Below are 1,146,583 nucleotides of genomic sequence, written 5' to 3' on the forward strand. Positions count from 1 at the left end.
TCGCCACTCACAGCGATGTTGACCCATTTTCCTTGTTACTTCTCAAGCTTTGTTTTGTAACTTTTTTCTACGTAGCTTTAGGTATGTGAAATGTCACATTTAGTGTAAAGAAAAGTCAATTACCTTTAAAATGCAGTAAACAAAATAAACACCTGGAATAATAAATGGCGCATAAAAATCAATGAAGGGAAATCGGCCCATATCGATTTCACCTACAAAAAAATAAATAGTCACCCAGTTAGAATAAACAATAAAATCGTTCCGTACAAGAAAACAGTTAAATATCTAGGGCTACATTTGGATAGCAAATTAAAGTGGCAGGAACATATCAGAAAGAAAACCGAAGAACTAAAACTGAAGTACAAGAAGTTATATTGGTTATTAGGTAGAAGCTCACAACTTACAATCAAAAACAAAGTATTAGTTTACAAACAAATGCTCCAACCAGTATGGTCCTATGGTCTACAGTTATGGGGCTGTACTAGTGAGAGTAACTATGCTTGCCTTCAAAGAGTCCAAAACCGAATACTAAGAAACATAGTCAACGCTCCATGGTATATCCGCAACAAAGACCTACATCGGGAACTTTGTATAGCAACAATCAAAGAAGAAATAAAGAAGATTGCCAAGGGTCACGAAAAACGACTCCACAACCATACAAACAGGGAAGTGTTAGAACTTTTAGATAATCAAAACCTAGCCCGCAGGCTCAAACGCACCAAACCTTTTGAACTTGTGTGATAGTGATAAATCTATAAAAATGTCAGTGTCAGTTTAAATTCGGACAGTGAACCTAGCCACAACAGTGATGTGTGCAACAATAATTATTAAATTCTAAGTTGAACCGTTGGGAATACCTAGGACAGTACAGTAGTAGATTAAGTTAAATGTAAAATGCTGGTTAGTATTAAGATTAGGTGCATTGTTAATAAAAAAAAAATAAAAAAAAACCTTTAAAATGGTCTATTACAGAAATCTCTATGACTATTTTTAAGAGGATCGGTACGTTTTTTCGGCTGCAATGCTATTCAAATGTGGATTCATTTTTTTCGAATCCTGAGAAAACTAATAAGTATTTTTTTTTATTTTAACGCAGAATGAAATATTACGTTATTAGCGAGGGCCGAAAGTCCCTGAGAACTTCTATATTGTTTATTTTAATAAGTTAGAGTGGTGAAAAACTAAGAGAAAATTTAGTGTTATTTTTAATTTCAAATATATCATTCAAAATGAACTTTTTATTTATTCTAAGGGACTTTCGGCCCTCGGTAATTTCATTCTGCGTTAAAATTTTTCAAAAACATTTATTGGTTTTCTCAGAATTCGAAAAAAATAAACACAATGTCCGTGGTAATATTTTCCAAATCTATCTTTGTCATAGCAAATGTCATACAACGCACTTAGTCGAATTTATATTGTCAGTCAGACACTGACAATCAGTGACAATTTTAAATAATTATTTGACATGAATCGGGAATATTTTTAGTTGTTGATTAAATAATATTGATAAATGGTGTATTTTATAAATAATTGATTTAAGAGGTGAACTTTATAAAAAGTTATTTATTGTGTATTATTTATGGAAGATAGAAGCAGAGAATACATTAAGATATATTCTGTGATCCAAGTATTTTTTTTAAGATGTTCCAAATTGTAAGCGTTCCATAGTAACAATATATTATTAAAAAATCACTTTAACACTTTTGCTCTTTTCTCGATTGAGTATTATTTTTTGTTGTAGGTACATATTATTACAATCACTGAATACATGGCTAGTGAAAAAATTATCACATTTATTAACTGAATTAATAATTTGCAATTATACAAAAAATAAGAGTTTTCCAAGAACATTCAAAAGCCATCTCTTTAAGCTAGTTATGGCATTGTCAAGTAGAATGACATTCTAGTAATATGTACATATCCATACCAGTGTGAATTTTACTACACGTAATTTGCCATGTAAAGACAGAAAAGGTAGGGATAGCCGTAAAATATTTGCGAATTATGTACCCATAGCCTTAAGCAAGATATGGTTGTTTTCAAAAGTTTTATACGTTTGCGGATTTTTGATGTATTTTATGATTAACTAAAAGGGAATTTCCCTAGGTTGGCTGTATACCATGTAGTTAAAAAACTCTAACATGAAGTAAAAACCACTTCTATGTAATTGGTATATTTATTAAAATTTAAAAATCCCAATGGATTGGATAAAATGTGTCCAATTCAGGACGTTTTTAGACCTATCGGTCCATCATCTTCTTCTTCTTCTTAACGTGCCCTATCAAGTCCCCTTGACGTTGGCGATTAACATGGCGAAACTGTCTGTCTCGAGCTATTCTAAATAGGTGTTCTGCTTTATTCCTGTCCACTCCCGGATATTCTTCAACCAAGAGGCCTGCTTTCTACCAATTCTTCTGCGTCCTTCGATTTTACCCATCATAATAATTTGAAGAATATTATACCCGTCTCCCCATACTACGTGTCCAAAATAGGCCATCTTTCTATATTTGATGTTATCAAGCAGCTCGCGGGTAGCATTTGCTCTCTTAAGGACTGTCACATTTGTCAGCATAGCCGTCCATGGTATTTTCAAAATACGTCTGTGCAGCCACATTTCAAAGGCCTCCAAACGATTAATGGTGGATATGTTTAATGTCCATGCTTCGACATCATCCAAGAGGACTGACCAAATGCAGCATTTAACCATGCGCTTTCGAAGTTGAAGTTGTTAGGTATGAAGAATGACCTCATTTTTAAAAATGTCGTGCGGGCTATCTCTATTCTACATTTTATCTCTTTATCTGGATCTAGTTGTTCAGTAATATGGCAACCAAGATGTTTAAAACTGGGGTACTCTTTGAATTATATGACCATCAACATATAACCGTGAATTTTGATGGGCCAAATGGCTAAATACCATGTATTTTGTTTTTGAACAGTTTATATTTAGGCCGAACTCTCTTCCCACTGTGTCAATGGCATTTAAAAGGTGTTGTAATCCATTCATATCATCACTTAAAATAACTATATCGTCTGCATATCTGATTGTATTTATCAGAATTCCATTAACTTTCACACCCCATTCCAAATTATGCAGCGCTTCCTTAAATATTATATCTGAATATAAATTTAATAACAGTGGGGACAGTATACAACCCTGTCTGACACCTCTTTGTATTTTGCATATTTCTGTTGATTTTCCATTTATGCAAGCTCTCGCTGTTTGACGCCAGTATAATTTTTCTATGATTCGTACATCTTGACTATCAACTCCTTTATCCTTTAATATCTTAATTAATTTGTGAGTGTGAGACTCACTTGGTAGTCAACGTTGGCCTAAGATGGTTGTGTAAGTTTCCTGGTATGGTTTCACCATGTTCCCGGAGGTTATATCTTTCAGCATCGGCTTTTAGCCTTTTCAATATTAATTTGACATAATGTAAATCGAATTATAAATTCAACCATTGCTTGGTTCTGGGGCTATTTAGCAAGTATTCAAATTCACTGATGATGAACCGATAGGTCTGAAAACGTTCTGAATTGGACACATTTTATCCAATCCATTGGGATTTTTAAATTTTAATAAATATACCAATTACATAGAAGTGGTTTTAACTTCATGTTAGAGTTCTTTATTTTATGATTATTTTAAAATTTCTCATTCTAACTTCTATTGTATCTTTAGGTATATGTATTGTACAGTAAACAAGAAAGCTTATTTTCTTAACTTTAAAATGGTGTATTGTGAAAAATTCTAGGACTATTTTTAAACAAGATATTTTTTAAAATGTAACATATACATATGCAATAGGCCCCACTAAGTTGGAACCATATGGAAAACTTCTTTAATATTAACTTTATGAACAAAAATTATTCTTTATAAAATGTTCTGCATAGTCAAAAACCTAAGATGCAATCAACACATAAAAAATTTTATCAATAGTTTACGAGGTATGTTAAAAAATGTGAATTTCGCTCAAGAGTAAAGTACCTTTATATTTCACAATATCGAAAACTGTAATAAGAAACGTTATTTGGAATTAAAAAGTATGTTATAATATGCAATTATAATCTTCTAATTGAAAAAAATAAAAATAATTTAAAATTTTTCTCAAATTACGGATACCCTTGGATATACTACGGGTATCTTGTTTAAAAATAGTCCTAGAATTTTTTGCAATACATATTTTAAAGTAAAGAAAATAAGCTTTCTTTTATTCCAAAATGTATATACCTAAATGTACAAGAAAAAAAGTCATAATGAGAAATTTAAAAAATAATCATTAAAAATATCAAAAATTATTTAAAGTATAAAACCTTGAAAAAGCATAACTTGCTTAAAAAAACCTTCTAGTCTTACGCAATAGACCATTTTAAAGGTAATTGACTTCTATTTTCACCAAATATTCCATTGTATATACCTAGAGATGCGTAGAAAAAAGTTACAGAACAATGTTTGCGAAATAAGGGGGAAATGGCCCAAAAATACTGCGAGTGGCGAAATTTAAAAAATCCTATTTCGGAAACTATAAATCCTAGAAACTTTTATTAAATTTCATTTTAAAGAGGAAGAATGGACGTTAGTTTTCGCTGAAGCAATGCCTATATAGAGCTCCATTTTCCCGGCCTCTTTTGATTTCCCGGGAATCGGGAGTCGCTAATTTCGATTTCCCGGGAATTCCCGGGAATCGGGAAATTTAAAAATAAAAAGAAGAAATTGTTTTTGTTTTAATTTTTCAATGTAATTAGTATAAAAACCTATATATTTGATTACAAATTAAAAATGTTTAGAAAAATTCAAAATTTTAAAGGAAATTTTAAAAATAGAAAAATTATTTTGTGTTTAAGCTGAATTTTCGTTATTTTTATTATTGAAATATGTTTTAAAAAAACATAAATTGTTGAGTGTTTGATCTTTCAGGCTAGCTCTTTTTATTTTGTACAGAAATTTGCTGAAGTTGAACACACTTTCTGTTGATGTCGGGCTGATGCTTTTTAGTGAAGTAAGTTATTTTTTAAACGTCCAGTTAGCTAATTTGCTACAATATAATAACGTATTAAATTTCCTATGTACTAATTCTTCATAAACATAATTTTAATTAAAATAAAATATGTTATAATTCTGGATGCTTTCAAATGAATCAGATCGTTTCATACTCAAATGAATGTTTATGCTGACTGATATGATACATTCTGATTCTGATTTAACGCCATAATTGGAAGGTTTAAAATATAATTAAAAAATAAATATTTTAAGTGGAATAATTTAAAATGATTATTAAGCAGACACAGATAATGGGTGGAATGCATATAACGTAGTAGATGCTGTTGCTTCAGCAAATAGTATCTACTTTGTAGCATTTTCTTTTATATAAAAGTGTGTGCTTTTGTTGACAAGAACTTACTACACTACAGAAGTACCTACTGCTGACCTGAAGTATCTACTACTAAGCGTTGCGCCAGCCGTGTTCGCATCACAACAATCGTGATGGGACTAGTTTTCCATGTGTTTGTGATTTGTGAATTCACATTTTTAGATACTTAATCATTAGAATTGTATTTATCTCTATTATGAGTAAAAATGAGTAACTCAGACAAAAGAGTTACGCGAGGATAAAAATGAACAATTGTTATTTGTTTATCTTCTTGAGAATTATTAAATTTTATTTGATGAAAGAATTACCCAAAAATTTAGTACATTCTTCCTAGTTTGTAGATTTTTCTAAGACGCACGAAGTCGTTCATCCACCAACTTCACTTAAACTAAGAAAATACTACTAAACTAGCAAATACTTCAAAAGCGTAGAACATTCTTCTATGTATCTGGAAAAGAGTAGCATATCCTACGGAGGAAAATAAATGATTTGTAAGTATAGTAAAAACTTCAAAAATGTAGCACATATTTGAAGCATTAGCATATACTACGTTTTATGCATTCTACCCAATAATAATTTTATCAGAATCATTTATTTGTTGTGAGGTAGTAATATCTCCGCTCATAATTCAAAATAAAATATTTAAAAAAATCCCGGGAAATCTGTAAGAATTCCCGGGAATCGGGATTTCAGGTTTTTACTTATTTTCCGGGAAATTTGTCCCGGGAATTTCCCGGGAATGCAGCTCTATGCCTATACCTATGTCTCCGTGGAGAAAAGTTATGGGGCAAAAAACAAAATTGCTTTCTTTCGTGTTTTTTTCTTGCTTGTCTTTTGAATATATTTTTGTAAAAAACATATTTTTGACTTTAAAATGTGATATTTAGATATTAAATTTAACCTGGAACAATTTTCCTGAAGACGAGTTTGTACCAAAAGTGCATAAACTTATCCTAATTCACCCTCCTAAGCACTCCGCGGTTTTTTCAAATCTAGAGATCCATTGACCATATGAGGCAATAAAATCCCGTTTACGATGTAGTTCCTTTCAGCTCTCTTATTTTGAACATAATGAATAGCCTATTTTGCCAGTATTCTAAAATGCTAGACTTGGAGGTAATATATTTATAATTTAGAATAGTCGCCATTTAAAATTCGATTACACAAATTTTAACTGATGTTCCTCTTCAAACGTTTTTCCCACTTGTTACAATAGTTTGTGCTGGCTTTGTACGGCTTCGCTAACATTTGATTTTGTTTCAGTCGACAAACTCCCGCCAGGATTTCCCCAAATCACGCAATCACCGGCGACAAACAAAGTCGTGGAAATCGGCCATAACACCGTCCTGAAGTGCGAGGCGACGGGAAATCCCCCGCCGAAAATAATTTGGTTGAAAAATATGCTTCCAATCAATATCACCAGTCCCAGGTCAAGGTATTCCACCAGAGACGACATGCCAGGTAAATAGATTTTGTCCTATTTCCATCGATTTATGCAGTTATTGTGGTGCATTTTACTGAACTATGTGCAATGTGCATATGTTACAGTGGTTTTGAACAAAAAAAATAGATAAGCTTTACGTAAAATGATTTTCTGAAAAATAAATTTAAACAATAACTTCTGCTCTACCTTTTACGATTGTGTTATGTTTATTTATTTAGTTAGCGTATGGGGCTACATCACAGTTGAATTTTTGTATATGAGCAATGGGACTTATACATTTTTAGTTCAGAGAAATAAGGAAAAAAAATATCCTGTTGGCGACACAACCCCCTCCATGCCGAAACCAAATTTTTGAGTAGTACGGACATCTATAATAATAACCTATATGTTTCCTGCAGCTGATTTTGACGATATACATAGTTATAAACAAATGAAGATCAAAAAACGGTAAATTTTCGCTTTTTAAATCTATTGCCAAAAAGTTAAGCATTTTAAACAAATTTGAGAGTAAGAAACTCATAAATCGTAAAAAAAACTTCAATATGGTGTTCGCTGAATATGTCTATCCTTATTGGTTGCTTCGAAAATTACAAAATAAATCATAAATTTTGAGTTTTTATCAATATTCATAACTTATGTAAAAATTAACTTAGAATCTTCTTATTAAACGGAATGCTGAGACTTCTGGCGCTTAAATCATACCCTAAATTTCAAATCAATCGGTCAAATAGTTTAAAAGTTATTTAATTTGTTTATCACAAATTAATTTTTTTTTGCATCACTATAAGTCAAAAAATTATGAAGTTATATATATATATAGTTTAGCTCTCCAGGCCTAGAAGGCCCATGGCTTGGTTTACTATTCCTTTCCAATCTCTCCTATTTGCTGCTTTATTTTTCCAATTTGTGATTTTCAGTTCTTCTATGTCTTTTTCAACATCTTTCTTCCATCTGGTTTTCGGTCTACCTTTCTTCTTCTTTCCTCCTATTCCTCCCGTTAGTATTTTTTTGGGAAGTCTCGTGTTTGGCATCCTTTGGATATGTCCCAACCATCTCAGTCTTTGTGATTTTACGATCCCTACTATGTTTGGTTCACCATACATCCTCTCCAATTCCACATTTGGTCTTCTTATCCACATTCCATTCCATATCTTTCCGCCAAATATTTTTCTTAGGACTTTTCTTTCCCATACTTTAAGCATGACTTGCTCGGATTTGTTCATCGTCCATGTTTCACTGGCATACAAGACTATAGGTCTTATCACTGTCTTGTATATTCTTATCTTAGCCCCTCTAGATATGTTCTTATTTCTCAATAAGTTGTTTAGAGCAAAGATACAACGATTACCAGCCATAATTCTCGCTTGGATTTCTTCTTTTATATTTGGTCTCCTAGTGAATGTCGCTCCTAGATATTGGAATCTCTCTACTTCCTCGAATTTATATATTTTTGCCTCTGTGTTTATTGTCAGGTATTGTCCTTGTGTGTATTCTCGTTTTGTCCATTCCATATATTTAGTCTTTTCTTCGTTTATGTATATCCCTTTCTTTCTTCCTATCGCCTCTAGTCTTTTTAGTATTTCTTGTAATTCTTGTTTGCTTCTGGCTATCATTACTATGTCATCAGCGAATGCCAAGCATTGGTGTTTTCGTTGGTATACAAGTCCTGTCCTGATTTCGGCTTCTCTGATGACTATTTCAAGAAGGATACTAAACAACAGTGATGACAGTGGGTCTCCTTGTCGTACCCCTTCACCGACCCTAAACTTATCTGTTTCCTTTCCATTTATTTTAACCCTGTTCTCTGTTTCTCTGAGTGTAACTTTTACCATCTTTATTAATTTTTTACTAATTCCAATTTCACATAGTGCTTTGTATATTTCTTTTCGCTTAACTCTGTCAAAAGCTTGTTTAAAGTCAATGAATAGGGCCATTGTAGATTTTCCGTATTCGTAGCTTTCCGCTTGTATCTCACGCAGCAGGAAAATTTGATCCACCGTGCTGCGTCCTCTTCTGAATCCACATTGATATTCTCCTATGTCATTATCTATCTTTTGTGTTATCTTGTCTTTTATATGTACTGCAAGTATTTTATATGCAACGTTTAGTAGGGCTACTCCCCTGTAATTATGGCATAAACTTTTGTCGCCTTTTTTGTGAATTGGACACAGTGTGGCTTCAGTCCATTCTTTTGGTATGTGTTCTTGTTCCCAAATTTCTTTTATCAGCTTTTCCAAATGCTTAATTAGTACTGGTCCTCCATATTTAAACATTTCAGCTGTTATTTCATCCTTACCTGGGCTCTTGTTTTTCTTTAGTTTTTCTATTATTTCTTTTATTTCTTTTTCATTAGGCGGTCTTTCCTGCATTTCTTCTTGATCAATATTTTCATTCGGTCCTTCTTCTTCTTCTTCTGCATATTCTGTTGTGGGAATTTCATTTAGAAGCTCTTCGAAGTATTCTCTCCATCTGCTCAGTATTTCTTCGTCGCTTACTAAATTCCTTCCATTTTTGCTTTTGTAGTGTACAGGTTTTCTTTGGAACCCCTTTTTCTCATTTTTTACTCCTTGATATAAGTTCCTGACTTCTCCATTTTTATAGTTTTCTTCTATGCATTTCAATTTATCTTCGTTGTACTTTCTTTTCTTTACTCTTATGATTCTTTTAGTTCGTTTTCTTTGTTCGTTGTATTGTATCTCCATCTCTGGTGTTTTCACTTGCATCATTTTGAGTCTTAACTTATTTCTTTCATCCAGTTCTATTTTACATTCTTCATCAAACCATTCTTTGAATCCATCTTTTATATTTCTATTACTGACTTGCGCTGCTTTGGTCATACATACTTTTATTTGCGTCCATTTTTGTTCGATGTTTTCATTTTCTGCAATATTTTCCAGTTCTCTAGTGACTAGTCTTTCATATTTACTTTGTTCTTCTTCTGACAGTAGTCTAATAGGTTTAGTTACTTTGTACCTTTTTTTCTGTTGATTTCTAAGAACTGGTATAACCTGTTTAAGTTGTATTCCGACTATAAAGTGATCTGTGTCTGCATCCGGTCCTCTATATGTTCTTATGTTCTTTATACATTTTTCCATGTCTTTTTCGATGAGCACATGATCTATTTGATTTATGGTTTTTCCATCTGGTGATCTCCATGTTCCTTGATATATTCTTTTGTGTTGAAAGTACGTGCTCATAACGATCATGTTTTTTTCTTTTGCAAAATCTATTAAGAGGTGACCATTTTCATTCGTTGTTTCATGCAGACTATATTTTCCTATGGTGGGTGTGTATATTTCTTCCTTTCCTATTTTGGCATTAGCATCACCTAGTACTATTTTTATATCGTATTTGGGAATATTTTCGAATACTGTATCTATTTGACTGTAGAAGTCTTCCTTTATCTCTATGTTTTTCTCTTCAGTCGGTGCATGTATGTTTATAAATGTTATTTTTTGGTATTTTCCTCTTATTCTTAGTATGCATATTCTCTCTGAAATTGGTTTAAAGTCAACGATTAGATCTTTCAGCTTTTTGTTTACTACAAATCCTGTGCCTAACATTCTATTTTCGCCTCCGCTATTGAAAAATAAATAGTCATTTATTTCCATTGAGTTTTGGCCTAGTTGTTTCGTTTCTTGTAGTGCTACTATTTCGAATTTATATTTTTTACATTCATCTACTAGGTGTTTCAGTTTTCCTTCTTCGTATGTTCCTCTTACATTCCATGTTCCTACTAATATATGTTCTTTTATGGGCTGCTTTTCATTAATAATCTGTACATTTTGTCTATTTCGTGTACCTGTACTTTGCCATGTCATCTCCGTTATTTCAGTCTGCTTTCGTTGTATTGCTAGTTTTTTGGTTGTATATTTTTCTCTTTTATGAGTTGTTGTTGGTTGTTATTCCATGTCCATATTTCACCATTAATAATTAGCTTCTGGTATCCTATTTTTACATTTTTTCCATTATGCCTCTCTACCATAGCCTTGCTTCTAATTTCTTTCTGAATAATTCTTTCTTCTTTTGACATATCATCATTAATATAGATTCTTTCGTCCTTTTTGGTTTTTAATTTACTTTTATTTTTCATTACTTCTATTTTGTTTTTCACGCTGTTGAGTTCCACTATGACAGTATTTTCTCCTATTTTCCTTGCTCCATTTACATCTACTGAAACTTGTAGCTCTTTTTCCATAAAATTCTCCATAGCCCCTCGTAAAACTTTCTGATCATTTGTATCAATTTTTATTCCTTGTATTATTACATTTTTTCCCTTTCTTTCTCTTTCCAATTTCTCTATTTTTTTATTTGCTATACTAATTTCTTTTTCTAATTGACCTATTTGTTTTATAGCTTTTTCGTTTGTTTCTCGCAGCTTTTTTATTTCATCTTTGTAGCCGCTTTGTTGATCTTTCAGTTCTTTAATTTCATTCTTTAGTTGTGTGATTTCGTCTCCAGATCTATATTGTTCTTTTTTTATGTCTTTTATATCCATTGCTAATTCCCTCATCATTTTCATCATTTGTTCCATTCCACTTATGTTATCTTCATCTGTTTTTTGTGATGTTCTAGCTGTTATTTTTGATTTTTTGCTGGGATGTTCCTCCTCTTCCCTTCTCCTTTTCATTTCATCAATTTCAATTATGAAGTTACAGTAATATTTTGGATAGTTTATGGAAGAATAAGATTTAAACTATTAATTTAATAAAAAAAATGACAAAAAAATAATTCTAAATATTGCAAAATTATTTTGCAAAAACATGTGAATTTAAAAGGGGGGGCTAACTTCGTCTCTAATTGTTCTAGGACAATTGTTTTTCTTTTTAAATGTGTATAAAAATTCAGTCTCTCTAAATATGAAAAATAATTTTTATACGGGTAACGGTTAAAAAGTTATTCTAATTATTTATAAGTAAGCAAAAAATCGACATGTTTTTGCAAAATAATTTTACACTGTTTAAAATTACTTTTTGTCTTTTTTTAATTAAGTTAATAGTATAAATTAATGTTCTTCTTTCATAAACTGTCCGAAGTATTATTGTAACCTCATAATTTTCTGACTTATATTGTTGAAAAAAAAATTAATTTGGGATAAACAAATTAAATAACTTTTAAACTATTTAATCAATTGCTTTGAAATTGAAGAAATAATTTAAGCACAAGAAGTCTCAGCATTCTGTGTAATAAGAAGTTTCTAACTTAATTTTTACACAAGTTATGAACATTTATAAAATCTCAAAATGTATGATTTATTTTGCAATTTTCTAAGCAACAAATAAGGATAGTCATATTCGTCGAATGTCATATTAAAGTTTTTTATATTATTTATAAGTTTCTTACTCTCAAATTTGTTTAGAATGCTTCACTTTTTAGTAATAGAGGAAAAACGAAAATTTACCGTTTTTTGATCTTCATTTGTTTATAACTATGTATATCATCAAAATCGGCTGCAGGAAACATATATAGGTTATTATTATAGAAGTCCATACTACTCAAAAAATTTGGTTTCGGCCTGGAAGGGGATGTGTCACGAGAAAAATCTTATTTCTATGGACTATTTAGTATTAGTCCTGTCGCCAGGGGGGGGGGGGTACAACAGCCTCCTTTATTCAGATGGATATTTTTTTATGTATTTTGGCCCATAGAATACAAATTTGTTGGCTAACAGTTGATCCGGATGTCGATAAGATTGTTATAAACAAAGAATTTGAGGAATTACATAACAGCCATTTCTCGCAAAATAAACCATTTTTTTGTATTTTTTGGATCATTCTAAGCAAAAAAGTTGTTCTGACAAGTTTTTTTCGTAGGATGCATAGTTTTCGAGATAAACGCGGTGGAACTTTCAAAAAATCGAAAAATTGCAATTTTTGAACCCGAATAACTTTTGATTAAAAAATAAAATTGCAATTCTGCTTAACGCGGTTGAAAGTTCAAGCCAAATTATATCGGTTTTAATTATTTGCATTGCTAAAATTTTTTTTATTGTTAAACAAAGCTATAAACACCTGGTGCTTGAGTGATGTTTTCAATGATCTCTCATTTAAAATAGAACGAGTAGGTAGAGTAGGTACAAGTGCAAGCGAGGCAATTTCTACGCAGCATGCATTAAAACCCATTTATTAGGCACGGGAAACACTATATAAATTTTTAGCAATGCAAATAATTAAAACCGATATAATTTGACCTAAACTTTCAAATGCGGTAAGCAGAATTGCTATTTTATTTTTTAGTCAAAAGTTATTCGGGTTCAAAAATTGCAATTTTTCGATTTCTTGAAAGTTCAACCGCGTTTATCTCGAAAACTATCCATCTCACGAAAAAACTTGTACGAACATTTTTTTGCTTAGAATTACTCAAACTATACAAAAAAATGTTTTGTTTTGCAAAAAATCGCTGTTATGTAATTCCTTAAGTTCTTTGTTTATAACAATCTTATCGACATCCGTATCAACCGTAACCCAAAAAATTCGTGTTCTACGTGTCGAAATACATGAAAAAACTTGGGTAAGTCCATCTGAATAAAGGAGGCCGTTGTACCCCCCTGGCGACAGGACTATAGTTAGTATTAAAGATTACAAAGCGTAAGTAACAATATGTCATTTTTACAAAAAAAAATTTAATTGATAAATATATTATACGAGTAGGTACTCAATTGACTCTTTGGTATCCACAAAGAAATCGGACGGATTACCATGATCTAATCGAGAATTCATCCACTAGGTATTTAACGGTTTTTCTTGCAGCACTGTAATCGTAATTTGGAGATAATATTTTCCCCACCTGAGTCGGAGCACCCTCCACAGTTTATCCTTATTCTGTTCAAAGTGGCCCAAATTCGTCTTAGTTGGTCCTGGTTCCGGGTGTCAGGTAGTGCATTCTTCTCCCAGTTTTCTCTCCAAAGACGGTCGGTTATCTTGAAGTTCATTTCAATTAGAAATCTTGCAGAATTTACAGGATAGTTTCTTCAACGAAGCATACGTATTATTGTGTCAATAATACTAACGTGGAGGCGGAGCACAGGATCATCGTTAATTTTTCTATATTCCCGACTATGGCATCTTCTCGGTGGGAGTGTGAGGGGGCTATGTGTCTTAGTGCTGATAGCTAGTACGTTGGCGTGTTCTTTATTCTATCTGATACAATGCGCAATCCACCGGTTACCACATGTGATACCGCATAGCTCTTGTAGAATATTATTTCATGTTCTAAGTTTTGCAGTCGTCTTTGTATGATGTCCTTTAAATATTAGAGTTCTATCGAGTATCACACCTAGATTTTATGGGTGTTTGTTATGGCTGAGCAGTATGTCCTCAAATTAGATATGTTTGATTGGTAATTGACTAGTCTGTTATTTAAATGTAAGCACGATATTTGCCGCTTGACGCCGTTGCGCTGCAATTTCCAATGGCGGATATATCCTCCAAGGATAACCAGGTTGATTTTTAATATTTGCTCAGTAGTCTTCAATTGTTTATGGCAAGTATCAAACGGGGAGTGGTCTACACATCCGAACTCTTTTGAGGTGATTTCGAGCATGTCTGCTAAAGAGTAGGGGGCCAGCATCAATTCTTGCGGGAGGCCATTGTTCAGTAGTTTCATTTGCATAATGATGACTTGGAAGTTTCTATTGCATAACATTGATGACATCAGTGATCTTCTTGCAAGGAATCGCTCGAATTATAGACCTGGATCCCGCGTACCAAAAAAAGTTGATTAATAGCAAGCTGAAAATTTGTTAATAGCTTAACGGTGTCTAGTCGGACAAACTTTGATGTATGGGAACACTGGAACAGGGGAAGTTTTAATTGAGGAACAGCTTAAAAATTTGAAACGTCAGACTACGAAAACGTTCCATGTATTTTGTCGGACAGAACTTCCAATTTATTTGTTACCATTTCATTAAACTCTCATGCAAAAATCAGACTGGTGTTTGGGCATCACCAACTGGGCATTTTAATAAGTGGAACACGAAGAATATGTCAAATGACAGGAATCATGTTGGTTAGTAATAGCAGTCTGGTTTTTGCATGAGAGTTTAATGAAACGGTAACAAATCAATTGGATGTTCTGTCCGATAAAATACATGGGACGTTTTCGTAATCTGACGTTCCAAATTTTTAAGCTGTTCCACAATTAAAACTTCTCCCGTTCCAGTGTTCCCGTACATCAAAGTTTGTCCGACTAGAGACCGTTAAGCTATTAACTAATTTTCAACTTGCTATTAATCAACTTTTTTTGGTACGCGGGATCCAGGTCTATTAATTTATATATTATCCCTTTTCTTCACACGGTATCGTACGCTTCTTTTAAATCAATGAAAACGGTAGATATTTTTAGTTGTTTTTGAAAACCTGTTTTTATATACTTAGTTAGGACTAGGGCATGGTTTGTATAAATGTGGTTTGGTCGAAATTCTGCTTGTTTCACAGATATATGTAAAGGTATTATTTTGCTAATTCTATTATATAGCATTCTTTCAAAAATTTTGTAAACTATATTTAGACGTGAAATTGAACGGTAATGTCTTAGTAAATCGTTGGCTTTCCCTGGTTTTAAAATGGCGACTATTATTGCTCTTTTTAGTTGATAAGGAACATTTCCCGTCTGAACAATATCTGCGAAGGACTTTTCAAGCCATTGTCTAGTAAATCTGCCACTGTGCTTTAGAACACAGCATGCATACTATCAAAGCTAGTGAATTTTCTCCGGTTTTCATTTCATTAAGAGCTTCCATGATTTCTTCACAGGTGAAAAGAATGCAATAATCTGTTTCAAGTGGACAAGTGGATTTAAAATTCTTGAGGTTTTTTTAACTTTAATTGTGTGTAAGCGGTTTTCTCCACATCTTGCTTGAATGCTGCATAGAAAATCAATTCTTTCTTCGTTTAATCCTCTCAAATAAATGTTTATCTTATCAGCGGTGAACAATAATGAGTCTCTAATATATCCTTGATCAAAAAGTACATAGCATTTTATGTTCTTCGTATATGAATAATTCTTCTATTAAATAATTGATGGATTCGACCGTTACTTGATGGAAGTTCATTTTATCTCACAATAAAACACTGAAAAACGTTTGTTTTCTATATAGTACTGGATCCCGCGTATGAAAAAAAAGTTGATTAATAGCAAGCTGAAAATTTGTTAATAGCTTAAGGGTGTCTAGTCGGACAAACCTTGATATATGGGAACACTGGAACAGGGGTAGTTTTAATTGTGGAACAGGTTAAAAATTTGAAACGGTCAGACCACGAAAACGGCACATTTATTTTGTCCGACAGAATAGACTTAAACTCTCCGAACAGAGATTAAACTCTCATGCAAAAATCAGACTGCTATTTATCACCAAATGGGCGTTTTAATGAGTGGAACATGTAGAATATGTCAAATGACAGGGATTATGACAGGTGATAAATAGCAGTCTGATTTTTGCATGAGAGGTTAATCTCTGTTCGGAGAGTTTAAGTCTATTCTGTCGGACAAAATAAATGTGCCGTTTTCGTGGTCTGACCGTTCCAAATTTTTAATCTGTTCCACAATTAAAACTACCCCTGTTCCAGTGTTCCCATATATCAAAGTTTATCCGACTAGACACCCTTAAACTATTAACAAATTTTCAGCTTGCTATTAATCAACTTTTTGTTCATACGCGGGATCCAGACCTAATACTTCCACAAAATTTATTACAACTATGTTATTACTAAAGCTGTTTCGGCAAAGTGCCTTTCTCAAGTGATATATTTTACAATGTGTTTGCCTTTTTAAGTCTTTAATTGAAGAGGTTGAGGAGTGGGGAGCTGTTTCATGCTATGGTAGGCTGCTAATTTATACCCATACTGACACAACTATACACAATTCATCATCCCATCCTACACAACACAAATTAGCAGCCTACCATAGCATGATGCATAGACTGACAGAAATTCCTATGACAAAAAATAACTTCGAGACAGAACTAAATATCATTAGACAAATAGCAGTAAACAATGGCTATAACGAACAGTTAACAACATTTTAAACCAAAAACTTCATAAGAAAGCCTTGAAATTAGTGTATCCACCACCACAGAAAGAACCCAGTACCTTCTGCTCTCTCACATATACTGGCAAAATAACAACAAAAATAGCCAGATACATAAAAAAGAAAGGAATAACACCAGCTTTCAGAACTAACAACAACTTAAGCAAACATATTAAAAACAATAAAAGCCGAAAGAGAAAGCAACTACAGAGTGGTGTGTACAAACTAACTTATGGTGACTGTCCGAAAACTTACATCGGTCAAACTAGCAGAACTTTTGACAAACGGATAGCAGAACACAGAAGGGCTTTCAACAATAGAAAAACAGACACTTCTACATACGCACTTCACCTTCTAGATCATAATTATTCTTTCAATGAAGGGTTTCAAATTCTACATATTCAAAATAAAGGCTTTAAGCTATCACTTTCAGAATAAATGGAAATTAATAAATTGAAAAATACAGATATAATTCTGAATGACCAACTCGAGACAAACAGCTCCCCACTCCTCAACCTCTTCAGTTAAAGACTTAAAAAGGCAAACACATTGTAAAATATATCACTTGAGAAAGGCACTTTGCCGAAACAGCTGTAGTAATAACATAGTTGTAATAAATTTTGTGGAAGTATAGAAAACAAACGTTTTTCAGTGTTTTATTGTGAGAATTCTTCTATTGTTTTAAATTTTCACTTGTTTATATTCTTGAAAAGGCTCATGTACAGCATTTAACTCCATTCTCTATTTTCTAATATATTATCTAGTCAGTCACATACAAAGCGGTTTGACATCAATTACATGATTTTCGTTAATTTCCGGTAAGTGTCGTTTATAGGATTGTATATAAGTCTGGTACGTGATTTAGCTTACTGCTATTATCATAAAGACATTAATAAAGCTGTCAATTTTTTTCTAATAAATTTAGTTTGGCCCTGAGTATTAATCTACCATTTTAGTCCAAGGAAATAAGCAAAAAATATCTTGTTCTGGACACTAATTAATCCAGGTACCTGACAACTTTTTTAGATATTATAAACATCTCTTCTTTTGATGCCTATTCGTTTCTAATATTGGCTATAATTATTTTATTAACTTATATTTTAATAGTTTAGAGAAATAAGGAATAAAAATATACTGTTGGTGCCACAACCCCTCCAGGCCGAAACAAAATTTTTTGAGTAGTATGGACATCTATAATAATAGCCTATATATAGTCCGTCCGCTATAACTTTTCCCATGCGGTACGATTCATTGTTAATTAAATTAAGTCGGAACATAAATTGAAACGAACGTCGACGTGTATATACATTTTGTATACTGTATACTATACAGGGTGAGGCAGATAAAAGTCCTATTAGAAATATCTCGAGAACTAAAGGAAACAGAATCATGAAAATTGGAATGAAGGGGTTTTGAAGAGTGATCTCTTTAATGAAAATATTTTCATCGATTTGCTACTTCCGGTTATACCGGAAGTGGCTTATAACTTCATTTTTTTAAATGGAACATCCTGTATATTTTTGCATTTTTGGATTTTCCTGGATGTCTTCTTTCTTAAAATATGAGGTTTTGTAATGTTGTACAGGGTAGTTTAAAAGATAATTACGTTTTTTTTTTCTTAATTTCCTAGCAACATTCACACCCTGTAGAATTGTAGTAGTTTGACATCAAAAACTCTATTTATGGTCAAATGATTTTTAATATAGTCTACTATTGTTAAAAATTGTTAGTATAGCTAAATGTTGAATTGTACTATACAGGGTTGGTCGAAACTCGGAAAGAGTATTTTCTGAGTTTTCTTAAATGGAACACCCCATACTTTATTATTGTAATGAAATGATATTTTATGCTACTTTTTTATTTCTTAAGCATTCCCTATACCTAACTGCTTTAATTTGTGAGTTATTGGTGATTCAAGCCAAACATTAATTTCAACAAAAAATACGTGAAATTTTATAAGGTTGGCCGTGAAAATATTTAATCACAAATAATTTTTCGGAAATAAATACATATTAATCTAGACTGATCTTTAAAATTGCCAATAATGAGCTATCAAAATACCTACGTAGTTAACATTCTTCGCGCGACTAACAATTAAGCACAAATTAAAGCATTTAGGTATAGGGAATGCTTAAAAAATAAAAAAGTACCTACCATAAAATGTCTTTTCATTGCAATACTAAAATACAGGGTGTTCCATTTAAGAAAATTCAGAAAATCCTCATTCCGAGTTTCGACCAACCCTGTATACTAAAATTTAACATTTAGCTATACTAATAATTTTTAATAATAGTAGACTATATTAAAAATCATTTTAACATAAATAGAGTTTTTGATATCCAACTGCTACAATTCTACAGTGTGTGAAAATTGCTACGAAATTAATAAAAAAACGTAATTAGCTTTTAAACTACCCTGTATAACATTACAAAACCGCATATTTTAAGAAAGAAGACGTCGAGTAGAATCTAAAAATGTAAAAATATACAGGGTGCTCCATTAAAAAAAACGAAGTTTAAAGCAACTTCCGGTATAACCGGAAGTGGCAAATTGATGAAAATATTTTCATTAAATAGATCACCCTTCAAAACCCCTTCATTCCAATTTTCATGATTCTGTTGCCTTTAGTTCTCTAAATATTTCTAATAGGCCAGTTATCTGCCTCACCCTATATACTACATACATCGGCGTACGTTTCACTTTCTGTTTTGACTTAATTTGATTGAAAATGAATCGTACCGCATAGGAAAAGTTATAGCGGACGGACTATATGTTTCCTGCAGACGATTTTGATGATATACATAGTTATAAACAAATGAAGATCAAAAAACGGTAAATTTTCGATCTTTTAGTCTATTACCAAAAAGTTAAGCACTTTAAACAAATTTGAGAAAAAGAAGCTCATAAATCGTATAAAAAACTTCAGTATAGCGTTCGCTGAATATGTCTATCCTTATTGGTTGCTTAGAAAATTGCAAAATAAATCATAAATTTTGAGTTTTTATAAATATTCATAACTTATGTAAAAACTAACTTAGAACCTTCTTATTACACAGAATGCTGAGACTTCTGGTTCTTAAATCATATCCTAAATTTTAAAGTAATTGGTCAAATAGTTTAAAAGTTATTTAATTTGTTTATCCCAAATTAATTTTTTTTGCAACACTATAAGTCAGAAAATGATGAAGATACAGTAATACTTTGGATAGTTTATGAAAGAAGAAGATTTACACAATTAATTTAAAAAAAATATCAAAATATATTTCTAAATATTGCAAACTTATTTTGCAAGAACATTTGAATTAAAGAAAGGGGGCTAACTTCGTCCCTAATTATCCTAGAACTATTGTTTTTTTTTTAAATGTGTATAAAAATTCAGTCTTTCTAAATATGAAAAATTAATTGAAGTTATTCTTCTTTACGGGCGTAATGACGGTGAAATTTTATGTGGGAAAACCTAGCGACCGGGCGCATGCGCATTATAACTTTGTTCTGATTGGATGTTCAAATGACATGACAAAAATTATCCAATATGGCAGCTGTGGCACAGCTGTGGGACTGTGCATGGTTTGGTTATAATGTATGCTTGTTGCGTTTTAAAATTTGTAGGAAGAGAAACAACAAACAAAAAGTTAGTTAATGGTTATACTGCCTTTTTAAATAGTTTTCATATTATATTTTTGGACTTATTTACATAGAAGAGATGATTGTTGCATGCCAATTTAAAAGCTCATCAAACTGTGCCTAGTATGAGTGCCGCAGATCTCGCTTATTCAAAGCTAAAGAATCTTTCACTGGTAAGTGTTTTATAAATAGTTGATCAAATTTTGTTATGATATTTGAACATAGCCACTTTGCACGACGCAAGTGATTGCGAAATTTATTAGTCGTTATACGGGCTCCGATACCTACCTTGAACCTACCAAAATACATAAGTAGTATGTAATACTTTTATTTACATAATTTGATAACCATCAAAATTTCTATCAATATTCACCTAATATATTGTCTTCTTACTCTATGTTTTGTTGTATTTTTTCAATTCTAAATCATTTCAATTCAAAATCAAAATAATTTGATTTACATAAGTTAAAAATGTCAAAAGATTAATCTGTTTAGTTAGACGATCTTCGCACATCATGACAAGCTGTCTCTGTGGCGAAGTTTTAATGAGGGTGAATCCCAATACAACGCAAATACCAACCGCGTGGTAAGTTGGTTCGAATCCCAATAGAAACTTTTATTTTTTTATTTTTTTTATACATTTTATGATTTTAAAGTATATTTATTATATAATTTTATTTTCAGAAAATGCGTACTTAGTTAAAAATTTTTCCGACAATTAATGTTCAGAAATCATTTGTGGCATTTTTAATGTGTTTTTTTGCACTGTTTTAATAAAAATGTTTGAGAAGTAGTAAGTATAAATTAATTTAATATTTAAATAAAATATAAATAAAAAGTTTATTAATTTCGTTTATAATCATATAATCATATAATAGAAGTATAACTTCTTACGTGCGTACAAGGTACACACACATTCTTTTTTTTCTATGGGTAACGGTTAAAAAGTTATTCTAATTGTTTTTAAGTAAGCAAAAAATCGACATATTTTTGCAAATTAATTTTAAAGTGTTTAAAATTACTTTTTGTCATTTTTTTTTAAATAAGTTAATAGTATAAATGTTCTTCTTTCATAAACTCTCCGAAGTATTACTGTAACCTCATAATTTTCTGACTTATAGTGTTGCAAAAAATGAATTTGGAAAAAACAAATTAAATAACTTTTAAACTATTTGACCAATTGCTTTAAAATTTAAAATATAATTTAAGCACAGGAAGTCTCAGCATTTCGTGTAACAATAAGGTTCTAACTTAATTTTATCATAAGCTATGAACATTAAGAAAATCTCAAAATTTATGACTTATTTTGCAATTTTCTAAGCAACAAATAAGGATAGACATATTCAGCGTACGCCATATTGAAGTTATTTATATGATTTATACGTTCCTTATTCTCAAAGTTGTTTGGAATGCTTCACTTTTTAGTTATAGACGAAAAAACGAAAATTTAAAGTTTTTTGATCTTTATTTGTTTATAACTATGTATATCATCAAAATCGGCTGCAGGAAACATATATGTAGGTTATTAATATAGATGTCCATATTACTCAAAAAATTTGGTTTCGGCCTAGAGGGGGATGTGTCACGAGAAAAATCTTATTTCTCTGGACTATAAATAGAATAGTTGTTGTTCTAGAGAACCATTTCCTCAGGTTTTTTAACCATGATATTTTTCTTCTTCCAGTCTTTCGCTTTCCGAACGAATACTTTGCCTTGCAGGATTACTTTCAGTAATCTGTATTTAGTGGCATTTCTCATTATGTGCCCGAGATATTCTAACTTTCTCCTTTTAATGGTATACATCACCTCCCTTCTTTCCCCATTCTTCCTAATACGGTCTCGCTGGTTATCTTGTCCGTCCATGATATCTTTAGGACTCTCCTGTATAGCCACATGTCGAAAGCTTTCAGTTTTTTCTCCATCACTTCAGTGAGTGTCCAGGATTCAACTCCGTAGTATAATATTGAGGGAATATAACACCATAGGGGCCTTACTTTTATCTCCAGATTAGGGTTGTGGCTTTAAAAGAGTTTGGAAATGTTATTGAATGCACCCCTAGCCTTCTCTATTCTACATTTTATTTCTTGTGAGTGATCCAATTGTTCGTTTACTATTGTTCCAAGATAGGTATACTGTTTAACTCGGTCCACTAATGTATTCTTGATAAGCAGTTGGGCGTCTCTAATTTTATTTTTGCTGATGATTATAAATTTAGTTTTTGATATATTTACTTGAAGTCAAAATCTTTCACTTACTTCATTTACTTTGTTTATTAGTTGCTATAAACTGTTCAAACTGTCTGCAAAAATAACGGTGTCGTCTGCATAGAGGATGTTGCTTAGGCGTTTTCCATTTAAGCGCATTCCATGTTCGCAATTTTCCGAGTCTTCACTAAATAATTCTTTTGAATATAGGTTAAATAATATAGGTGAAAGTATACATCCATGTCTAACGCCTCGTAAAAGTTGGATCGCTACCGTTGTTTCGTTTTAAGCCTATAGAAAGCAATTCTACCTGTTTCCTACCAAATGTTCGGAGCCGTTTTTCAATTATTACCAATTTGGTGCAAAAACCGCAACCTTAAGGTTTTTTGCACCCCATTAAAAAGCTAAATAGTTTATAAAATTGCATTTGATTTTTAAGAACATATAAAAGCTTCAAAATGTCGATTTTTTATTAGTATTGAGGTATTTAAAAAGCTCTAAAAATTTCAAAACAAGCCATCAATTACCTAGTTTAAATATTCTATTTGTTTATTCCAGGTAACTTTTTTACAATACCATTGGTCAAAAAATGATGAACACACGGTAATTTCACGCATATCAAATGAAGGTTTAAAACTTAGGTCATACAGTAGCGATCAACAGGTAGCAAAAGCGCGTTCCAAGATTTCGGCTGTAATTTTGAATATTTTTTCGAGATATTTGGCACACGTATTCGTAATATAATAGAGAATGGCGGTACAGAGCCCAATTTGAAAAATATATTAATATGTGGAAATTACTCTGTAATTAAATACAATATTAAAAAGACGAGCCTGTACCGCCATTAAGAACAACAAAAAAATACACTTTCTTCAAATAAACTTTTTTATCCGATGCCTAGATTTTGTGTCATTTTGGAACTACTAAATTTTTTATTTCATTAGTAGTTCCAAAATGACACAAAATCTAGGCATCGGATAAAAAAGTTTATTTGAAGAAAGTGTATTTTTTTGTTCTTCTTAATGGCGGTACAGGCTCGTTTTTTTAATATTGTATTTAATTATAGAGTAATTTCCACATATTAATATATTTTTCAAATTGGGCTCTGTACCGCCATTGTATATTATATTACGAATACTTGTGCCAAATATCTCGAAAAAATATTCAAAATCACAGCCGCAATCTTGGAACGCGTTTTCGCTACCTGTTGATCGCTACTGTTTCCTCTTAAGCTATCACTATGTATAAAAAAAAGGTTCAAAAATGATTTTTGTAACCAAAAATAGTTTTAAAAAATTACTGTTATTTTTTAGATATACATACTCCATCAATTAGAATAACTTATAAGCTATTATTTTAAGATGAAATATTTTCCAGTATTTAAAACGCTGGCAATTTTACACAAATTTAAACAAAAAAAGGGGCGCTTGCTGTTGCTCAACTGTCATCAATACGCCTAACTTCACGCGTAACTTTGATAGGAAAATTATAAAAAAAAATATGCATTGTAATCCAGATCCTGTAATTTTTTTAGCATTATAAAGTGAGTAATGTTGTTCTGAAGCTATTTTATTGTGGCATTTTTGCAATTAAATAGTTTTGAAGGGAAATAAGCCACAATTTTGCTAAAAAAAATAATTGTATTAACGTTTCGACGCCCAAATCGGGTGTCGTTGTCAAAATACAAAAAATATTAATGAATTTAACAAAAATGTTGTTGCTTAGTAAAAAAATTCTTCTAATTTATTTAATCTGACTCATTTATATCGGCAATTCAGACATATATTACACATTTTAAAGTAGAATACTTTAAAATGATATTGCCAATATTTATGAGTTGCGTTCCTGGGACGACTTTACCGAAAGATAGTTCATTCGATTACATGAAATCAACCCCGACTTTATGCTTTAATTATGCTAAATGAAACCAATTGTGTCGCAAATTCCTCGGTAGAATGCAGTAGGCTGTGGTTACCCATACTAAAAGAGGAAGTCAATAGAAAGAAAATACCACGATTGGTAAGTCAATAACATATCGAGTTAATACATATTTTATATTTTAGTATTATTTATATAACTAGTATTATTAATATTATTTATAATTTAAAATAACATATGTGCATATTAAGGTCAGAATTTGGTATTAGTTTTGAGAGTAAACTAAAGTAAGACCTAATACTGACGATGTCGAGATAGTATTACGGGGTTTTTTTTCCTGGTTTTCCCTCGTGATTTACTATGAAATCTCTAACGCGAGAATTTTACTGTCACCACTGCATGTGGTTGTCTTTTTAAAGACGGATCATTTATGATTTTTTTGTGACGGATATTCTTGAGTTGGGGTTTATTTCATGTAATCGAATGAACTATCTTTCAGTAAAGTCGTCCCAGGAACGCAACTCATAAATATTGGCAATATCATTTTAAAGTATTCTACTTTAAAATGCATAATATATGTCTGAATTGCCGATATAAATGAGTCAGGTTAAATAAATTATTAGAAAAATTTTTTTACTAAGCAACAGCATTTTTGTTTAATTCATTATTTTTTTTGTATTTTGACAACGACACCTAAATTGGGCTTGGAAACGTTAATAAAATCATTTTTTTAGTATAATTGTGGCTGATTTCCCATCAAAACCAGTTAATAAAGTGATTACATAGACATACATAATTTTTTGTTGAAATTACACCTTCAGGTTACTGTGCACATTTCGTAGACTCTACAGATAAGGTAGAGTCGTGTTGATGAACTGTAGCCCAAAAAAAAAGAATGTGTGTGTACTTTGTATGCACGTGAGAAGGTATACTTTTATTATATGATTTCTACGAAATAAATATACTTTAAACAGTTTATTTGTATTTTATTTAAATATTAATTTAATTTTAATACTTACTACTTTCCAAAAAATTTTATTAAAATAATACCAAAAATTAAAAAAAAAATAGGATTTGAACCGGATTTGAACCCGGGACCTCTCGATCTATAGTAGAATGCTCTACCACTTACCTGTAATCGCTATATTTAGATGTTTTCTCAGACATAGTGACAAATAAACCAAGTGAAGTATAATTATAAAAATGTTTTATCTATCTATCTTTATGTAAGCGAGGTTCCTACAGTCTCTGCCGCTTCTCTAATTTCGACCGCCATCGTTTCCTGTTCATCCCTTCGTCTTCTTTGATGGCTCTATCTCTAATGGTGTGCCGTATATTTTCTTTCAATAAAAAATCTTTTAATAAACTATTATTAAAACTGTTATCACTATTATCCATATTTAGCCATACTGCTCACACTCCCTCTTAGGAGAAAATTGACTCATCCCAGATACATACGTATCAAAAGGATTGAGCTCTGGTGGGACTCTTTCCGTGTTATCGAGCCCTAGTTGACTTGGTATGCTGGAGTATCTCCCAAAAATTTTCGTACACATCTGGCCGTCAAAAATAGTAGAGCTTTCTGCATGGTCTTATAAAGATGTTCGTTTAGACACAGCTTTTTTATATTTTCTATGGAATGACTCCAGTAGTAGACATAATAATAACTACTTTATTAGATCGTTAAAATTATTTCATATATCATTATATTATTATTTAAATTATTACCTTATTCCCGAAGAAAGCAAATCCAAAGATACAAAAATTATAATAAATATATTGACTAAAAATACTCATATTCACACTTCTTTTCACACTTTGTTTGCACTGAAACATACATTACTTGAAATATTTAACAGGAACTCCATACTGGATACTACCTGTGTACGCATGCGCGTTAGTTTTTATAAAAATTCACTCTCAACATTTTTCCCAATCGCGCCTAAAGAAGTACAACTTCAACAAAGTTATTCTAGAACGATTAGGTAAAAACTAGGGATAATATTAAACTTAGACAGCATTTTCTATGACTGCTAAAAATTAAGCTGCACTATTTTTTAGTGTGGTATGTTTATTTATATAGGGGAGTTCTTTCAAACAAGAGAAAGTTGTCTTAAATAAAAATGTAGTAGGTTTAGTTTTTTCTATATTTTAGTAATTTGCCTCATTCTCAAAAGAATTGTGAGCATACTTAGAAGGAAATAAATAGGAAATAATTTATCGTACTTGAAGATTTTGGATTACAGAACTCTCCGAAGTAGCTAAAAGCTTTTAAACGGATGTTGCAGATACAAAGATCGGAGAAGCACAAATTTGTCGCAACGGTATGTGGACTGTAAATAACTGCATTAACTAAAGTACAATAAAAAACTTTTGAATTCTTGAGGAAAATAAATATTGTTAAACTGCATTAAATAAAAAAAGGATGTGTGTGTACTTTGTACGCACGTAAGAAGTTATACTTCTATTATATGATTTCAACGAAATCAATATACTTTAAACAGTTTATTTATATTTTATTTAAATATTAAACTAATTTTAATACTCACTACTTTCCAAAAAATTTTATTAAAACAATACCAAAAATTAAACCAAGAAAAGAATAAAACACACGCAAACACATTGAAGAATGAAACAAAGAAATGATTTCTGAACAATATTTGTTGACAAAAATTTTAAGTAAATACATATTTTCTGAAAAAAAATATAATAAATATACTTACAATCATAAAATGTATAAAAAAAATTAAAACCTTGGGAATTGAACCTGCGTCTACAAAGTTGTTAGATTTTGAACTCACCGCAGAAATTAGCTAGCGAGACATTTAAATGATGTGGGAAGATATAACAAATAAACGTTTTAAACTTTTTTGACAGTTGCTTATTCTCTTAGTTTAATTAAATAAGTTTGATTTTTGCGGAATTAAAATATTAAAATACAACAAAATATAGACTAATAAAGCAATTTATTAGATATGAAGATTGGTAGAAATTGTATTGGTAATCAAATTATATTGTATTGGTATAGGTACCTACATTTTCCAAATAGGTATGTAGGTCCTAATATTTTATTACAATACTGAAACATTTAAAATTACGTAGGTACCTGTTGCTTTTAAAAACTGTTTAAAAGTCACTACAATTATAAACTTGCTTTTTGTGTCTGTCCTCACAACAATAAATACTAATATACTACATACAATTTGTTTACCCATAACCATTGACGTATTAATAAAATAACCGACATATTCTTGTTGACAGGTCATTGTAATTACCCAGTCAGAGGATGTATAACGTTTAAGATGCGCCGGGTACCAAGATTTTGATGATTTCGCGCACATATAAATTTACTCCCAACGCGACTAAAGAAGTATAACTTCAAAAAAATCAATAATTTTTTCTGGTATTTATGGCATTGGTTAGGACCAATTAGCCAAATTCTGTTGAGTTTATGAAGTGATTGTCATGACCATGATACATCTTGTGCATAATAAATTTATTAGCATACATAAGTAAGTTAGTAGTAAGTTAATTTTACTTGCACCGCTTGTCATTGAAAAAGTCTCATTTGGCAAGAAGTGTTGTTAATTCTGTATTGCATTTAGATTCATAGCAGCCAATTTGAAATATTTAAGCCAGATATTAAAAGAAATTATTGTCGTATGAAAAACACAAATAGGGAACGTACAACACAATAAATCTTTACAGTAAATAAAATATTGCTTCGTCAAATACAAAAGAAAATATCGACTACCCTTAAAATAATAAACAAACAAACGATGGTCCACAGTAAAACCAGTAATAATGGTTTCCCTGTTTTAAAAAAAAAGTGTATACTTCTTTACGAAGAACTGACTTTCTAACCAAATCCAAGACTCAAGTAAAGTTGTGAAAGTAATTCGACGTAAAGATAACCACAGTTTTAGTGACTTCAATCTAAATGAATATGATATACATAACTGTTTTTATCTGAAAATAACATTATTGTTTTTACTATTTTTTTTACAATGTGATTACATTTTCTCATTCATTTTTTCAGTCATTCTAGAGCTGTTATAAAAAAGAAAAAAAAATGAAAGGGAGTTTATTAAACGTCATTTAATATTTACATCTTAAGTTATCGTCCCGTACAAACTGCATGACGTGTTGTCCTAAGCTTTTTAATATGGGATTTTTACTAAAAATTTTACTAAAAAAATTACGGTATGTATATGTGTTACCGGGTCTACTAATTTGGTCTAGGAAAAACTAATTTGTCCTAAACGCGATAGAATAAACTAGTTTAGCCTAGGCTAATCTATTTTATTCTGATATTAATACTGTACTGATTTACGCGGTTGACTTTACTATTTTATTATTTATGTTTTTAAGCACTAAGTTTAATTTAAATAAAGGAAGACTTACTTTATATTATTTTATTTTACAGAACTTATTTAATTTATTTAATACTTACAAATAACTCAAACTAACACATCTAATTTATTTACAATCTCAAATTTATGATTTTACTAACTAAAACATAATAATAATTAACGAAGGAAGTGAAATAAGTATATTAAAGTGTGTAAATGTATTTATTTCCTTAGCTAAGCGCTTTCGACTGAAAAGTCATCTTCAGAGCTAATGGCAGCTCGCATCACTTAAAAATGGTTGGGTGATACCTTTACTATGACCAAATTTTATATGTTTGTAACGTCTCAGTGATGGTTTTTAATGTTTTACAAGTACCTACTATTAAAAATTAAACTAATTTTCATCGTCAGGAGTTGCACAACTGACCAAATTTTCCAAATTTCTTAATGAGATGCAAACACATACAAACCGAAGTAGCCGGTACTTTTTATACCTTGACCATTAGCTCTGAAGATGACTTTTCAGTCAAAAGCGCTTAGCTAAGGAAATAAATACATTTACACACTTTAATATACTTCTTTCACTTCCTTCGTTCATTAAAGTGTGTACAAATCTATCAGTCTTTCAACTATAATAATAATTCCAATAACTAATACATTTCAAAATACACGGCAAACAACTCGATTCTAAATACAATAATTATTATGCGTCGATAACTGACTGTCCTGCTAAATGAACTTTTCGTTCTTATAAACTTCGGTATCCCTCCTTCCGAATGCCGTGGAAAGGAATGGTTTTCTCTCGTAACGACGAGAAGCTTCGGAAAGAAATAGGCCAGGTTGTGAGCGGCTATAAATAGTGTCACAATACGGACACTGCAGAATAAACTAGTAAGGCCTAATTATAATCTACATACGAAGACAAAATTAATAGAAAATATGAATAAAATACTCAGTAATCTGAAAATAACCATATTTATTAACACTATAATGATTAGTTGTTAAAACTAATGGACAATTGGGAATACAAACAGTCATACTATAAAAAATAATCACTGTTTTTAATAGAAGCAATGATTATACCTCAATTATAAACATTATTATTTACTTTTCCACGGGGTGCTTTGCTGACACTTAGAATTGCAGAGTATCATTGCACTCCTGCACTGGTATCAGTTTGTGGAATATTTTTTGTTGCAGCCGCATTTGACAAAATATTGTCCTAATCCAACTGAATCCCTCGTAGCTGCAACCCTTAACGATATATTAGAGCCTTAGTTTACATTTGCTACCTCTTAAAATGTTTGATGACAAATGTCGAATTCTGAACTGAAAAAAAAAATTAAAAACATATGAGAGATCTAATATCCTAAAAAGTTAGATAAGTTATTAAGTAAGAAAAACTAAAACCCAGAATATATTTCCTGAAGTAGGTACACCAAGTTTGGTCCCAACCTTGAGGTGTAGGTACTTCAGAAACTACATATATTGTGAGTTTTATTTTTTTACTTAATAGTTTATTTAACTTTTTGGGGTGTGAATGTGTAAATGTCTCTAAAAGATTTTTAATTTTTTTTCAGATCAGAAATCGACATTTGCTAACAATTTTTTTTAGAGGTAGCTGATGTAAACCAAGTCTATGAAATATCGTTAGGGGTTGCAGCTACGCCAGTACCAGTTCGATTAGGACAAGGTTTCGTCAACTGCAGTTCCAACAAATCTGTTCAAATGTTCAATGTTCAACAAACAGATGCAAGTGCAAGAAGGTAATGATACTCCGCAATTCTAAGTGTGCCCAAAACACTCCAATGAAAAATAAATAATAATTTTTAGAATTGAGGTATAATCGTTGCTTTTATAAAAAAAATGACACTGATTCTTTATTATAATCTAATTGTTTGTAGGTATTACCAATTATCCATTGGTTTAAACGACGTGACGAATCATTATCGATTAAAGTTATCAACCAGAATAATGTTATCTGTGAAGAGTGAAATTGGTAAAAAGTTCCTCTAGTTTTATTAGAAAATTGTTTGGTTTGAAATTTAGAATGACAGAAGGTCAATGTAGTAAAAATAAACAGTGAACCCTTAAAAGTTGCTAAAAACATAACCTAATTTCAGAAAAAATTGCATGAAAAATATTACATAGTCTATTTAGCTGCAACTTCTTGCAGCAAGAAGTTGCAGCTTTTCTGTGCAATTTTCGTATGACACGATGCAATTTCTATTGCTGCAAGAAATTGTGCAATTAATTGCTCAATTAGTTGCATCGTGTAAAGTGGCTATAATAAACAAGCCTAAAGTAGGCTATGATAAGTTAATAATTTGGTAAAAATGTAAAATTGTTAACAGTCAAAAAGTGTCTGGTTTGTTGTAAAACATTGTAGATTATTTATTAAATTATTGAAGTCTGTAATTTTTTTTTGTTGTTTGGTGGAAATGGAACGCTTTAACATGAATTTGACCCGCACTGAGTGTGTTCAAGCAGTGACCTTACATAGCGAGGGAGACCATGCTATCGGCTCCTTATATTGGTACCAATTTTTTGCTAATGCACGATACTTGCAAGACCAGTTGCACAAACTGTAACAGAAAATTTACAACACGTAAATTTTCGGAATTTCGAATTGGCAACCGCATAGTCCAGATCTTAATCCAATCAAACGTTTGTGGGACATAATTGGCAGAAGACTACAACAGCGTTTGCCACCTCCCAGAACCTTACAAGAGGTAGAAACAGTAGCTTTCGAGATTTGGAATGATACTATTCAAGACCAAATAGCAAACCTAATTTGTAATATAAAACGATATATCTCTTTCATTATAGAACATAAGCGAATGAATCAATAAACAAAATGGTAACAAAGCCTAAGGCTACAATTGAATTTTAAATTCAATATTTTATAAATGCTAGAATATTCCACAGGGTGTTCCGAACTTTTAGAAAAAAACACAGTATGATTGGTACACCCAGTATACAACGACAACTTACCTGTCTAGCAACAATATTATTACAGGAATATTGTTAAAGAATAAGGCTATAACATATTACAAAAAAAAAGAATGTGTGTGTACTTTGTACGCACGTAAGAAGTTATACTTCTATTATTATGATTTCAACGAAATTAATATACTTAACAGGTTATTTGTATTTTATTTAAATATTAAACTAAATTTCTTTACCTACCACTTTTAAAAAAATTTTATTAAAACGATACCAAAAATATATAAAAAAAAAAAAGAATATGAATCGTCCGGGATTTGAACCCGGGACCTCTTGATCTCCGGTCACACGCTCTACCACTGAGCTATATCCCTTTTACTTTGACAGGTTACAAGATTTCTCATACATACTGACCAAGTGAAGTATACAAAAATACTTTAAATATACTTACTATTATTATAAAATATTCTATTCCCGAGGAAGACAAATCCAAAGACACAAAAATTATAATACATAATTCATTTACTAAGAACACTAATATATCCTTTTATATGATATAATATGACTTATTTGCACTGACAGCGCTGATACATACATACTTAGAAAGATTAGCAACGAAATACATACTGTCTCTGTGCGCATGCGCCCGGCATGTGATAAAATTTCACTCTCGATCGTAAAAAAGTATTACTTCAAAAATCATTCGGAAAATCATTTAGGAAATATTTTTTTTTATTATTAACTCCCAGTATATTTACAATCTGTCACATATCATATATAATATTAAAGGACAATAAGTAAATGATCGGATATTTACATTGGACATGTAGGAAATATTTCCAGTGAATTATTTCCTATACATAACTAACCTATTTATTTAAAACCGTTATTTGTTTGTTATTCTGAGTACACTTAGTTAAACCTGCTTATCAGATCCGTTGGTTTAAATTTTTTTAAGCGGCGCACTTCACCTATGGTGTTAAATAGATCACTCGCGAGGGGGTTCACATGCGTATTCACTCTATCCCGATATTTTTCACTATGTCGTTTTATTTCACTTTTTATGGTGGGGACTTCTAAGTCTCTTTCTATTGCTGTATTTGTCACGTATCAGGTGACATTGACTATTATTCTTAAAACCTTATTTTGGAACCTTTGAAGTATTTCTAAGTTTGAATGTGACGCTGTGCCCCATAGCTGGATTCCATATGTCCAGATTGGTTTTAGAATTGATGTATATACAAGTATTTTGTTTTGAATGGTCAGTTTAGATTTCCTGCCGATAATCCAGTATAGTTGCTGCAGTCTAAGTCCTAGTTGTTTTCGCTTATTGAATATGTGTCCGCCATGTGAGGCGTTTGTCTAGGCGCATGCCTAAGTATTTCACACTATCAGCTTGTGCTAATTGGCTGTTAAAGAAATGATTTTTTGAAAGATTTTTTTGGAAAAATTTTGGACATCAAAAATGTCCCATTTTTTAAGGTGGTGCGATAATTTTGCTGCTTACCTATGGTATACTTTAATTCAGCTAAGTCGTAAAAAATTTAATGTTTGTGTAAACTTATCAAATTTTCAAGTACCAAGTAGGAGGAGCTAATTTTCATAACCCCACATGTCCACATTGGCTATATTTTCAGGAGAGTAAAAAAACCGATTCACCTATAGCTTAATAAAATAAAAAAAAGTCAAAATGTAAATTCGTACAGGTTAAAATAAATTTTATATCAAAGTTTAGGTGGGTACAAAAGATATTTTCAAGAAAGTATCCAAATCATACAAGGGGATCATTGTTTAAATAATTAAAAAGGGGTCATTTTTGCAAAAAAAATACTTTTTTAACTGCTGAGGTAATTCACTTATCAATGAAGGTCTATGGGATTTTTTTCTACAAAGCTGAAGGGTAAATATTTCACATAAGACTTACTCAATTAAATTTGACCCCCCATTTTTTTAAATAATTGTATATAAAACTTAAAAAACAAATTCGCAAATAATTATTTTTAGCGTGTTAAATAAGCACTATAAAATATTTTATTTTACAGACTAAGTTGCGCTATGTTTCCAGTATTAAGCAAAAAATTGGTCAAAAAATATTTAATATTTTTTGAGATATTGAAGTTGTTTATTAAATGTTACTATATTTTCAATTGCAAAAACGCGGTTGTTGCCAAAGAAATATTCACCTGCTTAAGATCTCATTATTTTTATTTTTATGTATATTGTCGATAATTGTATGGATACATTCAAATTTCAATTAAACTCCCCCCTAAAATGGCATTTGAAAATCATACAAATTTGTTTATAATTTGTTTTTTTAATAACGTCGCGGGGATTAAGTATTTTAAAATACCGTTTCGATAATTGGGTTCCTGGGAATTTTTTACTAATTAACGCAATTTTTTTGTCGTTTTTTCTTCTTCTTTTTTTCCTTGGAGTTATATTACTACGGGCCCTTTTAGGGTTAAATTTTATTAAGAATGTCGAGTCTATGAGATCTAGATTTTAGACCTAAAAATATTAAGATTTAACTAAAATCTCTTAAATAAAATATGGCTACTTACTGAGTTACGGGGTGTTTTATTTAAAAATTTAAAAATTATTGTTACCAAGTACTTTAAAACTATTTAACGTATCCTTATCATACTTGACAGAAAGTGTGGCTATTATACACCCTACTAAATTGTGATTAATAAACGTTTCTAGCTAGTGCCAGAGGCGTACGACAGGGGATAGTGAATGATTGACCCTTCCCAAATTCTACGCCACTGAGTGAATTACTATTTTAACGAAATTTTTCGATTCTCCAATACTTTGTATGTAAATAACTTTATTGGTATCGATAAAGTCATCAGTTTGAGAGATATTGGAAGTTTAAAATGAATGAATGAATGAATCAAAATAACTATGCCGTTTAATTTTTAACGTCCAATATCTCGAAAACTAATGACTTAATCGTTACCAGTAAAGAGTATATTATTTACATATAAAGTATTGGAGAATCGAAAAATTTTGCTAAAATAGTAATTCCCTCAGTGGCGTAGAATTTGGAAAGGGTCAACCATTAACTATCCCCTGTCGTACGCCTCTGGTAGTAGCTAGAAACTTTTATTTGTCACAATTTAGTAGACTGTATAGTACCCACACTTTCTGACAAGTATGATAAGGATGCGTCAAATAGTTTGAAAGTACTTGGTAAAAATAATTTTTAATTTTTAAATTAAACACCCTGTAACTCAGTAACCAGCCACACTTTATTTAAGTGATTTTAGACCAATCTTAATATTTTTAGGTCTAGAATCTATAACTTAGAGATTCGATATTCTTAATGAAACTTAACCCTACAAGGGCCCGTAGTAATATAACTCCAAGAAAAAAAAAAGAAGAGGAAAAAAAGACAAAAAAATTTGTTAATTAGTGAAAAATTACCAGAAACCCAATTATCGAAACGGCATTTCAAAATATTTAATCCCCGCGACGTTATTAAAAAAACAAATTATAAACAAATTTGAATAATTTTCAAATGTCATTTTAGGGGGAAGCTTAATTGAAATTTGAATTTATCAAAACATTTATCGAAGATACACATAAAAATAAAACTAATAAGATTTAATACAGGTGAATATTTCTTTGGCAACAACCGCGTTTTTGCAATTGAAAATAGAGTAACATTTAATAAACAAATTCAATATCTCAAAAAATATTAAATATTTTTGGACTAATTTTTTTTTAATACTGATAACATAGTGCAACTTCTCCTGTAAAATAAGATATTCTATAGTGCTTATTTAAAACGCTAAAAATAATTTTTTGCAAATTTGTTTTTAAAGTTTCATGTATAATTATTAAAATAAATAGGGGGTCAAATTTAATTTAGTAAGTTATATGTGAAAGACTAACCCTTCAACTTTGCAGAAAATAATCCTATAGACCTTCATTAGAAACTGAATGACCTCAGCAGTTAAAAAAGTAATTTTTTTGCAAAAATGACCCCTTTTTAATTATTTAAAGAATGATCCCCTTGTGTGATTTGGATACTTTCTTGAAAATATCTTTTGTACCCACCTAAACTTTGATATAAAATTTGTTTCAACCTGTACGAATTTACATTTTGTTTTACATGTAGTGAAATTTTATTTTACTAGACTACTATATTATTTCACCACAACATATTTATGTAATATAATTATAATTCAGTATTGGTTTATGAGCTAAGAAAACTACTTACTTGTGTAGAAACAGGTTGTGTAGAAAGTGTTATAACAAATTAAAAATTTGATATAAAAGTTGTTAGATGTGGGTTTATGCATGAAACACATGGCACATGTGGGGTTATGAACATAACAGGTTTGGATATGTGGTGTTTTGATCAAATCAATTTACTATACTTTAGCATAACGGGACCTCCGACGTTGAACGTTTTTGTTATTATGAACCTACCAACTAATTGGCCCTGAAGAAGTTTTTCGGGTTTCGAATAAAGAGTCTTCCGAAATGCACGGGCATCACTAGGCCGAACTACACAACATTTAAAAGCTTTACCTTTATGTAAGCAACCTATGAACACACAACCACCAGCAGGAGCAGCGTATCTCTTTTCCTTAAGAAGTTGACGCTTTGGAACTGTCTTTTGTCTTTTTTGTGATCCAGAACTTGCTCTTCCAACTAATACTAATTCACTATCTAAATTACCTTCATTTAAACTCATAATTTTACTCAATTAAGCACAAACCAACATTGAATTATAACCTTCCTCTGAAACTAACCTAAGATTGTGTACTGTCAACAATAACAATCAAATCAAAACCATGTATTTAAGTCACGTGATTGGAATACTTATTTCTCTATGGATGAATAGAAAATGTGGGGTTTTGCTATAACCGTCACATATCAGATGTGGGGTTTTGCTTTAAACACCTACTTTTAAATTAATATTACAACTGAAAATATGGGTTTTTGATCAGCAATAAACATGACAGGAAATGGGTTTAAAAATAAGGAATTAGAAACATCTCTCCTCTAAAAAAAAATATTTTTGGACATGTAGTCCATTAAAATGTTACATTTAGGTTGCATTTCTTAGAGGAGTCAATTTTATTTTTTTGATGTGTAGGGGGGTTCCGTAGAAGCTTAAGTTCAAGTTTTTGGGGTCGCAACCCTTGTCCCCCGGCCGCCATATTGGAAAAAGGGGTGCAAAGGGTTTTCGCACTGAATCTTCTAAACTAGCAATCCTACAGAAAATTTAATTACACATAAAATGTAGCAAATTAAATTTTCTACAATTTTATATCTATTACTTTTTATCGTCAAGTGACCATCAAAATAGTTATAAATAAAAATATGAGAAAATTTTGTAAGAAGTTTCCTTTTGGAGGTTATAACTTTTTTTCCGTTCATTTCACAATAAAATAACATCATAGCGATTTTGTAGAGGATTTTTCAATGAACAATTTTCGCTATAAAGTTGTTTAATTTTATTTATTATCTAGGTTTTACAGCGCTCCAATCTTGACCAGATTCTCGAATTCTCATAGGAATACAATAAAAAAAAATACTTTTCTATCTATATTTTAGTCGAGCGGCAGCAATCTTTATGTTGACCACGAAAATCAAATTTAAGGTGAATGACCAATTTTGGTCTATTTTTATGTTTTCGAGGTCGCTGAATCCAAATATGAAGTTTATTTTTATCTAGATTTGGTGGAACATGTTCAAAAATCAAATTTTATTCAAAGATGCCGAAAATCAATTTTGATGATTTTTCAAATTTACCTCGCTGTATCTTTGGTCGCTGTAAATATTTCCTCTTGAAAATTTTACTGTTTAATCTCTGAAGTATGTAGATAACAATGGGATTTGTCCTAAATATTTAAACACATTAAAAAAGGAGTTGTTAGTTTTTAAACATCTTGACATCATATTTCGTTAGTTTCATGTTTACTTAAAAAAGTTGAGTGACAAACTTTTTAGTTTATAATTTTAACCAACACAACAATAAGTTAAAAATTCTTAAAGAAGTTTTTGGAAAATTTTAAGTCAAAATATACAATAGGAAAAATGTTATGTTACACTATAAACAAGCGGCACACCCCAAAAAACGCTTATATCTCGAGATCCTGACCACGGTGTGGTGAATGGCTAATTTTGATCATACTTTATGATTTTGATAACAAAAATTCGTTTTTTGCTCTTCTTAAGAATTTTGCAATATGCAGTTGCGTCTTTCTTCTTCTGAACCGGCGAATTTGTCCTCAAACAACTTCGTGGGCCGTTTGTATATATGCTTCGGGTTATAAGTTTTATAGTGGGGAGAGTCAAAAACAGATTAATAACAGTAATGTTAAAATCATAATAAATTGTATGAATAAGAAATATATATAGATAGAAAAGTAAGCCTAACTTTTGTTTTTATTATATCCCTATGAGCATTCGAGAATCTGGTAAAGTTTGGAGCGCTGTAAAACCTATATAAATAAATAGAATTAAACCAATTTATAGTGGAAATTGTTCGCTGAAAAATCCTCTACAAAATTGCTATAATGTTATTTTATTTTAAAATGAACTGAAAAAAAGTTATAACGTCCAAAAGGAATCTTGTTAAAAAATTTTTACATATTTTTGTTTATATCTTTTTTGTTGGTCACTTGACGATAAAAAGTAATAGAAATAAAATTGTAGAAAATTTAATTTTCTACATTTTATATTAAATTAGATTTTCCGTAGAGTTGGCAGTTTACGAGATATAGCGCGAAACCCCTTTGCACACCATTTCCAAGATGGCGGCCGGGGGACAAGGGTGGCGACCCCAAAAACTTGAACTTAAGCTTCTACTGATCCCCCCTATACATTAAAGAAATAAAATTGACTCCTCTAGAAAATGCAAGGTACGGCTTAAAAAATGTAACGTTTTAATGGAGTAATGTGGGGTTATGAAAATTAGCTCCTCATGGTATATTAACTGATTTTGAGGACGGACATTTTCCATATTTTACAGTGCAAGATCAATAGGACCGCGTTATGTAATAACGGATTAACCGCCAAAAGTCCAAAGTCGAGATAATAGTGCCATCTTGCAGCTAGGGTGCAAATCTATGTATAAAAATATGTTTTTTGTAAAAAAATTTAAAAAAAAAAGCTGTTTTTAAATGCCTGTATTAAGCGACATTTTTTATTTTATTAAAAAAATCTCACACTAGGATTTGTAATATCGAACTTAACGCCAATAATGGTACATAATCCATTGTCATAAACAAAAATCCGCATCTTTGTAAGTGTAATAACGAATCAAGCGCCATGAATAGTCGGTTAATTCTTTATTACAAAACATAACATATTTACTAACGTTTAAGATATCCAATTATAAGACATCCTTTGTCAGGTAACATCAGATGAAGCGCCAAATATGTCTCTTAATCCGGCATTCGGATCTTAACTCATGCATATCTTAAAAAAGCATTAACGAATTAAGCGACATTTGATCGAATAACTTTTAAAATATAAATTATTTTAAAAAAAATTTAAACACATGTAAAAGTCTATTTACATTTGCATTAATATATTAAATATGAAACATGTCAGTACTATATTTTAGAAATAGTACCAAAAACAAATTTAAAATCTTAAAACCGATTTATCTCAAAACTACATGTTGGCGCTTAATCCGCTATTACATAACGCGGTCCAATAAAGAGACGGTTCATACTAACCGTCAAATCAGGAATTTTGAATCAAAAGTAATGTTTTATTCAGTAATTGTAGAACAATATTATTAAATAATATATCATCCCTTCTGTCATCAGCAAACATTTGAGTCAATAGTTATTAACAATTTGTTGATTAAGTTTACTGTTATTGAAATATTAACAAAATGTGGTTTCAGTATTATATTGAATATAATGTGATTTGAGCGGAACATTATAGTGGGAAATATTGCGGTCTGCCAGGCCCTGGTTAATATTCTCGATCATCAATACCGTAAATTTTAATGTTACCAAAACCAAAGGTGGTATTAGGATAATTGTGTAATTATTCAATATTTAATTGAGCCGGGTTTCAATAATAAACACTGTGATATTTGGTTAATTACATCAAATTAGCGAATGGTGACTTAGTTTTAATTTTCTTGTTTATACAGGGTGTTTCATTAATAATTGTCCATATAGTAACTGGAGAAACCTTATCGCAAAATACGAAAATTTAACCTAAAACACCCTAATAAAATGTGGTTCCTTACTGAGTTACAGGGTGTTTTATCTAAAAATTTAAAAACTATTTTTACTCAGCATTTTAAAACTATTCGATATATCCCTTTCATACTTGGCAGAAAGTGCGACTACTAGGCACACTACTAAATTATGATAAACAAACGTTTCTAGCTACTACCAGAGGCGTACAACAGGGGATGGTGAATGGTTGACCCTTCTCAAATTCTACGCCACTGGAGGAATTACTATCTTAGTGCCATTTTTAGACTCTACAATACTTTCTACGTAAATAATATACTCTTCATTGGTAACGATAAAGTCATTAGTTTTCGAGATATTTGAAGTTAAATATGAAACGGCACAGTTATTTTGATTAATTTATGATATGATTCATATGATTAAAATTTAAAAATTATTTGTACCCAGTACTTTAAAAGTATTTGACGTATCCTTATCATACTTGGCAGAAAGTGTAGGTACTGTACATCCTACTAAATTAAGATAAATAAACGTTTCTAGCTACTACCAGAGGCGTACGACAGGGGATAGTGGCTGGTTGACCCTTCCCAAATTCTACGCCACTGACGAAATTGTTATTTTAGTGTAATTTTTTGATTTTGCAATAGTTTTTATGTAAATAATATACTCTTCACTCGTAACGATAAAATGATTAGTTTGCGAGATATTTGAAATTAAAAATGAAGCGACACAATACACTGATCAAAATAACCGTATCGTTTCATTTTTAACTTCAAATATCTCGAAAACTAATGACTTTATCGTTACCGATGAAGAGTATATTATTTTCATGGAAAGTATTGGAGAATCCAAAAATTGAACTAAAATAGCAATTTCGCCAGTGGCGTAGAATTTGGAAAGGGTCAACCATTCACTTTCCCCTGTCGTACGCCTCTGGTAATAGCCATAAACGTTTGTTTAACATAATTTAGTAGCTTGTATAGTACCTATACTTCTTACGAAGTATGAAATGGATACGTCGAATAGTTTTAAAATGCTGAGCAAAAATAATTTTTAAATTTCTAGATAAAACACCCTGTAACTCAGTAAGGAACCACATTTTATTTAAGTGTTTTTGGTTAAATCGTCGTATTTTGTGCTAAGGTTTCTCCAGTTACTATATGGACAATTATTAATGAAACACCCTGTATATCAACAAATTTTATATATCGGTGATTGATTCGAAAAATTATTGATTAAAATTTATTTCATTTAGTCAAACCTAATGTTTACCTAATTTTAACACAAGCTGTAATCAAAATAACTTACTCTAATTTTGCGATTCATAGGTCATCGTGGGTACATCATGAGTAACATAGTTTATAGAATCTTAAGTGATCCATTGTATATTTACCCCCGTTTGCAGAGTGCGTCTTTTTCGGTCTTTATATACATTTAGTTAGACTATTTCCAAGTCAGTGCCTACGTGGTGGAATGTCAAACAGGTTCTTCAATCCAGGTTTAATTCCTATTACTATTCCTGGTGCAGATGGAATCATTTCGGCGCGCGGCAGTTTGATGCTATTGGATGTCATACATCTTCTTCTTCTTCTCCTTCTTCTTTCGAGCATGATCGATCATGCTAGTAAGCCACTGCCTGTTCAGCATGCTGGTCATCGTTTTGGTGGTCTTCTCTGCGGTTATTTTCCTACTGGGTTATTCGTTTTCGCGCTTTTAACGAGTCCGCTGTCCTCCCTTCTCTTCCCTTCTCCTCCCTGTCACGTAACTGTTCTCATCATTTGCAACGTTCTATTTGTGTCTGGTCTTGTTTCTGCCGCATACTTTATAATAGTTCTTACTGTTGTTTTATATATTTTGACTTTCTTCTTCATTTTCTTCTTCTTATAATAGGCCTCTTGGCCTGTTCGTTATCGATTTTTAACTTGTATTTGTAGCTGTGATATTGACTGCCAGCTATCTCGCCACCTTTTAAAGGGCCTTCCTATTAGTCTCTTGCCTGTTGGCTTCGAATCCCTGGCTATACGGGCTATTTTCTTGCTGTCCATTTTCGTCACATGCTGATTCCACTCTCGTCGTCTCTGTCTTCCCCACCGTACTATATCTTGTATGTTACAGAGATCTCTTATTCTGTCGTTCGGTATTCTGTCTCTGTATTTTCCCAGTTATTGACTTCAACGTTCTCATTTCTGATGTTCTCAGTATCTTCTTGGTTTCTGCAGTGTCACATCTTGTTTCTATCGCGTACGTCATGATCGGTCTTACACATGATTTGTATATGCGTACTTTCCCTTCCAGCCTCATATCTTTGTTTCTCCAGATGACATCCTTCAGACATCCTGACACGTAATTGGCTTTATTGGCTTGCTTTCGGACGCTCTCTTTAACATCTTCATAAATACATATTTCGATTCCCAGATATTGGAATCTCAAGACTTGTTCAATTAGTTCGTTGTTAATTACAAATTTGCATCTTATGGGTTCCCTTGACACTACTAGGGATTTTGGCTGTTGATATTTCCATGTTGTAATTCTTCGCCACTGTATTGAAAGTTTGTGCCATTCGCTGTAAGTTATCCTCGTTATCGGAGATTAAGTTTGCGTCGTCAGCATAACAGAGGATTTTTATTTGTTTTTCCGCCATCTTATATCCTTTTCCAGTACCTTTAATGTTTTCTATGATTTTGTCCATGACTAAATTAAAAAGCAATGGGCTCAAGCTATCCCCTCGTCTGATTCCAGAGTTGATTTCTACTTCCGATGTTAGTTTATTCTCGACTTTTATTCTGGTTTTGTTCTTCGTATTAATGTCTTTAATTATCCTTATCATCTTGTTGGGCTGATTTTTCTCCTTTAGCAATTTTAGCACACCTTCCAATCTAACACAATCGAAGGCCTTAGTCAGATCTATAAAGCACATAAATGCAGGTGTATTATATTCCAGTGCTTTCTCAGCAATTTGTCTGGCTATGAATATGGCGTCTATTGTGGACCTAATTTTCCGAAAACTTTTTGTTCCTCACGAATTGTGTATTTTTCATTAATTTTATTGGCAAGTATTTTTGTTAAGAGTTTAAGAGTTGTACTCAGCAAGGTTATGGTACGATAGTGGCTAGGGTCTTTGCTGTTTCCTCTCTTGTGTATGGGTATTGTTATACTCGTATACTGTTATTTTGAATTTGCTTTCAGTATTTACATATTTGTTCTTCCATACGATTTCTTTCAGGCATCTTGATATTCTAACTGCTTTCATTGTTTGTTCTCTGACTTCTTTTGAGATATTTCCATAGATTGTTATTTCCGCACCAAGATATTTCAAGTGATTTACCTGTTTCACAATTTTTGAGTCAATTTTTAATTTGCATCTTATCGTATCTTTGGAAATTACTAGGCACTTAGTCTTCTCGGTGTTGTTGAGCATATTTAGTTCTTTAGTTTTAGTATTAAATGCATCACTTTTTTAATTTAAACGAGCTAGTGGCTGCTCTACATGTTTCGTTAAATTCACTAGTGACTATTTGGGCGTACCAAAACCTACAACGTACATTACATGTCAGGCATGAATCCTGTAGAAAAAGACTTTGGATGTTAAATTTATGTGCAACTTATTAGGTTTTCAACCCATTTATGCCCTTACATTCCAAGTTTTATGAGTATGTGTTTGTCGTCATCAGTTTTTATTTTGTATATTTTTGCAATGATATCTATATGTTGGTGGGTGGTCTACCAAGACCTCAAGATATTTTGACACTGTTCCAGATATTCTCTTCTTCGGAATACGTAGTTTTTCTTTTCACTTGGACGTTTGTTTATATTTTGAACGTACATGCGCCTCAAGCCTTTTGAGGTGCCCCAAGCCCTTTTCTGGATTGGCCGCATTCTTTGTTTTTTCCTTCTAGTATAACGTAGAAGCGTTTGTTATATGACAACATTTTAACAACCTGTGTCAGGTTAAAGTCTAGCCAAGTGGGAGATCTGAGTTAACAAAGTTCTGTGGTTTAAGATGCGTCGTTGAGGTCTACCAAAGCTACTCTCACCATCTTTCTGTGTTCACTACCCGTCTCTATAAGTTTCGTAAAAGTTAATTGGCCTGTACCGGATTGGTCTTCGTTAGTACCATAACCCCGAAATCTTGCAAATTTTTCAGGGTAGCAAAAACAAGATTTTATGTGAACTGTTCATTCTTTTTCTCTGTAGTTTTACTAAGTTAATCAAATTCTGCACTCATGTTGATTATCATCATCACGTAGCGGTACAACCCTGTGTGGATCTTGGCTGACTGTACAACTTTTTTCCAATTTGTTTGGTCTTCCATCAACATAGGGTCAAATGGAATGTTCATTTTTCGGAGATCTGGTTGGATGTTATCTCTCCATCGTATTCTGGGACGTCTGAGTGGTCTTTTGCCTATAGGAATCTCCTACCATATCAGTCTTTCTGCTTAGTTTAATAAACAAGCCTAAGTCTCTCGTTATGAAGTCCTTGCAGGTGGCCTGCCTATCTTAGTCGCTGTGATTTAATTTCTTGGACAATATCAGCGTCATTGTAGAGTGCTTGTAATTCGATATTGGTTCTGATACTAGACTGGTTTGTCGTAATGTCGTGGTGGGGTACGAAAATTTTTTTTTAAGTATTTTTCGTTCAAAGCGTCTGAGCTTTTATTCGTTTGCTTTGGTCATAGTACACGTTTCGCATCCATATTTAATACTTTTTCATGAGTTGGTAGACACGGTAGATGAGTAACAGCATAGTTTAAACCTTTTGACAATACCAAATTTTCCGTTGAAATTAAATGTATATTTGATAGATTGACAACTGTCGCTAATATGCCATTATTTCTATTTAGTTTATTGAAAGAATTTAGACTATTTTGTTCTAAAAGAATATTACATTTATTTAAATGTATATTTTTTTGTTTTCTGATATGAATTTTTTTTTAAATATGTGTAAACTAAACATAATTCGATCAAAATCAGAATTTGATATCATTCCGAAAAGTAAATCTTCAAATATCTTACATATATTTAATACAGGTCTGACGATGGATTTATAGATTTTGATCTTTGAACTTCTAGACCTGGAGCCCGCGTACCAAAAAAAAGTTGATTAATAGCAAGCTGAAAATTTGTTAATAACTTAACGGTGTCTAGTCGGACAACTTTGGCAACACTAGACCAGGGGAAAATTTAATTGTGAAACGGGTTAAAAATTTGGAATGTCAAACTAATTCCATATATTTTGTCGGACAGAACTACCAATCGATTTGTTACCATTTCGTTAAATTCTCATGCAGAAATCAGACTGGTGTTTATCACCAACTGGGTATTTTAATAAGTCCGACACGTAGAACATATCAAATGACAGGAAGTATGACAGGTGATAAATAGCAGACTGATTTTTGCATGAGAGTTTAATGAAAGGGTAACAAATCAATTGGAAGTTCTGTCCGACAAATACGTTGGAGGTTTTCTTAATCTGACGTTCCAAATGTTTAAACTGTTCCACAATTAAAACTCCCCTTGTTCCAATGTTCCCGTACATTAAAGTTTATCCGACTAGACACCGTTAAGCTATTAACAAATTTTCAGCTTGCTATAAATCAACTCTTTTTGGTACGTGGGATCTAGGTATATTCTTGTAGCTTTTTGATTTTATAAGTTTATCCAGTGCGAATAGACAGCGATTTACCGATTGGATTCTGTCTTTTATACTGATTGGATTCATGTCGATTATATGTATAGCTATCTAATACTATTTATTTTTAGTTATTGGCATTGCTTTACTCTGAAATTCATCCTTAAAATATGATAAGGCGCTACTGCTAAGGCATCCATATTCAAAATTCGAGGAATATGGCATATCAACCCGCCTTATCACAGGTTATGGCACTAACACAGGTTTTATTGAGTAATTTTTCTTGGCAAACAAATGCATTATCACATGCTAGGGTAATATTCAAAAATGATCGCTACATATAAAATCACCTATCCATACAAGGGCGAACACAGCTCCGTGTAGCAGCTCGAACGGATACGCTATGAACTCCCCCACATATAAACCGCAAACCGGTTGATCAAAGAGGGTAAGCGCCGAGTAGGGTTCACCGACGTATCCACTATGTGGAGCTGTTACACTGATCAGGGTTCGCCCTTGTATGGATATGTGACTTAACACATCCACTCTCGACCATGGCGTGACGCAAAATGGTTAATATGACATTATTCCACAATGAAGACAACGCCTTAAAGAACATGTTAGGCCAAAAAAACGATTTTCCATTTTTTTAGGGTTATGGCATTATCGAAGTCGAGGTGGGATATAAAACCTCAAAAAATATAAAACTTAATGCACGTTTCTCCAAACAAACAACAATAAATACAGTGGCGTAGCTGACAGGCCTGCAGGGCCCGCAAGGCAGGGGCCCCCGACGTTAGGAGGGGCCCCTTAAAGCCTTCAAGCTTAATACTTCTTTCTTTAAATTGGGGACCAAAACATATTTTCCTAATAAGCATCAAAATAGGGAATTTGGAAGGAAAAAATGAAGCGGGTAATTGACGTAACTCTTACTCTTTTCGGGTGCAATTTAGCCTTTCGTACTTTCGTCGACATATTGGTAGTTTAGATGAAAGGTGGTTCTTTTATTAACTAAATATGGTCCTGTTTTAGCTAAACTAATCGATAAGAACAATAACTTAAAAAACAAATTACTTGAGCCCCCAAATACAAAACGAAGTTATAAATTGGCTGGCTCAAAAAACTGAAACCAAATTAATTAATTTAATTAAAAAAATTGTTTTTATCCAATAATTCTTGATACCAATCAAGATATTTCGAAACACGATCAGCTTAATTTTATTTTCCGGTATGTAACTTTTTTGGGATTTATTCGCATATTAGATCAAAGTGCAGAGGGTCTTAGAAATGAAATTTTAAAATTTATACAATCAAAGCACCTTTCCGTACACAACTGCAGAGGAAAGGGGTATAATGGGACAAGCGTTATGAGTGGTGTATATTCAGGCGTATAAAGACGTATTAACTGATATTGAAAAAAGCTTCCTATATTCATTGTGCATCTAATAATCTGAACTTAGTGTTGAAGGATGCCATTGTTGGTGTACAGGAGTTGGTTATTTTAGGATATAATTAAAAGATTATGTTTTTTTAGTGCAAGTATTAAAAGATAGGATGTACTATGACTATTATGACTTTGGATCCATCGCGTTTGCCAACACTTGAAAGGTTATGTGAAACCCGGTGGTCATCCAGATATGATGCTGTTATGGCTTTGCGTCGAGCTTTCCGACAAGTAATGAAATCTTTGACGAAAATTTCATTGCTATCTAAAAAACGATGATAAATTATAAGTTAATGTATTATTAGAGCATATTATGAATAATTTTGAATTTGTCGTTAACATTACTATTCAATCTAAAATACTTAACTTTATTAATCTAACATCAACACTTTTGCAAATTGAAAAGACAGAGTTAACGGACGCCCTTCAACTTTTTGAAAAAAAACTCGTGATAATCTTCTAGAAATGAGAAATTCGTTTTTCGAAACTTTAGCAAAAGCAGCAGGAATAGCATAATAGTGGGATATTATACCGGGATTTAAGAATAAACGGATAAAACGCATAAAAAAAATTTACGAATAGCGCAGCTGCGACGAAAAAATAACTTTTAACAAAAAAGTTTTGTAGTTAATGTTTTCAATGTACATTTGGATATAATATTGCAACAACTTACTAATAGGTTTGTCGGATTAAGATAAATGTCTGTATAATAGCTTTTCATGTATATTCCCAAAAAAATCTATTAACACTAAGTAATGAAGACTTATTAAAGAAAGGCCAAATATTGTTATTTACATCTATTTTAGTAATTACACTGTTATTAGTTGTCGTTATGTTTATAATACGGGGGCCCACAAAAATTGTCGCGGTGGGCCCCGTAATACTCAGCTACGCCACTGAATAGATATACCCCCTCTGTGGCTCAGTGGTAAGAGTGCCTGCCTTTGGATCGAAAGGACCGAAAGGTCGTGAGTTTTAATCTCACCAGGGTCAGAAATTTTTCGTTTATTATAAATTATTAATAGATGAAAATAGTTTCTGTCCTTGTGGGATCGGTACTCACCGGAGGGACCGCAGACGTGCGGATACAATTAGCGTCTCTTTGCAAAGACAATGACGTCGACTTTGCAAAGTAACAAGACACTTACTCAAGACACACACTACACATGACACTAGGTACCTAACTGCAAAAATTCACCGTACCTACCATGCCAATGGCCATTAGTTGTCGAGGCATTAGCTAAATAAAAAGAAAACAATAAATATTTTTTTTTATTTAGAGGAATTAGTTTCTGTTTGTTTTGTTTATCAATTCATTTTTCCATTTTATTTTTTTATTCTTTAAAACAAGCATCCTGCAGATCCCACAATAGACAATGATGATCTTAAGTATAAATATTTTTCCATTTTTCTTGTTTGCTTTTTTTCTTATTCCCGGTGGCAATTCTTCTTACGTTTTTATATGTTTTGGGTGGGCATTAAACACTTCAAAAGGCCATTACACAACCTTCTGTATCGAGTATTGTGAATCTAAGTGTGGAATTCTTTACAAGCCTGTCACTCATACGTACAATTTAAAGCCAACTTTCAATCCGATATCGTACTTTTAACCGTCCGTCCTCGAAATCCTGCAAAACTTCTTTTTAGTTATGACCCAGTTTTGGATCGACAACGATCGGTTTTGCCAGATCCATGGATTTAAGTATTATTTATTTACAGATAAAATTGAATTTAAAAATCTTAGCTCAGTAAGAGTGAAAAGTGATACATTATTGCTTGAGAGTAAGAGTTACCGCTCAACGCGTAGCGGAGAGCGGTAATTACTCGAAAGCAATAATGTCACTTTGCGCTTGTAATACATACAACATTTTCTCTACAATCACTTAATTAAAGGTAACTATTTTTAAATCATTAACTTTATAACTATTTTATATCTGTCATTATAATGTCATAACATTAGCTTTTATATCTTTCAGTTTGAATGTTCAATGTGTTTGTATTGTATGGTTGTACGGTTGCTACGGACGACGAGCGTAAAATCAAACTTTACGCGCTAGAGCGATAAAGTGACGGGACTCAGTAAACGTCCACTTTTCGTTGCCATTGACAAGCGAAAAAATCTTCTTTATCAAGTGATTGCAGAATAAGCATATTCTTTTCTACTTCACTATATACTGATATCTACATCTAAGAAATTCTAATCTGAGAAATTTCCAAGTCAATTGTCAATTTAGGTCTAAGACAAGGGAAGTTATTTATGTTAAACATAATTCGGAAAAAATCAATGCCCTAATTGCAAGACTTCAGCAGATAATATCTCTGTGAAAATGAAAATGAACGGCAGTTAATATTTCATTCTATTTCAGAGGCGACCATCTTTCTGTTACGTACGTTTTGCTCTTTTGAGACCTTCACAGAGGCCTATTGTCTGCTCTGAATCAAAAAGAAAACGAAACTGTCTTACTAATCAAAATTATAAACAATAATTTACTTTTCGACGCTGTAGCGACATACAGGGTGTTTGGTAAAGAATGGGGAATAGCTTAACCTTAGATTCCTAAGGTTAAAATAGTTCGATTTAAGCTAACTTCTTAATACAAAAGTTGATGATAACCGAGATACAGGGTGTCAAAGTTAAACTTTTATTTTATCTATTTTTGAATATTTCCTGAGAGGCATGGGGTAACAACACGATATTTGGTAAGTGATGATGGTACTGTACACCCTACTAAATTATGTTAAACAAATGTTTCTGACTACTACCAGAGGCGTACGACGGGGGAACGTGAACGGTTGACCCTTCCCAAATTCTACGCCACTGGCAGAATTTCTATTTTAGTGCAATTTTTTCATTCTCCCATAATTTCTATTTAATTATCATACCCTTTATTCGTAACGATAAAGCCGTTAGTTTTCGAGATATTTGAAGCTAAAACGAAGGAGCATAATACATTAATCAAAATAAGTGTGCCTTTTCATTTTTAACTTCAAATGTCTCGAAAACTAATGACTTTATCATTACGAATGAAGAGTATATTATTTACATAGAAAGTATTGGAAAATCTAGAAATTATGCTAAAATAGCAGTTTCATCAGTGACGTAGAATTTGGGAAGGGTCAACCATTCACTTTCCCCTGTCGTACGCCTCTGGTATTACCCAGAAACGATTATTTAACATAATTTAGTTGGGTGTACAATACCTACACTTTCTTCCAAGTATCATAAGGATACGTCACATAGTTTTATTACCGGGTACACATAGTTCTTAAAGTTTTAAATAAAGCATAAATTGTTTAAAAAAAGAATACTTTAAAATAATTTGACATATCCGTATCATACGTGGCAGAAAGTGTAGGCTCTGTACATCCTACTAAATTATGTTAAATAATCGTTTTTGGCTACTACCAGAGGCATACGACAGGGGAAAGTGAATGGTGGACCCTTCCCAAATTCTACGCTACTGATGAAACTGCTATTTTAGCATAACTTTTAGATTCTCCAATACTTTCTATGCAAATAATATACTGTTCGTTCGTAACAATAAAGTCATTAGTTTTCAAGATATTTGAAGTTAAAAATGAAAAGACACACTTATTTTGATTAATGTATTATGTTCCTTCGTTTTTAGCTTCAAATATCTCGAAAACTAATGGCTTTATCGTTACGAATGAAGAGTATGTTATTTACATAGAAAGTATTGAAGAATCAAAAATTTGCACTAAAATAGAAATTCCGCCAGTGGCGTAGAATTTGGGAAGGGCCAACCATTCACGTTCTCCCGTCGTACGCCTCTGGTAGTATCCAGAAACGTTTGTTTAACATAATTTAGTAGGGTGTACAATGCCAGTACCACTTACCAAATTTCGTGTTGTTGTCCCACGTCTGTCAGGAAATATTGAAAAATAAATAAAATAAAAGTTTAACTTTGACACCCTGTATCTCGTGTATTATCAACTTTTGTACTAAGGTAAGTTAGCTTAAATCAACCTATTTTAACCTCAGTAATTTAAGGTTAAGCTATGGCCAATTCTTTACCAAACACCCTGTATAATTAAAACAACTAGAAGTTTTAGGTCCAAAAATCTAAAGACTTTTACTGTTGGAATTAAGTTCTGGTGACAACCAAAAATTGTGCCTTCTAAAATTTGTAAGGCAAACTAACGATAATTAAAATAAGAGTAGGAAAAATCTAGGAGGAATCCAAGATTGCATTTCACAACCCGTCTATTTCTCTAGGTCTAGGTAAAATTCCATGGAATATTGGTTACTTATACTCAGTATACAGCTAATAGAAAATAACAGACAATTAAAAATCCACAAGGAAAAAGTTTTCCTGTAGTTGGCTGTATACCATGTAATACAAAAAATAGTAAATCCTTTATAAAAGGTATATATTTAAAATCCCTAAAAAGGGCTACATCACAATCACATAACTAGTTTTCGACTGGTTTACCAGTCATCATCAGTGCTTACGTGAAGTTTACATGCTAACCACCAAGACATAGTTTAACAAAAATATGTGGGTCAAAGCCCTGTATAAGTGGTCCGTTAAGGAAACATCAGTTAAAAATGCCAATTAGAGCATGGATGTTTAAACTATTTTAAAATAATGCCCCAGGTAACATCTGAGCTGTGGTGTGATTAGATTGCATGGTAAAAGTCTGGTAGCAAATGACGAAATTTTTTTTAAAGACAATTAATATTTTTCCAAAACAGAAATAAATATTAACTTTTGTTTATTTTATGTTAATTTTACTCCTATCTGAGTACAAGGACCAAGTTTCGATGGAATTTTACCTAGATAAATAGAAGGGTTGTGGATTGTGGATAGTATCAGAAGTACAAAGATATCATAACAAGAGACCAAAGGAAGCCTCTTTTAAAAGTGATGAGCGCACACCGAAACACTTCTACGCTGGCCTTACAGGTGATTGCGGGCACGCTTCCCTTTCACCTGTTAGCCAAAGAGAGACTAACGCCATATGAAGCCCACGATGGCCACTTACCACAGATGAGAAGAATCATACGAATAAATATGCTAATAGAATGGCAAAAGGAATGGGAGGTTCAGACCACGAAGGCTCGTTGGACCAAAAAGCTGATCCCCGATTTTGTAGCGTAATTGCGTGATACAGCTGTAAATTTAAAAGGGTATATCACTACTTCACTGAGTTCATAGCAGGTCTTAAACATATGGCATCACAAAAACTAACATTGCATCTTCCGGTGTAATGTTTTCACCCTCGAACAACAAAGGCTGCAGAATAGGTTTGACGCGATCACGCCCAACACCATGCAGATTACAATGACCAGTAAAGAGAATTTCAGTGTATAATGAATCATAAAATAGGCACCATAAAAATGAAGTCTATAATGGAAAGAGACGAACAAGTTGGGTGAGGTAGTCTACCTCCTTCATAGGGGTCAACTATAAAAATAAAAAATAAAAAAATATATTCTTCTTTATCTGTACAAAATTGTATCAGCTTACCCTTTATGGTAGTCCCCTTCTTTTATGTTCCCAAGTTCATCCGCTTGGGAACTTAGTATTCTTCCCTACCGCTTTTAAGTTAGTGCTGTAGATAAAATAAAAAGTTTTAAGGACACCTTTAGTCCAGTCTGCGCGGGATATCCCCATGTATTGTTCGCTAATGAACTCGTCCAGTGATACCTTGGGTCAAAAAGGGGGTGGTTTTAGTTGGTAGGCGACCTGGCAGGGATGTCCGAAGGGGCCCTGTGTCACTTGGTTTGACACCGTACCGTCGGCGCATCTCTCTGGTTTTGTTGACTCCAATAGTACTAGGGACACCTTCTGTAGTCGATTTATAAATCTTTTCACCTCATACCAAAAAACAGTCCCCTAGTGTTCTTTTATTTATCGTTTGTTTGTTAGCAAATTTTAGAAGGCAAGAATTTGGAGTATTACTAAAACTTGATTCCAAGAGCACAAGTCTTTAGATTTTCCGACCTAAAATTTCTAATTGTTTTAATTACATGTGAAGCATTTTAAATGTCTGCTCAGATGGGGTCAGGGATAAAAGTAACTACATGAATACTCGGGATCGAAATGGGGCTAAAGAAGAAGGAACAGACACTCAGACCTTCTTTGCGAACGGCGCATCAGTTGGTTGTTCAGTGAGCAGATCGTGGAATCGTTTTAAGGAATAGGAGGATTTTAGAAGAACTAACTACCATTATCAAATAAACAAAGGATACTTACACAGACTGGAGGACCTTCCTACTATTTAAAAAAGATGCCGTTTGGAATAAAATCCTCCGATTTACTATTGGGTACTTACTGCACATATATCTGTACTTACTGGTACCAATTGGGGTGACATTCATATGGGATTCCTCTTTTGGGTCTAATTGGGCAACTTTTAACTTCATCCTTGGCTTCTATGCCATTTTCTCTTTTCTCCTTTACTAAAACTCAATATTTCAGTTGCTCCTAATCTCCTTAGGAGATTAGGAGCACATTAAACATTATTTTTTCTCTCTCTTAAGTATCTCTATTGAGTCTCTCTTAATTTGTTCAATGTAAATTGCTCGTCAAAAGTTCTTCTTCTTCTTTGAGTGCCTCTCCTATCGGAGATTGGATATCATTAGGGCGATTCTAATTTTATTTACTGCTGTTTTGAACAATTCGTTAGTGGTACAGCCAAACCACTCTCTCAAATTTCTCATCCAGGACATTCTTCTACGGCCTAGATTTCTTCGTCCTTGGATTTTTCCTTGCATTATGTTTTGTAGGAATGTGTACTTTTGTCCCCTCATCAGGTGGCCTAAGTATTCAAGTTTTCTCTTTTTTATATTCAGTAGAACTTCTGGCTTGTTATTTATTCTGCGTATTACTTCTTCATTTGTAATTTTATCCACCCAACTTATTCTTAGTATACGGCGGTAGCACCACATCTCAAAGCTTTCAAGATTTTTAATATTCCTCTGTTTAAGAGTCCATGACTCAACACCGTAGAGCAAAGTACTGAATACATAGCATTTTAACATTCTAGTTCGTAGATGAATACTAATATCACGATTACAAAATAATTTTTTCATTTTTATAAAAGTAGACCTGGCAATTTCAATACGTCTTTTTAGGGATACGTCAAAAGTTAGGGATATAGAAAATTCTGCTGAATTTTCATAGTAGATTTTTTCGTGAACAGATTAACGGATTCCGCAATTTTTTTTATTATTTTAGATTTTTCTTTAGTATTTACACAGTTATGCAAAGGTTTACTCAAACTTTTTTTTTTTGTACTTATACCGGGTGGAAGAAAAGAAATGTTAAGTTTGAGACACGCTGTAGGGAAGACGAGGTACAAATGTGAGTATACATCGAAATCGTATTGTAGTCTTATGTTTTGTGAACATTTTGTTTTTTGAATGTCCCTGATATCTATAGAAACGAAAAAAATAGACGGTTTTGTAATTTAACATGTGTTTTAACCGAAACAAAAGTTTGAGACACCTTGTAGGGAGAAAAAGGCACAAAAGTGAGTATACTTCGATATTATGTTGTAGTCTCATATTTTGTGAATATTTTATTTTTTTAATTTCTCTAATATCTTTAATAACAAAGAAACTAGACGGTATTACTCTTATATGGCCGGGATACACGAGGCTAGTTTTTCAAGCTAGGATAGCAAGCTAGATATCCGGGTATCCTAGCCTGAGTTACTGTCCTGGCTTGGCGCATGTTAGAACGGTTTACATGTGGCTAGGAAATTTTCAGCCAGTAGCTAGTACTACTGCGAGGTCAATAGAGCAACAAATCCACTAAAAATGGTAAACATTTCTAAAAAAAAACAATGTTCGAGTGAACAGACACTTTGGAAACTGTGTCAAATTGCATTGGATGAATTAACAGAAGATCTATCGAAAAAATGCGTTTTGACAACGCTGAGTCACAAATACACTTATCCTTGCAATACATTTGTACAAAATTTAAATTAATCCCGGCACTTAATTTTGGCATATTAGTTTTAGAGGCACGGGGTTATCTGTTTGAAAAACTAAAACAGGTTGACAATACGCACTTGCAGTTCGAAAACACTAGTTTTGCCGGCAAGACGAGGGTGGTACACAAGCCAGGATAGTAAAACCAGTAGAAGGGGAAGCAAGTAGCTTAACAAAATAGAACTCCATGCTATTAAACTATCCTAGCTTAAGACACTGGCTTACTGTCTTTCTCACTAGCTTACTAGCCTAAAAGCTAAGCTAGTTCTGTATACATGAAGCTAGTAATACTAGCTTGCTAGTTTAAAAGCGCTAGCTTGCTATCCTAGCGTGAAAAACTAGCCTCGTGTATACCGGCCATAATATGTGTTTTAACTGACGACATGCATCACATCACACATGTGAAACATCGAAACACATTATAAAGAGTAATACCGTCTAGTTTCTTTGCTAATATGGCCGGGATACACGAGGCTAGTTTTTCAAGCTAGGATAGCAAGCTAGATATCCGGGTATCCTAGCCTGAGTTACTGTCCTGGCTTGGCGCATGCTAGAACGGTTTACATGTGGCTAGGAAATTTTTAGCCAGTAGCTAGTACTATTACGAGGTCAATAGAGCAACAAATCCGCTAAAAATGGTAAACATTTCTAAAAAAAACAATGTTCGAGTGAACAGACACTTTGGAAACTGTGTCAAATTGCATTGGATGAATTAACAGAAGATTTATCGAAAAAATGCGTTTTGACAACGCTAATAATAATAATATTATACTAATGGCATTTTTGCCGGGGAGATCCTTTCGGATAGTTCCAGCGCCAATTACATCCTTTAACCCTGTTTCAAGTAACTAGTGTCGATGTACACTAGCCCAGGGGGACCGACGGCTTAACGTACTCTCCGAGGCACGGTGAGACGGCTCGTGTCATTATTGGAAATGAAAATGGTTTGTCTTTGGCAGGGATCGAACCCACGTACACTGGCATATGAGGCCAGCGATTATGCCGTTACTCCACGGCCGCTCACTTTGACAACGCTGAGTCACGAATACACTTATCCTTGCAATGCATTTGTACAAAATTTAAATTAATCTCGGCACTTAATTTTGGCATATTAGTTTTAGAGGCACGGGGTTATCTGTTTGAAAAACTAAAACAGGTTGACAATACGCACTTGCAGTTCGAAAACACTAGTTTTGCCGGCCAGACGAGGGTGGTACACAAGCCAGGATAGTAAAACCAGTAGAGGGGGAAGCAAGTAGCTTAACAAAATAGAACTCCATGCTATTAAACTATCCTAGCTTAAGACACTGGCTTACTGTCTTTCTCACTAGCTTACTAGCCTACAATCTAAGCTAGTTCTGTATACATGAAGCTAGAAATACTAGCTTGCTAGTTTAAAAGCGCTAGCTTGCTATCCTAGCTTGAAAAACTAGCCTCGTGTATCCCGGCCATTAAAGATATCAGAGAAATTAAAAAAATAAAATATTCACAAAATACGAGATTACAACATAATATTGAGGTATACTCACCTTTGTGCCTTTTTCTCCCTACAAGGTGTCTCAAACTTTTGTTTCGGTTAAAACACATGTTAAATTACAAAACCGTCTATTTTTTTTATTTCTAAAGATATCAGGGACATTCAAACCACAACATGTTCACAAAACATAAGACTATAATACGATTCCGATGTAGACTCACATTTGTACCTCGTTCTCCCTACAGGGCATCTCAAACTTAATGTAAGAAAAACATTTCTTTTCTTCCACCCGGTATAAGTACAAAAAATAAGTCTGAGTAAACCTTTTCACAATTGTATAAATACTAAATAAAAATCTAAAATAAAAAAATAGCGAAATCCGTCTGTTCGCGAAAAAATCAACTATGAAAATCAGCATAATTTTCTATATCCCTAACTTTTGACGAGCAGTTTATTTGATTTCTTTGCGTTTTTCCAGAGTTTAGTAAATATAAAACTTATAATAAAAATGGTGGTACTTAAAATTCAACATAAATAAAATTTTATGGTAAAATTTATAATTTACTCTAAATTCAGTATTATGCTAATAATTTATTAATATCCATCATCGATTCCGTTCCACTTTTTTCCGGATTGATATTTATATTCCACACAGCAGATTTAAAATGCATTATTTGGAAATGGCTCTGTACACGCTTCCTCTTAAATGGCGGCGTATTTCCGAATAAAACAGGTGGGTCTAAAAGCTTTCGAATTTCGCTTTATGAGATTCACGAAGTTATGGGAAATTAAAAATGGGCTATCAGCTTTTATTGTTTTTCCTAAACTGTGCGGGTATTACTCGAGTGTGCTTAAAGGATATGATTAAAAATTAAAAACTCCTAAAACTCCGTAGGCCTGTTATATAAAAACATAAAAACCTTAACGTATAAAAAGTAACTTATAATGTATATAAAGTGAGCGAAAATACTAAAAAGGATTTCTAACATGTCGATTTTCATATGTAAATTAACATTTTAAACGTTTAATTTTCCACAGTCCTAACAAGTATTAAACCCTATTCTGTTTTTTGTGTCATGTCTAAGTTAAATTTTATATTCATATGAAATTATATCTATCAATCTATCTATTGCCCTTCATTTGTCCAAAGTTGAACGTAGACCTTCCCTTTATTTTTCACTCTTTTCGGTTTAGTAGAGAGTTTTTTGACCCTCTACTTTTTGACGTACGTTAAACGTAAAACGTTATACTTGTCATGCGCATTGAGTTATCAATAAGAGATAACGTGTTTACTTAAAATAGTTTTTGAATCATTTCAGAAAATACACACATAGGTTAACGTTAATTGACATTTGGCAAACGTAACCTATAAAACGTAACCTTTAAGAACACAAAACATCCATCCTAAGTTTAACAAATTAACAATATAATTCAGTCAAGTGTCAGATTTCTCAAGAAATGGTGTAATTTAGAATTGTTCTACCAGGGTTGCCAAGCAGATTATATTCAATTATATTATAATATGTTTATTACCTGATAGTTTTTAAGAAAAACAAATGTTGATTACAATTTCATACATCGTTACTATATCTTTTATTCTAGTTGTCAGTGGTTCAGCTCATATTACTTTTTTTTTCGTTTTTTATGATTTAGAATTTAGATATATGACATTTGGCAATCTTACCTTACCAACGGGATACCTTATCCGCTAATAAAGTAATGCGTTATTTTTTGTTAATGCGCATGAGCAGAATAACGTATAACGTTTAACGTTACTGAAATAAGGGGCTTAAAAACTATCTAGTATTAATCCTGTCCATCTGGTCCCTAAATATATTTTTAGGTTATCCGAACGTCTCATCTGTGGTCTGCCTTTTCCTCCTTTATGGTCCCAAGGTATCCAGTGGGTTATCGCTTCGTTTTACCTTCCGTCTCTTTGCCTGCTGATGTTACTGCAAATTTCCATTTGAGAGTAGCTGCATGTTTGTTTACGTCTTTTACTTTGATTTTATTTCTGATCCATATATTTTTCTTTTTATCACTCAACTATGATACCCAGCATCTGCCTTTCCATTGCCCTTTGAATCTTGACCATCTTTTCCATATTTTCCTCCTTACATATGTTTATGCTCCATATGTACTGGTAAAACACATTGATCATATACTTTTGTGCGAAGGTATTGGACATATTTCTGGTTTTTCAGGATTTAGCTTATTTTTTCGAATGTCACCCATGCGAGTCTTATTCTCTTTTATTTCTGCTATTTGATTTTCTTTACTCAGTTTCATTATTTGCCCTAGGTATATGTACTTCTTGACTTTCGGTATTGTACTTGTTCATATTTGCATGGTTTCAGTGTCCTCTTCTACGTTTGTCATATATTTAGTTTTTGTGTAGTTCATTTGTAGACCTATTTCATTTGCTTATTTGTCCAATTGTGTCATCATTTCGTTAAGATTTTTCATATTATCTGATCATCGCTTTGTCGTCCGCATATCTCAGGTTATTCAGCAGTTGTCCATTAATGTGTTCATTGATGTTGAGTCCTTTGTTGTGTCATTCAAGTTTTTTGATATATCTTCTAGCGCTTGTGTAAATAATTTTAGGGATATTGTGTCCCCTCGCCTAATTCCTCTATTTATTTTTATTGGTTTGGTGTTTTGGTGTGGATGTTTTATTGTGATTGTTGCTTTTTCGTGTAGATGTTTTTCAATTTCTGTGTATTGATAGTCGATCGATTATACAGGGTGTCCAGAAACTCTACCGACAAACGAGGAAGGATATTTCTCAGATAATTTTAAGTCAATTTAACCCAATTCACTTAGTCCGAAAATGCTTCCTAAGGGAGCTAGAGCTCTTTAAAGATGGCGTCTTGTAATTAGTTTTTTTTAAATACCTCCAGAACTCTTCCATTTAGAAAAACTAAAATTGGTACGCGTAATTATCTTCCAGAGATAAATCGATTCCATCTATTGTAAATTTTTAGGACCGGCCATAGGTGTCCGTTTTGGGTAGGGCAACGATAATTTTGTCGCGTAACTTTTTTGTCTTTAATTTTTAAGCATTTTTGACTATCGATTGTTAAAGTGTGAGGTAGTCTAGTACTAAAAGATACCCTTGCTTCAAGTCGATACAATACAGCGTTTTCTAGAAAAATCAATTTAAATAATTTTCGTTTTTTGAATTAAAAAAACAATTTATATAACGAAAACTGGCACGTTTATTTATATTCCAGAGATGAATTGATTTCATTAAAAAATAAATAACCATTTTCAATTTCGTTGCAAAACGAAAATACAGCCGCACCATATTCTAGTCCAATCAGAGAGTGCGGCAAGCACCTCTACCGGTTTCGAAACTTATTAGTCTCTCATCAGGAGGCACATATGCTGCTCTCTCTGATTCAACCAAAACAAACCCCGGCGTGCAGTCACGGATTGCAACAAACGAAATAGCATAGATGCCCTAGCGGCAACTGCTATCAAAAGATTAAGTTTTCAATCTAATGGCATATAGAGCATTTCAATAATTGCGAATTTTTTGTATCAGTCATATGCGGTTGTTTTGGGTAGGTGAAAGGTTATTTTATCGCATAACTTTTTTGTCTTTAATTTTTAAGCATTTTTGACATTATATTATTAAATTATGAGGTATTCTAGTACTAAAAGTTACTCTTGCTTTAAGTTGGTAAAATAAACCGATTTTTTTGAAAATTTATTTCAATTTTTTTTCAAATTTCCAAAACGAAAAATTTTCAAATCGATTTTTAAAGAAAACGGTGTATCCTACCGACTTAAAGCAAGAGTACCTTTTAGTACTAAAATAACTTATCATTTAATAATCCAGAGTAAAAAATGCCTAAAAGTTAAGACAAAAGAGTTATGCGATAAAATAACCGTTGCCCTACCCAAAACGGACGCCTATGACCGGTACTAGAAATTCGCAATAGATGGAGTAGATTTACCTCTGGAAGATAAATATGCTTGCTAATTTTCGTTTTTCTAACTAGAAGCGTTCTGGAGGTATTTAAGAAAAACTAATTACAAGACGCCATCTTCAGAGAGCTCTAGCTCCCTTAGAAAGCATTTTTGGACTAGGTGAATTGGGTTAAATTGTCTAAAAATTGTCTAAGGAATCTCCTGTATTCGTTTGTCGGTAGAGTTTCTGGACACTCTGTATATCTTATATAGCTTATTTGAGATTAGCCACAGTTATTGAAATGACAATTACATTTTACCTAAAATGATTTGACGTTTCGATTTCCACTTAGGGAATAGGTGTCAATGAAGATGATTAAAGAAAACAAATTGTGTTGAAAGAGTGTATAACCGCCAGGACGTTGATGAGGTTATGTTTTACCAAAAAATCAAAAAATTGAAGTTGACGTACTTGATCATGGTGTTATGGGCAACAGCCATGTTTTGGCTGAAAATGAGGGTGGATGTTCTATGCCCAATGGTCCAACAAATTCTGATTATTCTGTGTTAGCCCAGTAAATGAACGAGAAATACGGTGATAACGTGTAATTTTCAGGGTCAACTCCGAATTGCATGAAAATTTGGCTTTAGTTTCTACTTAGCCTACACTTCAAAGTTGAACTTGTACCGTTGGCTGCTTTTACTTGGGAAGCGACAGTCACCCATTCTCGGGGGTGAAAAAACGCGCGTTTAAAATAAGTCCGGAAATTAATAAATTTACTAATTCTAAGCAACTTTCATTATATAGTGTTTTTTAAGTAAGTCAATACTTTTCGAGTTATTTGCAATTGAAAATGTTTATTTTTCGACAAAAAACACGTTTTCAAGCGGTTTTTTGCAAGTAACTCAAAAACTAAACATTTTGTTAAAAACATATTCTGAGTAAAAATATATCATGGAAAAAAATGAAAAATTTTATAGACATAGCAAAAGCAAAGCTGTAGCTCATGCGAAATATTTTTTTATTCATCAAATTCCAAATTGAATATATCAACGTGAGATAACCAAAAAATTAAGGCCTTTTCAGAAAAAAATCATTTAAACTTTTTAAATTGTTTAAAAATAACTTTATTTTTATTTTTTTATAAAAGTTTCTATCATTAAAACTAAGCCACTCAGGCTCAAAATAAAGTTGGCCCCTTTTTTTTTTGGTAAAAAAATTGTGAAAATGTCCCCCTCTTTAACACCCCAAATAAAATTAATCGTTACGGCTTTACAAATAATTTACTTTACTAATAAATTTTTTATAATGATCTGTAAGTTTCACCGGTTGAATATGCTTATTTTTAAAAGAGTTGAACAGCCATATCTTAACCAATTTTTGCCTTACAGAAAAACAAAATGTAACTAACATATTATTTACCTATAAAAGCAAAACCTACATTTTTTGACTCCTAGATTTTTCGTATTATTAATACTTTTTTCTACGACCATTTAATAACATGCTCATTATTCGCTATTTTTTCATAGATAATAACACCAATTACTGTACCCGTGAGTAATAATTCATTACTCACGGGCTGAAGTTACTCACTGGTCATTACTCACGGGCTGAAGTTAGATTCAAGTGGCGCATGCCACTTTTAATATTAATCGTATATAAACTGCAAGTAAAATTACTTAAACTTGTTTATTTAATGCAATAATTAACTTCGAAAAATTTTTAAAGGAATTATAACTGTAACAATGTCAGTATATTTTTTACGTTTATATCTTGTTTACTAAAAATTTTGACGTTTATCATTTAATTTAGTTACAATGACATTAGCGAATTTTGTTTATGTTAATTGGAATTTATAACTTATAATATTGTTTTTGTTTTTCAAGTTATATTGTGTTAAATATGTTATAACATATTATGTATATAGTTATATTATTATATTATATTTGGTTAAATGTAAATAGACATTATAACTAGGTATAATATATATGACATAGGTCCACCGACAACAGCCATTTCCTATTTATTAGATTCACTGACAGTAAGTAAAAATTTAAGCTTATAATTTTTCGGAAACGAATAGATCTTATATTGACTATTTCTAGTTGTATTTTTACAATAAATAAGAATTTAGTAATAGTAGGCAACCAATTATTCAGCCACGTACTAGGGGTAAATAGCATTTAGGTATTTTTTAAAATTATTATAATTTAAATATCGAGTAGTTGATAATTAAATTTTTTACTAATTAAAATAAAAAAATGGTCGTAGAAAAAGTATAGTATTCTACTCGCATGTAATGGCTATTACTCACTCTGATGAATTACGACACTCGCCTACGGCTCGTGTCGCAAACTTCATCATCGTGAGTAATAGCCATCATTACATGCTCGTTGAATAATATACTATTAAAAGTAGTTATTTTTAAAATGTGCATTTTTCCAAAATTTTTCATCGTTTATGGAGGATGCGTCGTCCGGGAATATTAAGTTTTTCCTACTAGGTACACAATGTACTATTTTTTAAAGGCGAACCTGGATAGTTTAGGTAGTTTATTATTTATCTTGTTTATATTTTTACTGTATATAAAATTACAGTTTTGATATTTTTACGTAATGTCATTTTCCATTCTAATAGTAGATAATATTATATACTTTATAATGAAAAACTTCACTCAATATTCAAGGAGCCTATTAAAATGAAAAAATCTTACTGGCCTAAATGGTGGTAGCTCGATTTCAAATGAAAAAGTGAGAGATTCTTTTATACCTGAGATGTATAAAAATCCGACAATGGGGTCGACACACATTATCTCCCCGATTCCCTTTCAAATGATTGGAATTTTATAAAGCTCATTTAAAATTTCAGCAAAATGGGGTATTGAATAACACTGAAATAACACAGACGTAGCGGGAACTTTTTCGGATGGAGGGATTAAGTGAGGGATATTGATCTCAGCTAATTGTGATGAAGTTTTTTAAGGATTCCCTTTGAACTAACGTACAGAAAATATAATGGGATTATCTATCTTCCATATTTTTATTTAGAGTTTCAGTTTGGATTCTGTGTAAGAATATTTACTGTTTTAATTTCAACATTAATGGATGTAATGCAGTTTATACTTAATTAGTGATAAAATCTTGGTGGAATATTACAGCACTCTAATATTGTCCGTTTCATGAGCATTTTTCAGTGCGTAACAAATGATAGGAAAAAGGTTAAGTCCGTGATAATACACATTTATGACATTTATTCTAACATGACATTTTAGTTAAATCTGACAGTTGTCACATTTTATTTTCAATTTGGAATAAAAACAAATCAAATGTGTTTCTTGCATTTATAAAATGGTATTTTCTTTGATTTGTATAGTCTTAAAAAATTATACAGAATACATTTGTAATATTATTATCTAATTAAAAAAAATTATTTTTTTATTATGGCGCCATCTATCGACAACTCGAATAACTAGAATAAATGTTGTAAAAGTCTGTATTCACGGACGTGCCTTTTTTTCTGTCACATACAATTTAATGCGTTAGAAAGAAATCGAAAAACTGTGACGCACTGAAAGATGATCACGAGAAAAAGAATAGCATGTTTTTGTTCATATATTATTTGGGCAATGTAAAACTGAAGAAAATGGAGAAAGTAGTAAAGTAAAATAGACTAAGTTTTCAATCTAATCGCACATAAAATAATACCAAAAATATTACTCTACATCCCACTAGACTGAAAACAATGGGAACCTTCTCTGGTTACACCTACGAGGCTTCTAAAATTTGCAAGCCATAACGGATGCTGAGACTATAGAAGATGAGGGAATTTTACAATTTATAATTCACGTCCCATCTACTCAGCGTGGTAAAGTTTCAACGAGAATGGTTCCCTTCATACCCCAATCAGAGTAGACATGTAAATAAGAAATGAATAACCATTTTTAATTTTGTTGCAACACGAAACTACAGCCGCATTATATTCTAGTTCAATCAGAGAGTGCAGCAAGCACCTCTACCTGTTTCGAAACTTATTAGTCTCTCATCAGGAGGCACATAAGCTATACTATACCACCTGCTATACCACAAGCAGGTATAGGTGTTTGCTGCACTCTCTGATTGAACTAGAATATAATGCGGCTGTAGTTTCGTGTTGCAACTAAATTGAAAATGGTTATTTATTGTACATCAATTGTTTAAATAAAAAGACAAAAAAAAATTTACCAACAAATTTATTATAACTTGCACTTAAACTCATGCTTCAAAAATAAAAGTGAACGGATATATCCTTTTCACATTTTGAGTCCTATAAATCACAAAAACCTAAATTAAAAAAATACAAAACAATTATTTCTAAGAAACTAAACAATGACTAAATAAAAAACAAATGTTTGAGCAGCGCAAAGTAGATACATGAATGAATGGAAATAAGTCATTTATCGCTGTTGTCTTCGGAGATTCTAAGATTCTCTCCTCAATGTCTTCTTCCATGTCGGTATCGTGGTCCTGTACTTCTTCATATCATCATCGTCAGGTTCAGCTTCTGGCTCAGAATCAGAGAGAAATTCCGCATGCAGCTTTTCAAGATATGCTAGTTGCTTTTCGAAACGCATCTTAAAAAATCTGTAACAAAAATAAGTTTATATTAATCAAATATACAGAAAACGTAATCAGTAGATCACTCCCAATTATAAATTACATAAATATTTTTATATTTACCCTAAAAATAAAATATTTTAAAATTGAATCTTACCTGAAGATTTGTGACAACTTATATAACGTGCGGACTCACGTTCCGCAAGTCAATATAGCAGCAGAACTAAACGCACTAAGACAATTCTCACAAGAGTACTGAATAGAGTATCCCCTCACTTGAAGCTAGCGAGCACGCCACGACCGAGATCGTAATTAATCGTCAGAAATCGACAAATATTTAGAAAAGCGGAATCATAGTCCGCACGTTAACTCTGAAAGGTTAAATATAGTAATTTAAAAAAATGATGAAACAATCGAGTTAAAGTCTTTGTTATTTCTTTAACAAAATCATCGCTTATAATACCATACCTGTTACATATATAGTAGCTGAGTGTGGTTAAAGGGTTTGTCCCTTTGGTGAAGAAATAAATTGTATGTAAAAAGTCATGAATGAATTCTACATCCCCGATAAATTGATAAGATTGGTTAAGGCTATAATGCGTAAAGTTGTCTGCAAAGTCGAAATCAGGGCGAACAATCACAGAGACAAGGAGATGCGGAGAGGCAAAGACAGGGAGATGCGCTGGCGTGTCTCCTTTTCAACATAGTTCTGAAAAAGTCGGTCAAAGATGTCCGAATATACAACAGAGGAAATACGTTTAATAAATCATCCCTCATTTTGGCATATGCAGATGATGTGGACCTAGTTGCACGCACATCACGTAAGCTAGAAGAAATCCTTCTAAAATGCCTCCAAAAATAGGGGCCTGTAAATAATGAGGAGAAAACTAAGATGATATCATCAACACCCAACAATAGAGCCAGAAACATCGGTCACCAATTCACGGCTGATAACCTCTGCCACGGTTGATAACTCTGCCTTTAATAATTCACATACTTAGGCTCCCTGATCATCAAGGAGAACGTCATGACGGAAGAAATCAAGCGAAGGATACTCCAAGCAAACAAATGCTATTTTGAACTGAGTAGACATACATATGATAGTAGAAACACGAATTTCGACTTCAATGCTATTTAAATGGGATTCATTTTTTTCGAATCCTGAGAAAACTAATAAATATTTTTTAAAAATTTAAACGCAGAATTAAATATTACGTTATTGCCGAGGGCCGAAAGTCCCTGAAAACTTCTATAATGTTTATTTTAATAAGTTACAGGGGTGAAAAACTAAGAGAAAATTTAGTGTGATTTTTAATTGCAAATATCTCATTCAAAAGAAACTTTTTGAAGATATTCTTCTTTAGCGACGAATCGATTGAGGGTAAAATTTGATTGATTCCCGCGCATGCGCACACCGACAGTATGGTATTAGTTGTTATACGGGCTCTGATTGGGTGTTGAAATTTTGAAATGATCTGTCAATAATTGTTCAATATGGAGGTTATCGGTAAACAAAAATATTGTATAATATTAGCTTTTATTGATGTGCGGACAGAAATAAAATCAAATTTATAATTATAGTGACTTTTTAAATAGTTTTGAAAAGCCGCAGGTACGTAATTCTAAATGTTTCAGTTGGAAATACCTAATAGTTTCAATACCTATCTATTTGGAAAATGTAAACAAAATAATGTAGTTACCTATTAGTAGGCAATGCTTTAATAATTTACATAATCTGATGACGAACAAACTTTCTCCAAATCTTCATCTCATATATCGTTTTCTTACTCTATATTTTGTTGTATTTTATTTCGACAAAAATCAAACTAATAATTTTATTAAATTCATATAAATTTATGGTGTAAACGTTTAGTTTGTGTATATTCCCACATAACGTATACGAGAGTTTGGTGCAGTTTGAAATGGCGTCAACTTTCGTACGGCGCGGTAGACGTGAAGTAGGTTCAAGCCCCAAGAAAGTTATTATTTTTAGATTTTATGATTATAAGTATATTATTATATAATTTTTGAAGATATTCTTCTTTTTTGAAAGTGGTAGATAAGAAAGTTAGTTTGATTTTTAAATAAAATAAGTACAAATAACCTTTTAAGTATATTTACTTCGTTTAAATTACCTATTATTAGAAGAATATCTTCTTACGTGCGTACAAAGTACACACACATTCTTTTATTCATTCTAAGGGACTTTCGGCCCTCGGTAATAAAGTGATCTTTCATTCTGCGTTTAAATTTTTCAAAAATACTTATTAGTTTTCTCAAGATTTGAAAAAAATTATTACATTTAAAATACATTGAAAATTTTGACAGGCGTCAAAATGTTTCTTTCCTCTTAAGCCAAAAAACAAAAATAGCCATATACAAAACCCTTATAAACCTGTGTTGACATATGGATCGTAGACATGCACCATATCCAAAGCAGATGAAAACCTTCTGCTTATTTGAATGAAGAATGCTGAGAGACACATTCGGTGTCACCTGTAAAAATGGTGTTTAGAGGAGGAGATACAACTACGAGATATAGCACTGATATAGACATATATATTTGTTGGTAAAGACGTAATATCTATTATAAAAATAGGAAGACTAAGATGGGCAGGACATCTAGCAAGATCACAGAAGAACAACTATCCTAGAAGAATCCTTATGTCACATCATGTGGGAAATAGAAATAGGGGTAAGCCAAAACTCAGATGGAAGGATGGTGTAGCATATTATACTTCATGTTTTGAAATAAAATGACGCATTGAGATAGCCAGAAGCGCTTTCAGTAAGATGAAGGCAGTACTATGCAATGGCAAACTAGATACAGAAATTAGATCTAGAGTATTGAGATACTATTATTTGTCCTTTTATATGGAGTTGAAGCCTGGACAATTACGGGCGCAACTGAAAAAAGACTTGCCAGTTTAAGATGCGGTGTTATCTGAGAATGTGGAAAATATCATGGACAAAACACGGAAACATTAAGAAAGGTAAAAAAAGGAATACTCAACACTTAGAAGGAAAGAAATGAAAATTAAATGAAAAGAGGTACTATGGTCACGTACTAAGAAATGAAAACTTGATGCGATTCGTTACACAAAGAAAAGGGGAAGGAAAAAAAACCGGGAAGACGACGCACATTCTGGTTGAAAATTTTAAAGCAATGGAACATGGAACATATGTTTTTTCACCCCCGAGAAGGAGTGGATTTCTTCCCCAAGTAAAATCAACCCTAGGCGTAAGTATAAAACTGAAGTAAAGGCTAAATGGCTAGAAGAACTACACTACAAAACGTTCATTTACTGGGCAGATTACAAAGCAGCCCAGGACGACCACCGACTAGATGGACCGACGACATAAAAAGAGTAGCGGGAAACTGGCTACAAGCGGCCCAGTGTAGAGAACACTGAAAAGAACTGAGGGAGGCCTATGTCCAGTAGTGGACGCGATTGGCTGATTGATGATGATGAACATATTGTAATAGGCAATATATCCAAGACGTATTTGTCTATGTATGAAATTTGATATAAAAAAAATGTTTCATTCGGTAAACAGACGGGTGAAGTTCGATCTAGATTCGGAAGCCGTACTATCTATAAAGACCGTAGTAATCTTCTGCAAAAACTTAGTATATGCAGAAAAAAAAATGACTGTTAATTACTATTAAAGAAATTGTAAAGTTTAGTTTTATTAATTTAAAGTTATGTAAATGTTTAATGTAAAGTTAATTTATGAAAACTATTATTGATTAAAAATAAATGTAGAAGAAGCAACGAAGCACTAAAAAGCCCAAAACCTAGGAATTTTGTGCAGTAAGATGAATCGTCATGCAACTTTTTGCATTCAATTAGAAAAAGTGTCAGGCAATTTTGTGAACTAAACTGATCTCCGGCAAAAAAATTTGTGAATGAGAAAATGCATTTTCAAAGTGTATCTCGAAGAGATGGAAAATGAAAAATTTAGAACTCAAAAAATATTGACGGAAATGAGTTTAATTTTTATATTTGGGGGTTTTGGAGGTCAATGAACACAAATTTCATGACGGCGATGGTTTCCGAGGTAGGGGAACAAGGGGCTTGTTGTAACAGTGGTAAGTATTAACACGGCTTTTTCTAAGGTTATTTGACCGTTTTTAACTAATTTAGCTGACTCAATCTTATTCTCTTATCGCCCTGTAAATGACATCGTCTAGCCAGCCATCCTCCGATAGTTGGAAATAGAAGTTTTGTGCACGTGCTTCATTTGGATGAGGTAATTTAAAATTTGACTCTCATAAAATTTTGGTTATCGCTATTAGTTTAAACGGAAATTAATCTTTCGGTGTTCATTTCTTTTCTAAATTTAGTTACACTTTGATGTTGCTTAACGATTTTACGATTAGCAAGATATTTTTATAGTTATTTTAATAAATATACAAAAGTGTGCTACAGGGTATGTTGTAACAAAACGTTGGGGCTTGTTGTAACATGTTACAAATTGCGCTGAATCTTACTAAATTTATGATCTACAATATAAAAGCGTATTATTTAGTTTAGTAATAGTCCAGAACGAGACAACATAAAAGAAAATCAGAAAGGGCAACTCAAAGCCAGGAAGGGAAGTCTAGGAGTTAGGTTCAGCGGAAATTTTAGATAATCAAAGCAAGCAAGTAAAACAGCACGGACTGTGTCATGTATCTTTATAACGATATAGAAAAAAAGAAAAACATTAAGAGTCTACAAGTGGGCTGTACTAAACCAGGGATAGTTTTTACAGCCGAAGAAGAAAGTAAAATGGCTTCGTATATTCTGAAGTGCACCGAAGTATATTTTGGACTAATTCCCATGAAGATGCGAAAACTGCCTAACCAATATGCTGTGAAACTCAGTGCTAAGCAACTTCCTTCTTCTTGGTATCAAAATTATACAGTTGGTCCAGATTTGGTCCAAAATTTTATGCGTAGAAATCTGCATTTATATTTAAGAACAGCAGAAGCCACTTTATTAAGTCGAACAACATTTTTCAACAGGACCAACGTTGGTATTTTCTTCGAAATATTCCAAAAAATTCGAATTTTCTTAATGTTACAACCTGCCCCAATAGATGTTACAACTAGCCCCAAGCGCGGGGTAAGTTGTAACAATGCACTTTTTTTTGGTAAAATGCTAGTTGATTAAAAAATAACAGTTTTCTTAACTTTTCTTCAGTTCAATTTTATTCAGAAAGAGTTAAACTAGCGTTTAGTGTTTAATTAGTGATAATTGGGAAAATAGCTGTCAAGATATATTTGATTTTATGAAAATTGTTATAACTAGCCCCCTGCTTCCCTACCTGGTGCCTAGGGTGGAGTTCGTCGCCTAGGACGATCGAATAATTCGCGGGACGATCGAATAATTCGCGAAATTAAGATTGGATCGAAAAACTGAAAAATATACGTTTAATATTTTTTAAAAATCTATCGAATGACACTAAAGACGACCCCCACTTCATCCCCTAGAGGTGGGGTGGTTATAACTTTAAAATCTTAAACGGAAACGCCCATTTGTTATTACAGATTTGGATTTCTTACGTAAAACTAAGCAACTTTTATTCGAGAAATTTTTTCGAATTGCGGATAGATGGTGCTATAATCGGAAAAAACGATTTTTCCACCTACCTCTACCGAAAGTATACTTTTCCGGACCTGATTGTAGGGAGCAAAGTTGTACTTTTCCTCCCTAGGGAGGAAAATATTTTTCCTCCCTAGGGAGGAAAAGTAAAAGTGACGTCATTCATGAAATATAACTTATTGACGCCCTGTACAATATATATTTTCTATTACGTAAGTATCTATACATTTTAACGTTTATTTATAAAACCTCCAGTATTTTGTAGAGTGGTAAAAAACAGTAAATTGTTATTTTGATTTAACAATGTTTACATTAATAATTTGACTTATATTTGACAGTTGACAGTTATATTGTACCTACTTGTTAGTTTTAGTTCTAATAAATTTTGTCGGTTAGTTACATATAAATAAATTAAGTAAAAATGAAAAATTACTTGTTATTAATTTGAGGAAGGTGGAAAAACCATATGTATAACATGGGAGTAAAGTGCCTTTTCCTCCCTTGAATGATTACTGCCCTCCGCTACGCGTCGGGCAGTAAACTTCATTCTCGGGAGGAAAAGTAGCACTTTCCTCCCTTGTTATACAAATAGCTATATCCTGATGATACCACAGGTAAATTATAGAAACGGTCTAATACCTCGAGAAATATACTTCCAAATAAAAGGCCAAAAAATACGTATTTAATATTTTTCAAGAACCTATCGAACAACATCAAGCACGACTCTCCACTCCACCCCCTGGAAGTGGGGGCGGGGGGTTTAACTTTAAAATCATAAATGGGAATCCCCATGTTTTATTGCAGATTTGGATTCCTCATGAAAAAATAAGTAATATTTATTCGAAACATTTTTTAGAATTGTTAATAGATGGCGCTAATAAATAGTGTTTTTCGGATTATAGCGCCATCTATCCATAATTCGAAAAAATATCTCGAATAAAATTTGCTTATTTTTACGTAAGCAATCCAAATCTGCAATAAAAAATGAGATCTCCTAATTAAGATTTTAAAGTTACACCCCACCCCACCTCCAGAGGGTGGAGTGGAGGGTCGTGGATAAAAGACGTATTTTTTGGTTTTTCATTTGGAAGTGTATTTCTAGAGATAATAGACCGTTTCAATAATTTACCTATGTTATCACGAAAAAATCGTTTTTTCCGATTACAGAGCCATCTATCCACATCATCATCATCATCATTCTCTTTGCCTTATCCCTATGCGGGGTCGGCTTCCCTAATTGCATTTCTCCACACAATTCTATCTTGGGTCATATCAATGTTAATCCCCTTTACCAACATGTCCTGCCTTATCGTCTCCGCCCAGGTCTTCTTTGGTCTTCCTCTCCTACTCCTTCCAGGAATCTGCACTTCAGCTATTCTTCGTATTGGGTGATTAACGTCTCGGCGTTGAACATGACCAAACCATCTCAACCTATGCTCTCTCATTTTGGCATCAATTGGTGCCACACCTAGACTTCCCCTAATATACTCATTTCTAATTTTATCCTTCTTTGTCACTCCACTCATCCATCTAAGCATTGTCATTTCCGCCACATGCATTCGTTGTTCCTCTTTCTTTTTCACTGCCCAACATTCAATTCCGTGCATCATAGCCGGCCTTATGGCTGTTTTATAGAATTTTCCCTTCAGCTTAATTGGAATTTTTCTGTCACACAACACACCACTCGCTTCTTTCCACTTCATCCATCCAGCCCTAATTCTACTGCATGCATCTGCATCTATTTCTCCATTACTCTGTAATACCGATCCTAGGTACTTAAAACTATTGCTTTTCACAATCATTTCACCATCCAAAAATACCATTTTATTTGTAGTAACTCCATCTTTAAATGAACATTCCAAATACTCTGTTTTTGTCCTACTAAATTTTAAACCGTTTTCCTCCAGGGCTTGTCTCCACTGTTCCAGTTTTTGTTCTAAGTCTCTTTCACTATTTCCTATCAACACTACATCATCAGCATACATTAGGCACCATGGAATACTACCCTGTAGTTTCGCTGTTATCTGGTCCAATATTAATGGGAATAAATAAGGACTAAGCACCGAGCCTTGGTGCAATCCTACTTTCACCTGAAATTTATCAGTCTCTCCCACACCTGTTCTAACACTAGTCGTTACTCCCTCATACATATCTCTCACAATCTTTACATATTCGCCAGGGACTCCTTTCTTATTGAGTGCCCACCACAGAATCTCTCGAGGAACTCTATCATATGCTTTCTCAAGATCAATGAATACCATATGAGCGTTGGTCTCTTTATTCATATATTTTTCCATCAGTTGCCTTACAATGAAAATTGCATCTGTTGTTGATCTGCCCTGCATAAAGCCAAATTGATTATCGGATATTTCAGTTTCTTCACGTATCCGTCTATCAATTACTCTCTCCCATATTTTCATGGTGTGGCTAAGTAGTTTTATAGCCCTGTAGTTTGTGCATTGTTGTATGTCTCCCTTGTTTTTGTAGACAGGTACTAATATACTGCTTCTCCATTCGTCTGGCATTTGTCCAACTTCCATAATTCTATTAAATAGACCTGCTAGCCAACTTATTCCTGTCTCTCCCAATGCTCTCCATACTTCCCCAGGAATATCATCTTGTCCGACTGCTTTTCCTTTCTTTAATTTTTTAAGCGCTTGAGCCACTTCCTCGTTTGTTATTCTGGTAACCATTGCTGTTACTGTCTCCGTTAACTCCACAGGCTGTCTGTCAAATTCTTCATTTAATAAACTGTCAAAATACTTTCTCCATCTCTTTTTGACATCCTTTCCGTGAATTAGTATTTTATTATTTTCATATCGGATACATCTAATCTGATTAAAGTCTCTTGCTTTATTTGCTTTCTGTTTGGCTATTTTATATATCTTTGCTTCGCCTTCCCTGGTATCAAGTTGATCGTATAGGTTTGAATACGCTTCTGCTTTAGCTTTTGCTACTGCTACTTTCGCTTCCTTTAGTTAGTTAGTAGTAGTATTCGACCATACAGTTTTGAAGATCTATGTCCGATCTGGTTTCTTGCCACTTTTTATATAATTTTTTCTTCTCTTTTATTTTTCCTTGTACTTCATTGGACCACCACCAAGTCTCTTTATCCTCAAACTTCTTTCCTGACGTTTTCCCAAGTATTTCAATAGCCGTCTCTCTAATAATATTGGCCATTTTTCTCCAAATTGTGTTAGGGCTTCCGTTTATGTTCCAACATATTTTTTCTACTATTCTTTCCCTGAATAGACCTTCCTTCTCATCTTTTAGCATCAACCACTTGATTTTTTGTGGTCCTCTCCGATATTTTTGTTTAGTTTCGCTTTTTACTTCGATGTCCAGAACAAGCAGGTTATGTTGTTGGCTTACTGTCTCACTAACTATTACCTTGCAGTCCGTGCATTCACGTATGTCTTCTTTCCTTTTCATGAAGTAGTCTATTTGGGATTGATGTTGTCCACTTTTGTAGGTAATAAGTTGAGTTTCTCTCTTTTTAAAGAATGTGTTAACAATCGCCATATCCAATGCTGTTGCTAATTCTAGCTTGTCGTCTCCAGCTTCATTTCTAGTTCCAAAGCCTAATCCCCCATGTATTGTTTCATATCCTGTCTTGGCTTGGCCCACATGTGCATTGAAATCACCTCCCATTATAACTCTCTCCTCTGCTGGAATATCACTCATTACGTCTTCTAATTGGTCATAGAAAGCTCTTCTTTCATTCTCACCCAGCCCTGTTTGAGGAGCATACACACACAACATTCAATACCTCTTTATCAATTACAAATTTCACTGACATCATTCTATCAGTCGTTCTGACAACTTCCACTACGTTATCTTTCATTTCACTATCAGCAATTATACCAACTCCATTTCTAGTGTTACTACTCCCTATATACCACAATTTATATCCATCACCTAGTTCTTTCGCCCTTTGTCCTTTCCACCTAGTTTCTTGAATACAAGCAATTTGAAATCTTCTTCGTTTGAGCGTATCCACTAACTCCAGACTCTTACCTGTAAGACTACCAAGATTCCAAGACCCTATCCTGATTTTTCTAACCTGCAATGGTGTTCCCCTGAGATAGTCCTCACCCGGAGATCCGAATGGAGGCTCATTTTACTTCCGGAACATTTTACCTCAGGAGATGCCATCATTTCAGTATAAGTTTTTATTGCGTTTGGAGAAGGTCTTTTCATTATTATGGCCTGAAAAGATTTTTGGTTATTTGATGCCTGAATGCCTTTTCTATCAGCACCATACCCTGCCCTGCACGTTTAGCCAATACACCACCAATACAACCAAAGTGCAGTATTACCTCACACCCGCCCGCATTTTTCTGTATAGGCCAGGATCCCTACTGTAAGGACTGCCCTATAAGCCAATGTATTGTTGCCCGTATCCCGCCACTAGGAGGCACGTACTTCATTCGGGATACAAATACAAATACTACATTCGGGATACAGCGCCATCTATCCACAATTCTAAAAAATGTATCGAATAAGAGTTGCTTACTTTTACGTAAGAAATCCAAATCTGCAATAACAAATGGGATTCTATTTAAGATTTTAAAGTTACCTTACCCCACTTCCATGGGGTGGAGTGGGGTGGTCGTGTTTAGTGTCAGTCAAAATATTTTTGAAAAATATTGAACACATATTTTTCAATTTTTCGATCCAATCTTCATTTCGCGAATTATTCGATCGTCCCGCGAATTATTCGGTCGTCCCAGACGAAGAGTTCCACCCTGGGCACCTGGTACCTCGGATACCATCGCCGTCATAAAAATCGTGTTCAGTGACCTCCAAAACCCTAGAAAGTATAAAAATTGAATTCATTTCCGTCAATATTTCCTGAGTCCTAAATTTTTTATTTTCCATTTCTTCGAGATGCACTTTAAAGATGCTTTTTATCTTGTACAAAAATTTTTGCCGAAGATCAATTTAGTTCACAAAATTTCCTGACACTCTCACGAATCGAATGCAAAAAGTTGCATGACGATTCATCTTACTGCACAAAATTCCTAGGTTTAATGCTTCGTTGCCTCGTCTAATATGAAAGATGTTTCTAGTATTATATTACGTGTGTTTAATAAAAATGTCATTCTGAGGACCTATACCAATCGTAAATATTTTTATGTCTAATATTTCAAATATGAAGTGTTCTTTACATTACTCTCGAATCTCCTCGTTGGAAACCTACCTTGCCGCTTCAACTCAACTACGCCATTCTTCTCTCACGAAATCGTCTTTGTACAGGTCATCGAAAGGTCTCCACTCTATACCCAGGTAACGCAATATGCTTAGATAATGGTTCCCCGGGGGCTAGTGCGGTTAGATGTCTTGAATATGGGGATCTGGACATTCTTAGAGGCCTATGGAGATCCAGAGAACTTGGATGATGTATTTTAAGAAAGTATTGAACGAAAGGGTATAACCACCACTACAACAGACTAGACAGGCGCAACAACAACATTTTACAGACGATGTAGAATATGTGAATAGATCCACGTACTAAGGAATGGACCTGGTCACAAATAGTGAAGAAGAACCGGAAATAAATAAAAGGGTTATCCTGGAAAATAAATGTGGCCCGTCCCTATTTCGCGATGGGCCACATAATGCAAATCTCGAGACGTATACCGGAAAACAAAACTCCGGGTCTATAAAACAATAATCAGGGTCATAGTAAGTTGTGGATGTGAAACATGGCTTATAACACAGAATTATGCTAATGCACTAGACGGGTTCAAAAGAAAAATTTTACGTAGGATACTGGGACCAATAAGTGAAAATATCAATGGGCGAACTGCCACGGGCAGGGCATGTGGTGCACATGCATAAGAACAGAACCCCCAGAATGCAAGGAAAAAGACTAGTTGGAAGGCCAAAAAAGAGATAGAAAGACGAAATAGATGAGGATACCAAAAACCTCCTAAAAACGCGTTGATGGAAAAGAACAACAGTAAATCGAGATAATAAAAGCTTGTTGAAAGAATCCAAGGCCCGGCTTTCCCTAGAGTGCCATTGGATGGATGGATGGACATAACAGACATCAATAATAATTTATATGCATTAAGTTCACTTAATCTTAATAACTAACGGGTTTATGGCTTTAAATTTTTCTGTCTGTGTTTTAAGTTTAATGTCGGCTAATATGTTTTTCTGTTAATATTTTTTTAAATTTTAGACCGTATCTTCACATTTCCGTATGCTGCAATGGCATAAAGGCATAAAACTATCCTATTAAGCATTTCCAAATCGAATTATAGCACAGTTTATTTGCATTTTATATTGTATTTTATTTGAATTTTTCGGAGTTATTTTATGAGTTTTATAAATTCTTGTACAAAACTATTTAATAAAGCCATTTTTCTATATTGAGGTGTCCTGTAGAAAGACAGTACTAATCTTCTGTAAAAGCTGAGCATATCAAAAAAGGTAAAGCTACTGTCAAACTAAATTAATGAAGACAATTGTACAGTTTAATTATTGAATTTAGTTAAGTATAGAATAGTAGTTAAGTTTAAATAATTAATATATGAAATATATTATAGAACAATATCTGATGAATGTTTTTGGTATTATATTTTTATATTTTTTTCATAACAATCACCTATAACCATCGTAAATATTTTTATGTCATATGAAGTGTTCTTTACATTACTCTCGCATCTCCTCGTTGGAAACCTACCTTGCCGCTTCAGCTCAACTACGCCGTTCTTCTCTCACGAAATCGTCTTTGTACAGGTCATCCAAAGGTCTCCACTCTATACCCAGGTAACGCAAGATGCTTAGATAGTGGTTCCCCGGGAGCTAGTGCGGTAAGATGTCTTGAATATGGGGCTCTGGACATTCTTAGAGGCCTATGGAGATCCAGAGAACCTGGATGATGTATTTTAAGAAAGTATTGAACGAAAGGGTATAACTACCACTACAACAGCGGCAGCAGTAGGTAAAACAGGAAGTAGAACAACAAGAACTGGGGGAATATGGAGAAGAGAATGAATTAACTAGACCATCAATGTTAGAGGAGGTTCAAACTGCAATCCAAATACAAAAAAGCCATAAAGAGCCAGGAATAAATAAAATACCGGAAAAACTACTCAATCAAGGAGGGGAAATAATTTGACAGAACAGTTGTACCAGCTAACACAAGAAATATGAAGAGAATAAAAATCCGCAATTAAAGAAGAAAAGTATAATCTGTCCTATTCAAAAAAAATTGTTACTTCAGAATTATAAAGGCACCTCTTTATTTTTTTCGGGATACAAAGTACTCACAAGCATTCTTAGTCGAAGACTTTAACCTCTCACTGAAGAAATCATCAGGGAATGTGAAGCAGAGTTTAGGCAAAATAGATCTATCATCGACCAACTATTTACAGTTAAACAAATACCAGCCAAAGCATGGGAATATAACAAAAGATGTTTACAATCTGTTTGTAGATTTTCAGCAAGACTATGATTCAATAGACAGAACAATGCTACCTAATATAGTGCATGAATCTGGCATACCATCAAAATTAATAAGATTAGTGCAAGTGAGAATGACAGAAGAAACAGAAGTACATGTGTGTATTCAAAGACAGATCACTGATGCGTTTATGATAACGGAAGGACTGAAACAAGGCGACGGATTGGCTCCAACGCTTTTTAGTCTTGTTCTTTAATATGTAATTGATGGTGATGGTTGAGGGTGAGCGGAAATAACGTACTTACAAACAAATCTACCCAATTAGCAGCATACGCATATGATATCAACATAATGAGAGAACAAATATTGCGGCGGAAGAAATCTACGTTCAGTTGAAACAGACTGCAGAAGTTGTAGAGAGGGCTAGCAATAATACAAATAAAACAAAACTGCTCATACAAACCAGATAGACAGGCGCAACAGCAACATTTTACAGACGATGTAGAACACGTGAATAGATTCACGTACTAAGGATTGGACCTGGTCGCAAATAATGAAGAAGAACCGGAAATAAATAGAAGGGTTATCCTGGAAAATAAATGTGGCCCGTTCCTATTTCTCGATGGGCCACATGATGCAAATCTCGAGACGTACACCGGAAAACAAAACTCCGGGTCTATAAAACAATAATCAGGGCCATAGTAAGTTATGGATGTGAAACATGGCTGATAACACAGAAAGATACTAATGCACTAGACGTATTCAAAAGAAAAATTTTACGTAGTATACTGGGACCAATAAGTGAAAATATCAATTGGCGAATTGTCACGGGCAGGGCATGTGGTCCACATGCATGAGAACGGAACCCCCAGAATGCAAGGAAAAAGACCAGTTGGAAGTCAAAAAAAGTGGTAGGAAGACGAAATAGATGATGCCAAAAACCTCCTAAAAACGCCTTCATGGAAAAGAACAGCAGTAAATCGAGATAATAAAAGCTTGCTGAAGGAATCCAAGGCCCGGCTTGACCTATAGTGCCATTGGATGGATGGATGGACATAACAGACATCAATAATAGTTTGTATGCATTAAGTTCACTTAATCTTAATAACTAACGGGTTTATGGCTTTAAATTTTTCTGTCTGTGTTTAAGTTTATTGTCAGCTAATATGTTTTTCTGTCAATATTTTTTTTAATTTTAGACCGTATCTTCACAATTCCGTATGTTGGAATGGCATAAAGGCTTAAAACTATCCTATTAAGCATTTCCATGTCGAATTATAGCACAGTTTATTTGCATTTTATATTGTATTTTATTTGAATTTGTCGGAGTTATTTTATGAGTTTTATAAATTCCTGTACAAAACTAGTTATGCATTCGCAGGAACAATACACGAATAGTCAATAAAAAAAATTTTGTTTATTAATTGTTTAAATAAAAAGTCGATTTTAACGGAAAATGCTAAAATTCTCTTGTTTTTTATAATGAAGAAACTTGAAACTTTTACAGATTGTAGCTAATTATATGAACTATACATAATTTCACTTTTTACGTTAATTGTTTACGTTATGCTTTATAAATAAACAATAAAGTTTTAAATTGTTTGCCGATTCCGACTACTTTTTATGTGTGTACATCATATGTTTTATACATATGTTAATAAACATGACGATATATTTTAATGTTTCAAAAGTGTAAGACTAAAAAGTAAAAAATAAAAAAATATGAAAAATATATTTTTAAGAAACGCTTTTCTTTAGTTACATGTGACTAAATTTAAGCATATTCTAAAAAAACAACTAAAAAGCAAAAAATAAAAAAAAATTTAAAAAATCTAACACATTCGTTAAAGAAAAGCGTGGTGCGAAAACCGTTTATTCGATGAAGACGCGCCACGCTTTTCTTTGAAGAATGTGTTAGATTTTTTCAATTTTTTTATTTTTGCTTTTTAGTTGATTTTTTTTATATGTTTAATTTTAGTCACTCGTAACTAAAGAAAAGCGTTTCTTAAAAATATTTTTTTCATATTATTTTATATGTTTTTAATAACAATGACCTACAACCATCGTAAATATTTTTATGTCATATGAAGTGTTCTTTACATTACTCTCGAATCTCCTCGTTGGAAACCTACCTTGCCGCTTCAACTCAACTACGCCGTTCTTCTCTCACGAAATCGTCTTTGTACAGGTCATCGAAAGGTCTCCACTCTATACCCAGGTAACGCAAGATGCTTAGATAGTGGTTCCCCGGGGGCTAGTGCGGTTAGATGTCTAGAATATGGAGGTCTGGATATTCTCGAATATGGGGCTTTCCTTTCTCTTCATAACAATCGTTTCACGTTGGATATGCGATACGACGCCGGAATTTGTTAATGCTATAATCTTGTTGTTTTCTTTGCGGAAAAATCTCGACGTACGAGGTTGATGGGGCTGGTTATTAGTTTAGGATTTTGTTAAAATAAAGTCTTGTTAGCTTCGGATATTAGAGAAGGTATCTACATCAAAGGAATATCGATTAGGTACGACGTGTATTATTACACGAGCGGAAAGGTTAAAGGATTTAGAAAAATACGGGGGAAGAGCAAGGGATTAGCGGCATTAGTTTTATTGGAAACCCGACACAGGAACATGATTTAACAATTTTTCATTTGAGAATAAACACGATGTAAAGATAATAAGTATTTTATTACATAATTGGGTGAATTAAGCGTAAGAAAAGTTTAATCAAACAATCGTTAAAGAACATCTTTCATAACTTATATGAGGAAGCATGGATACCTTGAGGAAACCTTAGTTTTACGCAAAACTAATAAATAATAGATAGAGTGATGTATATTTACGTAGGCAATCGTGTAGTTAAACAGTAGAAGAATTATTTCGTGCAGCAGCCGATAGAGAAAGGTTTCAGGAACTTGTAAACATGATGACGGCCCAAGTCTGAATACGGAGACGATTCCTAAAGAAGAAGAAGATATATATTTCAACTTTAAAAACGCGAACTAGAAATTGTGACACAATTATTAGACGCGATCTAGAAATTGCAACAGTAAAAGAAGAAATTAATAGCTTCGCACAGAAATACGAAGACAGACTGACACAACATCCAAATGTACTAGCCAGAAATCTGATGACACAACCAGTCAGACGAAGATTTAGACGAAATAGACCTAGTGATTTACAGGGTGGGGCATTAGTGTGACAAAGTCATATTACTCGTTTGTCGTAAAAGATACAAAAAAAAGTTATTTAGGTAAAAGTTGGGGCACGGATAGGACCATAATTTAAAAATATTTTCAAATATACAGGGTTACCAGTATTAACAGGGTGACACAAACTTTTGTTTTTTTTTTTAATGGAAAACCCTATATATTTTTACATTTTTGCATTCTCCTCGATGTCTTCTTCCTCAAAATTTAGGGTTTTGTAATATTATACGAGGTAGATTAAAGGATAATTACGTTTTACTGTTAATTTCGTACCAACATTCACACCCTGTAGAATTGTAATGATTTGACATCAAAGTTTCTGTCTATGGTCAAACGATTTTTAATATAGTCTATTATTGTTAAACATTAATAATATAGCGAAAAGTTTAATATTAATATACAGGGTTGGTCAAAACTCGGAATGAGTATTTTCTGAGTTTTCTTAAATGGAACACCCTGTATTTTAGTATTGTAATGAAATGATATCTGATGGTACTTTTTTATTTCTTAAGCATTCAATATACCTTAGTGTTTTAATGTTTCGTGATATATACCTGAGTGATTCGTGATTCTTTAATCAAACATTAATTGCAACAAAAATTACCTGAAATTTTATTAGGTGGCTGTGCTCAATCAAAAATAATTTTTCAAAAAAAGTAGTAATTAATCTAGAGTGATCCTTAATTTATTAATATTGAATGAGATATCCAAATACCTACGTAGTTAAGATTGTTGGTGCGTAAAATATGAATAAAAACATACAAGATTCTACCTAGTTGGCTATGACAATAAATTTGTTAAAACATTTGACATTATACTATTTTTATAGTTCCAGTTTCTTTGTTACCATTACTAATATCAATTTTTCTAATGAGTAGCTGATGAGTAACTGATCAAAAGGGTTTTTGTGCTAGGAGAGTATAACAAAGATGTGCTACTAGCAATAAGAATTTTTCATCAGCAATTCCCTAGTAGACGAGAACCAAGAAGAGAAACTTTTGAAAGTACACTAAAACAATTTCAACAGTCTAGGTCTGGATAGTTAGATTATAAGAACGTTATTCCTAATATGCAGATCTTCAGTTACACTAAGGATTACATTTAATTCATTTTATTCATTTGCAATAGTTTTTATTCGATCAGGTTTCTCGTAATTTAAGTATCCAGTCCGTTGAAACAGTTTTAGTATACTTTTAAAAGTTTCTCTTCTTGGTTTTTGTTTATCAGAATATTGCTGATGAAAAATTCTTATTGTTAGTAGCACATCTTGTTATACTCTCCTAGCACAAAAACTATTTTAATCAGTTACTTATTAAAAAAATTTATATTAGTAACGGTAAGAAAGCAACTGGAACTATATAAATAGTATAATGACAAATGTTTTAACAAATTTATTGTCATAGCCAACTAGGTAGAATCTTGTATGTTTTATTCATATTTTACGCACCAACAATCTTAACTACGTAGGTATTTGGATATCTCATCCCATATTAATAAATTAAGGATCAGTCTAGATTAATTACTAGGACCTACTTTTTTTTTAAAAATTATTTTTGATTGAATATTTGCACAGCAACCTAATAAAATTTCACGTAATTTTTGTTACAATTAATGTTTGGATTAAATAATCACGAATAACTCAAACATTAAAACAATGAGGTATGGGAAATGCTTAAGAAATAAAAAAGTACCATTAGATATTATTTCATTACAATACTAAAATACAGGGTGTTCCATTTAAGAAAACTCAGAAAATACTCATTCCGAGTTTTGACCAACCCTGTATATTAATATTAAGCTTTTCGCTATATTAAAAATGTTTAACAATAGTAGACTATATTAAAAATCGTTTGACCATAGACAGAAACTTTGATGTCAAATCACTACAATTCTACAGAGTGTGACTCTTGCTACGAAATTAACAATAAAACGTAATTATCTCTTAATCTACCTCGTATAATATTACAAAACTCTATATTTTGAGAAAGAATACATCGAGGAGAATCCAAAAATATAAAAATATATAGGGTGTTCCATTTAAAAAAACGTAAGTTTGTGTCACCCTGTCAATACGGGTGACCCTGTATATCTGAAAATATTTTTAAACTATGGTCCTATCCGTGCCGCAACTTTTATGTAAATAACTTTTTTTCGTATCTCTTACGACAAACGAGTAATTAGACTTTGTCACACTAATTCCCCACCCTGTATGTAACATATTTCTAAAAAAAATGATTAATGAATCATTTACTCTAAGTCACCTACACTAGTGGTCACAACATTTACTCATTGTAACTTGTTTAACAGATTGTAAATAAATTGGGAGGTTAAAAAAAATTTAAAAACAATATTGAGCTGTTTTGAAATAAAAACATATATGTTAGTTACGTCTTCTGAAATCTCCTGCCCATTGGAGTCTTCTGGAATTTATTTCTTTTGTGACGTTGACGTCTGGGTAAAATTCTTCTAGCTTTTTGTTACTTCTTATCCTATATTGTGATACTTCATCCTGCATAGGCCCAAAGATCTTCCTTAGGATTTTTCTTTCCCAAACACGTAGTCTCTCTTCGTTAGCCTTTGTTATCGTCCACGTTTCGCTTCCATACATCACAACGGGTCGTATGATTGTTTTATACACTTGTATCTTCGTACGTCTTGTTAGTTGTTTCGATTTAATAAGTTTGTTAAAGGGTATAAAGACATCTGTTTTGGGCCTGTATCCTATTGTTTTTTTCTTGTGATCCGTTATTGCCTTCAGTTATTGTGGTTCCAAGATACTTAAATTCTCTAACGCGTTCAAAATTAAAGTCATCGATGATGTTCTGACCCACTAAAACTTCCAATGATATTATGTAATTTAGGTTAAAAAAATTATTCTGCTTTTTAGAAACATTTCTCTCTATACCTTGCAGTACGCTTACTTCAGGGAAATAAGCCAAAAATATACCATGTTCGGGACACTTGAGCAGCCAGGTTGCAAATAGGTTTTCTGGGTACTATATACCTAATACATTATAAATACAAAAATGCCCGTCACAGTTCATACGAGAATTTTAGTTATTAACAAATAAGTGTCAAAAATGGTAGTTTTTCGTTTAAATCGCTACAGGTAAAAATACTGCATTTAAATATCTTATTTCGACTATTTATCCTTTAGTAGATGAGCAAAGGTTTAAAATGGCAGTTTCTAAATTTTGGTCCGATCATTTACTGCTTCGAAAATTGCAAAATAAAACTAATATTTCGAAAATCAAAAATTTGCTCTAACTTTTGCGAAAATGACCTTAAGACTTTTATATTGCATGAAAAGTTGAATCAAATAGTCCTTTTAATGCACAAAAAATTTGAACATGATTCATCAATTAGTTTAAATTTTATTCAATTTATTTATCCCATGAAGCTTTTTTTGCAATGTTATAGCTCAGAAAATAATAACGATCTATCAATTTTGCAGATACCACATGAAAGAAGAAGAACAATATTTTCATTATTTTTAATAAAAATCAACAAAATTCGTTTTTACCATTGCAAATATATTTTAGTAAACTAAAGTCATTTTTGGCTCAAAACTGAATAACTTTGTTAATATTAACTTTAAACTAAATCCATTTTGTTATTTGTAAAGTTGATATTTTTACACAAATTATCATAAGGGAAAATTTCACCTAGATTAATTAATGTCAAAGTTAGCCACTTTTTTTATTTAATTCACACTAATTTTGTTTATAACAATTAAGCAACCTAACTAAGGCCATTCTGAAGTTTAAGGTATATAATGTATGTGTAAAAGTTTGATTAAATTTAGACCTTAAACAGGGTGTTTAATAAAGCTTTAAAAATGACTTCTTAACGAAATCGGTTCGGGGTCGGTGGAGGGGAATTAATAAAATCCGTGCACTCCTCAAAAAATGAAATTGATTCTTCAAAAATATGCTGCGATTAATATCTCCAAAGCTTGTGGATTCATCTTGATCATTATTTGTTTAATTTTTATGTACTCGTAGTCTTGCAGAGTACGTTATGTACTCACATATCCCCACCTAACATTAAAATATGTTATGGGGCACCCCCTTATCAATATACCGTTATGCTCTACCTTTTATATTTATTTAGATTAATTAGCAAATTCTTAATTTGATTGATTATCCAATTATTTTATTTATTGCCTATGTCAAGACATAACTAAATTGCAATTAAATTTTCCAATCAATTTTATTATCAGGGCTAATTTTGTATTTGATACAATACCTGTAATCTGTGGCTTCTAGTATTTCTAGTTGCTTACGTCTTCCAGGGTAGAAACAGGGAAATTGACAACACTCAAATTCATATAAATGTAATCTATTGTTAAAGATAAAAAAGGGTTCAAGGCAGGTTTTGTTCTATTGTTTTTATTAAATGTCGTGTGCACATGATTCAAAAATATTAAAATTTAACTTTGTTGCAACAATCTCAACCTTAATAAATTAAAACTCTAACTCTGATATCTCCTTGTTTTGACAAAATTATTTATTTAATTAATTTCTTATTTACTCATACTAAATTGAATGAATTTTACTTTTCTTCTTTTGAATTGATTTCTCAAATTTGAAATGACTAACTGTGTTACAAAAATATTGTTCAATAAACAAGTAAACAAATATGGTCTTGATATAAATAACTTTTCTCCATTCAGACAAATGATTTGACTAACCTTTTATTCTTCACTCCCTCGTTTTCTGGATTGCGCTGCCCTTGATTCTCTCAACACGTACTCTCCGGTTGTTGTGAAAAGTCCCCCTCGTCAAAACTGCTTCCAAGAAAAACACACAGGACTCGCTCGAATATCTTGTGCACAAACGGATAATAATCAGCTACTCGTTCTAGACAAAACAAAGGAATCTCCCTCGGACCAGGAAAATTAGCTCTTCAACCGGTCGACGATTTGGTTTCAACTTGATTCTGCTCGCAAAGGCTGATCACACCAACTCTACACTGATTCTACACTTAAAAAAAAACTCGGCTGCCTTCTCTCGATGTTCATTACACACTGACTTTATTTTTCTCTCAAATCCATACTCTCACATCCTTTATTCCTTCTCCCGATATTTTTCGTCCACTAAACAACAACCTCTCTCAAACCATTTATTTCTTAAGAAACCCAATATTCTTCCACATAACTTTTTCCAATTTGTCAAATTTCAAGGAAAATCATAATTAGTTATTTTCTACTCTCTACTTTTACAACTAAAAATAATACAGTTTGTATACCACATTAAAATACCTTCCCGGAAGGATCTGAAAAACGTTATTGTCCCGTCAACGCTCTCTCCACTTTCTAATCACCGAAATGTTTTGTTAATGCCCCGTCCATTTCGTTGAATAATTATCACTAATCGTTTTAATTTTTCTGAAACACTTGTTTACTAGTAAAATTAAATTCTAAACAAATTTGGCCATATACAGGGTGATGAAAAACTATCATTTCATGGTCGTTGATATAAATTAATTTTTTTTGAATTTCCTTAAAAAAACAATACCACAACAATACATATATAATTTGATAAAAATCGGTCTAGCTGTCTCGGAGAAGTATGGTAACTAACACTGTGACAGGAGAATTTTATAGATGTAAATATATAGATGGCTATTAAAAAATGGAGGTTGTTGATAGAAGGGTGAAAATTAAGGGTTGTATGTATTTTGTAATGCTACATCATATAAAATAAAGATAGACAATTTTGTCCAAAAAAATTAAAAAATATGTCAGGGGTAACCCCCTTATAACTTATGGTTATAGAAAATAGATTACAACAAATTCTGAGTCCTGCAGGATATACGTGTAAAATTTCATAAAAATCGGTCAAGCCGTTTAGGAGAAGTATGGTAACTAACACTGGTAAAGGAGAATTTTATGTATATAGTAGTAACTGTGAACGTGTACAGGATTTATATTAGCATCAAAATAAATAAGATTATTCTATATCGATTTAATTTTTAAAGGTCTTACATAAACATTATCTACAAGTATTGTTTATAGTAAAATAAATAGGTGACATTGATTTCACAATGTAGGGCACTCGTTTCGAGAACTCCCTAGTCAGCTATTTTGATATTATGAGTATTTCACGGTCTATTCGGTGTCGGAAATCATAATAAAAACAATTACGAGTTTATTTATAGATACGAAGAAAGTCAAATATATCATTCATTAATTAGTCATTATTTAGACATCCATGTAGTTCGAATGTAGACTTTGTTCACCAACTCATTACTAGCGTGTATAGTGATTAAATAAACATAGTATGAGTATTTAGTGTAGGAAAAAACAGAAAAAATGGTATCCAAAAACTGGAAGAAAAGACAGAAAATTTGGGGTAAAGTACTAATCCTCTTATAAAATAATATTATAAGCAGCAATAATATGGAATATGGAGCTGGAGAGACCAACGATAAGGGTGTCCAAATGGTAGACGTCGGCAAAAAACGAGGTTTGGAGACATGTGACCACGCCCAGCTTCAAGAGGACATGCCAAGGAAATGGACAATAGTGGACAGAAGTGTAATCGTGAGTAACTTTTAAGCTATTTTTTATTGCATACAGTCTCACATACACGAATACACGAATGGAAAGTGGAAAACATACCATCATCATCATCAATCAGCCAATCACGTCCACTGGTGGAAATAGGCCTCCTTCAGTTACTCTTTCTATGCCGTTAGTCGTTAACCCGCCATTACACGCGCTATGAGGGAATCCCTCACCATATTTGTTTATAACCAATAAAATTGTGTAAACTAATACGATAACCTTAAGCACCCAGGAATGCCTTTAGCATGGTTCATGAGAGGGTATGAAAAAGTTATAGAATATTTCAGGCGGTCAGTGTGCTGTGTGATAGTTGAAAGAAGAGACATCCCTCTTAAAGTGAGGGAATTCCTCACTGCGCGTGCAATCACAGTGAAATCACGTTTCTATTATCTCAAAGAAACTTTTAGGTTTTTATTTATTATTTAGGTAGGTTTAATTAAAATATTATTGTTTGGATTAGGTTAGGAACAGTGGCACACCGAGGGGGGGTTTGGGGGTTAAAATCCCACCCAAAGCATATAGAAATATATATAAAAGAAAGTAGGAAAATGTAACTTGTCTTTCACAAATAATACAAAAAACTTTCGGTGCCCAAGCAAACCACCTCCCTCCCCAGAGGAAAATTCTAGGTGCGCCACTGGTTAAGGACCCATTTTTAAATTTACCTATTCTAATTGGGAAATAAGCCACAATTTAACTTGAAAAATTGATTTTATTGACTTTTCGAAATCCACCTCGGACGTCGTTATCAAAATACAAAACATTAATAGTTAATTACATAAATGCCATAAAGAAATAGCTTCAGAACAGTTGTTAATTTTAATTTGTATTTTTAGTAAAATTAATTCGCTTAAAGAACGTTCATTTCTTCAGTGGCTTGCTGAAATTGAAAATTAAGAAAACTTGCTTTTTATCTATATTATTTTTACTTTTGTTTTGTTAAATTAATAAAAAAATGGTTTACGAGACTTTCTATAATATGTGAGTACAACCCATTTTATATTTATACATGTTGACATTCATTCTTCCTCGAAATAAGTCGAATTTATGTAGGTGAGGGCGACGCTCATACGCGTGCAACCACGTCACAATAGAAGACGCGTGTAACGGCGGGTTAAGCATTTTAAGCGTCGTAATCTTTGGAAATATAACAATAAGAAAAATACTCTTTTTTAAATTAGATATACAGTGATGAGCGCGCTAATAACCGGTAAAATAACGCAAAAGATGGAAACCATATTTCAATGTGAAACAAAAAGAGATGAAACTAGTATAGGTGGAAATTATCGATAGAAACTTATAAATTAACATTATATCAAATAACATTACAGCAATTACAATTTTATAAAATTCTCCTGTCACAGTGACAGTTGTCTTACTCCTCCGATAGTTTAGAGGTGGAAAACTATGTAATGTAATGTTAATTTATACGTTTATATCGATTATTTCATTCATAGGAGATTCTGACTAATAGAAAGCTACATAAATAAAAATTACAGCGATAATTTTTGATAATATCCCGTCGTCAAGCATTACGTCAGATGTCCTTCGTTACAACGCAAAAATGAACATTCAGTGACATTAATGATAATTAATGTTTTACAACTTGTCACAGAAAACACCAAGAAACAGTTTTGGCAAATATTCAGGTGAAGATATCAATAAAGTATTAGTTAAAATTATTTTAAAATACAGTTTTATTCAGCGAATAAATCTGAATAAATGAGAATATAATCTTAGCGAATTACACTCGGTCTCTAAAATTATTATCGACTTGTTGCCCTCGTGACACTTTGGCATAATTTCACTCCCCTTTGGGTCGTGAAATTAAAACTGTCAAAGTGTCGCTCGGGAAACAAATCGATAATTTTAGAGCTCTCGTGCAATTACTACTGATTATTTCATTCATAGGAGATTCGGACCAATAGAAAGCTACAGAAATAAAAATTAAACTGATAATTAGTTTAAACTGATTAAAGTGATAATTTTTGATAATATCCCGTCGTCAAGTATATTACGTCAGATGCCCTTCGTTGCTACGAAAAAATACATTCAGTGACATTAATGACAATTAATGTTTTAAAAATTAAAGTGATGACTTTCAACCGTCAAATATTTATAACAACTCTGTGTTTAATTGTACTAATTTGTACTTACATAAATAAATTACAATAAAATTTTGGTTTTGAACAGTTTTATTCATGAATTAATCGCAACAAATTGAACTCGATCTCTAAAATTATTATCGAATTTTTGCCCTCGTGACACTTTGACATAATTTCACTCCCCTTCGGGTCGTGAAATTAAAACTGTCAAAATGTCACTCGGGAAAAAATTCGATAATTTTAGAGCTCTTGTGCAATTACTACTGATTATTTTTTCACCTCTCAAATTCTGACGTTTTTGCTTTTTCAGCCAATCACCACGCGTCGCTCTAGCCAATCATTGAGTGTAATACTGATAAAATAGCCTCTTCCTTGATAAAACAGTCTCTTCCCTGATAAAACTTAAGGTACCCTAAATTTCACATAATACGTACATACCTGTGTTTACTAACTTAATTTATGAACAGCCCTGGTACATAGATATTTTAAAAACACTAACCACGATATACTCAGATTTTCTACAGTTTTTATTTTCAAAATAAATATTTCTAAACTTTTCATAAACGTCAAACAGAACCGATGTAAACCGTACACAGAACACAGAACTAATTCTTCTATTTTGTTGCCGATTTCAACAAACCAGTGTTATCACATAAAAGGATTCGAATATTTACAACGTAATATTTTGGAACAATAGTTACTTTTAAAATACACATTATATTAGTAGAATTAGTAAAATAGTTCTAAAATTACATTCTCCTATTTTATTATTACAAAAACACGGGTGACTAATAATTAAATAAAATGCATTCACCTGGTGGTTAGGCAAAACCAATTACACCACTGCACTGTGGTGAACTCACCCAGCGTAGCTGGGTAAGACCACGAAGCAAGTAGACCACGATCCTAGTTGTCTTAAAAATATTTCACAGATGCCCGTATTTACTAATACAGTAGAGCGTCGATAATCCGAACCCTGGTAATCCGAACGTTCGCTAATCCGAACACAAAAAAAATTATAAAATTAAAAATATGATCGCGGACCGAGTTTTTGGATTTAATATGACACTATGAGCAAAATATGACCGCGGATTTTTGTTTTGTTTATGTAGGAATAGATACAATATATTTGTTTATTATGCAGGTGTTTTATTCCTTGTAACTAAAACGTATGTACATATGTTCTATGTTTATGAGCTTTGTATGTATTTTGAACATATGTTCGATAATCCGAACAATTTGATAATCCGAACTACCCCTGTAGCAATTAGTTCGGATTATCGACGCTCTACTGTAATACATATTGGTTCACAAAATAATCTTTTCAAATACCACTCGTCGTCTAAATTTTGCTTGATAAATTTTTTCGTTTTCATACTTAAACTTCTTTATTTAGGGTAAAATCACTCAAACAAACCGAAATGGATAAAATCACTCGTCCTTCGGACTCGCGATTTTATCATTCGGTTTGTTTTCGTAATTTTACCAAATAAAGAAGTTTTCGTGAAAACAAAAAAATTTATCGATAAAATTTACAGGACTCGTGGTATTACCTTTGAGAATTTCCACATCTACTAGTTTCATCTCTTTTGACTTTACAATGTATTATGTTTTCCATCTTTTGCGTTATTTTTCCGGTTATTAGCGCGCTCATCATTGTATTATCCAATTACATTACTGTTATTGTAACAATTGCAAAGCTTTAACTATTTTGACAGAATAAGGATTGATATGCTTGGTATTATTTACCCCAAAATTCATTGAACATAAATTCATCATCACTAAATATGTTCCAAAAATGCACTAACTGTTTGCGGCCGGTCATAAATGATAAACCATCACTGTTATTCGATGGCATCGCGAAAGTGATCAATAAAAATGTTTACACAACTTTGTTATTTCAGTTTGTACTCGGTCAGTTCCAGAGTGGCAGATAACATCGGGTAAACAAGTCCAATGTGTACAGGTTTACAACGCCGATAACAAAGAAAGAGCTGGAATTATGCGACGGATTTTTTAGAGCCGCAATTTGCTATATTCCAGGTCGAAATTCGTGTTTTATTTACTGGTTTTATAGGTACACGTACGAGAGATTTTAGTTTTTTAATCTGCGTTAAATTTGTAGATAAAAACGTAATTCGTGATATTAGAAAATATTATATAATATTAGATAATACGCAAAGATTTCCAGAAAATATTCTATACAGTGATGAGCGCGCTAATAACCGTCAAAATAACGCAAAAAATGAAGAGAATACGTTTTGAAATAAAAAGAGATGAAACTAGTAGAGGTGGGAACATATCGGTAGAAACCTATAATTTAATTTAAATTACTGTTACAAAATTGACTTTTCTATGATATTTTACGCTCTAATGTTTAATTTTATTTGACTTTATTTATTTTTAATAACTTACATCTAAACAAATGAAAGGCACTGAATTTATATCCTTTATTTTAAAAACTACGATATCTAATTTATTTATTACACTAAATCTAATAATTTATCTAATTACAAATTCAAAAATATACCGCGCCCGTTACATATCAAAGTACACCGACGCGAGACGTTTTCAAATTCACAACTGAACTTATAATTACAAAAACCTACTATTTATAAAACATTCAATGTTCAAGAAATAAATAACATCTCGAAGAGTATTTACAAGAAACAAGAAAGAATTTACTCCAAGAGTCGAGAAGGGATAGAACATAATAAATCATAAAAAAGGATACATGGTAAAAACTCGGGTGTGTTAGGCCGGGAGCTGAAAACAGTCTGTGACATAATTATGTGTCATTTATGTTGTCACCTAAACTCTGCCATGTAAGGTTCTACCTACAATTTCCCAACCATTATGGTTGATGTCATGTGATGCCAGGGGTTAATCTGGAAATATTTTTAATATCCTTTAAAATCAGATTATATAATGTAACCCCAACTGTTTAATATCAATTTAAGGTTTTTTACCCGTACATTTTGGTGGCTTAAAGCATGTAAACCTGTGATAACACTGATGATGGAATATTGATTGATGAAAAACTACTTGACTAACTCACCTGGAATTTTGTATATATTTTCTTTAGACATTCCTTGAGGTAACGCTGTCAAGATATTTTTGTTTTGTGCTTATTTTTTGTTTAACAATAATAAATTTGTTGATTTTTTACTTTTTTTGAAAATGTCTTTTAAAAATTTGCCACCGTTGGCTTATTTTTCAGTATTTTCCCTTTAATTTTTTCTTGAGTAATCTATGAATTGTACTGAATATGCCTAATTAATTTAAAAATAAAATAATTCTACCATACTTTCAAAAAAAATGTGTTTGGAATATTGATTTCAACCCCTTCGGCCACCCCTTAAGGATAGCTATGACGCGGTTTTGATAGGCAACCCATTCTAGAAATATTTACCTATGTATGAAATTTAATAAAAAAAAAAGTTTGATCCGGCAAGCAGACATTTTGACCTCCTATTCGGGTCTCGTACTATAAATGTCAATTCAAATCATTCTAGTACGCTTATGTACAAGATCGAGGAATAATTTACTTTCGATACTATATTATACCAGGAAAATATACAAAACACTTGTGGGAGGGATATCGATCACAAAAGTGAAGAAGAAAACAAAGGATTTTGCTTTAATGAAAACATTTCGTGTATGAATCCATACACATACATATTAGGGGAGTGCAATTAGAACGAAAACATGCAGTGTTTCGGAAAAATTCAAACAAGCTTATATTTTTCTAAAACTTTTTTGTTAGTTTATATACATGTTAAAGTAAAAAGTTCTACTCGCAGATTTGGCCGCTAATTGTTTATTAATTGTTTAAACAATAACAATTGTTTTGTATAAATAATTTTAAAAATATCGTTAAATTCGTCATTTTACTTTGATCAAATATGTTTCTATTTTGTTTTTGATTATGCTGAATCCGAATATGGCATTTCAATTTGAAAATTCTTATACAGAAGCTCTTATACAGTGTGTCTGCGTAGCTAGGAGCCACATGGAAAACTTTTTTATTATCAATTTTACGAAAAAAATTTAATCTTAATAAAATGCTCTAGATAGTCAAAAATCTAAAACTCAACCATCAGATATCAAATTTTATCAATTTTATACGAGTTATATCAAAAATATAAATTTCGTTAAAGAGTAAAGAACCTTTATATTACAGAATATCAAAAAATGCTATTATGAAAAGTCGTTTGAAATTAGAAACTATGTCAAAATATACAATTACATCATTCTAATCGAAAAAAAAAATTCAATTTTTTCTCAAATTACGGATACTCATCATCATTTTATTACAATTATGATAACTATTTTATTATTACTTTTACGAAAGAAAGTTATTCTTCATAAAATGCTCTCCCTGGTCTAGAATCTAAGATAGAGCTATCAGATATCAAACTTTTTTAAATTTATACGAGGTATGTAAAAAATATGAATTTTTATTAAGAGTTAAGTGCCTTTATTATTCACAATATTTTAATTAGAAAGATGTAATTGAACACTAAAACAAATTATTTAATTACAAACAACTTTTCTTAATAACAATTTTCGATATTGTGAAATGTAAAGGTACTTTACTCTTGAATGAAATTCATATTTTTTGACATACCTCGTACAACATTAATTAAATTTAATATTTGATTATTGCACCTTAGATGATATACATATGATGCAGAGTATTTCATAAAGAATGACTTTTTTTCGTAAAACTGATAATAAAAAAGTTACCAATAGGTTCCAAGTTAAGCAGACAAACTGTATAAGAGCTAAAAAAAATTTTTTTTGTTGAACATTTATTATTGTTGAAGCTTATTTTTAAACGTATTTTTGGTAAGTTTTACAAAAAAAAGTTTTGATCACTTTGTATAAACATTTTTTTATCTGGTAATTTTCGGTTTTTGTATTACATTTTTGTTATCTTTCTTAATTTTCTTAAAAAGAAATAGTTTTTTTCATTTCTAATGAAAAATAATTTAGTGCATTTTAAAGACTACATCCAAAGATTTAAAAAAGCACTTATAAAACTGTAATGTATCTGTTCAAACTTGAGTAAAACCGTCTTAAAGTGGTGGTAATTCTATAAAACTACAAATATTTCAAAAATTACATTTTTTGAGACGTCATATCATTTGAATTAAATTTTTGAGATTTTTTTTTTTTAATAAAACATCCTTTAGTAATATGCTTGAAAGGTAAGTTTTGCAAAATTGAGAGTTTTATAAGAAAAATTGTATTAGTTACACATTTTTAAATCATTTTTAAACAAAATTCATGTAACGCTCACTTTCCGCCCACCCCGTGCTTATGCCCATACATTTTATTTCTTTCTAATATAACCATAAGATAGCTTAATTATTTTTCTTTCATGTTCAATTTGTAAAATTTCATTTTATCTATTAGTTAAAGAATTACATTAAATAACTTAACCGTGCACTTCGCCGTACGTTAGTGTACAGTGCGCCAATGTTTGTGAGAAGGGTGACTTTAGCGTTATAAAGAAAAAATTATAGAAGATACAGATTTCATTTTAGAAAATTCTTCATATAAGGTTTTTTTTGTAAAATTTTCTGAATTTTTCAATGGTCCAGTCAGTTTTTTTCTATAATTTATATTTTCGGAGTTATTTTAAAAAACCTCTAATTTCGTAGTTCATTTGTTTAATAAAAAATGAAGCACCCATTTCTTGAGTAGAACTTTTTGATATGTTGTTCATTAAACATTTCCTAATGAAATTACAAAAAGTTCTATCTTGTTTGCATTTTTTCAAAGTGAAAATCTATATGCACTCCCCTATATAATCAGTTTAATCGAAAAGTGCAATAATTAGCTTACAAAATTTGTATTTAACGAATTATTTGTTCTTTTATATTTAATATAGAGTATATATCTAATAAAAAACTTACAAGAGTTTGTAGTTGACAATTGATTAAAGTAATATACAATAATTATTCATCATTTTATACAGTTAATGACTTGGATATTTATTATAAAAATAAAAGGAAAGAACCACAATATAATATTTTTAAAATATGCATGCACAAAATAATACCTTTGTAATCAAATAAATACCGTATTCGATCATTATCATCATCCGGCCTCAAAGGTCCACTGCTGAACATGGGCCTCTTCCTCCTGTTTCCAACCCCGTCAATCTTGCTCCGCTCTCGTCCAGTTTTTATTTAGCCTTCTTAAACCGTCGGCCAATCTTGTAGGTGGTCGAGGGACGCTTCTCTTGTCTTCCCTTGGTCTCCATGTCAATAACCTCTTTGTCCATCGTCCATCTGTCATTCTGGCTATGTGTCCTGCCCATCTCCATTTTAGTCTAGATATCCTTTCGATGACGTCAGTCACCTTTGTTCTTATCCTGATTTTTTCGCTTTTGATTTTGTCTCGCAGAGTTATTCCTAACATGGACCACTCCATTCTTCTCTGTGTGACTCTCAGTTTGATAGCCGAGGCTTTTTTTAAGGTAAGTGTTTTCGCTCCGTATGTCAAGACTGGGAGGATGCACTGGTCAAATAACTGTCTCTTTAAGCATGTGGTCAGCTCACTTTTAATAGTCTAAGAGGCAGCGCTGAAAAATAAACTCCGAAGATCTCCGAATTTACTAGAAGTACTAAGGAAGGTCAACAAAGATAGAGAACTGCCAAAGACTGTTAAACATCGAAAAATGTCTTATCTGGGACATATAGTGAGGGGAAGTCGATATAAAATATTACAACTGATCCTTAAAGGGTGTTACTCCTACATAGAAGCCTTCGGAATGGTGATCGCCAACGATCATGTCACGTGAAAAAGAAGAAGAAGAAGTTATTTCACAGTTGATTACTGTGATTGTGTAGAGAAACATACTGCGGTCGGCCAAGCGAAACGTAGAACAGGTGGTACTGACAGCTTGTCAAATTTGCTTACCTGCGGAGGTAATTAAATCCATTTACTAAGGCTGAAGATCAGTACACACATTCTAAATTGAATATAAATAAAACTAAATTATAGTCGGTCAGCTGTATAACGGGACAAAGCCGGTCGGTCGGCCCCAATGAATGTACAGGGTTATTCACTATATTTTGACCCCCTCTAAACTGCTTTATTTACAGAATTAGAAAAAATGTAAAATACAAAACTTATGTAAAATACAAAACTTACTCAATTTTTAAATTATGATTTTTTACATACATATCGTACTAGTGACGTCATTCATCTAGGCGTAATGACGTAATCGACTATTTTTTTTAAATGAGAATAGGGGTCGTGTGCTAGCTCATTTGAAAGGTTATTCAATTCCCTATTCAGTAATATAAACATTAACATGATTGTTTATAAATGGTGCCCAAAAAAAAAAAATTTAATTAAATTAATTAATTAATTGTTTAATTTTTGGGACACCCTGTATAAATAATGATCTTATTGTTTATATTACTGCATAGAGAATTGAATAACCTTTCAAATGAGCTAGCACACGACCCCTATCCTTATTTAAAAAAATAGTCGATTATGTCATCAGGCCGAGATGGATGACGTGACTAGTACGATATATATGTCAAAAAATCATAATTAAAAAATCGAATAACTTTGTATTTTACATTTTTTTCTAATTCTGTAAATAAAGCAGTTTACATCGGGGTCAAAATATAGTGAATAACCCTGTACAATCATTGGGGTCGACCGACCGGCTCTGTCCCCTCATACAGCTGACCGACTATAATAACTTTTATTTATATTCAATTTAGAATTTGTGTTCTGATTTTCAGCCTTAGTAAATGGATTTAATTACCTCAGCAAGTAAGCAACTTTGACAAGCTGTCAGTACCACCTGTTCTACGTTTCGCTTGACCGACCGCAGTATGTTTCTCTACACAATCACAGTAATCAACTGTGAAATAACTAGCTTTACTAAATAAATTCAGAGAGATTTTTCGGCGCTGCCTCTCCGTCTATAAATACTACCCAAATACTATATGAGAATTATTATGCTAGACGACGCTAATGCAAAACTAGGAAAAGGTAAAAATTAAATACCCACCATAGAAAATACAGCTTGTATGATATAACGAATGAAAACCGTCACTTCCCTATTATTTCGCAAATGAATGATATATGATCATTATGAGCACGTACTTCACATAAAAGCATATACCAAATCTGATTCTGTAAGATGAAAAGGTCTGATGGCATATGTTTGCAGCTTTACTTCTAATTGTGATATTGATGAATTTTAATCGAATAGAGTAAGTTTTAAATAATCATCAAGTTGTGAATTTTATATTGGCTATATAAAATTCACAGCAAGCTTAATATTAGTTTAATATTATGACATTATTTTAAGCCGCTTAGGTATTAAATTTACAATTATTGTGTTAATTTTGTCAAATATAATTTGAAAAGTATATAAATTGATATATTTAGAATGTGAAAAATACAAAAATGAAGAAGTTTGGTGTAGAAAAATATCTTTCCAACCTGTACCTATTGTCTTAAGGGGTTACGTAGGTCTTGCAAGTAAAAAAAGTGACTTTTTAAAAAAGTTATATCTCGAAAACTAAAAATTAGTTTTATTTATAATTGTAATATGTAAAAGTATAGTACTTAAGGTACTCTCAAAAAAATTTTTAGCCAAAACTATTCATTTTTGTAGAGTTGACTGCAATTTTTCGACAACAGCCCTTTTTGCGGTGGGAAGCATAACTAAGTCCAGTTTCATCTGAAATCGAAAAATCAAAAAGTTTCTTGTAGTTTATACCTCTGGCTAGTGAATGAACGAAGTAATTTAAAAAAAATTAAATTTGAAGATTTTACATAAGATTTTACGAAAACACATTTTTGATCCCAATTTTTCGCATTTTTCTAAAATGACCATTTTTAAAGTAGTTTTTTTTTATAGAACAAAAACAACTTCACCTAATAAAATTCCTTCGTTCATTCACTAGCCAGAGGTATAAACTATAAGAAACTTTTTGATTTTTTGACTGCAGATGAGACTGGACTTAGGTATGCTAGTCTTGTCGCCAGTGGGGGTACAACGGCCTCCTTAATTCAGATGGTTCAGACTCCAAGTTTAGTTTTTTTTTTATTTTGACCCGTAGAACACGAATTTTTTTGGTAACAGTCGATCCGGATGTCGATAAGATTATTATAAACAAAGAACTTGAGGAATCACATAACAGCGATTTTTCGCAAAACAAAACCTTTTTTTTTTGTATTTTTTGGGTCATTCTGAGCAAAAAGTGTTTTTTTACAAGTTTTTTCATAGGATGCATAGTTTTCGACATAAACGCGGATCAATTTTCAAAAAATCGAAAAATTGCAATTTTTGAACTTGAATAACTTTTGATTGAAAAATAAAATAGCAATTCTGTTTACCGCATTTGAAAGTTCAAGTCAAATGCTATCGGTTTTGATTATTTTCATTGTTAAAAATTAATTTTTTTATTGTTAAACAAAGCTATAAACACATAGTGATTGAATGATGTTTTCAATGCATTTCTCATTTGAAATCGAACTAGTAGGCAGGCATACATATAATTCCTACGTAGATTACGTACATTAAAACGCATTCATTGGGCACGGGAAACACTATGTGTTTATAACTTTGTTTAACAAATAAAAACTTAATTTTTAGGAATGCAAATAATCAAAACAGATAGAATTTTAGGTCTGGATCCCGCGTATGAAAAAAAAGTTGATTAATAGCAAGCTGAAATTTTGTTAATAGCTTAAGGGTGTCTAGTCGGATAAACTTTGATATATGGGAACACTGGAACAGGGGCAATTTTAATTGTGGAACAGGTTAAAAATTTGGAAAGGTCACACCACGAAAACGGCACATTTATTTTGTCCGAGAGGACATACTTAAACTCTCCGAATAGAGATTAAACTCTCATGCAAAAATCAAACTGCTATTTACCACCTGTCATAATTCCTGTCATTTGACGTATTCTGCATGTTCCACTCATTAAAACGCCCATTTGGTGATAAATGGCAATCTGATTTTTGCATGAGTGTTTAATCTCTGTTCGAAGAGTTTAAGTCTGTTCTGTCGGACAAAATACATGTGCTGTTTTCGTGGTCTGACCGTTCCAAATTTTTAACTCGTTCCACAATTAAAACTTCCCCTGTTCCAGTGTTCCCATATATCAAAGTTTGTCCGACTAGACACCCTTAAGCTATTAACAAATTTTCAGCTTGCTATTGATCAACTTTTTTTTCATACGCGGGATCCAGACCTATTTGACTTGAACTTTCAGATGCAGTAAGCAGAATTACTATTTTATTTTTTAATCAGAAGTTATTCGGGTTCAAAAATTGCACTTTTTCGGTTTTTTGAAAGTTCAACCGCGTTTATCTCGAAAACTGTTTATCCTACGAAAAAACTTGTAAGACCATTTTTTGCTGAGAATCACCCAAAAAATACAAAAAAATGTTTCGTTTTGCGAAAAATCGCTGTTATGTAATTCCTCAACTTCTTTGTTTATAACAATCTTATCGACATCCGGATCAACTGTCACCCAAAAAATTCGTGTTCTACGGTTCAAAATACATAAAAAAACTTGGGTAAGTCCATCTGAATTAAGGAGGCCGTTGTACCCCCCTGGCGACAAGACTATGCTGCCCACCGCAAAATAAAGGGCTGTTGTTGAAAAATTGCAGTCACCTCTACAAAAATGAATATTTTTGGCTAAAAATTTTTTAGGGTACCTTAAGCACTATACTTTTACATGTTCCAGTTATAAATAAGAATAATTTTTAGATTTTGATATATAATTTTTTTAAAAGTCACTTTTTTACACGCAAGGCCTATGTAACCCCTTAATTTGACTATACGAATGTTATAACAGAAAGATACCAAAGAAAAAAAAATATAATTCTGTTAACAAAGAAGTTATAGATTTAATTTTTGTAATGTTAGTTTGAAGGAGAGGCAATATCTAATGGCCTCCTCGGTCACTAGATTTTTCTCTTCTAGATTTTTTTGTACGAACTCCTAAAAATTAAAATCTGCAGAATGCTTACGAATTACTCCGCAAATGCTTCAGAATATGAAAGAACGTTTCGAGCAAAAGAAAATTTCTGTGTTTTTCAAACATGGTGTAGTTCTACACAGGTAAATGCCAAATTATGAGGTTTTAATTAAAATTAACATAACACATAATAGTTTCATAATAATCAGTTCCAGATTACGCATGTTTTGGTTTGGTAGAAAATGAAAATTTACAATTTTGATTGAAATTGTTGAAAATTATCAGTAATATAATGAAAAACCTTTGATTTTTCAACAGGACGGTGCTTCTGCGTAGTATGCTTTACTCGTTCGTTTACCAGACTAAAATTTTCCACGCCATTGGATTTAGAGTAGAGGCAGCATTAGGTAGCCTCCTCGGTCACCAGATTTTACTCTCCTAGATTTTTTTATGGAAACAAGTAGGGAACAAGTCTATAGAACAGCACCAGTATCTTTAGAGCCTACGAATCACTTTGCAAATGTTCCGGAATATAGACCAATGTTTCGAACAAACCTTTATTACTGTATGGATGCCGGAGGTCATTATTTTTACTATTTGATCAACTAAAAAATAAGTAACCAGCTAAAAATAATAATTATAATTTTTTTAACAAATCAAATAAAGTACTCGATCGAATTTAAAAATTTAAAAGCTAACGCCATTGAAAATAACCAATGCATTAAAACATGGTCTGGTGATTGTAACTCTGGCTTAAAATTGGCAAAAATAAATTGATCTGTTGCTGGGTTTTTTCAAAAATGTTATCATGGTTCCTGATAATGCCTCTGTTTTCATCAGGCCACTCTGTATAAAACTGCACGGGTAAATTCCAAATTATGCGGTTATAATTAAAATTAACTTAACACAGGTAAATTAGGCCTCGGTCAGAAAATGATTTTCACCTATAATTACGTGAAACAAATAAACAAATTTGCATAAAAGCTTATGCATAAACAGCAAGGATTTACATTCATCATTATAGCTACATCGTACATCGGATCGCAAATTCAATTCGAGATTGATTTACTTAATATAATTCAGCAAAATATTTGTACTTCATTGTTTAGTACATAACATTCCGTAGAGATAATGCATGAATATACTGTAGAACATGGAAATTAACAATTTTTACATTAACAATTTTGTACATTCATAAATGTACATTTAGTACAAACAATATGATGAAGACCATTTGATTTTTCAATGGAGATTACTCCTCCGCTCTACTTTTTTGGCAATATTTAGATTTTCCTCGACATTGCATTGAAGGAGAGGCAGCATCAAATTGCCTCCTCGGTCACAAGATTTTTCTCTTCTTGATTTTTGTTTGTGAGGAACACTTAAAAATTAAAACCTGTAACACCACCCGTATCTTCAGAATATTTATTTAACGAATACCTACGAATCACTTCGCAAATGCTTTGGAATGGGGAAGAACGTTTCGAACAAAAAGAATGTTGGTTTTTTTAAACTCTGTTGTACCTGATAATGCATCCATTTTCGTTAGGCCAGCAGGGTACCGTGTATATCACTGCACATGTAAATTAGGCCTCGTTCAGAAAATGATTTTCACCGGTAGTTACGTGAAACAAATGTACAACATAAAAGCATATAGACCAGGGCGCATCTGTAAAAATATTAGTACATTTGGACGTTGAGAGGTGACTCAAATTTTTTTGCAGAAATTGCTTGAAAATAAATCAAGTAATAATATTTGAGTTATCCTCCCTCTCAAAAAGGTCCGGAACATTGTTGAAATAATCAAAATGTCAAAAAATTAAGGAAAAATTCGATTTTCTTCTTGGATTTTTGATTATAACTTTAAAAGTATTCATTTTCGAGAAAAGTTGTACTGACATAAAAGTTGCGTAATTAAATTTCCTACAATATAGAATTGGTTAAAAATTTAAAGAATAGTCACCCTTGTTGCAAAATAACAATAATTGTGAAAAAAACATACAAAAACAAGTATTCGCATTATACGTTTTTCAACCATTTATGCTACACTTAGGACCTTCATATTTCACTCCGAAAAACTATATGATACAGTAAAACAATACTGTATATTTCATTAAGATCGGTTTAATAGATTTTGCAAAATAAATTTTGCAATCCAGCTTTCGTAAAAAAAATCATTTTTTCAAAATGTTACAGGACTGAAAATAAAGCAGATAGCAAGTTGAAAATTTGTTTGCGTATAGAAGTGTACTGTACCTTTCATTTGCAATTTTGCAAAATTAAAATCGGTTAACACCACGGCGTCAGGAATTTTTTTAAAATAAACATTAATTATAGGTGCTACGCGCAGGACAGCGGATAGTTTGTTTTGATTGGGCATTCTAATGACCTTTGATAATGATTGATACATTTTAATTTTTATTACATTTCGATATAAATAAATAAATTGTTTATTGCAAAATAAAAACACATACTCTATCCTTTGAAATAACACTTTTATTAGCAAAAACTTTCTTTGTTAATATATTTTAACTTAAATAATAAAAGTTTATTATTTTTAAACATATGCCATTGTTTAAACAATATTTCACAAACAATAATAAAATTAGTTTGATTTTTGTGGAATTAAAATATTAAAATACAACAAAATATGGAGTAAGAACATAATATATTAGATAAAGATTGGAAGAAATTTTGGTGGGAATCAACTTGTATGAATCGAACACCGCTGTCCTGCGCGTAGCACCAAAAATTATTGTTGATTTCAAAAATTTTCTGACGCCGTGGTAATTAATCGATTTTAATTTTGAAAATTGCAAATGAAAGGTACAGTACACTTCTATAAGCAAAAAAATTCAACTTGCTACCTGCTTTGTTTTCAGTCCTGTAACATTTTGAAAAAATGAATTTTTTTTGCGAAAGCTGGATTGCAAAATTTATTTTGCAAAATCTATTAAACCGATCTTAATGAAATTTACAGTATTGTTTTACTGTATCATTAAGTTTTTCTGGGTGAAATATGAAGGTCCTAATATAAGTGTAGCATAAATGGTTGAAAAACGTAAAATGCAAATACTTGTTTTTGTATGGTTTTTTCGCAATTATTGCTATTTTGCAACTAGGGTGACTATTTTTTTAATTTTCAGCTAATTTTATATTATAGGAAATTTAATTACGCAACTTTTATGTTAGTACAACCTTTCTCGGAAATGAATACTTTTAAAGTTATAATCAAAAAACGAAAAAAAAATCGAATTTTTCCTTCAATTTTTGACATTTTGATTATTTAAACAATGTTCCGGACCTTTTTGAGAGGGAGGATAACTCAAATATCATTATTTGATTTATTTTCAAGCAATTTCTGCAAAAAAAATTGAGTCACCTCTCAACGTCCGTCTCAAAACAGATGCGCCCTGGACTAATATGCATAAACAGCAATGATGTACGTACATCATTATAGCTACATCGTACATCGGATCGCAAATTCAATTCGATATTGATTTACTTAATATAATTCAGCTAAATATTTGTACCTCGTTGTTTAGTACACAACATTCCGTACAGATAAGGCATGAATATACTGAGCTAATCCCTTGATCCTTAATCAGGTGCAGATTACGCACTTTGGTTTGGTAGAAAATGGAAAATTAGAATTTTTAGTGATATTATTGAAAATTATTAACAATATGATGAAGAACGTTTTATTTTTCAAGAGGACGGTGCCCTTGCGTATTATGCTTTATAGTGCAGTCACTGAAGGTTTTCACCTCCGATTTCGTTGAACCTCCATGGATTTTCATGAATATTGGTGAGTAATTAGAGGATACTATACCTCAAGGAACAAAGGTGACATGATGCCAACTTGCGCTTTTACCCGGGGGGTGGATGCCACCCCTTCTCGAGGGCGAAAATTATTTCATTAAAAATTATACCATAAAACACGATAGAGGAACAAATTCTAAACAAAATCTGTTATATAAAGTTATTATTGTAAATCAACACTTTTTAAGTTATTAAAGATCCAAATTTTATTTTTTCGTAAAAAATGCATGTTTTAAGCGGTTTTTTACGTATAACTCAAAAACTATAATCTTTTACAAAAAAGTTACTATTACCAAAATTAAAGATAATAAAAAATTAAACAAGTAATTGGACTTCGTAAGTCCTAGGTTTTCAGCCAAAGTAATCGAAAGTAGAACTGGAAGACGATATTTGAATTTTACGTGTAACTTTGCGTGGACTGATATATGAATTTACTAATTTTGAGTCATTTTTACTAAACTTTGGGTCATCATTGTTTAAACAGAAATAACTTTAAAACCGGAACTAAAGATTCAAATTCAACTTTTCAATACGCTTCGATTTATGTGTTACCTACATACTATTTTTGTGCCTATAATGAGTATAATGGCACTTTTGGTTATAACTTTTTAACCGGAAATTATATAAAAACCCAAAATGTTACAATTGTTCTCATCTTGCTAAGCCACGTTGAATAATATATCACTTATACTATTTCGGTGACTTTAAAATAGTACTTACGGTTGCAACTCTAAAACCGAAAGTCGACGTCAAATTTCTCATATTTAATAATACCATCCTTGGGTTATAAGCTTTTATTCGACACCTCATTTGTCATTCTATCTGCACTAATCACGGAGGAGTTGTATTCGCGGATGGACAGACAGACGGACAGACAGTCATGAAACCGGAAGTGTATATTTGTTCTTGCCTTGCGAAGGCGCGTCGAATAATATATCACTTGTACTATTCCGGTGACTTTAAAACAGTACTTCTGGTCGAATTTCTAAAATCGGAAGTCCTAGGTCAAATTTCTCACTTTTAGTACCGTCTTTAGATTAAAAGCTTTCATTCGACACCTAATTTGTTATTCTACCTGGTATAGTGACGTAGGAGTTATATTCGCGGGCGGACAGACCGACGCACAGACAGCGTAGGTCAAATTTCTCACCTATAGCACCATCCTTGGATTATAAGCTTTCACTTGACACCTCATTTATCATTCATCTGATATAATGATAAAGGAGTTATATTCGCGGTCGTACGGACCGACGGAAAGACAGCCTAGGTCAAATATCTCACCTTTAGTACCATCCTTGGATTATAAGCTTTCATTTGACACCTCATTTGTCATTCTACCTGGTATAATGATGGAGGAGTTATATTCGCGGTCGGACAGACCGACCGGCAGACCGCCAAGGTCAAATATCTCACCTTTAGTACCATCCTTGGATTATCAGCTTTCATTTGACACCTCGTTTGTCATTCTACCTGGTATAATGACGGAGGAGTTATATTCCCGGTCGTACGGACCGACGGAAAGACAGCCTGGGTCAAATATCTCACCTTTAGTACCATCCTTGGATTATCAGCTTTCATTTGACACCTCATTTGTCATTCTACCTGGTATAATGATGGAGGAGTTATATTCGCGGTCGGACAGACCGACCGGCAGACCGCCAAAGTCAAATATCTCACCTTTAGTACCATCCTTGGATTATCAGCTTTCATTTGACACCTCGTTTGTCATTCTACCTGGTATAATGACGGAGGAGTTATATTCCCGGTCGTACGGACCGACGGAAAGACAGCCTGGGTCAAATATCTCACCTTTAGTACCATCCTTGGATTATCAGCTTTCATTTGACACCTCATTTGTCATTCTACCTGGTATAATGACGGAGAAGTTATATTCGCGGTCGTACGGACCGACGGAAATACAGCCTAGCTCAAATATCTCACCTTTAGTACCATCCTTGGATTATAAGCTTTTATTTGACACCTCATTTATCATTCAAGCTGGTATAATGATGGAGGAGTTATATTCGCGGTCGGAGGGACCGACGCACAGACCGCCTAAGTCAAATATCTCACCTTTAGTACCATCCTTGGATTATAAGCTTTCATTTGAGACCTCATTTGTCATTCTACCTGGTATAATGACGGAGGAGTTATATTCGCGGTCGTACGGACCGACGGAAAGACAGCCTAGGTTAAATATCTCACCTTTAGTACCATCCTTGAATTATAAGCTTTCATTTGACACCTCATTTGTCATTCTACATGGTATAATGATGGAGGAGTTATATTCGCGGTCGGACACGGTGTCTTAACACGGAACGGACACGACCATGATATGTATAAGTGGGCCTTTACTTGTTCGTCAATATTTACACCAAAATTTTTTCGAAATTGGATTGATGGAGAGAAGCATCAACTGGCTTCCTGGGTCACCAGATTTTTCTCTCCCAAATTTTTTTTATGAGAACACTAAAAGTTAAAATCTATAGAACACCATCCGTATATTTATAACATTTATTTAACGAATACGTACAAATCACTCTGAAAATTCTTCGAAATATGGAAGAACGTTTCGAAAAAAAAATTCTGGGTTTTTCAACAATGTTGTCGTAGTTCCAGATAATGCCTCTATTTTTGTCAGGCCACTGACATTATGCGGTTATAATCAAAAATTAACTTAACACAGGTAAATTACATAACAGCATATGCATAAACAGCAATGATGTATGTACATCATTATAGCTACATCGTACATCGGATCGCAAATTCAATTGGAGATTGATTTACTTAATATAATTCAGCAAAATATTTGTACTTCATTGTTTAGTACATAACATTCCGTAGAGATAATGCATGAATATACTGAGCAAATCCCTAGTTCCATAATCAGGTGCAGATTACGCACGTTTTGGTTTGGTAGAAAATGGAAATTAACAATTTTTTCTATGTGTAGAGCACACTCTTCTGTTGTTTAATGTCCCAACATCAAATATTTACGATATATACCAATTTTGTTTTATTCATTCATTTAATTTAATTTATCTTTGATCTACCTGATACTAATCTGCTTAGTTTTTTAGTGTAAAATAAACAAATAGTTCAGTTTAGTCTCTAATTCAGTGGCGTCCAAAATTACTGGAAGGCGTGATTATTTCTGCCTTGCTTAACAATATGATAATATTATGACCATTTGATTTGTCAATGAAGTTTACTCCACTTACTCTACTTTTTTGTTAAAATTTAGATTTTCCTCGGCATTGCATCGAAGGAGAGGCAGAATCAAATGGCCTCCTCGGCCACAAGATTTTTCCTTTATTGATTTTTGTTTGTGAGAACACCTAAAAATTAAAATCTATAGAACGCCACCCGTATCTTTAGAATATTTATTTAACGAATACCTACGAATCACTCCGCAAATATTTCGGAATTTAGAAAAGAGTTTCCAGGAAAAAAAAATTCTGGGTTTTTCAAAAATGCAGTTCTTGATAATTCCTATGTTTTCGCCAAGCCACTCTGTAAATAACTGCACAGATAAGTTCCTATGCGGTTATAATTAAAATTAACTTAACACAGTTAAACTAGGCCTCATGCAGAAAATGATTTTCGGCGGTAATTACGTGAAACAAAATGTAAAACTTTACATAAAAACATATGCATAAACAGCAACGATGTATGTATATACTAGCTACATCGTACGTCGGATCACAAATTTCATTCAAGATTGATTTACTTAATATAATTCAGCAAAATATTTCTACCTCGTTGTTTAGTACACAACATTCCGTACAGATAAGGCATGAATATACTGAGCTAATCCCTTGTTCCTTAATCAGGTGCAGATTACGCACGTTGGTTTGGTAGAAAATGGAAAATTACAATTTTGACTGATATTGAAAATTCTCAACAATATGATGAAGAACGTTTTATTTTTCAACAGGAAGGTGCCCCTGCGTATTATGCTTTACTTGTTCGTCAATATTTACACCAAATTTTTTTTTTCGAAATTGGATTGATGGAGAGAAGCATCAACTGGCTTCCTGGATCACCAGATTTTTCTCTCCCAAAATTTTTTGTGGGAACACCTAAAAGTTAAAATCTATAGAAAACCACCCGTATATTGATAACATTTATTTAACGATTATCTTCAAATCACTCTGCAACAGGGCCTATTTTACCACTAGGCCCATGAGGCCCCTGGCTAGGGCCCGCATCATAATGGGGCCCGAAAGATCACTAAAAGAAAATTTTTATTGAAAGAACAAAATAAATTTTCAAAATTATGGAAATTTTCAACAGGAAATGATAAATCATAACAAATTAGGTTAGAGTTATTCGCAAAACTATAAACCATTCGTATCATAAAACTGCAATAAGAGTAGGTATAGATTGCCTTGTCGGCACTAATAACAATAAGCAAAATTTATACCTACACCACTCCGAAATAAGAGGTAGGATTAACAAGAAGAAGTATCGTCACGTATTGTCATAAAACTTATTCAGAAATTCAGAATGCACTTTTAAATTTAATATTTTAGTTTGATGTTTTATGAAAAGATAAGGTATTGCTTGCTTGTATGTAATATTAGTTTTCAGTGCTGTGCTTTTTAGTTAGTTCAACTAATCTATTCATTAATCATTAGTCGTTTTATTAAATTTCTTTAAACACTTATTTTTCTTAACTAAGTAATCGTTTCGTTATTATCATGAGTTACAAATGTTACAATCATTTAAGTGGCAGTGAAACACGAAAACAGCAAAAATTAAGAGAACAGCATCCTAGCGTTCATTGCTCTTTTTGGTAGCCTATCCTCTCCCATTCTTATCACATGTCCGCCCATTGCAATCTTTGTATTCTAATGAAGTCTGACAGGAGTGTTTCCTTATAAAGTTGATAAAGCTCGTTGTATCGAATTGTGAAGATTCCGTTTTCCCTCATAGGTCCTATAGTATTCTCCTCAGTACTTTCCTTTCGAATGTGTCGAGTTTGTTTTTGGATGTTTCTTTCAGGACCCATACTTCACTGCCATAGCATGCTATTGGTCGAGTTAGATTTTATAGATTCTCATCTTTGTATTTCGAAAGTTAGTGACTCGAAAGTCCATGACTCGAGTCCCTTTCTGAAATAAGCTGTTTATATATGTTATAGTCTGTTGTAGTCTGTTCCTTTTGACACTGAATCGTATGCCTGTTTAAAGTCTACAAACATATTGTTAACATCAATGCCGAATTCCGATGATTTGCTCCAGACCTGCTTGACTGTAAATATTTGATCCATTGTCGAGCTTCCCCGTCTGCAGCCCGTCTGATACCGTCCAATTATATTTTCTACTAGTTTAAGCTGGTTTAAAATATACGTAAGGACTTTATAGTAATATACTGTACATAGTAGAGAAATTCCACGGCAGTTTTTGCACTTTAAACAATTAAACAATTTTTAATTATTTAAATATAAATTTTATTTATTGTTAATAAAAATTTAAATTTCGGTTGCAACTATATTTCTATTATATAATTATGGTAGGGGAGCAAAGTATGCTAAATGTGCAGTCACTCGAGCGTTATGGGGACCTATTGGGTTGTGAAGAGTAGGTCCTAAAACCAAAAAAAGTTAAGTAAAGTTTTCCATTTTAGTGGGCGCTTGCCATATTTTAATTTAATTTTCCAACAATTGTTTTTTCCGATTATAACGCCATCTATCCATAATTCGAAAAAATGTTTCGAATAAAAATTACTTATTTTTACGCAAGGAATCCAAATCTGCAATAAAAAATGGAGGCTCCTATTTAAGATTTTAAAGTAACCCCCCACCCCACCTCCGTGGGGGTCGTGTTTGGTGCCATTCGATAGATTTTTCAAAAATATTAAATAAGTGTATTTTACAGTTTTTCGATCTGATGTTTATTTCGCGAAATATCAGGGGATTCGTATTTAAAATATTACATTTACCCCCCCCCCCTCCGTGGGAAGTCGTGTTTGGTATCATTCGATAGATTTTTAAAAAATATTGAGTACATATTTTTTAGTTTTTCGATCTGTCATGCATTTCGGGACTTTGGGACTCACCCATTTCCTTCGCCCGACCCAAATCGTCAGATTTTTGAAAAATACACTCTTTTGCAGGTACTTAATCTTAATCTGACAATTTCGAGTTCTTTTAAGCATAGATTTTTTTTTCGGGCCCCCTTAACGAACTCCCCTGTGTTAAGAGCCAATATATGGTAGAGGTACATCTGCAGGGTACCAGGTTTCTCCTTATATGATAATCTGACGCGCTCGAGTAACTGCAAAAATCCCTGCTTGGGCTCCCCTACCAAAAAATTATTATTATTATTACTATTAAATTTTTGTTAAGGGCCCGAAAATTATGTAGTGCCTCGGGCCTGATTTGAAGTAAAATAGGCTCTGCTCTGCAAATGCTTCGAAATATGGAAGAACGTTTCGAAAAAAAAAATCTGGATTTTTCAACAATTTTGTAGTAGTTCCAGATAATGCCTCTATTTTTGTCAGGCCGCTGTATATAACTGCACGGGTAAATTCCAAATTATGCGTTATAATTAAAATTAACTTTACACGGGTAAATTAGGTCTCGTTCAGAAAATGATTTTCACCGGTAATTACGTGAAACAAATGTACAATTTTACATAAAACCATATGCATAAACAGCAATGATGTACGTACATCATTTTAGCTACATCGTCAGGGGCGTAACAGAGGGCCCCGCAGCATGAAGCTTGCGGGGGGGCCCCAATCGCTTAAGGGCCCCATCTTGTCATCTGATATTATGTAAAAATCGTTATTCTTATATTATTTTTACGTTGTCTGTTTAAATTTAAAAACGTAAAAATTTCTAACTAGACGTATTTGCCAAGTGAATCATCTCATAATATCTAGAAACTTAATCCCTTCCGGCCTACCGAAATTTTATGGCAGCGACAATAAACTATATTATAATGCTTTGTATGTACGTGACTATTGAAAGATATTAGAATTGCAATTTGCCGAATTTAAGAACAATATTTTTAAATCTAAAAATGGGTTTTCTTTCTCTCTGTTCTTTACCTACTTTAAGTTTTTCGATACAATATTATCGCCAGTAATTTCATATTGGTTGTTTGCATTGAATGTTATTTATGTTTGTGTTGTTTTACGGTTATAGTTGCATCAGTTTGGTACGCATTTATTTAACAATTATTGACGACTTTTCTTGTGTAATCATTGGACAATCTCTCAACAGATAAACGGTAAGATAAGGAAATTATAACACTTACGCTTTAGAGGAGTCAATGTAGAAAAACTTGCATAGTTTCGGTTTCGGAAAAAATCAAACAAGTTTATATTTTTCTAAAACATTTTTTGTTAGTTTATATATCTTATCTTAAAGTGAAAAGTTCTACTCACTGATGCCTCTAATTGTTTATTAATTCTTTAAACAATAAAACTATTTTATATTAAATAATTTTAAAAGATATCGGTGAATTCATCATTTTATTTGTTCAAAAATGTTTCTATTTGCTTTTTGATTATGCTGAATTCGAATATGTCATTAAATCAGGGCCATAAGTACGATGTTGGGGGCACTGGGGCAAACGTGATCTGGGACCCCCCTACCGGGGGGTCTGGGGTTAATCACCCAGCAGAAGGAGTCCGGGAAAATTGATATTTAACCACTTGAAAACGCATTTTAATGTACTCCATGACTGAAGTTTCCTGTACCTACCTACATATTGCTATTTTAGTTGACCAACACAAAAAAAAATTTTAAATCACATTATTTTAAGCTAAATATTTACCATCAATATAACATCTTTTCTGTTTTCATAAAAAATATACTACATATAATGTTACTTACATTCTTCGGCTATAATGTAGGTTTTTAATCGCGATTAACGATTTAAGCGCTAATAACGCGATTACAATCGTGGGGCCCCTTCGCCGGGGGCCCCGAGGCACTGCCCCGGTTGCCCCAATGGTAGTTACGGCCCTGTCAGACATTACAATTTGAAAATTCAAAATAAATTTTTTTGAGCACTTATACAGTATGTCTGCGTGGCTTCGAACCATATGGGAAACATTTTTATTATCAATTTTACGAAAAAAGTTATTCTTCATGAAATGCTCTGAATGGTCTTAAATCTGAGATACAAAATAAGCCAGATAACCCATCAGATGTCAAAGCTTATCAATTTTATACGAGGTAAGTCAAAAAATAGGAATTTAACTCAAGGATAAAGTACTTTTATATTTAACAATATACGATTTTAATTTTAATATGTAATTACATCCTTGTAAATAAAAAATTAATTTTTCCAAATATTTCTCAAATTACCGATAACCAACATATCATTTTATTACAATTATAATAACTATTTTATTATTAATTTTTTAATTTTACGAAAAAATTCTTTATAAAATTCTTATCAGATTCTTTATAAAAAGCTCTGCATTATCTCAAAACGAAGATTCAATAATTGTAATATATCACATTTTACCAACTTTATAAGAGGTATGTCGAAGAATATGAAGTTGAAAATTTGTTAATAGCTTAAGGGTGTCTAGTTGGACAAACTTTGATATATGGGAACACTGGAACAGGGGAAGTTTTAATTGTGGAACAGGTTAAAAATTTGGAACGGTCAGACCACGAAAACGGCACATGTATCTTGTCCGACAGAACAGACTTAAACCCTCCGAACAGACTTAAACTCTCCGAACAGAGATTAAACTTTCATGCAAAAATCAGACTGCTATGTATCACCAAATGGGCGTTTTAATGAGTGGAACATGTAGAATATGTCAAATGGCAGGAATTATGACAGGTGATAAATCAGACAGCAGGCTGATATTTGCATGAGAGTTTAATCTCTGTTCGGAGAGTTTAAGTCTGTTCTGTCGGACAAAATAAATGTGCCGTTTTCGTAGTCTGACCGTTCCAAATTTTTAACCTGTTCCACAATTAAAACTGCCCCTGTTACAGTGTTCCCATATATCAAAGTTTATCCGACTAGACACCCTTAAGCTATTAACAAATTTTCAGCTTGCTATTAATCAACTTTTTTTCATACGCGGGATCCAGACCTATAATTGTTTAACGCGGGAGCAGTCGCGCTCACTTCTGTCACGTAAGCAGTCGCGTGTAGAACAAAATCTAACAATACGAATTTAAAACAAATTTCAATTTCATAATATTTTTGTTTGCTTGTTATGTTAAAAATATCTATTTCTAACAATTTTAAAACTAATTGATTCCCACCAAAGCCATAAATTCCACAAAAAAAATAAAAATGAAATTAAAAAAAAATCCTACGCATTACTACAATCTTCTTCGAGGCACTTACAAGTGGAAAGTTATGTTGCAAAATTGTTCATTAAGTTATCACGGAAAATGATAAAAATTTGGATTTTTTCTAACGGCGCGACTGCTCCCGGGTTAAAAGGGGCCCCATTTCAAATTCTGCGGGGGGCCCCGACGGAGTTTGTTACGCCACTGTACATCGTACATCAGATCGCAAAATCAATTCGAGATTGATTTACTTAATATAGTTCAGCAAAATATTTGTATCTCATTGTTTAGTACATAATATTCCGTAGAGATAATGCATGAATATACTGAGCAAATCCCTTGTTCCATAATCAAGTGCAGATTACGCACGTTTTTGTTTGGTAGAAAATGGAAATTTACAATTTTTTCTACATGGAAAGCACACCTCTTGTGTTGTTTAATGTCCCAACAGCAAATATTTACGATATGTACCAATTTTATTTTACTCATTCGTTTAATTTAATTCCTCTTTGATCTACTTAATACTAAACTGCTGAGTTTGTTTACTGTTTAATAAACAAATAGTTCGGTTTAGTCACTAATTCAGTGGCGTCCAATATTAATTACCGTTTGATGATAATATTTTTACGTATCATTTTACTGTTTACTTATATTAATATATTAAACATATTTTAATTACATACCAAAATAGAATACGTCATCTATATACTCCAGAGAATTGAAGTAAGAATGTACAGTAAAACCTCGATAGAACGGACCTCTATTTAACGGATTTCGGATATAACGAACAAAAAATCCTATCAAATGTAAAAAAAATTGAAAACCGAATTCTGGAAAAAAATGAGCAAAGACAGTTTCTCGGCACTGCTTTGTGCTAACGCCGATGGATCGCTTGGATTGACTGCTATAATTGTTGGCAAATCTCGTAAACTTAGAGCTGTCAAAGATATAATGCATTATCTGTCCTTTTCATATTATAGCTCTAATAAGGCATGGTTCATCACAGATATTTGTACCTGCATGTGCAATGAGAAAATTTCTACTAGAGAAGTAACGGGAAATACCGCCGAAAGAGGTGAAATTTTTATTAATTTTAGACAGAGCTCCTGCTTACCCCATTGAAAATTTTCGACATTTAGAAGATGGCAACTTCTATGTTTTTGCCAAAAAAATACATCGTTTATTCAACTCAGGGATCAGTAAATAATTTTGGCAATCAAACGAGGATATTGCAGAAAGTTTATAGATGAAGTAGAAAAGTAAAAAAGTAGCAAAAAAACTTGATTCCTTTTTCAATTACAGATTTGTACACTGTATATAAATACAGCAGACGATATTTTCGGGTATAATATCACAAGAGAGTGAAAATAAATTGAAAATATTGCGACAGTTTTTCGAAAATTTGTTGGCAATAGACACGAGAGCCCGCAGGGCTCGAGTGGCTATTGCCCAATGACAACTTTGAGTAAGAATGAAGCATTATTTTCTAATTTATTCTTACTGTCGTGTGATATTCGTAAGATTATTTTTTAATACGTATATTATGGATGTTTTCTTAAATGTGACAGTTGTCAAAGCTAGGAAACTGGTTGCCATTAAACAGAAACAATCTGCTTAAAAAAAATCTATCGGTAATTTTCTACAGTAGATAATTCTCAGTATAATTTTAATCTGATTGGACAGAATTAAACACGTGATCAAATATCTTACTATACGATTGGAAGTTAGAATCATCAAAAAATAATCAAAAAAAATTTGATTGATTTTAAACCTATTTTTATATAACGGACTTTCGGCTTTAACGGACATTCCGTCCCCCCAATTAGTCCGTTGTATCGAGGTTTTACTGCACTGTATTTGGGAATGTCACTCCTCTAGGTATCTGGCAAGTGATTTGAATTTGATGGACCTCAATAACCAAAACCTTTATTTTCCTCAGTGGATTCGGGGAACTATTTAAAATATTAATATTATTATTCCAAAAATATACCATTTTGAGATCTTTTGGAGATTATTATTGATAAAACACGTTTAAAGCTTTAAAATGGCGATTTTTTAATGTCCATTTAAAAAAAATTGTTTATAATACTGTAAAAAAACTGAAAATTCTTAATTTTCCATGAATGCTAATAACTTTAGCAAAAATGAACACACAACCTTGATATTATATCAAAAGTTGGGCCTTGTAGTGTTAAAAATGTGGTTAAAATTTAAAGGTGATTCATCAATTAGTTTAAAAGTTAGTCAACGACGTCAGAAAAAAATGGACTCACAATGATTCTACGGGCATAGTTGTTCCATTTTATCTTTGCCCATGCGTCACGATTCATTTTCAAACAAATTAAGTGAAAACATAAAGTGAAACGTACGTAGATGTGTATATACATTGTGTATACTGTATACTATTATACTATACACATTGACGTACGTTTTACTTTATGTTTGATTTAATTTGTTTGAAAATGAATCATGATGCATGGGCAAAGATAAAATGAAACAACTATAATGTCGATTCGCTTTTCTGAGACACAACTGCCTAGTGACGTTAGTAATTTCTTTTTTGGGAAGTTCAGTTGCTAGGCGAAATTACTAGACAACCAAACATACCTGCTCTTATCCGATATTATTAGTAGTAAACAGACATAAGTAACATAAACCTTACGCCAATCAATAATTATTTATTTACACCATTATAATGTATTGATAGCAAATAACAAAATTATTTATTGCTCAAAATAGAAATATTTTATAGTAATAAATTTCATAAAATTTTATGGGTTTAGTATACACTCCCATTATTTCTAATAATTCTTCTTTTTTAAATGAAAGATTAAGTTTATTTGAGCAGTTAATAGTGTGAGGTAGGAATTTTTGTGTTGTATGTTTCTTATTTCGAATGTGTCAAAGTGAATCTCGGCAGAGCGAATTCAGTATAGTATATAATTAGTATAAATAAATTTTTCTTCAACATATGTTCTACTCCCAGTTTTAGCAGTCTAATTACCATATATTTTAATATATTGCATAGGTGTTTTATTTAACGCTATTGCTAGCTAGAAGAGCAGGGATAGCTAGAAGAGCTTTTCTGTCTATTAATGACTTAGTTAATTTATTACTTGACTTTGGACTTATATCCTACATATATAAATTAATATCACCAGACAGAACAAAATGTATGATAATCTCTAAAAATCCAATAGCTCACAAGCTGTAAGTGGATAGCAAAATAATCGAGCAAGAAAGACGTGTCAGCTACCTAGGAGTACTAATTCACAATTATGGAGATACAGAAGCGGAAGTTGCCCAACAAATAAACAAAGCCAAGAGAATTGCACGCTGTCTTAAACACACTATCTGGCGCAACATACATCTACGGACAGAAACAAAGGTCAAGATTTATAGGGCAGTAGTTAGGTCAATTGTGACTTACACTGCGGAAACAAGGCTTGACACCATAAGGACAAAAAGACTGATGGAAACGTGTGAAATGAAAATAGTCCGACATATCACAGGAAAATCATTATGGGAGAGACAACGTAGCACACACCTCAGGCAAAATTGTAATATAGAGAACATAAATAACTGGACACTGAAAAGAAAAAAGAATGGTATAGCCATATAAGCAGAATGGGAGAAGGAAGACTGGTAAATATAGCACGAGGCAGATCACCAAACGGCCGAAGGAGTATAGGAAGGCCAAGGAAGAGATGGAGTGACAACTTGGAAATATGATGAGGAGGCATCCAAAGATGGAACAGACGCGAGGCTATTAAGGAAGCAGGAAGAAGAAGAAGAAGAAGAAGAAGAAGAAGAAGAAGAAGAAAAGAAGTTGTATTCTGTAAAGTAAGAAAAATAATCTATATAGCAGTAACTGTCACTAACCAAGTTTACCAAGAACATAAAAGACAAAAATATTGACCAAATTCTATTGCTAAGTTTGTGTCAGAAATCATTTGCTAAACGTATAATACCTCTAGAAATTTATAGGCCAGGGTAATAAGACAAAAATATACCCTGTTCGTGACACTTCAGCAGCCAGGGTACTGAAGCGTTTTTTCGACAAGTAATACCTATAGGAACAAATTATAACTATTTCCTGCGTAGGATCTGGCGGGCATTTTTATTTATAAACAATTAACTGTCAAAAAATGGCATTTTCCCCTTTTTTTTTCAAATCAACGGAAAACAGTGAAACTTATGATTTTTTTAGTACAAAAATCTTCGGGATTATGGAAAAAGCTTTAAAATGACGTATTACAAAGTTTGATATACTCATTTATTGTTAATATAATTGCGAAAAAAGGTCGGAATTGCAAAAAAAAATATTTTCTCTATAACTGTTGTAAAAATTATTGTACAGCTTTGAAATGTTTGTCAAATGAGGGTTCTTTGGTGCTTAATATGTGATAAAAATTTCAAAGCGATTCATTCAATTTTTTAAATTTTATTCAAATTGTTTATGCCAGAGAGCATTTTTTTGCAATAACATAAGTCAGAAAAAAATGACCTTAGAACCATTCTACAGGTGTCAAATAAAAGAGCATGAGCTACATTTTCAAGATGGTTTAAAAAAGTGAAGAACAAATGCATTTATTAGTACTAAATAATTATGCAAAAGTATCGTCAATTTTTCTTTATAAACTTTTTGAATAACATTTTTACCCTGTTTTAAGTGCACAACTACCAAGTAATGTTATCTATATCATTATTGATAAAAAATTGTAATAAATATGTATAATTTATTATATAACAAAATAAAAAGTTTAGAAGGACACATTTACGATACTTTTGCATATTTATTTATTACTAATAAATGCATTTTTTATTCACTTTGTTTAAACCAATTTGAAAATATAGCTCCTGCTATTTCATTTGACACCTGTGGAATGGTTCTAAAGTCATTTTCTTCTGACTTATGTTATTGCAAAAAAATACTCTCTGGTATAATCAATTTGAATAAAATTTAAACAATTGAATGAATCGCTTTGAAATTTTTATCAGATATTAAGCACCGAAGTACCCTTATTTGACAAAAATTTCAAAGCTGTACACTAATTTTTACAACAGTTATTGCGAAAATATTTTTTTTTGCAATTCCGACCTTTTTTCGCAATTATATTAACAATAACTTGTTATCAAATTTTGTAATACGTCGTTTTAAAGCTTTTTTCATAATCTTGAAGATATTTGTACTAAAAAAACATAAGCTTCCCCGTTTTCCATTGATTTGAAAAAAAAAGTGAAAAATGCCATTTTTGACACTTAATTGTTTATAAATAAAAATGGCCACCAGATCCTACGCAGGAAATAGTTACAATTTGCTCTTATAGGTATTACCTGTCAACAAAACGTTTCAGTACCCTGGCTGTTCAAGTGTCATGGAAAAAACCTTATTAGTCCGGACTATTACCCTTATTTGGCAATCTTACATCAGAGCATAATAGACGTGTGTTGTTATTACTAGCAAATCAGAGAGTGCTGTCTCTAGTTAACGCTTAACTCTTTCGGCGATGATAATGTGGACAACTGTGTACGAAGACTTCAGTACAAGATTAAGAAGACAAAACTTAACTCAGTTAGCGCTTTACCAAATTCAGAGAACGTATCGTATGTATAATGGGAGCAGCGACGCGATAATAACGATTGCTAGACACCGGAGGAAACCTGATAGTCCCCGTACTAACCTAATGATCCCTAGGGAACCCTGCAGCCGGAAACAGGGACTCGGCCACTCTGGGAATACACACAAAACAGCCACTCTACGGGAAGCTACGCGAAATTGTGAGTGGAAAAAGGAAATGTGTCATAATGGCTGAGTGACAATGGAAAATTTTAGTCAGAGGATTTTCACCATACCTCGCTTCCAAAAAAATAACTCGTTGAAAAGTGTTTGTTAAGAAGGTAAAGTGTAAATGACAACTTGACACAATTGAAAATACGTGGGTTTTTTTCTTAAATGAGATGGGTAACTGACAAAAATATAAAATAACTGTACACGTGCATAAAAATCGATATATACCAGGTCCGCCCAGCGGCGGATCCAGCATCGTTAAGAGGGGGGGCCGATTGGCTAAAATGAAAATTGGATCGAAGAACTGAAAAATACGTGTTCAGTAATATTTAAAAATCTATCGAATGACACCAAATGCGACCCCCTACTCCAACCTCTAGAGGTGGGGTGGGGCTCAATTTAAAATCGTAAATGGAAACCCCCAGTTTTTATTGCAGATTTGGATTCCTTACGTAAAAGTAAGCAACTTTTATTCGAGACATTTTTTCTATTCTATAGAAATATAATAATATAGAAATAGTCTGTCTCGAGAAATACACTTCCAAATAAAAAACTAAAAAACACGTGTTTAATATTTTTCAAAAACCCATCAAATGACACCGTGTCGTGTTTGGTGGCATTCGATTCGATAGAATTTTGAAAAATATTCAACTTGTGTTTTTTGATTTTTCATTTGAGAATGTGTTTCTATAGTTATTAAACAATTTCTATAAATTACCCATGGTATCACGATAAATCGTTTTTCCGATTATAGCGCCATCTATCCAGAATTCGAAAAAATGTCTCGAATAAAAGTTGCTTACTTTTACGTAAGGAATCCAAATCTGCAATTAAAACTGGGGTCTCCATTAAATATTTTAAAGTTACCCCCATCCCACGTAGGGGTCGTGTTTGGTATCATTTGATAGATTTTTAAAAATTATTGAACACATATTTTTCATTTTTTCGATCCGATGTTCATTTCGCGAAATATTCAACGGTTCCGCTACTTTTGGGTTGGGACACCCTATATATATAAAGTTGACGAAATAAAAATAAATATATGTAGTGAATTATCATTAAAATTTAAAAAACCTACAAAATGAGACTTTCTAACTTAACAACTTACAGTAGTTTCGGAAATGTAATAATGAATTAACCGAATGTAATTTCCAAAAAAAAACAAAACAATATACTGAATTCGCTCTATCGAGATTCACTTTGACACTGACGTTAGTAATTTCTTCTTCTTCTTTTATTTTGATGGCTCCACTTATACTTGGCCCAGTAATTTCTTTTTTGGAAAGTTCAGTTGTCAGAAGTGACTGGAAATTACTACACAACTAACGCACCTGCTCATAGCCAATATTATTAATAGTAAACAGACATAAAAATAACATAAACCTTACGCCAATCAATAATTATTTATTTACACCACTATAATGTATTGATAACAAATGAGAAAATTATTTATTGTACAAAATAAAAATATTTTTTAGAAATAAACTCCACAAAATTTTATGAGATTAGTAGAAACTCCCACTATTTCTAATAATTCTTCTTTTTTTAATGAAAGATTAAATTGATTTTAGCAGTTAATAGTGTGAGGTAGGATTTTTTTGTTGTATGTTTCCTATTCCGAATGTGTCAAAGTGAATCTCGGTAGAGCGAATTCAGATACTTTACTTTTTTTCAAGACAAAAATATTCATGTCGAAATAGTTTTAATTTTATTTCGTAATGGGAAAGTACATCATGTGACAACTCATTTAAAATCGTTTGAAATACTGATTACAAAAATGTATAATACGTACATGCGCAAAATGTTGGTCAAATGCTTTTTAAACGCATTAATTTTTTTTTTCGAATCCTGAGAAAACTAATACGAGAATCATTGAAAAATTTAAACGTAGAATAAAATATTACATTATTACCGAGGGCCGAAAGTCCATTAGAATAAACAAAAAGTTTCTTTTGAATGTTATATTTGAAATTAACACGCTGACGGACAGAACGTCTATAGACGTCTAATTTCCATTGATGTAATGTGACACAACGTCTATAGACGTTGCATTTTCCCCTATTCTACTTTGCAAAATAAAATATAGTGTCACAACACTTAGAATAGAATAGAATAGAAATATGCTTTATTGTCATGAAAAATTGTACAATTTTATCGACAAAGCTTATAAAAAGTCAAGACAACAAAACAATAACAATCCAATTTACTAAAATTACATAAATCGTCAATATATTTACAATAATAACAATAATAATGAAGTTAAACAGAAGTAGTCATTTGCAAAATTTAAGTAAATTGCAAATGCATAGTCTACCTAGTAATTAATAAGTTTAAAAGTTAAGCTGCTGCATATGACACCCAAATATAGACAAAAAAAATGGTAATAAAAATACTACTTGTGCAAAGGGTACTGTAATTTCTTAGTTATTGATTAAGAAAATCTTCTACTGAATAATATGGTCTTTCAGATAGGTAGGCTTTTGTCAGTTTACGGAATTTGGGGAAAGATGCTGCAGATTTAAGTTGTAGAGGGAGATGGTTGTAAAGTTTTTTTGCGGAATATAATATAGATTTCTTTACTAACTCAGAGGACGGGGTCGGCATATAGACGTCAAACGTAGAATTTCTCGTGAAGTAGTCATGATTAGGTCTTGGTGGAAAGACATGTAGATGTTTACGAATTAAGCAAACAGTTTCTAAAATATACAAAGATGGAAGGGTTAAAATTCTGTGATCTTTGAAGTAACTTCTGCAATGTGTTGTTCTTCTGAGGCCAAACAGATGTCTAATTGCTCTTTTTTGTAATTTGAAAATAACATCGAATTGGGCAGCTGTACCAGAACCCCAAAAAGGAAGACCATAACGAAGATGTGACTCGAACAAAGAAAAATATGTTTTTTTGGAAGATGCTAAATTGAGTTCATTCGAAACAGATCTTATAGCATAGCAAGCTGAGGATAGTTTCTTCCTTAACAAATCGATATGGTGGGACCATTTAAGGTTGCTGTCTAAAAAAATACCAAGAAATTTCACAGAATCAACGGTACTGATCTGGCTGTTATTAAGGGGTAAGGGTTGAAGGACTCCTTTATAAGACAATGCTACTGTTTTATCTACGTTAAACGAGAGTAAATTAGAGTCAGTGTTACGGGTTAAAAGTCGCTAAGCAACTAGAAACGATTCTTATAAATAAGATTGTCATAATTTTTGCTTTATTGTCACAAGTACTGGCCTAAACAATTATAAAAATCAGGCTTCTATATTGTCTTGAACATTAGCGGCTATCAAGCCATTTTTAAGTCCGAAATCATATAGAAAATCAGGCATGAAGTAGGCTTTAGGTATACATTGCTACCTGTCTAGTAAGGGTCATCTCTTTGTCTTTACCTGTCTAGTGTCATATCTTGCTCACTTTTGATTTACACTTCATGAGGACAAGTTAGTATTGTCCTATGAAACTCCTTGAGGATATTTAATCAGAAGTAATCCAGATAACTAATTAAGAAATATTCAATTTGATGAAGTTGACGATTGTCTTGCTCAGCAAGGATTTAAAATATCTGGATATTTAGGTCCCCAAGACCTTTCTTTTTGGCCATACGCTATCTTTAAGGTAAGCTTTGTATTTTTAACACCTGATTCGTTGTCTAAAGGGAAACCTTTAGTAATTTTAATTTATACCTTTTGCTCTGCTTGAATGCTGATGTATCTATTCATTTCAGGCCAACAATTTTTCTTTCTCTCCAATTCATTTTGATGTTGTGAGTTTTTTTGAAACACCCTTGTCCAGGGTCGATATTTATATAACCTGTATATCTGTGAAGTATCCAAGTATATAAATGCAGTACGACATCGTCCACGTGTATAACATCGACGAAAAAAACATAAGGTAGGATCAAACCAATACTTCTCTTAAAAGAACGTTGTTTTGCCTGTCTAAGCCACCACACCATACAGCAGTCTGACAAATATCTCGGTTTTGTATTTTTTTCTTGTAAATAGTACCTAAATATAATATTACATAGTTTTAAGAATTATAATATGGGTGTACGCTGAAAAGAATATTCTTAGAGGCAAATATAAACTTTAGTTGAGCTTTTTACCTTTTCCTTTTGGGTTTTTTTTATATTTTCAATTAAGATTAATATGAATTTTTTTAGTTTTGGTTAATAAGAATAAATAGTTTGTGAATTCTCCGATTTTTTTTGATTTCTTATTATTATTTTTTTGTTTGGTAGAAAATAAAACTAGTTATTTACCTTCGCATACCTTCAATAAAAACCGGTAACATCGGCGAAGAGTAGCATTTGGCGCTCCAACGTAAAATTTTTTGTTATTATTTATTTTATAAAGCATTGAGTATTATTACATATTATTATTTAACAGATATAAAGATATACACTGCTGTACATAACTATTATTAGGCATAAAATTTCTGATTTTTGATATGGCATAGTGGCATAATAGTAATTATTGTTAGGTACATATTTCACAGATATTTTGATACACACTGCTGTACATAAATATTATTAGGCATAAAATTTTTGATTTTTGATATGGCATAGTGGCTTAATATTAATTATTATTACATATTACACAGATATTTTGATATAAACTGCTGTACATAAATATTATTAGGCACAATATTTTTGATTTTTGTGCTTTGTGGACACTTTCTTGATTTCTTGCAAATAAATAGTTAATTGTATTCCTTTATTTCCAATATACAGGGTGGCTCAAAATTATTGCACCTCATAAAATATATATTGCATAGTATTTTATCGGTTTTAGTGTTCGGATTTAACCCAATAGTTGTGTATTGACTTACTACTAGCTCGCATAACTTAAAGTAGTAGTTGAAGTTATTTTTTTTTTGTTTTTTGTAAGCTCGCATAACTTAAAGTAGTAGTTGAAGTTATTTTTTTTTGTTTTTTGTAACATTGGGTAAGGGTTGCGTGTTGCCATTTCACGCAAAAATATTTAAGAATAGGATACTATAATATATTGTTGAGATTTTTTTTTGTCTTTACTTTATACTTCATCTCTTATTTTATCATATTTTTTTATCTCTAACCGAGATAGGGTTTTATTTTATTCTTTTTCGGTTTACTTAATATGGAGGTTAATAGACTTTTGGGTGATGAACTCTGTTATGAGTTATCAATAAGAAGTTTACCAATTGATGCAGATGTACACACGAAAAGGGCTACGTTGAGAGAAGCTCTTAAAGCAGAAAGAGAGGGACAAAGAGATTCTCCTAAGGTGGTTAATATAGACCCATCTTTTGAGTTTTCGTTGTGCTCAGGGAAACTTAGCGATCTGGAAGAAGGTATAGAACATTTTAATGAACAGAACAGAACTAATGAATTTAAAAGAATTAGTTCCCGTCTAACACATGTTAAACTTAGACTTAACAGACTTCAATGCAACGAAAAACAGGAAGCTCAAAGGAATCAACTATTAGATTGGCACAAACGGTTACTATTAGAAGTCAACAGGATTTATGAGAGCTTTGGGAAAGATAATCAAGTAGAGCACATCTCACTTTTGGATACTTCAGTTCCATTATTGCCTGAAATTGTTCATTCCGGGTCTCATGAATGTGGTTTGGTAAACTCAGAATCATTAGCTGAAGAACATCCTATTGAAGCTGCGCTGTTTGGAGCTACTAACAGTTCACCAACTGCAGGCAATAGAGTTTCATTCTTAAGGCAGGTTTTTGAAGAAAATCAACATGATAGCACGATACAACCACAAGTACATTCTCAAAGATGTTCTAGTTCTCTGAGGGTTTCAAGCAGAATATCAGATGGGAATCAAGAGTATATGTCCAGTGCTATAAATAGACCACTTAATTCAAGTAGAGAAATGAATTCTTCTGAAAATCACAATAGGCATACGGAACCACAAACTGATACAAGATTATCAAGGCACAATTTTAATAATGGAAGTAGTGCAACAGTACCTACAAGGGAGATTGATAATACTTTAGCTCGACATTTTAATCTGGAAACACCTTCATCTAACTTCAACAGTAAAATAATGGATTCGCTAGATTTCTTAAAGCATGATGTTCAGAACGTTGATATAAGTAGATGGAGATTACAATATGATGGAATCTCGAGCGTTACTAGTTTTCTAGAAAGAGTGGAGGAACTCAGAGTTTCAAGAGGAGTATCTAAAGAGAGACTACTTCGTTCGGCTCCAGAACTTTTTACCAAAGACGCCTTACTCTGGTACAGAATGGGAAATTTTACATCGTGGGATAATCTGGTCCAGGAACTTAGGTCTGCTTTCCAGCCCCATGACTATGAGAATTCTTTATGGGAGGAAATCCGAAGAAGAACACAGGGCTCACAGGAACGAGTTATAAACTATATTTCAGTCATGGAAAATCTATTCAAGAAACTATTGATCCCTCCTAACGAAGAAGAAAGAGTGAATATCATTCGTAGGAATATGCTCCCTTATATTCAGCAGGGCTTAGCTTTAACAAAAATTAGCCACATCAGTGATCTTTGTTCATTAGCCAAAGCTATGGAAGCAATGGAAACAAGGATTCGACAATTTTGCCCTCCTCCTTCAAGCACCAGACTTTTGGTAGAACCTGAATTAGCTTATAGAAAGCCGTCAACTCCTATTTTTACGAGTCCGGTTACAACACCTGTGTTTACAGAAGAAGTTGCAAATAGCGATAAATCTGAACATTTGAATAAGGGTACATGCTTTAATTGTGGATCTGAGGGACACAAGTTTAAAAATTGTAACCAGCCTAAGAAGTTCTTCTGTTATAAATGTGGATGCAACAATGTGACAACGAAAAACTGTCCCAGATGTTCAAAAAACGCAGCTTCTCTCCCTCGGTAAGTCGGACGAGTGGAGTGGAATGTAAATCAACTCCGACAACTGATAATACAGCGGTCCTTGAATACATTTTAGCCCATGCTGAATGTGATCAACGACCATACTTGAGTGTCTCAATTCTTGGAAAGGATATACTTGGATTATTGGATAGTGGAGCATCACGAACCATTCTTGGAAAATCTGGTTGGGATGTGTTTAAAGACATTTGCCCATTAAATGAAGATAACAAGAAATCATGTATAGTTGCTTCAGGTGATTCATGTGAAAGTATAGGATCTATTACTGTACCAGTACGGTTAAGAGATCGGGTTCGTGTTTTGAATATTCTAGTTATCCCATCCCTTGTTTCTTCGCTTATTTTAGGTATTGACTTTTGGTCAGCTATGGGGATAGTCCCAGACCTTTTTAAGGGAGAATGGTTTTTTAACCGTGAAGAAGAGTTAAATAGTGTATTAATTTCTGGAATCCAGGACTTTGATTCATTAAATAAAGAACAATGTGATCAATTACAAAAGATTGTAGATAAAGCGTTTTTAGGAATGACATCTCAAGAGACAGGATGTATAAAGGGCGTGGAGCATGTGATACATACCAATTCACCACCCATTAAACAAAGGTACTACCCATTGTCACCAGCTCTACAAAAGGTAGTTAATACCGAACTGGACCAAATGTTAGAAAAAGGCATAGTAGAACCTTCAACCTCACCGTGGTCGTCGCCCATAGTCATGGTACAAAAGAATGACAAATGGAGATTTTGTGTTAACTATAGAAAGTTAAATGCGGTAAGCGTTCCGGATGCATATCCAATTCCTTATGTGTCATCTATTCTAGATAAACTTCGAGATGCACGATATTTAACTACCTTGGATGTCAAATCAGCATATTGGCAAATAAATGTAGCTATGGAATCTAGACCTTTAACTGCTTTCACAGTGCCTAATAGAGGTTTATTTCAGTTTCGTCGTATGCCTTTTGGGCTACATTCAGCTCCTGCTACATGGCAGCATGCAATTGACAATATTTTAGGTCCCGAATTAGACAGTTATGTTTTTGTATATCTTGATGATATAATTATTTGTACATCAACGTTTGAGCAGCATTTAAAAGTTTTAGAGACAGTATTTCAGCGTTTAACCGACGCTGGTGTTACTCTTAATAGGGAGAAGTGTTTAATGTGTCGTTCAGAATTGAAGTATTTAGGCTACGTAGTAAATAAATCTGGATTACTTGTCGATCCAGAAAAGGTAGAAGCAATACTGGGAATACCGACACCGAGAACTGTTCAGGATGTTCGTCTGATTGTAGGTATGGCATCATGGTATAGGAGATTTATTCCATCATTTAGTACTGTTGTCTCACCGCTTACTCAACTTACTCGAAAAAATGTACAATTCGTTTGGAATAAGACATGCGAGGACGCCCTGAATAAGGTTAAAGAATATTTAGTTTCGGCACCCATTTTGGCGTGTCCTGATTTTTCTTTACCATTTATAGTAGAGACAGATGCAAGTGACTATGGATTGGGGGCTGTTCTTTCTCAAAAACATGGAGATGAAGAACACGTTATAGCTTACTTGAGTCGATCACTGACAAAAACCGAAAGGAAGTATTCTACTACAGAAAAAGAATGTCTCGCCGTTCTATTTGCTGTAGAGAAACTAAGACCATACTTAGAAGCTACTAAATTTGTAGTTATTACAGACCATTTTAGTTTAAAGTGGTTGTTTTCCATTAAAGACCCCATAGGCAGAATTGCTCGTTGGGCTCTGCGTTTGCAGGCATATGAATTTGAAGTCATACACCGGAAAGGAAAAGATCATCTAGTGCCTGACGCACTATCTCGTGCAGTTCCTTGCATAAATGCTTTGGATGTAGACTGTTCTACTTCTACACAGGTCAGTCTAGACCGATGGTACTTGGGTATGATTTCCAAGGTCAACAAATTTCCTAGAAACTATCCACTTTGGAGGATAGAGGGAGGAAAACTTTTGAAGAATATAAAACCGCGATACCCTGAACTAGCTTTATCAGAGTGGGTAACGGTTGTTCCAAGGGAACAAAGACTAAACCTTATAAGAGATCATCATGATCCTCCAACGTATGGACACCTTGGCGTTTCAAAAACATTTGGAAGACTTAGTCAAAAATATTATTGGCCAAAGATGCGATCAGATATAGGACGCTATATAAAGAACTGTACAACATGTCAACGGATAAAACCAGAACAGCAACGTCCTAGAGGTCAATTGTTATCTCAGCAGCCGACTGCCACTCATCCATGGACTCTCATCAGTATAGACTTAGTTGGACCTTTACCTAGGACCACTTCAGGATTTTCGTATATTTTCACCGTGTTAGATTGCTTTTCCAAATTTATTTTAGCTTTCCCAATTAGAGCAGCGACATCAGCCAACATAGTTAAGTTGCTAGAAAATGAGGTGTTTCTAGTCTATGGTGTACCAGAGAGAATTTTGTTGGATAATGGAGCACAATTTCGTGGCCATACATTCCAACAACTTGTCTCAAACTATGGTATTGAATTAAAGTTTACAGCACTATACCATCCACAAGCTAATCCCGTGGAAAGAGTTCATAGAGTAATAAAAACTATGTTGACGGCCTATGTCTCTCAAAATCAAAGACACTGGGATCTTCTTTTGCCAAAGATTACATGTGCCTTGCGATGTTCGGTTCATGAAGTCACCGGAGTCTCACCGAACCTTATTAATTTTGGTAGGGAAATCAATCTGAATGGCAATAGAAATAGACATGAGTCTGAACAAGGTCAGTATAATATCGGAACAAGGAAGGAATCTCTGGATAAACTGTTTTCTGATGTTCGGAAGAAACTTAAGTCAGCGTATGAAAAAAGTAAAGTTCCATATAACCTGCGAAGAAGGACAGAAACATATAAAGTAGGGGACATGGTTTGGAGAAGAAATTTCGTTCAGTCTGATGCTACAAGATATTTCAGCGCAAAATTGGCCCAAAAGTTTGTAGGACCATTTAGTATTAAGAAAGTGGTCTCCCCATGGAGTTATGAACTTGTTGATGAAAATGGCTCTCATGCAGGAACCTGGAATGCAAAAGATTTGAAACCGGTTACTCAGGACAGTGAGGTTAAGGACATTAAGTCTAAACCTCCTGATGTGGAAGTATAGAGTTACAATGTGTTGAAAATTTTATTGTAAGATTTTGTTATCTTTACAAGTTTTTGTTTTATTTTTTTGGTTTGTTTTTTTTATTTTTGTTTTATTTTTATTTTGTTTTGTACCGTTAGGACTTAAAAGTTTCTTTGAAACTTTTTGCAAGTAAGGGTGGGGTTGTTACGGGTTAAAAGTCGCTAAGCAACTAGAAACGATTCTTATAAATAAGATTGTCATAATTTTTGCTTTATTGTCACAAGTACTGGCCTAAACAATTATAAAAATCAGGCTTCTATATTGTCTTGAACATTAGCGGCTATCAAGCCATTTTTAAGTCCGAAATCATATAGAAAATCAGGCATGAAGTAGGCTTTAGGTATACATTGCTACCTGTCTAGTAAGGGTCATCTCTTTGTCTTTACCTGTCTAGTGTCATATCTTGCTCACTTTTGATTTACACTTCATGAGGACAAGTTAGTATTGTCCTATGAAACTCCTTGAGGATATTTAATCAGAAGTAATCCAGATAACTAATTAAGAAATATTCAATTTGATGAAGTTGACGATTGTCTTGCTCAGCAAGGATTTAAAATATCTGGATATTTAGGTCCCCAAGACCTTTCTTTTTGGCCATACGCTATCTTTAAGGTAAGCTTTGTATTTTTAACACCTGATTCGTTGTCTAAAGGGAAACCTTTAGTAATTTTAATTTATACCTTTTGCTCTGCTTGAATGCTGATGTATCTATTCATTTCAGGCCAACAATTTTTCTTTCTCTCCAATTCATTTTGATGTTGTGAGTTTTTTTGAAACACCCTTGTCCAGGGTCGATATTTATATAACCTGTATATCTGTGAAGTATCCAAGTATATAAATGCAGTACGACATCATCCACGTGTATAACATCGACGAAAAAAACATAAGGTAGGATCAAACCAATACTTCTCTTAAAAGAACGTTGTTTTGCCTGTCTAAGCCACCACACCATACAGCAGTCTGACAAATATCTCGGTTTTGTATTTTTTTCTTGTAAATAGTACCTAAATATAATATTACATAGTTTTAAGAATTATAATATGGGTGTACGCTGAAAAGAATATTCTTAGAGGCAAATATAAACTTTAGTTGAGCTTTTTACCTTTTCCTTTTGGGTTTTTTTTATATTTTCAATTAAGATTAATATGAATTTTTTTAGTTTTGGTTAATAAGAATAAATAGTTTGTGAATTCTCCGATTTTTTTTTATTTCTTATTATTATTTTTTTGTTTGTTAGAAAATAAAACTAGTTATTTACCTTCGCATACCTTCAATAAAAACCGGTAACATCGGCGAAGAGTAACATCAGACCAGGTTTTTATTGTAAGTAGATCAGAAGTTATAGTAGCATGAAGAGCTGCAATATTTGAGTTGCTCCAAGTGATACTGGTATCATCAGCAAAAAGAAAGATTTTTCCATCGATTTTTAAACTAGTGATGTCATTAATAAAGATAAGGAAAAGTAGAGGACCCAATACTGAACCTTGAGGTACCCCACATACAATGTTTTTGAGACTAGAGTCTGTATCATTTGCTCTAACCAGTTGTTTCCTATCATCCAAGTAAGATTGGAACCAATCTAAAGAAATACCTCGAATTCCGTAGAAATTTAGTTTTCTTATCAAAATGTTATGATTTACACAATCAAAAGCTTTGGCGTAGTCACAAAGAACGGTGGCAGTGTGAAGATTATTGTTCAGTGCTTGATAAACCTCATGTAGTACAGAAAAGATGGCATCAGTGGTGCATTTATTATTTAAAAAGCCGAACTGATTTTGTGATAAAATGTTGTTTTCAACTAGAAAGGACATAAGTCGGGCTTTAATGAGTCTCTCAATAATTTTGGAGAGTACCGGTAGTAGTGCAATAGGTCTATAATTGCAGGTATTAGATATTTCACCACCCTTATGAAGAGGAATAATGATGGCTGTCTTCGGGCACTCTGGAAATTTACCTTTCTCAAAGGAATCATTAATTAGTGAGATGAGGACTTCTAACACATTTTCTGGGAGATTAGAAAAAATTTTTATCGATAGACCATCAGTACTACAGGAGGATTTGCTTTTGATACTATTGATTGTTTGGATCAGTTCAGATTTATCGCCTGGTTTTATAAAGAATGAATTCGAGACCTTTCTTGAATTAGGGAGATAAGCAATGGGATCTTGTTGTGGCAAAATAGTTGATGTAATATTTTTACTCACATTAACAAAGTATTCATTTAGATTTTCAGGGTCTGGAAGGGAAATTGTTTTAGCAGTGTGGGTTTTATTTCGAAGATCGTTTATTATGGACCAAGTTTCTTTTGCAACACTTTTTGAGCTTCCCAAACGGTTATGGTAGTAGTCTTTTTTAGCTGATTTTATAAGTTTAAGATAGGTTGCCCTGTACTTGGTGATATATTCAGTGATAGAAACGTTGGTAGTAAATTTCCTGATATAGAGAAGAGAACGCATATTCTTGGAAGATATTCGGATACCTTTAGTAGTCCAGGGTTTGCGATGTTTTGGCTTAATTGCAATTAAAGGAAATGCTTTATTGAAGATACGGACAAGCTTATCCAAAAAAGCACTGAAATTATTATCCACGTCCATAGCAGGAAAGCGCCACTCAGAGGTTAAGCATAAATTTTGGAAATTACGAAAGTTCCGGGTGGAAAAAATCCTGCCTAAACGTCGGGTTTTCGAGGAGGGTTTGCTCAAGATATTAAACTTCGTATAAACTGCTTCATGATCAGATAGTCCAGCATTAATAATTGTAGAGTGGACATCAAGGGGTGAAAAATCTGAGACAGTATAATCAATTATGGTAGATGAAGTTTTTGTAATCCTTGTAGGAGAATCAACGTGCATTGTTAGACCATACGATTCAAATATGTTGACCAAGGATATTTGTGTAGCACTAGCAGCAGCATAATCAATGTTAAAGTCCCCGCATAAAATTTTTCTACTTTTATGGGGCAGGTCATCTAACAAATTTAGCAGGTTCTGAAAAAATAGTTCCACGGAAGAGTTAGGTGATCTATAAATGCAAATAATATAAAGATTAAGATTCTTATTGTAAATTAACGAAAACTCAAAGAAGGATTCACTTAGCAGAAAGTCATATTTTGTTACCGAAGAAAAATTATTGCTCGTAGATAGAATTAGGGTGCCTCCGTAAGCTGAGCTTGGACGATCATACCTAGCAATTGTGGTGTATTTTTCTACAAAAAAAGGCTCGTTGACTTCAAGCCAGTGCTCTGTAACCGCAACTACCGGGGGAAATCCTAATTCCTCTAGGAACAAAAATAATTCATCAGTTTTGTACCTTATAGAACGAATATTAATCAGAACCATGCTAAAGTTGTTATCACTAAAACAATTTGAGGATTCTAGTCCCTCAGAACACGTCGTGATGTTTAAAAATTTCGTTTTGGAGAGGCAGCGGAATAGTAATTTCGGTGACATTCCCTTGATTTCTGCAGGTGAATAATTCTTTCAGAAGTGAGAAAGGATCTGTAAGCATCAAGATCAGCTTCCACCTCATCTGGACCAATCCCATAGGCATTGTTAAATTCCAGCAGAATTCGTCGTAGATATCCAGTCTTAGTGGGAAGTCCCTCGGAAGCCAAAAAGAGTTTAACGCTTGTATTGGTAAATCCATCGTAAAACACTGAAGCTGGTTGGTCGTGTAGATAAGCAAGATGAAGTTTAATGGCTTTTAAGACATCCGGTTCCCTTAATCTGGCTAGAAGATATCGACTATTCGAGTTATTGGTTAATCTAACTCTTGGTGGGGTCAAAGGATCCAGATTTATCGAAGGTTCTAAAGTATCCTTCTTAATGAAATTTACAGGCGAGTGGAACGGATTCTTAGATTTACAAACTTCGATGGCCTGCTTGTCTGTACGTATGTTTGTGTTTTCTACTTCATCTTTGTTCTTGGGAGAATTGGTAATTGGATTTTCCAAGGTGACAGGACTTCTGAGATTCTTCGGATTCTTATGTGACTCAGATGAAAGCGTTGGTTCAGCATTGGATGATTCTATAGACCATTTGATGTTAACACCAGGTGGCCAAATTTCCTTATTAAATAATAGGTTAATAGCTGTTCTAGATTTTATACCTATTTTGAACGAAGAGCCAGTTGCTGTGTCGGCATCTTTAAGGAGTGTGTAACATCTAATGTATTCCTTAATGCCTAGCCTCTCTTTGATATAGTGCACAACTTGTATAGGGGTGTACGTTGGGGTCAAGTTACTAATAACTACAAAGTGACATTTATCTTCTGAAATTTTTGGCTTTTGCTTATACATTTGACGCACTGTCCGTCAACGTGTTAAAACCATACTCAATTGTCTCCTTTTTTCACCCTGTAACTTATTAAAATAAACATTATAGAAGTTTTCAGGGACTTTCGACCCTCGGCAATAAGGTAATCTTGCATTTTGCGTTTAAATTTTTCAAAAATACTTTCTCAGGAAAAAAAGTTTTCTCAGGATTATAAAAATGAATGTATTTAAAAAGCATTGGGCCGAAATTTTGCACAAGTATTGCCTATACATTTTTGTAATCAGTATCTTAAAAGCTTTTAAATGAGGTGTCACATGATGCACTTTCCCATATGAAGTTTAAAATTTAATTTATTACCATAATTTTATATATATATATATATATATATATATATATATATATATATATATATATATATATATATATATATATATATATATATATATATATATATATATATATATATATATGATAATAACTAAGAGTTTTACTTATCCTGCCCCCTGAAATTTATGACTGCAACCTCAAAATTAACAAGATTTTATATATATATATATATATATATATATATATATATATATATATATATATATATATATATATATATATATATGTGTGTGTGTGTGGATGATTTCATCCCGCGACATAAATGACTATCTATCGTACTCGTGGAGAAATACTCACTTCTGTCAAACGTGATATAAAATAAACTTATATAATATATAAGACATACTTTCATGCATATACGACGTACCTTTTTCCATAAAACTCTCGAAAGTAGAATTGGTATTTACTGCATGACTTGCTTAAATCGCATGACTTGTTTTGAATGCTCTCAGAACTTAAATTTGATCCAAGATCAGTAGGTCTCATAGTATGATCTATCTAATGAGATGTACCTTGTACATATTTATTATCATCATGACACAATGTCATTACTATTAATATTATCACCCAAATTACGTTGATTTTTAAAAAAATAATCATCAAGTTCTCGGTAGAAGCTTCTGGTTCCTTTCGTTTATTTGACATCTTATAACTCTTCGTAAATCACAAATTATATTGATATAAAAAAAGAAGAATAAACTCAAAATACTATTAATCACGCTAACAATTTACAAACTAAGGTCTGTACGAATCAGTATTAAGAGATGTAACTTGCATCGATACCCAAAATGCACTAATTACTAATAATTTAAGGTTGTTCTTTTTTCGTGGTCAGCTATCGGCGTGTGAACATATTACAGTTGAGTCCGCGGGTCTTTACCCGTGCGTCATCATTTAAAGTATACGAAATAAGTCGGAAATTTACTGAACGCAACGGCAAATGGATATTATTCCGATCACGGGTTATTATAAAATGTGACGTTATCAAATAAATAAAATGTCAAATTTAAGTTTTCCTTTAAAATTTTGGTGCATCATTACAGCTACACTTGAACTAGCTTAATAAATTATTTTATTATCATTGATTAATAAATAAATAAACAATTTATAAAAAAATTCATTAATATATTTTCTTTTTGATATTTTATTCACTTTGGCGGAACCTTAAACACAAGCATTCAACTGTGTCAACAATGAGGTTAGCTTTGTACGTCGTCAAAATTTATCTTAAAATAACATAAATTTATCACAAAATTTCTAACTCCAATATAAAATTAGTTGTGAAAACAACTGTTTGTATACTATAAAATACTTCAAAATGCAAAAACTCGACAGAATAACAGCAAAAAATTCAACAAACTGACAGCCACAAAAGTAAACAAACCAAAACGTCAGAAATTGTACTTAAAATATGTGAAGACATCCCCAATCGTCTTTCTTTGTACCTATCTCTTTTCAATACACTGAGTCTTAATCGTTCATAAAAATAACATGTGTTTTTACTTAAATAACAGGCGGGAGCTGGTTTGTCATTAATTTCATGCGTGCAAGAGAATGATGCTAAATAAAAAGTATGTGTTTTATCTCACCAGGTATTAATGACGCACGGGTAAAGACTCGCGGACTCAACTGTATTTATATTTTCGGCGAATTAATATAGTTTTTGCTAGGCGCGCAATTTTCGAGAGGTTTTCGGCGAATCTGTTATCTGCAAACGATTTTATAATTATACGTGGAGATGCTTAAGTTGCGTTCAGAGTATATAGGATTACATATTTTTTTAAATATGCTTATTGTGATCATTTTTAATTCTTATTTTGACTGTCAAACTAACGTCAGAACGTGTATGTATCGATCTGTAAATTGGTGCCGAAATTTGTAATTATTACTGTAAATACTAGTTATTAAAATTAGTTTTCGCTCAAATAGTGACTAATAAAAATTGTGTTACGTGCTAGTCATCAAGAACAAGCTGTAACTTCAGTCAGTAAGAGATGTTTTACTTAATAATCTTCCAACTTAAACACATTCAGTGTCAAACTATCAATAGTTTCTCACGGTTGCTACCCCGTCCCAACGGACGCCAACGGTTAGGCAACCAGTATTGCAGTGATGTATCCAAGGTTATCACTTATTTCCAAACATCCAAAGCGTAATATAAACAAATTCAAGTTACTTTTGACTACATGAGTAACAATTTAAATCAATGTTCCCCCACTGTTAGCATCACCATGTCTGGACCCAATTCTTCCAGTAATCTTACTAGTTCATATGCAACTGCTACTATGACTAAACAACGTCCGAAGTATCCCAAGAAGACCGAAGCAATTTCATAATTAGTTGTACGTCTCTATAGTATCCAATGATTGTATATTCAATTTTTTTTTCTTCATAATTTTTACCTAATGTTATTTAAGATTTAGAAATTAACTGTTACAATAATTAGGTTTAAGTCCTTATTGTAATTAATTATTGGATAACCAATATTGTTTGTGTCAATGGCCATCGCTGCCGAGACACATAAATTTAAATAAAAAAAAATCTTAATTTATAAGGATTATAAATTCCTCATTTCCAAATACACTGGCGTCACTGGCCCGTTTTAGCCAAGTCCCATACTAATAAAATATATTTATATGTAATTGATAATTCATATAATATTGTAATTTTGACATGTATAATTATCAATTTGAAAAAATAAATAAATGTTTTTGTAACCTTTATATTATAATTAAAAAAAAATAAATCACTTTTGTTGAGAGGGGGGCGATCGCCCCCATCGCCCCCTCCCCCTGGATCCGCCACGGGGTCCGCCTCGTATTGAACAGATTGAGTTTCACCATCTTGCTTGTTGACATCTTTCCATTTCGTGCGATTAATATCTTTATCAATGAGAAACTAAATGAGAAACTAGATGTCTTTGCGTATTAATTTTTAAGAATATCTTTTCTAAATTTTCTTCTCTATTTTATTACAGGTTATCATTTACACCTTTTCAGAAACTTTTCATGCTTTTGGGCTTTATGCATTTTACACTAAGCATTATTTTTAAACCAAGAGGGGTAAGCTAAAAAGACAGATTCACACCCAAGAAAGTCACTAGAAATATCACCAAATGCATCTTCTTTTTTGGTTGATCATATCGGCCTTTGACGGCAATTCATAAATATTATATTATATTAATACGTCGCTAAAGAGCTCTAAATAAAAGGAATAACGCAGAAAATACAAAAAATCGCTGATATAACTTAATTAACCTATAAAATGACAGAAGTGTCAAAATTTCATAAATGTCATTAGTGTCAAAATTTGATAACAGTGAAGTCAACTTGCCTGAGGTTGGACCAATTACAAACAAGCTTTACAGCGCAGGAAATTTGAATTACACTCAAAAAAATTTAGTTCGTAATATTGATTAACAGTGATTATTGAATAGTATTTCGTTGTAACAACAATTTAATTTTTTTGTTTCAACGAACTTTTAGACATTGATCAATGTATTTGGTTATTGTCACAATGATTGAATAATAATTGTGAAAATAACTAGAGTACATTAATCAGTAACACTCAATTTATTCACTCAATAACACTCAATATAATAATGGTAATTCTGGCAGGAAAGCACTTTCTTGATTTCGTAGATTATAAGCAATTACCTTGGTTTACCGTGACATCGTACAGATTTCATTAAAACAATGTATAAATGTTGTTAATATAGAGTAATATTTGATTATTCCATAGATGTAAACTGATTGTTGTGACAACGAATGCATTAATCAATTTTCTACTGCGTTTAATAACCACATCAATGCGTTCATGGTAACAATAAACGAAGCTGTTGAAACAATAAATGTTTTGCTTAATCATTTGAAATGTAACGGCTTTTCCTTATCGTTCTTTGTTAAACAATGCTGTTACCTCTGCCGAAGTGCCGAATAATTTCATATACCTGAATATAAATGGTATACATTTACATTTTTATTTTAATTTCATTTCGTTTCCAAGTGTAGTCCGTACTGGAAGGAAGTTTTCGTCTGTCTATTATCGTATTCATTTTTTTCGAATCCTGAGAAAACTAATTAGTATTTTTTAAAAATTCAAACGCAGAATAAAATATTACGGTATTATCGAGGTTCTGAAGTACCTGAGAAGTTCTATAATGGTTATTTTAATAAGCCACAGAGGTGAAAAAGAGAAAATTTAGTATGATTTTTAACTTCAAATATGTTTAAATATAAATTATAATTATAAATTCTATAATTTCAGGTTATTCTAAGGGACTTTAAGCCCTCGGTAATAATGTAATCTTTTGTTCTGCGTTTAAATTTTAAATACTTATTAGTTTTCTCAGGATTCCAAAAAAAAGTGAATGTGTTTAAAAAGAATTCGATCAAAATTTTGCGCCTACTCTCTCCAAAAGGATTAAAGTGTTATAGATTTTTGGAATTACTATTTCAAACTCTTTTAACTGAGCTGTCACATGATGTACTTTCCCATTTAAAAAACCAAAATTGTGGCTGTCACCTGAAGAGGGATCGCGTAAAGTTCGAAACATTGATGTTAAAATATACTTTGATTATTTTAAAAATCGACCTGTCCGAGCGTTTTGCTTATGTGTAAAAAATAAATAAAGTTAATAAGGGGGCAACACGTTTTCGTAGAAATAGAAGAAGACATAAATAGTAGAGAGAGAAATGTGATAAGAGTTCATCTCTATCTCAATAACTAAAGGCTCTTCGCATAAGTTTTGTTCAGACAGATTCTAGTAGCAGATCAGCTTCGGTGCAATTTGACAAACCACGGTGTATTCTACCAAGGATACCCCGCCAATAAATCGCAATAATGATGAGACCAATGCCTCGTCATTATGGCAAAGGGTAAGTTCAAGAATAATTGGTATATGTCATGCGCCAAAAAGTACTGACTTGTTTCCAAACGTCGTTATTACGTCTGTGAATGTCGTGTTAATGGTAGTTGCTTCAGGGGGGTTATCAGTTGTGCAGAAAAATTTTTTATCGTTGCGTGCTATTTTCGGTCATACGGAAAAGGTCGCGAAAATGAACCAAGCTTCAAGTAAACAATGGTTTCAGCAGGACGGGACAACCTGTCACACGGCCAGGGTGTCTCTTCGAATACTGGGCGATGATTTTGGGAGATCGCCACTCACCCGACCTAATGCCACCTGATGCGTACATATGAGGAATGCTGAAGGGAGCAAAAGTATTCACCATTTGACATTCTGAATTTGTGGAATAGAATTAAAGATTTCTTTCGAGCCAGAGGGCATATTTAACATATGTTTTATTAAGAACGTCGTCGTGAATAAAGTTTGCAAGGCTATATCATGTATACCTACTAAATATATAAATAATCATAGTCCATGAACCAGACGGAACTTAAAATCAACCTCTCTCTAACTAACTTTAAGCATTAAAACAACGAAAAGAAACCCCAATCTTAAAAAAAGAATGTGTGTGTGTACTTTGTACGCACGTAAGAAATTATACTTCTATTATTATGATTTCAACGGAATTAATATACTTTAAACAGTTTATTTATATTTTATTTAAATATTAAACTAATTTTAATACTCACTACTTTTCAAAAAATTTCATTAAAACAATACCAAAAATTAAAAAAATAAAAGAATAAAACACACACAAACACATTGAAAAATGCCACAAAAATGATTTCTGAACAGTAATTGCTGGAAATATTTTAACCAAATACGTATTTTCTGAAAAAAATTATAACATAATAAACTTACAATCATAAAATGTATAAAAAAAATAAAAAAATAAATGTTTGTTTTGGGGATTGAACCCGCGTACATTGGCGCGTTTAGTTTTGAAATTCAATCACCTTTAGATTTTGGCTACGGAGACATATGCATCATGTTGGAAGATGGACTAACTGAACGTTTTAAACTTTTGACAGTTCTGAATTTAACCAAATTAGTTTGATTTTTGTGGAATTGAAATATTAAAATACAACAAAACATATACTAAGAAAACAATATTAGATGAATATTGCTAGAAATTTTGTTGGTAATCAAATTATGTAAATCAAAGCATTACGTACTAGGTAGGTTTATTTTACATTTTCCGAATAGGTAGGTACCTATTTAATTTTTTATTACGATACTGAAACATTTACAATTACGTACTTATCTGTTGCTTTTAAAAACTATTTAGAGAGTCACTACAATTATAATCTTGATTTTTTCTCTGTCCTCACAACAATAAAAACTAATATACACAACATTTGTTTACCCATAACCGACATATTGAACAATTATTGACAGGTCATTGTAATTACCCAATCAGAACACGTTTAACGTTTCAGCTGCGCCCAGGACCAAGACTGTTGATGAATTCGCGCACATATAAATTTACTTCCAACGCCCTAAAGAAGTATAACTTTAAAAACTCAGCAGAAACACAGATATAAGAGGATAGAAGCATAGTTATTTAGCATTAAATTTGTGCGTTTCACTGATGTAACTGTTGCATAAATACAGTGCTAGTCAAAAGTCCGTACCCCCCTCGTATCTTTTGAACGGTTATACTTATAATAGTGAAATTTGGAGGGAGGAAATAAACGGATTTAGGCGTCTTAACTAGTTATGACAGGTGACGTAATAATGACAGATGACGTTGCAGCGCCACCATGACAGATAATTTTAAATGGGACCTTATGGCAAGTGATACCTCGTTTGAAAGGTATTGAAAATACCTATTCAGTCATACTAATTTTGTTTGAGTTTAAGCTAAGTTTGATGAATAAATGAAATAATAGAAAATTGTAGTTTCGCATTTAATTAATAAAAATTCAAACCTCCGCCTATGATTACTTGTCAAAAGGGTTGACGTTGACGTAAAAACTATTAGAGAACTGAAAAACTGAACTTTTTTGACAAAAAAAAACATAGGCGGACATTTGAATTTTTATTAATTAAATGCGAAACTACAATTTTATAGTTATTTCATTTATTCACCAAAATCAAAATCAATTTATATCCAAAAAAAATTAGTATGGCTGAATAGGTATTTTCAATACCTTTCAAACGAGGTATCACTTGCCATAAGGTCTCATTTAAAATTATCTGTCATGGTGGCGCTGCAACGTCATCTGTCACTATTACGTCACCTGTCATGACTAGTTAAGACGCCTACATCCGTTTATTTCCTCCCTCCAAATTTCACTATTATAAGTATAACCGTTCAAAAGATACGAGGGGGGGTACGGACTTTTGACTAGCACTGTATAAACTGACCCTTATTAGACAAGTTTGAAAGGATTTTCCCATTTCTCTGCTTTGTTCATTACTGTTCTTTTTCCAAGTTTTATAGGTCTGCCTGCTTTTCTTTGGCCTTAAGGATTCCAATCCAGCGCAGTCTTGACAATGTCATTGGGTCTACGGAGTGTGTGACCCAGTCATCTATATTCTCTTCGCTTTATTTGCTTTATATAGCAATAAATGTTGTACATTTGTGTTGAAGAATTTTACTTTCGTTTTTTTTTTTTAGTAATTTCTGGATATTCATATGATGTTAAGCATATTGTACGCATTACAAGCCTTGTTAATTTTTTCTGCACATCACGTTCTATACCACTGCTACAGTCAATTATACTGCCCATATTTACAAATTCTACCACTCTCTTGATTATCTGATTGTTGATCACAATAGTCTGCTGTTTCTGGTGCCAAGTGGCATTTATTTAGATTTATTGATGTTTATTTTATTTTTTGTAATCTGTTTGTTTTTATTTGTTTGCTTTGTCATCAGCGTAATCTAGATCTCCCAGTCTGCTTGTTACTATCCAGTAAATTCCTCCTTTCTGGTGACTTACCTGAACTGAATATTGAAAAACAAAAACTGATGCTTAATAATATTTCTCTATTTTGATTTTTTTTTCTTTAAGTTATTCACCTTTGGTCTTTGCGATTGTCAAATTCAGAGCTTCGAACGGGATATTTTTTCAGAAATTGCGTTAGAGAAGACGTTAATTGAATCGTTTATTTCAGAAAGGGGTCAAGTCACAAAAACCTGCTTTTGAGAAAAACAAAAAAACGTGTTTACCTCCAACAAAATTTTTATTTATATAAAATAAAAATTCTCACTCATAACCTGTAGTGTTTGTCAAAAAGTATCGTATTTTTCAAAAATTTATCGTGTTAATTTGTTTAAGAAAAAAAATAAATAATTTGTTGCACTTGGCCCTTTTCTGAAACAAAGTTGGTGTTTACATTCAACAAAAATTTTATTTATTATATAAAATAAAATTTCTCACTAATAACCTCTAATGTTTGTCAAAAAGTATTATATTTTTCAAAAATGTATCTTGTTAATTTGTTTAAGAAAAAAATAAATAATTTTTTGCACTTGGCCCCTTTCTGAAATAAAGTTGGTGGTTACACAATTTTTAAGCGAGGAGTCATGCGTTGCGTTGTTGCATGGCTCCTTTCTGCACTAAACGCTAATTTCTCTGCGCTGCCAAGGCAACACCAATGGCAGCAATTGATTCCTTTCTGCAACAAAAGCTGTATTTACGTTTAAATTAAAAAATTCCACCAAAAACTCATTTTGTCAAAATTAGTCACTTGACCCTTTTCTGAAATAAACGATTCAATTGTAAATCTCATAAATAGAGTAAGTAACCTAAAAGACGGCACTCTAAAATAAAATTTCTTCTCAACTAGAATAAAGTACGTAACAACTCAAAAACTTTTAAATTTTTAAAATTGACAAATTTCGTGTCATCAGTTGGAGGCAAATGAAAGAAGTTTTAAGACAATGAGACCAAAAAGTTTTCTTATAGCTTTTAATGGGCATAATTTTTCCTCCTTTATAAAACAGTATACAATTTCCTTGCTATAGAAATATAGGAAGAGCTTTTCATTCGAGAAAATGAGTGTTTTATATGCATGTTTTCTTGTTTTCTCAATATACAATGAAAATTGTTCTTCTATAATGAGAAAAGTCGGAAATGGTAAGCTATATAGATAAAAGTAATTATAATGAGGTTTATCTAGTGACTCGCCTAGATCGAAAATAAAATAAGTAGATACACCTTGCCAATGAGAATTACTTTTTATTCAGGGTGAATCATAAAAAAGGATTCTTTTATTTGGGGATTGTTGAGAGAAAAATCTAAATTTAAAAAGTAAATATTAATAAATATTAAGATATAAACCGCGTTTTGCATAATTTACAAAAATTATTATTATTAATTATTTGATGTGGCTCTTTGAAGGATTATTTGTGGCTCTCAATAAACGTTATTCCTGAATTACTTTTAATTTTTGTATTTTAAAATGTCTTAAATTACTGACAACAAATATAAAAGACGCAAGTGTAGCATCAGGACTTGGACAAGGAGACATCTTATCACTGTTGCTATTTAATTTGGTCTTAGAATATGTAATAAGTAAAATATCATTTGAGCTGACAGGAGGATTTGCGAATCGAGGATCAAAACTACAGTAGACTCCCTCTATAACGAGAACTGAAATGGCGGACTAATTACCTCGTTATAAGCGGATCTCGCTATATCAGACAACAATAATATTGAAATGTTTTGATGCCTCTTACGTAGTTTATTAGGTGTCGATGGTCGACCTGAACAATGAATCTTCGTACCATCGTAAATTGTAACTTTCCTACAATATGTATTCAATATCGGTCGATAGATAAACAGAAAGAAGTTTATTGCAAGCGGTGTTTATGACACCACTGGCCTCGGTAATAACACAGATGTTGGGAAATTGGAAAGAAATCCTTTGTAAAAGGTATAAAATTTTTTTATTAAAAATCCCTTAAAAGGGCTACATCACAACAAAACGTTTTCGATTTTTATAAAAAATCATCATCAGTGTTCGATCTAAAAATAAGTGTAACCGATTTAATGAATATAAAGTTATTATTTAAATTTTGACAAAGGTTAGAGCAAGTTGGTTATACTTACAAACTGGATGCTAGCTGAGTCACAAAAGAAAAATATCTGGGTAAAAACCCTTTACATAAAATATAGATGCCTTAAAAGTGCATACTTCAAGAAAAAGGCCTGTGATGGTCACATGGCAAACAGGATAATGCCCTAAGGTAAGGTATACAGGTTTCCCAACACGTGGGATCCAAATTGAGTTGATCACATTTCAATGACTTAATGGCAACTGAATGCGAAATGAGTGATGTTTCTGGAAGGTGTCAAAAGACAGATGGACAACGTGACGTGGAATTTACCCTGTATTACGACAGCCAACTAATTGTTAGTAAAATATTTAATGAAAATTTACATAGTAATAACAAACATCAACAAAGTTGTGGCTATAATTACATTTAAGTAAGTACCTTGAATATGTAAGATGAACGTAAAGTATGAAATGATTTTTATAACGAGAAATAGCCAGAATCTATGCAGCCATCTATACATGTTCCTATTCAAATTGAAGTAAGTCCAACTGTCCTGTTGAAAATTTGATTTACTATGAATTAAAAGGAGTGTTTGGTTTAATTGTACCAATGACAGAGTAAATTAGAGAGTCTGTGGTAAATGAAAGTCTGATATTAAAGTAGTGTTGAAATTAAGATAAGTTGTATGAGTCACAGGAGGAAACTGATATGATATAATGATATGTGAATTAATTGGTTAAGGTACCTGAGTGTTGATATTGGAAGTGAAGAAGAATATCAATTGAACTAATAACCTGGCAAAAGTATGAGGTCCTTTTATGTAACATAAGCATCTAGGGCTAAACATGTTTATGAAATAGGGATTTTTTCTATTTTTTATTTTTTGTACCAAGTTATCGAGTTGAATTGAAAAGGTTTAAAACTGGATGGATGTATGAAGGTGTATTGGAAAACAAGCAATATGTGTAAAATTAGAAGGTAGTGAATAATTTGTGATTTGATATCAGAATTGTTTACTGTAATGAGGTGTGATGAAAATGAGATGTTGGGAATTTGTATATACAAGCAGTTGGGATATTTATTCTTCGATTTCATTTTTCCTCGTTATAACCAATTATTCCTCGTTATAACCACCTCGTTATAGAGGTGTTATAGTTCAATATGAATTTCATGGGACATCTAGCATACCTTGTTATAAGCGAAACCTCGTAATATCCGTGTTCGTTATAGAGAAAGTCCACTGTATTATTGGCCTTTGCTGATGATATAGCTGTAGTTGCTCATTCTACAAGAGACTTGAAAGAGGTGTTTTCACAACTCGAGGAAGAAACAGGTATAGTCTGGACCTTCGAATAAATGAAGAGAAGACGAAATACATGCTAGTAACCAAAAATCCAAGACCAAGAGTTAGGCAGAACTTAACTATTAATGACCACAACTTCGAAGTAGCAAAAGAGTTTAAATATCTAGGGGCGGTAATCACAGATGAAAATCACATACCAAAAAGAGGACTCAGCAAGGAAAGCTGCGTGGAATAGAGCATTAGGCTCCTTATCATCAGTATTAAGTCTAAACTGCTAAAAAGACAATCTAAATTAAGACTGTACAGCCAATTATTCGCCCAATTGTTACATATGGAAATGAAACATGGACTCTACATCAGTGGGAAATAAATCCTCTTCTTTAGATGCAAATCCACTAATAGATGTTAGCGATCACATTTTTCATTAACTCGCTGTTCCTTGCAATATGTATCATACATTTGTACAAGAATTCATCTGTACTCATTAGATATCTTTTAAAAACACCCTTTAATTATCTACGCTAATTTCTTTCGGTTATTTAAATGTCATCATAAACAATTCCAACCTTCTTTCGTTACATAAACATTGTTGACCTAGATCGTGAGGTGTAATTATACATACAGCCACTATAAACACTTTTCAGGGTCGACGCTGACTTTGCACTTTGAAATATATTTATACAACCAAAACATAATAAGGGAATCCTCATTACACATTCCACATTCGTCATTCTATTTTATTAGATGTAAGATTATTCACATTAAAAGATAGTGTCATCTACACTCCGCGAGACGACGTTACGTAGGTTGCTACCAGCTTGTACTTATGCGAGTATAATAAAACAACTTTAACAGTGAAACGACTATTAATCATTCCACCCCTCGGATAAGGGTTAACCACCCTTACCGGGAGAAGATAGCCCTAGTAATCCTGGACTATCATATGGCGATCCTGCCATAACCATGGGACATAGTATACATAGATACAATAGGTCCCATGGTCTTCCAAACCATGGGACATAGTATACATAGATACAATAGGTCCATTCACTAGAAGTAATGAAGGTAATAGATACTGTATCACAATGTTGTGTGAACTGACAAAATACGCGGTCAGCATACCAGTGTGCAATAAAGAAGCAGAGACAATAGCAAGAGGAATCTTTGATCATTTCATACCAACATACGGACTCATGAAGCAAATAAGAACAGACCAAGGCACAGAGTATAAGAACGAAGTAATGCAGGAATTAACAAAGCTATTAAAAATAGAGCACAACTTTTCAACGGCATACCACCCACAGTCCATTGGAAGTGGCGAAAAACTACACAGAACGTTGAACGAGTACGTAAGAGCATTCATAGACGAAGACAGAGAAAATTGGGATGTGTGTTGCAGAATGTTCACATACTGCTACAATACAACCCCTAACGCGTATCATGGATACACACCGTTCGAACTGCTATATGGCAGGAAGGTTAACCTACCGGAAGACCTTACACAGGAGATTCAACCATGTTACAATATAGATGCCTACTACAATGAGTTACGATACAAACTACAAAGCGCACACGAGAGAGCCAGAACCTTCTTATTAAAACACAAAAAAGAGCGGCAAGAAAAGAATAAGCTCAAAGCAACACCTCAAAACTTTAAAATAGGAGACCTAGTCCTGGTAAAAAGGGAAGAGAATGGTAAGTTTGATAGTCTTTATGTAGGCCCTTTCACAATAACAGAAGTAAATAACGTTAATTGTAAAATCAGAATAGAAAACAATAAAATCAAGGAAATACATAAGAATAGATTATACGCTTACAATCCGAAAACACAGTGAGTGACAAGTGTGATGAAACAATGTTGTTAAACGAACATTTTTATTTTTATTTATGTATTTACGTAGTTTTAGGAAGTTTGTATATAAAATAAATTTTTTGTATTGATTACAACACAGTATGGGTTGGTAGCACTACTTGCAAAATTTTCTGCCCGTAGTCAGAAAATTCTTAGGAGGGAAAGGTGTACAAGAATTCACCTGTACTCATTAGATATCTTTTAAAAACACCCTTTAATTATCTACGCTAATTTCTTTCGGTTATTTAAATGTCATCATAAACAATTCCAACCTTCTTTCGTTACATAAACATTGTTGACCTAGATCGTGAGGTGTAATTATACATACAGCCACTATAAACACTTTTCAGGGTCGACGCTGACTTTGCACTTTTAAATATATTTATACAACCAAAACATAATAAGGGAATCCTCATTACACATTCCACATTCGTCATTCTATTTTATTAGATGTAAGATTATTCACATTAAAAGATAGTGTCATCTACACTCCGCGAGACGACGTTACGTAGGTTGCTACCAGCTTGTACTCATGCGAGTATAATAAAACAACTTCAACAGTGAAACGACTATTAATCATTCCACCCCTCGGATAAGGGTTAACCACCCTTACCGGGAGAAGATAGCCCTAGTAATCCTGGACTATCATACATTGTATGTCGTTAATCCCTGTCCATTGCCTTATGTTTCGGAGCCAGGATATTTTCTTGCGTCCCATTCCTCTCTTGCCTTCGCTTACTGTGTCCTGTATCCCATTCGCTTACTGTATTCTCCGATTATAGTGACAAGTTTTTGAAGATTGACTATGTTGCCACAAATTAAATAAACAAGTTGCTGGGAAAGAAATAAGCTGCTCGTATTTGAAAGCAAAGTTCTCAGAATGATATTTGGCCTTCAAAGAGATGAATTGACAGGAGAGTGGTACTGAAAACATCGTCAGACATATAAAGGCTAAGATAAGATAGGCACGTCATGTGGTAGATCAGACGAAGACAGAGTGTTAAAGACGGTGTTTTTTGAGAGACGATAGAAGATCAGTAGGCCGTCCCAAAAAAAAATGGAAGGATGATGAAGTATCAAAGTATCTTGAATTAGTAAAGTCTGATCAATAAAAGCTGCTAAGAAAGTTACAATATCTCGGCCACGTTATGAGAGGGGATAAATATGTGTTGCTACAAACCTCATCATCATGCAGGGAAAAATACAGGAAAAACGAAGTATTGGAAGAAAACGCATCTCCTTGTTCAACAATCTGAGAAAGTGGTATAATTGCAGTTGCATCGACTTGTTCAGAGCTGTAATCTCAAAAGTGAAAATAGCTGTGATGATTACTAACCTCCTTAGAGGAAACAGTACCTAAAGAAGAAGAAGCTTGTAGAATTATTGGCATATTTGAAACAACGATGTGAAATCGTTGATTCGTGAAATCCAAACAGTGAGAAAAAAATGTAATGCCTTTTTAACACTTTTTAGATAATTGTTTAATTGCGGCTCCCGAAAAATTTCAAATTTTGAAAAATGGCTCGGACCATCAAGGAGCTTGGCCACCCCTGATTTATTGTAACTTACGACGACCGGTTTCGCTCTCTACAGTATGCAGAGCATCTTCAGGTCAACGGTTACAAGTCACTAAATGCTACAAATAAAAACCAGAGTTAGAACAATGTCTAGTTATAAAATATGCTAAAAATCCATAAGATCAAGCCAATATTGAACAACATACATAAAAAGTAGTTAAGACAGCAGACAAATAAATATGCATGTACACTCGGGGGCGGCAACAAACGTCCTCAAGCTAACAAACACATGCAAATGTATGCATTGCCATAATCCACTGGGATTGAACGGCTGTGATGATAAGTGGCACAAAAGATGAATAATAAATAATAATAATAAAATTTATATAAAAATGTATACCATTTTTATTCAGTTGCAATGCGAAGGCAAAACAATCTTATTTTTCATTAATAACAACATTAATAGTATTGAAAAATATTAAAAATATTACTAAAAGATTGTTAAATTGAAAACTTATAGGTCCATTTCCCTGGTGACACCTCCAAGGCTTCTACAATATGCAAGCCAGATGGATGCTGACCTTTTGTCTTCACTGCAGCATCCATCTGCCTTGCATATTGTAGAAGCCTTGGAGGTGTCACCAGGGAAATGGACCAATAAGTTATCAATTTAAAAAGTCTTTTAGTAATATCTTTAATATTTTTTAATACTATTAATGTTGCTATTAGGATTGCCAGATACGCAAGAGACCTTTCACTTGCCAGATACGCAATCACCTAATCCATACACGTCAGTTGCAATGTGGAGATAAACTTTCATGGTTGGTCACTTCGAGTATGGAGCAGCAGGCCTACACCTCTCCGATGATGACTCCAATAAGAGTCGAAAATCGTCGATTCAGAGTGCTGGACTGCCCTCCGTATTCTAAGTGAAAAATAAGATTGTTTTGCCTTCGCATTGCAACTGAATAAAAATGGTATACATTTTTATTTTTATTTTATATTAGTTTTACTCCTATAGAGTAACTAGGTCCATTTTCCGTTGGAACTTTACCAAGCTGCAGACGAGGGTAGTGAATTGCATAGTGTAGAATTCCTTCCCTTTTGTCTTCACTGCAGCATCCATCTGGCTTGCATATTGCAGAAGCCTTGGAGGTGTCACCAGAAAAATGGACCAATAAGTTTTCAATTTAAAAATCTTTTAGTAATATTTTTAATATTTTTCAATATTATTAATGTTACTATTAGGATTGAAAACTTTACCTTCCTAATAAGCTAATTGTTGAATGGGTTGCATGTGAGAATTCATTTTGAATGAAGTAAAAGACAGATGTACTCTCAATCATTTATTGTAACTTCCGACGACCGGTTTCGCTTTCTACAGTATGCAGAGCATCTTCAGGTCAACGGTTACAAGTCACTAAATGCTACAAAAAAATCAGAGTTAGAACAATGTCTGGTTATAAAAGATGCTAAACATCCATAAGATCAAGCCAATATTGAACAACATACATCAAAAGTAGTTAAGACCGCTGCAGAAAAATACATATTATGCATGTACACTCGGGGGCGGCAACAAACGTCCTCAAGCTTAACACATGCAAATGTATGCATATGGTTTATGTCTTCTTCTATCTGGTTCCACCATCTTATCCTGGGCTTCTTCTTTTTCTTGGTCTGAGGGATGTCCAGTTCGTGATTCTTTTTACCATTTCTACAGGTGCTCTTGCATTTCTAGTCGTCTTGTATTTATCTATCGTGCTATGTTCTCACCTCACCTTTCTTCTTGAATTTCTTTATTGGTCTTCATTTTTGTTTGTCCGTCGCTTGTTCTTTTTGGTCCCAATATTGATCTTTATAATTATTATTTTCATTATTTTCTTTCTACTATTCTTAGATTTTCTTCATTTTTTTTGTAAGCGTCGTGGTCTCTATTGCATACGTGATAACTGGTCTGATTAGTGTTACACATTCTGATCTTTGTTTGTCTGCTGATGTTTTTGGATCTGAATAGTTGCTTATTCATTCTAAAAGCTTGATTACCCTTTTGGACTTCCTCGTGTATTCTGCCTTTGCTGCGTTTTCCTATTGTTATACCTAGATATTTGAACTGGCTTACTTCTTCTTATTTATATTTTTCCGTTATAATTAGTCCGTTTCCTGGTTCCCCGTTCAATTTCATCTATTTGGTTTTGTTTTCATTAACTATTAATCCCACCTTTTTTGCTTCTACATACAGCTTGTTTATGGCTTTTATTAAGTCTTCTCTTTTCTCTGCTACAACTGTTAAATCATCCGCATATAATTTGGATTCCGTTCAGTAGGTATTATATCCTTACCGTTTAGTTTTGCTTCTCTCAAGCCTTGCTCCAAAACTAGGTTAAAAATGATGAGAGAGATTGGGTCTCCTTTCCTCACATTTCTAATGATATTAACTTCGTCTGATATTGTTTTCTGAAATTTGATTTTTACTTTGTAGTTCTGCAGGCACACCTGCTCTAGTTTTATCAGTTTGTTTGGGATTCCTGTATTTTGTAATGCCCTTCCCATTTTGATTATATTTATGGAGTCAAAGACAATTCTGAAGTCAATAGAAGTTATATATTATATAGGTTCTCACTGTATTCCCTATATTTATCTATTATTTGTTCTTATGTGTGTATTGCGTTTATAATTGATCTTCTTGGACGGAAACCGTTCTGATAATCTCCTATTGTATTCTCTGCATGTGCTTTTAATTGATCGTTTACTAGATTGTCTACGATCTTGTGGGCTGTATTAATGAGTGTAATAACTCGTCGCAGGTTTTATTTTTATTAATTACTAATCTCACTTTTTTTTATATATCCAGCTCGTTTATTGCTTATATTAAGTCTTCTCTTTTCTCTGCTACAACTGTTAAATCATCCGCATAAGCGATAATTTTTGTTCCATTCAGTATTATATCCTTGCCGTTTAGTTTTGCTTATCTCAACACATGCTCGAAAACTAGGTTAAAAAGCGTGGGAAGGAGCTGGTTTCCTTGTTTCACACCTGTAATGATATTAACTTCGTCTGATATTGTTCCCTGAAATTTAATTTTTGCTTCTCAGTTCTGCAGGCACATCTGCTGTAGATTTATCAGTTTGTTTGGGATTCCTGTCTTCTTTAATGTCCTTCCCGTTTTGGTTCTATTTTTTTCTTTAAGTACCGTGCCCAAATCTAGGCGTGGGTAGCTTCCATGACAATTTGCCGATATCGTTCTCGATTTTGCCCGGCATGAAATAGTTGATCTGCTGATAAGCCAGTCCATTAACGAAGGTTTTTGAGCCATGAACTTTTCTACCTACCAATTCCTCTTTTTCCGTCGATCTTTCCGTTGAGTATTAACTGCAGCATCCTGTATCTGCTACCTCTCATTATATGCCCGAGATATTCAAGTCTTATCTTTTTTATCATTTTGATTAAGTCACCTTCGCCATGACCTACTCTGTTTCTCAGAAGACTTCTCTGTTTGAAATGCGTTTAAACCAAGATATTCTGAGCATTCTACGATATTATGACCACATCTCGAATTCTTCTAATTTGTTCATCATGTTAAGCTTCATAATCCACGTTTCACATCCATATAGTAATACTGGATACACATAACATTTTAGAAACTTAATTCTTAGTTGTAAATTCAGCTGAGAGTTGCTCAGAATAGATCTAAGTTTCATGAATGCTCCTCTTACAATTTCTATACAAGTATTTAATTTCTTCATCCGGATTTAGTGTCTCATTTATCCAACATCCTAAGTATTTAAAATGGTTAACTTTCGTTAAAGGTTCATTATTGACAATTAGTTTGTCATAGGGCCGACGTCTTGTTTGCTAACCACAAGTAACTTTGTATTTGTTGTATTTATGCTAAGTACGTTATTTGAGCATTCTCTAGTGACTCGATCTATAAGGAATTGAAGGTCTTCGATACTTTCATCCATGACCGCGGTGTCGTCTGCATATCTGATATTGTTAATAGTGTCTCCCCCGATTCGAACTCCACATGACCCTTCCAAGGCTTCGTTAAAAATTATTTCTGAGTATACGTTAAACAAAGTTGGGAATAACACACAACCCTGTCTGACACATCTTTAAAGGCAAATTTTGTCTGTCTATTTGCCATCTACCAGAATAGAAGCTTCTTGATCCCAATATAGATGTTGTAAAAGTCTCAGATCTTTATCATATATTCAAATCATTTCTAGATATTCAAACAGCCTATCATGTTGAACCCTATCAAACGCCTTCTCAAAATTTAAAAATTAGACGTAAATTGATTTCTGTACTTCCCATGATCGTTGAAGTATTGTTAGCATTGAGAACAAAGCTTTCCTTGTTTCCAATCCTTTTCTGAAACCGAATTGTTGGTTTCCCATTGTCTCTTCATATTTCTGCTTGATTCTGTTAAGAATTATTTTAAGAAGTAGCTTGAGAGAGTGGCTCATGAGACTAATTAGTCTAAAGTGTTTACATGATGATGTATTAGGTTTCTTTGGGAGTGGAATAAATGTAGACTCTAACCATATCTGTGGCATCATTCCAGTTTCGTATATGTGGTTAAAAATATTTGTTAGTTCTGAGACATTGTCGTCATCTAGAAGTTTAAGCCAGTCTGATGGTATTTGGTCAGGGCCTGGAGATTTCCCATTTTTGCTTTGTTTGGTGGCTTTCCCTACTTCCGCTTTTAAAATAATAGGACCAGTATTTGTATACTTTGTGGTGTTAAGTGGTGGCCTCGTATCCAGGATGAGCTCTTTTATGTAGTTAGTCCATTCTTCCTTTTTTTTTTCGTTTAAGTCGAGAATTATTTTTCCTTTGGAGTTTCTCATAAAGTGAGGAGTTCTTTTTCTCACTTCTTCTTCAGGTGCCGTCCTCGTTCTGAAGTTTGGCTATCATCAAGGCTATGCGTATTTTTGATACCGTAGATTTAAATAATTGGCAGCTGCTGCACTTGTACCAATCTCTTAAATTCTTCATCCATGAATGTTTTCTTCTGCCAATGGATCTTTTACCTATTATTTTTCTCTGAGTGTAGGTAATTTCTTTAAGTTTTTTATGTATATTAAACTCGTCATGTTTTCTTTGCAGTTCTTCCATTTTACGACATTTTTGATCCATCCAGGCCTCTTTTGCTCTCTTGACCTCGTATCTTATTTGTCGTTATATTTCTCTATATCTAATCTCGTCTTTGTTTTTCCAATTTCATCTTTGTTGATTAAGGTCTAGTAGAAGGCGAGTAGAGTAGAGTAAGGGCGAGAAGAGTGTAATCCTTGTGTCAAATCCTTGCCCTCTCTTTTACAAAATTTGTATCTAGCTGTGTGGATTTTACCTTAAAGCCAAACAAAAAAAAAGTCTAGTATTTTATCGTTCATCCAATCCTTTTTCTTTATTGTATCTTTTTCTGGTTTCAAAACTTCGTTTGCTGTGGTGACCATGGCGGAATTCATTATACCTAGATTTTGACCGATATTTTCTTGTTCCGATCTTCTTCCGATATCTTTGGTTTTATATAGGGAGTAAAAGGCAATTCTGGAGTCAATAAAAGTTATATGTAAGTTGTTATTGTATTCCCTGTATTTTTGTATTATTTGTTCTTCTGTGTGTATTGCGTTTATGGTTGTTCTTCCAGGACGGAAACCTTCTGATAATCTCTTATTTTATTCTTTGCCTGTGTTTTTAGTTGATGATTTACTAGATTTTCTTCTATTTTGTGGGCTGTATTAAGGAGTGTAATAGCCCTGTAGTTAAAACATTTCTCTAGGGCGGGCTGTATCGTCGCCCCCGTTAGTAAAATTATTCCGATTCAATTTTTTTCACAAACTTACTCAAAAAGAGGTCCTTATAATAAATCCACAGGGTGCCAGGCAGCGCCGTGCTCGAAAAATTGTTTAAACATTTTTTTTAAAACAAATTCACAAAAATAATTTTTTCATTTCCAATAAATTTTTTTGGATAGTGTGGATCATTCTGAACAAATAAATTTCTCTAAAATTGATTGTTGTCAAGATATACGTGATTTAAAATTTGAAAAATGCGAAAATGGCCATTTTCGAGGCTTAATAACTCGATTAAAAATTATTATTATGAAAGTCAAAATGTGACCAAATCAAAGTTTAAAACCCCTCCTTCAAAATCCTTAAGAAATTTTTGTCATTGTTTTATTGTAAAGCTGTTATTTAAGTATTAGCAATTAGCGTTATAGTCCAAGCTGTATCGTCGCCCCCGTTAGCGAAATTATTTCTCGACAACAATAAATTTTAAAGAAAAATCACAAGAGACTTTTTTTGCTCAGAATGACCCAAATTATCTAAAAACAATTTGTTTGAAGTGAAAACATTATTTTTGTGAATTTGTTTAAAAAAATTGTTTAAACAATTTTTCGACCACAGCACCGCCTGGTAACCTGTGGATTTGTTATAAGGACCTCTTTTTGACTAACTGTGCAAAAAAATCTAATCGAAATAATTTCACTAACGGGGGCGACGATACAGCTGGACTATAGCGCTAACTGTTAATAATTAAAAATAACAGCTTTGTAATAAAACAATGACAAAAATTTCTTCAGGATCTTGAAGGGGGGTTTTAAACTGTGCTTGGGTCATTTTCTCACTTTCAAAATATAATTTTTAATCGAATTTACAATCGACAACAATCAATTTTATAGAAAAATCACAAGAGACCTTTTTTGCTCGGATTGACCCAAATTATCTAAAAAAAATTATTCGAAATGAAAAAATTATTTTTATGAATTTCTTTAAAAAAAATTATTTAAACAATTTTTCGACCACGGCACCACTTGGCACGATGTGGATTTGTTATAAGGACCTCTTTTTGGGTAAGTTTGTGCAAAAAAATCGAATCGGAATAATTTCGCGTACGGGGGCGACGATACAGCCCCGTCTACTCTTTGTTCCCTTTTTTGTGTATTGGCGTGATTATCCCTGTGGTCCATTCTCCCGGAATCTCTTCCTTGTCCCATATGTGTTTAACTAGTTCCTGTAATTATTCGTGCAGCTGCTTACCGCCATACTTTATAAATTCTGCTACTGTGTTGTTTTCTCCTGCTGCTTTACCATTTCTTGCTCTATTTATTTCTTTTTGTATTTCTTTCGCATTTTGTCGTCTTGTGCTTCCCTCAGACTCCCCTTGCCCCTCCAAATAGTTTAATTTAAATGAAAAACTTCCCTTATGACTCACCTCGTATACACAATAATCCGAGAAGAGGAGAAAACATATATCTCGGCCCGTTGTGTTCATTAAGAAATAATGTAGGGCTCGTTTCCATTTCAAATGAAGAAAAACCGATCATTATGTTCTGTGTGGCATCTTCTCTGGAAATTTATTTCGTCAATAAACCAGCCTCCGTCGTCTAGAGTCCTCCCGCCTTTTGCATAATACACAAAAGTTGGATATTATTCATCTTTTGTGCCACTTATACATATTCTAATTTTAAATGTACACGTACCGTCTATCTTACTTAGGAGATATATTATTCTTTGATTTGGAGCTGAATCTCGCTCTCAAATTTGAAATAACTTTGAGTCGAAAGGCAGACTGGCTAAAAAAAGGTTAAATAATTGAAGAGGGATTTTAGAGCTTTGAGTTGAACATCAACGATATCACGTCATAAATCAGTGTTTTTCGCAACTTTCTATTTTAGATTCTATCAGTCAAGGTAAAAAATATTATGTAATTGTAGATACAAGTTGAAAAGTCATTATTTGATGAGACAATGTCTTGGGATTACGTAGATTGATTCGTCGGTATTACTCTTATCTCTGATATAAAATAAAAAATTATGAAAAAAAAATTTAAGAAACGCTTTTCTTTAGTTATGAGTGACTAAAATTTAAAATATTACAAGAAAATCTACTAAAAAGCAAAAAATAAAAAAATCAAACTCGAAGGATTATTCGAAAAAAACGTTCGTTAAAAAAATTAAAAACTGAAACAACTAAAGAAAAGCGTTTCTTAAATTTTTTTTGATATTTTTTTTATTTTTTACTTTTTAGTCTTACACTTTTCAAACATTAAAACATATCGTCATGTTTAAAAAAAGGATGTAAGTATATGACAGATAACTTTTTTGCATTTATTTCCACTTTTGATAGATACATTGTACATTTTCTGTAATTTCTTCATACATATCTTAAATCAAAATCAATATTTACACCTATTAGAGTTTTCGCAGTATTTCCATCTCTTCTAATACTTTACTATTGCACGGTGTAGACCCTGTTAATTTCTCGCAATGCAGATCTTCGATGTGCAAACCGTCTAAAGGTACGTATCCATACAAGGGTAAACCTCGCTCGGTGTAGTAGCTCCACATAGTGGATACGTCGCTGATCGCCGCTCGGCGCTTACCCTCTTCGATTCAACCGGTTTGCGGTTTATATGTAGAAGAGTGTATGCCGTATCCATTTGAGCAGCTACACCGAGCGGGATTCACCCTTGTATGGATATGTACCTTAATGATCGCACTCGGCTCAATGCAACGTAAGCTTTGCAGGCTCAATGCAGGCTTTTAAACCTCTCCTTACGCAAACACTTTCGGGCCCAAGTTCACGCCAGCGTAGTCAAAAGTCGAAACTTGCGTTTTATGGACAGTTGAAGCTCACGACAATACTAAGGGCAGCATTCGTCTCTCTGCGGTGCCATCACTTTTTTCTTCGCTGAAAACTGGATAAATTTGAATTTTTACTGTTTATGTATGAAGCATAACGTAAACAGTTAACGTAAAAAGTGAAATTATGTATAGTTCATATAATTAGCTACAATCTCTAAAAGTTTCAAGTTTCTACATTGTAAAAAACAAGAGAATTTAAGCATTTTCCGTTAAAATCGTTTTTTTTTATTTAAACAATTTATAAACACAAAAAAATTTGTGATCGACTATTCGTGTATTGTTTCCGCGAATGTATGTGTCTGCAACATTTCATTCATTTGAATTGAAGAGACGGCAGTCAAATTAACGTCTAAAAATTTGACGCAAACGATTGAACTAAATAATAGGAATTTATGATATAAGTGTTAAAAGTACACGTTTAAGGCACGCATGAGAAAGTTTGCAGAATGAGCGATAGCGAGTTTTGCAATTCACATGAGTGCATTAAAAAAGTACTTTTTAATTACTCATGTAGAATGCAGAAAATAACTTTTTGTGGGAAAAGTAACAGAGACAAAAACTGACAAAAGGCGCATTTTTACCATTATTGATGAAGACAAAATTAATAGTTAATAATAATAATTGGTCAGAAAAGAGATTTTTCTGGTCTATAGACAAGGTCACTCTGCTGTACAATCAGTTGGAAAAAATACATTTGGAAAAATCCCTTCATCATTGCAAATAGATTTTCTTCTATCTGAGTTTGAGCGACCCTGAAAAGTATACAGGTTACTGTCTGGCTGGAACATCGACAACTGTTCTGACAGAGGCTGGAGCCAGTACGACAACTTTGAAGCGGCATGGTGGATGTAAAACTACGTCACTTACTGAAGAATATACGGAGGGTAGTATATCTTCAAAAAATGAGGTTTCAGGGATGCTAGTAGACATACCTTCTGGATCTGGCTTTTCCTTACATAAACTTGATACGCACACAATGAAGCATTAATCAACATTTGCTGCTGGAAATCTATATATCACCTGATCATTCCAGAATTGCCAGTTTTATGTGAATGCCATTAGTTATGTAGTTATGTAGTTACAATAATTTTATTCTTTATTTTTTAACTTTAATAATAATGATATAAAAGATAGTATAAGAGCTGTGAGACATTTTTGAGTTGGTATTTTAGGCAACCTGAAAAATTTTCAGGTGACTCTTCTATGATAGCCTAATACAAAAATGCCAGTCTGGCTGGAGGGTAGCAGTTATTTTCCCCAAAAATCCCCCCCAAATTTAAAAAAAGGGCAAAAATTCTTATTACAAAAAATATCATTGATATGTCTTGAAACTAAATTTAAATATTCAAATATAAAGAAAATAAACAGGCCAGGCGATTTGAGGGCGATTTTAACTCTGCAAGATACTTGCATTGGCGCCCCAGGATTATTTTCATGAGGTGCATCTGAACTTCAAAAGATTTCATTTGAATCTGTACATACTATTAACGAGTATAAAATATACAACTATACATGCATAGATATGTACATTCCTTCCGGACAGGGAGGTGCAATTGTTATTTGCCATTTGGTCAAACAAATTATGCGTACATATAAATGAAAAGCGCTATAGGTAAGCAGCAGTGTGAGAAAGAGCGTATACAGATAGCTGTATCCATGTATTTAGAATTAATTAAAAATTAATTAGTGATTCATTAATTGACTTGCTACGTATTCTCTGTCCTTTTATACGGAGTCGAAGCCTGGACAATCACGGGCGCATCTGAAGAAAGACTTGCCATTGTTGAGATGTGGTGTTATCGAATAATGTAAAAAATATCATGGACACAACACTAAAGGCAAAAGAAATACTCAACACTATGAAGGAAAGATAAATGAGCTAAAATAAATATACATTCTCTTCTTCTTCGTCAGACTTTTCTCGAAACTCAGATTCTTCTACCATTCTACTTGATCTGTAAATAGTTGTAATCTGTATTTAGAATTAATGAAAAATTAATTAGTGATTAATTGATTGAGTTACTACGTATTCTTACTTATATAATCAATGCTTAATACTTTTCCTTATATAACCAATCACATCACGTTTTCTATTTCTTAGTATATGACCAAAGTAGCTCATGTTTCTTTCCTTCATAGTGTTGAGTATTTCTTTTGCCTTTTTTATCTTTCTTAATGTTTCCGTGTTTGTTACGTGTGTCCATGATATATTCAACAGTATTCGATAACTCCACATCTCAACAACGGCAAGTATTTCTTCAGATGCGCCCGTGATGGTTCAGGCTTCGACTCCGTATAAAAGGACGAAGAATACGTAGCAACTCAACTAATTAATCACTAATTAATTTTTAATTAATTCTAAATACATATTACAACTATGTACAGATCATGTAGAAGAGGAATCTAAGTCTCGAGGGGAGTCTGACGAAGAAGAAGAGAATGAATATTTAAGCTCAGATGAGGAGTTTGAATAAGAAGTACAACATTCGGACACAGAATTAGTTTAGTTTATAGTTTTATACTTTTCTACCTACATATTGTTATATTACTATTTGATATGAGAATTAGAATTTTATAATTATAAGCAAAATTCAAATTAATACAAAAGATCTTCAATTTTCTCAACCACGGGCATGTAAATTTAGAACAACCTGTATACAACAAATTATTATATTTAGTTTTTAAGAAAGTGATTCGAAGAAGTGTACGAAACTCGATAACAATGCGCCTAAGATAAACAAGTTTGAGTGACGCGGACCATTATAGAGTTCGCGGAAGATTCGATCATTAGCCTACGCTAAATAAGACTCAGTGAAATAGATAATAGGTCATTAAGTTTTGTAAAAAGTAGAAAGTAAGTTTAAATTGGGAAATTATTATTTTTTCTTGAAATCCATTAAACATATTTAGAAAGATTAAAAGTTGGTATTGAGGAATACGGCGAATTAAAATTTGTGGTGGAATGTTGATTTAGGAATCTGGAAGGGATATTGAGAAAGTAGGGAAATGAATGAGGATGAGAGAGCAGAATGTTTTGAGCGGTCGAGGGAGAAGTCCAGTGGTAGACGGTATTGTACGAAGAGTCAAAAAGCCGGTATAGTTCCGTGAGTGTTGAGTACCCATCGGAACGAGAGGTAGGCCGAGTCGAGAGAAAAGAATCTCCTTGAGCAAAGAGTGTCCCGGTAGCTGATTGAAGTGGTTCGAAAAAGTTAGAACACAGCATCACGAGAAAAGCAGGAACGAGAGCGATACGAGGTAGTTTTCAAAGGAGAACATTACTAGAGGCCAGGACGAGTTTTTCATCGCAACCAAGGGTAGGAGGAAACGGGTCTTGTGTGAGGACATTCGCAGTTCACCAGATAAAGGTCAGTCTCATTTGTCAAGACATGAATGTATGGGTTTTTGGTATTAAATACCACATTAAAAATTGAAGAACATAATCGCTAATATCAGAAGATTTTCATCAAACTTAAATCAATTTGTTGCTAATAAATCCTAATACTTTCATTATTAATAAAAGTTTTAAATTGGAAACCAAAAGGAAATAAGATTCCCATTTTTGAATGTTTGTATTAAATAAATATAAGATATAACAAATATTAAGCAGTAATTGCCATTTATATAAAATAAACAAAATTTTGATTTATAATTGTAATCCATATGTGTGTATTATTTTATTTTTTCCTATCCCGATTAGGAACCACTGAGAAATACTTAGAAGTCACGAAAGTAAGTAAGTAATTTTATAATTCGCCCTGAGATTGAAAACATATGGATATGTGATCTGGTTGATTAATTAGATTATCATTAATGCATTAATTAAATTAAATTACATATAAGAATATCATCACATATAAATAAATAAGATCACAACAATATATATTTATAATAAATTTGTTTTTTTCTATCATATTTGCAAAATATATTGTATAGTACGTATTCTTTTTCATTAATTAAGAAAAAGTTACTTAAAAAACTATAATATATAATAATTACTCTAACGTTTCGAGCAACAACAACATGGATATCGCCAGGTCACGTGATTTTCTCGAGCGGACGGAATCGCTCAGCTACAACAACAGAGGACGCAAGCAGCTATCGGTATACGCTCTTTCTCACACTGCTGCTTACCTATAGCGCTTTTCATCTATATGCACGCGTAATTTGTTTGATCACCAGGCAGTTGGAAAATTTCACCAAAAAAACCTGTCTTTTTTAGAATATTTATTTGTAATATTAAAAATTACCCTGTCAAAATAATAATTGCACCTCCCTGTCCGGAAGGAATGTACATAGCAATGCATGTATAGTTGTATATTTTATACTCGTTAATAGTATGTACAGATTCAGATGAAATCTTCTGAAGTTCAGATGCATCCCCTGAAAATAATCCTGGGTCGCCCATGCAAGTATCTTGCAGAGTTAAAATCGCCCTCAAATCGCCTGGCCTGTTTATTTTCTATATATTTGAATATTTAAATTTACTTTAAAGTCACTTCAATGATATTTTTTGTAATAACAATTTTTACCCTTTTGTTTAATTTTGGGGGGGATTTTTGGGGAAAATAACCGCTACCCTCCAGCCAGACCGGCATTTTTGTATTAGGCTATCATGGAAGAGTCACCTGAAAAATTTTCAGGTTGCCTAAAATACCTACTCAAAAATGTCTCACAGTTCTTGGACCAAGAGGTTCCTTATCAAATTGTTTTTGGTCTTTTGGTCTATCATGCCTGTGCGGGTACATAACATGTAGTTGGTAACTAAGCAATAACAGCACAATAATGTACTAGTCTGACATAAAAAATAATATATTGTACTGGACACTGTATTTTATATACAATATAAGTATTTAATATAATATTATGTCTTGAATATCTTTGAAGATATTCTTCTTTAGGCGCGATTCGATTGAGGGTAAAATTGTACATAAATCTGCGCGCCTGCGCACACAGACAGTATGTAGTTCCTTGCTAATCTTTCAAGATAGGTATTATGTATCTCTATCCGTGCAAATAAGTCATTAAAAGAATAAGTTAGTGTTTTTAGTAAATGTATTATTTATTATAATTCTTGTGTTTTTAGATTTGTGTTTCTCTGTAGTAAAATAATTATTTTACACTACATAACATTTTTACACTACTTGTCGCCGTGTTGTGTAAATTATATCCGAACTTACATGTCAATTATAAGGACCTCGCTGGTCTAGTTGGTAGAGCGTTAGCTCTGTGATTGGAATGACGCGGGTTCAAATCCTGGGCGATTCATTTTTTTTTTTATTTTTGGTTGTTTTAACAAAAAAATTTTGAAAGTGGTAGATAAGAAAGTTACTTAATTTTTAAATAAAATACAATATAACCTGTTAAATATATTTATTTCGTTGAAATTACCTATATAATAGAAGAATATCTTCTTACGTGTGTACAAAGTACACATACATTCTTTTTTTCTTTTTCCAAGTTTCTTTTGTTCATTTAAACTTTATTTGTAACTTCAGCCATAATATTTTTCTGTTTATTAAATTTTTTTGACATTGTAACATCCATCTAAAAGCATAGTACATTATTGAAGATTTTTTTGGCCGTAATTACAAAATGTTGCGTAAATTCCGAAGAACAGAACCTTCTACTTTACCTTCTTTCGCAGATCGAAATTTGGTTTGCCAAACGGCAGGTTGATACGTTGTAACAGACTTATTAGTGCAGTCATTGAAGCGTAAAATAGGTTTTTACCTCCGAAATTTTTTACTATAACCCGATTTACATGAGATTTTGGAATTAGGCTTATCTTACCCTTAACTTCAAAAGTAATATTGACCCGACGTCCGTTTTTTATTTTTAAGGGGTGAAAACAACCCCCTAATGGAAATATTGATATTGAGCCATTTTATCACCAGAAAACGTGTTTATTAATAAATAGTGACATTGTGAAATGTTTTCTAACACAATAACCTCATGTTAAACTCATTTTCATCCCCTTGAAAAGCGTACAACCCTCGCAAACAACCCCTAAATTGAAAAAATTTACAAAAAATTAATTTAGTATGACATAAAAAGATTGAAATATAGAGTAAATGATGTTTTATATTCTCTATCTTAATTATCATATTGTTAACCCCCTTTCAACCCTTAAAAACAACCCCTAAATAGAAAAAATTTACAAAAAATTAATTTGGTTTGACAAGAAGACTTAAATATAAAGTAAATAATATTTTACGTTCTCTATCTTAATTATTTAATTGTTAACCCCTTTCAACCCTTAAAATCAACCCTTCGATTAAAAATTGTATAAAAAATGTCTTTTGATAAAATCAAAAGGATTTAAATATTTTTCCACGTTCTCGAAAAAGCTATGCTGGAAAATCATATGCTCAAGTTCTTTAACCCTTAAAACTACCCCTAAATTAAAACATTGAATATGCGTGATTTAGTTTTTGGCCATAACTACTTCAATTTTGAAGCTATCACAACTTATAAAAAACCATTTTGAAAGTAATTAAAAGAGCTACAACTTTTTTCATTATAATATGTACTGAAAAACGTTTTTTGAATCGGTGAAGGGTCAAAGGGCTCGAGAGAGACTGTGGTTGCGCTACCGCGCGCTTTTTAATCAATCATATCTTCGTCAATTTTTGTGTGATAGGAAAAACAAACAAACCAAAATTGTTGTCAAAAAAAACCATTTTTTTTTTGTTATTACACTTTTTTACTTATCTTTCATTATTTTTGAGATATTATGAAAAGAAAGTGGTTTTTTTATCTACTCTATCTACTCTAAATATATTTATCTAATCTATGTCATATTATGTATAAGTTTTTAGTTTGTGAAAACTGTCATTATAGATAGCAGTGTTTAAAGTGTGCGTGAAGTAACAATGTATTTTAAATGGGACTTACTTTTTCGCACTGTTTTTGACACACTTTCATATAATCGAATATCCTTAACTTTCGCGTTGTCATGGTGATGGCATAATAAGCAATCAATTACGACAAAAGTTTTGACAGTTTTGTGGTTTGAAAGAAGTTAGAATTTTTAAATGTCAAAGTTCTAAAAATTGTAGAATAGAAATAAATTCCAGTGACGAAGAGTTACAGTTTTTTTATTTGTTCATCATAGATAAATTATTGTATGAAACTGTGCGTGAAGTACTTTTTGCGAACTTACACGATGTATAGCACTCGCTCCGTTGTCGCTCGTGCTCTAAACATCGGGTACGTTCGCAAAAAAGCATACTTCACGAACTGTTTCATAAATAACTATTATCTACTCTATGTCATATTATTTATAAGTTTTTAGTTTGTGAAAACTGTCATTATAATATGTAGATAGCAGTGCGTGAAGTGTTTAAAGTGTGCGTGAAGTAACAATGTATTTTAAATGGGACTTACTTTTTCGCACTGTTTTTGACACACTTTCATATAATCGAATATCCTTAACTTTCGCGTTGTCATGGTGATGACATAATGAGCAATAAATTACGACAAAAGTTTTGACAGTTTTGTGGTTTGAAAGAAGTTAGAATTTTTAAATGTCAAAGTTCTAAAAATTGTAGAATAGAAATAAATTCCAGTGACGAAGAGTTGCAGTTTTTTTATTTGTTCATCACAGATAAAATATTGTATGAAACTGTGCGTGAAGTACTTTTTGCGAACTTACGAGATGTATAGCACTCGCTCCGTTGTCGCTCGTGCTCTAAACATCGGGCAAAAAACATACTCGCAAAAAGCATACTTCACGAACTGATTCATAAATAACTATTTTGCGCCACGTAATATTCATATCAGCTCTTTTGTAGCTGGAATATTTTGTGCGCCTTTCATTTTTATTTGTTCATTCAACGGTTTTTTATTCTTATTGTTATACTTATACCCTAAGGAATGTATGAGTTAAAAATAATACAGGGTGAGGCAGATAAAGGGCCTATTAGAAATATCTCGAGAACTAAATCTAAGAGAATGTTGAAAATTGGAATACAGGGGTTTTGAGGTATGAACTATTTAATGAAAATATTTTCTTCTCTTTGCTACTTCCGGTTATACCGGAAGTTGATTGTAACTTCGTTTTTTTAAATGGGACACCCTGTATATTTTTACATTTTTGGATTCTCCTCGATTTCTTCTTTCTTAAAATATAAGGTTTTGTAATATTATACGGGATAGGTTAAAAGATAATTACGTTTCCTTATTAATTTCGTAGCAACAATAACACCCTGTAGGATTGTAGTAGATTGGCATAATAAACTATATTAATGTTCAAATGATTTTTAATATAGTCTACTATTGTTAGGAGTTATTGGTATAGTTAAATTTTGAATTTTAGTTTACAGGGTTGGTCGAAACTCGGAATGAGTATTTTCTGAGTTTTTTTTTAATGGAACACCCTGTACTTGAGTATTGTAATGAAATGTTATTTTATGGTACTTTTTAATTTCTTAAGCATTCCCTATACCTAACTCCTTTAATTTGTGAGTTATTGGTGATTAAACCAAACATTAATTGCAACACAAAATAAGTGAAATTGTATTAGGTTGGCCGTGAAAATATTCAGTCACAAATAATTTTTTGGAAATAAATACATATTAATCTATACTGATACTTAAAATTGCCAATAGTGGTTGAGGTATCAAAATACCATCGAAGTTAAGATTGTTGGTGCGATTAACAATTAAGCACAAACTAAAGCAGTTAGGTATAGGTAATGCTTAAGAAGTAAAAAGTACCATGAAATATCATTTCATTGCAATACTAAAATATAGGGTGTTCCATTTAAGAAAACTCAGAAAATACTCATTCCTAGTTTCGACCCACCCTGTATACTAAAATTAAAAATTTAGCTACACTAATAATTGATAACAATAGTAGACTATATTAAAAATCATTTGAACATAAATAGAGTTTATTATGTCAAACTACTACAATCCTACAGGGTGTGAATATTGCTACGAAATTAATAAGAAAACGTAATTATCTTTTAACCGACCCTGTATAATCTGACAAAACCGTATATTCTAAGAAAGAAAAAATCGAGGAGAATCCAAAAATGTAAAAATATACAGGGTGTCCCATTTAAAAAAACGAAGTTATAAGCAACTTCCGGTATAACCGGAAGTACCAAATAGATGAAAATATTTTCATTAAATAGATCAGTCTTCAAAACCCCCTTTTTCTAATTTTCATAATTCAGTTGTCTTTAGTTCTCGAGATATTTCTAATAGGCCCTTTATCTGCCTCACCCTATACATTGTACTTTACACTATATACATACAATATAATTATTTAATATAATATTAGGTCTTGAATATTTTTTCTGAGTTTTTTTTTCATTTAAACTGCTTTTTATAACTTTACCTAAAATATTTTTCTGTTTTATTAAATTTTTTTGACATGATGCATCCATCTAAAAGCATATTACCAAGAGTTTTTTGGCCGTAATTCGAAAATGTTGCGTAAGCCCCGAAGAACAATACCCTTTACTTTACCTTCTTTCGCAGGTCGAAATTTGGGTTGCAAAACGGCAGGTTGATACGTTATAACAGACCTATATTTCGTTAAATAACGAAGCTCGCAAAGTTTTCATCGCTTTGAAGGTAGTTATACTTCTAACCGCATTCGAATACCTTCGCTGCCCCACTCATGAATTTCATAAAGCGCAGGAGACGGGAGAATCATGGATTCTCAGTGGGCTCTTTAATAACTGTTACTATCTGGCCGCTCTGTTTAATGTCGCTAAAACTTGCCTTCGTGGGAGTTATTTAATAAAGAAGTTTGTATTTGTACAAGGCGCTAGCACGGAATAGTTGGCAGTGGGGATAGCTTTTGCAAAATTATTAGCTCTTAAGGGGGATCGCTTAGAAATTTTATAACTATGTAAATTATACAACAGTTTATAGGGGATTCTAAGTCCACCGTGGAAATTTAAACTTTGATATAGTTGTTAATGTGAATTATATTTATTAGTAAACCAGATTATGTTTATACACAGCAGTAAACAGTGGATATAATGGATTAAAAACTTATACAATATATTTTTAAGTAAGAACATAAGCTTAAGGCGATGTAGCTTCATCAGATTTGCAGTTAATACTTATTGTTTAATAAGTTGCCTAGTTGCATTGGTGGAAATTACATTAAAAGTCGTGAATGACATCAAAATATTTTAATTGGAAATATTTTAACTGTAGATTCTTGGGCTCAAAATATTAAGATCTAACCCAATTCACTTAAATAAACTGTGGCTCTCTTTATTGAATTACAGGTTGTTTTGTTTAAAAATTAAAACATTATTTGTACCCAATACTTTAAAATTGTTTGACATATCCTTGTCTTGTCATACTTGATAGAAAGTGTAAGTACTGTACACCCTACTAAATTAGGTTATACACATGTTTCTGGCTGCTACCAGAGGCGTACGACGAGAGAAAGTCATTATTTGACCCTTCTCAAATTCTACGTCACTGGTGGAATTGCTATCTTAGTGCAATTTTTCGATTCTTCAGTACTTTGTATGTACATAATAATAATATACTCTTCATTCGTCACGATAAAGTGATTGGTTTTCGAGATATCTAAAGTTAAAAATGAAACGGCGCAGTTATTTTGATTAATGTGTAATGCCCCTTCGTTTTTATTTTCAAATATCTCTAAAACTAATGATTTTATCTTTACTAATGAAGAGTATATTATTTACATAAAAAGTATTGGAGAGTCTAAAAATTATGCTAAAATAGCAGTTCCGTGAGTGACGTAGAATTTGGGAACGGTCAACCATTCACTATCCCGTGTCTTACACACCTGGCCGTAGCCAGAAACGATTATTTAACATAATTTAGTAGGGTGTACAATACCTACACTTACTGTCAAGTATGATAAGGATATGTCTAATAATTTTTAAAGTTCAGGGTACAAATAATTCTTAAAGTTTTAAATAAAAAATAACTTATTTTAAAAAAATAATACGTTCAAACTATTTGACATATCCTTGTCATACTTGGCAGAAAGTCTAGATACTGTAAAGCTTACTAAATTATGTTAAATAATCGTATCTGCCTACTACCAGATGAGTACGACACAGCATAGTGAATGGTTGACCCATCCCAAATTCTACGCCACTGACGGAACTGCTATTTTAGCATAATTTTTATATTTTCCAATACTTTCTATGCAAATAATATACTCTTCATTCGTAACGATAAAATTATTAGTTTTAGATATATTTGAAGTTAAAAACCAAGGGGCAAAACACATTGATGAAAATAACTGTGCCGTTTCATTTTTAACTTCAAATATCACTAAAACTAATGATTTTATCGTTACAAATGAAGAGTATATTATTTGATTAGAAAGTATTGTAGAATCTAAAAATTGCATTAAAATAGAAATTCCGCCAGTGGCGTAGAATTTGGAAAGGGTCAACCATTCACTTTCCCCCGTCGTATGCCTCTGGTAGTAGCCAGAAACGTTTGTTTAACATAATTAAGTAGGGTGTACGTGTACAGTACCTACATTTGCTGCCAAGTATGACAAGGATATGTCAAATGGTTTTAAAGTACATATTATTAATTTAGTTTACCTCTGTACGTTCTTTCAATCATATTGAAATTTTGATCGTTTGTTTACATTGCTAGCTTGCGTAATAAATTTGTAAAATATTTTTAAAATATAATAGTTTATAATGGGTGTTTTATTTATATCACTTTATAGAGTGTGGGCCAAAGAAAACAGCCCACCTCGATATTTGGCAGTATTTATTAGATTTTAAGGAAATGACGAAACAGGTCGATTTTTGATTTAAGGGGGACACATTTTTACGGTACATGCATCGGTCATTTGTCAACCCTCTCCCTTCCACTTCCCCTACCCTTTATTTTTAAATAAGGAATATAATTCGTGTGCTAACTCATTTGAAAGGTAATTTAATTCTCTATTCAGTAATATAAACATTACCATAATTATTTATAGAGGGTGTCCAAGAAAAAAATATTTTCATTAAATTAATTGACACAAAAGAAGAATGTATGTAACTTATTTAATTCAAAATACATTCTACTACTGTCACAAAACAGAAAAAATTGTTTTTTGATAAATAAACATTGCTTTTGGCTTAATTTCAATGTTCAAGCTGCCACCAATCTGCCTCTTGGTAGGTTGAATATTGAAGTTTAAGCAAGAAACAATGTTTATTTATCAAATAAACATTTTTTTCTGTTTTCTGTCAGCAGTGAAACGTATTTTGAGTTAAATAAATTACATACATTCTTCTTTTTGTGTCAATTAATTAAATTCAAAATAATTTTTCTTGGACACCCTGTATAAATAATTATGTCAATGTTAGTATTACTGAAAAGAGAATTGAATAACCTTTTAAATGAGCTAGCACACGACCCCTATTCCCTATTTAAAAATAAATGAAAATACAAATGACAGATGTATGTACCGTAAAAATGTGTCCCCCTTAGATCAAAAATCGACCTGTTTCGTCATTTCCGTAAAAAATCTAATAAATACTGCCAAATATCGAGGTGGACTCTTTTCTATGGCCCACAAGTTTACATTTTAGAATAACACGAAATTACCCGTCTTACGTTGATTTAGTTGTGGGAAATTATCTAAAAAGGGGATATTCTCTATGGCATGTTAATTTTGAGGCTAAGATTTTAATTATATAAGGAATCTCCGAAATACTCATGGGAAAAGATTATAATTACTCTTACTCCTTCATGTTTCATGAGCTGCTACTATCTGTAGCGCTTATAAGGCTAATAGGTCTGGATCCCGCGTATGAAAAAAAAGTTGATTAATAGCAAGCTGAAAATTTGTTAATAGCTTAAGGGTGTCTAGTCGGACAAACTTTGATATATGGGAACACTGGAACAGGTGAAGTTTTAATTGTGGAACAGGTTAAAAATTTGGAACGGTCAGACCACGAAAACGGCACATGTATTTTGTCCGACAGAACAGACTTAAACTCTCCGAACAGAGATTAAACTCTCATGCAAAAATCAGACTGCTATTTACCACCAAATGGGCGTTTTAATGAGTGGAACATGTAGAATATGTCAAATGACAGGAATTATGACAGGTGATAAATAGCAGTCTGATTTTTGCATCAGAGTTTAATCTCTGCTCGAAGAGTTTAGGTCTGTTCTGTCGGACAAAATAAATGTGCCGTTTTCGTGGTCTGACCGTTCCAAATTTTTAACCTATTCCACAATTAAAACTGCCCCTGTTACAGTGTTCCCATATATCAAAGGTTATCCGACTAGACACCCTTAAGCTATTAACAAATTTTCAGCTTGCTATTAATCAACTTTTTTTTCATACGCGGGATCCAGACCTATAATTAAATTTAATAAAAGCATGTGTTTAGCATTTAGCGTCAAATATAATGAGAATAAATATTAAAGAAACAATATTTTATTTTTAGTCCATTCATTCACGGTAAAATATTGCAAAGCCTCCAAATTTTAAATATGTTAGCTAACATGTCAAAGAAAAAAAGTGATATTGTGCCGATGTGCGCTTTTGCCCTGGGGGTGAGTTTCAACCCTTCTCGGGGGTGAAAACACATACGTCCAAAATTAGTCCGGAATTGGACAAATTGACTAATTTTTAGTAAGGTTTGTTCTACAGAGTTTTTTTTTTCACTAAGTGAATACTTTTCGAGTTAGTTTCGAATGAATATGTTCATTTTTAACAAAAAAGACGGTTTTGGCGGTTTTTCACAAATAACTCAAAACGAAAGTTTTTTATAGAATAAAATGTTCCTGCAAGCGTTCCCAGTTATTTTTCTACGCAAGTGGACAAAATCGCTAAGTGTCACCGTGTATTTGGCATACTGTACCTTGGTACCTTCTTAGAGTGGCCTTACTATTTCATATAGGGATTTTTTCGTACATACAGGGTGAGTGGGGAGGAACGAGCCAAACTTTAAGACTGTATAATATACGTAAAAATAATCAAAAATAACTCGTATGTTGTTATTTGATTTTCATTTGTTTCCGAGATACGGGGTGTTAAAATTCTTAATACAAATTGACAATTTATTTCTTGCTCTAAAACCGGTTGAGGTGTGCAAATGAAATTTGGTGGTTTTTAAGACATAGTTATTTCGCATGTTTTGACACACAATGAAGAGTTTTATATTCACCATTGGCGCGCGAACGGGTAATATACTGAAATTTTTTAAAGATAAAAATGGTACGCCACTCAAATATTTCAAACTAAAAATCTTTCTTGAATTCCCCGTTCAATTTGTGACAAAAAATATATCTTCCCGTTTTTTATGCGACGCTTAATTTTCATGCAAAAAATAAAATATCTTAACGCTTACAAAGTTTTCGACGAAGTTTCTATATGAATGTGTAGAAACTTATTTCGAATACTTTGTAACCATTAAGATATTTGATTTTTTGCATGAAAACGAAGTCATATGAACAAATATGAAGATAGATGGTTTGTCAAAAATTGAACAGGAAATTCAAAAATATTTTTTAATTTGAAATATCTCAGTGGCGTACTATTTTTTTTCTTTAAAAAATTTCAGACCCTTATCCGTACGCGCTCCAATGGTGAATATAAAATTCTTAATTTTATGACAAAATATGCGCAATAACTATGTCTAAAACCCACCAAATTTTATTTGCACACCTCAACCGGTTTTAGAGCAATAGATAAATCGTCAGTTTGTAAGAAAAATTTTAACACCTCATATCTCGGAAACAAATGAAAATCGAAAAACCACATATGAGTTATTTTTGATTATTTTTACGTATATTATATAGCCTTAAAGTTTAGCGCGTTCCTTCCCACTCACCCTGTAGAGACATTTCGTCTTCATACATTTTTTTTTTTTCATTTTGACTGGTGTAAAAGTTTGTTGCGAATTAAATTTTGACAGTTAAATCACGAGACGTCAGTCGAGTGATTTTGTCAAAATTCCATAAGCGAAAATTGCCAAAAGGCAACAAACTTGAATAAAACCAGAAGAAAATTTTGCTGGTAAATAATTTTCTCTCGAATAATATTTGACAAAACTATTTCACGAGACAGTAATTAATGCACCATATCAACTAAACATAATCTTTATTTATATGTTCAAAATCAAAGCATGATTTTGTGTATTATTTACCTCTAGCATTTGGAAACTCGAAGATCCAGCTGCTTTTGTTCTGAGATTTTCGATCAACTTCTGGTGGTGACTGAAATCCAACTGCAGATATGGTTTTAGAGAGTTCAGAAACCCCTTGCTTGAACAAGGCTGACACAGCTGAAGATCGATGAGAATGGTTTATTATTTTATGTTTTTTGGTGTCTATTCCAATTTTTTCGGCTGACATTTTTGTCCACTTAGATACGGTGTTGACTCCAAGTGGACAGTTTTTGAACCAAGATCCATCCTTCCAGTTGAGGTGAACGGTAAGAAGGAGTCTGTCTGATAAAATCTTTGGTCCCCTTTTTTCCATTAATTTCAAAAATAATCTAACTGGGCATAAATTTTCGTTTGATGAATTTCTTACCAGCCATTTGCTGCTTGCCAAACTTTTCGAACCGTCTTGATTTGTTCTGGAAAAAAATGCTGTTGTATTCAATTCGGCCCGTAAATTCTCCCATAATTTCAAATTCCTTCTGGAAAAAGTGAATCTTGCAGTTTACGGCCTCATTGCCTCTCCAAGCAAGTTCAAATGAGAAAAGGTGAAAAAACTTTTTTGTGTTCAATCGGGGGTTTCCTCGTCGTAGCTTTGGATGATTTTTAATAGTTCTTCGGTGGATAATGCTTTTGAAATGAGTTTTCTTTTTTCTTGAATACTTTGAAGCTGCCTCTGCTTGTAGACCAGGGGGCATCTGTAAAAATATTAGTACATTTGGACGTTGAGAGGTGACTCAAATTTTTTTGCAGAAATTGCTTGAAAATAAATCAAATAATAATATTTGAGTTATCCTCCCTCTCAAAAAGGTCCGGAACATTGTTTAAATAATCAAAATGTCAAAAAATTAAGGAAAAATTCGATTTTCTTCTTGGATTTTTGATTATAACTTTAAAAGTATTCATTTTCGAGAAAAGTTGTACTGACATAAAAGTTGTGTAATTAAATTTTCTATAATATAGAATTGGTTAAAAATTTAACAAATAGTCACCCTTGTTGCAAAATAACAATAATTGTGAAAAAAACATACAAAAACAAGTATTTGCATTATACGTTTTTCAACCATTTATGCTACACTTAGGACCTTCATATTTCACCCTTAAAAACTATATGATACAGTAAAACAATACTGAATATTTCATTAGGATCGGTTCAATAGATTTTGCAAAATAAATTTTGCAATCCAGCTTTCGTAAAAAAAATCATTTTTTCAAAATGTTACAGGACTGAAAATAAAGCAGATAGCAAGTTGAAAATTTTTTTTGCTTATAGAAGTGTACTGTACCTTTCATTTGCAATTTTGCAAAATTAAAATCGATTAACACCACGGCGTCAAGAATTTTTTTAAACTAAACATTAATTATTGGTGCTACGGGCAGGACAGCGGATAGTTTGTTTTGATTGGGCATTCCAGTGACCTTTGATAATGATTGATACATTTTAATTTTTATTACATTTCGATATAAATAACTAATTTTTTATTGCAAAATAAAAACACATACTCTATCCTTTGAAATAACACTTTTATTAGCAAAAACTTTATTTGTTAATATATTTTAACTTAAATAATAAAAGTTTATTATTTTTAAACATATGCAATTGTTTAAACAATATTTCACAAACAATAATAAAATTAGTTTGGTTTTTGTGGAATTAAAATATTAAAATACAACAAAATATAGAGTAAGAATATAATATATTAGATAAAGATTGGAAGAAATTTTGGTGGGAATCAACTTTTGTGAATCGAACACCGCTGTCCTGCGCGTAGCACCAAAGATTATTGTTTATTTCAAAAATTTTCTGACGCCGTTGTAATTAATCGATGTTAATTTTGAAAATTGCAAATTAAAGGTACAGTGCACTTCTATAAGCAAAAAAAAATTCAACTTGCTATCTCCTTTATTTTCAGTCCTGTAACATTTTGAAAAAATGAATTTTTTTTGCGAAAGCTGGATTGCAAAATTTATTTTGCAAAATCTATTGAACCGATCTTAATTAAATTTACAGTATTGTTTTACTGTATCATAAAGTCTTTCTGAGTGAAATATGAAGGTCGTAAGTGTAACATAAATGGTTGAAAAACGTAAAATGCGAATACTTGTTTTTGTGTGATTTTTTCGCAATTATTGCTATTTTGCAACTAGGGTGACCATTTTTTAAATTTGTAACCAATCCTATATTATAGGAAATTGAATTACACAACTTTTATGTCAGTACAACTTTTCTCGGAAATGAATACTTTTAAAGTTATAATCAAAAAACCAAGAAAAAAATCGAATTTTTCCTTCAATTTCTGACATTTTGATTATTTAAGCAATGTTCCGGACCTTTTTGAGAGGGAGGATAACTCAAATATTATTATTTGATTAATTTTCAAGCAATTTCTGCAAAAAAATTTGAGTCACCTCTCAACGTCCGTCTCAAAACAGATGCGCCCTGGACTATTGGTATTTCTGGCCAATCTTGCACATTTGAAAAATATATCTGTGAAAGGGTCGATTTTTATGCCTTCCTCCGTAAAATATTTTTCTTGTACCATTTGTGCTGTAGTATTCCACATTGACTTTACAGACGACCCCTTATAGTCTTGGCCATTGCCTTTTTCATATTAAAGACATAATCCTCGAGAATTTTTGCTAGTTTCTTTATGGTAGTACATCTTTCAATCGTAAAATTTCTCACCCGTAGGAACTCCGAAAATTGGGTCCAAATATAGCTTCTGAACCTCTGCGTGGTCAATGGGACATTTTCCGAAACCAATTTTTTAATTTTTTCACCTGACTGGCATCCAAATCTTGATTTTTCGTCTGGATTCATTATATCTGTCCAAAAATATTTACGTCAATAGAATTACCAGACACCTTCATGACGGATCTGTCATAATTTTGTCGCTGAGATATCACGGACAGGAAGGAGTTTTTGTCAGTAGGAAACGTGGCGTTGCTATGATGTTTTTTTCAGTTAAAAATAGTCTAGTGAAATAGTCTTAGAAAGAAGTTTTATTAGAAAGACTAATTTGTAGAACAGATGAAAATATTCAAAAAAAAAAGTAAACAAGAGTATAAATTCGTTTAAAAAATCTTTAGAATTCTTATTCTTGAAATTAAACCCCATAGTGTACATACAGCAAATAACCTGATTGAAAACCTCCTCCACAATAACAATCATTTCCAGCTTCCTTAAATATATCCGACACCGGCAAAGCGACTAATCTTATTTATAATATACTCTATCCTTATTTCCAGGCGCACTTCAGATTCTCTCGAGTGAAGAAAAGGATCACGGGAAGTATGAATGCGTCGCCGAAAATTCGATTGGAACGGATTATTCGAAACACTCGCTGCTTTACGTTAAAGGTAAGATGGATATTTCTTAGCTCTTCACCGGTATATAAATCGCAAACACGATTTGCAGCGCTACACTTCAAAATAGGAAAACCCTAATATGAAAGCAAATAATTTGCAGCTTACTGCAAAATCATTTAGATGCAGTTTTATTATAGTCTTCACAGTCAATAGTGCGTATATAACAAACGTTTTTATGGATATTGGCTTCTGTACCAAATGAAAAGTGTACTCTTTTAAGTTTTTATTCCTAGCTTTTGGTTATGATTATAACCATCATGAGGGTGTTACAAAAATATGTTTTAAATGTGAGACAATATGAAAAACATATATAAGATTATATCTGCTTACAAACTTATTGAGGATATTTCAATAACATATTGTAATGACATACAAAAATTTTCTTAAAATGTTAAAGCGGTGTATCGATAAAACAAGATTTAATATCAAAAAGGTAATTAATTTAGAATAGAATAGAAAATAGAATAGAATAGATATGCTTTATTGTCATTGAAAATTGTACAATTTTATCGAAAAATCTTATAAAAAGTCAAAAAAAACAAAAACAATACAATTTACTAAAATTACATAAATCGTCAATATAAATAAAAAATAACAATAATGAAGTAAAACAGAAACAATGAATTGCAAAATTTAAAAATTTAAATAAATTGCATAGTCTACCTAGTAACTAATAAGTTTAAAAGTTAAGCTACTGCATATGACACCCAAATATAGATAAAAAAATACTACTTATACAAAGGGTACTGTAATTTCTTAGTTGGTCTTTAAGATAGGTAGGCTTTTGTCATTTTACGGAATTTGGGGAAAGATGCTGCAGATTTATGTTATAGAGGGAGATGATTTTAACGTTTTTTTGCGGAATATAATATAGATTTCTTTACTCAGTCAGAGGAGGGGTCGGTAAATAGATCGCAAAAGTAGAATTTCTCGTGAGTCATGATTAGTTGGTGCTGGAAAGACATGTAGATGTTTACGAATTAAGCAAACAGTTTCTAAAATATAGAAGGAACGAAGAGTTAAAATCCTGTGATCTTTGAAGTAGCTTCTGAAATATGTTATTTTTCTGAGGCCAAACAGATATCGTATTGCTCTTTTTTGTAATTTTAAAATAACATCGAATTGGGCAGCTGTACCAGAACCCCAAAAAGGAAGACCATATCGAAAATGCGACTCGAACAAAGAAAAATATGTTATTTTGGAAGATGATTAATTGAGTTCCTTCGAAACAGATCTTATAGCATAGCAAGCTGAAGATAGTTTCTTCCTTAACAAATCGATATGAAGGGATTATTTAAGATTGCTGTCTAAAAAAATACCAAGAAATTTTACAGAAATTTTGGTGCACTATCTCAATCATAACCGTCACAAAAAATTAATAAAAACCGCAACTTTGACCCCTTATAACTACCCTCGTCCCCCACTATGGTCTCCGGCCGTTGGGGAAAGTCATGTACACAACTAATTCAACATATCCCCGTATAGTTTTTCCATATTACTTATCACGCACAAAATCCGCTCCCAGCTCTTAGACTATACAGTGTTTATCTTAAGCCTCAAAATGAGCCTTAGTTTCGGCGATTACCTTTTCATTGGTGCTAAATTTATTTCCAGCGGGCATTCTCTTGAGATCGGCGAACAGGTGGTAGTCACTATGAGCCATAGCTGGTGAATACAGTGGCTGCGGAAGTAATTTGAAGCCCAATTCATGAAATTTTGCCATCGTTTTTATTTTATTTGTGATCTTGTGTAATGATTCGTTGTCTTGATAAAATAACGCTTTCTTTTTCTTCAGATGGGGCCGTTTTTTCGCGATTTCGTCCTTTAAACGCTCCAATAACGCAATTTAATAGTCGCTGTTAATGTTTTTTTTCCTTTTCAAGATAGTCGATAAGTATTATACCATATGCATCACAAAATACTGATGTCATAACCTTGGCAGCCGACTGTTGCGTCTTTCCACGCTTTGGAGTCCGCTCATCGCGTGCAGTCCACTCGGCTGACTGTCCATTGGACTCCGTTGTGAAATGATGGAGCCATGTTTCATACATTGTAACATATCGACGCGAAAATTCGGTTTAATTGCGATTGAAAAGCTTCAAACATTTTTCAGAATCATCAATTCGTTGTTGTTTTTAATCGGTTGTGAGCTCTCGCGGCACCCACTTTGCACAGAGCTTTCGCATAGCCAAATTATTCATGCACAATATATCCAACACGTTCAGCTATCTCGAAAAACCTCACTTTACGGTCATCCAAAATTATTTTGTGGACTTTTTTGATGTTTTCGTCGGTAACAGCCTATATGGAGCGTTCACTTCGTGGATCGTCCTCGGTGCTCGGTGCCTCGTTTAAACTTAGCAAACCACTTTACCCCAGGCTGTGGGTAAAAAATAGGTCGATTTCAGGATATAATTCAGGAATTTTTGAAACCTATCAGGTGTTGTAAAGGATGATGCCAGGAATAACTTCTACTAAAATGTAACCAAAAATATTGTGCGCTTTTTTTTTAATTGCGATTTTCATTTGTTAAATTTGCAATTTTTATTGATTTTTAATTTTGTAGCTTAGGATATTGATTTTAGAGAAAAACTTTTTAATAGAAAGTTGTAGTAAATTTAAAAACCTATAATTTGAGGTACGGTAAGTTTAATTTGGTTAATTGTTTATTGCAAAACAGCCTGCGAAAGGTCCAAAATGGCCGTTTTCTACAATTGCATTATTTATTTTACAAATATTTTTTTTTGTTTTTTAAAGCTTTAAAATGAAGATCTTTCAATTCCAAACATAAAAAAAATTGTAGAGCCAGATTAACGAATTTGTTGCTTAGATATTATAAATTGTTTATCCCAAGACGTCAAATGTCGAAGGCTATAACTTTTTGAAAAAAAATCGTAGAAAGTTGGTGAAACATCCAATCTCCTTCGAAAGAGTTATGTTTTCAAATTCTGATGTAAATAAATGCGTAAAACATTTTTAAACCTCTAATTTTTGGATTTGAAAATAAGGGGGCAAATTTCGTTATAAACATTTAGAGCTGAAGCGGCCCTGTACATCCTATGAGTTTTTAACTTACATATTATTGTTGCTGAAAATGAAACGAAGATTTATAAAAAAGAAAAAATTTCTACGACCAACTGAAGCCGAGATAATTTTTGGGTTTGAAAATAAGGGGGCAAATTTCGTTATAAACATTTAGAGCTGAAGCGGCCCTGTATATCCTATGAGTTTCTAACTTACAGATTATTGTTGCTAAAGACGAAACGAAGATTTATAAAAAAAATTAAAATTTTCTACAACCAACTGAAGCCGAGATAATTGTTTTTTTTTTTTTTTCTTAAATCATAGTGCCTTTATTTATAAAAATTAAGAAATTATTTTTTTACAGTCATTGACTAAAGAAAGACTTATATTATCTTAAAATAAAAATTATTATAAAATATAATTACATTTAATTATTAAAAATTATTTTTTAAATCGGTGCTTTTGCAAGCGGCCGAATTTTGCAAATCGCCCGGCTCGCTTGTATTAAACTTGTATTAAATTTTGACAGAAAACAATTTAATAATATTACCATTATAATATACAGTCTATTTACCACTGTATTTGTTTTTCTTGAAAAATTTCATTTCTGAAGAAATAATATTACAAAAATGATACATATATATGAAATATATAACAATATTTTTAATTTTTTCATTGTTATATAAATATAATAATAATAATAATTTTACTTCTTACTATAATATACAATATAAAACTTTTTCTTCTTGTTGTGACTATTCTTTTTGGATTTCACATATAAAAGTTTATCAAGAAAAACAAATACAGTGGTAAATAGACTGTATATTATAATGGTAATATTATTAAATTGTTTTCTGTCAAAATTTAATACAAGTTACGTAAAAATTTTCCGAGCGCGCGGATTTGAAGCGAGCCGGGCGATTTGCAAAATTCGGCCGCTTGCAAAAGCACCGATATAAAAATAATTTTTAATAATTAAATGTAATTATATTTTATAATAATTTTTATTTTAAGATAATATAAGTCTTTCTTTAGTCAATGACTGTAAAATAATTTCTTAATTATTATAAATAAAGGCACTACGACTTAAGAAAAAAAAACAATTATCTCGGCTTCAGTTGGTTGTAAATTTTTTTTATTTTATTATAAATCTTCGTTTTGTCTTCAGCAACAATAATCTGTAAGTTAGAAACTCATAGGATGTACAGGGCCGCTTCAGCTCTAAATGTTTATAACGAAATTTGCCCCCTTATTTTCAAACCTAAACATTATCTCGGCTTCAGTTGGTCGTAGAAATTTTTTATTTTTTTATAAATCTTTGTTTCATCTTTAGCAACAATAATCTGTAAGTTAAAAACTCATAGGATATACAGGGCCGCTTCAGCTCTAAATGTTTATAACGAAATTTGCCCCCTTATTTTCCAACCCAAAAATTAGAGGTTTGAAAATGTTTTACGCATTTATTTACATCAGAATATGAAAACACAACTCTTTAGAAGGAGATTAGATGTTTCACCAACTCTCTACGATTTTTTTTCAAAAAGTTATAGCCTTCGGCATTTGACCTCTTGGGATAAACAATTTATAATATCTAAGCAACAAATTCGTTAATCTGGCTTTACATTTTTTTTTATGTTTGAAATTGAAAGATCTTCATTTTAAAGCTTTAAAAAATAAAAAAAAATATTTGTACAATAAATAATGCAATTGTAAAAAACGGCCATTTTGGACATTTAGCAGGCTGTTTTGCAATAACCAATTAACTAAATTAAACTTACCGTACCTCAAATTGTAGGATTTTAAATTTACTACAACTGTCTATTAAAAAGTTTTTCTCTAAAATCAATATCCTAAGCTACAAAATTAAAAATCAATAAAAATTGCAAATTTAACAAATGAAAATCGCAATTAAAAAAAAGCGCACAATATTTTTGGTTACATTTTAGTAGAAGTTATTCCTGGCATCGTCCTTTACAACACCTGATAGGTTTCAAAAATTCCTGAATTATATCACGTTTTTTCACCCACAGCCTGGGGTACTTCTCAACGGTTGATTTTCCTGGTGCAGAATCTGAATAATGCATATATGTATAATAATGGCTTATCAAGCCAAGCCTTGGCTTCAACAGTATTTTTTCGCCAAAAATCAATGCTTTATTAAGGGGGTAGGCACAAAATTTTGGCTCCAATGCTTTTTAAACGCATTAATTTTTTTCGAATCCTGAGAAAACTAGTAAGTATTTTGACAATTTTAAACGCAAAATGAAAGATTACGTTATTACCGAGGGCCGAAAGTCCTTGAAAACTTCTATAATGTTTGTTTTAATAAGTTACAGGGATGAAAAAAAGAGAAAATTTAGTGTGATTTTTAATTTCTAATATCTCACTCGTTCAAAGGAAACTTTTTATTTATTCTAAGGGGTTCGGCCCTCGTTAATAATGTAAGGCTTTCATTCTGCGTTTAAATTTTTCAAAAATATTTATTAGTTTTCTCACGATTCGAAAAAAATTAATGCATTTAAAAAGGATTCGATTGGAGCCGAAATTTTGCACCTACGCCCTTAAGACACGAAATTCCTTTTTAACCATTTTTTTATCAAATTTATTGTCAAAGAAATTGTCAAAGGGCCTAGCCGGGTAAGATGATGAAAAGTGCCCCCAACTCGATTCGAATTTCATATAGGTCACCGTTTAGCATATATAGTGAAACTAACTTTCTGAAATTTTTAGCCCCTAGGTGGTCATGTGACCCACCTAGAGCCTAATTAGGCTTTTTAAGTTTTTATTTTTTATCTCAGCCGAATCGAGAACTAGCGAAAAACTTTAAATAAAAAAGTTGTAAGCTTTAAAATGTTCTGTCCGAAAAAAAATTTTGTTTAATTTTTGGCAGGAAATTTAAATTATAGAACGATTTTAAAATTTTAAATGAGTATAAAAATATTACTAAGACATTGGTTTTCACGAAAAAAAATATATAACGTGTATTTTTGCATAATATTTCATCCTGAATTTTTTCAAATTTTTAAAATTGGTGAAACGCACCTTTAAAAATAAAAACCGCATTTTTTCGGTTGTTTCTTTCGTTTTTTGATACAATTTTATACATTTTTTTCAAAAAAGGTAATACCGTCACTAGAATAGGTAAAAAACTGAAAAATAATTGGGGTTTGCTTTATAAAAATTTTTTGTAATCCCATCCCTTTTCAATATACAGGCCGTTGAAGAAAACAAAATTTTACACATTTTTTACGATTTTGCCGAAACTACATTGTAATAAAATTTGGCGAGTTTTAAGAGGTAGTTGTTGTGCATTTTTTGACATACAATTAAGAATTTTATATTCATCATTGGCGCGTATACGGGTAATAGTCTCAACTTTTTAAAGAAAAAATATAGTACGCCACTGACATATTTCAAATTAACAATCCTTTTTGAATTTATCGTTTAATTTGTGACAAAAAATCTATCTTGCTATTTTTTCATACGACGCGCCATTTTTATTCAAAAAATAAAACATCTTAACCTTTACAAATTATTCGAACTTCTATTAGTAGTTTCTACATCTACATACGTAAACTCGTACGTCCATTATAAAAACTAATTCGAATACTTTGGAAGCGTTAAGATATTTTATTTTTTGCAGCAAAACGGCGCCTCGTATGAAAAAATGATAAGATAGTTTTTTTATCGCAAATTGAATGAGCAATTTAAAAATGATTCTTAATTTGAAATATGTCAGTGGCGTACTATCTTTTTTTCTTTGAAAAGTTCAGACCATTACCCCTAAGTGCGCCAATGATGAATATCAAATCCTTAATTGTATGTCAAAACATGCACAATAACTACCTCTTAAAACCCGCCAAGTTTTATTACAATGTTGCCAGTAGTTTCGGCAAAATCGTAAAAAATGTGTAAAATTTTGTTTTCTTCAACGCCCTGTATCTTGAAAATGGATGGTTTTACAAAAAATTTTTATTAAGCAAACCCCAATTGTTTTTAAATTTTTTATCTGGTCCAGTGACGGTGTTACCTTTTTTGAAAAATATGTATAAAATTGTATCAAAAAACGAAAAAAAAAACCGAAAAAATGCGGTTTTTTATTTTTGAAGGTGCGTTTCACCAATTTTAAAAATTTGAAAAAATTCAGGGTGAAATATTATGCAAAAATACACGTTATATATTGTTTTCGTGAAAACGAACGTCTTAGTTATTTTTTTATACTCATTTAAAATTTTAAAATCGTTCTAAAATTTAAATTTCCCGCCAAAAAAAATTTTCGCACAGAACTTCTTAAATCTTACAAATTTTTTATTTAAAGTTTTTCGCTAGTTCTCGATGCGGCTGAGATAAAAAATAAAAACATAGAAAGCCTAATTAGGCTCTAGGTGGGCCACATGACCACCTAGGGGGCTAAAAATTTCAGAAAGTTAGTTTCACTATATATGCTAAACGGTGACCTATATGGAATTCGAATCGAGTTGGGGGCACTTTTCATCATCTTACCCGGCTAGGCCCTTTATACACGCATCTTTTGAAGGTTAGGGCTGACTAAAAACCATATGACTTTAATACCAGTTAGTAGTGCCATCTATGTGTCAGCCTACGAACTTACCATCCAGTCCGTACAATATAGATACCGTTGCACGTCATATAGACCAGGTGGTCTATTCGAACACCATGGTGACAGCTTCTGTAACTTATTACCTATTGTTAAACTTAAACATAAAACTTAAGCTAGGACAACTGTATTTAAACACATCTTAATTCAATTTTTAGCTTGTTCAGTTTCTGAAGGGCCTGATGATGGCGTATAAATTATAAACGCCGAAACCTGTCGCCCGCAAACTGTTTAACTAAAAACCTTCAATAAGATTATGAGCATTAGACTCTTTATATCCTAACATTTGAACAATGTGCTCATACCAGCAACAAGTTCATCATTTGAAGATAGGAAACTTGTTTTTTCTTGTATTTATAAAAACTATATGTTCCTATTGAGTGAAAGTAGATACATATTTAGGTTCCTACCTAATGCAATAAACAATTTACATGAAATTCAGTTAGTGGTTCCTTTTTCGTTTTGATCATTGTATTTATATTCTTATGAAAGGTTTATTTTACATTGGAAAGCTGTTAAAATATGCTGGATAATAATATAGTGACTAATTTATATTAAATCTTGCCATTTATGTACTGTTATACTGTTATTATGTGTATAACTAATAATTTGTGATAGCAGTTCATGTGCATTTTCCGTATTTACAACTGTCAAATAAATAATATGTATGGATCATAGGTTTCATATCTAACGTTTTGTTGAAATGGTAATTTTATTTGGAAATATATTGCATTTACAAATCGATAGAAACAAATGGCAGATTGTCAAAGGGACTTAAACAAGGAGATGGGCTGGCCCCAACATTGTTCTGCCTTTTTTACGTCCTTTATTTTTATTGTAGTCTGTTTTGTAGTGACGAAAATTGTTTTTGATAGATATCTAAATAAGTGCAATTATTTGAAATATAGTAACACATATACATACACAAAAATATATTATACAAAAATATAATAAGCAATAAGCAGTAATACTTCAAAATTCACACACAGACATAAGACAATTGGATAAATGGGTGGCAACCACTTATCTAATATAAATATTTCTATCATTATTTTAAAAAATCATGAAAAACGCTGAGACCCGTCGATTTTAATATATAAATGGGCACTTTACAAACATCAGTTTAAATGTAAAGGATGATTGACGCAAGTCTAGCACAGTGCATCATTTTTATTTTTAATACTTACTTACTTTCCGTCTCCGGAACACCAACAACTTTAAATTCTGTATTTCCAATGGTTGGCCACATAGATGGCCCTGTCATTTGCTATATTTAAATCTTCATCTGTGCAGGTCTCTCTCATCTCTGTGCATGATAGTAGATGCCGACTGGTCTGAACCGTGCCACAGTCGCAGGTATCGTCCTCCAGGTATACCCATTGTTTCAGGTTACTAGCACAACGTGAAACGCCGGTTCTTAATAGTTTGTTTAGCGCTTTCCAAATTGTGTCCAGCAAATTAGTTTTACTTAAATACCTCCAGAACGCTTTTATATAAAAAAACAAAAATTGGTATGCGTATTTATCTTCCAGAGATAAATCGATTCCATAAATTACGAATTTCTAGTACCGGTCATAGGCGTCCGTTTTGGGTAGGGCAACGGTTACTTTATCGCATAACTTTTTTGTATTTAATTTTTGAGCACTTTTGACTCTGGATTATTAAATTGTGAAGTATTCTAGTACTAAAAGGTACTCTTAGATTAAGTCGATAGGGTACACCGTTTTCTAGAAAAATCGATTAGAAAATTTTTCGTCTTTTGAATTTCAAAAAAAAATTAAAAAAAATACTATTTAGGAAACTGAAAACTTGTAGGTTTAATTATATTCCAAAGATGAATCGATTTCATTAATTGCGGATTTCTAGTACCGGTCGTATGTGTCGGTTTGCGGTAGGTCAACGGTTATTTTATAACAACTTTTTTGTCTTTAATTTTTAAGCATTTTTGACACTAGACTATTAAATTATGAGGCATTGTAGTACTAAAAGTTACTCTTGCCTTAAGTTGGTAAATTCTTCAATTTTTTTTTCAAATTCAAGAGACGAAAAATTTTCAAATCGATTTTTCTAGAAAACGGTGTGTTGTACCGACTTAAAGCAAGTGTAGCTTTTAGTACTAAAATGCCTCATAATTTAATAATCCAGATTCAAAAATGCTTAAGATTTAAAGACAAAAAAGTTATGCGATAAAATATCGGTTGCCCTACCCAAAACGGACACCTATGACCGGTACTAGAAATTCGCAATGGATGGAATCTATTTATCTCTGGAAGATAAATATGCGTATCAATTTTCGTTTTTCTAACTTGAGGCGTTCTGGAGGTATTTAAGAAAAACTAATTACAAGACGCCATCTTCAAAGAGGTCTAGCTCCCTTGTGAAGCATTTTCGGACTAGGTTAATTTGGTTAAATTGTCTTAAAATTATATGGGGCATCTCCTGTCTTCGTTTGTCGGTAGAGTTTCTGGACACTCTGTATATGTAACATGAAGTGAAAATCAGATATAAGTTATAAGGAAGAATATCCTTGAGCTGGGCTGCCTATGGAAAATTAATATACATTTTTAAATCGGAAGTCCGATCAACATCAGAAGAAAGGCCTTGTCAACAAGTATGTCTTGTCAAGCCATACGGATATATATAGGGTGATTCATTAAGAAATGGGTAATCTCCAATCTCTGGGTTGTAGATTCTAGACCTCAAAATATTACGATTTAACCTAAATCATTTCAATAAAATGTGGCTCGTTACTGAATTACAAGGTGTTTTATTTAAAAATTTAATAACTATTTTTACCCAGAACTTAAAAGCTATTTAACATATCCTTATTATACTTGGCAGAAAGTGTAGGGACTATACGATTTACTAAATTATGTTAAATAAACGTTTCTGGCTACTACCAGAGGCGTACGACAGGGGACAGTAAATGGTTGACCCTTTCCAAATTCTACGCCACTGGCGGAATTGCTATTTTAGCGAAATATTTCGAATGTTCAATATTTTCTCTGTGAATAATAAATAATATACTCTTCAATACGCTTCACTCGTAACGATAAAATCATTAGTTTTCGAGATATTTGAAGAAGTTAAAAAAGAAGGGTCACAATATACAGGGTGTATTGTAATTACATGTTCTGGGACCAAAAATAGGTCGATTGAACCTAACTTACCTTTGTACAAATATGCACCTAAAAAAAGTTATAGGCCCTCGAACTTACAAAATAAAAATCGATTTTTTCCAATATATTGAAAACTATTAGAGATTTTTTATTGAAAATGAAATTTGTGCACCCCATAAAAATTTTATGGGGGTTTTTGTTCCCTTAAGCCCCCCCCCCTCACCCCAAATATTTGTGTACGTTCCAATTAAATTATTATTGTGGTACCATTAATTAAATAAAATATTTCTAAAACTTTTTTGTCTCTTTGTAATTTTTCGCTAAGTCAGTTTTTATCGAGATATTTTGAAAATCTGTAAAATCCAACACACATTTTTACATGGTTAATGAGGTTATAGAGACCTGGTAATAATATGAAAATGTATTGTGAATGTACATTTTTAGGTATATTTTGAAACATATTAACATCTCGATAAAAAATCGTTTATCGAAAAAATACTAAGAGGCAAAAAAGTTTTAAAAACATTGTGTTTAACTAACAGTACCACAATAATAATTTAACTGGAACGTACACAAACATTTGGGGCGTTTAATTGAACAAAACCCCCATAAAATTTTTATATAAACATATTACAAAAGAAGCCGCATCTCGATAAAAACTGGCTTATAGAAAAAATACCAAGAAGCAAAAGTTTTATAAACATTGTGTTTAACTAATGGTACGGCAGTAATCCGTACCGGTCATAGCTTGCGTGGGGGAGGAGCTCTGAATTAAGTAGGGGCTCTTCAGTACTTCACAGAAGACGGATTGGGAGGGGGATGTCCTCAATCCCGACACGGCGCATCCCAATGGCTGATAGGGAACGAAGGTCAGGTACGAATAAGGTTAAACTGAATAAGTACCAGCGGATCAACTGAGGGCATGACGTAGGGCAGCAGCTACGTCATTATTGCACTGGGGCAGTGTGATTCATACAGGTCTGGTGTAAAATACTCACAGGCGGTAACTATACCTTAGTTTAACCGGCTGTGATACTGCGATCAGGCAGGCAACGGAAAACCACCTGATTATCTTCCCAGAGAGCGTTATGAAATGACGACTAGGCAAGGAAATTCTGTGCTTTGCAATCCGGCTAGCAACCGGCGCCGTATCGATTCCGGGTTGAATGGTGTGAAATGGGCGACCGGGCAGATGATTGTGGACGACCAAGCAATATCTGCGAAATGGGATACTGGAAGATTAAACTTAGCATTACGTAAAAAACACCGCATCGCAACATGGAATGTTAGGGGGCTGCTAGAACCAGGTAAATTGTATATACTAGAAAATGAACTGATCAAGGAGAAGATAGATATCTGCGGGATATCTGAGACACACTGGGAAGGTCAAGGACATTGGGAAGCCACTCACTATAAAGTTTTCATGTCAGGAGCTAACAAATCACGACAAAAAGGCGTAGCAATATTAATTCAAAAACGTTGGGCAAAATATGTACATGAATACCTTCCAGTAAATGATCGTATAATAAAAATAACCCTAAACGCTAAACCAGTCAAAATGCACATTATACAGGTATATATGCCAACATCCGAAGCGACAGAAGATATAGTAGAAGAAACATAACATCTGATACATAAAACCACCTCTAATATACCTAAGAAAGAAACAATGATGATAATAGGAGATTGGAACGCAAAAATAGGAAGAACGAAAGTAGACGAACATTTGAAAGGAACGATAGGTGAGCATGGCTTAGGCAAGCGAAATGACAGAGGTGAACGGCTCCTTAAATTTGCCATCGATATGGATCTCAGTATAGTAAACACAATGTTTAAACATCATCCGCGAAGATTATCAACATGGTCTTCGCCTGGAGGACGATACAGGAACCAAATAGATTATATTCTTATCACTAAACGATGGAGGAGCTCTGTAACCAATGTGAAGACAAAACCAGCTACAGACTATGGTTCGGACCATAAAATTCTACAAGCATAATTTCGCATTAAGTTGCACAGTAAAACAATTGCAAAAAAAGACAAAAATTGGTTCCAAAACACCCGTAAAAGTTTAGAGAGGCGCTAGCAAAAGCTGACCTACCAGTTACTACCGGAGACCCTGGGAAAACGTGGGAATACACAAAGAAATTGATCACCGAAGCCATCAACAACACAAATTCCAAAGAAAAAATAGATAGGAAAAAACATTGGATGACCGAAGAAACTCTCAACCTTGTAGAAGAAAGACGAAAACTTAAAAACGGCACGTCAAATTTAATAAAAAAAGAAATAAAGATAAGCACCATAAATACAACTATAAAACACTTGTGCAGAAGGGACAAAAATAATTATATAAAAAGCATATGTGAACAACTAGAAGAACATGCTGACCGCCAAGAATCTAGAGAACTTTTCTCCAAAGTCAAATATCTAGCGAGAGAATTCAAACCACAGACACAGATCATCAAAGATAATAGTGTAAATACCATAACAAACCCAGACGGTATCGCAGAGGTTTGGAAACAATATTGTGAAATACTATTCTCTAACAACGACCCAGACCATAATACAGAGAAAAGAAGTTATGAAAAAGAACCTCAAATATTGAAATCTGAAATTGAGTCGGCAATAAAAAAGCTAAAATGTAGAAAAGCACAAGGAAAGGATGGAATAACAGCTGAAATACTCAAAGAAATGGGAGAATTGGGGACGGAAGTAATGCTTAGAATTTGCAATGAGATCTGGAATACCGGAAAGTGGCCAAATGACTGGGGTAAACTCACGTTTATTCCCATATACAAAAAAGGTTCTCCGGCAGATTTCAGTAATTACCGTACAGTAGCGTTGATATCTCACGCGAGCAAAGTACTTCTGACAATAATCAATGAAAGATTAAAATCCATTCTCTTACCGCAAATTCCACAAGAACAATGCGGATTCGTCCCAGGTAGGGTAACAAGAGAACACATTCTTAATATTCGTCAAATTATCGAAAAATCTCGAGAGTTTAACATAGAAACATATTTGTGCTTTGTTGACTATTCCAAGGCTTTCGATAACGTAAAATGGGATAAAATGTGGCATATATTTAGAGAAATGGGTACGCCTGAACATCTAATCTATCGATTACAAGCACTTTATGTAAATAACACCGCTAATGGAAGAGTTAATAATGTGGTTTCGAAAAACTTCAAATTAAAATCTGGAGTGCGGCAGGGATGTATAATATCCCCCATTCTATTCAATATATATAGTGAACACATTATGCGTCAAGTTTTTGAGGAATGGCAAGGTGGAGCAACGATAGAAGGAAGAAAAATAAATAACCTATGTTATGCTGATGACACTGTTATATTGGCGTCTTCACCAGAAGAACTGGAAGAAATTATGAATAGGCTAGGAACGGTGAGTACAGAATATGGTTTAAAAGTAAATATACAGAAAACCAAAGTAATGATCATCGATAGAATCAGAAACAACCAACTGGAGATAAGAGACTTGGCAGGTTACGAAGTGGTCAGACAATTTAATTACTTAGGCTCCGTTATTACTAACAGTGGAGGATGCGAAGACGAGATCCGTAGGCGCATCATAATGGCCAGATCGGCAACAGCCAAACTCACAAAAATATGGAAGAATACTGACATTACAAAAAACACAAAATTACGCCTTGTTCGAGCGTTAATATTTCCTATCTCCACCTACGCTTCAGAGACTTGGACCATAAAAAAAGCAGATTCAAAACGTATAATGGCATTTGAAGTGTGGGTCTACCGGAGAATGTTGCGCATACCATGGACCGCACATCGCACAAATAATTCAATATTAGCCGAACTTAACATAAAAACTAGACTCAGCACAACTATCAACCAAAATATACTGAGATATTTTGGACATATAACTAGAAGAAGGGAAGGCATGGAACGAATGATAGTTGAAGGCAACGTAGAGGGAAGAAGATCCAGAGGAAGATCTCCATTACGATGGTCGGACCAAATAAGGGACATGACTGGTTACTCGTTCTCCGAAGCAAAACAACACGCACAGAGAGAGGATTGGATAGAAATAGTCAAACAACTTACATGATGCCACTACATCCTTTCGAAGGAGAACAGATAGAGGAGGAGGACGGCAGTAATAATCTAATTAAAACATATATACAAAAGTTTGGGGGGGTTTAAGGGAACAAACCCCCATAAAATATTTTTGTGGTGTACAAATTTCACTGTTATTATTTTTTTGAGACGTCCCTACCATAAGAATACCACATATCTATTTTCAATAAAAAATCTCTAATAGTTTTCGATATATTGGAAAAAATCGATATTCATTTTGTAATTTTAAAGGGCTGTAACTTTTTTTATGCGCACATTTTTTGTACTAAGGTAAGGTAGGTTCAGTCGAACTATTTTTGGTCCCAGAATATGTGGTTTAATTTATGACCTGCATTTTTGTTACACCCTGTATAATACATTAATCAAAATAGCTGTGTCGTTTCATTTTCAACTTCAAATATCTCGAAAACTAATGAGTTTATCGTTACGGATAAAGAGTATATAATTTATATATAAAGTATTGGAGAATCGAAATATTGTGCTAAAATATCAATTTCGCCAGTGGCGTAGAGTTTGGGAAGGGTCAACCATTCACTGTCCCTTGTCGTACGCCTCTGGTAGTAGTCACAAACGATTATTTAACATGGTTTAGTAGTGTATACAGTACCAACACTCTCTACCAAGTGGGACAAGTATATGTCAAATACTTTTAAAGTACTAGTTAAAAATAGTTATTAGATTTTTAAATAAAACACCCTGTAAGTTCTAAACTAGACAATACAAATATAATTTACTAAAATTACATAAATCGTCGATTTAAATAAAAAATAAATAATGAAGTAAAACAAAAACAATCTATTAACAATAAGTTAAGCTGCTACATATTATGATACCCAAATATAGATAATAATACTACTTATACGAAGGGTACTGTAATTTCTTCGTTATTTATTAAGAAATTCTTCTACTGAATAATAAGGTCTTTCAGCTAGATAAGCTTTTATCATTTTATGGAACTTGGGGAAAGATGTTGCAGATTTAAGCTTAGCCATCTGACCGAGTTACATACTGAGCTCCTTTACATAAGAAAACCAGTCTTACCCTTAATAAAAACCAGCCAGTTAGATCCAGTTCCCAAAGAAAAAGAAAACGCTCAATGTAACACTTGGCGTAAAACAATGAGACAGGCTAAGAAACGAGGAGATAAGTACAAAGTTAAAGGTGGATGATATTCTCGAACACATTACGAGGTTTAAATGGAGATGGGCGAGACATATAGTACGATTTCCAGGTGGGAGATAAAGAATGAAAATTCTGGAATGGAAGACAAGGAGTGATAAACACAGCCAAGGCAGACGTTTAACACGGCAGATATCATCAACAGCATTTTGACGAAATGGAACCAATGGAAAACCTTGAGAAGTCGGTGGTGTGACGAATGATGCATGCTTCATTGATTACCATAAAGCATTCGGTACAGTAAAGCACGACAGCTGATGGAGATATTACACAATATTAGAATAAACACCTGTGATCTAAGAAGTATTAGCAAACTGTACTGGAATTAAACTTCATCTATCCGTGCAGGGGCAGGAGAATCCGACGAAATCAAAATCAAAAGTGGGTTCCATCAGAGATGTATACTATTACCACTGCTGTTCAACATATGCTCTGAGGAAATATTTCAAGAAGCAGAGGATGATGTTGAAGCCGGAATTCGAATTAATGGAGAATGTATTAATAACATAAGATACGCAGACGGCACGGTGGTATTCACTGACAGTTCTTAAGCCCTGCAGGAGTTAATGAATAGAATCACAGAAGTAAGTCAGAGTTATGGACTTTCAATAAACACTAAGGGTCGATTTCTCATACCTGCGTTAATCTATGGTTCAGTTGAACCAGGTTCACCCGTGATCTGTGGTTTTGTTTGAAATGCATTTCTCATTCCGCGTTCATGTCAGCGCTCGTTCTACAGCTTTCGAGAAATGCCAATAGATGGCAAAAGGTAAAAAACTGTCACCATTTTGAACTACCTTTTTTATGCTGTTTTTGAATAAAGTTAAATTTAAGTATTTATAGTCAAATAGTCATTTTAATAATTATAAATAAATATTAGAAAAACAAAAATAATGTTATCGTTTATCGTTAGGCTTAATATAATAAAATAGAATATATTTATATTATGACAGCGTTTCGTGTTAATACAACGCATGCGTAGTCCATGGAATCATCTGAACTGAGTTCTGAAATCTTTGAACGGCCGAATTCCACCGTTCAAGCATCGTTCAAGTTTAAACTGCCATCGGTTGAACGTGAATTGAGAAAGACGATTTTGACTTTAAACTGACGTTTACTAGAAGTTCAGGTTAAACTGGAGTTGAACTCGATATGAGAAATTGGCCCTAAGAAAACAAAATGTATGATGATCTCTAAAAACGAACAGCAATTTGGACGAATCAGCGTGAACGGTCAACAAATAGAAAGAGTAAAAACATACACCTACCTTGGTACTAACGTCAATGAAAATTGGGACCATTCTATAGAAATCAAATGTGGTAGGCATAGAGAAAGCAAGATCTACATTTCAAAAAATGACTAAGCTATTTAAATGTCACGATTTATCAATGAAATACTAGTCTAAATTTTCAATGATGTTTATTCGACTGGTGATATTACTGAAGATTGGTTAAAGTCCGAATTCATAACCCTACCAAAAAAACAACGTCCGAAAAACTGTAACGATTATAGAATGATAAGCTTTATGAGCCACACTTTGAAAATCTTTCTACGTATCATCCACAGTAGAATCAGAGCTAAATGTGAAGAAGACCAGGGTGAAACACAATTTGGCTTCAGAAATGGACTGGGAACCCGGACGCACTCTTTGCACTAAATGTATTATTGCAGAAATGCCAAGATCAAAGGAAAGACGTCTTTGCTGTATTTATTGACTATGAGAAGGACTTTGATCGAGTAAAACATCACAAATTAATTAAAATATTAAAGGATAAAGGAGTTGATAATCAAGATGTACGAATCATAGAAAAATTATACTGGCGTCAAACAGCGACAGCTTGCATAAATGGAAAATCAACAGAAATATGCAAAATACAAAGAAATGTCAGACAGGGTTGTATACTGTCCCCACTGTTATTCAATTTATATTCAGATAGAATATTTAAGGAAGCGCTGCATAATTTGGAATGGGGTGTGAAAGTTAATGGAATTCTGATAAATACAATCAGATCTGCAGACGATACAGTTATTTTAAGTGATGATATTAATGGATTACAACACCTTTTAAATGCCATTGACACAGTGGGAAGAGAGTTTGGCCTAAACATAAACTGTTCAAAAACAAAATACATGGTATTTAGCCGTTTGGCCCATCAAGATTCACGGTTATATGTTGATGGTCATATAATTCAAAGAGTACCCAGTTTTAAATATCTTGGTTGCCATATTACTGAACAACTAGATCCAGATAAAAAAATAAAATGTAGAATCGAGATAGCCCGCACGACATTTTTAAAAATGAGGTCATTCTTCTGTAATGATAACTTGCAACTTCAACTTCGAAAGCGCATGATTAAATGTTATATTTGGTCAGTCCTCTTGTATGGTGTCGAAGCATGGACATTAAAAATATCCACCATTAATCGTTTGGAGGCCTTTGAAATGTGGCTGCACAGACGTACACTGAAAATACCATGGACGGCTATGATGACAAATGTGGCAGTCTTTAAGAGAGCAATTGGCGCCAATTGTCGCAACAATTGAGATTTCGAGTGGTGGTGGGGCTCACTGGGCGCAGCTTATTGTCCTCAGTCTACTCCCGGAGACAACTGAATTTTGGGCCAATTGTGAGGGCAGTTGGCAAGGCAATTGGCCTGAAGTGTTTAGACGAAGACAATAATTTCATGCCAGTCAGTTGTCTTCTGTGTCATCGTGTAAACGCGTCTTTAAACAAAGCCGAAGTGTAAAGAGGAAAGATGGTCTATTTTGGATACGTAGTAAGGGGAGACCTTCAACTTATTATGATGGGTAAAATCGAAGGACGCAGAGGAATTGGTAGAAAGCAGGCCTCTTGGTTGAAGAATATCCAGGAGTGGGTAGGAATAAAGAAAGCAGAACAACTATTTAGAATAGCTCTAAACAGAGACAGTTTCGCCATGTTAATCGCCAGCGTCAAGAGGACTTGATAGGGCACGTTAAGAAGAAGAAGATTTATCAATACCCATAAAAATCAGGTTACTACGATGTTATATCTTTCCTATACTGTTATAAGGAGTTGAGTCGTGGATTCTCACAGACGCCATCTGAAAGAGAATTAAGGCTTTCAAATGCTTTATCCTCGAATTTTAACGGATCACGTTACTAATCAGGATGTTTTGTTGAGAATTCAAAAAGAAAAAAGCTGTTAACAGCAATAAAAACAGCCAAAATAGAATACCTAAGTCATATCATGAGAAACAGCGAGAGATATGGACTGCTGCAGCTAATCTTACAGAAAAAAGTAGAAAGAAAACGTGGACCAGGAAGACGAAGGATTTCCTGGCTGAAAAATTTACGTACGTGGTTCAACACAACCACAAATCTTTTCAGAAGAGCATTGTGGATAGTACAGATTGCCATTACGGTCGCCAACATCTGAAATGGATAGGCACTACAAGAAAAAGAAGAATGATGAATGATGATGATTAACGGAAGAGAAGGGACTCGTTTGATTATATTTATACAATGTTTTTGTCGATTTTTGGAAGTGTGCTTATGGAGTAAAATTAAGTTCATGATGTCGAATCGACTTCATTAATGATGACGTCCTGATTAAAGTTTAATATCTTTAGCCATTTGTCTCGGTTGTGTAAAAATAAATAGAGATGTGTTTTAGAAGCAGTTTGTTTTCGGCAATAAAACTTAAAGATTCTTATAAATAATCCGATTTCTGTCAGCTTTACTGCGAAACTATTAGAATTTGTGTCGTCAGGAGTTTTATAATCCTCCAAGAACCAAGCTACAAATGCGAACACGCTATTAACTTAAATCTAAATACCCTTTATTACTTCTAAAAATTTAACGACTGGTTCGCATAGAGCAGCTCAACTTTATGATCACGAATAAAGCTAAAAACATGCACTTTTAGCTATGCAATTATTTCCGCCATCTTCGCACGGATGTGTTAGGCGGTTCGCCGTCCTCGATAAACTTTAACTGCTTTTTAAAGAAATGTACATAGTTTTTCTCTTTTTCGGAAAATAATTGTGCACCGTCCTTTTACGAATGATAAAACATAAACTCAAAGGAGAAGGGACTTTAAGAAATGCTTTCTTTTAAATGCCGTCGAGTTTTACTTACAGAAAGTCTAGTGTTTGTGAGCTTTTCACAAAAAAATCCTGTATAGTATACTACAGTACGTTAGTTGAAGATAAAGTTTCAATCCAAATACGATGAAAACGTTTAATAGTGGATAAAATAAAGTAAAAATAATAGAAAGTCTAATAAGTCAGGAAATAAAATTCGAAATTATTTATTCTCTGATAAGAGGATCTATCTATCTAAGCTGTAAAAATAAAGCATAACAGAGTGGCGAAATACTCGACAAGGGCAATCTAAATTGCATTTCACGTCCTGTCATTCACCGTGATAATAATTTTAGCGACCTATTTCCTTTAATATCCACCAAAGGTGAATAAAGTATAAACTAAAAGAAAAGAAAAGATGGTTCAGATTTGATTACAGTACACAGCCTCTACTATGTGCTTATACGTATTTCGGAATAACCGTTTCCTTATGGGAGCACATGGGTAGAGGCACTGAACTGAAATCAAATCCTTTCATCCTTTCCGGGTAATTATCAAAATAATTACCAAAGATGCTACTAGCACCATCTATGAATCAAAAGTCTAATAAGTCAAGAATAAAATTCGAAATTATTTATTCTCTGAGCTTTTTAAGTTGGAAAAATAAAGCATAAGAGAGTGGCAAAATACCGTGGCGAAATACAGTGGCAAAATACCAAGGTGCTCCGATGAGGAAACGGCTATTCCGAAATACGTATAAGCACATAGTAGAGGCTCTGTACTGTAATCAAATCTGAACCATTTTTTTTCTTTTAGTTTATACTTTATTCAACTTTGCTGGATATTAAAGGAAATAGTTCACTAAAATTATTATCACGGTAAATGACAGGACGTGAAATGCAATTTAGATTTCCCTTGTCGAGTATTTTGCTACTCTGTTATGCTTTATTTTTCCAACTTAAAAAGCTCAGAGGATAAATAATTTCAAATTTTATTTCCTGACTTATTAAAATTTTGATTCATAGATGGTGCTAGTAGCATCTTTGGTAATTATTTTGATAATTACCCGGAAAGCATGAAAGGATTTGATTTCAGTTCAGTGCCTCTACCCAGGTGCTCCGATGAGGAAACGGTTATTCCGAAATAAAATCTATCGTCATCGATTGGGATACCCATATTGCAGCACTTTCTTCTCCACAGTGAGAGTGCCTCATTTAAATATATTTTAAAGAGTGTAAGTGCTATGCAGCAGCCTTGCTTTAGGCCCTTACTAATAGGAATTTCTCTCGTTAATGTGTTTCCAGTTTTAATGTTTACCGTCATATTTTTGTAAAGCTGTTGTACTGCTTGTATATTTTTTTTTGCTTATTCCTTGTTTTTCCATTGCTATACAGAGCATTGAAAGTGGTACACTATCGTAAGCCTTTGTCAGATCAATAAAAACTATATGGGTGGAAAGGTTGTGGGCTAATCTTTTCTCAATAACTTGCTTTAGAGAAAATATGCTGTCCATAGAGTCTTGAGAGTGAGTTTATGACACTAAGCCCCCTGTAGTTTGAACAATTTTTTCTATATCCTTTTTTGTATATATTGTTAATATGTGCTATATTGTAATAGTCAATTATTACAATGTAAAAATAAAATATTTTGTAATACTATCTTTCCTAGCAGACGACGCATTCGCTCTGAAATTAATTGTAATTGTCTAGATTTTGAGAATAGCTGTCGTTTCATAAAATAATCTTGTGTTGTGACGCCACAGTAATATTCTATTGAAACTTTTTAATGAGGTCACCAAAGCTGATATAATACGATACTCAGTTAATTGTTTTTCCTTATCAGTTTAAAGACTAAAGACTATCGTATAGCCCACTGAAATATTCTCAACTGCTCAAAATTGGCAAAGAAGACGAAAACCTTTTGCAAATATGTTTTTGACCCTCAGGAATCCGAATCTGAAATTAGTTTTGCGAGAAAATGCCGGGAAATCCGGAAAAATCGTAAAATAGAGCTTTTCTGCAGTTTTCTTGAAAACTACAATAGCTAGCGGAAAAATAATAAAACCATCGTGTTTATTGGACGATTTCACATAAAAATAGATGTGCTTCTTTGCGAGAAAATGCCGGGAAATCCGGAAAAATCGTAAAATAGAGATTTTCCGCAATTTTCTCGAAAACTACAGTGGCTAGCGGAAAAATAATCAAACGATAGTGTTTATTGGACGATTTTACATAAAAATAGATGTGCTTTTTTGCGAGAAAATACAAGGAAATCCGGAAAATTGTAAATAGGAGATTTTACGCAATTTTCTCGAAAACTACAGTAGCTAGCGGAAAAATAATTAAACCAGCGTGTTTATTGGACGATTTTACATAAGAATAGATGTTTACTAAAAAATAAATGTAATCCCAACGATAAGGAAATAAATTCTTGTGTAAAGTGATAAAAACTTGTGTGATATCGAATATAAACAAAGCAGGTTTTACAGTAGGTGGAAACAAAACAATATAATATTATTGGGAATGGTGTATTTCTACAGGAAAATAAAGCATATTAATAAACAGAATCAGCTGAAAGTAGAAAACTTTATTATAATATAATTATAATTAATGTTATTATAAACAGATAACCAGGGCCGGATTTTGATTTTTACCTAGGAATAAAAGTGCTGGAAAATTAGTAACGGCCAGCGCGGGCGCGGGTGGGAATTTTGAACTGTGAGTAGAGTTCTCCACGAACCTTCACCCGTGACGCATTGACTAATAACTCTAGCACAAAAAATAACTAGGAATTAAGAACAATAAGTTGTTTATATCGAATTATTAGCTGATAGCGATATTAGCGAATTAGCTGATAGCGAAGTAGCTGATGAAATGAAAAGGAGAAGGGAAGAGGAGGAACATCCCAGCAAAAAATCAAAAAGAACAGCTATATCATTACAAAAAACAGGTGAAGAAAACATAAGCGAAATGGAACAAATGATGAAAATGATGAGACAGTTAGCAATGGATATAAAAGACATAAAAAAAGAACAATATAGATCTGGAGACGAAATCACACAACTAAAGAATGAAATTAAAGAACTGAAAGATCAACAAAGCGGCGACAAAGATGAAATAAAAAAGCTGCGTGAAACAAACGAAAAAGCTATAAAACAAATAGGTCAATTAGAAAAAGAAATTAGTAAAGCAAATGAAAAAATAGAGAAATTGGAAAATGAAAGAAAGAGGGAAAATGTAATAATCATCATTAGAGAGCGGAATATATGCAAAGTGCATATAGATGCATATATTGCATATTTTCAGACAACAAACACAACATTGCATATTTAAGCTAAACACGATTTATTTTGCATATTTTAAAAATAAATTATATAAAAGTTTAAAATATTCCTCTCTTAGTTGGAATTTTATAACTTCGATATGAACGAGCTCGTTATTTATCTATCTATCGCTCATTATTATCTATCTGGACTTTCCCATTACTACCTGAATTTAACAATTATGGGTGTTCCCAGAAAAATATTATTTTATTAGCGTAGCAAGTCGTAGGTCCCTACCTGCTTTTAAGAGTCTAATATTTATTTTGTCAGGCCAACATTTGTTTAAAGTAAACGTTGTATCGTATTTAGCGTTTTTGAAGTGATTGGTATATATTAAATTTAAATATGTCTACCATTCAAAAAAGTGCTTGGATAAAGTGTTTTCCCGAGTTAAAGCTAAGTGGAGACAAAGTATTTGCAAGGCCTTTTCCAAAATCGTAAGTTACATTCATTTTCACATTTCATTTTAGTTTTTTAGTGATAAAAACACGTTTTTAGTGATAGAAGGCAAAAGTTGCTAGTTGAAAATTTTGAAAATATTTGATTATAAATATATAAATTCATACTATAATTTAGATTCTTAATTTAATTATAATATCAGTTTTTGTGTGTCATTTCATTTGTTTTTATGTGAAAAATAAATATGTATTAAACATAAATGTAGGTTGAATTTTTTAAACATAAATGTTTATATTTAATACATTGTTTTATTTTTGAGTATTTTTAATATGCATTTGCATATTTAGACAGATTTAGCAAAAATACCTGCATATTTGTAGTAAAAGTAATGCATATATATGCGCATATTTTGGTAATGTTTTGTTGCATATATTCCGCTCTCTAATCATCATCATCAATGGTGCTACAGCCCTATGAAAGAGCCTCGACCTTCCCAAGTGTATTACGGCAGTCAGTCCTATCCGTTGCCAACCGTTGCCAGATTGCTGCGCCTATTTTTCTCCCATCCTCATCTACGCCATCTTTCCATCTAAGTTTTGGCCTACCCCTATTTCTACTTCCCACCGGTTGTGACATACGGATTCTTCTAGGAGGGTTGTTATGCTGTGATCTTGCTAGATGTCCTGTCCATCTTAGTCTTCCTATTCTTATAAGAGATACTACGTCTTAAAAAATGTAATAATACAAGGAATAAAAATTGATACAAATGATCAGAAAGTTCTACGAGGGGCTATGGAGAATTTTATAGAAAAAGAGCTACACGTTTCAGTAGATGTAAATGGAGCAAGGAACATAGGAGAAAATACTGTCATAGTGGAACTTAACAGCGTGAAAAACAAAATAGAAGTAATGAAATATGTCAAAAGAAGAAAGAATTATCCAGAAAGAAATTAGAAGCAAGGCTATGGTAGAGAGGCATAATGGAAAAAATGTAAAAATAGGATACCAGAAGCTAATCATTAATGGTGAAATATGGACATGGAATAGCAGTCAACAACAATTCATAAAAGAGAAAAATATACAACCAAAAAACTAGCAATACAACTAAAGCAGACTGAAATAACAGAGACGACATGGCAAAGTAAAGGTACACGGAATAGACAAAGTGTACAGATTATTAATGAAAAGAAGCCCGTAAACGAACATATATTAGTAGGAACATGGAATGTAAGAGGAACATACGAAGAAGGAAAACTGAAACACCTAGTAGATGAATGCAAAAAATATAAATTCGAAATAGTAGCACTACAAGAAACGAAACAACTAGGCCAAAACTCAATGGAAATAAATGACTATTTATTTTTCAATAGCGGAGGGGAAAATAGAATGTTAGGCACAGGATTTGTAGTAAACAAAAAGCTGAAAGATCTAATCGTTGACTTTAAACCAATTTCAGAGAGAATCTGCATACTAAGAATAAGAGGAAAATACCAGAAGTAACATTTATAAACATACATGCACCGACTGAAGAGAAAAACATAGAGATAAAGGAAGACTTCTACAGTCAAATAGATACAGTACTTATTCGAAAATATTCCTAAATACGATATAAAAATAGTACTAGGTGATGCTAATGCCAAAATAGGAAAAGAAAAAATATACACACCCACCATAGGAAAATAAAGTCTGCATGAAACAATGAGGATTAGTAATAAATATGGATAAGTCAGAGTACTTCATAGTGGGAAACGAAGACATTGAAAACCTACCATTGGAACAAGGACATATTGTTGGTGTGAAACAATGCAAATATTTGCAAGCTATATTTAACAAACGAGGAAATAGTAAAGATGAAATACAACACAGGATCAATAAAGGTAGAAGCATCACTAGATCAATTCAATTTTATGGGACAAAGATATCAGGAAGGAAACAAAGAGAAGAATATATGAAAGTATAATGAAGAGCGCTACAATCTACGGTGCAGAAGTTTGGGACATAAGTGCAAGAAATAAAAAGAAGCTACTTAGTACAGAAATGGACTTTTTGAGGAGAAGTTTTCAGGTTTCGAGATTAGAACATGTAAGAAATGAAACAATTAGAGAACGTATGAAGGTGGAAAAAACTATAATAGACGATATTGAAAAGAGACAGGAGTGGGTCCCACTGGAGAGAATAAGAAGAGGACGACCACGGAGAAGCTGGAGGGACAATATTCAGGAGGCAATGGATTCAAAGCAATTAGATGAAGATATGTGTTACGATAGAAAAAATTGGAAGCTGGGTATGGAGAGGCGGCGACAGCCGTAGAAATCCATTATATATAATATATATTATATTATAATATATGAAACAACGAATAAAAATGGTCACCTCTTAATAGATTTTGCAAAAGAAATAAACATGGTCGTTATGAGCACGTACTTTCAACACAAAAGAATATACATGGAGATCACCACATGGGAAAACCATAAACCAAATAGATCATGTGCTTGTCGAAAAAGACATGGAAAAATGTATAAAGAACATAAGAACATATAGAGGACCAGAAGCAGACACAGATTACTTTATAGTCGGAATACAACTGAAACAGGTTATACCAGTTCTTAGAAACCAACAGAAAAAAGGTACAAAGTAACTAAACCTAGTAGACTACTGTAAGAAGAAGAACAAAGTAAATGTGAAAGACTAGTCACTAGAGAACTGGAAAATATTGCAAAAAATGGAAACATCGAACAAAAATGGACGCAAATAAAAGTATGTATGACCAAAGTAAGTTGCGCAAGTCAGTAATAGAAATATAAAAGATGGAATCAAAGAATGGTTTGATAAGGAATGTAAAATAGAACTGGATGAAAGAAATAAGTTAAGACTCAAAATGATGCAAGTGAAAACACCAGAGATAAAGATAAAATACAAAGAACAAAGAAAACGAACTAAAAGAATCGTAAGAGCAAAGAAAAGAAAGTACAACGAAGATAAATTGAAATGCATAGAGGAAAACTATAAAAATGAAGAAGTCAGAAACTTGTCTTTTTTAACATCTTTCTTCCATCTGGTTTTCGGTTTACCTTTCTTCTTCTTTCCTCCTATTCCTCCGTTAGTATTTTTTTTTGGAAGTCTCGTGTTTTCCATCCTTTGGATATGTCCCAACCATCTCAGTTTTTGTAATTTTATGATCCCTACTATGTTTAGTTCACCACACATCCTCCCCAGTTCTACATTTGGTCTTCTTATCCACATTCCATTCCATATCTTTCCGCCAAATATTTTTCTTAGGACTTTTCTTTCCCACACTTTAAGCATGACTTGCTCGGATTTGTTCATCGTCCATGTTTCACTGGCATACAAGACTATAGGTCTTATCACTGTCTTGTATATTCTTATCTCAGCCCCTCTAGATATGTTGTTATTTCTTAATAAGTTGTTTAGAGCAAAGATACAACGATTACCAGCCATAATTCTCGCTTGGATTTCTTCTTTTATATTTGGTCTCCTAGTGAATGTCGCTCCTAGATATTGGAATCTCTCTACTTCTTCGAATTCATATATTTTGCCTCTGTGTTTATTGTCAGATATTGTCCTTGTGTGTATTCTCGTTCTGTCCATTCCATATATTTAGTCTTTTCTTCGTTTATCTATATCCCTTTCTTTCTTCCTATCGCCTCTAGTCTTTTTAGTATTTCTTTTAATTCTTGTTTACTTCTGGCTATCATTACTATGTCATCAGCTAATACCAAGCATTGGTGTTTGTTTTCGTTGGTATACAAGTCATGTCCTGTTAATTTCGGCTTCTCTCATGACCATTTCAAGAAGGATACTTGAACAACAGTGATGACAGTGGGTCTCCTTGTCGTACCCCTGCACCGACCCTAAACTTATTTGTTTTCTTTCGATTTATTTTAACCTTGTTCTCTGTTTCTCTGAGTGTAACTTTTACCATCTTTATTAATTTTTCACTAATTCCAATTTCACATAGTGCTTTGTATATTTCTTTCCGTTTAACTCTGTCAAAAGCTTGTTTAAAGTCAATGAATAGGGCCATTGTAGATTTCCCGTATTCGTAGCTTTCCGCTTGTATCTCATGCAGTAGGAAAATTTGATCCACCGTGCTGCTTCCTCTTCTGAATCCACATTGATATTCTCCTATGAAATTATCTATCTTTTGTGTTATCTTGTCTTTTATATGTACTGCAAGTATTTTATATGCAACGTTTAGTAGGGCTATTCCCCTGTAATTATGGCATAAACTTTTGTCGCCTTTTTTGTGAATTGGACACATTGTGGCTTCAGTCAATTTTCTTTTGGTAGGTGTTCTTGTTCCCAAATTTCTTTTATCAGCTTTTCCAAATGCTTAATTAATACTGGTCCTCCATATCTAAACATTTCGCTGTTATTTCATCCTTACCTGGGCTCTTGTTTTTCTTTATTTTCTCTATTATTTCTTTTATTTCTTTTTCATTAGGCGGTCTTTCCTGTATTTCTTCCTGATCAATACTTTCATTCGGTTCTTCTTCTTCTTCTTCTTCTGCATATTCTGTTGTGGGAATTTCATTTAGAAGCTCTTCGAAGTATTCTCTCCATCTGTTCAATATTTCTTCGTCGCTTACTACATTCCTTACATTTTTGCTTTTTTAGTGTAAATACAGGTTTTCTTTGGAACCCCCTTTTCTCATTTTTTTACTCCTTGATATAAGTTTCTGACTTCTTCATTCTTATAGTTTCCTCTATGCATTTCAATTTATCTTCGTTGTACTTTCTTTTCTTTGCTTTTATGATTCTTTTAGTTCGTTTTCTTTGTTCTTTGTATTTTATCTCCATCTCTGGTGTTTTCACTTGCATCATTTTGAGTCTTAACTTATTTCTTTCATCCAGTTCTATTTGACATTCCTTATCAAACCATTCTTTGAATCCATCTTTTATATTCTATTACTGACTTGCGCTACTTTGGTCATACATACTTTTATTTGCGTCCATTTTTGTTCGATGTTTCCATTTTCTGCAATATTTTCCAGTTCTCTAGTGACTAGTCTTTCATATTTACTTTGTTTTTCTTCTGACAGTAGTCTAATAGGTTTAGTTACTTTGTACCTTTTTTTCTGTTGGTTTCTAAGAACTGGTATAACCTGTTTCAGTTGTATTCCGACTATAAAGTGATCTGTGTCTGAATCTGGTCCTCTATATGTTCTTTATACATTTTTCCATGTCTTTTTCGACGAGCACATGATCTATTTGGTTTATGGTTTTCCCATGTGGTGATCTCCATGTTCCTTGGTATATTCTTTTGTGTTGAAAGTACGTGCTCATAACGATCATGTTTCTTTCTTTTGCAAAATCTATTAAGAGGTGACCATTTTCATTCGTTGTCTCATGCAGACTTTATTTTCTTATGATGGGTGTATATATTTCTTCTTTTCCTATTTTGGCATTAGCATCACCTAGTACTATTTTTATATCGTATTTGGGAATATTTTCGAATACTGTATCTATTTGACTGTAGAAGTCTTCCTTTATCTCTATGTTTTTCTCTTCAGTCGGTGCATCTCTCTTTCTCTCCCTCTTGTCGTTTCCCAATTACTGAGGATCGTGATTTCTTTCAATATTCCTAACAATCTTTCTCCATTGGTCTCTATTTTCAGCTACTCTAAGAGCCTCGCAGAATGAGTTTCCAGCTGAATTCTTTATTTGGTCGGACCATCTAGTTGGTGAGCGTCCTCTTGATCTTCTCCCCGGAACGTTTCCAGAGACTATTAATCTCTCCAAACTGTCGTCACCTCTGCGAACCACGTGACCAAAGAATTGCAGAATTCGTTGCAGACATATTGTGGACAGTCTTTTTTTAATATTGAGTTGGTTTAGAATGAAAACGTTTGTTCTATGAGCTGTCTATGGTATGCGCAGCATTCTTCTCCAGCACCACATCTCAAAGGCATCAATTTTTTGGTGCTCGCATGCGCGAAGAGTCCAAGTCTCTGCTCCGTATAGAAATATTGAGAATACAAGGGCATTCACCAGCCTCATCTTGATATTTTGAGAGATAGATCTGTCTTTCCAAACTTTAGTTAGGCGACTCATCGCATTTTTTGCCATACCAATACGTCTCCGAACTTCTGCTTCACAGTTGCCATCGTTAGTTATACTAGACCCGAGATAGACAAAGGTGTTTACTATCTGGTATTCCTGTAACGTGTTAGTCAGTTGAATAGTGTCGAATCTGTCGACCACCATTATTTTTGTCTTAGCTTTATTGATTTTCAGACCAACTTTATTGCTTTCGTGCTCAACTCTTCGCAGAAGATCAATCATTTCTTACTCATTTGCTGCTATAAGTGTAGTGTCATCAGCAAATCTCAAGTTGGAGATTTTCCTATCCTTCTAAAGGCCCATCCTTCTAAAACCATCCTCATGACATGTTCACCATAAATGTTAAATAAGTCAGGTGACAACACGCATCTTTGTCTAACACCTCTCTCGGTGTTGAATTGGTTTGAGAACTTCTGATCTAGTCGTAATGTCACTATATTAGACTGGTACAGATTTTTAATAAGTGTCACCAGGTGCATTGGTGCGCGCATTTCTATTAAAATTTACCACAGATTTATCCAGCTTACACAATCAAATGCCTTTTGGTAGTCAACGAAGCATATAATCATAGGTACTTGAAATTCTCTAGACTTTTCAATAAGTTGTCTCAGGTTCAGGATTTGTTCCCTTGTACCTTTACCCTTTACAAATCCCGCTTGTTCCTGAGGTACTTGGTAATGTAGATAGGTTTTTAATCTGTTTTTGATGATATGCAACAAGATTTTACTAGCATGTGTTATTAGTGACAGTGTGCGGTAGTTTTCACATCTGGTAGTAGTTCCTTTTTTGTGTAGCGGGATATAAATTGAGGTGCACCAATCAGATGGCCATTTTCCTGAATTCCAAACAGCGACACAGATAGAATGGATGATATGTTGTCCTATGTCACCTAGTAACTGTAGTATTTCACATGGTATTGAATCAATGCCTGGGGATTTATTTCTCTTTAGTGATTTAATTGTATCTTTTACTTCAGCGAGTAAGACAGTAGGTTCTCAAGGGTAATTAGAGGGCCACTGATTTTCTGCTGATACCTCGTTATTTTTATATAGCTCGTCTCAGTAGTTTCGCCATTTTTTCAATATTACGTCAGTATCGGTCTTTAGATTACCTTCCTTATCTATTACAGACCACGTTTGAAGTTTAAATTCTCTGTTAAGGAGTTTGATCTTCTGGAATAAATCCCTCAGTTCATTTCGACAGCCATGTTCCTCTATCTCTCTGCATATTTGAGAGATGTAATCAGCTTTGTCTTTGCGGCACTGTTTTTTGATTTCTTTCGATAACTCTCTGTATTCATCGTTTGTTCCGTGTCTAGCTTTGTGTTATTTTCTGCGTTGAATAACAGTCCACTTATTATCGGATATCCATGGCTTACGGCCAGTGGAAACCGCTGTCTCACAGTCTTTTGCAGCCTCGATTACCTTTTCTTTGAAATAAATCCAAGTGCTTTCAGGGTCACTATCTACTTAGTCTAAAGAGAGAGCTTCTTCTAGGTTGTGTTGGAAGTCATTGATTTTTGATGGATTTAGAGACATGACTTTTCTCTGGGGTCTTCTTTTGGGAACTTTAAAAACGAAGTCGAACGTTCAATACCAGGAGTTGATGATCGCTTCCCCAGTCTGCGCCAGGATATGTTTTACAGTTGATGGCCGACGACTTCCATCTTGATCTTATTAGGATGTAGTCTATTTGATTCCTTGTTGTTTCTACATTCTAGGTCTATGATGTTGATCTACAAGATGTTGTTCTACACAGAACTCCACTAGACGGTAGCCATTCTCATTTCTCTGTCCCAGTCCATTTTTTCCCAGCACTCCTTCAATATTTTCATTAGATGACCCCACTTTGGCGTTAAAATCTCCTAAAATTATGATGAGTTCACGTTTCGGAATAGCGAGAACAGTTTCTTCTAGACGACCATAGAACCTGTTGATGTCTTCTTCTTGTGCAGCTGTTATAGGAGCGTATACCTAGACAAGGTGTAGGGTATTGGTGGATATTCTCATTTTAAGGGATATTATCCTGCCATCAATGGTATTATATCCAATTACGCAGTCGTTAAGTTTAGAGGGTACAATTATTGCGACTCCATTTGTACTTTTGTTATCTAGGCCTGAAAAATCGACGACGTTGCCAGCAGTTGTTTTAAAATGCGCTTTACCTCTTCAGTGAGTTTCAGAGAGTCCCAGTACCGAAAGATTGTGGTCTGCCATTTCTTTTTCAATTATGTGTAACTTTCCTGGGTTTTGTATAAGTCCCTGGACGTTCCATGTACCAATTCGCTGACATTTTCTTAAATTAAATGAAAATTTGGGTTCAGTCTCACAATTTCTGCCAGCTGTCTGGTCCCTCACACCTTGGCAGCCGGTAGCAAATTTCACACCATCCGACCCGGAACCGAGATGGCGTGAGTCGGGTCGCTACACATTCCATCTTCACTTACTGAAATTGTTATCGTTATGGGAAGAAATTCTCTTGGGAAAATAGTGCAGTGGTTTCCCTTTGAATTCTGCAACGCTGTATATGTGCCGTTTCTGTGGCTATGATTCTCGCCGCATGGTCAGTTTTGTAACAACCACCTGCCACTGTCCAACCTATGACCATGTCTGGCTACCCTTACTTAGTTTAGCCTGCAGACCAATGCAGTTGCCCGGGATATGGCACGTGGAGCCATAAGTGGTGAGAGTTGAGTGCCTTATGAGGACCAGTTATCAAAAACAATCTCCCGTCGATGACGTTTCATGTGGTCGTTCCAATAAAAGGTGCTACCTCTATAACACATTCTTACACCCCACATCGGTGCATGTATGTTTAAAAATGTTATTTTTTGGTATTTTCCTCTTATTCTTAGTTTGCATATTCTCTCTGAAATTGGTTTAAAGTCAACGATTAGATCTTTCAGCTTTTTGTTTAGTACAAATCCTGTGCCTAACATTATATTTTCCCCTCCGCTATTGAAGAATAAATAGTCATTTATTTCCATTGAGTTTTGACCTAGTTGTTTCGTTTCTTGTAGTTCTACTATTTAGAATTTATATTTTTTGCGTTCATCTACTAGGTGTTTCAGTTTTCCTTCTTCGTATGTTCCTCTTACATTCCATGTTCCTACTAATATATGTTCGTTTACGGGCTTCTTTTCATTAATAATCTGTACACTTTGTCTATTTCGTGTACCTTTACTTTGCCATGTCGTCTCTGTTATTTCAGTCTGCTTTAGTTGTATTGCTAGTTTTTTGGTTGTATATTTTTCTCTCTTATGAGTTGTTGTTGATTGCTATTCCATGTCCATATTTCACCATTAATGATTAGCTTCTGGTATCCTATTTTTCCGTTTTTTCCATTATGCCTCTCTACCATAGCCTTTTTTTTTTTTTTTCTTCCGGAAGCTGTCCGTGCATGCACCCCGGTGGCACTGCAGCTTTTCAGCTTATTGTGCTTCCTTCCATTTGTTCTCATGACACCCAATCCAATAATGCAGTGCCCTTTACTAGCCTGTAAAGGTCCATTGGGTTAGTGCCATACACTGTCGGACTTGGTTTGCAGTCTCCATATATTGCTTGTCTCTTACGATCCAGCGCCTCGCAATCGCACAATAAATGTCTGACTGTCTCGGTCTCTCTATTGCATAGTCTGCAGCTGAGATCTCCGTTATATAGTCCTATCGTGTGTAGGTGTCCTTTTACTGGAAAGTGTCCAGTTAAGAAACCTGTAATAATTTTGAGCTGATTCCTGTTCATTTTGAACAGTTCTTCAGCTCTTTTTGCGCATGTCTGAGGTATAAATCTCTTCGCATGCTTTTGCGTGGGAATTTCTTCCCAGTATTCTTTGTGCTGTCTTCGTATCCAGCCTCTTAATCGGTCTCTGATTGTGCTTTTGGGCACTCCCAGTGCCGGTTCTGGACCGAAGTATCCTGTTGCTGATCCTCGTCTAGCAAGTTCGTCAGCTTTTTCATTACCAGCGATCCCTTGATGTCCAGGCACCCAAATGAGTTTTACCTCATTATGTTCCGCCAGGGTGTCAAGTTCTTCGCGGCATTCCCATACAAGCCTTGAGGTTATCCTTGGGTTCTTTAAAGCCCTCAAGGCCGCTTGGCTGTCTGAACAGATATTGATTCTCTTATTAGTATAAGTCCTCAATCTGTTTATCCGTGCACAGTGCAGGATTGCATATACCTCCGCCTGAAATACAGAGGTATATTCTCCTAGTGGGATGGAACCGTTATAGTTCCTATCCTCACTATATACTCCTGATCCCGAACCATCTTCTGTCTTGGACCCATCTGTATACCAGGTGTGGCCCTCATACTTCAGATGTCTGCCAGGATCTTCCCATACCTCTCTGGAGTGTATTTCCACCTGAAAAGGTATTTCCATTTTATATTTGGGGATACAATGGTCTGTTATCATCTCCCATATTGGATCCCCGCATATATCATTGATGCTGCAGTGTCCTTTGCCCACTGCAATTTTGCTTTGATTACCCTGCAGTCTATGTAACCCCATCCTTGCCTCGCCCTTCACTGTGATGTGTAAGGAAGGAAGGTCTAGTAAGGCTTCCATTGCTGCAGTTGGTGTGCCTCTCATTGCTCCTGTTATGCTGAGACAGACAAGCCTTTGTATCTTGCCTAACTTCTCTATAGCATTTCTCTGTTGCACCTTTGGCCACCAGACCAATGCTGCATACGTTATTGTGGGCTTTACCATCATGTTGTATACCCAATACATCATGTCCGGTTTAAGTCCCCATATTCTGCCATGTTTGCGTCTGGTCACCATTAAAGTGGCCATCGCTCTTTTGGTTATTCGTTCCAGGTGTTGATTCCAGGTAAGCCTTGAGTCTATTATGACTCCGAGATATTTTACCTCCCTCTCCACCTTTAGGGAGATCCCCATGAGATTCACAGGTCCTATTCCCTCTAATTTTGTCCTTCTGGTGAAGGCTACTATTTTGGATTTGTGAGGGCTTACGGACAATCCTACCTCACTTGTCTATTTTGATACTACATTCAGGGCCTGTTGCATGTTATCCCTGACAGTTGTATTGAACTTGCCCTGAGCCAGAATGACAAAATCATCTGCATAGCCCAGGACATTATATTTTTTCCTGTTGAGCGTTCCAATCAGTCCGTCCATAACCAGATTCCACACTAACGGAGATAATACACCTCCCTGTGGGCATCCTCTGGCAACCCGTGCTGACATGGTCTCGCCCATCAGTGTCGAATATACCACGCGGCTTTTAAGCATGCATTCTATCCACCTGCAGCTTATTTCATCCACTCCTTTCAGCCGGATAGCCTTTGTGATTGCATCGAATGAGGTGTTGTTGAAGGCTCCCTCTATGTCGAGAAAGGCTCCCAACATCACCTCTTTGTTTTCCAGAACATACTCCACCCTCCGTACTAGATGGTGCAGTGCTGTTTCTGTTGATACACCTGGCCTATATGCATATTGGTCTTGTTCTATTGGTCTTTCAACCAATATTCCATCCCTAATATGTCTATCTACCAGTTTTTCCAATGTCTTTAGTACAAAGGACATCAGACTTATTGGTCTAAGGGACTTCGCAGTCATACGTCCACCCTTACCAGGCTTAGGTATGAATGCTACCCTTGTCGACCTCCAAGCAACCGGTACATACCCCAGCGCAATACTTGCATGAAGTATTGTACACATTTGCTTGTACATTGCTTCTGTACCTTTTTGCAAAAGTACAGGATAAATCCCGTCCGTTCCCGGTGATTTATATGGTTTAAATGAACTTACTGCCCATTTTATTTTGTCTGGTGTCACCATCTCTTTTGCAGCTCTCCAGCTTCCCCTATTTCCATATTTCATGGTAACTGGTCCTTCTTGCTGTAGAACTTCTGGTGTCATCATTCTGGTGACCGACCCAGGGAAGTGAACATTGAAGAGTTCCCTCAGCGTCTCTTCACTGGTCTGTGTGTAATCGCCTGACTCCATTTGGAGCGTGGCGATATTGCTCTTAGGTTCTTTCGAGAGAACCTTTTGGAGTCTAGCCACTACTGCAGTCTGTTCTATCTCCTCGCAGTGCTTCCTCCATGATTCTCTTTTGGCTTTCCGTAGAGCCTTGTTATATTCAGTCAGAGCTTTGCGATATTCGCTCCACTCGCCTGATCTCTTGGCAGAATTGAATTCTTTTCTCGCATCTCTCCTTCTTTTAGCAAGTTCATTGTTCCACCAGGGCACTTTCCTGTTGGAGCTCCTCACTGTTACGGGACAGTTATCTTTATATGCTTCTATGACTATATCCTGAAATTGCTCAGTAGCCATATCTAGCTCTATTGTGTTCCTTATCCTCTTTATAGCCCCACGAAAACTATATGTCAGGTCTTCTTGATACGCTTCCCAATCAGTTTTCCTGGGGTTTCGATAAGTCTCTGTTTCGTGCTCATAGCCCGTTATTTCAAAGTATATGTGTCTGTGGTCTGAGAAACTCGCCTCATCAGACACATGCCAGTTCCTAACGATGCTGCTTGCAAATGCAGTCGCCATCGTTATATCGATAACCTTCCTATTAGCAGTCACAAAGGTAGGTTTGTTGCTTACATTCAGTATGTCTAAATTATATTCCATAATAAATTGTAGTAAGTCCTCACCTCTTTCGTTGTTTCCGGTGCTCCCCCAGCTGATGTGATGTGAGTTGGAGTCACAACCGATGATTATCTGTGATCCTTTGCCTCTGCAGTCTCTCATCAGCTCCTCCAATTCCCTTGGTGGTGGTGGGTTAGGATCATCATAGGGCAGATAGGCTGATCCGAGTATTATCTCCTTCATCCTACCTCCCTCTGTAACTTTTAGTATTACTGCTGTTAGATCCCTAGAACAGAAATTAGTTAACGGCAGTACCTTAATGTTGCTTTTAGCTATTATGCAGGTTCTTGGTACTTCAGCGGATCTACTGTAAATCAGTTCTCCACTTATTCCTGAGAGACCTTTTATTTTACCCTGGTTTACCCAGGGTTCTTGGATGAGAGCAACATCAAACCTTTCCATCGCCACAGCAAGTTCTGCCGAAGCTGCCTTACTGTGTTGAAGGTTGGCTTGGATCACTCTCACCTTTGTCATCTCCATCTGTCTCCCGCACGATCTTGAATGCTACCCTTCCCATACTATAAAAGGCCTTGAGTTGGGTCTGCTTCAAAGCCCTAAAGGAGACCTTGTCGATCGAGTACGCAAGGATTTCTCCTTGCCCCTCGACCTTCTGGCTTTTCAGTGTCCAGTCTGTCGTATTAAGCCCTGCATTCTGCTTGCCCAAGCGACTCCTGAACACTTTTTCGCTTATGCCGGTCTCAGGCACGTGCACAAGCACAATCGGTCTTCTCAAGTCCTTGGATTCGATCAACTTCAAAACATCGACTCCCAGAGATCCCGAAGCTCTCGTACCGTCCCCTGCAGCCAAGATTTGGTAGGCTCATTCGCGCAGTGGATCCACAGAATCCCCGCGCTGAATGTAGTTCTTAGGAACTGCAGTGGATTCTGACTTCCACCGGGTGCCTTATCCACTGCCTCTTCCAGTTTTGTTCAAACCAGTTCTGCTTGTTCCTGGTTCAGTTTTACCTCAGGATGACGTCTGTCTACCACCGCCATCCTCAGTTTGTCTGTCACTTCGCCGTAAGTGCCAGTCTGCGTTTTACTGCCCCTTACCTCTTTAGCGCTAGCAACTGTGCCAGTCTGCGTATTACCGCTCCTGGTCGCGTTGTTAGCTGCTTGTTTCGTAATTCCCTTCGGTCTTTTGGCCTCGGGGTTTTTTTGTTGGGGTCGAGTTGTCAGACCGGATCCTTTTCACTCCCGTGGTCTGGTCACTTTTCCTCTTTTGGCCTTTGGTCTTATGTGGGTTCTCTTTAACCCACGTCCCAGCAGCTATTTTTTCGGCTTTCTTAAGCCTCCGTTTTTGAGCCCCAGATAGCTTTTTTGTCCCGAGACTTAGTTTCTCGAGGCTTGTCTCTAGCTGGTCAGCTTCAATACCTCTCTCCTCGGCATGGTCTGCTGTTTCCACAGCTCCCTTGTCCGTGTGTTCTATATGGTCTGCTGCTCCCGCAGCTTCCATTCTTGTTTCTTCGGAGAGGTCGCCCATTTCTGAGTCCCTCTCCGCTTGTTTAATGTTTCTCTTTGGTTCCACGATTGTTCCCACGAGTAGGATCGAAATAAATGTCGAGTACGGCAGTGCGCCCTTACCGCACCAAGGCTATATTCCCCTAGAGTTCGCCATCTCTCTAGGGCATCGCTTCAGATACACTTTACTCCCTGTACCATGCATCCCGTTGGCACGATGGTGTTACACCTTAGGATTGGGAGGATGGATCATTTGGCGTTACCCAGGGTGCACCACGTGGAGGCGATCCAACGCTACACCCCTACCATATTTCCATATTTCATATTTCCCATCCATATTTCACCATTAATGATTAGCTTCTGGTATCCTATTTTTACATTTTTTCCATTATGCCTCTCTACCATAGCCTTGCTTCGAATTTCTTTCTGGATAATTATTTCTTCTTTTGACATATTTCATTACTTCTATTTTGTTTTTCACGCTGTTAAGTTTCACTATGACAGTATTTTCTCCTATTTTCCTTGCTCCATTTACATCTACTGAAACTTGTAGCTCTTTTTCTATCAAATTCTCCATAGCCCCTCGTAAATCTTTCTGATCATTTGTATCAATTTTTATTCCTTGTATTATTACATTTTTTAAGGGCTAAGACATTACAAGGGCTTATTACATTAAGACTAAAATGGGCAGGACATCTAGCAAGATCACAGCATAACAACCCTCCTAGAAGAATCCTTATGTCACAACCGGTGGGAAGTAGAAATAGGAGTAGGCCAAAACTTAGATGGAAAGATGGCGTAGATGAGGATGGGAGAAAAATAGGCGCATCAAACTGGTAACGGTTGGCAATGGATAGGACTGACTGGCGTAATAGACTTGGGAAGGTCGAGGCTCTTTCATAGGGCTGTAGCACCATTGATGATGATGATTATTACATTTTTCCTCTTTCTTTCATTTTCCAATTTCTTTATTTTTTAATTTGCTTTACTAATTTCTTTTTCTAATTGACCTATTTGTTTTATAGCTTTTTCGTTTGTTTCTCGCAGCTTTTTTATTTCTTCTTTGTAGCCACTTTGTTGATCTTTCAGTTCTTTAATTTCATTCTTTAGTTGTGTGATTTCGTCTCCAGATCTATATTGTTCTTTTTTATGTCTTTTGTATCCATTGCTAATTATCTCATCATTTTCATCATGTTCCTCCTCTTCCCTTCTCCTTTTCATTTCATCAACTAATTCGCTATCTGAAATCATTGCTCTAAACTCCTAGTTATTTTTCGTGCTAGAGTTATTAGTCAATGCGTCACGGGTGAAGTTTCGTGGAGAGCTCTACTCACAGTTCAAATTCCCACCCGGGCCCGCTACTAATTTTCCAGCACTTTTATTCCTAGGTAAAAATCAAAATCCGGCCCTGGTTATCTGTTTATAATAACATTAATTATATTATAATAATAGTCCAGGGTAATAAGGTTTTTTCCATGACACTCGAGCAGCCAGGGTACTGAAGCGTTTTTTCGACAGGTACTACCTATAAGAGCGAATTGTAACTATTTCCTGCGTAGGATCTGGCGGCCATTTTTATTTATAAACAATTAAGATTAAAAAAATGGCATTTTCCCTTTTTTTTCAAATCAATGGAAAACAGTGACACTTACGACTTTTTTAGTACAAATATCTTTGAGATTATGGAAAAAGCTTTAAAATGACGTATTCCAAAGTTTGATATGCTCATTTATTGTTAATATAATTACGAAAAAAGGTCGGAATTGCAAAAAAAATTAATTTCGCAATATCTATTGTAAAAATTAGTGTACAGCTTTGAAATTTTTGTCATATAAGGGTTCTTTGGTGCTTAATATGTGATAAAAATTTCAAACCGATTTATTTAATTGTTTAAATTTTATTCAAATTGTTTATCCCAGAGAGCATTTTTTTTGCAATAACATAAGTCAAAAAAAAATGACGTTAGAACCATTTCACAGGTGTCAAATGAAAGAGCATGAGCTATATTTTCAACTTGGTTTAAAAAAAGCAAATAAAAAATGCATTTATTAATAACAAATAATTATGCAAAAGTATCGTAAATCTTTCCTAATAAACTTTTTATTTTGTTATATAAGAAATTATATATATATTCATTACAATTTTCTATCAATTATGATATAAATAACATTACTTGGTAGTTGTGCACTTAAAACAGGGTAAAAAAGTTAATTTTTTTGGTCAAAGTTATTCAAAAACTTTATAAGGAAAGATTTACGATACTTTTGCATAATTATTTATTACTAATAAATGCATTTTTATTTGCTTTCTTTCAACTAAGTTGAATATATAGCTCATGCTTTTTCATTTGACATCTGTGGAATGGTTCTAACGTCATTTTTTTCTGACTTATGTTATTGCAAAAAAAAATGCTCTCTGGGATAAACAATTTGAATAAAATTTAATCAATTGAATGAATCGCTTTGAAATTTTTATCACATATTAAGCACCAAAGAACCTTCATCTGAAAAAAATTTCAAATCTGTACACTAATTTTTACAGCAGTTATTGCGAAAATAATTTTTTTTGCAATTCCGACCTTTTTTCGCAATTATATTAACAATAAATGAGTATATCAATCTTTGTAATATGTCATTTTAAAGCTTTTTCCATAATCTCAAAGATATTTGTACTAAAAAAATCATAAGTTCCACTGTTTTTCATTGATTTGAAAAAAAAGGGAAAAATGCCATTTTTTGGCAGTTAATTGTTGATAAATAAAAATGGCCGCCAGATCCTACGCAGGAAATAGTTACAGTTTGCTCTTATAGGTATTACCTGTCGAAAAAACGCTTCAGTACCCTGGCTGCTCGGGTGTCACGAACAGGGTATATTTTTGTCTTATTACCCTGGCCTATAAAGTTTTCTACTTTCAGCTGATTCTGTTTATTAATATGCTTTATTTTCCTGTAGAAATACACCATTCACAATAATATATTGTTTTGTTTCCACCTACTGTAAAACCTGTTTTGTTTATATTCGATATCACACAAGTTTTTATCACTTTACACAAGAATTTAATTCCTTATCGTTGGGATTACTTTTATTTTTTAGTAAACATTTATTCTTATGTAAAATCGTCCAATAAACACGATGGTTTAATTATTTTTCCGCAAGCTACTGTAGTTTTCGAGAAAATTGCGTAAAATCTCCTATTTTACAATTTTCCGGATTTCCTTGCATTTTCTCGCAAAAAGCACATCTATTTTTATGTAAAATCGTCCAATAAACACCATGGTTTAATTATTTTCCACTAGCTACTGTAGTTTTCGAGAAAATTGCGTAAAATCTCATATTTTACAATTTTCCGGATTTCCTTGCCTTTTCTCGCAAAAAAGCACATTTATTTTTATGTAAAATCGTCCAATAAATACCATGGTTTGGTTATTTTTCCGCTAGCCACTGTAGTTTTCGAGAAAATTGCGAAAAATCTCTATTTTACGATTTTTCCGGATTTCCCGGCATTTTCTCGCAAAAAAGCACATCTATTTTTATGTAAAATCGTCCAATAAACACGATGGTTTAATTATTTTTCCGCTAGCTACTGTAGTTGTCGAGAAAATTGCGAAAAATCTCTATTTTACGATTTTTCCGGATTTCCCGGCATTTTATCGCAAAAAAGCACATCTATTTTTATGTAAAATCGTCCAATAAACACGATGGTTTTATTATTTTTCCGCTAGCTATTGTAGTTTTCAAGAAAACTGCAGAAAAGCTCTATTTTACGATTTTTCCAAGTTTCCCGGCATTTTCTCGCAAAACTAATTTCAGTTTCGGATTCCTGAGGGTCGAAAACATATTTGCAAAAGGTTTTCGTCTTCTTTGCCAATTTTGAGCAGTTGAGAATATTTCAGTGGACTACGTAGGTATATAAACTTTTTGCAGAGTGTGCAATTATATCAATGGGTCAAACAAAATACCATTCTAGACAAATGTTCTTTAATATAAGTGTATGCCATTTATTGGATTTTTTGTATTTTAACCATGTTTTAGCACATGTAAGATTATTAAATGCAAATGTTTACAAACTGACTTCCGTGGGACATCGTAGATAGCTCAGTTAGTGAGAGTATAGGTAGGGATAGTTTAGATCGTGGGTTCAAACCCCACCCGATGTGAGTTGTTTATACATTTATTAATTTGGTTGGTTTTTACATGTCTACAGGGTGAGGCAGATAAATGGCCTATTAGAAATATCTCGAGAACTAAAGGCGACAGAATCATGAAAATTGAAACGAAGGGGTTTTAAAGAGTGATCTATTTAATGAAAATATTTTCATCTATCTCCTACTTCCGGTTATACCGGAATTTGCTTATAACTTCATTTTTTTGCAGGGGACACCCTGTATATTTTTACCTACATTTTTAAGTTCTCCTCGATGTCTTCGTTGTTAAAATATTTTGTAATGTTATATAGGGTAGTTTAAAAGAGAATTACATTTTTTTCTTAATTTCGTAGCAATATTCACACCCTGTAGAATTGTAGTAGTTTGACATCCAAAACTCTATTTATGTTCGGATGATTTTTAATATAATCTACTATTGTTAAGAATTGTTAGTATAGCTAAATTTTTAATGTTAGAATACAGGGTTGGTCGAAAATCGGAATGAGTATTTTCTGAGTTTGCTTAAATGGAGCACCCTGTATTTTAGTATTGTATTGATATAATATGTTATGGTACTTTTTTATTTCTTAAGCATTCCCTATACCTAACTGCTTTAGTTTGTGAGTTATTGGTGATTCAAGCCAAATATTATTTGCGACAAAAAATATGTGAAATTTTATTAGGTTGGCCGTGAACATAATATGTTCGCAAATAATTCAATAATATTCAATTGCAAATAATTTTTCGGAAATAGATACATATTAATCTAGAGTCTAAACTAATTCTAAAAATTACCAATAATTGTTGAGCTATCAAAATACTTACGTAGTTAAGACTGTTAGTGCGATTAACAATTAAGCACAAATTAAGGCAATCAGGTATAGAGAATGCTTAAGAAATAAAAAAGTACCATAAAATATCATGTCATTACAATACTAACATACAGGGTGTTCCATTTAAGAAAACTCAGGAAATATTCATTCCGAGTTTCGACCAACCCTGTATACCAAATTCAACATTTAGCTACACTAATAATTTTTAACAATAGTAGACTATATTAAAAATCATTTGAACATAAATAAAGTTTTTGATATTAAATAACCAATTCTACAGGATGTGAAAATTGCTACGAAATTAATAAGAAAACGTCATTATCTTTTAAACTACCCTATATAATAATATTACAAAACCTCATATTTTAGAAAGAAGACATGGAAGAGAATTCAGAAATATAAAAATATACAGGGTGTCCCATTTAAAAAAAAAAACAAAGTTATAAACAACTTCCGGTATAACTGGAAGTAGGAAATAGATAAAATATTTTCATTAAATAGATCACTCTTTAAAACCCTCCATTCCAATTTTCATGATTCTGTTGTCTTTAGTTCTCGAGATATTTTTAAAAGGAAGGCTTATCTGCCTCACCCTGTATGTTAAGTGAAGTTGAAAATGTACCTATACTGTTACGTTGTTCTAAGATCTAAAGTAACGTTTAATAAATAGTAATATGCTAGTGGGCAACTGCGAGACTTGCAAGACTCTTGCTGTAAGACCAAGACCAAGACCAAGACCGGGAGTGCAATACCAAGACCAAGACCAAGACCGGGAGTGCAATACCAAGACCAAGACCAGGTGTATTGGTGCAAGACCAAGACCAAGACTCTCTAAGTCTCGTTTTGGTCTTGCATTTTAGCAACGCTACATTTAATACGTTCATTTTTTTATCCCCCACTCTACATACTTTTTGAATCAAAACTTTCATTCTCTTAAGATTTTTACTTAAAAAAGATAAATATACTAAATTCATCTCGCTTAACTCAACTGTTTTCAAGATAAACGCATTTTAAGTCTGCGATACAACATATTTTTTGCATAATATCATTGTAGTTACACCCGAAAACTAACTTAAAACTATAATAATTGTGCCAGTTTTCATATTCTAGTCATTGAATCGCAAATTCCATTTGAAGAAATTTGCGATACATTTTTGGAAATTTTTATGGTTTTAAGTTATTTTTCGGGTATAACTACAATGATGAATGTAGTATATCTTTTTTAAGGAAAAATATTAAGAGAATAAAAGTTTTGATTCAAAAAGTATATGGAGTGGAAGATAAAAAAATTGAACGTATTAAATGAGCGCTGAAATACGTATGTGGAGCCTTCTGAGTAATAATACATCATTTTAGTGGCGAATTTAGATTTTTCGTCCCAAAAAACCCCCGCTTACCATGTTTCGTATTGTTATCCCATGCATGTCAGCAAATATTAAAAAATAAATAAAATAAAAGTTTAACTTTGACACCCTGTATTTCGGTTATTATCAACTTTCGTACTAAGGTAAGTTAGCTTAAATCGACCTATTTTGACTTCAGGAATCTAATGTTAGGATATGGCCCATCCTTTACTAAACACCCTGTATAATTAAGTAGTCACGTAGTAACTAGGCGGTCTCACAAATTAATTGTTCAAATGTTTCAACTAAATACTAATAGAGATATATTCTACCTTTTTTAAATCAGATTTTGTTTCTGTTAAAAAAACAAACTTTGAAAAATTAAAATTGGTCCATTAGAAGCCAAGATCTTGCAAATGTACTATTAATAAATAACAAATTATCGACAATATCTGACATTTTTGCTTGTAACTTTGCTTTTGCTGAACGTAAATATATTTAAAGCACCTCATTTTAAAGCTATGATTATAACGTTTAAAATGAGTTTTAAAAAATTAAATTTTATCAATATTTGATGAAGTTATATAATTTTAGTGGGAAAGGCGCCAAATTTCGCCTGTCAAAATTTTCAATGTGTTTTAAATGTATTCATTTTTTTTCGAATGTTTTCGAGTTTTTTTTCGAATGAAAAGTTTCTATTGAATGAAATATTTGCAATTGAAAATCACACTAAATTTTCTTTTATTTTCACCCCTGTAACTTATTAAAATAACCATAAAAAAGTTTTCAGGGACTTTCGGCCCTCAGTAATAATGTAATCTTTTATACTTCGTTTAAATTTTTCAAAAATATTTATTAGTTTTCACAGGATTCGAAAAAAATTAAAACATTTAAAACACATTGAACATTTGGACAGGTGACATTTTGCGCTTTGCGCCTATGCCCTTAAGGTATACAATTTATGTGTTTAAAACAATCGAATCTATTTTAGGCGGCATCAAATCCAAAAATTTAGTATCATGTTAATAAGGACTATAGTCCAATGGGAAACGAGCAAGCAGAATAATAGTTCACTTTTGTTTATTGTTTTTACTAATCTCTTGATTTTGTTAGAATAACAGTTCACTTTTGTTTATTGTTTTACTCATCTCTTGATTTTGTTTTAATCCTTCTTTTCGCGGCGGGGAAAATGTTGGAATACTTCCAACACATATTTTCTTTGTTCTGTTATATTACTCGTTACTCGTTATAAATTATCGCCACGTTATTAAAACACGCAACTTTACACGTTACTATGTTAATATTATTGAAAAAACAATCTGACAATTCTCAAAATTAACTTCACAAAAACCATCAAAAAATTTACTCTCTCGATAAAAAATTAGTTATTTAGCGCTTGTTCAAGATTTAAAGAATATAAATATTGGTGTATTAATTCCAGACAGATATTCCAACTTACTGAACCAAAAATCGAAGGAAAAATTGTATGTATTATTAAATTTATACTTGTGTAATAAAGATTGAAAAGACTCCCGTTACTTTGAACTAAATACAACCTCAGAGTAAGGAAAACGGTATTAAGTACCCCATTCTTTTACAAATTATAAGCATTTAAACAATTAAATTGTTAATAACAAATTCGTGTCCAAAACTCCAATGAATTCTGATTATTATGTTGATGATTCGGATTCAGGATTCAACGGATCAAAATACATAAAAATCAGTCTCCCTTTACCCTTAGACTTGTGTGGGTAAAACCACGGTTCTTAGACATTTACTACGGTTGCCTACTCCGACTGTGGTGAGGAGATTTAAATGAGACTTACGTCACAAGAGTACACAAGCCCAATTTTTAAACTTGTTGCGGTAATGATCTTCGATCTTTGAATGTGTATCATTGTGTATGTATGTGTATTATTTGTGTTATTATTTATATTATATATCCTAATTTACTTTATATTTCTGTATTTGAAATTTTGGTGTTTTTTTCCGTAAAAAGTTATTTTGAATTATCCATGAAAGGTTAATTATTATAGTTGTACATTGTACATCGTACCTATTGTAGGAGCTTAAATAAGAATATATATTTATCAGGTAGGTTTAAACGTTAAAATTTCATTATGTATTAACGTAATAATGTTAATGAAATTTTAGAATGCCAGGTAAGGCTGTAGTGTGGTCAAATTTATTACCTATTATTTAAATTCTTACAATAAATTATACAAGTAATTCTAATTCACCTAATCCTAGCTGACCTCTAAGGACGGTATGTATTCAATCTGTAATCCAGAATTGATAATAATTCACTATAAGCGACAAATTTTCAGTGTAGAATAGACATTGAAGTCCTAGTCCATAAATATTGCATTAACCTTTGGATAAATGTAAACAACCGGTAATTTTAAGTATAAAACCAACCAAATATCAACTATAGTCCACTAAACATCTTTATTTCACAGCTATATTTACTATTTTCTATACATCAAAGACATAAAAATACCGATTTATCATATTATGATTCAAATTACTGTACTCTCGTGACGCAATCGCGGGCTTAATGTTCATTGATTAGTTGGAGTAGGCAACCGTAGTAAATGTATATGAACCGTGGGTAAAAACAGAACGGAAAGTTGTCGTATCAAAAAAAAAGCTGTTTTCGCTTTATGAAAAACACATGATCAATTAAGTCAAATACACAAACTCCAATAAGAAACACAAGCAGAACAAAAATTATATTGAAAACGGTGGATATAGAAATCTTTACCAATCTCATCAATTAGATCTGTTTCTGAATACCGGTGACATTTTAAGACATGCGAAAGAATATGTCGTTGATCTTGTCGGCCGTATCTGGATTTATATTCCGGAGGGGACACTTATAAGGAAAACCGAGCACATAAATTCATAATGGTAAGGTGAGGGAGACCGCACAGACGGCACCGTTGTCGAATGACCGACACGCGCGTACGTGTGTTAGCTCCAGAGTCTCCACATCCATTCGTATTACCCCCATTAGCGGGCTAAATGATAAATTTATGTACAACTACACTCGGTACTATGTCAGGCAGGAACATCTATCTAAATAAGTCTGGAAACAGATCACTGGATACGTGTTCATCATGATATCGGTCGGTATGTTATATGTGTCGACCAGAATCACGTTTGCTTGTACGTTCATAATAGACGGGGATTATCTGCTATATTAAATAGAGGTGATTATTTCCTTCCGGAAATTCTGGCCAATAGCGTGCAGGCTTCATTCGCAGTTTAATTTGTATAACGATAATCAGAGAACTATTATTCTGATACACTCAACTAGATATATTGCTCGGTGCATTAGTAATTGTTTATTTATGGATATGGCAAAACAAATTAAATCAGAGCAAAGAACCAAATATAAAAAATAAATTTAGTAATACGCATAAATAGGATAATCATCTATCAATTTACTGGTGTTTCTACAATCTTTGGGAATCCATATTTTATTGTTACCAACAAAGTAGTGGTTCACAATTACTTTCTTAAATTTATTTTAACCGAAAAAATACAAAAATGTAATATAGTAAACGTGATGCATCCAAATATTTGAAAGATGTATTTTTAATAACAATGTCCTTTGTAAACAGACGAACATATCTTACAGCCAAATAATTTTTTTCAAATTTGGAAACATATTAATATCTGGGTGTCAAATATTAGAAATGTGGATTAGGTATTCATTCAAAATAAACGAAAAACGAAAGACACTGAAACGAAAAACGACAATAGACTACCCCATCTAATTGAAAAGAATATTCGAAAATAAATTTCAACTAACCAAGACAGTTATCGTTCACCCTAGCCTAGCTCAGTGTCTCAGGGTGTGTGTTCGTCTTGTCCTAATCTTAGATATGAACTCTGAAAATTTAGAATGAAAGCAAACAAAACAGTATTTTTAACTCATCATGTTTATTGTTCATAAAGATATAATAAAAATGTGACTAATTAAATGCATTCACAAATATATTCAAATTCTTGCCAAAAACTAACAATTCTGGATTATACTTATGGCTTTTGGTATCTGGTTCGATGGTAACTTCTTGTACTTCTTGTACTTCTACGATTCTTCTAGAATGGTACTGCTGTAGACTTCTTGTAGACCTGGGCAGATGTTCGGCTCTAGGCCCCTGCAGCTGGAGATGGTAGTCGTTGCAGTCTAGATGTCATGGTCTTAGTGCTGTCAGTCTTAGGTGATAGGCTTTATGCTGGAGGTTCCCGAAGGGATAAAGATTTTATTTCTTTCCAAAAACTAGAATACAAAACGTGTATAAGTTTTGACATCAAGAAGAAAAGGTACCCTTACCAAAAAGTATTCAAAAAGTAGCAGATGGCAACGGGTAAACTAAAATAGAATTAAGATGAGGGGAATAGTTATATAATTTGATTACTCACATGCATATATAATATGTAAGTTAAAAAGATATATTTAAAACTAAAATATCAGAACACATACTTTTAGAAGATTGGAGGTTAGGTATAAAAAATATTAGAAAGAATATTAGATGTAGAAATGTAATTAAAATATGATAATATTCTTACCCCAAGGGAAGATTTGATTTGGAACAATATAAGGCCTTATCTAAAGCTCATCTCTTTAAATAAATTAATTCTTTCCTTCCATTTTCAATTTGTGTCAGCGGGTAGGGATGAAGTGTCACTGTCATTGAAAACGACATTTGAAATGACGACCAAGTACGTATGAAGTATTGTCCTTTTCATGATCATTTTTCAGTGCGTAACAAATGATAGGAAAAAGGGTAAGTCCGTGATAATACACATTTATGACATTTATTCTAACATGACATTTTAGTTAAATCTGACAGTTGTCACATTTTATTTTCAATTCGGAATAAAAACAAATCAAATCTGTTTCTTGCATTTATAAAATGGTATTTTCTTTGATTTGTATAGTCTTATAAATTATACAGATTATATTTGTAATATTATGATCTAATTAAAAAAAATATTTTTTTATTATGGCGCCATCTATCGACAACTAGAATAACTAGAAGAAATGTTCTAAAAATATCACTGACGAAATGTAATCACCGACGTGCCTTTTTTTCTGTCACATACAATTTAATGCGTTAGAAAGAAATCAAAAAACTGTGACGCACTGAAAGATGATCATGAGAAATACTGTAGTAGGTATGTTTCATATTGAAAGACAGATAGATATACGGGGTACGTTTAGTATGTTCAGTTGATGATTTAAATGAAAAGATATATAGTAAATAGAGGATAATAAAAGAGGGCGCCAACGAGTTTTTAACGAAGAAAACAGTTAAAACAAATAGAAGAAGATTATTAATGAAATGTTAAAGAAAATAAAGCAAAATAATTATTTAAAAATAAAATAGCAAAGATGTGACGTTTGTAAGGTTACAACACTTTGACAGTTTTAATTTCACGACAGGAAGGGAAATGGAATCATGTTAAAGTGTCACGAGGTCAAAACAAATCGGTAATTTTTAAGAGTTCGAGTGTAATTCGGTAAGATTATTTCATGAATAAAACTGTTTTTAAATCATTTTAACTAATATTTTATTGATATATTCCCCTGAATATTTGCTGAACCTGTTCATGGTGTTCTGTTTGACAAGGCACCTGACGTAATTCTTGACGACGGGAAATTATCAAAAATTATCGCTGTAATTTTTATTTCTGTAGCTTTCTATTGGTCAGAGTCTCTATGAATGAAATAATCATTATAATACAAACTGAGAACGTTTCTCTTTAGTTGTATTGCCAAAATATTTTTTATAGGCCAAATTGTTTTGCCTATTAACATTATATTTAATTCGTAATCTGTCAATTTTATAATAGGCAAATGTGAATGACAGTAACAAAACATTTAAAAAAACTGTCCAGTGATAGTTCCTTTTACTTATCTAAAGGTACGTAAAGATATGCGCTAGATGGGACTATTAGGAATAATTGAGCCACTGCTTTGGGTGATTTTCTATCCGTTCGTCAAACTTCTGGTAGAATTAGGATATTTCTTCTTTGGCACATTTCATTTTAAGATTACAAGTAGTAATAACATAAAACTATTAGTTACGTACCACGGAGCGTTTAAGATAACTCTAAGTAGCACTTTAATCTTTGTGGGATTTCTATATTTGTGAGTGGGATGCTATCACCCATAATTGAATTCCCTAACCTTAACTCCATATCTTTTTTAGGACGACTATGTAAATTCGCAATTTATTGGTAACTGTTAATCGTGATTTACGACCTAACGTCCAGTATAATTTGCTAAGTTTTAAGCCCAGTTGCTTTCTCTTGGCAAATATCCTCCAAGTTAATCCAAATAGGTATGCAGGATTTCTGATGCAATGACAGGATCTTTGTGAGATGCCACAACAGCGGTATCATCTGCATATATTGCAATGGCTATATTTTTGCTAGTGGGAAGATCAACTGTGTAAATAATACAGGGTGTAACAAAAATACAGGTCATAAATTAAATTACATATTCTGGGACCAAAAATAGTTCGATTGAACCTAACTTACCTTAGTCCAAATGAGCATACAAAAAAAGTTATAGCCCTTTGAAGTTACAAGATAAAAATCGATTTTTTCCGATATATCGAAAACTATTAGAGATTTTTTAATGAAAATGGATTTTAATAAAAATAAAGAGGCAAAAAATTTTAAAAACATCCTGTTTAATTAATGGTACCGCAATAATAGTTTAATTGGAACGTACACAAACATTTGGGGGGTTTAAAAGTAAAGAACCCCCATAAAGTTTGTATGAAAACATATTAAAAAAGAAGCCGCATCTCGATTAAAACTGGTTTATCGAAAAAATATTAAGAGACAAAAAAGTTTTAGGAACATTGTGTTTAACTAAGCGTACCACAATAATAATTTAATTGGAACGTACAAAAAAGTTTGCGGGGGTTTAAGGGAACAAAACCCCCATAAAATTTTTATGGGGTGCACAAATTTAACTATAATTTATTTTTAAAATGTTCCTGCCATAAGAATGTCACGTGTCCATTTTCATTAAAAAATCTCTAATAGTTTTCGATATATCGGAAAAAATCGATTTTTATCTTGTAACTTCAAAGGGCTATAACTTTTTTTGTATGCTCATTTGGACTAAGGTAAGTTAGGTTCAATCGAACTATTTTTGGTCCCAGAATATGTAATTTAATTTATGACCTGTATTTTTGTTACACCCTGTATAGAGGATCGGACCAAGTACACTCACCTGAAGCACGCTAGACCTTATTGGATGTAGAGTTGTAGTTTTGTTTCGGTACCTTATTTAGATTAGAGTTTTATGATATTCGATAAAAATATCGATATTGTATTGATATCGTATCGAAAACCAATACGATACTGATACAATACATACCTTAGCAACATTATTGTCGATACAATACTCATTATCTGAAATCAATATAATACTCTTGTATTGTCGATACGCTTGCCTCCATATTATTGAAAATATCGATATCGAGAAAAAAAAATAAAACGCCACAGTTGTTTGATTATATTTTGTGGAATAGGTATTTAGATCATAATTATTTATTACATAAAAGAATAAGTGATCTGCAACCTAAGCATCAGCTGTTATAATATTTTACACTTGAGTACATGAGCTTGAAATTCTTGAGAATGAGTAAATGTCTGTTATGATTACACTGTTTATATCATGTGGCATCTGTCATTTGTGATAATATTATGGAAGTAAGTGATGATCACTCAAAAATAATTTATAACAAATACTGAATTGCGATTTATTCCAAATCTCCGGAGATTTTCCTACATTTTCAAAAGTGGTTTTTAAACAATACAGAATTAGTAAATATTTGTCGACTTTCAAAGAAGCATTCAGCCATATTCAATGTTTATAAGAATATACATACATATGTTATAAGCAATATTCGTAATATTTTTAGAATAATGTTCATTTGCCAAGCATGCAAAAGTGGGCATAAAGGGCCTACACAGCTCGTATAATCCTTTTTATGTCGATATTTTATCGAGTATTTTATCGATATCGTATCAAAATCAATATCAATACGATATTTCTATAAGAATAAGAAAATATTGCCGATATCGATAGTCGATACGATACTTCATTGGTATAACAGTATAACCAATACAATACTCAATACTTAAAAAGTATCGATATTGTATCGTACCGTGAAGCTCTAATTTAGATGTATCTACTTTGAAGGTAGGATTTGAGGATACCTACGGAAAATGTTGTTCGGTAAGCTTTTTCTGATTTTGTATAACAGTCCATCGTGCCAAATTTGTCGAAAGCTTGTGCAATATCTAAAAACATCTCAAGCAGAGCAGTATTCTTGGTTCTCACAGAATTTATATAGTATATTTTTTATAACTCGGTGCACTCGGTGGGCTTGTTCGATGTCGGCATATTTCGCTCTAAATCCAAATTGACGGTTATAGTCTAAGACCTGGGAGCGGATTTTGTGCGTGATAAGTAATATGGAAAAGCTATACGGGGATATGTTGAATTAGCTGTGTACGTGACTTTCACCAACGGCCGGAAACCAGAGTTGGGGCCGAGGGTAGTTATAAGGGGTCAAAGTCGCGGAATTTATTATTTTTTTTGTGACGCTCATGATCGAGATAGTGCACCAAAATTTGGGAATAAGTAGGTCATGACGTACCTAAGTAAAATCTCTAGGGGCTCAACGCTGCGTGGCCGACAAAGAGGTGGGGGTAGGGGTGAATATAAAAAATATAAGGGGTTTTTTGCGATCTTCGTGATTGAGATAGTGCACCAAAATTTGGGTATAAGTAGACCATGACATAAATAATTAAAATCCCCAGAGCCGGAAACCAAAGTGGGGAAGGAAGGTAGTTAGTTATAAGGGGTCAAAATTCCGTTTTTTATTATTTTTTTTGTGACGCTCATGATCGAGATAGTGCGCCAAAATTTGGGAATAAGTAGGTCATGACGTAACTAAGTAAAATCTCCAGGAGTGGAACGCTGCGTGGTCGACAAAGGGGTGGGGCAGGGCTGAATATAAAAAAATGTAAGGGGTTTTTTGCGACGTTCGTGATTGAGATAGTGCACCAAAATTTGGGAATAAGTAGACCATCACATAACTAAGTAATATCCCCAGAGACGAAAACCAGAGTGGCGGATGAGGGTAGTTATAAGGGGTAAAATTCGCGGTTTTTATTATTTTTTTTTGTGGCGCTCATGATGGAGATAGTGCACCAATGTTTGGGAATAAGTAGATCATGACATTACTAAGTAAAATCTCCAGGGGCGGAACGCTGCGTGGGGGACAAATGTTGTGCCGGGTCACAAAAAATAATACACACTGCGACTTTGCCCCGTTAAAACTACCCTCATCTCCAACTCTGGTTTCCGGCTCTGGGGATTTTACTTAGCTATATCATTGTCTACTTATTCTCAAATTTTGGTGCACTATCTCAATCTAGCACGTCGCAAAAAACCCCTTATATTTTTTATATTCACACCTACCCCCACCCCTTTATCGGCCGCGCAGCGTTCCACCCCTGGAGATTGTACTTAGTTACCTCATGACCTAATTATTCCCAAATTTTGGTGCCCTATCTCGATCATGAGCGTCACAAAAAAAAATAATAAAAACGGCGACTTTGACCCCTTCTAACTACCCTCATGCCCAACTCTGGTTTCTGGCTCTGAGGATTTTGCTTAGTTATGTCATGGTCTACTTATTCCCAAATTTTGGTGCACTCTCTCAATCACGAACGTCGCAAAAAAACCCCTTATATTTTTTGTATTCACCCCTGCCCCACCCCTTTGTCGGCCACGCAGCGTACCACCCCTGAAGATTTTACTTAGTTACGTCATGACCTACTTATTCCCAAGTTTTGGTGCCCTCTCTCGATCATGAGCGTCACAAAAAAAATAATAAAAACGGCGAATTTGACCCCTTATAACTACCCTCATCCCCATCTCTCGTTTCCGGCTCTGGGGATTTTACTTAGTAATGTCATGATCTACTTATTCCCAAATTTTGGTCCACTATCTCAATCACCAACGTCGCAAAAAACCCTTTATATTTTTTATATTCACCCCTACCCCCACCCCTTTGTCGACCACGCAGCGTTCCGCCCCTAGAGATTTCACTTAGTTACGTCATGACCTACTTATTCCCAAATTTTGGTGCACTATCTCGGATCATGAGCGTCATAAAAAAAATAATAAAATCCGCGACTTTGACCCCTTATAACTACCCTCGGCCCCAACTCTGGTTTCCGGCCGTTGGTGAAAGTCATGTACACAACTAATTCAACATATCCCCGTATAGTTTTTCCATATTACTTATCACGCACAAAATCCGCTTCTATCTCTCCGACTATTAGGAATTAATTGATTTTCTTTCAGAATTAGTTCGAATTTCTATGCTTAAAAGTAAATTTTTTAGTAATTTTGCCATAGCATGGGGTATACTAATAGGTTTATAGGATGCTGTTTGCTCAGAAGGTTTTCTTTAGACATTATTATAATTACACATTATTTTAATCCACAAAAGCGGAAAATATCCCATCCTTAAAACGGCATTGTAACAAATAGAGGTGATTATTTTCTTCCAGAAACTCTAGCCAATTGGGTGCAGGCTTCATTCGCAGTTTAATTTGTATGACGATAATCAGAGAACTATTATTCTGATACACTCAACCAAATATGGTGCACGATGCATTAGTAATTTTTTATTTATGGATATAGCAAAACAAATTAAATCAGAGCAAGGAACCGAATATAAAAAAGAAGTGGGGTATTATGCATAAATAGGATAATCATTTATCAATTTACTATGGTGTTTCGATGAGCTTTAGGAATTTTCGAATAGTTCCATATTTTATTGTTATCAACAAAGTAGTAGTTCAGAATTAATTAATTAAGGGCATAGGCGCAAAATGTCGCCTGTCAAAATGTTCAATATATTTTAAATGTATTCATTTTTTTTGGAATCCTGAGAAAACTAATAAATATTTTTGAAAAATTTAAACGCAGAATGAAAGATTGCATTATTACCGAGCGCCGAAAGTCCCTTAGAATAACCAAAATGTGTCTTTTGAATAAGATATTTGAAATTAAAAGTCACACATAATTTTCTATTTTTTCACCCCTGTAACTCATTAAAATAAATACTGTAGAAGTTTCCAGGGACTTTCGGCCCTCGGTAATAATGTAATCTTTCATTCTGCGTTTGAATTTTTCAAAAATTCTTATTAGTTTCTCAGGATTCGAAAAAAATAAATACATTTACAACACATTAAAAATTTTGACATTCGACATTTGGGTCTATACCCTATTTTATACAATAATGTAATAAGTAATAATAGGGAAGGAGAATATGCTAAATTTGCAGTTACTCGAGCGTTATGGGGACCGATTGGACTGTGAAGAGTAGGTCCTTAAAACAAAAACAGTTAAGTTACGTTTTCTATAAAGTGGGGGACTCTCCATTTTTTAATTTAATTTTCCATTTCCAACAATCGTTTTGTCCGATTATAGTGCCATCTATCCATAAGTCGAAAAACTGCCTCGAATACAAGTTACTTCTTTTTACGTAAGGAATCCAAATCAGCAATAAAAAATGGGGGCTCCTATTTAAGATTTTAAAGTAACCCCCCATCCCACAGGATATCATTCTATAGATTTTTCAAAAATATTGAGTACTTGTATTTTTCAGTTTTTCGGTTCGTTGTTCATGTTGTTCTGAAGCTCTTTCCTTGTGGCATTTTTATGATTAACTATTTAGATGGGAAATAAGCCACAATTAAATTGAAAGAATAATTTTATTAATGTTTCGATGCCCAAATCGGGTGCCGTTGTCAAAATTTCGCGAAATATTACGGGGTTCGTATTTAAAATTTTAAATTTACCCCCCACTCCTCTCCGTGGGGGTCGTGTTTGGTATCATTCGATAGATTTTTGAAAAATATTGAATATGTATTTTTCGTTTTTAGATCTGACGTTCATTTCGCGAAATATTCGCTATTTTTGTGAAACTTTGTGGCTCCCCATTTCCTTATGCCTCGCTTAAATCGTCAGATTTTTTAAATATACACTGTTTTTGCATGTACTTGAATTACCTTATCTTAATCTGATGATTTCGAGTTTTTCTACGGATATATTTTTTTCGAACCCCCCTTAACGAATGCCCCTGTATTAAGAGCCAATATATTGTAGAGGTACATTTACAGGGGTACAAGGTTTCTCCCCATACGATAATCTGACGCGCTCGAGTAACTGCAAAAATCCCCGCTTGGGCTGCCCTACCATAAAGACGATGAATCCAAATCTTGAAACAGGTATTTTTATTAACAATTTCAATTTTTTAAAAACAATTTTTTTTTCAAATTTGGAAACATATTAATGGCTTCGTGACAAATGTTAGGAATATGGTCAATCAGGCAAAATAAAATTGTCATTATAATACAATCTGAGAAGGTTACTCTTTGTTGTATTGACAAATTATTTTTTTGTAAACATCCCATTTAATTTGCAATCTGTAAATATTAGAATAGGCAAAAACTGTTAATGACAGTAACAAAACATTTAATAAAACTGACCAATCACTGTTTCCTTTTACTTGACTTGGATTTGGGAAACTTAGGGCATCCGAACACACAGAAGCTACTAAAAAGAAACCAGTTGGTATTTTTAATTACTAATCAGTAGAGAGCGGAATATATGCATCACAACATTACCAAAATATGCGCATATATATGCATTACTTTTCCTACAAATATGCAGGTATTTTTTCTAAATTTGTCTAAATATGCAAATTCATATTAAAAATACCCAAAAATAAAACAATATATTAAGTCGTAAGATCTTCAGAAAAGTTGCCTTCAAAAATACGTACAACTTTCCTCAAACAAATGAAGCCCTCATTTTTTTCTAAAACATTTTTTAATTTATTTCTAATTGTAATCCCTGTATTTCCGGGAATTTTTTGACAATGAGCAGAAAAAGTGTTAACAAGATTAACCGAATCACTTAATTGTAAATTCCTTTGTTCTAATAACTTTATTAGATCTGGTAAAAAACTAAAATGAACTTTTATGAACATAAGTTCTTTAGCAATTTGTACGTTACTTAAAGAACAAAGTACGTTACTTAAGCTGAAGAACAAAAGCGGAATTGTCTACAATTTGATGGATTTTTGTATTTTGATGCTTCTCTCTATGTCCGTCTTTATAGAAGTAAAAGCGAATTTGTCGAATAAAAACACTCTTTCCAGAATAATTTCTTTTGTGGGACATGATGCTTTTGTTTGTCAGTTCCTCATTTAAAAAATGAAATGTGAAAATGAATGTAACTTACGATTTTGGAACAGGCCTTGTAAAATACTTTGTCTCCACTTAGCTTTAACTCGGGAAAACACTTTATCCAAGCACTTTTTTGGGTGGTAGACATATTTAAATTTAATATATACCAATCACTTCAAAAACACTAAATACGATACAACGTTTACTTTAAACAAATGTTGTCCGGAAACTGACAAAATAATTATTAGACCCTTAAAAGCAGGTAGGTACCAACGACTTGCCACGCTAATAAAATAATATTTTTCTGGGAACACCCATAATTGTTCAATTCAGGTAGTAATGGGAAAGTCCAGATGAGCGATAGATAGATAAATAACGAGCTCGTTCATATCGAAGTTATAAAATTCCAACTAAGAGAGGAAAATTTTAAACTTTTATATAATTTATTTTTAAAATATGCAAAATAAATCGTGTTTAGCTTAAATATACAATGTTGTGTTTGTCGTCTGAAGATATGCAATATATGCATCTATATGCACTTTGCATATATTCCGCTCTCTACTAATCAGTTACTTAGTATATAGTCACTGCCCATCAGGGACGTATTTAGGGGTTGGCGAAAGAGGCCCCCGCCAAGGGCGCAAGAGTGAGGGGGCGCAAAATTAGCAAAAGAAAAACTTTTAGGAAATCCAAGATTTTACTTTTATAAATTAGCCGGAGAATATGGTAAAAATTAATAAAATACGGTATACTTACAAATAAACTCAGTTATAATTGAAATACGACTGTACTAGGTACACACACAATACGGTCACAATTAGAACAGTGGAGACTAAGACCATTGTTTAAAAAATAATTTTTTAAACAGTCTTTTAGTATTTTTTAAACAATGCTAAGACAGTTTGAAATAAATAAAGGAGTAACAGGGGCCTGTTGTTTCCGATAATCCGAAACAATGAACGCCATGTACCATGAGTCATTTTTACTATCGTATAGTTCAAATTACACAAAATACCCATTATCTATCAAATATTATTACATATATTTTTATTGTTGAAATATTTGTCTGATGAAAATCGATCCGGGTTAGCCGGACTTCCGGGTTATCAGGGGCCGACTTATCGGGGCTCCACTGTATGTTTTCGCTGAAAGTAATATGAACATAAGTGCATAGTTATGATAGTTTATGTAAGTAAGTACATTTTGTCACGAATGTAACATATTCACAAATTGTGAATCACAATATTACATGTAAAGTAGTAGTGAGTAGAATAATTTTATAAGTAAGTAAAATAAATAATGTTTCAAAAATACCTCCTTTAGTAAAACAAGAAAATCTACGGTTTCGTTTCGATTTAAATCTGTCTCCCTCCATCCTCCGATAGTACTATTTCTAGGTCTACCTGTTGTCGAGCAGGCTCCGAGGAAGACAAATTTACACCAAAACGACCGTAGTTTCTCGACATAAATTAAAACTATTTATATCGCAGTAAAGGTAGAACGCCCTCTAACGGGGAATAAGTGAAATGAATTTCAACTCGATTCAAGTTCTCTGTTTAACTAGGTATGACAATACCAAAAGGCACCGTTAGGAAAATATTCCAATTTACGGTTCAGAGAACCCGTATAAAACGAATCTGTGTACTCTAATACAGAGTATGGCATTAGTAAAAAAAGAATGGGTGTGTACTTTGTACGCACATAAGAAGTTATACTTCTATTATTAAACTAATTTTAATACTTACTACTTTCCAAAAATTTTTATTAAAACAATACAAAAAATTAAAAAAATAAAAGAATAAAACACACGCAAACACATTGAAAAATGAAACCGAAGAAATTATTTCTGAACAATTGTTGAAAAAATTTTAACTAAATACGTATTTTCTGAAAAAATATATAATAAATACACTTATAAAATAAATATAAAAAATAAATATAAACAAAATAAAAACTTCCATTGGGAATTGAAACTGCGTCTATCACGTTTAGATTATTTTGAACTCACCCCACGCAGAATTTAACTACCGAGACATTGTGAATGACGTGTGAAGATATACCTAGCAACCAAACGTTTTAAAATTTTTTAGACAGTTTGTTGCTTATTCTGTTAGTTTAATCAAATAAGTTTGATTCTTGTGGAATTAAAATACGACAAAATATAGGCTAAAAAAGTAATATATTAGATGGAGATTTTTGTTGGTAATCAAATTATCTAAATCAAAGCATTACCTACTAGCTAGGTAGGTACATTTTCCAAATAGGTATTTACCTAATTTGTGATTTTTTATTACAATACTGAAACATTTAAAATAAGGGACGTACCTGTTGCTTTTAAAAACTATTTAAAAAGTCACTACAATAATTATAAACTTGCTTTTTGTCTCTGTCCTCACAACAATAAAAACTAATATACACAACATTTTGTTTATCCAGAATCTCCATTTGAACAATTATTGACAGATGATTTTAACACCCAATCAGATCCCGTATAACGTTTCATACCATACTGTCAGTGTGCGCATGCGCCCAGTAAAAATAAAAATTTACCCCCGTGACTAAAGAAGTATAACTTCAATAAGAAAATCTACGGTCTCGTTTTGATTTAAATGTGTCTCCCTCCATCCTCCGATAATACTATTTCTAGGTCTACCTGTTGTCAAGGAGGCTATCGGAGGATGGAGGCAGACAGATTTAAATCAAAACGAAACCGTAGATTTGCTTATTTTACTAATGACATACTCTGTATTAGTTTACAGTATAAGTACACAGGTACGAGTACACAGACTCGTTTCATACGGGTTGTCTGAACCGTAAAATATTTTCCAAATGGTGCCTCTTGGTATTGTCATATCTGGGTTAAACAGAGAACTTGAATCCAGTCGAAATTCATTTCACCTCCTTCATTGTTACTTTTTTTTTAACCCAGGCCTAATACATTTTAAAGTAGTAGTTGTAGTAATTTGCCTACACCTACAACTATTTAAAAATTGTTACATTACAGTCCCTCTGCATAGTGAATGTGAATTGTGGTTGCAATTAACGGGAGCCTCGTTCTTTGTGGAAGGGGGTAAGGGCGGGAGCATTGAATTTCGCCAAGGGCGCAGGAATGGCAAGATACGTCCCTGCTGCCCATGTATTTTAATGAGTGTCCGCACACAGCGCTACTAGTTAGCAGCCGGTCTATAATGCGGGAGTGATCAGTCGACAGCTGACTGGACAAGCAGGTCGCTTGGGGACTAGTTTCTAGCCTTTGTGATATTTTAAAGTTTAACTGGCGAAATTGGCGGAAGAGTCGTTTAATATAAGATTAATGCAAGAAGTGAAAAACATCCGTGCCTAAATAAACTTAATTAACGAGTTTTGATGGGAAATAAGCCAAAATTTTACTAAATAAAAAATGATTTTAACCTTTCGACATCCAAATTGGATGCCGTTGTCAAAATACAAAAAATATTAATGAATTAAACAAAAATGTTGTTGCTTAGTAAAAAATTCTTCTAATAATTTATTTAATCTGACTCATTTATATCGTATAATGTATATTATACGTAATGTATTAAATGTATATTATACATTTTAAAGTAGAAGACTTTACCAATATTTATGAATTGCGTTCCTGGGACGACTTTACTGAAAGATAGTTCATTCAATTACATGAAATCAATCCCAACTCAAGAATATCCGTCACAAAAAAATCATAACATGTGATATGTCTTTAAAAATACAACTATATGCAACGGTGACAATAAATAATAACAACAATATCATTTTAAAGTCTTCTAATTTAAAATGTAGAACAACATATTATATAAACTTAAACACCGCCTAACAAAGCTATTCAGTACAAAGTTCAGTCAAGACGTGACTCGTTTTATTAATTTTCAGTAGCGTAGTGTGCGAGCCATAGTTGATAACCAGTTGATAATTCTAGTTACCAACTAGTTTAGTTTCTTTTTAGTAGCTGTGTGTGCGAACGGCCTTAACTACCACATAACACTCCACTATACAGAATGGTGCAAATGTGTGGAATAAATTCAATGTTTCGTAAACCAGCGACTTAGAGGAAAAATCCCGAAACAGGTCGATTTTTATTTTTAAATTACGATATTTTGGCATATATTGCATACGAGTGTCGTCATCCATATGGACGTGATGGCGTAATCGATGATTTTTTAAATGAGACTAGGGGTCGTTTAATAGCTCATTTGAAAGGTTATTCAATTCTGTATTTAGTAATATAAATATTAAGCCAATTGTTTATGCACAGTCTCAAAAAAAATTAATTAAATTAATTGACAAAAAAAGAAGAATGTATGTAATTTATTTAATTCAAAATCCATTTTACGATTGTCAGAAAAAAGAAAAAATGTTGTTTTTCCCTTAAGGCCATGGGTACATAATTCGCAAATATTTTACGGCTATCCCTACTTTTTCGGTCTTTACACGGCAAATTACGTGTAGTAAAATTCACACTGGTATAGATAAGTAAACATTACCAGAATGTCATTCTACTTGAAAATGTCATCATTAACTTAAAGAGATGGCTTTTGAATGTTCTTGGATAACTGTTATTTGTATAATTGCAAATTATTAATTCAGTTAATAAATGTGATTATTTCATTCATAGGAGATTCTGACCAATAGAAAGCTACATAAATCTAAATTAAACTTATTATTTTTTAATGATTTTAACTTCCAATCGTATAGTAAGATACTTGATCACGTGTTTAATTCTGTCCAATCAGATTAAAACTATACTGAGAATTATCTACTGTAGAAAATTACCGAATTTTTTTAAATATATTGTTTCTGTTTAATGGCAACCAGTTTCCTAGTTTTGACAACTATCCCATTTAAGAAAATATCCATAATATACGTATTAAAAAATAATCTTACGAATATCACACGACAGTAAGAATAAATAAGAAAATAATGCTTCATTTTTACTCAAATTTGTTGTCATTGTGCAATAGCCACTCGAGCCCTGCGGGCTCTCTTGTCTATTGCCAGACAACAAATTTTTGAAAAACTTTCGCAATATTTTCAATTTATTCTCACTCTCTTGTGATATTATACCCGATAATTTTTGAGAATTTCCCGTCGTCAAGTATATTACGTCAGATGCCCTTGGTTGTTACGAAAAAATACATTCAGTGACATTAATGACAATTAATGTTTTAAAAATTATAAAAGTGATGACTCTCAACCGTCAAATATTTATAACAACTGTGTGTTTAATTGTACTAATTGGTACTTACATAAATAAATTACAATAAAATTTTGGTTTTGAACAGTTTTATTCATGAAATAATCGCAACAAATTGCACTCGATCTCTAAAATAAATATAGAATTTTAGAGCTCTTGTGCAATTACTACTGATAATTTTTTCACTAACTATGTGTTCAGTGATTGTAATCATTTATATGTACAACAATAACTAATACTCAATCGAGAAAAGAGAAACAGTGTTAAAGTGATTTTTTAATAATATATTGTTAGTATGGAACGCTTACAATTTTGAACATATTTAACAACAAAATACTTGGATAACAGAATAGATTATCCTGATGTATTTTCTGCTTGGATCTTCTACAAATAATACACAATAAATAACTTTTTTATTAAGTTCACGTCTTAAATCAATTATTTTTATCAAATACACTATACAGGGTGTCCCAGACTAATTTAGCCACGCTATATCTCTTGAACGAATAGAGATTTTCGAATGGGACAAAAAGTGGTCTATTCTACTTGTAATACACTTTAATATGGCGTAAAAAAAATCATCCCCTAAATATTCATCCCTTAGTTACAACCCCTAACTTTAATCTTTTTAATAGCACCCTGTATATTTTTTTATAGTTTTGGATGTGGTCTTCTATCGTCTATTCAAGATTTTTTTTTAAATAAAATCGGTTCGTAAATAACCAAGAAAATATCAGTTTAGTTTTGTTAATTATGTGTCCCAGACTAATTTATCCAGGCTATATTTCCTAAACGAATAGGGATTTTCGAACGGGACAAAAACTGATCTATTACATTTGTAATACACTTTAATATGGCGTAGAAAAAAAATTATCCCCTAAATATTCATCCCTTAGTTACAGCCCCAACTTTATTTTTTTTAAATAGCATCCTATAAGTTATGGATGAATATTTAGGGGATAAATTTTTTCTACGCCATATGAAAATATATTATAAATGGAATAGATCAATTTTTGTCCAATTCAAAAATCTCTGTTCTTTTAAGAAATATAGCCTGGATAAATTAGTCTGGGACATACAATTAACAAAAATAAACTGATAGTTTCTTGGTTATTTACGAACCGATTTTATTTTAAAAAAATGTGTTGAATAGACGATAAAAGACCACATCCAAAACTATAAAAAAATATACAATGTGCTATTAAAAAAATTAAAGTTAGGGGTTGTAACTAAGGGATGAACATTTAGGGTATGATTTTTTTGTGCGCCATATTAAAGTATATTACAAGTAGAATATACCACTTTTTGTCCCATTCTAAAATCTCTATTCTTTTAAGAGATATTGAGTGGCTAAATTAGTCTGGGACACCCTGTATACGCTCTGAGCTTCGCTGGTGTCGCTCCTGGCGGATTACTAATTCAACTTTTACCGGTAATTTTTAAATTGATTATTTAATTGTTATCGCTTAATATTTACAACGCTAAAAAGTAATTAAATTGTAATAGATTTTTTTAAGATTTTGATATTCATTTTGACGTTCTAATGATGAAATATTAATTTCTTACTTCGGATACTTTCTCAATTATCGTGTAGATGGTACCAAGATTAATTTATAATTACATATTACGGAACATTAAAAAAACGTAAATTCAGTATTTAAAACGTAAGTATATTTAAGGTAAAAATATATACCACAACTTTGACCAACTAATATTTTTTATAATTAATGTTTTTAATTTTAATTTTAAATTAATCACTTTGACATTTATGTAAAATTTCCGGTAAACGTTTACAGACTTGCCACTACTGGCGCTCGCGAATTTATAAATATCCCCTCTACGTACGAGCTCACAGCGTATAGGTATCAATATTATTTAATCAACAACTTAAAATATTCCCGATGCCATGTCAAATATTTAAAATTGTCACTGATTGTCACTGTCTGACTGACAATATGCTGACAATATTCTATTCGACTGAGTGCGTTGTAAGACAAAGATAGGTTTGGAAAATATTACCCCCTATTATTGTGTTAATTTTTTTTTTCGAATCCTGAAAAAACCAATCAATATTTATGAAAAAATTAAACGCAGAATGAAAGACTAAATTATTGGCGAGGGCCGGAAGTCCCTTAGAATAAATAAAAAGTTTATTTTGAATGAGATATTTGAAATTAAAAATCACACTAAATTTGATCTTAGTTTTTCACCCCTGTAACTTATTAAAATAAACATTATAGAAGTTCTCAGGGACTTTCGGCCCTCGCTAATAACGTAATCTTTCATTCTGCGTTTAAATTTTTCAAAAATACTTATTAGTTTTCTCAGTATTCGAAAAAAATGAATCCCCATTTGAATAGCATTGCAGCCGAAAATACGTACCCATTCGCTTAAATAAATTACATACCTACATTCTTTTTTTTTGTGAATTAATTTAATTTAATTTTTTTTTGTATACCCTGTACAAAAAATTATGTTAATAGTTTTATTACTGAATACAGAATTTAATAACCTTTCAAATGAAATATCACGAGACCCCTAGTCTCATTTAAAAAAATTCATCGATTACGTCATCATCCCCATAGGGATGACGTCACTCGTATGATATATATGCCAAAATATCATAATTTAAAAATAAAAATCGACCTATTTCAGTATTTTCCTAAAATTCGCCGGTTTGCACCATACCGTAGAACAGTACTAAGGTTCGAAAATCTAACAGGCAGATAATATGGAAGATACCTTCTTAGACAGGATTTATGTAAGGACGAAGACGTGGACGGCACTAAGACTGTTTTAAGGGGCACGTTAAAGAGTCATCTGATATGAAAAGCATTGGCTAGTTTATCATACAACGGAACGGGCGACTCCGGGGAAGTGCTGCTACGTTCGCTGTCCATTATTCCACGGCACGTATTGTGCATGCCCCGTCCTAACATAAATCATCCCTTTTTAATCTTCGCTGGACGGGACACAATTAGGGGTTGATCCAATGCATTGGGGTGATTTTCTATGCGTTCGTCATACTTCTGGGACAAGTACTATATTTCTTCTTTCGCAGATTCCATTTTAAGGTCACGAACAATAACACTGTTAGTTACGTATAATGGAGGATTTACAATAATTTTAAGTACTTTGAACTGGAATCTTTGTAGGATTTCGATATTTGAGTGGGATACTGCATTCCACAATTGAATTCCATAGCTCTATATCGGCTTTAGGATAACTTTATAAATTAGCAATTTATTGGTAACTGTTAATTGTGATTATGACCTAACATTCAGGAGAATTAGCTAAATTTTTAGCCCAGTTGCTTTCTCTTAATAAATATATATGCCCTCCAAGTTAAAAGTCACTCCAGACGGATTCCTAAATATTTTGCATCTTCTTTTTGTTGAAATAACTGACCATTTAATGCCACAGTTGAATTGGCATCTCTTCGTAGGATGTAGGTAACATTTATAGGTTTAATTTCATTTGTTTTAATTTGTCAGCTCTTTAGCCCAGAGGAAATAACGTCTTAGTGAGTCTGCAGGATTTGAGAAGCAATGGCAGGATCTTTGTGAGATGCCATAACTGCGGTATCATTTGCGTATATGTTGCAATGGTTATATTTTTGTTAGTAGGAAAATCAGCGGTATAAATTATATAAAGTATCAGACCAAATACACTACCCTGAGGCACACAAAACCTTATTTATTGTAGAGTTGTGGTTTTGTCTTGATACCTTACTTGGAAGAGTCTATTTTGAAGGTAGAATATTCAGATAAGGAAAAGGTTGTTCGGTGAGCTTTTTCGGATTTTGTGTGATATCGTGCCAAGCTATGCGTAGAATGCTTGTGCGATGTCTAATAAGACAGCAGAGCAGTATTCTTGATCTTCAAATGAAATTATTTCCACGGAAAGTGTTCTCAAAATACAAAATATTGAGTAACTAACTATTTTTTTAAAGTCCCTTTAAAAATACAAAGAAGTAAAATTATAGTCAGATAGATTCAATGAGATAGTTGTTGGCCTATTCCACAGCTAACTTTTCAGACCTATTGTGGTCCTCTAGCACTAGATTACATTCTGAGACTTTGAGACAGCTTTGATACTGTACATTCCATGTAGCTTTTTGCCGGTGGCTTTTCTTCGCCTAATGTAAAGAACCGCACATTTGCCAGGCACTTATAGGTGACGATATCTATATAGATTGTGACACATTTATGTCACTCAACTATTTCCAGCTCCTGGACTAACAGACGCCGAAGGTGTTTACCAAGAACCTTTTTTTTAAACAATGATTTATGTGGTTGATTGATTTATGAGGGACCCTAATTTAAAGAAAGATCTCGACCGAGTTTGTTTACATACCTTTAAGTTATTATGTAAATACTCGTTTATTCTGGATCATTCTTTTGTATTCGAGATGATTAAGCATTGTATAAATAAAAGGGATTTGGAAATTAGCGGTTAGTTGTGAATTTGAATACGTCGGTGTACGTGATATGTACCGGACGCGATATTTTGGAACTTATAATTATGTAAATAAATTAATAGATTTAGTGTAATACGTAAATTAGATATCGTAGTTTGTAAAATAAAAGATATAAATTCAGTGTCTTTCATTTGTTTAGAAGGTATTAAAAAATAAATAAAGTCAACTAAAATTAAACTAAGTGCCTTAAAACATAAATAATAAAATAGTAAAGTCAACCGCGTAAAGTCAGTTTTGTAACAAGATCATCATCTGCCAATCCCATCAGCTTCAACTGTGTTTTCCGCTTACACTGCCCTATTATCAGACCTGCTATGGCTTTTAAACGCCTGCATCCCGCGTAAAAAAAGTTGATTAATAGCAAGCTGAAAATTTGTTAATAGCTTAAAGGGGTTACATAGGTCTTGAGGTTAAAAAAAGTGAATTTTGAAAAAAATTATATCGCGAAAACTAAAAATTATTTTTATTTATAATTGTAACATGTAAAAATATAGTACGTAAGGTACTCTTAAAAAATTTTTAGCCAAAAATATTTATTTTTGTAGATTTGACTGCAATTTTTCGACAACCACCCTTTTTGCGGTGGGTAGCATAACTAAGTCCAGTCTCATCTGAAATCAAAAAATCAAAAAGTTTCTTGTAGTGTATGCCCCTGGCTAGTGAATAAACAAAGGAATTAAAAAAATTAAATTTGAAGATTTTACATAAGTTTAAACACATTTTCGACCCCAATTTTTCTCTTTTTTTTTTCAAAAATGACCATTTTTAAAGTAGTTTTTTTTTTATAAAACAAAAACAACTTTACCTAATAAAAATTCCTTCATTCATTCACTAGCCAGAAGTATAAACTACAAGAAACTTTTTGATTTTTTGATTTCAGATGAGACTGGACTTTGTTATGCTGCCCACTGCAAAAAAAAGACTGTTGTCGAAAAATTGCAGTTAACTTTCCAAAAATGAATATTTTTGGCTAACAATTTTTTTGAGAGTACCCTAAATACTATACTTGTACATGTTCCCATTATAAGTAAAAATAATTTTTAGTTTTCGAGATATAAATCCCATAAACGGTGTCTAGTTAGACTAACTTTGATGTATGGGAACAATGAAACAGGGGAAGATTTAATTGTGGAAAGTGTCACTCTGACAAGTTCATCATTGTGAAAACTAGCAGGTTATTTTTAAGTTTATATAATATATGAAAAAATGTTACAAATATGTTGGGTATTTTAATAAGTCCGACACCTAGTACACTTCCCGTCATAGAAAACGAGTACATTTTTTTTCCAATGTAAACCTGTGCTCAGACTGGATACAATAGTTCGTGAATCACTTCGTTGTTGCCATAACAAATAACGGAATTGCACTAAATCTAAATACAAAAAAAAATGACGTTTAAAAAATGTATAAAAGTTTTAGATAGGTATTACAGTGAAACTTGAATAATTCGAATCTCAGGGGACCGTTAAAAAAATTCGAATTATCCAAAAATTCGAATTAAAAAATAAATCTACAAAAACAAGAATTTCCAACAAAAACATCTTCAAATGATAAATATCAGTAGTTGATCAGCAAAAAAACAGTAGTCGATCATGTTTATCGCTTGGAGATGTTTTTGTTCCTATTCTTGCCAGAGTTTTGTCAACCTAAAAAAATGGGCTAACAAAATTCGGCCAAAAATACCAATTAAAACATTTGCAGGCTATAAAAAGACCGACTTTATTTTTTCCAAAGATATCCGAAATTTTTAGCTGCTTTTTAGAATTTAGCTTCTCAGTAATGACAAAAGATTCTAAGATATTCAGAAAAGATAGCAGAAAAGTTCGAATTATCCAAAATATAATTCGAATTATTCACGCCTTTTTACCATTACTTATATAGGAAATGCTAGGGACCAGAATAAAAATTCGAATTATGGAAGTTCGAATTAAGCAGGTTCCACTGTATTTTTATCACTACCAGTTGGCCATCTTTGAAAAAACCTGGGAAAGCTTGGACGAAGATAAAAATTTATAACTAAATTTATTTCTCAGTGCCCAGAAGATTACAAGAAGTGATTAATAATAATGGAGATATGACAAAATATTAATATTTCAGCAGTTTTGAATTGTAATACTTATATTTAAAGTCTACACTTGTTCACTGTAAAAGTTATTCATATTATTTCGCACACCTAGTTCAATAGTGCCACAAGTGCAAAACACAATATTCTCGAGAAATGAGCAAAACGTTTTGTAGCAAATGCGTTATTTCCTGTAAATAATTTATTTTGGGAATGACTGGCTTTAAAATTACAATTTAGGTAGCAAATTATACAGTAATTCGCTGGATCTTATTACAATTTATTAAAATTGTGAAGAAAGTCATTTATAAAACGATACCTAGGAAATACGGCGGCAATATAATGAAACAATCAATTGATTTTTGCAGTTGTGGCCGTATTGAACGTATTGAATAATTACATCGGTTGTATTGTGGAAGTGTATATTATCTCCACATCTCTCAGTTAAGGCCATATTGCATTTTCAAAACCTCCAAAAACCCTACAGTGAAATACCGAAGTAACTTACTTTATACAGTGGAACCTGCTTAATTCGAACTTCCATAATTCGAAATTTTCTTTAATTCGAATTTTTATTCTGGTCTCTAGCATTTCCGTAAAAATAAGTAATGGTAAAAAATAAGTAATGGTAAAAAATAAGTAATGGTAAAAAGTCGTGAATAATTCGAATTATATTTTGGATAATTCAAACTTTTCTGCTATCTTTTCTGAATATCTTAGAATCTTTTGTCATTACTGAGAAGCTAAATTCTAAAAAGCAGCTAAAAATTTCGGATATCTTTGGAAAAATAAAGTCGGTCTTTTTTATAGCTTGCAAATGTTTTAATTGGTATTTTTGGCCGAATTTTGTTAGCCCATTTTTTTAGGTTGAAAAAACTCTGGAAAGAATAGGAACAAAAACATCTGCAAGCGATAAAAATGATCAACTACTGTTTTTTTGTTGATCAACTACTGATATTTATCATTTGAAGATGTTTTTGTTGGTAATTCTTGTTTTTGTAGATTTATTTTTTAATTCGAATTTTTGGATAATTCGAATTTTTTTAACGGTCCCCTGAGATTCGAATTATCCAAGTTTCACTGTACTTATCCAAAACAATATTTTAGTTCAGGTTGTATTGCATAAGATGGGGCATTATATAGGCAATATTTTACAGCCTTAACACAAAATTCTAATTTTTTGCAGTTGTGGCACAATTGAACTAGGTGTGCGATATTAATATCAAATCAATTTTTTTTATTTTTCCCGTGTGTTTATTTTAGTATCCCACAACTCAATAGAGTTTTGTATTTACAGTACAATTTACAGGAAACCAATCACGCTTCTGGATTTTAATTTAAATATAATAATTTAAAGTAAAGTTATGTCTAGATTTATTAACTATCATTATTTTTTTTTTATTTAAATTAACGTGTCTCAGCAACGCAGGCCATTGACACGGTTACAAAAGTAAGGTTTACAGTGTGTTTAAATTACAAGAATTAAGAAAACAAAGAATTTAAATTAAGAAATTACAATATCAGCAAAATGATAAAAAACAACATTTATATGGCGTAGTATAACCGAGAGTCTTTGAGAAACATTATCACATTATTAAAATTACTATTATCACTAAGAATGGCGATTTGGTCTTCATCCAGTTTATGTTGTCTTCGGGTGTTCGTGTATAGCTGGCACTCAACTAGTATGTGTTTGACGGTGACACGAGTGTTGCAGGTATGACACAAAGGAGGATTTCCCTGGCTCATCAGGTAACCATGTGTAAGACGGCAATGTCCAATTCTTAGTCTTCTCATGACAACTTTGTCCTTTCTACAAAGTGCTGGTATTTTTAAGGCAGGTATTCTAGGTTGAATGCTATGGAGTTTTGAGTTTGTTCTATTCCAGAGGTTTTGCCAGGCTCTCAAGCACATTTGGTTTACTGTATGTTGTAAATCTACACCAAGTTGTATACTCTCCATTGGAATGTCAGAACGGGATGCCTCCTTGGCCGCTTGATCGGCGTTTTCGTTTCCTGTAATACCCACGTGCGATGGAGTCCAAATAATGCTAACCGATACGTTCTTATCTAACAATAGGTGGCATGCATTGTGGATATTTTGAATTAGTGGGTTTTGGGAGTAAAAGTCCTTGATGGATAGTATGGAAGATAGCGAATCAGTGCAGATTGCAAGGTTTTTGCTTTTGTTGGTTGGAAAACTAAGTGCTTTCATGACAGCATATAGTTCGGCTGTGAATATGCTACAGTAATATGGAAGACGGTAGGTAGCTATAACTTCGTTGGTGGTAGTCACAGACGAACCAACTTGATCTTCGAGTTTAGAAGCATCTGTGTAGATGATTGAGTCATACTGTTTGGTGTGGATGAGTTCAAGGAAGGATGACTTTAGGGCGGAACTAGGGGTTTCTTTTTTGTTATAATGTGTTGATAGACTGGTGTTTATAGTGGGCAATGTTATTGTCCATGGTGGAATGTTAGAATATGAGATTGGAGTAGTAGTTCGTAAGTCTATATTACCTACTAGTTTTTTAAGCATTTGAGAAGCTGGTATTTCTGTTCTGGGTTTGTTTACTATCGTTGGTTTGGTAGAGTTGATTAATCCATTGACTGGATTATTTGGATTAGCTGATGCTTTGACAAAGTATGACAAAAGAAGTCGCTGACGGCGAATATGAGTAGGTGGTTCGTTAGCTTCGATTTGAATACTTTCAATGGGACTAGATCTAAACGCACCAAGACATATTCGAAGAGCGGTGTTTTGGATGATATTGAGGCAATTTAGTTGTGAATTGGGAGCTGACATGTATAATGTACTTCCATAGTCCATTTTTGAACGAATTAAAAATCGGTAAATTCTCAGCAACATATCTTTATCTGTTCCCCACTGATGATGCGCTAGTGATTTTAAGATGTTTATTCTTTTAAGACAGGTACCTTTTAATTCTTGGATATGATATCTCCAAGATAACTTTTTATCAAAGATTACACCTAAAAATTTTTGTTGATGAACTACTTGTAGTGGGGTGCCATTTAAAGTTAAATTAATTAAGTTGGGATTATGTTTTTTACTAAAATGAACTATTTTAGATTTTTTTGATGAGAATTTAAATCCTGTTCCTTTTGACCAACTGTGGATATCATTTAAAGCAGTTTGAATTAAGGCGCAAGTCGATGATGTGGTTTTGCCTTGAGAGAAAATTACTAGATCATCTGCGTAAATTGTATATTTGACTGGGGGTCGAATCAGTGTACCAATATTATTTATACTCATCAAGAATAGAGTAGTACTTAGAACCGATCCTTGTGGTATACCATTTTCAGTAAGATGTATTGCCGAGAATTTTCCGTTGGTAGAGACTCTGAAGGTTCTATTAGACAAAAAGTTCTCGAGAAAGTTATATACATTACCATATAATTTCATTTTTTGAAGAGTTTCTAGAACTACCGATTTCTGAACTGTATCAAATGCGCTCTCTATGTCGAGAGATACAGCAATTAAATCTCTGTTGCTGGCGAAAGCATGTGCAATTTCATTTTGTAAGATAATTAGGTTGTCTAGTGTACAACGATTTTTCCTAAAACCTGATTGGGCTTTGTCAAAAAAACATTGCTTTTCAAGATACCAGATAAGTCGAAAATTTAGCATCTTTTCTAAGAGTTTGCAAAGTGTACATGTCAGAGAGATTGGTCTGAAAGAGTTTACTGTGTTATACAGTGAGTCAGATTTCTTGATTGGAATAACAAGCGATTGTTGCCAAAGAGAAGGAAATTCTTGGCTTGTCCATATAATGTTATAAAGCTCAAGTAGTTTCGATTGTGTACTTGGATGTAGATTTTTAAGGAAAATTGAGGGGATCATGTCGGGTCCTGCTGCCGAATTTTTTAAAGTGGAAATGGCAAATTCGAGTTCTGACAAAGAAAAAGGAAGATTTATACACTCTATATGACTGGAATTTGTTGCGTAAGTTTGTTTGGATGTTTGTTGTTCTAAGGATATATTTTTACCTTTCGTTTTGTTGCTAAAATATTCAGCAATTATTTCTGAAATTTCCTGGTCATCGGTAATAACTTTATTTTCTTGGATGAGTGCAGGAATTTTATATGATGTGTTGTGTCCTTTCATTTGTCTGATTTTATTCCACACTTGAGAGGGGTTTGTGTTAGAGTTAATAGAGCTAACGTATTTTTTCCACGAATCCTTCTTGCTTTCCTTGAGGGTACGTTTCGATAAGGCTCTCATTTTTTTGAAATGTATAAGATCTGTTTCATTGCGTGTTCGTCGATATTTATTTAAAGCTTTTTTACATTCTCTTACAGCAGTTTGGCATGTATTATTCCACCATGGAACAGCTCTTTTTCTTGTGAAATTTGTATTGTATGTGCCAATGCATTGTTCAGCTGAAGAGAGTAAACAATTAGTAAATACATCTACGTTTTTGTTTACATCATATTCAAACAAGATCTGATCGGTTTTTTCCCTAACAGTTTCGCTGAAAATATTCCAGTTCGCTTTTGAAATTTTCCATTTAATCTTAGTTTGAATGGGTTGAGAAGTATTATTAGAGATGATGATTGGGTAGTGGTTACTATTGTAAAGGTCGTCCAATGTGTACCAGGAGAGGAGAGGAGCAGAACCAGGGTCACAAATACTTAGATCAATAGATGATGTGCTACCAGATTGGACATGAAAATATGTGCTGCTACCTGTATTTAGAACATTTATATTTAAATCATTTATCACCTTTTCAATTAGTTTGCCACGCGCAGATGTGTATTTGGACCCCCACATAGGACTATGGGAGTTAAAGTCACCAACTAGAATAAATGGTGTTGGAAGCTGATTAATTAAATTTGTGATTTCAGTTGGAGATAGTTTGTAATTTGGAGGGATGTATAAGTTGCATATTACGATTTTTTGTGGACACCAAGCGGTTATTGCTGTAGCTTCGAGATCGGTGTCTAGATGGAATTGTTGATGGTAAACATCAGATGAAACGAATATTGATGTACCGCCACTTGCTCGTAGGTGCGAAGTTCTGATAAAATGGTAGCCGATGTAGTTTTTTAGAAAAGGTGTATGAGAATGGGTAAAGTTTGTTTCTTGGAGACAGAAAAACTCTGGGAAGAATTCAGAGGTGAGATGTTGAAGGTGTTCTAAGCGTGGATAAAATCCATCGCAGTTCCACTGGATTAGAGTGAATGGTAAAGTAAAGTGAAAGATATTATTTATTTTTGTGACTGTTGGGAGGTAAGAGAAGTATCGGAGAATGACTCGTCATCACTATGATCTGTTTGTAAAAGACACGGTATTGTTGATGTATCATTATTTTCTGCAGATTTATCATTGCATTGTTGTTTGATTTTTTTTATTAATCGTGTGAGTCTATTTTTTATTGTTCTTTCAGAAAGGTGTTTATACATAGAATGTAAATTGGTAAGAAGTGTGTTGATGTCGTTTGTAAACTCTAGGGCTTCATGGTAGGGGTCATTGCTACCTTTAGTATTTTCTAAAAATGCAAAAAGTTCGTTTAGAGAGAGGATATTTTGTGGATTTTTGTTGTAGTATTCAGTTATGTCCAGTCTAGTGATATCGGTGATAATAGTATCATCCGTTTTTCGCCTCTTCTTCTTGGATTTCTTATTACTTTTTAATTCATTGGGAATATCAGGAGGTTGCATTTCGGAGGTGTCAGCTAACGGAGATGTAGGAAGACTAGATTCGTCATTAAGTGAGTCCGAAGGAGGTCTTTTTAGGCCTGTTGCTGGAATTTGAGATGACTGGTCGCTTTTATTCATGCTCGTGCTAGGTTCAATGTTAATGGGTGGGTCTTGGGTCTCTGTCTGTGTAGGAATGATGGAAGATGAAGGTCTTTTTTGGACTGTTGCTTGAATTTGAGATGACTGGTCGCTTTCATTTATGTTTGTGCTAGGTTCAATGTTAGAAGTTGGGGCTTGGGTCTCTGACTGTGCAGGAATGCTGGAAGATGGGGGATTGTTACAATTATTTGCAATGTGTCCGGTTAACTTGCAGAGGAAACATTGCATTATATCTGTAGAAAGGAATATTCTATGTTCGGTGCCATCGTATGGAATAAGTAATGATGTCTGTAGTTCGTAGTTTTCAGAAGGGGAATTTATATAAACTTGGCGCCTGAAACTTAATACGTGGCTGTATTCATCTCCAGGGATACCTGCTTTGAGAAACGATATGGGGGATGCTAGGTGTAAACCAAGGCTTTTTATAGCGTTTTCAGCAATTTCATGAGGAATAACAGGTGGAATATTCGAAATTAAAATTCTTTTGGTTGGAGATATAAGCCTTCGAATGTTGAGAGAAAATGTGTTGATTTGAATTAATGGGTGAGAATTTATCAATTTTTCAACTAGTTCGGAGTTAGATAAGTAAATACATACCCTATTATTAGATATTCTAGATGCGAAGCAAATATTCTTGGCTCCAATGATACTACCAGTTGCGTGAACGTAGTCATAAAGTTTTAAACTGTTTTCGGCATGAAGAACTACTGCCTGATTTTTTCTCGGAAACGATGGCCTCGGGACGGCTTTTAATGCAGCAGTGTACGATAAGTTATTGTTGGTGGTTGAGTTGGTGTTGTTTGCAGTTTGGTTTGTTGACATTGTTGGTTTTGAGCTGTCCTCGTAGTCAAAGACAGCTTCTGCAGTTTGGTTTGCCATAATTATTGCGAGTCAGGAGGTTGCACCTTATTATTCAACTTATTATGCACCATAGTGGTGCAAGTTGCGAAAGTACACGTAGATACACTCTAGGTACACTTGTATACACTGCACTTTGTTTTTGTTCGGAACTAGTTTAAAAACATAAAACAAGTTTACAAACTATTTATAAACACGGTAATTTACGAGAACAGCAAAAACGATGTTCCTCGCTCAGGTACTCGTGTCGAACTCCTCATTATTTTTGAATCGAAATATTTTCATAAATTATAATAAAACACGAATCAATGTATGGGTACTTAATTGAGATGACTGGGAATGTTGCCCTAGAAATTAGAATGAGACATTTGACAAGATCAACTTACACAACTTAAAAAACGCGATTTTCGATTATAAGAGTTGTACCAGTTTTTTTTTTGACGCGAAGTGTACATTTCAAATGACCGGTATTATATTGGTGGCAAATAGCAGTCTGATTTTTGCATGATAGTTTAATGAAAGGGTAAGAAATCAATTGGAAGTTATGTCCGACAAAATACATGGAACGTTTTCGTTAGTTAGTCTGACGTTAGAAACCTGTAACCGGTTCCACAATTAAAACTTCCCCTGTTCCAGTGTTCCCATACATTAAAGTTTGTCCGACTAGACACCGTTAAGCTATTAACAAATTTTCAGTTTGCTATTAATAAACTTTTTTTGGTACGCGGGATCCAGGCCTATTACTGTTTCCCTGTCTTTGCTTATTAGTAGGGTGGGCCAAAAAAAACTTTTTTTTTATTTCGTGTTGCTATACCGCGGAAAAGTTGCTACTAGGATAGAGTGTTAAATTACAAAAATAATTTTTCAAATTGGTTGATATCTTCCGATTGCGCATTGGTCGTAAAGTTTGAAAAATTGGTTGTTTTTGAAATTTTTTTAAAAACAAAACTATTTAATTCCGTTTTGCTATACCGCGTACATCTTTTCTTGGGGGGTCAGGATTAAAATAAAGCAAAGAAAAAAGATATATTGACATATTCCGGTCGCGCATCGTCCATAAAATATTAAAAAATATCGTTTTTTGCTATTTTCTTCTTTGAAAATACAACGCTTTTAATAATATAAAACCAACTTAACGGCCCTACTTTTCATGTGCCAGGCACAAGACTTAAATGAAAAAACAACTGAATTGCAATAAAAAAAACAATAAAAAATTCAAAAACAACCAATTTTTTTAAATTATACGACCAATGCGCGACCGGAAGATATCAACCAATTTGAAAAATTCTTTTTGTAATTTAAAACTCTATCCTAGTAGCAACTTTTCCGCGGTATAGCAACACGAAATAAAATAAAAAGTTTTTTTCGGCCCACCCTACTTATTAGGTCTGCTCTAAATTTTGGCGAATGTTCCGTAATGAACTATTTTTGGTGGAGGACTTGTGAATTTCACCATTCCAGAGATTTATGAATCACTTTCTTGTTACTGCATTTGCAACGCCCCAGAAGGCTTCCGGTTCAAGGAACGGTATTAATGGTTAAGGTTTAAGTAGCTTCCGCTTCTATGGGTATACCTTCCTTCCAATCTTCCCTGCCTGGTACATACATTAATTTTGAATTTATTGTCAAAACTATTTCTCATAGCTGTTGCGTGGATGGGTTGCGCTATTACAATATGTGCTTAGAGCTCCTCGATTAATATGTCGAATTATTATCAGGATAATAATTCATATAATTATATGCCAGGATAGCGTTATGCGCATGGCTCATGTCAAGGTTTGAAGTGGTGGTAGATTTGGCAGGACTTCCAACGACGCTGTAGTTATTTTTATCGCCCCCGTAATACACAGGCATACTATCCTTTGGCATTACTTAGCAGCCTTATTCCTACTACTGGCTGCATCTCTGTAGAACTCTTTTTTTTTTGTATATGAATTAAGAGAGTTGCGATAAAAATAAGATCGATTTTTTTTTTCGCAAAATAAAAAACAGTACATCCTTTTTTCATTCTTTTGAAAAAAAAGATGGTGTTTTTAAGAATATCAAAAATATTTTTTATCTACTCTATGTCATATTATGTATAAGTTTTTAGTTTGTGAAAACTGTCATTATAGATAGCAGTGCGTGAAGGGTTTAAAGTGTGCGTGAAGTAACAATGTATTTTAAATGGGATTTACTTTTTCGCACATTTTCAATGGGTTTTTTGGCACACTTTCATATAATCAAATATCCTTAACTTTCGCGTTGTCATGGTGATGACAATATGAGCAATGACTTACAACAAAATGTTTGACAGTTTTGTGGTTTGAAAGTAGTTAGGATTTTCAAATGTCAAAGTTCTAAAAATTGTAGAATAAAAATTAATTCCAGTGACGAAGAGTTACAGTTTTTTTATTTGTTTATCGTAGATAAAATATTGTGTGCAACTGCACGTAAAGTACTTTTTGCGAACTTACGCGATGTATAGCACTCGCTTCGTTGTCGCTTGTGCTCTAAAAATTGGATGCGTTCGCAAAAAGCATACTTCACGAACTGTTTCATAAATAACTATTTTCTACGGCCGTGCTAAAAGAGCCACTTTCACGCACGCATTTCGTTTCCGAAAGTTGCACTTTCCCGCACGGCGTGCGTGAAAGTAAATTTTCCCGCACGGCGTGCGGGAAAGTAACATAACTTGTAATATGGCATTATAATATATTATAATATATTATAATACATGCAATAAACTAATATTTAGATATAATTTACTAATTTATTTCAAATTTATCTTATCTCCTATCATTCATAGGAGATTCTGACCAATGGAAAGCTACAGAAATCAAAATTAAACTGATTATTTTTTGATGATTTTAACTTCGAATCGTATAGTAAGATATTTGATCACGTGTTTAATTCTATTCAATCAGATTATAATTATACTGAGAATTATCTACTATAGAAAATTACCGATAGATTTTTTTAAGTAGATTGTTTCTGTTTAATGGCAACCAGTTTCCTAGTTTTGACAACTGTCACATTTAAGAAAATATCCATAATATATGTATTAAAAAATAACCTTACGAATATCACACGACAGTAAGAATAAATAAGAAAATAATGCTTCATTTTTACTCAAATTTGTTGTCATTGGGCAATAGCCACTCGAGCCCTGCGGGCTCTTGTGTCTATTGCCAGACAACAAATTTTCTAAAAACTGTCACATTATTTTCTATTTATTCTCACTCTCTTGTGATATTATACCCGATAATTTTTGATAATTTCCCATCGTAAAGTATATTACGTCAGATGCCCTTCGTTGCTATGATAAAATACATTCAGTGACATTAATGACAATTAGTGTTTTAAAAATTATAAAAGTGATGACTTTCAACCGCCAAATATTTATAACAACTGTGTGTTTAATTGTACTAATTTGTACTTACATAAATAAATTACAATAAAATATTGGTTTTGAACAGTTTTATTCATGAAATAATCGCAACAAATTGCACTCGATCTCTAAAATTAATATAGAATTTTAGAGCTATTGTGCAATTACTACTGATTATTTCATTCATAGGAGATTGTGACCAATAGAAAGCTACATAAATCTAAATTAAATCGATAATTTTTGATAATTTCCCGTCGCCAAGTATATTACGTCAGACGCCCTTCGTTGCTACGAAAAAATACATTCGGTGACATTAATGACAATTAATGTTTTAAAAATTATAAAATTGATGACTTTCAACCGTCAAATTAATATTTATAACAACTGTGTGTTTAATTGTACTAATTTGTACTTACATAAATAAATTACAATAAAATGTTGGTGTTGAACAGTTTTATTCATGAAATAATCGCAACAAATTGCACTCGATCTCTAAAATTAATATAGAATTTTAGAGCTCTTGTGCAATTACTACTGATAATTCGATGAAATAAAATTATTTTGACATAATATTTAAAAGTCAGATCAGTAGACAATTACAATGGTTTTGAATCGTCGTCATGGAAATCAATATCGTCGTCGTGGTAACCCACTATATTGAAAGTTTGGTTTTGACAGCCTTGTCAAAAATTAATTTGTGTATTTTCACTTCTAAATAAAAATTGATATAACTCTGTTTTTTGTGGCTTTTTTCCAAGCGTACGGCCCTAGAAAAAATATTGTTCTTAGCTCATGCGGAAAGTGTCTTTCCCGCACTCGACTGAAATAACTATTTCCTAACTAGTGCGGAAAGTGATACTTTCTTGCACGAGACTGCCGTTGACCCGCATGACGCGATAGCGGAGTTCGGGCAAGCAGTTGAGTGCGGGGAAGACACTTTTCGCATGAGTTAGGAACAATATTTTTTCTATGGCCGTACATTTGGAAAAAAGTCACAAAAAATAGAGTTATATCAATTTTTATTTATAAGTGAAAATACACAAATGAATTCTTTGACAAGGTTGTCAAAACCAAACTTTCAATATAATAGGTTACTACGACTACGATATTGGTTTTCATGATGACGATTCAAAACCGAGAGGTTTGTTCTAGCAAACAGTCAAACTAGTCAGAAACTGTCAGTAAACAGTTGGTCAGTGAAAGAACATAATACAGTCACCAGTGTTATCCCCTCTACTCGCGCTGGTCGACTATTCGCTGATGGTTTCAAACCGTTTGAAGCTGGTGCTAGAACAAACCTATTGTAATTGTCTACTGATCTGACTTTTAAATAGTATGTCAAAGTAATTTTATTTCATCGAATTATCAGTAGTAATTGCACAAGAGCTCTGAAATTATTGAATTTTCCCGAGTGACACTTTGACAGTTTTAATTTCACGAGCCGAAGGCGAGTGAAATTATGTCAAAGTGTCACGAGAGCAAAAATTCTATATTAATTTCAGAGGTCGAGTGCAATTTGTTGCGATTATTTCATGAATAAAACTGTTCAAAACCAAAATTTTATTGTAATTTATTATTTAAGTACCATTAAACACACAGTTTTCATAAATATTTGACGATTGAAAGTCATCACTTTTATAATTTTTAAAACATTAATTGTCATTAATGTCACTGAATGTATTTTTTCGTAGCAACGAAGGGCATCTGACGTAATATACTTAACGACGGGAGATTATCAAAAATTATCGATTTAATTCAGATTTCTGTAGCTTTCTATTGGTCAGAATCTCCTATGAATGAAGTAATCGCGCTAATTTCATTAAAACATGAACAAAATAAGATAAATTTAAAATAAATTAGTAAATAATATCTAAATATTAGTTTATTTGTAATGATAGGCTGATGCACCGAACAAGCATCGACACTCGGAACCGTGCGATTCTCTCAAATCGCGCAGGTGCCCCCACTAAGTTCCACCTCTCCGAACCAATGCCGCCAGAGGGATATTTAAGAGCATCGCAAGCGACGATCCGTCCACGTACCACTTCTTGTCGACACCGACATACTAATTCCAAAACAACCAAACCCTCCAAGATCTATAAGAGACTATCGTCACGCTAACTGGACTGAATTCCAAAATTTCATCACTCAAAATCTCCCTATGTTAGGCGAACTCGACACTAACGACAGTATCGACACCAGTGCAACCGAAATTGAGAACCTCATCACTGAGGCGATCACGCACACAATCCCACTTAAACAAATAACCTATACATCACCGGCACTTCCACAATACATCATTGCCAAAATCCAACACAAAAGACGTCTTCTACGTAAATACAAGGCCAACAGAAATCCACTAATCAAAACAGAGTACAACCGAATCTGTGCCAGGATAAAGAGGGAGATATCTGACCTAACGGCTCGCCGGTGGGAAGATACTACCTCAAAACTGGACTACAGAGACGGAGGTAAATTCTGGCAGAAATTCAAAGTCCTAACAAAACAAAAACTATCTCAACCATCCCATCTGTTAGTCAACAATCACATAGTCAATTCCCCAGAAGGGAAAGCTGAAGCATTCAGAAATTCGCTTCAAAACAATTTTCAAAACTCCAGACAACCCGAACTTTGATCGCTTATTTAAATTCAACACAGAATACATAGTAAATGTTACTCTCAACCACCACATTCCAGTCTATGATCCTATCATGGACCCCCTCACAAACAGGGAAACGGAGAGCTTTTGCCAAATAGGCAAAAACAGCTCCTGGACCTGATGGCATCAACCGAAGGTGCCTCAAAAAACTTCCAGAGAGTATCATCCCTCTTCTAACTAAAATAGTCAATGCATGTCTCAAAAACAGCCACTTTCCTACTCCTTGGAAAGTGGCCAATACCATCATGCTTTTGAAAAAATGCAAACCCCCAACCGACGTGGAATCCTATAGACCAATCTCTTTAATCAACACTCTGGGTAAGGTTCTTGAGCTAATCCTAAAAGAGAGGCTCGATGACTTTCTCGAAAACCACAATATCATACCAAAATTCCAATACGGATTCCAGTCAGGTAGATCTACTAAACATGCATTAATAAATTTCACTACTAAAGTTACTCAAACCATCAACGATGGTTCATTCGCCATAGCCACATTCCTGGATGTGCAGAAGGCTTTTGATCAGGTCTGGCATGACGGGCTTGTTCGGAAACTTCTGGACATCGGGCTACCATTACAATTTACCAAAATTTTACACTCATACCTCCACAACCGAACTGTCAGAGTGAAAATAGGCGATCAAAAGTCCACCCCCTTCACTCCACAAGCTGGAGTTCCCCAGGGTTCAGTCCTAGCACCGCTGTTGTACGTCATCTACAACAGCGACATCACTAACCAAAATATCCCAGGTACTCGGCTGTTTCTCTATGCAGACGACACGACTCTGCTCACAACAACCTCTCGATACAACCCAAGACTCCTATTCAGAAGAGCCCAGGCTCTGTTAGATGGGGTCGGCGAATGGTGTTGTAAGTGGAGAGTCACGCTGAACGCGAACAAAACAACAACAATTGTGTTTCGCGCCCCTTCTGTGTCATATAGAATCATAATTAATGAAGACGACCAATATCCACTGAGACTGTTGGGAGAAAGGCTTGTTGTTAGCCCGACTGCGAACTATTTGGGAGTACTGTTCACCAGGACTCTCAAGTGGGACGCAGATCTAAAGGCAACTTTGGATAGGGTAAGGAACAGGGCCAGACTTCTCAACCCTCTCTCGGGAAAAATTGGCAAGACACACAAGAAGACTCTCATTCACACTTACAAGACCTTTATTCGACCCGTCATGGAGTACAAATCATGCATCTACTCTCTTTATGCTAGATCAAAACAAGAGAGGTTGTTGGGGGCAGAACGAAGAATCTTGCGTAGATGCAACTATGAGCACTGGCGATACCCCTCAAACGAAATCCATAACATCTCAAACATCCCCAAAATCACCGAGAGAATAAACTCTCTGAACAGGAACTTCACAATCAAAGTAATCAACGGCCCCCCCTCCGACACACAAGAATCTCTCAAATGTTCCTGTTCATCTTCCGGCCACGTACTCATTCATTTACCGTCTGCTCTAATGCAAACATGCATTGACGAACTCCCGGCAGAGTACGAAAACATCCTTGAGGCTACTCCGTTAGCCTTCCGTACCCACCTATAACATATCCTCCTCCCTACCCCGAACAGGGAGAAGTTGGTTTTTTGCGGTTTTCCAACTTAATTGCACAATTATACCTGTTCGTCCCAAGAAAATAGCCGCAACTATTTTCTCCACTCGAACGCTCACTGTCCACGCTGCGCTCAAAAGCCACCTCCTGACCGCCCACGAGGGACGCAGGTCCGCCTGTCGTTGTACAATGGTTTCTAGGGAGACTGGTCGAGAGCAAAGCACGGACAGTACACGTAAATGTCTATGGAACCAACAACAATCCATCAAAACTTTCTTCTCTGTTGACTTTTAGCCTTCTGGACACCACCGTCCGGCATAACCAAGGAAAAACACCAGGATACGACACTTGCTCCAGTGTGTTTTTCGGACTGTTTGCTTTTACTGCCACACAATACATTCACGACAAACCCTGAAGAGGACAAAATCCTAAACGGGGACGCACATTGAACGCATTTCTTCTTAGCAATTATCTAGACAAGCAAATCAAACAATGTTGGACTGGGGACGATCCGTCAGTCCTGAACGACCGTTCTGGGCTCCATAACCAGCCAAGCGAAGTGAGCGAGGCCGGCCGACCTGAGTCGCGACGTGCACCATTCGTGAGGTGATTCGTAAACTCAGGCAGGCCAACTCGAGACGAGACGCACGGTGTACCGAAGTGAGGTAATGTGCGACTCGTAATTCAACGGAGGCAAGCGTAGTGAGCGAGTCCCGATAGATATAATATATTTGAATACCGCCGTTAATTTTGTTCTTCTGTTACAGACGCCCTGCGGAGGAGGACTTCGCTGGGACGAGATAGAATATTAAATTATTATTTTGCGTTATATTGTTTATAATTTAGAATTAATAGATTTGCTTTGTTTTCAACCTGTGTTTTACTGAGTCTGTCGTCCTGAAAGAACTACCCGTTACATATTGCATGTATTATAATATATTTTAATGCCATATTACAAGGTATTTTACTTTCCCGCACGTCAGTGCAACTTTCGGAAACGAAATGCGTGCGTGAAAGTGGCTCTTTTAGCACGGCCGTAGAAAAAATAACTATTTCACTGTAACCGTAATTTTTTTTCAAAATTATTTCACTTTTTCACTGGTTTAGGTATGACATTACCTTGGGGATTATCTGGTATGTCATAAAAACTGTGGTGTAAATAATTTTCAAATGGAGCATAACAAAGCTGTTTCTGTCAATGAAAATAAAGGAACGACTGTTGGTAATTTTCAACAGATCCAATTCTGTTCGTGCAGAATTTGCAATAATTATAAAGTAATAGACCATTCATATTTAATAAAACAGCGAGGGGCGGATGGTTAGCGTGCTTTCATCAATTTTACATTGCGCTCACACTTACACTGCAGTAATAAACCAAAAGACAACTCCTCAGAAAACAATAACATAAATCTAAAGATGATAAAGTTTCATGAATTATTCCGTACACATGTGGAGGTTTCAAAGACGACAGAGAGGGAATAAGAGAAAATTAATTATCTAAGAAATACCTAAGCGAGTATCAAATTGGAAAGGGCGATACTATGGCTTGAAGTAATTATGTTTTAATACACAGTTACGGATGCCAGATAGCTGAATATTAAATTTGACTATGGAAATAAATAAAACAAAGGGATGTGTTCGATGAACATGAAATGTAAATACGTCAAATTATAAGTAGATTTTGTAAGTCTGTCGAAGTAAATATGGGTATTGTCATAAATAACTTACGAATGCAAAAATAGAATGTAAATTAGTAAGAGATTCAAAAAGGGAAGTTTAATTGTTTACATGCATGAGCGCCACCAGGATTATTTTCAGGGAGGTGTATCTACGTATATTTGTCCCTTGGTGCAAATCAGGGTAGTGTGGCGTAAGACATGATCTTACACTTCGTGGGAAAATCAACAATAGGGGAGTGCAATTAGAACGACAATATGCAATGTTTCGGAAAAATTCAAACAAGCTTATATTTTTCTAAACCTTTTTTTGTTAGTTTATATACGTGTTAAAGTAAAAAGTTTTACTCGCAGATTTGGCCGCTAATTGTTTATTAATTGTTTAAACAATAACAATTTTTTTGTATAAATAATGTTAAAAATATCGTTAAATTCATCATTTTACTTTGATCAAATATGTTTCTATTTTGTTTTTGATTATGCTGAATCCGAATATGGCATTTCAATTTGAAAATTTTTATACAGAAGCTCTTATACAGTGTGTCTGCGTAGCTAGGAACGACATGGAAAACTTTTTTATTATCAATCTTACGAAAAAACGTTATTCTTAATAAAATGCTCTGTATAGTCAAAAACCTAAAACTCAACCATCAGATATAAAATTTTATCAATTTTATACGAGGTATGTCAAAAATATGAATGTCGTTAAAGAGTAAAGTACCTTTATATTCCAGAATATCAAAAAATGCTATTATCAAAAGTTGTTTGAAATTAGAAACTGTGTCTAAATATACAATTACATCATTCTAATCGAAAAAAAAATTTTCAATCTCATCATTATCTTATTACAATTATGATAACTATTTTATTATCACTTTTCCGAAAAAAAGTTATTCTTCATAAAATGCTCTCCCTGGTCTAAAATCTAAGATACAACCATCAGATATCAAACTTTTTTAATTTTATACGAGGTATGTAAAAAATATGAATTTTTCTTAAGAGTTAAGTGCCTTTATTATTCACATTATTTTAATTAGAAGTATGTAATTGAACACTAAAACAAATTTTTTAATTCCAAACAACTTTTCTTAATAACAATTTTCGATATTGTGAAATGTAAAGGTACTTTACTCTTGAGTGAAATTCATATTTTTTGACATACCACGTATAATATTAATTTAATTTAATATGTGATGATTGCATCTTAGATTATATACGATACAGAGTATTTTATAAAGAATAACTTTTTTTCGTAGAACTGATAATAAAAAAGTTATCAATAGGTTCCAAGTTACGCAGACATACTCTATAAGAGCTAAGAAAAAATTTTTTGCTGAACATTTAATATTGTTGAAGCTTATTATTAAATGTATTTTAGGTAAGTTTTACAGAAAAAAGTTTTGATCACTTTGTATAAACATTTTTTTAGCTGGTAATTTTCGGTTTTTGTCTTACATTTTTGTTATCTTTCTTAATTTTCTTTAAAATAAATAGTTTATTTAATTTCTAAAGTAAAATAATTCAGTGCGTTCTAAAGACTACATCCCAAGCTTTAAAAAAGCACTTATAAAACTGTAATAGATCTGTTCAAACTTGAGTAATATCGTCTTAAAGTGGTGGTAATTCTATAAAACTACGACGTTTTCAAAAATTACATTTTTTGAGACGTCATATCATTTGAATTAAATTTTTGAGATTTTTTTGAATGAAACATCATTTAGTAAGATGCTTGAAAAGTAAATTGTGCAAAATTTAGAGTTTTATACGAAAAATTATATTAGTTACACATTTTTAAATCATTTTTAACCCTTAAATGCCCGTGATATGAAAATAACCATAAATGCCCATGTGGGGTCTCCTAGGGACCCCGCTAAAATTTTCAATTTAGTAACGTCATTTAGCACTGACTAAAAGGAAAACACGGTTAAAAATAATTTTAAGCATATTTGAATAATTTTTATTTATTTTTCATACAAAATTAACGGCTTTTCTAGAAACAAATTATTTTCAATTCGAACAAAATTAAAATTAAATAATAATATAAGCATATAACTTTTAGTTGCAATTTTTACATACAATAGTTTTTTCTTCTTTTCTGTGCACCTGGCATATAAATTTTTTGCAAAAAGAGCAAACGGTATTCACTTTTCTGTCACAGTTTCGCGGACACTGGTAACAACGAGCACGTTTCTTAGCTGAATGGACGGATTGAGTTGCAACTTCGGTAGTTGGGTTTACCATTGGTATGCCACAATCTTTTAGAGCAGATTTTACATAGGCTTTATGTTTTATATATTTCGCTCTTTTTTCCATGTTGTTTCGAGCAAGCTCAGCCCCTAATTGTAACAGGAAAATACGTCTTCGTGAAAAATTATTTTTCTTCCAATCAGGATTTTTTTCAATGTATAAAATATAGGCATTTAGTGCACATATGTCTATAATATTCATAAAGAGCCTGAATGGCCAACGAGCAGTTCTTCTTTTACAGGAATATTCCCTAATCAGTTTGTCGGCATTATCAACACCACCCTTGGTATTATTATAGTCTAAAATCATCAAGGGTTTGTTTTGAGAGTCTTGACAAATTATATCACTATCGTGTTGACTTGAAAGAAGATGTACCATCCTGTGTATTTTAGGTATGTACGAAACCATAGCTAATTCTTTAGTAAAAGCAAATATTGACGACTCCGCAGGTCTTTTTGTCAAACTTAGTTGTGGTGGTGTATCAGGTTTATTTTTGCGGACGGTCCCAAGTAAAGTAAGGTTTTTAGATAAAAGATATTGAGCAAGAGGAACACTGGTAAAAAAGTTGTCAGTTGTAATTCCTCTCCAACTGCCATGATATGGTTCCACCAGATCTTTCACAACACGAAATCCCTGATTTTTCTCTATTGTACCACCTGGTAGTTTTCCAAGGTACACCTGAAGTTTTGATAAATAAGATGTTTTAACATCCGCGGCAGCCCAAATTTTTATCCCATAGCGGCAAGGTTTTGATTTTATATATTGTCTAAAAGGACACTTTCCTCTAAAACTCACTAACTGTTCGTCAACGGTTATATGTTCGTATGGTTCAAAGGCTTTGTCACAGTTAGAGACGAACATGTCCCAAATTACTCGTATCGCCGCTAACTTATCCTGTTCCTTCCGCTCCACCCTGGTCACTTTGTCATCAAACCTCAAGAAACTCGATAATTCTTCAAATCGGTTCCTAGCTAATGCGGCTGTAAAAAATGACCGGCGTATTGAGGTGTCTGTAGACCCTATCTCTCGTGTCGATTCTTTCCCACACCTTAAAGCACCAGCTTTGATAAGTGCTCCTAAAAAGCTATCCAGTTCATTGTTGGTAAGTACCGTCCACTCTTTTTTGTTATTCGGATATTTTTCGTTCCACTCTTGATAACGCCTAACAGCTTCTTCATTAGTATGAAGGCATATGACATTCTTCATCTCTTCGGTCAAAAATAAATTGAAATAGTCTAAAAACGTGTTGGAATTTTTACTATAGTTTGTTAAGCCTGGATGTACATTTATAATATTTTTTTGTTGCCTCTTGGATCTCACGAAAGGTAGGCTATTCCACTGCATTCCAGATTTGGATGTATATGTTGGACCACTAACCTCACTAATATTATCGTCCACTTCGGTAGGTTCTGCATCTGATTCCTCGTCACTGTTGACTTCTAAATTGTCCTCAGTTTCCGAAACATTTTCCTCAAAAACATCTTGCTCTTCGCTATCTGATTCGTCGGTAATCTCATAGTCGAAATCGGAGTCTGATATCCCTTCTTCTATATTTCGGATAATTTTTTCATGTTCTTGGTCGCTTATTGTCATTTTCATTCTCTTACGGTCCATTTTTCAATGTAAGCTGACGAAAAATGTTAAAAATAATAAAAATATTCTGGTGCCTCTAAATGCCCAATCGGGGTCACAGCGAGACCCCACTTATCTAAATCTCTCTTACAGACCACTGCACCTCACGAATGTTCGTGGTATACTAACAGAAAACGTAGGAGACACGTCCACACAAATACCTGATTGCGCGGTTGCCAAATGTTTCAAATAAAGATATTATAGCCAAAAATGTATGTCTGGGGTCCCATAGTGACCCCGATTTGGCATTTAAGGGTTAAACAAAATTCATGTAAGGCTCACTTTCCGCCCACTCCGTACTTACGCCCATACATTTTATTTCTTTCTATTATAAACATAAGATAGCTCAATTATTCTTCTTTCATGTTCAATTTGTAAAATTTCATTTGATCCATTAGTTAAAGAATTACGTTAAAATAACTCAATCGTGCACTTCGCCGTACGTTAGTTTACAGTGCGCCAATGTTCGTGAGAAGGGTGACTTTAGCGTTATAAATAAAAAATTATAGAAGATACAGATTTAATTTTAGAAAATTCTTTATATAAGGTTTTTTTGTAAAATTTTCTGAATTTTTCAATGGTCAAGTCAGTTTTTTCCTAAAATTTATATTTTCGCAGTTATTTAAAAAAAACATCTAATTTCGTAGTTCATTTGTTTAATAAAAAATGAAGCACCCACTTTTGATATGTTGTTTATTAAACATTTTTTAATGAAATTACAAAAAGCTCTATCTTGTTTTATTTTTTCCGAAGTGAAAATCTATATGCACTCCCCTACAAGGGTTCTGTTTTTACAGACCTGCTACATTTTCGAGTGTATTCAGGAGATGAGATTTTGAGGAATCAGGAGCAAAAAATTCTTTATTCATATCACATCGAAGTCAAAACGAATTTTCAAAGTACGTTTCTTATTTTTACAAAGTAGCTCTTACTTCTTTTATTTGGCTTTTAATTTCTGCGGTTTAATCCCAGCTCTCATTGATATTACTGCAGAGATACACGAGTTTCTCTATTTTGTCTAGTATGGCATCTCTGACTTTTATATCGTCATCCTGTATATATTTTTTTGCTAACTATCATAATATTACTAGTTTTCTTAGCTTTATTCTTTACTGATCACATGTTTGGTTTATTTTGTTCGTTAGACTTTGAAGGTCTTCTCGTATCATCGGCATATCTAATATTGTACACAGTTACTCCATTTATAATTTTACCTTCTGTTGTCTCCATTAAGGCTTCCTTAAATAAACTGCTCGTCAAAAGTTAGGGACATAGAAACTTGTGCTCATTTTCATAGTTGATTTTTTCGTGAACAGATTAACGGATTACGCTAATTTTTTTATTGTTTTAGATATTCCTTTAGTATTTACACGGTTGTGCAAAGGTTTACTCAGACTTAATTTTTTACTTATGCCGAGTGGAAGAAAATAAATGTTTTTCTTGTGTTAAATTTGAGACGCCCTGTAGGGAGGACGAGCTACAAATGTGGGTATAAATCAGAATCGCATTGTTGTTTTATGTTTAGTGAAAATTTTTGTATTTGAAAGTCCCTGATATCTTTAGAAAAAAAGAATAGACGGTTTTGTAGTTTCACATGTGTTTTAACCGAAACAAAAGTTTGAGACACATTGTAGGAAGAAAAAGGCACAAAGGTGGATATACATCGATATTATGTGGTAGTCTCATATTTTGTGAATATTTTATTATTTTAATTTCTCTGATATCTTTAATACCAAAGAAACTAGACGATTTTACTCGTTCATATGTGTTTTACCTGATGACATGCGATACGTGAGGAGGCCATGTCTTATCATACCACTAAGATGAAATTATTTCTGATATATAGTGCAACCAGAACAGAGTGTTTAAAGAAAAAAATCAGTGTAATGTACCTCTCGCTATTTAAGGAGCCTCCACGTAAACACCAAATCCGTACTTATTCTCAAAGAAATTTCACCCCAAAACATCACAAAACCTCCATTAAACAATCTCGTCTGTCTTTTGTTGCGCTGTGCATACCGCTTACCAGGTCGACAAATAACTCTTATAGGTGTCGATAATGTTTACCTTATGTGCCTTCCTGTGTTTAAAGTTTTGTTAACTGTTATTTTTTATTGTTAATTTAGTTTTATAATCAATTACTTTTAATGGGAAATAAGCCACAATTTTACCAAAAAAATGATTTTATTAAGGTTTTGAAGCCCAAATCGGGTTTCGTTCTCAAAATACAAAATACTACTAAAATAAACAAAAATGTTGTTGCTAAGTAAAAAAATTCTTCTAATAATTTATTTAATCTGACTCATTTATATTGGCAATTCAGACGTATATTGTACATTTTAAAGTAGAAGACTTTAAAATGACTGGGACGACTTTACTAAAAGATAGTTCATTCGATTACATGAAATCAATCCCAACTCAAGAATATTCGTCACAAAAAAATCACAGCATGTGATATGTCTTTAAAAAGACAATCAAATGCAACGATGACAGTAAAATTCTCGCGTTAGAGATTCCATAGTAAATCACGAGGGAAAACCAGGAAAAAACCTCGTGATACTATCCCGACATCGTAAGTATTTGGTCTTACATTTAATTTACTTTCAAAAAAACTAATACCAAATTTTGACTCTAATATGTTTAAATTATAAATAATATTAATAATACATAGATATACAATAAGTAACACTAAAATATAAAATTTGTACTAACTCGATATGTTATTGACTTACTAATTATGGTATTTTCTTTCTATTGACTTCCTCTTTCAGTATGGGTAACCATATCCTACTGCATTCTACCGAGGAATTTGCGACACAATTGGTTTCATTTAGCATAATTAGAGCCGCTTCTTTGATTTTTCTCTTTTTACTATCTGATTCTTTCAGGACTATACTTGAATCTCTTCACTGAACTCTATGTTCATTATCCCATGCATGTTGACATATTTGAGATCTATCAAATTCTCTATTTTTAATATAAGATTGATGTTCACTTATTCTAACGTTTAATGATCTTGATATTTCACCTAAATAAAATTGTTCGCATTCACAAGGTATTTTATAAATACAATTTTTTGTTCTTTCTTGTTCATTGTTAGGTTTAGTTTTAGATAGAATAGATCTCAATGTGTTTGTTGTTTTGAATGTTGTTGAAATGTTGAATTTATTTCCTATTGTTTTAAGTTTCTCGGATAGTCCTTTAATATGTGGTATTGATATTTTCTTCGTATTATTTTTTGTGGATATTATAGGATCCCGTTCTACGTTGTTCTGTTTTATTCGATCCAGTCTTGATTTACTATGGAATCTCTAACGCGAGAATTTTACTCTCATCGTTGCATTTAGTTTTCTTTTTAAAGACAGATCACATGCTATGATTTTTTTGTGACGGATATTCTTGAGTTGGGATCGATTTCATGTAATCGAATGAACTATCTTTTAGTAAAGTCGTCCCAGGAACGCAACTCATAAATATTGGCGATATCATTTTAAAGTCTTCTACTTTACAATGTATAATATACGTCTGAATTGCCAATATAAATGAGTCAGATTAAATAAATTATTAGAAGAATTTTTTTACTTAGCAACAACATTTTTGTTTATTTTAGTAGTATTTTGTATTTTGACAACGAAACCCGATTTGGGCTTCGAAACGTTAATAAAATCATTTTTTTGGTAAAATTGTGGCTTATTTCCCATTAAAAGTAATTGATTATAAAAATGCCACAAGAAAATAGCTTCAGAACAACATTAATTTAGTTTTGTTTCGGTTAAAACACATGTTCAAGAGCAAAAGAGAACAAAATGTTCACAAAACATAAGACTACAATACAATTGAGATGCATACTGACATTTGTACCTCGTCCTCCCTACAGGGTATCACAAACTTAACATAAGAGAAACATTTATTTTCTTCCACCCGGTATAAGTATAATAAACCTTTGCACAACTGTGTAAATACTAAAGAAAAATCTAAAATAATAAAAAAGAATGTGTGTGTACTTTGTACGCATGTAAGAAGTTATACTTCTATTATATGATTATATGATTATAAACGAAATTAATATACTTTTTATTTATATTTTATTTAAATATTAAACTAATTTATACTTACTACTTCTCAAACATTTTTATTAAAACAGTGCCAAAAATTAAAATAATAAAAGAATAAAACACACACAAACACATTAAAAATGCCACAAATGATTTCTGAACATTAATTTTGTCGGAAAATTTTTTAACTAAATACCTATTTTCTGAAAATAACATTATATAATAAATATACTTACAATCATAAAATGTATAAAAAAAAATAAAAAAATAAAAGTTTCTATTGGGATTCAAACCAACTTACCAGCGCGGCTGGTATTGGCGTTGTATTGGGGTTCACTCGCATTAAACGCTTTGCCACGGAGACAGTGTGTCATTATGTGCGAAGATCGACTAACTAAACAGATTAAACTTTTGACATTTTTGAATTATGTAAATCAAATTATTTTGATTTTGAATTGAAATGATTTAGAATTGAAAAAATACAACAAAACATAGAGTAAGAAAACAATATATTAGGTGAATATTGATAGAAATTTTGATGGTAATCAAATTATGTAAATAAAAGTATTACATACTATGTATTTTGGTAGGTTCAAATAGGTAGGTACCTATGATACATTTACAATTATTACGTACCTGTTGCTTTAAAAACTATTTAAAAATCACAACAATTATAAACTTTTTTGTTTGTGTCCTCACAACAATAAGACTAATATAGTATACATTTGTTTACCTTCCTATTGAACAATTATTTATTATTGACAGATCCTTTCAACACCCAATCAGAGCCCATATAACGACTAATAAATTTCGCAATCACTTGTATCGTGCAAAGTGGCTATGTTCAAATATCATAACAAAATTTGATCAACTATTTTTAAAACACTTACCAGTGTAAGATTCTTTAGCTTTGAATAAGCGAGATCGTAGATCGTCCCGGTTGATTGTTGTTATCCACAGTTCTCTACGCCTTCGAGCTAATAGGTTTTTTATCAGTAATTTTGCGGCACTCATACTAGTCACAGTTTGATGGGCTTTCACATTGGCATGCAACAATCATCTCTTCTATGTTAATAAGTCCAAAAATTTAATATGAAAACTATTTAAAAAGGCAGTATAACCATTAACTAACTTCTTGTTTGTTCTTTCTCTTCCTACAAATTTTAAAACGCAACAACCATACATAACTAAACCACAGTCACACAGCTGTGCCACAGCTGCCATATTGGATAATGTTTGTCATGTTTTTTGAACATCCAATCAGAACAAAGTTGTAATGCGACTGCGCCGGGATCAAAGGTTTTAATCCTATTAAAATTCACCCTCATATCGCGCGTAAAGAAGTATAACTTCAAAAAATTAGCGGAATCCGTTAATCTGTTCACGAAAAAAACAACTATGAAAATGAGCATAATTTTCTATATCCTTAACTTTTAACGAGCAGTTTATTTCCTCTGAATACAAGTTAAAGGGTAAAGGTGATAGTACGAAGCCTTGTATCACTCCTTTTTTATATTTATTGCATCCGACAGTTCTTGTTTGACTTTTATTCTTGCTCTTTGATATCAGTATAGATATGTAATTATTTGTAAATATTTACGGTCTATTCAGCTGTTTTCAATGTTTCTAGTATTTTAGCAATTTGTTATGTCGGACCTTGTCAGAAGCCTTTTCACAATATATATTGCACAATCTTTTGAATAATTTTGGTTTTGAGAAAAACCATTATTTTACGAAGTTTCGGCAAAATCACACTTGCCATTGTCAAGTCAGCTTCTCGCTGTTGCTTGAAGTAGACTGAATTTTTATTCACGATACAGTTCTTACCTATATAGTTGATCATGATTCGTTCCTTCGCCTGCGCGTCTCTTGGCTCTTGTTATTGGCCCAGTATAGGTTGGGGGAGCCGGTGGGGTTACACGCGTCGATGTCGCTGTCTGATTTATTTTGGTCTTTTTCTTCAGTGAGTTTCCATATTGTATCCGTTTCTTTGAGTATCGTCTCTTTGGTTTAGACGGTTGGGATTTTTTTCTATTTCTATCGATTCTCTTATTTGACGTTTTCTTTTGATTTCTATGTTAGCTAACATCGTCGTTTCGTTCAAGTTTATTGTATGTCCTGTATTTGCGACATGTTGTGCAGGGGATGACGTTGTTTCCTCCATTCGATGCCAATTCGGTGTTTATCTCGTCTAACATGGATTCTTCGGTTGGTCTGCCCGATGTATGACTTTTTACAATCCCCACATGGAATCTCATATATACTCCTTGATTTTTAACGATATTTTGATTTTTGCTGTTGGTAAAATAGTTGAGATTTTTCTATCCGTGTTAAATATCGTTTCTATGTTGTGTTTCCTCAGCACTCTCCCTATTTTCTCTGTTGCACCCTTCAGATATGGCAGAATGGTTTTGCTGATCGGTTTTTCGTCTTCTGTTGAGTCCTTAAGCACCATCGAAAAGGCTCAAAATGCTCGAAGAAGAATTATTCATAAGTCAGAAACACGTGTCTATGGTTGCATTCCATCTTATGCATATTTTGTTTTTTTTTTCTTCATCTTTGTTGCGAACCATGCCGATATCTACTTTTACCTTGAATATATTGTTATGCTCGGTATTTCTCTCTTTTATGAGATTTACCAGCAAATTCTTAATTTAATTAATTACTCAAGTATTTTAATTACTGCTTATGTAAAACAAAACCAAATTTAAATTAAATTTTCTAATAAACTTTATTCTCGGGGCTATTTTATTTTTGATGCATTACCTTTGGTTTGTGGCTTCTGGTATCTCTAGTTGCTTACTCCATCCAGGACAAAACAGGGAAATTAAACACACTCAATGGCATATAAATGTAAAAAATATTATTTATTTATCCAATATACCATAAACATAGGATTTAAAAAATATGCTTAAGTCTAAATTTGTTGCAACTATTTCTCATCTACTAAATTAAGCTTTACTTCTGATATCTCCTCTGTTTTAACAAAAAAAAAATTATTTAAATAATTCGTTATTTATTCTTACAAAATTTAATAAAATTTACTTTTCTCTTTTTGAATTGATTACTTATTTCTTCTTTAAAATTTGGAATGACTAATTACGTTATAGAACTGTTCAATACAAAAATTAAGCAAATATGGTGTGAATATAAACAAACTCTCTCCGTTTCACAAATGATTTGACTGACCTTTTTGTTTCTTCTCTACTTCTTTTCCCGGATTGCGTCGTCCTCGATTCTCCCACACGTACTCCTAGGGTGTTGCGAAAGGTCCCTCTCGTCCACACTGCTTCACAAACAAACAAACAGGACTCGCTCAAATTCTCGACTCAGTTTCCTTTCTGCTCGATATCTTGTGCAAACAGATACAAATCGTCTACTCGTTCTAGACAGAAACAGGAATCTTCCTTGGTCCCAGGAAAATTACCTTCTCAACTCGGTCAACGATTTTGTTTCAACTTGATTCTGCTCGCAAAGGCCAACTTCACCACTTTACACTGACTTCTCACTTTTCAAAAACTGGACTGTCTTCAGATATTTATTTCACAGTGCCTATTTTTTCTCTCGTCAAAATCAGACTCCACACTCTCATCCCGTCCATCCATAATTTTCCACCAATCACAAAACATCATTTCTACCCATATTAACATTTCTTAAGAACCAATTTAATTTGTATACAACTTTCCAATTTGTTAAATTCCGGGAGAATCAAATTACTTTCGTTGTTTCAAAATGCTAAACAAATAGCCTTACATTCTAAACTCAATAAATTTGTTTACCGCTTAACCTTCTTCGAATTTTTTATAAAATTTCTTATTGTCCATTGCAAAACGAAATAAATTGTATTGTCTAATCTGACCGCACCATTGTTTAAATCCGTTCAAAAACCCATTAAGAAAACCACCTTCTTAACGATTTCACTTTTCCGCGAAAACACTGATTACTCACGAAATTATACTATTACAATTTTTGGTCATATACAGAGCGATGAAAATTTATAATTTCGTGGTCTCTGATATAAATTTATTTTCTAAATTTTTCCCATAAAAAAAATTATACAACAATATACAGTACGTAAATTTTTCAACTGGACATAGGGAACATACATTGTATATATTTCGATACATAAATACATACATTGTATTATATTGAGATACTTGTGGCAACTGAGCTCTCTCGATGACAATATGGTTATTAGCATTATGGGGCATTAACCTCAAAATTCACAACTCATTTCGACTGACACAAATAAATGTCAAACTATGACAATGTAGTAGCTAAATATTTTTTGCCTAAGGGAATGAGAAAACTGTTTAGTTTTGAAATTAGTTTTTAGATAAAAAATATTTTAAAAATTAAAGTAAAATTATTAACTCATTGATCATTAACTTTGTTTTTGATTTATTTATGGACAGCCTTGCTTCAAAAGTCACGCATTCTCTTCGTTATAACAGCTCTATTGCACCAAAAACTCGTACTCGAACAGAAGCTTCAACTAATAAGGTTAGCGCAGTTGTCACAATTCTCTCCATGTATATTCCCTATGTCCAGCTGAACGATTTACGTACTGAATGACTAATGACATACACGGCAGGAACACCGTCTGACACAGAGAGTACAAAAAGAATGCTATAAACAGCAGAGATGAAAACCCTTTGAAAAATCGATTGTAAGGTACTATGGGACAGACCTAGAAGTACAGTACAGACACACGACGAGATGCAAAGTGGAGAACATTAACAACTGGGTAAGAAACAGAAGAGTAGAATGGAATCACCACATAAGCCGAATGATAACAAACAGAGGAGTAAGAACGGCAAGAGACGGTTTCCCAATAGGAAGGCAATCAGTGAAAAGACTACGAAAACGATAGATGAACTTACTGGATGCACATTAAAAACAGACAGAGTCATGTCTACACTAAAATAAGAAGAAGAAGAAGAATCTTGCTATATTTACATAAAACAATAATACTTATTTCAAGTTTTCGGAAACGTAAATGATTTCACGCTTATATATGAACTATCCAAGACGTCCAGAACGAACCTCCACATATTTCTCCACCATTGGCCACGGTCGAACAAATAAATTTGAAATTTCATGAAGATTGCCGATTCCCAGATGAGATATTAATTTTTGCTTTGGGTTAACTCATACATTTTTGAACGGCGAGTGGCAACAGAACGCGAGCAGAGGAATTCCATTTGGTATATTACATACACGTACATTCCGTTAATTTATTATTAATGTAAAAATGGTAAAAACATTTCTTTTTGTTATTTTAAGCAGCAATAAACACTGTATCATCCGGAAAGCGGGTGTTTACGGCGCCAAAATAAATAAAAGATGTATAATGGTTCATTTTTTGCGATTTTATGTTATATTGCAGATATAAAAAAAAGGTTCAGAGTAGACAATCCGTCCCACGTGTGGATAGATAAGTTTCCTGATGAATTAAAAGACTGAATTACCAAAAATATGATTAAAGTAGGTTGAATTATTCGACAAAATAAACCGATTTTAGATTTTAGTAAACAGGAGAACATTAATTCTAGACAATCCTCGTTACACTTTATGGTAGGGGAGCAAAGTATGCTAAATGTGCAGTCACTCGAGCGCTTTGGAGACCTATTGGGTTGTGAGGAGTACGTCCTAAAACCAAAAAAAGTTAAGTAACATTTTCCATTTTAGTGGGCGCTTGCCATTTTTTAATTTAATTTTCCATTTCCACCAATCGTTTTTTCCGATTATAACGCCATCTATGCATAATTGGAAAAAATGTTTCGAATAACAGTTACTTATTTTTCCGTAAGGAATTCAAATCTGCAATAAAAAATGGGGCCTCCTATTTAAGATTTGAAAGTAATCCCCCACCCCACCTCCGTGGGGGGTCGTGTTTAGTGCCATTCGATAGACTTTTTAAAAATATTAAATAAGTGTATTTTACAGTTTTTCGATCTGATGTTCATTTCGCGAAATATCGCGAGATTCATGTTTAAAATATTAAATTTACCCCCCACTCCTCTCCGTGGGAAGTCGTGTTTGGTATCATTCGATAGATTTTTAAAAAATATTGGCACATATATTTTAGTTTTTCGATCTGTCATTCATTTCGAGAAATATTCGCTTTTTTCTTGTGAAATTTTGGGACTCGCCCATTTCCTTACGCCCGGCTAAAATCGTCAGATTTTTGAAATATACACTCTTTTGCATGTACTTAACTTACCTTATCTTAATCTGACAATTTCGAGTTTTTTAGAGGATAGATTTTTTTTTCGGGCCCCCCTTAACGAACTCCCCTGTGTTAAAAGCCAATATATGGTAGAGTTACATATGCAAGGTACCAGGTTTCTCCCCATATGATAATCTGACGCGCTCGAGTAACTGCAAAAATCCCCGCTTGGGCTCCCCTACCATTACATATGGAGAGACGGGTTTTTGGAAGAGTGAACCACTGACTTATTGTAAGTCACTGAGAAGCAGTGATATACTCGTATAGCCAAATTATGTAAAATTTCAATATTCGAACTTTCGAGTTTAGATATTTAAAGTTACTTCAAAAGACATTTTTTCTCAGAGTTATTTGTCTCCCCCTTTGTTATATGACTTTTATTCTTACTTTCCAATCTTCTGGGATGACTTCTATTGTCCATGTGCGGTAGACTAGTTTATGGATACACTTCCATGTAGCACATATCCACCATTATTTATCAGTTTATGCAGTTATTCCATTTGTGCCAGGTGCTTTGTTATTTTTTAGATGTTTTATGACGTTTATTGTTCCTTCCAATGCTGGTTGCTCAACTAGTTGTTCTGCCCTGTGGTGAATTATTTCTTCATCTTGGTTTTGTTCTTTTGCTAGTTTTAAGAGTTCCTTAGTTCCTTTTCATTAGTTCCTCTTTCTCGCTGATAATTGCCCCATTTTTTCGTTGCACACTCATGTTCTTGTCATGTATTCTTGTATGTATTGCTTGGTTTTCATGCAAAATTTTCTAGTCTCTCTTCGGTGATTATATTCTGTAATATGTTGTATTTTTCTATTCAACATTTAAAATTTCTCCCTTTTTCCTTCTACATATATTCTCTTTGCATCTTTTCTCAGTTCTTCCTATGCCCTTTTATTCAATCGGGAATATCTTTGTAGACATTTCTGTCTAGGTATATTTTTGCTATTTATTACTTGTTGGCAATCTTGGTCAAACCGCTCCTCGTTTCTTTTGCTTGAGGTTTTACCTAATATTTCCTTTGCTGTATTCGTGATGGTCGTTTGGATGACATTCCATTCTTCTTCTATGTTGTGTCGTATCATATCGACGTTGGAAACAATAAATTTTACCATTAGGATTTCGATTCCCAGATAAAATAATAATTTTTGCTTTGGTATATTATTTGGTATTTTAATTCCATTTGATATATTACGTACATACACGTACATTCCGTTAATTTATTACTAATGCAAAAAATTGTCAAAACTTTTCTTTTTGTTATTTTAAGCAGCAATAAACACTGTATCATCCGGAAGCAATTTTACAAAATATACCCACTGGCAGCACAAACTCCGCCTTCTACACATACGTCATCCAAAACTGTAAGTATCCGTACCTGCTATCAACATATCTTACAAAATATACCCGATTCCAGCACATGTGGTGCCATTTAAATCCTCTGTGTTTTTGTATTTTCACTAAAGGTTTCTATCCATTTACTGCATTGCACACTATAATCTATTTCCAGTGGCGGATGGTCAGAGGAGGCTAGGGAGGCTTAGCCTCCCCATAATTTTTTTTACACATGCTACACTGTTTTGTTTACTTTGCTATTTTGCTTCGCGTTAGAGATACCGGAAAAAGTTATTTGAACAAGTTGTTCCAAACAATGTTCTAACCCCACATACCAAATTTTATCACAAAATTCGCACTTTTTGCTTTTTCATTATTTGTAGTGAGGATCCTAAAACTGGAGAGGAGGCTGCTGGCCGGAAAATCTCATTTGCTAATGCTCCGCGCAGCCCAGCAGCGTTTACGGAGACCCGGTCTCCTTAGGCTACGGCTCCACCGGCGACAAATTTACGCTAACAGTAGCCGTAAAACGAACTTAAGGTTCCGCGGAACGGAATAGGAATAGCCGAACTGAACCGACCACAGGACTTGTGCGTAGTCGGTTCAGTTCGGCTATTCCTATTCCGTTCCGCGGAACCTAAGGTCGTTTTACGGCTACTGCTAGCGTAAATTTGTCGCCCGTGGAGCCTTAGCCTTAGAGCTGCATTATAGTTTAACGCACACGTTGCCCGGAGATTGGGCAAGGGCGGCTGATCGGCCAGCAGCCTCCTATGCAATTTTAGGATCCTGACTACAACTAATGAAAAAACTAAACGTGCGAATTTTGTGATAAAATTTGGTATGTGGGCTTAGAATAATATTTGGAAAAACTTGTTCAAATAACTTTTTCCTATATCTGTAATGCAAAGCAAAATAGCGGTAATTTATTGTATTTTTGGATTCGCTTTTAGAATTAAAAAAAATTCAGTTGAGTATCTTAAAAAATGTGAACCTTCAACCTGTATGGACTGCAAAGGTTCAAATCTGTATGTATTTTGATATGCATATTTACTTATAGAGATAGAATTGTTAACAAATAAACGACACAAACTTTGGTAATACACTTTTACAATTTGACTTACTATTTTTAAAATGATATGATATTATGAAATTATGAATTATGATGATATTATAAAATGTAAATAAAAAATGGTAAAAAAAATGGGGCCTTAAATTAGATTTTTTGGCGGATTTTTTTTGCTAGTGCAAATTTGTCTAGGTAAGGTAAGGTAAGGTAAGGTATGCTTTATTGTCAAAAAATTTTACCAATTTGTGGACAAAGCTTATACAAAATAAAAAATACAATAAAAAACAAAAAATAATAAAAAACTACAAACAAAACAAAAACAGAAACAGACACCAAGTAAATGGCGTGAGTTATACTACTTAATATAATTTTATAATTATTAAGTACACATTAAAAAATTTAAAATTTTGCAAACAATATGTATACAACGTCAGAGCAAAAAGAAGGCGAACGAGGAAAAGGGAAAGGGAAAGTAAATCAAAAGTTCTATGCCGCTGCAAATATGTATAAAAGTACTCGAAAGTAATAATCCTGCAAGTCAATTTGCTGAATTCAAAACGTTTATCAAAAAGTCATTCACTGTATAAAAAGCTCTCTCCAGCAAATAAGCTTTCAAGGCCTTGCGAAAAGCGGGAAATGCTGCAATAGAGTTGATGTTAGATGGCAGGTGATTGTACATTTTTCTCGAATTGTATAGTATAGAGCACTTAACCAGCTCATACCGTGGGGTTGGCAGATAAAGATTATGCTCCACGTTTCTAAGGGGATAGTTGTGAGTGGGTCTCTCTGGACCTTCTGATGCATGTTTGCGGATTAAACAAACGGATTCAAAAACAAACAAAGAAGGAAGAGTTAATATTTTAAATTCTTTAAAGAATTCTTGGCAATGAACTCTGCTATTGAGTATCAGGGAGTAACGAAGAGCTTTCTTTTGTAGTTTAAAAATACGCTCAACTTAAGTCGCACAACACGTACCCCAGAATGGAAGGGCGTACCGAAGATGAGACTCAAAAAGGGCATAATAAACGGTCCTAGATGTTGACGAATTCATTTCCGTAGCAACTGATCTTAGCGCAAAACAAGCAGAACCTAATTTTTTGTGTAAGGCATCAATGTGCAAGTTCCATTTTAGAGACTTATCCACAATAAGCCCTAAGAACTTCACCGATTCAACTACCTCTAGACTGTTGTTATTAAGTACTAAAGTTGCATCATACTGTTGTAAGGTAGGACTTTGGTTTTAGAAACGTTAAATAACAGGAGATTCGAATCGCACCACGATTTAATGGTGACTAGGTCTGTAGCTATGGTATTGCGAAGATCCATAATATCCGTGTTACTCCAAGTAATACTAGTATCACCTGCAAAGAGACATATTTTACCTTTAATGTTCAGACTAGAGATACACCAGTTAATAGGGAAAAAAAATCATCGATTTCACGTAAAAATGTTAAGCAGGGTTTTGAAGGTTTTAAGCGATAGATGAGGTATAAATGATGATAATTCCGTGAAGACGTACAGCTAATTTTTCTTCTTCTTTTTTTAAAATAGTTACAAAGAATGAAAAACTAAGTTTTTTGACTATAAAACGTTTTTTATCCATTTTAGAGAAAAATATTTCAAATAAATATTGTAGACCTTAAAAAGTTCTTTCATTTAGTGTGACACATATTGAAATATATAAACAATTGACCGAGATAATTGTAAAAAAACTCTCATTTTTGCACTAATTTTTAAATATTAATAACTGTATTTTTTGCACAATGATATTTATTTTAACTACTTCAAATTATGCCAATTAATGGGTTATTTCAGTGTGCTAAATTTCAACCAGATCGACCAAATAGTTTATAAGTTATTCAATTTGTTTATCCCAGACAGCAATTGTTTAAACCACTGTTCTTGCCCTAACAGTGACTCTAGAGATATTTTACAAATCGCAATCGATTATTTGAGACTTTAATTTTAAGATGTATTAAAAATGTTTTAGGATTTTATCAAAATTGTTGTTAAAAAAAACCGTCTGAAAAGACCCTACTTTTTAGGTTATAAACAATTAGAATAACTTTGACAGTTTTTATGTTACACCCTCGTGTGTAGGCTCACTGAAAAGCTGGTGAAAAAATACACATTAAAATAATAAAATGGATGTTATATGACTAATAGAAAACAAGTTAGATTTTTTTTTCAATAAATCATATTTCCATTGTTTATAAACATTAAGAGCTGAAAATTGAATAAGTTGTTTAAGAAAGTCTATATTTTATGACCCACTTCATAGATTGCATATGCAGTAAAAAAAATAAAAAGTCATGACTCGTTAAACTGATGGTACTCGTGAAACACCGCCAACAAATGTGAAGGTGAGAATAGCTTCGTTTTATTTTTTAGAATTGAATCCCAATTTGAAACATGTTGAAAAAATGTGCAGTTTAATTGCTATTACTTGCTTTAATTTTACAATAATTTCTCGTAAGAATTACTTATATTTTACTAATTAAATTTTTTTTCTGATTCTAGCCTTGATTTAGAACTAGAACTTTTAGCCACGTAATTGTATAACTTATCACTAACTCGGGTGTAATATGTAGTGTGTGTTGAGTAAGTGTCTTGTTACTTTGCAAAGTCGACGTCATTGTCTTTGCAAAGAGACGCTAATTGTATCCGAACGTTTGCGGTCCCTCCGGTGAGTACTAATTAAAGTATATTATTTATATAAATATACAATAATAATTAGCTCAGGCCCAGAAATTAAATTGGTTGAAAACACGATCTTATACATAAAACAAAAAATATTTTTAGCAGTTAGTAAAAATAAAAAGCAATTGATTCAACTTTTATGTGCAGAGCTCAACAAATCTGGGTACCGAACTAAAGTAGCAGATGAAGATGCAGACGTATTAATAGTGCAGACAGCTCTTCACGAACATACATATGAAACCAACAAGACCATTGTAATAATTGGTAATGATACTGATATACTCATAATATTGACGCAACTCTCTGCTCCGGACAATAAAATATATTTTGAAAAAAAAAGGCGAAAAAGGAAAATCTATCTATTAAAGTTGTAATAGTTTTAAACCTTCTCATCTAAGAAAATACGTTGGGTTCTTATATATTTTTACTGGGTGTGATACAACTTCCTCTTTTTTTTAATCAAGGAAAATTCAAATTATTAACTGCTTTGTCAGAAATTGTAGATCTGATAAATATTTTTTATGACAAGAATGCTAACAAGGAGGACATCATGAAAAACGGATATGATATCATTGTTGCTTTGTATTCTGCTGCAATTGATGTTACATATAAAAAAACATAATAACATATTGGCATTAAATGAGTTACGTTTGAATACTTGTAAAATTCAATAATTTTTATAGTAAAATTGAATCAATTGGTTTTTCACGGGATTTTCCAATTTTCCAATTGTGCAAGGTGAAATTTGCACAATTTTTAGTATTTTCTTGAGCTACTCCAGTTAAAAAAGAAGGTTATGCATGCTATGGAAGGTGATAATATATTGCAGTTATTTTCCAAAAAAGGAAGCGAAGCTTGAGCAATTCCCACCTTCACTTTCGTTGGTGGTGTTTCACGAGAACCATCAGTTTAACAGGTCATAAGTTTTTATTATTTCACTGCATATGCAATCTATAAACTGGATCGTAAAATATAGATTTCCATATATACAATATGTTAAATTTTTAGCTCTTAATGTTTATAAACAATGAAAAATTTGATTTATAAAAAAAATACTAACTTGATTCCTATTTGTCATATAAAATTATTTTTTTCTTTTTTAATATGCATTTTTTCACCAGCTTTTCAGTGAGCCTACATGTAAGCGTGTGACATAAAAACTGTCAAAGTTATTCAAATTGTTTATAACCTAGAAAGTAGGGTCTTTTTCAAACGAGTTTTTTAATAACAATTTTAATAAAATGTTAATTTTTTCTTAATGCATCTTTAAAGTAGACTCTCGAATAATTGATTGCGATTTGCTAAATATCTTTAGATTCACTGTTAGGGCAAGAACAGCTGTATAAACAATTGCTGTCTGGGATAAACAAATTGAATAACTTATAAACTATTTGGTCAATCTAGTTGAAATTTAGTGCACTTAAATAAACCATTAAATGGCATAATTTAAAGTAGTTAAATTATATATCATTATGTAAAAAGTAAAGTTATTAATATTTAAAAATTAGTGCAAAAATGAGAGTTGTTTGCAATTATCTAGGTCAATTGTTCATGTATATTAATATGAGTACTATCAAATTAAAGAACTTTTTAGGATCTACAACACTTATTTAAAACATTTTTCTCTAAAATTAACAAGAAACGTTTTATAGTCAAAAAACTGAGTTTGTCGTTCTTTGTACTTGTTTAAAGAAAAGAAGAAGAAAAATTAGCTGTACATCTTCACGGAATTATCATCAGTTATCTCTCATCTACCGTTTAGCAGCTTCAAAACCCTGCTTAACATTTTTTCATGTTTTTTTCCCTATTAACTGGGGTAAGATATCATTTATGTATATCAGAAACAATATAGATATTTTACAGTTAGATACTATTTACTAGATATTTTACAGTTAGGTATAGCCTCCCCTATGGTAAAAATCACGAGCCGCCACTGTCTATCTTGGTATTATGTCGGTTTAGATTTGTTCGTACCCACACGTTTAAATTAGCATATCATAACATGATTTAATCTCTAATACATCTTCATCGTACAGTTTTAAATATTTGCTTAAATATAATTCAGATATATTTTTATACTTATTTAGATGAAACGATGATCACCAACCAGGCCCGCCGAGAGGGGGGTACAGACGGTACATTTTACCGGGGGGGCCCGGCGATGTAAGGGCCCGGCGTCGACCAGACCAAAGACGTACTTTTTTCCGTTTTTTTTTGTTCCTCAAAATATGTGCATAATGCGTTTAGTTAATACTCGGTTACATTTAATCATGACCTTTACCTCTATTTTGAAATATAGGGCTTAGTGCGACTGATAATTTTGAGCCCGACGCAATATTTCGCTGTGAAATATTTAATATTGTCATAGATTGTATTATAAGTAACTTAACCAGAAGATTTAATACGGCAATTGACATTCATTCACTATTTAACATTTTATGGACATTCCGAGACGAAGATAACGACAATATTAAGAAAAAAAATGACATATTGCGCTAGATCTATAAAGAAGACGATAGAGCGATATACAAGGATAATATTTGAGGGGTGTAAAATCAAAGTCGGCAATCTCCCATTTCCATAATTTTGGGAAACCGCGAAAAACTGTAGAAATTAGCAAAATTAAATTAACGCAATAAAACTGATAAGAATCATATAAAATTTGGTTTGTGATCGGATGTCCAGAAGGAGGAGCTTAAGAAATTATTTATTTTCCTTTTTTTAAATATTTTTGTTTGGAGATTGCCGCTTTTGTTTGCAACGCTAGTAGATTGACTTATATGAAACTGATCTATAAGGATATTACCAGCTTTGAAACTAATTAAACATCATTGTGCCGGTTACTTAATGAAGAAAAATATATTTTGATATTCAACAATAATGTAAAAGCAATTTAAATGCATATCACGTAAACCAAAACATACGGAAGTTCGGGTATATATTCACAGGTTTCGACAGAGTTCACGACATTCACAGTTGATCACGTGCGAGCGCAACGTGGTTCTTATTGGCCCGCAGCGGAGATTGCCGTGTTTGGTACGCACTCAGCTATGGATATTGCCGCGTTTGATCCTAACATGAATTTTTCGCTGCGATTTGTATACAGTTAAGACTGCTTTTGGTTTTGACAAATAGTTTTATCTAACAGAGAATAAAAAAACGCAACAAATGGCGTCCCTAACTCAAAACATGAAAAAGTGGAAATTGCCGCCTTTGATTTTACACCCCTCATTTGTGAATCTCAACTTTCTCCAACAGATTTACTTAATAAAATTAAACATCTCAAATTAGATTCATTATTTCCTAACGTGGTTATTGCGTCAAGAATCTTTTGCACGTTACCGGTGATAGTCGCAGAAGGGAAAAGATCTTTTAGTTTTCTTTCTCGCGTAACAAACGCTATGAGATCTACAATGAAACAGGATCGGTTAACTGGCCTAGCAACGTTGTGTATTGAGAATGATTTGGTAGAATCATGCCATTTTTCGAAAATTATAGACATCTTTGCCAATCAAAAAACTGGAAAGAAAAGCGAGGGTATTATATTTTCACTATTATAAAAATTTATTTATTTATTTATTTATTTATTTATTTACGGAAAACTCCCATTAACAGTACAAAAACATAAGTTAAATTTTTAAGACAGGTTAGATCTTATAACTAGGTATATAAAAGTTAAAAAAATTCAAATAGTCCATTCTTTCACGGTTTTTGCTCTAAATTTTAAAGAACCGCTTGGATTGACATGAAATTTGGCATACGGATAGCTTACATATCAAAGAAAAAAAGTGATATTGTGCCGACGTGTGCTTTTGCCCTGGGGGTGACTTTCACCTCCTCTTGGGGGTGAAAAAATATATGTCCAAAACAACTCCGGAAATGGGTAAACTGACTAATTTTAAGTAACTTTTGTTCTATAGAGCTTTTTCGCCAAGTCAACACTTTTCGAGTTATTTGCGAGTGAATATGTTCATTTTTCAACAAAATAACCACATTTTTAGACGGTTTTTCGCAAATAACTCAAAAACTAAGTATTTTGTCGAAAAAACCGTTCTTAGCAAAAATATAGCCTATAAAAAAGTAAAAAAAATGGTGTACGCGTTAGGTCTCTGGATCTCGTAGAACCAGAGTTATAGCCAATGAAATATAGATTCATATTCACCAAATTTCAAATAGAATATTCGACGTGAAATATCCAAAAAATTAAGCACTTTTTGGGGAAAACCCATTTTAACTTTTTTAAAGTGTTTAAAAAAAGCTTTATTTCTGTTTTTACGAAAAGTTTCTGGCATTAAATTTAAACAAGTTACGCTCAAAATAAAGTTGGTCCCTTTTGTTTTTGCAAAAAAAATCGGGAAAACCACCCCCTAATTAGCAACTTAAATGAAATTAATCGTTGCCGCTCCATAAATTATTTTACTTATATTGTGTTTATATGATCTGTAAGTTTCATCGATTCAAAGTGTTTATTTTTGAAAAAATTTGGTTTCAAAGTAAAATTTTTAAAAATTTATATTTTGAAAAATATGCTTTTTTTCAAAATAACTTAAAAATTGTTAGAGATACCAAAAGTCTCGAAATACAAAAAACGTCAGATTTGCTTTTCTGAATATCATGTATTTTTTTGTTTTTCTGTTAGACAAAAATTGATCAAGATTTGGTGTTTCTAAATTTGCATACATTCGTGATCAGTGACTCGTTCAACCCCTTTTAACTACAGTCGTTTCAATAATAAGGACTTTGAACCGATGAAACTCACAGATCATATAAACAATATATACACGAGTCAAGAAACTTGTGAAGTCGTTACGATTAAGTTCATTTAAGATACTAATTAGGGGGTGATTTTCTCGATTTTTTTACCAAAACCAAAAGGGACTAACTTTATTTTGAGCGTAACTTGTTTAATTTTGATGCTAGAAATTTTTTTTATGGAACAAAAATGAAGCTTTTTTTAAACACTTTAAATAAGTTTAAATGAGTTTTCCCCGAAATGTGCTTCATTTTTGGTTATTTCACGTTAAAGTATTCCACTTGGAATTTGACGAATATGAACCTATATTTCATTAGCTATAACTCTGCTTCTACTAAATAAAAAAACGTGATATATTCACTATTTTTTTAAATTTTTTATAGGCTATATTTTTGCTAAGAATGCTTTTTCGACAAACTACTTACAATTTGAGTTATTTGCGAAAAACCGTCTAAAAGCGTGGTTATTTTGTTGAAAAAATGAACATATTCACTGCCAAATAACTCGAAAAGTATTGACTTAGTGAAAAAACTCTATAGAACAAAAGTTACTTTAAATTAGCCAGTTTACCCATTTCCTGACTTTGTTTGGACGAATATTGGGTGAAAACCACCCCCAGGGCAAAAGCACATATCGGCACAATATCACTTTTTTTCTTTGACTTGTTAGCTGTGTGTATGCCAAATTTCGTGTCAATCCAAGCGGTTCTTTAAAATTTAAAGGTTTTGCAATATTTTACCGTTAATGAATGGACTAAAAGTAATTATAATTGTATCAGACTTAATGGATCTAGATCATTGAGATAACTAGTAAATAGGCTATTATAAAAATAATAATTTTAAACTATTAAAACAAAAACATTTAAAACAAACCTAATACTATGTAATACAAGATAGGTACCTCTTTAGTTGGTTCAAACTGTATTTAAATAAGTCGATCTGCAGATTATTGGCCAAAGACATGCATCTGTCAAGAGGATTATTCACACCATAAGTTGTTCTATGAAAGGGAATTCGAAAAGTTGGTTGTTGCCTTAAATCACGACGTGGTATGTGGAAAGTAACATATTCTAAGATATTAGGACAATCTAACAGACCATTAACCAACTTAAATAAGAATATTAGTGAAAATCTATCTCTACGGATGCTTAGTGAAGTCAATGAAATGTGTTGCTCAATCTCCATGTAATTATGATTAGCTATAGTAATTCCACATTTAAAAGCACACACTCTTAAGAATCTATGTTGTACTGTTTCCAAATAAATCATGTGATTTTGAAAATAAGGAGACCAAATTATTGAACAGTATTCCAAAATTGATCTGACCAAACAACAATAAACAACCCTGACAGTATGAACTGAAAAGTATTGGCAATTTCTTAGCACAAAACCAAGCATTTTACTACTCTTTACAGCTATTGAATTAATATGATTTATAAAAGTTAATTTCTCATCAAATATGATTCCCAAGTCTTTGATAGTAGTAACATATTTAAGTGGTTGATTATCAATGACATATAAAGACTGGTATTTGATTATTTTACGTGTAAAACTAATAAAACAACATTTTTTAACATTGAGATCCAGCTTATTAACCCGACACCAACAGTGTAATTGGTCTAAATCATTCTGTAAAAGCAACTGATCGTCTGGGCCCTCAACAATCCTCCAAAGTTTTAAATCATCTGCAAACATTAAACAGTGACTATGTTTAAAACAATTAACGATATCATTAACAAAAACATTGAACAGTAAAGGAGAACAGTGTCCCCCTTTAGGAACACCAGAAGTAGCGAATATAGTTTCAGAGAGGTCGCCACCAATTTTAACATACTGAACCCGGCCAATTAGTGAACTTTGAAACCACAAGACAATCTGATGATGGAACCCGAACTTTTGCAAAAGGATCCGATGGTCCACTCGATCAAATGCTTTCGAGAAATCTGTGTAAATGGAATCTATCTGCTTAAACTGTTCCATGTTTTGCAAAATGTCAGTCTGATAATAGAGTAGATTTGTTAAAGTTGATTTATTTTGGCAAAAACCATGTTATTGATCGGATATTAAACCTTTGCATAGCCAACTCAACTGCTTGCTGACTAGGGAATCAAACAATTTCGGTATTGAAGATTGTATACAAACACTACGATAGTTTTCTACGTGATTTTTTTGACCATTTTTAAAAACAGGGACAACATAACTCACCTTCCAAGCATCGAGAAATACAGATGGTTGTAAAGATTTATTAAAAAGTATATATAGAGGTAAGACTATTGTGCAAACACATTCTTTCAGCAAGTAATCTGGTATTCCATCGGGTCCTTTTGAAAGCTAAAAATATAATCAAAAGTTAATAAAAATTGTATTTGAAGTGTTTCTTATTATTTATCATTTTATTTCTATAAAAATTAAACAACTTTTTTCGCTCTTCACTTTTTGCCTGGGGCCCGCTCTTCACTTCATACCGGGGCCCGCTCATCTCTCTCGGCGGCCCTGCCACCAACAAAATGACGACCACTCAAGATGACTGCATAACAGTTCGTTAAAGGTTCAAATGGCATCATATTATGTGTTGGAATCGGGTATATTTTGTAAGATGTGTTGATAGCGGGTACGGATACTTCTTTCCCGGATGACGTATTCGTAGAACGCGGAGCTTGTGCTGAGAGCGGATATATTTTGTAAAATCGCCATCCAGAAAGCGGGTGTTTACTGCGCCAAAATAAATAAAAGATGTATAATCAGTGGCGGCTGGTCAGAGGAGGCAAGGGAGGCTTAGCCTCCCCATAAATTTTTTACACATGCTTCACTGTTTTGTTTACTTTGTTATTGTGCTTCGCGTTAGAGATATCGGAAAAAGTTATTTGAACAAGTTGTTCCAAATAATGTTCTAACCCTACATACCAAATTTCATCACAAAATTCGCCCTTTTAGTTTTTTCATTATTTGTAGTCAGGATTCTAAAACTGGAGCGGAGGCTGCTGTCCGAAAAATCTCACTTGCTAATGCTCCGCGCAGCCCAGCAGCGTTTACGGAGACCCGGTCTCCTTAGAGCTGCATTATAGTTTAACGCACACGCTGCTCGGAGATTGGGCAAGGGCGGCTGATCGGCCAGCAGCCTCCTCTGTGATTTTAGGATCCTGACTACAACTAATGAAAAAACTAAAAGTGCGAATTCTGTGATGAAATTTGGTATGTGGGGTTAGAATAATATTTGGAACAACTTGTTTAAATAACTTTTTTATATATCTGTAATGCATAGGAAAATATCGGTAATTTACCGTGTTTTTGGATTCGCAGCCGCTTTTAGAATTAAAAAAATTCAGTTGAGTATCTTAAAAAATGTGAACCTTCAACCTGTATATGGACTGCAAAAGTTCAAATCTGTATTTATTTTGATATGCATATCTACTTATAGAGATAGAATTGTTAACAAATAAACTACACAAACTTTGGTAATACACTTTTACAATTTGACTAACTATTTTTAAAATGATATGATATTATGAAATTATGAATTATGATATTATAAAATGTAAATAAAAATGGTCAAAAAAATGGGGCCTTAAATTAGATTTTTTGGTGGATTTTTTTCTTGTTCCAATTTGTCTAGATATTTTTACAGTTAGGTATAGCCTCCCCTATGGTAAAAATCACGAGCCGCCACTGTGTATAATGGTTTACTTTTTGCGATTTTATGTTTTATTGCAGATATAAACCGATTTCATATTGAAGTAACAACAAAAAATTATTCAGATTAGATAATACATCCCACGTGTGAAGAGACCAGTTTCCTGATCAATTGATAGACTAAATTTCCATAAATAAAGATAAATTAAGTTGAATTATTGGAGAAAGTAAACCGATTTCAGATTTTGTTAATGCTTTTCAGCACATTCTAGCCGGGATCGTGGAACATGAAGCGGCTTTCTTCATCGGTCTAAAGTTGGCGAAGAGAAATAGAAAATAGGTAATAGAAAAAGACAACAACTAACGTTTTGGTCTATCCATGCAGTCCCGTCATTTGTCGGTAAATCAACACGGTTCAAAGGAAAGTCGGAAGTTGATGCACAGCAGGTACTTACCCCTTCATCTCTTCCGACGCGGCTAGGGGCTGGTACTGTCAGCCCAGTCAATTACCGTGGTAAATTTACTACGGAGTGGTTTGACGACATTGGGCGCGTTCACCAGATGCAAACGTTGGCAATTAGTTTGCGCTTTATGGTTCTGAACGACTTGCTAACGTCAAACATGTTTGGAAAGCGGTCGCCATTTTTGCAAACATAAGATATTTAAGTTGAACTTTGCAAACGTGTTGAAATATGGCGGGAATTTAAATTGTATATATTGTAAAATATATTGATAAGGGTTTTATATATAAAATAAAGTCTACTGAAGACATTCTGCTACGTTATTATCTATTAAATAAATTTTCTTTTTTCCTTTAATAAAAAAAATAAATTTAAAAACGTATTTATTAAGGAAATTTATTTTAGGTTACGTTCAAACCAAGCAAGCAAAATGTCAAATTTTAACCTAAACAACCAACCGTTCAGTTCGCTGTCAACAAGTTTAGAATCAAAGCGCAAACATTTGTGAAAGTGTTTGCATCTGGTGAACGCAGTCATTTTGTTGTAATTTTTATCATATTATGAATGAACCAACTTACTAAAATATCTACCGCAACACTCAAATATTGTAAAGCAGCAGTGACAGGACAATTAACAACATTGATCTCTAAACAACTCTGAATCGAATGTAAACAAAAACTGCCTTTATCTTTTCCATTTGTACTCAGTTTTGAGTATTTAGAAACTGTCTTTCGGTCCTTTTCCTAGACGAAGAGAAGGTAAATGCGTGGCCTAAGTGTCCTCTATTTGCTTTCTCCTATTTTCGTCGTCTCTGTGATTATATATTGTAAAATCCGGAGATACGGGATGTAGCCAGAAAGCAGTTTATTAACGAAGAGTCTTAGATTTAAAATATTGTTTATTATATTTTTATTTCAATTATTCTAATTGTTTAAAAAGTAGTAAACTTTGTATCTAGGGCTTTTCGTTGTTTTCCTCGTAATACGAGAGATGTCGCTAGATTGCGTCTCAAAAGGTGGAATCAACGGGTGCATTCAGCAGAAGCAATCGCTAACTAATCGATTAGTGATTTTCTGCTGAATGCCACATAAATTGTGGCATTCAGTATGTAAATCACAAATCGATTACTAATCGATTAGTTAGCGATTGCGTCTGCTGAATGCACCCATTGTATCGCGATGGTTTCCCTTAAATAGGCAGATTGTTTATATTCCTTTCGGAGTTGTGACTGCATAGCTTCACTGAGGAGGCATGAGGATGTTGAAATAGCTATATGGAGATGGTGGTCCAACTCTGAATCGAATGTAAACAAAAACTGCCTTTATCTTTTAACATTAATTAACAAAAGTACCAATAGGATGCCGGGAGAGTGGAGTACTAACGAATTAATTTTACTGTTCAAAAAAGGAAATAATAAAAAATCAGAAAACTATAAAGCTATAAACTTGTTAAGTGCTACCTTAAAACTTACAACTAAAATTTTACAAGAATTAATGAATGAGAGGGCAAGTTAAGCAGATATACAACATGGTTGTCGGTTTTCGTACTGGAAGATCGTGTACAGATGCAATATTGGTTATATAGCAAATTACTGAAAAATCGCTAGACTATATGAGTACCTAATAGACCAGTATTCCTGTGTCTGATTGACTTAAAGAAAGCATTTGACAGAGTAAGACTTAAAGACGTAATCCATCTTGTGTATAATAGAGAAGACAACTCACAGAACCTATAGACATAGGCAGCGAAATAAGATAGGGGGACTCATTGAGCCTTAATACACTAATGCCTGGTTGCACCAACAGATCTTAAGCTTAAGTCGAGAATATCATAAGAATTAATATAATATAATTATAATATATTACAATAAGAATACCATAATATAATAATAGATATAATTGATAATAAGGAGTATCTAAAATTATGGTGCAACGTAAGTGATACTCAAGGAGGCCCTATCTATAAGTAGAGCTTAGCTAAGCTGGATCTTGAGATCTGTTGGTGCAACCAGGCATTAGAGCCGGTATAGGTGAAATTTGCTAATCATTTTAATTTTAGGCACGATAATAGCCTATAACTTAAATAGTAAAACCTAAAAGAAAACGTATGAACACTGCGCCGTCACTTTTTAGTGGCACATGCGTCGACAGTGGCGCATCAAACTTTCCACTTATGGACGGACGCAATAAATAAATTAAAAGGTACCCTCCCTCACTCCCAGGATTCAATTTTTTTCATTTTTTAAGTTGTATGTGATTAAAAATGGGAGTCAGCGTAATTTTAACCCATTGCCCACTTCCTTCACCATCAAAAACTTCATTTTTCGTTTTTATTTATTTTGTTAGGTGGGATGCGATCAACTTTAAAACTTCACAAAATGCACACGCGTATTTGGAGCTTTTTTAGACACGACGCGCGATGGCTGCATGTCTAATTTTTTTAATCTTGAGTATTTTATCAAACACTATATTTCTAATTTTTTTTTCAGATTTTTTCGTAAGGTTCGCCACCTTCAAAAATCCGAAAAACTGTTTTTAGGCGGTTTTTGGGGATTTTCAAAATAGATCAAATCAATGTTTTTATGGGTTATATGTAAATTGAAGTAACTAAGTCCTAGGAACATTGAAAAATGGGAGAAATACGTTCAAACCCCCAAAAACCCCATAAAAAAATAGTTTTTTGAATTTTTGAAGGGCAAGAACCTTCGGGAAAAAATGAAAAAAATGAGAAATATAGTGTTTGAAAAAATATACAAGATTAAAAAAATCAGACCTGCAGACATCCACAAAAAAAGTGATACGCTTTTTTCCAAAAAAATTAAAAAATGTTTTTGAGGTTATGTACACTCAACCTACGTGTCTATATTGCATCTTGCATAAAAAAAATAAAAAAGAAAAAAGTTTTTGATGATGGGGGAAGGGGGTGGTGGGTTCAAATTACGCGGAGATTTATTTTTTAATCACATAAAATTTAAAAACATGAAAAAAATTTAATTCTGGTGGTGAGAGACGGTACATTTTAATTAATTTATCCCGTTAATAAGTAGAAAGTTTGATACGCCACTGTCGACGAATGTGCAACTAAAAAGTGACGGCACGGTGTTCATATGGTGTTTTAGGTTCTACTATAGGGCAGTCAATAAAGGTATTTGGCTCCGAATTCCATCCTACTACATCGATTTACTTGATATTTTCACAGTAAGTATTGAATAGCTCAAGAAACAAAGTCTACCCTATGCCGATGTGCGCTTTTATCTTGGGGATGGTTCCCACCCCTTCTCGGGGGTGAAAAATGTTTTGGTTAAAATAGCCACGGAAGGGGCTAGAGAACCTAATTTTAAGCAAAAACTCTTTTATAATTATTTTTTGAAAACTCCATACTTTTTGAGTTATTCGTGATTGAAAATTGGCCATTTTCATTGAAAAATTACACCTTTTCGGACGAATTTTTGCGAACACATTAAAAACTATGCATCTAACAAAAAAAAACTATATAAAATATTTCTGTACCTAGGTTATAAAAAAAACAAAGAGATTTGTTCCTTCATAAATCTTCTAATTAAAATACAAAGAGGGGCATGGTAGGTAAGAAGAGTTTGTTTTTTTTTTGCTGCATGCTCAAATCGGTTTATTTAACTTGAAATAACAGAGAAACTGTCGATTTTAAGTGTATAATGATACTAATAACTTTTGTAGGGATTGAAAAGACCTTTAAAATGAGCAATACTAAATGTCGATCACGTTCAAACTAAGCGAGATATTCTGCAAAAAGTTGATGACTAATATATTTTAAGAAGAAATGAGAAGTATATTTAACCCCTCATCCATCAGAACTTAAATACATAATTTTGCTTCTACAGTACTTTTTACTATAGTGTTATTTCTATGTTCAAAAGTTGGACTGGATTAAAATGAACGGTTTTAAAATTTAAAAATGCGCTCTATTCCTTACACTCCCGAAACAATGTAAGTTGACATATAAAGTTGTTCAGTCTATTTTTCAATTTATATGGGAACAAAGAGATATACTATTTTTTTTTTCAGAATTTTGCTATGTCACTTCGACAGATTTTATTGATACTCACGATTGTATTTCCCAGGAGTATAATATGTATGACATGCACAATTGTGTGACTGACACATTTGTGAGTATTGGGAGTGTATGACTACTCCCCCTAGAAAACAAAACAAATAAATTACAACATTTTACAACCTTTATTAGTAATATTAAGTACACATATTGTCATTTATTACAAATGTTAATATATAGTATATTTTTAACACATTATTTGTTGTGAAAGTTAAAATAAAAATTTTGATTTTTGCTCATACAGAGATAAACTTTATATTTGCTGCATGAAACTCTTGACCTACTCTTACAGGATTCCAATCTGCAACATAAAGGATTTTTTAGATCTTCCAAGACAGGCCAGTGATTAAAACCATCATATCTTTTGTCAGTGCAAGGTAAAGGTGACGGTCTCATTTTCTTTGGACGAGGGTCTTCATGTTCATCTTCTGTGTCCCCGTTTTCTGTATTTGGACTTTTCGTTCCACATAACAAATAATCTGCTAGTTCTAAGCGAAAGGATAATAAATCTTTAATATCTTTTGATTTGTATTTGTTACTTCGGCAGTCGCGACGGTATTCCATCCAACTGTTAACAATAGTTTTGAAGAAAGTTCTTTAACACTCCATCATCTGATCGCAGATATCAACTCCACCCATCTTTTCGTTGTAAATTTTAATTACGTTTGGACATGGAACCTCTACACGACTAGCACCAGCTTTATCCCATCGTTTGACTAAATGTGTGGGTTCTTGGCCAAAAGCCGTAGATGCCATTAAAACGGATTTATTATCTTTCCATTTAGTGATACATATCTTCTGATCACTGCTAACAACCTGCTCAGAATCGCCTCTTTTCATCTGATTATCTATTTTAAATGTAAATCCTTTAAAACGATTGTTCATAATAGTTCCTGTGCCATGTATTTGTAGCTCAGATAATTTGAGCAACAAAGGTATCGTCGAAAAATATCTGTCGAAGAATACAAAGCTATTAACCGGTAACGTTTCCACTAGCCTAAGGATGGCTGACGGTCCGAGTCCCAGTTCTTTATTTCTTAAATTGGTACTTGCTCCTTGTTATATTTCAAAATCTAGGACAGTACCATCACTTTTTGATAAAACGAAATTTTTTAAACCCACAGGTCTTGGTTTATTTTTTACATAAGGTAAGTGAGCCAAATATTGCCACCTTAACGTTTGGTCGTAAATAAAACATACATTTTTATTAATAAATGAAAACAAATTTGGGTAGTAGTAACGAAATGTATTCCCTTTAACAATATAGTTTAATTATATCAAAAAACTAAACAGAAACTAAATAAAGAATACTTTTTTATTGAGGTTACGAATGGCAATATTAGGACTACAGCTCTCCTATTATTGCCACCCATGTCAATATTATGCACTGCAGAACTGCAGTTAAAAGTAACACATTTTTCCGAAAAAAAAGACAATTAAGTAATATAAACTTAATAAACATGTCTGTTAAATATAACTTAAGAACATTGAGGGCAAATAAAGTTTTCTTTGTCATCTTTAGTTAGTCCTACACAGGCCTCGTGAACATATCGACAGCACACTATGCACAAGCGCATATCTTCTTTACTGCAGACTTTACAAAGGAAACAAAACCACGATTCTTCTTTTCTTGATATTTTTGGCACACCGCTTGTTGTTTTTTTGACAACTTTAACTGGATTAACCAATTTTGATTTTGGTGCGAACAAATCTTTGGTAACTTGCTGGGCTTTGCTGTTTAAAGCGGGCTTCCTCTTCACGGTGGGTAATTTAATTTCCGGTGTTATCAGCAATCCTGTATCTTTAAAGGAACTGTTTAAGCATTTGGAGTCAGAAGTTGTTACTTGGTTAGACCCCGGAATATATTTTTTTGTTTCTTTTGTAACCGTATTGCCTGTCTGTTTATATTTTAATTCTCTTAGTGGACTGCCATCTTCAGAGCTGCTGCTCCTTTTAGATCTTTTCATTGGTTCATCTTCACTAGAGACATCATCAAGTGAGTCATCGTGAAGACTAAAATCTGATAATGATTCACTACTTGAGACAGAAATTAAGCGCTTCTTTTTTTTGTTATTAGTTTTTTCTAGCACTTTATATCCGCTTGTACTCGCCTCGTTTTTATCTGCGGGTTCAATTGACTTGCTAGAACTTCTAACGACATCTGATAAATCTTGGCAAGTACTGTGGTTTACTATGTCTTCTTCTCTGTGATTCTTTTTTTTGTTATTAGTTTTTTCTGGTACTTTATATCCGCTTATACTCGCCTCGTTTTTATCTGTGGGTTCAATCGACTTGCTAGAACTTCTAACGACATCTGCTAAATCTTGGGAAATACTGTGGTTTACTATGTCTTCTTCTCTGTGGGTGATCAAACTTGGTGCAAAGGCAGCTTCAGGTATAGCGTCTGGTCTAAACGGATAAATACCGGTGGCTGCAAAACCGGAGATAATGTTTGATGGTGTCATTGCTTTTAGCCATACTGGAGTAAAAATGTGTCCAAATCTCATTTTGGTGATAGCCATGCCAGGGTTTGTTGTTAAAAACTGTAGGACTTCTTGGTCCCAAAATGTCTCAAAGCTTTTAAACACTGATTTATCCATAGGTTGCAGCTCGTGTGATGTGTTGCTAGGAAGACAAAATAAAGTTATGTCCATGCGATTAGCTGCTTCAACTATGGAAATATCTAGGTGACATTTAGCTCCATCAAATATTAGTAGGGTAGGACCAGGGTTTTTGAATGAAGAGAAATGGTCAAGCCACGAAATAAATGCTTCACATGTCATACTACCTTTATTTGTGACAATAGCTTTTGAGCCAGGGGGCAAGTGATCAGACCATTCAGGTTTAAACCTTTGCCCTTTAAATAGCACAAAAGGTGGTATCGCTTGACCAAGTGCATTTCCGCAACCTACAATTGACACGTTTTCTCCGTGTTCGGGTGCGGTTAAATGTACCCGTTTTGCTCCCTTTCTAGCAAAAACAATTTGTTGCTTATGGATTGTCAATCTGCACCCTTTTTCGTCAATATTATATATGCTACCAGGTTTGTCAAATAGATTTAGCTTTTCTATGGTATCTCTCAATTTATGAAAGTAGTCATCGACAATTGTTTTATTCATTTTTTGGGCTCGAGCCATATTCATTTGTTGAGCTTTTCGCCTAGCTACCTCTGGATGCCTGCACAAGAATAACTTAAGCCACTTTCTACCAGCTTTATTTGACTCTTTAGAAAATGGATTTGGAAAAAATCTGTTATAGCGAAATAAAACACACTTTTCATTAAAACTTTGCTAGTAATAGGCATTCCTACCTCAGCTAATCTGTAAATCCTTTCCACAAGATCATTTTCTTGTGCTGCAGATAACACCGGTGATCTTCCAAGCTTTTTTACTGGATTTTGCGTTCTGTGATGAAGACCTAGCGTTGAGCGAGGAATGTTGTAACTCTTGACAGCACCTTTGATGGACATTCCGTCCGCTATAGCTTGCAGCGCCGAGCGTAGATCTTCTTCTGACCATTGAGCTCGTTTTCTTGGCATTCTGCAAAAAAGTTTAATATTTAGTCCCTAATATTGCCACTAGTCCCTAATATTGCCACTGGCAATAATAGGAAATATTAGCTATGGCAATATTAGGAACAAATGGCATGCAGACAAAAACATCCGTAACTTAAAATTACATTTGAAATAATTAATGGAATTCATAAAATAAGAACCACTGGAGTGTACTTACCTAAATGTAATTAAAAAAATCCAGGCAACTTTAATATGTCTCGCGTAGGGTCAACGAAAAAAACAGGTTTATTTATACCGCAGACACCAAAAACAAATAGCGTGCTCCTTCATCCGACGATTACCATAGACTAAAACCGCCGAATAAAAAACGGGTTGCTAATAGACAGAGACACTCGCTACTGTTGTCACCTTATTTGCAACGTCGATAATATCTGCGATATAGGGAGTGGCAGTATTAGGAACAGTGGCAATATTTGGCGAACCTACCTTATTGCCGAAAAGCACATCGACGAAGAAACGGAATCATCTGTTCGTCTATTGAGAATGCAGCTTCAGACTCTCTCTTTAATTCCCGACATCGGCTTCTGACTAAATCGATCATTGGCTGAACTCTCCACAGACGATTATTTTTTTAAATTTCTTCTGTTACCGTGCATACATCCACAATATGAAGATTGACTCTCAAAAGGTACAACCTATCTCTTGGAATTGCATCCGCAATTACAGGAAGTTTAAAGCGACAGCTCAAATATAAATGAATTCGAGGGAATTTTAAACAACCCATCACTGCATGGATCCCAAAATTTTTTTTTATTTCTTTAGGAGTTACTTTGGGTTTAAGTTCCCTACCGTGTTTTTGTAAATAAAATTGTGCAGTACGTTCTGCACACAGCTGAAAAAATGAGTTTCCTAAATACTTTTCAAAGTAACACCATGGTGTTAAAACTTCAGTAGGATCTGGAAGTATTGTTTCGGGTATATTTTCATTTTTAAATGGATTAGTTCTACCCCAATTTAGCATTGATGATTTTTGGAGATTTTGTACAAATTCTCCTCTTCAGACGGTACCCAATCGCCATCATCATCTCCAAGTTCAGTTTCCAAATCGGAATCAATTTCATCTAGCAGTTCGTAGATTTCATCTGGATGAGCAGCCAGTCTCGCCATGTCAACTTTTCTAGTTGTTCCTGAAAAAGAAACCCTTGTTACCAGTTTTGTTCACTGAATCATTATTTATTTTTTTGCATTGTTACACCATTTACTCCCGGCCCCGGCCCACATAAACGTGAAACACTTCAAAACTTACATTGACACCGCTCACTCCTAGCCCTCACAAACGTGTTGTTCTTCAAAACACGTTTGTGGATTTGTAACCTCAAATTAATATTGAATGATTTTGTCGAAATAGGTAAACCTACACAATTTGTGACGACTATCCACCAAAATAAATTTTTTAAAACAAATAAAAATCTGTACTTACGTCTAGAAGCCATATTAACACACTTGACAAAAAGTCGTTACCATTCACTGAACAATATCATACGGATCTAAGCAAATTTTCGGCAATCTCCCGCGACAATATGATAGACACGTGCACCCACTATCGTGTCGTAGAGGAGCAACTGGTGCAAAATGATATTTTAAACCTAATATCACTTATAAATAAGACGCTCACAATTGTGAGTGTATGGAGCGTAAGGGCTATAATTTGATCTTTTTTTTTCAAAAACCATTCATTTTAAACCCGTCCAACTTTTTGAACATAGTAATAACACTATAATAAAAGGTATTGTAGAAGGAAGACGATGCATTTACATTTTGGTGGATGGGGGTTAAAATGACTTCTCATTTTTTCTTTAAATACATTAGATATCAATTTTGTTTGCAGCATATCTCGCTTAGTTTTAATGTAGTGGACCTCTAATATAGCTCATTTTAAAGATCTTTTCAAGTACTATAAAAGATATTTATTATAAAAGATAGCATTATACACCTAAAGTTGACCGTTTCTCTGTTATTTCAAGTTGAATAAACCAATTTGAGAATGAACCAAAAACAAACTTTTTTCACCTACCATAATATCTCTTTGTGTATTATAACTAGAAGATTTATGAAGGCAAGTGTCTCTTTGTTTTTTTATAACATACAAAAATGTTTAATATACTTTTTTTAGTTAGATGCATAGTTTTTAAGGTATTCGCAAAACACCGTTCGAAAAGGTATTTTGTTTCAATGAAAATGACCAATAATTTTCAACCACGAATATCTCAAAAAGTATTGAGTTTTCAAAAAAATTTATAGAACAGTTTTTGCTTAAAATTAGGTTCTCTAGCAAATTCCGTGGTAATTTTAACCAAAAAATTTTCCACCCCTAAGAAGGGGTGGGAACCACCCCCAAGATAAAAGCACACATCGGCATAGAGTAGACTTTGAATTAGGAGATAAGTAGAGGCTATTCTCAAAATTTCATTAAAATCCATGCAGTAAAATAGAATTCGGAGGTAATATCCTATTCTTGCTCCCATTGACTGGCGTACTATTTAAGTTATAGGGTCTTATCGTGCCTAAAACGATTAGCAAATTTCACCTATACCGGCTCTTAGTCTATAAGCTCTTCAATTTAATCATGGAATTAATCAACAAAGTAAGAGGATAAAGAACATAAAGAAGAAAAATACTATGTTACGCAGACAAGCAATATTGATAGCCCTAGGTGAAGATAGCGTGCAAAAACTAGTCCACGGATTTAACATAAAAGCAAAAGAATTTAATAACAATTGGATGTTAAATAGGGATCGATGACATCAATATTAAATAAGTAATGGAAATAAAATACCTTGGAATTACAATATCCACCTATAGAAATCTGGACAAAGAAATGAAAGATCAAGTACAAAAAGCAAATAGACATGATGCCTCAATCTGAATAACACTATATGGCAAAACATACATATTAACAATGTGATGAAGTCAAGAATTTATAAATTCAGTGTAAGATCAATAATATAACAAAACCTAACACAGCCATAATTTTGCAAATTAAGCAAATTATGATGGAGGAACTCGCAGGCAGCTCCCAATACGTTGGCCTAAAAATGAACATGAGAAAAACAAAAATAATGATAAACACAGATGACCCCAGACTAACTATAAATGGCAGTGAGATAGGAAAAGTCCAGGAATATATTTACCTACGCCAAATCCTGAAACTTGACAAAGAAAACCAAAGTGCGGAAATTACTAGAAGAGCAAGACTAGCATGGGCAGGATTTGGAAAACTTAGTTGGATACTTAAGAACCGCAAAATATACCAATACTTGAGGAGCAAAGTGTTCAACCAGTGCATCCTTCCTATCATGGCATATGGATGTCAAACTTGTCCCCTAACCAAGGCAAATATGAATAAACTAGCCACAACAGAAAGAGCAATGGAAAGAGCAATGTTAGGTATACGACTGTCAGATAAAGAGAGGAACGACTGGGTGAGATCAAAAACAAAAGTCGAGGACATAACAACAAAAGTTGCCAAACTTAAATGGAGCTTCGCAGGCCACACTGCTAGACAAAAAGACCAACGATGGAATGCAACAATACAACATTGCAGACCTTACCAAAGTAAACGACCGAGAGGAAGACCACAGATGAGGTGGGTTGATGATATTAAATGAGTAGCCGGAACAGATTGGAAATATGTTGCTCAGGATAGAGACCGATAGAAAGAGTTGGGAGAGGCATATGTCCAAACGTGGACGATAGAAGGCTAAGAAGAAGAAGAACACAGTCACAGCACAAAGACTACTGGAAACCGCAGAGATGAGAGTACTGAAAAAAATACAGGAAAGACGCTGCGAAATCGAAAGAGGAGTGAAGACAGAGGCAAATGTAACGTAGAGTGGTTAAGTAAATGAAAACACTAAAGAGAAAAAAGAATGGAATAACCATACACGCAGAATGGGAGAGAGATCCATGTGGTCAGTATCAGACGACCACGTAGAAGGTGTAGTGACAACCTTCCATAGGTGACCAATCCGTCAATAAACAAACAGAAGAGAAAGATTCTTCTTATAAAGAGGAAGAAGAAGAAGAATAAAAGTCCAGTGGCTTCCGCCAATTGTGATGGTTCTCTAGATCACTTTTTCTCTAAAGGCTACGTACTAATAACAGTAACTAAGATATTTTAATCGTCCGAAATGTGTAACTAACAATACGCTATTTATTAGATGACGGATTTTTTATTTCATGCTACCATATAAATAAACATTTAGAAACGTAGTTGATGTAGGTATATATCTGCCCTTTCATGATATTACCATAGCTCTTATTTTTTATATGCTTGTTGCTTAAAACTAATCTTATTAAACTTTGTTTCAGTTCGGCGAGTTCCACCTCAATTTTCCATTCCTCCCCCAACAATGAGCGAAGTCAAATTGGGTGATGACCTTAATTTGACTTGTGTGGCTGTAGGTTCCCCGATGCCATTTGTAAAATGGCGTAAAGGGTTAACACAAGAACTTACTCCTGAAGATAAACTGCCCGTGGGAAAGAATACTCTTGAACTCACCAATATTCAGGAGTCAGCCAACTATACATGCATCGCGGCCAGTGCTTTGGGGGTCATCGAAGCCTTGGCACAAGTTAAAGTACAATGTAAGTATAATTTGACATAGGCCGATATACATGAATCCAGTAAGAAACCAAGTAAAGTGGGCAGGTTACTTGCCACAAGTTACTTGCCTTTTGTAAACCTTTACTAGGATTATATTTTAAGGCATGGAAAGTAAAATATGACTTAAGTAAACTTTTACAAAAGGCAAGTAACCTGCCCACTTTACTTGCTTTCTTACTAACTTCATGTATACCGGTTGTGTGCCTTATTAACACATAACCAAACTTAAATTGAATCACCATGTATTCCAAACCAATATATTTTTAGTCCAAGTAATGAAGCTTAAAATAGGACAAATCTCGCAATTTTTACAGAATGGATCGATTTTCTTGAAAATTTGAGAATAAGTAGTGCATAGTCCAAGGATCAAAATATATATCATGCTGAAAAGGCGCTTTTACCATGGGGGTGGTTGTCACCCCATCTTGGGGGTTAAAATTTTTTATTATATTTTAATCGCAAAAGTTGGTAAAAAAGTTTATTCTAAGCAAAGAACATTCTATACATTTTTTTGATAAAATTGATAGTCTTCGATTTATTCGCTATCGAAAGTGTTAGTTTTATATCGAAAAAACCAATGTTTTTAACAAGTTTTCTGCTAATAACTCCAAAAGTTTGCGGTTTATCAAAACAACTTTTCTTAACAAAAATGTACCTTTTGAAAAAAGTAATCGTGCTATACTTTATTATATGTTGGCTCTTCTTTGTCAAATGCTAAATATTGTAGTTTCAAAGTCAAAAGACGGGAAAACTATGCATTCTTCGAGGATAACTTGTTCAAACTAATTTAAAGTACTTAAAAATATCTATTTCCAAAAATAAAAAAAAATTATCTGGCTCAAAAATTAAGTGACTTAATAATGAAAAAAATATCAGTCTCTATTTTTTTCAGCGAAATAGTGATCGCAAGCAACCTTCTAATCACCACCCTAATTAAAATTAGTCATTGATCTTATTTGGTGTTTTTTATTTATATATTATTAATAGGTTTTAGAAGCTTGGCCGGCTTAGATTGATTAGTTTTTAAAAAAATGGAGTTAAAAGCGAATAACGAATTTTTGTAGTTTGGAAAAAAATGCCCCTTTTTTCAGAATAGCAAGATCAGAATCAGAGATACGAAAAAATGTTTCAGTATGAAATTGTAGAATATTTAATTCTCAAGAATTTGGTTTGTAAAAATTTTTCTACGGCAAAAATTGAGTGAGCTATTGACCATAGGAACCACATTTACCATCCCTTTCAAAGTCACCTCTTTCGGTGACTGAGGATTTTAAAAAGATTTAATAATAATAGACTTATAGATCTTATAAAATAGTACAAAATTATTTTTTACCAAACTTTCTAAGATAAGAAATAAAAAAGTTACGGTTAAAAAATCAATATATTTTTTGAAAAAAAAAAAGGAGAAATCCAATTGGAAGTATAATAATGTAAGTTAGCGGTGTTTTTAGTCATTGGCCTTATTCATTCTTATTTACTTATGTATTATTAATAGATTCTGGAAGTTTGACTGGCTTAGAATGATTAGTTTTTAAAAAACTGGACTTAAAAAGCGAATAACGAATTTTTGTAGTTTGGTAAAAAATCCCATTTTCTTCAGAATAGAAAGATTAGCATCAGAGATACAAAGAAATGTTTCAATATAAAATTGTAGGTTGTTTAATTTCCAAGAACTTGATTTGAAAAAGTTTTTCTACGGCAAAAATTGAGTGAATCGTAAATGAGTAGGTATATCAAAAAACATTGATTTTTTCTATACAAAACTAACACATTCGATAGCGAATAAATTAAAAACTATTAATTTTATCAAAAAAATGTATAAAACATTTTTTGCTTAGAATGAATGTTTTATCAACTTTTACGGTCAAAATATAATAAAAAATTTTCACCCCCGAGATGGGGTGGCAACCACCTCCATGGTAAAAGCGCCTTTCTGAATCATATAGATTTTGATCCTTGGAGTATCCACTAGTTATTCTCAAATTTTCAAGCAAATCGATTCATTCTGTAAAAATTGCGAGCTGAAAAGATTCTGTTCCTGGCCTATTAAGAAGTTTTAAAAAAACTTCTTATTGTTGCGAATAATAAAAGTTTTGATTAAAAATAAACAAACCGATAAAACAATCAGCTAACACACGTAGGTTGTATATTATTTGCTTTAGTTGTAAACTGAACGAAAATAAATGATCTAACTTTTGCGTTTAAAACCGAAAGTATGCGTTTGTGTGGGATTAACGGACGTGAAAAGTATTGCAGTGTATTATTGGTCTTGTGGAGCAAGGAATATCTCAGAGAGACCATGCAGCTGCAGTAGTAGACGTAACACAGCTTAAAACAGCTTAACCAAGCTTAAAAATAGAATAAGACAAATTCGCCAAAAAGCAACAACGGCTCGCAAGATAGTTTCATTGTCAAAGCAGCAAGGAGGGACGCAACAATTTCTCACCTGCAGCTATAAAGGCGGCTTTTGGGAGCTACAGGTGCAAATGTTTTAGTTGAAACGATAAGAAAAAAAGTTCGTGCCCAAGGTCTCTAGAGCAGGAGACAGTTATGGGTTCCCGAGTTATCCAGGCAGCACAAGATTGATCTCCTAAATTGGTGTCTTTAACACCAAAACGGGAACATTGGATCTTGGAAAATGTGCTATTTTCAGGCGAAATAAGGATTTGTGTAAAATCGGATGATCGATGAATGCGTGTACTTGGAGAGCGAGAAAGACCAGCAAGAATGGAAACTGCCAAATATGTTCACCGATATAAAGGAGGAAGTGTTATGTTCTGGGGAGTCATTATGATCGGTAAAAAACCCCTTTAATTTTCACCCAACCAACGTTAAGAGTCTGGAGAGCTGCAATTGAAGAAAATTTAATTTTCATGCATGATAATGCACCTCCACATACCTCAGAATACAGACTTCCTTGAAGGAGAAGATATAACGGTTTGGGAGTGGCCTGCTTGCTCACCCGACTTTAACCCTATAGAGCATTTGTGGGATATGCTTAAAGATAAATTAGAGCTCGCCGAGATAATCTATAAAACACTGCCTGGCTAGTACAAGCTGCTCTTGAAGAATGGAACAATCTACCACAACAAAATATTGGCAATTAATAAACCTTATTCGGTTTACTTTGAAATTTTTTGTGCTAGTGGCTTTACCTATATTCCCATATAACTCCAATTTGTTATTTGAAGACTTTATTTTTTATTTTTATGTGTTAGTGATTAAATTATTTTAAAAATATTGTTTGACTTCGTATGCTGGTTTTTTTAAATCCACTTGAAATAAAAATAACAGATAATTCCATATGTTTTATTGTGTGTATATTATAATAAAGTGGAACCCCGATAAGTCGGCCCCCGATAACCCGGAAGTCCGGCTAACCCGGACCGATTTTCATCAGACAAGCATTTCAACAATAAAAATGTATGTAATATTGTCCTTTTCATGATCATTTTTCAGTGCGTAATAAATGATAGGAAAAAGGGTAAGTCCGTGATAATACACATTTATGACATTTATTCTAACATGACATTTTAGTTAAATCTGACAGTTGTCACATTTCATTTTCAATTTGGAATAAAAACCAATCAAATGTGTTTCTTGCATTTACAAAATGGTATTTTCTTTGATTTGTATAGTCTTATAAATTATACAGATTATATTTGTAATATTATTATCTAATTTAAAAAAAAATATTTTTTTATTATGGCGCCATCTATCGACAACTAGAATAACTAGAATAAATGTTATAAAAATGTCACCGACGAAATGTAATCACCGACGTGCCTTTTTTTCTGTCACATACAATTTAATGCGTTAGAAAGAAATCGAAAAACTGTGACGCACTGAAAGATGTTCATGAGAAATACTGTATAATATTTGAGATAATGTGTATTTGTGTAATTTGAACTGTACGATAGTAAAAATGACTCATGGCACACGGCGGCAGAGCCACGTTCATTTTCTCGGATTATCGGAAACAACAGGCACTTGTAGTATTACTTTATTTATTTCAAACTGTCTTAGCATTGTTTAAAAAAGACTAAAAGACTATTTAAAAAATTATTTTTTAAACAATGGTCTTAGATTTCACTGTTCTTAAATAACGTAACATCGTTCCGATTGTGACTGTATTGTGTGTAGTACAGAGTCTTGTATTGTTCGCTTCCGTTTGCTTAGGTATGTGTTTGCATGTTTTTAGTAATTTAGATGTCAGGTACTGTACATATATTATATGTTTCATGTTATTTCAATTATAACGGAGTTTATCTGTAAGTATACCGTATTTTATTAATTTTTACCATATTCTCCGGCTAACCCGGATCGGCCGCGGTCCCGATTAATCCGAGTTATCGAGGTTCCACTGTACCAAGTAAAAAGTATTGAAGGTATCGTGGAACGTAATATTTGTTAACTTTGTATTCCCACCTCTTACAAATCAACTGTTAATTAATTTATCTATTATAACATAGCAATAAAAAAGAAATCTTTAGATAAGACTATAATGTAATATGTATATTTCAATTTACATACATAAGGTAAACTTATTTTTGTAAAAAAACGGAATAACATTGCAAACGTGTTACCTACCATTCTTTTGATCAATAAACCTTGTAATAAATTTAATTTAAAAACATATTTATCTGCATTTTTTAATGAAATTTAGTATTATGTTTTATTACTTTTGTCTTTTTTATTTTAAATATTACCAGTAATTTTTAATTTAAATATGGAACATAATCCGTTAAATTAGAAGATTTATTATTTTCTGTTAAAATTTGTTGTTGCCATCTCTATACGAGTAATCGATTTAATCGATTGTTGGTGACAACACCCTTCTTATATCGATCGAATAACCGATTGTTGATACTCGTGGTAAATCGATAGCTTATGTTTATTTTTTTGTTAATAACGAAAAGTAAGTCAACTTGTTGACATCACTTTCAGGACCAAATTTTACAATATGACTGAATTTCATCAAGAAAACGGTGTGAAAAAGTTACTTAGAGTGAAATTATGCATTTATTTTTACTGAAAGTCCATCTTATAAGTGATAAACTTTCCAGTAATGTACGTTTAAAGTGTCGTTTATATGTGAAAAGTGTGTGCAGTGATCTCCAAGAATTAACATCATGATATTAATTTTTATCTTTATAACATTACCAGTGATTTTTGCAGAAAGTAAGATTTTTTATTATATCTAGAGTAGCGAAAATTTTTTATATTGATATGATTTAATTGTTTTGTTGTGATCGAGATAAAATTATCTGTCCTTTAACTTGCATCCCAAGATCATTGACTTCGGAAGATATTAAAAATAGAAAACTTTTAAAAGAATTAGATCTTACACGAATTACGCAAGAAAAGAGAATTTTGTAACCTGGACAGGTTTTCTAGTCCATTTTTAAAATATTTGTATATGCTCTTAGCAGTACCAGCTTTGACTCTTTTTATTATACCAGTTTCCACTCTTTTCACACCTACACACATTCTTGATAACTATAAGGTACAATTAATGTCATTGTTTAAGGCTATAATCTGAAATTTATGTGTTTCAAACATATTTGAGGCAATAAATATATGTAAATTAGTTTCTATGTGGTACAGATTCCCATGAAGAGAAAACATTCTTTGTATATTATGTTCACACCATTTCTAGGTGATAGGAATGTACTGTGGTGTTGTGTTAGGAAATGCCAAAAATGGAATATTTGGTTTTTTTACTAAAATTATGGATTTCATTTGGTGGTTACATCCATCCAACATTTAGTCTTAAACACATTTGATAAGAAATAATATTAAGTAGCCCCATAAGAAATAATCCAGAGGACTTAAGTCTGGAGATGTAGCTGGCAAAAAAATCTCGGATTAATATCTGTATTACTTTGTCATTGAAAATAGTTCCAAGGTATTCTGTAATTGTGTGTATAGTATAACAGGTAGCACTGTCTTGTTGATACCATATATGTTGATGGTCTAACTTCATTCCAAAATCATTGACTTCAGAAGATATTAAAAGTAGAAAAAGGAGAATTTTGTAACTGGAAGGGGTTTTCTGGTCCATTTTTAAAATATTTGTACATATATGCTTTTGGCAGTAGGTACCAGCTTTGAGTCTTTTGATTATACCAGTTTCCACTCTTTTCACACCTACACACATTCTTGATAACTATAAGGTACAATATTATGAATGTCATTGTTTAAGGCTATATTCTGAAATTTATGTGTTTCAAACATATTTGAGGCAATAAATATATGTATATTAGTTTCTATGTGGTACAGATTCCCATGAAGAGAAAACATTCTTGTATATTTTGTTCACACCATTTCTAGGTGATAGGAATGTGCAGTGGTGTTAGGGAAACCCAAAAATGAAATAAATTTTGTAATAAAATATTTAATCAACTATTTTCAATGGGAAATAAGCCACAATTTTACCAAAAAAATTATTTTATTATCAACGACGTTTAACAATGACGCCCAAGTCAGGTGTCGTTGTCAAAATACAAAATAATACTAGATTAAACAAAAATGTTGTTGCTTAGCAAAAAATTCTTCTAATAATTTATTTAATCTGACTCATTTATATCGGCAATTCAGGCATGTATTATACATTTTAAAGTAGAAGACTCTAAAATGATATTGCCAATATTGATGAGTTGCGTTCCTGGGACGACTTTACTAAAAGATAGTTCATTTGATTACATGAAATCAACCTCAACTCAAGAATATCCGCCACAAAAAATCATAGCATGTGATCTGTCTTAAAAAAGACAACCAAATGCAAAGGTGGCAGTAAAATTCTCAGGCTAGAGATTCCATAGTAAATCACGAGGGAAAACCAGGAAAAAACCTTGTGATACTATATATTAAATAAATTATTAGAAGAATTTTTTGCCTAGCAACAACATTTTTGTTTAATCTAGTATTATTTTGTATTTTGACGACACCCGACTTGGGCGTCGAAACGTTAGTAAAATCATGTTTTTGGTAACATTGTGGGTTATTTCCCATTGAAAATAGTTGATTATAAAAATGCCACAAGAAAATAGCTTCAGAACAACAATAAAATATTTGTTGCCATTAAATTGTAAATAATTAATAAAACATATTCTAGGACAAAATATTTCCACATAAAATTCCGTTCAAATACTTAAGTACTTAATCCCCAGAAATTTTTTTTGGACAAAACATCCCCACAAATTTTTCTGGATAAAAAATAATTAAATATTTAATTATTTGCTTAAATATTTTTCTCACTCTACTTTGAATAACATTGCCAAAAACAATAATTTTGATTGTCATGCAAAAAAACCTGTTCCCCTTTTATAAATTTTATGTACCGGGTGTCCCAATAAGAATGGCTCTCGGCCATACCTCAGGAACCATTTATAGTACAACTTTTAGAAAAAAATATTTATAACAAAAGTTGCCTCGGGAAAAGCCTGGAAATTATTTTCATAATTGTAGGTTCACCGCTAGAGGGCGTATACTTACTTACTTAAGCCATCCTCTTGTACCTTACGGTGTCGAGGTAAGTGGAGAATTCAAACGTCTCCATGCCTTTCGGTCAGTAGCTAGTCTTTCTGCTTCTCTTCACACCCAATATTTCTTTTTATGCAAGCCTTTCCAATATTTGCGTTCTACGTTCTTGCTGGCCTGCCTCTTCGTCGTTTGTTGTCAGATGCCGCTTTCCATACCCTCTTTACAGTTCTACCTTCACTCATTCTCTGTTATATATAACTGTTTCGTTTCAAGTCTGTCTAAGGTCCTTCCAACACCGCACCTTTCACGTATGTCTTCATTTCTTATACGATCACATCTGGTCACCCCGGATACCGCACATAAATATCGCATTTCACATGCTTGAATTCTACTACGGATGTTGTCGTTCACTGTCCACGTTTCACTACCGTAGAGTAGCACCGGCTCATAGACAGTTTTAAATTCTTTAATTTTTGTTTTCAGGCTTACCTCTTTCTTCCTAATAAAACTTTTATTTAGTGCATAGTATAATTTTGTTGCACTCATTACCCTGCTGTTTATTTCTGGTTCTATATTTCCTTGCCCATTCGTTGTTGATCCTAGATACTTGAGGTCATCTACTTGTGTAATGGTCTCATTATTCAGCTTTACATTTATATTTTCTTGAGTTTTCGATATTACTAAAGCTTCTGTTTTTTTCAATATTTATTTTCATCCCAAATTTCTTAAAGGCTTCATTCCAAACATTCACATTCACTTGCAAGTCTTTTATACACACCAACCCTAGTTTTTTTTACCTTACCCCTGCATTCTTTTGCAATTTCATCCATTAGAACGATGAATAACAAAGGACTCAGAACACCACCTTGTCTTACACCTGTCCTTGTGTAGAATTTTAGAGATGAGCGATTGTTCGTTCTTACATTATTACGTGTACATTTATATATACTCTTTATTGCTTGGATTAACTTTGGTTTCACATTTCTACGGTTTAATATTTTCCAGATTTTGTTCTGTGGCGTGCGATCAAATGCTTTTTCCAAGTCCACAAAACAGAGAAACAACTTACTGTTATGCTCTAGAGCTTTTTCTGAATTGAATTGAAATTAAAAATTAATTGAATATTAAAAATTAAAAAATCGAAATTTTACAAAATTTGCCTAACGAAAGGGCACTGAAAATCCGATCATCATATTCTTCATAAAATTCTGTGCATATTTGATTTCACAAGTTTAAATCTACCATTGCAAATAAGAGGTGGGGGTGAGTGGGAACCTTGTTATGAAAAAATGGCTGTAAGTCCGGTTCTGCTAAATCGAATTCTGCAAACTTGGTCGTGTTGAAAACATCTCTTTTTTGTCAATGTAAGAGTTATAATTTCGAAACAGCCTATTAAGTAATAATATGCCAGCTAGGAAGCATTATTTAATTATTTTCAGAAATCTATTTTCTTTGGAAAATATTAAATAGAAGTATGCATTTTTAATCCTGTATTGCAAAATTAGATCAAATTAGCAACAGAATAGCGAAAACCGCATGTTGATGCCTTTTTTGTATCTCGAGATATCTTAACAAACATGTAAATTTTAAACATAACTACTGTCACCAGTAAACAAAGTTAAGGAATGGTAGTGTGCTGTGGAAAAAACAAAGAGACATTTTTTTATATGTCAATGTGTATTGATTAAAACAACAATAGGACAAACAACACTATAAAATATTTATAACAAAGAAATAAAAACAACTACTTAGTGACTACTTAAATGTTCAAATTGTGGCCCATAGATTTCGATACAAGTATTTACTTTTTAAGAGTACAGTGAAGCCTCGATTATCCGTCAGGGCACCGGACCAAGGGTATGACGGATAATCGAAAAGACGGTTAACAGAACATTAAAAAAAATTTAAAATTGATAGTACAACTCTCAAATTTTATTTACATATATGTTTTGTTTTACAAGATAGGAGGAATTTTTGTTCGTACAATCGAATCAATTTGGTTTAAAATATTCTGAAATCTTTGTTTGTTTTACTGATGCTTCACATTTTTCCTAATCCTCGTAAGATCATGCAATCTACTTTATTGGCTTCTTCTTGTCAAGAATACCACTCCAGGAATTGTTGCATGTGCGATGCAGCTTCTGTAGCTTCTTTACGCAAATCTTTGTCAGTTGCAATAACATCATTGACATTTTCAGCTTCTGAAACTGTTTCGTCCGCCTCTTTTGCCATTTCAATTTTCAATGATTTCATCATCTGCCTGCAATCGATAGCTGTTTTGCGTCCTATCACAAATTAACAATTCGTTTATGTCATCTTTAGCCAATAAAAACAAAACAGCCATTCAGCCATAACTTCATTTGTTACCACATTGTACATTTCAGCGAATTTCGTTTGGCTTATCGCAATGCTCAAATAAAATGAATTGATGACCCAATTTTTGCTTATGTAGTCAATACAATAACTTATGTACGGACCCTGACGGTTAACAGAGGTGACGGTTAATGGAGAGACGGATAATCGAGGTTCCACTGTATATTGAACAGCAGTCTCAATTTCTACTCTCGCAATGCTTTTGCATGGATTACGTTTTCTCAAGTAGTGGGCCTAGCGGAAAAAACAAGGTCTTTAATCCGCCCCCATAAATAAAAGTCTAAAACAGTTAAATCTGGTAATAAAATAGGTTTCCACGTCCTATACATCTATCAGCGAATGACTCATCTAAAAAATCCCTTACTACTCTGAAAAAAATGCATGGGTCAACCATCGTGCTGAAACAACATGGACCTACAAACTGCTAGCGGTACATCTTCCAGAAGAAGAGGCAATTCATTCCTTAAAAAAATTAGATAGCGTTCACCAATAAGAGCATTATTGAAAAGAAAGGGTCCAATATCACCACATTTAACTGTTTGGTGTGGGGACAGTTTGGTATTTCAATTTTATTTAGGTATGGGGACGGACTAAAGACCTTATTTTTGCAGCTAGGCCTACTCGAGAAAAAATGACCCAGAGAATATGAAACCCCATTCAAAGCGTTTCGAAAGCAGAAATTAAGACTGCTGTTCAATCTACTCTTGAAAGAGTAAATGCTTGAATCAAAAATTATGGGCAATAATTTAAACATTTAAATCGTCACGAAGTAGTTGTTTTTATTTCTTTGTTATATTTTATAGTGTTGTTTGTCTTATTGTTGTTTTAATTAATTATATACGTTGGGATTTGGAAAATGTTTCTTTGTTTTTTCCACAGCACGCTACCTTTCCTTAACTTCGTTTACCGGCGACATTAACGGTTAGGTTTAAAAAATTTACACGTTTCTTAAGATATCTCGAGACAGAAAAAAGTTAGAGACATGCGGTTTTCACTATTCTGTTGCTAATTTGATCTAATTTTATAATTCAGAATTAAAAATGTATTTAATATTGTCCAAATAAAACTAGATTTCTGAAAATAATTAAACAACGCCTCCTAGCTGACATGTTACTTAATAGGCTGTTTTGAAATTATAACTCTTACATTGACGAAAAAGAGCTGTTTTCAATAAGACCAAGTTTGCAAAATTCGGTTTAGCAGAACCGGACTTACAGCCATTTTTTCATAACAAGGTTCCCACTCATCTCCACCTCTTATTTGCAAAGGTAGACTTAAACTTGTGAAATCAAATATGCGCAAAATTTTATGAAGAATAAGATGGTCGGATTTACAGTGCCCTTTCATCAGGCAAATTTTGTAAAATTTTGATTTTTAAATTTTTCATATTCAATTACGCCCTCTAGCGGTAACCTACAATTATGAAAATAATTTCCAGGCATTTCCCGAGGCAACTTTTGTTATAAATATTTTTTTCTCAAAGCTGTACTATAAACGGTTCCTAAGATATGGCCGAGAGCGAGAGCCATTCTTGTTGGGACACCCGGTACGAAATATTTAATCAGTCTTAATGCAAGCAACATTTGCTCCCACGCTGAAGATACCAAAAAATCATTATTTCTGTGAATGTGTCTGCTTATACATTTCAACTATTAAAACAACAGGTAACAATAATTTGTATCATGTAACAAATTTTCAACAACACTCATATGCTTTCTCATTGTTCCTTTATTCATAGTTCACCACACAATCAATTATTCGTTTGAAAAACCTTCAAGCTAGCATTAAGTTACATATTGAAATCATATGGCATAATATGCCATGTGGAGATTTGATGATTAATTTTTGGTCTTGGGATTTTTTGTCCGGGATTATTTGTCCATACACCAAATTGGCATAAGGTGTAGAATATACAGTACTTATACAAAAAGGAATAAATTAATATCATAATCAATGGCAAAAGACATCTTCCATAAAATTGTCCAGTTTTATTTCTAATGTAATGTAATGTAAATTAGTTTCTATGTGGTACAGATTCCAATGAAGAGAATCTTTGTATATTATGTTCACACTATTTCTGGGTGATGCAAGTGTGCTGTGGTGTTAGGAAAACCCAAAAATGGAATATTATATTTTTAATAAAATATACCTAAATAAAATCAAAAGCAAAACATATTTTCCATAAAATTGTTCCGATTTATTTCTAAATACATTTGTTTTTTTACTAAAATTTTGTTTTATTTAGATGTTCCTCATCATCATTCATCATCGTCATCATCATTCTCTTTGCCTATCCCCAGATAGGATTGGCTTTTCCAATCATTTCCTCCAAACTTTTCTGTTTTGTGTCATATCAGTGTGAATACCTCTTACTGGGGACACCCATATCCCGATTAACTGTCCCAACCACATATTTTCTAGTCTTCCCTTTTTGTATAGAATAATCCTCTGCGTTGCACATTCCCTAGCCACCTTAACCTATGTTTTCTCATTTTGTTTCCAAGAGGAGTCACATCCAAACTTCCTCTTATGCCCTTATATACCCATCTTTTATAGTTACTCACTCCACTCAGCCAATGAAGCATTAGTTGCTGAAATGCAAATTCTGTCCATCCCGCTTTTTGTACTGTTCAACATTCAGTGCCATACATGATTGCTGGACTTAAGGCAATCCTGCCTTAGGCAGAAACTTACCTTTTAGTTTTATTAGTACCTTTCTAACACATGGCACTCCACTTGCCTCTTCATTTCATTCATCTTGCTTGAATTCTAAATTCTACTATGTACTTACAATTCAATCTACTTACCCATTGCTCTGTAATACCGATCCTAAATACCTAAAACTATCTTCTCTTGTGAGTTCTTGTCTATCCAAGCTAACTGCCTACTCTATCCGGATTTGGAATACAATCTTAAAAGGAATATTCAAAATATTATGGTTTTGTCATACTTAATTTTAATCCTTTTTCTTCAAGTACCTATCTCCACTTGACTCTAGACTCTTGTCTTTCCTCCACTTCCCTCTCAGACTCTTCCACCAACACAACCTTATCTACATACCTACATTAAAGACCAAGGATTTCCCCTTGAAGTTCGGCTGTTATCTGATTTAGCACAAATGAGAATAAATATGGGCTTAACACAGAACCCCGTTGAAGCCCTACTTTCACACAAAATTTACCAGTTTCACCTGCATTTGTTCTAACACTAGTTGTTACCCTCTTGTACATGTTTTCTACCACTTTCACATATTCAGCCTGCACTCCTTTCTTACTTAATGTCCACCACAGTACGCCTTTGCTAACCTGGTCATATGCCTTCTCAGTATTAATAAATACCGTGGGCAAGTCTTTCACTTTCACTCTAAATTTTTCCATTAGCTGTTTTATAATAAAATTGCTGTTATGGAGGAAAATAATTAGAGAAGACGGCCCCGCATTGGGAAAAGGCAAATAGAACGATGATGATGATGATTGTTATAGAAATAAAATACTAATACATACTTCTTAATTGTTACAATACATACTACAATTGTTACTTAATTATAGATATAGCAGACTATCCTGCTACAATCCCAAATGTTGTTCTGAAGTTTATTTATCCTAAATAAATGTTTATTTATGGGCAAATGCACTAGTGAACATGCCAAAAGTGAAGAAATAAGAAGAAATGTTTATTTATTTAGGATACATAAACATTTAAATAAATGTTACTAAATAAATAAATGTTACTAAATAAATAAATATTTAAATAAACTCATAAATATTGGCAATATCATTTTAAAGTCTTCTACTTTAAAATGTATAATATATGTCTGAATTGCGGTTATAAATGAGTCAGATTAAATACTTAAATTATTAGAAGAATTTTTTACTAAGCAACAACATTTTTGTTTAATTTAGTAGTATTTTGTATTTTGACAACGGCACCCGATTTGGGCGTCGAAGCGTTAATAAAATTATTTTTTTCGATTTAGTTGTGGCTTATTTCCCATCTAAATAGTTAATTATAATCCCAAAGCCGCGTCAGCGGTATAAAACGGGAAACTATTATTATACATACTTAATTGTCATTTTAATAGAGATGAAACCATCCAAATTTTAAATTAAGGTGGTATGATACAATGTTAAAATTTATATAATTTTTAGGTACAGTTACCGTCACTATTTCAAAACCAATTTTCAACTTATGGGTATGTACGTGAACTGTAAACTTTCTAGTTTAATAGTTAAAATTTCCAAAGAAAGCAGTAATTTTTTTATAACTGTACTTATAGGAACCCATGTCATAACTTAGTTGGTATCCTGCCCTAAAAATTGGATTTATGTAATAATTTTTGAACTTCGGTACAAAATAGCTAATACCATAAATGATTAACTATGCAATAAGCTTTATTTTATGCAAACGTTCATTATTCATACTGCCATAATTTTTAAATTAACTGTAGGTACCTAAAGTTGGCAAAAACCAAGGTTTTTTCAAAAAACCAAAAAAAACAGGTTTTTGGTTTAAACCAGGTTTATTTAGTTAAAAACCAGGTTGATTTGATACAAAGTATTATAAGTCTAAATACTTCAAAAACGAATAAATTATTTTATAACATAATAGTAATAAACAATGACAAATTATAAAGACAACTTTTATTTTTATTTACGCACAAAAAATTATTATAAAAAAAATATCTTTTTACAACCGTGTTAAAAATGCAATTTTTAGCACTCCATAGGAGCGTTAAAAATGCTACTTTAAAGCACTAGTGCTTTAAAAATTTTAAGGCACTGCAGTTGAAAGTGAATTGTCAAATTGTGAAACGTCAAAATATTTATATTTCATTTATTAACATTAATATTAATAGTACAACTTGCGCAATTCGAAAAAGGTGGTTTAAATGGTTTTTAAAATTTAATTTAAACTGTATTATTGCATTTTTAACACGTTTGTAGAAAAAACAAGTTTATGTAACGGTAAAATATTTTCGCTAAGAATTTTTAGACATTCCCCTCGAGTGTAGACAACCAGTTCTACCTTTTACGGGTCATGGGTTTAATGGTTTCAGCAGTTAACAAAAATATTGTATTTTATAAATTTATAACGTTTGTAGAAAAATATTGTATGATATACATGTTAAAAAGTACATTTTTAAGGCACTCATGTGAATTGCAGAATTCGCTTCGCTCATTCTGCAAACTTTCACATGCGTGCCTTAAAATTGTACTTTTAACACTTATATCATAAATAACTATTAAACGTAATAATGTTCAAAATACAAAATCAGAAAACACAAGTTCGAAAATACAAAAATAGAATTTATTTATCTTTAGTTTGTTCATTTGCAGCAGATGTATTAAAAACTTTAAATACAAACTCCAGTTTGGTTTTTTTCTTATAAAAGCCAGTTGGTTTAAACCAGTTTGGGGTTTTTTTCTTAAAAAAACCAGTTGGTTTATACCTTGGTTTAAACCAAGGTTTTAACCATGTTGGTTTAAACCTGCCAACCCTGGGCCTAAAGATAAAAATTATAGTTAAAAGCTGCAATCTAGGGATTTTGTTGATATAACCGTAACAAGTTGGCATTGTTCTAGTGATAAATTAGTTCGGCTATCACTTAATAGATGAGAAACTGAGTTCACGTGTCATTTATTAGATGGCAGCAGTGATGTATTAAATGGAGACAGATGCACGTTTGCTGGATGTTAAAAAAATCTGCAAAACATTGAAAACGAGTTTTGTAACCATGGAAATACGAATCACGACGTGGTTTTGTTTAGAAAAGTGGCCCCTCCCCCTCCCAGTAAACATTTTGGACTTTGAGTTTCAATCATGATTGTAACCCCTCTGTGGCTCAGTGGTAAGAACACCTACCTTTGGACCTAAAGCTCGTGAGTTCGAATCTCACCTGGGTGGAGAATTTTTTCATTTATTAAAAATTAATAAATGAAAACAGTTTCTCTCCTTGTGGGAACGGTACTCAACGGAGGGACCGCAGACGTTCGGATACAATTAGCGTTTCTTTGCAAAAACAATGACGTCGACTTTGCTAAGTAACAAGACATTTACTCAACACACACTACACATTACACTCATATGTCTGTATACCTTGGAACAGTCGTCAACTCGAAATGGGATCAAACAACCGAAATACGATCTAGAATTAAAAGGGCCAGAGCAACATTTAACAACATGAGAAATATATTCACCAAATTCGACATATCTATCCCACTAAAAAACGGCTGCTAAAATGATATATTTCCAGTCTTGCTGGACAATAACGGAAACATTAATGAAAAAGCTAGACGAATTCGAAATGTGGGTGTACCGACCTATCCTCAAAATATCCTGGAGGACTCACACTACCAACGTAGAGGTACTGCGCCGAGGGGAAAATAAAAATAAAAAAACTCTTTCACAATTAAGAAACGGAAACCTGAATACGTCGATCATATTATGATCAATTACATAAACTGACAATACAGAGTAAAATAGAGAGCAAACGTGGACCCAGAAGAAGAAGACACTCATGGCTTCACAACTTACGCCAATGGTTTGGACTAACGTGCCAATGTCCGCAACGGACGGGGCACATGAAGAAGAAGAAGAATAATGTAAAATGAGATATTCTTCTTCTCACAGTGCTTATCCGTTCCGGATGTTGGCGATCAGCATGGCTATCCTATCTTTACTTGCTGCTATTCGGAATAGTCTGTTTGTCGATGTATTGAACCAGTTTTTCAGGTTTTGAAGCCAAGATATTCTTCTTCTCCCTGGTCCTCCCTTCCCAAATACCTTGCCCTGAAGAATTAGTAGCAGGAATCTCTGTTCATTCCTCATAACATGGCCAAGATATTCTAGTTTGCGCTCTTTGATAATAATGTGTGTTAATAATCTCGCATTCCTTGCCCATTCTACGTAAGACCTCAACATTAGTCACATGATCCATCCACGAAATTCTTAAAATGCGACTGTAATATCACATCTCGAATGCCTTGAGTTTTCTTAAAGAAGCTTCGGAAAGAGTCCAGGCTTTTACTCCTTATAATAATCTAGAAAATACATAGGATCTGGTAATAAAAATTTTGCTACCAAGTGGTAAATCCGTGACTTCTGAAACGAGACTTCATCATTATGAACACTGATCTCGCTTTTCCTATGCGTTATTTTATTTCACTAGTGTGGTCCCATTGACTGTTACCCCAGGCTGTGGGTGAAAAATAAGTCGATTTCAGGATATAATTCAGGAATTTTTGAAACCTATCAGGTGTTGTAAAGGACGATGCCAGGATAAATTCTACTAAAATGTAACCAACAATATCGTGCGCTTTTTTTTTATTGTGATTTTAATTTGTTAAATTTGCAATTTTTAATGATTTTTAATTTTGCAGCTTAGAATATTGATTTTAGAGAAAAACTTTTAATAGAAAGTTGTAGTAAATTAAAAAAACCTACAGTTTGAGGTACGGTAAGTTTAATTTGATTAATTGGTTATTGCAAAACAGCCTGCGAAAAGTCCAAAATGGCCGTTTTTTACAATTGCATTATTTATTGTACAAATATATTTTTTTATTTTTTAAAGCTTTAAAATGAAGATCTTTCAATTCCAAACATAAAAAAAATTGTAAAGCCAGATTAACGAATTTGTTGCTTAGATATTATAAATTGTTTATCCCAAGAGATCAAATGTCGAAGGCTATAACTTTTTGAAAAAAAAATCGTAGAGAGTTGGTGAAACATCTAATCTCCTTCTAAAGAGTTGTATTTTCATATTCTGATGTAAATAATTGCGTAAAACATTTTTAAACCTCTAATTTTTGGGTTTGAAAATAAGGGGGCAAATTTCGTTATAAACATTTAGAGCTGAAGTGGCCCTGTACATCCTATAAGTTTCTAACTTACAGATTATTGTTGCTGAACACAAAACGAAGATTTATAAAAAAATAAAAATTTTCTGCAACCAACTGAAGCCGAGATAATTGTTTTTTTTTCTTAAGTCGTAGTGCCTTTATTTATAACAATTAAGAAATTATTTTACAGTCATTGACTAAAGAAAGACTTATATTATCTTAAAATAAAAATTATTATAAAATATAATCACATTTAATTATTAAAAATTATTTTTAAAATCGGTGCTTTTGCGAGCGGCCGAATTTTGCAAATCGCCCGGCTCGCTTCCAATCCGCGCGGTCGGAAAATTTTTACGTAACTTGTATTTAATTTTGACAGAAAACAGTTTAATAATATTACCATTATAATATACAGTCTATTTACCACTGTATTTGTTTTTCTTGATAAACTTTTATATGTGAAATTTCATTTCTGACGAAATAATATTACAAAAATGATACATATATATGAAATATATAACTATATTTTTAATTTTTTCATTGTTATATAAATATAATAATAATAATAATGTTACTTCTTACTATAATATACAATATAAAACTTTTTCTTCTTGTAGTGACTATTCTTTTTGGATTTCACATATAAAAGTTTATCAAGAAAAACAAATACAGTGGCAAATAGACTGTATTTTATAATGGTAATATTATTAAATTTTTTTCTGTCAACATTTAATACAAGTTACGTAAAAATTTTCCGAGCGCGCGGATTTGAAGCGAGCCGGGCGATTTGCAAAATTCGGCCGCTTGCAAAAGCACCGATTTAAAAAATAATTTTTAATAATTAAATGTAATTATATTTTATAATAATTTTTATTTTAATATAAGTCTTTCTTTAGTCAATGAATGTAAAATAATTTCTTAATTGTTATAAATAAAGGCACTACGATTTAAGAAAAAAAACAATTATCTCGGCTTCAGTTGGTTGTAGAAAATTTTAATTTTTTTATAAATCTTCGTTTCGTCTTCAGCAACAATAATCTGTAAGTTAGAAACTCATAGGATATACAGGGCCGCTTCAGCTCTAAATGTTTATAACGAAATTTGCCCCCTTATTTTCAAACCCAAAAATTATCTCGGCTTCAGTTGGTCGTAGAAATTTTTAATTTTTTTATAAATCTTCGTTTCATCTTCAGCAACAATAATCTGTAAGTTAAAAACTCATAGGATGTACAGGGCCGCTTCAGCTCTAAATGGTTATAACGAAATTTGCCTCCTTATTTTCAAACCCAAAAATTAGAGGTTTAAAAATATTTTACGCATTTATTTACATCAGAATATCAAAATATAACTCTTTAGAAGGAGATTGGATGTTTCACTAACTCTCTACGAATTTTTTTCAAAAAGTTATAGCCTTCAACATTTGACCTCTTGGGATAAACAATTTATAATATCTAAGCAACAAATTCGTTAATCTGGCTTTACAATTTTTTTTGTGTTTGGAATTAAAAGATCTTCATTTTTAAGCTTTAAAAAATAAAAAAAAATATTTGTACAATAAATAATGCAATTGTAAAAAACGGCCATTTTGGACCGTTCGCAGGCTGTTTTGCAATAACCAATTAACGAAATTAAACTTACCATAGCTAAAATTGTAGGTTTTTAAATTTACTACAACTTTCTATTAAAACGTTTTTCTCTAAAATCAATATCCTAAGCTACAAAATTAAAAATTGCAAATTTAACAAATGAAAATCGCAATAAAAAAAAGCGCACAATATTTTTGGTTACATTTTAGTAGAAGTTATTCCCGGTATCGTCCTTTACAACACCTGATAGGTTTCAAAAATTCCTGAATTATATCACGTTTTTTCACCCACAGCCTGAGGTATGTTTATGTTGGTCCACTCTGTCAATTGGTTGTTGGTTAACCAAAAGCCGTGTTTGTATATGTAATATTTCGCTCTTACTGACTACCATTACTTTCTTTTTTTCGTATTGAAATTAAGTCCATGTTCACTACTTATATCTTATAGTCGCGACATTATTCTTTGCAAATCATCTAGGCTATCTGCAAAAACTACTGCGTCGTCGGCATATCTAATGTTGTTTAGATCTATCATCTAATCCCGTTTCCTCCAAGATGCTTATGAGTATGAGCTTATCATGTTGCACTCTGTCAAATGCCTTTTTGTAGTCGATAAAACAAATATATAGGTACGTCACAGTTGACATATCTGCACCTCTGCATAAGCACTTGGACAGTCAATAGAGCCTCTCGGGTGCCTAAGGGCAAGGCATTGCGGAATCCAATCTTTGTCCATGATACTTGTTCTTCGTTTTTTTTTTATATATTCTGCTGTGTATCACTTTTAAAAATGTTTAAGTAAGTGGCTCATTAGGCTAATTATTATTCTGTCCTCGCATGTTGAAATGAGAAATGAAATGAAAATGTGAAATTTTCCGAGGAAAAAACTTCCCCTGTTAACATTCAATATGAAAAAAGTTATTGTAGTGACGCTGTTTTTCAATTGACTTACGTATTTTACATTTATTAAAAATACTATTTTTATAACTAATAACTCGATTTTCATTCTGAGAATTAGCATAATCCTTTTTTGGTCATTTAGATAGGCACTGTATTTCAAATAATTGCAAATTTCTTTATCAGTTTGAAATAAATATTTTTGATTAGGTAAAGAATTACGAATTGCCGTCTGTAAATACAATATTAAATAATAAACTATTTCCAAATAAATGAACGTTTAGTATCTATTAATGAGAATTTACCCTTGGCAGGTAAAGAAAGGATTAAGAACTGTCATCTGTAAATACAAAGTACGATTGAAAGCGAACTGTGCCGAGCGTAAGTTGCAATACGTGGCATCAATGCTGTGTCGTTCAGAGAACTAAATTTAATAATAAAATATATGTACGTGCTGCCATCTATTCAAACAATTGTTAAACGTTAGTTTACATAATCGCCACCTATTTTAACTGCGGCGTGAACATACCCCCTTAAGACACATCCACCGACCAATCACAGCAAACATAGGCAACTGAGCAAATATAATGATGATGATGATGATGATGAATGTTATAGAAATAAAACACCAATACACACTTAATTGTCATTTTAATAGACATGAAACCATCCAAATTTTAAATTAAGACACATCCACTTTTCCTTGAAACTTGACTATATTGATGTGCAATTAGAACGAAAATATGCATTGTTTCGGAAAAATTCAAACAAGCTTATATTTTTTTTAAACTTTTTTTGTTAGTTTATATACATGTTAAAGTAAAAAGGTCTACTCGCATATTTGGCCGCTAATTGTTTATTAATTGTTTAAACAATAACAATTGTTTTGTATAAATAATTTTAAAAATATCGTTAAATTCATCATTTTACTTTGATCAAATATGTTTCTATTTTGTTTTTGATTATGCTGAATTCGAATATGGCATTTCAAGTTGAAAATTCTTATACAGAAGCTCTTATACAGTGTGTCTGCGTAGCTAGGAACCACATGGAAAACTTTTCAACGAAAACATTTCGTTTATAAATTCGCAAAAGTGTGTGTGTTATTGCGTTGCCGCTCCTTCAATACTCAGATCAGATTTATCGATGGATTCTTATGTAGTTTTTTCTTCTGAATCCAAATCTGAAAACGACATTTCGATATTTCTAACCGTCTTCGAGATAATCGACCTCAAAGTCTAAAATGTGACGTCACAATCGTTTTATTTTCTGCCGACACACTACACGTCCAGCTGAAATCGTTGCTACTAAGTAGGCTAGTTTTTCTTAATCTTGATTTGTTAAGCAAAGCATAGGTTATTTACATTTGAGTTTCACACTTCGTGAATGTCAAACTAAATTTTAAATTAAGTATTAATTATTAATAAAACATCAATGACATTTTTAAAAGTGAATTTAATTATTATATAAAATAAATAAGATGTTCAAAAATACAATTTGAGTATATTTTAAAAGCAATCATTTATTAACAGCTTTAAAATGGTTTATACGAGTATACGGCATCCCCTTTATGATAAATGGACTGTTCCATTTGCTATGAAATTAAAATATAGTCGGTTCGCTAAACTCGACACAACTGGCTAGTGATTTTAGTAGGTAATTTTTTTGTTTTTTGCGAATTTTGCCAAAATTGGCAAAATTACTAATTATTTAGTAATTATTAACTAATTAGTAATAGGTACTTTTTTTTGCCCAATTGGCAAAATTATTGACTAACATGACTATGTAGCCAGTTGTGTCTGAGTTTAGCGAACCGACAGTATATGAAATAATATTGTTTGGTATAAAAAATTATGGTCTGATATGTGCAATTACATCCTTCTAATGGAAAAAAATATTTGAAGATTTTTCTCAAATTATGGATACTAACAACATTTTCATTTATAACTCTTTTATTTTTAATTTGACGAAGAAAAGTTATTCTTCATAAAAAGCTCTTCATGTTCTAAGATTTATGATGCAACCATCATATATAACATTTTATTAATTTTATACGAGGTATATAAAAAATATGAATTTCGATCAAGAGTAAACTACCTTTATAGTTCATAACATTTAAATTAGAATGATATAATTGCACATTAAAACATAATTATTAATTCTAAACTACTTTTCATAATAGCAATTTTCCATATTATGAATTAAAATACGCAAATAAACAAAGTTTTCGTTATGATAATGTTGGCATTTTCAGCTTGTTTATTATCAACTTTACGAAAAAAAGTTATTCTTAATAAAATGTTCTGGATAGTCAAAAATCTAAAACTCAACCAATAGATATCAAATTTTATCAATTTTATACGAGTTATGTCAAAAATATGAATTTCGTTAAAGAGTAAAGTACCTTTGTATTCCAGAATATCAAAAAATGCTGTTATGAAAAGTTGTTTGAAATTAGAAACTATGTCAAAATATAAAATTACATCATTCTAATAAAAAAAAAATCAATTTTTTCTCAAATACGGATAGGTACTCATCATCATTTGATTACAATTATGATAACTATTTTATTATCACTTTTACGAAAAAAAATTATTCTTCATAAAATGCTCTACCCGGTCTACAATCTAAGATACAACCATCAGATGTCAAACTTTTTTAATTGTATATGAGGTATGTAAAAAATATGAATTTTTCTTAAGAGTTAAGTGCCTTTATTATTCACAATATTTTAATTATAAGGATGTAATTGAATACTAAAACAAATTTTTTAATTCCAAACAACTTTTCTTAATAACAATTTTCGATATTGTGAAATGTAAAGGTACTTTACTCTTGAGTGAAATTCATATTTTTTGTCATACCTCCTATAATATTAATTAAATTTGATATTTGATGATTGCATCTTAGATTATATACGATTGATAATAAATAAAACTGATAATAAAAAAGTTATCAATAGGTTCCAAGTTAAGCAGACATACTGTATAAGAGCTAAAAAAACTTTTTTTTGCTGAACATTTATTATTGTTGAAGCTTATTATTAAATGTATTTTAGGTAAGTTTTACAGAAAAAAGTTTTTATCACTTTGTATAAACATTTTTTAGCTGACAATATTCGGTTTTTGTATTACATTTTTGTTATCTTTCTTAATTTTCTTAAAAAGAAATAGTTTATTTCATTTCTAAAGTAAAATAATTTAGTGCATTTTAAGGATTACATCCTAAGCTTTAAAAAAGCACTTATAAAACTGTAATAGATCTGTTCAAACTTGAGTAGATACCGTCTTAAAGTGGCGGTAATTCTATAAAACTACGAAGATTTCAAAAATTACATTTTTTGAGACGTCATATCATTTGAATTAAATTTTTGAAAAAATTTTTTAATGAAATATCATTTAGTAAGATGCTTGAAAGGTAAGTTGTGCAAAATTGAGAGTTTTATAAGAAAAATTGTATTAATTACACATTTTAAAAAATCATTTTAAAAAAAAATTCATGTAAGGCTCACTTTCAGCCCACACCGTACTTATGCCGATACATTTTATTTCTTTCTATTATAACCCTAAGATATCTTAATTATTCTTCTTTCATGTTCAATTTGTAAAATTTCATTTGATCCATTAGTTAAAGAATTACATTAAAATAACTCAATCATGCACTTCGCCATACGTTAGTTTACAGTGCGCCAATGTTTGTGAGAAGGGTGACTTTAGCGTTATAAATAAAAAATTATAGAAGCTACAGATTTAATTTTAGAAAAATCTTTAAGGTTTTTTTTTTTGTAAAATTTTCTGAATTTTTTAATGGCCAAGTCAGTTTTTTTCAAAAATTTATATTTTCGAAGTTATTTAAAAAGACATCTATTTTTGCAGTTCATTTGTTTAATAAAAAATGAAGCACCCACCTCTCAAGTAGAACTTTTTGATATGTTGTTTAATAAACATTTCTTAATGAAATTACAAAAAGTTTTATCTTGTTTGATTTTTTCCGAAGTGAAAATCTATACTTATGCACTCCCCTAATACTTAATTGTCATTTTAATAGACATGAAACCATCCAAATTTTAAATTAAGGCACATCCACTTTCCCTCCCCTTTTACTTGAAACTTAAGCACAGTAGAGTATATTGATAATGGAGTGGCAAATTTTCAGGCGTCATCATCATGCAGCCTCAAAAGTCCACTGCTGAACATTGGCCTCTTCCTCGTGTTTCCAACTTCGTCTATCTTCAGTTTTTATTTAGCCTTCTCAAATCTTCAGTCAATCTTGTAGGTGGTCGACTGACGCTTCTCTTGTCTTCCCTTGGTCTCCATTCCAATAACCTCTTTGTCCATCGCGACCATCGCCCATCTGTTATTCTGGCTGTGTGTCTTGCCCTTCTCCATTTTAGTCTGGCTATCCTTTCTATGACGTCAGTTACCTTGGTTCTTCTTCTCAGGCTTAAAGATTTTCTAGTTTGCAGTTTTCTAAAATTCTCATATACAACCTCAAACTATATGTATTATGTTACAGTTTATTTACAGCCGGAAAAATGAAAGAATACCCATGAACGATCACATCAATCACTAATTTTGTATTTGCTGTCTTTGTCTATAAATAACAAACGTTGGTTATAGAAAAAGACAGCAAATACAAAATAAGTGATTGATGTGATCGTTCATGGGTATTCTTTCATTTTTCCGACTGTATATACATACTTACATGCAGTGTGTCGCCGGCATCATATGGGATACTTTTATTCTTAGTTTTACAACAAAGAAAGTTATTCTTTGAGAAAAGTACGTGATCTAAGATTTAAAACAATCATCAGATATCAATTTTTTAAGCCATATATGAGGTTTGTCAAAAAATAAGAATTTTATAGAAGATTAAAGAGTATATTTGGTATCTAAATGAAAGAATGCAAGGAAATAGACTCTTATTAACCTTCCGATATGTAGAAATATAATATAGTACGTCTAGAACAGCGGTTCTCAATCTTTTTGTGTCATGTACCACCAAATACTTTTTATTATTTTTGGTACCACCTAACTGAAATACCTATCTAACTAGGTGATCTAATTAACTATAATTAATAGTGGTGCTGACTTTGGCTGTTTTTGAGTTTTGTGTACCACCTCAAATAATGATATGTATCACCAGTGGTACATGTACCACAGTTTGAGAACCGCTGGTCTAGAAAGTATCCGGAAAAAAGAAAGCAGAATTATAATTTTATACGGTATTTATTTCTATCACTTAAAATATAAAATTTCAACAAATAATTCATCTCATTTACTTATACAACCTCCATTTAAATCTAAACACTTAACTAAACGTCCAGGTACATCCGAAACTAGGTCAAGGCCATAATTTTCGGTAATGGTGTTCCAGGTCTGTAAAACTGACCGAATCAAACCTTCTTTATGTCGTGGCGCTGCTCGTTCCACTTCAATCTTCATCAGTCCCCATATGTTTTCAATGGGGCTAAGATCTAGAGATGCTACTGGCCACGGAATTGTTGCCAATTCGTGTTTTTGCATCCAAGCTTGAGTATAAGCAAAAGTATGGCATCTTGCATTATCTTTCTGAAAACGCCACCCCTCTGGATATAAAACATGAGCTTTTCAAGAAGAACACCATTTAGGAAGACACAATATTTCGCACTATCAACAGTACCATTAACTATACAGAGAGGTGTAGCACCACGCTGAGATATTGCTCCCCAAACCATTATTTTAATGGTAAATTTGAACGGTAACATTTTCTCTTGATAGGACTTTTAGATGATTAACACCAAGCTGGAAAAAACTTTCATCAGATATAAAGACATTATTAAAATTATCTTCTCGAAAACGTTGACAAAAATCTATTCTTCTTTGCCTTTGCAGAGGTGTCATTGTAGGGATTTTTTTTTATTCCTTGATATGTAGCCTTGCCTTTTCAATGACATGCGGACAGTTTCTGGGCACACTTTTATTCTTCGTTGATTTCCAAACCTGTTTGCTAATTTTCGAAACCCTAGGCGCGGATTTTGTCGTCCTAAAGCCACTAAAGCATTTAAATTGTTTTCGCGAATCTTACGCGGTCTACCCCAAACTGGTCTATGTCTCATATCTATGCCATTTTTTTATCCTCTTTATTGTCTCATACACTGCACTTTTTCTGAGTTCGGTCAATTGCACTAATTTTTTAACGTTTCGGACACCCTTTCTATACAAATATTCCACCACATTTCTTTTTTCTACTTGCGACATTCAGCCCTGTGATGGATGACCGAAGTTATCGTTAACGTAAAGTTATCCTGTAGTTATGTTATAACCATTGAATTGGTGTGATGTATCATACTTAACTTAACTATTTGCGTTATTTCTTGACAGTTCTTGAGTTATCTGGTCACTTTATAACGCGACGTTAAACCTCAAGTTATGAGATAACTCTGTAGTTATGCAAGGTTAGGTTCACCTTTTGACTTGTTTTTAGACATATATCAAGTGAATTTAGAAGCTAGTAATTTAATAATTAAGAATAGAAGGGTAATACAATTTTAAAAATTATACAAAAATCAAATCGAGCGATATAAGTTGAAATTTTATTTTAAGTACCTACTGAGCTTTCTATCCAGAGTTGCCAGATGATATTTTATAAATCCCCCACTTAGAAACTGAAATTCCCTGAAATTGAAGCTCAAATACCCCAAAGTCCCCAAATTTAAATTGTTGCCGCATTTTAATAAATTATTAGTCAAATGAAGAGAACAGTAAAGCAAAATTCATACTACAATATCAACGAGTGCCATGGAAATAATTCATAGTTCCTATCGTCTTCGATTATATGGGAGTATAATATACAGTTCTATGTACATTCGCAAATTTAATTTACCATGACCCCTTAAAATCATCCATAATTTTCCGCCCCCAAAAAATCCCACTACAATTTCTGCTTAGAAAAATTTCAATAGACGCTTTCAAATTAACCCAAAATTTTGGGAAAATACACCAATATGGCAACCCTGTTTCTATCTACCGTTTGAAAGCAACTTAGAAACACCAAGGAACCCAAACAGCTGTTTGCTCTTCGGTCATCGGCGGTAGCCGACGACGGGTATGTTCGGAACAATCTCTCGCGCTCACTCCAACTTGTACTATTTGTACATAAGGTTCTCTTTGTTACTTCAAAATTTGTTCCTCAAAACTTCTTTCTAATATAACGTTGATGATATAACTATCTCATAACTGCGAGCGATACATCACACCAAATTTTACCTATACAGTTATGGGCACGTTATTCCTGAGAGTTATCTTAACTTTAACTCAAACGTTAAACTTAACTTCGGTCATCCATCACAAGACTGATTATTTCACAAATCTTAAGTCTGTTTACAAACAACAATATTTGACAGATGGTGTTGTCATGAGATTTTGTCCATAACCTACTATCGGCACAACCTACTTCATGCAGTACTTTTGTCTTAAAATGTTACAAAAAGGAAATCTATTAAAATTAGGAAAAATATAAAATTCCGAATACTTTCTAGACGGACTATATTTTGGATAATCTACTTTTTATTTTTATTATCGAGTAAAATTTTTCACATCACTTAAAAATAAACTTTTTTTAGCTTTACCTGGACCACCAACAAATGTAAAAGTATCTGAAATCACAGCTACTTCTGTAAGACTCACTTGGTCTTATAATGGTCCAGAGGACTTGCAATACTATGTTATCCAGTTTAAGCCCAAATATGCCAACCAGGCTTACAGTGAAATCAGTGGTATTATCACCATGTACTATTCTGTTAGGAACCTGAGCCCCTACACAGAATATGAAATGTTTGTGATTGCTGTTAACAGCATAGGTAGGGGACCTACTAGTGCACCTGCCGTTGTTACTACTGGAGAAACTGGTAAGTTGATTTTGAAGTCTGTTATATACATATAAAAATGCCATAAAGTTCTTCTCATCAAATATAAAGTTTGTTATAAGAATTTAAAATTAGGTTATTGGTATTATCTAATGCAGTGGTTTCTAACCTGAAGTGCTTTCCTCTATTATTTATAATCTTACAAGAGGAAAATCTTCAAAAAACACTATGTAGTTCTCAACAGATGCTACTGTGGGAATTATGATAAGACAAGTAATAAAACCATCATACATTGAAGGGGTAAAATGGAAATACCTGCAATACTCTACCAAAGGAACAAGTAGTGTAGGAAACAGAGGTTGAACCTCGCAAAATGGACACAAGTCCGGTTTTATTTTTTTTTTCTGGTATACCAAGGGGTGTTTACTATAAGACTAAGACTTTTTCTTAAAAAATTTCGCCCCGGAACCCTCCTTTTCATCCCTTTAAAGGGGGTAATTTGTGGTTTTTGCGAAACGTAGCCCTTTCTGTACGTTTTGCAAAAAAATTACTTAATAGTAAAATGAAGAGGACTATTTTTCCTACTATTTATTTCCCGACAGAATTTGCCTATCACCCACCGTTTAGCGGAGGTGGCGCCCCAAACTCGACAAGTTTTTAAAAAAGATGATTTTAAAAAAAATTATTTTTCCCTAACTGTAATGAAAATTAAGAAGAAACCCTGGGGAGATTAATCGCAAATAAGTGGCTGATTTTTTTGTATAGGTTTCATTTAAGGGCAATTGCCCATTTTTTAATTACAGGGTGTTACATTTTAAAAAACCCCTTTTTATACCATCTGAACCGCCTATGCTAGAGTAAAAAAAACTTTCAGCGATTATCCATGTACTGGTGTTATTTACAAATTTCTATAATGCACCCCCATTTTTTCCGGAACCACCCAAAAAAAAGGAAAATTAATAAAGAAAGTGGTTTTCTTGGAATTCTTCACATACCATGCCCTTTATTAAACTGCTTCATATCATATATCATTTTGTGCACGTTCTGATTACCCATGCATGGACACCAAAAGCGATTTCTTAATGCAACCCCTGTAGCCAAAAAAAAATAAATAATGAGGAGGTTGAAAAAAATTTTTTTTTTGCTTTTTGACCCATATGGACATCTTCTTCTTCTTGCAGTACCGTCTCCTATTGGAGGTTGGCTACCATCACAGCAATCTTAACTTTGTTGGCTGCAGCTCTGAACAACTGTATTGAACTGCACCCATACCACTCTCTTAAATTTCGCAACCAGGAAATCCTCCTACGTCCCACATTTCCCTTTCCCGAGATTTTTCCTTGGATGATGAGTCTTAGCAGAGTGTACTTTTCTCCTCTCATTATGTGGCCTAGATATTCCAGTTTTTTCGTTTGTATGGTTTTTATGACTTCGCATTCCTTCCCCATCTTCAGCAGAACATCTTGATTTGTTACTCTTTGGTCATATGGACATATGGTCCATCAATAGGGTTTTTTATAAATATATATGATTATTGCAAAATCCCTGCGGAAACTACCCATATCCTTGAAAATATACTGCAGAAACTACCCCTATCCCTTGGAAAGCATGTTTTGACGATTTTCTCATTACCTATGCATTTTTTTAAAACAAAATTTATACAATATTAAAGACCACTGTTTCCTCTACAAATAAGGTCCTATGCATTTTTTTCGTATACGCAACCGTTACGGCACAGTGGCGCCGTAAACCTCAGAAATGCTTTGGCAGGCTCCAGTTTTTGTTTTTTTTTTGTCACCTATTCATTTTAGTGATAACGTACTTATGGAAAATAAAAGAACACACTGTCTGCTACACATTATGACCTATGCATATTTTATTTTCTTTGCACCCTAAAGACACAGTGGTGACCCAAAATCAATTTTTGATTATTTTCTTTATTAATTCTTTTCTTTTTTTTGGGGTGATTGCGGGGAAAATATGGGGGTGCATTATACAAATTTGTAAATAACACTAGTACATGGATAATCGCTGAAAGTTTTTTTACTCTAGCATAGGCGGCTCAGATGGTATAAAAAAAGGGGGTTTTTAAAATGTAACATCCTGTAATTAAAAAATTTGCAATTGGCCTTAAATGAAACCTATACCAAAAAATCAGCCACTTATTTGTGATTAATTGCCGCAGGGTTTCTTCTTAATTTTCATGACAGTTAGGGAAAAATAATTTTTTTTAAACATATTTCTTAAAAATTTGCCAACTTTGGAAAATTTGCAAAATTTGCCACCCCCGCTAAACGGTGGATGATAGGCATATGCTGTCGGTAAATAAATCGTAGGAAATATAGTCCTCTTCATTTTACTATTAAGTAATTTTTTTTTCAAAACGTACAGGAAGGGCTACGTTTCGCAAAAACCACAAATTACGCCATTTAGAGGGATGAATGAGGGGTTCCGGGGAGAAATTTTTTAAGAAAAAGTTAGTCACATAATAAGCACCCCTTGATATACCAGAAAAAAAAATAAAATCGGACTTGCGTCCATTTTGCGAGGTTCAACCTCTGTTTGCTACACTAAAGTGCCCCACAGAAATGAATAAGATTACTGCAAAGAAAATAACAACTGAAATGTTCCCAATTTTAAAATCAAGTGTGCTCTAAAGAAGGTAGTACGGTAGTATATTTCTTATCACAATCACTTATCCAGTCTATGAAGGCAGTGCTCTCTTACCTTCAGGATCAACAAGAGAAAAAGATATGATTAACTCATCTCGTGACGGAACATTAAAATACTAGATGTTTCCACAAGAAAATAATAGTGTTGCATTTGACATACGCGGCAGAAACACGACCCGACACAGAGAGGACAAGAATATTGCTCGAAACAGCGGCGATGAAAATACTTCAAAAAATCGATGGTAAGACTATATGGGGCAAAGGTAGAAGTACATGCGACGGAGATACAAGGTGGACAACATTAGTAACTGGGTAAGAAACAGAAGACTAGATTGGAATGACCACATAAGCCGAATGAAAACAAATAGAGTAGTAAGGACAGCAAGAGGCGGTTCCCCAATGGGGAGACGATCAGTGGGAAGACCACAAAAACAATGGAACGACAACTTACTGGAGGCACATTCAAAAAACAGACAGAGTCATGTTTATACAAAAAGAAGAAGAGGAAGAAGCATTTGGCTTTGGCAATAAGGATCTTAACAAATTATACATCTCAACTGGATTTTCTGCATTACCTCTTTAAGGAAAAAGTTCAGTCTTGTTTAGTATTCGAAAAGGAACTTAATAGCCGATATTGAACTGAAAAACAAGACCAATCATCATTAAATGAAGTGTTGTATGAATTATTAATTATATTTATTATATTTTTATAAAATTATTTTTGTAAGAAACTATTTAGTCCATTGAAATGTTACATTTAGCGTTGTATTTCTTAGAGGAGTCAATTTTATTTTTTTAATATGTAGGGGGGTTCAGTAGAAGCTTAGTTCAAGTTTTTGGGGTCGCCACCCTTGTCCCCCGGCCGCCATCTTAAAAAAAAGGGGTGCAAAGGGCTTTCGCGTTGTATCTCCTAAACTAGCAAACCTGCAGAAAATTTAATTGCACATAAAATGTAGCAAATTAAATTTTCTACAATTTTATATATATTACTTTTTATCGTCAAGTGACCAACAAAAAAGTTATAAACAAAAATAAGAGAAAATTTTGTAAGAAGTTTCCTTTTGGAGGTTATAACTTTTTTTCCGTTCATTTCGTCATTTTCAGTTCATATCGATTTTGTAGAGGATTTTTCAACGAACAATTTCCACTATAAATTTGTTTAATTTTATTTATTTATCTAGGTTGTACAGCGCTCCACACTTGACAAGGTTCTCGAATTCTCATCGAAATACAATAAAAACAAAACCTGAAGCCGGATCCACATCAATAAAAATTGGTGTGTGTGCTGTATTTTAAAATACAGAAAAAATATTTACGACACAAATTTAAATCTGGTCAAGTATTTTTACGACGTAAATATTTATTTTGTGTGTTGTACCGCCGAATCCACTTAGCGGCAAATGTATAATCTAGTCCACACTAACATCGTTGTGCGGCGAAAATCTCTTTGAAGTCGACTGAAAAACCGCCAGACGTCCGATAGCGTGCGTTGTTGGTCACGAAAATATTTTTGCATAAATCCTTGCGACGCACAGTCCACATCAACAAAAATTTCAACGCACACGAGCACATTTTGTGTCAAATACAACGTACAACATAAATTTTTATTGATGTGGATCAGGCTTTAAGCTTACTTTTCTATCTATATATTTATTCATGTATTATGATTTTAACATTCCTATGTATTATTATAGTTATTAAAGTAACAAGGGTATTGTAAGGATAATAACGCTCGAGGTATATACGTTGACCGAAAGCGTTATTATCTATAATATCCGTGGTGCCTTCAATGTTTAATGTCCGACTAAATTCTTCTTTTAATGCACAAAATTTGAATGAATTTTGAATTAATTAGTTTTCAAATAAGTACATTTAGTCGTAACGTAATTATTGTGGTAGCCATAGTCGTAACGTAATTATTGTGGTAACCATAATTTTACTTAGGTTTTTATTTGTCAACTTGATAGTATCTAACTAGTTTTTTAAATTTAATGCCCAAGGGCGTTATTTCTTAAAATAACGCCCTAGGGTATTATATCATATTATTTAACTGACTTCGAAATCATGTCATTATTTGACAAATAATGACATTATTTCCGAAGTCTTTTAAGTGCGATATAACGCCCTAGGGCCTAGGGCGTTATTTTGAAAAATAACGCCCTTGGGCATTAAATTTAAATAACGACTTAGATACTGCCAAGTTGACAAATATCAACCTAAGTAAAACTATGGTTAACACAATTACGTTACTACTGTTACTGGTAAATGTAGTTATTTGAGAACTAATTGATTCAAAATTCATTCAAATTTTTCGCATATAAAGAATAATTTAGTCGGACATTAAACGTTGAAGGCACCACGGGTATTATAATAATAACGCTTTCGGTCAACGTATATCCCTCGGGCCGAAGGCCCTCGGTAAATACACCATTGACCTCAAGCGTTATTATCCTTATAATACCCTTGGTACCTTAGTAACTATTTTGACCCTTTTCCCCGCCACCTATGAGGTAGAGTCTGGAGGCGCGTTTTTTATGTGGTATCCCCAATAGGCCTAATCCACGGACAATTTTCTAGACAAAATAATATTATGTATTATTATATCTTGAAAAAGATCTATCATTTATTATTTTTTCATTTTTTTTATGGTCCAGGCTGCGAATCAAGATCTAAATCAGTATCCGAGGTGAATTTTTGTGGTACAATGAGAGTTAGAATTGGCGTCATTGTCGATAATTCATCTTCCAATTATTCATTTTCTTCAATAATTAATGTTGATATGTCCACGATGTTGCTGCAACTTTCACCACCACAATAGAGGCACACTGCTGAACATTTGAGGTCTGCTTTTCGGCAACCACATACACTTCCAGTTTCTATTGCATCTGGAAAAGATGAATTTAATAAGTTCGGGGGTACTGGAGGCTTGGAAGTTTGGATTTTCCATGCTTTTTCCAGCCCCAATCTTCTGGATCACAATGTTTACCGAGCCATGACTGAATCTGGTGATACACTTGGAGTCTGTGAAAACGGGCTGCATCTTGAGTTGAAGGAAGTGAGAAGAGATTAAATGCATTTTTTGTCACTGTTTTAGCGAATCGTTTGTATCTCAGGGTTTCCAGAGAATCGTCTTTATTTCCACCATATTAAGAGACGAAAAACGTTCGCCGACAACAGTGAGTACAGATGGCTCGACTTTCCCACTGACAAATAATTTTCCCCAGAGGTTTCTTACAAATAAAATAACCACCACTCATGATGCGCGCTTACAAAAAACACAAAATACTTATCTAATCACAAAAATATAAATTTTACCCACACGACTCTCAATAGTATTATCTATAAAAGTAAAAATACTTTTCACAATTTTTAATACGACTGCACGTGGCCAAATAGGTAGCACAACTGTAAGAATAAGTTAAGTAGAGGGGAACCGACTGCTGTGCCACCTAGGATAATTTATAATAATGTAAGTAATAGCAGGCAGATATTCAGTTCGGTACGGAAGAAGAATGACGTAACAGCAAATTTTGTCAATTCCTGTTTATTTATAACTTCTAAAATAATATGTATATAGGCCAATCAAGTTAGGTTTTTACTAGACATAACGGAAAAGACGAGGTTTGACAGTTGAAATGTGTAGTATGAGATATTACAAAAAGACTACCATCTTGGGATTCATCAATTTTTTAGTGGAATATTTTTTAAATAAACAATCAAAACGTCAAACTTAGTTTTTTGCTCATAACTTAAAAACTTGTTTATTTAGAAATTTGACGTCCACAGGTAACTTTTTCAGAAAAAAAGGATACATCGAATGAGGTATGCTAAATTAAAATCAGTTAATAAACAAAAAAGTTATTGCAAAACGGATGACAAAATCACTGTTTTTTAATATTGTTAATAACAATTTTATTGTTTATTAAAATATGTTTTAATATACCTAAAATTGAGGGCATTATGGTGTTGGAATGGTGTGCAAAAAATGGTTCAGACCTGTTAAATAGTTTTCGCAAAATTGAATTTGTTTTTAAAATTTTTTGAAAAACGAGCTAATTTCTTAGGCTGGTCCAGTTAATATGGTTGAATGTATCTCAATAATCGGGGGCTAATTTCCTTTGTTAAGATGTATACTAACAGCCTATGAAAAAAAAGTAAAAAAAAATTACATGTACGGACACAAAATTATTTGTTAATAAATAGCAGTTTTTAAGCTTATAAACAATTACAATATTTTCGTAGAAATTAGATCAAGCTAAATGGCAATAAAAAATACGGAAAGCTGGTTAAAATACACAACTTCTAAAAAAAATTTTTAGGTCCTACGACTCTTGGGGTCTGAGATGGCCCCTTTTTTTGAAAAAATCACTGTTACGTTAATTAACAACACTAAGAGCTTAAATTATCCAAACTTTTATAAGAAAAGTCAAAGTTTATAACAAAGTTTTTAGCAAGAAAAAATGTTAAAAATTGTTTAAACAGGAGTGTTATAAACAAATAGTATTTTGCGTTCCGACTAAAGTAAAAAAATAGCGGGCGTAGTCGACTGACTGAATAGTGGGCGCGGTTGGCGACTGGCAGCAACTCCTAAAATTACGTTATACCGACCACAAAAATCAAATTTAATTTGAATGACAAATTTTCGTCATTCCTTATGTTTTCGGGGTCTCTGAACCCGAATATGAAGTTTATTTTTTTCTAAAATTAGTGGAACATGTTCAAAAATCAAATTTTATGCAAAAATGCGAAAAATTAATTTTGATGATTTTTCAAATTTAACTCACTGTATTTTTGGTCGCTATAAATATTTCCTTTTGAAAAATGTTACTATATTATCTTTGAAGCATTTAGATAACAATGAGATTTGTCCAAAATGATTAAACACATTAAATGAGAAGTTGTTAATTTTTAAATATTTTGTCGTCAGATTTCGTTAGTTTCATGTTTACTTAAAAAAGTTGAGTGACAAAAAAAAATTTAATTTAAAATATGCAATAGGAAAAATGTTATGTGACTTTATCGACGAGCGGCACACCCCAAAAAAGCTTATTTCTCGAGATTCTGATACTAATTTTGGTCATACTTTATATTTTTGATGGTGCTGAAAACGAAAATTAGGGTTGTTTTGAATTTTACGTGGGTAAACATTATCAAAATCGCAACTTTACCCTAAAAATAAAAAAAAATCACCTTTTTTGCGTTTAACTTGCTACAACTCTGTTCCATTGTAATATTTGTTTTTGAAATTTTTATAGTATATATTTCTCACCTTTCTGAAGACAATGGGACCTGCTTCAATATTTCTGTCTTGCTATAAGGAAAGGTATAAATTGTTTGAAGTAGAAGGTGCAGATTTTTGAATTGCAAAGTTTAATCGCAAAAGTTGAGTAAAAAAATTTGAAATTTAGCTGTTTAATTAATTTTATGTTAAAATCTAGGGTAGAGAGAACAAAATGTTTTATAGAAAAAAAGTGGTGTAACTTTTAATTTTAAGAAAAACGTGATTTCATTTTTTTTATTTTTAGGGTAAAATTGCAATTTTGACAATGTTTCCCCATCTAAAATTCAAAATAAAACTCATTTTCGTTTTCAGCAGCATCAAAAGCATAAAGTAAGACCAAACTTAGCCATTCACCACACCGTGGTTGATATCTCGAGAAATGAGCGTTTTTTTGGGGAGTACCACTCGTCTATAAGGTCGCGTAACTTTTTTTCTGTTGCATATTTTGACTTGAAATTTTCCAGAAAACTTCTTCAGGACCTATGTTTTAATGCTGCGTTGATTAAAATTATAAACTAAACAGTTTGTCACCCAACTTTTATAAGTAAACATAAAACTAATGAAAAAATTGTCTAAACAATTTTCCGGCCGTGGTAGCTCTTGGTAGTAAGTTTGTGCAAAAAATACGAATCGGAATAATTTACCTAACGGGGTCGACGATATACAGCCTGGACTACACACGGATTCAAAATAGAGAAGAAAAAATAGCATATACCTACCAATCGGGTTCTACTGTACCAAGTTTACTATTTTTTTTAATCTATGGTACCACATTAAAATACTAACATTTATTTTATTTCCATTGCAAAATTATCCAAAACAAAGCAGCTAATAGGATGTATAAACCTTTTTTAAAGTGGCCTTTTTATTGTTATTTTTTAAGTTTATTTATTTAAAATATAATTTTACTAAATAAATGTGCAACATAATAATATTCATAAAATTCAAGTTTCTACCACAATATATAAATATAATATTAAGCTTCAAATCCGGTATACTGTCAATGTTAAAAACGGTCTAGCGCTAGCGAATGGTAGTCCGCGAATTTATTCTCATTCAGCTACGCCCATTATTTTTTTTTACTTTAGTCGCAACACAAAATACTCGTTGCTTATAACACTACCGTTTATACAATTTTTAACATTTTTTCTTGCTAAAAACTTCGTTAAATAATCTGACTTTTCTTATAAAAGATAGGTTAATTTCATATCTTAGTGTTGTTAATTAACGTAACAGTGATTTAAAAAAAAGGGGCTATCTCAGACCCCAAGGGTCGTAGGACCTAAGATTCTTTTTTAGAAGTTGTGTATTTTAACCAGATTTCCGTATTTTTTATTGCGATTTAATTTGATCTAATTTCTACAAAATTATTGAAATTGTTTATAAGCTTAAAAACTGCTATTTATTAACAAATAATTTTGTGTACGTACATGTCATTTTTTTCTACTTTTTTTTTCATAGGCTATTAGTATACATCTTAACGAAGGAAATGAGCCCCGGATTATTGAGACACATTCAGCCAAATTAATTGGACCAGCCTCAAAAATAAGCTCGTTTTTCAAAAAATTTTAAAAACAAATTCAATTTTGCAAAAACTATTTAACAGATATGGACCATTTTTTGCACACCATTCAAACATCATAATGCCCTCAAGTTTAGGTATATTTAAATAAATTTTAATAAACAATACAATTGATATTAACATTATTCAAAAACAGTGATTTTGTCGTCCGTTTTGCAATAACTTTTTTGTTTATTAACCGATTTTCATTTAGCGTATCTCATTCGATGTATCTTTTTGTTCTAAAAAGTTACCTGTGGACGTCAAATCTCTAAATAAACAACTTTTTAAGTTATGAGCACAAAACCAAGTTTGACGTTTTGATTGTTTATTTAAAAACTGTTCCACTAAAAAATTGATGAATCCCAAGATGGTAGTCTTTTTATAATATCTCGTACTACACTTTTCAACTGGCACAGCTCGTCTTTTCCGTTATGTCGAAAAATGGCTTATTTTTTACTAACTTGATTGGTCTAATATATAAAAACGACCGAATTGTAAAAATGTGATGAGACACTTACTATTGGGACCGTGCAAGTTCGGCAAAGCGACCTCTATTTCTACGCTCTGTACTTTTATTCGCATTTTTAATTATATTGGCCAATTATATTAGTCCTGGTTGCTGGATAATTGTCGAGACCATAGTCCAAAAAAATAATAAGAAGAAAAAATAAGATGCAGGTTATGTTTAGCAAACGTAAACAATTGTATGTAGTAAATAAAATCAGTTATTAAAATGCAGTACTGCAAGCAAAATACAATTAATTAAATTTACCTTTATATAATAATTGCATATCATATCAATATTGTGGAGCAATATATAATTTTTCTGCGTCAATGACAGAAGGTATGAAATATACGTCAATTTGACAATTTCAATTGACAATATGAATTATTTAAGATAGTTGCAATATTTCTCCGCGACTCGCGCACGGTCGTTTCTCGTTTCCCTTTCCAAGTACTTGCACACCGCGAATAGGGTATTTGCGTCGTAATGACGCAACTGTAGATAGGGCTGAAAATGGAACGATTAAATTAAGATAATGAAATTCGAACCAATATCGATGAAAATAAAGCCATCGTTGTCAAAAAACAAACGCCATACCGATGCTCCTGGACGATTACTCTTCATTTAATCCCTATTTTAAATATTTAAAAATCATTTTTTTGTTCTTCTAAAGAATTTTGCGGTTGCGTCATTCTTCTTCTGGACCGGCGAATTTGTCCTCAAACAACTTCTTGTGCCTTTTCTATATATGATTAGGGTTCTAAGTTTTATAGTGGAGGAAAGGTCAAAAATAGATTAATAATAGCATAGGAATGTTAAAATCATAATAAATTGTATGAGTAAAAAAATATATAGATAGAAAAGTAAGCCTAACGTTTTGTTTTTATTGTATCCCTATGAGCATTCGAGAATCTGGTCAAGTTTGGAGCGCTGTAAAACCTAGATAAATAAATAGAATTAAACAACTTTATAGTGGAAATTGTTCGCTGAAAAACCCTCTACAAAATTGCTATAATGTTATTTTATTGTAAAATGAACTGAAAAAAAGTTGTAACCTCCAAAAGGAAAATTGTTAAAATTGTTTTGCTTATTTTTGTTGGTCACTTGACGATAAAAAGTAATAGAGACAAAATTGTGTATAATTTAATTTGCTACATTTTATGTTCAATTCGATTTTCCGTAGGGTTGGTAGTTTACGAGATATAGCGCGAAACCCCTTTGCACCCCTTTTCCAAGATGGAAGCCGGGGGACAATGGTGGCGACCCCAAAAACTTGAACTTAAGCTTCTACTGATCCCCTCTACACATTAAAAAATACAATTGACTCCTCTAACAAATCCAAGCTATGGCCTAAAAAATGTAACATTTTAATGGACTAATTGTTTGATGTAAATGTACACAATGTACGTGATATACTATATTTCAGCATTCTTGGCATGCACCTGTTACACTATTCATTTTGCCCAGTCTATCATAGCTGTATTTATTGAGAAGTTCCCCATAACTTCTGATTTCTTCATAGATTCTTGTCACTCTCAGTTTTAAAAGTTATATTTTTTTATTAGGATACAAAAACTTTGAAATGGACATAAAGCGGTATATAAAATTTTAATTTGTTTTACTGCACAATAACAATTACAAAAATTACTGGATATGTAATAGGTAATAGGCCAAGTTATCAATGTGTACTCAATTCGTTGGGGAGTTTCAACAGGGTAAAAAGAAGAATGTGTGTACTTTGTACGCACGTAAGAAGTTATACTTCTATTATATTATGATTTCAGCGAAATCGATATACTTTAAACGGTTTATTTATATTTAATTTAAATATTAAACTAATTTTAATACTTACTATTTTCCAAAAATTTTTATTAAAACAATACCAAAAATTAAAAAAATTAAATAAAACACACACAGACACATTGAAAAATACCACAAAGAAATGATTTCTGAACAATAATTGTTGCCAAAAATTTTAACTAAATTCGTATTTTCTGAAAAAAATTATATAATAATATATTTACAATCATAAAATTTATAAAAAAAATAAATAATAACTTGCATTGGGAATCGAACCCACTTACCGTCGTTCGAAAATCAAAGCGCTTTCCCACTGCGCCAAATTCGCGTATCTGTCATGTGGGAATATACACCAACTGAACGTTTACACCATAAACTTTTTGAGTTGTTTATTACTTATATGAATTTAATCAAATTAGTTTGATTTTTGTGGAATTAAAGGAATATTTTGTGGAATAACAATGTATTAGGTGAATATTGGTAGAAATTTTGATGGTAATCAAAGTATGTAAAATCAAAGCATTACATATACTATTTTGGTAGGTTCATTTTAAATTTTCCAAATAGGTAGGTACCTATGTAATTTTTTATTAGGATACTGAAACATTTACAATAATTATTACGTACCTGCCGCTTTTAAAAACTATTTAAAAAGTCACTACAATTATAAATTTGCTTTTTTCTCTGCCATCACAACAATAAAAACTAATATACACAACATTTTTGTTTATCTATAATCTCCATATTGAACAATTATTGACAGATGATTTTAACACCCAATCAGATCCCGTATAACGTTTGAGCGACTAATACCATTTAATACCATACTGTCGGTGTGCGCATGCGCCAGGGAATGTAAAAATTCACCCTCGTGCCTAAAGAAGTATAACTTCAAAAATATTGAATCTGTATTATACAGTATGCGGTAAAATAAACATTACCGAAATGAATATTGAAATATTTGTGATTATTTAGGTATTTAGTATACATGATATTGCTTTGCCTTGCAAACATTATTCACGACGACGACGTTACCGATTAAGGTCCCGAAGTCCCATTTACCGACAATATTAACATTATGTCACATATCTCTGTAACCAATGCACCTATAGACAAGGCGGAAACGGCGGGTTCGTTGGGAAAAATATTCCCATGAGATATTTTTGCATAATCACATTCGTGAGACATCCCAGAATAAGGATCAAGAAGTCGCCCACGTGAAAAGTGGGCCAATTTTTTTTTAACAATTTTTTTTTAATCAAATTGCAAAAATCAATATTTTTGGCCCGGACTATTTTTTTTTTAGGTTTTTTGGACCATCCTGGACAAAAAAACTCTCTTATATTTTTTCTCTAAAGTTGATCTTTTTCGAGTTATAAGCAATTTAAAATTTGAAAAACGCGAAAATAACCATTTTTAAGACTTAATAACTCGGTTAAAAATTATTATTATGAAAGTCAGAAAGTGACTAAATCAAAGTTTAAAGTCGCCGCTACATGATCCTGAAGAAATCTGTGTCATTAATTTACTACTAAGCTGTTATTTTTAATTAATAAAAAAGAGCGGTTTGATCATATTGACGCCGCTGTAAATGTGAGTGCGAGTAAGATGCACAATTGGACTACTGGAATGGCTTCTCTCTCGCACTCAGAATTTACAGCGGCCGCACACGTGCATGGCGCGTACTATTATTACTTAAAAATAACAGCTTAGTAATAAAATAATGACAAAAATTTCTTCAGGATCTTGTAGGGGTGGCTTTAAACTTTGATTTAGTCATATATTGACTTTCATAATAATAACTTTTAACCGAGTTATTAAGCCTTGAAAATCGCCATTTTTCGTTTTTTTCAATTTTAATTTGCTTATAAGTCGAAAACGATCAACTTTAGAGAAAAATTATAAGAGACCTTTTTTGTCCAGAATGGTCCAAAAAATTAAAGAAAAAATTGTTCGGGCCAAGAATATTGATTCTTGCAATTTGATTAAAAAAAAAATGGTTAAAAAAAAATTGGCCCACTTTTCACGTGGGCGACTTCTTGAACCTTATTCTGGGATATCTCACGAATGTGACTATGCAAAAAAATCTCATGGGAATATTTTTCCCTTCGAACCCGCCGTTTTCGCCTTGTCTATTAGAGACCTAACATTTTTTTTATTTTTAAACTAGATATATTCTTTAGTTTTGCATAGATTTTTGTAAAGTTAGAGTGAAAAAAACATTTACTTTAAATAATTTAAAATACTTTCACAAAAAAACCCAAAATAGTTTAGATTTTATTTTTTGTTTCACTTCTTTTTGTACATTTTTCAATAAAACTTTTCCAGGAACTTGATATTATTTATCTACAACTACTGTAAAAATTTGGACCTTCTGTCATCTAAGGATCCAGAGATATTTGACATCAAAAGTTAAACAACCTAGTATTCGGGAAATCACAAAAACATAAAACACTCATAATGTAAAGAAAGCTACCAGTACACGGTAAGTTGAGTGCAGACGTTCAAAAAACAAATAATTTTGTAACCATAGATATTTTCTACTATAAAATATATCGTTGGAAAGAGAAGATGATTTTCAGTCATAACAAAAAAACTTAATAAATTCAATTGTTGGATTTTGGCTGCCCTTAAACAAATGTTAAAGATACCCTCTGACACGAAAAAATCTTTAATTCTAATCCGTAAATCCGGAATGTCAGATGGTGGATCGGTCTGCCTCCTTCAGCATTCCTCAGATGTACACATCAGGTGGCGTTAGGCCTCGTACATATAAGTGCGGTGTGCTTGTCCTATTGGCGTATATGATTTTGGGGCACAAAATTTGTAATGAAACATGTCCAGAATGCTAAAATATACTTATGTATTTTTTATGTATGCCTTTATGTACTATACTAATACATTTCAATTTTCACGCTTACCATATTTTTATACGACTGATGAATGTGGATGTTATTTTAAGTAAGTGTATAATCAATAGAGTCAAATTTCACCGGATTTTAGGATAAAATGAAATGTGATAACAGGCATTCATGTTTAGAAAGTTTTTGAAAAAATCATTAAACTGAAATGTTTATCCACTCTTTCGTAGTCACAGATACTGGCAATATGGTTTCTAAACAAATAAAAAATAAAGCATGACACTTGGTTTACAATCATAGTCACAGAAGAACAAGTTTTATTACTTACAGGAAGCATCTTCAGACTTAAATTAAACCGAAAGCATCAACATTAGTTATGTTTCTTGTCCTATTTCTCTAATAGTTTCTTAAACGAAAGGATTTGTTTTTTCGGAAGCCGTCTGTTATCAGCCAATCGTGCTCCAGCCAATTACCTCATTGTACATCTTCCATTTTGTGGTCTTCCTCTACTACGACTGTGCTCGCATGTTCTACAATGTACAATGTTTCAACCTTTCGTTGTTTTGCTGTGCCACATGTCCTACCCAGTTCCATTTAATTTGCCCAATTCTTCCAATTACATCTTCCATCTTCGTCCTGCTTCGCACGTCCTCATTTCGTATATGCTCCGTCAGAGATACTCCTAACTAGGGATGGGAAAAACCTACCGGTTATAACCTGAAACCGGTTTTTTTACTCGGCAATAATCGGTTTTTCCGGTTGTTTTTTTGACCCGGTTATAATCCGTTTTTTCTTTTTAAAGTAATAACTGGTGAAAAACCGGATAAGTGGAAAAAATACTGAATTCAGAGAAAAAATGGGAAAATTTTTCGCTCCCCGTGCGTAAATGAGAAATTTTCAGCTGATTGAAACCGATTTCACAACACTGAGGACTGATTTCTATACTGATATAGAATGATATCGATTTGAATGGAGTATCGCCAACTAAAGCGCAATGTAAATGTAACCTATCGGGTATTAGCTATGAATAAAAAAACCGAACACCGGTTTATGGAATAACCGTTTTTTTTTGACCGGTTATAACCGCCAGGTTAAACCGTAGGTAGAAAAACCGGTATAACCAAAAACCGGTGTTTTGTCAATAACCGCCATCCCTACTCCTAACATCGATCGTTCGATCGCTCTCTGTGTCGTTCTCAATCTATTGGCTGATAACTCTGTAAGTGTCATGGTCTCCATTCCATGTGTCATAACTGATAGAATACAACTGTTGAATACCATTTTTCAGATTTATTGGTAGATTTTTGTTTTTCAACACATCATTGAGTCTTTCTACTTCTGTGCTTCAACATTATAGATTATTTTATATTAAAAACTGGTGGAATTAGCTGAAAGACTCAAATAATAATAACACCAAAATAAAAAACAATGTCTTATTAATATTTTTTTCTTAGCTGCTTCTTCTTTTGGAGGTGCCAGTAAGTTCATTATTTGTATTATTAATTTTTAGTATCTTATTGCTTTTATACACTTAAGGGCCGGTATTTCAATAGCTACTTAAGCTTTTGCTTAGCTAAGCCTGTGTCAAAAGTTAAGGAGAAGCTTAAACTGGGTGCCGTATTTCCATCATTCTCTTAACTAAACTGATGCTCAGCTGTAAAGTTAATTGGTTTGGTACCTCTGAATACGTCAAAGTGCCAGAGCTAACTGTTCTGAGGTAAAAACCACTACTGTTGACATTTAATTTTATCTTGTCATCTGTATCAATGTTATTTTTACTTCACTTAATTTTGTGTACATGGTACATGTGTTTTTAGTTTATTGTCATATTTCTCTGGTTATATTTTTATTGTTATTTTGCATAAGCAATAGATCCGTCTTTGTAATTTTGTTTATTGGATATATTCCTTAAAATGTCAAATTGGAATGTAAGTTTATTTTTGTAAAATAAATATACCTACCAAGCATTGTAGAAATAAACAATTTTTATGTGCCTACACCTTCCAAAAGTAGTAAGAATTTTAATAATCGTTATTACGATTAATAAATTAATAGATTATTATTTAATAATCCAATACTAACGTTATTACTTAAAAGTTGGTTTTCAAAACAACTCTATAATTAATAATCTATAGAAATAACCTCAAAAAACAGAAAACAAATTTTAAGCAAAGGCTTAAACCAACTCCCGCGCGAGCTTAAAATTATTTGGTTTAAGTCTAGGCTTAAGCCTCAAATTGAAGTGGAAATACAGGCATCCAAGCTTAAGCAAAGGCTTAAAGTAAGCTTTGGCTTAAGTGAGGTTGGAAATACCGGCCCTTATTGTTTTTGATCATTAGAAATTATAGGTATCTACTAATATACGTTACGCAGGGATCATTTTAACTAAGGGTACATTCTGGGTCACCATTTTTTAGGAGCTGTTATTCATTATTTTATTCACAAATATTGAGACTTGTCAATCATAAATACAAAATAAACATATGTGAAAAAAAAAGGATACATTGACGACTGATATTAGGTCTTACTCATCTTATCAACGTATCTGTCCCAAAAGCAGATGCAAAATATGCAGAATTATCTTATCCTTAGAATTTAATTATTGAACTAATAGTCCCCAGTACTTCGTTCTTTTTTGAAAATGATTAGAAAAGTCAATTTTAACTACTTCGTTTGAGCGAGTCTACGACTTTCTGAAAAATTTCAAAGTGCAGGTTGGACGCGTTTCCGCACGCCCCACGCCTAAACCTGTAGTAGCTCTAGCGCGGTTAGGTTTTGTTATTGCAAAACTATAATTTTTAATTTTAATCAAAAGATTATACGTTAAAATAAAATAAATTATTTTTGTCTAAATAAATTATTTGGTTAATATTTGGTTAATATTGCTCTCTTAATATTTTGGATTTTCTGTTTTTCTGTAAGATACAAATTGTTTTAAGATATTGCTGTTCAAAGAAATCATCTTGTGATTATTGACTCGTTCAAGCCCTTTCAAATATAGCCAATTTCAAAAACAATCATATAAACAATACATATGCGAGTAAAGCAACTTGTGAAGCGGTAACGATTAATTTCATTTGGGATGCTAATTAGGAGGTGATGTTCACGATTTTTTTTTTAAGAAAAAAAGGCACCAACTTTATTTTGAGCGTAACTAGCTTACTGTAGATGCTAGAAACTTTTAAAAAAATCAAAAATAAAGCTTTTTTTAAACACTTTAAAAAGTTGTCATGAGTTTTCCCCAAAAAGTGCTTCATTTTTTGGTAATTTCGCGCTGAAATATTCGATTTGGAATTTGACGAACATTAACCTATTTTTCATTAGCTACAGCTCTTCTTCTACTGGGTCTAGAGATCTCATACACACACCATTTTTTTCACTTTTTATAAGCTATGTTTCTACTAAGAATGATTTTTTTTTCGATAAAATACTTATTGTTTGAGTTGAAAAGTTTGAGTTTTGTTGAGAAGTTAACGTATTAAGCACACATCGGCACAATAACACTTTTTTTCCTTGACATGTTAGCTATGTGTATCTCACATTTCATGTCAACCCAGACGGTTCTTGAAAATTTGGAGGTATTGCAATATTTTACCGTGTGTGAATGGACTAATATGTATAACGGAATATTGATAAATTAGCTCAAATCACATTTGCAAAAAATAGGCACTTTCCTCTTTCAATCTGTTCTGTTATTCACGACAGTCCAATGGTTTCATTATTTCCGGAGATGTGGTCACACAACAAATACAAATACGATTGTTTTGTTTGCAATTTTTTGGTTTGATGATTTCGTTTTAAAATAAACGTACTTAATACTATTTTAAAAATTCAATACATTTGAAGCTTTGTATTGAGTTGCAATGCTATTATTGTCTGCGTTTTTTCTATTGATGATAGCAATATCCTTTCTAAAAACATCCTTAATGGTGGTAGAATGTGACAGTTAGAGTGAGGCAATGAATATAGTTCAATTTGATACAATATTTCGACTGCGTTTATCTCTGCGGGGACTTGAAAGTTTATTATTATTTACTAAGGATTTCCACAGTGTTCACTGTATTCCTTTACTCAACCGTTCTCTCCAGTTCTTTCTGTTTTGCCCCCTTTTGCAGTCCCTTCCTGTAGATTTCTTTTCCATTGCTTCGTCCACTTCATCTCTGAAAGATCTTCTGGGTTTGCCTCTCTTCTTTCTTCCTATCTAGCGCCATTCTGTTATTCTATTTATCCAACGATTTTGGTCTGCTCTTCTGATATGTCGGTACCAGGTTAATCTCTTCTGTTCGTTGTAGTCTGTTATATCTGAGTTCATTCCCATTCTTTTCTTAATCTCTGTTATTTTTATTTTATCTTTTTTTGTTACTCTGCAGCTTCTCCTTAAGAATTCCATCTCTGTTGCTCTTATTTTATTTTGGTTTCTTTATTTATTGTCCAATTTTCACACCCATAAGTAGTGAGGATACTTCTTGTCATGGAATTATATATTCTCCTTTTTATTTTTAAACTGATGTTCTTATCCCACAGTACCTAGTTCAATTTTTGCATGTGGTCTCTCGTTTGTCCTAGTCTATTTTTTATATCTTTTTCCGTTGTTCCTTTGTTTAATATTATGAAACCTAAATACTTGTACTTGTCTGTTAATTTGATTTTTTTACCTTCGTCTACTTCCAGCTGCTTTATTTCTGTATTTTCCGTTGTTAGGTATTCAGTTTTCTTTAGGTTTATTTTCATCCCATTCTTTGTATATTTCTGTTCCATTATCTGTTGTAGTTTTTTTCTCGAAAATTACAATTTTTTATCCTGAATAACCCAAAAAGTATTGATATATTTTAATAGATTATATAACAAATTTTGCTTAGAATTTGTTACTCAATCGATTTGTGGAGTTACTTTTTATAAAATGATTTCACCTCCGAGAAGGGGTGGTATGCACCCACAGGGTAAAAGCGCAAGGTGACAGGAGGTTCACCGAAACCGAAAGTAATACTCGTAGTTGATTTTTACCCTCAGCGACTGCACTGTACAAAATAAATTTCAATTCAATGATCTAAATGCGCCTCTTTTGCGAGCTCATACATTATTAAACGATATGAAGTAGCCAAATAATTAGTTTAATTCATTTTAAGTACAATTCTCTGTTAAGTCGGGAAGATGGGGTGGTTTTCTTGCGGAGGAGTTGTAGCTCAATAATCAAAATGTGCGTGATTTAAGAGTTTATTCTTGGAGTGTATACGCTACATGAATTACATTCGTGATACGATATATTTTAATTTTTCTCAGCATTTTTCTCTTAAGTTGAATCAATTAAAGGGTTGTTTGAGGGTGAAGGGGATGAGCTCAAAAATCAAAACTATATCACTTCGAACGCTCATAAATAGCTCGTAATTCTGACGCAAAGATCGATTCAATATCCCTATTTTTAAGTAGTGGGGGGCTTTAGAATATTAAATTCCTGCCCAGTGTAACGAGCTCAAAATTTTTAATTTGGGGAATATGAAAGCTCATAAATACCTCATAAATCAGTGCTATTTGTTTTTTAATTTTTGCAATTGGGGGGAGGGGGCAGCGCAACATGGGTAAAAGTAATATAAAGATTGCGTCCTCACTATTGCTGCATTGTCAAACCGGACGCAAACTGCTAAAATGCTTCAAAACCATAATATTCAACAAGATCAAGGACCAGTAATCAGCTTTTTGTGTTCAACAAAGGTTAACAGAACAGAGTTTGATAGCTTGCAATACAGCAACTAGGCCATTACTTACTGCTGCTCACATAAAGACGCAGACTTACATTTGACCGTGAACACATCAATTGGCCAATAGACGATCGGGGCAAAGTATTGGTTACTAATGAGTGTAGAATATCAATGTATAGTAAATGTGGCCGAAATAAGGTTCACAGAAGGGCTTGAGAACGTTATAATATCAATGTATAGTAAATGTGGCCGAAATAAGGTTCACAGAAGGGCTTGAGAACGTTAAGCTGCCTGCACTCGGACACACTGGGTTGCTTTTGGTAGTGGCTCAGTAATGTATTGGCCAGAGATTTTTTGAGGCTCACACGGATCTCGTCTTGATTGAGATTGGCACATTAACAACATACCGATACAAAACGGAGATCCTACAACATCATGTGATGCCATATTTATTGGTGATGGTTTTCGGCTAATGCAAGATAATGCGAGATCACACACTGCAAGGATTGTAACACAGCATCTTGAAGATGTTTTGTATTCCAAAGTATTCCAAAAATGGACTGGTCTGCTCAAAGTCCATACTTTAATCCTATTGAGCAAATATGGAGCCTTCTCAAAAGGCATGTAAACGCCGTATACCTGCTCTCACAAAATGTGAAGAGCTTCAAACATAGGCGTAACCAGGGGGTTTGGGGGGGTTATAACCCCCTCCCCATTGGGATGTACTTTGAGCTCTATACGCTTAAAACCATACCCCCAGAGACTCTCCAGTAGTTGTAACCCCCCTTAGGATATCATCCTGGTTACGCCGTTGGCCTCAAAAGGTTCTTATTGAGGGATGGGCCACTTTCCCCAAAGGACGTCTAAAACGTGATTAGTTCTATGCCAAATCGGATGATGAGTGGTATCTAGATATAATCGTGGTGGCAACACATTATATTAAAACTAGTGATACCTGCCTTTTCTTGACTCAATTCTGAATACAATTATTGCTATAGTACATGCGAAATTTTTATGCATTTATTATTTTTTCAATGTTTTCCTTGTTTCGCATTTGTTACTGATGATAATGTCGGGTTAAGTGCTACAAAATTAACTGACTCAATGCACAACAAATTTAATTTGATATAAATAAAAAAATAAAAAATTAAAACTTTCTTAAATTTTGTGTTTTTTTTTTTTTGATTTCTCTGACGCGATTATTTCCAGAAATTCAAATACGAAAAAAAAACGCTTCTGGTATATTTTGAATGAAAACTGAAAAAATTCCAGTTTTGTATGTAAGTTCTGATGCTGGGCTTATTATTAGTCCCTACGTTACTATCAAAGGTTTTGATGATATTTACCAAAATAAATATCAAATCCGTTATGTTATATGCCTACTCTTAATGTAAAGAAAGGGTGTTGCAATGATTTAAATATAGGATTAATCTTATCTAAACTCAATAAAATGATAGTGTACATAGAGATAAATCTTCATCCATGCTCCGAAACTATTAACGATAAATTAAAGAAAGAGATAAACAACCAATTAGTTATTTACTTAACATTTTTACTGCCATATTTTATTAGATTGCTACTACTCACGATGATAACGATGTATTATATTCATACTTAAACATTTATCGGAAGCTTCTGAGAGTTTGTTGACGACGTATTTCTATATTAAACTGACACAGTTGAAGGCCCTTAAACGATCATAAATTAAATTTAAAAAGAGATTACTGTGTTATTTTTGAAATCATATTGATTTTTAATAAATCAGCATCAGTTAATTTAAAGTCTTCAGCTATTTAGCCTTTCTTTCAAGTGTTATATTCCCAACGCATTTAAACCAACTCACTGAAAACTATCATTGACCAAAGTTTCGTTAAATTTGACCGGGACCACTTTTTCCTAAGGAGTGTTGCGGGGTCCATTGTTTTCAATAATTCCACAAAATTCCACTCATCATCCAGCCTTCTGCATCCAAAGTTGAACATAGGCCTCCCGAATTTCTTGCAGCTGTGTCGGCCTTGGGCTGCAGCCAATTCCGAGCAAACCTTTTGACGTCGTCTGCCCATCGTGTCATTAAAAAACAACAAAAATGGTAAAGCTGTAGGTCCAGACCAAATCCCAGTGGAAGTCTTAAAATGCATAAATGATGAAACATTAGACAACTTATTTAATACAGTGTACAAGACAGGACACATACCCAAACAGTGGTTACTCTCCACCTTTTGTGCTATCCCTAAAAATACAAAGGCTAAAGATTGTAGTGAATACAGAGCAATATCATTAATAAGTCACATTCTCAAATTGTTTTTGAAAATAATCGACCTGGATCCCGAGTACCAAAAAAAAGTTGATTAATAGCAAGCTGAAAATTTGTTAATAGCTTAACGGTGTCTAGTCGGACAAACTTTGATGTATGGGAACACTGGTACAGGGGAAGTTTTTATTGTGGAACAGGCTAAAAATTTGGAACGTCAGACTACGAAAACGTTCCATGTATTTCGTCGGACAGAACTTCCCATTGATTTTTTACCATTTCATTAAACTCTCATGCAAAAATCAGACTGGTGTTTATCACCAACTGGACATTTTAATGAGTGGAACACGAAGAACATGTCAAATGACAGGAATCATGTTGGTTTTATTAATAACAGTCTGATTTTTTGCATGAGAGTTAAATGAAAGGGATAAATCAATTGGATGTTCTGCCCGACAAAATACCGGGTGGACCAAAAGTCAGTTAACCGTTTTGTATATTAATTAAAGCAAAAATAACTGAAGTAAAAAAAACGTTTATTGTTTATTTAAATAAGTAGGTACAAAGAAGTGCATGCTTTACATTTTATGTTCAAAATGTAAACCACCTTCATCAATACATTTTTGGCAACGCTTATACACAGTGAAACAAGTCTTTCTACAGACTTAAAAATTTGGCAAGGAGAACTTCAAATTGACAAAAACTTTATCTTTAAGTACTCCCCACAAGACACAGTTGAGCTTAGCAACATATTACAGGCGCTTAAAGAATGCAGGCTAGATTATAGGTATACAAAATATACTTACAGGCAACAACCACCGTCAAATTGCATACTAACAGTAATCGCATAAAAGTAGAACGGGGGGTTAGACAAGGAGACCTGGATATGAATGTAGATGTGCATGTTTGTTACATTTATTTTGAAAAAGCATTTGACAAAGTAAGACATGAAAAATTAGTCTAAATTCTAAGGACAAAAAACATAGGCAAAAGGGACGTACGAATAATAACAAACCTTTACTGGAATCAAAGAGCACAAATTGTAATAGATAACGAACCCTGTCCAGAAATTGAAATCAGGAAAGGAGTTAGGCAGGTATGTATTATGAAGCACTATTTGCCACATATTCAAAAATTAAGCCATTTTTGAAGAAGTGAAGGAATAATAATTAATGGAAGATCTATTAACAACATAAGATATGCTGATGACACCGTGATTATGGCAAGCTCTGCTGAACAATTCCAATTACTGCTAAACAAAACAGACAGTTTCTGTGAAAAATATGGACTAAAAATGAATATAAAAAAGACCAAATACATGATAATAACATAGAAACCAAATATACAAACAAACATACATTTGGGAAATGTACCGATAGAAAGTGTTGATAAATACAAATATCTAGGAACCTCGATTTTAGACAATAATGATCAAACAATAGAGATAAGGGATAGGATAGAAATAGCAAGAAATGCATTTGTAAAAATGAAAACTATTCTCTGCAACAAAGATCTTAGATTAGAACTGAGAGTACGAGCTTTGAGATGCTACGTGTTTTCAATACTGCAATATGGACTTGAAAGCTGGACATTGAATCAAGCCCCGGGGCCCCCGGACAAGGGGGTCCCGCCGGGGCCACCGTTTGGTTTGCAGTGCATATATTTTAACGAGGAAAATAAAAATATGTATTTTAAAAGTCGATCACAACGAAATATTTTCAAATGACACAATTTTAAAAAGATCTTACAGGGGCACCGTAAACCTCAACATAAAGTTTTAATTTTTCACTTGTGAAATTAGTCTATTGGAACAGAACACGGGTACCTGAGGCCTGAGCTAAGCTGGGGCCCCGGCACCTTAATATAAAAGATTATATAATTACTTAGGACATTCGTTATTTCGGCGTAATAAAACCTAAGATGCCATTGGAAGAGGGGGCCCGGGGCCCCCGAGACTTTTCTTAAAGATATAAATTGTTACTGAGGAAATTAGCTATTTTGGCGAAAAAAAAACTAAAATGCAAACCGGAATGAGGTCCCCTTTCCCAGCTACTTTATCTTAACCAATTTAGTCCAGACCTCATAAAGCACCACATGTTTTTTTTGTTCATTGCGCGTCGCATAATTTGAATATTGTGTTGAAAGATGCTGTAGACGATACAGACATCTGCCAGTTTTTTTAAACTGTTCAAAGTGTTTGTTTTTTTGGCCACAGTGCCATTCGTTAGGAGGCACTGAAGTTCTTATACCAATCTGAAAGATGTTCTTCGAAAGTGACTGTAAATCCTCTCAATCCAACACGCTGGGCTGGAAGATTTGATGCAGTCAATGCATTGAAATACGATTTTGCGATGTTTTGAAGTGCCTTTCAAGTCTAGTTCTGAAAAGTAATAAAAGAAATGAAAGAGACGAACATAATAATAATAACAACATGTTTGTAAAAAGGCACATTGCCTTTTACATTGTTCGGCTTCACTGTAAGTTGGTTTCGCTTTATACTGCCAATAGAGGCAATATAACGCGATTATAAACCTACATTTTAGCCGAACATTGTAATTAGCATTATAGCATATTTTTCATGAAAACAGAAAAGATGTTATATTGACGGTACTGGCAAAATTATTAAGCTTAAAATAAGGTGATTTCAATTTTTTTTTGTGTTGGTCAACTAAAATAGCAATATGTAGGTACAAGAATTGTCAGTCACGGAATGCATTAAAATGTGTTTTCAAGGGATTAATGTCAAACATTTTTCCGGACCCCTCCCTCCCGCTGGGGGATAAACTTCCCGATCAGGCACCCAGAGAGGGCACCCAGCCATAACATCGTAGTTACGGCCCTGGAATCAAGAACACATAAATAATCTACAGTCCTTTGAAATGTGGTGTTACAGGAGGATGCTTAGAATAGCATGGATACAGAAAAAAACTAACTCGGAACTATTGCGAGAAATGGACAAAGAATACGAAATCATAAACACTACAAAAATAAGAAAGTTGCAATATCTGGGACACGTAATGAGGGGACAGCGATATGAACTGCTAAGACTGAGAAGGATAAGAGGAGAAAGAAGTATAACAAGAAGGAGAGTGTCATGGTTGAAGAATTTAAGGGACTGGTTTAAATGCAGTTGTATAGAACTCTTCAGAGCAACTGTAGATAGAGTAAAGATAGTGATGATGATATCCAACCTCCGATTGGGAGACGGTACTTAAAGAAGAAGAAGCCCATCGTGTTGGTGGTCTACCTCTACTTCTTCTGTCTGCCTTTGGTCTCCACACTGTAATTTTTTGAGTCCACCTCCCGTCCTTTATTCTGGCTTCATAGCCCGCCCAATTCCACTTCAGACATGCTATTCGCTCTATAACATCTGTGCAGTGGCGGATCCAGGGAGGAGCGATTGGGCCCCCCTCTCAAACCAAGTGATTTAATTTTTTTGAATTACATATAAAGATTATAAATACATTCATTTATTTTTATAGAAATTTAGCCAATCGGCCCCTCCTCTTAACGAAGCTGGATCCGCCACTGCATCTGTGACGCCTGTTCTTCTTCTGATTTAACTTCTTCTTAGCGTTATATCTTTCATTCTTGGACATAGACTTCCCAAAATTCGTTCCATCGATCTCTGTCCTGCTGCCACAAAATTGGCTTATTTCTAACTGAAATAATAAATTAATATGACAAAGTGTTAATTTGTAAAAGTAAAATAGTAATTCTTCTGATTTATGCGTTTTATTCATCTCGTAAAGATTTTTTTCCGCCACTGTAATAATATGTGTTATGCACTGCATCTCTCGGTAGACCGCACGCTATAGTAGAAACGCGACGGTATACCGCATACTATAATGGCACCAAGTCGTTTTTGTTTAGTTTAATAATAAAAAAGGGTTTGTATTTGGTAGGTACATAAACTAAAGAATAAAATCCTCGAATCGTTTTTCAAGGATACATAGACAACATACATCGAGTTCAAGAAACAATACAAAAGACTGAAGAAACCAGAAAAAAACAGTTAAAACTTTCTCAATGCAAACACATCATTCAACCGATATTTATTTTGGCACGGTATTCATCGTCGACGTCGACGACATATTCGTACATCCATTTCCAGCCATATGACATTAAAATATGCACGCAACAGGAAACGGGGGGTAATGAATTAAAACATCTGGACTGCGGTTTACATCATTTCACCCGATGCTTTCTCGATAGCCGACCATTAGAAACAATGTGACGTTGTTGATTTATCCGATATCGATCGGGAATAAGGAGCAAAGAACTCTGCACGTGTGCTTAAGCAATTGTTGAGGATTACTTTTTACAGAAAAAAGATGTTCTCATTTAGTTCAATAACTTTTTATTTTTTAATTTAAAAGAATTGGTAAGTTTCTTTTTATATAATAGGCCTGGATCCCGCTTACCAAAAAAAAGTTGATCAATAGCAAGCTGAAATTTTGTTAAAACTTAATAACGGTGTCTAGTCGGACAAACTTTGATGTATGGGAACACTGGCAGGGGAAGTTTTAATTGTGGAACAGGTTAAAAATTTGGAACTTAAGACTACGAAAACGTCCCATGTATTTTGTCGGACAGAACTTCCAATTGATTTGTTACTCTTTCGTTAAACTCTCATGCAAAAATCGGACTGGTAATTATCACCCACTGGCAGGGCCGTAACTACCATTGGGCAACAGAGGCATTGCCCCGGGGCCCCCGGCCAAGAGGGCCCCTGCAGGGCCCCCATTTGGTTGGCCGTGCATAGATTGTAACGAGGTCAAATAAACTTTTTAAAGTACTTTCAGTCAAATTCTACTTCGAGTTGATCGATTTTAACCTGTTTCACCTGCACCGTTATAAAAAATTCTGTCTCAAAATCTCTCCATGAAGTCACCTCATTTTCTTTGCTTTCAAACCACAAAGCAGCTCCGTCTTTAGAAGGCTTCTTATAATTTATTTGCAGTCTTCGAAGTTCTGCATATGTTGGAATTTGTTTCCCCGCTAATATCCCCGCCTAATGATGTTTCCTAATATTCCCGCCAAATTGGATTCTGCTCTCATTAGAGCTGTATACAATTACTTCTCGACGGTCTCCTCCTTTTTGACATTTTCCTGTCTCCTTCAATTTTCCTTCCACTTTTTCCATATCGAATTTTAACGCATTCTCGAATTTTTCTTGTACTTTTTTCATTTTATGTATCCTCTCAGCGATCTGGTTTACCTCTTCGTGCATTTTCTCTAAATAAACCTTCATATTTTCATATTTGTCCAGCTTGGAAATCAATTGGAAGTTCTGTCCGACAAAATACAGGGGACGTTTTCCTAGTCTGACGTTCCAAATTTTTAACCTATTCCACAATTAATAAAACTTCCCCTGTTCCAGTGTTCCCTACATCAAAGTTTGTCCGACTAGACACCGTTACGTCATTAACAAATTTTCAGCTTGCTATTAATCAACTTTTTTTTGATATGCGGGATCCAGGCCTATAAAACATTTTAATTTGTTTAAAAGATTTCAAATACGACTGTTTTAACTTTTTCGATGCAGATTATTTTTGAGACATTTTAGTAATTATAGTCAAATTATTAAACTGTTATTTAACAAATATGAAAACACATAACGAAAATCAAACAGTAAAAGCCCCCATAGACGTACCTGTATACACTTGAGTCCATGAGTTTTTACCCGTGCGTCATTAACCCATTAACCGCCAAGTAAGAAATACTGCAATAATATGTAATGGTAGGGGAGCCCAAGCGGGGATTTTTGCAGTTACTCGAGCGCGTCAGATTAGCATATGGGGGAAACCTGGTACCCTGCAGATGTACCTCTACCATATATTGGCTCTTAACACAGGGGAGTTCGTTAAGGGGGGCCCGAAAAAAAATATATATCCTTAAAAAAACTCGAAATTGTCAGATTAAGATAAGGTAAGTTAAGTACATGCAAAAGAGTGTATATTTCAAAAATCTGACGATTTGAGCCGGGCGTAAGGAAATGGGCGAGTCCCAAAGTTTCACAAGAAAAAAGCGAATATTTCGCGAAATGAATGACAGATCGAAAAACTAAAAAATATGTGCCCAATATTTTTTAAAAATCTATCGAATGATACCAAACACGACTTCCCACGGAGAGGGGTGGGGGGTAAATTTAATATTTTAAATACGAATCCCGCGATATTTCGCGAAATGAACATCAGATCGAAAAACTGTAAAATACACTTATTCAGTATTTTTGAAAAATCTATCGAATGGTACTAAACACGACCCCCCATGGATGTGGGGTGGGGGGTTACTTTAAAATCTTAAATAGGAGCCCTCATTTTTTATTGCAGATTTGGATTCCTTACGTAAAAATAAGTAACTTTTATTCGAAACATTTTTTCGAATAATGGATAGATGGCGTTATAATCGGAAAAAACGATTGTTGGAAATGGAAAATTAAATTAAAAAATGGCAAGCGCCCACTAAAATGGAAAACTTTACTTAACTTTTTTTGGTTTTAGGACCTACTCTTCACAACCCAATATGTCCCCAAAGCGCTCGAGTGACTGCACATTTAGCATACTTTGCTCCCCTACCATAATATATTTGATTAACTAGAGTAAAATAAACTTAAACATTCGTAAAAAATTTTTTTTACACTTTGATAATGGCAGGTATCACAACAACAAAATGGTTCGTTTTCGAACCTTTGGCGGAAATGAGATATAAAAATTGAAATACACAATTTTATTTGTTGTGAAAAGTCTTAACACATTTAGAGTGTAAATGGACCTGGAAGTTTTCATAAACAAAAATAATATGGTTAGAACATTGCCTACACCTTCTTCAGCTTCTTTGTCAAAAACGAAGTCGAACGGCCCTCTATCCTTTTTAGAAATTATTTTAGATATTTCAAGTTTACACTTTCCAATCCTGTATCTTGCACTGTGCCAGTTGCATAAATTCGACAAATCGACATATTGTCTACTGTCTACAACACTACACAAACTCCCTTATGGAGCCCCCCTCCCTCCCCCCTAGATTATAACAAAACTGAATACCAGAATACCCGTCTTTCTAAAGGTACGTATCCACTATGTTCGTAATATTGGACCACCGAGGCACTGCCGCACGGTCGTTGGCGCACTGTTGCACGGTCCGGGAGCGCCAACCATCCACTATGTTCACGAACCTCTTGCACTCCGCGGTCCCTGCAACTGCTCCAATCGATACGGTATGCGTTCCTCTACATATAAACCGACACCAATTGGAACGTCGAGGCAGAGCGCGCACTGTTGCACGGTCCGTGAGTGCCTACCTTCACTATGTTTACAAACCTCTTGCGCTCCGCGCTCCCTGCAACTGCTCCCATCTACATGCATGCGCTCCTCTACATATAAACCGCCACCTATTGGACCGTTGAGGCGGAGCGCACACTGTTGCATGGTCCGAGAGCGCCAACCATCCACTATGTTCACGAACTTCTTGCGCTCCGCGCTCCCTGCAACTGCTCCAATCGATACGGTATGCGCTCCCTTACATATAAACCGCCCCAGATTGGAGCGCCGAGGCAGATTACGCACAATTGCACAGCCCGGGAGCGGCAAACGTGTCCACTATGTGGAGCAGTTGCAGGAGCTCGGAGTGCAAGCATAGTGGATACGTGTTTTTACACATAATAAAGAAATACCCCAACAAATTACTGCCTGTGCATCACCATGAACTTATTCCTGATCAGACAGGATTATATGTCGACTTCCGCCAATGGTTCGTTATCGAACCATTATTTTCAAACACGAGATTTGATGATTCAGAAATTATTTTTTTTGTATTTTTATAACAATTGGTGTACAAATAGGTTAAAAAAATAATGTTTTAATTTATTTGACCACAAAAGTGTTCTTCTTCTTCTTCAGGTGCCGTCCTCGTTCCGAAGTTTGGCTATCATCAAGGCTATGCGTATTTTTGATATCGTAGATCTAAATAATTGGCAGCTGCTGCACTTGTACCAATCTCTTAAATTCTTCAACCATGAATGTTTTCTTCTGCCAATGGATCTTTTACCTATTATTTTTCCCTGAATAATTAATTGTAGTAGCTGGTACTTTTGTCCCCTCATTATATGTCCCAAGTATTGCAGTTTGCGTTTTTTAATAGTAAGCGCAAGTTCTTTTTCTTTCTGCATCCTTCGCAACACTTCCATGTTTGTCACTCTCTCTGTCCACGATATTCTCAGTATCCTGCGGTACATCCACATCTCGAATGCTTCTATTTTCCTTGTATCGATCTTTTTCAGTGTCCAAGCTTCCATTCCATAGAAAAGAACTGACAGCACGTAACATCTCATGAGGCGAATTTTAAGATTTAAACTTAGCTCTCTTCCGCATAAAACTGTTTTCATTTTGGTAAAAGTAGCTCTAGCTTTTTCTATTCTGATCTTGATTTCTTCAGAGTTGTCGTTGTTTTCATTAATAAACAGTTCCCAGGTAATTATATTTTCTAACACGCTCAATTCTTTGATCATGTACGGTTATGTCAGAAAAATTTTGTGGAGATTTCGACACCATCATTATTTTTGTTTTTTTGATGTTAAGTGATAAACCGAACTTTTCGCTGCACTCTACTATTCTGTTTATCAGTGTTTGGAGATCTTCCGGGGTGTCTGCTATTAATACTGTGTCATCAGCGTATCTCAAATTGTTTATTAAAGTGCCATTTATTTTAACCCCTATATCTTGGTCAGCAAGGGCTCTGTTTATAATATCTTCTGAATATAAGTTAAACAAGGTTGGTGAAAGTATGCATCCCTGCCTTACGCCTTTTTTGATCTCGAGTTCCTCGGTTGTTTCCCGTTCTACTCTAATATTCGCCTTCTGGTTATAGTAAATATTGAAGATAATTCTGACGTCCCTTTTATCCAAGTTTTTCTCTACCAACAGTCTCATCAGGTGTTCGTGGCGAACTTTATCGAACGCCTTGTTGTAGTCAATAAAGCACATATATATATATATATATATATATATATCCTGGTTAACATCCAGGCATCTTTGGCACATGATATTAAGTGCAAATAGTGCTTCCCTTGTTCCAAGCCCGTTTCGAAACCCGAACTGAGTATCACTGATGTCAGCGTCTAGTTTTTTGTGAATTCTTGTATGTATCACTTTAAGAAATACTTTTAGTGTGTGTCCCATTAAGCTTATTGTGCGATGGTCGGTGCACAGTTTTGCGTTTGTTTTCTTTGGAATAGTTACAAAAGTTGACAGAAGCCATTCCTTAGGTATTTCTCCTGTTTTATAAATGCAGTTAAAGAGGTCAACCAAAACATTTACTGTTTCATCTTCCACAAGCTTAAGAAGTTCCGATGGAAGTCCATCTGGACCCGGTGATTTGCCATTTTTCATTGTTTTTATAGCATATAGTATTTCTTCTTTAGAGATTTTTGGTCCTTCCTCACCTTGTATGTTACCAATATCATGATCCTCTCTTTCATCGGCAAAGAGTTCTTCTATATAATTCTTCCAGGTTGTAAGCTTTTCTTGTAGGTCAGTTATTATTTGTCCATTTGCGTTGTATAGCACATTGGGATGCTTCCTTTTTTGTATACCTGCCAATTCTTTTACCTTTTTATGTAGGTTAAACGTGTCATGTTTTAATTGCAGTTCTTCAATTTCTTCACATTTTCTTTTGTAAAAGTTTTCTTTCGCTGACCTTATTTCATCTCTAATTTGCTTGTGTATCTCGTTGTATTTTTGTTTGCATTTTCCCTTAAACTGTCTTCGTTCCTCCATGAGACTTAAAATTTTCTCTGTCATCCATTCTTGTCTTTTTGTCGTATTTCCTCTGCTAAGGATATTCTGAGCGGGTTTTATTAGGGCTTCTTTTAAGTCTTGCCACTTGTTTTCTACGTGCGTGTTTGGTTCCTTTGTAGACAACATTCTTAGGTTACCGTTTATCTGTTGCTTTAATTCTTCTTTGATTTTTGAGTTCTGTAAGCGGCTGGTATCTATGTAATCTGGTTTTACCCTTTGTGAAGGTTTCTTAAGTTTAATGCTTACACGCGCGATCAAGGGATTGTGGTCCGAGGAAACATCTGCGCCTGGGTACGCCTTAACCGATTTTATGCCGTTTTTGTATCTTTCATTTATCAACACAAAGTCTATTTGATTTCTAACTATTTTCTGTGCGTTATGTTGAGGTGATGTCCACGTATAAAGCCTTCTTTTGGGGAGTTTAAAAAATGTGTTTGAAATAATCATATCGTTTTCTTGGCAGAACTGTAACATTCGGTCTCCTCTCTCGTTCCTTAACCCGAGACCATAATTTCCTACATATTTGCCGCTTTTTCCTTCCCCAATTTTGGAATTAAAATCACCAAGGATAATTGTGACGTCTCACAAAAGTGTTATGCCGATAAAATTACTACAGTAAAAATAAAGTTGCGTCGAAGGATTGAAAATGTCGGACATTTAGAAAATATTTTTGTGATGAAAGCATGAGTTTCTAAATTAAACACAATTAAATTTAGTTACACTTATATCTTCTGGTTGCTTAAAAAATACAAAGATTTAAAAAAAATTAACGAATTGCTAAAAAAAATTCTACAAAAAAATGGTGCGTTTTCGCACCTTTGGCGCTAAATGGGTTAATACCTGGCGAGATAAAACACATACTTTTATCTAGCATCATTCTCTTCCACGCATGAAACTAAATGACAAACCAGCTACCGCCTGTTATTAAGTAAAAACACATGTTATTTTTATGAACGATCCAGACTCAATACATTGAAAAGATATAGGTACAATAAAAGACGATTGTGGATGTTTTCACGTATTTTAAGTACAATTTCTGACGTTTTGGTTTGTTTACTTTTGTGGCTGTCAGTTTGTTGAATTTTTCGCTGTTATTTTGTCAAATTTTTGCATTTTGAAGTTTTTTATAGTATACAAACAGTTGTTTTCACAACTCATTTTATATTGAAGTTTAAAATTTTATGGTAAGTTTATGTTATTTTACGATTAATTCTGACAACGTACAATGCTAACCTCATTGACACAGTTAAGGAGTGCTTGTGTTTAATGTTCCGCCAAAGTGAATAAAATAACAAAAAGAAAATATGTTATTGATTTTTTTATAAATTCTTTATTTATTTATTAAACAATGATTAATAAAATAATTTATTAAGCTACTTCAAATGTAGCTGTAATTATGCACCAAAATTTTAAATCAAAACTTAAATTTGACATTCTATTTATTTGATAACGTCAAATTTTATACTATAACCCGTGATGGAGTAATACCCACTTTCTGTCACTTGCTGTTGCGTTTAGTAAATTTCCGACTTATTTCGTATGCTTTAAATGATGACGCACGGGTAATGACTCGTGGACTCAACTGTACTCTACGTTCCACCTTGGTTCCACGTTCCACTAAGCGTTCTACTAGGTGTCCTGTCATGGGGTGGTATGAATAAAAACGGAGCATAAACTCCTAGTATGTTCTTGAGTATGAGTATAAAGTATATGTTTATACTCTATTTCATATGAGTAAAAATATTTTGATGTGAGGAAGTTCTACTCACAGTACATAAGAGTAGATAGGCTCTATTTAGTATTCAAATCGTTGGAAATCATTGTTTTAGTTGTCCAAAACATCTTCCAATTAATACACGCTCCTTTGTAAATAATTTTCTATAAGCAAGCTCTGCAGGAGTATTTGGTTTTCTAAAGGGACCATTAACCATGATGCTACGCCATAACCTTCATCTCCTTTTCATTTGACTTCCTAAACTCATTTTTAGCAATGTTACAAAATTGTGCGTTGCTCCATATCCGTGAATCATGGACGCATCCTGGCCATGCTGCGTTCACGCCTGTAAACCACTCATCTGTATTGCAAGTGGCTTGAACGTTAAAATTGTGCACTGTGATATCCTTTGCGATTGATATACATATTCATCACCGTGAAGAGGTGGTTTTTTATTTTTATGTGGGTGCTATCGATCACACCCACGGCACATGGAAAAGTTTGCCATCTTTATTTAGCTTCTATTATATCCGCCGGATAGGCTATTGATTATGTATTTTAGAAAGGAACTACAAAGTTAACAGGGTTTTATTGTTTCATATAGTCAAGTGACCTCTATGTTTGAAAAAACCGTGGAGTGCTACCATTTAAATGGGTGCGTTTTTGAGAAAGGGGTGAATTAGTCCCTAGGCACAGGGCGAATTAGGGTGAGTTCTCTGCACATTTAGTGCAAACACGTCTATAGGAAAATTGTTCCAGGTTAAATTTACTATCGAAATATCACATTTTAAAGTCAAAAACATGTTTTTTACAAAAATATATCCGAAAGAAAAGCAAGAAAAAAACATGAACAATAGCAATTTTGTTTTTGTCCCATAACTTTTTTCCACGGGGATATAGGTTTAAGCATTGCTTCACAGAAAAAGAACTTCCATCCTCCCTCTTTAAAAAGGCGTTTAGTAGAAGTCCCTGTGATTTAAAATTTCCAAAATATGATTTTTCAAATTTCGCCACTCACTATACACATGCAATAGTTGGAACCATATGGAAAACTTTTTAGTATTAATTTTATGAAAAGAAGTTATTCTTTATAAAATGCTCTGCCTAGTGTGAAACCTAAAATGCAATCATCAGATATAAAATTTTATTAATGTTGTACGAGGTATGTTAAAAAATATGACTTTGTGCAGGAGTAAAGTACCTTTATATTTCACAATATCGAAAAGTGTTATTAAGAAAAATTATTTGGAATAAAAAATTATATTATAATATGCAATTATATTCTTCTAATTGAAAAAAAAATAAAAAAATTTAAAATTTTTTCAAATTACGGATACTTTTGAATATCTCACGGATATCTTGTTTAAAAATAGTCCTAGATTTTTTTGGAATACACCATTTTAAAGTAAAGAAAATATGCTGTTTTCTATTATATAATGTATATCCCTAATGCCTGGTTGCACCAACAGATCGTAAGCTCCAGATTAGCTAAGATCTACTTATAAGTAGGGCCTTCTTGAGTATCACTTACGTTGCACCATAATTTTAGATTCTTACCTTATTATCAATTATATCTATTATTATATTATGGTATTCTTATTGTAATATATTATAATTATATTATATTAATTCTTATGATATTCTCGACTTAAGCTTAAGATCTGTTGGTGCAACCGGGCATTAATGTACAAGAAAAAAAGGCATAATGAGAAATGTAAAAAATAATCATAAAACATATCAAAAATCATTAAAATATAATACCTTGAAGAAGCAGAACTGGCTTCAAAATAGTCAAGCAACCTTATACAATAGACCATTTTAAAGGTAATTGACTCCTCTTTCTAATAAACGTACCACTGCATGTACCTAGAAATGCGTAAAAAAAGTTACAGAACAATGTTTGCGAAATAATGGGAAAAATGAGCCAAAAATGCTGTGAGCGGCGAATTTTGAAAAATCCTATTTCGGAAAATATAAATCATAGAGACTTCTACTAAACGTCATTTTAAAGAGAAAGAATGTAAGTTATTTTTTGCTAAAGCAATGTCTATACCTATATCCCCGTGCAAAAAGTTATGGGGCAAAAAACAAAATTGCTTTCTTTTGTGTTATTTTTTTGCTTTTCTTTTGAATATATTTTTGTAAATAAAAATATTTTTGACTTTAAAATGTGATATTTCGATAGTAAATTTAACCCGGAACAATTTTCCTGTAGACGTCTTTGTACCAAAAGTGCATAGCACTCACCCTAATTCACTCTGTGCCTAGGGACTAATTCACCCATTTCTCAAAAACGCACCCATTTAAATGGTAGCACTCCGCGGTTTTTTCAAATTTAGAGGTCCATTGACTCTATGAGACAATAAAATCCCGTTAACGTTGTAGTTCCTTTTAGCTCTCTTATTTTGAACATAATCAATAGCCTAGGAGTATGAGGAAATTTTATCCAACTTGTGCATTTTTCTATTATCTGGTCAGCAACTTGCGTCACAACCTTAGACACAGTAGTTTGATGAACATCAATATATTCTTCCACTCCTGTTCGAAATCCCGGATCACCTACATATCTTAAAAATATTTTCATTTTATCAAAGATACATTTGGCCCCATATTTTGTTTCTTCCGATTCTTCGCTCAAAAATTTATTTAAAAGCCACTTAAGATTTTCTTTATTAAATCGATATAATACTTTAAAGTCACGAGCACACGTACTTCTAGGTTTATAATATTTTTTTGAATGCAAATTAAACATGAACTCAGCCTTAGTTTCGCCACGATCAAACTGAAGTTTGGTAACTCTATTAGACTCCAAATTTACGGAGTATATTCTCACCTAAAGAGCACAAAGATATTTTTATTCATGTCAGAAATGAGTATATTCTCACAACCAACTGTACTCAAACTGAGTATTAACTTCTGATTTTTAGTCTTATCACGTAGTATGTACTGCAACATATGGAGTACAAACTACATTCTCATTTTTATTCATACGAGCCAATACCCATCATTATAAGGTGACCTATATAGGTATATACGCCGTTATTAGGTGTGAACGGCCTTCCGGTAGGGATCTATGGAGGAGTATCACCAAGTCGCAAGCCCTTATCCCTTGCCGTACCGCTCCTCCATAGGCCGATCAGACACCTTGCTTATTCGAAAAAAAGCCGTAGATTCTATAGAATTTTATACTATGACGTTGGCCTTTTAAATTTTCGATGTCCGGGCCGGGAATCAAACCTCGATTATAAATCCATTAGAGTTGCCGATCGAGCGCCTCAACCCACTAAGCCATCTGACCGACCTGCCCAGCGCAATATTTATATTTTTGCATAATTTTCTATAGAGGGTTCTTTGTAATATTGATCAACTCGTGGTTGAACCTTATTATTTATTCACATACCATTGTCGCAGATGGGTCCTACTATCCTTCTCAATATCTTTCTTTCAAAAGTATTGATAAGGTCTCTTAGTCCTGTTACCAGGGGGGTACAACGGCTTCCTTAATTCAGATGGGCTTACCCAAGTTTTTTTATGTATTTTGACCCGGAGAACACGAATTTTTTGGGTAACAGTTGATCCGGATGTCGATAAAATTGTTATAAACAAAGAACTTGAGGAATTACATAACAGCGATTTTTCGCAAAACAAACATTTTTTTGTATTCTTTGGGTGATTCTAAGCAAAAAATGTTCTTACAAGTTTTTTCGTAGGATGCATAGTTTTCGAGATTATCGCGATTGAACTTTCAAAAAATTTAAAAATTGCAATTTTTGAAACCCGAATAACTTTTGATTAAAACATAAAATAGCAATTCTTCTTACTGCATTTAAAAGTACAAGTCAAATTCTATCGGTTTTGATTATTTGCATTGCTAAAAATTAATTTTTTTATTGTTAAACAAAGCTATAAACACATAGTGTTTCCCGTGCCCAATGCATGCGTTTTAATGTACATACGTACTCTACGTAGCAATTGTCTGTATGCGCGCCTACTCGTTCGATTTTAAACGAGAAATGCATTGAAAACATCATCTAAGCACTATGTGTTTATAGCTTTGTTTAACAATAAAAAAATTAATTTTTAGCAATGAAAATAATCAAAACCGATAGAATTTGACTTGAACTTTCAAATGCGGTAAGCAAAATTGCTATTTTATTTTTTAATCAATAGTTATTCGGGTTCAAGAATTGCAGTTTTTCGATTTTTTTGAAAGTTCAACCGCGTTTATGCCGAAAACTATGCACCCTACGAAAAAACTTGTATAAAAACATTTTATGCTTAGAATTAGTGATGTAAGAAGAGAATATTCCCGAGAACGAGAATATTCTCGGCCAGAATATTCTCGTTCTTGAGAATATTCTCTTGAGAGTTGCTGCGTCCTTAATCATGCTAAGACGATACATAAAAAACGGAAAATGTGGATACGACTTTTCTAAGTAAACGCGAAACAATGAGGAATTTAACTATGGAAATAATGCTAGACAATTATTTGTTTAAGAATTTTACAAGAATGTCAAAAAGTGATTTCTAACTATTAATAAATATGATATAGGGCCAAGAATAGAGAAGAAAGATCAAACATGAGAAACGCAATACCAATCTCAAGTTCTTCAGTTTTTGGCGACTGGTGATTCCTATACTAAAAGTTTTAGTTTAATGTATTTATTCAGGGTGCAATACTCTTCCATTTGTCTCATAGTTCCAGAAGTATGCCAAGTTCCACAACTCTGGACGTAAATGTACTATATTAATAAACCTTATTGTGATTTCATTTGACCACGTATTCATCTTTTCTTTTGTTTTGACAAAACCAAATTTAATTTCAACAGAGTACAGGAAATAACGAGGAAATATAGAGCAACGCAAAATTTTCCACAACAGTTCGACTTTATCGGCAACGTATCAGCAACTAACTGCAATAGTGTTCAAATACCAGCAAGATTTCGGCCACATGGCTCGGCCAGCGATATTTTAATTAGATGGTTGTAATGTTGCCAGCAACATAACAAATATATATTTTCAGCAACATATTGCTTCAGAAACTAGCCCGTCTAAATGCCACTTTAGACGTAGACCAATCCATGACTGAGCTGGAGACTCGTGAAAACAAAATTCCACAAATTCTCATCAGTACAATGAAATGCAGAATGTAGATGAACAGGATCAGCTAATGATAGAAATAGATTCTGAATCTGAGGCCTCATCTTTTTCTGATTAGATCACCACATCCATTACTTGCATTATTTGCTGTTAAGAATAAACTTTCATTTTTTTTATCAAATCAATTTTGTGTCCTCTGTTGTTTTTGTATTTTGATTATATATAAAGAACACTGTTGTTTAGTCTCATAATTTTGTTTATAATTTCATGATTTTAATACCCTATTTCATCTTTAACAAGCAGTCATAGGGTTCATTCTCAGAAAATTCTCCATATCGAGAATATTCTCAAGAATATTCTCCGATTTTTCATTCTCGAGAATTTTCCAACACTGCTTAGAATGACTCAAACAATACAAAAAAATGTTTTGTTTTGCGAAAAATCGCTGTTATGTGATTCCTCAAGTTCTTTGTTTATAACAATCTTATCGACATCCGGATCAACTGTTACCCGAAAAATTCGTGTTCTACGGGTCAAAATACATAAAAAAAACTTGGGTAAGTCCATCTGAATTAAGGAGGCCGTTGTACCGCTCCTGGCGACAGGAATATCTTGTCATTTCTGGCATGATCCATGTTACTACTCCATATTTATTTTCCTATTGATCGTTTTACATATTTTGAACTTTACTTCCATATGGATGTCTTTGGATGCAAATGCCTGCAACGACGAGAAGTATGCTTTGTTAGTAAGTATATTATACTGGATGGATTTAATCCATTTCCATATTTCCATTTCCTCGCTGATGTCCTCAGTTATCTGCATGCCTAGGTATTGAGCTGTTTTACTACTTGAATATTTGCGTCGTCTATTGTCAAATTTTGCAAGTTTCGACATTTCCTTGCTTGTATTAGGACTTTGGTTTTATGTACGTTGACGCATTCTTTGCATTCATCTTCGTCATTCTTCAACCTCTTACATATTCTTCCATTGTTCTCGATCTTGTGCTTTCGGTATCCAATTTCCCACTGTTTTTCTCAAGTCATCCATCCATCTTTTTGGTGGTCTACCTCGGTGTCTTTTATATTCTCTAGGTCTCCACTCTATGAGTCTTTTGGTCCACCTATCATCATTTAAACGTGCTATATGTCCAGTCCATCTCCATTTGGCTTGTGCAATTTTTTCTATGACATCTGTCACTTTGGTCCTCCCTCTTAATATCCTATTTGGTACCATACCTCTTCTTGTTCGAACATTACTCTTTCCATTTTTCTTTGGGTTATGCTCAATTTATTTGCAGAATGTTTAATCAAAGTCATGGTTTCGGAACCATATTTGTTATTTACCGCCAGTATGCACTGGTTGTAAACTTTTTTTCTTCAAGCAAATCGGTTGCGTTCCTTTTAGAATATGTCGCATCTTGCCAAATGCTGCCCATCCCAAGCCTATACGACGCTGAATCTCACAAGTTTGTCTTTTCCTGATTTCTTTCGCATTTTCTTGGAAACTGGTGTAAACCTATTGATTTAATCAAGCAGTCTGATCGTTTTGCTTCATTACTGTTGTTGAAATAATGCTGAAATCATGTTGTAAAAGACAATATTAAAAATTTTTTCTCGTAGGTTATTGGGACACCTTTCTTTACGGGTATTATTTTGTCACAGTATCGGTAAATATAAAGTAAAGGGAATTATAAAGGCATTTCATTGTTTTACAGTTAGAAGGTCACGCAGTTGTCAGTGTCTAATCGTTCATAATTAAATAAGTAACAATGCTTATATAAATCTCTTCATTTAACAAAAGCAACTATTGTTTGTAAATCCGATTTCGTGCGGTAAACTAATTGAATATTAATATCTAATTATAATAAATGTCAATTAATATGATCGTTCGACCAGCTTTTTTCTTGCAATATCATCCGTTAAGATATGTCATACAGCTGCAGAATGTAAAAGCTTTTTATAAGCCGGTTTACATTGTCTCTATATGAAATATCGATTGTATACGAAGGATGTAACAATAAAACAAATACTGATTGATTCATTTATCAGAATTATTAGTTTCCTATTTTATCTAGCCTATTTTGATTTTTTAACTACAACATCCTATACCGTGTGTTTACTTTTAAATTAGATATAGGAGTATGTACATCAAACACATGGCAACACTGCTTCCCCGCATCCCACACCCGAGTCGTGCGGATTTATTCAGTCATTTTTGTCGATTCTACAGTGGCAATGCGACTCATTCTCTTAAGCAATGTTACCAATTTTAGCGATTCCTTCAGTGGCCTATCTCTAATGGAAAACTAACGTATGGTATATTGTAGTACTCCTTCCTACTCTTTATATAATGTAGTTTTTAGCTCCGCCACTGACACTGGTGTTAGATTACGGACCCGAAATCTGCGTTTCAGCTTATCCCATAGGTGTTCGATGGGAATCATATCCGGACTTAATAAAGGTCAGTCCATTGGTGTTGGGATATATTGGTGTTGACCAAGTAATCTTTCGTAGTCCGCACTTTGTGCCATCGGGCGTTATCATACTTTAGCATGAAGCCGTCGCCCATGTAGCCGGTGTAGGGAACAACGTTGTCTTGGAGAATATCCGTAAGGTAACGACCAGCTCTGCCAAAGCCCCTCCGTGACCACCACCGGGCACGAACACAAGCTCTGTTTTTCCTTCGAAAGATAAAGTACCTACCCCAAAATACACCCGAACCACCTCCATAGCTCACCGTTTCGAACTGAAGCATTGGGCTAATCGTTATCCGGCCCTTCGGTAGACGTGTCGTCTTCTGTCATTGATTTACAAGTACATTCGACTCTCATCAGAGAATAAAACTGCATCATTGGCCAAAGTCCCAATTGACGTGTTCGGGTAAACTGAAGTGGAGCTTTTTTCTGACGTGCGTTCAAATTGGGCCGTGTGTTAGCTCGTCTGGGAGTCAAAGTGGCAGCCTTAAGCCTTCTCAACTATCCACTGAGTAACGGTTATACATAGTAATAAATAATAAAGATATATAATAATAATAAATAATAAACGGTATTAAATAAATAAAGAAACAAAAACCTCAACACAAACTAGACATCCGATTATTGAAAAACGACACCGTACAACACACAGTAAATAGAGAATTAAATAAAATTTTAGGAAATATTGACCACCACAGAATTATCGAGTCTGATGACATAAACGTTCTTTGGAAAACTATTAAAGAACAAATGAACAATGCAATAGAAAAACATCTAAAAGTATCACCCAGAAATAACAAACAGGAATGGATGACAGATGAGATTTTACAATTAATGGACAAACGAAGAGAATCTAAAGGAAAAGATTACCAGGATGGAGAATACAAAAGACTAAATAGACTAATAGACTAATTCGAAAAAAATAACCGCAGCAAAAGAGAAGTGGCTTTAAATAAAATGCGTCGAAATAGAAGAACTGCACCAAAGGCACGATTTTTTTAATTTACATAAAAAGGTAAAAGAGTTTACATCAACTACCAAGCGAACAACTTTTCACACCATGCTGAACACTGATGGCAAACTGCTAGAATCAACGGAGGATAAACTGAAAGAATGGGAAAACTAGATTAAAATTAATTTTCATGACATACGAGAAGAACCAAAATTGGAAAATGACAGCGAGGGACCAGCAATTCTGAAATTATAAATGCAATTAATCAACTCAAAACAAATAAAAGCCCAGGTCCAGATGGAATATACCCAGAAACGTTGAAACTAATCAGCGAAGAAAATATCGAAATATTTGTCCTTTTATTCAATCGCATTTATAATAGAGGTAAAATACCCCAGGACTGGCTGGAGTCGATATTCATTCCACTACCGAAAGATCCAAACCCACAACACTGCAGTGAGTTCCGTCTGATAAGCCCTATGAGTCATGCAGTAAAAGTCCTATTAAAAGTCGTACATAATCATATCTATAGAAAGTGCGAAACAATCATCGGAGACGATCAGTTTGGATTCAGAGCCGGCATGGAAACGAGAGAAGTCCTCTTCAATTTACTAGTTCTCGCGCAAAAATGCTACGACCAAAAGAAAGATATATTTATATGCTTTATAGACTTCGAAAAAGCATTTGATAGAGTAAGGCACGACCTACTATTAGAACGTTTGCAAGAAGTCGGTTTAGATGGAAAAGACATCAATTTACTAAAGAACTTGTACTGGAACCAAAACGCCAGAGTTAGGATCGAAGATTCCACATCCTCAGAAGTAGAAATTAGGAGGGGAGTTAGACAGGGATGTGTTCTGTGGCCTCTGCTGTTTAATCTTTACTCCGAGTTTCTATTTAAAGAGGCACTAGAGGACTCCAAGGATGGAGTCAAGGTGAATGGCGTAAATATCAATAGCATCAGATACGCCGATGATACGGTGTTGATTGCGGATTCCGACTTGGGTCTGCAACGACTCATCGACAAGACCAACTCGACCTGTGAGCAATTTGGTATGAAAATAAACATTAAAAAACCAAAGTGATGTCAATCGGAAGAAACCAAAACGTACCTCAACCTTGCACAATAAATGGGCACATTTTAGAACAAGACAATAGATTTAAGTACTTGGGATGTTGGATCGATAGCAGCCTAAATCCTGATCTAGAAATAAGATCGAGAAAAGAACAGGCTAGAAAATCTTTCGAAAAAATCATAAAACTGCTTTGTGATTCTCGAATAAAACTCGAAATTCGACTACGTTTATCCAAATGCTACGTCTGGTCGACTCTTCTCTATGCAGTTGAGACATGGACCCTTAAAACATCAACCGTAAATAAGTTGGAGGCCTTTGAAATGTGGATCTACCGGAGAATTCTCAAAATTTCGTGGAAATAGCATACCCCAAACGAAGAAGTGATGCATATAATAGGCAAGGCAAGAGAACTTTTCAACACAGCGAAGGTTAGAAAAACATCATACCTAGGACACGTACTGAGAAATAATAAGTACCAATATGCTCAACTTATAGCGAAAGGAAGGATCGAGGGAAGGAGAGGACTAGGAAGAAAAAGACTATCGTGGCTCAGAAACATCCGACAATGGACAGGGCTAAATTTTGAACAGCTAATAAGAACAGCTGAATAAAGAGAAGAGTTTGCAATTGTAGTAGCCAACCTCCATTGAGGAGACGGCGCTTTAAGAAGAACGGTAATACCTCGAACATTCTTCAAGGATTATTGAAACTCAACTCCTGTCACGTGCCGATGCGGTAAGGCACTTAGGACAATAAATCGATCATCCCTGTCTGACATTCACATCGCCTGGTCGTCGACTGTAGCTACCGGTCAGCTGATATCGACTGCGTCATAAGGAGGAGACGGGCGACAGTCCTCTGACTAGAGCCCTCTCGTAATTATATACCTGGACCGCCTTCACTGGTGAAGTATCCATTTTGTAAAATATTCACTTACTGAGAACGTTGAGTACTGATTGTGACTTGTACGAGATTTAGTCGAAGACTCTATAATACTACATGTTGAATGAAGGAATGAAGTTAAAGGCACCTCTGGCCTGGTTGAAGTGATTCTTGAGAATAATTCTAAAATGTATTATTTCTTGTTGGCAACATGAATTGGGTCATGGCCCACACGACAACAAGTTTAATTAGTCAGCTAAATTATGTCCATTGCCAAAATATTGTTTATAAATTGCAACAATTAAACAAATGAAATATCCCGCACATGTTTAAATATGAAAACAAATTGGTTCGTGTGATGTACGGGGTGATAAAAATATACTGTTCAATATCGGATATGAATAATGAATGTTTGATATTGGACACTGCACTTCGAAGTGTACACATAGGTCAACGTTTGAAAAGCGACTGAAACGACCACCGGCAAATTCATAGAGGTCTAAATTGCGTAGAACATAGGCTCGTTACAATGTTTGCTGCATTCCCTATAAAGTCCTTTTCATGAGCATTTTTCAGTGCGTCACAAATGATAGAAAAAAGGTAAGTCCGTGATAAATACGCATGCAATACAAATAATATTTGTTGTAACATGACATTTTAGTTAAATCTGACAGTTGTCACATTTTATTTGCAATTTGGCATAAAAACAAATCAATTGTGTTTATTGCATTTATAAAATGGTACTTTCTTTTTGTATAGTCTTATAAATTGTACAGATTATATTCGTAGATATATTATATAAATCGTAAATATTTTTTTCGATTATAGCTCCATCTATCGACAACTAGAATAAATGTTATAAATAAAATAAATGTCTGTAATCACAGACGTGCTTTTTTTTGTGTGTGCCGTGTGCCAGACGTCACATACAATTTAATGCGTTAAAAAGAAATCGAAAAACTGTAACGCACTGAAAAATGCTCATGAAAAGGACTCTACTATACAGAAGAAGACAAATTTTACAGCACGTTGCCAATTTGCATAAAACAATTATTTTTTGGAGGCTCTATAATAGACAATATTTTTTGGCATTAGTTGTTTTAATTCAAAGAACACAACATGAAATTACTAATAGGCCAGGGTAATAAGACAAAAATATACCTACCCTGTTCGTGACACTTCAGCAGCCAGGGTACTGAAGCGTTTTTTGACAGGTAATACCTATAGGAACAAATTATAACTATTTCCTGCGTAGGATCTGGCGGCCATTTTTATTTATAAACAATTGTTTTTTTTTTTCAAATCAACGGAAAACAGTGAAACATGATTTTTTTAGTACAAATATCTTCGAGATTATGGAAAAAGCTTTAAAATAACGTATTACAAAGTTTGATATACTCATTTATTGTTAATATAATTGCGAAAAAAAGGTCGGAATTGCAAAAAAAAATATTTTCTCGATAACTGTTTTTTAAATTTTATTCAAATTGTTTATCCCAGAGATCATTTTTTTTGCAATAACATAAGTCAGAAAAAAATGACCTTAGAACCATTCCACAGGTGTCAAATGAAAGAGCATGAGCTACATTTTCAACATGGTTTAAAAAAGTGAGTAAAAAATGCATTTATTAGTAATAAATAATTATAAAAAAGTATCGTCAATTTTTCTTTATAAACTTTTTGAATAAGTTTTTCCATTTAACTTTTTTACCCTATTTTAAGTGCACAACTACCAAGTAATGTTATCTATATCATAATTGATAAAAAATTGTAATAAATATGTATAGTTCTTATATAACAAAATAAAAAGTTTATAAGTAAAGATTTACGATACTTTGGCATAATTATTTATTACTAATAAATGCATTTTTTATTCACTTTTTTTAAACCATGTTGAAAATATAGCTCATGCTCTTTCATTTGACACCTGTGGAATGGTTCTAACGTCATTTTCTTCGACTTATGTTATTGCAAAAAAATGCTCTCTGGGATAAACAATTTGAATAACATTTAAACAATTGAATGAATCGCTTTGAAATTTTTATCACATATTAAGCACCAAGGAACCCTTATTTGACAAAAATTTCAAAGCTGTACACTAATTTTTACAACAGTTATTGCGAAAATATTTTTTTTTTTGCAATTCCGACCTTTTTTCGCAATTATATTAACAATAAATGAGTAAATCAAACTTTGTAATACGTCATTTTAAAGCTTTTTCCATAATCTCGAAGATATTTGTACTAAAAAAACGACAAGTTTCCCTGTTTTTCAGTGATTTGAAAAAAAGTGAAAAATTCCATTTTTTGACACTTAATTGTTTATAAATAAAAATGGCCGCCAGATCCTACGCAGGAAATAATTATCAATTTCCTCTTATAGGTATTACCTGTCGAAAAAACGCTTCAGTACCATGGCTGTTCAAGTGTCATGGAAAAAACCTTATTACCCTGGTCTATAGCAATAAACTACAATTCATCAAGTGAGTCTATTTGTTTGCTCGCCAGTGTAAATGAATGTGTAGAAAAATTATTTTTTCAAATAGTATAACAGCATATATCGCCCATGCCCCGTATAAAAACTCTGTCGGTAAACTTTTCTTGAAATTAGTGTTCGGTATTAAAACAAGATCCTCAAAGCATTGAAAACTCCTGTGTTAGGTGCGGAGCTAAAATAACCCGTATTAATCTGCGATCTTTTCCACGATATCCCGGTAGTGTTCCTCTAGTTGAACATTTGAAAGGATTCCAAATTAGTGGACCCGAGTTAAGTTAATTACTCAACATGTACTTGGAATATTTTAAAATATTGATTAACCCGATAACAGAAACTTTCGAGTGAAGCATGAATGCGGTATTAATTCTGATACAGTTCGGTTGAGGTAAATTAGTAATGAATTGACTTCGAAACATTGGAGAAGTTGGTGGTATGCCCTACCGCCTTAGTTGTAGTGATGTTGAAAAAGTAACTATTCGTTACAAAGTACTCGTTACTTACGAATACCGAAAGTAACGATTACTATACAGAGAGTTAAATCGTTACTTTGATTACTCTGATTACTTCGTACCAATCGTATCAGAGCGAGAACCTATTTTGAGTATTGTACCTACAATCGGTTGATATCGGAGTCGGACCGGTATTCCATGAGTGTTCGATATCAGTACAGTTAACTACAATTTTATTTATGAAGGGCGAAGGCTATGAAGAGTTACAGGATTACAGGGCGCTGAAAAGTAGCTGAAACAGAGGGAGGCAGGTACATCATTTAACAAGGCATGCACCCAGAAACAGATGTCTATACGATTTGTCGAGGTAGATAATTCACAGAATTTTACAGATGTTAGTTCCTTTGAAAATAAAAATGCAATACATTAGATTTTAATAATAAATACACACTATTCTTATCAGGCCTACAAAAAAATAGCTTAGATTGACCGGAAAATATGTAGAAATGATAATATTTCTAGACTATGATGATCAACTTTAATTTTACATGTAGGTATGGCATTGTTTTTATTAGACCAGGGCATTTAACACTACAAACACAGGAATAAATCTATTTTTAAATATAGTAGGTACATAGAGACTTCCAACTTTTTGCATTGTATTTAGGATTAGGGTGACGCCTTGAAAAAAGTCTACAATAGAAAAATCGGTGGGAATGCATTATTACATTTTAAAGTGTATAAAACGCATCGAAAAATGCATAAACATGTTAAAATCAGTATATTAAGGGGCAGATTTTCTTATTTCGGGGTATTTGGGGTCACTGAACACGAATTTGCAATCAGAACCGGCCTCCGAAGCACATGGGTGCTCAGGGTTACTGCTAAGGTACGTCATCTAGAGTTTCGAGGGTTTGTTTTTGACACTGCATTGATGCAAACAGATTACTCGAGATTACTGATATTGTGGAGCAGCAATGACAGAACAATTACATATTTAATTTCTATCCATTAAATAGATCGGTGAAAGTCGTTGTTATATCGGATCTTATACGAAATACTGAGAAATGCGATTCTCGATATATAATTACCGGTACTCAAATACAAGAGTAATCATAGTAGTCAAAGTATCCTACTAATACTAATACAAAATATGTATTAGGGGAGTGCATTTAGATTTTCACTTCGGAAAAAATCAAACAAGATAAAACTTTTTGTAATTTCATTAAGAAATGTTTAATAAACAACATATCAAAAAGTTCTACTCGAGAAGTGGGTGCTTCATTTTTTATTAAACAAATGAACAGCGAAGTTGGATGTTTTTTTAAATAACTCCGAAAATATAATTTTTAGAAAAAACTGACTTGACCATTGAAAAATTGAGAAAAGTTTACAAAAAAAACCTTAAATAAAGATTTTTCTAAAATTAAATCTCTAGCTTCTGTAATTTTTTATTTATAACGCTAAAGTCACCCTTCTCACACACATTGGCGCACTGTAAACTAGCGTTGGAAGAAGTGCACAATTGAGTTTTTTTAATGTAATTCTTTAACTAATGGATCAAAAGAAATTTTACAAATTGGACATGAAAGAAAATGAAATAAGCTATCTTATGGTTGTAATAAAAAGAAATAAAGTGTATGGACATAAGTACGGTGTGGGCGGAAAGTTAGCCTTACATGAATTTTGTTTTAAAATGATTTAAAAATGTGTAACTAATACAATTTTACTTATAAAACTCTCAAATTTGCACAACTTACCTCTCAATCATCTTACTAAACGATGTTTCATTCAAAAAAAATCTCAAAAATTTAATTCAAATAATACGCTGTCTCAAAAAATGTAATTTTTGAAAACTTCGTAGTTTTACAGAATTCCCACCACTTTAAGACAGTATTACTGAAGTTTGAATAAATCTAATACAATTGTTTTGATATTTTTTAAAGCTTAGGATGTAATATTTAAAAAACACTGAATTATTTTAGTTTAAAAATGAAATAAACAATTTCTTTTTGAGAAAACTAAGAAAGATAACAAAAATGTAATACAAAAACCGAAAATTACAAACTGAAAAAATGTATATACAGAGTGATCAAAACTTTTTTCTGTAAAACTTACCTAAAATATATTTAATAGTAGGCTTCAACAATAATAAATGTTCAAAATTTTTTTAGCTCTTATACAGTATGTCTGCGTAACTTGGAACCTATTGATAACTTTTTTAATATCAGTTTTACGAAAAAAAGTTATTCTTTGTAAAATACTCTGCATCGTATATAACATAAGACGCAACCATCAAATATCAATGTTTGTTAATTTTGTACGAGGTATGTCAAAAAATATGAATTTCACTCAAGAGTAAAGTACCTTTATATTTCACAATATCAAAAATTTTTATAAAGAATAGTTGTTTGGAATTAAAAACTATGTTCCAATATGTAGTTATATCCTTCTAATCGAAAATTTGTTTTTTTTTAATATTCTTTCAAATTAATTATACCCAACATCATTAAATTTTCACTTATTATTTATGATAACTGATTTATTATTAATTTTATGAAGAAAGTTATTCATCATAAATGGCTGTGCATGGTCTAACACTTAATATGCAAATATAAAATATTATATTTTATCAATATTATACGAGGTAGTATGTAAACAAATTATATTTCGCGCAATAAATATGTACCTTTATAGTTCACAATATTTCGATTAGAAGAGTGTAATTGCATATTGAGACATGTTTTTTAGTTCTGAACAACTTTCCATAACAACAATTTTCAGTATTATGAAAAATATAGGTATTTTACTCCTAACTGAAATTTTTATTTATTGACATATCTTGTACAAAATTGATAAAAATTGATATTTTATGATTGCATTTAAAGTTTTAGAATATGCAGACCTTTTTACTAAAAATAACTTTTTTATTTATGATCCCACTGCAACAATTTTTTGAATATTGAAGAAATAGATTTTGAATAATTTGTTCTTTCTTTCTAATACATTTTAATTTTTAATAATATTGTGAAAATTATTTGTTTATCTTTTTTTAAGAATGAAATTCCATATTTGTTTGATTGGATTCTACTTGTTTTTCATTTAAATATCCGCCACTTTGGATCCGCCATTTTGAAATTTAAATTTTTAATCTTTAATTCAGATTCAACAACCTGTTAAAAATAAAGACAATAAATATTTTAGAAAAATGTTCTTTTTTATGTTCTTTTTTATCAAAGCTCTCAAAAATAAATATATGTAGAAATAAATACATTTTGTAAAGAAATTATGATTTTACAACTATTTTTTAAGTTATCCGCCATTTTGGATCTGCCATTTTATAATTTAAATTATCAAAATTTTATTCAGGTTCAGCAACCTCTTAAAAATATCCACATATATGTAAACAAACACGTTTTATAAAAAAAATTCGTATTTTACAACTGCTTTTGAAGGAGTTTTAGGAAAAAATCCGCCATTTTGGATCCGCAATTTTGAATTTGCAAATTGTAATGTCAGATTCGGCTTCAGCATAATCAAAACTAAAATAAAAACATTTTTTATCAAAATACAATGTTGAATTCACCCATAATCTTAACATTATTTATACAAAACAATTGTTATTGTTTAAACAATTAATAAACAATTAGCGGCGAAATTTGTGAGTAGAACTTTTTACTTATTTATAAACATATTTATAAACTAACAAAAAAAGTTTTAGAAAAATATAACCTTGTTTGATTTTTTCCGAAACATTGTATCTTTTCGTTCTAATTGCACTCCCCTATATTGAGAAATGCGATTCTCTAAAAGGGCCGGTTGTTCGAACGCTAATCAACAATGATCATTATCAAATAATTAATTACTGTCAATGTCAATTGTTAAAACATAATTAATTACAATTCTGAGACTATAATCAATTAATATAACAATAATTATTAACATAATTAATAATAAATCTCATAATTGTAATTAATTATGTTTTCAGCGACCCAAACAAAGTTGACATTGACAGTTTTGGTGACAGTAATATATATATATAGTCTTTTGAGTCCCTTTTACTTTTCAGTGTCGGGACTGGCACATTCTTTCACGTGTGTACAAATGTTGACCATTGTTTCTTATTGTATGCTAATCGGCTTGCTTCTGCTATTGTTTTCCCCTTCCTTTGGAGGATTTTAGCGACTACTGTATCCCAATCTTCTCTAGGTCTTCCTCTATTTCTTTTCTTTTGTATCCTGGCTTCCCATATTTTCTTCACCGGTATGTTGTCTTTCATTCTTTTCATGTGTCCCCACCAACTTAGTTGTTTTTCTTCAATATACTCAAGTACAGATTTCGTCTTAAGATCTGTGCGTATATCTGTGCTTCTTATTCTGTCTCTCATTGTCACTCCTCTAACTCTTCGTAAATACTTCATTTCTAGGGCTTGTATCTTGCTTTTTAGTTTTCTAGTTAGTATCCATGATTCACAGCCGTATGTGAGCACTGGTCTATATATGGTGTTGAATACAGTTAGTTTGGTTTTTCTTGTGATTTCCTTTTTGTTTAAGAAGCTATTTTTTATTGCATGAAATAGTTTTGATGTTTTACTTATCCTCTCTTCAACATCTTTGTCCTGCCTTCCATTATTTTCAATTGTAACGCCCAAGTATTGGAAATGGTTTACTTGTTCTATTGCCTCCTCATTAATTTGCATATTTATTACGACTGGTTCTTGCGATATTACCATGGTCTTCGTCTTATGTGTATTTATCTTCATACCCTGTTTACATAATGCGTGATTCCATGCTTGCAGGTTATTTTGCAGGTCTTCTTCTTTTTCTGAGATAACTACTACATCATCTGCGAATGCACATTCTGAAATGGTTACGCTATGGAGATTCCTGTACCCTACATGCAATTTCTTTAGTTGTGGTGTGCACTCTATCATGATTTCGTCCATAAAGATGTTGAAGAGGGTTGGGCTCATGACACCTCCTTGCCTTAGTCCTTCAGTTGTTTCGAATTCTGTTGATTTCATGTTTTTATGTATTATGTAGTTCCTATTTCTCTTATAAAGACTTTTGATGATTTCAACTAGTTTATCGTCAACCCCTCTTCTTATCAAGCTGTCCCACACAGTTTGTCGTTTCACCCTGTCGAATGCCTTTTCCAGGTCTATGAAGGCCATATATGCTTTCTTTTTAGACAGTAATGTTTTTTCAATTATTTGTTTTACCGTGAAAATATGGTCTTGCACTCCTCGTCCCTTTCTAAAGCCACTCTGTGCTTCATTTAAAGTAGTTTCTGTAATGTTTCTCAGCTTTTTTTTCTAGTACTGTTTCATAGACTTTGAGAGAAGAACATAACAGTGTAATTCCTCGATAGTTGTTACAATCTTTGTGGTCTCCTTTCTTATATATCGGCACTATTACTCCTATCTCCCAGTCCTTCGGTATTGTTTATTTTTTGCTTGCTTCTTTGAATATTTCAGCTAATTGTTTTACGCCTTTTATTCCCATGTACTTCAGCATTTCCGGTGGTATATGGTCGTGTCCAGGTGCCTTTCCGTTTTTAAGTTTGTCTATTGCTTCTATTGTATCTTCGATTGTTATCTCGATGCTTGTTCTCTGTTCTTCACTACCTGTCACGTTACTGTTTTCTTTATTCCTATCCTCTTTTGTGGTAGTTAATAATTCTTGGAAGTGTTGTCGCCATCTTTCAATAATTTCTTTTTCTTCTGTGATTATTTTTCCTTCTTTGTTTTTAATTCTCATATCCTTACTAGGTTTGTCTGTTCTCAGAGATTTTAATGTTCTATAAAAAAGTTTTTGATTTTCTTTGCTATTGTGTTCCAGCTGTTGTCCAAATTGATGCCAACTCTTTTCCTTTTCTGTTTTTATCATATCTCTTACTGCAGTTCTTACCTCTTTGTATTTGTTGTAATTGTTTACTGTTTTGTTTCCTAAATAATTATTCCAAAGTTTTTTCTTAGTTTTCACTTGTTGTTTTATTTCGGCATTCCACCAGTTTGTTTGTTTCACCTTGTCATTCCTTTGACTAATGCCACATACTTTTTTCGCCGCTTCCAGTAATATATTTTTAAATGATTGCCATTTTTGTTCTAGGTTGTTACTATCATTTGCATTTTCCAGAGCTGCTATTTCTAAATCAACCATTTCTTTGTATCTTAGGGCAATCTCTTTGTTTCTGAGCTTGTAAGTTCTGATTGATTCGTATTCAATTTTTCTTTTGTTTTCTTTTGTATGTTCCTGGGGTTTTTTGTTTTTATTCTTTATTCTAGCTTCCAACAAATAATGGTCACTACTTATTTCTGGTCCTCTTCTGACTCTAACGTCTTGAATTACCTTTCGATTGTCGCGTTCTACTAGTATGTAATCAATTATTGACTTTTCTGATTCTCTTGGTCCTTGCCTAGTAAATTTATGTATGTCTTTGTGTTGGTAGTGTGTATTTGTTACTATTAAATTATTTAGTACGCAGAATTCTATTAACCGTTTTCCATTATCATTTCTCACTTCTTCACCGTACCTTCCAATTACATCCGTTACTGTCTCATCTTTGATTCCTACTCTTCCGTTGAAGTCTCCAATGACGTAAATCCGCCCTTTACTGTTTTCTATTGCTATATTTAGGTCTGTCCAGAATTTTTCTTTGATTTCTTTTTTCTCATTTTCATCGGGTCCATATGCCGTAATTATTGTCTGTGGCTCTCCCTGTTCATCTTTCATCTCAAGAGCGACTATTCTTTCTGACCAGCCTTTCCAGTCCTGTATATTTATTACTTTTTCTTTTTTAATTATAGTACCTACTCCTGCAGCTGCTCTCTTTTCCGGTGGAACCCCGCTATATATAAGCAAATGACCGCCTTCTAGGTATATTTCACCAATTCCTTTCTTTTTTGTTTCTGTAATACCTAATATTTCTATTTTGTTTTTATCGAACTCGTAGCTCAATTCTGTTTCTTTACCATTTAGTCCTCTGATATTCCACGTTGCTAGTCTCCAAATATTTTTCTTATCCTGTTTGCCATTGTCATTACCTATTTCTTGCCTTGTCGTTTCCTTATGGTCCTTGCACTTTCTTTTCCTTGCAGTTAATTTGTCCAGTTTTTTGTATTGGCATTATCCCTTTCCAATTCGCTGCTTTTTGTATTCCAAGTCCATTTCTGCCCATTGATTATAAGTTTTTGGTATCCAATTTTTACTGTTTTCCTTTCTTCTATTTTTTGTTTTGCAATTTCCTTCAGTTTTTGTTGAATTTTTCTTTCGTTTTGGGTCAAGTCGTTATTTATATATACTTGATTATATTTCCCCCTAGTTAATTTAGCTTTGTTTTTCATTATCTCCAATTTTTGTGCAAAATTCTCTACTTTAATCAGGTATGTCTTCTCCTTTATTTCCTTTATTTTTGGGACAGAAATTTTTATCTTTAACTGGTTTTCGAAAAAATGTTTTACATTATCTTCCATTTCCTTTTCTGTAGCATTTGGAATTTCCAGACCGCTTATAATAATATTGTTCTTTCTGTCTTTCCTATCAGCTACTTCTAGCCTTTCTTCTATTTCTTCAATTTTAATCATTTTAACTCGCAATTCTTTCATTTCCTGTTTTATCTTCAAATTTTCCTCTTTTAGCTGTTTTATTTCTTCTCTGTATATTTTATTCATTTCTTTTACCTCGTTAATCAGTTCCTTCAAATTAATTATACCCAACATCATTAAATTTTCACTTATTATTTATGATAACTGATTTATTATTAATTTTATGAAGAAAGTTATTCATCATAAATGGCTGTGCATGGTCTAACACTTAATATGCAAATATAAAATATTATATTTTATCAATATTATACGAGGTAGTATGTAAACAAATTATATTTCGCGCAATAAATATGTACCTTTATAGTTCACAATATTTCGATTAGAAGAGTGTAATTGCATATTGAGACATGTTTTTTAGTTCTGAACAACTTTCCATAACAACAATTTTCAGTATTATGAAAAATATAGGTATTTTACTCCTAACTGAAATTTTTATTTATTGACATATCTTGTACAAAATTGATAAAAATTGATATTTTATGATTGCATTTAAAGTTTTAGAATATGCAGACCTTTTTACTAAAAATAACTTTTTTATTTATGATCCCACTGCAACAATTTTTTGAATATTGAAGAAATAGATTTTGAATAATTTGTTCTTTCTTTCTAATACATTTTAATTTTTAATAATATTGTGAAAATTATTTGTTTATCTTTTTTTAAGAATGAAATTCCATATTTGTTTGATTGGATTCTACTTGTTTTTCATTTAAATATCCGCCACTTTGGATCCGCCATTTTGAAATTTAAATTTTTAATCTTTAATTCAGATTCAACAACCTGTTAAAAATAAAGACAATAAATATTTTAGAAAAATGTTCTTTTTTATGTTCTTTTTTATCAAAGCTCTCAAAAATAAATATATGTAGAAATAAATACATTTTGTAAAGAAATTATGATTTTACAACTATTTTTTAAGTTATCCGCCATTTTGGATCTGCCATTTTATAATTTAAATTATCAAAATTTTATTCAGGTTCAGCAACCTCTTAAAAATATCCACATATATGTAAACAAACACGTTTTATAAAAAAAATTCGAATTTTACAACTGCTTTTGAAGGAGTTTTAGGAAAAAATCCTCCATTTTGGATCCGCAATTTTGAATTTGCAAATTGTAATGTCAGATTCGGCTTCAGCATAATCAAAACTAAAATAAAAACATTTTTTATCAAAATACAATGTTGAATTCACCCATAATCTTAACATTATTTATACAAAACAATTGTTATTGTTTAAACAATTAATAAACAATTAGCGGCGAAATTTGTGAGTAGAACTTTTTACTTATTTATAAACATATTTATAAACTAACAAAAAAAGTTTTAGAAAAATATAACCTTGTTTGATTTTTTCCGAAACATTGTATCTTTTCGTTCTAATTGCACTCCCCTATATTGAGAAATGCGATTCTCTAAAAGGGCCGGTTGTTCGAACGCTAATCAACAATGATCATTATCAAATAATTAATTACTGTCAATGTCAATTGTTAAAACATAATTAATTACAATTCTGAGACTATAATCAATTAATATAACAATAATTATTAACATAATTAATAATAAATCTCATAATTGTAATTAATTATGTTTTCAGCGACCCAAACAAAGTTGACATTGACAGTTTTGGTGACAGTAATTAAATATTTAATAATGATCATTGTTGATTAGCGTTCGAACAACCGGCCCTTAATGATGACCGGTAAATGATTACCGGTCCTCAAATACAAAAGTAATCAAAGTAACGAATACTGCAAATGATTACTTTATACAAAAGTAACGATTTGTAACGAATACTCGAAAGTAACTATAATCAACATCACTACTTAGTTGTAGATATTCTCTGTATGTTACAACACATTTTTAATAAAATATACATTATGTATACATGTATGTATGTGTATGTGAATGGGGATAATATAAATTTTCATTTATCGCTTAATTTTTATTTTTATACTACACAAAAACAGAAAATTTTCAGAAAGGCAAAACTTACAATAAAGTACACCACAAATTTATGCGTATGATTCATAATTTTTTAGTTGTTTTGAAGAAGAGGCAATTGTTTGAAAAATTACAAATATGCTCTTTCCTGTTCGAACTCATTTTTTCAACTAAGTATATAATTACTTAAAGTTCATTTATTCTGATGGTTTCTTATAAAAAAAATCACAAAAGATAAATATTTTTAAACTTCAAAAAACGTTGTATGGGCGTTCTCCAAGAAATATATGGTTTTTTGGTTATTTCATGTTGAAACTTTATATTCTGGCGTTTGGCGAATTTGAAGCAACATTCTATAAGCTATAGTAGGGGAGGAAAGTATGCTAAATCTGCAGTTACTCAAGCGTTATGGGGGGGGACCTATTGGGTTGTGAAGATTAGGTCCTAAAACCAAAAAAATTTAAGTAAAATTTTCCATATTAAGTATTAAAACTTTCCATTTTTTAATTTAATTTTCCATTTCCAATAATCGTTTTTTCCGATTATAGCGCCATCTATCCATAATTCGAAAAAATATCTCGAATAAAAGTTACTTATTTTTACGTAAGGAATCCAAACCTGCAATAAAAAATGGGGGCTCATATTTAACCCTCTAAGGCCGATGCCACATTATGCGTTTTGACCGGATGCGGAGAAAACGCATCCGTTTCCAACGCAACCGGACCGACCTGTCACACTATGCGTTTAGTCTGGTGCAGTTTGTAAGCGCGTACCGATGACTCAAAACGCATCCGTTTTCAACGCAACCGAACCGATCTGTCACACTATGCGTTTTCACCGGATGCGGCGGAAACGCATCCGGTCAAAACGCATAATGTGGCATCGGCCTAACAGGCAAGACCGTCTTAAGACGGTCTTTGCATTTTAGCTTATAAAATTTATACCGAATGGTTTTTGCTGCCACAGTAACGACATGCATCTTTAAAAAACCTTACTTGACGTTATTCGATACAACTAAACACATTCTGGCATCGCGATTACATAACTTGCATCTACAGACCGAGCGCGTCTCGTACTTGAGACACTGTGTCAGGTGAGGTGTTTGAAAATTTGAGTAACTTGATTCTTTAGTTTCTTTCGAAGAATTAAAGACTGTACAAAAAATTGTAGTCCCGATAAAACCCACCATAGATGCTATAAGAAATCAAAAAGATATCAATTTGGGTTTTCCATCCACATCCAGAATACCCTCCAATAAAAAAATTATACCCCAAAGGAAATTTTTTCCAACAAAAAAAATTAAAAAGGGAAAGAAAAGTTCAAAATTGCAAAAGCCGTCCTCAGAAGAAGCCAATATGCTAGCTGCAAAAGTTTTAATTCAAAAATAATTTATTTTTTTATGTGTCAGTATATAATATGTTTTAAAATAAGTTTTGTTTTATTTTTTGAGAAAAAATAAAAAATACAGCATACTACAGTACTTTTTTTGAAATGCTATTTTCCAAAGTTTATAAAATTTCTTACGCTCGATTTTATATTAATAAAGTTAAAGTGGACTTTAAATTTAAAGTTTTCTTTAACTGTAACAATTGCATTTTTTAAGGTAACACACACTTTAACTTTATTATGAAATCGAGCGTTAGTCAAAATTCTAAATGCTCAGTAAATAATAACAACAATTAGGTACTTGTATTGAAAACAACATATTTTGTAATTTGAAAAAAAAACAACATATTTGCAACATAGATAACAAAACAACATGCTTTGTTACGTATTTTAAAAAACTCTCCATCATGCATGCTCCATGAGAAAAGAAAATATAAAACTAATTTCATCCTTATCGTGTCTCAGATGGCTACTTTTGCTATAACTACTCAACGCTTTGCTACTCTACCTACCTACCTACATATGTATAGACCTGGATCCCGCGTAAGAAAGAAAAGTTGATTAATAGCAAGCTGAAAATTTGTTAATAGCTTAACGGTGTCTAGTCGGACAAACTTTGATGCACGGGAACACTGGAACAGGGGAAGTTTTAACTGGAGCATGATAAACGTGTCGTCCTGACAAGTTTATGATTGTGAAAAATAGCAAGTTGTTTTTAAGTTTATTCGATAGCCAACGTTATGTAATATATGCGAAAATGTTTGTCCGACAAAAATGTTGGGCATTTTAACGAGTCCGACACGTAGAACATGTCACATCACAGGAATTATGTTGGTGATGAATAGCAGTCTGATTTTTGCATGAGAGTTTAATGAAAGGTTAAAAAAGCAATTGGAAGTTCTGTCCGACAAAATTAATGGGAAGTTTTCGTAGTCGGGCATTCTAAACAGGTAAGATATAGACAAAAATGCTGGTGATAAATAGCTTTCCGACAAAGACGAAATTTAATTAAGTAAATTATTCCTTACCAAGAATGACTGTTGTCGGAAAAAAATAAGGGGTAGATTTTGTAGTCGGACAATTTAAAAAAATAATTTTTGAAATTTCAATAAGGGGTGATTATTCTATGTCAAAAGTACCTGCAATCAATTACAATCGATATCTTTCGATTTATGTCAACATCATTTAGATACCTCACTGTAATACATTTATAGTAGATCAGGCAAATTATATTATGGATTGAGTGGTCTAGCTATCTTTGTCTGCCACATGCGCGGGATCGCTTGGTTAAAAGAGATAGATAGACCACCTATCGACTTTTTGCACTGTATTCCCGTCTACCCTTATGTCTATGAATACATTTCCATTTAAAAAAAAACTATCACTTTTGACAATAATTCATAATAAATTGCAATCGTAACTTCAAATTTAAACTAATCGATTTATTTTGGCAGCAAATTATTTCTTGCCATGTGACATATTAATTACATTATTATTTCATTTGTAGAAAGTTGAGAAAAATTACGTTATACAATTTTAGTAATAATTTATTTAGGTACCCTTTTTCAATCAAGCAAAGCATTATAGCACGAAGAATGATATTCAATAGAACTTTCACAATTATCTGGCACCTGAACCTCATTGAATTGATGACCAAGTATTTTACTAACTTTGTAAAATGTTCGAAAATTACTCAAAAATGTTCCGTTGAATGGTTTCACTTTTGATTTGGCGACTTAAAATTTAAACTGTTCACACTCAAAAATAGACACAAAAACACTCCATAGTTAATATAAATTTTAATTTCCAACACACGTGGCAAACAGAAACTCAGAGACCATGTACTTTCTTTCAAATACTACTTTGTATAGCACAAAGTGTCACACTGACAAATGCAGCCTTCTAATACATACTTCTAAGCATAATGTGTCATATTTACGTCTATTCTTATAAGCACCGAAGTTTTAGACTCTTCACATTTTTCAATGTCGTTTACAGGGTTAAGATTTGAGTATGGAAAAAAATGTATACAACGTTTTTTGTAGGAAATTTTCCGTACTTTCTGATGCGCCTAATTAGAAAACCCTAAGAGGTTGCTTTCACATGTTCTTTGACATGTTTTATTGTCATTTTGAGAATATCTAGAACAAACTCCACCCAAGAAAATAATTGTTTTGCAATATATACATGCATTGATACTTACCTCACTGTTTTTGGAGTGTGCATGTATATATATGCACATGCAAATATGTGAATATAAATAATAATATACAACTAAAATAGCTTTATCAATATGTGACTAAGTCATTCTGAAAAAATGTTTTTTATTTATTACCTTCGATTTGCCCAAACTTTTTGTCCGACATATAACTTTTTGCGTTACAAAATATAATTTGTACATAAACAAATCAAAATTAGCTTGCTATTTATCACCAACATTCTTGTCTATATCTTACATGTTTAGAATGTCCGACTAGGAAAATTTCCCATTCATTTTGTCCGACAGAACTTCCAATTGCTTTTTTAACCTTTCATTAAACTCTCATGCAAAAATCAGACTGCTATTCATCACCAACATAGTTCCTGTGATGTGACATGTTCTACGTGTCGGACTCGTTAAAATGCCCAACCTTTTTGTCGGACAAACATTTTTTCATATATTATATAACGTTGGCTATTGAATAAACTTAAAAACAACTTGCTATTGTTTACCATCATAAACTTGTCAGGACGACACGTTTATCATGCTCCACCGTTAAAACTTCCCCTGTTTCAGTGTTTCCGTGCATCAATGTTTGTCCGACTAGACACCGTTAAGCTATTAACAAATTTTCAGCTTGCTATTAATCAACTTTTTTTTCTTACGCGGGATCCAGGTCTAATACAATTTGTATTATTTTATCAAAAAACAAGCATTTACATACTCTGCAAATTGTATATTTTGCTTTGCATTTTCATATGAAAAAACCGCGGTATTTATCTTGAACTTTTTTTGAACAAGGTGCAATACTTAGGTAATATTATTATTAATAAAACAAAGTATAGTAAAATACAATGTTAAAAACTTTAATAATATTAGCAATATTTAAAAACTTTAATATATTATATTATAGTATACATGATTACATACGTTATTATCGTTAGTCAAGTGCTAACATCCCATAAAGTGGCAGTGAAAATTATTTCTTCATAAACATTATTTTTAAATCGTCAAAAAACACGTTTAGATCAAAGTGATCAACTTAATAATTTTATTGTAAGTAGACTATATTTCATGTTTCAGTAATATAATAAGCTTTTAGTAAAAACTATTGTGTAAATAGGCTTTATAAACAAAAATACCGAGACAGTCTCAAGACGGTCTTGCCGGTTTACGTATAAAAAATATCCCCTTCAGTATGAAATTTTGTATCTTTTTGTGCGTAGGAACGTGCTTATTTTTCTGTTGTTCTATTATTTTTCTTTTCTGTGATAGATGCATCGTCTAAATCGTAACCATAAGAACAAAATCAATTTGGAAGAATTGTCTGATGAGCAATTATTCGACTTTATTGATTCCGTTGAAATCGACGATAGCATTTATAGTAGTGACGATAGTTTTGTGGATCCCGACTATGTTGATGATAGTATTGAGCCTGAAAAGCCTTACAGCCTCTCCGAAGTATCAGAGGCTAAATCACAAGTTATTGACGAATGCATTCAGGAAATCAAACCACTCCAAATCAACAAATAGCAAAAGTACCTCGGTATGACAGGAAGCAAAGGAAGCACATCGAAGTTGGTGGTTGCCCACAAATCATACGTGAATATAATGCTCACATGGGTGGAGTCGATTTGATGGATGGCCTTATGGGTCGATATCACATTCGAGCTAAAAGCAGAAATATTATGATTCGGATATTCTATCATTTTGTCAAAATGGCCGCGCCACAAACGCATACATACTATATAAATGTATACGTGCCGAAAAGGAAATAATTCCAGTGACTGTTGCGAAGAGGAGACGCCTCTATCTCTTCCACAATTCCGTGAAGAGATAGCATCTGGCCTTGTTTCTTTCAAGGAAAAACGAAATGTAGGTCGACCATCATCAGCTCGAAATGGTGAACCTGGTTCTTCTAGTAAAACTAGTTCATCTGGTGTTGGAAAAAGAGCGGTTCATCAAGTTGCTGATGTACGTTTTGATGTTGAAAACCATTTTCCAGTTTGGGTTGATCGAAAGGGCAAAAAGAGGTGTAAGCTGTGTAAAAAATCTGATACGCAGCTTGTTTGTTTCAAAAGTGACCTTCTTTTATGCGGCACAGTCGGTAAAAATTATTTTTGGGATTATCACCATCAAAAATAACATGTTATATACATAGGTACTCATTTTTCTTAATAAATCTTGTATTATAATAAACATCTACCAAATTTATTTTTTACTCATAACCCGACAAGACCGTCTGTAGACAGTCTTCACTATTTCTCACCTAGCACTTTATTCTAGACAAGATTTTTAGCAGAAAATTTAAAAATAAGTTATTTTACTTGAAAAAAAAATATCAACTTCAACAGATAATTTTTACGATTTGGCCTGTTAGAGGGTTAAGATTTTAAAATAACCCCCCACCCCACCTCCGTGGGAGGTCGTGTTTAGTGTCCATTCGTTAATTTTTTCAGAAATATTGAATAAATGTATTTTGCAGTTTTTCTATCTGATGTTCATTTCGCGAAATATCGAGGGGTTCCTATTTAAATTTTTTTAATTTACCCCCCACCCCTCTCCGTGAGGGGTCGGGGATCGTGTTTGATATCATTCGATAGATTTTTGAAAAATATTGAACTTGTATTTTTTAGTTTTTCGATCTGACGTTTATTTCTCGAATTATTCGCTTTTTTCTTGTGACACTTTGTGACACCCATTTCCTTACGCCTCGCTCAAACCGACACATTTTTGAAATATACACTGTTCTGCATGTACTTACCTTATCTTAATCTGACGATTTCGAGTTTTTCTAAGGATAGATTTTTTTTTTCGGGTCCCCCTTAACGAACTCCCCTGTATTAAGATCCAATATATGGTAGGGGTACAATATTATGGTAGGTAATCAAATTAAGTCAAAACAAAAAGTGAAACGTACGCCGATGTGTGTAATATATAGTATACAGTATAGAAAATGTATATACACATCGACGTTCGTTTCAATTTATGTTTTGACTTAATTTGATTGAAAATGAATCGTACCGCATGAGAAAAGTTATAGCGGACGGACTATAGGTATGCTCCAACATTCCACAAAAACAGGAAACAACACCCCAAGAAATAGCGGAGCAAAGAAGTTAAATATTTGGCCCTGAAGTTCAAGACACAATTGCACTCCATTCAAGACCATAATGAAGAAGTAAAAACCGACATAGAGAGCTTTGCGGAGACACTTCAAAGATGCATCAATGTCAAAACTCAAGAAATATGCAATCAAAGAGGCAGAATCGATCATTTTACGAGCAGAAGTAGAGAACTCTCTCAACCAACTAAAAAACAAAAAGACCCCAGGAATAGGTGGCAACACAGCGGAGACTCTAAAAGCAATTGTCGAGTATGACATAGATGTAATATTGGATATGTGCAACATGATATCAATGCTTTAAAGGTACGTATCCATACGTGGGTGCTCCGTGCTTGATGTAGCAGCTCCACATAGTGGATACGTTGCTGCTCGCCACTCGGCACTCACCCTCTTCGATTCAACCGGTTTGCGGTTTATATACAGGGGAGCGCATGCCGTATCCGTTTGAACAACTACACCGAGCACGGAGCACCCATGTATGGATACGTACCTGATAGTACCAGTGCCGCTCTCTTTCGTAGATTACATAAAAAGCTACAGAAGAATTCTACGCGTGTCCTGAACAGAACACAGCACCAATCTGCAATTCTGAAAGAGCTTCATATAAAAGACAGGCTACCGAAAAAAGTAAACCGAGCATACTTACATTACTTCAGCCACATAGCCAGAATAATAGGGATTATGGAAGTATTGGTACTAGAACAAAAAGAAGAAGACCGAAGACCAAGAGAAAGATATCCAACACGATGGTCACCATGTCCTTACAAGGGTTCAAGGAATGAGGAGGAGGACTTTATTACATATATATTGTCTCAGAATTGTCATTATAAGTGAAGCAGAAAAAACATAATATTTTTTTAATTGCTATTTTGGGGACGATTTCCCTGCAGTACTAATTGCTCCACACCATCATCACAGCAAACGTAATATGAAAATATCAGTAGAAAAAACTAAATGTATAGTGATCAGTAAAGAGCCGCGTAGATGCAAATTAGAAATAGACGGCAAAATTGTAGAACAAGTAATGAAATTCAATTACCTAGGAGTAGAGATCACTAGTGACAGGAATAATATATAAGAACAGAGACCACAAGGCAAGCAGCAAGAGTAAGTGGTTGCCTCCGAGAAACCATATGGAGAAACAAATATTTGACCACGGAAAGCAAAATAAAAGTATACAAGACAACAGTAAGACCAATCCTAACATATGCAGCTGAGACAAGGACCGATTAAAGAAAGACGAAACAACAAATTAACAATATCGAAATGAAAGTATTAAGATCAATAACGGGCATATCATTAAGAGACAGACAAAGCAACAGAAGTATACGAGAACAATGCAAAATTCAAAACATTAACAGGCTGATTAAAACAAGAAAGAAAAACTGGAACGAACATATAAACCGAATGGGTTTACATGAGATAGATTAGCGAATATCTGTAAAAACAACAAGCCGTATAGCAGAAGATCCGTTGGAAGGCCGCCGAAAAGGTGGAAAGACAATGTACAGTCAACAACAACTGAAACAGAATAAGAGACGGCCAAACAGGAGTAATCCTAGTCGCACGAAGAGTAAGAAGAAGAAGGGACGATTTCCCGGTTTGAAATCGAAACGTTACATTAAAAATATTTTAAGCTATAATTGTGTTTTTTTTTTTCAAAAAATTTGGTAATTAACAGTTTTCACGTTTTTAAGCTTCTGTATGTATATTTACTGAAATTCTAATAGCTGTATTGGTATTTGTATTATATACAAAGAAACTTTAGCTAAATAGATACATATTACTGCATAATACGTCATACTCATCAAAATACATTAGGTTAACTACTTATCTAAAATATGTGACCTCAGAGAACAACAACGTCAATACCTCGTCATCATTTGCTCATAAACTTGCTGAAATTGCTGTTTATAATGGAGATGACCACCTCCAAGACACTATTGTAGTAAACATTGTTGTGAGGGACCAAGTGCACTAACTGGCTATTTGTGTATTCTCCACCAACTGCTTTTGTATCTCAAGTATTCTCGCCGTACGACATAAGCGTTACGGTTATATTAACTTAAATAGTGCACGGGAAATACAACACTTCTCTACTCCCTTATTAGTAATAAATGTAAAGTGTCTACCTGATACCCTTAGTTGCAGGGATGCTGATATTCTCCATGTTAGCGCATCTTCTAACCGGTATTGATGACATTGTTTCGATAATGAATACTTCTCTCGATATACAAAGCGTTGCACACTAGAGAATATAACAGTTATTGGTTTTAATTTACACTATTCAATAGCACAGTTGTTAAGAATAAGAGAAATCGTAATAAGATGGAGAAATAATACTTTGAAAAACTTTTTTATTTTTAACTGTTTATCTGTGTAGAGGATACAATGCTCGAGTTGTACATTTTTTTACTTTTCTATCTCTTTTTGCTAATTGCAGTTCTTCATATTTTCCCTTTTGGTTTTATTTCGTTCTTACTTCAATTTCAAGTGCAACCAACTTATTCTATTGATTCTTATTGGGTCAATCAACAATAGTATCAGAACTATCAAAATCGTTTAAAAAACTGAGTCGACAAACAAACAAACTTAAAATAGGCTAGACCCAAAAAATTTGGTCTAATAAACAACATTAGAACCACAAAAATGTCAACTAAAATCAACAACATCGAATGCTTAGAATCTTCGCAGAAACTACCATCGACACACATCTCAAGATACAACATTATCAAAAATACAAAGTTCCCGTATGTTTCAGAGAGCATCTTAAGAAAACAAAAATAAACCACGAAGAAACATTCAAGTACCAATTAACATCTACTACGACCTCTGACCTTAAAAAGACAAAATTAACTGACAGAAAAATTATAACATACATACATCCGTACAACAAACGATGTTTAGCATCAGAGTCTCTTACCAAAAAATGTAATCTAAAAAACTGTTTCAGAATTTTTGAAAAATCTAACGTCAAAAAAGGAGATATAGTTAAGCAGTTTTTAGCGATAAAAAATTTACATCAATCTAGATAAAAATTTGCTGAACTTTTCATTGTACTTTATGCCTAACAATTTACAAAAATTCCTTTGTTACGCATAATAAATTTAAACAATTTACACAATTGAAACAAATTCCTTTTACAAAGCAATTAAAGGAAACATATTTACATTACAAATATTTTTAACCCTTCTCCTGGTCATCATCATCATCATCAGCCCATAGTCGTCCACTGCTGAACATAGGCCTCCTCGAAAAACTTCCATTCAGATCTATCCTGCGCTGCTGCAATCCAGTTGGTACAAATCCTCTTTATGTCGTCAGTCCATCTTGTGGGTGGTCTTCCCGGGTTTCGTCTATCCGCTCTCGGTCTCCATTCCAAGATTTTTTTGGTCCACCTATCATCTTTCATTCTAGCGACGTGTCCTGCCCACTTCCATTTAATTTTGGCTATGTGTTTTATTATGTCTTCTACACCACTTCTTCTACGAATTTCTTCGTTTCTTACCCTATCTCTTAACGTTATGCCCAACAATGATCTTTCCATTCTACGTTGCGTCACTTGTAGTTTTCGTGCAGATGTCCTTGTTAGGGTAAGTGTCTCTGCGCCATATGTAAGAACAGGCAGGACACATTGATTAAAGGCTCTTCTTTTTAAGCTGATAGGTATATCACCTTTAAAAATATCACGTAGTCTTCCATATGCTGCCCATCCCAGAGTTATTCTTCTTAGCAGCTCAGCAGTTTGATTGTCTCTGCTAATTTTTACCGTATGTCCAAGGTATATGTAGCTGTCAACAACTTCAATTTCGACGTCTTCTACCTTTAAAGGATGGCTCGGAACTAAATTCGTCATCATTTTGGTCTTTTGGTAATTAATATTTAGACCTACTTTACGTGCTGCATTGCGGAGTTCATTCAACATATCATTGGCAGTTTTTAGGTCATCTGAAATCAGAACAATATCATCTGCGAATCGTAGATGACTGAGCATCTCACCATCGATATTTATTCCTTTATTTTCCCATTCCAGTGATTTCAAAGCATGTTCAAGTACAGTAATGAACAACTTAGGCGACATAGTATCTCCCTGTCGAATACCTCTCCTGATATATATCTTATTGGTAGGACCGTGCAGATTTATAGTTGTTGTAGCATTTCTGTATATATTTTCTATAATATTGGTGTACCTATGATCAATTCGACACTCTTCCAATGCCTTAAGTAGTGCGGGTAATTCGATAGTATCAAACGCTTTATGGAAGTCTATAAACGTTAGAACTAGAGGTCTATTATATTCAATTGATTTTTCAATCAAGACTTTGAGGCACTGTAGGTGGTCATTTGTACCGTAGTTGGGGCGAAAACCAGCCTGTTCTTTTGGTTGGTACAGCTCAAATTTTGCTTCCAATCGATTGGTTATTATTCTGGTGTACAGTTTGTATAAATGGTTGAGTAGAGAAATTGGCCTGTAATTCTCTAGGTTCATGTTGTCACCCTTCTTATGCATAAGAATTGTAATTGAGTTATTCCAAGCTATAGGAATTTTTTGGCTATACAAGCAGAGATTGAAGAGGTCTTGTATTTTTTTCAGAAGAGAAGTTCCGCCAAGTTTTATAGCTTCTGTAACTATTCCATCATCTCCCGGAGCCTTGTTGTTTTTCATTTTTTGGAGTGCATATTGTATCTCATCTTGACTAATTTCTGGAATATCCTCAGATCCCTGGTTTTGTACCGTGTGTCTATTTTCTGGATTTATGACATTGTTAACTTGGTTTGTGTATAATATAGTGTAGAACTCTTCGACTATTCCTAGTATTTTCTGTCTGTCTGTTGTTATCTCACCATTTTTATCCCTAAGCTGGAAAATTTCTTTTCTACTTGTCGTCATTTTTCGTCTCATTACCTTCATGCTCCGGTTTTGCTCTATAGTCTGTACTATTTTTTCATGTTTAAATTTCCTAATATCTCTTCTCACAGCTTTCGATATATCTTTATTGAGTGCCCTAATGGTTTGTGGATCAATGTCCCTTTCACTTTTTAACTGTCTTCTTTCTGTTATTTTGTGTTGTGTTTCTAAAGTGATCTTTTCATCTCGTTTGGTCTTTGGGCAAAAACGTGCTTGTGCCAGTTTAAGTGTATCAACTATTTGTTTGTTCAACTCATCGACATCGTTTGATATTATGGTGTGATCAAGAGTGTTATTAATGTAGTCTCCAAATGCTGTTTCGTCTTGTGGGCGTGTCCAGTGAAAGTATTTCTTTTTTAATATATGGCTTCTATCTAAATGAGTTGGTATCTCAATGGTAGCTCTAACCATCCTATGGTCAGTGTTTGTCGAGAATCTATTAAGAACGGTCACATCTCTAAATATAAATTTTTTATCTGTAATAAAATAATCTATTTCGTTGCGGGTATTGCCGTCTGGGCTCCTCCATGTCCAGCGTCTGTGTAGCTTTTTGTAGAAAAAGCTATTCATTTGATAAAGATTATTCTCTAGTAGAAATGACAAAAGCATTTCACCTCTCTCATTTCTACCCGGACTTCCGAAATTTCCCAGAGATATTTCCGATGCATCTAACTGTGTTCCCATTTTTGCGTTGAAATCACCACCTATGACAGTGTAGTGGGCATTATTCTCTCTTATGGCTTCTAATATATCTTCGTAAAATTGTTCTACCTCTTCGTCACGATGGGTTGATGTTGGTGAATAGACTTGTATGAACTTAACAGTACATTTTTTATTTAACTGTATATTTATATAAATTACTCTCTCAGATATTGCTTTTACTAACACCACATTTTTGGAGAGTTTCTTGTGTATTATGATGCCTACTCCTCCTACAGAGATGTGTTCACTTCCCATATAGTAAAGTAGGTGACCAGAGTTTAGTGTTTCGAGAGACTCTCCTCGTCTTCTTACCTCACTGAGTCCGACTACGTCCCATTTAATGTTCTGTAGTTCGTTTTCTAATTCCAGTAATCTGTCTTCCGACATCAGGGATCTAACGTTAAGCGTTGCAACTTTCATCTTAAATCGCTTTGTGTTTTTCTCAGGTTGTGTCAGAACTTTGTCCCCCCCAGAATCCGTGGGACAGACTGATAGATCAGTGTGAGACTCTGGGTTTTGAACCCTACTCACCTGGGGTAATCTTCCTTTATTATCTGACATTTCATTTTTCGAGGGAAAATGGCAATTTAAAACGCCGCGCTTGCCATGCGTGTTGGCGAGTTTAAGAGGAAATAATAGATAGTGTGAATAAAATAGTGACCCGTCTGCCCTCGGAAACCTAATAGCCATTCGGGGTCGGAAGAAAACAAGAGTTAGCCAAGGGAGGCTGATAGGATAGATCAAAGAACATTTCACTTAAGACCAGTTGGAGAAGAGTGAAATGTGAAGGCCCTCATGACTCGCCAGGTGCGATTCATGAGCGTATGAGTATTTATGCATATTGTGTTCCCGCTCATACATCGGGGTAGTGACTACAGGCTGTATGGCTCGTCCAGCATGCCATAGCATGTACAACTGGGGGCACGATATACTGCGCTGCAAACCTCGTACCCCCCGAAGTCCATGGCCTGACCGAATCCTGGTCAGTTAGAACCAAATAAGTATAACTGTAGTTACTCAAAATTCAAAATCTAAAAATTTAATTTACTGAGTCGAAAGAAATTCAAACAGATTTGCTGATCTAAAATTAAGATAGAAGGATGGAAATGTGGATAGAAAAGACGATAAGGGCTAATCCACACATGGGCATCAAATTTTGTCATTATCCAGTCCACCAACGAGGACAAAGAAGACAAAGTGCCTGACGTTGGAGCGCCAAATTTTATGTAGGAGACCCAAAAGCCTCACGTTGGGCGCCAAATTTTATTTCGCATTAAAAATGACAACACATATAGGAATACTAAGGTCCGTTGCTCAGAATTGGAAGAGATGTGGGGGTGGTTCTTTATATCTTATTAGCTCTGAAATAAACGATAGGTAATGGAAAAGAGAATATCAAGGGAAATAGCTACAAGAGCTAAACTAGCACATAACTGATAGAAAATTTGCTCATAAACTTGCTGAAACTGTTGTTTATAATGGATGTGACCACCTCCAAGACACTATTGTAGTAAACATTGTTGTGAGACACCAAGTGCACTAACTGGCTATTTGTGTATTCTCTACCAACTGCTTTTGTAGCTCCCGTTCACCTCAAGTATTCTTGCCGTACGACTACACCATTTATCATTTCCTGACTTACTTGTGCCGTGGCATATGTACTTATTTTACTTTGTACCACAAGTACAAAACAGGTTGCGCCTTACATTTGGTAAATAACTAATATTTGCTTTTCGTTTAAATTCAATGTTCAAACTGCTGCACCTGACACAGGTGGGTGGCAGCTTTAACATTGAATTTAAGAGAAAAACAATATATTATTTATTTGTCAAATAAACATTTCTTTCTGTTTTCTGACAGCACTAAAATGTATTTTGAATTAAATGAAGTACATACATTCTCCTTTTTGTTTCAATTAATTTCATTCAAAAACATTTTTTTTTTGGCACCCTTTATAAATAATTATATTAAAGTTTATATTGCTGAATATAGAATTAAATAATCTTTCAAATGAACTATCCCACGACCCCTACTCTTATTTAAAAAAAGTAATAGATTACGTCATCATGCTAAGATGTATGACGTCAGTAGTATAATATATGCCAAAAAATTATAATTTAGAAATAAAAATCGATCTGTTTCGGGATTTCTCTCCAAAATCTCCCATTCTCGATAAAATGAATAATTTATTCCAACCTAAACGTCCTCACTATATGTATATTTTTCCACTCGTTTATTTGTTCCGTTTATTAGAAGACTTTCATTGTTTCTTTGAGTTTTTTATTTTCGTTTTGAGTTCTCATGAATTTCTTCTTTGTGACGTTCATTGTTACCAACTTGATATTATTTTGTTTTTGTTAAAATTAAAGCCAGTGAATTTTGTGCCAAATATTATAGGACATACTTACGTTAAACTGAGGACAAAAAATGTTATTAGATTTTTGTTCCAAATAATATTAGCAATGTATTATTTCCTATTCTATAATTTTGACTATTATTTTTAATACCGTTAGAAAACATTGTTTGTGGTCTTCTAATGCATGTTTAAAATTTTTTATGGTGATCTAATTTCATCACTTTTACAATTTAAACTGGGGCAATGTATTTATCTTATTTTTATGCAAATAGATTACTGTTTAACAGATTATGTAAATGTGTGTATTATATTTTTATGTATTCATTCGGATCTACATCCTGGTTCACGTTACAATCTAAAGGGACACCAACAATACCATTCATCTGGGCAATTTTTGGCGGCTCTTTTGCTTTCATTTGGGCTTTTATTTTTTAAACGTATGTTAATATAATAATAGTTTTTTTTTTGTTTTACTTACAGAACCTGGAACTGCCCCTAGAAATGTACAAGTACGACCTCTGAGTTCAAGTACTATGGTTATACAGTGGGATGAGCCTGAGACGCCTAACGGGCAAGTTACGGTGAGTAGTAGAAATAACAAAAACCTAAAACACTAATAATTTAGTTGTAACAAAAAAAATCGAAGTATATTCTGAAAGTAAGTATACGGGGATTATGTAATACAGATAGACAAGGCGAAAACGGCGGGTTCGTTGGGAAAAATACACCCATGAGATTTTTTTGCATAATTACATTCGTGACACATCCCAGAATAAGGTTCAAGAAGTCGTCCACCTGAAAAGTGGGTCAAATTTTTACCAATTTTTTTTAATCAAATTGCAAAAAATCAATGTTTTTGACCCGGACCATTTTTTTGTAGGTTTTTTGGACCAATTTTTCTCTAAAGTTGATCGTTTTCGAGTTATAAGCAATTTAAAATTGAAAAAAACGAAAAATGGCGATTTTCAAAGCTTAATAACTCGGTTAAAAGTTATTATTATGAAAGTCAGAAAGTGACTAAATCAAAGTTTAATCACCCCTACAAGATCCTGAAGAAAGTTGTGTCATTATTTTATTACTAAGCTGTTATTTTTAAGTAATAATAATGAGCGCCATGCACATGGTAGGTGGCCGTAAATGTGAGTGCAAGTAAAATGCACAATTGGACTGCCGGAGTGGCATCTCTCTCGCACTCAGCATTTACGACCGGCTACCACGTTCATGGCGCTCAATATTATTACTTAAAAATAACAGCTTAGTAATAAAATAATGACAAAAATTTCTTCAGGATCTTGTAGGGGGGCATTAAACTTTGATTTATTCGCTTTCTGACTTTCATAATAATAACTTTTAACCGAGTTATTAAGCCTTGAAAATCGCCATTTTTCGTTTTTTTCAAATTTAAATTGCTTATAACTCGAAAACGAGTAACTTTAGAGAAAAATTATAAGAGACCTTTTTTTATCCAGAATGGTTCAAAAAACCTCAAAAAAAATTGTCCGGGCCAAAAATATTGATTTTGCAATTTGATTATAAAAAATTGTTAAGAAAAATTTGGCCCACTTTTCACGTGGGCGACTTCTTGAACCTTATTCTGGGATGTCTCACGAATGTAATTATGCAAAAAAATCTCATGGGAATATTTTTCCCAACGAACCCGCCGTTTTCGCCTTGTCTAAGAGCTTCTTTTTAAAATTCTACTATCTCTGTAGTCCAGTCGTCAGGGATTTGATCTCTAAAACCGAGACGAACAAGCTGAATTTTGCAGTGAATGTCAATATCGAGATCACAAAAAGATGCAAAAAAGTTTGCCACACCTTCACCGATCTTCCCCCCACAAAACCTCCCCTCGTGGGGGAGGGAGAACAGAAAAAATCGATTTACCAAGAATCTGTACGCTGTTGAGGCAAGAAATGTAGCTGAAATATGTAGTTTTGAACAAAAATATTTAGTAGCCCTTTTTGTCTAGAGAACCGTTCTCTTAAGAAACAACGCTTGATGCGACCGACGATTTTGAATGGCAGTTACTCTCACGAAATCATTTGTTTTTTTTTAAATAAAATTTTTATCAACTGGACGGTAAAAATTAGATATCTTTTGATCAGATTGTCGTATCGAAATAAATCAAAAAGCGTTTTAATGGTGAAGAGTGGATTTTTTTTCATGTTATCTCAAATAATCAGTTTCTATAAAGCTGTTAAATAAGTAAACGTTGCGTAATTTTTGTCATTTTTTACGATTCTCATGAGATAGATAAAATCTATTACTTCCATTGACCGGTCACTGTGGAATTTGTATTTTTAGATCTTTATCTTAAAAACCTATAACATGAGATTCCGATTTTGATAATTTAAGTCATTTACAACACTCTAGAAAATGCATGAGATTAGAACTACAATCGGAAAAATGAAAGAATACCCATGAACGATCATATCCAGCACATATTTTGGATTTGCTGCCTTTTTCTATAAATACCAAACGAGAAAGATAGATTATTAAGTGTTGTCTACTAAGCAAAAACATTATCCAAGACATACGCAGTTACATATTTATAATTGACAGAGTGAGACGGCGATACAATTGTTCAACGTAGTTATATTAATTTAGTAGAAAATTTAAACTTACACTTGAATATTTCTGTACTTTAATGTCATTCTTAGAAAAACATTCAACATTAGTAGAGATAATGATTGTATAAACTACTATTCGAGTAATCGTGCTGGTCAACTATAATCTGACAGATTCGATTTCTGTCACTTTGACAGTGAAACTGGGTTAGGTTCGGTAGAGTTTATAAATTTTAATAATCAGTCGTATTTACTTGAATAAACACAGTTATTTTAAGAGCTATTTTGATATTGTATTGTATTCTGTACGCTATGAGCTTGTAGATAGAGGGGATAATTAAAAATTCTCGAGCGCCAGTAGTGAAGTCTGTAAGCGTTTACTGGAAATTTGACATAAATGTCAAAGTGATTAATTTAAAACATTGAAATTAAAAACATTAATAGGAAATAATAGTTGGTCAAAGCTGTGGTGTATATTTTTACCTTAAATATACTTACGTTTTACATACTGAATTTAAGTTTTTTTAATACTTCGTAATATGTAATTATAAATTAATCTAAGCGCCATCTACACGATAATTCTGAAAGTAGTCGAAGTAAGAAATTAATATTTCATTAATAGAACGTTAAAATGATTAGCAACATCTTTAAAAAATCGATTACAATTTAATTACTTTTTTGCAATGTAAATATTAAGCGATAACAATTAAATAATAAATTTAAAAATTAACGGTGAAAGTTGCATTAGTAATCCGCTAGGAGCGACACCAGCGAAGCTCAGAGCGTATACGTCAATAAAATTTGTAAGTAATCAATCATCTGTCAATATGATTAACTTCTGTCTATGAGTTTGCCAAACGTGTACATATTACTCTGACTTTTCAATCATAGTATATGAAATTACCGATTAGTGTATTTTTACGAATGTACATTTATTTGCAGATAATGTCTGGAAAATGATCTGGATACCTAATGATCTGAATTCATTAAGTTTACTTTAATTTTAAATCACTTAATACAGCTGACATAAACGACATTTTTTAAATTCCCGTTACTATTTACATCCACTGACAACTTTAACATGGAGAAATTCATAATATTATTATATTTGCTTACTCATTATTTTTGTATTATTAATATTAATCAAATAATTAATTACGGTAGTAATAGTACCATTTATCACTAATAAATATATATTATCAGAAAAAGAATAACATCACAAAATTTTTTTGACACATTCTTACATAACGAAAAATCGTACGGTGGGATAGTAGTCACATCCGTGTATTTTCAGTATTAACTTAGTTTAGACCACGGTTGTTAGACTTTATTACGGTTGTCTTGTCCGACGGTGGTGGGGAGACTTATATTTTTGACTTTACGTCACAAGAGTTTACATTCCCATATTTTTAAATGATTTTCGATCATTGAATGTGTGTTATTGTATATATATATAGTGGTTTGAAGTTTCAGCAATTCGGTCATGTGAAATAAAAGTCTATTTGTTATTTCTCAATATTTCGTCACACTTTTGTGACTTCTTCAGGAGAAAACTGTAAATTTATTAAGATTAGAAATTAACAAAAGCTAAATATTTAATTACTTACAACTATAAGAGTATTAATTTAGATTTTTTTAACATATAAAAAATCTAAAAAAAAAAAAAAATCTAAAAAAATCTAAATTAATACTCTTATAGTTGTAAGTAATTAAATATTTAGCTTTTGTTAATTTCTAATCTTAATAAATTTACAGTTTTCTCCTGAAGAAGTCACAAAAGTGTGACGAAATATTGAGAAATAACAAATAGACTTTTATTTCACATGACCGAATTGCTGAAACTTCAAACCACTATAACACAGTACGGTCGAAAATATTTGTACAATATATATATATATATATATATATATATATATATATATATATTATTTGTGTTATTATGAAATAATTAGACAAATAGTACACATTTTATCTTATACCGGGTGGTGAATCGTAAAAAGGGCCATAGGAAACTCGATGTAAAATTCTGAATCGTTGAATTCCTGCTTCCCTAATTATTTTACATCAAAAGTCATGAGAGAATACTTGAAGAGAATTAAAATCTGTATTAAAATCAAAAGTTAAAATTGTTCTACGATTTAAATGCATTCCAAAATTTTGAAAAATATGATACATTTGCCACAATAGGTATGCGTGTAAAAGTAAGGCCACACGTTACTATTTAACTGACAGTGCTCACACCATTGACTGAATAAAAAAATCTTTATTATTAATCCTTTCTCCACAACTGAGGGTATCTTATCAACTGTATTGTTTTTAAACAATAGATGATAAAATAAAAATATTGACAGTTTAAAAATGTGAACATTATTGCATTGTGTGTGGCCTAAGTTTGGGCTGAAAACTAAAATGTATTACATTTTTACAAAATTTTGGAATATGTTTAATTACGTAGACCAATTTTAACAGTTATTTCCAATACAGATTTCAATCGTCTACAAATAGTTTCTAATGTCTTTTGATGTACAATAATTATTAGGGAAGCTGGAATTCAACAGTTGAGAATTTTACATTGAGTTAATGCAAAATTTTGACGCATGTCAAAATTCTCAATGTGTTTTAATTGTATTCATTTTTTTCGAATCCTGAGAAAACTGATAAATATTTTTGAAAAATTTAAACTCAGAATGAAAGACTACATTATTACCGAGGGCTGAAAGTCCCTGAAAACTTCTATAATGTTTATTTTAATAAGTTACAGGGCTAAAAATAAAAGAGAAGTGTGATATTTAATTTCAAATATTTCCTTCAATAGAATCTGCTTGTTTATTCTAAGGGGCTTTCCGCCCTCGGTAATAATGTAATCTTGCATCCTGCGTTTAAATTTTTCTAAAATACTTGTGTTTTCTCAGGATTCGAAAAAAATCATATTACGATTCAAATGACAGTAAACTCTCGTGACGTAATCTCACCCTTAATGTTCATTGGTTAGTCGATTTAGGCAACCGTAGTAATGTCTAAGAACCGTGAGTTTAGACTTTGTTTTGACTAGAAATTGTTGATTTGATTCGTATGCATATCATCGATGACGCATGGGTATTCTTTCATTTTTCCGTCTGTAAGTCACAATAATCGAAGATCGAGGGATTAAAACTATTTTATAAAATGAATTTAAAGTTGTAGATAATTTGAAAAACCTTTACTTATTAAAACTAAAACCTAATGCCTTAGTATCTAAAATACAGCACATTCAGAAATAATATAAGTGCTATTGTATCAACTGTAGTTGTCAAATTTAGTTTAAGATCTCTAAAAAAACGATAGTGCTGTATCAATTCAATTTGTAAGGACGGCACCACACTTGACTATGTGTTATTTGCTATCCTCCTTATTCGGCCGCATAGGACGAAGTATCGAGGGTTCATTCGTCAATATTCGTCTGATGCGCACGCATAGCAAATACGCCTATCCGTCCAGTTCACTTCAAATGCGCACTTCAAAGGACAAATATTTGGGCGCGCACAGCGTAGCCGCATAGCGAAGTGTGGTGCCGCCATGAAAGATTTTCCAAATTTTAGTTTGGATGGAAATGTACTATTTTCCGAATATTGTGAAATTTTGCATGCATATTTTTTACCAATCTAATGAGTACATATCCGAACTCTATAACATATTTTGAGACATACCTACTGCAAAATTTCAATACAATAAATTAATTTTTCTACGGCCGTGCTAAAAAAGCCACTTTCACGCACGCATTTCGTTTCCGAAAGTTGCACTTTCCCGCACGGCGTGCGGGAAAGTAAAATACCTTATAATATGGCATTATAATATATTATAATACATGCAATAAACTAATATTTAGATATTATTTACTAATTTATTTCAAATTTATCTTATTGTGTTCATGTTTTAATGAAATTAACGCGATAATTCGATGAAATAAAATTATTTTGACATAATATTTAAAAGTCAGATCAGTAGACAATTACAATGGTTTTGAATCGTCTTCATGGAAACCAATATCTTCGTTGTGGTAACCCATTATATTGAAAGTTTGGTTTTGACAACCTTGTCAAAGAATTAATTTGTGTATTTTCCCTTCTAAATAAAAATTGATATAACTCTATTTTTTGTAGCTGTTTTCCAAACATACGGCCATAGAAAAAATATTGTTCCTAACTCATGCGGAAAGTGTCTTCCCCACACTCGACTGCTTGCCCGAACTCCAAGCAGTCGAGTGCGGGGAAGACACTTTCCGCATGAGTTAGGAACAATATTTTTTCTAGGGCCGGACGTTTGGAAAAAAAGCCACAAAAAATAGAGTTATATCAATTTTTATTTAGGAGTGAAAATACACAAATTAATTCTTTGACAAGGTTGTCAAAACCAAACTTTCAATATGGGTTTACCACGACGACGATATTGGTTTCCATGACGACGATTCAAAACCATTGTAATTGTCTACTGATCTGACTTTTAAATATTATGTCAAAATAATATTATTTCATCGAATTATCGCGCTAATTTCATTAAAACATGAACACAATAAGATGCATTTGAAATAAATTAGTAAATAATATCTAAATATTAGTTTATTGCATGTATTTTAATATATTATAATGCCATATTACAAGGTATTTTACTTTCCCGCACGCCGTGCGGGAAAATTTACTTTCACGCACGCCGTGCGGGAAAATTTACTTTCACGCACGCCGTGCGGGAAAGTGCAACTTTCGGAAACGAAATGCGTTCGTGAAAGTGGCTCTATTAGCACGGCCGTAGAAAAATATCTATTTCCGTATTTGATAAGTCCCTATTTACTTACATTTTGGACGTCCGGTCCGTCGTAAATAACTTGGAGAAATTTATTCATGTACTGTCGTTCTAATAATCTCATTTAATATTTGTTAATTTGTCCAATACTTTATATTGTTTGTGTGTTTAATTATCTTCTATATTAATCTGATCAAATGTATGTAGGGCTACAAAGTATATTACACAACAAATGCTCAACAACCCATGGCTCAGTGGGAATCCCAAGTAGTGGACAATAACCAGTTGACTACTATCAGTGAGTTAACTCCTCATACTATCTATACGATTCGTGTCCAGGCCTATACCTCAGTTGGTCCCGGACCCTTGAGCGCACCAGTTCACGTCAAGACCCAGCAAGGTTTGTACAAAACACTAAGTTTTGGTCAAGCGTCCAAGGCGCAACTGGTTTAGAACCACGGTCTGAAACAGATTGCACTCGCAACTATTTTGTTATCTCGGCAGCGTAAAAGTACGGGGATTCGCCCAAGAGGCGATCCGCCTTAAAGTGGTGACCGTTATTTTAAAACATTTGCGTCCTAGGCGCTGGACCTTCGTTTTTAAGTAAAATTACTCCTAAAAGTTAATTTTTTACATACAGTACTGTGCGAATTAATGTGAACAAACATAATTAATTTGTAAATATGATTTATTTAGGCCAAAGGTAAATTTAAGTACACTTACACGCGATTTTTTCATTAATTAGTATTTAATATGTCCCCCTTTTACTTTTATGACTTCCTGGAGTCTTCTAGGCATGGAATCCACAAGTTTTTTGCAAAATGTTTGTGATTGCTTCATCTCTAAACCACACCTTAATCACTGCTTCCACCAGTTTTGTTTTTGTCTTACAGTCAAACTTTTGCAGTTTAGCCTTACATATTGCTCACAAATGTTCAATAGGATTAGGGTCAGGTGAATTCCCACGCCAATCAAGAAGGGTAATATTATTATCCTTGAAGTATTTCATCATAAACTTCGATACATGGCACGGAGCTGAATCTTGTTGAAAAATTGCAGTCCCTTCGGCATGTACTTTGTCAAGCTCTATAGCTAAGCGTTGCCCTAGCATGGCTTTGTACTTTTCACTGTTCATCATACCTTCAATAGGAATAAGAGTGCCAGTTCCTGAGTATGAACAACAGCCCCAGAACATTTTTTTGGTGGGATGTTTAACTGTTTGGTTAATATGGCTAGCTGAAAGTGACTCATTGGCTGCCTTTCGTACGAATTTTGATCGCTTGCCCTGCACTAGGAAGTGGGTCTCATCAGAAAATAACAATTTTTCCAATCTTCTGCACTCCAATGAGCGTATTTTTTGGCCCAATTTAGTATTTTTTTCATCACAGGCGCTGTCAGAAGTTGTTTCTTCTGCGGTCTCACGGCTCTTCTCCCTCCTTCTAAGAGACGTCTGCGTACCGTTGAGTCGTGAATTTTTGTGCCAACTTATGAAAACTGAATTTCGATTTCTGTTCACATTAATTCGCACAATACTGTAAATATTTAATTTGAATAAAAACTAGATTTTTTATTAAATCATAAAAATATACAAAATCAAAATGAAAAAAAAAATAAGAGTTCACTAGACTACGTGGAACTCTTCTCACGCTTACGTGTAACGTAGATATTGACGTCACTTGACGTGTGTGTATGTGTTTATGAGTTAACTTCTATGATCTTCTAAACACTTCCTCTATGCTGACGATCTTGCAATATGTGCTCAAGGAATGTTTTGAAGAAATAGAAATCAAACTCGAAACGGCTTTTAAACACAATTACTGCGTACTACTTGCAGAATTTTCTTAGACCCAATCCTTCTAAAAGGTACGGTTTTACTGGAGCGTCTGTTGCGTTCATCGCTGAGCGAAGATCGCGGTGTACTGCTTTTGTGGTCTATTACGGCGCCGCTTTTACTGAAACTGAAGTTCTTGTCGCTGGGGCCGCTAGCGCGGATCGTTGTCGATTAGTTATCGACTGGTCCGAGATTTTGAAAGTATTTTATTTGAGAGATTTTTAGCAGTTTGTGAAGTAAAGCTTGTTTTTATAATAATGTCTCATTTACATCATCTAATAAATGTATCCTTCTTCTTGTCTTCTTTTAAAAATTGTATGTTTCTCTAATCTTGGAGCACTTGACATTTCTAACATTTCTTCGTCCTCTATTTCTTCTGCTAGCAGATATTTTAACAATAATTGCTTTCTTTTAATAATAATATTAATAATTAAAAAAGACTTGTTTTTGTAAATTATTATACTAAAAATTTTTCGGCTCAGGCAGATATTATTTTAGATTGTTTGGATCGTTCGAAGCAAAAAAGGTCCTATGTAATTTTTCTCTTAAGTTGGTCGTTTTCGAGTTATAAACAATACAACACTAAAAAAAAGAACGAAAAATGACGACTTTCAAGGGTCAAAAACGCAAGAAAAAAAATATTTTTGTAGTCATCATATACCTTATTTCAAGTTCAAACCTTCTTTTATCTCGAATACCACTAAAGCAACTGAAATCGAGAAAAAGCTTCCTTGCTTTCCAAATTCAATGGACCCGCAAATCTCTAGATTTTAAAACGTGAAAAACTATGAATAGAATAAAAACAAGGGTCACTCCAGCAAAATCAAACATGACAAAATGGGTTGAAACAAATCAAGATGCTGTAAACTGTGACTGTGGCGAATTGGAAAATCGGGAACATCTTCTACATGAAAAAACTGTCCCCTTCTGTGTACCCTCGAAGATTTGTGGCTCGCCAACAAAGATGGAACCAATGTAGCGCGATATTGGGCCGAAATTTTATGAATGACATGTCCGGACACGACAAAGTAAAGTAATGGTTAACTAGATGTGTGTTTAGTTCACATTGCTAATTCTTACAATTTGACATATTTTAATATCAATAATGCGTGATTTGTGGATGTGATTCATGATATTGTCGAAACGTATTATATACCTATACTATATTTACAATCAAGATGCATTAGAAATAAACAAACCAAGACACGTTAAATGCTACTAGGAGCACTCCCGAATCATGATTTACAATGTATATAGGGTGAGGCAGATAACTGGCCCATTAGAAATATCTCGAGAACTAAAGGCAACAGAATCATGAAAATTTGAATAAAGGGGTTTTGAAGGATGATCTATTAAACGAAAATATTTTCATCTCTGCAACTTCCGGTTATACCGGAAGTTGCTTATAATTTCGTTTTTTTAAATGGGACACTCTGAACATTTTTACATTTTTGGATTCTCCTCAATATCTTCTTTCTTAAAATATAAGGTTTTGTAATATTATACAGGGTATTTTAAGAGATATTTATGTTTTTTTTATTAATTTCGTAGCGAAATTCACACCCTGTAGAATTGTAATAGTTTGACATTAAAAACTATGCTTACGTTCAAGTGATTTTTAATATATATCCTATTCCACGAACATACGCCTATTTTGGATTACTTCGCCAACGAATATTTTACTGTGCAAAATAAGAAGAACGAAAGTAAATTTCAAAATACAGTGTTGTTTATTGGAATAATTATTAGCGCCATTTACTTTCGTACTTCTTATGTTGCACAGTAAAATATTCGTTGTCGAAGTAATCCAAAACAGGCGTATGTTCGTGGAATGGCCCATAGTCTATTATTATTGTTAAGAATCATTAGTATAGCTAATTTTGAAATTTTAGTATACAGGGTTGGTCGAAACTCGGAATGAATATTTTCTGAGTTTTCTTAAATGGAACACCCTGTATTTTAGTATTGAAATGAAATCATATTTCATAGTACTTTTTTATTTTATAAGTATTCCCTATACCTAACTGCTTTAATTTGTGAGTTATTGGTGATTCAAGCTAAAATTGCAACAAAAAATACGTAAAATTTTATTAGGTTGGCCGTGAAAATATTCAATCACAAATAATTTTTCAGAAATAAATACAAATTAATCCAAACTGATCCTTAAAATTACCAATAAAGGTTTAGCTATCAAAATACCTACGTAGTTAAGATTGTTGGTGCGGTTAACAATTAGGCACAAATTAAAGCAGTTAGGTATAGGGAATGCTTAAGAAATAACAAAGTACCATAAAATATCATTTCATTGCAATACTAAAATACAGGGTGTTCCATTTAAGAAAACTCGGGAAATACTCATTCCGAGTTTCGACCAACCCTGTATACTAAAATTAAAAATTTAGCTATACTAATGATTCTTAACAATAGTAGACTATATTAAAAATCATTTGAACGTAAGTAGAGTTTTAGATGTCAAACTACTACAATTCTACAGGGTGTGAATATTGCTACGAAATTAATAAAAAAACGTAATTATCTTTTAAAATACCCTGTATAACATTACAAAACCTCATATTTTAAGAAAGAAGACATCGAAGAGAATCCAAAAATGTAAAAATATACAGGGTGTCTCATTTAAAAAAACGAAGTTATAAGCAACTTCCGGTATAACCGGAAGTATCAGATAGATGAAAATATTTTGATTAAACAGGTGACACTGTAAAACCCCCTAATTCAAATTTTCATGATTATGTTGCCTTTAGTTCTCGAGATATTTCTAATAGGCCCTTTATTTGCCTCACCCTGTATACATTGTTAATCCCAAATCATGATTTCCAAAGTTTATACATTGTAAATTATGATTCGGGAATGCTCCTAGTAATATTTAATGTGTCTTGGTTTGTTTATTTCTACTGCATCCTGAATGTAAATTTAGTATAATTAAAAGTTACTAGATTTTGTTAATTTTGTATATTTTTATGATTCAAATAGATCATTATTTTATATGCCTGGTGGCACTTCTCTTACTAGAATTGCAGCTTTATATTAATTTTTATGCAACAATATAGGTGTTCCAAGCCAACCAAGCAACCTCCGTACCTCGGACATCGGCGAAACATCAGTCGTTCTTCAATGGACGAAACCCAGTCATTCCGGAGAAAACATAGTTAGCTATGAGCTGTATTGGAACGACACTTACGCCAAGGAAAAGCACCACCGGCGTATACCGATCTCGGAATCTTACACTCTATCAGGTCTATATCCGAACACACTGTATTATGTGTGGTTGGCAGCTCGCTCCCAAAGAGGAGAGGGGGCGACCACCCCTCCTATACCCGTGAGAACGAAACAATATGGTAAGACCTTAGGAAGTGACAATAACTCGCATACATCTTTAAATAGAAATAGACTCTATCTAGAAATAACTTATGATAATATGTATATATTATGTATGTGTTATATTCGATGACATCCCAAATCTCATTTAGGCGTTTTTTAGAGAGTTACAAGTTTCCTAATATTTGCTATACCTATATTTTAATTTGCGTGTTATTGTATACATATATTATCTGAAGTTACTTACTGATAGAGTCATTGTTTATTGATTTAATCCCTTCTAATAACGATTTCTTGTGTGTAGTAGTTGTTGTCATTTGATAAGAAACAATGGAAAATGGTATAATATTTTTTTCAAAATTTCTCGTTTCTTAAATCAGTTGAAAGCAAGTGAAAAATGGTTCGCGAGGTTTTTTCACAGAAGTATATAATAGTATATTATTCAACAAGCCAGTGATACTATTATTTTTATGTATAAAATCTAGCATAAAGAACAAAGATATATTTTTTAGCTAAAATATGACAGCAAAACATTTTCAGGAGAAGACTTTTTTATATATTCCTTTGTACTTCGTGAGGGACTTTTCTGTCAGCAGATTTCTTAAAATACTTTGTGCTGCTTGCAAAGTTCCTGCAGTAATTCCGGTATCATTTTCTTTACGTAGTTTCTTTCTTGTTTTTATAAATCAGTGACTTTACCCGTTGTGTTGCTTGTGACAGACTTAAATTATAATTATTACTCATGAAAATGGGCCAGTACGCTCTATCTAATATACCTGTTATATAACACAGTAACAAGTTCATTTTCGAACACCCAACAATCTTCCCATTAGATAAAATTAAGCGAAGCAACGATAAAGTTGCAACTAGAAAGATAAAATTAAGCTACTAAATCTTTGTATATCGAATTATCCTCTGCAACTCGTCTCCAAAGTGGGCACGTTGTAACGGTTAGCTCTGTTAAACACCAGACTCAGTAAAAAACACGTTTAATTTAAATAAAAAAGTATTCTGAATAATTAAATAAAAACTAAAATTAACTGCTCAAACTGCAACTAGCTGTGCAACAAACATAAAATATCCATCCCGGCAGAGGTTTCGTTTGATGATGCCACGACCCACTATTTATACCTGCGAATAATAAATATGGTTAATGTGATGAGAATTGAAACAAAAATAAGATGTTAGTAAATATACACACGCGCCAAGAAGAAAGAACAACCAGTACTTGTTCCGAGTTAGAGAATCAATAGAGATCAATACTCGATCCGGTAAGGAACTGGAAAGCGACTAATCAATACTTGGTCGCTGCAGTAGGACGGTTTGGTCTTAAATCAACACTTTAAGACCCAGTTTGGAAACTGTCACTAAATCAACACTTTAGCAGAAGCGTCTATCCTTCAGTCAATACCCTAGGGCCAGTGGAGTTGTTACCAGATCAACACTCTGACATAACTCTCCTTCTGTTGTAGCGAAACTCGTTTTATATCGTTGCCGGTGATCCATCTCCTAGCGCGTATCGATGGAGGTAAAACTAAGGTGGTAGTGCGTATGCACGGAGCGGTAGTACGTCGGCATGTAATGTAAAAGCCGTGCAGCGTAATCTACACACACCTCAAATTGTGACTTGGGTAACAACAACTTTTGTTTAACAGATTTTAAAACATTGTAAGATAATAAAATACAGTTAGTAACCATCGATTTTAAAAAAATATGTACTTCAAGACTTTGTAGATAATCTTTTTTACGAAATCTCTTCTGAAATTCATTTCTGAATCGAATCATAGTTCATGGATTTTTAGAGTTAGTAACCTCTAAATACTGGTAAATATTAACATGGATAGAATAAGGAGACAGCTAGAGATACTTAACCTAACCTAAGAATAATATGAAACGACTTGACGAAATATGAAGAGATAAACCTTGAAAGTGGTGGTATAAAAAGAGCGTCTTGAGAAAATACGTTATATGTGGCCACTATACATACTTACACACACACATACACTTGGTACCAACATAAACAGCCAATGGGACCACTCCATGGAAATAAAACAACGTATAGGAAAAGCAAGATCAGCGTTAGTAACAATGAAGTCTCTTTTCAGAAGTACCACTTCTTGTACCAACCTGATTGTACCAAAAGCTTTATCATCAGATGCTACATATTATTTTACGTTATTATACGGAGTAGGGGCCTGGACACTTCCTAAAGCTTCTTTAAGAAAACAGGGCAAGATATTTGGAAAGAGAGGACCAGGGAGAAAACGAATATCTTGGCTTCAAAACCTGAGAAAGTGGTTCAATACATCTATAACCAGACTATTCCGAATAGCAGCAAGCAAAGTTAGAATAGCCATGCTGATCGCCAACATCCTGAACGAATAGGCTGCGTAAGAAGAAGTGGCCACTATTACTTGAATTCAATATTTTAGTCGTTTGGTTTGAGCAATGATTTTCTTGCCAAAAAAGCAACTAGGTTATTTCTGATAGGATTAAGAGCTTTCCTATTTGTTTTTTGTTTTGAAAAATTTTGGAGAAGAATTTGATAAGATAAGCTATTCGTAAATACGAATTTTTTGGGTAACAGTTGGTCCAGGTGTCGATAAGATTGCTATAAACAAAAAATTTGCAAAATTACACAAAAGCAATTTTTAGTAAAACAAAACATTTTTTGTATTTTTAGGGTCATTCTAATGGTAGGGGAGCAAAGTATGCTAAATGTGCAGTCACTCGAGCACTTTGGGGACCTATTGGGTTGTGAAGACTAGGTCCTAAAACCCAAAAAAGTTAAGTAAAGTTTTCCATTTTGGTGGGGACTTTCCATTTTTAATTTAATTTTCCATTTACAACAATCGTTTTTTAGATTATAGCGCCATCTATCCATAATTCGAAAAAATGTCTCGAATAAAGGTTACTTATTTTTACGTAAGGAATCCAAATATGCAATAAAAACTAGGGGCTCTCATTTAAGATTTTAAAGTACTCCCCACCCCACCTCCGTGGAGGATCGTGTTTGGTACCATTCGATAGATTTTTCAAAAATATTGAATAAGTGTATTTTTCAGTTTTTCGATCTGATGTTCATTTCGCGAAATATCGCGGGATTCGTAATTAAAATTTAAAATTTACCCCTCACCACTCTCCGTGGGAAGTCGTGTTTGGTATCATTCGATAGATTTTTGAAAAATATTGAGCACTTATTTTTTAAAAGATTAAGTTTTCACTCTAATGGCATATAACATATCCCACCAGAATGAAAACAATGGGAACCTTCTCTGGTTACACCTCCGAGGCTTCTACAATTTGCAAGCCATACGGATGCTGAGACTAAGGAAGATGAGGGAATTCTACAATTTACAATTCACGTCACATCTGCTCAGCGCGGTAAAGTTCCAACGAGACTGGTTCCCTTCATACTCCACACAGAGTAAATGTAAATCAAAAATGAATAACCATTTTCAATTTCGTTGCAAAACGAAAATGGTTATTCATTTTTGACTTATTTTTTAGTTTTTCGATCTGTCATTCATTTTACGCTTTTTTCTTGTGAAACTTTGGTACTCACCCATTTCCCTACTCCCCGCTCAAATCGTCAGATTTTTTAAATGTACACTGTTTTACATGTACTTAACTTAACCTATCTTAATCTGACAATTTGGAGTTTTTCTAAGGATAGATTTTTATTCGGTCCCCCTTAACAAACTCCCCTGCATTTAGAGCCAATATATGGTAGAAGTACATTTTCAGGGTACAAGGTTTCTCCCCATGTAATAATCTGACGCGCTCGAGTAACTGCAAAAATCCCCGCTTGGGCTCCCTTACCATACGTAAAAAATGTACTTACTTGTGGAAAAGATTTTTCGTAGGATGCATAGTATTCGAGATAAACGCGGTTGAACTTTCAAAAAATCGAAAAATTTCAATTTTTGAACCCGAATATCTTATGATTAAAAAATAAAATAGTAATTCTGCTTGCAGCGTTTGAAAGTTCAAGTCAAATTATACCGGTTTTGATATTTACATTGCTAAAAATTAATTTATTTTATTGTTAAACAAAACTATAAACAAATAGTGTTTGAGTGATGTTTTCAGTGCGTCTCTCATTTAAAATCGAACGGGTAGGTACAAGTGCAAGCGCCTGCAAACAGGCAATTTCTACATAGCATGCATAGCGGACATGCGTTAAAACGCTCAAACACTATTTGAATATAGCTTTGTTTAACAATAAAATAATTATTTTTTAGCAGTGCAAATAATCAAAACCGGTATATTTGACTTGAAATTTCAAATCTGCAAGCACAATTGCTATTTTATTTTTTAATCAAAAGTTATTCGGGTTCAAAAATTGCAATTTTTCGATTTTTTGAAAGTTCAGCCGCGTTTATCTCGAAAACTACGAAAAAACTTGTAAGAACATGTTTTACTTAGAGTAGCCCAAAAAATACAAAAAAATGTGTTGTTTTGCGAAAAATGGTTTTTGTGTAATTTTGCAAGTTTTCTGTTTATAACAATCTTATCGACATCCGGACCAACTATTACCCAAAAAATTCGTGTTCTACGGGTCAAAATACATAAAAAAAAACTTGGGTAAGTCCATCTAAATAAAGGAGGCCGTTGTACCCCCCTTGGCGACAGCACTATCTGTATAGGGCACACGAAAATTCCAAATACTTCTGCTGGAATCGCTCCGTATAAAGTTTACTTTAAATTTTGTCTTTACGAGCTCTAAAAGCATGGGGAGACTGTAAATGAAAGAGGAGAGTAATTAAGGAATTAGGATCTTTACACTCCGGATTGTTAAATAAGTGACTGTTATTCACGAGAAACACTTTCGAATGCATAAAAAAGTACATAAACCTAACTAGTCCCTTAGAACAAAACAATCCCGTCCCTCAAACGTTTACCGGCCGAAAACATAGCCAACTTTGTTAAAACTTCACAGTTGTCCATCTTAATGAACATTTATTCACTATCTCTGAGCCATAAACCGTTAGGGATTCCATTAAACGAAGCAATAAAGTTCCAGAGGTTTATGGCTTAAATCAAAACGTCGGGATGTCTTCGTTATTTGTTGTGTAAATAACGTAAACCTTTCCATTGCATGTTTGAGTTGGCTAATGAAATTGACGTTGACTTGACTTCGGATATCGTCTGCATGCAAAAACGTTGTTTGCCGTGATGAACGCATTAAAACTTCGGACGGTGTCTTAAAATTATGACAAACAGCAGGAATCGATGGAGGAAAAGTCGATAGAGTTGCTTCGAATAACTTTTAACAGGGTGATACAGAATAGTCCCCAATACACCGTCCTTTTTTTTTAATTATTACAAGTCTTCAAAATGATTTTAACTGCTTTTTTTGAACATCTACCACTTTCTAAAGTTTTCAGAGTGCAGGTTAAACGCTTTCCCGCACGCAGACAGCTAAATATGTAGCTCTAGCGCGGTTATGTTTTGTTATTTCAAAACGATAATTTTTAATTTTAATCAAAAGATCATACCGCCGGTCCGGAATAAGAATGACGTAACTGCAAAAAGCCAAATTTCTCAGGAGAGCAAAAAAACGATTTTTTAATATTTAAAATAGGGATTAAATGGGAGTAATCGTCCAGGAGCATCAGCATGTCGTTTATTGTTACAATGATGGCTTTTATTTTTATCCTTAATGGTTCGAATTTCATTATCTTAATTTAATCCCCCCCATTTCAACCCTTTTTACAGTTGCGTCATTCTTCATCTAAAAAATTTTAAATATTTAAAATAGTGATTAAATAAACAGTAACCGTCTGCAGCACCGGTATGATGTTAATTCTTACAATTATGGCTTTTAGTTTCATCCCCATTGGTTCGAATTTCATTATCTCAATTTAATCCTCCATTCTCAACCCTCTCTACAGTTGCGTCATTCTTGATCTGAAAATTTTTCTGTACAAAAAACTATTTTTAAGTATTTATTATGCCGTTTATTCTTACAGCGCTGGCTCTTATTTTCATCCCTATTTACAGTTGCGTCATTCTTCATCTGAAACAAGGTCTAAAATGGTGCGTATTTCAATAACGACGCAACTACTCTGTGGTGGCTGAGCACATAGTTACAGTTCTGTCGCTTTTGTATCATCTGTATACAGTACCTATTTTAGAAGTTAATTACGCAATAAACAGGAATTTACAAAAGTTGCAGTTATGTCATTCTTATTCCGGACCGGCGATACGTGAAAATAAAATAAATTATTTTTGTCGGACAAAAAAGAGGGACGATCGCCGAGTCCGACACCCGCAAGATGTCATTCTAGCTCGGTACAGGCTTGTTATTACAAAACTCTTAATTTTCAATTGAAAGTACATACTTATATTAATTACAAAAGATTGTTGATCTCTTATTCGATAAATTTACAGCCTCGTTTCTGTAGTCCGACAACGTAAATATGTTAATTATGGCGGGTTGTGTTTCGCGATTACAAAAGTCATAATTTTAGTTTATTTAACTTTAAAATACTATGTGTCCGACAAAAAAAAACTACGTGTCCGACAAAAAAAATAACGTAAAGTTATAAAAACGAAAAAAAAGTAGTATTTTTTATTTTGACAACGAAACCCGATTTGGACTTCGAAACGCTAATAAAATCATGTTTTGGTAAAATTGTGGCTTATTTCCCGTTAAAAGTAATTTATTATAAAAATGCCACAAGAAAATAGCTTCAGAACAACATTATAAAAACGAAATTCTTTATTTTTTCTTATTTTTGAATTTGGTACCATAGCGCGCAACACGGAGAAGTTTGCAATCATTCTCTTTGCCATTATCCCTATGCGGAGTCGGCTTTCCTAATTGCATTTCTCCATGAAGTTTCCATCTTGGCTCATATCAACATCAATCTCCTTTACCGACATGTCCTGCCTAAGCGTATCCCCCCAGGTATTCTTTAGTCTTCCTCTTCTGCTTCTTGCAGTTTAGTAATTCTTCGTATTTGGTGATTAACGTCGCGACATTAAACAAGACCAAACCATCTTAACCTTGCTCCCTCATTTTGGCACCAATCGGTGCCACCCCTAGACTTCCCCTAATATACTCATTCCTTATTTTATCATGCATTCGCTGTTCCTCTTTCTATTTAACTGCCCAACAGTTGCGTACATCATAGCCGGTCTTATGACTGTCACACAACGAACCACCCGCTTCCTTCCATTTCATCCATCCAACCCTAATTCTATTGCATGCATCTCCATCTATTTCCCCATTACTGTGTAATACTGATCCTAGGTATTTAAAACTCTCACTTTTGACAATCATTTCACCATACAAAAATACTATTTTCTTTGTAGTTACTCCATCTTTAAATGAACATTCCAAATACTCTGTTTTTGTCTCCACTGTTCCAGTTTTTGTTCTAAGTCGCTTTCACTATTTCTTACTAACACTACATCATCAGTGTACATTAAGTACCATGGAATGTTACCCTGTAGTTTCGCTCTTGTCTGGTCCAAAACTAATGAGAATAAAAATAATGACTAAGCACCGAACCTTGGTGCAATCCTACTTTCACATGAAATTTATCAGTCTCTCTCACACTTGCCCTAACACTTGTCGTTACTCTCACTATCAGCTCATTTGTAGCTAAAATATTGTGGGCGCCACTCATTTTCACCGCGTTTATGCGGCTTTTTATTCTTCTAGTAATTATACAATACATGAGCGTTAATGTAAGTTATATTATGTACTACAAAGGAGAATATAACATGTATATTTTCGCTGAGTATCGATCTATGCCATAAACTACTCTTTTAATATTTTAGTTTTCTTTCGAGAAATAACCTTTACATGGCGTTTAGCCGTTATGAATATTTTTGCATACGTTTAGCGAATACTTAAAATGTGTAACGTGAAAACTGTCATAAACCGAACAAGTCATAAAAATATAATAATTTTTCACTTGCTTTCAAAAATTTATCACGTTACACCCTTACGTGCAAAGTGGTGTAGGTGTCGTATGCTACAATATCTGTTCATATTTATCCATTATACAGGCTGTTCGTCTATGTTTTGCGGCATTTTAAGTGTGTATATCTTTTAAATAAGGAAATAATATCGATGCGATACTTTATGCCAATAGGACATAATCCTCAACAAAACATTTTTATTACAAATTTCCCGCGTTTTTCATTCTTTTGGAAAATTTTTGTCTAGCAGAATGCTTTGAATATTGATGACAATATCTGTCGTTTTGAACGATAGAAGCAGAATAACTGATAATAAAGTTTTATTGTTTGAACATTGCTATACTACTTAGTGCTAGTTAAAAGTCCACTCCCCCTCGTATCTTTTTAGCGGTTATACTTATAATAGTGAAATTTGACGTAGTCAATAATAGTAACAAATGACGTAACAGAGCCACTTGACCGGTTATTTTAAATAGGATTTCATGGCAAGTGATATCTCGTTTGAAAGGTATTTAAAATATCTATTCAATCATACTAATTTTGTTTGGGTTTTAGTTTATTTTTAATGAATAAATTGAATAAATGAAAAATGATAATTTCGCATTTAATTGATAAAGATTCAAACGTCTGCCTATGCTTATTGGTCAAAAAAGTTGACGTTGTAAAAACAATTAGAGAATTGAAAAACGTCAACTTTTTTAACAAGAAACCATAGGCAGACGTTTGATTCTTTATAAATTAAATGCGAAACTATTAGACGGAGAGGCAGCGCTGAAAAATCTCTTTGAATTTACTATAGCTAAATTTTTCACAGTTGATTACTGTGACTGTATAGAGAAACATACTGCGAAACGTAGAACAGGGGTTACTGAGAGGGTATCAAAGTTACTTTCCTACGAAGGTAATTAAATCCATTTACTAAGGCTGAAAATCAGTACACACATTCTAAATTGAATATAAATAAAAGTTATTATAGTCGGTCAGCTGTATGACGGGACAGAGTCGGTCGGCTCCAATGAATGTACAGGGATATTCACTATATTTTGTCCCCCTTGTGAACTGCTTTATTTACACAATTAGAAAAAAATGTAAAATACAAAAGTTATTCTATTTTTTAATTATGATTTTTTGGCATATACAGGGTGTCCCACACTAATTTAGCCACGCTATATCTCTTAAACGAATAGAGATTTTAAAATGGGACAAAAAGTGGTCTATTCTACTTGTAATACACTTTAATATGACGTAGAAAAAAATCATCCCCTAAATATTCATCCCTTAGTTACAACCCCTAACTTTCATTTTTTTAATAGCACCCTGTATATTTTTTATAGTTTTGGATGTGGTCTTCTATCCTCTATTCAGCACATTTTTTGAAAATAAAATCGGTTCGTAAATAACCAACAAAATATCAGTTTAGTTTTGTTAATTATGTGTCCCAGACTAATTTATCCAGGCTATATTTCTTAAACGAATAGAAATTTTCAAATAGGATAAAACTGATCTATTACATTTGTAATACACTTAAATATGGCGTAGAAAAAGAATTATCCCCTAAATATTCATCCCTTAGTTACAACCCCTAACTTTTTTTTAAATAGCACCCTGTAAGTTAGGGATGAATATTTAGGGGATGAATTTTTTCTACGCCATATGAAAATGTATTACAAATGGAATATATCAGTTTTTGTCCCATTCGAAAATCTCTATTCGTTTAAGAAATATAATCTGGATAAATTAGTCTGGGACACACAATTAACAAAAATAAACTGATAGTTTCTTGGTTATTTACGAACCGATTTTATTTTCAAAAAATGTGTTGAATAGACGATGAAAGACCACATCCAAAACTATAAAAAAATATACAGGGTACTATTAAAAAAAATAAAGTTAGGGGTTGTAACTAAGGGATGATTTTTTGTACGCCGTACTAAAGTGTATTACAAGTAGAATATATCACTTTTTGTCCCATTCGAATACCTCTATTCGTTTAAGAGATATAGCGTGGCTAAATTAGTCTGGGACACCCTGTATATCGTACTAGTGATGTCATCCATCTGGGCGTGATGACGTAATCGACTATTTTTTTTAATGAATAGGGGTCGTGTGCTAGCTCATTTGAAAGGTTATTCAATTCTCTATACAGTGATATAAACATTAAGATCATTATTTATACAGGGTGTCCAAAAAAAATTTGAATTATTAATTAAACAGTTAATTTAATTAAAAAATTTTTGACATGTGTATAATTAATCATGTTAATGTTTATATTACTGAATAGCGAATTGAATAACCTTTCAAATGAGCTAGCACTCGACCCCTATTCCCATTTAAAAAAACAGTCGATTACGTCATCACGCCCAAATGGATGACGTCACTAGTACGATATATACGTCAAAAAATCATAATTTAAAAATTAATTAACTTTTGTATTTTACATTTTTTTCTAATTCTGTAAATAAAGCAGTTTACAAGGAGGGCAAAATATAGTGAATTCACTGGGGCCGACCGACCGGCTGTGTAACGTCATACAGCTGACCGACTATAATAACTTTTATTTATATTCAATTTAGAATGTGTGTACTGATTTTCAGCCTTATTAAATGGATTTAATTACCTTCGTAGGAAAGCAACTTTGATACCCTCTCAGTAACCCCTGTTCTACGTTTCGCTTGACCGAACGCAGTATGTTTCTCTACACAATCACAGTAATCAACTGTGAAAAATCTAGCTTTAGTAAATTCAAAGAGATTTTTCAGCGCTGCCTCTTGGACTATATAATTTTATATTTATTTAATTTATTCATCAAAACCAACTTAAACCCAAACAGAAATTAGTATGATTGAAACGAGATTTCAAACGAGATATGACTTACCATAATGATGCATTTAAAATTATCGTTTAAAGTGGCTCTGTAACGGCATCTGTCATTATTACGTCACCTGTTATGTGTATTTGGGAAACCTACGTCCGTTTAGTTCTTTCCTTCAAATTTGAGTATGATAAGTGTAACCTTTCAAAAGATACGAGGGGGGAGACTAGCACTGTGTAACATAAAGCTAAGATGTTAATATGATTACAGAAATTAATATTAAACTCACCTGTCTTCCGGGTTAAACCGTGTCAATTTCAACTACACCGAGCTTGCGACATCCTCTGATGTGTTCTTCAGAGCTTCCGGGGTATCAGACTCCTGAGCCCTCAGATCTCACCTGGAAACTGAACTACTACTCATCACACTACTGCTGCTAGGAACGTGGTTCACCGACGTGACGTTTGGGTGGGATTAGCCTGAAGATTCCTGATTGTGAGATTTGGATTGATAGGTATAGTGTGTTTTCTTTAGCAGAGATCTCCATGTCGAAGGCATCATCTCCTTTATTGAGACAATTCGGCCGTTTTTCAATCTCTATGGCTTTTCGGATAATTCCTGATTTATAGAAATGGCTGGCTATTATTCTAGAGTTTTCAAAATCAATTTGGTGACCTGTATGTTGATCTAGAGCTGAAATTAGCTAGGTCAACACTATTTTCCTACAGGTCATAAAATAGATTTTGAAAATTCTCATAGCCGTCATACCCCATATCCCAAGAATTATCCGAGAAGCCATAGATATTGAAAAACGGTCGAATTGTCTCAATAAAAGATATGATGACATCCGGTTGCCTTCGACAGGAAGACTTATCTTAAATAGAACATATAGTCTGTTCTATTGAAGACGCCAAATTGGCGCCAATTCCTACCCAAACGCGATGACAGTAAACCACGTCATCATCGACGGTATAATTGAAGCGTCAGCCGTCTCCATTAGCAGTAGTGCAGTGAGTAGTGAACAGTGTAGTGAAGAGATCTGGAGAAAATTTACGTGGTTTAACCCGGAAGCCAAATGAGTTTGATATTAATTTTTGTAATATTATTCTTAGGTTTAAGTGTACTAACCGCATCACTTATTGTTTACAAGTCCTTACTGGAAGAAAGTATGCGCGAATTCTCGATAATGCTCACTGTAAATCTCCCTTTGGAGACTTCGGAATTTAAAATGCTTCAATATGTAGTCGAACGGCCTCTTAAGGTCTTTCATTCATATCATGAATTTATTTTTTTGAGTGTGTAATTTTTTTTTCTATTGATAAAAATGATTTTGGAATGTGTGAAGAGTGTGAGATTTTTGTGGATTCTGCATTTTGCATGTCTACATTAGTTTTCGGTGGATATTAATTTTGTAAGAGCACTGCACATGGCATTTACTGAAGTGGTGAGTCTATATTTATATATATTGGAAAATTTGAATAATATTTGATGAATATCAAGGTATATTTGCAAAATAATAATAGAAATATTAATTTTAGATCTTGAATAGATGAAGAACTTTTGATTAAAAGTTTTGCTCTAATTGCAATGCAATTTAATGTAAAGTTCTTTTCATAGTACCTGAATATGATAGTTTTGATGAAATCTTTCTTATAAAATATATTTTGTACGTTGGTATTAACCTGGCTGTAGATCCTCACCTCCTTTATTCGGACTTGGGACCGGCTTCTTTCGAGCTACTCGATCCACCCAACAAAACTGCAGACGGAGTTTTTTAATATCCACATCAACCGTGCAAGATTATTGGCAGAGAAACTCTTTGTGCACAGTGTGTTGAGTAAATACCTCATTACTAAGTAAATTGGCTTCATTTTATTTACAAAGAGTTGCATATTATATCAAAACTACTGCGACACCTGAGGTCGATCCGATAGAGAAAGAATTGCTATAGTTTTTATTGACTCCCATACCCGGTCTTGTTAGAATCAACGACTCATCTAGTTTTCACTCCGTAAGTTATCGCTCTTAACACTGCAATACTAAATGTTGTTAAGTTTCTTCTTTTTTAATTGCCTTGCCCTCACAGAACATTGGCGATCAGTTGCATGATTTTTCCTGTGTCCACAGCTGACCTAAATAGTGTCGTGGTGCTCACTCCACACCACTGGCGGAGATTCCTAAGCCAGGATGTTTTTCTGCGTTAGGGGCCACGCTTTCTCTTTATCTTTTCGTTCCTTTGTTAAATTTGGTTGAATCTCTACGGTTCAAGTATTGACAGTTTAGTTTACTTTATTTTCTTTTTGTCTACTAATTACCAAGTACTATGAAAAATAAACTTTTATTTATCTGCCGAGGTAGAGCATAAGTTTTAATATTTTTCAAGTTTTCGTTATTTATATTAAAGTAGATTCTTAACCACTCTGTATAAAATGAAAAAGGCTGGATATAGACAGGTAACTGAAATATATGACATAGTTTATACAAGGTAGTTGAATTTTAAATTCCCAAATATAAAAGTTATGTTTGTTTTATACATATTGGACGGTGCTTAAAAGTTCAAATATTTGCTATTTAGGATATTTGTCTCCAAGCTAGAAGTTGACCATGAGTAATGTTTAATAAAAACGGATTATAACTGACCCTTATTGTCCTGGTTACGTCTTTGGTCCTTGTATCTAGAAAACCGGTTCATCCTATTATAACTCATATACCGCTTTAGTCGCATTTTTAATATTAATTAATAAAACACATATTGTTTTATAATTTTTTGATAATTTACTCGTTTCATCACAAGTATATCCTAATTTTAGTGTGTTACGAAGGATTAAATAACTCTTACAAGGTTAGTTTACCTTTACCAATATTTTTACTTAATAAAATGATTTCACTATTTTTGAACACAAAATATTCATTAATAATAATCTTGTAGAAAAATACTACTGTATTTTATGGGAATAAACCACAATTATAATAAAAATACTTTATGTTTGAAGTTTAAATTTCCATCACGGAAAGCGTTGTAATAGAAATAGAATCGGTCGGAATAGGTCGAAATAAAAAAAATTCTAAAAAGTTCTAATTGTGCCAGTCTCGCTCATAATGACAATTCGAAAATGTACACATGTTTTAAAGCAGACGTCTTTAAATTAGTATTATCAATATTTTAGAGGTGCGGTCTTGGAAGGACTTTATTGAAGAATAATTCATTTGATTACAGTGCACAGATTAAAGATGCCGGTGGGGGATGGCGTCTATGCGCAGTATTATAATCGGTGTATGAGAGAGAAAGTATTCGAAATAATGAAATAACAAATTTTATATTATTTGTTATTTCGAATACTCTCTCTCATACACTGATTATAATACTGCGCATATACGCCATCCCCCACCGGCACCTTTAGAATCTGTGCACTGTAGATGAAATCAACTTTAACATCCTGGCAGAAAAAAATAAAGAATAACTTCTTTGGGAAAACCACCACGCATCGAATGACGACAATATAATAATTATCTTAGTAATGTCGTTGTTAATCGTGATGATTATATAAATTGTAAATCATAAAACAAAATAATTTGACTAACACTAATGTATGAAAAGACTAGACCTCATGAGCGTCCACAGGGAGGGGCAGGGGGCGGCTGACCACCCCCCCCCCTCCCGCTAAAGAGAACGAGGCGAGTGTAAAATTGGTGAATAAGTAATATAGAAAAATACAAAGTTATAACTTAATCTTGATTTTGAATGAAACCACTCTGTTACATTCTAGCTGGGACGAAAAAACCACTTAAACTAAACAAAACTTTAATGAAAATTTGAAATCTGCTATTATTTTATTTACCTAAATTTTTTTAAACCTGAAAGCAACAGCAACCACCCCTGAATTCCTATTTTCTTTCTATTCGAATATTTTTTCCACTGTGCGTCACACAGATTAAATTTAGTTTTGAACGATTTGAATCATTTAAATGAAGTGCGAACTATTAAATTACTTAAATTACTAAACTTATTAATTGCCACTATTAAAGATTTAACCAATTTCTTCCGTTAATCAGTATTAAGAAGGAATATGATAGCAAGTATCCCTACCTTCTGAGAAAGACGGTGGTCCAAGAAATACAAGGTAATTAGGGTTTTTCGAAAAAATTTCATTGAAATTGTACAGGTCTTGCAAACCCTATCCGTTGAAGGAAATTTGGTCACTAGAAAAACATCTTATCAGTTGCATTCTGCGACATGCAAGTCAGGATTTATCGTCGCTGTCATTTTGATTGCAAATATTCTGAATACATAGAGCCTATAGTCAACCAAGTACAATCTGCGCAAGCTAATGTTTTAAAGGTAGCGGAAAATATTCGTCAAATCATGGATATTTTTAAAAAACACAGACAGAACGCAGAGAACGTAACAAACACTTTATTGCATGAAGCCAATAAGATAGCCGAAGAATGCCGTTTTGAATTATCTACCCCTAGAACTGTAAACAAGCAACAGCATAGAAGCAATCAACCAGCTGATACGCCTAGTGAATACTGGAGGCGATCCATGATTCTTCCGTATCTGGATTCTATCATATCTTCTCTAGAGGCACGGTTTTCCGAAGAAAATACGCCAACCTTCGCTCTGAGTCTTCTACATCCCAAGCATTTTTGATTGATTTAAATTCCCTTGAATTAGAACAACTGAGACAATCCTTAAACTACTATGAAATAGATGGAATAGATGCAAAGCTAGAAGTATGGGTAGAACATTGGAATAAAAAACGCCTTAATAATGAGTTAGGCAGCTTCAACACCCGTGAAATTTTTAAACTGGTTCGAGCGTCCATTACTTTTTATCCGTTAACAAAAAAAATTGCTGGAAATTCTCGTAACATTGCCTTGCACTACGTGTACAGTTGAGAGGTCGTTCAGCAGTCTTCGAAGAATAAAAACATGGTTGCGCAGTACAATGGTCGAAGATTGCCTTTATGGGTTAGCTCTAATGAGCATTCATCGAAAACAAATATTACCAAAAAAGAAAGAGTTTGTAGAGAAAGTTTTATAAGAATTTATAATTGATCCGCGTAAATTGTTGTTTAAATAATAGTGTTTAGGAACAGACAATTTATCTTATTTTACAAATCGAAGGCTTATCCAGGAGGAAATAAGCTTGTTAAATTTGCAATTTAAAAGCATTAAAAAAGTTTTTAAAAATATTTAAATTATATTTAGTTTGCTTCATTTTTGTATGAAGTCATTGAGTTATAATTTTAGCTCCAAAACCGTTATTTTCAAAACTTTTCTGAGGTAAACCCCTTCCCCCTCTCCCCTCCCAGTGAAGACTCTCAATTTACGTCTATATTTATTATTGCTTATCTAACCAATTTTTTTATTTCTCAAATCTGCCCCCCCCTAGTTTTGGTCCTGCGGACGCCCATGCTAGACCTACTATTGCTTCTCGTGTATCTTTTTTTTACAAATTCAAAGGTAATCTTTTGTAGCTCTGTGGAGTTCAGGAGGTCTTTATTTGATTTCAGTATATTTAACCTCAATATTTTAAATTCCATAAATTTTAATGCAAGTACTCAGACAAAATAGTTCATTAGACACTTTTATCTATACCAACAATGTTATTTCAATCTAGCAATGGTGATTCAATGGTTTAGAATCAGGTACAGTTATATTTAAACATTCCATTGATGACGACATATATGACATAATCAACTCTTTCTACCTTTTTTTTTTTTATTTCTATAGTCCCCAATGCATCGTTGCTTGCTTATTTAACGTAGTTGCAATGTAAATTTTACCACTTAAGCTAGTAACATCTTTTTGGTATACTGTTAAATTGAGATTTTTTTTTTCTAAAACATTGAAATTGTCGTGTTAAGTCAATATTATACAAATCCAAATTAAACAAACCTTATTTGTTCCTTTGTAATATAAGAAAAATTCTTCTAATATAATTTTATTTGCCTCATTTATATTTACAATTATAGATTGTTCATAAGGTCCAGTTACGATGATATAGAAGCAATAGTAAAGAATGTCTAAACAATAAAATACAGCGGAAGAAACACATTAGGATGGAAACGAAGACAAAAGTTACAAAGCGGCTATAATACCCATAATGACATAAGCGACAGAAACGAGACTTAAACACACAGGATACTAGAAACAACATAAATACGAATACTGGGAAGAACCACGGGAAAAACACTGAGGGGTCGAAAAAGAAAGATATCAGAAAAGCATGCAAGATAGAAAATATAGGCGAATGGATACTTAATTGGAAGAGAGAATGGAACAACCATATAAGCAGAATGACAGATGACAGGGTAGTCAAGATAGCAATGGAAAACAGGCAGAGACAAAATAACATGAAGGCACAATCTAAGAAAACAATATTGTTTTGAAGCTATTTCTTTGTGGCATTTATGTATTTTACTATTCTAACTGAGAAATAAGCCACAATTTAACTTAAAAAATGATTTTATCTACGTTTCGACGTCCGAGGTGCAAGTCGAAACGTCAAAATCATTTTTTAAGTTAAATTATGGCTTATTTTCCAGTTAGAATAGTAAATTAAGAAAACAATAACAGACAGAATTGCACAATAAGAAAATAGAAGAAGAAGAATATATTGATAATTCAGACATATCTATATGTCTGAATTATCAATATATTATTATTTATTTTATAAATATCCAATAATATATTGATATATTGATATATCAAATAATAACAAATCATATAATAATATATAAAAATTGATAAATATATCAAAATAATATTATTTATTTTAAAGAAGGTGAGTTGAAAATGATATTGTCAACGTTTTTTTCATGTAATGAAAGGAACAGTCCTCCAATAAAGTTTCAGGAAAGTGTTGACATTATTTCATTGTAATGTCATCTACCAAAATGTATACAGTCGGAAAAATGAAAGAATACCCATGAACAAACATATAAAACACGCTGTATTTTACTGTCACCGTGTCACAAAGAAAATTGCCCAGCTCAAGTACATGTAATAATAATTATTACATGTACTTGCGCTGGCCATTTTTTTGTATGACACGGTGACAGGAAAATACAGCGTGTTTTATATGTTCGTTCATGGGTATTCTTTCATTTTCCCTACTGTAATATCTCTCAATTATCATTATAAATGAGGGAGATAAAAAGATACTTTTTTTTTTCAAGTAACAAAATTAAATCATTTGTTAAGTTTGTATTTTATGAACGATTTCCGAAATGGAAATCGAAACGTCAAAAAAAAACGTATTTTCAACTAAAATTGTGGGTAATTCCCATTAATAATAGTAAATAACTACATAATAATATATTCAATTATTCTGTAAGACATGTATTACCGTGCAATGCTTTCTCTAGTGTTAATATTGAAATAACAGAGTGTCAGGTGGTTTATTAGTTATGATTTTTGTGTTTTATTATAATTTATAAATATAATTTAGTATACACCGCCATATTGTCGTTCAGAAACAAAGTTTGTACCCAATAAATAGCTTCCCCCATAATAACATAGCAATATGTTCATATTGCTTTCAAGGTTTTAATTTACTTTTAATACAGTTTTTGTGTACACTATACCATTTTTATTCACTTTTGATGAGGTGCATTTTTCATAAAATAATAAATTCATAAAAAAAGTCTATGAAGTATATGCAGAGAGTAAAGTTTTATATACTAACTTGTATTAGTTACACTGAACTCACTTGAGTGCTTTCGGAGTTATTCAACCCTTCCTGATGATATACTGAATGGCGTATTTTTTAATTTAGATGTAAATTAAATTAAATATTAAATCGGCAAAAGCAGTGTCAAACTTCCATACTAACAGGGACAAGCAATGTGAAAAGACAAAAATAATTCATATTTAACATTCATCTTAGTGCAATCTTTTTCATTTTTAACAATCAACCCATCTTTATATAACGATTAACACTTTAAAACGGGAAACTGTTTTTTTAATCTGAATTTAATCAAAATTTAAATTCAAATAATGTTATGTATGATTGATTGGTTACCATTGATTTGAATGTATTTATGCTGATTATTCTAAAAATCTATCTATCATCAAAAGAAAGGAAAAAACAAATACGGATGACCGATCTGAATTCGGTTTTCCACCACATATTATTACTATTCAATAAGTTGGTAAGTATGCTAAGAACCATGATGCACAATTAAATTATTTTTGACATTTTTCCCTTAGATACTTTAAGCTCATTCGCAGTGCATTTTTAATATATAATTACAAATATAGTTATATTCATATGGTTTCCTTATAGTTGACTCTGTCATAAGCCTTTTTCATTTTGCCAAAGACAAAGTTGAAGCACCTTTTATTTTTTATTTTTATCACGATTATGTAGTAGCAAAACCACGTTAATTTTAATATCCACTTCGAACCTGATCATATATAAGAAACAAAGAGTAAGTCCTCAGTAGTTATACGAATATACCTTTTTGGCTTTGCTTTAGAGATGTTACGGAACAGGTCGTTTACTACAAGGTAAAATAATTTCGGTATGTCGGTAAAAGTGCAGGTATTTTTTCCATATTATACACATGACATTTGTGGAAAAAGATTTGAAAAAATTTTCATCATTACACCTATCAATATAACATTTTTAAGTTTAAGTAAAATTGGCTTCTTATTTTTAAGAACAATAAATATTATATATTCAGTTAAGAGAAAAATCCCTAAAATTTGTTAATCCTCAAGGATTAATCAAATTAATTAATCAAATTTTGATGAGTATTGTTTGTTTTTAATATTGCAATAATATTTATCTGAATGCAATAAACCTTATAAGAATATATTTAGATTTTTCTGAAAAAAAAATGTTTATTTATTGCAATAGTAGCAGAGTGAAAATCTTAACTTCAATTTTTTTTATATGGGTTGTCCCAAAAGTAGCGGAACGGTCCAATATTTTGTGAAATGAACATCTGATCAAAAAACTAAATTATACGTGTTCAATATTTTTTTTAAATCTATCGAATGACACCAAACATGATCCCCTACTCCCCCCTGGTGGTGAGGTGGAGTGAGGGGTAATTTAAATCTTAAATATTAACCCCCATTTTTATTGCATAGGTGGGGTGGGGGTAACTTTAAAATATTAAATAGTACCCTCATTTTATTGCAGATTTGGATTCCTCATGAAAAAATAAGTAACATTTATTCGAGAAATTTTTTAGAATTGTTGATAGGTAGCGCTAATCAATTGTATTTTTCCGATTATACACCATCTATCAACAATTCTAAAAATGTCCCGAATAAGTCGTACGTATTTTTTCATGAGGAATACAAATCTGCAATAAAAAATGGAGCTTTTTATTTAAGATTTCAAAGTTATTTCCGCCCCACCCCCAGGGGTTGGACGTGGAGGGTAGTATTTTTTGTCATTCGATAGGTTTTTGAAAAATATTAAAAACGTGATTTTTGGTTTTTCATTTAGAAGTGTATTTTTCGAGATATTAGACCGTTTCTATAATTTACCTAGGGTATCACCATAAAACGTTTTTTCCGATTATAGCGCCATCTGTCCACAATTCGAAAAAATTTCTCGAATAAAAATTGCTTATTTATACATAAAGAATCAAAATCTTTAATAAAAATGGGGGTTCCGATTTAAAATTTTTAAGTTACTCCCCACTCCACTTCCAAAGACGACCCCCACTCCATCTCCAGGGGTGGAGTGGGGGGTCGTCTTTGGTGTCATTCGGTAGATTTTTGAGAAATATTTAACACGTATTTTTCAGTTTTTCGATCCAATTTTCATTTCGCGAAATATTCGACCCTCCCGCTACTTTTTGGGTACCCTGTATGAAAATTTACTAATTTATACAGGGCGAAAGAGTCAAATGAAAAAAATTTGTTATTTCAAGAATAGTGCAAATCAAGAAAAAACCGAAACGAGTCAATTATAGTTGCATAAGAATGGGAAATTCAATTGCAAGTTACATTATGTTTCATAAAACTTTTATCCCTAAATGGAACTCAGGATGATGGTTCAATTTTTTTCAACTCATGACTGTATGTGTATTACAGTGTATTACAATGTATCAAGTTATTGCTACAACTACAATGTGAAAATGGACGACTATGGACGCTATGTTCTAAAGATGTTTAGGATGTTAAAAATTTTTATTATGGCATATTTCGGTATTTTGATGTGTACATTTAGCACTACAGAAACTATGTACTTTCATATTATTATGTCGGTCATATAATATAGACAGTTTACAGTTGTATGCACTATCGTTTGGTAATTACGCCGACGGACGTACTTTTTAGGTTATATCTCGTCTTTAATTTAATACTTTTAAGTATCTAATCAACAACTGAACTCAACAATTGTTTGGTTTTTGCGGTTATTAGCGCAAGTAGTTCAAAGTTCACTGACGATGGACTGATAAGTCCGAAAGCGTTCGTTCTGAACAACTATTGTAAATTATGAAAGTTGTTAAATAATTATAACCTTTATTGACTATAAAATAAAAACACAAAAGGGAAATCTCTTACAGGATTCAAAGTTTAATATTAATTTTTCAAAAATCATCAAAATCTGAGAATTTTGCTCCTTTTCCGAAGGATTTAGAAATAAACACAATCTTTGAAGTGAATACATATATTCAAGAAGTATCATTCTGTAATTTTAATTCATTGTACAAGTGGAAGAAATACATGTAGTGTTCAGATACTCGTGATTTTGCACTGTTCCTTTGTAACATCTCTAACTCGCTTGAATTTAACACCTGCCCGCCGTCCTAGTACCCGGAGCACCACCGACCAACGTAATCGGAGAAGCGGTAAGTCCCACGTCGATCAATGTCACGTGGGACCCCCCACCTGCGAACCGTACCAATGGCAATATCATTTACTACAAGCTGCAGTTCGTGGAATCTGACAGGTCCGATAGCGAGGCAAACATTGTCAAATTGAATGCCACATCGTTTACACTAGATGAATTAAAACGCTGGACCACCTACAGGATCTGGGTCCTGGCTGGTACGTCCGTCGGAGATGGTCCCAGCTCGTATCCCATTACGGTGCGAACCCACGAAGATGGTACGTTTATGTCATTAATGGTATCGGCATTCGGGGGGTGTAGGTTTATTACTTTAAGAGGGTGGTGGAGTACAATGCACTCGTGTGGTTTTTTTATTAAAGTGATGATTTTAGCGTACTCTAGATAATACCGGATAAACTTCAATTGTCTCTATCAACTTATTATATATGTTGTATATAAATAATTATATTATTGTTTAGAGATGTCATCGTCATTCAATCTTCGCTTGTCCACTGCTGGACATAGATCTCCCTTATAATTTTCTATCTGTTTCGATCTTGTACCTCTTGCATCTAATTCCTAGGACAACGTTTTACATCATCAGTACAACATGTTGGTGGGCGACCTCTGCTTCGGTAGGCATCATCTCTTGGTCTCCATTCCAGTATCCGCTTTGTCCATCTGTTAACTGTCATTCGATCCACGTGACTTGCTCAGTTCCCTTTCAGTGTTGCTATTCTCTCTGCCTCGTCAGTCATTCCTAATCTTTGCCGTAGCTGGCGGTTTGGGATCGCGTCTCGTAGTGAAACGCCCTACATAGGGCCTTCCTTGACCTCGCCCTTCCCAAAACTGGCAAAACACGCTGATTAAAGGTTTTTCTAAGACATATTGTCATCTCAGACGATTTGAAAATATGGTTCAGCTTGCCGAAGGCTGCCCAAGTCAGTCTTATACGACGGAGAACCTCGGTTTATTATCTGGCGAATCTTATGACCTAAGTATGTATAAGCCATTACCTGGTTTATGGATCTTGTTCTTACGCATATCTCTTCGCTGACTACAAGAGCTGTCATCATCTGATACAGTTTAGATATATTTATGTTCAATCTGCCTTTTAGCGAGGAAAGGTAGAGCTGATTTAAAAGTTCTTTGGCCTCATCTGTCATAGCAGTTATTGGGACAGTATCATCTGCAAACCTCAGGTTGCTAAGCTTTTCTCCGTTTATGTTTAGGCCCTTGTCAGTCAATTTTGCTTTTTTACATGTATATTCCAAGAGCGTAGTGAACAGTTTCGGTGATATATGGTGTCCCCCTGACGTACTCCACGTTGTATCGGGAATTTCTGAGTTTGACTATCACCCACTCTAACACTAGCTGTTTCGTTTTGGTATATGTGTTTAATTATATTTATATACTGATAGTCAATTCGGCATTCTGTCGACGCGTTTAACATTTGTTGTTGAATTATGGTGTCAAAGGCCTTTTAATTGTCCACGAATATTAAAGCTATTGGTTTATTATAAACTGCGCGTCATAGAAAACGGGCACCCTAAAAAATGGGTCATTTTTGATGTCGCGTATCTCCTTAACCTGTTATCCGATTTAAGTGATTTTTTGAATATGTTATAGCCCTATTCTTTGTCAATATCCCTGTAATAATATTTTTGTAAAACAGGTAAATTTTCATTGTATACCGGGTGTACGAATCAAATTGTGTTTTTTTCTCAAAGTTCGCAACACCCTGTGGAATATTCTAGCATTTATAAAATACTGAAATTAAAACCCAACTATAGCCTCAGGTTTTCTTAACATTCTGTTTTTTGATTCATTTGCTTATGTTGGATAATACAAAAGTTATGTTCTTTAACAACTAGGCATGCTCTTTATCAGTACAGGGTGTTTCTAAAGAAGTACGACAAACTTTAAGGGGTAATTCTGCATAAAAACATAATGACCGGTTGCTTTATAAACATATGTCCGCAAATGGCTCGTTTCCGACATACAGAATGTTTAATTTTTTCTTACAAACTGACGATTTATTTATTGCTATAAAACCGGTTGAGATATGCAAATGAAATTTGGTGGGTTTTAAGAAGTAATTTTTGAACATTTTTTGACATGCAATTAAGAATTTTTTATTCACCATTGGCATGCATACGAATAATATGATCGGTCATATTACCCGTATGCGCTCCAATAGTGAATATAAAATTCTTAGTTGAATGTCAAAAAATGCGCAATAACCATGTCTTAAAACCTACCAAATTTCATTTGCATATCTCAACCGGTTTTAAAGCAATAAATAAATCATCAGTTTGTAAGAAAAAATTTAACATCCCGTATCTCGAAAACGAAGCTTTTGCGGATATATGATTATAAAGCAAACTGTCATTATTTTTAATGCAGAATTAGCCCTTAAAGTTTGTCGAACTTATTTAGTCCCTAAAACCCCTTAGACTTATAACACCCTGTACTGATGAAGAACATGGCTAGTTGTTAAAGTACATAACTTTTGTATTATCCAACATAAGCGAATGAATCAAAAAACAGAATGTTAAGAAAACCTGAGGCTATAGTTGGGTATTAATTTCAGTATTTTATAAATGCTAGAATATTCCACAGGGTGTTGCGAACTTTGAGAAAAAAACACAGTTTGATTCGTACACCCTGTATACAATGAAAATTTACCTGTTTAGCAAAAATATTATTAGAGGGATATTGACAAAGAATAGGGCTATAACATATTCAAAAAATCATTTAAATCGGACAACAGGTTTAGGAGATACGCGACATCAAAAATGACCCATTTCTTAGGGTGTCCGTTTTCTATGACGCGCAGTTTATTCAGTAAATTTTTCTATAAGATTTTTTATTACCTATAGGTGATCGTTTGTTCTGTAGCCTTTTCTAAAACTCGCCTGTTCTATGGGCTGACAAAATTCCAATTTATTTTCTAATCGTTTCGTAATTATTTTTGTAAATAGTTTCTAAATATGAGAAAGTAGACTTATGGGCCTGTTGTGTCTGAGGTCGGTAACATCATTTTTTTATGAAATATGATGATTTCTGCGTTATGCCACTTAGTTGGTATTATTGCTTCCTGCAAACATCTAGTGAATAGTTTGGCAAGAATCTGTCATAATCTTTTTCCAGTCACTTTCAAGGCATCTGCCACTATTTCATCTCCTCCAGGGGACTTATTGTTTAGACAGTGAACATTCGGTTAATCAAACATTTTAATTCTAACTTAAAATTCTGGAGTGTATGACCTGGTCGAAGGTTTACCCAATTGATATCACACCCTGTCTATTGATCGAATCTCCTCATTAAGTGTTAGTAGGTCTAATAATTTTAAAGCATTTGAAGTTTATTCAAGCAGATTTTCATTTTCAGTCAAGGGGAATTTCATAATTATTCTTTTTTTTTTCCTTTGCGTAATACTTATTTTTATGCTAAAATTATCACAATTTTTGGGAAACACGGAAAAACTTTATTATTATATATAAAATATACGTGCCTGAAATGATACAAAAAAGTATTTTATTTTTATATAATTAAACCTATAAGGGCTACAAGGATAAGAGAAGGAAGAAATTCTGTAGAATATTAGATAATTTTTATTAACTATTTGATTGATTTTTTCACAGTAATTGCACTTTTTAATAGTAAAGTCGGAATTTTACTAATGTTTTCTTTTTGATTTATTAACTCCAGGCATGTATATTTTTTGTAAATTTTGAAAGTTGGTATAGTTCGTTATAAGTTATCCCTCGATATATTGCAAAAGTAATGAGAGAAAAAATCACAATATTTGGTTAAAATGTTTGTTGTACCTTTAGCTGCCCACTAGTTTGAATTGTTATCAGTAAATTAATTTCAAATTTTTTACCAACTTGAAAGATTAAATTGGACTTTATTTCCAGATTAATTTTTATAATATGGAAATTAACAAAAAAAAATCAAAATCCGTCCTAATTTCAGTATCCTGAGAATATATCACCTTGATGTTTCTACTTCCCAGTCCTCAACTATTATTCCTATATTATATTTTTTTTATTTTAAAATATTGATAGAGTTTTTATACATTTGGAAATAGCAAAGAAGTAGATTATGTAATTTTAAAGTGTGTAAAGATTTTTTTTCTTTAAATTTGAGAGTTTCTGGTTTTATGTGATTAGCACTGTAGTACAGTAACTAAAAAATATGAAGAAGTAAAATCTTAGAGTAAATTTTTGGTGTTTGTTTCGAGTGAATTTCGCAGTGGGCTGAATTTTTAAATAGGAACTCTTCTTGAGCATGACGAAGTACTTAAATGAGTAGCAAAAACAAATAACAATGTATCTGTACCTGACGAGAATTTACCTGAAAGAAGTTGACATATGTTCTGTAAACAAGATGTTCAAGAATAAATAAATGTATATTATGTAAAGACAGAAAGAGATGAAACAAAGTGATTATTTTGCAACTTTTTCAGTTATACATTTTATGGGAATAGTAAAAAGGAAGTATTTGAAAGAAAAGTCCTAAGAAAGACATTTGAACCTACTAACGAAACCTGAATGTGGAGATCCAGGTAGAATGTACAGTCCGCTAATTTATTTACCGTTGCACATCATTATTTACGTTAGAGATCTAAGTTGACATTGTTGCCCAATTACAAAAAATTCTTGAATTCATTTTAAATGAAATACATCACATAATTTTTGCGGAAGTGGATTATACAGCAAAAGAAATTAATATTCAATGTAAATAAATAAAAACTTTAGAAATAGAAAACAAGAATTAAGTTATAATCTTACGTTAAAGTACATAATAAAAACAGTAAATATAATGAAACAAATACTTATAGTAAAGAATATAAACAAATATGAAGTGTCATCACCGCAACTGTCAAATAAATGTTACCAATTTATGCCAAAATATCACCTTCGTTCGATTGTAGTTACAGTGTATTTCGAACAAATGTGCTTCATAAAAACGCTTTATAATCCATTTATACAAATTAAATGGAACATATTATTGTTGATTTCTTTAGGTTAACAATAATAGAAATCTTCAAATATTATTTCTACGCGTATATAATAAAATATGTCTAGTGGCTGTAGCGCCAGTGTACTCGGCAAAGTGATTCTAAAACAGAACACACCTACCGCTTAAATATTTCGTGTTGGTATCATGTGACGTCTCGGGCTATGACGCGGATGACGTGCAACGGTAAGTAAATTAGATGGAGTATAGTTAGAATGGAGACCGAAAGATTGAGGAGAAGAGTCCTAGATTGTAAAATTCAAGGCGCAAGATGAAAAGATTTAAGAATTTCCCCGTAAATATGGTGAAAAAATAATGTTTTTTTTTGCATTTCTTGTAATTTATAATTAATTTTCTGGGAGCATATACCGTCATCTAAATCTGCATGACCGAAGAATATACAAAAGTAATCGTTAATCATATACTACCTACATGGCCCCAGAGGAAAAATATCTATCAGAATGGCTGACGTGTCCTCTAGTCTTTCCATAAAGCTTTCGCTGGGCCTCATACATTTTTTTAAAAGATATGTGGCAGGCTGTGTTAAGCAGAAAAGTTAGAACAAGAAAACAAAACATTAAAAATAATTTAAATTCGGTAAAATCCTGAAAAATAGGTTTTCAATAAAAATAGATCGACGATGTAGAAAAGAAAATAATTTCACATATTGGAAAATATATAAAAAGATATATTTTTGAATTGTAAAATATCCCCCATTCTATTCAATATATATGATGAACACATTATGCGTTAAGTTTTTGAGGAATGGCAAGGTGGGGCAACTATAGGAGGAAGAAAAATCACAAACCTACGTTATGCTGATGGCAGTGTTATACAGTGTGTCCACGGATGGGGTGCCCAAGAGGAAAAACTTTTTTATTTTCAATTTTAGCGAAAAATGTCATTCTTGATAAAAAGTTTTGCTTGTTCTAAAACCCCATAAAACGAAATAAAATTTAAGTTTTTCAAATCCTGCTTAATTTTGTAGCCAATTTTATGTAAATCCCTATAAATTTTTGCACTAAGTTCGAAATCGCAACAATTACAGTAGGAAAAATGAAAGAATACCCATGAACGAACATATAAAACACGCTGTATTTTCCTGTCACCGTGTCAGACAAAAAATTGGCCAGCGCGAGTACATGTAATAATTATTGTTACATGTACTTGCACTGGACAATTTTCTTTGTGACACGTTGACAGGAAAATACAGCGTGTTTTATATGTTCGTTCATGGGTATTCTTTCATTTTTCCCACTGTAGCTAGTGTTGCCAAGCCACAATGTAGCTTAGTAACTGTCAACTCCGATAAATAATTTGTGAATTGTCATTTTTTCGACAATGTTAAGCGTTCACTAAAGAATTTATCTTGTGATAAATTTCATTATTAAAATTATTGGATTAATAATTATTTAATTATTAAATAATTTTATGTTTCAAGAAGAACGACAAAGTCTAGCTTCATAATCCAAAGAAGCGAAAGGGTTGATCTCCCAAGTTATTATTGATACAATTTCAAACTTAGTGCAAAAAATTTATAGGGATTTACATAAAATTTGCTACAAAATTTAGCAGGATTTAAAAAACTCGAATTTTATTTCGTTTTATGGGGTTTTAGAACAAGCAAAACTTTTTATCAAGAATGGCATTTTTCGCTAAAATTGAAAATAAAAAAGTTTTTCCTCTTTGGCACCCATCCGTGGACACACTGTATTATCGGCTTCACCAGAAGAACCGGAAGAAATTATGAATAAGCTAGGCATGGTGAGTACAAATTATGGTTTGGAAATAAATATACAGAATACCAAAGTAATGATCATCAATAGAATCAGAAACAACCAAACAGAAATAAGAAACTTGGCAGGTTACGAAGTGGTCAAACAATTTAATTACTTAGGCTCCGTTATTACTAACAGTGGTACTCCAAAAATATGGAAGAACACACACTCTCTCTGTCTCTCTCACACACACACACACACTCTTGGCGTTTTCCCATTGCTGAGGATCGTGATTTCTTCCAATATTCCTAACAGTTTTCTTCCATTGGTCTCTATCTTCAGCTGCTCTAAAAGCTTCGCTGAATGAGTTTCTAGCTGAATTCTTAATTTGGTCAGAACATCTAGTTGGTGATCGTCCTCTTGATCTTTTCCCCGGAACGTTTCCAGAAACAATTAATCTCTCCAAACGATCGCCACCTATGCGAACCACGTGACCGAAGAATTGGAGAATTCGTTGCAGACATATTGTGGACAGCCTTTTTTAAATCTTGAGTTGGTTTAGAATGAAAACGTTTGCCCTATGAGCTGTCTAAGGTATGCGCAGCAATCTTCTCCGGTACCACATCTCAAAGGCATCAATTTTTTGGCGCTTGCTTGCGCAAAGAGGGCATTCACCAGTCTCATCTTGATTTTTTGAGAGATAGATCTGTTTTCCAAACTTTAGTTACTGCGACTCATCGCATTGTTTGCCACACCAATACGCCTCCGAACTTCTGCTTCGCAGTTACCATCGTTAGTTATACTAGCCCCGAGATAGACCAAACTGTTTACTATTTGGAATTCCTGTAACATGTTAGTCAGTTTAATACTGTGGAATCTGTCGACCACCATTATTTTTGTCTTAGCTTTATTGATTTTTAAACCAACTTTATTGCTTTCGTACTCACTCTTCGCAGGAGATCAAACATTTCTTGCTCATTTGCTGCCGTAAGTGTAGTGTCATCAACAAATCTTAAATTGGAGATTTTCCTACCAACTAGTGTGACTCCACCCCCCAACCTTCTAAAGCCATCCTCATGACATGTTCTCCATAAATGTTGAACAAGTCAGGTGACAACACGTATCCTTGTCTAACACCTCTCACATTACAAAAAACACAAAATTACACCTTGTTCGAGCATTAATATTTTCGCCACCTACGCTTCAGAGACTTGGACCATCAAAAAAACATATTCGAATGGCATTTGAAATGTGGGTCTAGCGTAGAATGTTGTGCATACCATGGAACCCACATCGTACAAATAATTAAATACTAGCAGAACTTAACATAAAAACTAGACTTACCACAACTATCAACCAAAATATAGTGTAATATTTTGCACATATAATTAGAAGAATAGAAGGCATGGAGCGAATGATATTTGAAGACAACGTAGTCGGATCAAATAAAGGACGTGACTGATTACTAATTCTCTGAAGTAAAACAACGTGCACAGGAGAGAGATAATTGGGTAGAAATAGTCAAACAATTACGTGACGCCACTGCATCTTTAAGAAGGCGGAAAGATGGAGGAGAATATTTTTGCATATATATTTCTTTGTGTAAGTGTAAACGACTGCTCCAAATTACAAAAAACGGAGAAGTAACAACTTTACACACGTTAAATCAGCAAATCTTAGCTCTTCTTCTTTGCTACTTTTTATTTATTTATTTTTTATTTTATTTTTTTTTTTAACTACAAGCCCTATATATTTTTTTTGACGACTTTTAGTTTCCGACTAACTTTTTTGGCATATCCTGAGAGGTATGTGTGACTTACAACATATTTTTTTAACCATTGCAGCTCGCCAAATGGATTTTTTGATACATTTCTAAATTTTTTGTGATTTTTTGCAGCCCTCTATACCTCAATTTTTGAGGGGGAGTATTTTTACTGTTGAAACACATCAAACGCATATACAACATTATTTTTTGTTTTCAAATTAATAAGTATGATAGTAAATGTTGCTGTGTAGTATTGAAGTGTTTCATCGAATTTTTTCTAACGTTTTCTGTCTACAAAAGCGTTTGCAGGAGTATGGAAAAAGGTTTTTTGAAAATTTTTTGATGTATCTCGGTATATTTTTTTAAAATTTTAACTAGTTGTGTCTTTTATTTGTATTTGTAAATGTTAGCTACTCACGATCACATGTAATGATTGCTTTTTGGTTTTCACTCGCACCAAGTCGCATATTGCAATGGCACAATTTTTTCAAGTCACAATCGGCACCATTTTTCTATAATTTATATTTTTCTTTTACTTTTTCGTTTATTAGCACTGATAATTGTAACTTAGATATTGTAAGTAGAACTAAAAATATTGTTTTCCCAATGGAACATCATAACTTTTATTCTTACAAATCACATTTTTTAGATTTGAATGAGTTCTATTGGAAAAGAAATATTTTATGAAAGTTGGACCAGTTCTATATTTTTTAATTTTACAAAAATTATTACTAACTATCGTTATGCATGAGTGTGTAGATAAAGATATTTGGGTTTTTTTTAAATCTCTTACACAAATATTTCACAACTACATATCAATAATTATGGTAAAACCGATTTATCTACAACCGCGAAGAGAAGAGACGACAGACGTTCGTTTATGCGGTGCAAGTGACCTTGAGGTTCTTTGAGTGTTAAATCTGTTATACTGTACCATTTATACATGAATGTTTTCACAAGAGTAAAGTGAGTCCATTTGCATCAAGAATATATTAAAGTACGCTTCATACATTGTAGATATACATTTGACTAAATCTTATATCGATTTACATTTTGAGGTTAATGGGGCAACGATATAATGGGGGTTTTTTTATTGATATGTCTCAACTACTTCCTCTGTGTTGCAAGCTTTTTAAGAAACTTTTCAAAATAAGCTTCTAAGATGTCGAGTTTTTTTTCCTATTATGTACGTTTCTTGTCGTTTCGTCATTTTTAATTGCTCAAATATTAAAGCATTTTGCTCAAGATAAGTCACTCATTAACCCAGCATGTCGCGGTTTTGCTAATATACAGTGATGAGCACGCTAATAACCGGCAAATAGCTCAAAAGATGGAAAGCAGAATACATTGCAAAATAAAAAGAGATAAAACTAGTGGAGGTGGAAATTATCGTTATAAACGTCTAAAATAGTATTACATTACATAGTTTCCCACCTTTAGACATCTGTGACAGGAGTATTTTATAAAATTCTACTGTCACAGTGACAGTTGTCATACTCCTCTGATACGTCTAAAGGTGGGAAACTATGTAATTTAATGTTATTTTAGACGTTTATGACGATAATTTCCACCTCCACTAGTTTCTACTCTTTTTGTTCCGCAATGTATTATGTTTTCCATCTTTTGAGCTATTTTGCCGTTATTAGCGCGCTCATCACTGTATAGCTATAAATCGATTTTAGTAGAGCTCATGTGAGTCTCTGCTCTGGCTCTGAATGAGTTTGTGTCCTCTACAGTTCTGCTCCACTTTGGACTCTTATACTGGATTATGGTCTGTGTTTTTTTTATTGTATTAATTTTTCATTTATATTTGTTGTCTACGATGCTGTTCTGTGCATAGTTAAGTGTAGGCGCTGGTTTTTAGAAGTATCCTCTCTGTTATAATAAGGATTTCGTATCTTCATTCGATCGTATTGGATTGGCTAACTGGATCCTCCTTAACATAAAATTCTTAAACACCGTTTTAGCTACACGATCTACCCAAGTATTGTTCGTCCGCTATAACTTTTCCCATGCGTCACTATTCATTTTCAAACAAATTAAGTCAAAACATAAAGTTAAATAGACGCCGATGTATGTAGTATATAGTATACAGTATACAAGACGTATATACACATCGACGTTCGTTTCACTTTATGTTTTGACTTAATTTGTTTGAAAATGAATCGTGACGCATGGGAAAAGTTATAGTGGACGAACAATAACTATGAGCATTTTTCTTCTTCATATTTGGGATCTTTCGATGATAATTTAATATTCATAGCTATATTTTTTGCTTTCTTCTTCAGCTTTCGTTGCTTCGGCGCAGGTCTCGATTGTCTGTTTTTTTGATTTTCTCACGTAATTATAGTATATACCATTGACAACTTAAAGGGAAAGTCCCAGTGGTTGGCTGTATACCACAGTTAAAAAACTTACATCATCATCATCATCATCAGTAGCTCGACAACCCTTTTTGGCTCCTGGTTTGTTCTAGGATTTTCCGCCACTCTGTTTTGTTCCTTGCTTTGTTCTTCAAGTGGGTAATCTCACGTGTTTTCAGATATTGTTCCACTTGTTCCATGTATGTAAGTTTGGGTCTTCCCTTTGACCTTCTCCCTACTGGTGTTTGCCTCATTATATGTTTTGGTCTCCAACATCCGTTCAACATGGCCCATCCAGCGCAGACGTCCGATCTTTATGGACGTTATGACGTCGGGTTCGTTGTTTGCTGCGTATAGTTCAAAATTATATTTTCTGCGCCATACGTCATTTTTTTTCACCCCCTTAAATATGTGACTAAGGATTTTTCGTTCAAACGTACCTAATAAGTTGTCATCGCTTTTCGACAGTGTCCATGTCTCTGATCCATATATAAGGACCGGTTTTATCAGGGTTTTGTATATTTTGCATTTGGTTTTTCTCGTGATGTTGTTAGATCTTAGGTGTTAGTTAGTCCATTATATGTTTTATTAGCACTATGTATTCTTCTCTTAACTTCTTCGCTAACATTTTTATCTGCGATAACTAGTGAACCTAGATATGTAAAAAATTTTACGCTTTCGATGTTATAGTCTCCTATTGTCAGATTCATAAAACTTACAGAGAAGTAAAAACTTACAATTGGTATGGTATAATACTTATTAAAACTTTAAAAAAGTCATCCAAATGGATTAAAATGTATCAGACCGTTTTCGATATAATCAGATCATCATCAGTTACATTCTGTGTAGTAATTGAAAGTAGCCAACTAGTTGAAATTAAATCCTCAATAGTACATGGTTTTTGATTAAAATTTAAATTTTGTAAAGCAACACCAGATCAGTGTTAACAGATTTTTACTTAAGGGGCAACATTGCTTCCTTCTCGAAAGAACAAAATTGGTACTTATCAGTTTGGCTGACACAGATTCTATTCAATCTATATAATCTTCATTCGGTCTGTGTCAATCAAACTGATAAGCACCACTTTTGTTCGTTCGAGCAGGGAAGCCATGTTGGTCTTTAACTACAAATTTAAATTTTAATCAAAATCCGCTAGCTAGAAACCGCTAAACGACAAGAACAGAGTGTAGAACAAAAATGGAGTAATATCAAAGACGTCGTGCTGAATGCGGGAAAAGAACATCTGGGAAAGAAAACAAGAGTAAAAAATAAAGAATGGATAACTGATAACATTCTGCAGATGATGGATCAAAGGAGATTAATGAACAACAGGGACGCGAAGAAATACCAAGAAATCAATCAAACAATTAAAAAAGAAATACGAAGAGCCAAGGAGACATGGATGCAAGAAAAATGTAAATTAATCGAGGAGCTCCAAGTGAAACACAATCATATAAATATTCACTGAAAGATTCGAGAAGCCACTGGTCAATACAAGAGGAGAAACACACACCCCTCATAAACAAAGACGGGAACCTGGCGACGACAGTTAAGGAGAAGCTGGTGACCTGGAAAATGTACATCGAAGAACTCTTCTGGGACTACCGAGGCAACCTTCCAGAAATAAATTGCATGACAGGGCCGTCAATACTAGAAAGCGAGGTGAAAGCGGCTTTAAAACAGTCTAAGAATGGTAGAGCCACAGGTCCGGACGAAATACCCGTCGAACTTATTAAGGTGATGAGTGAAGTAAGCACGAAGGAGTTAACTGAACTGTTCAACGCCATATACAATTCAGGTAATATCCCAGAGGAATGGCTATTGTCAACGTTTGTAACAATACCAAAAAAACGATCTGCGAAAACGTGCGAAGATTTCCGGACTATCAGCCTTATGAGTCATGCACTTAGACAAGGATGTTGCATATCTCCGACCCTGTTTAAAATCTACGTTGCAGCAGCACTTAAAGGTTGGAAGAGGAAAGTAAATGGAATGGGCATCGAGCTAAACAATACATGCCTCTACACGCTCCAGTTCGCGGACGACCAGGTCGTAATAGCAAACGACAGGGAAGACATAGAATACATGATGCGTAAGTTGGTCGAGGAATATTCAAGATGGGGATTGGACGTCAATATAGATAAAACAAAGTACTTATGTGTTGGTTCAGAAGAGAACGATATTCATCTTACTATGGAAAATAATCAAAAAATTAAAGCCTGCCAAGATTATAAATATCTAGGAGTAACATTTGATAAAACTGGAACTGATGACAAAGAAATTACTTCCAGAATTATACAAGCAAAAAGAGCAATCCGATGTCTCAATAATATTCTTTGGAGTACTCAAATATCGAATAAGAGAAAATTTAATATCTACGAAACTATGATTAAGAGTAGTTTATTATATGATGCTGAAACTTGGAGGCTTACAGAAAAAAAACAAAAACAAAATTGAAGTAGTGGAAATGGATGCAATCAGAAGGTCATTACGTATATCCAGAAGAGAACATATCAGAAATGAAGACATTAAAAATCGAATGGGAATAGAAGGAACAATAATGAAAGAACTGATCTGGTATGGACACGTAAACAGAATGAATGACGAGAGACTTCCAAAACAATGTCTGGAATGGCAACCTCCTGAACATCGGAAGCGAGGGAGACCGAAAGTTAATTGGACCACCGGCATCCGGAAAGCGATGAGCGCGCGAGACCTCAGGGATGACCTGTGGCAAAATAGGAAGGAATGGAATTTGGGAATCGGACAACGCCGCAAGACGTTCTAAACCGATCATATATATATACTTAAGATTTTTCTTAAAATCATACATGCCCGAATTTACAAGAAATGCGAGGAAAATGTCGGTGAAATGCAATTTGGATTCCGCGATTCCATTCACCTTACAAGTTCTACTTCAGAATGTTGTTCTGAAGCTATTTCCTTGTGGCATTTTTATAATTAAATATTTTCTATGGGAAATAAGCCACAATTTTACTAAAAAATGAATTAATAAATTAATAAACATTTTTGTTTATTTTAATAGTATTTTGTATTTTGACAACGAAACCCGATTTGGGCTTCGAAACGTTAATAAATTCATTTTTAGTAAAATTGTGGCTTATTTCCCATAGTAAATACTTAATTCTACTTCAGAGATGCCGCGATGTTAGTTGTGATGTATATGCTTGTTTTATTGACTACGCCAAGACATTTGACCGTTGCCAGCACCAGAAGATGGTCACCGCCCTACAAAGAGTAGGATTAGATGAGAAGGACATTCGGAGCATCATGAATTTATACTGGAACCAGCGTGCTCAAGTCAAGGTCGAAGACCAGTTGACCGACCAAGTGAAGATCATGCGAGGAGTAAGGCAGGGCTGTGTGCTCTCACCGACTCTTTTCAATATATACTCTGAGGAAATTTTTACTGAAGCCCTCACAAACCTAGAGATGGGAATCCGAGTGAACGGTGAGTACATCATTAATATCCGCTACGCCGATAACATTGTATTACTAGCAACCAGCCTAAATGATCTACAGGCCTTACTAGACCGTGTGAGAACTGTGAGCGTAACATACGGACTGAACCTTAATATTAGGAAAACTAAATTCATGGTTGTCAGCCGTGTAAATTTAGATCCCGGGGCACTAATGGCAGATAGTGAAGAGATCCAGAGAGTCGACAGATTCACTTACCTCGGAACTACCCTCGACTCACAATGGGACCACGCTCAAGAGATTAGATCCAGAATTGAAATGGCACGGCCTACATTTATCAAGCTGAGATCCTTGCTGTGCTGCAGTGATCTCAGTTTGGGAACCAAGATGCGGATAGTGAGGTGCTACGTTCTTCCAGTGCTACTGTATGGAGTTGAAGCCTGGACACTGACGCAAGCCACTGAAAAGCGGATTGAAGCCTTCGAGATGTGGATCTACAGGAGGATACTAAAAATATCTTATGTGGACCATGTCACCAACATTGAGGTCCTACAGCGCATGACAAAAGAAAGAGAAGTGCTTAATTTAGTAAAACAACGTAAGCTTGAGTACCTTGGCCACGTGATGCGGAACGAAGAAAAATATCGAGTTCTTCAACTCGTCATGCAGGGCAAAGTATTTGGCAGGAGAGGACCGGGACGCCGTCGTATCTCGTGGTTGAAAAACCTCCGACAATGGTTTGGGATAACCTCCGCGGAGCTGTTTCGCAGAGCAGTCAACAAAACAACGATAGCCTTGATCATCGCCAACATCCGGACCGAAGAAGGCACTGAAGAAGAAGAATCAAAATCCATGCAATATTTAAGTCTTAATTTCAACTAGTGGGCTAGTTTCAATTATTACACATAATGTCACTGATGATGGTCTGGTTAGATCGAAAACGTTTTGATACATTTTAATCCATTTGGATGACTTTTTTAAAAACATTATACCATTATACAAATCGAAGTGTTTACTTCCCTGTAAGTTATGTACCATTGACCTCATCTGTCTTGACCATTATTACCTCATGTACCCCACATCGTTCTCTTATGTCTTCATTTCTTGCGCGGTTTCTTTCTGTGTTCATTTCCGCTATTCTATAACTGTAGACCGACACACAACCAAACTTATATGGAGTCATCTGATAGTTTTTATTATTTCAAGCGAATTAAATCTAAATTAAATTTTCTTCCATTTCACATTTTCGGATCCTAACTACAGAATATAGAAATAAATTAACATACATGCGAGCTACTAAAGTTGGTTTGATGAAAATTAAAGGATTTTTTTACCGATCATAATGTTTCCCAGAACATGACACCTCCTCTTTTATATTTGTGAACAAATCTGAAATATTGGTTTCGTTTGAAAATAGTACACTTTGCCAATTTCTAATGTTCTAATGGTGTTGAAGACACCAATTTACGTAAACAATCTTTTGCTGCCTGGATAACTCGGAATCCTGTAACTGTCTTATGCTATATAGTCCTTGGGCACACGAACACTTCTTTATATTGATTCAACTGAAATACTTACACTTCCAAAAGCTTCAGGTTTCAAGTACATGGTGATTCCATAGAAGTTTGGTTTTGTATATTCAGACAGTTGTTTTATTGAAATGAAGACGCAAGTATTGTGGTGATTTAGCCGTTGAGATCATAACCGTATATTTGATTAATTATTAGCACAGCTCAATTCTTCAGATTTATAGAAGCTCTAGAATGTTGTCTTATTTACCTCAGAACCTCCTCAATTTTGTTTCTGGGGAGAAATTACAAACATGATCAAATTTGGAAAAGCAGCGACTGTAGAGGGTATTTACTCTATTACCAGATGTTAGAGATAAGTTTCTAATGTGTGAAAACTGTGTTGCAAACCTGACGTCGAGATGAATTCTTTCTAAACAACTGTAAATGAAACAACTTGTGATTTTTCGTTGTCTTGCAAGATCTGGATCAATATTCTCATCCTTTCTTTACATTTTGAAAATCGAACCCACATTATTTGACATTATAACGGAAGTACAGAAACGTCCTTTACATAATTAAACAGTTACAAAACATTAAAAAACCTGCATAAATTTACTCCATCTTCATGCGAACGAACATTTTTAATAAATTTTGTATGTTACAAAATCCGCTATTAGAACTGATCCAAGCTTTTAAAACGTCTACTTATACTAATTATTTATAACGCATGTTACAACTTCCAAAAAAAAATCCCAAATCCCAAATTAGAGTTTTTTATGTAGCTTTACGAAACTTAGTCCTTTCCTGTCAGGAACAAAGTTTATAACGTTAAAATAATGCCGATTAATGGGTTTTTAAGTGAATAATGGACAATAATATCAGTATTATTGAGGAGATAGTTTTAGAAATTGGTTAAAAGACTAATAGATCGGTTTTAATGGATATTTTTGATATTGATCTTAAGTGTTTTTTAATGGATGTAGGTATTAACTTTTAAATAATAGTGAAAACATTGTTTGTTGTAGAAATTATTTTGTATCCTGGAATATTGTTTCTGGCAACATTTAAACGGTTATCAATATTTCCGTTAATTGCTTACATAAATTTATTTTAAAAATTACATAGGTATATTATACAAATTATGAATAAAAATTGAAGAAATAAAAAAGAAATAAGAAAAATTATAATCCGTATGTACCTACTAGAAAATAAAATGCTTTTGTTTTTATACTCAAGCTATTTCAAACTTCAAGTTTAGAGATTTTATTTATAAACAATTTATTACTTTCATGAAGTTTTATAACATGGTAGATGACTGGACTCTGTAAACTAAAGAAACACTTCTAGAATATAAGTAGAGTGGGTTAACCATGGTGCAGAAAAGTTGAGGAGGAATCCGCCAAACATGTCTTCTATGAATGTGAAATTCTTAGTAGCAAGAGCACATTGACATGTGTGAAAAAGTCACACATGTGGAAATTGCATGTCTTAGTGGAATACAGGATCTTAGCATTGATTCATATTATGTTATCAAAAAAAAATTCTATGTTGAAGTATTTCTCTGGCAATAACTTTGCCGGTGTTCTATCTCCAGCGTGAATCGATGGTAGTGGTAAGTTATCAGTGGGAGTGTGTGCGTATAGAGATGACAAGCTGGCGGCAAGCGCTGGATGTGCCATCGTTACAAACCAGTTGACGATACAATTATTGTTCTTAAACAAAAATTTGTCTTTGTTATGAGGATATCGACATTGTTAAGATTATTTTGGAAGAATTAAAATATTCCACTCATCTATGTCGTAAATAGTTTTAGAACAACTAGTTGGAATGTCGGTCATTATGATATTGAAAACTGTCACTGACTGAAAAATGTTTTCCTCGAGTTACAGTATCTAATTTTAGTATCTGGTATGCATATAATGAGCTCACACCCACTAAAATTTAGTCCCCTGCTCTTTTGAATGTTCAACTTGAATTCAAACTGAGATTTCTGTCTGCATGGATTCCCCTGGGTTTGGTGCGTGGAGGTGATTTTCAGAGGCTTTTGTTCTTTATTGTCTCCACACCTAAATGAATTTATTTTCGTCTGGAGTTGATGATAGGTCGTCCAGGACAATCTGATCGGTTCTACCTTGGACATTTTTTTTAATAACATCCAATGTTTATTGCAATCTGTCTCATCACAAACAATAAGCAATATGCGAAATGAATTTCGACTCAATTCAAGCTTTCAGCTTAACCCAGGTATAAACATACCAAAAGGCACCGCCAGGAAAACATTCCACTTTGCGGTTCAGAAAGCCCATATGAAACAGCAATGTGTATATTTATTGTAAAATAACATAGAGGGAAGCCACCCAGTGACGAGTACCCTGTAAGACATATAAAATTATAATTTTAAAATAAAAGATAACAGTTACTTGGAACATAATTAAACAAAATGCAGAAATAAACAAAATTTAGTATAGTGGACAGCACTGGCAATAAAAAATATGATTGTTAAAAGTCTAAAAACAAGAATAAAAATACGAAAAAAGTTTTAAAAAATCACTGAAACTAACACTTGATTATTTCACCGCACTATGAACTCTGTTTCTCCAGATGTACTAAAGGTTCAAAGGGTCAAGCCTTTTTAGTCTTCTTTCATGTGCAATGTTGAGCAGGTCCGTGGCGAGCGGATTTGGATGGCAGGATAGTTTGGTTTTATATGTAGAGTTTACAGCAGATATTGCTTCTCTAATAGTTGGTAGCTGTAAATCGTGATGTAATCTGTGGTTCGTAACATACCAAGGACCATTGCATATCTGGTGCAATACTTTTGATTGGAATCGTTGAAGTTTTTGTATGTTGGTGTTACTTACTGTTCCCCATATTTGTGCTGCATAGAGCCATACCGGTTTTAAAATACATTTATAAATCAGAAGTTTGTTCTCCAGGCTGAGATTTGATTTTGGACTCATGTACCAATACATTTTCCTGTAGATTAAGCTGAGTTGAAGACGTTTTTTCCAAATGTGGGTGCCCCAATGAAGTTTACTATCCAAATGAATTCCGAGGTATTTTACGACTGTATTGACTGGTAGTGGAGTGTTATTTGTAGAAACAAGTGGCGCGACACCTGTTTTTAAAGTAAATGTTATCTGTGTTGATTTTAAACTGTTGAGTTGGACTCGCCACAGTTTAAGCAGATGATTTTGCAATACCTCGGATGCTTCCTTTGCTATAGAAGTTGAAGCCATGATAACTGTGTCATCCGCATATGTAGCAATTGTTGTATTATTGGTGGACCTTGGACATGGCACTTTTGGATTTAGGGAGGTCTTGTACTTTAACAAGTCCCTACTCGTTTTTTGTGTTCTTTTTGATATTAAAGTATTCTCGTTAAACCCATATCAACCCAGAGTACCAGTCCATAAGACAACTTACTTCGTAACAAGGAGAATCTATGTGGATCCTATTCCATTATCGGAGACCATTTTCTCCGTCTTTGCACTCTCTTATTATTGAACTTTCTTTGAATAAGCAATGCTGAGATACCTTAAATTCTTTAGAGTTTACTGTAAAAATACACAAAGTCTCTTCTCTATTATTTGTTTCTTTCCGGACGTTGTGGAGACTAGTAACTCTACTCTTACTCCGGATTAGGTAGGTACTGTAATGAAGTTCTTTTTAAACACACAATTACAATGCAGGTTTACGTTACAATATAGCCTTATCTTGCGTGTTGTTGCTCTTTTTGCCTCCTGGCAATAGTCTGTCTGGCACAGAAGGTTGAACAGTACGATGAAGTATTTCAATCCTAAAATATGTGTTTTAGAAGTGGCTAAAGTAATAACCAAAACATTAATGTTTCCACTCCAGTTATGATTTCACATTAAAAAATGGTGTCTTATAATCAAACAGCGATTATAAGACTAGAGAAAGAGATATTTGAAACTGTAAGTTTGAAGAGTATGTAATATGGACCGCTGTAATTAACATACTAACAATACAATCATAAAATGACAAATAATCTAAGTAATGTTTAGTATTTTATTTGTGAAATATTTATTGTTCATTCATTCACAATAAACCCATACAATGTCTGCACCAGTGTCACTTTTTACTGACAGGACTATCATCCTCTCTCCACCTATCCTCTCCTCCAAAGCTATACAGCACCTCACTCACAGTAGGTGATTTGCGGCACTTTTTATCACGTTTTACTGAGTGTACTTCTATATAAATGCACCTTTTTGAGTGTGGTTGTGTGATTGTGAAGAATATACAGGATTTTTAAAGGTTTCTAACACATTCCAACAAATTTTGCGTCGTATTTTCATAGATGTTTTTATAGAAATGATAAGATACCTACATCAGTATTTGTTGATTTGTCACTAATAACATCGATTTTTTAAAGATATGGTTAATATTTTTTACAACTTATTGTTTATGCAAAATTTGTCTTATAAATGTAATAAATCAAGCAAGACATGAACGAGGTAAAGTCAATATTTTGATATAGTTTGGTCTTACTGTATGTTTGGATTTATAGTTTTAGATCTCAACCATGTTGTAAATATTAAACAGAAATAAAATTTATTATTTTGAGAACCTTTAAAACGTTTTTTATAGACATTATTCGAATCTAAAGACAATTGTTACTTATTACATACGGCCTTGTATTTTTAATACTTTAAATTAACCGGAGTTTGGCTAATTTGTTTCCTTATACAAAAATAATCAAAAGAGCAACTTACTTGTGTTGTTTTTTATACCGCTACTTATAAACCTAGAAGTAATGTTGGATACAGCAAACTAAGGATTCCAAGATGAGTTTTCCAAGTTCCTAAATTTTGATCTTTATTTCTCCATATGAGTTGATGTTATATCGGTCTATTTATAAACAAATTTGACTGTGTTCAGTTCTCTCTCTCTCTCTCTCCTATGGCGCTACAGCCAAAGTGAGCCCTGGCGTCTACCAGCATCCGCCTCAAGCATCTTTGTATCTAGCTGCTCTCCTCCAATTATCCACCCTCAATGTCTCTTTAGCATCGATTCTCACTTTGTGTATCCACCTCTTCCTTGGTCTTTCTACTGGCCGACGTCCCACCATAGTTCCGCTAAACGTTCTACTAGGTGTTCTAACATTATCTATTCTTCTAAAGTGACCTTTCGCAATCTTTGTATTTCTGCATAATTTGCTATAGAGGGTTCTTTGTAATATTGGTATAACTCGTGGTTGAACTAAGAGTTATATCGATGGATATTTTCCGTAAACCATTGCAATGTTCAGTGTTACTCCCGTCCATCTATACCGCTATATGTGTTTAAATCATCTATCAACATCATATGCGGGGATATGCATATCAATGCGGGGATAAGCTTTCGTGGTTTTGTCACTTCGAGCAGAGAGCAGCAAGCCTACGCCTCACCGATGATGACTCCAAAAAGAGTCGAAAATCGTCGATTCAGAGTGCTGGTTTGCGCTCCCTGTTCTAAGTGCAAAATAAGACGGTTTTGCCTTCGCATTGCAACTGAATAAAAATGGAATTTTTATTTTATTTCTATATTGTTCTTTACTCCTTTGAGTAACTAGGTCCATTTTCCGTTGGAATTTACCAGCTGAACAGACGGGGTCGTGAATTGTAAGTTTTTGAATTCCCTCTTGTCTTCTTCGCTTCAGCATCCATCTGGCATCTGGCTTGCAATTTTTAGAAGCCATGGAGGTGTTACCAGGGAAATGGACCAATAAGTTTTCAATTAAGAATCTTTTAGTAATATTTTTCAATATTATTAATGTTTATATTGGGTTGAAAACTTTGCCTATCATATTTTATCTTCCCTTGGCTGTTTTTCATTCTCAGTGTCTCCGGTACAGAATTTTTTGTTTCATTTTTGCTATTTTATCTGTAGTTATGATTTGAAAGCGTCCACTTTATCAGTTGCCATTTCTACGATACCTTTCTTATTTTTACTGTGTTTGTTGATTTTATTATTGAAACCTATTGTTATTTCGATTCTTCTACTTCTTCTTGTTCCTGAGAATTATATTCTCATATATAAAATAGGAATGTTTTATATTATTTCAGTAATATCAACTGAATTTGTATAGTTACAGTTCCCAAGTTATAGAAATGCCCTTGTAGCATTTAATACACTTATATTTCTCTAATATGTGTCCATATATCGATTTTGTGAATGGGTAAAAACTGCTTCAAGACTTAAAGGGTAAGAACAGAACAAGTGGGTCGAGGTGGAGGTGTAGGTCGCGGTGGATGCTACTAGTTAAGTCGCGGTCGATGTCGACAGCACATAGCAAGGAGGTCACCTGCGCTGTCAGTCGAGCTAGAACCACTATCAAGTGAAGTAGTTTAATGAAATTTGAATGACAAAAAAACTCTGCTTTTGCGATGTTGTGTCAGTCAAGTGATGATAGTGATGAAATGTCAGCTGTAAATAATCAGATCCTCCTTAATATTTCAAAAATTTACTGAATATAATTATTTTAGAAATTCAAAAATAAACTAAATTCAAAAAAGGGATTATATAAAAAGTATCAACTCAGATAGCGCAGGTAATAACAACGTGGCTTCGAATGGACCACAGGGAAGCATCCTTGTAGGCCGCGCAGTAGACATCCATGTAAAACTAACTCATTTGATTTTCAAAAGCATCGATGTAAACCTCCTTGATGGCATCGACCTCCACCGCGACTTACCTGCTCTGTTCTCTTCAATTCACTACAATGTGTTTGTTTTACATGGATATCGACCGCGACCTCCACCTCCACCGCGACCCACTTGTTCTGTTCTTACCCTTAGTCTTAATATCTATCTGATTTCGTCACAAACTAACACTTTCAAGGCATTTCTGCCAATTATTTATTCACTTTTCATTAACATACGCAAGTACCGCAATAAGTAGTTTAGGTTTCGCATTTAATTCTGATTAACACGAGCTAGTCAGAGAGGTAACCATAATAGAGATAATTTAAAGTATTTTTTTTTATATTAATACACTGTTTTTCAGGTTTATAGTTCGTGTTTTGAAAATATTTCTTCCTGTCGTTTTATGTGCCAGTGGGGCAGTCGTTATTAAAGACGATGCAGCAACGATTGTATGTTTTAGCAAAAAACAGTATCACCATTGCCGGATTGCCTTTTAAATGCCTGCAGTCAAAAACGAAACGTCAGGAAGAAATAATTCCAAACGACGTAGTGTAAGCCCGAAAAACAATGTATCATTACAAAACACCGCCTGTGAAAGTTTGTACTCCTTAATAAGTATTTTTGATGTTCTAGAAAGTAACAAAAATTAAACATGTTTTACGTGTTCTACATTACAACCTAACGTGCCTTGTTTTGTTATGGAATAAGTAGAGATATTTGATTATCGTGTATGACTGCATTTATAAGACATGTTTTGTTAAATATCTTCAACGATATGAGAATTAGATTTCTTCTTCATTAATAACATTCTAATTTTACCGCATTTGAATACCAATACTAACCGTAGTTCCGTAGTATTTTGATTAACAACCAGCATGAACGAGGTAACGAACCAAAAGAAAATTTAAATATAGATAACTACTATATTGCATGGTGTTTTAAAAAATCCTGGTAGAAAGACTGTTATACCGAAGACCTGAAGCTAAAGATGCGTGATTCTATATTATGAGAATTTTTGTCTTTGTGTCAGCAATTAATATAAATATGGTCTAATATATCTTAACATAAAAACTCGACAGAAAAAAAAAACAGTGCTTTAGATATGTTGGACAGATTTGGTAAGCACCAATAGAATAAAAGTCATGTGCAAAGTTCTGCGATTTATGTCTACGGCTTGGATGAAAATTGTTTACTATTCTATTATGTTCAGAACCGTATTTTTTCATTTCTGACATTCTGGTTGACAGAAGAAGCAGATGTAGACCACCTACACGATGGACAGGCGACGTCAACTGCCATTTTTTAAAATTAGAAGAAATAAGTTTTTCCGTGATATACCATTCAACCTATGTTGCGATTTAAAAAGATAAACGATGGTGGCGATAAAGAAAACGGCGACGTTATACAAACTTGAACGATCCTCTAAAACACAGAACACAGTGTCCTTTGGTATCCAACCATTTCATAATTGTACGTTTATTTATTTCAAAGATAGCAACTTGCTGTGAGATTTTTTCGCAATCCTTACATTTTAGTATATTTTAGAAGGCCACCTTGTTAGTTCTAGACAGCGCTAGCTATAATATTCGTGTGGAGAGGTTTTGTATTTGACGTATGTTTGAAATCTACAAACTATTTAGCTTCAGAGTGTCTTCTTCAGTGGCGTAACCGGGGGGGGGGGCTTTGGTCTCACCCATTGGGATGTACTACTTTGAGCTCTATACGCTTAACAGCTCGCTTAATTCCGTACCCTCCCATACCCCCCCCCCTTAGGATCATCCTAGTTACACTGTTGGTCTTCTTTACCGTAAGTGGTAGTGTGATGTTCTTCTGAAGCTCATGTGTGTTTTCAGATAAAATTTGGTGATTATTTTATTTGAAGGTGTATGTTGTAACGACTTATCTGTCTCAGTCACCAGTTCTTCTTCTTCTTCTTCTGGTAGCACTACAACCCGGGGTGGGTCTTGGCTCACTGCACAACTCACTTTCATGTCGAACGGTCGTCCATGATAGGTGGGTCAGTGGGTAGCCCAATTTTCACCAGTTCGTCTTGTGTTTAGTTAGACGAGGCAGTGTTCACTTGGTTTGGGTATTCCGATATGTACTGAATCAGAATTATAGGAATGCCTAAGTGTATGTGGTCGGGATATTGACTGCTTAAACATATAGTTTCATTCGCCTAAACATATTTCACTTTTGATTCCTTGAAGAGAAAAATGAATTGGCCTGCGTGGATAACGGTTATCTGGGATCTTTGGCCGATTAGACTTAATTTGGTTTGAAGATCGACTTAACATCATGTTTTGTTTATATTTTCCGATTCGTAACATTTTTAATGTAACTACAATAAGAAAGTTTCACCTTTTGGTTCTCGTTTTTTGTCGATATTGCGGTTCTCTTTTTGGATGTATAGATGGCTTGATGTCTCTTGGGGTATAATTGTTTTGCCCAATGTTTTTTTTTCTACATGTTTCAATTCTTTCCCCATATATTCGGATAGAAAAATCCGTTAACGTTTTTATGACTTCTCTCTTTTGATTAGTGTGTCGAATGTATCATGCATATCATTTTAGTATTGTATTTAAGTAGTTTTTGTTATGTATAGATCTGGTTGATCTCTTCTCCTGATTTCTTCATTACTTTACGTTTTCATATCGAGATTTTAAAATTTTTCGGCTCAGCACTGGGCTACTTCAAATGTTTTTTTCGAGCCATAAAATCATCTGTGATACACTGTAGTAGTTGGGGTAGGTCAGTAAGTCAGTATAATCCGTGTTCTGTACAGGATCTGCTGTCTGTTCCATGTCTCAAGACTCCATCCACTTAATTTGGTTGTGTGTAATAATTGTGTAATAACTCTTTTCTGGTCACTTGGCATGTGCACCATTGATCTTATCCGGGACAAGTGGATAGGTGACCAACTGCACACAATTCGTGCAGAATTCGTTGCACACAATTCGTGCAACTATTGGAGTTGGCATCGTACAGCCTGATGTTAGTGTGCATGTTTCGTTTAGGATAAAATCAACTTTTTGCATGGATTGATCTGCTACGCGCAAGTTTTCCAAGACTATTCTGGATAACACTTTCTGACGTCTTTTCTCACAGTGAAGATGTCAAAGACCTGTTTGACCTTGCTTCGCTGAGCATTTCCGTTAGTACTGTTCTACGCGTTATCGTTTCTTTATTGGAGGGACTTTATTATATAATTTTTCGTTATTAGGACAGAATGGTTTTTGATTCCTCTGACAGATCTGGTGCGTAATACTGTGTTCATCCTTTGGGTATGTGTCGCATTGGTATTTCCTGGACTATCTCTGCAAAGGTGTCAAAGTTCTGGGGTTAGGACTCATATTATTGATGGTCTTGTGTAACTTCCCTGCGAAATTATTCCATTTGTGTCTTTTTGAAGTTGAATGTTCTACGAAAAGAAATTTTAGTTGTATTTGCGTGTACCTGTAATTCCTATGGGTTTTAGTTAGATCAGTGGGGATTAGGTCTGGAGCAGTCCTTTAGAGTTTATTCAAAATTTTGAACACAGAAGAGTCACTTTTGAACACAGAGTGGACTGAACGTAGTATCTAGTAAAATTGTGTTGTGTTAGTTATAGCCGATCGGTGGGTCCTAACAAATGACACAAAGCAAACGGTACACAGAACTTACGACAACATGACATAACTGTCGCTCTAAAACCACGCTTTTATCTACTCAACCCTTTTGACTAATACATTGCGGCTTTACAAAGGAAATGATAAACAATGTATAAAATAAAACATGTGTAATATAACAACGTAGTAATATTCTAGTTTGATTTGGTAGGTAGCAACTATATATTTTCCCAAATCCTCTACTATAAGCAGGATAAAACTAGTCACATTCAGAGCTGGGTATTAATGCATTAATTATTTTTTATTTTTACTAACACGATCCTGAAAAATGGTGATGATTTTTTTCCAATTGTCTAGTTTTTATGTACAGGGCAATTTTCAAAATAACATTTTATAGCGTTTAACTGTAACATTATCTGAAAATGTTTATTAATAAACAAAATCAGATGAAATTATTATGAAGCTTAACAATTATAAGGATTTCAAACCGATTAAAAGAAGATACATGATGCAACAAAAAGGTAGGTAATAAATAAATTAATTCACATATTTTCAGTCAAGAATAATATTCCATGTGACCTAACTGATCTTAGTACAAATTTTCACGCACAAAAGTACAGCATTTGCGGTTACAAACAGAAGATATATTTTTTTGTAGTTTCAAAAAAAAGTACGAAATCTGTGTATCCCAAAGAAATTTTATATGAGACTTGTATTTTCTAAACCTTCCAAAAGGTTGTCTACGTTTCGAGTAAATTATTATTGTAGCACCATTAGTTTAACACAGTATGAAACGTTTTTGTCTGATAGAATCTTTCGAAAAACCATAAGCTTTAACCAAAAACTCAGAGTAAGAAAAAATTGGTTATAAATTAATTTTTGGAAATATTTACTGTATTGCCCGTAAAGACACTCCTTTAGTTATTCTAATGCTCTGAAGCATCAGCCTGTAACAATCACATATTTTGCTTGATTGTCATATTTACCTCTTGATAATGCCGCCAACTAGAATGACTGTGAATTGATACACAAATCGATACACATTTCTTGGGTTTGAAAATCCTGATGCTATTATAGATAAGGCTCGCCATAGTGATTGAGTTGCTATTGTGATTACGATTTCAGGCATGGGATAATAGGTTTTATTTTTTTTATATAGGACGGGAATGAGCATCTAGTTGCTGTCAACTAGAGGCGGTAGGTACAGATTGAAAATTAATATACTGTTACAAAACTGACTTTTCTATGATCTTTTTGGCACTAATGTTTAGTTTTAGTTGACTTTATTTATTTTTAATACCTTACATCTAAACAAATGAAAAACACTGAATTTATGTCCTTTATTTTACAAACTACGATATCTAATTTATTTATTACACTAAATCTAATAATTTATCTAATTACAAATTCAAAAATATACCACGCCCGTTACATATCAAAGTACACCGACGTTTTCAAATTCACAACTGCCCTGCTAATTACAAAAACCTACTATTTATACAACATTCAATGTTCTAGAAATAAATAACATCTCGAATAGTATTTACAAGAAACAAGAAAGAATTGACTCCAAAAGTCGAGAAGGAATAGAACATCATAAATCATAAAAAGGTTACTTGGTAAACAACTCGGGTCTGTTAGGCCCGGAGCTGAAAACAGTCTGTGGCATAATTATGTCACAATACCTTTGGTGAAAAAAATAAAGCTACTGCATGGACATTGATGCAGATCAGAAACATTTCTACACAATGTAGAAATGTTTCTGAAACCTCCATGCACGATAAAACATGCCGAAGACAACAAAAATATGTTTGGTTTATTTGATTTCTTTATAATTGTTATGTTCTTGTCTTAATACCAGTATAGGTAGGTACTGTTCATCTAATACCAACATTAAGAAAAATTACGCTAGAAAATTTCACCCTGTATTTAAAAACTTATATATTTTATTGAAATTAACATCACGTTTGTTATGGAAAATAAATTTCTATTACAGTTTCGACTTCTGAATCAGAAGTTGTTACTGTGTCATCCACTCCGTGGTTCTTTATACTCCAGTTATGGAGCCATGTGTAGGATATCTCGTTTTAGAAGCTCAAGCCTTAGAAAATATATTTTTTACAACAAATGTGGTATTATTTCTCAAAAAGCACAAATTGGAAACACCATTTGAATCATATAAATAGCTTTTGAACATTCCATTTAGGAGCCGAGGATTACTAACCCGACCATAATTTTTACCCGATTTTTTACCAAAACGTCATTTTTGTACATTTTTCGAATCAATACATGTGTGTGAGTATATTTTTGCAAAGGAACGAAACGTATTTTTGAACCTCCAAGCATTTTTGTAGCGGAGTACAATTTTTTGAAATTTTTTTGGTGAACGGTAAACAATGGTAATGACATTTTGCTATTTTTTCCCCTAAATTAATGCCTTACATTGGGCCTACAGTTGCTCGAAGTGAGTACCTATTTGTATCTGTATTTTTTGTAGTTGTTCAAATTAGGTGACTTAGTAGTCCATCCGTTTGCTTTTTTTCGTGGAAAATGATCTTTTAACCTATTTTTACAAAAGATCGTTTTCTTTTAGAAAGGAATCTTTGCTGACAAATGAGGTGTGTACTCAGAATGCTACTAAAAGATGTTGAACAAAGAAAGTACAATTTTTTTTATTTTAAAGATTTTTTTTAATTTTAATTGTCTTTGTACATAACATCAAAACAAACTTACACAAAATATATCAAGTGTGTACATAAACTTCACAACAAAAATATTTTTATGATTGCAAAGAAATTAATTATACTTTCATTTGAACATCTTTTAGTAGCTAAGATTTATAAAAAACATGCGCTAAGTCTGTAACTTTTTGAACTTGCTGTTACTTTGTGAAGCAGGTGGTTCAGAAAGTGGCATTCGATCATAAAACAACAAGTGTATTCATCTTTATGTATAAGTGTGTTATCTGCTTTGCTATTGTTGGTATTTTTATAATATATCATGGTGGTGGTGGTGTTGGGATGTCTGCAGGTATGTCGAAATGTAAATCAAATTCATGTTGATAACTATTTTTCGAATATACGACTGAACTATTAAGAAAAAAAAACTGATTAGGATAAGTTACGAAATTTAGATGTTTTCCATTGAAATTTAGTCGCTTTCATTTAATCGCATTTGTTAGTTTGCAAAATTTTAACAATGTACGTTAAAGAGAAATGGGTAAATATAACATAAAGTGTGTATAAAGAAACAGAGGTGCCAATAACGTTAGGTTAGGTTAGTTAGGTTAATAAATTACAAAAACAATCAATGCAACAAAAGGCCTCAACCAGAGATCTGGTCCATCACCTTATCACATGTATAGATCAAGCTTTAAAAGATGGTATAGAATATAGAAAATGCAAACAATGGGCGTACCATTACAAGAGGATATACAGTGTGTCGCATTTAAGATAAAGACACTTCTATATTTCGGCTATTAAAATATGTACATACACATTTGAATTAAATATTTTCGATGGGAACATTCCCATCGAAATACTTAATTATAAAAATGGTACAAGGAAATAGCTTTAGAACAACATACAGATTTGAAATTTTGCACAGTCATACTGGTTGATGGTTTACATTTTTTAAGATAGTCAACTGAAATTTAAATTTTAAACGCGGCCTACTACGAATCCACAAACAGGGTGAATTTTCGTTATTTTGCTTCGCGTTAGTTATATCGGAAAAAGTTATTTGGAAAAGTTTTTCTAAATATTATTATAACCCCACATACCAAATTTTATGACAAAATTCGCTCGTTTAGTTTTATCAGTATTTGTAGTCAGGATCCTATAACCTACATTGAGCTGTCTCGAGATGCATCTCGGACTAGCCCAATTTAACTTTTAAGATCCTGACTGCAAATACTGAAAAAACTAAAAGTGCGAATTTTGTCATAATATTTGGTATGTGAGGTTATAATAATATTTCGAAAAACTTTTCCAAATAACTTTTTCCGATATCTCTAACGCGAAGTAAAATTACGAAAATTCACCATGTTTGTGTATTCGCAGTAGGCCGCGTTTAAAATTTAAATTTCAGTTGACTATCTTAAAAAATGTTGGTATACCATCAAACTGTATGACTGCAAAATTTCAAATCTGTATTTATTTGTTAGCCGAAATATAAGGGTGTCTTCATTTCAAATGCGACACACTGTATTACGTTCACTACTCTTCGTAAATGACCGTAAGAAGTCATTTTGGACATGGAATATATGATAAGGAAATTCAAGAAAGAATATGAGCTATGGAGACTCAAGATAAATATATGTAAGACCGTACTTGTATGAAAGATATAGAAATGAACATAGTACGGGGAAAACAAGCCACAAAAGTACTCCATGGAGTAATATGGAACACCACTCTAAAGAAAACAAAAATAAGGATCTTTCAGAGCTTAGTGTTGAATATTACCCTATATGGAGCGCAAGTATGGCCAATGACAACATCAAAACGAAATAGAATAAGAACAGTTGTACTAGACTTTTTGAGAAGATGACTACAATTCAACAAGAGGAATATAATAAGAACAGAGGATAACAGAATGGAAGTAGAATGCTCAATTACAAAAATGTTGGAAAATAGAGCCCTGCAGTGCTACGAGCATGTACAAAGGGGCAGTGCCTATCTCGGCCCAAGAAACAGGTAGGTCTTTTAAAAATGTCCCAAGTCGGCGCAAAGATTAAAACTGCCCGTTATAAAATATACCAGCTCTGCTCATGGGATAATAATTGTTACTATCAAATAATTTTATATCTCAACGGAAAAAAAATAAATTATAAATTCCACTACGAGTTGTCGAGCGAGTAACATCGTTCAGTATTTTGTCGTGCTTTGTAAAACATAGTGCAAAAACAGTGACATTAGTGTACATTCAACTAGAAATAGATGTATGTATAAATCACGCATTATTAGTTGAGGTTTATTTTTGTTTCAACTGTTAAAAACCCAGAAGAAAAACAAGATTGCCTAACAATCTGCAATCTATTTTTATTTTAAAATGGATAAAAATCTGAACCTTTAAAATAATACATAGAAGCTAAATTAGGTATAGTTTCAAGATAAAAACGTAATTGCTTTTGACTACAGGAGCAGTGGCGTAGCAGATTCAAACATCTAACCAAGCTTTATCCTATGTATCAGTAGCGAAATCGATTCCACGGCCAACATTTCCAACCAAGAGAAACTGTTTCTTAAATTCGCAAAGAACCTAAAATTTTTGTACAATATTGAAGGAAGGGGTATTAAGGGTAGGATGTTTTTCTATGTTAATAAGAAATTTTTCCTAATCTATAATTCCAAGATAAAATTAGAATTATACCTACAAATGGGGTACTAATACCTACCTGTTAATCTTTGAGCCGACTTGTGGGCTTGGGGGTTTTTAAAATGTACCTGGGGTATCATGAAGGACTAAAGGATTATAGTGAGCCGAGATGGAAATACCCCTGTACAAAAAATACCAAAGCACAGGTGGCCGAAAAGAATATTGAACTGGGACCCGCTGGAAGATGAGGGAGAGGAAGGCCTGCTACAAGATGGAAAACTTACGTAGGAAATTCTATGATAGATAGAGACCTCAGAGAAGGTGACTGGGAGGATAGAGTGCTGTGGAGGACAAAAACCGCGAACTCGTAATGGGAAAAAGACGTAACGTGTGTAAATGATTTGAATGTCCATATCCCAACACTGAAAATAATATGAGTGGAAAGCTGTGTTTACAGAAAAGAAATTTTGACTTCCGAAATCCGTATTCATTTTTATGTTTCTGTGGTGGGGTGTTGGTTCTTCGGTTTCTCAAATGTTGAAATTTATTTAAGCGTCCAACCAGCTGATTGTTGACCGTAAAGCCTTCTGCTTTCATATATCCAAATCTTTTTTACATTAACCAGCACCATTAATTCAATTACCTGGTATTTATTTAAGTTACCAGTTCCACACCTATTTTCCATTGTATTGTGTAGCACAGTTTTCTTATACTCTCAAATATCATCATCGTAATCCTCTTGCTGCATCCTGATAATACAGCCTACTGAGGACCTATTTATCAAATTTTCCAAGTTTGGTATCTTGTTTTCCTTTACATTTATGGTTTGTCCTTCTGAATGTTGTGGATGGTTTTACCACAATCTCGAATTTTATTCCTAGCTCTCAGTTGTTTATTTTTTTTTTTTTATTTATTTTTAGTGGTAATATTAATTACCGTTTATTGTTAGAAAAAATCTATCGAATGTGGACATTCTCGAAAACTTATTTCATTGGTAGGTAACGTCTCTCTAGCTAGCTGCATTATTTTTTAATAAGTCTTGGTATCTCTGTACACTCATCATTTGTTTCCCGTTTTTTACAAAACTAGATTCCTAATTGTGTTATATTTTTCCCAAGCAGCTAATATGTATTTTTTACGTTTTTTTTTTTTAATTTTTGTTATTTTGAAAACGTAGAATAGCTATTAAAAGGTTGTATCTAGTTGTCCTTTTCTGGTTCTCAAAAACAGGATGAGGTAACTATACATGATAATGTGTTGGTATTCAAATGTTTACAGGTTTTCCATTGGTTTTGTAAACTAAGATATGACTTAAAGAATATATTAAAAGTGTGGTGTGTTTTGCATGATGACAAGTAATTGCTAGTATTTGTTCTAATATAATTTTGTATTATATAGTGCCTGGAGATCCACAAGATGTCAAAGTGACACCTATAGATTCAACCACTATTAAAGTTAACTGGAAACCACCACAAACTAGGGATAGGAATGGGATTATCTTGGGTTACCATGTGCACGTCCAGGAAACAAAGGAAGAGGTGTGTATGATATTTATTATTTACGTTAGAAAGTTGCCGAAAATCAAATTGTTTCTTCGTAACATATTCTGATTATCATTTTACAAATGCTCATCTCTCTCTTGTACAAATCTTACTTTTACTTTTTGTTCTCTGGAAGCTTGAAAACGTGGAGGGTTGTACACTTAACTTAATATCCGTTTAAATATTATACAAGAACTCGGGACATCGGCAGATCTGCTATATGTAAGCTACCCCCGATAGACCTTTTATTTAGTCAGGTCTCTGATATCAAGGCGTCATCGAACCTTCCAATGCCAACAGTAAGTTTTTCCGAAACTGCATTACTGTCCTGAAGGTTCGCGTCTCGAACCCTGATTGGGGTCATGAAGACCTTTTTAGGCCAATGAAGGGGGTTGCTTCACGTCGATCGTTCTCTTTATATTGTTATGTGTATGCTCAGAGTCATTAATATCTGAGTCCACTTCTGGGACATCTCGTTTTGTCCTTCCATACCGTTCCGAGGCAAGAATCCTCCAGGGATCGCCAGCTTTCTGTGGCATTGATTAGGCAACATTTTCCCGGCAGGATGGTGTTACACCTCAGGATTGGGGAGCGTAGTAGTCGCAGAACAAATCTCACGGCATACGAACCAGTTGCGGTGCGGCTCTGATGATTTTATTATAATTTTTATAAAATGCTCCTGTCACAGACGTCTAAAGGTGGGAAACTGTGTAATGATCTGTAAATTGATAGGTTCCTATCGATAATTTTACACCTCTACTAGTTTCATCTCTTTTTATTTCACAATGTATTAAAATTTTCCATCTTTTCCGTTATTTTGCCGATTATTAGCGCGATCATCACTGTATATGTGGGATGTTTTGGGGAATAGTATGCATCATAAGGTATGAACGTATGTCTTGTGTCTCTACACAAGTTTACCTTCTTTCACACTACTTGTTTCATCTGTATTGAAACTCATCAGGCAGTTTCAAATCCAAAACAGTCTCGGAGAGAGTAAGGCAGGATTCCTCAGCAAACTTCTCACTTAACAGAGTAGAATCACTATGTAGCGCCATCTACTTTGAATGAAAGAAGATAGACATATGTATTCTCTGAATTTCTCCAACCGTTCTAAACTACAACCGCTAAAATATTTGACAATACCTCTATCGCACATGAACAAATTTCAGTAATTTGTTTTATCTTCTTTCAGTACCCTGTCTAATTATCGAACGTTGGCGATCATATTGTCAATAATAACTTTGTTTGCGGCAGCTATAAACAGATTAGCGGTGTTCTCTTGATACCACTCCCGGAAATTTCCCGGAAATGTTCTTCTTCGTCCTGGACCTCTTCTTCCGACGATATTGTCCTTTATTATGAGGTGTAGCAGGTTATACCTCTCTGGATGTCTCATTACATGGCCGAAATATTGTAGCTTTCGAATTTTTATTGTTTTTGTTATTTCAGTGCTCTTATTCATTCGATGTAAAACTGTTTCATTTCGTATTCGATCAACCCAACTGATCCGTAATATTCGTCGATAGATCCACATCTCAAAGGCTTCCAATTTTTTTCATTAGTGTCTCTGTAAGGGTCCAGCTCTCCATGCCATACAGCAATGTGGAGGATATGTAGCATAGTATTAATCTGATTGTAAGGTTTAACGTAATATTTCTATTAATAAGCATTTTCTTTAATTTATAGATGGCGGCTCTGGATTTTTCAATGCTTATTCTTATTTCTTTATTTATATCCCAATTTTGTTTTATAGAGGCTGGTATATTATACCAGAAGGTATTGTCTCTCCAAAAAATGTCTTTTTGTTTTGTAGAGATCCTCATATTATACCAGAAGGCATGAATGTCTGTGTTCTCACAAAAAATGTCTTCGTATATACGACGATTTGTTTCGTCTTCGTTGGGACTTATTAGATAGTGCCAGATCGAAGACCAATTTGACCAAATTTGTAATCTCTGTGTCCCTTTGATAGATTTAAATAACTATTTGCGAAGTATTTTGTAACGAATTGTCATTCAAGTATGCCAACAAACATATATTATCTGTCCTGCGTTTGGAATTTTTCGTTTAGTCACCACTGATGTATTTACTTTTAAATAACTATGAAAACATTCAACCCATAACGACAAATCGAAACTGAAGCCAAACCATGAATGTTAAGAAAACCATTGATATATCTTTTGTAATTTCAGGGAAAGAGTTTTTTCAATGAACCCATGAAATATGACGTTTTCGGTGATTCCCTTTTGGAATTGAATATATCTGGACTTCAGCCCGATACCATGTACTCCATTCAAGTGGCAGCTCTGACAAGAAAAGGAGATGGCGATCGTAGTACTCCAGTGAATGTCCGTACTCCAGGTGGAGTACCAAATAGACCTGCTTTAACACTCAAGTACGTTCAACTGTTTTATTATTATTTATAATATTGTATATGTATTTTATTGCGTTTTATTATAATTTATAAAAAATTATATGTATTTCAAATGTGACCGTGAGACCATAAATCTTTTTTTTTTCTTCATCCTTAATACTTTCATGACAATTCCATCGTCTGCTAAGGTTCTGTTATTTTTCATTTATCTTAATTCTATTTCAAATTCTTATAATTTAAAATAAAATAAAAATGTATACCATTTTTATTTAGTTGCAATGCGAAGGCAAAACTGTCTTATTTTTCACTTAGTACAGAGAGCGCATACCAGCACTCTAAATCGATGATGAGACGATTCACGACCCCGTCTGTTACCTGGAAACCTACCAGCTGAACAGTCGTGAATTGCAAATTTTTAGAATTCCCTCTTGTCTTTTTCTCTTCAGCATCCATCTGGCTTGCAATTTTTAGAAACCATGGAGGTGTTACCAGGAAAATGGTCCAATAAGTTTTCAATTAAAAAATATCTTTTAGGAATATTTTTAATAATATTTTTCAATATTTTTAATATTTCTATTAGGTTGAAAACTTTGACTTTCAGTTGCCAGATGTCGCTAGACACCTACTCCATAAACGTCAGTTGCAATGCGGGGATAAGCTCTCGGAGTTTCTTCACTTGGGGCAGAGAGCAGCAAACCTACGCCTCTCTGATGATGACTCCAATTAGAGTCGAAAATCGTCGATTTAGAGTGCTGCTTTGCACTCTCTGTACTAAGTGAAAAATAAGACAGTTTTGCCTTCGCATTGCAACTGAATGAAAATGGTATACATTTTTATTTTATTTTATACTAGTTTTACTCCTTTGAGTAACATAGGTCCATTTTCCTTTGGAATTTACCAGCTGAACAGACGGGGTCGTGAATTGCAAATTTTTAGAATTCCCTCTTGTCTTCTTCGCTTCAGCATCCATCTGACTTGCAATTCTTAGAAGCCATGGAGGTGTTACTAGGAAAATGGTCCAATAAGTTTTCAATTAAATATCTTTTAGGAATATTTTTAATATTTTTAATATTTCTATTAGGTTGAAAACTTTCACTCTTATACATTAATTTCCGGTATATCTTCTGTGCGCTGATTGCGAAGTGTTTTGAATATGTGTTACTGATTGTTAGTGGTGGTATGCTTTCTGTATAGCACGTGTGTAAGTCTTCCATGATTTGGATTATTTTTTCTTTATCTGATGTTATTGTACCTTCTGTGTTCCGGAACTTATGAAAATATTTTATTCCTTCTGCTAGATTTCTTCTCAATACTTTTAAGCCTTTATTCTTGTCTATTACTTCAGATATAGTTTCTGTATTGTATTTTCGAAATTGTTTCCTTATTTTTCTTATGTTTCTTTGCCTATGTGTTTATTCTGCTATGTCTTTCTCTTCGATTCGTCTTTGTTTTACAATTAGCTCTCATTTTGTCTGTTAACGTATAGTAGGGGAGGAAAGTATGCTAAATTTGAAGTTACTAGGGGATAAGGGGACCTATTGGGTTGTGAAGAGCAAGTCCTAAAACCAAAAAAAAGTTAAGTTTTCCAAAAAGTGGAGTTGCTTATTTTTACGTAAAGAATCAAAATCTGCAATAAAAATGGGGAGCTAATATTTAAGATTTTAAAGTAACCCCCACCCCACCTCCGTGGGGGTCGTATTTGGTGCCATTCGATAGATTTTTCAAAAATATTGAATACGTGTATTTTGCAGTTTTTCGATCTGATGTTCATTTCGCGAAATATTGCGGGATTCGTTTTTCAAATTTACCCCCACTCCTCTCCGTGGGGGGTCGTGTTTGGTATCATTGGATAAATTTTTGAAAAATATTGGACACGTATTTTTTAGTTTTTCGATCTGACGTTCATTTCGCGAAATATTCGCTTTTTTTTGTGAAACTTTGTGACTCACCTATTTCCTTACGCCCCGCTCAAATCGTCAGATTTTTGAAATATACACTGTTTTGCATGTACGAGTACTTAACTTACCTTATTCTGATGATTTCGAGTGTTTCTAACGATAGATTTTTTTCGGGTCCCCCTTAACGAACTCCCCTGTATTTAGAGCCAGTATATAGTAGAGGTTCATTTACAGGGTACAAGGTTTCTCCCCATATGATAATCTGACGCGCTCGAGTAACCCCTCCAAAAATCCCCGCTTGGGCTGCCCTACCATTATCAGATATTTTATTTTGTTTACTACAAGAACTTTCTAAAGCGTCTTCCAGAGCACTTACTATGTAGTTATTTATTTCCTCCAGATGTCTCTAAGTTTTGTAGGCTGTCCTCCACATATTCTGCGTATGTAGAAGGTTTTTCTTCGGGAGTTTACTTCATTTGTTACTTTTGGGCTACAAGTTTGGTTCTTTCCTCCTTTACATTTATTAATACCTTTCCTCTCACGACTTGATGCTCACTCCCTGCTGAAAACTCACTCAATACAGTTACGTCTTAAACTATTTCTTTCTACTAGATAAAATGTAATCTATTTCATTCTTAGTGACACTGTCTGAACTTGCCAATGGTCATTTTCTACCGGGACTTTTTTAAAGAAGGTATTCATTATGTAGATGTTACGTGTTCCATTGCGAGCTGCATCGTGTGTCCCTTTCGTTCCGTGACAACCGCTTAGTAATTTTTCTTCGTCTTCTTTACTCTTATGTGTTGAAATAAAAAATAATTATTGCCTAGTGGACTATTGTATCATTCATTTCACTTGCAATATCTTAGAATATGTCCACTTTTTCATCGCTGTGTGAACATTGTGGAGCGTAGGCCTTAATTATTTGAAGTCTAGTTTTATAACTTGGGTACTGGTTTTCTTGGTTTTTATAAATGTTAATAATAATTATAATTAATAAATGTGCTAATTAAATATTTGTTTGTAGAATTATTGAACGGGAGCCGACAGTTACAATTGAATTGGAATGGTCTAGACCTTCTCAGACATACGGAGAATTGAAAGGCTACAGATTGAGATACGGAGTGAAAGAGCAACTTTTGAAGGATGTCCCTTTAAAAGGTAGAAACATAAAATATTTTATAATTTATCAAAATATACATAAAACAGGCTATTTGGCATATAAACTAAAAGTTAAACAATTAGGCATGCACGTCATAGATTTAATGAGATCATAACCCACCGGTACAAACTTGACGGCAAACAAATTCAACAAATTATTCCTCATGTACATATTAGTTTTTTCGCTACCGTCAAGTTTAGCAGGAAAGCGTCTTTGCTAAAAAAACATATATGTATTTACCACGGCAGCTACCGGCTACACTGTTTCTCTTTTTCTTTAAGGCCATCGGTACATAATTCACAAATATTTTACGGCTATCCCTACTTTTTCTGTCTTTACACGGCAAATTACGTGTAGTAAAATTCACACTGGTATGGATACATAAACATTATTAGAATGTCATTCTACTTGACAATGTCATGATTAACTTTAAAGAGATGGCTTTTGAATGTTCTTGGATAACTGTTATTTGTATAATTGCAAATTATTAATTCGGTTAATAAATGTGATAATTTTTTCACCAACTATGTATTCAGTGATTGTAATAATTTATATGTACAACAAAAACTAATACTCAATCGAGAAAAGAGGATAAGTGTTAAAGTGATTTTTTAATAATATATTGTTACTATGGAACGCTTACAATTTTGAACATCATTAACAACAAAATACTTGTATCACAGAATATATTATTCTGATGTATTCTCTGCTTGGATCTTCCACAAATAATACACAATAAACAACTTTTTATCAAGTTCACGTCTTAAATCAATTATTTATCAAATACACTATATGTATATCAATATTATTTAATCAACAACTCAAAATATTCCCTATGCCATGTCAAATATTTAAAATTGTCACTGTCTGACTGACAATATTCTATTCGACTAAGTGCGTTGTAAGACAAAGATAGATTTGGAAAATATTACCACGGACATTGTGTTCATTTTTTTCGAATCCTGAAAAAACCAATAAATATTTTTGCAAAATTTAAACGCAGAATGAAAGACTAAATTATTACCGAGGGCCGAAAGTCCCTTGGAATAAATAAAAAGTTTATTTTGAATGAGATATTTGAAATTAAAAATCACACTAAATTTTCCTAGTTTTTTACCCCTGTAACTTATTAAAATAAACACTATAGAAGTTCTCAGGAACGTTCGGCCCTTGCTAATAACGTAATCTTTCATTCTGCGTTTAAATTTTTCAAAAATACTTATTAGTTTTTTCAGGATTCCAAAAAAATGAATCCCCATTTGAATAGCATTGCAGTCTAAAATACGTACCCATCCCCTTAAGACTGAAACAAAGATCTGTAATAGTGTCAAAGTCATGTTGTCCTATAGTCAGTGGTTTCAGTGGTCAGTGTCCTGCAGTCAATGAGACAAGAACAGGTTATTACCTCCGAATTCTATCCTACTGCATGGATTTTAATGAAATTTTTGCAATAGCCTGAAAATATCTCCTTATTCAAAGTCTACCCTATGCCGATGTGTGCTTTTGTCTTGGGGGCGGTTCCCACCCCTTCTCGGGGGTGGAAATTTTTTTGGTTGAACAACTACGGAAGTTGCTAGAGAAACCAATTCTAAGCAAAAACTGTTCTATAATTTTTTTTTCGAAAACTCAATACTTTTTGAGTTATTCGTGGTTGAAAATTGGCCATTTTCATTGAAATATAACACCTTTTCAAACGGTTTTTTGCGAATACCTTAAAAACAATGCATCTAACTAAAAGAATTATATAAAACATTTTTGTAGCTCATAAAAAAACAAAGAGATTCGTTCCTTCTTCAATCTTCTAGTTATAACACAAAAAGAGATATGGTAGGTAAAAAGAGTTTGTTTTTTTTTTAGTGCATGCTCAAAGCAGTGTATTCAACTTGATAACAGGAACGGTCGATTTTATGTATATAATGCTACCAATATCTTTTATTGTGCTTGAAAAGTCCTTTCAAATAAGCATTATTAAATGTCGATTACATTCAAACTAAGCGAGATATGCTGCAAAAAATTCATGACTAACGAATTTTAAGAAAAAAATTGAGAAGTATATTTAACCCCTCACCCACAAAAATTTAAATGCATCGTTTTCCTTCTACAATACATTTTACTACAGTGTTAGCGGGTTTAAAATGAATGGTTTTTGAAAAAAAAATAAGATCAAATTATAGAGCGCGTATTTAAATCTTAAAAATCTTCTTTTTCTCCATGTAACTTGAAAATGATAAGACATACTGTTATAAAAAGTAAAATCAAAATGTTTATCTAGAAGAAACCTTCATTTTTGTATGGCATCTTTTTTTTTGGCATCTCTTATCATTTTCGAGTTACATGGAGAAAAAGGAAGATTTTTAAGAAAATTTAAAAATGCGCTCAATAATTTGATCTTATTTTTTTTCAAAAACCATTCATTTTAAACCCTCCCAACTTTTTGAACATAAAGAGAACACTATAGTAAAATGTATTGTAGAAGGAAAACGATGCATTTAAATTCTTGTGGATGAGGGGTTAAATATACTTCTCATTTTTTTCTTAAAATACGTTAGTTATCAAATTTTTTACAGTTTATCTCGCATAGTTTGAATTTAATCGACATTTAATATTGCTTATTTTAAAGGTCTTTTCAAGCACAACAAAAGTTATTGGTAGCATTATACACCTAAAATCGACCGTTTCTCTGTTATTTCAAGTTAAATACACTGATTTGAGCATGTACCAAGAAAACAAGTTTTTTCCACTTACCATATCTCTTTTTGGGTTATAATTATAAGATTCATAAAGGAAAGAATCTCTTTGTTATTTTATAAGCTACAAAAATGTTTTATATAGTTTTTTTAGTTAGATGTATAGTTTTTAAGGTATTCGCAAAAAACCGTTTGAAAAGGTGTTATGTTTCAATGAAAATGGCCAATTTTCAACCAGGAATAACTCAAAAAGTATTGAGTTTTCGAAAAAAAATATAGAACAGTTTTTGCTTAGTATTAGGTTCTCTAGCAACTTCCGTAGTTCTTTAAGCAAAAAATTTTCCACCCCCGAGAAGGGGTGGGAACCTCCTCCAAGACAAAAGCACACATCGGCATAGGGTAGACTTTGTTTCTTGGGCTATTCCCTACTTACTGTGAAAATATCATGTAAATCGATATAGTAGGATTGAATTCGGAGCCACATACCCTCATTGACTGCCCTACTATAGAATATTATGTAAGATTTTAGTGTTTATTTTTTTCTTCTTCTTCTTTTATGGCTTTTGGGAGCTGTGCCCGTTTAACCAGCAACATTTCTTAAAAGTAACGCCTTACTAAACCTACCGTACAACAAGACTATTACGAACCTAATCGACCAATCAAGGATAGGGAAGGGAAAGTGAAGTTGGTTAACCAATAAACTGTCGTTAAAATATAAACTAAATAAATAAAATAAAATTTGAAAGCAATAATTTGACGTTATATTTAACCTCCAATATTATGACAGGCGTCAGTTACCATTTAACATCTCACCAAAGATTATATTGACGTCATATATACTCGTCACTACTTCTAGCCAATGAAATGCTTGCTGTAATAGGAATTACATGTCAAAAAATCTGATTATTCCTTATATATTTGTTCAAATTTAAAATATGGCAACAACGGGAAAATTGACTGCGAGCCTTATTGTTTGACGTCGACCATAGTCTTTCGACGAATATAACTGAGGCCTAGAAATGTCGAAACGCCTAGGCCATGCCAAGAACTTTGAATTTTTTGTTTGTACTATTACGCTGCGTATTCGGTAATTCTATGCTGTAAGTACTGATATAATTTTCTTTTTTAGGAACCCACACAAGTTATAGGATAAACGATTTGGAAAGAGGTGTGGATTATGAATTCCGTGTAGCAGGTCAAAACCACATAGGCATCGGACAAGAAGCTATAAAATACATGAAAACCCCTGAGGGGCCTCCAACAGGTCCGCCAACTAACGTAACCTACCACTTTCAGACTCCAGATGTCGTTTGCATCTCCTGGAGTGGCCCAAGCCGAGAACATCGCAACGGACAAATTATCAAATACGATATACAGTTTCATAAAAAGTCTGATCATAGCAATATAATAATCAGAAACGTATCTAATACAAAGGCAGTATTTACCAATTTAGAAGAGAACACTGAATATGTATTCCATATCAAGGCTTATACTAGCCAAGGTGCTGGCCCGAACAGTGAGAAGTACACTGTACAAACTGAAAGAGATATAGGTCGAGCCCCCATGTCGGTAAAAGCGGTAGCTACCTCAGACTCTAGTGTTGAGGTTTGGTGGGAGCCAGTACCATCTCGAAATAAAGTTATAGGTTATAAGATATTTTACACGATGACAGCTGTAGAAGACTTAGATGAGTGGCAGCAGAAGATAGTTGGGTTAACTGAGTCAGCCGATTTAGTGAATCTTGAAAAATATGCTCAATACGCTATAGCTGTGGCAGCTAGAATGAAGACTGGACTCGGGCGATTATCCGAGAAAGAATTAGTTAAAGTGAAGCCAGAGGACGTTCCGCTTAATTTAAGAGCTCATGAGGTAACCACTCATTCGATGACTCTCTCGTGGTCGCCTCCCATTAGACTGAATCCAATCAAGTACAAAATATCCTTTGACGCTATCAAAGAGTTCGTCGATTCCCAGGGAATCACACAGACGCAGAATATTCCTAGAGTCGAAATTAAGTTAGATGCAGACGTTAGATCTCATACAATCAACGAACTGTCACCGTTTACAACGTACAACGTTAATGTTAGCGCCATACCAACTGATAACTCTTATCGCCCTCCAACGAAGATTACTGTAACTACCCAGATGGCAGCACCACAACCGATGGTCAAACCAGATTTTTACGGCGTGGTAAACGGCGAGGAAATTCATGTTATTCTACCTCAAGCTTCGGAGGAATATGGTCCAATTAGCCATTATTTTTTAGTTGTAGTTCCCGAAAACAAAATGACAATCCAGAAAAATCCCGACCAATTTTTAACGGACGAATTAATAGCTAATATCGAAAAGATACCCGACAACTCAGATCTTCCGTACATAGCAGCAAAGTTTCCTCAAAGAAACATCCCCTACACTTATCACTTAGGCACGGGGGAAAGCAACGATGGTTACGTTAACTATAAACTAGAACACGGAAAACGGTATAGGATATTTGTACGGGCGGTCGTAGATACACCTCAGAAACATCTGTATACTAGCAGTCCCTTCTCGGAATTTTTGTCCTTGGACATGAGGGAAGTTCCACCTGGCGATCCTCCAAGAAGACCTAATCCAAACACTCCCACTGATAATGATGTCAAAGTTAGTTCCCAGGAGAAGGAAGCCGAGGTAAAGTTACCATTACCAACAAAACCTAGGGATGAAAATGTAAAGATGATGATTTTACCAAATATTTTTATACCATAAATGAATCCAATTAATAGGATATCATTATAGAGTTAAAAAATTATGTGCTATTTAGAAATTGTAGAAATTAGTTAGCATTTGTTATTTTACGGTAATTGCTTTGCTTGGTTTAGATGTTTAGTTTTTTTGGGGAAATAGACAAGTTATTTTAAAGTAGCCATACAAAATTTCTTATATTTTTAATACGAGCGGCTCTTTTTCTATTTCGTTATTATTTACTCACTAAGAAAGTGCAACTTTTGTATGGCAAGGTGACCGTCTTGTTATTAAACGAATTTATACAAAATTTAAAAAAAGTTTGTTTTTTCTTAATGGCTTTGAATTATTGCTTGATCCGTTCACATTCCATTAGGATTCTCTCGTATACAGTTGATAATGTTCTCATTTTTACTGGGAATAAGCCACAGTTTTACTTTAAAATAAGTTTATTTTGACGTTTCGATTTCCTTTTCGGAAATCTTCCTCAAAATACAAATTAAAGAAATTTTTTTTGTTACTTAGTAATAAGCTTATACGGTACTTAATATTGGGCAGTTACAAAGAAACAGGTACAACGAATACATGTGGCGAAAATGAACCAGGGGCGGCCCTCAGGGTAGGCAAGGTAGGCGCCGCCTAACCTCGTCAAATGTACGACAATAAATTATTTATTAATATAAATTACTTATTTCAAAACTGTAATTTATAAATTTTGATACAATACCTAAGTATCTAAAAATCTAAAATAAAACAAAGCTAATTTTTAACTCATCTCCGAAGTTGTAATAATTATTGTACGCTCCCCGTAGCGTAGCACTACTACGACGGCTCTACCCTAGGGCAGGCGCTTTTAAAAGTAGCCGTTAGCCGAACAGAATTCGCATTTTGTCTCACTCTTTACGCTAAGCACAGCGCTGTAATATTGTCGCTTGCCTGGCCGTAGTGGGTGGTGGCGAGCATTTCCAATAATATTTTCGGGCTATAGGTAGGCTAGATTTTATTGCGCCTTTGACATTGGTTGTGCCGAGCTGCATCTCGGGACTGCCAATTGCATGTTGCAGGATCCTGACTACCAATTCTGAAAAAAAAACGAAAAGTTCTAATTTTGTCATGAAATTTGGTATGTGGGGTTAGAATAATATTTCTAACAATTTTTCCAAATAACTTTTTGCGATATCTCTAACGCGAAACAAAATACTGAAAATTCGTCCTGTTTGTGAATTCGCAGTAGGCCGCGTTTAAAATTTAAATTTCAATTGACTATCTTAAAAATGTAAAACATCAAAATGAATGACTGCAAAATTTCAAATCTGATTTATTTTGATAGCCGAAATATAAGGGTCCATCTTACATGCGACACACTGCATACAGGGTGTTTGGTAAATAATGGGCCATAGCTTAACCCTAGATTCCTGAGGTTAAAATATGTCGATTTAAGCTAACTTACCTCAGTACGAAAGCTGATAATAACCGAAATACAGGGTGTCAAAGTTAAACTTTTATTTTATTTATTCTTGAATATTTCCTAAAAGACATGGGATAATAGCACAAAATTTGGTAAGCGGGGATTTTTTGGGACAAGAAATCTAAATTCGTCACCAAAAATGATGTATTATCCAGAGGGGCCACATACGCCTTTTAGTGCTCATTTAATAGGTTCAATTTTTTTTATTACCCCCTCTACATACTTTTTAAATCAAAAATTTTATTCTGTTAATATTTTTACTGAAAGAAGGTGTGATACATTCATCTCGCTAAACTCAACCGTTTTCGAGATAAACGCATTTTAAATCTGCGAGGCAACATAATTTTTTTGCATAGTATCATTGTAGTTTCACCCGAAAAATAACTTAAAATCATAAAAATTTACAAAAATGTATCTCAAATTTCTTCAAATGGAATTTGCGATGCAATGACATAAATATGAGAACTGGCACAATTATTATGGTTTCAAGTTTATTTTTCGGGTCTAACTACAATGATATGCAAAAATTATGTTGTATCGCAAACTTAAAAAACAGTTGAGCTTAGCGAGATGAATGTGGTATACCTTTTTTAAGTAAAAATATTAAGAGAATAAAAATGTTGATTCAAAAAGTACGTGGAGTGGGAGATAAAAAAATTGAACGTATTAAATGAGCGCTGAAAAACGTATGTAGCGCCCTCTGGGTAATACATCATTTTTGGTGGCAAATTTAGTTTCTCATCCCAAAAAAACCCCGCTTACCAAATTTCGTGTTCTGTGTCTTGTCTATCGTGTCTGTCAAGAAATATTCAAGAATAAATAAAATAAAAGTTTAAGTTTGACACCCTGTATTTCGGTTATTATCAACTTCGGTACTAAGGTAAGTTAGCTTAAATCGACCAGTTTTAAGCTCAGGAATGTAAGGTCCATTATTTACCAAACACCCTGTACCTATATAGGTATGTACATTGTACATATTATACAGGGTGTTTCAAAAAGGTATGTCATAAATTAAATCACGCATTCCGGGAACAAAAATAAATTGATTGAATCCAACTTACCTTAGTACAAAAGTGTACACAAAAAAAGTTACAGCCCTTCGAAGTTACAAAATGAAAATAGATTTTTATCGAAATCTCTTAGAAATTTTTCATTGAAAATGGACATGTGGCATTCTTATGGCAGCAACATCTTAAAAAGAAAATTAAAGTGAAATTTGTGCACCCTATAAAAATTTTATGGTGGTTTTGCTCCCTTAAACCACCACAAACTTTTGTGTACGTTCCAATTATTTCATTATTGTGGTACCATTAGTTAAACACAATGTTTCTAAAACTTTTTTGCCTCTTAGTATTTTTTCGATAAGCCAATTTTTATCGAGATGCGGCTTCTTTTTTAATATGTTTACATAAAAATTCTATGGGGGTTTTGTTCCTTTAAACCCCCCAAATGTTCGTGTACGTTCCAACTATTATTGTGGTACCATTAGGTAAACACAATGTTTTTAAAAGTTTTTTGCCTCTTGGTTTTTTTTTATATCACCTTTTATCGAAATGTGGCTTCTTCTTCAAAATATACCTAAAAATGTAAATTATTAATAAATTTTCAGATTATTAACAGGTACACCATAGGTACTTAACCATATACAAATATGTGGTGGATTCGACAAATATTCAAAATATCTCGATAAACACTGGCTTATCGAAAAAGTACTAACAGGCAAAAAGTTTTAAAAACATTGTGTTTAACTAATGGTGCCACAACAATAATTTAATTGGAACGTACACAAAAGTTTGGGGAAGTTTAAGGGAGCAAAACCCCCATAAAATTTTTATGGGGTGCACAAATTTCACTTTAATTTTTTTTTAAGATGTTGCTGCCATAAGAATGCCACATGTCCATTTTCAATGAAAAATCTCTAAGAGATTTCGATATATTTTTAAAATCTATTTTCATTTTGTAACTTCGAAGGGTTGTAACGTTTTTGTGTACACTTTTGTACTAAGGTAAGTTGGATTCAATCAATTTATTTTTGTCCCCGGAATGCGTGATTTAATTTATGACATACCTTTTTGAAACACCCTGTATTATACACTATATGTGTCGCCTACCCGTATAGTCTAGTAAAATAAAATTACACTACATGTAAATCAAAATGTAAATTCGTACAGGTTGAAACAAATTTTATATCAAAGTTTAGGTGGGTACAAATGATATTTTCAAGAAAGTATCCAAATCATATAAGGGGATCATTATTTAAATAATTAAAAAGGGGTCATTTTTGCAAAAAAAAATACTTTTTTAACTGCTGAGGTTATTCAGTTACTAATGAAGGTCTATAGGATTGTTTTCTGTAAAGCTGAAGGGTAAATGTTTCACATAAGATTTACTAAATTAAATTTGACCCCCTATTTATTTAAATATGTATGTATATACACCGTTCTTAGGCGTCAACGCCCTTCGGTAGGGATCTATGGGGGAGTATCACCGAGCCGCAAGCCCTTATTCCCTTGCCGTACTGCTCCCTCATAGGTCGATCAGATGCCCGCATATTCAGGTCTAAGCGCCAGATTCATATTTAGAATTTTATACTGACGCGTTAGCCTTTTTGTTTTCCGATGGCCTGGGCTGGGCTTGAACTCTCGTACCTCACGGCGACGTGAAGTGCGGGTCAGCCGCTAGTCGCACTGAGCTATCCGATCGACTATTTAAATAATTGAACATAAAAATAAATAATTGAACATTTTTTTTTTTTAATTGAACATAAAACTTTAAAAACAAATTTGCAAAAAATTATTTTTAGCGTTTTAAATAAGCACTATAAAATATATTATTTTACAAGAAAATTTGCTCTATGTTATCAGTATTAAATAAAAAAAAATTGGTCGAAATGTATTTAATATTTTTTGAGATATTGAATTTGTTTATTAAATGTTACGCTATTTTCAAATGCAAAAACGCGGTTGTTGCCAAAGAAATATTCACCCGTATTAAATCTTATTATTTTTATTTTTATGTATATTTTCTATAAATGTATTGATAAATTCAAATTTTAATTAAACTTCCCCCTAAAATGGCATTTGAAAATTATTCAAATTTTAACTATTTAGAATGGGAAATAAGCCACAATATTATTAAAAAATGATTTTTATTAACGTTTTAATTTTTTTAATATTTTTTTTTATTTTTTAATAATATTGTGGCTTATTTCCCATTCTAAATAGTTAAAATTGTAAAAATGCCACAAGAAAATAGCTTCAGAACAACATTATTCAAATTTGTTTATAATTTGTTTTTTTAATAACGTCGCAAGGCATAAATATTTTTACATGCCGTTTCGATAACTCGGTTGCTGGGAATTTTTCAATAATTATCAAAATTTTTTCTTCTTTTTTCCTCTTCTTTTTTTTTTCTTGGAGTTATATTTACTACGGGCCCTTTTAGGGTTAAGTTTCATTAGGAATGTCGAATCTCTAAGTTTTAGATTCTAGACCTAAAAATATTAAGATTGGTCTAAAATCACTTAAATAAAATGTGGCTACTTACTGAGTTACAGGGTGTTTTATTTAAAAATTTAACAATTATTTTTACCAAGTACTTTCAAACTATTTGACGTATCCTTATCATACTTGGCAGAAAGTGTGGGTACTATACAGTCTACTAAATTGTGATAAATAAAAGTTTCTAGCTACTGCCAGAGGCGTACGACAGGGAATAGTTAATGATTGACCCTTCCCAAATTCTACGCCACTGAGGGGATTACCATTTTAGCAAAATTTTTCGATTCTCTAATACTTTCTATGTAAATAATATACTCTTTACTGGTAACGATTAGGTCATTAGTTTTCGAGATATTGGACGTTAAAAATAAAACAGCATAGTTATTTTGATTCATTCATTTTTATAATCAATTTTTCAGTTTTATAATCATATGTCCGCAAACGCTTCGTTTCCGAGATACAGGATGTTCAATTTTTTTTACAAACTTATGATTTACTTACTGCTTTAAAACCAGTTGAGATGTGCAAATCAAATTTGGTGGGTTTTAAGACGTAGTTATTGCACATTTTTTGACATACAATTAAGAATTTAATATTCACCAGTGGCGCGCAAACGGGTATTATGCCCGATAATATTACCCGTACGCACGCCAATGGTGAATATAAAATTCTTAATTGTATGTCAAAAAATGTGCAATAACTACGTTTTAAAACCCACAGAATTTGATCTGCATATCTCAAGTGGTTTTAAAGCAATAAATAAATCTGTCAGTTTGTAAAAAAAAATTGAACATCCCGTATCTCGGAAACGAAGCGTTTGCGGATATTTGATTATAAAACAAATTGTCATTATTTTCTCATGTAAAATTACCCCTTAAAGTTTGTCGCACTTTTTAGAAACACCCTGTACTGATGATGAACATGGCCAGTTGTTAAAGTACCTAACTTTTTTATTATTCAACATAAGCGAATGAATCGAAATACAAAATGTTAATAAAACCTGAGGCTATAGTTGGGTTTTAATTTCAGTATTTTATAAATGCTAAAATAGTCCACAGGGTGATGCGAACTTAGAGAAAAAAACACAGTTTGATTCGTACACCCGGTATACAATAACAGTATAACTGTATAGCAACAATATTATTACATCGATATTGTCAATGGATAAGGCTATAACGTGGTAAAAAATCACTTAAATCGGACAACAGGTTTAGGAAATTAAAAACATCAAAAATTACCAAATTTTTAGTGGATCGATTTTTTTGCACCGCAGTGTAGTTGCACTCCACAACACATCAATTCAACGAGGCAAAGCTCAACAAATCTGTTTCCTAGTACTTAATACGTGAGTAAAAACGCAGGTAGATAAAGGCATTTTATATTTAATTTCGATTCAGAGATCATTACCATCTCTCTATGGACCATTTCGAACTTTTTTTCTCCTCAGGAGAGCTTGTAATGATGCTCTGAATCGAAATTAGACACGTTCGCCAAGTATGCCAATACAAAGAAATAATCAACATTTAGACGCACTCGCGACCTCTATTAAGGAAACGACGAAACCCAAAAGACTCAATTTTCAAACAAATAAATATTTAAAAATAAAATCTTTGGATTTCTTAATTCGGTAACAGAAGTAGATAGATTTAATAAGGTGGCTTTTGACCTATTCTACTAAAACCTTTTCAGATCTATTGTGGTACTCTAGCCCTAGGTTACAGTCTCTAGACTGGTTCTTTTTAATAGGTCTAGTAACTTCTGAAGTTTGGGTCATGGGGAAAGTCTAGTAACTTCTGGAGACTGAACCATCCATATAGCTCTTTGCCGGCGGCTTTTCTTTGCCAAATGACAAGAACCGCATATTTGCCAGACGGTCATACTGACATAGAATGTGCTCTGCTGTTTCTCCTTGTCCTTGTTGACAGAATCTGCAGAGATCGGTATTTGTCAATCCCATCATCTTCAACTACCTATTCAGCTTACAGTGCCCTGTTGACCAACTGTAGCTTTGACTGTTTTCCTGTCTTTGCTTATTAGTTCTTTCGTAACTTTTGGCAAATCCCTTCGCCCTTCCTTGGATCGGAAAGTTAACTTTTCCACTCCGAAAAAGAGTGACATTTGGAGTTTCTGGAGCTGTGCTTGAGGTTTAAATGCATTGAGAAAGTCCATAAAACCCCTTTGTCTGAAGGATTGCAACCCTAGATAGTCCGTAGATGTATCCGGAGCCCATGGTTACTTATCCTTAGTCTATTAAGGATCTTTTTGGACTCATCTTCCCCAACCCATCATGGTTCTCCACATTGCATTAGTGCGGCTTGGGTATATATTCCACTTCAAAAACCCTGTGAGATGCACTTTTCCAATGCCTTAAAGTTGGAATCACCTCCTTTAGCCATCTCATACCTATGTCATCCACACATTTAACTGCTAAGAAATCCATCCTGTGGGTCAACCTGAGATCCAGCTTCCCGAATTTCTTCATAAGCCACCAAGATGACTTTTTGGACTGCCTTAAGCTTATCCACGTCGATCTTAGCTTCTAGTCCATGTGGTGAGACCGCTCCCGTTTGAAAAAATTTCTGATTCGGTTTCTTTGTCGATTCCTATTCAAAAATGTCCCGTTTAAACAAATCTGAAGGGTGCCGGGCGGAATTTTTGAGCAGAAATTGTTTAAACAATATTTTTAAATACAAAAGATCACCTTTTTTTGACCCGAAGAATATTTTTTTAGTTTTTTTAAGTTATTCTAAACAATAAAGGTATCTTGTGATTTTTCTCAAAAGTTGATAGTTTTCGAGTTATAGGTGATTTAAAATCTGAAAAATGCGAAAATACGCATTTTTAAGGCTTAAACACTCATATTTAAAATAGTATTTTTGAGGTTGCCAAATACTTGAATTGTAGTTTAAACATTCATTTTCAAGATTCTGCAGACTGATCGGGTCTATTTTCAATTTACACCGTTGTTATTTAATTGTTAATTATGCGTGTCCATCCGATTTTTTTTCCGGTGCGGCGCGCACTTTTTCCAAAAATCTCGTATTTTCCTCCGAAAAATATATTTTTTAGATTTTTCGGGACATTCTAAATAAAATAGGTTTCTTGTCATTTTTCTGAAAAGTTAATAGTTTTAAAGTTATAAGCGATTTAAAATCCGAAAATGCGCTTTAAATCGCTTATAACTTTAAAACTATTAACTTTTGAGAAAAATGACAAGACACCTATTTTATTTAGAATGTCCCGAAAAATCTAAAAAATATATTTTTCGGGGTAAAATAGGAGATTTTTGGAAATAGTGCGCGGCGCACCGGCAAAAAAATAGGATGGACACGCATAATTAACAATTAAATAACAACGGTGTAAATTTAAGTTAGACCCGATCAGTCTGCAGAATCTTGAAAATGAATATTTAAACTACAATTCAAGTACTTGGCAACCTCAAAAATACTAATTTAAATATTGAAAATGCGTATTTTCGCATTTTTCATATTTTAAAATGGCCTATAACTCGAAAACTATCAATTTTTGAGAAAAATCACAAGATACCTTTCTTGTTTAGAATGGCCCAAAAAACCTAAAAAAATATTCTTCGGGTCAAAAAAGGTGATGTTTTGTATTTGTTTAAACAATTTCTGCCCAAAAATTCTGCCCGGCACCCTTCAAATTTGTTTAAAGGAGATATTTTTGAATAGGAATCCACAAAGAAACCGAATTGGAAATTTTTTCAGACGGGATCGGTCTCACCACATGGACTATTCTAGGAATCCTGTTAGTACTGCCGCACCCTGAGCAGAAGCAGCTTCGGTGAAAGGCACAATTCGCTTCTTGGCCTTTTCCCATTGAGTTGGCTTTCGGATGATGTGCTTTCGTCTGACCTTGGTCTTTTTGGACCTTATGCCTTCTAAGTTTTTTTGTGTTTTGTTATGACCTCTAATGGCTTTGACGACATCTCCTTTGTCCTTTCATCGGCCTTGATGAAATTGGCTTTGGTTGCAGCCATTTTGACTTGTATAGAATCTTGGCCTTGTTTCACCCGCTTACTGATTTTGGCTTTAGAGGCCAGATGGCTTTGCAGCCTTAATATCTTTATTTGTCATGAGATCAACGCCTCCAACGCTGTTACTCTGACAGATTTTGTGGTTTCAGCGTCTCCCTTCAGGTTCTCCCTTGCCTTTCAGCTTGGGAGATTTCTTTAGAGTTTCCTGTCCTTTCAGCGTTTGGATTTTCTCTAGGAGTTGTCTGCTCTTCGACTTTAAGAACCGTGGTTTTGGCTTTAGAGTTCTCTGGCTTTTCAGTTTTAGAAACACTTTGGTTTTTTTGTTCGTTTCACCATATTGATTCCACGAGTAGCTAAAGGACAGTCCACCTCTCACAGAGCCCCGTTGCGATGGTATGGTCTAAATATGATGGAGTGCAACGTGTTGTCCAAAAGAACCGTTTGTAACTGTTTCCCTAGTGCTTTATAGCCTTCACCACTGTGTCTCACGTCTCGACTCGGTGATTTTTTTATCTCCAATCTAGATCCGCTGGATTCACTTTCAACAGAGCCACCTCGAGAAGGGTGCAATCAAAGATTACACACCCAAAACTCAATGTTGTCTAAGACTCTCCATGCAAAACTCGTCCCCTGGGATTAATTCTTTCTCGCTCAGCTTTACGCTGATTAGAAAAGGAACACACCTCTCCTAAATCGAGTTTGTTAATTTACGTTTATATATAGTTTAGCTCTCCAGGCCTAGAAGGCCCATGGCTTGGTTTACTATTCCTTTCCAATCTCTCTTATTTGCTGCTTTATTTTTCCAATTTGTGATTTTCAGTTCTTCTATGTCTTTTTCAACATCTTTCTTCCATCTGGTTTTCGGTCTACCTTTCTTCTTCTTTCCTCCTATTCCTCCCGTTAGTATTTTTTGGGAAGTCTCGTGTTTGGCATCCTTTGGGTATGTCCCAACCATCTCAGTCTTTGTGATTTTATGATCCCTACTATGTTTGGTTCACCATACATCCTCTCCAGTTCTACATTTGGTCTTCTTATCCACATTCCATTCCATATCTTTCCGCCAAATATTTTTCTTAGGACTTTTCTTTCCCACATTTTAAGCATGACTTACTCGGATTTGTTCATCGTCCATGTTTCACTGGCATACAATACTATAGGTCTTATCACTGTCTTGTATATTCTTATCTTAGCCCCTCTAGATATGTTCTTATTTCTTAATAAGTTGTTTAGAGCAAAGATACAACGATTACCAGCCATAATTCTCGCTTGGATTTCTTCTTTTATATTTGGTCTCCTAGTGAATCATTTTCTCTCCTTTTTTTCCTCCTTTTTCTCATTTTTTACTCCTTGATAAAGTTTCTGATTTCTCCATTTTTATAGTTTTCTTCTATGCATTTCAATTTATCTTCGTTGTACTTTCTTTTCTTTGCTCTTATGATTCTTTTAGTTCGTTTTCTTTGTTGGTTGTATTTTATCTCCATCTCTGGTGTTTTCACTTGCATCATTTTGAGTCTTAACTTATTTCTTTCATCCAGTTCTATTTTACATTCCTCATCAAACCATTCTTTGAATCCATCTTTTATATTTCTATTACTGACTTGCGCTGCTTTGGTCATACAAACTTTTATTTGCGTCCATTTTTGTTCGATGTTTCTATTTTCTGCAATATTTTCCAGTTCTCTAGTGACTAGTCTTTCATGTTTACTTTGTTCTTCTTCTGACAGTAGTCTAGTGGGTTTAGTTACTTTGTACCTTTTTTCTGTTGGTTTCTAAGAACTGGTATAACCTGTTTCAGTTGTATTCCGACTCTAAAGTGATCTGTGTCTGCATCTGGTCCTCTATATGTTCTTATGTTCTTTATACATTTTTCCATGTCTTTTTCGACGAGCACATGATCTATTTGGTTTATGGTTTTGCCATCTGGTGATCTCCATGTTCCCTAGTATATTATTTTGTGTTGAAAGTACGTGCTCATAACGATCATGTTTCTTTCTTTTGCAAAATCTATCAAGAAGTGACCATTTTCATTCGTTGTTTCATGCAGACTATATTTTCCTATGGTGGGTGTGTATATTTCTTCTTTTCCTATTTTGGCATTAGCATCACCTAGTACTATTTTTACATCGTATTTGGGAATATTTTCGAATACTGTATTTTTCGAATTTACGTTTAGTGAAGTTAAAATTCAATTAATAGAATTGTTATTACCGCCTTTGTGAAATAATTAACAACCAGAATTTTTAACTTTATTTACAAAATTGACAAAATTAATAAAAGTACAATGTTTTTCAGGTATTCAAAATCATTGGTCCCATTATAGCAGCTCTACTTCTGTCTGTGATTCTTGTGATATTATTCATACTACGAAAACGAAGGCAGCCATGCAAAACTCCCGATCAGACAGCAGTGACTCGGCCGCTCATCCAGCCCGATCTGAATGCCAGTATCGCTCCCAGTGATCCGGTGGAGATGCGCAGGTTGAACTTCCAAACACCGGCTATGATATCTCATCCTCCTATTCCGATCTCCGAACTAGCTAATCATATAGAAAGACTGAAAGGAAACGACAATCTGAAGTTTTCACAGGAGTATGAGAGCATAGAGCCTGGACAGCAGTTTACTTGGGATCATTCTAATATGGAAGTGAACAAACCGAAAAATAGATACGCCAACGTCATTGCCTACGATCACAGTCGAGTTATATTACCTAGTGAGGGAGGCGTGTTAGGTATGTTGTCTCTTAATAATATTGCAAATATTTTACAGGGTGTTTCAAGAAGAGGTAACACCGTCTCTAGAATAGGTAAAAAACTGAAAAATATTTGGGGTTTGCTTAGTGAAAAATTTTTGTAGCGCCATCAGTTTTCAATATACAGGGCGTTGAAGAAAAAACAAGTTTGTACATTTTTTACTATTTTGCCGAAACTATTGGCAAGATTGTAATAAAGTTTGGTGAGTTTTAAGGTGTAGTTATTGCGCATTTTTTACCATACAATTAGGAATTTTATATTCATCATTGGTGCGCATCGGATAATGGTCTGAATTTTTTAAAGAATAAAAATAGTACGCCACTGAGATATTTAAAATTAAAAATCATTTTTGAATTCCTCGTTCATTTTGTGACAAAAAATCTTTCTTCCCTTTTTTTCATACGACGCGCCGTTTTCATGCAAAAAAATAAAATATAATAATGTTTCCAAACTATTCGAACTAAGTGTATATATGAATTTATAGAAACTTATTTCCAAAGTTTACACTCACCCATTTGTCTTCTCGACAATTATCGCTTGATTACAGCGATTATTTCATTCATAGGATATTCTGGCCAATAAAGCTACATAAATAAAAATTAAAGTGATTATTTTTTAATGATTTTAACTTCCAATCGTATAGTAAGGTTTTTGATCACGTGTTTAATTCTGTCCAATCAGATAATTGTTACATTGGTAATTTTCTACTGTAGAAAATTACAGTGAGAATTTTTTTAAGTAGATTGTTTCTGTTTAATTGCAACCAGTTTCCTAGTTTTGGCAACTGTCACATTTAAGAAAATATCCATAATATACTTTTAGTTTTGCATCATGTGTCAATGGCCATTGCAGCCGAGACACATAAATTTAAATAAAAAAAAAAGTTCTGCATCTAATCTCAAATTGTCACGAGGAGAACACAAATAGGCAAATTTAAGCGCTAGATTTACTTCGGTAAGATTATTTCATAAATAAAACTGTATTTATAAATAAATTAACTAATATTTTATTAATATCTTCATCTAAATATTTGCTAAACTGTGCTTTTCACTTTGACAAGTTGAAAAATGTGTGTCACATTAATTGGGATCAAATGTCACTGACTGTTTTTATATAAAGACTTGAATTTTATATGTAAGTATTAAAAAATAATCTTACGAATATCACACGACAGTAAGAATAAATAAGAAAATAATGCTTCATTTTTTTAAAATTTGTTGTCATTGGGCAATAGCCCTGCGGGCTCTCGTGTCTATTGCCAGACAACAAATTTTCGAAAAACTGTCGCATTATTGTCAATTTATTCTCACTCTCTTGTGATATTATACCCGATAATTTTTGCTAATATCCCGTCGTCAAGCATTACATCAGATGCCCTTCGTTACTATGCAAAAATGAACATTCAGTGACATTAATGACAATCAATGTTTTACAACTTGTCACATAGAACACCAAGAAACACGTTTAGCAAATATTCAGGTGAAAATATGAACAAAATGTTAGTTAAAATGAATTAAAAAGACAGTCTTATTCATGAAATAATCTCAGCGAATTACCCTCGATCTCTAAAATTATTATGTGCCACTTTGACACTCTCGTGCCACTTTGGCATAACTTCACTCCCCTTCGGGTTGTGAAATTAAAATTGTTAAAGTGTCACTTGGGATAAAAATCGATAATTTTAGAGCTCTCGTGCAATTACTACTGATAATTGTGTAGTAGAAATCGAAAATTGCACTGTCATGTTTTTAATTGTTGAATTTGACAACCACATACTAACAACAGATTTGTATATTAAATATGTCAGTTTGACATAAACATTTGTCCTATACGTCTGTTTAAAAAAATTATGAAAAATAGGGAAAAATACAAAAACTCGAGACTGTTTCTAACAGAAAATCCTGCTTGGAAGACAGGAAATGGTTCGAAAATATGGCCGTTAGCAGAAATATGATAAGACAATGGACCTCCATCCAGGCGGAAAAACTGGTTTAAATAACAAAAAAATGAAAATTACCAATCATTCTCTACGTGTTACCGCTGTTTCAAAACTGGCTAAGGAAGGAGTTGAGGAACAGCAACTCATAAAAATAACCGGGCATTCCAACACAAAATCTATATCTTCCTACCTGCAGATGGACCAGGAACGCCATGAGATGATCATTCAAAAAATGAGAACCAATACAACGGAGCCCCAACCTAGTTTTTCCAAAAAGTTTAATCCACATCCAAATGAATCGGGAAATAATGTAAACAATTATTATAACTGTGTCTGTTCCGTTTTACATTTATTTTTATTTGTACAAATAGTCGTTTTTATGGCTATACTCAAATGTAAGCATACCAGTTCATTCAAAACCTGTTTTTTTTTGTCTAACCGCCGCCTAGAGCGCGCGAATGTGTCCTGCGAGCAGTAATGCTACAGCTACCGATTTTTCGGTAGATCTACTGAATACCTGTCAAATCTTTTTTTAAAAATTTTTTTAGCGGATAGATTTGGCAGCAGAGTTTAGTCAATTTTCAAGAATTATTGAATTGCTTTTACTAGCTTGTGACAAAAAGTGTGAATAAGCAGATACGGATTTACCGATATCAATTTTATGACCAGTCCTTTGTCCTTTTATGTTATGATTTTGGAGTAAAATGTATCTACCTGAATCTGAATAGTGAAAACTGAAGAATTGTGGCTTATTTTGATATAGAAAATAACTCCAAACTAAAAATAGTATTTATATTAAAATCTTAAAACAGGAGAAATTTATTTTACACCTTTTTAACTTACAGTATTTCGACATAACTAAAGACCATTAAAAATTTTTCTCGTTCTCAATTGCTTCAATATCCGACATTGTTTTGTTTTTAAACGATTATAAAGTGTAAAAAATCATGTTTTTGCCTATAAAACATTCCTTGTAGAATTTAGAGAAAAATGTTTCAAATAAATATTCTAGATCTTAATAGTTTCTAATTTGAAATACATAAACAATTGGAGATAATTGCAAAAAACCCTTATTTTTGCAGTAATTTTTAAGTGTTAATAACTTATAACTATTATTTATTATAACAAAAATTTTTAACTTGTTTAAACAATTATACAGCTTTCAAATAAGAATATTTGTATTTTGAACGCTAAAAGGTACACGTGTGGAAAGATTTTTTAAAAAGTCTACAACGGGAAAAAATATGCAGTTTTATTTTATTATAAATAAATTAATTCCTTATAACAAAACTAAAGCATCCCTGATATTTAGTATTGCGTTAGTTAGACGGCTCTACTCGATTAAAAAAAATGAAGAAAATTGCTCTATAATACCTAGAAAGCCGAGAAAATACATTTTTTAAGGTATACCGATTTTGAACTTTGAATGATTTTTATGATGAATGTTGATTATTGATCATATGATGATGAATGTAGTTTATTTTTGAATACTTGACCTAAAGTATAATTTTTTGCAATGTGATAGCAAAAGAAGCAAAAATGAAATTTACAGAAATTTGGCGATTTCTACCGAAAAAATAGGAGCAGTCTCCCGAAATTTTGTCCAAGACCTGTGGCAACACTGCCTGCGAGACGCAATACCATTACAGTCCCAACTTCGAAACAGAAAGGTTGTCTGTGTAACCGGTATCCATTTTCAGTTGTTAATTGTGTCGAATACGTTTAATAAAAAAGTGTAACCAATAACTCTCATTTCTTTACAGTGTCCGTCATAATTATTAGTCTTTTTAAGATTGGATTTTGTTGTATTGTTAAATAAATTGTTTACAAATTTATTATTTCTTCATTTGATAGTTTCACTTTCTTGCAGTAATTTTCTCCCTAAATTATACTCGTGTATCAAAATAATCAGATACTTTAGCTTTCAAGTGTATTGCCTTTTAAAAACTACTCTCGTTCATTTTCACTTCACATATGAAAATTAACTCTAGTAGTTTTTAGGCAATGCGCTTTCAAGCAAAATTATCGATAATATTGATGCACTTGTGTAATTACCCCCGAATAATTTGTAAGTGTTAAGATATTTTATTTTTGCATAAAAACGGCGCGTCGTATGAAAAAAGGAGAAGACAGATTTTTTTAATTAAACGATGAATTTAAAAGTGAATTTTAATTTGAAATATCTCAGTGGCGTACTATTTTTTTGTTTAAACAATTCAGTCCATTACCCGTATGCGCGCCAATGATAATTTTTTTTATTTCATTGTATGTCAAAAAAGCACACTAACTTATTTTTCAGTTTTTTACCTATCGTAGAGACGGTGTTACCTTTTTTTTTAATATCCTGTATTGTATAGTATGCTATTTTTATACTGCTTAAATTTTACTACAATTTGGATTCGTATCCCAATAATTATATTTTAACTCAGTATAACTATATAGTCCTGTCGCCAGGTTGGTACAACGGTCTCCTGTATTCAGATGGACTTACCCAAGTATTTTTTATGTATTTTCACCCGTATAACACGAATTTTTTGGGTAACAGTTGACCCGGATGTCGATAAGATTGTTATAAACAAAGAACTTGAGGAATTACTTACCAGCCATTTTTCGCAAAACAAAACATTTTTTTGTATTTTTTGGGCCATTCTAACCAAAAAATGTTCCTACAAATTTTTTCGTAGGACGCATAGTTTTCGAGATAAACGCGGTTAAATTTTCAAAAAATCGAAAAATTGCAATTTTTGAACCCGAATAACTTTTGATTAAAAAATCAAATAGCAATTCTGCTTACCGCATTTGAAAGTTCAAGTCAAATTATATCGGTTTTAGTTATTTGCATTGCCAAAAATTTATTATTTTATTGTTAAACAAAGCTATAAACACCTAGTGCTTGAGTGATGTTTTCAATGATTTCTCATTTAAAATCGAACGAGTAGGTAGAGTAGCTACAAGTGCAAGCGAGGCAATAACTACGTAGCATGCATTGAAACGCATGTATTAGGCACGGGAAACACTGTGTCTATAGCTTTTTTTAACAATAAAAAAATAAATTTTTAGCAATTTAAATATTCAAAACCGATAGAATTTGACTTGAACTTTCAAATGCGGTAAGCAGAATTGCTATTTTATTTTTTAATCAAAAGTTATTCGGGTTCAAAAATTGCAATTTTTCGATTTTTTAAAAGTTCAACCGCGTTTATCTCGTAAACTATGCATCCTACGAAAAAACTTGTAGGAACATTTTTTGGTTAGAATGGCCAAAAAAATACAAAAAAATGTTTTGTTTTGCGAGAAATCGCTGTTATATAATTCCTCAACTTCTTTGTTTATAACAATCTTATCGACATCCGGATCAACTGTTACCCAAAAAATTCGTTTTCTGCGGGCCAAAATACATAAAAAAAACTCGGGTAAGTCCATCTGAATAAAGAAGGCCGTTGTACCCCCCCTGGCGACAAGACTAATACAGGGTGTAACAAAAATACAGGTCATAAATTAAATCACATATTCTGGGACCAAAAATAGTTCCAATGAACCTAACTTACCTTAGTACAAATATGCACAGAAAAAAAGTTATAGCCCTTTGAAGTTACAAAATAAAAATCGATTTTTTCGAATATATCGAAAACTATTAAAGATTTTTTATCGAAAATGGATATGTGGCATTCTTATGACAGGAGCATCTTAAAGAAAAATTATAGTGCAATTTGTGCTCCCCATAAAAATTGTATGGGGGTTTTGTTCCCTTAAACCCCCCCAAACTTTTCTGTACGTTCCATTTAAATTATTATTGTGATACCATTAGTTAAATTCAATATTTTTAAAACTTTTTTGGCTCTTAGTATTTTTTCGATAAGGCAGTTTTTATCGAGTTGCAGCTTTTTTTTAATATGTTTACATAAAAATTTTATGGGGGTTTTGTTCCTTTAAACCCCCCAAATGTGTGTGTACGCTCCAATTAAACTATTACTGCGATACCATTAATTAAACAAAATGTTTTTAAAACTTTTTTGCCTCTTTGTATTTTTTCGAGAAGGCACCTTTTATCGAGATATGGCTTCTTTTTTAATACGGTTCAAAATATACCTAAAAATGTAAATCATACATAAATTTTCATATTATTACCAAGTCTCCATAATCGTACTTAACCATATACAAATATGTGGTGGATTTGACAAATATTCAAAATATCTCGATAAAAACTGACTTTTCGAAAAAGTACTAAGAGCCAAAAAAGTTTTAGAAATATTGTGTTTAAGTAATGGTACTACAATAATAATTTAATTGGAACGTACACAAAAGTTTGGGGGGGTTTAAAGGAACTAAACCCCCATAAAATTTTTATAGGGTGTCCAAATTTCCCTATAATTTTTTCTTAAGATGCTACTGTCATAAGAATGTTATATGTCCATTTTCGATAAAAAAACTTTAATAGTTTTCGATATATTGAAAAAAATCGATTTTCATTTTGTAACTTCAAAGGGTTGTAACTTTTTTTATATGCACATTTGTACTAAGGTAAGTTAGGTTCAATCAAACTATTTTTGGTCCCAGAATATGTGGTTAAATTTATGACCTGTATTTTCGTTACACCCTGTATATTGAGCAAGGCTTTTCTAAACTCCATTTCTAAGCAAACGAGACATCATACGATGATATTTCTGATGTTTGGGAAAAAGGTTCTTAAGTCAGAATTTCGCAAAAAAAATTTTGATTCCTTCTGGACCAAAAAAATCAGCTCTTTTTATTGGTACAAACGGTTTAAGTCGACCACATTATAATTCAAAGTTATTCACGATGATATGAAGGTCACAAACATGATTGTTCAATATGGTATGGCAATAAGACTTAAGTCAATTTACGTCTCTTTTACCATATATTGGAGAATAACTGCTATGATCTAAAAGGCATATGTCTTGACATAAGCCTTGCTGATATTAATTTATTTTCGGTTGTTTGATCAATAGGTAAATGTTTTTATAAAAATATTGTGTATACACCGAAAAATAAAAGTTTGGCTACTAATAAATAATAATATTGACATTAGTTATATTTTAATGACTTACTAAATAGTTATCTATTTTCTAGCACAGCACTTTTTTATTTTAGTTGTATTGGCAAAATATGACAAAATAAGTAGAACATGACATAACTAAGTAAAATCTCCAGCGGGGAACGCTGCGTGGGGAAAATTGTTGTGATACGTCACAAAAAAAAATAATACAAACTGCGACTTTGACCACTTAAAACTACCCTCATCCCCAATATCCCCACTATCTCGATCACGAACGTCACAAAAAATCCCTTATAATTTTTATATTCACTCCTGCCCGCACCCCTTATAATTTTTATATTCACCCCTAGACTATAACACTTTTATAACTACCCTCGTGCCCCACTCTGGTTTCCACCCGTTGGGGAAAGTCATGTACACAGCTAAGTCAACATATCCCCGTATAGTTTTTCCATATTACTTATCACGCACAAAATCCGCTTTTATCTCTCCGACTATCACTTTCAATGGTAGATACACAAAAATATAGATATAGAAAAGTTGCGGTCAGTAGGTCGTAAGTCAGTAAATAGTAATAGGTCTGGATCCCGCGTATGAAAAAAAAGTTGATTAATAGCAAGCTGAAAATTTGTTAATAGCTTAAGGGTGTCTAGTCGGATAGACTTTGATATATGGGAACACTGGAACAGGGGCAGTTTTAATTGTGGAACAGGTTAAAAATTTGGAACGGTCAGACCACGAAAACGGCACATTTATTTTGTCCGACAGAACTCCGACAGACTTAAACTCTCCGAACAGAGATTAAACTCTCATGCAAAAATCAGACTGCTATTTATCACCTGTCATAATTAATGTCATTTAACATATTCTACATGTTCCACTCATTAAAACGCCCATTTGGTGATAACTAGCAGTCTGATTTTTGCATGAGAGTTTAATCTCTGTTCGGAGAGTTTAAGTCTGTTCTGTCGGACAAAATACATGTGCCGTTTTCGTGGTCTGACCGTTCCAAATTTTTAACCTGTTCCACAATTAAAACTTTCCCTGTTCCAGTGTTCCCATATATCAAAGTTTGTCCGACTAGACACCCTTAAGCTATTAACAAATTTTCAGCTTGCTATTAATCAACTTTTTTTCATACGCGGGATCCAGACCTATAGGCTATTGATTATGTACTATAGAAAGGAACTACAACGTTAACGGGGTTTTATTATTTCATATGGTCAATGAATCTCTATAGATGAAAAAACCGCGGAGTGCTACCATTTAAAGGGGTGCGTTTTTGAGAAATGGGTTAATTAGTCCCTGGGCACAGGTTACATTAGGGTGAGTTCTATGCACTTTTGGTACAAACACGTCTACATAAAAATTGTTCCTGGTTAAATTTCCTATCTAAATATAACTTTTTTTACAAAAAAGATACTTTTTTTTACAAAAAAATATTCAAAAGAAAAAGCACAAAGAAACCCAAAAGAAAGAAATTTTGTTTCTTGTCCCATAACTTTTGTCCACGGGGATATAGGTATAGACATTGCTTCACAAAAAAAAAACTTACATATTTTTTCTTTAAAATGGTGTTTGGTAGAGGTCATTAGTTTTTATAGTTTTCGAAATATGATTTTTCAAAGTTCGCCACTCACAGCAATTTTGGGCCATTTTCCTTGTTATTTCGCAAATATTGTTCTGTAACTTTTTTCTACGTAACTTTAGGCATATGCAATGGTACATGTAAGAGGAATAGAAATCAATTACCTTTAAAATGTTCTACTGTAGAATGTTGTACGATTTCTTTTAAAGAGGTTATATTTTTCAAGATTTTATACTTTTAACGAGTTTTTATATTTTTTACGATTATTTTTTAAATTTCCCATTATAACTTTTTTTTCTACATTTAGGTATATATTATAGAATAAAAAAAAGCTTATTCTGTTTACTTTAAAATGGTGTATTATACAAAATTCTAGGATTATTTTTGAATAAGATATGCTTTTTCAAAATGTAATAAGTACTTGCAACGATTCTTGATTTTAGGATTATTTTTTAAATTTCTCATTATAACTTTTGTATGTGATTGTATGTTAAGATTGAATCTTATTTTTTATATGTGGACCTTTGGATCCACTTGACTTGGCCGGGTAAACTTCAAAATATGGATTAATTCCAATATTTACTGTCAAAGCTCCTGCACCACAAGCTTTGCTTGAAAAAATAGCATGTAAATGTACCAAAGGATGTACAAAAAACTGCGGTTGTAGGAAGATAGGAATTAGTTGTTCAATATTCTGCAAAGGGTGCATGTGCATGGATACTAATTTATGGGAACTCTTAAGATAACTAAGGTGTCAGAGGAAGATATTGAAGCTAATGCGAACGAAGAGATGGACTTTGTTTTTGAAAATTTTTTAAATGTCAACTATTAAATAATTTTAACTAAAGTGATGTTTTCTAAAACTAATATTTATGTAATTTTTGTAAAAGAAATAATTTTAAATAAAACAGGTACAAAAATATCAAAGAATTTTAAAGAACAGAAAGTAAGCCTTTTTTATTGAGCAATATATAGTATATTCATGTACAAGAAACAAAAAGTTATAGTCGGTTCGCTAAACTCAGACACAACTGGCTAGTGATTTTAGTAAGTAATTTTGCCAATTTGGTAAAATTGGCAAAAAAATATATACTAAATAGTTAGTAATTTTACCAATCTTAATGTCAAAGTTGACCAAAAACAAAAAAATTACCGACTAAAGTCACTAGCCAGTTGTGTCTGAGTTTAGCGAACCCACTATACAATGAGAAATTTAAAAAATAATCGTAAAAAATGTAAAAAATAATATTTTTTTCATATTCGGTATTATATATTATATAATATAATATTATATAATATATAATGTATTATATAATAATATTATTTTATTTTTATATTATATTATGAAATATCGTTAAAAGTATAAAAACTTGAAAAACCATAATCACTTAAAAAAAAGTCGTACAACGTTATACAGCAGACAATTTTAAAGGTAATTGATTTCTATTCCTATTACGTGTACCATTACATATACCTAAAGTTACGTAGAAAAAAGTTACAGAACAATATATGCGAAATAACAAGGAAAATTGCCCAAAATTGCTGTGAGCGGCGAACTTTGAAAAATCATATTTCGAAAACTAGAAATCCTAATTACCTCTACTAAACAACATTTTAAAGAAGAAATATGTAGATTTTTTTTCTGTAAACCAATGTCTATACCTATATCCTCTAGGACAAAAGTTATGGGACAAAAAACAAAATTTCTTTCTTTTGGATTTCTTTGTGCTTTTTCTCTTGAATATATTTTTGGAAAAAAAAAGTATCATTGACTTTAAAAAGTGATATTCAGATAGGAAATTTAACCAGGAACAATTTTTATGTAGATATGTGTGTACCAAAAGTGCATAGAACTCACCCTAATGTAACCTGTGCCCAGGGACTAATTCAACCATTTCTCAAAAACGCACCCCTTTAAATGGTAGCACTCCGCGGTTTTTTCATATATAGATGTCCATTGACCATATGAAATAATAAAACCCCGTTAACGTTGTAGTTCCTTTTAGCTATCTTATTTTGAATATAATCAATAGCCTACTATAAGATCTATATATGTCTTAAGTGCATTTAAAATATTAAAAATCTACGAAAATCGTCTTCTTGCTATAATTATCATTTTATTATGGTACATTGAATGGTACTATTGTACTAAATTGGTTAAAGGTAACATGTGCGATTTATAACAATTTTTGAAACATTCAAGTATTCCCCCTGTAAACTTTGATTTTATGACTTAAGCCCTTTTTGCCAAACATCAGAGAAATTAGTTACCTATATTTTTCTTCATTTGTGTTTTTTGCATCACTCCGCTCATATGTATTTTGCTAATTTTTCTCTTACCCTGTGCATGTTTTCTTTTTATGATTCAGCTTTTTGCCCTGAATTTCTCATTTCCCATTTAATTTTGTCAACTCTCCTTTAACAATGGATAATTCTCCATTTGTTATACGTGCCTTATCCTTCTTATTTTTCCGGTTCTAAATCTGCTTTTAATGCTAAGCCTTTTGATCATTACTTTAAACGTATCATTTATACTATCAAAATATTCAATCGAGACAAATTCATACCTGATTCTATATTTACCTGTGTATTCTACAATCTTCTGAAGCTGCAATCTTCTGAATTCTACAATCTTAATGTGCAAATAATGGCCTACGCTAAATATACAGTATGGAATAAATTCATTATTTCAGAAAGATTCATTCATTATTCATTATTTAAAAAAACACAAATTTTTGAATGACCATAAATTCCTATACAGGGTGTTAGTAAATAAGTATGAAACATTTTAAGGGCTAATTCTACATGCAAAATTAATGCTGGTTTGCTTTATAGACATATGTCCGCAAATGCTTAGTTTCCGAGATACGGGGTGTTGAAATTTTTATTTCAAACTGCCAATTTATTTATTGCTCCAAGACCAGTTAAGCTATGAAAATGAAATTTGGTGAGTTTTAGGTGGTAGTTATTACGCATTTTTTGACATACAACTAAGTATTTTGTATTCATCATTGGCGCGCCTACGGGTAATGGTCTGAATTTTTTTAAAGAAAAAAATAGTACGCCACTGAGATATTGTGAATTAAAATTTATTTTTAAATTCCACGTCTAATTTATGATTACAAACCTTTCTTGCCTTTTTTGCATATGGTGCACCGTTTTTATTTAGAAAAATAAAACATCTTGACGCGCATTTTTCATTTTTTGAATACATTATCAAGAAATATCCAATAATAATACTAAACTGGAACAATAACAGAAAATATTACTAATAAGATTTTAACTAGGTGCAGAGCTACAACAAATGTTAAAAAAGACCTCCTTTGGAGGTTATAGAAGAATTTTGTATTCATCATTGGCGCGCATACGGGTAATGGTCTGAATTTTTCTAAGAGAAAAATAGTACCCCACTGATATATGTCAAATTAAAAATCATTTTTGAATTGCTGGTCCAATTTACAACAAAAAATCTCTCTTGCTTTTTTTCATATGCGGCGCCGTTTTTATGTAAAAAAATAAAACATCTTAACGTTTACAAAGTATTTGAACTAAGTTTCTATGCATATGGAAACTACCTCAAATACTTTGTAAGTGTTAAGATGTTTTATTTTTTTTTGTATAAAAACGGCGCCTCGTATGAAAAAAAGGTAGGAAAGATTTTTTTGTCGTAAGTTGAACAAGGAATGGAAAAATGATTTTTAGTTTGACATATCTCAGTGGCGTACTATTTTTTTCTTAAAAAAATTCAGACCATTACCCGTACGCGCGCCAATGATGAATATAAAATTCTTCTCCTGTAAAGGAGATCAGTTTAAACATTTTTTGCAGCTTTGCACCTAGTTGAAATCTTATTAGTAATATTTTGTGTTATTGTTGTAGTTTAGTATTATTATATTGGATGGTTCTTGATGATGTATTAAGAAATGAAAAATACGCGCCAAGGTGTTTTATTTTTCTGCATAGAAACGGTGCATTATATGAGAAAAAGGCAAGAACAGTTTTTTATGAAAAATTAAACGTGGAATTTAAAAATAATTTTTAATTTGAAATATCCCAGTGGCGTACTATTTTTTTCTTTAAAAAAATTCAGAGAATTACCCGTATGCGCGCCAATGATGAATACAAAATGCTTAATTGTATGTCAAAAAATGCGCAATAGCTACCTCCTAAAACACACCAAATTTTATTTTCATACCTCAACTGGTTTTAGAACAATACATAAATTGGCAGTTTGAAATAAAAATTTCAACACCCCGTATCTCGCAAACGAAGCATTTGCGGACATATGTTTATAGAGCAAACCGGCATTATTTTTTCATGTAGAATTAGCCCTTAAAATTTTTCATACTTATTTACTAACACCCTGTATATGTAAAATGTATACCTTTCTTATTCAGTTGCAATGCTAAGGAAAAACTATCTTATTTTCACTTAGTCCAGAGAGCGCAAACTAGCACTATAAATCGACGATTCCCTTATTAGAGGCATAGGTTTCTTGTTTTCTGCCCCAAGTGACAATCTCCCGAGAGCTAGTCCTCGCACTGCAACTGACGTTATGGAGGGGCGCGCCAGGTTTCCATAACACGACTCTACCTTATCGGCAGAGTGTACTAGAAGTGTAGGGTAAATTGAAGCTGTAATTACAAAAAAAGAAATATGTATGTCTTTGTACTCACTTTATAACGCTTAAAAAATTACGGGATCTGGATTTCAATGCATATTTTTTTTTATAATTCTCGTATCAAAGTTACGCGTGAAGTTAGTCGTATTGATGACAGTTGGGAAAACATGGGCGACCCGTTATTGAGTAGGTGCCTAGCGACATCTGCTAAATGATATATGTGTCCTATATATGTGTTGGCCATTACGTCATCAATGTTGGCGTAATGACGTAATCGACTATTTTTTTAAATACAAACTGAGGTCAAGATATACCTCACTTGAAAGGTCCCCTAATCAGCTTTGCAAATGACGCAATTATTTTAATATTTATTTATACTAGGTTAATAGACCAGTAAGGATCTGTTTTTAGGTGGATGTGAGAGGTGGCATTCAGATTTTTGCGGATAAAGTTAGGTGATAACTTCGTTAATAATAATTGATTTATGCTCCTTCTCAAATATGCCCGGAACATTAATAAGAAAAATAAAATATTCAAAAATTTCAAAAAATTTCGTTTTTTTTTTTCTATTTTTTTGCTTATAACTTTAAAACGATTCATTTTGGAACAAAGTCGTATAGGAATAAAACAAAGTTAATTAAATTTTCTATCAGATGCAATTGGTTAAAAATGTCTTAATTTATCACCCTTGCTGCAAAATAGCAATAAATATAAAATAAGGGGGCAAAACAAGCCTGTCCTTATTCAATGATTTTCCATCACTTAGGTTACACTTGGAAACTTCCTAATTCGCTTAGAAAATTTTTGTAATGTGCTAAAACCGTACACCAAATTTCATTAAAATTGACTTACTAGATTTTGAATAATAATTTTGCAATCTAAACTTTTTTAAAAAAATTAAATTTTTTTAAACTCTTGCACAACAAAAACTAGAACATACAAAGATTTTTTTACATATAAAGAAGCACTCCACCTATCCAATGCACTTTACAGAATTGAAATCAGATTGTTTAAGCAGCCTCAGAAATGTTTTAAAGTTATAAACAATTTTTTGGCTTATAAACAAATTAGTCCTGTGACCAGGAGAGGGTGCTACGGGCTCCTTTATTGAGATGGACCTACCCAAGATTTTTATGTATTTTTTGACCCGTAGAACACGATTTTTTTGGGTAACAGTTGATCCGGATGTCGATAAGATTGTTATAAACAAAGAACTTGAGGAATTACATAACATCGATTTTTCGCAAAATAAAACATTTTTTTGTATTTCTTGGGTAATACTAAGCAAAAAATGTTCTTACAAGTTTTTTCGTAGGATGCATAGTTTTCGAGATAAACGCAGTGGAACTTTCAAAAATTCGAAAAATTGCAATTTTTGAATGCGAATAACTTTTGATTAAAAAATAAAATAGCAATTCTGCTGACAGCATTTGAAATTTTAGGTCAAATTATACCGGTTTTAATTATTTGCATTGCTAAAAATTAATTTTTTTAATATTAAACAAAGCTATTTGTTTATAAGCCAAAACATTGTTTATAAAACATTGCTGAGGCCCCTTAAATAATCCGATTTTAATTCTGTAAAGTGTATTAGATAGGTAGACCACCTCTTTATATGTAAAAAAAATAGACAACTTCTAAATGGTCTACATTTTGTTCAGAAAGATTTTAAAAAATTTGAACTTTTTTAAAAACATTTAGATTGCAAATTTATTATGCAAAATCTATTAAGTCGATTTTAATGAAGTTTGGTACACGGTTTAAGTATGTTACAAAGAATTTTCTAAGTGAATTACTAAGGTTCTAAGTGCCACCAAAGTGGTTAAAAACAATGAATAACAACAGGCGTATTTGCCCCCTTATTTTGTATTTATTGCTATATTACAGGAAAGGTAATACGTTAAGACATTTTTGACCAGTCGTATATCATACAAAATTCAATTATCTTTATTTTATTTCTCTACGACTTAGTTCCAAAACGAAGGGTTTTTAAGTTATAAGCAAAGAAAGCAGAAAAAAATTGACGTTTTTCGAAATTTTTAAATATTTTAATTTTTTTATTAATGTTCCGGGCATATTTGAGAAGGAGCATAAGTCAATTATTATTACTGAAGGTGTCACCTAACTTTATCTTCAAAAATCCGAATGCCACCTTTCACATCCAAAAATAGACCACAGATAGTGTCTCAGAATAGTTTTTTCACAGATCCTTACTGGTCTATAACCAAAACTGTTGATTTATTATTGCAATTAACTTACAATAAATGTTTAGTAATATACAATAAAATTATAAGAAATATTGAAATTGACAACCTTTAACAATGATGCAATGACAAATACTGTCAGTAAATTCTTTCCAACTTAAATTAGTTTAGTGAGTGAGTATCTATTGTAATTCCATTTTGGTTATGATTATGGTACTCGGGGCAGGGCTCACTCGTGAGCCCTTCAGACACCTAGACCTCCTACGGCGAGTACATTGTACCACCCCTATCTTACGGACCAGGTCCATAAGAACCTGATCCTTGGCTTTTCTGGGGCCCAGGCTGCCCCAGGCTCCTATGTCTGTTAGAATCAGCAGGGTTTGCAAATCTGAGCTCCTCCTGCCGATGCCACCCCGAACGTCTAATCCCCAGAAACCTTATGGCCTCACAGAACGCCACAAGTCTCTTAAAAGGCAACTCCCTCACCTGCCTCGGCTGCATATATGCCGATCCCAGGATGTGCCACCTCTGATAGGCTAATGCCGGGCATTCCCAGAAGACATGTGAGGAGGTTTCCTCCTCCTCATTACATAGACGGCACCGTGAGTCATACGCCAGTCCAAGCAGATGCCGTCGGAGTCTACAGTGGCCGGTGAGCATACTGACCACCAGGGAGCATCTTCTACGATCTAAAAGAAGCAGATGGGCTGTGAGACTTTTGGATGGCCCCACGAGCCTGGCCTGTCTCAAACCTCCCCAACTGGCCCAGGAGGCCTGGAACCTCCGCCGAAAAAGCTCCCTGAGACTACCTCGACCAGTACTGAAGGGCACCCCAATCACAGGTTCGGGTCCCACAGGCAGAGTGGATGAGTCCAGTCTTGCCAGGGCGTCAGCCCGTTCGTTGCCTTCCACACCTGTGAGTAACGGTACCCATATCAATCTAACCCTGTTGGTCAGAGCAACATCATGCAGTGCTCTCCTGCACTTAAGAATCAGCTTAGAGCTGATCTTGGGCGCTTCACAGGACAACACTCGATAGCCTGTCTCCAAATGTCACAATGGCCCATCCGCCCATTCATTCCCAGCCAGTATCCAGAGCAGTTGAGACGATAGGCTGCCATCATGGCTTCGTGCTCTACAATGAGATGTAGAGGAGGTAAATCCAGCAAAACCTCAAGAGCTGATGTGGGAGTGGTCCTCATAGCTCCTGAGATGCCAACCGCTGTAGGTGAGCCAACTGGACCTTGACTGAAGACAGTCTAACCCGGGGCCACCACACGATTGCTGCATATGTCAGTATAGGTTTTATCATGGATTGGTATATCCAATGTAGAATTTTCGGCTGCAGACCCCATTTGGGGTCCCATACATCCCAGTAAGCTGGAGCGGCCTTCTTCAACTAGGCGTCCAGATGTGCCTTCCATGTCAGTTTAGAATCCAGGTTCACTCCTAGGTACTTTACTGTAAAATTCCATTTTACTTAAGTACATAATTTTGGTTAACCCTGTAGAAATATACAGTGCGTCCATAAAGTAACGCATAAATTCATTATTTCGTAAACCGGCGACTTTAAGGAAAAATCCCGAAACAAGTCGATTTTTATTTTTAAATTAAGATTTTTTTTTGGCATATATATCATACTAGTGACGTCATCCATCTGGGCGTGATGACGTAATCGATGATTTTTTAAATGAAAATAGGGGTCGTGTGATATCTCATTTAAAAGGTTATTCAATTATCTATTCAGTAATATAAACATTATTATAATTATTTATACAGGATGTCCAAAAAATTTTTTTAAATAAAATTAATTGACACAAGAAGATGAATGTATGTAATTTATTTAATTCTAAATACAATTTACTGATGTCAGAAAACAGAAAACAAATTTATTTGAAAAATTAACATTGATTTTCGCTTAAACTAAATGGTCAAACTCTTAAGAGGCAGGTGGGTGGCAGCTTTTACATTAAATTTGAGCAAAAAACAATATTTATTTGTGAAATAAACAGTTTTTTCCTGTTTTCTGACAACAACAAAACGTATTTTGAATTAAATAAATTACGTACATTCTTCTTTTTCTCGCAATTAAAAAACACCTTGTTTAAATAATAATGTTAATGTTTATATTAGTGAATAGAAAATTGAATGCCCTTTAAAATGAGCTAGCACACGACCCTTATTCTCATTTAAAAAAAATCATCGATTACGTCATCACGCCCAGATCGATGACGTGACTAGTATTATATATATTCCAAAAAATCGCAATTTAAAAATAAAAATCGACCTGTTTCGGGATTCTTCCTTAAAGTCACTGGTTTGTGAAATAATGAATTTATGCGTTACTTTATGGACGCTCTGTACATATATTCGAATAATACATACTTACGTCATTACGCCAACACTAATGACGTAGTGTCCTATCTGAAATAATGCATTGTCCTAAAATTGAAAAGTAAATTTCTAGCTGTCACTAGATTTGTCGTATTGTCGTGTCTCGTTGACCTGATCGTAAATGTCGATATTACCAACTATTATTTTTTGTTGCTGAAATATAAAATCAAATAATACGTAAAGTCTTGTTTTCATTAGCAGAGTTAACGTCGAGTAATCTGGGCAAGTACTAACTATCCCTGCAGTTCAACGAATGAAAACGTAATTGGTCGAGAAAAGTACTAGATTATAGTAGAGTAATTTACTATTCTAATTAGGAAATAGGCCACAATTTAACTTGAAAAATGATTTTATTGACATTTTGACTTCCTTTTCGGACGTCGTTATCAAAATATAAAATATTAATAAATTAAACAAAAATGTTGTTGCTTAGTAAAAAAATTCTTTTAATATTTTAATTTAATCTGAGTCATTCATATCATTCATAAATATTAACAATATCATTTTAAAGTCTTCTACTTTAAAATGTTTGATATACTTATGTCTGAATTGCCGATATGAATGAGTCAGATTAAATTATTAAAAGAATTTTTTTACTCGGCAACGACATTTTTGTTTAATTTATTAATATTTTGTATTTTGATAACGACGTCCGAAATGGAAGTCGAAACGTCAACAAAATCATTTTTTAAGTTAAATTGTGGCTTATTTCCCAATTAGAATAGTAAATTACATAAATGCCACAAAGAAATAGCTTCAAAACAATATAGTAGAGTGGAGTAGGTAGAGTAAACGGCTATTCTAGCAAGTAGACTAGTTCTGAAGCATGTTAGTGTACTCGATCGATAACTCTACTAATGAAAAAAAAAGGTTCAACGCACCACAATATTAAACTCGTCAAAGATTGCCAAATATTGAGAAGATTACAAAACTATATATAATTAAATCAAAAGGCAATTTGTAGGGACAGAAAAAAACAAACAAACAACAAATAAAAGTATTAAAAAAAATAATACAATACTAAAAATAATTAACTAAAATCTTTAGGCATTTACTAGCACACTAATGATGGACAAATTAGAAGTCTTCGAGATGTGGTCGTATCGACGTAAAATATGTAAAGACAATAAGGTACACATTATAGACAACACAATGGAGTAAGTCTGAAGTTGAAAATAGCAGGCAAACGCAGTTCAGAACGAAGAAAAACTTCATGGCTGAAAAACTTGCGAGATTGGTATGATATGGATACAAGTGCTATTTAGGGTGGCAGTGAATAAAATTAAGATAGCTATGATGGTAACCAACGTTCTGAAAGAACATGGTACATGAAGAAGAAATGGAGTAAGTAACTGCTCTTTACCGAAGCCGAAGACTAAAAGTCACTACTTCAAAGCCAGAAACAATACACCCTTATAACATCCTTCAAAATAGGAAGTGCAAGATGTGATAAAAAACCTAAATGACGGCGAAACGTTAATAATTTTTTTTTTCAATTTAATTGTGGCTTATTTCCCATCTAAATAGTTACTTATAAAAATGCCAGAAGAAAATAGCTTCAGAACTACATTAATAAATGTATTGAAGCAACGACAGAAATGGATATAAAACACCACAGTAAATAAAATACTTTTAAGAAAATGTCATATTATTATATACTTTTACAAGCTAAACTAACATATTTGTTGAATTTTTTTGAAAAAAACGCAGAAGAGTTTTTTTGATACAAAAATATAGACAATATCTGAGTATATGGTTTAATTAAAAAAAATTAAATTCCAAACAAAAGTTTTTCAGCTATTATTACAAAAGGGAAGAAAATATTTTATATTATTTGAATCATACTTACTTCCGAAACCATGAATTTTTGAAAACTGATGATATTTGTTTAGAACTATTTGCGTACGTGAACTTATTTTATCTAAACTTGACCTTATAATACTGATATCTCGCATAATTGAATGTTTTCACAATTAAATTTGACACTCCAAAAGATCAATGTTTCATAATCCGACATACATTTAATAATATGCCCTTGAGAAAATTAACAAACTTTTTTAATTGCTCCAGTTAAAACTACAATGAAACAATAATTACATATAATGCATCAGTGGTATTGTGGGCCAAAGGGGCAGAAAAAGAATGCCATCTTGAAAGTAAACAAGGTGCAAATACTTGCTTGCCTTAGAATCACAGGGGTTCTGAGAAGTACATAAACAGCAGCTATAGAGACCCTACTAAACCTCCCTTCTTTGTACATAAGGGGTAGTGAGAATGGGATATTATAGACTATTCGCGGTGTGCAAGTACTTGGAGGGGATGCGAAAAACGATCGTGCGAGAATAGCGGAGAAATCTTGCATCTTTCTTAAATAAATCATATTTATTGTCAATTGGAATTGTCAAATTGACGTATATTTCATACCTACTGTCTTTGAAGAAGAAAAATGATATGTTGCTCCACAATATTGATATGATATGCAATAATTATATAAAAATAAATTTAATTAATTGTAATATTGAATGGGTTGCAATATGTGAGTCCATATTAAATGTAGTAATGAAACAAAGACTTACTCACAATCATTTAATTATACTTTGACGACCGGTTTCGATCTCTACATTATTCAGATCATCTTCGCCGACCTGAAGATGATCTGAATAATGTAGAGATCGAAACCGGTCGTCAAAGTATAATTAAATGATTGTGAGTAAGTCTTTGTTGCATTACTACATTTAATTAATTGTATTTTGCTTGCAGTACTGCATTTTAATAACTAATTTTATTGACTACATACAATTGTTTACCTTTTAATAACATAACCTCGATCTTAATTTTTCTTCTTATAATTTTTTTTGGGCTATGGCCTTGACAATTATCCACAACCAGGACTAATATAATTGGCCAATATAATTAAAAGTGCGAAAAATGTTGCTGAGCTATGAAACCAGGTGTCGCTTTTCCGAACTTGCACGGTCCCAATGTAGAAAACCAGAGCAGTGTAATTTTTTTTTTAAGCTTCATTTAATTTACAATCTGTTATCACTCGTAACAATAAGTAAATTTTATGACAATTATTAGAAGAACAAATGACATGTAGGAATTCTCTCCAGTGAGAGGCTTCTTTTAACATATAATTAACAAACAAAGTTAATAATGTAGTGGTAAATGTTAATTAATTTTATTTAAATCTGTTTAATAAGTCTGTAGGCTTAAAACGCTTTAGTCGACGCACTTCATCGTTGTCATTAAACAGTTCGCGCACTAAGTGATTAGAGTGAGCACTAGTTTTGTTTTTGTATTTTTCACTGTACTTTGTGACTTCAGTTTTTACGGATTGAACTTGTAGGTCTTTTTCTATTATGTTGTTCGAAACATACCACGGAGCACTGACTATAATTCGAAGAACTTTGTTCTGGAACCTTTGTAGGATTTCTAGGTTTGAATTACTAGCAGAACCCCATAATTGAATTCCATACGTCCATATTGGCTTCAGTACGGCTTTATATATTAAGAGCTTATTTGTGAGATTTAATTGTGATTTTCTGCCAATAAGCCAGTAAAGTTGTCTTAGTTTGAGACCCAATTGTTTTCGTTTTGTAAATATATGTGTTCTCCATGTTAATCTTCTGTCAAGATGTAAACCTAAATATTTGACTTCATTTCTCTGAGTAATCATTTGATTATTTAATAACACTGCTGGACATATACCTCTTCTTAGTGTAAAGGTAACATGGGTTGATTTGGTCTCATTAACTCGAATTTTCCATTTTTCTAACTATGCCTGGATATTATTAAGGCTGGCTTGTAAGTTTCTTGAGGCAGTTACTGGATCATGATGTGAGGCGAGTATTGCAGTGTCATCTGCGAAGGTTGCTGTTATTGTAGTTCTTGAAGTTGGTAGATCTGCAGTAAAAAGCTGGTACAGCATTGGTCCTAACACGCTACCTTGCGGTACTCCTGATTTTATTTGGTGTAATTCTGAATATTCTGAATGGTATTTAACTGAAAAGAATCTGTCAGATAAGTAAGAATTTAGAAGTTCATAATACGGATGAGGCAATAGGTTTTTTAGTTTATAGAGTAGACCTTTGTGCCAGACTTTATCGAACGCTTGGCTTATGTCAAGAAACGCTGCTGAGCAATATCGTTTATTTTCAAAGTCGTTGCTGATATGTTTTACTAGTCTATGGACTTGCTCTATGGTTCCATGTTCTTGTCTAAACCCAAACTGATGTTCTGGTATGAGATTTTTGCTATCTAGTATTGGCTTGATGCTTTTCATTATTAATTTTTCCAGCACTTTGGAAAGCACAGGCAGTAAACTTATTGGCCTATATGATGTTAATTCCTCTAGTTTTTTTCCTGGTTTTGGGATCATAATTATAACTGCCATTTTCAGTTGTTGCGGAAAATAATTTAATCTTATTATTGCATTAAAAATTTGTAATATTGCCGTTACTCCTTTCTTTGTTAATTTTTGTAGTATCCTACCCGTTATCAGATCATAACCAGGAGCTTTTTTAGGATTAATTTCTGTCATTATTACATCCTTAACTTCATTGTACTTAAATTTCGGTATGGGCAGCTCCATTTGGTAAGGTTCATTTAGTACTCTATTTATTTCCTCCAATTCTTCAGGTGTTGATTCCAAGCTGTTTGGTTGAAAGACTTGTGAGAGATAGCCACCAAAGGCATCTGCCTTCTCTATGTTATTTCTTGCCCATTTGCCATTGCTTTTTCTTACTGGTGGTATTGGTGTCTGAGGACTTTTTAGTTTCCTTGTGGTTTTCCATAGTGAGTAGTCGGTGGCTTCTGTTGGTGTAAGCTCTTCTAAGTATCTTTGTATAGAATCATTTTTTACTTCAAGTAATATTTTTTTTAGTTCCCTTGCTGCTTTATTAAATTTATTTTTATTGCTCACTGTTCTGTTTTGTTGCCAATTTCTTCTTAGCCTTCTTTTCTCTGAAATATTTTCTTTTATAGTTGGAGGGCAGGATTCTTTTCTTGTTGACTGTTTGTAGTTTGGAGTTGCTGCCCATGAAGCTTTCTGTATATTTTTTATGAGGTTAGTTATCGCCCATTCAATATCTGCAGGTGTTTTTAATGGTATTTTTAAATTTATTGCTTCATCTAATACTTCTTGAAAAGTATCCCAATTGGTCTTTTTATTGCTTAGAGCGGGTGGATTTGGATTCTGAGTTATATCGGAGTACATGTTCATAAGGACTGGAGTGTGATCCGAAGACATGTCTAAGCTGGATCTTGCTGTGACTAGTTTACTGTCAATTCCTTTTGTGATATAGAAATCAAGAAGGTCTGGTATTTTATAAGGGTCCGAAGGCCAATATGTGGGTTCTCCTGTTGACAGGTAGTTTAGATTATTGCACTGCATTGCAGTTAGTAGTTCACGACCCTTAGTAGTTGTAACTCTCGCACCCCATACTGTGTTTTTAGCGTTGTAATCTCCACCCGCTATAAATTTGTTTCCAAGCGTTTTGAAGAAAATCTCATAGTTGTCTCTTTTATTGTTGTGCTTGGGAGGGCAGTATACAGCAGATATTTTGGTGATTCCAGTAACTCCTTCTATTGCAATGGTAGTGGCTTGTAGGTGATTTTCTGTAAATCTTTCCAGTTCGTGATGTTTGACTGAGTTTCTTATTAGTATTGCTGTGCCTCCATGTGCAGTCCCATCTGGATGGTTGGTAAAGTAAATTTTGTAGTTAACTAGGGCTAGGTGACTTTTATTTGTGAAATGAGTTTCAGTAACTAGCATGACATCTATTTCATTGTTGGTTATGAAACTTTTGAGTTCATGAGTATGCTGGTTTAAGCCGTTTGCATTCCATAATGCTATTTTTAGTGTTTGAACCATTATGACCTATTTGAGACAAGAGCGGTGATAAGATTCATTATTGTTCCCATTTGCGTAATGAGATCTCTCATCATTGCTTTTAGGTCAGAGATATCATTAGGTTGACTTATACTATTTTGTTGGTACATAATGTTACCTTCTTGTTGATTATTTTGATTGGTTACCTGTGCATATGTCATTCCTTGTTGTAGCCCTGTTTCCTTTAGATGTTTGTCCATTTCGTTCTCTAAGTTTTGGATGCATTTTCTCTTGAAGTTGCTTATGTATAATACACCCTCTGTAATTTGCGGGATGCTGTTCTCCACAATTTACACATGTCACATTTTCATCTTTTATTTTCCTGGTACATTCTGAAGTGTGATGTGACCCTGTGCATTTTACACATCTGGATTCTCTATCGCAAAAGTTTTTTGTATGACCGAATCTCTGACATTTGGTGCACTGTGGAATAACTCTTCTAGCATAAGGGGCTTCAATTGTAACTATCGAGTGTCCTAGTTTCTTGACATTATAGATGTCTTTATTATTTTCTTTAATTTTTAGATTGACAAAGAACATGGGCAATGGTTTTTTTGTTATGTTTTGTTTAACATTCCATAGATTTAGAACTTCATGTCCAAGAGCTTCTATGTCCCGTTTAATATCGGCAGGATTTGTTGAATAATGAATATTTTTTACTACTATTCTAAAGGGCTTGCTTTGTTTAGACTGGTATGTATGATACTCTGTTTTTTTTAGTGTCCAATGCTTTCACTGTAGTAGTATATGCTTCACTCGAAGTTGGTTGGATTCTTACTTGACTTTCACCCAGGGCTTTTAAGGTGTACTGATCTTTAGCAATTTCAATAAGAAGTTTATTTAAGAGATTCATATCTTCGACACCGGATACAAATATCGGTGGTGGTTTGGGTTCTGTTTTTTCCGTTTCTGTTTTAGATTGGTCTATTTTATCCTCATCTTCTTCTTGGAGATTGTTATATATATTGCTGGTGCTGGTGCTAGGTTTAGACAACCAATAATCTTTTATTTTGGTTTGTCTTTTAGCGTTCCTGTTATCTTCAGGGCTTATTTGCCTTTTTTTGTAGTTCACTGTTTGCCATTCATTGTCCTGAGTAGTTGCAGGTGCAGTTAAACTGTTGTTTGTTCCAGAAGGGAAGTTGTTTTGGTTAAAGGGTTGTCCATTTATGGATTTTTGTGAGGGATACCGAATTGAATGTACTTTCTGACCATGTGGTACCCAGATACTGTACGGTTTTTTCCAGTGAACATTTCCAGAACGCCGGGTTATACCTGCTACATAGACAGGTCTAAAGCTCCTAAAGGGTCAGATAGAGGACTAATATGTAGTGGTGAAAATGTAAACATTCCTACTCCACTAGGAGAAAACACCGGTTTATAGTGTCCTGCGCCTTCCTGTTCCCATTTCCAGTCGCGTCGATATGTCCAATCTCCTGGTCGTAGCTCTCTCTCAGACATGGCTTTGGATTCCACTTTTCCAGGTAGTTTTCAGTCTGCCCCTTTTCCTTCTTTCCGGGGGTTGTCATTCCATTATCAGCTTTGGGAGTAAATGTTTCTCCATTCTTTGTACATGGCCATAGCGTATATCTCTGTATTTCAGGTAGAGATTTATGTAATCTTGCAGTGGGCAAGAGAAATTAACATAAGAGCTTTAGAAGTGAAGCGTATCAATATATGCACAAATAGCTACGCGGTCATGGGGCTCTTAGAGGCCCTAAAACAAGAACTTGGAAGACTATAGTATGTTTAATATGGGTTCCAAGTTACCGGGGAATAACACGGCAATGACAGAGCTGATGGACTTGCCAGATTGGCATCAGCTTCGAAATAATTCGGTAAAGAGTTGGCCATGGGAATCCTAAAAGCCACCGTCCCAAAAGTGTATATTGGATGAACATGCTGAACACTATGGCTGTTAAGAGCTGTCCAAGCTGCAGACTCTGTAGCAAAAAACCTGAAAAAGTTAATAGTGATTTTAGAATTTGGTAAAAATAAAGAAGCTGTTTATCTTTAACCTAAAAGAAAGACCAGGATTCCACACTCTGTCAAAGATAGTCTGAAATCTACAAACGTAGCAAACTAATGCCTTTATTATCGTAGTAGAAGAATCTTTTATTTGCTAGGTCGCTACTACTGCACGAATATATACCTACACTTAATCAATTGGTTTTGTGGACGTCTGAAACTAAGCTGTTTGATTGATTGTTAATTTTATTTATTCTATAATGGGGATTAAGTAGTGTTTTAGGTATTAGAATAATTTGGGCAACTTTCCAATTTTGTAGGAAGTACAGGTATTGAAAATACAAGTAAATATTTCACAATCATTTTCAGTCTTTTACATGTTATTTGTTGTAGCATTTTATCAGTTATCAAATCACCCCAGCTCTTCTTCTTCTTCTTGTGCCACTCCTATCGGAGATTGGAAATCATCAAGGCTACTCTGACTTTGTTTACAGCTGACCTAAAAAGTTCATTAGTGGTGCAGCTAAACCACTCTCTCAAATTCCGCAACCATGACATTCTTCTACGGCCTGGATTCCGTTTTCCTTCTATTTTTCCTTGCATTATATTTTGAAGTAATGCGTATTTATGACCTCTCATCAGGTGACCCAAATACTCGAGTTTTCTTCGTTTTATCGTTACCAAAATTTCTGGGTCTCTTCCTATCCTTCGTATTACTTCAAGATTTGTGATTCTTTCAACCCAACTTATCTTCAGCATTCGACGGTAGCACCACATCTCGAAACTTTCAATATTTTTTATGTTGTTCTGTTTGAGAATCCAGGCCTCTACACCGTATAATAGCATGTTAAATACGTAGCCTCTTAGCATTCTTAATCGTAGAGGGATGCTTATATCTCTGTTGCAGAAGACTTTTCTCATCTTTATGAAGGTGGCCCTGGCAATTTCGATAAGTCTTTTTATTTCATTGTTTTGGTCTCCAGTTTCATTTATTAAAGTTCCCAAGTATTTTAGTCGAGGAAATGAAGCATTTTGACTCGCAATTTTTTCGTCCAGCATGGATTTACTTGAAATTTTCACAGAAGGCAGGGAATAGTACAAGGATCATTTTCTATATCATGCTGCTGTACGCTAAAACCGGGGGGGTAGTAGCCACCCCATTTCGGGGGTGGGAATTTTTTATTACATTTTAACCATGTAAATCAATGTAAAAAGTAATTCTAAGAAAAAAATGTTTTTTGCATTTTCTTCGTAAAACTAATATTTTTCGAGTTATTCGTGGTTGATAGTAACAGTTTTACGACGGAAAAATCGACTTTTTTAGAGGGTTTTTTGAGAACTCGAAAAATATGCATTTAATCAAAAAAACTGTGGATACCAAAATTGTATTTTAAGTAACACAAACGAAACTGCTTTTCTACAATATTTTTACGACCAATACAAACCGAGATACGGCATGTTAAAGGTGAGCTTTTTTCGTCAAAGCATAATTTGAAATAATCAAAGCCAAATAACGGGAAAACTTTGCATTTTTCCAGGAAAACCTAGATAATGTTTTTTCAAGCATACAATAAGATCTTTCAAAAAAAAAAATAATAAAAAGTTTCTAGCAAAAAATTGAGCAACTTATCAAAAAAAATTCGGTACCTGTTTTTCTGTACGAAAAAAACAGTGAAAACAACCCCCTAACTACCCTTTTAATTAAAAATTGGTCTTCGCCTTTCTGTAATTCCTTTTATATTTATATTATCAATATACCCAAGAAGTTTGACCTATTTAAAAGGCCTAATTTTAGAAAAATTGGAGTTTAATGAAAAATTGGTTTTTTGCAACTTTGCTTTTTTTATCATTTTCTTCAAAATATCTCCGAAAATACTGGAGATACAAAAAAACTGATACACTACTAGATTGTAGCTTTTTTAATAACTAAAATTTCCTTATGCATAGATTTTCATTACAGTGAATAATTAGTGAGATATAGCTGTTTAAAACATATATTTACGAGCAAACATCCCCTTTAAACCCACCTCAATTAAAAATTGAGGGATCCCACGGAATTTAATTTACACAGTCTTATAACTCTTCAAAATTCCTACAATCCATTATTGAAAAAACTTTTTATCGCCAAAAATGAAGGAGCTATGTTTATAAAACTAATTTTTTTTCTAAAAATTCGAATAGTCCCCTTATAGAGCATTTTCAATGTATATAATACCACAGAGCCGGTTCGTATACTGGATGATGACTAAAAAACTATTTGTATGTGTATTTTTACATATTTGTAAATTCGTATTTTTGTGTAAATAAATGTTTTTGTAATTCTTTAATTCTACTTTTTTTTCTGTGTAGATCTATTAAATTGTTTACTTATAAAAATTGCAATGTTATTAAGGGTGGTTTTTAAGGGTTCAAATATTATGATATTATATCCTAAGGCATAAAACAATCATTATTTAACCAATCAAAACCAAATTTTACCTATATTAAAGTTTACAATGTTTTTATATAATTTTTGACAATAAGGGGTAGCTTGCACCCCTAAAAATAATCAACGCCCTTGAGCATGATATAGAATATAAAGTACAGGGTAAGATGATCCTAACCCCAAATTTTTATGTAAATTGATGCAAGCCGAAATTATTCTTTTAGGATAAGTAAACTTTTTATATAGAGCTCCAACAAGGGTGGTTTTAAGGGTTGAAATATTATGATATTATATTTTAAAGCATAAAACAATCATTATGTAACTAATAAGAAGCAAATGTTGACAATATTAAAGTTTAAAATGGTATTTTATAATTTTTTATAATTAGGGGTGGTTTTCACCCTTAAAAACCAAAAGCGTACAACGGCTCAATATAGAAAATGAACTAGAGGGTGAAATGAGCCTAATCCCAAATTTTTGTACAAATCGATGGTGGACGAAAAAATTGCGAGGTTTTGCCATTTTTCCAGCTTCATTTCCTCGACTATTTGTAACTTGATACTTTTTCAATTTGAATGCCGTTTATACTAATATGTGCTGGTTGTGTCATGATTTTACTGAAGACCATATACTTGGTTTTTTTGATATTAATGTTTATGCCATAATTGTTGCAAGCAATATTTATGTTTGTAAGTAATCGTTGTAATTCTTCTACTGTTCTTGCAACTAGTACAGTGTCGTCCGCGTATCGAATATTATTTACAACCTCTCCATTGATTACGATTCCTTCATTTGCTTGCAAAAGGGGTTCCTGACAGATGCTTTCACTATATACATTAAATAGCAGTGGTGACAAAATGCATCCCTGTCGTACTCCTCTACGTATTTCTATTGCTTTTGATATCTCATTTTCTATTTTGATGTTAGCTTTCTGGTTCCACTATAAGTTGAGAATTATTTATCCCAGGAGCTCAGTCAGTATCAAACTGCAAAAAAAATGTACCTATATATGTACTTATCAAATCAGAAATGATAATCATTTCTATTCTGTGTGCAATAGTTGAAACGTTCTAATGTTTATCAAAATATTATGTCTCTTGCACAGTACGTTGTAACAGCATTAACTTGATATGAGTCAAGAGAGGAAGAAAGGAAGAAAAGGAAGCGTCAGTTATATGGTCGCCATAGTATCAAACACAAAAGAAATATATGATAGAAAGAGCGCAACATAAATTTTTGCGCTTATAATTCTAATGTAAGAATTTACAACCAGGATTATTGTCCAATGGAGAGGCAAATCTCTTTGCCCCCTCTGAGCCTTGGAAGAGATTATTTTGGTGTTCCGATCTAAGGTGTACAGATCTAAGGCTTTGCTTAATTTTTAATTTAACATTAAAATAATGTTGATTTGTAGTTAAGTTCATTATATTATTTACATGAAAGTACGAATAGGATAAAATTTATTTTTTTAATATACCTAAGTATTTAGTGTGATTTAGTCTGTTAATGGAGTGTTTCCGTATAATAAATAAATAATCTCTTCTTCTTATGCAATCCACTAATGGATGTTCGCGATCACGTTTGACCATTTTTCTCTATCCCTTGCAGTATGTATTAGGTCTCCTATGTTTTTTAGTCCTGTCCATTGTTTGACATTACGGAGCCCATGACATTTTCTTCCTGCCCACTCCTCTGCTTCCTTCGATCTTTCCTTCAATTAAGGTTTGCAGAAACTGGTATCTTTCATTTCTAATTAGGTGCCCCAGGTATGCCGTTTTCCTCTGTTTAATTGTGCACATCAGTTGTCGTTCTGTACCAATTCTTCTCAGGATTTCTTCATTTGTTATTCAATAATAAATACCAATAATAAATAAAATGATTATTAATAAATAATAATAAATGATAAATATACATTTCAACTATTGCTATATCTATATTTCCAAATAATCAAATTTAACTTCATTTGCTTTCGTTATAGGCTCCCAATCAATGTTTTAATTATATTTGATATATTACTTTATTACATGTATAAAACCATGTATTAATTGCATTTTTAGGAATAATAACAACATAATATATTTTTTATAGGTACCGACTACATCAACGCCAACTACTGCGATGGTTACAGAAAGCACAACGCCTACGTAGCCACCCAGGGTCCTCTTCCAGAAACCTTCGCCGATTTCTGGCGAATGTGTTGGGAACTGAAGTCTGCAACTATCGTGATGATGACTAAACTCGAGGAACGCACACGAATCAAATGCGATCAGTACTGGCCTACGCGCGGTACCGAAACCTACGGCAGCATGAATGTAACAGTAACGGAAGTCCACGAATTGGCAACGTACTGCATCAGGACCTTCCAGATACACAAAGAAGGTTATAGCGAGAGGAGGGAGTTGAAGCAGCTGCAGTTTACGGCTTGGCCCGATCATGGAGTACCGGATCATCCGGCACCTTTCTTGCAGTTTTTGAGACGAGTTAGGGCTTTGAATCCCATGGATGCTGGGCCGATTGTTGTTCATTGTTCGGCTGGAGTAGGCAGGACAGGTAAGGCCACTGCATATGCTTAAGACCTATAGTACCCCTTCAGACTAAGACACTGGTGTCTGACACCGGTGTCCGCCACCTGTGTTCAATTGCAGCAAAGCATTGGTGTGCCACTAAAATCAGCCAGACATTCAAGCTCGACTGTAGTCGTTCATTTAAAACAATGCTTTGCTGCCGGTGGCGGACAACGCTGTCTTGGTCTGAAAGGGTACTAACTCATCATCATTTTCTTTGCCTTATCCCTATGCGGGGTCGGCTTCCCCAATTGCATTTCTCCATACAATTCTATCTTGGGTCATATCAATATTAATCCACTTTACCAACATGTCCTGCCTAATCGTCTCCCTCCACGTCTTCTTTGGTCTTCCCCTCCTACTCCTTCCAGGAATCTGCACTTCAGCAATTCTTCGTATTGGGTTATTAGCGTCTCGACGTTAAACATGACCAAACCATCTCTCAACCTATGCTCTCTCATTTTGGCATTAATTGGTGCCACACGTAGACTTCCCCTAATATACTCATTTTTTATTCTTTTTTGTCACTCCACTCATCCATCTAAGCATTCTCATTTCCGCCACATGCATTCGTTGTTCCTCTTCCTTTTTCACTGCCCAACATTCAGTTCCGTACATCATAGCCGGTCTTATGGCTGTTTTATAGAATTTCCCCTTCAACTTCATTGGAATTTTCCTGTCACACAGCACACCACTCGCTTCCTTCCACTTGATCCACCCAGCCCTAATTCTACTGCATGCATCTCCATCTATTTCTCCATACTCTGTAATACCGATCCCAGGTACTTAAAACTATTGCTTTTTACAATCATTTCACCATCCAAAGATACCAATTTATTTGTAGTAGCTCCATCTTTAAATGAACATTCCAAATACTCTGTTTTTGTCCTACTAAGTTTTAAACCTTTTTCCTCCAGAGCTTGTCTCCACTGTTCCAGTTTTTGTTCTAAGTCTCTCACTATTTCCTACTAACACGACATCATCAGCATACATTAAGCACCATGGAATGTTACCCTGTAGTTTCGCTGTTATCTGGTCCAAAACTAATGAGAATAAATACGGACTAAGCACCGAGCCTTGGTGCAATCCTACTTTCACATGAAATTTATCAGTCTCTCCCACACCTGTCCTAACACTAGTCGTTACTCGCTCATACATATCCCTCACAACCTTTACATATTCACCAGGGACTCCCTTCTTATTGAGTGCCCAGTGAATACCATATGAGCGTTTGTTTTTTTACTCCTGTATTTTTCCATCAACTGCCTTATAATGAAAATTGCATCTGTTGTTGATCTGCCCTGCATAAAGCCAAATTGATCCTCGAATATTTCGGTCTCTTCACATATCCGTCTATCAATTACTCTTTCCCATATTTTCATGGTGTGGCTAAGCAGTTTGATAGCCCTGTAGTTTGTACATTGTTGTATATATCCCTTGTTTTTGTAAACAGGTACTAGTATACTGCTTCTCCGTTCGTCTGGCATTTATCCAACTTCCATAATTCTATTAAATAAACCTGCTAGCCACCTTGTTTCTGTCTTTCCCAATGCTCTCCATACTTCCCCAGGAATATCATCTGAAAGGGTACTAACTATGCCAAATTATTTATATACAGACTAAAGTAGAGTAGGTTGTATCAAATTGGGTACATGCAGAGATATAAATTATATCAAATTATGTATATAAAGTTGGGTAATTTGCCCCAATTGGGTTGATAGTTAAAGTGATTAAACATGCTCAAGTTTTGATCTTTTATAGTCGCAGATTATATGGTATGTACTTAACAAAAGATAATTCATCTTATTCTTCAAGTGTCTTGTCCGTTGCGAACGTTGGCTATTAACATGGCAATTCGGATCTTGCTTACGACACTTCTGAATAGTTCGACCGATGTGAGCCCAAATCTCTTCCGCCGGTTTTTGTAGCCAGCAGGAGTGTCTTCTCCTGCCTAGCCATTGCTTACTGTCTATTTTCCCCTGGATGATCAATTGAAGGGGTTAGTGCAAAAAGGATGTAACTGACATTTTTACATTTTTTGAGTTAAGTGCAGAAAATAATACTAGAGTGTGCGTTCTTTTAGAGCAAAAACGAGATAAGCGTGTTTAGTTACTCCTGGTCCCATCTTTTAATTGGTAGAAAAACCTACTTAACGATTCCTGAATAGTTGTTGGAGCAAAACCAGTATAATATCACTGGTACCGTTTCTGCACTCAACATTTTCTAATAGACTGTTCAACGTACTCGTTGCAGCTAGTTCGTTTTTTATTGAAATTGTGTGTTTACAAGGTTTTTGTGTGCAGAATTGTTGATGTACGTTATATAAAATGAAATCTATTTATTGCCTTGTATTTTTGGAGACGGCTAGTAGTAGCAAAAAGGGTAAGATCAAAATGAATAATCTCAGCTTTAATTTTATGGTGGTGTTCCCGTTGTTTTTTCTAGATGCCTATGAATCCGAGTTAGATCTTTATGAAACGGAAGAAGATAAAGAATATCGACCAGAAGACGATAATGTAGTGCATTCCTCAGAAGAATCTGAACAGTCAGTCAAGCAGTGCTAGTAAATCTGCACATGTCCTGCCAAGTAAAACAAGAAAACTAAAAAGAATCATGATCTACTGCGCTAAATCAGCGCCTGAAAAAAAGAAGCTAAAAAACGAAAAATATTTGCAAGTTACTTACCTTTGCATGTTTTTAGTAAAAGCCACCCACATCAGAAATACATCACAATTTCCTTGAGCCAGGTCACACTTATATGGAATGTGACAGGAATTTTGGCTTGATTGAAAAAAAAAACAAAAAAAGAAATCCTTACGTTTTTATTCTCGACCACTGGAGAAAAGTAATCGCAAGTTCTTGCAAACAATTTTTACTTCACAACATGACAAAGGAAATGTTTTTTTTTGCTTGATGACTTAATATGCTTTTAAAAGATCCAAAAAAGACACAGAAGGAAGACCTCTTAAATTTACAGATATCGCATACTTTAGATATGCAAAAACTGGCTTATTTTTATTTGAATTTAAGCCAGTTTTGAATGACATCTATAGGTACATTCTTAAAATGTTTATGTGGGTGTACCTTTTTATAGGGACGGCCATCGCTTTCTATTAATGAAACTTTTACGCAACTTCACATCAGTTCATCTTCAAACTCTTTTGGATTATATATACCTCCAGTGTACCATGCATTTTATACAACCATGAAACATAAGGATACGACGACAAATAAAATAAAAAAAGGTTCACACACCAGAAGAAGCAATGGAGCCGGGACTGAGTGCAGTTGATCCAGTTACAGAAGAAAATGAAAACAAAGACGATGTGATTAGTTCTGACTACGAATAATTTTTTATTTTTGAAAATTTCGTTGTAAGTATATTTCTATTGTATTGGTACTTTCAAAAATATTCTATTTATTAATAAAAATGTTTTGAAACTTTATTTTTTGTATTTACTTTTCCGTGCTTAAACCATATGAAAAAAATGTATTGGTGCAAAAACGGTATAAGTGAATCAAATTCAATTTTTTAACTGAACTAAACTATTTATCAAATTTATTATTTTAACAATAAAAACATACTTTCCATTTAGAATTTTTAAACATTATTTATTAAAATAAGGGGTTTTACACTTTTACAGAATTTTAAAAATGCAAATTACTTTGGAAGCTATTTTCTCAAAACTAACTTAGACGTACTTATGCCCTTTCTGCTCCAACCCCTCCAATTGCAGTAGACGGTACTTATCGTGTCTTAATATGTGGTCTAGATATTCAAGTTTTTTTTGTTTAATTGTGCTCACGATTTCTTTCTATTTTCCGATTCTGTGGATTACCTCTATGTTGGTGACATTTTGGTCCAGGATATACAAATAATGCGTCGGTACACCCACATTCCGGATGGTTTTAGTTTTTCATGATCGTCTCTGTCAGCGTCCAGACCTCCACATTATAATATAGTAAGGTCGGAAAAATGTAGTGTTTAACTAGACGTAATTTTAGGGGAAGAGACAAATTCTTGCTTATGAGGAGCTTTTTCATATTGTTACATGCTGCTCAAGCTCTATTCTCTTCTTAATGTCTGTATCCTGTTCCCATTTTGTATTTCCGTTGGTGCCAAGGTATGCATAAAATTGTACGTGGTCAACTAGTATGTTGTTTATCCGTAACTGTCGAGCAAGTTGTTGCTTTTTACTTATCAGCATCCATTTTGTCTTCTTAAAGTTGAGGCTCAGGCCGTATTCCTCACTAACTAAATTAATCCTTTCTATTGCCTGTTGTTATTAATTCATGCTACTGGCAAGGATTATCGGCATATCTTATATTCATAGAAAAAGACTGTTTGACTTATACGCACTTCTATATAAATCAAAACGGGAACTGGTGTATGTTTTCAAAGACTGATAGTGTGTAAATAAATTTATTAAAATCAGCTAAGTACTTTCAGCGTTTTTAATGCCATCATCAGAGCTATCCTATAAAAAGACTAAGTTGAAGAATCTTATTCATAAAAAATTATAAAGTGAAACTTACGTCTTATAATTGTAACTAGATCAAATGAAGAGAAAACTTCGAACAAACACATTCTCATATTAAAAATTAACCCAGGGATCTAACCACTGGTCAGGGTAATCCCTGGTTAGATCCCTGGGTTAATTTTTAATAGTAGAATGTGTTTGTTCGAAGTTTTCTCTTCATTTGAGGTATTTACAACTATAAGACGTAAGTTTCACTTTATAATTTTTTATGAATAAGATTCTTCAACTTAGTCTTTTTATAGGATAGCTCTGATGATGGCATTAAAAATGCTGAAAGTACTTAGCTGATTTTAATAAATTTATTTACACACTATCAGTCTTTGAAAACATACACCAGTTCCCCTTTTTATTTATATCTTATATTGTTCGTTAACTCACCGTTTAGTATTATGCCCTCATTTCCATTTTACATACAATTTTTAAATATTTCCTCGGAATAAATATTGAATAGGAGTAGGAATAAGTCACACCCCTGCTGACACATCTTTTGATCTCCACGCTTTAAGTAAGTTCATTGCCAATTTTTGCTCTATCTGTTTGACCCCAGTATAGGTTTGCCACAATCCGAATCATGATTGATATTGTCAAATGCTTTTCTAAAATCCACAAAGCACAGATACGCATCCTTATCAACGGCTCTACACCGCTGTATAACACCTGGAGAGCGAAAACTGAATCTCTATTTCCAAGTGTTTTTCGAAAGCCAAACTGCGATCTATCAATATTTGACTCACATCACATTTATCATATTAGTGCAGTCACTGAAGATTTTCACCTCCGATTTCGTTGAACCTCCATCGATTTTCATGAAAATTGGTGAGTAGTTAGAGGATACCTCAAGGAACAAAGGTGACATGATGCCAACTTGCGCTTTTACCCTGGGGGTGGATGCCACCCCTTCTCGGGGGTGAAAATTATTTTATTAAAAATAATACCATAAGTCGATAGAGGGACAAATTATAAGCAAAATTTGTTATATAAAGTTATTAAAATAAATCAACAGTTTTTGAGTTATTAAAGACCAAAGATTTTATTTTTTCGTAAAAAAAATGCATTTTAAATCGGTTTTTCAAGTATAAATCAAAAACTATAAGCTTTTACAAAAAAGTTATTATTACTGAAATTGAAGGTAATAAAAAATTTAATACATTCCTTACATAAAGAACTAAACTAATGTTAGTTCAAAGTGAGTTATTGGCAATTGAATGTGTATTTTATTCGACGAGTACTCAAATCTAAGTATTCAAGCTTAAATAACGAGAAAACGATACAATGTATAAAATAATCCTGCTAAACATTTGTAAAAATACTTCGGAATACCTATCAAATGAGCTTAAGAACAAGGTAATAGCGTCAAAATTAAGCAAGTTGTGATGAAAATAAAAGAACCGTTTCGAATTTTTTAGGAAAAAGTGAAAAATAAAACATACGCCATTTCCACAAAAATTAAAATTTATAGTAATCCTTACAAGAACTTCTTTATATTAGCATAAGTAATGTTTTCGATAATTTTGACCGGTTTAGAAAGCATATTTTTGAAAAAAAGATATAATTTAAAAAAATCATAATTTTTAAAATTATTTTAATTCACATATTCTTTTGATAATAACTTCAAAAATACTCAATATTCGTAAAAAATTATATATATAAAAAATTTAGTTTTTCCTATACCAAATATTTTACCTGTTTTACTATTTCTATAGGGTAAAAAATAACCGAGATCGAAACGTTTAAATCTTAAATTTTGCTGTGGGAACCATGCAAATGGGGCCATTTAACCTTTTATTAAAAAAAATAAGGGGTTTAAAAGATTACTTTCAACGTGCTTAAATAGCACTTGGAATTAACGTTCAAACAGTTTTTAGATGAACCTGATATCGGAAACACGAACAAAGTTATAAAAAAAACAATAACATTTTTTGTAAAAATTTTTAAAAGATCAATTTTGAAAAAATTTTAGAGCATAAATTTTAACGCTATCAACATGTTCGGGGGCTCATTTGATAGATATTTTTAAGTACTTTGACAAATGTTTAATAAGTTTATGTTATAAAATGCATCAATTTCCCGTCATTTCAGCTTGAATACTTGAGTTTTTTACTCGCCGAAAAAAATATACATTCAATTACCTCTAACTCACTTTTAGTTAACATTAAAAGGTTTTTCTAGTAAGGGATTTATTTCCTTTTGTATTAGCTTCAATTTTGATAATAATAACTTTTTTGTAAAAACTTATAGTTTTTGAGTTATTAATGAAAAATCAGTTAAAAACATGTATTTTTCTCAAGAAAAATTACAATCTTTGATCTTTAATAACTCAAAAAGTTTGGATTTATTTTAATAACTTTATATAACAAATTTTGCTTAGAATTTGTCCCTCTATCGAATTATGGGGTTATTTTCAATTAAATAATTTTCACCTCCTAGAAGGGATGGCATCCACCCCTAGGGTAAAAGCGCAAGTTAGCACCATGTCACCTTTGTTTCTTGAGATATCCTCTAACCACTCACCAATTTTCATGCAAATCGATGAGGGTTCAACACAATCGGAGGTAATAGCTCATATCCACCTTCAGTGACTCCACTATATATTCTTCTAAGAATGATCTTAATAAAAGCCTTATAAGCAGTCACTGAAGGTGGATATGAGCTATTACCTCCGATTTCGTTAAACCTCCATCGATTTGCTTGAAAATTGGCGAGTGGTTAGAGGATATCTCAAGGAACAAAGGTGACATGGTGTCAACTTGCGCTTTTACCCTGGGGGTGGATGCCACTCCTTCTCGGGGGTGAAAATTATTTTATTAAAAATAACCCACAATTCGATAGAGAGACAAATTCTAAGCACAATTTGTTATATAAACTCATTAAAATAAATTAAAACGTTTTGAGTTATTAAAGATCAAAATTTTTAATTTTTCGTGAGAAAAATGCAAATTTTTAACCGATTTTTCATAAATAACTCAAAAACTATAAGTTTTTACAAAAAAGTTATTATTACCAAAATTGAAGCTACTAATAGGAAAATTATATTCAAAATAAGATAGCTAAAAGGAACTACAACGTTAACGGGGTTTTATTATTTCATATGGTCAATGAACATACAGGGTGGGGCATTAGTGTGACAAAGTCCAATTACTCGCTTGTCGTAAGAGATACGAAAAAAAGTTATTTAGGTAAAACGTGGGGCAAAGAAAGTATCATAATTTAAAAATATTTTCAAATATACAGGGTCGTCCGTATTGACAGGGTGACACAAACTTATGTTTTTTTTTAATGGAACACCCTGTATATTTTTACATTTTTGGATTCTCCTCGATGTTTCCTTTCTTAAAATATATGGTTTTGTAATATTATACGAGGTAGTTTAAAAGTTAATTCCGTTTTTTTGTTAATTTCGTAGCAAAATCTACACCCTGTAGAATTTTAGTGATTTGACATCAAATTTTTATTTTATGTTCAAACGATTTTTAATATAGTCTACTACTGTTAATCATTAATAATATAGCGAAATGTTTAATTTTAGTATACAGGGTGGGTCGAAATGAACTGTATTTTAGTATTGTAATGAAATTATATTTTATGGTACTTTTTTATTTCTTAAACATTCCCTATACCTAAGTGCTTTAATTTGTAAGTTATTCGTCATTCTTTAAGCAAACATTAATTGCAACAAAAATTACGTAAAATTTCATTAGGTAGCCGTGAAAATATCCAATCAAAAGTAATTTTTCGAAAAAAAAAATACATAATAATCTAGCCTGATCCTTAATTTATTAATATTGGATGAGATATCCAAATACATTCGTAGTTAAGGTTGTTAGTGCTTAAAATATGAATCAAACATACAAAATTCTGCCTAGTTGGCTATGACACAAAATTTGCTTAAACATTTGACATTATACTATTTATATAGTTTCAGTTGATTTGATACCATTACTAATATTAATTTTTCTAATGAGGAACGGATTAAATAGACCTGGATCCCGCGTAAGAAAAAAAAGTTGATTAATAGCAAGCTGAAAATTTGTTAATAGCTTAACGGTGTCTAGTCGGACAAACTTTGATGCACGGGAACACTGGAACAGGGGAAGTTTTAACTGTGGAGCATGATAAACGTGTCGTCCTCACAAGTTTATGATTGCGAAAAATAACAAGTTGTTTTTAAGTTTATTCGATAGCCAACGTTATGTAATATATGAGAAAATGTTTGTCCGACAAAAATGTTGTGCATTTTAACGAGTCCGACACGTAGAACATGTCACATCACCGGAATTATGTTGGTGATGAATAGCAGTCTGATTTTTGGATGAGAGTTTAATGAAAGGTTAAAAAAGCAATTGGAAGTTATGTCCGACAAAATTAATGGGAAGTTTTCGTTGTCGGACATTCTAAACAGGTAAGATATACACAAAAATGCTGGTGATAAATAGCTTTCCGACAAAGGTGAAATTTAATTAAGTAAATTATTCCTTACCAAGAATGACTGTTGTCGGAAAAAAATAAGGGGTAGATTTTGTAGTCGGACAATTTAAAAAAATAATTTTTGAAATTTCAATAAGGGGTGATCATTATATGTCAAAAGTACCTGCAGTCAATTACAATCGATATCTTTCGATTTATCTCAACATCATTTATACACCTCACTGTAATACATTTATAGTAGATCAGGCAAAGTATATTATGGATTGAGTGGTCTAGCTATCTTTGTCTGCCACATGCGCAGGATCGCTTGGTTAAAAGAGATAGATAGACCACCTATCGACTTTTTGCACTGTATTCCCTGTCTACCTTTATGTCTATGAATACATTTCCATTTAAGAAAACTGTCACTTTTGACAATAATTCATAATAAATTGCAATCGTAACTTCAAATTTAAACTAATCGATTTATTTTGGCAGCAAATTATTTCTAGCCATGTGACATATTACATTAATATATTTCATTTGTAGAAAGTTGAGAAAAATTACATTATACAATTTTAATAATAATTTATTTAGGTACCCTTTTTCAATCAAGCAAAGCATTACAGCACGAATAATGATATTCAATAGAATTTTCACAATTATCTGGCAACTGAACCTCATTGAATTCATGACCAAGCATTTTACGAACTTTGTAAAATGTTCGAAAATTACTCAAAAATGTTCCGTTGAATGGTTTCACTTTTGATTTGGCGACTTAAAATATAAACTGTTGACACTCAAAAATAGACACAAAAACACTCCATAGTTAATATAAATTTTAATTTCCAACACACGTGGCAAACAGAAACTCAGAGACCATGTACTTTCAAATATTACTTTGTATAGCACAAAGTGTCACACTGACAAATGCAGCCTTCTATTATAATACATACTTCTAAGCAAAATGTGTCATATTTACGTCTATTCTTATAAGCACCGGAGTTTTACACTCTTCACATTTTTCAATGTCGTTTACAGGGTTAAGATTTAAGTATGGAAAAAAGTGTATACAACGTTTTTTGTAGGAAATTTTCCGTACTTTCTGATGCGCCTAATTAGAAAACCCTAAGAGATTGCTTTCGCATGTTCTTTGACATTTTTTATTATCATTTTGAGAATATCTAGAACAAACTTCACCCAAAAAATAATTGTTTTGCTATATATACATGCATTGATACTTACCTCACTGTTTTTGGAGTGTGCATGTATATATATGCACATGCAAATATGTGAATATAAATAATAATATACAGCTAAAATAGCTTTATCAATATGTGACTAAGTCATTCTGAAAAAATGTTTTTATTTATTTCCTTCGATTTGCCCAAACTTTTTATCCGACATATAACTTTTTGCGTTACAAAATATAATTTTTACATAAACAAATCAAAATTAGCTTGCTATTTATCACCAACATTTTTGTCTATATCTTACATGTTTAGAATGTCCGACTAGGACAATTTCCCATTAATTTTGTCCGACAGAACTTCCAATTGCTTTTTTAACCTTTCATTAAACTCTCATGCAAAAATCAGACTGCTATTCATCACCAACATAATTCCTGTGATGTGACATGTTCTACGTGTCGGACTCGTTAAAATGCCCAACCTTTTTGTCGGACAAACATTTTTTCATATATTATATAACGTTGGCTATTGAATAAACTTAAAAACAACTTGCTATTTTTCACCATCATAAACTTGTCAGGACGACACGTTTATCATGGTCCACCGTTAAAACTTCCCCTGTTCCAGTATTCCCATGCATCAATGTTTGTCCGACTAGACACCGTTAAGCTATTAACAAATTTTCAGCTTGCTATTAATCAACTTTTTTTTCTTACGCGGGATCCAGGTCTAAAAATGGCTTTGTGCTAGGAGAGTATAACAAAAATGAGCTACTAGCAATAAAAATTTATCATCAGCAGTTCCCTGATAGACGACAACCAAAAAGAGAAACTTTTGAAAGTATACTAAAACGGTTTCAACAGACTAGATACTTAGATTGTAAGAACGATTGTACTAATATGCAGATCCTCAGTGACACTAAGGATTACATATTATAATTGCTGTTTTCTTCACTTACAATAGTTTTAATTCGAGCAGATTTATCATAATCTAAGTGATCAGTCCGTTGAAACCGTTCTAGTATATTTTTAAACGTTTCTCTTCTTAGTTGTCGTCTGTCAGGGAATTTCTAATGAAAAATTCTTATTGCTATTAGCACATTTTTGTTATATTCCACTAGCACCAAAATCTTATTAGTCAGTTTCTCATAAGAAAAATACATATTAGTAATGGTAACAAAGCAACTGGATCTATAAAAATAGTATAATGTTAAATTTTTAAGGAAATTTAGCGTCATAGCCGACGAGGTAGAATATTGTATGTTTTTATTAATATTTTGCGCACCAACAAACTTAACCACAAATTTATTTGGATATTTCATCCAATAGTAATAAATTAAGGATCAGACTAGATTATGATGTATTTTCTTTTCCAAAAATTATTTCTGATTAAATATTTTCACAGCCACCTAATAAAATTTCACGTAATTTTTCTTACAATTAATGTTTGGCTTAAAGAATCACGAATAACTTACAAATTAAAGCACTTAGGTATAGGGAATGCTTAAGAAATAAAAAAGTACCATAAAATATCATTTCATTACAATACTTAAATACAGGGTGTTCCATTTAAGAAAACTCAGAAAATACTCATTCCGAGTTTCGACCCACCCTGTATACTAAAATTAAACATTTCGCTATCCTGTTAATGTTTAACAATAGTAGACTATATTAAAAATCGTTTGAACATAAAATAAAAATTTGATGTCAAATCACTAAAATTCTACAGGGTGTAGATTTTGCTACGAAATTAACAAAAAAACGTAATTAACTTTTAAACTACCTCGTATAATATTACAAAACCATATATTTTAAGAAAGAAACATCGAGGAGAATCCAAAAATGTAAAAATATACAGGGTGTTCCATTAAAAAAACATAAGTTTGTGTCACCCTGTCAATACGGACGACCCTGTATATTTGAAAATATTTTTAAATTATGGTACTATGTGTGCCCCAACTTTTACCTAAATAACTTTTTTTCGTATCTCTTACGACAAACGAGTAATTGGACTTTGTCACACTAATGCCCCACCCTGTATATATATGAAAATACCGCGGAGTGCTACCATTTAAAGGGGTGCGCTTTTGAGAAATGGGTGAATTAGTCCCTGGGCATAGGTTACATTAGGGTGAGTTCTATGCACTTTTGGTACAAACTCATCTACATAAAAATTGTTCCTGGTTAAATTTCCTATCTAAATATCACTTTTTAAAGTCAGTGATACTTTTTTTACAAAAATATATTCAAAAGAAAAAGCACAAAAAAACCCAAAGGAAAGAAATTTTGTTTTTTGTCCCATAACTTTTGTCCACAAGGATCTAGGTATTAGACATTGCTTTACAGAAAAAAAAAACTATATATTTCTTCTTTAAAATATTGTTTAGTAGAGGTAATTAGGATTTATAGTTTTCGAAATATGATTTTTCAAAATTCTCCACTCACAGTAATTTTGGGCAATTTTCCTTGTTATTTCGCAAATATTGTTTTGTAACTTTTTTCTACGTAACTTTAGGTATATGCAATGGTACACGTAATAATAGAAATCAGTTACCTTTAAAATGGTCTACTGTATAACGTGGTACGACTTTTTTTAAGAGATTATAGTTTTTCAAGGTTTTATACTTTTAACGATTTTTTATAATATAATATAAAAGTAAAATAATATTATTATATAATATATAATATAATATTATATTATATATACTATACACCTATGTAATATATACCTTAATAATACCTAATACCTAATATAAAAAAATATTATTTTTTACATTTTTTACGATTATTTTTTAAATTTCTCATTATAACTTTTTTTCTTGTACATGAATATACTATATATTGCTCAATAAAGAGGGCATACTTTCTGTTCTTTAAAATGGTGTATCATCTATATTTAAATAATGGAAACCGAGCGATTCTTTGATATTTTTTTACCTATATTATTTAAAATTATTTCTTTTACAAAAATTGCATAAACATTAGTCTTAGAAAACATCACTTTAGTTAAAATTATTTAAACGTTGACATTTACAAAATTTTCAAAATCGAAGTCCATCTCTTCGTTAGCATTAGCTTCAATATCTTCCTCTGACACCTGAGTTATCTTAGAGTTCCCACAATTAGTCCCCATGCACATGCACTCTTTGCAGAATATTGAACAACTAATTCCTATCTTCCTACAACCGCAGTTTTTTGTACATCCTTTGGTACATTTACATACTATTTTTTCAAGCAAAGCTTGTGGTACAGGAGCTTTGGCAGTAAATATTGGAATTAATCCATATTTTGAAGTTTGCCCGGCCGAGTCAAGTGGATCCAAAGTATTACCTATAAAAAATAAGATTCAATCATAACACACAATCACATAAAAAAGTTATAATGAGAAATTTAAAAAATAATCAAAAATCTTTGCAAGTACTTATTACATTTTGAAAAAGCATATCTTACTCAAAAATAATCCTAGAGTTTTTTATAATACACCATTTTAAAGAAAACAGAATAAGCTTTCTTTTTTATTATATAATATATACCTAAATGTAGAAAAAAAAAGTTATAATGGGAAATTTAAAAAATAATCCTAAAAAACATAAAAATTCGTTAAAAGTATAATATCTTGAAAAAGATAACCTCTTTAAAAGAAGTCGTACAACATTATACAGTAGAACATTTTAAAGGTAATTGATTTCTATTCCTCTTACATGTACCATTGCATATGCCTAAAGTTACGTATAAAAAATTTACCCAACAATATTTGCGAAGTAACAAGGAAAATTGCCCAAAATTGCTGTGAGTGGCGAACTTTGAAAAATCATATTTCGAAAACTGTAAATCCTAATGACCTCTACCAAACATCATTTTAAAGAGAAAATTTGTAAATTTTTTTTATGTGAAGATGTCTATATTTATATCCCCGTGGACAAAAGTAATGGGACAAAAAACAAAATTTCTTTCTTTTGGGTTTCTTTGTGCTTTTTCTTTTGAATATATTGTAAAAAAGTATCTTTGACTTTAAAAAGTTATATTTAGATAGGAAATTTAACCAGCAATAATTTTTATGTAGACGTGTTTGTACCAAAAGTGCATAGAACTCACTCTAATGTAACCTGTGCCCAGGGACTAATTCACCCATTTCTCAAAAACGCACCCCTTTAAATGGTAGCACTCCGCGGTTTTTTGATATATAGAGATTCATTGACCATATGAAATAATAAAACCCCGTTAACGTTGTAGTTCCTTTACCCGTGTTGAGCTGGCCCCCCCCACTTGCAAAAATTAAAAAACAAATAGCCTTGATTTATGAGCTATTTATGAGCTCTCATATTCCGCAAACTAAAAATTTTGAGCTCGTTCCACTGAGCAGGAATTTAATACCCTAGTGGGGGGGGCTGAGTCAGCCCCCCCCCACTACTTAAAAATAGGAATATTGAATCGGTTTTTGCGGCAGAATTACGAGCTATTTATGAGCTCTTGAAATTATATAGTTTCGATTTTTGAGCTCATCCCCTTCACTCCCAAACAACCCTTTAATTGATTTAACTTAAGAGAAAGATGCTGAGAAAACTTAAAATATATCGTATTGCGGATATAATTCCTATAGCTTATATACTCTAAGAATAAACTATTAAATCAAAGGCATTTCGATTATTGAGCTACAACCCCTTCGCAAGAAAACCACCCTATCTTCCCGGCTTAAGAGAAAGTTGTATTTAAAATGCGTTAAACTAATTATTTGGCGACTACATATCATTTAATAATTTATAAGCTTCCAAATTACGCGCATTTAGATCAGTAAATTGCAATTTATTTTGTATAGTGCAGTCACTGAAGGTAAAAATCAACGATTACCTTCAAGTTCGGTGAACCTTCATCGATTTTCACGAAAATTGGTCAGTGGTTAGAGGATACGTCAAGAAACAAAGGTGACATGGTACCACCTTGCGCCTTTACCCTGAGGGTGGATACCGCCCCTTCTCGGGGGTGAAAATTATTTTATAAAAAATAACTGCACAAATCAATAAATGAACAAATTAAAAGCAAAATTTATTATATAAAGTTAATAAAATAAGTCAATACTTTTTAAGTTATTAAAGATCAAAGATTTTAATTATTTGTGAAAAAAATGCATGTTTTGAAGAGGTTTTTTGTAAATCACTGAAAAACTGTAAGTTTTTACAAAAAAGTTAATAGTAGTTTAATTCGTATAGCTTATATTCTAAGAATAAACTCTTAAATCACGCACCTTTCGATTACATAGCTACAACCCCTTCGCAAGAAAACGACCCCATTTTCCCGGCTTAAGAGAGAGTTGTTCTTAAAATAATTTAAATTGATTATTTGGCGACTACATATCGTTTAATAATTTATTAGCTTGCAAAATATACGCATCTCAATTATTGAATTGCCATTTTCTTTCTATAGTGCAGTCACTGAAGGTAAAAATCAACTATTACCTTCGATTTCGGTAAATCTCCATTTATTTTCACGAATTGACAATAACAACTTGGGGTTTTAGCCTGGGGTATATGTCACCCCTTCTCGGAAGTGAAAATTACTTTATTAAAAATAACCCCACAAATCGAGAGAGGGACAAATTGTAAGCAAAATTTGTTATATAATGTGATTAAAATAAATCAATACTTTTTGAGTTATTAAAGATCAAATATTTTAATTTTTGGAAAGCATGCTTTAGAGCGATTTTTCATAAATGACTCAAAAACTGTAAGTTTTTACAAAAAAGTTTTCATCACTAAAATTGAAGCTAATAAAAAATATAATAAATTGCTTACTTGAAAAACCTTTAATGTTAATTTAAAGTAAGTTATTGGTAATTAAATGTATATTTTTTTCCGCGGCTGTTCAAATCTAAGGGTTCAAGCTTAAATAACGGGAAAAAGATGCATTTTATAACACTTAGGTACTAAATACTTGTCAAAGTACTTAGCAATACCCATCAAAAATAAGATCCAGAAAAAGTTGATAGTATCAAAATCCGCTCACCAATTTTCGTGAAAATGAATGGAGATTTAGCGAAATCGAAGGTCATAGTTGATTTTTACCTTCAGTGACTGCACTATAGAAAGAAAATGGCAATTCAATAATTGAGATGCGTATATTTTGCGAGCTCATAAATTATTAAACAATATATAGTCGACAAATAATTAATTTTAATTATTTTAAGTACAACCCTCTCTTAAGCCGGGAATAAGGGATGGTTTTCTTGCGAAGGGGTTGTAGTTCAATAATCGAAAGGCGCGTGATTTTAGAGTTTATTCTTAGAATATATGCTATACGAATTAAACTACTATTAACTTTTTTGTAAAAACTTACAGTTTTTCAGTGATTTACAAAAAACCTCTTCAAAACATGCATTTTTTTCACAAATAATTAAAATCTTTGATCTTTAATAACTTAAAAAGTATTGACTTATTTTATTAACTTTGTATAATAAATTTTGCTTTTAATTTGTTCTTTTATTGATTTGTGCAGTTATTTTTTATAAAATAATTTTCACCCCCGAGAAGGGGCGGTATCCACCCTCATGGTAAAGGCGCAAGGTGGTACCATGTCACCTTTGTTTCTTGACGTATCCTCTAACCACTGACCAATTTTCGTGAAAATCGATGAAGGTTCACCGAAATTGAAGGTAATCGTTGATTTTTACCTTCAGTGACTGCACTATACAAAATAAATTGCAATTTACTGATCTAAATGCGCGTAATTTGGAAGCTTATAAATTATTAAATGATATGTAGTCGCCAAATAATTAGTTTAACGCATTTTAAGTACAACTTTCTCTTAAGCCGGGAAGATGGGGTGGTTTTCTTGCGAAGGGGTTGTAGCTCAATAATCGAAATGCCCTTGATTTAATAGTTTATTCTTAGAGTATATAAGCTATAGGAATTATATCCGCAATACGATATATTTTAAGTTTTCTCAGCATCTTTCTCTTAAGTTAAATCAATTAAAGGGTTGTTTGGGGGTGAAGGGGATGAGCTCAAAAATCGAAACTATATAATTTCAAGAGCTCATAAATAGCTCGTAATTCTGCCGCAAAAACCGATTCAATATTCCTATTTTTAAGTAGTGGGGGGGGCTGACTCAGCCCCCCCCCCCCACTAGGGTATTAAATTCCTGCTCAGTGGAACGAGCTCAAAATTTTTAGTTTGCGGAATATGAGAGCTCATAAATAGCTCATAAATCAGGGCTATTTGTTTTTTAATTTTTGCAAGTGGGGGGGGCCAGCTCAACACGGGTAGTTCCTTTCTATAGTACATAATCAATAGCCTATAAAGAATGAAATAAAGTCCTTACTATAAAAACCTTTTAATGTTAAGTTAAAGTGAGTTATAGGTAATTAAATGTATATTTTTTCGGCGAGTACCCAAATCTAAGTATTCAAGCTTAAAGAACGGGAAAATGATGCATTTTATAACATAAAGTTATAAAACATTTGTCAAAGTACTTAGAAATAACTATCAAATGAGCCCCGGAACAAGTTGATAGCATTAAAATTTATGCTCCAAAATTTTTTCAAAATTTATCTTTTAAAAAATTTTCAAAAAAATGTTATGGTTTTTTTAAAATAACTTCGTTAATTTTTACGATATCAGGTTCACCTAAAAACTATTTGAAAGTTAATTCCAAGGGCTATTAAGTTACCTTAAATTTAATCTTTTAAACCCTTTATCTTTTAAAAAATAAAAGGTTAAATTCCCGCGGTTACATGGTTCTTACAGCAAAATTTAAGGTGTAAGCGTTTCTATCTCGGTTATTTTTTACCCTATAGAAATAGTAAAAAAGGTAAAATATTTGATACAGAAAAAAGTAAAATTTGGTTATATATCATTTTTTACGCACATTGAGTATTTTTGAAGTTATTATCAAAAAAAAAATGAAAATTGCGAATATTTTAAAAATTCTGATTTTTTAAAGTATATTTTTTTTTCAAAAATATGCATTCTAAACCGGTCAAAATTGTTGAAATCATTACTTATGCTAATATAAAGATTTTATTGTAAGTATTACGATAAATTTTCATTTTTGTGGAAATGGCGTATGTGTAATTTTTCACTTTTTCCTAAAAAATTCGAAAGGGTTCTTTTATTTTCATCATGACTTACTTAATTTTGATGATATTAACTTCTCCTGGAGCTCATTTGATAGGTATTCCAAAGTACTAAGTGTTTTGCAGGTATATTTTATAAAGTGCATCGTTTTCCCGTTATTTAAGCTTGAATACTTAGATTTGAGTACTCGTCGAAAAAAATATACATTCAGTTACCCATAACTCACTTTGAATTAACATTAGTTTAGTTCTTTTAGTGAGGAGAGTATTTAATTTTTCATTGTATTCAATTTTGATAATAGTGACTTTTTTGAAAAAGCTTATAGTTTTTGAGTTATACGTGAAAAACAGCTTTTTTTTTTCTTTCCTTATTGGCTTTGGATTACTTGATCCATTCAGCCACGATAGATACTAAATTACTGTTTGCTACAATATTCCAAATATAATAAGATTACGTACATATGCGCACATATATTACTTATGCACGCACATACACACATAGGTAGATACTGAAATCAATAGAAAGCAAAAAAAACCAAAAAGGGGGGTGGAAACATTAAATTGACCGGCAGGTATACCCTTCATTCATGGCCCTAATCAACTGAAATTAATTTACAAATAATGAAATTGACAAAAACACTAAATGCTAATACTTAATACTAATAAATATTATAAGTTTTTTTTAACATAGCGCTAAGGCTTCAACCCGGTTGGACACCGCGGAGGTTTAGACCTTTGTGTTTTTAATCTCTTTCTCTTTTTTATTTTATAATTTATTATTCTTTTTTATTTATTTTATTTTGTTTTTTTTTTCTTTTTTGTTTTTTTTTGTTTTTTAATAGGTATTTTTTTTATTTTTTTGTTTTCTTTTTTCTTGTTTTTTTTTTAAATTTTTTGTATACATATTATTTTTTTTATTATTTATTTTTTAATTTTTTCAATATAAATTTTTACACGATTTTATTCTTATTACCTCCCTGTAAAATTTACTTAATAAAATTTCACAGGGAGACAATATTACAAAAGTATAAACATAAAACAAACAATAATTATTGCTAAACACATTCAACCGGACTCATTCAGTGCAAGTTAAATTTTCCTCTTAGTCCTTTTTAAAAACTCCCAGATGATTTGTTTAATCTTAGAATTTCGACGAGACAAATATAAAAGAGAAGCAATATTTTGTGGGAAAGGTATTTGTTATTGAATCAGATTGTGCATCAAATACTTAACTGCATCATCATTATGTTTGCATTCAAACAACCAATGATTAATGTCATCAACATATCCATTGCAATCGCAAAGATCCGATTCGGATAGGTTAAATCGATAGATTTATGTCTTGACAGTGGCATGATTAAAGAGACATCTAATAAACATGGAATATATATTTCTATTGGGATAACTTCTGAGCGCAAAAGGTTCAGTAGGTAAAATAGGATGAATTTTGGTGCAGAGACTGTTGCTTCGATTGCAGAAAGCGTACCACTCAATATACCAATTTTCTTTCAGACTTTTCTTGCGAGTAGCTGTTAGATCGCTTCTATCTAGCCAAGTTATTTCCGATCCTTTTAAGATTGCCTCTTTAGCAAAAAAATCTGCTTTCATGTTACCGGAAATACCAATGTGTCCCTTTACCCAGACGAAAGTTACAGAAGTCTGTTTTTCCAGTAGCTTTAGTTGGTTTTCTAAAATTTTGACGACAAGGCTATTTTTAAATAAATGTTTATGTGAGTTTTCTAGAGCTAATAACGAGGACTTTGAATCTGACATAATTACAACTGGCTTGTTAGAAATTTTTTTGTTGACAGCCCATTCTAGAGCTTGAAAAATCGAGAACATTTCTGCAGAGTATATGGAGCATTGTTTATCTAATTTGAACATCAAGGATTCTTGGTGATCCGGAATATATACAGCACATCCAACTCCCAATCTTGATTTTGAACCATCCGTGAAAATCCTGCATGGATTATCAAGCTTGGCTACATGTTGCTGAAAGTCAACTGGATTCTCAGTGTCAAAATTTGGGAGCCAAACGTTAACATTGGCATAGGATATATTAAAACTCGATTTAAAGAAAGTTAATTCACCTGGACTTTTTAAGTGCTGAGAGACGTTCGAGTATGCCACTGCTAAAATAGGAGAATTTCTGTTATGCCACCATTTGTCGACAAGATTAGAAACAGATATGTTACATATATTTTGTAGTAGTTCAGTTTGGTTGTAAGATTGGCATTTAAGAATAAATTTTTCGGCTAAAAATAGTCGTCTTAAATGTAAAGGAGGCTCCATGGATTCAGCTAAAAGATTCTCTATAGGCGTAGACTTGAGCGCACCTAGAACTAATAGTAGAGCCTTATATTGAATGCGATCTAGTTTTTTAAGGCCACTGTTTGTGGCAGATCCATATAGAATGCTTCCATAGTCGAGAATGGACCTGGTATATGCACGATAAAGCATTAAATTAATTTTAGGGTCAGCACCCCATCGATAGCGATTAACTACTTTAAGAATATTTAAACTTTTCTCACATTTTATTAAGCACTTATTAATGTGTTCATCCCATGTTAACTTGGTGTCCAATGTAATACCAAGATAAGTATAGTGCTTATGAACGAGTATACTTAGGTTGTTAATCACAATGCTGGGCATATCTGGTAAGCGATGTCGCGTGAAAAACACCACCGCTGATTTATTTGCAGTAAGTTCAAATCCTTGTTTAAAAAAATACTCTCTTGCGTCACACAGTATCATCTTAGTTGAATGTGGTTGAATTAATACATTGTTGATACAATTTATTCACAGTGTAAAAGCAGAAATCATCTGCGTATTGTAATATACTGCATTTAATTCCTATACTGTAAAGATCTAGAGTGTATGCATAGATTAAACAACAAGGGACTGAGGACTGAGCCTTGTGGTAAACCTTGATGCACTACTCTTGGGCCAATCAATCTATCGAATAAATACCTCTCTATTAAGGAATAGGTTTACTAATACATAAGCACACAAAGGTGGAATACCTATGTGCTTCAGTTTTTCGAACAATAGATTTAAATTGATGTTGTAGTAAGCCCCAGAAATATCAAGAAAAATAGCAGATAGATAATTATTATTTGAATATGATAACCGAATATCAGTTGTTAATTGAGAAACACAATCAATAGTTCCTTTATTCCTACGAAAGCCATACTGAGTTACTGGAAATATATTTTTGTTTTCACACCACCATTCTAATCTGCTTTTCATAACTCGTTCAAATGTTTTAAGCAAACAGGACATGAGAGAGATAGGTCTTAAGTTAGTACGCTGGTTTAGTTTGGGTATAGGAATAACCAGGCATTGTTTGAGGGCTTCACAATTATCTCCTTTAAGTAGAATATTATTGTATATTTTGCACAAATAATATATAGTAATTACAGGTAGGTTTAATAGCATACTAGAGTTAATGCCGTCAATACCAGGGGCTGTATTTTTAGAACGCTTGATATTTGCTTTAAGTTCGTCAGCTGAAATGGGGTTAGTAAAAAGTGGTCATTAGTAGAGCTGCTCGGCATAGATAGTGGTAAATGGACATAATCCGGAGAGATTTTTGTAAAGAGCCTTTCTACCATATATTCATCATTAGTGGTGTACTTTTTGTTACCTTGAATTTTGTTTACCCTTTTCCAAAGTTCTGAAGGTAAAGATTGCCTAGTAAGTGAGGAACAAAACCGAGCCCAACTAGATTTAGCTTTAGAGCGGAAAGTTCGTTTACATATAGCTTCATTCTTCTTATATTCCATGAAGTTTGAAAGGGTAAGATTAGATTTATAAATTTTAAAGGAATTTTTTTCTAGCGTTAGAAGCAGTGAGGCATTCATCATCCCACCAGGGTGGCGATTTGAAAGATTTGACTGAGGGTTTGATAATTTTGAAAGATTTGTTGGCTGCATCAGTAATAGAATCTAATAAAAAGAAAATCATTTCGTTTGTTTTGTTTGTATTTGGTTCGTGTCTGAGGGCGCTTTCTACGTTGTTTCTAAAATTATCCCAGTTTGCATTAGACATCGACCATTTAGCCGAAGATATAAAAGTTCTGTTTTCAATTTTCATATTCTGTACAGAAAGTCTAATTGGAAAATGATCTGATCCATAGGTATCTGGAAGAACAGTCCAGTCAAAGGATGGACATAAACTAGAGGTTATAATAGTAAGATCTACAACAGATTTCATATGTTCCTGGAGGAGTAGCTCTAGTAGCCGACCCGTCATTTACAACAATTAAATTAGGAAAGGAATCTAATGCTTCTACTAGTATATTACAATCGACGCGACATGAATTTGATCCCCATAATCCATGATGTGCATTAAAATCTCCGGTAATAATACAATCATTGCCAATTTGAGAAAAAAACTAACGTAATCTTGCACTGTTACTCTAACATTTGATGGACAGTACACACTCAGGATAGTATACATTTTTTGGTCAATTTTAATATCTACACCACAAACTTCTAAATTAGGATTGAAATTGTTAACAAATGAAATGGGATTATAAATAATGTTATTTACTAAAATTATGGCAACTCCTCCATATCCTCTAATTCTAATTTTATTAACTACATTGAAATTATTGAAGCAAACAGTATCAGATAGTTTTGACCAAGTTTCCGATAAAAGAGCTATATCGAAACGTTCTTCAGACAGTAATTGCTGTAAAGAATATCTGTTCGCATTTAGCTAACGAATATTCCATTGAATAATTTTAATACTTTTGTCAGCCATTAAAGTCATGTAAAAATATTACCTATAATATCTTTAATTTTATTTTCCAATTTAATTTCGTAATTTTTAAAATTAGTTTCTACATTTGAGGAAGAATTACAATAGTCATGGATACTCTGTTTGATCAAATTTTTGAGTGAAGCACTGAGCTGACCTATAAATATATCAAATTCATTACGGTGTTCATAGTTTCCAAATTGAAATACAGATCCCAGGATTGATACAGATTGATAGAACAGAAACTGGTCGGGTATTCCCTACGCACAGAAGGAAAATTAGTTGTATCAGTAGTTTTCCTTTTTTGGGTGGGTTAGCGATTGGTGGGGCTATATGCAGGTGATTATTATTTTTATAAGTAGTGGTGGAATTCGAGGGTTTAGGGGAGGAGCTTTTTAATGGAGGAAAATCTGTGTCACAGTTCATTAAAGGTGCAAATTTATTTTTTTGGACTAAACTGGAATAACATGGATTCTCAATAACTTTTTCGGCTTCTTTAAATGAAATATTTAAGTTAGCCATAGCTTCATTAGTTTTTTTTGTTTTAAATATTCGGGACATTCTTTAAAAACTCGTGGTTATTATTAATAAACGCAAAATGTAATACATTTATCGGGACAATCAGTGTTACCTTCATTACCGCACTTCTTACATCTTTTTTTGACTTGCATTCAGTCGTTGAATGGCCATAACGAAGACAGTTGAAACATTGCATAACCGGACTAACGTACATATATTTCAACTGGGCACCTAACTTTGTTGATGTAAATATACTGGGGAATTAATTTACCTTCAAAGCTAATAATAACCATTTGTCTAGGAACTCTTTCTGATACACTGTCACTTTGAACTATTCTAGTCATTCTATGAACTTTTTTTATGATAATATTAGATTTAATAGTATTAAGTAGTGCACTTTCAGTTAGACTAGTATCCACTCCGCGAACGAGACCCTTTTTTTCCGTTAAATAATTTGGAATATATGCAATTAGGTTATTTTTCCCGAAAAAATCTTCATCTACTAATTTATTCGCAACAGCACCTGAATTGACTTGAATTTTAATGCGATTTTTACCTACACTAACAATTTCAATAATGTGTTTATCATAACTAAATAGCGAAAGTAGTTTTTCTCCAAGTTTCATTGGATGCAAACGACCAATACTCAAATTTATGTGTTGAACAAATATAAAAAACGGACCAGTATCATTTGAACTAAATCGATTAGATGAATTAAATTCCTGACTTTTTTGAATTTTTTTTTGTTTTATTTGAAGTAGATGTCAAGTTTATGGTATCATTAGTACTTTTAATAGTATCATTTAAACATTTACTATGAGAATTATTCTGATGTAAATCATTTGTCTGCATAATTATATCGCTCTCATCTGTAAACCCAATATTTTCTACACCAGGATCTGGTGGATCCTTTCCATTTTTGCCTACGAACATCCCGTGGCACGAGCGACGTTCAAATATACCTAAGTATATAAAAAAATTTCTACTTACAGTACAGTTGTCAAATAACAAAACTTAAAATATACGGAAAAACAAACAAAATCGGCTAAACACTCTGTAGAATCTCTTGAAACACACTTTATTACTTCACAATCGATTGGAGTTGAATGAAAAAAGACTTTAGAACTAACTAAATCTACAAATTTTCCGGAGGAACTCTTAAATTCGTCTAAACACTTTGACAGTTTTTTGACGTTCGAAAAACAGCTTTAAAACATGCATTTTTTACAAAAAATAAAATATTTTATCTTTAATAACTCAAAAAGTACTGATTTATATAAATGACTTTATATAACAAATTTTACTTAGAATTTGTCCCTCTAGCGATTTATGGTATTATTTTTAATAAAATAATTTTCACCCACGAGAAGGGGTGGCATCCACCCCAGGGTAAAAGCGCAAGTTGGCATCATGTCACCTTTATTCCTTGAGGTATCCTCTAACTACTCACCAATTTTCATGAAAATCGATGGAGGTTCAACAAAATCGGAAGTGAAAACCTTCAGTGACTGCACTATTAGTGATATGATTGATCAAGCTTATAAGTCGGTATTTATTACACAGCTGGGCATTTGGTTGCGTAGGGATTGTAATAAATGTCGACTACAGCCAGTTCTCCGAGATATTGCCGCTATTAAATTATATGTTGCTAAAAAGTACATCTAGATTATCAAGGAATTGTTTGTCTGATTTACATAGGATCTTTAGTATTTCGCAGGTTACCTTCTATCTCCTATTTAAAGATACACTCTGGGCCAAAATTAACGGGCCACCTTAAAAATAGGTCATTTTTGATGTCTTATTTCTCCTAAACCTGTTGTCCGATTTAAGTGATTTTTTAATATGTTATAGCCTTATTCCTTGACAATATCGTTATAATAATATTGTTGCTAAACAGGTAGATTTTCATTGTATACCGGGTGTACGAATCAAACTGTCTTTTTTTCCTAAAGTTTGCATCACCCTGTGGAATATTCTAGCATTTGTAGAATACTGAAATTAAAACCTAACTATAGCCTCATGCTTTCTCAACATTTTGTTTTTTGATTGATTCGCTTATGTTGGATAATAAAAAAGTTAGGTGCTTTAACAACTAGACATGTTTTTTATCAATACAGAGTGTTTTTAAAAATTTTTGGAAAATTTTAAGGGGTAATTCTGCATGAAAAACAATGACAGTTTGCTTTATAAAGTTATGTCCGCAAATGCTTCGTTTCCGAGATAGGGGGTGTTGAAATTTTTTTGACAAACTGACGATTTATTTATTACTTTAAAACCGGTTGAGGTATGCAAATGCAATTTAGTGGATTTTATGACGTAGTTATTGCATATTTTTTGACATGAAAATAAGAATTTAATTTTCACCATTGGCGCCCATACGGGTAATATGATGGCTCATATTACCCGTATGAGCGCCAATGGAGAATATTAAATGCTTAACTGTATGCCAAAAAATGTGCAATAATTACATCTTAAAACCCACCAAATTTCATGTGCATGTCTCAACCGGATTTAAAGTAATAAATAAACTTACCTACAAAATTAACCGCCCACCTTGTATTTCTTTCAATTTGCAGAAATTTTTAACCTTGGACCACATTTTATGAAGGATACGATGAAAACTACCTCCGCGGAAGAGAAATAATAATTTTTTTGAAAAAAGTCGTTTGTTACAGCAAAAATCCAATGAAAAAAATCTTCGAACAAAATTCAAATGAAAAATATATTGGAAATAAAAGTTTAATTGAAAAAAAAATTGGGTATCAATAATGAGTGTTGCCGCCTCTAACCCTTAGGACTTCTTGGAGCCGGTTTGGCAGCAATCCATTCATGATATCCTGGGTATCAGATTGGGGGATATTTTGCCACTCCTCTACCGCAGCTCTCTTCAGCTCTTCAAGGGATGCAGGGGCTGGTACTCTCGCTCTTACCCGTCTTTTGAGGTTGTCCCAGATATGCTCAATTGGGTTAAGATCGGGACTGTGTGCTGGCCATGGTAGAACTTGAATCCCGACTTCAGTAAGGTACTCACGGGTAGATCTTGCTGTATGGCAACGTGCATTGTCATGCATTAGTCTGAAGTTATCACCAATGAATGGTGCAAAAGGCATGACATGGTCCTGGAGAACTTCTTGCACGTATACTTGGACATTCACACTGCCTCTACCGAACACAACAAGATCAGTACGCGCTTCGTAAGAAATACCTCCCCAAATCATTATTGACCCTCCTCGGTAAGCCAATGTTTCGGTTATAGCGCATGGAGCAAACCTTTTATTTTTACGCCTATAGACACGTTGGCGTTCATCTAGACCTCTTAGGGCTATTCTGCTCTCATCTGAGAACAGTATATTCTTCCATTCCGCCATAGTCCAGTTAGCATATTCTCGCGCAAAATGAAGTCTAGCCCTACGGTGTTGTGGGAGCAGTTGTGGTGCGCGAGCTGGACGGAAAGCCCTCAAGTTTATTTCTGACAGTCTTCTTCTAATCGTTTGTCTACTCACACTAACGTTTCTCACCTCAAAAAGAGACCTACGAGTTTCAGGAGCGGTGTAAAAGCGATTTCTAATACTGTGGTGGCAATGAAGCGGTCATCTCGCAACTGAAGTGCATCGTTGTCGACCTTGACCTGGCCTGCGGTTGTACGATCCTGTCTCCCGAAATCGTCTGATGGCATTTTGTACCGTAGTTCTGGATAAATCGAGCGTACGGGGTGGCGGGGTAAATTTTGCTGGTGAGTTAAATCGTCTGTATTAATGAAAAACATGGCTAGTTGTTTGACTACCTAACTTTTTTATTATCCACCATAAGCGAATGAATCAAAAAACAGAATGCTGAGAAAACATGGGGCTATAGTTAGGTTTTAATTTGAATATTTTTTAAATGCTAGAATATTCCACAGGGTGATGCAAACTTTAAGAAAAAATCACTGTTTGATTGGTACACCCGGTATACAATGATAATTTACCTGTTTAGCAACAATATTATTATAACGATATTGTCAAGCAATTAGGCTATAACGTGTTGAAAAAATCACTTAAATCGGACAACAGGTTTAGGAGATATAAGACATCAAAAATTACCCATTTTTAAGGTGGCCCGTTAATTTTGGCCAAGAGTGTAGAAGGTCATGTTTCTCCTTTTACATATAGGTGATCATCAGTCCTGTCCGATGCAAATACATACTTCGTACATTCCAAGTTCCAATCCTTAGGTGTTGAAGACTTGTTTCCTTTTTCAGGCCGTAGGGATTTCGCTTTAGATAATTCATATTTTTGCAAAAAGTGTTTAACAAACTTAAATTCTTCTGAACCGAGTTAAAATAACCGTGATGTTTTTACCATAGCTAGTGATCTAGATTCTGAAGAATTAATTTTAGAACACCGATAATTTTTCTGATTAGCTTTCATTTACTTAATAAACAGACTTTGTATTTTTAATTTCTAGACATTATCCGTGTCATTAGAGCACTATACAGTGATGAGCGCGCTAATAATTCGGCAAAATACCGCAAAAGATGGAAAATATATTAAGTTGTGACATAAAAAGAAATGAAACTATACTTTGTTTCACGTTAATAATAGAACGTTACGCTTACGGAGATCAATGTTGCCAAACCTCTCGCGCACGGGTGGATACTCGACTGCCGATATACGATTCATTCTATTCAGTACGGCGTGGCATCGGCGCGCTTCTATCGTTCATAAGAAATACATGGAGCTATCTCCGCAATGTTCTATTCTTAACATGAAACTCTCTATAGTTTTTATTGTTTCCCATCTTTAGGCGTATCGGACGAGTTTGGCAACTGCCACTGTGATGGTGACAGTTTTAGTTGACATACTCATCTGATACGTCTAAAGATGGTAAACAATAAATAGAAAATAAATTTATAGGTTTTTATCGCTAAATTTCCCACTTTCACTAGTTTCATTTCTTTTTATCTGACAACTTAATATGGTTTCCATATTTTTTGGGTTATTTTGCCGGTTATTAGCGCGCTCGTCACTGTAGAATATACATTACAAAGGAAAAAAGCTAAAATATAAAAAAAATAACAAAAAATCTTTCCTTTCATTTCATTTTCTTTCATTTCACGTGTTTAATATTGTTCTGTTTTCTGTTTCAGGTTGTTTTATTGTTATTGACTCGATGTTGGAACGCATACGTCACGAAAAAACGGTAGATATATACGGCCACGTTACTTGCTTGCGCGCACAACGCAACTACATGGTTCAGACCGAAGACCAGTACATCTTTATTCACGACTCACTGCTGGAGGCCTACATTTGCGGCCTGACTGAAGTTCCCGCCAGAAATCTGCACTCACATATCCAGAAATTGATGCAGCTCGAACCCGGAGAAAACATATCGGGCATGGAACACGAATTTAAGAAATTGAGTAATATTAAGACTGATTCTTCACGTTTCGCTACTGCTAATTTGCCTTGCAACAAACACAAAAACCGTTTGGTACATATCTTGCCCTTCGAGACCACCAGGGTGTGTCTTACACCGTTGAGAAACATCGAAAGTTCGGATTATATCAATGCGAGCTTCATAGACGGCTACAGGTATAGGAAGGCTTACATCGCCACCCAAGGACCGATGTCTGATACTACCGATGATCTCTGGAGGATGCTGTGGGAGCACAATTCTACTATTGTTGTAATGTTAACTAAACTTAAGGAAATGGGAAGGGTAAGTCATTGTTACTAGTATCATAATAGGAAAAGTCTTAAAATTTCAAAGTAAGAATAAACTTATAATTACAGTATACTCGTGACGTAACCGCACCATTAATGTTCATTGGTTAGTCGATCTGGGCAACCGCTGTTCTAGCAGTATATTTCACTTTATTTACTTGTAGTAAACTTCACATTGTGTTGTTCTTAAAGGCCGACAAGTGACCCAGTGCATATCTATCGAGCCATATTTTGGTCCTTCTATCAACTGATATCATGGACGTGCCACCTATCTGATTTTCTAGATTTTGGGATTGGCATTTAGCTTACTTTTTAGAATATAAATATGTTTTATTGTTTTTTTATTGTAAATGTATAAAAATTTATTTTTCTTTAGGAAAAATGCCATCAGTACTGGCCCAGTGAACGATCCGTGCGATATCAGTGCTTCGTTGTAGATCCAATCGCGGAATACAACATGCCGCAGTATATTTTGAGAGAATTTAAAGTGACTGACGCACGAGACGGCTCGTCTAGAACAATACGACAGTTCCAGTTTACCGACTGGCCAGAACAGGGTGTTCCTAAATCTGGAGAAGGATTCATAGATTTTATTGGACAGGTCCACAAAACTAAGGAGCAGTTTGGACAGGATGGACCTATCACTGTGCACTGCAGGTATGTTTGCTATAATTTATTGACTTCGTTCTTTATTTTAATTGTATAATAACTAGCTTAGTTAGTTTATAATAATTAACACGAAATGGTTTATATTTTATTTGAAAAATCTTATAACTTGGATGTTTTGAAAATTTGCTTTCGAATATAATGACTTCAATCTAACCCTTCCAAGACTGAAGTAATTTTTTGTTTAAAAATAAGAGGATCCAGAGAAAACTTAAGCCTTTTAATATTTTAGCCCCCAGATAGAAAGATCAAACGACGTGCTTCTTAATGCTTTTAATAGGTGGTATTCTAAACACAGTGCCGTCGTCTTTTTTATTTTCCCTTTATTGTTTAGCGGTTTTTACAATTATACACAATATACAGGGTGTTTCATTAATAATTGTCCATATAGTAACTGGAGAAACCTTAGCACAAAATACGAAGATTTAACCTAAAACACTTAAATATAATGTGGTTCCTTACTGAGTTACAGGGTGTTTTATCTAAAAATTTAAAACTATTTTTGCTCAGCATTTTAAAACTATTCGACGTATCCTTTTCATACTTGGCAGGAAGTATAGGCACTGTACAAACTACTAAATTATGTTAAACAAACGTTTCTGTCTATTACCAGAGGCGTACGAAGGGGGGAAGTGAATGGTTGACCCTTTCCAAATTCTACGCCACTGGCGGAATTGCTATTTTAGTTCAATTTTTGGATTCTCCAATACTTTCTATGAAAATAATATACTCTTCATTCGTAACGATAAAGTCATTCGTTTTCGAGATCTTTGAAGTTAAAAATGAAACGACACGGTTATTTTGATTAATGTATTGTGTCGCTTCATTTTTAATTTCAAATATCTCGAAAACTAATCATTTTATCGTTACGAATGAAGAGTATATTATTTACATAAAAAGTATTGAAAAATAAAAAAATTACACTAAAGTAGCAATTTCGTCAGTGGCGTAGAATTTGGGAAGGGTCAACCAGCCACTATCCCCTGTCGTACGCCTCTCGTAGTAGCTAGAAACGTTTATTTATCTTAATTTAGTAGGGTGTACAGTGCCTACATTTTCTGCCAAGTATGATAAGGATACGCCAAATAGTTTTAAAGTACTGGGTACAAATAATTTTTAAATTTTAATCATATGAATCATATTATCATAAATTAATCAAAATAACTGTGCCGTTTAATGTTTAACTTCAAATAATCTCGAAAAGATTAAAATCCATTCTCTTACCGCAAATTTCACAAGAACAATGCGGATTCGTCCCAGGTAGGGGAACAAGATAACGCATTCTTAATATTCGTCAAATTATCAAAAAATCTCGAGAGTTTAACATAGAAACATATTTGTGCTTTGTTGACTACTCCAAGGCCTTCGATAACGTAAAATGGGATAAAATGTGGCATACACTTAGAGAAATGGGTAAGCCAGAACATCTAATCTATCTATTACAAGCACTTTATGTAAATAATACCGCTAATGTAAGAGTTAATAATGTATTTTCGAAAAACTTCAAATTAAAATCTGGAGGGCGGCAGGGATGTATAATATCCCCCATTCTATTCAATATATATAGTGAACACATTATGCGTCAAGTTTTTGAGGAATGGCAAGGTGGAGCAACGATAGGAGGAAGAAAAATAAAAAACCTGCGTTATGCTGATGACACTGTTATATTGGCGTCTTCACCAGAAGAACTGGAAGAAATTATGAATAGGCTAGGAACGGTGAGTACAGAATATGGTTTGAAAATAAATATACAGAAAACCAAAGTAATGATCATCGATAGAATCCGAAACAACCAACCGGAGATAAGAGACTTGACAGGTTACGAAGTGGTCAGACAATTTAATTACTTAGGCTCCGTTATTACTAACAGTGGAGGATGCGAAGACGAGATCCGTAGGCGCATCATAATGGCCAGATCGGCAACAGCCAAACTCACATAAATATGGAAGAATACTGACATTACAAAAAACACAAAATTACGCCTTATTCGAGCGTTAATATTTCCTATCGCCACCTACGCTTCAGAGACTTGGACCATCAAAAAAGCAGATGCAAAACGTATAATGGCATTTGAAATGTGGGTCTACCGGAGAATGTTGCGCATACCATGGACCGCACATCGCACAAATAATTCAATATTAGCCGAACTTAACATAAAAAACTAGACTCAGCACTACTATCAACCAAAATATACTGAGATATTTTGGACATATAACTAGAAGAAGGGAAGGCATGGAACGAATGATAGTTGAAGGCAACGTAGAGGGCAGAAGATCCAGAGGAAGATCTCCATTACGATGGTCGGACCAAATAAGGGACATACTGGTTACTCGTTCTCCGAAGCAAAACAACACGCACAGGAGAGAGAGGATTGGATAGAAATAGTCAAACGACTTACATGACGCCACTACATCCTTACGAAGGATAACAGATAGAGGAGGAGGAGGAATCTCGAAAACTAATGACTTTATCGTTACCAATGAGGAGTATATTTATTTACAATGAAAGTATTGGAAAATCTAAAAATGACACTAAAATAGTAATTCCACCAGTGGCGTAGAATTTGAGAAGGGTCAACCATTCACTATCCCCTGTCGTACACCTCTGGTAGTAGCTAGAAACGTTTGTTTATCGTAATTTAGCAGGCTGTATAGTAGTCGCACTTTCTGTTAAGTATAAAAAGGATACGTCGAATAGTTTTAAAATGCTGAGCAAAAATAATTTTTAAATTTTTAGATAAAACACGCTTTAGCTCAGTAAGGAACCACATTTTATTTAAGTGTTTTAGGTTAAATCTTCGTATTTTGTGCTAAGGTTTTTACAGTTACTATATGGACAATTATTAATGAAACACCCTGTATATTAGGATATTTATTTTATTATCTTCTTGAATATTATATCGGAATATATACTTAACCGCTAAAGTTTTGCACCACCAAAAAGTATGCGAGTTGCGGCCCAAGCGGGCTCGACTTGTCCATTGCCAGGCAACAAGTTTTCAAAAAATTGTCGCGTTATTTTCAATTTATTCTCACTCTCTTGTGATATTAATGTTGATTATTTCATTCATAAAGAATCTGACCAATAGAAAGCTACAAGAATAAAAATTGTAGCAGGAAATTATAGTAGGAATTTGCAGTTGCTACGCAAAAATGAACCTTCAGTGACATTAATGACAATGAATGTTTTACAATGAACTTGTCAAAGAGGACACCTTGAATAGGTTTAACAAATATACCCTATTCCACGAACATACGCCTGTTTTGGATTACTTCGACAACGAATATTTTACTGTGCAAAATAAGAACGAAAGTAAATTGCAAATTACATTGTTGTTTATTGGAATAATTATTAGCGACATTTACTTTCGTACTTCTTATGTTGCACAGTAAAATATTCGTTGTCGAAGTAATCCAAAACAGGCGTATGTTCGTGGAATGGCCCATATTCAGGATATCAATAAAATATTAGTTAAAATTATTTAAAAACAGATTTATTCGTGAAATAATCTTACCGAATTACACTCGAGCTCTTAAAAATTACCTATTTGTTTTGCTCTCATGACACTTTGACATACTGAGTTGTTTTTGATTAAGATTTCTTGAATATATTCATAAAAATCACACACAACTTTATAAACAACTTATTTCTACTCCTTATCACTATTTTCCATAACAAACTTTAAACTTTACTTTATTTGTCTGACCAAATTTACATTTGATTTTTCTACTTTTGCAGCAAATATGCAAACACTTTTTAATATAATTTTTTTAATTTCAGTGCTGGAGTTGGTAGAACTGGTGTGTTTATCACACTAAGTATTGTGTTGGAGAGAATGCAATATGAAGGAGTTGTTGACGTGTTCCAGACCGCTAGAATATTGAGAACTCAACGGCCTGCAATGGTCCAAACTGAGGTAATATTTACTATTTTAAGTATTAGGTTTGTTCCAACTCGATACAAAACCTTTCTTGAACGGTTCGTGAACCGCGCAGTAACGAAAAATGTGTTACTGGGCATAATTATTCGTTATTACGCATGCGCGTAACGATTCAAGAACAGTTTTGTATCGAGTTGGAACAAACCTATTATGTTTTTATAGGATTGACCCACAATAATTATTGTTGTAATGAAAATTACATTTTTAATTTAACTGTTTGACGTTTCGTTTTTCACTCCTGACAAGAATTTTTACTCTGAAAAATTCTGCAAAAATTTTAGAACCTGATTTTTTAGGTTATGTATTTCTTTTCAAACAATGAAAAATTTGGACTAGATTTTATGGACCACAGCAACGTGTGGTTGAAAAATATCGTTTGAGATTGCCCTAGCCTAGGGCAAATTTGATTGTTGAAATTAATTTTTTTTTTTAATTTTTGTCCATGGTTGTGTGACCGTGTATTGTGTGTTGCATGTGTATTGTGTATGAGATTTTCGATTATGGGCCATTCCACGAATATACGACTGTTTTGGATTGTTGCGACAATTAATATTTTAGTCTCTAACATAATAAGTACCAAAGTAAATGGCTCTAATAATTATTCCAATGAACAGCAAGGTAATTTGCAATTTACTTTCGTTCTTCATATTTTGCACTGTATAATATTCGTTGTCGAGATAATCCAAAACAGTCGTATATTCGTGGAATATTTGTTCCACGGGTATATTATTTGTTCTTCGACTTTATTTATTTTGCTATTGTTGGTATCTTCTTCTTCTTCTTCTTAGCTCAAGCGAGACTCGTTAGTCTCTGGCACTTAGTCATAAGGCCTTTGTACCAGACCGTGGTGTTTTTGTTTCCTTAAACTCTAATAAGTTCTGTGGCCTCAACGAACGCCAACAGTTTTCTTATTGGTAGCTTTAGAACCAGCCTTACGCCTAAAGGTAGAAAGGCTTAGGACTAAATAAGTAAGCAAGTAAGTTTTAGGATCTCTTCTGGTTTAAACCTCAGATGATCAGTGAATTCCTGCCTTACATCACTTAGCACATTGCAATGGCATAGGATGTGTATGGCAGTCTCTTCTCCCATTTCGCACTTTCTGCATCATGGTCCATTCACCTTATAGTCCAGCAAATGAAGCATTTTGGCTCGCAATTTTTTCGTCCAGCATGAATTTACTTGAAATTTTCACAGAAGGTAGGGAATAGTCTAAGGATTATTTTCTATATCATGCCGCTGTACGCTAAAACTTTGGGGGTGGTTGCCACCCCATCTCGGGGTGGGAATTTTTTATTACATTTTTACCATGTAAATCGATGTAAAACGTATTTCTAAGGAAAAAATGGTTTTTACATTTTCTTCGTAAAACTAATATTTTTCGAGTTATTCGCGGTTGAAAGTAACAGTTCTTCGACGAAAAAATCGATTTTTTAGAGGGTTTTTGAGAATAATTCGAAAAATATGCACTTCATAAAAAAATTGTAGATATCAAAATTGAATCTTTTAGTAACACAAGTCAAATTATTTTTCTATAATATCTTTACGACCAATACAAACCGAGATACGACATGTTAAAGGTTACCTTTTTTCGTCAAATGCATAATTTGAAATATTCAAAACCAAATAACGGGAAAACTTTGCATTTTTCGAGGACAACTTATATAAACTTTTTTCAAGTATACAATTAGACCTTTCAAAAAAATAATAAAAAGTTTCTGACGTAAAAATTGAGCGACTTATGATCAAAAAAAGGTCGGTACCTGCTTTTCTCTACGAAAAAATCAGTGAAAATAACCCCCTAACTACCCTTTTAATTAAAAATTGGTCTTCAGCTTTCTGTAGTTCCTTTTATATTAGTATTATCAATACACCCAAGAGGCTTAACCTATTCAAAAGACCTAATTTTAGAAAAATTGGAGTTTAAAGAAAAATGATTTTTTGCAATTTCATATTTTTCACCTTTTTCTTCAAAAAATCTCCGAAAATACTGGAGATATAAAAAAAATTATAGATTACTAAATTGTAGCTTTTTTAATGACTAAAATTTCTTTGTTTGCAGATTTTCATTACAGTGAATAGTTAGCGAGATATAGCTGTTTAAAACCTCTATTTACGAGCAAACACCCCCTTTTATGCGAGCCCTTTAAACCCACCCCAATTAAAAACTAAGGGATCTTACGGAATGTAATTTACATAGTCTTATAGCTCTTCAAAAATCCTACAAAATCATATTTGAAAAAACTTTTTATCGCCAAAATTGAAGGAGCTATGTTTATAAAACGAATTTTTTTTTCGAAAAATTCAAATAGTCCGCTTATAGAGCATTTTCTATGTATATAATACCATAGAACCGGTTCGTATACTAGAAGATGACTAAAAAAAACTATTTAGTATTTTTACTACAAAAGCAAGATTACGTAGGTCAAAATTTTTGACGTATGAGCACTGTCAGAACATTAGAATGTGACTTTTCATCATGGCCACGTTTGTGTCATTACTTGTCAGAGATATTTTTTTTCTTTGTTTTTGTTTACTATAAAAATAAAATCTATAATTATTTATTCTAATTAATGATGTCAATTGGTTTTCATTACTTGCCGAAATATATTAATTAACAACAATATTATCATAGTGTAGGAACGGTGTAGGTATAATTATTAAAATAGATTATTTCACAGCTCACAGCATAATTGACCGCAACCAGCAACACTGAAGTGTCATTTGCGTTTGAATGTATGAGTAGTGTACGAATGTCTAAAATATTTAACTGAAATTATTATTTTTTGGAATATTGAACTTAAATAATTGTTTTAGAAAATTTATATTATTAATAATAATTTGTTTTGGTTATTTAATTAATATAATTCTAAAATTCTAAATGTAATCGCGATTACGTTTTTCTTGTTAAAATACCATGTGGACGCTTATACAAGATCGGGCAGTTCCGTGTTGGTGTCGTATTTTAGCTGTGCGTGACTGTGCTACACAAATTGCAATAATTCTAGAGTTGATGTTATGGAATATCATTATTTTCGTTAACATTAACAAATATTTTGGCATATGATTAATATATTTCGGCAATAGGGCTTTTCATCGATTGTCATTTCTTTCGAGCTTCTGTCAGATGTTGTATAGTCTGTATATAATATTAATATGCACGGTTTATACGACATTTGACAGAAGCTCGAAACAAATGACTGTGAATGAAAAGCCCTATTGATGAAATCCGATTGACATCATTAATTAGAATAAAGAATTATAGATATTATTTTTATAATAAACAAAAACAAAGAAAAATATCTGACAAGTAATGACATTAACCTGGCCATGATGAAAAGTCACATTCTAATGTTTTGACAGTGCATTTACGTCAGAAATTTTGACCTACGTAATCTTGCTTTTGTAGTAAAAATACTATATTTGTACATATTTGTAGATTCGTATTTTTCTGTAAATAAATGTTTTTGTAATTCTTAATTCTACTTTTTTTCTGTATATATCTATTAAATTATCTACTTATAAAAATTACAGTGTTATTAAGGGTGGTTTTAAGGGTTGAAATATTATGATATTACAGTGAAACTTGGGTATTACGGCCTCGGTAGTTACGTCATCTCGGTTCTAACGTCAATTTTTAATAGGTCCGGCCAAACACTATTCGATAACATTATTAAAAACCCGGTTTTATCGGCTAAAAATGAAGTAATCTCGTCTATAGCGTCATAAAATTGTACAGTAGGTTATCCTTTTTTTATTTTATGAAGAATGAAGTGCAATGCGTTTCCGACTTTGCGGCATTGTTCCTTCTAAGAATGTGAGACAGGCCAATAAAATTATCCCTTCTGTGTACAGTTACGTGACCTTGACAACAGTCTGTTTAAGATGTTTTTGTTACCGTAAAATTGTATTCGGCTTGTTTTGTTTTTAGATTTTAATTTAGTACCTAATTAGCATTTCATTTTTTAATATGGCAAGTTGTAGTATCAAAAGCAAGTACTACATACATTCATTTTTCTCTACCTCCTTTATAACGTCACTCTGATATAGCGTCATTTTTTTACTGGACCCTTCAATGACGCTATAAACAAGTTCCACTGTATATCCTAAAGCATAAAACAATCATTATTTAACCAATCAAAACCAAATTTTACCCATATTAAAGTTTACAATGTTTTTATATAATTTCTGAAAATAAGGGGTAGTTTACACTCCTAAAAATAATCAACGCCCTTGAGAATGATATAGAATATGAAGTATAAGGTGAGATAATCCTAATCCGAAATTTTTATGTAAATCGATGCAAGCCGAAATTATTTTTTTAGGATAAGTAAAGTTTTTATATATAGCTCCAACAAGGGATGTTTTAAGGGTTGAGATATTATGATATTAAATCTTAAAGCATAAAACAATCATTATGTAACTAATAAGAACCAAACATTGGCAATATTAAAGTTTAAAATGTTATTTTATAATTTTTTACAATTAGGGGTAGTTTTCACCCTTAAAAAACCAAAAGCGTACAACGGCTCAATATAGAAAATGAACTAGAGGGTGAAATGAGCCTAATCCCAAATTTTTGTACAAATCGATGCCGGACGAAAAAGTTGCGAGGTTTTGCCGTTTTTTCAGTTTCATTTCCTCGACTATTATAGTCTGTTCGCTAAACTCAGACGCAACTTTCTAGATATTTTAGTCGGTAATTTTGCCAATTTTAGTAAAATTGGCAAAAAGTAATTACTAAATAGTTAATAATCACTAAATAGTTAGTAATTTTCCCAATTTTTGCAAAATTGCCAAAAAACAAAAAAATTATCGACTAAAATATCTAGCCAGTTGAGTCTGAGTTTAGCGAACCGACTATACCTAGTTTGTATAGGTGGTTTCTTAAACGGCAATGTCCAGTCACCATTTCAGTGACCCTTTTGATCTCTCGTTTATTGAGGTTCATCAAACTGTTTGAGAGTTTTTTATCAATATTCTTGATTATTCCTTATCAGCCATTTTTGAACCTCGTTGTTCCTAGCATCTTTAGTGATGCCACAGAAAGGTTCTGGGATTCAAAAGTATCTCTCGAGCCTTGTTTCGCCAACATATCTACTCATCTGTACGTTCCCATGAACCCCTTCATGACCTGGCCCCGATATTAAAGGCACTTTATTGTCTTTTGCCAGGTTGTTGAGGAGATCTTTGCAGTTTCTCACCAGTTTTGATTTCGTGAGTGGGTTCTTTACTGCCAGAATCTGTCTAAATGTTGAGTTTCTTGGCTGTAGGGTCTTCATCAATGATTTCGTCAATCCAGGCCACCAAAGCAAAAACTTCAGCCTGAAACACAGTTGCATATTGACGTAGGCTGTAAGATTTATTATACAGTGGAACCTCGATAACTCGGATTAATCGGGACCGCGGCCGATCCGGGTTATCGAAAATCCGGGTTAGCCGGAGAATATAGTAAAAATTAATAAATAACCTCCATTACAATTACAAAAACATGAAACACATATGCACAGTACACATCTAAATTACGTATAGTTGTATAGAGTGTAGAGTTTTGTTCATTTCTTGGTAAAAAACTCAGTCATACTGTAGAGATGTACCGACACCATAATATGGTAGGTCTGGATCCTGCGTACAAAAAAAAATTGATAAATAGCAAGCTGAAAATTTGTTATTAGCTTAAGGGTGTCTAGTCGGACAAACATTAATATATGGGAACACTGGAACAGGGGAAGTTTTAACTGTGGAACAGGTTAAAAATTTGGAACGGTCAGACCACGAAAACGGCACATGTATTTTTTCCGACAGAACAGACTTAAACTCTCCGAACAGAGATTAAACTCTCATGCAAAAATCAGACTGCTATTTATCACCAAATTGGCGTTTTAATGAGTGGAACATGTAGAATATGTCAAATGACAGGAATTATGACAGGTGATAAATAGCAGTCTGATTTTTGCATGAGAGTTTAATCTCTGTTCGGAGAGTTTATGTCTGTTCTGTCGGACAAAACAAATGTGTCATTTTCGTGTTCTGACCGTTCCAAATTTTTGACCTGTTCCACAATTAAAACTGCCCCTGTTCCAGTGTTCTCATATATCAAAGTTTATCCGACTAGACACCCTTAAGCTATTAATAAATTTTTAGCTTGCTATTAATCAACTTTTTTTTCATACGCGGGATCCAGACCTATGGTAGCATAATATCATATTATGATGCTGCAATAAATTTATTTTAAAGATTCGTCTTTATCAATCCTAAATAATGTTTCTAGTTTCTTTTCCATTGTCACTGCAACATTTTTACGTTTTGTTACCATTACGTAGACAAAGCAAACACAATCTGAAGCACGATTACATTACAGAACGGAAGTGATTAATAGGCTCTACTACACACAATACAAGAATTTTTAAATAGTCATGTCTTTTTTAAACAATGCTAAGACAGTTTGACATAAATAAAGAAAAAGGAATACAGACAGGTGTCTGTTCTTTCCGATAAGCTGAGACGGTCGCTCTGGCTGCCGCCGTGTGCATGAATCATTTTTACTATTGTACTTATGTGTTCAAATTACACAAATACACATTATCTCTGAAATATTATTTGGCCTACATACATTTTTATTTGATAAAATTGTTAAATTGTTTATTTGTTAAATTTTTGTCTGATGAAAATCGGTCCGGGTTAGCCGGACTTCCGGGTTATCGGGGGCCGACTTATCGGGGTTCCACTGTAGTTACATGTTTGCCGGGAGCTGGCGTAGCTCAGACGGTAGTATGCTTGGCTCGAGTGCTGGTAGGCCGGGGTTCAAATCCCAGCGCCGCAAGAACAACTAGAGACATTTTTAGAAATGTCTATAGGCCCCAGGTCTTCTCATCCTGAATAAAATGAGTACCTTGGGTAAAACCAGGAGTAATAATAGGCAGTTGAAGCGTAGCGCTGGCCCTCTTAGCTTCCTTGTATATGTATACCGTAGGCCCTAGATATAGCAGACTACCCTGCTATAATCCCAAAGCCGCGTCAGCGGTATAAAACGGGAGACTATTATTATTACATGTTTGCCCAAAGACTCTTGATCTTGTTTGTACCAAAGTATATATACCTATTGTTGGTATGTTCTTATGATTAACTTTTTCTTTTAGTGGTTGAAACCAAATCCTTTCGTTAACGTTATCATATGTGTATACAGCCTTCAATAACTGTCAAACTTTTCCACCCTTTCCATTTTAATTATGGTGCCCTCTCTAGAATTTACCAATAAAGTATTAAATGGTGAACTGCTTTTGTAGCTCCTAGGTTAGTGTTGTGATACTGAATGATGTAGCTTCATTTTCCACTACAAACAAAAAAAATTATCTAAATCGTTTCCCAGAAAGTCGTCTAATACAGTTCCTCTATCTTAGTCGTTCGGGATCAACATTAAATTGTACTATTTGACAAAATTCATTTTGTCTTTGAGCTTCGAGTAAGAAGAAGCAAAGCGAGATTTATATTGAAAAAGTGTTGAACTAAGCTCCCCATTTTTGTTGTTTTTTTAGTTTTCTGATCACAAATTCCATTAAAATGACCACTTCTATATTTTCTATATTTATCTCTTATAGAAAATAATACTCATTGAAATGGGTGTTCGCTGATGTCTGTTTATTGTGTTTTTGTGAATGTAGAAATATTATCTTAAGATATTGTATTGAATATATTTTGGTTACTAATAATCTTGTTTTTCCAGGATCAGTACCAGTTTTGCTACAGAGCCGCACTGGAGTACCTCGGCTCTTTCGATCACTACACTAACTAATCAATACTCATAAGAAAGAATTAATTTTGAATCGTATTTATGCATATTGCATATTTTTACTGCCAAACAGGATATTAAACAAACAAAAAAAAGGAGAAAAATTTAGCGCTCTATTTAAACAAGTGATTAGTGAACAAACCTTAGAAACTAGCAGCAAAATGTGTGTAAAATATGTGCCTAATGTATATGTGGAAAAAAGAAATGTCAGAAATGTATATTTATTTTGATCATATGAAGATGTCTAGCAAAAATGTCCTTGTAAAAAAATGTGGCTCGCGGTTACGCTTTTGGGTTTGAATATACTACATAACGTGTAATTAGGTACTTGAACATAGCGACGGGCATTATCCTTTCGTATCGAATAGGAACAGCCGCATTAAGAGTTAAAATAACTGGGATGGGACCGGATTGACAGGAGAAGATATTCAATTGTAATTGGACTTTGTAATAATACTGTATCGTTGCTATTAGCAGTAGATTTCTTTAAAGTTGATTAAAAAAATTGCAAAAATACTGTTTTCCAAAATGTATTAACCATATTCATGATAACTATTTCCAGGACGATGTATTTCGGTAGAACATTTCGTAGTTTTTGGCTCACTTTCAACAATATAACGTATTAGTATACTCGGTTCGCTCAGCTTGAGAATATTTTGACACATTCATTGTCAGAAACATGCAACATAAAAATTCCTACCTCTCACTATTAATAGACCAAATAAACTTATTGTGGCAGTCTAATTCATTGAAAAAAAAAAGCATAAGCATGAATAATGGGAGTGTGTTTTCATTAAAAACTTTTTATATGCAATTAGTAATCTATAAACGACTATAAAATTTCAAAAATATATATTTAAAATGTTGTTTTAAGTAATGCAGTTTAATTTTGTTCATAAACGTCATGTGAATAAGTTTTTTACTTTAAGTTACAATAATTAATATTGTCTATGAGCATGTCTTCTTGGTTTCATAATAATTTCGAGTTGATCATAATTTCAATACCGTCGTAAAAAAATAGTTTCTATCAGCGAACCGAGTAGAATGAATATTGTTCAATAGCCCCACATAGTGGAAATCGCAGAATAGCATATCCTCGCATACCCGTACCCCGCTTTTATTATAACTCCATGGTGCCGTTATTTCTCCATATCTAACTGTACTGTAGTCTATATCGCGATTCTATAATAACCACATCACAGCCATATCGTGCATCCGTATCTTTATATTAAAACCCCGTTGTGCCCTTCATTCCTATCGCAATTTCATCGTACCATTATATTGCCTATATAACAATCTTATTCTAACCTTATCTCCCTTCTTTTTTGCACGGACGCCTCATCGGAGAGATAGATGGACTCTAAATGAAATGTTAGGTTTGGATTTTGTTAACTGCGCAGGCTCTGTAGTAGAGGATATAAAATGATGATTTAAATAATATGAACTTGCAGATTGGTTTTCCTTATCTTTCTCGTGCTTCCGCCATACTAGATATCGCCAAATGTTTGTTTGGACATTAAGTACAGCTTATACACACAGTGGAACACATAGTATACAGCCGACATATTTAGTGGAACACATTTGTATTGGATCAGTAAAAAATATGTTTGTTTTTAGGTTAAATATTTATTTACTGTTATTTTGCCTGCTTGTAATTTTCAGATTCCTTTTAAAATACGACTGACTGTATAAAACAATACCGATCATAAGTAATATTTGCTAGTATGCTCCTTTGTGTGTTTTTAAAGATGCTCTCTGTTTGCCCAATATAATTTTTATGGAATTTTCTGACTCTGCAAACAACTATTCCTTATTTGTGCGTTCTTATTTATTTGCTTAAATTGTTGTTCATATAAACCTTATTACTTTTGACTCTCTTATGTATTGAGATGCATTTGCTATATACAACCCATATTATATAAGAGACGATTGAAGTTTGAAAGCACGTCACCAAATACAGGGTGTTTCATTAATAATTGTCCATATAGTAACTGGAGAAACCTTAGCACAAAATACGAAGATTTAACCTAAAACTCTTAAATAAAATGTGGTTCCTTACTGAGTTACAGGGTGTTTGATTTAAAAATTTAAAAACTATTTTTGCTCAGCATTTTAAAACTATTCGACGTATCCTTTTCATACGTGGCAGGAAGTGCGACTACTAGACACCCTACTAAATTATGATAAACAAACGTTTCTGGCTATTACCAGAGGCGTACTACGGGGGAAAGTGAATGGTTGACCCTTTCCAAATTCTACGCCACTGGCGGAATTCCTATTTTAGTTCAATTATTGGATTCTCCAATACTTTCTATGAAAATAATATACTCTTCATTCGTAACGATAAAGTCATTAGTTTTCGAGATCTTTGAACTTAAAAATGAAACGACACAGTTATTTTGATTAAGGGATTGTGTCGCTTCATTTTTAATTTCAAATATCTCGAAAACTAATCATTTTATCGTTTCGAATGAAGAGTATATAATTTACATAAAAAGTACTGGAAAATAAAAAAATTACACTAAAATAGCAATTTCGTCAGTGGCGTAGAATTTGGGAAGGGTCAACCAGCCACTATCCCCTGTCGTACGCCTCTGGTAGTAGCTAGAAACGTTTATTTATCTTAATTTAGTAGAGTGTACAGTACCTACACTTTCTGCCAAGTATGATAAGGATACGCCAAATAGTTTTAAAGTACTGGGTACAAATAATTTTTAAATTTTGATCATATGAATCATATCATAAATTTTAATCAAAATAACTGTGCCGTTTCATATTTAACTTCAAATATCTGGAAAACGAATGACTTTATCGTTACCAATGAAGAGTATATTATTTACGTAGAAAGTATTGGAGAATCTAAAAACGGCACTAAAATAGTAATTCCTCCAGTGGCGTAGAATTTGAGAAGGGTCAACCATTCACTATCCCCTGTCGTACGCCTCTGGTAGTAGCTAGAAACGTTTGTTTATCATCATTTAGTAGGATGTATAGTAGTCGCACTTTCTGCCAAGTATGAAAAGGATACGTTGAATAGTTCTAAAATGCTGAGCAAAAATAGTTTTTAAATTTTTAGATAAAACACCTTGTAACTCAGTAAGGGACCACATTTTATTTAAGTGTTTTAGGTTAAATCTTCGTATTTTGTGCTAAGGTTTCTCCAGTTACTATATGGACAATTATTAATGAAACACCCTGTATTACTAAAGCCTGGAAGGTAATAAAAAACGAATCGATGCAGTGCAGTTCCAAAGTATTATTACAAAGTCCGCCGAGAAAGTGCATTAAGTAAATATTAAAACTAAATTTTACAATACTGTTGTAAATTGTTAAATAATAATAATAATAACTAGTTAAACATTTAAAGTTAATATAATAATCTTGAATTAGATATAATGTTAATAGGCTATACACTAGTAGTTGAATATAGAAGAGTTTATATTTTCATGAAAGTTTCAAAAATCACGTTCGTGTGAATTGCCCTTTATATTATTGTTAGAGATGGGACGAGTCGTTTAATAATTTTCAAGTATTGCAATTGAAACTTTAATAGCAGTGACTTGGAAATCAGGTAACCAATTATGCGTTATAAAAAAGTTACGAAAGTGAATGATCCTGCCCTATGAACAGTGCTTTGTGGGCCACTTTACATTGTTTCAGTTGAAGTTAGTGGTATTGGAAACATACATTACATGGCTGCCAATAATTGTAGGTTTAAAGAAATCAGGGAGTGTTAATCATTTAGAATAATATAAAATTAAGCTAAATGCATAACTACCTTTATTTCAATGAATTCTGGAAAAAGAAAATATCTCAGAAAAATACACTCACCGGCAAAATTAACCGCCTACCTTAAAAATGGGCCATTTTTGATGTCTCGTATTTCGTAAACCTGTTGTCTGATTTAAATGGTTAAGACACCAAATTTCATTTGTATATTATATCAACAGGGTTTAGAGCAAAAAATAAATCGTCAGTTTGTAAGAAAAATTTCAAGACCCCTGCCTCGGAAACGAAGCATTTGCAGACATACGTTTATAAAGCAAACAGTCATTATTTTTTTATGCAGAATTACCCCTTAAAGTTTGCCATACTTATTTAAAAACACTCTGTATTAATAAAAAAAGTTGTTAAAGTATCAAAATTTTTTATGGTCCAACATAAGCGAATAAATCAAAAAACAGAACGTTGGGAAAATATGAGGCTATAGTTTTAATAGTGTTTTAATTTCAGTGTTTTATAAAAAATGCTAGAATAATCCACAGAGTGATACGAACTTTGAGAAAAAAAACACAGTTTGATTGGTACACCCGGTATACAATGCAAATTTGCATATTTAGCAACAATATTATTACAGCGATATTGTTAAAGAATAAGACTAATTAAAAAAATCACTTAAATCGGACAACAGGTTTAGGAAATTCGAGACATCAAAAATGACACATTTTTAGGTGTGCGTTTAATTTTACCGGTGAGGGTATTCAGATGAAGAATTGGAGATTGTTAATTTTTTTAGAGGTTCGACTCTTTATTTATACGTCCATGGGTTCGACTAACTGAGCCAGATAAAAAACGTGTTTATTACTACCAAAAATAGTAAGGTGTGAGAAATAGAAAAGAACAAAATGTAGGAATATCAGAAATGTATGCTATATCGAAACAAATTCAATATAGCAATGTCCCAATGTAAATTTTTTACCAATTACAATTTTTACGAGATATACTGAAAAACTAACGCTTATAAACTGTCTCTAGTTATTAGACTGCTTGCGACTTTTGAAAATTTCATGATTAGTTTAAATATCGGCTCTTGTCAATCCGACTTGATCCTATAAATGCTAAGAAATATTCATCTATTAAATATAAAATTGACATCCGCTTATTTTCTGTCATTTCTTATAAAGAAACCCTTAATTCTCACTATTTTACAGTTTTGATAACGTCTTTTCATTAACGGTTTCTTTTCGGTTCGTCACACAAATTAGAGGTATAGAAAACGAGGCATAAGGCATGTAAATATATAGTGCATTTATCCATTTTGAAACCTAGTTTTACTGTAAAGTATAAATTTTGTATGATTTTTTTTTTAATTGAGTGACACTTATATTTTGTCGAAAACTGATGAGGAAAATAAGAGTAAAGGTGTCATTAATTCGACTGCTATGTGATGGATTTTCTGTATTACAATCAACATTAGTTTGTCTAGCTGTTATTACTCTCATACAGATAAGAAATTATATTTTAGTTTGTGGGTTTAACACTAAAAGTAGATGCATAACTATAGTCAGAGAACAAAATAGTTGTTTCTACGCACTACTACACTTCGCTACACTATTCATTGAGACTGAATTCGAAATGAGAGGTGGAGCAGTCTTCAGGAGGTGCTTTTGGTACAATACCTCAGGTTTCTGAGTTCCCAGGTTCTATTACCTACTTAAGTTTGGGGCGTGCCAAACCATTGGCAGATTTATCAGACCGATTTTTTCCTGCACTTTTCGCAGGAGGATTCGCTATGTTTGAGATAATCTAGCATCATGAAATATCTCCTTTATTGGGAGACTCTGGACTTTTTCGATCTCAATTCACTGTCAGATGATTCGAACTCGACTTGCGAACCAAATTTTGATTTATAACTTGTATGATTATAACAGCAAATCTACTATAATGTAAATTAAAGCTGGAGGGTCAGATAATAGAACAAGCGATGGGAGTTTAAATATCTAGGCATCACACTATCTAGCTATGGAAAGCTCGAAACAGAAGTGGAAGATCAAGTGAATTGAGTAAACAGCGAGCCGCAGGTAGCCCGAATGAAACAATATGGAGATATAAAAATCATCATCTAAACAATTTACGTCCACTGCTGGACATAAGTCTCACCCAATTGTTTCCACACTTCACGGTTTTGTGCTGATTGTTGCCAGTTTTTACTAATCCGCCTGATATCATCTGTCCATCGTGTAGGCGGCCTTCCTCTACTGCGTTTATCTTCTCTTGGTATCCATTCCATCAGCTTTGCTTTCGTGTCCATCTTGAATATTTCAGCCTGGCGACGTGTCCTGGCTAGTTCCATTTGAGCCTAGTGATACGTTCTATAACATATGTGATACCGGTTCTTTGTCTGAGATCTTCATTTCTTATTTTATTCCATAGGGTTACATCAGTATGGCTCTTTCCATGCGCCTTTGAGCAACCCGCATTTTCGACGCTGTTGTCTAGGTTGTCGATATAAAAATATCGGAAAAGAAATGAAAGGAAGAATTTACAAAACACTCATCAGAACAATAATGACATATGCGGCAGAAACACAACCTGACAGAGAGGACAAAAACAATGCTAGAAAAAGTAGAGATGAAAACCCTTTGAAAATCGATGGTAAGGCACTATGGGATAGAGCTAGAAGTACAGATATAAGACAGATATGCAAGCTGCGGAACTTTCATAACTGGGTAAGAAACAGTAGAGTGGAATGGAACGACCACATAAACCAATTTTTTTTTATTATCTCCCTTTATTGACAATCAGATATAAAACAAACAAAAAGTCAATTTGTTGGTCTTACATTAAATTATATTATTGTAAATGTGGTGACGTGGAGAGGTAAACATCCAGCGATGTTTCCTCAGTTACCTCTTAGGTCGGAGGGCCAGCTTCTTCTGAGTCTTCTATTGTCGACAGGTTGCAGTAGTGGATGAAGTAGTGGATTAGGATGGTCTTCGAGTTTGTTGTGGTGTTTTCTGTTGTTTTCTCGGATGACTTCGGTTACATATGGAATTTTAAGATCTGTGTGTAGAGTTTGGTTTGATACATACCATGGTGCATTAACTATTGCTCGAAGTATCTTGGATTGCGCTCTCTGGATAATCACAGTATTGGATTTGCTAGCACAGCCCCACAGTTTAATGCCATAAGTCCAGATTGGCTTTATCACTGCTTTATATATTAGCAATTTGTTTTCTATTGAAAGGTGGGATTTTCTTCCAATGAGCCAGTAAAGTTCTTTGGTTTTTAGGTCAAGTTGCATTCTTTTCTTTGTTATATGGTGTTTCCAGTTGAGTTTATTGTCAAAGTGTAGCCCTAGATATTTGACTTGATTACTTTGTGGTATTTTTATTTGATTGGTTACTGGTGGGCAGGCTCCAGTCCGGAGAGTGAATGTTATATGGGATGATTTTGTTTCGTTTACCTTAAACTTCCACTTCTTCAGCCATATTTCGAGTGAGTTTAGATGCTCTTGGAGATTTTGTGTTGCTGCAATAGGATCGTCATGCTTGGCAAAAATAGCAGTGTCGTCTGCAAAACATAAACCAAATGACAACAAATAGAGTAGTAGTAAAGTAGTAAGGCGACAGACGGTTCCTAAATAGGAAGACGATCAGTGGGAAGACCACGAAAACGATGGAATGACAATTTGATGGAGGCACATTGAAAAAACAGACAGAGTCGTGTCTCTACACAAAAAAAAGAACTTGTATAATATATCACGTTTATTAAAAAAGATGTTATATTTTTTCCAGTTCCTCTCAGTACATACACTACAAAATAAAAATATAAAAATATTAGGAAGAAGAAGAACAAAAGAAAAATATAAACTATATCAACAATGCATTCAATTTATTGTAATACAGATACGAAAACGAATCGTTAAAATTATTTTGTTTCATCTACGCTCTCGTCAAACGTCGAACTCTACAATCCTGGTCATCCTTATTTATTGCGGAACAGATCAAATACATTTGCCGCCTCGAAGAGGGGTGGCAGATGAGACAATTCACTTGGCAACACCTCTTTTTAATCAGGCGAACGTCTTACCTGTCACTTGGTTATGGGAAATTTATACATATCGCTGCTCTTTCTTTAAACTCCCATCAAGAAGTCCTGGTCTTTTGATATTAGCAGTAGCTTTCTTATAGGGAGTTTAAAGATTTCTTTTGGCTTAGTACTTATTTTATCCGTGTATACCTGCCTCATGACACTAATTCACATATAAGGCAATTTCTTCCTTTTCAAATTTCTTGTACGATGCATGGACAAAGTACCACTCACACTCTTGGCTTCGTATAACCCCGTATTCATTCGACAAGAGTATGGACAAAGAATATTGACCTTATTGGTCTAACGTTTTCGAGAAATCATTTTAAGACGGCTGATTCTTTCATATGTTGTTCCCTATGCTTCCTCGAACACCGTACCGGCCATCTGGCTGCTGATACAAGTTGCGTTCATTACTGCGCAGCACACCTGTACAGGTAAACACAAAATCAGGGTGATTGATTAATGTGAAAAAGCTTAGTAGATCCGCTATAGTAATAGATAGCAATAAAAGTTAATAACAAAAATTGTAGCTAACTTTGCGCTTCACATTACAAAATTAGTTAGAATTTTACAATAACATAGTGGCAGACCAAACTTTTGTTTTTTTAAATGGAATACCCCATATTTTATTTTATATTCGAAATCTTCTTAACTTCCCCATCACAAAAATATAAAGGTTTATGTTATACAGGGTATTTACAAAGTATCTATGAAATCTTCTATGAAATGTTCTATGAAAATCGTAATAAGTTTAGCTCCCTGTATAAATAAAAATAAGCACAACAACAATGGTTTATTGGTGCCATATATTTTTGTTGATTGTCAAAATTTATAAAAATGGTTGATATTGCTAATTTTCTTTATACGAATACAGGGTGAGTTAAAACGCAAGTACATTATTTTCACAGTAATTTTAAATAGAACACCCTAATTAATAACTTACTCACGAAAAACGAAAATATCTCGAAAACTGACAAATTTAGGCATAGGGAATATGATACAAAAATTAAAGTACGGTAATGATATTTTTCGATAGTAATATAAAATACAGGGTGTTCCATTTAAAATTTCTGAGAAAAGAATGTACTTGCGTTTTGACTCACCCTGTATTCGATATAAGGAAAATTAGCGATATCAACAATTCTTAAAAAATTTCACAATCAACAAAAAAATATGGCACCAATAAACCATCGCTGTTGTGCTTTTTTTATTTATACAGGGAGCTGAACTTGTTACGATTTTCATAAAAAATTGGTTATAACTTTTTAAAAGCCCTATATAACATAACAAACTTTTATATTTTTATGATGGGGAAGTTAAGAGGATTTCGAATATAAAATAAAATATAGGGTGTTCCATTTAAAAAAACATAAGTTTGGTCTGCCACTATGTTATCGAACACCCTGTAACAATCTAACTAATTTCGTAATGTGAAGCTGAAAGTTGGCCACAATTTTTATTATTAACTTTTATTGCTATCTATTACAATAGCGGATCTACTGAGCTTTATCACACTCATCAATCACCCTGTATATTGAATTTAAATTATTTTAGGACGAAAAATTTTTTTTGTGTATACTTTTGAAACCACAGAAATGTCTGGCATTTACAGTTCATATATTTCTAATAATGTTTAAAAAGTAATGACAAAAAAAATTTTCGTCTTACAATAATTTTAAATTCGATATGTTTACCTGTACAAGTGTGCTGCGCAGTAATGAACGCAACCTGTATCAGTAGCCAGATGGCCGGTAAGGTGTTCGAGGAAGCATAGGGAACAATGTAACCTGTAATGTTTCAGCATAGGATTTTGTGCACCAACTGAGTTGGTGCATGTGGCCTGACGATGACTACGGTATTTTCAAGGGACAAATAAACGTGACCATCTGTTCCATTCAAACTCTTCTTCTAGGAGAGTATATACTGTTTGGTATGGATATAGCACTAATTTTATGTATCTATCATATGTAAGAGATTTAATGACGCCGTTAGTTTTACTCCTAAATTTATATTGAAAAGTTTGAACTTGATATTAGAAATGAGTTCAAAAACATATCTAAAACTATAGTCTGTCTGCTGAGGAAACTATACGATCCTTTTCGAAATACAGTATTTGAGGCTAGGAAATGTAATATATAGGGTAAATAAATAATAATTTCTGTTGAAGTTACCATACTTTGATATGAGATACAATAAATAGAGTTGTATCAAACGTGGCAGCTAAGGAGCTGTAGATAAATACAGAAAAGCAAGAAGTAGATTAATATCAAAGTGGTACTTTTACTAAACTAACAAATAATAAAAATACAAAAGGAAGTTAAAAACAAACAATAATATAGCAAGTTAAAAGTTTAAACTTAATATAATCAATACTTACCGAATTATTTTGTACGGTATATATAGTAAGACTGAATAAAACGTAAAAATAAACTAAATAATAAAGGTTTTGAAAAGTTTATATTATCGGAAGATACAGGTTTGCGAAAACATATCTTTTAGTAAAAGCAATATGAAGAAGGCAGAAAATATCAACGTATGTCAACGATTTTTTGGATTCGTTCGTTGAATTCAAAATTTTATTTTACAAAAGTCAATTATTTGATGTTTTCATTAAGATCTGTTAATGTAAAGTCGTCATATTTATATTTCACAGTCATTACACGTTTGTACTTAAATAGATCTCCAAGCTAAACAAAGAATCAGTGTCAAGTGCGCCTATCTGTAACTATAAATGTTTGCTACTCATGGTTCTGCTACTAAATACTATGAACAAAACTTTGCAAGTCTACGCTAGTGAAATGGATTGAGTTCTGGGAGTATTGTTGTCATGTTATCAAACTCTAGGTACTATAAACTGTATGCTGGATCATCTCAAAAACATTGCCACGGAATACTTTATTAGAAAACACTGAAAACATCGAGGAAAGTTGAGAAAACGCAAAGATAACATGATTAACGCAGCAACAGAATCACTTGGATCGATGAAAGTAACGAATACCAATATGAATAACCAAAACCCATTGTTTAGAGAGGAAGTGAAGATAACATGTAAAGAAAAGAAGAAAGTTTTTTTACAGCACTGAACAAGACAAATACATCCGGCATACAACAACTGTAAACGAATCAGAAACAAACGAATACTTTAGTCAGACAAATAAAAAGGGAACACTGACAGAGCTTCTCAAACCAGATGGAACAAGACTTCTACGGAACACAAAAGGAAATATGGAGAATGATCAGAGGAGAAAGAAAAGAGATGAACGAACTAATAAAAACGAAACACATTCAGAAGAAAACATGGACAGACTACTTAAAATCTCGTATTTGCAAAAGGTGACGATAATGAACGCCCAAAACACATGAAGTGACAACAAACGAAGAAATTAACATTGAGAAAGAAGAGGTCAAGGAAGCATTAAGGAAAATAAAAAAAAATATAAAATCACCAGGAGAGGACGCAATATCGAATGAACTCCTAAATTACAGAGCAAGATCTGGCCAAACGACTATTAAAACTACTCCAGAAAACAATATAACAAAACAGAATACCACAAGAATGGAGTTCAAGCATCCTAAGACATCTCTTCAAAAAGGGAGACAAATCGGGCCCGGAGAATTACAGGGAATTAATTTACTAAAGACAACATTAAAATTAACAACTAAAATGATACCAAACTGAATGAAATTATAATAGACGAACAACAAGATTTTAGGTCGGGAAAATCATGCACCGACGCTATATTTATAATGAGGCAAGTTCAAGAGAAGTCATTGGAATATAACAGACCGGCATATTTATATTTCCTTGGCCTTAGAAGACATTTGACAGGGTCAAATTAAAGAACGTTAACCATTTATTGTACGCAAGAGAGGTAGGTACCTCTAGGAATTATTAATAACGGTCGAAAATATCTACCAGAACACAATAAAAATAAAAGTAGAAGACGAAGAACTGACCCGATTGAAGCTGGCAATGGTATAAGACCGGGGGATTCCCTGAGTCCTTGTTATTTAATGTGATCATGGATGAAATAGAAAATATAAGAACTAAAAAGGATACCAAATAGGAGACAATCTGCTATGCAGATGATGCAATACTAATCTCTGAAAGTGAAGATGATAACGTAGGCTGTATTAATTTAACGTAACCGCAAAAAAATTTATATAACCTCCACAAAAGATAAAATGCATACTTACAACAATAAATCTACTAAGATGTGCGCTGCATTATATTTAAAATTCCGTGGATGATTTTAAGAACTCAACAAGTCCTACACCTTTTGGATGATCTCGTGAACGGTTGACGCCATTATCTTCAGTCGAATTTTGCACGTGGACTAAGTGAGATCCGAAGAATCCGGTTGAAACCCGCAAGAATTCTTTTAGTTTTTCTGCTCCAAAAATTAAGACGCTAACTTCGTAGGTTTTTGCTTTGAGCTTACTATTGATTTAAATCATGTTGTTTTCCGTACATTTTGGTGCATCTGTTGGTTTATATGGTTTAGTACTTTGGTTTGTAACGACGTTTACTATTTAAAGCGTAAAGGGTAATGAAGTGGTACCAATGAAGTGGTAAATAATAAAGTTACCATTTTCCTCTCCAGAGGCCACAAAACTACACTAGAAAATCTATGATTCTTACTTCTTAGAAAATCTATGATACTAACGAAGATTTACAAAATAGAAAGGCAAAGTTTTACAACATACTCTGTATACAATCAGAAATGACGGCAAAAAAATAAGGGAGACGATAAGAGCTTTCGACATTCAAGATCGACTTCAAGAAAAAGACGAACGGGTTTAATGAGCTACAAGTGTAGGCTCTGTCTGTTGATGGTGGAAAAACTATCATGGTCGTTTATTGCATGAGTGCTGGAGGAAATTATATTCCACTCATGTTGATCTATCACGAGTTAAACCAGAAATTAAAATAAAATATCGAACAATTGAAAAATCTTACAAGCTCACCAATGAAGATAAAATTGGAGAACGCCAAGGAAAAAAGATGATTAAGAGACGTGAATCTCAAGAAAAAGGAGAAACAGAAAGCAGCAAGAACAGCAATTGTTCAAAAATTATTTGTTAAAAAATCACAAACAAAACAAGAAGAGAGTGCAAAAGGAGCTAACACCTGAGTAGTCTGATGTAACAGACACTGATTTGTAAGATATTATCGATGAAGACAAATTATATGATATAAAATTAAGTTTCATTGTATTTGCTTGAAAACAGAAAAGAACAATATTTGAAGAATTTTATAAAAACATTATTCAGTGCGCACCATTTACCAATCCGTGCGCATGATTACCCTTAATGGATGGGGAATCGTGCGCAAAGGCACTTCTTTTCGTTTTTTAATATTCTGCTTTAGTACTTTGTATTTCTCTAAAACCTATTTTAAATATTAAAAGTAGAATAATTAGAGCTTACTGTAACATACTAGCCGTTATGGTAGATTTAAAGAATTTACAAAAGAATGGATTTCTGCTTAAGTGCGCACCATTCCCCCACTCTCCCTTAAATTAGAGCAGGAGGGTCAGATAATAGAACAAGTGATGGATTTTAAGTATCTACGGATCACACTATCTAGCTACGGAAAACTCGAAAGAAAGGTGGAAGATCATGTGAAGAGAGGAAACATAGCCACAGGTTGCCTGAATGGAATAATATGGAAAAGAGAATGCTAGAAACAACAGAGATGAAAACCCTTGGAAAAATCCATGGTAAGACACTATGAGACAGAGCTAGAAGTACAGATATACGACGGAGATGTAAGGTCGAGAACATTAGTAACTGGGTGAAAAGCAGAAGAGTAGAATGGAACGACCACATAAGCCGAATGACAATAAATAGAGTAGTAAGGACAGCAAGAGACGGTTCCCCAATAGGAAGACGATCAGTGGGAAGACCACGAAAACGATTACACAACAACTTACTGGAGGCACATTGAAAAAACAAAGAGTGATGTCAGCACAAGAAGAAGAAAAAATGAAAAAACAATACATATCTACAATATTACAATAATAACAGAAAAACCTGCATAGTGATTTATTAAACAAATCTCTAAACCAAGATGGAATGATTTGTGAGTTTAGACCTGTAAATTTTTGCACACGGTATTGCCGATCGAACAAAACATGAAGAAGTGTGAACAAAATGTTCATATTATTTGCGTACATGCATTGATTCCTTTTTTAAGCTTAGAAAATCGTGGTTGACAAAAAAACTATCGTCTCTCTATAATGCCAGTATACTTATGACGAACTTACATAACAAGCTCAAATACATGACGATTACCATTAAATTCATAACTTTTCTGAAATACAAAATATAACTGTCACTCATCTTTTCCTTATTTAAAGGTTACATGTGTACTTTTTCGTACGACCTGTCCTAGAAATGTGCACTGAATCTCATTAAATGGAAGTAGCGAATACGTTTTAGTACTTTTCCCTTAAGTTAATGTAAGGATCGCTCATGACGAGAGAAGAGCTAGAATATGTCTGCGCAGGAAAATATTCTAACAAATTCAGTCCATAGCATAGTAATTTTTTATCAGCAGTATTTTGTTCGAAAATATCGGTTGTCTCGTTTAGAAGTAAAATCTTAATATTATTAACTGGTATTTTTGAATAAATGTTCCAATATTTTAAAAGACAACGGTACTGGATTCCTAACTGGGCTTTTAGCATGTATCAATTGGCCAAAGTTCTTAAATATTTGGAATTTGAGTATGTATACAGTTTTTACACGTAAGCTATAAGCCACACCATAGTTAGTTCTCTATACTATTTGCTTTCACCAATTGAGGGCTTTATCCTCTTGAGTTTTGGTTTCATATCCCTGTTGTAAGTTAGATGACCTCGGTGTTCACATGTTGTATTAGGTATTGTCTCAGAAGCTTCTCAGTATATTTCTACTGATGCATCCAAGAAATGCTATGTCAACAGTGGTGTCAGTATTTACTTGTATAGTAATAAATTATTACTATAGGCAGTTGAATTGTAGTCATCGTTTTTTTGTCCAATCAATGATTTATTTAATTGGTTCTGCACTTTACTTACAGCATTCTCATGATCTTTAATCTGTTTCTTCTTCTAATATCAGAATATCATTATCCATCAAACATATGTTGTGTTTACTTGTTTCTTGTTGATCTTCCATTTTGTTTTCTCCCATCTTGTTGATCTGTTGTTTCTAGGTGTCTCCTATTTTCACCACTCTCCACAGTTCTGAGCGTCTTGTTGCCATTTCTTGGACATTCGTTTAATGTCGTCCATCCAGCGTGTTGGTGGTCGTCCTCTGCTGCTTTGATCTTCTCTTGGGCGCAACTCAATTAGTTTTCTGGTCCGTATTGAGTCTTCTAGTCTCACTACGTGGCCTGCCTAATTCCATTTCAGCTTGGCTATGCGTTCGACGATATCAGTGATACCAGTTTTTTTCCTCAGTTTTTAGTTCCTTATTTTGTCTTTTTTTGTCACGCCGAAAATCGATCTTTCCATGCGCCTGTGTCTTTCCATGCACTCGCATTTTTAGTGCCGTTGTTTTTGTGAGCGTGAAAGTTTCTACTCCGTATGTCATAATAGGAAGAACGCATTGGTCAAATGTCTTCCCTTTCATATCGGGATGTTGCTCTTAAAGATGTCTCTTAGTGAACCATACGCCGCCCAAGCAAGTGTTATTCGTCGTTGAAATTCACAGGTCTGATTATTGTTGCTTATTCTGATTTCATGACCGAGATATGCGCTCTGCGCTTCGCTGGTGTCGCTCCTAGCGGATTACTAATGCAACTTTCACCGGTAATTTTTAAATTTATTATTTAATTGTTATCGCTTAATATTTACAACGCAAAAAAGTAATTAAATTGTAATCGATTTTTTAAAGATTTTGCTAATCATTTTAACGTTCTATTAATGAAATATTAATTTCTTACTTCGGATACTTTTACAATTATCGTGTAGGTGGCACTTAGATTAATTTATAATTACATATTACGAATTATTAAAAAAAACTTAAAATCAGTATTTAAAACGTAAGTATATTTAAGGTAAAAATATACACCACAGCTTTGACCAACTAATATTATTTCCTATATTAATGTTTTTAATTTCAATACTTTAAATTAATCACTTTGACATTTATGTCAAATTTCCAGTAAAAGCTTACGGATTTGTCACTACTGGCACTCGTGAATTTTTAATTATCCCCTCTACCTACGAGCTCATAGCGTATATGTACTTTTCGGTAAATTCGATCACTTGATTTTGAATGGTTAGGTGTTCGCTGGGAACTAAATTTATCATAAATTTGCTCTTACTGAGGTTCATTTTTAGACCAATTGTTGAACATACGTTTTCTAATTCTTGTAGCATTTATTGTGCTTCACCCAGATCTTCGGTGATAAGTATGTACTATATCGTCGGCAAAGCGCAGATGATTGAGCATTTCCCTATCTATTTTTATTCCTCCATTTCCCAACTTAGCATTTTAAAGGCGTATTCGAGGGCCGTTATAAATAATTTAGGCGAGATAGTGTCGCCCTGTCTTACACCTCGCTTGATATGTAGTTCTCTGGTGGTATCATGTAGTTTTAGACGCATTGTGGCATTCTGGTATGTTTGGTACTTAGTCTGATAGACTATTATAGACTATAGACTGAAGTCTATTCTACTGTTGTTCAGAGTACTGTATAATACTGTCTAATTCCACGATGTCGAATGCTTGGTGAAACTCTACGAAGATAAGTACCAGTGATCCGTTATATTCTATCGACTTTTCTATTAAGGTTTTGGTGCTTGTAGGTGATCGTTTGTTCCGAATTTTGAGCAGAAACCAACTTGTTCTCTGGACTAGTAGAAATCCAACTTTTTTCTAGTCTTGTCGTTACTATTCGGGTAAACATTTTGCAGAACAAAACGTTCTCCTCATTTTATTTTTAATTATTTATGGGATTGGTGGAACTTTAATGGAAATTAATGCTGAATAATAAACATAAAACACAAGAGTGTTTTTTTTTTCTTTACAGAGTGGGGTCAACTTTCGTTGACAATTTTCGCTGAATCACCAGCGTCCTATAAAGAATGATAAAGTGAAATTTAAGTGTAATTTTGTGTTAAAATTGTCAATTTTCTTTGTCATATGTGCTTACTTTGGAGTAGCGTTAATGTTTCTATTCTATTTTGGACTGCTAATTTAGTAATCGTCAATAATATCGAACTATATTGTTTATTTTCTCGATGTTTCTTCTATAGTTGCCGTTTTTTTGGTAATTGTGCAAGTAGATTATCATCAATCAATGTACAAAAAAAAACAGATTTCTCATAAGCTTTCAACAACTTTAAATGAAAATCTTTTAGGATAAATCCTCCCAAATGAATTTTTTGATGGAGCGCCATATAATTTAAATCAATTTAAAACATACAGGCTTATTTTGAAACGCTGTATAAAAAACTCTTTCTCTGATGGTATTCGTAGTTGGTATTTAATTAACATTACCAACATTAATTTCTGTTGTAACAGTACCATTTATGAGTTAGATCGAGAAGTTTTCGTCTATCCTTCGTACGTATCCTCATCGTATGTACTTCATATTATTAGAAGATTTCTTCAAAAAGAAACAAGTATTTTTAATACTCACTTACGTTTGTTGTATTATTCATTTAAGAAATATGTTATATTTGTTATAATTTTATATTTTTATTTTATAACGATATTATCGAAGTCCAGTTGGGATTTTAGGACTAATTAATAAAACACAAAATATTGCAATATATTATAATGAACGTCTTTTGTCGCATGCAATATTATGAAATGCATATACTGTATCCATTGTGATATTTTTTATTTTCGATTATTTTTATCTATTTTATATTTTACTATCATTTTTTTAGTGTCAATTTTAATCTATTACATATTTTAATGTCATTTTAGTGTCAATTTGATTATATATATTTTTTATGTGAATAAAATGATTTTGTTTGAGTAAAATGCTTCTTTCCTATGCCTCAAACGTTCTTTAACACAATCGACACCCAATTCTGGCTGCAGCGGTGTGTAAAAATGCGAGTTTCAGATAATAACTGGTTCAAAAAATACTAAATGTAGAAGAAAAAAGGTCCTCTACAAAAAACAGGTCAGGTATTGGCAAACAAATGACAAAAAAATTCATCGTAAGCCTTGCTACACAAATTTAATAAATTCTCGGAAGAATCTGAAACCAGATAGCTGAAAAAAATTACCCACTGTTGTGATTGTCCGTTTTGATGAAATTGGCTAAAATATTATTTTGGCTTTGCTATATTTTTGTAAGTATATCATTTTTCATAACAGAAAAGATTATAAAGGTCCTTAGAAAGATCCTAAAAATTTACTGGCCTAATAAAATAATGAATGTAGAACTATGGAAAAGAACAAAACAAACCAGTATAATAACAATTAGGCACAAGAAATGCAAATGGATCAGCCATACGTTAAGGAAAGTTCCTAGTAACATCACAAGACAAGCACTTGATTATCAACCTGACGGGACAAGAAAGAGGGGATAGGGAAGACCAGATAATACCTGGAGAAAAGCAGTAACCAGAGAACACAATAGAATCGGCTTAAGATGGCGGGAAGTGAAAAACAGAGGAGAATAGAAGGAACTGGTATGCAGATTAACCGAGAAAACACACAAAGAAGTTGAGGTGAGCTGGCAACCACTGGCCAAGAAACGCAGATGCGCCCAATACTCTACTAGGAGTGATGGTCCAAGAGAGAGAGAGATATTTTTGTAGGTACACTAAGCAGCAAAATTGACGCACCACCTTAAAAATGGGGCATTTTTGATGTCACGAATTTCCTAAACCTGTTGGCCGATTTAAGTGATTTTTTCAACATGTTGTAGCCTTATTCTTTGATAATATCGCTGTAATAATATTGTTGCTAGACAGGTAAGTTATCATTGGGTTTGTTCCAACACAACGAAGAACCGTCATGTAACGATCTCGTTCCTAGATAATTAATGTTCCATGGGAGCGAAATACTACGTTCCATGGTACTCCGCAGGACCGTGATCGTTACATGGACGGTTTCTCGTTGTGTTACAACAAACCTATTATATACCGGGTGTACCTACCAATCATACTGTTTTTTCTAAAATTTCGGAACACCCTGTGGAATATTCTAGCATTTATAAAATACTGAAATTAAAACCAAACTTATTATATACCGGGTGTACCGATCATACTGTGTTTTTTTTTTCTAAAAGTTCGGCATAGTCCCGTTAATAATAATATCTAATGTTTAAACACAATGTTAAGAAAGCCTAAGGCTACAATGTAATATTATTTTCAACATTTTATAAGTGCTAGAATATTCCACAGGGTGTTCCGAACTTTTAGAAAAAACACAGTATGATTGGTTATACCCGGTATATGATAACTTACCAATCTAGCAACAATATTATTACAGGGATATTACTAAAGAATAAGGCTATAATATCATATTAAAAAAATCACTCAAATCGAACAAGAGGTTTAGGAAATTCGAGATATCAAAAATGTCCCATTTTTAAGACGTTGGTGGACAACAAAAATAGAAAACTCAATAGTAGCTAAAGCATCTCGCCTGATCTAAATACTACATTCCGTGTTAAAGTGTGTTAATGCTGTTAAATCTAATGCCAAATATGAGCGTATCTTCAAGCTATTTAGTGAAGAACAAGATGAGGACGTAGACTTTTACTTGATACTGAAGCACGAAGTAAATGGCTATCTGAAGAGAACTGGTTGAAAATATTTATAGAACAGTTTGACACTGTTAACAATCGATGGTAAAGCATTTGTGAGTTATTTAGCCGAAGTCTTTGAAAAACTAAATACACTCACCGGCACAAAATTCCGTCACCCAAAATTTTTGATGAAGTTTGACAATTTATAAATTTATTATTTGTGCTCCGATTTTCAAGATTCTTTCACCAAGTTGTAGGTACATGTATTGACATCGTTTGGTATTATTCCGGTAACAAAAAATTTTGCTTGCATGGCATTAAACAGGGGTGAATGGAAGGGTTGTATTTTCTCCTAACTTTAGAGAATTCTGTGGAAGATGGAAGAGCTGATTTTGTTTCACAGTCCTGTCATACTATCCCGGAGGCATTACTAAAATTTTGTTTTTTGAATTATCCGAATATCTCTTTCCTTGTACGAACTGTACCATATAATGTAAATAAAAACACTGATTGACTCATAAAATAGACATTGGATTGATAAGATGAGAATGAACCGCATGCAGTCCACATCTCAATCCTATTGAGCATTTATGGGATGAATTAAAAAAAGCTATTCGCCGTCATCCTAGGCCTTCAGAAAGTTTGGTACTATTATGGCTCTCGTGGAGGAATATTGGGCGTTTCCCCAGGCAAGGATAACACATCTTTATTCGATGCCAAACAGATTGCGAGCAGTCGTTGCTGCAAGAGTTGGACATACCCGCTATTGGATTGTTTTGTTTTGTTGTTAATTTTAGTTCGCTTGATAATTTTAATGAAATAAACCTTTAAAGCAAGTTTTTATTAACAGCTCTTACAATAAAAGAGATATTCGGATAATTCAAAAAACAAATCCTTAGTGATACCTTCACGATAACACAAAGGGAGTATGAAACAAAATCAGCCCTCCAATTTTACCACAGAATTTTTTAAAGTTGGAGAAATTACAACGTTTCCATTCAACCCCGTATAATACCATCTAAGCAAAAAATATTTTTTACCGGAATAATAACAAACGACATCAATATATGTACCTACAAATTGATGCAAGAATCTTGAAAATCGGAGTATAAATAATAAAGTTATAGATTGTCAAACTAAATCAAAAATTTTGGGTGTCGGAATTTTGTGCCGGTGAGGCAAATAAGCTAATACTTCGAGGAACAAATAAAACTTTTGCCAATGCAAAGCGCAGATATTTGGTTTCATTACCCCATGTTGAGTTATGTCTTAAACATATTAACAACAAAAACTTTGAATAGTTTCATTGGCTCCAAAAATGTGAGGTAACTGAAAATGTGAGAAAGAAAGATTTTCTGATTTAAAACAAAATGATTTTTCAACGTGGATGATGCATTGTTGGTGATTTGTCTGATATATATCAAATATGCAGTAATAAAAAGAACTCGAAGAATTGCAAAATGATGAGTCAGTTAAAACTTTATTTAATATAAAAGGAGCGATGGCATAGGTTTCTGAGGAAATAGAAATCAAATATCCAAATTCAACCAAATGTACAAGAAAACTATTGCTAACCTTTCCATCTTTATATCTAGCTGAATGAGGGCTGTAAATTATTTAGTGGTAAAAAAGAAACCGGCTTAATATGCCTAACACAACGTGGAGACTTGAGACTGAAGCTAACCAACCTCGTGAGAGGTCAAACCAACTCCTTAGGTCTTTCAACCACGAGTTCTGGCGTCTTCCTACTGATCTTTTGTCCTCTACATTATCTTTAAATATTATTTGAAGTAATTCATATCTAATTGATGGATTCGACCGTTACTTGATGGAAGTTCATTTTATCTAACAATAAAACATCACTTGAGAAAGGCACTCTGCCGAAACATCTGTAGTCACTTAGTTATAATAAATTTTGTGGAAGTATAGAAAACAAACGTTTTCAGTGTTTTATTGTTAGATAATTCATATCTTTCACCTATCAATACTTGACCCAAATATTTTATTTTCCTCTCTTTGATTTTTCTTAGTAACTCTTTTTGTTTACTCATACACTGGAGTACCCCATTGTTAGTAACTTTTTGTACACATGGAATTCTCAGCATTCTATTGCTGTTTCAGAGTCCATTATCCACCTTTTACAGCCATGCTGCAAGACAGAAAAAACGTAACATTTGATCATTCAGATTCTGAGCTCCAGACTAAGGTTCTTCTGTTCTTGTAAAAAAATGTTTTCATGTTTATGAGTGTTTTCCTCGCTTGTTCGATTCTTGATAGGATTTCTTTTCTTGGATTACACTGACTATTGACATTTACTCCCAAATATGTATGTATGTTACATAGGGGGCATAAGAATTTAAGAAAGGCTAAGGTTGGGCATGGCACAAAAAAGGTTGAGAAACACTGGTTTAGAGGTTACCATATAGTTTTTCTGTATTTCGAACTGTGTATTGTGGCGAATTACCGACCGCAAATAACTGGTTCCGTCTCGACAGCCACTCACGTACGGAGACATCTGGAACAATGACTCACCGAACAAGTGAGGAAACGATTTCTCGTGAATGTTCGACATCCAAGGCTACCGATTCCTAGTGATGGGCGGTTCCGTTTTTCTGGAACGTTCAAGAACATGGCGTTATTTTTGTATTCAATATATAAGGATGTCAATTTTTAAGAGTAGTTAGTCTATAAAGTCACTACATACACTAGTGTGTGTGTGTGTTTGTGTGTGTGTGTGTGTGTGTGTGTGTGTGTGTGTGTGTGTGTGTGTGTGTGTGTGTGTGTGAATGGGTGGTGCGAGGTGCGAAGTGAGTGGTGCGAGGTGCAAGGTGCGAGTGGCGATGTGCTTGATGCGTGGTACTTGGTGCGTGGTGCGAAGTTCGTGGTGCGAGGTGTAATATGCGAGGGGCGAGGTGCGATGTGCGAGGTGTGATGTGCGTGGTGTAAGGTGCGAGGGGCGATGTGCGTGGGGCGATGTGCGAAGGGCGAGGTGCGATGTTCGAGGTGCGCGGTGCGATGTGCTTGGTGCTCGGTGCGTGGTGCTTGGGGCGTGGTGCTTGGTGCGTTGTGCTTGGTGCGTGGTGCTTGGTGCGTGTTGCTTGGTGCTTGGCGCGTGGTGCTTGGTGCGTGTTGCTTGGTGCTTGGGGCGTGGTGCTTGGTGCGTAGTGCTTGGTGCGTGGTGCGTGGTGCGAAGTTCGTGGTGCGAGGTGCAATATGTAGGGTACGAGGTGCAAAGGTGCGAGGTGCGATGTGCGAGGTGCAAAGGGCGACCCACATAACAATTTCATGTTCTTAGTAGATTCATAGAACATACTTTTCAGAAAAAGTATATACTGAGAATGTGCGTAATTACCATTGCGAATGTGCAGAGCAGATACTGAGTATATACTACATTACAGTACTTAAACGTTCTATGTATATACTTAGAATGTACTACCGCACTTCTTTTCAGTATATACCAAGAATGTTCTTTTTAGAACATTCCAAGGACGTGCTATAAACCTTCTATGTGTATACTTAGAACATACTACCGCACATCTTTTTAGTTTATACCAAGAAGGTACTTTTTAGAATATTCCAAGGAAGTGCTATAAACCTTCTATTTATATACTAAGAACGTACTACCGCACATCTTTGTATGGGAAGAATATTATATTTTTAAGAATACATATTCTAAGAAAGTGCTATCAACTGCTATATTGCTTAGAAGTATGTTTTCAGCATCACCTAATCTCATCTTAGGTTCTACTGGTTCTACCAAATATCTATTTACATATTTTAATTGCAAATGAGAATGTAGTTAGTACCTACATTCTACAATATTACTTAAAAAGTAAGTACATATTTATAAATTTTAGTTATTTATATAAATAATTATATAATATTTAGCTAAACTAAACTATGCATAATAAGTAACTAAAATTTATATAATACTTATATGTACTTACCTATTTAAGTAATATTGAGTTATCAAAATAGATTATATGTATTTTGAAGCACCGCAAACAAAATAAACAGATTATGTATGTTCTTTAGTCCTAGTACTACATCATTCGCTTTCATCCTTAACACTGCCTGCATAGATCCATAGATGATACAAATAATGAAATAATGCCTGTTTTCATTTTACGGTTTTTTCCTATCCCTGATCCATTCAGGTAAGAATAGAAATGGTCAGAATATGATGGGGGGGGGGGGGGGGTTATGAATGTTGTGGAATAACAAAATCGGTGGCAGTGTTGCCAAACGGATAGAAATTTCCCTTTTTGCGGGAATTTTCAACAGAAAAGGTGATAAAGGGAAAAGTTAACTCAAAAGGGAATTATTGTTCCAGTCCAAATTGTAAAATATTAAGAAAAAATCAAAATATTTGAAAATAATTCAACATATCTTCTCAGATTTTGTAAACAGGAGGGAATTTTTTTTATAAAAGTGGGAATTTTTAAGGTAAGTTGACGGAAAAAGCTTACTCGACGGTTGGCAACGCCAAAGCCTTTGGTTGCTTTGGTTGTGCAGTTTGGCACGTTTTGGTTCTGCGAAATGGCCTATTGAATTGAATGTACCTAAATTCAAATTCCAAGGATGTAAAAATACTAATGATTCATGATAAACTCGAAATGGTAAAGTCATTTCAGTTATGAAAACGAATTTTTAATAGTATCTATGTAAACATTAATACAATTAATGTTTAAACTTTTTTACCCTACAACAATTTTGAAATGAAATTCGTCCAATACTACCTACATGCATAAATTTTATTAATTATGTATTCTAAAAAATAACGAAGTTGATAATCTATAAGGCTAATATTATACTTCCTATACATACAAATTATTTTTAAGACATTTTAAAAGTATCTACTTATAAGTATGTGTTAAGAATGTACTTATAAGTATGTGCTAAGAATATTCGATAAAGGTATATTCTAAGAATAAACTTTTACGAATATTCCGAGATCCTACGTACACGAATATACTTAGTATATTCGGTACGAGAATATACTTTGAAGTATATGCAAAAAACATGAAATTTAGAATGTTTTTTAAGGTAGATGCTATGCTTGTACTACACATATACTAAAAAGAATATACTCCGACGAATGTTGGTAGTATATGCTTAGAACATGATGCGAACATCATTGTTATGTGGGGAGGTGCGATGTGCGTGGTGCAAGGGGCGAGGTGCGATGTGCTTGGTGCGAGGTGCTTGGTTAGTGGTGCTTGGTGCGTAGTGCTTGGTACGTGGTGTGTGGTGCTTGGTGCGTGATGCTTGGGGCGTGGTGCTTGGTACTCGGTGCATAGTGCTTGGTGCGTTGTGCGTGGTGCTTGGTGCGTGGTGCTTAGTGCGTGGTGTGTGTGTATGTGTGTGTGTGTGTTTTAAGATAGGTTCTATCAGTGTCCTAGCACACGATAATTTAATTACTGACTCAATATCTAAATCCAAAAGTCCTGTCTCGGATTCTACGTCCATTGGAAATGGATTCCTTATCGATGCTTTGTTGCTGTTAATGGGGGGAAAATATTTCTCCAGATTTGCGTTCAGTCCTAGCAGGTGTTCGTTAAAAACCGCTGTAATCTCATCCGGCAATGAATTCACGTTATTATTTTTTTTTTGTAGTTCTGTTAGCTTTGTAATTTCCTGCTTCCGCGCGACGGGTCCACAAATTAAGTTTTTTTGTTGCAGCTTCCACCTTCTCTTGTACTTTAAATACAGTTAATTGCTACCTTGTAATGTTATATTTAGATTGTTCAAGTAATAAAAAATACCACAAAGATAGGCTACCTTGATTAACCAATTGACATAATGAAAACTGTCTTTAAATTGAAATATTGCATCCCTAGCCGTTGGTGGATGTTGTTCGTAGAATAGTGAAATTTCTTTCATTAATTCAATAAGTATTTTTAAAACATTCTCTCTTGATAGCCAACGAACTTCGCAGTGTAAAAGGTGTTCATGTTCACTTGAAGATCTGAAGCGGTTAGGCGAGGCGACCCGGTATTTTGCTTTCATGGCCCGGTACTGGGTCGCGACCCACCGTTTGGGAAACGCTGGGGTGGAGTGATACAATGATCTATACCTCTACTTTCAAGAAGTTTAGATACCTTTTTATTGTCAAACTCTCTCCCTCCATCGCACCTCAGTTGTATGGCCATTTGCATTTGCTTCATTTAAAAATTTTTATAAGAAGGTACATACCTCACTCTTGTGTTTCATAAAGAAAACTTTCGAAAAATTACTAAAGTCATCTTTAAAACATACGTAATAACGTGCTCTTCCCAGTGATTCTATTGACATGGGTCCATTCACATCTGCATGGATCTGCTCACCAGTGACTTGTGGTCGATTTATCCTAGTTTTAAATGGCAATTTATGCATTTTTCCCATTGCACATCCATCACAAAAGCTTTCTTTGCACCCATTAATGTCTATATTCATTTTCTTCAAGACCTTCTTTACGTGTTGCTTATGCTGATGAGTGGTGCTTGGTGAGTGGTGCTTGGTGCTTGTTGCTTGGGGCGTGGTGCTTTGTGCGTGGTGCTTGGGGAGTGGTGCGTGGTGCTTGATGCGTGGTGCTTGGTGCGTGGTACTTGGTGCGTGGTGCTTGGTTCGTGGTGCTTGGTGCTTGTTCCGAGGTGCGTGGTGCAAAATGCGAGGTGCAATATGCGAGGTGCGAGGGGCGATGTGCGAGGTGCAAAGGGCGATGTGCGTGATGCGAAGGGCGATGTGCGAGAATTGAGATATTGACTTTAAATTCGGTCCACATATGAAATTTGGTCCACCTCATGAAAATAAATGTTCGGATTGTTTTTGAGCGAAATTCCCCAAGGTAGGGGTGAAGGGGGGAAAATATATTGGATGTTCACAGATATCAAAGAGATATTTAACAGGGTGAATCTTTATCTGATTCTGAAAAGAAAATGCCTAATGAGTATGTCCCAAAAGGCTTCGTTTGGGATATACAGGATGCAAAAAATCATATTGGTGGACAACAAAAATAGAAAACTCAATAGTAGCTAAAACATCTCGCCTGATCTAAATACTACATTCCGTGTTAAAGTGTGTTAATGCTGTTAAATCTAATGCCAAATATGAGCGTATCTTCAAGCTATTTAGTAAAGAACAAGATGAGGATGTAGACTTTTACTTGATACTGAAGCACAAAGTAAATGGCTATCTGAAGGGAACTGCTTGAAAATATTTATAGAACAGTTTGATACTGTTAACAATCGATGGTAAAGCATTTGTGAGTTATTTAGCCGAATTCTTTGAAAAACTAAATACACTCACCGGCACAAAATTCCGCCACCCAAATTTTTTGATTAAGTTTGACAATTTATAAATTTATTATTTGTGCTCAGATTTTCAAGATTCTTTCACCAGGTTGTAGGTACATGTATTGATATCGTTTGGTATTATTCCGGTAACAAAAATTTTTGCTTGCATGGCATTATACAGGGGTGAATGGAAGCGTTGTATTTTCTCCTAACTTTAGAGAATTCTGTGGAAAAATGGAAGAGCTGATTTTGTTTCACAGTCCTGTCATACTATCCCGGAAGCATTACTAAAATTTTGTTTTTTGAATTATCCGAATACCTCTTTCTTTGTACGAACTGTACCATTTTTTGTAAATAAAAACACTGATTGACTCATAAAATAGAGGTTGGATTGATAAGATGAGAATGGACCGCATGCAGTCCACATCTCAATCCTATTGAGCATTTATGGGATGAGTTAAAAAAAGGCTATTCGCCGTCATCCGAGGCCTTCGGAAAGTTTGGTACTATCTTGGCTCTCGTAGCATAGGCGCCCATACACACGGGCAGTGGGGGGGGGGCGTGGCCCCCCTAGCTTTTCGGGAAAGAACAAAAATTAGATTTAGGTATATTACATAAACGTATTTTTGTCAAAAAATTATTGGATAATTTTGAGAGATAAATTGGAAACAACATATTTATTAATAAAAAAATTCACATATTGGGTAATTAATAGTTTAACAGAAAATATGTGTGTCTGCGACAGCGGTCTATATAGAATGTGCATAATACACATTTCGCACAGTCACGGTGTGCTATTAACGAAAACATTGAAAGAGATTAGAAACTTGGGAACATAAATATATATACTGTAATCGACACCCAAAATTACAAATTAAATGAATCATTTATAATACTGCAAAGAAACTCATATCAGCAAGAAATCCGATCTTTGACCGATAATCACTAATGAGCAATTTGTCTTTGAGAACTGGCACTATAGAGATAAAGTGTAAAATCTGTGAAGTGATTATATTTGTTTTCTATATTAAGTTTTGTGTACACCGAATAGAACCATCTTCCTAAGCAGAAATAAATTTATATTGAAAAATAATTTTTTAAATTTATTGAACATAGTCAAATTTTAGTTTGCAAAAGTATTTTTTTAGTAAGTAGATTATTTTTAAAGTGTACATTATGATGAACAGAACAATTTTATTTAAATGAAAAACAGGTGATCTTTTATGACGAATGAGTGTTATATACACGGTGTCCCAAAAGTAGCGGAAAGGTAGAATAATTCGAGAAATGAACATCGGATCTATGCGATGACAAAATCTATGCGATGACACTAAACAAGTTCACCACTTCAACCCCTGTGTGTGGAGCGGGGGGTAAATTTAAAATCTTAAATGGAATCCCTAATTTTTGTTGCAGATTTGGATTTTCCTTGTAAAAATAAGCAAATTTTATTCGAGCCATTTTGCGAATTTTGGATAGATAGCGCTATAATCGGAAAAAACGATATATTGTGATACCATAGCAAAATTATAGAAACTGTCTAATATCTCGAGAAATATACTTCCAAATGAAAAACTAAAAAACACGTGTTTAATATTTTTCAAAAATCTATAGAATGACACCAAACAGGATTTTTTATTCCACACTCTGGAGGTGGGGTGAGAGTTAACTTTAAAATCTTAAATAGGAACCCCCGTTTTTTATTGCAGACTGAGTTTCCTCCTCAAAAAATAAGTAACATTAATTCAAAACTTTTTTTTTAGAATTGTTGAAGGATGGCGCTATAATCGGAAAATACGATTTATTTGCTCCATCTATCAACGATTCTAAAAATGTTTGGCATATATGTAACTTATTTTTCATAAGGATTCTAAATCTGCAAAAATAAAGGGGGCTCCTTTTTAAGATTTTAAAGTAAAAACTTGGTTCGACACATACTCATGGTTAGTCTACTCGCCAAAGTTGAAGGGAGTGCTTTGGAAGCATTGTATTCTTTTCAAACGGGTTTTAAAGAGAGGCGCAACTTTTGTGGTACCCATGACATTTCCATTTAAAAACTTGGTCTAGTATTTAAATGTATGAATAATTTCTCACAACAGGGTTCAAACTAGGTTTTTTAGGTGGTTTAAACTACAGTAGACTCCCTCTATAACGAGAACTGAAATGGTGGACTAATTATCTCGTTATAAGCGGATCTCGTTATATCAAACAACAATAATATTGAAGTGTTTTGATGCCTCTTACGTAGTTTATTAGGTGTCGATGGTCAACCTGAACAGTGAACAATGAGACTTCGCCGTCATAAATTGTAAATTTCCTATAATATTCAATATCGGTCGATAAACAGGCAGAAGTTTATTACAGGTGGCCGAGTTTATTACGGCACTGGCCTCGATAATAAAACAGATGTTGGGCATTTCTATGTACAGGCAGTTGGGGCATTTATTTATTTATGACATTGCAACGCTAAAAACAGGTAAAGACACGTATTCTTCGATTTCAATTTTCCTCGTTGTAACCAAATATGCCTCGTTATAGAGCGTTATAGTTCAATAGGAATTTCATGGGACATCTAATGTAAATCGTTATAAGCGAAACCTCGTTATATCCGTGTTCGTTATAGAGAAAGTCTACTGTATATATTGTCATCCGAAATATACAAAATGTAATGTGTAACATCTTCACGTTTGCCCCCCCCCCCTAAAAATTTTTATATGGGCGCCCTTGTCTCGTAGAGGAATATTGGGCATTTCCCCAGGCAAGGATAACACATCTTTATTCGATGCCAAACAGATTGCGAGCAGTCGTTGCTGCAAGAGGTGGACATACCCGCTATTGAATTGTTTTGTTTTGTTGTTAATTTTAGTTCGCTTGATAATTTTAATGAAATAAACCTTCAAAGCAAGTTTTTATTAACAGCTCTTACAATAAAAGAGATATTCGGATAATTCAAAAAACAAAACCTTAGTGATACCTTCACGATAACACAAAAGGACTATGAAACAAATGCTCTATACCTCTACTTGCAAGAAGTTCAGATACCTTTTTATTGTCAAACTCTCTCCCTCCATCGCACCTCAGTTGCATGGCCATTTGCATTTGCTTCATTTAAAAATTTTTATAAGAAGGTACATACCTCACTCTTGTGTTTCATAAAGAAAACTTTCCAAAACTTAAATGGCAATCTATGCATTTTTCCCATTGCACATCCATCACAAAAGCTTTCTTTGCACCCATCAATGTCTATATTCATTTTCTTCAAGACCTTCTTTACGTGTTGCTTATGAGTGGTGCTTGTTGCTTGGGGCGTGTGGTGCTTGTTGCTTGGTGGTGCGTGGGGCGTGGTACTTGGTCCGAGGTGCGAAGTGCAATATGCGAGGTGCAAGGTGCGAGGGGCGATGTGCGAGGTGCAATGTGCGAGAATTGAGATATTGACTTCAAATTTGGTCCACATATAGTACTCATGAAAATAAATGTTCGGATTGTTTTTGAGCGAAATTCCCCAGGGTAGGGGGTGGAGGGGGGAAAATATATTGGATGTTCACAGATATCAAAGAGATATTTAACAGGGTGAATTTTTAGCTGATTCTGAAAAGAAAATGCCTAATGAGTATATGTGAGCAATATATATAATGAGCAATAGCGCAGTGAATTTAAAATTCACATGTCTAAAGAGTCTAGAAATATAAATAGGTATTTCCCTTGACAAGTCTGCGAATGACCAGGGATTAACCGACGATTTTAAATGCGAAAATTATGTTACTCGGATAATCGGAATTTTACTGTAATTAGATAACAAGAACATGGTATGGTTTATGGACTTGTATTTACTCTTATGCAAAACTAATATTTTTATTTAAAAACACGATTAGAATGTTAAAATGATAGCTTTTCTTATACAGATAAACTGTTTAGTTTAAATAATTTTCCCTTTTAAATTTTGTACATAAATAATAAACAAAAATAGCTTTGAGAATAGAATTCAACAAATTCGATAAAACAGAGCATTTTAGTTATTCGGTTTATAAAGTTTATGTTGAATTATTTGACAATATACATAAAAATTATAATCATTACTTACCTTCTGTTATCTTTGAATTTTGATTCACTAATGCAAATAACCGCTTCCCTCGCGACATTTTTGAAGCACAAAACACCGTAACCGCAAATTACGACTTTACTCTTTGAGTAGGAATATGCTAGTTACGTAAGCTCGTCCGATTGGCGCATGACGTCAGCAACAGAGTAAAGCATACTCCCGTCTATGTGTTCGTAATACGAACGCGAATGAAATTTGAGAATAGTAAAAATGAATGAATTATGACTAAAAGAAACTAAGTGATTTTTATAGTTTAGAGGAAAATTATTAAACTATTTCCTTTTATTTAAATAGATTTTCAGTTATTTGTAAAGTTCCCAGTCTCTTGATTATATTGGTATCCGGAAAATAAAAATATTCATATAATCGATATCTCATAAAATTATTATATTTCGTTAGTTGGCAAAAATTAATTAGTGGCCTACACATTAGTAAATATAATTTTTACCAAGGGGAATAGAAACCCCAAAAATTGAAACTATAAATTTAATGGATTTATAAAAAAAAATTTACTTTTTAAATAATGTATTTCATCATATTTAAGTAAGAGGCTTGGAAAAGACAAAAATAAGTTTTACAGTTTTCACTTTATTCAAATTTTGTGCTTGTGAAATAGACGTACAGCTTACAGCAACTATGTAGCAGTTTTTATAATTTTTCTTTTACGCAATGTCAGGTTGTTAAGAGACTTGCTTAATTCTTTAATTCGGAAATACATCCGAGACCTAAAAAATAACTTATTCGCTTTATTAGAACAGTCTACAGTTACCCTTTTGAACATAAGGTTTTCTAATTAATTTTTAGTTATTAAAATGGAATCACCATTTGTGGAACGAAAAATTGTCTTCAGTTGCTCAATATATGACAAGAAAGTGTCTGATGGTTTACATAAACCACACTCACTCAAATGATCAACCTACGTGTACGTTGAAACATCTTCGGATTGAATACTGGAGTCCTTCAATTTATGGCAGATATAACCAGCCAAATTCTCCAAACCATCATACTCGAGGTCACTAATGTTTTTTTCATTCTGACTCTCATTGGAAACTTGAAAATCCACAACTGTTTCGTTGTTAGAATCCACCTTTGGATCAATTGTCCAGAAATTGGTAAATCTGGGGTGTCGTCTGTTTAAACGTTCGAAAATTCATTTCGTTGTCTTTCCTACCCGTATATAACTTTTATAAAACATAATAAAGCTTTTTGTAAACACTTTAAAAAAAATTTAATGGCTTTTTACCCGAAAAGAGCTTCATTTTTTGGTAATATATCACGTTGAAATATTTAATTTGGAATTTGAAGGATAAAAGCGTTTTTTATGAGCTACAAATTTACTTTTACTGGTCTATAGACTAACAACATACCATTTTTTCGTTTTTTTTATATGCTACATTTTTTCCAAGAATATTTTTTTCGATAAAATACTTTGAGCATTTGCGAAAAACCTGAAAACGTGTCTTTTTTTGAAAAGTAAACATTTTTAGTCGCAAGTGACTAGTACTACTGAATTAACCTAGTACCTAAGTTAAAAAACTCTATAGAACAAAAGTTGCTTAAAGTTAGTCAGTTTATCTGTTTCCGGACTTATTTTAAACGTATATTTTTTCACCCTCCAAGTAAAAGCAATCAACGGCACAAGTTCAACTTTGAAGTGGAGGATGAGTAGAACCTAAATCCAAATTTCCATGCAATTAGGAGTTGACCCTGAAAATTAGGTGTGTTTCTTTTTATCTTTTAAATCATTTTGCTTAAAACCATTTTTGAACCATCAAATAATTACATATTGAGTTATTTTATTTTTTAAATTTTAATAATTATAAAAATTTGTACTTTTTTGTAATGTATTTTTAAAACAAGCAATAATTTAAATTATTTTGTAACAATTTGTATAAGTTTGAGGATAAAGAGACTTGGTGGTGGTCAAATGAGAAGGGAAAATTATATAAAAAGTGGCAAGAAACCAGATCGGACATAGATCTTCAAAACTACATGTACCCCGTGAGACGAACCACCGTAGTTAATGAGCAATGGCAGCCCCAACAGTTACAAGACGCCCAAGAAGATGATCCATGTATAAAAAGAGTATTGGATTGGATGCGTCAAGGTGAGAGACCTAAAAGGCAAAACATTAGTGCATGTAGTCCGGAAGTCAAGGCCTACTAAGCCAATGGAATTGCCTGGTACTAAAAGGTGATCTTCTGTACAGAACCTTTGAGAACGATGATGGTACAGAATCTAAGCATCAGTTGATTGTACCTAAAAGTAAAATGTCAGAAGTATTGCGTCAGTTGCATGACGGTACATCAGGTGGACACTTTGGTATTACGAAGACTCTGCCAAAGGTTCGAGAACGGTTCTATTGGGTGAACTGTAAAGATGATTTAAGAAGATGGTGCCGGAAATGTGAACTGTGTGTATCCAGTAATGGTCCAGTTGGTAAAAAAAGCACCCATGAGACAGTACTATGTTGGCAGTCCTATGGAAAGAGTAGCAATCGACATTGCAGGTCCATTTCCAGAAACCGATGCTGAAAATAAATACATCCTGGTAGCCATGGATTATTTTACGAAATGGACCGAGGCCTATGCATTACAAAATCAAGAAGCTGCTACCTTTGCAGTGCAGAGATACTTGTTAAAGAATTCTTCAGAAGATTTGGTGTTCCCTTGGTGGTCCACTCCGACCAAGGGCGAAATTTTGTGTCAGCCCTTTTCCAAAACGTTTGTAAATTGATCGGTCTCAATAAGACCAGAATGACACACTTGCATCCTCAATCAGGAGGAATGGTCGAGAGGATGAACCGAACGATGGGTAAACACTTGTTTAAAGTTGTATCTGAACATCAGCGAGATTGGGACCAGCACATTCATTTACTCCTGATGGCCTACCGCTCGGCCGTGAATGAAACTACAGGTCAGACACCAACCTGCCTGATATTGGGTCGTGAAGTTCGTTTGCCCTGCGACCTAGAGTTTGGCTGCAGACCTTCCGAGGAACATGTTGCAGGCGACGAATACGTCGACCGCCGAATGAACAACATTCATGAACTTGCCCGACAACACATCCAGATAGCCAGTGACAGAATAAAAGATCAATATGATTCTCGATGCAAGAATGAAAGCTTCGAAGTAGGTGATCTTGTCTGGCTTTATAATCCACAACGTCGTCGAGACTTGTGTCCTCTAAGCTGCAAAGACAACGGGAAGGTCCGTATGAAGTTAAGAAGAAAATAAATGACGTAATATACAGAATTAAGAAGTTGCCAAACGGTAAACCAAAAGTTATTCACATAAATCGTCTTGTACCATATGCTGGCTCAAATCAAACATAAGAAGCACGAGTCCTCCAACAGGAGATGAAAGATGCCGCACAGCCAAGTTTTAAGGAATTTATGTCATATTACGCAGAGAGAAAGAGTGCTAGATTCGGCGTGACCACAGAAGTTCAGCAAGATCTGTTTAGTGTTCCAGAAAACGTCTCTCTAGCCCACTGTGTTGCCCAAGACCTCGAGATGACTAAAGGAATCTCGTCCGTATTCAACAGAAAGTTCGGCCGCCTGGACGAGTTAAGAAATCAGCAGCCTAAAATTGGAAGAGTACTGCGATTAGAAGATGGTCCTCGATCTTTGCTGTATATGGTGACCAGAAAGTCTTATACGCACACGCCAAGCTACGAGAACATATGGCGGGCTCTAACTAATTTGAAGAAAATCGTGTGTAAATATGACATCAAAAATTTGGCTTTACCAAAAATAGGCCATGCAGTAGAAGATCTGGATTGGAAGATTTTGAGAAGCATGCTTGAAGTGATCTTCAGAGAAACCGGCGTACGAATTACTGTGTGTTGCATTAACCCAAAGATGTCGTACCCTTCAAAGACAGTAGACTGTTACTTCTTCTTGAGGGGTGTATGCAGAGCTGGAGAATCCTGTAGATTCCGCCATCCTGGGCCTTCATCTAGAATTGCTGATCGGGACGCTCAGATCTTAAGAAGGGAGCAGTGTGACGAATTACCGACCGCAAATAACAGGTTCCGTCTCAACAGCCACTCAAGTAGGTACGGAGACATCTGGAACAATGACTCACCGAACAAGTGAGGAAACGATTTCTCGTGAATGTTCGACATTCAAGGCTACGGATTACTAGTGATGGGCGGTTCCATTTTTCTGGAATGTTCAAGAACATGGCTGTTATTTTTGTATTTAATATATAAGGATGTCTGTCAATTTTTAAGACTAGTTACTCTATACTATAAAATAAATTCGTCTGTACAGTTATATAAATAAAGTCGTATATAAATACTAATCGCTAGTTTCATTGTAATTATAAGTTATTACAGTAAAAACCGCTACAGTATTTATAAAATTCTTAATAATTTGCCTGGTCTACTTTCAGTAATCTGAAACTTTCTTCTATTTCCCTTTTCATAGAATAAATTATGCTTTCTACTCCTTTCTGTCACATTGGCTGTTCAACAGGTTGGTTAACTGTTATGTAACAAAATTTGGAGTTTGTAGAAATTGCATACACATAGGTATTAAATAAAAGAAAGGAAAATGTTTATTTACATATTATGTGCCGTTATAATCCTCTATATTTTTATAAAATGGGTATCCCCGTCAATAAATAAATAAATCAGTCAATCAGGAACATATACCGAGAACAACAAAAACTTACGACTCAATTACTAATATTTTAGGAGACCCTACAATTATGCAATGTGTATGTATAATATGTTTATATGTGTATGTTTTCCACCTGTACCCCAGGAAGCGAAGTCGAAAAAGCAAAAAATTACTAACCGCCATTTCCTAGCTGGGATGTCTATGGAAAGTCAATAGAAAAGAAATACCATCTCTTGGGTATCGAAATTTTTACTGCGTCTAGGTTAGCAAAAAAAGCGACATTTTTAATCCATTTCAATATTGTGACAAAACTACGCGTTGTAGATAGAAACGTTCAATAGATGAATTTCTTGAAAATACTTGCTCTGTAAAATGAGATTTTTTAAATAAAAAAATGTTTATAAGCAAATTAAACACTTTTTGGCCTCTTCCTCTTCGTAAGGTCTCAAGTTTTCATATTTTAAAAAAAGTATATTCATTTTAATTGTTTACTTGTACATAATCTGAAACGTTAAGATAAAACACATCTTAAAAAAAGACAAGTTTGTACAGCTCAGAACCGGAGACATTTTTTTCTTTTTTTTTTATAAACACAGAGCAATTGTTTATAAACATTAAGAGCTGAAATTCGGGCAGTTTTCTAAGATGGCCTTTTTTATTGACTTTTTTTTTGAAAAATGGCTTTGGCAGAGCCAATTGGCCAGACTTGTTTGTGATTGATTGCAGATTCATAGTCATAAATTTATTTCATAACATAAGTACATACTACAATATTATTTTTAGATACATAGATACATTGTGTTGCTTATTTATTATTGTTGACTTATTCCAGATAAAAATAGCGCCCAGTGATTTTTCGATTTTTAAATGACTAACAATAAAACACTGAAAAATTTTGTTCTGTACTTACGCAAAGTTTATTATAACTATGCCACTACAGCTGTTTCGCTGTCCTATCGATAATAATGTAGCAATACTAGGAGATCCAGTCATGGTAAGTATTCATTTTAATGAATATTTTTTAAATGCTGCTACACATCTTTTAGAAAATATACCAAAAATAGAATTCAGCACCAAAATACAGTTTAACAAAAACTCATTTTTTCTAACGCCAGTAACTATAAATGAAGTAATTGAATTAATTAGAAAATTGAAAAATAAATTCACTTCAGGTTATGATGGGATACTTACAAATATAATAAAACTGAAAACTTTACTAGAAAATTATCGTCCGATAAGCCTCTTACCGTCATTCTCTAAGGTTTTTGAAACAGTCATGTGTGTCAGGCTTCTCAGTTTTTTCTATAGTGAGGGACTATTATGTCATGCACAACATGGGTACCTTAAGGCAAAATCTATAGAGACTGCCACTTATGATTTTATAACAAAGATAAATGAGGATTATGAAAACAAAGATATATCCATGGGCATATTTTTAGATTTATCGAAGGCATTTGATACTTCAAATCACAAAATACTAATGGAAAAGCTTTACAGATATGGTATTAGAGGGCCAGGTTATAATTGGATAAAATCATACCTATCAAACAGAAAGTAAAATTTGAGTACGAGGGAAGAAATTGCTTCTCTGATGAAGGTCTCATTTCGGTGGGAATTCCTCAGGGAAGTATTATGGGTCCTCTTCTCTTTTTTTTATGTAAATGATTTAGCTTTAGACATTACAGATAACAATCAGAATACTCTTATTGTGGAATTTGCAGATGATACTAACATTTTAACTATAGGGTCATCCTTGAATAATTTATTGAATATCGCTAATAATAGATTAGATAAAGCACAGAGATGGCTCAATATGAATAAACTCATACTGAACAGAGAAAAAACAAATTATATCTGTTTCGTCACTAAAACAAATAATAGTACCTTACCAGACACTGTCTCAATTCAATCGCAAATGGTTACTCTAAACCAAAGCACAAAATTTCTGGGGGTACATATTGACCAAAATTTAGATTTTGGAGTGCATATAAATATATCTGTAACAGGTTAGCATCTATCTGCTACTCTTTCAGAATAACAGCAAATTATTTGGACGAAAAATGTAAACGAGTTGTATATTTTTCAAATTTTCATTCTGTAATGCGATTTGGAATAATTTTCTGGGGGAGAAGTGGTAACGCTGAACAGGTTTTTATATTACAAAAAAGAGCAATCAGAACTCTACTTAACTTGAAATACAGGGATTCATGTAGAGGTAATTTCAAAAAGCTCAACATACTAACAATGGCCGGAACATACATATGAATGCTTACTTTTCATTTTTAAAAATAGACATAAATTCTTGAAACACATAACAAACCATAATACTAATACACGAAACAATCTCATAAACTATAATATACCAATACATAGACTAACAGCATCTGAGAAAATAAATTCTTTAATAAACTGCCTTACCGCATCAAAATAGAAACTGACATAAATAAATATAGAAAGTCTGTTCAACAGTTGCTCATACACCTTGAACAATACAAAGTGGAAGAATACCTTCAAGCTGACCTGCAGAGCGACTGAGGGCTCTTATCTGAATCTAAATGCCACTGTTATTATTATTATATTTTAATATTGCTTTTATGTTAAGTGTAGGTTGTTACAGCAACCATTATAAATTGTAATTGACACCATTCTCTCTATTGACAATTTATATTTGTGTGTAACTTGTGAATCCTGAGAATAAGCTTTTTTCTATTCTATTCTATTTCGGCAGGGTGCCTTTCTCAAGTGATTTATTTTAATATGTGTCTGCATTTTAAAGTCTCTAACTGACTAGGTTGAGGAGTGGGCAGCTGTTTGTATCAAGTTGGTCATTCAGAATTATACCTGTATTTTTCATTTTATTAATTTCCATATAGATTCTAATAAAGATAGCTTAAGGCCTTTATTTTAAATATGAAGAATTTGAAACTGTTCATTAAAAGAATGATTATGATCTAGACTGTGAAGTGCGTATGTAGAATCTGTATTTCTATTTTTGAAAGCCCTTTTGTGTTCTGCTATCCGTTTGTCAAAGGTTCTGCCAGTTTGACCGATGTAAATTTTGGGATAGTCACCACATGTCAATTTGTAAACACCACTCTGTAATTGCTTTCTCTTTCGACTCTTATTGTTCTTAATGTATTTGCTTAAGTTGGTGCCAGTTCCGAAAGCTGGTGTTATTCCTTTCTGTTTTATGTATTTGGCTATTTTTGTTGATATCTTACCTGTATATGTAATAGATAAAAAAGAAAGGAATAACACTAGCTTTCAGAACTAGCAACAACTTAAGCAAATACATTAAGAACAATAAGAGCCGAAAGAGAAAGCAATTACAGATTGATGTATACAAACTGACATGTGACATTAAACATTCAAGCAACTTCGATATCCGCAGAACTTAGCAAGGGACATATAACGATGTCAGTTGCGTATTGTCCCCCTGGTAAAATAATTAAAGATTATTTCAATTTTCTTGGTCGTCATTTCATTGTAGCCGGTGATTTTAATGCAAAACATACAAGATGGGGTTCAAGATTGATAAAAACATGTGGAAGAGAACTATTAAAAGCTTATACGACAATAATTTGACTCCAACTTCTACTGGACAACCAACCTACTGGCCTACGGATAGAAATAAAATTCCTCTCATCGACTTTGCTATCGTAAAGGAATTAGTAGTAACTTTTTAATTATTAAACCTGGGGACAAAACTCAACTGAATAGGGCTACTCGCATGCTTAAAAGAGAACTACATAAATACAAATATCAAGGCCTAAATGAATTTCTTGAAGGTCTCACTGCGACGGATGACACAAATTTGGAAACTCTCAAAAAAACTTAAACATCAGATCAAGCATGATGGTCCCATTAGAAATGAAGATTGTGATTGGGCTAAGGCAGATGACGATAAAGCCCAAGCATTCGCTAATCATCTCAGGCACGTTTTTCAACCTCATCCCAGAATTGTTTCTACGGAAGAAGAATTCATTGACAAGAGCTTAGATGTACCCTACCAGATGTCACCTCCTATTGAAAATATCAAAATAAATGAAATTAAAGATTTAGTTAAAAATCTTAATATTAAAAAAGCTCCAGGATATGATTTAATATCAGAAAAAATCTGCAAAAACTTACCTGAAGAAGGACTTCGGTTGGTTATGTACATATTCAACGCTATAATAAAGTTAGGATATTTTCCGTTTCAATGGAAAATGGCACAAATTATTCTAATACTGAAATCAAATAAAGATCCACACGAACTATCATCTTATCGTCCAGTGAGTTTGCTTCCCATTATCTCTAAGATATTTGAAAGGTTACTCCTTCAAAGAATGAATCCTATAATCGAGAGACAAAAGTTGATACCGGAGTACCAGTTTGGATTCAGGCAACAACATGGAACAATTGAGCAGGTACATAGGGTTGCCAAAGTAGTAAGAGATGCAATTGAAAAGAAAGAATACTGCACTGCAGCCTTTTTGGATGTCTCACAAGCATTTGATAAGGTATGGCATGATGGACTGCTATCTAAAATAAAAACTCATTTTCCCCATCCTCTCTATACACTTCTGAGATCCTATCTTACCAATCGATACTTCCAGGTTAGACATAATGAAGCAGTATCAAACATAACTTCAATTCTATCAGGAGTACCCCAGTGCAGTATATTGGGACCAACTTTATACTTACTCTACACAGCAGATATTCCCACAACAGCAAACAGCACAATTGCTACCTACGCAGACGATACTGTTATAATGGCCTCTAGCTCGGTTCCAGTTACAGCGTGCCAAAATTTACAATTTCATTTAAATGGTTTCGAGAAATGGTTAAAACTGTGGTGAGTTAAAGTAAAATGGCAGCAAATCTGCACATATAACATTCACTTTATGCAGGGAAAGTGTACCATCTGTGCATATAAACAATACCATCATACTGTGACGCCTCACAACCTGGCCTATTCTGAGAGAAGGATCTAGAGAATGCGAGGCTCGACCATGGAATTCGAGACGACCGCTGTCAAAGTATATAAGAAACAGGAAATCTAGCACAGGCCAGTCATTCATTCATCGAAGCGCGTCGCGTAATTTAATGTATTCGAATCGTATGTGTTGAAATGTATTTATTAATTATCGGAATTATTATGTTTAGTTAATTAAATCATAAATTTGAGTTTGTAAATAAATTAGATGTGTTAGTTGGTGTTATTTGTAATTATTAAATAAATAAGCGATGTAAATAAAATAATATAAGTAAGTCTTCCTTTATTTAAATTAAAATTAGTGCCTAAAATATAAATAGATAAAATAGTAGAGGCAACCGTGTAAAAAGACAATTACATCACAAATGGTGCAGAAGTGAGGATACTTGAAATAAATATCAACGTAAATTTTCGGTTTAAATAGAGTGTGGAACCTTTAAAAATAAATAAAATATAAATCGTAATAAATAAAGAGTGTGACCATGTCTTCACAGTGTAAGCCGAAACTTTCTGATCTGCGCCTTACGGAGCTCAGAACAGAACTGGAAAATCGTGAGCTCGACGCAGCGGGGAAAAAGGCTGATCTAGTGGTTCGTCTGAAGAACGCATTACAAGAAGAGGGTCATGATCCAGAAACCTACGTGTTTGAGGACAGGCAAACTGCTTTAATTTCGTCAATTTCTAAAGAGATTTCGGCAGACATCACATCGTTAGAGAACAAAGTTTCCGGAGACATTACGTCGTTGGAGAAAAAGGTTTCTAGTGAAATCTCCCAAGTTTCCTCGGATGTTTTGAAAGTTTCGACAGACATTACATCGCTAGAGAACAAAGTTTCAACAGAGATCACATCGTTAGAGAAAAAGGTTTCTAGTGAAATTTCCCAAGTTTCCTCGGATGTTTTGAAAGTTTCGACAGACATTGCATCGTTAGAGAAGAAAGTTTCGGGTGATATTTCATCCCTTGACAGCAAAATGACTAACGAGATCTCTAGAGTCACTTTGGATTTTGACGACAAGATATCGTCCATAAAATCTACTTTTGAAGAAAAGATCAAGGAGATAGAAAAGAAACTGGAGGAAACGGAAAAAGTGGACAAAGTGGTAGAACCCATCTTAACAGACATTAAAGATGATGAAACCAAATATAAATTGGAGCCACGGTCGATAGTTGAAGGGAGTGTAGGTCATGCTCGTGTTAAGGTGCCAAATTTCGACGGAAAGTCGTCATGGAACAGTTATAAGAAACAGTTCGAAACAGTTTCAAGAGCGAACGGATGGTCTGAAAAAGACAAAGCTGTAAATCTGGTTATTGCTCTTCGAGGAGAGGCTTTGGATGTACTCCAGACCATAGCTGTAGAGGAGACGAATAATTTTGAACAACTTATGAAGAGACTAAACATGCGCTACGGGCACGAACATTTGGAGTATGTCTATCAGGCGCGGCTTAAAAACCGACGACAAAAGAAAGATGAAGCTCTTCAAGAATATGAGCTAGATATTGCCAGGCTAGTACGACTTGCTTATCCAACAGCTCCCGAAGACATGAGGGAAATATTGGCTGTTCAAACATTTATGGATGGTCTTCGTGATGTTGAAATGCAGAGAACACTGCGATTAGCTCGTCACAAGACGCTGGTCGATGTATTGTCCGCGGCCCTTGAGTTCGAATCAGCTACGCAGGCCTCTGGTGAGTACATGATGAGTTCGTTTTCAGTCGTCGATGTGACCAGTTGTGTTTTGTTTTGGTTGTCATCACGACCGACTTACTCAAATTTAAGTGTTTTTGTTATTGTTTTGGAGTGTTGTGTAACTAAACTCGTTGTAAGTGTTACCAGATTTGTTTGACTATTCTACATTTTGTTTACTTTTTTTACATTCAACGACCCAATTAAATATTGCTTAACATTGACCACCATGATCTACAATTGTGATATTTGCTTGATTGAATTTTCCGAAAACGACAAATACAAGATACGTTGTCATGGGGACTGTAGACGATATTTTTGTCTCAAGTGTTCTGGTCTCAATAAAACCACCTCAAAAACTCTATTAGATCCAAAAAATGCCCATTTAAAATATTTCTGTACATTATGTGATTCACCTAGCCTCAGATGTTTAAATGAAAAAGTAACAAATTTAACAAAAAATCAAATACCACAAGAGAACTTTGACGCCTTACTTCAAGTTACTAAAAAACTCACAGATAATTTGCCTGCATTTATAGAGACATATGATTTATTAGCAAAAAATGACGACAAATTAGACTATCTTACAAAAAAAAATTGACGAGATTCATAAATTAAATAACTTGTTAAATCCTGAGTATCTTTTAAAATCCATAAGGCAGATGGAACAAGATATTTTCAATATATCGTCAGTTTTTTTCGGCTGTTCAAATGACACGATTAAAATACAAGTTCAAGATACAAATTCATCTGAGATAAAGTCAGTGGCGGTCTCAAGGGGGGGCGACGGGGGCGATCGCCCCCCCCCCAGAAACCTTAGTTTTCTGAAAAATTGAGAAGTTAATATACATATTAATCCGAAGTGTGAGATCGAACTAATGCATTGCTAATCTAAAGGAGCTGTGCAAGAAATCAAACAGGAAGCCAAATTTGCCGTTAGAGCTCCTTGTTTCAATCACAGTTTAAATCTATCACTGTCCAAATCATCTCAAGTTCAGGCTGTTAGAAATGCAACGGGTACCATACAACAAACAGTTTCGTTCTTCACGTCTTCCTCAAAGAGAAATCAAGTTTTGAAACACTATGTAGGTGGCCAGCTACCTGGATTGTGTGAAACACGTTGGGTGGAAAGGCAAACATCGTTTTTGCAATTCAGACTTATAAGTTCCCTGAAATCATTCAAGCCCTGGAATCAGTAGCTTCATGGCAAGATTTAAAAACTGCATCCAAGGCGAGAACCTTGATTTGTGTCTTACTGAACAGTACTTTCATTATCACTGTAGTGTGTATGTGCAACATATTTTCACTTACACTGCCTTTTAGCAAGCTACTTCAAAAACCTGACATTGACTTGAAATTTGCATTGAAACATTTTACGGACATGACCAAAGCACTTGCCAATCAACGGAACACAGCGATTGTTTGCTTTAAAGATTTGTTCCAAGAAGCAAAGGACATCGCTGAGAAGACAAATTTTGATATTAGTATTCCAAGAATATCACAAGTGCAGAAGAATCGAGCCAACCACGCAACTAAAGACCCAGAGACATACTTTAGAGTATCAGTGTTCCTTCCCATTCTAGACTCTGTAATAGAAGACACAAAGTCTCGTTTTCCTGAAGAAACATTGGAGTTGTACAATCTTCACGTATGCTTGCCTGAATACCTGATAACCAACTCTGTTCAGGACATGTCTGAAAAAAATTGAGTGTTTAGTAAGGAGGTACAGTGAACTTTTTGATATGTCTCAAGCTGAAATGAAATGCTTATTGAAAGGTGAACTACAGCTTTGGAAAATGCAATGGAAAGACACGGACGAATTTCTAAAAACAGCGCTGGACGCGTTAGGCAGTTGTAACAGAGATTTGTTCCCTACAGTCAGCAAGCTACTTCTAGTCTTAGCTACACTTCCCATCAGCAATGCTTCTGCAGAGCGTAGCTTTCAATCTCTAAAGAGAATAAAGTCGTGACTAAGAACACGGATGCGTCAAGACAGGTTGACTGGACTTGCTCTACTCCATATGCCCATCGAGACATCCCTGTAGACCCAACGAAAGTTTTAGAACGATTCGCCAAAAGTGGCCATCGAAGACTTGAATTCGATTTGTAATTACATTCTTTTTAAAACCTTATAACTTGTTATTTTATTACTTATAACCTAATAAAACTATTACAATGTATAATGTGAACCTCATTTTTTCCATTCTAATAGACTAATTTGTATTGTATATTTATTGTAAATTTGAACATTTTAAAAGGTAAAATGTGTTTTGAGCTCTTTCAATTCAAGCGTAAAACTAACATTGTCAGACCAAACCTCTGAAGTTTGACGTTTGTTCGTGATAAAGTAAAACCACCTAAATCGTCAAAGGTTTAGAAAGATGAGACTTGCTTCAGAGGCTTGCCATTGAAAAATACTATCACCCACAAACCTTTTCTATTAGACTTTGAGTTGTTTTCAATAGTTCTAAATTGGTTTTTGATACAATCACAAGAATACAAAATATATTTTGAATATTTTATTTGTAAGTTAGCCGAACAATATTTACAACAAGCTTTAGAGGCTAGCTTTTTTTATTTTTTATTATAGTGTAAAACTGTTTCCACTCATACTAATTGTAATAATAAGTGATTTTCCTTTTTCTCCGTTCGTCACAACCACTAAGTGACAGTCAGTCCATATTCGGTCCATCAACTGTTCAAATGAATAAAATGCCTTTAAAACTCTCAAAATCTTGCCATATTTTTAAAAATTTTCCGGACCCCCTTTCCGGCTGGGGGCTGCACCCCCCAGACCCCCCTGCAACAGACCATCGCCCCTCCCAAAATCTGACTCTGAGACCGCCACTGGATAAAGTTGGGATTAGAGAGGCTCTCTTCACACATCAGTGAAATATCTAATCAAATGTGTAATCTTTCCAACAAACTACCTACTATACCAACGAAGAAAGAGGTATCGAAAAAAAACATAGTATATGCCACTTCAAGTACCCAAACTGAAGACACCCAGCATTTCGAAACCAATACAGTAAAAAAAAAACAAAAATTGCAGAAGATAAATGTCACTTTGTCGTCATTAGCAACTTAGCCCCAATATACACACCTATACAAGTAGTTCATTACATTAAAGAGAAGCTAGGTATCAAGGAATTTATAAGATGTTACGCCCTCCTTAAAGATGCCAACTCAGATACTGGCTCCTCATTGAAAATAGGTATTAAGTCTAAAACATCTATTGACTTATTATTTAATAAAGAAATTTGGCCACCGGGTGTAAACGTTAAGTGGTCTACAGAATCCTTATACTCCGAACCAACGACTTCATCAGATATAAATCGGAAGAACATTAGAAGCACGGTTAACTTGGAAAATCCAATTACCATTCCAAGTAACAACAAGAATGAAGTTGATACCACAAATACACTGACAGACAAGCAGGCCATTGCAATGTGCAAATCTAAAGATCCTTTCCGCTCTCATATTAATTTCATTAAGAAGGATACTTTAGAACCATCGATAAATCTGGATCCTTTGACCACACCAAGAGTTAGATTGACCAATAACTCGAATAGTCGATATCTTTTAGCCAGATTAAGGGAACCGGATATCTTGAAGGCCATTAAAAATCATCTTGCTTTTCTACACGACCAACCTGCATCAGTATTTTATGATGGGTATACCAACACAAGTGTTAAACTGTTTCTGGCTTCCGAAGGACTTCCGACTAAGAGTGAAGATCTAAGAAAAATTCTTCTAGAATTCAACGATGCTTATGGAATCGGTGCAGATGAAGTAGACGCTGATCTTGCTGCTTTTAGGTCTTTGCTCACTTCGGAAAGAATTATTCACCTGCAAAAATCAAGGGAATGTCACCGAAATTATTATTCCACTAGCTCTCCAAGACGAAATTTTTAAATAATACGACGTGTTCTGAGGAACTAGAAACCTCGAATAATTTTAGTGATGACAACTTTAGTATGGTTCTGATTAATGTTCGTTCTATAAGAAATAAAACTGACGAATTATTTTTGTTTCTAGAGGAATTAGGATTTCCCCAGATAGTTGCTGTTACGCTGTTACAGAACACTGGCTTGCAGTCAACGAGCCTTTTTTTGTAGAGAAATATACCACAATTGCTAGGTATGATCGTCCAAACTCAGCTCATGGAGGCACCCTAATTCTTTCTGCAAACAATGATTTTTCTCTGATAACAAAATATGACTTTTTGTTGAATGAAGCCTTCTTTGAATTTTCCTTAGTTTTTAATAAAAATCTTAATCTTTACATTATTTGCATCTATAGATCACCTGACTCTTCCGTGGAACTATTTTTTCAGAACCTGCTAAATTTGTTAGATGACTTGCCTCACAAAAGCAGAAAAATTCTATGCGGAGACTTCAACATAAATTATGCTGCTGCTTGTGCTACCCAAATGTTCTTGGTCAACATATTTGAATCATATGGTCTCTCAATGCACGTTAATTCTCCTACAAGGATTACAAAAACTACATCTACCATAATTGATTATATTGTCTCCGATTTCTCACCCCTTGATGTTTGCTCTACAGTTATTAATGCGGAACTATCGGATCATGAAGCAGTATATACGAAATTTAACATCTTCAGCAAACCCTCCTCGAAATCCCGACGTTTAGGTAGGATTTTTCCGCTCGGAATTTTCATAAATTTCAAAATTTATGTTTAACTTTTGACTGGCATTTTCCTTCTACGGACGTGGACTATAATTTCAGTGATTTTTTGGAGAAGCTTGTCTGTATCTTCAATAAGGCATTTCCTTTAATTACAATTAAGCCAAAACGTCGCAAACCCTGGAATACCAAAGGTATCCGCATATCAGCAAAAAATATGCGTTCACTACTTTATATCAAGAAATTTACTACCAACGTCGCTGTCACTCAATATATCACCAATTACAGAGTCACATACCTAAAACTCATCAAATCAGCTAAAAAAGCCTACTATCAAAATCGTCTGGGAAGCTCCAAAAGTGTTGCAAAAGAAACTTGGTCCATAATAAACGATCTTCGAAATAAAACCCACGCAGCTCGAACATTTGCTCTTCCAAACCCTGAAAATCTAAACGAATACTTCATTAACGTGAGTAAAAATATAACATCAACTATTCAGTCTCAACAAGATCCCATTTCCTATCTCCCTAATTCAGAAATTGTCTCGAATTCATTCTTTATAAGACCAATCTATAAATCTGAATTGATCCAAACGATCAATAGTATCAAAAGCAAATCATCTTGTAGTACTGATGGACTATCCATAAAAATCTTCTCAAATCTCACAGATAATGTGTTAGAACTCCTCGTGTCACTAATTAATGATTCCTTTGAAAACGGTAAATTTCCAGAGTGCCTAAAGACAGCCATTATTAAAAAAAAGACTAAGTTTTCACTCTAATGGCATATAACATATCCCACCAGAATGAAAACAATGGGAACCTTCTCTGGTTACACCTCCGAGGCTTCTACAATTTGCAAGCCATACGGATGCTGAGACTAAGGAAGATGAGGGAATTCTACAATTTACAATTCACGTCACATCTGCTCAGCGCGGTAAAGTTCCAACGAGACTGGTTCCCTTCATACTCCACACAGAGTAAATGTAAATCAAAAATGAATAACCTTTTTCAATTTCGTTGCAAAACAAAATACAGCCGAACCATATTCCAGTCCAATCAGAGAGTGCTGCAAGCACCCCTACCGGTTTCGAAACTTATTAGTCTCTCATCAGGAGGCACATATGCTGCTCTCCCTGATCCAACCAAAACAAACCCCAGCGTGTAGTCCCGAATTGCAACGAACGAAATGGCATAGATGCCCTAGCGGCAACTGCTAGCAAAAGACTAAGTTTTCACTCTAATGGCATATAACATATCCCACCAGAATGAAAACAATGGGAACCTTCTCTGGTTACACCTCCGAGGCTTCTACAATTTGCAAGCCATACGGATGCTGAGACTAAGGAAGATGAGGGAATTCTACAATTTACAATTCACGTCACATCTGCTCAGCGCGGTAAAGTTCCAACGAGACTGGTTCCCTTCATACTCCACACAGAGTAAATGTAAATCAAAAATGAATAACCTTTTTCAATTTCGTTGCAAAACAAAATACAGCCGAACCATATTCCAGTCCAATCAGAGAGTGCTGCAAGCACCCCTACCGGTTTCGAAACTTATTAGTCTCTCATCAGGAGGCACATATGCTGCTCTCCCTGATCCAACCAAAACAAACCCCAGCGTGTAGTCCCGAATTGCAACGAACGAAATGGCATAGATGCCCTAGCGGCAACTGCTAGCAAAAGACTAAGTTTTCACTCTAATGGCATATAACATATCCCACCAGAATGAAAACAATGGGAACCTTCTCTGGTTACACCTCCGAGGCTTCTACAATTTGCAAGCCATACGGATGCTGAGACTAAGGAAGATGAGGGAATTCTACAATTTACAATTCACGTCACATCTGCTCAGCGCGGTAAAGTTCCAACGAGACTGGTTCCCTTCATACTCCACACAGAGTAAATGTAAATCAAAAATGAATAACCTTTTTCAATTTCGTTGCAAAACAAAATACAGCCGAACCATATTCCAGTCCAATCAGAGAGTGCTGCAAGCACCCCTACCGGTTTCGAAACTTATTAGTCTCTCATCAGGAGGCACATATGCTGCTCTCCCTGATCCAACCAAAACAAACCCCAGCGTGTAGTCCCGAATTGCAACGAACGAAATGGCATAGATGCCCTAGCGGCAACTGCTAGCAAAAGACTAAGTTTTCACTCTAATGGCATATAACATATCCCACCAGAATGAAAACAATGGGAACCTTCTCTGGTTACACCTCCGAGGCTTCTACAATTTGCAAGCCATACGGATGCTGAGACTAAGGAAGATGAGGGAATTCTACAATTTACAATTCACGTCACATCTGCTCAGCGCGGTAAAGTTCCAACGAGACTGGTTCCCTTCATACTCCACACAGAGTAAATGTAAATCAAAAATGAAATTGAAAAAGGTTATTCATTTTTGATTTACATTTACTCTGTGTGGAGTATGAAGGGAACCAGTCTCGTTGGAACTTTACCGCGCTGAGCAGATGTGACGTGAATTGTAAATTGTAGAATTCCCTCATCTTCCTTAGTCTCAGCATCCGTATGGCTTGCAAATTGTAGAAGCCTCGGAGGTGTAACCAGAGAAGGTTCCCATTGTTTTCATTCTGGTGGGATATGTTATATGCCATTAGAGTGAAAACTTAGTCTTTTGCTAGCAGTTGCCGCTAGGGCATCTATGCCATTTCGTTCGTTGCAATTCGGGACTACACGCTGGGGTTTGTTTTGGTTGGATCAGGGAGAGCAGCATATGTGCCTCCTGATGAGAGACTAATAAGTTTCGAAACCGGTAGGGGTGCTTGCAGCACTCTCTGATTGGACTGGAATATGGTTCGGCTGTATTTTGTTTTGCAACGAAATTGAAAAAGGTTATTCATTTTTGATTTACATTTACTCTGTGTGGAGTATGAAGGGAACCAGTCTCGTTGGAACTTTACCGCGCTGAGCAGATGTGACGTGAATTGTAAATTGTAGAATTCCCTCATCTTCCTTAGTCTCAGCATCCGTATGGCTTGCAAATTGTAGAAGCCTCGGAGGTGTAACCAGAGAAGGTTCCCATTGTTTTCATTCTGGTGGGATATGTTATATGCCATTAGAGTGAAAACTTAGTCTTTTGCTAGCAGTTGCCGCTAGGGCATCTATGCCATTTCGTTCGTTGCAATTCGGGACTACACGCTGGGGTTTGTTTTGGTTGGATCAGGGAGAGCAGCATATGTGCCTCCTGATGAGAGACTAATAAGTTTCGAAACCGGTAGGGGTGCTTGCAGCACTCTCTGATTGGACTGGAATATGGTTCGGCTGTATTTTGTTTTGCAACGAAATTGAAAAAGGTTATTCATTTTTGACAGCCATTATTATTCCTCTTCATATGACTCTAGCAAATGATACTGACTCTAGTCTCAAAAACATTATATGTGGAGTACCACAAGGTTCAGTATTGGGTCCTCTACTTTTCCTGATCTTTATAAATGACATCACTAATTTAAAAATCGATGGAAAAATTTTTCTTTTTGCTGATGATACCAGTATCACTTGGAGCAACTCAACTATTGCAACTCTTCATGCAACTATAACTTCTGATCTTCTTACGATAAAAACCTGGTCTGACTCTAATTTACTCTCCTTTAACGTGGATAAAACGGTAGCATTATCATATAAAGGTGCTCTTCAACCCCTGCTTGTGAATAGCAGCCAGATCTCTACTGTTGATTCTGTAAAATTTCTTGGTATTCTTTTAGACAGCAACCTCAAATGGTCCCTTCATATCGATTTGTTAAGTAAGAAACTCGCCTCGGCCTGCTATGCCATAAGATCTGTTTCGAAGGAACTCAATTTAGCATCTTCTAAAATAACATATTTTTCTTTATTCGAGTCTCAACTTCGATATGGTCTTCCTTTTCGGGGGTTTAGTACAGCTGCCCAATTTGATGTTATTTTCAAATTACAAAAAAGAGCAATAAGATATCTGTTTGGCCTCAGAAGAACAACCCATTGCAGAAGTTACTTTAAAGATCACGAAATTTTAACTCTTCCATCTTTGTATATTTTAGAAACTGTTTGCTTAATTCGTAAACACATGCATGTCTTTCCAGCAAGGCCTCATCATGACTACTCCACCAGAAATTCAACTTTTGATGTCTATTTACCGATCCCGTCTTCTGAGTTAGTAAAGAAATCTATATTATATTCCGCAAAAAAACTATACAACCATCTCCCTTTACAACTCAAATCTGCAACATCCTTTCTCAAGTTCCGTAAAATGACAAAAGCTCATTTATCTAAAAGACCATATTATTCAGTAGAAGAGTTTCTTAATGACTAAGAAATCACAGTAATGTACAAGTAACTAAAGTGTATTTATATATATTTGGGTGTCACATACAGCAGCTTAAACTTATTAGTTCCTTTGTTTGTGTTTTATTATATTATGTTGTATGTTCAATTTTGCAATTTATAGTAATTTTGCAATATATTGGTTTTTGTTTTTTTACTTCACTTTTTTAACTTGTTTATGTTTTTTTTTATTGACGATTTATCTAATTTTATAAAATTGTATTTGTTATTGTTATGTATATCTTTTTCGTGAATCTATGTTAAGCTTTGTCCATAAAATTGTATAATTTTCAGTGACAATAAAGTATATTTCTATTCTATTCTATACAGTGCAGTTCGAACTGTGAAAGAAGAAGAGGATGAAGACAAACTTGACCAACTGGTAAATATGGTGAAAGGCTTTACATCGAAGAAAACGAAGACCATGAATTGCTGCAATTGTGGTGAAAATGGGCACGCACGGAGTTTAAGGAAGAACGCAAATCAAGAAACTCGCCAGCAGGAAATAAGAGAACGCACAGACCCTAGGGGGGCAGCCTCGACTCAGAACTACTCTAAAGACCATCTAATACTAATAGCTTCTTTGAAATGTCGTAAAGATAGTGTATATGTAGATGGAGAAATAAATGGTAAAAAGTATACATTGTTGGTGGATACCGGAGCGACCAGGACCATTATACGACCGTCAGTTATAAACAGTCGTAAGAAGCTCTTACCATCGAGGTTGCGACTGCGGACTGCTACAGGTGAAAATGCCAACATCCACGGAGAAATCCAGATACAATTAGGGATTGGAGCAGAAAAGTTCGTCCATACTGTCATAGTTGCAACATCGAAAAAGATGTTATATTAGGAATGGACGTAATGAATTTGCATGGATTTCAATTGGATTTTAAGAATAGGATAATCAAAGTTGGCAACGAGGAGGTATTTCTTCATCCACATGATGACAGAACTGTGCTAGCAGCCATTAAAGAAGATACAGTTGTGCCTGCGAGGAGTGAAACGATCATCGTAGCGCAGCTACAGGGAATTGGAGAAGAAGGAACGCCTGTTATGATGGAGCCATGGAACCACGACGAGGAGGTTGGCCGAGGAATCATAATTGGAAAGGAATTGGTTACTTCTGCTAAAGAAATTCCCGTGAGATTGATTAATGTCAATGATTACCCAGTGACCATCAAGAAGGAGACAAAAGTAGGAACTTGTGTACCCGTGACGTCCATAATCCGGCAGACGACAACATCAGATAATTCCAACGACAAGTTCGACCAAATGGTTGCAGTTGCAGGCCCATCTCTAAATCAAATGGAAAAAGGAAATTAAGGGAATTTCTTAGGCAATATCGTGACATATTCGTACCGAAAGGAGGAAAGACAGGAAGAACGACAGTTGTCAAACATAAAATTGACACTGGTACCGCTAGGCCAATTCGTCAAACAGCTCGACGATTACCACAGGCGAAGAGAGAGGAAGCTGAAAGGATTGTTCAAGAAATGAAGAAAGACGGGGTGATAGAAACTTCTACGAGCCCATGGGTCTCTCCGGTGGTCCTGGTCAAGAAGAAAGATGGAACTACAAGGTTCTGTGTGGACTACCGTTTGTTGAACAATGTTACCAAGAAAGATAGTTATCCTCTGCCTCGGATCGACGACACGTTGGACACATTGGCTGGAAGTAAATTGTTTTCTACGTTGGACGTGAAGTCTGGGCATTGGCAGGTAGAAATGGATCCAGCCGACAAGGAGAAGACGGCCTTTACGACAGGATCTGGATTATGGGAATTCAACGTTATGCCGTTTGGACTCTGTAACGCTCCTGCGACATTTGAGAGGCTTATGGAAAATGTGTTGAGAGGGTTATCTTGGAAAACGTGCCTGGTGTATTTAGACGACATAATCGTTTTGGGAGAGACGTTTGAAGACCACCTGAAGAATTTAGAAGACGTTTTTAATCGACTTAAAGCTGCCCAGTTAATGTTAAATCCCAAGAAATGCCAGTTATTTTAAAGTAAAGTCAATTATTTAGGTCATATAGTCAGCAAAGAAGGAGTGGCCGTGGATAAAGGAAAGATCGATTCCATTAAGGAATAGCCTGAACCAACTGATAAACATCAAGTGAGAAGTTTTCTGGGACTATGTACATACTACCGGAGATTCATTAAGAAGTTTGCAGATATTGCTAAGCCATTAACGCGACTTACAGAGGAAGCAAGGGATTATTGCTGGGATGGAGACTGCCAAACGGCCTTTGAAGCGGCATTTAATTACAGCGCCAATATTAGGGTATCCACTGCCAGAAGGAGAGTTCATCTTAGATACGGATGCAAGTAATGTGGGAATTGGAGGAGTGCTGTCGCAGATTCAAGGAGGACAGGAACGAGTCCTTGGATATTTTAGTAAACTTCTTTCAAAACCTGAACGAAATTATTGCGTCACGAGAAGAGAACTTCTAGCAGTAGTGAAATCAGTAGAACACTTCTATCAATACCTCTATGGAAGGAAGTTTCTAATCCGAACCGACCATGCCGCCTTTAAATGGTTAATGCAGTTTAAGAATCCAGAGGGTCAGATAGCCAGATGGATTGAACGACTTCAGGAATACGATTTCAAGATCGAGCATCGGGCCGGAGTTAGCCACAGGAACGCTGATTCCCTATCTAGAAGGCCGTGCCCAGCAGAATGTTCCCATTGCAACAAAACAGAGTCAAAGGAAGCAGCAGTACTAAGAACAACAGTGGTCAACGACGAGTGGACGCCTACCAAGATCAAGGAAGAACAAGAAAAAGATCCCGTTTTACAGAAGATTCGAAAATGGAAAGAAGAAAATCGTCGACCATCTTGGCAAGAAATATCAAGCCTAGGCTCAGTAGTTAAGACGTATTGGGCCCAGTGGGACTCGTTTATCTTGGAAGACAGCTTGCTTAAACGAGTGATGGAAAATGATGATGGTTCAGCGAGGAGAACACAGTTGGTGATTCCAAAGAGCAGAATAGCTGAAGTACTTCGTCAGTTACACGACAGTCCATCAGGAGGGCATTTTGGTGTAAAGAAAACCCTTCAGAGAATTCGGGAACGATTTTATTGGATGAATAGTTCCGACGATGTGAAGGACTGGTGTAAGAAATGTACTACCTGTGCTACAAGTAACGGACCCTACCGGAAAAGCAAGGCTCCTATGAGACAGTACAATGTTGGAAGTCCGTTTGAAAGAATAGCTTTGGATATTGCCGGGCCATTTCCAGAAAGTGAAAATGGATGCAAATACATGTTGGTGGTAATGGATTACTTCACGAAATGGGTTGAGATCTACGCAATTCCGGACCAGAAGGCCGCCACTATTGCAGATGTGCTAATCAAAGACTGTATCAGCCGTTTTGGAGTGCCTCTGTGTGATAGATTTGTGATAGACTAGGCATGAAGAAGACGAGAACCACGGCCTATCACCCGCAATCGGATGGAATGGTGGAGCGTATGAATAGAACAGTCGGCAAATATTTGACAAAGATGGTGTCCAATCATCAACGAGACTGGGACCAGTACCTTCCGTTCTTCGCAATGGCCTATAGATCTGCTGTTAATGAATCGACTGGCCAAACACCAGCAAAAGTCCTATTTGGACGTGAGATGCGTCTACCCTGTGATCTAGAGTTTGGATGTCGACCTGGAGAAGATGTTGCTGGTGAGGATTACGTGAATGAATTACGAAGAAGAATGGACGATATACATGAGTTGGTCCGTTCTAATCTTCAGATCGCTAGCGACCGAATGAAGAAACGATACGATACCCAAGCCGAGAAGGGATGTTTCAAGGAGAACGACAAAGTCTGGCTTTATAATCCAAAGAAGCGAACAGGTTGTTCTCCCAAGTTGCAGCAGTTTTGGGAAGGTCCGTACCTCATTGTCAAGAAGATCAATGACGTTAGCTACCGAATAAGCAAGATTCCTAGGGGAAAACCGATGATAGTCCACCATAACCGGTTGGCGCCGTACGAGGGAGACCACGACGTAGATGAAGAAGTGGAAGTCAACCAAGTTCGAGAAATACCTGATCTCACGTTTGAAGAGTTCATGGGGGCTTACGGAGGTACCGGTAAAGCGAGACATGGTGTTACCACTGAAGAAAAGCGAGATCTACTCGCACTTCCCGATGACTATTCACTGGCCCATACCATCCCGGCCAGTATCAAAGACGCACGAAGGTTGGCATCCGCCTTCCGAAGGAAGTTTGGTCGAGTTGCAGAACTTCAATGCCAACTACCAGCTCCTGGCAAAGCATTGAAACTCCAAGATGCATCACGTTACCTATTCTATCTGGTAACAAAAGACACTATCTATGAGCAACCTACCTACCAAGATGAGGAGCAACCTCCATTATTACAATTGAGAGAGCACGTGTTGGAGTGCGACGTGCAAAAGTTAGCCATGCCAAAGTTGCCAAGAATGCCACCAATTAGACTGGAGAGTTGTCCGTAATATGGTGGAAGAAATTTTTAAAGACACCGAGGTCCAGGCGTTAGTCTGTTGCAATCCGCATAGTTATTGGTGCGGAGAGAAGACCGTCCCCTGTCACTTTTATACAACTGGGAGTTGTAAAAGAGGGTCCAGTTGCAGATACCAGCATCCAGTTCCAGTCCCGACAAGGTTCCAGGAGGAACCATCTTTTAAGGAGGGGGCAATGTGACGCCTCACAACCTGGCCTATTCTGAGAGAAGGATCTAGAGAATGCGAGGCTCGACCATGGAATTCGAGACGACCGCTGTCAAAGTATATAAGAAACAGGAAATCGAGCACAGGCCAGTTATTCATTCATCGAAGCGCGTCGCGTAATTTAATGTATTCGAATCGTATGTGTTGAAATGTATTTATTAATTATCGGAATTATTATGTTTAGTTAATTAAATCATAAATTTGAGTTTGTAAATAAATTAGATGTGTTAGTTGGTGTTATTTGTAATTATTAAATAAATAAGCGATGTAAATAAAATAATATAAGTAAGTCTTCCTTTATTTAAATTAAAATTAGTGCCTAAAAATATAAATAGATAAAATAGTAGAGGCAACCGTGTAAAAAGACAATTACATCACAATACCCACAAGAAATGAAGTTAAATATTTAGCAATACATTTTGACAGCCGACTTAATTGGGGAAAATACATCTGAAAAAAACGACTACAACTAAGATTAATATACAGGAAAATGTTTTGGTCCATGGACAAAAAATCCAAATTAAGTCTATACAATAAATTATTATTGTATAAATCTATGCTAAAGCCAGTTTGGACTTACGGTATTCAGATATGGGGTACAGCATCTAATTCCCATTTACTGAAACTTCAGCGTTTCCATTCAAAAGTCTTGAGACATATTACCAATGCACCGTGGTATGTGCCTAATTATGTTACACATCGAGACCTTCAGATCCAAAACATTAAAGACACTGTTGTCTCACTCAGTGGAACCTACAAGAATATACTACTGAAGCATCCAAATACGCTTGCGCAAGACCTAAATTAATCGACCGAGGAAAGGAACACTAAAACGCCGTGACCCATTAGACCTTTCTGTACCTGTAATTACTGAAACGTAGATTATATAATTTAATGTGTGTGTATTTTAACTATTGACGTTTTTTTATATGTTCGTAAAATATGTCTATGTAAATTGTTATTTATATCTCAGATATTTATATCAGAAATGCATCACTGGATGGATTTCCCCTATGTTAATGTGATAAACCTATTGATTATTGTTTTTTTAATTCTAGAAACAGATTGCAATAAATAAAGGATGTTTAAAAAAAAAACAAACTGACATGTGGTGATTGTCCAAAAACTTACTTCGGTCAAACTGGAACAGTTTCGAACACAAAAGGGCTTTCAAAAATAGAAATACAGATTCTACATACGCACTTCACAGTCTAGATCATAATCATTCTTTTAATGAACAGTTTCAAATTCTTCTTATTCAAAATAAAGGCCTTAGGCTATCTTTATTAGAATCTATGTAAACTAATAAATTGAAAAATACAGATATAATTCTGAATGACCAACTTGAGACAAACAGCTCCCCACTCCTCAACCTATTCAGTTAGAAACTTAAAAATGCAGACACATATTAAAGTAAATCACTTGAGAAAGGCACTCTACCGAAACAGGTGTGGTGACATAGTTATAATGAATTTTGTGTTTTAAGTATTAAAAACGAAAGTTTTCAGTGTTTTATTGTTAGATAAACTGAACTTCCATCAAGTAACGGTCGAATCCATTGATTTGTAAATGATTCGTTTCCTGGGGCACTAGGTATTATACATTTATAAATTAAAAACACTCAGAAAAAACCAATTAGGTCCTTTATTTAGAAAAAAATAACAATTACTTTTCAAGAAAATATATAAAATAAAAATGGCTAAAAGTGTATACTGTACAAGATATTTCGTTGATTAAATGTATTTTTATAAGCAAAATGGGATATGATCAACAGAAATTTAAAAAATTCACTTATAAAAATACCTTAGGGTAGAATTGTTAACACTTCGGTCCAAAAAACATCCTATCGAATTGTCTGATTTTGTAATAAATTGAGTTTCTTTTTTCTTAACTACACAAATCTTGTTTCAGTAACAACCACAATGAATATCAGACAATATTTCAATCAATTGTTGCATTCAGGAGAAGAAAAACTGACGGAGTGGTTCTACAACTGTTGGGAATTCTTTCTCTGAATGTGAACTCATTATAATTCTGCTATCTCCGTCCAACGTATGCTACTTTTGTGAATTTGTCAATAGACTTGTTGAAACATGGCGTCAAGTCCTATAGGTCTGGATCCCGCGTATGAAAAAAAGTTAATTAATAGCAAGCTGAAAATTTGTTAATAGCTTAACGTTGTCTAGTCGGACAAACTTTGATATATGGGAACACTAGAACAGGGGAAGTTTTAATTGTGGAACAGGTTAAAAATTTGGAACGGTCAGACCACGAAAACGGCACATGTATTTTGTCCGACAGAACAGACTTAAACTCTTCGAACAGAGATTAAACTCTCGTGCAAAAATCAGACTGCTACTTATCACCAAATGGGCGTTTTAATGAGTGGAACATGTAGAATATGTAAAATGACAGGAATTATGACAGGTGATTAGTAGCAGTCTGATTTTTGCATGAGTGTTTAATCTCTGTTCGGAGAGTTCAAGTCTGTTCTGTCGGACAAAATAAATGTGCCGTTTTCGTGGTGTGACCGTTCCAAATTTTTAACCTGTTCCACAATTAAAACTGCTCCTGTTCCAATGTTCCCATATATCAAAGTTTATCCGACTAAACATCCTTAAGCTATTAACAAAATTTCAGCTTGCTATTAATCAACCTTTTTTTCATACGCGGGATCCAGACCTACTATTTATCAATTGGAAAATAGCGCAGACAGTAAACAATCCATGGTCTGTGACCATGATTATGAAGTAACAAACAATTTATTGTGCAGAGGCAAGTATATAACCTCACATATAACAGAAAGTGATAGGCTGTCACGAATTTAGGGAACAGAGCATTCACAAGATGAAACACAACTGTTACCGCTCCATCGGGAACTGCTCCCTCACTTTTTCGTCTCCAGAATGCGACCATTGTCAATTTGATATCTCAAATAAATTATTAAAAAAGTAAAACCACAAAAAAATCTGCGCCTTTTATGCTTCTTGTGTATCATAAACTTTTTGCATTTGTTAAAAACGAAATTAATCCAAAACGAATACATAAACGTACTCCCTTATGTAGATAAACAGTTCAAGTCATCATTTTTGTTATCGTAACAAAAGAATATATACTACACACTTATTAAAACTATTCCACACCTGTCCACACGTTCCACCTATCTAGACTCAGGTTTATTTTTTGGTGGCTTAAAGGTTTTAATTTTTTTACTCGTTTTATCTTTTGATTTCTTGTTGGCCTGGAAATTCTGCCAGCTGTTTACCCTGTTTTGTCGTGATTCCTGCAAAAGAAAAAACTATTAAATCCTATGTTTCCAGAATATAATAGGTATATACCATGGACGTATAAATAAAGTCTTTATTTATACGTCCATGGTATACGTCCATGGTATATACAGTATGCGCCACTCTAGTAGACACACGGGTACCAATTTTTAGGCATGGGCTAATCTGGCCTGTTCTCTCCTGTGACTTTAATGTGTCATGAAACTATTCACTATAGTTTATAAACTATAAGTTTAAAAAAGTTTAAAAATACTAACTCAGCTGGTGATTATTCAAACTTTTCTAATCTTCGAGCTCAGTGTAAAACTTTGACAAGAACATGTTATGATAATTATATTTCTAGTACTGATCTGAAGGTTAGTGAAAATACAAAATACTTCTGGAATCACATTAACTCATTGAAACAAGATCACGGTATCCCCAATAAAATGCATTATAATGGTACAATTGCTGAAAGTGGTACAGACATTAGTAATTTATTTGCTACTCATTTCTCTAGTGTTTATAAAAGTGATAATATAGATGTGTCAAATATGCAAAACGATATTTTTAGGCAGCCTGACATTCCATTTATACAATTTTCCCTAAGCGAAGTTTATGAAGGAATTAGCTCTTTAAAAGGTAAACTGGTTAGTGGTCCGGATGGTATCCCTGCGTATTTTTTGATAAATTGTAAATGTACTCTTTCCAAACCACTAAATTATTTATTTAATTCTTCGTTAAAATTACAACAATTTCCTGTTAAATGGCGGGATAGTTTTATTACCCCTGTATTCAAAAATGGTCTGAAAAATGATATTGCTAATTATCGTCCCGTAGTATTACTTTCTGCAATACCTAAATTATTTGAACTGTTGTTATATAAACCCTTGTCATGGTATTATAAAAATATTCTGATCGAACAACAGCATGGTTTTACGAGTGGTAAGCCTACCAACACAAACTTACTGCTTTATCAACATTGTATCACTTCTGCCTTTGAAAAGAGGTGCCAAGTTGATTCGATTTACACTGACTTTTCGAAGGCATTTGATACAGTGAACCACGATTTACTCTTACAAAAACTCGTTAAAATCGGATTTCTACACTATTTAGTGAATTGGTTGGAAAGTTACCTACAATGCAGGATTCAGTATGTGAAAATAAAAAATTTTACTTCGATTCCTATAAACGCAAGTTCTGGCGTCCCACAGGGATCACATTTGGGACCCTTACTATTTAATATTTTCATTAAAGATGTAGCTTCATGTTTTAAATATTGTAAGTTTTTATTATTTGCTGATGACCTGAAATTATTTATGGAAATTTCTGAATTATCTGACTGTTTCAAGTTGCAACATGATTTAAATTACTTTGTTAATTGGGCTACCAATAATGCCATGTCTTTAAATCCACGCAAATGTTTTACAATAACTTTCTCGAGATCAAAAAATCCTGTAAATTTTGTTTATAATATTAATTCTGTTCATTTAGAGAAAATTAGTGAAATCAAGGATCTAGGAGTAATTTTTGACAGTTCTTTGACATTTGTCTCACACTTAAGATCTATTACTAGTAGAGCTTTGAAAACTTTAGGATTTATAACTAGAAACTCTAGAGAATTTTCTGTTTCTACATTCAGGACTTTGTATTTATCTTTAGTACGCAGCATCCTATTGTATGTTTCACCAGTGTGGTCACCTCATTATCGATCACATATTTTATCTTTGGAAGCAGTCCAGAATAGGTTTTTGAGAACTTGTCGGTGGAGATTACATATGCCTCAATTTTCTTCTTATCAGAGAATAAATAATCATTTAAAGTTGTTGTCTATTGAAAAAACTTTAATTATTAATGATCTTTTATTTCTTCATAAAATCTTGGAGGGTAATATAACTTGCCGGATTTGTTGGAGCTAATCAACTTTAAATTAAACACTATAAATATTAGACATAAACCATTATTCTCAATTAGTTTTCATTATACCAACTACGGATATAATAGTCCTATACCTAGATTTCATAGACTGGGTAATTTGTAGAAAGGAGATTTTCCGTTAAATAAATAAATAAATAAATATTCAAAATAATTGTTTTTTCATACAAAAAATGCATTAATTAACACTATTGTTACTCCGCTTTAAAAAAAATTTTAGGTAAGGAACCAGTATACTGGACATAGCGGTTCCTTACTTATAGCCCTTATCCAATTAACTGGGCACAATTTACATAGAGATTTCTGTGACTTCAGATATTTGCGGTACATGAGATTCGGTTTTAGTTTGTCGATGTGGTGTATAGTTAAATAACCCGTGTTGAGCTGCCCCCCCCCCCACTTGCAAAAATTAAAAAACAAATAGCCCTGATTTATGAGCTATTTATGAGCTCTCATATTCCGCAAACTAAAAATTTTGAGCTCGTTCCACTGAGCAGGAATTTAATACCCTAGTGGGGGGGGGGGGGGCTGAGTACCCCACTACTTAAAAATAGGAATATTGAATCGGTTTTTGCGGCAGAATTACGAGCTATTTATGAGCTCTTGAAATTATATAGTTTCGATTTTTGAGCTCATCCCCTTCACCCCCCAAACAACCCTTTAATTGATTTAACTTAAGAGAAAGATGCTGAGAAAACTTAAAATATATCGTATTGCGGATATAATTCATATAGCTTATATACTCTAAGAATAAACTATTAAATCAAGAGCATTTAGATTATTGAGCTACAACCCCTTCGCAAGAAAACCACCCTATCTTCCCGGCTTAAGAGAAAGTTGTACTTAAAATGCATTAAACTAATTATTTGGCGACTACATATCATTTAATAATTTATAAGCTTCCAAATTACGCGCATTTAGATCAGTAAATTGCAATTTATTTTGTATAGTGCAGTCACTGAAGGTAAAAATCAACGATTACCTTCAATTTCGGTGAACCTTCATCGATTTTCACGAAAATTGGTCAGTAGTTAGAGGATACGTCAAGAAACAAAGGTACCACCTTGCGCCTTTACCCTGAGGGTGGATACCGCCCCTTCTCGGGGGTGAAAATTATTTTATAAAAAATAAATGCACAAATCAATAAAAGAACAAATTAAAAGCAAAATTTATTATATAAAGTTAATAAAATAAGTCAATACTTTTTAAGTTATTAAAGATCAAAGATTTTAATTATTTGTGAAAAAAATGCATGTTTTGAAAAGGTTTTTTGTAAATCACTGAAAAACTTTAAGTTTTTACAAAAAAGTTAATAGTAGTTTAATTCGTATAGCTTATATTCTAAGAATAAACTCTTAAATCACGCGTCTTTCGATTATAGAGCTACAACCCCTTCGCAAGAAAACGACCCCATATTCCCGGCTTAAGAGAGAGTTGTTCTTAAAATAATTTAAATTAATTATTTGGCGACTACATATCGTTTAATAATTTATGAGCTTGCAAAATATACGCATCTCAATTATTGAATTGCCATTTTCTTTCTATAGTGCAGTCACTGAAGGTAAAAATCAACTATTACCTTCGATTTCGGTAAATCTCCATTTATTTTCACGAATTGACAATAACAACTTGGGGTTTTAGCCTGGGGTATATGTCACCCCTTCTCGGGAGTGAAAATTACTTTATTAAAAATAACCTCACAAATCGAGAGAGGGACAAATTGTAAGCAAAATTTGTTATATAATGTGATTAAAATAAATCAATACTTTTTGAGTTATTAAAGATCAAATATTTTAATTTTTGGAAAGAAAATGCATGCTTTAGAGCGATTTTTCATAAATGACTCAAAAACTGTAAGTTTTTACAAAAAAGTTTTCATCACTAAAATTGAAGCTAATAAAAAATATAATAAATTGCTTACTTGAAAAACCCTTTAATGTTAATTTAAAGTAAGTTATTGGTAATTAAATATATATTTTTTTCCGCGACTGTTCAAATCTAAGGGTTCAAGCTTAAATAACGGGAAAGAGATGCATTTTATAACAATTAGGTACTAAATACTTGTCAAAGTACTTAGAAATACCTATGAAAAATAAGATCCAGAAAAAGTTGATAGTATCAAAATCCGCTCACCAATTTTCGTGAAAATGAATGGAGATTTACCGAAATCGAAGGTCATAGTTGATTTTTACCTTCAGTGACTGCACTATAGAAAGAAAATGGCAATTCAATAATTGAGATGCGTATATTTTGCGAGCTCATAAATTATTAAACAATATATAGTCGACAAATAATTAATTTAAATTATTTTAAGTACAACCCTCTCTTAAGCCGGGAATATGGGATGGTTTTCTTGCGAAGGGGTTGTAGTTCAATAATCCTTCGAAAGGCATGTGATTTTAGAGTTTATTCTTAGAATATAAGCTATACGAATTAAACTACTATTAACTTGTTTGTAAAAACTTACAGTTTTCTAGTGATTTACAAAAAACCTCTTCAAAACATGCATTTTTTCCACAAATAATTAAAATCTTTGATCTTTAATAACTTAAAAATATTGACTTATTTTATTAACTTTATATAATAAATTTTGCTTTTAATTTGTTCTTTTTTTGATTTGTGCAGTTATTTTTTATAAAATAATTTTCACCCCCGAGAAGGGGCGGTATCCACCCTCAGGGTAAAGGCGCAAGGTGGTACCATGTCACCTTTGTTTCTTGACGTATCCTCTAACCACTGACCAATTTTCGTGAAAATCGATGAAGGTTCACCGAAATTGAAGGTAATCATTGATTTTTACCTTCAGTGACTGCACTATACAAAATAAATTGCAATTTACTGATCTAAATGCGCGTAATTTGGAAGCTTATAAATTATTAAATGATATGTAGTCGCCAAATAATTAGTTTAACGCATTTTAAGTACAACTTTCTCTTAAGCCGGGAAGATAGGTTGGTTTTCTGGCGAAGGGGTTGTAGCTCAATAATCGAAATGCTCTTGATTTAATAGTTTATTCTTAGAGTATATAAGCTATAGGAATTATATTCGCAATACGATATATTTTAAGTTTTCTCAGCATCTTTCTCTTAAGTTAAATCAATTAAAGGGTTGTTTGGGGGTGAAGGGGATGAGCTCAAAAATCGAAACTATATAATTTCAAGAGCTCATAAATAGCTCGTAATTCTGCCGCAAAAACCGATTCAATATTCCTATTTTTAAGTGGGTAGGGTGGGTCCACTAGGGTATTAAATTCCTGCTCAGTGGAACGAGCTCAAAATTTTTAGTTTGCGGAATATGAGAGCTCATAAATAGCTCATAAATCAGGGCTATTTGTTTTTTAATTTTTGCAAGTGGGGGGGGGCAGCTCAACACGGGTAGTTAAATATCAACTCGGTACATATTAAATTTCATCATCAACTCGTTATTAGAACTATTCATAACTTTATATGGGCTAAAATTGAATGCGGGATCTGGAGCAGGTTTTCTTTATTGCTACCCGGTGTTCAACGTGTTAAAAATAGATACAACTGATGGTAAGAAACTAAAAGAAAGCATGGAAACGTTCATATGACAAGAACTACAGGTGCAAATTCAACTCAGAAACGCAACAAAATAGGAGAAACAGTCAGAAGAAACAGTATAGCCTTATTAATTTCGCAGATGACTCAAATTATCTGATTTGGGCCAAAACTGTTGAAGAGTTGCTCTTAAAAACAGGTGAAAATCTGGAGAGGGCTGAGAGATGGTTTGCTGGGAATAAATTATTGTTGAACTGTGATAAGACTGTCTTCATTTATTTTAAAACCATTCAGTCTCGAGGTCCGATCACAAATGTGGTAAATATTCAATCAGACCACATAGAAACATCCAACTCTGTCAAATTCCTGGGTATCTACATTGACCAATATCTGCAGTGGGATGTACACCTATTGCAGTTATGTAAAAAACTGAACTCTGCATGCTACTCAATAAGAGTGCTTAAAGAGTACTTACAGCAGGATACTCTTCTTACTGTTTATTATGCTAACTTTTATTCTCAACTACGTTATGGAATCATGTTCTGGGGAAATGCAGTGGCAACATCAGAGCTTCTTATCATTCAGAAAAAAGTAATACGGATTATTCTTGGGATGAAAATCAAGGACTCATGCAGGGGGAAATTTAAGCTACTAAATATACTTACTTTTCCAGCCATCTACATTTATGAATGTTTAAAGTTTCTTTTTAAGAACCCTTCATTATTTAACCATTACATCCCCAACCATACCCATCACACAAGAGCTCTAAACCTAACTATCCCTAGACACAGGCTTACTCTAACAGAACGGAGTCCACTATATGCCTGTATCAAATTCCACAATAAGTTACCATCAGCGTTAAAACAAGAGATTCAATTTGGAAGATTTAAAAAGAGTTATTTAAATATCTGGTCATTGTAGAACCATATACTGTGGTGGAATACCTGGAGTATTATTTGTTTTGTTTTTGTAACATGTAATGTCTAATTTTTAATGTTAATTATGATAATTGTTCTATGTACTTCAGATTTATACAATCCTTTTTTTTACTTTTACTTGACGTTATTTGCTCAAATATGTAAAAATTTTATGCAAATAAAAATTATTCTATTCTATTCTATTCAGTCCACACCATAGAAACAGATTTCTTCACAGATAAAATGGAGATATTAATACAAAAAATAAATTGAAGTACAATAAAGATCACATCTACATAAATAACGATCTGACACGAAAAGAAAAAGAAATGCAGAAACAGTTAAAATAGCAAAAAAAAAAAGAAAAAAGTAAGGAAAACATGACAAAATAGGGTATAAGACGCTGATCATAAATGGTAAAGAATGGATATGGGATGAAAAGAAACAACAATTAAAGATAATACCAGTGTAAAATTGCCAAAAAGCTAGGAATTATCCAAAGGAAATAAACAAAATATTTAATATTAGGCATAAAAAGTCATTATTAAATGAGGGGATTAGACGCTAAGGGGTACAAGTGACAAAATGGTTTAGTTGAGAAAAACAGCGAATTAATCACTTATTGACTTATTTTGAATTAATTTTATGAATTTTATTTATCTAATGGTAAAAGCTTTTTTAAAGTTAGTATTTATTTTCATTCATATTACTTAAAATTAAAAAAAAAAACGTTTGCACTTGTTCCCCTCTGTTTCAAATTTTGCACTTGTTTCTCTTTGCCACTTAATACTTTGTCACTTTTTAATATCCAATACCATACAGACAAAGGGATACAAGTGTAGTTATACCAGTTTGCTGCAAATTGTTTTTAAACATTTCGTAAGTAGTCAAACTAGAACTTGCGGAATGTCACCACCAGTAGTTTATTTCACAAGTATCTCTTTGCCACTAAATTTTTAGTACTATCTAGTATTATTCTGAGCACCTAACTCATTTTACAATATTTTGTCACTTGTACCCCTTACCATCTAATCCCCTCAAATATCAATAGTTGAAAGAAAAAAAGGTTGTAACCCACAACCTGGTTGTACTTTTTTCAGGAAGTAGAAGAAACGGTCCATGTAAGTAATTTTATGAGGAATTAGCCTAATAATTTTTTTCTTTAGCCCCTTAATGCATAATTTTTTTGAAAAAACCGGCCCAAAAAAAATCAATTTATTTATAATGTAAAAAGCGATCCTAGTGCGCAGGTCACCCCAACTAGTACTTGCATTAATCTGATTACTGAAATAATCATCACGAAACTGTTACTGGAAGATTACAATTTTTGTTAGAATAATCGGAAGGATGATGTGTCATCATCATCATTCTCTTTGCCTTATCCCTATGCGGGGTCGGCTTCCCTAATTGAATTTTTCCACACAATTCTATCTTGGGTCATATCAATGTTAATCCCCTTTACCAATATGTCCTGCCTTATCGTCTCCCCCAGTTCTTCTTTGGTCTTCCTCTCCTACGCCTTCCAGGAATCTGCACTTCAGCTATTCTTCGTATTGGGTGATTAATGTCTCAACGTTGAACATGACCAAACCATCTTAACCTATGCTCTCTCATTTTGGCATCAATTGGTGCCACACCTAGACTTCCCCTAATATACCTACTTATTTCTAATTTTATCCTTCTTTGTCACTCCACTCATCCATCTTAGCATTCTCATTTCTGCCACATGCATTTGTTGTTCCTCTTTCTTTTTTACTGCCCAACATTAAGTTCCGTACATCATAGCCGGTCTTATGGCTGTTTTATAGAATTTTCCTTTCAGCTTCATTGGAATTTTTCTGTCACACAACACACCACTCGCTTCTAATTCTACTGCATGCATCTCCCTCCATTACTCTGTAATACCGATCCTAGGTACTTAAAACTATTGCTTTTCACAATCATTTCACCATCCAGAGAGAGATACTATTTTATTTGTAGTAACTCCATCTTTAAATGAACATTCCAAATACTCTGTTTTTGTTCTACTCAGTTTTAAACTACTTCCTCCAGAGTTTGTCTCCACTGTTCCAGTTTTTGTTCTAAGTCTCTTTCACTATTTCCTATTTTAACACTACATCATCAGCATACATTAGGCACCATGGAATGCTACCCTGTAGTTTCGCTGTTATCTGGTCCAAAACTAATAAGAATAAATAATAAGGACTACGCACCAAGCCTTGGTGCAATCCTACTTTCACCTGAAATTTATCAGTCTCTCTCCCACCTGTCCTAACACTAGTTGTTACTCCCTCATACATATCTCTCACAATCTTTACATATTCGCCAGGGACTCCTTTCTTATTGAGAGCCCACCACAGAATCTCTCGAGGAACTCTATCATATGCTTTCTTAAGATCAATGAATACCATATGAGCGTTGGTCTCTCTATTGATCGGAAGGATGATGTGTGAATCATTTTTTTTTGTTGGAACGTATTTTGTTACTGCACAGGAGCGTGATATATATCTTGAAAAATGAGCGAATCAGAATATGAATATGCAAATTTGTCAGAAAGCGGTTCACAAGGAAGAGATAAGTCATAAGTAATAAGTAGAAAAAGAATTATAATATATTATACTTGAATAATTAAGTGTTATAGCTTACAATCCCATGGAAACGCTAAATATCAATACGATTTTTTTTTTGCTTTTACATTATTATTTTCAATTCTCGACTGCATTCAAGTGTGAAAAATTGTGCAAAATAACAAAGTACAACGTTGCCCGAATTATCTCGAGTATGCATAGTTTGACCAGTTTAGCGCACTCAAGTTAACTCGAGTGTGCATGTTAAGGGGTTAATTTATAGATGAATAATTATGGATCTACAAATTAATGAAAAAAATTATTAGGTTAATTCCTCATAAAATTACTTAACTGGAACATTTGTAGTACTTCCTGATTAGTGGGTTACAACCTTTTACCTTTCAACAGCAGGTATAAATACTAAAATGACCACTTACTTCAAAATTCTTCTGCCACTCTTTCTGTGCTTTGGCCTTTTCTTCTTCATCAATTTCTGCTTCCCTTTTTCTCTTTCTCTCCTCTTGGTCCCTCTCTGCTAGCTCACGCCTCTTTCGTTCCATATCTGCAAATAGTTTCATTGTCAGAACATACACAGCATGTTTGTATTGTCCAGGATCATCTTCAGGAACTGTATTTTTTCCCTCTTTTTTAGCTTTCTTTCTCTTCTCTGTCAGCTACAAAGTCTCAACAGGTTAAATATTAAGACCACACCAATGAACGAAAAAAATTAATAATAAAATATACTTAATGCTACAAAATTATTTTTAAACTTCTTAACACATTTGCAGACACATGTTCATATTCATACAATCATGTTCCTTTGTAAGTGTCTGCATATGCAATTATTGCGTCCGTGAATGTGTTAAATAAAGTTATAACTTTCATAAGTAAATTATACAACTAGTCAAAAAAGTACTGACCATTAAATCTGTCCTTCCTACAGCTTCTTCAATAATATCCATACACTTTTTTCTGGTATCTTCATTTTCTAAAGTTTTCCAAGCTTTGTTTACAGCTTCAAATGCCTGTTGGGCTCTATCTGGGTCATCTTGGTTCTTGTCTGGATGAACTAATATTGATAATCTTCTGTATTTTCTTTTTATTTCATCAAGTTCAGTTTCAGGTTCAACTTGAAGCACATCAAAGGGGTTTAAGTTTCTGTATGTTGACCCTGGTCTTAGTAATCGGTCAATTTGTTGTTTGGGTGTGAGTACAGAGTCTCGTTTTTCTATTTCCTTTACCTTAAAAGATCATTAATAGTTGAATTTTAAAAAATGCAAAAAATTGTCTATTAATAACTGGAAAAACAAACTAAGAATACCTACATTGTTGAATAACAATAGTATTTTTATTAAGAAAAAGGAGTAGATACATACCTCAGTGTAAAACAAATTGAATTTAATATCTTTTTCAGGCTCTGCACTAGTGGACATTTTGAATTTTGTTAAATAATTCGTCAGTACCTATTAACTATTTACCATTTGTTTGCTATCATCTGACTTTTTGTAAAAATATTTTCCTGAAGGGAGCAATAATGGCAGCTTGAAGTTGACATTTGACGTTGACATTTGACAAAGACAGTAGTCTGGTACCAGCTGGTTGTCTAGCATATTATTTTTTATTTGAAATACGTTATTTGAAATACGTTAGCATATTTTGAAATACGTTAACCAAATACTGTTTCAATTATTTAGAAAACGCGTTGTTACCACAGTCGTTACTCTTATTTATAATTTGAGCCAACTCTACTTATGTTTTAAGCAGATATACTAAAGGCCCGGTACTTTATGTCTCGATTAACAGCTGGTTAGTTAATCGGGACCTCTTTAGGGTCTCTTGCGTTATAATAAATGCAATTACAAGTATTATTATAATTATAAATAAGTATAATAATAATAATTATAATCGCATTTATTACAACGCAAGAGACCCTAAAGAGGTCCCGATTAAACCCTGGTTAACTAACCGGCTGTTAATCGAGACATAAAATACCGGGCCTTAACTAGACAACTAGAAGATATATTCTTCTTCTTTTTCACATGTGCGTCTGTCAATATTTAGCAGAAGAGAAGAATATGATAACCTTTTTTCTTTTTGACTTCTGACAAATAGACTTTTTAAACCTATTGTGAAGAAAAACTATTAAAAAAACAAAAAAAATTGTAAAATAGTGTAAAAAAGTAAAAAATATCCAACGAAGATGAATCCGGCTGCCCCAAATTATCCTATGGCGTCTTTATACGTCGGCGATTTACATTCTGATATTACTGAGGCCATGCTTTTTGAGAAATTTTCAACCGCGGGTCCTGTGCTTTCGATTCGCGTGTGTAGAGACTTGATTACACGTCGATCCTTGGGTTATGCATATGTGAACTTCCAACAACCTGCAGATGCTGAGCGTGCTTTGGATACCATGAATTTTGACTTGATAAAAGGTAGGCCTATCCGCATCATGTGGTCTCAACGTGATCCATCATTGAGAAAATCTGGCGTTGGAAATGTTTTTATCAAGAATTTAGATCGTTCCATTGACAACAAGGCCATGTACGATACTTTCTCAGCTTTTGGTAACATTCTTAGTTGTAAGGTAGCCCAAGATGAAAACAGCTCTAGTAAAGGTTATGGGTTTGTCCATTTTGAAACCGAAGAAGCTGCAAATAAGTCTATTGAAAAGGTAAATGGTATGTTGTTGAACGGAAAAAAAGTATATGTAGGTCGCTTTATTCCACACAAAGAAAGAGAAAAGGAACTGGGAGAAAAAGCCAAGCTGTTCACAAATGTTTATGTTAAAAATTTTGGTGAAGATTTTGCTGAGGAACAGTTAAAGGTTATGTTTGAAAAGTATGGTAAAATTACCAGCTACAAGATAATGAGTAAAGAAGATGGTAAATCAAAAGGATTTGGTTTTGTAGCCTTTGAAAGTTCAGAGGCAGCAGAAGCGGCAGTTGAAGCTTTAAATGGAAAAGAGTTGGTTGAAGGAAAACCTTTGTATGTTGGAAGAGCCCAAAAGAGAGCTGAGCGTCAACAAGAACTAAAACGTCGCTTTGAAGCCTTAAAAATGGAAAGACTTAATCGCTATCAGGGTGTAAATCTCTATGTTAAAAATCTAGATGATACAATAGATGATGAACGTCTCCGTAAAGAGTTTACTCCTTTTGGAACCATAACATCTGCCAAAGTGATGTTGGAAGAAGGTAGAAGCAAGGGTTTTGGTTTTGTATGTTTTTCCTCTCCAGAAGAAGCTACAAAGGCGGTAACAGAAATGAATGGCAGAATTGTTGGTTCTAAGCCTTTATATGTTGCCTTAGCTCAGCGTAAAGAAGATCGTAAAGCACATTTAACTTCTCAGTACATGCAGCGTATGGCAAATATGAGAATGCACCAGATGGGTCAGTTCATACAACCAGGTGCATCTAGCGGTTATTTTGTTCCTACCATTCCTGCCGCACAAAGATTCTATGGACCAGCACAGATGACTCAAATTCGTGCTAGTACCAGATGGGCCGCCCAAACAACTGTAAGACAGGGTGCTCAAGGAGGAACTACTGTATACCCCGGTATGCAAAACACTTACAGAGCTACTGCCCGCCCACCAAATCAGTCAACAACCATGCGTAGCAACATGAGTGTACCTAGGCAAATTACTGGACAACAACCACAAAATGCAATTGTACCTGCTGCTGTTAACAGAACAGCCAACTTCAAATACACTTCAAACATGAGAAATCCACCACAACCTTTGGGAGGTTTACCAGGTGCTGCTGCTCCAGTACAGCAGGCTGTACACATTCAAGGTCAGGAACCATTGACAGCAACCATGTTGGCTGCTGCTCCACCACAGGAGCAAAAACAGATGTTGGGTGAAAGATTGTTTCCACTTATCCAACGCATGTATCCAGACATGGCAGGTAAAATCACTGGTATGTTATTGGAGATTGACAACACTGAGCTGCTACACATGTTGGAACAACAGGAGTCCCTTAAGAACAAAGTGGAAGAAGCAGTTGCTGTTTTACAAGCCCATCAAGCCAAGCAAGCTGCTACTACTCAGATTAAGAAAGAGTAGTTGCTGAAGCAGTGATGATTTTATGTTTTATATTTTTAAGCATAAATAAAAAGTACTTGTGCATTTTCGTAACTCTTTTCATTTTATTTTTCAAATTAGCTGATTGTAGCTTAAACATAATCTTTAAATCTAATGTGTTTATTATTACAGTTTTTGTTTAGCATCAAACATTGCTTACATCTCCATATTCACTTCTTGATTATTGTTTAATAGTTTGTCATTTGATTTAAATTATACAACAAAGTTAATGCTTTGTCATTTATTCAGTTTTTGTATTATAAAAAAATATACAATTCTGGACCTTGGAGGTAAACTACATTATGTTAACATGGTGTTGTTTTGAATAAGTTCCCTTAATCCACTTATTTTATTAGTTGGATTATACAAATTTGGTTATATATTATTCAAATATGGTTACATTGTTTTTCAAACAATTGAGATTTTTATAACACTCAAAGTGCTCTACTGTAATTTACCTCCGAGGTCCAGATATGTTTTTGGAAATCGTCAAAGTCTCAGTACGGCTAGCTTTGCTACATTTGTAACACATGATTAATTTCATTTTTTCATCAACTATTCTAAATGGGAAATACGCCACAATTTAACTAAAAAAATGATTTTATTAACGTTTTGACGGCCAAATTGGATGTCGTTATCAAAATACAAAGTATTACCTAATGTATTTTGACAACATCTGATTTGGATGACGTTAATAAAATTATTTTTTTAGTTAAATTGGGGCTTATTTTCCATTTAGAATAGTTGATTACAAAAATGCCACAAGGAAATAGCTTCAGAACATTTCATTTTTTAATTATTATAAATTCATTTTAGAAAGCATTATCAAATTGTAGATGTATTATAAATGATATTCCCTCATTAATTAAGTACAGTCGGAAAAATGAAAGAATACCCATGAACGATCACATCAATCACTTATTTTGTATTTGCTGTCTTTTTCTATAAATAACAAACGTTTGTTATAGAAAAAGACAGCGAATACAAAATAAGTTATTGATGTGATCGTTCATGGGTATTCTTTCATTTTTCCGACTGTACATATTTATTTATTTTGATAAAATAAATAAGTAAATAGACAATACATTGGATCAATGTTATTGATTTTAAAAAGTCATGTAAATTAAGTTGCTAAGTAATGAAGCAAAAATTGTAACCACAGTGATATTCGTTAGATGCTAAACATTGGTCAGGAATCAAGAACTAGATAGGTAAGTAATAATTAAAATAGCCATTTAAAAATATTTTCGTTTTTAAACTTTTCCTGATTTGTTAAATATTTTATAAGGAACTGTGTTTAAAATTTGTACGCAGTTCAAAAAACTTTACATCCAAAACAATTAAAATTAGCGCCAGATTTTACAGTAGGCAACGTAAAGGTATACAAATTATGATCGGATCTTAAATTCTTCTGTTACTAACTGACATTCAATCTTAATTGCAAATACCAGAATCTTAACTTGTTGGGTGACACACATACATAGTATAATGCCGTCTCCCAATCAGAGGTTTGATATCATTATCAGTATATTACTCAATCTACCACTGTTCTGAAGAGTTCTATGGGACTGCATTTAACAACGTTCTACACCTTCGTTGCGCGGTATGCCTCTCAGAGGAAAGGGGGGAAACTTATATGCAAGCAAAAGTTGGTAACAATGCATTTATAGCAGAATACTCAAATCATATATTTCAGTATTGAATACTTTATAAAAATAAATTCTAATAAATGACGGAATTAATTATAATAAATAAATTAAAAATAAATGGTACGGTAAACAATCCTAATTTTTTAATATGTTATTCCTTACAAAAAAACCTTTAATTTAAGCACAAATAATTAAAATTCGTAAATTTGAGTCAAAAGTTATTAACTTTTTAAGAATTCCCATAAGAGCCCATGTTAAAACCTAACTTTGACCGTTAATAGTAATTAAACGGCACAGTAAAACAATTTTTTAAAAATCAAGTCTTAGTTTTTTGAAGTAAACTATAACATACTAAAATTTCATGTATGTATTGGTTTTAGAACGTCTTTCGACGTTGTCCGATGCCTAACTTCCACATCCTTCTATCATCCCATTGGCCATCTCTAAGATCCCTTGTACTCATTGCTTTGGTTACCCCTTCTTTCCATGTCTTTTTGGGTCTTCCTCGTTTTTTGCGGTTTGGTGGTAACCACTCCAAGATCTTTTTGGGCAATCTTGTGTCTTCCATTCTTTGAACATGACCATACCAAATCAACTGTTTCCTCTCAATGTCTGTTGTTAAGTAACCATCTATTCCAATTCGTCGTCTTACTTCCTCATTTCGAATTCTTTCCCTACGGGATATACCTAACGATCTTCTAATCACATCCATTTCTACAGCTTCTAATTTTTTCCTGTTGTTCTCGGTTATTCTCCAAGTTTCTGCTCCGTAAAGTAGGCTGCTTTTAATAAGTGTTTCATAGATGTTTTATTTTCGCTGTATTCCTATTTCGGAGCTTCAAAGTATTCCATTTAGGCATACAATTGTTCTTCTAGCTTGTGTTACCCTTTTCTTTATTTCCTCATCGTCTTTTCCTGTTCTATCGAAGATTACTCCCAGGTACGTGTATTCACTACAGGAAGTGATTTGTTCATTATCCTCTAGTTCGATATTGGATAACTCAGCTCCTATGGGTAGCTATTTAGTTTTTTCCACATTAATTTCCAAGCCCCACTGTTCATATTCCTCCTTGAGTTTTCTTGCCATATACTGTAGGTCGTCTTTATCATTAGCTATGATGACTTGGTCATCAGCAAATTGTAAGGTATACAAACAAACCTTTCTGAGGTCTATACCCATACCGTGGCATTTACGTTTCCACTGGTTTAGTGCTTTTGCAACATATATCTTGAACAAAGTTGGTGAAATACAGCAGCCCTGCCACAGACCCTTGACCCTTGTTAACTATGAACTTTTTAGATAGTGTGTTGCCAATTTTTACTTGCGATGTAGAATTTTCATATAGATTTTTTAAGGCTTTGACTAGAGTGTAGCTGATGTTAGTTTCTTGTAGTGATTTCCACAATTTAGTCACAGGAACGCTGTCGTATGCTTTACGGAGGTCAACAAACATGAGATGGGTCTCTTGATTGGTTGCTGATTTTTTTCAATTAATTGTTTTAGGCAGAAGACATTATCTGTGCAAGTCCTTCCAGCGCGGAAACCAGCCTGTTCTTCTTCTTCTTGTTCCCTATACTCCATCTCAATGAGATTTCTAAGAATGCGCCCGTACACCCGGCTTGTGTACTAGTTACCGATATTCCTCTGTAATTTGAGCAATCCAACTTATTTCCTTTTTTATGAATGGAAGAAATATAAGCTACTTTCCATAAACTGGGTGGTGTGACACCGTTTATATATTTGTTCATACACCAAGTAAGTGCTTGAAAGAGTTTATCTGTGCCACATTTTATTAATTCGGCAGGAATATTTTCGGGCCCTGGAGCTCTACCATTTTTTAGTTCATTTACAGCTTTCTTCACCATATCAACTCCCACTACAATCTCTTCGCCTTCAACAAATACTTCTGTTGGTGATTGTGTATATTCGGCTCTACTTTCTGTTAGCAAACTCTCGTAATATTCTTTCCATTTTCTGTTGATATTAACTGAATAGAAGTAGTATTTCTTTCTGTGTTCTTTATTTTGTTTAAAAATTTCCATGTCTCTGAACACTTCCTTCCGCCTATGTAAGTGTTGATCTCTTGGCATTTCCTATCCCACATTTCTTTTTTGCTGCTGTTACTGCTCTTCTTGTTGTTCTGCGTAGGTCCAAATATTTGTCTTTGTCTACTGGATGTTTAGTAGGTACTAAGCCACCGTGCGTACGCTTTCTTTTTCTCCATTATTAGGTTTTGTATGTCTTCGGTCCACCATAGCTTTTTACTGTGGCGTTCGGATTTTTAAACCAAGCGCTTCTTTTGCGGCTGTTTGTATACTCTCTATTATATTTTTGTACACTTCTTGCACGGATACATTTTGGATTACATCTTCTAATTTTTCATTTAGTCTTCGTTGATATAGTGTTCTCGTACTTTCATGTTGTAAGCTGTCCAGGTTGTAATTTGTTGTGTTAAAAATTTCTGTGGCTTCAGGTGGTTCTTTTGTTTTCTTGGATCTAAACGGAAAAACTAAAATTTCATGCAAATCCTTAATTCTTTGCCGAAGGTGTAGAACGTCGTTAAACCAGTCCCTTAAATTCTTCAACCAGGACACTCCTTCCTATAATCCTTCCTCATATTCTCTTTCCCTGTATTATCAGTCTTAGCAGTTCATGTCGCTGTTCCCTCATTACGTGTTCCAGGTATTGTAACTTTCTTATTTTTATTGCGTTTATGATTTCGCATTCTTTGCCCATTTCTCGCAATACTTCTGTGCCCATCCTATTCTAAGCATCCTCCTGTAACACCTCATTTCAAAGGACTAGCTTATTTATGTGTTCTTGCTTCAATGTCCATATTGCAGTATCGAAAACGCATAGCACCTCAGAGCTCTTACTCTCAGTTCTATCTCTCTCTTCATTTTTGTCTGAAATCCAGGTTCCTAGGTAGATGCATTTATCAACCCTGTCTATCGGTAGGTAGGTACATTTCCCAAATGTAGGTATGTTAGTTTGTTGTATATTTTTTTCTGTGTTATTATGTAGGTATTTGGTCTTTTTTATATTCATTTTTAGTCAATATTTTTCACAGAAACTGTTTGTTTTATTTAGCAGTAATTGGAGCTCTTCAGCAGAGCTTGCCATAATCAGGGTGTCATCTGCATATCTTATGTTATTAATAGATCTTCCGTTAAAATTATTATTCCTTCAAATTGAGATAGTAATGCTTCTTCAAAAATGCCTTCACTGTAATACAGGGTGAGTCATGAGGAACTGTACATACTCCTACCTCGTATAGAGGCCCCTATAGGAAATAACAAATGACCATTAAAAAGTGTCTGCTCCCATTGTTTAATAATATACAGGGCGAGTTTCACATTTTGACAGAAATTTATATTCGTCATAATTTTTGAACGGTTGGATCGATATGTTTCTCTTATTTTGGTCAATCGTACACTATTACCACCCAATCAACTGATTTATTCAAACTAGAAAAAAATCAGGTCCGGCTTTAAAAAATTAGTTGGTTTGGGTCTTAGAAAAAATTTCACCCTGTATACGCTTTTTGAAAACTCTAATATGAATTTTACAAATTAGACAAATAGGCAGTTAAAATGACATAGGTATCTATTTTTTTCCCACACGATTACTTAATTTTTTATTAAAAAATCAAATTTGTCAAAATCGCAATTTTACCATACAAATAAAAAAAATAAACGTTTTTCTTAAAACTAAAAGTTTCACCATTTTTTTTCTATAACACGTCTAGATCTAAAACTCCCCATAACACTTCTCTTTGGACTCTATAGTTTAACATAGACGTGATCAAATAGATAAATTTTAAATTTTTTCACTTAATTTTTGCGATTTAACTTTGCAATTCACGAAGCTGCACCTTTTATTTTTTTAAATTTATAACTTTTACGAGAAGAAAACTGAAGGTCTACAACAATTGTCATAGTCTTCACAATGGTAAGAGATATGTGCTGTAAAAATTTCAGAAAAAATTTTTTTAAATGGAACGTTGTAGCGAGTTAAACCGTGATTTCATCTTTTTTTTTTTTCATTTTTATGTTTTTTTTTTTTTTTTTTTTTTTTTTTTATTTTGGCTTAGACTTACCGTCATACTGCCAGACACATAAGGAATACAAGTTATCAAGTTATACAAAACAGGTTTAAAACAAAGATAACAACTAAAAGGTATTAAGTAACACTAAGCTTAACAGCTAAAACTACTAACTACCAAAGGTATTAATTAAAAATGTTTAAGGGAATTATAATGATAATTTGCTGTCTTTTAAAAAGTTAATTAAAGAGTTGTATACATCTACAGAACCAAGTGATAATAAATATAGTATATTCCAAGGAGTTGCTACTTTACATTTTAATAAATCATTTATTAATTTAGATGAGTAAATTGTATTTTTAGAACAACCAAAAAATATATGATCTAAATCACTTTCCTCTTCACAATGCTCACATTTATCATTATCCAAAACCTGTATTTTAAATAAATGCTTTGGATAACATGCGTGCCCGAATCGTACTCTAATAATAGAAGTTATGTACTTTCTAGAAGCTCTACAAGACTTGTACCAAGGAAATTTGGGAATATCGGGCTGAATTAACGAGTATCTATTTTGATTCACAAAAGAGTATTCCTTCCACTGGTAGCTCCACTCCCGATGCAGTGTTGACTTGAAAGAGATTATACTATCAGTCAGTGTTATTTTATGTAGAATACTGGTATCGGATGAAACGCTTTCTTTGGCTAATAAGTCGACATACTCATTATGTTCAAATCCTGCGTGTGCTTTAATCCAGATAAAATGTACATTGATTCCTTTGGTTAAAAGATTTTGTTTAATATGTTTAATTTTATAAATGTATGGGCAGTCTTGGATGTTTGGGGGTCCATATTTACCAAGAGATTTCAATACTGCTAAGGAGTCAGACAAAATTATAATATGGGCGAAATCAAATTCAGCTACATATAGTAAAGCTTCATATATTGCAATAGCCTCTGCTGTATAAATCGAAGTCTCCGGTTTCAGTTTGAATTTCTTTTCTATATGTCCCGATGGTATAAAAAAAGGCGCATCCAGTTCCATCTGCAGATTTAGACGCATCTGTATATAGAGCTATTGACTCATTGTAACTATTCGTTATGGATAAAAGAATATTTTTATTTAAATATATGTTTTCACTATAATTTGGTACAATAATATCTGTAGGAGAAAAGAAAGAAGAGTACGCGTAGTTTTTGAATAAGTCGTTCGTTTTATCTATATTTTTTAAGAGTACTATATTTTGATTATAAGCTTCACACAGTAAGGGAGATTTCTTTTTTTGCCAATATTTATTGGTTAGATCATGGCAACTTAAAGTCACTATTTTTTGGTATAGAAGAGGGTTAATTAAGTATACTTTCATTAAATATTTTTTGGACAAAAAACTTCGTCTTAGATTTAAAGGAGGTTCCAAGGCTTCCAAATATAAAGCTTGTACTGGAGTGGATCTCATAGCTCCTAGACATATTCGTAAGGCTGAATTCTGTAAAACGTTGATTTTGTTTAGTAGTGCATTACTTGCTGATCCATACAAAACACTGCCGTAATCGAAAATAGATCGTATGTAAGCTTTATAAAATAATAAACTTACTTCAACATCCGATCCCCACCAAGTTCTATTAATTGATTTAAGAAAGTTTATTCCCTTATTACACCTGTTCAACATGTCGTCAATATGTAACTTCCAGGTCAATTTTTGGTCGAGTATCATTCCAAGATATTTAATTTTATTTTTAAAAGAAAATTTATGCCCACCTAAGGTGATTGTGCTAATATTAGGAAAGTTATGTCTGGTAAATAAACAAACTTGTGATTTACTGCATGATAATTCAAAGCCATTTTCAATAAACCATTTTTTATGGAGACCATAGACACTATTCAAGTTTTCAATGGATTGCTGATATTTCTTGTGTTCTGTGTACAAACAGAAATCGTCAGCATATTGTACAACATTAAATGCAATATTGTTAATAGTGATGTTGTGTAGATCTGCTGTGTAAATGTTAAATAAAATAGGGCTCAAAACGGAGCCCTGAGGTAATCCTTTATTATTAAGTCTAGGGCCTATAAGAGTATGATTATTTTTTAAATAAATTATTCTATTTTTATACAGGTTTACAATGTTAGAAGCAAACTGTGATGGAATATTAAAAAATGTAATCATTTTTTCTTGGAGAATTGAAAGAGAGACAGAGTCATAAGCACCTTCGATGTCTAAAAATAAAGCGGGCACATAACTGTTCCTGGAAAAACTGTTCTGAATGTCTACAACAAGAGTTGTTAAGGAATCTAAAGTTCCATAACCTTTTTTAAAACCATGTTGGTTAGCGGGTAAAGGATTTTGATCCCTTAGCCACCAATCCAACCTAATCTTAACCATCCGTTCGAGAGTCTTCAATATACATGATAATAATGATATCGGTCGGTAAGCTTCAGCTAATTTAGGGTCTTTCCCCGGTTTGGGAATAGGAACGACTAGAATACGCTTAAAATCTATTATGCTGTTGCCTTCAATAATTATCTGGTCAAATATATTTAAAAGTAATTGTTTTGCGTTATCTGGTAAATGTTGTATCATAGGATATTTGATTGCATCGTATCCTGGTGAGGTACTAACGCGATTATCAAGGGCAAATTCTAATTCAGTTCTCGAAAAAGGTGTAAGGAGAAAATGATTCTGATCAGATGGAAGCGTTTTAGAATTAATAACATCTAACTGGTTATTTACGTAAGGTGGAGCTATTTTATCGAAAAAATCGTCTACCCATGAATTACTTAGAGGTAATGAAAAATTAACTTTTTTCCTATTCATTTTTCTTGCTTGATTCCAAATAAGACTAGATGAAGTTTGTTTATTTAATTTTGAACACCATGCAACCCAACTTTGTTTGGCCTTTAATTTCAGGAATTTTTTGACACGAGCATTTACTTCTTTGCATTTACAAAAATTTTCAGGAGAAGAATTGTTTTTATAGTTTATTAATGCCTTCTTTCTTTCTGCAACGGATTGATCACATTCCGAATCCCACCACGGAGGGGGAGTCCGTTTGCATTTAAATGGTTTATATTCAGAAATAGATTGTTTAGAAGCTTCATTAATACAGTCAATAAGGAAATTATATTTTTCTTGGGTATTTAAGGATGTGTGAGGTTTTTCGTTTAATAAGGTATCAACAAGCTGAGAGTATAATGACCAATTTGCTTTTTTAATGTTCCACTTAGTACTGGGATAAATGGTATTAGCATTAGTTCCCAAGACATCGATCACAACCTTTATAACGAAATGATTTGATCCCAAGGTATCAAGATCTACAGACCACGAAGTTTTATCAAAAAGGGATGGTGAGCAAAACGTGACATCAATCATGGAATCTGAGTTTCCTGGACTCGTTTGGCAAGTTGGTTGTCCATTATTCATTACTACATAATCTAAATTCTGAATTGTCTCCACAATTTGATGGCCTATATTATCATTTTTATATGAGCCCCACAAAGAATTATGTGCATTCATATCTCCTCCAATGATACAAGGGTGTTTTAGTTGAGAAAATAACTTATCCCAATCTTCGGTTTTGGTTTTAGTTTTTGGGCACCTATATACAGAGAGTAAACTTAAATAACTTTGTTTATAGTTGATTTTAATACCACAAGCAAGCAAGTCTTGAATATAATTTTTTTTAATTGTTATGCGCTCAAAAGGAATATCAGTTTTAATTAAAATAGCAACTCCAGAATAGCCGTCATCGCGATCTTCGCGTATCACATTATAACCTCTATAAATATATACAACATCCCGTTTAAACCAAGTTTCACTTATTAAAGCTATGTCAATATCTTCGGTTATTAAAAAGTTAATAAGGCTGTTTTTGTTAGCAACAGCTGATCGAGCATTCCATTGTATTATTTTGAGTTTAGATTTGTTCGTCATTAGATGAGTTATTTTTTAAAATATTATCTAGAACATTATTAATACCTTTGGCTAACAAATTCATGTCAAGTGATTTTGCCTCTTCTAAACAATTAATATTTTGAATAAAACTTGAGAAAAGAAGTACTAAGGAATCTACTAACTTATTTTTATCATTGTCTGTATTAGGAAAACTTTCCTTATTTAAGGGAGGTAAAGGTTGAGACGGTCCAAATCTGAAAGGGATGAGATATGGTGTAGGATCTTCGGAAGTTGGAGATGATACTTTTCTTTTTTTATTTGCACTATACTCAGTGCTTGATGTACTACAGCTTGGTTGGCTAAAACTTTTGGGTTTCTGTAGGTGAGGCCTCAATGGCTTGAGATAAGGAGATGTACTAACTTCAGAGGAGTTAGTTAATTTTGGAAATTCTTTGTCTGAATTTGACAATATTTCAAATCTGTTATTAGAAATAAGACCAGAAAATGATGAGTCACTCAAATTTTTTGCCTCCAAATATGAGATTTTATGTTCAATCATGATATTTTTTATTTTTTTTTGATGTTCGAAAAAAGGACAGTTTTTAGAGATCGATATATGCTTATCAGTTTTACAGTGTATGCAATACTTTTTTGTTTCATCACATGTATGTATGTCATTTTTAATTTGTCCACATTGTATACAGTATTCCTGTGTACCTTTACACTGTCTAGAAATATGTCCATATTTGAGGCATTTATAACATTGCGTCACTTTACCCAACAATTTTTCCACTTGGAAAAATACATAATTTATCACAACATAGTTTGGCAAACAATTGCCTTCAAAAGTAATTATAACATTACGTCTAGGGACGTATTCTGTATTTCCATCCTTTTCTACTTTCCTGTGCATTCTTTTAATATCAATAATTGGTGAACTAGAGCTCATATATTTTTTCAAATAGTCAATATTATATTTGGTATCAACATCGCGTATCAGTCCTTTGATTTCCAAGAGGTGATTTGGAATGTACGCTTTTAAATTATCGTCCTTTAAGTGACTATTATTGACTAAATTGTTTGCATCCAAAATAGATTTGAGGATTACTTTAACACGGTTTCTTCCTATACTTTTAATTTGCTTAATATTATTAATCTTTAATTTTTGATGCAAAATATCTGCAACAACCATTGGATGCAAACGGGAAATATTCTGATCATTGGTCTTTTCAACATAAACACAACAATTTTGAAAGTCGTAACTATTACAATTAATATTAAAAAGTTTTACCTCCCTTGTAGCAGAAGAATTTGTGGTGATAGTTCCTGTATCCATGTCTTGATTACTATCACTAATAACTTCAGCAGTATTTAGTTCGCACACTGGCGTCTTTTTTATATTCTCCCCCATCTGGGGAGAATATTTTCACTTTTGTATCACTATTCTACAATATGTAAATGTTTTTACCCACGATGAAATTTAAATGTTTTAATTGTCACAAAAACTGCGAGCTGAATGTCAATATTTAGGTACGTTTAACCATGGCCAAATTTTAAACTGTTCACACAAAAGTTAAACACCGTGAAAAGAAGCCTAGGCTGTTTAACCCATAGGACTGAAACTTCTTATCAATGATAATTAAAACCACTATAAAATTAATTTAAGTTAAACTACTAAAAAATTAATTTTTTCTGGAGCTATTTTAGATGCAACCGTATTTGACGTTTATTAATGTCAAAGTGCATTTTTTATGTTAAAATTCCGATTTTGACAAATTTGATTTTTTAATAAAAAATTAAGTAATCGTGTGGGGAAAAAATAAATATGCCATTTTAATTGCCTATTTGTCTTATTTGTAAAATTCATATTAGAGTTTTCAAAAAGCTTATACAGGGCGAAATTTTTTCTAAGACCAAAACGAAATAATTTTTTAAATCCGGGCCTGATTTTTTTCTAGTTTGAACAAATTAGTTGATTGGGTGGTAACATAAATTAAATATTTGTTAAAAAAAATTAATTTTTGTAATAAAAGTAATTTTTTTTTAAATCTATGGTTCACTTTACCTAACTTTTAATTATTATTCATAGTCAAATTTGATTTTTTTTATAAAAAATTAAGTAATCATGTGGGGAAAAAATAAATATGCCATTTTAATTGCCTATTTGTCTAATTTGTAAAATTAATATTAGAGTTTTCAAAAAGCATATACAGGGTGAAATTTTTTCTAAGACCCAAACGAACTAATTTTTTAAAGCCGGACCTGATTTTTTTCTAGTTTGAGTAAATCAGTTGATTGGGTGGTAACATAAATCAAATATTTGTTAAAAAAATTAATTTTTGTAATAAAAATTAATTTTTTTTTAATCTACGGTTTACTTTACCAAACTTTTAATTCATAGTCAAATTTGATTTTTTTATAAAAAAAAATAAGTAATCGTGTGGGGAAAAAAATAAATATGCAATTTTAATTGTCTATTTGTCTAATTTGTAAAATTCATATTAGAGTTTTCAAAAAGCGTATACAGTGTGAAATTTTTTCTAAGACCCAAACGAACTAATTTTTTAAAGACGGACCTGATTTTTTTCTAGTTTGAATAAATCAGTTGATTAGGTGGTAATAGTGTAACGATTGACCAAAATAAGAGACACATCGATCCGACCGTTCAAAAATTATGACGAATATAAATTTCTGTCAAAATGCGAAACTCGCCCTGTATATTATTAAACAATGGGAGCAGACACTTTTTAATGGTCATTTGTTATTCCCCATAGGAGCCTCTATACGAGGTAGGAGTATGTACAGTTCCTCATGACTCACCCTGTATATACAGTAAATAGTAATGGAGACATAATACATCCCTGCCTAACTCCTCTTCTGATTTCAATTTCTGGACTGGGTTCGTTATCTATTACAATTTGTGCTCTTTGATTCCAATAAATGTTTGTTATTATTCGTAAGTCCCTTGGTCTATGTTGTTTGTCGTTTGGACTAATTTTTCATATCCTACTTTATCAAATGTTTTTTCAAAATCAATCCTAACAAACATCCACATTCATATCCATTCAAATAACGGCTTTCTGGTTCCTAGTCTGTTTCTAAACCCAAACTGACTATCATCTATTCCTTCTTTCAGTTTTTTTATTTATACGACCATGTATTATTTTCAAGAATAATTTGAGAATACAGTGGAACCCCGATAAGTCGGCCCCCGATAACCCGGAACTCCGGCTAACCCGGACCGATTTTTATCAGACAAACATTTCAACAATAAAAATGTATTGCTGTTACAAAATCTCGTAAACCTAATTCATTCATTTGGTGACGTCAATATACGAACGAAACGATTGATGAATCCGACATTACTGAAAATATCAGGGCAATCAGGGTGCAGATGGGACCCTGTCGCGCAATTCGCAGCAAATAAAATAGTCGTATGTTTTTGGCTTCATTTTATTTCGTTTATACATACGCATTTTCAAGGTTCACGAGGTTTTGTACCAACTCTATGTAATATAATATTTGAGAGATAATGGAACCGGATTGAACTACATATAACATAGTAAAAATGACTCATGGTACACCACATTCATTGTCGAAAACAACATGCACCTGTATTATCCTTTATTTTTTTGAAACTGTCTGTGTTAGCATTGTTTAGAAAAGACTATTAAAATTCTTTTTTTAACAATGGTCTTAGTCATCACTTTTATTAAATAACATAACATCAGAGACGGTATTATGTGTAGTAAAGTCGTATTATTGTTCGCTTCCGTTTTGTAATCGTTCGTAAATTTATTCAGATTTTGTGTTTGTGTGTCTTTTGTCTATAAGGGCAACAAAACGTAAAAATGTTGTAGTGACAATGGAAAAGAAACTAGAAGCATTAAGTAGAATTGATAAAGGTGAATCTTGCAGCATTATATTATGGTGTCGGTACATCTACAGTATCGGATTGGAAGAAAAATAGAACTAAAATCGAAGAATTTTTTTTTTCAAAATGATAACAAAAGACAGTTTAATCGGTGCAAAGCTAATAAAGCTAAGAATGAGACTTTTGACGACGCTTTGTATGTGTGGTTTTGTGTGGAATGCGAACGTGGTTTACCAGTGTCTGTGTGACAATTATAACGGAGTTTATCTGTAAGCATACCATATTTTATTGATTTTTACCATTTTCTCCGGCTAACCCGGATTTTCGATAACCCGGATCGGCCGCGGTCCCAATTAATCCGAGTTAACGGGGTTCCACTGTACTTACTTCCTCCCTGGCGCCTGGCGTTACAACACTTCGTGGGTTTTAGCCGACTCGACAACACGCCAGTGGCGGATCCAGGGGGGGGGGGCGATCGGCCCCCTCTCAACCCAAGTGATTTATTTTTTTTTAATTATAATATACCTAAAGATTAAAAGAACATTTATTTATTTTTTCAAATGGATAATTAATACATGCCAAAATTACAATATTATATGAATTATGAATTATATATAAATATATTTTATTAGTATGGGATTTGGCTTAAACGAGCCAGTGACGCCAGTGTATTTGGAAATGAGTAATTTCCAAATATGAGTATAAATTAAGAATTAAAAATGATCACAATAAGCATATTTAAAAAATATGTAATCCTATATACTGTGAACTGTTCCACAATTAAAACTGCCCCTGTTCCAGTGTTCCCATATATCAAAGTTTATCCGACTAGACACCCTTAAGCTATTAACAAATTTTCAGCTTGCTATTAATCAACTTTTTTTTCATACGCGGGATGCAGACCTATTAATACTGATTCGTACAGATCTTAGTTTGTAAATTGTAAGCGTGATTAATAGTATTTTGAGTTTATTCTTCTTTTTTTATATTAATATAGTTTGTGATTTACGAAGAGTTATAAGATGTCAAATAAACGAAATGAATCAGAAGCTTCTACCGAGAACTTAAAATAATCCTGTCGCCAGGGGGTACAACGGCCTCCTTTATTCAGATGGACTTACCCAAGTTTTTTTTATGTATTTTGACCCGTAGAACACGAATTTTTTGGGTAACAGTTGATCCGGATGTCGATAAGATTGTTATAAACAAAGAACTTGAGGAATTACATAACAGCGATTTTTCGCAAAACAAAACATTTTTTTGTATTTTTTGGGTGATTCTCAGCAAAAAATGGTCTTACAAGTTTTTTCGTAGGATGCATAGTTTTCGAGATAAACGCGGTTGAACTTTCAAAAAATCGAAAAAGTGCAATTTTTGAACCGGAATAACTTTTAATTAAAAAATAAAATACCAATTCTGCTTACTGCATTTGAAAGTTCAAGTCAAATTACATCGGTTTTGATTATTTGCATTGCTATAAATTAAGTTTTTATTTGTCAAACAAAGCTATAAACACATAGTGTTTCCCGTGCTAAATGCATGCGTTTTAATGTACGTAATATACGTAGAAACTCTGTATGCGCGCCTACTCGTTCGATTTCAAATTAGAAATGCATTGAAAACACCATTCAATCACTATGTGTTTATAGCTTTCTTTAACAATAAAAAAATTATTTTTTAGCAATGAAAATAATCAAAGCCGATAGAATTTGACTTGAACTTTCAAATGCAGTAAGCAGAATTGCTATTTTATTTTTCAATCAAAAGTTATTCGGGTTCAAAAACTGCAATTTTTCGATTTTTTAAAAGTTCAACCTCGTTTATGTCGAAAACTATGCATTCTACGAAAAAACTTGTAAAAACATTTTTTACTTAGAATGACTCAAAATATACAAAAAAATGATTTGTTTTGCGAAAAATCGCTGTTATGTGATTCCTCAAGTTCTTTGTTTATAACAATCTTATCGACATCCGGATCGACTGTTACCCAAAAAATTCGTGTTCTACGGGTCAAAGTACATAAAGAAAACTTGGGTAAATCCATCTGAATTAAGGAGGCCGTTGTACCCCTACTGGCGACAGGACTAAAAAGTAAAAAATTCAAATGTCGCAGTATAACTGATTATTTTTTAAAAAATCAACGTAATTTGGGTGATAATATTAATAGTAATGATGATAATAAATATGTACAAGGTACATCTTATCAGATAGATCATACTATGAGACCTACTGATCTTGGATCAAATTTAAGTTCTGAGAGCATTCAAAACAAGTCATGCGATTTATGCAAATCGTGCAGTAAATACCAATCCTACTTTCGAGAGTTTTATGGAAAAAGGTATGTCTTATATGCATGAAAGTATGTCTTATATATTATATAAGTTTATTTTATATCACGTTTGACAGAAGTGAGTAGGTATTTCTCCACGAGTACGATAGATAGTCATTTATGTCGCGGGATGCAATCATCCACATACCTATATAAAATTATGGTAATAAATAAAATTTTAAACTTCATATGGGAAAGTACATCATGTGACACCTCATTTAAAAGCTTTTGAGATACTGATTACAAAAATGTATAGGCAATACTTGTGCAAAATGTCGGTCCAATGCTTTTTAAATGCATTAATTTTTTTATAATCCTGAGAAAACTAATAAGTAATTTTAAAAAATTTAAACGCAAAATGCAAGATTACCTTATTACCGAGGGTCGAAAGTGCCTGAAAACTTCTATAATGTTTATTTTAATACAGGGGTACATATGTTACAGGGGTGAAAAAAAGAGAAAATTGAGTATGATTTTTAACACGTTGACGGACAGCGCGTCAAATGTATAAGCAAGTGTTGTGACACTATAGTATGGTATAGTTAGACCCAAACCCAGACATCCAAAGTGAAAGTTATCCTCCAACACCAAATTGTTCTATATGGTCCACATAATGTTCAGAAAAAAGTCACACCATTTTGAGCGTCGGGTTTGGGGGGGGGGGGAGAGGGGGAGAAATCTGCAAATTCGTAGTTTTTTACGTTTTTCGTCAATATTTCTAAAACTAAGCGGTTTAGCATGAACAACCCTCTACACAAAATTGTCCTACATTTAATTTGAAATAAATAAGGCCCTATGCATAACCCTTCTAAAATGAACGGTTCCAAAGTTACGGAGGTAGTATAATATAATTGGTCCAAAAAAGGCCTAACCCAGACATCCAAAGTAAAAGTTTTCCTTCAACACCAAATTGTTCCATATGGTCCACATATTGTTCAGTAAAAAGTTACACCATTTTGAGCGTCCGGTTTGGGGGGGAGATGGGGGAGAAATCGGCAATTTAATAGTTTTTTTACGTTTTTCGTCAATATTTCTAAAACTATGCTTTAGCGTAAGGAATGTTCTATAGAAAAATGATCTACATAAAATTTAAAACAAAAAAGGTTCTATACATAATTGTTATAAAATCAACGGTTCCAGAGTTACGGAGGGTGGAAAGTGGAGGTTTTCGATACCTTTTATATATACCGATTTCTCCCCCCTCTCCCCCCCCAAACCCGACGCTCAAAATGGTGTGACTTTTTTCTGAACATTATGTGGACCATATAGAACAATTTGGTGTTGGAGGATAATTTTCGCTTTGGATGTCTGGGTTTTTGTATAGTTATATCATAAATATTGCCAAAAAAATATAAAAAGTATCGAAAACCTCGACTTTTCACCCTCCGTAACTCTGGAACCGTTGATTTTATAACAATTATGTATAAAACATTTTTGGTTGTAAATTTCATGTAGAACATTTTTGTATATAACATTGTTTACGCTAAAGCACAGTTTTAGAAATATTGACGAAAAACTTAAAACTACTAATTTACCGGCTTCTCTCCCATCTCCCTCCCAAACCGGACGCTCAAAATGGTGTAACTTTTTACTAAACAATATGTGGACCATATAGAACATTTTGGTGTTGGAGGAAAATTTTTTACTTTGGATGTTTGGGTTAGGCCTTTTTTTGGACCAGTTATACTATACTACCTCCGTAACTTTGGAACCATTAATTTTAGAAAGATTATGCTTAGGGCCTTCTTTTTTATTTCAAATTTAATGTAGAACAATTTTGTATAGAGGGTTGTTTATGCTAAACCGCATAGTTTTAGAAATATTGTCGAAAAACTTAAAAAACTACGAATTTACCGATTTCTCCCCCCCCAAACCCGACGCTCAAAATGGTGTGACTTTTTTCTGGACATTGTGTGGACCATATAGAACAATTTTTTCACAACTTTCACTTTGGATGTCTGGGTTATGCCATCTTTTGGATTAACTATACTATACTACTAGGTATATTGTGTTTTGCAAAGTAGAATAGGGGAAAATGCAACGTCTATAGACGTTGTGTCACATTACATCAATGGAAATTAGACGTCTATAGACGTTCTGTCCGTCAGCGTGTTAATTTCAAATATATCATTCCAAATAAACTTTTTGTTTATTCTAATGGACTTTCGGCCCTCGGTAATAATGTAATATTTTATTCAGCGTTTAAATTTTTCAAAGGTTCTTGTATTAGTTTTCTCAGGACTCGAAAAAAAAATTAATGCGTTTAAAAAGCATTTGAGCAAAATTTTGCGCATGTAGGTACGTATTATACATTTTTGTAATCAGTATTATAAATTATATTCGGTTAATTCATTAGATATTACATTTCCGAAACTACTGTAAGTTGTTAACTTACAAAGTCCCATTTTGTAGGTTTTTTAAATTTCAATGATAATTCACTACATATATTTATTTTTATTTCGTCCACTTTAAATGTAGGGTGTCCCAAAATCCCAACCCAAAAGTAGCGGAACCGTTGAATATTTCGCGAAATGAACATCGGATCGAAAAAATGAAAAATATGTGTTCAATAATTTTTAAAAATCTATCAAATGATACCAAACACGACCCTCTCCGTGGGATGGGGGTAACTTAATGGAGACCCCCAGTTTTAATTGCAGATTTGAATTCCTTACGTAAAAGTAAGCAACTTTTATTCGAGACATTTTTTCGAATGATAGATGGCGCTATAATCGGAAAAACGATTTATCGTGATACCATGGGTAATTTATAGAAATTGTTTAATATCAATAGAAACACATTCTTAAATGAAAAATAAAAAAACACAAGTTGAATATTTTTCAAAATCCTATCGAATCGAATGCCACCAAACACGACACGGTGTCATTCGATAGGTTTTTCAAAAATATTAAACACGTGTTTTTTAGTTTTTTATTTGGAAGTGTATTTCTTGAGACAGACTATTTCTATATAATTCTATTTCTATAGAATAGAAAAAATGTCTCGAATAAAAGTTGCTTACTTTTACGTAAGGAATCTAAATCTGCAATAAAAACTGGGGGTTTCCATTTACGATTTTAAATTGAGCCCCACCCCACCTCTAGGGGTTGGAGTAGGGGATCGTATTTGGTGTCATTCGATAGATTTTTAAATATTACTGAACAGGTATTTTTCAGTTCTTCGATCCGATTTTCATTTTAGCCAATCGCCCCTCCCTCTTAACGATGCTGGATCCGCAGCTGCAACACGCCTCCACTGTTCTCTGTCTTGAGCAACCTTTATTAAATTCTCCACGCCCATAGTGTTAGTGTTCAGGTCTCCTGCTATTCAGTGGCGGCTCGTATAACTTTAGGAAGGTAGTGCCAGAATCCGGGCAGCTGCCTAAATTTTTTGTGGCGGTTTTACGATATGGTTAAAAAGGATATAAAATATAAATAGAGTATCACGATAAGCTGAATTTAATTGGGTTTTTATATTTAACTTACCAAGCATTGAAAAGCTAAAAACGTTATTCATGTGCACTTTAGATTTTTCATGGGGTTTCAATTTCTCCCATATATGTACAAGATCATCGGTGCCTTTGTTTGACCAAGTCTCGTCACCTCCAAACAAAACGCATACAAAACAGAAGAGTTTATTAGTTTGTTCGCAACCACACAACCAGCTATTTTTATCATAAATAATTTTATTAAACTTACGACAGCGAAGTTTTTGTCCATTTCCACTTTGTTTTTCAATTTTTAAATCGGGTAAAGGCCGACCGAGTTCTTTAATTTGTAGTTTTTTTTTTCTAACGAAAAACCACCAAAAGAGTTTTTTAATATACTAATTTGATTCATTGTCAATAAATAAATTAAACGTAGAAAATAATCAAAATATTATTTTTATACCTACGACACCCACGATCACAACGCACTAACTAATAATTACAAATTAAAAAATATAGTAGAGTATAAACACAAATATACAATACAGTAGTAGACAATAAACACAATAGCGTCAAGCGAACGCGTAAAGAAACTAGAAATATCTAGATCTAAAACATTGTATCTTAAGATCCACTAACTTCCTTTTCCAGATTTCGAGCCTGGCACGGAGACTCCAATTTAAACGTATGTTAAAAGTGCAATACCGCTCTCTCTCTGTCACTTACACAGGATGCTCATACAATCTTTCTCTTTTCTCACGAGCCACTATGCCGTTCGGCACTGGGATTTTTATGATTTTCATCCTTTATCCGGTCAGCTGTGGGTGGCCAGAGTCGGTAGATTTGCATTGCGCTACACAGTTGCCAGATTTGATATAATTTATAAAAATAAAGAGAAATATTCACAAAAAAAATAAACAGGCATTAAAATGTTTTTAAGATAAAAAATATGTTTCTGCATAGTTAGCAAGGTAGTGCCATGGCTCTATGGCACTACCTCACGGGCCGCCACTGCTGCTATTATCTCGCCGTCGGAGTCGAGGGCATCCACGTGGTCTTCCAGTTGGAACTTCCTTCCACACCAGTCTTACTGTTCTTTGGTCAGAATGTCTTCTTAGATGTCCTGCCCATTGGAGCCTTCTGGACTTCATTTCTTTTATGATGTTGGCGTCTGGGTAAAGTTCTTCGAGCTCTTTGTTAGTCCTTATCCTATATTGTTCTGATGCTTCATCCAGCGCAGGCCCAAAGATTTTCCTTAGGATTTTTCTTTCCCAAACACGTATAGTCTTCTCTTCGTTTGCCTTTGTTATCGTCCACGTTTCGCTCCATATACATCACAACGGGTTGTATCATTGTTTTATATACACTTGTATCTTCGTAGATACGCTTTGTTAGTTGTTTCGAGAACAATTTGAGAATGTGACTTATTAATAATTAAAGACCGGATTATATGTTTTTTGCATATCGATAACCATCAAAGATACAATCAATCGCTTCAGGATGTGGACGAATTATGATAATTAAAGGCGTTTGACACTAATTTAATTTTACATATTTAGAATATTTTCGGTTTTTTAACATATTTTGATGGTTTGAACATATTTTCGACCGTTTGATATATTTTGGCATATTTTTAACATATTTTGACATATTTTTGGCTGTAAACAGCTTGACACAGTTAACCATGTAACAATGGTTAGGTTTAAAATGATGCATTCATGAACTTTTTCCTTCCCGACATTGTTCCAGCTAACAAAATCTTGCTTATGGTTTCCGATGCTGCGTCATACATGGTCAAATCTGGCCAACAACTAAAAGTTTTATATCCCAATTTAATTCATGTGACGTGTTTGGCGCATGGTTTAGACAGAGTGGCAGAAGAAATTCGAAATTAATTTCCTACATTTAATAGTTTAATTAGCAACGCGAAGAAAATATTTTTAAAATCGCCTTTAAGGATTCAGATATATAAAGAAAAATTACCAAATACTCCTTTGCCACCGTAGCCTATAATCACAAGTTGGGGAACATATTTAAAAGCTGCCTGTTTTTATGCGGAACATTTTCTCCCTATAAAAGAACTAATTTTATGTTTTGAAGAAACAAATATTGGGGCGATTTCAAAATGAAAATCAATTTTAGAAAACAGATCACTGCACAATGAGCTTTGTTTTATTAAATCGAATTATGAATTTGTTTATAAAACCATCCTCAATTTTGAAACTGAATCGTTTCCACTACAAGAGTCCCTTAATTTAATTCAGAAATTTAAGGAAAACGCTGAAGAAGTTTCTGGAAAAATTGGACAATCAATAAATAAAAAATGGATTGAAACTTTACAGAAAAATAGTGATTTAAAATTATTATTACAGGAAGCAAACCAAATTATTTGTGGCGATTTTGATGTCAATACCAATTTAAATGCGGAGATTGTTAATGTTATAAAATTTGCACCAATCACATCAGTTGATGTTGAACAAAGATTTTCAACATACAAATTACTACTAACGGATAGGCGACATAATTTTACTATAGGGCTTTTCATCGATTGTCATTTGTTTCGAGCTTCTGTCATGTGTCACATAATATTAATATATCTACGTCATACGTCTTCGGTTTGTATCATGGTGGATACATGTATGGTTTGTGGTGGATACCAATAACGTATGACGTAGATATATTAATATTATGTGACATATGACAGAAGCTCGAAACAAATGACTGTGAATGAAAAGCCCTATTGAAAATATTTAAAAACATTTGATTGTGAATTGTTTTTATAAGAAGGAATAAAATGTAGAAACGTAAGTAATAGGAATAGGTACTAGATAGGTATACATTCGTATATTTAGGTTAATTTTGTCAATATATGTACTTACCGTTATTTAATAAAACTTTTATACATATTTTAATGCACATTTTCTTGTTACTTTAAAATGTTTTTCTCATATTCCACATATTTGGAACATATTTTAAACTTTTAGGGAATATTTTCAACATATTTTACTCATATTTCAGACATATATATGCACATATTTCAGTCAAAACAGGAACATATAATCCGGTCTTTATTAATAATATTGTTCTGTATTCACTGCAATCTTTAGCTTTTGTATATTTGTGTATATGTATGTGTACGATAATTACACGTACCTATACGCATATACTAAAATAAAATGGAACTAAATATTAATGTCCAATTTACACAGTCATTAAATTGCTGCTGTGGGGAATATTCCGCCAAGTCCTGAAGGTTTCCATACGGTAGACATGAGTTGGGCGGTCTGAAACACAATGGTCTGTCTAGGTGATCCGCAATAGCACTGTGGACCTTGTGCAATGCGATTAAGCCTTGCTCACGTGAACCGTAGAAGATTTAATCTGATGAAGCCTAAGTTGGAGTGGATATCTGAATATATAGTCTGAATCTATTGTTGGAATTCATCTTGTTGACCATTGCCAATGTACCTGCCTATATAAGTACATATATATCACCCATTTTTCGAGCAGTTCTGATTGGATGATTTCTAGATCTCGTATAGTGGTTGGTGTTCTTTTGTGATGTGTGATACATATATCATGATGGATTCGTAATTCTATGTTGGCTACATTCTTCTGGTGCTCTCTTACTAATTTGGTGAAGCAATACTTATATTACTTGAAGTAGGGAGCTATCTCAGTGGGGTTGATTTTATTGTTCCAGTGATTATTTTCATGGTAAGTGGGGTATCATTTTTGTTTGTAAGTGCTTTATTTAGCCATACTGATGCACAATATTCGGCCACTGAAAAAATCAAAGCTAAAGCAGAGATCCGAAGTGTATCTGCAAAAGTAAGTACCCCAAATTGCTGCGTTTGTAAAATGACTTTATTTAATGGTAGTATTCTATCAAGTATGACTCCCATAGATTGGGATTGTTGTTATGTTTGATAGCTGTATCATTTAGGGCCGGTACTTTCTGTCGCGATTATCCAAAGGTACGTATCCATACGTGGGTACTCCGTGTAGCAGCTCCACATAGTTGATACGGTGCTCGCCGCTCACCCTCTTCAATTCAACCGGTTTGCGGTGTATGTATGTATAGGGGAGCGCATTTCGTATCCATTTGAGCATGCAGCTACGCACACGCACGTATGGATACGTACCTTAACAGATCTCTCTCTAACTAGGGCCGGTACTTTATGTCCCTAATAAACCCCGGTTAGCTAACCGAAGCTTAATCGGGACAGAAAATACCGGCCCTAAGAATAACAGACTTACACCGAGAGAGAAAAATTCTTGACATAAAGAAACTTTATTTATATTTAAGAAATAGTATAGTATAGTTGATCCAAAAGATGGCATAACCCAGACATCCAAAGTGAAAGTTATCCTTCAACACCAAATTATTCTATATGGTCCACACAATGTCCAGAAAAAAGTCACACCATTTTGAGCGTCGGGTTTGGGGGGAGAGGGGGGAGAAATCGGTAAATTCGTAGTTTTTTAAGTTTTTCGCCAATATTTCTAAAACTATGCGGTTTAGCATGAACAACCCTCTATACAAAACTGTTCTACATTAAATTTGAAATAAAAAAGGCCCATGCGTAGTCTTTATAAAATGAATGGTTCCAAAGTTACGGAGGTAGTATAGTATAACAGGTCCAAAAAAAGGCCTAACACAAACATCCAAAGTAAAAGTTTTCCTCCAACACCAAAATGTTCTATATGGTCCACATATTGTTCAGTAAAAAATTACACCATTTTGAGCGTCCGGTTTGGGAGGGAGATGGGAGAGAAGCTGGTAAATTAGTAGTTTTTTTAAGTTTTTCGTCAATATTTCTAAAACTATGCTTTAGCGTAAACAATGTTATATACAAAAATGTTCTACATGAAATTAAAAATAAAAAATGTTCTATACATAATTGTTATAAAATCAACGGTTCCAGAGTTACGGAGGGTGAAATGTCGAGGTTTTCGATACTTTTTATATTTTTTGGGCAATATTTATGATATAACTATACCAAAAACCCAGACATCCAAAGTGAAAGTTATCCTCCAACACCAAATTGTTCTATATGGTCCACATAATGTTCAGAAAAAAGTTACAACATTTTGAGCGTCGGGTTTGGGGGGAAGAGGGGGGAGAAATCGGTAAATATAAAAAGTATCGAAAACCTCCACTTTTCACCCTTTGTAACTCTGGAACGGTTGATTTTATAACAATTATGTACAGAACCTTTTTTGTTTTAAATTGTATGTATAACATTTTTCTATAGAACATTCCTTACGCTAAAGCATATTTTTAGAAATATTGACGAAAAACTTAAAAAACTACTAATTTACCGACTTCTCCCCCATCTCCCCCACAAACCGGACGCTCAAAATGGTGTAACTTTTTACTGAACAATATGTGGACCATATAGAACAATTTGGTGTTGAAGGAAAACTTTTACTTTGGATGTCTGGGTTAGACCTTTTTTATTATACTATACTACCTCCGTAATTTTGGAACCGTTCATTTTAGAAGGGTTATGTATAGGGCCTTTTTTATTTTAAATTTAATGTAGAACAATTTTGTGTAGAGGGTTGTTCATGCTAAACCGCTTAGTTTTAGAAATATTGACGAAAAACCTAAAAAACTACGAATTTGCAGATTTCTCCCTACTCTCCCCCCCAAACCCGACGTTCAAAATGGTGTGACTTTTTTCTGAACATTATGTGGACCATATAGAACAATTTGGTGTTGGAGGATAACTTTCACTTTGGATGTCTGGGTTTGGGTCTAACTATACCATACTAAAAAGGTTGACTTGGCATATTGCCTAAGAAATATATCTTTGTATGTAATATCGTTGATTGAAATATTAATACGGTATTAATATTTCAATCAACGGTAATATATAATTTTCTAAAATATTTCAAATAAATTTTTGGCTCTTAAACATGATTGAACTATCACTTTCTGGCAAATTTCAAACCCATTTATCAGAAAGAAATTACACTTGATGTTAATTGATTTTATTAGTCATAAGAATATCTTTTCTTGCCATTACAAAACTATTCTTTCTGAGCAATTAATTGAATAATTTCATCATAGAATGGAATGCATACAAATCCCATTTAACTTTAACAATAATTAAAATTCCGGTCTCCAGTTACGTCATCATGCGCGTCATCAATCTGTCTTTTTACTTTACTCCTCCTGGTTTAAAAACAAACCATAGTCCCATGGCTCATGGGGAGAGATTAATAGGCGCGTTCCAAGTGACATGAAAACCGTCCTTCGTACTGCCCTCGTCATGCGCATTATAAAAAATGCGTTCCAAGCGAACATGAACGATGATTGGTATCGTACACCGTGTTGTTCCAAGCGATCCATGTACCGCTTCGAAATCGGTAACTGAACGGCCCTTTTGATACATGCCTTCAAGCAGAAACTATTTGTACTGACTTGCGCAGTTAGGATTGTTTTTATTTTTACTGGTCACTGCTATGAGATCAGCTGATGATTCAATAATAGAATAATCCACAATTTACGCTATTAGTACCTGTGAATCTTGATTTCCGTTTAAATAATTATTAATTCTTTTTTTTCAAATTAATCTTATAAAAATGGATAATTTATTATTTTCTTTTTTCATAGAAGACAACGATTTAATGTCAGATATCGATTCTGGGGAAGGTTTTGAAGCTGAAGTGATGTTTAATGAACATGTTAAGTCCACTTTACATCAACAATAAATTGAACAAGAAATTGACAAAGTTATTTAAGGTCAAATTTGGCTTATACAAAACACAATTCTACATCCAATTTTGCCGTGAATAAAAAGAAAATTGACAAAATAAAACATATCCAATTGTTCTATTTCATCAAATTATTTCACTTTTTTTACAAACCATACATTTTGTACTCGTCAAATTTGGTATTGAATAACTTTGTCAATTTCTTATTCAATTTATTGTTGATGTAAAGTGGACATTAGAAATATTAATTTTTAACCATAACCATCTAGCAAACTACTAGTGGTACAGTGGTACTCGCACTGAAAATGGCTCAGGCGCAACTCGAACTTGAAATGGTACACGAATTCGTTCCAAGAGGGTTACGTACCGGTAATCGGATCGAGATCGAAAGAAAACCGTTCAAGGGCGATTCTGCGCATTAAAACAGTCCAATCGATTTCGTGGCGGTTCAAGGGATCGTACAAATGTGTCGTCTTGGAACGAACTTAATATCCAGCACGCAACCGCACTGTTGCCAGATTTACATCTTTAGCGGGAAGTTTAAAATTTGACAGTTGTGTTTTCTCGAATCCGAATCTTAACCTTACTTTTACAGGTGATTATTTGTATGTATGTAAATAAATTGAAACAAGTCTTGTTTGTATTATACTGTTATTATTTAAAACTCTAAATAATTTATGTTAGTCTTTTAACAAAAATGAAGCTCAAAAAACTACACTTGTTTACAGTGCAAATGATTTTTTAATGGCAAGAGGGATTTAGGATTTCATTTGCAGGAAAAACATGGGCAACCTACCCAGTTGGTAAAATTGCAATTCAAAAACTCTTTAGGTAAGTATGGGTAACCTCCGCATTATTATTTATTTTTTAAGTATTAAGGTTGATATCAAAGGTAGTTTTATGTAGGTAGATACAAGTAAGCTAAAAGTAGTATAACTTCCCATATAATCACCTGTTATGTTTTTGTAGATTTTACTGTCTGGATGGCACAGGAAGAGAAACAAAATAATGTTCTGTACTGCAGTCACAGGAGTACATAGTAGAGATATAATAAAAAAGCTGTTCAACATCACTGGACACCATTTAATTTTTAGAAAATGAAAAGTCTTGAGGTTGAATGCGATCTGTAGTATTGCTACATAATGAATGTGTTTAGATATGGTATTTTTTGTTGAATAATCTATACAGGCCCAACTAAATAAATGTATACATATATTGCAGAAAGTGCATTTAATGGAGCAGCAAGTTTTTTTTGTGTTTCAATGAGGTATTCAGTTTTTTCTTTTAGTATATACACATTATCTTGTAAAATAGCAAGCTAATACAGTTCGATATCTAGACATTATAGAGCTTTCAACAGGTTTACCTTTTTTAAGTTAAATAAACAATAACAACCGATTTTTCAATGGCCATATTATTGGTATTAATTCCATAACCCTTCCTATAACAATAGTCCCATTGTTGGAAGTTATTGCAGTAGTTCTGCTGGAAATACTTACCAAAGTTGTATGTATCTATATCATTCATCAGAAATTTCATTAAGATTTACTTGCCATGCCCTCTCTATGTACCAGGGACATAACAGTCTAGTAGGAACAGAAAACATTACGTTCAGGCATTGTAAAAAGTGTTATGTCTGACATGAAAATATTTGACTATATAATACCAGAACGCTCATGTATTTTTTCAAAAAAAGTGGGTAAATAAAAGTATCTTTTCTATTTGAACATAAGAAAACAATGGGAAATTCATACTGTCATAAGTTCAAAGTGATAGGAAATGAGCCCATGAGTTCCATAAATTGCGATTTACCAAACTTAATTAATATTTCCTTTTGCACAGCATTCATGGAAATACTTAAGACAAAAATCATTATTGTTAAATTCGGGATGATTATCAATTAGTATGCCCTGTTGGTTGTAAAATAATATTGGACATGAGCCAGTCTGTAAGCATTCAATTACCCATAAATGAACACTGGTTGCGCCTACATCCATCTTTCAAATCAATGTCATAGGAGTGTTTAATGTTCGTGTTATCTTGTCTTGTAAGTAAATCAACTCTCAATAATATTTAAAAAATGGACTAGTGGTAACATTTTTGTTTTAAATTATATTGTGTATATGCAAATATTTTACTTACATTTTTGAATATGCCCATGTGTTTTAAAATAATAAATGTTACTGCACAACAATCAGTTTGAATATTTTTAGATATGTACTAGTATTTGATTAGTACACGAAATGCAGCAGACATGTTCTCTCTTCTATCTTAAGAGCTGATTTAATCTCTACTTGTATCTGTAAAGTTTATCATTTTTCCCATAGCCAATTTTAACACTCCCGGTTCCTCAACGTCTATATCCAAACCTGTTACGATCACATTATCATATTTCTCTTCTCGTTCTCTAGGTAATCTAGTCTAGTAATTAATTCTCGAACTGTCTTGTTTGTATTAAATATCTTAATTATGTACTTATTTTATTTTTATAATGAAAATTAATAAATTAACCATATGCAGCACAGCAAACAAATGTTTTCGGAAATATATTTATAAGAATTTAATTGCCTCTTTTTTTGTATAGGTACGACATAGTAAGTAAAAACTATTACATTTATTAATATAATATTTATTATTATACATAAGTAAAAACTATTTTTATAGCTAGGAATTACTTTATTAAATGGTCTTAAACCTGTTCATAAATTTTGTTACTATATTTTTTAATTCTGATTATAACAATAATAACTTTTTAGTTTAGATTTAGGTTGTAATAATGTTTAAGGTCTTGTGAATTGTTATAGTACTTTATTCAATAATTATATTTTATAATTCAAAGTCATTGCTCTATTGTCCTTGCTTGACCTAACCCCTGCCATGAGGCCTCGTGTCCTTGTCCTGTGTCATCGTCTGTCAACAATCACTTCAAGTGATCTATGATCACAGGACTTTACATTTATGAGCTATTCAGCCTCATGACATCTTTCCCTTCCTATAAAGCAGAGAACTTACAACAATAAACTCAGAATAAAATATTATAAAATACTAATACTACCTACGACTAACAATAATATTAAGTGATTACAAAACTAGTACATCTCGAAATCATTATATCGAGTTGGGGGTTTAATTACTCTTTTACCTCTGGTAGGAAACTGATTCGGTACTTCACTCTCACAGGCCATTGATGTTGAAGGTTTGTTACTCTGATTATCATCAAGATCATCTTCTAATTTAATGTGATGTTTAGGCGTATTACTAGATGGTCTCAAGTGATATTTATTTCTTCTTACCAATGTTCCATTTTCTTTCTCAATAACATATGATCTTGGCTCTTGTAAACATTGCCTGACCACAGCAGGTTTCCATTGCCCATCTTCCCTTATAACAACGTTATCGCCTTCACTTAATTCTTCTCTTGCAGCTGTATTTCTATCATAGTAGTGCTTGTACAATTTTCTTTTGTCATCCAATTTATTCTTTTCACTTGTTAGGTCTACTTGTTCTGGTAAATATTTTTCATGTAAGACTGGAAGTTTGCTTCTAAGTCTACGACTATTCAAGAGTTGTGCTGGGGACTTGTCTGATCCTAACAGTGGTGTGTTCCTATATTCTAATAAAGCTAACTGAAGATCACCACACTTTCTGAGAATATTTTTAGCTATCTGAACAGCTCGTTCCGCCTGCCCATTTGATCTAGGATATCTAGGGCTAGATGTCACAAATTTAAAATTCCATTCTCTAGAGAATTCTCTACATTCCTTAGAGCCAAAAGGCATATTGTCAGATACAATTTCCAAAGGAATCCCATGAGTGGCAAACATGGTCTTAAATGATTTTATTATTGACTGGGATGTTTTGGACGGCAACAGAACAATTTCAATCCACTTTGTGAGATAATCCATTACAATTAAATAAGATGCTCCTCCGAACTCACAAATATCAGCCGCTAGCATTTGAAATGGAAGTTCTGGAATTTCTCTTAGTATTAATGGCTCTTTAACATTACTTCTGTGATATTTCTCACAATCAACACAATTTCTAACCAAATCCACTATGTCCTTATTCATATTTGGCCAGAACAACACTTGCCTTGCTCTTTGCTGTGTCTTTGTAACTCCAAAGTGTGTTTCATGAAGAAACTTTAACATCCTAGGCCTTAAAGAATCCGGAACTATAACTCTGTCCATATAAAATATCAAATCATTCAATATGTAGATGTCATGCCTAATACTAAAATAATCTTTTACTACATAAGGTACCCTCGAAGAGCATGACGGCCACCCTTTTTCACAAAAATCTTTGATCAATTGAAGTTTTTTATCCTGTTTAGTTTCAGCTATAAATTCCTCTCTCCTTTCATCTGTTATATTTATTGTATGCACTATTTCTGTTACAAAAGCATCATCCTCTACCTTTTCCTTCACAAAATTACGAGATAACAAATCAGCTATTAGCATTTCCTTGCCTGGCATATATTCCACAGTTAAGTCATATTTTAATAATTTTACCTTCATACGTTGTAGTCTAGGAGAATCTACTTCAGCTATGCCTTTCTTCATTATCGAAATCAATGGCTTATGATCTGTGAATACCTTAACTTCTCTACCATAAATATAATTATGAAATTTAGTACAAGAAAATAGGATTGCATTTAGTTCCTTTTCAATCTGGCTAAATCTAGTTTCACAATCAGTTAAAGACCTAGAAGCAAAAGATACCGGTTTATGATTCTGCAGTAATACACATCCCACGCCATTTTGACTTGAATCTGTTTGAATTATTATTGACTTATTTTCATCAAAATTTGCAAGAACTGGTGGTGAGCAAATTAACTTTTTTATTAAATTTAATGCGTCTGTGTGACTTTTAGTCCACACCCAAAGTGTATTCTTTTTTAACAATTCTCTTAATGGGGCTGATACATCCGATAAGTTTGGTATAAAACTGCGATGATAATTGATCATACCCAATATTTTTTGTAACTCTTTTTTATTATTGGGTTCTTTTAAATTAATAATAGCTTTTATTTTATCTAAGTCAGGTCTCATACCATTTTTATCAAATGTATTTCCCAAATATTTTACTTCAGACATTCTATATTGTATCTTATTAGAATTAAATTTTACCCCAATATTTCTAGCACGTTCCAATACTTCATTAAGGATTCTATCATGTTCTTTAAGACTATCAGCAAATATCAAAAGATCATCAAAATATATAAGACAGCCCTCAATATCACCAAAATTCTCTAAGTTAATTCTTTGAAAAAATTCGGGGGCAATATTTAGTCCAAATGGAAGTCTATCAAATTTCCAAATTCCAAAGGGAGTTCCAAATGCACAAACTCTACTGGACTCCTCATCTAGCTGAACTTGATAGAATCCCTCTTTAAAGTCTAAAACAGAAAAATAGCATTTGTTTTTTAACTTATTGCATATCTCTTCAATAGTAGGTATTAAGCAATATTCCTTTTCAAGCGCTTGGTTTAAATCTTTAGGATCCAAACAGATTCTTAACGTTTTATCAGGCTTTTCAACGATAACTAAATTGCTCAACCACTCAGTAGGACCCTCACATTTAGATATGATGCCACGTTTTTCTAAATCTAAAAGTGTGTTTTCTAATCTTTTTTTAATGGCTAAAGGGACCCTTCGTGGTGGTTTAGCTACAGGAACACAATTATCTTTAAGTTTTAGTTTACATTTTTGAGGACATTTGCCTAATCCAATGAATACATCACTATTTTGTTTAATAAAGGCACTTTTTGTTATGTTTAAATCTATGTTATCTACTCTTCGTATCAAATCTAAATCTAAGCATGATTTTAACCCTAAAATTGGTGTAAGGCTATCTTTAACTACAACAAATTCTAATAAATAATCAATATTTTTATATTTACAGACAAGTTTTATTGTACCAATAGGAACGACCTTAAAACCACCATATGTTTCAAGTATGACTTTAGTTTCTTTTAAATCATTAATTTTGCAAACTTTTTGAACAAAACCATTAGGCAAAATATTAACCTGTGCCCCTGTATCTATTTTAAAAGGTATATCAACATTACTAATTTTTAAATTTTCGATCCAGTCTTTATTATTTTTATTCTTGATTTCATTAACAGTGATTGATGATATCATAAAATCACCTACCTCGTTATTTTCACTTTCTTCCACTTGTACTTCTCTCACTAACCTGCTATGATAACACACTTTATCGAAATGGTTATTTTTACCGCACTTTCTGCACTTTTTTCCATATGCTGGACACCTCCTTGGCCCATGGACTCTCCCACAGTTTCTGCAGCTATATTCATCTCTAGAATTTGCACTCCTGAATGTTTGGACTGAATTTTGCCCCTGCTTGGCTTTACTCCCAATTGATTCAATTTTAACCTTCTCCAAGCTGTTCTGAACTTCTTTTATTTGAGCTTGGGATATTTCATGCATTTTACATATTTCAATAGCTTTAGCCAGATCTAAATTAATGGTCTTTAACATGTTTTGTTGTGCATCCTTACTATTAGTGCCTAATACTATTCTATCTCTTACCATTGAAGATGCTTCTGCTCCAAACTCACAATTTTTTACTTTGTTTTTTAAATCTGTTAAAAAGTGGTCAAACGGCTCTCTTTCTTCTTGAATGCGGTTGTAAAACACATATCTTTCATAGACCACGTTTTTTCTAGGCGTGACATAAGACTCAAATGCTTCCAATACATCTGCTAGCTTGCCTTTTTGGGCCTCCGTTAATTCCAAAGTGTTATAGATTTCAATGCCTTCTTCTCCAATTAGATTGAGTAAAATTGCTACCTTAACGTCATCACTTTTACCACTTTTTCCAGAGGCCATCAGATATATTTCAAAACTTTGTCTGAATCTTTTAAAATTTTCGGCCACATTTCCTTCAAATGACAATGTATTTGGTAACCTCACTTCCATGATTTTGGTTTATTTTCCACTAGACTGCGCCATGTAATAATGTTTAAGGTCTTGTGAATTGTTATAGTACTTTATTCAATAATTATATTTTATAATTCAAAGTCATTGCTCTATTGTCCTTGCTTGACCTAACCCCTGCCATGAGGCCTCGTGTCCTTGTCCTGTGTCATCGTCTGTCAACAATCACTTCAAGTGATCTATGATCACAGGACTTTACATTTATGAGCTATTCAGCCTCATGACATAGGTCAAAGTGTGTAATGTCATGTTTTATGTATTTTTTAACCCTAACACATTTGTATGTAGCAAATCATATTTGTTATTCTTATCTTATTTTAATTATATTCATTTAAGTTTTGATTTAATGAAATAAACCTATCAGTCAAAAAACTGTTGTTTAGTTGTGTACACCCAAAAACTAGCTTGATGTAATACAGATGTCAATTGAATATGACATAAATCCACGTCATAAAGACGTCTTTCTATGGTCAAAATGTCAGCCTAAAGACGTCATTTATTATGTCTTATGTCACAAAATTACCACAATAAAACGTTAAATATAAAATTGCTCAATTTAATGTCATTCAAGTTCGATGTGATGTATAGGGTTTTTCATCAACAGTCATTTGTTTCGAGCTTCTGTCAGATTTCATATAATCCGTGTATAATATTAATATACACAGATTATACGAAATGTGACAGAAGCCCGAAACAAGTACAATCGATGAAAAGCCCAATAGGGCTTTTCATTCACAGTCATTTGTTTCGAGCTTCTGTCATGTGTCACATAATATTAATATATCTACGACATACGTTATTGGTATATACAATAATACAAACCAAAGACATATGACGTAGATATATTAATATTATGTGACACATGACAGAAGCTCGAAACAAATGACAATCGATGAAAAGCCCTATTGATGGCAAATTGGTTATTAAACCTGACATTTCGGTCATGTTTATGTCACCGATCAATTAAGACTAAAAAACACCTCATTTAGACGTTACTCTGTTTGCTGGTCAGTTAGATGATTTGAAATACATGGATTACTGAATTTTAAAAAAGTTAATAAAAGGTAAACTATGGAAGCACTGGGTAAAGAAGAAAGATGCATTAAATATAATAAAAAAAGACAACCTATGACAATAAAACATTAACATCAAAATTGTTAGCCTTTATTCTGCTCATACTTAACATAATCTTCCTAGTTGAAGTCCACATACTGTGTAATAAAACTTAAAGCCACTTTGTGGGCGTTTTTGGCATATTTTAATAATTGTCTTTAATAGTAAAATGTATTAACAAAATAGATATAAAATTATTATTATTAACACATTCATGAACACGCTTCACCTGTAGCCACGTCTTCTTATACTGCTACCTATATCTTCTTATTCTTACTTGCTTTGGCTTTCAATATAAACCACAATAATACCACCATTAATTTTTAAGTATATTATATATGTACCTATATTATGTAAGAAAATAGAATTTACCTAATAACTCACCTCGTCCCCAGGTAAAGTAAAGGTGCTACACCACTTAAATGTTTTTTCATTTTTATTTATTTTGTAACTTTAGCCAGAAGATATATGATGGGAATTATTCATACAATACATATTAATACTATTAAAACTAATACCTATTAATATTCTAAATAATTATTTAATACTAAAATAAAGAAAAATGTCTATCTATACTACATTAATTGAGAAAACATTTTCACTTTTCTTTTCGCAGGATCCTTGGGATTTTAAAGCTCTTCTCTAATCTTGTTTTGTACAATAATTGTTTGAGAATGGCATACATACATAATAAGATGTTTCATGTTCTTGTACTCCTGTGACTGAATATTATTTTGTTTCTCTTCCTGTGACATCCACACAGTAAAATCTACAAAAACATAACAGTTGATTACATGGGAAGTTATACCAGTCCACGGTACACAGAGAACCGGTATGCCGATTGTCGTCGCTAAATTTGGTTTCGGTCGCGCAGCACGTCACGTGGGAACCTAAAAGATATTTGCTTATTGTTTGGATGCATTATTTCGTATGTGGTGGCGTTGAAAGTGAATAGATTGAGGCGGTTTTAAAATATTAATTAAGCTGTTAACGATTGAAGTAATTCTATATTATTTTAGTTACAAATTGTTGTTTATTAGCATAACTGTGTATTTTTAAAACTATTATAATAGAACTATTAGTTTTATAGTAATTTATTAAAACCGAAACTATAATGCCATTTGAGGTGATATTATGCATGTGCAGAATACGAACATATATTAGAATGAGGGATATTAACAGAAAAAAGTTTTAAAAACTGCCAGAGATCCCTTGACAAAAAGATATCTAAATTTTCTAATTTTAAAAAATGATTTTATTAATAGATACTAATTCTAATATTATTAATAAAACTTTTCCCGCAAATTTGTTTTTTTAATAATATACATAATATGTATTATACAGTAGGATAAATGAAAGAATACCTATGAACGAACATATAAAACACTCTGTATTTTCCTGTCACCGTGTCACACAAAAAATTGGCCAGCGCAAGTACATGTAATAATTATTATTACATGTATTTGCGTTGTATTGGGCAATTTTTTGTGTGACACGGTGACAGGAAAATACAGCGTGTTTTATATGTTCGTTCATGGGTATTCGTTCATTTTTCCGACTGTACATAGTATTAATATACATAATTGATTTAAAGTTAAACCAGGTTAAGAATCTAAAAATTTAAAGTGTGAACATTTTATACATACATATACAGAGTGGGCCAAGGAAAACAGTCCACCTCGATATTTGGCAGTATTTATTAGATTTTAAGGAAATGAAGAAACAGGTCGATTTTTAATCTAAGGGGCATACATTTTTACGGTACATACATCTGTCATTTGTCAACACCCTCCCTTCCATTTCCCCCACCCCTTATTTTTAAATAGGGAATACGGGTCGTGTGCTACCTCATTTGAAATGTTATTAAATTCTTTATTTAGTAATATTAACATTGACATAATTATTTATACAGGGTGTCCGAGAAAAATTATTTTGAATTAAATTAATTGACACAAAAAGAAGAATGTATACAATTTATTTAAATCAAAATACATTCTACTACTGACAGAAAACAGAGAAAAATGTTTATTTGATAAATAAATGTTGTTTTTCGCTTAAATTCAATATTCAACCTACCAAGAGGCAGATGGGTCGCAGCTTGAATATTGAAATTAAGCGAAGAGCAATGTTTATTTATCAAAAAACATTTTTTTTTGTTTTGTGGTAGCAGTAGAATGTATTCTGAATTAAATAAATTACATACATTCTTCTATTTGTGTCAATTAATTTAATTAAAATATTTTTTTCTTGAACACCCTGTATAAATAATTATGTTTATGTTTATATTACTGAATAGAGAATCGAGTAACCTTTTAAATGAGCTAGCACACGACCCCTATTCCCTATTTAAAAATAAGGGGTGAGGGGAGTGGAAGGGAGGGGGTTGACAAATGACAAATGTATGTACCGTAAAAATGTGTCCCACTTAGATCAAAAATCGACCTGCTTCGTCATTTCCTTAAAATCTAATAAATACTGCCAAATATCGAGGTGGACTGTTTTCTTTGGCCCACTCTGTATATGTATGTATATTACAGTCTAATAAAATGTTCGCACTTGAAATTTTTAGATTTCTAACCTGGTTTAACTTAAAATCAACATTTTTCTATTTTGTAAATAAAATTTGAAAGTCATCAAGTAATTGGTTCTATTCATCTAAAACTTCAAATTTCTTAATTGATTTGTGGTTAAATTTTTATTTTTAGTCAAATATTTTTCAACAATCTAGAATAACAGTAAGTAGACACAATTTTATGTGAAACATTTTTACAGACCCAGCAGTAAAGTGAATGTTTATATTATTTCTGTTTTATTTTTTTAATATACTATGGTGAATGTTTATTGGACAACAGATACCTAAAATCTTTATTTTTCAACGGAAATTCATGTTTAAATTAAATGCACATTGGAAAATGACAGTAAAAAGAATATACAATACAATTTCTTATTTAAAAGGCAATGATAGGTACATAATTTTAAAATTCAAACAATATTGCCGCTTCATTTAGCATTGCCGGATGAAAATTAAGGTTCCCATATGACGTCACGCGTTCGCCTTCCATGCGTGCGAACATACCGGTTCTCTGTGTACCGTGATACCAGTCTATATTCATTGGTCTATATTCATTGGTCTACTTATAGCTTACATTTATCTAGTATCTACCTGTTTAATATATATAGCTGTGTAACAGCGTAGCAAGGGGCTGCGTGCTAGACATGACATGGCTAACTTCAAGCCAGTCAACATGGTTGTCACTTGTATGATTTATTGTATGTAAGATGTTTAGTAAGTTTTATAAAAATATATAAGTTTACTCAATACCACGATACACTCAACCAGAGATAGGATGGTACACATTTGTGGGCGGATCCTCCTTGGCGCGAAATACGTCACTCACAGAGTTGTTTTAAAAGTTAGCTTGCAGTACACATATAGTTAACATACGTTTTCGCTTATAAATTCGTTTAATTGTGTTTTTTGAGTTTTTTTTTAAATATTTCGTTTTAAATAGGACTTTTCCACACTTCTTATTTGTTGTGAGCTTCCGTCATATTATGTCGTATATTAATATTATACACGGATTATACGACATATGACCGAAGCTTGAAACAAATTCCACTTAAAATATTTCATTTTTTAGTTACATTTTTAAAGCCTAAACATTCTATTGTTTATGCAAAAGATCTGATTCATTTTGAAGGGTCCAGGATTATATCGTAAATATTAATTTTTAATTAAATTTATGTTTATGAAGAATGCGATGAAAAATTATAAACGGTCATTAAAAAAGAGGTCACGTTGTACGACAATTCAAATCAGCTGACCGGACATTTACAAAATTACTCACTGCACTAAAAAACATCAGACCTTTCTGACCTTCATCAACAGAAAGCGAACGTGTGTTTATAATTTCAGCAAATTTCTGTACAAAAAAGGAATCAGCTGGAAAGATCAAACACTGAACAATTTATGTTTTCCTAAAACTTATTTCAATAATAAAAACAACGAAAATTCAGATTAAACACAAATTTATAATTTTCCTGTTTCTAAATATGTTCAATATTTAATCAAATTTATACGTTTTAATACTAATTGCATTGAAAAATAATGAAGATAAAATAGAAAAATAAAAAAGAGAGTGAAAAATAATTAAAAACCAATTTCTTCTCTTCATTTTTAAATTTCCCGATTTCCGGGAAATCATAGGGGGCGGGAAATGGAGCTCTAACTGTAAAAGATACAGAATGGAGTTAAATGATCTGGCAGGATTCATTTGCCATAAATTTAAGAACGACTTATCATTGCAAAGTTCGTCGAGTGCATCATTTACGTGGATAGATCATTTGAGCGAGGGTGGTTTGTCAAAACCATCTTCTGCATTCATGAATGCCATTGAGAGTCTCAACAGGGTATTTTTTGCTGCACATAATAAAGATGGATTAGTATGTGGTGAAAATTTCATAAAAAGTCTTTTGTTGCAAAGTGTAGATATTCAATGCCCCGAAAAGGCAAAACGCTTGTTCTTTAGAGCAAGAATGTTCATTCGCATAAAAGAACTAAATAGATCAACTACCCTCCAGAGAGCTACCAAAAGAAAATGGAAAAAAATTTTGGCCTAGAAAACAATAAAAAGCTCTTAATAATGTGTATATGGGATTGAGCCACAATTGTTGGTGTAACGAAAATTACATTTCTTAAATACTACCGTTTGAGTTTCGATTTCCATTCCGGAAATCGCGAAAATTAAAAGTTAAAAGAAAATTACCTAAGTGTTGAAAATTCTGGGAAACTGTAGTAACCGTCTCGTAACCTCGTTCAGGTTACAAGAATTTTCCCAGAATTTTCAACAGCTAATTTTCTTTTAAATTTTAATTTTCAAAGATTCAAGCTCGACTCTTCAATACGATTTGATTGATATGTCACAGGTACTATTTCTGCGATTATATTATATGGCACTTCCGGTTAGAACTTTTTAACCGAAAATTATAGGTATAATAACCAAAAGTATCTCTACATTTATTCTCATTTTGCTAAGGCACGTCAAATAATATATCGCTTTAAAACGGTAGGTACTTCCGGTTGCAACTCTAAAACCGGAAGTCCGATGTCAAATGTCTTATCTTTAACACCATCCTTGGGTTATAAGCTTTCATTCGACATCTCATTTGTCATTCTATCTGTATTAGTAACGGAGGAGTTATATTCACGGATGGACGGACAGACAGTCATGAAAACGGAAGTATATATTTGTTCTCGTCTTGCTAAAGCGGATCGAATAATATATCGCTTGTACTATTCCGGTGACTTTAAAACAGTACTTCCGGTTGCAACTCGAAAACCGGAAGTCCTAGGTCAAATTTCTCACCTTTAGTACCATCCTTATAATATAAGCTTTCATTCGACACCTCACTTGTCATTCTACCTGGTATAATGACGGAAGAATTGTGTCTACGGACGGACGTACGGACAGACATACGTAAATAATTCAACGTTTTCACATTTTTTCAAAATTGGGTGAAAACAACATGCATATTTTATTTAAACTACTGTATATGCGCATATTTCATACGTTTTTATTAGCATACTTGCCTAAGTTTAGTAATAAGTGTAGGAATAAAACTTTTATTTATACAAACGTTAATTCGAAAACAGCACTTATTTATTTCATGTTCTCTATTCAAACCTAACTAAATATTTAAAATAATGCTCGAACATATTTTGTAATTATGTACTTGTTTAGTTTTTGAGTTACTTATACAAATTTATTTGGTCTTTTAAATACCTTTTTTAATTTTAATTTGTGGGTAATTATTTTAAAATTTCTTGGACAAAAAGTTGTATTTACATATATAGTAACTTCTGCGTAAATTTCAGATTTTTACCTTTTGTAATTTGAATAAAATAAGAGAAGTTTGACGTTATTTATATTGGTTTCCTTATATCTCGCCAGCGATTACTCTGTGAGTGACGTCATGCGCTCGGCAGACGAAAACTCGTTTTTAGGAACATCCGGGCCTGACTCAATACTATGATTGTTTGACTTATAACCCATTAAATAAAGTAGTTTAAACATGGCGCAGTCAAACAGCTAGTTGGGTTACAGTTTACAGTCGAAAAGCTAAATTTATAGCAACTTGTACACGAGGTACCATACATAACCTACAATGGCAGTGATGGGAATAAATGTAAAATTACCACCAGATTTTGACCTGCAGGATCAAAATGCTGCAAGCGAATGGAAGTTCTGGAAGACTAGTTTCGAAGATTATTTACTAGCAACGGGACAAGACCAGTCAGCAGATAAAATGAAAATATCAATTTTAAGAAATATAATTGGGGCTGAGTCTGCCAAAATTATGTCCACATTCGAGATCCCAGAAGCCGAAAATAACAAGTATGACTTGATGATATCACTAATCGATAAGTATGTTAATCCAAGGATGAATGAATCATTTGAAAGATACAATTTTATCATGAGGGTCCAGAAAGAAGGAGAGTCGTTTGAGCAGTTTCTTACTAGTTGTAGACATTTGATTCGAACATGTAATTATAATGAAATTGATCCAGAACAAACAGCCGAAGATAAAGCTCTGAGAGACAAAATATTAATGGGCATCAGAGATCCAGTTACTAGAGAAGCTCTATTGAGAGTGGACAAACTTACCCTACAAAAAGCCATCGAATTTTGTAGAACTAGTGAACAAAGTAAGAACCAAAATTTGAAATTTCATACCGAAAGAAAAGATGTAGACATAGGAGAAGTTCGTAAAGATAGGTACCAGGGCCATAGAAATTATAATAACTCTAGAAGTAAAGCGAATACCAATGAAAAATTCAAGTGTAAAAGATGTCAATCAACTCATGGGGCCAGAGAATGTCCAGCGTATGGAAAGAAATGTAAGAAATGTGGGCTTTTAAACCATTTTGCAAAGTCGTGTAGAGTGAAGAATATTGATGTCATAGATGAAGATAGCAGTGATGGATCAGCTGATAGTTTTGTAGGAAATGTCAATAAAGTATACCAAAATGTAAGTAGTCAAAATATTTGGGATGAAATTATAGAAATTGAAAACAAGAGAATTAAAGTAAAACTTGACACAGGTGCAGATGTAAGTATAATTCCATTAAAAATTTTTAAGAAAATTGATAAACAATTTAAAATTAGGGATAATCATTATGTACTGAAAGGGTTTGAGGGTACTCAGGCTAAAACAATGGGTGTCGTAAATTTATTTTGTAAACATAAAAATAAGTATGTTTACGAGGATTTTACAATTATTAATGGGGCAACTCGAGTTCTTTTAAGTGGTAAATTATGTATTGATTTGGGGTTAGTTAAACGAATCAACAATATTGAGAGTTGTGGTACTTTAGAATTAGCAGAAAGGGATAAATTTATAAACCTTAACCCTGAAGTTTTTAGAGGTCATGGTAAATTTTGTGGTAAACATAGGATCACTACAGTAGACAATTTTGAGCCAGTAAGTTACCCACCTGTAAATGTACCTGTCGCAATTAGAGATAATTTAAAAAATGAATTAGATAGGTTGACAAAAAGAGGGGCAATTGTCAAAGTTAACGAAATTGACCCCAGGGCAAGCATAAACCGCATTGTTATTGTGGAAAAGCAAAATGGTAAGTTACGTTTATGCTTAGACCCATTAGATCTAAACAAACAAATAGTCCGCAAACCAAGAGTAGTACATAAATTGGAAGATGTTTGTGCACAAATGATAGGTAAAAAGATATTTTCTGTATTTGATCTCTCTGAAGGGTATCATCATTTAGAACTTGACGAGACATCATCATGGAAATGCTGTTTTGCAACTTCTTATGGAATTTTCAGATATAAAGTATTGCCATATGGATTATCAAATTCCCAAGATCTGTTTCAAGAAGTAGTAGAAGATAAATTTAAAGGTATAGAGAATTTATTGATTTGTCATGATGATATGATTGTTATGGGAACAACAAAAGAAGAACATGATACAACTGTTAAAAAAGTGTTAGAAAGGGCTAAAGAAGTAGGAGCAAAGTTTAATGGGGACAAATTTCAATATTGTCAAGAAGAGGTCAGATTTATGGGTCAAGTTTTTTCACATAAAGGGATGCAAATAGATCCTGACAGAGTGGAATCACTTTGTAAACTTGAAAAACCAAATAGTAAAGTAGAATTACAAAGAATTTTGGGCGCATTTAATTACGTTAGACGGTACATTCCGAACATGGCTGAACATATTCAACCTCTTTGTCAATTACTTAAAAATAATGTAGAATGGGTGTGGCTCCCGTCACATCAAAAATGTTTTGATAATTTAAAGAACATAATTTGTAAATCACCAGCGTTAGTCCCTTATGATCCTAATCAAAAAATTATTTTACAATGTGATGCATCTAAAAATGGTTTAGGTGTTTGTATGTTCCAGAAATATGATTCTATTTTAAAATTAGTAGCTTGTGCATCACGAAATATGAATGATAGTGAAATAAATTATAGTCAGACTGAGAAGGAACTATTGGCAATTTATTATGCTACTCAAAAATTTCACAATTTTATTTATAATTTTGATGTTGACGTTCAATCAGATCACAAACCTATAATCTCCATTATGAAGAAGCCAATTTCCAAAATTGGATCAGTTAGACTCCAACGTTTAAGGCTTAAACTTCTCAAGTACAGATTAAATGTATATTTTGTTCCTGGGAAAGACATACATTTTGCTGATATGCTATCTAGGTCCAGTTTAAATATAGAGACACATGACCCAGAAATGTTTGAAATGGTCCACTCAGTGAGTAAACATTTACCTATGAGCCAGGAAAAGCAATCTGAGTTAAGACTAGCTACTAGCCAGGATGAGGCATTAGCAGTAATTTTTGATTTTTATTATAATGGGTGGCCAAAAGAAAAAAATGTTCCTCAAGTGTGTAAAAAGTACTATGGTATAAGAGATTCACTGTATTTTGAAGCTGGCATCGCATTTATTGATGACAAAATAATTATTCCGAAAAAACTTAGGCTTGACATGATAAAATTGCTTCACAAAGGCCATATAGGAGTCAGTAAAACTATAAACAAAGCCAGGAGTATATATTATTGGCCAGGACTTAATGATGATGTGACAAACTATATAAAAAAATGCAGGATATGTGAGAAATACAGACCAAATAATTTTAAAGAACCAATGATGCCTCATGACATTCCCAGACTAAGATTCAATAAAGTTGGTACAGACATTTTAGAGTATGGTTCAAAAGCATATTTAGTAATTGTAGACTATTTTTCGCATTGGTTGGACATTTCAATATTAAAAGATAAAACCTTCAGTTCAGTAATCAACTCATTTCAAGATACTTTTAGTAGATTTGGATATCCAGAAATTTTAATTGCAGATAATCTACCATTTACTTCGGTAAAATGTAAAAATTATTATAGAGAAAAAAACATTACAATTATGACATGCACTCCACATTACCACCAGAGTAATGGACTTGCAGAAAAAGCAGTCAATATAAGCAAACAAATTTTAAGAAAGAGTAATGAGGAAAATGTTGATTTTAGAGATTTGGTGATGGAATATAATAATACCTGCATAATAAATCTTGATGCATCTCCAGCTCAAATTTTACAGACCAGGATCCTGAGAGGACAATTACCAACTACAGCTAATAAATTAGAACCTACAATCCAGAAACAAGTATATAAGAATTTATGCAAAGAAAAAGAGAAATTACAAGTACGTTATGATAGGACAGCACGAAGAAAACCAGTAGAGTTTAGAAAGGGAGATAGGGTAGTAATAAGAAGTTCAAAAGATAATTATTGGCGTAAAGCAATTGTGTTAGAAAAGGCCAATGAACCTAGATCATATTGGGTGAAAAAAGAAGATAACAATAAAATTATTAGACGGAATTCACACCAAATGAAACATTCATACACCACAACACTTGAAAAAGAACTCATTTTAGAACCCGAGTTGTACCCTGATATTCAGTCACAAAGTGTTCATAAAGATACCACTCACATTAACGTAAATGATAGTGTTAATAAAACCATTAGTTGCCCAAGCCCAAATGTAAAATCAGTACCTACATTGAGTCATAAAGTCAACCCAAATATTGAGACTTCTAACAGTTATAAGACGAGAGTTGGTCGTAATATAAAGACCCCTTATAGATATCGATCTTAGGGGGAAGGTGTTTAATATATATAGCTGTGTAACAGCGTAGCAAGGGGCTGCGTGCTAGACATGACATGGCTAACTTCAAGCCAGTCAACATGGTTGTCACTTGTATGATTTATTGTATGTAAGATGTTTAGTAAGTTTTATAAAAATATATAAGTTTACTCAATACTATGATTGTTTGACTTATAACCCATTAAATAAAGTAGTTTAAACACTACCTACATAAAACTACCTTTGATAAATAATAATGTGGAAGTTGTTCCATACCTACCTAAAGAGTTTTTGAATTGAAATTTTACCAACTGGGTAGGTTGCCCATGTTTTTCCTGCAAATTAAATCGTAAATCCCTATTATTGCCATTAATTTGCACTGTAAACAAGTATCTCTCTTTTGAGTTTAATTTTTTTCAAAAGACTAACATAACGAGTTTTAAATTATAACATAGCATATTTTAGTACATTACCATTGTATAACTAGACACTAGACATTACTTTGTTCAATTTATTTACATTGTACATTTTTTGTACATAATCAAATCATCTGTAAAGTAAGGTTAAGATTCGGATTCGGAATCAAAAAAATACAACTGTCAAATTTTAAACCAACTGACATTAGATATTTTAAAATTCCCGCTAAAAGAAAAGAAGTAAATCTGGCAACAGTGCGGTTGCGTGCTGGGGCCTGATTCTAATTCATTTCGACAGTCGCAATTTCATTTCGACACCGCGCGATTCTTGGGGATATTAACCTTATTATGTTGAGACTGCTCAGAATTTGGGTTGGCGCTTCGGTTTCTTGGATTTTGTTGATAGTCTGGGAAAATTATCGAAAAAATACCATTTTTGGGAAAAATTATTTACCAGCTATTTTATTGCTAAAATCGAATCTTAAGATTGCATATATTAGTAATATGGGGTATGACAAGTCCGCAGAAAGTGTGTTATTTTATTTATAAACAAATTAGCACTCCTAAATCTTCTTTTTTTTTTCAATTAGTGGTCTGTAACTCCTATATTTTTTCCTTTGAGCCAAAAACACTCAAATAAAAATTCACCGTAATTTAGTTCTGCACAAAGTTATTTTTTTTCCGATTTCCTTCAACAAAAATTTTACTCAGAAAATCCGAGTTTTCCCAAAAAATCTGCCATTTTCAATTAAAATTTTAGGGAAGTACCTAATTATTTATCAATAATTAAATAATTGAAGACATGAAAGATTTATTATAGTAGATTATACAGAGGGGCTAAATTATGGAATAAATTCATTTCTTTAAAACGGACGATTTTGGAGCAAAATCCCGAAAGAGGTCGATTTTTATTTTTAAATTACAATTTTTTGGCATATATTTCATACTAGTGACGTCATCCATCTGAGCGTGATGACGTAATCGATAATTTTGTTAATGGGAATAGGGGTCGTGTGGTAGGTCATTTGAAAGGGCGTTTAATTCTCTATTCAGTAATATAAACATTAATATCATTAGGTATTTATACATGGTTGCCAAAAAAAAATTTTGAATTAAATTAATTGGCGCAAAAAGAAGAATGTATGTAATTTATTTAACTCAAAATACATTGTACTGCTGTCAGAAAATAGAAAAAAAGGTTTATTTCACAAATAAACATTTCTTTTCGCTTAAATTAAATCACAAACAGACTCCCTCCTACCTATTGGCAGTTTGAACTTTTAATTTAAGCTAAAAGCAATGTTTATTTGCAAAATAAACATTTTTTTCTATTTTCTGACAGCAATACAATGTATTTTGAGTTAAATAAATTACATGCATTCTTCTTCTTGCGTCAATTAATTTAATTCAAAATTTTTCTTGGCCTCCCTGTATAAATAATGAAACTTATGTTTATAATACTGAATAGAGAATTGAACGCCTTTGTAAATGAGCTACAACACGAACCCATATTCCTATTTAAAAAAATAATTACGTCATCACGCTCGGATGGATGACGTCACTAGTTTGAAATATATGCCAAGAAATTTAATTTAAAAATAAAAATCGACCTGTTTCGGGATTTTTCTCTAAAATCGTCCATTTTAGAGAAAATGAATTTATTCCATAATTTAGCCCCTCTCTGTATATCAGGAGACCGGCGACAATCTAACCAATAGTTTAGCAATAATTAAAATGTTAATTAAAAAATTTCGGTCGAAATAATAACCAGAAAGATTATGATACACCAGAATAACTATGATTTTCATATAAAAAAGCACTATACCTATTCAACGTACCTTACAGGATTGAAATTGGACCATTTGAGCGGTCTCGGGAATGTTATAAAGAAACAATTTTTTGGCTTATAAACAAATAGAACCCCTCAGAAAATATTAGATTAAATTAAATTAAGTTAACGCTGTTGAAAAGAGCACGGCTTCTGTGTCCTTTTCGAAGAAAAACAAATTGAATTGCGAGGAGTGATTCCAGGTATAACCGGTCAAATTTGACCGGCATTTGCGACAGAGTTATAAACAACAGGATTTTAATCTTTGAACCATTAGATACCTTTTAATTCCGGTCTTCTTTGTACATACAAATTTTCATATCTTCAAGACACTCATAACAAAAAAGATTTATGTCACTGTCACCAAATTATTTAATTATTGATAAATAATTACTTCCCTCAAATTTTAGTTGAAAATTAAAGATTTTGTTTGGAAAACCCGAATTTTCCGAAGAAAATTTCCGTCGAAGGAAATTGGAATAAATTATTAATGTGCAGAATTAAATTACTGTCAATTTTTATGTGAGTGTTTTGGTTTAAAGTTAAAATTTTCGGAGTTTTAGAGCAATAATAAAAAAAAAGATTTCGGAGCGCTAATTTGTTTATAAACAAAATAGCACACTTTCTGTGGACTTTGCACAGCTATATTACTAATATAGGAAATCTTGAAGATTTTATTTCAGCATGTCCAGCAATAAAATAGCTGGTAATTAATTTCCTTGTTTTTTACTAATTTTCCCAGATTATTACCTCACATCTTTCATTGAGTTGATGATTCATGTTGTGGACATTCTCAATTATTATATTTCTAATTTAATACTATTCTATCTAATTCCTCAAAACAAGCAAATTTCAATTAAACCCAGCTATATTATAATACCTTTTGATTTAGTTTTCCTTGCAAGAAATAAACAAAACACATCTAAACTAAACCTAACCTCGCTTTTGGCCATTAATTCATCTCCGTGTCAAATAATTTCGACAGTCGCCATCGCCATATTGAAAGCGACTTGTTTAGTGTCGAAATTTGATTTAGAATCAGGGCCCTGGATATTTAAAAATAAGGTCTGTTCCTTTGTTTTAAGTGTAACACTAGTTCTTGAAAAGTGTAAGAAAAGTGTAAAAGTGTTACACTTTCTTGTTTCTTTGTTTTTCTAGTGTTTAACACTTTTTTTCACGATACACTCAACTTCTGTCGTAGAACGCGTACAACTCGTTTCTTTGAAATGCTGTAGGAAAAAAAGTGTAAAGGTGGATTTTCACAGATCCGATGTCCGACGGTACGATGATACGATAGAAATTTTAGAGAATTTCATTGGCTGAAAAGTGACAGTTGGGTTTTCGTACGAAATTAAAAAGTCATCGGAAGAAGTTAAAATTATTTTAACTTTTGCACGAAAATCGGATGAATTTTGACATGACATTCTATCTTGAACGTCTTGATAACCGTACTTTTGTGAAGTGTTTATGTTTTTGATATATTTAAATGGAACAACAAAATCGCAATTATAAATGGATGTTGTTCTGAAACTATTTTCTTGTGGCATTTTTGTAATTAACTATTCTTAATGAGAAATAAGCCACAATTTTAATAAAAAAAATGATTTTATTTTTTAGTAAAATTGTATTTCCCATTAAAAACAGTCAATTATAAATGGATGTGATGGTACTTCTAACAATAACTCACATTTTTATCCTCTTCAAACAGATAATTTGACGAATCCATGATGATCCAAACAATAATAAGAATAAAATCGAAATAAAACTATCTATATGTTCCTGTTCAATATCCAACAGCAAACATTTGTATCAAATATCAATCCATGGAATAATCTGACATATTACACAAATGTCAAAAAATTTCGGATACGACAATCAAATATAATCGTACGAAAAAATTTCGTATTTCGTGTCTTCGGATATCGGATCTGTGAAAATTAGCCTTAATAACACTTTTCTACACCTACCTCCGAGACGGTGGTGGATATTACACTCGTCCTGCGCAGTATCATCCAACCGGAGCCAGCTGTTTAGCCGTTAAATGTGTTTGTTTACAAAAAAGATATATTTCTTTTTAGTTTAATTTAAACTAGATTTATAAATTGAAAAAACTAAAGTAGCTACAAGTTTTAATTTAATTTTGCTTAACCTCCGAGTGGCACTTTCCTGTAATTTTAAAATTATCACTTTTCAGTGATTTTTTTAATATGCTTTTATGTCCTTAAGTTCAACAAAGCATTTCCTTTAATTACAATTAAGCCAAAACATCGCAAATCCTGGGCCCTGGACTACTAAAGGTATTCGGTATCCGCATATCAGCCATGAATATGCGTTCACTACTCTACGTCAAGAAATTTATTTTCCAATGGCTCTGTCACTGAATATATCAGCAAGTATAGGAAAACCTATTTAAAACTTATAAAATCAGCTAAAAAATCGTACTATCAAAATTGTCTGAGAAGCTCTAAAAGTGTTGCAAAAGAAACTTAGTCCATAATAAACGATCTTCGAAATAAAATTCACCCAGCTTAAACATTTTTCCTTTCAGACCCTGGAAATCTAAATGAATACTTTGTTAATGTGAGTAAAAATATATAGTATTTTTACTACAAAAACGTTATTACGTAGGTCAAAATTTTTGACGTAAGAGAACTGTCAAAACATTAGAATGTGACTTTTCATTATTGCCATGTTTATTATAAACATGGCAATAATGAAAAGTCACATTCTAATGTTTTGACAGTTCTCTTACGTCAAAAATTTTGACCTACGTAATAACGTTTTTGTAGTAAAAATACTATAACATCAACAGCTTCGTGCAATTGTACTCGAGACACTGTGTCAGGTGAGGTGTTTGAAAATTTGAGTAACTTGATTCTGGGGTGTGAATTTCTAAAACTTTTAAGTGTGGTTTTTAACCGTTGAGAAAAATTATTTATTTAGTGTTGTGTTTATAATTTAATATATGTTTTAAAATGAGTTTTGTTTTATTTTTTGAGAAAAAATTAAAAATACAGCATACTTACAGTACTTTTTTTGAAATGCTATTTTCCAAAGTTTATAAAATTTCTTACGCTCGATTTTATATTAATAAAGTTAAAGTGGACTTTAAATTTAAAGTTTTCTTTAACTGTAACAATTGCTTTTTTTAAGGTAACACACACACTTTAACTTTATTATGAAATCGAGCGTTAGTCAAAATTCTAAATGCTCAGTAAATAATAACAACAATTAGGTACTTGTATTGAAAACAACATATTTTGTAATTTGGAAAAAAAAACAACATATTTGCAACATAGATAACAAAACAACATGCTTTGTTACGTATTTTAAAAAACTCTCCATCATGCATGCTCCATGAGAAAAGAAAATATAAAACTAATTTCATCCTTATTGTGTCTCAGATGGCGTAGCTACTTTTGCTATAACTACTCAATGCTTTGCTATAGTATTTTTACTACAAAAACGTTATTACGTACCTAGGTCAAAATTTTTGACGTAAGAGAACTGTCAAAACATTAGAATGTGACTTTTCATATGGCCGTGTTTATAATAAACATAGCAATAAGAAGTCACATTCTAATGTTTTGACAGTTCTCTTACGTCAAAAATTTTGACCTACGTAATAACGTTTTTGTAGTAAAAATACTATACTCTACCTACCTACATACAATTTGTATTGTTTTATCAAAAAACAAGCATTTACATACTCTGCAAATTGTATATTTTTTCTTTGCATTTTCATATGAAAAAACCGCGGTATTTATCTTGAACTTTTTTTGAACAAGGTGCAATACTTAGGTAATATTATTATTAATAAAACAAAGTATATTAAAATACAATGTTAAAAACTTTAATAATATTAGCAATATTTAAAAACTTCAATATATTATATTATAGTATACATATTATCAAAGAATACATATCTCTCACAAGAACCGACACGGACGGCGATTCTTTTGTTGTTAGCATGTACTTAATTTTAGTATCGAGTTGGCAAGTGTACACGCGAGTACACTGAGAAAAGTCTCGCACATTTCTGGCGTGTATCAATAAAATTTTAGTTGCACTGAGAGAAAGGTTGCATGCAGGGCCGGCTTTTGTTGACATTCTTAATATGGTGGAATTATTTTTGATTTACAAAAGGTTGCAAATACAACACAAAGTAATGGTGAGAATTATATTGATTAAAACCATGGATAAAATACCTTTTTTATCCTGATTTTAGCATTGAAAGACCAATAATAAAATATATTATAGTGGCGTGACATTCACTAATTATTCTTTTTGGCTTATATTGATACAACGATACAAAATATAATTTGTTGTTTTCACCAATTTTGAAAAAGTGTGAACAAGTTGGTGAGAATTTGAACGACTTGGTGTGACCTAATAGGCTGTCTGTCCGTCCGACCGAGAATATAACTCCTTCAGTCACTATACCAGGTAGAATGACAAATGAGGTGTCAAATGAAAGCTTATAATCCATGGATGGTACTCAAGGTGAGACATTTGACCTAGACTGTCTGTCCGTCCGACCGGAAATGTAACTCCTCCGTCACTATACCAGGTAGAATCACAAATGAGGTGTCGAATGAAAGCTCATAATACATGGATGGTACTAAAGTTGGGAAATTTGACCTAGGACTTCCGGTTTTAGAAATGCGACCGGAAGTACTCTTTTAAAGTCACCGCAATAGCACAAGTGATATATTATTCGACGCGCATTCGCAAGACGAGAACAAATATATACTTCTGGTTTCATGACTGTCTGTCCGTCCGACCGCGAATACAACTCCTCAGTTACTAATACAGATAGAATGACAAATGAGGTGTCGAATGAAAGCTTATAACCCATGGATGGTATTAAAGATGAGAAATTTGACATCGGACTTCGGTTTTAGAGTTACAACCGTAGGTACTGCTTTAAAGTTACTCAAAATATGATATGAATGTAAAACAAGATGACAAAATTAGTAAAATCGTAGATCAATCGACGCAAAGTTACACGAAGAGTTCCAATATCAACTTCCAGTTCTACTTTCGATTACTTTGGGTGAAAACCTAGGACCAATTACTTGTTTGTCGAGGTATTTCCTAATTCATTATATTCGTTATTTCGTAAAATAATCCAAAAATAACAGCCGTTGTAACCGTCACGGAATCCAATTCTTTTTGGATGACAAATGTTCGTGATCAACAACAAGAAACTGTATGTTAAAATCGAATGTCAATATTTTCAATTTTTATTGTCTTGGAAACCAGCCAAAACATTCCGTACATTCCAGCCAAAACCAGCCAGTACATTCTTTAAAGTCGAATATCGGGGTAGATAAAAAAAACCAATAATATTTATTTTTTCTTTTAAGCTTTGTCCATAAAATTTGTATTTTCAGTGACAATAAAGCATACTTCTATTTCTATTCTATAAGTATTGTACTATTTTATTTCTATAAATATAAAGATGTACCCTAATAGCACACGACGTCCAATGGACGTCCAAAATAGGTCCATTTTTGGTCCTAACGTCCATGGACTATAAATGGACGTCCTTTGGACGTTCCACGTTGGACGTCCTTCGGAAGGAATAAATATGGACGTCCTTTGGACGTCCGACTTTGGACGTCCTTCGGACGGAATAAAAATGGACGTCCTTTGGACGTCCGACTTTGGACGTCCTTCGGAAGGAATAAATATGGACGTCCTTTGGACGTCCGACGTTGGACGTCCTTCGGACGGAATAAAAATGGACGTCCTTTGGACGTCCGACGTTGGACGTCCTTCGGATGGAATAAATATGAACGTCCTTTGGACGTCCATATACTGGACGAAATACGGACGTTTTATGAACGCTTCCCTAATAGCACACGACGTCCAAAATAGGTCCATTTTTGGTCCTAACGTCCATGGACTATAAATGGACGTTCTTTGGACGTCCGGCGTTGGACGTCCTTCGGTGGACTAAATATGTACGTCCTTCGGACGTCCGACGTTGGACGTCCTTCGGTGGACTAAATATGTACGTCCTTCGGACGTCCGATGTTGGACGTCCTTCGGGTGGAATAAATATGAACGTCCTTTGGACGTCCGTACTGGACGAAATACGGACGTTTGCTGATCGTCTATATTGGACATATTATACGAATTACGGGATAAAATAGCAAAATAATTCAATAAAATATTTTATGTTAATAAAATAGTTTACATCGAAAAGATAATTATATTTAATTCAAAATTGCACAGTTTAATATTCTAAACATGTTTTTGTTTTTTTTTTGTAAAGTGTGAAAATCTTATTTGTAAATTATTTGTTACAATGTTTTATTATTCTAGTTACCAAGATCACATAAGTTTGCTAATTAATTCTAGTAAGCAAAAATATAATTTTTATCAATGTATCCGTACTACAAATGAATCTTAAGAGCATCTTTTTGAAGTTGAATATACGTGCTCAAAATAGGTCCAGTCTTAGTCCTAATGTCTATGGACTATAAATGGATGTCCTTTGGACGTCCGACGTTAGACATACTTCGGGTGGAATAAATATGAATACGGTGGACTAAATATGTACGTCCTTCGGACGTCCGATGGTGGACGTCCGATGGTGGAATAAATACGAACGTCCTTTGGACGTCCGTACTGGACGAAATACGGACTTTTTGTGGACGTCTGAAAATCACCCCCACTACTTGGTTCCTCTGTTGACAAAACTATAACGATAGGCGATAGATTTTCGATTCACCCACCGATATCAGTATCAGTTCGAAGTTGGAGAGTTGATCTCTCAGTCGTTGTCGTCGTTAGGGCTCCGCGTAGAGTTTTATTCATTAACCACTGATTTTCATAATGTAAGAAATTATATTATATACGAATTAAAGTGTAATATACTTATACATATACTATATATTACGTAAAACTATGAAGACGCTGTTTCACAACATAACACAGAGTCCGACCGCCTCATCGGGCCATTTAGAGCATCAATGCATAAGTCCATCCAATGGATTATTATGTGCCCCTTTGACATAGGCGCACAACATTTTAATCTACCACCCTGAGGATTCCTGCTCCTGGAGATTTTCTGAAGTGCCGAAACAGTCTATGTTCCTGATTCCTCGATCAGATGAGAAGTTTTCGGAGCCATCAACCCCAGACAGCTACTGGAGCTCCACGTTGCAGCCAGTCACTTCTTGGTAAGTGAACGCCAAAGAGGAAGCATTCAGACTCTGCTGCTACCACCGTCTGGACATAGCCTATCGATTCCTGATGGCCTAGAGGACAAACTCGCCGAGAATGGTGGACAAAACCACCAGCCAGGACAACTGGTATCCAAACATTGGTATTATTTACGTTTTTTATTACATTTACATATTTTTTCATGCTCTTTGATATATTTCTTATGCTTTCTGGTATATTTTTCATACATTTTTCAATCTTATGGGTGTTTGGTAAAGAATGGGCCATAGCTTAACCTTGGATTACTGAGCTTAAAATAGGTCGATTTAAGCTAACTTACTTTAGTACGAAAGATGATAATAACCGAAATACAGGGTGTCAAATTTAAACTTTTATTTTATTCTTGATTATTTCCTGGGCAATACATCATTTTTGGTGTTGAATTTAGATTTCTTGTCCCAAAAAACCCCCGCTTACCAAATTTCGTGATATTATCCCATGCTTGTTAGGAAATATTCAAGAATAAATAAAATAAAAGTTTAAATTTGACACCTTGTATTTCGGTTATTATCAACTTTAGTACTAATGTAAGTTAACTTAAATCGACCTATTTTACCCTCCGAAATCTAAGGTTAATCTATGGCCTATTCTTTACCAAACACTCTGTATAAGTACATAATTGCATTCTAGCCAATCTTTTTGATTTTCTATAAAGTATAGACTTCCTTGAATTTTTACTGCAATGTAACTTCTTGGATTTGAATTTAAAATTTATTGTTAAAGGAAATTTCCGCTAGCTCGGTGGCCCCTTTGTTCGTCTTACTATACTTACCTCTACCCAACGGTTCTTTTGTCAAACAGATTGGGTTGGTATGTACCTGGTAAGCAAAAGGTATTTATCTCAGTATTTTATAATCTATTTATAAAGCGTCGTTTAAACACAACGATAAGTCACAGCAACTAGTTGTGATGACAAGTTGAAACGCTGTTTAGACGCTGCGATTCAATGCGATACCACCTTCAACCCAACTCCAACTTTGATAAGTTGTACGATGCACCGTTTACACACAGTGATAAGTTGCAACAACTCGATTGACCTTGATAAGTTGTTTGATTTATCGCTGTGTTTAAACGATCCTTAATATTGAAATATCGGATGAAAAAAAATTAGACAAAAGTTGAATGATTATTATAATATTATAATATAATATTACACTATATAATAAGTATACATAGATAGAATATTTTCTTTTTAAGAAATTGTCCATTATCTCCAAATGAGCAAGGTGTCGATTTGAAATATATGTATAATATACAGCCCATTACGCACCACCTTAAAAATTGAGCATTTTTGATGTCTCGAATTTCCTAAACCAGTTGTCCCATCTAGGTGATTTTTTTTATAATATCCTCCTTAAGGTGATACAGTAGCGATCAACAGGTAGCAAAAACGCGTTCCAAGATTGCGGCTGTAATTTTGAATATTTTTTCGAGATATTTGGCACACGTATTCGTAATATAATAAAGAATGGCGGTACAGAGCCCAATTTGAAAAATATATTAATATGTGGAAATTACTCTGTAATTAAATACAATATTAAAAAAACAAGCCTGTACCGCCATTAAGAAGAACAAAAAATACACTTTCTTCAAATAAACTTTTTTATGCGATGCCTAGATTTTGTGTCATTTTGGAACTACTAAAATTTTTTATTTCATTAGTAGTTCCAAAATGACACAACATCTAGGCATTGGATAAAAAAGTTTATTTGAAGAAAGTGTATTTTTTTGTTCTTCTTAATGGCGGTACAGGCTCGTTTTTTTAATATTGTATTTAATTACAGAGTAATTTTCACATATTATTATATTTTTCAAATTGGGCTCTGTACCACCATTCTTTATTATATTACGAATGCGTGTGCCAAATATCTCAAAAAAATATTCAAAATTACAGCCGCAATCTTGGAACGCGTTTTCGCTACCTGTTGCTCGCTACTGTTTCCTCTTAAGCTTGTCATGCACGGGGAGCTATATACTGTAATATATATTATATCACATCGCTCTCTATAGTAATGAGTGAGCCTGCACACACGGAACCATTAGTTCCGTGTGCCACATCAATGAGGGTTGTTTGTCTCGTTAATTTATTGACTAATACGAGATCTGGGCCCGGATTACGTACACTCGATACGCATCGTATCCGCCATGTTTTACTGTAGCGCCTTATGGGAAAACATGGCGGATACGATGCGTATCGAGTGTACGTAATCCGGGCCCAGGTCTATTATGCGCCACTGTTTGGTCTGTGAGCACAGTGGGGTCCCAGTATAGCTTGTAGTTGCCATCCTCAAGCATACTCTCAGGGACGTATTGATAATATGGGAGATGGTCGGTTTGGAGATATGGGTTTATTATTATTATTATTATTAATTATTATTGTAGTACCATTTAAACACAACGTTTTAAAAACTTTTTTGCCTGTTATTGCTTTTTCGAAAAGTTAATTTTTATCGAAATATTTTGAATATTTGTCAAATCCACCACATATTTGTATATGGTTAAGTACCATTATGGAGACTTGGTAATATTATGCAAACTTATTTATGCTTTACATTTTTAGGTATATTTTGAACCATATTAAAAAAGAAGCCAGATCTCGATAAAACGTGCCTTATCGAAAAAAATACAAAGAGGCAAAAAAGTTTTAAAAACATTCTGTTTAACTAATGGTACCTCAGTAATAGTTTAATTGGAACGTACACATTCAAAATTACTGAATAGAGAATTGAAAACCCTTTCAACTGAGGTGCCACACAACCCCTATTCCCATTTAAAAAAATCATTGATTACGTCATCACGCTCAGATGGATGACATCACTAGTATGAAATATATGTCAAAAAGTTGTAATTTAAACACAAAAATCGACCTGTTTCCGGATTTTTCTCTATAGTCGTCCATTTTAGAGAAAATTAATTTATTCCATAATTTAGGACCTCTCTGTATATATTATATCACATCGCTCTCTATAGTAATGAGTGAGCCTGCACATACGGAACCATTTGTTTCCTGTCTGCAGGCTCACTCATTACTATAGAGAGCGATATGATATAATATACATATATTACAGCATAGCTCCCTGTGCATGACAAGCTTAAGGAGGTAACCTATAGCCTAGGCTATAATATTATAAAAAAATCACTTAGATGGGACAACAGGTTTAGGAAATACGAGACATCAAAAATACCCCATATTTAAGGTGGTGCGTTAATTTCTTGGAGAAGTGTATTGTAATTTAATGTAAATAATGTAATATCCAATAATTGTAATTTAATATAAGATGTAATATAAGTTTCTTAAAAAATATATTTTTTATTTCCCACAATACATTCTTCACAGGTCTAAATATCAACTATAGACGTCCACCGAACGTCCTCCCAGGACGTTAGATGGATGTTCGGCAGCAAGACATTGGACCAAACTGGGACGCCCTATGAAGGCCCAATTGACGTCCACCGAACGTTCCCTTGGACGTTAGGTGGACCTCCATTGGACGTTTGGCAAAGTGGAATTTGGACCAAAATTGGACGTCCTGTTAAGGTCCAATTCACGTCCCCTAGGACGTCCGATTAAGGTCCGATTTACGTCCGATTAAGGTCCAATTTACGTCCAATTAAGGTCCCATTTACGTCCGATTAAGGTCCAATTTACGTCCGATTAAAGTCCAATTTACGTCCGATTAAGGTCCAACTTACGTCCGATTAAGGTCCAATTTACGTCCGATTAAGGTCCAACTTACGTCCGATTAAGGTCCAATTTACGTCCGATTAAGGTCCAAGTTACGTCCGATTAAGGTCCAATTTACGTCCGATTAAGGTCCAATTTACGTCCGATTTAGGTCTAATTTACGTCCGATTAAAGTCCAATTTACGTCCGATTAAGGTCCAATTTACGTCCGATTAAGGTCCAATTTACGTCCGATTAAGGTCCAATTTACGTCCGATTGAGGTCCAATTTACGTCCGATTAAGGTCCAATTTACGTCCGGTTAAGGTACAATTTACGTCCGATTAAGGTCCAATTTACGTCCCCTAGGACGTCCGATTAAGGTCCAATTTACGTCCGATTAAGGTCCAATATACGTCCCCTCGGACCTTAGATGGACGTCCAATGGACGTTCGGTAGCGCGACATTTGGACCAAAATAGGACGTATAAAGGACGTTCCTCGGACGAAAACGGACGTCCAATGGACGTCCCTAAAGTACGTGAAGGACGTCCAATGGACGTCCATTGGACGTCCTTGTGCTATTAGGGTAATAACTGAAAAAATATATATAGTATACAATAAAAACTAATAAGCAATCGAGAAAAGAGAAAAAGTAATTTTTTTAATTAATATATTAATTAATATATATATGGAAACGTTTTGATCATTATGGTCAGAAGCTTATATTCCATATGAAAGCAGCCTTTAGCTTTTATTGTTGGAACGCAAGTATAATTAAGAGAATGTAAACCTATTATGAAGAGTGTATTGTCAATTATCAAGCATTAACTTGAATGTTGAAACAATTTCAAGTGATATTGGATCAAACTTTTTGAATTAGCTAAATTATATAATGTTACTCCTGAAAATCCTGAATTTCAAGTAGTCAGTCATAAATTGTTTTATATATTTGACCTAAGTTATTGTTTTATACAAACTACAGAAACAATTTAATGAAACATAGTTTATTAAATTTAATTTAGGTTTGCTGATAAAAGTACTTTATGGAAGTTTTTGTGAGTATTGGATTCTCAACTTTTTAAACACAGCACGTGGCTTGTGGAATGAACACATATAAAATATGAATTTGTGCTCTTCCTGCAGATGCATTATTTGGTACAGTAGAGGTAAAAGAAAGGTGGAGGTCAAAGAAAGAGGAGAATTTGTATGATATTTTAGATTCAAATTCTTTGTGAAATCCCAATAAATACAAAATTAATTTTTTATACGATAGTTTATAGTTCATGAAAAAGCTTAAAATAATTAATTCACATAATCAAGATATCTCAAAAAGAATTAAATTGTATAAATGTTGGAAAATAACAATTAATAGTTGTAGGCTATATAAGAAAATATATATAGAAAATAAGTCTATACAAAATATTATGAGCTACAAACTGATACAAAAACAAAATACTAACGCCAAGCCAAGCCAAACAAACAACTGTGACAACAAACGCCGATCCTGTACAAGACAAATGTCACCAAAATTATTTGCTATTCATACAAATTGAGAAATGGCCGATCTGGCACATGCGCATAAAAATTTAGTTCATAGATAATCCGTTTGTGTCGGTTCTTGGGAGATATGTATTCTTTGATATTATGAATCAGTAGAAACGATTATATTTAAATTTGGTAAATTATAACTCCAATCGACCAGAGCACGACCACACAACCCAAAACACAAGTACGCAAATATGGTTGTGTGAAGCGTGGCTCGAAGCCGTGCAATTTACGAGACTCGCTCGATCTGTAGATCCTTGTGTCCTCATCTCGCCAATTAACCCTTAACTACAGACATCCCAATATTATCACGTAACTACAGACTCCCGGTATTTTTTACCGGTCATTATAAAATAGAGTCAAAATATAAAGTTAATAATAAAAAACAAAAACGTTTTGCATTATGTGTTTTATGGAGTCTCTAGATATGGGAAAAATGGTAAAATGAGTGATTTTAATAATATAATACAATATTTTTGAAGAATAATCTATTAAACCAGAATTTTGGTAACATTTTTGGTCTATTGAAACAAACGGCCATAAATGCTATGGACAAAAATTTAAACTTTTTTTTAACAAATAAACGTAACATAGAATCACAAAGGAAATATAAAATAGCATCCACGAAAATTTTTTACATCCATGAAAAAAATCTGCAAGGGGTAAAATTGTAATAAAATTAAATGGCAATTCCATTTTTGCAAAGTGGCCTCAAAATTTTTATCTTCAAATTTAACCTTCATTGAAGGTCCAGGATGTCTTCCACAGTCCATTTCTTTACTTTTTCCCCAAAAGCACAAAAAAATAATGTAAACATTTCAGATTTACAAATATAGTACTCATATAAAAATACTCCCTTAACACAGACATCCGGTAATTTTTACCAGTTAAGATTTTTGATGTGTACCAGAAAAGAAAATATTGACAATACACAATACACGCTTTGACTAGCATTGTTATACAAACTGCCCGAGAGGTACAGAGACACATGAACTTGTAAGTTGTGAGGTTACCACGAAATCCACATTTTGGGAATGCCCGCCGGTAAAAAATACCGGATGTCTGTAGTTAACAGTGTTGCCAACTTAGTGGATTCTCCACTAAAACTGGTGGTTTTGAGCCACGATTTAGTGGCAAAATATTGCGTTTAGTGGCTGGTGGAATTTTCTAGTGGTTTAGTAAATTTCAGTTTCAATTATTCACACATTATGCTTCCAAGGTAGCGCTATCTCTTGTACGGATAGTATATGTATATAAAATTGCAGAAAACTGTAAAATTTTCAAATTGTCATCTATTACAGCTTTCTGTAATTCTATTAGGTACTATTTATTAGGAAAGAAATCTGTTAGGATATAAAATATGGGTGTGGCCGTAAAATATGACATGAACGTCATGAAATGAACAACAGTGAAACGCCAGAAACGCCACAGTGGTTATCTTATCATTGCGACTTGTGAGTTTATTGATATTGATACGTAAACGTAACTATGCCGAAACCACAATATAGACAACATTTTCGGGATTCTTGGCTTCAAGACCCACATTTAAAAGATTGGCTACAAGTTATTGAAAGTACTACCGGTCAAGAAGCGAAATGTAAATTTTGTGGTACAACTTTAAGGAGTCACTACGGAGATTTGAAATCTCATGGGATGTCAAAGAAGCATCAACAAAATAAAAAGGTAAATAACTGCTTTTTATTGGTTACTTAAGGCCGCGTCCCACCATCAAATAATTTGATCAAACTGGTTTGAGCAAACTGAAAGTGACAGCTAGTGACGTCACATCCTGAGTGTTCATTGTGGATAATAATGAAAAATTTTAATTTTAAATAAAGTACAAACAAGTTAGACAACTCAATACAAAAAATTTGATCAAACTAGACTGATAGTGAGAGCACAGATTTTTAGAATTTCAAAAAAACTGCAATTGTGACGTCACTTTGACGTACTTCCTCAAGTACGTCAAATTTGCTCAAACTGTTTGATCAAATTATTTGATAGTGAGACGCGGCCTTTATTCATAGGGCTTTTCATCGATTGTCATTTGTTTCGAGCTTCGGTCATATGTTGTATAATCTGTGTATAATATTAATATACACGGATTATACGACATATGACAGGAGCTCGAAACAAATGACTGTGAATGAAAAGCCCTATTGGTCAGGACTGAGCACTTTTTTTCACTAATAAATAAAAATAATTATTTTCTTGAAATACATAATATGGATAATATCAGGATTTATTTATTTATTAAGAACACACCACAATAAATCTAACTGCAAGGACACTCTCCCATGCCGCCATTTTGCGAGTGATCAACTCTCAGATCCGTGTTAGCTCCAGCGCGAAACACAGGAACGGCTTTATTATTTTCCAAAATTTAAAACAAAACAATAATTTAAGTATTAATATTTTTACATATTTTAAACCATTTATGATACAGCGGTAATACAAATTTAAAAGGGAACATTTTATATTTTAAATATATAGGTAATTATCGTCTATCCGTACACTAAATAACTAAATTGTTTCAGGTTATAACTACGCAGCCTAAGATTCCGTTCAAGCCAGAGCCCATTGGAAGTAAAAAAAAGCAAGAAGCCAGACTTGCATTATTTACAGCCATGCATACTAGTATACGTGTCGTTGACCATTTAGGAGAGGTATACAATAATAATCACTAAAAAGATATCGAAAAAGTTCAACTGCACCGAACTAAATGCACCTCGATTATAAAAAATGTGTTAGCACTGCACTTCACCGAGGTTCTAAAAAAAGATTTTAAAGATCAACCATTTAGCCTAATAATTGACGAATCTACAGATATTACTGTGCATAAATACTTGGGTTTGATAATTATTTATTACAGTAAATTACACCAAAAAATAGTATCCACGTTTCTAGACCTTGTTAAAATTCATGAGTGTAATGCTGAAGGCATTGTTTCTACGATAAAGAAAACGATCAAACGATTCGATCTCCGACTTGAAAATTTAATGGGAATTGGTACAGATAACGCTTCTGTGATGGTTGGAGTGAATAACGGAGTCTATGCCAAATTGAAGGAATAAGTACCACACCTGATTTTGGTGCGTTGCTTGTGCCATTCCTTGCAATTGGCTGTTTCAGCTGCTGCAAAAGAATTTTTACCGAGAAATTTGGAGTTTTTAATTAGGGAAACATATGATTGGTTTAGTCGCTCGTCTTCCAGACAATCGCTTTATAAAAAATTATACGAAACCATCAACGATGGACAGAAACCGCTAAAAATAGTTCAAGCATGCCAGACAAGGTGGTTGTCAATCGAATCTGCTGTATCGAGAATATACACGCAATGGCTAGAGCTAAAAACACATTTTTCCATAGCTAAAGTACATGAAAGATGTCACACGGCTGAGTTATTGCACTCTATGTATGCGAACGAGATGAATTACGCATATATTTCATTTTTATATCCAATTCTTATTGAAATAAACCGAGTAAATAAAATGTTCGAGTCAACAGATACGGACCACACCAAATTGTGTGAAGAGTTGATCAACTTGATAAATATGTTGGTCCACAAGGTTACGTTACCTACGAATAAATTTAATATTTTTACTCAAAATATTCGTGATTTTTTGGATCAAAAATGTTATCTTGGATTCCGATTTCAAAATCAAATTCTTGAAATGAGAGAAAAAGGATTACCACGGGAAGACGAAGAAATGATGCGGCATCGGTGCATGACATTTATAGTAAATCTAATTGAAGAAATCAAAAATAGGTTACCAGAAAATTTGACACTGATGAAAAAAATATCCCGAATAAGTGTTGAACAAGCACTTAATCACAATAAAGAACCACTAACTGACATAATGGCTCAGTTCAATAAAAGTGCAGAACATATAGCAAGAGTCGATGATCAGTGGCATCAAATTCATTTATTGAAATGGAATGAGACTAAAAACACAAAAAAATTTTGGAATGAAGTATTGCATTTCAAAGACGCTCAAGGAGAATCGCGGTTTGAAGAATTAGCGACTTTTGCGTTTACTCTACTAATACTGCCTCATTCTAATGCCGATGTTGAGAGACTATTTAGCAGTATGAATGTAATAAAAAACAAGCAGAGGAATAGAATTAAGTTAAATCTTTTAACTGCTATATTAAGAGTACGCTGTGGTTTGAGGTTGGAGGGAAAATGCTGCAATGACTATGAGATTCCAGTAAGCGTTATAAAACAAATCGGTACCAAAGAATCGTAGCAATCCGAAACTGAAGATGATGGTGCAGACATAAATGATTCTTCTGAAGAAGAAGAAATGGTTTAGAATAGTCCTCGTTACTAAATATTTTTTATGTTTCTTTTCTATCTACTTATTAATGTTAATTTACTACAAATTTATTTCAATTTTATTACCTACATAATAAAGGAGACTAATAACTTAATATAAGTACTTATTTTCTTTCCCAAAACAAAACAAAAAAAAAATTAGTGGAAAATTTAGCGATTATGAGTGTAGGACCATTTTTTTGTTAGTGGTTTTCTGGTGGTTTTAAAGGTTGGATCTAGTGGATAGCTAGTTTTACAGTTGGCAACACTGGTAGTTAAGGGTTAATGATTCTTTTGAGAAAGGTAAATTTCCAGAGTACCTAAAGACAGCTATCATTATTCCTCTTCATAAGGGTGGTGAAAAATCTAATTCCTGCAAATATATACCTATTGCATTACTACCGGTACTCCAAAATTATTGAGAGACTCATAAAAGCATGACTTATGTCCTTTCTTGTTGAAAACAACATTTTATTACAAAAGTTCGGCTTTTTAAATAATAAATGTACTGCTGATGCCATGTTTTCTGTACTACATGAGGTTTATCAAGCACTGAGCAATAATCTTCACACTGCCACTGTTTTTTGTGACTATGCCAAAGCTTTTGATTGTGTAAATCATGAAATTTTGATAAAAATAACTAAATTTCTATGGAATTCGAAGAATTTCTTTGAATTGGTTTCAATCTTACTTGGATAGTTGGAAACAACTGGTTAGAGCAAATAATACAGACTCTAGTCTCCAAAATATTGTATGTGGGGTCCTCTACAAACCACAAGGTTCAGTATCAGGTCCTCTACTTTTCCTTACGTTTATTAATGACATCCCTAGTTTAAAAATTAATGGAAAAAATTTTCTTTTTGCTGATGATACCAGTATTACTTGGAGCAACTCAAATATTGCTACTATACCTTCTGATCTACTCACGATAAAAACCTGGTCCGATTCTAATTTACCTTTTTTTAACAAAAGACAGTAGCATTATCCTATACAGGAGCTCGTCAATCATTACCTCTTAACACATTCACAGACACAACTGCATATGAAGCCACTTACTCCATAAGATGTGTCTACATCTAAAGTGTGTCTGTGAATGTGTTAATAACAGCCAGATCAGTATCGTTGATTCTGTAAAGTTTCTTGGTATTTTTTTTAGATAGCAATCTTAAGGGTTAAAAGGGTCTAAAGGGATAAACATTCACTGAAAGCGATATTATCTTTAATACCCGTGGTGCCTTCAACATTTAATGTCTGACTAAATTATTCTTTATAGGCAAAAAAATTTAAGGAATTTTGAATTAATTAGTTTTTAAATAAGTACATTTAGCAGCAACAGTTGTAACGTAATTGTGTCAACTCGACAGTATTTAACTAGTTATTTGAATTTAATACCCTAGCTAGGGCATTATTTTTCAAAATAAATATTGAAAAATAACGCCCTAGGGCATTATAATATAACTTACTTCGAAATCATGTACAGTGGAACCTCGATTATCAGTCTCTCCATTAACCATCACCTCTGTTAACCGTCAGGGTACATACAGAAGTTGTATTGAGTTATACATTAGCAATCATTTAAATGCAAAAAAATAAAAAAAAAAGGTAATTTGATTTGTGATGAGGACCCAAACGGCTATCCATTGCTGACAGATAAAGAACTCATTGAAATGGCAACAAAGGCGGACCAAACCTATTCGGAAGCTGACACAGTAGCTATATTGATGCTTGGACACAAGGAAGCTTGACTGTAGCTATATTGATGAACCTATTGTAACTGACAAAGATTTGCGTAAATAATCTAGAGAAGCTGCATCGCATATGCAATTATTCATCGAGTGGTATTCTCAACAAGAAGAAGCCAATAAAGTAGATTGCATGATCTTATGCCTTATGCCGATTAAGAAATTCAGCCGTCGCAAAATATGAAGCAGCAGTAAAACAAACACAAATTTCAGAATATTTTAAATTGATTCGATTGTATGAACACAAATCCCTCTTATATTGTCAAACAAACCATACAAATGAAATTTGAGAGTTGTACTATGAATTTTTATTTTTTTTTTAATGTTCTGTTAACCGTCTTTTCCCTTCCGTCATACCCTTGGTCTGGTGCCCTGACAGATAATCGAGGTTCTACTGTAATAATATTAATGTCCGACTGGTATATTATTTGACAAATAATGACATGGTTTTGAAGTCAGTTTGATAAATAATGACATGATTTTGAAGTCAGTTAAGTATGATATAATGCCCTAGGCTCTAGGGCATTATTTTGAAAAATTACGCCCTAGGGTATTAAATTTAAATAACTAGTTAAATACTGTCAAGTTAACAAATAACAACCCAAGTAAAACTATGGTTACCACAATTACGTTACGACTATTGCTGGTAAATGTACTTATTTGAAAACTAATTAATTCAAAATTCCTTCAATTTTTTGCCTATAAAAAATAATTTAGTCGGACATTAAATGTTGAAGGCACCACGGGTATTAACGATAATATCGCTTTCAGTCAACTTATATCCCTCAGGCCAAAGGTCCTCAGTATATACACCATTGACCTCAAGTGTTATTATCCTTATAATACCCTTGGTACCTTAACTATAATCTCACAATCAGCCCATAGAAGGTGTCAAACAAATAAAATATTTGGGAATCATACTTGATAATTTATTAACAATTAAACGATTACTTTATTGATTACAGTTAATTTATTTAATGGAAATTAAGGTAATAATAATAATGTTTATTCAAAAATAATCAAATATAAAATCTTCCTGAGACTAAAAACATATTTAAGTGTATAATTAATAAGAATTAACATAGGAAGCCACAAGGAAATAAATCTGCACGTAGCTATAGCCCAAAGTAACTCCTGTTATTTATCCAAATCTTTACTAGTCAAACACATTTGTTTTGAAATTCCAGCAGTTTCTTCTTTTTATACCTTTTAAATATCTGGTGGTTGTTCCTAAAACAAAGACATAAATAAAAATTCTACATTGTGTACCATAAAAAAATCATAAAAATGTGGAAAGTATCACAAGAATAAAGAAAAGTCCCAGATATAAAATTCACTATTAAAATAAAAATAGTAAATAATTATTTATATCTGACACTTTTCTTATTGGAACTTCTTTTTGGTAACATCCTTAATCTCTGACTTTTACAATTTATAAGACAAGAGATGATGAATAAAGAAAGGGAAAAGGACTCTGCAGTATACAGTTACATTCTGCTTTCATTAATCTAGAAAAAAGATCAGAAAGATAATTCAAAGTCCGAAATTGTAAAAGTCAAAAAGAGATTAAGGATGTACCAGAAAGGGGTTCCAATAAGAAAAGTTTCAGATTTAAATAATTATTTACTATTTTAATAGTGAATTTTGTATCTGGGACTTTTCTCTTTTCTTTAAGAGATATCGCTGAAGCATCCTAATAGTAGATAACTATTTTTGAAATTCCACTTAAATAGACAATTTGATTTCGTTTTGATTCAGAGGTGTGCAGGCAGCTCCACTGGGGACGCCGTAAGGCAGAAACAACTGTCTGGAAATTGTGTATCGCCTCTGGATCGAAAGGAAACATAAACTGTCTCTTCACTATCACAAGAGTATTTTAATATTTTTATTGAATAAAAGTAGTCAAAAAAAAAAGGACTAGTTGGTGGAGCGAAGAGATAAAAATAGCTGTGAAAGAAAAGAAAGTACCATGGAGAGCTTATCTAGAAAATAACAGTTAATAAGCAAGGAAGCTTGTGAAAGAAAAAGTTAAAAAAGCTAAATTGGAACAGTGGGAGAGATTTGGAGAAAAGATGGAGCAAGACAGTAGTAGGACAAACCAAAAATTGTTCTATAAAGGTCTGAAAAAATGACAGGTAAATCAGGTAGTACTGTCGTGCAAATAAAAAAAAATAAAAATGGAGAAACACTTACCCAACCACAAGATAGAGTTAATAGATGGAGTAAATATTTCAAAGAGTTGAGTAATGAAATAACAATGGAAGAATTAACGGAAGCCATTGCAAAAATGAAAAATAGTAAAGTGGCAGGAATAGATAATATATCAAAACAAGATTGTTGAAATATATGGGGGAATCTGCATTACACTACTTACACAAATTACTGATAACAATTTGGAAACAGAAACGCATCCCAGAAGATTGGGCAACAGCAGTTATGGCTCTTCTGCTAAAAAAGGGAGGTAAAAAAGTAATGTTCAAATTATCAAGGTATTTTCATGCTAAGTGTACTGGCTAAGATTTATGAATGAACACTGGAGATGAGACTGAGAAAGAAAGTGGAACATCAACTAGACGATGCACAAAAAGGTTTCTGACCGGGCACAGTGTCCAAGATCATATCTTTACTATAAGATAATGGAAAAAGCCTTTGACAAGGTACCCGGACATCACATTTGGAAAGGGCTTGAACTGTTCGATGTTGGAGGAGAACTAATTGATGCAAGTAAAATTTATGTACTGGAACATTGCGCGAGCATTAAACTGTGAATCAAACAAATTTGCTAATACACAAGGAGTAAGGCAAGGTGGAGTTTTAAGCTTACTGCTATTCATTATAATATATATATGAATGAACCAATAAAAAAATGCAGTAGAGTCCCGAAAATTAGATTTAGGTTACCATTGATTAAAAAGTATAACTCTGAGTAAATGTGTATTTGCAGATGACATTGCATTGATACCAAGTGTGTGTGTGTGTGTGAAAAAATGGCTTGGATGCGAGTCCGTTAGCCACAGATTTTTATTTTATTTTTACCTCAATTTATTAGTTTTGTTATATTTATACGTATTTCACTTAAATGATTATATTTGTTTCTTTCAAGTAGTTTATGAGTAATTTAAATATTTCCATTGATACCAAGTTCAGAGAAATCTTTACAAAGCAACCTAAATTTATAGATGAGAGAACTTGCAGACAAAGGAATGAAAATAAAATTAGCAAAGACCAAAACTTTACTTATTTCCAAGACACCGAGAGAAATCCATATAAACCTAGACAGAAATTTAGTAGGTAGAACATATGAACGATTTTAAATATTTATAAACTATAATAGACAAAAAATGCAAAAAAAAATGAACAACAGAATTGCTAAAACATCACGATTATATCACTCCCTCACTACAGGTTTCATTAGCAAAAGAGAAATTAGTGAGAAGACAAAAGCGACAGTATATTATATACCTCCCTTCTCTGCTTCATGGAAGTGAAACATGGCTGGCTTTCCTAATAATTAAGCTTGAATTATCACATCTTTATTATTATTGTAGACCTTTAAAATCCTTATTAATTGAATTACATTAAACTTACCACTTATAAAATGTTTACTTTTCATATTTTAATTTTAGTTCCCTTATATCTGTTCTTGTTGCTTTTATCCATTGTCCCCGGCTATGTTTGGATAATTCATTTAAATGTATTGCATGGGGAGCCTTGGGAACAGTACAAAATAAGACTTTTCCCTCTCTGCCCTACTCCCACAATTTACAACAATACAAGTTACATGTATAAGCTTATCAAGAAAGCCCTTGCTACTTGCAAACTGATAACTGCTATGGACTAATTCAGTTCTGTAGGCGATAAACTACTTTATATTTGATTTGCTATCACAATTTCGCTGCACAATCGACAATAAAAAATAAAAACAAGCAGGATATTCTTTGTAAATATTAGGATTAGGTTATGTTATGTGCCCCCAGTTAGGCCATATTCGGAAGTTCCTTGTCCCTTTGCTTGATTGGCACACCGATAATTTTCGTTTAATACTGTCCGCTGTCATGAGCCGCTGTCACATCCGCTGTAATTTACACTCAAATGTCCATAGAATTTACACTTCACTCAAAAGTGTAACCATAGAGGTATATATTAACATAGAGGGAGCCTACCTTCCGCGCTTCCTGACGACAAGATCTCATGGACTGGTTTGCTGCATCTCTTTCTAACACATTGTATCAAAAATCTATGATGACATTCAGTGTGAACATAGGCACGGAAGAGTAGGACAACTGTAGCAGCTTTACTATGCGTAAGAGTGAAACAGCACTAATCCAAATAAAAAAGATGGTGTCGTCACTTCGCTCTGAATGACACTCTCTCTATGCTAATATATAACTCTATGAGTGTAACACTAAAAAACAAAGGAACAGACCTTTAGGCCCGGTTGTACAATCGAAGTTCAACGCCGGCTCAGCGCCATTACCGAGTTCAGGGCAAGAAGTGCGTTGTACATACAAAGTTTAAGCTTGAGCTCGGTTTAAGCCCGGGTTCAGCTGAGCGGTCGATATTCGGCGGTTTAACGTTGGTTCAAGGATTTTTAACCTCACATTTTTGTCATTGTCAAATTCATTGTGAGTTTGTTTGTATTTTTTTTTTAAATGAATCCAATTGAAATTGAAAATTTAACGGATGATGAAGATTTTTTAGAATTGTTAAATATTGTTGAAGGAAGGAGAAGACAGAAACAATTTAGACGCAGAGAAGATCATTTTCTAAAATGGAATAATACTGAATTTCTGCAAAGATTTAGACTGTCTAAAGATGCAGTTCGCTATTTACACAATAAAATTGCTGATCAGATAAAAAATCAAACTGATAGGTAAGAACTTTAAACAATGGGAAATAATATGTTGGTTATTAATTGAAATTTACAACTTTTTAGGAACCATGCTGTATGTTCTGAAGACATGGTTTTTGTTGCTTTAAGGTTTTACGCGACGGGTTCCTTTTTCCAAGTTGTGGCTGATTTTGTGGGCATTGACAAATCAACAGCTTGCAGAATTATCCAGAAAGTATCCAGAGCAATTGCCAGTCTCAACAAGGAGTTCATTAAAATGCCACAAAGGGAAGGTGAGATGAGAACAATTAGTAGAGAGTTCTACAAAATAAGCCGTTTTCCAAGATGCATTGGTGCTGTTGACTGCACTCACATAAAAATTTCTTCACCTGGTGGACAAGAAGCGGAAATTTATAGAAATCGCAAGGGATTTTTTTCTTTAAATGTCCAAGTAGTGTGTGATGCACAGTGCAGAATGCAGAATATAGTATGTCGGTGGCCTGGTTCTACACATGACTCGACCATATTCAACAATTCTAGGTTAAGAGCCGATTTAGAAAGGGATCATTATAGAAGGTATCTTTTGGTTGGTGATAGTGGTTATGGCATCAAAAAATACCTTATAACACCCTTAGGCAATCCTCAATCACCAGCAGAAAATCTGTTTAATGAGGCACAAATCAGAACAAGGAATCCAATAGAAAGAACATTTGGTATATGGAAACGGCGGTTTCCTGTATTGGTCTTTGGAATAAGGGTAAAGTTAGAACGGGTAGAAGCAATTGTAATTGCAACATCAGTGTTGCACAATATTGCAATGCTATTTAATGACCCCCTACCCGTACTACACGAAGAAGAGGAAGCAGCGATGGCCTTAGCCAATGTAGAAAATGAAATTGTTGTTGATAGAGGAGCAAGAGAGATAGACAACAATATAACAAGACATCAACTTGTTCATGAATATTTTTCTAATTTATTAAATTAAGGTGATACAGTAGCGATCAACAGGTGGCAACAAACGTGGTCCAATATTGCGAACTTTCAAAAGTGAGGCAACAGTGCGTCGGTAATTCGACACTGAGGTTTATACTATCAAAAACAATAATTTTTATACACATAGGCGCAAAATGTTGCCAAGTCAGGGACATTCGATTTCTTGTTATAAAAAAATCTATTTTTAGTAGTTCCAAGATTACACAAAATCTAGGTATGGGGTAAAAAAGTTTATTTGAAGTAAGTGTATTTTTTTGTCTTTCTTAATGGCGGTACAGGCTCCTTTTTTCAATATTTTATTTATGTGTAGAGTAATTTCCATATACTAACATATTTCTAAAATTGGGCTCTGTACCGCTATTCTTTATTATTTTACGAATATGTGTACCAAATATCTCGACAAACTATTCAAAATTAGAGCCGCAGTCTTGGAACACGTTTATTGCTACCTCTTGATCGCTGTTTCCTCTTAAGGATATAGGATTAAATAATAACACTAGTTTACAACCAATTTGCGACTGGAATGCAAAATGGTGTTTTGTTAATTTTTGCTCTCTGAATATGAATATGATGATGAAAAGTTTCTAACACGTAAGATTTTTGAGTTATGATTTAAAAAAAAATGAGTTACGATTTTTGAGTTATGAGTATTTTACTAATTTTTTTTAAAACAGTCATTTGTAATATATCGGTGAGTGATGTTATCAAATTAACGTTTTTCCTAAAAATTGTGCATAATTTGACAACACTGGAATATCTACGAATAACACATAACATTTAAATAAAGAATAAACCAAAGGTAATCCTTAATCAGTAAAACTACTCATTTAAACTTATTATAGTTCTAAACCGTTTTAACCACTGTTACTTCTGCATGACAAAAGTGTCTGGGTTTCCAAGGAAAGGCAAGCATACAATTGAATATCCAGATATTATCTCAGCAATAAAACCGGTTTTCCATGGAGAAGGTTTACCAGTTCCAGGACCCCCGGCAAATTGGGAAGAAGATTTGGAAATGTATGGCGATAAAAGTTAACCCGATGATGTATCAGAAAAGAATTATTCTTATTTTCCCGAAAGCGACGAAAAAGCACCTTATTGCATCCAACAAGCCGAATTACATGATTTAGTTCGAGACCTTCACTTGCCCAAAAGACAAACAAACAAACAAAAATGCTTAACAAACTCTAGGTTCTACATTACAATAATGGATTTTTTTAATGGAATTTACTAGCCAGTAAAACTTACAATATTTAGGAACCGTAACCAGGAGCTATCCTAGTTTTTTACTAAGCAGGATAAAATATGTGTGTTTGTAGTAATCCACATAGTGTTATGGGAAAATTGGGATAGGCAGAAAATTGTGTACAAAAGACTTACTATGGTTTTTGTTTCTAGTTCTGAACTTATGTGTATATAGTATAAAAGAATTTTTATAATAAACAGCAATATTTGGTGCATTCTCTAACTCAACATCTAACATTTCACCTGACAAGACAATGTATGCGTGGACCCCTAAGCAGAAATGCACGGCACCTTAAGAAGAAGATAATTCAAAATTTATACGTGGTGGAAAATTTTAGTGTTTGAATTCGCATTCAGGACGCTTTAAACTCTCCGGTACAGCCATTTTAACATCAGTCGCATTTTTTTGTTTTTTTGTCGACTAGTGTAAAATTACTTTGCTAGTATTAATTAGGAATTACTTTTGAGTTTGGTTAAATGGTAGATTAAGGGGTTACATAGGTCTTGTGGGTAAAAAAAGTACTTTTAAAAAAAATTATATCTCGAAAACTAAAATTATTTTTATTTATAATTGGAACACGTAAAAGTATAGTACTTACTTAAGGTACTCTCAAAAAAAAATTTAGCCAATAATATTAATTTTTGTAGAGTTGACTGCAATTTTTAAACAACAGCCCTTTCTTTTGCGGTGGGCAACATAACTAGTCCAGTCTCATCTGAAATCAAAAAGTTTCTTATAGTTTATACCTCTGGCTAGTGAATAAACGAAGGAATTTTTATTAGATGAAGTTATTTTTGTTTTATAAAAATGGTCATTTAAAAAAAAATGAGAAAAATTGGGGTCAAAAATGTGTTTATTATGTAAAATCTTCAAATTTCATTTTTTTAATTCCTTCGTTCATTCACTAGCCAGAGAATACTATAAACTACAAGAAACTTTTTGATTTCAGATGAGACTGGACTTAGTTATGCTGCCTACTGCAAAAGAAAGGGCTGTTGTCTAAAAATTACAGTCAACTCTACAAAAATAAATATTTTTGGCTAAACATTTTTTTGAGAGTACCTTAGGTACTATACTTTTACATGTTCCAATTATAAATAAAAATAATTTTTAGTTTTTGAGATATAATTTTTTTAAAAGGTCATTTTTTCACCCGTAAGACCTATGTAACCCCGTAAGGTAGTTAATTTAATTAGTATTACTTAAGTTAAGTTAATTTAAATTATTTATAAAAGACAATACTTGGGAATGGGATTGTATTTAATCCTTAACATTTTTGGAAATATGTAAATAACAAACGAAAAGTTACAATCTGCCATCTAGTATGTTCTAAGGTGATAGTATAGATGATAAATGTTTAAGACATAGGTAGTTAGTCTATTTGCTAATTTTTTCTCAACTACATTTTTTAATTTTAAAACTATCACATTGTGTGTGTGTGTGTTTGAGCATTATTGGCTTCGGAGTCAATGTCCATTCGCCATCTTACCTTTTTGGGATTATTTGTATTATTTATGCGGAAGCTCTAAAGGAGTGCTTCCTGCTTTCTACTGATTTGTTCAGGTATGTATCCAATCACAATCCTGCTCCAATTTTACAAAGAACTATTTTATATACCTATATCTAATTTTCAACGATTTTTGTTTTTATTTGGAATTATTTCTTTTCATTTTGATTTTTTTTTATCATTTTTTTATGTATTTTTTTTTATTTATTTATTTATTTTTTTTATATATATATATTTTTTTTTGATATTTTTTTTTTATTTTTCATTGTCTTTTTTTCAATATAATTTGGGATATTAGACTAGGACACAATTTGACGCTCAGGGGTCGATCAGAGCATTTAGACGAGACAGGTGGACCTCGGATAGGCATAGGGCTTAACACGAAAGGAAAAAAAACATAGGTTATAAACTTAATCTAATACATAAAATATGTTTGTACAAAATTTGATAAACATTGAAATCTTCTGCTCTTAATAGTTGAGTTAGGTTATATGGTCTGGTGATTTTGGGTATTTTGGCCATTTCTTCATTTAATAATTTAACCTCGTTTATTATTCTAGAACAGCCTAGGATCATGTGCTCCGCTGTACCTTCTTCTCCACATGAACAATTAGGAGAATCACTCAATTTTATTTTATATTTGTATTGGGGAGTTAAAACATGGTTGAACCTTAACCTGCACAAAACAGAGAAAAACCGCTTGCTTCCCGACAGTCTTGAGAACCAAGACTGGCCAGGAGGCTTGGTAACTATGTTTTTATAAAATTTTCCCTTTGGACTGTTACTATACATTTCTCTCCATTCGGCTAGTATTATGGGTTTTACGTGGCAGGCAATTTCACTGTGGGGACATTTATAACTTAAAAGCTCTCCAGTTCTACTTCCTTTCTTAGCATCTTCGTCCACTTCTTCATTCTCTTTTATTCCACAATGTCCTTTAATCCAAACTAATGATACATTGATTTTTTTTGTTTGTAATTCTTGAAGTTTAATAATTATATTAGTCAAAATATAACTACTACTGATTTGGTGGATATTTTTTATTTTCATAATAGCACTTTTACTATCAGAACAAATTGCAAATGATTCTGCTGTAATTTTCATATTACTTATATACAGGAGAGCTTCTAATATGGCTATTAATTCTGCAGTATATATTGTAAGCTTTTCATTTAATTTAAAGGATTTTTTATGATTTTTATGTGGATCAAATATAGCGCAACCTACTACTACAACCAACTATCACATTAATCATTGTCATATTTTATTGATCCTTTAATACATTATAAATGTATAGGATATGTCATTACAAAATTCAGTATAAAAAACAACATAGTTGTATAGTACAATATTCAAAATGTAACAGTTTTTGGCAAATGATTGTATAAATTTTAATGGCAACACTAGAAGAACTCATAACACTGAGATTTTCAACATTGTTTCATGCTACAATCTATGGTCAAAATTAACTTAAAGCAGGGTTGCAAAAAACATGTTTTTTAATTTTATACAAAACACTTTTTTTTTGTTTTAAACATGTTTTATTTTGTTTTTAAATTTTATGTTTTAAACAAATAAAATATGTTTAAAAACACATGTTTTTTTATTTTAAACATTTTTTATGTTTTAAACATGCGTTTTTTTATTTTATATTTTAAACAAATAAAATGAGGAAAAAACCCTGTTTAAATCATATTTTCTTAAACATAATATGTATTAATAACTTTGATTTTAACTTTTCTTTAACCTAATAAATAAGAAAACCAATTGCAATTAGGAGCTATTGCCTGGGGAACTCCAGACTCTTTACTATTTATAAATTATCATTGCAAGTTGGCTATTGTAATAACCCCTACTGTAAGTTATTTTGTGGTGTTGACTGTTTTTGTAAAATTCATTTCTAGAAGAAAAACAAGTCTTAACATCTGTTTTATTAAAAAATGATTATCCTTTATCGTTTATAAATAAGGAATTGTCAAGATTGGATCGAATGGAACAGAACAACATAGGACGGGATCCTACAACATTCACAAGAAATAATACGAGGAAAATATCAATACCATACATAAAAGGACTATCCGAGAAACTTAAAACAATAGGAAATTAATTCAACATTTCAACAACATTCAAAACAACCAACATATTGAGATCTATTCTATCTAAAACTAAACCTAACAATGAACAAGAAAGGACAAAGAATTGTATTTATAAAATACCTTGTGAATGCGAACAGTTTTATATAGGTGAAACATCAAGACCATTAAACGTTAGAATAAGTGAACATCAATCTTATATTAAAAATAGAGAATTTGATAGATCTCAAATATGTCAACACGCATGGGATAATGAACATAGAGTTCAGTGGAGAGATTCAAGTATAGTCCTGAAAGAAACAGATAGTAAAAAGAGAAAAATCAAAGAAGCGGCTCTAATTATGCTAAACGAAACCAATTGTCAAATTCCTCGGTGGAATGCAGTAGGATGTGGATACCCATACTGAAAGAGGAAGTCAATAGAAAGAAAATACCACAATTAGTAAGTCAATAGTCGAGTTAGTACATATTTTATATTTTAGTATTACTTATATATCCATGTATTATTGATATTATTTATAATTTAAACAAAATTATAGTAAAGTCAGAATTTGGTATTAATTTTGAGAGTAAATTAAATATAAGACCAAATACTTACGATGTCGGGATAGTATCACGAGGTTTTTCCTGGTTTTCCCTCATGATTTACTATGAGATCTCTAACGCGAGAATTTTAATGTCACCGTTGCATGTGGTTGTCTTTTTAAAGGCAGATCACATGCTATGATTTTTTTGTGACGGATATTCTTGAGTTGGGGTTGACTTCATGTAATCGAATGAACTATCTTTCAGTAAAGTCGTCCCAGGAACGCAACTCATAAATATTGGCAATATCATTTTAAAGTCTTCTACTTTAAAATGTATCAATATGTATCTGAATTGCCGATATAAATGAGTCAAATTAAATAAATTATTAGAAGAATTTTTTTACTAAGCAACAACATTTTTGTTTATGTTAGTAGTATTTTGTATTTTGACAACGGCACCCGATTTGGGCGTCGAAACGTTAAAATAAAAATCATTTTTTAATAATATTGTGGCTTATTTCCCATTATAAATAGTTAACAATTACAACCTTTAAAAGAAATTAAGGTTTCAGTATGATTTCCAAATAAGTTAACTTTCAAACTTAATGTTTCATTCTAATTTTGGTTTTGTTTGTTTTAACGCAACTTGTGTTTTATACAGGTTGATGTTAAGTATACATGGTATATCAGTAAATAAATACGCATATATATATATATATATATATATATATATATATATATATATATATATATATAGAAATATATAATTTATTATTAATCTAAAATTAACTATATGTTTACAATACTTTTATACATATTACCTTTTTTAATCATTAAACGAACTAATTTACATTACAAATTATTTAAATGCCCTACCCAATTCCCTAGAATAAAAAAATCTTGAACATTTTTGGGTGCTTTTGATAATAACATATCTATAAAGTTATGTAGAAGAAGAGAATGTGAAGAACTGGACTAGTATCTTTTGATTGGCAATAGTGGTTATGGAGTCAATAAATACCTGATAACATCCTTACTCAATATTCAATCACCAGCTGAAAATTTATTTAAGAGTCACAAATTAGAAACCAGGAATCCAATAGAAAGGACATTTGGGGATATGGAAACAGCAGTTTCTTTTATTGGTCCTTGGAATAAAGGTAAACCTAGAATGCATAAAAGGAATTATAATTGCAACATCAGTGTTACACAATATTGCAATGCCATTTACCCATACTAGATGAAAAAGAGGAAGCTGCAATGGCATTACTAAAGCTAGAAAATGAAACTGTTCTGATGGAGGAGAAAGAGAAGTAGACAATAATATAACAAGATTTTGTTAGAGGCATGAATACTTTCCTAATTACTTAATTAAATTAAGTGTAAATCATAATTAATAATATGAACGCGTCGGATTAAATTAAATTATTAGAAGACTTGATGAGTTCCGAAATGGAAAACGTCTAAAAAATTTAATTTCAAACTTAAATTGTGGCTTATTTCCCAAATAAATTAGTAATTTACATTTGATGCCATGAGGAAATAGCTCCAGAATAGTCAACGTGTGGTTACACATAAGAGAAAACACACGTGTGGTTACACACTAAGAGAAAAAAAAAAGCACAGAAAAATAGCATATCTCCAGAATGAACTGAGAGATGAAAAAATCCAAATACTGAAAATTAGACAAGACACTTGGAAAATCTGCAGCAAAAGAGATATGTATGAGAATACCAATAAAAGAGGATCAAAGAGAAGCCTAAAATATATATATTCCTACTAAAACAAAACCAAGTATACCCACACACATCTATTCCATATCAGAAATTTTCTTAAATATTTCATTGACTTGCTCCTTTGTCAAATTTGGCTGTGTGCCCAATATTCTTAATTTTGTCTTAGCTTTCTGGTCCTCTTTTATCATTGCCACTCTTGCATCTGATTCTTGTCTTAGGAGATCAAGTTTGAGCTTATACTCTTCTTCTAAGCGCGTTCTTTTGAACTCCTCTATACTTGTTTTTGCAGCTGCCCACTGTGACAGCTTTGTTGTAATAGTGCTGGCTTTGGATTGTTTTCCTGAAAATTTAGAAAATCAATAATGAATGGGTTGCATGTGTCAGTCCATATAGGTAGGGGAGAGTTGGACAAAACGGGATACCATTCTTGTTTATTTTTATTACAGAAAAAATGTTAAAGAAATTATCGTATTATTTTTTATAGGTATATAATTTATTTAAGCACACAAAAAACATATTTTTAGCTATTTTTAATGACTGAAAAATAGTAAAAAAAATATTTATTAAAGTCCTGCACATCCCGTTTTAGCATACCATGGTTGGATAAAACGGGATAGGTTCACAATATTTAATTTTTTGCATAAAATTATCTAAAAAGTATATTTACGTAGATATAAGACTGCAAAGCAAAATTTACCTTTGAAAAAACAATATCTTCAGTAGTTAGAAACTTAAAAATAGGCCTTTTTTATGTTTTACTGCAAAATGGGAAATAAGACCTTTTATTTAGGACTAGGTACATATATCAGAACAAAAGTCACATAAAAATATGTTGTTCTTTTCTGCAGTATGAGAACATGCTTTATTGCTATTTAAAAAATTAATAGGTCAACAAATAAATAGATGGATGAAACAGGACATAAAAAACTATCCCGTCTTATCCAACTTGTGTCCCGTTTTGTCCAACTCGTGAATTTTCATTTTTCAAAACAAAAATGGCTTCTGCCTAAACGTGAAAGTAAAATTAGATAGACTACACATGAGAATATTCGTTAAAGAGTGCTTAATTAAATGTAATAGTCACCGGAATTAAATGTTTAGATATGTAGGCAATATAATGTAGAAAACAACTCACTTAAAAGTACAAAGTACCAAAAAAATAGAGTCAAACAATTCTAAACACAACAACTTTTCATCAAATAATGGCATCGAGGTAAAACGAACTGAGAATGTTAAAATGACGACTGAGAACAAGTTTTCGTCATTGTCTGAATGATAGCAGCACTAGTTGGGTCTCTAGGCTAGGTATCCATTTTATCCGACTATCCCGTTTTATCCAACTCTCCCCTACTCAGTAAGTAATGAAATAAAAGACGTTCTCACAATCAGTATTGATTGTGAGAATGTCTTTTATTTCATTACCTACTTTAAGAAAAAATAATAATAACAAAAATTTAGAGAATTAATGAAATAAATTGTCAATATGAATGAATCAGATAAAATTAAATTAGTAGAAGAATTTTTTACCAAGCTACAAAAAACAAAATTTTATTTATTAATGTTTTGTATTTTGATAACGAATTCTGAAGTGGAAGATGTACTATTTAGTTATAGGCTCCTATTGTGCCTAAAATGATTAGCAAATTTCACCTATACCGGTTCCTAGTCTAATATTATTAAACTAACATAGTATAACCTCCGATAACCAAAATAATTGGGGGGAGGCTGTTTGGGTAACAAGAATTTCAGTTAAAAATAACATTGTTGTTTGTATTCTTCTTTTATAAAATTACATAGTATTGGAGAGGTATAGCTGCAAACATGGTTATGAAAGGAAAACACAAAAGAAAATAGATTTTTTTTAAAAAACACTCAGTTTCCTTAATACTTATTGCTTTTTTTTAATTTAGGTACTTTTTATTGACGAAATTATTGAAACTGCCAGCCATTTTAGTTAAACAATGTTTCGGTTAAAAAGGATTCAGTTAAAGGAGGTTTTACTGTACATACAGCTATTATTTATAATAATAACTTACTATCTTCTACCACCAATGGCTTTGACGGATTAGATTTTAGTTTTTGTGGCTCGCTCTTTCTCCATGTACTGTCGCTACCTGTAAGTTTTGAAAACATTATAAGTACTATAAATGTGCTACATAAAAATCAATCATAAAAGCAAAAAGTTCAAACGACAGAACAACTCTGATAATACAATATTTCAATCAAATGCTTGATCTAACTTCTTTTAGCTTCTTTTATTTCTAGAACTTATTTGTTTATACAAAAGTTCTACTTATTAAAGAAATAAGGAAAATATCCACAAGGAAGAATTTACTGTAAATTATAAATAAGGAAAACCAGAAAATAGTCATTCAATGTTAAAAATATTAATAACAATCAATTATATGAGTAACAATTCAGGAAATAAATTTGTGTACTGACACAGCAATGATTTTTTGCCAGCACTGGTAGATGTAATCTTATTATGTACACCAGTTATTATGTACACCTTTAACAAAGTTAAATTTAGTTTTTAAACTTGCTACTTACTTATTTTCGCTCCGCTATTAGTGGGTGGTTCTTCTATTACCACAGGTTTTAATCGAATGCTTTTTAATTTTTGTGTCCCCCTTTTCGTCAATGTACTGTCGCTACCTGTAAGTTTTGAAAACATTGTAAGTACTATAAATGTGCTACATAAAAATCAATCATATAAGTAAAAAAGTTCAAACAATAGAACAACTCTAATATTAAAATATTTCAATCTAACTAATATCTCTTCTTTTAGCTCCCTCTTTTTCTAGAACTTATTTCTTTATATAAAAGTTCTACAGACTTTATTAAACAAATAAGGAAAAACCAGAGAATAGTTATTCAATGTTAAAAATATTAATAACAATCAAATATGGAGTAATAATTCAGAAAATAAATTACCTGTTGCCCACCAAACTATAAACTGTTTATGGTATTGGCATAGCAATGACTTTTTGCCAGAACCGGTAGATGTAATCTTATTATTTAAACCAGAGAATTTAGCAAAATAAAGTAATGAACAAAGTTAAATTTATTTTTTAAACTTGCTACTTACTTATTTGTAGTCCGCTACAAGTAGAGGGTTCACCAAACATGTTCTGTTCACTACTAGTAGATGGTGTATTAATATTTGGTCCACTGCTAGTGGATTGTTTTGGATCTACATACATGTAATCCACCATGTTCCACTCTAAATCATATTTGCCATGTAACATTGGTACCTCTAAAACAGGCATTATTTAGTTTAAAATATACTTATACTATCTTATACAACATACCACTTTCACTATCTGCCTCATCATCAACATAACTGTTGTACACCTCATCTGGCTGGTCCTCGACATCTCCATCAAATTCTGTACTTATGGATTCTGTTTGATTTACTTATGGACAAATTATCCATTCTCACAAATTCTGTGACAGAATTAAGCAACTGGAGCACTTATACCTGTTCTAGCTAAACTTAAAATTGACTGCATGCAAACGAGGCTACAACTTTTTGATGCATTAGTAACAAGTACAATCTCCAATTGTATTTCTGTATGGGCACTCCGTTATGTAGATGTTCTCGAACAAGTTCAAGTACAATTCCTAAAACGAATTCTTATGCTTCCCATATCCACACCCGGTTACATAGTCAGAGTGGAATGCGGCAGAGTCAAACTCTTGTATAATATATTCAAGTGGACACTAAACTGGTTAAAGAAAATTTATATGATGGACGATTCCCGTTACCCCAAAATGTGCTTTTTTCGTCAACTACAACTGATGGAGACCGATAGCAGGTATAACTGGGCAGCGCAGGTAAAATCACTTTTTACTTTTATTGATGCTGAACCTATTTGGAATAATCTCTCCCTTCATTCCCTACAACTGAATAGAAAAGCCTTGTTAATCAAATTTAAAAATAAGCTCTCAGAATTAGATATTTCTCTTTGTCAGCAATCCAATTTTCTCCCCTTATATAAACACCTAGCTCTTTCCGAATTAAGTCAAAAATACTTATGCCTAAAAATGCCCATCCAGATTACAAGAACTATTGCACAGCTTCGATTATGTAATTCATTCTGCTTAACGTTCACTTATAAGGATTCTACATATAAAATTAATCCTAATGAAATCTGTACTATTTGTAACAATAAGGAGTTAGAAACAATTGAACATATACTTTTTGATTGTCCAATATATTCTTGTATGAAACAATCATCCATTAATTATATAGCCGATATTGATACTGTAACTCATACCTTAAATAACATTACAGTGTATTCAGCTAAAATAATAGCTGGCTATATCTGGAATGTTCTAAAACTTAGGTCTTTCATCATAAATGAATAGTTAAATACGTAAATTATACTTTGTATCTTTAATTAATTCTTATATAACTCGTTGTTTTTTTTTTTTTTTTTTTTTTTTTTATTTATTTCTTTCTTTTGTTTATCCCTAAAATAAACATATTGTGTGTTTCTTGGGATGAAAAGGGAAAAAAAAGGAAAAAAAAAAGGAACGAAATATTTGTTCTCACCCTTTCCATAAAATTGTAAAATTTTAAAAGGAAATAAATGTATCTATCTATCTATCTATCTGTAGCCCTTCCTTCCAGTCGGGTGCCCAGAATTTCTTTTATATCCATATCTATATCGTCAAGTTTTGTGTCCATCTGCGAACCTCCACCTGTACCCAATACATGGGATTTCTCGTCAGCAAACTTCCTCTTTGTTCTCTTTTTGATGTTTTCATACTTCTTCCGAAGTACTTTAATATCGCGAAAACTTGTACCGACTGAGGAATTAAATTCTTCCTCAATTTTTGCCCATGTTCTCATTTTCTGATTGCTAATATTTACATTAGACATTTTGTTTTCTATTATATGGCTGTACTTTTTGACCATAGCCACTAATATTTTTTCCTCTTGCGAGGTGAAGTTTGGGGCTCTTTTTGAGTCCATTATAAATGATTCTAAAAATAATTTTTCACATTATAAAAATAAACACATTGCAAGATTATCATAATATACTTACCTATAAAAACTATTTGCAAATTAAAGGTAAAAAATGATTAAAAGGAATCAAGTATGACTACTTAATAATCTAATGGCTACTTAATATGTTAATAAAGACAGATAAAACTAAATATTAATATAAAAGAATATTCACAAGAACTATGTAAATAAAACAAAACTACAGAATTACAAATGACTAATGACTATTAACAAACTACTACTACTACTAAAAAACTAATATGAATAACTAAGGCAAACTAATGACTACTTAATAAACTTTAAATTAACGTTAAAAATACAGATAAAACTTAAGGTTAACACAAAAGAATACCTACTCACCAGATCTAAATAAAATAAAATTACAGGATTAAACAATAACTACAGTAATAACTAATAAACTAAATTCATGATTAATAACTAAACAATAAGAAAATACAGATAAAACTAATATATTAATTACATAAAAGAATATTATTTCAACAACTACTAAACAACGTGCTAAACAAGAGACAAATCGCGGGAAAATGAAAATTGATTTTATAACGAGAATTGATTTAACCTCTAATCGAAAAAGCATGCGTTACGTTGCCAACCTTACCAAAATTTGTATGAGCCTCGGCTTAACTAAACTCGTCATTGAACAACCCGAAAGAAGTTAAACCGACGCTCAAAATTGAACCCGGTTCAACTAAGCCATGGCTTAAGCCACCAATGTACAATCGGCCCTTAATGTCTCCCTGGCTCATGGCATAAAACAAAAATAATCGATAACATTTTAAATCGATGATAATCGAATAATTATTAATTGTCATTTTCAAAACATAACATAACCTATATTCTTTTTATTGTTGTCACATGTTGTCATGTAATAAAAATAATATTGTTTAAAAAAATATGACCAATAACTTAGTAAAACCAGTAAGCTACCTAGTAGTAGACACTACAGCCTTTATACAGAATGCACCATTGCAGGTGAGTATTTCTCAAACTGTTTAATTCAAGTTGATAAAATGTTTTTATTACAGGATGTTGGAGAAAAAATGATAACATGTCCAGAAGTAGTAGATGAAATCAAGAACAAGCGACAGCTCAGACGTTTAGTGGTGTTGCCATACGATTTAATCGTGCAAGATGTCTTTCCTGAAAATATATCAATAATAACGGAATTCTCCAAAAAAACTGGAGACTATCCCAGTTTATCAGCAACAGATATAAAAGTAATGGCCCTTACCTATCAACTTCATAAAGAAAAGAGTGGCACTGAAGGTCTAAGAATGGAACCTGTTATGCAAAAAGCTGAAGTTACTACTGAGAATAAAGCTCTTGAAATGAATCCAGATGTTACTGGATTCTATTTACCTGGGAAAACACAAACATCGGAAGATAATGTAGCAGGGGATGATCAAGAAGAATATACAGAAGAAATTGATCAAAATATAGAAGGATTAGATAAGTTAGATACGAATGATGTTGATAATATTTTGACACCAGTTAAAGATGTAGAAGAATCTGGTAAGATATATTATACTAGATTTACAATCAAGATGCAGTAGAAATAAACAAACCAAGATATGTTAAATGCTACTAGGAGCACTCCCGCATCATAATTTATAATGTACCTATATACATTGTAAATCTCAAATCATGACTTCCAAAGTTTATACATTGTAAATTATGATTCGGGAGTGCTCCTAGTAGCATTTAACGTGTCTTGGATTGTTTATTTCTACTGCATCTTGATTGTAAATTTAGTATAGGAGTATGGGTAAATTACTACATTAGTAAGGCTACTCGGACTGGTCCGAAATTTGCACAGTATATTTTTGACGACTTGTTATTCACTTTTCATTCTATACATTTTTTCGCGCTGAGCTATAGTTTTTCTGTATTTCTCATTCAAAAAACTGATATTTTGACATCAATTTCAAACCGCATCCACCATTTTAATTGCTGTCAACAACGTGCGTATGCGTATTGCATACTTTTTGAAGGAATGTTGCCACATCTTTCGAAATTATTGTTTATTGCGAAATTACCAATTCCAGTATGTACTAGACTTTTTGCAAGCGTAAAATAAAGGATACTTGTAATAAGATACAAGAAAAAAGTGAAAACAAGATCATTGAAAAAAGTAAAACATTAAGTTTTTATTTTGGCATTTAAAGAATACTCATAAAACTTATCCTAAAATATGGAAGTGAAATTAGAAATATGTACTATTTTAGGAATTGTTAAATACTTTTACATATTATGGGTATATAAAATGGGGAATTTCTGGAGAATTTATTATTGGGGAATAATGGATATACCTACAGTCCTCAACTGTTTAAGGACATTGGTACATACAAATTGCTTCAAGAATAATAATTGTGTTTGAAAGAATATTTGGTATTTTGAAGAGATTTCTTATTTTAGCATGTGGAATGAGATGCTAGTTACCTTTTGTTCAAAGAATAATATCGGCATGTTCAGTTTTGAGGCTGATATTGGCCGAAACATTAATAATCTAATTCTGAGAAGAAACTTTTATTATGAGTTCTTTTTAATAAATAAAACAGAACATACAATTTAATGATGAAAGTTTAATCGAATAATTATGTAATCCCCAAAAAAAACTCATAATAATACATAACTTTTATTAAAATTAAGTTCAATAGTTACTCCGAAAAACACAAATGTACATTTGGCAACATTGAACATGATCAGAATATCCTATATTGTGTGCAAGCGCGCTGGACTTATTTTTCCAAACAATGAATTTTTGGCCATTTTACAATATTATTTATTTTTGTATAATTTAATGCGAAAATAATGAATGGTATTTATAATTTGTTTATATATGTTATAATAACTAAAGGTATTTTGTACTTTGATAGCATTTTAATCTGGCTAGTTTTAAATTTTCCATATTTTATAATTTTTTTTTCAATTGTTTTAAACATTTCTACACTTTTTGTTTGTTCCGTAACAAAAAACATGAAAATTGTGCCTTTGTTCCAATTTTTAGGCTAAGTCCAAAAAATTTACGCATTTTTAGTGATCCTTACTAATGAAAACATTTACCGGAGTATGTAAGTAATTGTATAGGGCACTGATGTACTCATATTTCCCAAATATCTACAGAACATGTGTAGGTTACCCTGAGTTAAGCACATTATGAAAATATACACAGATTTTGAGTATCGTCACTTTGAGGGATTCAACATCTTCACATATCCTTTGTGAAGCTTTGAAATACTGAGCCAATTATTTAATTTATTTTTGCTTCCGGCTTTTCCTTGGTCTTCGTTTTTTTATATTATTTTATACTTTCTTGTTTAATTATTCTTTCATATTTCTGTTAAAATCTTTCTTATGAATAAATCTATATGGCTGTTAGTTTAGCTGAATAATTTTTGCTTTGCATCAATGATTTGCTAGTATATGTTTAACCCTTTCGACACGGCACTGGTTTACTAGAATGTGACCGGCTGGACGGGTGTGGACAGCACTTCTGTATAAACTAATCAACATTCAGATATATTGTACATAAAAAATTTATGAAATCACATGTAATGCAATATCATTCACAAAGTAGATAAGACTAATATTATCACCGATTTGCTTTGGCAAGTAATTTTAATCGTCAATGAATCATTTACTGAATGAATCAAGTCCTCTTTGTATTTGACTCAAGTCGTTTCCTGTCTACTGGGCACCGAAAGTTGTAGCGAATACAGTTGTTTCCGTAAATTCTCAATTTAGTCTTCAGGTTTATTCCTTCTTTGTATAGAATATATTATACAGTATGGTGCAAATGAAAGGAATAAATTCGTTATTTCATAAACCGGCGACTTTAACGAAGAATCCCAAAACAAGTTAAATTTTGCTTTTAAATTATGACATTTTGGCATATGTGTCGTACTAGTGACATCATTTATCTGGGCGTGATGATGTAATCGATGATTTCTTTTAAATGAGAATAGGGGTTGTGTGCTAGCTCATTTGAAAGGCCATTCAATTCTCTATTTAGTAATATAAACATTTATAAATATAATTATTTGTACAGGGTGTCCAAAAAAATTTTTTTAATTAAATTATTTGACAAAAAAATGAAGAATTTATGTAATTTATTAAATTCAAAATACATTTTACTGTTGCCCAAAAACAAGAAAAATGTTTAATTCACAAATAAACATTGCTTTGAGCTTTACAAATTGAAAAGCAACGTTTATTTGTGAAATAAACATTTTTCTTGTTTTTGGACAACAGTAAAATGTATTTTGAATTTAATAATATTGTTCTGAAGCTATTTCCTTGTGGCATTTTAATAGTCAACTATTTTTAATGGGAATAAGCCACAATTTTACCAAAAAGATGATTTTATTAATGTTTCGAAGCCCAAATCGGGTTTCGTTGCCAAAATACAAAATACTACTATTTTTTAGTAGTATTTTGTATTTTGACAACGAAGCCCGATTTGGGCTTCGAAACGTTAATAAAATCATTTTTTTGGTAAAATTGTGTCTTATTCCCATTAAAAATAGTTGAATTTAATAAATTACATAAATTCTTCTTTTTTTTGTCAAATAATTTAGTAAAAAATTTTTTTTTGGACACCCTGTACAAATAATTATATTTATAAATGTTTATATTACTAAATAGAGAATTGAATGACCTTTCAAATGATCTAGCACACGACCCCTTCCCATTTAAAAAAATCATCGATTACATCATCACACCCAGATGGGTATGACACTCGTATGGCACTCGGTATGGCACTCGTATGACATGTACTGGGTGCGCCAAACCTCTGGTTTTCTTTGATTACGGCTAAACTATGAGATATACAAAAAAATGTTTATAACAAAACTAATGTGTATCAAAGACGTGTATAATTTAAAATTATTTTAGATTATACAGGGTGAGTGAGAACGGCGGTATGAACCAAAGTTTTATTTTTTAAATGGAACACCCTATATGTTAAATCATTTTTGAATATATTATTTAAAAATATAAAAAAATTGTATAAGATCTTATAGGCCTAAAGTTAATTTTCGAAATATTTACATTTTTATTGAGAAAATGGTAATATTTATAGGGCTGTGGATTATGTTTCCAAGGTAATAAAAATTTAAGTGATAGGTGAAGTTTTTATAATATAGTGTTATTTTTAAATAATTTAATATCTTTTACTTTAAGCCATAAAATATACAGTGTGATCACTATTTGCAAATACAAAATTTTCTCATTTTTTTTAAATGGGATACCCTGTATATTAGTTTTGCATTTTGTAGTAAATATTACAACCTTTCTTTTGGTTTAAGGTTGTATGTACCTAGAATATTTCGTTTTGTAGATATTTTAAAAAAAACTATAGATTTTACGTTTTTGCGGATTTTTTATTAAAACATTTTTTGCAAAAAAAATAATTATAATTTGGTTTTAGAAACATACACTAAAATATCAAATATGAAAATAAAAACGTAATTAAAGATTAAAATAAATCATATGCTATTACAATTCCATTGAATTTAATAACTTTAAATTATTTTACAAAAAATATTTTACCATACTAATGAATGCATAAATTAGTTACTAAATTAAATAAACAACCAAATTTAATAATTGTTCTACCACAGCAACTTTCCTGTACCAAATTAATTGTTAGTTATATTGTATTTAAGAGTAAGATCAGTTAATAACTTTTTAATTTACCTACATCTTGAGAACGTATAAAGATACTTTGAAACAAATGAACGTTATAAAAGTATATTAGATCGGTACGTATTTTCGGCTGCAATGCTATTCAAATGGGGATTCATTTTTTTCGAATCCTGAGAAAATTAATAAGTATTTTTGAAAAATTTAAACGCAGAATGAAAGATTACATTATTAGCGAGGGCCGAAAGTCCCTGAGAACTTCTATAATGTTTATTTTAATAAGTTACAGGGGTGAAAAACTAAGAGAAAATGTAGCGTAATATTTAATTTCAAATATCTCATTCGAAAGAAACTTCTTATATATTCTAAGGGACTTTCGGCCCTCGATAATAATTTAGTCTTTCATTTTGTGTTTAAATGTTTTAAAAATATTTATTAGTTTTTTCAGGATTCGAAAAAAATGGACACCATGTCCGTGGAAATCGAACATTCGCTATCTTTGTCATACAATGCACTCATTCGAATATAATGTTATGACAAGACTCAAGACAGTGACAAGTAGAGATGTGGCCGACCCGCTATTTTGATATAGCAGTTCATTCTGCTACTGCTTTTTAACGCTTTTACGATGATAATAAAATCAATCAAAGAGTTGTTTATTAAATAGTATTGATAGTGTATTTGAAAAATAATAATTGATTTAACCTTTAACTACCCGCGCATCAAGTTATAACAAAACTACACGCGTGGCGTACTTTGTACGCCACAAGAAAATACACTTAAAAACAGCGGATTTGTTTAATTTTTTTTGAAAAAATACACTTAGTTGTTTGTTTTATAAACCTTATTCGGCATCAGTGAATACTTGGAGTTCCTTTTCAGTAAGCCAATTGGGATTTATAACTGGAATCATGGAATAACTGGATTCCATGATAAATAAAATTACTAATAAAAAATTTTTTTAAATGTGATTTTTTACAGGAGAAAAAGTATTGTTTACAAAGAAAAATATATTTTTTGCCATAATGACTAAAAAACAATTAAAATAAATATGTACCTATATTACGACTTATAGTAATATAATCCTGGGGTATATTGACCACCACCGGAAACAACAAATAATAAAATGTAAATTACGATCTTTCCAGAACGCCGATTATAACGAAACTAAAACCAAATTGTAAAGCACATTCCAGTGATAGGTTAGAAAAATAAGCAAGGTCAAAAATTAAATTTTTAAATATATTTCCAGTAGAATTCTTATATCTGGCGTACAAAGTACGCCAGCGCGTATAGTTAAAGGTTAAGGCGTACAATTAATAAAAAGTTATTTATTGTTTATATATTATTTATGGAAAATCCAAGTATTTCAAGTCGTTCAAATAAAAGTATTATTTTATAAGAGTTTGTTCCGATAACCGTAAATAGGTACGAGTTTAGCTATAAAGTAAAGTGCCCATGGAGGCATAAAATGTAGTAAATGCTAATGCTTCAACTGCTTCAAGTACGTACTACAGTTTTGAAGATTTCACTACACTTAAAAAGTATTTGCTTTTCTCCGTAGTATTTGCTACTATTTACCAGCCTACATAGAAGAATGTACTACGCTTTTGAAGTATGTGCTTGTTTAGTAGTATTTTGCTTCAGTTTAAGTGAAGTTGGTGGGTGGACGTCGTCGGCGTAGGTGTTTTTTTGTTACAATATGGCAGCATTTATGAATGTGTCATAGAAAAATTTACAAACTAAGAAGAAGATTCTTAATTTTTGGGGTCATTCTTTTATCAAATAAAATTTAATAATTGTGAAGAAGATTAACAATTAACAATTGTTCATTTTTATCCTCGCGTAACTCTTTTGTCGCTTCGGCTCTGAGTCACTCATTTTTACTCATGTACAATTCTAATAATTTGGTACGTAAAAATGTGAATTCACAAATCACAAGCACATGGAAAACTAATAATTCTATCACGATTGGTGTAATACAGACACGGCTGGTGCTACGCTTTGTAGTGATCATAGTAATAAATCATTTGATGTGATCATTTGATATGACCACAAACATATCTACAATCGGCAAAAACTTCCAACAATCCAACATATAGTTTACTTCTTTAAACGAGAATAAAATTTAATGCGAAAATTATTGGTTTACCAATAGATTTTATAGATTATATTTTCACTATAAATGTAAAATTAATTTGAAAAATACAAAAGTAATTAATTTGATTTATGTAAAAAAGTACTTACTTCAATTGAGCTAACCGTCTATTTCTTCGCTTTTCAGTAACACATTTCTTGTAACAACGTCCCATATTTTAATTTGCGCAAATAAAGAAATAAATAAAGTCTTTATAAATTAATTGAGTAATACTACTAGGTCTGGATCCCGCGTATGAAAAAAAAGTTGATTAATATGTGACGTTCCGCCCCTTATAGAATCGATTATTGATGGGAAGATATTATTTAACTATCCAAAATATTATTTAATTATTTTCAGAATTATTTTCTTTCAATGTTTATTCAAATAGAACTTAAACCCATCTCAGAATTTTTAAATGCTTGATGACGTCACATTTAAAACGTGGCAACATTGGTTTCCCCACTTTGACAGCCAATGCTTAGTAGAGGGGTACGAAGGATTCAGCTGTGAACGTGAGCCTTGGATTGCCATTGTTTCTCGAGTGTTCGGTCTGAATCGTAGTGTGCGGGGTCATTAGACTCAATTATTCACCTCTAATTCTCAGTTCCAAATTGATTAAATATTACAATAAAAGTATAGTGAAGTTATCCAGCAGCAGTGGATTTGAAGAATTTTAGAGCATACTATATCCAATGAGTTCTACCCCGGTAAATACACATTTTATTAAGTATTTTATTCAGCCATTTTGGAAGTCCTTGACATTTGCTAACTAAGTTTCACATAGTCTATTTTCATGGTTTTTATGTTTTATTTTCATGGATCAAACTCATCTAGAGATAATTCAATATTCGTTGTTAATTTGTGCTTCCAGTTGGAAAATAGAGCTAATTTAAACTCCATTTTTTATATTCCTTTCAAGTCTACAGAACTCCTATCTTTTGAACGATGATCAAATAAGTATCCATCGCTTAGTCTTACTATATTTCATCCTTGTATAATATATCTATATACCGGTGTATATATTATAATAAAATATTCTTTCACAGTAATTATATTTTGTATTTCAATTGGAAATTACTTGTGTTATTTGACCAAGGTCATCTGATAGCAACCTGATAAAAGGTCAAGCTGTCTAGTCATTCAAGTTTTTGGACTTAATGACCTATTTCTTCTTATTCCCATAGGAATAAAAACACCTCCTCGTATCTCTTGCTTCTTTTTTTTGACATTGGTAGATTGGTAGTAACACCACACTGTTTTTTTTAGCACCTACCATGAAATCTTAAAGCCACCCTACAACAACACCAAGGCCAGACCACACAGAGAGAAACAATCAATAGGCGACCAGCCTGGATTATTTCCACATTTTCTTTTTTTGAGTACCTCCAGCTGCTTTCCAACAGTTTTGAGTACCTTCAGCTGCTTTCTACCAGTCTTCCTCTCCTGTACCTCCAGCAGGACAGCTGCTAGCGAGAGTTAGCACCCTTGGGTGCTCATTACATCAACTTCAAGATTAGGAAAGAGTGGTTTGTTTGGGAACATTTACTGTGCTCTTATTAAAGACAGACTGGTTTTGTGATATTTAGTACATTTTTTTTTATAGTTCAATTGCACACACATTTTTCCTGCTTTATATTTTTTATAGGTTTTTTTTCTTTACAACATAATATTTAATTGATAGCGTTTCCCAACACTCTGCAATCTATAAAGGTATAAATTTCTGAGCTCAGATATTTTCCCTGATAATAGTAGTCGGTACTCTTATCTTGATTATTTTTAGGCTGTGTTCCACTTTTGTATAATTATTTAAACTCATTCCATTATTTTAGTATATGTTTAATTAAATTTTTAAAAATTAACTTCACATATTAGTCAAAATTGTAATTATTAACTTTATTTAACTTGAACTTATTAACTTTACTTAACTTTAACTTATTAACTTTATTTAACTTTAACTTTAATTTATTAAATTCATATGAACTTCTGGATTCTAATCCCTCAGATTAGTTTTTGGTTTCACTTGTTATTATTACTATTATAAACCACGAGTTAGGAAAAGGATCTGTGTATCCACTCGTAGGTTTATTTATTCAATAAGGCTTGTGCCTGTCCCACTCACAGTGAGGTATTTATATGTTATATATAGTATCAGGTAGTATTTAATTAAGGTGTACGTATTATAAACGTACAATTATTATTTGGTGAGGGTTCTACTAACCTAGTTGTAAGTTGTACTTCCTGTATTAGAGGTACCCGTAGTCAGTTTTTCTAACCTTATAAAGAGTATTCTTAGATCATAGTTGTATGATGATTTTGTAATTGACTTTCACTAGTATCACTTTTTCCTGTCATGTTAGAGTTACACACTAGTTACTTGTCCTAACTCAGAGGTTGTTAAAAAGATCTAGTAGTTACATTCAATAAATATACATTTATGGTGATTTTTTTTTTCTTATTACTCCTTTATTTTTAGTAGTATATTTTATAATTTAATAATCTTTAATAACTTTTCACATACTTGTACTACAAATTTAACATACTCTATAGCAGCGTAGAATACCTGGAAGAGCGTTAACCTAGTTATCCTTCTTCTGGCGCCCAAAAATTCATTCTATTTTCAGTATATTATTATATTTACTCTATCTATTTTCTGAACATTATCTTCATATCTTCTTTTCGAGCCATCATTGTCACTTCCTTTAATCTATTGTCTGGCCAAAAATAGCCGTGCAAATTGGCCGAATCCTTCCTTGAGTGTCAAGTGGCCCTTCTCATACATATTTAGCTAGCCATTCAAGTTATATCTATCTATTAATGATTTCTCATCTCTAGTCCTGTATCAATTCGATATTCTTTGTCTTGGCATCCTTCCATACAAATACTACTACAAAGTTGTATTTTAGTTACTCCAGCTTCTTCAACGGAGAAGCCACACATTTTTGTCCTTTGGCTACATTAAGTAGATCTTCTTCTTTACTACTTCTGTTGGAGTTTACCACTCCCTTTTCATTCACTCCAACAGAAAATCATCAGCTAGTTGTTACATCGGCTTTCCAACGTGGTGGCTTTATTTTTGGTCTGAGACAGTATTCATTTAGGTCAATTCTTCTCTTTTATCTGAAATCTCTTTGTTATTTCCGTTTGGTATCCTATACACATATTGTTACTTATTTATTTTATTTTTAATTTCTGATACATATCAGGTATTCTTAAACGCTGTTTTGATTTTTGTTTATATTTTGGGACCTCATTATAGTATATGTTTGTGCAGCTTACATTCTGGGTTAGATTTTGAATTTTTATTGGGAACTTATATTTAATATTGCTATTAATAATATAATTCATATAACAATTTTATTTCTTCAGTCAATAGTGGTATAGTTGGAGGTACAACTAAGTGTTGATTATTATTATTATTATTATAGATATATATTTTTTCTAGAGTGGTGGTAAGTTACATATAAATAAAAAAAGTTACTTCCAGTATTTAGGTAGTAGGTTTACTTGAGTATACAATATTTATTGGATTATTTATCCATTTATTTGATCTTATATATTTATTTGATCTTATTTATTAGATTATATACTGCATTATATATATATTTTTTTTTTTTGCTGGCTATTTTGATTTTGTTGGTGTGTTGCTGATATTTTCTCGGTTTATATTATATATATTTTGCGTGCAAACTTTCATATTTTCATATTTTTCATATTTCTGTTCTTTGGACTATTTGTCAATAACTTTGCTCTCATCATGTGTGCTTTTAAAGCTGAACATCTTCTGGTGGATGAATTGGATTATGAATTAAAGATTCGGGACATAATGCCAGAGGAGTCGACAACTGTCGATAAAAAACGCAATCTTTTGAGAGGTGCTTTGAAACAAGAAGCTGGCAATAGAAGTTTTCTCCAAATTTCAGCTGTATCCCTTCCTTTTGAGGAACAACAAAAAGGAATCACTGAAACATTGGACAGCTTGTCTAAAAAAATCGAAAAGTTTAGGGGAACTGTAAAGGATACAGAGTATGCGCGATTAACATCTCGTCTAGGCCATATTTCTGCCCGTGTACACTTGCTACACTGTCCTTCTGAAGAACAGGAACCGTTCAAGAGGTCTGTTTCTCTTAAAATATTAACACTAGAGGGTGAACTTGATTCTAGAGTTAACCCCATTGCTACCTCTACTCCTAATGCTTCAGTCAATGTACCTAGCTTTACGTACTCCAAACCTGTTCAAGTACACAAATGGGGTATTTCATTTTCAGGTGAAAAACAGCACACTGATGTGATGTCATTTTTAGAAAGGGTTGAATGTCTTCGAATATCTAGAGGTGTTTCTGAAGAGGATTTGTTTGCTGCTTCTGCTGAGTTGTTCACCGGGACCGCTTTTACATGGTTTATGAATAACAGGGGTAATTTTTCTTGTTGGTCTGATCTGATTAAAAAGTTGAAGTCGGATTTTCTTCCGTATTCATTCCAGGATGATTTATTAGATCAAATTAAGAATCATAAGCAGAAACCTGGGGAATCTGTTACTATGTTTATTAATACTATATTAGGTATGTGTAGTCGTTTAGACACTCCTTTGTCAGATTTAGCTAAAATTAAAATCATCCTTAAATGTCTATTGCCCTTTTATCATCAACAATTAGCTCTTATGGACATTCAGAACATTGATGACCTTACTATAAAATGCAAACGTTTGGAGGAAACGTTATCCTGGTCTTCTCAACCTCCATCCACATCTCGATCCTCTTCTAACTCTTCTTCTCAGCCAACTTCCTTTAGGCAACGTTCTTGGCTAAATAAGGGTCATGAACATAATGTTTCGGTTGTTAGTTCTCTTGTCTGCTGGAATTGTGATCAGCCTGGTCACCCATTTTACAATTGTGGGATTCCTCAAAATCGTATTTTCTGCCATGGTTGTGGCCGAGAGAACACCCTTAAAAGAAACTGTTCTAAGTGTTCGGGAAACGACACGTCGGAGGTCCGTCCCCTGAACGTTTCTCCGTCCAACATCCAATCAGGGAATCAAACCCCATCGTCAAACGAAACTGCTGGACCAAGCACATCCAGCAACCCAAACCCATCTTCACGAAAAGGGAAAGGGGTGTCGTTCAAGAAAGCAGCACACACCACAAAACAAAATTAAACCAGAAATTTATTTCTATAGATAATACGTTAGATTCGCTTGATTCAAATGATCACAGATGGTCATTTACAAACGCTTCTTTGATTGGTAGTGTTCAACGTAACAATAATAATTGTGATAGTAATGTGGTTCCATTATCTATATTAGATTCTAGTTTTGTTAATGATGATGATACGTCTGGGTTAGTTCCATATAACGGTTGTAGACAACCAAATACTTTAGATCTAGATATTAATTCGTTATTAGTTAGGAAACAAAATGATAATAGGCCATATCTTCCTATTCAAATTTTAGGACAATCGTGTTTAGCTTTGTTAGATAGTGGCTCTAATATTTCATTGATAGGGGCACATTCGTTAAATTTATTGAAAAATTCTAGTATTCCCATTATGCCCATTTCATCTTTGCAAGTATCTACTGCAGATGGTACAGTTCAGTCCATTACGGGCAAACTCCAAATTAAAATCACAGTGGCAGATTTATGTAGGGAAATTACATTTTATGTTATTCCTTCCGTGCAGAATTCTATAATTTTAGGTATGGACTTTTTCAATGCTTTCAATAGTACCTTAAGTTGTTCTGATTTTTCTTTTTCCATATCTGAATTTAATTTATCTACCCTTAGTGCTATTCACGATTTTGCTAGTTTATCAAGCTCTGAACAAAGGCAATTAGAGAGTATGATCTCTAAATTTACTACTCTTTCTTCAAAAGACAAACTAGGTCGTACGTCGTTAATCTCTCACACTATCGAAGTGGGAAATCCCACTCCTTTCAGATTATATCAGTACCCCATACCTCAAGCCTGGCAGGCAGATTTAGAAAAGGAAGTAGATTCGATGCTTGCTTTAAATATCATAGAACCTTCAACATCGTCCTACTGTTCTCCGCTCTGGTTAACGAAGAAGAAGGATGGATCCTTCAGGATCTGCTTTGACGGTCGAAAACTAAACAGTATCACAACTAACAGGGATGCTTATCCTATCCCCAGAATAGATGTGATTTTGAGCAAACTTCAGAATGCCAAATACATCTCTTCTATTGATTTGTCTAAGGCCTTCCTACAGATCCCACTGAGTGAAGAGAGCAAGAAGTATACTGCTTTTGCTGTCAGTGGTAAAGGATTATTCCAGTTTGTCACCATGCCTTTCGGTCTTGTTTCTGCTCCTCAGACAATGTGTCGTCTGATGGATTTAGTCATTGGTCCACCGTTAGAGCCCTATGTTTTCTATTATTTAGACGATATTTTGGTTGTCACTCCTGATTTTTCCCTTCATATGGAAATTTTAGATAAGTTATTTTTACGTCTTAAGGAAGCTAATCTAACGGTCAATCTGGATAAATGTCAGTTTTGTCGCCCTAGTCTTAAGTTCTTGGGTTATGTTGTGGATAACCAGGGGCTGAGGACTGATCCTGAGAAAATAGTTGCTATCAAAAATTTTCCTATACCAAAGACCACCACCCAAGTCCGTAGGATATTGGGAATGTGTGGCTATTATCGGCGATTTGTACCGTCCTACTCTACTTTGTTGTCACCTCTTACTGATCTTTTGAAGAACAGGAAAAAGGGACAGACCATTACTTGGACTCCTGAGGCTGACGAAGCTTTTAGGCGCGTTAAAGATGCTTTAACGAGCGCTCCGGTTATGATGTCACCTAATTTTGATGAGCATTTTTATCTAATGACAGATTGCTCTAATACAGCTTCTGGAGGCGTATTATTTCAGTTGAAAGATGGCTCCGAACACCCCATAGCGTACACTAGTAAGAAGTTGAACAAGGCCCAGAAAAACTATTCAACTACGGAGAAAGAACTCTTAGCTATCATCCATGGGTTAGAAGCTTTTCGTTATTATCTGGAAGGTCGTAATTTCACTATAATTACTGATCATAGTTCCTTAGTATGGCTTCATAGTATGAAAAACCCTTCACAGAGGCTTTCTCGATGGATATGCAAACTGGCTGCCTATTCATATAAGATTGTCCATAGAAAGGCAAACGGGGTAGTGGTCGCAGATGCTCTTTCACGTGTCCATGATATTAATGTCCTAGATCTGTCCTCTTTAAGTCCTGATATGTGGTATCAGAATATGATTGATAGGGTTACTCAAGACCCACAAAAATATCCTGATTTTAAGGTAGAGAATAATATTCTGTACAAACACATCTTAAGTCCGATAGAGTCCTTATCCAATATGTCGGAGTGGAAAATAGTTGTACCTACGCCAAATAGGGAAAATATTCTGCATATGTTTCATGATGAAGTTACGGCGGGTCATTTTGGTTTTTATAAGACTTATCACCGTATTGCCGAATTATATTATTGGCCTGGTATGCGGAAGTCTATAAAAAGGTACATTTCTAAATGCATGGTTTGTGCTACTTGTAAACCAAGTAACCTACCACAGGCTGGACTTATGGGTTCCTTCAGGAACATAAATTTTCCTTGGCAGATGATCTCAATGGATCTCATTGGACCTTATCCTCGGAGTTACAAGGGTAATACCTATTGCCTGGTAGTTGTGGATTATTTCACTAAATTTCCTTTAGTTTGTCCCCTTCGCCAGGCCACAACTCCAGCAATTTTAAAATATTTGGAGGAACAAGTCTTTTTGGTGTATGGTGTTCCTCAAATTGTGTCATGTGACAACGGTCCTCAGTTTGTATCGAAGGCCTTTAAAGATCTTCTAGCTAAATATAAGGTTCAAAAGACCTTTTATAATGCTGCCTACCATCCACAAGCAAATCATACTGAGAGAGTAAATCGCAGTATTGTCACAGCTCTAAGGTCCTATACTTACCCTGATCACAGAGCTTGGGATCAATATATTCATTCCATAGCTCAAGCCATAAGGACTTCTGTCCATGAAGTTACCCAGTGCTCTCCAGCATATTTGAATTTTGGTAGGAATGTGGCTTTATCAGGTGATTATTTTGGTGTAATTTCAGACAATTCCGAAAATCTTCCTCAAATATCTGAGAAACTTCATCGCTTAGATGATCTCCAGACGTTACCTCATATTTTCGCAGACATTAGGAAGAAGTTAAAAACTTCTTACCTAAGGAACCAGCAGCACTATAATTTGAGGAAACGAGATCTGCGATTCTTTGTTGGTGATCGAGTCTTAAAGCGCAATTTTGTCAAATCCAATAAGGGTGATGCCATTTCTGCAAAGTTTTGCCAGAAATATGTCCCATGTACTGTCTCAAGGGTAATATCTCCTTTGATTTATGAATTAAAGGACAATTCGACTAATAAGCGAATTGGTCAATTTCATGTAAAGGATTTACTGCCTGACAACACCATGGACGATGTGGATTCTTCAACTTCATCGGAAGAAGATTAGCTTAACAGGGTTGTTTAAGCTAATATCTTCCTGTGTTTGCCTTTAATTAGTTTTATTATGGTATAGTATTTTAGTTTAAATTGTTAATCACCAGATAATGCCTGACCATAGCAATTTTTATCCTTCGGCATGGCTTGATGATTTCTCACGTATTAGTTATTAGGTACCGAATTCTTGTGTAATACCGCTTGTATGAGTTTATTATTATTTTTTTGTATTATAGATTGCATTTGAGTCATTATCGACAAATATTCTCAAATACTAATCCAGCCAGTAGTATTACCAAGTTAATAACCTCCACTTGTACTCTTAGTTTTGTACTCAACCTCTCAGAATAAAAGGGCTGTTGATTATTATATATTAAGATATTTGGATGTGTGGGCTCATACAAGTATTCTTGCTTAATATAGATGGAGCTATGTTACACTACCATATCTTAGATTATGTGTTATATCTTGGATATTTGATTACATACCTATTATTTTTTTTTATTGTTTTTATATCATGTCATTGGATTTGCCATATTGGAAAGAAGTTGTGGTTGTTAATTTGTTATTGGGTTACTTTATTGATATTTGTCACAGGTACCTTAAATACTTTATATTAATTCGGATTCTTACTTCCTCCACAGGATGATTCTGGAATGAATTTGGAATTTTGATTTATAAATGAATTCTTGAGTCCTTCATATTTCTTCTTATGAACTAGTCTGTTAATGCTCAAAGTTGGTGAATACGTGGGTTCGAAGTTCAGCAACTGATCACTGCTATCCGATTTCGTAATCCATGTCTTTCTTGTCAGAGTAGGCAGATGTTTATCCATGATAATATTTCTGGTTGGGAAATGGTGTACAACACTTCCTAACCATTCTTGTGCAATTGTTCCAAATATTCCAGGCACATTTTCACACGATAATAGGGAAGTCTAGTTTGCTTATTTTATGTCTCTTAGTTCATAGTATATAGATGCTTGACTTTCCATAGACGTAGAGTCGTAATGTTAGTGATTAACCCACTGGGACAAATTATTGATTTTCTTTTTAGTAGATTCCCTCTTCTTTCCTTAGGCATTAATTGTTGCTTAGATTCAGGAATATCTCCTGGATAATCCTATGTATGTTCACATGAATATACAGTCTTATGAAAGATTGGGAGCTCGTTCCCGTCATATTTTGTATTTACCATGGAGTCATAGAACTTATAAGTTCATCCTTTATTTTTACTATTTAGTTTCGATAGGCTCATATTACCGGATGAGGGTAGATCTAGAGCTAATTTAGTTAGTTATTTAGTATTAGTGAGAATTGGTCCATAAATCTTCCTGATCGTTCTTCTTTGGATATGCTCCTATAAATCTGGTGTCCATTGCTAGTCCGATTTTGGATTAAGTGTCCGATTCTTCACTTATTTTGTTTATTTGGTTGTATAGGTTCGTATTACCGGATGTGGGTGTACGTAGACCTAATTTATTTATATGATTTAGTATGGATGTGAATTGGTCCATAAATCTTCCTGGTCGTTCTTCATTGGATATGCTTTTGTGAATCTGTTGTCCATTGATAGTCTGACTTTGGATTGAGTGTCTGATTCCACATTTATTTTGGTTAATGTGTTTGCATTCCTTTGGTATGTTCACTATTTATATTAGTTGGTATTGGTGAAAATTATTCTATAAATATTCCTAGTTGTTCTTCTCTGGATATGCTATTACGAATCTGGTGTCCATTGCTAGTCCAATTTAGGATTGAGTGTTTGATTCTTCACTTATTATAGTTATTGATTTCATTGGTGACTTTAGTATATGTACTTGCGTTATGGTATGAATTGGCTCTCACCTTTGCCTGGTTGTTCGTCCTTGGATATACTCCTTATAAATCTGATGTCCATGGATAGTTCAACTTTGGATTTACTGCCAATTCGACACTTATTTGTCATTATAAATTATGTCTCATCTTTAGCACTTTTACTAGGACTTCGGGTCATATTTTGCAATTTCCGTTATTTGCTGCAGTGACCATCCTACTTTCCCTTGATTATTAGTGGTGATTATTTGTAATCTTGCGAATCAACGGGGAATGATACACTAAGCACTACTACTCTAGTTTAATATTTTGAAAAAAAAAAAAAAAAAAAAATTTTTTTAAATAAAATTTTTTTTTCTGGTGGTTGAAAGGGAATGTGACGTTCCGCCCCTTATAGAATCGATTATTGATGGGAAGATATTATTTAACTATCCAAAATATTATTTAATTATTTTCAGAATTATTTTCTTTCAATGTTTATTCAAATAGAACTTAAACCCATCTCAGAATTTTTAAATGCTTGATGACGTCACATTTAAAACGTGGCAACATTGGTTTCCCCACTTTGACAGCCAATGCTTAGTAGAGGGGTACGAAGGATTCAGCTGTGAACGTGAGCCTTGGATTGCCATTGTTTCTCGAGTGTTCGGTCTGAATCGTAGTGTGCGGGGTCATTAGACTCAATTATTCACCTCTAATTCTCAGTTCCAAATTGATTAAATATTACAATAAAAGTATAGTGAAGTTATCCAGCAGCAGTGGATTTGAAGAATTTTAGAGCATACTATATCCAATGAGTTCTACCCCGGTAAATACACATTTTATTAAGTATTTTATTCAGCCATTTTGGAAGTCCTTGACATTTGCTAACTAAGTTTCACATAGTCTATTTTCATGGTTTTTATGTTTTATTTTCATGGATCAAACTCATCTAGAGATAATTCAATATTCGTTGTTAATTTGTGCTTCCAGTTGGAAAATAGAGCTAATTTAAACTCCATTTTTTATATTCCTTTCAAGTCTACAGAACTCCTATCTTTTGAACGATGATCAAATAAGTATCCATCGCTTAGTCTTACTATATTCCATCCTTGTATAATATATCTATATACCGGTGTATATATTATAATAAAATATTCTTTCACAGTAATTATATTTTGTATTTCAATTGGAAATTACTTGTGTTATTTGACCAAGGTCATCTGATAGCAACCTGATAAAAGGTCAAGCTGTCTAGTCATTCAAGTTTTTGGACTTAATGACCTATTTCTTCTTATTCCCATAGGAATAAAAACACCTCCTCGTATCTCTTGCTTCTTTTTTTTGACATTGGTAGATTGGTAGTAACACCACACTGTGTTTTTTTTAGCACCTACCATGAAATCTTAAAGCCACCCTACAACAACACCAAGGCCAGACCACACAGAGAGAAACAATCAATAGGCGACCAGCCTGGATTATTTCCACATTTTCTTTTTTTGAGTACCTCCAGCTGCTTTCCAACAGTTTTGAGTACCTTCAGCTGCTTTCTACCAGTCTTCCTCTCCTGTACCTCCAGCAGGACAGCTGCTAGCGAGAGTTAGCACCCTTGGGTGCTCATTACATCAACTTCAAGATTAGGAAAGAGTGGTTTGTTTGGGAACATTTACTGTGCTCTTATTAAAGACAGACTGGTTTTGTGATATTTAGTACATTTTTTTTTATAGTTCAATTGCACACACATTTTTCCTGCTTTATATTTTTTATAGGTTTTTTTTCTTTACAACATAATATTTAATTGATAGCGTTCCCCAACACTCTGCAATCTATAAAGGTATAAATTTCTGAGCTCAGATATTTTCCCTGATAATAGTAGTCGGTACTCTTATCTTGATTATTTTTAGGCTGTGTTCCACTTTTGTATAATTATTTAAACTCATTCCATTATTTTAGTATATGTTTAATTAAATTTTTAAAAATTAACTTCACATATTAGTCAAAATTGTAATTATTAACTTTATTTAACTTGAACTTATTAACTTTACTTAACTTTAACTTATTAACTTTATTTAACTTTAACTTTAATTTATTAAATTCATATGAACTTCTGGATTCTAATCCCTCAGATTAGTTTTTGGTTTCACTTGTTATTATTACTATTATAAACCACGAGTTAGGAAAAGGATCTGTGTATCCACTCGTAGGTTTATTTATTCAATAAGGCTTGTGCCTGTCCCACTCACAGTGAGGTATTTATATGTTATATATAGTATCAGGTAGTATTTAATTAAGGTGTACGTATTATAAACGTACAATTATTATTTGGTGAGGGTTCTACTAACCTAGTTGTAAGTTGTACTTCCTGTATTAGAGGTACCCGTAGTCAGTTTTTCTAACCTTATAAAGAGTATTCTTAGATCATAGTTGTATGATGATTTTGTAATTGACTTTCACTAGTATCACTTTTTCCTGTCATGTTAGAGTTACACACTAGTTACTTGTCCTAACTCAGAGGTTGTTAAAAAGATCTAGTAGTTACATTCAATAAATATACATTTATGGTGATTTTTTTTTTCTTATTACTCCTTTATTTTTAGTAGTATATTTTATAATTTAATAATCTTTAATAACTTTTCACATACTTGTACTACAAATTTAACATACTCTATAGCAGCGTAGAATACCTGGAAGAGCGTTAACCTAGTTATCCTTCTTCTGGCGCCCAAAAATTCATTCTATTTTCAGTATATTATTATATTTACTCTATCTATTTTCTGAACATTATCTTCATATCTTCTTTTCGAGCCATCATTGTCACTTCCTTTAATCTATTGTCTGGCCAAAAATAGCCGTGCAAATTGGCCGAATCCTTCCTTGAGTGTCAAGTGGCCCTTCTCATACATATTTAGCTAGCCATTCAAGTTATATCTATCTATTAATGATTTCTCATCTCTAGTCCTGTATCAATTCGATATTCTTTGTCTTGGCATCCTTCCATACAAATACTACTACAAAGTTGTATTTTAGTTACTCCAGCTTCTTCAACGGAGAAGCCACACATTTTTGTCCTTTGGCTACATTAAGTAGATCTTCTTCTTTACTACTTCTGTTGGAGTTTACCACTCCCTTTTCATTCACTCCAACAGAAAATCATCAGCTAGTTGTTACAAATAGCAAGCTGAAAATTTGTTAATAGCTTAAGGGTGTCTAGTCGAATAAACTTTGATATATGGGAACACTGAAACAGGGGTAGTTTTAATTGTGGAACAGGTTAAAAATTTGGAACGGTTACAGCACGAAAACGGCACATTTATTTTGTCCGACAGAACAGACTTAAACTCTCCGAACAGAGATTAAACTCTCATGAAAAAATCAGACTGCTATTTATTACCTGTCATAATTCCTGTGATTTGACATATTCTACATGTTCCACTCATTAAAACGCCCATTTGGTGATAAATAGCAGTCTGATTTTTGCATGAGAGTTTAATCTCTGTTCGAAGAGTTTAAGTCTGTTCTGTCGGACAAAATAAATGTGCCGTTTTCGTGCTGTGACCGTTCCAAATTTTTAACTTGTTCTACAATTAAAACTACCCCTGTTCCAGTGTTCACACATATCAAAGTTTATTCGACTAGACACCCTTAAGCTATTAACAAATTTTCAGCTTGCTATTAATCAACTTTTTTTTCATACGCGGGATCCAGACCTATACATTTATACAACGCAGTTCTTCACATGTTCAAACCTTATCTAGGCTTTCCATGGTAACAGGACATTATTAAAATAACTTTACAACTTTTTTTCTTCTTCGACTATTTGTATAGTATATAAATAATGGTAACCACTGAATACATAATTAGTGAAAAAATAATCCTATCATTTATACAAGTAAAGGTTATCCAAGAACCAAGAACATTCAAAAACTGAACGAAACCGAAATAGCCATCTCTACCTTTCTAATGACAATGTCACTGTCAACCTAATGTTTACATCTGCAGTTTCCATACCAGTGAGAATCTTACTACACGTAATTTGCCGTGTAAAGACAGAAAAAGTAGGGATAGCCGTAAAATATTTGCGAATTATGTACCCATAGCCTTAAAAAGTAAATAGTATCTATGTACCTACTCGTGTCGCAAAAGCTGGTAATAATTTCTAATGGCTTCGCCCAAAACAAATGTCATATCCGCCAATTGTTCGGTTGAAAAATTAAAATTTAAAATATAAAAAAATTGTTACAGAAATTTCAACTACAAAAGTATTAGGTACCAGCTTTTGTGACACCAGTAAATACTATTTATAACTATAATTTGGCTGATACATTTAACATTCATTTGTTTCAAAGCATACTTTATAATTATTATGTTCTCAAGATGTAAGTAAATACTAACAATTAATTTGGTACAATAAAGTTGCTGTGGTAGAAAAATTACTAAGATAGATTTAAAATTTGGTTGTTTATTTAATTTATTAACTAATTTATGCATTCATTAGTATGGTAAAATATTTTTTGTAAAATAATTTAAAGTTATTAAATTCAATTGAATTGTAATAGCATATGATTTATTTTAATCTTTAATTACGTTTTTATTTTCATATTTGATATTTTAGTGTATGTTTCTAAAACCAGATTATACTTATTTTTTTTTGGAAAAATTGTTTTAATAAAAAATCCGCAAAAACGTAAAATTTATAGTTTTTTTAAAATATCTACAAAACGAAACATGCTAGGTACATATAGTTACGTCCGGGAATCTTTACCCGTGCGTCATCATTTAAAGCATACGAAATAAGTCGATGATAAGTCAGAAATTGAAATTTACTAAACGCAACAGCAAGTGACAGTAAGTGACTTGCTGATGCGTTTAGTAAATTTCAATTTCTGACTTATCATCAACCTATTTCGTATGCTTTAAATGATGACGCACGGGTAAAGATTCCCGGACTCAACTGTACAACCTTATACCAGAAGAAAGGTTGTAATATTTACTACAAAATGCAAAACTAATATACAGGGATATCATTAAAAAAAAATGAGAAAATTTTGTATTTGCAAATAGTGATCACACTGTATATTTTATGGCTAAAAGTAAAAAATATTGAATTATTTAAAAATAACACTACATTATAAAAACTTTGACCTATCACTTAAATTTTTATTATCTTGGAAACATAATCCACAACCCTATAAATATTACCATTTTTCTCAATAAAAATGTAAATATTTCGAAAATTATTAACTATAGGCCTATAAGACCCTATACAAATTTTTAATATTTTTAAATAATATATTCAAAAATGATTTAACATATAGGGTGTTCCATTTAAAAAAATACAACTTTGGTTCATACCGTCGTTCACACTCACCCTGTATAATCGAAAATAATTTTAAATTATAGACGTCTTTGATACACATTAGTTTTGTTATAAACATTTTTTTGTATATCTCATAGTTTAGCCGTAATCAAAGAAAACCAGAGGACCCTGTATGTCAAAGTATCACAATTTAAAATTAAAAATCGACCTCTTTCGGGACTTTTCTCTAAAATCGCTGGTTTACGAAATATCGAATTTATTCCTTTCATTTGCACCATACTGTATATTTATTTATAATATATATTTTATATATTGCATATTCTGATTTGTTTGCTTTCTTTGTTCTGTGAAATATGTCTAAATGGATTATTTTGTCATCTGTTATGTTTTGGTACTTATGTTGCTATTTTACCAACTGTTTTGTCCAGTGGCTAGGTACTAGTTTATTAAGCCAAACAAACCAGATTAGATCCTGGTAGATAACAGAAATTTTTCAATTTTGTCACCTTCCTTCCGTTAAGTTTTCGTGGCAGATGAGATTTTATGTATATGTTGCGGTAAAAGTAGATAATTGGTAGTTGCATACAATTACCGATAATAGTATACAATAGGGATGTTCACAAAAAATTAAAAAGTCATTACAAACATGTAAAACGATTAAGAAACACCCTAGGAATAATTGTCCAAAATTTCAACAAAATTGAAAAAGCCTTTCTATAAAAAATCTTTATTAGAAATCTAGCATTATTTTAAATTTCAAGAACGCTTCTCTATTGGCCTGACGTCACTAGTTGCATACCCCAAGCGCGCGCCATTCTCATAGTGTTACTGTTTACCTGTTTGACGTTTCAGGTCATTTTATTTTGTTCTCTTCTTGTTTTATCAGGGTTAAAGTAGAGTTTTATAGTGAATTTGTTTAGTTTAAAGTGGATAGACTGTTTGTAAGGACATATTTTGGGTTTTACAAAAATAAACAAATAAAATGGAAGAAGGTTTTCAGAAAGCCGATTCGTATAAACTACCGACTGTAGTGTATATGTAACAATGGTGTATGATTTATTGGCATCTTGTAAAAAAATAAATCTACCACAGCTTTACTGAGTGTATATTCCATATAATTTTCCATGTCTTCTTTAAGCTAAAAAATAAATGCTTAATACTCCACAAAAAAAATAGAGAAAGTTGTATGCATGCATTGTACGCATGCATATTGTATACATACATTGGCTGGTTATTACTTTACCTTGGTTAGGTGTATTAAAAATATTTTTATTCTTCTTCATGTGCCTTGTCCGTTGTGGACGTTGGCTATCATCGTGGCAATTTTAATAACATTTGAGCCGTTTCTGAATAACTCGATCGATTTTTGTCCAAATCATTGGCGTAAGTTTTTAAGTCATTAGTGTCTTTTCTTCCGGGTCCGCGTTTGCTCTCTATTTTACCTTGCGTTATCAGTTGGAGTCTACGATATTTATCATGCCTCATGATATGACCGAAATATTTAAGATTTCGTTTCTTAATTGTAAAAGAGATTTTGGGTTTTACAAAAATAAACAAATAAAATGGAAGAAGGTTTTCAGAAAGCCGATTAAAAATGGTATACATTTTTATTTTATAGTCGTATTACTCCGTAGAGTAACTAGGTGCATTTTTCCGTTGGAACTTTACCAGCTGCAGACGGGGGATGTGAATTGCATAGTGTAGAATTCCTTCCCTCTCGTCTTCACTGCAGCATCCATTTGACTTGCAAATTGTAGAAGTCTTGGAGGTGTCACCAGGAAAGTGTACCAATAAGTTTTCAATTTAAAAATCTTTTAGTAATATTTTTAAATTTTCAATATTAATAATTTACTATTAGGATTGAAAACTACTTCGTCTTTCAATGCCAGATGGCGCTAGCCACCTACTATCATCACTTCAGTTGCAGTGGGTGGGAAGACCTCTCGATGCGAATCAGTTATGGAGAACAGTGCATACGTTCTTTCCGATGAAGGCTCCAATAAGAGCCGAAAATCGCGATTCAAGGGACTGGACTGCACTCCGTATTCTAATTGAAAAGTAAGATTGTTTTGCCTTCGCATTGCAACTGAATAAAAATGGTATACATTTTTATTTTATTTTAGATTTCTTTTTGTTTTCCCATTCGACGAAATACCTGTACGTTGGTGTGGGTCGCCCAGGATATTTTGAGGATACGTGGGTACACCCACATCTCGAATGCCTTTAGCTTTTTCATTAATGTTTCCATTATTGTCCAGGCCTCTGCGCCCTATAGCAAGACCGGAAATAATAACATTTTAGCAGCCGAATTTTTAGTGGGAGAGATATTATGTCGCAATGGGTGAAAATATTTCTCATGCATGTTGTTAAATGTTGCTATGTATGTCCTTTTCAACTCTAGATCTTATTTCGGTTGTTTCGTATTTCGAGTTGACAACTGTTCCAAGGTAAAAAATATTTTTGAACTTGGGTATTATACATTTTCATTTCAACCAATCTTTTCACTAAATTATTAATGATTTTAATATAATATAAAGTCATACCTACATCCACATGTAGTTATTTCAAGGTTTACTTTTACTGTATGTATTATTAGAATCCCGTTTTTAGGAATATCCCAGTTTAAGGAATACAAATTTGAGGTCCCGAAACTTTTTCATTTACTCTTTAAGGGGGTAGGTGCAAAATCTTGGTCCAATGCTATTTAAATTCATTCATTTTTTTCGAATCCTGAGAAAACTAATAAGTACTTTTGAAAAATGTAAATGCAGAAAGAACAATTAAATTATTACCAAGGGCCGAAAGTCTCTGGAAAACTTCTATAATGTTTATTTTATTAAGTTAGTTCTTTAAGTTAGTTATTTTAAGTTCTAGCTGCAACAAACCATTTCTTTTTCTGTTTTAAATTGGCTGGAACGGTAATAAAAATCTTGTCAGAACTGTTTTTTGATGTATTTACACACCCAGGAACAAAACACCATTTATTTGGCTTTATTTTTAATAATTAAATACGTAAAAAACTGCGCCCATTCAAATGCACTGAGTAAATAAGTATACAAAACTAGTCGTCGATCAAAGACGTTACGACTGCTGACGTCACAGACCGTAGCCTCGCTGCAGGGTACCGTTTTTCTAGCTTCCAAGAAAATCAACATTATGAACTCATTTATCTTAAAAAATATACATTTTTAAACAGTTTTATGATTGTTACGTTTTTATATACCTTGTAATCTATTGAATTTAACTATATTTAAAAATTAGTGAACATCCCTATTACCAGAGCCGACGGTAAATGTAGGAAATTATTTTCAAGTAACTACTTTTGTACTATCACTCATTCAATTGTATACAATTACCAAGGACCAGTGGTAAAACTAAGTAAAATGATGAATAAAAACAATAAATTCCAATAGCTATTCAAGAAGTGTGATTTTTGTTGAACTTAATTAAAAACAAGAGACATTTTGTTTAACCTAAGTTGAGCTTTTTTGTCTGAGTTAATACTACTGCTTAACTTACTATTTGTTTTGACATGACAAACAACTCTCATGGAACTTTTAATTACACAACTTTGCATTTTTTACATTCAGACCTTGCCCACCTGACCTTTTTTTAAGATACTTGTGCAATGAAAAATGTTTAATTTTGGAACTATGTCTAAAGAAATGAATGATTCTTTGCAGATGGTAAATTGATTTCTGCTATACAACTGTAGCAGTCGCCCTTCTTTAGTATCCAATTCGTATAATTCATTTTAACACTCATAAAAACAGCCAAACGTTTTTGTTATTTTAAGCATTTTCTTCACTTGCTTTTCAAGGCCTTCCTTTGCATGTGTCCGTTTAACTGCAACAGAATCTCGCCTCTCTGAAATTTGATCAGAAAATAGTTCTTCTAGAATCGCATTAGATTTATTCACTGATGGTTGCTCAGGTTTTTCTGGTTCTTGTTCTATTAGAAGCTCATTTGGTTCATCCACTTCTGCTTCTTCGTGTTCTTAGGAATCTGGATCTGACTGGGTTTCTTCTACTTGTTCTTCTTTTTCCAAATCTTCTTCAGTCGAAATATTTTCTAAAGAATCTTATGGCAGTGAAGTTTTGAAACCAGTTTTGGCAGGAACCCTAAACATAGCTTCATATAGACTGCACTTGATGCCATAAGGGTAAGCTCGGTTCTTGGCAAATTGTACAGATCGAAGACCCTCTGACAACTTGTTTGTGTGCTTGCTTTCCAACTAGAAACTTATATTAATATATTTTCAACGTTTTTATTCGAAACAGATCTTTGTGACTGACTGTGTCTTGGCTTACCGTGCACTACCTTTAAATCTTTCTACATGGAGCACAGTTCTTCTATAATTATGTTGGAGAATTCTCGTCCATTGTCGCTTTGAAGAATGCTAGGAGCTCCAAAAATATGTCAAGAAGAACGAACGCAACTTTAGTTGTACGTTTAGTTTTCAACGGCCGTACTTGTACAAATTTTGTTAGGTGATCTTGGTAGACAAAAATGAACTTGAATTTATTATCTGCTGGGGCTTGCATATCGATCAAATCTATTTAACCTCTACTATTTATTTCTTTTTGACAGTACAGTTTTCACTACTAAACCTTTTTTGGGAACTCTAGATTTTTTCTGGCAAATTTCACACAGATCCAAATAGATCATTATGATTTCTACAGTTATTAGTACGTTCTTTAACGGTAAAATATTGCAAAACCTCTAAATTTTAAAGAACCGCTTGGATTGACATGAAATTTGGCATACACATAGCTAACAAGGCAAAGAAAAAAAAGTGATATTGTGCCGATATGTGTTTTTGCCCCGGGGGTATTCGTCCAAAGTAAGTCCGGAAATTGATAAACTGACTAATTTTAAGTAACTTTTGTTCTATAGAGTTTTTTCACTAAGTCAATACTTTTCGAGTTATTTGCCAGTGAATATGTTCATTTTTTCAACAAAATAACCACACTTTTAGATGGTTTTTTACAAATAACTCAAATAGTACGTATTTTGTCAAAAAACATTCGTAGCAAAAATATAGCCTGTAAAAAATTTAAAAAAATAGTGTATATATCACGTTTCTATACCTAGTAGAAGCAGAGTTATAGCTAATTAAAAATAGGTTCATATTCGTCAAATTCCAAATGGAATACTTTAACGTGAAATAACAAAAAATGAAGCACATTTCGAGGAAAACTCATTACAACTTATTTAAAGTGTCTAAAAAGGCTTCATTTTTGTTTTATAAAAAAATTTCTAGCATCAAAAGTAAACAAGTTACGCTCAAAATAAAGTTAGTCCCTTTTTTTTGATAAAAAAGTCGGGAAAATCACCCCCTAATTAGTCTCTCAAATGAACTTACGTCTCGTGTATGTATTGTTTATATGATCTGTAAGTTTCATCGGTTCAAAGTCCTTATTTTTGAAAGGGCTGTAGTTAAAAGGGATTGAACGAGTCACTGATCATTAATGTATGCAAATTTAGAAACACCAAATCTCAATCAATTTTTGTCTAACAGAAAAACAAAAAAAATACATGATATTCAGAAAAGCAATGCTGACTTTTTTTGTTTTTCGAGATTTTTGGTATCTTTAACAATTTTTAAGTTATTTTGAAAAAAAGCATATTTTTCAAAATTAAAATTTTTAAAAATTTTACTTTAAAACCAAATTTTTTCCAAAATAAGCACTTTGAATCGATGAAACTTACAGGTCATATAAACACAACATAAGTAAAATAATTTGTGGAACGGTAACGTTTAATTTCATTTAAGTTGCTAATTAGGGGGTGGTCTTCCCGATTTTTTTTGCCAAAACAAAAGCGACCAACTTTATTTTGAGCGTAACTTGCTTAAATTTAATGCTAGAAACTTTTTATAAAAACAGAAATAAAGCTTTTCTTAAACACTTTAAAAAAGTTATAATGGGTTTTCCCCAAAAAGTGCTTAATTTTTTGGATATTTCACTTCGAAGTATTCTATTTGAAATTTGGTGAATATGAATCTATTTTTCATTGGCTATAACTCTGGTTTTACGAGGTCTAGAGACCTAACGCGTACACCATTTTGTTTACTTTTTTTACAGGCTATATTTTTGCTAAAAACGTTTTTTTCGACAAAATATGTACTTACTTTTTGAGTTATTTGCGAAAAGCCGTCTAAAAATGTAGATATTTTGTTGAAAAATGAACATATTCACTCGCAAATAACTCGAAAAGTGTTGACTTGGGGAAAAAGCTCTATAGAACAAAAGTTACTTAAAATTAGTCATTTTATCCGTTTCCGGACTTATTTTAGACTTATATTTTTTTCACCCCCAAGAGGGGGTGAAAGTCACCCCATGGCAAAAGCACACATCGGCACAATATCACTTTTTTTCTTTGACATGTAAGCTATGCGTATGCCAAATTTCATGTCAATCCAAGCGGTTCTTTAAAATTTAGAGCAAAAACCGTGAAAGAATGGACTATTAGAATACATATTATGTATTGTGGCATTCCGCTTGCGTGTCGATCGTTATAATTTGAATTTCTTACTTTTACCAAGACCCTCTGGGAAATGTATACAATTACCGGTAAAAATAGGAAATAAAGGGGGTTTAAAGAATATTTCCTACATTTACCGTCGAGTCTGGTAATTGTATAAAATTAGCGGTAATTGTGTACAATTACCAGATTATCTGCTTTTACCGTAACATATATACAATACAATAATGTTAACTAATGTTAATTAATGTTAACAAACACTTTCAATTTGTCTTTAAGTGTTTAAACACTGTAACACAGATCTTGTGTATTATACAGATTGTTCAGTTTCGCATTGGATATAACTAGTGATGTAAAATTTCCGGGAAGATTTGAACTCCGGAAATTTTCCGGGAATATTGGAAACTTATGGAAATATTGCATTTTTATTAAAATTATTATAATAAAATATACAAATCAGTAGTTAGCTTCACTTATTGTTGTCTTATTGTATGTTGTATTAGTCATTAATAAATTAGTTATGTCGGTAGCGGGTAGGAACTCCTTTGGACAGTCCTACCAGGGAAAGTGAACCAATCCCTGCCCTCCGCAGATTCCAGGAGTTTCCTGACCCGGGAAAGTAGTACCTGCTTAGGGTTCCTTGTCTAGGGTCACGGATGAAGACCACAACGGTATCAACGGCGGTGAAGAAGATCTTCGGTACGGTGTGTATGGCGGAAGTGGCGACCCCCGATTTTAGGGATGGTATAAAATCAAATACAAATGGGCAGATGGAGCTCTAGAGTCGTAGAGAAGACAATCCATCTAGGAGAAAGCAAACTTCAAAATTAAACTGTGGCCCTCCGTGTTGGGGGTTGGATCGTAGGGCTAGCGACTCTACATTCGTAAAAAAGGAACTGCTAAAAATCCGAAAACCCAGCCTCGGAACCCGGACCTGAAAAAACCACGACGACATCCGCAACGAAAATGGACAATGAATTATGGTACATGGAACGTCCAACGATTAAAAGGAAAAATTGAAGACGTAATCAAAGGAATGAGACAACACAAGATATCAGTATCCGTTCTTACTGAAACAAAAAGAAAAGGTAAAGGTATAGAAGAAATTGATAATTTTATCCACATCATCAGTGGCGTACAAAAACATCAAAGAGCCGCCAAAGGAGTATCAATCCTAATCGATAAGAGATATAAAAATAAAATAACAAATTGGGAAGCAATAAACGAGAGAATTCTGACTGTCAACTTAAACATCCATGGACACAGAACCACAGTAATAGGTATATATGCCCCTACCGAAGATACATTAATAAACGAAAAAGACGCATTCCAACAAGAGCTTGAAGACCGAATTTCTAAAATCGGAGATCAACGGGAGATATTAATGATGGGCGACCTGAATGCAAGAACAGGAAGACAGAAGGACCACCTAATTGTAGGAAACTACGGGGAAGAAGTAACCAATGATAATGGAGAAAGGCTCATTAATCTATGTCAACAATTTAACCTAAAAATTTTAAACGGCTTCTATCCCCACAAGGACATACATAAGTTCACTTGGCATCAAGAGACAAGACAACTACGATCGATTATAGACTATATTATAATAAAACAAAAATCAGAATGGAAAATCCAAGACACAAGGGTATATAGAGGTGTAGAATGCGGATCTGACCATTACCTACTAATATCTCGAATCCAAATCCTCTTCAAATATGCAATAAATGAAACATCGAAAGAGGAAAGAGAAGAAATAATCAAAGAACCCAAATACAAACTAACTGGGCTATATGACGACAGCACCAGGTTCCTATACCAGAACAGACTGGATCAAAAACTTGATCAGATTGACCTGACATGTAGCACCAATATAATATACGACAAAATAACACTTGCGATTAAGGATCAGCAAGATATACAGATAAGGATTAAAGCAGCCAGTGAAGCATTAGGCATGGAGGAGATAACAAATACCAGGAAAAATAACAACATAGTCTGGAGCAATGAACTTAAACAAAAGAAACAAATAAAACAACAGAAATATCATAAATGGTTAAAATCACAAAACGCATATGATAAAACCCAATACCGCCAAGAATTAATCAAATATAAAAAAACGTTAACAAATAATGAGAACAATACCTGGAAACAGATGTAGGGAAGTGGAATGGCATCTAGGTGGAAGCAGATCCTCAGAAGCTTGGAGGTTCATTCGAAATCTAAGAAATGAAAACAGAAATAATACAAACCTTCAAATGATTGATTTAAAGAAATGGAAAACCCACTACAAAGAAGAACTTCAAGAAAATAGACAGGAATACATAAATACATCACCAAAACACTACAATTTAAATGGTCAAGTCCTAGAATTAAATGACGAATTCGTTGAGAGAATGATTAAATCAATAAAAAATAAAAAAGCATGTGGTCCACAAGGAATCCCAGCGGAACTTATAAAAAATGGAACTGCAAAATTGATCAAACTAATAACCATAATTTTCAACAACTACACAAATGGAGAAAACATACCAGAAAATTGGAAAACAGGATGGATAACCCCAATACACAAAAAGGGCAACAAGGAAGACTGCCAGAACTATCGCTGTATTTTTGTAACTAGCACCTTTAGCAGATTATATGGGAAAACTCTAATAGAAAATGAATATGCACCTTTAGAGATCGAACAACAAGCAGGATTCCGAGCAGGAAGATCCTGTATCGACCACATCTTCACGATCAACCAACTCAACGAAAAAGAAGTAGCCAGAGACAGAGAAATACATCTACTATTCGTCGATCTAACTAAGGCATATGATACCGTACCACTTTGTAAATGATGGCAAGTCCTGGAAAAATCCCCTATTAGTATAACTTAATAAAAGCAGTGCAACAATTCTATAACAATATCCAAGAAAACATAAAAATCAACAGCAGATAATGCAATAGCAGCTTCATGGTGAATAAGGGACTACGACAGGGATGCAGCTTATCGCCAACACTGTTTAAAATCTATATAAATGAGGTCTTGAATAAGTGGCGGAAATCGTGTTCTGGAATGGGGATACAGCTAAACGACGGCTCAACACTATACACACTGCATTTTGCTGACGATCAGGTGGTGATTGCCCAGGATAAAGATGATCTAATATTTATGACAAACCGGCTGTTTCGAGAATACAAAAAATGGGGCCTATACGTTAATATGAAATGTACCAAATACATGTGTATAGGAGGACAGAAAAGTGAGTTACAACTAGAGGATGATATGGTTATCGAGCCAAGCTCTGATTATATATACCTTGGAACGAGAATCCAACAAAGTGGAAGGACAAAATTCGAAATAGAGGAACGAATTATGAAAGGAACGAAAGGTAATAAGGAGCTTTGAACTCACTACTTTGGTCAAAAACCATATCAAAAGAAAAGAAAACACAGCTTTATAATAGCATCTTTAAAAGCGTGGTACTGTATGGATGTGAAACCTGGCAACTGAATAAGCGAACAGAACAGAAGTTGCGCGCACTGGAAATGGACTTCTGGCGAAGATCGGCCTGCATATCCAGACTCTCACATATAACGAATGAACGGGTGCGGGATATTATGAATACAAAAACAAACATAATTGAAGAAGTCCAACAAAAACAACTTTGTTGGTATGGTTATGTACAAAGAATGGAGGAACATCTACTCCCAAAGCTAATAATGGAATGGCAACCCCCGGAAAGAAGGAAAAGGGGCAGACCGAAAACAACCTGGATAAGTGGAATCCAGAAAGCCATGTCTGAGAGAGATCTCCGACCAGGAGATTGGACAGATCGACGCGGCTGGAGAATAGGAACCTCAAGGCGCAGGACGCTATAAACCGGTGTTATATATATAGTTATTTTATTTAAAAAATATTAAAATACAAAAGATAACATCCAATAAGCAAACCAAAATTGATTAGGTATATAGGAACTTAATTATAAATATGTAAATAAGTAAGTGTCTATTCTTGTGAGTCAGAGAAATTCTCTTCACACAAGCTGGACTCCGTATTATGAAGAGAATATAATAAAGAGTTTCTTTCTGTCTCGCTTAATCTTTCATTATCTGATATGTATTTAGAGTCTTGCCCTGGTTCCAACCAATGAGTTTTAGAAATACTTACTATTATTATGAATTATTATGAGCTATTATACATTAACTTCACTGCTCTATCTATAGTCAGTCTATTTCTTATTTTATTATGTATGAAAGAGTATGTGCTATAACTACGCTCTGTTTCAGCGTAGGAATCTGGTAACCCCAGTATGTATTGTAATTGCCAAATCTTTTAAAGAAGTTTTGGTGCACATTCCTTGTCACAAGCTTATACAATCTACTGATCCTGCTGTAGCCAAATAAAATCCATTGACCAAAGGTCTGCTTTTGCACAGAACTTTGTTAGTTCTGTAAAAATATTTTCTTTTTTGTAAATAAACTTGTGACGATTGGTTAATATCTTGTCTAAACACTGCATCGCTAACATAATATGTTATGGTAACATATTATGCTCTTCACCAGTAAGGCTTTGTCTTTTTAAAGAAGAATCAAGTAAGTTTGCAGCATAGTGCATAGGCTTCACTGCCTTTTTTTTCTTTTTTCAATAGGTACAGTTGAGTCCGCGAGTCTTTACCCGTGCGTCATCACTTAAAGCATACGAAATAAGTCGGAAATCTATTTCACGCAACAACAACTGACAGAAAGTGGCTACTGTTCCGATTACGAGTTTTATTATAAAATTTGACGTTATCAAATATATAGAATGTCAAATGTAAGTTTTGCTTCAAAATTTTTGCGCAGAATTACAGCTACATTTGAAGTAGCTTAATAAATTCTTTTATTATTATTGATTAATAAATAAATAAACAATTTATAAAAAAATCCAATAACATATTTTATTTTTGTTATTTTATTCACTTTGACGGAAATCTAAACGCAGTCATTTCTTTACTGTGTGAATGACGTTAGCTTTGTATGTTTTAAATATTAATTGCCTAAATATAATTATTTACCTTAAAATTTCAAAGCCAAATATAAAATTAGTTGTGAAAACAACTGTTTGTGTAATATAAAGAAACTTCAAAACGCAAAAATTCGACAAAAACCGCAAAAAGTTCAACTGACTGACAGCCACAAAATTAAACAAATCAGAAACGTCAAACAAATTGTGCTTAAAATATGAAAACATACCGAATCGTCTTTTTTTGTACCTATCTCTTTTCAATGCACTGAGTCTAGATGGTTCATAAAAATAACATGTGTTGTTACTTAATAACAAACGGCAGCTGGTTTGTCATGAGTTTCATGCATGGAAGAGAATGATGCTAGATAAAAAGTATGTGTTTTATCTCGCCAGGTATTAATGACGCACGGGTAAAGACTCGCGGACTCAACTGTATAGATAAGCATTCCTTTTCCTAAGACTTACTGATTGGAAGTAATGGAATATTCTGGGTAAAAATATTTTCTGTACCCTTAAATGCCTCGACAACCTGGGATATTTTAAACATATTGCCTTAAAATAAAGTACCTAATCCACACACAATTGGTGTTAGAACAACTGCAGTACATCTTTATTGTGATTTTAGTATAGCTTTAGAAATTTTTAATATGCTTCTTTTCATGAGCATTTTTCAGTGCGTCACAAATGATAGAAAAAACGGTAAGTCCGTGATAATACACATTTATGACATTTATTCTAACATGACATTTTAGTTAAATCTGACAGTTGTCACATTTTATTTGCAATTTGGCATAAAAACAAATCAATTGTGTTTATTGCATTTATAAAATGGTATTTTCTTTGATTTGTATAGTCTTATAAATTGTACAGATTATATTCGTAAATATATTATATAATTAGTAAATAATTTTTTTCGATTATAGCGCCATCTCTTGACAACTAGAATAAATGTTATAAATGTCACCGACGAAATGTAATCACCCACGTGCGTTTTTTTCTGTCACATACAATTTAATGCGTTAGAAAGAAATCGAAAAACTGTGACGCACTGAAAGATCGTCATGAGAAAAAGCATATACCTAAAAATAATGAAGATACAGTACTGTGCGAGTTAATGTGAACAAACAGAATTAATTTGTAAATATGGGCCCGGATTACGTACACTCGATACGCATCGTATCCGCCATGTTTTCCCATAAGGCGCTACAGTAAAACATGGCGGATACGATGCGTATCGAGTGTACGTAATCCGGGCCATGATTTATTTAGGCCAAAGGTAAATTTAGGTACACTTTGAGATTTTTTCATTAATTAGTATTTAATATGTCCCCCTTTTACTTTTATGACTTCCTGGAGTCTTCTAGGCATGGAATCCACAAGTTTTTCGCAATTGTTTGTGATTGCTTCATCTCTAAACCACACCTTAATCACTACTTCCACCAGTTTTGTTTTTGTCGTACAGTCAAATTTTTGCAGTTTAGCCTTACATATTGCCCACAAATTTTCAATAGGATTAAGGTCAGGTGAATTCTCAGGCCAATTAAGAAGGGTAATATTATTATCCTTGAAGTATTTCATCATAAGCCATGGAGCTGAATCTTGTTGAAAAATTGCAGTACCTTCGGCCTGTACTTTGTCAAGCTCTATAGCTTAGCGTTGCCCTAGCATAGCTTTGTACTTTTCACTGTTCATCATACCTTCAATAGGATTAAGAGTGCCAGTTCCTGAGTATGAAAAACAGCCCCAGAACATTTTTTTGGTGGGATGTTTAACTGTTTGGTTAATATGGCTAGCTGAAAGTGACTCATTGGCTGCCTTTCGTACGAATTTTGATCGCTGGCCCTGAACTAGGAAGTGTGTCTCATCAGAAAATAACACTTTTTTCCAATCTTCTGCACTCCAATGAGCGTATTTTTTTGCCCAATTTAGTCTTTTTTTCATCATAGGCCCTGTCAGAAGTTGTTTCTTCTGCGGTCTCACGGCTCTTCTCCCTCCTTCTAAGAGACGTCTGCGTACCGTTGAGTCGTGAATTTTTATTCCAGCCTTTTCTAAATCTTGCTGGAGGTCATAACTTTTACGTTTATACGTAAATAACGTTTTTTGGACAAAACAGCTGACAAAATAGGCACAGCAGGTGTGCCAACTTATGAAAACTGAATTTAGATCTCTGTTCACATTAATTCGCACAATACTGTAATGTTCAAAACAATGTTCCTTTTGTACTTGGCAGTGGTATAGGTTTGCCGACCGTCTGAAGTAAATAGCACTACTTTCATGTAAATTCAAATTACGTCACTGACTCTTATGTCCAAAAGTCTCTTGGATATATTCTCAAAAGTTCTTGGAAATATTATGGAAAGTTCTCGGAAATATTCTCGAGAATTTTCCATCGAAAGTTTCCGGGAATATTCGCGGTCAGGAGAATATTTCCATTTTTTATAGGCGAATATTATCGGAAATTTTCCAATGTTCGCGAATATTCGCTTGACAATATTCTCGACTCACATCACTAGATATAACCAACTAAAGGCAGCACTTAAATCAGCAACATTGCCATCATTGCTTTCATGAGTGACTGAATGAGTCAGCTCGAATTACAAACATACACTGTTATTGTCCTGGTGGGAAGCGGGGACTATCTATAATATATTGTCTGGAATCATAGAATGCCAAAGACTATAAATATCCTTACGGATTTTTATCCATCACTTGAATTTTCCAATAATAAAGTCATTGTAACACTTTTTGTTAACATTTAAAGGGTTTTTATCCATGTACTGGTACTTTTTTAACCATGTACAGCACTGATGATGATCTACTTAGATCAAAAACGTTCTGATAGATGTGGCCCTTTGAGGGGTTTTTAAATATATATACCTTTTATTAAGGATTTTTTTTTTTATTTTTTTTGTGATTAGTGGTATACATTCAGCCATGATGATACTATAAATAACACGATAATATATTGCACATCCGGAAGTCGTGATGTAAGTGGAGACCCGCAAGTTCGTAATCATTCGTAATGTCCGATTAGTTTGAATTGTTCGCGGTTGTAAGCTAAGTGTATTTTATATTTTATCTTTGACAGGAATTTCGTAGTAATTTTTTTTCGAATACATTGAAGTTTAATGTTATTTTGCTAATTGAATAATGTCATCACAGAATGCATACAAATCTCATTTAATTTTAAAAATAATTAAAATTCAGATTCCGGTCTCCAGTTACGTCATCATGCGCGACTTCGGACGTATTTGCGCTACGGTAAGATACTATCTCAGATAATATATTGCACATCCGGAAGTCGTGACGTAAGTGGAGACCCGCAAGTTCGTAAAGGTTCGTAATCATTCGTAAAGTCCGATTAATTTGAATTGTTCGCGGTTGTAAGCTAAGTGTATTTTATATTTTATCTTTGACAGGAATTTCGACAGTGAATTTTTTTCAAATACATTGAAGTTTAATGTTATTTTGCTAATTGAATAATTTCATCACAGAATGCATACAAATCCCATTTAATTTTAAAAAGCATTCAAATTCAGATTCCGGTCTCCAGTTACGTCATCATGCGCGAACTCGGACGTATTTGCGCTACGGTAAGATACTATCTCGTTATTTATAGTATCATGCATGCAGTTACAGGAAACTTTTCCTTGTGGATTTTTTAATTTCAAATCACCTAATCATGATGTTCACTATGGAATGTCCAATAATCTAATAACCAAGAACAGACGTACAACATTTATTGATTTTCCTTAAAAGTAAGATATGAATAAGTCAAACACTGCTAAATTAATCTTTACATGGGTCAGTCGATCTGAATGCATTCTACTGTTGATAATATGTTGTTGAAATTCTACTTTAGTTAATAATTATCATAAAATATTGAATAATGATATGAATTATTAAAAACCTTATAGATAGTGAAGATTCAAACAGCATAGAAGATGAAAGTGATGATGATAGTGGCTGGATAACCCCATCAAATGTAAAAACCGCCAAACAACAGTTAAACTCAGAAATCATGGAAGAAAACCATGTAGAAGTATCATGCATGACTACAGACTTTGCCATGCAGAATGTTCTTAGACAAATGAATTTGAATGTATCAGCTTTAGATGGAAGACTTATAAAACAACTTAGAACTTACATTTTACGTTGCTACGCCTGTTTTAAGACAACTAGTGTCATGACTCATAAATTCTGTCCAAAATGTGGGAATAACACATTGAAAAAGGTGGCTGTATCTTTAGATGCCCAAGGGAAAATGCAAATTCACATTAATTCCAAAAGACCTCTTACAGGCAGAGGAAAGAAGTATAGTTTACCCAGGATAAAGGGGGGTAAACATCCAAATAATCCTATATTGGTAGCAGATCAGCCTATGCCAGATAATAGGCCCACCAGGTTGGCTAGAACTAAAACTAATCCTCTTGATGATGATTACACAGCAGGTATGTAATATAATTACAATATTTTCTGATTTAGTTAGAGGCATAATAGAGATCATTTATTTGTTTTGGTCCATTTGTTAAAATTGTTAGCTAAGAAAACAGATGTGTTTACACTTCGCGTCATAAAAAAATGGTATTCTTTTTCTCTAGGAATCTTTCAGTGCGTCACAGTTTTTCGATTTCTTTCTAACGCATTAAATTGTTTGTGACAGGAAAAAAAGGCACGTCCGTGATTACAGAAATTTATAACATTTATTCTAGTTGTCGATAGATGGCGCTATAATCGAAAAAAAATTATTTACGAATTATATAATATATCTACGAATATAATCTGTACAATTTATAAGACTATACAAATCAAAGAAAATACCATTTTATAAATGCAATAAACACAATTGATTTGTTTTTATGCCAAATTGCAAATAAAATGTGACAACTGTCAGATTTAACTAAAATGCCATGTTAGAATAATTGTTATAAATGTATATTATCACGGACTTACCTTTTTTTCTATCATTTGTGACGCACTGAAAAATGCCCATGAAAAGGACCATACAACTCTTATAACCAAAAATCGTGTTTTTCAAGTTGTGTAAGTTGATCTTGTCACATTATGTTATTCTAATTTCTAGAGGTTTGTTCCAACACGACCGAGAACCGTCACGAAACGGTAACGCTCCTGCGCAGTAAACAAAATCCGTTCCAACAAAATGGTCGTCATCGGATCGTCCTTCCCACTGTTCCAACAAGAATTGTGATCTTTCGGTGACGGTTTCGTGATGATCATTTCAGTAATCGGGCAAATGCATGTGCTGGTTGGACTGACTTGCGCACTAGGATTTAATTCTTTAAATTTTTTGAGCCTTGCAAATTTTGAGTCTTGAAAGCACACAAGCTGTCACCAACAAAAATGACAAATGATAATGATAGATAAATCAGTTATCAGTCAGATAACCGTTCCAACATCGGTTTCCAAATTACCGTCATGGGACGATAACTTGACGATACAATTACGAACATGCGCACAACAAACGCTACAAGTAGTTTCGTGACGGTTTCTGGACCGTTCAAAAGTTCATGTTGGAACAAACCTTAGGACCACGTTGCCAGTTCAACAAAAATATTATATCAAACCAGCTAAAAGCAGGCTGTGTGATTGACCGCAAGTTTTTAGTATACTAAAAATTCTCGATCAGTCAATCACATTTATTTAAACATGCATCTTTAAAAATTCCCTCATTAATTTTGTAATTTTCCATCATCTCAATTAAGTACCCATACACTGATTCGTATTTTATTATAATTTATGAAAATATTTCAATTAACAAATTGTCACTGATTTGCAAAAAGGGGCCAAGTAACATTTTTATATTTTTACTAAGTGGAACTCATCTAGAAAAGTTTGAAAAACATGTTTCTTGGCATCAAAAAATTATGAGACTTCCTCAACAACGATAAGTAATACACTTGACCCCTTTTTACAGAATAGGTAAAACCTTCGTACCTATCATTTTTGCACATAACCTCTCTTTTGAATAAAATGTCACTTGGCACCTTTTTGCAAATCAGCGACGAAATAATGATAGATAAATCTAGACATGACTTTAAATTATGTTTAATTTCAAATCGAGAGGTGTGATTGGTTTCTTGTAAAATGTAGCACAAAATGGCTCCTAACCGAGTTTCATCCTCTTCGATAGGCAGTTAATGTGTTAAAACTGTTTTGATACATTTTTTTCATATACTTCATTTTGGTAATATGCAATAATTACCTCTATAAACTTTTAAGGTTTTTCTCCATTTGTGATGAGAGACGTCAATTCAAAATCAGCGCAGCTGTGCATAAGACCAGGACAGGAATTTAAATATTGGATGAAGAAAAATCCAAATGAAACAAGAAGAAGAAAAAAGTGATATATTTAAATTAATAAAACATTAAAGTTATTGTAGTTTTATTTTTAATCTTTTCAAACTAAGGCTTCATTTTAATCAAATGAAAGAATGGGAAAAGAAAAGTATTTTTGAAGCGTGTAAAATTATTTAAATTTCTAGTTCAGTCAATAGTTTAAAGTACCACTATAGAGGAATCCCATTTTTGAATTGAAAACATTCCTTATGCAGTTACAAAAACTTGATCGGACGTTGAAATTTTTTTATAATAGATATGTAAAACTTAAAAAAACATCTAGAACAGCATATGGGGACTTCACAAATACTTTTCTTTTCCCATTCTTTCATTTGTCATACAAAGTGTTTACAAAACTTATCAGTCTTTTCAAATTTTTGAAGTGAAAACTTCTTTAGGGACGTTGTGCGATTTTTGGATAGGGGAAAACCATTGAATTCGCGACCGTCATTGCGACCGTCATCGCTTATGCTATATATTTTGTACATATAAGTATAGGTATATTATGTGTATGTATATATAAATTGTATAGAAGTATTTAAATTTAAAATGTAAAACCTATTTTAGGATGTGGGAAAAGGATTTATTTCGCGACCGTCATTTCTTCGGCGAAATAAATTTTGTACGTATCTATATTATGTGTATCTATGTATACATAAATTGTATTATAAGTATTTAAATTTAAAATAAATGTAAAACCTATTTTTGGATGGGGAAAAAGGATTTATTTCGCGACCGTCATCTATTCGGCGAAATAAATTTTGTACGTATATTTATTATGTATATGTATATATAAATTGTGTAGTAGTAGGTATTTAAACTTAAAATAAATGTAAAATCTATTTTGGGATGGGGAAAAAGGTTTGATTTCGCGACAGTCATCGCTTCGACGAAATAAATTTTGTACGTATATTATTATAATGTACGTATAATAATAGTAAGATTATTGAAGTGAAAACTTCTTTAGGGACGTTGTGCACTTTTTAGATGGGAAAAAAAGTATTGAATTAGCGACCGTCATTGCTTCGACGAAATAAATTTCTGAAGTGAACACCTCTTTAAGGACGTTGTGCACTTTTTAGATGGGGAAAGAGTATTGCATTAGCGACCGTCATTGCTTCGACGGAATAAATTTTTGAAGTGAACACTTCTTTAAGGACGTTGTGCACTTTCTAGATGGGGAAAAAGTATTGAATTAGCGACCGTCATTGCTTCGACGAAATACATTTTTGAAGTGAAAAGTTCTTTAGTGGCGTTGTGCATTTTTTAGATGAGGAAAAAGTATTAAATTAGCGACCGTCATCGCTTCGGCGAAATAAATTTTTGAAGTGAAAACTTCTGTAGAAACGTTGTGCCCATTTTAGATAGGAAAAAAGTATTGACTTAGTGACCGTCATGGCTTCGACAAAATAATTTTTTATGTGAAAACTGCTTTAGCGACGTTTTGCACTTTTTCGATGGGGAAAAAGTATTAAATTAGCGACCGTCATTGCTTCAACGACATAAATTTTTGAAGTGAAAACTTCTTTAGGGAGGTTGTGCACTTTTTAGATGGGGAAACAGTATTAAACTAGCGACCGTCATTGCTTCGACGAAATAAATTTTTGAAGTAAAAACTTCTTTACGGGCGTTGAGAACTTTTTAGATGGGAAAAAGTATTGAGTTTGCAACCGTCATCACTTTGCCGAACTAAATCTCGTACGTATACAGGGTGAGTCACCACTAACGGGACGGAAGATTACAGCGAAATGGTAAAAGATTTGAAAATTTTTTTAAATTAATAGTTTGTAAGTTGATAAAAGCTACATTTTAAAATTATTTTGAAATATACAGGGTGTCCCTATAAATGGCGGCGTATCAAAGTTACAATTTTTCTTATGGAACACCGTGTATTTCATTGCATTTTTTAATTGTCCGCAAAAAATAAGGTATAGTTTCATAAAGCTTCCCTATACCTATGTACAGAGTGTTCTGAGTTATGTTGACTTTTCTTAAAATGTAAAGTTTTAAAAGAAGGCTTATTCTCAAGTTATTTAAGAAATTATAAAAATATTGCTTTTACATCTAAATAGCTGGATATTGTTTGAATGTATTCCATGATTAATTATTACACATTTGTCTACAGGGTGTTCAAAATTTACGGTTTCATTATTGAAGTATTCAATGTGTCATATGATGCTTATTTTAAATAGAACACCATGCATTTATAAACATTTATACTAAACAAATTTACCTCTTTAGAATGGTATATGGATGTTTTATACCTAGGTCTTATAGTTTTGGCGTAATTTACAATTATTTAAATTCTTAATCTGTAAATCGATTTTAAAACAAAAGATGAAGTTAACCTAATGTCATTGTATGAAATTGTCATTCTATGACAATACGGTCTGGTAATTATCTTATAACTAATGCATTCTATGATTGATTATTACACATTTATTTACAGGGTGTTTAAAATTTACCGTTTCATTACTGGATTATTCAATGTAGCATAATATGATCGTTATTTTATTAGAACACCATGTATATTAATCAATGATTATACTAACCATAGGTTCACTAAATTCAGCTTTTCGCCAAAAAAATATGGATCGATAACGTACTCGCTCAGAATACTGCCCCAAACATTAACACTTCATCGGTGTTGGCGATCAACAGTAAAATGTTTGTTTACTGTATCATAATAAAATGAAAGCTATGTCTATTAACTAGACGATTATTATGAAAAGTAGGTAGATTCGTCAGTACACAATACATTCTTAAAAAAAATCGTGATCTCCAAATTCTAAAGTCTATAAACGAAAAGTTAAACGTTCCTGTTCTGTCTAATGCTGGTGTGGTTGAGTTTTATACGGATGATAGTGGTTTTTCTCATGTATTCTACATACACTCGTTTGACTGATTTCCAAGTGGCCCGAAATTTTTCTCGTACTAGTATTTGGGTTTTCCGTAACAGAAAGCAGGACATCAAGTTCGTTGACGTCATCAAAAATAATTGGTTTATTTTTATTTAACTTTTCGTACCTATGCAACATTACCAGTAGCACGGAATCTATCGAGAAATCCCTCAAAAACGTCCTTTTTGATTGTCTTCTATCAGGATACTTTTAAGCGTAAACTTTAGAAGCTAAGAGACAGTTTTAAAAATATTCCCCAATGCAAAGTAGCATGTCTACTCTTTTATAGATAGCGTGATTATTCATTTTTAGGAACAATTAAATTTGAATGTAATTGGCTCTGCCAAAGCCGTTTTTAAGTAAAAAAAAAATTGAATATCATACACGGATGTTTATAGTTTTGATAATTACCAGACCGTACTGTAATAAACTGACAATTTCATACAACGACATTAATTAACTACATCTTTTGTTTTAAAATCGATTTACAGATTAAGAATTTGAATAATTGTAAATGACGCAAAAACTATGACACTTAGGTATAGGACATCTATATACCATTTGAAAGAGGTAAATTTGTTTAGTATAATTATTTATTAATATACATGGTGTTCCATTTAAAATAAGCATCATACGACACATTGAATACTCCAATAATGAAACTGTAAATTTTGAACACCCTGTAGACAAATGTGTAATAATTAATCATGGAATACATTCGAACAATATCCAACTATTTAGATGTAAAAGTAATATTTTTATAATTTCTTAAATAACTTGAGAATAAGCCTTCTTTTAAAACTTTACATTTCTTCCTTATGTATGAACAGAGAACAAAAAAAGTTGTGACTGGCTAAATGACACCCAAGTCTATGCCATAAAAAAAATAAACTTTACATTTTAAGAAAAGTCAACATAACTCAGAACACTCTGTACATAGGTATAAGGAAGCCTTATGAAACTACACCTTATTTTTTTTAGGAAAATTAAAAAATGCAATAAAATATAGGGTGTTCCATAAGAAAAAATATAACTTTGATACGCCGCCATTTATTGGGACACCCTGTATATTTCAAAATAATTTTAAAATGTAGCTTTTATCAACTTACAAACTATTCAATTTAAATTTTTTTCAAATCTTATACCATTTCGCTGTAATCTTCCGTCCCGTTAGTGGTGACTCACCCTGTATATATTATCTGTATGTATTCATAAATAGCATAGAACGTATGCAATGCGTATATAATATAGTTAGATGGGGAAAAACATTGAGCTCGTAATTTATATAAGTACTATAAGAAGTTTTCACTTATGTCGGCACTCCCATGAGTGCTTTAATTTTTTTCATTTTAATCTGTTCTTGAATTCCACTACACATGTTTAAAAAACTAATATATTTTAAAACTAGTGAAAATCTTACTACAATAACACTCTTAAATACCAACAAACACTATTGAGTAAAATCATAGTAGGTGAAATGAAAAACCGTCGTGTAACTATCACCGTCCTGCGCAGTAAACAAAATAACGCGTGGAACGTATTATTTTATAGTAACGTGATCGTTACATGACGGTTTTTCGTTGTGTTGGAACAAACCTTATGAAATCAAACTTTAAAAAAGAAAAATTAGGTTCATGGTTTGGAATATGATACGACATTTAACACCTCAACATTTATGTGGAGAAGATTGTGAAACTGCACACTGAGCAGTAAAACACAGTTTTAACTACCTTTAATTTGGCCGAGAGCTATTCTTATTGGGACACCCGGTACACAAAGTCATTCGAGAAAACACCACAACAAACTAGAAGACCACTCTAATCCATTACTGCATCCACTACTACAACCTGTCCACAATAGAAGACTCAGAAGAAGCTGGCCATCCGACCTAAGAGATAACTGAGGATACATCGCTGGATGTTTACCTCTCCACGCCACCACATGTACAAGGATATTCACTATATTTTGACCACCCCCCCCCCCGTAAACTGATTTAATTATGATTTTTTGACATATATACAGTAGAACCCCGCAAATCCGAACTAATTATGGGGACAGCCTGTTCGGATTATCCGAAAGTTAACTAGTAGTTCAAAGCTTTCATTGTGATTTTGAGAAGCCAAACGTTCTGGCAAGAGTGTGGACAATATTTTTGGACTCAAGTTGACTACAAGAGAACCAAAGTAAGTTTGTGTTTAACCTTTATAAACCTATATATTAAAGTATAATATTTATTTTTAAGAAATTTTAAATGTCAAAGTCCTAGTAATCCTACATTGTCCAAGTTTCTGGCTTTACTCTGTATAATAAACATGTTTTTAAGTTTTTGTCTTGAATTTTTAAATTTTTTTCACTTTCCGTTGGTTCGGATTCGCGGGGTTCGGATTTACGGGGTTCTACTGTATCATACTAGTGACGTCATCCATCTGGGTCTAATGACGTAATCGACTATTTTTTAAATGAGAATAGGGGTCGTGTGCTAGCTCACTTGAAAGGTTATCTAATTCTCCATTCAGTAATATAAACATTAAGATAATTATTTATACAGGGTGTCCAAAAAATTTTTTTTAATTAAATTAATTGACACAAAAAGAAGAATGTATGTAATTTATTTAATTCAAAATATATATCTTCTACTGCTGTTAGAAAACAGAAATAAAAGTTTATTGCACAAATAAACATTGCTTTTTGCTTAAACTGAATGTTCAAACTGCTAAGAGGCAGACGGGTGGCAGCTTGAACATTGAATTTAAGTGGAAAGTAATGTTTATTTGTTCAATAAACATTTACTTCTGTTTTCTGACAGCAGTAGAATGTATTTTGAATTACATACATTCTTCTTTTTGTGTCAATTAATTTAATTAAAAAATTTTTTTGGACACCCTGTATAGATAATCATGTTAGTGTTTATATTACTGAATAGGGAATTGATAAACCTTTCAAATGAGCTAGCACAGGACGCCTATTCTCATTTAAAAAAATAGTCGATTACGTCATCACACCCAAGTGGGTTAACGTCAATAGTAAGATATATATGTCAAAAAATGACAATTTAAAAATCGAATAATTTTTGTATTATATATTTTTTCTAATTCTGTAAATAAAGCAGTTTACAGGGGGTCAAAATATAGTGAATAACCCTGTACAATAATTAATTTACTTATTTCTTTTTAGCACATAAGCAAAACGCTCGGACAGGTCGATTTTTAAAATAATCATAGTATATTATGGCATCAATGTTTCGAACTTTACGCGGCCCCTCTTCAGGTGGCAGTGATAACTTTGATTTTTTTAAATGGGAAAGTACATCATGTGACACTTTATTTAAAAGCTTTTGAAAGACTGATTACAAAAATGTATAATACTTTAATCCTTTTTGAGACCGTAGGCGCAAAATTTCGGTCAAATTATTTTGAAATGTAAGTAAACATTTTTTTCGAATCCTGAGAAAACTAATAAGTATTTTTGAAAAATTTAAACGCAGAATGAAATATTACAGTATTATCGAGGGTCAAAAGTCCCTGAGAACTTCTATAATGATTATTTTAATAAGTCACAGGGGTGAAAAAAAAAGAAAATTTAGTCGGATTTTTAATTTCAAATATATCATTCAAAAGAAATTTTTGTTTATTCTAAGGGACTTTCAGCCCTCAGTAATAATGTAATCTTTTATTCTGCGTTTAAATTTTTCAAAAATACCTATTAGTTTTCTCAGGATAAGAAAAAAATGAATGCGCTTAAAAACAATTCGATCGAAATTTTGCGCCTACGCTCTTAAAAAGGATTAAAGTATTATACATTTTTGTAATCAGTATTTCAAACGCTTTTAAATGAGCTATCACATGATCTACTTTCCTATCGACCTGTCCGAGCGTTTTGCTTATGTGCTACAAATAAATAAGTTACATATTAAGGGGGGGGGGTAACACTTATTCCAGCGCACTGTAGATGTTTGTATTACATAATATATCTGATTGTCAATAAAGGGAGATAATAAAAAAAAAATCTTAAATTTTGTTATTCTCTTTATTTATATCTTTTTCTAGAGCACTTGTGTGTATAAACTAAACTTCCATTTTTATTAAAAACTAATACATATCCGTTGTCTCCGTTTGTGTAATAATGGTGTTCTTCTTCGCCCCAAGCAACAGGACAATCTGAAAAACTTTGTACGTATATTGCTGTCCATTGATCGTCTAAACAAGTAGATGCGTTTCTAAAATAAAACATACACGTTTTTAGTGTCGTTCCTAGATAATGGTTGCGTTCGGCCGACCACAGCGGCTGACTGTCAGCAGAAATCGGCTGAGTGGTTGTATTTATTCAGCGCTGATAAGAAAAGCTTATTAAATCTCTCAGCGGCTGACTTCTAGTGGTGTCGTCTAAACAATACCGCTTACTCAGCTGTCCAGCCGTTGCGTGGTCGTCCGAACGCACCCATTATGTTCAACAAAACACTTAAAATTTGTATTGTTCTGAAGCTATTTCTTTGTGGCATTTATTAGACCAGGTCGGATCTGTTTTGAGGTGGATGTGAGAGGTGGCATTCGGATTTTTGCAGATAAAGTTAGGTGAGCTTTTCAATAATTATAATTGACTTATGCTCCTTCTCAAATATGCCCGGAACATTAATAAAAAAATTTAAATATTTAAAAATTTCGAAAAATATCGATTTTTTTCTACTTTCATTGCTTATAACTTTAAAACGATTCATTTTGGAACAAAGTCGTAGACAACGAACAAAGAAAATAATACTAATTGAATTTTGTATAATATACGACTGGTTTAAAATGTTTTAAATTATTACCCTTTCTGCAAAATAGCAATAAATAGAAAATAAGGGGGCAAAAAAGACTGTTTTTATTCAATGTTTTTCAAGCACTTTGGTTGCACTTAGAACCTTCATCATTCGTTTAGAAAATTCTTATTATACGACATACTTAAAGCGTCCATCAAATTTCATTAAAATCGACCAATAGATTTTGCATAATAATTTTGCAATCTAATTTTTTTTTAAAAAGTTCAAATTTTTTCAAAACTTTCTGAACAAACAGTAGACCATTTAGAAGTTTGCTATTTTTTTTTTACATATAAAGAGGTTCTCTACCTATCTAATACACTTTATAGAATTAAAATCGGATTATTTAAGCGGCCTCAGCACTGTTTTAAAGTTATAAACAATGTTTTGGCTCATAAACAAATACAGTGAGGACGTTTGAGTTGGAATAAATTCATTTTCTTGAGAATGGGCGACTCTGGAGATAAATCCCGAAACAGATCGATTTTTATTTTTAAATTATAATTTTTTGGCATAAATATCATACTAAAGACGTCATCCATCTGGGTGTGATGACGTAATCTAAATATTAGAATTATTTTAATTCAAAATTTTTTTTTTAATTCAAACCATGTATAAATAATTATGTTTATATTAGTGAATACAAAATTGAACACCCTTTCGATTTGAGCTATCACACGGCACCTATTCTCATTTAAAAAAATCATCGATTACGTCATCACGCCCAGATGGATGACGTCACTAGTATGATATACAGTATAAATTAAAGAAATATGGAACATAGCTTTTTAAGACACAGTGTTTGAACTGCATTTGAGATAGTGGACCAATATAAAAGTTCCAGACATTAAAACCAGAAATCATAGCAACATTAACATTGGCATGTAGAAAATATCTTTGAACTAGAACCTCCTACTTCTATCTCTCTTTTTGGGAGTTTACTAAAATAGCGAGCCCAGCCGAATGAGCCGAAAGTACATAATCGGACTTAAGGGTCCGCACCGCGCCAAGGAATAGAACCGAACCGAACCCACTACCTACATGCACAGACAAGGCGATTGCAGATACGCGGTACGAATGGGTTATTATTTTTATAAGTTTTTGGATATGTATTTAAAACATATAATTTAACCTAAAATATTTATTTTAATATTTATAGTGCTAAATATTTCATGTGTATCTATTTATGGATAATGATGATTAGCATTATACATAATATTATGTATATTGTTCTAAAGCTATTTTTTTGTGGCGTTTGTGGAATTTATTTTTCTAAATGGGAAATAAGCCACAATTTAACTTAAAAAATGATTTTGTTAACGTTTCGACCTCCACTCCGGACGTCGTTGTCAAAATACGCAGTATTAATAAATTAAACAAAAATGTTGTTGCTTAGTAAAAAAAATTTCTTCTAATAATATAATTTATTCTAACTTATTCATATCGGCAATTATTAGAAGATTTTTTTTACTAAGCAACAACATTTTTGTTTAAATTATTAATATTTTGTATTTTGATAATGACGTTCGAAATAAAAGTTAACAAAATAATTTTTTAAGTTAAATTGTGGCTTATTTCGTATTTAGAATAATAAATTACATAAACGCCACAAAGAAATAGCTTCAGACAATATTTTAGGTGAAAAAATATGTTTTAAATAGGTACGTATCCATAAACTTAAACTTATAAAAATAAAATAATCTATTCGTACCGCGTATGCACAAAAAGCTAGAAGGATCTGCAAATTCTGCAATCGCCTTCTGCATGTAGTCAGGTCGCCGGTCGGTTCGGTTCTATTCCTTGGCGCGATCGCGAGGCGGACCCTTAAATAGGAACCGGTGGTATAATAATTCTTATACCTGATTCTGACCTAGAGGTGGGCTAGAAGTATTTGCAATCATGTAACGGTAACCCATCGTAATTTTTACCTGTGATTGTGATTTAACAGAGCAACAAAATAGTCGTATTTTAAACTCCTAATTAAAAATGTTCAAAAAAATTCAACAGGTAGGAATATTTTGGTAGGCAATATTTTGTCTAGGTAGGAAACAATTTTATTCAAAAAGTAGTTTTTGTAATGAAAATAATATTGCATTAATAAATAATTTCATGTTTTTTTCATTGTCTTAATTGTTATTAGAAAATCTAACAAGAGCATAGGCGCCAAATTTCGGGCCAATGCTTTCTCAATGCATTCATTTTTTTCGAATTTTAAGAAAATAATAAGTATTTTTGAAAAATATAAACGCGGAATGAAAAATTACATTATTATCGAGGGCCGAAAGTCCATTAGAATAAAAAAGTGTCATTTAAATGAGATATTTGAAATTAAAAATCACACTCAATTTTCTCTTCTTTTTACCGCTGTAACTTATTAAAATACACATTATAGAAGTTTTCAGGGACTTTTAGCACTCGGTAATTATGTAATTTTTTATTCTGCTTTTAAATTTTTCAAAAATACTTACTAGTTTTCTTAGGATTCGAAAGAAATAAATGCATTTAAATAGCATTGTCCCGAAATTTTGCGCCTACCCTCTTAAAAACGAAATACAAAGTAAATTTTAGATACCAGTATTTGCTACAAATACTTATTAGTTACTATTTGGTACTTTTAAATTAAAATTTCAGAATAGCAGCCTTTTAGCCTTTTTATAATTAACTCGAGTTCTTCAATCAGAAATAATTAGACCAGCTTTGGAAATAACCGTTCGCAAGGCACTGATGTTCCAATGACACTAATTCGTTCTTGAGCTACTTGTGCATGATAAGGAAAAAATATATTTATTTTCTCTCCGCCATTTTAACGAATCTTCATTTCGCGGCAACCGATCGCATTCCCTAAATCTTTGCATTTCTATTATTGCCCTGCTTGTCATAGTGCCTCGTAGCTGATCCTGCGATCCCATAATATCATCCGGATCTGCAGATGTTTTCTCATGTTCTAATAAAATTTGAGTCGTAAATCCTTTATCTTTTTGTTCCATTCCAAGTTTTTCTGCAATAAGAGCGATTCTATTTTCTGTGCTATTTCCGCATTTGTTGGATCCTTAAAAGGAATTAGTCGAAACCTTATTCTGCCAAGAAAAGTTGAAATCGACAGTTATCGACAGTTTAATAAAATACTCATACATTGTTGAACTAGTGTTTACGTACATATTTGTTATGCTTATAATAGCCTTAACAATTTCTTCTAGCTGAATAAATCATTCCAACATATAAAATGTCGAATTACAACATGTGGAAACATCTTGCAGTAATTTGAGAGGATTCCCGTTTCCTGAATTTTTTCAAAATCTAAAAGTTTAGCAGTTGCTTGTAGAACTCTTTTTAAAGTGGCTAATGGTATTTTTTATTTTGGTTAAATTTTTAATGATTTTCTTATATCACTTTTGATAACAACATCTGAGGTAGAAGTTGAAACGTCAATAAAATCATTTTTTTAAGTTAAATTGTGGCTGATTTCCTCATCCTTTAAGCCATCGTTCACAATAAAGTTTATTTATTGTGTGTGCAAAGCATCCAAAATGTTTTATTTTAATATTAATGTATTAAAATTTTGTTTTCTACATTCTCTAAGTTTGATAAGACAGCTTTATCTTACAAATATTGCATGATGCATAATTATCATCCACTTATATAAAAACGTTCCATAAACTACTAAATTTTTCTATTTTTGTTTGGCACTAATGGCATGGTATGCGTTCTAATAGCAAACCCAATTTTGTAATAGTGACCTAAACAAAATAATAATACGTGTAGAATTTTACGATGGTCCACAGTGGTAACAGTTTTTATTAGGAGTTTAATATACGAATATTTCGTTGCTCTGTTAAATCACAATTGAATCGGTCATTGCGAAAACAATCTAAGTGGGTAAAATGACGACGCTTTTCAACGCCATTAAATTTACATATAAATATATACATAAACACTTAAACTTGTTTTGGCTTTTCAGAAAGATTCATTTATAACCCATAATACTTATACAGAGAGCACGTAAAGGTTGGAATAAATTAATTTTCTCGAGAATGGACAATTTTGGAAAAAAATCCCGTCAATTTTTATTTTTAAATTACGACTTTTTGTCATATATATCATACTAGTGACGTCACCCATCTGGGCGTGATGACGTCATCGATTATTTTTTTAAATGGGAATAGGGGTCGTGTGATAGCTCATTTGAAAGGTAATTTAATTCTCTATGCAGTAATATAAACATTTACATAATTATTTATATAGGGTGTCCAAAAGAAATTGTTTTGAATTAAATTTATTGACATAAAAAGAAGGATGAATGTAATTTATTTAGTTCAAAATACATTTTACTGTTCTCAGAAAACAGAAAAAATGTTTATTTGGAAAATAATCATTCCTTTTCGCTTAAATCAAATGTTCAAACTGTTAAGAGGAAGGTGGGTGGCGGCTTTAATATTGAGTTTATTCAAAAAACAATATTTATTTGTCAAATAAACATTATTTCCTGTTTTTCTGACAGCAGTAAAATGTATTTTAAGTTAAATATATTACACAAATTCTTCTTTTTGTCAATAAATTTACATAATTCAAAAAAAAAAATTTTTGGACACCCTGTATAAATAATTAGTTAATGTTTATATTACTGAATAGAGAATTGAATTACCTTGCAAATAAGCTATCACACGACCCCTATTCTCATTTAAAAAAATTATAGATGACGTCATCACGTACAGATGGGTGACGTCACCAGTATGATACATATGTCAAAAAGTCGCAATTTGAAAATAAAAATTGACCTGTTTTGGGATTTTTTACCAAAATCGTCCATTCTCGAGAAAATGAATTTATTCCAACCTTTACGTGCTCACTTTTAAAATATTGTATTATCTCGGAATATCCAACTATTAATGAAAATATTTTTACGTTTCCTTAAAAGTTTACACATTGTAACATGTATTGTTTTCACAATGACTGATTCAGTTACAGACAAAAATCACAATGAATAAAATATCACTATCGTAAATTAGCCCACCTCTAGACTCGTTCGGTTGATTTAAAACAGAATGAAATGGTAAATGTAGGCGGGCTTTTGCATTTACGTAGCTTAGTTCAGAATCCAGTAGTCGACTGAGGTATTGTACTTTTATAATATAATAATTATTTGAAAATATTTTGTTGGCCAACCGCCTAGAGCCGAAATACATGTATTGGCTATGATCCGTTTAAATATTGCTGGACCTGTATACCGGGTGGTGAATTGGAAAGCGGGCCATAGGAAACTCAATGTAAAATTCTAAACTGTTGAATTCCTGCTTCCCTAATTATTTTACATCAAAAGTCATAAGAAACTATTTGTAGAGAATTGAAATCTGTATTGAAAACAACTGTTAATATTGTTCTACGAACAATAATTATTCAAAATTTTGTAAAAATATAATACATTTTTCAGAGTAATACGCCAAAGTTAGGCCACACGCAATACCATAATGTGTATAAGGTTGCATTTGTTGACAATAAATTTATTATATTAACAATTTGAACTGTCAATTTTTTTATTTATTTTATCAATTACTGTTTAAAACACAATAAAGTTGATAAGATACCTTTAGTTAAGGAGAAGTATTAATAATAAAGATATCTTCTTCAGTCAATAATGTGCTCACTGTCAGTTAAATAATAACGTGTGGCCTAACATGCCCACACATACCTACTGCGGTAAATACATTATATTTTTCAAAATTTTGGAATGTGTTTAAATCGTAGAACAATTGTAACTTCTGTTTCTAATACAGATTTCAATCCTCTACAAATAACTTCTCATGACTTTTGATGTAACATAATTAGGGAAGCAGAAATTCAACAGTTTAGAATTTTACATTGAGTATCCTATGGCCCGTTTTCCGATTCACCACCCTGTATACCAAAAAATTAGAATTTAACAATAAAAATCGACCTGTTTCGGGATTTATCTCCAGAGACGCCTATTCTCGAGAAAATGAATTTATGGCAACTCAAACGGCCTCACTGTATTTGTTTATAAGCCAAAAAATTGTTTATACGTTTAAAACAGTGCTGAGGCCGCTTAAATAATCCGATTTTAATTCTGTAAAGTGTATTAGATAGGTAGAGAACCTCTTTATATGTAAAAAATTAGCAAACTTCTAATGGTCTTTTTTTCAGAAAGTTTTTAAAAAATTTGAACTTTAAAAAAAATAGATTGCAAAATTATTCTGCAAAATCTATCAGGTCGATTTTAATGAAATTTGATGAACGATTAAGTATGTTGTAAGAGTTTTCCAAGCGAATTACGAAAGTTCTAAGTGCAACCAAAGTGGTTGAAACACATTGAATAAAAACAGGCTTATTTTGCCCCCTTATTTTGTATTTATTGCTATTTTGCAGAAAGGGTAATAATTTAAGACATTTTTAACCAGTCATTTATCACACAAAATTCAATTATCTTTATTTTATTTCCCTACGACTTTGTTCCAAAATGAATCGTTTTAAAGTTATAAGCAAAGAAAGTAGAAAAAAATCGATGTTTTTCGAAATTTTTAATTTTTTTATTAATGTTCCGGGCATATTTGAGAAGGAGCATAAGTCAATTATTATTGTTGAAGTTGTCACCTAACTTTATCTGCAAAAATCCGAATGCCACCTCGCACATAAAAAAATACACGTTTTTTCACAGATCCGCCCTGGTCTATATGTAATTTACTATTCTAACTGGGAAATAAGTCCCAATTTAACTTAAAAAATGATTTTATTGACGTTTAGACTCCAACTTGCGACGTCGTTATCACAATACAAAATATTAATAAAATAACCAAAAAATGTTGTTGCTTAGTAAAAAATTCTTCTAATAATTTAATTTAATCCGACTCATTCATCTCGGCAATTCAGACATATACTCGTATTATACATTTTAAGTAGAAGAGTTTAAAATTACATTGCCAATATTTATGAGTTGCGTTCCTGGGACCACTTTATTGAAAGATAGTTCATTCGATTACATGAAATCAACGTATCCGTCACAAAAAAATCATAAATGTGATATGTCACATGCAATGGTGACAGTAAAATTCACGTGTTAGTGATTCCACAGTAAATCACGAGGAAAAACCAGGAAAAACCTCATGCTACTATCCGGACATTGTAAGTATTTGGTCTTACATTCAATTTACTCTCAAAACTAACACCAAATTCCGATTTTATATGTATGTTATGTTATTTTAAATTATAAATAATATATATCTAAATATATTATTAATATTATTTATAATTTAAAATAACATACATATAAAATCGGAGTTTGGTGTTAGTTTTGAGAGTAAACTGAATGTAAGAACAAATACTTACAATGTCGGGATAGTACATCGGCGGCTCGTGACCTCAGTATACGGGTAGGCGACACATACAGTGTATAATATAATATGTACATACAGTGGAACCTCGTTAACTCAGATGAATCGGGACCGCGGCCGATCCAGGTTATCGAAAATCCGGGTTAGCCGGAGAAAATGGTAAAAATTAATAAAATACGGTATACTTACAAATAAACTCCGTTATAATTGAAATAACATGAAATATATATGCACAGTACACATCTAAATTACGTATCAATTACACCTTTATCAATTCTACCTAATGCTTCTAGTTTATTTTCCATTGTCACTACAAAATTTTTACGTTTTGTTGCCATTACGTAGACAAAAAACACGCAAACACAAAATCTGAATAGATTTACGAACGATTACAGAACGGAAGCGAACAATACGACTGTACTACACACAATACGGTCTCAATCGCAACGATGTTATGTTATTTAATAACAGTGAACTTTGAGAAAAAAAACACAGTTTGATTAGTACACCCGGTATACAATGAAAATTTAACTGTTTAACAACAATACTATTACAGCGATATTGCTAAAGAACAAGGCTATAATATATTAAAAAAATCACTTAAATCGGACAGCAGGTTCAGGAAATTTGAGACATCAAAACTGACCCATTTTTAAGGTGTCCGGTTAATTTTGCACCCCAGTGTATGTCTGATTTGCCGATATGAATGAGTCAGAATTTTTAGAATTAGAAGAATTTTTTTACTAAGCAACATTTTAAACAAATTAATTTATTATTATTTTGTATTTTGATAACCACGTCTGAGGTGGAAGTCGAAACGTCAATAAAATCATTTTTAAGTAAAATTGTGGCCTATTTCCCAGTTAGAACAGTAAACTAAAATTTTGTGATTGAAACAAGTCAGACGTGGACATAAAGTGCGTTTCGTTTAAATAATTTGTTTAATTAAAAACAATTAGTGGCAGAAACTTTTAATAGGAACAGTATATGACAAAGAGGCATGTTCTAACTCCACAACTCCCTTCACATACATACAACTTAATACTAAAGATATTCGACTTCTAAGGTAAGACACATCTGATAACAATCAGTGTGTTACTTGTTCGGTTTTCAGTACATACTAATAGGTACAATTTTAATATTTTAATGAACAGCAAGATGATGATGACATAACATACGAAGAATTCAGGAAAGCATTTTAAAATTAAAAAATGGTAAGGCTGCAGGACACGATAATATTAAGGCTGGACTAATTAAATTTACGGAAGGAGAAGGATTACAATATTATTACCTACTGTAGTCCTGTCGCCAGGGGGGTACAACGGCCTCCTTAATTCAGATGGACTTACCCAAGTTTTTTTATGTATTTTGACCCGTAGAACATGAATTTTTTGGGTAACAGTTGATCCGTATGTCGATAAGATTGTTATAAACAAAGAACTTGAGGAATTACATAACCGCGATTTTTCGCAAAACAAAACATTTTTTTGTATTTTTTGGGCGATTCTCAGCAAAAAAAGGTCTTAAAAGTTTTTTCGTAGGATGCACAGTTTTCGAGATAAACGCGGTCGAACTTTAAAAAAATCGAAAAAGTGCAATTTTTGAACCCCAATAACTTTTGATTAAAAAATAAAATACCAATTCTGCTTACCGCATTTGAAAGTTCAAGTCAAATTCTACCGGTTTTGATTATTTGCATTGCTAAAAATTATTATTTTTATTGTTAAACAAAGCTATAAACACATAGAGTTTCCCGTGCCCAATGCATGCGTTTTAATGTACGTAATCTACGTAGAAATTGTCTGTATGCGCGCCTACTCGTTCGATTTCAAATGATAAATGAAACGAAAACATCATTCAAGCACTATGTGTTTATAGCTTTGTTTAACAATAAAAAAATGAATTTTTAGCAATGAAAATAATCAAAACCGATAGAATTTGACATGGACTTTCAAATGCGGTAAGCAGAATTGCTATTTTATTTTTTGATCAAAAGTTGTTCGGGTTCAAAAATTGCAATTTTTCGATTTTTTTAAAGTTTAACCGCGTTTATGTCGAAAACTATGCATCCTACGAAAAAACTTGTAAGATCATTTTTAGCTGAGAATCACCCAAAAAATACAAAAAATGTTTTGTTTTGCGAAAAATCGCTGTTATGTGATTCCTCTAGTTCTTTGTTTATAACAATCTTATCGACATCCGGATCGACTGTTACCCAAAAAAATTCGTGTTCTACGGGTCAAAATACATAAAAAAAACTTGGGTAAGTCCATCTGAATTAAGGAGGCCGTTGTACACCACTGGCGACAAGACTACTATGGAAGATCTGGAGAACAAGGATCTGTTGGCATACCGGATGCATACCTAGAGATTGGGCTCTTGCAACAATTCTTCCATTACATAAAAAGGGTGATAAACATAAATGATCTAACTTTCTAACTACAGGGAATAGCATTGCTGGTAGTTGCTAGTAAATTTACGAAATATTACTAGAGAAAAAACTTAGAGAAAATATCGAGGCTACACTGGATGCCAGTCAATGCCGCTTGAGGCCTGGACTCATCAAACAGAACAACATAAAAAATATTGATAATTTCGAGATGTGGTGCTAACGTCGAATGTTGAAGATAAGTTGGGTTGATAGAGTCACAAACTTTGAAGAAATATGAAGGTTAGGAAAAAACATAGAAATTTTGTTAACGATAACACGAAGAAAACTCAAATATTTGGGTCACCTGATGAGAGGACATAAATACGCATTGCTTCAAAATATAATGCAAGGAAAAGAAGGAAACCAAACTCCAGGCCGTATAAGAATATCATGGTTGCGGAATTTGAGAGAGTGGTTTGGCTGCACCACTAATGAACTCTTTAGGTCAGCTGTAAACAAGGTCAGGAGTGGCAAAAGAAGAAGAAGAGAGGTACAACCGATCTCATATTCGCGGTGAAACAGCTATCAGAAAAAGCCCTAGAGCATAACAGTAAGTTGTTTCTCTGTTTTGAGGACTTGGAAACAGTCTTTGATCATGCGCCACGTGACAAGATCTGGGAAATATTAAACCGTAGTTATAAACCAAGTCCTCTTGGTTTATATATCTAAGATAATTTTAATACAATCAAACATCAACATCAACATTATACTACTTAGTACTTACATAGTCTTTTCAATGATCTGTTTTACATCATTAGATGAGAAAAACCCTTTTAATTGCAAACAACTAACTTGTTGTTCCTTTTTATCCTCAATATCTGCTATATAACTAGATAAATAGTTCGTTCGATCTCGCTTCAAGTTACAACCAAGCATGACCATTCCCAACCACTCCACAAACTCCAAAGTATCAAATTCATCATCACTCTCAAGATTTGGACTGAAAACTTTCGTATTGATTTTGTGGAAATAATTCGTGGCTCTATATTCTTTCACCCTGTAACCAAGATCCACAAAGAATTTAGCAATCGAAGATGGACATATTTCTTCATCTGGTGGTTCCCAGGATACCAACACTGTAAACTTTTCTAAAACTTGCAGACATGACCTAAGTCTTTCAAACTTCTTCTTGTTGGTTAATAATTTCCCATCACTAAGATCTACAGTGGCAGCTAAAAACATGATATTAGTAAACTAAATAATCTATTTCACAAATAATAGTTATTACATAAAATATGTTGGAATTGTCAATATATGTAGTAACTATATATATGTATATAAATACAACATAAAATATGAGGCTAAAATTAGCACTAAACTGCTTACAAAATTTACTATTCTAATTGGGAATAATTTTCAGTATTCCATATAGTCCAGAAAGCTACTGCGCATCCGCTAGGAAAAATATTCTAATTAAGATTTTTTGCACAATCTTACTCAAAAAGGACCCCTTTTAACAAATTTGCATGTTGCCAGGACCAAAAGTTGGTCAAAAAATTTTTAAACGTTTTTTTTTGTTTTTTTCCTAAAATTATTTTTTTGCATGGAACAAATTTTTTTTAGGTTTTTTGGATCATTCCAAACAGAAAAGGTTTTTAGTGACTTTTCTCTAAAGTTGATAGTTTTTGACATGTAAGCGATTAAAAATTGAAAAATTGCGAAATCGGCCATTTTTAACCCTCAAAAACTATGTGAAAAACTGAAAATTTGAATGTTGCCAAGGTAAGTAGATATTCTTTAAACATCGATTGATGAAATCCCAAAGAGTTTTTTGCAATATAATATCAAAAACCCCTTTGTTTTTTAATTGCCAATCAAGCGTGCGCGACACTATTTTCCACCGTTGCATGTGTATACAGTATGGTGCAAATGAAAGGAATAAATTCGTTATTTCGTAAACCGGTGACTTTAAGGAAAAATCCCAAAACAGGTCGGTTTTTATTTTTAAGTTATGATATTGTGGCATATATAGTGTACTAGTGACGTCATCCATCTGGGCGTGATGACGTAATCGATGATTTTTTTAAATGAGAGTAGGGGTTGTGTGCTGGCTCATTTGAAAGGTTCTTCAATTCTCTATCCAGTAATATAAACATGTACATAATTCATTTTCACTCAGTTTGAGTATTTAGAAACTGTCTTTCGGTCCTTTTCCTTGACGAAGGGAAGGTAAATGCGTGGCCTAAGCGTCCTCTATTTGCTTTCTCCTACTTTCGTCGTCTCTTGTGATTATATATTGTAAAATCCGGAGATATGGGATGCAGCCAGAAAGCAGTTTATTAACGAAAAGTCTTGGATTTAAAATATTGTTTATTATATTTTTATTTCAATTATTCTAATTGTTTAAAAGGTAGTAAACTTTGCATCTGGGGCTTTTCGTTGTTTTCCTCGTAATACGAGAGATGTCGCTGAATTGCGTCTCAGAGGTGGGTTCATTGCATTGCGATGGTTTGCCTTAAATTGGCAGAATTGTTTGTATTTCCTTCAGAGTTGAGACTTCTGAGCTTCACCGATGAGGCATAAGGATGCTGAAATAGCTATATGGAGATGGTGGTCCAACTTTGAATCAAATATAAACAAAACCTGCCTTGATCTTTTTTATCTATGTACATAATTATTTATACAGGGTGTCCAAAAATTTTTTATTAAATTAAATCATTTGGCAAATTGACAAAAAAATTAAATTATTGGACACCCTGTATAAATAATTATATAAATGTTTATATTACTGAATAGAGAATTGAAGAACCTTTCAAATGAGCTAGCACACGACCCCTATTCTCATTTAAAAAAATCATCGATTACGTCATCACGCCCAGATGGATGACGTCACTAGTATATTATATATGTCACAATATCATAACTTAAAAATAAAAATCGACCTGTTTCGGTATTTTTCCTTAAAGTCGCCGGTTTACGAAATAACGAATTTATTCCTTTCATTTGCACCATACTGCATACACATGCAACGGTGGAAAATAGTATCGCGCACGCTTGATTAGCAATTAAAAAACAAAGGAGTTTTGAATATTGTATTGCAAAAAAACTCTTCGGGATTTCATCAATCGATGTTTAAAGAATATCTACCTACCTTGGCAACATTCAAATTTTCAGTTTTTCACATAGTTTTTGAGGGTTAAAATTGGCCGATTTCGCAATTTTCCAATTTTTAATCGCGTATATGTCAAAAACTATCAACTTTAGAGAAAAGTCACTAAAGACCTTTTCTGTTTGGAATGATCCAAAAAATCTAAAAAAATTTTGTTCCATGCAAAAAAAAATAATTTTAGAAAAAAAACAAAAAAAAACGTTTAAAAAATTTTTGACCAAGTTTTGGTCCTGGCAACATGCAAATTTGTTAAAAGGGGTCCTTTTTGAGTAAGATTGTGCAAAAAATCCGAATAAGAATATTTTTCCTAGCGGATGCGCAGTGGCTTTCTGGACTAATAAAAATTTGGTGTCTTACTGTAATAAGGTGTATTTAATTTTCCTTGATAATATGTTAAATCATTTTTAAACTTGAATACAGTTCTATATAATATCTTGTTTTCCAATGTCTTCGTTGGATCCTTTGTTAATTTGGTATAAGGTCCATTTGATATTAAATTTGTAATTCTGTCCTCATATACAGTGTGTCCACGGATGGGGTGCCCAAGAGGAAAAACTTTTTTATTTTCAATTTTAGCGAAAAATTTCATTCTTGATAAAAAGTTTTGCTTGTTCTAAAACCCCATAAAATGAAATAAAAGTCAAGTTTTTCAAAACCTGCTTCTTTAAGCCAATTTTATGTTAATCCCTATACATTTTTGCACTAATTTCGAAATAATAACAATAATCTTAGACAATGCGAAAACGGCGGGTTCGTTGGAAAAAATATTCACATGGGATTTTTTTGCATAATCACATTCGTGAGACTCCCCAGAATAAGGTTCAAGAAGTCGCCCACGCGAAAAGTGGTCCAAATTTTTTTTAACAATTTCTTTAATGAAATTGCAAAAATTAATATTTTCGGCCCGGACAATTTTTTTTAGGTTTTTTGGACCATTCTGGATAGTGTTGGAAAATTCTCGAGAATGAAAAATCGGAGAATATTCTTGAGAATATTCTCGATATGGAGAATTTTCTAAGCATGAACCCTATGACGCGCTTAGGGATATTATTAAAGATGAAATAGGGTATTAAAAATCATGAAATTATATACAAAATTATGAGACGAAACAACAGTGTTCTCTATATAAAAAATGCAAAACAACAGAAAACACGAAATTTGTTTGATAAAAAATGAAATTTTCTTCTTAACAGCAAATAATGGATGTGGTGATCTAATCTGAAAAAGATGAGGCTTCAGATTTAGAATCTATTTCTATCATTAGCTCTTCCTGGTCATCTACATTCTGCATTTCAATGTACTGATGAGAAGTTCTGGGATTTTGTTTTTCATGAGTCGCCAGCTCAGTCATGGATTGGTCTTCCTCTAACAATTTTAAATTGTGAGCAATAAAAGTTACCTTACCAACCCGTTCAGCAGTAAGCCGGTTTCTTTTAGAGGAGTGGATAAAACCATAAGTACTGAAACTTGTTTCCGTCGCTGCACTGGATGAAGGCATGCTTAATGTATCAACTGCTATTTTAGTTAATTTTGTTCCGAAACATGTACCTTTCCAGCATATCATTGGGTCGAGTTTTTCAATTAATTTTACAACGTACGGTTTTCCAAAAAATCCCTCCTTAGACCGATAAAGTGCCAAATCAGCCATTATTTCAGCCGAGTTATCACCATATTTTAAAGTTACTAAATTATCTATAAACTCAAGTTCTCTCAACTTGTTCTTCTCTGCTTAAATGAACACCATTAAACTTAGGACCCAATATATTCACTGCCAAATGAATTGAATGTATTGCCATTTGTTTCCTTTTAGAGACAAACATTTTTATTGCTTTTTTTTTCTAGTTTCAATAACCTTGAACTTGAAGATAGTTCTCGTCCAGAATAGAAAATTCTCGCCGAGAATATTCTCATTCTTGAGAATATTCTCTTGAGAATATATTCTCTTCTTACAATACTAATTCTGGATAAAAAAGGTCTCTTGTAATTTTTCGCTAAAGTTGATCATTTTCGAGTTATAAGCAATTTAGAATTTGAAAAACGCGAATATGACCATTTTTAAGACTTAAATCGGTTAAAAATTATTATCATGAAAGTCAGGAAGTGACTAAATCAATGTTTCAAGCCCCCTCTACATGATCCTGAAGAAATTTGTGTCATTAATTTATTACTAAGCTGTTATTTTTAATTATTAACAATGAGCGGTAAGATCGTATTGACGCGTATGTAAATGTGAGTGCGAGTAATGCGAAAATGCACCATTGACTGCCGGAATGGCATCTCTCTCGCACTCACCATTGATGGCCGCCTAATACGTGCATGGCGCTCATTATTATTACTTAAAAATAACAGCTTAATAATAAAATAATTATAAGAGACCTTTTTTGTCCAGATTGGTCCAAAAAACCTAAAAAAAGTTTGCCCTGGTCGAAAATATTGATTTTTGCAATTTGATTAAAAAAATTGTTAAAAAAATTTGGACCACTTTTCACGTGGGCGACTTCTTGAACCTTATTCTGTGGAGTCTCACGAATGTGATTATGCAAAAAAAATCCCATGGGAATATTTTTCCAACGAACCCGCCGTTTTCGCCTTGTCTAAGATTATTGTTATGATTTCGAAATTCAGTGTATATCATACAGAGAACTATCATACACTAACATGAGAATTTTACTGTCATCATCAAAAAATTACCAAATTTTTTCACAAATAAGTTTTAAACCGATGAAACTTTAAGCTACAAAAATGAAGTTTTTTTGACAAAAATTTTGATTATTGTAGCATAAAAACTGTCAAAGATTTCACAAAGTACACTTTAGTCCACGAGTCTTTACCCGTGCGTCATCAATACTTGGCGAGATAAAACACATTTGATAACTCAAATTTTAACCGGTGATAGGAGCAGTAACTACTTACTGTCACTTGCTGTTGCGTTTAGTAAATTTCAATTTCCGACTTATCATCGACTTATTCCATATGCTTTAAATGATGACGCACGGGTAAAGACTCGTGAACTCAACTGCTATTTAGTATCAGCGTTCTTGTACCTTTTAACCTTTTACCTTTTAAAAACTATAGATTCTGAATTGATGTGATCAATGTGGTTTTATCGTCCTTCAAATTTCCTTTAAAATGGTTTTTGACTGCATATATATATATATATATATATATATATATATATATATATATATATATTGTTATATTTCTATTTGATATGAAAATTAAAATTTGATAATTATAGACAAAATTCAATTTAATATAAAATATTTTCAATTTTCTCAACCACGGGCATATAAATTTAGAACAACCTGTATACAACAAATTGTTATATTTAATTTTAAGAAGTGATTAAATAAGACTCAAGTGAAATCGATAATAGGTAATTATGTTTGTTCGCGGAAGGATCGATCATTAGCCGATGCTAAATAAGACTAAGTGGAAATAGAGAATAGGTCATTAAAATTTGTATATAGTAGAAAGTAATTTTAGAATGGGAATTAACTATTTTCTTTGAAATCCATTAAGCATATTTAGAAAGTTTAAAAATTGGTTTTGAGGAATACTGCGAATGAGAGTTGGTGGTGGAATTTTGATTTGTGAATCTGGAAGGGATATTTAGAAAGTAGGGGAATGAATGACAAATAGAGAGCAGAATGTTTTGAGCTGTCGAGAAGTGAAGTCGAGTAGTAGACGGTAGTGTACGGAGAGTGAGAAAGCCAGGTGTAGTTCCGTGAGTGTGGAGTATCTATCGTAGAACGAGAGGTAGGCCAGGTTGAGAGTAAAAGAACCTCCTTGAGCCAAGAGTTCCCGGTAGCTGATTGCAGTTTCGAAAAAGGTAGAACACAGCATCACGACAGAAGCAGGAAACGAGAGCTATACGAGCTAGTTTCAGAGGAGAACATTACTGGAAGCCAGGACGAGGTTTTGATTGCAGCCAAGGATAGCAGGAAACGGGTCTTGTGTGAAGACAGTCTCAGTGCACCAGAAAAAGGTCAGTCTCATTTGTTTGGACATGAATGTATGGGTTTTTCGTAGTAAATACCACATTTAAAATTGAAGAAACATAATCAATAATATCAGAAAAGCTTCATCAAACTTAAATAGAATTGTTGCTAATAAATCATAATAGTTAAATGTTAATAAAAACTTTCAATTGGAAATCAAAAGGAAATAAGATTCCCATGTGTAAATGTTATGTTTAAGAATAATAAGATATAGCAAATATTAAGCAGTGATTGCCATTTAAATAAAATAAACAATATTTTGATTACAATTGTAACCCATATGTGTTATTATTTTACTCTTTTCTTTCCTATCCCGATTAGGAACCATTAAGAAATATTTAGAAGCCACGTATGTAAGTAATTAATTTTATAAAAAGCCCTGAGATTGAAAACATATTGATATGTGATCTGGTAAATTAATTAGATTATTATTAATGCATTGATTAAATTAAATGACATATAAAAATATTATCTCATATCAATAATCAAGATCACAACAATATATATATATATATATATATATATATATATATATATATATATATATATTAGAGCGGAGTAATTTATATGACAAAAAAAAAGTCATCGGGTCACAATCAGTTCCTGATTCTACAATGAATTCTGTGAAAAAAAAAACATTACACCATGGGTATCTGATGAATTTCGAGGCGCCACATTCTTCATTTTAGTTTGAGGTACATCAGAACTCGTCATTTTACGACTTCTGATGTACATTGAGGTTGATTGTGGACAAAATTTCAACTTTTTTTATTACGGAATAGTTTATTTTAGTAGCTTTTGAGACGAGGAATACATTTTTGATATCTATTTTTACCAAAATTACTCACCAGTGGGCGCTACAATGCAATTTTGTGAACGTCAGAAGTTGTCATTTTATGACTACTGATGTTCATTGCGGTTAATTGTGGACAAGTTTTAAACTTTGTTTACGGAAAAGTGAATTTTAGTATTTTTTGAGACGAGAAATTTAAATTTAATATGTTTTTCTACCAAAAACACTCACTAGGGGGCGCTACAATACAATTATATGAATATTAGAAATTGTCATTTTATGACTTCTGATCTACATTGCAGTTGATTATGGACAAATTTTAAATTTTTTTTTACGGAAAAGTGTATTTTAGTAGCTTTTGAGACGAGGAATCCATTTTTTATATCTATTTGTACCAAAAACACCTATCAGGGGGCGCTACATTGCAATTTTATGATTATCAGAAGTTGTCATTTTATGACTTCTGATGTACATGGCGTTTGATTGTGGATAAATTTTAAACATTTCTTACGCAAAAGTGTATTTTAGTAGTTTTTGAGACGAGCAATCCATTTTTGATATGTATTTCTACCAAAAACACTCACCAGGGGGCGGTAGAATGCAATTTTATGAACATCAGAAGTTGTCATTTTATGACTACTGATGTAGACTGCGGGTGATTGTGTACAAATGCTAAACATTTTTTTACGGAAAAGTATATTTTAGTAGTTTTTGAGACGAGCAATCCATTTTTGATATGTATTTCTATCAAAAAAACTCACCAGGGGGCGCTACAATGCAATTTTATGAACATCAGAAGTTGTCATTCTATGACTACTGATGTAGATTGCGGGTGATTGTGTAAAAGTTTTAAACATTTTTTTACTAAAAAGTGTATTTTAGTAGTTTTTTAGACGAGTAATCCATTTTTGATATGTATTTCTATCAAAAACAATCACCAGGGGAGCTACAATGCAATTTTATGAACATCAGAAGTTGTCATTTTCTGACTGCTGATGTAGATTGCGGGTGATTGTGTACAAATTTTAAACATTTTTTTACGAAAAAGTGTATTTTAGTAGTTTCTGAGACGAGTAATCCATTGTTGATATGTATTTCTATCAAAAACACTCACCAGGGGGCGCTACAATGCAATTTTATGAACATCAGAAGCTGTCATTTTCTGACTACTGATGTAGATTGCGGTTGATGGTGTACAAATTTTAAACATTTTTTTACAAAAAAGTGTATTTTAGTAGTTTTTGAGACGAGGAATTCATTTTTTATCTATTTGTACCAAACATACTCGCCCGGGGGAGCTACAGTGCAATTTGCGTCATTTTGTGAGTAAAACTATGTTAATATTATTTTTTCTTATATTTTTATTTAGTAGATATTAATTCTGTGTTATTAAAAATATTTAACATTAACTTGATAATTATAAAATTTAAAAAAAGTAATAATTCTGTTAATGAAATTAATTAAAATATAATAATTAACTAGACCTTAAGCAATTACTTTTATATTAGGTAGGGGAGCCCAAGCGGGGATTTCTGCAGTTTCTCGAGTACGTCAGAATATCACATGGGGAGAAACATTGTACCCTGTAAATGTACCCCTACCATATATGGACTCTAACTACAGGGGATTTCGTTAAGGGGGTCCGAAAGAATTTATCCTTAGAAAATCTCGAAATCATCAAATTAAGATAAGGTAAGTTAAGTACATGCAGTATGTTTAAAAAAATCTTGCGATTTGAGCGGATCCGTAAGGAAATGGATGAGTCACAAAGTTTCACAACTTTGATCGTCGGAAATGAACGTCAGATCGAAAAACTGAAAACTACGTGTTCAATATTTTTCACAAATCTATCAAATGATACCAAACACGACACCCCACGGACAGAGGTGGAGTGTAACTTTAAAATTTTAAATAGGAATTCCGAGATAATTCGCGAAATGAATATGAGATCAAAAAACTGAAGAATATGTGTTCAATATTTTTTAAAAATCTATCAAATGACATCAAACACGACCACCCACGGTGGTGGGGTGGGGGGTTACTTTAAAACATTAAAATAGGATTCTCCATTTTTTTTATTGCAGATTTGGATTTCTTAGGTAAAAATAAGTAACTTTTATTCGAGACATTTTTTCAAATTATGGATAGATGGCACTGTAATCGGAAAAAATTATTTTTGGAATTTAAAATAAGAACATGGAAAGTCTCCAGTAAAATGGAAAACTTGACTTCAGTTTTTTTGGTTTTCGGACTTAATTTTCACAATACAATAGGTCTCCATAACGCTCGAGTAACTGCAAATTTAGCACACCTGCCTCCCCTACTAATACGAACGTATTACATCTGGTAGAGTCATATAACTCCAAGACAAAAAAAGGTATAAAAATCTTACAATTAAGATAAAGGCGGAAGTGAGCGCTCTAAAAGTATATAGGCCTGGATCCCGCGTACTAAAAAAAAGTTGATTAATAGCAAGCTGAAAATTTGTTAATAGCTTAAGGGTGTCTAGTCGGACAAACTTTGATATATGGGAACACTGGAAGAGAGGAAGTTTTAATTGGGGAACAGGTTAAAAATTTGGAACGTCAGACTACGAAAACGTCCCATATATTTTGTCAGGCAGAACTTCCAATTGATTTGTTACCCTTTCATTAAACACTCACACATTTGCGAAAATCAGACTACTATTTATCACCAACTGGACATTTTATTTAATAAGTCATAAGTCCGACACGTAGAACATGTCAAAGGACAGAAATTATGCTTGGCAAAATATTGCCAAGATGATCAGCAAAATCGAAATATACAATATTTTGGGAATGGAGGAAAATGTATGAAACGGCATTCTAACGTTTTCTACACCAAAATTTGACCAAAACCTCGTTTTGAATCATAATAATTTGTTATAATGCCTTATAATGACATGTTTGAGTACCTCGTATTAACCTTCCGATGACCAACCTTTTTTTGTTACACGGATGACCAAGGGGGGGAAAATGACCCCAGGTCAAAAATGTCAAAAATGACAATTAAAAAAAAATGAAGTTTTTTTTTATGGCATGGACTTTATGTCATTCAACCAGTCACAACATGAGTATTAGTGTCATGTGTAGTGTGTATGTTGAGTAAGTGTCTTGTTACTTTGCAAAGTCGACGTCATTAGCGTAAAACTATTTGGAATTACACATAAGAGACGGTATTTTACAGTCGGAAAAATGAAAGAATACCCATGAACGAACATATAAAACACGCTGTATTTTCCTGTCACCGTGTCACAAAGAAAATTGTCCAGTGGAAATACATGTAACAATAATTGTTACATGTACTTGCGCTGGCCAATTTTTTGTGTGACACGGTGACAGGAAAATACAGCGTGTTTTATATGTTCGTTCATGGGTATTCTTTCATTTTTCCTACTGTACTAAACATCAACATCAGAATATATTTTTTATTCGTAAAATATAGGGAATTTCTTTTATTTCAAAATTTGAGGATATCTAGAATGATATTAAGTCAAATAAAAAAATAATGATTTAAAAATTGAAAATACTTTTGAATTTATTAAAGAAAATACGCTGGGGTCACAATTTCCCCTGCTTGGTCATCCGAAGGTTAATACCTTATTTTTCGATTGATACTTTATGATAAAATATGCAAATTGAGAAAAAAAGAAGACTGTTCGGGCTTAAATGTTTCAGCTCGAGCTTATTTTTACGTTCCTCAGAAGCTATACATCAAGTTTTAGAAAAATCAAAGATTCAAAATTTTTTTGATCCAAAATTGAGTGGTTTGGTTACTCAAAAACGTCTAATTTATTATATTTCAAATAAATTTAATTAAGGAAAATATTGTTTACTAAAGTTTATAATAAACTAATGAATTTTACCTATTTTTTGTAACATAAAATCAGGGCCTATTAAATAAAAACGTTGAAAAAATAATATTAACACTGTTTTATCCAAAAAAGGAGTCGTAAAATGACAAAGATGGCACTGTAGCGCCCCCTGGTGAGTACTTTTGGAACCAATAGATATCAAAAATAAATTCCTTGTCTCAAAATCTACTAAAACACACTTTTCCGTAAAAAAAAGTTTAAATATGTCCCCAGTGAACCGCAATGTACATCAGAAGTCATAAAATGACAAATTCTGATGTTCATAAAATTGCATTGTAGCGCCACCTGGTGAGTGTTTTTGGTACAAATAGATATCAAAAATGGATTCCTCGTCTCAAAAGCTACAAAAATACACTTTTCCGTAATAAAAAAAAGTTGGAATTTTGTCCACAATCAACCTCAATGTACATCAGAAGTCGTAAAATGACGAGTTCTGATGTACCTCAAAACTAAAATGAAAAATGTGGCGCCTCGAAATTCATCCGATACCTATGGTGTAATGTTTTTTTTTCACAGAATTCATTGTAGAATCAGAAACTGATTGTGACCCGATGACAAAAAAAATTACTCCGCTCTAATATATATATATATAGAACTGGATTCGAAATCCGATGTATTTATCGACCGTGCAAGTATATTCTATAACACTATAAAACAGTGTTGAAATTATCGGGAATTGCGGTCTGTGGCTTAGATTGAAACTACATTTAATTCTGTTGAATTCGATATTTCGATGAGTATTTATTAATTTTTCATCTTCATCAGGAACAAACTACAAAATTAACTAACAGTTAGGTACAAACATAATATTACAATGATATAACTTACGAATTGTTGTAGGTGTGTTATATAAAGCAATTTAACTTAAAGCTATGCATGTCGTTTCACGAGAACGTCGAGGGCGGCACTGAGTCAGGTATCTTTTCTCACATGTGTTAAGGGTCAAAAGTTCCAATATCGAGCCATCTGTTTAATATTCTGCTATTTTTCGAATTTTAAAACATTGCAGTAAATTTCGCTTAATCTACTTGTGTCTGATTTGTAATTAATTGAACGTTTATTACTGTTTATGTGGTACATCTCGAGGAACAATCTTTTCTTATAATTGCTTTCTGAATCTAAGATCTTGATATCTGACAAATTAAATTGGTGTCCTGTTGTTATGGAATGGTGTGCTGCTGCACAAGTATTTTTGTGTGTTTTACAATCACTTTTGTGCTGCGTTATTCTTTGTTTCAGCCATTGCGATGTTTGTCCTATATACTGCCCATCACATTCGAGACAAGAAAGTTGATAGATGATATGACTCTGATTTAGAAGCGGTGTCTGGTCTTTAAGCTTCGAGAATAAGCTGTAGTTGGATATGCTATTGTATTTCGCTATTTTGATTTTAGGAATTCCGTTCAGCAGCTTGATTATATTGTTGGTTAAGCCATTTATGAAGGGCAACTTTTTGTAAATCACGGGATCTGATGGTCTGTTGTCACGTTGCCCGTCGTATAAGTCTGAGTTATATATCAGTTGCTTAAGAATTTTACTTGGATAGCCGTTGTTCAAGAATATGTTGTAGAGTGTTTTTAAATTCTTTTGTGTGAACAGGTCATTGCTGATTTGTAAAATTCTGTTTTTCATTGCCACAACAGTGTTGTGCTTTTGGCTTTTCGAGTGCTGAGAGAAATAATTTATATATCTTCCAGAGTCAGTTGGTTTCTGATACCAATCCAAAATTATCTTGTTCTCTGTGGTTCTTATCACCTTAGTGTCTAAAAAGGGCACACTTTGTTCTTTCTCCTCCTCAACGGTAAATTGTAGGTGTTTGTGAAATCCATTGAAGAGGTCCAGTGTAGTTTGAATAGAGTCCTCGGGGATCGCACTTATCACATCATCCACATATTTGTATATGAACGGTAACTTGAACGGTAGTCGTGGAATTACTATATTAAATAGATGATCTAAAACTATGGTGGCTAGAATGGGGCTGATAGGAGAGCCCATGGGAGTGCCAAAGATTTGTGAGTAAAAAGTTCCACCGAAAGAAAAGTAAACATTAGAAAAAATAAAATCGATTAGTTTGAAGAAGTTATTCTTACTTAGTGTGGTGTTGGGTTCTATTAAGTGCCAATTTTGCTCTAAAATTTCAATAATCAAGTTAAGAGGAATATTCGTGAAAAGCGATACCGCATCTAAGGATATAAGTACATAGGTTTGAGGAATTGTAACATTCTTAATTAGTTCTACAAACGTAAATGTATCTTTCACATTATAATTAGTTTGATATTCAAAAGTGGCAGTTAGAATGTTTGCCAAGTATTTCGAGATGTTGTATGTAGTGGAGTTCATTGAGCTGATGATAGGGCGAAGAGGAACATTGCTTTTGTGCATTTTTGGTAGACAGTATAACTTTGGAAACATCGAGTTGTAGATCATTAGTTGTTTTGCAGCATTAGCGTCTATCTCACTGTAGCATTATCTCAGTTTTATCCATATATTCTGATTTATCCATGGCAACCGTACACCCACCTTTGTCTGATTGCAAAATGTATAGATCTGGATTTGATTTCAAAAACTTGCGTGTTTTTTCAAACATCCTGTTGAAGTGGTTTGGTTTGTTTGTTGTAGTTAGATATTGGAACTTTTGACAATAATTTAAATTTGTTCATCGTTAATTGGAAGAACAGCAATTTTTGTGACAGAACGTAAGTATGTTCCCTTTTTAGTTTTTACTTCCACCACTCTTACCTTTCCGTCTTTACCAGGAATAACTTTATTAATCCTTGCTATAGGCCACCCAAAAGAAGAAACATTGTCCTCCTTTACAAGCACAAGCATGCCTTCTTGTAAATTTGGCAACGATTTTCTCCATTTAGGTCTGTTTTGAAGTTGTGTTAGATAATCTTGGTACCACCTTTGCCAAAAATGCTGCTGCATTTGAACACACAACCTCCAAAATTTTAATCTATTTTCAGGAATCTCAGTTAAATTAGTTTCAGGGAAAGTTGTCAAAGGAGCACCTATTAGAAAATGACCTGGGGTCAAATATTCTAAGTCAGAGGAATCATTATTAATTGCCATAAGAGGCCTTGAATTTAATATTCCTTCAACTTGAGTAATCAAAGTATTAAACTCCTCATATGTTAAAATATTATTTCCCATCACCCTTTTTATATGATATTTAGCACTCTTCACCCCGGCCTCCCATAGACCCCCAAATACTGGAGAATAACTTGGGATGAAGCAAAATTCAATTTTATCATCAAGGCAAAAGTTGTTTAACTTAATGTTGTCGTTTAGAAGTTTTTGAAGTTGATTATTTGCTCCCTTGAATGTGGCACCATTGTCACAAAAGATCTTGGATGGTTTACCCCTTCTAGAAATGAATCTTTTTAATGAAGCTAAAAAAGTATCTGTTGTTAGATCAGAGAGTAACTCCATATGAATTGCCTTCACAGAAAAGCAAACAAACAATGCTATATATGCCTTTGTCGTTATAGACTTTCTAATCCGTGACTGTTTAATTTGGAAGGGACCACAGAAGTCTATACCAACATTCTGAAAGACCCTCGATGAACGTACCCTTTGTTCAGGAAGAGATCCCATTAACTGTTCACTGCACTTGGCCTTACATTTAAAACAGGTTACGCATTTGTGCAAAATCCTTTTAATTTCTTTAGTGGCACTAATAATCCAAAAATTTTGATTTAATGAACTTAAAACTTGTTTCGGACCTGCATGTAAAAGTCTTAAGTGCTCTCTGTGAATCAAAAGATCAGTGATATGATTGTTTTTGGGAACGATCAAAGGATGTTTTTTATTAAAAGAAATATCTGAGTTCTCCAGTCTACCACCAACTCTTAACAGTCCCTGAGAGTCCAAGAAAGGATATAAAGAATTTAAATTAGACTTAATTGCTGTGTTGTTGGTTAGACATTTTATTTCCTCAGAAAAATGAAAACTTTGTTCATACTTAATAATGGTTTTAAGGCTATTTTCTAGTTCTACAACTGTTAAACTTCCAGTAATCTTTTTATTTTTATTTTTTATATTATTTACAAATCGTAGGCAATAAGCCACTATTTTTTGAAGTTTTGTTAAGCTAGAGAATTTTATGAAGAAAGATTCTGGTTTGACCTTAGCTAAAGTGACAACTTTATATTCAGGCAAATGGTCTGGAGTAGAAAATGGAATTTCAAAGTGCAAGAATTCAATATTTGAAAGAATTTCAGGACCATTAAACCAAAGATTGTTTGAATTAATTTCATGAGGTTCAAGTCCACGAGAAAGACAATCTGCTGGATTTTCCTTAGTGTTTATATACAACCATTTAAATTCGGATGTCATTTCTTGAATTTTAATAATTCTATTGGCAACATAGGGATTCAATTTCAAAGGTTCGGATTTTATCCAAGCTAAGACAATGTTTGAATCTGAATATAAAAATACCTTACTGACTTTATCTTTTAACAGTTCAAAAACCTTGTGAGATAGTTTTGAAAGCAACAAAGCACTGTTCAGTTCAAGTCTTGGCATAGTTAGTTTTTTGTTTATAGGAACAATCCTAGATTTGGAACAAATCAAATTTACATGTACTTTATTTTCAAAAATAGTCCTCGCATAAATAACAGCTCCATATGCAATCAAGGAGGAGTCACAAAAGCCAACTATTTCAATATGAAGAGCACCAGTAAAGTTTAAATTTCTTTGGACAGTCACTGTGGGCATGCTCATTAAGCTTTCAACAAAATTTTTCCAAGTGTCAAGTAACTCACTGGAAATTATAGCATCCCATTTGACCTTACTTAACCAAAGTTTTTGCATAATTACCTTAGCAGCTACTAAAACTGGGCCCACTAATCCCAAAGGATCATAAAATTTGGAAACAAAACTGAGAATCTGTCTTTTAGTTACACATTCATTTATATCAACTTTTGGACAACTAAATTTAAAATTATCTGTTTTTGTATCATAAGTCAATCCCAGAGTCTTTACCGTTAAATCGTTTTTGCTGATGTTAATTTCATCAAAATTTTGTTTATTTTTAGGAATATCATTTAAAATTTGTAAATTATTTGAGCACCATTTGTGCAACTCGAAGGACCTTAATTTGAGCAGTGAGATAAGTTCATTTTTTAGTTTTATCGTTTCTTCGATTGTGTCACACCCACACAAAATATCATCAACGTAGGTGTTATTAAGAAGAGCTTTAGAAGCCAAAGGATAGCGTTTACCTTCAGTTCGGGCTAATTCTACCAAACATCTGGTAGCTAAAAAGGAAGAACTTCTTAAACCATATGTTACAGTTTGAAGTTGAATACATTGTAAACTGCCATTTTTCTCTCGCCACAAAATATTTTGTAACTGGCAATGGTCTGGATGTACCAAAACCATTCTATACATTTGTTTAATATCTGTCAAAAGGACGTAATTATATTTTCTAAAAAGAACAAGAATATCGAAGAGCTCATTTTGAACTACAGCACCATTATAGAGATAATCATTGATGCATTTTTTCTTTTTTGATTTCATGCTGCCATCAAAGACTACTCTTAATTTTGTTGTTTTTTTGTCTTCACGTATCACTGGATGGTGAGCCATGAAGTATAAAGAACCACTATTTAAGTCATATGTACTAAGACTTACTATTTTTGCATGCTTTAGAGCTAAATATTCATCAATAAAACTTTTGTATTGAGAGTACAGCTCAGGATTGACTTTAAATCTTTTTTCTAGATTTTCAAAGCGTTTTAATGCTACAGAAAATGAATCTCCTAAATCCAAATCAGGTAGATTTTGTTTTAATGGTAATTTAACTTGGTATTTATTATTTATTACTTGCAAAGAATTTTCAAAATTAATCTCACAAGCTTCCTGCTCTGTCGAATATTCCGGAAAAATTTCTGGAACCTTCTCGGTTTCCCAAAATTGAGAAACAATATTTTCTAAATTATTTTTCATGCTTAAATGAAAAGCAGAAAAATTACAAATTTGTAGTGATGGAGCAGAACCACTAACTATGAACCCAAATAGAGTATTTTGTAATATAATCTGGTCTACTTGTATTTTATCGGAGAGCAAAATATGAAATGAAATATTTGCCCCAAACAATATATCAATTGTGCCAGATTTATTGAAGTCATCATCAGACAATTTAATATTTTTAGGAATATTTAAATTTGAAACATTGAAATTTGTTTGTGGTATATTTTTTATCTGGAGTGGTTACAGTTTCTAAAGCTGTAGCCCTATTTTCAATATAAGATAAGAAATCTTTTAAATTTGGCAATTTTGAGTTGTCCCTATCAATTTGAAATGATCTATTAGTATAGTGATCTAGTTTTTTAGTTAAAATGAAATAAGGATCATATCCCAACTTTCTACGGGTTGCTTTAAGTTTTTTAGTGCACCTAACTGCTGTCTCACTTTACTAATGAACTCACGTAAGGCGGTGGAAGTTCCTTTTTGAATGGAGGGAATGTCAAGTAGTGAATAAATGTGAGAATTTATTAATATTGTTTCATTGTTATAACGGTTATCTAACATTCTCAATGCATCATTATAAGAGTCATTTGTTAGAGGTAGATCATTTATTAGGCTTCTTGCCTCTCCTTCCAAATGATTCTTTAAATGAAAAAGTTTTTCAACATTTTGCAGTGACTTATTTCTATCAAAAACAGCTAGAAATAAATCTATAAAAGGTCTATAACTTGTTAAATCTTTGCCGTCATAACAAGGAATTTCTATTCGTGGAATATTTGAAGAATAAAAAGAATTATTTACATCTTGTGGATTAGTACTTACGCTCTGTATTACTGTTTTTGAGAGTTGACTATTAATTTTAGCTAATGTGTCAAAGTATTCCTCTCTAATATTATCAATGGAATCTGCATACCCCTGTTCACAACATAAAATTTCACAATGAAGATCTTGAAGTTTATTAAAATTTTCTATTAGTAAGTCTTTCCTAGTTTGTAATTGATTAATTATTAATTCAGAAATTTCTTTGTCCAAATGTTTTTCAACAAACCTTGTAATAGTTTTAATAGACTGAATTTCTTGAGATTTTTTAGTTTTTAGCATTTCAATATCCTTTTTAGCGGGCATTTTTTTTTATATGAATCTACCTAAAACTTAAAAGGTAAAAAAAACTATTTTAAATATCAAAATAACAAAAATGTTGACGATTATTTACAAACCAAAACACAAACAGTCAATTTATTTAATTTTGTATTCACTGTCAATGTCAGTTTTCTGTCACTTCATATATGATCGATTTCATAAAACATCGATTATTTCTCTCGATCGCTTGATAACCATTCGACGTCGGTCGTTCGCCCTCTTTTACATAGATGGCGCTATTGTATGAGCTTGACGTTTTACAAAATTAATTTTTTAATGATTTTTCTTTTTTGTAATTTCTTTTCTAATAATTTCTTTTTTGTTCAATAATTTCTTCTTTTTTTTTTATTAGGTGTGTTTCTTACCTTCTGGAAATTGAGTAATTCCTAGCTTCTTTTTATTTCCGGCTCGACTGGATCAAACTTGATGTTGGATTTTTGCAACACCAAGGAAATAATTTTACACTGGTTTTACACTTCTGAAGCTAGGAATAACTAAAGACACTTTTCACAACTAATATTTTATTACAATAACACAAACTTTTGGTATTAAAGTAATTTTTGTGTGGGATCGGACACACGCCCTACTTTCCCGTTTTTTATTATCTTATTATTCTATATAACAACACCTTGGCAACGAACTTTTTTTTTGAATATTGCGCCTTTGTGTACACTTTGAATTATAGAACATAAAAACATAGAAACATCTTTGTGAAGTGTACACAAGGCGCAAACCACTAAATAAAATATTGAAACAAAATATAGTTTTACTAAATATTAATGTTGGGAATTTATTTCTCCAACATTGACAACAGGTAACAATTTTAGCATGACTAATAGGATTAACAGTTTTATGTCGAGCACTAACAAGAAAACATTATCATTAGAAATAAAAATTACTTGCAATAACATCTCGAGATATAATCGACTTATATGTAACATCAAATCTGAACTTTCTGAGATTCTTCCAACTGACATGATACGTGAATACGAAAATCGTCTGAAAAGAAAATTTAGATCTGAATTTGAGAAAATAAAACTTACGAACATCAACAAATTTGAACGACTATACAGCAATAACGAAAAACACCACCGTGTATTTAAAGACAACAGCAAATGGTTTAAAAATATCTCTAGCATAGCCATACCGGAAGAAGTCGCAAATTTCTTATCATTGGAACCTAAATTTAGTGTGCCCTGTGTTGGTAAAGATGTCAGACTAGATAGGTTTGTTGCAGACTTAGAAAATATAGTGGATGATATTCCAGATGAATCAAAGGATGTCGTACGAGCTAGAGCAACCAATATCATAACTAATTATGTGAACCACACTACAACAAACAAACCAAACCACTTCAACAGGATGTTTGAAAAAACACGCAAGTTTTTGAAATCAAATCCAGATCTATACATTTTGCAATCAGACAAAGGTGGGTGTACGGTTGCCATGGATAAATCAGAATATATGGATAAAACTGAGATAATGCTACAGGATTCTTCCACGTACACCAAATTAAACACTGATCCAACGGTGAAAATACAAACCAAATACAACAATATTATCAAGAACCTGAAATCCATAGGTGAGATAGACGCTAATGCTGCAAAACAACTAATGATCTACAACTCGATGTTTCCAAAGTTATACTGTCTACCAAAAATGCACAAAAGCAATGTTCCTCTTCGCCCTATCATCAGCTCAATGAACTCCACTACATACAACATCTCGAAATACTTGGCAAACATTCTAACTGCCACTTTTGAATATCAAACTAATTATAATGTGAAAGATACATTTACGTTTGTAGAACTAATTAAGAATGTTACAATTCCTCAAACCTATGTACTTATATCCTTAGATGCGGTATCGCTTTTCACGAATATTCCTCTTAACTTGATTATTGAAATTTTAGAGCAAAATTGGCACTTAATAGAACCCAACACCACACTAAGTAAGAATAACTTCTTCAAACTAATCGATTTTATTTTTTCTAATGTTTACTTTTCTTTCGGTGGAACTTTTTACTCACAAATCTTTGGCAGTCCCATGGGCTCTCCTATCAGCCCCATTCTAGCCACCATAGTTTTAGATCATCTATTTAATATAGTAATTCCACGACTACCGTTCAAGTTACCGTTCATATACAAATATGTGGATGATGTGATAAGTGCGATCCCCGAGGACTCTATTCAAACTACACTGGACCTCTTCAATGGATTTCACAAACACCTACAATTTACCGTTGAGGAGGAGAAAGAACAAAGTGTGCCCTTTTTAGACACTAAGGTGATAAGAACCACAGAGAACAAGATAATTTTGGATTGGTATCAGAAACCAACTGACTCTGGAAGATATATAAATTATTTCTCTCAGCACTCGAAAAGCCAAAAGCACAACACTGTTGTGGCAATGAAAAACAGAATTTTACACATCAGCAATGACCTGTTCACACAAAAGAATTTAAAAACACTCTACAACATATTCTTGAACAATGGCTATCCAAGTAAAATTCTTAAGCAACTGATATATAACTCAGACTTATACGACGGGCAACGTGACAACAGACCATCAGATCCCGTGATTTACAAAAAGTTGCCCTTCATAAATGGCTTAACCAACAATATAATCAAGCTGCTGAACGGAATTCCTAAAATCAAAATAGCGAAATACAATAGCATATCCAACTACAGCTTATTCTCGAAGCTTAAAGACCAGACACCGCTTCTAAATCAGAGTCATATCATCTATCAACTTTCTTGTCTCGAATGTGATGGGCAGTATATAGGACAAACATCGCAATGGCTGAAACAAAGAATAACGCAGCACAAAAGTGATTGTAAAACACACAAAAATACTTGTGCAGCAGCACACCATTCCATAACAACAGGACACCAATTTAATTTGTCAGATATCAAGATCTTAGATTCAGAAAGCAATTATAAGAAAAGATTGTTCCTCGAGATGTACCACATAAACAGTAATAAACGTTCAATTAATTACAAATCAGACACAAGTAGATTAAGCGAAATTTACTGCAATGTTTTAAAATTCGAAAAATAGCAGAATATTAAACAGATGGCTCGATATTGGAACTTTTGACCCTTAACACATGTGAGAAAAGATACCTGACTCAGTGCCGCCCTCGACGTTCTCGTGAAACGACATGCATAGCTTTAAGTTAAATTGCTTTATATAACATACCTACAACAATTCGTAAGTTATATCATTGTAATATTATGTTTGTACCTAACTGTTAGTTAATTTTGTAGTTTGTTCCTGATGAAGATGAAAAATTAATAAATACTCATCGAAATATCGAATTCAACAGAATTAAATGTAGTTTCAATCTAAGCCACAGACCGCAATTCCCGATAATTTCAACACTGTTTTATAGTGTTATAGAATATATATATATATATATATATATATATATATATATATATATATTTACTCCCAGCGTATGAAGTGAGCCACATATCAAAAGAAACTGCGGTTGAAGTGAGGTCCTGTACAAAGTGAGGTCCAGTATACGGACCTCACTTAGTCAATCAATGTAAGACTTTTTCGTAGACATGTACTGATAGCAAACACTGTTTTTTTACAAAAAAAAAGTGGGACCTCACTTTGTATGGTCCACATCAATTTTTAGTTCAGAGATTTTCCGCATAGAGGCGCTGACTTTGGCGTATATTTTCTAACCATGTATATTCTATGCCCTGTTGAATAACTTACGATACACATAGTGAGGACCATACAACTGGCAACATCTGTTCAACCAATCTTTAAAACAGTGGATCGTCAATCGTCGCATAAATTCAAACAGTACAAAAATGTTTAATACTTTAATCCTTTTTGAGAGCCTAGGCGCAAAATTTCGGTCGAGTTCTTTTTAAACGCATTTATTTTTTTCGAATCCTGAGAAAACTAATAGGTATTTTAAAAAAATTTAAACGCAAAATAGAAAACTACATTATTCCCGAGGGCAGAAAGTCCCTTAAAATGAACAAAAAGTTTCTTTTGAATGATATATTTAAAATTAAAAATCAGACTATTTTTTTTCACCCCTGTGACTTATTAAAATAAATATTTATAGAAGTTCTCAAGGACTTTCGACCATGAATAATACAGTAATATTTCTTTCTGCGTTTAAATTTTTTAAAAATACTTAAGGTTTTCTCAGTATTCGAAAAAAATGAACGCATTTAAAAATAATTCGAGCGAAATTTTTGCGCATATGCTCTCAGAAAGGCTTAAAATACTATAAATTTTTGTAATCAGTATTTCAATAGTTATTTATGATATAAGTGTTAAAAGTACACGTTTAAGGCACGCATGTGAAAGTTTGCAGAATGAGCGACAGCGAGTTCTGCAATTCACATGAGTGCCTTAAAAATGCACTTTTTAACAGACATATCATGCAATATTTTTTCTACAAACGTAATTACAGGACAATATCTACAAAAACTTTTACTTGAACTTGACTGACATTCCATTTTTATATTTTTTTGACATTACATCAAAATTGCCTATACGATCAATACGAATTGCAGTGCCATAAAAATTTTAAAGCACTAGTGCCTTAAAGCAGCGCCGGATAAAGGGGCGGGCGAGCCGGGCGACCGCCCTGGGCGCCAGAATTTGGGGGCGCCAAATTTTGAGAGACGCTGATATATAAATATAATATTTACCCCCCTCCGTGGCTCAGTGGTAAGAGCTCCTGCCTGTGGATCTAAAAAATCCGAAAGGTTGTGGGTTCGAATCTCACCAGGGTCGGAAATTTTTCATTTATTATAAATTAATAAATGAATATAGTTTCTGTCCTCGTGGGATCGGTTCTCACCGGAGGCACCGCAGACGTTCGGATACAATTAGCGTCTCTTTGCAAAGACAATGACGTCGACATTGCAAAGTAACAAGGCGCTTACTCAACACACACTACTTACACATGACACTAGGTACCTAACTGTTCAAAATTACCGTACCTACCATGCCAATGGCCATTAGTTGTCGAGGCATTAGCTAAACAAAAAAAAAATATAATATTTTTTACATTCATTATTTTTTTGGACTTTATAGATTATCTTTGGGCTAAGATTACTCCTAAGACAATTAATATTAAATAATTGTAACAATAAGAAAACTATTTCTAGCTCACAAAAATTCTCTAATAAAAATAATGCAACCTAAAAATTGTTATGGCTTTTAAAGGTCATTTGTCAGGTAATACCTATCACTTTTATGGTATTACAATGTTATACATACATACTTAAAATACACGAAGATCAGATTTACGAAGTATCAACAAATTTATGAATAGTCAGTGATATTATTATACTGCTGCTTGTCATTATAGCCTCAATGGTTAAATAGTTTTGTCTTCCTGTTCTGTAAACTTTGCTTTATCAACATTGTCGTGTGTCCGTGGGTGTGTAATTTGAAATAAAAAAAAACAAACCAGGTATATCTATATGAATTAGAATTGACAAGTTCTTTTTCATAATATGAATATATAGAAATTTATTTCGAATACTTTGTACGCGTTAAGATGTTTCACTTTTTGCATAAAAACGGCACGAACGACGTATGAAAAAAAGGAATAATAGATTTTTGTATATATCATAAATTGAACGAGTAATTCCAAAATGATTTGTTATTTGAAATATCTCAGTGGCGTACTATGTTTTTCTTTAAAAAAATTCACACCATTTCAACAGTAGATATAAAATTATTAATTTTATGTCAAAAAATGCGCAATAATTACCTCTTAAAACACATCCAATTTCATTTGCATATCTGAACCGGTTTTAGAACAATAAAGAAATCGTCAGTTTGTAAGAAAAATGTCAACACCCCATATCTCGGAAACGAAGTATTTGCTGACATATGCTTATAGAGCAAACTGTCATTATTTTTTCATATAGAATTACCCTTTAAAGTTTGTCGCATTTATTTAGAAACATCCTGTTTTTTCTTGAACACCCTGGATTTCCATAGTTTTTCCTGTATTATTTCACTTGACCGTAATTTTCAGTTCTTTCTGTTTTTCCAGTCCTGCAGGTTTCTTTTCTAATATTGCTTCGTCCATTTTATCTCTAAAAGATTTTCGGGGTCTGTCTCTCTTCCTTCTTATATACTCGATAGGTTATAATGTTAATATAATGTTATATGTTACATACATTTATATTGCAATTCAGTTTGCTCAATTTTCCTCCCGAAAAATTCCCCAACCAATTCAACCTATAAAAATTTTCCCATGTGCTTTCAAATTACCCTAAAAATGGGCGAAAGTATCCCAATCTGGCATCTCTGATTCGTCGCTCGTTGTAGACGGCGTCGGTGTATATTGCGTTGTCAATTGGGATATTCCCAAAACTCCCAAAAGTGATGATCCTACCGATCTACCGACATGTCCCTAGGATCTATCGAGTTTAAAAAAATATCCAAATGACATATTTTACTTAACAGGAAACAGTAGCGATCAACAGGTAGCGAAAACGCGTTCCAAGATTGCGGCTGTAATTTTGAATATTTTTTCGAGATATGTGGCACACGTATTCGTAATATAATAAAGAATGGCGGTACAGAGCCCAATTTAAAAAATATATTAATATGTAGAAATTACTCTGTAATTAAATACAATAGATATTAAAAAAACGAGCCTCTACCGCCACTAAGAAGAACAAAAAAATACACTTTCTTCAAATAAACTTTTTTATCCGATGCCTAGATTTTGTGTCATTTTGGAACTACTAAAATTTTTTATTTCATTAGTAGTTCCAAAATGACACAAAATCTAGGCATCTGATAAAAAAGTTTATTTGAAGAAAGTGTATTTTTTTGTTCTTCTTAATGGCGGTACAGACTCGTTTTTTTAATATTGTATTTATTTACAGAGTAATTTCCACATATTAATATATTTTTCAAATTGGGCTCTGGACCGCCATTCTTTATTATATTATAAATACGTGTGCCAAATATCTCGAAAAAATATTCAAAATTACAGCCTCAATCTTGGAACGCGTTTTGGCTACCTGTTGATCGCTACTGTATCACCTTAAAAATAAATTCGATAAACCAATTCATCATTTATTGCCATCAAAAAATTTCAGTAGGTAGTATTTTTTAACACGTTTGTATAATACCTTTCATTTCCTAAGAATTATGTATTATTTAAAAATTACATAATGGAGATTCCTAATCGTATTTCGGTATTAACATTTCATACAAGAGTCTCAAAGTACTCATGTATAAACAATTTTTAGATGATTTTGGGAATATCGATTTCAAGCAGATCACATACCTTTTTATGTAAATATTCATGTGTTTCATAAAAGCTGATGTGACACTTTCGTCCAGTTCTTTATTAGTAAATAAAAGTTGAATTATGGTTGTTTGGGTTAATAATTACTTCGCATATTATTTATAATACATATAGTAGGGGAGCAAAGTATGCTAAATGTGCAGTCACCCGAGCGCTTTGGGGACCTATTGGGTTGTGATTATTAGGTTCTAAAACCAAAAAAGTTAAGTAAAATTTTCCATTTTAGTGGGGACTTTCCATATTTTAATTTAATTTTCCATTTCCAACACCCGTTTTCTCCGATTATAGCGCCACCTATCCGTAATTAGAAAAAACGTTTCGAATAAAAGTTGCTTATTTTTACGCAAAGAATCCAAATCTGAAATAAAAAAAAAGAAGTTCCTATTTAAGATTTTAAAGTAACCCCCCCCCCCCCACCTCCGTGGGGGTCGTGTTTGGTACCATTCGATAGATTTCAGAAAAAATATTCAGAAATTGTAGTGTATTACCTATAAGCAGTTACCGTTAAGCCGGGTCCAGACTATGTAACAAAACATGTTAAATAACAAAGTTTTGTAACTTGTTACAAAATTTTAAAAAAACAAGTTTTAAAACACAGTGTTGTATAACATTTTTCTGGTTATATAGCATGTTTTATGTTATCCAACAGATGTCGGTAAACATCAAAGAAAGTTATAAAACCGCACCGCGACTGATCTACACCTAAAAACATGTTATTGAAACATTCTCTGGCATAGTACCTACGCGAGCAGCAACCGTTGGAGTCATATCGCCTTGTTCATTCTGGAGTGATTGTGCTAGATTTTTCTTTGCTCTGTTCACGTAGGGTCATTTACGCGATGAAATTGTCGAAAGAACTGACTACTCATTTAATTGAGCTATTTCGTAAGTGACGAGTATTATGGGATTGCTATGGGATGAGCTACATTTATTGATTTAAAAAACAAATAAAAAACACGACTGAAATAGAAGTGAAAATAGATACAGAAACTGTAGTTAAAACTAATGCACGTACGCCTATAACTCAAGCCAACAAAAGAAAAGCAGTACGCGGAACCTTAACAGCAAATCGGTGCAAATCAACTCTAAATTTGACATAAATACTATTCTCTACAGAGCAGAGTGTTCAGACATAAAACCTGTAACATTCACTTCATTCGCTACACAGATGCAGACTTCTTCATCAGCTACTCAAACAGGCACTCAATCATACAATATATCTGAGCCTTTCTATTCCGTCCACTACACCTACATCCGCTACTTCTCCAGCTACACCAATTCAAACAGACAGTGACACTCAATGATGAACAGGTGAAGACGATAATACTGAGGAATTAAATTTTACACAAATGTTATACTTCCTCTCTGAAACAATGAGTAAAAAGTTTAAAAAATATACTTTGCTAATAATATAACTGTTAATCTTTCTCTTATTGGAATTGCATCTCGAAATGTCTTTCCTGCCTATTTTATGGCCGATGTCATTTATAAGAAATTCAAAATCAGAACTTTCTATTCTTAAGAAGTTTTTAAAACTGCCATCACATTTAATGTCTCCTGTCGATGGGTCTATGTTATCTCTTTCCAGATCAGCTAAAAGAGCTGTACCACTACCTATATTTTGCTCGAGCTGCTAATGAAGGACACATCCAAAATATTAATTTAACACGCCGGTGTCGGCTCCACAATATTACACAAGCTGCTGTTGCTATGAAGAGATCCTCCATACTTATATGACGCAATTCTATATACTACCTAACCTACCAGCTATCCATCTAAAATGCTGCAAAATTTATGCGCATGTTGTTGTTTTGTTTTTTGTTATATAGTCTGGATACTCATGCTATATTATACCAAGTTACATAACAAAGTTGTACAACAAATTTGTTGTACAACTTTGTTATTAGCATGTTTTGTTACATAGTCTAGACCCGGCTTTAGAAGTTCCCCGTTTCAGGAAAAAATATTGTCTTAAGAGCGATAGCCTAGTGACCTAGTGGGTAGACCTCGGATCTCGGATTCGTAAAGCAGAGGTTTCGATTTCAAATCCGGGGTGTGGATCTCCGATTTTTTTATTTATTGTTACTGCATTCATGTCTGTAGACAATGTTGCAATCTATTATGAGCACAATAAAAAAATATAGTAATAAAATAATAAATAAATATTTCAAAAAAAAACAAGAAAAAAAATACAATCACTGGAAGCGAAACTAAACAATACGGAAGAAATATAACCACTGGATTCGGAACTGGATATGGAACTGGATAATATTAGAAAACTGATATTATAATATGTAAGCAGTACGAGCCTAGTAGGCCCATGGCTTGATGTACTATTCTTTTCCACTCCCTTTTGTCAGTCGCTTTTGTTTCCCAGTTCCTTAAGTTAATTCTTCTCATATCTTCTCTAACTCCATTACTCCATCGTGACCTCGGTCTTCCTCTTCGTCTTTTCCCTGCCAATGCACTAGATAGTACCATTCTGGGAATTCTAGATGGAATCATCCTCTGCACATGGTCCAACCATCTAAGTCTTTGCGCCTTAATTACTGCTAGTATGTTAGGATCTTGATAGAGCTCAGTTTCCCACCGGGTGGAACAACAACTCTTGATGTTTTTTTGTTGTGACCCATGTTTCAGAAGCATACGTTACTATCGGCCTTATTACGGTCTTTTAAGTTCTTAGTTTTGCTCTTCGTGATATATGTTTACTTCTTAACAACCCATTAAAAGCAAATATAGCGCGGTTGCCCGACATAATTCTCTTTTGTATTTCTTCTTCACAGTTAGGATCTCTTGTGAAGACAGTTCCTAAGTACTCAAATCTCTAAACTTCTTCGAATTTATACTGTGTTCCCTTCGCTGTTGTCATTGTTATGTATTGCCCCCGAACGAATTGCTTATTTGTTCATTCCATATACTTTGTTTTTGCTTCATTTATATACAATCCTTTGGTTGCTGCCCTCTCCTCGAGTTTCATGACTGTTTCTATAAGTTCTATTTTGCTCCTAGCCAAGATTACCAAATCGTCTGCGAATGCCAAGCACTGATGTTTTTTGTGGTAGATCAGACCTGTTCTATTAATGTTTGCTTCCTGTATAACCTTTTCTAGTAATATGCTAAACATTATAGACGATAATGGATCACCCTGCCGCAGTCATTGTTTGACCTCAAAGCTTTCTATTATAGTATTGTTTATCTTGACTTTATCATACTGATATATCATACTGATATTGTTTAAAAACACTAATAATATTGATATAAAATGTTAATCAATTTTATTTATTGTTATAAGAATCAAAGGTAAATATGATTAGGCGAATGAAGTCTTAGGTTTCGCAGTCAATATCCCAACCACACACACATGTTGCAATATATTTCAATACGGTTTATAGTACAAACTATACACTTAGTATTAAAATAGTCTGATATATTTTTTTAGTTGAGGACACTTGTTCACATTGCATTGTTTCAGGATAAGGTGAAATATCTTCAATAAATGGAAAAAAGCATGTATGTCATATATTATAATACTTTCTATACTCTTAATATGTAGTCTCGTATAAATTTGTAGTGACATGATTTTAAGTATAAGAACAAGAAGCTTGCAACAATTTTCAGAGAAAATAGAAAACTAAAACTATTTTAAAATGATTATTCGAAATAAAACATATGATCATATTCACTGTATTTGCCATCTAGTGGAATAACTGTAAAATTAAGTCAGTAAAAAAGGTACATTAAGTTTAATTAAATTAAGTAAATCATCTTGTATACTAAAATTAAGGTTGGAAAATTGTCGTTTCAAAATGAAAATCGACAGGGGCAACAGTACCTATACTAAAATACACTCTGTATAGATAATTATGTCAATGTTAATAATACTGGATAGAGAATTGAATATCCTTTCAAATGAGCTAGCACACGCCCCTATTCCCTATTTAAAAATAAGGGGTGGGGGAAATGGAAGGGAGGGGGTTGACAAATGACAGATATGTATGTACCGTAAAAACTGTGTTCCCCTTAGATCAAAAGTCGGGCTTTTATATTTATATGTTAAGTTCAATATAAATTTCACATAACTGAACTATCACTGTATTCTCCATTTTGATTATTATTGTTCTCAACTAACGCTATTTTCAAAATTCTTTCTTTCCTATCCATCTTTAACGTAAATTATTAAAAAATATAAAACTATTTCTTTATTAACGCTAGTCTCCGATAAGGCTACCGTGATTTAATGCTGAGGTACTAAAGTGTTATAAAATTAACAAACAGTACGAGCAAGAACAAAGAGTCCACATCCTTCTTATAACTACAAGTGACTGAAACAACGAAACAATAATAATTCTTACTGTGTTATACAGAAAAAGGCAGTAGAAACGATTAATCTCATATTTATCGACAACACTGTATGGTCCTCACTTGATGAGCTGTAAGGAAATATACACGTAAAGTTGTCCTCACTTTGTGCGCATAACGAAAAAGTATATACAGTCTCACTTTAATAGCTGCGTGTAATGGCCTCACTTGGGTGGCAATATACTTAAACAATACGGGGCACATATACGTAATCTTTTTTGTGTATACTCGTCATTTTTTAATTGCTATTTACTTGTCAAGGTCACTATGAAGAGTTGAAACGATTATGTCTACGTTTTCTACCGGTCCTCACTAAGTGCGCGTAATGTCAGGACCTCACTTTGATATCTGTGCATAAATATATATATATATATATATATATATATATATATATATATATATATATATATATATATATATATATCAATTTACAAATTATTGGGTTAACAGCTGAAATGGAAGACTCAGTGTACTCTTTTCTACGATTCCAATATTTCGTTAACAGTCGTTAACATCATCAGGGACGCTGAAATAATATTAAAGGTATAATAGTGAAACTGGGTATTGAAAAATAACTCACCAGTTTGAGATTTTAGTCAACGATGTTATAAATGTGTAAAAAAGCGGCATTAACAAAAAGAATTGCAGTGAATGTTATTAAAAATTAAAAATATAACAAATAAAAAAGATAAAAAATGGAACTATAATATAAATAACTATGCTAAAAACCAATATGTATTTTTTATTATTAGTTATTCCTGTACTACCTTTTACACCTTTCTTTGTCAAAAAATATGTAGATGACCTAATTTTAGCTATACCTACTAATAGTACAGATGAATTGTTATTTGTTTTTAATACCTTTGATCCTCATATACAATTTACAGTTGAAGTAGAAGATGACCATTGTTCCATTCCTTTTTTAGACACCAAATTATATCGCACAAAAAATAATACTATCTTAGTTGATTGGTACATAAAACCAATAAGTTCAGGTAGATACCTGAATTATTGGTCTTACCATAAACACTCAATAAAATTTAACTTAGTAAAACAAATGCGAACTAGGATTGAACGAATTGCTGATAAATCATTCCATCAAACTAATCTAAAAAAACTATATAACATGTTTTTAGACAATTCTTATCCTCCTGTAATGTTAAAACAGTTATTATTTAACACTCCATCTATCACACCAACTATTGTAGATAATCATAATACAACTAACAATAATAGTGTTGTCATTCCGGAAGTAGTTTCATTCATCTCTTTGCCTTTCATTAGAGAGATTACACCAAAACTCACACGAATTGTAAAAAACGAGCTAAACATCAAAATAGCTAGTAAACCAGTTTTAACTATTAATAATTTATTTTCAAAGATGAAAGATAGATCTCCAAAAGAGCTATTAACTGATGTAGTTTACAGTATACCATGTATTGATTGTGACAAACAGTACATAGGCCAAACAACTAGACGAGTCAAAGATCGTATGACAAGTCATAAAAGTGATTGTAGATTATATCCAGACAGGTGCTCTTTAGCTACACATGTTGTAAATGAAAGCCATAATATGGACTTTGAATCTGTAAAAATTTTAACAAATGAAAAGAACTATCACAAAAGAACTTTTCTTGAAATGGCATTTATTTATCAGAATGAACAGACAATTAATAAAAGAACAGATATTAAACAATTAACAGAGATCTATTCTTTCCTTCTTGAACTTGATAAAAACTTAAATATCAATAAAGATTTTAGTTTAGATTCTAGTTCATAAAATACTACCTATTTCTGTCATGACTGACAGTATATTGACATAATTGTCTCTAATACCTTTCTGTGCGACGAATTTAAAAGATTTTAATAATTAGTGGTTTTTAGCATAGTTATTTATATTATAGTTCCATTTTTTATCTTTTTTATTTGTTATATTTTTAATTTTTAATAACATTCACTGCAATTCTTTTTGTTAATGCCGCTTTTTTACACATTTATAACATCGTTGACTAAAATCTCAAACTGGTGAGTTATTTTTCAATACCCAGTTTCACTATTATACCTTTAATATTATTTCAGCGTCCCTGATTATGTTAACGACTGTTAACGAAATATTGGATTCGTAGAAAAGAGTACACTGAGTCTTCCATTTCAGCTGTTAACCCAATAATTTGTAAATTGATAATTACTAATCAGCTGTGATCATTTCTAGTTTATATATATATATATATATATCAAATGAAATAGAGAATGTGGAGAAATCCCCTTACGAATAATTCACACATCCACCATTTTAACACCATTTTAACATTCGTAAGGGGATTTCTCCACATTCTCTATTTCATTTGATTGATATCGTACGAGTGGTCGTTAAACCAATAACTTCTCATCTTTTATATATATATATATATATATATATATATATATATATATATATATATATATATATATAATCGGTTCATAACGTTCTACGACGTCTTCCGATTCCCAATCGCCATTGCTCTCGATCGTAGCACATGTCTTCGTTCAAGCCTCTTTCTCCGATTTCCCTATGGATTCCTTCTATCCAGCTTTTCCTAGGTCTTCCTTTCTTCCGCCGTCCTTTTGGTGCCCATCGTAGCACTTGCTTGGGTAATCTGTCTTCTTCCATACGTTGTACGTGGCCAAACCATCTTAGTTGCTTTGTTTTTATATCGTGCTTTTATATCGACTGCATATATCTTTAAAACGAATGGAGTTATAGTACAAAAACAAAACAGGAACAAATGACAGTGGCGACAGTGATGTAGATTAGAATAAGTTAGTGACATGAATGATTTTTTAAATGCCTAAAAATTTTTTACATTAATATTTTTTATGCGTCTTTTGTATACATTTTATTATTTTTTTCTGCATATTCTACATCATAAGAAGTAGATTTAAGCTATGTAAAATTACAAAAAGATATTTTTTATTGTTAAATGACAAAAAATTATTAATGTCATGTAAATAAAGATATAATTAAATGATATGTTCAAATGTATTTTTTATTTTATAAAGATAGGGTTTGGTTTTAGGGCTGAAAAATGAAAAAACGAAAAATAACATTGATCCAAAATACTGATATAAAATTGACTTAAATTACACTAATCACACTAATCCGATCACACTAAAAATCACACTAATCCGATCCTAAGCTCATATGATATAAGTATTCCAAAAAGATTCAGTTCATTTGAAAACCACATATATCCTAAATATACATTGTCTTCTAAATGTCTCGTTATGAATCGCTCTCATCTTAATGTTGAGGTTACTATTTAACAGCAATAATAATTCTATATAAATGGGTACCAAATTACGTGAATCAAAAGAGGATGTAAAAAATGTTATGTTCAAGTGTGAAATACTGAAAAAAAGCTCGGACACAAGATTAGACTATATAAAACAAAAAGGAAACAAAGTTTCCAACATTAAATCAGCAACAGTTGTAAGTATTTCTTCTGGCAGAAAAAAGATTTTCTAACACCGAAGTAAAACACTTCTATGTAATAGGTATATTAAAAAATTCTTAAAAATCCCAATGGATTGTCTAAAATGTGTTCAGAACGAACGTTTTCGGACCTATCAGTCCATCATCAGTGAACTCGAATACCTACTTGCTAACTAGCCCCAGAACCAAACAATGGTTGTAATTAAAATTCAGTCTACATTATGGTTTGTTGAAATTAAGAAGGCTTAACGCCGATGTTAGAAGATACCTCTGGTTACATGGTGAACCCCTAAACGAAACCTTAAGCAACCTTTGCTTTGCCTTCTTAATTTCAACAAACTATAATGTAGACTGAATTTTAATTACAACCATCGTTTGGTTCTGGGGCTAGTTAGCAAGTAGGTATTCGAGTTCACTGATGATGGACTGATAGGTCCGAAAACGTCTGTTCTGAACACATTTTTAATATACCTATTACATAGAAGTGTTTTACTTCGGTGATAGAGTTTCTTAACTATATGGTATACAGTCAACCCAGGGAACTATCCTTTTTTAGTTTAAAAAAAGATTTTATCAAATTACACGGGATAAAAGACAGAAAAGTATGTTATTGTATTTGTAACTTTATAACTATTGATAAATCGCCAAAGGACTTTAACACACCAGCTATTGCTACATATTACTTTTTTTCTACTATTATAAAAATTCAATAACACATGAGTCAAAATCATACATGAAAACATTACCATTAAAGATAAGAAAATGCTAAATTTACGCAAATTTAAGCCTTGAGTGAAACAAAAAAAAATAAAAGGCTGTAAAGGGTTCTATGCCAAAATTTTTGACTGGCTTACAACAGCAATAGAGTACAAATAGGATGAGAATTATTACTATTTGTATACATTACTGTTTATTTCAATTTCTTTAGTTTCTTAACGTTTTTAACCCGCGAGTAGTCGCGCCGTTTGATAGAATCTCACATTTTATTCTTTTTCTCGATAACTTGATGAAAAATTTTGCTATTTTGAAAAAATTTCGTAAGTGCCTCGAGCCAATTAGCTTTAATAATTGTTAGAAATAATATTTCTAACATAGCAAGTAAATAAAAATACTATAAAATAAAAATTTGTTGTAAATTCGTATTGTGAGATGAAATCTAACACGCGACTGTTCACGTTACAGAAGTGAGAGCGACTACTCCCGGGTTAAAGTATTCAACGTTTAATATGTAAAATATATTAGTCATTTATTTATTTATTTACGGGTTTCCCCAATTTCATAAAAAATATACATATACAGGGTGTCCCGAAAAGATTGGTCATAAATTATACCACAGATTCTGGGGTCAAAAATAGGTTGATTGAACCTCACTTACCTATATACAATAGTGCACACAAAAAAAGTTACAGCCCTTTGAATTTACAAAATGAAAATCGATTTTTTTTTGTATATCGAAAACTTTTAGAGATTTTTTATTGAAAATGGACATGTCGCATTCTTATAGCAGCAACATCTTAAATAAAAATTAAAGTGGAATTTGTGCACCCCATAAAAATTTTATGGGGGTTTTGTTCCCTTAAACCCCCCCAAACTTTTGTGTACGTTCCAATTAAATTATTATTGGGGCACCATTAGTCAAACACAATGTTTTTAAAACTTTTTTGCCTCCTAGTACTTTTTCGATAAGTCACTGTTTATCGAGATATTTTGAATATTTTCTAATCCACCACATATCTCTATATGGTTAAGTACGATGATAGAGACCTGTTAATGGTCTGAAAATTTATTTATAATTTACATTTTTAGCTATATTTTGAAAAAGAAGCCACATCTCGATAAAACGTGTCTTATTAAAAAAAGACTAAGAGGCAAAAAAGTTTTAAAAACACTGTTTAACTCATGGTCCCAAAATAATAGTTTAAATTGGAACGTACATCAACATTTGGGGGGTTTAAAGGAACAAAACCCCCATAAATTTTTTATGTGGGCATATTAAAAAAGAAGCCGCATCTCGATAAAAACTGCCTTATCGAAAAAATACTGAGAGGCAAAAAAGTTTTAAAAACGTTGTGATTAACTAATGGTTCCACAATAATGAATTAATTGGAACGTACACAAAACTTTGGGGGGGTTTAAGGGAACAAAACCCCCATAAAAATTTTATGGGGTGGAAAAATTTCACTATAATTTTGTTTTAAGATGTTCCTGCCATAAGAATGATACATGTCCATTTTCAATAAAAAATCTCTAATAGTTTTCGACATATTGAAAAAAATCGATTTTCATTTTGTAACTTCAAAGTGCTGTAACTTTTTTATGAGCACATTTGTACTAAGGTAAGTTAGGTTCAATCGAACTATTTTTGACCCCAGAATGTGTGGTATAATTTATGACCAATCTTTTCGGGACACCCTGTATAAACAATAAGTAGAAGTAAAAGTAGTAGGAGTAAGTCCAGTAAAACAGTAAAAAAATAAAATTAAATGAATTAAATGAAAGTGTGACAGCATAAAACTGTAGTAAGAACATTTCTATAAAACTAAATTTAACATACACACAATCCACGTTATGAAGTGACAATACATAATAATAATACAATATAAACCGACATTAATAAACTAACTACATACTAATAAACTAACTAAAAATTAATAAATTACATAATACAAAAGCATTGTCCATGGCAAAAATTAACAAATCTACTGAAAATATAATATTAAACATTAAACATAAGTGCTGACCGGAAAAATTGATTTTAGTCGGTTTTTAAATACTCTACTGGAAGAAGAGAATAAATCGATGTCCAAATCATTCAGGCGACTCAAAGTTCTATCTATTGGTGAGTTAAGACCATAGTTTGTTGAATGATGAGGTACATGGAACAAGTTATTATTTCTCAGATCATGGTTTGGAATATTAAAGTATATTAATTTTAATAAATCAGGGCAATTGATTTCACTATTTAATAGTTTATAAATAAAAACTAGATCATTTATATTTCTACGATCTTTTAAGGAGTGCAAATTGAGATCACTACGGATGATGGTATACTTGTGGTTTAGTTCAATAACAGTATATCCCAATATGCACGCTGCAAATCTTAAAAACTTATTTTGAACTCTCTCAAGACAAACAACATGAACATTATAAAATGGTGACCAGACAATAGAGGAGAATTCTAATATAGATATAACCAATGATGAGTAAACAGCCTTTTTGTATTAAGGGAAAGATCAGCACAACTGCGAAGTATATAACCCAATACTTGTGAAGCCTTTGCTGTCACATAGTTAATGTGATCCACAAACGTTAAGTTTTCATCGAATATTACTCCTAAATCCTTTACTGTTTTAACATAAGAGAACGCTTTACTGTCGATGACATTTATGATGATTGATATTTTTTTGCAACTTTGTGGAAGCTACTGAAATGACATTTATTAACGTTTAAAAAGAGTCTGTTTTTGTTACACCACTCAACTAAATTATTGAGATCGTTTTGAAGGAGATTACAATCTTCATGATCTTTTATAGATCTGTACATCTTAAAATCATCAGCAAATAGCAAGTACTTAGAGTGATTAAAACATTCACCTATGTCGTTAATAAATAGATTGAACAGAAGGGGCGAGCAATGAGCACCTTGTGGAACTCCAGATTTTATTTGTATTGCATCTGAAATAAATGAACCCAGTTTGACTTTTTGTGTGCGACCTATTAAATAGCTAGCAAACCACTTTAAAAGCTGATCGCTGAAACCATATGCCTTAAGTTTATGTAACAGTAAGTAGTGGTCAATCCTATCAAAGGCTTTTGAAAAGTCTGTGTATACACAATCTACCTGACATTTTCTTTCCAGATCTCTGATAATAGATGTTTCATAACATAGTAAGTTTGTAGTTGTGGATTTCTTGTGCATAAAGCCATGTTGATAATTATTTATTAATTGTTGACAAGTAAAACTAATATGGTTATAAATCAACTTATCAAGTAGTTTAGGAATGGTCGATTGTTTAGATATACCTCTGTAATTTTCAATATTTTCTCTTTCGCCAGATTTAAAAATTGGAATTAAATGGCTAGTTTTCTATTTATCGGGAAGAATGCCTAATTTCAATGATAAGTTATATAGAACAAACAATGGTTGAGTTAGACTGTAAGCACAGTTTTTCAAGAAAAAATCGGGAAGTCCATCCGGTCCAGCTGTTACATTATTAGAAAGTTTTGACAAACCGTCATAAATAACTTCCACTGTCAAAGAATCACACTTATAGATGAATAATTATTAAATGTGTCATGATAACTTACATCCAGGGAAGAAACATAAACTTCAGAGAAGTAAACAGCAAAAAGTTCACTTATCTGATCACCATTCACAGTTTTCTTATCAGCTAGATACATGTTATTAGGAACATTAGGAAAATAAAATTCCTGTAGCTGGCTGTATACCATAAATCACAAAAAATACAAGATCCTTTGTAAAAGGTATATTTAAAATACCCCAATAAGGGTTACATCACAAAACAAAACGTTTTCGGATTAATACGTAATCCATCATCAGTGTTAAGCCCTAAAATAGTAAGTATAACCTAATTAATAATAGAAAATGTGATAAAAGTTGACTAAGGTTAAGAATTGACACAGGCCATACAATAGCATGCATGCGTGAGCCACCAAAAAGTTATGGGTGAAAACCCTTTGAAAGTTGTAAGATGTTAAATGATACTACATATTATTGATAATGACATCGATCATCATTATCAATCATATGTAGTATCATTTAACATCTTACAACTTTCAAAGGGTTTTCACCCATAACTTTTTGGTGGCTCACGCATGCATGCTATTGTAAGTATGGCCTGTGTCAATTCTTAACCTTAGTCAACTTTTATCACATTTTCTATTATTAATTAGGTTATACTTACTATTTTAGGGCTTAACACTGATGATGGATTACTTATTAATCCGAAAACGTTTTGTTTTGTGATGTAACCCTTATTGGGGTATTTTAAATATACCTTTTACAAAGGATCTTGTATTTTTTGGTATTAAAATTATTTTCAAGGTCTTTTTTGTAATTCACAAAACATTCTCTAGATAAAATATTACATTGACTAAGTACGTAACCTTGAAAACTCTATGTAATAACAGCGATTGCCAGTATTCTTGTAATTTTTGTGAGCTATTTTCTTTTGGATGATTAAATTTCTCAACTCAGCATTGAACCACTTTGGGAAAGTTGATACCTTACTTTTCTTTTTGGGCACAAAAAGATTTAATGCCATACTCAGAATATGATAGAAATTATGTACTGCAGTATTTATGTCATTTAAATTTAAATACTTGTGCCAATTGATAGGTCCCAAATAATTCTGTAAGCTAATATAATCAGCGTTTCTGAAATCATAGTAAAATTCTTGGCACAGTAAATTATTTGTAATGTACGATACAGGTAAATCTAAGGAGTATGGTTTGTGATGGGTAGATTCAGAAAAAATAGGATCTATTGCAGATGAAACTAGAATACTATCCACATTCGAAAATAGTAGATCTAAAAACTTATTATTAGAGTTAGGAATAGTAATATGTTGTTTAAAATCAAGGAAAGCATAACATTGTGCTACACTAGAAATGTTTTCATTCATCTGAGATGGTGATATATTATTTAAATCGGGAGTTATGTTAGCCAAGTTAAAATCACCAAAAATATAAAAGCTGCACTTATTATACTGAATTCTCAAATCTTAGTCAGTTGGAATTATGAAAACGTAGCTTTATTTTAGAAAAGTTTACTGAAAAATAGCAGTCATTTTAAAAACCACATATTGACTTGGTATGTTGTTTTATGAAAAAAGTACTATGTCAGGATCTACAGGGTATGATAGAAGGCGTTAGATATATTATGTACTTTAGCACCAAGACACAATAATTGGTCGCTCAAGCAATGCATTCCGTAAACAGTTTTATTCGTTTTTCTCAAAAGTGCTTCTCTTGTATATATTATGTGGTTTTTTAAATGACTGATTCAACCAGTTTTATTAATTTTTGACAATAAGGTAGATTTCACCCCTAAAAAATAATAGGCATACCTATATCAGCATAGGGTAGACTTTGAATTAGGGGATAAGAAGAGCTTATTTCCAAAATTTCATCAAAATCAATGCATTAGAATAGAAATCGGAGCTAATATCTTACTTTTGCTCTCATTGACTGGAGTAATTCTCATATCAATGACATTTATTTGATTTAAATGTAATTTAATTCAATAAATTGAATGATGGCACATTTGAATAAATAGCAGTGCACTGAACAAAAGGTAAGCTCCATCTTATTATCATGAAATTATAATTAAATTGGTCGTTTATTGTAACAATCTACAACGTTAAAAGTAGATGTTGCTCTATAGTTGTACATACTCTATGTAATGACAGTTTAGAAGTTGTAATGTAATGTCAAGAAAATAAGAAAATATAATGTCAGTTATGTTCAAGTAAAATGTTTTCCAATTGTCCTGTAATTGAGTGAATAAATAATCGTTGTTGGTCATTTAGTCAGCTCACCTAACTCAATTTATAACAGGTTATGGGCCCAACTCGCGTGGGAACTGAACAGGTGAAAAAATATGGCGACCAGCAATAACGATTATAAAATTCAAGTCGACAAACTTGAGGCTCCTGAAGACTGGGCAAAATTTAAATGGCACGTTTCGATGTTATTACGAGCGTATGCACTTGAAGACATTGTGAACGGTATGCGTAAGTGTCCCGAGGTTACTGAAAATTCAACTTCATTGGAAGTAGAGAAGCATCAACAATGGTTAAAAGACGATGCAAAAGCGGCAAGTTTGTTAGCAGGTACGCTAGGCAAAACTGTTGCCGAGTTCGTGTTGACATGTACTCACGCTAGTGAAATATGGGACAAATTACGTGCGCGATTTGAACGTAGTAGTACGCAACGGTTAAACATGTTAATTGAAGCCTTCTTTAGAGTCCAGCGTGATAAAAAAGAAGATATTAGTATACATGTTGCGGAGTTGCAGAAACTGTTTGTAGATTTGAATGATGAATTGCAGAAGCATGATGAAAATGTTTTATCCGAAAGAATGTTAAATGGTCGGATCTTATCAACTTTGGGTAAGGACTTTGATAATTTCAAAGATTTGTGGGACATGATACCATCAAAGAATCAAACTTTGAACTTATTGATTGAGAAATTGTGTGCCATTGAATTACGTGACCAAAGTACCACAGAATCTTTTGCGTTTGTTGCACGCAATAGCCCGACAGAAAAACACAAACAAAGCCAAAGTACAACTACTATGAAGTCAAAGAAATGTACATCGTGCAAAAGAGAAATTTCCATGTCACAAATGCAAGAAATTAGGCCATTGGGCGAGAGAGTGTCCATTGAAAAAATCTGCTGAGAATTTAGATAAGAATAAAAGTAATGATACTGTTTTTTTGTCCGTTGCTTTAAGTGCCTCATCTAGCAATTGTGTTATAACTGGAAAATGGTATTGTGACAGTGGAGCCACAAATCATATCACTACAGATAAGCAATATTTCTCATCTTATACAGAATTTGCTGAACCCGAAAAGATATCACTTGGTAAGAAGGGTGTATGTTTGTTAGCCCAAGGACAAGGAACGGTGAAAATTCAAATGCGTCTGAATAATAAATGGAAAGATGCTGAATTGAAGAATGTTTTTTATGTTCCTGAAGCAAGCGCTCATTTGTTTTCTGTGAAAGCTGTTGCGCAAAGGGAGTTCATTACAGTACTTGACGAAAAATGTGTAAATCTACATGATAAAAATACTCTTGAATCTGTAATTACTGGGTATAGTATTTTTACTACAAAAACGTTATTACGTAGGTCAAAATTTTTGACGTAAGAGAACTGTCAAAACATTAGAATGTGACTTTTCATTATTGCTATGTTTATTATAAACACGGCAATATGAAAAGTCACATTCTAATGTTTTGACAGTTCTCTTACGTCAAAAATTTTGACCTACGTAATAACGTTTTTGTAGTAAAAATACTATACTTCAGTAATGGCCTGTATGCACTTGATATACGTATTATGAAACCGACCAATACCATTCAAGCAAACTTAGTAGAGTCAACAGATATGTTACAAGTGTATCATGATCATGAAAGATTTGGTCATCAGCATAAGCAACACGTAAAGAAGGTCTTGAAGAAAATGAATATAGACATTGATGGGTGCAAAGAAATCTTTTGCGATGGATGTGCAATTGGAAAAATGCGTAGATTGCCATGCAGATGTGAATGGACCCATGTCTATAGAATCACTAGGAAGAGCATGTTATTACGTATGTTTTAAAGATGACTTTAGTAAGTTTCGGAAAGTTTTCTTTATGAAACACAAAAGTGAAGTATGTACCTTCTTAGAAAAAATTTTAAATGGAGCAAACACAAATGGCCATGTAGTAAAGCAACTGAGATGTGATGGAGGGAGAGAGTTTGACAACAGAAAGGTATCTGAACTTCTTGCGAGTAGAGGTATAGAGCATTGTATCACTCCACCCTATACACCTCAGCAGAATGGTGTTGCTGAAAGGCAAAACCGTACCATTGTAGAGTGTGCTCGTTCCATGTTAAACCCATGCAAGTTGTCCAAAGAATTGTGGGCAGAAGCATGCAATAATGCAGTGTATCTGCTGAATCGCACAGGAAAGTCATCAATTGAGAATAAAAGTCCCTATGAATTGTGGTATGGAAAGCCAGTTGGGAGTTTGAAACATTTAAGAATATTTGGCACTGAATGTTATGTTCACGTAAACAAAAATTTTCGCAGTAAATTTGATGACAAGGCGATACACGGTTATTTAGTTGGTTACGTGAATGACAGGGATGGTTTTAGAATATGGATTTCATCTGAAAGAAGAATCGTATCGAGCCACGACGTACGATTTAAACCTGAGGTTACATGCAATTTGCAAATTTTTGAAGATAAAGCCGAATCAGTGAACCAGAATCAGTCAGAATGTTTTTGTGTAAATGAAAACCCCGAAGAAGTGAAAAATGGTATCAATGAAATTGTGAAATCTAAGAATATGGAAAGTACAGAAAGTACGAGTGAAAATCAAGAAGTGAATAGAGAAGAAAGAAGCGATGATGGTGTTCAAGAATCTAAGAGTTACAATATGTGTGTTAGAAAGAAACCAAAATTGTTTGGCTTATCTACTTTTTACGTTGAGGGAGAGTGTAACAATATACAACGTTAAAAGTAGATGTTGCTCTATAGTTGTACATACTCTATGTAATGACAGTTTAGAAGTTGTAATGTAATGTCAAGAAAATAAGAAAATATAATGTCAGTTATGTTCAAGTAAATGTTTTCCAATTGTCCTGTAATTGAGTGAATTATAATCATTGTTGGTCATTTAGTCAGCTCACCTAACTCAATTTATAACAGAGAAATTGGTCATTTGATGTCCAAAAAAATCTATTTTGTTTTTTTTTGCATTTCTTACTAACAGTAGATGTAAAGTCACATGTTTCAAGAGTAACCGACCCTGTTTAACATTCTAAATGAACCTAGAGAGCTGAGAAATTTTTCTGAATCAAGAGAAATCTGGCAACTCTGAGATGTTTTTTGAATTCATCCACAACTTTGCTTTTGTGGACATGTCAGGTTTTTCAAACAACTGATCTACTTACTATATCTGTTTTCCAGTTTTTTAGTAAAGTGCGAAGAACTTCCATCTACTCCCAGGCATTGGTAGCTCTCCTTGTTCAAATTTAAGTGAAGCTTATTGTTTGGTGTGATTCCTACGCAATTATCACAGTCTATTCTAGTATTGATGCTGAGCAAGGTGAGTCTTCCTGAAATATAATATTTTAGAGGTATTATTTCTCAAGTTTTGTAAACTTACCATTTTGTGTAAAGCTGGACAAAAATTCGACATTCACTAAATCTACTAAACTAAAATCATATACTTTATAGAATATGGACTTGTCTCTGGAACTGTCAAGAACTTGATCTAATACAGTTGAATTTGATGCTATAATAGAAACCTGTGAATAAACAATTATTAAATATGTTTAAATTAAATTACAATTATTGTAAAAAATTATTGACTTCTCAATATTTTTTATATACAGAAGAACCTCTAAAATCTGAATCCCGCTAATAAAGCGCGTTTCCCAACCGGTGGGTGGCGACCCACTAGTGGGTCGCAGGCAGATTTCAGGTGGGTTTGTGGCATGGCTCTTACAGTAGCTTACATTATATATCATCATGGGTGAAGGATGGGCCACGAATACGAAAAAACATCAGGTGTTTCGCCAGACATAAAAGGTTGGGAACCACTGCGCTAATCCAAATGATCAGCAAATCCGAACCAATAGAAAGTAAAAAAATTAAATAATTCAAGACAAAAACTTAAAAAACATCATTATTATACAGAATGAAACCAGAAAATTCAACCATCTAGAATTAATAGGTCTTTGACTTGCTGACATTTTTCTGACGCATGGAGGTGTAGCAAATTGATGCAGCAATGTTAAACCATTTATACATAAACATTACATCGACCAGTAACGTAACAGAGTTCTGCTCCACATAATGTAGAGCCACACCCAGAGTTTTAGTGGCATCTGCATGTGACACTTATGGCAGAGAAACTTCTTCCTCGCTTTCTTCATCCTCATTAGGGTTGCCTTGAGGTTGAACCAAGTTTACAATATTTTCATCCATAAATTCTTGGTGCCCATTGTCGTCAGCTTCAATCCATTATATAATTGCACTTTCTTCTTCGTTTTCTCATCCTGTTGTTGTATGACTTCTAGGTCATCTTGTAAAGGAGAGCAGAAAAATGGAGCTTCTTCAAATTGTAAATCTAGCCTGTGAGTTAGCGACTAAACACAAACAGTGACACTGGCTCTACAGCAGTAACATCAATCTGAGATCAGCGGAAGAGGGAGAGAGACAGGTCAGCGACTTAAAATCAACGACAACGAAAGCTTTGAATTATTAGTTAGGCTAACTTTCGGATAATCAGAACAGACTGTCCCCCAATGCCCCAATTAGTTCGGATTTGCGGGTTCTACTGTATTTACTAATAACTACTTACCATATAATTATAATGCAAATTATTTAAAGTAGAATGATTTATGGGTAACTTTCCTTTAAATTTATCTATGGTAAATGAATAACCTGGCGCACTGAAATTAAAAACCTCTGGACTTTCCATATTTCTCCAATTAATTTAAATTTTGAACATTTCCTTGTCGTACACATAACCTATATTATTATGTTGTAGGGATGTTCGATACGTATCGATACTTTGAGGTATCGATACTTTATATTTCGATACTCGATATTTTGTACCGATACATTAGTTGGTATCGATACATCGAATCATAATATCGTATCGAACATTTAACCCCTTATCATCCTTATAGAATAGAATAGAATAGAAATATGCTTTATTGTCATGAAAAATTTAACAATTTTATAGACAAAGCTTACAAGAATCATAAATAAGAACAATAACAAATAACAAATACAATTTACTAAAATGATATAAATCGTCTATATAAATAAAAATAATAAAGAGAAACAAAAAAAACAGTAACAATCTATTGCAAAATTTAGAAAAAAATTGCAAATTGCATATTCTACCTTAAGAAATTTAATAAGTTAAGTTAAGCTGCTGCATATGACACTCAAATATAGATTAAGATTATGTTATGCAATACCTTTTGCAACACCGGTTTGGAGAATTATTATGCTCTCGAACTATTTGGGAATTTAATGACGGTTTGAAGTTAAAATTTTTGAATAAAAGGAAGAAAGAAAGCCATTTAACTTTTAGCATTTCAGGGAAATAGAGAACTACGTAATGTCAACAAAAAATGCAAATATCCTAAATCCTAACGTTTGTCAACAATATAAATAGAAATAACAACAAAGGACAAAGAGTATAGCAAATATCCTAAATCCTAACGTTTGTCAACAATATAAATAGAAATAACAACAAAGGACAAAGAGTATAGCCAAAGAATACGTGGGTGTGTTAGTATTCTTTGGTATAGCCAGGCAAGGGATTATCATTTCTGTAGAAATTTTATTACCGTAAAATGAGGAATCTTTTAATAAAAGGTCTTTGTCCTCTATTTTCCTTGAATAGAGGTTGGTGGGCCAGGCCAGGGGGCCTGATTCTAAATCAAATTTCGACCAAAAACAAGTCGCTTTCAATATGGCGACGGTTGAAATGCGATTGTGCGAGCCTTGTGGATTTTAGTTGAACTAACGAAGTGACGTCATGAAATAGCGACTATCGAAATTAATAGCGACTTTAAAAAGGGTGTTGATATTATAATTTCGACTCTCGAAATTATTTGACACCGAGATGAATGAATACGGCTTTTCATCGATTGTCATTTGTTTCGAGCCTCTGTCATGTGTCACATTAGTCACATAATATTAATATATCTACGACATACCGACATACGTCTTTGGTTTGTATCATTGGAAATGCCAATAACGTACGACGTAGATATATTAATATTATATGACACATGACAGAAGCACGAAACAAATGACTGTGAATGAAAAGCCCTATGGCCAAAAGCGAGGTTAGGTTTAGTTTAGATGTGTTTTGTTTATTTCTTGCAAGGAAAACTAAAGCAAAAGGTATTATAATATAGCTGGGTTTAATTGTGCTTGTTTTGAGGAATTAGATAGAATAGTATTAAATTAGAAATATAATAATTGAGAATGTCCACAACATGAATCATCAACTCAATGAAAGATGTAAGGTAATAATCTGGGAAAATTAGTAAAAAACAAGAAAAATTAATTACCAGCTATTTTATTGCTGGACATGCTGAAATCAAATCTTAAGATTTCCTATATTAGTAATATAGCTGTGCAAAGTCCACAGAAAGTGTGCTATTTTGTTTATAAACAAATTAGCGCTCCGAAATCTTTTTTTTTATTATTGCTCTATAACTCCGAAAATTTTAACTTTAAACCAAAACACTCACATAAAAATTGACAGTAATTTAATTCTGCACATTGATAATTTATTCCAATTTCCTTCGACGGAAATTTTCCTCGGAAAATTCGGGTTTTCCAAACAAAATCTTTCATTTTCAACTAAAATTTGAGGGAAGTAATTATTTATCAATAATTAAATAATTTGGTGACAGTGACATAAATCTTTTTTGTTATAAGTGTCTTGAAGATATGAAAATTTGTATGTACAAAGAGGACCGGAATTAAAAGGTATCTAATGGTTCAAAGATTAAAATCCTGTTGTTTATAACTCTGTCGCAAATGCCGGTCAAATTTGACCGGTTATACCTGGAATCACTCCTCGCAATTCAATTTGTTTTCTTCGAAAAGGACACAGAAGCCGTGCCCTTTTCAACAGCGTTAACTTAATTTAATTAAATCTAATATTTTCTGAGGGGTTCTATTTGTTTATAAGCCAAAAATTTGTTTCTTTATAACATTCCTGAGACCGCTCAAATGGTCCAATTTCAATCCTGTAAGGTACGTTGAATAGGTATAGTGCTTTTTTATACGAAAATCATAGTTATTCTGGTGTATCATAATCTTTCTGGTTATTATTTCGACCGAAATTTTTTAATTAACATTTTAATTATTGCTAAACTATTGGTTAGATTGTCGCCGGTCTCCTGATATACAGAGAGGGGCTAAATTATGGAATAAATTCATTTTCTCTAAAATGGACGATTTTAGAGAAAAATCCCGAAACAGGTCGATTTTTATTTTTAAATTAAATTTCTTGGCATATATTTCAAACTAGTGACGTCATCCATCCGAGCGTGATGACGTAATCGATTATTTTTTTAAATAGGAATAGGGGTTCGTGTTGTAGCTCATTTACAAAGGCGTTCAATTCTCTATTCAGTATTATAAACATTAATATCATTATTTATACAGGGAGGCCAAAAAAATTTTTGAATTAAATTAATTGACGCAAGAAGAAGAATGCATGTACCTAATTTATTTAACTCAAAATACATTCTATTGCTGTCAGAAAATAGAAAAAAATGTTTATTTTGCAAATAAACATTGCTTTTAGCTTAAATTAAATGTTCAAACTGCCAATAGGTAGGAGGGAGGCTGTTTGTGTTTTAATTTAAGCGAAAAGAAATGCTTATTTGTGAAATAAACCTTTTCTTCTATTTTCTGACAGCAGTACAATGTATTTTGAGTTAAATAAATTACATACATTCTTCTTTTTGCGCCAATTAATTTAATTCAAAAATTTTTTTTGGCAACCCTGTATAAATACCTAATGATAATAATGTTTATATTACTGAATAGAGAATTGAACGCCCTTTCAAATGACCTACCACACGACCCCTATTCCCATTAACAAAATTATCGATTACGTCATCACGCTCAGATGGATGACGTCACTAGTAAGAAATATATGCCAAAAAATTGTAATTTAAAAATAAAAATCGACCTCTTTTGGGATTTTGCTCCAAAATCGTCCGTTTTAAAGAAATGAATTTATTCCATAATTTAGCCCCTCTGTATAATCTACTATAATAAATCTTTCATGTCATCAATTATTTAATTATTGATAAATAATTAGGTACTTCCCTAAAATTTTAATTGAAAATTGCAGATTTTTTGGGAAAACTCGGATTTTCTGAGTAAAATTTTTGTTGAAGGAAATCGGAAAAAAAAATAACTTTGTGCAGAACTAAATTACGGTGAATTTTTATTTGAGTGTTTTTGGCTCAAAGGAAAAATTTTAGGAGTTACAGACCACTAATTGAAAAATAAAGAAGATTTAGAAGTGCTAATTTGTTTATAAATAAAATAACACACTTTCTGCGGACTTAAGTAACGCATAAATTCGTTATTTCGTAAACTGGTTACTTTAAGGAAAATTCCCGAAACACGTCGATTTTTATTTTTAAATTACGGTTTTTTGGCATATATATCATACTAGTGAAGTCATCCATCTGGGCGTGATGACGTAATCGATGATTTTTTTAAATGAGAATAGGGGTCATATGATAGCTCATTTAAAAGGGTATTCAATTCTCTATCCAAGAATATAAACATTAACATAATTATTTATACAGTGTGTTCAAAAAACATTTTTTAATTAAAATAAGTGAGACAAAAAGAAGAATATAATGTAATTATTTAATTCAAAATACATTTTACTACTGTCAGTATACAGAAAAAAATTTTATTTGACAAATAAACATTGATTTGCGTTTAAACGAAATGTTCAAACTGCCAAGCGACAGGTGGGTAGCAGCTTTAACATTGAATTTAAGCAAAAAACAATATTTATTTCTCAAATAAACATTTTTTTCCTGTTTTCTAACAACAGTAAAACGTATTTTGAATTAAATAAATTACGTACATTCTTCTTTTTGTTTCAATTATTTTAATTAAAAAAATGTTTTTTGAACACCTTGTATAAATAATTAGGTAAATGTTTATATTAGTGAATAGAGAATTGAATACCCTTTCAAATGAGCTATCACATGACCATTCTCATTTAAAAAAATCATCGATTACGTCATCGCGCCCAGATGGATGACGTCACTAGTATGATATATGTGCCAAAAAATCTGAATCTAAAAATAAAAATCGACCCGTTTCAGGATTTTTCATTAATGTCGCTGGTTTACGAAATAATGAATTTATGCGTTACTTTATGGACGCACTGTATATGCAATCTTAAAATTCGATTTTAGCAATAAAATAGCAGGTAAATAATTTTTCCCAAAAATGGCATTTTTTTCGATAATTTTCCCAGACTATCAACAAGTTCCAATAAACGGGAGCGCCAACCCAAATTCTGAGCAGTCTCAACATGATAAGGTTAATATCCCCAGTTGGAACTAATATCGAAATGAATAAGAATCGCTATACTCTGCGGCTGTCATGGCGGTGTCGAAATGAAATTGTGCAGGGCCCCAGGTTGCCTGCACGTGGTGACGTGGTCAGAGTCAGCGTGCTCTGTATTTTAATTTTATTACAATAAAGGACGGACTCCATACTGCGCATGCGTATATGTCAAAATAAAGACATCGATATTTTGTACCGATACTTGGAGTATCGATACTTTTGAGTACGATATCATAGGGTATCGATACAGAACCTAACAATACGTATCGATACGATGTATCGATACTTTGGTGAGTATCGAACATCCCTATTATGTTGTTTCTTGTTTCTTCTTTTTTCGCAATTCAATTCCCAATATTCAAAACAATGTTGTTTTTAAGAGGATCGGTACGTATTTTTGGCTGCAATGCTATTCAAATGGGGATTCATTTTTTTCGAATCCTGAGAAAACTAATAAGTATTTTTGAAAAATTTTAACGCAGAATGAAAGATCACGTTATTAGCGAGGGCCGAAAGTCCCTGAGAACTTCTATAATCTTTATTTTAATAAGTTACAGGGGTGAAAACTAAAGGCGGCTGCACAATTGCCCGGGAACGGGAACGAGAACGGAAACGGGAAAAAATTTAACCTCTATGTAAATGAATGTTGTAGGTTGTAGATGCACAATAACCGAGAACGAGAAGCTGTCCGGTAACGGGAACAGGAAAGTTGACCATGTTTTAAAGGCGGCTGCACAATTGACCGGGAACGGGAACGAGAACGGAAACGGGAACGAGAACGGAAACTGAAAGCATCAGCAGATTCACAATTAAATGGTAAACAGGTAAACAGCTGTTTTGTGTCACTGTCAGTTGTGCTGTTAAATTATTTTTCTTCTCAAAATGAATTTTGTGGAACGATCTTTTTCTAATTTTATTAAAAGAAAATGTCTGTTAACTATAAAAATATGGATTTATTTGATGACGAGCTTTTAATATTTTCGTTTTTTATGATCTTAGAACTTTACACAATATGTGTGCAATCACAAAGGTTTGTCAGTATAAAGATAAAAAGCATATCATTCAAATATTTATATTATTATTATGTATCTAATTACCATATAAGTACGTACTATGATCTACAATCTACATCAATCATAGGGATGAGGACATTTTTTCCAATAAAGAAATCAATCGTTCGTCATTTATTTTAATACAACAATTATTGTCACTAAAACTTGGTCACACATTTCTAACAAATTTTTATTGGGCATTTGACAGTATTTTTAATACTGCCTTCTGATTGGTTCCGGGAATACAACGGCAACGAGAAAGTTAAAACATGGTCAACTTTCCCGTTCCCGTTACCGGACAGCTTCTCGTTCTCGGTGATTGTGCATCTACAACATTAATTTACGTTGAGGTTAACTTTTTTCCCGTTCCCGTTTCCGTTCTCGTTCCCGTTCCCGGGCAATTGTGCAGCCGCCTTAACTTTCTCGTTCCCGTTGTATTCCCGGAACCAATCAGAAGGCAGTATTAAAAATACTGTCAAATGCCCAATAAAAATTTGTTATTAGAAGTGTGTGATCAAGTTTTAGTGACAATTTTTATACATTTTGCATTAAAATAAATGACGAACGATTGATTTCTTTATTGGAAAAATGTCCTCATCCGTATGATTGATGTAGATCATAGTACATACTTATATGGTAATTAGATACAATAATAATATAAATATTTGAATGATATGCTTTTTATCTTTATGCTGACAAACCTTTGCGATTGCACACATATTGTGTAAATTAGTTCCAAGATTATAAAAAACGAAAATATTATAAAAGCTCGTCATCAAATAAATCCATATTTTTAGAGTTAACAGACATGTTCTTTTAATAAAATTAGAAAAAGATCGTTCCACAAAATTTATTTTGAGAAGAAAAATAATTAATAGCACAAGTGACAGTGACACAAAACAGCTGTTTACCATTTAATTGTGAATCTGCTGATGCTTTCAGTTTCCGTTCTCGTTCCCGTTTCAGTTCTCGTTCCCGTTCCCGGTCAATTGTGCAGCCGCCTTAAGAGAAAATTTAGTGTGATTTTTAATTTCAAATATATCATTCAAAATAAACTTTTTATTTATTCTAAGGGACTTTCGGCCCTCGGTAATAATTTAGTCTTTCATTCTGCGTTTAAATTTTTCAAAAATATTTATTGGTTTTTTCAGGATTCGAAAAAAATAAACACAATGCCGTGGTAATATTTTCCAAATCTATCTTTGTCTTACAACGCACTCAGCCAGCCGAATAAAATATTGTCAGCATATACCGGGTGTCCACTTATATTTTCCCCCATTTTAACTGCCTATAACTTCTAAACGGCTCAAGATAGAAATATGCGGTTTCCGCTGAAATGTTTTATTTTAGTGAAAGTTTTGTCTGAATGGATTGAATTTTTCATATCGCTTTCAAATACGAAAAAAAAAATTGCGGATTTTTGAAAAAAACGTTGTTGACTTTTTTTTAATGCAACACCCAGTATATTTTTTTGTAAATTGAAAGAAATGTCATTGACCTATCCAGTGATATAAAGTTTTTCAAAATCGGTTGTCAAATCACTGAGTAATTAATTTTTAAAATGAGGTGTGCAACGTGGATATCACATACCTAAATAACATAACTGAGCAAAATGATATTATGTTATGTGATTTCCACATTGCATCTCTCATTTTAAAAATTAATTTCTCAGTCATTTGGCAACCGATTTTAAAAAATTTTATATCGTTGGATAGGTAAATTACCGTTTTTTCAAGATACAAAAAAATACTGGGTGTTTTAATAAAAAAAGTCAACGTTTTTTTTTTGAAAAATCCGCCATTTTTTATTTAAAAGCGATATAAAAAATGGTCACTTCCCTAAAAACTTGAAAAAACGGTCATTTGTCTATCAAGCGATATGAAAATTTTTAAAATCGGTTGTCAAATGATTGAGCAATTAATTTCTAAAATGAGAGATGCAATGTGGAAATCACATAACTTGGTTAAGTCCACTTTACATTACATCAACAATAATTGAATAAGAAATTGACAACAAGTTATTCAAGGTCAAATTTGGCTTATACAAAACACAATTCTACATCCAATTTTGCAGTGAATAAAAAGAAAATAAAGAAATTTGACAAAATAAAACATATCCAATTGTTCTATTTCATCAAATTCCTTCATTTTCATTTACAAACCATACATTTTTTACAGCTCAAATTTGGCCTTGAATAACTTTGTCAATTTATTGTTGATGTAAAGTGGACATTAGTTATGTTATTTAGGTATGTGATATCCACGTTGCACCTCTCAATTTAAAAATTAATTACTCAGTGATTTGACAACCGATTTTGAAAAACTTTATATCGCTAGATAGATGAATGACCTTTCTTTCAATTTACAAAAGAATATACTGGGTGTTCCATTAAAAAAAGTCAACAACGTTTTTTTCAAAAATCCGCCATATTTTATTTCGTATTTGAAACCGATATAAAAAATTCAATCCATAGACAAAACTTTTAGACAAATAGCAGTTATCCAAGAACATTCAAAAGCCATCTCTTTAAATTAATGATGGCATCTTCAAGTAGAATGGAATGAAATTATATTAGTAATGTTTACATATATCCATACCAGTGTGAATTTTACTACACGTAATTTGCCGTGTAAAGACAGAAAAAGTAGGGATAAACGTAAAATATTTGCAACAATATCCATTTTATAAATTACATTGTATTTACATATCGTAATAGACATAATTGAAATAAAGCCCGTCGCAATTGGCTCCGTGCGTCTCCCCTCTACGTACAGTCACGTGATACGCTGTCAGATTTTGTAAGGACGTTTTAACATTGAGTCTTATGGGATTATTTTGTTAAACTTGAATATTTTATTTTGTAGTGATAATAACCGAATACAATTGTTAGAATTCATTAGTTATTAATTTATACTGTAATTTATAGTGCAACAAAATATTTTCTTTTTCGTTAATAAATATTTATTGACATAAACTGCGATAGTGAGGTTATGCATACAAAATCAAACTGATAATCAATATTGGAAAGTGAAGAATTTATAGTGCGTTTTTATTTTCTGTTTATATTAATACATAATATCACTAGCGTGACACGATATTTTTTTAAATGTCTCATTTAAACATACACAAAGCGTCCTTATAAAATTTCAAAAAACCGCCACCATGAGCAGGTCGGTCGATTTTGCTTTGACACTTTGTTAACGCTCGGAGCGAATACAAAATGGTCAAAAATGCACAAAACACTCGGAAATGGTCGGAAATATAAAATATATCGTTAAAAATAACATTTTTCCAAAAGTTAAATTAGTTCATTTGTCACGTTCAATGAACTGTCAATACGGATGGAATAGGCAGGAGCAGCCACGATACAAGAGAGAGGTCCTAGAGAGAGACAGACAAGGTGCTGGAAACTTTGACAGGCCGTGTAATTTGAGTTGCCTATATCAACTTAAATCGGGGAAATATAAAGTAACATAAAAACATAATCAAGGACTACTTCTTCACTTTATATAAAACAGTCACTAATTTAGTATTTAAATAGTTTTAAAATTACTTAACTCCCAAATACTTTAGGAAAGTAGGTATTTGTTTTGATAAATACAAATAACAATTCTGAAAAGTATTTAAACTGATTTAAACACCAAGTATGGTACTCTGTTCTCTATTTACTCTGTAAATACAAAAAAGTATTTAAATTTTGAAATATGTACTACCAATCAGCCCTGAAAATTAAAATATGAGGTCCATTCAACGAACTGTCAATACTGATTCAATCGGGTCCATTTATATAGGCAACTCAAATTACACGGCCTGTCAAATTCTCCAGCACCTTGTCTGTCTCTCTTTAGAACCTCTCTCTTGTATGTTGGTGGCAATCTCGCTTCACTATTTGAATGGGACAGGGCCATTCCATCCGTATTGACAGTTCATTGGTCACGTTACGTAAGTGAATGACATTTGTTTTGTTTATATTTTCCATGTTGTATTTTCCATGATTTAAAAAATATAAGGTTTGTTCCAACACGACCGAGAACCGTCACGAAACGGGAACGCTTCTGCGCAGTAAACAAAATCCGTTCCAACAAAAATATGATCGTCATCGGATCGTCCTTCCCACTGTTCCAACAAGAATTGTGATCTTTCGGTGACGGTTTCGTGATGATCATTTCAGTAATCGGGCAAATGCATAATGTGCTGGTTGGACTGACTTGCGCACTAGGATTTAATTCTTTAAAGTTTTTGAGCCTTTGATCGACTAACAAACTTTGAACAAACCTATATAAAAAAATTACAGAACATCAACAAACTCTTCGAAATGACACAGGACACCAGACAAGTTGGTTTGGCAGGTGACAGGACAGAGTTGGATCTGTCAGTGGTCAGGGTTGAAAAATAATAGTATTTTGGAAAATAAACACCTTAGTTATTAGGTTTCTCATGTTATTTTAAAAAAGTAGATTCGTTTAATTCTATAAACAAATATGATAAAGTTATTTTCTCTAAAACAACAGAAAAAAGATGGAGAACCTTCACCTAGACAAGGGAATCAAAAGAAAGCTTCAGCTGCACAATTAAGGATAACAAAAGGTCATTAAATCAGAAGGATGTAGGTATGTAATATCTGCTTATTTTTTATATCTGTTTTTAGATATTAACGAGCTAAATCTTCCCAAGACGTGCACAACAGAATTTCCTGATCCAGATGACCTATTAACTTTTAAATTAGTGATCTGTCCTGATGAGGTAAGTTATGCTGAACCTAGGACAAATAATCCCGGACAATGTCCCAAAAAATCCCCACAAATAATCCCAAAAAAAATCCAGTCGAATATTCCCCACAATTTTTTTTGGACAAAATATCCCCACAAAAAATTCTAGGCAAAAAATCACAAAGAAATATTTGCTGCCTAATGGTTCTCAAAAGTTTTCCCGTAAACGCAATCTACACAAGTCTACTTGTAGATGCATTATTAAGAAGATTAGAACACATTTCATTCTGTTTTGTTTTAAATCCAGTTTGACACATGCAATATACCATCATTGCCTTTTAAAATATATCCTTGTACAGTTACGGCCAGTGAATAGTTTACCTTATCTAGGAGCTTATCTAGGAGCCGATTTTTTAAATTTTTACCTCGTTTAAACGCACCTCTTGCGTCAAAGTGACGTTGCCAGTGATGTACCTAGAACAGGTTGATTAAAATTAAAAAATCAAAATGGTAAAAATAAATTTTACAAAATTTATCAAAATGGAAAATATAGAAAGAAGTTTTTTTGAATAAAATGGATTATGGTCTTAATATGGTTTAGTTTCTTATTTTATTTTTCAACACTCACGAAATTTTTGAGAAGCATTGACTTTTTGAGATTTTTTGACTTTGACATTTATCAAATCCGTACGACACTGCAATTTTACAGTATTACAATATAAAAATTAATGTGTAAACTATTCAGTGACCGTAACTGTACATTTTAACAAATGCATAAACTGCCATGATAAACCTGGTATCCCATGTTGCATGAGGGAGCATATTGTTTTTTACTTGCTTTATTTTGCAAACTACATTAGAGAGCAGATATCAGTATCAGATTTTGTATGGATCAAAAGAATTGAAATTTTTTACAAAAGTTCATCACACATTGTACACATTTTTTGGTTATTTTGATCCTTGTTGGCGCTTTTGGGAACGAATTTATGGGCATTACTATTAGATCTCCGGTTTTTAAAAAACCTAATTGAGGATCTGCGTACATCTATGAAAATCTTTTGTGCTATTACGAATGTTTAGCTTTGTTATATAAACACAAACCACAGTTTTTTTGGCATACCTTTTGAAAGTTTTTGAAGCAGGTTTTTGAAATGTTGCTTGCATTGGATTGAAACTGGATGGCGTTATGCATAACTCGACCAAGCGCCAAAACATAGTTTTTAGATAAATGGCTTCAAAGTTTTTCGTTTCTTAAAAATGCATTTATTAACATGTTTCCACAAAATTTTAACAGAAGAATGATCACCTATAACTCTTTTTGGTTGCAAAGTTTCAATACAATCGCACCTACCATATTCTAGAAAAAAAAATAAAATGTCGCTTGGTCTACTTATGCTTTAAATATATTTTAAGAAGTTTAGCTGTTATACATTACTAGACCAACTACCATTTTTATGTCATTTGGTCTATTAATGCAAAACAAAATATTGCGATATGCCGCTTACAATCAGTAAATAAATAAACTAGTATTTTTTAAATTTATATATTAAACATGTATTGCTACAACATAATCAATTCAATTATCATTAAATATATTTTTTGCATTTTATTGCTCTAAATTTATTTTACCATTCAATAGCGTTAATTCCAATACAGTTAAAATTATATCAATAAAAAATTGGAGTATACAACATTTTTAAACAGGGGAAAATTAAAAAAAAAAACAAAAAGTTGCTATTTCTATAAAAGCGTATAAATATCTAAATACATAGCACTAAAATTTTTTCTACATTTTTTCTTCTTCTAATTTTACATCTATACCTTTTTTTTATTGCCAAGACTGTGTTGTCGTTGTGAAATTATATTTATTAATCTATTAACTTGCAGTTGGGACCATTGACAATTCATAAATTGAATTTTGTTGAATTGTTAAAAATCTGTTGTTATTCGAAGCGTTAGTGAACTAAATAGCGGTACATAAATACCTTTTTTTATGGCTCGGCCAATGTTAAGAGATTGTAAAATGAGATTTATTTTTTAATAACTTGCAGTCCCAACCATTGACAATCGATATGAATTGAATTTTGTAGAATTTTCAGTATTTTGTTTTTATACAAAGCGTTAGGGTATTTGAAGCAGTCTGAAGTGAATCGTGTTTTTTTTTATTCTTAGAACTATTTTATGCCTTATATATAGAGATTTTGTATCGATTATTTGTATTTTTTAATTTAATTATACATAAGCACAACATTTTCACTTTAAAAAAAATTCGATCATTTTTTGATCGAAACTTCAAAATTAATGTGTACATTAAGGGATACAAAAATGTTATTCTGGTCAAACGCTTAGTTTAGCATAACCAGACCAAAGACGCTTAGTCAGCGCTTAGTCTACTATTGTGAAACTAAGAATGGCCGTTATGGATATAGTCTTGTTATGCAAAACTAAAAACCCTTAATAGACAGAATGTCGCTTGGTTTAATTTTGTTTTTCTTAGTAACCGTTAATGTGACAATAACAGGGATTTTTCCAAGATAGTTTTAGTTGTGTCACCAGAATCCGCTGTTATCTCGATTTTAAAGAAATGGCGCTTGGTCAAGTTATGCATAACGCCGTCCAACTGATGACTAAGGGCCGGTTGTTCGAACGCTAATCAACAATGATCATTATCAAATATTTAATTACTGTTACCAAAACTGTCAATGTCAACTTTGTTTGGGTTGCTGAAAACATAATTAATTACAATTATGAGATTTATTATTAATTATGTTAATAATTATTGTTATATTAATTGATTATAGTCTCAGAATTGTAATTAATTATGTTTTTAAAGTTGACATTGACAGTAATTAATTATTTGATAATGATCATTGTTGATTAGCGTTCGAACAACCGGCCCTAAATATTTTTGAAGTAAAATTTACAAAAAAGGAACAGGCTTTTTGCATTACAATAAAAATTATCATTTTCAGTGAGTGAGAAAAATATTTAAGAGAATAATTATTAACATGATTCCCACAGCCTTAGCTCATTCCCCATATTTTTCATGATTTTTGGAAAACTAATATTTTTTGGGGATTATTTGACGAAAAGGTTGTGTGAGGATAATTTTTTGTCCAGGAATAATTTCTGGGGATTGTTCGAGATTATTTGATGCTATGAGATGCAAAGTGGCCTAAACCACATCCCACAATTTTACCAAACCAAAATGCTTTTATTATATTAAAGTTATCCCTTATTTAAGTATTTTCAGATGGTCAAGCAACCAATGAACTTTAAAACATTGGTTGCTTGAGCCACTCTGCATCTGAAAATACTTAAATAAAAGATAACTTTAATGCAATAAAAGCGTTTTTGTAAAATTGTGGGTTAGGCCACTTAGCATCTCATAGCTTCATTTGTCCGTACACTGTTATGCTTGGAAGTTGAAAATTTTGTTTCTAACAAGTTATAATTTTAAACAGGGGTTCTACAGAACTGGCCGATTTGTATTTAGCTTCAAGGTAGGTCCAAATTACCCACATGAGCCCCCAAAAGTCAAATGCGAAACCCAAGTATATCATCCAAATATTGATCAGCAAGGTAATGTTTGTCTCAACATCTTACGAGAAGACTGGAAGCCCGTTTTAACAATAAATAGCATTGTGTATGGTCTCCAATACCTCTTCCTAGAACCAAACCCTGAAGATCCACTGAACAAAGAAGCTGCTGAAGTCCTCACTAATAATCGTAGATTATTTGAACAGAACGTCCAGAAGGCCATCAGGGGAGGATATGTAGGTGGAGTTTATTTTGATCGTTGTTTGAAGTGACTTACACATTTTTTGTGTATAATTTTCTTTTACTAAGATTAACATTGGTTGGTCCTAGGAGATCCCAAAAAAATTTTTGGAACTTATAATATTTGGATATAAATTTGAATCTATTTAAAAAAATTAAATGTAAAAACAAATTTATAATCAAATTTTCTGAAAAAATTACCTATACATTAAGTTTTAACTGTGTTTTATATCAAATCTCTCTTGGGACAAACCATACATGCTTTGTGCATGGACTTTTCAGTGTTTTTAATCAATTATAATATTAATCAAAAAATTTGTTAATATTTATTAAAAAGCTTTTTAAAAGACTGGGAAGATTACTATATTAACTATAAACAATCTTCTTCTCAAGGTGCCATGTATTTCTGTGTATTTGCCCATTGTTTTCTTTCTGGAAACTGAAATTTTGGGCAGTGAGAACTAGATTATAATACAGTAGAACCCCATTTATCGGTGTGCAGATTATCAATGCTGCAGATTCTCAGTGCTATAATTTTCCATTATTCAAATTGCAGTTTTGATGTTTTATGGAAATATCGTCACCATAAATCAATCGATGAAAACTCTATATGCTGTGATGACTCACTATACAGTATGTAAATCGTACAGCTGGACATAGGGAATATACATTGAGATAATTTTGGAAACTGTGCTAACTTATGTTAGTTGAAGCTTCTGTTCGAGCACAGTATAAAGAAGGACAGTAGAACCACTCTCCGAAAAATTGGAAGTAAAATCTGTAGTCGCGCATGGCAACCACGCAATGTTCTTAGTCGCTTTTGCCCCACTCTCGCATTGCTAGTCCCATAGAAACGTACGGATTTTAACAGGGAAAACCCGCATCCACCACTGGTGAATTACCAATTGCGTACTGCCGGTATTACTTCTTGAGGTCAAAGCGCCGACAGAGGAGTGGTTTTACTGTGGAACCTCTATATACTGTGGTTCGAGTATGAGTTTTGGTGCAATATAGCTGTAGAACGAATATAATAAGTGAGTTTGGAAGCAACTCTGTCCATAAATAAATCAAAAACAAAGGTTATAATTCATCACAAATGTTGATAAACAAAGTACAAGACATCATCAACAAAAAATGGAATTACCTTGCAAAGTCAATCAAGAGGTCACAGAAATAAGAAGAATAGGAGACAAAACTAGAAATTCATGAGTTAATAATTTTACTTTAATTTTTAAAATATTTCTAAATTAATTTCAAAATTAAACAGACACAGTTCTCCCATTCCCTCAGGCCAAAAATATTTGGCTACTATATTGTCATGTATTGACGTTTATCTGTGTCAGCCGAAATGAATTGTCAATTTTGAGGTTAATGCCCCTTAATGTTAACAACCATATTGTCATCGAGAGAGCGCAGTTGCCATAATTGTCTCAATGTATACTCCCCATGTCCAACCGAACAATTTATGTACTGTATATCAGACATAATCTATAGCAACAGTGCTCAGTGGATCCCTGGAAATTATTCGCTTGGTCATCTGCCGCTACCTGTTATGCTAAATGTTTGAGATTTATTTGCACTGCAGAGAAGGATCACTACTCTGTTATGTTCTTAACACAATGTATTTTTTTCAAAATGGCAATAACTAGTGGTATATACAAGAAAAATGCTTTGGCGATTGAACAAACATCAGATATTTTGAACAAAGTGGAAGGTTAAAGTATTGTATCATTATCACTAATATATTGTGAAGTTTGCAAGCATACAGTTAGTTAACAAAGAGTACAACATTTCATATCGGAAGTTTGACTCTTAAAAACATATCTGCAAGGAAATCAGTGAAAGAATCGACTTTTCAACAACTCGATGAAGCAGTTTCCAACCAAGTGATTCCTGCAGAGAAAAGATCTGATGGCGTAACAATCTCTGTGTCAATGTGTGCTAAGCAAACAAAGATTTTTCACAAACTCTAGAACGTTTCAAACTGATTCATCGTAAAATGAGAGTCAATATGAAGAAAATGATGGATAGTATCAATCAAAGAAGCAACTAACCAGGTGAACAGAGAGAGAGAGAGAAAGAGAGAGAAAAGATTAAACTATGAGTTAGTTTAAACTATCCACACACTCTTAAGCTATTAACATAATACGTAAGAGGTGAGAATGTATATATGTATTCTTGGTTGTCAATTCAGACTTATACTAAACAAGAACTTGACCAAAAAATTTTAATATTTATTTGTAGGTAGGGCTTGTTTTATATATACTTGACTGGAATCACTACACATAGGCTAAGTAATTAGAATGAGAGGAGAAGATTGTGCAAATATAGATAGTAACAAAATTATATCGTTTGTATCTCTTGAGTTTGTTTTAAAACCATATGGTGATCTTCTTTAGTTCTTTTAGAGTACCTTAGACATTTTCTTCTATTTTTTTTATATAATATACTGCTCTAATGTTTTTATGCCTTAAAGAACTGTGGAGTTTTAAGTTTTGAAAGTACTAACCACTTGACAATCATGTCAATATTGGCTATCTATTAACAATTGATTTACAGGAACTGGTACTGGTGGGAGATTAACACTGTACTGGCATTAAAAAGACTAACTTTTATGTAATCTCAGTTAGGTAGAAGGATTTAAACATTTTCTTTGTTCTCTTAGAGAGAGGGTTTCTTCTTACTTCTTACATAGTAATTTTTTCAGCTAATCTTCATTTATACATTTCGGTAAAAATAATATTTCAACATTAGAATTGTGGTTAATGAAGAAATAAATCAGTTGGTGAAATTATATTTTTAATTTTATACATTTTATACAAGGAAGCAGCACTCCAGATACATGTTTTTCTGTTAGAAAAACATGTATTTTTTATATTAAGTTCAAGATTCTTATAGTAAGAGAGCAAAGTATGCTAAATGTGCAGTCACTCGAGCGTTATGGGGACTTATTGGGTTGTGAAGAGTAGGTCCTAAAACCAAAAAAAGTTAAGTAAAGTTTTCCATTTTAGTGGGCGCTTGCCATTTTTTAATTTAATTTTCCATTTCCAACAATCGTTTTTTCCGATTATAACGCCATCTGTCCGTAATTCGAAAAAATGTTTCGAATAAAAGTTACTTATTTTTACGTAAGGAATCCAAATCTGCAATAAAAAATGGGGGCTCCTATTTAAAATGTTAAAGTAACCCCTCACCCCACCTTCCTTGGGGGTCGTATTTGGTGCCATTCGATAGATTTTTCAAAAATGTTGAATAAGTGTTAACAGTTTTTCGATCTGATGTTCATTTCGCGAAATATCGCGGGATTCGTATTTAAAATATTAAATTTACCCCCACCCCTCCCCGTGGGAAGTCGTGTTTGGTATCTTTCTATAGATTTTTAAAAAATATTGAGCACATATTTTTTAGTTTCTCGATCTGTCATTCATTTCGCGAAATATTCGCTTTTTTCTTGTGAAATTTTGGGACTCACCCATTTCCTTACGCTCGGCTCAAATCATCAGATTTTTTAAACGTACACTCGTTTGCATATACTTAACTTTTATCTTAATCTGACAATTTCGAGTTTTTTAAGGATAAATTTTTTTTCGGGCCCCCTTAACGAACTCCCCTGTGTTAAGAGCCAATATATTGTAGAGGTACATCTGCAGGGTACCGGGTTTCCCCCATGTGATAATCTGACGCGCTCGAGTAACTGCAAAAATCCCCGCTTGGGCTCCCCTACCATTATCATTGCCATTATAATCACACCTAGTTGAGTATGAACATTCCCTACCCTCTTTCACTAGTCACTGCTGTATCTATACAATTTTTCCATCTTAGTTTTGGCCTACATCTCTAGTTGTGCCTTGACCTTCCCCAGTTGTTTTCATCTTAGTCTTGGTCTACCTCTACTTCTATTTGAAAGGTCAGGGGGAAGAACGATGCATATCTATCTGGAAGCATTTTCGGTAAAATGAAAACAAAGTAACATACATATTCACTATTTTTCCCCCTTGCGTCCAATCTTCTGACGTGTTTTTAAGGCGATTCTCATTGTTATTTCCCCTTGGTCGTTTACAGGTGGATAATACTCTTTCTAAGCTAACAGATTGCGCAAGAATCTCAAAATGACCAAAAAAAGACATTCATCGTTTTTCCCTCTGACCAGTGGCGGCTCGTATCACTTTAAGTAGGTAGTGCCAGAATTCGGGCAGCTGCCTAAATTTTTAGTGACGGGTTCACGATATTGTCAAAAAAGGTATAAAATAGAAATTAAAAAAAAATAGGTACGGATACTTTTACATTATGTAGATATATAGCATTTCTGGGGTGTCAAGAAATTTAAACATTTAAAATGCATTCAGTGATTGATTTGACATCATGTCCGTCCAACAAGTAAAATCTCCAAAATCTCTCAACTTATCGCCCTTTACACAAATATCGGACAACTATAACTAACTGAAATTCACCAGCGACGCGACGTTTGTCGTTTCATCGGCAATCACTGCAACACAAAGATAATTTTCAATTTCTTTCCTTATTTCCTCGTTATAAACATCTAAGATCCACTGAAGGAGTTTATTTTGTGTTGTTTTGAGGCACATGCTTTTAAAGATTTGGAACACTGAATATGAACCTAAGTCGTTGTCTAATTCCTTTTCCTTTTCGTCGTGATTTCTCAAAACTAACTCGAAAGCTCCACAAAACCATATAGATATAATTTTTAATTTGATTCAAAACATATCGATTCTTTATCCACTTCTTGTTCATTGTGTTTAATTAGACTATCACGATAAGCTGAATTTAACTCGTGTTTAATTAAAAATTAAAAAATTTTAAATTACTTAAAAATATAATAGTTTATAATTAAAAGTTCAATCATTAAAAATGTAATAATTATAAATACAAAAACGAGCGAGCGAGCGCGTAAAAAAACTCGAAAATATAATGTACTACCCTGTACGAGAATCTTTTTGGATCTGCGATCCACTATTCACTATGAGGAGCATAGTAAAAAATATTAGATCTTCCTTGTCGACTTTGTCGAGCCAGGCACGAATAGTCGCATTTAAACGTGTATGAAAAGTGCAATATAGCTCTGTCTCTGTCACTTACATAGAATGCCCGTAAAATCTTTCTCTTTTCAGCTGAGCCATCTAAGCTTTCGGCACGGGGCACGATGCGATCATTCCTTTCACTGTGAGTGGCGAGGGTTGTACTACACTGCACAGTTACCAGATTTTATATAATTTATACAGAGAAAAGAAATACGCACAAAAATGAACAGGCATTAAAACGGTTTAAAGATAAAAAAAATATGTTTCTGTATAAGAATAAGGTAGTGCCATGGCTCCATGGCACTACCTCACCGGCCGCCACTGCCTCTGACCCTTCATTTCTTACTGGAACCTCTAATAGGATTCATCTGGGTGGGTAATTTGCATCTGTTTTTGACACATGTGTAGCTAATCTAAATATACCTATTTTTAAGATATTACATACATCTCTTACTATCTCTATACTATTTCTTTATACTTCTCGTACAGTTTGAAATTATATTGCCTTCTCCAAATACTATTCTCACAAATTGCACCCATTATTCTTCTTAGTATCTTCCTTTGGAAGATAAGCAGACAGTTTGCGTCTGTTTTGGAGATGGTCCATGTTTCTGACCCATATGTCAGCACTGGTAGGATGAGTGTTCTACATATTGTTAGTTTGGTTTTAGCTCCTAGTTTAGCCAAAAATAACATTCGTTCACTAGCCATTTTACTTCTTCAGATGTGTTATTGTCGAGTGTTATGAGGTAACCCAGATCATCATCATCATCAGTGGTGCTACAGAAATTAAGCTTCGACTTTCCCCAGTATATTTCGCCATCCGTTTCTGTTCATCGCCAATACCACCCCTCCATCTGGATCTTGGTCTCACTCTACTCCTATTTCCTACTGGTACCGCTAATAGGGTTCGTGTGGGTGGGTAATTTTCAATAACTCTTGACTCATGTCCCAGTCATCTAAGCCTATCTATTTTTATGAAAGATATTACATCTCTACCATTTACTATTATTCTAGATAAAGTGCTGGCGCATCAAAATTATTTTGCTCTTTAAACATCTTTCAATTGTGGAATGCATGGAGTCTGTCTCCATTTAGGTATACCCAACTTCTAAGTATTTTTTCTCAATGGTAATGTTTTCCTTTAGAGCTATAGTAATTAAGGCATTTGAAATCGTTACGTTTCTATGTAGGTAGTAGCAGCTATCCCTATGCAATATTATTTTTAATAATACAATTTCTGGACTGGGTTCGTTATCTATTAGAATTTCTGCTCTTTGATTCCAGTAAAGGTTTGTTATTATTCGTAAGTCCCTTTTGTCTGGTTTTGTCTTTAGAATTTTGACTAATTTTTCATGTCTTACTTTGTTAAATGCTTTTCAAAATCAATGTAAAAACATGCACATCCACGTTCATAGCCATGCATCTTTGAGCTAACACATTAAAAGCAAATAACACCTCTCTGGTTTCTAGTCCGTTTCTGAACCCAAACTGACTATCTATTCCTTCTTAAAGTTTTTTGTTTATCCGACCATGTATTATTTTCAAGAATAATTTGAGAATGTGACTTACTAATGATATTGTTCTGTATTCAGGGCAATCTTTAGCGTTTGTATATTTGCGTATATGTGTAGGATAAATTGGAAAAAATAAATCGCCAAAATTGGAAAGGGTAGCACAAGTAACGTAGTGGGAAATTTTGGATTAGGTGATAGAAATCAAAGAGGAGGTAGGTTGATACAATTCTGCCAAGATAATAATATGATTGTTACAAACACGTTCTTTGAATTACCTAATAGATGTTTGTACAGAAATCGCCAAGAGATAATGAACATCAGATAATGAGAAATCAAATAGATTATATAATGATCAAAGAAAGATATCGGAATAGTATTACAGCAGTCAAAACACAACCTGGAGCAGATATATCATCTAATCATAATCTTTTAGTAGCTCACATGAAAATTAAAATGAAAAGAATAGAGAAAACAGCAAAAGAAGAAAGAACTGATATAAGTGCACTAAGAAATCCAGAAATCAGAGAAAATATCAAAGAAAGAATTAACGAACGTCTAAACACCGTACAGATTGAGGGGGAATACAATGAAGAAAATATCAACAAAAACTGGGAAAAAATAAAAGCTGACTTAATAGAACCTTCAAGAAAGTATCTACGCAAACCCAAAGAAACGAAAAAAGATTGGATGACAGACGAAATACTAAACTTAATGAACAAAAGTAGAGCATATAAGGACAAAAATAAATCGTTATACCAGCAAACACAAAACGAAATACGGCGACAAATTCGCATAGCAAAAGAAAATTGGTTAAAAGAAAAATGTGATGAAATAGAAGCGCTACAACATAAACATGACAGCTTTAATGCACACAGGAAAATAAAAGAATTAACTAGAAAACCAGAATACAAACAAAATATACTAGTTGATGAAAATGGAGACATAGTAATGGATACAGAAAACAAATTGATGGTATGGACAAACTATATAGAACAGCTGTTTAACGACAACCGAGACACAATAGATAACGAATATTTCGTTGAGAGACTGGACCAGAAATAACAGAAAGTGAAGTAAAACACACCATTAAAGAACTGAAAACTGGGAAAGCTGTAGGACCGGACGAAATACCGACAGAAATATAGCAACTTATAGCCGACTGCAATATACATGTAATTGTCGAATTATTTAATATGATATATAGAACAGGTATATTACCTAAAGAATGGCTTCTATCAACATTCGTGACTATACCGAAAAAGAGAAACGCCAGACAATGTTGCGAACACCGTACCATCAGTCTAATGTGCCTCATACTCAAAGTATTTCTAAAGATTATTCATCGTAGAATATACAAAAAGTTAGAACAAGACATTGGACAAACTCAGTTCGGATTTAGAAATGCTCAAGGAACCAGAGAAGCATTATTTGCAGTAAATGTGCTAATACAGAGATGTTTAGATGTAAACCAGGACATCTATGTCTGCTTCCTAGATTATAACGAGGCATTCGATACGGTGAAACATAATCCGTTAATAAAACTCTTGAGAACAAAGAACATCGACACACGGGATATAAGAATAATAAATATCTGTATTATAAACAAGAAGCTGTCATAAGAATAAATAATTTAAACACCAATAAAATAAAAATCAAAAGAGGCGTTAGACAGGGTTGTGTCTTGTCGCCATCACTGTTTAATGCATACTCAGAAGAAATATTCAAAAAAGCATTAGAAGATGAAGTAGCAGGCATAAAAATAAATGGCCTACCCATATGTGAAATTAGATACGCCGATGACACAATACTAATAGCAGAAACTATTACAGATCTACAAAGAATTTTAGATAAGGTTATTGCAACGAGTGAAGAATTTGGTCTGTCACTAAACATAAAGAAAACGAAATTCATGGTTATATAACAGAAAAATATTAGAAACATCAATCTACACGTAAATAATAAGACGATAGAACGAGTTCAGAATTATAACCATTTAGGGACGAACATTAGTGAAACAAACGATTATACCAAAAAAATCCGAATTAGAATAGAAAAGGCTAGAAGTGCATTCACTAATATGAAACAAATATTATGTAGTAGAGACCTCAACCTAAATCTTGAAAGCGAGTACTAAAATGTTATGTATTTTCTGTTCTTTTTTATGGTGTGGAGACATGGACTCTCAATAAACACTGCCTCAATAGATTGGAAGCATTTGAGATGTGGACGTATCGAAGAATGCTGAGAATCTCCTGGACAGACAGAATAACCAATGAGGAAGTACTAAGGAGAATACAGAACAGCAGGGAGATACTGGATTCCATCAAAATAAGAAAACTTCAATACTTGGGTCATATAACACGTGGTGACAGATACGAACTCCTAAAATTAATTATGCAGGGAAAGATTCAAGGAAGGCGCAGCATAGGTAGGAGAAAAATGTCCTGGCTGAGAATGGTTTGGATGCAGCTCAACTGAACTCTTTCGGGCTGTAGTGCCGAAAGTGAGAATAGCAATGATGATTGCCAACCTTCGTCGCGGAGATGGCACGTGAAGAAGAAGAAGAAGAAGTACGATAAATACACATACAGTGCGGCGAAATAAGTGTTACCCCCCCTGTTAACTTGTTTATTTCAAGAATATAAGTTCTGCTTGGACAGTTCGATTTTTAAACTAATCATACTATATTATATCATCAACGTTTTGAACTTTACGCGAATCCTCTTCAGGTGACAGATATAACTTTGATTTTTTTAAATGGGAAAGTACATCATGTGACACCTCATTTAAAAGCTTTTAAAATACTGATTACAAAAATGTACAATATTTTACTCCTATTTGAGAGCGTAGGCGTAAAATTTCTGTCGAAATATTTTAAAATGCATTTATTTTTTTCGAATTCTGAGAAAACGAATAGTATTTTTGAAAAATTTAAACGCATAATGAAAGATTAGATTATTACGAAGGGCTGAAAGTCCCTTAGACTAAACAAAAGTTTATTTTGAATGATATATTTGAAATTAAATAGACTAAATTTTATCTTTTTTTCACCCCTGTGACATATTAAAATAAACATTATAGAAGTTCTTAGGGACTCTTTACTCTCGATAATACCGTGATATTTCATTCTGCTTAAAAAACAAAAAAAAAAGAAGTCAATCTTTGAACACACTCAGTGATCAAAAGATACAAAGTTGGTTCACCGACCAATCGTAACAAAATCAAACAAATGAAATAGAGAATGTGGAAAAATCCCCTTACGAATAACTCACACATCCACTATTTCGGGCTGGGAAAAATTTTCTGAATAGAATCAAAGATCCAAACACCAGTTCTCAGAAATGTGTTTCGCCCTCTTCAACCTCCCTGGGCTCATCGATGTTGTTTTTTGATGGAATGTGTCTAAAGATATTCAACCTCTCATCTTTACCGATGATCCCAGGGAGGTTGAAGAGGGCGAAACACATTTCTGAGAACTGGTGTTTGGATCTTTGATTCTATTCAGAAAATTTTTCCCAGCCCGAAATAGTGGATGTGTGAGTTATTCGTAAGGGGATTTTTCCACATTCTCTATTTCATTTGTTTGATTTCATTCTGCGTTTAAATTTTTAAAAAAATACTTATTAGTTCTCTCAGGATTCGAAAAAAATGAATGTATTTAAAAATAATTCGACCGAAATTTTGCGCCTACTCTCTCAAATAGGAGTAAAGTATTATACATTTTTGAAATCAGTATTTTGAGAGCTTTTAAATGAGGTGTCACATGAAGTACTTTCCTATTTAAACAAAATCAAAGTTATGGCTGTCACCCGAAGAGGGATCGCGTAAAGTTCGAAACGTTGATGCTATAATATACTATGGTTAGTTTAAAAATCGACCTGTCCGACCGTTTTGCTTATATTCTTAAAATAAACAAGTTACCAGGTAACACTTATTCCACCGCACTGTATATGTAGATATGTATACCTACGCAAATACTAAAATAGAATGGAATTAAATATTAATGTCTAATTCACACAGACATTAAATTGCAGCTGGAGAACATTCCACAAAGCCCTGGAGGTTTCCACAGCAGATATGAGTTGGGCAGTCTGAAACACAATGCTAGGTGATCCGCAATAGCACTGTGGTCGTTCTGCATGTTCCCATTTGAACAGTGAATCAACACATTTACCATGTCCAGTCCATATGCGATTAAGCCTCGCTCAGGTGGACCGTGGAAGATTTCATCCAATGAAGCCTTGAGTTGGGGTGGATATCTGGATATGTCTGATTCTATTGTTGGCATCCATCTTGTTGACCATTGCCAATGTATACAATAAGTATCACTAATGCATATTTGAGCTATCACATTAAAAGCAAATAACGCCTCTCTGGTTCCTAGTCGGTTTCTGAACCCTAACTGACTATCAGATATATTCCTTCTTCCAGTTTTTTATTTATACGACCATGTATTATTTTCAAGAATAATTTGAGAACATGACTTATTAATGATATTCTTCTACATTCACTGCAATCTTTAGTGTTTGTATTTTTAGGAATAGCACAAAAGCTGAAGAGTAAACATTGTTTCGGTGTGTGTCCTGTTTTGTACACTGTGTTAAACAAGTTTACCATAATGTCTAAGGTTACATCATTTATGCATTTTAAGATTTCTATTGGGATTTGGCCTGATCCTAGAGCTTTACCATTTTTGCTGTTTTAATGCCTTTTTAATTTCCTCTGTTAATATCATCAAAACCATATCATCTTCTACTTTCATATGCTCTGCTCTATTGTCTCTGAACAATTAATTTATGCATTCTGTCCATCTCTTTAATTTTTAGTTAGTATTCAACACAAATTTCCCATTTGTATCTTTCAATATTCCTGGTTTTCTTTTTCTGTTGTGAGTTAATACTTTAATTTTTATGTGTGTATCATGTCTTTCCTGGTATTATTCTATTTCTGCGCACTGTTCTTTTTAACCATTGTTGTTTCGCCTGTTTAGTTTTGTATTTTATTTGTTTATCCACATTTTTGTACATATGATCTTTGTTTTTATGTTGAAAATCGTCTTTCTTACATTAAACCTTAAGGTTTCCTCCGTCATCCGTTGTTTCTTTTTGTACCTATCTGGTTGATGTCAGAATTTCTTTTTGACTTTTATCTATGTTTGTCTCTATTAAAAACTATATTGTATTCGTTTCAATATTTTGTAGGATTTGTTCCTTTACATTTATTAATCGATTATGGATTTGATGTGCCAGGCGTTGATTAATTAATTTACTAGTATAGGTTTGTGGATCTGTTGTTCTTCGTTTTATAATTTTCCTTTTGAGCCTAATTTGAGTCACTACTAGATTGTGATCTGATCATTCAATTGCGTTCAGGTATCTTGTCTATTGCCTCTTATGTCCTTTATTAGGTATCGATATGAAAGAAACACCTGAACAATGAGACTTCGCCATCGTAAATTGTAAATTTTCTACAATATTCAATATCGGTCGATAGATAAACAAGAAGAAGTTTATTACAGACGGTGGAGTTTATTACAGCAATGACCTCGATCATAACACATATGTTGGACATTTCTATATACAGACAGTTGGGGTATTTATTTATAGCCATTACCGCGCTAAAAACAGGTAACGAAACATATTCTTCGATTTCATTTTTCCTCGTTATAACCAAATATGCCTCGTTATAGAGGTGTTATAGTTCAATAGGAATTTCATGGGACATCTAGTGTATCTCGTTATAAGCGAAACCACGTAATATCCGTGTTCGTTATAGAAAGTACTGTACATAGTCTATTTGGTTAAGACGGTATACGGTAGTCTACAATTAAGAGTTTTGTGAACAAAATTTTTAATGCATCTCTGCGACGAGCCCACAAACTTGAACTTAAGCCCCCTACACATGAAAAATGTAACTTTTCAATGAACTAATGGTGTTTGGAAACTTTATGATTCCATCTGTCAATTTTGTACAGATAAATCAATATCACTTATATACTAATGTGTTGGATATATTCAGCTCTTCAATTGATTATAGAAGCCTGTATTTTCTATATTTCTTATGTAGTAATATAATACACATCAAATAGGCAGAAACTTATTCATCTGCAATATGTATAAAATCGGTCCAACGCAAAGTTACTTAGTAATGAAAGATTTCTTTTCTGTTAAACTCCATAATTCCGAAGGTGGCATTTGTAGTATTTACATTGAGAAAACAGTTTGAAGGTAAAAATTATATACCTACCTACCTACAGTGCACAGATTCTAAAGGTATAGGCCGATGGGGTATAGCCTCTATTCACAGTATTATAATCGGTGTATGAGAGAGAAAGTATTCGCAATAATGAAATGACAAATAATATAAAATTTGCGCCGCAGTCACAAGAAGATGATGGAAGTTTACCCCATCTGTAGAGGGAGTCGGTGCATCTTCCACAGTTTGTTCTAATACCATTAATGTTTCCCAAATCTTACGGGGACGTTCAAATTTGCCAAGTGTGTCTATGATGTTCGGTAGCCTATGGTAATGCGGATCTGTCTTACCTTTACAATCTTCTCTCCATCGGGTATTTAAGTAAAAATTGGATTGTTGCAGCGCTTGAGCAGATTTCGGAGGAGGACACCTGATCAGAGACGGTTTTCAAGAATATCGGGGATGTGGTTGTGAACTAGAAGTTGACTGTCCATTATTTTGTTATATTCTCTAACCAATGTATGTTCGCGGCGTAGGTCGGATCGTGGCGATGTAACCCTATATTAAAATGGTAATTTCTTGAATTGTCCGAACATTTAATTGTCACAATATGTAATATTTTCGTTTATTTTTTCGAAATTCAAAGATTATGGAGACCAAGCCATTTTAATATAATATTAATGATACACATTAATGTATTGTTGATCTCGTTTTTTAATTCAATAAGCAATGTTGCGATTATGAACGTTTTCAATAAATTTTCATTTGTCCGAACATTTAGTTGTTAGGGCCCGTAAATATGAAAAATTAAAAAAAAAATAGGCATTTTTTATAAAATATCTATGATAAAGTAGGTACATATATGTTTTAAAGGTAATTTTTAAACTGTATTCTCAATGTTCATATTATGAGGACCAGGTAAAAACTTCTTGGTCAACATGGCGCTACTATACATTAAATTATTGTTTTATGTCGGCACACTTGTTGCAAAAAAGGGAAGTTTTTAGTCATTTGTCAGTTTATCGAACAAATATAAAGGTGCGTACTGACCTGAGCATTTTTCTTCGAACGAGCAGAGCGCGCTGTGACCAATTGCTCTAGTCAGTGTAGTCAGTACGTGCTCGCGATAAAAATTCTGCCGGACCGAACGAGCCGATCATTTTCGGAGTGTCGGTAACCGTTGAAAGATCAAAAGCGAGCATTTGTTCGTTTATGCTCAGTTGGTACGGGCGTTTAACGTATTCGTTGTGGTCGCGCAAATATTTAATTCAAAAAGAACTTTGATTAGTTCTGCACTTAAAAAATGGAATGGAACCGAGAAAAATGTTTAGATCTGATTGATTTATATGAACGCTTTCCTGTGTTCATCATCATTCTCTTTGCCTTATCCCTATGCGGGGTCGGCTTCCCTAATTGCATTTCTCCACACAATTCTATCTTGGGTCATATCAATGTTAATCCCCTTTACCAACATATCCTGCCTTATCGCCTCCCCCAGGTCTTCTTTGGTCTTCCTCTCCTACTCCTTCCAGGAATTTGCACTTCAGCTATTCTTCGTATTGGGTGATTAACGTCTCGACGTTGAACATGACCAAACCATCTTAACCTATGCTCTCTCATTTTGGCATCAATTGGTGCCACACCTAGACTTCCCCTAATATACTCATTTCTAATTTTATCCTTCTTTGTCACTCCACTCATCCATCTAAGCATTCTCATTTCCGCCACATGCATTCGTTGTTCCTCTTTCTTTTTCACTGCCCAACATTCAGTTCCGTACATCATAGCCGGTCTTATGGCTGTTTTATAGAATTTTCCCTTCAGCTTCATTGGAATTTTTCTGTCACACAACACACCACTCGCTTCTTTCCACTTCATCCATCCAGCCCTAATTCTACTGCATGCATCTCCATCTATTTCTCCATTACTCTGTAATACCGATCCTAGGTACTTAAAACTATTGCTTTTCACAATCATTTCACCATCCAAAGATACCATTTTATTTGTAGTAGCTCCATCTTTAAATGAACATTCCAAATACTCTGTTTTTGTCCTACTAAGTTTTTTCCTACTATCTTTTTCCTCCAGAGCTTTTCTCCACTGTTCCAGTTTTTGTTCTAAGTCTCTTTCACTATTTCCTACTAACACATCATCAGCATACATTAAGCACCATGGAATGTTACCCTGTAGTTTCGCTGTTATCTGATCCAAAACTAATGAGAATAAATACGGACTAAGCACAGAGCCTTGGTGCAATCCTACTTTCACATGAAATTTATCAGTCTCTCCCACACCTGTCCTAACACTAGTCGTTACTCCCTCATACATATCCCTCACAATCTTTACATATTCACCAGGGACTCCTTTCTTATTGAGTGCCCACCACAGAATCTCTCGAGGAACTCTATCATATGCTTTCTCAAGATCAATGAATACCATATGAGCGTTTGTTTCTTTACTCCTGTATTTTTCAATCAACTGTCTTATAATGAAAATTGCATCTGTTGTTGATCTACCCTGCATAAAGCCAAATTGATTCTCGGATATTTCGGTCTCTTCACGTATCCGTCTGTCAATTACTCTTTCCCATATTTTCATGGTGTGGCTAAGCAGTTTTATAGCCCTGTAGTTTGTACATTGTTGTATATCTCCCTTGTTTTTGTAAACAGGTACCAGTATACTGCTTCTCCATTCGTCTGGCATTTGTCCGACTTCCATAATTCTATTAAATAGACCTGCTAGCCACCTTGTTCCTGTCTCTCCCAATGCTCTCCATACTTCCCCAGGAATATCATCTGGTCCTACCGCTTTTCCTTTCTTTATTTTTTGAAGCGCTTGAGCCACTTCCTCGTTGGTTATTTTGGTGACCATTGCTGCTACTGTCTCCGTTGACTCTACAGGCTGTCTGTCAAATTCTTCATTTAATAAGCTGTCAAAGTACTTTCTCCATCTCTTTTTGACATCCCTTTCGTGAACTAGTATTTTATTATTTTCATCTCGGATACATCTAATCTGATTAAAATCTTTTGCTTTCTTTGCTCTCTGTTTGGCTATTTTATATATCTTCGTTTCGCCTTCCCTGGTATCAAGTTGATCGTATAGGTTTGAATACGCTTCTGCTTTGGCTTTTGCTACTGCTACTTTCGCTTCCTTTTTCGCCACCATATATTTTTGAAGATCTGTGTCGGATCTGGTTTCTTGCCACTTTTTATATAATTTTCTCTTCTCTTTTATTTTTCCTTGTACTTCGTTTGACCACCACCAAGTCTCTTTATCCTCAAACTTTTTTCCTGACGTTTTCCCAAGTATTTCAATAGCAGTCTCTCTAATACTACTGGCCATTTTTCTCCAAATTGTATTAGGGCTTCCTTTCATGTTCCAACATATTTTTTCTACAATTCTTCTCCTGAATAGACCTTCTTTCTCATCTCTCAGCAGCCACCACTTGATTTTTTGTGGTCCTCTCCGATATTTTTGTTTAGTTTCGCTTTTTACTTCGATGTCCAGAACAAGCAGCTTATGTTGTTGACTTACTGTCTCACTAACTATTACCTTGCAGTCCTTGCATTCACGTATGTCTTCTTTCCTTATCATGAAGTAGTCTATTTGGGATTGATGTTGTCCACTTTTGTAGGTAATAAGTTGAGTTTCTCTCTTTTTAAAGAATGTGTTAACAATCGCCATATCCAATGCTGTTGCTAATTCAAGCATGTCATCTCCATTATTAATTATACCAACTCCATTTCTAGTGTTACTACTCCCTACATACCACAATTTGTATCCTTCACCTAGTTCTTTCGCCCTTTGTCCTTTCCACCTAGTTTCTTGAATACAAGCAATTTGAACTCTTCTTCGTTTGAGCGCATCCACTAACTCCAGACTCTTACCTGTAAGACTACCAAGATTCCACGACCCTATCCTGATTTTTCTAACCTGCAATGGTGTTCCCCCTGAGATAGTCCTCACCCGGAAATCCGAATGGAGGCTCATTTTACTTCCGGCACATTTTACCTCAGGAGATGCCATCATTTCAGTATAAGTTTTTTTTTATATCATTGGAGAAGGTCTTTTCATTATTATGGCCTGAAAAGATTTTGTTTGGATATTTGATGCCTGAATGCCTTTTCTATCAGCACCATACCCTGCCCTGCACGTTTAGCCAATACACCACCAATGCAACCAAAGTGCAGTATTACCCCACACCCGCCTGCATTTTTCTGTATAGGCCAGGATCCCTACTGTAAGGACTGCCCTATAAGCCAATGTATTGTTGCCCGTATCCCGCCGCTAGGAGGCACGTACTTTGGTTATTTCGGGATACAGGAACGCTTTCCTGTGTTATGGGATACAAAACACGGGCAATCTTATAATACAATAAAAATGATGCATGTATATTGATAGTTGAAGAAATAGAATGTACTTCCGAAGAAGCAAAGAAAAAGATTGATAGTTTGCTTGCCAGATTCCAAATAGAAAAGGCAAAAAGTACCAAATTTCTATTTGCAATAAAAAAAACTCCAGCAGCTATAACCAAATTATTTGCTTTCATGGTCGGACGGACGCTGAAATAAAATGAGCAGAACATAGGAAAGCGGCGAATAGAACGAACACATCGAATAAGCTGAGCATTTACTTGGTTGTGATCGCTCGGCTCTTTCGGAAGAAAATTCTCTACATAGTCGTAGTCAGTACGCACCTTAAGAGATATCGAGAAAAATCTCCATTGAAACAGGTTGTGAAAATTATACTTAATTAGTTATTATAACATAAGTCACACCGAATGTCATTTTAACTTTGAAACAACTATGAAAATTAAATTTTTAAAATGGATGTCCAACAAAACAAAAATAATATTATGTTATCCGTACCGGTGTAGAAATAAATAGAGAATGGAAACGTGAAGAACATCCGCAACTATGTAATGTTTTTAGCTTCAAAATTTTGAAAATCTTGTTTTGTATAGACATGACTGTTTGTTTTTTCAGGTTCCATGACCTCGTAACGCGACAGTCCGTAACCGGACAAATGGTAACAGACAATTCGTAACAGCGACAGTTCATAACTATACCAATTCGTAACGTCCAAATTGAATTATTCTGTTTATTTTTGTTAACGTGGAAACTAACTGTTATTACAGTTATAAATGAAATTATGTTTATCAATTTAACGAATCAATATCTGGATAAATATTTTTTAAGGCAATTCATATTTTTAAGGCAATTAATAAGGTAATTATCTTTCCTTTACAAAATGTATACTTAGAAAGTTGGGAAACTCTAAAGACGGTTGTCGGCTTAAAGATTTCACGAAATTCTTCATTATTCCTTTGTCTGTATGCAAATTTTTAGGGATAAACTTTTAAAAATGTTGTTAAAAGTTTTTATGTATTTAAATATTTGGTTGTGTTTAAAGACTTAATATATTCTGAAAAACGAAATATAAAATGTGTTAAACATGTTTAGGTATCCCGGTCGGTACTGATTCGTTAAATTGATTAACATAATTTCAATTATAACTCTAATAACAGTTATTTAGTTTCCACGTTAACAAAAGTAAACAGAATAATTCAATTTTGACGTTACGAATTTTCCGTTACTAAGTATCACTGTTACCTTGTCCGGTTACGAATTGTCGCGTTACGAGATGTCTGGTCACGGTTTTTTCAATGCGTCTCCAGTAAGTTGTTGTTCCATAGTTTTCGTGACCTTCCCACTGATCGTCTTCTTATTGGGGAACCATCTCTCTTGGCATCCCTACTACTCTATTATTTTTTGTCATTCGGCTTATGTGGTCATCCCATTCTACTCTTTTGTTTCTTACCCAGTTATTAATGTTTTCCACCTTGCATCTCCGTCGTATGTCTGTACTTCTAGCTCTGTCCCATAGTGTCTTACCATCTATTTTTCCAAGGGTTTTCATCTCCGCTGTTTCGAGCAAACTTTTTTCCTCTATGTCAGGCGTCTTGTGTTTGTTCCGCGTATGTCATTATTGGTCTGTGACTCTTTTGTCATTTTTTTCTGACATTTTTATTTCTCCATATTGTGTCATTCAGGTAACCTGCGGCTCTGTTTGCTCTATTCACTTAATCTTCCACTTGTGTTTCGATCTTTTCATAGCTAGACAGTGTGATGCCTAGATATTTAAACTTCATCACTTGTTCTACTATCTGATCCTCCAGCTCTAATTTACATCTTATTGGATTTGCTGTTATACTGCTGGCGGCTATATTAAATAATTGGTGCATACGATGTAAATCATCATCACTTTGAGAGATTAGTACTGCATAGCAGATTATTTTAAGTTGTTATTCTCCCATTTGGTATCCTTTTTTAGTTGTTATTTTATTTTTATTATTTCATCCAGGTTGAACAATAAAGGACTTAGGGTATTCCCCTTTCGTATCCCATTGCTAGCTTCAATTGGGTCAGTTAATTTATCTTACTTTTGCATTTAGTGTGTTGTTCTGGTAGATGTTCACGATCGTTTTAGTTATTCCTAAAGGTACGTCTCTTGAGTATAACAAATGGATAACGTCCTTTAGTTTGACCCTGTCAAATGCCTACCTAAGGTCCACGAAACATAAATATGTCGATTTGTTGTATTAGAATGATTTCTCGTGAACTTGCCTCATTATAAATATACCGTCGGTGCATGATCTTCCCGATCTAAAACCTTGTCGTTCTTCTGCTAATATTACAATTTCATTCAGTTTTTGTTATCACTTCTTCTTTCATTCCTTCTTATAATAGGCCTCTTGGCCTGTTCCTTACCGATTTTGAGCTTGTATTCGTAGCTGTGATGTTGACTGCCAGCTATCTCGCCACCTTTTAAAGGGCCTTCCTATTGGTCTCTTGCCTGTTGGCTTCGAATCCCTGGCTATACAAACTATTCTCTCGCTCTCCATTCTCGTCACATGCTGATTCCACTCTCGTCGTCTCTGTCTTCCCCACCGTACTATATCTTGTATGTTACAGAGATCTCTTATTCTGTCGTTCGGTATTCTGTCTCTCAGTGTTTTCCCAGTTATTGACCTCAACGTTCTCATTTCTGATGTTCTCAGTATCCTCTTGGTTTCTGCTGTGTCACATCTTGTTTCTATCGCGTACGTCATGATCGGTCTTACACATGATTTGTATATGCGTACTTTCCCTTCCAGCCTCATATCTTTGTTTCTTCAGATGACATCCCTCAGACATTCTGACACGTAATTGGTTTTTTTGCTTGCTTTCGGACGCTCTCTTTAACATCTCTCCATAACTACATATTTCGATTCCTAGATATTGGAATCTCGAGACTTGTTCAATTAGTTCGTTGTTAATTACTAATTTGCATCTTATGGCTTCCCTTGACACTACCAGGGATTTTGTCTTGGCTGTTATATTTTCATGTTATAGTTCTTCGCCACTGTATTGAAAGTTTGTGCCATTCGCTTTAGGTTATCCTCGTTATCGGAGATTAAGATTGCGTCATCAGCATAACAGAGGATGTTTATTTGTTTTTCCGCCATCTTATATTCTTTTCCAGTACCTTTAATGTTTTCTATGATTTTGTCCATGACTAAATTAAAAAGCAGTGGGCTCAAGCTATCCCCTTGTCTGATTCCCGAGTTGATTTCTACTTCCGATGTTAGTTCATTCGCGACTTTTATTCTGGTTTTGTTCTTCGTATTAATGTCTTTAATTATCTTGTTGGGCTGATTTTTCTCCTTTAGCAATCTTAGCACATCTTCCAATCTTACACAATCGAAGGCCTTAGTCAGATCTATAAAGCACATAAATGCAGGTTTATTATATTCCAGTGCTTTCTCAGCAACTTGTCTGGCTATATGAATATGGCGTCTATTGTGGACCTATTTTTCCGAAAACCTTGTTGTTCCTCACTAATTGTGTATTCTTCATTTATTTTATTGGCAAGTATTTTTGTTAAGAGTTTAAGAATTGTGCTCAGCAAGGTGATGGTACGGTAGTTGCTAGGGTCTTTGCTGTTTTCTTTCTTGTGTGTAGGTATTGTTATACTCGTCCTCCACTGGTCTGGTACACGCTGGCTACATATTATTTCTTGAAAGAGGATCTATGTGTTTTCGATTAAGGTTTCTCCTCCGTATTTCAGGAGTTCATTTGGTATCCCATCGGGTTCTTGTGCTTTTCTGTTTTTTTAATTTACGTATGTTATTCCTTATTTCTTCTTTTGTGATTTCTAGTTCTGTGTCTATGTTGGATTCGTCTTCATTTCCTGTTTCTTCCTCTTTTTCAGGTATTATAGTATCTTCCTTATATAGTTCTTCTATATAGGCGGTCCATTGTTCTGCTTCTATTTTATTTAAACTTCTATATTCGTTAATGGGTTTTTTCCTATTTTTTAGTATTTTCCAAACTTTTCTTTGCGCCACATACAAATCGTGTTCCATTTCTTTGGTAAAGCGTGTCCAATATTCCCTTTTTATATTTCTTATCTTAGAATTGATGTAATTTCTTGTGTCTCTGTATTGTTGGTAATTGTTTGGTGTTTTGTTAGTGCAGTATTGTAGGTATGCTTTCCTCTTCTCATACGCTAGATCTCTTATTTCAGTATTGAACCAGGGCTTTGATATTTTTGTTGCATTCAGGTTGTTATCACTCCGGTTGTTAATTATTTTAAAGTTGTGTTTAATAAGTTAATTCCTATGTAATTCTCCGGGTCCGATTTGTCTCCTTTTTTGAAGAGTGGTATTAGGATGCTTGATCTCCATTCTTGTGGTATTCTCTGTTTTGTTCTATTATTTTATTGTATTGGTTTTAATAGTTGTTTAGTCAGATCTTGTGCTCCGTACTTTAGAAGTTCGTTCGATATTCTTTCTTCTCTTGTTGATTTCCTATTTTTTAATACGCTTAATGTTTCCTTTACCGCTCCCTCCTCGATGTTTATTTCTTCTTTTTTCTAATTAATTTTGAAAATCGTATGCTTCAAAGAAATTCATCTTTCGAAAATATGGATATGGGGCTGCCGTCTAAACGTACAGCTGGAAATATTGAAGCAGTTCAACTTATTAACAAAAGTTGTTATCGGCGTGTGTATTTTTAGAATACCAAAAAAGAAATACTTGTCATATCAGCTATACCTTCTTGCTGTTTGCGAAAATTAGGTAATAATCGGTTTATTATTAGCTACCTTATGTGCATTTTTAGCACATGGGTTTATGTTAATAATTAATTATTATACCTAGGTGTTCAAATCTTACTTTTTTGCTTTACATTAGCTGTACATTTTATACAAAAATTACAAAATATTTTAAGCTGCTAGTAAAAATTAAAGTACACTGCGCTTCAAAGAAAACGGGCACCCCACAAAATAGGTCATTTTTGATGTCTCGAATCTCCTAAACTTGTCCGATTTAAGTGATTTTTTAATGTTTTATAGCTTGTTCTTTAACAATATCGCTGTAGTAATATTGTTGCTAGACAGGTAAATTGTCTTTGTACACCGGGTGTACCAATCAAACTGTGTTTTTTTCTAAAAGTTCACCAAACCCTGTGGAATATTCTAGCATTGATAAAATACTGAAATCAAAACTCAACTATAGCCTCAGTTTTTCTTTAACATTTTGTTTTTTTATTCATTCGCTTATGTTGGATAATACAAAAGTTAGGTACTTTAACCACTAGCCATTTGAGAAAAAACACAGTTTGATTGATACAATGACAAGTTACCTGTCTAGCAACAATATTACTACAGCAATTTCGTTAAAGAATAACGCTATAACATTAAAAAATCACTTAATTCGAACAACAGGTTTAGGAAATTCGAGACATTAAAAATATTCAATGCGAATTAGACTCCACGATTATGTTACAAATGACTCAAAATTTTTTGATATACAGCAAGTCTCCGCTACTGATAAAATTGTGTCACAGCTCTATCCCCAAATATTCTTATCCATGTCAGACAATACCTGCATATGAACACATGCATTTAAAACACATTATGTGTTTTAAATGCATTATTTTTTTTCGAATCCTGAGAAAACTAGTAAGTATTTTTGAAAAACGCAGAATAAAAGATTACATTTTTACCGACAGCCGACGGCCGAACGTCCCTTAGAATAACTAAAAAGTTTCTTTTGGATGAGATATTTGAAATTAAAAATCACAATTTTCTCTTTTTTTTTCACTCCTGAAACTTATTAAAATAAACATTATTGACGTTTTCAAGGACTTTCGGCCCTCAGTAATAATGCAATATTTCATTCTGCGTTTAAATTTTTCAAAAATTCTTATTTAGTTTTTCCTGGATTCGAAAAAAAATTTGCATTTAAAACACATTGGCGCGAAATTTTGCGCCTACGCCCTTAAACACAAACAGTAATGACACTCTGCGACCTTGATGAAGTCACACATTTTTTCCGCGCTGACAGCTTCAGGTTAAAAGTCTCCCAAGTGCGTACTAGTACTTCTACTTCTACTAGTACTTCTAGTACTAGTAGAGTACTTAAAATAGAATAGTTCTAGTACTAGTACTTCTTGTACATTCGTTTTAATATATTGCTTCTTGAAGCTGTTGGAACTACTGCGATCATTCAAATATTTGATAATTTATTTGACCTATTTAATTCGTCTAATACCTGGTTACACCAACAGATATTAAGCTTAAGACGTACCTTAAGCTTAAAATATAAATGTAAATTCTCATGCCGTTAATTATCGCATTATTTGACATATTTCTAATGCAAATAATGCGATAATTAACGGTATTAGACACTAGTGTGCTCCCAGTATTAAAATATAAGCTGAGCTTAGCTAAGCTGAAGCTTAAGATCTGTTGGTGCAACCAGGCGTAATATTTCTAACCCTAAGCCATACAATAGGGCGTTTAGTAATTCTGATTACCAGAAAGATTTTTAAGTGAGCCAGTCTGGTCGTAACTTATAATCTCAGATGACAGATAACAAGATGGCTGCCTCTACTAAACCAGACTTCAAAAACTTCAAAGGCGCCGACGAGTGTCACTACTGTTTGTTTTTAATACTGTGATAAGAATCAAAACAACATTTAAACCAGTGTGCAATAGCTGTTGAATATGCATTGAAAAAAGTAAATCAAAATTCTGCTGGAAAGATTATATCGATAGTGTTCTCTCTTTATTCTTTTAATGGATTACTTGCTAGAGAGTCCATCTAAAGGAAAATATTAAACACATCTTGAATAGTTGATGAAAAGAATAGTGCGTAAAAACTTATTATGTTTTTATTAAATTTGTGGTTTGTAATCATCTTGAAATACTACATTCAGAATTTTTACCTTGTCCTAGTAGGTTCTAGGTATTCGATTCTAAGCCCATGTATGGGATTCTTCAAGTGAAAGTAGAATTTTCATTTCAATAAATTGTACTAAAATGTAGGCGTTAGAGTAACGATTAGATTTAAGTTTAGACTCTGACATGCGGTACGTCATACCGTTGCCTATTCTCCTTTGTTTTCAATGTGAATTAGTCTTATATCACTGTATTTCTTGTTTACATCAACTACGGAATGATTCTTTACACTGCTGAAAATAAAATACTGCTCCAAATAAAATAGACTTTATTCATAGACTTTATAAAGAAAAAAAAATTATTTATAAAATAAACTTTAGGTAGCTCAAAGACTAAACCATACTAAAACTCAGGGGCGTGCGGTGAAATTTGAAACAGGGAAAGCACCTAACTGGACCGTCAAGACTAACGGTTATATCTGATAGTATTATAGACTATAATAGTCGGCGGTAGCACTATTGGACATCTCCAACATTATCAGTGCGTATGCGTTTCCTTTTAGGCTCTTCTTGCCATCATATTATTTCAACATTTTTCAAATCTCTTTTTGTTAATAACATCTTTAAATTCGCTAATTTTTTTTACACAGAAACCAATCTCGTTTATCTTGCATTGCAATATGTACATTAAATAAATTATCTGAGAATGTAAATATTTCTGAAAAAAACAAAGTTAAAAAACTCCAAAAATCCTCTCGAGCTATTTATGGTTTCTTTATCCCACTTTTCACATTTTCGCCATTCTCCAAAACCCTAATACATATATTTATATAAATATTTTAGTATTTATAATATAAATAATTCTATTATATTTATTTATATAAATAATTAAACAAAAGCAATCTTCATAATTCCACAAAATCAGTCGACGAACCCCGTCATTGTCAAATGCTGGTAAATCCCATTTAAATTCACGAAAACAGCTCCTTGTATGCAGTTGACAAAATTGCTTATAAGCGAAGATATGCCCGAAATTTGAACTCGCCACTCTGCGTCTAACCCCGGTGATTTTTACATAGGCTGAAGAGAAGCAAATTTGAAATCAGATTATCTGTCGACATGACTCCGAATACCAACGTAGAAATACGATCATGGCCTATGGGTCCGCGTACGGAACGAAAGCTAGAAATGCAGCGCTGCTTTTGGAGTATTTATTTCATTGCTTTGTTATTTACTGTATGGCAAAAATAGAGCAAATTACGTTTGTCTTTTTTTATTACTTACTGCTTGTATTACATAATTAAATATTCTCGTATGCAACTTAAAATCCTGCTTCTGCTTATGTGCTTGTTCAATTTTTTTTTAAATAATCTCAGTTACTCAGTTGGTACGGTATTGCCATTACCTAAGGAAACCAAGGGAAGCAATGCTTCCTTTGCTTCCATGGACCGCACGCCCTTCCATGGACCGCACGCCCCTGCTAAAACTGGAGCAGGTACAATTACACACCACTTGAAGGTACACAGATTGTGTTTTAGAAATCTTTTACAACAAAATACATTTTTGGCAAGGTATGACATACCGCCTGTCAGTGGTTAAGGGTTAAAACGGTTTTTTAGAGATCTTTTTGTTTATTTCCAAAAATATATAATTTGTTTATTTGTGACTTACAGCCTAAGAATTAGAGAAGGTCCTATTGAGTCTGGTGCCGAGAGTTTCCCAAGGAAAGGGCTTAAATGGAAGATTTTACTTAAGAGCAATTTTTGAAAATCGATAACTACCTCTAGTGTAAAAATTATTTTTTCGGATAATTACAATCTCTAAATTTTTGAAGTTGTTTATGCTCGAAGGCATCATTGTTTTTCTGTTTAATTGTTATAAACTCATATTTATTTATTTCTATCCTTTACAAACTGTATTTGGAGGTAACTTTTATAATAAAATAAAAACTTCGTGTTAACATTTTTTTATTCTGCTTTTTATTTTGGTCTTAGTCTAGTTGAGGAATTACATCTCATGTTATGAGGGGCGAGCGTTATAACTAGACTTATGCAAATATGCAAACTGCATATTTTGCATATTGTTATATAAATGTGCACAAAGTGCATATAATTTGAAATTTTGTTTGTATATGTATTTTTATATTCATGTAACAAATAGCTTGGAAATCTTGATATTTAATTTTGTTTTACAATCTCTTGGTATTCAAATTTTTGGTATCGGAACTAATAAAAGATAGCGGCTTATACATAATTTTGTCACCTTTTGTCCTTGTGACAAGGGTTCCAAAATCTGCCAGTTTATATCACTAGGTAAAAATTTTTAGTTTAACCGCTTAACACACACATTGATTTGCAAAAATACGTCAAAAAATTACCTATTTATTTTATTATAGTAAAATAAACTACGAACAAGACTATTGTCACTAAATATAATCTAAAGTAAAAAAAAACGCATATTTTATTAGAAAAATATAAAATAACAAATACCCTCATTCGCTCACCCGAGTTAACTCGGTCGTTACTTTTTACATACAAAATACTACAAGAGAAGAAAATCGCAATTATTCAAGTATAATAATGTTAAATATTGCTAACAGTGTGACATACTCTAAAACAAGGGGTTACACACACACACACACACACACACACACACACACACACACACACACACACACACACACACACACACACACACACACACACACACACACACACACACACACACACACACACACACACATACACGGCGCCGCATTTGTTGTGGCATCTGTGCTTCAGACTGCAAAGTGGCATCATCAAGTCTACGTACGTTAGGTTGATTCTAATTAGGTGTGGATCAGTAATATATTTCTAATTTTGTTATACCCTCCTTCTAAACAAAACTACAGGGAAAACTATGATAACATTACTTGTGGCATCAGATGCCACATGTACCTTGAGATGTCATAAATACCACACTTGACACACCATGACTTAATACTTGAATTATGCCCGACATTTTGGGATAATAAAAAACTAATAAATTACAGAACAAATTCTTGTTTTTTTAACTTTGTCAGTTATTTGCAAACAATTTGCATAAAATCTATGTTATTAATTTATTGTCATTATTATTTATTAGTCGCTTATTGCGGCTCTAATATATATAGTTTTTCAAATAAAACTTTATATCCGTAAATTTTCTCATTTCTAATACTGGATATTTTGATTTGCACTATTCACATTTTTGTTTTCCTGGTAGTACTTCCTTCTTCAAATCAAATTTAAAGAAAGCCATTACGGATTTTATTTGTTCGGGCATCCATGGAGTTTTTGAGGTGTTTTAAGAGTTTTTACTGACTGCGTTTCTTTTTTTCTTTTTTTTTAACTTGTGTTTCTTTTTTTGCAGATATTTATTTCTACAATTTTGTTTAATCTATTATTATTTTTTTTAATTCATATCACTCACACCTCTTCTATTGCCGATGATTTTCTCTTTTCTTGATTCTTGTACACCTGCTCTTTAATGTTTGACAATTGAACTAAAAGGTGATGCGAAAAACTTACTTCTTTACTTACTTAATCAGTAGACTCATTGATACCTTTCGGTGTTGGGCCATTCATTCAATCTTAATCAGTGTCTTAATCTTCTGAGGTGTCGGGAGTTTCGTCTAACTCTCAATGAACTTCCTCCATTTTTTCCTATTGGTGGCCATTTGTGTTGCTTCTTGTCAAGTTTTTCTCTTACTTTCTAGTATCTGCGAGATGTGACTATTCCATTCTTTTTTGCTTCGTCGTCTTCTGTTCTTCGCTATTGGTTTTGCTTGCCACACTCTTGATGCCACACGCAAAGAGTACCCATGAACGATCACATCAATCACTTTCCTTGTATTTGCTGTCCTTGTCTATAACAAACGTTTGTTATTTATAGAAAAAGACAGCAAATACAAAATAAGTGCTTGATGTGATCGTTCATGGGTATTCTTTCATTTTTCCGACTGTATGTATTATACATAAGAAACACATGTTCGGATTATCCGTGCTTCTCAATTATCCGTGCTTTTCAATTATCCGTGCCACCTCCGGTCCCAAGGAGCACGGATAATCGGAATTCTACTGTAATTACTGCATTTGTCCATTGTCTGGGTATTACTTTTATTTTCCATATTAGGTTCTATATGCATAGTAATTTTTTTATGAAAACAAATTAAAAAAATTATAAAAATTAATTTTTTTTTACTTCTATATATTTCATCATTTCTGGTGCTACTTCATCGCTTCCTGGTACTTCTCTAATCTTTATCTTTCTTATTGCTTCTTCCAGTTCTTCTTTTTCTAAAGTTTCTTGATTTTCCGTGTTTCTCATGGACCCTCTATTGATCTGGCTTTCTTTTTCCATTGTATTCCCTTGCTTTCCATTCAGTATCAGCTCGAAGTGTTCCCTCCATCTTTCCATTATTTTTTTATCGTTTATTATTGTTCCTTCCTTGTTCATTATTTGTTTCACCTTTGTTTCTTTGTTGCTTTTTAGGTTCTTCAGTGTTCTATAAAATAACTTTACAGTTTCTGTGCTGTTTTCTTCCATTTTTTTCCGAATTTTTCCCAACTTTTCTTTTCCTCTTCCTTCACTATCTCTTTCATTTTTGTTCTTTGTCTCTTATAATTTTCATATTTTTTTGTGTTTTGTCTTGTACGTATTGTTTTTATAATTTCTTCTTTTCTTTTATTTATCTTTTCACTTCATCATTCCACCAAGATGTTCGTTTCTCTCTGTTATTGTTTCTTGTAGTCCCACATATTGCATTAGCTGATTTTATCATCTCATTTTTAAATCTTTCCCATTCTTCTTCTATTATTTCTGTTGTTTCGTGTTCATTTTCCATCTCTTTCTCTAGCTCCTCTGTGTATATTATTTTCGTTGATTCGTTGATTCTTCCCTTAGTTTATAATTTTTTTATTATTTCTTTGTGTTTTCTGTTTATGCTCTCATTCCTTTTTATTTCTTTTCTTTTGCTTTTGAATGTGGTTTCCAGTATATAGTGGTCACTGCCAATTTCATAACACCTTTTCACCCTTACGTCTCTTATCCAGTTCTTCTGCTTTTTGCACTATAGTATAGTCCATAATTGATTGTTCTTCTCTTGATTTGACTTCTCTTGTGATCTTGTGTATACATTTAAGCCGGAAGTGTGTGTTCATAATCACCAGGTTATTGTCTAGACCTAGACAGAATTTGAGTGGTAATTTCCAGTTTTGTTTATTTTTTCCTCCCCATAAGGTCCAATGACATTGTTCCCTTTTGCTGCTTCTTTTCCCACTCTACTGTTCATGTCTCCTGTGATCATAATTTTCTCTGTAGGTACAAATATTTATCACTTCTGTGAACTTATCCCAGAACTCATTATTTTCGTTTTTTGTTTCGTCTTCATCTGGTCCATAGCATATGATTAGTTTTGTATTGGTTTCCTCTATATCCATATCTACGTCTACTCTTAGTATATGTTCGTTGTAATATATCCAATTTTTTACTTTGTTGATAATATTCATCTTTATTATGCACGCTACTCTTGCCTGAGCTCTCTTCGTTTCTACCACTTTACTGTATATTAGTAACATTCCTTTTTCTAATATTATTGATCCTCTTCCTTCCTTCTTTGTCTTTAAAGCTACTGTTTCAATGTTCTTATTTCTAGTTTCTTCCCGCAGTTCTATTGCCTTTCCATTTATACCTCTTACTTTCCATGATGCCATTTTCAGAATTGTTTTGTTTTTTTCTGTGCTTAACTTGTACTTTGTTTTTCCTTCCGTTTGTGTTATTATCTTTAGATCTGTTCATGTCCCTGTACTGTGCCTGTTTTGTTTCTCGTTCCGTCTTTGTGTTTTCTTCGGTTCCATGACATCTCGTAACGCGACAGTTCGTAACCGGACAAATGGTAACAGACAATTCGTAATAGCGACAGTTCGTATCGGCGACACTTCATAACGGCGACAGTTCGTAACTATACAAATTTGTAACGTCCAAATTGAATTATTCTGCTTATTTTTGTTAACGTTGAAACTAACTGTTAAACAGTTATAAATGAAATTATGTTTATCAAAGGTAATACCACGAGTCCTCTAAATTTTATCGATAAATTTTTTTGTTTTCACGAAAACTTCTTTATTTGGTAAAATTACGAAAACAAACCGAATGATAAAATCACGAGTCCGAAGGACGAGTGATTTTATCCATTTCGGTTTGTTTGAGTGATTTTACCCTAAATAAAGAAGTTTAAGTATGAAAACGAAAAAATTTATCAAGCAAAATTTAGAGGACAAGTGGTATTTGAAAAGATTATTTTGTGAACCAATATGTATTATTAGTAAATACGGGCATCTGTGAAATATTTTTAAGACAACTAGGATCAATGTCTTAAGTAGGTTATAGATAAATTATTTTATGATTTAAAAATGAACCAATTTATTTATTATATTGTTAATACATAAAAAACTGTTTAAATCGAAAATGAACAATTATTAAAAACACAATTTTTATAACTAATATGAGATTTTCCAATGTCGTTCGTAATTAAGGTATGTACGTATTATGTGAAATTTAGGGTACCTTAAGTTTTATCAGGGACGAGACTGTTTTATCAAGGAAGAGGCTGTTTTATCAGTATTACACTCAATGATTGGCTAGAAAGACGCGTGGTGATTGGCTGAAAAAGCAAAAACGTCAGAATTTGACGGGTGAAAAAAATAATCAATTTAATAAATCAGTATCAGAATAAACATTTTTAAAATTGAAGCGTTTATTTGAAAAACAATACATGTCCATTTTAAGAAAATTCGATTTTATGTATTCTTCTCATAGAATAGTAGTTTCTTTATCCATCCGACACATTTAGTTTTGTAAAAATCTATGATGTCCGGAGTAAACTACATAGAACATTTGGATGTTTCTATAGAAAACAACAGATGTCTGGGAAGTTTTTCTTGATTTGCCAAAATTTTAATTTTTGGACAAGTGTTGTTTTTCACAGTATCTTAATGGAGATGGTACAAAGAACGAGTGAAGAAAGAGGACTTAACCTCAAAATAAATAAAACAAAATGGATGCTGGTCAGCCAAATTCAAAAACCTGCCAGACAATTAAAAATAAAAAACCAACTAATTAAACACGTTGACTCGTATGTATACCTTGGAACAGTCGTCAACTCCAAATGGGATCAAACAACCGAAATACGATCTAGAATTGAAATGCCAGAGCAACATTTAACAACATTAATAATATATTCACCCGATCCGACATATCTCTCCTACTAAAAATATGGCTGCAAAAGTGCTATTTATTTCCAGTCTTGCTGTATGGCGCAGAGGCATGGACACTGACGGAAACATTAATGAGAAAGCTGGAGGCATTCGAAATGTGGGTGTATCGACGTATCCTCAAAATATCCTGGACGACTCATACCACAAACGTAGAGGTACTGCACCGAATGGGAAAACAAAAAGAAATCTCTTTCACAATTAAGAAACAGAAACTTGAATACCTCGGTCATATTGTGAGACATGATAAATATTATATACTCCAACTAATAATACAGGGTAAAATAGAAAGCAAACGCGGACCCGGAAGAAGAAGACACTCATGACTTCAAAACTTACACCAATGGTTTGGACTAATATCGATCGAGTTATTCAGAAACGCCGCAAACAAAATTAAAATTGCTATGATGATAGCCAACGTCCGCAACGGACAAGGCAAGTGAAGAAGAAGAAAAGTTGTTTTCCTTTACAAAATGTTTACTTAAAAAGTTGGGAATGTCTAAAGACGGTTGCCGGCTTAAAGATTTCATTAATTACTTCATTAGTCCTTTGTCTAGGTATATGTAAATTTAAGGAACAATTAGAGGGATAAACTTTTAAAAATATTGTTAAAAAGTTTTTATGTATTTAAATATTTGTTTGTTATTAAGGACTTTTAATGTATTATTCTGAAACACGAAATATAAAATGTATTAAACATGTTCATCCCGGTACTGATTCATTAAATTGATAAACATTCAATTATAACTGTAATAACAGTTAGTTTTCACGTTAACAAACATAAACAGAATAATTCAATTTGGACGTTTACGAATTGTCCGTTACGAACTTGTATAGTTACGAACTGTCGCCGTTATGAAGTGTCGCTGTTACGAACTGTCGCCGTTACGAGTTGTCCGTTACCACTTGTCCGGTTACGAATTGTCGCGTTACGAGATGTCTGGTCACGGTTTTCTTCAGCTAGTTTTATGAACTAGCTGGTTCTGCATTGTTTGTTACTTTTTCTATTCTGCTTGTTTTTTGGTTCCATTTCCATTTAATGCCTTCAATAACTATGAAAACATAGCCAATTTTTGTCCTTTTTCCATTAGTCTTTCATTTGTTGCTATCTTCCTAAGGTTTCTTTGTATTAAGTATTTCTATATTTTTTACTGTTAGGTCACATTCTAAAATTAAATACTCTATGTTGCGTGTAGTTCATTAGTTTACCCTTGGCTTTCAGTATTTTCATTTTATATTTCATTTATTTCAAAGTTATCAAAAATGAGATATTAAAAATAATGCAATAAAGGTTAGGATATCCCGAAAACTTGTCGTGACACAACAATTTTAACACCAGATTCACATTCAGTGCACCAACCACCAAAAACCTTCGAAAATATAATATATTAGAGCTTCAGTTGCCCCTGGTTGACCTGTGATATTTTTGAAGTTTACGATCATTGTCATGATAACATCACACACACTACATTATCTTTATAACGGCCACAAAAACAACAACAAAAAACTAACAAAGTATAAATCGATATAATTCCGCAAATTAGGTACACACCACTCGCTTCTGATAGCTCGTACCTAATGGCATCATGTTCCAAAGGAGTGTAAAGTATTTCATGCACATATTATTTTAATCGTAGGGGGCAGCACTATATACGCAGCGAGAATGATGCCATAACAAATACATGTGTGTGAATGTACAACGATATCATCTTATGGCGTCATACACACCAAAATATTACAAAATATTAAAATGACGCCATCTGTGACAATATAATGCCGTAGATGCTAAAAATCGACTTAAAATTTTATGGCATCGCGTGTATGATGCCACAAAGCTCGCAGATGCCATAACGTAGCAAAATGCACACACATGATGCCATAATAAATGTAATACACACACACACACACACACACACACACACACACACACACACACACACACACACACACACACACACACACACACACACACACACACACACACACACACACACACACACACACACACACACACACACACACACACACACACACACACACACACACACACACACACACACACACACACACACACACACACACACACACACACACACACACACACACACACACACACACACACACACACACACACACACACACACACACGCACCCACACACACACACACACACACACACACACACCACAGAGGTACGTCACAGTCAGGGCAGAACGTGACGTCAGCAAAATAGAATTCTACTCATCGTGATCCCACCCCAGTCGGCAGTCGATCGTAGAAAGTTTAAAATTAGAAACGAGAAAACAAGTGGGCACCGGTGCCCATATAAAAATTTTTGGGGGGGCCAGACGTGAAGATGTTGCAGATTACATTTCGTATACTTTGGATAACCATATATAGTTTAAAGCACCCGAAAAGCTAGGGGGGCACGGCACCCTCTGCCCATAGGTATGGGCGCCCATGCAAGTGGGGATACCGTTATTTAGCGCTAGAGGAGTTAAAACGCGTAGGCGCCTTATATATCGTACAAATCTTTTAAACACGAGTTAACTCGGTTAAGCGAAAATAGAAACGTAGTTTAAAACCGAGTTAACTCGGGTAAGCACGTTAAGCGGTTAACGGTCCTTTTCACTTTTTTTGTAAAATAAGCCATGAACACCTGTGTTCAGTGTCATTCATAAAATCAAACTATAGTTTCGTTCAGAAAACTATTACCCAATTGGATTCCTCTAAATTATCACTGTTAGACAGTACATTTTTAATAAAAAAATTTGAATCATTGTGTCAAAACGTTAAAAATACCATTGTTGTAATACATATTGGAAAGAAAATTTTCCAAGCATTTTCCAACAACCATGGAAAAAAACAGTGGTAGTGGTAACCAGGTTCTTTCTGAAGTGGTTCAAGTAGTAGCTTAGACATTTTCCGAACCACTTAATTTAGAGCCAACTATTATGGTGAATTTAAAAAATGCTCCAGTTACATCAGTTGATATCGAAATAAGTTTTTCTATGTACTCAGATAGAAGCCATATGTTTCTGTTAGAAAAAAAAAACAGTAAGTATTTGATAATTTTGTTGTTACCACAATTCGAAATAATATCATTTATTTGTTAAAATACTTAAATATTTAATTACATAAGCTTAGTTTATAAAGTACATACACATGTTAATTAATATAACATGTGAAGATATTTTAAATATTTTTGTAAATTAAAAACTAGAAATGAATACAGAAAAAACAAAATACCTGCCAATAGGTACCGAACTATCGAACATCACATTAGAAAATAATGAAATCATCATGCCCTGCGACCATTACACATACCTAGGAATCGTTTTTGACACAACGGGGAAAGATGATGAAGAAATAAAGAGAAGAATAACACAATCCAGAAAAACAATAGGTTGTCTAAACAGCGTACTGTGGAGTCATGAAATAGGAAAAAGAAGAAAACACAATATCTACGGAGCAGAAACCTGGTCTGACTCTAATTTACTCTCGTTTAACGTAGATAAAACAGTAGCATTGTCTTATAAAGGAGTCCTTCAACCCTTACCTCTTAATAACAGCCAGATCAGTACCGTTGATTCTGTAAAATTTCTTGGTATTTTTTTAGACAGCAACCTTAAATGGTCCCACCATATCGATTTGTTAAGGAAGAAACTATCCTCAGCTTGCTATGCTATAAGATCTGTTTCGAATGAACTCAATTTAGCATCTTCCAAAATAACATATTTTTCTTTGTTCGAGTCACATCTTCGTTATGGTCTTCCTTTTTGGGGTGCTGGTACAGCTGCCCAATTCGATGTTATTTTCAAATTACAAAAAAGAGCAATTCGATATCTGTTTGGCCTCAGAAGAACAACACATTGCAGAAGTTACTTCAAAGATCACAGAATTTTAACCCTTCCATCTTTGTATATTTTAGAAACTGTTTGCTTAATTCGTAAACATCTACATGTCTTTCCACCAAGACCTAATCATGACTACTTCACGAGAAATTCTACGTTTGACGTCTATATGCCGACCCCGTCCTCTGAGTTAGTAAAGAAATCTATATTATATTCCGCAAAAAAACTTTACAACCATCTCCCTCTACAACTTAAATCTGCAGCATCTTTCCCCAAATTCCGTAAACTGACAAAAGCCTACCTATCTGAAAGACCATATTATTCAGTAGAAGATTTTCTTAATCAATAACTAAGAAATTACAGTACCCTTTGCACAAGTAGTATTTTTATTATCATTTTTTTGTCTATATTTGGGTGTCATATGCAGCAGCTTAACTTTTAAACTTATTAATTACTAGGTAGACTATGCATTTGCAATTTACTTAAATTTTGCAATTGATTAATTCTGTTTAAATTCATTATTATTGTTATTATTGTAAATATATTGACGATTTATGTAATTTTAGTAAATTGGATTGTTATTGTTTTGTTTTCTTGACTTTTTATAAGCTTTGTCGATAAAATTGTACAATTTTTCATGACAATAAAGCATATTTCTATTCTATTCTAAACTTGGCGGATAACCGAAAACAACAAGAAAACTGGAGGCAGTAGAAATGGACGCTTTTAGAAGATCAGTAGGAGTGTCACGCAGAGAGAGAATACGTAATGATGAGATAAGACAGCGAATGGGGGTTGACGGCTCTCTAACAACAGACATAGAAAGAAAACAGCTGATATGGTACGGACACGTCCAGAGGATGGATAACTCAAGACTCCCTAAAATAATTATGCAATGGCTACCACCAAACCGCAGAAAGAGAGGAAGACCCAAGAAATCTTGGAGAGAGGGAGTAACGAAGGCGATGAGCGCAAGAGATCTTAGAGAGGGCCAATGGGATGATAGAGTGTCATGGAAATTAGGCATCGGACAACGTCGCAAGACGTTTTAAAACCGATTGATATATATATATATATATATATATATATATATATATATATATATATATATATATATATGTATATATATATATATATATATATATATATATATATAGGGTGAGGCAGATAACTGGCCTATTAGAAATATCTCGAGAACTAAAGGCAACAGAATCATGAAAATTGGAATAAAGGGGTTTTGAAGGATGATCTATTGAATGAAAATATTTTCATCTCTTTGCAACTTCCGGTTATACCGGAAGTTGCTTATAACTTCGTTTTTTTAAATGGGACACCCTGTATATTTTTACATTTTTGGATTCTCTTCGATGTCTTCTTTCTTAAAATATGAGGTTTTGTAATATTATACAGGGAATTTTAAAAGATAATTACGTTTTTTTATTAATTTCGTAGCAGCATTCACACCCTGTAGAATTGTAGTAGTTTGACATCTAAAACTATACTTACGTTCAAATGATTTTTAATATACTCTACTATTGTTAAGAATCATTAGTATAGCTAAATTTTTAATTTTAGTATACAGGGTTGGTCGCAACACGGAATGAGTATTTTCTGAGTTTTCTTAAATAGAACACCCTGTATTTTTTATTGTAGTGAAATGATATTTTATAGTACTTTTTTATTTCTTAAGCATTCCCTATACCTAACTGCTTTAATTTGTGAGTTATTGGTGATCCGAGCTAAACATTAATTGCAACAAAAAATACGTAAAATTTTATTAGGTTGGCCGTGAAAATACTCAATCCCAAATAATTTTTCAGAAATAAATACATATTAATCCAGACTGGTCCTTAAAATTACCAATAATGGTTTAGCTATCAAAATACCTACGTAGTTAAGATTGTTGGTTCGATTAACAATTAAGCACAAATTAAAGCAGTTAGGTATAGGGAATGCTTAAGAAATAAAAAAGTACCATAAAATATCATTTCATTACAATACTAAAATACAGGGTGTTCTATTTAAGAAAACTCAGAAAATACTCATTCCGAGTTTCGACCAACCCTGTATACTAAAATTAAAAATTTAGCTATACTAATGATTCTTAACAATAGTAGAGTATATTAAAAATCATTTGAACGTAAGTAGAGTTTTAGATGTCAAACTTCTACAATTCTACAGGGTGTTAATTTTGCTACGAAATTAATAAAAAATCGTAATTATCTTTTAAAATACCCTGTATAATATTACAAAACCTGATATTTTAGGAAAGAAGACATCAAAGAGAATCCAAAAATGTAAAAATATACAGGGTGTCCCATTAAAAAAAACGAAGTTATAAGCAACTTCCGGTATAACCGGAAGTTGTAAAGAGATGAAAATATTTTCATTTAATAGATCATCCTTCAAAACCCCTTTATTCCAATTTTCATGATTCTGTTGCCTTTAGTTCTCGAGATATTTCTAATAGGCCCTTTATTTGCCTCACCCTGTATATATATATATATATATATATATATATATATATATATATATATATGTAATATATTTTTTTAAATATCACCGGAGTAACTCAGTCGATGTCTGATTTCCACGCAGAAGACCGGGCATCGAAAAAATATGTCTATAGGCCCCAGGGCAATTCCACCTGAATAAAATGAGAACCAGGGGTAATAATAGGCGGTTGAAGCGTAGCACTGGCCCTGTTACCTTCCTTGTATACCGTAGGCCCTAGATATAGTAGACTACGCTGCTATAATCCCAAAGCCGCGTTTAAGGTACCTATAAAACGGGAGACTATATATTATTATTACCTATATTTTTTTAAATAATTAATCAGTAAGATTAAGGTAATAAAATGAGGCGTCTCATATCAAAACTTGTCTTATCCACGTTATGAAGTTTCTTGTAAAATCGAAAAAACCTTTACCGAAGTTATTTTTTTACGAGCGAAAAGGTATATGCACCAAGTGTATACAGGGTGAGGCAGATAAAGGGCCTGTTAGAAATATCTCGAAAACTCAAGGTAAGAAAATTATGAAAATCGGAATACAGGGGTTTTGAGGTGTGAACTATTTAATGAAAATATTTTGGTCTCTTTGCTACTTCCGGTTATACCGGAAGTTGGTTGTAACTTCGTTTTTTTAAATGGGACACCCTGTATATTTTTACATTTTTGGATTCTCCTTGATTTCTTCTTTCTTAAATATAAGTTTTTGTAATATTATACAGGGTAGGTTAAAAGATAATTACGTTTTTTTATTAAGTTCGTAGCAAAATTCACACCCTGTAGAAATGTAGTAGTTTGACATAATAAACTCTGTTTATGTTCAAATGATTTTTAATATACATAGTCTAATATGTTAAGAATTATTGGTATAGTTAAATTTTTCCTTTTTTGTATACAGGGTTGGTCGAAACTCAGAATGAGTATTTTCTGAGTTTTCTTAAATGGAACACCCTGTATTTTAGTATTGCAATGAAATGTTATTTTGGGATACTTTTTAATTTCTTAAGCAATCCCTATACCTAACTGCTTCAATTTGTGAGTTATTGGTGATTCAAGCCAAACATTAATTGCAACACAAAATACCTGAAATTTTATTAGGTTGGCCGTAAAAATATTCAATCACAAATAATTTTTCGGAAATAAATACATACTCAGGGCCGTCTTAACCATACACGGCGCCGGGGTGCAAGACTAATCTTTGCGCCTCCTTTTGTCAGAAGATTATATAGGTTATAGGTACGCTAAAATTAAAACTAATTAGGTTTACTTTCTTTATTTATATATTAAAAAAGATGAAATTTTGGAAATCTCATTTTTAAACAAAAGTGAACATTATTATGCATTAAAAAAAGTGCAAGTTCCCTATTCTAATTCATAAAATAGGACTTTACCATCTATATGAGATCTATTTAAATGCCCTAGGTTTTTTTGTAAATTTAAACATTGTGTTCTTTAAGTTTTCTTCGAAGTTTCTCCAGCACCAATTTCTCGCAATGTCCAATAAATAATAATATATGTTAACTGTAAAATTTTGTTTTGAATCTAAAAAAGGCTCGTCTGCAGCCTTGTAATTGAAATATCTTTTTCGGGGATGTGGACGAACAGTTTCAGAAAATTTAGTTTCGCAATCTGGTTCTTTATCAATTGATACCGAGGCAATTAATACTTATCTGCTCACACGCAGTGTGGTTGGTGGTTAAATCTTTACTAACTTGATCAAGCATCTTAACAGCTTCCGAAATAATAATATCACTCGTTGGCAAAGTTTAGCTGGCAATATTAACCTTTGTCCTAAAATATCGTACCATGTCACAACAGAGCAGATAAACTTCTTCTTCTAAAGTTCTTTAATTTTGTCATCAATGAGCTTGAGATGTTTCTTGTGTCATTGTTGTACCTACATGTTGTTTTTCTACATCGCGTATTTGAAAGCGGTTTTAATGTAAAGGCGAGTATCTCATTAATTATGACATTCCATCGTAATGTTGATGTGAAAAAAAAAACAATAAATTTATTTAACAATTAAAATTTGTTATTTCCATTGAGCATTTAGCGGCATCATTTAGCACTAAATTAAGGCTGTGAGCCGCACAAGGAACAAAACGCACGAGGATTCATGTCTAAAATTTTTTTTGAAAGCCAATATTTTTTCCTCTTATATTTGCCCCATTATCATACTCTTGGCCTCGTAAATTATCTAAATGAATATTCATTAATTTCAAAAATTCTAACAAATCATTTGCTAATCCTTGTCCGGTAGTAGCAGTAACCGGTAAACAACCTAGAAAATGCTATCTAACTTCGGCAAGCTTTGTTGAAGAATTGAGATAAACGAACATAACAGCAATAGTAAGTTGTTCCTTGTATGAAATATCAGGTGTGCAATCTAAAATTATTATAGAATAATATTTAGATTGTTTTAAAAGATCAACAATTGGGCATTTAATTTTTTCACCAATTACACTATTATCAATTCATTTTCAATATTCTGTCCAAGATAATGAGGCATACGATGCTGAACACTTTGAATTCGTGCAATGTGTTCTGATAGCGTATTATCAAAATTGGAAATACACTCTATTGATTTTAAAAGGCTACCGTTATCCGATTCATACAACCTTTGACAAGTTCCTCTTAAGGGGTATGTAAACGCCACAGTCAAAATGGTTGGTGATCATAGGAACTAAACGTTTAACAATTCTTTCAGTAGATGGCAGCACGTATATATATTCGAACATTTTAATAACGACGAGTTTTAATTCTATTAACGACGGCGTTGTTGCCACGTACTAAATAGAACTTATGATCGTTACCGATCGATCGGTACTGTTCGCCTTCAATCGTACTTGTATTGTATTTACAGTGATGAGGGTGTTTAATTATTTACCTGGAAATGATAAATTCTTACTATTAATAGATAGCATTGTATAACTAGACAAATTTTTATCTTTTTTTAAACAATGCTAATAGATACAAAACGTTTTATTTGGAAATATTTTATCACTTATTGTATTTAGATTATATTTGTAATAATGTGATTTGTAATTTTGTGACAATTATTAATTCTTTACCTGGTCAAAAATTTTTATTTTAAACTGATAAAGAAATTTGCAATTGTTTGAAATACAAGTATGTAGTAAATATATACATTGAATCACACTTTTTGCTCTAAATTTTAAATAATCGCTTGGATTAACATGAAATTTGGCATACAGATAGGTAACATGTCAACCAAGAAAAGTGATAGTGTGCCGATGTAAGATTTTGCCCTGAGGGTGAGTTTTATTCCATCTTGGGGGTGAAAAAATATACGTTCAAAATAAGTCTGAAAATGGATAAAGTGACTAATTCTAAGCAACTTTTGTTCTATAGGATTTTTTCACTTAATTAATATTCAAGTTATTTGCGAGTAAAAAACACGTTTTTAGGCGGCTTTTACAAATAACTCAAAAAATAAGTATTTTATCCGAAAAAAACATTCTTAGCAAAAATATGTAGCTTCTAAAAAAGTATAAAAAAATGGTGTATTAGACCTGGATCCCGCGTACCAAAAAAACTTGATTAATAGCAAGCTGAAAATTTGTTAATAGCTTAACGGTGTCTAGTCGGACAAACTTTGATGTACGGGAGGCATATACGTAAACTGCAGACGCACAAGGCATGGGCGAACGATTCGGCTTTTTCCGATTAGCGGGTAGTAGAGTGCAGACGTACTTAGCCTTTATACGTCTGCTGTTTACTACGATTGATCGTGATGCCAATATACGTCTACAATTATTTAAGCCTGTTTAAAAAATGTAAATAAAACACAGTATATATTCGTATTATCAACGTTTTTAATTATCTTTATGTACAAATATCGAGTTTTACGAATTCGGAAAGGAGGAAGACCCAACCCTTCGGTCCTAACTTAACTTTCGGGTATTAGAGTGTAGCGCACTCTACTACCCGCTAATCGGAAAAAGCCGAATCGTTCGCCCATGCCTTGTGCGTCTGCAGTTTACGTATATGCGTACGGGAGGGAACACTGGAACAGGGGAACTTCGTAACAGGGGGTTACGAAAACGTCCCAGGTATTTTGTCGGACAGAACATCCAATTGATTTGTTACCCTTTCATTAAACTCTCATGCAAACATCAGACTGCTAAACAACCGACTTGATTACTGTCATTTGACATGTTCTTCGTGTTCCACTCATTAAAATACACAATTGGTGATAAACACCAGTCTGATTTTTACATGAAAGTTAAATGAAATGCTAACATATCAATTGGAAGTTCTGTCCGACAAAATACATGGAACGTTTTCGTAGTCTGAAGGCCGCGTCCCACCATCAAATAATTTGATCAAACTGGTTTGAGCAAACTGAAAGTGACAGTTAGTGACGTCACATCCTGAGTGTTCATTGTGGATAATAATGAAAAATTTTAATTTTAAATAAAGTACAAACAAGTTAGACAACTCAATACAAAAAATTTGATCAAACTAGACGCATAGTGAGAGCACAGATTTTTAGAATTTCAAAAAAACTGCAATTGTGACGTCACTTTGACGTACTTCCGGAGTTTGCTCAAACTGTTTGATCAAATTATTTGATGGTGAGACGCGGCCTTGACGTTCCAAATTTTTAAGCTGTTCCACAAATAAAACTTCCCCTGTTCCAGTGTTACCATACATCAAAGTTTGTCCGACTAGACACCGTTAAGCTATTAACAAATTTTCAACTTGCTATTAATCAACTTTTTTTAGGTACGCGGGATCCAGGTCTATATATTATGAACTCTATGGACCCAGTTGAAACAAAGTTGTAGCTAATAAAAAATAGTTTCATATCCGCCAAATTTCAAAGTGAATATTTCAACGTGAAATAACCAAAAAATGATGCACTTTTTTGGGGAAAACTCATTACAACTTTTTTAAAGTGTTTAAAAAATATTTATTTTTGTTTTTTTTTAGTTTGTAGCATCAAAACTAAGCAAATGCTCAAAATATAGTTGGTCCCTTTTTTTTGGTCAAAAACCTCGGGAAAATCACCCCCAATTATCATCTTAAGGCTGTGGGTACATAATTCGCAAATATTTTACGTGTATCCCTACTTTTTCTGTCTTTACACGGCAAATTACGTGTAGTAAAATTCACACTGGTATGGATATGTAAACATTACTAGAATGTCATTCTACTTGAAAATGTCATAATTAATTTAAAAAGATGGCTTTTGAATGTTCTTGGATAACTGTTATTTTTATAATTGCAAATTATTAATTCAGTTAATAAATGTGATAATTTTTTCACTAGCTATGTTTTCAGTGATTGTATATAGAATAGAATAGAAATATGCTTTATTGTCACTGAAAATTATACAATTTTATGGACAAAGCTTAACATAGATTCACGAAAAAGATATACATAACAATAACAATAACAAATACAATTTTATAAAATTAGATAAATCGTCAATAAAAAAAAAATATAAATAAGTTAAAAAAAGTGAAGTAAAAAAAACAAAAACCAATATATTGCAAAATTACTATAAATTGCAAAATTGAACCTACAACATAATATAATAAAACACAAACAAAGGAACTAATAAGTTTAAGCTGCTGTATGTGACACCCAAATATAGATAAATACACTTTAGTTACTTGTATATTACTGTGATTTCTTAGTTAGTCATTAAGAAACTCTTCTACTGAATAATATGGTCTTTTAGATAAATGAGCTTTTGTCATTTTACGGAACTTGAGAAAGGATGTTGCAGATTTAAGTTGTAAAGGGAGATGGTTGTATAGTTTTTTTGCGGAATATAGTATAGATTTCGCTTTACTAACTCAGAAGACGGGATCGGTAAATAGACATCAAAAGTTGAATTTCTGGTGGAGTAGTCATGATGAGGCCTTGCTGGAAAGACATGCATGTGTTTACGAATTAAGCAAACAGTTTCTAAAATATACAAAGATGGAAGGGTTAATAATTTATTTGTACAAGAAAAACTAATAATCAATCGAGAAAAGAGGAAAAGTGTTAAAGTGATTTTTTAATAATATAATGTTATTATGGAACGCTTACAATTTTGAACAACTCTAACAACAAAATACTTGGATCACAGGATATATCTGATGTATTCTCTGCTTGGATCTTTCACAAATAATACACAATTAATAACTTTTTATTAAGTTCACGTCTTTAATCAATTATTTATGAAATACACTATACGCTGTGAGCTTCGCTGGTGTCGCTCCTAGCGGTTACTAATTCAACTTTTACTGGTAATTTTTAAATTTATTATTTAATTGTTATCGCTTAATATTTACAACGCAAAAAAGTAATTAAATTGTAATCGATTTTTTTAAGATTTTTCTAATCATTTTGACGTTCTATTGATAAAATATCAATTTCTTACTTCGGATACTTTGACAATAATCGTGTAGATGGCGCTAAGATTATAATAGATTATTTATAATTAGATATTACGGAACATTAAAAAAACTTAAATTCAGTATTTAAAACGTAAGTATATTTAAGGTAAAAATATATACCACAGCTTTGACCAACTAATATTGTTTATAATTAATGTTTTTAATTTTAATTTTAAATTAATCACTTTGACATTTATGTCAAATTTCCGGTAAACGTTTACAAACTTGTCACTACTGGCGTTCGCGAATTTGTAAATATCCCCTCTACGTACGAGCTCACAGCGTATATATCAATAATATTTAATCAATTTCTCAAAATATTCCCGATGCAATGTCAAATATTTAAAATTGTCACTGATTGTCAGTGTGTGACTGACAATATATGCTGACAATATTATATTCGGCTGAGTGCGTTGTAAGACAAAGACAGATTTGGAAAATATTACCACGGCATTGTGTTCATTTTTCTCGAATCCTGAAAAAACCAATAAATATTTTTGAAAAATTTAAACGCAGAATGAAAGACTAAATTATTACCGAGGGCCGAAAGTCCCTTAGAATAAATAAAAAGTTTATTTTGAATGAGATATTTGAAATTAAAAATCACACTAAATTTTCCCTTAGTTTTTCACCCCTGTAACTTATTAAAATAAACATTATAGAAGTTCTCAGGGACTTTCGGCACTCGCTAATAACGTAATCTTTCATTCTGCATTTAAATTTTTCAAAAATATTTATTAGTTTTCTCAGGATTCGAAAAAAATGAATCCCCATTTGAATAGCATTGCAGCCGAAAATACGTACCGATCCTCTTAAATCAAATCAATCGTAACCACTTCACAAGTTACTTTCTATCTATCTTTGAGCCTTAAGCGCTGGTTTCCTCGAAAGCGGTGCCGACAACTTCCGATCGTAACACTGCGATGAATGACATCATAAAAAACTGTACCATGCAAAATAATAGCGTTGGTTTCCAAGGATGCGTTGGAAGCCACCGCTTGCTGAGCTTGCACATTCCATTGCCCCAGTGAAGAACCTTGAATTTTTCACCGTAATCTGACGTAATTCATCGCAGTGCCACGGTCGCTGTTTGTCGGTGCCGCTTTCGAGGAAACCCAGGCTTTAGGACCAGTATTTTATGTCCTGGTTAGCTAATCGGGACAGAAAACTGCCTCTTTGGGTCTCTTGCGTTGTCCTCCTCCTCCTAAGTGCCTTCTCTATTGAGGTTGGCGATCAATATGGCAAATTTCTCTCTGTTCTGGGCTTGATGAATTAAGTCATGCCCTGTTGTGTGGGTCCAATCTCTGATGTTTCGGAGCCAAGATTTTTTCTTTCTTCCTATACCCTTTTTAACTTCGATTTTGCCTTCTAATATTACCTGAAGCTACTCAAATTCCCTATTGCGCATTATGTGTCCTAGATATGACGTCTTTCTAATTTTGATTGTATTGACCAGATGAGGACGTGTGTTCATTATTTACAGTACGTCTTCATTTGTAGTTTTGGTGGTCCAGCTTATTCTTAGCATTCTGCGGTACATCCTCATTTCGAATGAATTCAGTTTGTTGACATCATACTGTTTTAGTCATACTGTCCAGGTCTCACAGCCATATAGTAATAGAGACCACACATAACACTTTAGTGTTCTCAATCTTATTGTGACTGATAGCTTGGGGTTACAGAGCATTTTAAGCATGTTCATGAAGCCAGATCTTGCTATTTCAATGCGTCTTCTAATTTTTTTGAGTGGTCTAGCTGACTGTTTAGCTCTGTGCCCAGGTATGTGAAGCTTTGGGAGCTCTGAAGGGTGATACCATTGATTTGTATGTTGGAATGTCAACACGGGAAGTTTTTTTTCCTCGGAAAATTTTACATTTTCATCTCATTTCTAATTCTTGTTCTTCATGTGCCTTGTCCGTTGTGGAAGTTGGCTATCATCATAGCAATTTTAATTTTGTTTACAGCGTGTCTATAACTCGATCGATGTTAGTCCAAACCATTGGCGTAAGTTTTGAAGCCATGAGTGTCTTCTTCTTCAGGGTCCACATTTACTCTCTATTTTACCCTATATTATCAGCTGCAGTATACGATATTTATCATGTCTCATAATATATGACCGAGGTGTTCTCGTTTTCGTTTTTTAATTGTGAAAGATATTTCTTTTTGTTTTCCCATTCGGCGCAATACCTATTCGTTGGTGGTGTGAGTCGTCCAGAATATTTTGAGGATACGTCGGTACACCCACATTTCGAATACATCTAGCCTTTTCGATAATGTTTCCGTTATTGTCCAGCTCTGCTCAATACAACAAGACTGGAAATACATAGCATTTTAGCAGCCATATTTTTAGTGGGACAGATATGTCGCAATGATTGAATATATTTCTCATGTTAAATGTAGCTCTGGTTATACTCTGAATATATTTCGGTTTTTTGATCCCATTTCGAGTTGACGACTGTTCAAAGGTATACATATAATTCTACGTGTTGAATTGGTTTTTTATTTTCAATTGTCTGGCAGGTTTTTGAGTTTTGCTCACTAGTGTCTATTTTTGTTTTATTTATGTTGAAGGTTAAATTCTCTTTTTTCACTCGCTCATTGTAGGTACCCTGTCCATAAGATGCTGAAGTTCATCAATACTGCTAGCAACCACAACTGTATCGTCTGCATATCGGTTTATCTAATTATTACTCCAGTAAATTTCAATATTTTTTTTCACTTACGGAAATTTTTGACATAAATTAATCAATGATTGTACAATATTGTTTTGTCTACAATTTTTTTATTAGGATAATGCCTCAACAAATACTAATGGCCATTGGCATGTGTAATGTGTGTAAAAATGTCGATGTCATCGTCTTTACAAAAAGCTAATTGTATCCGAACAATGCATTATTTGCGTTATTATAAAAATTAAATTTGCCAGAAAGTGAATAAAACTTAAATTGTTTTTAGATACGCCCCACATAACATACTAGAGCTTAGGTTATCTATGTATTATGTCAAAACTAGTATAATCCCCCAGTAAATACTTTCAAGACATTTTGAGCCTCGTTTAACTTTCAACCATTTGTATAACGTCACGGTTTCAAGCATAAAATATGTATATTTGTATTGTTAAGACACTGAGACGTTATACAATCATGATTGAAAGTCAAACAAGGCCCAAAATGTGTACTGAGAGGGGGTGGGGCCACTTTTCTAAACAAAACCGCGTGATTCATCGTATTTCCGTGGTTACAAAACTCGTTTTCAATTGTTTGCAGATTTTCTTAAAATCCGGCAAACGCGCATCTGTCGCCATTTAATACATCACTGCTGCCATCTACTAAATGACACGTGAACTCATCTTCTCATCTATTAAGTGACAGCGGAACTAATTTATCACTAGAAAAATGCCAACTTAATGCTGTAATATGAACAAAATCCCCAGATTGCAGCTTTTAACAATAATTTTTACCTTTAGGTACAGTTAATTTAAAAATTATGTCAGTACGGACAATGAAATTTTGTTTAAAATAAAGCTTTTTGCGTAGTTAATCGTTTCTGATAGTTATTTTCTACCGAAGTTCAAAAATTATTATGCAAAACGAATTTTTACAACAAGTTACTAAGTAAGTTATGACATGGACTCCTTTAAGTACAGTTATAAAAATATACTACTTTCTTTAGAAATTTTAACTAGATACTATTAAAATAGAAAGTCTACAGTTCACGTACATACCCTTAAGTTGAAGATTGGTTTTGAAATAGTGACGGTAACTGTACCTAAAAACTATATAAATTTAAACATTGTGTCATACCACCTTAACGGTAAATGTTGTCGTGCTAAAAATGTTATTATTTCGATAATTCTTTCTAAAACTGTCTTCCACCTTTTTTCTTTCGCGTTCAACTGCTGCTTGATTGACAGAATCTACTGTATGACTTTCTAATAGTAAGTCTTTTTTTAGATCTACATTATATTTTTACAAAAATTAAGTGACTACAACTTTTCTCGTGTTTTTCTAAAAAACATAATAAACGTCTTTCTTGTCGCAAACGTAATAAAGAAAATTAGGTTTTTGAAAATCAGCATTTATATTTTCCTATTTATAAAAGATTATGAGGATACACTGATAATTTTTACAAGATGGTGATTCATTGTCACATTCAATATTGATCAAAATAGTGTACGGGTCACCTTTTTGAAATTATTGTCGGAATAATTTTATATGTAAATTAGTATGTTAAATATTATAAAAAACAAGGGGTGCCTAATATACTCCTGTTCTGACTATAATTAATTAATAATTAAAAAATGATTTTTTTTTATAAATTTGACTGACGTGTTTAACAAAAAAAATTAACACTATCGGTAAGTGCAAAGCCTATAGGATATGTAAAAATAGGGGTGCCTGTAAAAAGCCTGTTCTAAATGGGGGTTGCCTAATTTTTAAAATTTTACAGCGTCTACTAATGAATAATTGAACATGTGTAAAACTTTGTTATTACTAATTTTACGAAAAAAAGTTATTCTTTATAAAAAGTTCTGCATGATGTAAATCCTATGATTCAACCATCAGATGTCAAATTTTGTCAATCTTATACGAGTTATGTCAAAAAATGTTAATTTCGGTCAATAGTGACTTCGGCCTTTCGAAAATTGTTATTATGAAACGGTATTAATAATAAAAAAATATGTATTAGTGCGCAATTACATCATTATAATTAAAAAAAAATTACAAATTTTTCTGAAATTTGATTCTAAACTTCATTTTTATTTCTTACAAGTAGGATAAATCTTTTATCAATTTTGCGAAAAGAAAAGCAATTGTTCATAAAGAACTTTGAATTGTCTAAAACCTAAGGTGCAGCCATCATCAATTTTATAAATATTATACGGGGTATGTCAAAAAACATGAATTTCGCTCGGGAAAAAAGTTATTCAGCATTAAAAATATGTTGCAATATAGAATTATATTCTTAAATTTGGAGTATTCTGAAATATAAAAGTATGAAACAACTATTGAGCGAAATCAATTGGCAAAATTGGCAAAAAAGGAAAATCACTGCCAAAAGCTCGCAATATATGTAGGTACTTATATAATTACAAGTACTATGAAATATCCAATAATTTGGAAATATATTTATATTAGGTTAATTAAAAAAAAAACTGTAAACATTAAATATTGAAATATATTATAATATATTTTTCAATACAAATCCGAAAATCGGTCAGGAATTTAGACATTTTTGACAACTTTTTTGAAAGAAACGTTCGATATTTCCATATATTTAGCTGTTGCCTGGAAACGAAAAATATCTGTAAGGAAATCTTATTTCCTTACTGTAAGGAATAGTATACTGTACAACAAATGAGAAAAAACGACATATTTCTCACCAGCGCAGCCATTTGTTGGCACGAGCCGAGGCACTAGGCGAGGGCCGCAAATCAAGCGAGGAAGAAATATATAATTTTCCCATGTGTTGTACACTGTACTTTTTCTATGGATGCGATTTTGTCAAGAGTTCAAACTTCAAAATTTAAAAGTTTAGGTGCTTTTAGATATATTATATGCATAAATTGAAATAAAATCATCACATTTCCGAGTTACTGTAGCCTTCTTTCTTTAATTGTAATTTCAACTTCCTTCTCTTTACCTATTCTTCTCAGTACTTCATTGTCCGTAACTCTATCTACCCAGGAAACCCTCACAATTCTTCTATAGGTCCACATTTCAAAGGCGTTAAGTCGTCTCATTGTCTCCACATTTAACGTCCATGGTCCATAACTTATGGTTTTGAATAATAAAATTCTTGTACTGAATAAAATATTTTTAATAATTATTTTTTATTTTTTAATTTGAAATTTTTGACAACTGACATTGTTCATTTATATTTACATCCTTGAAAAAGATAAAAAACGTTTCAAGTAAATATGTGTTGCTTTCTGGTTGCATTTTAAAACGACATTTAAATGGTTTATTTATAATGAATAATATATAATATATTTAAATATTTAACGTTTACAGTTTTTTAAATTAATCTAATATAAATAAGTTTCCAAATTATTGGATATTTCCAATCAGTGATTTTCCATTTTTGCCAAGTTTGCCGATTTTGCCAATGAATTTCGCTTAAGAGATTTTTTATACCTTTATATATTTCAGAATATTTCAAATTATAAGGATATTCTTCTATATTTCAACATATATTTAATACCGAATAACTTTTCTCCGGAGCGAAATTCAAATTTTTTTATATACCTCGTATAAAGTATATAAAATTGATGATGGCTGCACCTTAGGTTTTAGACAAGTCAAAGCTATTTATGAGCAATTGCTTTTTTTTTTCGCAAAATTGATAATAAAAGAGTTATCCTACTTGTAAGAAATAAAAATGAAGTTTAGAAATTAGCATAATTTCAGAAAAATTTGCAATTTTTTTTTTAATTATAATGATGTAATTGCTCACTAAAACATATTTTTTGATTATTAATACCGTTTTATAATAACAATTTTCGAAAGGCCGAAGTCACTCTTGGCCGAAATTAACATTTGTTGACATAACTCGTATAAGATTGACAAAATTTTACATCTGATGGTTGAATCATAGGACTTACATCATGCAGAACTTTTTATAAAGAATAACTTTTTTTCGTAAAATTAGTAATAACAAAGTTTTACACATGTTCAATTATTCATTAGTAGACGCTGTAAAATTTTAAAAATTAGGCAACCCCCATTTAGAACAGGCTTTTTACAGGCACCCCTATTTTTACATATCCTATAGGCTTTGCACTTACCGATAGTGTTAATTTTTTTGTTAAACACGTCAGTCAAATTTATAAAAAAAATCATTTTTTAATTACTAATTAATTATAGTCAGAACAGGATTATATCAGGCACCCCTTGTTTTTTATAATGTTTAACATACTAATTTACATATAAAATAATTTTTTTCCATTAAACAGATCGGTACAGTTCGACTTTATATCGTATCCTCTACTATAGTAAAGTAGTAAGCATAGCCTTTGTAAAAAATACTGAAAGTTCACTTGTATGTTTTTGTTATTTGTAGTTTTTTTAAGGACAAAAGGCGCAAGTTTGAGCCTAGCAAGTGTTTGGCTTGCGCCCCTTGGACCTGGCGCCCGGGTGCCTCGCACCCCTTGCACCCCCGGGTTAAGACGGCCCTGTACATACTAATCGAGACTGATACTTAAAATTGCCAATAATTATCAGCTATCAAAATATCTACGTAGTTAAGATTGTTGGTGCGATTAACAATTAAGCACAAATTAAAGCAGTTGGGTATAGGGAATGCTTAAGAAATTAAAAAGTACCATAAAATACCATTTCATTACAATACTAAAATATAATGTGTTCCATTTAAGAAAACTCAAAAAATACACATTCCGAGTTTCGACCCACCCTGTATACTAAAATTCAAAATTTAGCTATACTAGTAATTGGTAACAATAGTAGACCATATTAAAAACCATTTGAACATATAAAGGGATTTTGATGTAAAACTACTACAATTCTACAGGGTGTGAATTTTGTTACGAAATTAATAAAAAAACGTAAATATCTTTTAATCTACCCTGTATAATATTACAAAACCTTATATTTTAAGAAATAAAAAATCGAGGAGAATCCAAAAACGTAAAAATATATAGGGTGTCCCATTTAAAAAAACGAAGTTACAATCAACTTCCGGTATAACCGGAAGTAGCAAAGAGACCAAAATAGTTCACACCTCAAAACCCCTGTATTCCAATTTTCATCATTTTCTTTATTTTAGTTCTCGAGATATTTCTAATAGGCCCTCTATCTGCCTCACCCTATATAAGTACGATAAATTGTAAGAAAACTTATACATTAATTTATTTAAACGTACAATATCATCATTTTGGTAAAAAAAAATAAACAAAAATGGATAAGGCAAGTTTTGATCCGTCAATTTGGATTTGGCAAGTTATGCTACAAAAAAAAAATAAGAATTCCACTGGGTTTATGGAGGAAGTTTTTTTATTGTTGTTTAAAGACATTATTTCAAGCAAAATATAATATATTGTAAACTGTCTTTATCGTCTCCTGTTCTCACTGGCTCATAAAAATTGTCTTCGTCAAAAACTTCTTCAGAATTAGGTTCTATCAATGGTTGCGCTATTCCCTCTAAAACATCTTTAGAGAACTTTAAATTCCCCTTTGTTTTCCATTCCCTTCCAAAATGCTTCTCCAATAAATTGTTTAGGTACATCCGCTAACTTGGCAGGTTTTACTGGTACACCCATTGGAATAACTCCTGGAGAAAGATGCTCCAACTGTTTGCCTTTTTTTTTTTTAAATTGACTTGGGTATTCCAGTGTCCGAGCAATATAAAGGTTCTCCCTGAACCATAACATTTCCACTACGATTTTTTGTTAGCATAAATCTCTTGGCATCGGAAAACTTAAAATGCCAGGAGCCCACGGTTTTTAGAAAATCACCAACAGCAGATTTCCAGTCCATAACGAGACGGTCCAATCTTGCCCTAAATTTCTTACAGTGCCGTGTTCCTTAAATAGGTCCAAATATATTTTAGGATCGATGATGGTCGAAATTTTTTTTTTATTTTTTTCCAATTCGCCCGAACACCGTATCAGGTGGTAAATATGAATGTGCAGGAACAGCAAAAATGATTTCTATAGTTTTAATGTTAGGTGGTGCAACCTTAGAAAAAAAGTAAGGCAACATTACCTATCATTGTTGAATTGAATAAAAATTAAATTGTCAGTTTGGATCACGTGCTTCATGTTTCCAGCATTTTTATAGGCTGCGTGGATCAGGCGAGTTTTGACACGTAAGATGCAGTGGATCAGGCGAGTTTTGCGCTGACAGCAATATTTTGCCGTTGAATATTAATGGGATAAAGCAACATACAGAATACGTAACGAAGAAATAAGAAGAAGGATGCAGGCACACGATACAGCGGTAGACAGGCTCGAGAGAAGAAGCCTAAAATGGTTCGGTCACTTACTTAGAATGGACGACCAACGATGGCCAAAGAAACTCCTGAAATGGAAACCCCCAGGTAGGAAGAAAAGGGGAAGACCAAGACTATCCTGGAATGACACGATAAGGAAGGCCATGGAACACCGAGATTTGGAAGAGGAATATGCCCAGGATAGAAATAGATGGCGGTTAGGTGTGGGGATGCGGCGTCAGCCGATATGACACCCCGTATATATATATATATATATATATATATATATATATATATATATATATATATATATATATATATATATATATATATATATATATATATATATATATATAAAGCAACATTTCTTACGGAAATATTACTGTAAGAGGAGCATATCAACCTTAAGAATACGTTACCATATTAACCTCATTTTTCGTAAAATGTGGATAAGGCGAGTTTTGCTATGAGACGCCTCAAATACGCAGATATTATAGATCGATTCATCTATAAATTAATCATTCATCATAATAATAATTCATCATAAATTAATAATAATATAAAAGTAACATAAAAGCATAATCAAGGATTTCTTCACTTTATATAAAAAGTTACTAATTTAAATACTTTTAAATGTCAAATACTTTGGAAAAGTATTTGTTTTGATAAATACAAATGCCAATTTTGAAAAATATTTGAGGGTCTAGATGCAAAACCAGACATTTCCACTTTTTGGTCAAAATTAGTTGAATACACCTCTGTAATCTGCGTGATTAAAGATCCATATATTATTATTAACAACTTGATAAAGAGCAAAATTGGACAGTTCCTAGTAGTAATTCAATTGTGAAAGAATTGGTTCAGATGCAAAAGTGGACTTTGTTCCTCCAGTTTGAGATAGGGACCAGTAAAGTTGTAAATTGTTTGTTTCAGTTTACTCGGAATGACATAAAGTGGAAATGTCCGGTTTTGAATCTACACCCCTCATTTAAACACCAAGTATATATTTAAATACTCTTATTCTTCATATGTAGGTAATCCACTAATGGATGTTCGCGATCACGTTTGACCATTTTTCTCTATCCCTTGCAGTATGTTTTAGGTCTCCCATGTTTCTACGTTTCTAGTCCTGTAGATTGTTTGACATTACGGAGCCATGACATTTTCTTCCTGCCCATTCCCTTCTACCTTCGATCTTTCCTTCAATTAAGGTTTGCAGAAATTGGTATCTTTTGTTTCTAATTAGGTGCCCCAGGTATGCCGTTTTTCTCTGTTTAATTGTGCATAGCAGTTAACTGCGACAATTGTCGTTCTGTACCAATTCTTTTCAGGATTTCTTTATTTGTTATTCGTGCGGTTAATTTGAAATCTTACACGTAGGTCTCACTGCCACAAGCCTCGAGCCATCATGTTATTGCGTAAGCAAATTGCCTAGAAATAATTCGATCGATTATTGTTGAAAGGAGACAAGTTACATTTTATAAGTTTTGAGAAAACCGTAAAACACTATTTTAAGCTTTTTTGATTATTTGTTTTTGAGTAAACCTAATTATTTATATCTAGGCTGTTTTATCAGGGCCTATTTTACCACTAGGCCCGTAAGGCACCTGCCTCGGGCCCGTATTTGAATGGGGCCCGGAAAGATCACCAAACAAAACATGTTTATTACAATAACATAACAAATTTTCAACATTCTTTCAATTTACGAACAGGCAATGATAAATGATAACCATAAGAGTTATAATTAAGTAGATAGGCGCAAACTTTCGGCTTCAATGCTCTTTAAATGCATTCATTTTTTCGAATTCTCCAAAAAGTAATAAATATTAAAAAAAATTTAGACGCAGAATAAAAGATTACATTATTACCGAGGTAGTTCAGAGAAATAAGGAAAAAAAATATCGTGTTGGTGACACATCCCCCTCCAGGCTGAAACCAAATTTTTCGAGTAATATGGTCATCTATAATAATAACCTATATGTTTCCTGCAGCCGATTTTGATGATATACATAGTTATAAACAAATGAAGATCAAAAAACGGTAAATTTTCGCTTTTTTCGTCTCTTACTAAAAAATTGGGCATTTTAAACAAATTTGAGAGTAATAAGCTCATAAACCGTATAAAAAACTTCAATATGGCGTTCGCTGAATATGTCTATCCTTATTGGTTACTTAGAAAATTGCCAAATAAATAATAAATTTTGAGTTTTTATAAATATTCATAATTTATGTAAAAATTAACTTAGAACCTTCTTATTACATGGAATGCTGAGACTTATGGTGCTTAAATTACACCCTAAATTCCAAATCAATTGGTTAAATAGTTTAAAAGTTATTTAATTTCTTTATCCAAAATTAATTTTTTTTGCAACACTGTAAGTCAGAAAATGATGAAGTTACAGTAATATTTTGGATAGTTTATGAAAGAAGAAAATTTACAGTATTAATCTAATTTAAAAAAAATGACAAAAAATAATTATAGATATTGCAAAATAATTTTGCAAAAACATGTGAATTAAAAAAATGGGGGGGCTAACTCTTTCCCTAAATGTCCTAGAACAATTGTTTTTCTTTCTAAACGTGTACAAAAATTCAGTCTTTCTAAATATGAAAAAATAATTTTTCTACGGGTAACGGTTAAAAAGTTATTCTAATTGTTTATAAGTAAGCAAAAAATGGACATGTTTTTGCAAAATAATTTTACACTGTTTAAAATTATTTTTTGTCATTTATTTTTAATTAAGGTAATAGTATAAATGTTCTTCTTTCATAAACTGTCCGAAGTATTATTGTAACCTCATAATTTTCTGACTTATAGTGTTGCAAAAAAAATGAATTTGGGAAAAATAAATTAAATAACTTTTAAACTATTTGACCAATTGCTTTGAAATTTAAAATATAATTTAAGTACAAGAAGTCTCGGCATTCCGCGTAATAAGAAGATTCTAAGTTAATTTTTACCTAAGTTACGAATATTTATAAAAACTCAATATTTATGATTTATTTTGCAATTTTCTAAGCAACCAATAAGTTTGGACATATTCAGCGAATGCCATATTGAAGTTTTTTATACGATTTATGAGTTTCTTACTCTCAAATTTGTTTAAAGTGGTTAACTTTTTGGTAATAGACGAAAAAAGCGATAATTTACCGTTTTTCGATCTTCATTTGTTTATAACTATGTATATCATCAAAATCGGCTGCAGGAAACATATAGGTTAATAATATAGATGTCCATACTACTCAAAAAATTTAGTTTCGGCCTGGAGGGGGATGTGTCACGAGAAAAACCTTATTTCTCTGGACTAAGGGCCAAATGTCCCTCAGAATAATTAAAAAGTTTTTTTTTTTGAATAAGATATGTATGTAAAATTAAAAATCACACTCAATTTTCTCTTAGTTTTTCACCCCTGTAACTTATTAAAATAAACATTATCTAGTGGCATGATACTATAAATAACATACTTTATTTATAGTATCATGAGTAGTGGGTCAGCCCGATACTTTATCATGGGTCAACCTTTAGCCTTTGGCTTGGCTGTAGATATGTGGACGTAGATATAGTTCAAGCAGTGATATGGGAGGGAGAGTTCAAGAAAGAAGTTTGAGGTTAATTTGATATGTCAAATTTGTTTGACAGTTAAGTTAACAGTCAAAATAAAAATCAATAAAACAAAATAAAAATAGTGAAGGGAGGAAGTAAGGAAGGAAAGCTAGACAAACTATTAGTTTTATTTAACTAAACATATAATACAGTCTGTGATACAGTTCTATTGTTTCTTAGTTTGTAATTTTGTTGTTGTATACAACTCTAAAATGAATTTTAAACAAGAAATACTTGAACATGTTAGTATGCACCAGTCAAAGAAAAATGAAAAAACTGATTTGATGGTTGACAACTACTGTAATAGTAATATTGAGTTGAAGAAGGAACCTCGCTGTGATTTAGATGCAAGTTGTATTTTGGATTCTCTGAATATTAATCCATTTCACCAACCGAAAACTGAAATAGACATTAAGAATATAAAAATTGAGGAAAGTGAAGGTGCATCTATCAAAGAGAAGCAAATACTCAAAGAAGGTATTAAATTATGTTTACATAATATTGTTATTGTAAAAGTAACATTGATTTTATAAGATACAGAAGATGGGTTACACTTTACAATCTGAAATGATAAAGGCAAACCATAATTCTAAAAACCTAGCCTTTAATCGTCCAGTGGGCACGCCCTTTATTTTCACATGAGCGGACACATGTAACTTTAATGTATTTTGGTAAATAATGTTTTCTTTAGCACATTCGCTACCAAGCAACTCGTATATGAGCCACATCCATTTTTCCTATAGACGAATGTCTCACCCATAAGCAGGTATCGCACTGCACATGCCAGCAATTTAAATAGCTATGGTCTATGAGGACGAAACTTAGGTACCCCCTTAGTAACAAACATGTTAAATAAATGTTGGGAAATTGCTACAAGGATATAAAAATATTATATTTTATGATATTTTAAAATAATATTTTTTTTTACAAATATCACAAAAATTACACAATCAACATTCTCATCCTTACAATTATTGTAAAATACCTCAATGACACAATGTTTCTTGCATGTAAATAACTGACAACTACAACACTTCACTAAAACTGAGGATCTCTTCTTCTCTATAGTCTGTCCCACCTTGACATTACAGTATAGAGAACATAGGCAATGCAGTCCTATGAGAGTTTTTAGCGCAGTGATGCCGATTTTATCAAAAAGAATTTGTAATTGAACTGAATTTGTACTATAGTTATTACACATATGAATCCTAAAATTGTAGATTGCCTTTCCAAAACAGTTTTAATTTAATCTCTCTAATGTTCGATTACAAATTCTTTTTGATAAAATCTGCATCACCATGCTAAAAACTCTCATAAGGACTACATTGTCTATGTTCCCTGTACTGTAAAGTCAAGGTGGGACAGACTTGCCACACAATGCAAAGAGGGTTTTTATTTTGTCCTTCTTCAGTAGGTGCAACCTACCATAAGTACTTATATTATGAGTTAAATGTCTGAGGGTTGATCTGAAGATAATAGGCTCTTTCATTAGGCTCAATGCCAAATTTATCAAGAAAACTCTACAATATTTAGGAGCCGTAGCTGGACAGGCCAATTTGTATTATTTGAGCATTTATGCAGCCAATATTTGTATGCTTGAGAAGGCAAACAGTGTTACATTCTCCCTAAAAAAGACTTATGAGATGTAACACATTATTATAATTTCCTTATTTGTATTTATGAATATATTACTTATACAGTAGTAGTGATGTAACGAATGTCATTTTTTGAACATACGCGAATATGAATGCGAATATCTGCTACCGACATTCGCGAATGCAGATGCGAATGCGAATATTTAGTTTTTTCTTTAATTTGTTTCTATTTTTGTAATGTTTCCTAACTTTATAACGAAAATTTAATTGATATTTAGTGTAAATCAATCTGAATCTTAAGCTTTATTACATAAAACCAAATAATAAAAAAAACTGAAGGCTGATAATGTGATTATACAAGGTTAAGTTCTATCTATCTATTGCCCTTCATTTGTCCAAAGTTGAATGTAGCCCCCCCCCTCATTTTTCACTCTTCTCGGTTCAGTGCTAATGCTGTGAATCTGGTCCCTGCGTATGTTTTTAGGTCATCCGACCATCTCGTCTGTGGTCTGCCCCTTCCTCTTTTGTAGTCCCAAGGTCTCCAGTGAGTTATCGCTTCATTCCATCTTCCGTCTCTTTGTCTGCTGTTGTGTCCTCCATATTTCCATTTAAGATTAGCTGCATGTTTGAGGTTAAGTTACCTTTTCTTAATAAAAAATAGATGAGAAATGAATAGATTTTGATTCTTTTAACCTAATATTATCTTAAAATTATTTTTTTTTCTGGTTTTCATATTCGCAAAACATTCGCACAAATTTTGCGAATGCGGATGCGAATGCGAATATGCAAAAACATGCGAATATTCGCGAATGCGAATGCGAATATTCGTTACATCTCTATACAGTAGACTCCCTCTATACTCTATAATGAGAACTGAAATGGCTGACTAATTACCTATTTATAAGGGGATCTTGTTATATCTGACAACAATAATATTAAAATGTTTTGATGCCTCTTCCGTAGTTTATTAGGTGTCGATGGTCAACATGAACAATGGCACTTCGCTATCGTAAATTATAAATTTCCTACAATATTAAATATCAGTCAATAGATAAGCAGAAAGAAGTTTATTACAGGCGGCGGAGTTTATTACAGCACTGGCCTCGATAATAACACAGATGTTGTGCATTTCTATATACACTATACAGGCAGTTGAAGTATTTATTTATAGCCATTACTGCGCTAAAAACAGGTAAAGCAATATATTCTTTGATTTCATTTTTCCTCGTTATAACCAAATACGCCTCATTATAGAGGTATTATAGTTCAATAGGAATTTCATGGGACATCTAGTGTACCTCGTTATAAGCGAAACCTCATAATATCCGTGTTCGTTATAGAGAGAGTCCACTGTATTATAATAAATAAAGACGGCTTATTTATTTTTAATGACTCCTTATTTTTCTGCAACTATTTTCACAAACATCTTATTTCTTTATAAACATTTGTTGACTTACAACGATTGGCTTCTGAGGCAGCGAATTATTAGACTGCATAATTAATTACACATTACAAATAATCGGTTACATCATCACGCCCAAATGGATGACATCACTATTATGGTATACAGTTCAAACAATTATAATTTAAAAATAAAAATCGACCTGTCTTGGGATTTTTCTCTAAAGTGGCTTATTTTCGAAAAAATTAATTTATTCCATAATTTTAACCTTTCTGTATATTATTGATGTAGTACTGCTTAAACTATAAACTTCATGAAATATTTTATATCGGCTGTCTCTATTCCCCACAAGTGCCTTAAAAATGTGTGCCATGAAAGTTCCTAATAGGAATTCACTTATGTCTGCCAGCAATTAAAATTATTTTCATATCGTTTTTGATAAATTTTTAAACATAAAATCCTCCTTTATTAACTAAAAAGAAATATTACTTATTTTTCCTTATTATTTTTGCTTCATTTTATAGATACAGAAATTGAAATTGAAATTATTAAGGAAAATGACGAAACATACCAGACGAATCAGCTGTCTTCATCAATAGATCTTGTTGACATGAAGGTGGAAACAGAAGTAAAAGATTGCTCAGGTGAGACAAATATTAAACTTTAGTACAAAAATACATTTAACTTGTAAGGCCAATTTATAAACTTTCTGTTGGCGCTGGCATTTGTGTTTTTGTTGCAACATGGTCAAATGGGAAACTCATATATCTATTTTGCCTTTGCTATTACAAATGAGGCTGACTATCCCTCCAGGGAGCGACCTCCTTTTAAAAACCAGCTAAATTTAAAAGGGTGATATTGACAAATTGATTGTGAGAGTACTTATTAGTATTTATATATCCTTAGAAGCTTAAACTTATCTGGGTCCCATAGACAGGTTGGCAGGCAGCAGGCGTCTAATTCTACACACGTTGTCATTGGGCACATTTAGACTTTTGGCCAAGACGTTAGGGTGCACTGACACTTTTTTACTGTAACGAACACTTGACCGGTAAGATGACTTGCTTGATGGATTGCAGCTTTACATCGTGTAGAATGATCCTATTGGGGATGTAGAATGGTGCATCAACGATGGCTCACAATACTTTGTTTTGAAATCTTTGCAGGATGTCAATGTTGGAGTTACTGGCAGTTTCCGAAAGTTGTAAACTGTAGGCCACACAGGTTTAAGAATGGCCTTATATAACAGTAATTTGTTGTCCAATGCTAATTTAGATTTTCGTCCAATGATCCAATCTATTTCTCCTATCGTGCTATAACCCAAGTCGGGCCCTGGCCTCCCCCAGCATCCACCTCCAAGTATCTCTGTCCCTGGCTGCTCTTCTCCAATTGTCCACCCTCAATATCTCTTTAGCATCAGTTCTCACTTTGTCTATCCACCTCTTCCTTGGTTTTCCTACTGGCAGACGTCCCACCATAGTTTTGCCACAGTATAAAGAGGGACAGTAGAACCACTCTCCGAAGTGGAAGTAAAATCTTTAGTAGCACATGGCGACCGCGCAGTGTTCCCAGTCGCTTTTGCCCCACTCTCGCATTGCTAGTCGCATAGAAATGTATGGGTTTTAACAGGGAAAACCCGCATCCACCACTGGTGAATTACTAATTGCTTACTGCCGGTATTACTTCTTGAGATCAAAGTGTCGACATGGAAGAGGTTTTACTGTCCCTCTTTATACTGTGGTTTTGCTCCACTAGGTGTTTGCTAGAAGTGTTCTACTAGGTGTTCTTTCATTGACCATTCTTATGAGGTGACCTGCCCAGTGCAATCTTTATATTTTTCCATAATTTGCTATAAAGGGTTCATTGTAATATTGGTATACTAATGAGCCAATACATTTTACTAAATTTAAGGCCTAGCTGTTTTTTTTTGTGAATATATGCTTCATCCAAGTCAGCTGTCACTCCAAATGCAAGAAGAAGAAGAAGAATTTATTAATAAATTAGGTAACCCTAATATACAGTTACAATTGAGATATTTTATAATATGTATATACAATTTAAATTATTTGACAATAGAAAAGTGTTATTAAGATACAATATCCAAGTCACAATAATAAAAATAAAACAAAAAACAAAAAAACACTTAAAATATTCCATTACAATACAAGCATTAAAAATACTACATTACTCAAAATATTACATTAAACTACACGCAGTTAAAAAACACATTTATAAGTCATATGAGACATTAAATACGATTTGCAACATAATTCTTTAAATTTTTCCTATACATGTTAATTGAGGTCTTCAAGTTCCATTGGCAACTTATTGAAATTATCAAAACCTTTATAGAGAAGTGAGTTCATAGCACCTGTAGTATTGGTTCTGCTGATGTAAATATTATTAGAATTTCTCGTAAAATAAGGGTGAATATCTGAATTGTAACTAACAAGATCGAGAAAATATTTAGGTGCCAATCCATGTACAATTCTAAAAATCAATATCATGGTCAAATAAAAAAGACGTTGCGATACAGAAAACCACTGCAAAGTATTCAACATCAATGTGACAGGTGTTAATCTACTTGTACGTAAAATGATCCTCATTCCACGATTCTGTAATTTTTGTAATTTGGCTAGTTGGTTAAGATTTAAAAGATATAAGATGGATGCACAAAAATAAAAATGAGGTTGGATTATCGATTTATATACAGTGATCCTTGACTGAAGTGACAAATTCTTAGAAATTCTTGTAAAGAAATACAATTTTTTTGTGAGTTTTTTACACATATACTCGAGATGCTTGTCGAATGATAGAGTACTATCTAATTGAAAACCAAGATATTTAATTTGTGTCACTAGTTCAATTGGTTCCCCATCAATGTTTAACATTGTATTGTTAGTATTAAGACTCCTGTACTTAACGACGTTCTACACCTTCGTTGCGGGGTATGCCTCTCAGAGGAAAGGAGGGGAAACTTATGTGCAAGCGAAAGTTGGTAACAATGAATTTATAGCAGAATACTCAAATCATATGTTTCAGTATTGAATACTTTATAAAAATAAATTATAATAAATTACGGAAATTACGGAATAAATTACGGAATTAATTATAATAAATAAATAAAAAATAAATGGGACGGTAAACAATCCTCATTTTTTAATATGTTATTCCTTACCAAAAAACCTTTAATTTAAGCACAAATAATTAAAAATCGTAAATTTGGGTCAAAAGTTATTAACTTTTTAAGAATTCCCATAAGAGCCCATGTTAAAACTTAACTTTGACCCTCAATAGTAATTAAACGGCACGGTAAAACAATTTTTAAAAAATCAAGTCTTAGTTTTTTGAAGTAAACTATAACATACTAAAATTTCATGCAAATTCTTAATTCTTTGCCGAAAGTGTAGAACGTCGTTAAATTTAGATGTAACTATCATGGCTTTTGTCTTACTTACGTTTAATTTAAGTTTATTAAGTTTTATGCATGCCGAGATATTTAACATCGTCAGCTTATGGGAGTGAGCAGTTGTTGATTTTTATGAGTGGAATATTTTTCTGCGTAAAGTGAATGCCACTTGTGTAGATTTCGTTTTATTAACCCTGATACGCCATTTCTTTAGTCACTTTTGGTTTTTGTTTGTCTGAAGGTGTCATCAGTGAATGTTGCTACAGTGTAGCATCATCAGGTTTTTGTTCTTGGCAGATCAGCTATATAAAGGAGGAAGAATATAGGTCCCAAATGTTAAAAATGTTTGCCATGGAAGCAATAGGAATAGGGATGTTCACTAATTTTTAAATATAGTTAAATTCAATAGATTATAAGGTACAGTAGAGCGTCGATAATCCGAATCCTGGTAATCCGAACAATCGCTAATCCGAACACAAAAAAAATATAAAATTAAAAAATATTCATGATCACGGACCGAATTTTTGGATTTAATATGACAATATGGGCAAAATATGACCGCGGATTTTTGTTTTGTTTATGCAGAAATACATACAATATATTTGTTTATTATGCAGGTGTTTTATTCCTTGTACCTAACTAAAACGTATGTACATATATGTACTATGTTTATGAGCTTTGTATGTATATTTTGAACATATGTTCGATAATCCAAACTACCTCTGTACCAATTAGTTCGGATTATCGACGTACTACTGTATATAAAAACGTAACAATCATAAAACTGTTTAAAAATGTATATTTTTTAAGATAAATTAGTTCATAATGTTGATTTTCTAGAAAAACGGTACCCTGCAGCGAGGCTACGGTCTGTGACGTCACCAGTCGTACCGTCTTTGATCAACGACTAGTTTTGTATACTTATTTACGAAGTGTATTTGAATGTGTGCAGTTCTTTACGTATTTAATTAGTAAAAATGAAAACAAATAAGTGGTGTTTTGTTCCTTGGTGTGTAAATACCTCTAAAAACAATTCTGACAAGATTTTTATTACAGTTCCAGCTAATTTAAATCGTAAAAAGAAACGTAAAAAAGAAGTATGTATGTATATGTATCAATAAAAACCAAGCTTTTCTCTTGCGAAGATCACTTCTTTATTGTAAGTTATGGATCTTTTCCTAAATAAATGGGTTTTGATTCTATGATATGTTTTAGATTTAAGTTAGCTTGGTTATAAAAAAATAAATTATAAAAATTCTTAATACCTACAGTCGAAAACTTCGTATTTTGGACTTCTAAATATCTGTTTCTAAATATCCAGGCAACGAAATGGATTAGCAAGAAAATTTTTACAAAAATAAAAAGTACCTATATAGTTTATGATCTTTCAATTTGTCTGGGGGTTTAAAAGACTTGGTGTCCATAACATAGTAATAAAGTAGGTACCTATTTATTACCGACATACCCTATAAAACAGACATCATTTAAATTAGTAGGGCAAAATCTATGCAAATGCTATTTAAATGCATTAATTTTTTCGAATCCTGAGAAAACTAATAAATAATTTTGAACAATTTGAACGCAGAATTAAAGATTACATTATTACTGAGGGCCGAAAGTCCAGTAGAATAAACAAAAAAGTTTCTTTTGTATGAAATATTTGAAATTTAAAATCACACTAAATTTTCTCTTTTTTTCACCCCTGTACGTTATTAAAATAAACATTTCGCTACTCTGTGGTTGATTTATTTCTTTACAAGATGACAAGAAATCAGACACCATTGTTACATGTACAGTACGTAGGTTAAGGGAATCAGCTATTTTAAAACCTTTCATTTTATTTATTTATTTGTACCAACCAAAATAAATATGTCCTTAGAAACAGTCTATCCACTTTAAACTAAACAAATTCATCATAAAACTCCACGTTAGCCCTGATAAAACAATAAGAGAACAAAATACAAAATAAAATGACCTGAACTAACGTCAAACAGGTACCCAAAGAGAAAGAATACTGTGGACATGCCGACATGGCATGGCGCGCGCTGGAGTATACGAGTACAACTAGTGACGTCAGAAGCGTTTTCTTGAAATTTAAAATAATGCTAGATTTCTAATGAAGTTTTTTAATAGAAAGGCTTTTTTAATTTTCTTAATATTTTAGACAATTATTCCTAGAGTGTTTCTTAATCGTTTTACATGTTTAAAATGACTATTAAATTTTTTGTGAACATCCCTATTCACTTATGTGTGCCAGCAAACAAGGATTTTCACATCGCTTTTGACAAATTTTAATTGAAAATTAAAGGTCCCTTTTTTAAGTAAAAAATATATTATTTATTATTCCTGAATATGTTTGTTTCATTTATTTATAGATGCAGAAATTAAAATTGAACGTATTAAGGAAAACGACGAAACACATCAGAAGAATCAGTTGTCTTCATCAATAGGTATTGATGATATGAAGGTGAAAACAGAACCAAAAGATTGCTCAGGTGAGACAAATATTAAACAGTAATAAAGAAATGTCATGTAATTCTTAGAATTTCCTCTCTTCTTTGTGATCTCCTTTTATCAATTACAATTCAATTCTCTTTGCATCTTACAATTTATTACTTATGTTATACCCGAGTATTCATTTGGCTTTCGACAAATAAACATCACATCGTATCGTTAGCAAATGAATTAAGCCATAATTACAGTAATTAAGGTGATAATTAAAAACCGATTGTTATTAAAGTTAGAAAGTTTTTATTTGCAAAATTAAAATTCGACTGTGATAAGATACAAAAGTTTTATCTGCACAAATAAATAGTTACACTGTTAAATATTTCATGGAATATATGGCCTGGAATAGTCCAGGCAATCTCGGGCCATAGTGTGAGATGGGTGTACTGAAAAATGGAAAAAGACAATATGGTTTCCCTACCGACAACATCAAGTGAAACATTACTTTTTCAGCAAAATCAAGTGCTCTTTACTGAGAATCAAGCCAGAAGTCAAAATGAGCAGATGTTCTACAACGCCTGGTTACAGGAAAAACAAGAAAGAGAAAATCTACATATCGTCATACAACAAATGAAAATCCAAATAGATACCCTACAAAAGAAGATAGGCGAAGAAAAACAACAGCACAATGAAGATATAGAATATCGCACAGACGACGAAGAACTGAGTAAAGAAACGGAATGGATTCGAGTCCAAAATTCAAAAAAAAGGAAGATAAGCAACTCCCCAAAGGAAGTACAGCCCCACTCCCACCAACAGAGAAGTAAACCAGATGAGACACAAACGGCACGTAAACCACCACCAGTCATTATAAACAAATTGGAAAAATACGACACCCTAGTCAGCCACTTATCAGGTAAGCAAATATCTTATCAAACTAGCATGCTTGCAGGTGGAAATATAAAAATTAATGTCAAAGACGAAAATAGCTACAGAAACCTAACCAAGACTCTAAATGACACAAATCTCGAATGGTATTCGTTTGAAGATAAACAAAATAGACCTCTAAAAGTGGTTGCAAGAAAACTGCATCAAACTTGCCAAGTTAAGAACATAACGGAAGACCTAAAAAATAAGGGATATAAAATAGAAAACGTAACCCAATTACTAAGAGGAAAGGACAAATCGCCACTGCCACTTTTTGCACTTACTTTTAGTAAAGAGGAAAATACAAAAAAAGTGTATGAAATTACGGAAATTTTAAACATGAAAGTGACGATAGAAGCTTTCAGAAAACCGAATTTGATTCCACAATGTAAACGGTGTCAAGAGTACGGACATACACAAAATTATTGCAGAAGAGAACCGAGATGCGTAAAATGCATCGGAAAACATTTAACAAAAGATTGTAAGAAGCCACAAGATAAAGAACCCAAATGCATACACTGTGGTGGTGCCCACCCAGCTAGTTATAGAGGTTGCACCACTGCTATATCTCTTCAAAAATTACGGAACAAACAGAGACCTACAACCAAACTACAAAACAAGGCAGCAGACATGGAGAATCCTACGCAAATCCATCCAAGAGAGGTTAACCAAAACCAAACATATGCCCAAATAGCCTCTAACCAGCCAAAACAACCAGTAGAGAATGATCTCAATTCGATATCAAACATGCTACACATACTAATAGAACGCATGAACAATCAAGAAGAATTCAATAAAAAAATCCTAGAAAGATTAAATAGCATAGAAACTAGTAGACGATAAAATGGCGGAAGAGTTAAGAATTTTACATTGGAACGCAAACGGCCTCTTGCAACATCAGCAGGAGATGCTGTTTACCTTAAATAACCAAAAAATCGATATATGTTTAATATCAGAGACACACTTCACTAAACAAACATATATTAAACTGAGAGGATATCAAATATATCAAGCTCTTCACCCTAGAAACACAGCTAGTGGAGGAGCAGCAATAATCGTTAAGAGTAATCTAATTCACCTCGAAAGAGAAAATATAGAGACTGAAGCCATCCAGGCAGCTAGTATAAGTGTCAAAACAAAAAAATATGAAGTAACAATAGCAGCTGCATATTTTCCACCCAAACACAATCTAAAAAAAGAAAATTATGTCCATTTGCTTAACACGCTTGGAGAAAAATTTATTATTGGTGCAGACTTTAATGCTAAAAACACTGTATGGGGTTCAAGGTTAACCAATACAAAGGGTAGAGAACTACATGCAGCAATAGAAAAGATAAACGGTAAATGGCACTCAACTGGAAAACCAACATATTGGCCCACTGATCAAACTAAAATACCAGACTTAATTGACTTTTTCATTTCAAGAAAAGTTGCAACAAATTTTATGAAAATAGAAGAAGTTGATGGTCCCAGTTCTGATCACTCTCTAATACTACTCACAATCAGTGAGCATATAATACTAAGAGAAAATAATCCAACATTAACCAATAAGAGAACGGACTGGTCTAGCTTTAGACAGGAGTTAAGTTACAGAATTGAGCTTAATGTACCAATCAAAACTAATGAACAACTTGATGAAGAAACAGAGACACTAACCATAAATATACAACAAGCAGCTTGGAATAATACGAAACAAATTATAAGAAAAACCAAAGGACAAAATTATCCCAAAGAAATTCGAGAACTGGTGCAAAGAAAAAGAAAAGCCAGGAAGACATGGCAAAAAAGCAGAACTGCAGAAAATAAAAATATATTAAACAACCTCACCTAACAGTTAAGAAGGGAAATAGATTTAATTAAAAATGAATCAGTAAACCAATACCTAAATGATCTGACAGATGACCAAACCACTGACTACTCGTTGTGGAAATGTACAAAAAGAATAAATAGACCAACGCAACAGATTCCGCCGATTAGAAAAGAAAATGGAACATGGGCAAGAGATGGAAAACAAAAAGCAAATCTTTTCGCTTTATACTTGGAAAATGTATTCCAAAATAACGAAATGGGAAATAATCATCAAGCCGAAAACGAAGATGATCAAAGCACTGAAATTGATTTGAACAACACTGATCAAGACATAATAAAGCCTACTACTCCTAAAGAGGTTACCAACGTAATCAAAAACAATATCAATCCCAAAAAGGCTCCAGGATTTGACTTAATAACAGGAGAAATACTACAACAATTACCTAGAAAGGCCATCGTAAAAGTCACAAACCTTATAAATGCAGTATTCAGGTTGCAATATGTACCAATAACGTGGAAAACATCTGAATTAATCATGATTCCCAAACCAGGGAAACCAACCAACAAGGTAGAATCATACAGACCAATATCTCTGCTACCAATTTTATCCAAACTATTTGAGAGGATATTGCTAGCACGAATGCAACCTATACTCGACCACAGGGAAATTGTTCCTTCCCACCAATTTGGATTTCGCAATAAACATTCAACAATAGACCAAATTCATCGAATAACAGATATTATAGAGAGATCTCTGGAGGAGAATAAAATATGCTCAGCTATTTTTCTAGACATAGCAAAAGCATTTGACAAAGTGTGGCACAAAGGCTTGTTACTAAAATTAAAAAGATATCTTCCCATCCAATTTGTACATCTAATACAATCATATTTGGAAGATAGAACTTTTAGAGTTAAACAGGAAGGCGAATATTCAGAATTACGGCCAATTAAAGCAGGAATCCCACAGGGCAGTGTTCTGGAACCCATACTATATTTATTATATACTTGTGACATACCTGTTACAGAAAATATTAAATTGGCAACATTTGCAGACGACACTGCAATACTAGCAGTCGGTGAAACATTCGAAGAAACAACTAGACACCTGCAAAATGCAGTAAACAAAATAAACACCTGGAATAATAAATGGCGCATAAAAATCAATGAAGGGAAATCTGCCCATATCGATTTCACCTACAAAAGAATAAATAGTCACCCAGTTAGAATAAACAATAAAATCGTTCCGTACAAGAAAACAGTTAAATATCTAGGGCTACATTTGGATAGCAAATTAAAGTGGCAGGAACATATCAGAAAGAAAACCGAAGAACTAAAACTGAAGTACAAGAAGTTATATTGGTTATTAGGTAGAAGCTCACAACTTACAATCAAAAACAAAGTATTAGTTTACAAACAAATGCTTCAACCAGTATGGTCCTATGGTCTACAGTTATGGGGCTGTACTAGTGAGAGTAACTATGCTTGCCTTCAAAGAGTCCAAAACCGAATACTAAGAAACATAGTCAACGCTCCATGGTATATCCGCAACAAAGACCTACATCGGGAACTTCGTATAGCAACAATCAAAGAAGAAATAAAGAAGATTGCCAAGGGTCACGAAAAACGACTCCACAACCATACAAACAGGGAAGTGTTAGAACTTTTAGATAATCAAAACCTAGTCCGCAGGCTCAAACGCACCAAACCTTTTGAACTTGTGTGATAGTGATAAATCTATAAAAATGTCAGTTTCAATTCGGACAGTGAACCTAGCCACAACAGTGATGTGTGCAACAATAATTATTAATTTCTAAGGTGAACCGTTGGGAATACCTAGGACAGTACAGTAGTAGATTAAGTTAAATGTAAAATGCTGGTTAGTCTTAAGATTAGGTGCATTGTTAATTTAATAAATAATAAAAAAAAAATGTTATACCCACCAATTCCTACAATTCTGTGATCACAGGGTAAAAGTTCTTAAGTCAGAAATCAATGTATCAATAAATATGAGGTTGAAATATTTAGACCAGTGGTTCTCAACCTTTTTACCTAGGTAGGTAATCTGTGGTGCTAATTTTGGCTGTGTTTTTGCGTTTTGCGTACCACCGCACACATTAATAGGTACCACCAGTGGTAAACGTACCACAGGTTAAAAACCGCTGATTTAAAGTTTAAAGTATCGGCGTGTTTAATAGTATCGATTTTGGGGGCGACCCTCCAAATATATCTAAACCAAAGTGCATATAAATCGGCTCACCTTTAACTTTGATTTGAAACGTATGTTTCTCAGAAACTATTGAATCAAAAAAGGGATATACTGTTTGAAAGATAATTTGAATTTTGACAAATTTCTTAACATTGGTTCTTATCATTTTTTATCATAGGTTCGTTCCAAGATGCCACATTTGTGCGATCCCTTGACCCGTTACGAAATCGATTGGACTGTTTCAATGCGTAGAATCGCCCTTGAACGGTTTTATTTCGATCCCGAACCGATTACCGGTACGTAACTCTCTTGAACAACGTGAATATGTTGATATGTAGTTTGTTCGATGGTTAGAAATTATCATTTCTAACATTTTCATTAAACATCACTTCTATAAATCTGCAATCAACCACAAACAAGTCTGGCTAATTGGCTCTGCCAAAGCCATTTTTTAGGAAAAAAATCTTCCTCAAAATCGAATCTAACATAAAATCGCTGTATTCTAAATTATCCATATTTTTTAAATTAATTTGAAAAAAAAAAAAGAATTAATAGTTATTTAAAGAAAACTTAAGATTCACAAGTATTAATAATAGCGTGGTTATTATATTATTTTTCCTGTTTGCTGACGATTTAAAATTGTATTTGAAAATCGAGAATGATGGTGACTATCAAAAATTACAATCTGACTTGGATCGGTTGAGCTATTGGTGTGATAGCAACGGAATGGAACTTAATGTTAAAAAGTGTAACTTAATGGTTTTTGGTCGAAATAGAACTCCTACAAATCATATCTATACTATTAAGGATTGTCCTTTAGACTCTGTATCTCAGATAAAAGACCTAGGTGTTGTGCTCGATTCCAGCTTATCCTACATCCCCCATATCTCATCTATTGTCTCAAAATCACTTCAACCTTTAGGGTTTATCAAACGTTGTGCAAAATACTTTCTAAATATCCCATCCACAAAAGTATTGCACTGTTCACTTGTGAGACCTCACCTAGATTACTGTTCATGTGTTTGGTCTCCACACTATAACAACCATATTCTAGCTATTGAGAGAGTTCAGCACAAGTTCTTAAGATTTGTTGCATTTAAACAAAACCAGTGGGTTGATCAAATTAACTATTCTAATATAGAAAAGTCTCTCAACATAACTTCTCTCCAAATCCGACGCATGCATAAGGATCTCACAATGTTTTATAATATACTACACTCCAATAATTTTGGTCCTCAACTATTGGAGAAAATTAGCCTCCATGTTCCCAGTAGACAAACGAGGCTAAATCAACCTTTTTACGTTAGACCCCATCGCACTAACTACGGACACAACTCGTTCATGTCCAGAACACCTAGGTTTGCTAACCAATATTCGGAAGGTTTAGATTGTTATAGTTTTCCAAATGAATTTAAAGTTCAGCTTAAAAACTGTGTGTGATAACTTGATGTCCTTGTATTTTGTACACTTTTTGTTAATGTTTGTTATTTATTTAATGGCTGCAACATTAAGGATACTTGGGATCATAGCTACGAAATAAAAACTCGTATTGAAAAAGCCAGAAGCTCTTTTAACAGTCTTTAGAAAATTCTCTGCAACTTGTCTTTAAGTATCAATATACGCATAAGAATTCTTAGATGTTACGTCTTTAGTGTCCTCCTATACGGAGTTGAAAGCTGCAGCCTGACAGAAGATGCCATAAAACGGTTAGAGGCGTTTGAAATGTGGTGCTACCGACGTATGTTGAGGGTCTCATATATACACCACACAACTAATATAACTATTCTCCAGAGGCTAGGAAAAGACAAAGAAATAATTAACACCGTAAAGAACAGAAAATTGGCTTACTTCGGCCACATTATGCGTAATGAAAAATACCGACTGCTGCAGTTGATTCTACAAGGCAAGATTGAGGGCAGGAGAGGCCCTGGACGTAGACGTATATCCTGGCTGGCCAATCTTAGGAAGTGGACTGGTCTAACGTCAACTGATCTATTTCGAGCTGCCGTAAATAGAAGATGGGTCAATGTGGTCGCCAACATCTCCAGAAGATAGGCACTTTTAGAAGAAGATTTATTTAATGTTCCTAGTTTGTATGATTAAAATTTTTAAATTTACTTTAGGTTAGGTTATAAATTTCCTGTGATTAATGTTTATACTGTATTTTATTTGGGTGATTGCCCGTTGATAAATAAAATAAATAAATGAATAAATTATTGAATTGTCAGCTGATAGCAGTGACCAGTGACAATAATTGATATAGTTTCTGCTTGAAAGCATAATATCAAAAGCACCGTTTAGTTCCCGATTCCGAAACGGTACATGGATCGCGTGGAACAACACAGTGTACGATACTAATCATCGCTCATGTTTGCTAGGAACCCTTTTTTTATACTGCGCATGATGGGGCAGTGCGAAGGACGGTTTTTATGTCATTTGAACGAACCTGTTATAAACGTCAATAAACACTTTTCTCTGTTTATCGGTTGCTTTGCATATAAATGACATATGACAAGTTTATAAGTAATCATATTAAATTAAGAACATTAAATTATCTTTCAAACAGTATACCCCTTTTTTTGATGCAAGTACCATAATTAGTTTCAGAAACAAATATACTTCAAGTCAAAAGTTTGAGGTGGGTCGATTTCTATGCAAGCAAATTTATGTTTATAGTAAGTGTTTAATAAAATTATATAATCTAGACCAGTGGTTCTCAACCTTTTTGGGTCATGTACCACAAAATACTTTTTATTTATTTTTTGTACCACCTAACTGAAATAACTATCTAGGTAGGTAATCTGTGGTGCTAATTTTGATTGTGTTTTTGGGTTTTGCGTACCACCGCACATATTAATTGGTACCACAAGTTAAAAACCGTTGATCTGGACATTTCTTAGATACGTTATCGAGAAACAATATTTAAAAAATAGTATTTACTTATCATCAGAAGTGGAATTATTTCTTGTTCTTGACCCAGGGATTTTTAGGTTTTTATAGTAGTCATGAAACACTGGATTTATTAAATGTAACATGCTGATTGAGTCTGCTTTTTTCTCTTTACTTATTGATAAACACTCGAACACAAATCCGAAACATACATCAAGAACAGAGACTTCTAGAAATCCCAGATACATGCCTGGGACAAAGAGCACCGAAAGATACATCAAGAAAACCACAGTTACGATACAGGTTACACAAACATATAACAAAAAAATCATAAGTCAGAATTTTATATTCCTAAGGTAAAAATCCGCCGTCAAATTCTATTCAACCACACGCATGCATTTGCCTACAAGATCGAGGCCAAGTATGTCAATTTTGAAAAGACAACCTAATAACAGCTGATTGTGGAAACAATATTGCGAAATACTATCTCTAACAACGATCCAGACAAAAATACAGAGAAAAGAAGTTACGAAAAACAACTTCAAATATTGAAATCAGAAATTGAGGCTGCAGTAAAAAAACCAAAATTCAGGAAAGCAGAAGGGAAGATGGAATATTACAGCTCAGACACTCAAAGAAATGGGAGAATTAAGGACAGGGGTAAACTCACGTTTCTTCCTGTATAAAAAAAGGTTCACCGACAGATTGCAGTAATTAGCGTACAGTAGCATTGATATCTTACGCGAACAAAGTACTTCTAACATCAGTTCTCTTATCACAAATTCCCCAAGAACAGTGCGGATTCGTCCTAGGAAAGTTTAATATAGAAACATGGTTGTGCTTTGTTGACTACTCCACAGCCTTCGATATCGTCCGTAAAATGGGATAAAATGTGACATAAACTTACAGAAATGGGTACGCCAAACATCTAATCTATTTATGCAAACAATACTGCTAATGTAAGAGTTAATAATATGGTGTCGAAAAATTTCAAATTAAAATCTGGAGTTTGACAGGGATGTATAACATTCCCCATTTAATTCAATATATAGTGAACACATTATGCTTTAAGTTTTTGAGGAATGGTAAGGTGGAATAACTATAGGAAGAAGAAAAAAAAACCACGTTATGCTGATGTCACTGTTATATTGGCGTCTTCACCAGAAAAACTGGAACAAGTATAGATAGGCTAGGCATGGTGGCAGAATATGGTTTGAAAATAAATATACAGAAAACCAAAGTGAGGATCATCGAAAGATTAAGAAACAACCAAACAGAGACAAGGAACATGGCAGGTTACAAAGTGGTCAGACAATTTAATTACTTGGGCACCGTTATTACTTACAGTGGAGGATGCGAAGACTCACAAAACTATGGAAGAATACTGACATTATAAAAAAACACAAAATTACGCCTTGTTCGAGTACGATTCGAAGCGTATAATGGCAAATTAAATGTGGGTCTACCGCAGAATGTTGCGCATACCATGGACCGCACATTGCACAAATAATTCAATACTAGCAGAACTACATAGAAACCAGACTCACCACAACTATCAACCAAACTATACTGAGATATTTTAGACATATAACTAGAAGAAGAGAAGGCATGGAACGAATGATAGTTAAAGGCGGCGTAGCGGGCAAAAGATCCAGAGGAAAATCTCCAGTATGATGGTCGGTCCAAATAAAGGACATGCCTGGTTACTCATTCTCCGAAGCAAAACAGCAGGCACGGGAGACAGATAATTTGACAGAAATAGTCAAAAAAAAATTCATGACGCCACTATATCCTTATGAAGGAGAAAAGATAGATCCATTTTTTTACTAAATTATTCTTTGTGAAATTTTAGATTTTTTTTATTATTTTAACTGAAGGTACAGAACTTCAAGAATACTCCATGAAAATTTCAAATTGATCGGACCAAAATTACCGTAAAATCGTTGGTTCTATGTGAGTATTGAAGATAAAAGTTGTCAAAACTTTAAACGCGTTTATTCTAACTCAAAACGTACTCTACCGATCCACCTGAAATTTTTGCATAGATATTCTATAGACATTTCGTGAGGTAACACTGTCGAGATATTTTTTGTTTTTGCTTATTTTTTGTTTAGCAATAATAAATATTGTTTACGACCTGGCGACACACCTGGCATTGCCTGGCAAGTCAACAAGAAGCTGTACTCGATATAAAGGGTGTCGGGTGTCCCGAAAAGATTGGTCATAAATTATACCACAGATTCTGGGGTCAAAAATAGGTTGATTGAACCTCACTTACCTATATACAATAGTGCCCACAAAAAAAGTTACAGCCCTTTGAAGTTACAAAATTAAAATCAATTTCTTTTCATATATCGAAAACTCTTAGAGATTTTTCATTGAAAATGGACATGTGGCATTCTTATGGCAGCAGCATCTTAAATAAAAATTAAAGTAAAATTTGTGTACTCCATAAAAATTGTATAGGGGTTTTGTTCCTTAAACCTCCCAAACTTTTGTGTACGTTTCAATTTAATTATTAGTATGGCACCATTAGTTAAACACACTGTTTTTAAAACATTTTTGCCTCTTAGGACTTTTTCGATAAGCTAGTGTTTATCGAGATATTTTGAATATTTATTGAATCCACCACATATTTGTATATGGTTAAGTACGATTATAGAGACCTATTAATAATCTGAAAATGTATTTATAATTTACATTTTTAGGTATATTTTGAGAAAGAAGCCACATCTCGATAAAAGGTGACTTATCAAAAAAAGACTAAGAGGCAAAAAAAGTTTTAAAAACGTTGTGTTTAACTAATGGTACCACAATAATGAAATAATTGGAACGTACACAAAAGTTTGGAGGCGTTTAAGGGATCAAAACCCCCATAAAATTTTTATGGGGTGGACAAATCTCACTATAATTTTGTTTTAAGATGATCCTGCCATAAGAATGGTACATGTCCATTTTCAATAAAAAATCTTTAATAGTTTTCGAAATATTGAAAAAAATCGATTTTCATTTTGTAACTTCAAAGGGCTGTAACTTTTTTTATGAGCACATTTGTACTAAGGTAAGTTAGGTTCAATCGAACTATTTTTGACTCCAGAATGTGTGGTATAATTTATGACCAATCTTTTCGGGACACCCTGTATAAAAAAAACTCCCACGGAACGTTGGAACAGCAGGCCGACTGAAATAGAAAAATGTTACAGAAAAAGATAAGAACTGAATACGGGAATCAACGCAACGTGAAATAGCGAAATTTCTCTCGAAATTTGTTATTTATGACCCTTAAGCTAATACCAAACCCTAATTTATTGGCTCTTTACCATATTTTTTTGTCCTGAAAAGCGTGGATCATTTTCCGATGAACTGTCGGTAAAATGAAACAGTTCAAAGAGATTTAACATACAGGTACTAATACGTTCCCCTTTCAACTACGCTAGAGAGCTGATACGATCAGTGCGGTGGTAATTTTACACTATGTAGTGGTATAACCACGTTGTGTTAAGTGTTTTATCATTTTATGAATTAACCAACTGAATAAAAATTCTATCGCCTACACTGGTGGTGTATCGACCTTACTCTGGATCCGACCGATTTTATCAAAAATGTAAATATTTATTAATTTTACAGTACTTTGGGGTGCCAACTGTGTTCTCTCTCCTTTGCACTTTTATATATTTTCTATATCACTTTGACGACGTTTAAATTGGTAAACCGCTTCAACACGTTTTTCAACGCGTCGTTCCGTCGTTGGTCCGAATTTTGTTTTTTATTATTCCAAACCCTGCTTTTCCTTCTCGATGGTTCCAGTATATCGGTCCCAAGTCCCAAATAGTATTTATAGAGACAATTTAGTTGAAGAGGATTCAGTTATAATTTAATCGTGTCGCATGCTTTTTATGGAATATACAGGGTGCGCCAAACCTCTGGTTTTCTTTGATTACGGCTAAACGATGGGATATACAAAAAAATGTTTTTAACAAAACTAATGTATATCGAATTTAAAATTATTTTCGATTATACAGGGTGAGTCAGAGCGACGGTACGAACCAAAGTTGTGTTTTTTTTTAAATGGAACACCCTATATATTAGACCATTTTTAAATATAGTTATTAAAAATATGAAAAATTAGTATAAGGTCTTATAGGCCTAAAGTTAATTATTTTCGAAATATTTACATTTTTATTAAGAAAAATGGTAATATTTATAGGGCTGTGGATTATGTTTCCAAGGTAATAAAAATTTAAGTGGTAAGTCAAAGTTTTTATAATATAGTGTCATTTTTAAATAATTTAATATATTTTACTTATAGCCATAAAATATACAGTGTGATCACTATTTGCAAATATAAAATTTTCTCATTTTTTTAAAGGAACACCCTGTATATTAGTATTGCATTTTGTAGTAAATATTACAACCTTTCTTTTGTCATAAGGTTGTATGTACATAGCATGTTTGGTTTTGTAAATATTTAAAAAAAAAACTATGTATAGATTTTACGTTTCGCGGATATTTTATATCCGCGATAATTTTAATTAAATTTTTTTGCAAAATCTGGTTTTAGAAACATACACTAAAATATCAAAGATGAAAATAAAAACGCAATTAAAGATTAAAATAAAACGTATGCAAGTGCAACTTAATTGAATTTAATAACTTTAAAATTATGTTACAAACAATATTTTACCATACTAATAAGTAATTAATAAAAATTAATTAATTATTAAATTAAACAACCAATTTTAAAATCTACCCTAGAAATTTTTCTACCCTAGTAACTTTATTGTACCCAATTTTGTAAGTTAAATTGTATTTATGAGTAAGATCAGTTAATAACTTTTTAATTTACCTACATATTGAGAACGTATAAAGTATGCTTTGAAACAAATGAACGTTATAGAAGTATATTATTATAAAGTAAATAGTATCTATGTAGTCGTCAAAAAATCTGGTAATAATTTCTAATGGTTTCGCCCAAAACAAATGTCATATCCACCAATTGTTCGGATGAAAAATTAAAATTTAAAATATAAAAAACTGTTACAAAAATTTCAACTACAAAAGTATTACCTGCTATTGTGACACCATTTAATACTATGTATTTATATTAATAAATAATTTGGCTGATACATTTATTATTCATTTGTTTCAAAGCATACTTTATAATTATTATGTTCTCAAGATGTAAGTAAATTTAAAAGGTAGATTAAAAGTTTAACTGACCTTACTCGTAAATACAATATAACTAACAATTAATTTGGTACAGGAAAGTTACTGTGGTAGAAAAATTACTAGGGTAGATATGAAATTTGGTTGTTTATTTAATTTGGTAACTAATTTATACATTCATTAGTATGGTAAAATATTTTTTGTAAAATAATTTGTTATTAAGTCAATTGAATTGTACTAGTATACGATTTATTTTAATCTCTAATTACGTTTTTATTTTAATATTTGTTATTTTATTGTATGTTTCTAAAACCAGACTATAATTTTTTTTTTCAAAAACATTTTTAATAAAAATCCGCAAAAACGTAAAATCTATAGTTTTTTTAAATATCTACAAAACGAAACATTCTAGGTACATACAACCTTATACCAAAAGAAAGGTTGTAATATTTACTGCAAAAGGCAATACTAATATACAAGGAGTCCCATTTAAAAAAAATGAGAAAATTTTGTATTTGCAAATAGTGATCACACTGTATATTTTATGGCTATATGTCAAATATGTTAATTTATTTAAAAATAACAGTATACTAAAAAAACTTTGACATGTCATTTAAATTTTTATTACCTTGAAATCCTAATTCACACCCCTTTGAATATTACCATTTTTCTCAATAAAAGTGTACATATTTCGAAAATTGTTAACTTTAGGCCTATAATACCTTATATAAATTCTTAATATTTTTAAAAAATATATTTAAAAATGATTTAATATATAGGGTGTTCCATTTAAAAAAAAACACAACTTTGGTTCGTACCGTTGTTCTAACTCACCCTGTATAATTGAAAATAATTTTAGATTATAGACGGCTTCAATATACATTAATTTTGTTAAAAACATTTTTTTGTATATCCCATAATTTAGCTGTAATCAAAGAAAACCAGAGGTTTGGCGCACCCTGTACATGTAAGTGTCTAAAAATATGTCACTAAATTCGTAACAATATATTGAATTTCACCCGGTCTTTACAAGAGATTTCGTTTTCTTGACTTCACAGTGATATCAAAAACTAAAAAATCGTTAAAAATAAAAAACTCGACAGCCTTACCTAGATAAACTCATAAGCTAATAAAATCTTTTTGAATTTTTTATATCATTTGATTCAATGACGAGTTCTGACCTCCACCGCAAAATCCATTTTTTTGGAGGTGTTTGTAAAATTTTGCCACCATTGGCTTATGTTTCAATATTTTCCATTGCATTTTTTTAATATTCTTTGAATTGTTACTTTTGTATGTTTATTTAATTTAAAAATAAAATAGTTCTACCATACTTTCAAAAAGAAAAATCATATAAATGTGCTTGAAATGTTGCTCTCAAACCATCCCCCCCCCTCAATGCTTTATTCCAGGGATTCCCAAACTTATTCGTACTGTGACGCCCTTGGGACTTTGCTATTTTTTTGCGACGCCCCTCAACCCAACCCCCAATAATACTTACCAATTTTAGTACTAGCCTAGTAACAGGTTATTTATAATTTTTATAGAAATTAAGAAAGAAATCAAAACAGAGGCACAAAAATAAAAAGGGATATTTATTTATGTAACTGGCTGGTTAATGTGAGGGATGTGCTTGCTTTTTTGAGCATAGTTTATGAAACCGGGGCTCCAATTTGGAAATTGTCACTCTAATTTCTTTTTCTAATTTTATGTTTGACCTGTACTTGTTTTTAATTACTGCAACTGCAGAAAGCCCGTTTCGCACAAGTACGAAGTCGCAAATGGTAATAAAACCTTTAATGGAGCAGTGCTGATGGCATGATAATTATGAGAAACTGAGCTCCAAAATTCAAACAGGTCCTTGTCGTGTTGAAGCTTTAGGCTGGAATCACATGACAATTCTGTCAGTTGTTCTTCTTCCTCTGTTGAAAGTGTCGATGGTGTGAATGACTAGGCAGGGATCCTGTCTGACCCAGTCATATTGCTCCAGATTTTAGGGAAAACATTTCTCAGTGTTCGTTCAATGATAACATGTGTTGTGTAAACATATTTTTTAAAAAGGAACCGAGGATTTCTATCGATTTTTCTTGTAGAATACCTTGTAAAGCAGGAAAACAGTCAATTTCTTGATCTTCTTATTTTCTCTTGCATAAGAGCAACTTCTGAAACCCAGTAATTTTATCTGCCAACTGCAGAATATGAGTATTATTTCCCTCTAAATACTTATTAAGATCATTTAATTTGTTAAATATGTCACAGGGGTATGCTAATTTTATTATAAACTCTGAATTAATAAAGTTTTGCGCATCATTATGGGATTCTGTATGACATGTATATACATGTAAAATTTCATTTTTTTAATTCATATACACATGCGAGTACGTTGCCTTTGGACAGCCAACGAGAGTTGCAATAATAAATTGAAGAGGTGTGCTCGGCCTCCATTTCTTCACAATGTTTATGGAAAAGACCTGATTTCACGGGTCATGTTTTAATGTAGTTCACCACTTTAATAATGCTATCCATCACATCACTTAATTCAGCTGTAATGTTCTTTGCTGCTAAGGCCTCTCTATGAATGACACAATGTGTCCATTTTACACTTGGAGCCTTGGTTTTGATGAGAGCTTGTAGTCCTGCATACTATCCAGACAAATGTATATTTTCTGTATTAAAAGTCCGCGCTGACACGCGACGCCCCTGGGACAACGCCGCGACGCCCCAGGGCCTCGCGACGCACAGTTTGGGAAGCCCTGCTTTATTCTATAATTTTAACGATAGTCGCTGAAATATTTTCTTCAAAGTATTATGCCATTAGCTACATTTGTTTGTTCTGTACTTAATATTTGCCTATTTTACAGCTCATATACAGACAATTTTATTTAATGGTTGATTTTGTTTCAGTTATTCGTCAAGAGGAAAATACAATGGAAACTGTGAAAGAACATCTGAGAGTACATACTGTCAACAAACCTTACAAGTGTGAAATTTGTTTCAAGCAGTTTAATCGGGCAGGTACTTTAAGAAAACATCTGAGAGCACACACTGGAGAAAGACCTCACAAGTGTGAAATTTGTTTCAGGCAGTTTGATCAAGCAGGTACCTTGAAAAAACATCTGAGAGCACACACTGGAGAAAGACCTCATAAGTGTGAAATTTGTTTCAAGCAATTTGCTACAACATTTGCTTTGAAGAATCATGTACTACTACACACTGGAGAAAAGCCTCACAAGTGTGAAATTTGTTTTAAGCGATTCACCTTAGCAACTACTTTGAAAAACCATCTGAGAATACACACTGGAGAAAAGCCTCACCAATGTGAAATTTGTCTTAAGCAGTTTGTCAGAGCAAGTGTTTTGAAAGACCATCTGAAAATACACACTGGAGAAAGACCTCACAAGTGTGACGTTTGTTTTAAGGCGTTTGTTAAAGCAAGTGTTTTGAAAGATCATCTGAAAACACACACTGGAGAAAGACTTCACAAGTGTGAAATTTGTCTCAAGCAGTATACTTCAGCATTTGTTTTAAAAAGGCATTTGAAAATACATACCGGAGAACGGCCTCACAAGTGTGAAATTTGTTTTAAGCAATTCACCACAGAAAATACTTTGAAACTCCATCTGAAAATACACACTAGATATGGAGATAGACCTCACAAGTGTGAAATTTGTTTAAAACAATTTATTGAATCAAGTAGTTTGAAAAAACATTTGAGAGTTCACACTGGAGAAAAACCGTACAAGTGTGAAATTTGTTTAAAACAGTTTAGTGAATCAGGTAGTTTGAAAAAACATTTGAGAGTGCATATCGGAGAAAGGCCCCACAAGTGTGAAATTTGTTTCAAGAGGTTTACAGAAAGACACGATTTGCAAGTACATTTTAGATCACATACTGGAGAAAAGCCTTACAAGTGTGAAATATGTTTAAAACGGTTTAGTGAATCAGGTAGTTTGAAAAAACATTTGAAAGTGCATATCGGAGAAAGACCTCACAAGTGTGAAATTTGTTTCAAGGGGTTTATAGAAAGACGCGATTTGAAAGTACATTTTAGATCACATACTGGAGAAAAGCCTCACAAGTGTGAAGTTTGTTTAAAACAGTTTAGGGGACAAAGTAATTTGAGAAAACATTTGAAAATACACACTGGAGAAAGACCTCACAAGTGTGACATTTGTTTCAAGGGGTTTATGGAAAGACGCGATTTGAAAGTACATTTTAGATCACATACTGGAGAAAAGCCTCACAAGTGTGAAATTTGTTTTAAGCGATTCACCTTAGCAACATCTTTGAAAAACCATCTGAGAATACACACTGGAGAAAAGCCTCACAAGTGTGAAAGTGGTTTTACACAAAGATTTGATTTGAAATCACATACTGGAGAAATGCCTCACACGTGTGAAATTTGTTTAAAACAGTTTAGTGGACCAAATAATTTGAAAAACCATTTAAGAATACATACTGGTGAAAGACCTCACAAGTGTGAAATTTGTTTCAAGCAGTTTACTCAGGCAGGTATTTTGAAAAAACATATGAGAATACACACAGGAGAAAGACCTCACAAATGTGAAATTTGTTTCAAGCAATTTACTACAACATTTGCTTTGACAAACCATGTGAGAATACACACTGGAGAAAAGCCTCACAAGTGTGAAATTTGTTTTAAGCAATTCACCTTAGAAACTACTTTGAAAAACCATCTGAGAATACACACTGGAGAAAAGCCTCACAAGTGTGAAATCTGTTTTAAGCAGTTTGTCAGAGCAAGTGTTTTGAAAGACCATCTGAAAATACACACTGGAGAAAGACCTCATAAGTGTGAAATTTGTTTTAAGCAGTTTATTAGAGAAAGTGTTTTGAAAGACCATCTGAGAATACACTCTGGAGAAAAGCCTCACGATTGTGAAATTTGTTTCAAGCAGTTTAGTACAGCATTTGTTTTAAAAAGGCATTTGAGAATACATACTGGAGGAACGACGTCACAAGTCTGAAATTTGTTTTAAGCATTTCACCGCAGCAAATAATTTGAGAATCCATCTGAGAATACACACGAGAGAGAGAGAGAGAGAGAGAGATCTCACAAGTGTCAAATTTGTTAGTTTAGTGGACCAAGTAATTTGGAAAAACATTTGAGAATACATTCAGTCCGTACTATATACAGTCGGAAAAATGAAAGAATACGATCACATCAATCACATATTTTGTATTTACTGTTTTTTCCATAAATAACAAACGAGAGAGATAGATTATTAATAATCTGAATAATATTATGTGATTGATGTGATTGTTCATGGGTATTCTTTCATTTTCCGACTGTAGATACCTTAGAATATAAAATAAACCAGGAAGGAGTACAATGCGAAATGAGCCAGAAAGGAGGTTGCAAATGGCGATCAGCTGTCAGATTTGCTTTCTATCTCCAGTGACGTTCCTTTGAAAGAGGGAAGAAAAGAAATTCTTAACGATTTTATTACATCTTTGATGTTAAACAAACAGCTATAGATCAAGAGAAAATACGTATTAATATAATATTTTGTTGAAAAGTCAGTTAAATAACATTTTATTATACTAATAACTTCAGCTGATTCAATACACAAATACCTTCTACCTCGTTAACAAAAACTTGTGAGTCATCCACAGACGTTCACCATGGCCGATTCCGCTAGAAATTTAAGGTGTTGTTGATATATATGACAGACTCCTTCCTATTTATTTTATATTCTAAGGTAGATACCGTTGCACGTCAGTATCTACGTCAGAGATCTAAGTTAACATTGTTGCCCAATTTCAAAAAATTCTTGAATTCATTTTAAATGAAATATATCACATAATTATTGCAAAGTGGATTATACAACAAAATAAATTAATATTCAATGTAACTAAACAAAAACATTATAAATAGTACACAAGACTTAAGTTATAATCTTACGTTAAAATAAATAATAAAAACAATACTTCTACAAATCGGAAGTGTCAATACCGCATCTGTCAAATAAATGTTACCAGTTTATGCCAAAATGTCACCTTTATTCGATTGCAGTTAGAGTGTAATCCGAACAAGTGTGCTTTATAAAAACGCTGTTCAAATGCTGTTGAAAGATTTGGGACTTTTTTACAACCAAATGACCACGATGCTGTTACCTTAGCTGGCTGCATAGAAAAAAGTTGCGTGTTATCAAGTACCGATAAATTCATTTGTCAAAGCTATGACGGAGCAAGTGTTATGAGTGGCGTTCATGGTGGTGTGCAAAAACCAGAGATATGTAAAGAAAATAGATCAGGCTAGTCATATGCCACTCAATGCATCGGGGTGTAACGCCGATATCAAGTAGGTGGTCTAGCTATCTTTGTCTGTCGTGCGAGTGTGAGCGAATCTACCAAGAGGTGGGAATAACGGAACGACAGTGACACACAGGCGGCGGCGGCCATGATATGCTAGAGAGAAAAAGCTAAGCGCCGGTAGAGAGAGATAGATAGACCACCGACCCGAACTGTTCCGCGTTACGCTATTTTTCGAACTGGCCTAATCTATTCTGTTATATCTATGGCAAAAACTCATTAAAGACAAATATAGATATGCCAATTATATACATTGTTATGCGCATCAGTTAAATTTGTTAATGTCTCAGGCAACAAGCATAAATACTAATGTGCGCATATTTTTTGCTGATTTGAGAGACACTACTATTTTTTTTTTCAAAGTCACCTTGGAGAGTTGCCATATTAGATGAAGTTGTGGGAAATAGGGTTCCGTCAGCATCTACTACAAGATGGAATTTTAAAATTAGAACGGTGAACATGGTATGTGCAAATAGAGAAACCCCAATAGAGTATGGAAAGAATACTATCAACATCTAGGCAATCTGATACTATAACAAAAGCAGGTGCACTTTTGAGGTTACTGAATGATGTTAAATTTGTATTTTTGTTGAAAGTTTTTCATCGTCTGATGCCCCAGGTTGACATCTTATATTCATAAATACAAAAAACCGCTACTGATTCCGTAACCGTAAAACGATGCTTAACTGAATTTGAAAAAAATATTCAAAAAGAAAGTGATAATACTCACACCATAACAGAAACCTAGTTGGAAACATTGACGATAGTCAATCTAGGAGACGGAAGAAAAATGACAGAATTTCTTGACTAAACACTCGCGAACTCAATCGACTATAGGTGGCAGTGCAGTTGCATGAAAATGGCCGATGTAATTGGGATAACGTATTTTTCTATAATTAATATTGTTATTGATGTAATTAATTAATATAAATAAATTATTAATTAAATGAACACATCCGACAATCTTTCAAACGACGTTCATACATAGATTAACGGATGATTGGTTTATATTTTCATCCCAATTCCTCTAGTTCCAAATAAGCGGCAGCACCCTCGCTTGAGCTCGCGATATGCTATCTGAGATTAAAAGAAGGTTTTTATTTACAGGACATTTAGAAGTAGCAAAATTATTTTCGGTGGAAAATTTTGAACTATACAGCTCAAATTTTCCTACGTTGGTATTGAAATCGGCAATTGCCAATTATCCATTTTTAAACAAAAACAAATTGAGGACTGAATTGGAAATTATAGAAGATCCGATTTTAAAGAAATTTCCGGGGCAGTTGACTTGCTTAAATTTTTTACTGAAAATAATTTGCAGAAAGATTTTTCTCAGAAATGAAAATGACAAGCACAGAAGCAGAACGATGTTTCTCTACATTGAAACGCATCAAAACTTTCCTTAGAAGTACTATGTGCTAGGATCGACTCACTGCTCTAGCAATGTTGTCAATTGAAAAAAAAAGATTCAAGAAATTCCAAATGTTAATGAATTGGTTATTGAAGAATTCATCTAAAAAAACAGTCGACTTGATTTTCAATGCAAAACTTGCTTGTAACATTTAAAAAATAAATTATAATTTTAAGTTAATAAAATTCAATATTTCGTCGCCTCAAAGCAACAGTATGATATGTAAAAAATGACTTTTGTGATATCCAGATATCCATGTCAAATGATTCGAAATAAACACTTCTGTTGATAACTAAAAAGTTCTAGATAATTAAAAAGTGAAATAGTTTTTTCATAATTTTACATATCGTGTAGCTTAATTCCCTTTAACCCAAATGTTATAATGCAACACTAAGACAACATACATATCATACAGTTATATTTTGTCATTTACCCATTTTGGTCACAAATAATAATGCAACACTAAGTTATCTTACGCACATATATATCCTACCTGTGTTGCCATGTAGTTATTGCTTAATTGCAAATATGTCTTTGTTTATATTATCCGGCTTGCGGTCACAATATAATATTTTCAGTAATCTTACACAACAGTTATTATTACATTTATGTTAAAATGTGTATGTTAAGACTAAAAATGAATAATTCAGCCAACTTAAGTTGTATCTAGAAGAAGCCAGTATTTAGTGTATTTAGCGAAGAAAAATGATACTGATTCTGATTTACTATCTGGGATTTATCAAGCACAGAAAAAAGGTAAGTTAAATTATTAATACATACCTACATGATAAATTCCACTTTAGAAATTTCGCACTGATTTAAGAAAATGCAATATGCTTTTACTTTCACAGCTTTCAGCATCCGCTAGATTCATTTTTTATTTTATTTTGTTTATTATTTTTATTGTTACATTCTTAAATTTTTGGAAAAAAAGTACTTTGTATTGGAAGGTGTAAAATTTTAAACAAAACTTCAGTGAAATATATATAACAAAAATTTACGGACATCGTTAAAAATAGATTATCTTATTTTAGGGCAACAGTAGGACAAGTAACTTTTTCCCCAATTATTTTTCACTTTTTTGGGAATTAATATAACCTGTTATGTGACACCTGTAAAGTTAGGTACTCAAACAAAATTCCATGTAAATATTCGAATATAAAAAAGGTACTAAGAACTGAAGTTTCGTAAAATTTTCAATTGTGTTTTTCTCGAAACTATTAGATTATTTTACATATCTTACTGTTGCTTTGATACGAAGATTTATTGTAATTTCTTAATTAGCTCTCAAATAGGGGGCTCAAGCGGAGGCCTTCGGTGTTATATATTTTTATATATTTTAAATCTAATATGTTCGCCCCAAGTATATCATGCAGGGCGGACCTCGCTGCAGCTGAGGATAGGGTATCCCCTCTGGGTGAGCCCCAAGAATTAATGCATAAAGCCATTACGAATGAAAAAATGTTTGACTTTTGATCATTGGAGTTGTCACTGAAACGATGAAGCTAAGGAAGAAAGAGAGCAAGGAGACTCCAACAAAGATAATCCGTTCAAAGATAATCCGTGTCGTTCCGCGCCGACCGGGGTGGGTAGCCAATATACAACCTCCCACTTGGGGCAGAGTCCTTTAACATAAAACAATTTTTAATCCTAGTGTTAGTAAATATTAAGGCGGCGCCAGACATGCGGTATTTGGCAAATACTGAACAAGTGCTCGCTATTTGCCTATTAGTGTGGAGGGGTTGCTTGCTATTTGGCATTGACCAATTTTAGTGCTTGTCGAATATTTGTTGTGATCCCGTACGTTTTCGGTCTTTTCAACACTTCAAAGTAAACAAATATTCGCCGTTTGAATATTTTTATTCTCATTTACATATTCGTGCAAGCATAAGCAAGTTTTTAAATGTTGTCGGTCTTTTCAACACTTCAAAGTAAACAAATATTCGCCGTTTGAATATTTTTATTCTCATTTACATATTCGTGCAAGCATAAGCAAGTTTTTAAATGTTGAGTTAAAGTTTATATCTAATTTAATTTATTTAATCGTTTATTAAAATATTTTGTGCTTCACTTTTCTGAGCTTCACCGATGAGGCATAAGGATGCTGAAATAGCTATATGGAGATGGTTGTTCAACTCTGAATCAAATATAAACAAAACCTCCCTTGATCTTTTTTATCTTTTTAAAATATTTTAGTTATTGCTTCAGAATGTAGAAAATACTGAAAATAGTAAATATAGAGTAGGAGTAGACCAATGAAAGTATTTTAATATTTTTGGATTTAAATGAAAATGAACCTATAATATGGAATGAGATTTTTTTAAATCATAAAAATCGAAATGATGTTTATGATGCATGATATACTGTGGCATAGCCAAGCCATTAAGTTGAAACTTGGCAACATCTAATGGTAGACCGGTTAAGTCTGTCAGTTCCAGTGGTCAGTTCTCATTTTTTTGTATACAATATTCACCATATTTACACAGAAACTTAAAAATTTTACAAAAAAATAATGTGTTTGTACTTTTTACGCACGTAAGAAGTTATACTTCTAAATATGATTTCAATGAAATAAATATACTTTCTGACAGTTTATTTGTATTTTATTTAAATATTAAATTAATTTTTACTTACTACTTTCCAAAAATGTTTATTAAAACAATACCAAAAATGAAAAAAAGATTAGAAAACACCAGGATTTTAACCGGGGACCTCTTGATCTCCAGCCCAACGCTCTACCACTGAGCTAAACCATTTTGTTTATACAGGCTACAAGATTTCTCAGACATATAGTGACAAACATACGAAGTGAATTATAAAATACTTTTAATATACTTATACGTGACAAACATACGAAGTGAATTATAAAATACTTTTAATATACTTATAATCTTATTCCCGAGGTAGACAAGTCCAAATACACAAAAATTATAATAATAGTTATTTATGATATAAATGTTAAAAGCACAATTTTAAGGCACGTATGTGAAAGATTCGCTTTGCTCATTCTGCAATTCACATGAGTGCCTTAAAAATGAACTTTTTAACACCTATATCATACAATATTTTTTTTACAAACGTCATATATCAACAAATATAATTTATTCATTCTCAATTACAGGACAATACCTACAAAAACTTTTAGTTGAACTTGACTGACATTCCATTTTTATATTTTTCTTGACATTACATCAAAACTGCCAATACGTAAATCATAAATTCAAACTATAGAATAACATCTACTTTTATTTTTGTATATTCTAACAAATTTTAATAGTTTTTTTCTATAAACGTGTTAAAAATGCAATAATACAGTTTAAATTAAATGTTTAAAAATCTTGTTTCTACGACCGTTTAATAATATGCTCATTATTCGCTATTTTTGAATAGATAATTGTCATGAGGCTGAATAGCTCATAAATGTAAAGTCCTGTGATCATAGATCACTTGAAGTGATTGTTGACAGACGATGACACAGGACAAGGACACGAGGCCTCATGGCAGGGGTTAGGTCAAGCAAGGACAATAGAGCAATGACTTTGAATTATAAAATATAATTATTGAATAAAGTACTATAACAATTCACAAGACCTTAAACATTATTACATGGCGCAGTCTAGTGGAAAATAAACCAAAATCATGGAAGTGAGGTTACCAAATACATTGTCATTTGAAGGAAATGTGGCCGAAAATTTTAAAAGATTCAGACAAAGTTTTGAAATATATCTGATGGCCTCTGGAAAAAGTGGTAAAAGTGATGACGTTAAGGTAGCAATTTTACTCAATCTAATTGGAGAAGAAGGCATTGAAATCTATAACACTTTGGAATTAACGGAGGCCCAAAAAGGCAAGCTAGCAGATGTATTGGAAGCATTTGAGTCTTATGTCACGCCTAGAAAAAACGTGGTCTATGAAAGATATGTGTTTTACAACCGCATTCAAGAAGAAAGAGAGCCGTTTGACCACTTTTTAACAGATTTAAAAAACAAAGTAAAAAATTGTGAGTTTGGAGCAGAAGCATCTTCAATGGTAAGAGATAGAATAGTATTAGGCACTAATAGTAAGGATGCACAACAAAACATGTTAAAGACCATTAATTTAGATCTGGCTAAAGCTATTGAAATATGTAAAATGCATGAAATATCCCAAGCTCAAATAAAAGAAGTTCAGAACAGCTTGGAGAAGGTTAAAATTGAATCAATTGGGAGTAAAGCCAAGCAGGGGCAAAATTCAGTCCAAACATTCAGGAGTGCAAATTCTAGAGATGAATATAGCTGCAGAAACTGTGGGAGAGTCCATGGGCCAAGGAGGTGTCCAGCATATGGAAAAAAGTGCAGAAAGTGCGGTAAAAATAACCATTTCGATAAAGTGTGTTATCATAGCAGGTTAGTGAGAGAAGTACAAGTGGAAGAAAGTGAAAATAACGAGGTAGGTGATTTTATGATATCATCAATCACTGTTAATGAAATCAAGAATAAAAATAATAAAGACTGGATCGAAAATTTAAAAATTAGTAATGTTGATATACCTTTTAAAATAGATACAGGGGCACAGGTTAATATTTTGCCTAATGGTTTTGTTCAAAAAGTTTGCAAAATTAATGATTTAAAAGAAACTAAAGTCATACTTGAAACATATGGTGGTTTTAAGGTCGTTCCTATTGGTACAATAAAACTTGTCTGTAAATATAAAAATATTGATTATTTATTAGAATTTGTTGTAGTTAAAGATAGCCTTACACCAATTTTAGGGTTAAAATCATGCTTAGATTTAGATTTGATACGAAGAGTAGATAACATAGATTTAAACATAACAAAAAGTGCCTTTATTAAACAAAATAGTGATGTATTCATTGGATTAGGCAAATGTCCTCAAAAATGTAAACTAAAACTTAAAGATAATTGTGTTCCTGTAGCTAAACCACCACGAAGGGTCCCTTTAGCCATTAAAAAAAGATTAGAAAACACACTTTTAGATTTAGAAAAACGTGGCATCATATCTAAATGTGAGGGTCCTACTGAGTGGTTGAGCAATTTAGTTATCGTTGAAAAGCCTGATAAAACGTTAAGAATCTGTTTGGATCCTAAAGATTTAAACCAAGCGCTTGAAAAGGAATATTGCTTAATACCTACTATTGAAGAGATATGCAATAAGTTAAAAAACAAATGCTATTTTTCTGTTTTAGACTTTAAAGAGGGATTCTATCAAGTTCAGCTAGATGAGGAGTCCAGTAGAGTTTGTGCATTTGGAACTCCCTTTGGAATTTGGAAATTTGATAGACTTCCATTTGGACTAAATATTGCCCCCGAATTTTTTCAAAGAATTAACTTAGAGAATTTTGGTGATATTGAGGGCTGTCTTATATATTTTGATGATCTTTTGATATTTGCTGATAGTCTTAAAGAACATGATAGAATCCTTAATGAAGTATTGGAACGTGCTAGAAATATTGGGGTAAAATTTAATTCTAATAAGATACAATATAGAATGTCTGAAGTAAAATATTTGGGAAATACATTTGATAAAAATGGTATGAGACCTGACTTAGATAAAATAAAAGCTATTATTAATTTAAAAGAACCCAATAATAAAAAAGAGTTACAAAAAATATTGGGTATGATCAATTATCATCGCAGTTTTATACCAAACTTATCGGATGTATCAGCCCCATTAAGAGAATTGTTAAAAAAGAATACACTTTGGGTGTGGACTAAAAGTCACACAGACGCATTAAATTTAATAAAAAAGTTAATTTGCTCACCACCAGTTCTTGCAAATTTTGATGAAAATAAGTCAATAATAATTCAAACAGATTCAAGTCAAAATGGCGTGGGATGTGTATTACTGCAGAATCATAAACCGGTATCTTTTGCTTCTAGGTCTTTAACTGATTGTGAAACTAGATTTAGCCAGATTGAAAAGGAACTAAATGCAATCCTATTTTCTTGTACTAAATTTCATAATTATATTTATGGTAGAGAAGTTAAGGTATTCACAGATCATAAGCCATTGATTTCGATAATGAAGAAAGGCATAGCTGAAGTAGATTCTCCTAGACTACAACGTATGAAGGTAAAATTATTAAAATATGACTTAACTGTGGAATATATGCCAGGCAAGGAAATGCTAATAGCTGATTTGTTATCTCGTAATTTTGTGAAGGAAAAGGTAGAGGATGATGCTTTTGTAACAGAAATAGTGCATACAATAAATATAACAGATGAAAGGAGAGAGGAATTTATAGCTGAAACTAAACAGGATAAAAAACTTCAATTGATCAAAGATTTTTGTGAAAAAGGGTGGCCGTCATGCTCTTCGAGGGTACCTTATGTAGTAAAAGATTATTTTAGTATTAGGCATGACATCTACATATTGAATGATTTGATATTTTATATGGACAGAGTTATAGTTCCGGATTCTTTAAGGCCTAGGATGTTAAAGTTTCTTCATGAAACACACTTTGGAGTTACAAAGACACAGCAAAGAGCAAGGCAAGTGTTGTTCTGGCCAAATATGAATAAGGACATAGTGGATTTGGTTAGAAATTGTGTTGATTGTGAGAAATATCACAGAAGTAATGTTAAAGAGCCATTAATACTAAGAGAAATTCCAGAACTTCCATTTCAAATGCTAGCGGCTGATATTTGTGAGTTCGGAGGAGCATCTTATTTAATTGTAATGGATTATCTCACAAAGTGGATTGAAATTGTTCTGTTGCCGTCCAAAACATCCCAGTCAATAATAAAATCATTTAAGACCATGTTTGCCACTCATGGGATTCCTTTGGAAATTGTATCTGACAATATGCCTTTTGGCTCTAAGGAATGTAGAGAATTCTCTAGAGAATGGAATTTTAAATTTGTGACATCTAGCCCTAGATATCCTAGATCAAATGGGCAGGCGGAACGAGCTGTTCAGATAGCTAAAAATATTCTCAGAAAGTGTGGTGATCTTCAGTTAGCTTTATTAGAATATAGGAACACACCACTGTTAGGATCAGACAAGTCCCCAGCACAACTCTTGAATAGTCGTAGACTTAGAAGCAAACTTCCAGTCTTACATGAAAAATATTTACCAGAACAAGTAGACCTAACAAGTGAAAAGAATAAATTGGATGACAAAAGAAAATTGTACAAGCACTACTATGATAGAAATACAGCTGCAAGAGAAGAATTAAGTGAAGGCGATAACGTTGTTATAAGGGAAGATGGGCAATGGAAACCTGCTGTGGTCAGGCAATGTTTACAAGAGCCAAGATCATATGTTATTGAGAAAGAAAATGGAACATTGGTAAGAAGAAATAAATATCACTTGAGACCATCTAGTAATACGCCTAAACATCACATTAAATTAGAAGATGATCTTGATGATAATCAGAGTAACAAACCTTCAACATCAATGGCCTGTGAGAGTGAAGTACCGAATCAGTTTCCTACCAGAGGTAAAAGAGTAATTAAACCCCCAACTCGATATAATGATTTCGAGATGTACTAGTTTTGTAATCACTTAATATTATTGTTAGTCGTAGGTAGTATTAGTATTTTATAATATTTTATTCTGAGTTTATTGTTGTAAGTTCTCTGCTTTATAGGAAGGGAAAGATGTCATGAGGCTGAATAGCTCATAAATGTAAAGTCCTGTGATCATAGATCACTTGAAGTGATTGTTGACAGACGATGACACAGGACAAGGACACGAGGCCTCATGGCAGGGGTTAGGTCAAGCAAGGACAATAGAGCAATGACTTTGAATTATAAAATATAATTATTGAATAAAGTACTATAACAATTCACAAGACCTTAAACATTATTACAATAATAACACCCATTACTTTACCCGTTCAACGGCGGTTCAACTGGCGAATGTCACTTTTAATATTATGGTAGGGGAGCCCAAGCGGGGATTTTTGCAGTCACTCGAGCGCGTCAGATTAGCATATGGTGAGAAACCTGGTACCCTGCAGATGTACCTCTACCATATATTGGCTCTTAACACAGGGGAGTTCGTTAAGGGGGGCCCGAAAAAAAAAATCTATCCTTAAAAAAACTCGAAATTGTCAGATTAAGATAAGGTAAGTTAAGTACATGCAAAAGAGTGTATATTTCAAAAATCTGACGATTTGAGCCGGGCGTAAGGAAATGGGTGAGCCCCAAAGTTTCACAAGAAAAAACCGAATATTTCGCGAAATGAAGGACAGATCGAAAAACTAAAAAATATGGGCTCAATATTTTGTAAAAATCTATCGAATGATACCAAACACGACTTCTCACGGAGAGGGGTGGGGGGTAAATTTAATATTTTAAATACGAATCCCGTGATATTTCGCGAAATGAACATCAGATCGAAAAACTGTAAAATACACTTATTCAATATTTTTGAAAAATCTATCGAAAGGGCACCAAACACGACCCCCCGTGGATGTGGGGTGGGGGTTACTTTAAAATCTTAAATAGGAACCCTCACTTTTTATTGCAGATTTGGATTCCTTACGTAAAAATAAGTGACTTTTATTCGAAACATTTTTTCGAATTATGGATAGATGTCGCTATAATCGGAAAAAACGATTGTTGGAAATGGAAAATTAAATTAAAAAATGGCAAGCGCCCACTAAAATGGAAAACTTTACTTAACTTTTTTTGGTTTTAGGACCTACTGTTTACAACCCAATAGGTCGCCAAAGCGCTCGAGTGACTGCACATTTAGCATACTTTGCTCCCCTACCATTAGTCTTATATAAACTGCAAATAAAATTAATTACTTAAACTTGTTTATTTAACACAATAATTATTGTAATATCTATATCAATAATTAACTTCGAAAAATGTTTAAAGGATTTTTAACTGTAACAATGCATTAGTATAATTTTTACTTTTTTACTTTGTTTACTATTATGAATTTTGACGTTTACCACCCACATAACAATTTCATGTTCTTAGTAGATTCATAGAACATACTTTTCAGAAAAAGTATATACTGAGAATGTGCGTAATTACCATTGCGAATGTGCAGAGCAGATACTGAGTATATACTACATTACAGTACTTAAACGTTCTATGTATATACTTAGAATGTACTACCGCACTTCTTTTCAGTATATACCAAGAATGTTCTTTTTAGAACATTCCAAGGACATGCTATAAACCTTCTATGTGTATACTTAGAACATACTACCGCACATCTTTTTAGTTTATACCAAGAAGGTACTTTTTAGAATATTCCAAGGAAGTGCTATAAACCTTCTATTTATATACTAAGAACGTACTACCGCACATCTTTGTATGGGAAGAATATTATATTTTTAAGAATATTCTAAGAAAGTGCTATCAAGTGCTATATTGCTTAGAAGTATGTTTTCAGCATCACCTAATCTCATCTTAGGTTCTACTGGTTCTACCAAATATCTATTTACATATTTTAATTGCAAATGAGAATGTAGTTAGTACCTACATTCTACAAGATTACTTAAAAAGTAAGTACATATTTATAAATTTTAGTTATTTATATAAATCATTATATATAATATTTAGCTAAACTAAACTATGCATAATAAGTAACTAAAATTTATATAATACTTATATGTACTTACCTATTTAAGTAATATTGAGTTATCAAAATAGATTATATATGTATTTTGAAGCACCGCAAACAAAATAAACAGATTATGTATGTTCTTTAGTCCTAGTACTACATCATTCGCCTTCATCCTTAACACTGCATAGTATAGATCCATAGATGATACAAATAATGAAATAATGCCTGTTTTCTTTTTCATATCGGTACATTCAGGTAAGAATAGAAATGGTCAGAATATGGGGGGGGGGGGGGGGGTTATGAATGTATTGTGGAATAAAATAACAAAATCGGTGGTCAGTGTTGCCAAACGGAGAGAAATTTCCCTTTTTGCGGGAATTTTCAACATAAACGGTGATAAAGGGAAAAAGTTAACTCAAAAGGGAATTATTGTTCCAGTCCAAATTGTAAAATATTAAGAAAAAATCAAAATATTTGAAAATAATTCAACATATCTTCTCAGATTTTGTAAACAGGAGGGAAGTTTTTTTTATAAAAGTGGGAATTTTTAAGGTAAGTTGACGGAAAAAGCTTACTCGACGGTTGGCAACGCCAAATCCTTTGGTTGCTTTGGTTGTGCAGTTTGGCACGTTTTGGTTCTGCGAAATGGTCTATTGAATTGAATGTACCTAAATTCAAATTCCAAGGATGTAAAAATACTAATGATTCATGATAAACTCGAAATGGTAAAGTCATTTTAATTATGAAAACGAATTTTTAATAGTATCTATGTAAACGTTAATACAATTAATGTTTAAACTTTTTTACCCTACAAAAATTTTGAAATGAAATTCGTCCAATACTACCTACATACATAAATTTTATTAATTATGTATTCTAAAAAATAACGAAGTTGATAATATGTAAGGCTAATATTATACTTCCTATACATACAAATTATTTTTAAGATATTTTAAAAGTATCTACTTATAAGTATGTGTTAAGAATGTACTTATAAGTATGTGTTAAGAATATTCGATAAAGGTATATTCTAAGAATAAACTTTTACGAATATTCCGAGATCCTACGTACACGAATATACTTAGTATATTCGGTACGAGAATATACTTTGAAGTATATACAAAGAACATGAAATTTAGAATGTTTTTTAAGGTAGATGCTATGCTTGTACTACACATATACTAAAAAGAATATACTCCGACGAATGTTGGTAGGATATGCTTAGAACATGATGCGAACATCATTGTTATGTGGGCAGTTTCAATGACAGTGACATTAGCGTATTTGGTGTGTTTATTGGAATTTAAAACTTATATTGTGTCTATTTTATAAAGTTATCTTGTGTTATATACTCTATAAATATTATAACATATTATAGATAGTTATATTATTATATTATATTAGTTTAATATAAACGTGCATTAACTTTTTAAAAATACGTCCACGCATCGGTAATAGCCATTTCCTATTTATTACAATGACAATAGGTACAAAATACTTATAATTTTTCGGAAATGAAAATAATTTGAATTGACTATTTCTTGTTGTGTCTTTTACAATACATAATTAAGACAGCATTGCTAATTGATAGTAAGCAACCAATTATTCAGCTGTGTACCTACTATTGGTAAACAAAATTTATTTTTGTAAATTATAATTTTAATCTCAGTAGTTGATAATTATGTTGTTTTACTAATTAAAATAAAAAAAGGTCGTAGAAAAAGTATAGTATTCTACTTGCATGTAATGGCTATTACTCACTCTGATGAATTACGACACTCGCCTACAGCTCGTGTCGCAAACTTCATCATCGTGAGTATTAGCCATCATTACATGCTCGTTGAATAATATACTATTAAACCACCTTTTTCAAATTGCGTAAGTTGTATTATTAATATTAATGTTAATAAATGAAATATAAATATTTTGACGTTTCACAATTTGACTAACTGCAGTGCCTTAAAAATTTTAAAGCACTGGTGGTTTAAAGCAGCATTTTTAACGCTCCTATGGAGTGCTATAAATTGCATTTTTAACACGTTTATAGAAAAATATATTTAAAAACACTAATAATATATCCTTTCTACACCTTTTCTGGACTGATACATACTAAAACATTTAGTAACGCACTCCATACTGTCCGTGTGCGCATGCGCGCAGATTAATAAAATTTCACCCTCAATCGCGCCTAAAGAAGTATAACTTCAATATTTTGTGCTACAAATTATAAAGAGCTTTAAAAGGTATGTTATTAAGATGATTCTAATTCAAAACAGCTTGTTTTTTGCAGTAAAGGAGAGACAACTGAAGAAGATTTACTATGATTATTTGCAAAGGGATGGTTTAATTGTGCTTAGCAACGGATTCAATAAAATTTATTTATTATCACCTTTGTTCAACATTTGAATTTATTATTAACAATCCCAATCTTAAAAAATTATTTTTGCAAAACAATTATTGTCACCTGATAGTTATTTTATCTTTGGTAATGTCATTGACAATAAGTTTACAACAGCATGAAGGATTTCACTTAAATTGTGAATTTTAATAGTGTGAATGTGGGGAAAATGCCTTCAAAGTTTATTCTGCTGTTATAAAAATTATGTGTAATATTGTTTTAAATACTTATACAAAAATAGCAGTCATCAAAGTAATGAATCTTCAAAAAAGTATAAAAAGAAAAATAACGATAAGGGGAGACAACAAAAAAGAAAGTTATCTCCTCTAAACCTCAACAATGCACATCAAACATTGTGAGCAATGAGCAATTGTTTTTATAGTGATTTCTAGCGATATTTTGTATATAATTTAAAATAAGATATTATTTATTTAAAATAAAGTATTTTACACATATTCTTGTCATTGTTTGTTTTTTGTATAATAAACGTTACTTACAAGGAATTACTTTTAATTTGATTTTGTAAAAGCTTCTAATTAATATATTTTCCTGTTTGACTCAAAAAATACTATAAATTTTACTTGAATTTGTACTTTAAAATCGTAGTTTCGAAAGCGGTAGTCCGAAAGTCAGACTACCGACGTCATCAATTGCAACGTTGCCTTTTTCTCTTCATGGCTTGTAAAGTAAAGGTGGCTGTGGTGATATCGTGGTCAAGAAACAGAATAAGAAGATAAGAATAACATGTCATAACCTACAATTATTTTAAAAAGTGATCTTTGTTTGTTTGTGGTTTACATTATTTTTCAGATGAATATTTCATAGTGAAATTAGAATAACTGTTTACCTTGGTTTACCTTGTAAATATACTTTTTTGATAGAATGGATTCCAAGGAGTTACCAAAAGGATGGAAGAAGTGTGAAATATGTAACAAATCTTTTGTAAGCAAATCAAACTTTAGAGCTCACATTAAATTAAAGCACCCAGGTACAGTCGATTCTTTAAATTAGTTAATCCTTAAGGGCCAATTGTTCAATTGGAGATTACATATCTTCAGATTAAAAATAATCTTCAATTAATTAAACTTAAAATTGCATTCTTCAATAATACAAGTTTAACAACACCTAACCATCTGTTAACAAGAGATTATCGTAATCCCTCAAAAACGAAGGATTCACAGTGTTCTAATGGATTTTGGGAAGATCTGTGAACTTGAAAATGTCACAAAGAATATAACTACAGTAAATTCAAATAAGACATGCAGTGCATGTAAACAAAGATTACAATTCGACTCATTCAGCGAAGACTGTACTAACTCATTTTTTTAAGTTTTCGAATAAAGCAAGATAAAGTTTTGATTAATGCAAAAAATCAGGGGTTTTTATTTACTAAATTGTTTTTATATTTATCCATTGTGTTTAACGTATTGTTCTATTTGTTCTTTTGAACATGTGAATTTTTTTTCTTTATATGGTTTTTGAATGAGTTAGTACAGTATTCGCTGGAAAAAATCGAGAAAATCCTGGATAGTACATCCTGGATACTTATGTATACTTATAAAATGCACCTTCTATTCACATGTATTATTTTTATCTAATAGAAATTTATACGCTGTACAACTTTTCTAACGTAAACAATGTTGTTCATGTAGGTGTACTTTACTTAACCTTAAAATGCGAAAACTATTCTAACTCACGAGACAATGACGCTTCCGTTCGGAATGCCAAGGAAGACTATACTAACTTTGATTATGCTTTGATTGATAGGATAGTTTTCGTCAGATAATGTAAAGATATACAAGTTAGTACAATATCGAAGTGCAAAATTGGTTGCCTAAACGTGAACAAATTAACATAGAACTTTGTTCGTTGAAAGGCATCACGGTTATCTAATTTTTCAGGGGTATAACACAAAAACGCCAAAAATTTAGTTAGTACAGTCTTCGTTGGACGAGTCGAATTGTTAAAGTTATTCAAAATGTATCTACTTGTTACATAGTAATGAGCATCGTGTTATCACTTCGTCTCTTTTCTCGATTATTCGATTTCATTGTCTTCATTTCTTTGCTTCAATAAGGTGTTAAGTTAAAAAGTACAATTTTACAGGAGCCTCCTTTTTAACTTAAAAAAAATTATTGTCTCCAAAGCAATGCATTTTTATAGTCCATCTAATATTAACTATAAATGTTAGCTACATACGTCTCTGAAAATGTTCGATAGGCCTGATGATGTTATAAATTTAGCAAAAAATTTGCATATTTACAAAAAAGGTGATAACATGTAACACTTTTCCTGCAAAAATGTAATAAGATGAATGTTACAAACTGACTTGTCACGTTGTTGATGATATTATTTTTGTTAAGTTACTGGGTTATACAATAAACAAATGTTGTTGAAGTAAAAGATTTTAGATTTGAGAATATGTTCTTTATTGAAAAAGTGTAACTATAACAAACAATACTAGAATTACAAGGCGAAATTAAACTGCAATAATTGTTAAATTAAAACTATTTTTTAAAGTTATTTAATAATGTGTGAAAGCTTAAATTCTAAAGAACTAATTTCATTAAATTACAAAAATGTAACACTTAAAATATTTTCTTTGTCACAACAAGCAAAAACACGTGACTTTAGAACTACGATTCATAAAATGGCCTGTGATATCTTGGAGTTAGGATTTTTTTAACCAAATCCATGAGATCCGCTTTTTTCTTTATCGGGCATACCTGGTTTTGCTATGTATGCATCTTTCAATTCCAAATTGTTGCTCTTTTTCTTTTTATTAATAACTATAGCATCGGTTCGCTTTTTTTTAAGTTGAATCACCTTTAAACCTGCTAGTTTTACTGTCTTATTATTTTCATTTTTCAGTAAAGAAAAGTTAATTAGGGCCGTTACATAGGGCCGGATCTTAATTGACGTTTAATTTCTCTCTCAATTTGAGAATGAGCAGGATCTCTCTCGTTTTGGGTGCGCTCTTTTATCAAATATTTATGCATTACTGAGTTAAGATTTTCAATTGCTTTTACTGTATATAGATACATACAGATCATATATTTATTTTTTTGCTGGCTTGTACAATTATCAGAATAGAACACAACGTCCAAATGGTTGGTTGTTGCTGAAACTTTCTTGTACTTGTAAACGCATGTACTGATTTCATTCACAACTCTATGGGCTTTGACTCATCCCAAACATAGCTTTCAACACAGTTATTCTGAATGTTTTATATGGTTAAATTAAAAATATTCAATGTCGATTTATTTCAGACTGAGATCTCCCTTTTGGGGCATTGGAACACTGCTTGCAAGTCATACACTACGACCAGAATTGTATTGTCTTTTTTATCATTTTCTTTCTCTATATGTGACAGAACTCCATGACATCCGCAATTATCTTTCATTGCTGAAATGTTGCTGTCTCTATTTTTCTTCTTTAAGGCCGTCTCAATAGGCCGGTTATTAATTGCTAAAGTATTTAAAAAAAAAATAGTTTACACACTTTACACCATCAGCAGTTAAAAAGAAAGCGTTGTTATTGTCTCGAGAAGGTGCATTGTTCCCATCGGCATCCATTTTAACATAACGATATTTTGGGACGACTGCTTCAACACTGTTTGCGATAAATGACCACTGTTTTCGATGTTTCCTAAATCCCAGTATTCTTTAAATAATTGCAAACGTCGCTCCTCTGTGATATTTGACTGACATTTGAAAGCACAACTTTCTCTGCAAGGTGGTTTCAATGTACATTCTGGAATGGATTTATTTGCCTTTAGTGTTTGATAAGATTTTCCACAATTTCTCAGTTTCTTTAGTACATTTTTTTGTCAATTATCTTCTTGTCTTCGTCTTTTCTTTCCTATTTTATTTTGACTACAATCTGGATTTGTTAACTTCTGTTGAGAGGCGCTTATATTTTCCTTATCAGACGGTTTACTTTGTATTGGTATAAGGTTGTTGTTGTTTATTTGGGTTTATATGACTGCGGACACTAAATCCATTCGCCAATTTTACTATTTTTTATTTTATTTAGTCATTTTTTCGTATCTTATCCTAAAACTAATACTAATATTAATCTCTAATAAACAATTCTACTAATAAATAATTATTTTTGTATTTATTTTTTTTTAATAATTTTTTATATTATATTTTTTTTATTATTTTTTTCTAAATGATGTTCTCAGAGTTCCATAGCAAAAACTGAAACATTCATCTTTATCCCTCTACTTAATTCGAAAGCTTTTTACTATGGACTGTCCAAGTTCGTCATTCATTTTTATTTACATATTTTTCTTTTATTATATTTTTTTATTATATATTTTTATATATTTTTTTTTTAATATTTTTTTATATTTTTTTAATATTTTTTTATTTATATTTTTCTTCTTTCCTTTTTTCTTTTTATATATAACAATTTACAAGAAATACTTACTCTATATTTTACAATTACAATTTAAGTTTAATATCTAAAATATGTTTATACAATAGTCGGTATACCAACTCATTATTTTCTAATGTTAATAAATAATTTAAATTAATGGGATGGTGGACATCAGTCAAAGAATACAGTGGATTTAAAAACATATTAACTTTATTAGAAATAAGAGAACAGGTCAAAATTTTGTGTTGTAGGTTACCAAACTGACCACAAATACATTGAGGGCTATCAGCTATATTAAGTTTAAATATATATATGATGGTGTAAGACAGTGATTAAATCTCATTCTGCATATGGTTCTTGTCATATCCTTTGTCGACTCTATTTTAGAAAACCAAGGTTTATCTGTTATATAGTTTCTGATTGATCTGTAGTGGTTTCCTGTATTTATGTTCTCATCGATATACCTTTCGTTCCATTCTTTCTTGAGCTCTTTGAATAAATCTGATTCAAGATCTCTAGACGTACAAAGATAATGTGTTAATACTCCTTTTGTCACCGTGTTTTTAGCCAATTCATCTACCATTTCATTTCCAGTTATTCCACAGTGGCTTTTAACCCATGCTAACTTAACAGACTTTCCTTGTTGCTGAAGTTCTTTAATTTTATTTATTATAAATAATTCAATGTAGTTCACTTTTGATTTAGGATTTATAGCACTAATTTTACTTAGAGAACTTTTACTGTCACTATAAATTATAAACTTTGAATGATTTATATTAGATAAATATTTTAGTGCTTCTATTATCGCTATTAATTCAGCTGTGTATATACTCATAATAGAATTTAGTTTGAACATTTTACTAATTTTATTACTGCTATCCCAATAGGCACACCCCACACCTTCAATATTTTTTGATGCATCTGTATATACCATACAACAATCTTTGAACATTTGTGAACTGTCGGGTCCCTTAAAAAGTATACCTGAACTTGTTCCATGGTATTAAAGTCAATATTATAATTTGGTATAAGGTTATTAAGTATCATTTCATGATCTTCCCTAGGTAGCTGATTCACACTTTCACATAAAATATTGTCTTGATTTCTTGTGCTAATAGCTAAATCTTATTCGTCAGAACATGAAGCATTTTTTCAATTACGATGTCTTAGTTCTACATCTTCATAGTCTGGGTCTTTTACGGAGTCGTCGCTATTTGTAAAGAAAATTATGGTTAGAATATTAGGTACCAGAATTAGGTAAAAAATGAAATGCTTTTGATTACATTGAATAGAATATTACTAAAATTAGGCAAATTAGGTAAAAAAATTAAATGCTTTTGATTACAGTGAAATGCACATTAATTGAATACATAAAATTACCTTCACTGAAAGGGCTTGATGAGCTGGTTGACAAGTCACTAGACGAACTACTGCTAGTCGAATCACAACGACTACGATTCGGAACTGTTAAGTCAACTTTTCCTTCTGTTAACAATGAGTCCTCTATGTTTGAAGTTCCATTCCGTATGTATAATGTGCTATTATCTAAAAAATGGTACGTCAAATTTTATAATATTCTATAATAGAAGATAAGAATAAAACAGAAAATAATAGTCAAGCCATATACGTAAACCTGTTAGGCATACCTTACCTAACACAGATATTTAAATTTTACACAAGTTATCGGTCAATCGGAGCCAGAATCGGCGATGAATGACAACAAAACCTATCATCTAATGGGTGCCTAAATACTTCGTAGATAACTAAAACTTACATACCTATCCTAGTCATTAGAACGGGAATGTTAGATTTCTCGGTTGCCATTGCAAGTTCAAGGATCCTCTTAGATCGCGATTCCATCTGAAAAAATAAGTACATACTAGTTATTTATTTTAGTATGAACAATGTAATATTCAAAAATATTCCCCATAAAAATATTGTTTTTTTCTGGAAGAACGAAACATCAGAATGTAACTTGAACTTGTTTTTTTTTGTACTGGGAAAACTTTTATCATATACAACGTGGTATCCTTAGATAACACAAAGCAAAGTTTATATATTTTCAGCAACAGTGTGACACGAAGGTATATACCAATTCACACTCCTCGGACATTTTTCAACAACACTGTTTTAAAATAAACATATCACACTATAGAATAAAAAAATATTATTGAATGAATACATTGCAATCACAATGTAATATCGTCGTGGTATCACGTTTTTGTCGAAAAACTAGTGCACCTTCCTCTTCGCTTGCGAAGTGACAACTGTCTTATCTCGTTTTTGAAGCAAAGCACTCTGAAGAAAGAGATAGCGTGACATCGCAATGTAGCACCGTTCCGCTGTTTCTTTTCCTCATACATTTGCTATTACTCACTGAATAGATACCGCGTTTTTGGAGAAAATTAAGTTTGACACGGCGGTTTTAATTATCAAATAAAATAAATTTTGAGTTTTTGGACTTGTCACGTTATTGAAGCAAAGAGGCGATATATTACTGTAGTCACCGAATACATAGTTAGTGAAAAAATAATCCTATTAATTAAATAATTGAATAATTTACGCGATTATACAAGTAACTCTTAGGTGTTCAAAAATATTCAAAACCTGAACTGAAATAGCCATCTCTTATGTTGCCGATGACTACATCGCTGTCAACTAATGTTTACATCCAGTGCATGTCTCATGTGAATAAACTGTAAAATCTCTTTTCTTACTCAGACTCTTTAAAATCTCTTACAATATTTTAGAATCGAAAATATTTAGTTGCATGGATTATTAAGGTATTGGATTTTGATAAGAGCTATGAATTATGCTGATTAAGTACACAAGTTTATGTGAAATTTTCAAGATCATAGCTCTTCCCAAAATCCATTACCATAACTAGAGATTTTTAGCCTTAGGGCCGGACTCCACTTGCGATTTGTAGTCGCACGATTGTTTTGTTGCGAAGATTGAACACATTGTTTCAAATACAAGTCAATTCATGATTATTTAGTCGCAAATGGATTGACCTGTATTTGAAACAATGTGTTCGATCTTCGCGACTACAAATCTCAAGTGGAGTCCCGCACTTACTTTCTGGTTTTAAATTAAATATTTTCAAGAAAATTCCAGATTAAAACAACCATAGTTATTGCACTATATATTGTATTCCTTCTACTTTGCAGTCGTAGATAAGATCTTTTTTTATTTGTTTTAAAATACAATCTGTTACATCACTAAGCATTTTTGTTAAAAGAACTAAATGTGAGAGGAGTTTTAATCCAATGACTATCACCTCCTAGTAGTTTATTGCTAATAACTAAACTAAGTCACTTATTTTCACTTAAAACTTTTTAATCAACTATTTATAATGGGAAATAAGCCACAATTTTACCAAAAAAAATATTTATTAACGTTTCGAAGCCCAAATCGGGTTTCGTTGTCAAAATACAAAATACTATTAAAATAAAACAAACATGTTGTTGCTAAGTAAAAAAATTCTTCTAATAATTTATTTAATCTGACTCATTTATATTGGCAATTCAGATGTATATTATACATTTTAAAGTAGAAGACTTTAAAATGATATCGCCAATATTTATGAGTTGCGTTCCTGGGACGACTTTACTAAAAGATAGTTCATTCGATTACATGAAATCAATCCCAACTCAAGAATATCCGTCGCAAAAAAAAAATCATAGCATGTGATCTGTCTTTAAAAAGACAACCAAATGCAACGATGACAGTAAAATTCTCGCGTTAGAGATTCCATAGTAAATCACGAGGGAAAACCAGGAAAAACCTCGTGATACTATCCCGACATCGTAAGTATTTGGTCTTACATTTAATCTACCTTCAAAAACTAATACCAAATTCTGACTTTAATATGTTTAAATTATAAATAATATTAATATTATATAGATATACAATCTCTCTCTCTCTCTCTCGTTCCATCCCTCCTTGTGGAGTATTGGGCGCTTATGCGTTTCTTGGCCAAAAGTGTAAGATTGCTGTCTGGCCGGGACAGCGCATCTTCTTTTGTTTTTATTCTCTGGATAAATTGTGAACTAATTCCCTCCACTCTCTTCTATCTTTTGCTCTCTTTTTGACTTCGCCCCATCTTAGTCCAATTTTTTCGTGTTCTCTCGTTGTTGTTCTTTTCCAGCTGTTGTCTGGTCTGCCCCTCTTTCTTTTCCCCTCTGGTTGGTATTCAAGTGCTTGTCTTGCTATGCTGCTTTGGTCTTTCCTTAAAGTGTGGCCGATCCATTTCCATTTTTTTTCCTTGACTGTAGTAGATACGTTAGTTTGCTTTGTCCTTTCCCATAGTTCTGTATTAGTTATTTTATTTGGCCAGTATATTTTCAGGATTTTTCTTAGAGATTTGTTTACAAATGTTTGTAGTTTTTTAGTTGTAGTTTCGTCCTGTTTCCATGTTTCTGCTCCATAGAGTAGTATACTTTTAATGCAACTGTTAAAGATTTTAATTTTTGTTGTTTCCGATATTTCGTTTGTTTGCCAAATTTTATTTAAAGCGTTGAATGCGTGTTGCGCCTTTGTTATTCTCGTCTGTATATCCTTTTTACACCCTCCGCTCCTTTCCATGACAGATCCCAGATATGTGAACTTGTCTACCTCTTCTACTTCTTTAGCGTTTATCATTATTTTATTATTTGGATGGTTATTATTTTTTAGAAGTTTAGTTTTTTCTGTGTTTATTCGAAGTCCGATCGTGTCGGAGTACTGTGCCAATTTGTCAATTTTTGCTTGCATATGATTTCGGTGTTCAGTTATAAGGCAGATGTCATCTGCAAATTCGAGATCTTCTAACTGTTTGAAAAGGTTCCACCTGATGCCTGTTCGATCGTCGATTACTTTCCTCATTACCCAATCTATCATAATAATAAATAGGGTAGGGGATAGTACACAACCCTGTTTGACTCCACTTTCTATGGATATTTCTTCTGTTACTTCACCTGAATGTTCTAGTTTGGCTTTGTATCCTTCGTAGAAGAGTTTAATAAAGTTTATGATTTTTTGTGGTATCCCATATAATCTAAGGATTTTCCACATCTGTGCCCTATTTACACGGTCAAAGGCCTTTTCGAAGTCGATAAAACTCACATCTATATCTTTATTCCATTCATTTGTTTGTTCCAAGATAATTCTAAGGGTGCAAATGTGATCAATAGTGGAATGGTTGGAACGGAAGCCTGCTTGGTTGTTTCTCAGTTTTTTATCTAGTTCCGGCTTCAATCTTTCCAAAATGATTTTGGTCAGCACTTTGGATGTGGCACTTAGTAGTGTTATTGCACGCCAATTGTTGCATTTGCTCAGGTCTCCTTTTTTGGGTATTTTTATAATCAATCCCTCTTTCCACTCCTTTGGCAATTCTTCGTCCGTCCATATTTTATTCAAAAGTGTATGTAGCATCTCTACTCACTGCTCGGTGTCTGCTTTTATTATGTCAATGGGTATATTGTCGATTCCTGCGGCTTTGCCATTTTTTAGTAGTTTTAGGGTGTTTCCAATTTCTTCCATTGTAATTTCTCCAATATTCACTTCTAGCTCTGGTGATTCTACTTCATCTTCTATGATTTGAGTTATTTCATGCTTAGCATATATCTCTTCGAAGTATTCCTTCCATCTTTGTATTATTTCTTTCTCATTTTTTATCCTATTTCCTTGTTTATCCTTTACTTCTCGTATATTTCGTTGTGCTTTTCCTGTTAAGTTTCGTATGATTGTATATTGTGTTCGTAAGTCGTTTTCTTTCGCTGCTTCTTCTGATATATTTAGCATCTCATTTATATAGTTTCTTTTATCTTTTCTGGCTTGTTTTTTTACTTCTGCGTTTTTTGCCTTGTATTTCCTTTCAAGTGCCCTCTCTTCTTTCGATCCTTCCTTTTGTAGAATTTCTTCTTTAATCTTTTTTCTTTCTTCTATCAGTAGTAGAGTGTCTTTGGTAATCCATTTTTTATTTTGTCTTCTTTTTAATCCGATTGTTTCTTTTGCTGTATTCGTCATCACTTCTTTAAAATATTTCCATGTTTCTTCGACTGACTCTCCAGTTTGTTGTGATACTGTTCGGTTAATTGCCAGTTTCTCACTGAATTTATTTCTTATACATTCTTGTTTTAGGGCATCAACGTTGTACTTGTTCCTTCTGCTGATTTTTTGGTTTTTATCTCTGGCTAATTTCATTTTTAGTCTCGCTTTGATTAGCATGTGGTCTGATCCCACATCAGCACCTCTTAAGCTCCTGACATCTTGCAGCCAGCTTCTCCATTTATATTCAATTATTATGTGGTCTATTTGATTCTTGTATCTCCCTCCCGGTGATTTCCATGTTTCCTTATGTATCCGCTTATGTTTAAAGATGCTTCCGCCTATTAAAAGTTCATTTTGCTCACAAAATTCGATTAATCGATTTCCATTGTCGTTTCTCTCTCCGATTCCCTCCTTTCCCATCACATGTTCATGTCCTTTATTATCATTTCCTATTTTTGCATTAAAGTCTCCGATTACTATTTTTATATCTCTTCTATATTTATTATTGATCTTATTAAACGTTGTTTGTAGTTGCTCGTAAAATTCTTCCTTCTCATTTTCGTCGTTTTTATTTGTGGGAGCATATACATTTATTACTATTATGTTATAATATCTTGCCTTCAGTCTCGCCCAAATAATCCTTTCTGACACTGGTTCCCACTCTACTAGAGCCTTTCTCCCCTTTTGGGTTAGCAGTATTGCCACTCCCTTTTCGTGTTTGTCATTTACATCCGTATTCCCAGAATATATCATTAGCTGTTGGTCACCTACTCGGGTTGATCCACTACCATTCCATCTTGTTTCGCTTAGTCCGACAATGTCTAATTTGTACTTATCAATCTCTTGGCTTACCTGCTCCAATTTGCCGGTTTCGTGTAGGGTTCTTACATTCCATGCACCTATAAATATGTTCTCTCTTATGTCTATTTCATGTTTATCTTTCGTTTTTGCTCTATTTCTATTTTCGTCCTTGCTCAATTCCTTTTTCTGTGCCTTGTCTGTCGTGATTTGTGCTTTTGTTTGTGTATTTTCGTCTTCTGTTAGTTTTTTGGATTGCCCTGGTCTTCTTCTAGCTGGTTGCTGTATTGATTCCATTTGTGTGTTTTTCCATCTATTATTAATTTATTATATTTATTGTAACACTTTTACCCTTATTGATTTCTTCATTTGCGACTTGTCTTATTTTTTTCTGTGTTTGTAGTTCTTCTTTTGTTATGTCATTATTTATATATACTTTATTGCCTTTTATGTGTTTTAGTTTAGCTTTATTTTGCATGATCTTTTCTTTTTCAAACTTGTTCTGTAGTTTGACCAAACATGTTTTTTCTCCCAGTTTGATAACTTCTTCGATTTGAACATTGATATTCATTTCTTTTTCCATGAAGTTTCCTACAGTTTGTTTCAGTGCATTTCTATCGATTGTATCTATTGGCAAGCCTTGTATTACAACATTATTTACTTTCCTTTCCTTTTCTAGTCTTTGTACACGTATTTTCATATCGTTTAGTTCTTTTTTCATTTCTTCCTTCTCCTTGTGTTTAGTTTGGTTTTCTTGTTTAACTTTCTCCAATTCTGTTTTCAGGTCGTTTAATTCCTCCCAGTATTTTCTCTGTTCATTCTTTATCTCTTTTACTTCCGTTGTTAAATTTTTTGTTTCTGTGGTTAAGTCATGCATCATTTTAATAATTTGATCGAGCTTATTATCTTCGTTACGGGTTTTGTTAGGCGATCTAGACACTTTTTTACTTTTTTGGAACAATTCTTCCTCTTCTTCTCTGTTCCTCTTTCTATGGTCTTCTGATGTGTCGTCGTCCGAATCCACTTTGTATCTATCCATTATTTTTACCGGTGTTAACAAATTCGAAGCCATTTTTTGTGGCGCAGCGTGCATGTATTACTCACTCCCGTTACTTACTAGTCCAATCGGTGTTTTGTCACTGTTCGGTTTGCGAAAAAGTGCCGGGCCCGCCTCAAAAGCGCGGAGGCTCTTCACCTTATCAAACCTAAATAGTTACTGTTATTTATAGTTCGTTAATTTGCATACGATATTTTTGTTCTTTCCCAATAAATATAAGAAATTGTACACATACAGATTATTTTCACTTACTTATATTCACTCCCGTTACTTAATAGTCCAATCGTTATTTTGTAACAGTTTGGTTTGCGAAAAAGTGGCGAGCCCGCCTCGATGGCTCAAAATCAAGTCACCTTATCAGAACTAATTAGTTTCTGGTTTTTATAGTTCTTTAATTTGCAAGCGATATTTTTGTTCTATTCAATAAATGTAGATATAAGAAATTGTACTTACAAATTATTCTGCTTGTTTTCTTGGCTCACTTTCTGCACAATTTCACTTTGTCACTTTATGGTTTCTTTGGCGCTTTAAAAGCTTTTTAATTATAGCCGTAATAATCACAAAACTTGATAAAAGTTACGAGCACTCATAAACACGTCTTACCAATTCAATTCTGATTCAATTTTGATTACAGTGAAATGCACATTAATTGAATACATAAAATTACCTTCACTGAAAGGGCTTGATGAGCTGGTTGACAAGTCACTAGACGAACTACTGCTAGTCGAATCACAACGACTACGATTCGGAACTGTTAAGTCAACTTTTCCTTCTGTTAACAATGAGTCCTCTATGTTTGAAGTTCCATTCCGTATGTATAATGTGCTATTATCTAAAAAATGGTACGTCAAATTTTATAATATTCTATAATAGAAGATAAGAATAAAACAGAAAATAATAGTCAAGCCATATACGTAAACCTGTTAGGCATACCTTACCTAACACAGATATTTAAATTTTACACAAGTTATCGGTCAATCGGAGCCAGAATCGGCGATGAATGACAACAAAACCTATCATCTAATGGGTGCCTAAATACTTCGTAGATAACTAAAACTTACATACCTATCCTAGTCATTAGAACGGGAATGTTAGATTTCTCGGTTGCCATTGCAAGTTCAAGGATCCTCTTAGATCGCGATTCCATCTGAAAAAATAAGTACATACTAGTTATTTATTTTAGTATGAACAATGTAATATTCAAAAATATTCCCCATAAAAATATTGTTTTTTTCTGGAAGAACGAAACATCAGAATGTAACTTGAACTTGTTTTTTTTGTACTGGGAAAACTTTTATCATATACAACGTGGTATCCTTAGATAACACAAAGCAAAGTTTATATATTTTCAGCAACAGTGTGACACGAAGGTATATACCAATTCACACTCCACGGACATTTTTCAACAACACTGTTTTAAAATAAACATATCACACTATAGAATAAAAAAATATTATTGAATGAATACATTGCAATCACAATGTAATATCGTCGTGGTATCACGTTTTTGTCGAAAAACTAGTGCACCTTCCTCTTCGCTTGCGAAGTGACAACTGTCTTATCTCGTTTTTGAAGCAAAGCACTCTGAAGAAAGAGATAGCGTGACATCGCAATGTAGCACCGTTCCGCTGTTTCTTTTCCTCATACATTTGCTATTACTCACTGAATAGATACCGCGTTTTTGGAGAAAATTAAGTTTGACACGGCGGTTTTAATTATCAAATAAAATAAATTTTGAGTTTTTGGACTTGTCACGTTATTGAAGCAAAGAGGCGATATATTACTGTAGTCACCGAATACATAGTTAGTGAAAAAATAATCCTATTAATTAAATAATTGAATAATTTACGCGATTATACAAGTAACTCTTAGGTGTTCAAAAATATTCAAAACCTGAACTGAAATAGCCATCTCTTATGTTGCCGATGACTACATCGCTGTCAACTAATGTTTACATCCAGTGCATGTCTCATGTGAATAAACTGTAAAATCTCTTTTCTTACTCAGACTCTTTAAAATCTCTTACAATATTTTAGAATCGAAAATATTTAGTTGCATGGATTATTAAGGTATTGGATTTTGATAAGAGCTATGAATTATGCTGATTAAGTACACAAGTTTATGTGAAATTTTCAAGATCATAGCTCTTCCCAAAATCCATTACCATAACTAGAGATTTTTAGCCTTAGGGCCGGACTCCACTTGCGATTTGTAGTCGCACGATTGTTTTGTTGCGAAGATTGAACACATTGTTTCAAATACAAGTCAATTCATGATTATTTAGTCGCAAATGGATTGACCTGTATTTGAAACAATGTGTTCGATCTTCGCGACTACAAATCTCAAGTGGAGTCCCGCACTTACTTTCTGGTTTTAAATTAAATATTTTCAAGAAAATTCCAGATTAAAACAACCATAGTTATTGCACTATATATTGTATTCCTTCTACTTTGCAGTCGTAGATAAGATCTTTTTTTATTTGTTTTAAAATACAATCTGTTACATCACTAAGCATTTTTGTTAAAAGAACTAAATGTGAGAGGAGTTTTAATCCAATGACTATCACCTCCTAGTAGTTTATTGCTAATAACTAAACTAAGTCACTTATTTTCACTTAAAACTTTTTAATCAACTATTTATAATGGGAAATAAGCCACAATTTTACCAAAAAAAATATTTATTAACGTTTCGAAGCCCAAATCGGGTTTCGTTGTCAAAATACAAAATACTATTAAAATAAAACAAACATGTTGTTGCTAAGTAAAAAAATTCTTCTAATAATTTATTTAATCTGACTCATTTATATTGGCAATTCAGATGTATATTATACATTTTAAAGTAGAAGACTTTAAAATGATATCGCCAATATTTATGAGTTGCGTTCCTGGGACGACTTTACTAAAAGATAGTTCATTCGATTACATGAAATCAATCCCAACTCAAGAATATCCGTCGCAAAAAAAAATCATAGCATGTGATCTGTCTTTAAAAAGACAACCAAATGCAACGATGACAGTAAAATTCTCGCGTTAGAGATTCCATAGTAAATCACGAGGGAAAACCAGGAAAAACCTCGTGATACTATCCCGACATCGTAAGTATTTGGTCTTACATTTAATCTACCTTCAAAAACTAATACCAAATTCTGACTTTAATATGTTTAAATTATAAATAATATTAATATTATATAGATATACAATAAGTAATACTAAAATATAAAATTTGTACTAACTCGATATGTTATTGACTTACTAATCGTGGTATTTTCTTTCTATTGACTTCCTCTTTCAGTATGGGTAACCACATCCTACTGCATTCTACCGAGGAATTTGCGACACAATTGGTTTCATTTAGCATAATTAGAGCCGCTTCTTTGATTTTTCTCTTTTTACTATCTGATTCTTTCAGGACTATACTTGAATCTCTCCACTGAACTCTATGTTCATTATCCCATGCGTGTTGACATATCTGAGATCTATCAAATTCTCTGTTTTTAATATAAGACTGATGTTCACTTATTCTAACGTTTAATGGTCTTGATGTTTCACCTAAATAAAATTGTTCGCATTCACAAGGTATTCTATAAATGCAATTCTTTGTTCTTTCTTGTTCATTGTTAGGTTTAGTTTTAGATAGAATAGATCTCAATGTGTTTGTTGTTTTGAATGTTGTTGAAATGTTGAATTTATTTCTTATCGTTTTAAGTTTCTCGGATAGTCCTTTTATATATGGTATTGTTATTTTCCTCGTATTATTTCTTGTGAATGTTGTAGGATCCCGTTCTAAGTTGTTCTGTTCCATTCGATCTAATCTTGTCAATTCCTTATTTATAAACGATAAAGGATAATCATTTTTTAATAAAACAGATGTTAACAATTGTTTTTCTTTTAAAAATGAATTTTCGTTAGAACAAGTGTTATTGTATTTTATTTTAACATCAATTTACTCAAAGTGTTATTGTATTCCTTTTCCATTGTAAATTTTATTGTCTCTTCTTGATCGTTTATAATATTCAGGAATGTATCCAACAATTCTGATCTATGAGGCCATATTGAAAACACATCATCTACATATCTCCACCATACTGTGGGTTTTAAATTTTGTTTAGAAATGATATTAGTTTCGAAATCCTCCATAAATATATTAGCCAATAATGGAGATAAAGGAGAGCCCATTGCTAGACCAAAATTTTGTTTATAGAATTCATTATTTAGTTGAAAATAGGTATTATTAGTACATAATGTCAATAACTCCATTATAGCTGATACATTTAGTTTTGTCCTAGTTGTCAATGTATTATCATTTTCTAACTTAGTTTTAATTATGTTTAAAGTTTTATCTAATGGCACATTTGTAAATAAACTGTTTATGTCAAAACTTACTAAAATATTATTTGGATTAAATTCAATATTTGTTAATTTGTTTAAAAAATGTTGTGTATTTTTTATAAATGTGTCATTATTATTTGCAAATGGTTTTATAATATTTAATAAAAATTTTGAGAGCTCACTACAAGGAGAATTGATGGTACTACAAATGGGTCTAAGTGATATATTCGCTTTATGAATTTTCGGTACTCCATAAAAATGTGGTGTCTTACTGTAATGAGGTGTCATTAATTTTCTTTGATAGTACGTTAGATCATTTTTAAATTTGAATAAAGTTTTATAAATTTTGTTTTCCAGTGTCTTCGTTGGATCCTTCGTTAATTTGGTATAAGGTCCATTTGTAATTAGATCTGTAATTTTGTCCTCATATTGTATTTTCCCTCGTGATTTACTATGGAATCTCTAACGCGAGAATTTTACTGTCATCGTTGCATTTGGTTGTCTTTTTAAAGACAGATCACATGCTATGATTTTTTTTGCGACGGATATTCTTGAGTTGGGATTGATTTCATGTAATCGAATGAACTATCTTTTAGTAAAGTCGTCCCAGGAACGCAACTCATAAATATTGGCGATATCATTTTAAAGTCTTCTACTTTAAAATGTATAATATACATCTGAATTGCCAATATAAATGAGTCAGATTAAATAAATTATTAGAAGAATTTCTTTACTTAGCAACAACATGTTTGTTTTATTTTAATAGTATTTTGTATTTTGACAACGAAACCCGATTTGGGCTTCGAAACGTTAATAAATATTTTTTTTGGTAAAATTGTGGCTTATTTCCCATTATAAATAGTTGATTATAAAAATGCCACAAGGAAATAGCTTCAGAACAACATTAAAACTTTTTGTTCTGAAGCTATTTTCTTGTGGCATTTTTATAATCAAGTATATTCAAATGGGAAATAAGCCACAATTTTACCTAAAAATGATTTTACTAACGTTTCGACGCCCAAGTCGGGTGTCGTTGTCAAAATACAAAATAATCCCCATTTGAATATACTTGATAACTTAAAACTTTTAACACATTTTTTTTATTTGATACACTGCATTTTTACAATCAACTCTATATAAAAAGTAATAAGTAAATGGTATGTAAGATGAGTTAGGTACCGTCCAGAGACAGTTTCGTAAGTATTATTGTGGTAGGTTGTGTGCCCATATTCTCTTTAGTCTTCTTTCAGTAAGTGGTTGGGTGAATAAATTATTTATCAATTCGTTGGTGTGATCAGTGGTGCGATTTTTATATTTTATTGAACGATTTTTTATTAAGTCCTTGATTAGTGGGATGTCCAGATCATTGTGAAATGTCTGGTTGGATACATACCATGGAGCTTTACTTATCATAGAGAGTATTTTGGACTGAAATGTTTAGAGTATCTTCGTATTTGAAGGTTTACTGCAGCCCCATAGTTCTATTCCGTATGACCAAACTGGTATAAGTATAGCTTTGTACAGAAGCAGTTTATTTTCAAGAGATAACTGAGACCTCTTGTTAAATAGCCAGTTCATATTTTCTAGTTTAAGGTCTAATTATTTACGTTTGGTTTTAATATGCGTTTTCCATATAAGTTTTTCATCCAGTTACAATCCCAAGTATTTGACAACTGGTTTGATGGGAATTGGAGTATTATTGGAGAAACTTGAGGACATGTAGATTTTCTGGTTGTAAAAGTAATTTGTACTGATTTGCTGGCATTAACATTTATTTTCCATCGCTTGAGCCAGTTTTGTAATTGGTCTAGTCTAAATGATTTTGTACTTTTTGTGATGCTACATTAGGGTCGATATCCACTGCTAAGATTCCCGTATCATCAGCAAAAGTAGCTAAGAAGGTATCATTTCTGGTTGGAACGTCGGCTGTAAATATCAGATACAGAAATTGGTGTTATGGTATAATTTCGTTTATGGGGACAACTTGCTTGATTCTATGTAATAGTAGCTGTTCTAATACTTTCAACATTATTGGGAGTACGCTTACAGGGCGATATTAATTTGCTTGTGTTGCGGGTTTACCAGGTTTCGGAATCATAGTAACTTGAGATAATTTCCATTGTATTGGAAAGTAGCGAAGACGTAGTATGCTGTTGTATAGTACAGTTAATAACACCACTGCTTTTCTCGGTAGCTTCTGAAGTAATTCTCCTGTTATCAAATCATAGCCAGGAGCTTTCTGAGGATTTGTTGTCGAACTTCTGCCGGAGTAAATGTTGTCAGAGGAAGAGATAGTTGACATGGAGTTTCGAGGTACCTTTTTATATCGTCATCTTCATCGTCATTGTTTTCTGGTGCTGAGAATACAGTTGCAAGATGCTCAGCGAATACTGTGGTTTTTTCTACATTTGTGCGGGCCCAGGTCATATCTGTTTTTCTTAAAGGTGAATTTGTTATTGTCGGGCGTTTAAATTTTTTTGTAGCTTTCCATATAGAGTGGTCTTCACGTGAGAGGTTCAAAACATAAAACTGGAAGGAGTTGTTTTTTTCCTCATGCAGTGCTCTATTTAGTCTATGACTTATCCTATTAAGATACGTTTTATTTAATGGATTTCTCGTTTGTTGCCATATGCGTCGAGCTCTTCTTTTTTCTGCTACAAGTTCTCTTATATGGAGGGGAATATTTTCTAAATGGCAAGTCAAGAGTAGTTCTAATGTTCAATAAATGTTCAATAAAGGAGTTGTCCAATAAATTCACTACTAATTTGTTGGGCTACTTTTCCAGTTGTTTGAAATATTTATGCAATGTCTGCATTTGGAATGAACCACGGTGCATTTGTGATAGCACGAAGAACCTTGGATTGAAATCGCTCGTGTATTGCTAGGTTGCTGTCTGCTGCAGTTCCCCACAGTTCAATCCCGTATGTTCAGATGGGACGGAAGATTGCTTTATACACTAATACATATTTAATTAGATAAAGATAAGTTGGTTTTTGGGCCGAGTAACCAGTAGTGTTTTTTGAATTGCATTCATAATTGCTTCCTCTTCATCCAGATGTGTGTTCTCCATGTTAGCCCCTTGTCAAGGTGTAATCCAAGATATTTTACAGTATCATTTTTAGGAATGTTCTTGTTATGAATTAGGATAGTCAGTGTTTCTTTGTGACATTTAGTGAATACTACGTTAACTGATTTTGCTTCGTTGATCTTTATCTTCCATTGAAAATAGATGTATGTTTTGTTGCAATATTTCAGCTGCCTGTATGGGATTTGGATTTTTTACCAGAATTGCAGTGTCATCTGCGAATGTTGCAATTGTAGATTCTTCTCCAGTTGGGAAATCAGCGGTAAAGATTGTGTAGAGTGTAGAGAATTGGTCCCAAGACGCTGCCTTGCGAGAGCCCAGCATTTATGTTGTGAATGTTAGACACACTTTCTTCGTATCTTGTGTAAAATAGCCTTTCTTCGAGGTATGATTTTAGTATTGTATATAGCGGCTGAGAGATTTCTTTCTTCAGTTTGAATACCAATCCAGGATTGATAAGACCTGCAGTAATAATCTATTATAATTTCTTGTCTATAATAATAATTATAGCTATTGCTAGTTATGATGTCTTTGATTTTGATGATGGAGATATCACAGAGGACGAAGATTTCTTAGCTGCTGTTAACATAATTTCTTTTCCGACTTCAAAAAATGTACTTTTAATATTATTTTTGCACGATTGATCATTTTTGACTGTTTACCGTGACAGATTCTACGTCAGTAGGTGACATTTACTAGCAACTCGACGGTAAGTAATCCAACTCGACGGTAAGTACTCCAACTCGACGGTAAGTAATTCACTTACCGTCGAGTTAAAAATCTCTTAATTTTAATTAATTTTTTGAAAGAATAAAGAAAACTAACGAATTATTTATTAATATTGAAACTTATGGTACAATTTGTTAAATTATTTAATGAATTATTTATTTATTGATTTATTGATTCTTAAATTCTTGCCTTCGCACCATTTTTTAAAACTTTGGTAGGTATTTTGATAACGGATTTTGGATTTTTCGGGAATAATTGCGGAACACCCTTCTTCCCAAGCCCGTTAAATTTCTTCAAATTCACTTTCGCTCATATTTTAATTTATAATACTCAAAATTGTACTTAAAATTATTGACAACTAAATAAAAACTCAATTCTCCATTGTTGTTATGCACCCTAGTTACTACCTAACAACCAAAGTATCTATCTTGATAAAATTTATGAAACTAGTCAATATGACGAAAATGTTTAATTTTATAATTTATAATGGTATCAATCGTGCAAAAAACGTTATAAGCATGTCGAACGTTAAGGGTAACCGATCTCAGAAAATAATTGGAGTCGTCGCTCCGCTCCTCCTCCAAACAATTGTCTTCGATCGGTATAAAACCCTTACCGTTCTCCATACTTAATATACTATATAATCCAGTGATGCACATAGACAGCAGAAAAATAAATTAGATTTCTCGGTGTATACTTATGCTTTCTACAAATTTATGCATGGTAATTTATAAATAGGTACTTACCTATTGCCATAAGTTTCACTTGTTTTTCATTATGTGTAAAAATCCGGCAAAAAAGAATTGCAAAAATTGTTTATTAATTTTTTGGGAAGCAAATCAAAAGAAAAAACTTTCATTTGATATAAAAGTTTTATTGTTATAAGCTAAAAGGTCAACATTACTATTTAAACCATAGACATATACACTAAGCGTTAAAATTATCGTATCACCTTTTAAAATGGGACATTTTTGAAGTCTCGTATTTTCTAAACATGTCGTCCGATTTTAGTGATTTTTTTAATATGTCATAGCTTTATTCTTCAAGAATATCGCTGTAATAATATTGTTGCTAAACAAGTGTCTATTGTACACCGGGTGTAACAATGATAGTGTGTCTTTTCCTCGAAGTTCGGAACAACCTGTGGAATATTCTAGCGTATATAAAATATTGAAATTAAAACTAAACTGTAGCCTAAGGCTTTCATAACATTTTGCTTTTTGATTCATTCGCTTATGTTGCGTAATAAAAAAGCTAGGTACTTTAGCAACTAGTAACGTTCTTCATCCATACAGGGTGTTTCTAAATAAGTACGACAAACTTTAAGGGGTAATTCTGCATGAAAAATAATGACCGCTTGATTTATAAACATATGTCCGCAAATGCTTCGTTTCCGAGATATGGGAGTTTCATGTTAGTTTCTCGATACAACCTGTCCAAGAGATCTTGTTGTCGGGAAGCGTGGAGGGTAGGCTCAGGCTCAGTCTATGTTAATATCGATGGCTTAACCCTTAAACGCCCAAGGGTGGGTAAAAAATGTCCACCTAATGCGTATTCCCTTGTAACATATTTATTACGTGTTTAAAAATTTTTAAAAAATTATTTATTGTTAAAAGACAGCCCTTTATTGAATGTTAATTTGGTTCTACCGATATTTTTGAAAATAAAAGTAGCATCTTGAGTTAAATATGGGTGAGCATAAAAAGTACACCCTTGGTAAAACTTGTTACTAAAGGTTTCTATATAATTTCTCGTTGGTAGGAAGATATTCCATATAATTATAGACGTATAATTACATAATCTACGTAATTATCCGACAATGAGGAGGTTGAAAGTAAGAATGTAGAGAAAATCGACAAATCTGAATTACTGGCTTTTACTAGTATGTTAATTTTGATGTACATTGTAATTTTGTTGTAAAGTTTGTAAATTGTTTATATTAATATTTTAGAAAATGCTGTGTTTATTAAACATACGATTCTTAAGTTTAATCCATTTCCATTAACTCTCAATAAATATATTAGCTATTTTCGAGGTGGACATTTTTTACCCACCCTTGGGCGTACATGGAACCTAAAAAAGGTTGGGCGTTTAAGGGTTAAAGCACACTTATTGTATGCTAATTTTTTTGTATTATTGTGTTACGCACTGTACCTTGATGACTTCCTAACGTCTATCATCCTGCACAGAAATTGTATGTCCTGTGTTTGGTTTGGTATAAATGACATTTCAAAACTGTGCTCTGTAGCACTGTGCTACTGTAGCACTGTGCTACAGGAGCTTAAACATTCAAAATCGATTTTCTCAAAAAGTACATGCATGGACATGCAATAAGTGTCCTTTAAGCCATCGATATATATGCTATGATTTAAACATATGTTTTTCTTGACGTAAAGTTAGCAGTTATCCTTCTTTTATTACTTTTTTTCATTTTTTGAAATTTAAAACACAAAAATAATCTCTGATATAAATTAACATACCAAAATGCATATGAATCCTAGAAGAAAATATAGACACTACATCAAAAAAAATTAACTTTTATATGTGAACACCAACGTTTATACCACAGAACAAATTTTTTATCTACAATTTTCATGGTAAAATTTGTTCCAAGCCGTTAATTAACTGGCAAAATTGTCCTAGTTCAGTACACTTGGGTTTGGGAGCGTTCAAGTATTACGTAATGCGATTTTTGAAGATTTTTGACCCCCCCCCCCCCCCCCCCCAACCGGCGTTACGTAATACTTGAACGGCCCCTTTAATAAATCCCAAAGTTAACCTGCATTGAGCAATTTCAAATAATCTTTGAATTAAATTTAGTTATGCTTTACTTAATCCATGAGTTAACTATTGATTCAACAACTGGCCCTAGTAAACTACATAATATGTGCCTCTTTACTATTTTAGATGATGTAGAAAAATTAGATCCAGGAGCAAAACCAACTGCACAATGTAATGTTTGCAATAAATCCATTGATAAAAGATATATGACCAAGCATCTAAAACTCAAACATCCAGGTAAGTTAATGTTTTTAGCAAACACAGAGGACATACTAAATTTATTTATTTTTAGAATTAGAAGAGACATTGCCTGGTAAAAAGCTGTATGACTCGACGCTGTGTCACAAAAAGTTCGACACATCACATGCATCTTTAAAACACAATCATAAATGTTTGAAAATGTTGACATGCAGTTTATGTGAATATGAAAATACATCACAAAACAAACTTATATCACATATGAAAACAATGCATAGTATTGATATAAAAAGTCAAGACTTGATGTTTGATTCGGTAGAAAAATTTGAACAATGGAAAACAGAACTAGAAAGAGACACTGTATCAAAATATAATATTACACATGGTTCATATGTAACACAGAAATATAAAAGATCCCAATATTATTGCCAAAGATCAGGATATTATATCGCAAAGGGCAAACAACTGAGAGGTTTAAAATCTCAAGGCAGCAAAAAAATTAATGGTTTTTGTCCAGCTAAAATAGATTGCAGACAAGAGGGTGAAAAATGTAGTGTTACATTCATTTCAACTCATGTTGGCCATGCTGCAGATTTAAGACATTTAACTCTTACATCTACTGAGAGACAAGAAATTGCAAGGAAAATAGCACAGAAAATCCCTTTTGAGTTGATATTAGACGACATTAAAGAATCTGTACATAAGGAGAGTTTACAAAGAATGCATTTATTAAAAAGGAAAGATCTGTACAATATTGAAAGGGAATTTCAACTAAATACTGATTCTTTAGATCATATAAACAAACGTTTAACTGTACATTCTAATGCAAAAGAAGTTGAGCCTCTATATCTACAACATACACAAACTATATCTACTAATCCTAATCCATCTATTCAAGAAAGAAAATTTTTTGAAAGAAAATCAAAACTTTTAAAAGATGTTAATGATATACTTGAAATTGTCACTAACCTAAATAATGATGTATCTGGTAATAGTACTCTGGAAACTATTGAAACATTTGTAACATCGGTTAAACAAACATTGGAAGCATCCAGTAGACATAAGGAACTGAAGACAGTCAACAAATGAAAATATTAATAAGCAGAGCAGATTTTTGCAGTAAAAAAATCTTCGAAAGCAGGTGCTAAAAGAGAGTATTATCACTACCTTCAACAGATAAAGCCAATTCACTTGTAATTTTAAATAAAAAGTTGACATAAGATTACATACATATCTCACTCTTTCTCCATTCATTCCTGACCCACAAATGGATTGTACTTAGTGGTCATAATTATATCCTGTATTGTTCTCAAAATATCTCTGTCACTGGTCATTTTTTTTAACTCACGCATAGTTTTTTTTTGCATATTCCTGTAATTTGGCCGTTCCATCTTGTTGGGGATCTTTCTTGTGATCTTCAGCCTTTCCTTGAATTATAATCATCAACTGGGACATGTTCCAAGGGGACTCGTTGAGTCCATTGTGGTTCTGTGTAGAGATGAACCCCTACCCCAGCTATTGAACTCCTCTGACTCAGGTTTTTAGCATTAAAAATAATAATACTGGCTTAGTGGCAAAGCTTAATCATCTGTTGTATATGGATGATTTGAAATTAATGATATTAGTAGGTATGCTCTTCAGTCTAGAAAAATGCCATGTATTAAATATAGTCAGAGGACAGGTTCAGCCCAGTGGATTTGATATGCAAAATGGCCAGAATTTCGTCGTCATGGATGAAAATTATATCTACAAATATGTCAGAGTAAAGCTAGTGTGAAAAATTGACCATAAACAAATGAAAACCGAATTAACTCCAGAGTTCATATGAAAGGTAAAACAACTGTTCCGCTCTCATATTATCCTCCCATCAACTTCATAATATACCAGATCTCATTCTAGTTAATAAATTAAAGAGACATATTAATTGATGTGGCGATACCTAACAACAATAATCTATCTATGTTAAATACAATGAAAATATCGCCAAGAACAATACCCTCTCTCTACTAGTGGAGTCATTCCTATTCTCTACTAGTGGAGTCATTTCGAACCTTCCGGAAAACATAAAAAGCTGGGTTTGAATGAACATCTCTATAAGACTGTGCAAAAAGCTGTACTACCCTCGACATCCAGATGTGTTCAAAAATTTTACCTCAGCATACCAAGTCACTTAGGGCTCTATAACATGAAAAGAGTCCCACTAGAGCTCAATTTCTGATACCATAGCCATAGGTATTTGGGATGAGTGAATTTTCTCCTTAGAGGGACTAATGCCCGGTTGCACCAACATATCTTAAGCCTAAGACGTGACTTAAGCTCAGCTTATGAAATATACGCGTTGCACCATGAGTCCCCGTTATTCTCAGCTTAAGTTGCCGTATGAGTTTGACATACAATCTAGCCTCAAAAAATTGACAATTGTGTGTATGGTTGAATGTTGTGTTGTGAAATACAGATACAGATTTATATTAAAAATGGATATTAATTTTGTGGATTTGATAGAACATATCGACATTGTAGACGAAGAACAGTACGTGCCACTATTTGCGCTTATCCCTCGCAAGGTATTTGTTCGTAAAAATCCCTTTGATAAATACGGAGATGCCGGACTAACAAAAGAATGCGCCCTGCATATTTTGGAAATAGTGGAACCACAATTAGAATATATGCATAATTTGTAAGTAGAATAGCTTTATTTATTATAAATAAATAATAAAAATTAATAAAATAAAAACAAACAATGATATCAAGTAGAAGTTCAAAAGTGAGTTTGCTTTGATTTATAAACTTTCACCACTATTTAGAACATTGTTATTATACTAATACTTATTTACTAAAATTTTTGTTGCAATGTTTTGCAAGAAAAGGTTACCAACCACCATAATCACCATATTTATAATAAGTATAGAAAACCCATAATTTAATGTAGATTGGTTAATTGAGGTAGTCAGTGATCTTTTCCAGAAAAAGGTACAAGAAACAGTTTTTTTGTTAACATATGACACGGCATTCAAAAAATATACTAATTTAAATTAGAAAATGAACATAAAAAAATCTTAAGACTCCTAATCCTAATTCTTTTTTGATGAGTTGTCTTTCTAACCTGAACATTTTTTCTTTATGTTCATATTCTAGTTGAAATAGTTTATTTTTATTTGACATTTCTTGGCTCAGCATTTCAGCCTGTATTTGTAACACTTCTAGTTTAGCGTCTTCTACAGCAGAATTCCTTTTTACTGGCCTCCTCTTTTGTGCCCACTGCCGTTTTGCCAATCTGTCTTGAATATTACGGTCTTCTGCATTGTTGTCTGCCGCATCTTCATATGTGTTGGTAGAAGCTGAAATTTTTTTACATTACTTTATTATACTATGTATTTTTAACATGATTTCATAATTACTTCTAAATATTATATTATTCTATTACATTACATTTAAAAAAAAAAGGCAAACCGACAACACTACAATGAGTTCCGTCTGATAAGTCTTATGAGTCATGCAGTAAGACACGACCTACTATTAGAACGTTTGCAAGAAGTCGGTTTAGATGGAAAAGACATCAATTTACTAAAAAACTTGTACTAAGAACCAAAACGCCAGAGTTAGGATCGACGGTTCCACATCCGCAGAAGTAGAAATTTGGAGGGGAGTTTAATAAGGATAAGTTCTGTCGCCTCTGCTGTTTAATCTTTACTCCGAGTTTCTATTTAAAGAGGCACTGGAAGACTCACAAGGATGGAGTCAAGATGAATGGCGTAAATATCAACAGCATCAGATACGCCGATGATATTGCGTTGATTGCGGATTCCGACTTGGGTTTACAACGACTCATCGACAAGACCAACTCGATCTGTGAGCAATTTGGTATGAAAATAAACATTAAAAAAAACCAAAGTGATGTCAATCCGAAAAAACCAATACGTACCTCAACCTTGCACAATAAATGGCCACATTTTAGAACAAGTCAATAGATTTAAGTACTTGGGATGTTGGATCGATAGCAGCCTAAATCCTGATCTAGAAATAAGATCGAGAATAGAACAGGCCAGAAAATCTTACGAAAAAAATCAAAAAATTGCTTTGTGATTCTCGAATAAAACTCGAAATTCGACTACGTTTGTCCAAATGCTACGTCTGGTCGACTCTTCTCTATGCAGTTGAGACATGGACCCTTAAAACATCAACCGTAAATAAGTTGGTGGTCTTTGAAATGTGAATCTATCGGAGAATCCGCAAAATTTCATGGACATCGCATATCTCAAACGAAGAAAATGCTGCATAGAATAGGCAAAGCAAGAGAACTTTTCAACACAGTGAAATTAGAAAAACATCATACCTAGGCGACATACTAAATATGTACCAATATGCTCAAATTATAGTGAAAGTAAAGATCGAGGGAAGGAAAGGACTAGGAAGGAAAAGACTATCGTGGCTCAGAAACATCCGACAATGGACAGGGCTAAATTTTGAACATCTAATAAGAACAACTGAAGACAGAGAAGACTTTGAAATTGTAGTAGCCAACCTCCATTGAGTAGACGGCACTTTAAGAAGAAGATTACATTATTTTTTATTATATTATTCTATCATATAAACTGTACATACGTTGGGACAAAGCGTCGCAATCGTTCATATTGTCGAGACCAGATATTGTCTTGGTATTTACCACTTCTAATATCATTGCCTCGTCCTTAAATTTTGTCTCTGGAGGTCCTCCTCCCGTCTTATATAGTTGCCGTCGTGATTCTGCAGCCTTTTTTCTTAGGTCCTGCTTAATATTAGACCACTGCTTTCTTAAGCAAGATTCATCTCGGTGAACATGATTCATCTAAAAATACATTACAATACAATTCCGCTAGGTATAATATCAAAATGAGTTTACAGTAAATTAGAAAGGTAGTGTCGCCAAACAAGGCCAGTGTCTTAATTAGGCCAATTGCAAATATTTTCTTAAATATAGATATTATATATTAGAGGTCACCGTAAATGTCTTTATCAGTCAAAATCGTCTACGCCATTCAGTCGGTAGTATCACATAGCAGCGCTAAGTAGACTAGACACGTGTTTGTTATGGTGCGGAAGTTCGTTTATAAATTTTAGGTAAGTTATAAAATTACTAAAATGGTACTAAATGAATATAAGCCAATTATTTTTTCTTTGTAAAGCGATAGTAAATTAATACTTTTTAAGGAACTGGAACTGTTTTTTCTCTATATTGCTTTTTATTATTTTTTTTTATGTTAAATAAAAAAAGTAGACAGTGTCCTAATAAAGCCAATTGTCCTAGATGTGTAAATGTGCGATATGTGTGCTTAATGTATTGACAAATTTTTGTTTTTAATATGAATAAAAGTTTCTTTCACTAAATTTTGTATTTGTTCTTTAATTCTTAGGTTTAAAATTTATTATCCACCTCAATTTGCGTAAAAAATGAAACTGGCCTTATTAAGCTACCATTTCCTAATAAGGCCAAATATTCCAGATTTATTCAATGTTAAAATTTTATACTTCTTTATTTATTTAGTAAGTGTTTTATCCTGAAATTCGATAGCTAAAATGTTAGGCAATACGTATACAAGAGTTTTCCCCCATATTGTGCCTGAATAAAATATTACAGATATTTAAACCTTAAGGTGGCCTTAATTGGCGACCGTACCTAATTACTATCTACTAAGTTGTTTGTTATCAACATTTCTTAAGGTTGATCTGAACCCCCCCAAAAATAAACTACACATTCAAAAAATTTGAAAAAAATTGAGAAGGTATATGTGATCACTAGAAGTATTTTGACAAATTTTGAGCAAACTTCATGTTTTCGTTTTCGAAAAAACTCAAAAAAACTCATTTTTTTTCAAGTATAAAGCGGGAAAACTAAACATACAATTTTGTTAATTTTCTTACAGCATAAAGATATAATCCTAGGAAATACTTATGAATTTTTTTAAAATTTTTGAATGTACAGTTTTGCCACAGTAGGAAAAAATAATATGTTTCGGCTTATAATAAAGCTACCGGTAAGAAATTGGATAAAATTTCAATAACAACATATATAAAACTGTAACAATGGAAAATATTTCCAATAAAATGTTGAATATTTTTTCCTAAACATATGAAAAATCTCGTTAAACAAGAATTATATCTTGAATTGCCGCTAAGAATTTGTGCCGCCATGACATTGCGCCATCTACACCATCGGTAATATTTATGTTCGATAGATAGCAGTGCCTTCTGCTTCAATCGCGTCACACAGAACTTTATCCTAACAGCGTTGCCATATCAATTACTTTGTACAACAAAATGTTTTAATGTTAGTAGGTAATATAAGCCTACTACTATAACGTCTATTTATAACGCATCAACGTGACCTTCTGAAATTAATTTAACTACTTTTGTTGAAATATTTTCAGTCCCCTTGGCCGTATTAGATTTTGATATATAAACCCTAGTTGGCAATTGGCATTTTAATGTTTTTAAGTACCATAAAGTTGTCTTTTTTTATTTGCATTTTTTCATGTATCTCTGAAGCTTTGTATTTGACTATATTTTGAATTGGAATTGGAGCATAGTCTTCATTTGTCAAATAGTGTTTCTAATAATACCATCCATGGTATTTCTCTTTTGTCGCACTTTTATGTTTATTAAAGATTTTGATTGAAATTATTACTTTATCTTTAAAATTTTCATTGTCCATTACTTTTTGCATTTGTGGTGAGCTAAATTTAAGGGAAAACAATTGGACGATATGTAAATAGATATGGAGTAAGAGCAGTAAATAACCACTTCTAAAATTAATTGAGGAGAGGTTAAAAATATTTTCACCTTCATATTAAAAATAAAAAAGGATCAATATACAAGGAATAATAGGTAACAATCAGTTTTAAAAATCTTACATCTATATTGATTTCTTCTCTGTACGAAAACAACAGAAATAAATAAGACAAAAGAAAAATGTGTTGTCACTTAATAATACGTATGTTAAATAAACGTATTGATTAGTCTGATGGAAGTAGAACTTAAAACTGTTATATGGAGCTAATCTGGATCTGTATAAATTAAATGAGAAAGAAAAAAATCTAATAAACAGTTTCTTTAAGAGCAGGAATAGAAAGATTATGGAATATTAGAAAATGAAAACGGCGCGGCAGAATAATCATCGATAAAGAAGTAAAAAGAGGAAACGCGATAACGATATCTGGAACAATTGTTTTATCTGATAAGAAACGAAGAACAGCCAGAAATTGCTATCAAAATAAAAAATATAGTAAAGCAGTGTGGATTGTTTCTGTGTTTGAAAAATGTTATGGGTTTTTACGACCTTGTCCGGACGGGTCAGTAAGTGACAATAATATTGTGGAAGTTACGTGACTGTATTCATCCCGAGAATATACATCTCTAGAGGCAGCCGAATCCATAAAAACATGTAGCTTGTTAAGTGAATGTCCCTAAAGAAAACAATAACTTCTTCTTTAGCCTGGTTGCATCCACTCCTATACAAAGGCCTCCCATGAGTTCTCCACTCTTCTCTGTTTTGTGGTATTTGGTACCAGTTTCTCCCCACTTTTGATTTGAAGTCATCTAGCCATCGTCTTTGTGGTCTTCCTCTGCTACGACTATGCTCGCGTGGTCTCCAATGTAAAATGTTTCTCGTCCACCTTTCGTTGTTTTGCCGAGGCACGTGTACTGTCCTATCCAGTTCCATTTCATTTGCGCAATTCTTCCAATAACATATTCCACCTTCGTCCTGTTTCGTACGTCCCATTTCGAATATGTTCTCTCAGAGATACTCTTAAGATAGCTCGTTCGATGGCCCTCTGTGTTGTTCTTAATATATTGGCTGATAACCCTGTAAGTGTCACGGTCTCCACTCCATAAGTCTTATCTGGTAGAATACAACTGTTGAGTACCCTTTTTTCTAGATTTATTGGTATCTTTTTGTTTTTCAACACATCACTGAGTCTTGCAACTGCTGCCCAAGTAATTCAGATTCTTATAGCTATCTCGTTCGTTTGATTTTGTTTGTCTAGTTTGATCATGTGACTCTTCGACACTTTCGATCTCACTTCCAACTAAGTCGATTCTGATATTTTGATTTGTCATCACTTTTGTTTTATTTAAATTCATTTTTAAACCGCCTTCCTCAGATTCATGTTTAAGCATCTTTAGTATGTAGATTGGTTCTTCTGTATTGTTGCTTATGAGCACTATGTCATCGGCAAATCTTAGATGACTTCCTTGCGTTATTCATTCCGTTTAATACGGTCCAGAGTTCTATGGAATCGAATGCCCCATTGTACAGCAAAAACAACAATACAAATGAAATATTAACGGTAGGCGGCCAGCAGTCTGAGAGAGTAAAAAATATATTTACTGGGAACGATAATCACAGAAAATAACGATTATACTCCAGAAATAAGAGAGAGAATTGAAAAAGCACGTGCCAACTTCGTGAAAATGAAAAAGATTTTATGCAGCAAAGATCTGATATTGGCCCTCAGAATAAGGCTAATTATAATATGTTATGTATATGGTATGTTAAACAGTAAATGGTTAAGTTTAATTAGTTACCACTATAAACAGACCGGATTAACCGATAATAGTATAAAAGGCCCGGTTTCAGGTAAAATTTATTTTAGGCTTTATTATGGGAGTACCGTCTAGTCAGTGTTAATTGCAAAAGACCAACTCTGTCTACCTCGGTGGCTTATCGCTCCGGGTGGGTCTTAACAATGGGCCAGGTCAGATAAATTTAATAATATTTACGACCGCACTAATTGAACTCAAACCATTTACTGTTGAACAAACCATACACAGTGTGCTTTAATACTAAGGAGCTGAATCATGGACATTAAATCGAAATGCAATAAATCGACGAGCAAGACAGAGAAGAACTAGTTTTGGTGTTAGTGAAATAGTTTTGAGTATTTTTTTCTGTTAACAATCATTTTTAATATCTTTATTATAACCTTTTTGGACCTTATTCTGCGGTATCTCATGAAACTGATTACGCAAAAAGATCTCATGGGAATATTTTTCTCAAGAAACACGATGTTTTCGCCTTGCTTAAACATATTTTGCCGAATTTAAAATCAAAATTCTATTCTTTTCTTCTATTCTTTTTCTATCATACATTGACTTTATTCTCTCAGATATTTTTAGTTCTTAACACGTTGATGAACAGAACGTCTATAGACGACATTTTTAAAATAACGAGTTATGACAAAAAATCGGTAGATTTTTGTAGATTTTTTGTCACATTACATCTACAGATGCATATGAAATATAATACGACATCCATGGTCGTCGTCCACATGTTTACAAAAAACATATTGTTTCCATAAAACAAATTTAGCAATTTGGCTATTACACTGGCGGACAAAAAATTTAGGTCACTAGATGAATTATTTGATGCCTTGGATTTCCTAAACCTGTTGTCCGATTTGAATGATTTTTTTAGTATGTTATAGCTTTATTATTTAAGAATCTTAATGTGTTAATATTGTTGCTAGACAGGTAAATGTCATTTTATACCGGGTGTAACAATCATACTGTGTTTTTCCTTAAAGTTCGGAACACTCTGTGGAATATTATAGTATAGATAAAATATTGAGATTAGAACTCAATTGTAGCCTTAGGCTTTCTTAACATTTTCTTTTCTGATTCATTTGCTTATGTTGGATAATAAAAAAAGTTAGGTACTTTAATAACTAGCCATGTTCTTCATCAATACAGGGTGTTTCTAAATAAGGGCGACAAACTTTAAGGGGTAATTCTACATGAAAAATAATGACAATTTGCTTTATAAACATATGTCCACAAATGCTTAATTTCCGTGATACGGGATGTTAAATTTTTTCTTACCAACTGACGGTTTATTTCTTGCTCTAAAACCGATTGAGATATGCAACTGAAATTTGGCATTTTTTAAGAGGTAGTTATTGCGCATTGTTTGACATACCATTAAGAATTTTATATTCACCATTGGCGTGCATACGGGTTTAAATATTTTAGATACATCCCGTATGCACGCCAATGGCGAATATAAAATTCTTAATTGTATGCCAAACAATGCGCAATAACTACCTCTTAAAACCTACCAAATTTCAGTTGCATATCTCAATCGGTTTTAGAGCAACAAATAAACCGTCAGTTGGTAAGAAAAAATTCAACATCCCGTATCACGGAAATTAAACATTTGTGGACAATGTTTATAAAGCAAACGGTCATTATTTTTTCATGTAGAATTACCACTTAAAGTTTGTCGCCCTTATTTATAAACACCCTGTATTGATCAAGAACATGGCTAGTTGTTAAAGTACCTAACTTTTTTATTATCCAACATAAGCAAATGAATAAAAAAAGAAAGTGTTAAGAAAGCCTAAGGCTACAATTGAGTTCTAATTTCAATATTTGAGGCGTCCAGAGCAACAGTGGCCTAACCCACATCCCACAATTTTACCAAAATGCTTTTAATACATTAAAGTTATGCATTACTTCAGTGTTTACAGATGCAGGGTGGCTGAAGCAACCATTGCTTGAACTAGTCTGCATCTGAAAACACTTAAATAATGAATAACTTTAATGTAATAATATCGTTTTGGTAAAATTGTGGGATGTTTGTTAAGCCACTGTTGCTCTGAGCGCCTCATTTTATCTATGCTATAATATTCCACAGCGTGTTCCGAACTTTAAGGAAAAACACAGTATGATTGTTACACCCGGTATGAAATGACATTTACCTGTCTAGCAAACAATATTAACACATTAAGATTCTTAAATAATAAAGCTATAACATACTAAAAAAATCATTCAAATCGGACAACAGGTTTAGGAAATCCGAGGCATCAAATAATTCATCTAGTGACCTAAATTTTTTGCGCGCCAGTGTATATTCTACTTTGCAAAATTCATATAGTGTCACAACACTTGCTTATACATTTGACGCACTGTTCGTCAACGTGTTAAAAGTTTATGTATAAACAAAATTTGTGCTAATACATTTTTACAAGATTGCAAGCGGTCATAAAATTTTATTACCAGTTTTCAGTGTGAGATAAGAGATGACTAACAACTGGAATATTTAGTTACCGAGAAACATAATATGCAATTAGTCTATGATGTGAGGCCGCTCTCGTCTGAAAAAAATTCTGATTTGGTTTCTTTGCGGATTCCTATTCAAAAATGTCCCCTTTAAATAAATCAGAAGGGTGCCGGCGAAATTTTTGGGCAGAAATTGTCTAAACAATGTTTCTAAACAAATTCACAAGATTGGTAAGGGGCCGTCCATTAATCACGTGAAGCTCGAAAGGGGGGGGAGGGGGTCTATAAAAAATCACGAAATGTCTCAATCTACGTGATATACGTGGTCTTGAACGTCAAAATGTATCACCAAGGGGGAGGGGGGGTTAAAAAATGCTAAAAAAAACCTCACGTGATTAATGGACGGCCCCTAATTGGTATTTAGTGTAACTCAATCTGAATATTTCTGAATCTATTTCGATTATGACTGGTCGATGTTGGCTGAGGGGGGGAAACTATGGAGTACGGTTCGGAAGCTTGGGAGTAGTTGCAACTGTGAGTTACTCGAAACCCAGCATAGATCGAGGTTGCGCCTTTGCGCCATCTCCTATCAAAGAAAGTAGTTTTATCTTTTAGACTATGAATAAGGTGAATATTGATTTCTTCGGCCAACTCCAGGAGTTTCCCTCATTTACATATGGTGACTGCTTAAGTCCTGTAAACTGTAGGTTGGTTGTTGGTTTTCCACAGTTTTGTCGTGCGATATGATTGGCGTATGTAATTGGTACATTGTAAATAATTAAATAAATAAATAAATTGTTTAAAAAACTATGGTAATAATAATATACAAAATTTAAAGAGAAGTAGTCCCGGTTGTGTGGTAGCTCCCGCATGAAAAATGCTTCCCATTCAGTTTCTCTGGAATTCCTGCTCAAAAATGTCTCCTTTAAACTTTATGAGAAGGGTGCCGGACGGCATTTTTGGGCAGAAATTGTTTAAATAACTTTTTTCTACAACCGTGTTAAAAATGCAATTTTTAGCACCCCATACGAGCGTTAAGAATGCTACTTTAAGGCACTAGTGCTTTAAAATTTTTAAGGCACTGCAGTTAAAAGTGAATTGTCAAATTGTGAAACGTAAAAATATTTATATTTCATATTTCATTTATTAACATTAATATTAATAGTACAACTTGCTCAATTTGAAAAAGGTAGTTTAAAACGTTTTGTAAAATTTAAATTAAACTGTATTATTGCATTTTTAACACGTTTGTAGAAAAAACTATTAAAATTTGTTAGAATATACTTACAACAATAAAAGTAGATGTTATTCTATAGTTGTTATGTTATGATTTACGTATTGACAATATAGACGGTTTTGATGTAATGTCAAGAAAAATATAAAAATGGAATGTCAGTCAAGTTCAAGTAAAAGTTTTTGTAGGTATTGTCATTGAATAATTATCAGTTTTCAAGCCTCTAACTCGAATATGCGTATGTTCGCATTTTTCAGATTTTAAATCGCTTATAACTCAAAAACTGTGAACTTGTCAGAAAAATGAAAACAAACTTTTTTATTTAGTATTACCCTAAAAACCTGAAAAAATATTTTCCCGTGCAAAATAGAAGATTGTTGAAATAGAACCTGCCGCATCGGCATTAAAATTGGATGGACGCATAACAATATCAACGAATTGAACGAATATGATATAGCTCATAAGCCGATGCCGCACTGCAGGATGCTAGATGGTGGCTTGGAGGGTGGATTTTAAAGGTGGATGGTGGAGGGTCGCTGCATCCTGGACGCAGTGAAAGAGTGAAATGAAGTCAGAAGTCAGTATCCAACTGACTGCTGAGGAATCGTTTGTTTCATTTGTTACGTTACATTTGGTTTGTTTTTTTAGCATATCGTCATATTAGAGGTAAAACTCACTTACTAAACTTTTCAGAAAGTGGAGAAAAATTGACTTAAAGGCAAAAATTGTTTTTTAAATTCACCTGACTTGAATATTGGATTTTTTTAATGCAACTGCAAAGAATAAATAAAACAGATATTTTAAGCCATGTTTCGTCACATAGTGGTCTGCTGGGTCCCAAATTGCCCTTCTTTTATACACAGCACTTATTACGCTTTCATCCATAGCGAGGCTACCCGGATGGATTATCAAACACGACTGATATGGGTGGATAGACGCCTGGCGGATCACCGGGTGGGTAGATGGTAGTGGGAGGCCACTGCGGCTACCGTCGTTGTATTATTCGTGGTATAAGTAGCTGGATGGTCGCCAGGCGGGTATCTACCTTCGTAGCTCAAAACAAGTGCCGAAGATAGCGTCACATACGGAGACCCAACACCACGATCACCTCCAAGGTAAGACAATTTTAGAAAATTATAGAAGGGCGCAGGCCCCCAAAAAATATATATAAAAAAATAAAAAGGCGTAAGCCCCCAAAAAAATATAAAAAACCATAAAAAACACATAAAAACTCGAGCAACAAGTCACTGGGCGGAGCCCAATAGGGCTCAGCACGATAAAGGCATAGAGCGCATCACGCTGAGCCTAAGATTTTTGCATTCGATTAGGGTACCACATGGAATCTTATTACCCAGGATTCCATTGTGAAGAGCATTTGGCTACGATAGTTGTGCCCTCATCGCGCATCAGCGTGCTATGGGGGGAAAGGGATGGCCTGGGGCATTGGAGCGAGGTGGGGTGATCCCTGTTTACACTCGGGTCAAAACACCTCGCCCCAATGAATTGTTACACCCGAATGTACTCTTTCGAGAGGGTGGACATTCCCACAGGTCGGGTTAAATCAAATTGCTTGCTTGCTTGGCGGGTATCTACCATCCACCATCCTAGCAAACTTCCTGCACTGCGGCATCGGCCATAGAGAAAGCTTTTATATGAAACAGATGGTCACGTTTATAAGGAGGCTTGTTGACGAGGGATGTTACGGCCGCAGAGCGGGCGGTGGTGAGATGACGGTGACTACGGACGTTGTCAGATCTATGCACCTCCATAGCACCTACTCAGTTGGAACGCAAAATCCTATGCTAAAACGTTACAGGGCCGTAAACTTCTACTCACTATATACTCTTTGATACATTTTAAAAAGAACGGTCTAAATTTAAGACAGAACCGACTACTCTTCATAATTTTGAAAAAAAAATGTTTAAACTTTAATACAAGCACTTGGCTATTTCAGATATATTAATATACATAAATCTAAGTTTTTAAACTTCGAAAATGCGTATTATCGCATTTTTCAGATTTTAAATCGCCCTTAACTCGAAATCTATCAACTTTTGAGAAAAATGGCAACATACCTTTCTTGTTAGAATGGCCCAAAAAACCTAAAAAAATATGTTCCGGAGCAAAAAGGGTGATCTTTTGAATTTCTTAAAAAAAAAATTTTAAACAATTTCTGGCCAAAAATTTCGCCCTGCGCACTTCATTTTCCTTAAAGAGAACATTTCTGAATAGGAATCCGCAGAGAAACCGAACCATAATTTTTTTTAGACGGGAGCGGCATCACGTCATGGACTAAATGTTTCTTGCCAACATTACATTTTGTTATTAGGCCTTGATAAAATTACTGTCTTAAACAATTTGGCAACAGGGCCAATTGAGCCAATGGGTGTAAGGACAGAATAGTGTTCAGGTTTCTACATTATTACAGAGTCATCATGTAGAAATCTACAATTAAGTTGAAAATGTTACCACAGTAACATGCTACAGTACAGCCATCTCTAGGATCAGAAACAAATTAATTAAGGGTTCATATCAACCTTAAGTAAACACACTTATTACATACCAAAAAGCATAATATATTATAATAAAACTTACCTCGTTAAACTGAATTGCGATACGATTCCAAGCTTCATCCTTTTCCGTATTGCTCACAGCATTAGTGATTTTATTTTCAACGACGTCTTTGTTTGCGTGTACTAGCTGAGCAAGTAAATTTTTTTCGTCAGGAGTATAATTTATTCTCTTCGCCTTTTTGTCCATTTTTAAAATATAATTAATTGAATATTTTAAAATGACACCGAACGAAATCTAAAACTTCACCCAATAATTGACAAGTTATATGGTTACCATGTGGATTGCATCGTAAATTGATAAGCAGTGACGGTTCGTGATTTTTACCATAGGGGAGGCTATGCTATACCTAACTGTAAAATATCTAGACAAACTTGCACTAGCAAAAAAAACGCCAAAAAAATCTAATTTAAGGCCCCATTTTTTTGACCATTTTTTATTTACATTTTTTAATATCATCATAATATCATATCATTTTAAAAATAGTTAGTCAAATTGTAAAAGTGTATTACGTGTCGTTTATTTGTTAACAATTCTATCTCTATAAGTAGATATGCATATCAAAATAAATACAGATTTGAACTTTTGCAATCCATACAGGTTGAAGGTTCACATTTTTTAAGATACTCAACTAAATTTTTTTAATTCTAAAAGCGGCCTACTAACTTCTAATCCAAAAACACGGCAAATTACCGATATTTTGCTTTGCATTACAGATATAGGAAAAAGTTATTTGAACAAGTTGTTCCAAATATTATTCTAACCCCACATACCAAATTTCATTAGACAATTCGCACTTTTAGTTTTTTCATTATTTGTAGTCAGGATCCTAAAATTGCAGAGGAGGCTGCTGGCCGATCAACCGCCCTTTCCCAATCTCCGGGCAGCGTGTGCGTTAAACTATAATGCAGCTCTAAGGAGACCGGGTCTCCGTAGACGCTGCTGGGCTGCGCGGAGCATTAGCAAGTGAGATTTTCCGGCCAGCAGCCTCCGCTCCTGTTTTAGGATCCTGACTACAAATAATGAAAAAACTAAAAGAGCGAATTTTGTAATGAAATTTGGTATGTGGGGTTAGAACATTATTTGGAACAACATGTTCGTATAACTTTTTCCGATATCTCTAACTCGAAGCAAAATAGCAAAGTAAACAAAACAGTGTAGCATGTGTAAAAAATTTATAGGGAGGCTAAGCCTCCCTTGCCTCCTCTGACCAGCCGCCACTGTTGATAAGAATCGGTTAATATGGTGCAACGTGTAAGTGAGACTTAAGGCGGCCCTATATTATATAAGCTGAGCTTAAGATATGTTGGTGCAACCAGGCATAAGAGATATAGTATTTTTACTACAAAAACGTTATTACGTAGGTCAAAATTTTTGACGTAAGAGAACTGTCCAAACATTAGATTGTGACTTTTCATTATTGTCGTGTTTATAATAAACATAGCAATAATGAAAAGTCACATTCTAATGTTTTGACAGTTCTCTTACGTCAAAAATTTTGACCTACGTAATAACGTTTTTGTAGTAAAAATACTATATATGGCTAAATATGATAATAATTAATATTTATTTCAAAATTGTGTTATATATAATTGAAAGATGTTTTGGACAACTAAAAAATGATTTCCAACGATTTAAAAATTAAATAGAGTATCTTCTCTTATGTACTGTGAGCAGAAACTCATCACTTCAAAATATTTTTATTCATATGAAATAGAGTACAAATACTTTATGCTCATACCTATGAGAACATACTGGGAGTTTATACTCCGTTCTTATTCATACAACCCATTGTTAACATTATATTTTATTTAAGAGCAGATTTACGTAATTCACTAATTTTCAGAATATTTATTATTCTAAATTCTAATAATAGTCCAGGAACCGAAGCTTTTCACCTCACAATTTTTACAGAATGGATCTATTTGCTTGAAAAGGCCTAGCCGGGTAAGATGATGAAAAGTGCCCCCAACTCGATTCGAATTGCATATATGTCAAGTTTAGCACATATAGAGAAACTCACTTTCTGAAATTTTTAGCCCCCTAGGTGGTCACCTGACCCACTTAGAGCCTAATTAGGCTTTTTATGGTTTTATTTTTTATCTCGGCCGCATCGAGATAGCTAGTGAAAAACTTTAAATAAAAAAGTTGTAAGTGTCAAAAAGTTCTGTCCGAAAATCTTTTTTTTAATTTTTGGCGGGAAATTCAAATTTTAGGACGATTTTAAAATTTCAAGTAAGTATAAAAAAATAACGAAGACATTCGTTCTCACGAAAAAAAAATTATAACGTGTATTTTTGCATAAAGTTTTACCCTGAATTTTTTCAGATTTTTAAAATTGGTGAAACGTACTTTTAAAAATAAACTGCGCGTCATAGAAAACGGGCACCCTAAAAAATGGGCAATTTTTGAGGTTGCGTATCTCCTAAACCTGTTGTCCGATTTAAGTGATTTTTTGAATATCTTATAGCCTTATTCTTTGTCAATATCCCTGTAATAATATTTTTGCTAAACAGGTAAATTTTCATTGTATACCGGGCAGTGGCGTGCGGTGACATTTTCGGAAGAGGAAGCGATTCAATAAGGGTTTAACAAATATTTTCTTACGAGGGTCGAGATCAAAACATATACATACTTAATAGGTGTATACCTAATATATTACCTGTTAACTTATATCGACTAAAAACAAGAACTACAAAAAATTAGGTATAGTGTTTAACCCAGTCTGAGAGACATGCACACGCCTTGAGAATGAGATTCGGGTGATACAAATTCATTGAGGCAAGGAGGATTTACTCTTATAAGCGGGCGTCACTCCATCCCGCCCCAATGCTTCATACTATCCACTTCCCCTCCGATAGCACTCTGATGCGCTATATGGTCTCTCTATCAGCAAAGTGCTTATTATGTGGGAGTCCTGGATACAAGGACTCACAAACGAAATCCTACCCCGATCAATGCAGGTTAGTGACTTAGTATATCGTATATCTAGTGACTTATCATCGATCTGTACTGCTTGCTCAGGGTCGAGTCCCTGCTCCAGGCTTGGTTTCTTTAAACTTAAAAAGAAGAGTTCTATGCAAAATTATTTTTATATTCCGATTTCGAATCACCTTCCATAACACACAACTTTCAACAATACGACACTTATTTACTTATACTTGAGTCCTATTCTCTTATCAACCAATGCAAATTTTTTGTCGATAACATCGTCGTAAAATTTTGGATTTTCTGATAATTGTTTAATAAATGCACTCTTTTTCAATGGATAAGAGGGCTAACTTGGAAAGTCTGTCTTCACTTGTAAAATTTATTGTAAAACTTTTGATGCGTTTTAATACTGAAAAAGTTCGTTCAACTGATGCACTTGTAGCTGGGATAGTTAGTACCTACTACTTAATTCACACAACTTGCCCACTTCACACAGAGACTGATTTAAACCAGTAATATTCAAAAAATTCAACCGATTCCTAAGTATTTCTATATCACTAATTTCAGGTGTTTTATAAATGACATTTAACTGAGAATGCAAAGCTAGATTATAAAAAAAATCATAATTTAATCGTACTGTATTAAATAGGTACATACCTCTGTGGGAGATTTTAATGAATTATAATTAGACATATTAAAATTATATAATTCTACATATTTTATTTCTTTAAAATTTTCAAAGTGATAATTCATTTGTTGTAGAATATTATCAAAAATTTCGATGTATAATCGTCGATAGGTCTCTCTTTCGCCGACAATATCAATCATCATTATTTTTCTTTTAGGTTCGAAGCCCATATTTTCAGCTTTATCCCAAATATTTTTAAACAGCTCATTTTTTTAATCATCATAAGTCATCAAATTGTCTTATACAAAATGCAATGTCACTTGACTTCGTCTGTAAAATGTCGTAGGTACTATAAAATATCAGTAAAAGGAAAAATCTCAAAATGTCTAATAAAATATTAGTAAAAATATTAAGCAAAAAATTGAAATCGAGCCATTTGTACCTAAATACCTACCCCTTATAGCAGCAGTAACAGACTCCGCATCTCGTTTTCGAATCGGAAGCGGTCGGACGAGCGCTTCCAGGCGTATCAAAATTCGCGTGAAAGGAACATGACTAGCGAGTGAGGTTATTAAACCCTGACCAATTTTTGAACGGGACAAATGCATGACAAGCAGCGATTTTGAGATGCGCTTCCGTCAGGACCGGACTGAATCGTTGAATTGTGTGCTTATTTGAGACCGTTCGTATGCGATCAAATTTTAATAATGTTTCAATGCCTATTAGTTACATAATAGATTACTTAGATTAGGGAAACATTGTTGATAATTAAATACTAATTAATAATATATGTATTTTCTTATATGGAAGTATAGGGAAGCGGTGCTTCCCCCGCTTCCATGGACCGCACGCCTCTGATACTGGGTGTACCAATTAAACTGTGTTTTTTCTCAAAGTTCGCAACACCCTGTGGAATATCCTAGCATTTTTAAAATACTGAAATTAAAACCCAACTATAGCCTCAGGTTTTCTCAACATTCTGTTTTTCTATTCATTCGCTTATGTTGGATAATACAAAAGTTAGGTACTTTAACAATTAGCCATGTTCTTTTTCAGTACAGGGTGTTTCTAAGCAAGTGCGACAAACTTTAAGAGGAAATTCTGCATTAAAAAATAATGACAGTTAGCTTTATAATCGTATGTCCGCAAATGCTTCATTTGCGAGATACGGGATGTTGAATTTTTTCTTACAAACTGACGATTTATTTATTGCTTTAAAACCGTTTGAGATATGAAAATGAAATTTAGTGGGTTTTAAGACATAGTTATTGCACATTTTTTGACATACAATTAAGAATTTTATATTCACCATTGGCGTGCATACGGGTAATATGATCGGTCATATTACCCGTATGCACGCCAATAGTGAATATTAAATTCTTGATTGCAAGTCAAAAAATTTGCAATGACTATCTCTTAGAACCTACCAAATTTCATTTGCATATCTCAACCAGTTTTAGGGCAATAAAATAAATCGTCAGTTTGTAAAAAAAAATCAACATCCCGTATCTCGTAAACGAAGCATTTGCGGACATATGTTGATAGAGCAAACGGTCATTATTTTTCCATGCAGAATTGCCCCTTAAAGTTTGTCGCACTTATTTACAAACAACCTATACTGATGAAGAACATGACTAGTTGTTAAAGTACATAACTTTTGTATTATCCAACATAAGAGAATGAATAAAAAAACAGAATGTTCAAAAAACCTGAGGCTATAGTCGAGATTTAATTTCAGTATTTTATAAAGGCTAGAATATTCCACAGGGTGTTGCGAACTTTGAGAAAAAACACAGTTTGATTCGTACACCCGGTATAAAATGAAAATTTAACTGTTTAGCAAAAATATTATTACACGGATATTGACAAAGAATAAGGCTATAACACATGCAAAAAATCACTTAAATTAGCCAACAGGTTAAGGAGATACGCGACATCAAAAATGACCCATTTTTTAGGGTGCCCGCTTTCTACGACGCGCAGTGTAAAAAAAAACGCATTTTTCGCTTTTTGATAAAATTTTATACAGTGTTTTAAAAAGGTCACACAGTCACTAGTACAGGTAAAAAAAACTAAAAATTAATTGGGATTTGCTTAATAAAAAATATTTGTAATGTCATCCATTTTCAAGATACAGGGCGTTGAAGAAAACAAAATTTTACACATTTTTCACGATTTTGCCGAAACTACTGGCAACATTGTAATAAAATTTGGCAGGTTTGAAGAGGTAGTTATTGTTCATTTTTTACATACAATTAAGAATTGTATATTCATCATTGGCGCGCATACGGGCAATGGTCTGAACTTTTTAAAGAAAAAAGAGTACGCCACTGACATATTTCAAATTAACAATCATTTTTGAATTCCTCGTTCAATTTGTGACAAAAAATATATCTTCCCATTTTTTCATACGACGCGCCATTTTTATGCAAGAAATAAAATATTTTAATCCTTACAAAGTATTCGAATTTCTATTATGTAATACATCTATATTTAGTCCGTTCTTTAACGGTAAAATATTGCAAAACCTCTGAATTTTAAAGAACCGCTTGGATTGACATGAAATTTGGCATACACATAGCTAACAAGTCAAAGAAAAAAAGTGATATTTTGTGTCGATATGTGCTTTTGCCCCGGGGGTGGTTCACACCCCCTCTTGGGGGTGAAAAAATATTCGTCTCAAGTAATTCCGGAAATGGATAAACTGACTAATTCTAAGAAACTTTTGTTCTATTGAGTTTTTTCACTAGTCAATATTTTTTGAGTTATTTTCCAGTGAATATGTTCATTTTTTCAACAAAATAACCACGCTTTTAGACGGTTTTTTGAAAATAGTAAGTATTTTGTCGAAAAAGATTCTTAGCAAAAATATAGCCTGTAAAATATTTAAAAAAATGGTATATATATCACGTCTGTATACCTAGTAGAAGCAGAGTTATAGCTAATTAAATATAGGTTCATATTCGTAAAATTTAAAATGGAATAGTTTAACGTAAAATAACCAAAAATGAAGCACATTTCGGAGAAAACTTATTACAACTTATTTAAAGTGTTTAAAAAAAGCTTTATTTTTGTTTTATAAAAAAAATTTCTAGCATCAAAAGTAAACAAGTTACGCTCAAAATAAAGTTAGTCTCTTTTTTTTTGGTAAAAAAATCGGGAAAATCACCCCCTAATTAGTATATCAAATGAACTTAATCGTTACGACTTCACAAGTTTCTTGACTCGCGTATATATTGTTTATATGATCTGTAAGTTTCATCGGTTCAAAGTCCTTATTTTTGAAAGGGTTGTAGTTTAAAGGGGTTGAACGAGTCACTGATCACGAATGTATGCAATTTTAGAAACACCAAATCTTAGTAATTTTTGTCTAACAGAAAAACAAAAAATACATGATATTCATAAAAGCAATGCTGACTTTTTTTGTTTTTCGAGATTTTTGGTATCTCTAACAATTTTTAAGTTATTTTAAAAAAAATCATATTTTTCAAAATTAAAAATTTCACTTTAAAACCAATTTTTTTCAAAAATAAGCACTTTGAATCCATGAAACTTAGATCATATAAACACAACATAAATAAAATAATTTATGGAGCGGTAACGATTTATTTCATTTAAGTTGCTAATTAGGGGGTGGTTTTCCCGATTTTTTTTTGCCAAAACAAAAGGGACCAACTTTATTTTGAGCGTAACTTTAACTTAGATGCATAGTTTAAATTTAATGATAAAAACTTTTTATAAAAAGAGAAAAAAGCTCTTTTTAAACACTTTAAAAAAGTTATAATGGATTCTCCCCAAAAAGTGCTTAATTTTTTGGATATTTCACTTCAAAGTATTCTATTTGAAATTTGGTGAATATGAATCTATTTTTCATTGGCTATAACTCTGGCTTTACGAGGTCCAGAGACCTAAAGCGTACCTACACCATTTTTTTACTTTTTTTACAGGCCATATTTTTGCTGAGAACGTTTTTTTTTTTCGACAAAATACTTACTTTTTGAGTTATTTGCGAAAAACCGTCTAAAAATGTAGTTATTTTGTTGAAAAATGAACATGTTCACTCGCAAAATAACTCGAAAAGTGTTGACTTGGCGAAAAAGTTCTATGGAACAAAAGTTACTTAAAATTAGTTAGTTTATCAATTTCCGGACTTATATTTTTTCACCTCCAAGAGGTAGTGAAAGTCACCCCCAGGGCAAAAGCACACATCGGCACAATATCACTTTTTTTATTTGACATGTAAGCTATGCGTATGCCAAAATTTCATGTCAATCCAAGCGGTTCTTTAAAATTTAGAGCAAAATCCGTGAAAGAATTTATTAATTACAGTCGGAAAAATGAAAGAATACCCATGAACGAACATATAAAACACGCTGTATTTTCCTGTCACCGTGTCACAAAGAAAATTGCCCAGCGCAAGTACATGTAATAATAATTATTACATGTACTTGCACTGGCCAATTATTTGTATGACACGGTGACAGGAAAATACAGCGTGTTTTAGATGTTCGTTCATGGGTATTCTTTCATTTTTCCTACTGTATAAATTGTTAGAAGCAGTTTATTTAGAATTCAGCCAAAGAGTACTTACTTGTTTGCAAGAAGTGAATCATGGCTTTGTTAAATTCGAAAAGAAAAGATCTTACTTTAACCCGACGTGAGGTTGAATAACGTAACAATTCATTTCTTGCCGCCAATACAACTTCGATTCAACCAATGGATTAAGGATGACCACAAGGATTAACAACAATAAAGCTATAATTACCGATTTCTCAAAAAAAAAATAAGTAATTTTATTATTTGCATTTTAATACGAAAATATTTACATATCTACATATTATTGCAAATATTTCAATTACTTTTCATATTAATTACTGTATTCATTCACATACATAATATATACCCATGAAAGAATACCCATGAACGAACATATAAAACACGCTGTATTTTCCTATCACCGTGTCACAAAGAAAATTGCCCAGCGCAAGTACATGTAATAATAATTATTATATGTACTTGCGCTGGCCAATTTTTTGTGTGACACGGTGACAGGAAAATACAGCGTGTTTTATATGTTCGTTCATGCGTATTCTTTCATTTTTCCGACATATACTAAAATACTCATATTATGTACATCCATAGAAAAACTTAATTCCAATACTTTGGAAGCGTTAAGATATTTTATTGTTTGCATGAAAACGGCGCGTCATATGAAAAATGGGTAGAAAAAATTTTTGTCGGAAATTGGACGAGAAATTAAAAAATTAATATTAATTTGAAATATGTCAGTGGCGTACTATCTTTTGTTCTTTAAAAAGTTAAGACCATTACTCGTATGCGCGCCAATGATGAATATTAAATTCTTACTTGTATGTCAAACAATGAACAATAAATAATTTAATCCCTGCCAAATTTTATGACAATGTTGCCAGTAGTTTCAGCAAAATCGTAAAAAATGTGTAAAATTTTGTGTTCTTCAACGCCCAAATTTTGTATCTTGAAAATGGATGACATTACAAAAATTTTTTATTAAGCAAACCCCAATTATTTTTCAGTTTTTTACTTATCGTAGTGACGGTGTTACGTTTTTTAAACACCCTGTATAAAATTGTATCAAAGAGCGAAAAAATGCGGTTTTTTATTATTAAAAGTACGTTTCACCAATTTTAAAAATCTGAAAAAATTCAGGGTAAAACATTATGCAAAAATAAACGTTATAAATTTTTTTCGTGATAACGAATATCTTAGTTACTTTTTTATATCTATTTAAAATTTTAAAATCGTTCTAAAAGGGCCTAGCCGGGTAAGATGATGAAAAGTGCCCCCAACTTGATTCGAATTGCATATAGGTCAACGTTTAGTACATATAGAGAAACTCACTTTCTGAAATTTTTAGCCCCCTAGGTGGTCACGTGACCAACCTAGAGCCTAATTAGGCTTTTTATGTATTTATTTTTATTTCAGCCACATTGAGAGCTAGCAAGAAACTTTAAATAAAAAAGTTGTAAGCTTTAAAAAGTTCGGTCCGGAAATTTTAAATGAGTATAAAAAAATAACTATAAGACATTCGTTTTCACGAATAAAAATATATAACGTGTATTTTTGCATAATGTTTCACTCTGAATTTTTTCAAATTTTTAAAATTGGTGAAACGCACCTTTAAAAATAAAAAACCGCATTTTTTCGGTTTTTTTTTCGTTTTTTTTTTATACAATTTTATACATATTTTTCAAAAAAGGTAACACCGTCACTAGAATAGGTAAAAAACTGAAAAATAGCTGGGGTTTGCTTAATAAAAATTTTTTGTAATGCCATCCATTTTCAAGATACAAGAAACAATGTTGAAGAAAACAAAATTTTACACATTTTTTACGATTTTGCCGAAACTACTGGCAACATTGTAATGAAACTTGGTGGGTTTTAAGAGGTAGTTATTGTACATGTTTTGATATACAATTAAGGATTTGGTATTCATCATTGGCGCGCATAAGGGTAATGGTCTGAACTTTTCAAAGAAAAAAAGATAGTACGCCACTGACATATTTCAAATTAACAATCATTTTTTAATTCCTCGTTCAATTTGCGATGAAAAACTATCTTCTCATTTTTTCATACGACGCGCCGTTTTGCTGCAAAAAATAAAATATCTTAACGCTTCCAAAGTATTCGAATTAGTTTTTATAATATTAATGGATGTAAGAGTTTATGTAGATGTAGAAACTACTAGAAGTTCGAATACTTTGTAAGGATTAAGACGTTTTATTTTTAGAATAAAAATGGCGCGTCGTATGAAAAAATAGAAAGATATATTTTTTGTTACAAATTAAACGAGGAATTCAAAAACGATTGTTTATCTGAAATATGTAAGTGGCGTACTATGTTTTTTCTTTAAAAAGTTCAGACCATTACCCCTATGCGCGCCAATGATAAATATAAAATTCTTATTTGTATGTGAAAAAATGCACAGCATATACCTCTTAAAACTCGCCAAATTTTATTACAATGTGGCCAGCAGTTTCGGCAAAATCGTAAAAAATGTGTAAAATTTTGTTTTCTTCAACGCCCTGTATCTTGAAAATGGATGGCATTACATTAAATTTTTATTAAGCAAACCCCAATTATTTTTCAGTTTTTTACCTATTCTAGTGACGGTGTTACCTTTTTTGAAAAATATGTATAAAATTGTATCAAAAAACAAAAACCAAAAAAATGCGGCTTTTTATTTTTAAAGATGCGTTTCACCAATTTTAATTTTTTTAAAAATTCAGGGTGAAGCATTATGCAAAAATACACGTTGTATATTTTTTTCGTGAAAACGAATGTCTTTGTTATTTATTTATACTCATTTAAAATTTTAAAATCATTCTAAAATTTAAATTTCTCGCCAAAAATTAAAAAAAAAATAGGACAGAACTTTTTAAAGCTTACAACTTTTTTATTTAAAGTTTTTCGCTAGTTCTCGATGCGGCTGAGATAAAAAATAAAAACCTAAAAACCCTAATTAGGCTCTAGGTGGGTCACATGACCACCTAGGGGGCTAAAAATTTCAGAAAGTGAGTTTCACTATATATGCTACACGGTGACCTATATGGAATTCGAATCAAGTTGGGGGCAGTTTTCATCATCTTACCCGGATAGGCCCTTTAACATTTTAATGTTAACCAGAATTTTTACGTCGACTGTTTGAGGTTGATTATTTGTGTTTTTATTTTGTTTTGATATTTGTGCTAAAATATTTGCATTAGAATTATCTTCAGTTTGATCCAAATTAGTAACTATTGTATTTTCCTCTATTAAAAAATTACGCAACATGAAATCCATAGTTATAGTTTGAACTTTACTAGGAGCTATATATTTGTTTATTAGCAGTGGTGTTATGGCAAAATTATCAGTGCCGGAACGCACTGCTAATTTTTGTTTACAAAACCTAAATTCTCTATTTATTTCTTTTTATTTTCTTAACCAGTGCCGGAACGGCGTTCCGGCACCATGACAAGTTTGGTCTGCCACTATTTTATCGAACGCCCTGTAACATTCTAACTAATTTTGTAATATGAAGCTCAAAGTTTGCCAAAATTTTTGTTACTAACTTTTATTGCTATCTATTACTATAACGGATCTACTGAGCTTTACAGGGCCGTCTTAAGCATACACGGCGCCGGGGTGCAAGACTTAACTTTGCGCCCCCTTTTATTAAAAGATAATATACTTAAGAATATAAGTTATAAGAGTACGCTAAAATTAAAACTACATAATTATGTTTGAATTCTTTATATATTAAAAAACATGGTTTCAGTATTCAAACAAGATCAATCTTTAACACTATTTACACTATTTATCAAATTCAACTTTTCTAGCGTTTAAGTTGCCAAAAATTTTTATTACTTCGGTCAACTTCGGTGATATCTAATTCATGTGCTTTTCTATACTTATTAAAGACAGGTTTGTTAATCTCTATTGACCCATTGTTGAGCTCAGATAATTTTTGGTCGATTTAAGTGTAGAAAAAGACCTTTCTCCTTCAGCTAGTATTACTGGAAGTGTTAAATATATCCTTAGACATGTAGAAAAATTTGGGAAAACGGAAGTAAATTAGTAGAGTATAATATAACTTAAAATATAGAGTGTGGAGCTGTGTTTTTATTTATAAAAAATATTGGTAACAATTCTAACTGATGGAATAGATCTTCACCATCTATATCAGATCTATTTCCTTGCACTAGTGTTTTTTGTAATTTTTTTTGAAGGCTAGTATTTTTTTTTCTCTCTCGCATTTGCCCACAGCCTCCTACTGTGATTTGCCCCATTATCATACTCTTGGCCTCGTAAATTATCTAAATCAATATTCATTCATTTCAAAAATTCTAACAAATAATTTGCTAATCCTTGTCCGGTGTCCGGTAGTATCAACTATCAGTAACCAGTAAAAAACCTAGAAAATGCAACTAACAATGCAAATATAACTTCGGTAAGATTTGTTGACGAATTGAGATAAACTTGAGAGTAGGGAGAATTGGAAGTGTAAAATTTTCCCTACTCTAAGAGATAAACGAACCTAAACACAATAGTAGTTCCTTGAGTGAAATATCAGGTGTGCAATCTAAAATTATAGAATAATATTTAGATTGTTTTAAAAAATCAACAATAATTGTGCATTTAATTTTTTCACCAATTACACTTCATTTTAAATATTATGTCCAAGATAATGGGGCATACGATGCTGAACACTTTGAATTCGTGCAATATGTTCTGACAGCGTTTTATCAAAACTGGAAATAGATTCTATTAATTAAAAGTTACCGATATCCGATACATACATCCTTTACTGGTTCCTCTTAATGGTAAATTTGGTGTGCTAAAAATGTTATTATTTCGATAATTCTTTCTAAAACCGCCGTCCACCTTTTTCTTTTGCGTTCAACTGCTGCTTTATTAACAGAGTCTATTGTGTGGCTGTATAATAGTAATAGTAGGTAAGTCTTTTTTAGACCTAAATATTTTTTTACAGAAATTAGCTGGCCAGAACTTTTCTCGTGTTTTTTAAATTTCTCGAAATGTATCCAGTCTTTGAAACCAATGTGGGTATTAAAAGCAGTAACATTGGCATTGAAAAGCTTCCAGTAAAAACAAAATACATAATCACTATTAGATACAGAATATATAAGACAATCTCGTTTGATAATTTAGTTTATTTTTTAAACTTTTTGTATAATAGATATCTGCAAAGGACGTGTTATTGCTATCTACAGGATACTTAGATCTTTTAATTGCACTGGTCCATGTTCTGTTAGAAATAATCTTAATTTATCTGGTATTACTACTTAAAATAGTGTACGCGTCACCTTCTTGAAATTATGTCGGAATAATCTAAATGGGTTTCATATTCCATTTGTATATCGTAGGTGTAGTAATCATTAATAGCCTTTGTAAAAAATACTGAAAGTGCACTTGTACATGTTTGTTATTTGTAGTTTTTTAAGGACAAGCGCAAGTTTGAGCCTAGCAAGTGTTCGGCTTGCGCCCCTTGGACTTGGCGCCCGGGTGCCTCGCACCCCTTGCACCCCCGGGTTAAGACGGCCCTGGAGCTTTATCACACTAATCAATCGCCCTGTATATTTTATCTTAATACTTCTGCTACCCACGAATTTTTGTCTCGTTATCTTTTTCATACTGTTTCAGAATGTTGTTTAACTCATTAAAAGAACTAAATAATTGTCCACACTCCATAGTTAATTTAAAAAAAAAACACTAAACAAATCAAAAATAAGAAAACTCTAATACTAATCAATATTAAAGTGTAAACACAACGCGATTAGACAAATTCTAACCACATTCTGACACTCGCGATACTTACAGATACTTAACACAGCATACACGCGGCTAAAATTAGCGTGTATTATCAAAAAATCCAGTCAGAGTGCACGCTAAATAGTGACGTCACTGACTTGATATTAGCGTGTACCTAGACACAGCGAATAAAAATAATAGTATTCGCTCTGAGCGTTAACAAAGTGTCAAAGCAAAATCGACCGACCTGCTCATGGTGGCGGTTTTTTGAAATTTTATCAGGACGCTTTGTGTATGTTTAAATGAGACATTTAAAAAAATGCCGTGTCACGCTAGTGATATGTATTAATATAAACAGAAAATAAAAACGCACTTAATCTGATATAAATTCTTCTAGTTTCAATATTGATTATCAGTTTGATTTTGTATACATAACCTCACTATCGCAGTTTATGTCAATCCTTATTAACGAAAAAGAAAATATTTTTGTTGCACTATAAATTACAGTATAAATTAATAACTAATGAATTTTAACAATTGTATTGGGTTATTATCACTACAAAATAAAATATTCAAGTTTAACAAAATAATCCCATAAGACTCAATGTTAAAACGTCCTGACAAAATCTGACAGCGTGTCACGTGACTGTAAGTAGAGTAGAGGGGAGACGCACGGAGCCAATAGGTAAGTATAAATAAATAAACACACTGTTACTAATAAACCAAGTATAAAAGTTATACTGAGAATAAATCAGGTATAGGCAAAATCACTACCAATAAACATGGAATAACTTAGGTATAGGTTATACTTGGTATAAGAATTTAGTCTAAGTTATGGTTTATACCGACCCACACCCTTGTTTAAGTTTGGTATAACCTATTTTATGACTGTCAAAGTCATAAGAGACAAAAATATATTATTTTTTTGTATTTGTTTTGTGAGTAGATATATAGGTAATAAAAAAATGTATTTAAGAGGTATTGCAGCTAACGAGGAAGTTGATAATTTAATTAACATGATGAAAAATACACGAAAAAGGAAAACTTTCAAAGAAAGCATAAATTCCTTTTCAAAGAATGCAGAATAAAAATGTGAGGTTTTTAGAAAAATTAATAGGTGATTCACTTACTGTGAACAAGCGAGGAGGAGGCTTGTCCTCCACTCTACAAGAATAATAAGGTCTTTATTTTCTATAAGATGTAGAAAATTTCTCACGATATTCTTCAAAATATGCTGAAATTAGCGTATTTACATTGCATTTATAAGTAAAATAAATCAATTTGTTTACTTTTTCTTGACTTTTCCATTTAATACAACGTTCTCTTTTATTTGAAGCCATTTTATGAAACACTCAAACTCAACATACAAAATCCACATACGAAATAACGATTTATTAAAATATAGCAGACAATACAAAATTCTAAAAAATGACGGAATTTGGTTTGGCAGTTGTAAAGAAAAGTCAAAATTGACATATTTCACCCGTTTCATATCGTTGTTTTATGCATTTGTGTAGAAGATTGCGCCGTTGCCAAACTATTATTTCGGAATAAAGTGGGAATACTTATAACTAACTTATACCGAGTTTATTGGTAACAAATTATTTTCGTATTATATCTACCTTATACTTAGGATAACTATTCTAGATATAAATACGGAATAACCTTAGAATACGAGTGTTTTATTAGTAAGGCAGAAAGTTTGTTTACTGTTCATTTAATTTATAGGCTATGTTGTTGAATTGGAATTAAGTCATTGTTTACTCTAATACTCATGCGCAAAAATTCCGTTACGTCGATTTATAAATTAGCATATATTATTTTCTTACGTCTCCAGTCCGTTTCTTCCGTCTCCGTTGCGTCTAGGTACGTCTACGCTATGTCAAACTATAAATCCAACTTTAAGTCCAAAAATAATATTTTTATAACAATATTTGTTCCTTATTATAAAAAAAATAAAGGTTTAGAATCACTGGGTGTAATAATTTCATAGCATTAATTATTTACATTGAATAAATTTTATAAAAATAATCTAAATTGCAACACTTTCAAAATAAAATTACCGTTTGACAGAATTATATTGTAAAAACGTTCACGTTGCCGGTGGTTTTGCCAGTGGCGGCCGGTGAGGTAGTGCCATGGTACTACCATGCAGAAACATATTCTTTTTTATCTTTAAACCGTTTTAATGCCTGTTAATTTTTTTGTGTGTATTTCTTTTTTCTTTATAAATTATATAAAATCTGGCAACTGTGTAGTGCAATACAACCCTCACCACTCACAGCAGACGGAATGACCGTGCCAAATGCTTATGTGCCTCGTCTGAAAAGAGAAAGATTTTACGGGCATTCTATGTGACAGAGATAGAGCTATATTGCACTTTTAATATACGTTTAAATGAAACTATTCGTGCCTGGCTCGACTAATATTTTTTACTATGATCATAGTGGATCGTAGATCCAAAAAGATTGTCGTACAGGGTAGCATGATACTATAAATAACGATATAGTACCTTCCTATTTGCGCAAATACGTCCGAGTTCGCGCGTGATTACGTAACTGGAGACCGGAAGTTGAATTTGAATTCTTATTAAAGTTAAATGGGATTTGTATGCATTCTGTGATGAAATTATTCAATTAGCTAAATAACATTAAACTTCAATGTATTCGAAAAAAATTTAGTGTCGAGATTCCTGTCAAAATAACTGTCAAAAATAAAATATAAAATACACTTAGCTTACAACCGCGAACAATTCAAACTAATCGGACATTACGAATTATTACGAACTTGCCGGTCTCCAGTTACGTCACGACTTCCGGATGTGCAATTATCACTATTATCTTGTTATTTATAGTAGGTTTGTTCTAACAAACTGTCAAACTAGTCAGAAACCGTCAGCAAACAGTTGGTCAGTGAGAGAACATAATACAGTCACCAGTGATATCCCCTCTACTCCCGCTGGTCCACTATTCGCTGATGGTTTCAAACCGTTTGAAACTGATGCTAGAGCAAACCTATTATTATCATGCAGGGTAGTACATTATATTTTCGAGTTTCTTTACGAGCTCGCTCGCTCGTTTTTGTATTTATAATTATTACATTTTTATTTATTAAACTTTTTATTATAAATTATTATATTTTTAATAATTGAAAAATTTTTAATAAAACTTAAGTTAAATTCAGCTTATCGTAATAGTCTAATTAAACACAATTAACAAGTGAAATAGGAATAGATATGTTTCGAATCAAATTATAAATTGTATCCATATATGGTTTTGTGGAGCTTTCAAGTTAGTTTTGAGAAATCACGATGAAAAGGAAAATTCAGAAAATAGAGGCATCTTTAAGGAACTATTCAATTTTAGCCGAATTAGACAACGACTTAGGTTCATATTCAGAGTTCCAAATCTTTTAAAGGTAGGTACCTACCTCAAAACAACCCAAAATGAACTCCTTCAGTGCATGTTAGATGTTAATCGCGAGGAAATAAGAAAATAAATTGAAAATTATCTTTGTGTTGCAGTGATTGCCGATGAAACGACAGACGTCGCTGGTGAATTTCAGTTAGTTATAGTTTTCCGATATTTGTGTCAAGGGCGATAAGTTGAGAGATTTTGGAGATTTTACTTGCTGGACGGGCATGATGTCAAATCAATCACTGAATGCATTTTAAATGTTTAAATTTCTTGACACCCCAGAAATGGTATATACCTATAATATAATGTAAAAGTATCCGTACCTCTATTTGTACTTATAGTCTACTTCTATTTTATACCTTTTTTGACAATATCGTGAACCCGTCACTATAGACAGCTGCCCGAATTTTGGCACTACCTACTTTTGTAGTACGAGCCGCCACAGTGTGAAGTCATTTTGTAAAAATGAAAACGTTATACAAACTGCCTAGTCCTTACGAAAATGACTAGGCTTTTGCAAGGATGCCTGCATTTCATACTTGCCTACGACAGATATATTATAATTGTAAATAATTTTTTTCGATTATAGCGCCATCTGTTGACAACTAGAATAAATGTTATAAATGTCACCGACGAAATGTAATCACCGACGACGTGCGTTTTTTTTCCAATTACAATTTAATGCGCTAGAAAGAAGTCGAAAAACTGTGACGCACTGAAAGATCCTCATGAGAAAAAGCATACCTAGACACAGCGTGATTCCACTATCTTAATTCGGTCTCCTAAACCAAAGAATACATATCTCCCAAGAACCGACACAAACGGATTATCTATGAACTAAATTTTTATGCGCATGTGCCAGATCGGCCATTTCTCAATTTGTATGAATAGCAAATAATTTTGGTGACATTTGTCTTGTACAGGATCGGCGTTTGTTGTCACAGTTGTTTGTTTGGCTTGGCTTGGCGTTAGTATTTTGTTTTTGTATCAGTTTGTAGCTCATAATATTTTGTATAGACTTATTATCTGTATATTTTCTTATATAGCCTACAACTATTAATTGTTATTTTCCATCATTTATACAATTTAATTCTTTTTGAGATATCTTGATTATGTGAATTAATTATTTTAAGCTTTTTCATGAACTATAAACTATCGTATAAAAAATTAATTTTGTATTTATTGGGATTTCACAAAGAATTTGAATCTAAAATATCATACAAATTCTCTAACCTTTCTTTGACCTCTACTGTACCAAATGCATCTGCAGGAAGAGCACAAAGTCATATTTTATATGTGTTCATTCCACAAGCCACGTGCTGTGTTTAAAAAGTTGAGAATCCAATACTCACAAAAACTTCCATAAAGTACCTACTTTTATCAGCAAACCTAAATTAAATTTAATAAACTATGTTTCATTAAATTGTTTCTGTAGTTTGTATAAAACAATTACTTAGGTCAAATATATAAAACAATTTATGACTGACTACTTGAAATTCAGGATTTTCAGGAGTAACATTATATAATTTAGCTAATTCAAAAAGTTTGATCCAATATCACTTGAAATTGTTTCAACATTCAAGTTAATGCTTGATAATTGACAATACACTCTTCATAATAGGTTTACATTCTCTTGATCATACTTGCGTTCCAACAAAAAAAGCTAAAGGCTGCTTTCATATGGAATATAAGCTTCTGACCATAATGATCAAAACGTTTCCATATATATATATATATATGGAAATATATTTTATATATATATATATATATATATATATATATATATATATATATTAATTAAAAAAATTACTTTTTCTCTTTTCTCGATTGCTTATTAGTTTTTATTGTATACTATATATATTTTTTCAGTTATTACATCTTTAAAGTACATTTACAAAATACTGAAATTAAAACCCGACTATAGCCTCAGGTTTTCTTAACATTCTGTTTTTTGATTCATTAGCTTATGGTGGATATTAAAAAATTTAGGTTTTATTTTTCAACATAAGCGAACACAGTTAGCTTTCATTCGTCGTGGTAGTCAGACGTGTGCAAGAAAGAAGCTTGTTTTTAAAACCGGTGTTTATAAATTAGGTATATAAATAAATATTTTGTGAAGAAAAGTACATTAATTACACCAAATAAAAAAGCGAAATCGGAATAAAGACATTAAAAACTTATGATTGCAGTTAGCGGGGCCGAAGCCCTCGAAAAAAATGTTTTGGAAACCCAAATGGATACAGAACATGCAAAATCTTCAAAGGAGGAGCTGTTAGGATTTCAAAATATTGTTCCAATAACACAGATAAGTACCATAAAACTTGTTAATAATAAACCCATTATCTATAATGACTCTACTAATGTACACACTTCAATAATAATTAATATCATAAACAAAGAAGTAGGAACAAAAAGGGAGGAATTTCTTTATCGACAAAACGACTTAGGACCTTTTCACGTTTATATGGAAAATAATTCACCCGAATTTAAAGGCAGATTAAACGCTTTAATGATAGGTGACATTATCACAAATTTTAAAGAAATTAATGAAAAAATTGTAAGCATTGACGCAGTAGGGAGAAATAAAATACGTATAAAATTTAAAGATTATAAATCGGCTAACTATTTCATATCTAAAAAAATGGAATATAAGCTTCTGACCATAATGATCAAAACGTTTCCATATATATATATATATATATATATATATATATATATATATATATATATATATATATATATATATATATATATATATATATATAATAGATGAAATAGAGAATGTGGAAAAATCCCCTTACGAACAATTCACACATCCACCATTTCGGGCTGGGAAAAATTTTTCGAATAGAATCAAAGATCCAAACACCAGTTCTTAGAAATGTGTTTCGCCCTCTTTCTAAGAACTGGTGTTTGGATCTTTGATTCTATTCGAAAAATTTTTCCCAGCCCGAAATGGTGGATGTGTGAATTGTTCGTAAGGGGATTTTTCCACATTCTCTATTTCATCTATTTGATTTCGTACGAGTGGTCGTTAAACCAATAACCTTGGATCTTTGGTTCACTGAGTGTGTTTCAAAGATCTACATCTTATGTTTTTATATATATATATATATATATATATATATATATATATATATATATATATATATATATTAATTAATATATTAATTAAAAAAATTACTTTTTCTCTTTTCTCGATTGCTTATTAGTTTTTATTGTATACTATATATATTTTTTCAGTTATTACATCTTTATATTTATAGAAATAAAATAGTACAATACTTATTGGTTTTTTATTTATTTACCCCGATATTCGACTTTAAAGAATGTACTGGCTGGTTTTGGCTGGAATGTACGGAATGTTTTGGCTGGTTTCCAAGACAATAAAAATTGAAAATATTGACATTCGATTTTAACATACAGTTTCTTGTTGTTGATCACGAACATTTGTCATCCAAAAAGAATTGGATTCCGTGACGGTTACAACGGCTGTTATTTTTCGATTATTTTACGAAATAACGAATATAATGAATTAGGAAATACCTCGACAAACAAGTAATTGGTCCTAGGTTTTCACCCAAAGTAATCGAAAGTAGAACTGGAAGTCGATATTGGAACTCTTCGTGTAACTTTGCGTCGATTGATCTACGATTTTACTAATTTTGTCATCTTGTTTTACATTCATATCATATTTTGAGTGACTTTAAAGCAGTACCTACGGTTGTAACTCTAAAACCGAAGTCCGATGTCAAATTTCTCATCTTTAATACCATCCATGGGTTATAAGCTTTCATTCGACACCTCCTTTGTCATTCTATCTGTATTAGTAACTGAGGAGTTGTATTCGCGGTCGGACGGACAGACAGTCATGAAACCAGAAGTATATATTTGTTCTCGTCTTGCGAATGCGCGTCGAATAATATATCACTTGTGCTATTGCGGTGACTTTAAAAGAGTACTTCCGGTCGCATTTCTAAAACCGGAAGTCCTAGGTCAAATTTCCCACCTTTAGTACCATCCATGTATTATGAGCTTTCATTCGACACCTCATTTGTGATTCTACATGGTATAGTGACGGAGGAGTTACATTTCCGGTCGGACGGACAGACAGTCTAGGTCAAATGTCTCACCTTGAGTACCATCCATGGATTATAAGCTTTCATTTGTCATTCTACCTGGTATAGTGACTGAATGAGTTATATTCGCGGTCGGACGGACAGACAGCCTATTAGGTCACACCAAGTCGTTCAAATTCTCACCAACTTGTTCACACTTTTTCAAAATTGGTGAAAACAACAAATTATATTTTGTATCGTTGTATCAATATAAGCCAAAAAGAATAATTAGTGAATGTCACGCCACTATAATATATTTTATTATTGGTCTTTCAATGCTAAAATCAGGATAAAAAAGGTATTTTATCCATGGTTTTAATCAATATAATTCTCACCATTACTTTGTGTTGTATTTGCAACCTTTTGTAAATCAAAAATAATTCCACCATATTAAGAATGTCAACAAAAGCCGGCCCTGCATGCAACCTTTCTCTCAGTGCAACTAAAATTTTATTGATACACGCCAGAAATGTGCGAGACTTTTCTCAGTGTACTCGCGTGTACACTTGCCAACTCGATACTAAAATTAAGTACATGCTAACAACAAAAGAATCGCCGTCCGTGTCGGTTCTTGTGAGAGATATGTATTCTTTGCCTAAACCTTCACCCATACATACATTTTATTGCTATATAAACATCATGCTTTATTATTTACACAACCTTGTAAAATTGTTGTAGTAACTATGACAATATAATACTTTACACATTGCAAAAAACGGAAATATTCTCTGTGAAAACTGAAAAAACAGTAAAAAATACAAATTTGCCACACTAAACAACATTTGTTTTGAAAAAATCTGACATATGTCAATAAAAATTGACAATTTTACGTCATCACTCCTGCCGTCTATAGGGCTTTTCATCGATTGTCATTTGTTTCGAGCTTCTGTCATGTGTCGCATAATATTAATATATCTACGTCATACGTCTTTGGTTTGTATCATTGTAAATACCAATAACGTATGACGTAGATATATTAATATTATGTGACGCATGACAGAAGCTCGAAACAAAGGCCTTTTCATTCACGGTCATTTGTTTCGAGCTTCTGTCATGTGTCACATAATATTAATATATCTACGCCATACGTTATTGGTATCTACAGTCCGTCTAATTTACTTACCGTTGCACGTCATTATTTACGTTAGAGATCTAAGTTGACATTGTTGCCCAATTAGAAAAAATTCTTGAATTCATTTTAAATCAAATACATCATCAAGGCCGCGTCTCACCATCAAATAGTTTGAGCAAACTAAAGTGACAGTTAGTGACGTCACATCCTGAGTGTTCATTGTGGATAATAATGAAAAATTTTAATTTTAAATAAAGTACAAACAAGTTAAGGCCCCGTCTCACCATCAAATAATTGACAGTTATTTGATCAAACTTGACAGTTACTGACACAAAGTGACAGTTAGTATGTATAGTTTGTGTCACTAGTCAAGTTTGATCAAATAACTGTCAATTATTTGATGGTGAGACGGGGCCTTTTAGACAACTCATTACAAAAAATTTGATCAAACTAGACTGATAGTGAGAGCACAGATTTTTAGAATTTCAAAAAAACTGCAATTGTGACGTCACTTTGACGTACTTCCGGAGTTTGCTCAAACTGTTTGATCAAATTATTTGATGGTGAGACGCGGCCTTCACACAATTTTTGCGGAAGTGGATTATACAGCAAAACAAATTAATACTCAATGTAAATAAATAAAAACTTTAGAAATAGAAAACAAGAATTAAGTTATAATCTTACGTTAAAGTACATAATAAAAACAGTAAATATAATGAAACAAGTACTTATAGTAAAGAATATAAACAAATATGAAGTGTCATCACCGCAACTGTCAAATAAATGTTACCAATTTATGCCAAAACATCACCTTCGTTCGATTATAGTTACAGTGTATTCCGAACAAATGTGCTTCATAAAAACGCTTTATAATCCATTTATACAAATTAAATGAAACATATTGTGTATTTTTTTAAGTTAACCTTTAATAGAAATCTTTAAATATTATTTCTACGCGTATATAATAAAATATGCCTAGTGGCTGTAACGCCAGTGTACTCGGCAAAGTGATTCTAAAAAAGAACACACCTACCGCCTAAATATTTCGTGTTGGTATCATGTGACGTCTCGGGCTATGACGCGGATGCCGTGCAACGGTAAGTAAATTAGATGGTGTATACAATAATACAAACCAAAGACGTATGACGTAGATCATAGCCACCTTTACCACCCTTTAAGTCGACTTTACATTACATGATTTGTCATGGAGTGAAATTTACATGTTTACACTGTGTGATTTGTCATATGATTTTGCATTGTTTATACGGCTCGTTTTGTCATAAGCATTGTCATGCGGCTCGTCATGGGAAAAATCATATGACAAATCACATGATAAATCATGTAGTGTAAAGTCGACTTTACTTTACAAGCCATGAAGAGAAAAAGGCAACGTCGCAATTGATGACGTCGGTAGTCTGATTTTCGGACTACCGCTTTCGAAACTACGATTTTAAAGTACAAATTCTGGTAAAATTTATAGTATTTTTTGAGTCGAACAAGAAAATATTATTAATTAGAAGTTTGTACAAAATAATATTAAAAGTAATTCCTTGTAAGTAACGTTTATTATACAAAAAAAAAAACCAATAAGAAGAATATAAACGGGATTCATTTTTTTCGAATCCTGAGAAAACTAATAAGTATTCTTCAAAAATTTAAACACAGAGTGAAAGATTACGTTAGAACCGAGGGCCCAAAGTCCCTGAAAACTTCTATGTTTATTTTAATAACTTACAGGGGTGAAAAACTAAGAAAATTTTGTGTGATTTTTAGTTTCAAATATGTCATTAAAAAAACTTTTTATTCATTCTAAGGGACTTTCGGCCCTCGGTATAAAGTAATCTTTTATTCTGCGTTTAAATCTTTCAAAAATACTTATTAGTTTTCTTAGAATTCGAAAAAAATGATTACATTTAAAAATACAGGCGTCAAAATTTTGCATTTTGTTCCTTTCCCTTTAAGGTTTGTCGGACTTATTTAGAAACGCCCTGAATTGATAAATAACAAATCTAGTAGTTAAATATAAACGAATTAATAAAAAAAAACAGAATGTTAAGAAAACCGGAGTCTAGTTGGGTTTTAATTTCAGTATTTTATAAACGCTCTGTACACCATAAAAATTTAACTGGTTAGCAACAATATTATTATAGGGGTATTGTTAAAGAATTAGGCTATACCATATTAAAAAAATCACTTAAATCTGCCAACAGGTTTAGGAAATATGAAACATTAAAAATGACAAATTTTTTAAGTTGACGGATTTCTATATGCACGCAAGTTTAGAGGACGAGTAATCCTTGACCAAAAGTGAAGCCAAACTGACACCAGAGATTTTGATCATCGACGTATCTTTGGGGTATTGTTATGCATTGAGTATTTAAAATAAAAACATGAAATGTATTTAAAATGAAGAATTTGTGTACGGTAAATGTTTTATTAAGTTGCTCATATTACGTACATATGTTTCAATACATACATATGTTTTTATTACGAATTTTAGATGATGATTTACTTTATTTTTTATGAAATTTTAACCTTCAACGAACACCCACCACTGGCAACCCATTGTTATTTTTGACGTGACCGCCATGTTTCTGGTGACAAACAAACCAAAAACTGGCTTCACTTTTGGAACGTGTGTTTTAAATGAGTGTTACCCGTCCTCTCTTTTTTCCTTGTCTAAGGTATATACAATAATACAAACCTTAGACAAGGAAAAAAGAGAGGATGGGTAACACCCATTTAAAGGCTGTATGACACTATGCATTTTCTTGTATCATTTCTTGTACGTACATTTGTGCCCTGTATGACACTATGCAAGTTCTTGTATCGAAAATTGTATGAAATTCGGCACGTGATTGGTCGAAATTTTGTTTGTCACCCTGTGTCACGTTATGGTAGTACTGCATCTACATACACAGCTGATTTTAAATATTTTATAAAATTTATAAACTTTTATATAATTAACATTTTAATGTTAACCAGAATTTTACGTTGACTGAGGTTGATTATTTGTGTTTTTATTTTGTTTTGATATTTGTGCTAAAATATTTGCATTAGAATTATCTTCAGTTTGATCCAAATTAGGAACTATTGTATTTTCGTCTATTAAAAAATTATGCACCATGAAACCTAAATTTATAGTTTGAACTTTACTAGGAGCTAAATATATGGTTATTAGTAGAACAGTAGTCCATACCAAACGGTATATTAAGTATCAATAAAAGATTTATAAATAATACCTACAAAAACACAAATAAATTCATCAATACATTATCCCATTTTCATTTCAGCCGCCATTATGAGTAAGTAATTATGACATTTTAGATGTTTTACCAGCAGGTTTTACGTTTTTGCTCTTTGCGCAGAAATTGGCGCAGTTCTTGTACAATAATCTGTGTATGACACTATGCATTTTTTTGACATATCAGAAACGATATTAGAAATGATTTCGGCAAAGCGACCTCTATTTCTACGCTCTGTACTTTTATTCGCACTTTTAATTATATTGGCCAATTATATTAGTCCTGGTTGTTGGATAATTGTCAAGACCATAGTCCAAAAAAATAATAAGAAGAAAAAATAAGATGCAGGTTATGTTTAGCAAACGTAAACAATTGTATGTAGTAAATAAAATCAGTTATTAAAATGCAGTACTGCAAGCAAAATACAATTAATTAAATTTACCTTTATATAATAATTGCATATCATATCAATATTGTGGAGTAATATATAATTTTTCTGCGTCAATGACAGAAGGTTGAAATATACGTCAATTTGACAATTTCAATTGACAATATGAATTATTTAAGATAGATGCAATATTTCTCCGCGACTCGCGCACGGTCGTTCAAGGTTGCCAGGTCTGGTGAAAATTCACCAGATTTGGTGATTTTCTAACCCATTTGGTGATATGGTGAAAACTTTTTTAAAAAGCTTAATATCTGGTGATTTTTTGACCTTATCTATATTATATTTTTTTATTTAAAAAGTACGATTATATGTTTTTTATTCGTTATTAAGAATTGCCTAATATTCATATAATACAAAAAGTCTAATTTTGTAATATAAAATGATCCGCCTCTGTGGTGCTCAACTGGGGATCCACCGAAATTTACGCTACTCTTACAAGTGTTCATGCACTTCGGATAATTTATGTCTTGGTTTTATAAACAAACCAGTTCAGTTAATATCAACATATCAATTTTCAATTTATCAGTTTTATCTTTCTTGTGTCAGCTGTAGAGTTTTAAGTGATTACTGTTCTTCATATTTTGTAGTTTTGTCACGTTTTGTGTTGGTTTGGTCATCTAAACTAAAATCTCAAAGGTTCTTAGGAACTATTTTTTCAATTTTAATTTGTATTAAAAATTTATTAGCATGAGCAAAATTACTAGGTTTCCAACAAAAACACCCCGCTCGACGAGGGTCGTCTGTCAGGCCAAGTTTAAGACATAAAACGTTTAAGTTTTAAATAATCTACATTGTCGGGATTATCAGTACCTTTTATAAAAATGAACACCTACATTTTACATTATATTTTACAAAAAAAAAAATCGTTTCATTTGTATTTTAATTATTGTTTTATTAGGTTTGTTCCAACCCTTCACATTACCGTTCTCGAATGGTTACGGGTATGCGCATGCGCAAAATTCTGCGCAGCAACACATTTTTCGTTACTGCGCATACTCATAACAATCTGGTGATTTTGAGCAAAATCTGGCAACTTTTTAAGCAATTGTCTGGTGATTTTTAGTTTTTTGACCTGGCAACTATGCGGTCGTTTCTCGTTTCCCTTTCCAAGTACTTGCACACCGCGAATAGTGTCATACAGCCTTTAACACACACACACGTTCCAAAAGTGAAGCCAGTTTTTGGTTTGTTTGTCACCAGAAACATGGCGGTCACGTCAAAAATAACAATGGGTTACCAGTGGTGGGTGTTCGTTGAAGGTTAAAATTTCATAAAAAATAAAGTAAATCATCATCTAAAATTCGTAATAAAAACATATGTATGTATTGAAACATATGTACGTAATATGAGCAACTTAATAAAACATTTACCGTACACAAATTCTTCATTTTAAATACATTTCATGTTTTTATTTTAAATACTCAATGCATAACAATCCCCACCCACTCTTCTATGATAACAATACCCCAAAGATACGTCGATGATCAAAATCCCTGGTGTCAGTTTGGCTTCACTATTACTCGTCCTCTCTCTTTCCTTGTCTATGATACAAACCAAAGACGTATGACGTAGATATATTAATATTATGTGACACATGACAGAAGCTCGAAACAAATGACAATCGATGAAAAGCCCTATTTGTTCTTGTTGTTAGAAGTGAAATTTGTTTTTTTTTTAAGTTATTTTACAATTTCAAGATAAACATTACTGAAACATAATATAAAATCATGTCTAATACCACTGAAGTAAAACAAGAAGTTGCTGAGATGACTTGCAAAAGAGAGATAGCTAATGAAGTAGATGTAATTACCCAGGATTCTTTTAAAATTGAAATTAAGCAGGAAGCTACCACAGAAGCTACAAATGATGATACATTTGATTATTTAGACGTTAAGAAATGTTCCATCAAAGCCGAAATAGAACAAGATGATGGTAAGGAAATACAGAGTAATTATCTACATTTAAGTCCCCAATTATCTTGCCAACTAAATCAACTAATAAAGATTCATGTGATGCCTGACTTTTCATCCTCTAATGATTAGACGGTCTAATCAGTAAGTATAAAGTGACCACATTTTTCACTGACACAAAGTGGGACAAATAGGAATTATTTTTCGGAAAGTGGATAATAATGCAGTAAAATCTCAGGTTTTCATATCCGTAATCCGTCTACCCTTGTTCTAAACTAGAACCGAGTCTATTTTCTTTTGTGTTTTCCTTTGACGGCCATATTTTACAGCTATATCTCTTCAATAATATGTAATTTGATACAAGAAGAATACAAAAAACAAGGTTATTTTTGACCGATTCTATGATAAATTCTTGTTATCTAAAACAGCCCCCCCCCCAAAATTATTTCGATTAATGGAGATTTTACTGTAGGTATATTCAAATGATTGTTCCACATGCCAGTTAATGAGAGGAAGAACAGAATATTACCTTAGAATTCTATCCTACTGCATCAATTTTAATGGAATTTTGGGAATGGAACCTCGGAAAAGGCTAGAGAACCTAATTCTAAGCAAAAACTGTTCTATATTTTTTTTTGAAAACTTAATACTTTTTGAGTTATTCGTGGTTGAAAATTTGCCATTTTCATTGAAAAGTCACCTTTTTGGACGGTTTTTTGCGAATACCTTAAAAAAAACTGTATAATACATTTTTATAGCTTACGAAAAAACAGAGATTTATTTCTTCACAAATGTTATATTTATAATACAAAAAGAGAGATGGTACTTATGTGAAAAGAGATTTTTTTTGGTGCAAGCTTAAATCAGTGTGTTCAACTTAAAATAATAGATAAATGGTCATTTTTAGGGGTATAATGTTAGAGATACCTTTTGTGGTAGTTGAAAAGACCTTTAAAATGAGCACTGTCAAATGTCCGTTACATTCAAACTAAGTGAAATATTGTGCAAAAAATTGATGACTAATGTATTTTAAGGAAAAATGAGAAGTATATTTAACCCCTCTTCCACCAGAATTTAAATGCATCGTTTTACTTCTACAGTACTTTTTACGATAGTGTTTTTTCTATGTTCATAAAGTTGGACGGGTTTAAAATAAATGCTTTAAAAAAATACGATTAAATTATACAGGGTGATTGATTAGTAGGGTAAAGCTCAATAGCTCCGCTATAGTAATAGATAGCAATAAAAGGTAATAACAAAAATTTTAGCCACCTTTGAGCTTTCACATTACAAAATTAGTTAGAATGTTACAAGGTGTTCGATAACACAGTGGCAGACCTAACTTATGTTTTTTTTTAAATAGAACACTTATGTTTTTTATTTTATATTCGAAATCCTGTTAACTTCTCCATCACAAAAATATAAAGGTTTGTAATGTTATACAGGGTATTTACAAAGTTATAACCAATTTTGTATGAAAATCGTAACAAGTTCAACTCCCTGTATAAATAAAAATAAGCACAACAGCAATGGTTTATTAATGCCATATTTTTTTATTTATTTTCAAAATTTTTAAGAATTATTGATATTGCTAATTTTCTTTATATCAAATACAGGGTGAGTCAAAACGCAAGTACATTATTTTCTCAGTAATGTTAAATAGAACACCCTGTATTTTATATAATTATTGAAAAGTAACATTAACATACTTTAATTTTTATATAACATTCCCTATGCCGAAATTTATTAGTTTTCGAGATATTTTCATTTTTCAGAGCAAATTATTTTGGGTGTTTAAATTTACCTAAATTTTAAGTAAGCCATGGCTGAATTGACAATTGAAGATTACCGATTATCAATCCGGTAATCAATGTAACACTGTAGCAAATAAAGAAATGAAAATAATTTATTACTAATACATTTTACAAACAAAAACACAACCACTACATGCAACATTTTTGAAACAATTAAAAACTATCTTTTTATGTAAATGCAACAAATAAACAAAGAAAAGTAGTAATAAATTTTACAAAAAAACACACAAACACAAAATACAATATTTTGTGAAGACAAATAAACACTACTTTTGTATGTAAATGTAACAATGTAACAAATAAAGAACGAAACATAATTTATCAGTAATACATTTTGCAAAAAAAATGTTTGAAAAAATTAGAAGCTACTTTTAATAAAATATTTTTAATATTTAATTACATAAGGTGTTCAAAATTATCTCCTAACACATTTATGTACGCCTAAAAACGTTCATTGAATGAGCTACTTACTCTACGGAGCATTTGTAAATTAATACATCGAAATACACTTTGTATTCTATTTTTCATCTCATCCCTTGTTGTTGGAGGTATTTTATAAACTTCATTATTAACGTAACCCCAAAAAAATCAGTCCAGTTTATTAACCTTTCGTTACTCGCGCCAACTTTTTGTGATCGGATACTCGCGCACGGTGCAGGAGACTGGGTCCAAAAATATGGGTCAGCAGTGTTTTAAAATTATTTTTTTTTGCAAAATTGTGTACGATTAAATTATTTAATGAATATATGATCATATAATTTTGTAGATATGCGTTTGTGTTCACATTATATTACTTTAATCAAAAATTTAATAATTTTCATTGTTATCCATTTATATGTATATACAAAAACTTTGGAAGTGAAAAAAAAATTGAATATGGTTAAATTTGTTTACTAAGAACTTTAGATCTTAATTCAATACACAAAAAAATTAAAAATAAAGAGTAGTAGTAACAAAAAAAGTTATAAAAATTAATTAACGTTTTTAAAACATGAAATACACAATGGTGTCACATTCATTGGAACAATGGTGTTCCAAACACAGATATTTTGAGCATATTTGGCAGTAAAACTTTGTTTTTCTATTTTTCTTCCAATCACAAACAGCACAGCGATCTGAAGTTCCTGGTGTTACGACTGGTACTTGTTCTGTTGGTAAACCACATATCTCCCTAAACCTCATTCTGATGGTTCTGGGTAAGTTATATATTTATATTTATATATATAAATATAAATAAACTAATCTATAAACATTGAAAATAAGGAAAAGATCTTAAATTACCTTACTAATTAAAAATATCGATGTGTGATCCAAACACAAAAATTGGTGCACAAATACTCGCACACGGTGTACAGGACCGTGTTGCGTAATAACAAAAGGACAGTACTATTTTTTACACTGCGAACTGACTTTACCCACAGTTGATTGACCACTGAAGAGGAATACGAAATAGCCATTCAAAATCCCCACTACAAGCAGAGTTACAGGAATTTATTTACAGGCCCGGTCTCCCACACCGTGTGCGAGTAACGGAGGGTTAAATTCTGGTGATTTGGGTGGCCATGCTACTGGTCCATTGAAAAATGAAAATATCTCGAAAACTAATAAATTTAGACATAGGGAATGTTATCTAAAAATTAAAGTATGGTAATGGTACTTTTCAATAGTGATATAAAATACAGGGTGTTTCTTTAAAATTACTGAGAAAATAATGTACTTGCGTTTTGACTCACCCTGTATTTGATATAAAGAAAATTAGCAATATCGACCATTCTTGAAAATTTTGACAATACGTTAAAAAATATGGCAATAATAAACCATTGTTGTTTTGCTTATTTTTATTTATACAGGGAGTTGAACTTGTTACGATTTTCATATAAAATTGGTTATAACTTTGTAAATACCCTGTATAACATAACAAACCTTTATATTTTTGTGATGGAGAAGTTAACAGGATTTCGAATTTAAAATAAAATATAGGGTGTTCCATTTAAAAAAACATAAGTTTGGTCTGCCACTGTGTTATCGAACACCCTGTAACATTCTAACTAATTTTGTAATGTGAAGCTCAAAGGTAGCTAAAATTTTTGTTATTAACTTTTATTGCTATCTATTACTATAGCGGATCTATTGAGCTTTACCCTACTAATCAATCACCCTGTAGAGTGCATTTTTAGATTTTCTTAATAATCTTTCTTTTTCTCCATGTAACTAATATTCTAATTTTAATTCCTGTTTCTAAATCAAAAAATCTAACAATTGTGGGAAATAATTCAAAATATTTTTGGTTGGAAGTGTCAGGATATGTGAAATGCACATTTTGTTATTCTCTCTGCAGTTATGAAAACAAATATATGGCGAAGAACATACAAATAATTGCTTCGGTGTTTGTCCTTGCACATGCAAATTTTTTGTCGTCTAATGTTTTGATCTTCTGTGTGGTACATTCCAATGATCTGGAACTTTGATTGTGGTTTAGCAGTAAAAGCAAAGAGCCCTTACGCTAATGTGCTCTTTTTGTGTGCTGCCAAAGTTTTTTTTGTGAATTTGGAACAAACAAATTGTTTGCAGTCAAAGAATTTTTGTATTTCTAACTCTAAATTAACATACTACAATTATTTAAACAATTTCACATATATTTTTTTTGAAATTATATTTTCAATTTGTTTTTTTCTTCTTCTTTATTTCTTTCTATTGTAATATAAAATAATTACTTAAATCTAAGGGTTAATTGTATTGCTACAATTTATATTCACAGTTTTTTTGATATGTTTGTAAATTGTTTTTAATATATTTGTCTTCAGAACAAATCAAATTGTTCAGATAGACGGGAAGTGATAGACGTTAATATACAAAAGTACTTACATACGTCAAAAAATAGTGTACAACTTTGGTTCACAGATATAAAATACAAATATAAAAACACAAGATATAAAATACAAGTATAAAAACACAAGGCATAATATGAAATAATACATACATCAATTAAGACAAACACTTTCTGGGTTCCTAAGAATAAACAAAGTACAATTCAACAATGCACAACCCAGTTCCAAACATTAAAGTTACAATTTAAAAATTCATCACTGCTGTAAAATGCTTGACTTATGAGAAAATTCTTTAGTTGTTTTCTAAATTGTAAAGTTGGCAGTTCAGTAATTTCAGTAGGCAACTTGTTGTAGAATGTTAAACCATAAGAGTTTGGTCCGTCTCTACTTCTTTGGAGCCTGGTGTAGGGCAGTATTAAGGCATGCTTATTTCTGGTTTCATATCAGTGTACATCCTCATGTCTTTGATGACAATCTATATTTTGTTTCACATGAACAAGACTCTCCAGAATAAATAGCGAAGGCAGAGTTAGTATGTGCAGTGCAACAAATGCTTGCCGACATTCTTTCTGATAGGACATGCCAGCAGTTATCCTTACTATTCTTCTCTGAATACGAAAGACATCTTTGGCTCCAGCACTGTGACCCCATGCCAAAATTGCATAGCTGATGTGTGAATGACACAGTGCAAAATAGGTCTGTTGTAAAGTGAACTGAGATACACACTCAGAAAGTCTTCTAATCAGAAAAGTTGGGTCATTGTTGATGTCTCGTATTTCCTAAACCTGTTGTCCAATTTAAGTGATGTTTTAATAAATGTTATAGCCTTATTCTTTAACAATATCGCTGTAATAATATTGTTGCTAGACAGGTAAATTGTCATTGTATACCGGGTGTACCAATCAAACTGTGTTTTTTTTTCTAAAAGTACATTTACAAAATACTGAAATTAAAACCCGACTATAGCCTCAGGTTTTCTTAACATTCTGTTTTTTGATTCATTAGCTTATGGTGGATATTAAAAAATTTAGGTTTTATTTTTCAACATAAGCGAACACAGTTAGCTTTCATTCGTCGTGGTAGTCAGACGTGTGCAAGAAAGAAGCTTGTTTTTAAAACCGGTGTTTATAAATTAGGTATATAAATAAATATTTTGTGAACAAAAGTACATTAATTACACCAAATAAAAAGGCGAAATCGGAATAAAGACATTAAAAACTTATGAGTGCAGTTAGCGGGGCCGAAGCCCCCGAAAAAAATGTTTTGGAAACCCAAATGGATACAGAACATGCAAAATCTTCAAAGGAGGAGCTGTTAGGATTTCAAAATATTGTTCCAATAACACAGATAAGTACCATAAAACTTGTTAATAATAAAATTATCTATAATGACTCTGCTAATGTACACACTTCAATAATAATTAATACCATAAACAAAGAAGTAGGAACAAAAAAGGAGGAATTTCTTTATCGACAAAACGACTTAGGACCTTTTCACGTTTATATGGAAAATAATTCACCCGAATTTAAAGGCAGATTAAACGCTTTAATGACAGGTGACATTATCACAAATTTTAAAGAAATTAATGAAAAAATTGTAAGCATTGACGCAGTAGGGAGAAATAAAATACGTATGAAATTTAAAGATTATAAATCGGCTAACTATATCATATCTAAAAAAATGAAGCAATATTTACAAAAAATAATTTAGACATATACTATACATTCCTAAGTTTCTTTTAGTTAGACAGGGCGTAATAAAATATATTTCCACAGAATTTTCAGTAGAGTATGTTAAAAACAGAATCAAAATATATGATTTACATTGTAAATTTGAAGTCCTTCAAGTCACAAGATTAAATCGGAGGCAAGTAGATGACAACGGTACTCAATACATTCCAACAAAAAGATGCATAGTTAGTTTTAAGTCACAAGTGCTACCAAAATATGTAACAATCAACAAGGTACTAAAGGAAGTCGAACCATATAAACAAAAGGTGCTACTATCATCAACTGGGGAAATTCGGTCTGGAAAAGAAACCCCTTCGACCATCCTCCATGTTGAAGTTTATTTACCTATCAGCGATAGGGTTGTGATTGTGTTGTTCGGCTGAGCTGTTTATAGCATCTTTATTTCCCATATTATAGTGTTAATTTGATCTGGAACTTGCCATTTCTTGGCGTATCTCTGGTTTTGAGAATCATCTATTATTTCTTACATTTAGATAGGGAAATAGGTATTAAAAACACAGTGTTTAAGTTGTAGAACAAAGAACTGCAGCACATAATCTGGACAACGTGTCCGAAAAGAGGCCACATGGCCGCCACGGCGTAGGCCGGAGCCCACTAGAGGCACGTCAGGTGCTCGTCAAGAGTGAAGACCGAGAGAGAGCGTCAGCAGAGATTCGCTACCTTTTATAGGCTTAGAATCGCTGCGCTGCCGACGATAAAATTTTGTGGGCAGAGCCTATGCCGTGTACAAATGCGTGCCATTGATGATACTACTATGGTCAGTGTAAGAGCAAGGCTAGGTGCGATAAATATTAAGAATCCCACAACTCAAAAGAATGTAAAAAGACCGATCTCACTATGTTTTATTTGTTCGGGGGATCATTTTACTACAAATTTAAGCGCGTGTCAATAATTTCAGCGTCAAAAACCTATTAAAGACGCTATCTCTTCCAATAATATTAGTTATCAAGATGCCAACAAACAGTTCCCCAGAAACTCCTATGCAAAAGTAACATCCATTAATACGGAACAAACTACAAACCTCTCCTGCCTCAAAACTTTCCCTCCATTAAATCCCAATAATTATATACCCACCCAGCTCCCATCAAATTCAATTTACAAAATGTCAACAAATAATATATTTTACAATAATAACTCAAATAGTACAAATTCTCGAACATTTAAAAGACAGAGACCAAATAGTCCAGATTCAACATTAATTTTGCATAATGAAATTATATCTTCCCCTAGATCTCAATTACCTACGGGAGGAATATTAGGCAGTATTAACTATAAGGGAAATATTAATAATCCAGTTGCATCTCCTTCAGACTTGAGCATGGTAAATTCAATATTAGAATTAGTTATAGAAATTCTCTATAAATGTAAACTATTAACTATAAATATAAACACGTCATCACATTCTCAGACCTCAACCATGCAATAAACATTCTTCAATGAAACTGCCGTTCGGCAGTTTCCAATAAAACTAACTTAGAATATCTACTAGATAGGGGCAACTACCCCGTTGCAGTTCTATCGGAAACATGGTTTAAAGCAGAAAAATATTATAATTTTAAAAGCTTCAACAATATTAGCTGTGACCGGGACGACGGGTACGGCCGCTCTGCCATTTTATTATAATCAGACTTAATATATCAAGAAGTCTCAATTTCAACTACAATCAACTTTGAGCATACTTGTATCTCAGTTAATTTTCCATATATACATAAAAAATTTACTTGGTTTCAGTATATTTTAAACCAAGAACTAGAATATCATTACAACAGTGGATTAACTTTTTGGAACAAATTCCAAAACCATTCATAATTGGGGGCGACTTTAACGCACATAGTTTGGCATGGAACGATGGATATGACGATATCTATGGCAATATTCTTTTGGAAGCTATCGAACAATGCAACCTAGTAATTTTGAACGACGGATCACCTACATTAGCCAACAATAAGAAGTCAGCTGTAGACTTGACCCTCTGTACATAGGATCTGACACAACTAATTACGTGGTCTACTTTAGAAGAACCTTATGGCTCTAACCACTTACCAATACACATATAATTGAGGAATACTTCTCTTGCGCAAATTAAACAGACAAAACATAATATATGGAGACTCAAGGCTGCTAATTGGGATGTATACACCGCTACACTTTAAACAACAGAACCAAAATCGTCACTAATGGGCATTATCGACAATATTAACAAAGCTGCCAACAAAGCAATTTCCTTACGAAAATCAAACACACAAAATAGAAATCATTGCTCGAAAAACTGGTGGAACGAAACCTGTAACATAGCTGCTAAAGCAAGAAAACAAGCTTTCTTAATCTACACACAGGCTCCAAATCTTAATAATTTAACAGAATATAAAAAACTTGATGCAGTAGCTAAAGAAACCAAGAAAAAAAGCTGGAATAATTATTGCCAAAATCTAAATCAAAATACACCAATTAAAGAAGTTTGGAACAAAGTAAACCGATATAAAAACCCAAAACAAGCAAATAAACCCCAAAGAAGACTGGATAAGCGAATTCCACGCAAAAATCTCGCCTCCATGGGTTGAAAACAACATTTTTTTTATTCCATTTATTAAAATACATAATAACAATATACAAAAAAAATACATTAAAAAACCAAGAGCCGTAGCTATGCTGGTTTTGTGGTAACATAATAAACATAAATATAATAATTAATCATTATCATTGGCATTAATCAACAAATAGCTACCGTAAATAGAAACACTTCTTTTCTACAATCACTATTTCAATTATGGGAACTTGATCATTGCATTAAATCAACAAATAATAAATCTCCCGGGGCGGATAACATTTCATATATGTTGCATAAAATGCCCTTAGACCATAAGAAAGCCCTGTTGGAATTATTCAATTCGATTTGGATAATAGGATTCCTTTTCCACTAATGTGGAAGAATACATCGTAGTACCTATCAAAAAACCTGGAAAACAGAACGGAAACGCAGATTCATATAGACCCATAGCTTTATCATCGTGTATATTTAAAACCATGGAAATAATGATAAAGAACAGGCACAATATGCTTTTAGAAAGGGAAGATCTTACTTAGAACCCATAACGATACTAGCAAATGATATACAGGGTGTCCCGAAAAGATTGGTCATAAATTATACCACACATTCTGGGGTCAAAAATAGTTCGATTGAACCCAACTTACCTTAGTACAAATGTGCTCATAAAAAAGTTACAGCCCTTTGAAGTTACAAAATGAAAATCGATTTTTTTCAATATATCGAAAACTATTAGAGATTTTTTATTGAAAATGGACATGGGGCATTCTTATGGCAGGAACATCTTAAAACAAAATTATAGTGAAATTTGTCCACCCCATAAAAATGTTATGGGGGTTTTGTTCCCTTAAACCCCCCCCCCCAAACTTTTGTGTACGTTCCAATTAATTCATTATTGTGGTACCATTAGTTAAAAACAACATTTGTAAAACTTTTTTGTCTCTTGGTATTTTTTAGATAAGCCAGTTTTTATCGGGATGCGGCTTCTTTTTTGATATGTTTACATACAAATTTTATGGGGGTTTTGTTCCTTTAAACCCCCAAATGTTTGTGTACGTTCCAATTAACCCATTAGCGTCGAGATTAATAAATTATTGATTTTGTATTATTTTTTGCAATATTAATAATGAACTGTGTTTAAATAATAAAAAACTTCATAAAATATTTTTTCTGAGATATTAAGTGTTGCCTTAAAGCAACGCTAGGCGCTTACACTACCTAGTTTTTGTTGAAAATAATAAACCAAAAAATTAAAGCATTAGGGATACAGTAAAGTAGGCAATAAAACAAAAATAGATATTTATTCATAAAAAAATGTAATTCGATGTGATTAATTATAAAAATTTACACTATCGAGAGTGAAACGGTATAAAACAAGAAGTACATAGTCCAATATCACATTTTAAACACATTGTTCTAACTATAGATTTACATGTTTTAGACGCACATCTTCTCTTTTTCCCATCTGGAATGTACTGTATCAAATGATTGATGGTAAGGTGTCCAAAAGAATGTCATCCGATACTCGACTGTCGACAGATGCTGTCAAGGAAGCCGACGGTCTTCCACTTCCTTTACTAAGTACACTATACTTCGCTAAATATGTGCTTATACAATCTCTCTTATAATATAATCTAATTGCGATACCTTTTCTCTGCCAGTTTTATTATACAATATCCAACTATTTTGTAATGCAACATCGAACATCCACGTAAAAATTGGCCATTACCATTTTTTGCCACGAATACTGATCCGGTAGCAACTTACATTCTGATCCATTTGGTCAGTTCCTCCCATAAATGTATTATACATACTTGGCGGTCAATTTGGGTCTAGAAACAAGTACGTTTCGTTTGAGTTTCTGAGAAAATCGTCTTACTTGACCTACTTTTTGAGTGCCGCAGGATGATCCATCCACCGGCCATATAATTGTCCATCATTTGGTTCAATAGCTGTTTCAAAATTACCTCGGATCTTTTTTCAGAAACTCATTTTTAGGAGTTATCGGACATCCTCTGGGAACTCGGTTTTCGCGACTGGTTCATATTAATTCTCGTCAGTGTCTACATTATTTGTATCTGGAGGTTCTACAAAAATATCGCCACCTAGTTCATCATTATAAATTATATCAAGGGCTTGAGCAAGCGAAAATCCTCGTCTAGAACAAAAATGAGAAAATTTAAAATATAGGTAGTACAAGCGCCTAGCGTTGTTTTAAGGCAACGGCTGGGTTACAACAGGCACTGACAAGTAGTTATTCTTTAAAATATGTTTTGTTAGAAGTATAATCAACACAAATTTAACATATATAAATAATAAGTTTCATTTATATCGAAATTATGGTACTTACTCAAATCGAAAGTCCATTATTTTTACCTTCTAATATTATGCTCAACTTCAAATGCACCAAACTTACAAACAGTTCTTAACACCGCAAATAGATAGGCATAACCGAGTGTGAGCGATTATGGTTGATGGAATTTGCAAGGTCACACCTCTTTTATGACTGTCTTATGACTTCAAGCTCCTCCCAAATACAGGCATGTCCGCCGTTGCTTTAAAGCAACGCACGGCGCTAACTATTATTGTGGAACCATTAGGTAAACACAGTGTTTTTAAAACTATTTTGCCTTTTAGTCTTTTTTTGATAAGTCACCTTTTATCGAGATGTGGCTTCTTTTTCAAAATATAGCTAATAATGTAAATTATAAATAAATTTTCAGATTATTAACAGCTCTCTATAATCGTATTTAACCATATACAAATATGTGGTGGATTCGACAAATATTCAAAATATCTCGATAAACATTGGCTTATCGAAAAAGTACTAAGAGGCAAAAAAGTTTTAAAAATATTGTGTTGACCTAATAGTGCAACAATAATAATTTAATTGGAACGTACACAAAAGTTTGGGGGGTTTAAGGGAGCAAAACCCCCATGAAATTTTTGATGAGGTGCACAAATTTCACTTTAATTTTTTTTTTAAAGATGTTGCTACTATAAGAATGGCACATGTCCATTTTCAATAAAAAATCTCTCAGAGTTTTCGATATATAAAAAAAAATCGATTTTCAGTTTGTAACTTCAAAGGACTGTAACTTTTTTTGTGTGCACTATTGTATATAGGTAAGTGAGGTTCAATCAACCTATTTTTGACCCCAGAATCTGTGGTATAATTTATGACCAATCTTTTCGGGACACCCTGTATATCTAGGATTCACCCACACATACAGCACTTTGGCCACATTTTTGGATATAACTTCAGCATATGATAATGTTCAAATAAATATACTAGAAGAGAAGCTCATCAATATTGGTCTACCGACCTCCTTTGCCAACTTCATAAAATCAGCTTACTCTAATGGATAAGTTTCCTTAAAGATAAATCAAGAAATTTCGGAATCAAGAATATATAGATCTGGATTACCACAAGGTAGTATCCTGAGCCCAATCCTCTACAGCCTGTACACAATGGACATAGAAAATGTTATATCACAAAAGTCCAAAATTATTCAATACGCCGATGATGTTGTTCTTTTATACCAGTAACAAATCGGAGGACAAATGTATAGAAAATATCAACACTGAATTTATAGAAATCAAAAAATGCCTAGACGACATGGAACTTTCCATATCCGAGTCCAAAACCAATGTATGTATTTTCTCTAGAAACAGAAACAACTACCAAAGACAATTAACAATAGGAAAATATAAACTCTGTATTAGTAACTCTGTAAAATATCTTGGTCTGCATCTAGACAGAAAACTATTAAGAAAGGACTGTATCCACCAAATTATCAAAAAACAAGAAATTCTATAAATATTTTAAGAGCGTTTTGTAGAGCAAAGTGGGGAGCAGACCCAAATACGGCTTTACTATTCTACAAAACAATGGTACGATCAATAATGGATTATGGAAGTCAACTCTATGGAACAACAGCAGATACACATCTAAATAAAATCGAGATACAACAAAATAAATACTTAAAGAGTTTGCCTGGGATATCTTAAGTCAACGCTCATAAACAATATACAAGCTGAAGCCGTGGAACCTCCTCTTAAACTAAGAAGACAACTATTGAGCCGAAAATTCATGATAAAATCCATTTCCAAAAAAACCAACTCACCCCGGTTTTAATTTACTCACCTGAACAAATTTTTTCACGTGAAATTGGAACCTACTATTTTGAAAGTCAAGAAGTAGCAAGTATCAATCAAACAAAGTTAAACGAAACAAAAAACAAATACTGGCCAAACTATGATTCTATATTCACTGATGGATCAAAGTCAAAAGAATATACCAGTTGTGCCTTTTACCACTTTGAGGAAATACTGACAAAAAATTTATTTTACCAAAGGAAGCTTCCATATGCACTGCAAAATTAACAGCAATAGTGCAAGCTATGAAATACATACTCGGCTCTAACCGCGACAAATTCATAATATGTACGGACAGCAAAAGTGCAGTAGGTAAACTTTAAAATGTAAAAATAAATAGGTCAGTTAATCATAATGAAGCAAAAATCCTGTATTTACATAATGAGATATACATCAAGAATAAAGTTGTCATATATCTATGGGTAAAGGGACACGCAGGTATAACAGGTAATGAAATGGTGGTGCCTTAGCAAAAACAGCCCCAACATCAGGATAAGAACTAAATCAGTGCATCAACAACCGGAACAAACTTTTGTAAACACCAGCAAAGAATCCCCAGAAAACCATGGTTTCACAAAATACCATACACAAAATACCATTCACAAAATAACAGAAACTTTGTCGCCACAATAAATTGAATACGTGCTAACCATGCACTAACACCTTATTATAAGCACAAAACGAAAATTACAGACGATCCACTTTGTAGTTGTGGTAAAATGGGTACATTGGTACATGTTTTACTTGAATGTCCAATAAATAATGTAAACATGAATAAACTGTATAAAAACTTTCACTACAAGATAAACCTTCCAATAGACCTAAATTGTATTATTTTTTCAAGAAATAATGATATCCTTTATGTACTTCATCAACACATCATAAATGTAAACTAAAATTATAAAATTACTAACCAATTTTGTAAGCAATTCTGCGAAAGAAACTAAATGTAAAGCATTATATGATAAAAAGGTGATTACAAAAAAAAAAATTAATAAACCAATAAAAAAAATAAAAAATAAAGAAATAAATAAAAAAAAATTTAAAAAAAACACACAAAGATGGCTGAAACCTCCGAGGTGTTGAACCGGGTTGATGCCCTAGCGTTGTGAAAAAAAAATTAAACACTTTACTAGTGCTAGATACATATTACTAGCAAAACAAATAAATACATCATGCTCAAGTTTGATACTATGAAACATTTTACACAAATTAATTATTCAATCTAACATAGTCTGGCTAATTGCCATTCTCACCAAAGCCATAATTCCACGAAAAAAAACATAAGCGAATGAATCAAAAAACAGAATGTTAAGAAAACCTGAGGCTAAAGTTGGGTTTTAAGTTCAGTATTCTATAAATGCTAGAACATTCCACAGGGTGTGGTGAACTTTTAGAAAAAAACTCAGTTTGATTGGTACACCCGGTATACAATGACAATTTACCTGTCTAGCAACAATATTATTACAGCGATATTGTTAAAGAATAAGGCTATAACGTATTAAAAAAATCACTTAAATCGGACAACTGGTTTAGGAGATTCGAAAGTTTAGGAAATACAAGACATCAAAAATGAGCCATTTTGTGGACCACCCGTTTTCTCTGACGTGCAGTGTATTAAGATTATTATAAAATTTGTTTATATTTACTGATTCGTGGAAACATTCAAGGAGAATATGTGTAGTAGTTCACCTTCTTTTCCACACTTACAGTTAGGTGACTCCGTGAGACCTAAACTGTACATATTGTCAGTGGGGTCCCTTTAAAAAGTTACTAAATGCGACATGTATAAAAAATACTTATATGTGTTACAGCCCAATAAATGAACGTAAAATATGGCGATACCGTGTAATTTTCAGTGTCACCACCAAAGTGGTTAACTCAAGACTTTCCGAGTTATTTATGAGTAAAAATGTTTGTTCAACAAAAAAAACACGTTTTTAGGCGATTGTTCGCAAATAGTTCAAAGAGTAAGTATTTGATTGAAAAGAATATTGTTAGCAAAAATGTAGCTTATAAAAAATGAAACAAAAATGAAGTCTATCAATTCAGTAAAAGAAAAGTTGTAGCCCGTCAAATTCCAAATCGAATATTTCAACGTGAAATAACCAAAAAATTAAATACTTTTCGGGGAAAACTCATAAGAACTTTTTTTAAAGTGTTTAAAAAAGCTTTATTTTTATTTTTTACAAAAGTTTGTAGCATCAAAACTAAGCCAGTTACGTTCAAAATACAGTTAGTCCCATTTTTGGGTAAAAAAATTGTGAAAATCTCCCCCTATTTAGCACCCCAAATGAAACTAATTATCGCTTTAAAAATAACTTAACTTTTTTATATGACCTGTAAGTTTCACCGGTTCAAAGTGCTTATTTTTGAAAGAGTTCTAATTTAAAGGGCTTGAACGAGTCACTAATCACGAGTATATGCAACTTTTAAACAGCCATATCAACCAATTTTTGTCTTACAGAAAAACAAAATAAAGCCAAAATATTTATAAAAGCAAAACCTACATTTCTTTACTCTTTGAGATTTTTCGTATCACTAATACTTTTTAGGTTATTTTGAAAAAAAAGGCATTTTTTCGAAATAAAAAAAAAACTCTTTTTACTATGAAACCAAATTTTTTCAAAAATAAGAACTTCGAACCGGTCAAAATAGTCCTGTCGCCAGGGGGGGTACAACGGCCTCGTTAATTCAGATGGACTTACTCAAGTTTTTTTTATGTATTTTGACCCGTAGAACACGAATTTTTTGGGTAACAGTTGATCCGGATGTCGATAAGATTGTTATAGACCAAGAACTTGAGGAATCAAATAACAGCGATTTTTGGCAAAACAAAACAATATTTTGTATTTTTTGGGCCATTTTAAGTAAAAAATATTTCTACAAGTTTTTTCGTAGGATGCACAGTTTTCGAGATAAACGCGGTTGAACTTTAAAAAAATCGAAAAATTGCAATTTTTGAACCCGAATAACTTTTGATTAAAAAATAAAATAGCAAGTCTGCTTACCGCATTTGAAAGTTTAAGTCAAATTATATCGATTTTGATTATTTGCATTGGTAAAAATTTATTTTTTTATTGTTTAACAAAGCTATAAACACGTACGGTTTCCCGTGCTTTTACATGCGTTTTAACGCATGTAACGTAGAAATAGTCTTGATTGCACTAGTACCTATTCTACCTATTCGTTCGATTTTAAATGAGAAATCATAGAAACATCACTCACGCACTAGTTGTTTGTAGCTTTGTTTAACAATAACACAATAAATTTTTAGCAATGCAAATAATCAAAACCGACATAATATGACTTGAACTTTCAAAGGCGCTAAGCAGAATTGCTATTTTATTTTTTAATCAAAAGTTATTCGGGTTTAAAAATTGCAGTTTTTCGATTTTTTGAAAGTTCAACCGCGTTTATCTCGAAAACTGTGCATCCTACTAAAAAACTTGTAGAAATATTTTTTGCTTAAAATGACCCAAAAAATACAAAATATTGTATTGTTTTGCCAAAAATCGCTGTTATTTGATTCCTCAAGTTCTTGGTCTATAACAATCTTATCGACATCCGGATCAACTGTTACCCAAAAAATTCGTGTTCTACGGGTCAAAATACATAAAAAAAACTTGGTTAAGTCCATCTGAATTAACGAGGCCGTTGTACCCCCCCTGGCGACAGGACTAAAATTACAGTTCATATAAACATTAAATATTTAAAGTCAATGGTAAAGCTGACGATCAATTTTATTTGGGGTGCGAAATAGGGGGAGATTTTCACGATTTTTTTACCAAAAAAAGTGCCAACTTTAGTTTGAGCGTAACTCGTATAGTTTTGGTGCTAGAAACTCTTATAAAAAATAAAAATAAAGCTTTTTTTGAAACATTTAAAAAAAGTTTTAATGAGTTTTTCCCGAAAAGTTGTTCATTTTTGGTAATTTCAGGTTGAAATATTCGGTTTGGAATTGGACGAATAAGAATAATTTTTCATGAGCTTCAACTGTGCTTTTAATGTGTCGGTAGACTTCATGATTAAGTAGGTTACACCATTTTTTGTATCTTATAAGCTACATGTTTGCACAAATATTTTTTCGATATCTAATATTTAATTCGATAAAATACTTATTTATGAGTTATTTGCGAAAAACCTGTCTGAGAACGTGGATATTTTGTTGAAAAATAAACATTTTCACTCGCAAATGACTTGAAAAGTACACTCAGGTGCAAAAAAATCGATCCACTAAAAATTTGGTAATTTTTGATATCTCGAATTTCCTAAACCTGTTGTCCGATTTAAGTGATTTTTTTACCACGTTATAGCCTTATTCATTGACAATATCGCTGTAATAATATTGTTCCTAGACAGTCAAACTGTCATTGTATACCGGGTGTACGAATCAAACTGTGCCTTTTTCTCAAAGTTCGCATCACCCTGTGGACTATTCTAGCATTTATAAAATACTGAAATTAAAACCTAACTATAGCCCAGGTTTTCTTAACATTTTGTCTTTCGATTCATTCGCTTATATTGGATAATGAAAAAGTTAGGTACTTTAACAACTGGCTATGTTCGTCATCAGTACAGGGTGTTTCTAAATAAGTGTGACAAACTTTAGGGGGTAATTTTACATGAGAAAATAATCAAAATTTGCTTTATAATCATAATGTCCGCAAACGCTTCGATTCCGAGATACGGGATGTTCAATATTTTTTACAAACTGACGATTTATTTATTGCTTTAAAACCAGTTGAGATATGCAAATCAAATTTGGTGGGTTTTAAGTCATAGTTATTGCACATTTTTTGACATACAGTTAAGAATTTTATATTCACCATTGGCGCGCAAACGGGTATTATGACCCATAATATTACCAGTACGCACGCCAATGGTGAATATAAAATTCTTAATTGTATGTCAAAAAATGTGCAATAACTACGTCTTAAAACCCACCAAACTTGATTTGCATATCTCAACTGGTTTTAAAGCAATAAATAAATTGTCAGTTTGTAAAAAAATATTGAACATCCCGTATCTCGGAAACGAAGCGTTTGCAGACATTATGATTATAAAGCAAACTGTCATTATTTTCATGTGTAAAATTACCCCTTAAAGTTTGCCGCACTTATTTCAAAAAAACCCTGTACTGATGACGAATATGGCCAGTTGTTAAAGTACCTAACTTTTTTATTATCCAACATAAGCGAATGAATCGAAAGACAAAATGTTAAGGAAACCTGATGCTATAGTTAGGTTTTAATTTCAGTATTGTATAAGTGCTAGAATAGTCCACAAGGTGATGCGAACTTTGAGAAAAAAACACAGTTTGATTATATAATGACAGTTTGACTGTCTAGCAACAATATTATTACAGCGATATTGTCAATGAATAAGGCTATAAAGTGGTAAAAAAATCACTTAAATCGAACAGCAGGTTTAGGAATTTCGAAACTTCAAAAATGACCAAATTTTTAATGGATCCATTTGTTTGCATCGCAGTGTATTAACATAGATAATAAAGAAACTATATAGAACAAAAGTTGCTTATAATTAGTCAATTTATACATTTTCGGACTTAGTTTAAACGTATGTTTTTCACACCAAGAAGGGGTGTCAACCCCCGAAGTAAAAACATCCAAGGGCGTAAGTCCAACTTTGAAGTGGAGTGTAACTAGAACCTAAATCCAAATTGTCAAGCAAATACGTCCGTCGTGACGCTGATAATTTCACTCCAAAACTGTCATTTACTGAGCTATTGGTGTATTCATGCATTGTTTATGACGACTTACATTTTTCATCTTTATTGGTATAGAATAAAGTAGAACACAAATTACTAAATCATTACACTAGTACATAGTATTATTCTATGAGATGAACAACTTTCTTCGTGCACTACTATCAGCGAATATATCTACAATTTTATTAATTCGGATGGGCAACTTTATTTTCAATACAGTAACTGCACTGCTTAAAAAACGTATGTATGCGAATAATATAACAACACATTTTTACATATTTATATTAGACGACAAGATGGGATCCCTGACATATTGGCCCCCCTGTAAGCTTCATGCAGCGGGGGCCTCTGTTACGCCTCTGGATAATTGTATCGAAATACTAAACATAGGAAAAGATTAAAGTGAAAACCCATTTCTAGATTTAGAGATATTGTTCTAAAATTCGGCAAATTGCAATTCTCAAATCTTTCAATAGTCACATACATAGCAGTATAGTTTATTGTCGTAACCATAAAAGTTCGGGAGACCGGAAAAGATTAAGTTTCTAGATATGAGATGATTCACTTGCCGAATACGCCTATTTAAAGATTTACGCTTTTAAATTTAAACACACAACGTAAAATAATATAACAATAACAGATTTTTACATAATATCAGACGACAAGATGGCGCCCCTGATCGATTGGGGACCCCCGCAAGCTTCATGCTGCGGGGGGCCTCTGTTAGGCCCCTGCATATTGTAGCGAGCTCAATTCGTGTTTAATGTACGACTACATTTATTTATACGATTTTTACAGATCGGAATTCTATCTTTATCTGACTTGAAATAACATCACTCTCCGTTTATATATAAAATATGTTATTCGAGAAAGTTCCAGAAAAACGGATCCGACCAACTCTATTTCACTAGTATTCGAAGCGTCCCTCCTGTCTTTTCTCTAACACCCCACTCCCCACGCCACGTGTTCCATCTAGATTCTTCCGTGAATATCTGTCTGTATCGAGAGGGAACTGTTTGGAGCTGTTACTTGCCGTCGGTAATTAATTATTTTGTTACAATATGAAGGGGGGTAAGATCGTGATTACATCTCAATATATACCCTTATAAAATGGCGATTTGATACATCTGTATCTGTAGAGTAGGGAGGGTGAGTCAAGTCCCACAGCACTTAAACCACAATTGACGCATTGTGCATCCCCCCAGGTGGTTGTCGTCCTTAGTTCATTATCCATCCTGCCATTTCCAGGAAGGCGGACAAATCACCAGGGGACATATCTCCCCTATGTCGGCAGGTGTAGGCCAAGGCTCGCCGAACGCATACTCTCGTATTGACGATAACTCCGGACATTCACATAGGACATGCTCGACAGTTTTGTCATCTCGTTCACACCTCCTGCACAGAGATGTGTCTACTAGCCCCAGTGTGTGGATGTGTTTTCTCAGTTGACAATGGCCAGTTAAAAAACCAACTGTCAAGCGTAGGTTTTTCCTGGTCATTCTTAAGTACTTTTCTGATACTGACTTCCCAAGGTTCCTTAATGTTACCTTGGCAAGTCTACATCCTGGCCCTTCTTCCCATCTTTTCACAGTTTCATACAGTATGAAACCATTTTTTTTTTGTGGGAATTTCAGGCTGCATTTGTGTGTAATTACTTCCAGTTTTCGTATTGCCAAAGGTGGCACTGCGAAAAAACTGTTACATTTCAGATGAGGAAGCAGCATTATTCAAAACTTTTTTGTGCCTCTTTGTCGCTAGATGTTTAGTAATATTGTTTTTTTCACCATGTGAGACCGAATATTTAACATTGCATTAATCACACCATATTATGAGTAAATCTAACTTAGTGCATTGCCTAATGCTCTTCAATCATTTTATGTGTTCTTATATACAGGGTGTAACAAAAATACAGGTCATAAATTTAATCACATATTTTGGGACCAAAAATAGTTCGATTGAACCTAACTTACCTTAGTACAAATGTGCACATAAAAAAGTTACAGCCCTTTATCGGCAATATATCGAAAACTATTAGAGATTTTTTATTGAAAATGGACTTGTGGCAATATTTTGGCAGTAGTATCTTAAGAAAAAATTATAGTGAAATTTGGACACTCCTTAAAAATTTTATTGGGATTTTGTTCCTTTAAATCCCCCCAAACTTTTGTGCACGCTCCAATTTAATTATTATTGTAGTAGGTACCATTAGTTAAACAGAATGTTTTAAAAACTTTTTTGCCTCTTAGTGCGTTTTCGAAAAGTCAGTTTTTATCGAGATATTTTGAATATTTGTCAATTCCACCACATATTTGTATATGGTTAAGTACGATTATGGAGACTTTGTAATAATATGAAAATTTATTTATGATTTACATTTTTAGGTATATTTAGAACCGTATTAAAAAAGGAGCCACATCTCGATAAAAGGTGCCTTATCGAAAAAATAAAAAGAGCCAAAAAAGTTTTAAAAACACTGTGTTTAACTAATGGTACCGCAGTAATAGTTTAATTGGAACGTACACGAACATTTGGGAGGTTTAAAGGCACAAAACCCCCATAAATTTTTTATGTAAACATATTAAAAAAGAAGCCGCATCTCGTTAAAAACTGCCTTATCGAAAAAATACTAGGAGGCAGAAAAGTTTTGAAAATATTGAATTTAACTAATGGTACCAAAATAATAACTTAATTGGCACGTACACAAAAGTTTGGGGGGGGGGGGTTTAAGGGAACAAAACCCCATAAAATTTTTAGGGGTGCACAAATTTTACAATAATTTTTCTTTAAGATGTTCCTGCCATAATAATGCCACATGTGAATTTTCAATAAAAATTCTCTAATAGTTTTCGATATATTCGAGAAAATCGATTTTCATTTTGTAACTTCAAAGGGCTGTAACTTTTTTTATGTGCATATTTGTACTAAGGTAAGTTAGGTTCATTCGAACTATTTTTGGTCCTAGAATATGAACTTTAATTTATGACCTGTATTTTTGTTACGCCCTGTATATATGTTTTATTTACATATTTATATTCTCCATAATACCTATTGTCATATATTTTACAGTACCTACATTATTTAAAATAAGAAATGCCGATATTTTCTAAAAATCGGGACAGTTTTAGAAATCAACGGGTCGCGGGACACTCCACCAAAGAGCGGGACTGTCCTGCTAAAATCAGGATGTGTGGTCACTTTACTCTAATATGACCTACACAAACATATTTCTTCAACCCAGCCTATATTTGACTTCTCAAATTATCCATTACTTCCATTTTATCGATTTAACAGATGATTGTAATTTTAGGTTTCTCCTGTAAAGATATGAAAACTGGTGTCACTAGCCTATTTACAAATCATGATAGAAGTGACAGTAATTTAAACCAATATATAACTGATGTGAACACTGAAGGACAACATTTTATATGTATTATTTGCAAAAAAACATTTCCAAACAATTATCGTCTGGAACACATGTCAGCACACACTGCGGAAAAATGTTTTGCATGTGAAATTTGCACCAAACAATTTTCAACAAACAAATATTTAAAAAAACATATGAAAGTGCATACTGATAAGAAACCATTTGAATGTGAAAGTTGCACTAGACGGCTCTCAAGTAAACAAGCTCTACAACGGCATATGACAGTGCATACTGGTGAGAATATATTTAAATGTGAAATTTGCACCAAACAGTTTTCGATGAAAGGGTCATTAAAAACGCATATGAGAGTGCATACTGGTGAAAAACCATTTGAATGTGAAATTTGCACCAAAAAGTTTTCAACGAAACAAGTGTTAAAATCGCATATGAGAGTGCATACCGGTGAAAAACCATTTGGCTGTGAAATTTGCACGAAACAATTTTCAACAAAACGACTTTTAAAATCACACATGAATGTGCATACTGGTGAAAAACCTTTGTTTGAATGTGAAATTTGCACTAAACGGCTTTCAACGAAACAAGTTCTACAGCGGCACATGACAGTGCATACTGGTGAAAAACCATTTAAATGTGAAATTTGCACCAAACAGTTTTCAATGAAAAGATATTTAGAAATACATATGAGAGTGCATACTACTAAAGTACATACTGGTGAAAAACTATTTAAATGTCATATTTGTACCAAACAGTTTTCAACAAGGGGTTATTTAGGAACACATATGCAATTGCATTCTGGTGAAAAACCATTTAAATGTGGAATTTGCACCAAACAGTTCTCAATATATTTTTATTTAAAATCGCATATGAGAGTGCATGCTGGTATAAAACCAAAACCATTTAAATGTGAAATATGCACCAAACAGTTCTCAACAAAACAAGTTTTAAAATCGCATATGAGACTGCATACTGGTGAAATAATATTGCAGACTGGTGAAAAATCATTATTTGAATGCGAAATTTGCACCAAACAATTTTCAACAAAGTGTTATTTAAAAATACATATGCAATCGCACTCTGGCGAAAAACCATTTGAATGTCACATTTGCACCAAACAGTTTTCAGCAAAGAATTATTTAAGAGTACATATGAAATTGCATATTAATGAATCATTTAAATGTAAAATTTGCAACAAACCATTTTCAACAAAAGATTATGTAAAAAGACATATGAAAGTGCATATTAGTGCATTTGAATGTGAAATTTGTAATAAACATCTTTCAACGAAACAAGTTTTAAAAAGGCATATGCGAGTGCATACTGGTGAAATGAAATTGCAGACTGATGAAAAATCATTTAAATGTGAAATATGCACCAAACAGTTTTCGATGAAAGGGTATTTAAAACAACATATGAGAGTGCATACTGATGAAAAACCTTTTAAATGTGAAATTTGCAACAAACAGTTTTCAACAAAGAGTTATTTAAGAATACATACGAAATTGCATTTTGATGAAAAATCATTTAAGTGTGGAATTTGCACCAAACAGTTCCCAATATATTTTTATTTAAAATCACATATGAGAGTGCATACTGGTAAAAAACCATTTAAATGCGAAATTTGCACAAAACAGTTCTCAACGAAACAAGCTTTAAAATTGCATATGAGACTGCATACTGGTGAAAAACGTGAAAAACCATTTGAATGTGAAATTTGCTCCAAACAATTTTCAAAGAAACTATATTTAAAGTCCCATATGAGTGTGCATACAGGTGAAAAACCATTTGAATGTGAAATTTGCTCCAAACAGTTTTCAATGAAACTATATTTAAAAACGCATATGAGAGTGCATACTGGTGAAAAACCATTTGAATGTGAAATTTGCACCAAAAAGTTTTCAACAAAACAAGTTTTAAAATCTCATATGAGATTGCATACTGGTTAATAACCATTTGAATGTGGCAAAATATAAACAAATGAATTATTGGAAAGAATGAATTACCGTGGCAGTAAGTGAAAGTAGTGCTCCGAATGAAATATTTGAAATAGGGCATAAACAGTTAAATTGTTTTAAATTACCTACTTGAAAGTGCAAATACAAGTTTGGAAGTGTCAACTGAAAATATTCTACACATTTAAAGTAAGATTTAACCAATTTACGGTCATTTTACATATTATGGGTGAGATTGTATACTGGTTAAAAAACATTTGAATGTGATATAAAAATATAAACCTAAATACAGTAGAATCCGCTTATTAGAATACCGGTTATAGGAATATCCCAGTTTAAGGCATAAAAATTTGAGGTCTCGAAACGTTTCTACTAGCCACAAATGATCAGTTATTAAAATATCTCGGTTATATGAATACGTTTGCTTGGCACGAAGGCTATTCTATTAAGCGGGTTTGACTGTATAAATAAATGAATTATTTTAGAGTAGTGTGTTACTCTGGCGGTAAGTCAAAGTAGTGCTACAAATTAACAATTTTTGAAATTGGGCAAAAACAGTTCAATTGTTTTAAATGCGGTGAAAGTGCAAATATAAGTTTGGAAGCGTCAAGTGAAAATATTTTAAAGCATTTAAAGTAAGATTTAACCAATTTACGATCATTTTACATATTATGGGCGTTAGTATAAATATCAGAAACTAATATATCCGATATAAAACCAAGTGATTAAAATAAGTTTTTTGTGTGCGGTAGATAGATATTTAATTAGCTTCTTAATTAGTACATAATGTAAGTCTTATATGAATAAACTTAGAAATATATTGGAGAGTTGGGATTTAACATTGAAAAATAAGTATTCAAAAATCAACGTTTGGGTACATTATATAGTTACATATGGAGGAAAATAAAAAAACTATGTTATTTATAATATATTGGTGATACATACACAGTAAGGACGTTTGAGTTGGAATAAATTTATTTTGTCGAGAATGGACGACTCTGGAGGTAAATCCCGAAAGCGGTCTATTTTTAGTTTTAAAGTTATAATTTTTTGGCATATATATCGTACTATAGAGCGTTTCACGTTAAGAATAAAACATTGCGGAGTTAACCACATGTATTTCTTATGAACGATAGAAGCGCGCCGTTGCGACGCCTTACTGACTAAAATGAATCGTATATCGGCAGCCGAGTATCCACCCATGTGCGAGTGGTTTGGCATCACTGATCTCTGTTAGCGTAACGTTCTATTCTTAAAGTGAAACAAAGTATAGTGACGTCATCCATCTGGGCGTGATGACGTAATGAATGATTTTTTAAATGATATTGGGGCTCGTGTGATAGCTCATTGGAAAGGTTATTTAATGTTCTATTAACTAATAACTAATATAAACATTAAGACAATTATTTATACAGGTTGTCCAAAAAAATTATTTTTTGAATTAAATTAATTGAGACAAAAGAGAATGTAAATAATTTATTTAATTCGAAATATATTTTACTGTTGTTCGAAAACAGGAAAAAGTGTATTTGATAAATAAATATTGTTTTTCGCTTAAATTCAATATTAAAGCTGCCACCCACCTGCCCCTTAGCTTTTGAACATTTAATTTAAGCGAAAAGCAGTGTTTATTTTTCAAATTAATATATTTTTTTAATGAATAACCATTTTCAATTTCGTTGCAAAACGAAAATACAGCTGCACCATATTCTAGTCCAATCAGAGAGTGCAGCAAGCACCTCTACCGGTTTCGAAACTTATTAGTATCTAATCAGGAGGCACATATGCTCTCTCTCTGACAAAACCAAAACAAGCCCTGGCGTGCAGTCCCGGATTGCAACGAACGAAAAGGCATAGATGCCCTAGCGGCAACTGCTAGCAAAAGACTAAGTTTTCACTCTAATGGCATATCAAACAACATAATGTTACTCTACATCCCACCAGACTGAAAACAATGGGAACCTTCTTTGGTTACACCTCCGAGGCTTCTACAATTTGCAAGACATACGGATGCTGAGACTGGTTTTCTGTTTTCTGACAGCAGTAAAATGTACTTTGCATTAAATAAATTACGTACATTCTTCTTTTTGTCTCAATCAATTTAATTCAACAAAAAAATTTTTGGGCAACCTGTATAAATAATTGTGTTAATGTTTATATTAGTGAATAGAGAATTGAATAACCTTTTGAATGAGCTATCGCACGTCCCCTATTATCATTTAAAAAATCATCAATTACGTCGTCACGCCCAGATGGATGACGTCACTAGTATGATATATGTATATGCTAAAAAATTATAATTTAAAAATAAAAATCGACTTGTTTCTGGATTTATCTCCAGAGTCGCCCATTCTTGAGAAAATGAATTTATTCTAACTCAAATGTCCTCACTGTATATTAAAGTCCAATAAATATTTTTGTCATTTGGACAGTAAACATATATTATAATTTTGCAATAAGAAACCATCGCTTAAGTTTAAGATAATAAGACAACAAATACTGGTTTCTGTACTTATTTGTTAAAGCCGACCACACATTTAAAATACTTAAATATAATAAAAATATAATTATTTTATTTAAATAACATTACCACATAGTTTGTGAAAGCTAATAGTGTTATTTCAAACAAATAAAATGCAAAAGAAAGCCATCGCTTCCGATAGATAGACTGGAGCAGATGTCATTATCTCTTTCATAGTGAACAAAACTGTAGATAAACATTTTAAATAAACTTAATACAGGTCCGGCTAAATAAACCGAGGCGTTCATTTATGTCGGTGTTTCTTTTATTTTACTAGCCCATGAAGAGCGGCAGGATTGAGCATAATTTATCCCAAGAGGAGCAAGAAATTTTGAGAGCACGTAAGATAGTGGTCAGATCACCTCAACAAACAGTAAAAGCTAAGCAACTAGAATTCAATATGGATAAAATCAAACAAATATGGGAATTTAAAAGATACCTACAGGAGGATATGGCAGAAATAAGAATGGAAATTAAGAACATCAGGGAAATGAGAGAGGGCACAAAGGACACCAAAATAGAGATACAGAAGAATAGAGCAGAAATGTTAAGTACAACCGAGGAGATCACCCAAATGAAGTAGGATTTGACACAGGAAAAAGAAGAACTCTATAGTAAAGTTAAAGGGATGGAACATAGGATGGAAATAATAAAATTCGAAATAACAGATCTTGTGTTGCCAAAGTTGGCACTGCGAAAAAACTTACATTCTAGATGAGGAAGCAGCATTATTCAAAACTCTTTTTTGGCCTCTTTGTCTTAATTACACCATATTATATATTTTGAATTTTCTTTTTTTACTCATCTCTTATTGTGTGGCTATTTACCAGAAGTAAATAAAAAAATACTACAAAAGCAAAAAACAAGTATTAAATTTTACCTTATTGGTACTCTACCTCTATGTGTAAATATAACTTGATGCATTGCCTAATGCTCTTCATTCATTTGATGTGTTTTTATATTGATACACATTTATATTCACCATAATACTAAATGTAATATATTTACCTTACCTACATTTAAAATAAGAAATGCAGATATTTTCTAAAAAGCGGGACTTTTTAAAAACGACGGGTCGCGAGACAGTTCCCCCAAAGAGCGGGACTGTCCCGCAAAAATCGGGAAGTGTGGCCACTTTACTCTAATATGACCTACACAAACATACCTATTTCTTAAACCCAGCCTAGATTTGATTTCTCCAATTAATGGCATTACATACATTATTTCATTACCTACATTATTTCTCATTTACTTGCATTTTGTTGATTTAACAGATGATTGTAATTTTAGATTTCTCCTGTAACGATATGAAAACTGATGTCAGTAGCCTATTTACAAATCATGATAGAAGTGACAGTAATTTCAACCAATATATAGCTTCAACTAGCGAAGTAAACACTGAAGACCAACATTTTATTTGTATCATTTGCAAGACATCATTTCCAAACAGTTATCGTTTAGAACATATGTCATTACACACTGGGGAAAAACGTTTTGGATATGAAATTTGCAGCAAACAATTTTCAACACACAAATCTTTAAAAACACATATGAAAGTGCATACTGATGAGAAACCATTTGAACGTGAAATTTGCACTAAACGGTTTTCAAATAAACAAGCTCGACAACGGCATATGACAGTGCATACTGGTGAAAATCTATTTAAATGTGAAATTTGCACGAAACAGTTTTCAATGGAAGGGTCACTAAAAACACATATGAGAGTGCATACTAGTGAAAAACCATTTGAATGTGAAATTTGCACCAAAAAGTTTTCATCGAAACAAGTTTTAAAATCGCATATAAATGTACATACTGGTGAAAAACCTTTATTTGAATGTGAAATTTGCACTAAACGGCTTTCAACTAAACAAGTTCTACAACGGCATATGACAGCGCATACTGGTGAAAAACCATTTAAATGTGAAATTTGCGCCAAACAGTTTTCAATGAAAGGGTCATTCAAAATACATATGAGAGTGCATACTGGTGAAAAACCATTTAAATGTGAAATTTGCACCAAACAATTTTCAATAAAACGACTTTTAAAATCGCACATGAATGTGCACACTGGTGAAAAACCTTTATTTGAATGTGAAATTTGCACTAAACGGCTTTCAACTAAACAACTTCTACAACGGCATATGACAGTGCATACTGGTGAAAAACCATTTAAATGTGAAATTTGCACCAAACAGTTTTCATTGAAAGGGACATTAAAAATACACATGACAGTGCATACTGGTCAAAAACTATTTAAATGTCAAATATGCACCAAACAGTTTTCAATAAAGGGTTATTTAAGAATCCATATGAGAATCCATACTGGTATAAAACCATTTGAATGTGAAATTTGCACCAAAAAGTTTTCACAGAAACATGTTTTAAAAGGGCATATGGGAACGCATACTGGTATAGAACCAAAACCATTTAAATGTGAAATTTGCTTCAAAAAGTTTTCAACGAAACCAGTTTTAAAATCGCATATGAGAGTGCATACTGGTGAAATGAAATTGCAGATTGGTGAAAAACCATTATTTGAATGTGAAATTTGCTCTAAACTGCTTTCAACCAAACAAGCTCTACAACGGCATATGACAGTGCATACTGATGAAAAACCATTATTTGAATGTGAAATTTGCGCCAAACAATTTTCAACAAAGTGTTATTTACAAATACATATGAAATCGCACTCTGGCGAAAAACCATTTAAATGTCAAATTTGCACCAAACAGTTTTCAGCAAAGAGTTCTTTAAGAGTACATATGAAATTGCATAATAATGAATCATTTAAATGTCAAATTTGCAACAAACCATTTTCAACAAAGGATTATGTAAACAGACATATGAAAGTGCATATTGGTGAAAAACCGTTTGAATGTGAAATTTGTAATAAACATCTTACAACGAAACAAATTTTAAAAAGGCATATGCGAGTGCATACTGGTGAAATGAAATTGCAGACTGATGAAAAATCATTTAAATGTGAAATATGCACCAAACAGTTTTCAATGAAAGGGTATTTAAAACAACATATTATGAGAGTACATACTGATGAAAAACTGTTTGAATGTGAAATTTGCACCAAAAAGTTTTCAATTAAAGGCTCATTAAAAACACATATGAGGGTGCATACTGGTGAAAAACCATTTGAATGTCAAATTTGCAGTAAGCAGTTTTCAACCAAACAAGTTTTAAAATCGCATATGAGATTGCATACTGGTTAAAGACTCTTTGAATGAGATATAAAAATATAAACCTAAATATAAATAAACGAATTATTGGAGAGAGTAGTGTGTTATCCTAACAGTAACTGAGAGCAGTGCTCCGAATTAAATATTTGAAATTGGTCAAAAACAGTTCAATTGTTTTAAAAGAGTTGAAAGTACAAATACAAGTTTGGAAACGTCAACTGAAAACATTTCAACGCATTTAAAGTAAAATTACGTTAACGAAATTACGGTAATTTTACATATTATGAGTGTTAAGCTGGGCATTCACGGTCAATCCATTTACAGCTACGCGAAATGGCTTCAGTCAAATGGATTGACGCCAAAATCATAGCCCATTCACGATCACTCCAAATTTGTTATTATTTCGTATTTGACGTGGTTAAGTGAAGAAGCACAATGTGGGGTTCCGAAGATTGCCGAAGAAGAACGAACTCGACCTAGAATGAACGAAAAATGGACGTGATTTTGGACATTGACGGGAGGGTGGCGCGATGGCATGACACGGTCTATCACCACTCACGAGTAGACGGCATGATGGCTTGGCGTCAAGCAACGGCATGACGCGATGGATTACGAAGCGAATGGAAATCCGGATTTTGACATCACGCCAAAAAAGCGATCATGATGCAACACTCACGATCAATATTTGGCTGTATATCACGATATTTGACGCGATGGCATGACCGTAGGATGTGCACCTTTAGTATAAATTTCAGAAACTAATATATACGATAAAAAACCAAGTGATTAAAATAAGTTTTTTGTATGCGGTAGATAGATATTTATGTAGATTCTTAATTAGTATGTAAGTCTTATATGAATAAACTTAGAAATATATTGGAGGGTTGGGATTTAACATTAAGAAATAAGTATTCAAAAATCAACGTCTAATATTTAGGTACTTACCTATATCTTCTTCTTCAGGTGCCGTCCTCGTTCCGAAGTTTGGCTATCATCAAGGCTATGCGTATTTTTGATACCGTAGATCTAAATAATTGGCAGCTGCTGCACTTGTACCAGTCTCTTAAATTCTTCAACCATGTATGTTTTCTTCTGCCAATGGATCTTTTACCTATTATTTTTCCCTGAATAATTAATTGTAGTAGCTGGTACTTTTGTCCCCTCATTATATGTCCCAAGTATTGCAGTTTGCGTTTTTTAATAGTAAGCGCAAGTTCTTTTTCTTTCTGCATCCTTCGCAACACTTCCATGTTTGTCACTCTCTCTGTCCACGATATTCTCAGTATCCTGCGGTACATCCACATCTCGAATGCTTCTATTTTCCTTGTGTCGATCTTTTTCAGTGTCCAAGCTTCCATTCCATAGAAAAGAACTGACAGCACGTAACATCTCATGAGGCGAATTTTAAGATTTAAACTTAGCTCTCTTCCGCATAAAACTGTTTTCATTTTGGTAAAAGTATACCATGTATATCATATACTATGATTAAAGTTTTCATTAATAACAGTTCCCAGGTAATTATATTTTCTAACACGCTCAATTCTTTGATCATGTACGGTTATGTCAGAAAAATCCTGTGGAGATTTCGACACCATCATTATTTTTGTTTTTTTGATGTTAAGTGATAAACCGAACTTTTCGCTGCACTCTACTATTCTGTTTATCAGTGTTTGGAGATCTTCCGGAGTTTCTGTTAACTTACCTATATAGTTACATTTAAAGGGAAATAAAAACTGTGTTATTTATAATATATTCGTGATACATATATACAATATACAGTGAGGGTGTTTTAGTTAATTAAATAAATACTTTATTTTCTTTTAGACAGACAGAGTATGTATAGAATTTGTCAAAAGTAATACATTAAGTAAATATAGCATACAAATAAACAATTTCACTACACAAACTAACAATGAAAATACATTATAATTGAAGAAATTCTTCAACCGCATAAAAAATGTGTCATCAGAAATTCCTTTAAATTTAGTTTAAAGCTTGTCAGGCTCTTACACAATTTTATATGGGTTGGTAAACGATTAGAGTCTTTGTCCCATTATACTCGGGGACCTGCAATATATATTTCCCCTACACATTGGGGCACGCAAGGTATCTTTATATCTAGTGTTCATGTTATGTATTGGCCCATTGGTTTTAAAATTTTCGAGGTTATTAAATATATATATATATACAAGTCTCCAGAATATAAATACAGGCCAATGGCAATATTTTGAAATTTTGAAAGTATTGCCTACAACTTGTTTTATGAGGGATACCAGCAATAGTCCGTATTATTCTTTTTTGTGCAAAAAAGACTTCATTGATATGGGAACTTGATCCCCAAAAACAAATCCCGTATCTCAAACGAGATTCGGCTTGGGCACAATAAAGCATTATTAATTGTTTCTCCGTTAATACTTGTTTTAAATTTCGAAACAAAAACGTTACTGAGTTTAACTTTGCGGCCAGCGCATCACAATGCTTCCTCCAATTAAGACATTCATCTAAATGAAGTCCTAAGAACTTTAATGATGAAACAAGTTCAATATCATTATTATTTATATTTAAGTTAATTGGGTTAATACATCGTTGTCTATTATGGAACTGCATGAAAAGAGTTTTTTGGGTGTTCAACAATAAATAGTTCTTACAGAACCAGTTTTAAAGATCTGACAGTAAGCTGTTACATTTGGACTTCAAAGAAGTATCAGGTCCATTGACTATTACATTTATGTCGTCTGCAAATATCGTGAAATGTCCATCCGAGTTAACCGAGACAACATTGTTTACATAAATAAGAAAGAGAACAGGTCCTAAAATTGAGCCTTGCGGTACACCTATGTCAATATCGAGATAGTTGGATTTATGCGTCGCATTTGATAATTTTCCTTTTTCTGTTAAGCTGACGTATTGACGACGTGCAGTTAAATATGATGTTAACCAATTTAACGCACGTCCTTGAATGCCGATATTTTTTAATTTATAAAATAAAATTTCGTGATTTACACAGTCGAAAGCCCTGCTAAGATCACAAAATATCCCAACAGGACTCTCTCCAGTGTCTATTAGAGATGTGAGAGTATTATAAAAGGAATGCATTGCTGTATGGGTAGATTTTTTGGACTGGAAACCATGTTGGTTACTAACAATCACTTTATTCGTCTGTAAAAATGAGTTAAGTGTTTGTAAATAACTGTATTCAAAAATTTTTGAAAATACCGAAGAAACTGTTATTGGACGGTAATTATTTACTAGTTTTGGGTCACCTTTTTTATGAATTGGTAACACCTTTCCCGTTTTTATACAATCTGGAAAATTGCCATTTGAAAATGATAAATTAACTAAATATATTAATGACGATATTATAAAAGAAACAACCTTTTTTATTAAAACCCAGGGATTTCATCAAAGCCCTGAGATTTTTTGTTTTTTAGTTTTTGGTTTAATAATTTGTTTAATTCTATTGTAGTGTACGGATGTAGAAGAAAGTGGTCATCCAAAACAGTGTTATTACAAATATATGTACTATCAGGTTTGTTTGGAATGGTCGCAATTGCATCCAATGGAGCATTTTTAAAAAATAGGTTAAATTTATTGGCTATTTCTAATGAATCTATAATTAAGTTATCCCCGTTTGAAAGTGTTATGTTACTCTCATTTTTTTTACTTTTTGAAAAATCAGATATAATTTTCCAAGCACTTTTAGAAGGATTATCTGAGGTGTTTATTATATCTTGTAATGGCATTTTTTGGTCAAATTTAGAAGCTTTTGATGCTCTCTTTTTTTTATGTCTAAAATAATCACGCAACTCTGGAAATGCCCTAGATAATGCATGCAAATTTTTCAGTTAATAACTTGATTGTCTCACCTCATTATTAACCCATTTATTACTATTTAATTTGGACTTTTTATTTATAATAGGAAAATTTATGTTAAAATGATACATAAAAAAATAAAATAAAAATTTTATTTTTAATTCAGTTGCAATGCGAAGGCAAAACAATCTTACTTTTCAATTAGAATACGGAGCGCAGTCCAGTCCCTTGAATTGCAATTTTCATCTGATACATAAAAATATTAAAAAAGGTATTAAAAGCAATATTTGTATCTAGGATACCATATATTTGATTCCAGTCCTCATTTGAGTTGTCATTTATAAATTTATTTATAGTAATGTCATTAAAATTTCTTTTTTGATAGAAAACACTCGACTCACCCGCCCCAAAATCAAACTCAATCAGTACAGTTCGATGGTCGGACACAGTATTGTCGTTTACACAAGTAACAGAAGAGTTTAAAAAATTAACAAAGACGTTATCAATCGTCGTAATGCTGGTATCCGTGACCCTAGTGGGCCATTTTACGAGATTAAAATTTACATTAAAAGAAGAAAGGACATTTTGTAGTTTGATAACATCATAATTTAAATATCTTGTATCAATATTAAAATCACCGCATACAATAATATAGGTATTAGATTTAAAAACGAAATTTAAAACCGACTCGAGATTTTCTAAAAAAGTATTAATATTGCTAGAGGGGGACCTATAACAGTTTATTTTTATAACTATGTTATTTAATCTGTCTTTATATGAAATGCAACAAAATTCTGAATGTTTATTAACACAAAACTCGTGAACATCGATTTTGTTTGATTTTATACCATTTCTAACCCATATTCCTACGCCTCCACCTCTGCAGAAGTTGTCACGGGTGTAGTTACTTACTAGATTATAACCTTCAAGGTAAACGTAGTCTACAGAGTCAATTGTCTCCCATAATTCTGTTAAACAAATTACGTTTATACCCTTAAAGTTATTAATTTCTAAAGAAATTTCACAAGCTTTTTCAACACTAATACTTTGGACATTAAGTAGCATCAGCTCAGGGTTAAACATTACCTCTGGGATTGGAGTTTGTAATTGTTCCGAAGGTATAAAAAACTATTAACACATGCATTTTTAGGCCAGATCGATGGGTTCATGGCCTTCTTAAAATTCTCTTGATATATTCTTACTTTGAAGGATGCATAAACGGTTGGATGTTATAGATTCACATAAAACCTCTGGGAAGTGCGATTTGAGTAAATTTTCTATCGTAGCCACATCGGTAGCTGGGTCAACTCTGTATACATGCAAGTCGGTGAATTTAGGGACACCCTTTATGCCGGCAGCAGCTCCCTCGGTGCTAGTACCAACAATTTGGGGTCTATTTATCTTTTTTCTTCTTTGTTTATTTCTTTTCACTTCAGTCCATTCTTCTTTAGCCTCTGTTATTGGTAGATTTATAATCTCTTGACATTTTTTCTGTGTTTCTATTTTTAAAATTTCTGTAGACAGTTGATTGCGTGTTATTTTGTTGTGGTCTTGTTTTTGTTCACAAAAGGAATTCCCATCGTTTTTGCTAGTAGTGGGTACTACATTTGTTAATGTAGTTTTTGTGGCAATTTTGTCAATCTGGTTTTGTCTTAGCAAGGCCGGTTTTAAATTAGCTATCTTGTCTGTATTTGAATCAATTGGCAAATGGTTAATTGTGTTTAATTTATTTAATAATTCTATTTGACAATTCAGAATTTTTATTTTATCATTAAGTTCGTTAATTAAATCATCTTTTTGTTTAAACATGTAGATAAATAATTTGGAATTAAACTTGCCGGCATTTGATAAATCCTCAATGGCATCATAAAAGTCGTTATCCAGTATGTCACAGCTTTCGCACTTAAAGTCACTAACGTCAACATTTTCCTCAACATTTGCACATTTTAAGTGAAGGGTAGATTGACACAAACAACACTTCACACCTTTTACAAATTTTCTATTACATTTACCACATTTTTGATTTAAATTTTGCGAGAGCTCTGACAATGCGTGTGTTCCAGAGGTCGCCATCTTGTTGCTAAAAGGGGCTAGAAGTAAGTATGTAGCTAAAAGTTGCTAAAATTGAATATCAATTGGGGCGTAATTGAATATCAAAAATTAAAAAATCCAAATTTTACAAAATTTGCCTAATGAAAGGGCACTGGAAATCCGATTATCGTATTCTTCATAAAATTCTGCGCATATTTTATTTCATAAGTTTAAGTCTACCTGTGCAAATACGAGATGGGGGTGAGTGGGAACCTTGTTATGAAAAAATCGCTGTAAGTCCGGTTCTGCTTAATCGATTTTTGCAAACTTGGTCTTGTTGAAAACAGCTCTTTTTCGTCAATGTAATAGTTATAATTTGGAAACAGCCTATTACGTAATATGCCGGCTAGGAGGCGCTATTTATTTTCTTTTTAGAAATCTAGTTTTCTTTGGAAAATATTAAATACAAGTATGTATTTTTTTCCTGTATTACAAAATTAGACTAAATTAGCAACAGAATACCGAAAATCGCATGTCTATACCTTTTTTCTATCCCGAGATATCTTAAGAAACGTGTAAATTTTAAACATAACTGTTGCTGTCATATAAGTGGAAATATATAGAAGCAAGTAGTGTGCTATGGAATAAAACAAAGAAACATTTTCCAGATGTCACCGTATATAATAAATCAAAACAAAATATGAAAAACTCTACTACTGGGGTGACGTCTTTGGGGATATTTCATTGCATATATTCTAGCCGCAACAGTTGCATTTCTTATGCATTCAAAGAATGTGGCTATCATGTCAAATGCTTCTTAGTTTGTAAGAATCATCTTGAATTTCACTCTGTACAAATTTTATATAGAATTTAATAGAAACAAACCATCAATGAACAAATTTTTATGTTTTACTGATTTGACACATAATTTGACACATGATGACTTCTTGAAGTTAATACTTTTAATAGTTCTATTTTTTTTTTTTCATGGTACACTACTTGTTTCCACTTTGGATATATATATATATATATATATATATATATATATATATATATATATATATATATATATACATAATTGATATTAAAATATAATGAAATAGAAATTAAATATTTGTGTAGAAAATCTGACGTTTTTACATTTTCTACGATTTATCGAGAGAAAAGCAAATGCGCGGAGGCAACAATTCATAAAAATTTACATATTAACACTATTTTTTTTGATATTATTTTAAGTATTAAAATTAGTGTAATATTTAAATAAAAATAAAATTAAACTGTTTAAAATATATTTATTTCGTTAAAATCATAATAATAGATACTCGCGTACAAAGTACACACACTCTTTTTTTTTTGTTATATTTTATAGTGTTATTTGTCTTATTGTTGTTTTAATTCATTATATACGGTGACCTCTGGACAATGTTCCTTTGTTTTTTTTTTCATAGCTACGTGCTTCTATATATTTCCACTTATATGACAGCAACAGTTATGTTTAAAATTTACACGTTTCTTAAGATATCTCGAGATAGAAAAAAGGCATCGACATGCGGTTTTCGGTATTCTGTTGCTAATTTAGTCTAATTTTGTAATACAGGAAAAAAAATACATACTTGTATTTAATATTTTCCAAAGAAAACTAGATTTCTAAAAAGAAAATAAATAGCGCCTCCTAGCCGGCATATTACGTAATAGGCTGTTTCCAAATTATAACTATTACATTGACGAAAAAGAGCTGTTTTCAACAAGGCCAAGTTTGTAAAAATCGATTAAGCAGAACCGGACTTACAGCGATTTTTTCATAACAAGGTTCCCACTCACCCCCACCTCTTATTTGCACAGGTAGACTTAAACTTGTGAAATAAAATATGCACAGAATTGTATGAAGAATACGATGATTGGATTTCTAGTGCCCTTTCATTAGGCAAATTTTGTAAAATTTCGATTTTTTAATTTTTGATATTCAATTACGCCCTCTAGCGGTGGACTTACAATTATGAAAATAATTTCCAGGCTTTTCTGGGGGCAACTTTCGTTATAAATTTTTTTTTCCAAAGCTGTAGTATAAACGGTTCCTGAGGTATGGCCGAGAGCCATTCTTATTGGGACACCCGGTACAGTACCTACACTTTTTGGAACGTGAGATGAGTACATTTCAAATACTTTTAAAGTATTGGGTACAAACATTTTTTTTAATTTTTAAATCAAACATCCATATTACATAGATATTGACTATTCGTATCCAGTACTTTAAAAGTAATTGACATATCCTTATCATACTTAGCAGAAAGTGTAGGTACTGTACAACCTACTAAAATGTGTTAAATAAACCTTTCTGGCTACTATCAGAGGTGTACGACAGAGGAAAGTGAATGGTTGACTCTTCCCATATGCTGCGCCACAGGCGGAATTACTATTTTAGTGCAATTTTTCGATTCTCCCATACTTTCTACATAAATAATATACTCTTCATTCGTACCGATAAAATAATTAGTTTTCGAGATATTTGAAGTTAAAAATAAAGGGACACAATGCATTTAATCAAAATAGCTGTGCCGTTTCATTTTCAACTTCAAATATCTCGAAAACTAATGACTTTAATGTTACGAATTAAGAGTGCATTGTGTACCTCAACTGGATAAGTACTGGATAATAGAAATATTGTGCTAAAATAGCAATTCCGCCAGGGGCGTAGAATTTGGGAAGTGTAAAGCATTCACTGCTCCCTGTCTCACGCCTCTGGTAGTAGCCAGAAACGTTTGTTTATCGTAATTTAGTAGGGTGTAAAGTAACTACACTTTCTGCAAAGTTTGACGAGGATATGTCATTTAGTTATAAAGTACTGGGTAAAACTAGTTATTAAGTTTTTAAATAAAACACCCTGTAACTCAGCAACGTACATTTTATTTAAGTAATTTGGGTTAAATCTTAATATTTTGAGGTCTAGAATCTACAACTCAGAGTTTGAACATTCTTAATGAATCACCCTGTATATACTTATATATGCCAAAAAAATTATAATTTAAAAATAAAAATAGACCTGTTTCGGGATTTATCTCCAGAATCACTCATTCTTAGAAAATGAATTCATTCCAACTCAAACGTCCTCACTGTATATTAAAAGTGCACTGAATATTTTTGTCATTTGGACAGTAAACATATTATAATTTTGCAATAAGAAGCCATCACTTAACTTTAAGATAATAAAAAAACAAATACTGGTTTCTGTACCTGTTTGTTAAAGCAGACCACACATTTAAAATACTTAAATATGTTACTTACTTTAGCCGTCCTCTTGTACCTTACGGTGTCGAGGTATACTTAAACATAATAAAAATAAAATTATTTAAATAACATTACCACATAGTTTGCGAAAGCTAATAGTGTTATTTCAAACAAATAAAAATGCAAAAGGAAGTCATCGTTTCCGATGGGTGAACTGGAGTAGGTGTCGTTATCTCTTTCATAGTGAAAAAACTGTAGAGAACGTTTTAAATAAACTTAATACAGGTGCGGCTAAATAAACCGTGACGTTCATTTGTGTCGGTATTTATTTTCTTTTATTTTACTAACCCATGAAGAGCGGCAGGATTGAGGATAATTTGTCCCAAGAGGAGCAAGAAATTTTTAGAGAATGTAAGATAGTGGCCAGATCCCTCAACAAACAGTAAAAGCTAACCAACTAGAATTCAATATGGATAAAATCGCAGGAATGAAAAGTGTAGTCGAGGATATCACCCAAATGAAGTATGATTGTACACAAGAAATAGAAGAACTATATAGTAAAGTTAAAGAGATGAAAAGACAAAAAATTCGAAATAACAGTTTTCGTGTTGCCAAAGTTGGCACTACGAAAAAAACTGTTACATTTTAGGGAATCAGCATTATTCAAAACACTTTTTTGTCTCTTTGTCGCTAGACTTTAGTAATATCGTTTTTTCCACCATGTAAGACCGAATATTCAGCATTGCATTAATCACACCATACTATCTATTTTGTATTCTCTTTTTTTACTCATTGCTTATTCTGTGGGTACTTACTAGAAATAAATAAAAAAAACTGCTACAAAAGCTAAAAAAGAGCATTAAATTTTACCTTATTGGTACTCTACCTCTATGACTAAATCTAACTTGATCCATTGCCTAATGCCCTTCATTCATTAGATGTGTTTTTACATATCCACAGAGAACGGCAGTTCTCACCAGTGGCGCACAACACCCCTACAAGCGACACTATATATACACGAAATTTTCGATTTTCTAAACCTGACTGAATGGAAAATTGGGCCACATCCCATCTTAAAGTTTACGAAAAGACTCGTCCATCCATATGTTACTTCTCCATTTTGGTCCAAGGGTGTGGAATTTACGGCCCTTCCCATTTAAAGCCTGTTTTTCGTTCTCGTCCCCAAAACTTCCAAAAATTTCAAAAATTTAAGCCCGACCTTTGCGACTTCTGATAGCATAGATCATTACCTTTCCAACGCATGTTTAATTTTGAAAATCGGTTGTACCATCCAAAAGTTATCGAGCTCAGAAATATGACTCAATTTTTATTTAAAAAATGGAAAATGTTTGTGGATATGTATGTATGTTTGTATGTATGTATGTGGTAAAGTTAAACCGATCTGAATTTTTTTTCTGTGTTTCAAGAGGGTGTGAGGGCCGATTCAGAACCGGTCCAATTTTTGACTTCTGACTACCCGTAAGTTAGCTAGAGGACTAAGTAGATACAAAATAGCATATTTTTTGGGCGTATATATCTTAGGTTCAAGAAAAGACAGGAAAACCGCAAATACACCAAATTAATAGGGTTGAGTTAAGCTTTCAAATGACCCTTAAGCGATCAAGCTGAGACATACGCACTGCTCACCATAGCCAAAAAACTGAAAAATTAAACTTTGAAAATTTTGGTTTTTCGACAATTACTCAAAATTTCAACCTACGAATTGCGCCAATAACTGAGCGTTTGTAGAAGGACTCAGGACGCGTCTAACGGTGTATACCTTATATCTGGGAAAATTCGAATTTTTAAGTTATAGGGTTCATAAGTATGATCAAATCTATTTCTTATGGGAAAAACGGTTTTTCAAGCTCAATAATTCCTGTAATACGTTCAGTTATCATACTCGATCTTGGATGCATCAGATACTACTTGTCAATACGTTTCAAATTCATGTTTAGTGATCAACATCAGGTAAGCCGTTCAGAAATTATAGAGCTCCAAAGGTATAATTAGTCCAGGAACTGAAATTTTTCACTTCGCAATTTTTACAGAATGGATAGATTTGTTTAAAAATTTGACAATAAGTAGTGGATAGTCCAAGGATCAAAATCTATATGATGCCGAAAGACGCTTTTACCAAGGGGGTAGTTGCCACCTCATCTCGAGGGTGGAAATTTTTTTTTATATTTTGACCGCAAATGCTGGTAAAAATATTAATTATAAACAAAAAATGTTCATTATACATTTTTTTGATAAAATTAATAGTTTTCGATTTATTAGTTATCGAAGCTGTTAGTTTTATACCGGAAAGATTACCAGATAACGGCAGTTCTCGCCAGTGGCGCAGAAATACACCCCCCTACACGCGACACTATTATATACACGAAATTTTCAATTTTCTAAATCTGACTGAATTGAAAATTGTGCCAACTCCCATCTTCAAGTTCAGAAAAAGACTCACCCATTCATATGTCAACCATCCATTTTGGTCCAAGGGTGTCGATTTTACGGCCCTTCCTATTTAGGGTCTGTTTTTCGTTCTGGTCCCCAAAACTCCCAAAAACTTCGAAAATTTAAGTCCAACCTTTGCGGTTTCTAATAGAACTGATCATTACCTTTCCAACGCATGTCTAATTTTGAAAATCGGTTATACCATTCAAAAGTTATAGAGCTTAGAAATGTGACTCAATTTTTATTTAAAAAAGGGAAATGTTTGTGGATATGTATGTATGTGTGTTTGAAAGTTAAACCGATTTGATATTTTTTCTCTGTATTTAAAGACGGGGTCAGGGCCGATTTAGAACCGGTGTAGTTTGTGACTTTTGACCACCCATAAGCCAGCTATAGGACTTTGTAAGTACAAAACGGCATATTTTTTGGGGGTATATATATTCGGATCAAGAAGAGGCATGAGAACCGCAAATATATCAAATCAATAGTGTTGACTTAAGCTTTCAAATGGTGTCCAAGCCGTCAGGATCAGACATACACACGGCTCAGTATAGCCGAAAAACTGAAAAACTAAACTTTGAAAATTTTGGTTTTTCGACAATTACTCAACATTTCAACGTACGAATTGTGCCAATAACTTAGCGTTTGTATAAGGACTCAAGACGAATCTAACGATGTATACCTCATATCCGGGAAAATTCAAAATCTATTTTCTGTGGGAAAAACGGTTTCGAAAGCTAAATAATTCCTGTACCTAATAGCTTCAGTTATCATACTTGACCTTAGATCCATCAGATACTACTGGTCAATACGTTTCAAACTCATGTTTACTGATCAAAATCGGTTAAGCCGTTTAGAGAAGTTATTAAGATACAAAAGTATAATCCAATTAACGATTATTCCCCAAATGATTTATGAGTTGTAGTGGTTACGAAGCTAAATTTGATCTGGCAACGGGCAATCCGACTTCATTTACCGGCCATCTCAATATATTTTTTTTCAATCTATTTCGAATAGAAAAAAATCTAGTGTACATTCGATGGTCACTAGATAATTTGGGAGATAATGCAACAAAGATGACCATTTATAAAGCTTGACGTGTAATAGAGGAACATTGCATTCAACTTCATACATTTAATTTATAAATAACTTTGAAAAACTCCTGATATAAGAATAAAAAACCGCTAAACGCCGTAAAAATGAGTGGCGCATAAAATATTCCAGCTACAAAAGATCTGATATGAATGTTACGTGGCGCGAAAATGGATTTTCATTTGATGCAAAACAAAATTCTAGTTTTATTTTAAAAGATTTTTCCATAATATTTGCTAAATTTGAAGTAAACGCGCCACAAAAGAGTTTCAAAATTCAAACTGTATCAAAGTTACTCTTTTGTGGCGCGTTTACTTCAAATTTAGCAAATATTATGGAAAAATCTTTTAAAATAAAACTAGAATTTTGTTTTGCATCAAATGAAAATCCATTTTCGCGCCACGTAACATTCATATCAGATCTTTTGTAGCTGGAATATTTTATGCGCCACTCATTTTCCGGCGTTTAGCGGTTTTTTATTCTTGTTTATATTAACCATAATACTATTAAATGTCACAATTATTTTGCCTCATCCAGAAACCAAAAATTGTAAATGTCATTGTAATACATTTTTGTCCCACCCCGTAGACATAAGAACGAATGCAAGGACTTTATTTCTGTCCCGAAAAACACGATGGAGTATAATTCAATATGGAATTGTAGTTTATCCGTCTTGTTAAAAAAATACGTTATATTATTTTGCAGTCATATCTAAATTCGGTTTCCTGGTTTACATTCTCGTCCGAAAACTGATCTTTTAACGTTAAGCTTGTGAGATAATAAAGAGTTACAATGTAGTTAATGATGACTGGTGCCATGAATTTTGAGTTTAGATATACAAACGTGCTAATATAGTATCAGAAGGCACAAGTGTAGAATCGTGAATTCAGTAATATTTTTCTTGAGAACTGTTAGAACTAAGAGAGGTCCGCTGATTTTGCTTAATGATCCTTATTGGTTGAAGAGTATAATTCCTTACCCAGTAGGTTGGATCTAGAATGTATTTTGATTTTCCCTATTAGTTGATAATAAGTGTAGGAAGCTTAGATATATTAATTGGTCAATGACAAAAAAAAAGAAAGGATTAAACTTTTTTCTTGTTGGTTGATTAGAGTATTAGAGGACTAGGGTAGAATGAGAGAAATGGAGTGGGCTTTGGAAGGAAGCGTTTTCGTTCAAGTTTTAAGATAGGGGGATTCAAGTTTCGGCATTCAAGTAGAGAGGTTAGTTGAAGCCTCGGGCATAAGCCACCATGGCGGTGTCTGAGAGAGTTAAGTTTGAAGATTGAGTTCTGATGTAGTTCTTAGTCAAGTTTTTAAGTTACTGAAAATGTAGAGGATTAGAAGAGGTAGGTAGAGTTAGAAACTGTTCTCCTTTCGCCAAATGCCGCTATTAGGCACATAGCCAGTTTACTTTAGTTTATATTACACTACCTAAGTTCCTTTTTGTAAGCAGTTATGAGTTAAGTGCTAATAATAATCTTAAATACTTCAAAAGTTATTTAAAAGTCAATATGAGCAGAATCATTTGGAATTTTATTTAGTTTTGCTGAAACTTTTCATGGAAATTACCATTTTTGTACTTTTTATGTAAATTCAGTGAAAAGTGAGTGCTTTGGACATTAACAACGAGAAAAATAAGGACAGAACTATCTCCACCAAGGTATTTGATGTAAACTTTTTTTATTTAAAAAAAAATGGTCTCTTTATTGTACATCTACATTTTCTTCTTTATTTTTCATCGGTTTCAGATCATGTGTCCATCTCATAAGAGGTCTGCCTCTGTGTTCGTATGGTCTCCAGGTTAGAATTGTTCTATGCCATTTGTTTAGATCGCTCCTAGCTACATGTCCAGCGTATTCCCATTTCAATTTTAATGATTTTTGTACCACATTAGTGACTTTGGTTTTCTGTCTTATCCATGTGTTTATTTTCCTGTCCTTAAGTGATATGCAAAAAATTGCTCTTTGCATCGCATGTTGAGTGACCCCGAGTATGTTCATATTCTTTTTTGTGATTGTCCATGTTTGTGCCCCATATGTTAATATCGGAATAATACATGCATCAAAAACTTTAGATCTAAGATGTAGTTGAATTTGCTGATTTCTGAGTATATAGTTCAGTTTGCCCAATGCTGCCCTTGCTAACTTTCTTCTTTTTATTTCTTCCGTTTTAATTTCCCTATTTAGTATTATTTTTTGTATATATATATATATATATATATATATATATATATATATATATATATATATATATATATATATATATAAAGGGTTGTCTACAGCCAGGGGCGTGCAGTCCATGGAAGCAAGGGAAGCATTGCTTCCCTTGGTTTCCGTAGTAATGCCGTACCAACTGAGTAACTGAGATAATTAAAAAAAAATTAACAAACACATAGGTAAGCATGATTTTAAGTTGCATACGAGAATATTTAATTATGTAGTACAAGCAGCAAGTACCTACCTTACCTAATAAGAAAAGACAAACGTATTTTACTCTATTTTTGTCATAGAGTAAATAACAAAGCAATGAAATAGGTACTCATACTCTCATACTCCTATAAGCACTAAGCAGCGCTGCATGCTGCATCCTTCCGTACTTGGACCATGATCGTATTTCTACGGTGGTATTCGGAGTTATATCGGCATAATAATCTGATTTTCAAGTTGCTTCTCTCCAGCGACTCCAGCCTATGTAAAAATCATCGGGGTTACACGGTGAGCTGTGAGTTCAAATTTCGAGCATATCTTTAGCTTATAAGCAGTTTTGTCAATTGCATACGAAGATGTTTTTCGTGAATTTAAATGGGATTTACCAGCGTTTGACGATGACGGGCTTCGTTGACTGATTTTTTGAAAGTATGAAGATGGATTTTATTGAATTATTTATATAAATAAATACATAGAATTATTTATATTATAAATACTAAATATTATTTATATAAATATATTATAAAATATGTATTAGTGTTTTGGAAAATGGTGAAAATGTGAAAAATGGGATACAGAAACCATAAATAGCTCGAGAGGATTTTTGGATAGTTTAAAATTATTTAATTTTACTTTTTAACTTGGCTTTTTTCAGAAATATTTCTATTCTCAGATAATTTATTTAATGTATTGCAATGCAAGATAAACTACATTGGTTTCTGTGTAAAAAAATGAGCGCATTTAAAGATATTTTTAACAAAGAGAGAGATGACTTTGAAAAATGCTCGAATAATATGATGGCAAGAAGTTTTGAGCCCAAAAGGAAACGAATAGATACGCACTGATAATGTTGGAGATGTCGAATCGTGCTACCGCTGACTATACTATTTACCAGATTTTAGATCAAATATGCCAACGAATGGAAAATAGGTTTTAAGAATTTTGATAACCAAGACTTTCTTTAGCTGTGCAATTTTAATACATTAAAAAAAACACATTTTCCTGAAACACAAACAAAATCTTTGATGCGTCTTTATGGACAATATTTTGACTTGATTTCATTACGTTCAGAACTAACAGCTTTATATGAGACTGAGGATATTGATTGACACAAAAAATATTGCCAGTGAGTTACTAATATTTTTTTCCACCTACCTCTACCGAAAGTATACATTTCCTGACCTGATTGTAGGGAGGAAAGTCGTACCTACTTTTCGTTCCTAGGGTTGCAAAGTACTTTTACTACCTAGGGAGTATACCTAGTAGTATGTATACCTTTTATAAAGGATTTTACTTGTTTTTATTTTTCAATTAAATATAATCTGATTAAAGAAATGTCACAATATCCACGTTTGTACAAGGAAGTTATAGGCAAGTTTTCGAAAAATTGTAGAAGAATTGAATTACATTATAAATAGGTGTTTTTACAATTTTTTTATAAATTGCTTCCCCTGTTTCAAATTTCACCGCACGCCCCTGTCTACAGCTAATGCCGTTTCCCTTCCGTCAGCCAGGACTTCCATTTTTTTCGATCTTCCCAGTCTCCGTCTTCCAATCCTTTCTTAGACAAGGCTTCGTTGACTTCATTTTTCCAAGATCTTCTCGGTCGTCCTCTTCTTCTCGTTCCTCTTGGGCTCCATTCTGCAACCTTGTTTATCCAAGTGTTTTCTGCTCTGCGTACGTGGCCGTACCATTTCAGTCTTCTCTCGTCTATATATTGCAGGGCATCTTTTTCCACTTGCATTCTTCTCCTTATCTCCTCATTTGTTATTCTGTCTCTTTTGGTGAGACCACAGCATCTTCTCCAGTATTCCATTTCGGTTGCCAGAATGCTTTTTTGGGTTTTTTTGTTTATGACCCAAATTTCTGCGGCATATGTCATGATGCTTCTTACTATTGTTTGGTATATCATTCTTTTTGTTTTTCCCTTGATGTTCTTATTCCAGATTACATTATGGAGTTGTCTGATGCAAGATCTTGTTTGTCCCAATCTACTTTTTATTTCTGCTTCTGTTGTTCCGTTTTTAGACATTATAAAGCCCAAATATTTAAAATTCTTCGTTCCTTTTATTTCAACTTGTTCTTCTACTTCTAAGTTTTTTACGTCTTCTTCCGATATTACTAAGTATTCCGTTTTCTTCATATTTATTTCCAGGCCCACCTTTTTGTATTCCTCTTTTAGTTTTCTTACCATGTAACTGATATTCTCTTCATCTTGAGCCATCACCACCTGATCGTCTGCGAAACACAATGTGTAGAGATAATCTTCCCTTATCGGTATTCCCATACCCCTACACTTTGTCTTCCAAGTTGTTAGTGCGTGTTCTAAAAATATTTTAAATAGAGTCGGTGACGTTGGGCATCCCTGTAGTAATCCTTTTGTTGTTTTGAAGTTAGCAACTACCTTGTTTCCGATTTTTATATTTACGTCATTTCCACTGTACATGTTTTTGATTGCTTGTGTTAGGTTAGGTGGTATCCCTATTTTAGTCATTGCTCTGTACAGTTCTTTCCTTGGCACGGTGTCGTATGCCTTCCTAAGGTCTATAAACTTTACTATTTTTTGTCCTAAGTGTATATATTCTATTCACGCATGAGTGCTATTTTTATGTATTGAATAACGATTAAACAATCATAAAAATATACTTAAACATTGTTATTAGGTCATAGGCATAATACACTAAATATACTTTTTGCTACTTAACTTTCGGAATGCCGCGGTAAGCTACTGTCTCAGAGACCTAGAGGGTGGATTCTTAAAAATACTTTAAATATAATAAAAATTTAATTGCTCCGGGGGCGCCATTGGATAAAAAGAAAATGAAAGATGAAACATACATAAAACTTCAAAAAATATAACTCAAGTAAAAAGTTAATAAAAATATATAGTTATCATAAGATACAAACACAACACATTATTTACATTATTATACAAACACATAAATATAAATATAACATTACCTACCTTAGTGTTCTCAGTTGATTATCATTCTGGACCAAGAGAAAGCGATCAGAAAATATTATCAATCAAAAACATTATTGCAAAATGAATCAAATTTTTATTAACATAAAACTAAAGAATAAAATGATGAATCTCTTGTAGATAAAAAAAGTTTACATGAAATACCTTGTTGGAGATAGTTCTGTCCTTATTTTTCCCGTTGTTAATGTCCAAAGCACTCACTTTTTACTGAATTTGCATAAAAAGTACAAAAATAATTATTTCCATGAAAAGTTTCAGCAAAACTAAATAAACTTCCAAATGATTCTGCTCATATTGACTTTTAAATAACTTTTGAGGTATTTAGGATTAGTATTAGCACTTAACTCATAACTGCTTACAAAAAGAAACTTAGGTAGTGTAATATACACTAAAGTAAACTGGCTCTTTGACTAATAGCGGCATTTGGGCTTGTGGCTAGCAAGCCACGAAAGGAGAACAGTTTCTAACTCTACCTACCTCTTCTAATCCTCTACATTGTCAGTAACTTAAAAACTTGACTAAGAACTACATCAGAACTCAATCTTCAAACATAACTCTCTCGGAGACCGCCGTGGCGGCTTCTGCCCGAGGCTTCAACCAACCTCTCTACTTGAATGCCAAAACTTGAATACCCCTATCTCAAAACTTAAACGAAAGCGCTTCCTTCCAAAACCCACTCCATTTCTCTCATTCTACCCTAGTCTTCTAATCAACCAGCAAGGAAAAAGTTTATTCCTTATTTTATCATTGACCAATTAAAAAAATATCTAAGCTTCCTACACTTAATATCAACCAATATGAAAATCAAAATACATTCTAAATCCAACCTACTGGGTAGGGAATTAAACTCTTCAACCAATAAGAATCATTAAGCAATATCAGCGGACCTCTCTTAGTTCAAACAGTTCTCAAGAAAAATATTGCGGAATTCATGATTCTACACTTGTGCCTTCTGATACTATATTAGCACGTACGTTTGTGTATCTAAACTCAAAATTCATGGCGCCAGTCGATCAATAACTACATTGTAACTCTTTATTACCTCACAAACTGAACGTTAAAAGATCAGTTTTCGGGCGAGAATGTAAACCAGGAAACCGAATTTAGATATGGCTGCAAAATAATATAACGTCTTTTTTTTAACGAGACGGATAAACTACAATTCCATATTTAATTATACTCCAACGATTTTTTCGGGACAGAAATAAATTCTCGCAAATCTCGCTACCTCGCTCTCGTGACGCAATCGTCTTATGTCTACAGGGTGGGACAAAAATGTATTACAATTACATTTACAATTTTTGGTTTCTGGATGAGGCAAAATAATCGAGTTTGTTTCACCGTTTCATCATTACCTACATTTAAAATAAGAAATGCAGATATTCTCTAAAAAGCTGGATTTTTTAAAAACAACGGGTCGCAAGACAGTCCACCCAAAGAGCGGGACTGTTCCACTAAAATCGGGAAGTGTTGTCACTTTACTCTAATATGACCTACACAAACATACATATTTCTTCAAACCAGCCTAAATTTGATTTGTCCAATTGTAGACATTACATACATTATTTCATTACCTACATTATTTCTCATTTACTTCCATTTTATTGATTTAACAGATGATTGTAATTTTAGGTTTCTCCTGTAAAGATGTGAAAACTGATGTCAGTAGCTTATTTACAAATCATGATAGAAGCGACAGTAATTTCAACCAATATATTACTTCCACTAGCAAAGTGAACACTGAAGGACAACATTTTATTTGTAACATTTGCAAGAAATCATTTCCAAACAGTTATCGTTTAGAACATATGTCAATACACACTGGAGAAACACGTTTTGCATGTGAAATTTGCACCAAGCAATTTTCAACAAACAAATGTTTTAAAAAACATATGAAAGGGCATACTGAAGAGAAACCATTTGAATGTGAAAGTTGCACTAAACAATTTTCAACAAAACGACTTTTAAAATCGCACATGAATGTACATACTGGTGAAAAACCTTTATTTGAATGTGAAATTTGCAGTAAACTGCTTTCAACCAAACAAGTTTTACAACGGCATATGAGAGTGCATACTGGTGAAAAACCATTTAAATGTCAAATTTGCGCCAAACAGTTATCATCAAAGGGCTATTTAAGAATACATATGAGAATCCATACTGGTATAAAACCATTTGAATGTGAAATTTGTACCAAAAAGTTTTCACAGAAACAAGTTTTAAAATGGCATATGAGAGTGCATACTGGTGAAAAATCATTTGAATGTGAAATTTGCACCAAAATGTTTTCAACGAAACATGTTTTAAAATCGCATATGAGACTGCACACTGGTGAAGTGAAATTGCAGATTGGTGAAAAACCATTATTTAAATGTGAAATTTGCGCTAAACTGCTTTCAACCAAACAAGCTCTACAACGGCATATGACAGTGCATGCTGGTGAAAAACCATTTGAATGTGAAGTTTGCATCAAAAAGTTTTCACAGAAACACGTTTTAAAATGGCATATGAGAATGCATACTGGTATAAAACCAAAGCCATTTAAATGTGAAATTTGCACGAAAAAGTTTTCAACGAAACAAGTTTTAAAATCGCATATGAGACTGCATACTGGTGAAATGAAATTGCAGACTGGTAAAAATTCATTTAAATGTGAAATATGCACCAAGCAGTTTTCAATTAAAGGGTATTTAAAACAACATATGAGAGTGCATACTGATGAAAAACGTGAAAAACTGTTTGAATGTGTGATTTGCACCAAACAATTTTCAACAAAGTCTTACTTAAACATACATATAAAATTGCACTCTGGTGAAAAACCATTTAAATGTCAAATTTGCACCAAACCGTTTTCAACAAAATGTTCTTTAAGAGTACATATGAAATTGCATATTAATGAATCATTTAAATGTAAGATTTGCAACAAACTATTTTCAACAAAGCATTATGTAGAAAGGCATATGAAAGTGCATATTGGTAAAAAAACCTTTTGAATGAAAAATTTGTAATAAACTGCTTTCAACGAAACAAGTTCTAAAACGGCATAATAATATATGACAATACTGGTAAAAAACCATTTAAATGTGATACGTTTTCAACGAAACAAATTTTAAAAACGCATATGATAGTGCATACTGGTGAAATGATATTGCAGAACGATAAAAAATCATTTAAATGTGAAATATGCACCAAACAGTTTTCAATGGAAAGATATTTAAAAACACATGAGAGTGCATACTGATGAAAAACTGTTTGAGAAATTTTCACCAAACAGTTATTTAAAAATACATATGAAATTGCATTCCGTTGAAAAATGATTTAAATGTGAAATTTGCACCAAACAATTCCCAATATATTTTTATTTAAAATCGCATATGAGAGTGCATACTGGTAAAAAACCATTTAAATGTGAAATTTGCATCAAACAGTTATCAACGAAACAAGTTTTAAAATTGCATATGAGAGTGCATACTGGTAAAAAACTATTTGAATGTGAAATTTGCACCAAATAATTTTCAACGAAACTACTTTTAAAATCTCATGAGTGTGCATAATGGTAAAAAACCATTTGAATGTGAAAATTGCACCAAAAAGTGTTCAACAACACAAGTTTTAAAATCGCATATGAGATTGCATACTGGTTAAAAACCATTTGAGTGTGTTAAAAATATATATAAATAAATGAATTATTGGAGAGAGTAGTGTGTTAACATGGCAGTAAATGAAAGTAGTGCTCCGAATGAAATAGTTGAAATAGGGCATAAACAGTTAAATTGTTAAATAAGTGCAAATAAAAGTTTGGAAGTGTCAACTGAAAATATTTCTACTCATTTGTAAGATTTAACAAATTTACAGTCATTGTACATATTATGGGTATTGTATGAAGTTCAGAAACTAAAAAAACCGATAGAAAACCAAGTGATTAAAATAAGTTTTTTGTATGCGGTAGATAAATATTTAATTAGCTTCTTAATTAGTATGTAAGTCTTATATGAATGAACTTAGAAATATATTGGAGGGTTGGGATTTAACATTTAAAAATAAGTATTCAAAAATCAACGTTTAGGTACCTATATAGTTACATTTAAAGGAAAATAAATAAACTCTGTTATTTACAATATATTGGTGATACATATACAGTCAGGACGTTTGAGTTGGAATAAATTCATTTTCTCGAGAATGAGCGACTCTGGAGGTAACAACTCTGGAGGTACGACTAGGGGTCGTGTGATAGCTCATTCGAAATGTTTTTAATGTATTGACTAATATAAACATTAATATAATTATTTATATAGAGTGCCTAAAAAAATGTTTTTTAATTAAATTAATTGAGACAAAAACAAGAATGTATATAATTTATTTAATTCGAAATAAATTTTACTGTTGTCCGAAAACATGAAAAATAGTTATTTTCCTAACAAGTGCAGAAAGTCATTCTTTTCCGCACGCGACTGCAGTTTGCCGAACGACGCGAAGCGGGAGTTCGGCAAGCAGTCGAGTGCGGAAAAGAGACTTTCTGCAAGAGTTAGGAACAATATTTTTTCTAAGAGTCTTTAAAAAAATTACCAAATCTTAATCAGTTAATTTAATTAATATGAAAATACATACACAAATTAATTCTTTGACAAGGTTGTCAAAACCAAACTTTCAATATAATTAGTTAGCATGACGGCGATCTTGGTTTCCATGACGATGATTCAAAACGACTGTTATTGTCTACCGATTTGACTTTCGAATATTATGTCAAAATAATTTTATTTCATCGAATTGTCGCGTTAATTTCATTAAAACAGGAACACAATAAGATATATTTGAAATAAATTAGTAAATAATATTCTAAATATTAGTTTATTGCATGTATTATAATTACTTTAAGGCCATATTAACATATCTAAATAACACGCGTGCGGAAAAGTAAAAACCGCTTGTGGAAAAGTAACACGCGTGCGGAAAAGTAGCACGCGTGCGGAAAAGTGAAACTTTCTAAACTAAAATGCGTGCGCGAAAGTAGACATTTTTGCACGCTCGTAGAAAAAATATGTATGTGATAAATAAATATTGTTTTTCGCTTAAATTCAATATTAAAGCTGCCACCCACCTGCCTCTTAGCAGTTTGAACATTTAATTTAAGCGAAACGCAATGTTTATTTTTCAAATTCATATTTTTTGGCTCTTATCTGACAGCAGTAAAATGTATTTTGCATTAAATAAATTACATACATTCTTCTTTTTGTCTCAATTAATTTAATTAAAAAAATTTTTTGGGCATCCTGTATAAATAATTATTTTAATGTTCATATTAGTGAATAGAGAATTTAATAACCTTTCACTACCTAAACGTCACTAGTATGATATATGTATATGCCAAAAAATAATAATTTAAAAATAAAACTCGACCTGTTTCCTGTTTCGGGATTTATCTCCAGAGTTGCCCATTCTCTAGAACATGAATTTATTCCAACTCAAACGTCCTCACTGAATATTAAAAGTGCACTGAATATTTTTGTCATTTGGACAGTAAACATATTATAATTTTGTAATAAGAAACCATCGCTTAAGTTTAAGATAATAAGACAACAAATACTGGTTTCTGTACTTGTTTGTTAAAGCTGACCACACATTTAAAATACTTAAATATAATAAAAATATAATTATTTTATTTAAATAACATTACCACATAGTTTGTGAAAGCTAATAGTGTTATTTCAAACAAATAAAAATGCTAAAGAAAGGCGTCGGTCCCGATGAGTGAACTGGAGTAGGTATCGTTATCTCTTTCGTAGTGAAAAAAACTGTAGATAAGCGTTTTAAACAAACTTAACACAGGTGCAGCTAAATAAACCGTGACGTTGATTTGTGTCGGTGTTTCTTTTATTTTACTAGCCCATGAAGAGGGGCAGGATTGAGCATAACTGGTCCCAAAATCAGCAAGAAATTTTGAGAGAAGTAAAATAGTAGCCTGAAAATCAAACAAATGTTAGGAACATTTAAAAGATACTTACAGAAGGATATGGCAGAAATAGGAATGGAAATTAAAAACGGCATCAGGGAAATGAGAGAGGGCATAAAAGACACCAAAATAGAGATACAAAATAATAGAACAGAAATGAAAAGTATAGCCGAGGAGATCACATAGTAAAGTTAAAGAGATGGAAGATAGGTGGAAAGAATAAAATTCGAAATAACAGTTTTCGTGTTGCCCAAATTGATACTGCGAAAAAACTGTTACATTTTATATGAGGAAGCAGCATTATTTAAAACCCTTTTTTTGAATTTTTGTCTTAATCACACCATACTATCTATTTATTCTCTTTTTTATTCATCTCTTATTGTGTGGGTATTTACTAGAAATAAATAAAAAAATACTACAAAAGCTAAAAAAGAGTATTAAATTTTACCTTATTGGTACTCTACTTCTAGAACTAAATCTAACTTAATGCATTGCCTAATGCTCTTCATTCATTTGATGTATTTTTAGATACACTCAGGTGCAAAAAAATCGATCAACTTAAAAAATTGGTCAATTTGATGTCACGAATTTCCTAAACCCGTTGTCCGATTTAAGTGATTTTCTTACCTTGTTATAGCCTTATTTATTAATAATATCGCTGTAATAATATTGTTGCTAGACAGGTAAACTGTCGATTTACGAATCGAACTGGTTTTTTTTCTCAAAGTTCGCATCACCCTGTGGACTATCCTAGCATTTATAAAATACTGAAATTAAAATCCAACTATAGCCTCAGGTCTTCTTAACACTCGATTTTTAGATTCAATCGCTTATATTGGATAATAAAAAAGTTAGGTACTTTAACAACTGGCCATGTTCGTCATCAGTACAGGATGTTTCTAAATAAGTGCGACAAACTTTAAGGGGTAATTTTACGTGAGAAAATAAGGACAGTTTGCTTTATAATTATATGTCCGCAAATGCTTCGTTTCCGAGATACGGGATGTTCAATTTTTTTTTACAAACTGACGATTTATTTATTGCTTTAAAACCAGTTGAGATATGCAAATCAAATTTGGTGGATTTCAGGATGTAGTTATGCCACATTTTTTGACATACAATTAAGAATTTAATATTCACCATTGGTACGCAAACGGGTATTATGACCGATCATATTACCCGTGTATGCACGCCAATGGTGAATATTAAATTCTTGAGTGTATGTCAAAAAGTGTACAATAACTATGTCCTAAAACCCACCAAATTTGATTTGCATATCTCGACTGGTTTTAAAGGAATAAATAAATCGTCAGTTTGTAAAAAAAATTGAAGGGCTTAATGTGAAACAATGACAAGCCACACATGAGTTCAAAAAGAGTTAGTGTTATTCTTGGTTAAAGTAATAGTATAACAAGCAACTAACAAATTATCTCAGCCCTTCGTTAATAGATGGCCCGATTAATCTATAGTAACACTGTTGCATAGGCCTAGTTTGTTCTAGTATCTACTCGACATAATGACAAGCCACATCAAAATGGCGAACATGGACGGAAGCGTTTCGGATAATTATTGAGTTCCGACGATTCTAGAAAGAAAAATAGCAAAGTTGACTTGACATTCGATGACAGTGACCGTTACCCTGACTATGTACAATCTAGAAGTGACACAAGTAGTGAAAATCCAGCGATATGTAATTTTTTCCTAAATGTGGCTTGTCACATTATTACCATTCAAGATTAATGTAGTGGCTTATGACATGACTTGTTATATTATTGCATTTGGTTGTAGGATAATGAACAAAGTCCGTCAATAAAAACCAAACACACCCGTCAAAAATTCCAACAAGTTGATGGAGACAAAAAAATAAACACTGTTTAACACTATTGTGTTGAAACCACTCCGAACTCAGTCAGTAATAGAAAATTCTGAATCTACATATATCTAAAATTTGGGTTTTTATTATTAATGGAATAATGTAACAAGCCACATTTTTTTTTAAAATGAAGGCTGTTTTTTCTCGAGTTTCAAGTAATTTGATTAATATTGTTGTCAACTATAGTCCCATAGGGCATGATGCATCGAAATATCTAAACTAAAACAATAAAAGTTCTTACTGGATTTTTTAATATTATTTTTAGCATTCAAAGTCAAATATCTCACTTTTACCTTTTTAAGGCTTGTCATTATTTCACATTAAGCCCTTCAATTGAACATCCCGTATCTCGGAAAGGAACGATTTGCGGACATATGATTATAAAGCAAACTGTCCTTATTTCCTCATGTAAAATTACCCCTTAAAGTTTGTCGCACTTATTTAGAAACACCCTGTGCTGATGACGAACAAGGCCAGTTGTTAAAGTACCTAACATTTTTATTATCCAACATAAGCGAATTAATCTAAAAACAGAATGTTAAGAAGACCTGAGGCTATATTTGGATTTTAATTTCAGTATTTCATAAATGCTAGAATAGTCCACAGGGTAATGCGAACACTAAGGCTATGGGTACATAATTCGCAAATATTTTACGGCTATCCCTACCTGATCTGTCTTTACATGGCAAATTACGTGTAGTAAAATTCACACTGGTATGGATATGTACATATTACTAGAATGTCATTCTACTTGACATTGTCATAACTAGCTTAAAGAGATGGCTTTTGAATGTTCTTGGATAACTGTTATTTTTTGTATAATTGCAAATTATTAATTCAGTTAATACATGTGATAATCTTTTCACTAGCTATGTATTCAGTTATTGTAATAATTTATATGTACCTACAACAAAAACTAATACTCAATCGAGAAAAGAGGAAAAGTGTTAAAATGATTTTTTAATAATATATTGTTACTATGGAACGCTTACAATTTTGAACATCTTTAACAACAAAATACTTGGATCACAGAATATATATTAATGTATTCTCTGCTTCTATCTTCCATAAATAATACACAATAAATAACTTTTTATATTCACCTCTTAAATTAATTATTTATCAAATACACTATATATCAATATTATTTAATCAACAACTAAAAATATTCCCGATTCATGTCAAATAATTATTTAAAATTGTCACTGATTGTCAGTGTCTGACTGACAATATTCTATTCGACTAAGTGCGTTGTATGACCAAGATAGATTTGGAAAATATTACCACGGACATTGTGTTAATTTTTTTCGAATCCTGAAAAAGCCAATAAATATTTTTGAAAAATCTAAACGCAGAATGAAAGACTAAATTATTATCAAGGGCCGAAAGTCCCTTAGAATAAATAAAAATTTTATTTTGAATGAGATATGTGAAATTAAAAATAACACTAAATTTTCTCTTAGTTTTTCACCCTTGTAACTTATTAAAATAAACATTATAGAAGTTCTCAGGGACTTTCGGCCCTCGCTAATAACGTAATCTTTCATTTTGCGTTTAAATTTCTTAAAAATACTTTTAGTTTTCTCAGGATTTGAAAAAATGAATCCCTATTTGAATAGCATTGCAGCCGAAAAAACGTACCGATCCTCTTAAGAAAAAAACACAGTTTGATTCGTACACCCAGTATACAAAGACAGTTTACCTGCCTAGCAACATTATTATTACATCAACCCAGCCTAGATTTGATTTCTCCAATTATAGGCATTACATACATTATTTCATTACAAACATTATTTCTCATTTACTTGCATTTTGTTGATTTAACAGACGATTGTAATTTTAGGTTTCTCCTGTAAAGATATGAAAACTGATGTCAGTAGCCTATTTACAAATCATGATAGAAATGACAGTACTTTCAACCAATATGTAACTTCCACAAGCAAAGTGAACACCGAAGGACATTTTATTTGTAACTTTTGCAAGAAATCATTTCCAAACAGTTATCGTTTAGAGCATATGTCAATACACACTGGAGAAACACATTTTGCATGTGAAATTTGCACCAAACAATTTTCAACCAACAAATATTTAAAAAAACATTTGAAAGTGCATACTAATGAAACCATTTAAATGTGAAATTTGCACGAAACAGTTTTCAATGAAAGGGTCATTAAAAACACATATGAGAGTGCATACTGGTGAAAAAGCATTTGAATGTGAAATTTGCACCAAAAAGTTATCAACGAAACAAGTGGTAAAGTCGCATATGAGTGTGCATACTGGTGAAAAACCATTTGACTGTCAAATTTGCACCAAACAATTTTCAACAAAACGACTTTTAAAATCGCACATGAATGTGCATACTTCTTTATTTGAATGTAAAATTTGCACTAAACGGCTTTCAACGAAACAAGTTCTACAGCGGCATATGACAGTGCATACAGGTGAAAAACCATTTAAATGTGAAATTTGCACCAAACAGTTTTCAATGAAAGGGACATTAGATATACATGTGAGAGTGCATACCATTAGAGTACATGCTGGTGAAAATCTATTTAATTGTCAAATTTGCACCAAACAGTTTTCGATGAAAAGGACATTAAAAATGCACATGAGAGGGCATACTGGTATAAAACCAGTTGAATGTGAAATTTGCACCAAAAAGTTTTCACAGAAACATGTTTTAAAATGGCATATGAGAATGCATACTGGTATAAAACCAAAACCATTTAAATGTGAAATTTGCACCAAAAAGTTTTCAACGAAACAATTTTTAAAAAGGCATATGCGAGTGCATACTGGTGAAATAAAATTGCAGACTGATGAAAAATCATTTAAATGTGAAATATGCACCAAACAGTTTTCGATGAAAGGCTATTTAAAACAACATATGAGAGTGCATACTGATGAAAAACGTGAAAAACTGTTTGAATGTGAAATTTGCACCAAAAAGTTTTCAACAAAGGGATATTTAAGATTACATATGAAATTGCATTTTGATGAAAAATCATTTAAATGTGGAATTTGCACCAAACAGTTCCCAATATATTTTTATTTAAAATCACATATGAGAGTGCATACTGGGAAAAAACCATTTCAATGTGAAATTTGCACTAAACAGTTCTCAACGAAACAAGTTTTAAAATTGCATATGAGAGCGCATACTGGTGAAAAACCATTTGAATGTGAAATTTGCAACAAAAAGTTTTCATTGAAACAACTTTTAAAATTGCATATGAAAGTGCATAGGTACTGGTGAAAAACCATTTGACTGTAAAATTTGCAACAAAAAGTTTTCATTGAAACAACTTTTAAAATCACATATACGAGTGCACACTGGTGAAACCCCATTTGAATGTGAAATTTGCAACAAAAAGTTTTCAATGAAACAACTTTTAAAATCGCATAGGCAAAGGCACACTGGTGAAAAACCTTTTGAATGTGAAATTTGCAACAAACGGTTTTCAATGAAACTATATTTAAAAACGCATATGAGAGTACATACTGGTGAAAAACAGTTTGAATGTGAAGTTTGCAACAAGCAGTTTTCAACAAAACAAGTTTTAAAGTCACATATGATATTGCATACTGGTGAAAAACCATATGAATGTGATATTTGCGCCAAAAAATGTTCAACAAAGAGTTACTTGACATTGCATATGAAATTGCATACTGATGAAAAATTTAAATGTGAAATTTGCAATAAAAAATTGTCGACAAAGAACAATTTAAAAACGCATATGAGAGTGCATACAGGTGAAAAACCATTTGAATGTGAAATTTGCACCAAACAGTTTTCAATGAATCTATATTTAAAAACGCATATGAGAGTGCATACTGGTGAAAAATCATTTGAATGTGAAATTTGCACCAAAAAGTTTTCAACTAAACAAGTGTTAAAATCGCATATGAGATTGCATACTGCTGGTTAAAAAACATTTGAATGTGATATAAAAATATAAACCTAAATACAGTCGAATCCGCTTATTAGAATACCGGTTATAGGAATATCCCAGTTTAAGGCATAAAAATTTGAGGTCCCGAAACGTTTCTACTAGCCACAAATGATCAGTTATTAAAATATCTCGGTTATATGAATACGTTTGCTTGGCACGAAGGCTATTCTATTAAGCGGGTTTGACTATATAAATAAATAAATTATTTTAGAGTAGTGTGTTACTCTGGCAGTAAGTCAAAGTAGTGCTACAAATTAACAATTTTTGAAATTGGGCAAAAACAGTTCAATTGTTTTAAATGCGGTGAAAGTGCAAATATAAGTTTGGAAGCGTCAAGTGAAAATATTTTAACGCATTTAAAGTAAGATTTAACCAATTTACGATCATTTTACATATTATGGGCGTTAGTATAAATATCAGAAACTAATAGATCTGATAGAAAACCAAGTGATTAAAATAAGTTTTTGTATGCGGTAGATACCTAATGATAATAGACATAATCATATGAATAAATAGGTATATTGCAGGGTTATAATTTAACATTTAAAAATAAGTATTCAAAAATCAACGTTTAGGTACTGTGACGCTATTATACGCTCCTAGACCGCCAAATATTCAGGCCTATTTATTATAATTCGAATGTTGTAAACAGACCCTTTTTATAGGATGATTTATGATGTTCGATTGTTTCTAGACTTCCGGAAACTTTGTGAGTAAATTCTTTTAAAGTTATAAATATTGTTTAACCTTTTTCGATGTGTTGTTTCTTATTTCTAGAACATTGTAATAATATATAGACATTTTTGGTTGGGAGTATTCAGTATTTTATCGTCGCGTGAATTGTAGCGAATTCGGGTTAATAATAAATTAAACTTTGTAATATTGCAATAAATTATATTTTAGTTAGTGGAATTAAAATGTGTTTGATTTTTGTATATTTAAATGTTTTAAATAAAATAGTACGAAGTAAGTCTCTATTTATTTAAATAAATAAAAGTTTGTGTTTAAAGAAATAAATATACAAGTCAATTCAAAATAAATATTAGTGCCTAACAAATAATAATCAGAAAAAAGTGAAATTAGTAGTCAGTAGTGTAACAGTACCTATGTAGTTACGTTTAAACAAAAATAAAAAACTTATTTATAATATATTGGTCATACATATCTGTTAAAAGTGCACTGAATATTTTTATCATTTGGACTAGGGCTTACAATACCGAGCCAAAATCTCAATACCGGTATTTGGTATTTCAAATACCGGGATCCCGGTATTAAAACCGGTATTATGAATAAAAAATATATTTACACTATCCTCCCTTGTTATATCGACTTGTTATTAAATAATATAATGAAACCTATTAAATTTTGTTTTGAAATGAGTAGATGTTGTTTATAACATTACATAGAGAGTAGGAATAGATAGATACAAAAAATGTGCAAATAGAAAAACTATACAGGGTGTCCAAAAACTTTACCGACAAACGAAGACAGGAGATTCCTCAGATAATTTTAAGACAATTTAACCCAATTCACCTAGTCCGAAAATGCTTCTTAAGGGAGCTAGAGCTCTTTGAAGATGGCGTCATGAAATTAGTTTTTCTTAAATACCTCCAGAACGCTTAGGTTTAGAAAAACGAAAATTGGTATGCATATTTAGTCTTCAGAGATGAATCGATTCCACCTATCGCAAAATTCTAGTACCGGTCATGGGCGTCCGTTTTGGGTAGAGCAACGGGTATTTTAACGCATAACTTTTTTGTTCTTAACTTTTATGCATTTTTGACACCGTATTATTAAATTGTGAGGTATTCTAGTACTAAAAGGTACTCTTGCTTTAAGTCGGTAGGACACACCGTTTTCTAGAAAAATCGATTTGAAATTTTTCATTTTTGGAATTTGAAAAAAAAATGAAAAGAACTTTTCAACAAAAAACGAAGTATTTTACCAACATAAAGTAAGAGTAACTTTTAGTACTCGAATACCTCATAATTTAATAATCTAGTGTCAAAAATGCTCAAAAATTCAAGATAAAAAAGTTATGCTATAAAATAACTGTTGACCTACCCAAAACGGACGCCTATGACCAGTACTAGAAATTCGCAATTAATGAAATCGATTTATCTCTGGAATATAAATAAATGTACCAGTTTTGGTTTTTCTAAACAGTTTTTTTTTTGAAAAAAAATTTTTTACTTCAAAGAGCGAAAAATTTTCAAATCGATTTTTCTAGAAAACGGTGTCCTACAGATTTAAAACAAGAGTACCTTTTAGTACTAGAATACTCCATAATTTAATAATCCAGTGTCAGAAATGCATTAAATATAAAGATAAAAAGTTATGTGATAAAATAACCGTTGCCCTACCCAAAACGGACGCCTATGATCGGTACTAGAAATTTGTAATGGATGGATTAGATTTATATCTTGAAGATAAATACGCGTACCAACTTTTGTTTTTCTAAATGGAAGCGTTCTGGAGGTATTTAAGAAAAACTAATTACAAGACGGCATCTTCAAAGAGCTCTAGCTCCCTTAGGAAGCATTTTCCGACTAAGTGAATTGGGTTAAATTAACTTAAAATTATCTGAAGAATCTCCTGTCTTCGTTTGTAGGTAGAGTTTCTGGACACCCTGTATATTTGATTTTAGGATAAATTTTGCATATAATAGGATAGTACTTTTACTTATGAAATTTGCTATTTGAAGATTAATTTAACTTTAAAATATATTAATAAACAGATTAACTTACTGTGACAAATATTTTATATGGCTTACTCTGTATTTAGACCGCTATATACAGGGTGTAACGAAAATACAGGTCATAAATTTAACCACATATTCTGGGACCAAAAATAGTTTGATTGAACCTAACTTACCTTAGTACAAATGTGCATATAAAAAAAGTTACAACCCTTTGAAGTTACAAAATGAAAATCGATTTTTTTCAATATATCGAAAACTATTACAGTTTTTTTTATTGAAAATGGACATATAACATTCTTATGACAGTAGCATCTTAAGAAAAAATTATAGGGAAATTTGGACACCCTATAAAAATTTTATGGGGGTTTAGTTCCTTTAAACCCCCCCAAACTTTTGTGTACGTTCCAATTAAATTATTATTGTAGTACCATTACTTAAACACAATATTTCTAAAACTTTTTTGGCTCTTAGTACTTTTTCGAAAAGTCAGTTTGTATCGAGATATTTTGAATATTTTTCAAATCCACCACATATTTGTATATGGTTAAGTACGTATATGGAGACTTGGTAATAATATGAAAATTTATGTATGATTTACATTTTTAGGTATATTTTGAATCGTATTATAAAAGAAGCCATATCTCGATAAAAGATGCCTTCTCGAAAAAATGCAAAGAGGCAAAAAAGTTTTAAAAACATTTTGTTTAACTAATGGTGTCGCAGTAATAGTTTAATTGGAGCGTACACAAACATTTGGGGGGTTTAAAGGAACAAAACCCCCATAAAATTTTGATGTAAACATATTAAAAAATAAGCTGCAACTCGATAAAAACTGCCTTATCGAAAAAATACTAAGAGCCAAAAAAGTTTTAAAAATATTGAATTTAACTACTGGTATCACAATAATAATTTAATTGGAACGTACAGAAAAGTTTGGGGGGGTTTAAGGGAACAAAACCCCCATAAATTTTTTATGGGGAGCACAAATTGCACTATAATTTTTCTTTAAGATGCTCCTCTCATAAGAATACCACATAACCATTTTCGATAAAAAATCTCCAATAGTTTTCGATATATTCGAAAAAATCGATTTTTATTTTGTAACTTCAAAGGGCTATAACTTTTTTTCTGTGCATATTTGTACTAAGGTAAGTTAGGTTCATTCGAACTATTTTTGGTCCCAGAATATGTGATTTAATTTATGACCTGTATTTTTGTTACACCCTGTATTTTCAATTATTATTAATAATTCAGAAAATAAGAGCCTAATTTATACACCACAATACACAAAAAATGAAAAATAGATCTGAAAATGTAAAAACAGTTCTGATTAATAAATCTTACGGCTTATTTATAAAATAAAGTAGTCTAATTTTAAATATTTAAGAATTTTTATATAACTCATTTTATATACTTGTATAGACGAGATTTAATAATTTGGTTGTAGAAGCTGATATAACCCTTCGCCTTAAATTAACGACATTCACGCTTTTAGAAAGCGCTATACTTGACTTGTATGTGTAATAAACGTGTTTAATAAATATTTTTTACAATGATATTGGTTGTTTATCTTCAAAAATAATTTCTTGTAATAGCAAAAAATATCTTAGAAGAAAGTTTATTTTGCATCAATTCACTTTTTATAAAATAAGCTAATACCGAAATACCGGTATTTTTATTATAAATACCGGTATCGAATACCGGACAAAAATCGTCCGGGATCCCGGAATTCCGGTATTGTAAGCCCTAATTTGGACAGTTAGCATATCGTCGATCTAATATGTAAAGTGCGTAACTTCATTTATCCAAATTTTACTAGACAAGGCGAAAACGGCCGGTTCGTTGGAAAAAATATTCCCATGAGATTTTTTTGCATAATCACATTCGTGAGACATCCCAGAATAAGATTCAATAAGTCGTCCACTCGAAAAGTGGTCCAAATATTTTTTAATCAAATTGCAAAAATCAATATTTTCGGTCCGGGCAAATCTTTTTTAGGTTTTTTTGGACCATTCTGGACAAAAAAGATCTCTTGTAATTTTCCTCCAAAGTTGATCGTTTTCGAGTTATAAGCAATTTAAAATTTGAAAAACGCGAAAATGGCCATTTTTAAAACTTAATAACTCGGTTAAAATTTATTATTATGAAAGTCAGAAAGTGACTAAAAGCAGTTTTACATCAAGGCTATGCAAGTCTCATGCTATGCAAGTCCGTCTTGCATGGCATATCTCTTGCCTAGCCTGACCTTTTTACATCAGAGCTATTTCTGTGCAATTTTAGATACCACTTTCATTGTTGCTAGTAGAAGAAATATATCAAAATATTAACGTTACATATTTCACTTGTAAATTTCAGTCCAGAATAATTAAAAAGTTTTTTTTTCTAAACTATAAATATTGTCACATTGGCAATATGAATTTTGACAGGACTTGCATCAAAATATCATGAAAAATAGAACATGTTTTAATTTTTCGTCTAGCACAGGAATTGCATGGAAATAGCGCGTGGCCATGCGCAGTAGCGTGATCTGTCTAGCATGAAAATATCATAATGTAAAACTGTCTTAAGGCCTGTATTTATAGTCGAGTCTCAAGACAGCGTCGATGCTCAAGACCGACCTTGAACCAAATTTGTATTTTATAAACCGATCTCGAGACCCGACGCTGCACATACGTCGATTAAATGGATTTACGCGGCCAAAATTATTTTACAGCTTATTTCTACTAAAACTGGTACAGGTACAAATCAAAGGAAAATATTGTTTTTTAAAAATTGACTTGTATTTTTCATAGAAAAAATCAAAATTTAAAATTATTACAAGATATGCAGGTTTTTACTTATACCTCAGTCGGTATCTGACATATCGGACTCAGTATTTGGGATCACCCGGTAGATGACAACATTCGAAATGTTTCAGAACTAAATGAGCTTGGTTTGATCCTTTTCTGTACACGTTTTTTTGCTGCTTAAAATTGTTAATAGTGGGTCAGAAGTTAAAAGAAGTTTAATTTCCTGTAGGCATCTCTGCATTTCCTTGCACTAGCTGGGATCTCTGAGATCTCTTTTCTGAGAAAACCTATGACACTTCCGGGGTCCGGATTTATGGTGCCTTTGTCTGACTGTTCTGATTCGGTTTCTTTGTGGATTCTTGTTAAAAAATATCCTCTATAAACAAATCAGAAGGGTGCCGGGCGAAATTTTTGGGCAGAACATTTTTTTTTAATTCAAAACGTCACGTTTTTTGCCCCCCGAAAATATGATTTTAGCATTTTTGGGTCATCTTAAACAAAAAAGATCTGTCATTTTATTAAAATTTGAAGAGTTTTCAAGCATCGCAAATGCATATTTTCGCATTTTTCAGATTTTAAATCGCTTATAACTCGAAAACTATCAAATTTTCATAAATATGACAAGAGACCTTTTTTGTTTATATTTACCCAAGCAACCTAAAAATACATTTTTCAAGGCAAAAAAGTTATTTTGAATTTGTTTAAAAAAATTGTTTCACCCGGCACCCTTCTGATTTGTTTAAAGGAGGCATTTTTGAACAGGAATCCGCAAAGAAATCGAGTCATAAACATTTTTCATACGAATGTGGCCTCACACATGGACTAATATGGAAAGGAAAACTAATAATAGGTATCTGATTGTTTTTTGGTTACTGTATACTTTTCTGTAAGTTTTTCTGGTACAATAAATAAAATATAAATTCATTGGGTATTGTTTTGATGTTATTAACAGTATATTTTGAAAACAGCAGTATTGTAAATTTTTACTGAGAATATTTTAAAAATTAGGAATTTATATTTTTAATGCTAATCAAGTTTTTAGACATCGTCAATTTTGTAGAAAGGAAACATGAATTTAAAATAAATAATCATATACCCTGTTCCACGAACATACGCCTGTCTTGAATTATCGCGACAACGAATATTTTACTGTGCAAATTATGAAGAACGAAAGTAAATTGCAAAATACATTGTTGTTTATTGGAACAATTATTAGAGCCATTTATTTTCGCACTTCTTATGTTGCACACTAAAATATTCGTTGTCGCGATAAGCCAAGACAGGCGTATATTCGTGGAATACACCATAGTACAAAATGCTTGTTAACATGTTATCTTTTCTACATTAGTTTCAATGCTAGGTGTTTGTTGCAAACTTATTATATCTGAAAATTATTTTAATTAAATGCACATCTGAAAAGTACTCCTACAAACCATATAGTAGAAAGGAAATGAATATAAAAAAATGCACATGACAATTTTATACACTCGGAAAAATGAAAGAATACCCATGAACGAACATATAAAACACGCTGTATTTTCCTGTCACCGTGTCACACAAAAAATTGGCCAGCGCAAGTACATGTAATAATTATTGTTACATGTACTTGCACTGGACAATTTTCTTTGTGACACGGTGACAGTAAAATACAGCGTGTTTTATATGTTCGTTCATGGGTATTCTTTCATTTTTCCTACTGTATTACAGCTTACTTAATTTCAAAATTAATGATTATAGTAAGTATAGCAATAAGGGGGAAAACTCTGTACAAAATTAAATTATCAGAGGGAAAAATGACATATTTTTATATACAACCTGTCTGAAGTTTGGAGTGAGTTTAGTGCAACTGAGTCTCATTAGGGAGTTGATATAAAATATTCATCTGTTAAGTGAGATTTCTACAGATTTTTAATAAAGTTCATTCTTGATAAAGCGGCTTCGCACACATAATTTCATGGCCAAATATTTTCAAAATTGCCAAACACTAGGTATATTCTGAATTTATTGACGGTCCGCACAAAACTAGCCCACGGTCCGGATGCGGACCGCGGTCCGCTAATTGGTGACCCCTGCTCTAGATTAGGAAAATATTGTAGCTCCATTTGGTCGCAAATATATTTAGGAAGCACTATGTTTAGGCCAGAGCAGTCACCAGATGTAGCTAAAACAAAAAAAGTAACTTATTATAATTAAAACAAAATAAGTAGGTACTTTTATTTTTGTGACGTCGTCCTATATAGCAAAATTAAAAACCCCTGTATTTCGGGCATCCACAGCTAAATTGTACGCCATTAATTAGCCAAATATATACAGTGTGCTATAAAATAAATAGTATTGCTCGATCGGAGGCGATAATATAACCGTAAAACCGTATAGTTTCTTTGTTATTAAAGATATCAGAGAAATTTAAAAAATTAAATATTCGCAAAATATGAGACTACAACATAATATCGATGTATACACACCTTTGTGTCTTTTCTTCTTTACAAGGTGTCTCAAACTTTTGTTTCGGTTAAAACACATGTTAAACTACAAAACCGTCTATATTCTTTGTTTTTAAAAATATCAGGAATATTCAAAAAAAAAACAAAATGTTCACAAAACATAAGACTACAACACGATTCCGATGTAGACTAACATTTATACCTCGTCCTCCCTACAGGATGTCTCAAACTTAACATAAGAAAAACATTTCATTTCTTCCACCCGGTATAAATATAAAAAAATGTTTAAGTAAACCTTTGCACAACTGTGTAAATACTAAAGAAAAATCTAAAATAATAACAAAAAATTAGCGAAATCCGTTAATCTGTTCACGAGAAAATCAAGTATGAAAATGGGCAAAATTTTGACGCAGTTTATATTAACCAATTGTATAATCAAACTAATAAAATAAGTGGATTACAAAAATTTATTCAAAAACACCATGTCGACATAGTGTGTAGTTTACCTCTGAGGTCCAGAAATATCTATTACATTTCAGCTTAAGGTACTAGTACACTTTAGAAGACCAAAAATAAGCATTTTTTCAAGATTTTTTTCTCAGAACTTTAATTAAAAATGAAGATAAAACTTTTTACATATTAATATCTAACTCTTAGAGAGTACAAAAAATATATATTTTTTCATTTATGCACGTACACTAATATTGTAGAGGGCGCCAAAGTCGAGGCCTCGAAAAAAAGTAGTTCCGATGGCCGACAGTTAATCTCAGGATTGGGATCTCTGAAACAAACAAATCGTACGGCATTTGAAAAGGGAAGGAAACATTCCGCAAAAAAAAGTGAAAACGGATCGAGACCCGTATGAATTTGAGTGAAGTCAACGCGATAAATAACTTCGATAAGATGCTGGTTAAATGATTAAAACGTGTGAAGAGTGGTCGACTTTATTATCTAAGACACTAAAACTAAACAGCAAAATATAGGATAAGTCCGTATACTTGAACTGTCCAAAAGTTTTGATAAAACCACGCCACGACACTTGACACTTTGAAGAGATTATGATGCACGCTAAGGGATTGTTTCACCCATATGACCTGTCCGTGGGGTTTTAACGCGTATGCTATAACGAACCTTTTTTGTGCGAATGTGTGCCTTTGCCGACTGCCGGTATGCGACTCTGTTTTTCGTATGATGATATGTGAATATATTGGTATAAACTAACCACGTTGCCACGTCATAAAAAAAGGCAAAATAAAGGAATTGAGGGGGCATCAACATGGCCCCCGCCTTGGCAAACACTGCCAACAAATACCGCTAAACAACTGTTCAAATGTCTTAACTAACTTAGTCCGAAATAGGCAACGGACACACTTTGGCGAAGGAACGAGTAATAATACCATTGTCTGTCTTTATCTTAAAAACTCTTGCTACATCATCGCTGCCGCGAATCAGTTCAATCACGCGACATAACTTCCACCTTAATGGAGGCAAATTGTCCTCTTTAATAAGCACTAACGCGTTTTCCGTCACTTCACCATGAGTAGTAGTCCACTTGGTACGCTTCTGTAGTTCGGAGATGTATTCCTTGTTCCAACGTTCCCATATGTGCTGGGAAAGCTGCTGGATATGTTGAAACTTCGAGAGACGATTAACTGGAATATGACGAAGATCTGGATCTGGATTAGTAGTAAGTGGTCTTCCGATGAGAAAATGTGCAGGAGTCAAGGGGGAGAGATCATTAGGATCACAGGATAAAGGATGAATAGGTCGGGAATTTATTATGGCCTCAATTTGCACAAGCAACGAATAAAATTCCTCGAACGTTAGGTGGGCATTTCCTAAGACTCTATGTAAATGATGCTTTACTGTTCTTACCCCGCTTTCCCACAAGCCTCCAAAATGAGGAGAATACGGAGGTATGAAAGACCACGAAATATTATCCTTTAGCAAGGATTCTCTTATTGCTGGAGTGTGCTGCTCTAAAAACTCTTTCAAAGCTCTCAATTCCGAACTAGCTGCTATGAAATTGGTCCCATTATCGGAAACCATCTTTTGAGGCTTGCCTCTACGCGCAATAAATCTTTTAAAAGCCAACAGAAATGATTCCTTATAGATAATTCTGTAACTAATTCTAAATGTATGGCCTTCGTACAGAAACAAATGAACAAACACATATAACTCTTTATTAATCGGCAACCTCGACCCTTTCTATCGCGAATTAAGAAAGGTCCCGCATAATCCACACCAGTCACGATGAACGGTGGTCCACCTGCGATGCGCGACGCAGGTAGATTTCCCATTATTGGCTGAATGGGCTTAGATTTCAAACGAAAACATTTCACACATTTATGCACGGTACGTTGTGCTAAATTTCTACCCGATATGGGCCAAAAAGTTTCTCTTATTGTAGAGAGTAAAAGTTGAGGACCCGCATGCATTAAGTCCTTATGAAAATGATTAAATATCAAAACCGTAACTACATGATCTGCCCCTAAAACGATTGGGTGCCTTTTATCATACGCAAACTCCGAATGTTTTAAACGACCGCCTACTCTCAGAATGCCCTGACCATCAAGAAATGGAGATAAGTTTATGAGCTTACTGTTTTTCTCCAGAGGCCTTTTCTGACTCAAAAGACCAATTTCGCTAGAGAATGTTTGTGCCTGGCATATTTTTAAAATTCGAATAAAAGCGGAATTTATTTCTTCTGACGAAAGGGGATCGGAAGTCTTTTCTTTGCTTTTACAAAAGTGAATAAATCTGAACACATACGCGGCGGTTCGCTTCAATCGCAAAATATTGGAAAAGCGCTCAAACGAAAATACTTCCCCATTGTGTGTTGCGTCCAGCTTGTTGACAAAAACCTTTATGTTTTTTTCGCTCTTCGCTTATTTCAGTAGGCGCAACTTGTAAATTTGGCCATTTATCAGATTCTTGCATGAGCCACTCGGGTCCATGCCACCATAAGTTGCATTCCATTATTTTTTCTGGCTCCACGCCTCTGGACACTAAATCTGCAGGATTATCTTTACCAGAAACATGCCGCCATTGCGCAAATGACGTGGTTTCTTGTATTTCGGCTACGCGATTGCTCACAAACGTCTTCAATAAATTAGCCGGGGTTTTCAACCAGCTAATCACTATTGAGGAGTCTGTCCAGAGGTAGCATACGTTAAATTGTACATTTAATGACATTTTGACCTAATTGGTCAAACGCGACAAAACTATTGCTCCGCAGAGCTCTAAACGCGGCAAGGTAACGGGTTTTACGGGCGCAACCTTGCTCTTCGCACACAATAAAAATGAATGTGATCTACCTAACGTATCGGTAGATTTTACGTATATGCAAGCGCCGTATGCTCTTTCAGATGAATCACAAAATCCATGCAGTTCAACATTGACCTCACGAGAGCATATGACGTGTCGCGGTATTTTTAACTTATTTAAATGCCGTAGTGCACTCCTGAATTGCATGTAATTTTTCGCTAAATGCTCGGGTATGGGGTCATCCCAAGAAACACGCTCCAGCCATAACCTTTGCAGCATAATTTTCGCGGTAATTGTACACGCGCCTAACAGACCCAAGGGATCGAAAATTTGAGCTATTTCCGATAATAAAATTCGCTTCGTAACGGTACGACATAGAGACGAATTTATACTATAAAATAAAGTATCCGATTGAGGTGAATATAACAAACCTAAAGTTTTCGCGTTTTCATTTTCGCCGAATTGAATAACCGAGCCCGCTACAGTAGTATCCTGAATATCTCTTAATACTTCCGGTTCATTTGAATAAAATTTACGCAATGTGAATCCTCCTGTCTTGAGGACCTCAAAAAGTTGCTTACAGGTTTCGCGCGCCTTTCGTTTTGAATTAAAACCCGTTAATAGATCGTCTACGTAAAAATCGTTCCTTATAATGTTAGCAAGGTCCGGGTTCTTAGCTTCTAGCTCCTCACCCAATGTCATTAGACACTTTATCGCCAAATATGAAGAGCATTTCATCCCATACGTCACTGTTTGCAATTGAAAAACCTCAATAGCCTCTTTCGGACGATTTTGCCACAAAATGCATTGCAAAGATTTCTGCTCGTCTTCAACCAATACCTGGCGGTACATCTTTTCTATGTCGGCACTCGCCACATATAGATGGGTTCGGAACCGCAATAAAATGGAGAGTAAATCATTTTGCAGGGTTGGCCCAGCCATTTGGATATGATTTAATGAGACGCCGCTCGTTGTTTTAGCGCTACAATCGAACACGACGCGCAAACGTGTGGTCAGAGAACTTTCCTTTAGAACTGGATGATGTGGCATAAAATAAAATGTGCCCTTTTTCCTAAAGTCTGTTACCGCTTCCGAAACTTTACACAAACTTTTCATATGACCTAATTCTTTATATTCCTCAATGAATGTGCTACAAAGAGTTCTCAAATCAGCGTCTTTACTTAATTTTCGCTCGAGATTTAAAAAACGATATTTCGCTTGCCGAAAAGAATCTCCGAGTGAACTTATCGGTTCCTTGAACGGTAAGGATACTATGAATTTTCCCGCCGCATCGCGTTTTACGGTATTCGCGAAATGTTTCTCGCACGCAGCTTCTTCGCTTGAGAAGGCCGGTTTTTCGCTAAAAACCTCCTCTAGCTCCCAGAACTTACTTAACTGCTCTGTGACCTCCATAGTGTTGGCAAAATTACACTTGGTTGTTCCGTTTCCTGCTGAGTTATTTCGGGTAGAGTACGGCCCTGCTATGATCCAACCAAATGAAGTTTCCTGCATAAATGGTTTATTCTTCCCTAAACTGATTCTATTCGTGCCAAGAATTTGCCAGAACAGATCACTTCCTATCAGTGCCGGTGCTAGGGTATAAGGCGCCTGCCTGCAGCACTAGCATAGGCGCCCTTCGGTTTTTTAAATTGATATTTTGTATTGCACCAGCTGAACAAAAAGCTCAGTTTGGCGCCCCCTGAACAGGGGCGCCCGCCTGCAGTGCATCCCTTGCAGGCCCGTTATCGCCGGCCCTGCTTCCTATTAATAATTCGACCCGTTGTGGTTTATAGAAGTAATCATCCGCTAACTGCAAATGGCTGGGTATTCCTAGATCGCTAATATCTATTTTAACCACTGGTATGAAGCCTGTAATTTCCGGAATTACGAAACAGTTTAACATTGTACAAAAGCTCGTGTTGCTACGGGATTGTACTTTTATTGCGCACCTGAAATGAACGGGAGATGACGCGTTGTTTATCCCTAAGACAGATATGTCCACTCTGCTTCGTTTAATTCGAAGCCGATCGCATAAATTTTCCGTGATAAATGAACTCTGCGAGCCGCAGTCTAGTAGCGCTCGCACCGCGTATGATTTGCCCTGGCCATCGACAATATTGACCAATACTGTGGATAGTATGCTTTGTTCAGGGCTGGCCTTGCTGCTAACAGCAGAAGCTGTCAAATTGGTAGTATTTAGAGTGCCTTGTAGGTCATCTACCGCTTGATTTTCGCTCGCGCTTACTACAGGTTGTCGCATTGAAGGTGTGTTTCGCTCGCTTGACCTATCGGGGTGCAAATACGTGTGATGTTTAGAAGAACACCTCTTGCACGTTGATTGTTTACACCTCCTGTAGTAGTGCCCCCCTTTAAGGCAGTTAGTGCAAAGGTTCATCTTTCGTACTTTATCGAATCTTTCCTTCGATGAAAGCCTTAAAAATTCGCCGCATTGATAAATAGCATGTTCCCCCTTGCACATAAGGCAACATCTCGCACTATCTGTATTGTTTGGAGTGTCTTGCGATGAGTATAGACCGCGAGTATTCTGCGAATTTTTTGTATTCCGCGGATATGCGCCCGCTTGCGAATTATTTCGCGTATTCTGTTTTTCCGCTTGATTTGCCTCAATTGATTCTAAGAGGTCCGCCCTTGATTTTAAAAACGTCTTAAAATCGTCGAAACTAGGTATTTCGTTGCTCGTCTTGCTGTTCTCCCACGCGCGTAAAGTATATGTGTCAAATTTGCTCGAAATAATATGAATCAGGAGAACGTCCCAATATTCTGTAGGTAAGCCTAGTTGCTTTAATGCGTATAAATGTTTTGAAAAAATGTCAACTAGTTGCCGCAATCTACCAGATGACTCTTTATTTATTGGTTCTATATTGAATAACGCATTGACGTGATTGGATATTAATAATCTATTATTATCGTACTTTTCCCTAACTAATTTCCACGCAATCTCGTAATTTTCCGCGGTGAATTCCAAAGTTCGTATGATTTGAGCGGCGCTGCCTTGTAGAGAACTTCTTAGATAATGAAAACGCCTAATATTATCTACATTATAAGTACTCATTCTTGTTGACTAAGGACTCAAAGATATTGTCCATATTCCCGTTAAAATGTCCTAATTCTATCGGTTTCAGCTCAATACAGTGACCCGCGTATGAATTTTTAGAGCGCTCACTAGCTTTATCGCCCCCATAATCGCGGATGATTTTTCTCGCGATCGCTACTACAGAAGAGTGCTTATTATAAAATTCCTCGCGCTCAATAACCTCCGTAGCTAACTGATCCGCTTTGACTAAAGTTTCAATTTGATCTTGAATTTCATTAAATTCAACTAAGCTCTCAATACCGCTCAACATTTCGACCGTCTGTAACACCTCTAACTCGGAAATGCTGTCACCCTTTTTTATTCTGTCATGTAATGGAGATATGTATTTGCTAAAGATTGTAACCTTGGCTTTCTGAGAACCTCGTCTACGAATAAGACCTTCCATATCGCAAATGATTGTTTAAAAAATTGCTAAAGTAATCTATTCAAAATAAAAACCCAAAATGATCATTCAATAAAGTGATAGTATACCTAATTTATTCAAAATAAATCCGCCAAATCGTTCAAATAGTTATTAAATGAAATGCTTGTAATTTATTCAAAATTTCCCACCAAACGCTCTTTTAAATTCCTTCGTCGAATATACAAACAAAAGCACGCAATAAATAATGTCATAAATTTAAGGATAAAGGAACTGTATTCTCACCCTCGTTTGCAGATGCTGTCATCACTTGTCCTCAAAACCACAACACAGATAAACAAGTGTTTATTTTACGCGCTCGACTTTTGAGATAATGCACATTGGACCGCTCGCCGCTCGCAACGTTGCTTAAGAATTACAATCGGCCGGTTGTATACTGTTCTTGCACTTAAAAAGGCCCGTTTGAAAAGTCTTTTTATCCTCTTCTTTCACGTTGAATATTTAATTGGCTCGCTCAAGGACCATGAAAACGGATCGAGACCCGTATGAATTTGAGTGAAGTCAACGCGATAAATAACTTCGATAAGATGCTGGTTAAATGATTAAAACGTGTGAAGAGTGGTCGACTTTATTATCTAAGACACTAAAACTAAACAGCAAAATATAGGATAAGTCCGTATACTTGAACTGTCCAAAAGTTTTGATAAAACCACGCCACGACACTTGACACTTTGAAGAGATTATGATGCACGCTAAGGGATTGTTTCACCCATATGACCTGTCCGTGGGGTTTTAACGCGTATGCTATAACGAACCTTTTTTGTGCGAATGTGTGCCTTTGCCGACTGCCGGTATGCGACTCTGCTTTTCGTATGATGATATGTGAATATATTGGTATAAACTAACCACGTTGCCATGTCATAAAAAAAGGCAAAATAAAGGAATTAAGGGGGCATCAACAAAAAGATTTTACGGAAATTTAAAAAAAAATGATGAAAAAATCGCCCGTTTTTCTTTAGTTTTTCATGGTTAAAAAAAAGAATGTGTGTGTACTTTGTACGCACGTAAGAAGTTATACTTCTATTACATATTATGTGATTTTAACGAAATTGATATAATGTACTTTAAACAGTTTATATATTTTATTTAAATATTAAACTAATTTTAATACTTACTATTTTCCAAAAAATTTTATTAAAACAATACCAAAAATTTAGAAAAATAAAAGAATAAAATGCACACAAACACATTGAAAAATGCCACAAAGAAAAAATGATTTCTGAACGATAATAATTGTTGGCAAAAATTTTAAATACGCATTTTCTGAAAAAAAAATTATATAACAAATATACTTACAATCATAAAATGCATAAAAAAATAAAAACTTGCATCGGGATTCGAACCCGCGAATTTGGGGGCGCTTTGATTCGTAATCGAAGCCCAGACTCACTCATCCAATTACACATTATTTGTCAAGTGGAAAAATAGGGTAACTGAACGTTTTACTGTTTGACTGTTATGTTTGTGGAAGAAAATATTAAAATATAACAAAACAGTAAGAAAACAATACAGGGTGTAACAAAAATACAGGTCATAAATTTAATCCATAATGTGCATATAAAAAAAGTTACAACCCTTTGAAGTTACAAAATGAAAATCGATGTTTTCCAATATATCGGAAACTATTAAAGGTTTTTTATTGAAAATGGACATATGGCATTCTTATGACAGTAGCATCTTAAGAAAAAATTATAGTGAAATTTTGACACCCTATAAAAATTTTATGGGGGTTTAGTTCCTTTAAACCCCCCTAAACTTTTGTGTACGTTCCAATTAAATTATTATTGTAGTACCATTACTTAAACACAATATTTTTAAAACTTTTTTGGCTCTTAGTACTTTTTCGAAAAGTCAGTTTTTATCGAGATATTTTGAATATTTGTCAAATCCACCACATATTTGTATACGGTTAAGTACGATTATGGAGACTTGGTAATAATATGAAAATTTATGTATGATTTACATTTTTAGCTATATTTTGAACCGTATTAAAAAAGAAGCCATATTTCGATAAAAGGTGCCTTCTCGAAAAAATACAAAGAGGCAAAAAAGTTTTAAAAACATTGTGTTTAACTAATGGTATCGCAGTAATAGTTTAATTGGAGCATACACAAACATTTGGGGGGTTTAAAGGAACAAAACCCCCATAAAATTTTTATGTAAAATATTAAAAAAGAAGCCGAAACTCGATAAAAACTGCCTTATCGAAAAAATACTAAGAGCCAAAAAAGTTTTAAAAATATTGAGTTTAACTAATGGTACCACAATAATAATTAAGTTGGAACGTACAGAAAAGTTTGGGGGGTTTAAGGGAACAAAACCCCCATAAAATTTTTATGGGGAGCACAAATTTCACTATAATTTTTCTTTAAGATGCTCCTGCCATAAGAATGCCACATATCCATTTTCAATAAAAAATCTCTAATAGTTTTTGATATATTCGAAAAAATCGATTTTCATTTTGTAACTTCAAAGGGCTATAACTTTTTTTATGTGCATATTTGTACTAAGGTAAATTAGGTTCATTCGAACTATTTTTGGTCCCAGAATATGTGATTTAATTTATGACCTGTATTTTTGTTACACCCTGTATATTATATGAAGATTGGTAGAACATTTGTTGGTAATCAAATTAAGTATGTAAATCAAAGCATTACATACCTACTAGATAAATAAATCTACGCCAAAAAATCATAATTTAAAAACAAAAATCGGACCTAATTTCGGATTTCTCTCTAAAATCCCCATTCTTGAGAAAATAAATGTATTCCAACCTAATCCAAATGTATAATTACAATATGATTATAATAAAAACTACTTACCAAATTAGAATGAGTTTTCCTTGTCCAAAATAGTCCAAAAATATATATGAAAACTATTTAAAATTAACTAACTTTTGTTTGTTGTTTCTTTTCCCACAAATTTCAAAACGCAACAACCATAAATAATCAAACCACAGCTGTGCCACAGCTGCCATATTGAATAATTTTTTACATGTCATTTGAACATCCAATCAAAATAAAGTTATAATGCGACTGCGCCCAGATTGAAGGTTTTAATCATATTAAAATTCACCCTCATATCGCGCCTAAAGAAGTATAACTTCAAAAATATATATTTTTTTATTTTTTGGTCAAATTGTGGTAAATTGTCACGTAAGAAACCTTCCTTTTTCAAATTCAGTACTTTTTTTTTGTTTCAGGTATCCCAATTCTGAAGACCGCGTCCCACCATCAAATAATTTGATCAAACTGGTTTGAGCAAACTGAAAGTGACAGTTAGTGACGTCACATCCTGAGTGTTCATTGTGGATAATAATGAAAAATTTTAATTTTAAATAAAGTACAAACAAGTTAGACAACTCAATACAAAAAATTTGATCAAACTAGACTGATAGTGAGAGCACAGATTTTTAGAATTTCAAAAAAACTGCAATTGACGTCACTTTGACGTACTTCCTCAAGTACGTCAAGTTTGCTCAAACTGTTTGATCAAATTATTTGATGGTGAGACGCGGCCTTGAGATTAACTGTCCGCCATCATTTTTCGAGGCCTCGACTTTTGCACCCTCTACAATACCAGTGTACATGCATAAATAAAAAAAAGATATCTTTTTTGTACTCCCTAAAGGCTGTATGACACTATGCATTTTCTTGTATCATTTCTAATATCGTTTCTGATATGTCAAAAAAATGTATAGTGTCATACACAGATACAAGAAACGATATCAGAAACGATACAAGAATTTGTGTCAGGCACAGATTCTTGTACAATAACTGCGCCAATTTCTGCGCAAAGAGCAAAAACGTAAAACCTGCTGGTAAAACCATAGATTAATAATATAGTATTACCGGGTAAAACTTCTAAATGCCATAATGGCGGCTGAAAATGAGATCATATGATTTATGTCTTGATGAATTTATTTGTGTTTTGTAGGTATTATTTATAAATATTTTATTGATACTTAATATACCGTTTGGTATGGACTACTGTTCTACTAATATAACCATATATTTAGAATAACTTTGGGTTTCATATTGCATAATTTTTTAATAGAGGAAAATACAATAGTTCCAATTTGGATCAAACTGAAGATAATTATAATGCAAATATTTTAGCACAAATATCAAAACAAAATAAAAAACACAAATAATCAACAGTCAACGTAAAAATTCTAGTTATTATAACATTAAAATATTTGTTTTTAAAAGTTTATAAATTTTATAAAATCCTTAAAATCAGCTGTAGACGCAGTACTACCATACCAATGTAACGTGACAGGGCGACAAACAAAATTTCGACCAATCACGTGCCGAATTTCATACAGTTTTCGATACAAGAACTTGCATAGTGTCATACAGGGCACAAATGTACGTACAAGAAATGATACAAGAAAATGTATACAAGAAACGATATCAGAAACGATATTAGAAATGATACAAGAAAATGCATAGTGTCATACAGCCTTAAGACTTAGATATTAATATGTAAAAAGTTTTATGTTCATTTTTAATAAAGTTTCTGAGAAAAAAATGATTATTTTTGGTCTTCTAAAAACGCTAGTACCTTAAATACATCATATCAATATCATACAGATACTCGTACATCTTTTAGTATATTTTGATCAAAAGTGTAATGTTTTTTATGTAATTTTTAAACACAATTACCTGAGACATATACATTTGGCACCTACCATATTTGTGCACTACACTACACCATCAATATATGCTTTTACTGATTAAATACAAAAATATAAAACATTTTAAATCATAGGCGACAAAGAAATAAGTATGTAAAAATAACACAGATTTTAACTCGGAAATATATTTTTGGCACCTTCAATATTTTTGCACTACACTACACCATCTTTTTGACAGTCTATTAAATGAAGAATTTGACAGACAGCCTGTGGAGTTAACGGAGACAGTAGGGAGTTTTTGTGCACACAAATACGTAAACGTAACGCATCTTTTTGACATATACGCTTGCGCATTAATGGTTGAACTCCCGTATCGCGATACGTATTACCTAAGGTTACGGGCTGGTACGTTAGGTTCATAGTTCATACGCATCCCTATCGAGCCGAAAGTCACCGAATGCACACGAGGATCTTGCCCGATTACTTACCAAATGAACATTTCATCAGCGTACTACCCGTTTATAAACATTTTAAGGTTATATTGGTTATTGGTTTCTTAGACAAGGAAAGAGAGAGGACGAGTAATCCTATGACCAAAAGTGAAGCCAAACCGACACCAGAGATTTTGATCATCGACGTATTTTTGGGGTATTGTTATGCATTGAGTATTTAAAATAAAAACATGAAATGTATTTAAAATGAAGAATTTGTGTACGGTAAATGTTTTATTAAGTTGCTCATATTACGTACATATATTTCAATACATACATATGTTTTTATTATGAATTTTAGATGATGATTTACTTTATTTTTTATGAAATTTTAACCTTCAACGAACACCCACCACTGGCAACCCATTGTTATTTTTGACGTGACCGCCATGTTTTTGGTGACAAACAAACCAAAAACTGGCTTCACTTTTGGAACGTGTGTGTTAAATGAGTGTTACCCGTCCTCTCTTTTTCCTTGTCTGAGATTGGTTTAGTCTATTTGAGTAAAATTATAGGGTGCATTCAGCAGACACAATCGCTAACTAATCGATTAGTGATTTTCTGCTGAATGCCACATAAATTGTGACATTCAGCATGTAAATCACAAATCGATTACTAATCGATTAGTTAGCGATTGCGTCTGCTGAATGCACCCATTCTGTGTTTGTAATTATAGACCAGGGCGCATCTGTAAAAATATTAGTACATTTGGACGTTGAGAGGTGACTCAAATTTTTTTGCAGAAATTGCTTGAAAATAAATCAAATAATAATATTTGAGTTATCCTCCCTCTCAAAAAGGTCCGGAACATTGTTTAAATAATCAAAATGTCAAAAAATTAAGGAAAAATTCGATTTTTTTCTTGGTTTTTTGATTATAACTTTAAAAGTATTCATTTCCGAGAAAAGTTGTACTAACATAAAAGTTGCGTAATTCAGTTTACTACAATATAGAATTGGTTAAAAATTTAAAAGATAGTCACCCTAGTTGCAAAATAGCAATAATTGGGAAAAAACCATACAAAAACAAGTATTCGCATTTTACGTTTTTCAACCATTTATGCTACACTTAGGACATTCATATTTCACCCTGAAAAATTTTATGATACAGTAAAACAATACTGTAAATTTCATTAAGATCGGTTTAATAGATTTTGCAAAATAAATTTTGCAATCCAGCTTTCGTAAAAAAAATTCATTTTTTCAAAATGTTACAGGACTGAAAATAAAGCAGATAGCAAGTTGAAAATTTTTTTGCATACAGAAGTGTACTGTACCTTTCATTTGCAATTTTGCAAAATTAAAATCGCTTAAGACCACGGCGTCAGGAATTTTTTTAAATAAACATTAATTATTGGTGCTACGCGCAGGACAGCGGATAGGTTGCTCTGATTGGGCATTCCAATGACCTTTGATAATGATTGATACATTTTAATTTTTATGACATTTCGATATAAATAAATAAATTTGTTTATTGCAAAATAAAAACACATACTCTATCCTTTGAAATAACACTTTTATTAGCAAAAATTTTATTTGTTCATATATTTTAACTTAAATAATAAAAGTTTATTATTTTTAAACATATGCAATTGTTTAAACAATATTTCACAAACAATAATAAAATCAGTTTAATTTTTGTGGAATTAAAAAATTAAAATACAACAAAATATAGAGTAAGAAAATAATATATTAGATAAAGATTGGAAGAAATTTTGGTGGAAATCAACCTGTGTGAATCGAACATCGCTGTCCTGCGCGTAGCACCAAAAATTATTGTTTATTTCAAAAATTTTCTGACGCCGTGGTAATTAATCGTTTTTAATTTTGAAAATTGCAAATGAAAGGTACAGTATACTTCTATAAGTAAAAAAAATTTCAACTTGCTATCTGCTGTATTTTCAGTCCTGTAACATTTTGAAAAAATGAATTTTTTTTGCGAAAGCTGTATTGTAAAATTTATTTTGCAAAATCTATTGAACCGATCTTAATGAAATTTACAATATTGTTTTACTGTATCATAAAGTTTTTCTGGGTGAAATATGAAGGTCCTAAGTGTAGCATAAATGGTTGAAAAACGTAAAATGCGAATACTTGTTTTTGTATGGTTTTTTCGCAATTATTGCTATTTTGCAACTAGGGTGACTATCTTTTAAATTTTTAACCAATTCTATATTGTAGTAAACTGAATTACGCAACTTTTATGTTAGTACAACTTTTCTCGGAAATGAATACTTTTAAAGTTATAATCAAAAAACCAAGAAAAAAATCGAATTTTTCCTTCAATTCTTGACATTTTGATTATTTAAACAATGTTCCGGACCTTTTTGAGAGGGAGGATAACTCAAATATTATTATTTGATTTATTTTCAAGCAATTTCTGCAAAAAAAATTTGAGTCACCCCTCAACGTCCATCTCAAAACAGATCCGCCCTGGACTATTAGAACTTCATAATAGATTTAAAATTTTATTGTTTTTAAGTTGTCTATTAATAAAGCAAAACAAACAAATCTTGTATTAATTTAAGAAATACAGTGATCACCACAATTAATAACTAGATAAACAAATGACCTAGTTTCAGTAAAATTTTCAAATAAATATTACCACACTATTTACATTATACCTACTGGAATTCTGATGTAGGTATACAATAATTTACAACTAAAAAGTAGGTATAAACAAAAATAAAAAAATTTTAACCTAAGGAAAAATAATATTTTTATATTTAAATAGAAGCAATTAAAACCATACAATTTCATCATTCATTTATCTTTTTTTACATTTGTATATTAATTGTATATTGTGTGAACATTGTTTTATTTTTTTGAATGTCAACGGAATTTAAAAATGACTTTACGATTTGCTTTACGTTACGTTAAGGCAGTTACAAAAACTACCTATTTTAACATTCATCCTCTACGACACGTTAGTTGCTTTACGTATACGGAGATGCGTACGTTACGTAGCAACAAAAACTCCCTAGTAACAGCAATGGTTACCAGAATAACAAACGAGGAAGTGGCTCAAGCGCTTCAAAAAATAAAGAAAGGAAAAGCAGCCGGACCAGATGATATTCCTGGGGAAGTATGGAGAGCATTGGGAGAGACAGGAACAAGTTGGCTAGCAGGTCTTCTTCTTCTTCTTAGCCTTCTATAGTCCACGTTTGGACATAGGCCTCTCCCAACTCCTTCCATCGGTCTCTATCCTGAGCAACATATTTCCAATTCGTTCCGGCTACTCTTTTAATATCATCAACCCATCTCATCTGTGGTCTTCCTCTCGGTCGTTTACTTTGGTAAGGTCTCCAATGTTGTATCGTGGCATTCCAACGTTGGTCTTTTTGTCTAACAGTGTGGCCTGCAAAGCTCCATTTAAGTTTGGCAACTTTTGTTGTTATGTCCTCGACTTTTGTTTTTGATCTTACCCAGTCGCTCCTCTTTTTATCTGACAGTCGTATACCTAACATTGCTCTTTCCATAGCTGTTTCTGTTGTAGCTAGTTTATTCATATTTGCCTTGGTTAGGGTCCAGGTTTGACACCCATATGTCATGATAGGAAGGATGCACTGGTTGAACACTTTGGTCCTCAAATATTGAGGTATTTTGCGGTTCTTAAGTATCCAACCAAGTTTTCCAAATCCTGCCCATGCTAGTCTTGCTCTCCTATTAATTTCCGCACTTTGGTTTTCTTTGTCAAGTTTCAGGATTTGGCCTAGGTAGATATATTCCTGGACTTTTTCTATCTCACTGCCATTTATAGTTATGCGTCTGGGGTCATCTGTGTTTGTTATTATTTTTGTTTTCTTCATGTTCATTTTTAGACCGACGTATTGGGAGCTGCCTGCGAGTTCCTCTATCATAATTTGCAGTTCCTCGAATGAGCTCGCTATAATCACAATGTCGTCAGCGAATCTGAGGTGATTTAGCTTCTTGCCATTAACGTTAATGCCATAGGTTGACCAATTTGTCGTTTTGAAGACGTCTTCTAGTGCTAGGTTGAAAAGCTTTGGCGATATTACGTCTCCTTGTCTCACGCCTCTCTTAATAGGGATGGGATTTGTATTTTCGTCTAGTTGTACTATCATAGTTGCATTTTCATATATATTATGTATTAGTTGTCTATATCTCGAATCTATTCTACAATTATTAACAGCTTGTTCTATGGCCCACATCTCGATACTATCAAACGCCTTTTCATAGTCTACGAAGGCAAGAAATACGGGTAGTTGGTATTCATTTGCCTTCTCTATCAATGTTCTCATTGTCAGCAGATGGTCTGATGTACTATATCCTTTGCGGAAGCCAGCCTGTTCCACTGGTTGGTAATTGTCCATTTTGTAGGTCAACCGGTTGTTAATAATTCTCATGAATAGTTTGTATACTTGACTGAGCAACGATATCGGTCTATAATTCTGTAGGTCATATTTGTCCCCTTTTTTGTGTAAAAGTATTACTAGACTTTCGTTCCAGTCTTTAGGGATCTTGCTATTATGGATACATTTATTAAATAGCTCTGTTAGTATAGGGATTGTTACAGTCTTGCTTTTTTTCAAGAGCTCGGCAATTATACCGTCCTGTCCTGGAGCTTTATTATTTTTTAGTTCTTTTAAAGCTCTTTCTATTTCGAATCCCTTTATATTTGGTAGTACTTCTGATCCCACGTTTTTTATTTTTCTTTTAACGTTCTCCTTTGTTGATTCATTAGGCTGGCTTTGCGAGCTGTACAAGCTTTTGTAGAAGTCTTCGACTATTTTTGTTATTTTATATTTGTCCTTCTCTTCCTTACTATTGGCGTCTTTAATTTTAATGATTTTTTGAACACCCAATGCGGGTCTTAGACATTTTAAGCCTCTGTTGTTTTCAATGACTCGCTCTATTAAGTTCTCGTTCCATTTTTGTAAGTCGCGTTTTAGTTCTTTTCTAATTGTTTTATTAAGTTCTATGTATTCTTGAGTATGGCGTTTGTTTTGCGTTAGTAGTTGTCGTCTTTCCGTCATTAGTTGTTTAGTTTCGTTGCTTATTTTATCTTCTTTAGTACTTGTTTTCTAAAGTAGCGGGTAGGTACCCCTCTATGATCCCGATAGAGAGCAGACTTACTTCAGGGATTTAGCGCCCCTGCCCACGCGAGCTCCTGGTTTTTTCCTCCATTTCCTATTTAGAGGTAACCAGGCCCCAACCTCCGTATTATCCTATCAAAACCCCAAATTCCTTACCTAATATCCCCTCCCACCCACCAACCCGTCTGGCCAGCGTGGTGGGTTATGGCCAAAACCTCCACAAATCAAAAATGTCGGTTTCTAGCAGGTCTATTTAATAGAATTATGGAAGTTGGACAAATGCCAGACGAATGGAGAAGCAGTATATTAGTACCTGTCTACAAAAACAAGGGAGACATGCAACAATGCACAAACTACAGGGCTATAAAACTATAGTATTTTTACTACAAAAACGTTATTACGTAGGTCACAATTTTTGACGTAAGAGAACTGTCAAAACATTAGAATGTGACTTTTCATTATTGCCGTGTTTATAATAAACATAGCAATAATGAAAAGTCACATTATAATGTTTTGACAGTTCTCTTACGTCAAAAATTTTGACCTACGTAATAACGTTTTTGTAGTAAAAATACTATACTTAGCCACTCTATGAAAATATGGGAGAGAGTAATTGATAGAGGGATACGTGAAGAAACCGAAATATCCGATAATCAATTTGGCTTTATGCAGGGCAGATCAACAGATGCAATTTTCATTGTAAGGCAACTGATGGAAAAATACAGGAATAAAGAGACCAACGCTCATATGGTGTTCATTGATCTTGAGAAAGCATATGATAGAGTTCCTCGAGAGGTTCTGTGGTGGGCACTCAATAAGAAAGGAGTCCCTGGCGAATATGTAAAGATTGTGAGATATGTATGAGGGAGTAACAACTAGTGTTAGGACAGGTGTGGGAGAGACTGATAAATTTCATGTGAAAGTAGGATTGCACCAAGGCTCGGTGCTTAGTCCTTATTTATTCTCATTAGTTTTGGACCAGATAACAGCGAAACTACAGGGTAGTATTCCATGGTGCCTAATGTATGCTGATGATGTAGTGTTAATAGGAAATAGTGAAAGAAATTTAGAACAAAAACTAGAACAGTGGAGACAAGCTCTGGAGGAAAAAGGTTTAAAACTTAGTAGGACAAAAACAGAGTATTTGGAATGTTCATTTAAAGATGGAGTTACTACAAATAAAATGGTATCTTTGGATGGTGAAATGATTATGAAAAGTAATAGTTTTAAGTAGAGAAATGGAGAAATAGATGGAGATGCATGCAGTAGAATTAGGGCTGGATGGATAAAGTGGAAAGAAGCGAGTGGTGTGTTGTGTGACGGAAAAATTCCAATGAAGCTGAAGGGAAAATTCTATAAAACAGCCATAAGACCGGCTATGATGCACGGAACTGAATGTTGGGCAGTGAAAAAGAAAGAGGAACAACGAATGCATGTGGCGGAAATGAGAATACTTAGATGGATGAGTGGAGTGACAAAGAAGGATAAAATTAGAAATGAGTATATTAGGGGAAGTCTAGGTGTGGCACCAATTGATGCTAAAATGAGAGAGCATAGGTTAAGAAGGTTTGGTCATGTTCAACGTCGAGACGTTAACCACCCAATACGAAGAATAGCTGAAGTGCAGATTCCTGGAAGGAGTAGGAGAGGAAGACCAAAGAAGACCTGGGGGGAGACGATAAGGCAGGACATGTTGGTAAAGGGGATTAACATTGATATGACCCAAGATAGAATTGTGTAGAATAGGGAGAAATGCAATTAGGGAAGCCGACCCCGCATAGGGATAAGGCAAAGAGAATGATGATGACTAAACCATCCATATATTTTTGGTTTACTGATGAAATACAAAAATAGGAAAAAAAATAAAACATTTTAAATCTTGGATAACAAAAAAAATAAGTAATAATAACACATAATATCTTAAATTAAACGTATAAAAGTATAAAAATTATTCAATACATAGTACAAAAAAATAATACTTTCAACAATTTTATTTGTATTGAAGTTCTGCTGCTTTGTCACGTTTACTGACACTGTCATTACTAAGAATATAAAATCTAAGTGGCTTTGTATTCCATTCTTCTGCTCTATTGATACCTATTCTCGCTGAATGCACCACTGTAAAATTTTGTTCAAACTCTGGATCATCTTCTAGCCACAATTTATCATTCTTTAAATCGGTTAAGTCTAATTTATTGATATATTCTTTAGTTATGTCCATTGCCATGCACAGTTTCGAAGGTCCATCACATAATTTGGTAGGTTTGAAATTTTTTATTGATTTAGATTTTTGAGCTACAAACAATTTTATTAGAAGTCATTTTAATACAATCATATCTATAGTATAAATTCAATAGTATAGTCAAGATATTGCTTAAAAATAATCGACCTTTGAGGGATCCAAGATGAGAGACGAGTGTAGTTCAATGGTGGTGTATACATTTTTAAAATAAGGGAAATAATAGGGAACTTTTAATAGGGCACATAAAAATTTGTTTGCATTATATTGTTAATTTATGTTTAAGCTACTAGTACACTTTAGAAGGCTAAAATTAAGCATTTTTTCAAGAATTTTTTTTCTCAGCCCCTTTATTAACCCGGGAGCAGTCGCGCCGTTAAAAAAATTATCACTTTATCCTTTTCCGTGATAACTTGATGAACAATTCTGCAACATAACTTTCCACTAGTAAGTGCCTCGAGAAAGATTGTAGTAATGCGTGAAAATGTTTTTTTTAATTTTTCTTTTTTTATTTTTTTAGTGGAATTTATGGCTTTGGTGAGAACCAATTAGGTTTAAAAAAGTTAGAAATAGATATTTTTAACATAACAAGTAAATAAAAATATTATAAAATAGAAATTTGTTTTAAAATCATATTTAAATTCGTATTGTGAGAGTTTTTCTCTACGTGCGACTGCTTATGTGACAGCAGTGAGCACGACTGCTCCCGTGTTAAATATGAACATAAAGCTTTTAACATAATACTATTTTAGTCTTAGACAGTACAATATGGCAATTTTGTTTCATTTATACATTTACACTCATATTTTAGACCTTAGAGGGCGCCAAAGTCGAGGCCTCCAAAAAAAGTTGTTCCAGTGGAGGACAGTGTTAATCTCAGGTTTGGGATCTTTGAAACAAAAAAAAATTGAAAAAGAAAGGTTTCTCACGTCACAATTTACTACCGTTAGTGAAAAATTCCCCAAAGAAAAAAATGGCAGAACATTTTTAAAAAATTGGGGAAAAATCCCCTATTTTCTGCTGTATTTCATGATTAAAAAATACTTATTTTTTATTTTTTTGGTGAAATTGTGGTAAATTGTCACACAGAGTATTAAATTGTCACACAGAGTATAATAACAAATAAAACGCAAAAGGATTTATTTAAATCGGTCCAGCCAATCCGGAGATTAACTCTCTGCCATTGGGACAACTTTTTTTGGAGGTCTCGACTTTCGCGCCCTCTAAAATGAGTGTAAAATGTATAAATGAAAAAAAGAGAATTTTTTGTACTGTCTAAGACTTAAATTTATTTATTTATTTACGGTTTCCCCAATTTCATAAAAAATATACATATATAAGCAATAAGTAGAAGTAAAAGTAGTAGTAGTAAAGTCCAGTAAAACAGTAAAAAAAACAAAAAATAAAATTAAATGAATTAAATGAAAGTGTGATAGCATAAAACTGTAGTAAGTACATTACAATAAAACTAAATTTAACATACACACAATCCACGTTATGCAGTGACAATAAATAATAATAATAATATAATATAAACCGACATTAATCAACTAACTGCAGACAATAAAAAGTTAATAAATCACATAATACAAAAGGATTGTCCATGGCAAAAATTAACAAATCTACTGAAAATATAATATTAAACATTAAACATAAGTGCTGACCGGAAAAATTGATTTTAGTCGGTATTTAAATACTCTACTGGAAGAAGAGAATAAATCGATGTCCAAATCATTCAGGCGACTCAAAGTTCTATCTATTGGTGAGTTAAGACCATAGTTTGTTGAATGATGAGGTACATGGAACAAGTTATTATTTCTCAGATCATGGTTTGGAATATCAAAGTTTATTAATTTTAATAAATCAGGGCAATTGATTTCACTATTTAATAGTTTATAAATAAAAGCTAGATCATTTATAATTCTACAGTCTTTTAAGGAGTGCAAATTGAGATCACTACGGATGATGGTATAGTTGTGGTTTAGTTCAATAACATTATATCCCAATCTGTACGCTGCAAATCTTAAAAACTTATTTTGAACTCTCTCGAGACAAACAACATGAACAATATAAAATGGTGACCAGACAATAGAGGAGAATTCTAATATAGTATAGTATATGGCTTAACACCCCATGTGGGGTTTCGCCGCTTTCGCTTTCTAGATCCATTTTACGGGGTGGATCAGTCCCCATGATCATTGTATTTGTTCACTAATATGTCTCCATTTCTTCCGGTCTATTGCCCTCTCTTTCCATTTTGTAATTCCTGCTCCTCTTAGGTCCTCCTCTACTTCAGTTAACCATTTCGATCTGGGTCGACCACGTCTCCTTTTTCCTCCTGGTTGCCACAATATCATAGCTTTTGATACTGATTCTGGTCCTTGTCTCCATATGTGACCTAGCCATTTGGTTCTTTGTACTTTTATTTTCTTTACTATATCTTCACCATTTAATTCTTCTAAAATTTCTTTATTCGTTCTCCTTCTATAGTCTTGTTCTTCGATTCTCACTGGACCCAGTATTGTCCTTATTATCTTTCGTTCATTTATCCTTAATTTATCTTCTTCTTTTTTTGTCATAGTCATGGTTTCTGCTGCATACATCGTTATTGGTCTTATTATTGTTTTATATATATTCATTTTTGTTTGTGTGGTCAATATTTTACTCTTTAGTAGTTTTCTATTTGCTTGGAATACCCGGTTTGTCGCAGTTATTCTTTCTTCGATCTCCGTTTTTCTTTCCCCTTTGTTATTTATCATAACGCCCAGGTATTTAAATTTCTGTACTTCCTCGAATTTTTTATTTCCTATCCTTACCTCTCTGTTTTGTTCTGCTTTTCCGAGTCTCATTAATTTTGTTTTCTTTTCATTAATTCTTAGTCCCATCTTCTTTCCCTCTTCTTCTATCTCCATTAATAATTTTTTCATGATTTTTCGTGTTTTTGTTACTATCGCTATATCATCTGCATAGGCGATTAGTTGGTAACCTGATGCTCTTAGGTTTCCCTTATGGATCTTTCTTAACACAAAATCTACTGTCAGGTTAAATAGTGTTGCTGACAGTGAGTCACCTTGTCTCACTCCTTTATTTATTTCGAATTCTTCTGTTTCCCCTTTTTGTGTTAGGATACTTATTTTTGATTTATTCATAGACATTTTTATTAGATTTCTTAGTTTTTTACTTACTCCTTGATATTTTAGGGCTTTCATTATTTCCTTTCTCTTTATTGAGTCAAAGGCTTGTTCAAAGTCTATAAATAATATTTCTATTTCATGTTGATGTTCGTGTGCTTTTTCCATGATTTGTTTAATGGTATGTATTGCATCTGTTGTTGATCTGCCTTTTACGAAACCGCATTGGTATTGTCCTATGATATTTTTTGTTTCATCTGTTAACCTTTTTTGTATTATTGACGATAATATTTTATAGGCAACGTTTAATAGTGTAATACCTCTGTAGTTCTTACACTCATGCTGGTCGCCTTTTTTATGGATCGTTATAATCTGTCCAATTTCCCACTCGTTCGGCATTGTCTCCTCTTTCCATATTTTCTTTATCAATTCATGTATTTTTTCATGCAATATGTCTCCTCCGTATTTTATTAGTTCTAGATTTATTCCGTCCTTCCCAGGTGCCTTTCCATTATTCCCTGTGGTTATAATGTTTTTTACTTCTTCTAATGTTGGTTCCTGTGTGTTCGTTTCTTCTTCGTCCACGTCTTCTATTTCATCATTTATAACTGGTTCAATTAGTAATTCTTTAAAGTGACTTGTCCATATTTCTTTATACTCTTTCTCTTCCTCGACAATTTTACCTTGTTTGTTTTTTATTCCTTTTAATTTACCTTTGAATGTTCTATTGTTTTCTTTTATTTTATTATAGAATTTTTTTGAATTTCTGTTGTATTTTTCGTTCTCTATTTCCTGAATCTTTAGATCTATCCATTGTCGTTTTTGTTTTCTGTTAATTTTTTTGCCCTCATTTCTCAGTAATTCGTAGTTTTCTCTGTCTTCTGCTGTGTTCGTTCTTATCCATTTTAATCTCGCTTCCACTTTTTTTTCATAATTTTTTGACATTCGATGTTGTACCATTCTTTTTTCTTCTCCTTCCTCTTTTTGCCAATTGTTTTTTCTGCTGCTTCCTGTATGGCGTCTTTTATGCAGCTCCACTCCCGTTTCACGTCGACACATTCTTGATTGTCATCCATTCTTAGATATTTTTCCAGTTCTTCCTGATATCTCCTTCTTACTTGCTCCTCTTTTAGTTCTTCAATGTCCCATTTCGTTTGTTTGCTTTTATTTTTACTCCTGCATGTTTTTTGTTTTATTTTTGCTGTTACCATGAAATGATCTGAGTCAGCACAGGCTCCTCTGTAGGATCTTACGTCCTTAATTGAAGATTGTCTCCGCCTGTTTATCAAAATATGGTCTATCTGAGATTTAGTTTGCAGATTTGGTGATATCCATGTTATTTTATGTTTGTTAGGATGCGGGAACTTTGTACTGCTTATGACCATGCCTGTTCTTGTTGCTAGGTTGCATAATCGTTGTCCATTGTCATTTGTCCTTTCATGTATTGTGTATCTTCCTGCTACAATTTCTGTGTATTGTTCTGTTCCTATTTGGGCAATGAAGTCTCCCAGTACCATGATCGTGTCTTCTTTGGGTATCTTTTCTATTTCTTCCTCTATATCATCGTACCATTTTTCTTTTTCTTCTCTGTTCGCATTTTCTGTAGGCGCATATACGTTTAGTAGTGACAAATTGCTTGGCTTTGCTTCTATGCGCAAGTATGCAAGTCTGTTACTTATCGGTCTAAATTGTAGTATTTTTTGCCTTACATCTCCGAGTATCATAAATGCTACTCCGTATTGCCCTTGTCTTTCGCTCCCTGAGTATTTGAGGCTGAGGTTTTTGTTTTCTAATTCGCCGCTTCCTTTCCATCTGGTCTCTTGTATGGTAGCTACGTTTATACCGTATCTTTTCAGTTCTCCTGCTATCTCTTCCATTTTTCCTGATTTCCTGAGAATTCTAATATAGATATAGATATAACCAATGATGAGTAAACAGCCTTTATTGTATTAAGGGAAAGATCAGCACAACTGCGAAGTATATAACCCAATACTTTTGAAGCCTTTGCTGTCACATAGTTAATGTGATCCACAAACGTTAAGTTTTCATCGAATATTACTCCTAAATCCTTTACTGTCTTAACATATGAGAGCACTTTACTGTCGATGACATATGATGATTGATATTTTTTTGCAACTTTGTGAAAGCTAATGAAATGACATTTATTAACGTTTAAAAAGAGTCTGCTTTTGTTACACCACTCAACTAAATTATTGAGATCGTTTTGAAGGAGACTACAATCTTCATGATCTTTGATAGATCTGTACATCTTTAAATCATCAGCAAAAGCAAGTACTTAGAGTGATTAAAACATTCACCTATGTCATTAATATATAGATTGAACAGAAGGGGCGAGCAATGAGCACCTTGTGGAACTCCACATTTTATTTGTATTGCATCTGACATAAATGAAACCAGTTTAACTTTTTGTGTGCGACCTATTAAATAGCTAGCAAACCACTTTAAAAGCTGATCGCTGAAACCATATGCCTTAAGTTTATGTAACAGTAAGTAGTGGTCAATCCTATCAACCACTTTTGAAAAGTCTGTGTATACACAATCTACCTGACATTTTCTTTCCAGATCTCTGATAATAGATGTTTCATAAGATAGTAAGTTTGTAGTTGTGGATTTCTTGTGCATAAAGCCATGTTGATAATTATTTATTAATTGTTGACAAGTAAAACTAATATGGTTATAAATCAACTTATCAAGTAGTTTAGGAATGGTCGATTGTTTAGATATACCTTTGTAATTTTCTATATTTTCTCTTTCGCCAGATTTAAAAATTGGAATTAAATGGCTAGTTTTCCATTTATCAGGAAGAATGCCTAATTTCAATGATAAGTTATATAGAACAAACAATGGTGGAGTTAGACTGTAAGCACAGTTTTTCAAGAAAAAATCGGGAAGTCCATCCGGTCCAGCTGTTACATTATTAGAAAGTTTTGACAAACCGTCATAAATAACTTCCGCTGTCAAAGAATCACACTTTATAGATGAATAATTATTAAATGTGTCGTGATAACTTACATCCATGGAAGAAACATAAACTTCAGAGAAGTAAACAGCAAAAAGTTCACTTATCTGATCACCATTCACAGCTTTTTTATCAGCTAGATACATATTATTAGGAACCAACGAACTGTCAACACTGATGGAATCGCCATGAATCGAACTTAATGACTTCAGGATGAGATAGAGATACTCAGGTAAAGGAGGGAAGATAATCGCCTTTTTTCGTAAACAAACAAATTGACAGTGCTAGTCAGATACGTCAGGGTTGCCAGATTGGGCTATTTTCCCACAATTTTGGGGTAATTTGAAAGCGTACAGGGGAACTTCTCTAAGCAGAAATGGTTGGGAAATTTTTTGGGGTGAAAAGTATGGAAGATTTTAAGGGGTCATGGGAAATTAAATTTGCGAATGTACACATAGAACTGTATATTATACTCTCATATAATCGAAGAAGATAAGACCTATGAATTATTTCCAGGGCTCTCTGTTGATAAGTAGTATAATTTTTGTTTACTGTTCTCTACATTTGACTACTAATTTATTAATTTATTAAGATGTGGCAAAAATTTAAATTTGGGGGATTGGAGCTTCAATTTGAGGGAATTTCAGTTTCTAAGTGGGGGATTTATAAAATCACATCTGGCAACTCTGGTTGTAGTTGTAGCAAATTTTACCTGACAAATTCTCTGTCTCTCTAGGATCTCTCTCTTGTATGTTGCAGGCAATCTCGCTTCACTGTTTGAATGGGACAGGGCAATTCAATCAGTGTTGACAGTTCGTTGTTAGGAACATCATATAGATTATTTTTTTGGCTAAAAAATCTCCAAAATGACCTGAGATCAGTATTAAAATTATTTTCAAGGTCTTTTTTGTAATTCACAAAACATTCTTTAGATAAAATATTACATTGACTACGTAACTTGGAAAACTCTATGTAATAACAGCGATTGCCAGTATTCTTGTAATTTTTGTGAGCTATTTTCTTTTGGATGATTAAATTTCTCAACTCAGCATTGAACCACTTTGGAAAAGTTGATACCTTACTTTTCTTTTTGGACACAAAAAGATTTAATGCCATACTCAGAATATGATAGAAATTATTGTGTACTGCAGTATTTATGTCATTTAAATTTAAATACTTGTGCCAATTGATAGGCCCCAAATAATTCTGTAAGCTAATATAATCAGCGTTTCTGAAATCATAGTAAAATTCTTGGCACAGTAAATTATTTGTAATGTCCGATATAGGTAAATCAAAGGAGTATGGTTTGTGATGGGTAGATTCAGAAAAAATAGGATCTATTGCAGATGAAACTAGAATACTATCCACATTCGAAAATAGTAGATCTAAAAACTTATTATTAGAGTTAGGAATAGTAATATGTTGTTTAAAATCAAGAAAAGCATAACATTGTGCTACACTAGAAATGTTTCCATTCATCTGAGATGGTGATATATTATTTAAATCGGGAGTTATGTTAGGCAATATAATTAGGTAAATAATTTTAGCCTTCCTAAAGTGTACTAGTATCTTAAAAAACATTATATTTAAAATTTAACAATTAATAGTGTAGGTAAAACTGATAATAAATTTACGCTCAAATATACCGTTCCGAACGAACACAAATACTGGGAACTTCCAATTAAATACGATTAAAATAGAGATAATACAATCCCCTAAACAATCTTTTTTTTTAACTTTTTTTACAATCAATTTCTACATGAGAGTTGTTGATCTACATTTTTTTTGATGCCATGATGCTACCCAACTGCGCTTTCATGAAATACTACCAGCCACCTGATTTTAATGGTTATTTACATTATCGGGAGGTGAGTTTTCACAATGTTGCTGTATTGCATTAAGAATATAAGTTCGAAAAAAATAGTGGTGTCTGCCTGTCTCTATGTTGGCAGTCAAGGTATATCTCAAAGGCACAGATAAGCTTCAAGTGGTACTAAATAATAAATTTCGCAACAGAGCGAGTCTACTTTATCCAGTTTGGACTTCCAACAGATGTAACAAAATGGTAATTGAGAAGTGACAATCCTATTGAATTTTAAGTATAGTTTACCTCTGTGTTTCTCCATAACATCAAAACCTGATAAAGGCTGCAGGGCTCTTAAAAGTACTGCTGCACCTGGTTCCCTGCTGGATATGTTAAAGCAATGATACATTCCATAAGTCATGTACACATAACAGGTACCTGCTGGCATATACATGGGTTCATTTGCTTCAGTCCGTCTTTAAAAAACAGAAAATTTACATTAAATTTAATAAAAACAAATGGTTAAGATATTTCTTGCCTTCCATTGTACGAATGTGATGCCTTATCTTCACCTTAAAAATAAATATATAAATGAATATACATTCTTGCCTGTTATTATATGTATTTGATGCTTTATCTTCACCTCTAAGGTAGCTTTCAGTTTCAACTATCCTCCCTTTCAGAATTGTGTTGTCTTGTAATTTACGAACTAGTATTTTCCCAAGAAGATATAAAGCTAGATCCTTACAAGACTTATCGAAATCTTCCTTCAGCAACCTAGTGTAGCTTATATTCATATTAAAAGTTTGACAATGTGGTTTATCTTTAAGATTTAAATTGATTTAAATAGTTTTTGTTTTGTTTATTTCAAATATTTGTAGATTGTAGGTTATTTTATTTAAATCTTCTTTTCCGCGACGCCGACCAGTGTTGCCAGAGAAATTTTTGTAAATGCACTGGAATGACTGGAATAGTGACACAAAATGTACTAAACCAACACATTTTGAACAAAAACTTAAAAAAACGTCGTTTAATGTTATTTGAAAATATATATCTTATATCACAAAATTTAAGGTTTTTACTTTAGGATACTTTAGATATCAAAAGTTTGGTTGTTAATGTTGGTACAATTGTACCAACTCTGGCAACGCTGACGCCGACGTAACCAAGGCCTCGACAGTCGCAATTTCATTTCGACACCGCCATGACAGCCGCAGAATATAGCGATTCTTATTCATTTCGATATTAGTTACAACTGGGGATATTAATCTTATCATGTTGAGACTGCTCAGAATTTGGGTTGGCGCTCCCGTTTATTGGAACTTGTTGATAGTCTGGGAAAATTATCGAAAAAATGCCATTTTTGGGAAAAATTATTTACCAGCTATTTTATTGCTAAAATCGAATCTTAAGATTGCATATACAGTGCGTCCATAAAGTAACGCATAAATTCATTATTTCGTAAACCAGCGACATTAATGAAAAATCCTGAAACGGGTCGATTTTTATTTTTAGATTCAGATTTTTTGGCATATATATCATACTAGTGACGTCATCCATCTGGGCGCGATGACGTAATCGATGATTTTTTTAAATGAGAATGGTCATGTGATAGCTCATTTGAAAGGGTATTCAATTCTCTATTCACTAATATAAACATTTACCTAATTATTTATACAAGGTGTTCAAAAAACATTTTTTTAATTAAAATAATTGAAACAAAAAGAAGAATGTACGTAATTTATTTAATTCAAAATACGTTTTACTGTTGTCAGAAAACAGGAAAAAAATGTTTATTTGAGAAATAAATATTGTTTTTTGCTTAAATTCAATGTTAAAGCTGCCACCCACCTGTCGCTTGGCAGTTTGAACATTTCGTTTAAGCGAAAATCAATGTTTATTTGTCAAATAAAATTTTTTTCTGTTTACTGACAGTAGTAAAATGTATTTTGAATTAAATAATTACATTATATTCTTCTTTTTGTCTCACTTATTTTAATTAAAAAATGTTTTTTGAACACACTGTATAAATAATTATGTTAATGTTTATATTCTTGGATAGAGAATTGAATACCCTTTTAAATGAGCTATCATATGACCCCTATTCTCATTTAAAAAAATCATCGATTACGTCATCACGCCCAGATGGATGACTTCACTAGTATGATATATATGCCAAAAAACCGTAATTTAAAAATAAAAATCGACGTGTTTCGGGAATTTTCCTTAAAGTAACCACTTTACGAAATAACGAATTTATGCGTTACTTTATTAGTAATATGGGGTATGACAAGTCCGCAGAAAGTGTGTTATTTTATTTATAAACAAATTAGCACTTCTAAATCTTCTTTATTTTTCAATTAGTGGTCTGTAACTCCTAAAATTTTTCCTTTGAGCCAAAAACACTCAAATAAAAATTCACCGTAATTTAGTTCTGCACAAAGTTATTTTTTTTCCGATTTCCTTCAACAAAAATTTTACTCAGAAAATCCGAGTTTTCCCAAAAAATCTGCAATTTTCAATTAAAATTTTAGGGAAGTACCTAATTATTTATCAATAATTAAATAATTGATGACATGAAAGATTTATTATAGTAGATTATACAGAGGGGCTAAATTATGGAATAAATTCATTTCTTTAAAACGGACGATTTTGGAGCAAAATCCCGAAAGAGGTCGATTTTTATTTTTAAATTACAATTTTTTGGCATATATTTCTTACTAGTGACGTCATCCATCTGAGCGTGATGACGTAATCGATAATTTTGTTAATGGGAATAGGGGTCGTGTGGTAGGTCATTTGAAAGGGCGTTCAATTCTCTATTCAGTAATATAAACATTATTATCATTAGGTATTTTTACAGGGTTGCCAAAAAAAATTTTTGAATTAAATTAATTGGCGCAAAAAGAATGTATGTAATTTATTTAACTCAAAATACATTGTACTGCTGTCAGAAAATAGAAGAAAAGGTTTATTTCACAAATAAGCATTTCTTTTCGCTTAAATTAAATCACAAACAGCCTCCCTCCTACCTATTGGCAGTTTGAACATTTAATTTAAGCTAAAAGCAATGTTTATTTGCAAAATAAACATTTTTTTCTATTTTCTGACAGCAATAGAATGTATTTTGAGTTAAATAAATTACATGCATTCTTCTTCTTGCGTCAATTAATTTAATTCAAAAATTTTTTTGGCCTCCCTGTATAAATAATGATATTAATGTTTATAATACTGAATAGATAATTGAACGCCTTTGTAAATGAGCTACAACACGAACCCCTATTCCTATTTAAAAAAAATAATCGATTACGTCATCACGCTCGGATGGATGACGTCACTAGTTTGAAATATATGCCAAGAAATTTAATTTAAAAATAAAAATCGACCTGTTTCGGGATTTTTCTCTAAAATCGTCCATTTTAGAGAAAATGAATTTATTCCATAATTTAGCCCCTCTCTGTATATCAGGAGACCGGCGACAATCTAACCAATAGTTTAGCAATAATTAAAATGTTAATTAAAAAATTTCGGTCGAAATAATAACCAGAAAGATTATGATACACCAGAATAACTATGATTTTCGTATAAAAAAGCACTATACCTATTCAACGTTCCTTACAGGATTGAAATTGGACCATTTGAGCGGTCTCAGGAATGTTATAAAGAAACAATTTTTTGGCTTATAAACAAATAGAACCCCTCAGAAAATATTAGATTTAATTAAATTAAGTTAACGCTGTTGAAAAGGGCACGGCTTCTGTGTCCTTTACGAAGAAAAACAAATTGAATTGCGAGGAGTGATTCCAGGTATAACCGGTCAAATTTGACCGGCATTTGCGACAGAGTTATAAACAACAGGATTTTAATCTTTGAACCATTAGATACCTTTTAATTCCGGTCCTCTTTGTACATACAAATTTTCATATCTTCAAGACACTTATAACAAAAAAGATTTATGTCACTGTCACCAAATTATTTAATTATTGATAAATAATTACTTCCCTCAAATTTTAGTTGAAAATTAAAGATTTTGTTTGGAAAACCCGAATTTTCCGAGGAAAATTTCCGTCGAAGGAAATTGGAATAAATTATCAATGTGCAGAATTACTGTCAATTTTTATGTGAGTGTTTTGGTTTAAAGTTAAAATTTTCGGAGTTATAGAGCAATAATAAAAAAAGATTTCGGAGCACTAATTTGTTTATAAACAAAATAGCACACTTTCTGTGGACTTTGCACAGCTATATTACTAATATAGGAAGTCTTAAGATTTGATTTCAGCATGTCCAGCAATAAAATAGCTGGTAATTAATTTTTCTTCTTTTTTACTAATTTTCCCAGATTATTACCTTACATCTTTCATTGCGTTGATGATTCATGTTGTGGACATTCTCAATTATTATATTTCTAATTTAATACTATTCTATCTAATTCCTCAAAACAAGCAAATTTCAATTAAACCCAGCTATATTATAATACCTTTTGCTTTAGTTTTCCTTGCAAGAAATAAACAAAACACATCTAAACTAAACCTAACCTCGCTTTTGGCCAATCATTCATCTCCGTGTCAAATAATTTCGACAGTCGAAATTATAATATCAACACCCTTTTTAAAGTCGCTATTAATTTCGATAGTCGCTATTTCATGACGTCACTTCGTTAGTTCAACTAAAATCCATAAGGCTCGCACAATCGCATTTCAACCGTCGCCATATTGAAAGCGACTTGTTTAGTGTCGAAATTTGATTTAGAATCCGGGCCCTGGATTCTAATTCATTTCGACAGTCGCAATTTCATTTCGACACCGCCATGACAGCCGCAGAATATAGCGATTCTTATTCATTTCGATATTAGTTACAACTGGGGATATTAACCTTATCATGTTGAGACTGCTCAGAATTTGGGTTGGCGCTCCCGTTTATTGGAACTTGTTGATAGTCTGGGAAAATTATCGAAAAAATGCCATTTTTGGGAAAAATTATTTACCAGCTATTTTATTGCTAAAATCGAATCTTAAGATTGCATATACAGTGCGTCCATAAAGTAACGCATAAATTCATTATTTCGTAAACCAGCGACATTAATGAAAAATCCTGAAACGGGTCGATTTTTATTTTTAGATTCAGATTTTTTGGCATAGGTATATATCATACTAGTGACGTCATCCATCTGGGCGCGATGACGTAATCGATGATTTTTTTAAATGAGAATGGTCATGTGATAGCTCATTTGAAAGGGTATTCAATTCTCTATTCACTAATATAAACATTTACCTAATTATTTATACAAGGTGTTCAAAAAACATTTTTTTAATTAAAATAATTGAAACAAAAAGAAGAATGTACGTAATTTATTTAATTCAAAATACGTTTTACTGTTGTCAGAAAACAGGAAAAAAATGTTTATTTGAGAAATAAATATTGTTTTTTGCTTAAATTCAATGTTAAAGCTGCCACCCACCTGTCGCTTGGCAGTTTGAACATTTCGTTTAAGCGAAAATCAATGTTTATTTGTCAAATAAAATTTTTTTCTGTTTACTGACAGTAGTAAAATGTATTTTGAATCAAATAATTACATTATATTCTTCTTTTTGTCTCACTTATTTTAATTAAAAAATGTTTTTTGAACACACTGTATAAATAATTATGTTAATGTTTATATTCTTGGATAGAGAATTGAATACCCTTTTAAATGAGCTATCATATGACCCCTATTCTCATTTAAAAAAATCATCGATTACGTCATCACGCCCAGATGGATGACTTCACTAGTATGATATATATGCCAAAAAACCGTAATTTAAAAATAAAAATCGACGTGTTTCGGGAATTTTCCTTAAAGTAACCAGTTTACGAAATAACGAATTTATGCGTTACTTTATTAGTAATATGGGGTATGACAAGTCCGCAGAAAGTGTGTTATTTTATTTATAAACAAATTAGCACTTCTAAATCTTCTTTATTTTTCAATTAGTGGTCTGTAACTCCTAAAATTTTTCCTTTGAGCCAAAAACACTCAAATAAAAATTCACCGTAATTTAGTTCTGCACAAAGTTATTTTTTTTTTCCGATTTCCTTCAACAAAAATTTTACTCAGAAAATCCGAGTTTTCCCAAAAAATCTGCAATTTTCAATTAAAATTTTAGGGAAGTACCTAATTATTTATCAATAATTAAATAATTGATGACATGAAAGATTTATTATAGTAGATTATTTCACAAATAAGCATTTCTTTTCGCTTAAATTAAATCACAAACTGCCTCCCTCCTACCTATTGGCAGTTTGAACATTTAATTTAAGCTAAAAGCAATGTTTATTTGCAAAATAAACATTTTTTTCTCTTTTCTGACAGCAATAGAATGTATTTTGAGTTAAATAAATTACATGCATTCTTCTTCTTGCGTCAATTAATTTAATTCAAAAATTTTTTTGGCCTCCCTGTATAAATAATGATATTAATGTTTATAATACTGAATAGAGAATTGAACGCCTTTGTAAATGAGCTACAACACGAACCCCTATTCCTATTTAAAAAAAAAATCGATTACGTCATCACGCTCGGATGGATGACGTCACTAGTTTGAAATATATGCCAAGAAATTTAATTTAAAAATAAAAATCGACCTGTTTCGGGATTTTTCTCTAAAATCGTCCATTTTAGAGAAAATGAATTTATTCCATAATTTAGCCCCTCTCTGTATATCAGGAGACCAGCGACAATCTAACCAATAGTTTAGCAATAATTAAAATGTTAATTAAAAAATTTCGGTCGAAATAATAACCAGAAAGATTATGATACACCAGAATAACTATGATTTTCGTATAAAAAAGCACTATACCTATTCAACGTACCTTACAGGATTGAAATTGGACCATTTGAGCGGTCTCAGGAATGTTATAAAGAAACAATTTTTTGGCTTATAAACAAACAGAACCCCTCAGAAAATATTAGATTTAATTAAATTAAGTTAACGCTGTTGAAAAGGGCACGGCTTCTGTGTCCTTTTCGAAGAAAAACAAATTGAATTGCGAGGAGTGATTCCAGGTATAACCGGTCAAATTTGACCGGCATTTGCGACAGAGTTATAAACAACAGGATTTTAATCTTTGAACCATTAGATACCTTTTAATTCCGGTCCTCTTTGTACATACAAATTTTCATATCTTCAAGACACTTATAACAAAAAAGATTTATGTCACTGTCACCAAATAATTTAATTATTGATAAATAATTACTTCTCTCAAATTTTAGTTGAAAATTAAAGATTTTGTTTGGAAAACCCGAATTTTCCGAGGAAAATTTCCGTCGAAGGAAATTGGAATAAATTATCAATGTGCAGAATTACTGTCAATTTTTATGTGAGTGTTTTGGTTTAAAGTTAAAATTTTCGGAGTTATAGAGCAATAATAAAAAAAGATTTCGGAGCGCGCTAATTTGTTTATAAACAAAATAGCACACTTTCTGTGGACTTTGCACAGCTATATTACTAATATAGGAAATCTTAAGATTTGATTTCAGCATGTCCAGCAATAAAATAGCTGGTAATTAATTTTTCTTGTTTTTTACTAATTTTCCCAGATTATTACCTTACATCTTTCATTGAGTTGATGATTCATGTTGTGGACATTCTCAATTATTATATTTCTAATTTAATACTATTCTATCTAATTCCTCAAAACAAGCAAATTTCAATTAAACCCAGCTATATTATAATACCTTTTGCTTTAGTTTTCCTTGCAAGAAATAAACAAAACACATCTAAACTAAACCTAACCTCGCTTTTGGCCAATCATTCATCTCCGTGTCAAATAATTTCGACAGTCGAAATTATAATATCAACACCCTTTTTAAAGTCGCTATTAATTTCGATAGTCGCTATTTCATGACGTCACTTCGTTAGTTCAACTAAAATCCACAAGGCTCGCACAATCGCATTTCAACCGTCGCCATATTGAAAGCGACTTGTTTAGTGTCGAAATTTGATTTAGAATCAGGGCCCTGATTCTAATTCATTTCGACAGTCGCAATTTCATTTCGACACCGCCATGACAGCCGCAGAATATAGCGATTCTTATTCATTTCGATATTAGTTACAACTGGGGATATTAATCTTATCATGTTGAGACTGCTCAGAATTTGGGTTGGCGCTCCCGTTTATTGGAACTTGTTGATAGTCTGGGAAAATTATCGAAAAAATGCCATTGTTGGGAAAAATTATTTACCAGCTATTTTATTGCTAAAATCGAATCTTAAGATTGCATATACAGTGCGTCCATAAAGTAACGCATAAATTCATTATTTCGTAAACCAGCGACATTAATGAAAAATCCTGAAACGGGTCGATTTTTATTTTTAGATTCAGATTTTTTGGCATATATATCATACTAGTGACGTCATCCATCTGGGCGCGATGACGTAATCGATGATTTTTTTAAATGAGAATGGTCATGTGATAGCTCATTTGAAAGGGTATTCAATTCTCTATTCACTAATATAAACATTTACCTAATTATTTATACAAGGTGTTCAAAAAACATTTTTTTAATTAAAATAATTGAAACAAAAAGAAGAATGTACGTAATTTATTTAATTCAAAATACGTTTTACTGTTGTCAGAAAACAGGAAAAAATGTTTATTTGAGAAATAAATATTGTTTTTTGCTTAAATTCAATGTTAAAGCTGCCACCCACCTGTCGCTTGGCAGTTTGAACATTTCGTTTAAGCGAAAATCAATGTTTATTTGTCAAATAAAATTTTTTTCTGTTTACTGACAGTAGTAAAATGTATTTTGAATTAAATAATTACATTATATTCTTCTTTTTGTCTCACTTATTTTAATTAAAAAATGTTTTTTGAACACACTGTATAAATAATTATGTTAATGTTTATATTCTTGGATAGAGAATTGGATACCCTTTTAAATGAGTTATCATATGACCCCTATCCTCATTTAAAAAAATCATCGATTAAGTCATCACGCCCAGATGGATGACTTCACTAGTATGATATATATGCCAAAAAACCGTAATTTAAAAATAAAAATCGACGTGTTTCGGGAATTTTCCTTAAAGTAACCACTTTACGAAATAACGAATTTATGCGTTACTTTATTAGTAATATGGGGTATGACAAGTCGGCAGAAAGTGTGTTATTTTATTTATAAACAAATTAGCACTTCTAAATCTTCTTTATTTTTCAATTAGTGGTCTGTAACTCCTAAAATTTTTCCTTTGAGCCAAAAACACTCAAATAAAAATTCACCGTAATTTAGTTCTGCACAAAGTTATTTTTTTCCGATTTCCTTCAACAAAAATTTTACTCAGAAAATCCGAGTTTTCCCAAAAAATCTGCAATTTTCAATTAAAATTTTAGGGAAGTACCTAATTATTTATCAATAATTAAATAATTGATGACATGAAAGATTTATTATAGTAGATTATACAGAGGGGCTAAATTATGGAATAAATTCATTTCTTTAAAACGGACGATTTTGGAGCAAAATCCCGAAAGAGGTCGATTTTTATTTTTAAATTACAATTTTTTGGCATATATTTCTTACTAGTGACTTCATCCATCTGAGCGTGATGACGTAATCGATAATTTTGTTAATGGGAATAGGGGTCGTGTGGTAGGTCATTTGAAAGGGCGTTTAATTCTCTATTCAGTAATATAAACATTAATATCATTAGGTATTTATACAGGGTTGCCAAAAAAAATTTTGAATTAAATTAATTGGCGCAACAAGAAGAATGTATGTAATTTATTTAACTCAAAATACATTGTACTGCTGTCAGAAAATAGAAAAAAAGGTTTATTTCACAAATAAACATTTCTTTTCGCTTAAATTAAATCACAAACAGCCTCCCTCCTACCTATTGGCAGTTTGAACTTTTAATTTAAGCTAAAAGCAATGTTTATTTGCAAAATAAACATTTTTTTCTATTTTCTGACAGCAATAGAATGTATTTTGAGTTAAATAAATTACATGCATTCTTCTTCTTGCGTCAATTAATTTAATTCAAATTTTTTTTTGGCCTCCCTGTATAAATAATGATATTAATGTTTATAATACTGAATAGAGCATTGAACGCCTTTGTAAATGAGCTACAACACGAACCCATATTCCTATTTAAAAAAATAATTACGTCATCACGCTCGGATGGATGACGTCACTAGTTTGAAATATATGCCAAGAAATTTAATTTAAAAATAAAAATCGACCTGTTTCGGGATTTTTCTCTAAAATCGTCCATTTTAGAGAAAATGAATTTATTCCATAATTTAGCCCCTCTCTGTATATCAGGAGACCGGCGACAATCTAACCAATAGTTTAGCAATAATTAAAATGTTAATTAAAAAATTTCGGTCGAAATAATAATCAGAAAGATTATGATACACCAGAATAACTATGATTTTCATATAAAAAAGCACTATACCTATTCAACGTACCTTACAGGATTGAAATTGGACCATTTGAGCGGTCTCAGGAATGTTATAAAGAAACAATTTTTTGGCTTATAAACAAATAGAACCCCTCAGAAAATATTAGATTAAATTAAATTAAGTTAACGCTGTTGAAAAGAGCACGGCTTCTGTGTCCTTTTCGAAGAAAAACAAATTGAATTGCGAGGAGTGATTCCAGGTATAACCGGTCAAATTTGACCGGCATTTGCGACAGAGTTATAAACAACAGGATTTTAATCTTTGAACCATTAGATACCTTTTAATTCCGGTCCTCTTTGTACATACAAATTTTCATATCTTCAAGACACTCATAACAAAAAAGATTTATGTCACTGTCACCAAATTATTTAATTATTGATAAATAATTACTTCCCTCAAATTTTAGTTGAAAATTAAAGATTTTGTTTGGAAAACCCGAATTTTCCGAAGAAAATTTCCGTCGAAGGAAATTGGAATAAATTATCAATGTGCAGAATTAAATTACTGTCAATTTTTATGTGAGTGTTTTGGTTTAAAGTTAAAATTTTCGGAGTTATAGAGCAATAATAAAAAAAAAGATTTCGGAGTGCTAATTTGTTTATAAACAAAATAGCACACTTTCTGTGGACTTTGCACAGCTATATTACTAATATAGGAAATCTTAAGATTTGATTTCAGCATGTCCAGCAATAAAATAGCTGGTAATTAATTTTCCTTGTTTTTTACTAATTTTCCCAGATTATTACCTCACATCTTTCATTGAGTTGATGATTCATGTTGTGGACATTCTCAATTATTATATTTCTAATTTACTATTCTATCTAATTCCTCAAAACAAGCAAATTTCAATTAAACCCAGCTATATTATAATACCTTTTGATTTAGTTTTCCTTGCAAGAAATAAACAAAACACATCTAAACTAAACCTAACCTCGCTTTTGGCCATTCATTCATCTCCATGGTACAATAAAGTTTGGGAAATTTATTGTACCATGATTCATGTATCCCGAAATAACCAAAGTACGTGCCTCCTAGCGGCGGGATACGGGCAACAATACATTGGCTTATAGGGCAGTCCTTACAGTAGGGATCCTGGCCTATACAGAAAAATGCAGGCGGGTGTGGGGTAATACTGCACTTTGGTTGCATTGGTGGTGTATTGGCTAAACGTGCAGGGCAGGGTATGGTGCTGATAGAAAAGGCATTCAGGCATCAAATATCCAAAAATCTTTTCAGGCCATAATAATGAAAAGACCTTCTCCAAACGCAATAAAAACTTATACTGAAATGATGGCATCTCCTGAGGTAAAATGTTCCGGAAGTAAAATGAGCCTCCGTTCGGATCTCCGGGTGAGGACTATCTCAGGGGGAACACCATTACAGGTTAGAAAAATCAGGATAGGGTCTTGGAATCTTGGTAGTCTTACAGGTAAGAGTCTGGAGTTAGTGGATGCGCTCAAACGAAGAAGAGTCCAAATTGCTTGTATTCAAGAAACTAGGTGGAAAGGACAAAGGGCGAAAGAACTAGGTGAAGGATACAAATTGTGGTATGTAGGGAGTAGTAACACTAGAAATGGAGTTGGTATAATTGCTGATAGTGAAATGAAAGATAACGTAGTAGAAGTTGTAAGAACGAGTGATAGAATGATGTCAGTGAAATTTGTAATTGATAAAGAGGTATTGAATGTTGTGTGTGTGTATGCTCCCCAAACAGGTCTGGGTGAGAATGAAAGAAGAGCTTTCTATGATCAATTAGGAGACGTACTGAGTGATATTCCAGCAGAAGAGAAGGTTATAATAGGAGGTGATTTCAATGCACATGTGGGCCAAACCAAGACAGGATATGAAACAATACATGGGGGATTAGGCTTTGGAACTAGAAATGAAGCTGGAGATGACATGCTTGAATTAGCAACAGCATTGGATATGGTGATTGTTAACACATTCTTTAAAAAGAGAGAAACTCAACTTATTACCTACAAAAGTGGACAACATCAATCCCAAATAGACTACTTCATGACAAGGAAAGAAGACATACGTGAATGCAAGGACTGCAAGGTAATAGTGAGTGAGACAGTAAGCCAACAACATAAGCTGCTTGTTCTGGACATCGAAGTAAAAAGCGAAACTAAACAAAAATATCTGAGAGGACCACAAAAAATCAAGTGGTGGCTGCTGAAAGATGAGAAAGAAGGTCTATTCAGGAGAAGAATAGTAGAAAAAATATGTTGGAACATGAAAGGAAGCCCTAATACAATTTGGAGAAAAATGGCCAGTAGTATTAGAGAGACTGCTATTGAAATACTTGGGAAAACGTCAGGAAAAAAGTTCGAGGATAAAGAGACTTGGTGGTGGTCAAACGAAGTACAAGGAAAAATAAAAGAGAAGAGAAAATTATATAAAAAGTGGCAAGAAACCAGATCCGACACAGATCTTCAAAATTATATGGTGGCGAAAAAGGAAGCGAAAGTAGCAGTAGCAAAAGCCAAAGCAGAAGCGTATTCAAACCTATACGATCAACTTGATACCAGGGAAGGCGAAACGAAGATATATAAAATAGCCAAACAGAGAGCAAAGAAAGCAAAAGATTTTAATCAGATTAGATGTATCCGAGATGAAAATAATAAAATACTAGTTCACGAAAGGGAAGTCAAAAAGAGATGGAGAAAGTACTTTGACAGCTTATTAAATGAAGAATTTGACAGACAGCCTGTAGAGTCAACGGAGACAGTAGCAGCAATGGTCACCAAAATAACCAACGAGGAAGTGGCTCAAGCGCTTCAAAAAATGAAGAAAGGAAAAGCGGTAGGACCAGATGATATTCCTGGGGAAGTATGGAGAGCATTGGGAGAGACAGGAACAAGATGGCTAGCAGGTCTATTTAATAGAATTATGGAAGTCGGACAAATGCCAGACGAATGGAGAAGCAGTATACTGGTACCTGTTTACAAAAACAAGGGAGATATACAACAATGTACAAACTACAGGGCTATAAAACTGCTTAGCCACACCATGAAAATATGGGAAAGAGTAATTGACAGACGGATACGTGAAGAGACCGAAATATCCGAGAATCAATTTGGCTTTATGCAGGGTAGATCAACAACAGATGCAATTTTCATTATAAGGCAGTTGATGGAAAAATACAGGAGTAAAGAAACAAGCGCTCATATGGTATTCATTGATCTTGAGAAAGCATATGATAGAGTTCCTCGAGAGATTCTGTGGTGGGCACTCAATACGAAAGGAGTCCCTGGTGAATATGTAAAGATTGTGAGGGATATGTATGAGGGAGTTACGACTAGTGTTAGGACAGGTGTGGGAGAGACTGATAAATTTCATGTGAAAGTAGGATTGCACCAAGGCTCGGTGCTTAGTCCGTATTTATTCTCATTAGTTTTGGACCAGATAACAGCGAAACTACAGGGTAACATTCCATGGTGCTTAATGTATGCTGATGATGTCGTGTTAGTAGGAAATAGTGAAAGAGACTTAGAACAAAAACTGGAACAGTGGAGACATGCTCTGGAGGAAAAAGGTTTAAAACTTAGTAGGACAAAAACAGAGTATTTGGAATGTTCATTTAAAGATGGATCTACTACAAATAAAATGGTATCTTTGGATGGTGAAATGATTGTGAAAAGCAATAGTTTTAAGTACCTAGGATCGGTATTACAGAGTAATGGAGAAATAGATGGAGATGCATGCAGTAGAATTAGGGCTGGATGGATGAAGTGGAAAGAAGCGAGTGGTGTGTTGTGTGACAGAAAAATTCCAATGAAGCTGAAGGGAAAATTCTATAAAACAGCCATAAGACCGGCTATGATGTACGGAACTGAATGTTGGGCAGTGAAAAAGAAAGAGGAACAACGAATGCATGTGGCGGAAATGAGAATGCTTAGATGGATGAGTGGAGTGACAAAGAAGGATAAAATTAGAAATGAGTATATTAGAGGAAGTCTAGGTGTGGCACCAATTGATGCCAAAATGAGAGAGCATAGGTTAAGATGGTTTGGTCATGTTCAACGTCGAGACGTTAATCACCCAATACGAAGAATAGCTGAGGTGCAGATTCCTGGAAGGAGTAGGAGAGGAAGACCAAAGAAGACCTGGGGGGAGGCGATAAGGCAGGACATGTTGGTAAAGGGGATTAACATTGATATGACCCAAGACAGAATTGGGTGGAGAAATGCAATTAGGGAAGCCGACCCCGCATAGGGATAAGGCAAAGAGAATGATGATGATTGTACCATGATTCATCTCCGTGTCAAATAATTTCGACAGTCGCCATATTGAAAGCGACTTGTTTTTGGTCGAAATTTGATTTAGAATCAGGGCCCAGGGCCCAGGCCCCAACATTCATCGTGCTCAAGGTCCCTATACCATAGGTTGTATCATAGCCACCTTTACTTTACAAGCCATGAAGTTGAAACTTGGCAACATCTAAGCGTAGACCGGTTACACTGGTCAGATGATTCTGACAGTTCTCATTTATTTTTAAATGTTTTTAAATAATATTCACTGTATTTACAGAAAAACTCAAACATTTTACAATATTTCGTGCTCCAAATTATAAAGAATATTAAAAGGTATGTATTAAGATGATTTTAGTTCAATATAATATATTTTTATATAATATATTTTATAGTATAATATATTTTTATATAAACTTACGTGCATATAGAAATGCGTCCACTTAGAAGTGTATAAATTGGATGAACCAACCCAGTTATATATTTGTGGATATGTGGCTCATCAAATTCATAAAAGTAAAAACTATTGTGAACATTTCAAACAGCTTGTTTTCTGCAATAGGGCTTTTCATTCACAGTCATTTGTTTCGAGCTTCTGTCATATGTCGTATAATCCGTGTATAGAAATATTACACACAGATTATACAACATCTGACAGAAGCTCGAAACAAATGACAATCGATGAAAAGCCCTATAAAGGAGAGACAACTGGAGCAGATTACTACGATTATTTGCAGAGAGATGGTTTGTGCTTAGCAACAGACTCAGTAAAATTTATTTATTATCATCTTTGCTCAACATTCGAATTTATTATAAATAGTCCCAATCTTGAAAAATTATTTTTGCAGCACAATTGTCACCTGAAGATGTTATCATGTTTGGTAATGAAAGGTTTACAACATGAAGGCTTTCATTTAAATTTTGAATTTGAGTGTGAATTTGGGGAAAATGCCTTCAAAGTTTATTCTGCTATTATAAAAATTATGTGTAATATTGTTTTAAATAATTATACAAAAAACAAAAATAGCAGCCATCAAAGTGATGAATTTTCAAAAAAGTATAAAAAGAAAAGTAATGCTAAGGGGAATAACAAAAAAAGAAAGTTATCGACTCTAAACCCCAACACTTCACATCAAACCATGTGAGAAATTGTTGTTATAGTTATTTCTAGCGATATTTGTATATAATTTAAAATAAGATATTATTTATTTAAAATAAAGTATTTTACACATATTCTTGTTATTGGTTTTTTTTTGTATAATAATAATAATATATTAAAACCCAACTATAGACTCTGGTTTTCTTAATAACATTCTGTTTTTTTTATTATTTCCGCTTATGTTGGATAATAAAAAAAAGTTAGCTGCTTTAAGAACTAGATTTTTGTTCTTTATCAAATCAGGGTGTTTCTAAATAAGTGCGAAAAACTTTAAAGGGAAAGGAACAAAATGCAAAATTTTGACGCCTGTCAAAATTTTCAGTGTATTTTAAATGCAATCATTTTTTTCGAATCCTGAGAAAACTAATAAGTATTTTTGAAAAATTTAAACGCTGAATGAAAGATTACTTTATTACCGAGGGCCGAAAGTCCCTTATAATGAATGAAAAGTTGTTTTTGAATGACATATTTGAAACTAAAAATCACACTAAATTTTCTTAATTTTTCGCCCCTGTAACTTATTAAAATAAACATAGAAGTTTTCAGTGACTTTCGGCCCTCGGTCCTAACGTAATCTTTCATTCTGCGTTTAAATTTTTGAAAAATACTCATTAGTTTTCTTAGGATTTGAAAAAAATTAATCCCATGTATATTCTTGTTATTGGTTTTTTTTTTGTATAATAAACGTTACTTACAAGGAAGTACTTTTAATTTTATTTTGTACAAACTTCTAATTAATAATATTTTCTTGTTCGACTCAAAAAATACTATAAATTTTACCAGAATTTCTACTTTAAAATTGTGTTTTCAAAAGCGGTAGTCCGAAAGTCGGACTACGCACGTCATCAATTGCGATGTTGCCTTTTTCTCTTCATGGCTTGTTAAGTAAAGGTGGCTATGGTTGTATGGTAACTTTGACATTGACAAATGAAATATTGTCATCGTGACGTCACCCAGACGATCAATTTTACAAATTGCTTGTAAACATAATAGGATACGTGGTTTGGAGGCTATATTTTGTTATTAAATATCGTTAGTGTTTTAATTTGTGTTTATATCTTGAGATATAATGTATCTATAGATATCATTAAGCGTTTTTAGTATAATAACTTAAACCTAAAACTCTTTTACAAGTGTTCAGATACATTTTAATCTGGTTGCGTTAAGTATCTACTTACTTACTGGATTGCAGCCATCTGAAGATCGTTTGAATAAACAATTATAAACTAAATGAATATATAAAATGGGGAAAATTCCCTTTATTGCACTGAAATTGTATTTTTTTATAATTTATTGTTAACGTAAAACTTCACAGGTACCTATTGAATGGAATCATAATGTTTTCATAGTTTTAGGTATTATAATCCAGTACCTAACGTAATTAGATGCTCTTAAGGGAAAAACTACTAATTTTGATACATAAATCTTTAGTTTAATCTCTTTTTCACCATGTTTTACATGTTAGGAGGAATTTATAATAATGTACTACATGCATTATCCCCAATTCAAAATTATTATATACCTACTCAAAATCATTTAAAAAAGTAAATTGTATTCAACCCATTATTAATATACCTAGGATATTTTAATTATTTAGTCCCATATATACACAAGAAAGAATCTACTTCTGCTTTAATTAAGTATGTAGTAATGCTATTCCACTGCATATATTTAATTGCAATTATATTCTATGATTTTTGTAACTCTACAGGCATCTACCGCATTTTTTAAAGAATATATGAAATAAATAGTCATTAAAAATCCAAACGTATTTTTTTTAATATACATATTTTCAATACATTCCTACTTTCCGAGTTCATTTCAATGAGTGAAGTGAATGAATTTGAATGCAGCATTCTGGGTGACGTCACTCCCGCCATTAGATTATCGACGCTGATTGGTGGAAAGTTACCATACAACCTGTCTCATCGTGCTGGTGTTGGTGCTGGTGTGTTCTTTACCAAGAATATTTATGGATGTATAGTCAGAAAACGTACGGAATTTGAGAAGAAAGAGGAGTAATTTCAGTGGCGTGTAAAATTATACAGGGAACTTGCACTTTTTTTTCTTACATAATGTTCAGTTTTGTTTAGAAATGAGATTTCCAAAATTACACGCTTTAAAAACTCACAATAACTTGGAACAAATTTAAAATCTTCTGTGTATTTAAAACAGTTCAAACGACCTGTGACGTCATACACAATGGGACATGTTTGATGTTTCGAATCTCCTAAACCAGTTGTCCGATTTGAGTGATTTTGTTGGCATACTGTAGCCTTATTATTTAAGAACATCAGTTTGTTGCCAGACAGGTATATAAATGTCATTTTATACCGGGTGTAACAATCATATTGTGTTTTTTCCTTAAAGTTCGGAACACCCTTTGGCATATTATATTCTAGCCTATTGGGACCGTGCAAGTTCGGCAAAGCCACACCTCTATTTCTACGCTCTGCAACTTTATTCGCACTTTTAATTATATTGGCCAATTATATTAGTCCTGGTTCCTAGATAATTGTCAAGGCCATAGTCCAAAAAAATAATAAGAAGAAAAAATAAGATTCAGGTTATGTTATTAAAACGTAAACAATTGTATGTAGTAAATAAAATTAGTTATTAAAATGCAGTACTGCAAGCAAAATACAATTAATTAAATTTACCTTAATATAATAATTGCATATTATATTAATAATGTGGAGTAACATATAATTTTTCTTCTTCAATGAAAGTAGATATGAAATGTACGTCAATTTTACAATTTCAATTGACAATATGAATTATCATAGCCACCTTTACTTAACAAGCCATGAAGTTGAAACTTGGCAACATCTATTGGTAGACCGATTAATTCTGACAGTTCTCATTTGTTTTTAAATAATTTTCACTATATTTACAGAGAAACTGAAATATTTTACAATATTTCTTGCTCCAAATTATAAAGAACATTAAAAGGTATGTTATTAAGATGATTTTAGTTCAATATAATATATTTTTATATAAACTTGCGTGCATATAGAAATCCGTCCACTTAAAAATTTTGTCATTTTTTAATGTCTTATATTTAATAAACCTGTTGGCAGATTTAAGTGATTTTTTTAATATGTTATAGCCTAATTCTTTAACAATACCGCTGTAATAATATTGTTGCTAACCAGTTAAATTTTTATGCTGTACCGGGCATTTATAAAATACTGAAATTAAAACCCAACTATATAGACTCCGGTTTTCTTAACATTATGTTTTTTTGATTAATTCGCTTATGTTTAACAACTAGATTTGTTCTTTATCAATTCAGGGTGTTTCTAAATAAGTGCGACAAACTTAAAGGGGAAAGGAACAAAATGCAATATTTTGACGTCTGTATTTTAAATGTAATCATTTTTTTCGAATTCTGAGAAAACTAATAAGTATTTTTGAAAAATTTAAATGCAGAATAAAAGATTACTTTATTACCGAGAGCTAAAAGTCCCTTAGAATGAATAAAAAGTTTTTTTAATGACATATTTGAAACTAAAAATCACACTAAATTTTCTTAGTTTTTCACCCCTGTAACTTATTAAAATAAACATAGAAGTTTTCAGGGACTTTGGGCCCTTGGTCCTAACGTAATCTTTCACTCTGCGTTTAAATTTTTGAAAAATACTTATTAGTTTTCTTAGGATTCGAAAAAAATGAATCCCGTTTATATTCTTGTTGTTGGTTTTTTTTTTGTATAATAAACGTTACTTACAAGGAATTACTTTTAATATTATTTTTTACAAACTTCCAATTAATAATATTTTCTTGTTCGACTCAAAAAATACTATAAATTTTACCAGAATTTGTACTTTAAAATCGTAGTTTCGAAAGCGGTAGTCCGAAAGTCAGACTACGGACGTCATCAACTGCGACGTTGCCTTTTTCTCTTCATGGCTTGTAAAGTAAAGGTGGCTATGGAATTATTTAAGAAAGTTGCCATATTTCTCCGCTATTCGCGCACGATCGTTTCTCAATTCCCTTCCAAGTACTTGCACACCGCGAATATAAAATATTGAAATAAACTCTATTGTATCCTTAAGCCTTCTTAACATTTTCGTTTTTGATTCATATTTGCTTATGTTGGATAATAAAAATTTTTATACTTTAACAACTAGCCATGTTCTTCATCAATACAGGGTGTTTCTAAATGAGTACGACAAACTTTAAGGGGTAATTCTGCATGAAAAAATAATGACAGTTTACTTTATAAACATAGCTACGTCAGCAAATGCTTCGTTTCCGAGATATGGGACGTTGAATTTTTTCTTGCAAACTGACGATTAATTTATTGCTCTAAAACTTATTGAGATAATATGCATATGGAATTTGGTAGGTTTTAAGAGGTAGTTGTTGCGCATTTTTGACATGCAACTAAGAATTTTATATTCACCATTAGCGGGCTTACGGGTAATATGACCGACCATATTACCCACTTGGCATCGAGGCTTGAATCCGAAAGATACTGTCAAAATAGGGCTTTTCATCGATTGTCATTTGTTTCGAGCTTCTGTCATGTGTCACATAATATTAATATATCTACGTTATACGTCTTCGGTTTGTATCATTGGTGTATGGTTACTAGCAGGTATTGAACGAAAACAATAATAAAATCAAAACGAGCAATCAACAATAGTTAAAATACCTACAATTTACTATGCCTTCGATAGCTTCTATTGGTAGAGAAAATGGAGCTTCCTCACATAGGCGCATTAAATATACACACATTTAAACATTGGTTTGTTGCTAAATAATTCAAAAACGAAATAAAGGAAACATATAGGTAACAACAAAATACAAGGTAAAAGTACAAGGTACTTACAATCAGGGCGCGCCAACGAGGTCGACACTATTTCACGTCTTCACATTTCAGTGGTCGGGATGCAAGTCATCGATGTCGCAGGGAGAACAGAATTCCTGTTTTCAAGTGGTTAAAGTCCTTTTGCTTGGCCCATATGTGGATTCGAGAATATACGAGCGAGGAACAACACGTGCGTCGACAAGGGTAAAAAAAGGGACATGATTTCGAACTATTTACGCAACCAAATGAATTCTATGGGATTTCCAACATTCTCTCCCCTTTAAAGGCCATAAGGCATTTAACAATAACTAATACTACATATCACTACTTGAGCAACAAGCAATGACAAAACAAACAAATCCAATAAACAAAAAAAATACTAAAATACTTAAAACAAAAAATATTGAAAACTTAAGCTCAAATCAAAACTAAAATTAAAATGGTGGTTTTGTCGTAGTCGTACTAACAAATCCAATCAAAAAAAAACTAAATCTAAAGTAACGAAACGTAAATTTAAAGCAACGAAAAGTTGACATCTAATCCTCTATCGGCAAGGGACAGAGTCGGACAAGAGGCCGTTTCAAAGTTCCGGTAGTCGTACGCACGGTGGCTACCCGAGCTACCCCGTCTTTGCCCGCATGAAATTCAACAAGACGCGCGAGAGGCCATTTACACGGAGCCAAATTATCCTCCTTTAAAACAACTAAACCTAAACTACCGATTTTAGGTACAAAGCCAGAATCTAACCATTTGGACCTTTGTTGTAAGGTATGCAAATACTCCTTACGCCATCGAGCCCAAAAATCCCTATGGATGCGTTGTAACAACTGCCATCGGGACAAACGATTGAGGGATACCTCCGAAAAATCAGGCACAGGCAATGATGTTAAAGGTTCGAGAGTCAGGGGTCAAAGCGTTGAGATCTTCAACATCATTGGTCAATGGGGCGAGAGGACGCGAATTCAAAACGGACTCAATCAACGTCAAAACGGTGTAAAACTCTTCATATGTCAAAATTTGAGCCCCGACTATCCGAGCAATATGTTCTTTTACAGAACGAATGCCGCGCTCATAAATACCACCGAAATGTGGAGCCGCAGGAGGCGCAAAAAAAATTTAATATTTTCTTTATCGAGAGCACCCTCCATAAAGCTACGCAATTGTCGATACGCGCCATGAAAGTTGGTACCGTTATCACAAAATACTTGCGATACTCGACCTCTCCGAGCAATAAAGAGCCAAATCACTAGCCAATTCAAGATGTAAAGCCTTTACGTGGCGCAACAAACAAAGAGGCACAAATATGCTTTTTGACTTCTATATCGAGACATCGTTATCGAAACGGGCCACCATAATCTACCCCACAAATCGAAAAGAGTTTAATGGCCCCGAGACGAAATTTAGGCAAATCACCCATAGGGGGTTGTAAGGCCCTAGGAGATAGGTTGTAAGACTGAATTAACGGACTGCTTTAGAAGACAATATCCAAAACCTTTGACTCACCAAAAAGTGAGTACTCTTAAATCCAGCATGTAAGTACTTTTACTTTTCATGATAATGACGAACTAGGAGAGTCGTAAGACGAGATTTCTTTGATAACAAAAAGGGGTGTTTTGCCTCATACGACAAGGAAGACTGCGATAGACGACCACCTACTCTTAAGCACTGAGTGTCATCACCTAAAAACACTCCCAATTTGCGAAATGGTTTTGGAAACGAGTTCGACTGAAGCTGTTCTTCAAAATACTGTTCCTGTGTGAACCTAACAAGAATAATTAACGAGCTTTCCAGTTCTACTGAACTCAAGGGCCCTACACGTCTTGACCTTTTATAAAACAAGAGTTGTGCGCGAATCGCAACATAAAGGCCAAAATTCTTTGGATAGAGGTAAAAGACGATTGGTTTTCTAACAAAAAAGACAAAAAATGTTCCTCACGAGTGGAAACAAACACTAAACTTTTCTTTACCTCTTCCGAGGGGGATTTTTCCCGCAATGATGGAGGAACCTCTGGAAAGATTAATGGAACATTATACAAAAACGAAGGACCTGTCAACCAGTCTAGTTTCGATACAAAAGCGGCCGGTAGCATGCCTCGCGAAGGCGCGTCGGCTGAATTACTTTGAGATTCAATGTAATGCCACGAATAATTTTGACTATGGGTCTGGATATACGAAATGCGATTTGCGACGAAAGTTTTAAACCTAGAAGGTGAACTTTTAATCCAGTGCAATACTATTTGCGAGTCTACCCAAGCATACACCTTTTGAAAGATTATATTCTTCCACGACTAAACGACATAAGTTTGACCAAATGAACAGCAGCTAACAATTCTAATCGAGGGATCGTAATCTGTTTCATAGGAGCTACTTTCGACTTGGCACAAAGTAAATTAACTTGAACCATGTTCTGACTATCAATACTACGAATATAAACGACACAAGCGTATCCCTTTTCACTGGCATCAGCAAATCCATGAAGTTCTAAGATGGGACAAGAGGAAATATGCAAAAAACGAGGAATTTTAAACTGAATCTTAAAATAAGAGATAATTCACTTTTATATTGCTCCCATACACGAATTATTTCTGAGGGAGGACGATCATCCCATTCAATACCAGTTGCCCAAAATCGTTGGATTAAATGTTTGATGAAAAAGGTAATAGGTGTTAGATAACCACACGGGTCATAAATTCGAGCTAATTCGGATAAAAATTTAATTTATTATAATCGAATAAATAAATAATTTATAATCGAATAAAAATTAATTTTGGTACAAGGGATATCCTGCAATTTGACTGAAAATTGAAAGACATCGGACTGTGCAATCCACTTCAAACCAAGGATTTTTAAAGAAGGACCATTTGATTCTGGATCAAAATTAATAGAATGAGGATTATTATGCGATTCAGGAAATTGCGACAACAATTTGGGTTCGTTCGAACACCATTTCCGTAACTCAAAGCCTTCTAACTTCAACAAAGCGACTAATTCTTCAACTAAACTTTGTGCTTCTTCGAGCGTCGAAGCACCGAAAACAAAATCATCAATATACGAAGCATTACAAACGAGCGAGGCGGCTTTAGGAAAACGAGAGCCTTCGTCCAACACTAGTTGTTAAAGGGTTCTTAGAGCGAGATACGGCGAGGATACAACTCCAAAAGTGATAGTTAACAAACGATATTCCTGAATCTCCTCAAAGCTAGAAAATCTCCATAATACACGTTGATAATCCCTATGCTCAGGAACTACTAAAATATTACGATACATCTGACGAATATCTGCACACAACGCAAAACGATTAAGTCTAAAATTTAACAAAAGCGAGACGATGTCCTGTTGTAGCTTAGGACCGACTAATAAACAATCATTCAACGATTTCCCAAGTCTGGAACTTTTCTGAGACGCATTATATACCACTCGAATTTTGGTAGAGACACTTTCCGATTTAACAACACAATGATGTGGAATATAATACTTTCCCTTTGTCTTTTCGACCTCAGGGACCAATTGCATATGACCTAAATCAATATACTCCTGCGTATGGGACGAATATTCCTTTTGCCAACCCGGCTGACGAAACAAGCGACGTTCCAACGAAATAAATCTGTTTAAAGCAACATCATAGCTATCTTTTAAACAAGGCGGCGATTCACGAAAAGGCAAAGACACAACATATTTCCCCGAGACGTCCCGACTATGTGTTTCCCGATAAATGGTTTCGCACAGAACGTCTTCCGGTTCTGAAACTGGCTCTTCCGGTACGTCCTCCAGTTCCCAAAATGTCCTTAACGAAGAATCTAACGAGTCTTCCACATTTGAAAGACAAACAAGCGACGTTGACGAAAGGTTAGGTGTGCTAGTTGGGCCCAACAAAATATATCCAAAAACGGTATTTAGGGCATCAGGTTGTCCTGGTTTACCTTCAATTTTACCCTCTAACAACACCATATTACAACCAATTAACAAATCGACCGATTGACTACAATTAAATTTGGGATCAGCTAACTTCAAATTTTTAATATAATTCCAAGCAGAAATATCCATAGGTCGCTGATTCATATCCGGCTCGAAGGACCAAAAATGTATGGTTACTATTAGGTATTGAACGAAAATAATAAAATCAAAACGAGCAATCAACAATAGTTACAATACATACAATTTACTATGCCTTCGATAGCTTCTATTGGTAGAGAAAATGGAGCTTCCTCACATAGGCGCATTAAATATACACACATTTAAACATCGGTTTGTTGCTAAATAATTCAAAAACGAAACAAAGGAAACATATAGATAACAACAAAATACAAGGTAAAAATACAAGGTACTTACAATCAGGACGAGTCAACGAGGTCGACACTATTTCACGTCTTCACATTTCAGTGGTCGGGATGCAAGTCATCGATGTCGCAGGGAGAAGAGAATTCTTGTTTTCAAGTGGTTAAAGTCCTTTTGCTCGCGGCCCATATGTGGATTCGAGAATATGCGAGCGAGGAACAACACGTGCGTCGACAAGGGTAAAAAAAGGGACATGATTTCGAACTATTTACGCAACCAAATGAGTTCTATGGGATTTCCAACAATTGGTATATAAGAAATAACGTATGACGTAGATATATTAATATTATGTGACACATGACAGAAGCTCGAAACAAATGACTGTGAATGAAAAGCCCTATACGCTCCGTATTAAAATATAAATTTAGTGTAGCAAAGTGAAAAATAAACTAATACAAATAAACTACAGTGAATTTAGACTGACGACAGTTCTTCCGATAAAAATATTTCGTCAAAATTCAGCAGATATTAATAAGTAAGCATTGCAAAAAGCACAATAACATCTTTAAACAATTAATAAACAACAGGCAAAAACATCCCGCTAAGAACTGAAGTGCTCTCTGAAATAAAAGCGACGTTGCCGGCTATTGAAAAATTTCTGCAGTAAAGCCGAATTATTACGAAAATCCATATCTGAGTAAAACTCCAAAGTGCTGAGAAGGGTTGAAGCTCCGACAAATGGATTGAGCGGACACCCTTACCGCGGTAAAATGGAACAGATGTTGGAAAAATTAGAGAAAATGGACACAAGAAATGTAAGAATCGAAAGCAAAATAGATAAAATGCAAGTAGACCTGGATAAACTAAATAAAGAAAACGAGCAGTTGAAAGCAGATAACAAGGCAATGAGAATTAAAATCACGTAACAAGAAGTACTCGAAATACTGTAAAGACAAGCTAGAAGAAAAAACATAGTAATACACGGGGTCGAAGAAAACCAAACAGAAAGCGAACAAGAGACGATAAATAAGATAAAGGGGATAATATGGAAAAATCGGCGTACAAACTTAGATGAAGAACTGGTAGAGATGAGAAGAATACGCAGACAAGGTGATCCCCAAAATGTACCCAGACCCATCATATTAGAAATGAAAAAGAAAGCTACGAGAATGGAAATTCTGAAGGCTGCTAAAAACCTAAGACGAACTACAATATATATCAATGAGGACTTCCCGAAAAAAATACTACAAGAAAGGAAGCATCTTCTCCAGCACATGAAAATGGTACGCCAGGAAGGACACACAGCTGCATTAAAATACAACAAATTATGGATAAATGGTGAACTGTTCTCACTGGAGCAACTAGAGGGCATGGATGTAAATTACTGGAAAAAACCTGAAGAGAAGAAGGGTAACGCTAGGACAATAAACGATAGATCTCCCCTATCTGATGATATAGATCCAAGAGGAAAATTGATGAAAATGGTGTCAAAAAATTAACAGAAAATATAACAAAAGACGGCGACAGTATAACGGAGTTGGCAATGAATACGGACATGAAAATGTTTTGTAAGAAAAGACGCAAAAACAAAAAAAAATAAAAAACAAAAACAGAAAAATAAGAATAGGAACGTGGAATATCAAAACACTTCTAAGACCAGGCAAAATGGAGAGTTGGTAAAAGAAATGACAAAATACAAGATGGAAATACTAGCGCTACAAGAAATAAGGTGGGCAGGAGGAGGGAGGATTGCTAGAAGAAACTACACAATGTACTACGCAGGAGAAAGCAAACAGGGTCGCAATGGAACCGCCTTTCTAGTTAGTAATAGCGTAAGAGACAAGATTATTAACTTTAAAGCGGTTGATGGAAGAATATCATATAGGTTTTTCCACCTTCCTCAAATAACAAGTCATTTTTTCATTTTTACTTAATTTATTTATGTAACTAACCAACAAAATTTATTAAAACTAAAACTAACAAGTAGGTACAGTATAACTGTCAACTGTCGAATTTAAGTCAAATTATTAATAGGTTTGTTCCAACATGAACTTTTGGACGGCCCAGAAACCGTCACGAAACTACTTGTACCATTTGTTGTGCGCATGTTCGTAATTGTATCGCCCAGTTATCGTCCCATGACGGTAATCATATATTTGTCATTTTTGTTGGTGACAGCTTGTGTGCTTTTAGTCGATCAAAGGCTCAAAAAATTTAAAGAATTAAATCCTAGTGCTTAAGTCAGTCCAACCAGCACATTATGCATTTGCCCGATTACTGAAATGATCATCACGAAACCGTCACCGAAAGATCACAATTCTTGTTGGAACAGTGGGAAGGACGATCCGATGACGATCATATTTTTGTTGGAACGGATTTTCTTTACTGCGCAGGAGAGTTACCGTTTCGTGACGGTTCTCGGTCGTGTTGGAACAAACCTAATGTAAACATTGTTAAATCAAAATAACAATTTACTGTTTTTTACCATTCTGCAAAATACAGGGTGTTTTATAAATAAACGTTAAAATGTATAGATACTTACGTAATAGAAAATAGATATTGTACAGGGCGTCAATAAGTTATATTTCATTAATGAAATACCATGACGTCACTTTTACTTTTACTCCCTAGGGAGGAAAAGTACAACTTTGCTCCCTACAATCAAGTCCGGAAAAGTATACTTTCGGTAGAGGAAGGTGGAAATTTTTTTTTCGAAATATGTAGTTTTATTAGTGCTCTACATGCACTTACCGGTTTTTCCAAGTACCTACCTTATAATAATTTATTTCATTAATTCGTTATCGTATAATACCTTTTCGTAATTAATATAACTTTTTGTGCATCTACTAATATACTATGGTTAGTTTAAAAATCGACCTGGCCGAGCGCTTTGCTTATATTCTTAAAATAAACAAGTTAACAGGGGGGGGCAACACTTATTCCACCGCACTGTATATCATATAGGTACATATTTGCATTTTAGCACATTTTTCGATTATTGGATACTTTTTTATACCTCATGTATATTTTCTATCCAATTTTATATATTTTTTTGATAATTTACGATCTTCACGCAGTTTCGTTGAATTTTTAATAATTTAGTTCGATATTTAAATCTCACAATATGTTTTTCCTATTTTCTGACTAAAACCTTTTTACCTGAAAGCAATGTATATTGTCTTCAAGTGCAAACATTTCTCGGTATTTCTTATGGAACGACCTATCGTTCATACAATACAACACCCATCGGTATTAACTGTTATTTATGTATACCTCGTGCAATTTACTTACCGTTGCACGTCATCCGCGCCATAGCCTGTGACACGATACCAACACGAAATACCTAGGCGGTAGGTGTGTTCCCCTTTAGAATCATTTTGATTTCAAAAAAGAACACACCCACCGCCTAGATATTTCGTGTTGGTATCGTGTCACAGGCTATGGCGCGGATGTTGTGCAACGGTAAGTAAATTGGACGAGGTATAGGTATAGAAATTTGCGAGGGTCGTCTCTTAACTCGGAGGTATAATAAATTAGGTACCATTGTTTAAACAATACTATTTTAAACAATGTAGGTACATTATGTCGACATGGTGTTGTTTTGAATACGTTTAATGCAATTATTTTCTTAGTTGGATTATTCAAATTTTTTATATATTTATTATCATTGAAATATGGACACATTGTCTTTCAAACAATTGAAATATATCAGATTTTTATAGCATTCAAATTACCCTATTGCACAGTTACTCGTACTCGGAATATTCGAATTTTTACATAATGTTCAGTAAATCACGTGATTTAAATCACTGTTCATTTGGTCATTAGATTAGATATATAAATACAGGGCAGTTACTTCAGATGATTTGTTACAGTAGCAATATCAATAGTTTTAGTACTATTTGAAGCATTAAATGCAAAACGTTACATTGTTTAAATAAATGTGTACTTTATTGTATTATATATATATATATATATATATATATATATATATATATATATATATATATATATATATATATATAGTCTTTTAAGTCCCTTTTACTTTTCAGTGTCGGGACTAATGTCTATTCACGTGTGCACAAACTTTGACCATTGTTTTCTATCCTGCGCCAGTCTACTTGCTTCTGCTACGGTTTTCCCTTTCTTTTGGATAATCTTCGCAATGGTTGTATCCCAGTTTTCTGATGGTCTTCCTCTGTTTCTTTTTTTCTGAATTCTTGCTTCCCATACTTTCCTTACTGGTATGTTTCTTCTCATTCTTTTCATGTGGCCCCACCAACTCAGCTGTTTTTCTTCGATGTATTCTAGGAGTGGTTTAGTTTTGAGCTCCGCTCGTATATCTATATTTCTTAGTCTGTCTCTTTTTGATACTCCTTTTACTCGTCTTAGGTATTTCATTTCCAGTGCCTGGATCTTACTCTTCATACTTCTTGTTAATACCCAAGACTCGCACCCGTATGTAAGTACTGGTCTGTATATCGTGTTGAAGACAGTTATTTTGGTTTTTCTGGATATTTCTTTTTTGTTTAAAAATTTGTTGTTAATTGCGTGGAATATTTTAGACGTTTTGTTAATCCTTTCTTCTATATCTTTGTGTTGTTTTCCGTTGTTTTCCACTGTTACTCCCAGGTATTGAAAGTAGTTTACCTGTTCTATTGTTTCTCCATTGATTTGTATGTTTAATACGGGTTGTTCTTGTGCTACTACCATAATCTTTGTTTTGCGTGTGTTTATTTTCATCCCATGCCTATTTAATACCTCATTCCATGTTTGTAGATTATTTCTTAGATCTTCCTCTTTATCTGCCATGACAATTACATCATCAGCAAATGCACATTCTGATATTCCTATTCTTTCTAGGTTTCGGTAACCTACATGTAGCTTTTTTAATTGTGGTATACATTCTTTGATTATTTCGTCCATGAAGATGTTAAAGAGTGTAGGGCTCATGACTCCTCCTTGTCTTAAGCCTTCAGATGTTTTAAATTGTTGCGATTTCATATTTTTATGCATTATGTAATTCGTGTTTCTTTTATATAGACTTTTGATGACTTCTATTAGTTTTCTATCAACTCCTCTTCTAATTAGACTGTTCCATATTGTTTCTCTTTTCGCTCTGTCGAATGCTTTTTCTAGGTCGATGAAGGCCATGTACGCTTTGGTTTTAGTCAGTAGTGTTTTTTCTGTTATTTGCTTCACTGTGAATATGTGATCTTGCACCCCTCGTCCTTTCCGGAAACCACTCTGGGCTTCTTCTAGTGTCGTTTCTATTATATTCTTCAGCTTTTGTTCTAATACTGTTTCATATACTTTCAGTGCCGTACATAATAGTGTAATTCCTCTATAATTGTTACATTCTTTGATATCTCCTTTCTTATGTATGGGCAGTATTACTCCCATCTCCCAGTCCGACGGTATTTCTTCTTTCTTCCATGCCTCATTGCATATTTCTCTGAGCAATTTCCTACCTTCCAGTCCCATATACTTCAGCATTTCTGGTGTTATTCTATCATGTCCAGGAGATTTCCCATTTTTAAGTTTCTTTATTGCTGTTTCTATTTCTTCGTTTGTTATTTCATCTGTGTTTTCTTCCTGTTCTGTTCTTTCTTCATTTTCTTCGTTGTTCTCTTCTCTGTTTACTTCATTACTAGTTAGTAGTTCTTGAAAGTGTTGCTTCCATCGTTCCATTATTTCTTGATCGTCTGTTATTATTGTTCCATCTGTGTTTTTTATTCTTGTATCTCTTGTTGGTTTGTCTATTCTTATATTTTTCATTGTTCGATAGAAAAGTTTCTGATTTTCTTTACTGTTGTATTCCATCTGTTGTCCGAATTGTATCCAGGTCTTTTCTTTTTCTATTTTTATCATGTCTCTTACTTTCTTTCTTTCTTCTTTGTATCTATCGTAATTTTCCTCGGTTTTGTTCCCTAAGTACTTTTCCCACATTTTCTTCTTCATTTTTACATGGTTTTTGATTTCATCATTCCACCAGCTCGTTTGTTTAGTTTTGTTGTTTTTCCTGTACACCCCACACTCTTCTTTTGCCGTTTCAATTAATATATCTTTGAGTAGTTGCCATTTTTGTTCCAAATTGCTTACCTGTATTGATCTCATCAAGTTTGTTATTTTTAAGTTTGTCAGTTCTTCGTATTTTTGAGCTATTTGTTTGTCTCTAAGCTTATAGTTTTTAATTGTTTCGAACTCAATCTTTTTTCTATTTTCAGCTGCTCTAGTTTGGGGTTCTATCCTATGTTTTATTTTAGCTTCTAATAAGTAGTGGTCACTGCTTATTTCCGGTCCTCTTCTAACTCTTATGTCTTGGAGTGCCCTTCTATTATTGCGTTCTATCAGTATGTAGTCGATTATTGATTTTTCCGTTTCTCTTGGTCCTTGTCTTGTAAATTTATGAATATTTTTATGCTCATAATGTGTGTTTGTTACTATTAGGCTATTTAATTCACAAAATTCTATTAACCTTCTTCCATTGTTATTTCTCACCTCCTCACCATATTTTCCAATTACATCAGATGTCGACATATCTTTGGTTCCTACTCTACCATTAAAATCTCCAATAATAAATATATTTCCTTTACTGTTTTCTACGGCTATGTTGAGGTCTTCCCAGAATTTGTCCTTTATTTCCTTTTTCTCATTTTCATCTGGGCCATACACCGTGATTATGGTTAGGTTTTCTTCCCCTTCATCCTTCATCTCTACTGTAAGTATTCTTTCTGTCCAACTTTCCCATGTTTGTATGTGCTTTATTCTGTCTTTATGTATTACACATCCCACTCCCGCTGCTGCTCTTTTTTCGTTTGGCACACCGCTGTATATGAGAATATGTCCAGCTTCCAAATACATTTCTCCATTGCCTTTCTTTTTGGTTTCTGTTATTCCTAGTATTTCTATTCTGTTTCTATCAAACTCATAGCTTAATTCTGCCTCTTTTCCATTTAGTCCTCTCACATTCCACGTTGCTAGTCTCCAAATTGTTTGTTTATTACTATTACCATTTTCATTTCCTGTTCTTTGCCTCGTCGTTTCCGTTGATGTCTTGCCATCTCTTTTCCATGTGGTTATTGTAGCCAGTTTTTTGTTTGCGTGTTATTGCTTCTTTGTTCTTGTATCAATTCATTATTTTTTGTACTCCATATCCATTTTTCTCCATTGATTATTAATTTTTGATATCCTATTTTTACTTTCTTGTTTTCTTCTCTCGGTTTTTCTGCAATTATTTTGAGTTTATTTTGGATTGCTCTTTCTTTTACAGTCAGATCATTATTTATATAAACCTGTTTGTGTTCTCCTCTCATTAGTAGTGTTTTATTTTTCATTATTTCCAATTTTTTTGGGAAGTTATCTACTTTGACCAAGTATGTTTTGTTCTTGATTTTTCTTACTTTTGCATTATTTATTGCAACTTTTAATTCCTTATCGACGAAGTTTTTGACATGGTCTTCCATTTCTTTTTCGTTAATATTTGGTATATCCAATCCGTTTATGATTATATTGTTTTTCCTGTTTTCCCTATCATTCGTTTCTATTCTATTTTCTACTTCCTCTATGTAGTTCATTTTAGCTCGTATTTCCTTTATTTCGTTTTTCATCTGCAAATTTTCTTCTATTAGTCTTTTTATTTCATCCTTATACATCTGATTCATTTCTTTCACTTCTCTGATTAGATCTCTTGTTTCTTTCATCATTTCCTCTCCATTTTCGGCGATCAGTTCCTTTATGAATTCTTTAATTTCTATTATTTGTTCTTTTTGAAAACTCATATTTAATTGATAATGTTTTATTCAATAATTTACTATTGCTGAGTTTGTGTTGCATACGCTATCGGCGTACTTCACTCTTGTTTTGTAAGTATTATGTGTTGCCTACTCTATCGGCGTAATATATGTAACTATGTAATAATGTGTTCTGTGGTTACCGTTCAGTTTGTTTGCTCTATGCACACCAGGCGTAAGACATTTGACACACCTCAAAAGTGCGGATGTCAAAATATCTATTCCGTGTGCAAGTTTCAAGGTTATTTCTATTTTTATTATAAACGATTTTGACTTACTAAATCTTGTTTTTGGCTTCGTATTTCACTCACATTCACTGCTAAGTGTTCCAATTTTCCAATGGTCACAATTTCGCAATTTTCTACTTGTAAGTTTCCGTTATTTCGAAGTTTTCTTACAGAGCGGATTTATCACGTGTTTACTATCACCAGTGGCGTAACTATCACTGTATTGTATTATTTTATTTTTATTTATAATTTTATATAGATAGTAATAGGTAATAATTGTATATTATGTATTTCTTTAATGCTGCATTCATGTATAATTTTGAAAGTTTGTTTGTCCCGTTTGTTATTAATAAATAAATATCAATAAATGAATATATTATAATGTAATTTAATGTAATTTGTAATAAAAGTTCCTTTAACATTTTTATTTTTTATTTCCCAAAATTAAAAATACATTCTTCATTGAAGTCCACCGAAGGTATTTTTTGAACGTCCGATGATCGTCCAAATAACGTCCTCTCAGGAGGTTGGACCAAACTGGGACGTCCTATGAAGGCCCAATTGACGTCCACCGAACGTCCCCTCGGACGTTAGGTGGACCTCCATTGGACGTTTGACAACGTGGCATTTGGACCAAAATAGGACGTCCTGTTAAGGTCCAATTCACGTCCCCTAGGACGTCCGATTAAGGTCCAATTTACGTCCGATTATGGTCCAATTTACGTCCGATTAAGGTCCCATTTACGTCCGATTAAGGTCCAATTTACGTCCGATTAAGGTCCAATTTACGTCCCCTAGGACGTCCGATTAAGGTCCAATTTACGTCCGATTAAGGTTTAATATACGTCCCCTCGGACCTTAGATGGGCGTCCAATGGACGTTCGGTAGCGCGACATTTGGACCAAAATAGGACGTATAAAGGACGTTCCTCGGACGAAAACGGACGTCCTTAAAGTCCGTGAAGGACGTCCTATGGACGTCCTTGTGCTATTAGGGTAAAATTTCTAATAATATTCTGTAAATTTACATTATCAGGTACCAATATCTAAACACTTAAGTAATTGAGAGGTTTCTAAGAACACATCACTCATCAAAACTAAAAACTGGGAAAATTCCTTTTTACCCTTAGGTTTTTTTATAAATATATTATTTGTAGATTGTAGATTTTATTACATCGTATTTTCAAAACAAAAGTTATAATTTTGTTGTAATCTGCCAAAATGTTGTACAAATAATTGATATGGCAACGCTGCTAGATTACAGTTCTGTTTGAGGCAATTCTACGCAGAAGTTACTGCTATCTATCGGAAATAAATATTACCGGTGTTCTAGAGGGAGCCATGTCATGATGGCACAATTTGATAGCGGCAATTCAAGATATAATTCTTGTTTAACGAGATTTTTCATATGTTTAGGAAAAAATATTCAACATTTTATTGGAAATATTTTCCATTGTTACAGTTTTATATATGTTGTTATTAAAATTTTATCCAATTTCTTACCGGTAGCTTTATTATAAGCCGAAACATATTATTTTTACTACTGTGGCAAAACTGTATACTTACTCAAAAATTTTAAAAAAATTCATAAGTATTTCCTAGGATTATATCTTTATGCTGTAAGAAAATTAACAAATTTGTATGTTTGGTTTTCCCGCTTTATACTTGGAAAAAAGTTTCTTTGAGTTTTTTCGAAAACGAAAACATGAACTTTGCTCAAAATTTGTCAAAATACTTCTAGTGATCACATATACTATACCTTCTCAATTTTTTTCAAATTTTTTGAATGTGTAGTTTATTTTTGGGGGGGTTCAGATCAACCTTAAAGCGGCTGATGGAAGAATATCATATATAAGAATGAAAAATAAACAAGCAAATTTAACATTTGGTAATATATATGCCCCTACAGAGAATGCTCCCGAAGAAGAAAAGAATGAATTCTATGAGAAACTTAAAGAATTGTACGAAGAAATACCAAAGAACGACATACTAATCCTGTTAGGAGACTTCAACGCAAAGATAGGGAAAGAAGACACGAACAAAGAAATCGCAGGAATAGAAACGATCCATCAAAATATGAATAACAATGGCAGGAAAATATGTAATCTAACATCAGCAACCAATACTTTTATTATTAGCACCCAATTCAAGCACAAAAAGAGCACAAAGTAACGTGGCTAATACCTGAAACAACAGACGGAAACCAAATAGACCACATCCTAATCTCAAAAAAATGGAGAACAATTGTACAGAATGTAAGGTCTTATAGCTGAGCCAATGCTGATTCGGATCACATTTTGGTGATAGGCGACATGAAATTGAAGATAATTAAACACAAAAACGACAGAAAGAAAAGAAAGAGGTGGAATCGGTCAAAACTAAATACAGATAATGCATACAGAAAATTCTGCACTAAGTTTGAAGAAAAACTACTAGTCCTAAAACCATCGAACATAGATGAAACTCATGAAACATGGGAAGACATAAAAGATAGTATCTTAACAACAGCAGAGGAGACGATAGGACTAATGGAAGACAATAAAAGAAAGGATTGGTACGATGAAGAATGCGAGCAAACTAGTAAAGACAAGGACAAAGCAAGACACAGGTAGTTGGCCATAGAGAAACAAGAAGATCTCCTACACTATAAAGAGAAGAAGAAAGAGTCAGACAAATGTTGCAGAACTAAAAAGAAGAAATGGATTGAAGACTTACTGCTGGAACTCGAAGCTAATAGTAACGATAATGCAAGACTATAATTTAGACTTTATATTATAAACACATAAAAGCACATGATAAGAAAAAGATACCGGCAAATATTGGAAAAAAAGGAATGGGAAACACACTACAGAGAATTGTTCAAAAAGAAAGACGATGCTGAAAATGCAGAAAATGGAGAACAAACAGAAAATAGGAATGAAGAACACTCAGAGCCTCCCTCATACAGCGAAGTATTGGCAACCATAAACAGATTAAAGACGAGGAAAGCAGCAGGACCAGACGACATTATAAATGAGTTCTTCAAGAAAGGGGGAGAGGAACTAGCCCACACACTCCACAAGCTGATAGAACGATTATGGGAAGAACGCACGCCGAACGACTGGAATTGCGGTCTGATAACACCAATCCCTAAAAAAGGCGACAAGACGAAATGCACTAACTACAGGGGAATCACGCTATTAAATACAATGTACAAAATATTAACTAATTTGATCAGACAAACAATAGAAAAAGAAACAAGAACAAAAATAGGTGAATACCAACATGGATTCAGAGAAGGTAAGTCAACAATAGATGCAATACACATTGTAACGCAAATCGTCGAAAAAAGTTACGAGCACGGAATAGATCTACATATACTGTTTATTGACTACAAGCAAGCCTTTAACAGTGTATTAAGGGAGGAGCTAATTAATGATATGAATCAACTAGGCATTCAAGAAAAACTAGCAAGTCTCACGAAAATGACGATGAAGGAATCCAAGGCACGAATCTTAACAAGGGAAGGCCCGTCAGATGAAGTACAAATGGAGGTAGGTGTCAGACAGGGAGACTCCCTGATAGACTCCAACTGATATAACGTATGCAGACGATATCGCACTGGTTACTAGAGATTGAAAAACCATGCAGAATATAATATTAATACTAGAAAAAGAAGCAAAGAAGAGAGGACTAGTAATAAACCAAAGCAAAACGAAATACCTCAAGTGCTCAAGAAAGAATACGAACATCGAGAAAAAAATTAAGCTTGGTGCATATACATTTGAAAGAGTACACCGTTTCAAATACTTGGGAGTGATGGTGAATGGCAGAAATGATAGAACGGATGAAATAAATGAACGCATCCTACTGGTAGTGATGTTGAATCATTTACAGTATTCGTTACTTTGATTACTTTTGTATTTGAGTACCGGTAATCATATCGAGAATCGTATTTCTCGGTAGGTAGGTATTTTGTATAAAGTAATCATTTTTTACAGTATTCGTTACTTGACTACTTTTCTTAGTTTTCTATTTGAATACCGGTAATCATATCCAGAATCAGTAGGTAGGTATTTTGTATAGGTATGCCGATATAACAACTACCTTCACCGATCTGTTTAAGGGATAAAAATTATTTGACTACTAGGATTACTTTTGTATTTGAGTATCGGTAATTTCTCAGTAGGTATTTTGTATAGGTATTCCGATATAACAACTACAATAGTCGTAGTCGTTACTCGCTCTGATACGATTGGCACGAAGTAACGAACTAATCAGAGTAATCAAAGTAGATACAATAGTCGTTACTCGCTCTGATACGATTGGTACGAAGTAATCAGAGTAATAAAAGTAGATACAATATTCGTTACTTGCTGTGATACGAAGTAATCAGAGTAACGATTTGACTCTCTGTATAGTAATCGTTACTTTAGGTATTCGTAAGTAACGAGTACTTTATAATGAATAGTTACTTTTTAACATCACTACCTACTGGGTAATAAAACCTACTGGAACTACCAAAAATTCTTGAAAGAAAAGCACATTAGTAAGACAACCAAATTAAAAATTTACAAGACTGCAATCAGGCCAGTGATCACCTATGATGCAGAGACGATGTGCCCAACACAAAAAGATAAATTGAGGTTAGAAATCTTAGAAAGAAAGATAATTCGACGAATAATGGGACCGGTGAGGATAAGTGTAGGCGAATTTAGAAGATTAACCAATGAAGAAATTAAAGAAGTCATCCAGGGTGAAGACATAATCAAGTTCGTGAAGGCACAAAGGCTCAGGTGACTGGGACACACAGAAAGAGCTAACCCAGAATCTACGCTAAAGCGAATAACTGGCTGGAGACCAACAACAAAAAGACCAAAGGGAAGACCCAAAACAAGATAGAGAGATCAAGTCTTAGGAGACATAAAGAAGCTGAGAATCTAAAATTGGAAGGAGCGGTGTAAAGACCGGAAAGAATGGAGGAAAATTGTAGACAGGGCCAAGTCACACACGCTGCTATAATAATAAAAGACAAAAGCTGACTGATTCTCCGCAATAAATGGATCAGAGAGCCCAAAAGGGCGGCAAACACTACGTCAGGAGTGAATAAGCCATGATGATGAATTTATCAAAGGCTAGATGTTTCACCCACCCTATTATTTTTGATAGGACCTTTACAATATTATTATATAATCATGGATCTGCAAATAATTTTACACATACAGTAGAACCCCGATTATCCGTGCTATGGTTTTCTATTACAGTCGAACCCGCTTATTAGAATTCCTGTTATAGGAATATCCCGGTTTATGGAATATAAATTCGAGGTACCGAAACGTTTCCATTTACTCCTTAATAAATTTATCCGTTTATTGGAATATGTTCTAATTAGATAATACCGCTTATTTGCATATTTTGCAGGTCAACGAATATTTTTTTACAATTTACTAAAAATTTAAATTCTGTTTGGTATTATGGTTTGTCGTCAAGGGCCTGTAGTGCTGGATTAGATATTATTAGGGTAATAAATATTTATTACTTTGTTACGAGTACCAATTCGATCTTTAGCCGACAAATGCATGGGTCATAAAGTAATTTTTATTTATCTACAAAGTTCTGTACATAATCTCACCCACTGTTGCCTGTTATAAAATAGTTAGAAGCAGTTTATTTAGAATTCACCCAGAGAGTACCTACTTGTTTGCAATATGTGAATTATGGCTTTGTTAAATTCGAAAAGAAAATATCTTACTTTAACCCGGCGTGAGGTTGAATAATGTAACAATCCATTTCTTACCGCCAATAAAACTTCGATTCAACCAATGGATTAAGGATGACCACACGGATTAACAACAAAAAAGCTATAATTACCGATAATTTCTCAAGAAAAAATAAGTAATTTTGTTATATTATGCATTTTAATAAGAAAATATTTACATATCTACATATTGCATACATTTCATATTAATTACCTACTGTATTCATTCACATACATATAATGTAATTTGGTATTTAACACATAGATAAGTAGTAGTTACACTACTGTATTATTGACATAAAAAGACCTAAAACCATTTACATAATATACTGATTATGTAGGTACATATAATATGATATACATATTGGCATAGTATGTAAAACTACATATTGGCATAGTATGTAAAACTACACATTGGCATAGTATGTAAATAATATTATTACGTATATTCGGTACACTTATTTCGACTAGCCACCAATGACCGGTTATTAGAATATCCCGGTTATAAGAATATTTTTGCTTGGCACAAAGGCTATTCCAATAAGCGGGTTCGACTGTACTCAAATTGCATTTCTGAGGTTTTATCAAAGTAGCGTGACCTTAAATAGCTCGACTTAACCCTATACGCCGAGAAGGAGACTCATAATGAAAGATTTATTTTTTCTGTTATCCATTTATGGTAGGTACTTGTATGTATATACAGGGTGAGGCAGATAACTGGCCTATTAGAAATACCTCGAGAACTAAAGGCAACAGAATCATGAAAATTGGAATACAGGGGTTTTGAAGGATGATCTATTAAATGAAAATATTTTCATCTCTTTGCAACTTCCGGTTATACCGGAAGTTGCTTATAACTTCGTTTTTTTTTAAATGGGACACCCTGTATATTTTTACCTTTTTGGATTCTCTTCGATGTCTTCTTTCTTAAAATATAAGGATTTGTAATGTTATACAGGGTATTTTAAAAGGTAATTACGTTTTTTTATTAATTTCGTAGCAATATTCACACCCTGTGGAATTGTAGTAGTTTGACAACTAAAACTCTACTTACGTTCAAATGATTTTTAATATAGTCTATTATTGTTAAGAATCATTAGTATAGCTAAATTTTTAATTTTAGTATACAGGGTTGGTCGAAACTCGGAATGAGTATTTTCTGAGTTTTCTTAAATGGAACAGCCTGTATTTTAGTATTGTAATGAAATGATATCTTATGGTACTTTTTTATTTCTTAAGCATTGTCTATACCTAACTGCTTTAATTTGTGCTTAATTGTTAGTCGCACCAAGAATCTTAACTACGTAGGTATTTTGATAGCTAAACCATTATTGGTAATTTTAAGGATCAGTCTGGATTAATATGTATTTATTTCTGAAAAATTATTTGTGATTGAATATTTTCACGGCCAACCTAATAAAATTTTACGTATTTTTTGTTGCAATTAATGTTTAGCTTGAATCACCAATAACTCACAAATTAAAGCAGTTAGGTATAGGGAATACTTATAAAATAAAAAAGTACTATGAAATATCATTTCATTGCAATACTAAAATACAGGGTGTTCTATTTAAGAAAACTCAGAAAATATTCATTCCGAGTTTCGACCAACCTTGTATACTAAAATTTCAAAATTAGCTATACTAATGATTCTTAACAATAAAAGACTATATTAAAAATCACTTGAACGTAAACAGAGTTTTTAATGTCAAACTATTACAATTCTACAGGGTGTGAATGTTGCTACGAAATTAATAAAAAAACGTAAATATCTTTTAAAATACCCTGTATATTACAAAAACTCATATTTTAAGAAAGAAGATATTGAAGAGAATCCAAAAATGTAAAAATATACAGGGTGTCCCATTTAAAAAAACCAAGTTATAAGCAACTTCCGTTATAACCGGAAGTTGCAAAGAGATGAAAATATTTTCATTTAATAGATCATTCCTCAAAACCCCTTTATTCCAATTTTCATGATTCTGTTGCCTTTAGTTCTCGAGATATTTCTAATAGGCCAGTTATCTGCCTCACCCTATGTACGTAGATAATATGTATTATATATGAGAAATAAATGTTTGCCCCGATTATCCGTGCCAACGTCCGGTACCGAGGAGCACGGATAATCGGGGTTCTACTGTATTGGCAGCCGTTTCATTAAGCTTTGTTAAGAAATGTTTCAATGTTAAGCATCTAAAGTGTTTTGCTCTAGTTCTAGTTATTTTTCTTTTTATACATGATGTGTAGTAGTTGTTGTCTATTTCAATTATGTACCAAATATTTGACATATTGGGAGTGTTTAATATTGTTACATGTTTACAGTCGGAAAGTGATATTGAGATTTTATATGTATGTAGTTAAATATTCTTAGTTGTGTTTTAGTGGGAATTATTATTAAGAGGCTACATCAGCACGTCCACAATATATTTTTTTGAAAGTTCTGCGAACGTTCAGCTGTGTGTCGGCAGTGACACTATACTATACTGACTAATCAAAAACGAAGGCACAGTATTTTGATCTTGTCATAGGTAATCGATTTTTTTTAGTAATGCCAATGCGACACGTGCATGAGATAAAAATAGTATATTACTTTATGAGGCGGAGAAGCATGACTTTTCTTGACGCGCCCGATATTACGCGCCGAACGAAGTGAGGCGCGTAATAGAGGGCAAGTCAAGAAAAGTCGCTTCTTTGCCGAATAAAGTATACTATTTTTTCTTCAAACGTAGCAATTTTCAACCATAAATAGTACAATTCATGCTCAAAAAATTGTAAACCCTCATGATTCGCCAACATCGGGAATGATTGCTGAAAGTTGTGCTCGACCATCAGTATCATCAACAATTACCAATGCGTATCAAGAGTCGGGAACATTTTTGCACGGTTTCAATTTTGAAAATGCCTCATTAACTAATTGTACTTTTAATATTACTATAAATAAAAATGATGTTTTCCGCAAATCGCCAGGAAATTTTGACATTCCTGTCAAAATTTCTTGAAGAAAAAGTCAGGACTTCCTTACTGTAAGGAAATGTCATTTCCTTACTGTAAGGAAATGATATTTCTGTACAGTTGTTAGTGTTCTACATAAATGATAGAAAACACATTGCTATTAAAACCTTGTAAATTACCTTAATCATTAAATTTTCTTTATCTGGAGCTTCCTGGATAAATTTTTCAATTTCTTCCTTCGTTAAAATCTTAGATTTCTTTGCCCTATAACCTTGAGCTTGCCGTTTCAATAAAGAACGAAGTTTTGAGTATGTAGATATATCTACATTGTGTTTAAGTGCAAGGGTTGACTTCAGCATTGAATAATTGGCCCATAATGTTGAAGATTTCATCTTTAAACAAAGGTCTAGGAAGTATGCCATTACAACATTTTCTGAGAAAGAACTCGTATTTTTACTCATGCGATAATCCATAAAACGTCTGTATGCATTTTCGTACTTTTCTCTTGATTTCTTTGGCAATAATTCTAATGAAGCAGTATTCACTGCCTCAACCAGCTCTGGAGGAGTCCCAGGAATGGAAATTTCATCATCACTTATCATTTTACTTTCGAGAACACCAGCAATTAAATTTATAAGCGTCAAGTTTGACAATTCAACCTCAATACGTTTCCATAGTAACCCAAGTAATTTTATTAGGAATTTCAAAGCACCATTTATTTGGGAATAAAATTATCGCGTTTTTTTTAAATCAATCAATATCTGTCGAATTTTAAACGATTTGCGGTAAAATAGTATGTTTACCTCGTAGGAAAAGCCACATTCCTGGACTCTGTGTTGCTAAGTCTCGGCTTGCGCCTCGACTTAGCAATCTTCACAGTCGTCCAGGAATGTTAAGCTTTTCCTACCCGGTAAACAATGTACTATTAATTGTTGTTAATGACATTTGTATTGTTGCTTTGTGACATGTTTCATATTGTTGCCATGACAACATTTTTCCCTCCGCCGTAAAGAAATGGGAAAAAAACTGCTGCCGGCGGAGACATCAAACTTTGACAGGATCAAGTTAGATAAGTAATGTCATCATTATTTGACGTTTGAAGAAAAACTTATATATTTATTAGTATTAAGTATGAGCATTTAGTTTTTTTGTCAATTTCATTATTTGTAAATTAAGTTGGTTAGGGCCATGAATGAAGGGTATACCTGCCGGTCAATTTAATGTTTCCACCCCCCTTTTTGTTTTTTTTTTGCTTTTTATTGATTTCAGTATCTACCTATGTATGTATGTGCGTGCATAAGTATTATATGTGCGCATATGTACGTAATCTTATTATATTTGGAATATTGTAGCAAACAGTAATTTAGTATCTATCATGCAGCGGCGACGCGTGACTTTTTCTGAAGTGTTACCAAAACCAGATGTAAACAAATCTTATTTAAAAAAGAATATTTTGAACCTCCCAAATATCAGTTTTTGTTTTCAATCCTGTGGGATAAAATTAAACAAATCACTATTCCCAAATTATATGTACATATGTAATTATGTATATGTAATAGTATAGTGAGCACGTAAAGGTTGGAATAAATTAATTTTTTCGTGAATGGTGGATTTTGGAAAGAAATCCCGAAATAGGTCGATTTTTATTTTTAAATTATGACTTCTCGGCATATATATCATACTAGTGACGTTATCCACCTGAGCGTGATGACAGAATCGATGATTTTTTTTTTAAATGGGAATAGGGGTCGTGTGAAACCTCATTTGAAAGGTTATTTAATTCTCTATTTAGTAATATAAACATTAACATAATTATTTATACAAGGTGTCCAAAAAAATGTTTTTTAATTAAATTAATTGACACAAAAAGAAGAATGTATGTAATTTATTTAGTTCAAAATAAATTTTACTGCTGTAAGAAAATAAAAAAAATATATTTATTTTAAAAATAAATATTGCTTTTCGCTTAAATTAAATAATCAAACTGCCAAGAAGCAGGTGGGTGGCAGATTTAACATTGAATTTAAGCGAAAAATAATATTTACCAAATAAGCATTTCTGCCTGTTTTCTGATAGCAGTAAAATGTATTTGGAATTAAATAAATTACATACATTCTTCTTTTTGTGTCAATTAATTTACTTAAAAAAACATTGTTTTGGACACCCTGTATAAATAAGTATGTTTTTAGTATAAGTAAGTTTGTTAATGTTTTTATTAGTGAATAGAGAATGAAATAACCTTTCAAATGAGCTATCACACGACCCCTATTCTCATTTAAAAATATCATTGTTTTCGTCATCACGCTCAGATAGAGGATGTAACTAGTATGCCAAAAAGTCATAATTTAAAAATAAAAATCAACCTATTTCGGGATTTCCTTCCAAAATCTCCCATTCACGAAAAAATGAATTTATTCCAACCTTTACGTGCTCACTGTATAACAATAAATAATAAACAAACTAAACATATTATTCTACCATAAAATTGACATAAAAAAAAATGAACAAGTAGGAAAAAGAACAGATTTTGAAAACTATTGTTTATATTTTAATTCTTCCATTTTCAATAATCTCATTTTTTTTCTTCAAAATTATATATAAAAAAACTATACAAGGAGAATGACTTTTCAAGTAGATGATCAATTACGCAATACGCAGCAACACTCTTCCATGTTTAAATGCACGCACACTGTAATCAGTAATAGGTACGTTACCAACGTTACCAAACCAAAAATTGGTTACAATACTGATATACACAGCGTGCCCACGCACCGTCTCTAGAGCCGTCGCTCCTTCAAAATTTTCAGAAACGAGTTAGTCCCGAGCGATAGCAGGTTCCTCCTGCGTTACCACTGCCAGAAGTGGTAACAACATATTAATAACGTGCAACGGATTCACATAATCTCGCCAATATTTCCGTGCGTCTAGTTGGCTATTTACTGAATTAGGTATTATTAAAAAATATTTATTTGCAAGATTTTTAACTGTTACCAATGGTAACAGTGGTTACATGGACGCTTCGCCAGTGCTATCATGGCTGAATGGATCAAGTAATCCAAAGCCAATAAGAAAAAAAAACTCTTGCTATTAAACTTTGCAATACACAAATCTGCACCTTTTATTTAAAAAAATTCATAACCTTAATCGGAATAAGACTGAAAGCTTGAAACAGGTACCGTCGTCTTCAGAAATGTTAGAACTATATTATACGGTAAAAATTTCAGAAAAAAATATTAAAATGGAACAGAGTTGTAGCGAGGTAAAGGTAAAAAACGTGATTTTTTTTTATTTTTAGGGTAAAATTGCGATTTTGACAATGTTACCCTACATAAAATTCAAAATAAACCTCATTTTCGTTTTCAGCACCAAAACATCAAAAACATACAGTATGACTAAAATTGGCCACTCACCTCTCCATGGTCAGTACCTGGTCATTTTGGGGGTGCCTGCCGCTCGCCTAATATGTGTGCCAAATATCTTTACAAAATATTGAAAATTGCCTCTTAGGAAGCTCGCAGACCAAATGCAACACATAAAATAAAATTCATACGTAAAATGTTGCACAGTTCATAATAGCGTACATCTGTTTATACTCAACAGAGATAACCTCGCATCACACATTTTATATTATGTAGAATACAGGAGCGTGCCAACTTTGGAACTTCAGTAAGTATATCAGTATTTGAAATGTCTTCAAGCGAAGAAGACGTTATTGTAACTTGGCAGTTTTTAAGAAGACGTCAGAGAAAATAAAGGAAAATGCGTCGGTATTGGATTCACCCGCTGAATGCATTTAACATAATTCATAGTCCAGCAATTGTTTTAAAAGAACAGTTAAACCTTTATTCTGAAAAATTTAAGTATTTCTCTAATTTAAAGATGATTTCTTTTTACGAAAAAAGGAAGGGACCAACGTTATTTTGAGCGTAACTTGCTTACTTTTGCTACTAAAACAAAATTTAAAAAAAAATGAGTTTTTCCCAAAAAGTGCTTTATTTTTTGGTTATTTCACGTTGAAGTATTCGATTTGAAATTTGGCGAGTATCAATGTATTTTTCATTACTTATAACTCTTCTTTTACTAGGTAATCTCATAATTGAACCATTTTTTTCACTTTTTTATGGGATATATTTTTGCTAAGAGTGTTATTTTTTCGATAAAATACTTACTTTTTAAGTTAGTTGCAAGAAACCGTCTGAAAATGTGTTTTTTATGAATATATTTACTCGCAAATAACTCGAAAAGTTTTAACTTAATGAAAAAATGCTATGAAACAAAAGTTGCTTAGAATTAGTTAGTTTATCCATTTCCGGTCTTATTTTGAACGTATATTTTTTCACCCTCGAGAAGGCATGAAACTCGCCTCCATGCTATCTATATAATATGTATATGCCAAATTTCATGTCAGTCTAAGCGGATCTTTAAAATTTATAGGTTTTGCATTATTTTACCGTCAGCGAACGGACTATCAATTGCCCATAAACTTTAAAATATCACTAACTTAATTTGTATAAAAAATTATTTTTTTGTATTATTAGGGAAAGAAATATGAAAATAAACATGGAGAAAACAAAGATAATGGTCATGGGAAATGAGGATAATCAAGTAAATATAGAAATAAATAACCAAAAACTAGAACAAGTAACAACATATACAGAAATACCTGGGTGTGAAAATCAGAAGAATAAGTCAACGAAAGGATAACCATGACTTCCAGAATGTACTACAGCATAAACAGAGCATTCATTGGAAAGAAAGAAGTAAGCAGCAGGACGAAGATGGGGTGTATAAAATGATTTTCAGGCCGGTCCCCGCTATGGTAGTGAGAGCTGGGTGCTAACACAATCATCGAAAAATAGAATAAACTCAATGGACATTAAGTACTCATAAAAAGTAAAAGGAATTACAAGACGCGATAGAATAAGAAACAGCATTGTAAGAGAAGAACTACAAGTCGAACGAAAAACACAAATACTAGATAAGAAAAATACAACTTGGACTGAAGCGAAACGAAGGTCCAAGAATAAGCAAGAGTGGAGACGATTTATATAATTATGATATAGATGCATGAAATGTATTTTTCAAACACCTTAAGAAAGGTTTAGATATAGATTATATATAAAAAATTATTTACTACTTGGACTTAATAAAAAAGGGATTTGTGTACCAATTTAACAAATTTAAATTATACTAGAAAAAAATGATTTGTCAAAAAACTGTAAATATTAATCTGTAAAAGACCAGGGCGCATCTGTAAAAATATTAGTACATTAATTTGGACGTTGAGAGGTGACTCAAATTTTTTTGCAGAAATTGCTTGAAAATAAATCAAATAATAATATTTGAGTTATCCTCCCTCTCAAAAAGGTCCGGAACATTGTTTAAATAATCAAAATGTCAAAAAATTAAGGAAAAATTCGATTTTTTTCTTGGTATTTTAATTATAACTTTAAAAGTATTCATTTCCGAGAAAAGTTGTACTAACATAAAAGTTGCGTAATTAAATTTCCTACAATATAGAATTGGTTAAAAATTTAAAAAATAGTCACCCTTGTTGCAAAATAGCAATTATTGTGAAAAAAACATACAAAAACAAGTATTCGTATTTTACGTTTTTCAACCATTTATGCTACACTTAGGACCTTCATATTTCACCTTGAAAAACATTATGATACAATAAAACAATACTGTAAATTTCATTAAGATCAGTTCAATAGATTTTGCAAAATAAATTTTGCAATCCAGCTTTCGTAAAAAAAATTCATTTTTTCAAAATGTTACAGGACTGAAAATAAAGCAGATAGCAAGTTGAAAATTTTTTTGCGTATAGAAGTGTACTGTACCTTTCATTCGCAATTTTACAAAATTAAAATCGATTAACACCACGGCGTCAGGAATTTTTTTAAATAAACATTAATTATTGGTGCTACGCGCAGGACAGCGGATAGTTTGCTCTGATTGGGCATTCCAATGACCTTTGATAATTATTGATACATTTTAATTTTTATTACATTTCGATATAAATAAATAAATTTGTTTATTGCAAAAAAAAACACATACTCTATCCTTTGATATAACAATTTTATTAGCAAAAACTTTCTTTGTTCATATATTTTAAATTAAATAATAAAAGTTTATTATTTTTAAACATATGCAATTGTTTAAACAATATTTCACAAACAATAATAAAATTAGTTTGATTTTTGTGGAATTAAAATATTAAAATACAACAAAATATAGAGTAAGAAAATAATATATTAGATAAAGATTGGAAGACATTTTGGTGGAAATCAACTTGTGTGAATCGAACACCGCTGTCCTGCGCGTAGCACCAAAAATTATTGTTTATTTCAAAAATTTTCTGACGCCATGGTAATTAATCGATTTTAATTTTGAAAATTGCAAATGAAAGGTACAGTACACTTCTATAAGCAAAAAAAATTTTTAACTTGCTATCTGCTTTATTTTCAGTCCTGTAACATTTTGAAAAAATTAATTTTTTTTGCGAAAGCTGGATTGCAAAATTTATTTTGCAAAATCTGTTAAACCGATCTTAAAGAAATTTACAGTATTGTTTTACTGTATCATTAAGTTTTTCTGGGTGAAATATGAAGGTCCTAACTGTATCATAAATGGTTGAAAAACGTAAAATGCGAATACTTGTTTTTGTATGGTTTTTTCGCAATTATTGCTATTTTGCAACTAGGGTGACTATTTTTTAAATTTCTAACCAATTTTATATTGTAGGAAATTTAAATACGCAACTTTTATATCAGTACAACTTTTCTCGGAAATGAATACTTTTAAAGTTATAATCAAAAAACGAAGAAAAAAATCGAATTTTTCCTTTAATTTTTGACATTTTGATTATTTAAACAATGTTCCGGACCTTTTTGAGAGGGAGGATAACTCAAATATTATTATTTGATTTATTTTCAAGCAATTTCTGCAAAAAAATTTGAGTCACCTCTCAACGTCCATCTCAAAACAGATCCGCCCTGGACTATTATAGGTTTGTTCCAACATGAACTTTTGGACGGTCCAGAAACCATCACGAAACTACTTATACCGTTTGTTGTGCGCATGTTCGTAATTGTATCGCCCAGTTATCGTCCCATGACGGTAATTTGGAAACCGATGTTGGAACGGTTACCTGACTGATAACTGATTTATCTATCAATATGTATATTGTTGTTGGTATATCCAAGGTTTGTTCCAACACGACCCAAAGACCTATGCCGTAGATATATTAATATTATGTGACACATGACACAAGCTCGAAACAAATGAAATTCAATGAAAAACCCTATTGCCCGATTACTGAAATCATCATCACGAAACCGTCACTAAAAGATCACAATTCTTGTTGGAACAGTGAGAAGGATGATCCGATGACGATATTTTTGTTGGAACGGATTTTGTTTACTGCGCAGGAGCGTTACCGTTTCGTGACGGTTCTCGGTCGTGTTGGAACAAACCTTATATAGATAAGTCAACAAGCATGTTTATGCTTTTAAGACTTTTTTAAGTTATTATGTAAGTAAACAAATTATTGTAAAAAATTGACCAATAAACCTATTATCTCAAAAATTATAATGCCCTATTATCCCTCATATTGTACGCCCTAAATCCCAAATACACACATCTGGGCTTCTGACACGGCACACTCGCCACACGGCATACTGCCCTTTTTTGAGAATCCGATCCCGAACGAGGTTTCAAGGAATTCTAGGTAGTTTAAGTGCATTGAAGACATAAATTAACCGCTAATATGTATTAGACCATGCTGTATTGTTGGCCCCGTTAGGTAAATTATTCGGATTCGTTTTCTTTTGCACAAACTTACTGAAAAAGAGGTCCTCATAATAAATCCACAGGGTGCCGCGGTCGGAAAATAGTTTAAACAATTTTTTTTAAACAAATTCAAAAAATCAATTTTTTCACTTCGTAATTTTTTTATATTCTTTGGGTCATTATGGACAAAAAAGGTCTCTTGTGATTTTTTCTCTAAAATTGATTGTTTTTGAGTTATACGCAATTTAAAATTTAAAAAACGCCAAAATCACTTCTTCTCCTTTTAGTTTCTTGGCCTCCACTTCTTAGGTACTTGGCCAGTTCTCGTATTTAGACTGCAATTGGAAGGAAATACTCTTTTCAAGGGGTCTGGATTTTTCCATATTCCCTTCGTTAAATTCATTGTATTATAATTGTCAAATAACTATTTTATATTTTAATTTGAAATATTATTATAAATTGATTGATCATTCTTAAGATTTGGTCATTAATATTATGTAGACGATTTTATATTGAAATGGGGGTTGGACTTCCTATATTAACAAGTTCCTGATACAGGTCAAGTTGATTTATTTTGTTGATTGGGCATTCAAGTAATGAGTTATACTTTTGTCCACATTCACAAAAAGGAGTATCACTACAATTGATTTTAAACCAATAATGATCTGGTATGAGGCATTGACCCGTTCGCATTCTAATAATTGATGTCAAGTGCCTTCGATCTACAAATGTGAATTTGTGGAACCAAGGGTTTGTAGAAAAATCACTTTAGTTTTAAACTGTTTTGTCCATTCAACTTTAAACTCATTTACAATTTTGTGTTTAATAAAAGGTAAAAAGTGAAATTTATATATTTCAATGTCTGCAGAAACGTTTAAAGTCTTGACTATATTTGCCAATTTATCAGCCTCTGTATTCCCCTTTACTCCAGTATGGCCTGGAATCAAAGCTAGATTAAGATATAGCTAAGCTAAGATATATAACGCCAAAATGACCATTTTCAAGGCTTAATTACTCGGTTATAAATTATTATTTTGAAAGTCCAAGTGACTAAATAAAAGTTTAAAGCCCCCCCCCCTACATGACCTTGCAGAAATGTGTGTCATTAATGTATTACTAAGCTGTTATTTTTAATTAATCAGCGCATTGAGGCGGCCGTCAATGT

At 32.9% G+C, this 1,146,583-nt stretch overlaps 16 protein-coding genes and 5 long non-coding RNA genes across 30 annotated transcripts; 10 read left to right on the top strand and 11 right to left on the bottom strand.

The window, feature by feature from the left end:
* The first annotated feature begins 6,625 nt into the window (after positions 1 to 6,625).
* On the top strand, positions 6,626 to 581,359 carry LOC114324331 (tyrosine-protein phosphatase Lar). Its single transcript, XM_028272137.2, has 19 exons — positions 6,626 to 6,836; positions 176,155 to 176,265; positions 301,681 to 301,956; positions 329,757 to 330,041; positions 346,137 to 346,160; positions 402,280 to 402,380; positions 409,350 to 409,542; positions 414,042 to 414,329; positions 435,845 to 436,141; positions 468,662 to 468,801; positions 471,000 to 471,202; positions 474,107 to 474,240; positions 478,058 to 479,595; positions 490,907 to 491,342; positions 521,499 to 521,960; positions 550,588 to 551,159; positions 551,541 to 551,821; positions 555,611 to 555,746; positions 563,491 to 581,359. Exons 1-19 carry the CDS (start codon positions 6,776 to 6,778, stop codon positions 563,557 to 563,559), a joined length of 5,607 nt encoding a protein of 1,868 aa, XP_028127938.1. The 5' UTR covers positions 6,626 to 6,775; the 3' UTR covers positions 563,560 to 581,359.
* Positions 490,849 to 511,079, bottom strand: LOC114324333 (uncharacterized). 2 transcript variants are annotated; one of them, XR_003651530.2, is made up of 3 exons: positions 510,977 to 511,079; positions 509,123 to 509,280; positions 490,849 to 491,167 (listed from the first exon to the last, which is right to left on the bottom strand). It is a non-coding gene; the product is annotated as an uncharacterized LOC114324333 (long non-coding RNA). The 2 variants fall into 2 exon arrangements; XR_003651531.2 differs by lacking the exon at positions 509,123 to 509,280 and having other exon boundaries at positions 510,977 to 511,063.
* Positions 581,360 to 621,049: 39,690 nt separating the features above from the next.
* LOC114324330 (dnaJ homolog subfamily C member 8) lies at positions 621,050 to 633,207 on the bottom strand. Its single transcript, XM_028272135.2, has 4 exons — positions 633,005 to 633,207; positions 632,549 to 632,869; positions 632,066 to 632,302; positions 621,050 to 622,708 (listed from the first exon to the last, which is right to left on the bottom strand). The coding sequence occupies exons 1-4, from the start codon at positions 633,059 to 633,061 to the stop codon at positions 622,586 to 622,588; spliced, it is 738 nt and encodes a 245-aa protein (XP_028127936.1). The 5' UTR covers positions 633,062 to 633,207; the 3' UTR covers positions 621,050 to 622,585.
* A 493-nt stretch (positions 633,208 to 633,700) lies between these two features.
* On the top strand, positions 633,701 to 635,766 carry LOC114324329 (polyadenylate-binding protein 1). The gene has a single exon (XM_028272134.2). The coding sequence runs from the start codon at positions 633,829 to 633,831 to the stop codon at positions 635,692 to 635,694; it is 1,866 nt and encodes a 621-aa protein (XP_028127935.1). The 5' UTR covers positions 633,701 to 633,828; the 3' UTR covers positions 635,695 to 635,766.
* A 26,421-nt stretch (positions 635,767 to 662,187) lies between these two features.
* Positions 662,188 to 669,230, top strand: LOC126884539 (uncharacterized). Its single transcript, XR_007698084.1, has 3 exons — positions 662,188 to 662,487; positions 662,626 to 664,423; positions 668,848 to 669,230. It is a non-coding gene; the product is annotated as an uncharacterized LOC126884539 (long non-coding RNA).
* Positions 669,231 to 669,766: 536 nt separating this feature from the next.
* LOC126884538 (uncharacterized) lies at positions 669,767 to 680,592 on the bottom strand. Its single transcript, XR_007698083.1, has 2 exons — positions 680,191 to 680,592; positions 669,767 to 670,500 (listed from the first exon to the last, which is right to left on the bottom strand). It is a non-coding gene; the product is annotated as an uncharacterized LOC126884538 (long non-coding RNA).
* A 15,376-nt stretch (positions 680,593 to 695,968) lies between these two features.
* LOC126884540 (uncharacterized) lies at positions 695,969 to 699,078 on the top strand. Of its 2 annotated transcripts, none has more exons than XM_050650497.1 (2): positions 695,969 to 696,283; positions 697,138 to 699,078. In XM_050650497.1, exons 1-2 carry the CDS (start codon positions 696,089 to 696,091, stop codon positions 697,285 to 697,287), a joined length of 345 nt encoding a protein of 114 aa, XP_050506454.1. In that variant the 5' UTR covers positions 695,969 to 696,088; the 3' UTR covers positions 697,288 to 699,078. The 2 variants fall into 2 exon arrangements, with proteins under 2 accessions (XP_050506454.1, XP_050506453.1); XM_050650496.1 differs by having other exon boundaries at positions 695,981 to 696,283; positions 697,138 to 699,068.
* Positions 699,079 to 701,650: 2,572 nt separating this feature from the next.
* LOC126884541 (uncharacterized) lies at positions 701,651 to 705,050 on the bottom strand. The gene is made up of 2 exons (XR_007698085.1): positions 704,249 to 705,050; positions 701,651 to 701,890 (listed from the first exon to the last, which is right to left on the bottom strand). It is a non-coding gene; the product is annotated as an uncharacterized LOC126884541 (long non-coding RNA).
* Positions 705,051 to 712,231: 7,181 nt separating this feature from the next.
* Positions 712,232 to 716,877, bottom strand: LOC126884542 (uncharacterized). Its single transcript, XM_050650498.1, has 4 exons — positions 716,682 to 716,877; positions 716,144 to 716,248; positions 715,630 to 715,707; positions 712,232 to 713,933 (listed from the first exon to the last, which is right to left on the bottom strand). The coding sequence occupies exons 1-4, from the start codon at positions 716,860 to 716,862 to the stop codon at positions 713,668 to 713,670; spliced, it is 630 nt and encodes a 209-aa protein (XP_050506455.1). The 5' UTR covers positions 716,863 to 716,877; the 3' UTR covers positions 712,232 to 713,667.
* Positions 716,878 to 718,202: 1,325 nt separating this feature from the next.
* On the bottom strand, positions 718,203 to 718,574 carry LOC126885525 (myb/SANT-like DNA-binding domain-containing protein 3). The gene has a single exon (XM_050652106.1). It carries the CDS (start codon positions 718,572 to 718,574, stop codon positions 718,203 to 718,205), a length of 372 nt encoding a protein of 123 aa, XP_050508063.1.
* Positions 718,575 to 719,439: 865 nt separating this feature from the next.
* On the top strand, positions 719,440 to 759,875 carry LOC126884543 (RNA-binding protein NOB1). Its single transcript, XM_050650499.1, has 4 exons — positions 719,440 to 719,600; positions 719,654 to 720,140; positions 757,398 to 757,931; positions 759,721 to 759,875. Exons 1-4 carry the CDS (start codon positions 719,523 to 719,525, stop codon positions 759,843 to 759,845), a joined length of 1,224 nt encoding a protein of 407 aa, XP_050506456.1. The 5' UTR covers positions 719,440 to 719,522; the 3' UTR covers positions 759,846 to 759,875.
* LOC126884544 (uncharacterized) lies at positions 735,505 to 739,255 on the top strand. The gene is made up of 2 exons (XR_007698086.1): positions 735,505 to 737,519; positions 738,081 to 739,255. It is a non-coding gene; the product is annotated as an uncharacterized LOC126884544 (long non-coding RNA).
* Positions 759,876 to 766,744: 6,869 nt separating the features above from the next.
* On the bottom strand, positions 766,745 to 822,675 carry LOC126884545 (ribonuclease P protein subunit p40-like). The gene is made up of 5 exons (XM_050650500.1): positions 822,477 to 822,675; positions 821,277 to 821,418; positions 821,062 to 821,226; positions 778,034 to 778,481; positions 766,745 to 766,953 (listed from the first exon to the last, which is right to left on the bottom strand). The coding sequence occupies exons 1-5, from the start codon at positions 822,594 to 822,596 to the stop codon at positions 766,764 to 766,766; spliced, it is 1,065 nt and encodes a 354-aa protein (XP_050506457.1). The 5' UTR covers positions 822,597 to 822,675; the 3' UTR covers positions 766,745 to 766,763.
* A 9,969-nt stretch (positions 822,676 to 832,644) lies between these two features.
* On the top strand, positions 832,645 to 862,750 carry LOC126884546 (NEDD8-conjugating enzyme Ubc12). Of its 2 annotated transcripts, XM_050650502.1 has the most exons (4): positions 832,646 to 832,902; positions 832,964 to 833,058; positions 836,489 to 836,800; positions 862,454 to 862,750. In XM_050650502.1, the coding sequence occupies exons 1-4, from the start codon at positions 832,797 to 832,799 to the stop codon at positions 862,463 to 862,465; spliced, it is 525 nt and encodes a 174-aa protein (XP_050506459.1). In that variant the 5' UTR covers positions 832,646 to 832,796; the 3' UTR covers positions 862,466 to 862,750. The 2 variants fall into 2 exon arrangements, with proteins under 2 accessions (XP_050506458.1, XP_050506459.1); XM_050650501.1 differs by lacking the exon at positions 862,454 to 862,750 and having other exon boundaries at positions 832,645 to 832,902; positions 836,489 to 839,595.
* A 30,598-nt stretch (positions 862,751 to 893,348) lies between these two features.
* Positions 893,349 to 922,541, top strand: LOC126884547 (zinc finger protein 271-like). 2 transcript variants are annotated; one of them, XM_050650503.1, is made up of 4 exons: positions 893,349 to 893,880; positions 896,925 to 897,044; positions 902,185 to 902,304; positions 918,159 to 922,541. In XM_050650503.1, the coding sequence occupies exons 1-4, from the start codon at positions 893,616 to 893,618 to the stop codon at positions 920,240 to 920,242; spliced, it is 2,589 nt and encodes an 862-aa protein (XP_050506460.1). In that variant the 5' UTR covers positions 893,349 to 893,615; the 3' UTR covers positions 920,243 to 922,541. The 2 variants fall into 2 exon arrangements, with proteins under 2 accessions (XP_050506460.1, XP_050506461.1); XM_050650504.1 differs by lacking the exons at positions 893,349 to 893,880; positions 896,925 to 897,044 and adding an exon at positions 902,771 to 903,173 and having other exon boundaries at positions 902,219 to 902,304.
* A 13,096-nt stretch (positions 922,542 to 935,637) lies between these two features.
* On the top strand, positions 935,638 to 959,547 carry LOC126884548 (uncharacterized). 2 transcript variants are annotated; one of them, XM_050650506.1, is made up of 3 exons: positions 935,638 to 935,872; positions 958,251 to 958,361; positions 958,417 to 959,547. In XM_050650506.1, the coding sequence occupies exons 2-3, from the start codon at positions 958,331 to 958,333 to the stop codon at positions 959,409 to 959,411; spliced, it is 1,026 nt and encodes a 341-aa protein (XP_050506463.1). In that variant the 5' UTR covers positions 935,638 to 935,872; positions 958,251 to 958,330; the 3' UTR covers positions 959,412 to 959,547. The 2 variants fall into 2 exon arrangements, with proteins under 2 accessions (XP_050506463.1, XP_050506462.1); XM_050650505.1 differs by having other exon boundaries at positions 935,639 to 935,918.
* On the bottom strand, positions 939,352 to 941,443 carry LOC126884550 (uncharacterized). 2 transcript variants are annotated; one of them, XM_050650508.1, is made up of 2 exons: positions 941,092 to 941,443; positions 939,352 to 940,858 (listed from the first exon to the last, which is right to left on the bottom strand). In XM_050650508.1, the coding sequence occupies exon 2, from the start codon at positions 940,263 to 940,265 to the stop codon at positions 939,603 to 939,605; it is 663 nt and encodes a 220-aa protein (XP_050506465.1). In that variant the 5' UTR covers positions 940,266 to 940,858; positions 941,092 to 941,443; the 3' UTR covers positions 939,352 to 939,602. Both variants share the same exon structure in this region, with proteins under 2 accessions (XP_050506465.1, XP_050506466.1).
* On the bottom strand, positions 946,947 to 948,448 carry LOC126884551 (uncharacterized). Its single transcript, XM_050650510.1, has 2 exons — positions 948,267 to 948,448; positions 946,947 to 948,033 (listed from the first exon to the last, which is right to left on the bottom strand). The coding sequence occupies exons 1-2, from the start codon at positions 948,364 to 948,366 to the stop codon at positions 947,801 to 947,803; spliced, it is 333 nt and encodes a 110-aa protein (XP_050506467.1). The 5' UTR covers positions 948,367 to 948,448; the 3' UTR covers positions 946,947 to 947,800.
* A 1,351-nt stretch (positions 959,548 to 960,898) lies between the features above and the next one.
* Positions 960,899 to 973,525, bottom strand: LOC126884549 (uncharacterized). Its single transcript, XM_050650507.1, has 3 exons — positions 973,186 to 973,525; positions 962,925 to 963,147; positions 960,899 to 961,660 (listed from the first exon to the last, which is right to left on the bottom strand). The coding sequence occupies exons 1-3, from the start codon at positions 973,348 to 973,350 to the stop codon at positions 961,350 to 961,352; spliced, it is 699 nt and encodes a 232-aa protein (XP_050506464.1). The 5' UTR covers positions 973,351 to 973,525; the 3' UTR covers positions 960,899 to 961,349.
* A 27,294-nt stretch (positions 973,526 to 1,000,819) lies between these two features.
* LOC114344733 (gastrula zinc finger protein XlCGF57.1-like) lies at positions 1,000,820 to 1,061,864 on the top strand. Of its 3 annotated transcripts, none has more exons than XM_028295557.2 (2): positions 1,000,820 to 1,001,238; positions 1,050,748 to 1,061,864. In XM_028295557.2, exons 1-2 carry the CDS (start codon positions 1,001,034 to 1,001,036, stop codon positions 1,052,106 to 1,052,108), a joined length of 1,566 nt encoding a protein of 521 aa, XP_028151358.1. In that variant the 5' UTR covers positions 1,000,820 to 1,001,033; the 3' UTR covers positions 1,052,109 to 1,061,864. The 3 variants fall into 3 exon arrangements, with proteins under 3 accessions (XP_028151358.1, XP_028151355.2, XP_028151357.1); XM_028295554.2 differs by lacking the exon at positions 1,050,748 to 1,061,864 and adding an exon at positions 1,029,189 to 1,032,874; XM_028295556.2 differs by lacking the exon at positions 1,050,748 to 1,061,864 and adding an exon at positions 1,023,351 to 1,026,768.
* Positions 1,061,865 to 1,087,618: 25,754 nt separating this feature from the next.
* On the bottom strand, positions 1,087,619 to 1,097,007 carry LOC114344732 (uncharacterized). Of its 2 annotated transcripts, XM_028295553.2 has the most exons (4): positions 1,096,615 to 1,097,007; positions 1,096,510 to 1,096,543; positions 1,096,278 to 1,096,447; positions 1,087,619 to 1,088,112 (listed from the first exon to the last, which is right to left on the bottom strand). In XM_028295553.2, the coding sequence occupies exons 1-4, from the start codon at positions 1,096,766 to 1,096,768 to the stop codon at positions 1,087,808 to 1,087,810; spliced, it is 663 nt and encodes a 220-aa protein (XP_028151354.1). In that variant the 5' UTR covers positions 1,096,769 to 1,097,007; the 3' UTR covers positions 1,087,619 to 1,087,807. The 2 variants fall into 2 exon arrangements, with proteins under 2 accessions (XP_028151354.1, XP_028151353.1); XM_028295552.2 differs by lacking the exon at positions 1,096,510 to 1,096,543 and having other exon boundaries at positions 1,096,581 to 1,097,003.
* Between the last annotated feature and the right edge of the window lie 49,576 nt (positions 1,097,008 to 1,146,583).

Source organism: Diabrotica virgifera, chromosome 5 (assembly GCF_917563875.1).
Source record: "Diabrotica virgifera virgifera chromosome 5, PGI_DIABVI_V3a".
In the NCBI taxonomy this organism is placed as follows: domain Eukaryota; kingdom Metazoa; phylum Arthropoda; class Insecta; order Coleoptera; family Chrysomelidae; genus Diabrotica; species Diabrotica virgifera.

Excerpts from the sequence above, each read along its gene's own strand:
- LOC126884548 (XM_050650505.1), top strand. The coding sequence starts at position 935,813 with ATGGATTCCAAGGAGTTACCAAAAGGATGGAAGAAGTGTGAAATATGT. Across the intron at positions 935,919-958,250 it reads CATTAAATTAAAGCACCCAG|ATGATGTAGAAAAATTAGAT; the intron begins GTACAGTCGATT and ends TTACTATTTTAG. Across the intron at positions 958,362-958,416 it reads TCTAAAACTCAAACATCCAG|AATTAGAAGAGACATTGCCT; the intron begins GTAAGTTAATGT and ends ATTTATTTTTAG.
- LOC126885525 (XM_050652106.1), bottom strand. The coding sequence starts at position 718,574 with ATGGACTCAAAAAGAGCCCCAAACTTCACCTCGCAAGAGGAAAAAATA.
- LOC126884540 (XM_050650496.1), top strand. The coding sequence starts at position 698,014 with ATGTATGCGAACGAGATGAATTACGCATATATTTCATTTTTATATCCA.
- LOC126884545 (XM_050650500.1), bottom strand. The coding sequence starts at position 822,596 with ATGGAAAGTCCAGAGGTTTTTAATTTCAGTGCGCCAGGTTATTCATTT. Across the intron at positions 778,482-821,061 it reads AAAACTGGAAAACAGATATA|CTGCCACTGTAGATCTTAGT; the intron begins GTAAGTAGATCA and ends TCATGTTTTTAG. Across the intron at positions 766,954-778,033 it reads CAGATCATTGAAAAGACTAT|AAACGCATCTACTTGTTTAG; the intron begins GTAAGTACTAAG and ends GTTTTATTTTAG.
- LOC114324331 (XM_028272137.2), top strand. The coding sequence starts at position 6,776 with ATGCTTCCAATCAATATCACCAGTCCCAGGTCAAGGTATTCCACCAGA. Across the intron at positions 402,381-409,349 it reads CGCCTAACGGGCAAGTTACG|GGCTACAAAGTATATTACAC; the intron begins GTGAGTAGTAGA and ends AAATGTATGTAG. Across the intron at positions 471,203-474,106 it reads AGACCTGCTTTAACACTCAA|AATTATTGAACGGGAGCCGA; the intron begins GTACGTTCAACT and ends ATTTGTTTGTAG.
- LOC126884549 (XM_050650507.1), bottom strand. The coding sequence starts at position 973,350 with ATGGACAAAAAGGCGAAGAGAATAAATTATACTCCTGACGAAAAAAAT. Across the intron at positions 963,148-973,185 it reads TCGCAATTCAGTTTAACGAG|ATGAATCATGTTCACCGAGA; the intron begins GTAAGTTTTATT and ends ATGTATTTTTAG. Across the intron at positions 961,661-962,924 it reads TTGCGACGCTTTGTCCCAAC|CTTCTACCAACACATATGAA; the intron begins GTATGTACAGTT and ends AAAAAATTTCAG.
- LOC126884550 (XM_050650508.1), bottom strand. The coding sequence starts at position 940,265 with ATGTTCAAAGATTGTTGTATGGTATATACAGATGCATCAAAAAATATT.
- LOC126884551 (XM_050650510.1), bottom strand. The coding sequence starts at position 948,366 with ATGTACTTATTTTTTCAGATGGAATCGCGATCTAAGAGGATCCTTGAA. Across the intron at positions 948,034-948,266 it reads CGTTCTAATGACTAGGATAG|ATAATAGCACATTATACATA; the intron begins GTATGTAAGTTT and ends ACCATTTTTTAG.
- LOC126884547 (XM_050650503.1), top strand. The coding sequence starts at position 893,616 with ATGAATTTTAAACAAGAAATACTTGAACATGTTAGTATGCACCAGTCA. Across the intron at positions 893,881-896,924 it reads GAAGCAAATACTCAAAGAAG|ATACAGAAATTGAAATTGAA; the intron begins GTATTAAATTAT and ends TTCATTTTATAG. Across the intron at positions 897,045-902,184 it reads AGAAGTAAAAGATTGCTCAG|ATGCAGAAATTAAAATTGAA; the intron begins GTGAGACAAATA and ends ATTTATTTATAG.
- LOC114324329 (XM_028272134.2), top strand. The coding sequence starts at position 633,829 with ATGAATCCGGCTGCCCCAAATTATCCTATGGCGTCTTTATACGTCGGC.
- LOC114344733 (XM_028295556.2), top strand. The coding sequence starts at position 1,001,034 with ATGTCTAATACCACTGAAGTAAAACAAGAAGTTGCTGAGATGACTTGC. Across the intron at positions 1,001,239-1,023,350 it reads CGAAATAGAACAAGATGATG|GTTTCTCCTGTAAAGATATG; the intron begins GTAAGGAAATAC and ends TTGTAATTTTAG.
- LOC126884546 (XM_050650501.1), top strand. The coding sequence starts at position 832,797 with ATGATAAAGTTATTTTCTCTAAAACAACAGAAAAAAGATGGAGAACCT. Across the intron at positions 832,903-832,963 it reads ACAATTAAGGATAACAAAAG|ATATTAACGAGCTAAATCTT; the intron begins GTCATTAAATCA and ends ATCTGTTTTTAG. Across the intron at positions 833,059-836,488 it reads TAGTGATCTGTCCTGATGAG|GGGTTCTACAGAACTGGCCG; the intron begins GTAAGTTATGCT and ends AATTTTAAACAG.
- LOC126884543 (XM_050650499.1), top strand. The coding sequence starts at position 719,523 with ATGACCAATAACTTAGTAAAACCAGTAAGCTACCTAGTAGTAGACACT. Across the intron at positions 720,141-757,397 it reads TAAAGATGTAGAAGAATCTG|ATAGTGAAGATTCAAACAGC; the intron begins GTAAGATATATT and ends AAAACCTTATAG. Across the intron at positions 757,932-759,720 it reads TGATGATGATTACACAGCAG|GTTTTTCTCCATTTGTGATG; the intron begins GTATGTAATATA and ends TAAACTTTTAAG.
- LOC114344732 (XM_028295553.2), bottom strand. The coding sequence starts at position 1,096,768 with ATGAATATAAGCTACACTAGGTTGCTGAAGGAAGATTTCGATAAGTCT. Across the intron at positions 1,096,544-1,096,614 it reads AACTGAAAGCTACCTTAGAG|GTGAAGATAAGGCATCACAT; the intron begins GTGAAGATAAAG and ends TTTATTTTTAAG. Across the intron at positions 1,088,113-1,096,277 it reads TGTTATGGAGAAACACAGAG|CTCAAAAATCTAAATCAATA; the intron begins GTAAACTATACT and ends AATTGTTTGTAG.
- LOC126884542 (XM_050650498.1), bottom strand. The coding sequence starts at position 716,862 with ATGCCTGTTTTAGAGGTACCAATGTTACATGGCAAATATGATTTAGAG. Across the intron at positions 716,249-716,681 it reads TTGTAGCGGACTACAAATAA|GTAGCGACAGTACATTGACG; the intron begins GTAAGTAGCAAG and ends CAAAACTTACAG. Across the intron at positions 715,708-716,143 it reads TAATAGCGGAGCGAAAATAA|GTAGCGACAGTACATGGAGA; the intron begins GTAAGTAGCAAG and ends CAAAACTTACAG.
- LOC114324330 (XM_028272135.2), bottom strand. The coding sequence starts at position 633,061 with ATGTCCACTAGTGCAGAGCCTGAAAAAGATATTAAATTCAATTTGTTT. Across the intron at positions 632,303-632,548 it reads TAGGAAGGACAGATTTAATG|CTGACAGAGAAGAGAAAGAA; the intron begins GTCAGTACTTTT and ends GAGACTTTGTAG. Across the intron at positions 622,709-632,065 it reads AGTGGCAGAAGAATTTTGAA|GAATCACGACAAAACAGGGT; the intron begins GTAAGTGGTCAT and ends TTTCTTTTGCAG.